Source organism: Anomalospiza imberbis, chromosome 2 (genome assembly GCF_031753505.1).
Source record: "Anomalospiza imberbis isolate Cuckoo-Finch-1a 21T00152 chromosome 2, ASM3175350v1, whole genome shotgun sequence".
In the NCBI taxonomy this organism is placed as follows: Eukaryota; Metazoa; Chordata; class Aves; order Passeriformes; family Viduidae; genus Anomalospiza; species Anomalospiza imberbis.
In genome coordinates, this window is record NC_089682.1 from 64,107,781 (window position 1) to 65,261,213 (window position 1,153,433).

General features: G+C 35.8%; 3 protein-coding genes and 1 long non-coding RNA gene across 10 annotated transcripts; 1 reads left to right on the forward strand and 3 right to left on the reverse strand.

Moving 5' to 3' along the window:
* The first annotated feature begins 4,929 nt into the window (after positions 1–4,929).
* Positions 4,930–36,874, forward strand: PGR (progesterone receptor). Of its 3 annotated transcripts, none has more exons than XM_068181447.1 (8): positions 5,386–6,679; positions 7,988–8,139; positions 19,496–19,612; positions 26,995–27,294; positions 28,703–28,847; positions 32,095–32,225; positions 34,928–35,085; positions 36,512–36,874. In XM_068181447.1, the coding sequence occupies exons 1-8, from the start codon at positions 5,511–5,513 to the stop codon at positions 36,665–36,667; spliced, it is 2,328 nt and encodes a 775-aa protein (XP_068037548.1). In that variant the 5' UTR covers positions 5,386–5,510; the 3' UTR covers positions 36,668–36,874. The 3 variants fall into 3 exon arrangements, with proteins under 3 accessions (XP_068037550.1, XP_068037548.1, XP_068037549.1); XM_068181448.1 differs by lacking the exon at positions 5,386–6,679 and adding an exon at positions 7,532–7,733; XM_068181449.1 differs by lacking the exons at positions 5,386–6,679; positions 7,988–8,139 and adding an exon at positions 4,930–5,092.
* A 17,585-nt stretch (positions 36,875–54,459) lies between these two features.
* Positions 54,460–194,574, reverse strand: ARHGAP42 (Rho GTPase activating protein 42). Of its 2 annotated transcripts, XM_068181451.1 has the most exons (24): positions 193,940–194,573; positions 162,128–162,223; positions 144,586–144,647; positions 118,121–118,192; positions 101,211–101,312; positions 96,737–96,847; positions 90,166–90,270; positions 86,663–86,792; positions 84,714–84,814; positions 82,308–82,417; positions 81,439–81,517; positions 80,546–80,585; positions 78,979–79,041; positions 77,098–77,172; positions 76,333–76,417; positions 75,054–75,112; positions 74,170–74,275; positions 69,813–69,972; positions 67,847–67,991; positions 65,603–65,983; positions 63,009–63,165; positions 61,846–61,908; positions 55,776–55,855; positions 54,460–55,539 (listed from the first exon to the last, which is right to left on the reverse strand). In XM_068181451.1, the coding sequence occupies exons 1-24, from the start codon at positions 194,091–194,093 to the stop codon at positions 55,451–55,453; spliced, it is 2,625 nt and encodes an 874-aa protein (XP_068037552.1). In that variant the 5' UTR covers positions 194,094–194,573; the 3' UTR covers positions 54,460–55,450. The 2 variants fall into 2 exon arrangements, with proteins under 2 accessions (XP_068037552.1, XP_068037553.1); XM_068181452.1 differs by lacking the exon at positions 162,128–162,223 and having other exon boundaries at positions 193,940–194,574.
* An 86,592-nt stretch (positions 194,575–281,166) lies between these two features.
* CNTN5 (contactin 5) lies at positions 281,167–883,110 on the reverse strand. Of its 4 annotated transcripts, none has more exons than XM_068181453.1 (24): positions 882,688–883,109; positions 588,780–588,910; positions 509,837–510,055; positions 501,579–501,702; positions 496,296–496,471; positions 458,862–458,957; positions 437,293–437,496; positions 422,203–422,305; positions 408,630–408,811; positions 401,635–401,771; positions 399,957–400,086; positions 397,655–397,805; positions 344,511–344,638; positions 343,398–343,573; positions 328,932–329,052; positions 315,235–315,393; positions 314,670–314,819; positions 305,832–305,902; positions 303,445–303,679; positions 292,463–292,572; positions 285,421–285,607; positions 284,860–284,972; positions 283,288–283,456; positions 281,167–281,676 (listed from the first exon to the last, which is right to left on the reverse strand). In XM_068181453.1, the coding sequence occupies exons 2-24, from the start codon at positions 588,832–588,834 to the stop codon at positions 281,573–281,575; spliced, it is 3,300 nt and encodes a 1,099-aa protein (XP_068037554.1). In that variant the 5' UTR covers positions 588,835–588,910; positions 882,688–883,109; the 3' UTR covers positions 281,167–281,572. The 4 variants fall into 4 exon arrangements, with proteins under 4 accessions (XP_068037554.1, XP_068037555.1, XP_068037556.1 ...); XM_068181454.1 differs by lacking the exon at positions 882,688–883,109 and adding an exon at positions 696,583–696,629; XM_068181455.1 differs by lacking the exon at positions 882,688–883,109 and adding an exon at positions 625,921–625,939.
* Positions 494,903–496,279, reverse strand: LOC137469079 (uncharacterized). Its single transcript, XR_010996333.1, has 2 exons — positions 495,514–496,279; positions 494,903–495,307 (listed from the first exon to the last, which is right to left on the reverse strand). It is a non-coding gene; the product is annotated as an uncharacterized lncRNA (long non-coding RNA).
* Positions 883,111–1,153,433: the final 270,323 nt, after the last annotated feature.

Below are 1,153,433 nucleotides of genomic sequence, written 5' to 3' on the forward strand. Positions count from 1 at the left end.
CAGAGATTAATTACAGTGTGGCATGCCCTTGCTTAGAGGAAATGAAAGTATGCTTACAGTCCAGTTTCTGAAACTATGATTTTAAACAATGCAGTAGAGCACAATGATACTGCATTTTAAGGATTTAGGATTCTATTCATATGTCTTCATTTAGGCATCGACTCTGAAATGCCAAAAAATCATGGGTCTTTAAGTGCTTCAGATCAAAGAAGTCCTTTATGCCTTTAGTAAGACACAAGGTGTCTGAAGAGCCCCAGAAAAATGGTACCTACAGACATCTATGACCCTTACCTGACTATGGAAGCCTAATCACCAGGTTCAGATGTGAACAGTTACCATCAAATCATATTTCTGATGCTGAGTGCTTCCATGACTTAGCTGCTACTGCAAAATCATGATCTCTGAGAAGTGCATATTTAATATCTGCTGGCACCCTAATGTAAGTGAAATTCAGCTTGCTAACTGGGGGTCTAAATTTTTACGGAATAGGGATGAAACCATGGAAAGAAATTACTCCAAAAATTTTAACATAACAAGAATGTGTTGTTATTTGCATGACAGTATTATGTTTTTATTGTATACACTAAATGCTGGGGGCTTTTCATACAGTCACAGAGGTTTTTTTTGGGTTTTTTGGGGTTTTTTTTTTCAGTAAATGTTACTTCTGTGATAGAAGCAAAATCCTCTAAGTCTCTCCTTATGAAAACTGCTTTTTAGTTTTGACCATGAGCTCCTAAGCTGTTTGAAGCAGTCTCTCCTCTTCTCTGTTTATAAGAAGTGAATCACATTTTTGGTTGTACTACATCCTGAACAATGACAGTACAAAATTGTGAGTCACTGATTAACCGGAAAAAAGGAAAGCAGTATTTTTAACTTCTAAATTCTGTTCTCCAACAGGCTGTGCAGAGCAATGTTGTAAGAAAGGTCTGTGTGAACTAAGACACTAATTCAGTGTAAACAATCTACCATTTTCCAGATTTAAATACTAGCTCGCTCCCTGTTTATATGGAGCAATCTTGACATACAAATGGAACACTTTAATGTGAGAAAAGGAACTTAGACTGTTGGATTGTGTTTTTATATTTCTCTAACAGTTCTATAATGTTTTGCCCCTTCACCCCCTATTTTCTCCCAGTGGTTCCACCCCGAGATTGCCCCCCTTTCCCTCAATGCCAATCTCCCTGAAAATGCTCAGTCATTCCCCTGTCCCCTCCCTGGTACCCTGTCCATCACTCGGCTCCTCATCCCATTCTCCCAGAATCTTCCACCTTGGGCATCAGTGAGTGGACGAGGGCCAGGGGTCCCTCCCTTAAACTTCCCCCACTGGTTTATGTATCTATCTATCCTTCCACCTTCCACTCCCCCGAATCCCCCATTGGGTGGTGGGCGTCCCTTCCCCCTTGTTACCACCCTGGTATTTGAACTGTTGTGAAATCCTTGGGGGCACTTTTGGCTGTGGGGTACAATGGCATTCAGAGCTCCTCGGAGCTCGGATTAAACCTGAGACTTTTTCCCCGGCCTTGAGTCGACTCCCTCATTACCTCCTCAGACGCTGCCTCTCCTCCATACAAGGCAGACAGCGAAGCGCTCTGTCTTAGCCGCTTCCCAACTCTCATTGAGATACAGGGGAGTGTCCCCCACAGCTGACTGTGCCTTTGCCGGGTAGGCGAAGCCAAGGGGCTTCAGAGTAGGCACGTCGGCATTAGAGCTTTTTGACCTTCAGCCCATAGTTAAAGATTTTTTAAAGAAGTCTGTGATTTTGATATTTATACTGTTTGAGGGGGCTGTGTACTTGTCTTATTTGTCACACAACATTGTCTTTTTATTTAAGCCAAAACCATTAGAAATATTTCAAAGGGTCTGTCAAAAAATTTTACTGTTTAAAAGTGTACAGTTGAATGGCTGAATGGTCAAACAAATGCTCAGGAACTACTTAAAAATTAAGTAAAAATCTAGAGCATTACAGTAGGAGTTCTCAGTACAATTCTATTGCTATTCTTGTTGACATTTTATACAAGAATTGTGCTGAAAAGCAAGACAGATGAGAAATTTTGTTCAGTGCAGCTTTTATTTATCCACAGTTCTTGAACAGAGCAAGAAAATAGACACAACTTATTCGACCTCTCAGATATATTTTCACATTCTCACAGAATTTTAAAAAATGCAAGAGTATCAATCAAACTCTCCAATGTTTTAATTTTGGGTTCAAAATAGGTCTGTACATAAGTAATTTCATACAGTTTGCGCTTTGAAAATTTTATATTCAGTAAAATGCTACTGAATATAAAAAAATGTCATTTTTAGGTCTGAATTGAAAATATCATTTTCAATTTGAATGGCTTGCAAATGAAAACTAGCTATAGATACACCATATGAAACCTGGTTTTCTTTAATGCTGATTGACATACCAACAAAGTGAATAAATGAAAATTAAGAAATGATAACAAATGAAAATTAAGAAATGAGTGCTAAAAAAATTAAGAAGACATATTTTGAAATGTTCTTATTAAAAAGCCGGTGGTACCATAGCAATATCAGGGAAAGCTTCCAAATGATGTGAGAAAATCTAAGAGCAAAAGAAATGAATCACAGAACTCCTTGGGTTGGAAGGGAGCTTACAGACCACCTAATTCCAAATCCCCTCTCAGGGGCAGGGACACCTTTCACCAGATCACATTACTCAATGCACTTCCAGAAATGGGCACCAGGATTATGGACAGAATAATATAAGGAAAATAGCTTCCAGTGAAAGTTCTTAGAAATCAAGTGAAGCCAGTATAAATTAAAGTCCTTTCACTTAGGTCCAATGAATTTCTTAAGGATAAAGAACCCCTAATATTTTCCTTAAGCAATGACAACTCAGAACAATTACTGTTACCATTAAAGATTTGAGTACATTTGTCAGGTCATAAAAATGAATTAGGAAGCACAGCAGAAAACCTGGACAATATTTAACTGCTAACATTTAGAAAAATAATGCAAGTAGTAAATATATTTCTGGTAAATATGTAGGTGTTTACAGTCTCATGGCCTTGTTGGTGGAGAATTTTAATGGACAAGTCATGAGCAGCAGTGGGTGGAAACTGCTCAATGCTGCTTTCCTTTCAGGACCCTCTATTCAGGCCATCTGTGGCTCTTTACCTCTCCTAATCCAGAAGCAGTAGGAAGGGGAGAAGTCACTGTAAGAAAACATGTCTTTGGAGCACGCTTTTATAAAGATGCAGGCCATGAATGCTGTGTGCATATGGGGAAGTGGAAATGAGAAAGCAAGGCAGTGGCAATAAAAAGGCATGACAACCAGCTGACTAAACATGCACCATCAGGGGAAAACCGAAACAAGCATGGAGATGAACAGTACTGGAGATGAACTTCTCTCTCCTCTGACAAAAGGCAGGTTTGGGAGAAGAGAGAAATTTCATAGCACGTAAAACAGAAACTCATTAGTCACTGAAGCACTTCAAATTACTTTAATGTCATGTCCTTACAGAACTGGATAGCGCCTCTTAAATAGTTCTTTTAACACTGGTTCCACTGATAGGTTTTGTGAAAACATCTTCAGCTCCTGGTACTTGCTGGCCAAACAGTTCTTGCCCATGCAACATCAACAGAGTGAAACACTGCTGCTCAAGAAATATTCCTATACTCAACAAGTGTACTTGAAAGTGCATCATTCTGTTGAACCTCCTAAATGTGTATAGAGGTGCCCACAATAGCATCTGAGTTTTAAAATGCCATTTATCATCACATTGCCGCAATTCTTTTGAATGCCAAAAAAATAAAGATTTTCTCCTGTTTGTTCATAAAGGAATAAAAAAGCAGAGTCCCAAAGCAGTCTATAAGCCAGTAGTGTTTTGACAAGAATAATGCAGAAAGTACACACCACATTGAATAACGTTTGTGTGAAGCCACTGCTTCTATAAACTTGCCTTATATGATTTAATAAAACTAAAATAATTTCCAACAGTTATGTTTCTCTCCCCAAGAAGCTGTCCTTTTCAGTTTGAAGATGTTTGGAAAGTAAAAAAACAAAAGCAACTATTTTGTGGTGATCACAGCTTTTTTTTGAAAGAAAGCTGTTTCCTTTCAGAAAAGCATGTTACACCTACAGGGCATAACCAAGGATTTTTGTTCATCAAAAAATGTACTGATTCTACTTAAAGTCAGGAGGACTACTCCTACACCAATTTATTCTCTGTATCTTTCAACTCAAGTTTCTTTCCTGAGATTTCTATGCAACGAAAAGTATACGAAAGGTTGCATTGGTTTTTTGGGTTTTTTTTCCTCACGTTAGTAGCTGTCTTATTGAGCTGAGTGGGTTCTGCCACAAAGCCAGCGTTTTACACAAAATGCCAGCAATTAGCTGGTGACAGCTTCTTGGTCAGAACTAACCCGAGCTGAATTGCAACCTGCTATACGTAGGCTGGCCAGCCAGTCCTTTCTAAATGTCCTCTCATTTCCCTGACAAAGAAATTAAAATTTAGAAGCAATGAATGCCCCACTTTTTAAATCTTTTGCCGAAAAGACGTTGTGTTTCTTAGTGTAAAGGATGCTTTCACGTCTTGTGATGTCACGTAAAGAACTTTACAATGCTTTGGTTTCCTTGCTAATGGAAAATGGATCTTTTATCAGGAGGGGTTTTGGAACAGAGCTTAATCACTAAAAACTACATTGAACATCTGGAGGGGACAGTGAAAAACAGACAAAAGGGAGCCGCCACTGCAAATAAATACAGCTTGTCTTTTTCTCTGCTCTCCAAAGCAGCGACCTAACCAGAAGTTGGTGCCCTCTGCTCAGTGCAGAGACGCACTTCTTGGGATGGTGAAGCGAGAGGACAGAGAAGCAGCACAAGAGGTGGGGGAAAGGCATGAAAAGACGGGGAGATGATCACGAGAAGCCAAAAAGCGCTGACCTAAGGCACAGGGCGCCGGATGCGATGAGAAAGGGATGCGGGTACGACGAGCGATGGGAGGGGGACAGGCGGAGCGGAGGAGGAGCCGATGGAAGCGCCGCTGGAGGAGCAGCGGTTTCCAGAGGCGGCGCGGAGCGGTGGGACCGGGAGGCGGGAGCCCGCGCCCCGCAGCGCAGACCCTCGGTAAGGGACGGGGCTGGAGGCCAGGAGGGGCGGGGAGGGAGGCACGGGCGAGGGGGCGTGGAGCCCGCGGCCAGCCCGCCCGGGCGGTGGGAAACAGTCGGGGGACGAGCGGAGTGCGGAGTCAGGCTGTCCGCCTCCGCCGGAGCCCGGCAGGCACCCTCCTTTCCTGCACGCCTCCCGCACACGCTCCCATCGTTTCCCCTCTCCAGGCTGCACCGCCCCCGTCCCGGCGGCGGGGGCCGGGGCAGAGCCGTACCCCCGAGAGCAGCACCATGTAAGCAGGAGCCGTGCCACCGCCGCAGCGGGCACGTCTAGGATGTAAAGAGCCGTCCGGCTGCTCGCACCCCGTCGCTGCCCGGCTGCCCGCGCTGTGTCGCTGCCGGAGATTCGCCGGCGTCCATCGCTGCCCCGGGCCAGCATGACCGAGGTGAAAGCCAAGGAGCCCAGAGCGCCTCCGCCTGCCACAGACGGGGCGGTCCTGCTGCAGGGTCAGTCCGGCCGAGATCCCTTCCGCGAGGAAGAGGAGTCAATCGACATCTCCCTGGACGGGCTGCTTTACCCCAAGAGTAGCGACGAGGAGGAGGACGAAGAGGAGGAGGAGGAGGAAGGGGAGGAGGAGGAGGAAGAGCCGCAGCAGCGGCATCTGGGGCGGGAGGACGGCCGGGACTCCCTCTGCTACCAGCCAGGAAGCGGCTCCCTCTCGGTCAAGGACTCCCTGGACACCGTCTTGGACACCTTCCTGGCGCCCGCGGCTCATGCCAACTCCACCGTGGCCGCGGCGCCCTGGTCTTTCTTCGAGGCGGAGGAGGCGCCCGACGGCCCGATGAGCAGCGGGCCCTCGCAGAAGGCGGCCGAAGTCGCCCCGGGGGAGCCGAGCCCCTCGCAGCCCCCGCCGCGGCCCGCCGCGCTCTGGCCGCCCGGCGACGCCCTGGTCCCCGCCGCTAAACCGCGGCCGGCGGGACCGGGCACCGGCGCGGAGGGTCCCGCCGCGGCGCCCAAGGGCGATGCCCCCGGTGTCGGGGCGCTGCCCGGGGTGTCCCGGGCGGGGGACCCGGGACAGGAATACCTGCACGTGCCGCTGCTGCCGCTCAACTCGGCCTTCCTGGCCTCGCGCACGCGGCAGCTGCTGGACGGGGCGGAGTACGAGGGCGGCGCGGTGCCGCGCTGCTCGCCCCCCGCCCCGGACCTGCCGGCCTACGGCTTCTCGCCGCCCGACGCCAAGGACGGGCCCTTCGCCTACGGCGACATCCAGCCCGTAATGAAGATCAAGGAGGAGGGTCTCGGCCTCACCGCCCGCTACCCGGGCGGCAGGGCCACCCCTGCGGCGGGCTGTCACGACTACCCGCAGGCTCCGCGGGCCGGGCAGGAGCCCTCGCTGGAGTGCGTCCTCTACAAGGCGGAGCCCACCCTGCTGGCCAGCGCCTATGGGCCGGCGGCGCCGCCCGACAGCCTGCCCTCTACCTCGGCCGCGCCGCCGGGGCTCTACCCGGCCCTGGGGCTGAACGGGCACCAGCCGCTGGGCTTCCCGGCCGCCGTGCTCAAGGAGGGCCTGCCCCAGCTCTGCCCGCCCTACCTCGGCTACGCGCGGTAAGGCGGGGGCGGCGGGGCGCTCGCTGAGGGACGGGACCGGGAGGGGGTCGCACTGCGCGGCCGGAGAGCTCCGCGCACCCTCCTCCTCCTCCTTCTCCAGAGGGACGGGCGGGCGTGCCGTGCGGTGGGCGCCTTGCGGGGGGGTATTAAGGAGATGCTGAGGAAAGGACAAAGTTTCTCTCGACGAGAGCCTTTTTGGGCTTTTAGGTAGTGTCCGCAGCCCGGTTCGCATTCCCTGCGTTGCCTGAGCACGCCGCGGTGTCCCGGCTCCGCAGCCGGCACCTCGCGGCTTTGGGTACAATAACCCCCCGGGGATGTTGGTTTGTTACCGCAGCGGGACTTCAGGGCCGCCCGATGTCTGAGCCAATGCCCGGCCCTGGGGACGGCGTGCAGCTTTTCTAGCTTCTCCTCACTTTCAGCGTTATCGTATTCAATACCTAAATATTTTTCAAAATTGTGTTCCCGATTAAAAAAAAAACAAAACAAAACCAAAACAAAACAAAACAAAAAAAAAAAAAAAAAAAAAAAAAAACAAAAAAAACCCAAACAAACCAAACCAAAACAAAAAAACGCCAAAAAACCCAACACCACAAAAAGCAGTTGATTTCACACGAAAAAGAAAACTAAAACACTTGTATATTGATTTGCTTGAATGAAATGGTGTACTGTCATGCTGAGATGTTCATTATCTAGAAATAGAGGCAACAAAAGGTGCATCAATGTAACAGTTTCAATGGATATCCTTTCTTTTAGTAAATGCAGTGGTTACCTAGTTTAGTCTGCCTTGGAGACAAATTGGAAATGTCATTGATATACCCCTCAGACTTAGTTTACTGCTGAGAACGCTGAAGCTGAATGGGGGGTGAAAAACTGATTATTAAAGATTTTTTTAGTTGAAATGAAATTTCGTGTTTTCCATGTGAAAGAGGCCTTTGAAATTCAATCTATGTGATTCTGTCTCTGCACAGGAAAAAAAAATCACCACTATGACTCCACTCACAAGAGTTGTTGATCTGAGGAAGATGAACATTTTAACAGAGTGTCCTAGATGGTATCTTTTTTGCTAAATGGTTTAAAATACAACTTCCTGCTTTTTTTTTTTTTTTGCAATACTTTCCTGTATTACCATAGTAGAGACAAACTATTAAGCAGAAAGGCAATCGTACTTTAGTTTTTTCATGTCCTTCTGTATCTTGACTACAAATTTTAAAATGAAGTTTTTAATATAAAACTCCTTAATACAGGTAAGTAGTTAACTGCACAAAAGTCGATCTTTCATTTCTTTTAATTCTTTTTCTTCTCAAGGCCGGATACGGAAACCAGCCAAAGTTCTCAGTTCAGTTTCGAATCACTACCCCAGAAGATTTGTCTCATCTGCGGTGATGAGGCTTCAGGTTGCCACTATGGAGTACTTACCTGTGGAAGTTGTAAAGTCTTCTTTAAAAGGGCAATGGAAGGTACTATAAGATGCCATTGTTCCTAATTATCTGAAATATGTCTTCTAGACACTAGGGCATAGTGTTTATTTATTGCTCATTTTTATAAATATTGTCACTGCAGTGAATTTTTTTTATCAACTCTGTTTAAATATTACAGTGGATATTGACAAAGTTCTTCCTTAATTGTTTTTTTTTTTCCTAGTATTATTTATTTTACTTTACTTTACTGCTATTTATTATTTACTGTTTATCAGTTAATCTTTCCAGGTAGGCAGAGTTAAATAAAAAAATTTGTGCATTATACAACTTGTTTTAAAATTTATAAATGGTGTTCAAAGGAAAATATTGTGGATATGAACTAATGATAGGCAGATAAGAATTTATTTTGGCTTTGTTCTCTTTTTGAAATCATTAAATTTTTCTTGCTTTCAAGTGGCAGTCTTTTGGCTTCCTGGAAGTTATGGAAGTATTTAAAATTTCACTGAACCTTTTCAAGTCATAATAGCAATAAATGTGTCTGATTTGTTCCAAATAGTCTTTAAATTGCAAAGCCAAGCTACAAGTTTAATGAAACAGTAGCAATATCTATGTTTATTTTTTCTTTTTGGATTCTATTATATGCCTTGTCCACTGAGATTTTGAATACGAATACAAGAGCAGACTGTTTATATGGTTCAGTAGATAAAGCAGCAAAACAAATCCTTCTACATTTTAGGCTTTGTCTCCTGTTTTGATTTTTATCTGATACTGCTAGAACTAGGATATTCGAATTTCTGTTCCATGTATTCAACAAAACCATTGTTCAAAAGGATAGGATTCCTTAAAATAAAAAACCTGCATCCTGTATTTTCTTGTTGTGATACATAGTTTTTTCCACTTTATAGGGTTTATCTCTCTCAAAATGAAAAGGGAAATTTTGGAAAAGTAAAACCTTAGCATAATAATATACTTAGATTTTTTGTTTCACTGTGCTGTTACTTTCTACTTTAAGCATATGCTCATGTTCTTCCTTTAACATTAAATATTTGCAAAATGATCTTGGTGGTTTAAGTGAACTTTTGAGCTAGTGCCACGTTTCTCCAATGCATTCAGTGAGTTTCATGAGAAAATTACTAGAAATATTTGTGTTAGGCTGCAAAGCTCTTAAGTCACTTGCAGGAATACATTTAAGTTTCACTGAATCTGCTAGTTGGTCTCCTGGTTTGCCTTTACGTTTTTTTTTCCTATGTTTTTTCTAAATGAGCCAGATACTCTTTTAAAAAGTCAGGGAGCTGAAGTTTTAATACTAAGCGTAGTGTAATTTATGAGTACTTTATTTTAAAATTTTATTTTTGCGTTTTTACCTATATAATAATGTTATAATATTTTCTTTGTATTTTATTATGTCAATTTTAGATTTCATCTCTTTTCTAATTTAGTACCCAGTTCTGTTTGCAGTAGATGGACCTGCTCAAAACCATATTATATTACTGTTCAGCAGAATTATTTTAATGAAAAATGTTAAGAAGGAATAACTTGATACAAGGAACATCTTAAAACTGTTTTCACAGACTATTCAAAGTCTATATTTGCAGAATCTTACCAGGTTAAGAATATAGAATTATTTAGAGACAAATGAGAGGTCAATGCAGTTACATAAACAAAAGTCTTAGGTTTTACATAGCATCTTCATAATTTTAATTTTTAAAGGAATCCACGGACTGAGAGTGTGTTGAGGATATGTGTTGGGGTTTTCTAGCAAGGATTTTCAAAGAATGTTAAAGAATGTACATCAGAAACCTGACTGTAATCAGAAAAGATACAGGTTATTGAGTTTGATGGAAAGCAATGTCAGCCAATGAGCAGTGAGGCATTGGCAAAATGAACAAATACGGTTGTACTTGTTTTTGTGTTGAAAGTGCAAGACTACAGGGGCTTCATTAAAGATGGACTGATGGACTAATTATTTTCATTGCAGTATACTATATAATTATCAGCACTGAAATAATCCTATTTATTGATAGATATTTGATTTTCTATGGACTTTAAATACTTAAAAAATTTAATATCAGAATTAATGGTGGGAAATTTCTCCTCTGTAAGAAGACACAGAGTATTTGTGTTTTAAATGCAATAGAAAATAGTGTTTAAAATTCTCACTGGCAATTGTATAAATTTGAAACATATTTCTTCCATGAAATGTCTCCCTACCCATAATTTCTCTGAGCATAAATGCATTATTTATTTTTTTAAGTTTTAGTGCTACTACAGATGTGGAATTTTTAATAATAATTCATGCAAATAAGATGTTAAATTTCATGAGTAAAAATTCCTGGTGAAAACTCTACTTTTCTTGTAATTTCCATACAGTACTGTTCTTTATGAGAAATTAAAACATGATTTGAAATAGCTGGATTTTGCTATTTCATGGATTTTCTCTATCTTGAGAGGTTTTTTTTGTGTGTTATGAGGTTTTGTGCATAGGTAAGAAAGTACTTAATATAGGAGCTTTACATGTGTTGGAAAAGGCTTATTTTCTATTTTAATTATTTATGTAATCTGAGATGCATTTTCTGTTTGAAATCAAACAGCCTATACATTTTTTGTAATTTTTTTTCACAGAAACTGTTTTATTCATACGCTATTTATTTTACCTTTACTGGTGTGAGGACAATACTTTATTGGTTAAATATATCAATTTGAATAAAATGAGCTGCTCTGGTATCCAGAAAACTCTTTTTTCCCCATATCTAGTATTTTTGAAATAAAAACATATTATTTAAATTATTCAGACTGAACAATGATTTAAAACTGTATATACTAATTATGATTTAATAATACATTTGAATGTAACTAATACATACACATACAACTTAATGAGGGGTCAGAGTTATGTGAGAATCACAAAGATTACTTAGAATGTTTCTTGGCACTGAATTCTAAAATATATATGCATTTTAGATACTTTCTGTCTTTTGGATTCTTGGTTCCCCATATGTGGCTATATATATGAAAAAAAGACTGGTGTTAATACAATAAACATATACTTCTCAAGGCAAAATCTTGAAGCAGGTTAAACAAAAATGCAAGTCCTTTCTTTGGGAACCTGTAGTATAGCAGATATGTAAAAAAGTTAGTACTGCAAGTGAGGAGGAGAGAGGGGACAAAGATACTGGGTTGGTTTTACTTACGAAACATTTATCTGCATTTAGAGGTTGTACATTTTCTGTTGGACTCCTACAAATAACTGTTAGTCTGTAGATTCACTTAATGTACAAAAAAATGACAAGGCTTTTTAAAACTACTTCAAAGATTTCCTTTGAATATAATGAAAACAATGAAAGTTGCAGCTATTTTTATTCAGTAAAGAAATTTGAAGAGACAAAATTGGACTCACTGTGCTGATGGGGTAGGGCTGTTCCTGTCAGTGAGATGAGAGTGATGACCTTTTTCGAGATAAAAGTAAAAAAATCAGAAATAATATTCAAAATGCTTTCAAATATGTAGAATTACTATATTTGTAAGATAATTTCCTCTTGTTGAGTAGGTGTTATTTAACTGCTACCAATATATCTCATTCATGGTAATAAAAAGTAGAGGAACATATTTCTAACATTAGGAGAATGAAGATTAAGAGACAAACTTTTACTTTTTGATGACTAAACTGACAAAAAGTCATTAATGTCGTCTTATAAAGATTCCATAATGTGAAATGATGCAGGGCAGCTATGATCAAAATGCTTGTGGAACACCACAATAAAATGTTTTTCGCTTGAGAGGAGCCCAGTGTTCAAAGTTTTGGGATTCTGGAGCTGCTGCTAACACAGGGTTTCTTGGTAGCCTGCATTACTGCCTTCTTGTTGAAAGTGTCTCTTTTGCAGTAGTTTTGCTACTGAAAATTTTGAATTACCTAAATCCTGCAAAAAAATGCTAGTGCTGTTTTTCCTGTAATAAAGCTTAATTTCTTATTTTTGTTTTCTATTTATATTTGTACTTTGCTTATATTGTTGATCTCTAAGGAAAAGTAGTTGTCCAAACCCAGAGTATGAGACCAACATGACTACATGATATTACAGCATATCGGTCAGTAACTGACTCTTGGTTTGTTTAAATACCTGGGAATGTGTTACAAACTGATCAAGTGATTGTAGAACATTTGTCTAGTTTTAATATGTGCTTTACGGTCTGGGTAACTGACCTTAAACTCTATTGCATCAATGGCATCAGGGAACAAGCTCAAACACATGTAGCAGATAACATTTAACCGACCACGTGTGAACTTTCCTTCTTTCTGAGATCTGAATTTGGTAAACTGGCAGAAAGGAAGATTTTCATGAGCGTTTTCACTGTCTGTGTATGGAGAGGTTTTGTGTGATGATGAGCTACACCTACACAGTAAGAAAGTTGATCACAACTTCAACCAAACTTTCTGATAAAGTTGTTCTGACTTTATCAGTGTTATGATAAGCAGTTTTGTGATGGCCGTGTGATTCACCATGTGCATAGTGCAATACTATGTATAAGGAAAAGTGCTTGTGTAAACAGTTATGCTTTTCCATAGCTAAAGAATCTAAAATGGTGCAGCATGCCAAGTATTAAAAAAATGCCAACCACTAGCAGAAAATCCCCTTTGAAAAGAGAGAAATAATAGTGTAGACACCCTTTTAGCTGGAAACTTGATGAAGCAGGTGTTAAAAGTTCCTTTTTCTCCTAACTCTGAAGGGTTTTCTAATTCTTAATCCAACTTTTCAGTCTGGATCTTGGAATCAGAGATTTTGATACAGCATGTACTATAAACCTGGTGGTGATGAAATGTTCATGAAGACTAGAAAACACGCAAACACACAAAGCATACATACGGCAAGCTGAGAGATAAAAATGCTTTTCACTCAATTAACTGATTTGATGTTATTGAAGTTCTTTTATTTTACACATGGCCAAAATGTGTAAAAGTACAGTAAGCTAAGTGTATTTTCAAATTCAAATGTACAAAATTGCTTTGTTGAGGAACCTAAAATACAGATGGAAAATGTCACTTTTATGAGTTCAAAGAATTTGCATCATGAAAGTGAAAAGAAAATTGGCATTGATACATAATGATCTATATTCATCGTACTTCTGACTTCAAAAGGATTTGTTGTCCAGCAGTTTGACAAACAGCACTTTGATGAATTGATTTATATGAAGCACAAGTGAAGTGAGCTGAGGTGTCATCTGTTCTGGTGCTTTGACTCTTGAGCTAATGCTGGGCTTCCTTCTGCTCTAACTGTGACTTTACCACTGTTTTCCTAATAGACATGGCTTAGTACATAATCAGCTGCAGAAATGTCAGTTACTAAAATGTTTAGTTTAACTTTTATGTAGTATTTTAGAAACAGTGTCATATATTATTTTAAACATCTTTTCAGGGAATTAGGAGCCATTTCAGGTAGTGTAAAACTGCTTGCTTTAAAGAGCACCAGGAACTGACTGCTCAGGCTTGCTGATACCCTCTTCTAACTTCCCATGTGTACAATATGAGCAACCTGAACTGCTTACCTTAAGTTCATTTTATGGTGAATGGAGAGAAACAAGAAGTTTTAGGAGGAAATACACTGACATTTCTAATATGTACCTGTGATGAAAATAGCAGTACTCTGACAGTAACTATTTCTCAGCACTGATCAGAAAGGAGTGTCAGGTGACCATGTACATGGTCTGTATTTGGTGATGTAAATCCTACCCACATCACCAAGGTAGCTAATATAGTTCTGTAGTATATAAAATAAAGATAATAAGCATATAAAATACTAATTTCATATTGCTTAAGTATTATATATAAGGTATTATAGATACCATTAAATTATTTCACGTATAAAAATCATACTTATTTAAAGGTCTAGAATATTTATAAATTATATTACATAAGTATATAAAGTGTAAGTATTTATAATAAAATTGTTCTCTGCTAAAAGTAGATTTGGGATTGATGGTGTCCATCACCTTAAATTGTCTATTTGTTCCACAGTATTCATGATGTACCGCTAGCAGGGTTTTGATAGATATCTACATTTTAGAATCTAGTTCATCAAATAGAATCAAATTAATCTAAGGTGTTTCAATCAAGAGGCAGCAATATCTGGGTGTTTTGCATATTACTTTTTTCTGCTACTAATATTTCTGGGTTTTTCCACCTTTATTGCTCATATAGTGGATGACCCTGTCCCACTGATTCAGTTGTAGGACAAGTCAAGGAATATAAGAAAATATACATGAAAAAATTTATCATGGCAATGTGCTATGATAATTCCACTAAAATAAGAATTATAGGATGACTGAAATGCAAATATAGAGTCTTATCTTCATAGAAGAATATAAGAGGAATCAAAAGGAGAACAACTGATACTTTAGTGCTGTATACCTCTGAAAAGATGGTGTGTTTTTAAAATAAGTTTTGTGTTCAAATCTCATGTTTTTTATTTGTAAGGAACAGACCCCCTATTGACAAATATGCTGATACTTTCATAATTTTACATATTTATATCCCTGATGTAGTTAATTACTTTAAAATTATGACCAAGGAACAATTGTGACATGATCCCATAAAAAGGACTGGAAATAGTGATTTGTAGATGCTAACATATCCTCCTGAAAGTGTACTAGCTGTGGGAAGCTTTTCCTCTTGTCAGTTCCCATATTTAGACTCCAAGACTTTATATATTTCAAGGTGTTGTAGTGGTAAACAGTCTAGGCAAACCAAGTGAAAATTGATATGAAACAGCATTCCTAATCTTGCGGTTCATTATAGTTTCCATGAATTATGAGTTAATCTTGTTTCATTTTGTTTTTCTATAGTTTTAATTTTGTTTTCTTTCTTTTTCTTGTTGGAAATGATGGAACAGACAGGGAAATATAAAAAAATATTAAAAAACAGGATTGTAACTTTTGACTCTGTCTAGAAGTGAGTGAAAACAAGATAGCTACATTTAATTGTTCTATTTTGTAGATATAATTTTAAAAATATACTCTCTTTGGAGATTGCTCTTTGGAGAAGTGATTTTGGAAGGAAAAACAATAGTATTGCAGGTTTCACAGCAAAAGGCAGCAAGATTTTGAGATCAGTATACAAGAGGAGGAAAAAGTCAGTCAAAGATTTTATAAACAATAATTTTTATTGCTTTCACTATGAAATATATTATTATGAAGAAAGAAATTCTTCATTATTTCAGTTAGATTCCAGGATGGAGCATATGCACAAGTTCCTCTGCTTTCCACTCTTTGTCCCCTTTGGTCCACTGAATTCTTAATTCTTTGCTGAGGAGCAGACTTGCATCAATAGCAGGTCCTTCTTTATACCAATATAGGCTACAGAGTGGAAGTTGCAAAACCTACTTAAGAACTGGAAGTGAGAATTTTACATCAATGGGCCAAGAGGAAAAAGCAAATCTTTATCAAAAGTTTATGCATGGTAAAGTCCATGATGGATGTGGGTTTAGGTTAAGTAGTTGGAGTCAGAAGTCTCACTTCAGGGACTTTTTCTATTTTTATAGAACACACACAGAAACAAAATCAATTATAAATTAAAACCCCAACAGCATTATCTGAAGTATGTGGAATCTTGGAGACTAATAGCATGGGATGGCATGCAGGGGCATGGAGACCGTGTAGTATAGATTCCTAGTTCTTCATGACTTAAAACAGCCATATGATGAGAGGTAAATTCGATCCACATATTCAATTTTGTGTTTTGAGACAGTGTAAATAGAAGAGTGTTACATTTAGATCTGAACTAAATTCTACATAATTTTACTTCCCATTTTACCAAGGATGAACTAGGACAGACTGTTTGCCTAGCTGTGGAAAACCTGTCTTGTCAGAGCATGTTCAGAGTAAGGATTACCCTGTATTTACTCAGACAAGTCAGGTTTTCCACAAGCTGGGGACTAGCCTAGTCTGTTGCCTTAGCTTCCAGAAGTCAGATTTTTACTCAAAAGCTACATCTGCAACATTAACTTCTGTTTAGGTATACAGGTGAACTTGTTTGCCATTTTTGCAAATTTAAATCCATGTTTATTGTCAGCTTTCACAATTCCATTGTGATTTTTTTATGGTTGTGTTTTTACCTATTGATTTAATTGGTACTTTTTCAAAAGTTTAAAAGATGTAGAACATACTTTTAGAAAATTATTGAGCAAAACCTTGAGGTAAGCCTTCAGGAAGCAAAGAGTCAATGTTGTGAGACATTTAGCAGTAAAATAAGTTGCAAAGAGATGCAATAGATATCTGCAAACTTTAGACAGAAACCTAAACTAGACTAAATAAAACACCATGATGTGATTTGCAAAGGTTGATAGTTTTATACAAAAGCATTGGCAGTTAATAGAGATACAGGGAGTCAGAATCATATTTGGGAGGGAGAAAAAGGTGTTGCGATAGTACTCTTCTTTGCAGATAGAAGGAACTGAGAATTTGCAAGCATTTTGCTTCTGTGCAGGATGGCAGCAGTTCAGCACAGATGCACTTACCCAAAAAATTGATTGCTGTGTCTGATACCCCAGGTGCAGATAAAGTTTTATTTTTTCTGTATTTTGTACATCTACAAAGTCTCTGCAACTCCTGAGTTTACTGGAGTGATTGTGACTTACAGCTTGTCAGTGAGCTAAGTTAATAGTGCAGTTTGTAAAGATACTGTACATGCTACTTTCACCACTGTTTGGATTAAAACCCTCCCAGTATAGCAGTAGTCATTACAGGACTTAAAATTGTGTTTGCCTCCTTACCTTAGAACTTGCAACTTTGCTAACACTAATGGATTTTGATGGAAGTTTAAAAAAATACTATCGTACAAGAATCTGGAACATTTAATGACAGATAAAATCATCTTTGTGTTTTCTCCATCAAGCTGGTCACAAGCCAATACATTAACAGTGACCCTGAATGTGCACTTTCAAAAAACAGTGAAAAGTAAACATGCATAGAAAACTTTACATTAGGTGAAGTTTTTGAAGGTGTGGCAATTGCCAGAAAGTTTCCAGGTTATTGTTTTTGTGAGAAATACTAATACCAACCTTTTCCTTCAAACTTGTGCTCTAGTGACTATAATACTATCTTGGTTTTTTTCTGAGTATTTTGTTTGCTTGTTTGTTTGTTTTTTTTGTTTGTTTGGTTTTTTGTTTTTGTTTGTTTGTTTGTTTGTTTGTTTTCCTGGTTCTAATGACAGTAGTCATAGACAAGATACTGAATATCAAGCTACCAATTGAATGGTGATTTTATCTTGATGGAGGTTTTGGGTACTTCATTACTACAGGCATTTGGTATAACTGTAATGCTCAATGCTAATTGAAGATAATTAGTTCAAATCTAGATGATCCTGAAGACTGAACTGTTGTGAATACATTTTCAAATACATATTTCATCGTCCCAGAAAGACCTTCCAAACATCTTAATCTAACTAAATATTGTCCAGTAATTTTGAAATTAGGCAAATATCTGTCATGTGTGCATTTCTTACACAATCTCTCCTTCAGATGGCTGCTGTCCCTAAAATATTAATGTCAAGCAAGTAACAGTTTCTCAGAACCCAGCTTTGCACAATGGTAAAAGTGACTTCAAATGGGAACATTTACTCAGATTTATCTATTGAGATGAAATCCACGCAGATCACTGGGATTAAAAACAAAATTCTTTACTGATGAAACTGAAAACTACCGAGCTATTGAAACTTACATGTTTCCCAAATAAGTTACAGCTGAGTCAAAAAGAGTGGAATACATTTTGGGACAGGTGTCAGGGAAAAGTGGGGTAGAGATGAGTGGAATGGAAAACTCACACGAAGGTGTAAGTCAGGTACAGGATATGACTGTGGTTTCTTAAAAGTCTTGAAAACAAGGAAGATGTTGACAGTAAGCATCAAGAAGTGCCTGAGTTTTTGTCGCCATAATCCCCTGAGAGAATTGGGTTGGCAGCATTTTGGCTTTTAAGCAAATTTTACTGTGCCTAAATTTTAGTAACAGATTTCATTTCTGGCCTGGTATACACTGGGCAGAGACACTGTTTAATCATGTTTAATCTGAAACTTCAGAACATATGAACATGGAAGTGTAGTTTTCATAACTGTTTCAGTTACTGTTTGTTTTGTAAATGTGAAAAATGTTGTTCAGTCTTAGATTTATAATAAGCAGGACAAGGTTTATATGGAGTCAGACCATCTTGTGAAGAATTAACAAATTCCCTGGAAAAGAGATCCAGAAGAAATCTCCTTTCAGGGGACCAAAGAAAACCCCCAAAACAAGAAAAGCACAAAGAAAACTTTAACTATACTTAAGCATTCCTTTGTAAATTAGCTGTGCATTAAAGCACTAGAATGCCATGGAGCTTGAGAAAATACTCACGGATTTTAATTAAACTAACAGAGTTTTAAAATTTTTGTTGCTTATCAGAAGACAGTATGTTTTTTGTAGCTTATAAAGGCAAAGAAATACAAAGAAAAACTGCAAGTAATCCCAAGGAAGAATTGTTCAAAGTAAGTGTTTTACTTACTGGTCTGCTGCCAATAGCAAGATGGATTTTTATTCATTTGTCTGCTTTTGGTAATGTTTCCTGTAAGGACGAGTCCAGGATTAGAATTAATGGGACAAAGTAAATGAGAATTTCTTCTGATTAAAACCTTACTGAGGTCATTTTTGTTGCCAGGCAATGTGTGTGGCAACTGTTTTTGTTTACCTGTAGTTAAAAAAAAAAAAAAAGAAATTGTTATGAAAAGGAATTTCAGACAATTGGGTTTCTTTCACTAAAATTAAGAAAAATGGTAGTACAGAAGCAAACGCAGAATTAAGCAATAAACTAAGTTAATCTAAACCACAGAGTTACAGCCTCCTCTGTCCTTTTTGACTGTGTTGGTCAGCTGGTATTTCAGCAAGTTTAATACAGAACTGCTTCTCCATCAGAGGTCATTTTCTTTGCTTAAAGGGCATTTTTTTTTTTTTACACTACCCCAACTTCATCATTCTGTTTGCTGTCAGAAACTCCACATCAATCCAAGCAAAATGTACTTAAGTTCTTTGAAAACAGGATCAATAACTTCACAGAAAAATAAGTTTTAACGAAACAATTGGTCTGTCTTTGTGCTTGATTTACTTAAGAAATATTTTTAGTACAATAATTTAAGCAGTTCATGCTGCCTTCTAATTATTTTAGAATTTCATAGATGAGGAATTTTGCCCTTAAATGGACCAAATAAAACATTATATTCATATAGTAACATGATTGGTCAAAATTTAGCATAAAATGAAGGCATTCTTTAATGGTTCAAGTACACTTTTTTGAATCTTCAGTTATTTTTGCAACATTTATGCACAGAAATAATTTTGTCATGTTAGAAAACATGGTGTTTACCCTGTTTTTCTCTTTCCTGCAGGGCAGCACAACTATTTATGTGCTGGAAGAAATGACTGCATAGTCGATAAAATCCGTAGGAAGAACTGCCCAGCATGTCGCTTGAGGAAGTGCTGTCAAGCTGGTATGGTCCTGGGAGGTGAGCTGTTTTTCAAGTGGATTTATAAAAACAGGCAGTCAAGTACACTACCTTCAGTCTGTTGAGGTTAAACAGCAGTGCTTTCATACTGTAAAAAGTAAGACCACATTCAAATGTTATTTTTGGAAGAATTACCTAATGCTTTATAATTTCTTAGAATTTTTCTTTAGTGAATCTGAAAACCCTGACAAAAAAACACCTTTCTGTAGGAATCACTGTGAACCCTTACATTCATTTTCTTGAAGGGAAAGGAATTATGTCTTGGGTGTGTATTTATTAATAATTTTGGATCAGGTAATTTGGGTAAAAATAAGCAGATAGAAATTGGCACTAGAGTCAGGAATCAGTACTGTGCTCTTCTGATTTGTGTTATACCCTTCATCATTGCTTTGAGTACATGTCAACAAAATTGTATCCTTGTGTTCCACCAGAGAGAGCCAGGCAGTGGTTGCACCAATACTGCAGGTTTTGCATATTAGGTGCTGGGAAATCCCACCTTTGTATTAGTTCTTTCTGTAACAGATTTGGGGGTTTCTTATGTATCATTAAATGAACTCTGTGTCTTTGAAAACCTACAGGGAGAAAATGGTGTATGATCAGGTAGTCACATGGCAAGTTTTGATGTGTTTACAGGCAGGAATGATGCTTATTTTTGCTGGGTTTTTTTTCCTATTTTGGATCAGCACAAAGCTTGAAAATATGTGGCTAAGACTGTAAGAAAATGGCCATATAAAAGTGATAGAAAGAAAACTCCCTTCCTAAAGGGAGTTAAAAAAAGGGGGAAGGACATAAACCTGCATTATTTCCAATTTAATCTATTTTAGCCCATCAAAGTCCTCTGTCTGTCTCTCTCCCCTGCTCAACTCTGCATTCCCTCTCCCACATTTAAGTATTGTTTTTTATCCCTGAAGGAAGAGCTGGCACTATATACTGTACATAATTTCATTATCTTGCACATCAGCATTCATTGATAATGTAAAATGTGTATATAGTTCTCAGACTGATAGTTTGATTGCACAGCTCTGTGTTTCCAGCTCCTGTGAGCTGAATGCAAGCTCCATGGAGCTGGAGTACTCAGCACACACAGGCATTATGTCATTCTTATGTGGTCAGTCAGTGGCATCTCTCAGTTAAAAAAAAAAAATAAATGGAGCTGACAAGCACATTGGTGTTACTGGGTTGAGGGGAGAGGAGAGCCAAAGGAGAGCATGTCCTTTGGTTCCTTCTCAGATTGAAGTGGTGTTTTAAAACTGGAGTATCAGTGCAGTAGAGAAACAGTATTGCTACAAAGACAGAACCTAAAGCCTTGTTTGCCCAACTTGGAAAGAGGAGAAAGCCAAGGAGGCAGAGGTCCTGAGTAGGCTGTGGAAAATGCAGAGTAAGAATGAAGACTCAGGAAGAGGAGTTGGCAGATGTAGTGCATGCCTTTTAAAATTTGGGAGAGCATGCAAGGTTTGATCAGTTTGACCTCTCAAATATATACCTGTCTAAGGCAGGTGGCTTAGACTAGATGATCTTTAGATCCCTTCCAATCCAAACCAATTTTTGATTCTAATGGGTGTAATACAGATAAAAATTCATTCCTGACTGTGAATTTTGCACAGCTAGGATTTGATGATGATCTAACCTAAATTTTCATTTATGATACCCTGGATAACACAAATAACTAAACTCTGTGTGTGTCAGCATCACAGGCAGCAGTTTCAACAAGCAGAAGAGTGTGAGATGACTCACTATCATTGTCTAGTCCTTTTACTTCAGCATTGTTCTGCATAGTAATAGGAAAAGTCACCAGCAGGCTTGACTTTGTTCTGCAATTTGTGTGCATTTATGGATGCTAGTTTCCCTATTGTTTTTTAATACATACATTTTTCTCTGGGTGTAGGTACTAGGAACAGAAAAAGTTGGACACTTTTGCCAGCAATGTTGATCAGATGATATGTCCTCATTAGTGTACCCTTATAGTAAGATGTTACATCCTCCTACAAAATCTGAAGATAAAGGTGCTCTGACTTTTATTTTATTACTGTCAGGTATGAAGAGAGTAAAATCTTCATCTTTGTCGTCACCTTTTCGGATCACTTTTTTTTCTCAGCTGTTACAAAGCAAGTGTAAATATTTTCTTTGTATCTAATGCTAGATTTTTGTACCTAGCCAGTTTGTTGTGTTCCTTAGTCTTCTCTTAAGTATACCTAATCAAAGTTGTCACCCATTTTTTAGAAGCCTGTGCAGTCTAGTTTCTCTAGTTCTTAGAGGGACGTTGCATTTCATCAGATCTCTGCCCTGATATCCCCACCTACACCATCTTCTGAAAAGGAGTAATCTGGCAGCAAATAGAAAGCAGAAGAGAATAATTGGGCAATGGAAAAAAGGAAATATTGAGTGGAGTTGTAACTGTGGCACCTCTATTTTTTTGTCAGCTGCTTCAGGTTAAGTGCCTCAGGTGCTCTTAGTGATGTCAACAGTTCTGGAGGGGATTAGGAAGCTAAATGTTTTATGCAGGCTGAAATGGAGTGCTTAGTACGCAAAAGAAGAAGAAAAGACAAATGTAGACCAAAAATGAGGAAAACTGGAGTGAAATTATACTATATGTAAATGAGGATTTAAAATTCAAGCTGCAAACAAAATCTCAAAATCTTTGTTAACCATAATACTCTTTCTGTGGTTATATTGTTGCCCTTCTTCCTTTTGCTCATCTGCCATTTCTTACAATTCCTTTGTTGTATCACATGAACAATATTTCCTGCCCATGACTTGGTGTGCTGATCAACACAATATGATTCATATATGGAGTGTTACAGGGCTTAGATAATTTTCCCAAAGACATCAGTGATCAAAGGGCTGGGAAGCCTGCCATATGAGGAAAGGGTAAACATGAGCCAGCAGTGTGCCCAGGTGGCCAAGAAGGCCAATGGCACCCTGGCCTGTATCAAGAATCGTGTTACAACCAGGATTAGGGCAGTGATTGATTGTCCCTCTGTACTTGGCACTGCTGAGTTCACACCTCAAGTGCTGTGTCCAGCTCTGGGCGCCTCACTACAAGAAAGATATTGAGGGGCTGGAGCATGTCCAGAGAAGGGCAATGGAGTTGTGGAAAGGTTTGGAGCATAAATCCTATGATGAGCAGCTGAGGGAGCCAGGGTTGTTTAGCTGGGAGAAAAGGAGGTTCAGGAGGGACCTTCTTACTTTCTACAACTGCCTGAAAGGAGGTTGTAGCAAGATGGGGGTTGGCATCTTCTCCCAGGGATCATGTGGCAGTATGAGAGGACATAGCCTCAAGCTGTGCCAAGGGAGATTCAGCTTGGACGTCAGGAGCAAATTTTTCACAGATAGGGTTGTTAAATTTTGGAATGGGCTGCCCAGAGAGGTGGTGGTGTCACCATCCCTGGGGGTGTTTGAAGAAAGGCTGGACATAGCACTTAGTGCTCTAGTTAAGAAGGTGGTGATGCACTGAAGTTTGGACTTGATGGCCTTGGAGGTTTTTTCCAACCTAAAAGATTCTGTGATTCTCTGATTCTATGAACTGGGTTTGTTCAGCCTTGAGAAAAGAAGGCCTAGAGGACACTTTTATCACTGGTTTCCACTATTTAAGGGTGATTACAAAGAAGATGGAAACTCACTATTTACAAGCAGTCACATGGAAAAGACAAGGGATAATGAGTACAAGTTACTCCTAGGGAGATTCTGATTAGACACAAGAGGAAAATATTCCACAATGAGAAAAATCACCCATTGGCATTATCACCCAAGATTAGTGGTGGACTCATCACTGTTGAACACTTTTAAGATTCATCTGGACAAGGTGCTGGGTCATCTTGTCTATAATTTTGCCAAGGAAGATTGGACTGGATAGTCCTTGAGGTTCTTCCCATCCTGGAATTCTGTGATTCTGTGATAAAAGCCCGTATGCAAATTTCCAAGTTTTGGAATAAAGTACATGCTTAGAGACATCCTTGAGTATTTTAATTTAATTGGAATTGGCAATACTTTAAATCTGTTGTTCTGTTTACAACCTTTATAGGTCAAGATTTTTTGTGCATTTTGTGATTTCTGCCATTTAGATATTACATAGATATATTTTTGTTCTTTTACCTCTGATACTTAGTTTCTTTATGCTGGTCTTGAGTTAAATGCAGACCTGCTATATTGCTTAATTAACATGAGAAACACTAAGATTTTACAGGCTATTAATGATAAGCTTCCAAAAATTACAATATTAATTAAGTTAAACTTACTTCTTAGGGAAGTACATCTATCTTCTATTGAATGTCAATGAGTGGCAACCATATAGATGAAAGTGTAATATTTTGTTGTATGGACAACTATTCCATTTTTCAACCCTAAATTCAAAGAAATTTCAAACCCCTGAAATATTTGAAATATTTTAGAAGAAATTTTAAGTCAGTTGTAAGTAAATTATAGGATAGCAACCAATATCTTCAGTAATTTATTTCCCTATATGGACTGTTTCTTAATCTATAGAAGGAAAGTATCAATAAAAACATGCATTTCATAGTACTATATTTGTCATTTTCTGTGAAAGTGTTAATTGTCTTTGGGTTTTATAACCTCATAACTTGAGACACCAATCTAACCCCTTTCTAATCTTAAACCTAATAGAATAGCAGGCAGCTGGATCAGGTCCTGGAATAAACAAGTACTCAACTCTTTTATTTATTATGAGTGAATCTGTAATTTTCCCAGGCTGATTATCACAGATTCCTTGTTCAGCTGTATTGCTAAATTACTGTGTCCTTCATTGTCTCAGTCAGCTTTCAGTCTGCAGTGCAGTGGTTACATGCAGAAAAAGGTGAATTAATTTTCCAGGTAATATTTTCTGAGGTAGGATCAAAGGGCTTATTAAAAGCAAGATGTGTTACTTCTGGTTTGCTACTTTTTCTGTGTTGTATCCACCCCATTAAGGTGTACACGGCTTGTTTCTCTACACAAAATGTAGGAGCATAGTGACCTTAAAGTAAAGGCCATTGTGTTCTGTCAAAAATAATATATCATTGATGTGTTTCACCTCATTGCAGGGTAAGGAGAAGGGTAGTGAGATGTTAGACTTCTGCTAGAAACCCAGCCCTTAAAGTAATGTCAGTCATGTCTGATTGTATATTTCTGCATACCTAGTTAAAAAAACTATTGAAATACAGAATTAGGTAGTAAGGAGAAAATCATAATATATTTGACAGTTGTATTAAACAGATTTTTAAAATGTTTTCTAGGTACATGTAGAACACAAACACTATAAACATGCTATTCGTAGTAATCAAGGGTAGGGGAACAGTGAGTATGAAGAAACTGCTTGAGTGGTTAGCTGTCTTAAAGTGAAGTAATGAAAATGTTACAAAAAAAGTGTGTGATATCTAAATATGTACAGACATACAGTATTAAGAAGTCTATATTATAGTATTAAGAAAAGTAGTTGTCAGAGTGGATTGGTATTATTTATCCATTATGGGACTAAGTGGAGACATTTATTTATCTTACAGCACAAACTTAACTGCTTTGTAAACAGCAAATGAAAAACTAAGCTATTGTCAATTTTAAATTGTTTTCCTTACGTCCTTAAGAGTTTTTATTAATTTGATTTGGTCTTCTTGTTGTAGATGGGAAAGTTTGCTGCAAGTTATTAATAGTCACCTCTCCTGTAGATGGGTAACAAGTGGAGTTGTTTTGCTGATGGCTGTTAAGCAACATAATTAGCAATAAACACATGAGCAGTTCTACAAACCACTGTGACATTAATTCTGATACATTTAGTCACTTGGAAACATGGGTACTTATTAACTACTAACATTACCATGTGATAAGCATTCTGTTTGGTTTCTTTCTTTACTTGTTCTCTGAACTGTAAAAGTATCTGAAGCCATTATTTCTGAAAATACCTGAAATCATTATTTATGAACTATCAAATGCATTGTTACTTCTGTTTTCCTTCATGCCTACACAATACTTAGTGGGAAATTCCCAGCATGTCTATGACTATGTATATGTTTGTTATGATAAAAATTGGCTCTAGGTCTTTCAGCATAATAAATTGTCTATTCTTTTGTGGGTTTTTGTTTTGCTTTTTTTTCTTGGTTCAGCTGTAACATAAGATGTAACTTCGTGTTTGGTTCTTTACTAAGAATTCTCTAATTAGGAATATTTTTATTCTTACCACAAGTGATAAAATGAGCATATGATTGTTGGGGCACTTGATACCAAACTAATTAAACCTGCAGTTACGTTAGTGGGGAATATGACCCCGAATGTCATTGCATGATGAGTGTTACTGTTTTTGCCATCACCCCTATGTCTATTTCTGTCCCCCTGTCATGTAAAAAAGACTGTAAGTGTCAGTATCATTATTGCATTTTTTGACCCTTTTTTCCCTAAGACAAACTTGTTTGGCAGAACTAAGATCTAACAGGGTTTTCATCAATTTTGAGGATCTATTTAAAGCAAATGTGTTCCATGTAGTCACCTCTGCATGGATTTGCCTTTTTATTGAAACCGGTAATATGTCATTTATTAATATAATAATATTAACAGTTATATTAATATTATATGTAATAATATTAATAAATAATATTCTGTATTAATAATCACCTCTGAAGGTTTGATTTTCTGTATCTGTTGGGTGCACTGCCAGACTGTTTCCATGAAAGAAATTTGAAGAATTGCTACCTAAACCTGTATATTTCCATAGCCATACCACATGTATCTGTGCTTATTTTGGGAAGGCAGTTCAGCTATTAATTTGTTTTAGTTAGTGTTGTTCATACCATTGCAGTATGGAAATAGCAATTAAAAATACTGAGAAAGGGAAATTACGCTTTAGGAAGTGAAATATCTTCTAAGCATTTACAGTATTTGTCAGTCTTTCACTCATCTCCCTGGGCACCAAAATAGGATTCAGCCATGAGACTGAAATGCTCTTAGGGGACTGGAGGAAAGGAGTTTCTGTGTGTAGTAATTAATTACTAACATTTTTGGTTTTGAATATTAGGAAGTAAAAGAAGCAGTATCTTTAATTGACATTAAATAGAAACTGAATTGTAGAGCCAGCTGGCTCAGCTGTTGGCATATGACAGAACAGTGGGAATTGAACCAGAAAACAGTTTATGAGGTTACTGTAACCTAGAATTCATGGCAGTAATTTTTATGGGTGGGTGCTGTTCATCCCTTAGTGAAGGGAGCAGGATACAGAGGGAGAAGCTCTAAAGAATTTTCCATTATCATTTTTCGATTACATAAATAGTCAAAAAATAGAAAACTTATTCTGAAGACACTTCTGGTTTCCTTGTATAGATTAAAAGTGTAATCCAACACTAGTGGAAAATACTAATGTTCTTGGTTAGCTCTTTCTAACAAATCAACAATTTTCTTTTCAGGTCGAAAATTGAAAAAGTTTAACAAAATTAAGGTTGTGAGAGCGTTAGATGTTGCACTCCAGCAGCCAGCAACCCTTCAAGATGAAAGCCAGTCTCTACAAAGGCTGTCCTTTTCTCCAAATCAAGAAATACAGTTTGTTCCCCCAATGATAAGTGTTTTACGAGGCATTGAGCCAGAAGTTGTCTATGCTGGTTATGACAATACAAAACCTGAAACACCAAGTTCCTTGCTGACCAGTCTGAATCATCTTTGTGAGAGGCAACTTCTTTGTGTAGTCAAGTGGTCCAAATTACTGCCAGGTAATATAATTTCTTATATGTAGTGAATTGTAGTTAAGCAAATACTTAATGGGAGGACTAGTTTAAAGAGATTATTATTGACTGCCTGTTAATTCTTTGCAAATTCCAAAATGATTAAGCTTTCACTTATCAGATAATATAACTAATCAAATATATTTTAATAGGGAAGCACATTTGAAAGAATCCATCTAAATATTTATATTCACTCCAAGAAAGCACAGGAGCTCAGCATTTCCCATATGTGATTGTTATTGCAGCCTTTCTACCCCAGGCCCTCTTATTCAATTATTTATTTATTTGATATAAAAAGGTTGTGTATCTGCTTATTCTTTATTCTTATTACTAAAACGAATTTTTGAAAGTAACAAAGAAAAATTTTTATAAATAATATCAATTAGAACTGAGTAGTTCACAAACAGACTGGTAATGAGAAGTAACTGAATTTATGAATATCCACAACTGGATTCAAAAAAATATACATGTTATGTGTGTATGTGTGCTGTATGGTGATAGGGATCATCATGGTCATCCTGGGAGATATAGAAATCAATATATTGAGCAGAAAGCCTGGAAAATACAGTTTCATGCGAGCTCAGTTTGACATTTGGTGCTGCAGGAAGCAGTAGTCTCAATCACTACTCTTGCCATTGCAGCTGGCACTTAGCAGACCTCTTGAGTGAATTGATTAATCTCACTAAATGAGAAGAAAAGAAACCCTTTTTTTTTTGTCCTCTATGGTTTTCTGATGTCTTCATGAACTGAACAAGTTCACTGTGGAGGAGCATGAGTGCCGAAGCTTGCTTGAAGGAGGTAACAGGACCATGCAATGAGGAACAGGAGCGCTGCTTTCAGTGGCAAGAAGCTGTTAGTTTCACTCAGATAATTCATGGCAATCTTTAAATTTATTAAACAGCAAAAATAATAAAACACAAGTGCACAACTGAATGTGGTTCTCTTTAGTTGAGTGCAAGAAAGATACTCATATATGGGTGTTTTTGTGTGACAACTGCATCTTACAGTAAGAGCACTGATGTTCAAGCTATCGACTTTAAATGAGAGTTGGTTACAGTGATCATGTTACAAACTGTCATATTTCTACCAAAGGAAAAAGAGATGCATTCCTATCCTCTGAAACAGTCGTTTTTGTTAAATAAATTTTGGTGTGAACATTTCAAAATACTGGATGAGAACAAAAAGACAAGAGGTTAACTATCAAAGTAGCATAGGCAGTTATTACCCAAGCATTGGAGACCTACATCCCCAAAACCTTTCTAGGTCTTTCTAGGTGTTCTCAGTTTGATAGCTCAGATTCATAACCTCAATACACCTACTTAACTGCTGTCCAAATGATAATGATGTAATTAAAATGTAATTAAAAATTAAATTTTATCTTTAATTTAATTTCCAGGTTTTCGGAATTTGCATATCGACGATCAGATCACCCTCATCCAGTATTCCTGGATGAGTCTAATGGTTTTTGCAATGGGATGGAGATCATACAAACACGTCAGTGGTCAGATGTTGTATTTTGCACCAGATCTGATTCTAAATGAGTAAGTAGAATGCTTCCATGGTATATGAATAACATGTTGAACTTTTATGTGCCAATGGGAATGTGACTCCATTGAGGCCAAGATTTCATTCATTACTTGTTCTGTTTCAAAAGTAATGGCCAAGTCCTCTGACCATATCAAAGTTCAGTATCTTTGGGAGGGGTTTTGTGGGAACCTCAACTATTCTGTGTACATGGTTAAGCAAAAGCAGTTCAGATAGTATTTTAATTATCTAAGAAAAAAAAATAATGCTGTCAGAAGATTTACTTCTATTGACCCGAATAAGTCATGAGTTAATGTTTACTAAGTGGAACTGAGTGTGGGGTTTTTTAGTTGTTTTTGTTTGGGTGGTTTTTGCAAATAGTTTGCCTGAAATCTAAATGCTCAGTAAAGAAACTATCAAGTGGGAATTTTAATATCAAGGAAACATTATATGAGACTGCTCTTTTCTGCTGAGGGATGGGAGGGGCTTTTTGGCTTGAATTTTCCTTCTCTATGCTGTTTAATATAGATAATCATCATTTCAGTCTTTGTCATTTTTCCAGCTCTGCAAATTAGTATTGTCAGACTTGTAATTTTATATTCTTTGGTTATAGTTCATGGGAGGTTGCCAGGAACAGTAAAACATAATTTAATCCCTATATTTATTTTTCCTTAATAATTTTTTCTCTTTTTTTTTTTCTTAAAATACTAAAAGAACTGCTATGAAGCAAGCTGAAATAAAAACAGGTGCTTTGTAAGACATATTGTTTAAGGATTAAGAGGTGGATTTGCAGAAGATCTAGACACCTGATTTTAAAATCTATAGATGTGCAAGATCCTCCCAGTGAAGTCCTTTGTAGAAGATATTCAGTAGAGCCAACCCTATAGCTCCTGACCTTTTCTCTTCCAGATGATTGTAAATCTCTGTGAGGTTGTTGAGTAATGAATTCTTTCCTCTCCCATTTTTATTAATTGTGCTGTACAAATGGAAATACTTAGAAGTGATGAGATTGAATGAATTTCTGGCTGCATTGTTGTCCCAGCATAGTCTGATGCATCTTATGGTTACATTCAGAAGAAACAAAGAGTGAGATGGATTTAAGCAGTAATGTCGTGTCTTGGAGTATTACCCTGCCTGTGGATCACTGCTGGCAGCTTGTGAAGAAGACTTTAAGTACTTTGTTTGGGAGTGGTGTTGAGATTTATGAACCCTGATTGTAATCCACCAGAGACAGCTTCTGATTACCAACTCAAGATCATCTGCGCTGGGTGCTGACAACATATTAACATATTCCTCTCTTGGTTGTAGAACATCCCATCAGGGTCATACTAGAGATGTTATAAACAGAGTGCTATGAAAAGTAACTGATGCACTGAATCATATCTGCAACTATTTATTGAAAATAAGTTAGCTTTTAGGTCAGTAAAATGTAAACAACTTTGTTATCTACAATGATGTCTAAGATTGTACTTTCATGTTCACCTTAAGCAAGGGTAACTGCTGAACACTGCCAAAAAAGTTAACAGTTCTGGTCATGCATCCCCATGACTTGAGCTGAGCTGGACCAAATACTCTCTGGCTGCACTGTCAAACAGATAAGGAGTTTATATGCTTGAGATGTACCCCAGGAAAAACCATTCATTAACAAGTGGAGGTGATCCCTGACATGACTCACCATGTAGGAATGCAAGCACTAATGCCAGAATCACAGGAGTGTGTGCCTAGAGGTAGAAAGAGATAATGGAAAGTCCTTCTGCAGGAGCAACTGCACACCATAGCTGTTTCATGATTACCATGAAACCACAATCCAAAGCTTGTGTAACAGCCAATCTATCATTTAGTGAACTGTTATTCTTCTGGGGAAGGACGTGTTTGGTAGCATCAATTTCAGACCAAGAAAGCCAGTAGTGCTAGTTTGACAAAGATTTCTTTGTACAAACACACTACAAGGACTTACTGTTACTTCTATTTTGCAGTGTCTGAAAATTTGAGTAAGAACAGCATTTAATCTGCTAACCATGAAAGCTGCTATTGCTCTTCATAGAAAATAATTAGCAAGAGATGCTACCAAAAAGTAATAGAAAAGGAGATTTAAATTAGATCCAGAAACAAGTCTATTCAGGTTTGAAAGATTAAATTTCTATGGTTATGTCATTTAAGAGCTGGTACAAGATATCAGATGTTGCACAACATTGAAAAAATTTTCATTCAAGCTGACAGTAACACTTTAAATAACAAGAAAAAAAAATCAATGTATTGAAAAAGTATTTTTTAAATGGAAAATATCTTCTGTTTTATTGCTGAGGTCACTACCTGCAGTTAGGTTGGAATGCTGATCTGAACCGCTTAGCAGGTGGGGGAGCAAAATTTAATCTTCCTGCTATTGTACTTAATTCATCTGGATTGGGATGCAACCTTTTAAAATCAGTCCAAGTTACTGGATCATCAGGTTAATATGCAATGAATTCAGTCTAGATTAGAAACTTTGTAATGCTACCATTGCAGTAATTTCAGTTGAAAATTATTCTCCTACTAAGTACACACAATAATATATACTCAATATACAAAAATCACAGAGAGAAAAGTGGTATCAAAATGCTGCAAAAACCCCACAGTTTATGTATTTCCAATGTGATTTGTTCTGGTTACTTCTGTGGGAATTTAGGAATGGTTGTATTAATGTCTCCATTTACATAGCATCTAACATTTTTAACTGTTTCTTTAATGGCATAACATGCTACAAAGTAATATCATTGCTGCTAGAAATACCAGGCTAGAGTTGCTACAAAGTATCTTGATACAGACATTTTTGCAAATCTTAGAACAAATTTTATATAGACTTTCAGATTGTCTTCAGTTGTATGCTTTGAAATCTTTATGGAGATACAAGAACCTATGGACTTCTAAAATAAGATAGTACCTCACATTATTCATTAGGGTATTTTTAATTAATAAACTCCCCTTATTTTTGGTGGTTAGCATTCAGCTTTGCTAGTTTTTTGGGTTTTTTTTTTCTGGACAGCAGTAACAGATTAAACATCCAAAATAATAGCACATTCATTACAATAAAAAACTAGCATAGGAACAGAAAAAAACCAGAAAATTGTTTGTATGTATAAGCTTATCTTTAAAAGCTTATCTTTAATTTTTGTAATGTGATAAACTGTTAACAAGACCTTTCTTTCAGGCAGTTAGTACTGGAGCCATTCTTCGTCTTTGTTTTCTTGTTTTTTAATTTATTTTTTTAACTTTTCTGGTTGTAAGACAGAGGATGAAAGAATCATCGTTCTATTCCCTGTGTCTATCCATGTGGCAACTCCCGCAGGAATTTGTCAGACTTCAGGTTAGCCAAGAAGAGTTCCTGTGTATGAAAGCACTGTTGCTTCTCAACACAAGTAGGTTCTTTTATTTCTTTGTAACACAGCACTCCTAAAACAATTTTGAACCATGTTGTTTAACTAGACAATCACTAAGCTCTCTGGCTTAACAAATGGAAATGTCCTAGATGGAATGTTAGTATTCTAAGACTAAAAAATACTTTTTTCTAATGTTTATAAAGAACAAAGAATTTGTTGGATCCCTTTTGACATACGGCTATACTGTATTACACATTTTCAAAACAACTGTGCAGTATTTCTGCCTGGAAATATCAGTTGAAGTAACTCTACACAGGTTTAAAAAACCCCAACCAAACCAAAACAACCTTAAAAGTATTAGAATATATTTTAAAATATTTAATAAATTATCTGAGGGCTTTATCTTGACCAAGATCTTAAAGCATGTTTGCTCAAAAGAATTAGGGAAGTGGCCATGACAGACAATACTAGCATTTATTCAACTTTTTATCGTTATAAATAGGTGAAGTTTAGCACAGATATAAACAAATGGAAATGTTTTTCTTTGGTTTGTTTCTCTGGAAACAAAATCTGTGGTCAATTATACGCATCTTTTAAAGAACGCAGCATACAGCTGCATTCCCCTTTACATAGGAAATGTGGTTGCTGGTGAACTTATCTTCCAAAATCTTCTCTGAAATACTAAAATTTACATCTGCTGAGGCCATAATTGTTAGTTATGAATCCCCAAAGAGAAAGTTTTAAAGTTATACAGGTGCTGTTAGAAATGAGAATAAGCACTTTTGAAAGAATGTAAAAGTTTGATTCTCAACACACAACAGAGTTAGAGGAGAGATGGGTAAATCCTGCATGACCTGCTTCTTGGTTTTACAAAGTTTTAAGTAATTGATAAGGAATTAAAATTTAATCCCTATCAATCTGTACATGGCTGGAATTTACATAAACCCATTCTTAAAAAAAAAACTGGTCTCAGCAGAGAGTTAAGTTTAAAAAGATTATATTTAGTTCATATGAACATGGAAATTACTAAAAGAATGGCAAATGCCATACACTCTGCTAAAGCAGTAAAGGTAATGTGGATAAAAATCCTCATATAACTCCAGTTGCTTTGTTAGAATATGAATGTATTCCTATTTTAAATGTTTTCTACCTTGTTTTCATCCCAGAGAAACTCTCTTGTCTATCTTCTGAAATTTCAGTTACATTTAGATAAATTTGTGACATTTCAGCTATCTCTGTTCCAGAAAGTTCGTGTCCAATTCAAAAAAGCATTACAGTGGTTGGTCCAATCCCTCTCATTTCTGAGTGCATCAATTTAACAGAATTCATCCAGTTACCGTTCTTTGTCAACTGCATTGCACTCAGAAGCCAATTTTTTAAGATTATATGTTTATGTTGATGCAAGAAATTACTTAAAAAAAAAAGTATTTCTACCCGTTCTGATGAGTTTTGCTTTTGGTTCTCTCCTGCATTTATTTTCTTATAGGAAAAAACAATTTGTCAGATCTTTGGGAAAAGGAACACACCTAACAGTTGTTGCTGAGACATTTAGTAACAATTTGGTACTGTATAAATAAAATTCCACAAAGGTATTTTCAAAAAGCCATATAACTTGTTGTTGTTCTAAAATATTTTAAGACTACTTTTATTTTAGTCATGATATTCATCTTAATCCACTTCAATTGTGAAAGTACAGCCATTTCAGGCTTTTGTGTACTAACAGTAAATCAAGTCTAATCCTTTAGTCTCCCATTGTGTCTTCTGTTCAATTTATTATTCAGATGAACTGTTTTTGACATTTTTAGATAATTCCAAAGAAACAATAATTTGAATTAAACTGAGTGTCAGTCTCAATGCATTTCTAATTTTGAATGGACCCCCAGCCTAAGTTTTAACATTATATTTGATTTTATGGTTTTTTTTTTTTTTTCCTTTGAGTTGGCTGAGGCTTAAATGTAATGCTTTCCAGACTTCTGATTTAAAGGAATTTCTAAATCTTGTTACATAAGATTTTGGCTCTGTTCTTGCCACTGAATAAAAGCATCCTCATTCTTGACATATGTTCAAGGGAACAGCTCGAATAGATAGCTCCAAGGAACTTTTTGTCTTTAGGCAGGGATGTGACTGTCTTTTTGCAGAACTCAGAGGAAAAAGGCCATTCACTGGTGGAAAATACCTTTAAAATTAATTTTCAGGGAAAATACAAAGACTTAATTGTTGGTTTAGAGATGTAAGTCAAGAATAGCTTCCATCTAACCCTAAACTCAATCAGAATCACTTTATTATAAAACATTCCTTAGTTCTCTATAAAACTGCTGTCAAGAAATGTCCAGAATCATCCAGGCTTTGAAAATTAAGGTATTCTTTTTACCATGACACTTATCACTAGCAGTCACTAACAGGTTCTTTTCTCAGTGTTCTCTTCATGTTCTCATTTTGATTCTCAACCTGACCTTTAAGAGAAGAGAGACTTCAACCAATGTCTCCTCCTTGTTCATTTTTCTAAAAAGCTATTCACCTTTAAGTCTCTGATCAATTCTGTTAAGTGAAAGAGGTTCAAACAGGAGATCTGAGCCCTGGCAACGTTACTGTCTGCTCTACTTCAGAGCTGTTAGTTCAGTCCTAGACTCCATTGCACTGTACAGCATAAAATACTGTAAATTTTTCCTGTACTTTAAATTTTATTGCCTTCAGAGTAAATTGTAGCCCAACTGTTTGTTTTGTTTTTTTTTTTTTTTAAGTTCCTTTGGAAGGTCTAAGAAGTCAAAGTCAATTTGATGAGATGAGAACAAGTTACATCAGAGAACTGGTAAAGGCAATTGGTTTGCGTCAGAAAGGCGTTGTGGCCAACTCACAGCGTTTCTATCAACTTACAAAACTGATGGATTCCATGCATGATGTAAGTTTATTTGTTAATGCTTTCTGCTCTTTATGTGAGAAGGAATTTCTTAAAAGGGAGTCATCAGCATTGCTAAACAACAGAAGAAAGCAAAAAAAATCCTTTATTGTATATGTCTGTGTGAATAGATAATTATGTATTCAGCATCAGTATATGTATTGTGCACATATTTTATGGTATACAATATCAAAGTATTTGTGAAACATGCATTAGAGTGCTACCATTTTGTTTCATTTTTAGTGCAACATAGCCAGTACAATTGTGGGCTTTGGTAGGGGTGGTGTATGTGTGTATGTGAGCACATGTGTACTTGTTCAGGAAAATAGTGTGAGGCAGAGGCAATTCAAGTTGTAAAGTCAGACTCCTAAGAATTAGTGACTGGCAAGCAAGATTGTCTTTACAACCTTATTTCAACTGGTTTTATGTGGATATTCTATACCACTTTTTCAGTATCTGTCTAGGTTTGGAAATTGAATAATCTTTGACAATTCTAGATACCAAGCCCTAGACACTTTTGAACTCAATGTTGGTTGTGAGGAACTCCCAAGGACTTCAAGGTGGACAGGAGCTTTGCATCTTTGTATTCTTCAGAACTCAGCAAATCTTAATTTTATTTTAATTCAGTCTCTTCCTTTTAAATGCATACAGTAAAATAACCTGTGAGGAAGAGAAATAGGGAGAGAGGCTTGCTGCAAAATAACAAAGTGATATTTGATCCATGGAGTATCTTCATTCAAGTCTTGTTTCAGCTCAGGCTGATAAAGTGATGGGAGATACAAGGAAAATAAAAATCACCGCACTGGAGAGATTGTGTGATGTTAAAGCCTAAGGTAGCAGAAATAGTCCGATATTTAACAACATACTGGTCACTTGTCTGAAATAAAAATCGGAACCTCTGAGAGAGGCTGGAAGAGATTTAATAATCACACGTTGAGCAGTTGCTTTCAAGGGGTGAGGGTCTGTGGAGTTCGGTGTTTGCAGCATACATGGATATGATCATAATGAAAACCATGGCAAAGCTCACAGGTGAGTAGTAAATGCTGTCTCCCAGAGCAGTGTTTAAATAACAGGAGGTTAACAGTGTTTTAATAACAGGAGGACCAAAGCACACATTTGGGTGTGAGAATAAGATGAAAGATTGAAAGCTTATTAAGTAGTTGCCATAGTTCATCACATATGTCATGAGTGAGGGTGATACTACTTTGTAATATTAGTGAAGCAGTGGTTTTATATGATTTGCCATAGCTATATATATGATTTTTGCCATTAATAGGGTCTGACAGGTACCCTCATTACTGATTCAAGAAAGGACAGGATAAGGTATAGAGTGATGTCTGCTGATGAATGTATAAGTGATTGACAGCATGTTTATGTGGCTGCATTTCTGTTAGCCTGATTGATCATGTTTGTATTTTATCAAATCCAGCTGGTGAAACAGCTCCATCTCTTCTGTTTGAACACATTTCTCCAGTCCCGTGCACTGAGCGTTGAATTCCCTGAGATGATGTCAGAGGTGATTGCTGCACAGCTACCCAAGATTCTAGCAGGGATGGTGAAACCTCTTCTCTTTCACAAGAAGTGAAATGTCTTTTCTCTTATCATAGAGATGATACCTGGGTCATTTTTTGTTTGTTTATTTTGGTCAAGATTTTTCCATGTCAGGACTTCAGCATATTTGACATCCTTACCCTGCCGACTGCTTTATACCTGTAACACACACAAGCCATTCAAGCTTGATGTACATATTGTGAGTTCCTGATTCCTTAACTGCAAAAATCACAACAGTGATTAAGAAATGTTTTGTAAACTTGTCTAAGCTGCTTTTTAGATATGCATATGAATGACAGTGAATAGACTTTCCAGATTTCTAACAACAGTTATACATTTTTCTTACACATTGCACACTCTTGAATTTCTGGTATGACATGGTGCAAAATTTTTACTTCAGTACATTGTGTGCATGGGTACATGTGGGCACGTGCATAATGTAAGATTTTGGAGGAAATAAAATAAATATTGCCCACATTTTCTTATGGATATTTTACTTTTTCTTACTGCAATGCCATCAGAAATACCTAATGTGCTAGGCACACAGTATACATTCGTAGTCTCATCTGTGGTCATGTTGCATTGAAACTCTTAAATCCAGCATACTTTTTTTCTGCATAGTTCAGTGGAGCTCTTCTTCAAAAATCAGAAAGTTTAGGAAAATTTCAGTGTGTATTACACCAGAAGTAATGTGTATGCAAACCCACTAAGCTTTGGTTTGTGTTATTTTTCCTTAAAAGTTCAGCACTTACTAAAGCTAAATCACTTAGCTGTAATCCTAAATTCATCAACTCTTACATTCTGTATTTCAGAAGCTTTAAATAGAGATGTTTTCACTGACTGAAACTCTTAATAATCTTAATGTTTTGAATTCCTATGGTGAACACTCAATCAGCCATTAGCATCAAATTATAGTGAGATTAGATGCAAAAAGAAATGGAAAATATGACTGTAAACATTTTGATACACATCAGACTAATTTCAGTATGATTTAGTGGAGCTACATATTTTCTATTTTAAAAGCAGGCCATTATAAAAGGGGCAGCTGTAGAAAAGGAATTGGACTCAATTAGAAATGAATATTCAACTGAAAAATTACAACGTGGTGGTGTTTGTTCCTTTGATATGCTTATGAAGCAACTCATGCATTTAAGACAGTAAATTGTAGATATATTCAAACAACAGAGAAACAGATAAACCTTAAGAATTTATGGGTTTATTAAAATATGACAAATTTTGTCAGTCATTACAAATAATACAGACACATAGGAAATGGTGAGTCTTGTTTGGATACTTCTGGCCTTATGCTTTTGCTTTTGCACATGGCTTATTAGATGTGCCCATTGTGTGACTGTGTCCTGCTGGTGGTGTGTAGCTTGGTCTGTACGGACATATCCTTGTCACATGAACAAAGGCCCCTGGGATGTAAGTTCAGTATCCCCAGCTAAGTCAGGGTGCCCCTCATTAAAACTATAAGTGATGTTGCTTGTTGGTAAATATTACATCTTGGTTCTTGAAAAAGCTGTGGACAACTGCCAAGTACAGGAATGTCTCAAGGTGTCCTTACTGGTCATAATTTCCTAAAGCCAATGAAGAATCTACATTACAGCTGGGAATAAGAGCATTTTTGAGATCCCCACATAGCAGTACAAAACCCACTAGAGCTGGTGCAAATGTGTGACCCTAGATAAAGTGGTATAGACAGACTTTTGTGTTAGTTGACTGTGTTTGTCATTTCAAACTGCCTAGGAAACAATGTCTTTGATATTTCATACAGTCTGACTTTTAATTGTGATCCTTAAAGCAATTACGTTTTAATAAATAGCACAAAATTCTTTATTTCTACATCCTGAAGTTTTTTTTTCTTTATTTTGTGTTTGCATTCAGTAAATGCGATTTTCAGTAAAAAAATCCATTTCAGTCATTCCACTTCCATCTAACAACAGTATTTCCTTGAATTCTTTTGGAATTGAAGTATTGCCATATGATTTACCACTGAGTAAACAGACCTTCTATGTTACTGTTTAGATTAAACTGATAACAGAAACTTCCCACACTAAAAATTACTCCTCATCACCCTAATTTTGAAATTAGAAGACAGATCAGGCAGCATGTTTGCCTTAGGAATGCATGAATATGCCTACATCTGCATTTTACTCAATCCCTAAGTGGCTGACATGTCACCATGTCCCATGAACATGGCATATTAGTCTGAAATGCACTATATTTGTCTCAAAGGCATAATCAAAAAGGAAAAAAAGATACCTTTTGGGAATAGATAACAAAGCTTAAAAACATTCTCAGACTATTTCTAGAGGTATTTCTAAAAGACCTCTAACTCACAGAAAAAAAAATTCCCAAAAGTTCGTGGCCATGCTGAATTCACTACACAAGATAGAACGATTGGGTAATTGGGTCTGCTATAAGTCTGATAGTCCTGTGATCATTATGTGATTGCCTGAAATTTGAAAAAAAATTCCAGCTATAAGCCCAGATTATAAAATGGCCTTTAGTGTCCATTTTGATATTGTCATTTGCTCTGGGTTACGTAGAGACCATGAACAGTGGAAAAGGACTTGGGGGTGCTGGTTGACAGTGGCTGAACATGAACCAGTGTGTGCCCAGGTGGCCAAGAAGGCCGATGGCATCCTGGCCTGGATCAGCACTGGTGTGGCCAGCAGGAGCAGGGCAGTGACCGTGCCCCTGTACTCAGCACTGGTGAGGCCACAGCTCCAATCCTGTGTGCAGTTCTGGGCCCCTCACTGCAAGAAAGACATTGAGGGGCTGGAGCGTGTCCAGAGAAGGGCAACGGAGCTGGGGAAGGGTCTGGAGCACAAATCCTGTGAGGAGCAGCTGAGGGAGCTGGGGGTGTTCAGCCTGAAGAAAAGGAGGCTCAGGGGGGACCTCATCACTCTCTACAACTGCCTGAAACGAGTGTGCAGCTGTGGGGGGGGTCAGGGGTCGACCTCTTGTCCCGGTTAACAACTGACAGGAGGAGAGGATGTGACCTCAAGCTGTTCTAGAGGAAGTTCAGGTTGGATATCAGGAAGAATTTCTTTATTGTAAGTGTGGTTGAGCATTGAAAGGGGCTGCCCAGGGAAGTGATGAAGTCACCATCCCTGGAAGTGTTCGTTCAAGAAATGACTGGACTGACTTCTGTGGTTTACTTGACAAGGTGGAGATCAGTCAAAGCTTGGATTCAATGATCTTGGCAGGTCTTTTCCAAACTAAATGATTGTGATTCTGTGAACATCTATCAATACACTTGATTTCTTCCTTTCCTGCAGAAATCCTGTGTACTATGATTTTTCAACCCTGAAGCAATATTCAGAGAGCCATTACTTGATTTTTTTAAATGAGTACAAGGTTTTATAGTTGTAAATGCTTATGTCCTTTAATATTTTTTTTAGAGAGCAAACCATTTTGAACCTGAGCTTTACAAATAGGTCTAAATAAACATCTTGTATTGCTTCTCAATGTATTGAGCAAGGCAGAATGCTGGATCTTCTTATGGTGTGTTTATACACTAAGAATAAGAGGTTTCAGCAGATTGATTTTTCTTGTTTTCTGACATTTAGGATGTGCCTGATTACATTTTAAAGGTATGAAACCTGTTGTATTAATTAGAAAGCTTGCCAGCCATCTTCTATAGGCTTTTGTTTTGAGCTATCTCTAAAAGTTCTTCATGCACTGAATAATGCAGGCTGTGTCTGAAGCTAAGTCTCTCCTGTTCCATAAAGTTGAGATATTTTTCACCAAAGCCCTTCAGCATTACCTTCTGTTGGTGCTTGAGTGAAACAATCAAACCCATGAAATCATCAGCTTCCTTTGAGCTCTGCTGCTGTGATTCAGCTCTGTATAGGTATCATATTTATAGGTTTTAAATAATGTTTTGGAGGTTGAAGTACCTGGCCATGGCAGCTCCCCTGTATTTGGAAAGCTGAGACCTCCAGCCCCTGCAAGCTGTTCTCCTTGTCTACAAGCTGCTCCACAGTTGTGCTTGCTGTGGTCCAAGAAACATAAAAGATCAAACACTTGGCTCATGTTTTCAAAGATCTCAGCTGTATCGACAGTTGGGACCAGCCTTTAGGGGTGGAGGGATGTGTGTTCATTAATACCTAGTCCATGACAGAGGGAAATGTGGTCTAAGAAGCTTTCAGTTGATTTCATGGCACTTTGAAATGGCCTGGTTATATGTGTGCATAATAAATGAACATAATAATTTCTGATCTGCAGCTGTTTCTTCAGCTGCACTGCTGCTGTGGTTTCTCATGCTATATGTGCAACATTGAAGGTGAGACCTAAATTTGCATTTTCTGACAGCCATTGCCTTCTTCGTACCTTAGCTGGGTTTTTTTTTTTTTTCAAGTAGGTCTCTATCCAGTACCTTTGTTGGGAAGGTGGGCTGCTTTCCTGTGTTCCTACCTACACCCAAATATTCAGCTCAGTTACCAGTGATGTGTCAGTAACATGAAGAGCAGGGTTCCTGCAGGGATCCTTCCTTTCCGTCCTCTCCTCCCTGCCCAAACTTAAGGTTGGTTTATCTGCAAAGCAGGAGAGGATGGGGCTGCACTCCACCCATGCAGTGGAACTCCAAGCACACATTTCTTGCCTTACATGCTGTTTGTGGCAGGCTGACCTTTCTTTCCTTCCGAGAAGTCAGCTTGCAGCCATAGAGCTAATATCCAAAGCCCTCCCAACTTTCCATGGCTCAGAAGCCTGTGAGCACACTGCCAGGCTGGACTGTCAGCATTGCTGGATTTATTGGTTTGTACTGCTTTGTGTCATGGTGACCTGACTTGAACAGAGATTTGCTTTTAGTTCAGTTCTCTTTTTCCCTTGGAAGATGAAAAGGAAAAAAACTGTAATATTTTATGTATTGTTTGGTTTAAAATTTATGTTGGTTTTTTTTTAATGAATGGTATTAATTTATTAGATTGATGTTATTTGCATGCAGAATGGTACTGTAGCTCCTCAGATGCTTGGACAGAAACATGCAGTAAAAGGTGACTGCACAGATATTAATATCTAAGTTAAAATTTATCTGTATGTTTACCCACAGAAAATAGTCTTTAAGTGCTGTTGGAACTATGCAGCAGTTGCATAACTTCAATTACATGAGCAGTGCTGCTCCCTTGATGATTTTTTCACTCACATTTAGGAATTGTTTTCCCTAGGTTGAGCCCACAGTACTCTGTATGGGGCATTTAAGCATATATAGAGGACATCAAATAGTGGTGAGCTTTCATTTAATTCTAGCATATCCTTTAAAACTGGTAACATTTCAATTTCTTGCTGGTGTGGGGTGGACTCATTATAAAAATACCATCATGAACCTTTTAGTCATAGATCACGTTTTCTGGCCATGAAAACTAAGCTACCTTTTCACCTCTATGGGTACAATAGTTCCACCAATTTAACATTCAGGCATATCAGTGAGGAAGTTCTCACAGTGTCATTTAAATAGTCTCACTCTATTGCATTTTCCCACACTCAATTCAAATACCTACCCAGCCAGTTCATAAATAAAATTTCCTTTTGCTTTGTGGAGGAAAAAAAAAGGAAATAAATAATTGTCAGGAGATCAGAACACTGCATCACTGAGCTTCAAACAAGGGGCTAGATTGAATGAAAAGCAGGTAGAGAGCATAATAAGCACCTTTTCTCTCAGAGGCCTATTTTCATATGCTGGATGGTAATATAGTAATGCTCTTACATGTCATACCCTGTATTGTTGGGTAATGTCCAGTCTGTGACTCTAATCCGCAATATCTCCAGTTGAGAGCAATGTTTTCATCATGGTGCTGCTCAAAGAAACTGATTTATTCTGGCAGGCCTGTCTTGGCTATATGGAGCATGAATAAGGGAAGCACAATCCAACAAGTGCATGGCAGTATGAATCCACAAAGGTGTGGATGTGGTCTTACTGAGAATATTTGAAAAAGAAACACCTGGCCACCTGCAATTAATATGTTCCCAGTCATTTCCCCAGATTCCAGCAACATTCCTAAGAGTAAAACATGGATTTTGATGGCTGTGTAGGCATATTCTGTTGTAGACAAAGGACAACACACTTGATAAAAATTTACCACTGTTAAATAGAAAAAACTGTGACATGATGCTGTCAGGACAGGCTCTCAGCTTGTCTGTGGGGCATTAAACACAATGGATGGGTATATCATCTTTTAGGACTGTCACACCACACATCAGGCATTGGTCAGCTGAGGATGCCAAGGCTTTTCACTTGAAAATTTAGATGTTTTGGATCCTAAAGCTCAGCTTACAATATAGTCACACTGCACTGGCCAATTCACTTCTTACAATAATTTTACACTCTCACATCCCTAGTTGCTGTTACAAAAGTATCATTAAAGCATTCCCTGAAGACAGACATTAATTTTAAGAAAAACTACATGGTATAGAGAAAAGCACAAACCAAAGCTGGGCACTCCTGGAATGCATGATCTATTGAAGTTTCTGAATTTCTTACAGCCTCTAAATCCTAGTTTCCATATTTGTGAAACATTTATTCTCCCCTTCTTCCTGTGCCTTCAACACACCTTCTTCTCCCAATTAGTTTCTTGGATGTGTAATACATTAACACTTTGTAGTCTTTGTAATCATTAATGGAAAAATCTGTAGAAAGACAAATAATCCTTAACTTTAAGACATCTTTGGACTGATGTTCATATTTCTCTGTATTTAACATTCAGGATCATGATAGATACAATTTATGCTTTGCTGCTATTGTTTTTGTTTTTGGAAAGAAAGACTTGTATAAGATTTCTGTATTTTCCTCTTGAGGAGCTTTCATCTCTATATTTGTACAACTGAAATAATAGCTTCAAATATTTTTGCAAAAGCGTTGTCTAGCTACATTGTGTAATGTCCAATAAACTGGGGATGTGCTTGCTTTGTAGTAGTATGAGAATTGTTTGCCATCTTTAAGAGATGTAAAAAAATCCACTAGACTGAGTGGAAGCTAAAGCTGCAGAATGACATTGCTGTCACTGGACACGGGGCTGCAGCTGCCAGTACCAGGCTGGTGAAGCCACTTGTGCTGCCATCCTGCAGAGCAGCTGCTGGGAGGCTGATTTTAGGGGGAATACTTAGGCAGCTCCAGGTTAGAGATAATACACACTGATTAGTTACTGAGCTCAAACCTCAAATGGTTGGGACAGTGTAGGGTGTGGGGGCAGAATTGTCTTCCACATTTTTTGCATTTCAAACCCTCTACAAGACAGGATACAATAAAACCTTATTTAATGATTTATTTATATCTTTATTTATTCTTACTTGGAAGATCGTGACTTTAATCAAAACTGCAACAGTCAATCTGCCAGCTGATAGAGGCATCAAAATATTCCTGATCTCCTGGCATAAACACACACAAAGGGAAAGGTTATTAAAATTCTGCCCTGCAGTGCAGAAGGTCCAAGCACAGCAGCACTAGCAAGAGGTGCTGATGTGGAAGCAGAGGCTGTGGCACTGTGGAAGAGGTACTGGCATGGCACTGCTTGTCCAGATCAGCAAGAATACACCTGAGTAGAGACACCATTCACACAGCAATCTACACATTGGGTAATCATTAATTTGTAACTATTTAAAAGCCTGGCTTTCAGAATAAATTGTCCCCAAACTTTACAGAGGCAGTCCACACCAAGAACTGGAGATTTCTGCTGCCAGAATTGGTCAGTGCCAGATCTACCCTCTGAACTGCAAGGTGCAGCACACTTGCAGGATGCATCCATCCACCCAGGGATCCTTTTTCATGGGGAAGAAGAGCTTTTCTTGTTGCTGCTCATTGACCAGGTGCAACCTTTCCTTGGCTGCACCAACAGGGCACATCACCTCTGGCTTTTAAGGAGCTGACTCCAGTGCTCAGGTGATCCTTCCCTCATCCTTAATGTGTTCTGCTTTCCACCCCACTGCCTTGTGATGTAGTGTGCAACAGGCAAAGGAGTTGGACCTGCAGCCTGGTGGGGGCACAGACAGAAGGACTGGGAAATGCCAGGTGCCCTCCATCAACAGGAGAGACCACCCCCTTCCTTTCCTGTTCCAAGGAAATACTGGCAAAAAAATGACTGCTAGTTTAGATGTCACCCCTTTCTAAGGATGTGCTGCAGTGTTAGTGTGTCCTTAGAAGAGGATTAGTCATGCCAACAATGCCAATACTCATGGACGTAATTTCCATGTAATACAGAACATCTTGAAAGTGATGTAGTTTCATTTCTGAATGTCCTTGTTCTTGTCAATTGATATCTTGGATGTTACCACTGCTCCATGCACACATCACAAACAGTTTGACAGTGCTGGGATTTACCACACAGATCATTCAGTTTCCAAATTAGTTTAGTTTTAAGCATTCCATGCAGTGTAAAACAACTGGGGAAGACATTTAGTCAGTACAAAAATACATTAATTTATTTTAAGTGGAAGTTCTATTAGCAGCTAGCACACAGAAGAAAATAATCTTATAAAGTCTTTGAGACACTTGAACTTCAAGGTGTCAAAGTTAAAGAATGTGATCCTACTTAAATATGCATTCAGTGGAGCACATCTGCATTGGTACCTTTATTTAGGCCCCCATTATTTACTTACACAATGATGTTCCTCAGGATTGAGTGGAATAGCTTTGTGTGTGCATATATATATCCACATGTATGTATGTATGTATCTGTGTATCATTTTATCTATGTATATATCTGTTCTCTCCCAGTTCAGCCTCAATGCACACCTCTTTTTCTCCAGGATAGTTTGGAGTTTTATTCTTTTTAACAGACATAGTAATAGAAGGGTAAAAAGAATAAAATAAGAGTTCTCATTATTTGACATAGGATGTCTAGACCCTTTGAGGTAGAAGGTTTTGCTTTAACCTTTAGCAGATAACAGTCTCCCTAAATGAGATGGGTTTTTTATTGTGATATCTCAGACTCCATAATGATGCAGATGCTCTCGAGCCTGACTCATCTCTGCACAGCACAGTGAGCTTCCTCTTATACTAACGAGTTAAGCAATAATCACTGCCTGCTCACAGGGAAGGCAGTGCTGGCATTTTGTGATTATCTAAATGAAAGCAATAAGTGGTGTCAGAAATCCTGCCGTGTGGGAATTCAGATGAAACCATCATTTGATTTCTTGTGTGTCAGTAATGAAGGTGCTGCAGCACTGGAGAAGGCACCAAGCTGAGCCAAGGCTGAGGTGGTGCTATGAGGAGGTCCAGTATCCTGAATCACCCTCTGTGAGCTGCACTGGGTTTGGTGTTGCCACTGTTTCACTCAGATGTTCCTGCAGGGAAGGTTGACCTAAACGTGTGCCAGGGACAGAGCCATGCTTGTTCATTCTGCCTTCAGGAGAGGAGCTATTTGTGAGAGATTCACACAAATAACACCATGATAAACACTCTGTCTTGATTTTCCCTCCAGCAAAGCTAATTAGCTAAGTTCCTCGTGCTGATGTGCTTACAGATATCATTATTAGGATCATGCTTACATTTGGTTTCCCAGTTCATTTAGGAAATATTTCAAGGCATCATTTGAACAAAGATGAGGAAAAAATATGAAGGCAAGGGTTTGGCAGGGGCAGACTTGGTTCTGTGTTGCTCTGAGGATAAAAATAATTGTGCTGGTTTGTTTTGTATTGTCTGAACTTCAGGGGGATGGGGAGGGCACAGAGAAGAGCCCATCTGGAAATGTTACAAATCACAACTTTGTGACGGTGACACACTCCTATGGCATTCACTGCAGGTTTCTCAGGGAAGGTCTTTGGAGCAGGACATTGTGCAGAACAACCATTTTTCCCATCAAAGGCAGGCAGTTTGTCCTAATTACAGAAAAGATACAGCCCTTCAAAGAACCAAACAAAAGCATCCCTCGAGCAACAGCAGGAAATAACAAACTTAAAATGACAATTTAAGCTAAGGTTTTATGTAAGGGTATATTTACATCACAGCTGCCCAGCAAAATTTGCACCTAAATTTCTCTGAGGTCTCTGCTACCTACCTGATTCATTTAGATGTCCCTGGAGGGTGCACCAGGGCCCCCCAGTATGGTTTTTGTCTTTTCTTCTTACGGATTTTCCCTGCTGAGAGGCATCCTGCTTGTTGTGTGGTAATTCAGGGCTCACAGTTGTCACTTCTTACACAGTCTCTGTTTCCAGCACTTTGTGCTCAGTCTCCCAGCTCAGGTGCACTGAAACCCTAACCCTTGTGAGGCTCTTGCAAACAGCACGTGCTCTATTCTAGGAACCAGTTGTATCCTGTATGCCAGTTAATTTATTTGAAGGAACACTCTATGGATCAAGCTCAGGTTTCTTATCCCCCTTCTGCCTGAGTTTGGGAATTGTCCTCTGAAAGACTTCTCACGGGGCTTCCCAGTGTGAGCTGTCTCACCTGCTTGTGCACTATGCCAATGTTTCCCCGGGGCTGCCATGAGTGTACCGTCATCTCTGGAACATGGAGACCCCAAAGGAGTTTGGCTGGGGTTGCCATTGCTCCTGCCCTGAGCTCTGCTGTCCTGTGACACATTGGGCTCCTTCCATGACCCACTCTGCCCCAAGCCCACCCAGGGCTGAGCCCCCATCCTCTCAGCCCCCCCCACCTGCTGCTGTAGCCAAAGCACAGCATTGCAAACCTTGTTTTGAAAATACCCCAAATCCAGATGTGCTTCATGTTTTCTTTTGCATGTGTTTTTTTTTTTTTTTTTGTAGAAATACAAAAGCAATGACCATCAACAAAACAAAATCGCTGATGTTTTTCATTCAGATGGGACTCTAATCCCTTCTAAGGGCACCCAAGAGCTATTAACATTAATTTTAAATGAAATACACCCATGCTGGGTCTAACCCATTGCTGGGTCTAACTAATCAGTTCCTCAATTATACTGGCAGAAAGATGTATTCCAATTACCATACTACTTTCAAGTGAATTAAGACTCCTTTCTGTACCGGCTGTGGAGGTCACTCAATGTTCCCATGAATCCCTGCATGTTTACATTAAAAAAGCACACCATGATCTTTGGCAAAGACACTTGTGCAAGGTTAGTTCAGCTTTTGAGTTTGTTGCCATAAATACAATAGAAAAGAAGCCAAGCATTGCAAAAGAAGCCAAGAATATATTTCAATACTTTATTTCTGTATCAGCGATTAATCCAAATGACACGGGAAAAGTTTTACAAACATGAAATAAAATTTTAAAAGATGAAAGTGCAGATACCTTATTTACCATGTTTAATAAGCTGTGTTTGTGTTAGAAAGTCTGGTTTTGAAGGAATGCATCATGCCAAAGTAATGAGAAAATGTTCTGAACCAGGACCTGAACTGACTGCCACCTGCTCAGTTTACACCTATGCTGTTTACTTGGATCACTGAAGTTTTTCCTCTCTAGGCAGGAGGCTGTGGCCAGCCTGGCTCATCTCAGCACACATTCTAAACCAAAGCAATTCCACACATCACTTTCTCCATAGTCGACACTGAAACCCAAAATACTAATTTTTCCAAACATAAGAATCATGCCCTGTAAAGTGCTTTAATGCAACCAAGTAATGAAATGTGTCTTCACCCTTTCTGTTAAGAAGCACAGATATCTCACCCCTCAAGAGTTTTAAATTAGGTGTTAATGTGGTAATTCAACACAGTTGTGTTGATTCAACAGCAATTTAAGTCTTTTTACATCTAAATGTTTAATGAAATGTCAAAATATAGCATGTCAGACAGAACATAGGTTTCCTAGAAATAAAAAAAAAAATCGTAGTTATTCCCTGATATCAAGTAAAATGGGATACTGTGAAAATGAGTAAGAGAACTATTTTAGAGCATAGTCTAGACTCCAAAGTAGTGTGCATTCACTCACTCTTGCAGATCAGGAGCTCTAAAGCCAAGAAGCCTTCATCCCTGTGGAAAAGAGCAGAAAACTCTAACAGAAAACACAACTTTTTTTTTTCAGATTTTTAACATAAAGTCAGTAATGAACTGTCATTTTTGATGAACTATCAAAATGCAGATACTCTCAATTTCCTCTTGTGCCTACTCACAGTGCAGAGCTGGGCATCTGTGCCATTTCCAGCTCCTACCACTCCTGCTTTCATGGCCCCCAGTAGGAATTGAGGGGAATCCAATCCCAAGTGCTGGTGCCAGAGGGAGCTGTGGCAGTGCTGATACAGGCACAGGCACAGGCACAGGCACAGGCACAGCCAAGCTCGCCAGGCACAAAGAGCAGCAGGGCAGGGCAGCTGCCTCAGGGCATCTGTTCCTGCACTTCCCTGCTTCCCTAAGGCCCTCGTGGCACCTGGGAGTGTTGCAGGGAGTGATGGTGACAGCTTCCATTGCTATTGTTCCACACTACCACTCAGGGGCGGTTCTCTACACTTAAAGTCGGGGCACTAAGCTTCAGCTCGGCTCTAACCCCTTGCTGCAGCCCCTCTACTTCTCAGGTTTTTCCAGCGGAACTAATACAGCCAGAAGGGGCTTTGCCAGCTCAACTGCATCCCTTGGTCCCAAGGGGAATCTTGCCTTCTCCCTGGCCCCATCCTGCTCGGGACACCAGGATCTCAGCAAGGTGCAAGACAGTTTGGTGACTGTAGGCTGCAAGTGATGTTTTGATTCCTGAAAGCAGAGTCCACATCTCTCAAGTCCTCAAGCAGGGAGAGCTGTGAAATACAAGCTTCACCTCAGGGCACTTGTTAGAAAGCATCAGAAGGGAAAGACACTTTTTCCATCTGGTCCGTGCTGCTTGGCTTCTCAACAGTCTCATTTTTACTTACAGCACAGTATTGGAGTTTTGTTTCTGTCTGTCTCTGATGTGCCCCTGGGCACAGCTGTGGGCACAGTGCCCACACAGAAGGAGGCTGGCAGGCAGGAGCCACAGCAGCCTGAGCATGCCAGGAGCAGGAGCTGGCAGCTGGCAGCCATGGATGCAGAAGCAGTATCCATCCTCCCTGGCCTCCTGCAGTTTTCTGCTCTGACCAAGCACAAGCACAGTGAACAGGGAAAGAGTTTATCAGCTGGCTGGTTTGATCTTGTTTAAGAAACACAGTTCTTTTAGTCTGTATCATAACAAAGCCTGATTGCTTCAGGGATATTAAAGTCTCCCAAGTTTCTGGTGAGTTCCTCCAGTGAAAAGGCAAGGCAGGCCATCTCACAGCTCCCTTTGCCTGGGGCACAGCTGTAACTCCAGCCCGAGAGCTGTAAAAACTGAGGCAAAAAGTCTTGGAGAGATTCTGGGGAGGGCATGCAAGGGAACTTGCAGAGGCCACTGTACTCCCTTGCTTCCCCCACTGGGCAGTGCTGTTGGAATGGAGCCATGGAAGGCCCTCCCACGAGCCCATCCACCTGCTGAATTCCAGAGGCAAAGACCTCATCAGTGAGATTCTGCCATGCCAGGGCTCTGCTTCTTGCTACCTAATATCCAAAGCTGTCATTTTATTCTCCTCAAAAGCCACATCTTTGGAGACTTCCAAGTGTATGACAGACTATTGTCTGGTATTCACATGTCCTCTTACGTAAAGCATCCTCAGGGCTGAAATGTACTCTAAAATGCAGGTATGGATAGAAGTAGAACCAAAGCATTATTACTTGGAAAAAAGTAAAAGCTGAACTAGAGCCCAAATTTAAAATAAATAAAAAACCAGTTTGTGTATAAAGGATTTTTATTTTGAAAAACATTTTTTCAAATTTTTGAAATACAGTGTAAAGTACAACATAGAATTATGTCTGCAAAGTCAGCTTATGCATGTCATGCTAGTTATTTACATGTAGATATATACAGAGTGCAGATAATTATTGAAACCACACTACAAAATAAACAGAGAGTTCAATAAGATAATTTAGTAGGACTTTATTAAATAGATATAGTTATTGATTGTATATATTTTCCTATTAAAATACCATATAGAATCTAAAGTAACCCCTATAAACTCTAATACCTCCAAAATTGCCACAAATATGACTGAAAATTGAAACTATCCATGTGCCCTGTTCAGCTGTTCTGCCCTTTGCTCCAAAAGAAATTCTTGCAGAGATTATGGTGCTATCTCTAGTGCCAGAGCTTTGATGACAATTCCCAATAAAACACTTGCAGAAAGCTCAGAGGCAAAACAGCTTTCAGCTGAGGCATCCAAGGGTTGGAGCACTGTGCTCTACACTTAAAACAACAAGAATAATCTGATGGCTTCTTATTAAACACTGCCACACACAGGACAATTAAAGAACCAATATGATCCTCAGTGACTGAATTAGGATACCAAGCACCTTATTAATTCAAAACAAAGCAAACTCCCAAAGCCCATGCAAAATCTTAAACAAAAAGAGTTACTCCTAGTGGGTACAGACACAGCCTGACTGACAGTGGACTTTAGCAGGAGCAGGAGCTGGATGGGCTGCAGCGGCAGCACCATCTTCAGGCCCCTGTGACCAGCCAGAGAGACCAAGGTTGTCTTTGTCTTTGATCTCTGGCCACTGAACAATTCATCCAGGCCTCTCTGCTGAAAGAAAGGACAATGCCAAGCTGGATCATAGATTATCCCATTATCAGAATATTCCATCTCCTTTCTAGGGGCTTCTGGCCAGCAAAACATCACTATAAATTGCCAAAGGCCTGTCTTTGACTTCACTAGAACTCTGAGAGTTTCTATCAGTGGAGAAGATCCATCCCAGTCTGGAGGATGTGCTCCCCAACTGGGATTTCTCTTCTTGCTGCTCAAGCCAAAATTGCACAACCTTCTTCCTTAGGAAAAGAAATATTAAGAACAATGTGCTTTTTAGTTTCATTATTTATTCTGATGCAATCTTATTAAGTAGAAAATAGGCCAGGGGAGAAAAGTTAACAAAACAAGATTCCAATTACTGCCATACAGTGCTTTTTTTGTCGTTGTTGTAATTACTGCTCTGAACTGCAGAATTTTACAGCTTTTCCTCTCCTAACATGTCTTGCCTAAAGGCACATTACAATTCAATCCAATTATAGGCAAAGAATAGAGATTAGCACCAGAAAATATAAAAAAGGAAAATAAGTTACTATTACTATCATAGAACAGTGCTGATCAGGAAAACTGTGCATTTTTTTCCCAGAAATAATTGTACAATGAATATTATAGATTAGTTAGGGACATAAGTGATAATGATGGTTTAATTTAACAGTTTTATTACATATAAATCTAAATGCCAAAACATGGCAAGGACATTTTAATACTGAACTCATAGGAATTACACACAAAAAAGTAATCTTTATCATCATTAATAAAAAGTGTGAATATAGAATATCAATATACTTTACATATTTATCATACAATATATCCTTCACACTATTAATTTGATTCATGTTGTGCTGCAACATGTATCAAAAGGTTTAACAAAGAAAAAACATGGTTAATTATATGTTGTGGGTATAGACATTAGCACAGACAAACAACAACAATGTATCATCTACCTTGAGTTCTACAGTGATATTTGGAACAAACCTGCTGCATCCTTTTAGGAAGGATAGTAATAATAATAATAATTATTATTATTTTTAAAAGTGTTTAACTTTTGCTTGTAGAGTGAGTCTGATTTCCATAAAGAATAGTAAATCACTACTATGAGCTAATTTAATTCAGATTGCCTAATTTTCTGGGAAGGCATTATCAAAATATTATATCTCCACTTAAATGTTATATGTATTTCTGATTCTTTGCTATTGTCAGAAAAGATTTTTGGTCAGGCCTGAGAGTATCATCATTAGAGAAGCTTTGTGCTGCCCCCTACCCCACTTCAGTCTCTGCACCCCCAGTTACTCAGCTTTCTGGTTCACTGTTCAGCTTCTTGTAGAGATAAACTCCCTCTTGAAAGGCAGGGAAGGGCTGGGGCACCCACAACCCAGCACTGAGACCCTACAGAAAGTGCTACTGTGTGCTGCAGAGGAGAGTACAAGAAAAACCATAGAGTTCCAAAAATGAAAACCCCTACTCCTGGAGAGTGAGTGGCTAACTGTAAGTAAAAATGGGCATGACATTTTTCAGATGGAAATGTCTTTTTAAAGCTAAATGACTTGAAAATTGTTTATGGCTAGTTCGGAAGAAGGGCCTGACAAAGCTGCAGAGCATTACAGAGGAAAATACAGATTTGTTTTGTGAGCAGCACATGAATGGAATCCAGTTTCTTATGAAGTTGTCTTCTCCAACTGATGATGAATGTGTGAGAACACATGAAACAGCTCTCCTCCACAGAGTTTCCTCCAGGTCTTTCTACAACCTTCCCCTCAGCCTTCACAGGCTCTATTTACTTAATCTGTAACTGAACTTGGCAGTTTGACAAAATTTTTAATGAAGTTGGCATCTTTGACTTCTTTAGCTTGCACTCAGATCAGCTGCTTTCAAAACACAGTACTGGAGAATTGTGAGACGCATACAAGGGATGTGAAATTACCTAAGCTTAGGGGCTTTTTTTCCCACTTATTTTTAAATCAGGCTAGAACAAAGCAAGTAAGAGCAAACATTTTTTACATTTTCTATTTCACAATTCCTCAAGAATTTCACAACAATTAAACTGCTCTGAAGAAGTATGAGGAGTCATCAAAGGATGTTCAATACAGGTTTGCTACTGACCCCATACAAGAGACAGAAGCTGGGGTTCTTTCCCTGATCACTGAATTTTTCTGCCTGTGTGAGGCGTGCTGGGCTCCCATCCTCTGCTCAAAGTTCTGCTTCCCTTTCTGCTCCTTTTGGCCTGCAGCAGCACTTCTCCTGGGAAAGTCACCAGAGGCAAACCTTTTGGCAGCCTACAGTTTATTGATTGTGAAATACACAACCAAAACCATGCTGGTCTTCTCAGGGCAATGGCAGTCTTAGGTCTAGGTTAGACTAAGCAAACTTGGCTTGCCTTAAAATGAAGAAAGATTCAATTGCCTGAGGAAAGACCTTCACTTCCTTTCACATCTGCTCTGGGCAAATTAGATGAGCACACACTTGTCTGCCTTCACTACCAGTGGCATTTGGAACAACCCTTCATCACAATGCACTGGGCACAGTCTGGATTTAAGATGAAGTGAAACCTGTTTTAGAATTATTAAAACTGTTTAGGGTGAAGAAAGAACCCAGGGCACTCAGTCACTAATGCATGGGGTCTGTCATCAACTTTCTGCAGCCAGTCTTGCTCAGACTCCCCCTATGAAAAGACCATTTTTGGAAGGATGTTCTTTGAACCTCTTTCTTTCTCTGATCATCATTCAAATTCAATATTGAATTAGAAGATCCTGCAGGGCTCTGCCACCAGCCTGAAATCCAGCAATTGCTCTGAAGAATTCATGCCCTACATATAAGTAAATAAAGTCCTGATGTGCTTCTTTGTGTTGGCAATGAATCTTACTTTTCAATTTAAACAAGAGAAAGGGTATGGAAAGTAAAAAGCAGCAGGTAAAAAATTACTGATGTTTTTAGCCCTAACAGCAGTTCTTCCTTAAACTTTCTTCAAGCAGGGTACAACTTGGAAATCAACAAATGGTTTGTATGTTGATTTCTGCAACTGAAGAGAGAACTGAGCTTTGACAGATCTATGAAACTAAGCCTAGACAGTTCTATGAACAAGTGAATTCTTTTGGAAGCACTGGTGTTGAAGAAATACTAAGATGGAGGTTAAATGTCACGGTTTTCAATCAGAATGGTAAGTAGCTAAGCAAGCAGTGCATACAAGAAAACTGCTCAGATTGAGAAAGCCAATTATGTTTTCTGGATTTTTCTTTTTGTTTTGTTTTCAGTCCTACCAGGAGCAATCAATAGATCTTTACACCACCTTTGAAAAGTAAGGATTTTTTATTCTGTGGAAAGAGAGAATCTTTGTCAAATATTTTAGCAGAAGTCAGGAGAAATAACACTAAGTAATTCAATTGCTACATGGAGCTTTTAGCATTCATAGCTTATAAAATTGGCTAGTTCACAGGTCATTTGTCTTACTTGCAATGGAAAAAGAATGAGTTACAATTTATCTCAGGTTTCAAAACATACTGCTGTTTTTCACTGCTCATTTCACGTGACTATCTATCAGTCCAGATTCAGCATCTCCTTGTTTTCTACAGATGTTCTGGAACACAGAGAGAATATCTTCCAGATGATGATTACCATAGAAATAAAGGTTGTTAATATTATCTATGCTGATACAGAAAGTAGGAGAAAAATCTACTAAGTATTTGAATGAAACATTCATTAAACATATCACATTTTGAATGAGCACTCCCTGCACAGGCAGTGTAGAAACTGATATTATCAGCTGTATAAATTCTATGCCATATTGTAATTCAATGACTAACAGAAGTCCCAACTTCTGATTTATGGTAAAGTCATTTCTTATTTGAAATGATTAGGATCAATTTTAGAATCAAGTTTTCTAAGGGAGAATTCAGATCACAATAGAAGCAGTACTTACATTATGAAAAAGTCCACAATTTTCCATATTAAAAGTCATAGATTACAAGAAATGTCAGAGTGCATTGCCTCTAAATTTCACATTTCTGTGAGCAACATCCTCGGACCTGAAAGTCTGCAGCCAAATAGCAATTTTTTTTAAATTTTATTGCTCTAGTGTTCCTTACCCATAAAAGAAGAACAGAACAACCTTTTGCAAGCAATGGAAGTTATTTAAACAGAGTACCGTCCTCAGCACAGAAACTGTTAACTGTTTCATCACATTCTGTTCCATTGGCAGGGAGCTCTGTAACCTGTAGCTGCAGCATCTGAAGGAAATCTACCACTCAGCTAAGGGGCTGATCCCATATCTGTGTCAGATAAAAATCATAGTGCTTATTATTTGTTACCATGGATACCATGAAGATATTGCTGTCCACTAAAGATTACTAGAGGAAGACAACATAATTCTCAGGAACTAGTCCTGTTTTGCCTTCATAAGTTGCCTTTAACCAGCCTGGTTCCACTGATGGATACACTGCAAAAAAACATACAATTTTTAACACTGTTAAGAAAAAACATACAATTTTTAACACTATTAAAAACACCATACATACCACATAGATTTATTTAGATGGTATTTATTCAAGAGCAACTGAAAAATCAGGGCAAAATCTGAGAGCTAAAAAGGGAATTACATCCCCATTTTGTGATACGGTTCAGTTTTTTATAGGTTCTTTTTTAATACATAAGGCAATGTAAAACAAATCTTACCATTAGAAAATATTGCCCCCTGTGGGAAAGACAGCTCATGACTATGCTCAGCCTTACAGGAATACATGGCTTTTGCTTGTCTGAAAGAAAAAAATACAGGCTTGCAATAAATGAGATGACATGGAAAAAGGTATAAAGGAAATTAAAACCTGGGAACTATAGGAATAAGCAGACGTACAAATGCTATATGATAATGACTGGTTACACAGCAGTTCAGAGAAGTAGAATTATAGTAGATAATAACTTCAAGCTTACTGAAGTTAACAAGCATGTTATTGCAGAAAAGAGACTGACATCCCACTTAGATATTTAAACAGGAATATAATATGGAACTTTTAAAATGAAGTTGCCATTCAAATAAGCACTGATATGAACATACTTTTTGAAGCAAGCCATGGATTGCCTGGAGACAAATTCAAAAGTGATCATCAAGTCATTAAAGGTCTAAAAACTTGACCTGCGAGAAACTATTGTTAATAGGTCTACAGAAGGAAATAATACTAAGAAAGTAAACTTGAGACAAAAAGGAGACATGATTCTGCCACAGAGAAGGAGGACAGAAAAAGCCACCTCTTAGGGCCTGGCACTATGATTCTGCAAAGTACAAAATTAACATTTGAACATGAAGATGGAAATTAGGAGTTCTCTTTAGATTCCTGCACTTCACCTAATACCTTGACTTTAACTCACACACTCAGAAAAATTTTACATGAGCCACCAAGTTTTCTGGGTTTCTTTAAAACCACACTACACTAAGTGAAGATGAACTTGTTGACTATTTCACCTTTGTGTGATATGATGGGGAATTGCCAGCTGATGTTTCCTTCTAGCCAGGATTTATCTCAATGACCCAAAATATGACCTGTTGCAAAGTTTAAAATTTTCTGCATACTTTTTGAGAGTGTGTATATGCAAGTGGCATGTAATCTATCATGTTTTTCTCAGAAAATAGTGAGATAAAAGAGTTACATGATAGATTAATTAACAGTGCCACATCATAAGCATTATCATCATTCATTTGAACCTTTAAAAGTGTATGAGAGTGGATGGACATATTCTGAAGTTTTTATGTGAGAGCTTTCCAGAGATAATTTGTCCCTCAATAAAAAGCTTTGCTGTTGGTTCTCTGACTTATGACTGGACTAAATGGCATGTTTTGCCTTCATCTTAAGAGAACTAATGGCTCTTCAAGGGTTACATTCTCAGGATGAGATTTTCAGAGGAGATCAGGAATTTTGAATTGTATAATATCCAAGGGGCAGTTTGTTTTCAGGGCCCTGGAAACATTTCTGATTTTTAGTACTGTCATTCTGGTAACGTCCCATCAGCTAACTAAAACAAAATGAGCACTGGATCCCTGTTGTTCACTTTGCTTAAGTGTTAGCTTGCTCTCTGGCTGGTGTAGACTGCTCTGAGTAGAGTTTTCCCAAAAGAACTCCCTGGTGCCTCCTGTTGTGAAGAGTTTGCCATCAACACTTGACAAGACAGGTGTCTTGATTCATTACTCTATATAATCTGTACAAGTTTACGCATAATAACCTACATAATGTATTTACAAAGGGAGCTTAGATAACTTTACCAAAGGTTACACATAACTAAAATTATTTAATCTTCTTTTTCCTCAAAGCCTACAGAGAGCACTACAGATATTCTAATTATGCTGACCCAAATCAGTAACACTATGACAAAACAGCCTGTTGGGATGGGTTGACCCTGGCATGACCCCTTGTTATGCAAACCCAATACACCTGTGTGGCACAATCATGGATTTTACACATATAAAACAGCAGAGTAACTGTTAAATTTTGCTGTAGTTGTAATGAACACAAAGTAGAAGGTAATGAATTTACTAAATCACAGGGATTATTTCAAATCTGAATACTTTGACTATCAAGCCAGGTGCCCATCTTAATAATGGGAGTAATACTGTATAATTAACAGTATTACCTGAGTAATACTGTGACAAAAAGGCATTTAAGGCAATATTTAAATGTGAGGCAGAATTTCTTAAGTCATTCTTGACAAATGACACGTTGTTTTTATTGCCCTTAGAAAAAGTTAAGAAATTAATGCTATTTTCTCCTCTATTCTCTAATGTCTAATAAACTATTTTGTTTTCAACCTCCAATTTTATATGATACAAGTATGTTTACCTTAAAAATAAAAAAAAGACAAGAAAGCATAGACTCTGTCTTAGTATTATACAATCACAGAATTTCTAAGGTTGGAAAAGACCTCTAAAATCATCTCCTATGGAAAGAGAAAGGTTGTCAGCACTTGACATTTACACAGAGAAACACAGGAAGTCATTTTCTCAAAAGCTAATGAATGATAGCATTCTTCACACTACCCTGCTCCTGAGGCAGAGCAATTACACCCCAAAGTTATCTACAAATCATCTGTGATGGTATAATGAGTAACAGATTTAAAGTATTTACTCATAATTCTGGAGCAATTTTCAAGCACCTGGTTATTGCCTCCACACTTGATTGGATTATTTAGGTTCTCATATTTGTTATTACTCATTTCAACCCTATCCATCTGGAGGCACTGTTCATGAAATGAGCTTGCAGGTTCTTGGGCATTTTGTTTGTGATTACAAAAATGGACATTATTACTGATGGTGTTAATGCTGTGCTCCCTAGAAACAGGGCTGTTAAAAAAAGCATGTGGTAACATCACCATAATCAGTTCTTTTAAGATGATGCTAATAACCTGAGAGGAGTGTGATTCATGTTGTTTAGGGCAGAGGAAAAAAAAGCAACTTCAGAAAATGTTACCCACATTTCCTAGAAGTTCCTTCATTCCATGACCTTATTGGGTAGATTCCAGATGAGAAAAATGCATTTTCCATTTCCTTACTTCCTATTATGGTTGTTTTGAGCCCATAATGATAAATATACTAGCAGTCACATCAGTACACATCAGATCATAAATTCTTTTGCTTGACTACCCACAGTCAACAATACCTGAGGCTCTAATAATAATAGTAATAATAACTATTTTGAAAGATAAACAAGATTTAAAACTATGCTCCTGCCCTAATGACTTTTCAGTCTAGCAAGACAAGCCAGAAGAGGAATGAACAAGGAAAAACATATGAATCTCTCTCAGATGAGTCACCAGTTAATATTATCCTACAGGAAGAAGAAAGGTTTATAAAGCCCTGGAGATGGAAGATTCAAAACCAAGCCTGAGTAAAACACACTGGTCTGGTCTGAGCAAGGCATTCCAGGTGGTTTAGGATGCAAAATATAGCATGAAAATAAGAAAAAAGAAGAATGACTGGAAAAGAATATTTAATCATATGGTTGGGAAGGGAGCATGGGTCTAGAGGGTTTCAAAACATCAGTCTGCTCCTATTGAAGTCCCAGCCTGGCACCTAGAGATCCTCCTGAAAGGTTGAGCCTCTTGCTGTCACCTACTCCTTCCCATTTTTCTAATGAAAATTCTTCTTCTAATGCAGTTTCTCACTTCAGGAGACTTGACTTCCTGTGTACCTCTAAACCAAAGTCAAGAATACGTAGAGTCAGGGTGCATTTCTGTACAGAAGCTGAAATAAACAGACCTCAGGCCTGACTGACTTATCTAAGTGCAGCATTTGTGAAAATAGTAAGAAAGCTCCTTCACCTCTTTCAAGTGCATACTAAATTAGCGACAGAGACTGATCTCAGTGTACACAGTGGCTTAATACCATAGTGAGGGAGACTGATGAATAATAAACTTCAAATCAGGAAATAGGAAGACAGAAGTCAAAGTAACTCTGTAACTGGAAAAAGAGAGCACAAGCTGGACAGGGCATCAAATTTTGGTCTTTCTTGTCCAATCCTAACATATGTACTGTGGTCTCTTGTTGTCTTTCTGACTAGAAAAACCCTTTAGTGTTACAGAAGTATATACTCACGTATGCAAGGAGAGAAAACAGGTCAAATAATTTATTAAAAAAGAGGACACACGACTCATTATAGACCTGTTGCACCACACAAAGTCAGAAAGCAGGGTTGCAAACACTGCATATAAGAAGGAACTAAGTAGGACCAGACCACTGTGGCAGTAAAATATCAAGTGCAGGCAGAATTACCTGCTGGAATACAGAAAACAACATGACTCTGCAAATCCATACAGGTACTTTTGATCTGCCATCTGTGCAAAAGACCACAACAGGCAACATGTGCTTCAAACAGGGATGAAGTTACTTCCATTCTATAATGCACAGGTAAGCAGTAGCTTAACATTTATCTTAACAGGGTAAATTACCCAGGCATAGAGTCCAACACTGTCTTGACTTGAGTATTGCTGGTATCAAACCGGGCAGCTTAAAAATAGTTTCTCTGACTTGTACTTGGCCCTGCATATATTCATTGGTTAGCAGAGTTATGAACACAGGAGGCCTCTCTGCTAAATGATCAGTTGTAATAACCATGATTTTTACATACTTCAGAGTCAAAAAAACCCCCAAAAAACCAAGCAAAGGCTATTCTGCAGATTTAAATCAGCCTTCATGTTCATAAAATGCAGCTAAATTATACCTGGCTCTGAATTGCAAAATCATACTCAGACTTAAGCAGCACTGTAAGAACAGCTGAGCTACTTCTGATTTCTTCCACATTCTGCCTGCTAACCACTCATTTTCCATTCTCCTTGCTCCTGTTGCTCTTCTGCCTGCTTATGAAGGCTGAAGTAGATGAGCTATTCAGCCTTCCAGTGTTTTCGGCTTTGTTATCCCCCCTCCACATCCATTACCAAACTGCTACTTTTTCCTTTGTCAGATTTTTGCTTCTTACATGCTTTTTATATACAGATACAGGTGGCACAGGCTCTGAAGGAACAACAGGGAGAGTTTGAAATAAGAAAGTAATACAAAATAAGAAAAGGAACAGTGTTGAAGATGAAATGGTGCAGGACTGGTGAAGCAGTCATTGCTTTCAACGTAAGGCACTGGCTTAAGAACATTCCAGACCCTTCATTTATACTTTTCTTCCTTAAATTATTGCCCTGATCTTTTCACATCCCTTTCCTCCCCTGCCACCCTCCTTTTTGTTCATCTTACAGTTCATGGTACTACACAAAACAAGAGCCTTGATTCCTGAAAGCTACTTCTCTCACAAAATCAGAAGGCCTTTGCAGGAGAGCTTTTTCTTTCCCTCCCCTGCTACATCTGCCAGAGAGGACAGACACATTCCATAGCCACACATTTCAGGATGTTGGCATCTTCCTTTACATCTGTACTACTTTAGGCTACTACTTCTGGATTCATGGTTTGACATATTTTTTTCATTGCTCAACAGTTCTGGTAAGTTGTGGGTTTATCAGTGAGTAAATCTCTGTCCTGTCTCAAAGAATTTGAAAAGTTGGGACAGTGAGAAGAGAGACACATGTTTTCATACATCTATTTACTCATCTGCTTTGTCTATTAATTGTAAGGGGAGTATTAATGTACAGAAAATACTGCTTCCTGGACAAACACTAGAACATTCTAATTTCATTTAACATAAAAATGAATCAAATTCATAAAATAAATGCAAACAATTGTGAAGAGAATGCCAATACTCTCTGCTGCACACTATCAAGAAGAAAGGTCAGCAGTTTCTCCAGACAGACACCGAGGCATGGAAGGTGTAATGGTAAAGACAGAAATCCTAATCAAGTTAATCTGGAACTTTCTAAAGTAGATGTTATTCCAGATCTGCCTATAAGAGCAAATTACTATAAACCAGCAGGTTTGCTACTCTGCTGAAGCCATTCCATACAAACAGCTGTATGGAGAAAGTACAGCACCCTCATCCCAATTTAAATACTGGTAATTTTCTCTTGTATCTGTGTCCTTAAGCAGACAGCTGACCTGAGCCTCTCTCACAATTCCCTCAGGTGTGAGTATAACCAGACTGGCTGTTATTCTCTGTGAAATTTAGCTTTCTTTTGAAGAAAGGATGAGCTTAGTAAACCAAAAAATTTCACATGCCACATGATGCTGTCCAAAAGAAAAAATCTCCAACACTTCTCTTTGAATCTCTGAAGCCAGAAAAACAGAAAGAATTTATCAGAATCTTAAACATTTTGTAGCACTTACCGTCCTGAAGAAACTTGTTTAAGTGAACCAGCACTTTCGAACAACTGTGCTCTTGCAGCCACTCTGAAAATAAATGCAAAGTCTTGCTTTATACTACACACACTAGTTTCACTTCTAATCATCTAAAGACATGAACACATTTGAATTTTTTTTAATTATTCACTTTCATCCCTATTCACCAGACTTTTTAAGGGTGTAACCTAACTGGGGCAACAGACCTCCACATGCTCCAGTGCCATGCTGAGTTACCAATGGAAACCTCAACATCTTGTGTTTAAAGCTATATTCATGGATGTCCAATAGATGTATTGGAAATGCTTTTACTGAAAGTCTATCACTATCATGCTGGAACTCTGAGCTGTGCAGAATTCTCTGTTTAAGTAAGACACAGGAGTCTGTGAAATGACTACAGTGATCCCTTCCAGATACAAAGTGGAGAGGCTGAATGATATCCTGCAGTATTCGAAAAACTTCTTGATGCTCTGCAGATCTGTAAATACTTGTTCAAGGGGACAGAGATATTCTGGGTCAAAGTCAGATCAGGAGAGATCTTCTGACTTTTCAATCTTCTGAAAGAACTAAGAAACATTATTAACCCAAATCTCAATTGGGTAAATCACAATCTTTATCACTTAGAACTATCTTACTTTCAGCATTTAAGAAATAAAACTAAACAAAAACCAAACCAAACCAAACCCCAGCTGTTAAAAATCAACTATTTATCATGCAGCAACTGAAGACACTTCAGAGCTAAAGGTTGGTTTTGTTTTCCTTTTCCTTCCTCCAATTTTAGACTTCCACAAATAAAATCTGATGGTTTTTCCGAGATAACCGCATAGACAGTAAATAGCATTTCTGCCCTTGAAATATTAAATTCCAAAAGAACCAGAGATAGTAATACTAATCATTTTCCTAGGAAACATTTCTACCTTGTCTCCAGTCTAATAAAGTCAATGGTAGTCTTTCAATGGACTTAAACAGACTTCATGCCATCTCCTTTGTTTACAATTTTAACAAAACTAGATAAATAATTAACAAATACAGAAATATTAAAATCAAGTATTCATGCATACTTTTTCAATTACTTATTAACGTTTCTGGACTCACTTTATAATAGGCAATACTGTAACCACACAAATCTCCAAAGGGCCTTAATGACTTACACAGATCCTGGTCTTTGATAGCCATTACTTGATGCAGTATCTAATCTTAATCTCCTGCACATTTTGGGAGGCAAATCAGGGTTTGGTGGAGCCTTTAGTGTATCTTTGGTATCTGTTGAAGATAAGCTCTGTATAGATCCACTGCAGCTTTTTTTACCTAAAGAAAACATCAAATTATAGGGAACATTAAAGCTGATTTGAAGTTGTTACAAAACATGTATAACTGTGCTAAGCAAAGGTTGTGCTGTTGTTGTTGAGGTTTTTTTTTTCTTTTTGTTAGGAGTCAAAACAGGTAGAGAAACCACTTACTAAGAGCGAGAAGAAACCATCTTTCAGCAAAAAGCCAGGAGAAAAGAATCAACCAGAAGAATGAGGAAATGACACTGAAATTGAGAAGGCTAAAAAATTATATTGCAATTATATGGCTAGATAGTAAAATCACTAAAAAGTGACAATGGAAGCATTTATAAAGCAGCATTTTGCATAAAATTGAAAAAAATTCACAGGGAAATGGTTCTCAGGAAGTCAACTGATCAAAGCAGTGTGAAATCAGACCACAATAATTTGTATGAAATAATATTTTGATATCCACAAAAGCTTCATGAAGTTTAAAAAAATATACTTAGGAATAAATGACCATGATTTGCCTTAAACAATTGCCACTGTAACTTGATAAAGCAAATCTATATGTGTACAGACTGTATAGCACACAAAAGAAGTATTTTAATGAATATAAGCTATGCCTACATGTGTCCTTCCAGGTGACTTATCAGTGGACCATCCATATTGTCATGGTTTGACATGGAAGTGAATTTTCTCAGGAAGTTGGTATTCAAACCAATCAGTGGTTGGGGTTGGATATTGGCATTTGGACTGACCACTGGAGGCATGGACACGCCTCTGAGAACACAGGGGGTTAAAAGCAAGAACTCCCAGGGGAACTCTCTCTTTGGTTCCAGTCAGGGTGGGGTGCAGACTCTCCCTGCCCAGCCTCAGGCTGGGTGAGGGAGGGGCAGCCATGCAGCCCAGGCTGAGGCAGGCCGAGGGGTGGAGGGACTGGAACCGTCCAGCCCCCACTGCGGATGGAAGGATGGACGAAATCTGGGATGTTTGCATTCCCCCCCACCAGAATCTCTCTGGAGAGAGAGAGAGAAAGAGACAGCGACGGTGCCAGCAGTACACCAGTGCGGTGGGGAGGTACCCAGTCGTGGGAGTTGGAGGTCTGGGCAGAGATCCCGGCCATCTGGGGAATTTGAGACTTTTAACCCCTTCTTGGATGATGAAAGCTTTGTGAAATATTACTCCTCTTTGATCTGAAAGAGAAGAGACGGCCTGGGAGCGAGAGGTCAGAAGAAGATGGGGAAATGAATTATAGTGTGGGAGGAGATGATGGAGCGGCCTTGGCTGGACTTTTCTTGTATAGCCATAGACTGAACCAAATTCTGCAACAGAGATTGCATTTTTAGGGGGATGCAGTAGTGAGCCAAGAGACCTGCTTCAGCAGCTGAGAGTGACAGGAGTGGAGTGAACAGAGAAAAGTTGAGGAGGGTGTGGTGATGCCCTCTGTCTTCAGAGAAGAAGAAGAGAAGAAGAAGATCTCTGTTCTTGGACCCTCAGCCCCAGGGGAAAATGTGGGGGGACTGTGGTCCCAAAATGAGAAACTGAACTGTTGTTTTTCTTTGGTCCTTGGCAAAGCATCCTTGAAAATAAACCCTATGAGGTCTGTCCATGCACGGTGGTGAGAGCACTGTGACATGGAAAGGAGAGTGTCACACTGGTAGATTTTCTCCAGGTGGTTGCCATGTGTGACATGGAAACACCAGAGGTCGCAGTTGTGTTTCCTGGGGGTCTGTGGCACAGGAGAAACTCCTCTCTCCCTTGATGGACTGAGTATTGATTATCTGAAGGGTGGGAACATGATTAAGGGTCCCAGTTTTGTCGCACTGTGATTTGTTGGAATTGGGCGGGGGGGGGGGAGGAGGAATGTTTTGGAAGGTTTTCATTCTGGATTTAGTGTGTGTCTTTTATAGTAGTAGTAGCTTAATAAAGTTTATCCCTTTGTTATTAAGCTTGGGCCTGCTCTGCTCTGTTCCTGTTTGCATCTGACAGCATTTATTTGGGAAGGTGCATTTTCATGGGGGCGCTGGCATTGCACCAGCATCAAACCGTGACACATATCCATGGAGGCTCTGCAAGAAGAAAACTGCATCTGCTTCTCTCCCCGTGCCAAAGACCAACCAATACTTAATAATGCTATAAAAACTGTCATAATACAGAGATCCCAAAATACAAGCACAATACCTCTATTACTAATATTTCTAATCTATAGTATAATTCTGTATCAAATTATAGATGAATTGTAGGAGGATAGAGAGTGATCTAAATTTGAGAAACATTTTTTTAAGCTGTGTGAACTGTGCAGGTTATAAGCAATGGAAATATGTCAGAAGCAGTTTCAAAACTGAAACAACATACCACAAAAATCAAAAACAAGCAAACAAACTTTACTAATGAGTATCATTAGCTTTCAGACCCAGCTCTTGTTTTTTGAAGCATAAGTTAACACTGATGTGATAAAAGACCTTGGAAATTACCTTCAGCTGATGGAATTGATCTAAGGGAAGATGCTGAAGACCTTTTCAGCCCAGACAGACTGTAGGAACTCTTTTTGGTCAGGTCTGTTGGTGGAGAGGCATTTTCTGGTCCAGTGACAGAAGCTACACTTTGGCAGTCTGATTCCACATCTGTTTTGGTTGCATCCTCCTTTGATGAGGATTCTGGACTTGTAGTCCACAGGCCTGAACTTTTCTGGCCATTAGAAGAAGCAGGAGAGGCAATCCATGGAATCCCTCCTGATTTCTCCCTTGGCTGTGATGGCGTGCACTTGGTGGTGCTGTTCTGCTCGGAGGAGTGAGAAGACAGAGATTCGATGCTGCCCATGGGAGTGCTGTCGGGGCTACTGCTGTACGAGTCACCTAGGGAGAAGGCAGGGGAAGGGAGAGAGAGTGAAAAACATAATCTGCATTTTCTAATCATGAGCAGTTCTTTCATGCCACTTTTAGCTCTTTTGTACCTTACTTGTTATCAATTTCATTAATCTGTGGTTTCCTGAAGAAAGAACACAACTCTTTTTTTTTATTTACAACTTGAAGACTCATGTTGCCTGTTTACAAAGCATTTGTCCCTTGAAAGTTGCAAGACTGCTGATGCATTTTTTTGTCAGATGCATTTTCTATAATTTCTTATCATTCCCTACCATATGAAACCTGTATCTCTTTTCTCACCCCATACAGATTTCCTTTATTTCCTGCAATATAATTGTGTCCGTGCTTCATTTAAATGATGACTTAAAACCATCTAGTACTCTGAAAATGTTATTGCCAGAAGCCTTGGCTCCCTCTTACCTGCCACACCTAGAGATATTTGGTAAGAAGAGTACCTCTATTTCTACCTCAGCATTTAAGGGCACAAGTGAGATACTAATTGCAACTTGTTTACAGAAGTGCTGAATTTCAGCTATTAAGCAAAACACAAATGGAGAGCTGTTGGATCAGACCTAGTGGCAATCAATCTGCCTCCAAACATAGCATCATAGAAGTCATACAATCATTTGGGTTGCAAAAGACCCCCAAGATCATTGAATCCAACCTTTGACTGAACACCGCCATATCAACTGAAGCACGGCACTAAATGTCACATCATTTCTTGAATACTTGCAGGGATGGTGATTCCACCACTTCCCTGGTAAGTCTTTTTCAATGCTTGACAAGCCTTTCAGTGAAGAAATTCTTCCTGATGTCCAACCTGAAGCTCCCCTGGCATAGCTTGAAGAAGCTTGCATACACTCTGTGAAATACTTGCACAGAAATATCCCTTTTTTACACTGGTATTCATTCATTGAAGTTACACAGTGAAAAACAACTGAAACTTGCCCAGTTTGTCCTCTGGTGAGTGTAATTGACTGTTCCTTTGTAACTTCATACTTGGGACCCCATATCATTCACACTGGCAACCCACGTGCAGGGAGCTGTTCTTATTTAGTATTTAAACTCTCCCTGGCAGGAAACAAGTAACATTACAGACTTCAGAATTATTCCATATCCTCAAGAACTGATGCACTTTAACTGTGGATTGATTTACTGAACCAGACTCATATAAATCTTTTTGAGGAACCAAGGGACACAGAAATTCTTGAGGAATTCTGTTGCAGTAGTGGAATTGTTAACAACCTAAGCTTTTATAAAGTTTCAACACTCCTTACAGGACAAGCCAGTAAGTAAAAAAGTAATGACCCAAATGGATAAGAATGAATGAAGTAAACCTTTTTCAATTATATCTATATAAAATTAAGTAAGCATTCTAAACAAGCAATTAATTATAGATATAACTCCCTGCTGGTAAACAGTAAGCCATATGATGAGTATACTGCTTCTCCCAGGGATATTAATTTGTTTCCATTCCAGAAAACCTAAGAAAATTTCAGTGGTTTTGGCAGCTGAGGCAGTGGCTGACTTTGAGGCAATGACCACAGTTTGATGCATGTGAAAAAAAACAAGTGATGGTTTTGATCTCCTGTCCTTTACTGAATTACATTTGTTATAGGAGGATATAATGTTTAAATGATGTTGAACACTGTATGCAAGACTTGCCTATAACCAAACATCCTTCCTCATCAGAGAAGTGATGAATGCAGTCAGTCAACAGTGCTGCTGTGACTCATAGAAGTTAAAAAGCTGATGCTTATGATCACTGGAATACAGTATCTATAGGATATTATTCAGGCAAAGTTAAGAGATGACATAAAAAGCAAGATAACCAGTATGCAATGACAAACTTACTGTCAGGATCTGCTAGACATGGTGTGTACCTTCCTTTGGGTTTACGTGAGCCTGTGGAGAGACAAATTGCTCTTGTTCTTCTTGAACTCGATCGGGACTGAGGCTGGGGAAGAGGAATATTGGGGTCTGGCGCAGTGTGAAATATCTGCATGATTAAAAAAAGGGAAAAAATGACATTACACAACAGAGGTACTCTTACACTTTTATTATTAATCCATTTGTTTTCCTCCCCACAGTGCTTGAAATTAACACTATCATAGCCTCATACATTACAAAAGAGTAAAGTTATAGAATATAAGCTTTCCTTTGATCTCATTTTGTAACTCAAGAACCACAATACTGAGCTGTACTTAATATCTGTATTAATTTGTTGAAATAGATTTATTTTCTGGCTCTTGTTAAGAAGAGCTTAACAGTTGAAATTGTAAAACAAAATAGGTGCCTACGAATGACTCTTCTCCAAGAAGTAATATATTTTTTAAAATATTATGACAAAGTGATTTTTGCCTCTGTGTTCCAGAGAAAGTTTTTATATATCACAGAAATATGTCACAGTCATAACTTACTAAAATCAAATTTGGATTTCAGAAAGGTTTATTTGACCAAACAAGTCAAGTTTAATGAGGAACAACTTTACATTTCAGGCATCTCCTGGTTCTTATCTTTTACATACCACTGCTACCACTGATCAATTTTGCAATTCATTGCTGCAGAAAAAACTCAGTTTTTTACCATGCTATGCCAGAAGGCATATCTGAAAGGATTGCTGGGCCTTCTAACTATAGGACATTCCCAAAAGGAGATGAAGCAAGCCATAAAAAGACACCTTTGTGCCATTCATAGAAGTGGAAAAAAGCAAATGTACTTCCACATTAGGAAATACTTTGGTGGACATCTTGAGATGCTCTTGGAGTACATCAAAACTATATTAAGCACTAGTGAGTAGCACATCAATATAAAAACATATCTGTAGACAGAGAAATAGGGCAGAAGTGACTATGTGCAGTCATAGTCTTTGTGCTGTATGAGCTCTGATTTTCTGGAGAAGAAATTCAGTGTTGGAAAAATGCAGTATATATGTTCTGCAATCAGAGCCAAGAAGGCTATCAGGTTCATAGCCATTTCAAGAAGTCCCTATGAAATATAACTGATGATACCAAGCTGTACTGTCAGCACCTACTGATCAACCAGTGCAGAGGATCCTGGCATTAACTGGGAACCGCCCCTTAGCTGAGTAGTATTGTAATGAAAGAAACTCATACTTTTTTCACTGTGTTTTGTCAGTCATCAGAGCAGATGACATAGCTCAACTAAGATCCCCAGAATAAAATTGCTTTTGAGTACTTAGTAAAGGAGGTCTTGACTGAATTCTGAATTCTCGGCTGAATTCTGAAATCAAACAGTTTAAAATTAAAACAAAAAATCTGGGGAGGCCTTTCAGTGAAGTTGATACCAGCAGTGGTAGTGACTGAAAGTAAGTGTGTAAGATTTCCTGCTCAAGTCCTTCTCAACCCTTCTAGTGACTAATCTCCACTATGCAGCTGACATGTCCCCTAAGGACAGCAGTGGCCAGAAACACTCTGACCTGATGCACTCAGAGGAGAATCTGTGCATTCACCTAGAGTGAACCTTCATACAATGGTAGCAAGAAAAAGCTGGGGCAGCCAGGACAGAAGTTATGACCTTCTCTTTTTGTTTCTAGCTTCAGGAAGCAATCTTCAGAAAGCAACTGAAGATTCAGAGCAATGCCTTCAAAGCATGGAAAATTATGTCTTGGATTTGTACCTTGCACAGCCATGAAAGACTTGCTAGAAATACAGATCCATAGCATGGAGTGGGAAGAAGCTATTATTTCTATTAATGACCTTCTGCACATTTTGGACTCTTTATTCTTAAGGACTTAATCATGGTAATGAAAATGAGATCTTGGTTCCACTTCATAACAAAGCAGATAATTTCTTTCTACCTTTTCATAATGCTCTATCAGAATTTCAACGACGATATTCTGAAACTTAATGTTCATCATAGCAGCCACGGTTTCTTCTTGTGCTCTCATCAGAGTTGGTCCAAAGATAACACCAAGGTTGGATACAGTCATTAGATTTTGTTGACTGTGCAATGATACCCTTTAAATGAACACAAACAATATGTGATTTAATTGCTGTGCTAAAGTACAATTTTAACAGGCAAAAACTTGCCAAGACTACTACTTTTACAGGATCTCAAATTCATGCCTCTCTTTAAAATACATTTTTAAAACTTCCACTTACACTAGAATCAAAATACAATGTAGTACAACTACTATGTTTCCATTAAGGCTCCTGTCATGCAATAACTTAATGGATAATGAGTATGTCCTCCTAGAGTAGTATTTCAGTTCCTGATATACCTGACAGGGAAAGGCAACTGTATTTGGAGATCTACACAAAGTGATTCAGAACACCTAAAGTTTAGAAGTCATAGGGCAAGCACTATCTCTCTTCAATGATTATACAGGTCCTTATACACTTTCAGCTGGATTGACTGAAAATGTTGTGTGGTAAGAGAGATCTACCACATACCTTAGTGTTCACGTAAAGGAATGAAACTTAGTTACTGAAAACACTTAATTTGCAATAGGATCTCTTTATTAATTTGATGAAAACACGGGATCAATGGATTAAGTGAAATTATTGTTTCTGTGTGATAGATAACATTAGATGATCATAATGACATCTGGCATTAAAATATATTAACCTTTTACTCCTGTATATTCTGTTATCACATACTTTAACTTTTCTGCTTTTTTTTTCCTTTCTAATGTAGAATTTAAAAGCTTACTTTTCCCAATAATTTATCAGACAGTTAAATCTCAATCAGTAATACTCAATGCCCCATTTCTCTCCTTACTACTAAGATTTGCATATTAAAAACTGAATCATCATAGATCCTTTGAAACAACCGCTAGTGATTCCCCAGTCACAGCTGCCCTGTTGCCTCATTTCTGAGGAATATTATGCCAAGTCACAATTATAAAATCACCTTAATGCATAATTTTATTGAATCTGTTACCAAATGGAACTTAATAATGAGGCACTGGGTCCCATTTTTCTCTTCCTTCTCACTGCCATCTGCTACTATGGTCAAGCTGAGCATTTTTAGCCATTTCCTACGCAATTAAAATAATTCTTGCAACATTTAAAATTGAGCAATAGTAAAATCTATAAAACATTTCCTTCATATTTAGGACAAGAAGATTTTAGCACCACATTTTCATCAAGAAGTAGGAGAAATATGGGAAAGGGTTTTGTGTAGGAGGCAGCACAATTATAAACTGGAGGAAAACAAATGCCTATCTTCTTAGATATTTCTTATATTGCTTCAATAAGTTATCTCAAAACTTTCCAAATTGTTACCTCAGACAGACACACTGGCAGAGATCATTATTTGGAAGCCATATCATGAAAATGACTCCACTGTTAAAGCACAGTTTTAGCTTAAACTAACTTTCTCTGAAACAGATCTTATGTTTATCTCAGATGACTAAGGGTCTTTTGGGAAGTCCACTAGTATTTTAATGAAACTGGAATGTTGAATAATTCAGCTCTAGATATGCTATTTAAAAGCTTAAAAAAACCCCTCCCTTTGCAATGTAACTCTGCTGTGTGCTGCACAGTGACCGTAGAGGTCTGTTACACAAATCTTATAGCTTATGAAAGAAGGTAGTGTTTGGTGTTTGGGTTTCCTTGGTTACAAATTTGGGAGCTTGGTTAATAAGAGAAATGGCAAATTCAATAACAGTGCAGCGAGAAAGGGCTTTCTACAATGGATTTCAAAGGCTCAATTTCTTGCAAACGAGAAAGAACCCAGGGCTGTAAATGGATCATTTTGATAGCCACTTTCCCCTGACCTGCTCCTACTGGTGCTGAGCTAGAGCACAGACACAAACTGAGGTAATCATGCATTTCAGATGGCTGTAGGGCATTCATGGAAATGCCATTGCTTTCTCCTCAGAATCTCTTAATTTGATGCATGACCAGCAAATTTGTGATACTGCCAGACTGCAGACTCTCAGCTGCCTACCACAGGTTGTTAAATTATACCAAAGAATTATTCATTCTTTAGACTAGACATAATTTGAGTAAATAGCTTTAAAAACAAACAAAAAAAAAGAGTTAGCCCTGTGAAAGTAACACCAAACTTGCCATGTTTGCCTAGCTACTGACTATGTATCCATGCAGTATCACCTCTCTCCAGGGTGCTTTTCAGGATTTGTCAGTTTTGTTTGTTTGTTTCTAGTATGATCTACATGCCACATCTGATCCTATTTAAATTTGCATGGTAACACAAAAGTCAAGCTAGGCAAAGACCTAAAGACTTAAACCAAGAGAAAAATAACATTATCCTTATTTTATAACCCAGAGCTACAGTATTTTTACTTTGCTGCAAAAGCATTTATGAAAAAAATGAACAGCTAAAAGAAATATAGGGAAGGAATTATGCACTTTGAAATTGGATTTGCAGCCAAAGAATGATGAAAACAGGAGGTTGGATTTTTTTCCCCAAGTTTTCCCATTTCTATAAAATTAGGCACTTTACCTGCCATTTATTTGTTCTTTGAAAAATCTCCACACAGTGGTAGGAAAAAGATGAGGGAGGAAGATGGCTAATACACTCAAGAGACTAATTTTAAATTCAGTCTCATTAGAATTGCTAGCATAAACAACAGCTGGCAAATTATATGGAAATTTGAAGGGGTGAATTTTATGTTGGAAAGAAAAGCACTGAAGGCATTCAGTGTAAAATTAAGATTACATCTCTATGAAATGAGAATCACAACAAAGATGAGAAAAGCAAAAGTTAAAGAGAACACTTAAATAAGGGAATACTACAGGTAAGCTTTCCTTTGGGAATGCATCTGAGATCACATTGAGAATAAAGAGAAAAGAAAGGAAAGGAAGAGAGTAATGCTTGCCTAACAGTAACTGCACCGACAAATAAGTCAGTTCCTATGCTTATATATTCCTCTAATTTTGAAGATTCCAGACAAGCAGCTTTTACAATATTGTTAATCCTTCATTAAGTACTTTCCTATTTTTGAGGGTTCCAAAGGAGTAGGTATTGTATTTTTTAGTTAATTAAACAATTCAGTGAATAAAGAAACTTTTAAAACCTTTTTCCATCTGGCTCTCTGTGTCAGCCCAAGTATAACAAGAGGCAAAGTCTGCCTAATCAGGTTTTGCAATGAATGCATTTACAGCAGCTTGCTATAGTGCTAGTTCTCCAGAGGCTAATGATACAATGGGCTAAAACCATTTTTTTAGGGCTAAATTATTTCCTGTCAAAGAAATGTTCAAAGTTCTCATTTCTATAACAGGAAGCAGAACTGCTTTAGGTTCCACTGTAGATAGCTTACTGCAGCCTGTAGCTCAAGCTGTGATGAAAAAAGCAAAACCTCTGGGATGTAGTAAATTGACTGAAAACAACATGGACTCAGCTCATGTCTTCTAAATGTGAGCCTTATCAGAACAACTATTGTTTTACTATTCACATTCCCAGATGACTGATACATGTACTATACAGCATCCTAAATCAGAAACAGTAATACATATTCAAAAGTATTGAGCAAATACCAGAAAAAACTAACAAAAGATGTACAGAAACCTAAGAGAATAAAAACTTCTCTATTTTTTTTATCTCACAGCACATGCCAAGTATAATTCTGTGAAGACAAAAGGCTACTAATTTAAAGAAATGCAAAATGTTTTCCATCTGACAATTAAAAATCAAGAGAATATTAAAGGAGAGTCAAAAGTTGGACATCTATGTAGATATCAAAAATATAAATAAAAATACTTCAAATTACTGCTTTCAAGTGATACTACACTTTAGACTTGCTAGAGAGAAAAGTAAGATCAAACATGAAGAACAGGAATTATCATATCATCCATCTCATTCTATCTCCTTTCTAATCTGTCTCATTCCTGAAACACTCTGGGACTTTGAGACAGATTCAAAACAATGTTTTCCATCAACCTTGGCATAGTGTTAGATGTTTCTTACATTTAATTGGTTACAAGTCCTGTAGTAAGAACATGAATGAAAACATTGACTAGGTTTATTTTATAAACATAGTTTGCCATCTTGGTAACACTTAATGTTTTTATTCTGTTTCTGCAGAGAGTATTATTCCAGTTAAGTTGAGCACAGCATTTTAGAAATCAAATGTAACTTTGAGTGTCATTGTTTCAACACAGTGAACGGGTTAAGCAACACTGACAAATTTAAAGCAGGAATGATAACATATTACAGTAATACCAAAGAGAAAAATAAAAAATAATTACTTGACCAAGTGCTTAATAAGGATGTCCAGCATCTCTCTGTTCTTCTCTGGTAATTTATGCACAAGTGCATGCACTGCCTCAACTCTGTAGTTCTGATCATCTGACTCTATTAAACAGAAAACAAATTGTTGATAAATCAGAACATGTGCTAAGAAGTGACTACAAATGGCATCAGTGCCTGTATGCTAACACAAACATGCATTAAGAGGAGCCAAACAAAATTAGCTTTCAAATGCTGAGGAAAATTTGATTATATTTATTACACTGTGAAATCTGTATTTCAAGTAACTTGCCTAAAGCAATTACTATCAATACTGGAACCAACAAATCAATGGCAGTATTGACTTGATGTACTATTTCAGTGAAGTCTAAGATTTAATCTAAGAAATATAGATTTAAATAGCAAAAATTGTTTTGTGTCTTTTATTCTTATCAAGACAAGAGAAAATGGAGAAATATCTTCAAATTCTAAACAGAAGTCATTAGAAAAATGATCTCTGCTATCTCTGTATCCAATTACTTCACTTGTGAAAAGGAGTTCAGATTTGACCTTTCTGATTTCTCAAGGCAAGCTAGGAAAATAAAGGTCTCTGGATGAGAGGGATGAATGTTACAAAAGAATTATAAGCCTATATAAAACAAAGAAAGAAACAAACATCTAAATGAGTGTTCAAAACTTCATGCAGGAGGCAGTCACACAGAACCACTAAAAGGATCAGAACAAACCACTGAACAGCTTCATCTACTGTGACTTCTCTGTTTTGAGGGCTGGATCACTGCATATTGGAGCAAGAAGAAAAGTAAAGATAGTGACTGAGGAGATTAGGGGTTAGAAATAATACTACTTTCATGAAAGCATATTTATAATTTTAGTTTTTACTTACTAACAGCAACAATGAAATCTTTGTGCAACTTGAAAGTCATCAGTGGTTCTGAAAGACACCTGATTGTGAAAAAAAACAAATTTTAAATTTAAAACAGACTCATAATCTAAGTTTTATGAGAGTGATTATGATAGCCCTCAACATCTGCACAATGCTCCATTGGTCCTAGGAAATTCAATTCAGTGGTGACCGATTACAAGTAGTATAAAACTCAGTCATGTTTAGTGTCTGAAAATCAATTTGAATTGAATCTGCTGTCACCATATAAGTTAATAAGGAAAATGTTACTTGATCACAGAGCCTCAATGTTTCCTGTCTTCCATATTGTAGGATGGGAGTAAATACAGCTGGTATAACATGGCATACAGCTGGTATAACATAGACATTGTATAACGGGCTGCAGAAGCAACATTTTGCCCAAGAAAGAAAAATAAGATGAAATTTAGGACTGAAATTCTGATCTGAGAGATCTTAAGAAAGTCATCCTCTGAAAGGCAGACTGTGAGCTGCCTTACAGACACAAACACACAGCTACTGCTTGCTCACTCATGTCCTAATTTCACATAGTAGCTACGACTTGTGCTTCTGAAGATGTATTATATTATATATTCAGCCAAAGCCAGTCTTTTCAATGAAATGTACATGAGCATTCTGCTATAAATCCTAGGCACGTTTTCCAGATAAGTAGTGATTTCTGATGCTGCCCTTTATTAGGTGACTTGTATAGGAAATCTAGATTTGTAGAAGGCATGTACACCCACCATCTGGGTTGCATACTTTTTATTATGTCTCTTTTAAGCATTATATATTGACATCCAAAAGAGTTATCTCAGAAATACCATAATTTTTGAATATTCTGCCTCTTAGCAACAAAAATGACAGGAGGGGTATTTTATTTGTGAAGATATTAAGAACATAAGATAAAAAATCTATCCTTTTGCTGGGATTTTCATTCAGCCATAATGTCATGAAATTTTATGGTACACAACTTAAGGGATTCACAAAGAAAAGACTCAGCACAACATGCTTTGTGGTTAAAATTAAAAAAAAAAATAAAAACATGCAATTAATTGGATTTAGGGCTATATATGGCAGGATTATCTTAAAAAGGTGTAAGGTATGTCTTATTATACATAATCACAGAAATATTAAGCATGATAATAAAATACTCATTTATTACCATGGCAATGGATACAAGAAATGTATCCAAGAAATATTAACAAACCAAAAATTAATGGGCCAGAAAAGGAATACTGAAACTGTGTGGGATCATACTTACCTGAGGTAGTTTTTTAGTCCACTTGTTATTGTTTTATTGTCCCAAATTTCCATATCAATATCCATATCAGGAGGTGATTTAGGAGCTGGTAGAAATTTGAATTAGGATTTTGTTACAGTTTGACTAACATATTAACTAGAAAAGCAGCAGAACAGAAGCTACTAGATCAGCCATTTAGCTCAACTAATTATTTATTAGCTAGACTAACCATCAATCTGATAAATTTAAACATTTTCATCTCTGCCAAACTATAAATAAAAATAAATTCAGTGCTCATATTTAGTAACCATAAACATTAACTATGCACTGTATCAAAGTGTTGAGTAAGCCTAAGTCCTCAGAGAATTGCTAATTCATTTGTCTTAGACATGCAAACAAAAGCACCAGAGAGATCAATTAGCAAGAAAAGTGAAAGACTGGAACAAGTGTCTATTAAGGTGAGCCATGACGTGTTATGGAACTAAGCTGTGGAGAACTTGTGGAACAAGCCAAATACATATCAATAAATAGAACTTTAAAGCCAGAAGAAGAAAAGCATTTTTATTAGTAATTTTGCTCATGTGTAACATGTACAAGTGAATACTAATGAACACAATAAACTGCAGATGAATCACTCATTTTAAGAGTGCAAACTCAATTCAGTGGCAGCCAGTGCACATACAAAATTTGAATATTGTGACATACTCTTCTGAGCACAGCAGTTGACGCAAAAGGGATCACAGCAAACACACTGCACAATAACAAAAGTTTACTTCAGATACTTACAAAATATGGTATTCATCAGCTTTTGCACCTTGGAATTTACACCACCTATTCTGTACAGCCCCAGGATTGTAATACCTACATTGGGAAAACAAGTAGATGAAAAAAACTAAAATAATGAAAATATGTTTATTTCAATATATGCTGATGCATTCTTGGTGTATGTTTTCAAAACATCTAAATGTATTTATGAAAAACTGTACCATTACATTCTTAAGTACTGCTTTACCCTACTGCAATCTCTTGTGTGATATTAACAAATTCATTCCACTGAGTCCACACCATACCATACACTAAGCATAATTTTACATTAACAGAACCCTTCTGCATAGAAATGACCCATATTAGCAAACAACTAGGTGATGGCTAGGAAAAGTGAAAAATAAGACCTAAAAACAGTCTTAAAACACATAACACATCAACAAGTTTATATCACCTAGATGTCAGTGGAATTACCACGCATCTACGTTTGCTTAGACAATAATCCCTTTCAAATAAGATGTGACTGACATTTATATGAAAACAAAAACATACACTGTATATTGTTCTAACACATCAGTTGAGAATTTGTGTTGCCAGTTATAATTGCCAGGACCTTTTTAATAGCACAGATAATAATAATAACAAATAATATTATAGAGTGACATTCAGAATACAGTATTTAGAACACAGAATCACTAGGTTGGAAGAAACCTTCAAGATCATCGTGTCCAACCCATGCCCTAACACCTCAGCTAAACCATGGCACCGAGTACCACATCCAGTCTTCTTTTAAACACATCCAGGGATGGTGACTCCACCACCTCCCCAGGCAGACCATTCCAACACTTTACCACCCTTTCTGTAAAAAACTTTTTCCTAATATCCAATCTATATTTCCCTTGGTGCAGCTTAAGACTTATTTGATTATCTCAATCATGATTATTTTATTATTTTTAACTGACTTCTAAAAACAGTAGGGTTTAAATGTCCTCCATTCTCCCCACTTCAATTCTTAACATTTAAAATTGTCTACTTTTCCTTTGAAAACAAAATTCCTAAATCTGATCTCACTTAGATAAACTAAGTATTTTGTTTTGAAACCCTCTTTCACCCTCCCTGCCCCAGAAAACAATGCAAGCTCTGAGTCAGCAGTGACTCAACAATGATAACATTGCTGGCTGAGAAACTGAATTCAAGTTGAGCTCAAAGTTGCACAGAGAACGCATTTGGATTAGAAAAGATCTGCACACTGACATCTCAGGAAAAGGCCATCTAATTTTATAGGTGATGATATAGCTGTAACTCTCCATTTAAAACTTACTGTGACTTGTTAGATACCACCTCCCCAGCAGAGTGATTATTACTTCCTTTTTTTACACTCCCACTAACAAAAATGAGTGTTGCTAAACATTAAATGCTGTTAAACATTAAAAAAAATAAACAATGTACAACATTAGTGAATAAAATGATAGGAGTTATACTCTGCAAAAAAACAGATGTACCAGCAGAGAATGTTGATTGATGTCATTTTTGGGTCTTCAGATTTCACACCTGAAACCAAAGTTGGGAGCTGAGACTCCCTACAGTTGTATCAAAAGAAAAGTTAAGTCAGTGCACACAAAGGAAAGACTAAAGATGTGTGTAACTGTGTATTAAGCTATCTAATCAACAAGAAATTACAGAAAAAAGTTTAAAAATCTCAAATATGTTAAGAATTGTTGGTGGAACTGAAGACAACAATTTGGAGTGCAATGCACTTAGATAAAGTATGAAAAGGCCAAACCAAACAATGGATACACTTCAAACAAAGCACAGATGTAAAACACGTAGAATTTTAAAAAAGCCATATTTTAGAAAAAAAGTCACAACCATCTAATACCTTCTTTGTGGTTTAATACACACCTCTTGTTTCCACAGCATGAATACATTTCCTCACAAAGTTGAAACCCGCTTCATTTAAGAACACTATAAAAAAAAAAGTAATTAATTTCCAACATCAATATACAAAATATTCTGTTTAGCTACACTCACACACTAGTCAAGGAGGGCTAATACACAGTTATCCATTACATTATAATACTTCTCCTGTAACAGGCTCTTTGTAGATACATCCATAGCATTCACAACCCAACTTTGTAGTCACTCTGTACCATTAGAAGCTTAATATTCTACTGTCTTTCTCAGCAATGAGTAGCTTCTCTAAAGACACAGTTGAACGCTGCTGAGCAAAATGCTTCTAAGAGTCCAGGACCTACATTATTAACAGAATATATGAATTGTTTTTAATATAACAATATTCTTTGTTCCCTGAACATGCACATAATCACTCATAAAATTAATGTAGGAGATCAATCCTTGTTACTGAGTTTAATCAGTCATCTTATTTCAAGTGATTGTACTTCTCATTAATGTTGCATCTTCAATACTCACTGCTCTAACTACCTAAATAAAGATCTTAAAACAGCATATTTGTCACCATTAAAATAAACACCATCATATAAAAAAACAGAGTGACTTAAATTTCAGATTTTCAAAGTCTTAAATATACCTCCAGTGAAGATCTATGTCCAAATTTTACAAATCTCTTTCTCTGAGATATATTATTTAAATTATTTTTACATATTTGTGCTAATAACCAATGCGTTAATGCAGTGTTAATACAATTATGCACACAAATCTCATAGAACCTTTAAATGCACTAATTTTGCTACTCAGTGTATGTCTAACAGGTACATATACACCTAAAATTAAAAAGATGTGATGGACCAAGGCCAGCTGTATGAGGTTCAACAAGGCCAAGTGCTGGGTCCTGCACTTGGGTCACAACAACCCCAGGCAGTGCTACAGGCTGAGGGCAGTGGCTGGAAAGCTGCCAGATGGAAAAGGACCTGGCTGTGCTGGTCAACAGCAGCTGAACATGAACCAGGGTGTGCCCAGGTGGCCAAGAAGGCCGATGGCATCCTGGCCTGGATCAGCACCGGTGTGGCCAGCAGGAGTAGGGCAGTGACCGTCCCCCTGTACTCAGCACTGGTGAGGCCACAGCTCCAATCCTGTGTGCAGTTCTGGGCCCCTCACTGCAAGAAAGACATTGAGGGGCTGGAGCGTGTTCAGAGAAGGGCAACGGAGCTGGGGAAGGGTCTGGAGCACAAGTCCTGTGAGGAGCAGCTGAGGGAGCTGGGGGTGTTCAGCCTGAAGAAAAGGAGGCTCAGGGGAGACCTCATCACTCTCTACAACTGCTTGAAAGGAGGGTGTAGCCAGGTGGGGGTCAGCCTCTTATCTTAAGTAACAAGCAATAGGACAAGAGGAAATGGCTTCAAGTTGTGCCAGGGAAAGTTTAGATAACCAACCAAGTTATTCCATAGCAACAGAACTAAAATATAAAGTAATCTCTTTCTCCCACACATATATCAAGAAACTATAACATTACAGAAATCTAGCAAGATATGGCAACTCAACATGAAGAGCTTACTTTCTTCCTTCTTGCTAATAATGGCTGGCAGTGTGTAGATCTGTAAAAAAAAAAAACAAAACAACAACAATGCAATAGGACAAAGTTTGTGTTTTAAATCCTTTATTGCCAGGTTTGTGAGAAGTTGCAACATGCTGTGTACTAGATTGCTGATAGGGAAATCCCAACCTTGCCTTTCGTGATCTCTTGACATTTACTGCTCCAGCACACAGCTGGGTTACACCTCTGTGCTACCATAATGCCACTAATGCACTGGAAATCAGATTTACTGAGTCCAGATGAGTTAAATTTCAAACCAGCTTGTGATTATAATTCCTGTACTTGTTCAGGCCAACAAGAAGCATGTAAAAACACTAATAGAGCTCATAAAACGGATCAGCCGTTCTTTTCCTATCAGATACAGGTCTGACATCAGTCTCATTCTGTAACTAATTTAAGAGCACAAATAGTGGGAAGAAAACTCAGACAAGCCTGTCTCTCAGTAGCTTTCAATATATGTTTCTGCTCTCTGCAATGCCTTTTGAGATGGTACTAATTGTTTATTCCATGAAAGTGCCCAAAAGATGGCTGTTCTTCACCACTGTATTAACAACCACTTCACATATGTTACCTGAACCACGAATCCTATCAGACAATATGCTATGGTGTTACTTAAAATAGTATTACTTTAAATATCCTAACATAAAATAATGATACATATAAATGTAGGTTTAAACCAATAAATCTACTTTTCTACTTTGTAGTTATTCTCACTATGTACTTGCATTAGTGTCTCACAAAGAAACAAACTCTATTTGTTGGTATTGCAACAGAGTATCTGAAATGTATACTAGCTTCTTTCTGTGATATGTGATCCAGAAAACTGTAAAATGAAAATTAAAAAACATCCTTACTGGTTCCTTTCCATCCATAGCTTCAAGCCAAAGTTTTCGGTTGGATTCTGAAAAAGCTTGTAGTGTGATGATTCCAGGTCTGTCAAAAACACATTCATTGGAGTTACTGTTTTTCTCAAAAAGTATCCAAAGTCAGAATCCACATGCATAGTGATGTGAATATATAAAAGACAGACAGAAGTTAGAGAAAGTTGTATCAGAGCTTCTGATATAACAGGATAGTTCTGAGCTAGATATAATACACATCTGCTTTTTTAGAAGTTTGCTAACAGTCATAAAACAATTTTTAGGAGAGCAACTACAAAAGTCAGTCTATTTATCATATTTTAACACAAAAATTAATTCAATATTTCTCTTTATTCCCAAGATTGGAAAAAAAAAACTTCTACAAATACTGCATACCTGTATCTTAAATACAGGAAATCTATTCTCATGTATCTGATATAATAATAATATCCAGGAATAAGTGGAAAAAAAAAACTGTGGACATAATTTTCAAGAAAAAAAAAGTATTACCATACATTTCTGAAAGTAATAGAGATGTGTACAGAATATGCTTATTAACAAGTATTTATAAAATATTTATAAAAATATTTATGATCTGTTTCTAAAAGAGGATAGTCAGTTTTGCTGCAAGTTCCATAAGAATCCATAGTGTATCTGCATGCAAACATCATGTAGTAAAGACAACACATATTCTGTGTAGTGAATTTAATTAGAAAACCAGGTCTGAACAAAGAAGTACTAAGTCTTGAAAGCCTAGTTTTGCTGTATACAAATATATTGGTAAACATGTGTTCCTACTACAGGACTAATTATTATCTATTAGCTGTAATTATTTTCAAATTGTTAAGGCAACGGAAACAAACCTCTCAAATACTTCAATATCGAAACAGAAACGTTTGTCAATTGAATCTGTCTTTCTCCTGATGCAAGATTTTAGCTTGAACATTTCTGGTGAGCTTGTGACAAGGCCATTCTACAAAACAACAAAATGGAATTAGCACAGGCAGTACACTTATACACCTTGGCTTCATCTTAAATTTAACTGCATGAGCAGTCCAAAGAACATGTCTTAACATAGGGATTATTTAGGAATATTTTTCCTCTATATTAAGACTACATTTAATAGCTTTCTATCTTATAGTTGTTAACCATTATATTTCAGGAAATTCCCTAAATTCAAATCTTACAAACACGTGTGTATACAACTTGATTACATGCATGTTAGGATGAAAATCATGTAATTCTGCCAACTCTCACATGCAGATAAAAAGATTTCTGAAGAATTAAGCTGACTAACTCTCAACTTTGGCCACCATGATCGTGAGACATTGCTATAATGATGGCAAGGCTGACACAACTGGGGATTCTGAGGAATGGGAGGAAGCAAATCACTTCTGTCTGAAGACAGTCACTCCTGTCTTCAAAATGAGCAAGGAGAAGGATATAGAACCATTCAGCTTGGAAAAGGTCACAACTAAACCATCTACACATCTTTTAAATGCTTCCAGGTTTGGTGACTCAACTACTTCCCTGGCAGATTGTTTCACTGCTTGACAACCCTCTTGGTGAAGAAATTTTTTGTAATACCTACCTCCCCTGATGCAACCTGAGGCCTCACATCTTATGGGCAACTATAGGCTAGTAGGCATCAGCTTTATCCCTGGGAAGGTGATGAAGTGAATAATCATAGAAAGCATTTCTAAACATATTAAGGGCAGAAAGATAACTGGAAGCAGTCAGCATGAATTTAATAGAGGAAAAATCATACAGGATCAACCTGATAGCCCTCTACAGTGTGTTGGATGGCTCAGTGTATGATGGAAAAACAATGAATATTGTTTTTCTCAACATTAGCCATGCTTTCGACACTACGTCCTACTACATCCTCATGGACAAGTACAGGTGAAATATGGGTGAGATGGTGAGGTGGACTCACAACAGAAGTCCAGCTGCAGCCAGTGGTATGCCCATGGGGTCAATACTGTTCAGCATGAATAGCAATTAGCCCAGGCACCAGGACAGGATGAGACTGACAGGATAAAGAGCAGCTTGGCAGAAAAGGAATTTCAGGTTCTGGTGGGCAACAAGGTGACCATGAGTCAGCAATGTGATGTTGCTGCAAAGAAGGCAACCAGCTTCCTGGGAGGCATCAGGCAGGGTACTGCCTGCAAGTGGAGGAAAGAGATCCTCACCCTCCATTCAACACTGGTGAGGGACACCTGGAATGCTATGCCCAGTGCTCCCTGGTACAAGAGAGGCAGTGATGTGCTAGAACAAGTCCAGCTAAAGGCTACAAAGGTGATTAAAGACTTGGAACACAACTACCAGAAAGGAGCCTTTGTGAGGTGGGGGTCAGTCTCTTCTGCCACATCTTCAGTGAAAGAACATGAGGGAGAAGCCTAAGTTGTGCCAGGGGAGGTTCAGATTAGGTATTAAAAATAAAATTTTCACTGGAAGAGTGGTTAGGCATTGAAATAAGTAAACCAGGTGGAGTCACCATCTCTGAAAGTATAGAAGAAGAGCCTGGATGTGGCACATGGGGATATGGTTTAGGGGTGATTATGGTGGTGCTACACTGATGGTTGGACTAGATGACCTTGAAGGTCTCCTCCAACCTGGAAGATCCTGTGATTTGTCATATAAGGAGAAACTGAGAGAGCTGGGACTGTTTGGTCTGGGGAAGAGGGATCACATCAGTGACTAATCTACAGATACCTCATGGGAAGGAAAGTAGACTGAGTCAGATTCTTCTCAGTGGTGCCAAGTAGAAGGGCGAGGGTCAATGGGCACAAACACAAATACAAGTAATTTGTATTTGAACTTAGGAAAAGTATTTGAACTTTAGAATAAGTTTTTATAGTGGTTGAACACTGGAACAGATTGCTCATAAAGTGCTCCATCCTTTGAGATATCTAGAACCTGACTGGACACAGACCTCACCAACCTGTTCTGGTTGATGCTGAATTGAGTTTATACTAGAGATCTCCAGAGCCCCCTTCCAAACCTCATCCATTCTATGATTCTGTGCAAATGTGATAAATTTCATATGCATTTACAACCACCACTTTAGAGAAGTTATTTAATATGTGATTTAAATATGTTTTAAAAGAAATATTACTTAAATATTTATCCATGCTATATGATACATGCACTGCTTCACCTATGAGATCAGCCTCATCTGTTTGCATTTTTTTCTTTTAGCTGTTCTTAAATGCTTTATAAAAAAGGACTATACAGCTCATGTACGTATTCATGTACAAGTAACTCACCACTTTTCCACCAGATTTTGTTTCAGCTATACTCATTGTAAAAGTTTTTGTTCCTTTGTCGTAAGTGCAGTAATGTTTTACCCATGTAAATCCAAGGGGTCCTAGAGCAAAGGGAGATAATATCAAAAGTAATTGTCATTTTACCACTATTACAGTTGGAATTAGAGTAGAAAAATGAAATATAGTAGCATCTACATGCAGCCTATTCCTTATTTTTTAATCTGAACATGTTGTTCCGGTATAATTTTCAAATATTGCAGCTTGATAATCTTGCCCAATAAAGTTCCAGCAGACTGACTTTCTTTGGCAACTGGATGGATAGCAGCATTCTATTATGGTAACAAGGCAGGAAAAATGCAAGAACAGACCTGAGAAGTTTTCAACAATATTAATACCAAAGTGTACAAGAGGCAAATGTGAGTGCTCACCACATACAGACACCTGACAGTATCTGAGCGCTCCCTCTGCCACCTTTGGGACCCAGAAATGATCCCTTCCCCTATCCCCAGAAAATGATGAGGTGGTATTGAGTAAGGACCTGGTAATGGCCAGCTCCTGGCTACTGCAAAAATTAACCCTGTCCTGTCTGGAACCAAGACAAAAAGAAAGAACCCTGACTTTTAAAAATGGTATTTTAATTTTTTTTTTTTTAATTTTAGTTGTGTTTTTTTTTTTTTTTTTTAATGTGAAGAAATAAATAAAAATGTTGGGAAAAAAAAAAAAAACTCTAATAGTTTTACTATAGATACACAGGTTTTGTCTTCTCAATGTACCCACAAAGGTGGTGGTTATATGAGAGAATGAAACAGTCACGTAAGTCAGATGTCTGTCAATCCAGAAACCTAGCTGTGGAAATTTATACGGTCTGTTACGCTGACTTTAAGAAAGCTCTCCTATTGCCCGTGTTCTGGAAGAAAGTAAAGTAATGAATCGAAAATTTAAATAGTTATGTAACCTCAGAAGTTAGCTGTTCTGCTCCTATATTTTAAGTTATCTTCACTTAGCATAACAAAATCTGTAATTATTTGGAATCAATTTTTCCTCTGATGGCAATTCATTATCTCTTTAGCACATTATAGGATGGGTGAGCACTCTCAAAGCAGTTTTAGATGAGTTAAAAAGTCACCTTTTTTCATTAGAAAATTGTAGCTAGACACCTGTGTTGCAACTTTAAGCTTGTTACTCTTGTCCATCTATCTGAAAGAAAACAATTTATGGCCTAATGCCATTAAAAAAAAAACCAACTATATTTACTACCATGCATATCAGTAATAAATATATACAAAATTTACTCTCAAGAAGACCAGACATTTAACCCAGTTGCTCACAATTACACCAGAACCTATAGGATAAGGCTTGTAGGCAAGTAAACTTGCATGACAAGGAATTATACAACTAGTACCTTTCCCACTACACAGTGATTACAGACCCTATTAATCCAGAATAAAAATTTCTTTTCAGTGAGAAGATGTCAAGCTGGCCTTTCACTATTTAATGAAGCACAGCATGTGCCCGGTGCTTCACTCCTTTTCTCCCTCCCCCATTAGCACAGCTCAGTGTAACTTACACTTAACACAGATTTCTTTTATGATTATTAATCAATTAAAAAATAGACTGTGTTCTTAAAACTTTCAGCACTACTGAGGATAAAACTAGCTGTGGTTAACTATGGTAAGATGGTACTCAGATGACCTTTTCTTATATCTTTGATTTCCATTAAGCACATGTTCATTTAAGATGGTTGGGTCATTGGAGGTCTCTGGTACAAGGTGCTCCTGATGGCTGAACTAAAGGCCCTGTTCAGGCAGGGAAAGTACAGGAAACAGAAGGGAGCCAAAGCAGAGTGCTGGGAGTTTGCAGCAAGGTGCAGGGCAGCCAGCCAGAGCAGAGCTTGCTACCAGTCAACCACCGGGGCAAACAACAGCACAGACCTTCCTTGTTGTACTTACGTTTCTCCTGCACATAGAGATAGCCTTCCATTGTCCATTGACTTGGTGGTCTGTAATCTTGGTTGGCTGATTTCATTCTCTGCATGAGTCTCTCCACTTCCTGCCTAGTGCTTTCAAAGTTATTCCGAGTCTAATACCCAGAAAAGGAAACAAACAAAACCCCACATTATCTCATGCAAGTACTAAAATAACAATGAACAACTAATTACAAATAATGCCATGGAAACTGTATTGGAGACCAACAAAAGCATTTGCCAGAGACATAAAAGGGGGGAAAAGGGAAAAAATGCAATAACAAATAATAATCTTCACTGCTATCAGCCTAGGATTAACATAGTAATGAAGAAATCAACTTAGGCACACAAATGTAAGGAAAGCATAGCTGAGAATAGCACAATTCCTCTTTCTGCAGGTCACTAACCTCAGACAGGAGGTCATTTCATATCCTTAAGTATGCTTACACAGTATTTTGCAGACAGATACAGGCTTTCTCTTGGTACACTCTGGGATTCTCAGACAGATATCTGACTAAACTAGAAGCTGCTAACAGCTTAGCCCTAAACCTGAAGTAGTAAGACCCACTGAAGCACTTTAAGCACAGTGCAGAAAACACTGGTTTGGGTTAAAACCAGGTTAATGAGTCCAGACAGCTGCAGGTTCTACACAGGGAAGAGACAAATTTTCTGTGTATCCATATCTGCAGTGATACCACATGTGCTGCTGCTTAGAATAGTCAGGTTACTGGCACTGCCATGAACAAGTTTTGACCTGGCAAACACGACAGTTCAGTATAAAAAAAAATTCGAGGTAAGAAACAGCTCACAAGTGGCAGAACTGTGCCAAAAGCCTGGAAGAAGTGTGTCTGTCCTAAATATCATGTGTTTACCCAGGCATGTAGGAAAGCAAACAATTATGGTGCCAAGGTGTGTTTTCTGTATTTTCTTATATCTATATGCATATAAATGGCTACTTGTTCTTAGTGAATTTCAGTGAAGCTAGGGTTTCCCTCCATGCACCTAGCATGGGACAGCAGAAGACAATTATTGCAAGATGCCAGAGCTTTGATTGATTAAGTAGCAGATATTGAACACTGTTCCTATAGGTCAAAGAAAAGAATAAAGATTTTTGTAATGTTTCTACAGAATCATCTATGGACTCGAATCCTCAGTAGTCAGAAAGATACTGTCAGGACTCTCACTACACCAGTGAATACTTCCCCTTTTTCATGGGCCATTTGTGTAGTTAGTTGCACAATAGTATAAAAGTATACATACTTAATCTTGGTCTTGAAGACAAACACTATTATTAGAGAGGGAGGTAAAATTCTAATCTGAACTTTTCAGATTACATCCTTCAGAAGAAGTATCAGTTTAGACCAAATTTAAGAGAGGTCATTTTGAGACCTTCAAGAAGGACATGCCACTGAAGGAATGTCCCCATTTTAAGAGCTTGTCTCTATCTATTAAGTTTTTAATTGCTACTTTTAAGCAGCGAGGTCTTTGAATCAAATCACAGAAACCAAAGCCAAATGGACACACCAAGTACGCCACTGGCCAGCTGAGACATCTAAAGTGACAACAGGTCATTTTAGAACATGGGGGACCTGTTAAGAGCTGCTGGTCTGCTACTACTCTTCTACAGCTGTTACTGCTCCTGCTCTAACCTGTAGAACATTTTTAAGAAGAGAAACAGCAGTTCAGGTAAACTATTTTTCAAGACTTGAAAACACAATGCAATGGAGAAGAGTACTTTTGACAGCTACAGACAGGCTGAATGCACTTCTTCTTGTCCTCAGTTTGCCTTTACCCATATAAATTATTTCACTTCAATCTGATTTTGGGTGATGCTCTCAATGACAAGTACATAGAGAACCCAGCTGGCTGTGTGATGCTGTGGATCTAGATCTGGAGCCAGAATTTATACTGCTGAGTAACAGGACTGAGTGATGTACTGATCGCCACTCTACCTTCATGCATATGTTTTCTGATATATAATTAAAAAAATACATTGATCCTTCTGCCTAACTTCACATCTCTATGTACCTCTGTAATCTATTTACAACTTCAAGTTGTGCTGATATAATAGCTGGAAAACATTAAATCTATTTCTTAATTAACATTGAAATTGAAAAAAATCCTTTAATATTTTTGCTTCTGTAGAGACATGCGTAGAAGAAATGTATGATTACTTACAATGCCACTTTTGGTCTGTGCTGTGAACTCATGCTCCTTTCAGAACTTGCCATATTAAAGTAAGTAAATATCGACTGAAGCACGTTTTTCACTCTTTCAGTGAAACTGCTGTGCAACAACACTGACCCCTTGTGTCTTTATCTAAAAGTGTCTTAGTAGCAAACAACGTGGAAAACACAAAATTGGAAAGGACAAGCGGTTGGGATGCTCAGAGACCATTTGCATTTTGATCCAAAAGGAAAAGGTTAATAATCTAGGAGGTTTAGCTTTATTTCCTCAAGCAGTATTTTAAATGGGATCTATATATATGAACAATAGATGCAAAAGGGAAGATGGAGCTACAAAAATTTGTGGTATGTGTCTTTTCTTGAAAGAATGAAGTGGTCTTAACTTTTTAAAAAAAATTTTTCTGGACTTTGATGTTACTTGTCAGGAAAAATATGTGGGGCTTGTCCAATACTAACAAGTTCACTTTTTGCCTTAAAAGCAGTGTGTAAGTTTTGCTTAAAAGCAAAGTGAGTACTTACTTATTTGTAAGTATATTTTGTAATTATTTGTATGTCTTTGGAAGTATAATATCTGAATTACACAGTGAAACAAGTATATACTTTTATAAAGTAGTCATGACTTCATAGCTATGGATTTTTTTGGGCAGTGTGTGCCCAAAATGGGATCTTGTATGGCTCTGACTACCAAATTCAGACCAATTTACAGCAAAAGATTCATCTGCTCAGTTGAGTGTAACTCTCTACACAAAAAAGAGATTCTCTCTTCTGGTGAAACTCAATGCTCACAAGAGCTGCTCACCATGGAGGAAGGTCCTACCTATACTGTAATGGTATAGAGAACACCCAGAAAACGGCTCCCCAAGATTGCTTTATATACAGTGGGAAGTTAGCAAACAGCAGGATAAACTGTATCATTCTATACCAGTTGGAACATTTTTGGTACCTCCACTTAGTCCAGAAGACAGGCCTCATTCTCAAGAAAGCTTTATACAAGTTTAAATCTATCTGGACCACTGTGTTTTCTAATAAAAACTTAGTTGCTGTCCTGTTTTTCTTGTTCTTGCTCTCAAAGTTTTGATCTGGAAATCACAGATTTACTATCCAAAGTTATTTGTTATCAGGAATCTTAATTACATTAACCTTATAAAAATAATTTTAACTATTTGTATATGAATTTGATTTCAGCTTACTAAAACATTGCAAGATTAAGAATTTCAATAAAGTGCTATAAGTCTACTTTAAAATCCTGAACTGAAATTAGCAAATTAAAAAGTTAAATTATGGAAACAAAAATCATCCTTACATTCTGCAAATTGAACTGCAGTTGCTGCTTGTATGGTGCAAACTCCTGAGCCAGTTCATATCCTTCATGGTAAAATGTAAATAATCCTTGAAGAAAGGCCAAGAGCTGAAAAGGTAAAATTGAGAAGCATTACATATTTTTAACTCCTGGAACACTGTGCTTTTACACTCAAAAGCAAAGTTTTGCTGAGAAGGAATCAATGATGAGACCTTAAGATAGAGAAATATTATACATGCTTTTGTGTCACAAAGTTGTAATTTCCACAATAATTTAATTCACTATCCTAGTCATTTTATCCAGTGTTTCAGCTGAAGTTTTTGTTGGTGTGCATTTTCCAAGTTTAAAATTTCAGAGTTCAAGTGTTATTTCTTCAAAATATTCTTTCACTTTCTTCATAGCAATTGCTTGGTCTATGACCTATTTTTCTTAAATGAAAATCTAGAAAGTGTGTTTTGGATAGGTTAGCACTACACAAGAAACCCAGACTATTTCTTCCTGCTCTGAGCAAAATGCAAACTCTATCTGGTATGTCTGTGACTGACTCCAACAGAACCACTGTGGTCTGCATATATCCAGTTGAAAAGTCCTTTTAAAGTTTGCTTTAAAACAATATTCAAGTAGTAAAAGGTGCCACTAAATTTTAGCTCTTTAATTAATGCATTCCCGCCATCTCTTAGTTTTAAAAGCCTCCTAACTTATTCTGCTTTAAATTTTAAAAGTGTTTTGACATTGCTAAAAGTCACCCTACCTGCTGTTAAGTAACAAGCATTTAATTTCTTATCATGGACTGCTTTCTTGGTATATATAATTTAGCTTAAAAAAAAAAAAAGAAAACAGAAAAAAATTAACTTGGATTTACAATAACAGAAGTTTTAAAAATAAAAAATATTTGCATTAGTACAATACACCGTTATCATCTGGGCTAAGTAACTGGCTGTCCAGGCTGTCTTCTGCCTCAGTAAAGAACCACAGGTATTCCAGAGCATAATTCTTTTCCCTTTTTAAGACTTCTCTCTCAGGATGGGATGAATGATCCAATAGAAACATTTATCTCTCTTCATTGACTACTGAAGTACTCTAGACTCGGGTAACAAAAATGCCATCGTTCATATTTAATGGGCTTGCTTTGTGTTACCAGTACCATACATTACTGTAAGTGGAATAGCGTAAAGATGTCGTTTTTACTATGCTTATATTTTCTTTAAATTTACTCTCAGCCCTACTTGAAGTACTGTAGAGAAATTGTTCTGCCTCCTCTCTCCCATTACTCTCTACAAGACTACTGAGAGCCTGTTTACCTGCCTGCTCTTTTGCAGCATTAGTAAGTTAAAGCAGTTGGAGGCGAACAGACCATCAGTGCGGGCACAAATACAAGGTATGGCTGGGAGGACTCTGCCCTTGGCTTCTGCTGGTATTGCAGGAGCAGATGAAAGCCTGGCTTCAGGCAGAGATAGTGCAAGTCCACAGCTGCCCAGTAAGCCAGTCACAGAGCCTGAAGAACTGAGAAGATCCTTGGACACAAAAGCAAGCTTTTGTAGAAGCTTCTACAGCGGTTGTGAATTCCTGAACCATATTCCACCATCAAACAATGAAGGCAATGCAGTCTCAAGTAGAGGGCTCCACATCTTGTGTAAATCAATCTCAGCTTAACATGATTCATCTGTTCAGCTGAAATTATTACCTCAGCTAACGACTGGACCCTGAAATTATTATTATTAAACTGATTATTCAAGTGTTTCTGAGGAAGGTCCAAGTACAACTGTTTATCTTAAAGACCTCCAATTGTACAAACAGATAGAAAGAGTTCTATAATTTTCTGTAATTCTCTACTATAATTCTAATGGTAATTCTGTAATTCTGGAAATAACTATTTAAAGGAAAAGAAAGAAAATTAATCTTCTTTTTTATTGATAAAGTACAAAATACACAAATTATAACTAAAGCTCTGCTTTGGCTGCAGTTCTATGAAGCCTGTTCTCACACTCTAGATTCAATTACCTATCAGTGTCCCAGCTACATCTCCTTCAGATGTCACAGCACAACTACTCCTGTGCCTAATTTGACTTGGTCCAGTCAAAAGAATGTGTGGATTAACATAGCCTGCAAGCAGGAGCTTGCTGCTAAACCCACCCCTAGTGCAGGAGTAACACTTGGCAAAACTGCAGCCAAATCACCACACTAATGCACATCAAAATTACAATAAAGAACTTGTGGGACAAAGCTTTAGTATGTCAGCTTATGCCTGACTTTTAGAGTTCAGTTTAAAGAGCATTTCAGGAGAACAAACTTTATAAATTTCAGCTTCAATACCTGAAGGAAAACATTTTACATCACATGAAACACTTTTACAGAGTACACTGAGAAATACCAAGGAAAATATTTAACACAAGATGGCAGCAAAGCTGAATGTATCTGAAAGCAGAAATACAACAGCAGCAGCAGCCAAAAAAAAAAAAAAAAAAAAAAAAAAAAAAAAAAAAAAAAAAAAAAAAAAACCAACCAAACAAACAAACAAACAAAAAAACACCCAAAAAAAAGCCTGACAAAAATCTGAATTAATTTTAGTTAAAGTACTTCTCAGGTATTCTGGCCGTTGTGCATTGCAGAGGATCTGGCCTTGAGGCTTTCCTGGTTAAACACTCTCTGAGCACTCAGAAAAATAGGAAAAAAAGAGAAGTAGTAGGCAAGTCCTAGATCAGCGTTTTTAAGCTCTGTGCTGATATGTGACACTGAGGATGGTATTCACTGCAGTGTACATGTCACCAGCAGTGGAAAAACAGGAATGCAGAATATGCTATGTGCCCAATGGGCCACTGCTGCTGAGGCATCTTCAGAATCACTTCCATTAGAACAGGTACAGCCATAGCATTGCATGGAAGAGATTTAAAAGCCAAGGTCTTTTTCCCTAAGCGTATAAATACAGTGGGCTTTTCTTTTTGCTGGCATTAGAAGAAACAGTGCTAAAAGCAGGCTAATAACTTTAAAGAAATTAATATTAAATAGCACAAAAAATATTAAAAACAAGAATAGAAAATCAGCCCCTTTTCCTTTCAAATAAAATTTTCAGAATGTATTTTGAGGTGGTATTCACACATAAAGAGGTAAATTATTTCATCAAACATCACAAACGGTGTCTGATGCTTTTATATCAACAATTTTTCATTTTAATAAGTGTCTTATTGTTACCTCATTCTGGCTACCTAATCATTCACATCAGTAAAGACTGAGGTTGGAACTTCATAATACAAAACTACTCATCACACCAGAGCCATGAGGATTTCAACAGAGAACCCGAAACAAAGTCCAACTACTTCTTGAGACTTTATTTATTTTTATGTAGAGCTGCTGACCTCAAGACTGCCTGGTCGTTTCATTCTCACAGGAAGAAGATTGTACTTAGGTTTCGGATAGGAGAGGAATTTAACCTTTGGCCTGCAGCACATCAGCCAGAAGTCCCTGTCTCCCTGTTTTCATTTTATTTATAAGAAGATAGCACTTATTCTTCAGATTAAAGAGAACACAGTTAATAATGTAGAAAATGCAAGAAGGGGAAATTCAAATGTAATGTCCAGTGTGAAGTCTCATGGAAATGCATGCAATTATCGGCAGTGTTTTCCAGCTGGCTGTGGTTTTTTTCTTCTCTTTAAATAAACATTTAACCAACCACCCCTCACATTTCAGACAGTTTACTGCTTATGAACTTTGTGCATTGATTTCCACAGGACAAGGAAGTCCTGGCATCGCCAAAGGACAAAGCAGAACTTCAGGAAGGTGTTTGCATTGTTTTACAAGCATAACATCCTCAGAAAGCACTGTTGGCTTGGTCTAGCTTCTTTGGGATCACAAGAGAAAAGCTGTCAAGACAGATTATTGTCATTTAATTTGCTTTATTGTTTATCCAGCTTTAAATTTGAACGCTAATTTGTCCTTCAGAAAAAAGTTTAAATTCATTATCTGTATGAAAACCTGAGTTTTTTTTTTTTATTGGAAAAATCAAAATCTAGGAGGATTGCAGCAGGCATATGCCAGTTACTCACACTAGTACATATTAGCAACCATTTTGATCAAGATGCAGAGAACAAAGAGAAACCCAGGGCCTGAGAAGCAGCTGCAAAAGTCTACTCTAAATATTATAATCTTCTATTCACTGTATGAGTCATTAGCATCTCTACCTTAAAATCTTTCCTGAGTCTCCTGCAGAAGAGAACACACTCCACTTTTACTGACTCCCACTGTCCTAGCCAGTTAGTTAGTTGTAACCAGGTGGGTTACAACCCACCTGGCAATTTTTGCTACGTTACTTCTCCCACTCTGGTTCTCAGACCGTCTTTATCCTTTGGCATAGAAAAACTAAAGGTCTTGAAAGGATATTCAACAGATCAATTGCTTTTCAAGTTCTACTCCTACACCACAAACTTATCCTTTTTTGCATAGGCATCACAGTTTCCTCCTTCATTGCACTAACAGATTTATTTTGTTCAGAGAGTCTGTTATTATAATTAATGTTATATTAATATTATTTCCTTCAGAGAGTCTGTTAGCAAGATGTCAGACTGAGAATTATTCAAAGATGTGACACTGTGCTGATAAATCAGAGACACATGCAGCACATACACTAGAAAGTCCCACGACCATCAGAGCTCCTGAGGAGGAATGTCCATATGGACACACCACTAGGCATCTTTTGCCACATGCACATTCATAAAGCACACAGAGGAAAATAAATACTATAACCATTCTTTTGATACCTGATTTTAAAGTGTTAGGCTTTCTCCTTATCTAGACCTTTCATCTAGGAACACATGCTCCTGTTTGAACCTCACTTACATAAACATGAATTTTAGAAAGCCTATTTTAAAGTCTTTGGGGTTTTGGTTTGTTTAGTTCGGTTTTGTTTTTAATCTCATGGTATTTCTGATTTTTATTTTAATTTACATTTTCACATAAGGCATATTTACCTTATGGGTTTTAGCAAATGCTCTTATTTCAGCATGTTGTATGCAACAGACTACAAACAAAAACTGCGAGCTTTGAAGATTCATAATTTTATAACTGATGTTATAATTTAAGCTCCATCTATATCCAGATTGATTATAAATAAATTCACACCCAAGGTCAAAAGACATTACCTGCAAGGCTTATCATTACCCAGTTACCAGAGTATTTCCTATACGTTCCCCTGGAAAATCAAGTAAGCCATACTGGGCTGGAATGCATACTGATCTGAGACAGTATGGAAACAAATACACTTAAAAGTAAATTTTACCTTTTTAAACAATGTGAAGTTGCACAATACTTTCCAATGTACAAGATCTTTTCAATACAGAAAGTTTCTATCACATTAAAGGAAAATAAAATCTTCTACACTAGGGTCAGAACTAGGTCAAGATTGCTAGATTCTTCCAGGATGTGAGAGTTTTGCAGGAGACAAAGACAGACACTCTGGATTAATTTGTGACAGGTAGAAAAATGTTCTTATTTAGGAATCCGAGCAAAGTTTTAGTCTGTAAGATTTGGCAGCTGTATGCCATAAAGATAGGATTTCTGAAAGTACAGCTTGCTGGATCCAGGTTCATTAGTTTGCATCAATGTCAAACATTCAGTATACAATACACTCTCATCTCATGTAAAGAAGGCATCTGAGAAGCTCTCCTTGGTGACACAGGTTAGAGATGTAATTCAACCCATTTCACAGTCAAGAGTGCTGCTTCAGTAGTTACAAGGAAGCTGAGAGATGGTGTGGAGAGAAAGTTACACTCGTCATGTTCCTCTTTGACAACCAGCGCTCTGCTGTGCTCAGTGTGCTTAATGGGAAGGGACACATGGCACTGGAAGTTCTCTGTCAGGGGCTACAGGTACTAACTACATCAGGCAATTGGCAAGCCAGGCCTGTCTGTATGACATGAACAGTAGTAACACTGCTACCAGGCCACAGAAATATGCTAGCATGTCATGAAGCTGCTTTTGGAACTGACTGACACAGTAGAGAGTTAGGAGTGGGGGATGGAATCACCATCCAGAAGGAAATCCCAGACTTAAATATGGACACTGAAACACAACTTTATCTTACTCTTTGATGGCATGTCAACATATGCTTTCCTTTAAGTGCAAAGTAAACTAAAGGCAATGACTCCACCAACAAAAAGATAAACTTACCTATCCTACAGAAAAATTGATTTTTCACTTTACTTCATGTGTAACTCAGAACAATGTCTGTGTATACTGACTACTCAGAATATTTAAATTAAAAATCTGGCTCAAAATTTAAGCCATTAAATCATGGTATTAGGAAACATCGATTATGTGTTGCACAGACACAACATTACATGATGTCCCATTAAAATGTTACACACACTTCAAGTCAACAGACATTTCACTTCACAGTAGATACTAAACTCTTACATTATCCTTCAATAAACATGGAAAGTGCCCAAGTCAAGACCTTAATGTCTGTCTATATACAAAGAATCTGCATTTAAAACTTAAAACTGGAGCAAAAAACCTGATATTTTAAATTCAATTTTCAGGTTTAAATGCATGCATTCTAAAGAAAATAAAACATAAAACTTACAGGTTCTACAAATTCAAATTTCTTTTTCTCTTGTACTTCTTGGATTTTAAAAACATATTCTAATGATGCTTCATAAAAGTTCTGATGTTCTCTGTCAATCTGTGTATCTGCCTAAAAGACAAAATTAAATACAGACAACATTAGTTTAGTCTTTTTATTGCTTTAAAAACAGGTTATGTCACTAACAAAAAGATCTTCCATAAGATTACTGTAAAAGTTTCATAGAGTTCAGTTTTCTTTCTGAAAATTAGAATACCTACTTAAAAAAGTTAAACGCAAGTTTAAGAAGCTAACATTACACATTTCAGCCTATGACTTTTACTCGCTCTTTTTTGGTTTCTTCTTTCTTTTTGCTCTTTAATACTCTAGTTTTTAGGAGAGCCTGGAGGGAAAGAAAGGTGGCAGCAGGTACTTGGTATATGTAAGTTTAGAAAATCAAATATAAATGAGCAGCGTAAGAATCAAGGACAGACACAAAGATAATTATTTCTATTGAAATATTTAAGTATCATATGCACTGAAATTGTATCTATTTCTCAGGTTCAAATACCTTCCCAAAAACATTTTTTTTCTTAAATAGGCTGTCTTTAACAATGACATCTTGCAACTTATTATTTTATGGTGTAAGTCATATGTTCAAGTATTAATTTTCAAGTGACAGAACTACAAGGCAATACTTGTCAGAAATGCCTGACTAATACCATCCAACATGGAGATCCAGTATCAGAACAGTGTCTTCTGCCTAAATAGCACAAGAATTAACTCTTATCAACTAATAAAGAGTAATAGGCTTTTATCCTCAATTTAAACAAGCCACAGGAGAGGGAACTAACAGACAAGCAGTGTAGCATGTAGATAATATTTAAAGAAGACATGCAGATTCCATTTTAATTCATTCTTCTTCATAACAAATCATATTCTCAAGCAAATCCCTTTTGGGCTGTATTAGTTAGATTGTGCTCTTTGGTCAAAATATTACCGCAGATTAACAACATGAATAAAATCGCTCCACCTATTTTTGATGTATGTCAGTCAAAATACAGAAGGATACTTCTGTAGGTTGTCTAGTTTAATTCTGGCATTAAAAATAACAAATGCAGGGAAATTGGGAAAGCTTGATGCTGTCTTCCCTTGACAACAAACTATAAACCAGAAAACACATCATAAAAGAGATTTAGTACTTTTAACGGTAAAAAAGTAAGAAGTCAGTGTTTTCCTTCAGGCAGGATTTGGCCATCAATAACACCATATATAATTAAGATTGCTTCTCTACTCAAGGACAAGCTACTATTGTGATTTGGCTGTACAGGTTTTTAACAATATTGATCCATCTCCCTAGGCCAGTGTTTTAACTCTACTTCAACATATGGGCCTCAAGGATATGTTTCAAATCATTCCGTACCAGCATTTCCTTCCTATGTCTATTACAAAAAATTCAGTAAACTAATAATATGAAGCTGAAATCAAGCACTCAAAATTCCAATAATGAACTGCCTCATGAACTACCTCGCTCTACCTCAAAATTAACTCTGCCATTTGCCATTCATATAGTGTGTTTGGCTAGAGTTTTCCCTGATAGTCTGTTAATATCTTTCCCTGATAGCTTTATTTCACAATAATAATCTATCACAAAGACAGTGCAACATAACTGAACAGAAGCAGTTGCCACCACTTTGGGACGTGATCCAGCAATGCCTTGCTCACACAAATGCCATCAACAAGCACTTGAAACAGATCTCAGCTCTCACTTAATTGTACGTATATAATGAAATATAGTTTTAGAAATTGTCTCTTTTAGTCTTTGCCTCAGAAAAAATATTTAAACACCTAATTAAATCCATCCCTACTCTGAACAGCATTTAAGCAGGTTGCAGTTGTAACGATACTTACAACAACCAAGTCCCATCTCAAATATAGTTTAGGGCCATAATCACCACCAGTGAAAGGGAATATATTCTGTAGAAGCTTAGGAATTTGTGTTAACACCAAAGGATTCAGATTTGTAAGAATTGCTTTGAAAGTTATCCTAAAGTTTCAAAAGCTGAAAATATTTTCATGTTTTTCTGAAACTTCAAACTGCATGTAAAAAATAAAGAGATCTAATGGATATGATTTTGAGTCTCTACCTGTATGATATATAGTTATAGTGAGTAATATTTTCATTGATGTAGGCTATCACCTCAATATATATACCAGAACTTCACATAAGCTTGGAGACTGATTCTGGAACAGATTTCAGAGAAATACAATCAGAAGTTCATTAGATTTCTCACATCACTCAGCTCTGCCTATTTTGTCCTCCACTGTAGGCTTCTGTAGGCAGTGAAAAGATGCTCCTATGAAGTTTCTTTTTGATGGTAAAGGAAAAAAGCCAGTCACCTGTGTAAACTGCACCAGCAGTCTTGCAGGCTCTTAAAATATCCAACATATTTCAGTTAGGTGAATATATGCAAACTGCTCTCTACAGAATATGTTTCAACCATCAAACTTCAGATACCTAATTAAGGTGGTCTCAATTGCACTCAAGTGAGATATGTAGAAGAACCCAACAGAGTACAAGATCTTTGCTCACCCCAGTACTCTTTAACCCACATAATGTGGTAAGGTGTCAAGAAACCTCATCAATTCAAGGAAACAGTATTTTTCCCATGTAGCAGTCAAAAAACAGTATTTCCACCTCCCTGAATACATGATGTTGGCTTGAGACATGGACTTCCCATCTCCTGCCCTGGGCACCAAAGCCTCAGCTGCCAGCACTGCTTGGTTCTTTGCCTGCGCTCTGCTCTTCTGTGGGCTGCTCCAACAAATTCCATCCTGGACATACGGGCAATAAATAGGGCTCATCCAAACCACTCAGGATGCAAATCAACAGCTGTCTTATATTTCAGGTCAGGAATGGAGCTTGGCCTCCTTTTACTTACAATATAGACACAGGCCAAAAGTCTCTCAGGTTAACAATTTTGGTACTGATTTGCTATCGTACCTTCAACTTACGGTGGGTCTCTGTTGCTGATGCAGCACATCTACAGCGGTAGAAAACTGGGGAAGACAGAAATGCTAAGCTATGCCCTTTATCCTTTACAAGGGAGGCATCTAGAAATCAGAAAACCTCAGCCTCAGTTACAAGATTTTAAATCCAGATATGTCACTTAAGGACACACTGGAAAAAATTATCCTGGTTTTCCATTAGTTTACAGATATGAGCCAAATCCACTGTTATTCTACCATAGTTTATTAGATTCACAGTTGTTACTTTGCACTTCAGTTGCTGCTCTTAGACTGAAATTATTCTCATGTCTCAAGAGTAAAATATTTTATTTATTTTATTTTGCTTCTATTCTAGATCAAATTAGTGCTTAAGTTCACTTTTCCCCAATTTGGTAAGATTTTTTTTTTTTTTTAAGCTGGATCTCAGCCTCTAACAGAACTGCTTCTCCATCAATACATAAGATATTTGGAAAAAATGAAAGCCCTGACATACAAATGGAACAATAAACCAATCCTAGATAACTAATGTCTTATCTAGACTGATTATTATATTGACAGCAACACCAATTCAGCCATACAGACATTATTAGAAATGTTTAATTTCTAAGCTTTATTTTATTTGAATTATAATATTATTTGTAAACATGAAAAAAATCCTATGACATATGATTGAGTGATGGTCACACCTTTGGTGAAAACTAACCCCCATGATTTAAGTTTCACCATGACAACAGTAATCCAATCAAAATGATATTTAACTACTTTTGGCACAATTCCCTAAGTGTCATTGATATCATATTGCTGGGTTTATTATAAGTTGCTTCAAAGACAAGTCATATTAATTTCTATCAGCATACTGAAAAGCCCTGGAATCCTTCAGTTAAACCAGAAGTTTTACAAAACAAAACAAAACTGGTTTTGTATTTTTTTTTCCTTTAAACAGAAAAGAATTAGCTATATAGACTCTTCAAAGCTGAAGTTATAGATACAATTTCAGGGAAATGTCAGGTGCCTCAATCTCAGAATAAGATGAAAAAGAGGAAAAAAGAAGCAGAAAAGAGCATGATTAAAGTGATCACAGTTCAGTCTTTTGAATTATAATTTATGTGAAATAGAAGTGCAATTTCATCAGTTAATAGATTAAATAGCAAATCTAAAAGCAATTAATTAATTGGCTTTTCAGTATTCCACATATAGCTTATAAAAGTCACACTTGTATTGTACTTATATAATTCCATTGTTGCAACCAATAAACATTAGCTGTACTTGAAATACATAAAGTTGAAAACAGAGAATATTGCTTTGTTCAAATATTTAACTCCTATTTGGGTCATATTCATCCCAGTCACGAATTTACAGTCACAACAAGCATCACCAGAAACCATCATAATTTCACATTAAATACAGCATGTCTTGAAGAGAACCAGATTGTTATCATGATTTCTATGCAAATGTGAAATTAGGTAAGAGTGTGTTCAGTTCTTACATCTTGCAAATGAGATTCTTTCTTCTTGGCTGACAAATTTAAGTGCTTCTCTAAGATGGAATAATATTTCTCACTTTCCTTGTCAAATTTCTTCTTCCCATCCTGAAAAACAAAACATTCCCAAGTAAAATATTTGACTAAATATCACAGCTAACTTAAATTAAAATAAGTAACAGGTGCCAAAATATGCCTCATTATTACACCACTTTTTTTGGTTCCAGTATTTTTAGGGTTAAATTTTTAAGTGGAACTAAAGATAGTAGGAGAACTGCTTCAATTAATAAAAACAATAGTAAACAGGATTTTTCCCATAAATTACAAACCCATACAACAGACTCATATGGTTTCCCATAGTAAATACACTATGTAAATATGAGATTTAACATAGTGGTATCTTTTTAAGCTGACACTTAATACAAAATAATCTTCCCCAAATTTTCTAAGTGTACCTAACTGCCACACTGTTTTTACAAAAAAAATAACTCAACAAACAAACAAACAAAAACCCAAACCAAAATCACAAAAACCCAAACAAACAGACAACAAAAAACCCCAACAACCTCCTCCCCACCCAACAAGCAAAAAATCCCCCAAAAATCCAAAAAACCACCCCCCCACTGTGGAGGACATAGATGAGTATAAAAAAATGTGATTAAGACATAGTCCTATTCTTTGCATTTAGGACTAATATGCTTATTTTCCACCCACTCACCTAAAATATGAGGATGATGGAAAAGCATATGTGTGGTTGTAAAATGAAATTGGTCCAAAAGTCTGTTTCCAATAATATTTCGATGTGTCTGAATATTTAAGCTTGTCTCATTTAAAAGTTATCCTGCCTTTTTCCTTTCCCACTCCTCTTTGTTTTTCCCATCATGTGCAGCCAATCCTCGCATTTCTACCGTAAAACTATTTTGATATATAATAAAAAAGAAAGCTACTACTTTGAGTAAATTAAGAAACATCTTATTTTCTGTAAACAAACTCAGAATTCATACTTCAAAACTTTTAAAATTTGCTGTTCTGAAATTTAAATCTGAAATTTAAGAAAAAGATAGGTTTCCCAAAATCTTTTCCATCCTTCAAGAAGTGCCAAATATCAATAATAGGAGAACTGATTGAAGTTGATATCCCATCAGAGTATTATTAATGATCAATCTGTAACTTTTAATTAAAAAATTATATATTCCCTGAATCAAAGCAATTTCTGCCAGTGATTTTTATAATCTTAGTTAAGTCCTAATGATTAATAATTCAAATATTTGGAGAAAAAAAAAGGTTTTAGGACAGTCCTACTTACACATGTGCAAAAGCTGTTAATGATAGAAAAACTAATTACTGGACATCATGCAGTAACATCAGGTCATTTTAAGAACTGTGGTGATTCTCTCCCTGACCTCTTTCTCTCTAGATTTTTTTTTATACAAAAACAAATAACTGGCTTGCATTGTAGCACCACCCTGTTTTCCTTAGTCATATCATGGGAAAGTCAGGTCAGTCAGAGAAATAAGAAATAGGAGGTAGATTTTAATGACATTAATTAAAACTTATCAACCAGCTGCATCAAAAACCACTTAATGATTAGCTCCAGTGAATAAAGCTTACAACAGTAATTATACTAGATTGTAAAACACATAATATAATTTCTATCCTGCAAAAAGTTGAAATATATTTAGTACGAAAAATATGCACAATTTAATATTCTCACTACTTCACAACAAAGAAGTATCTTCAAAAGACACCAGATGGAAAAGAAGGCACTTGACCCAACAAAATATTAAATAACAATACAGAATAACTACTGTCTTCTATATTTAATTATGGATAAGCAGATACCAGGACAAAAAGGCAAAAAAGGAAAAATAAAAGTCTGTACTTTGTTTAGCAAGTGAAAAGAAGCTGTAAGAATTATCTTACAGAATCTTTCCCAAACACATTCTTAAAAGAAGGCAGAAGGCCAGAGTTGTGGCAAATAACTTGTAAGTCAAAAAATCAACTTCTGTGGGACTGAAATCATAGGTCAGTTCCACAGCCACAGTTTTATTGGAGAATACTCAAGTGCCAGGTCTTCATAATGAAGCAAGAGCAACCTGTGTATCTCAACAGCATGACCAAAGGTGCTGTGTATCTCAACAGTAGCTTTGGTCACAAACAGAAATTCAGTTCAGTTGATCACTGAATGAAAGATGCAGTTAGCTACTTATTGTCTTATCTTCTGAGACAATTATGTTATGCTTTGGACTAGAAATATGAATCAGATTATTTTAAAATCCAAGTGACAAAGGTGTCAAAGTCATCAGCTTCAGGAAATACTCAAGTTAAGGGCAAATGTGATGCAATAAAAATGTCAATTTATTTTTTAGAAATTTTTTTCCCCATGTAATTGTAAAGTGGGAAAGAAGTCTGCCTGATTGCAGTATTTAAGCCATTGGTCACAAACTACTGGAGTTCAGTGGTGGATACCCTGTCCACTAGACCACATACCTCAGAAGGTAACTTGACAAAGCCTTTGACAATGAGGCCTGGGTGCTGACAGCACATACTGCATATTTGGACTTGATATTGTGTTTGCCTGTGCTGTCTCAGATGTCAAATCAAAGGAATGAGCCAAGGATCCATGGGCAAATCTCCTGCAGGATTACCAGTTTCAGACTGGGATCACCCAGCCCAGCCAGCTCTTCCATCCTTCCTTCCTTCCCTAACAGATTTGTGGTATGAACAGTAGGTATTCATCTTGCCTTGTGAACTATTTGTCTCAGAACCAAGGTGATCAACAGCTAGTGAATAACCAAAATCTGGTAGCCACTTGAGCTCATGTTGACACTAACATAACTTTTGCTAACAAGAGTTGCAAAAAAGTCTGAAGTCTCAGCTGCCCAGTGAGAATCAAAGAAAAAGGTGTGACAAAAAGACTTTGCCATCTGAAATACCTACATACAGTGCATCAAATACATGTCAATGCCAAGAGAGGACTATTGATACACCTAATGCGGCTCCCATTGCTTTTTTCTGCTATGATCTATACCAAAACCTGTGAATTACGTATCGCATCCTCTCTTTATACATATAAAAGGAAAACAAAAAATTAAATGATCACATCTAAACAGATTAGCCCCCCTCACCTGCCAAGAACAAGAAAAAAACAAGTTCAAATAAACTAACTGTGGTTTTAAGATATATTGTATCTCATGTGAAGCTTCATAAAGATTACCATGGAACCATCCATAAGGAAACAAGGAATTTGAAGGCTCTCATGGTCTTCTGCCAGGTTCTTTCCCAGACTGCACCTCTACACTGCCACAAATCTGCTCAGCCTCCACAGTTTTTTATACCCGTTACATTAAAGAGAAACTACAAATTGGAGCTTGTCTGTCACCGGACAACTTCTGGCCCAAGTGCAGTGTTTTCAGAGACAGCACGTCTGATCAACTTCTTCCTCCTTTTCCAGATTTTAACTTAACAAGACCTTCTTCCTTCAAAGGTAGAAGTTGACACAGTAAAAAGACTAACAGAAGTAAAATGTGAATAAAGATCTCTTCGAAATTTGGACTGCATTAGTGTCTTTACCTGGCGATACTCCTGGAAATAAGTTTGCAGCAGGACAGTGTTTCTGGCATTGCTCTGATTACTCAGACATGTTTCTAGGAAAAGTATAAAAAATACTGGCCCCAACAGGTGAGTGAGTTTCCTTTGATTGGAAGGTCCTGCACTGTGCCAGTAAAACCCACATATTTGGATGTATTGAAGCCTCTGAAATCTGTTTACTTAATACAAATTAACAAAAAAACCCGATACACTCAGAAGCAGGTGATTCATGTTCTGGATGAGAATAAACAGTTTATGCCAAAATAGCTCATCTCACACACTCAGTCAGTGACTCACAGCACACAGGCACATCCTAAATGGAGTCACCGACTGAGCTTATTCCTGCTTTAGCCTGTTCTTCTGCAGCCCTCAAAACACTTTACTCACAGCCACTGCCCAAATGAATTATCTGAATCCTGGCCCCAGCAATCTGTGCCCATAAGACTGAGAAATCTACTTTTCCACATATTAGGAGGTTTTAAAAAAATGTTTCCCTGCAAAAACATCTCCTCAAAGTTTAGGAGACAGAGAATTGCTTTTGCTTAGATTCCACGTTGGATCAAACCCCAAGCAGAAGAGATGTGGTTGGATAAGAAAGCTTGTGCTGCACTGTTAACAGACTGCATCAGCCATGACACAGAACTTAAGGCATGTGGACATAAAGAAGATGCTAATTCCTGACCTCTGTACTGTCTCTTATTTTCTTCAGACTCCAGCTTTCTTTCATCCTTGCACATCTTTCCTGCAAGTAAACGTCATCCTTTCTCTTTGCCCTGGAAAAGTATCATCCATTTCTTTCAAAATATCAGCTAGAACATATGATAAAAATTCCCACCCAAAATCCCTGTGAGATAACTGGGAGCGCAATAAAAAAATTCTAAGCACAGAAAAAGAGAAATTACATAATATTAATCCTTGGCATATTTTGCACTGATATAAGTCAGTCATATGAGTCAAACACTGATCTAAGTCATCAACACCTTTTGTCTAGACTAAGCCCTGCAGATTCTAAACCCTGTAAATGTCTCTGCATAGTTGTTTAACCATTCTCAGGTGTGTCAAGCCTTATATCAGTTCAAAAATATTTACAGTTTGAAATGTTTCAAATTTCTAGGAACCCCATTAGGAAAGCCCTTAACCACACACTTGCCTTACAGCATTTAATGGAGCCTTACTAACTGCCAGTACCCTCTTGAGAGACTTAAGTCATGTAGTACTGGATCCAGGTTTAATTCCTGGTTTTATTCTCTCCACTCAGATTTCCTGCATAGTTTTATTTTAAAACTGATTAGAAAACCTCAAAAAAATTATCTTTTCAGAAATAAATTTTGCTTGAGATACTTCTAATTATAGGCATGCCAGTTAGAAGTTTAACTCAAAATGTGTTCTTGTATTCCTCTTGTTTTACAAATATTTATGGCTGTGAAAAGTCCAGAAATCAATTGCTGAGAAGTTTATTAAAAAGTTAACTCAAGTGAGTTAGACAGTTTTTCTCCTGTTCAGAAGGATTTTGATTGCATGCTGTAACTAATCATATACATGCTACAAATCATTGTCATGATTCCTACAAATTTTACCCACTAGCTGTATTTTTAGATACAAAGCATAAATCAGTGTTATATTTTAAAATTGACTTTCCTTTTCCAGAGGAAATATCAAGAAATCTGGTATTTTTATAATGGTCTACCACTACTTCGTGTGCAGTATTTAATGTCAAAACTGTTACACGTACCTTTTGAATATTTTCATAAATTATTCCTCTTTATTTATCCAAAAAGAGCCTCTGTTGTCCTTCTTATTCACTTCCTTATTTTTTAATTGCAATATTTTGGTGTTATATTTATCTATTAGCTACATCTTATATCTGTCCATAATGAAATGTTTTAACTCTTTGTTTGTTGCAAAATTAATATTTGACACTTTAAGAAGCTAATCCTTCAAAAATCCCAACAAAACATTATCCTTGTTGAAACCATAAAATAAACATGTTTTGCAAGAAATTATTTTAAAAGGATCAAAAAAGGAAATTAAACTAGAAATCATTGCAAAGAAACTATTTGGAAAAAAGAAGTTAGTACCTTGAAAAGAAGAGAATACCTTAATTAGAAAGCAAGTGAGCATTGTGAAACATGGCCATGATGATTTCTTTCTTCCCCTCACCCAGAATGAGTATATATTTTTTTCACCAATTCAAACTGAGGTTTAGAAACTGCAGAAACTGGCACAGAAATACAACAGTAAGACTTGAATATAGATCAAGTAAGACACATTTGTCAGTTGAAGAACCTGAAGGCAACAGTGAACTGTGCGGAGATCAATAAAGCCACATGCCTTTTCTTTCTCTTTGACAACAACTGCAAAAATCTTGACTTTTTTGCACAACAGACTGGAGATGGTTCATTGCTAGAATGTTAGACTTCAAATACATTTTTCAAAGCCACCTTTTTCATTACCTCCCAAACAAAAATTCAAATTGTATTTTAACAAAGTGGGATTTTGTTTGGAGATGTAAGTTTGGGGACCATGTCTTAGTAAGTATCAGGACAAACAAACTTAGAACTGTAGTCTAGAAAATAAACAAAACTTAGATTTGGAAAGACTGATTTGAGCTAAGATCCTATGGACTTCCTGGAAAATGTAAAATCTCACAGTCTCTCAACTCCTCCTTTGAGGAGAAAAAAAGTAAATTCACCTTCCATTTTATGTTGCCTGAGATTTTGTTGAGCATTCTCATGGAAGTAGTTCGTGAGTTGCTGGGTTTTGGTTGGTTTTAATAATATTGAAATTATCATTGGCATCTGAGACAACAGGGTGTATTTTGATAGATGTCTGGATGGGAAGAATTTCTTTTTGGTAGAAGTTTTGATTTGTTATGTGAATGCTAAGGGTCCAAGATAAATTTGAAAGACATCAAAAGCTTTTTTTTCCAGAAGAAAATTCAAAAGGTAATATAAAAGTCCTTCCCTCCTCTTATTCCTCCAAAACAGAATTTAATGCACTGTTAGGCTATAGGGTTTCCTTAAATCCGTAAGAAAGTCAGAAAAGTTAAAGGACATAGTTTATGTATCATTAGCAAATAATATGAAGTGAAGCAAATTTGTACCATAGTTCATAAAGAAATCCTTGTTGATCGACATAAAACAGGGTTAATACAGTAATAAATTATGTCTTATGTTCCTCATAACTGCTAGTGAAAACACTTCCAAATTGAAGCAGAATGCATCATGTAGAAAATTAAATGTCCAAATGACTATAAATCTTAAAACCAATTCTTTACTAAAAAAGAACAACCATATGCAAACCATGATGATCCAGAAAACAGTATCTTGTAAGACACAAGTAATTATAATAAAAAGAACATATTGCAACCATGAAGGATAACAAGGCAATAAACTGGGAATACAAGACTGTTTAGCAGCATTTAAGCTATGAAGACAGGTATTAGAAACTGGCAGTTAAAAAAATAACCACAATAAAAATCAGGTAAGGAATATATAAAACTGAAATATACTTGAAACAACCCAAAACTAATTTAAGTTTAACTGGAGTTCACATCTGTGTAAAATACAGAATAACCTTGCAAGAGATAATTTACTTTAAGGTTCATAAACTTCTGAAGAAAATTTTCTTTTCCTTCTGTAATGCCTTTAGAGATCCAAGTATCAGGTACTTTCAAAGGTGTATCCTGGAAGAGGAGAATCCATTTCCTAATAATTCACTACATAATTCCATCAGATGTTTTCAAATTAAAAAGTAGATACTATTAGGTGAGAAAATGTGTTTGTAGGATGTCACTTGTTTTTCTCCAAAAAATTCCCTTTTGAAATGGAAACAAAAATATTAGAAGTTTCCAGCATTGCTGTGAAAAGACATGCAAACCTGTCAGTACTGTCAGGTCACAAAGCAGGACATATTAGACTCCCTGTTATTCAACTGCAGAGCTGTCTTGAGTTTATTTGGCATTTGCTGATTCCAGGAGTAGCTGCTCTGTGTCTGGGAATCTGCTAAATCCCTGCCCAAACAGCAGGACTGGTAAATCTACACACGTAATCTTGTTTTATTGCTTTACTGTCTACTAAATATGAAGTATTTTTGCTGGAATAGCTTACTTAGAATATTATCAAGTTACTGCTTAAATAATATGGAGAAGCCCCCTAGAACATCAGAAACTGACTTTTCTCTGCATCAGGTTTAGGATAGCTTTCTGAAGTTTAAAATATTTTATCATAACAGGAAGAGTTTTGTTCCTGTACAAAAGCTTGCGACTTTAAATGATTTCAAATAAATACAAAGTTAGCCACGCTCTTTAGGAACTCATGAAGAGGCCACTTCATCTGCACAGTTAGCAACATCTTTGCTTTGTACACTGAGAGCAAAGATAAAGAAAAAAGTTGCAAAGAACATAATGTCATTCATATAAGCAGTTCCAACAGACCAGCTTAGAACTTCACTGCCTTCTTTCAAAAGCTGCAGATAAAAATATCTCTTTCTTAACTAGTAATTTCTTTTTTTAAACACTCTTTGGGAATCTCCCATCTATGCCAACCAATCAGCCAACATCACTGATCCCAGTGTGTCAACAGCACATTCAGCTCCGCTCATGGTCCCAGGGCACCTCAGACGTCATCACAACAGGACTACAATGCTGACCTGAGGAAGAACTTGAGGCGTGCTATGTGAAATTTTTTAGATTAATACACACAACTGGAAACTGTGTTGTTTACAGATATTTTGGGGAAAAAAAGGGAAACAGTCTGAGGTCAATGTCAGAAGTGATTTTGTTTTGTTTTGAAAGCATCTATTTTCAGAGTCCCTTTTACAACACTGATAAAAGAACACAAACTATCACTTTGGGGTGAAAAGTTAAGCCTCCCCAGTGGCATTGTTAAGCTCATCGAGGGGTCTCAGATTACTTCTTGGGGGTGGGTGTTTAATCTTCTCATCAAGACAAGAATCTGAGACCACCCCTTCTTGGCAAACTCCGCAGGAACAAATGGTTCTGTGGTAGCTACTATAACTTGACAGGTCCTGAAATAACAAAACTGCTTTATTTGGCGGAAAGAGATCTCTTGATGCTCCCATATTTACCAAGACACAAAGAAGTTTCAAGCAATGATGTCCATTTTTGTTACAGTACAGAAGGGATACTTCCCAGATACAATCACCCACTTCACTTTGGAATAGAGCTATTTCAGGGTTAGCTTTGCCAAAAGGAAAGTTGCTATATTGGCAGGAGATTCAAATTTGTATATTCTCAGGCCCCTGCAGAATCTACTTCATAGATTGAACAAGATACTAGATGAAGGGAAACCTATGGCGATACAGCTGATGAAATGATTTTCTATTTAGAATGGAAACAGGCCACTCCACCATACGTATGGAATAAAGACCCATAGACCCCACATCATCTGAGATATGTCCAAGCAATGCCCAAACTGTAGCTATAACTATTTTTATGCTGTTAACTTAACTACACCATGAAACACAGGGAAGTAATGCAGAAAGAGACCTTAATTTTCCCCCAAACTGCTAAAGAAAACCACAACACATAACAGAGTAAGATTAGCAGATGAATTCATACCCATGTATAAGACCTCATGACTTAAGCATTACATGTTCAATACAGCTGTGGTACTATACAACACCCACAAGCACAGTTCTGAAGTAATCCCTGTAGGGCAAGAGAACACAACTGCCTTTGTCAAAACATAATGAATTTGGTTTGATAAACAATGCTAAAACTCAGGATGGAGTCTAATTTTGAACAAGGGGAGGAAGAGCAGGGGACTAGGTGCCTTTGAGCTGGTGAATGAAAATTGACACCTTGTGCAGGGAGCAGAATACCAAACTCTGCTTACTTTAAGTCCTGTCCTGCTCTGTGCCTGGGTAAATTGGCCACTTCCTATATTTCTCTTAAATCCTTCTTGAGACTTTTAAAGTCTCATCAGCAACCTGAGACTTGTTTTTCAGGTGTGGGAACATGATCCTGTCCACGCTGTGGCCAAAAGCAAGGCTAGAAAGAACTTAACAGGTGAGTAGAGCTACTGTACTCTGTTTGCAAAATCCACCGTGCCCTCAAACACTCACTAAAAAGTTTAGCTCCCCTGTGAGCTGGAAATTAAGTTTGAAGGCCAATGTCTTTGTTCATACTTTTGATCACAGCTCAGGAGTCCAGTAGGATTCTAGCAGCTGTGCAGGGTCAGGATGCAACCTTCCTGAGTCTTTCCTGTACCATACACCACAATAGGCTGCAGCAGATTAGGAAGAAAAAAAGCCTTTATTTAATTAGAAGATGTCCAAGTTTTACAGCATTTTTATATTCTTTTGTCCTTTTTCAGTAAAAAGGCTATTACTACCCAAGTTTTTAATTTTTTTTGTGTTTTACTAGCTGTAGATTTTTTAAAAATAAATGTTTCTTTTTGCCAAGAAAGGTACACTGCATGCTCACTTAAACAATTCCACCAATTTACACATTTATTCTAAGCCTTAATTCTTAAATGTTATGGCAGAATAGTAAATCATTTTCCAATTTACTACAGGGGACTAATTTATTTATCCTTAATTTATATCTGTTTTCTTTATGATGCAAATTAGAATCTTATTAAACTGCAGAAAAAATGAAGCTTCAGAAACCAGTTTTAGTCAGTGAGCCAGTTAATCACACTAACTTATAACAGAGAGGCTGCATTTAACAGAATTTATTAAAACTGATTATGCACATAAAATTAACTGTTTTCCTCCCAAACACCTGCAGTTAACACACTGAACCAACAGTTTTTAATCACTGTGTCCACAATCTTATAGTTATGAGATTTGAGTTTTCACTTTCATCTTTAAAAGGATACACTAAAAGCGAAACAAGCTTTTAGGACTGTTGTCTTTTTTTTTTTTTTTTGTTAACATCCTAGAAGTTTATCAACTTTGAATGAAACAGTAATTGAATTGAAGCAAACTGCAATGAGAAAATAATTTTGTTTCATTTGCATGGGCTGTCCCAAGAAGACCAGTCACTTCAAAAAGGCTCTGGGTTCAGGTGGTCAGCCAGTGTTGTCTTCCAGTTTAATAGTTTGGCTCTGCACAGGAGAAAGTAAGACTTTCTTAGATTAAATGTATGCATACAGAGCTCTTCACCACTGTTTTTGAAACTTCCCAAATATTTCACATATACAAGTGTAGACGAAGCAATGGTTAATCATACTGGCATTACAATTATTTTGTTTGTGGCAAAAATAGGTCTTTTCACTGCTTGATATTTCCCTACATTTATTTGAACAAATAAGGGAAAATACATTTGATGTATTTTAAAAATAATTTGATATTATACATTTTCATTAAATGCAAGTTATGATTTCTCATTTCTTGCATTTGATAATGCTAGTTTAAGTAAAATATCAGCTTAGACAACCTATATGGGATTATTTCTCAAATGAGTGTTTTAGGACTAAAACCTTGGAATGAAATGCATTTACTAGTGCAATTCACAACTTTCAAAGTTCAGAAACCTTTACCAAAACTTGAGGATTTATGTAAGTAAACGAAAAGCTAGAGAGAATTTGTACTTGTCTATCTACCAGAGATAGATGCCTATTAACCTATAATACCTAAAGAGATTGTAATGAGTTATTTATCAGTACAGCAGATTTTATTGAATGCAGCTGTCTCATGACCATTGAGTAGCCTCAGTTCCTCATGCTCAATTATTTCATCTTACACTTTATTCCCAATCCTCCAGCCCTCCTCCTCTATCTCAGCAACCTATGGCAATACCACCAGATTTTTTTTACGTGGTCATTACCAAAAATGAAACAACAGACTGACCTCAAATTGCCCCATGGGATCTTTTAGCTGGTGACTTTTCTCTAACCAGACAGTCCCTCCTATAAACAACATTCACTGCGCTTTTCCCATGTGCTAGTTCCTCTGACAGACTGGGTTTCTCATACTAAGCCCCATCTAAACTACATTACAATGACACATGTAAAGTGTTATAAAAGCCTGGTTGAAATAGAAATAGGTTTGACCCCCCCTTGCTTACAGAATAAGTTATCAAAAAAGATATGAGGTAACTGGTAGTAACTGTTTTTGAGAAACTGTTGCATTTTAACTCAAAAAATGTGGCCAGCAATAACTCCCCTTGCCTGTCCTCTCTTTGTGCTTCCTTCTCCTGGCCCCCTCCCTCCATGGTTCAAATTGACATTAGAACACACCAAATCTAGTGGATGCAAATACCAAACCTTGAGTGACAGACACCACTTGTAATGAAACACCTCCTGCTGTACCTACTACAGCAAGGTCACTCATTTTTCTCAGTTTAAGGACAACAAGTGCTATGATTTGATCAGATACTGAGGAAATTGGTTCACCAAATGGGCATTCTGGTATATCTAACCATCTTAGATACCTATCTAAAATTCTGCTTTGACAGCTTTCTGACAGACCTTAAAGTGAGAGGTTTTGTTTGTTTCATGCTCCTCAATTTCTAGACAATCCAAATTTAACACAGAGAGAACGTGCTACCTTCTACATGCCTACATGTGAAGATAGATGTGAGCAAAGATGAAGGAAAATTAATCCCAGCAGTTAATATGGATTTGTTTCCCAAGTAGAAAGGAATTCACTGCTTTGAATAAATGAATGAAATTAAATAATGATAAAAACTAACCCTCCTGGCCAAAATAAATTATTTTATGAAACAAACAGATGGAATTGTAAGGAAGAAACAAAACTCTCCTTTTAAGTCTTAAAACCAAAATTGCTTCTGTTGTCTTTGATCTGATTTAAGTTGTATTAAAGGTCAATGAACATTGGAACAAATATTGCTAAATACTGTACTCAATGGATAAAAAGAAAGAGGAAGGTTTGGCTTTATTGTCCATAACACATCACACAATGAGCTCACCAGAGTTACCAGCTGGGGCCTAGCAAACCACATTGACCAAATAAGGCAAAAGGCTTCGTGCCTGGAATCCTTTCCCAGTTACCTCACCCGGCTTCTGCTCGCCTTGCTACAATAATTGGAGAGGTCATTTTTTTAAACTCAGATGGAGTAAATCAACAGGCTGTCCAATGCAAAGCTGGGTTTGTGTAGTCTCTGGAGAGAACTCAGCTTTATTTAAACTGAGTGTGTACAGAAAAGGAATAACTGAAATATGTGCAATAAAAACAGAAGAGCAAGTAGTATAAATTAAGAAGAGCAAGCGATGTATATTTGTATATTGCTGGTTAGATTACAAACACTAATGTTTTATGGGGATTGTTTCTTAAATTTGTTGGGTACCTTCAGGTTTTTGAAGTGCATGTGAACAATTGGTCTTTAATGTTATTCTTGTGATATTCCAAAAACACTTGAACTTTGTACTCTGAGTTTATACTGTCCTTGAAATATAGATTTGTAACATTAAGAGGATATATTTTATCCTTCACATTCTTTTTTATTTCTGTGACCATATTTTTGCCTAAACTCATTATAGTTTTGAAAAAAAAGTATTCTCATTCTCTATATTAAAAACATCTATATGATATTCATCATGGTAGCAAAAAATCTTGTGATCTTATTTATTACTAAAATAAAATGGTGATTCTCATAATCTATACCTTTTCCCCTTTTTTCCCTTGGGAGGGTGGGGTTTGCTTGTATTTATCTGCAACTGAATTTTATCTGGTGTTTTAGAAAAGAAAGAAAAATTCCCAGAAATCGCTTTTAAGTACTCTCTCACATAATTTTCGCTCCCAGCAAAATCTGAGAGTAGTACCTAATATAATTTCCTGCTCTGTATACTGGTAACACAACTATCTAATAATATTTTTCTTCCACAGAATTTGGAAACACAATTTAACAGGGTACTAAAATTTTTAATGTCAAAGTCCGATTAAAAGACAGAGTCCAACACGCAACTGCTTGGATCCAGCTGCTTGGATCTCTAGCTACTGCTAACACTGCCAATGCTAAAGGCATACCAATCTCCTGCTTCTATACCCAATCTCCTTAAGATATTATGATGCAAATTAATTGCAAAGAAACAGCTCTAGAAATGTGACATTACTATCAGCTATCCTGTGGAGTTTACACCATCCACAGAATCACAAAATCACAGAATATGCTAAGTTGGAAGGCATCCAAACGGATCAAGTCCAATTCCTGGCCCTGCACAAGACCATCCTCAAGAGTCACACCATGTGCCTGAGAGCACTGTCCAATGCATCTTAAACTCTGTCAGTCTGGTGCTGCGACCACTGCCCTGGGCCAGTTTCCTCTTCTCCAGGCTGAACAGAGCAAGTTATCTCAGTGTATCCTTGGATAGCTTCCTCTCCAGTCCCTTCACCACCTTCATAGCCCTCCTATGGACACTTTCTAATAGCTTCCTGTCTTACATGGTGGCACCCAGAACTGCCCCCAGCACTGGAGGTGAGGCCACCCAGTGCAGAGCAAAGCAGGACAATCCCCTCCCTTGCCCTGCTGGCCATGCTGTGCCTGATGCCCTCCAGGACAGGGTTGGCCCTCCTGGCTGCCAGGGTACTGCTGGCTCATGTTCAACTTGTCGTTGACCAAGACCGCCAGGTCCCTCTCTGGAGCACTGCTCTCCAGCATCTCATTTCCCAGGGTTGCCCATCCCAGGTGCAGAATCTAGCACTTTTCCTTGTTGAATTTCACCTGGTTGATGTCTGCACAGTCCTCTAATCTGTCAAGGCCTCTCTGCAGGGCCTCCCTCTCTCTTTAGGGAGCAATGTGTACACAGAAATGTTTTGGGGTTTTGGACAGGAGAGGGATGACAGAGAAACAGAAGCAAGCTTGGATTTGATATGAATACCATTCTACACATTGTTGTAGACTAACGCTACAGGAAAAAAAAACAGCTCGCACCTGCTGTGGACCTGGTAAGGTCCACTCAACTGATGTGTCTAGAAAACACCACAAGTAAAAAGTGACATTCTCAGTCTTCTGTGAAACTTGCTGCTAAAATCCAAACAAGAAAACATCTATATCTTCTGTTTGGCTATCAGCACAGATCATCCCAGAGGACTTCAAAGAGCCAAATCTCTGTGCAAACCTTCATTAACTGCAGATAAATAACCAGCAAGCTCAACTCATTCTATATTTATAAGAGCTCATAAATGCTCAAGGGATGATCCCAGTGAACAGAAATAGGGGTAAGCAATCTGACCATGTTTTCCACTTTACCAGTAATGGGTTTCACAAAGCCCAGATTTCTACTCTACTTCATATGGGTCTCATTATTCCTAGATCATATGTTGCTATTTTGTAATTACTAGAAAAACAATACTGAATGTAATTAAGTTCTGACTTGTTTGTGTTGATACCATTTAGTTAAAGTTGCTTCCAATGATAAAAATCAATTCAAAGGCAAATGTATCACACTTGGCTATGACGGCTTTCTGAATCTCTCATTTCTGAGTTTGGCAGTTGAACTCCATGTGCAGTGCTAGAAAATATGTTTGTTTGACATTTTATAAAACAATGACCTGGGAGAGCTCTCTTTAGGGTATCCATGCGTCAAGCCAATTATCCTGGACTCTCCAAAACACACAGCACTGCGTAATAAAGTGCATTAGACACTGGAATAAGAGTTAGCTGAGCCAGGCTCCCTCCTGAACTCATTCTGTATAGTGTAGGATGACCAAGACAAGTCAAAACAACTCTAAGAGGAGTAGATGCCCATATTTTACATGGAAGAGATAAGGAAAAGAAACCAGCCATTGTGATATACCAAACAGAGGACTCAACCTGTCCTGTAGTGCCCTGCCTTTAATATTCTTGATGATACAAAAACCAAAGGAGTCATCTTCAATTAGACCATTCTGCATGTGTTGACATTTACTGAGTGATATATTTATTCATAGGAAACCTGAGTGTTGTAGAGAGTTCTGCAGAGAGTCCTGTGAAACACCTATGGATTGTCTCTGTCATGCAGCAAGACACTCAGCAGTATGGTGGGTTGAGCTTTCAAATACGGTGCTCTGAAGAATGATATCCCTTCAACCGTGAGAATACGAAATGAAACAGTACTACAAAGAACTGGATGACACTACTAAAACCTACTGAAAACTAAAAATAATTTTGTGCTGGGATTAAATTCTGATTCATGCAGCATGGTAAATAAACACCCAGTCCTGCATCTCACAGCAGCATAGGGGTGGGACAAGAGAAGAATGTAGTTGTACACAAAAACATATCAAGTGAAAGGGTAAAGAACACCCACGTCAGAGAAATCTGACCTCAAGTTCGCAGTACACATTCTTCACTAACATCTACTTAGTTCCTGTGTGGAAGCAGCCCCATGTGTTTGCTACACATTCACAATAGTAGTACAAGAAGTATAAACCTTTGGTGTCCCTTCCTAATACTTCTGTTCTTCTGAGTTTCTTTGAGTAATGCACAAGCACAACCTCACCTGCAACATCAGAGAGCTTTTTTTTGTACTCACTTAACCTTACAAATGGAACTTTTCCCATAAATTTTTATGAGCACTAATATAAGATGCAAAATACTTCAGAACTAGTGTATTTATGCAGATAGAAGAACCATAACCTCTAATTGACTACCACAGCCTCCATGCATAGCCCAGAGACTGTAATGAAAGCAGACACTGACAGCCATTCAAAAATTCAGGATCAGACTGAAAGCAGCTCTTCTAGACTAACAGTTAATTCCAACATACTTTTCCACAATATATCTGATTTCCTAAGCTGACTAGTGAACTGTGGTATAGACAACCTGCATTGTCTCTCTCACGCAGATATAACACTTAACAAAGAATCAGATATAATTACCAACTAGAGCACTTCCACCATGGGAAAATCCCTGAAGAATATTAAGGTGAATACTCTGGCAAAATGAACATGAACCATTGCACTGCATCAGCCATGTAAAGAGGAGAGGGAAAGCAGAGGTAGAGATCATACTGAAACTGTCTTCTGTCTTTATACAATGTCTGCTTGAGGGACTCATAGCAGCTGTTTGAATCCTCCCTGTGGTTCTGGGTTAACCCAAGACACAGCATAATGTAAATGCAGACATCAGAAGATGAACATAATGCCAGATGGTAGGAATTGTGGCAGCTATCAGCTTGATGGTAGGAATGTGCAACAGTAGCAAGAGCTGTCTTCTATGCATATTACCAATCTTTAAGCTCCATTTCTAAATTGTCTCCTCCTCTGAAGCAAAGAATTTAGTATAATTTACTAACATAGTAATGAGGATGGTATCAAGTCTGTTTGAATACAAAATGCTTGTTTTCAGTCCAGCCTTCAAAACACACTGATAAACTCAAATAAACATGACATGAAAAACAACCCCAGCCACTTACTTTTGCTGCTCCTATTTGCTCTTTTCGAAACTTCTCCAGCGGTGCTATTAGCACATCATTAGCATTCTGGATCTGCAATGTTAAACATAAAGGATATCTTCTTAATACGGAGTATTTGCAGTAAGTGGACGCACTGTAACTCTGCCAACGTGCAAGACTGAAAAATGCATGTCCGAAACATTCTGGTAAGAGCAGAAGGCAAGTAATTCTGTTTTCTTTACACAAAGCAGACAACACACATGTACACTAGTCTACTATGGAACATTTTTATGAATAATTAAAGCAAATTTAATGGAAGATGCTGTAAGTTTCTCTCCAATATGCAGAAGGTTTTCTGGTACTTTACTTCCATTTCTTACATCTTGCCTAAAATCAGAATAGAAAATGAAAACTTTCAGGAATATATTCTGGCAAAACAAAGAAGATAAACACGTGAATACTGACAGCACTGACTAAAATAGTCTGTGTTTATGGAATCTGAAACTTTGACAGCTGAATCTTTTCAGCTATCCCTTTGGATTATAGACCTAGGTACACTGAGCAGAAGACAGTGAGGCAGATAACTCTAAAAAGATAAGTGGGCACTTAAAATAAATAATATAGATTGGGTTTCTTCACTTTTCTAGTTTTTAAACTAATTTAAGATGTCCTGCAGCTATTTTTATCCCTTTAACCTAAACCAGAGTTCTTAATGAAACACAGTTTTCCCCTCTGGCCTCTGTTTATTTAGTGTAAATCCAGTCCTGGGAACTCCTCCCTGAAAACCATTCCCAGCAGCAATCACCAAAAGCAGTCTGTAGTCATTTGGGACTGGAAACACACAAGCAGCAGAATACAAATGGCAGCCAAGCCATCATGCCACTCTCCAAGAAAAGGAAGCATAATTTCCCCATGTGCCTTTTAGAGACAGCAAGAATAACCAATTAAATTGCCTTTGCTGATGAAAATCAGAGAAACTAATACCTGTCAACATATCAGAAATAAAGTACAATAAAACACATTACAATATTCTATTATACAGGCAAAACTCTGGGTTTTTCCTCCTTACCAGTAGAGTCTTTACCAGCACTCATAATTTGGGCTTTGGCAGGTTTAGTGGTCTGGGCAAAGCTAACATGTACCTAAGCCAAATGTGAATGAATACAGTTCTTGTGGTTCTTCCATAACAGTAATTGATAAGTTACATTGTCAGTTGAGCACAAAAACTTCCCAAAAGGCTGTAATAAAAACCATATAAAATAAACCCATTGGAATACAAACACACTTTCTTTCTTCCCAAACCTAACATTACAATTCAAAAGACCACAGAATCACCACATCTCTTAGCAGGGCAAAGTTTTAGGAGAAGCTGAGACTCTCTTTGATACCCTTTTGAAGTGAAGTCCAAGACTCCAATGGCAACATTTGAATGCTCAGTGATACCATGATCAAAATGTGCTACGTTTAAAAACAAAAATCAGGCACAAAGGATGAGGAGGAATGTTTTCATTGCATTCAACACCTTCCATCAGTACCACTGGACCAGACTACAGTACTACCTGACTCTCCAAGTGGATGCTTCCCAATAATATATAGATTTTTAGCCATCATCCAGCAATCTAACTGGGACTCAACACCTTTTACAAGGCAAAGTGCATGCACTTAGCAAAAGATAATTTCATTCCCAAGCAACACTAAAGCAGATGAACAGCAGTGCAAAACTTACATGACTTGCCTACTACCAAGCAAAATTTCAGTGCATATGCTTGGAAGCAGCAGCTGGAAGTTTTGATAGTTTACAGAGCATGTACATGGCTTTTAGCAACACACACAGAAACCACAAATAATTGCTGGAGTCACTGGTACGGAAATGTGGATACAATTTTTTTTTCACATCCCAAACTAAGTTTTCCTCTGCCCTTTAGATTCATTGCTATATATGTCACAGTTCAATTAGGGGAGACAGATATATATTATTAAGTAGTATTAAATATTATTAAGTAGTTACTTCTGATACGAGTCCATTCTAGTCCTGCTGCTAGTCACTGCCAGTCAAACTAATCCTGTGTGGAGCTGAATGGCCCCTCCCTTGACTCAATGCTACCATGCACATGCAGCCTCCATGCCACACCAGAAGACATCACTGCATATATTGTCCTCTTGGCAGCGTTAAAGTGACTGAAACACAACTCCTACCCATCTCACTCAAAAGCTGCTGCAAAGCAAATGAAGTATCTTGGAAAAAGAGAATCCTCTTTCAAACACCATGGAAGAACACAGATATAGGAAGCATATGGAACTGAGAGGACTTGTCTGAGAAGTCAGTGGCTTTGCTGGACTGAACCACAATGTTATACTCCCACAGTTATACATGAAGTGGGAATGGACAGCAGCCATTGCCAGGCTTTCATCTAGACAGGTCTGGGCCTCTGAATAGATCTGCTAATTCACATCAACAGAACACACTGCAAGTTCATCCCTGGGCTGAAAGGTTATACTGGCAAGAGCCTTGTTGTGACAATTCATCTCCCAGCAAAATTAGGATCTAGGCAAGAAATAGGCTTTGGTTTTGGAGAGGGAGAATGTGGCAGCAGAGGACCTAAGAAAATCCCAGCAGATGCATTTCAACAGCCACTATTACAAGATGCAGAACGCTCCACTGTGTGCAGACTTCCATCACTTTCCCCAAGGTTGGGCCTAGCTTTTGGAAACTGAAAATTATAGAGAAAGAAGAACTTTTGCCTTACATATTCACTTATTAATTTCCTTTCTTTGTCAATTAGTATCACTGCAACTACCTCACAGTTTCTTTCTTAAGGGTTACAAATCTGAACACAGTCCTCACCTCCTCCCCCCACTCTTCTGCGTCCCCTTTAAAGTAGCAATCCAATACTCCCACAACCATTTCTATGGAAATCTGATTGCTTTAGATAATCTGAAATTTTCACTGTGTGGTCCTAATAGAGTATCTTTTTTCCTGCCAAGATGATAATCTCTCTCCCACTCAGTTATTGTGCTAGGTTGAAATCAGGGACATTGGGAACAGGCAAACAATGTCAAAAAGACTGTAACAGCTTTTGTAAACAGCAACTTCAGAAATCCATGTTGTGTCTAAAATATGGATCTTACTCTTCCATGCTTATTCAGATTAGTCACACCTTTAGAGAAGTTACATTTTGTTGATCTAATAGTTATTGAATGTTACACAGTTCCAGTGCTGAGCATGGTTAATATGTGGCAGTCAATCAAATTACGTGATTGTTTCTCTTGTTTGGCAAAAGCAATGGTGTTTCTTTAGAAAAAGAAAAGAAAAACAATAAGACAATTTTAATTTAATGACAGTTCATCAGTCTTTTTTTAATTAAGACGCTAGACAAGTATTAGCAGACATTAATACAAGAATATTACTTTGACATTTGAGAGACCTATATTAGATACAGTAATAAAGAAACAGATTTTTCTAAACTAAAGCTTATTCAGATTTTTATCTTTGGTATATATAGTTCCACTTAATTCTACTTGTTGACAAAAGCATCACTGAAATAAGTACTACTAAAACCACCCAGAAATTTTAAAATATATTTGAAAAAGAAGCATTTAAAAATTCAAAATACTTTTTCTAAGGCAGTTTGGACAACTTATGAGGTTGATCATTGTTTGCATAACTGCAACATTCAATACACCTTGACAGTCTCTGAGACAACATGGTGAAGCCACTTAAGTTGTCTTTTCTGATTCATGATCATCTACTTTTCCAACCTATCCTCCACCCTCCAGGAGTTAGATGTAAAATTGAATTTATGCACCAATACTGAGATTAAACTGTAGTTTTTGCACATCACAGAGAAACTCCACATCTATACATGAAGACATTTTGGGCTAGCAATTTTTTAAACTTTTTTTAATAAAACTTTCAATCATTAGAATGAAGACTGTTAACAGAATCATAATTATTATGCAGTGTTAGAAAGGGAAGAATAAATTTCTTGCAAACATATCTGAACATTTCCATTTCTAGATTTTCTTAAATTCAAGTCAACATCAATGTTTTGAATGAGTTTTCTAATTAGTTTTCTGATTTTTCTGAATTTAGGAGAGTGAACGATATACAGCCTGTACATGCAGCATTCTTCTTCTTTTACTTAAACTGAAAAAGGTTAGATAGATTTATATCTAGGAAAGAGGGCAGGTTTAGATTAGATATTAGAAAAATCCTTTATTGGGAGGGTGTTGAGACACTGGCACAGGTTGCCCAGAGAAGTTGTGGATGTCCCATCCCTGGAAGTGTTCAAGGCCAGGTTGGATGGGGCTTTGAGCAGCTTGGTCTAGTGGAAGGTGTCCCTGCCCATGGTAGAGAGTTGGCGTTGGATGACCTTTAAGGTCCCTTCCAACCCAAGGCAATCTGTAATTCTACTTTGGTAGAACCAGTGGATATAAACAGAAATTTACCTAAGAAACATCAACACAGTTTCTAATTGATTTTTAAATACTAACAGCACAGACACCGAAATTTTAAGCCCTGAATTGTTTTATAGGCTTTTATCTTCTCCTTAGTGTCTACAGGGCTGAACTGCAATACAAGGACAGTCAATACCTTTTGAGCTTTGTATTTTCATTTGTAAGGATAAGGACTAGGTAAGTCACAGAAGGAACTGAGTTAACAGATTTACCAATTGCCAGAAGAAGACAGCAACAATTTAAGTGAGGAACATTTGCAGTAACAGAATAATATTAAACCTATCTGAAAGATAGCAAAACAATTTAACTACAAAAAACTTTTATGTTTATATAGTGTATCTTGAAAAAACATTTTTTTGTTCCAAAATCTGCTATGACTACTATTCAAGGCAACACAGAATGACCCCACTAACACATGGTAAATAGAACTAATTTCCCTGAAATACTGAATGGTTCACAAATTCTGAATGCTGACAAATATTAACTTTTTTCATGTCAGTGTAAGACTTTTAGAAAACACAAATTAAATTCATTCAAGGGAGGCAACAAATTTCATAGGTAATATATGCATAGTAATGCATTTCTAATTTAGAAAAGATATTTCTCTGCTAGACAAAAAGACATAATTTGAATTTAAATCTTTCCTCCAATTCCTAGCAATTCCTAACATCTGATCAAAATACCTCTTCTTTCAGTCTGAGGCCTGTATCAGCAGCTCCTAATCAATACAACTTCAAATACAACAGTTGAGAACAAATACAGACAACCAGGCTTTTGTACAACTTATGTATCAAATTGAATGTTATAAAGAATATAAACATGCCAAGATAAAACACTGGTCATGTATTTAAGTGCACACTTTCTGTTTTAGAAGTTAAAAAGTGCAAATATTACACAAACTTAATATTGTGAATTTCAATGCCTGTAACTACTTGACCTTAGCAAGACAAATATTTTTACAGCTTTGTTCAGAAAACTATACACAGACAAATCACATACTTAAAAACAAATAATAAACTTGAAGTTTATCTTAATATCTCTCACCTTTACAAAAAAAAAAAAACAAAACATCAAACAATATCTAAGCTTATGTTAATTTCCTAAAAACATCACTACCACTGCCACTTATTTAAAGTAAAGCTGATGTTAAAGGAGATTGAGAAGACTACTAAGTTTTAACTACAGACAATTAATAACATAGGGTGGACACTTCCATGTACAATATGGAATACAACATTCAGCTTCTTACCAAAACTGTATCAAGTGGTATTAATATATTGCCACAAGAGGATACTTATAAATCATGTACTAGTCAAGACTGGTAGTAGTTATACATATGAATCAAAGAATGGTTTGGGGTGGAAGGCACCTTAAAGATCATCAGGTTCCACCCCCTGTCATGGGCAGCAATGCTTTCCACTAGATCAGGTTTTTTCTCAATGTTTTCAAGTGAACTTCAATTTTCTATATTGCATAGTTTATGTTTTAAAATGCATTACTGTACTGTCAAACCTGAAGTGATTGTTTGTTAATATCATAAAAGATTACACATGAAAATATGCACAAAGGCTGCCTTTAGCACAGAAAGAAAGGCCAGTCTCCTTATGGAGTCCTCACAAAATATTAGAAGAACACAACTCATCTGAAGAACAACTGAAGAATTTCCGATGTTAGGTGTCCTCAGGAGCTTTTTCCTTTTGACTGATTACAGACCAAGCAGATAAAAAAGCAGCTAACCTTCAAAAAAGTCAGTCTTCATGAAGAATCTGACTCAGATCTACCATCTGCTTTTTAAACATAACATTGATATTCTAAAAAGTACACACTGACATGCGGTGTAAATATACATAGAAAACATGTAGTATAATATTATAAAATTACCATTGCAAACATAATTTTAGATCACTGATATTCTGAGTCAGAAAGGAGCCACAAGGATTATCAAGTCCAAATCTTAAGAGAATGGTCCATCCAGGGACGGAACACACAACCTTGGTGGTATCAGCACCAAGCTCTGACCAACTGAGCCAATCTTCAGAACATCTAATCATGGGTGAGTGGACAAACTAGATTTGAAAGTACTAGTGAGTATTGTGACTATCTTTGTGATCATTAACTAGATGCAACTTTGTCTTGTAAGTTGGGGAGAATATAAAATACTAGGAGGTCCTTTCAGGCTCTCTCTCTGTCCCATTTGGTAGTTTCCTCTGTTCCTCCCAAGTACCAGCCAAGGCAGAAGATAGTTACAGTTTGTAAGCAATATATTTTGGGAGTTCACTGGCAGGAATAAGTGAGTCAATATTATTTTAGAAATACTCCCTTGTACTATCTTCTTTTTTCTTTGCTATTTTTCAACTACCCACTCTCCTATTAAGGACAGTATGTAATTAAAAAGAATTAAGTTTAAAATTATTTCATTACATCAGCACATGAATGAAGTGTTTGTATAAACCACATTTCATTAACTTTATGACCCCAGCAGTCTCAAAGTTGAGGCATATGCTTTCTGGGCTGTTTCTACACGTTCCTAAACAGGGTTATGATGACCTCTGCTAACTTAGGGTACAACACAGCAAGAACCTTCCAAATACAGCACAATCACCCTCAAGCATCTTACCTTTTTTGTAGTAGCTCAATCTTTAAGGCAAAAAACAGTATCTATGGTACTTCAGCATTCAGAGATCCCAAGGTCCAGTACAACCTTTCATAAAAACCTGATTCTCTTGGAAGGAGGCACCAATACTCTTTGTGTCTGCAATGGCTGTGGAGCATAAGTTCCCTTCTTCCTCCTAGGAAGCCAAGCCTTATGAATGACCCTGAAAGCCTGGTTCTTTAAGACCATGCGATACTAACACTGGTTAACTTGCTTTAGGGCCAAGGAACAACAGAGAAGTATTAACTCTAAGACTTGGCATTAAGAAAATAGAGAAAGAGAAAACGTATTTTTGAGTTTAAGTAACAGCTATCACACAAAATCTGGAACTTCGGGTGTCCCCTAATAAATCAATTCATGCACTGCCAACAGCAAGATCTGACAGAGGACATTATCATTTCAGTAACAACACCAACACAAAGAGGCTCGAGGACTTACCGGGCAATTAACTCAGCCACTCCACATTAGAAGCTGAGCATGCAAACCAACAGAAAAAATTGGATAATCAGAAACCAAAAGTGCCTACCATCTGACTCTAGTTACTCAGTGCTGCTCCAGAACCATCTTATGCTACCCACAGGCAATATCTTATAGAAGCACACCAGAAATTCCCAAGGGAACAAATATTTAACAGAACTATACAAGATGCAGCATGTCTTATAAATGATTTCAAGCATCTTACAATTATTTTTTCTTAGTGGTTTGCTCATCTCTTCATGAACGGCAACCATAAGAAACAATTCTCAGTGACTGCAAGACTGGACTTTGTAGATATTGCTCAGGGAGCAACAAGACATGTAAGGAAGGCTAAAAACAAACTTAGATGAGAATACTTGCACCATGAATTTACAGCAGCAATTTTCAAATGCATACCAATAGTTCTTGTTTTGCATAATAAGGTAGGTTATCTATGACTTAACTTACCATTGCAGGCAAAAGAAAGTAAAGGTTGCAACAAGATTTCCATGCATTAAAAGTTTTTAAAGATGCAAAAATGGTGTTTGTCATGTTTAGATAAAGTATATTATCAACATATCAATTTAATACTTCTTTGTAATGCTACTTCCTTTTAATTATCTTTTTCACGTAATGTATTCATTGTCTGTGATTTCTCTGGAGGGAAAAGCTAAATAGTCATTCCAACTGATTTAAATTCCCCATTTGAGAATTTGCAGTAAGCTTAATACATCTTTCCTGCTTTATGAAGAGAAAATATCATTACATTTAAACTCCCAGAACTGTTGTTATTTTACAGTAGTTAAGTTTTAATGTTTGTATGCTAATCTGTTTTGGTCATAAACACAAGATTCTTGGGCATTTTTGGACCACAAATACTTCAAGCATGATTTTAAACAGCACCAAGAAGAAACTACTCAATTCCTACCATTTGTATGTGGACAGATATTGCATTTATAATCATCTTCCACTAAAGGGTTTGGTTCAGCAAACCAAATTTACATTTTAAAAGCTGATGCTCAAATTTTCCTGCTGAGCTAAGAAAGTGCAGTAGAACTATATTATCAATCACTCCAAGTAGGAGTAAAGTAAGAGGCTACAAACCTGCCACATGCCCAGTGAAAAAACTGCCTCTGATAACACGTAGTGGCAATGAGACATCTAATACATTTTATGGACAGCCTTAAAAATTATTTACAGCATATGTCACCTGCCTACAGAATGCAGATTTGTTTGAGGAGGAGTATTAGATGTCTTTCAAGCATTGGGAATTGCTGAAGTGAAATTGCTACAAATACCTTTATGTTAATTCTGGTTTACATCTTCATGATGCACAAAATAAGGGCTTAGAAAACATGGATTACTGAAAACAGTCATGTTCCACATATATGCTTCATGTAAAAAGTCAGATATTCTCTTCTCATAATTCTTTATTTTACTTCAAATCCCAAAAGACTGCTATATTTAATTTTCTTTAGGTAGGTGAATGGAGAAACGAGTTAAATACCTCAATTATTTGACCCAAATAAGACCAAACTGGATCTTTTCCTGCTACCATCATATTTAACAGATTTTTATAAACCTAGATTACAATAGGAAAACCATGTAATGGTAACCTTCAAAAATGTCTTTAAATTTTTAAAAGACACTTAAAATTTATTCTTTTTTAATAAAATAATCATACCAAAAATTACATTTATAGCACATTTTAAAATAAAAGATTAAAGAAAAATTGCATAAATATGTTTAGATGCTGTGATCCACAAATGATACCAATGTAAATGCAAACAGCCTTCTGGAAAAGCAACACAAAGTATTAAGAAGACAAACATGGAAATGGACAAATGAATAAGAGCAGTTTATAAGAGAAATAAAGAGGAGGGTGTGCTAGTATTTCCTAATAATCTCAAGAAATTAAATGCCCGGGGTCATTATCAAGACAAAAAAATCCAGCTGAATTATTAAAGGGCTTGGCTAATTTTATGACCATTAATAAACACACGGTAGTTGCATGTGTTAAATTGAAGGAAATCAGACCTTAAATTTTAAAGCATTCAGAGCAAGCACATAAGATGTCTGTCATCTCCCACTCACAGCACACAAAATGGCAAAGGAGTCCTGTGTTTGTTGGAACATTGGATAGTCCCCAGAAGAAACATCTGTGTACAAAAGGGGCCCAAATAAAATTAGAAAAGTTATTCTTTATAATGTAGTTGAAGGGGTAAGGGTAAAAATTCAAACATTAATATCATACAAAAATTACTGATTTTAAATTTTAACTTCCATCCTTCCCTTTGCGAGCCTGAATAAAACAACAAAAGTAATTCCACAGCTCTTCTCATGTGTCAAGACTCTATTCCAAATGTCAAACTCTATATCAAGTATTACAAGAACTGAATAAAGATGTAAATACTGGCATGTTGTAAATTAGTCTTCATGGGGAAATTAAGATGCAAAGAATGATACCAAGGGAATTGTCCAGACATGGATTTAACAACACTGCTCCTGCCCTCCCACAGTAACTTTTAACAAAATTGACTTCATTCCTCTCACAATGTACCTTGCCAAGAAATGGATTTGAATAAAGGGCCCTCATTAGCAATAAAAGTTTGGAGGGAAAGGCTGCTTGAAATTTGCTTTTCTGAAGTGCATGCAAGAAAAAGAACTTTGCTAGCATTGTCTGCACAAACCAGTCCCAGCCTGCTGGTCCTACTGCGTCAGCTGCTGCTCCGGGTTCTTCAACAGCAACAGAAGAATAAATTTGTAATGTCCATGCATGTATCACCCCGATAGTGAAGCTTAGGATGTCCTTCTCTGTCAGCTGTGGAGCTCACAGTGACTATTCAGACCTTCTCAACTTCTAGCAAGGCTCTGCAATGTGCTCTGGGAGATAGTATGTGAAAGCTGACAGAATTATGCAAGGATTATTAATGCTCAAATCCTTTTTACACTTTTAGCTTCTGAGCAAAATTTAAGGTGCTGGTGATTCTTAAATGCAGTCGTTATGTGCAGGAAAGTATCAGAATTATTCAGGGTTGCTCAGAAAACTCAGCAGGTATTGAGAGGATTACTACCTTAGTGACAGCAAAAAGTATTTAAGTTTTACTACTGATAGCACCGCACCACTGAACCAATCTGAAAACAAAGAATGTCATATCTCAAGCAACTTATGGATCAACAGAGTTGTAAACTAAATTCCTGTAATATTACCTTTATTAAGCAATCTTTAATTCATATTTTCAGGCCACAGCTGCACATCTAAAATAGGGTACCTTGATCAATTAAAAAAAATTTTCATTATAGCACAGTTCTAAACACTGAGTTTTGAACAAACACGACAAGCTACAGTCCTAGCTCCATGATTTAGTAATCTTTAACAGCTAGAGGGTTCATACAGCATGGGCTACCCTTCTTGTAAATAACACAACTCCCACTGTATGCTAAAGGCAAAAATCAGAACTCAAGATTCTTAGCATTCAAAACTAATACCAAAACTAGGACACCTGAATTCATGATGAAAATACCAAATGTGCCTGAGCAGTGCCTACTAAAGGACTTGCCATCACTCCTTCAGCTCAGCTACAAAGAGTCAGTGTCAAAATCTTGAAGGGCAAGATGTTTAACTTTGATCTACTGTTACATTTAATACAAAGAAGAAAGAGATCACTTGAAAACAGAAAAAACTTGGCCAATCTGAAGGTAAAATACATTTACAATGAGACTCTAAGATGTTTTTATCCACTAGTAAACTCTCACATTAATATATTTTGTAAAATTCCTGTTCTAGGTATTGACAATAAAAGTCCTAATAGAATGTCATAAGAAGTGCCTCATATTCAGTGTGTTCAGAAATTAGAAGCCAAAAGGCATCAGCTGGTTCTTCTTCACTCACTTCCTTGATGTGTGGGTTTAAGTAGACTGACTTACTCTAATGCAACATTAGCCATTACCAAATACATTTTCCTGAGTAGGCACCAAGCACAATGACACACAGCAACTTCCCAAAAGAGCTCCTGCAGTGGGTAGATGCTACAGAGAACCTGTTTGTTTATGAGTACCCATACACTACATGCACTGACCCCTGTAAGGTAAAATTCAAATGCAGAAGCATTGTACATCGAGGCATGTATTCCAGTATTTTTTATTTATGTGAAAAAATATTCACATCTTGCCCCTACAGGAGTTTTTAACGGATTAAGAGAAAGTAGTGGCCAGTAAATAAAAAGGTAAGGGGAAAGACCCAACTGACTTTTATATCTTGTAATTTATTGTAAAATACCACTAGAAGATAATATATAAATTCACTGTACCTTGGCTCCATTTCTGTATCTCCTCCTGTGCTTTTATTTCTTTTCAAGATATGCCAGTGCTTTCATTTCTCTCAAAATCCTTGCACATAACAAAGACCATGCATGTCACCTACTCTTTCATTGTACAAGGACACACTTCAAAGACTTGATTTCTCTGTGTCCCACATTCCTGTTTTTCCTTCAGTGGGCAAAGAGCTCAGTGGGGTTTCTGTAGCTACTGGCACTAACAACTTCAGCTGGAAACTGTTATGTGCCCCTTCTGCCTCCTCTCACTCACAGCCTCTCGTGTCTCTTAGACTTGTTTAGTTGCAACAGTAAAATTATTTTTTTCATAGACGGGAACATTTTATAAAGTGTTAAAGAATGCATTTGACTTTTTCTGATATATGCACAATTACAAAGATGACCAAAGCTACAGGTTTCCTCCTTTTGGAGGAAAAAACCTACCTGGTGATAAATGAAAGTGAAAAAAAGCCCAAAATTAACCAATTAACCATCCAACCCACCAACCAACCAAGAACAAACAAACAAAAACCCACAAAAACAAACCAAAACAACAGTTGGGTTTTTTCGTCCCTTTTTTCTTTAGCAACCCCTGAAAATATTTAGAACACATAAATCAGCAGTGGATATGGTCATGGTAGGTAACTAATCATCCAGTAAGAGATACCATTTCTTTTTACAGCTTACTTCACAGACTGTAACTCAGCAAAACCTGTAAAAGATAAAGCAACCACAAACACCACCACACCTGCAAGTCTGGGCATTTATCTTTTTATCATTACCATTAATACAAACAGTGCATGTCTCTTGACTAGGCTGAGAGTTCAAATCATACTGAAGAGAAAAGACCTTGAGAATGTAGTTTCAGGCAGGCAGCAGAAGAAAATTTTTCTGGTTTTACCCCCCTTTATGGCTGTCCAAACAAACCAAAAAATTTCTCAGCTTGACCATTTACATTACATATTATCAAGTGGGAAATGGCTACATAAACACAGGAAACAGCATAATTGGAGCACAGAACTAATTAAGAAATAAGCTGATCCAGAATGTAAGTATACCACACTTCACAACATTTTTAATAGTATGTTATTCTATTGAGTACTCTGTCAAATGTAGATATTTTAGGATATTACAAGTATCCTTACCTTCTTAAACATTTATCACATGGAATATTTTTCCCATTAAGAATGAGTAAACAAAATAAAACCAAATCTTTTTCTATAGGGCGAAATCTTCAGTTTAAGAAGTGCAGAAATGAAGGAATCTCTGTTTTTGTGGAGAGTTGTGTGGCTTTTTAAATTTTTTTGTTCAATGCATTAACATTTACAGAAATTATCTGATTAAGATAAATCCTAGCAAATAAGCAAAAAGCTTTACTCTACAAAAAGCTTATTTTAAACTTTCCAAGACATTTTTAATCTGGCTGTAGACCTACTTAACAGTTACCCCAAATCAGTTCCGTATGTTTATTATTTTGTTTCTTTGCTTTTCCAATTCCTGATCTGTAAATTTTGCAGCCAGGACTGTTTCCCTCACTGTGCAGATGTCAACAAAACCTCTCCAGAGTAGAGTGAATGTACCCTGAACAGGCCTCCTTGTGAGGTCCAATAGGATGTGAAGGGAATGTTGGAAATCAATAAAATAATAAATAAACATTTAACTAATCAAAGTAAGAACTTTCTAACTTGCCATGAAAAGTAAAACCAATGTTATTTAATTAGTGCAGATTATTCCTTAAGGGATGCTGAGCTGCCAGACTCATCACAACATTCATTTTGAAAAGCTTCATTTGTCAGAATTCCTGAAACTGCCTTTAAATAGTCTTTCCTTAAAAAAACAGAGAGTTAAGAGTGCAGGTTCCTTCTTCCTAGACCAAAGCTGGACATATTAAAGCAGATAGACAAGCTGCTCCTTAGCGACAGACTTCTTAAGAGATCAAGAGTTTGATTGCCTGGATGTCGTAAGAAACAACTTCTGAGTCTGAAGTAAGAACAAACACCTCAAAATTTAAAGTTTGAAACAAATAAATAAACAAAATGGAAGTTTAGCAGTGAGACATAAAAATAAGCAAATGGCTAACCCAACACGGAAGCCAAACTGTTGGCAGGAATGTTTACTGCAGCTAGGATTTTCTTTTCCATTTTTCATACTGCAGAATCTGTCAGAGAGTATGAATAAAAATTTCAAATTGCCAGGAATGATTATATTTGACAATGTGGTTCTAATTTTCTTCAAACAAACAAGCAATAAAAATGGCCAGCTACAGATCTCTCCATAGAAATTTAGGCTCCTAAATACTGAAATCAACCTATTTAGAGCCTCAAACAAAATGATCTTGGGACAAATGTCATGGGTGAGGATGTTACTCTTAAATTCAACCAGAAAAGCAGATTTGTTAGATTTTGTCCAATTTCTGCCTGTTCCCCATTTTCCCCATAATCCTTACCTCAACAAAGAGTGTGGGAGTCTTTTTGAGAAATACAGCATACTCTTAGCCATTACCATGACGGGGACCCTTGAAATAACTTACTGAAAGATACTTAATGACAATCTGATTAACCATGCTCCAGACAAAGAGGGATGCAAGGTCACTGAGCAATACAAAGTACTTACTCCGTTTCTACATTACTTATTCCAACACTTGGCCTAATCTCAGTTTGTGCCTTAGACATTTTTCTTGGCAAAGTCTATTTTCTTTGGCAAAGTATTTCACAATGCAGCTCATAGTGAGGAAGTTTTCCTGACATTCAGCCTAAATTCTTCCTGTCAGATGACTGTCTTCTTAGCTAGATGATGTAAGCAACATCCACACTTCCCAGACAAAGTTTCAAATCAGAAACTTTCAAATCAGAGAACTTGAGAAGCTGAACAGTTCAAACTGAAAGGGGTCTTAAGTTTTGATCTATCTACTTACTTACTCTTTTAGCAATCAATGCAATCACTTCTATGGGAAGAAAAAATGCCTTATCTGTGGCTAACTGCTGGCTATGGGGACTAAGCAATAGTGTAAGCAGTCACATAATACCTGTCTGGTGCTCTTAGTGAAGGTGAGAATTCAAGCAGCCAGGCCAAGTTGTGCTGGTTTACAGCTGGCCCTGCACTATTTGTGATCATCATGTGCTGCCTTCCAGTATAAAAACTAATTTGCACCTTCACAGGCACTGTAGGTCTTCATGGGTCAATGCCACTAACTGCACAAGTAGGGTTAATAGGTCTACGATCTGTTACTATTAGGAATCACTTTGCATTATATTGCACAGCTGCTGTGAAATAAAACACCGAGAAAGGCGGTCTGACACTTCAACGCTTCGCTTCTGTGACACACCCTTGATGGTTTCGGATACTGCCATGGCTCTTCTATCCACTATTAGTTATCTCTTCAGTACCAACAAAATTAAACCCCAAAAATCATTGTTAAACAAAAAAAAACAAAACCAAAAAAAAACCAAGAAAAAGAAGTTGGTGCTGAGGAAATTAGCTACTCAAAGAGATTAATGTAATTAGAAGTTGTATTTTGCTTTAACAACTACTTTGTGAATGGACACATCCAGGCATAAAGCCAAAATCAGCTAAGCTGTTTGTAATGGTACTATGCCCAGGAACTGTTAATGTTGAAACTGGAAGTATGTATCCTTTCAGGAAACAAAAGCACGTGTATGAACATTTAAGATATATTCTGAAAAAATGTAGGTTAGCCACAGCTGCAAACTACTCAGAGGTAAGGGAGCTTTTATAGATATAGGATCCACAGAAAACCTTCCCATTTCTCCTTGCTATTGGCATACTACGCTTTACTGGCAGCTGACACACTGAAGAATGTTCAGATGTTATTTAAGGCTCAAATGCTGAATAATTATAAATTAGAAGGTTCTGACAGTTGTCAGTGGTGAAAATTCAAAATGAGTATGTTGGAAACAGCACACAGAATTAAGAAAGGAGCACAGGACATGTCATGACACATGCCATGAAAAGACATTTAGAGCAAAAGGTCTAAAAATAATATCAGATTCAGATTTTTTAGCCTTTTTTTCTCCTCTCATGCAAATACCACTAACAAAATAAGTCAACTTAGAAAGCTCTCGTCTAGCTTGTAAAGAGGTCTCAATATAGTATAAGAGGCAGCTTAGGGTAGAGAAAGGGCTAGCCTGGTGTCTTTGAGCTGTGACTCTACTAAGATGGGATTGTGTGTTGCTAAGTGGGCTCAGCTGCAGAGGTCGCACCTTCCCTGTGGTCCTGCTGGATGCCCATCAGGGAAACCGAGCTGACCTTTGCCTCAGTGTGGGAATTATGGATGGTCTCACCCTATCAAGCAGCTCCCCCGCCCCTTTAATAGTATCCCTGGTGAAAAAATGGCCTGTACTCACAGGATGTGAATGCTGGTCCCGTCTGACAGCAGCTGGGGGGACAGTGCTGTCAGGACTGACGGGACGCGCACAGGAGCGGTGCTGGATGGGCAAGTCTGGGCTGACCCTGTGTGCGGCCACCTCACGGCTCCGCGCTGGCCCCGGCCCAGGGCCGTGGGATAGGTGGAGACTCAGGTCAATGCCAGACCCCGCTGCGGGCTTTGGCTGCCTGTAGCTCACTCTGTACTGACTGTGAAACTTGGACTTCAGGGGGAATTTCACATCAACTCCATGAGATCCCGTCATGACATGTCACATGACAACTAACTGGGCCAAAATTTTACCGATTTTGGCCAAGGTGGATGGGCCACCTGCACTTAACCCAGAAAGGAAACTCAAACTTGTTTGAAAAATAGCTTTTACTAAAGAACAGCTATCTAAAGAAGTAGCTCTCACAATATTTTAATCCTTAAGGCTACCAGACTCCATGGCCCCATACTTCAAAACTTTCCTCAGGACCATGTGACCATGAAATTAGATTTCTACTCTAATTTCCTTTTAACACTAGAAAAATAATCTCTTTCCCTGAGTGAAACTACTTGTAATAGCAGGGCTGCAACAAATATTGCACCAAGAAGTAGGTTTGTAGTCATTTATTTTGGTGATCATGCTAGCTTAAGCAGTTTGCTGATCTTGAAATGCCCCTTCATCCCCTTTTTGACTACTTCTTCTGTCCTCTGTTGCTGTGACACTGAAACAGTCTGTTGCAACATGGTTGAAAAATAACCAGTAAATATCTTGTTTGTTTTGCTTTTAGCCAGGTCAGTTTTGTGAAGTGGGTACATAATAAACTGGCATGGCTGCCAAGAAACAGACAAAACTGTTAATCTGTTTCAGTCTTAGCTCAAAGCAAAAACACTTGCTTCAGGAGATGCATCCAAGAAAGCTTCTCAAAATAACAGTAACTGAAGCCTCTGCAGACATTTGAAAAGTATAATAAAGGCAACCTAAGTGTTCTGTAAATATTAACATAACATCCTAACAGAGAATACTTATATAAAACACCTTTGTACATAACACAACTATGAGCCCATGCAGATTACACAGATTGCTCAAGGGAGAATATTTTGCTTCCTTGTGAAAAGGTGGGGGCTTTGTTTGGCTAGTGTTTGTTTGGTTTAAATAAAGGCATATTTGTTTCTACACACCCTTTGGGACATAAAGTGCTTGTGTTGTTTTCTGTTTTTAATCACATTTCCCAGGACATTACATAAGAACAAGTACAGCAATTTCATTCCGAAGATCAGACTAAATGAGGGAAAATTAAAAATTAAGTTTGTAGGAATGAAGCACCTTTTTCATACTTCCGAAAATTGCAGATACATTCAGAATCCATTAAAATATATTAGAATGTGGTAGCATGTCAGGTAGCAGCATGTTCTGACATGATTACAAGCTAGTAATGGTTCCAGCACATATCCTCTTCTACGACAAGCTCCATTCCTTCCCTCTGTAGTCAGAAAATAAATGCATAAAACATAAAGGCTGTAAGGTTGGCTGATCCAGAACTCACGTTCCCTTAAAATACTCTTAAAAGTGCAAACATCTTTCTTTTTTCTCTGTCAACAGCCATCTGAAAAGACACTTAGTGACTGTGGTGGAAGCAAAAGAATCTACAAACTAAAATTGCAACTACCACATTTTTGTGAAGACTAAAACATCATTAAAATAAATTCCTTCCAGCCACGCTATTCACAGAATGCTTCTCAAAACTTTGGGAAGTGCTGTTATGCAATGCAATACTACATGCAATGAAATGCTTGCATGGAGTGGACATATGAATTGAGAACAAATTAGATTTATAAAATGACAAGTAGCAAGAGTCTTTCCAACTAGCCTTTCATTTTGTACTTTTAATGAAGACAGCATTTCATATCTCTCCATGATACTCTTCAAGACTGGAAATAGCAAGCAATCTCATTTTGTGAATGTTCTTACTGAAAAATGCTGCAAGGTAAAGCTGGTAAACCTTCTAGAAGGACAGCACAAGGGGGAAGGTCTTTAAACTGAAAGAAAGTAGGTTTAGATTAAATATAGGGAAGAAATTCTTTAATTTGAGAGTGGTGAGACATTGACATAGGCTGCCCAGAGAAACCGCTGATGCCCCAGAAGTGTTGAAAGCTGGATGGGGCTTTGAGCAACCTGGTCTAGGGGCTGGCCTCCCTGCCACAGCAGGGGGAGTTGGAGTATGGTCTTCAAGATCGCTTCCAACCCAAACCATCCTGTGATTGTATATCCATATGGAGGCAAATACAAATACACGGACCTTGAATATAGAAAGCAGGAGAAACTGTAATTGCTAACAACCAATTACACTAATTTCCTGCAACACACATTGTTTCTTAAAAATATTTTCTAAAAAAAGATTTTCTTAATTTGCATTCTCTGTAGAAAACTGAAATGCAAATACTATATGGACACTGAACACTGTTTATGTCAAATGGCAAAGGAATGTACATGAATCGTATAAATCCCCTTATCTCTCTACTCCTTTCCTTTCCTCTTGAACAATTATGCTATTCCCACTCTCCTGTCTTACTCACAGCCTCTTAGCCCTATCAAGACAGACAAGTGATCACTCTTTGATGCCAACTATCCAGTCAAAACAACAGCAGAGATCAACATGGGAGATCTACATTTTCACACATCTTACAAAGTTGCTTACTACAAGGAAATAACTTTGTCACAAATCAACTCTATGACAACTATCTAGGAAAGCAGCAAAGATTGTCTCTAAAAAGCAGTCAAATTGCTTTCCTCCTCAACAGGTAGGTTTAAAGGCAATGAAATTATCTTGGCCTAAGATGACAAGCATAGGGTGCAAAAGGCTCCGCATATGATACAGTTCTGCACTCATATCAACAGGAAATAACTCACATTTTCAAAAGAAAAAGAAAAATCTAGAGGAAAAGCTGCTAAGAAATACAGAGCAAAACACGAACGGTAGGTTCTCTGTTGACTTCATGATCATAAAACTCTGAACATGTTCTGAATTAATAGTACTGTTCTGTCACAACACAATGATTCTGGAAGTACCTTCTGCAAAGGTAAAGAAAATATGGACCTGTATTTTCAATTCCAGAGGATGGCAGTTAGAGGGATGTGAGAGGGTCTAGTTGCAACTTGTTTCTATTGAGACCAGTTTGATCTTTTAAAAATTATCATACTCAAATATCCCAGGATGACTGGTTTTTCTTCATTTCCACAAAAAAATAATGGAAGAAATTATTTTAAATCATGAATATTATTGGAAAAATTAAAATTAGATTTAAAAAAATTAGGAACGTACCAAGTGTACAATTACAGAACCTGATGCAGTGTTATCTGGAAAAGCCAGCTAATGCTCTCTACTAACAGCACCCATGATTTTATCTCTAAATTGTCTCACCTAGTATGTGCTCTTTATCTGAGCAAAGTTCAGAAATACATACAGATGTTATAAGTTTAACTGCCTTAATGATAACAGAACATGAACTGTTTACTTTTATTACTCTGTTTTTTGTGGGTTTTTTTAACTGAGCACAAATGCTTAAAAACATCCACTGAACACGTGTATTTTCATACTTAAGTGGTGCAGAGAAAGACAGCAAACAGGATTCCTTCTAGCCCAAGACAGTGCAGGGGGGAAGTCACATTGAAAGCACCCTTTTGACAAGAACCCACTTGTTGCAGATTTGCTCTCTAGGAAGTCTGCATGACAGAAATATACCTATCACTTCCTGATTTCAGATATGAGTTACAATGATCAGAGATAATATCTGTGGGGAAATGAAGGTACAGTTTTAGTGTATTTTTGATAGCAATTATATCAAAGTAATTACTATCTTCTGGATAGTAATTCTGGCCCTGAAGGTGTTCATTTTTCTTGTGTGCACTGTAGTGATGGGAAGGAAGTAATAGAAAGTTACTGCGAGAGGAATTATTTTTCCAGCTGCATCACTTCTCCAGTTATGTTCACCACACAGTCACACAAACATTCGTACCAGCACAACAGGGAAGACCTTTTCTCAAAAGGTCTACACTCTACAGATATGCAATTAATATGAATACAGAAATATTTTTCGAAGTGTTGCTGAACTCCATATAAGTAATCACCCAATTTTGATGGTGAAAGAAGATGTAACACAAGGCTGACTAAGAATTAAGGAAAAGCTGGTTCTGTAAACCGCTAAATAGATAAAATTCTTTGTAGCACATTTCCTCCAGTCATTCCAGAGCTAAAACACATCAGAAAACTATGCAATGCTATTGAGCACACTCTTGCTTCTGCAATAGTCTCCAAGTAATTTTGCAGTGTATGATCTTGTTTATCCTTACAAAGTAAGACTGACAACTGTATCAGCAAGGAAAAGAAAAAAGGAAGAAAAATCTGATTTCAAGGGCTGAAGTGTTAACCTGTTGCTGAGGACTTGTTCAAATGTACTAAAACATGCCATTTCAACTAAAGAATCACAGGCCTCCAAATAACCTTGATCTAGTTTATTTGAATTAAAGCTAATCAAAGAGAGCTCCTTGCAGTCTCTTCTCATTCTCAGCTTCTAGGTGTTAAGTCTTCCTTATTGCCTTTCTCTGTATCTTTTGTAGTCTACATAATACTTTCTGGCCAGAAATGCATATAGCAAGTATTCAAAATGGGGGCTCCCCAAAAGGGTTTGTGAAAATATGCGATTTGTTTCCAGTAATTTTCTTAATGATTTCTGTCAGAGGACAGTAAGCTGATAGTTAAAAAAAAACAACAAAAAAAAAACCAAACAAACAAAAAAAAAACCCCATTGAAATCAGTATTTTCCTATCTTGCAGAACTTCCCCTACCAAAGACATGGATTTTTCTGTAATTAATATCAAATATGTTCTCTGCTATACCTGGGATGAAATATGAGGAAGAAAAGGTGAAAAAATAAATAGATAAATGTAGGTAAAATTATTTTTAAAAGAAAATTAAAAAATTCAGTACTGATTTAGTGATCCTTCTTCAATAGAAACCTCAAAGAGGTATTTCCAAATTAGTAATCCGATGCAGAAATTCAGAAAGTCTTTCCAAAGATGTTAGACAACAACACAGTCCATGCTACCTTAATGACTTAATAGAATGCACAGCCATCTTAAGTATAAGGAAAAAACTCAAACTCGCTAAACTCAGGTGCTTTTAATTAATTTTAAACAGCAAACATGGTGGGGGCAGAGGGAGTAGGAGTAACAACAAAAATAAAGAAACAAAAAAACTGTTGTAACTTCAAAGAAGTCTTTTTATTTGTGGCATTTTCTTTCACTTGTAGTAATACGCTTTCAATGTTCTTCCTGGCAGACTCCTACCAAGGAGATTATTTTAAATGCCAAATCTTGCATGAGAGGTGGAAAACACTGAAATCAGTTACCAAGTATATCAAAACACCATCAAACATTATTTTTTTGCAATTTGAGAGACACCATGCAAAACAAAATGCTAGGTGGTTGTTCTGCAGTCTCTGAGTGCTAGTACATGCAATGTTATTTTTCCCCTGTATAAACTGAGAAATAAGCTGCCCCTGTGGATGGGAGACTGCTTTCTCTTCTGATGGAATCTGTAACACACTTTGTGTTATAAGGAAAAGGCTAATTCTGCTCAAAACATCCTGTGCCCTTCAGTATCTGATTTTATGTACCATTCTATGGATTGCTGGTTTTAACGGCTCATTTATTTTTCTTCAAGTGCAGCGTTTGAAGCTGAATATTTTGATGCTTTCCCTGGAAGCAGATAGCATCAGACCCCTTGTGTGAGGGCAAACACAGAACCACAATGAGAACATCCAGTTAATACAAAAAAAGTCCACAAAAATGAGATACTGTCTGAAGCATGAAGATTATGAGACAAAAAAAAAGGAAGACTTTATAAAGAAAAATATTCATCAAGCATAGTACAAAACTATTCACTGCAGAATTTTCATACTATTCCCTGGAGAGTTTAATATTGGTCAGGAATCTCACTGATTCATGATGCCAAAGAGAAAAAGCTCTGGGGCCATTCATCACCTGCCAACAACCAAAAAAAAAAAAAAAAACAACCAAAAAAACAACTTGGATAAATAGCAAGGAATTTAAAAATTAAGAGCCTATTTCAGTCTTGTATTTAGTAAACTCTCAGAAATAATCAGGGAGTTCCAGCAAGACAACACTGACATTCAAGAGAACTCATTCCAATGCTTCAAACTCATAGAGGATCTCTAGGACCAGTAGCATGAACCAGTTAATCTATACTGATGCCAACACAGAATAATCATAAAAAAGGAAAAGGAAGTATCATTTTATTTTACTCCCAGATCATTTCTGTTTGATATTAATTTTACTAATAATACAAAATTAAGAGGAAGCATAAATAAAATATGAATCTGTAAAATAAAATATGTCACTTATTTAACAGAAAGAATGCAAATTCAGTGAAAGAGGAAGGAAATTATTTTAAGTAAGTTTCCTTGATAAAGATTCAAACATTCACATGGGATTAAATTATAGCATCTCTATTGTTCCCCAATAAACACTAGGAAATAGAGGTCATTATTCTACATCCCTGATGGCTTGCTGCTGAAGTCATTGGAAATGCAGTGGAGATGAATCTGACTTTTTATCCTATTTACAGTACATGTAAAGCCCAAGAGTAGTGCTGGTCGGTTGGAGTTTTTTAAATGCACCATTTACCAACAGCATCACTAAATTAACACCACCACAAAATAACAGATCTCATCAAAACCATCATAAAAGAAGGTATCTTATAAGTTACTTTTTCCTTTATTTTGTTTTTAAGGGGAAATGTGTGGTGCATGGCCTCTGTTTTTTCTGACTACTTGTCAATTTTCTAGCATCAAGAAATAAAAGACAAGGACAAAAGGAAACTGACTTGCAATAATCACCATATTATTACTGCTGCCAGTAATATTGCACACAAAGCCTTACAAAACATAATACTTATCTGACACACAGTTTCATTTGACTTTATACTTCAGTGTTTTTCCCAATAATACTGTTCATAATGTCTTGTTTCATTATCTTCTTCTGAATATAAAAAAATTAGTTCCTTCTGGTTCTTTATGCAGAAGGAGAGAAGACTTGCTAAACACTTCTCAGACTATTTCCCTGACCACTGGAAACACTTCATTTATACATTCAATGGACAAGCACTCCAACATTGTGTTCACCAAGACAAAAATATAATTTGACTTATGAAGAATTTAATAGGCATCAGATTAGAAATAAATTGGTCACATGAATATATACTTTTTTATACTTTTCATAGTCAAATCTGATTAATGCTCTTATATGTATGCTCATAATTTAATAAAATAAAGTTCAAGGCAGGGAAACAAGGCCATTAGCTGGTATGCAAAATTAATGTCTGTCATTCCCTATTCTCATACATCCTGTATGAGGATGTGTCTTTTACTATCACATGCTACAAGAATTAAAAGAAAGTTGAAAGCAGTACGATGAAGTGTATCCAAAAATAGCCATACATTGTCTAGCTGTTTTTCTCCAAGCCTTCTACAAAATGTCGAAAATAACAAGCTTTTTTAAAATAACTTTTGCATGTTTTCTCTTTTTATGCAGAAGGAAATTAAATTCTTAAAGACCTGCATGCCATGTCTCAAGCTTTCCCATCAGCTGAGAACTTTAATATCGTCACTAAGCTGCAAATTGGCTGACTTTAAGTGCTTCCAGCAGAGAAATCTTAGGGTATGCATAATGCTCCAAACTCCCTCAAAAGCTAGCAAAAGTGCTTTGAAGATTCCACAGTTAAATTACAAGTTTTTTTAAGCAAAAAAACTTATACTAGGAATCAATTTGGCACACTGATCCTCACAGGGAACTCTGGATTCTATGACGACAGGTAGAAAATTGCAGTAAGAAACCGGGGAATAAAAAACCCACATCTTTGACAAAGGTGATACTGTTACTCCAGTAATAATTAAACAAATTCCACCAACAGGCACCTCAAACTTTTTAAACCTAGAGAAATTCTAAGTTTTATAAACTTTCTTATGTAAATATATCTACCATTAAAACTGTGTGTCCTCAATGTTCTCATTCTGGACAGGGAATGGGAACTGAATGAGGCTATTCCAAACTGAACAAAAAATTGATTACAAATAATTTCCTGTCAAGAGCAGCTTTTCCATAGATGAAGATCCTGCGGGAACCCACACTGGAGCAGCCTGTTCCTGGAGGGCTCAATCCTGTGGAAAGAACCCATGCTAGAGCAGGTCATGAAGAAACACAGCCCATGGGCAAGACTCATGTTGGAGAAGTTTGTGGAGACTGTTCCCCAAGGGAGGGACCAGTACTGGAGCAAGAGAAGAGTTGTGAGAGTCCTCCCCATGAGGAGGAAGGAGGCGAGCCCTCATTCTCTGCCCTTCTCTGCCACTGGCAGGGAGGACCTAGAAACTGGGATTAAAGTAAAGCCTCAAAAGAAGGGAGCGGCAGGAGACGTTTCTTTAAGATTTGGGTTTTATTTCTTATTACTCTGATTTTTTATTAAATTAAGCAGATTTCCCCAATTCGAGTCTGTTTTGCTCATGACATGGTTGTCAGGTGATCTCTCCCTGCCCTTATCTCAGTCCATGAGCCTTCCCTTGTGTTTTCTCTCCCCTGCCCAGATGAGGAGGGCAGTGACATAGCAGCTTTGGTGGGCACCACTAATCCAACCAGGGTCAACCTTCCACACTCAGCTATACAATACATGCATTCTCATGGAAATCATACTGATCTAGAACATAACGTATTATTCTATCTGACTGGTCTTTTTTCACTTAATAGTATTTATTTTTTTTCCTTCTTTTATGCTAAAGGCTTTCCTGTATCTTTTAAAAAAACACTATATGGCAAGATCAAATTATAAACCAAAGAGAGGTCATAAACTTCTAAAACTGAAAACAGTAGTGACTCCTCTGAGGGAAAAAAAAAAGAGGGGAAAGAAAAGAGAGAAAATATTAGGAAATGTTTTTACATATTATGAAAGACTAACAAGTTTGAAAAATTAAACCCTCACCTAGTCATTGTTTTTTTTTTCTAATAGTTATAACAATCTTTAACTTAATCTGGAAAGCTATTGATTTAAAAACATTGTTTAACTAAGGAACTAAAAATTGTTCTGCTAACCAACTTTTAAGGTGGTAAGTATAGAACAGTCACCTCATTCTTCCAGCTACCCAGGAAAAAATGTTTCACATAAAGTAAAAAAAAATGTACTTTTATACATCTAAGTGATATTAGCTGTGCAACTGTACAAAATAAATGTCATGACTTTGCCATTTTAAAATATTTTTATAAACAGAAATAGTGGGAGGGCAATTCTATGGCTATTTACTTCTAGGTTAAGACAAATTTATATAATCTTTTTTTCTGAATTAGTAAACTTGTTCCAGTCTGAGTCATAAAAGCCTTACCTCAATGTTCTAAGTACCCGTAAGAGAAAGGAAAATCAGGACAGACATAATCTTTGGATAGATTAGAGCTAGTTAAACTTTCATGATATTTAAAAGTCCCCCTACTGATGTTAATTCTTAGCTCACTCCTTTATTCATGACTGACTCCCAAGGAAGGACAAAAATAGCTTCACTGCTTACCTGGATTTTTTTTTAAATAGTTCCATAAAAATACACTAAAGCTTCTTTAACAAAGCTATATTTGAATAGAAATATAAAAATCAAAGCAAACAGCAGATTCAAATTGCATAAGGACACCCTATCAGTGGATGACTCTGGCAAGACTGATCCATAATGCATTCTACAAGAGTTTCTCTCAGGTGATGAATTTGCTTTCTCTTCTTATCAAATTCTTGGATTACTAGCATACATTCATGGGACAACACTCAAGAGTATTTCATTAAATACAAATACAGATCTACGTTTAAAGTATAAGATTTTTGCAGGAAGGGAAAGGTACACCAGCATTCAAAGCTTATTTTGGGTCAGGGAGCGGGGAGGTAGGAAATTGAGAGAAAACAATTTTTAAATCAATGCAAAAGTCTTTGGTTGAACAGTTTAATAAAAATTGCTGTAGTTTGTGCTAGTACATTTCTGCCTTTGTGTAAGAATTCCAAATAATTCTTATGATGTACTTAACTTCTACTACACAAATAAAATTTTTAAAAAATCACTTCAGGGAGAATAGAAAAAAAGTGTACTATTTTACTCAAGGAGAGGCCCAATGCAAGATTACTGCCAGCAAACTTACCAGTCGTCTTCTCTCCTCTTCAACAGCAATCAGGAGCCGAGCAAACTCCTTCAATGACTGGGCTGAAAGGAAAACAAAGAAAAAGAATGTTCTGCTTAAAATGAGATTTTAAGACCAGGTGAGTCCATTATCTGGATTGAAGCTACAGTGATAAAATATTTCTCTTATACTGCAATGTAATGAGTAGTCTTAAACAAGATAGACTGAAGCAGGAAGCAGGTCAAGAGCAAAGAAAAAGAACCTGAGTCTTAAGAGTCATATGTATTTTAAAAGTTATTTTTTTTATGGAATATGGCAAACTGAATTTCCTGAAACATGGAAAGATCAGTTTCAAAACAGAATAATTCTGCTTTCAGCCACAAAATTCATTTTAGCATACCAGGAGCAGAAAGAAAATAATTGAGTTTCTCCCACAAAGGTGGAAGAACAAGTATTTGAATGAACTATGAAAAATATTTAGGTAAAAAATTGAAACTCAACATTTGTCAAGTGTTTCGATTTAACTGCTCTTTGGCTTTATGTTTTACAAGGACAAGGTCTCAGATGACCTGAACAGATGATTGATTTATAAGCTTTGAATTCTGTTCCAAATGAGACATAGTCTTTGCTCAAAACTGTTTTCAAATAGAAGTCAAAGGGCTGAAGCAGAGTCAATGGAAACATAAGACAAGAATTAACCCCTAAAAGAGGGCAAGAAAGATGAAAACATTCTCTTAAGACTTCATTCTTATGTAAGCAAGTGGTAGAAAACTGTCTAGAAAAATATTTCTTTCCATTTGTACTACTTTCTCAAGGGCATGGGGGTTACTCTGATTCAGCATCACAGTCCCATAGGTGACAATCCCAGAGACCAATCATGTGAAGAGAGCTAAGTGTCTGTTTTTACTTCCTCCTGATGCAACTTGTAGTAATTGCTGCCAGTGAGAGGATGCTACATTTTGTGGTTTAAATCTCTGAACTCAGAATACAGAATGCTAAATAATACAGTTTCTTACAATAAACTTGAGGCAATCTCAATCATTTTGAAAGAGGTAAAAAACAAACATGGAAACAAAACTCAGATTTGCTCAGAAGAACTGGATTGAAAAATTCTTCACAGTTAAGCAACATACAGTGCTGACAGTATGCTAATGGAATTCCACCTCTTAAGTTATTTTTTCATCTTCTTAAATGTTTTTTGTGTTAGTCTCTAATAATATGGCTTTATCCCTTCTCAATATCTCTAAAAGATTTAGGGAAATAAGCCCATTTTCTAGAAAGTACTGGAATAGATACTTTAAGAAGGAACTAGTATCTGGCTTGCCTTAGCTGCCTTGTCTGCATTCATAAACTGCTACTTAGTTTTTGGACCATTCCCAAATAATTTCTTTTCTTTATACCATCTGGACCTTGCAGAGGTCACCCTTGCATTCTCCTTTCTCTCTCTTAACTTTTTCAGTTGAAGAACACTTTGCTGTTTGCTCCAATTTCTTCTGTAAGAAATTACATAGCTATTTTTTTTTGTAACTATGATGCTACACTTGCATATCTTGACGTCTAAGTCGTTGTTTGCTGACAATTTTTTTTCCCATTATTAGTTCTTGGTTTAGTCCAAATACACCTGGGAAGTTAAACATCCATCTACTTGGGGCCCGAATGTTTTCCTTTAATATTTTTCCCTGAGAACACAAGTGTCAGAAGAACTTGCCAGTTATGTCAATATCAAGATTTTTAGTTTGATATCCACTGAATTAATCCAATCTCTTAGTTGGCTCATAATATCCCATGAAAAAAAAAAACAACAGGTAAAGAAATAGGATGATAAACTGATTGGTTATACCTGATTAGGAATCTGTAGAGCGTTACACTCAAGAATATCTAAGTACCCAATATGAAACACTAAAATCTAAATAAACAATTAGCTAGACAGACATGGCTAAACTATGAGGATGTGGAGGGGTGGTGGGGAGGAAGAAGGGGAGTGCAAAAGAAACCCGAAACAAAAACCAGTACGAGAAGCTTTTGATTCATCCTTCGAATTTCAAGGCAGAACCAGAGAGGTTTTTGTTTCAAAGTTGAAACATTTGCTTAGGATTTAAATAAATTCAGGTCAGCCATAGGAAAAAAGCATATAAAGTATGTTCCGTAAGTTTGCAAATCAATATTTTTCTCAATATTTAACACTAATACAAAGATCCGTCACCTGTACAGTGCCTCAGCCTACTGAGAAACTGTCTCCATCTTTTCCTCCCCATTGACTCACCTTTGGGGGAATTACAAAGGTCAGTTTCACTAAGAACACGGAACCTACACTCTTAGCAGCTCTAAGACAAACCAGCCCCCTGATCTTATGAGACTTCGATTGCAGAGACACCTTTGCATCAAAACTGACTATACCTCTTTTGCTCACTGCCCAACATCCACATCCACCCCTGCATCCAGCCATGGGATGTCCTTCCCCAGCTCAGGAGGTGCACGGGGAGAACTTGTGCATTGTGTTATTCAGAGCATAGTGAAGGATGCACACCCAGTACAGAGTTCTACAACATGGACATCTCTGGTGACCCCAATGGATCGAGAAAGGCTTTACCCACGCCAGCTCTCCTACAACAGCCCTGAATACTGCAGTACTGTCTTTCATGTTACTACACTCTTCTTCCCATACAACCCCCACTCAGTGTGGGGGAAGGGAAGGGAAGGGAAGGGAAGGGAAGGGAAGGGAAGGGAAGGGAAGGGAAGGGAAGGGAAGGGAAGGGAAGGGAAGGGAAGGGAAGGGAAGGGAAGGGAAGGGAAGGGAAGGGAAGGGAAGGGAAGGGAAGGGAAGGGAAGGGAAGGGAAGGGAAGGGAAGGGAAGGGAAGGGAAGGGAAGGGAAGGGAAGGGAAGGGAAGGGAAGGGAAGGGAAGGGAAGGGAAGGGAAGGGAAGGGAAGGGAAGGGAAGGGAAGGGAAGGGAAGGGAAGGGAAGGGAAGGGAAGGGAAGGGAAGGGAAGGGAAGGGAAGGGAAGGGAAGGGAAGGGAAGGGAAGGGAAGGGAAGGGAAGGGAAGGGAAGGGAAGGGAAGGGAAGGGAAGGGAAGGGAAGGGAAGGGAAGGAGCTCTTGTTCCTCTTTTCCCAGTGTATCCTTTTTCTTTCTCCCCACTTCTCCCACAGAGCCCTCTGGTTGGAGAGAGGCAGCAGCTCTGCCTCATCTCAGTTTGGGGCTGGGCAGACAGAGGGATGCTAAGAGCAGAGGTCACCGAGGGGGATGAAGCCTCCCAGGCAATTCACCCACTGGGCACCTTGGAGATCTAGGCAGAGGTGTCCTTCCCTTCCACAAGTACTACCCTCACCAGGATCTCAGCACAAAGCCTGGGCACAGGATACAGACATCTAACACTGGATTCACAGCTCTCAACATGAAACAGAGAGATATTTCAACAATAATAATTTGAGGTGCTTTTGTGTAGTTGAAAACCACAAGATTTAGAAATCAGACCCATCTGTGTCAGATGCAGTCCACTGTCTGTCAGGACACTCACGCATTACACACCAACCTGACAATCTTTTCTTAGTAATGCTACAACATTTTTAAAAATCTACTTCTTTTTAATCAGAATAGATACAGAAGTATTAAAGTGAACTTTGTAAATACAAAAAGGGATGGGAAGAAGAAGTCAAGTATTTTGCAAGAGGAAATGTCATGGGAATGTGCGGATAAGAAATAAATTCTGAAAACAAACCAATAATATGAAGTACAACTTGCAGCCTAACATATTAAATATAAAGATATTTTTAGTTATTTTCATAAAGAATTATTGTTATTGGTGACCTATTTAAAGGAAAATGAAGTACTGACTCAATATTTTATTCTAAGTTATTAGGCAATATTAACTTAAAAATCCCAACAGTTTTACAGTCTGCTTTTTATTTAAGGGCTACTCAAAAGGACTTGTAAGATACATTTGGTATCATGATGGAAATGATGCCTGGGAAAAGCAATGCCCAATACACAAAAACAATTGAATGTGCACCCAGATGTACACTTGTGGTCTCATTCATCACAATCACAACAGGTTGCCAGCTGCTCTCTCTGGAGTGTTCCCAACTCAACAATGAGCTGCAAAATTTCCCTTGTTCAGGAGAAAGGGCTCCCATTATTTTATTTACCAAAAGAAAAAAAAAAAAGAAAAGCTACTCTCTTTACTTTTAATTGAAAAGTCTTTTAATTAATTTGCTTCATAAAGAAACAAACTAACACTACCAATGGCTTAAACATTAATGGTATAGATCAACAACGTCCTTTTTTTTATCCAATATCCCTATAATTTCAAACACATGGTACAGCTCCACAAAGAACTACACTCACATAATTAAAAAGGAACTGAAGTTTGATGTAGAATCTGGTTTACTGCATTGAAATCAACCCAGCTGTTCACAGGGAAAAAAAATGCACATAATAAATCTTGTGAAGTTTTTGCTATATACTTGAGTAGAGAATGTATCACCTTAAAATAGCATGTCTGTGGAAATTACTGAAGCTGCTCTATCAACCTTAGCTTAATATTTAAGGGTACAGTGTTACACTGTACCACTAAATGTCACACGCAATAGATATGACATCATCTACATTTAATGACAAAAGGCTGACAAAGTGTATGACACATATAATAGTTTTGCATGACTAATACTGAATTGAAAGATATAAAGCAAATTTTGGAAGGTAATGTTCAACCCAAGACAGAAATTAAAAGCTAACGTGGGAGACAATATAACTGAATGTTCTTTTCTGTGGACTGTTGCTTTAATTTCCACTTATACATTCAGTCTTAAACAATGCATAGACAATTTTTACATACTCTAAAGCACACAAAACAAGATTTTTTTTCATTATGAGCAGATACCACCACCATCTTCAGATATGTCAATGCCAGCATGGAAAAAATAATACATACAGATATACGTCACATGTTCTTATGACACCTTGCTGTATGAAAGGCAAAAATGAGCAAGACTGTCTGAGATTTCCTTATGTCTTCCTGATCTGACTGAGGAACTGTCAGGACTGTGCAGTACATTGCTCCCAGTACTCTTTGGCAGGAAGGTCAGTCAAGTGCATCTTCCAGAATTGGTTATACCTAGCACAGACTGGCTATAGCCAGTCTGAATTCATGCTTGAGCACAAACTGTGGCTAAAGTCTAGAGGGGAGTTTTTCCCTGTAAATAATACATCACTGAAACAGAATTCAAGATAGACCAATGGCCCATAAGGAAATTTTCTAAGGATTAACACTTTACTAGACTTCCATGAGAAAGCAGAATAAATGTAAGGTCCATGAAGGCTGGGAGAAGAGACCTTCTTTTCCAAATCTAAAATTACAGTAAATATATTACTAAATAGTTGTTAGTTAACATTTGTATTTCCAGAGCTTTTAACGATGAGTATTAATTGCAGCCACAACAAGTAGTTTTTCAAAAAATAACAACAGCAAATAAAATTTCCATCCTTTTTCTGTGGCTTTAAGGCATATTGAAAAAGTATGTGAGGTGGTGGTGATGGGGAGGTACAGTAGGTAGGACAAGAATGGCCACAGAAGGCTTCCTTTCAGATAGAAAAGTAAACATTTCAGAGTAACACTGACAGGCCACAACAGGTATGAAGAGACAATCATCTGCTTTCTCAGTAATTTCTACTTAACAAGAGTTGTGGATGTCATTAAAGCCACAGAGGATCTGTAATGTCTGTCAGTAGGTAATTAAATTGGATGTCTCAAAATATCACCACTATGGCAAGCTTTCAGATTACAAAATGGAATGCAGGGGACCACTGTCTCAAAAAAAAAAGACTCCCAAAGCCTGTCATTATCTTGGTCTTTCAATATGTTGGCTAAGAATTTAAATGGAGCCTTATTTTATACATTAGAGGTTTCCTTTACCACTGTCATGACCTGGACTGATTTGTTAATGATCCTTTTTCTCCACTATTTTTCTTACTGAATTAAGCCTATAAAACATAAAAAGTGTACAATTACCTAGAGCTTTAAAGGGAATTGCATTTAAGCCCAATGGGAACAAGCTGAAGGATCAGCACCTTAGTCTACAAACAGAAACAATGAATAATTTATGAAAATTGTGAAAAATGTGTTATGTCCTTGAACTTTAAGCAGAGTATTGGTGTCAAAGCATTTTATAACTAATGTTGACTGGGCTGGAGCACCTTTGTAGCAATTTAAAAAACAGTAGTGCAGGACAACTGCAACATTTTCCTACAGAAAACGGTGTTGGTTTTATTTTTAAAATACATTTTCATAAAACCTATATTTGGACAAGAAGACATACGTCTGATATGTCTGATTTCCAATTATTGCTCAGGTTTTCTATTTTCTTTACCTACTGTTATTTCTTCCCCTATTTCTACCCTAGGTCATCTTTCCTCACTTTCCAAATGGCAACATTTTTTGAGAAACTTCAGCTTGGAAGACTGAGCTCTGTACTGTAAGTTATATTTACTGGGAAGGCAGAAAAGACCACAAAATAGGAGAGAAGTACAGAATTTGAAATCAATGTTTATCTTATTTTGTTCCCTTCTGAGTATCATTCCCAAGACAATAGAGGAAATGCAGGAACTGCTCTCTTTTGTTAAGGTTTAAGAAAAATCAGTTAAGCATTTATGTAAATTCCAGTTTGCAAGCTTGCAGCATGTCAGATATGCTTTAAGCTGAGTGTTGGTGTCAAGAGATGAATTATGTTCGAAGGTTCCATTGTGAAAAAAGAAGTTAGAATATCAAGATAATGGTTCATTTTTTCATGGGGTTTCAATCTCATTTTTAATTTGGAAAATTATTATTGTAAGTGCTGTCTTATCCTCTTGGTTTCTCTTACCTTCCTAATCTAGGTATCAGGTTTTATGCATAAGGCCCTTATGGATTCCTGTTGTCTGTGTTTACATTTACCACAGCCTCCTCAAGAACAGTAAAAAAAAGCTATTTGAACCTTCCCATAATACAATGAAATGCACTTCTAGCAGCAAAAGACATAGGATGAAACAAAAATTCAAGTGTAGAGGCTCAAAGATTACATCAGCAAACCACAGCATGGAAATACACTCTCAAAGTGACAATGATTGCTGCCAGAAGACAGTGGTTTAAATTTACAATACAAATAACTACAAATTTCCTTGAAGACTTCCATCATGGGAAGGCACACTAAGGTACAGAAGCTCTGTTTGGTCCGTACTGTTCTTGTGATGGAATCAAGACATTCTTAGAGCAGACAATTTGAAGCTATTTCAGACTCAATAAGTGAGCATTCTTACTATTTGCTCCATAATTAGTCTGCAAGGACTTAATGCAATGCTTTTTTTAATCAAATACTACCACGATCTTTCAGATTTTGAAGTATCTCCCAAGGAGCACAAGTTTCAGTGGTAACTTTGTTTCCTGCGGCAATTCCATCTTTGAACTGTGCAGAAAGGTATTTTGCCAAATTTTTTTAATTATTGAAAATAAGTGACATTATTGAAAATAATATTTTTCAAATAGTGAAAATACCTTACATAAGGAAATCCAAATTTGCCCGAAAAAATTAATTATAGATCAGAAAGAAAAACTATGACAACAGCAAAGAGACAGAGATGAAAAATTACTGTTTTAAAGCTTCTGCAAAGAAATTACACAAATGAATAAGCAAGAAAAATGACAAATTAGGCCTTTTATGCCCAAATTTATGCTTCAAGGTATATGTATTGTTCTCCAAATATGATCACATGTTCCACTACATGCTAGCAAGCAGAGAATTTCATCAGGGCACAGCTACTCAAATACATGTAACTAAAAGTAAAGAAACCCCAAGGCTTCTCTTTATTTCATTTGAGTTAAGGCATTGCAAACTCAGGAGTAAATTCAGTGGTAATTTTTTTCTCCGCATCATAATTAGGAGCATTTTGGCTCTTCACAGTATTAGGACAGAGAGATGGTAGTAAATGCTGCAAATTCCCCATAACAACAAAACCAGCAATGAAACTATCAGATATTCAGCAATAGTCTCCCCTTTGACCTCCGCTGGTTTATGGCATTTTATCCCTGTATATTTCTAGGCAATGTTCCCCACAAAGTTTCAAAGCCCTTCAATTGCAGGCCATATACCAGGCCCAAGCATTTGCGTTTTTTCACACTACAAAGGTGAGACAAACCAGCAGAAGAGGCCAGCGATCCCACAGCAAGAATGGAACGTCCCGCCTGAGCATCACACATATGTGCCTCACACTGCAGGCCAATATGAGAACCATAAAAGGCACCAAATCAAGATCTGAGTGTAACTGAAGCCCAAAGCTCTGCAAGATGTGCTTGGCAGGACAGTATAACATGTACATACCATATGAGGCAATTTTAACTCAGGAGTATTTTCACTGTGCAAAACTTAATGAGCAAATATAGCAAGGTTCTTTCTGAAGTTTTTTTCTAAACATATGCAAAGCATAAAGTGCAGGGCTGCTATTAGAAGTAAAAATCCTTTCCCTTTTCAGAAACAAACCTCTGTCAGGGTAACCATCTAAATCCAGTTACAAACAGTGTCATATCTGAGAAATCTTTGCTATAAAAAGAAACTATCATTTCACAAATATTTAAACATACAAATACAAGCCTTGTACAAAACAATTCTTTGAGCCAATACATTTATACTTTCCACTCCACTACTTTTCAACAGAGCCATACACAGAAAGCTACATGTTTATATACAAACTAAGAAGATTTGCAAGAAAGTCAGGTTATCTAGAATTCCCAGATTTACTGTCAGCACTTGTCAAACACAGTACTTGGAGAGATAACCTAAAGACATGCAATGTCACACATTTTAAATAAATACAATTCCTTGACTTAATATCAGTAAATTGCCATGCCCTACTCATGCAGAATCTCACAAAGTAAATACAAGTTGAAAATTCTAAATAGATCAAGCAAGGGCAAAACACTTACTAGAGTCCTGAAAAAATTTTAAAGTTCATAATGGCTGTCTATCCCAAGAATGTTTGTAAAATCAAAACAAAAACAAACCCACACCAAAGAATAATTCCACTACCACCATTACACTTTTAACACTTTATTAAAAATACAGCTGCATATCTACCCTGTGTTAGTGTTCTACCTGATTTATAAAAGCAGTACAGGTATTAAAAATACATCATTCAGTTTGGAAAATTTACCTATCTTGTGTAGCATGAATTATTCAACATGGCAGAAATGTGGTAGAAAAAGCTCATTCTAGACTCTACTAGTCTACAGCACCTCTTCTGAAATATGGAATCTTGGAGTGCCAGCAAAAACATTTTAAATCATCTAAATAATTTCTTCCATTTTCTTAGTAACATGAGAAGGATCACTCAAGCAGTCATGTGCTCGCACAGAGCACTATATCAAAACCTGTCTACAAATGACTAATTCTTTTCTTGTCTCTCCCCTTCTACAGTTCTGTGAAGGGGTGGAGGCTTTTGGGACGAGTCACAACAAATACACCATTTCTGCCATGTTCTCACAGAATAAAGAGATAAGAGTTTAGCTAAGTGATCATTAAGAAATACTGCATCTCTATGCCACACTACAAAATGGGGTTTTACATTATCATACCTGTCAAAGAGAAATCAGCCTCTCTTTTCACCTGATGGAGCCACAGGCACAGCAGTAGGGCTGAGCTCCATAGCTGCAGAACTCAGCAGGGCGTGAGGAACAATATTCAATACACCAAATTCTGTCCAACAGTACAAAGAGATCTTAAAGTGCTGCTGGAGACCTACTTTGAAAAAATAGCAGCTTGAATTGGCCCCTATTGAAACTAACAGCATTCCAGAGAAGTAAATTTCATTCAATTAATCTTTACCTCAACTAAATTGACCATTAACCTTTGACTTGAACAGATCTGGCTTCACCAGAGTTGACTGATATCCTATCACATGTCAGAGGAAGAACAGCTCTAAAAACCATGGAATATTCAGAAATAGTTAAGTTCAAAGATGGATTCTGATGCAATCAGACTACAGTCCTCTCTTGCTCTCCCTCCCCCATCCCAGTAGAAAGAGTTGTGATATAAATGTACTGAGTACAAATTTTTCATTCTAAGATAAGAACTACTGCTTCAACCTCAAGTTTTTTTAATAGTTGAATAACAAGACAACATAGGAAACAACCACTCTGCAATGTACAACAGTGTTTGCAGCAATGTTAAGCTGCAAAAGTAATATTAAATCATAGCATTCCATAAACAAAGGAATTAGAAGTAATTATGACTACATTTCAGGCTTGCCAATCCCCAATTCTTCAGAGGCCCATCCATACTTTAAATGAAGGAAAAAACACTGATATTTTAGTCTTCCCAGCTGTACAAACCTTATCTGTGTGTGGCTCTTTATGAGTGCTGAAATAGGGGAAGTAAAAGCAAAAGCAATATATTCAGAATGCAACTGAGAATCATTAATACTATTTTTCTGATTTTTAAAGTTTTTTGTATTTATTGCTTGAATAGTGGAAGAGTTTAGAAAAAATATCACCAAATACTTCAAGTGATGTTAGGTTTGCTATAATTGCTTAATTGAATTTATGCCGACAAAGGGATCAAAAAGTTCCTGTGCTTTAAACTCTAAACCCTACTAAGCATTTTGATTTCAGTAAGTACAAATCCTTTATCTTTCTCAAATGTGAAGATGACTATCTCAAAGCTGAGCTGATCAAACTACTATCTGTTCTGAAAATTAGTTCCTATTTCTCAAGAGGTATGCTAGCCTGACGTTATGCCATTTTACCAGAAGTGTATTATATGCATCAACAGTACATACTCATTATTTTCAAAACAACTCTATAAAGCAACACTCTAGTTCTCCGATTGTCTCCCTACAGACATTCATGCTTCCACAAGGATGTCCAAATCTAGAAATAATGAAGTTAAGTGACAAAGGAGGGGAAAAGAGGTATGTTGAAGGCTTGGAATGAGGACAATTAACGTAGACTATACCTTCAAGAATCCAGGAGATTGAAATATCAATGAGAGACACAAAAGCTACTTCATATTATTCTGTGAGTGGCATGGAATTGTCCATTCATCTACTCAGCTGTTCAGATCAAATTTTGACTCATCTTAACTCCTCAGCAGAATGCACCAGGACAACAAAGCTGTTGTTGTCCATTGCCTGCCTCAACCGCTTTCTGTGCACATTAAGAGCTGTAACTGAGACACCACAGTCTGCAGTCCAATACAGTAAAATGAACTAACATGAATTTTAGCTTCTGTTAGTACACCAGGATGCAAATTGCAGGGACTCAGGAGAGCTCCTACTCTCAGCTACTCCTGACAAAGAAGAAAGGTAGGACAAACAAAGATGGCAGTAACTGCATCAGCCACCCCAATTCATTTTTTTTCATTTGAACATTCATCTTAAGGTCAACAGAGAATGGAGCATGCATATTCCCACAACCTTCTGATAGGTATCCAAGAGAAAAAGAAACAACAAGGACTCTGTTGTTGATCTTATGTTACCTTTTCCTCCTGAACAGATAAAAATGTACTACACCATTATTTTGTTTCCTGATTTGTCAGCCTCATTTGCCCTTCCAAAGCAAGGACAAGAGCTCTAAGCTCAACCAACAGAATGTAACCTTCACTTTCTGGGGCAGATGTTGCTTTGGAGCCTTGATAGGATCCCAGCACTAGCATAAAATCATTCATTTCTTGAAGTCAAGAAACAATAGAGTTCCGGAAACAGGTGGCATTTGTTTAAATTGTCAAATATGCAACAGGAATTTAAAAAAAAATAACGGTAGGAACAGAATCAACAGATTTGAAACAAACACTTTAGGCATTTCACACCCTGATTGTGCTGAGTTCCTCCCATAAATTGTTACCATTGAGCTTCTGTAGATAAAAATAATCCAATACAAATACCAAAGAACCCTGTCCTGTGATCTTACGAGTACCTTAAGCAAAGTTGCTTTGAAAGTAATCTAAAAAGTTAAATGTTAAAATTCATTCCTTCAGCTGGAGGAAAAAGAGCTAGCAAATCTAAGCAGGTAATTACTGTGGAAAAGCAGCATACAATCTTTCTATGCAAATTCACTCTCTGTTGTAAATAGTTTTCTAGTCTAATCCAGGACTCAACCCTTCCCCACCCATCTAAAATAAAACCACCTTTTGTAAATACATTTGTCCCTAATGTGTTCCATACGGTCAACAAACTCAAGCACTAGAAAAGTTGTTGGGATGATGCCTACACTAAAAAAATCCACCCCCAGAACTCTGCCCTCAAGGGGGTGGTGAGATCCTGTTCTTTCTTTGCTTTGCATAAGGCAGTAGTAGACCTGAGATGCTGGAAGTAGTTTTAGACTTACTTGGAATTTGGTAATTCCATTCAGAAGCCTGGTTGCAAATGGCAATTCAGTGCAAAGTAGGTTGAATATTAACCCCAAAAAGAACTTTCTTGAAAATGAAAGCTTAACCTCAAGTAATTAAGGAGATGACCTGTAAGATATCCAAATGATTCAGACTGTAGGTGGTGTGATTGAATTTAATAAATAATTCAGGAAGAGCAAAGCAAATTCAAGAAGCCTTACACACCACAAGCAACAGTGGCTTGAAATCATGAATAATCTGACATCTACCTTCTCAGATTCCTGATGAAACTCCAAAAGGCAATGTCCTAACCTGGAGACTGCCAAGTTCATAGACTGATTGTCAAGATTTGTCTCTATACACTGTAGGCATGTATAAAGCTCCTATGCAGTTTTTTTTTGTAGTTTAAAATTTATTTATTTGAATAGAGCATTGTATCCACAGCATGCACCATTAAAAATGGAATTTGGTACCTCTTAAAGTCAAATAAATTTTTACACTGTTACAAAAGATGGGGGGAAAAGGAATCATCATCATTTTTTTCCTTTTTGTTTCTGTAGTTTTATACACAAATTTCCTAGTACAGATCTATTTGCTGCTTTGAATTATGGTATGCTTGTCCTCTGACAAGCTCTCAAAGAGGGTAGAGCAAATGCTAACTGAAAAGCATTGTACATGTGGATGCCCAGTATGAGAAACAAAGAAGACTGAGCTTCTAGCATCACTGCTCAACTAAAACAAGAAAGGAAAACATAGATATGGACTCAAACAAACAACTACTATTAGCATTCTGCATTTGTTTGTTTGGTTTTGAGTTCTTTCTCTCTAGTACATTTTAGTCCATTTTTCAAAGTTCAATTCAAAACTAACTGCTGTAAACAACATAACTGCCAGGTATGAGCTAACAGTTCTGTAGATGGTTGGTTGCAAGAAATTTAATAACCCCATGAACAACTTGAGGTGTGAGTCAGCAAAGATCACAAGCTGCTAGCAGCAAGAGAAGAATTCAGTGCCCACAAGAAAGGATAAAACATTTTAGAATTTTTGATCTATTCTTTGTGGCTCAATTAATAATGATTTCATAAATCATCATAATCCTATTACATTCTTAAATCAAGCATCTGATGCTACCTGAAACATCTGTCATAATATAATTCTCTGCAGGGAAGAAAACCAGCAGTCACAGAGTGAAAGATATATGCTTTTCAGTGCACTTTCCTAAACTTGCTAATAAAACACAGATACTAAAATAAAATGCCAGAATATCAGAATGTATTTATTTGTAGTTTTTTTTTTTTTAATTCTGAGGAGCATGGTCTGCAGATATATATATCTGAGCATATACTGCAGATATTAGATCTCACAGATATATATTTAGCCATAATAGAAAATAGACAGGAACTTGTTAGAGGCATAAGACAGAATTCCACTGAGTTAATAATGTTTATTATTTTCATCTCTAGCAGCCATAATCCAGATAACACACACAGAATAAAAGAGGATCAAAACAGAGAAATTCCTAGGGAGAGATCCAGGTGACACAATACTAGGAGGAGCTGGGCAAACCTTCTCCTTGCAAAATTTATGCCTGCAGTGTATACTGAGGAAAAAGATAAATAATAATTAAAACCATAGTTTTTGCAGCTGTCCTATCCATGTACAGTTCTATGTTACCTATAAGGTTTGAATCATGTATCCATTATACACAAAACTCCCACTGGGCAAGATAAATGACTGACCTCCTTTACTGTCAGCCTTAATATTTAATTAAGCCAGTCAGCCAGTATTTAATTTTTGTGCAAAACATTTACAAAGGGGGCTGAGAGCAGGGTGGTATGTCTAAAAAGCAAACGTTGAAGTTGTATCCAGTGTTGTTATTTCTGAGGAAAACACAGTTGTTAGATTAGGAATGCAGCACCGTCTTCTCAGACTAAGGGCAAGTTATATTAAACTTTCATTACTGTGGCGTTTCAGTGTTATTAATTCGCTGTCACTCATCTTGTTATTTTTGCATTGAAAATGCCATCTTCTGCAAAACTGTTCAGTTGCACAAAACACAGTTATAGCTTCACTGAATCACATGCAACTGGAGCTAATGACCATGTTCTGCCATCAAATAGTCAAGCATTGCTGCAGATCACATGCTTCACAAGCATTCCAAACCAGAGGAAGAGACAAAACCAGCAATTGTTGCTAGCTTGTTTTATTTTTTAATGAGAAAAACTAGTAAAGATGGGGACCACTGTTTCCCAAACCAAATTTGCTGGCAAAAAAATTAAAAACTGAAAAAGGTTTTATAGCTTGAATCCTTTGATGTTCACAGTTAAAAAGCCAACCAAAAACATAAGAGCTGTAGATGATTTGAGGAACAAGGCAGTCTGCTTATTCAAGAAAGTCACAGAAATTCCTTACAACTCATGCATAAAATGACTCTAAACTAGGCATGGTATATCTGAAAGTGACTATGAAGATAAATCTGTCTAACTTGTAGCAACATGAAAAAACTACCTAAAATGCATTATACAGCCACAGCCACAGATAAGATTCTTTTGTCAAAGAAGAATACCTCTTCTGTGCAAAAATTAAATTCTTGCAAATTAAAGATAATAAATCATCAAAATTAGAAATCAAAGACAGAAATTTAAAAAAAACAAACTAGCCCAGAAAAATAAATCACTGGATTAAATAGGAGATGGATTAAACAAAGTATGAAGAACACCACCATAATTGTGTTTATGTGGAGTGTGTCATGAAGCTTAACTAAAATTACCTCTTACATATTTTATGTAATGAGCTTAGTGGAATAAATAAGTTATACTAAAAGAGTGACTAAAAATGCACAGGTTATAGGAAATGCAAATAAAACTGTTCTTATTAGATCTCAGACTGGAAAGCAAAATAAAGCAAAAAAAAAAAAAAACCAAACTTGTGCTTAGTTACTAAAGAGAGACCTTCAACTCCAGTATTGCCTCAAAAAATGTTAATGGAGCTATCAATTAAATTCCAAATATTTTTATTGGTAAGAAAAAAAATAAAAAAGTATCACCTAAATCACTTATATTAAATGTTGAAAGAATCTGAACCTTTAAAAAAATGCTCAAATACTCACATCCTGACAGAACAAGTCTTGTTCAGAGTGAATTCCCAGTGCTAAGGTGTATTAGGGTAGATTTGCAATGCTAAGCTTGAAATAGAAATGTAGTCCTTACAATAAGCCCCTATGCACATATCTATAGGGTTTTACAAATGTTATCAAGTCAGAATATCACTGTAGACTGAAGTAGAACTCACTGGCCTGCACAGTTGTAGACAGTTTTAGAAAAAAGAGGTGAAAGCAGAAGGAGGTACAGAGCAGGATTCATCTATACAAAGCTGTCTTTGATGATAAGCAAACATCTAACTTGTTGGGGCATGTTAAAGATATGGATAAATTCTAGGTCACTGCTCTAGGGAGATCAAAAATTGAGCCTTACCCTATATAAGTACACAGTATCATTCAAGCTCTGTTAGACTTGAATTTGATTCCTGTCAGTTTACCTTTTACTCTTACAAGCTTCTTTGATGTACATGACAATCCATCAGGCAATTGGTCCTTTGGAAGCTAGAAATCCCTTCTTTGAAGCTTCAAGTGAAATAAATCAGCTGTCAAGCTTCATGAACTGTGTTTTTTTTCTTGAACAGTTTTAAATGCCTGTTTAATGTCCAAACAATAAAATGTCTTTTCTTCGCTACATTTAGGTTACAAGTAAAATGAATGTTGTCTTTGTTCTTAGTCACCTAATTTTAAATGCAAAAGTGTATGTCTTAAAAAAAGTTATTGACCAAATCTAAGACATATAACTGAGATACTGCAGATTTAGATTAAAAATATACACATACAATATAATTTTAACAGCCAAGAAATAATATGTAGCATGACAAAAAGTACATGCACACCATTTCTGTTTCCAAAGTGGACACAGCTGAAGAATGCATGCGGTTTTACACCTGAGTAGCAGCAGCTCAGTGATTTCACTCCCCTACTTTTAATTGCCAGTAAAACTAAACCTCCTCTCCCACTCCCTGCCTGGAGTTAGTGCAAGACCGCGACCAAATACTAGTCATCTTTGATGACAGTTTTCTGACTACCACAATGTTGTAGGGTGAGGATGAGGCAAACCTTGCAAGTGAAAACAAGCAGTTGAGACCTTCTGTCCAATGACTCAGTCAGGAAAACATTGATGGGAGAGGAGACTTGAAAATAGACCATAATAATTATATATACACTCAGAAAAGACTAAATCCAAGTTTCCTCTCTGCATTACATAGAACTTCAAAAAATACCAACAAGTCCTACATTCCCTCTTGTACTGCCAAATTATTTATTTTTAGAAGCCACTACTCTTTAAGAACCATCTTACTTCCTCTCAGATGTTTTAGGAGACGCATGGGGGCCATGTGGTATGTAAGACTCACGATACTGAATTTAGCCTTTCTGAAGATAGATTGTAATCCGAATTTCTTACCAGTGGGGGTTAGCACTCCCGCAGCTGTGCTACTGTGTAAAAGCATCGCTACGACTGCAGCAATGTCTTGCAGTAAAGAGTGGCTGAATTTCTGAACCCTGGAAACATTTCCAGGATTAGTCTGCTGAGGGAGGAGTATTTTGATGACATTAAAGAGGCTTACATTCAAGACAAGTTGAGCTGTTAAACTCTGCAAATGCAGAATTTCTGGTGTGTACAGAGACAGAACAATAAGCAGCTAGTAAATTATCCTGGCAAAAGTTCAGACAATTACATGCTTAGGAATGCATAAGTTGTAATGAACATATTCCCCTTTTTAGACCTTTAAATACTTCCAGTGTATTACTACGCACTTTAATGTTTTTTTGCAGACTTATGTTACATCATAGAGAACTTGTGTACCTTTCAGTAACCCACTGAAAACTGACAGAAACATAAAAGTAGCAGCAGAATTTAGAGAATTCATATTTGACTCAGTTGACAAAAGTACTGTTGAATACTTTTCACTACAATAAATCAAGCTATGCCATGAAGACGTAGTTTTTTGACATGCATTTTTAAAGTCTTGAATGGTTTCTATTTATTGAAATTTTTCTATTTTTGTGACATGAACTACTAAAAAACAACTGTGAAATCCCCCACTGTATTTCTGATAACATGCTATAAGAAACTATAAAACTGTTACTGCCAGCAATGCAAAGAGAATACTTACCAATATTAATTTCATCATCAGTTTCAGCATCTCCAATACACTCAAACTGAAAATCTTGTAAAGACTGTGAAAATTTTTGTACTGCCATGGATAAATCTAGAATTCAAGGAAAAGAAAAATCAGAATTACTCCACTAGAACTTCACTGGAACTAGGCATCATGCATTTCTGCATTAAGTATTTTTTATGCTTACAAAGTTTTCTTTCTAGTATCTTTTTGGACATTAACCTCATTTTAAAATCACCATCACCTTTTCAAAATCAAATACCTGAGTTATCCTAGACACCTATGAAAGAGGCTGATGCAAGATTTCAAACATTAATACATGTATCACATTGACAACTAAAGAACTTTTACACATCTTGAAAAACAATAAATTAGTATAAGAAATTGATGTCTAGTTATAAATTGCATATAGTTATAAATTGCATATGTTAATATATCACTCTTTAAAGTACTGCAGTATTAGTTCACAGATTAAAATAAAGCTCATGACAGTTTTTTTCATTACCATTATCAAAATAATTACATTATAATTATTCTGATACACCACACTGTAAAGTGTTTTAGTTTAAAACCTTTCTAAAAAGAAATTGAAGAGAAAAAAAAAACAAACCACAAGTGCTTGCCAATCAACATGGTAATCCACAGATTATGAGCACTATTTTCTGTGAATTTCACAATGCAATCCAAACTTTATAGTGCAGAATTTCATAATAATTGTACACAAAAAAAATACAGAATATCAACCACATAAATCTGTTATCTTATTTTCTTTTTTTAGAAATACTAATGGCAAATGGAGAAATGAATATGATAATCAATAGATTTGGTCAAGACTTAATACCACCACCAGTCCAGATGAGCCCAGAAAACCAGAAACCATTTTCTGCATCCTGGAGGCCGTATCTATGGCATCTATTTTGATGTTATGAAAATTGACAATCAAGAATCTAACATCTGCTAAATCTAAGGGAAATTCATGGTAAGGGTAAGTTATGAATGAAAGTCCACTCATAAACTGTTTTTCAAAAGCATCACATATCTGCCTCCACCCTTGGGAATGGTGAAAAGCTTTCTGGACATGGTCCTGGGCAACTGGCCCTGCTTGAGCAAGGCAGTTGGACCAGGTAACTTCCATGGGTCCCTTCCAGCCTCAGTCATTTTGTGATTCTGTGATTTCTTTACCCTCTGTTATTGTAAAGCCATAAATATTCATTCAGTGCTAGACATAAAACTATGAGGGCTAACCTTCTTCAAGCCAGGAATAAAACCTAACATATAAATATACAAATTAGCCTAATATCCGAAATCAACACACAAACAACTCCCATACACACAAAGCATGATTAAATTTGAATGATCTCAAACAGTAAGAATCATTCCACTATCCTAAATGAGTAAGAATCGATAAATGATTGAAAGAAAGATTTTAAACACCTCCAAAAAAAATCCACAAAACAAGATAACTGTTTTTTTAAAAATTTTAATTAAAGGTAATCACTATCAAGCAAGAGAATCCCTTCCTGGATTTTACATTGCCCAGAATTTACCCAATGCCTGTTCCTCTTGCATTTTTATAGGTAGCTATAGAGTACATCTGTCCAAAGAGATCCACCATCTTTAGACAATACAGACATGAACAGATTTTTTTTTTCTATTACTAGGGAATTCTGTATGCATATCTGATAAATAACTAAGATGTAAAGAGCTGGGTAAACAAATTCTGTATCTTTCTCATAAAGCACAGGGAAAACAGGAAAGATTGCTACCCAGATTTACTGCATCCTTACTGTACATTTCCGACTGTGCTGTACATGAAGATTATATTATTAAGTGTATTACCAAATTGAATGCTAAACAAGAAGTGCTTCCTACTGTTTGTATAGATGAAAACAAAACAATTTTTATAAGATGAAGGACTGTGTTTTATGCAAATACAGCCTCTTTCCTAGCTAAGTAAATTATTGTTTTACATTTGTTCGAAAGATCTAAACTTGAATTTGTCACAGTAGTATATTTTAAGTTTAAAGGGAAGAAACACAGTTTTATTACTCACTCTTTCACCCAGTTACTACACTGAGTCCCAAACCCTTCTACAAAATTGCTGTATGGCAACTGATGCCAAAAGGAATTATATGGCCTTGATGTAATTGAATGAAAAAGTTTCTATATTGCAAGTACACTGGAAGGTAAAAATTAACTCTTGCTAATGGGCATGCAGATTTATTTCCTTTGGACAATCTAATAACTGCCCATGATGAACAGCATCTCTGTGAATGTGAAAAGAAATGAGGGAGCATGGGCTCTCCCCTATCATTCTTCCAAATATGCAGGATTTGGTGGAACAAATGTCAAAGTAAAGGAAAATAAATGTTAAAAATACCAAAGGTGGAGTCTCCATTTCATATCCTGGATTATTGATATATGATGCCAATCTTTCTTTCACTGTGTCAGCAAATCAGATGCAGCTTATACATTTTGAACCTGAAGGAGGTATGATTAACCTAGTTCAGAAATAGTGGGTATGAAGAATTAAAAAGCTTATGAGATAACTTAAGAAAGTCATGCAGCAAGATACCATTTGGAGATATCTGCCTCTATATGAGGTCTCTTCTAATACCTTGAGAGTATTAGACAATACCATAATGAGATTAAAGCTGTTCAATGTAGCAAAGAATAAAATGAAGTTCCAGGGTCAGATGTTTCCTTTAACACTCACTTACAGTTCTGTACAAAGTTAATCTAACCTGAAAAGATAAAAAAATATTATTCTACAGAAAATTCCAGCTGACTTGGACAGCTTCCTAAAGGCTGAAATAGGAGTTACTCTCTAAAACTCTGATATTGCAGTTGAATCACCAACACTGGACCAAGTGGTGCTACTTGGTTGTATTTATTACCTTCTTAGGAGCATCATCACTTTAAATGATTATAAAATTATACACCCAGTCACAGAAAGGAGCAGCTGTGCAGTAAGCATATCTTTTCTAAAAGATACCAAGATTCAAAATTGAATTAAAATGGATTTAAGAGCAACTATCTCCAATCAAGAAGAGGTAAATGGTGGACAAAAAAATGAAAAGAGCAGATAGAGCAGAGACCTTGCCCAGTTTTACAAGATGTCATTTATCCCTGAATTTCCCAAAGTCTTAATGTCACTAGAGAGTCCTCAATGCATGCTGCTGCTTCCAGAAGGAAGGTAATCACCGCACAAATCACCTTTTTAGAATCTGTGGCATTATTCAGCATTGCTCTTACTCAGCAAGTACATTGTAAAGTCAAGTCCCTCTTTTCATTGAATCCACATGAACTAGGACATTCACTTAGCTCAGGGCAGAAATTTTCCTTCAAGCAGAGGCAACTGATCTCCTAAGTTACTATAAAAAGCTCACCAGCTTTATTGACTGGCAGTACAAATCTATCATCCAGGGAAGGATGGCTGCTCGAAAGCCTCAATGAGTTCACAAATGTTGTTGCCCTTGCTCTTCTGCAGGCACTCAAATGAAGTAATCTCTCTGGGTGCCAGCAAAAGAAGGAAAATGAAACCTGATAACCCTCATTTGCAAGAGGGTTAATATGTATTTTCTGAGAGTACTCACCTCTATCATTTGTTCCCTGCTTTCTCCGATTCCAAAGAAGGATTCAGTTCCATTTTGCAGTGAGGCACACAGTCAAGAGTAGCCATCTACACACTACATACTGTCAGTGCAAGGAGATAACTGTGACATAGAGTTGCCTGTTTTAGTCAGGGCTGCAGCAAGTCAATGGGCCAACAAGATTTTTTTGTGGAGCTGACAGAGGAAGTACTACAGAAGCTACCACACTGTGACCGGAAATAATAAAAGGATAACTACAAAAAAGCTTAACCACAACATAGTAATATAACTTTGTATATGTATTGCAGTATTGCAAATGGATACATACAGTACCAACCATCAGAACCATAATGTTAATGAAAGAATAATAAAAGTCATCATCCATTCAGGAAAGTCACCAAAGAATCATGAAATGCACTACTCTATTGTACTTCTACCTGAAGTTTTATATATTTGATTAATCTACTTAACACATATTTTTCAATTAAAAAAAGCAAAAAAATCCTCTGGATTATTCTAGAAGGCAGTTTTTTTTAAGACTCACTTTCTTTGAAATTGCCAAAGAGATGTATGTAATATGAACTGCAATATATTAACTTATTTTAGGTATCAGGGCCTTACAGCTGAATATAGGACAATAAAACTATGATTCAGACACCCTTTGTATCACCAGAATTGTTCTTCCACTTTCTTGTCTTAGATTTGTTAAACAGATCATAAAATAATTTCTTATTTAGAGTCTTGCGGAGGAGAGAACAATACATTGCAACAACATGATGAAATGACCGATGATGCTATTTCCCAAAGGATTAAAAAACAAGTGTATGCTTTGGCATGGCACAGCCTGACACAACAAGGACAAAGTCCTGCAGATAAGGACACTTTAAAAGATTTCCACAAGGTGGTAAGCATGATTAATTTTTTTAGTGGGCTAGGAAGGTTGTCTTTTGTTTGGTTTTGCCAGTCTGGAAGAATAGCAGAAAGTCCAAACTTTTGATAAGGATCAATCAATCTCCAAAAGCAGAAACTTTGGAGCATTTGCAGAGGACTCATATACCTACCCTAGTAGCAGCCTGCAAGAAAGTGTTCTCAGCAAATACATCAAAGCCAAAGTCTTTCCACTTGTTTGCTTACAAAGATGACTTCATTAACAAATGAAGTTCCAATAACCAATGTTCTTCCTGACTGATGTCAATCATCCTGGGAAAGTTTGGTATCATTCACTGGATTAATAAAGAAAAACAGCAGTTGAAACCTAGTGAGAAGATTAAACATGCTTAAATGAACTCCTGAGCACCAGCTGGAACGCAGTAAATGGGACTTCAAACAACAGACACTCTGGCTAATACAGTAACAGCAACATATCTGGCTATCTGAGACAAAGCTAGTTATTACTTCATGGCTTCAAAGACAGCAGAAGCAAAGGGGTGATGATTGACCTAGCAGGATATTAGAGGCAATCCTTCAGTCAGCTGAATTACAGGACAGCTGAAGACTGGAAAGGACACAACGTACAGTCACCTTTGGAGTTTCAAACCTTTGGGGCAGTATGAGGCCACCACCAGATATGACTAGATACATTGTGGTGCTCTGCTTGATGAGATTCTTCATTTGGTCATGCACTGACATGCAAGTTTATTAAAACCCAAGCTATTTCAGCAAAACTCAGCGTTAAGGCATTGTAATATGTGACTAAAACACAGTAGAAATTGAACAGTATTGCCAGAGTACTTGATAAAACAGCATGCTAAAATGCAGATAAACATTTATGTAGTCCGTTGACTTCTACTCCGCAATACCTGAAAATGAGTCATTATTATGGTTATTTTTTAATTGCGTTACAAATAGATTTATTTTCTTGATTTATTTCTTAAACAACTCTCATTCTATAAACAATTGTTCAGGATAAGTTATCTAAACACTTAAGTAGTCTTTATGTGAGAGACATTATTATTATTATGAAACAGCAGCTATGAACATGATTTGCAGTATTCTTACCACACTAAATGACAGAAGCAAGGAAGCATTTAAAAATTCATAAAAGTGAAAAAAGGGCTTTCAGTATTACAAATATAAATCTGTGAAACACTATTTATTGAGGAAAATGCTTGTGAGATACATGTCTCATTAAATAGTTCATGACATGCTCTTCTACAGTGAAGATGAACAGGGAACTTCCTTGGCTTTGTTATTTTATGAGGGAATGAGCTTCAAGGATTCAAGCTATATCAACAGCCAGAAATAAGCTGGAGGAACAAGAACACCCCGCGGAGAAGCACTGAACTTCAACAGCTTCTGTGTTTGCTACAGTCAATTTGATTGTAAGTAGAACATGTCACAGTGGGATATCTTTTTCCACACCATAGACTGTAAGCACAGAAGTTGGAAGTACAATTATGTTTAGGCAATATGAATGATTAAGAAGTTAAAAGCAGTGATCATACAAGATTGCGTATATGACTACTATATTTTAAATTTCTTCCTGGCTTAATGGCTTTCTCATTAAAACTCCCAGCTTCACAGTAGTAGGTCCTAATTCAGAGAAAGGCATCTTTCTTTGCAATTTTTGCCTTTCCACTCTTCATTGCTCACTAATAATTTAAAATGAAAAATAAATTATTATCAATGGTGAGGGGTCATTGTTGGGCCTCACTCCCTGGTTGGGGTGGCCCGGAAAGGTGGAAAAATCCCTCCTCCAACCCGTGTCTCCAAAGAAAGACTCAGTAGTCTTCAGTCATCCGGTCTCAAGGTAGTTTATTGTACATTATCTAAAAGATTTCTCCCTGAGCTGCTGCGGTCCGTTCAGCAGTCAGGCAAAGGCACACTCCCACACCCAGGGGGCTGGTGCCTTCTTTTATATCATACATTACGTGTTAAATGTTTATGGTTTTTCCCCAATGCCTATCACCTATACTGAACAGTGACTTTCTACTCTAAACCAATCTGTGAGTGCCAACATCACCAAGAACATGGAGGTTAGGAAGAAGAAAGAAAGAGGACAGGGCACGCCCAAATCCCTCCATCTTAGAACTTCTGACCCCCATGTACAAAACTCAGACCCCTCTGTACAAGGCCTAAAACCCCCCCTGCACAACACTCAAAAATTCTTCCTTTCACTTTGTGACTACTTCTACTATAATATCTAAACTATTGTGATTTCTTGTTCTTCCTGCAAGGTTGATAAATTGTTCCATGGATCAGGTTCAAAGCCACAGGGGTCTGTGGCTGCATTCCAGGGTCTCAAATGCTTTTGACCTGGGCCCGGAACATCCAAGAGTGTCTGAGGGACGTTCTGGGTTCTGACAAATGGTTTTAGGTAATTATCATGTTTAGAAAAATCTTCCTGCTCATAACATATATAGTAGCAGGTTGGCACAAATAAAGAGACCTGAAAATGTCTTATAAATCAGCCCAAAGCAGCAATCCTGAGCCTGGGAATGCTGGCACATATGCCGGTAACGCAATTAGTTCTTTCAATTGCATATGAAAAGAATTCTGGGGTTTGCTGCCAGAACAGGTAATCCCAATTTAATAAAACATCACTGCCATAACATGTCCAGATCACCAATAGTTAGAGGGCAGTTTACAGTGCATGTAAACATGCCTTCTAAACACTGACAAAAAGATCTGTAGAGTCAGCTGATGCAGCTTCTGATGTCTATAGTTTCATGGCTTTCCTGGAGTCCTTCCTTTGTATGGAATATTTTCCATGGTATTTCTATTTTTAGAAGGCTACTTGATGAAATTATTTACACACACTTATTATTCTTTATCTCTCAGCTGAGTTAGTTTCCGGATCATATTAGCTTTTCTGATAGTCATAAGAAAAAAAAAAAAAAAAAAAAAAAAAAAGGAAGAAAAAAATCCTCTCCTCTTATGAGCGCCCACATTTTACCCAAACTCAGCAAAAGAATTTAATTTGGCAAAACACAGGGCAGGCTGGCACAAAGACTATCTGCAAGGGCTGATGGAGCTAATGCTGGCCGCTTGCCACAATGTTTTTTTAAAGAATCCACAGGAAAACACCACAAGGGAATAGAGAATCCAGTGCCCAGTGCCAGAGATTTTGCAGCTCTAGGGCCGCTGCTCTGTATTGACACAGTCTTTCATTGTTGATCTCAATAAACTCTTTATCCCCTTTATTTGCCAGCTTCATCAGTGCATATTCTTTACCAACTTGCTATTCATGGAATAATAATAAGCAACTAAAACAAACAACTCTCTACCAACTCCCTACCCCTAAAATCCCATATTACTTTTTTACCTTAGGCTCTATGCTTTGCTCTTAATTTCAGGGAAGCTAATTTCTTCCCATAATCTCCAGGGAAAGGACATCAGGAGAATATGTCAACATGTAGCCCATGCATTGCCGCATTCCTCTGCGGTTACATAAGGCACTGAAATTTTTCAGTGTCGTTCTCTTACTCATTAATATTTCCATGAGAAAAATGCACAATTTACTTTCCCATTCTAGAAAGCACTGAGAAATCCCCTTGATCAAATGCAACAAAATCCCCACTTTCTTAACACTATGAGGCAAGAGCTACTGAAAAGTCTGTATGTTCTATAAACTTCATAGCTATTCATACCAACACTGTTCAGTCACAATTTCCTTATGCTAGACACTTGTGCAATACTTTGGATATTCTTAGTACTTCTCTACAGTTAGGAACTAAGTCTAATACTTGTGTCTTGAGGACACTCCAAGAACACAACACTGATGTTTAATGAGAGGGGGATTTTTACGCCATATTTGCATGGTTACTTGATAAAAAACATACTAAAACTTCCCTGAAAAATAACTGTTGAACCAAATCATATTATACAGACAAAAGAAAATACTGTTCATGTTCCATCCCTCTTTTCACTACTCCTCTCCTTACCCCACTCACTTTGTGTGCAGATGTGGAAACCTAACCTTACTCACATAATCAGAACAGAAAGATATGAACTTTAGTTTAGTATGCAAAAGCTGTAAAGTCTATAAAATTACTCACTTTGCCTAATTATAAATACATAAAATAATACAAATGCACCTAAAAATGTATGTCCTGTAACCCTTAATGTGGAGGACACAATACAGTATATACTGCTCATCTGTTTCTCTGAAGTTAAAGCATGTATGTTAATTTCATAGCTCTTTCTCATACTAAGTGATGTCATTTTGTTTAAATACTCCCACATTCTTGTATTTTATTTCTCATTACCTCATTCTTACAAAATCTTTTCTCAATATTTTAGTTTATAAGACTGTTTAACGATACTGCTGCATTGGATTAGAAAACAAACTGACTTTGCCGGGAATTACCATGGTTTAAACCTTTCAATCATCAAACCATATTCACAGAATTACACTTTACAAGTGACTAATCACATGGTACAAGGCAGAACAGAAAATTTTCCTTTGCCACCACTGCAATTTTTTACAGTCTTTTCCCAGAAATATGGCTACAATTTTCAGAAAGCACTTGGTTTTATTTTATTTCTGAAATTGTAAAGATTGGCTGTAGGGTATAACCTAGTACTATTTCTAGCATATTATTATATTTTTCTAAATTACATTAAACCAAAACATTTCTATACAATGACAGTTTTGCAGATATGCTTATTGTCATCCTGTATACTTTTTGACCAAGATTCACTGTAAAGGCCTGAAATATTCCAACATTTCTTCTGCCTTGGAGAAAAATAAATCTTGGAAAACAAGCATATTTCCCTGCTTTTTTTCCATTCTCAAATAATTAAATATCATTACTAACTCATCTGCACTCTCAGTATTTTCCCCTTCTGTTGATAAAACCACTTCATAACTCTCTTTCAGGAAGGTCTCAAAGATTCCTAAACTTTTATCCCTGCAAACTTGTTTTGACCCTCAACATATTTTCTCTGGCTCCTTCTGGGGATTTTAAATGCTCTTTCATGATCTTCCACATTCTTCCCCCACCCCATAGATGTTTATTTCCCAGAAGAGTGTCAGACTTTTCCAGAGAGTTGGGTCCACATTCCAATATTCTCCTCCCAGACTCTTCCAATGAAACATGGTTTACCAGGCATGCTGCGTCATTTCTCACTCCTCCTGGCACATCCTAGTGACACTGAGCAGGCAGAGAAGCACCACAAAAAAGAGGACAAAGAAACTAAGAGCAGATGCTGCCAGAGGTTGAAAAAGCAGAGAGTGATTTCCTGTCTGGCAGCTAGGGAGTTGCCAGAAAAAACATGGGAATTCCCAGATTTTTAGTGCAATGTAAGGTATTGGTGCATCAGATGATCTTACAGTAGCACTTGAAAAGACATTTTTCTCTGTTTGTTCTTAATCTTACCATAATCGTAGCATCTTAATCTTACCCAAAGAAATTTTAAAAATACATGTGCCTATTTGCAGACAAAGAAATATACGATATAATATCAAAATATAATTAAAGTCTATGCTGCAACACATTCTTAAGGAGCCAGAGTTCTGACTATCTGACCAAGATAGGTTCTGCCAGTTCAGTGCCGTGCACATGTAGAATTAGATGCAATGTCCCCGCTACCACCCCTACCCAAATATCTATCCAGAGGAAAAAACAGGATTATTTCTGGTATGAACAGGGAGCTCTAAGAAGCTGCTTCTATGAAATCAAGAATAAATCACTGCAGCAATGATCATGCAGATCCTCAGCTGTAAAAAATTCTGTAATATATCTACAACATATATCTTTCAATGCTTTTATGTTCCATGATTTTTACATTAAGTGGATTATCCTGTTCTGTGAAGAGAGCTGCTCAAAGGAGGATCGGTCCCACTGGCCTGTCCTGGATGGCGGGGGAGGGATGAAAGGAATGAAAGCAGTTATCAAGGCATTTGTAAGTAGCGAGCTCTTGGAACAACATTAGAGTTGAGGGTCATGGGAAACAGAAGCATTGCTCACCCTTCTTCCTGGCAAAGTTTTCTGTGCTTGGGCAACAAAGTAAAATGTGTTGTAAGACCAGAAGGAGGAAGAGAGTGGAAAAAAATTAAAATGTGTATATTTAGCTTATTTTAAAAAGAAAATATTACCACTTGGCTTTAAAGGAAATGAAACACTTTCCATATGAAATTCTTTCAGGCTCTTAAAGCTCAGGAATACAATGCTTGATTAGATTCTTTTGATCAGACAAGTAATATCACAGTCACATGTACTTCAGTACTGCACTTAACAGGGTGGGGGGGGTGTGAGAGTTCTAACACACATACACAAACAGATGTAACATTTGTTTAGAGAGTCAGATATGCACTTCCACATATGGAGGGCAGAACTGAGATTCCTAATCAAGCAGAATTTTGTTCAATGACGTTAAAAGTTACTAAATGTCTTGACCAAACTTGGCCTAAAGTAAGTTTTTTTCCATTCAGTCTACCATACAGCCAGTGCACTATTACACACTGCTTAGCTACTTCTCACTACTTAGAGAGAACAGATAATAAACACATCAGTTTCATACAGCAAACAAACTTAACATGCTAGTTTAAACTATCCTCTCCCTTTAAAATATAAAAGCAATTCACAAACTGCAGATATGAGAGCCATGAAAGCACTTAAAAGACTTTTAAAGATACACTTTTGAGGGTTTAAGTTAAATCACTTGCAGTATCATAAATTCGAAAAACTGTCACTAAAATACCTATATTCTAAAAATGAGGGAAAAAAAATAGCCAAATGAAATATGCGTCATTAACTAATGAAATGCACAACTACAAATCAGTTTCACCAGGTGAGCTCCTGCTTAAACAAGTCAGAATTAAGTGTTCCCAATGAGTTTGGGGTTAACTCCAATTTACATGAGACTATTTCCTTAACACTTATAGTTTTTGCATTTTACTTTCCAGATTTACTGCATTTAGCTAGAGAGATTTAGAAATGACCCCTGTAAAAACCAGTATTCATATGATGTTTCTTTCTATGTATAAAACCTCTTCAAAGAACATAATCTTTGTATTAAAAAAATAAAAAGAGCGAGAGAAATATCCCTCATACTCATTTTACTGGATTTTTTGACTTAACTTCTTAGAAAAAAATAAGGAATTTCAGCAGAACTGAAATAAGAGCTTTCAGCAGAAGTCTGTCTAGTTTCTCTTAAGTCAACTAACTTGTAAGAAGGACCAACTAGCTTTCTACATAGTTCGTGTACCATTTTTTAAAAAAAAATTTAATTCTCTGGAATTTTGTCCTACTTTCCTGTCAAAAAAAGATTTAGGAACGTATGAAAACATACTCTTGTTATCTTCCTGGCAGAGTGATAGCCTTTAATTAACAATCTTACCATCCATTAGTACTAGTAGTGTTTATATTATGGCATGTGTAATGAGTTCTGAACGAACTATTATCAAGAACAAATGAGACCCTGCCATTAAAACAGATATAAAATTACTCTACACTTTACACTCAGGCGCGGTCAAGAAACATATTAAATTCTAGTAATTATTTGAAACTGGGGGAAAAGAGAAACATTATTAATGCCAATCCATCAAGTCACAAGAGACCTGCACTTAAAAACCATACACAGACTTTGTCTCACTCCTTGACACTGTCTCTTGATATCAAAGGTACAGGGAATTCAGGCAAAGGTACGTGGTAAGTAAATGGCAAGAATACCTTGTTTAAAGAAATGCACACACAACAATCTGCCTGAAAGGGGTAACTGGAGAACCACAAAAGCTCTACAAAATGACAAGCAGTACAGAAATGATGGTTGTTTCCCAAGCAGAAACAAAAGGCTGTCTAACAGAGCAAGAAGCAAGCTCAAAACAAAGCAGGAAGATGCTTTTTCTTAACATTTGTAGTTAAATAATGAATCTCACTATATCCGGATACTTCGGATATTAAAAATTTATGTGGGCTCAAAAAAGGACTACACAAATTCACAGAAGAAAAATCCACTGAGAGCTATTAAAGACATAACTACCCCCTTGCTCAGGAAATCTTCAAGCCCCAAACCACTGGAGGCAGTGGAAGCCTCACTACACTCTGCCTGCTATTTTTCTCTGCCTTAGACAGTCAGTGCCATGCGTGAGAGAAAAACAGAACCCACAGCTCAGCACTCACCCGTATCTAAAGACAGGATGTAACACCAGATAAGCTTCATGTCCAACCCTGCACAGTCGTGCTTATGCTCTTTGTAGGAAGACTTGGACAAATATTTTGTAATTGCTTCAATGCCTCAAAACACCATTAGCTGATGACCACCACCTGCTAGTAAGAGGTCATCACTGTCATGGATGAGCCGATCCATGGGTAAGCCCTCTTTAGGCACCTATCCAGGGTCATCTGTTTGAGCAACAGGCAACAACAGGAGAAGGAGCTAAGTTCACACTGAAAAAGTAAAGATCATGAAAATGTTCTGTCTTCCCGGCTGAACCACAAGGAGATATTCTCCAGTGTATGGGCAATGGCAGGTAGATGAAAGCTGTATTATCTCCAACAGCTCCACAGCCAGAGGATGTGGGCCATTACACCTTTAGTTATATCACAAGGCTGTAATTCTTCCAGCGAGGACTTTTTTAGTTATTTGTACTATGAGGTAAACTAAGTATAACTTTTTACAGTAAAAATAACTGTATTAATAAATAAACAGCTGACAAAAAGTTGATTTGGACTACCAAGTCCAAATGGCCTCAATAAAGACTGATTATGAAGCTGAATTCCTTGCATATGTATATTATCTTCACCCTTCTCCTTCAAAAATGTTCCTAACTTATTCTTAGCATGAGGGCAGTCACTATGTGGACAAATATCACATGACTTTTTTTTTCCCTCGGGGTTCAGTACTGCTATTTCCTCCTCCCATTATTGCTCACTGCCTAGCATCCAAGTCCAGTAATAAACACAGAATTATCTTAGCCTTCAAGGAAACCAAGTCTAGAAAAAATAAAAGAAGAACATTTTTATGTCATATCCAGTGCCATTACCCTATTTACAGATGGAAATGCTGAAAGCAAGACTGCCTAAGGCCACACACCCAAAACTCGTGATTAGGCAGGCCCTTCTAGTTCCCAAGTCCTTGCCCATTATTCCAGATGCCATTCTGTCAGACCAGGAGATGTTAACCAGAGCTGCAAACTACACAACTTCTCGCACTTCCCTGTCACCACAAAATCTGCAACTTCATTCTTCCAAGGGGGCACAATTTTGAAAAATAGTTTTATATTAAAAGGAGCGAAGAAGATCCTAATTTCATTGAAATAAATAATAGAAAAAAAAGAAAAAAAAAAAAAAAAACCAGCACAACATGGTTTGGATCCATTTAATGCAGGCCCTGCAGAAGGCCTGGCTACTCCAGTTACAGCAGTTAGTGCTCTCTGCTTCAACTCAGTCTCCATGAAAATGAAGAATACCAGACACACAAATATGCTTACTTGCTTAACAGTCATTTGCTAAGCTTTAGTTCAAGCATCTTTAAAAAAAATAAAGAAGAAACAAAATTGTGACAGAAATATTAAGGTTAGCACAATTAAACTCTGATGTTTCTAAATCAGAATATTTTACATTTAAGTTTAATATAAGATTTTTGCATATACAATGTTTCCATCAATTTCCAGGTGCTGCAGGATGTTACTTCTCTTTCTCAAAATACATATAAATTTTCACCAACTAAGATCAATTCTAACTAAGATTTCAATCCAACTTCATCACAGCTCCATCTCAAGAATTGGTATCTGAAGGAATATTGAAGAAATTGTTTCTTTGCATAGAAGTTCTAGAAGAAGCCTACCGAGGTTTTCACTAAGAGAAACTGGAAAAAAATTCCTTCTTTAAAGATATAAAACCACACTGAAATAGCTGATAACAAAGCTTTTGGAAAATACTCATCCATCTTGTGTCCACACACAATGGAAAAGTCAATAACAAGCCAATGGATCAATAATTCACTAAGAGAAGGAAAAAAAAATAAAAACAGAAGCACTTTGAACTTGACCCAGTTATTTTATATTATTTATGAAGGAAAATTTGGTGTTTAAACCTAGAACTGTATTTTTATCCAAAGACGGACTGCAGAATGTCCCTGATCTCACTATAACATCATTTTCCCTCAAGTATGCTGCAAGAAGTTGCACTTGGAGGACCAGCTTTGCATGCCTCACAGTTTGTTGGCTAGCTGGATTTCCATTCCATCACAGCCTCCTCCTCTCCCTTTTCTCAATGAAAAGTGGCTTAAAGGAGTTGTAGACTTATTTCAAATGCCCAGCAGCACTATGACTTCCTTAGACTCAATTTAATACAAGTGGGAACTTTTCCATGAAAATATACTTTTCAAAAAACCTGAGAATTCTTAGCAAGCTTAAAACCAAAAAAGTTCTGTAACTGGACATAACTCTGAAATCATTGATTCCTTTTAAAATGGAACTGGAATTCTCTGTAAAGCAAAAAGTTTCAGTTTAGACAAGGCTTGCTATTTACAATGAGCAATGCGAACCAAACTAACAGAGCACAAACATGGTAGTCTGGATTTTGGACACTGCCTCCCAAATGCAGTATTATTTTTTCTTTCTGTGAGCATGTAAAATGCTTAACTGCAATGGATACTCCTTTCAGAGCTCCATGTCTATTGACTGTAATCCTCTTACATCTGCACTTGAACACATACATAAACATGAATCAATGAAGAGTCTCTGAATTACTTGAGAGAATTAATTTAAAAGCCAAGCAAAACACCATCTTCCCAAAACGTTCATGTTAGCTTTCTTGACATAAGCAAACAGAGCACATTAAAATATTGGCTGCAAGAAGAGGAAAACATGGCACTAACTAGCCAGGGGAGGAGGTAGGGATGGTGTTTCTTTATTTTTAATTATTTTATTTAAAACTACAGCCACCAATAAGCAGGTGGTTTCGCGGATATCTTTGAGTCTAACATGCAGGGCAAGACATAGCTTCTCCAAAGTCAATTCTATTTTGTGAATTGTATCTGAATTAAGGATGCCCAATCTATACATTCTTAAGAGAGATTGTAATGACTCCTGCTGACTGTTGCAATAGCTCAGCTATTAAGGATTCTGATTCTCTGGCTCCCTAAACATACAATAGCATCTCTTATCAAGCCAATTATTCACAAAGACAGGCTTGCTAAATCCTTTTACAAGCACTTTCCAACACAAAACAATACTCCTGGGATCCACTCTGCACAGACAAGAGCCCAGAACACTGAAATGATTGGAGCTACCTCTATGCTAGCTGGTCACACTCATTACTTAGTGGCCAAAGAGCTAGCAAATTTAACTTTGATATCATACCCTCAAGCTAAACATATAAATTAATCCTGTGTACTCTGCTGTTAATTCCCATAATGTCTGAAAATAAAATTTTAAAAATTGCTGTGGAATAATAATTATAAACTGGGTAAAGACAAGCAAAGACTGCTCTCAAAATTATTGTGGGAAACAGTAACTAAAAATATGGATGAGAGAATCAGCATGAAGTTTGACATAAATAGCCTCATTGAGAATTATTTTCCTATTGGATTTGGAGGTCACCAAAATATGCACACAGTTACTTAGAAATAGAACACCCACTAAGTCAAACAAAAACGAGGACTTACCGTGCCAGTTTTTCAGTAATGACACGCAAGGTGCCTGTTTTTTTTTTTTTTTTGTGCTAATCCTTCCTTCTCCTAACATGAAAAATGAAACTTCTCTTTCCTCAAAGAAAAACAAAATCCAATAATAACCCTCAAAAGTTCAGTCTCGGCAAGAAAACTTAGTAAAGGTTTCAGCTTAAAAAGTATCCTTGAATCAAATTACTCAAGTGGCTAAAAGATTATGCAGCTGCTAACTTCACTAGTTGGTATATAGCCTCCCAATAAATACACCTAAAAAATAATTTCATAATTTGTGGGTTTCTACTACTGCATGAAAAAACAGAACATGTTTCTGGATGTGCATAACAGTCAGATTCTGTTTTTTATCATCTCCCCACAGATAAGCAATAACTCGAGGTGCTTGCACAACAGCTTTTTGAGTGAAGAGAGATGTATTTCTGAAAAAATCACATTCCATTGAGAATTCAAGAGCATTTAGCTCTTACTCTTTTATACTTCTGAAAATATCATTAGCAACCTACATAATCCTTATAATATTTTACAGTCCAAACAAATATTTTCATTTAAAGATCAAGGTAGGGCAGTAGTAGAGCTGTAAGGAAGTTAGCAAAAGACTCCTTTTTTAGCTTCAGTTTTGTTAAGTACTGTACTCAGCAAAGTGCATATTCCAGCTGTGTAAAGTATTTATCTTGAAAGAAACACAAGAGGATGTGGGCTTTAAGCCAGTAAAATACTCAATCATCTGGAATATCACAGGACAGACCAACCAAACAGGTTTCACAACTGCCAGGGCACGAAGGCAGCAACAAATACTTAACTCAGTTGCCACAGCTTCTTATAACGGAATCAAACTTTAGTAGATTTTCTATATTACCACTTCTTTCTCCTGCCAAGTAATTCCTTTCTGAATCTCCAGGGAGTCTTACTATTCATCAGATACATCATAAAATCTGGAGATCAAATTGGAAAAAGGGTGTTAACACTGAGTAACATATTTTGCTGCTGATATATGTATTCACAATCAACTTTCATTTTTTCCTTTCTTGAAAAGCAGAAGGATGTCAGAATCTTAAATGACAAGAAGGCAAGGTGATATAGGAAAATTATATTTAGGAAGCACACAGTAATGCACATAGCAAAAAAAAAATATATCCACAGAGTGATGGTATTTACATTAGCTTTAATACTCCTTGAAAGATCTTGGGAGTCACTGCAGGCAGTTTTTATAATATCAACTCAACAATCAGGAACAGTCACAAATATTAAGGCCTAGTAGGGAAAGAATGCCAAAAGCAGAAACTATCATTTGATGCATTCTTGCCTTGAATATTCCATGAAGTTTCTTGCAATCTAACTCAGAATGGGCATAGTTACCACAAAGAAGGTACAGAGGACAACCAGAGGACAGATTTGCTAACTTAAAAGCAGAAATTAACGAGACTGGAACTTTTCAAAGCAGCTGGGGAGCAAAGCCAGAAAGAACGAAGAAAGAATAGAAAGAGCTTAAAAAAAATACAGCAAATCCAAACCCAGATGAACAAGGCAGGCAATATATACAGACAAGTTATTTCTCATAGAACAAAAACTGCCATTGTCAGATAAAAAAAAACCAAGCAGCAGGCATACAACAAAGGAAACATTTTTGCTCCTGCAGTGTAAACTTAAATCATGGAACTCCTCGCCTGCTGTCACAGACTGCTGTGGAGCCTAATAGGACAACTGGATTTCAACCCAGGTAAGATAAATCCCTTTCTGAAAAGGAGTTATTTGACGACACTTGGGGAAACTTTAGTAGAAGGCTATACAATTTAAAGGTTCTCCTTGCCTGACTTATAGAAATTCAGTATTTCTGTGAGGGTCACTGACTGGCCAGTTTTATTCTGGAGGTCTGAAGGCACAGTGCATGGCTCTGTGGGACTGCACAGATGCTGACACAACTCTAAACCTAAGTATCCTCACAAAATCGGAAGTTTGCATCTCAGTAATAACAGGACTTAACTACTGACTACATTAATTTGTTTCATAGGGAAACAATCAGGTTCTGCAGAAGTGCTATCAATTTATGGGGGTTTGTTTGTTAAAAAAACCCCAAACATTCCATTTACTTGACATCCTTTTAGAAGCAGAAGCAAACTTCTGAGAGACCAAATTCCATGTTGTAGATTTGGATCTCACCATAAATCCTCCCTCCTAAATTTCTCTGAGAAGCACAAATAGAATTCTCACTTGAATAAATGAGGAGTTACAGAAGTATAAGACTTCATATTTAAAGAGCCAATATACTTTTAATGAAGTTTAACAAAACAGCATGACAAAATTTCTGCTGGCAGTACGACGTACAGCAGCATAAAAAATTCTACTGCACTAATAGTAGGGATTACCTGAACGATCTGTTTAGCTTCAGAAAAAAATGAACGCCTATGCTATTTTGATAAACAGTTGATTAATCAACTGTTTTAAGATCCCACTCTTAGACTAAAAAGTACCTGTTTTATAAGTACCCAAATCAAGCAAATTCAAATAGTAATTCAAATGTTAAAAATGGTATTTAATGCTTTTATAGATAATAACTGGGTTTTTTAAATTTCAACCTAAAGGCATATGTAGAAACTGAGATGGAAGTGAAATGCCCTCATAACAGTTAACAGACATTTAAATTACTCAACACCTGCTTATATACAGCAAAAAACCAAAGTACTAGTTATAAAAAGATATACAAGTTAAAGATAAATCTCCCCAAATCACAGGTTTTATTTTACTGTGGGACAACTGTGACAAGAAGAGAGGCAAGAACTTGCCATACGACTGGTTTGATATCTGCCAAGAACCCAGACATAGGACTGATACACAGAAACTCCAACTCTCACTGATGCAGAACCTCATAGTCTCTGCACATCTGCACTGTACTCAGCCCCTCCTGCATATCCCACAAAGGGGCAGGGGGATCAAGATTTATATCACTTAGTATGCTTTAAAAAGATAACCAGACCAACCAACCAACCAAGAAAATATCAAGCCACTAAAACATCAAAACATCATCCCCCCCAACCCATTCACTAGTAAGAGTAACACTGCTGTCGTGTGTTTTATTCCATCTGTATAAATGCATTGTTATTCAAGTGCCATTTTGATTTACAAAGGGACAAGAGAAGTGTTTGTCAAAATATCATGGATTCCTTTGGGAACATTAAACGTTCAAGAAAACATTGCAAAACTGATGTTCAACCCAGCAACACAGTACTCAGAGCTCCATAATGACTCGTCAAGAGAAGTGACAAAAGTAGGCATGCAAGGGAGTTTTTATTGTAAAACAGTCTTGAAGTCTCAAGGTGCATTTGACAACTCTGGCTTCTCATAGAGAGCATCAGAGAAGCTCTGGAGTGTCAGTGAGGAGGAGTTGTGACAGCATAATGCATATTTCACTGACAAATGATTTGGAAGCTGTCAGAAAGCTGGTGGAGAAAAAAAACCCACATGATCTGCAATGCCATTTTAGTAAATTTAAAATGATTACCATTCCCAGGAGATTTGGGATATGCCGCATTAAGAGACAAGAGTAAAATTAAATGAAACAACAAAATAAAGAATTACATTGTTGCTGTGCTGTAGCAATGCAAACAGACTAAACAAATTTTAAGCTGCTGTATTTCAACTACACAGAGAAGGCACGAACCAGAAAAGTAGCACTATGTACAGTTATCAATATTGTATAAGAATATAAAAAATGAGAGTTCTTAGGTTGTATGGAACTAAAAGAAATCAGTAGATCCTGTGAATTTGTGAGTTTAATTTACTTAGACCAGAGACCAATGTGTCTCTTGGATTACAGAGGAAAAAGAATGGCAAAAAAATGTACTTTTACAAGACTTGTGATTTTTCACTTCTCTATTAGACCTGAAAAACTAAATGCTAAACAAATTTCTTGAACATGGCCTTAACATTTTTATCTTTCATCCTGCAATCTGGGGATAAACAAAAGATGGTAAGACTTAGACGAACATCCCATCAGTTCATGGGAAAATGAGTTGTGTCATGCTGGCTAGGGTGCAGAAGATTGCATCTTCAACCAGCTTAGCAACAGAAGCTATAGCTTAAAGGGCAAACTCAAAAATTCTGTATAAGTGAATCAGGAAATCTCTCAGCATACAAAGAAGATTTGCCTATCTAAACAGGAAATATCCTGCTGTGTCTAAACGCCTCTTCACAAAATGAAATATTTTGGATTTCTCGTTTGATCTTAGGCTCCCAAACAGCACAAAGATGCAACAGCTCTAAGCTCACGTAGCAAAAAGCCAACCATACTGACTGTATTTGTGAGAAAACTTTGTTAAGTATATTGCCAAGCTTACATTTATGCCCACAAGAATCACCTTAGACATACCTCTACGTTCTTATGTCAGTTTCCAATTAAACCAGTCATGGTAGTAGACAACAACACACTGTATACACAAGAACCATGAGAATTTTAAGGTTCTTTAAGTAGTTCAGACTATCTCTATCTCAACAGGATAACAAAGCTAAGCTTTGTTAAGCTAAAATTTAGTGGGTTTAAAAGCTAAGCTATTAAACCCACTTTCCTGACATAAAGGATCTTTGAAAAATGTTAAGTTTGCTACCTTTACATACCTGTAAGACTGCAACTTGGACTGAACATATTTAATGTCTGTATATAGGAAAAGAAACATAGTATTCCCATCTTCAACTATTTGGTTTTGTTTCAATGTATATTTCCACAGGCATTTACATACACTAAAATAATACATACTAGTGTTCAAAACTAAGAAAGAAAAAAGGAAAAAACCCAAAACAACAAAAGCAGACACCAAAAACATCCCCATAAGACAGTTACTACAGCATAGCACCTCCATTTTGAATCACTATGCTGATACCAAAGTAAAGAGTACCAGAAGGAAACATCTAAGACCTTATTTGCAAGAATTTTAAACATTAAAAACATTAAACTAAAGTAAAATATCTTAAGGATGTATTCTTCACAGATTTCAAAGTTTCACTCACACATGTACATTCAAGGAATGTAACTTCATGACTTGCAAATAGACTGAAAGCATTTCTTTTTAAGGCAAGAAAAAACCAATATGATCAACAAGCCCTGCTACCCTGAACAGAAGTTTCAGGATTTAATACTTCAAGTCCAACAGGCATAAGTGAACAAGACTTAAATATAGGGGAAAAAAATACAAACAATTTAAGATTTTCCAGCAATGAAAAGTCCATTCTAGTCTTAAGGAAGCACCTTACTAGCTTTGCAGTTGCAGGTTTATTATCTTAATTTGTATAGCTTCTGGCAACACTTGGATCTTCATACACCTTGGTCTTTTAGCAAAACCTCCCATCAAGAATTTTTCATTTTATATAAATAAAAATATAAATATAAACACAAAATATAAATATAAATAAATCTCTAACTTTCAGATTAAGTAATGGTGAAAAACACGTGCTACATGGTGTTCATGGTCTTCAAGGTGGTGAGGCATGTTTATATGCTCTTCAAATGTTCAAAAGGGTCTTCTCTGTGCCCTCACAATTTTTCAGCATTCTCCAGAAAACGAGCAGCAGGACCAGACTCAACATCCATAAATGCAAAAACTATCCATAAAATCCTTTAACTGATACTTCTGGCATCTGTCAGTCTGCAAGCCCATGTTCACCTTATTAAATGTACTCATCTTCCCCTCCACCAGCCAACTACTTTTCATAGTCAGTGTTAGCTGCCCTGTAGGCATGCCACATTTGCTGTTTCTTGTCTTGCTGAAAATGTCCCAAACAGATCATGCAAAGACAACAAAGAGTGATTTGCTGTGATTCTAACGATTTTCAACTCTCAAAAAAGAAAAGCATGTCTTCCAACACAGAAGTCTCATCATACTTCTTAAAAACAAAAAAGCAAGGGAATTCCCTCTAAGAAACAGAGTGAAGCACTGGCCATTGTCAAGAAGAAAATATGTTGAGAAGATGCAGTGCATTCATTTCCTTGCTACTTCATTTGGACTGACATCAATAAATTTATCAAATTAAGGTAACAAGTTCTCATATCCAGTCTGTACAAAAATAACCAGTCAGTAATTCCTAGACAAAGATCTATGAGTCAAAAAACATCACATCAGGCATTCATGATGTTTACCATACTGCACTATTTTTCCTTAGTTTTAACCATCAGGCTTGGTCAATAATATGCTGAAACTGGGAGAGGGGAAAAAAAAAATAGGAGAGGGGAAGTAGTACTAGCCATAGTACATTTCAGTATCTGCACATGGTTAATCAAAAATTAATATTCCCAAAGATTATTTTAACCCCACCTACTTTGTTGTGGCTTAAACCAACTCCTGTTTAATCAGATCTGATACCAATTGAAAGCAGCAATTCAGTAACAGTGCACAACCACCCTCTGGCTGAAAAAACTTTTCCTAATAACCAATCTAGAGGTAAAATATTTTATAAATACTTTTTATTTACCCTAGAAGGTAAAATACAACACTTTATAATGAACAGATGTATTTTTACACATATAAGTTTTAGCAGTATCAGTCTCTCAATGTTCTCATAACTTCCGTTCTTCCCCAGAATAAGGGGATTTTACCACTCCTACGGTAAAGCTCAAGTCTTACTTATTTTGAGGTTTCCCGGAAGGTAAGTGACATGGCTCCACAGCTTCCTTGTGTATGTAGGCTAACAGGTAACTCACACGAGAAGCATGGAAAGGTATTTAGTTTTTTTCTTGAAGTATCATTATACAGCTTGTTTTAATGGCAGTGGTAGTTCTAGACATGAAAAGGTTCAAAAAGGGAACATTTTTTTTTAATTAATAACCTCAGACTCAGAGCAATCTTTTTCAAAACAGCAAGTTTCTTCTGTATGCTCCCTGCAACTTATAAGTAATTTTAGGCTTAGAGGAAATTCACCCCTCTATAATATTCATGGATTTAAAGTAACAGTTTATACAAATAGTAAATTCCACACAAGATGAGCTCTCATGTTCTCTCAACTTCTACCTCTCTCAACTCCTCCTCATCCTATGTAAACAAAGGTTAAAGGCAAATAAGACAGAAAAGGGTGAGAAGATGGAAGGAATGGACATACAAAGGAATGTAAACTTTCTGAATAGCATGGTCCCAGAGCTCCAAAGGCTTTGAAAATACTGATAATCTGGGCAGGCTTTTGAACATCAACATGTACCACTACAACATCACAAATCTCTCTGCCCTTTCATTTAAATATGAACTGCACTTTTAAAAACTGTGGCTTCTAAGAAATGATCTGCAAATATTTACACTGACATTTAGCCACTTCTTGAAATTAATCTAATTATTACAGCAGAGGAAAAAAAAGTTTAACTAAACCCATTTATCCCTTCTTGTGCACTTTCAATTACCAAAGAACTTAACTCAAAATGAAATGTCTTTACAGGAAACCCTATCTCCTGTATTGGTTGTTTTACCAAGGATTTGTGGGGTTTTTTTCTGTGCAGGAGACAGTCAGAAAGGTGAGGACTTGGGCAAAAAGAACAAAGATGATTTTTATATTTGGTAATTTTCTAGAAGCAACCAGGTTCTTACCAGGTATTTTTGTGCAGAAAGCAGGAGGAAGGGGTCATCATAAAAAAATTATATCCTTAATTGAAGTCTAAACAGGTCAGCTGAATGACCACCTCACCTAAGATCTACTGTAAAAGAATTAAAAGCCTTTGCAGCTTTTTAATAATTAATTCCCCGGTTCTTTTCCTAAGTTCCCCTGTCCCCGTGAACAACAAAACAATTCTCAGTCATGAAATGCCTATACAGCAGCTGCTTGTTAGAAGAGGAACCAAAATATTTCTCTTCCAAAGACAGAAGCACTGAAAGCACTTGGAGAAAAGTTTTAATGGGTTTACATGGCAAGGTAGAGGCAGAGAAGGGCAGCAGAGGTGGCTTCTGTGAGAAGACACCAGAAGCTGATCTCATGTCAAACAGATGGTTCTACAGAATCAAATCACAGAATCATAGAATACCAGGCCCAAAGGGACCTCAAGTGTCATCTGGTCCAACCTCTTGGCAAAATCACAGATTCTTCTTATTGTTACCTGCTTTATTTTTCATGATGTTTATTTTACTTACAGGTTTTAATAGTAGAAAATTAATTCTAATGGTGATACCTGCTTTGATTTACATAATATCTTTCTGAGACCAAGAGTACCTTTATAAACAGACACTATAACACACATCTGGCATGCAAACCTCTTTTCAATCAACTTGCAAATCAACTAACATGAGCAGTAGAACAAATTATGACCGAGGCATTGCAGGACCTTGTATCCTGCTTTAAATATTGAGCTAAAAGAAGATAAGACTTAAGGCATAACAGCATTTCCATACTGTTTTGCCATGTCTGAACTATATTAATCAAAACACCAGAGTGCAGTAACATGTTTAAGCTTTTGTGTCCTGTGAAATACAAGTTTGCATAATTCAGGAGAGGGAAGTGATTTAAATTGATAACTTCAAACTAATCTGAAAAACTACACTGTAACATAGCCTGGAGTTTATAACCTGCTGTGAATATATCTTTCTAATGAAAGCTATTTGCACTTCACAGGGTGCCAATGGAAGGCTACACTGCTGCCCAACAGTACTTCAATTCCATATTAATATGGAAGAAGGTCAAGTTATTTTTCTTCAGTTTAAATATATACTTCAATGCTACTGCCTGTAAGATCCTGAGACTTTTTCACCTTTAATCATACACTTGAGGAATCCATAGCACCACATAGTCAAAAGACCATAGGCATAAATTGGATTTAATGATTGTTCTTACAGAATATGGAAAGCTAAAACTTATGAAGACTATTATACTAGTTTTGTTTTCCCTACATTTAGAGCTCTTGAAAACTTAAAAGTCAAAAAGGCATAGAAAAGAGCTACTAAAATGACCAAGAAATCAGAGAACCTCTTAGAAGAGAGGATGTGAACAGCCTGTTCAGTCCAGCAAAAGGATGTGATTATTCACCAAGCAAATCCAAGTAAACAACAAGTTGAGTGAAAGGAAAATTAGCATAAACAAGTTTGAATTTGCAGATTAAATTATTTTAATGAGTTATCCAACTCTCAGAGTAACAAGGCTCTAGAACAGCCTTCTAGCAGAAATAGAAAGGATAAAAACTGTTTTTAATATGGAGCTTGATAAGTAGGGATTACCTTATGTAATACTAGCACGAGACTATATTTAATAAAGTAAATTCATGGTACCAAATTTCTCTATATTCCAGATTTACTTATAATTACAATTTTGAGAATACAGGAAAAATAGAAAGGCAAAGATATAGTACTGGCTTACTTATTCAGTAGTAAGAAGGACTGTATTGTCCTCTGGTTTTGTTTTTTTTTTTTTTCCAGAGGATGAATACGAAGTTATTTACTATTACAGGAAACTGCGAATTGCTGTAGCACTTCTGCCCACAAAAACCCAAGAGATCTGGACAAGTTCAGTGACCACAGCATCATATTTTCCATTGTAGTAAAGACAATATTCCTGAAGCAGCTGGTCTCTTATTAATAGAATTCATTTATCTTATTCATAGCAAATGAAGCACACAGTAGACAACAAGCCAAGTGGCCCATTAAGAAACAGATTATATTTGACCTTTTAAAGAAATCAGTTTAAAAATCCTAATTTAAAAAAAATCCACAATATTTTTTTCAAGCAGAGACATCATTTCATATGGCATTTGAAACTCAAAACTGCTCCTTTGGTAGCCTGACATAATCCAATTACCAAGTTTCTCTAAAGAATATCAGTTTCAATATTAAGGCTTAAGAACACCCATGTTGAGTCATTCGACATCTTTGTTAATACAGTAATCATTACTGACAGTATGGAAATTCACTTGCAGGTACTACTGGTTCCAAATTAAACATCATGTGATGGCCAGAAAATAATGCACTCTCTAACAGTCCACTACATCCTGATATTTGTTTTCTTCACATATATTTGGCTAAAGATAATATGATACAGACTGCAGCTGCTTTAAGCACTAGAGGAAGCAATTAAGATCCTTCTCTGGCTACCAACCAGCTTACTGCCGGCATCTCTATATAAAAGGCAGAACACTGTTAGAAATGTTTTTGACAGTTACATCCGTAATCCACAGATAATGCAGACACCATCTGAGGTTGCACAGGACCCTACAAATGCCTATCAGAAGAAAGAGGACAGCAATGGAACAGATAACTTGAAAACCAAAACCCAATGGCAATGAGTAAGTTTCAATCTCCTTTTAGTGGGAAAAAAGAACATGTAGTCTCTCCCTGTAAATGCTAGTTGTAGGACAGGGCTGAAGTAGGCATGATGACCACGTGTGCTCCATGAAGCTGCTGCTGACTGTCGTGAATGCTTACTTACTAAGTAAGCGTGACTGTGGAATATCCCAGAACAACACAGATCATATGGTCTAGTTTAGTTAGCATCACATCTTTATGTATGGCCATACTAAGAGGGAAATGTATTTTTTTTTAATTGGGAATAATGCACTTAGGGACTAAGAAATGTAAGCTACAGCTACATAAATAAAGGAGAATAACTGCTATCAAACTTCAGCAGTCAGTATTCAAGGAACTCAGTCTTGCTTCACTTAGAATCTGGAAAAGACATTGCAAAGACATAATCTTTTGAAAATATGTGAGGCAAATATATCTGGGAAAATGCATCTCTCTGGAAAGATACAAAGGTTTTGTTTTTTTAATGAAAAAATGAATCCCCAAAGAGATAAAAAGATCGTAAATTCTTATGCTGTAGTTTTGTCCTTTTTTTTTCCAGGGAGCTAATCCCCAAAATGTCCCCATGTATAAACAGGTTCATCACTGTATTTTTATTATTAGGTTCAGTAGAGGAGTGAATCATCCCTGAAAACCCTGAAATATGCCAAACAACTTAAGAGTCTTTTTATGGGTGAAATTTCAATAAAACCCTGGTAAATAACATCCCCTTGCACCCCTTGCACAAGACAGCATTTCCATCTTGTGTCTGTTTCTCCTTGTGTTAAGTACTAAAATAAAACTAATGACTGCTACTAAATTACAAAATTCTAAAGATATCTGCTGAATCTTATTTATATTACATGTATATATAACATCACATCTCTGCATTACTATTTGCATCATCATAAGATACTTGAAAAAGTATAGTATTATTTAAAATAGCTGTAAACATACTGAACTTTCAACCACTTAACCCAAAACTTAGGCAGCTCTCATCTTCAAATATGTGAATTTGACAGGACTTAAGATGGAGAGAGCCTCAAAAACCAGAGGGAAAAACAGAAGGCTTCTGCACACACTGAGTCGCAAGATCACCTGTACAAGATGAATGTCACTTTTCTGGATTGTTAAATACAAAATTCATTAACTTTGGCAAGTCAGTAGGCCTATTATGGAAATTAAAAGCATACAAGTAATTCTATAATGGAATTTCCTATATAATCTATAGGACAACACCCTAGAATAGGTTGCTTTTTCAGAAGATAGCTACAAAAAAATTTCAAAGTACATGACTGGCAAAAATACAGGGAAAAACAGACTTGATGTTTTAATTGAAAACAACCTAGAATGAACAAGAAGGAAAAATAGCAATTCTGCCTTAGGAGTCATTCTACAGCTGGACCTCACAATGTGAAGCATTTAGGCATATGCACTTTCAACATGCACCTGAAAGATCTATTAAATTAGGCGGCTGAAGAAATTATGAACCCAACCGTTACCTAATAATCAAGAAGGTCAATTGTAACAGGAAATAATTTGTTCTGTAAAGTTTTCTAGCCTCTCAATTCCTAAGTTAACAACAAAAAACCTCTTCTGGGTGCACTAAAAAGCTATACGCTTCTACTTAAATGTGCCTATACACAGGGCTAAAGCTCTGTCAAAAGATACATTTTTGATATAACAGGCATTATATCTTACATGCATAAACTAAATCTTTCAAGAGATAATAATGCATTTAGTACCTCAGCTGATTTGAAAAAGGAAGTGTAGTCCTAATACTAATACAAAATACTAATTGTAGGACAAGGCTGAAGCAGGCACAATGGCCATACAGATAGGATGCTAACCTAGCTAAACTGGAACATATAATCTGTGTTGTTCTGGGCTAGTCACAGAATCCTGCTTATTTAGAAAGACAATGAAACAGCACAAAAAATGCTAGGAAAAAGCTGCTGAGGATTTTATATTAATTCTAGCTTTATCAGTTCCTACTGTATTCACAGTAGTCAACTGCTTGCTTCATGGAACACAGTAGTACAGCTCTGCATGCCGTGGAAAGCAGCACTCTACAGAATTAATGTAGCAAAACCACATTAAAATAAAGACTCATTTTGGGACCTTTCCAAATAAAGTGCGAAATATTTGCATACTACATTGAGCGTATTTGTTCTACCTTCAATTTTTGTGGAATCTGCCAGGTATTTATAAACATTGCATTGTTACAGTAACTTGAACACTTGATTGTGAAAATATTAAAATTTTGTAACATTTGTAATACAGAAGTTTAATTTTACCTGAAAAACCATGGACATGCTGTCATTTCATATAATAAAACTTACATTTAGCAACCTTTAAAATAATATTGGGTTTTCTGACTGCATTGAGTCAGTTTCACTGTCTCTTCTCTAAGGATGGTCAGGGTGACATGTTCCAAAACTCATTTCCTTTGAAGCTCTACAGCACAGTCCAGTTTTTTTATCCCATCAGAATGGATCCTACAAACTGATGTGTAAATAAAAATCCTAGATCATCTAGAGATAAAACTTGGTAAATAATGCCTGTTTTGTTTCTAGGCTTTAAGGTTATTAAATATTCAAAAATCAAATAACAAAGTTATCACTAAACTCAACTACTTCACAATTTGATTTTCAAATACATTTAAAGAAATTTGAAAAAAAATAAAAGGCTTGTATAAGTATTTTACACTTCACTGATTTTAAAGCTGAGTAGGAGTCACTAATTTGCTTAAACAAGTCAAATTTCTGTGCTCTAGAAATATACAATAGTGCTACTTGCTGTAACAGGTACACTGTCCTTGCAGTACCTACAACAGAGACTTTAGAGCATAAGCTTAGGATTTCTAAATTGTTGAGAAAAAATCCAGACATTTTCTCAGCAGCCCTAACACAGGAATTAAGGCAATATTCTATAGAAGAATGACACAGTCATAAAATCAAGGGATTGAAATGAACAAGAGGACAACGATTTCTTACTATACCAAAACAAACTTTATTTGTCTAAGGCTAAAAGACACAACATTCCAGATTGGTATATAGGATACAATAAGCATTGTGTCAAATACAATAACATTTGAACTAAAAGTTTTGAAAAATCATGAGAACTTACAAATTAAGTAGTCATTACTTGAGATAGAAATATTGTTTTAAATCCTGCAAGGACTCATAAGTGTTCTCCCCAAAACTAATGGGATAACTCACTTCAGAATCAGGGTTCAAATTACTTCTCAAATACAATATTTGTTCTACTGCAATCTGTCTTTGACAATCATAAAATGGCTTGTGGTGGAAGAGACTTAAACATCATCAAGTTCCAAACCCCCTCCCATGGGCAGGGACACCTCCCACTAGACCAGGTTGCTCAAGGCCCACCCAGCCTGGCCTTGAACTTTTCCAGCAAGGGGGCATCCACAGTTTCTCTGGGCAACCTGTTACAGAGTCTCACTAACCTCACCGTGAAGAATTTCTCCCCAATATCCAAGCGAAACAAACCCACTGCATTACCCCTCGGCCTATTCACTGCATATCCTTGTAAAAAAGTCCCTCTCCAGCTCTTGTATGCCTCTTTAGTTACTGGAGAGCTGAAGGAAGGTTTTCCCAGAGCCTTCTCTTCTCCAGGCTTAAGAGCCTCAACCTCTCAGCTTGTCTTCAGACAGCCTAAGAAGAAAGTTGTGTTTGCTTATATTTGATCTGGACCTAAAAGCAGTCAGCTCTCAGTGCTAGTCCAAGTCAAAAAAGTACTCATGTACTCATGTCCTCATGAGTATGTCCTCATCTGTCACTACTATTTTATTGGACAGGTTTGTAAGAGTAAGTTTTTACCACTTAGAACAAGCTCAGATTTTCTGTTACATGGAAGAAAGCTTTTCAGCAACCAGAAAGGTTTAAAGTACAAATAAACTTATTTGCCTGTAAAGAAAACTGTACCAATGAGTTTCCAGAGATACAGATAGACTGACACACACACACACACACACACATATATATATATATATATATATATATATATATATATATATATATATATACACACACACACAAGCACTATTTCTGTGTAATTGATCATCTCACATCCTGCGGGCATGGGTTCAATAACTTATTACATTTAATAAAAATTCATATAAGATGTTAGACTTGTACCCAGCTACTCACTAAAACTTAGATGTGTCCAGAAATACATGCATTTATATGAAAAAAAACTCCCAAAAAGGCAACAGCTGCTTTATGTAAATGCAATGTTGTAAATATACAGTTGATGCCTGAACAAGTACAATTCAACTCTACTGTTGGGCAAAAAAAATCCTCACAATTTTTACCTCCTAGGTAAGGACACAAACTTTGGGTTTACACTCCAGGTCAGAAACAGTTCTTAAGAACTGCAGAGCTCAGAGCTCACCTGTTCCATGTCCACATAATAAGCACTACTGCTACCCTAACCCTACAAAATTGGCATACAGCATCAATGTGACAGATATTTTTAAGGATTAAAGTAATTCTTGCCTTTGACTCTATCATGTTGTACAAAGATATGCTATAAGTAACTTCTCTGCTTTCCATGAATGAAAATTTTGGGCAACAGGTGAGAGATCCTAAGTCTAAGAAGTAAAGACAAGAAGTAGGTAGCAAGGTTTACAGGACGGGAGGACAAACCGAGTCTAGTGACGCTCTTGGGCAATTCCTAGCTTTCACTTTATGATCTTCAGAGCATGACTGCTGTCTTCATGCCCCAGAAAGCTGTCACTGCTCCACTCACAGACCTTTAAAAGCGCTACACTCTTCGTGTTTATCTCTGCCCTCAGAACTTCCAAAATACATAAAAGTTAATCTACCACAGGAAGACGCGACAGTATGGGGGGAAAAGATATAAAGTCTCCCTATAAATCCGCTTCATTATGTCGCTTTGCCCACTTATTACGAATATCTTCATTATCTGGAGACACGCAACTAGCAGCCAGCGTGCCAAAAAGAGACCCCGCCGCAACACTCCACGCCTGGTCCGTAGCTTACAGCGATCTACACGGCGACTTTCCGCCCCAGCCCCGGCCCGGGCTCTGCCCGCATCCCCAAGGCGGGACCACCTGGCCTGGCCGGTCCGCGCCCCGGCGGCGGCGGCGCCCACGCGCTGCCCGCGGCCCCCGGCGGGGAGGGCGCGGCCGGGCCCCCGGGCCGGGGCAGGACCCGCGCCGCCCCCGCTCCCCCGGGACACCCACCCGGCCCCGCCGCGGGCGACGTGAGGCACGGCGGCGGGGAGCGAGAAAGGGAGGGAGCGGGGCAGAGAAAGTTGAGGAGGCGCCTTTCGGCGGCTGCCGGCAGGGGAGCCCGCGCCCGGCGCCCATTCAAACAAAAGAAGCCCCTTCTCCTGCCAGCCACCGCCGGTCCCACCGCCCGACTCACTTCGCAGGGCCCCGATGAGGAGGCTTCCGTCCTTAATCAGCTCCTTGATGAACTTGTTCGTCCTCTCCAGCTCGATCTCGTGACACTTGAGGCGCTCCCTGAAATCCGGGCTGTCCAAGTACGAGTCACTGAACTCCAGCGTGGGCAGCCCCATGGCAGCGCTGGCGGCCGCAGCCCCCCGGCCGGCGGCGGAGGGAGGGAGGGAGGAACGGAGGGAGGGCCGCGCCGAGAGACGGAGCCGAGGGCAGAGGGGAAAGCGGGGGAGCGGCAAGACAAGGAGCGGCTGCCCCCTCTCCGGAGAGGTTCCCGACTCGCCGCACCGGCCCGCTGGCAGCGGAGGCGGCGCGCTCCGGCCGCTGTCACCCAGCTACATTGCTGCCCGCGGGGCACCGCGGGCTCCCAGCACCGCGCCGCTCCGCCGCTTCCGGCAGCGCTCGCTCTTCCTCCCTGCCCGGCGCTAACTCCAGCGCGAACCTCCCCCGGCCCGGCCGAGGAATTCCTCCTCCTCCCGGCGCGGCATGCTCACACGCCGGGGACGCGGCCCGGCAGTGCCCGCCCCTCGCTCGCCGCCCCTCCGCGCTCTGCCCTCCAGCGGCGGCGCGGCCTCGGGCCGCTCCGGCCCGGAGCGAAGCGGAAGGTCTGCGCGGCTCCGCGAGATGCGGCGCTCGCCCTCCTCCTTTACCACGGGCTTTGGGACGGCCAGAGCAAAGTCAAGAGGGAGGATCCACCACCGGGGCACGGAGGCGCAGGGGCATTGCAAAGGGTGTGCGTGGAGGAGACCGGTTTGTGTCGGGGTGAAGCGGGGGAGCAGCCGCGCTGCTGGGGCAGGAGCAATGCCAGCCCGGGGGCTCCTGCCTCCGCTGGAGGGGCCGCGGGAGCCGGGGCCGGAGGCAGCCAGCCCGAGCGGGCCTGCTCTGGCAGGGGATCCTGCTGGCTTCTTGGCCAGTCTGCCCCGTGTGCGCGCCCGGCCTGCGGCGGGGCAGCGCCCCAGGGACGGGCAGGACAAAGATGTTCTGCCATAGCATTTGGTTGCTGTGAAGGGGATACAGCTGAGCCAAATCCGTCCTAAAGATGAGCCTCAACCCTGGTTTCTGCAGCAAAGTTGGTTTTTACAAGTATGTGAGTGGGCTTTTCACAGTAAACAGAAACACTTTGGTTGATTCGTGTATGTTTAACTGGAGTGGTTTATCCAGATATACCACGTCAGTATGTAAGTATGTATACAAGCGTACATACTGGATTTAAGGAGAGCTCTCTGTAAACACACCTTTAAGTTGGAAACAAACATCAAGGAATAGCCATGAAAGTAATTGTACTTCAAGAAGCCCACCACTTGCCAAAAATGGCTTTCAAGAATACAGACATGCACACACTCCCACCAAATCATTTGTCACCATGTCTACACAGTTGAATATGGAAGTGTGGAAAGGTTCAATGCTCCTACATGCTGTAATTCCTTGATATAATTTGTGGTTTTCATACTTCTTAATTATTCATCAAAACTTACCTCTTTGTATTCACAACAGATTTTTGTGAGTGTCAAAAATGCGGAAGAGACGCTGCCATTTCTACTAATACAGCCTGCAGATTTTCTTGAAGTGAAAAAATAATAATTCTCAGTTTTCACAAGGCTGAGACTTCCTCAGGATAGAGTTAGTTGTCAGTGTTGATACTAATAGACCCATTGAAGTCTCTTAATTTGTAGTGATCACAAAACTCTGCTCATTAACATGTTTTCTGTTTTTTTAATAATAGGAGGAAAAAGACTGAAAAGGACTGCTTCTTTCCATGCTTTTGCAGGCAGTAGCATGTGATTTCATTTGTCAACTAAGAAACTTTATTTAGAATCCAGTTTAAGTACTGGAAGGATGTTCCAAATTGATCTTTTTTCTGACTATTAAAAATGTAATTTTCAGTCTACATATGGTCTACAGGGTCATTTTAGGCATAGTTGTTCTCTCTTCAATGACATCTGGAACTGAAAACATTGTCTTCTACCATGTTTATTCTTTGATGTAATTTTAGAATACAATAATGTCATCTCTTAACTCTTCCATACAATGCCTGAAATAAAGTTTTCTGACATACAATAAAATATTAATTTCCCTCTTTATTCTTGTTGTTCTTATCTAGGTCTCTAAGTTTGATTTGATCTTACTTCATCATAGTTTACTGAAATTGTATGCAAGAGCTTGTTTGGTCACATTAATGACTATGTTACTGAGCTAAACACCTTTGATGAAGATTGCATTTGTCTATTTCACGGCAAAATTACTTCTGTGCTTCACTAAGTCTCTTAGATCTTTCTTTTCCTGTCTTCAGCTAGCAGATTCCAAAGTGAAAACAGAGCTCTTCCATACAATGCCTGAAATAAAGTTTTCTGTCATACAATAAAATATTAATTTCCCTCTTTATTCTTGTTGTTCTTATCTAGGTCTCTAAGTTTGATTTGATCTTACTTCATCATAGTTTACTGAAATTGTATGCAAGAGCTTGTTTGGTCACATTAATGACTATGTTACTGAACTAAACACCTTTGATGAAGATTGCATTTGTCTATTTCACGGCAAAATTACTTCTGTGCTTCACTAAGTCTCTTAGATCTTTCTTTCCTGTCTTCAGCTAGCAGATTCCAAAGTGAAAACAGAGACATTTGTTAGTCCCAAAACCATGTACTAAGCATTTTAGTTCAAAATAAATATACTGACTGGTGACTGATTTTTTACTATATAATGTTCTCATCTTTAGAAGTTCCATAAGCACAGTGCTGCTTTTGGTATCAAAGTCATGAGTGGAAATGTTAATGAGACCAATATTAATAGCATAGTCTCTCCAAGTAACTTTCCATTATCCATTTAACTGGTTCCATGTTTCTCAGAATAATCCATATCTTTTCTCAGCCAAACTGAGAATTTCTCAGCATACAGTGTATCAAAGTTTATGTAAAAATGCTGCTAGTTCACATGTACTACTGTTCCCTTTTCTTAGCAAAAACCTTTCTTTTTAACAAAATAATTTTTTTAAGCATTATCTTTGCTTCATAAGGCAATATGTGGCCAAATGAACACCCAATCCTGCATTATCTTCCACTGGCAGGGAAAAGTCTTATAGTTAACTTGTGAGCTTAATGAGCATTTATGGCTGCATCTGGAGGAGGATCTGGTAAATGAGGGATCTGGCCCACTTGCAGAGTTCAACTAACAAAAAAAGTCTTGATGGATAAGTCAAGTCCTAGGGTGTGTTTTGTGTGGGAGTTGGGTGGGACCTTGTAGTTTGCTGCTTTCTAAAGAAAACAAGGCATTTGAAGATGTACATGGGAAATGTAGAGGCCCAAACCTTATAGTGAGCAGGAGAGAACTGTATTTGATTTGGTTTCTTTTTTCTTTTCTTTCCCTTAGAAGATTCTTGCGCAGTGCCCTGGTAGAAACAGTAGGTTTCATAGTATGAAAAGATGGGAGAAACTGGGGAGAAGCCTAAGCTTTTCAAAACAGCATCTTTCTTGTAAACTAATAGTATGCTAGAGGAGAATGAACCATATTGGGATACAATTTAGACACCTAGGTAGGCAGAACCACCAGTCCTTCAAATAGAAGGCTCTAGTAAATCAGTTAGCCTGGTGTTATTACTAGCTATGAAGAGACAAATTAAAAATGGGACACCTTCTTTTTCTGAGGTCTGGGGTGCTTTGTCCTGTTTTGTCAACCTCTATGTTTGTTATTCTAAGCTTATTCTGATATTTTACATGCTACTGAGGTCAGATGAATTACTGTGGATTTCTCCTTCATCTTAAGTGTAAACATTGAACTGTAATTTCCAGACACTGGCCCTAGTCTGACTCTAGAGGTTACGTCAGGCCTGTTTCTAGGTAGCCTGGGTAGAGGAAAGGAGAGACGTGTCTCAGTATTTTCTACAACAGCGCCTATTCTCTACTCATAGGGTGAGGATAGGGCTGCACATGCAGTCCCAAACATTTGTGGCTCTTTCCTCCTCTGTTAGATGCTATTAATCTGGGCTATTAATGCAGAGAAGGACTGTGAGTGCTTCTTATCTACTGGGGAATATTTTAGGATAGAGACTTGACGGATCTCACTCCCTGGTTGGGGTGGCCGGGAAAGGTGGAAAAGTCTCTCCTTCAACCCGTGCCTCCAAAGAAAGACTCAGTAGTCTTCAGTCATCCGGTCTCAAGGTAGTTTATTGTACATTATCTAAAAGATTTCTCCCTGAGCTGCTGCGGTCCGTTCAGCAGTCAGGCAAAGGCACACTCCCACACCCAGGGGGCTGGTGCCTTCTTTTATATCATACATTATGTGTTAAATGTTTATGGTTTTTCCCCAATGCCTATCACCTATATTGAACAGTGACTTTCTACTCTAAACCAATCTGTGAGTGCCAACATCACCAAGAACATGGAGGTTAGGAAGGAGAAAGAAAGAGGACAGGGCACGCCCAAATCCCTCCATCTTAGAACTTCTGACCCCCATGTACAAAACTCAGACCTCTCTGTACAAGGCCTAAAACCCCCCTGTACAGCACTCAAAAATTCTTCCTTTCACTTTGTGACTACTTCTACTATAATATCTAAACTATTGTGATTTCTTGTTCTTCCTGCAAGGTTGGTAAAGTGTTCCATGGATCAGGTTCAAAGCCACAGGGGTCTGTGGCTGCATTCCAGGGTCTCAAATGCTTCTGACCTGGGCCCAGAACATCCAAGAGTGTCCGAGGGACATTCTGGGTTCCGACGGAGACTCTGCCAACTTCCTTGTTATTTCTTCTGCCTCAGTGTACACAATTATGGGAAAATTACTTATAGAGCTGTGTGGCATTGCTCTGTCTTCTGAAAATTGCTGCTTTCCCTTGAGAGACTGTGGGATTATAGACAGAAAAATACAAGGACACTGATGATTGTAAGTCCTCTTGAACTGCTCAAGTGTACCAGATTAATTCAGTACATATCTAGCATAAAAAATATTAATAGAATAGAAAACTCCACTCAAGCAATTTTTTAGAGAGTATTTGAATTTGTTTTAGCTCTCTAAAGAGCTTGATTTACTTAAGTTTCCCATAGGTTTCTTCTTGGGAATTGCCAAGTTTCCCAGGAACTTGCTAGGTTAAATTCCATTAAAAGTTTTCAGTTTCTCCTTATTAATTTAAGATACTACATGTTAAGCTTATATTGGTGAACAGTGTTAAATTAAGAAAAAAAAAAAAAAAGAAAGAAAATTCATGAGGAAAGTAGGTCTAAGTTTTTTTATTTCCTTGCATGTATAAACTGAAAGTAATGCTACTCTGTCTGTAATACAGTCTCATGTTGTTACCTGACTGCTAAATGACATAGCTGCAATGTGTTCTGTTTGTTTTGTTGGTTTGAGTATTTTCACTGCAAGTTATTGTCAGAGGAGGAGAGTTTGGAAACCACACCTTGTGATTTAGTATGTACAGACCATATTATCCTGAAATATTGGTCTCTGTGCACAAAGGTCAACTCACATGTGCATTCCTATCAGTGTTTCAGATTGTCATCAATAATTGCAGATTGGTAAACTTTCTTGAAAAAAAAAAAAAGTAGTGTTTTAAATACATGAGCCAGCTCAAAGTGGTTTGGAGAAGCTTCAAACAGTGAAGTTCAAAGCTGGAATTAAAAATCATGTTTAATAACTCTTATGCTGTGTTTGCTTAAGCCTCCTGGGTACTTCTGGGTTGAATCTGAATATTCCCTTACTGGCTGTGGTTCTGCCTTCTGGTATGCTCAAAATAGCATTTACTTCAAAAAGTAGGTGCCTGACACCATGTGAGTTACACTTGAAACAAGCAGCTCCCAGCTTCCATATCAGATGGATGCAATACCCCTGACTGAACAGATGAAGGCTAGTCTGCATTCTATGGGAAGTAGTAGATGTGGCAGCTTAAAAATCACAGCAAGGTAATGAGGACTACTTTATGTATCCTAATACCTAAAGTATTAGCCTATAGAGTAGGAAAGCTGAATGTTAAGTACCTGCAGTCTTGGTTCACAGTTCACTCTAGAAGGGGGAAACTTCAGATCACATTTTGCCTTGCATTTCTTCTTGAAGCTTTTGGGAGTTCCACTCAGCATGAAAAACCTTTGGATCACTCTCCATGTCTATATACAGTAGAGAAGTACCTCCATTCTTTAGTTTTCACTTTGGAAGCAAAGCATCTGAGAGGTAGTAGATGTACCATCTTAATTGAAATTTGATTCAGGTACTCTTTGGTGAGATTCTGTACTTGCCTGTATTTTTCTGAAAGTAATTTTTTTACATTATTGGTTATAGTTTATTTAAGTAAGTAAACAATGGGACTGTGAAAATCATCATCAAGGTGAACACCAAGAAATTAAATTTTCACATCATTATCCACAATTATTTTTTCATATCCAGGATCTGGTTCCCTAAGTGGATGCTTTCTTACTAGCCTTGTCACTTGTATCACTTTGAACATGAAAGAAGAAACAGGCTGTAGCAGATGTAAACAAATTCTGGTCCTGCTTTAGTCAGCAGACTGCAAGTTAGTGCCCGATAAGAACTGTGTGATTACATGATGTGGATGAGCAGCTAAAAGGCAGGGTATATTCAGCTCAGCCCTGTGCTACACCTTTGCACAATGTTTGGGTCAAAGTCAATGTCTGTGGTGACTGCAGGCTGTATAAATATCAAGAAACAGGAATTACAGAAGGTACCCAAGGGAAGTTCAGTCACTTTGGAAGATTGTGGTAGAAAGGATGCCACAGAAAGCTTAGCAAGAGAAGGAAAGTGGACAGACAGCTCTGCTGTCTCCTTTATAATGTGTACCTCTACTGCATAGAAACTAGATAGATGCAGATTGCAGCCATACTGTGTAGAGGAAACAGACCTCAGGAGACAGCAACTGGTGTCACACATAAAGCCTTTGCTATGCTTCTTGGGTTTTCAGGAGCCATATCATATCTATGGATGCAAGGCAGTGAGATGGCATCATTTTCACCAGCTAGTAGTGTAATAGTTTGATTTGCAGGTATGTGACGTCTTTAAAGGAAAGGTCATTATTAATTTCTGACTTATCTTCATACATCACTGTAAATTTGAAGTAGTAATTGTAACCTGCATCCTGTACACTCAGTGGAAGAAGATACTAGTTTATCTCTGCTGTCTGTCTGTAAGATATGACACCGATGTCAGTAGGGCCAAAAGCTCTTGCATGCTCACATTAGTTACTGTTCACCAGGAGACTGAAGTCCTTCGCAGTCAGTACTCTTTAGCACATAATTTGCATTTAGGTTGACTCAGCAAATAACTGGATAGGCTTTTTATGATACAATGTCTTCTTTTTTGGGTGTCTTGATATCTGCTAGGTCTGTCCTAGCAGAGCACCTGTGGGAATTGAAGGGACTTCATTAGCAACTCTTGACAGTGTAACGAGCAGCGTCAGCCTATTGCTAGTACTTCCCTGTGCAGAAAGAACACAGTTGAAATGCCCATCCAAAGGGCAAATCTTGCAAGCCTCTTGGCAGCCATAAAGCAGTGAAAGCATTTTGCCAAGTGAAAGGCAGGATTCAGTTCAGAAAGATAAATCTGGACTAGGCCAAGTTAAACACTGCGATAGAAATGCTGGATGACACATGAATTATAGGTTTCTCAAAAGCAAGCCCTACCCTGAAAACTAAATTTAATTGCAGAAAATTTTACTCAGAAAGTAATGCAATTCCAGAGAAAATACTGAACAAATGCCATTTTGAAGTTAATCTTGAAGTATTTTTTTTCACTGATGTAATTATGTGTTTACAGAGGTACATAAACCAGAAACTAAATCAATAATTTGTTTCCCTGAACATTTTTCTAATTCTCTGTGTAACCTAAAATTCTGCTTTTGTGCATGGTCAGAAGTGCCTAGGTCTTGATAGGAATAAGTAGTTCTGAGCTTATGAGTTCTGCCTGAATCCAGAAAAAAGGTATTCTTTATTCTTTTTTATGGCATATAAGGAAAGAATAATTTATGTGCCTACACATTAAAGCCTACAAGGATGTTTTCTAATTCTGTCCTTCTCTGAAAACTAGTCAAGTAATTTATGTGAGAATCACTGAGTAGCAGTCCTAGGGTGAAAGACAGGCTATGATTCTGGGTGTTTGGGTCAGATTTACAACAGAATATATGCAGTGAAATATATTCTTCTTTTTACAGGTAGGGAAATGGAGACATTAATAATGCAGGAGCAAGTTACTTCCATAAACTTGTCTACACTTGGAAATTTGCTAAAATACCTATTGTAGAAAAGCAGTGTCCCCTTGAGGATTTACAGCAAAATGATCGTCCTAGAATAAATTAGGGATATCTATCTCAGTACATCTCAAAATGCATAAAAGAAATATAGTGCAACATTAAACTTCTCAAGAATATTTAGCTAATATTCTTATTCTTTCTTTATATGGGAACTCCGTTTTTGGGGTTTTTTTCCATTTCCTCTGTAATTGATAACTGCTATGACATATATTTTTCTCTTCATCCTCTAAAATATGTGACTTACATTGTAATTTCCAAGACATTGAAGTGTTTACTGCCAAAAGTGAAAAAGTGCTTTTTGTTTTAGTAAGAAACCAAATCAAATAGAAAGTGAAGTCTGTTTTTCATGGCTCCATCTATGAATGCTCAATAGATCTTCATGTGAACAAGGGAAATATGCTCTTTCTTTGAACTCTGTCCTCTTCTCATCAGTGTTTCATTTTTTCTTTAATTCATAATGTTTTCATTACATTAAGAGAACAACAGGGTATCCCTCCTGTAGATAGTGAAATAGCTTTCTGTCCATATACTTTAATCCTCAGGGTAATTTCTTTTGTTTGAGTTAAAGCCCTCTTGGTTTTGAGTTTCATGGAGTATATAACCAGAAACGTATTGATAGTCATGTCAGATATATTACAAATATATTTAAAAATAAACAAATCACACATCTAAAAAGCTATTAAATTAGGCTCTTATAGCCAACCTGGGTAATTTTTCATGTAATTGCAAAGACTTGAATACGAGATGGTCTGCAAGTGTAGAAATTATGTTTTCTATGATGTAAACCAGTTCCGATTTCATTTTTTCCTATTGATAACTTAAAAAATTGAGTATTGCCTAATGATGAACCCATGTTTCGGAGAAGAGGAAGAGATTGTCCTCAGTCTATTTTACACATGGCCAACAAAACTATCTGGTGTTTCTCAGAGCCATGGGAAATCAAGCTGTGATTCAAATTGCTGTTAGTCTGTTTTGCTATTCAGTATAGAGTTGCTTCTATATGGTCCTTGACTAGCACTATAATTATGCAAATGATACTGGCTGAAGACAGATACCTTCGAAAGCAGATGCTCCTAATCTGGAATTCTAAAATTAAATTAGACATTGCCAAAAATTATACACGTTGTAGCTCTCTCCTCCTTGTATTGGCAAAATAATAGGGTGTAGTATGTTTATTGTAATGACTCTTCCCCCTCTTCCCTCCATTTCTGAAAATATAAAAATGTAAGAGAGGATAAAAGGAGACATATAGTATTAATTTTCTCTCCTAAATCACCCCTGAGAAAGAACTTGATTGCCTCTTGCTGTCAATATGATATTAGTTTGTTCAAATAGTATCTTCTGTTGTTTCACCACCCTGCTGAAAAGTTTCTCCAGCTCTAACCTGTGCTGTCAATAGTATTTTTTCTTTTTCTTCTCCCTTGTACATGGAGAAACAATGATTGCCTTCTTCTGAAATTTTTACCATGTTTCCTTCATCTTGCTTTCTAGACCAAACAAACTCACTGCCTTTTGTTCTTTTTTTTTTCTGAAAAAACTCATCCTCTTCTTAAAAACTCTTACTCTCAAAAAAAAAAAAAAAAAAAAAATCAGAATTCTGTCCAGTTTCGTGCTACACATGAAGTTCCTATACCAGACACAGAATTACCTGTGAGGACTCACAAAAGCTGAATTTGTAGGAGTAGTTATCATTCTCATTATTGCATTCTATAAGGAGATGGCTCTTTGGAAGGACATCACTGTATAAATCATTGTAACCTTAGGACAATTCTGTCCCCACCATCTAACTAAACATATCTCATTCTGTATTGTGTGTTCTGAATTTTATTTTCTCTTTTCACCATTGCACATTTTTTTGTTATTTGTTCCAAACCCACTAAGATTAAGCTAGCTGTCTTACTGATTTGACAAAATTATTTTTAATCCTGATCCTTTCACTAACAGTATTTTTTATTTCATCATGACTAGTTTTGATAAATGAAAATTTGAACTTAGATCTCATTGGGAGATCTCAGCAGGACAGGGCACTCAGCAGGACAGGGCACTACTAGGTATTTTCACTTCCTCCGGATCTTTTATTTCTCAAAAATATGCTTACTGTTCTCTTTGTCTTCCAGTTACTTCTTACTGCCAGAACTTTTTTGTCTAACTCTTTATGTCACATTACATCCACTCACATCTTTGCTTTCATTGATGTGTCCTTGGTTTCTTATATTCATCCTTGCTTTCAGTTTTTGTATGATTCATTCTTCACTGGTCCAAGTTACTGAAGAGCTCTCAGTACAGACATAATTGTCTCTGCTACTCCTACTGTGTGGCCTTTCCTGTTTAATAGTTTGGCTTACAAAATAACCTTTCTTAGTCCTACCTACACTCCTTCAAATTCTTTCAGAAAATTACTCTATTTACCATCTTCCTGTTTTCTGAAGTCTGCTTTACTGAAAACTCTTGCCCTATTCAACTATTTCTGCAGCCTTTGTTTCAGTAGTCCTGTAATATTTTTCTTTTAATTATAATCCCCTGGAGATAATTCTTTATGCTTTCCCAGGAGTCAGAACCATATCTAAAAGAAATACTGCTATGAAAGAAGAGACTGCTCTCAAAATAAACAGTTTAAATAACAGTTGCTCCTTATGATGCATTGAGCAACTGTTTCAATAGAAGTTTTATATTTTTCATATATGTGGAGGTTATAGCAGATGAACAAGCTGATATTTAATTAACAGTGTTATAGCATTGCAAAAAGGCATATTTTCTATCAACTTCATTAGAAGAAGTTGAGGTCCAAGAAAGAAGAGGAAATGCTGAAAGAATGTAATGTGTGTTTTATGCAGAGAGAATACTCAGAGCATACTAAGTGATTGATACAAGACTGCTTCAAAGAGAAGGCAGTATTTGGTTTACATGCTCAGACAAAAAGTATTTGATTCAAACTGCAGCATGAGAGATTTGAGTTATACTAGGAAAAATGGCTGGTGATAAGGATGCTTAAATTTTGGAATAGTCCCATTTATTCTTAAAAGCTATAAATCATTACAAAAATGCATTTTTTCATTGAAAATTTTCTAGTTCATCCTTGTCCTAAGTAATCCTAGTTTCCTGTAAAAAAGAAAATCTTTCAGGGTTCTGCTTATCTCCTGATTTTCAGGTTATGACGTCTCTAGATTGTATCATCTCTCTGAATTATCCAATTTTTTCTCCTGCTGATAGCTCCCACACATGGGGAATTAATCAGATTCAATGAAAACATTATCGAAATCCCAACATTGGTCTCGCAAGGCTATGAAGTCTTGGCCATTTGAGTTTTAATCTAGCTTTTCAAAGACTAAGCTTAATTAGGCCTTATTGAAAGCTGATTGAAATCAAAAGAAGTTTGGACTGTTTTCAGTGGGCTTTTAGTCTAAAAAAATTAGCTTTATTAAACATGTCTTACTTTGGTTTTGTCCTTCTAACCCCAAATACTCATTGAGTAACCTGTCCTTGTCCAAGTATTTAGTTTCCTTTAGTTTGTAATTTTTTTCTGAAGTCACTGGTTTACTGGAATAAAAGATGTTTTTTTTTTCCCCACATATTAAGATTGTTCCAATATTTCCTTCTAGCATTCAAGTTTCTGTTGAGCCAATACCTCAAACACTTTCATTCCAGTATTTAAGTTGCTGTAGATAAAGAATTTTCTTGCAGCTCTGTACAGTTCCTTGCTGTGGCAGAAGGGAGCTTTTCACTGATTTCTCAAAATGAGCATTTACCCATCTGTCCTTAGAACAAACAAGTATGTTTCCACTTCCTACCCTTGCCACTTCAAAGTGAGGTCTCAATTTGTGCTTGGAAAAAAATGCTGTTGAGTTTTTCTCTATTTCTGCATCTCAATCTGATGCAAAGGAGAGGGATCCCAGATTTAGAAGAAATACTGTGGAGTTTAGAGTTATGTTCACAGTTTATGAGAAGAGTGGTAGGATTTCATGCAGCCAGGGAATTTCACAATGGAGAATTAGTCTGTCTTTTCAAAAAAAAATTTGAAGCAATAACAATATCTACATTTTTGAAAGGTTGGGAAATTTTAAAGCTACAATCATGTTTGTAAAGTGTACTCTTCTTTACATGTATCTTGCAGTAGAGATTTTAAATAATTTTAACAATTTAATTTTTTACCCTGAGCACTCACAAACTTATAGTGTAATTAACAGTGTGTCTTTAACTTTCACAACACAAATATTTTTAATGGTTCTTTTATGCTAGATGTATGTCTGGAAATATCATGGCAGCTACTGTGTAATAAGTTCAGATATCTTTTATGAAGATTGCACAATTTTAGAGATTCTATTTTGAAAGACTATTTTGGATGGCTGTGCCTTTATTGCACATGCAGGATATTGGAAAAAAAATCAGAGTTACTGCTGTAGACAGTCGGGCTACAAAGATACCACTTTGCCTTATCAGTGCTATGAGGAAGTAGGGTACCATTCTGGGAGAAACCTGAGGCAGGTGACTTCAATGACTTGTTCATGATTTTCTCTTGCTCTGATGGGCATTTCAGTAAAGATAGTGATTGTGTGAACATGATTCTGTGTCAAGAAATTAATATTAGGGATAAATTATACAATTCTCACTACAATTCTCACACTTGTGCTTAAATGAATGGATGTAATCCCCTTTTAATGGAGAAAAGGTTTTATTTTGTAAAAAAATATGATTGCTTTAAGCCAATTAAAAGAACCATAATAATACAGTATTGTGATAACAGAAACATGGAAAACCAGTTTGTGGACTGAGCGAAACAGTAGTGCCCATAATGAAACAACATCCTCCAGGCAATAGCAGAACCTTCCAACCATATAATTTAGGTCTTTTTAAAGGCAAGGCTAGCTTTATGGCTTCAGATGGCTGAAGAAGAGAGACAAAAGAGAACCTAAACAGAACCAGAGATGGACATGTGCCAAAGGAACAGTATTTCTCATCCAAAGATCAAGAGGAAATATGCCAATCTGCAGTGCTTTTGGCAACAGGCTGTCTTCCTCACTTAATCTAAAGAGGAGGCCTGTCTGGGGGTTCTTACAGTGCTGAGATGCTCTGAATTTGGTCTCTGGTGCTATATGATGTGGAACAGGAAATGTTGATTGGGAACTTTGTAAGCAGACATAGGTCACATCATCTACTTATTATACAAGAAAGTCACTAGAAAAAAAAGGTAAGTTACTTCCTGATGGAAATTTTTCCTCCCCTCCCACAAACAGCTGTTTTTATTATACATATACATCCTTGTCTGAGGTGATCTCTATAATATCATAGATTTTGTTAGGATTCACTCTGGATAGGAGCCCTTAAGTGTGACAGGAGCAGGATGCTGAGTCAGCAGTATCTTTTCACACCTGCAGATCACTTGCTTTCAAGCTATTGCCTTTCTCATCTTATCCCACTTCTTCTCTACTATTAACTTAATTTCACAACTGGGTCTTTAACTGGCGGATATTCTTATTCCAGGTGGATTTGTGCTATAAGAGAGGTTTCATTTACATGTAGAACATTTGGAATAATGGTATCTACTTTTACTGTGGAGTAAACAACACAGACTTCTGTTTCCAAATGTCTTTATATCACTTGCCTGTAATCTTTTTATTCTCTTTTCTCCAATTTAACAGTTGTAAACTGTTTCAGTCAAGGATTGTCTCCTTGTTGCAAAATATGTGTGGGATGTCTGTTACAAGAGACTGGTTGTAAAAACTACAACAATACAAGCAACAATCCTGGATCTAACTCATCTTCTTTATCATATATTTACAAAGCAACTCCTGGAGCTGCTTTGATCATGCTAGTGTTCATCCCATGAAGGATAAATTTTATTTGTATTCCAACTGCAATTAGCATTTAAAATTTAAAAATGCCTACTTGTGTAGCATTTTCTATAAAAATTCTGAAGAGTAAATGGACACAAATGTCCCTAGATAATTTTTCTAAAGTCTTCATACTGAGAAAAGCCCCTCAGACATCCCTAGGTTAAAGTGAACAACTGAGCAATTTAAGTATTTCTCCTATATGAAGTTTACAGGCTGTTCTTCAGACTGCTTCATGCATCACATCTTAAAAGAAAAAAAAAAAAAAAAAAAAAAAAAGCTGCAGTGGCCCTGAAGGCAACGTACAGAACACAATGGAGTGTAAGTCAAACTCAAATCTCCATGTGGGGGATGTCTGAAGCTATGTGTGTGTGCTGTGGGGTCGTAACACAGATTCAGGAAGATGAGAGAATTGCATTAGGGAGAGAGGAGGTTAAAAGTTTAAAGCTCTTTTGAACTGAGAAGAGCTTAAAAGTCTGATACCTTTGTTTTTCAGAAAATGCTCTGTCAGTTTGGATTGACATGGCCTTAGAAATGAAAAAAAAAACCAAAACAAAACCCAAACTATAGTTTATTTTCATTAATGAAAGTATTTGTTTTAGTATGTTGGTACAGCACTTGTTTTGGTCTGCAACTGTTACACAATTCCAGACTGCAATGCACAAGTATATAGTTTCTAAGCTGAAATGCAGTTCAGTGAGTGGTTCAGTGCTCTTCCCTGCTCACAGCTGCATGATTCTGCCCTTTCCTTTGCACTTACCTTTGTCTGACCCCAGGGCATCAGATATACCAGTGCAGAAGTAACCCTACAAAAATGTTAACAGTGCTACGAAATCCCATAAATTAAATGAAGTTGTGCTACTCTATTGCACTGGCTTAGTGGAACTATCGACCTGTGCTGTTGAAAAGCAAGTGACTGGTTATTTCCACAGGGTTAGCACAAAAGCAGCTGCAGACCTGCACTGCCATGTGTGCTTGTTTTGGATGGGGTAGAATTATTTTTCTTCACAGTGGCAAGTGAAGAACCACAGTTAACCAGGGTTAAACCAAGACACCATGCCGATCAATAGTCTGGATCTGTGCAGAAACCAACCCAGAGAGATGTGGAAAATTTTATTGAGAACAACTTTTCTGGTTATTTAGGCAAAAGATTTGAGGACTGTGCTACTGGATTTGTACATCAGAATACTGGGTTTGGTGTTTTGTAGTTTAGGACCATAGGGAACTTCACTGGTAAAATGTGAGTGCTTCTTGCATTAGGAAACATTAAAGCTTTTGGTTCAGGCTTCCTGAACTGTTTTCTTTATGTATCTTAATTTTTATCCCGCTAATTGCAACTTCTGGAAACTAGGCTATGGTAGGGCGCTCTCCTTTCATGGTCAAATCACTATGGTTGAAAAAAACCTCTAAGATCATCAAGTCCAACCTGGCAGCACAATGTTCACCAGCAGACCATATCCCCAAATGCCAAATCCACATGCCTTGTGAGCACTTGTAGGGATGGTGATTCCACCACTTTCCTGGGGAAGTGTTGTCTTTGCAGTGACAGAAATAATTTGCTTTCATTTTTAGGCAGCTTTAAGAAAGCTTACTTAAAATGTCTTTATGGTTTTACTATTTGTAATTCATATAATGTATCCTAAACCCATGTGATTTATGTTAGCTTCTATATTTTGCTATAGAAAAAAGCCCAGCAAAATTACAAACAAAACCAAAAATAAACAAACAAACAGAAAACCAAAATGGAAAATATGATTGAGATACATTAAGGATAGATTACATGGAAAAGTAAAGTTGGTTTGGGCTTATATTAAGTGAAAAATATTACTTTAGTAAAAAATTGAGGCTGCTTTTAAAGAATCATGTGCTTTTAAAACTCTGGGAAGTTTGCTGCTTCTTTTGCCATAAAAATCAGGCATAACTATAAAGAACTGTCATGTCTCAAGCTAGTTTCAGAGCCATTGCTATTTTGACAGTTATCTATGAAATTCAGGGGGAAAACAATTCTGTTAAATTAGATTCAGTGTTTCAGGTAATCCCTTTCTTACAGTGGTTGCACTTTCTCAATTTCCTTAAATCAAATGAAATAAGTGAACCAGCAGGTATCAAACCAGTGATTGCCAGCAGAAAATGTAGCAGTGAATACAGACAACAGTTCATACTACGTGGAAAGAAATTTTTTGACAGAAGAAATATAAAAGATGACCCATGGCCAAGATAAACGAGGAACATGACTGCTCCCACTGCTGTCTTAAGGAACCTTGTTCATTTGAGCCTTACATATATCAGCTGCAATGATATATTATTTCTACTGGAATGAACACAAAACCATAATATCTGAAGCTGCTTAGCTAAAGTTAAATTAATGTTTGTTTTTTATATTTCTGGTGTTTTGTTGTAGAGGTTTTTGTTTGCTTTGTGTGCTTTATTTCAGTAATAAATCTTCAGATTCTGTTTCTGATGGATTCTGATTGATTTCTTTTTATATTAAAGCCCATGCATTTTCATATTAATTAATTTGAACAAGTATTCTTTGGCTTATTCAAAGAAAGTCTATGAACAAATAATAATTAATATTGAGGAGAAAATTCTTTGTGTGCTGGTAAGTGTTCTCTGGTCTTTATAATAAGAAATTACAGTATTTGTTAGATTTTTGATGAACATTTGTAAATGGTTTTGGAATATTACAAAAGCTACATTAGTATAGTGAATGTCATACCTTCCTGGGATGTGAACAACATGATTTTTCCATGGAAGTTGATGCTACCTGTCAGACAAATACATGTTTTTCTCATTTTCTGAAAAATATCAGATGATTCAGGAAAAACAGGCCACGACAACAAAGAAAGACATTTTCTTAGCTTTTGCCTCTTGTGATATTTACCATGGAAAACCAAAAACTTAGGTGCTCCAAATAAAATTGAAGCACGTGGTGATTCAAAATCCCGTGTCTAATAACATCACTTTCAGATTTCTTCACTAACAGATTTTTGTAGTTCTAGAAAATAAGGGATGTGGGATAGCAAGTAAGCTTTGTGCACATTTACATTTCATGGGTTTCCATTCTGAAGGCTCTGCTGATTCAGCTACCAAACCTGTAATATGCTACAGTAATTGTATATGAAATTGCTGCTGTGCTGGCATGATTTTGCTGCTTTTGGTTTACAAGCTTAACATTTTCTGTTTTCTGTGGTATCTCAATGCTATGTTTAATATAAAGTATTCCTAAACATAGTGAAACAGATTCCAGCAAGACTTCTTTGCATTTGTGCAGACCTGAAGTATCACTGCCAGTTTGGTGACACTCTCAGTCCTTGAGCCTCTGTGTATTCAGTGTCTACTTAGGCTATTTGCTTTATGTTTTCTTTAGAACTGAGTCAGGCTGCTTTAGACTCTCCCTTGTTTCCACCTCATGTTGGACATTTTATATCTTTAATCATCACTTACACAGTCTTATCTGCTTGCTGTCTTATGAGGTAAACAGTCTTGGGCCTCACCACTCACATGGGAGGCTGCCAAGAAGTCTGACTCATTTAAGAAATGCAAGAGGTCTTTTTAGATTTCTTACTTATGACCTCCAATACTGTAATATCTTCAGACTTACTAGTTTTAATTTTTCAAGTTGTGTATTTCCCCACAACAAACAAGGAGTGGATGTTCCTCTTTTGCTTTGCTCATTTGTCTCTGTGGTCTGGTAGACAAAATGTTGGTAGATCAAAATAAGATGGTTTGAATTTCCTCATGAAAGAGACAGTGACTTCATTCTCTGCTGGAAATGTTAGAATTTAGAACCTTGTGGTGAGAAAACTTTATAATTTATTCCTTAGAAATAAGATCTCATTGATTTATCTGAATGAATCCTCTTAGGGTACACAAACTTTGCACCTTATTACTGGGGTCTTGGATGATTTTAAGTTTTCCCCTTGTATTGTGTTTTGTTTTATTAGATACATTTTACATAACAATTAAGTATCTTCTGCAGTTCAGTTCCCAAATGATTTCAATGCACAACTGTAGTGAAATGTCCTGACAGCCCTCCAAAATCCAGAGTTCATCTCACATCTCCTAACACTCCCTGCAAGGTCAGGCAGCCACATTCCTTGCTGAATCTAATACCTCCAGCTCCAATTATTTTTGCCACATGTCCCTAATGGCTGCTTTCCCTCTTTTTTATATATAGTCAAAGCAAGTACTTGGTGTACAACTTCCTCACATCCCCTGACCTTTGAGCTGATGGGAAGACATACCTCTCCTTTCATACCAAAGCACTCTGAAGGCTGCTATGAAGTCCAAGTCCTCCCACAGTCTGTAATTACAAAGCCAGGAAGGATGACTCTGACTAGCAGTAGGTAGTCTGTGGGGAGACCTGATACGTTATTAGAGCTGTGAGCTATGAGAATTTTGGAACAAAATGCAGATGTGATCTAAAGGGCAGTAACTCAATCTTTTCCATCCAGATGTTGGTACAGAAAGTGGTATCATTTGGAAGCTGTGCTGGATATCTCACAGGAAATCATGGTCTGATTTCCCTGAGGACATGCACTGTGGGTAGATACCTGTTCTGTCCCTGTATTTCAGGGACACACAGGTTTTGATAAAATCTCTATCCAGTACTAGAGCCTTGTGAGGATCCAAATTTCTAAGGAAGGCAGATGCTTACTGGCAGAACTGGTACATCCTGGTAGTAAGGCATTTACACTAGCAATAGTAAGAAATCTATCCTGAAATGCATCGGGTGTTTTTGGTAGGACTTGGTGATCTCAGCATCCTTCTGGCCCCACAGTTTGAAAAAAGAATTGCAACCCTTTGCATGCCTGTGTGGTAAAGACTCAGCAACTGGGTGGGTGCCAGTGTCCATTAGGGACAAAAAGTGCCTGCTTGCTTTATTCTCAAGTTTCAGTTTTTCTCCCACCCTACGGTAAAATGCTGGAGGAAAAGAAGAAAATGGATCTTTGATTAAATTCTTCTATCCATTCCTGGCTTGGCCTGCTATAGCTAGGATACAGATTACTGTGAATGCCCTTTGAAAACATGCCCTATTCATTACCTGGGGAGAATTAGAAATCCAGCTTGAAATAGCTGCCACCATTTCAAGAAGTCTTTTTAAATTGGGCCTATGACAGACCTTGTACTCTTTATACCTTCTTTTTCATCCCTGAGGAAATTGTTTTGACTCATTTTTTTTCTTGGTGGTTCATGGATCCCAGTCTCCCTCCTGAAGTTTTTTGGCTGAAAATTAGTAAGAAATGAAATTTGAGATCATTAGCCTGAATATGATTTTGCAGACACCTGTATTGTTCTACTTTTACCCTGTCTTCCTCAAAAATGTTACCGTCCCCTTCTCGTTTTAGAAAAACTTCTCCTCAACACACATGGGCAGGCACACACATTCCCTCTCCCACAAGAGCTTTATGCCATGAAGCCCTCTGCCTGCATTGTTTTGAACTCCTGACTTTATGGCGGTTACTCAGATCCTCTCAAACATTCTCATATTCTTCAGGTTTAACAAAGCAAGCATCTGTTATTCTTTTACTAACCATGGGATAAAGGTCAGCTCTAAATGCCTCATCATGTTTTGTAACTACTGACGTGAGACACTAGTGCACAATTCCAGTTGACAAGATCTGTCAGCAGATAAGAGGATACAAATCAGTGCATATTGCCATTATTCCCCTAATATATCATTGCCTAAAGCCTGAGTGGGAGGAAGTCAAGATACCCACACTAGCCACTGTTTTCCACAATGGAAGACTTGGATAAGCTCATCAATTTAGTTATTTTAATGATATTTTAATTTATAAATCAGAAGTGTATTTGGTGCTACACTGAAGAGACTAAAGTCAAGTAACCTGTCATTATATCTTCAAATGTTCCTGGTGGTAGTGCAGCCTTCCTTAGTACTTTTTTTTTCCATGATACAAATGGCAGTTCCTTGAGAGAAGGAATATACTTTAACTGCCATGACCAGTCCCCACCTGGGGACCTCCAGCTGTAGCTGTAGCCCGTAGGTCAGGGCTCATCTTAAGCTCATGCCTGGGAAGCCTGTTCTCCTGTGGGCTGTGTTGTAGGTTGTGGTCTTGTCTCCTGAGTGGATTCAAACCTATGTTTAAAGGTCTTCAGTGCCACTTCTGGATAGACTTCAGTCCTGCCTTTTAGGTTTGTCTCCACCCTGCTGCTTCTGCCTGGGCTCTCTGGATGGGTCATGCTGTGTGTGGGGCTGCTATGCAGGCACAGCTGGACTATGCCCTGCTTGATGAGGACACTGTATCTACTATGGTCATGTTTGGCTCCTGCTTACCCTCCTTCATGGGACAGTGTCTTCCTGCTGCTTCATGCTAGGGAGGGGTGGCCACAGTTGTGATCACCCCCTGACATCATCACCAGGCAGATCTAAAGGAAGAATGGCCAAGTGTGGGCAGAAGAGTGAGACAGTCCTCACTGGCAACTAGGAATTGAGCTGCATCAGATGTGAGGTGCGTTTACACGTGAGAGATCATTCACCATCCATAACCACTTTTCTAGAGTTTAACTTCAGAAAACCGATATTCCATCCACAGCTTTGTCACCTGAAGTGACCAAGAGCTCCTGTGCTAGTGATTTAAGGGTATGGTGTAAGCATAGCTTTGAAAATGTTGGCAGATATTTAGGTGGAGTTTGGAGGTAACCCTAAACAGGTTCCTCATTTAATCAGATCACAGTGGGAGAAAAGCCTGATGGATTTTTTGGTGTGTTTGTGGGGGTTCCCCATCCTTTTTTCACCTCTCCCCCAAAGTTAGCATGTATGCCTTTGAGTAGCCATACTTTTTTTTTTTTTTCTCTGTCATTATTGTAATTTTCTTTTCATTAGATCATTATCACTCTGCTCATTTGACTGGGAATTTCCCCCAGGAGTGTGCCTTGCCAAAAGTGGTATTATTTTATGACAGATTTACATGAGAGCAGGTTTTTCAGGTTCTTGGTGGTAAACCATTTGGAAATATGTAGACTGGAAAACTGCACTTTTCTTTAAAAAGCCTCATCAAGGTCACAAACTTTTCTTGTTTTGTATAGCCTCTTTCAGCTCCCCAAATAATCACAAGTCAGCAGTGCATCCAAGGACTGTAGCCAGCACATAGTCCTTATGGTTCCAGAGCCTTTTACCCATTTAATATCAGAACTGCACATCTGATATTAAATAATTGTTTAAATTACTGCTATGATTGAAACTTGAAACACTGTCATTTCCAAAAAATAGATGGGGAATGGTGGGGAAAACCCAGCAGTTTTATTGTAACTGCAAAGGTTTTCAATCTGAATTCTGTTCTTCCCCAGAGTAATACTTTGTGTGTGGGAATTTGTGTTCAGTATCAGTACTTAAACTGTGAATGATCCTGAATATGTGTTTCTGACAGGGAGGCTTGTCATGCTGGAGAAGGTGGTGACAGTTTCAGAGATGTAGGTCATATTATAATTTACACATTGTAAGAAGGCTGAAGAAGAGATGCAATGGATTCCTCCTTCCATGCCCAAACCTTGTCCAATGGCCTAGCAGACATTTTTGGACACTGAGAGCACATGTGTCATGTTAGTACTACGTCCCTCCTTTGTCATCAGTCTGAGCTTGTGGAAACTGCAGTGGAAGCTCTGTCATTGAGCCTTATAAACTGAAACTCTGTAACCTTAGGAAAATGTTAATTAGGGCATGGTGGTGGCTGACTCTGCTGAGGCTGTAGCCTGAGACTCCAGCCGGGCTGTATGAAGTTGCACAATCACTGTAAGTGGAACTATCCGCTGAAATCAAGGCATGTAACTGAATATCCATGTCTGAAAAGCCCAGCTGGTGTAACTGAGCATGTACTTAGGGAAACAGATTTGTGTGTGCATCTTTTGAAACTATCCAGTCAGGCTGCACTTTTAGCACTTGTTCCAATTTGTGCTAACTTGTAGGAACTTGGCAATTAAACATTATAGTACTCAAGCCAGATTTTCAGGTAATTTCGAAGAACCACATCTGAAAGTGAAAGTTTTATTGAAGAACTCTATTATAAACTTATGATGTGGTTTTAATCAGCCAAAACATAAAACTAGTTTTTACCTGATACTTAAATTCTGAGTTTATTTATATAATGTAATTAAGCATGTAGTTAAATAGTAGTATTGCTGCAATAAGAATTTTGCTCTCTAAAATGAAATTTTTCAGCCATTGACTTCTGTGCAGCTTGTTCCCTCTGTTTTGTAAGTGTATTTTACCTAAAGTTTTAATGTGCCCATACAGTTAGCTGTCTATTGCAGTTTTACAGTACTTCAGTGTATGCAGTATAAACGAGTGCAAGTTTGAAAACAAAGCTCTTAACAAAATAAATGTCACATGTGGCAGTTTATTTAAATATGTAAATATCTGATATTTGTGTGGAAAACACTGCAGTTTATACTCAAATATTTATTAATCTTCTCAAACCTGTACTTCTGCAACGTGAGCAAACTGGTGGGATAGAAATTTCGGCCTCTTCATTTTGTATTCACATAGCTCAGTCCTAAAATGCCCTCTGCTGGGCACTGGCAGCAGACAGGGAAGCAAGAGTGTTAAAGGTTGGCAAAACTGATATCATATGACTTATGCCATCCAGCAGAGCATCTAAATTTTGAAGGAATGTCTTATTAAAATTACTTAAGTTTAAGAGTATGTAATATAGAACAATTTAAAAGGGAAAAAATTAACTACTTCTTGTTAGATATGTTTCTAAAGAAAAAATAGTCTTGTACTGGGATTAAACCACTTTTCATTGACATAATCTTTTTTTTTCTCCACTTCTGGATTCAAGCAGCACTATGTTACAGAAACTAATAGGTATTTGGGGAAAAAAGATAAAATCTAACATATTGATATTCTAAAATTGTGGAGCCAGGAGAAGCCACATTTGTTACATAAAATTGGAACTAAGGGAGAGTAGAGAGTTTAATCACTGGTATTCACTGATCTGTCAGAGCTTCATTTCCCTACCTAATGTGATGATAATGTATAAGTAGGAGGGGGACATCTCAATTGCTTTCTATTGTTAAACATAATCTGATGGATAAATGGCCGCAGAGATTAAAGGACAGTAATGTGATCAGGTCAGTTAACTGTGGCTCTGGAATATACCTATAGGGATGGTATCCTGCTTAGTAAAAGGTAAACTAGGAGTTATCCTACTTGGGGTTTACCTTTGCATTGACAGCTGTAAAATATTTAGATTGAATGTAAATCCTTATGATGTTATTGAACTGGTAGTCTAATAATGTTAGCTTGTCACTAGTATGTTTTGTGGTAACCTTATCCAGCGCTGTCAGTACAGGACACAAGCCTCCACACATTACTGATTTATATTACCTCAGTGTATTAATCAAAATTGGAACTCTGTGTTTTGTATAAGTTGCTGTATGAAATCTGATTGAACTACTTAACAAGATTCTACAAGAAATATTGTTACTATTTGTATTGTCTTTCTTTAAGATCAAGTAACTTATCTCAAAACTCTTCAGATACAAGGCCTGGACTACTGTATACCTGCTTGGAACCTGGGGTTTTTCCTTTTTCTGGAGCCTAAATATATTTTTTAACAGGGAAAAAAGCAACCAAGACTTTGGCATGTGGGTACATGAAAATAGGTTTGTAATTTGGAGGTATTAATTATGATTAATATGAAATATATTAGAAATTCCATATGTATTACATGCATGTTTTCTCTGTGCAGCAAATTAACTGACTCATTGAGTTTTACATCTTGGCTTTGACCCATCTCTCTTAGGGTCAGAATCTTTTTTTTTTTGTCCAGATGGACATGGATTAGTAAAAAAGGCATTTTAATTAAGCGGAGTTAAAATTGTAGAGTACTGCACTTTGTTAGTTTAACTGGAATTGTGCAACATATGTTGATAATCCATCTGAAAATTTCAATCTATTTCACATAAAAGTAGTCACAATTAAGTGCCAGAGTTTAATTGAAAAATAACAGCACAACTGAACAAAGAGTGCTCTCCAAGTTATACTCATTAGACAAGCCAGACCCACTGATGTATTAGGGCTTTTGTGAAGCTAGCAGGACTTTCCTGTCCAAAGTACTTGCCTTGCCTTTTCCTAAATTTTGAAATCTATGTTAAAAAATATGGTTGTCGTGCCACTATGTTACATGATGCCATTTGTTATCTTGTTTGTTACAATATGTTACTTCATGTTAGCAAAATAAAAGAAAAATAATCATTTTTATAAAGCAAGCAAGGAGGAAAATTAAATCTCTCTCCACAGCTGAAACAGAACAACCTGCAGGGAAGAAAGATGCAAAGGCACATGTCAAATTTATTGGACAGGAACAGTTTTAAAATGCCTTAAGGTTATTTTTGGGATTTTTTTTTTCTCCTTTTATTATTTTTATAACAGCCCTCAGTCTACCCTATACCTCTTACACACTGTTTTTCTTCTGATATGAAAGTAAGAACTGGCAAACTTATGATAGGTAGTATCTGGCATTTTGACAGGATGATAGTGAATTCAGTTGTCTTGTAAGCAATAATTAGAAAAAAACCTGAAAGCCCCATAGCCATTCTGAAGAAGGAATATACTTTTTGGCCTGATGTCTGAGATTTAGAAAACATCTGATATTGTGATGTTTACGGTGATATTACAGTGGCTGCCAGGACATCTTTTGTTCATCTTTAAACCATTGTGAGTTAAAATTTAAGTAGGATAGTGGGAATAAAAGACAAAGCTAAGAACACCTTCCCCTCAGGCTTCCCTTCTCCCAGGCTTCAACTTTACTCCAGTAGCAATTTTTCCACCTCCTCCTCTCTGAGCAGCATGGGGGATGGGAAATGGGATTGTGGCCCTTTCCTAATGCGTCATTGCTGCTGCTCATTCCTCCTCACAATCTTCCTCTGCTGCGGCATTGGGTCAGTTCCATAGGATACAGTCCTTCATAAGTTTCTTCAGCCTGGATGTTTCACATGGTCTGGAGTTCTTCAAGAACTGCTCTGTCATGAGTCCTGTCTCTGGGGTGCAGCTCCTCACAAGTGGACTGCTTCAATGTGGGTCCACCATGAGCCACAGCTCCTGCCAGAAAAACTGCTCCTATGTGGGCTTCTCTCCACAGGCTGCAACTTTCTTCAGGTTCATCAGTGTTCTCTGGTATGGTGTTTTCCTGCGGTGCAGGTGGATCTCTGCTCCATTGTGGACCTCCCTGGGCTGCTAGGCCACAGCTGCCTCATGGGCTGCACAATGGGCTGCAGGGGAATCTCAGGTCCAGCACCTCCTGCCTCTCCTTCTCCACTGACCTTGCTGTCTGCAGGGTGTTCCTCTCACAGTTTCTCACTCCTGTTATCCCAGCTCCTGCACAGCAGTTTTTACCCTTTCTCAAACATGTAATCAATCACAGAGGTGCCACCAACGTCACTGGAAGGATGTTGAGTTGGCTGCAACTGGCTTTGTCAGACATATGGGCATCTCCTGCTGTCTCTTCACAGGTGCCACCCCTGCAGTTCCCCCACTACCAAAACCTTGCTGTAAACCCAGTGCATCTTGCACCTTCTCTAAAGGAAGGGGAATACTGAAATTCCTTCTAAATGTTTATACAGAACCATGTCATACTTCTTCTTCAGTGTGTATTGTTTTAAGAAGGTGCTAGTATTTTATCCTCAGAAATACTCTTTCTAATGAAGATAATATTGCCTGTTTTCACTGAAGGAAGCATATGCACCACATAAATAATGATAAGACTAAGAACATTTTTTGTGTCGCTTAAAATATTTGATTTTACCACTTTATCTCCCAAACTAAATTATTTTTTTTATATATCTCTTCTCATATATATATATTTTCTTTTCAAAGTTGAATTAAAGTTCTGTTTTCACTTGAAATGGTAAATGTTTTGGAAACTTCCTTAACTAGTACTCCAATCCAGGCAAACAGGGGAACTACTCTGTGCTTGTAGCCCCATTCCTCCTGTTCAAATGACTTTAGAATCTTTTCTGTATTTCAATAACAGATTTTGCTAAAATACTGCCCAGTCAACATGCAATCAGGAGATATTTCATAGAGGAGACATGCCTTACTGAGATGAATAAAATCCCTGTGATGGCCACAGCCACTTGTGCTGCACAGGAAAAGCTCCAACCCATAGCTGTCATGATCTTTTGCGCTCTTTATTTTTAACTGAAAACTTTCATATTAATGTCTGCCACGTGGACTTGTTTAGCAAGACCCTGTCCTATTTAAAAAAAAGATCTGCTAATATTTTTAACAACTTTCATTGCATGTTTGAACTTTAAAAAACAAGGACTGTAAAGATAGGAAATCCTCCCTGTTATTTCAGTAGTGTTTGTCTGTGGAAAGGGAAACACTTTCTTTTCTTTAATGGATTTCATTTATTACTGGCAGCTAATTTATTTCCTAAATGTTCTTTAATTTTTGATGTAACATATATTTTGCTTTATACAGTGGAATCCTGCCTCATCCTTATGTGACACATCTAATAAAATGTTTTTGTCACTGCTTTTTTTTTTTTCTTTCAGAATTGGTTCTCTTCCCTTGGATATACATTCTCCAGTGAAAGCCTACAAGCAATATATAGTTCTTCCATTGCATCTGTCTTTTGCCAGTTTGGAGACCTAGACATCTAATTTTCAACTTGATTTACAAGCTGTGCAGCTGGTAGTGAATTTATGGTCATTACTGCTTTTAGACAATGTATTCTTGGATTCATCTTGCAAGTTCACATTTTCAGAAATAGTGCCCTTTTTTCCCAAATCCTTCATACTGCAAAGAAAGTTAATGCTTCCTTCCCAAAGCAAGATCTTTAGGGAGGAATTCATCTTGTGCTCTGAGTGAAAGTACAAGGGATCAATACTTTGATATGTTGTTTTACTTTTTTATGTTTCTGCACTTTTCCTCTCAATTCCTATGCCTGAGGAAAGACCTTACATATGAAAGATCTCTGACTTATTTTTTTTACACAGGTCTATTATTAGTACTAAGTTTTTCTCCCTTAAAATTAGCTCTTATTTTGGTTTATAGTTTTTTTTCTGTGATGAAACCAAGATTTTATTTGCTTTCTTGATTTATGACCTCATTTTTATATACCAATTTGCTAATAAAATGCTGGGCTTAATGCTGTCTATTTGTAATCCTTTCTTTGGTGTATGGGGAGGGTAGAGTTGATGTTTTCCTCTCTCCAATGCTGGAATATCTGACATAAATATGTCAGTAGATTAGTGGATATTTCACTGTCAGTTAAAGAAGAGTATCTGTCATCTATTTTTTTCTTTTTCTTTTCCTTTTTCCCCCCTGAAACAGCAAGTTATTGCTTCCAAAACTTTGGAATACAAATCAGCCAAACAAGATTTTCTTTCAATATAAATTCTCTAGATAAATCCCAGTAGAACTGGAGCAAATTAAGGAATTTGCTAATTAGCTGTTAATGAGTGATAAATGTTCTCTGCCAGAATATATATCCTCTGTTTTGATAGTTTAGGGAGCTCAATGGAACAAGTTGTTCAAACTAAACTATGTCACTGCTAAATAGTACTTCTAATGCAGCTAAGCTTGTTGAATATTTCCAGGTAATTATTTTCCTGTAGCAATGTACCTAGGTCTTAGGAAGATAAGAATTTTTTGTTAGAAGTGAAAATTTTGAAATATTAAGAAAAAAGAAAAAGTGGAGGTGTCCATTAAGAACATTATGGCACAATAATATTTTGGTTTTTCTTTTGAAATTATTTTATTTCTTGAATTATGTGTATGATATGTCAGTAATAAAATATTTTCATTTTTCTGCTAGAAAATTATTTTACAAAATTAAAGTCAGGACATTTTATGAAGAACTATATTTGCAATTATTTTATTATTTTCTTTTTTTCTCTTTTTCTCTTTGAAATATACTTATTGCATGGCATGATCTCTGCATCCCAGTCTGAAATAATTAAGAATTTATCAGGTCTCTCTCCTATATTATCAAAAGAACTGGTAGGAAAATTACTATTGTAATCATCAAGAATTGTGGAAATACAGACCAAGAACAAGCTTGCTTCTCAATTTAAAATAAAATTTGTGCATCTCAGATATATTTGGGAACATTTTCAATACACTGAAACTAAAACAGTTTACTGAAAAAAACTGATTTCCCTCTGGGGCTTCTAGCAGTGTTGTAATCAGTATTCTGTATACTGATATTGGGCAAAGCTGGATAGATGTAGAAGTGGAAAGTTCTTCTGATGCTAATGTCGTCCTAGGCACAGGGCAAATTGTCTTTTGAAAGATGTAAATTAAAATGTATAGCATGCTTTTATCTGGCTCCTCTTTGTGTGCAGAATTAATAATTTTAAACAATTTTGCCTTCTTTCAAATGGTAATTTCTGTAGGGACTGTCAATTCTGTGCACTACATCAGTTACAGAAGAGTCTGAATTATGCTAAGTACTACAGTCTGTATTTTTTAAAAGTATGGATCAATTCATACTGAAACAAAAGCAGAAGCACTGATTTAATTCCTGGTTGACCCACCTTTCCAGTTCTTCCTGTACATGAGGAAAGCAGGGAAGGAAGTTTCACTCACAGACTTTGTGTACACCAGGAATATGTTGATCAATATAGTTTATAATCAGACACCAAATAAAACCTATTTTATCACTACTGACACTAATTTCAGAGTGCAAGGTTCATATTTTCCCTTTCTCTAGGAGTTTTTCAGTATTTTTTTCCATCTAACAGCATATAAGCTAATAAAATGAAAATTCCTCTGTTTTAGCCTGATTATTTGCTCGGAGCAACAGGGCAGTCAAATAAACAGGCCAAGCACTGGAAAACTGACATACTTGAAATTCATAAGGGCAAGTTTAAGTGGTTCTTTAAAACCATTTTGAAAGCATCATTAATCATGCTGAGCACTGAGCCAGTATAAGCAGCTAGTTACAATTGTATTACTCCTTTCAACAGAAAAGATGAACTTTCCTCATCTTTCCTCTGAATGGTTCTTTGCACTTAAAGTACACCCTGCCTCAGCTAGAAATATCTCTTAGCAGGTTAGAAAAGGGAGACAGCAGGAGACTTACTGCAGTTGTTCCACCCTCCCCTTCATGATCTTTGCTTTGTAATGGTTTTCTTTCATCAGGAATATATCCCTTGCTTCAATTGTAAAACTAATGGCAAGTCTTTCTTCTGCTAAGGAATACTGTACACACTATGCAAATAGGCAAAAGAAAATACAAAGCAGATCTCTAGACTGTGCATTCCTCTACCACAAGTTACCGAAAGGACACACTGCCCCAACCAAAAATAAATTTAGAAGCATTTCTGTGGGCCACTTTCACTGTGTTCGATTGTTCTTTAAAGATCTCAACAAGCAAAATTGCACTGAACACTTACAAAATCAAACTGCCCATAGAAACTTTTTGTGGGGTCTTATTGTTCCGCCCTTGTTCCCTGTCAAACTGGGGGAGGATGTCAAGTTTTTTTTCCACCTATAAATTATTGCATTCACTAATTATGCTAATTATGACTAATTATGCTAATTAAGTTTTTGAAGATGAAAAATGTAATTCTTTGATTTTATGGATGTAGCTTTCAAATATATGGATGTGGGTTTAGAGGCCGTCCCTTCTCAAGGATTTGCACATGACAATAATCAGGAAGGTTATATTTTGTCCTTTACTGGATTGCTTTTTGTGTGCTATTTTCATTCAAAGTAAAGAAAAGCTTTGACGACTTGTATTAATTCCACCGATTTAAATAAATTTGGAGTTTAACTTGGAGTTCTAGGAGGACTAGGTATGTCATCTTTATTTCCCTTGGTTCTGGGTCTTACTCTTACATGTCTCTTTATATAATTTTTAAAATACAGACAAGAGAAAACTGTGTCCAATTCTGATCTTGATCCCCTCAATTTAATATAATTTTCATTTATTTCAAGGTGAAATTTATGATGGACATTTAATTAGCAAATGAGGCATCTGTATTAATTTTACCCTTTGCATTAGCAAAGTAAGTTTCTCATATGGAGATGAGGAAGTATATCTTCAAGTCAAGATGATTGGTTTGTACCTGGAGATGCTTACCAGCCCATCATAATTGCAATAAGAAAGCCACTTATGCTCTGTAAGGTATCAATAAAAAATGTATTTGTCAGAGTCAGCACTACAGGAAGAGCAAAGTGTAGGTAATCTTTATGTCCATTTAGGTGCTGTAGCACTGAGTGGCTCTTCAGCCCCTGTGCAGCACACCATGCAGACCCCATCCATAGAACACACCCTCCCTTTGGATCCTTGGAGCTACTCCTTATTTCCTTACATGGAAAGAGGCTCTATTCATAATTTCTGCTCTCAGACAGGAGATATGTTTGTGTGGGGCTTGCAGCTGCACACTTGGATGAAAGCAAGGCCAGGCAGGGAGTGGAACTGCCGATATGAAGTAGGAGCTACCACAGGCTCCTCTGTTAAAATCAGCTGGTTCTGTTTGTCCTGCAGCCAAATTCTGTGCGGCACTGGCCCGAGGGCTGTGCTGGTCCTGCATATACATGATCCTTCCTTCCTTGTGCAGTGGTGGAACAGTCAGGGCCTCTGCACCACTCCCTAATGATATTTTATTAGGTAAGTTACATGGTGGAATTGAGTATGTATGTGTTGATACCTCTGAACTTCAAGAGAATTTTCTTTTCCTCTCTTTCAGGGAAAACAGGTGAAAACAAGTTTTCAACAGGAATCCCCAGGGAAACTGCTTGAATTCCTTATTAAGTCCACAAGCAATTTGTTGGGTAAATAAACCTAAGTGTTCTTAAATCATCTATTCAAATACATGGTGATTTGAAAGGTTAAAGACTGCTAATAAATTGGTAATGCAGAGCTGGTAAAACACATCATATATCACCAATTCTGGTATAGCTCCTGTGACATGAATGCAATTACATTATTTTACATTTCAAAAGAAAGAGAGAAGGAACAAGTCAGAGGGAACAGCTAAAATACAGGGGGAAAATGTACTTAGAGCTGTTTATTGCATCATTTTTCCTGGCTTTTAGCACTGTAGCAATGGGGGCTCCTTCTTTGCCCTCCAATAGCAAAGCATCAGAAGTAAAATTGTGATAATTCATGAAAAACAGTGTGTACAAACATATAATAGAGAGTTAATGGGATATTTAATAAATAAGCAGTTTTATGCAAAAGTGGCAGTTCTGTGAACATTTCCTATTTCAGAAGGAGTGTGGCTGAACACTGTGAAGATGCACTTCAATCTGTGAAGTAAATTCCATCAGCTGTTTCTTCTCTAATAAAAACACATACAGTTTTTCTATCATCTATCTATCTATCTATCTATCTATCTATCTATCATCACAGTTTGTACTATGGTGAGAACCTCTCACCAGGACTTCTGATACTGCGAGGCTCCTTTTAAATTGTATTGTCTGAATTCTTCTTAAAATTTGTGTGGGCACAAGATGTTGTTCTTTATTGTATGGAAATAACTCATATCATGTTCTCTCTCTCCGTTCTTTCACTCATGCAGAAGCAAGAGTGCAGGGCAGGGCCAGGGCATTAATGCTTTGATATTTTCCATACTACTCATTGCAAGTAAAATTCATCAACTTGTGATATATTCTGCACAGAGTTCTGTAATGTGCTGCATAAACCCAAAGATGAAAACAAGGCCACTGGTAAGTAGTCCAAACATTTCTCTGTGTTTGATGTGGAAAGAGCACATGCTTTCTTTTTTCTCCCCTTTATGCTCTATATAGTACATAAACAAATAATGATTTTTCCTTTTCATTTCTGAAGTACTCCTTATATATTTGAGTACTGATCAATAAAAAAGAATCTCTCTAAAAGCTGTATATACTGAAAATAGGACTGGATAGTTCTTTTTTTTCCTCCCATAGGGAATTGCTGTATTGTAGTGATGTTACATTACAGCATGAGAAAACATACCCAAATGAAACAATTGTGCATGCTTTACAGATATTTTCCTGGGTAGAGGATAAGAGAAATTGAATACTTTCTAGGAGGCATTTTATATACTAAAATATAGTTGAAAACAGAGTGGCACTACAAAGAGCAGAAGATGTTAAAAGGTGATAGTCTTCTATGCTTATACTTGGCTTCATGGGAAAAAAGAGCTGATAATGTTCAAGATCAAATAAAAAAATAAAGGAATGAAAAAGGCATAAGCTGAAAATATATTTAGACTTTAAATCTTTACAGTCTGAGGTTTTTGTTCAATTAGACTTGATCTGGATTTCTATATTTGTGTTGAGACAGCTTCAAATATCCATTAATCCATTCAATTCCAATCATAATATTTAGAGGACTTCAGTGCTAGCAGTGCAGAGATCTACCTCAGCCAGCCCTAAGTATGTGAAAGATTATGTTTAAGTCTGTACTTCTCCCCCAAGTTGCTTTTGAAGTCAATGAAAACTAATAGATGCTTTCAGAGAATGTCTTATGTGGTCTGTGGAGACCGGAGAGAAGTGCCTTACACTGTGGTGTCAATCACCCTCTGGAAGTGCCTGTTTCTTTCAGTGGCCTGCAGAAGGAGCCTGCCAAGACTAGTTGAGATTTAAACCTTGATGTCAAAATGAATGGGTCTCTTTCCACACTACCTGTCACTGCTTGAGCATGATGTTGATGCTTTCTGTGTAGTTCACACTCTATTTAGAAACAGAGCTGGACTTTTTAATAGATAGAGAAGGGGAAGGAGATAATGACTCCCCTTAGTTTAACAAACTCGTGCTAACTAAAAAATCAATTGCTTCATATTAAATTCTGGATTAGCAGTGTTGAAAAAGTTAAAGTCATGGTGAGCTTAATGAGCTGCAAGGAGAAAAATCTGTGTATCTTACTAACTAATTGCAGAACAACATGCAAATGTTTTTGTTTTTTTTTTTTTTTTTCCCAGAACACCAGGAGTAACATGGGCAGAAGGAAAACTCTAATGTCCTTGATTGACCTTTGTGGTTATTAATGCTGTTCAAGTCACTCTGCCTGAAATTTCCAACACTTCAGTATTATCCAGCACCTGTCACAGAAGATGATTTTGTTTTAGCTGTTTTCAACCTTCTCATGTTTTTTTTTTCTTTGAATTTTACAATGAGGTGAAGTTGTCTGGGAAAGTTCTTAATTTTTTAGATTTATATGCACAAATTTTCTCAAGTATTTTGTTTAAGAGGCTTTTAAGTAACTGTTTATTCTTTTGGAAGATTTTCAGCTTTTAAATCTACATTCCAGTAGCAAAAACAGAATTTGAATTGAAGATGCAGGGTCGGGTCTTTAAGATTTTTTAAGCAAAACTAATATTAATATGAATATTTATATTAATATTCTATTACATATATTTAATATTATTTCCTTGTTGATGTCCCTACATGACTACATATTACAGCCAAAATAGGTAAATTAACTTAATTTTCATGTTCCCTGTCTTCTAAGGATATGTGATGTCTTGATCTGAAGAAATTCTCATTTAATTTTGTTTTGGGATGGTTTACTATTTTTGTTCCTTGCTTTCATGTTAGTTGAGCTTTTACTTCTATGATCTATTTTATTACCCACAATTACATCTTCTGCACACTTCCTGTGTAGCAACAATGCTGTGGTTGTGTCTAAGTAGATTTTTCCTTAAAATGAAATGAGTGGTAATATCAGTCAGGAAAGATATATTCTTGACACCACTTGGCGTTATGTTGAAACATTAAGTTAAAAAGAAAAAAAGTAAAAGATGCTTGGTTGTTTTCTCTAATGCAAGTTTTAGATCTTGTTCAGAACACTATTTACAACTGTTGTGATATATAATAATATCAGAGAATATCATGGTAATGGTGAGGTCTTCAAATCCATATGTTATAGCTCTCTGGATGATGCTTTAGTTTCCTTGCAAACTGCTCTTGCTTTCTATACATTTTTATCACAGTATTTTTTTTTTTTATTTAGATATTTGATCATATTGCACTCAACATCTTCAGATATTCTGAGGAAAAGATTTAATTTTCTTTCAAGTGTCTAGAAAAATACCGTTTTTTTTGAGACTCCTGAATATTTTGGTGTGACTGTGTCAGAAGAATGGTGTTCTGTCAGCCTGATGGTAGCCACAATTTCATGAATAATCTACTATTTTTATTTCTTAAAATGTTTGTCCCTTTTTCTTTATCTATCTTGACAAAAGTAACCCTTTGCTGACTTGTTTTTTCAGAATAAATTTGTAAGCAATAGTGAAATTAACCTTTGATCTCAACTTTGTGTCATCTCTTACTGTATAGCCTTATAGAACTACCATTTTCATGTAATGTGTTTAAAATCTGGCTTAGAGCAATTACTATTAATTGATGTTTGGTCTATCAGCAATTTTTTCTGCTTTAGAAGTCATAATTAATGCTACTTGCTTTCAGTGCTAATCCTCTGGCCTCCTTGAATATTTTATGACTGTTTTTATTCTTAAATTGCTTTTTGTCTGCTCCTGGCCACTGACATGTGCGTATTACAGCATTCACATTCATCCAATTCTTTTAGCAGCAACTTTGTATTGTTGCAGTTACAGTTGCTGTTCCAAAAATTGACTTTCACAGTTTGTTACACCTTAACAAAGAGCTTTTTAGAGCCCTGGCATTTCAATCAGCAATGCTTGCCAAGAGTACATTGCTTGCTATGAATTATTTGTAAGGAGCATCTTGTTACATTTCTGAAACTTCCTTTTATATATATGTATTTTTTTCTTCTTATGGGGTTAGCGCAACTCTGCTTCGGACGGTCCCCACCCTTGACCTGCTGGCCATGTTGCTTTTGCTGCCCAGGATATGGTTGGCTTTGTGGGCTGTTGGCTTGAGTCCAGCTGGAGGATATCACTTGTTCTTTCCTCATCCACAAATGCTGTAATCCCATTGTGAAAGGACAGCAAATTTATCAGACACAATATACCTATAGAGAAGTCATGTTGGCTGTCACCAATCCATCTTATTTTCCATGTTCCTTTGAATAGTTTCCAGGAAGATCTGCTCCATGACCTTGCCAGGAACCATGATGAGACTGACTAGCCTGTAATTCCTTTTTTTTTTTTTTTTTCCTTTTCAAAAATGGGGGTTACATTTGCCCTTTTCCAGTCAGTGGGAACTCCGCTAAACTGCCCTGACTTCTTAAACGTGATTGAAAAGTGGCTTGGCCACCTCCTCTGCCAGTTACCTCAAGATCTGCAGCTACATCTCATCATGTGCTATGAACTTGTGTGCCTTTGGGTTCCTTAGATGTTCTCAGACCTGATCTTCTCCTACAGCAGGTGATTCTTGACTCTCCCAGTGCCTGCCTTTACCTTCTGCAACCTGGGCAGTGTGGCTAGAACACTTGCTGGTGGAGACTAGGGCAAAATAGGTCATTGAGTACCTCAGCCTTCTGTGCTTGGTAACCAGGGCTCAACTTTTCCCTTTGATTTCATGTATCACCAATGTATGTAACATATAACATTTTGTTATGTACACTGAATATAAAAAGATAGATCACATTTTATGCAACATTAATATCCCACTTTGCCTGCTGGATCTGCATGCTAAACATGGTAACCTGAAACAGGCCTCTCTTTCACATATGAGCTATTTGGATTTATAGAATGAGATGCATGTTCCTGCAAGCTCATGTATCTGTCACCTGATCAAACACAAACCTCACAATCCTTGCAATAAAAATCCTGCTTCTTTAATTCCTCACATTACATTGGGAACCTCAAGTAATCAGGTCCTCATTTGAGCAGCAGGAAAAAGGGGCCTAGAATGGAAGTGTGCATTTTGAATGCATTAATTTTATTTGATTTACTAGTTTGTTATAATATCTGAATGGGACCAAAATCATACCCTGATAGTTTGAGACTAATGTAAAATGTGAGTTCGATAAAGGCTTTTTCCTCTTGGCCACCAGCATTTTAGAAACCCCATTTCAAAAGCCTTTTCCATTTTATTTGTTCCTGTTTCAGATTAGACAACCCCAATGGTGAAACAGAAATGAAAATGTCAACATTTTACAAGACTGAGTCCTCATGAAATACATAGGTTTATATTTTGTGGTGCAAAAAGGTTCATACTAGTTAGGTAGTTTTATTGCTCTGTTTGTGCAGACAAATGAATCAATAAGGAGAGCACTTATAAAAGCCCTTCAAAATAAGTAAGATCATAAAATAGTGGATAGCTAGTTTTGGCATTTTATTTATTTTATTATAAACTTTTAATGGCTTCTGTTAGTTTAACTTATTTTGAAAAATACTCATTGCACTCATCTTCTGGTTTGTTATTTTAGGTTAATGATCTGATTGTGTGGAGAATGGAAATAAGCATTACCTATTTAACAATTTTTTAAAAAGAAATGTGACTCAAAAAGACTAAGCATGTAGCATTTGCATTTGAACACAAACAAAAAGAGATAAAAGTAGAGAAAATTGTGGGGAAGAGAGTGCTCCATCTATATTATAATAAATTATATCCTTCCTGAAAAACTTTGCTATCTGCAGCAATTAGATGGGTTAATCACTTCTTATCTAGGGGTATCTACTGACATGATTAATTTAACTGTATGTTAGCAGTGCTAGAAAAGATACCATGAATAAGTATATGCATTCTGAGTGGTGTAGACTTAGGATGCTTGCCATTTTTAATCAATTTGTGGTTTGTTTTCCTGATTCTATTTTGCATAATATTAAATACTCTAATTACTTGCTGAAGTAGCTAGCTGAACTTTACTTTAAGGAATCAAACATACAGTATCAAATGTGTGTAGCTGTCTTGAAGACTTAATTGCCTTGAGAATTACCTAGGAATGTAAAAGTGGATTATATTTAAATTTGGAAAAAAATAACAATCTGTGCACATTCCAAACAAATGTTCTTGCTTACGAAAAGGTAGGACAGTGTGGAGTGAAGAGCCATAACTGGATGTGTTGCAAATGTGTTGCTTCTAGGTAGGCTTCTCATATCTAGCCATAATGGAAGAGTGTGGAAAAGATGCTCTGTACTGTGTCTTGTGTTTCTAATGGATTGATACTGGACGTCAAGAAGACAAGTCTGAGGTTACAGTACCAGTCCTCATGACAAGACAAATTAGAAAGACAGCTCTCATCAGAGATCCTGGAAGAGATGTAAGGTCCTGATCAGAGCCATGGCTTGAAAGCTTTGTTTACAGGGTTTGAAAGCTTTGCTTAATTACTGACTGACCTGAATCCTTTTTTTTTCTGTTCAGCAGACTCTGATACCCTTGAAGAAACAAATTTTAATGACTAAATTGCCAAGACATAAGACAGCAGTCTCCAATAGTCAGGTTTCTTGGATGGAATTCTAATTACCACTAACAAAAATATAGATTTAGTTTACATAATTGGTTTTTTAAGAGAAAAATGCTAGTTGTAGGTGAAATGGGAATAATTAATGCAAAATCCCCAACTAACTAGTATTTGTAATTAAAAAGCTCTACTAATTACTGCCAACAACTGAACAATAAGCCTATTTGATCTGCAGAAAATAAGCCTTCAAAATTTTTTTCCTTTCAAAAATGTCTTCCTCAAAGGCAGATAAGCCTTAGATATCTCTGAGCATAACCTACAGATAGAATGGGTTCCTAAAACTTGTCTTGCTATGAATACACTGCCTGCTATATAGTTTAAGAAATAGTTCTATCACATGTAACATTATAATATTCAGAGACAAGACTGAGGATCGTCAATATTACTAAGGTCTCATTTGGCCCTGATTAATATAAATATCCTGAGATGGAATAAATCAGCAAATTCATTGAAATCATTGTTCAGCATTTGATCCTCCTCTAAATTTTGCCATTATGCTACAACTTAATGATTTTTTAGTTTGCGTCCTAGTGGATGGAATGATTTCATGGTACCTTGCCTGGACCCATTGTTATTCATACAGTAGTTGAGATTCAGTCTGTTATTTTGATTAACTGAGCAAAATTTGTAAAGAGCAAATCATTATTCTCAATCTGCAGTCATGTTACATTTATGTTACATTAAAGGTTAAGGGATTCAGAACCCATGCAAAGATTACTACCAAGATATTTACTCTCACAATGAAAATACCTGCAGTGCACAGAAGCAACAAAGCAGAAATAGAACTGACCTTTTTATTAACATTGTTAAGGGTAACGTTTCAAAACACTCACAGCAGGAACCTAAATGATTATGATTGCGTTGTAGGGGAATTCAAATATTATGGTCCAATTCCCTACAACACAAAGATATTACAGAATGAATCACTTGTCTTTTTCCCTTTATAAACTCTCTTTTTCCTTTTCCCTAGAAGCCTACCAGCTTCTGAACTCTAATAATTTATATATCCTTTGCAGAAAATATTTATTTCTTGCCTTTCCTATACTAATCAGAATGAGTGGTTTACCTTGAGTCAGGCTTGGTAAGCATTATTTTCCTAAGTTTAATTAAATAACAATCACTTTTTTTCCAAATATTACAGCTTTCAAACATCCTTTAAACTGTGGTTTAGATATTCCTTCAGGACGAGTTCTAATGGTATAAACATCAGATTAGCCAAATATCTTTGCCACGTACTTTAGATTTACACGTTTCAGGAAGAGTGCCAGTGTGTGCCAGACCTGTTTGCAAGCATATGTTTCTTTGTATTTGAAATAAACATGTTTTTGACTGGCTTATAAGCAATTTTTTTCAAAAATGTGAATATATTCACTGTTCTAAGATTATATAGATTTGTAACTATAGTCTTACTGCTTACTTCTTCCATGTATAGAATGATGATTAAAATCCCTGAAGAAACTATCCAAGTCAAACCGACTGCCTTCTAGATAGGACTGATCTTTTGAACCTCTCTTTCCTCTATTAGAAAAGGAGAGTAGTAATAGTTAAAGAGGCAATATTCCCAGAAATGCTGCAAACTGTTTCCACCTGCTTTCCATCCCTCCCCTGTTTTAGACTTAAATTGGATCAGAACTGATATTCTTTAAAAAACAAAAAGTTGTTCAGGAATTCGATTAGCAAATGGATTGTATTTCTAAGTGGTTGGGTTTTTTTTTTGTTTTGTTTATTTTTTTTGGTTTGGTTTGGTTTTTTGTTTTGTTTTTTGTTTTTTTTTTTTTTTTTTTTCTTTTTTTTTAATCCCAGAAAAAGAAAGACTTTACATGATGCAGAGAAATTTCTGGAAAACAGACGTGGGTTCTAGAGAGGTAATCCAGGGAAAAAAAGGTAGGTGTAAAGAGCTGCCTCCAGATTATGCCTGTGTTACCTGCAAAGGTGTAAATATGCTCCTAAATATGGTCTCCACTCTTTTGGAAGTCTGTTTCCACATTCTCAGATGGAACTGAATTTATACTACGGATTAATGGCACTCATTATTTTGTTTGGGCTTGAGAACTGAGATCTCTTGTGAATAATAATTGATTGCACATAGATCTGTGAGTGCATGGCCTTGTCATTATGATTTCAGTGAACTGTGTGCTACCTAGTTTTGTAGGCAAGAGTGATTTATTTCAAAATGATTGCTGAAAACATTTTATAGAATTTGGATAAACACAATCCATCTTGTGCTCTACCAAGAAATTCTCCATCCCCTTTCAATTAGCATTTCAAATAGTTTTTGAAGCATAGCACTTTCAATATGCATATATATATATATATATATAACCCATGTTTTAATAACATTGTGTTTATCAATACTGTAAATATTCTGATTTTTTTTTTAATCAGGATAGTGTATACTAAGTCAAGTACTTTCTAAATGTCTGTTATGTTCTATAAAACCAGATTTATGAATCACCCTTGTAATCACACCTGTGAAAGAAATCAGTTTTGCTTTGTGAGTTCTTTCTTCCAGGAAATCTTGCTCATAGACATTAGAGACATTGATCTTCAGTGACTTCTAAATCTGACTTCCAAGTTTCTAGGCTTAGAAGATCTTGTCTTTTCCTGTTTAAGTTATCCTGTTCACCTCCTTCAATTAGAAATTTCTTTATTAACATCAGAGATTTTTATTTTTAAACATGTCAAGAATTCATTGGTTTAATAAAACAGTGTTTTCAGTACTTTCGAGACATCTACTTGAACAACTATGATGGATATTAAGACAAATAACAAAAACCAGCTAATTCAAAAGTGATTATTCCTAATGTATGCGTTTAACAATAAATATTCTTGGGTTGAATCTGAATGGTTTTTTGAGCTATTATTTGCTATTTTATTATCTTCATGAAGACTCTTACAATGGTTTGAGTTGATATGGACATTGAAAGATCAACTAGTTCCAAACCACTTCCACCATTGACAGGGACATTTTTCACTAAGTGACAATGTTCAGAGCCCCATACAACCTGGCCTTGAACACTTCCAGGGATGGGGCAGCCACAAATTCTCTGGGCAACTTCTGTGTGCCTCTCAGTGCCTAATTAATCTTTAGGTCCAATTTAAATTATCCTCTTTCAGTAAAACCATTGCCTTCTGTGACATTATCTTGCTGCTTCTGGCCTTGGTAAAAAATCTCCTTCCAGCTCTCTTGTACCTTTAGGTACTGAAAGGCCACAGTAATATCTCCCTGGAGCCTTCTCCTCTTCAGGCTGACAAAAACAACTCTCTGAGCCTGTCTTCATAGGAGAGGTGCTTCAGCTCTCTGATCATCTTTGTGTCCCTTCTCTGTACATTCTCCAGTAGGTCCATGCCCTTCTCATATTGGGGGGCCAAGACCAGCAGAGCAGAATCACCTTCCTTGACCTGCTGGTCACATTTCTTTTGATGCAGGCTAGGATGTGGTTTGTTTAATTTCTGTACTGTAGGAGAAGATTGCTGACTTATGTCCCAATTTTTCATCCACCAAAAACCTCCAGTCCTTCTCTGCACAGCTGCTGTCAATCCATTCTTTCTCCTGACTGTGTTGATACTGGGGACTACCCCCACCCATGGACAGGACCTTGCAGCCTTGCTGCACTTCAGGAGTTTCACACAAGCCCACACCTCAAGTCTGCCAAAGTCCCTCTGGATGGCATCCCTTCCCTCCAGTGTGTCGACCACATCACATAAACTTGTTGAGAGTGTAGTCAAATGTAATAATGGCTGTATTCTATAATTAGAATTTCACATTTAAAAACTACTTAAAAATTTTTCTCTTCCCACAAACCATACCTTTATATTTCTTTTTTTTCCCTTAATATGTTTTAATCTGCTGCAATTCAAGTTTTCATAATTGATCAGACTTTGTGAAGCATCTTCAGAAAAACAATAGTTATCTAAATATTTTTCTCAAGGCATTATGGACTGTTATTTTAAACCTGTTCAGTAAAGATTTTAACTTCTTGAGTTTAAGCCATTTATCAGGGATATTACAATGGCCAACATTCTTTCCTTGTCAGACATTATGCAAATCAAGTCCAAAGTATAAAATTAAAGTTACATGAAATGTTGATTTTATTTCTGATCAATCACTTAGGCTGATTACAGTTCTGTTATTATATAAGGCCTGCCATTTTCTCGGCTAAAGTAAAAATGTGATTTTTGAATCTATAAATTCAAGTCTGGATGAATGGTACTCTTCATCAGGAAGCAAGTACCAGTGAAGTGTAAATGTTCATTATCTGGTTTGATTTTAAGTAGATTGAAAAACATGCCATGTCTTTTTCTCCCTTTACACTGAATGATTTGCTCCAGTGTTATGTGATGGCATTATTCAGCAGACTAAATGTAATGTCAAATTGTTAGGGAAATACAAACCACCCCTAAAATGCTAGAATGAAAAGCTAAGTTTTATCTTGGATTTACTTTTAACTCGTCTGAATGATTTCATTTTACTTTGTAATAAGCTTTCTTCTGCTCTTATTTTTCAAACAAATAGTAGAATAGCATAAAGTGGCTGTTATCACAATAAAAATGCAAATATGAGAGCATAATAAGAAATGTATGGTAACTATTTTGGTACAGAAGCTTGAATTTTAGGATTCATTATTTTTCAATATTTTAGGTGATACCATGATTTAGTGGCAAGTTCTGGTTAAATAGCTTCTTTGATTTAACAAATATGGAGTAAGACCTGTACCAAGTTGGCATCTTTTATACTTAGATCACATTTTGCATCTGGAGATGAAAGATGGAACTTTTTAAGTCTCCACATGTAAATGGCAGAGAAAGAGAATAAGAAACTAATAATTTCCTTTGCTTTGCTCTTAATCTGACAAATAGCACCTCCTGCTATTGGTCAAATAATTGACCAAATCCCTTTTATCTCCATAGCCACACTGTTGGATGTAAAGGAAACAAACCAATTTTAGTTGCATTAATTAGCATGTCTCCATTCCTACAATATTTCATGTATCTAATGGTGTCATGGTTTGACACTGGCGCGATGCCAGCGCCCTCATGAAAATGTACTTTTCTAAATAACTGCTGTGAGATGTGATCAGGGACAGAGCAGAGCAGGCCCAAGCTTAATAACAAAAAAAAAAAAAAAAAAAAGAACTTTATTAAACTACTAATACTATAAAACCTACAAACACTAAATCCTCGATGAAGACCTTCCAAAACACCCCTCCTCCTCCTCCCACCTAATTTCTAAACAAACTCAACAGTGAGACACCAGCCGGGATCTTGATCAAGTTGCCACCCTTCAGATAATCAAATACTCAATCTTTCAAGGGAGACCGGAGTCTCTCTTGTGCCACAGACCCCCCAGGAAACACAATTGCCACCCTTGTGTCTCCATGGCAACTGCCCGGAGAAAATCTGCCATGGTGACACTCTCCTTTCCACGTCACAGTGCTCTCACCACCGTGCATGGACAGACTGCTTATAGGGCTCCTTTAAGGATGCTTTGCCATGGACCAAAAGAGACAACAGTTCAGCTTCTCATCTTGGGACTACAGTCCTCCCCATTTTCCCCTGGGGCTGAGGGTCCAAGAACAGAGGTCTTCTTCTCCTCTTCTTCTTCCTCGAAGACAGAGGGCTTCTCCACACCTTCTCCAACTCTCCCCTGTTCTCTCTACTCCTCTGCTGGTAATCACTGAAACAAGTCTCTTGGCACACCAACGCACCCCCCTAAGTGCAGCTTCTGTCAGGAGAATTTGGTTCAGTTTATGGCTAACAAGAAAAGTCCAGCCACAAGCCACTCCATCATCTCCTTCCAACTCAAGAATTTCTTCTTCCATCATCTCAGATCCCAGACTGTCTCTCTTCTACTTCAAATCAAAGAGGAGTAATATTTTACAAAGCCTTCATTTCTCAGGAAAGGGTTAAAAGCTCAGACTCCCTGGACGGCTGATATCTCTGCCCAGCAGCCGATTCCCAAGGCCAAGGCTGGGCGCCTTCCCCCCCCCACCTTCTCCTCCACGCCGGCAAAGTTACAGGTGCCGTCCGGACTCTCTGTCTCTTCCCTCTGAGGGGGGGATGACAAAGACATCTCCGCTTCTCTCCACCCTTCCGTCCACAGGAGCTGGCTCGGTTCCAGTCCTTCTACCCCTCGGCTCACCTCGACCAGGCCTCATGGCTCCCCCTCCCCCACCCAGCCCCATGGCTGGGCAGGGGAGGTCTGCACAGCACCTTGACCGGAACCAAAAAGAGCGAGCTCTTGGGAGTTCTTGCTTTTAACCCCCTGTGTTCTCAGAGGCGTATCCCTATCTTCAGTGGTCACTTCAGGTGCCAATATCCAAACTTGACCACTGATTGGTTTGACCCAACTTCCTGAAAAAATCACTTCCATGTCAAACCACGACAAATGGATTATCATATTTATCACTTCATTAAAAGGATGAGATTATTGCATAAAATAGAAAGGGAACCTCAAGGATTGATTCAGACATGCAGTGCTGAGCATGCTTTTTGTCGATACAAGATTTTACAGTGTTGGTTTAAATCTATCTCTTGTAGCTGAGGAGTATGCCCAGCCTTACTGAGCCTTAGAAGAGAATTTAGATATATTCCTCAGTTTTTCTGACATCCCACTTTTCCTTGGGTGTCACTGAAGAAGATATTTATGAAGGAAAACTTTTGGAAAGAATTGGATTGCTTTTTTACAAGCTACAAAGTGAGGATGCAGTGTGTCCTCAGAGAGTGTGGCTGCTCTTTGGAAGGGGCCTTAGCCTGGTGCTGGGAGCAGCTCAGTGCCCTGCACAGACCTTAGTCCTGTGGCACAGGCAGCCTGTCTGCAGCCCTATTTGCTCTTGGGAGCTTGGTCCAATGTCACAGCCTTGTTTTTCTGTCCAGCAGCACAGTCAGCTGCTTTGTATGATTGGACTTTCTGGATGAACCTCAGACCACATTTACTCTTGATCATGTCTGCAGCGCACTGCATTGGTGAGGAAACCTCTTATTATCACTACGTGGCCCTGCTCAGGTCTTGTGGAACTGTGTGGTGGTCACTGAGAGCACAGCTCTGACCCTTGGGTCCCCTTCAGAGAGCAACCCTGCTATTGCTTCCCCTTGCCACCACCACTGCCCCAGTCCCTCTCTGGGGGCTGACATCTGACACCATGGCAGAGTGCTTATGCCAATCAGCACTTTTAACAGAGCTCTGGTAGTCTACAGCATACAGCAACATCATAGGGAACAAAAAGACAACTTATATTCCATGAAAAGATAGTGTCCTTCATACCTGAGATTCAAAACAGAGCAGAAATTGGGTGTTTATCTTTGATATTTGTGTATTGATTATTTGATTTCTACAGAATTGTTTTCTTCTATCCTTATATAGCAGGTACAGAAGTGTCCAAAATATAAAGACTGAAAGCGCCTTTCTTGATGTCACCTGAAATTGAAGTCAGATGGAAAGACTACAGGATTTGTTAAAACTGTGCTTTCTTTATCTGCTGGGCCACGTTTTTACCTTAGAAATGCATTGGAAAAATAGTACAATGATAGTGTGAGAAACAAGAAAATAAAGTTATTCTACTAAAATGCTACTTTACAAGCATCTGAAATTCATTAGTAACAAAATTTGGTTTAGAAGCATCAGTTTCTGTTTTACCTGCAGCACTTCCACAATCACTGCTTGTCTGCCTGGATAATAAAATTAGTGTTAATTGTACCAATTAATAAGTGAGAATGTGAGTTATTGCTCTTTGTTACTTTCCAGGTCAGAGCAGATGCAATAGGAAAATACATATCCAACAATCTAAAGACAGTTTACTCTGAAATAGTTCTTCACAATTTAGGCATTTAATTAAATGCTTTAAAGTTTAATTAAAAAGTTAAATCATTTGTCTATTTCTGTGGAAAAACAAAACTAACAAAAACCACAGTGCTTATGTGTTTGGATCAATTATATAACATAAAACACAGTGAGATAAGCACTTTTTTCTTGTCTGAAGTTTGCATTTTTCATGCATAACAGCATAGTACATAAAAATGTATTCATGGTACTAGAAACAAATAGATATATTGTTCTATTAAGCACAGTGTAAGAATAAGTTTTAATCTAAAAAGATGCTTTTTCTTTTTTTTTATGATGGTACAGAGGCAAAAAGCCTTTTTTTAAACATAGTGAAAATACCGAAGAGTGAAAGTCTTTTCTATTATACTTTAAACTTTCAAAACAACAACCTGTTGTATTTATATACTGGTAATAAACACTCAGGCAAACACTATAGAAGAATACTGAAAAATAAGTAATCAGTGGGAATTTTTAAAACAGCATCTGATGTCATATTCTAAAAAATATTGAGTAGTAGGATTTCAAACTCAGAAATATGTGATTTAATCTCATAATTTAAAACTTCTATTTCCAAAGGGCTGGCAAATAGAGTAGCAGACTTGTGAATAACTCAGAAATTCAGAAATGCTCAAAACAAATACAGTTGGAAGTAGGAGTAAATAAACCATGGCTAGAAGTACCTGCATGTCTACTCAACATTCCCCTTTGGAAATAGGAAACCTGCTAGATATTATTAAAAATAATTCTGCTTTTAAGTTATATTAATAAGATCATAGGTCTTAGAAACTTTCTTTTTTCTTTTCAGTGGGGAAATATCCAATTTTATAGACATCTTTTCTCTGGAGTTATCTCCCAAGTGACATCAAATTGCAAGTCAACTATGTTAATCTACTCAGACTAGCACTCTCTGAGACAATTCTTCTCAACATGAGGCCAGTCCAAACTGTAGACACACACACAACTGAAAAATGTTATCCCACATACATTTATCCCCAATTCCAAGTCCACTTCTTGTCTCATGTTTCAAAGGGGATATGGAGAAACAGGAGAGGTTCAGCTGATGGCTATCAAGATGACATGGGCCTAGGGCATCCCCTGTGAAAAGTGGTTGCAGGATCTGTACCTCTTTACAGGGGTGAAAAGGAGGCTCAAGAGTAATTTAATAGCTGCCTACTACTATTGGAAGTATAGCTACAATGCTGACAAACTTCACTTGGTAATGCCAGATGATACAAACTAAGCCAGATATGAATTCTGGTTTATGAAGTTCATAACAACTTTAGGGGAAAAAAAAAATCTCAAGGAGATTAATGGAACAGTGGAACAGGTTGCCCATCAGGAGCCTGAGGTCAGTGATGCCACCTGGTCATGGAGATTGGACTCTTAACCTGAGCAGTGTAGGTAAAACAACTGATAGAGTGCTTAGTCTTTGAAACTGTGTATGTGCTAGGGACCAGTCCTGGGAGGCATCATGGGAATGTCTGAGCCAGGTGTAGCCCCTTCTACTCCATGTAATCCTCAATGCCATCAGGCTCTATGCTCCTAGACTTGGCTGCCCTCATGCCATACTCCATTTTAATCAGCGCATAGCCTCACTTGCACCCTATAAAAACATTAATTTGATCTTTTGGCACACAAACTTCACATCATTTCAGACAATTTGAATTGACACTCTCCCACCCAGTCAGCCATAAAAAAATGTCATCTGGTCACAGGAACTACACAAAGGGTTCAGAGGGGACCTGGAGGCAAATGTGATGTAGTCAGACTGTGCCACTGGCAGGTCAGAGATCAGTCCCTGACAGTCTTTTACATCTGATTTTGGCTATTTCCCCAGTCTTTTCTACATGATATTAGAAGGTACTTCATCCACTACTTGTGCTACTTGAATTACAAGTTTTTTGGCTGTCCAGCTGTTGTACTCAAGAACTATTTGATCAAAAACTCATAGCTACAAATAGAAAGCTGTTCTTTGAGCATCTTAAACTTAGTCTAATGTATTATTTAATTTATTTAATAGATAAGCAATGTGATAAAATTCTGAAAGCAGGGCCTTCTCCACTTCCTGTGCCCAATATCTCTACCTATAAAACAGAGTAATACCTTCTGCCTTCTTCAAATGACATGATGAAAATGTAGATTTATTAATAAAAAACTCAATTATTAACAATTGTAGAAGAATTTGAAAATAATTTTCCCCATAAGGCTTAATTATCTACATTAATATGCCAAGGTAGTATAATTACACAAATTATTCAAGAAAAATTCATTAAATAGTGTTGGAGAAAAAAAAGTTCTATATGGAAGTCCAAGCCAAAATGATAAGTGGAAATAAGTGGCCTGAATTAGGACCGCTAAAAACAATGTTAATGATGTAATATCCAAATTTTAAAATACAGATTATTAACCAATATAATATTCAGAAATGTAGTTTTGAGAACATAAAAAATAGGTGCCTTCTAGTTTTGTCAGAGAGCAGCACAGGTATTTTTCCATAGGGTTTTTTTGGTTTGGTTTTTTTTTTTTTGTTTGGTTTTTTTTTTTTTTTTTTTATTGCTCAGACTCAGTGTAGAGGAAAAATCATATAAATTGCATTGAGTGCGCATACCTCAACTCATGAAACTTATTACACTGTACTTCAATAGAATGATAGTCCTATACTAGTGGAAATAAAGGCTGGAGTAATCAGTACTGATGCTGACTTTTATATGCAAAAGAATAGAATCTACTCAGATATTGTTGACTATAAAATACCATGAATAGACTGTGAAATGTAGGTACTGTGACAATAGTTCTTTTATCTGAAGGTAGTTGTAAAAATCTGAAACAAATATTACTATGTGTGAGCTATAAGACTGGGATTGGATTTGTAGAGCAGTTCAAGAGTGCATACATTTTATAGATGTTAGAAACATGTATGAGGTAAAAATGAATCACCTGTTTAATTTTATCTACTGTCAGCATTAAGATTAAAGTTTTATTTTAAAATATTACTCTTTCCTGTAAATCTGTAACTAAATGACTGAAGTTTTTCTTTTATAAATATCTAATCCTAATTTCTGTGCCTTTTAAATTATATTAACCTCTGCAGGTTAATTATATTCCTGAACTTTGGTTGCATTATTCACTTGGAAGGCCTTGATTATGCATTACACATCAGAGTTTCATGACAATACATCCAGGGTATGCACTGTACTCAAACATGAGATGACATCATTAAGTCTTAAATCTCTAAAAATATATGTAAATCATAATAAAAAAGTCTTCTTAGTTAGAAATGATTAAACATTGAGGCAGACTTTGATTCTGTTCTATTACATAGTTCAAAAATAATTTTGCATAAAGAGTGCTCAAGGAAGAGCTGATAATGAAAACAATAAGTATACAGATTATCTTTCTAGGAGTAAAATTTAAGGGAATGTTCCTCAGTCTGTCACCTGAAAATAGACCAAGCTAAAAGTGTTTAGACACAATCATGTGGTATCTTCTATGGGATTAACCCTTTCTTTGAATGCACAGCAATTCACAGACTCTGGCATAGACAAATTTAGTCTAGGGAAGTTTCTGTTAGATATCAGCTCAATAAAAAAATGACCACACCTGGGTCTCTGTGTAGGAAAGAGGCTGCCGGTTTTCCTATTCCATATAACAGTTTATTGACTGGTATGGCTATATGCTGAGTGCTGAGGGAGTGGGGGGACTTCATCAGACATACCAGTTTCTTTACTGTCATCATCTCTGTGAAATTTCTGGTGTTTCATCACCTCTTGTGATCTGATGTCCTTATGTTCAGACAATAGCATGAATATAATTCTCCTGCTTCTCCTCCAAACAGGGACACCTTCAACTGGTGCACTAAAAGAAGTCAAAATTCAATATGTTGATTACTCTGAAGTTAAAATGTGCTCACTGAACTTAGCCATGGAATTCAAGATCAACTTTGTAACTTGTTTCTTTATTTTATGTAAATGGCAAGCAGTTAATGTAAAACTGCTGTACTAGTGCTGTCATACTGGGGGGTTATGTGCTTAGTAGCCCAGACTAAAACACTCCAAATCCAAGACATTTACAATCTTTTATATTTGGTCTCTTCATTATTATCTTCTGTCATATCTTTACCTCTTGCCTTTGGGAAATAATTACTTTACCTGTATGCTAAGTACCTTCAAATTCCAAAATTACCTTAAATTTTAATTGTTATAAATTCTGATGAACTCACAACTGAATATTTCCATGTCTGCAATGTTACAGGAGCCCTGTGTGGACCTTCATTAGTCCTTTGATGGTACAGGAAGTTCTGTTTGGTGGCCTGTTTGTCTGCTGATCAAATTGCTCGAGTATATCATTGTTTCCATGGCACAATTAGCAGTTGGGCTGCTTTCCTAGCATTTCCTAGGAATGCTATTCTACTTGCCTGCACCTGTGCCTTAGGCTTTTCACAGATGAAAGCAGATGTTGAACTCGATCTAGAAGTAAATGGCAAATAGAGAGAAACACTTAAGGCAGACTGGATTACATTCTACTGGTTTCCAGAAAAAACCTTTACAATTCTGTGCATTATTAGTGAAGCTGTTCTCAGCAGAGTGAATTGTCCCAATGGGGCAAAGCTATTAAAATTTTAATTTGGAAGAGTACTTAAGTTAGAATGAAAGCCATACAAATGATCTTTTTCTAACCAAATCCAATATTTTATGTAGCTATTAGCATATACTAGAGTAACATATCTGCCTATTAAAGCAGAAATAAGAAATAACTTCCTTTTGGAAAGACAACCTCCTGAGTTTACATGCGTGTTGTGAATTGCTATTTGTTGTTGCTGGTATTTGCTTTTTTTCTGCATTGTGACTCACAGTTAGAATAAATATATGTTTTCCATGCTGTGTCCTTGATTGCATACTCAGTTTTCCGATAATAGGTGGTTTAGTAAAATAATAATGGTAATGCACCAACACTCACACATTCTGTGTAGGGGCAATTAACTATCTACACAGATGGGCTGTTGAATTGCTGTTCTGCATGACTGCTGTATAATCTTGCAAGCTAACATAACCTTAGTTCAGGTTAACAGCCACAAAACAATCTTAGCCACTGGGTCTTAACAGTGTTTGGGCATGTGACGCAAACAGTAAAATGGGTCTTAAGGGCTGGAAAATTAAGTAAAATGTCTTAAGGGCTGGAACCACGTGAAAGAAAAAATAGGACAGACTGTGTGAAGTTCTTTTGTTCATCCAACACTTAGGATGTCTCCAGGAGGTCACAAAGGTACACAAAGGACAGCAGCATGGGTAATAGCAGAAGAGCAAAACGCGCCCTTCTCCTTCCTTATATCAGTGTTGCCAGTAATTGGCCATGCCTTTGTCCTTGCTTATTTTAGTGTTCCCAGTAACTGGCATATCTCTAATATTTCATAGGATGAAATAGATTATTGAATTACATTAATTGAACAGAGATTATCTCAGTTGGATAGACAATAGTGCTAAACCATCAAGATCATAGGTTTGATTCCCGTATGGGCTTTTCACTGAAGAGCTGGACTCAATGATCCATGTGGGTCCCTTCCAACTCAGAATATTCTTTGACTTTGGGTTCAAACAGGCATTGAAATACAGAAATTTTGCCATTTGTATGAGGTTCTTGCCTTTGTTGTAGAATCATAGAATGGTTTGGATTGTAAGGGACCTTCATGTTCCTACCCTTCTGCCACTGACTAAATCAGTTTGCTCAGGACCCCATACAACCTGGTCTTGAATGCTTGCAAGATAATAGGATCTGCAATGTTTTTGTGTTCTTATCTATTGTGCTAATGATACTATTTTCAAAGTCAGCAATACTTGCTTTTCATTTATTACAAGCACAGAAATTTCTCTTGTAATCCAGATTTTTAGGAGGGAAACACAGCTACAATGGTTTTATGATCAAATAGAATGATGGGTGAGGAAAGACATAACTGAAGTTACTAAGAAATTATAATAGAAAAAATAGAGGAATCTGGGAAGAAAAAGAAAATAAGTGAGACACTGACAGCAAAACTGGATAGTAAATGAGACACCTGGAAGTGGGAAATACCTATCAATATGATATCACTTTATTCCATATATCTTATTCTGAACATCTAATCTAATATCTCCTTCAATATAATTTTAAACATAGAATTTTCCTTCCATCTTTCATTGAAAATATTTGTACAGTATTTCCTAAAAATAGGAGTGATTTTTACTAGGAGCTAGTAATTTTTAAGAGGAGCTATTTAATAAACTGCATGATATTTACAAAATAATTGTAAAAGCATTCATAGCAGGAGGATTTCTTGTTTTTAATCTTCTCGCAACATTTCCATCTTTATGTCAATGTGAAGACAAAGGCAAAAGAAAAAGATATCTCTGAAAGCTGCTCTGGAATTGGTATGATTGACTAAGTTAGATACTTTGAATTGAGCTCTACTTTGTATACGTCTGCCTGTTCCTCATCTGTAAAATAAAGTAATAGTATTGTCCAAGCTTATAAATTGAACATTGATACATGAAAGGCAGGTACATGCTCAGATGTAGCATTAATGTCTGTCAGATAAATGGGTAGGCTATGATTGTATGGGCATGTGCACTCACAGAGTCAGAGGATGCACAGTGTGTTAGTGACTTTAATGGGATGTGCCTGGGTGCACAGCTGCTTTTGGACATCAGCTTGGAACCATCACAGTGACAGGTTGCTGACAGAACTCAGGCACTGAAATACTCCAAGGAAGAAACAAGCTGCTTTGGACGATCTCTGTAGATAGTCAGCCGTTGCAGGGCTTTTTCCATTATACAGTGAAAGTTACTAAATATATATAAAATATTAATTTGAACATTTAAAAACACTGTAGCTTTTCTCTTCTTTTAATTTCAGTTCATTCCAAAATTTAATTAGTAATTCTTTAATAATTTAATTTTATATAAGCTTCTAAACAACTGAATGGTGATGCTTGAAGTATGGCCTTTTTTTGTGATATTCATAAAATTAGAGTTCTAGCAGGACATACTTTATTGCTAAATAGTGTAAAGGATGTTTTAGAAATACAGAGGACAAATTTACACAAAATAATTTTGCTTATAATGTGAATTGTTATAGCTCAACTTGAAGGAAAGTTCTTTGGGTAGAAAAAAAAAAAACAATACTTTGATCATACTGATGATTTAATGTTCACTGTCACCTATCCTACTTTTCTGGTGCTAAGATGATCAGAAAATAGTTTTACCTTAACTTATATAAACAAGTTCCATTCTAAGGGTATATGCATGCTGCTAGCCTGAGCTTCTCAATACAAGAGACACAATAGAAAGATATTCCCTTGATGTAAAAAGTGAATTCCCTTTGATGAAAGGTGTGTTTAGATAGCCCTAGGTCACATTCAGAGACTTTTTGTAACATTATATATTTTCTATAATAAATGCAGTGGAACATGCATCATAAATATTCCCAAGTCACTTAAAATTATTTGAGAATCTGAAAGTGTGTTTTTCTTGATTAGCCTATGAACAGTGAAAATATTTTCTTGAAACTGGGAACATTCAGGTTCAGTGTTAGGAATTTATCACTCATACCTAACACAAGGGATCAGCCTAATTTTAAGGGAGTGAGAACTAGCATGGCCCATTTATTTCAGCTGCAGTAACTCTCAAACAAAGGGCAAAGATCTACTGATATGAATTAGCTTCCTTTAGGAAGCTACACTATACATTACTGGTGCTTTAATTTTATCTGAATGTCAAACATCAGATCTTCACCTTCTTTTCACCTTTAACTTATTCTTTTGTTATTTAATCACAAGCGGTTTGTTTGGTTCCTTGCAGAGCAAAATGTATTAGCTTTCCCTTGAATTGCAATTTCAACAAATGGTTAGTGAAGTCTGAAACTAAGGTATCACTTTGTGGAGGAAGAATCAGTGAAGTTCATGCCAGTAAGCTCAGCACAAACATTTAGTCATCTAAAGTCTAAACATCTGCATCTGAATTAGTTGTCAAAATACTATATTGAAAAGAAAATTATAAACATCTCTAAAGAGATAAAGCCCCTGAATAATTTCATTTGTCTACTGAAGCAGGAGATAGCAGTCTTCAGTACCTGAGTCTACAAGAAAGCTGGAGAGGGACATTTTGCAAGAGGACATAGTGACAGGACAAGGGGGAGCGGCTTTAAACTGAAAGACAGCTTAGGTTAGATATTTAGAAGAAATTATTTACTGCAAGAGTGGCTGGGCACTGGAACAGATTGCCCAGAGAAGATGTGGATGCTCCACCCTGAAAATATTCATGACCAGTCTGTAGCAACCTGTTGCAGTGAACAGTGTCCCTGCCCATGGCACAGGGTTTGGAACTAGATGATCATTAAGATCCCTTTCAACAGAAGTAATTTTATTATTGTATTTTCCATTTTTTCTCCATTGACACTAAGTGAGGTCTAGAAAATTCTCAGAACTTTAAATGTAAACAGTATAGAAGTGCAGAGTTGGGTGACAGGAATTTTGATCATTGCATCTGAGAAATGCTACTTTCACATGCATTTATTTTCTTACAGGAAGCAGCTTAAAAACAGATCTTTATAGAAATAATATTGTTTGATAGTATAACAAAGAAAATTATGAATGTTCTTCAGTTGCTTTCTGTGTTGTTAAGTATTACAGAGTAATCACAGAATATTCTGAGTTAGAAGGAATCCACAGGGATCACTGTGTCCAACTCTTAAGTGAATGGCCTGTAAAAGGATTGAACCTATGGCCTTGGTGTTATTAGCATCATGGCCTAAAAACTGAGCTATCTTCATCCTATTTTGTGTTATTTTGGTTTAAATAGCACCTTTTATTGTTCCAGCTCATAGGTGTGCCCTTGCTAATTTTTCTGTGTAATGAGAATTGAGCACTTTGGAGAGCAATGTAGGAAGATGCATAATGTTACTTTTAAGAATACAGAAAGAAGAGGGCACAGTATCTCAGCAGGGAGGTTAAGAAGCCAGTGACAGTGTGTTAATGAATAGCTAAACACCTCTATATTTATTAAGGATTTTAACCTGAAGCATAGGAAATATCTCTCCACAGAGAAAATATGATCATATCTTTGAAAATGATATAACAATTAACAAGTGAGATTTTGTGGTTAAGCCAAAGGAAACAACTCATTTGGTGCAAGGTTCATGTTGCATTCTGGGTACAGAAGACACAGAACTTGTGTTAGACTTTGAGTGTGTTCGAAATTCTGTGAGAGTAAAGAAAAATATTGATTGTGACAGAACAGAAGATTACTCCTATTGTTATGTCAAAGATGAGACACTGGATAAGATGTTGCTAGCAAAAAAAGGAAGAAAAGATACAGCCAGGAAAAAAATCTCCAAGTGTAAACCTGTACTGAATTTAACAGAAAAGAACAATCTCTGATGAAAACAATACCATGATGTAAATTTGATTGTTTGCTTAAATCAGCTGAAACCACTTTTTGTATCACAGAATTTGTTGAATATGTGCAGCAATTCTGACCACTCCTGTCTGTCCTCTAAATTATGGATACTACCTAATTTCTGTCAGTGTATCACAGGAAGTTAATTTCAAGTTGTTTCCTCATCCTTCACAATGTAGCTTTCCTTCATTGATTTGAGATCAATTTGGCATTTGGTCTGCTCATTCCTACAAGCCCAAATCCGTGACAAAAGGCATTTTAATTATCTCTTTCTAATCAGTGAACTGGCAGGAGGTTGTTCAACTTGTCTTCTCATTCCTATTATTCTTCCATCTTTAGTTTCTAAAAGACTGGTGTAAGTCTCTTGAGACACACAATCTCAAATCAGTCAATACACTGCAACATTGCTTTCTTATATCTTGCATATACTCTGTACCTTTCAACAAGATTGATAGGGCATGAGCATGAGAGTTTTGGCCTTTGGCTGTTCTTGAGGGTTATAAATAAAGGAAACAATCTATTGTGTCCACTGCTTCTGTGTTAAATACAAAGAAGCAGAAAAAGTCAAGTGTCTGCACTGCCAATGCATCTAGATATATTTCTGTGTGTGGATGGAAAGCTGGCTATGCAGTGACTTCATTTGTTTCGGTGTTTGGGCTTGTATCTGGAATATTATGTAGGCCAACAGATAAGAAAGCATGGCTACATATGACTTTGAATACAAGATGAAAGGTCTGTCCCTGAGATCATTAAGATTTCGCACTTTCACATTTACAGCTCTGTATGTTGCCATATATTCCCACATCGTTGCCACTGAGCCATGGCAATTAAGGTGCTTCTATCACACAGTCTTTAAAATAGCCTCTTGTCTTTACCTCTTTGGCCAACAATACCTCCTCTCTCCTTTGCAGCCTGTTTTGTAGATAGGAATTGTCCATCTGAATTTCCTTTGGATGCCCTTTTTCACTGTAAGAGATTTTTTAGCATTCCGCAACAGTCAAAGAGGTTGGCCAGACCTCTTCAGAGGTCCAAAGGGTGTGTTGGGTCTAATCCTTTGATCCCAACCCACGCCATTCTCTGCTCTCCAAAGGAAAAAAGGTCTGTCAAAAAGTCTACAGTTCCCAAATTAAGCTGTTACTTTTGGATACTGTGATGTACCTGTATAAAAGACAAAACAATATTTTCTTGAACATCTAGTGGATAAAAAACTGAGCTATGAAAGAAAGACTGACTGCCTTCATGTAATAATTGAATTATATTTTTAAAACCTAACCTTAATTCTCTATAAAATCACAGATCTTGTTTGTATGAACAATTTTTTTCAAGGCAATAATTTGATCTCTGATAACTGAATTTGAACATGCAGTGATTTAAGATGATGCCACTACTGTAGTCCACCTTGCTTTTTTTGCCAGAGGAGACTATCTACAGAGCAGGGCATAAAACTGAATTGATTCAGGTTTTCCAATTCATGTTCTTAGTATCTGAACACTAACTAGCTTCACCTGCTAGATTTTATGAATCTAGAAGTCTGCTAGATTTTATGAGTCAGAGCATGAGAATTTTGTCTCATGTGCCAGGAGAAGAATCGGCATCAGCTTGGCTTTGTGAAAGAGTGAAAGTCACATGATCAGTGATCACAAACAAGTAAGGAATATTATCTTAAGGAGTACCTAAGATAAATTAAGCACTGTAGTTGAACCACCCTAATCTGACAATTAGTCATTCATTGTAAAACAATTACGTACAGTAAAAAAAAAATCTCTTTGATTTCATGCAGTAATATGACTGTACTTACAATGAACTTTAAAAAACTGCAAACAGTGTGGTACCAAATCCTCTTATTTCTGGGCAATGAAATTAAGACAAATTACTTAATTTTCTTTGGCCAGTGCCTCCAAAGTCAAGCACAGACAAATTATCTTTCAATATCTCTCAGAGTACACTCTAATTTTTCTTACAGTATGATTGATCCATAATTTTCAAGTAATAAAATCTAAAATAAATAGGCTGGCAAACATAGGCTTATAGGCAGGTCTGCACCAAGCAGCTATATTATGCTTGCTTTGTTGTCCTTGCTTGAAGCTATAGTCACAGGCATGCTTAATTAATCAGGCTGATTTTCTTAATACAAGGAGATTATTCAGAAAGATGATGAACTACATGGATAGGACTGGTTATCAAAAGCCCTCTTGCTATACAGAGAAGTATCTCTAAATTATCAAATGTGGCCAAATTGTGAAATTTCTGTGGCTTTAGTGCACAGCAGCTGTTGACATGACCTGCTGATTGACACACTTTGCTGATTTTCTCTCCTATGTTGCAAAAATCTGTGAAAATTGATGTAATTTGCTATTTTATAGCATCAAGTCTGTCAGATGGTCCTCAGTTTCTTTGACATAGCTCTGGATAAGAAAAATGAACTTCTGTTTAAAACACAAAGTTAACTTTGTGAACAGACTTGAGGAGTCACTGATCCACTTAAGCATGTCATCTGTAGTAGTACACTGTGGCAGGCGTGATGTCATCCTGCTGCCTGAAAGCTATCTATTTTTCATTTCTTTTTCACAACATCATTTCTCACATCATGCCATCATTTTTAATGTAAAGGAAATGTTATCACATATTTCACATGTATGGTTTACAAGTTAATTATAAAAATACTTGTCATTCAGCAGCAATGTGAGTCTTTGTATGCCAAGACATTTTAAGACAAAGTTAATTCCGGAGTATCCTTATTAATAATCTCCATGCCTGCGATTTTCCAGGTCTCTAATTCTCATTTGCTGTGCCTAACTTTCAATTAAGAATTAAGTGAGGAAGCCTAGTACAACGTGCACATTTAGTAAGTCTCTGTTTAACTAAGTATTTATAACTTGAACGTCTCTGAGTGTGTTGCTTAATTATTGATACTTTGGAGACATTTATATTTAAAGATTCAAGAGTAGAAACTTTTATATCACATTCTTGCATTCATGTGACCTAAACTTTTTAAAAAATTCTAATAGGTAAAGAGAAAGTTAAAAAATAATATTTTGCAATTCATTCTTTATAGGGCTTCCCTGAAAACCATCACATATCTTACAGTGGAAAACTGTTTGCTGCTATTGTTGGATTGTTGAAGTTTGAGGTCTATGTTTATTTTTCTCATGGAAATATATATTTTATTTCAGGGAATGCATGGTATAATTTCATTTAATGGTGCATTCAATATGTATTAAGGGTTTGATTCAATATGCACTATTGAAAGTCACAAGTTAAACTTAAAATAGAATTATTGCTAAGGAATTTGTTCCTTAAATATCAAGTTTTCAATTTTAATTGTAGTAACCTTATGCCATGGAACTTCTATTTTAATAGAATTTCTTTTTGGAAAATACAACACTAATATGGGAGGATATTTTGGAATACTTTCTATCATGTGGCAGATGACTCAGTGCAGTTTATAGCCAAATTCTTAGACTTCTCGGGAATGCGGTGAACTGACCTAGTAACCAGAATCTTAATAAACCCAATTTGTTTGCAGGCGTTAGACCTTATATAAATCCTGACCACATTTTTGTATCATGTACTTTCTTTTCATCTGAAAAAGCCTGTGAGTGATGTGTTCAGGCTAAAGGTTGTTCTCTGGAATACAAAGATTTTTATCAGGGTCAGAAAGAGAAAATATCACTTTCTCACTTTTAATTTCAACAGCAGAAAAATTTCGTACAAGAGAGACCGTGTGTATAGCTGTAAGGCGTACTTCATTATTCCTTCTATACTTACATTTCTCTATCTACCAGGATAAAAAATGCAATGTGCACACTCCTTTGTGAGCATCTGTGCCTCTCACAGCATCACAGAAAAATGTCACACTCTCTAGACCTTAACATAAAACAACTATCTCTCTGCAGAAAACAGCAATCTTGCCTCATCATTTCATTATATACTAACACAACAGGAAAAGAAGCAAAATTTTCCTCTTGATTTTTGACTTTTGCTAAATGAGGCAGTTTGGTAATGCCCAAAAGGTCATGTTGTTTCTTTGAGATAGCAGTCTGTGTATCTGGGAGGATGTCAGAGCTATGAGAGCTGCGTATTACATTTTATTTGGAAATCTGTGGGCTGGTTTGCCCTATGTTTGTGACTTTTAGAAAATAGCTTCTTCTGGAAGATGGTGCTTTTCTGGCAGTAATTTTTCTGCTGCAGAAGTTGTTTTAGAGTTGAAGCAAATACATATCAATGTAAATCACTGGGACTGAGATGCCTGCCTGGATACGGACGTGACGCATGAAAAGTTTTATTTGCCCTCATGTTTTTGAGAAGTGCAGAATATGGAACAGGATCTCATGGGAAAAACCTGTTACAATCTTCACTTTGTTCAGTGGGGTGGAGAGGCCATTCCTTTTATGTCTGTGAGGCTGTTCCTCAGGAGGCAGAAGAACTTGGAAGCACCAGTGCCTGTAGAGAATACCAGAGATCACTTTTTCCTGTTTTGCTGACAAGTTTGAAGAAACAGCATGCTTCCCTGCAATGCAATCTCTTTCAGCCCCTGAGGCACTAGAGGTTTACTGCACCTTCATGCTAGTTACTGTCTAAAAACCACAGTATTCTTTTGAGGATGAAGAAGATGATTTTTGTTTGTTTAGTTTTCAAAACACTGAACAAATTCACCTTAGTGTTAACAGACCAAAGGAGGCAGAGCTTCAGGCATTTTCATCAAAGCTGAATTTAGATTTGTGGAAAATACTCAAAACATGTTCAGAGGCACACAGCAGGTGTGATGTGGTTATCTCACTGGATTTCTGGGTTTACTCAGAAAAGCCCTCTCTCTTGTCTGAAAGTAACCCTGAGAAATCTTCATATAAAAGTGTAGTCTACTGTGAATGTGGCATATTTAATTCTATTTTTTGAATGCCCATCAGCTGTTTAAGGCCATAAAGTGTAACTCTTGTTAGAACTACTTTGAAATGAACGGGAATAATTTTTTATCAAGACATGTAAAAAATACTAAGACATGTGTATCACCATGAGGGTAAAGAGAGAGGAAGGGTTGGTCAGTAAAGTATTTTAAGTTGACCAGACATAAGTGGAACCTCACAAATGGAAGCAGGAGTAATAGCATAGCTACAGTGCTACAAAATATGATTGTGATTAGGGAATCAGTCTCACTGGCAATCTTTCCTTGGATTTAAATTTGAAAGAACTTTGAAATTTCAAAGGACTTCAGCTTTTCAGTTCTCTGTTTAGAGGTATGTAACTGTAAGCAGATAGCACTTATTCATAATGTGGAAATGGACTTTCTATGGAAAACAGGTTTAAAGTCAGCTGTGGAGGAGATTAAGGGGACTACTTTAAATCATTGTAATAGGTGGGATGGAGCTTAATCTAAGCAAACAATAAAAGGAAAGCTGAGGGCAAGTGTGTGACAATTACTTCTGTATTCTGGTTTTAAGCACCTACTGCAGTGCTATCAGTCACTTACATCCTCTGCAGGACTCGGTGCTCAGTGGCTATTGCAGTCACCCAAAGCATAGCAAAATTGTGGTGCAAGTTCTTTCCTTTCAGAAGCAACAAATTAAAGCCACAGCATTAGTGGTTTCTGGGGGAAAATTATGAAAATTCTGATCTTCATCAGTGAATTTGCTATATTTGGTGGAAAAAAAAATAAAATCCTTCATACCTTGGCAATATCCTGGCCCTGAAGCCACAGAAATCTGTTACCCCTTGTGGTTCTGGCTGGAATGTAATAAGTCTACCCCTTCTACAGAGATGAGTTACTCCAGTAATGCAGATAGCATCTACTTTCCATGTTTAGCAGTATCTTTTTAACTTTGGAATATCATCAGTACAGGTTCCTCTAGAGATTGTTCAGATTAAGGTTTTTTTTCTTTGTCCTGATCAAGCACACGTAAGAAAAATTAGGAAAAACATTCAGCCTCAGAAATATTGAAGTGTTTTGGAGTGTATGCCTTGTCAGAAGAGTTTTAGAGGTTACAAAGTGCTGGTGTTCAAATCATAGACTGTCTATATAAAAAGATGAGATGTATCTATCTTCAAATGTTTTATTTTCCATGAAAAATAAAATTTTTTTACCTACCCCGATTTTGTACTGGTATAGCAGCACTTGGCTGGCTGCTAGATATCCACCAGGCTTCTCTATTATTCCCTCTCAATAGCACAAGGAAAAAAATGTGATGAAAAAACTCAGAAGTTGAAGAAATAACAAGGAAACCACTTACCAGTTACAGTTAGGGGCAAAACAGAGGATTCTTTTTGGAATTAATTTCATTTATTGCCACTAATAGAGTAGGATATTGAGAAATACAACGAAAGTAAGAATACCTTCCAACCACCCCTCTACTTTGCAGGCTCAACTTCACTTCCAACTCTCCTACCTCCTCCCTGAATGCTGCAGGGGAATGGGGAATGGGGTTTGTGGTCAGTTTTTTTGCTCCTTCCTCCTCCTGCTCTTCAGCCATACGGGATGTCTCCCACAGTAAAAAGTCTTTAATGAACTTCTTAAACATGGGAACTTTTCATGGGCTGCAAAAAATGCTTCAGCAGTGTGTTCTTTCCATGGGGTACAGTCCTTCAGTAGTGGATCGTTCCTATGAGGGTTCCTCTTCATGGGCCACATTTCCTGACAGAAAACCCACTCCTGTCTGGGACCTACAGAGGCTGAAAATTCTTCATGGCGCATCCACCTGCTTCAGGATGGGATCCTCCACGGACTGCAGTGTGGATATCTGCTCCAGTGTGGACCTCCATGTTATGGTCCTATCCCTACTGCGGGGGAAACTACTCCAGCAGCTGAGCACCTCCTCCCCCTTTATTCCTCCCTGACATTGATGTCTACAGGGCTCACACATATTCTCCCTCTTGTCTCCTAGCTGCTGCTCAGCAGTTTTTCCCTTTCCTAAATGTGTTGTAAGAGAGGAACCACCACTGTTGCTGATGGGCACAGCCTTGGGCAGTGGCAGGTCCATCTTGGAACTGGCTGGAACTGGCTCCGTCAGACACAGCAGCATAGAATCATAGAAAGGCTTGGGTTGGAAGAGGCCTTGGACATTGTGTAGCTCCCACTCTCTTGTAATGGGCAGTGATGCTCCCCACAAGATCAGGTTGAACACTTCCAGGGATGAGGCATGCACAGCTTCTGTGGGCAGTCTGTTCTTGACATGGAGGCAGAGCCCAATGTCTTCTCACATAGGCTATCCCTGAAGACCCCCACTATCAGTACCTTGACAAAAACCCTGTACACAGAACTTACTTCTGTAACATTTAATCAGATGAGAAATTAGGATAAAGAAGATGAAAGTCAAGTCATAAATATTTTTATGGTAAAGCTCCCAATTTTTAACCCCCATTAAACCCTTGACATTTTATTTTGTGGAATTGTTTTATGATTGTTAATGTCTTTATTGGCTATTTGCCATTTTCTGCAGTCTGACTTGTGCAAATTTATTTCTCTGTTGATAATTTTAACTGCTAGTTACTTAGTGCAAACACTGTGAAGCATAGAAGTGTATTTTATAGATTTACTGTTCAGTTTGTGAAAGTGATTGCCCTGGTTACAAGTGATAAGTAGGAAATTGCTTTCCTGATGTAAAATGTTGTCAAATGACCATTTACAAGTTGCAGAAAGATACAGTTTCATTTAATTTTCTAATGACAATAATGAATGAGAAGGAGACACCTTGACTCATTTTGCAAATGTTAAATGGGGGATGAATCCCCCATTATTAAGGATGGGTGAATTGAGGGACTTGTATACATTTACATGAAAGGAATAAAATGATGCTGGGGTGATATCACTAAACTTGCTAGTGGATTTACTTATTGAGTGATTTATTTCTCAGATGTTGCAATGCCTATATATTTATGCATGAGAAAAAACAGGGAGAGAAATGGCTTTCAGATGAATGAAGTAGAGGTACTGTGTTTGCCATCACTAGTGATTCAAATCAATCTGGGAATGTCTATTTGACATAACTGTCAATGTCATGTTTTGGTGGGATTTCTAACCTGACAGAGGTGCGCAATTTATTCTGAAAATAATAAATAAAATAGAGTGCAACTTCTGAAATTCTGGTGACAGTAAAGAGCTGCTGAAAGTTAAGCTGTTGAGTAGATACAGCTATTAGACATTGACTCCTTTTGTGCATGGTTTTACCACAGAGAACCATATGACCTACAGTTACAGAAGTCTCTTTCATTTATGCACAAGCTCTCTGGCAGGGCTTGTGCATAATACTAGGCAAGAGATCTCATGTGATTAATTCTCTCTCAGTGGTTATTGTTTCTTGTTTCCGCTTATCTGATGCCATGGTAATGTCCTCATACAGCCACTGTAATTTCTTTGTATAAACGAATCAGTGTTTCTCCTCTAGTCGTCTTTAAGCTCAATCACCTCTTTTTGTCTTTATGTCCCACATTTATGTCTTCCACTTGTGTCCACACATGCACATGCTGCCCCTCTCTCTTTATGATTTTTTTTCATTATTACATAATTAATTGTGTATGGTAATTGATTATATTGTTCTAGGACGTTGAGCACACACCACTTTGCAGAAGAGAATGCAGATCAATACAGTTAGAAACTCAAATCTGAAAGAAATAGTAACACAGTGTTAAATAGCTGGGTTTGGGTTATTCTCCAGGGAGCTCCCCCTTGCCTGCAACACTCACTGAGTGCATTATCCATTCATCAAAGGAATTGTCCTGCTCAGTCCTCATTAAGATGATTTTTTGAAAGATTTTCTCAGGAACTGTTTGCTTAGTATCTCAACTGCAGTTTTAGGGTTGCTTCTTTTAGGTTTGCCCTGATGATATTACCAAAAATCAGGCCTCTGTCTGATGTCAAAACTAAACAAGTTGGTTTCTTTGATCCAAATTGCGTGAGAAAGACAGAGAAAGGATGAAATCCCTGGTAGACTTTTCTGATAATTTGAGTGTGAGGGCAGACAGCACATGTTGGGATTACCTTTAACAGATGACCCCATAAAAGGTTTACTCATCTTTCCCATGTGTCTGAAAAAAATTAGAAAAAAATTGCATGTGATAGTCTTATCTGCAACAATTACTAAAGGTTTCCTGAGCAAAGACCAGATTGGAGTACTATGCTCCACAGCTGGGGAGTTGAGCATAAATGTGATGGATCTAAAGTTTCTCTGTGTTATATCTCTTTACAGACTCCATAAGGAGCTACAAAAATATGCTGCAATTATACATAACATAATGAGTGAAAATCATTTAATCTCTGCTCAAGTCTATATTTTGTCCCTCCTGGAGATAAAGACAGGAAGGAGATAATGTACTTACAATTCTGTGCAGTACAATATGCTATATAAATCTAAATGTTTCTTAAATGTTTTGTCATGTTTGCTTATTCTAGGCTGAGGTTTACATACATTTTTTGGGTACAGTGTGATTGAGTGATAATTCTTAATTTCTGCTTTAAGCATAGTTACATTTGGTGCTCTGTTAAAAGGATGACACTTTTGTTCTGATTTCCAGCTCTCCTCTATTTTTAATTTTTTTTTTTTACTCTGTATGTGGTGTTTTGTGTTATAGAATGGATAATGATTGTGTAAATGCTGTGCTAAAAAAGTGTTATGAAAAAGTGTTGCTATTTTTATGACCTTTGATATCTGGACAGCAGCTGTGATCAACGCACATCTGTGATGTAGATCTAAGGTTAAAGATTCAATTATTTTACCATAAGTAGCTGAAGCATTCTTGTCATAGTTATTTATTAAGACTTAACCTAGATTTTCAGTTCAAAATAGCAGGTTCAAATATTAGAATAAAAGCCAACTTATCTGTAGGGTGGTGGTATCCCATGGGGATCACACTTTCAAAGGATTCACATCAGGACTTTGCAAACATCAGTTTTTTAAGGACATCCTGGCTTTAAATATGAAACAATACCTTTTTGATTTTTTGCGTCTCTGCGTCTGTGAGTATGAATTTCTTTTCACTGTCACATATTTATCTTTGTCTAGCTGATCTGTGTCAACTCTTTGGTGTTGGTGATGCATGAGGCTGTACCTACTTTTTTTTTTTTTTTTTGATACTTTCTTCCGAAACCTGCTAAGTCAGTGTCTTTCATTTTACACTCTTGTGTGCTAGCTCTTCTGCATGCCTTCTTGACTTTATTTTAGGATTTCTGTTTCAGTTCTTGTTTCATCTTTTTCCACTCCCCACAGAGTCTTAGTTTCTTTTCTCTTTCTCAATATTTTTATAATCATCAGATCTAGTCCCTGAAGCATTTGCTACATCTGATAAGGCATTATTTCCATGGAGCTGTTGTATGGGATTTGTAAATGTAACTTCACAAAACACAATGATGAAACTGAATTTTTAATGTTCTTTACACTGACAGCATTTGTCTTCATGTTGTTTTCTGTGAAAACAAACAGGAAAATATTAATATAGAAAACAAGAAACTACAGTGGAGGATGATCAGAAAAAAACCATAAAACAAGCTGAATTTTATATCTGTAATCACAGTTTTGGAAAGAGTAACTGAAAGGTGATTCTAGGTATATTGTGCATGTTGTTCAGAGATATATGAATTAGATCCTCTCTCTTTAATTAAAAGTTCAGTAGCAGTCTTGTGACGTATCCTTTTTTTCCCTTATGTACAGACTTAAATACCTCTTCAAAGCAGCAGCTAGTACTTATAAAGCGTGGATCAACTATTGCCCCTCCAGCCTGCAAACAAAACTTGATACATTTAATCATATTTCTGTATGCTTATGATTATGCTTCTTATTTATCTTCCCAAAGAATTCAAATTGTTGTTTTCAGTCTTTTTAATAGTGAATAGAGGTCTGCCACTCAAAGAACGGCAATAAAAATGGGGCAAGATGTCAGTCATATCATAGAGCTTAACACAAGTTGATTTCAATAGTAAGAAAATATACACTTTCTATTCTAGCTTTTGAAATTGTACAAAACTTCAATTTTAGTTCTACTTTAATGCTACTCATTTGCTTGGTTCATAATTTTTAAGTGGCAAAGAATTAGCTTAAAGAATTTTTGGATTCACCATTTTTTATTTGTATAGGTAAGATGAGGGAATCTCAGGAGTCCACACAAACCCACAAAACTGGCTCTCAAAAGCTTTTTCCATATCGTGAACTGTTGTAATCGTGTTTTCATATTTTTTCAGTATTTTACATTTTTACACAGTTCTGCCCTGAAAGCTCTGGATTGGGAAAACCATATTAATCTGAGCAATTGAAATGATCTAGAAGACCAATGAATTAAATTTTACAGTACATATGTGTACACAAGTACAACACCTACTGCAGCAAAGCATGGGAATGCTGCAAACTTGTCTATTTACAGAATTATTACTGTCTGGGAACTACATCTCATTGACACGAGAAACATCAGCAGTGTAAAATGCAAGTGCATTGTGTACTATTATTTGACATAATCAGTATAGTTTTGCCTCTTATGGGAAAGGTTTAGTCTATATTTGTAATGATGGGGTTTTTTCCTAATTTGTTCCCTCTTTACTAGTGCAGGGGACATATTTGTCTTGTAGGAGTGAAACAATTTACAGTGTATATAAAAAGTTGAACACAACTAGACTTATTACTGGGGACAAGAACAATTTATTTCCCAAGCCAGGTCTCAATGCTGTGAAACAGCGTCATAATAGAATTCTCTAATTCTTCCTTTTAGTTTTTATTCTACACCCTCAACTTCCTTCACTGAACTCCCTACAGGGACACACAGCTGGGGTGTCCACTGAGCAAAAGGTAAGTTGGCAGACATTTTAGCTTGAGTAATAGAACTTATAGTAATGACAATGTAATTTAAAAGTGGAATCAGACAAAGCAGTGTAAAACTCAGTTACAATACTGCTGCAGAGTTTTAGTTGATTCATGGTGACTCACAGGCAAATTTTTAATTACAGTTAGCCACAGGTAAAGAAACAGGAAGCAAAATTATTTACCATTTTTAAAATATATATGACTCTCTTCCAGATGGAATCTCCTCAATTTAACTTTATATAAAATTTAAATTAATTCTCTAGGGAAGAGACTACTGTCTGGTCAATATTACTTGGTGACCTTTCTAACCTCAACTCTAGGGACTATTTTGCTGCAACCATTTTGTAAGAAAACATATTTTCTATGATGAAGGGTTCTGCAAAACTTCAACTACAAGGACAGCTTTTGCCTCTATCTCTTGAATAAACACTTTCCTAGAATTTTTCATGTGAAAAGTGTAATAATGTCCCCATAATAAGAACATTTCAGTGTTTTAACATTTTAAATACCTCTTTGTTAAATTTTTTTTTTTGTCTTTTATACCTTCATATTTTCCAATTGCTAATTAGGTGTATCTGTAATCTATGTATAGAAACAATATGTCTAATCTCTAAGGAAATGACACTAAAAGAAGAATTGCATTTTTGTAGGTATAAATTACTGTGTCAACAAGGGGCAATTTAGAGTATGCAGTGTCACTAACAGGATTTATAGAATTCACTAAAAATGTCATACTAAAAAAGTGGCTCTTGGCATGTGATTTCAACTGTGCTAAAATTAAAGCCTCTGGCATGACATTCTGAAGCTTTTTAACAGTATTCAGTAAGACTATAAATGTTTAATATTGGAAAGAAAAGAGAATGCTATGCCAATAACTGTTTTTTATATTTTTTATTAGAATAAAAATATTGGGGCCTGTGCAGAATTCATTTCTTTATCTTCCTGATGAGATTGAAGTGTTTCTCTCTAGGTGAAAAATAAATTAATTTCATTTTATCCTAACTCCATAAATATTAAAAGTGATTTCAAAATCTTGCAATAAAAATATTTTAGAAGGGCTGAAATTAAATGACTTAATTCTTTGTTGTGTATGTCTGTTTTGCTCAATCTGTGAAGTTTTTGTAGGTGTGGTTTAATGTTAGTTGGCAGCTCAGCCCCATCCATCCCCATGCTCACTGTCTCCCAGAGGGATGAGGGAGAGAACTGGAAGAATGAATGAAAAACATGTAGGTTGAGATAAAGGCAGTTTAATAGGTGAATAAGAAACTGTACATGCGAGCAAAGGAAAACAAGGAAGTCATTCACCATTTCCCATGGGAAGGCAGCCATCTCCAGGACAGCAGGGTTCCATCATGCATAACTGTGGCTTCAGAAGAGAAATGCCATCACTCCAAATGTCCCCTGCTTCCTTTCTTCTCCTTCCCCAGGCATTATACCCCGAGCACAGTGCCATAGTTGGGGTCAGCCAGCCCAGCTGTGTCCCCTCAGCCTCCTCACTAGGGGGTGGGACAAGGAACAGAAGAGGCCTTGACTCTGTGTAAGCACTGTTCAGAAGTGACAAAATCATTCCTGTGCGATCAACACTGTGTTCAGCACAAATCCAAAATGCAGCCTCATACCAGATACAATGCAGAAAATTAACTATCCCATCACAAACCAATTCCATTGGCACAACAGCCATTTTTCATTGTGCTCAAGTCTTTGTGACTATCCTTGTGTTCATGCCTTTCCCTAGCCCTGGTCTTGCTGAGGATATGTAAAACACCTGAAACCAGATCCTGTCATTGGAGCTGTGGCCCTCTCACTGTGTTCCTAGAAGTCTCAGCAACAGAGGTGACTGATAGAGGACAATAAAGTATTATTTTTTCATGAGAAGGCCATGGACAGCCTTAATTTATAGACAACATCTGTGTTGTGGTGGGGCAGCTGCCTGATGGGCAACTCTCCCAGGTCTCTTGATGATGTGTTTCAGGTATACAGCATCTTCTGTGCCTCTAGAATTTATCTGGCAATCTTTGTGCTATCACATTCCTTGTCAGTGATAATAAAACCTGTCTTGCCTATAGAGGATTTCCTAATGAAGCATGGAAGGCAATACAAGCAAACCTTCTGTGCACTGATGCACCTTCAATAAATCACACTCATAAAAGGCAAGGAGGTAGCTTGATTTAAAAGTAGAGAATTAGGGTCTTTTATTCTGCTGTCGCTAATTCAGTAATTCTGTGTGCATGCAATGGCTCCAAGATGCTTCAAGCTGTTAATTTAATGCTGTCATTTAATGAGTAATGTAGTGGTATTGTACAAAACAGTGTAATATTTGCCGCAGTGTCAGGAAAACTGCTACAGGCTGATACTGTTTATATATACCAGACTTCATGAAATTATTTTTTGTGCAATCCTTAAACTTGATATATTTATGTACACATAGGTTATTTCCCGTATTTTGCTTGTTGTGACTTTTAGAGAGGGATTTTTTTTGGTGCTGCTTTCCTCATTCCAACCTACTGCATGGAAATACCTCAAAATAAACTATAAATATGAAGGTACCTGCATAATGCTCCTCCTGATGTCTTATGTATGGAGGCAAAGGTCTTAAAATTCCTGGCAGGATTTATAAAACTAAAGGAAGCCCATTTCCAATACGTCAGCTGGGGACTAACTGTGGCATTCCTATCTTTCAGTGAAATTGAAAGAATTTTCTAAAATTGATGGAGTATTCTGCACAGTGCAAGCAAAGCATGGCACAAGGATGCTGCAATAATTTTTGCTTCTGTCAGTTCCATAGCACTCTGCTCTGACAGATGTGCAGAGGTGTTTTTTCTTTAGTCTTTAATGTCCTTTGAAAGTGAAGAGGCATAATTACTAATTGTACTAAATGTGTGGAAAAAATTTTAAACCCAGCAATTTATTTTTATTAAAAAACCAACTTTAAATCCCAAATGAGTAGAATAAGATTGGTTCTGATGAGATATTGTTGTTGGAGGTACTTCTTACAAGTGCCTTTTGGATCCCAAAACATTCATCCTTATATTTTTCCTGAAAGACAAATAATGATGGAGTATTTTTGTATATGCTATGTATCTTCCATTATTACACAAACTCTTGCCCCAGGAAACTTGTAGAGAACTCCAATGTAATTTTAGTAGAAGCAGAGAAACTGTGAGTAAAAATCTTGGGATTTGGCCCACAGTCTAAAAGAAAACTTGCAGCTCTGTGCAATTCAGCTGAGGGAAATGTTTCTGAGAGCACAGCTTACCTTTGGGTATATTGGCGGCATTTCACTGCTAGGTTGTCTTGGGCTGGCTGGAAAATTGCTCCTTTTGGAGCTTAGGAAAGGAAAGAAGGATTTGGGGGACAAATGGGTAGAACAGGCTGCTTTGTATGCTTCAGCATTTTTATATGCTTTACACTGGGGGAGAAGAGCAATGGCTGTCATTTTTGCTTTTGACAACTTTTCCCTGAAATAAAATGACTAGAAGTCACCAGTGCGCTGCAGAATAGCCCAGTCCTAACACTTATCCTGCTGGGTTTATTTTATCCACATGGTTTTTCTGGGCTCTTGGTCTTCCTGGCAGGTAAGGGCAGCCAGTTTTTCAAGAGGGAAATTTTCCCATACAATGATTTAGGCCTTAGGAATCATGCTTTTACTTAGGCTACCCATCAGAACAAGTGCTTATAGGAGCTACTTTGAGGGGTAATCCTCACTGCCTGTTGGGATGCCAGGTCCTAGGAAAAAATGTAAAAGATCCAGAAGAGAGATTTCAAGTACTTAAATTTATTTCAAGACTTCCAAACTGCTAGGGAAGGAAAGGAAAGGACATTGTCTGAACATGTTTTGAAGTTGATTTTTTTTCTGACTTGAGGCATAACTTTTTTTCTGCCTAACAATAGTGAGAAACATAGGAGGTTTGAGTCTCTCTTGCTGATGTTGGCAAGTTCATCCTTCAAAAGCTTAGCTTTCCCATTTGCCTGGACCACCTTTTGAGTGTGTGCCACATCATTAACGCCTCCTGATCTGCAAAACTTGAAGTACTTTCTTTAACAAAAACGAACCTGCATTCCACCAATGGCCTAATGCATAACTGGTTGCAGCTAGTGATATTTATAGCAAAGTTTGAGAACTCTTTGACATTAGTCTCTTACTTTTTCTGTAAGAAACAGATGAGAAAATTTAGTAATTGAACAAAACTTAAGCAGTTTAATCTCATTTGATCTAATACTATCTACCCCTCACCTCTGAGCTTGTGTAACAACATACATAAATACATACATATTTTGCTCATTTATTTAGGTCTAATGTTAATTTTTTGCAGACTTGTCTCTCACAGAGGGGTATTCTAGTTCTGATAACACTTTATATAATTGAAAGCTGTTCCCTTAGAAACTGCCAGCTGAATAACCTTAAACTGCAATGGGAATAAATAGAGTAACTAATATTTGCTGAACGTCTGGGGTTTGTGAAATATTCCTAAAAATCAATCTAGCAAGTGGGCTTCTATGAATAAAAAGTGGATTTTAAAATTATATTATTATTTTAATGTGCTTCGTTATTTTTTTTACTTGGATTGAGGTGTCCTGCCACCTTGTAGTTGAATATACTGAGAGAAATTCTGAAAGCAAATTTGTTTTTTTTCTTTTACTTATTTGTGATTTATGTTTGATTTTTAAACAAATATTTATACCTGAAGCTATTCACTTCAGAGGTAACTACTGATAGTGCATGGGTACACTATCTTTATTCTCTTTCCTCACTTTCTATTAGTTTACATGAAAATGGTATTTACATTACCTTTAGGCCAGGTCTAAAAGAAAAGACATCTTTTGAAGTATGGTAATTGGGACAGCGAACTCTTATTTGACTTCCAAGCTCTTTGGAAATATGGTGAATCACTCTACTGTTCACACTAAGGTCTTGTAAAAATAAAACCTTGGATTTGGTTGCTCTTTGACGCTTGTGAAAAAAGATAAATGAATAGGAAACGGGTCAGTGTAGGGGAGAGGTTTCCTCTGACTCCCAGACTTCTGGTCAGCTGGATGTTGCTTGGCTTTCTGTCTCCTGGAAGGCCATGACAAATTCCATCTGTTGCATCCTATTTAAAGTGTCCAAGGCAATGGGTATAGTGTATTCAATTTACCCTCACTGCAATAGTACTTATTTTATGCTGTAAAACTGTGTATTACTGCTTCAATTTTAAAACTGTTAATTATCATAATTCTCTTCATTTTTTTTCTAACAAAAAAGAGTGAATTGTGGTGTTATATTTTAATTGAATGGGATGCTCTGTCTCACCCATGGAAAATGTATGGTTTATTCCAAGCCTGTGATCCTCCCCTGCAGTATCCTGTGTCTGTAATCCCACTGCCCCAGTCTGTTCCGCGCCCACTTTGAATCTCCCTGTTCAGTGTGCCAGGGGACGGTGCTCGCTCTCTCTTCGCCAGCTCTCCTGGCTGGTGCCCGCTCAGTCCCTCTCTCCCCCTCCAATTTCCCCCCTCTCCCTCAGAAACCATGCTGCCTCCCGGGGGTAGGACCCCCAATAAACCCTTGTCTAATGAGCACCCTCAGAAGCCGTGTGGAGTCTCCTTGCCTGCCTGCTGTTACCGGCGAACTCACAGCCCTGGGGGGCCTCACCGGGGACACCCCCAGGGGTCCCCCCCTGGAATGCACCGCTACAAATGGGGAGCACGTTTATTCCTCTCTTACAAAATCCTGGTACATTCTGGCTGGAGGGAAAAAATGATCAAAAATTCATGATTCAATGCAGTAACTGCCACTAATAATTTTTAATATTAAATAACTTATAAAACATTTTGCAGGGGGCTGCAAAATGCTTAAAAATACCCCTATAGATGGAACTTCTTGGGGAATCTTTCTTGGATAGCTTAAAGACTACTGAAAGGGCAGTGCTGCTATTCTGTAAAACTCAGGTATTATACATCAATATGTCACATTCCCTTGGAAGAGAATATTAAGGGAGATATTGCATGCTGATAACTTAGAATGATTGAAGGTGGTATACGTGATAAAAGTTAGTATAAACCAAGCTGCCCTGAGTTTATTCTTGTGGAAACAGGTAAGAAATGTGAAATCAGAACAGAGATGATGAAGCTATGTTTTCTCTAGTTCTTGTAGAAGTACAGTCCCTGTCTAAAGAAAATCTCAGAGGATATCTGTCATGAGCAATGTGCTCTGCTTTTATGGTAGAAAGGTTTGATTTGTTTTTTTGGTTTTTTTTTTTTTCATCCTGAGAAATAGAGCTGTTCACCACTATTTTTCCTCAGAAGTGTTGGATTACTATTTTAATACAAATATATATTTATGCACACAGTGGATGTGGGTGATCAATCATCTTGAAGATAAATACCAAAAGCGTTAAAGTGAACCTGAGATTCTGGGAAAAGCTTATATAGAAGTGTAAGAACAGTTCATCGGTGTTCCTCAAAAGGCTGAGGATTTTATGCCTGTGTATATTGCTTTGTGGCAGTCCAGGTGGAGCACAAAGCTGGAAACCAGGATGAGACAGAGACTCCCTGCCAGCTTAGAATGGAAACTTCTGTATGAGAGGCTACCTCCTGGCAAAGAAAGCTAATATTCTGATGGATCTTTAAGTGTTATTAAAATGAGAATTTCACAGCAATAATTACCAGCATTAAGGTGCTAGTGGGTCTGAGTTACATGACATGATTGTAAGCAAAACTGTTTCATAGAAATGGCTATAAGACAGTTAATTTATTTCACTCTGAAAAATCTTTTTCTTAATTAGGCTGTAAAACTCAGTCCCAGTTAGAATAATTTTCAGTTATCAAAAGAAGAAGCAGGAAACATGTTTGAATGCCAAAATTTAGGAGCATAGTAATAGATTCCTTAAAGAGACTGCTGAATATCAACTGTACTAACCGTGTCCATAACAATCATCTGCACTACTGATCATTAACTTAACAATGAGCAACAGCACTGATTTATTTAATGAACCTGCAGGTAATTGTTGTTTCCTTTGCTAATTACGTCAGGGAAATGAGACCTGTTAGCACTGAAATGGCTCGAAATACTTTAGCAAATCTTTCTGAAGGGTAAAACACCTGGCTATTTTTACCCTATTTTCTGTTCTGTAATAAAGTTTTTGTTATTCTCTTGTTGTTTTAATTAGTGAGAATTCTTTTTTCATCCCTTAAATAGTGAATCTTGGACATGATGTATGCTTTAGTATTTTGGGAAACATCTTCACATAATTAGCAGATAGTCCTTCTAAAAACTGGAACATTTCTACTGTTTATGAGGTAAAATTTTATTCGAAAACATTTAAAGTCAGTCTTAAATCCTCAAATAGTTGAAGCTGCTATTTTCAAAAGCTATGCCTAGTGCAGTACAGCTCTGCTGTTCCAGCAGGTCTGTGGTGAGACCTGCAGGGCTTCCCTTTTACCCCAGAGCTCTGCACATGGAAAAAAGTGGTTGCAGCTCTTCTTGGTTTACACAGATTGTGGGCTCCAACAACAGATGGGAATACTCTGGCCAGTCAATTTTATACAAAGAAAGGAAATTTCTGTATAGAAACTTAATGTCTGGCTGTACCTGAATACCTAATGGTAGGCTTCTAAACAAGCTGCTTATCTCTAGTAGAGAGTCCATGAGACAGCAATAGATCTGGTTTTTATGCTTACAGTTAGAAATGCACACCGTACTCCTAAACTGATTTTGTTTAACTTCACTTTCCAAATGCTGAGTATTTCTATATTCTTGCCTGTTTTATCTAATTTTACAAATCTGATTTCCTCTCAGACCCCCTTGTACTTTACTTAGTAAAAGTCTTTGTCTTTTTGTCCCTTGTTCTCTTTCCACACCCTGAGCAAACAATTATTTTAATTGAGTTGTTGGCTTTCAGAGATCCTACTGCTAACCCAAGCTAATACTCAGCCACTATTCTCACCTTACCTTGGTCTAAAAATGCTACATTTTCCTAACTATTTTCTTAAGGACTATAATACATCTGTAAGTTTTAAAGACCCATATTTTTGAAAAAAAACCAAACCTTGTTTCTGGATTAAATTGAACTATTTTTTTAAACTTCGAAAGTAATTGCAGCAAAAATTAAATAAAATATTAGAATAATCATAAAGCTATGGAATTAAAAATTGAAGAAATGTCTGTACATCTAAATTAAAGAGCATGAGACTGGAAGAACTAATTTCAAGGCATCTGAGATCTAATGATCATCAAGTTCTGATGTGAATATTAACAATTCAGCAATACCTGTGGAGATGAATAAATGTACATTAGACTTGCAATTGAAAATTCTTGATCTGCATTATAAATAAATATTTCCTTTTTTACAAAAGTGATACACAGAAAACAATGTCTATTTTTACGTAGACCATGATTAATTCAGTCAATACTGTCTCTGAGATTCCTTGGAATAGATTGTGATTCCAATGCCTTGGAGTCTTAGAAGGTAAAATGCTGTCTCTTACACAGACAATATTATAGTACTATTCAGCTAGTTCACAATTAAGTTGGGTTTTTATCCCCACTTTCATGACAGAGCTTTTGAGGAGCATTTTTACATCCTGCTGTGACAACCTGAAACTATTTCCTTCCCTGTTTCTCTACACTTAGGTTTATTCTTGTGGAGAATATTACCATAACAGTTCATCTCCTTATAATAAGAAACAGCTTGACTTGGCCAACATTGAGATGGTCACTTCACTCAAGGAGAAGAATTAAGCTCTTTTTCCTATGTTACCCATTCAGATATAGAGAGCTATACCAATGAAAGACATTCCAGTATGAATTTCTTGTCATTTTTTACAAATTTGCAATCTTATGTGGGAATTATAGGCTAATATAATTTCTATACTCTGTACCTTCTCCATGTGCCTCAAGATTTTAAAGGAGAGGTGGAAAGCTACAAAAAGAGCGGAAAATAAATCCCTGTGGGGTGAATTTCCAGGCTTCTGCTTTAAGCAGGATAATTTTTTGCTTATCATCACTCATAATGCCCTTCTCTCTCTTAAACCTCCCAGCAATAAAAAAAAAGCAGTAGAGCTTGAATAATTAGAAAAAAAAGGATTTTTTAAAATGGAGGTGAACTTTACCATTTTATGTAAAACTGGAAAATGTCCTCTTGAACTGACTTGATATGCTAGAAACCTGTTTGTTATTACCTATGCATCACAAGCCTTTTCATCCAATTAAAGGATATATATTTAGGATCTTTACAAGGTCTCTGTGAAAGATGCTCAAAGTATAAGAGAGATAATTTAAAATTTTCTTCTGTGTGAAAAATAATCTCTGCCTAAGATAGGTTCATTATTACTCCAAATTGAGCCTCACTTGAAAACTGTACAAAGCTCACTGACATTTCCTTTGAAGTAGAACTATTTTTCAAGTTAACAACACAATGCAGTGATACACAAATCACAGCTTATTTTACATATCTTTTTGACTATTTCACTTTTCTGCTACAATTGTCTCCCTATACCTGCAGTAGACATAATAGGTATTCTTATAAACGATGCTGAGAATATTGACTTATACATTTTGTCACATTCAGAAAAATCATTAATAATTTACAAGGATTGTACCATTAAAAACATACTTTCTTGGAATGAAAAGGTTATGAAAATGAAATGTCACATGCTAGGATTTTGCTCTTGCCTTAAAGATTCTAATAATTTGCGCAGTGTTCTAGAATGGTAGTATAAAAGAGTATACAGTCTTCCTATTTGATAGCTTTCATTCAGGTGCCACAGTTTCACATTTCATGCTGTGTGCTATGTATAGAAAATCACTTGGAAAAGGTCACCATCTATCCTAGTCACTTCTTGCTTAATTAGGCACTGTAATATCACACATTTAGCAATGCTATTTTAAATGAATTCCAGGAGAGATAAGAAACCATGATGACAGTGTCAACTGATATTTATTTAGGTACATGGGATGTGCACAAGTCTGCATGTGTGCTGAAAAACCAATGTGAATTGTGGATAACAACCACTATATCACAGAAAAAGAAGTTTTAGACTCTTGCTTTGCTCCTGGAGTATATGGGGGAAACCTTCTAGTGTCTGAAATACAGACACTAGAAAACTAGATGGAAAACTGCTTTTAGCTACAGTACGCCCATCCTGACTGACAAAAACAATAGCATGTATTGTATTTGAACCTGAGTGCCAGAGAGGAGCACCAGTCTGAAGGTGTGAGACAGGCAGATATTATTAGTGTGTTTCACAGCAAAGAAATTATTTCAGTTTACGTTTTAATCAATGAGTGTCATAAAAACTACAGGTTCAAACAATCTAAGAACAAAAGAAGTCACAAGTATTAGTCTCCATTCTGCAACCTTGCTTTGGAAATGCCAAATTATTCAGAAAATTTTGGAAAGCCTGAAAAGAGATGGTCTTTTTTCAATGGAAAATACAGTACTTTGGACAGTTCTTTTATTCTTTTTTTTTTTTTTTTTTTTAATCAGCTCTTGATAATATACTATCATTTCAGTTGTAATGGATGCCTTTTTATGCATACAGATTCAGTTTCTGCTTTTCACTGTTTTGGACACTTTTATAAATATTGGCTAAATGAGTATTAGTGTAACACATCTCTCTTTTGCATGTGTGCATGATATAAACAGGAATTTATTTATGCTGCACATGGGCTATTCTGAGATATTATGGGTGGAGAGTCAAGGAAGCTGCTATTCCAGCACCACATCTGGAGCTGTTTACCAGGGTTGTGATGAAAGCAAAACCTTCCAAGGTATTAGAAATTATTAAAATGGAACCCTTCAAAACAAGTTCAATATTCACAAACCTTTGAAGTCCACCTCCACAGTGTGCTTTAGAGTGGGGTGGGAATTTTCCTTCCCAAAACAGATCATGCCAGGCTTTGCAGGAGCAATACAGCAAATGGAAGCACTACTTCTAAGCATCTGCTTAGGTTGGTGCTGGTATTGAGGGACAGAAAGAAAGACAGGGTTTTCTCTTCAGTCAGTTTAGAATTACTGGTGGGTGAAGTTGTCTTCACCCTTCAGGCATGAAGGAGGCCATGAATAAAGGGAACCTTTTATTGACCTTTCCTTCCTATGACTGACAATTTAGAGTGAGATGCCCAGGCAAGAAAGGCAAGAAAGTTTTCACGCAGGATCCTGTAGTTATCTGGTGGGTCTTCCACCAATATTTAATAAGGGAAGGATGTCCCTTTTCTGGCATTTCAAATTTGCCAGAAAGATATTTAATTTAATCCCTGTTTAGCTGGAATTTTTTTTTCTTCCAGCTAGTATAATAAAACTTCTAAGATTTAAAATTATGTACTTTGGAAGTGTGGAGATTTTAAAGTTTCTGTTATTATACTTCCCTGCATTCATTTCCCACTCTTATTTGCACCAGACGTATGATCAGTGAGATCCCAGTTTCATATCTGTATTCCTTTAATTGACAATTTGCCTGTGTATTTAGCTGCTGCCATGGAGTTAACCAAGATTCTGAAAACACTGAGTGCAATATTTTTATTTACATTGTGTGTTTCCTGGGAATGATAGCTCAGTTCCTGTCCTTAGGAGCTCAAGGAACAGTTCAACCCTTTTTATTTTATCTTTTTTGCATCTATGGTAGCTTGAGAGCTTATTTCCCTTCCTCCTGGATTTCACTGTGTCCTTCTTGAAGATGTGCCTCCCTTAAATGTATAGAGTAATTTGAAAATATGAGTTACTTGTAGTAATCAGTTACTTCAAGCTCTTCATATTAATTTGTGGAATTTAAATACAATGTATTTGCAACTCAACTCTTTTTGGCTTAAGTGAACCCATCCATTTACAAGATGGGAGAAACACTCAGTGCAGCTCTATTGACCCAGTCCGAGAAAGTGACTCAGGACCCTGACGTCCAGGAGGAGCTTTGGCCCAAAATTAACCCAATTCTGTGGCAGGCATGGCAACCTCTGCAAAGCTTCCCAAATTAATTTTGTATCTGAAGGGGAGTTGGAACAGTCTAATATGTTAAAAATATGGACCAATGTGCTAAAGCGCATCCTAATTGCAATGAAAGATAAATAACTAAAGAAAGTAGCTGAATTGACAATTTTTCAAATATAGCTATCCTGTTATCTATTAAGCAGCATTTCAAATCTCCTCAAGTGTATTCAAAATGTCATCGTTTTTTTTTTTTAGTCAAGGGAATCATCTAATGTATTCAATTTTTGGATATTTCTACAGCTCAGATAGTTGAAGCATACAGAAGGTCTAAAAACTTCCAAAGTAGAGCACACCATGTCCAAAGTTAACAGGTTGCTTAAGCGTGAGTCAGCACAGCTTTCCAGAGGTTAGTTCAGCTCAGCAATAATGCTTGGAGTATCTGGAACCACTAAGCGTGGTTGGGTTTTTTTCAGAAACATATGTTTTATGTGAAAACATCCACAGCATCTTGAAAAATATGATTCATTTTCTTGTAAACAGAAATGTAAAAGTTTAAAATGAAAATGTCAGTCACCAGATCTAGAAAGATGTCTTCCTATTTAAATCAGCTGCACGTCCAATGCAAAGTACACCAAGGCTTGTATCAATCCTTAGCACGTGCTAGTGAGAGCTGAATGCCAAATAGCTTTCCACAAGGCCTGTTATGCTAATCACTCTGGCAATCAGTTATTTATCATTCTTGCAGACATGTATTTTCCATTTACGCTAACAGGGTGGTTGATTGGATTTTGTTCATTAAATGGGCAAAGTCAAAACTGGTCTTATAAACTGCTGTTCAAGTTAATTAATGAGTATGTGTGTACTCAGAAGCAGAAAACTAAGTTTTAAAATTGTAACCTACATCAATCAGACGTCTTTACTACATTATATCAAAATCATTCCACTTAGTGTATTTGGTATAAAACAGGGAGTAAAAATGTTGCATTTTCATTTCTTCCAGTCTCTGATCTGGCAGTAAATATGATGTTGTTAGTCATAAAAGAGTAGGAACAGATATTGCCTTTTCCTCTACTGTCGTACCTGAAATTCTCCCAGGCTCTGTGTATAGCTTAAAAAATGGTGCAAGGATAAGATCCTAAAGTTTGTTTTTATACAGTCTTGAGTTTATTAGCTATTAGCAGGTAACACAGATGGTCTGCAAGAACTACCATGAGGATATAACCTAAACAGCAATAATTAGAGCAATAACAATAAAGCCTTAAAGCCAATCACTGGTGGAAATGCTGGACTATGATTCTGGAGACCCAGTTTCAACTCCTACATTTTATGTCCATGTGGGAGGGATGGTTTCATCAGCCTGGGTACGTTCATAAGCTTCCATGAATACTTGTGAGTCTCCCTTTGTAGAACAGAGGAAGAGACATTTCCTTCTTCTCTTTGCTGCAAATTATTTAAAGATCCAGCTGAGGATTTCAGAGATCTCAAAAACCTTTTCTTTCTAACTTGTATCACAACTGGGAGTAGATTTGATTACTCTGGTCCTGGGAATAGGGAGTACTCTGAAACAGCATCTTTTTGGTGTTGGAGTTTTCTTTGTGAATAGTTCAGTATTCACTGGACAGATAAAGCTGGATCTTTGAATTTAAAGCACATTTTCCAAACAGGAAGCAGAGGAGGTTTGGGAGTCAGTCTTTCACAGGTATTTTTAGCACTTTAGGGTATGATAGCTTATTATTCACTGCCCTTCTGTCTCCAAACTGAGGAGCCCTAGTCCTTTTAGCCTTTTCCCAGGTGGCAGATGTTCTAGATGGTACCCTTGGTCACTTGAGTTGTCTTTCTGTTTTCTATTTCTATTATGATCCTTTCTGAGCTGCCTAGACCTCGAGTGCACACAGTACCAGTACTGTGATAAAAACAAAATTTTGTCTTTTCTTTTGCAGAAAAGTGTTTTTTTATCTTTGTCTCAGTAATCTTCCTGGTGGCATTCAACTTATACATTCTAGAAGCGACTGTATGGTGACCCATGAGATTCTGACTCCCTTTGAGATTATTTCAAGCTGCCTTTCCTGAGTTTCACTTGTCAGTTCCACACTCAGCATTAGGTTCTCACAGTTTAGGTTTTCTTCATCTGACTTTTATTGCCATTAAAAGGAAGCTACTGCCTTTTTCCCCCTCAATCAGTTTTGAGCAGTCCATGAGTGCTTCAACATTATCTACCATTTAATTATCTGAAAGGGCTTTGTATCATTAAAATGTTGAGATTTAGGTTTTCAGAGGAGATGTAAGATGGCCAGACATCTCTCACCTTGACGCTGAGCTCTGTAAAAATGGCAGCATCAGCAACAAAATAGACAGAAATCTTGTTTGTCCTTTTTCCTGGCTGCTGTTCCTCCTCTATAGCACCCTACCAGGAGTCTTGTGGCCAGTTGTTATGGCACTACAGATCTTTCTGTAATGACATTCAACAAATGAAGTTGGGTGTGCAGGATGATAGGCATCACTCCCTCCCCCCCCCCAACTAATCTGGACAGAACATAATTTTATTTTGAGTTGGTTTAGTTTGTTTGCTGGCCTACAAAAACAGACCTAATCTATTTGTGTGTGTTTTTAAAATCTTTTTTAGATGCTTACAGTATCTTAATAGAAGGTATTCTTTGAAGAGAAGTAAGAAAGGGTTCAGCAGCCATATAAGAACAGAAATACCTCACTGTAGTTTATGACGATAAATCACTGTAGTTTATGAGGTAAATATTTTCTTAGTGGAGGGAAGAACTGTGGAAGTAGCTATACCTTCAGCACAAATTATGCCAATATGCTCTCACACCAAAGTTTAAGGTGCTGCAGATGTCTTGTGCCAGAGGACTTTCAGTGTGGTAGATCTTAGTAGAGCAGAAACTTTCAAGAGATGTTTGGGTGTGGACATTCTCAGTTCAGTCAGAGAGAAAAAGAGAAGGTTTTCTAACCAGGCGAGAGCCTGGGAGACAGTTGGGAAAGAATATAAATAATTCTCTAATCTATCTTGTTCACATTGTTTATAGATATGTTCTGCCACTGTGCATCATTCACTGCACACCAATGGTGTGAGATGTTTTTACTCTAAGACCAATGAAATTAGTCTGCACAATGTTCTCTAAAAATAGAGCGGTGCATTTGAAATAAGGGGGAGTCCATTCTCTAGCCTTTGATTTGGAGTCATTCTCGTCATTACCATCCTGCTCTACAGCGACATTTGGGTGTAATAAAAAATGGCCCAAAAGGAAGAACTACTGTTCTGGATAGCAAATATGCAGAGATCCAGCAACATTCAAATGTAAAAAGTAGAAATCTGACAAAATTTTTGCCACTGCAAGCCTGTTTCTCATGATGCAATAACACATTCAGTCTGCAACCTGCTGAAGTTATCTCATGCATTAAATGGACAAAGCTTTGTTAAGAGCATTAGAGTCTGCTATTTCCTATTGTATGTACCCTGGGCACCCCAGAGGATTTTTTATACAAAAAAAAATTGTAGTGATGAAATTCCTTTCACTTCCCATTCAAAAGCTGTGGGATTTGCTTTTATTCCTACTGGAAAGTCAGAAAGTGTTGACACAACGCAGTGGGAATCTAGCTTAGTGTTTTGGATAATCTAGTGCAGCCATTTTCAGACAGGTAAAAATGCTTCCTCTCTTGTTTGGAAGGTAAAAGATTTACCATTTCAGATGGCTTGTTGGAAGGCAAACACTGCTAGGTCAAGATGCAGGCTTAATTTCATGTCATCCTTGTGGGAGACAGTGTCCGTGGACACCCTCCTCCTTTTACGTCTCCTCCCCTGCATCCCTCTCCACACACACACATACCCTTTTTCATTTTGTTACAGGACAAGGCAGGGAAAGGAAGGAGGGTCTGCCCATAAATTTGTAGGACAGAATAAAGTACTGCTTTTTCATTTCTGTAACTAGAGCAAAAGGGACACTCAGTGCACCATGGATAATTCAACTTTTACCAATATGACTTGAAATAAAGATAGTATATCCAGAAACAAATCAACAATTCGCTTTTGAGTCTTGTCCAAGTACTAATACCAGGCTTGAGCCTTACCTCTACTGATCATCTGGCAGCCCATGCACTACAGCCTGGTGGTCAGAGCAGGACAGATATTGAGTTATTTTGCCTAAAGTACATGTGAAACTTGTTTGTAATTAGAATAAACATACATCTAAAATATCACCATCTAGAATGATTCTCTCCAAAATTATAGATTTGGGTGTATATACTACTCAAGAATAAGGAAATAAGTTATACAAAAGAAAGCAATTGACCTGGGGCTTCTTTTCCAAGTCATTCAGTCACTCCACATGACAAATGTTTAAATAACTATCAAGAAAATTATCCTGTTTTACTACCCTATCTGAAAAAGTCCCTTTTGTAGAAGATAAGAGTTGGTGTCATTATGAAATGAAAATGCTTGTTCAGCCAAGGAGCAGAGCAATACAGCTTTAAGTGAAATTGTTTTTGCTTAATCTTTCATCCAGATATGCCTCAATTGCTTTCAGTATCTTTTTATTCACTTGTTTTCTGTAATGGAAAGGAAATTGATATATTTTCCCATCTTATTTTCTGTACAAAAAGCAAAATATGCTGAGTAACTTTATTTGTGATTAACACATATTTTGCCTACCTTTGCTATTTATCTTGCTAACTATATTTTTCAGGAGCACTCTCCTGTTTTTGTTCTATAGTTTTTTAGAATTCATGAGTTTGAGCATAAAAGTGAAAAAAACCCCAACAACAAACCATACCAAAAGGGAGGGTATTTTCCTCTAGCCTGACATATGCATTTCGTCATAAAAGATGAACTAAACATCCCACACTTCTTTATCAGTTTCTTCTGATGACAGAGGTTTCTTATACACACTGACGTGCTTAGTTTTCTGACAGCAGAAAAGTGGCACAGGAAGCATTAAGAGCTTCTAATAACATCTAAATATTTTTGCCAGTTTGCTCAAACAGCTGACCTGTAAGAACCTTAGAATTGACTTGACAGCTGTAAGAAGTAATGTGAATATTGAAATTGTACAATTATCCATAGATTTCTCTTTCAGGCTTGTGATGCTTTAATTTATATACACTATCATTATCTTGTTTAAAGTATTAAAAATATGAACCATAATAAAGACAAAGTCACGTCTCTCTCTTTACTGGGATTGAGAGAAAAGTCTTAGAGCAAACTCAGGAGCTGTATATTTGGAAGCAGCCTGTCTGTCAGCATGCTTAGTGAGGCTGTAATAGCCTAAATCAAATTAACCTATTGTAGGAAGATGCTGTTCATTTTCTCTTATCCTTGACATTGTTTTGCTCAAAAGCACAGGAAGTAATTAAGAAGTAAAATGTCTTTCATCTCCAGAGGAACTGAGATGATGGCCACAACAGGGCAAGAGTGGGTTGTAGTTTAGTACTTGTTCTGATAGGATATGGATTTTCAATATGCATAGTTCTCCATGTCAGCAAAATAAGATCATTACAGTTTTCTGTGACTGTCATAACTAATTTAATGGAAGTCCTGATATAATATGCTGTTGAAGCCATAACCATTTTTTAATTGAAGTCTCAGTTCAAATGACTGTGGCAATGTATTTTTATTTTCAGTATGGGTTTTTTGACTTCTTACTGTGTTGCAAAGTCATTTAACATAAATATGCATTTCATAAAGAACTGATTGGGCATTATTAAGAGATCAAATAAAACTAGCAAAAAATATTTGCTATAATGGGGTTATGCATTATTGCATTTTTTTCTCAAAAGGGTATATGTATTTTTGAAAGATATTCTATTGTGGTTAGTCACACAAAGTATTTCAAGTATAAGACAAAGCAGCTAAACTTTTCAATTGAACATGACATGACCACACTGTGCTTTTGTGCCTCCTTGTGGAGGCATAGGGTGCAAGTGACCCTTGACAGAACATTACAGAGAGGGCCCAGAAACTATGTAATAATTCAGTATATTGAGGATTTACCTTGGTGACCCCCTTACAAAGCTTTTCTTTTCATGGAAATTATAGAACGGTTTGAGTTGGAAGGGACCTTAAGAGATCATCCAGTTCCAATCCCCTGCCATGGCAGGGACACCTTCCTCTATCCCAGGTTGCTCAAAGCCCCATCCAACCTGGCCTTGAACAATTCCAGGGCTGGGACATCCACAGCTTCTGTGGGAAACCTGTGCCAGGGTCTCACCACCTTCCCAGGAAAGATTAGATTTCCCTAAAATCTAATATAAATATCTTTTCTGTTCATGATTTTTTTAAGACAGAGAACCTTTATCTCTGATGCTAAATTGCAGATTTACATTGCAATTTTCATTAGGTGCAGTTTCATTTTCAGAATTCAGGCCTTCTTTTACCTTCCAGTTATTTAGCTGTAAAAAAAATATTTACCTGGGAAATCCAAAATTTAGCTGAAATTAAAATGATGCCAAAAATTATTTGATTTTAATGTCCACATTTTCCAAATTCACCACTGCAGATTCATCTCTTTCTTCTTGAAAATCATGTAATTTAAAGGTTCTTGCTGCTGAAAACCAAACAATTGTGTCACCTTGAACTTTATGAATATAATTGAGGAGATGACAGGAGATAAGATAAAAGTCAATAAAAAGAGAATAATTTATTAAAAAGATCTAATGTTACAAGAACAGTACACAGAAACTATTATATTACTGTGTCTTCCACATTGTATATACCATTATATATAGCATATATACAGATTGTATACAATATATCCAACATTTTGATATGGGCCATGACAGCAACTTTATTTTGGTCTGTGAAACAAGGTTTCTTTCTAATTATTTTTTTTCTGAACAGATCCTGTGACATTATACAAAAATACAGTCTCCTCAGAGACGCCAGACTGCACTATTACAATCTTTTACATGAAAAAGGAAAAAGATTTCCCTTGCAACTAAAAATGTCATGATAAGGAAACATCTTCTACAAAGTAACAAATAGGTAATACATAGGTACTTAAACTTTTAAAACATGTTTATTAATATATTTAAGATGTAAAATACTTATTCTGTTCATGTTGAATATAAAACATACCTCCTTTTGTCCCTGCAATGCAACTAGATTACATGATGGTATGTTCAGTATTTCTATTTGTACCTTCATACTAGAGAGGGAGATGTGTCTAGATGGATCTCTGTCTCCTTATCAGACTTTTTTTCTTCCTATAAAGCATATCCATTTATTGTTATCAGAATGTTTAACCAAATGCCACCAGCAGTGAATGTAGCCTATTTGAATACTCTGAAATGAACTGCATTGGCAAGCAACTGTATAAAAAAATAGAGGAAATTATGCATAACTAATTTATAAAATAGCCATTTGACTTTTTGGTTCATCACTTTATTCTTATTTATTTTAACATTTTGGCAGTTGATGGATTGCTGATGCAGGCTTTCTGCACAGTAGCAATGCTGCTGTTTTACAAGGGACAGCAGGTAGTTATTCTCTATGATTTTGCTCTAGCAGCAAGGTACTTTACACCTTCCTTCGATCTCAAAGGCTTTTCTAGAAGCAGAGATATAGAAGGCTTCTTTCTATATATCTACAGTCAATTCTATGCTGCATTTGTTTTCTGAGCAACATGGTGACTTAAGCAATTTCAAAAACCATTTTTAAGAAAATTATTTAAAATATTAGTGGGTAGCAAAGATTTTAGTTGAACCTCCTCTGAAAAATTTTACTGATAAAATATTCAAGAGCAAAAATATTTAGTCATTATCAGCTTTTCACCTTCTTATCTCTGTCGTGCTTTTTTGGTAGCTGTTTTGAAGAAGCTGAGAAAAAGCACAGTTGCAGTGTATTATCTAAATACCAAAAAATATTTTGCTAGTGAATTGGCAAAATAATAGCATTTTGAATTGGGAACCCATCAGCTAAAATAGGTTTTCATTGAAACTTTTAGAGAGATAGACAACTAGAAGAACTACGCTATTAGGACTTTCATGTTAACCATTTTTGACTTGATTCTTCCCAGGAAGTGCAATGTTTTTCCTAGATGTTAGCAAAATGCTGCCCTTCATAACACTGTGCCCACCATGATTGTACAAACATGCACACCATCTTCCCTGGGCGTCATTTTTCCTCAGGTTCTAGTACATGGGAAGGCCTTCCAATGTAGAAAAACTGTCCAAATTGTCTATTGAGTAAAAAATTGTCTGGTACAGCAAAAAGTGGGGATTAGAACTGATCGCACACTACACCTACAAGAATAATCTCCAGTAAGCTATAGAAATGGAGCCAATTAGATAAATAATTGGAATGATGCTCTGTAGCACTTTTCCAAGTATTTTTTTCTCAGAAACAAAATTCTCCAAAATATATCCTACTGCAGTCTGTAGATATGTGGATAATTCCATTCTGAAAAGCATAGAAAGCTACCAAAAATTGGACGCAGAGGAAAAAGAAAGTTACAGCTGGGAAGTGATTGGGAAAAGTAGATTTATCTCCTTGCATTGCTTTATTTGTCCTCTTAGTAGCTTAATGTAGATAATGTTTAAATGCCCAGTGAAATTTTCATTGTCATATGCAGTAGGAATTGATTTCTTATTTTCTACTGAAAATTCCATTGGATATGAAAGCTTGTGGTATTTGATAAACACTGACTGGTTTCCTCCTAAGCTTGTATTTAATAGTTTTCCATTTACCTGGTAATAAAATAAAAGGATTTTCTGCTCCATTTTGCTACGTTCTGGGGTAAGTTGTCTAGTATTCCATTGACAATTTTTTTTGCTAAATGTATACATATTATATATTTTCAGGACAAGTTATTCTTTACTTTTGCAGAGGTCTTTGTACATAAAATGTGTTTTTCTTCCTTGTGAGTAGGAGCAACCAGCTGTATCAAACTTTTTTCCACACTCAAAAAAGGATTTCTTTTCTCCAAACCATACAGGTGTACTGCACTAGACACCACCCTTTAAACACCTGATGATACATGACTGGGTTCACCAAATTTGAACATATTAAAAAAGGAAAATACATTTGACAGAAATTACCTTTGCTTACAAATGTTTATTACATACAATCTGCATATTTTTGGGCCAAGAAGGGTCTCCTCCCCAGAGGACTTTTACAAATAAAGAAGAGATAAAAACCTGATGAATTATTGACCGTGTCTCCAACACTCCTCTCAGTGCACCACAGGCATTTTGATGGGTCTTTAAGCATTAGCGTGGGTTTTCAGTTTCTCCACGGACATAAAACTCCATCCCTTGGTGTCATCAAGTTAAAGCAAACAAATAACAACATCAACAAAGTCTGCAGCCTTCACCATGAGGTCGAAGGTACCATCAGTGCCAAAAGCAGTGTGACAGAGGATGAGGAAGTAGACAACACATGTAAGGTGGACTGAGCACTTGTTACTTTCCCTCCTGAAATGAAAAACAAAGTAATTAAGGAACAAATGATGCAAATGGTTCTCAGTACATTTAGATATTAGCTTTTGCCCAAATTTATATTCTTTTACCCTCAGCAAAAGACCAATTTTTAGGCAATGGATTACTGTGTGAGAACTGCAGTCACAAAATGGGCTCCCTACACAGATGGGATTTTATGATGATACCTACAGCAACTTGCATTCTGGATCCTCATATTCAGTTTACAAATTAATAGGAAATTCCGAAAGGATATATGGTTTTGTGTCTTAATCTTCAAAACAGCATTAGGCTGCAGAAGCTGCCCTGAGTCACAAATTTTTGTCCCAGGAACAAGGAATGGAAGCTAGTCCTTTATCCCAAGCCTTGTCCAGAGGAAAAAGTGGTCTTTGGCCCATTAGTGCAGTGTTGATTTTTGATCACAGCACTGTCTTAAAAGGCCATGCTAAGGGGAACTGTGCTCTGAGGTAGTAGTGGCAACAAGATGGGAAGGGAACCAGACTGGGTTTATTTGGACAGCAATTGTCCTAAATGAAACAAATGTGATATGCATAGTCTAATTAGATGGAGGACTTTGTGGCCTAGAACTATGATATATGAAATAAATATCCCATGGGGTAGGGATTAGTGCATTCTGCTGACAGCACTGCAGTTTGTGACCAGACTAGAGCTGAAACTGTAGCTCTAGGTTGAAGTTTCAGGGTCACACCTTTTGGTTAGTGCGCCTTAAGGATCAAAGAGCAATATTTAATAAAATTTTAAAGTGTTATCAGAAGGTTATAATTAAAATGCCTTGTTATGTCTAGGCAAAGATTATGTTATTTTTTTGTTGTTCTTGCCACTAATCCTCCCATCCCTTACTTACCTTTGTAATACTGATATTTTAAATTCTTTTAACATATCACAGTAACTGAGGAGAGAGCAGCTAGACATCATAATTTACCTAATGATAACACTTTAATACTGGTATAAGTTAATAATTAAAGTAATAATTGTGCAAGGGAGCCACTAGACTCAAGAGAAATTCAGCTTATTCTCAAGCAGGCACGTACACTGAGGTTAGCTACCAAAATCCATGCCACTTAAGATGTGTTACGTAGTACACCTCTGGCTGGTGGTATAGAATGATGTGTGCATCCCCTACGTCCCACACCCCATCTTCCAGCTCTGTTTGGGATGCCTTAGGACATTGCAGATGTCCTTAGGTGCTCATGTCTTAATACTAAAATTCAGATGATTAGCTGAATTGCTGTCAAGGCTCCACTGCTAGTCTCTATGGATTGCATCCCAGCTCACTGTATAGCTATTTAAGACACTAGTGCTCATATAAGCATTTTTAACTCAGGTAGGTTTTTAGATGTTATCCTCAAAAGAGAGAGCTTTCCTATAAATCATCTTCTTTGTTCATCAGCCTCACATGGTTGCCTCAGATGATCTTAAACATCCCACGTGTCACTAAATACCTTTGTTTCTAATGAACTAAAGACTCAAATCAATGCTTTTGTTTAATAGCTAAAGAATTGCGAGAACATTATTTTTCTGGTAGAGAAAAAGAGGTAATGGGCATTGCTATAATCACCATGCTTTCAAATATAAGTATAATCTTACCTGAAAAAGACGGAACTCTGATCTGGGGACTTGCAGTCCCATCCCCTCCTTCACTGACTGCACAGACCTCAATGATGTAGACCCCAACATCAGGAAGAAGTACCACTGCAGAGGTTTTCTGTGTTTCTATAACTTGGCTATTGCTCTGGCCCTCTTGACGAAATAACACCTGTGGTGGATAAAGTAGATAGTGGTCACAGTGGTCATTCAAGCTCTGTGCCAGACATCAAGCTCTGTGCTATCTATTGTGTAGGTAGCACAATCACTGCAATGTTAACAGTTTCATGCTTTCATTAGGGATTTCTTGACATTGTATTTGAACAGACTTTGCTTTTACTCTTCCCTTCCTGCAGTGGCTTCAAAACAGTAATAGAAAACTATTATAGAGATTCATGAATGTAAAAGTACATAGATTATGACCTAGAGCAAAGACAGGGGATTTGCCCTCTTCAGCATTAGGTGTCGCACAACTTTATCTCCAAAATTTCAAAATCTATTTTGAGTTCCATTTGGTTCAAATTCTTATCCCAAAGTTCATGTTGATATTCGCATTTTTGGATCAAGAACCCGACTTCAAATGTAAGGAAAATAGCCTGAATAATGTATTTACTGTGTTTACCCGAGCTAGCTAAATCCACTGACAACAGCACAGATCTGTCCCTGCATTTCCTGTGAAGCTCAATACAAATTTATGGCATGTGGGAGGAAAGCAAATCAGTACGTAGCTGTCTTTTTGGTATTTCTGCATAAGAGTTTCTGCTCCCAGAGAAAATTGAAAAGGTCAGAGAGGTGTGAAAAACCAAAGAAGTCACCTCTACTATTTCAGAATATCAACTATTTTGATAAAGGTTAGAACAGTTTTTGGTTATTTGAACCATTTTATACTTTTCAGTGATATTTCCTGATGTAACAGAGGAGATATGAGATTGCAGTCCATAGAAATGATTTGATATCGGCTCTGAAAAAACCCAGACTCCACACTTCTCTAAAAACACTGAAATCATTCTACTTTTATTTAAGGTATTGCAATGAATTCTGATTTTATGACTTGTTATTTGTTAATCTGGATTTTAATCTTTAAAACTTTGATACTTTAAATTCCAGAGGTTACCCTCAGTGCTGTTGACCATCACTAACATGATCACAAAAAAACCTGAAGTACTTGTGTTACTGCTTAAAAAAATAATTTTAATGTAAATTAAAGATATGTCATTATTCTGCATTTCTCTAAATCCTACTGCAAACACAGTTCAATTGAAGAGTTCTTAGAAATTTCATTGTAGTCTGATATTATGAATAGCCACTGCTGACTCAGAGAGGATGGACTGACCCCCTGAGATAGAGGGGAGTCAGATAGAGTTTGCTATTTGAAAATTACAACACAAAAATATGTTGAGACCTGTCTCTCATTTTAATTTTTTTTATTGCTTCTCACAGAGAGAGCTGTTTGGAGTCAGTTTGTAGAGCATGCTTCACTTGCACAGGGGAACAAGAAAGGGAAAAAAAGCCAACAAAGAAGAGGAGCAATTTCTTGGAAGAGAGAAAGGTGAGCAAGGAAGGGGAAGCACTAACCTTGTATCCCATTACATCAGATTCATTAGCTAGAGGTCTGACTGGCTCCCACCCAAGAGACACATGTGAGCCATCCTGTATCCACATAATATTGCCTGGTGCTTGGCTGGGAGCTGAGAAGAAAAAAAACATGTACACATATATATTTTTATGGGTAGTTTCTTTAAAAACAAAATAAAAATATTTAGTCTTTCTTTATATTTAAAACTGGTAGTGTTACCAGGCTTGCAACTCTAGATGGAACATTTAAGATCTTTTTTCATCAGGAGTGTAACTTAGTAGATTATAGTGTATTTATTCCACCCACGCCATTAATTCCACAAAGCTTATGAACTTGAGCTCTTTTCTCTTCATTTGTACAAAATGCCTTGTTTTCTAGGAAATTAACCTTTGTTATGAATGCAAAGTCATACGAATTAATGTCTAAACATCAAAGCAAAGCCATGAATCAAAGCTATAAATGATTCCTGATTATTATACACTCTTAATAAATAAAACCCCAAGGGGACAGAGGTTGCTCCCAGATTTCTTCCTGTTAGCAAAGGTACTGAGATTACTTACGGGATTTCTTGGTTGCTGCATGCACAGCAGTGCTAGGTGGCCCATACCCTGCAGCATTGTATGCCCTCACTGTTAGATGATATAATGTGTTTCCTTCTAATCCTGTCAGGAGGATGGATGACTCATTTCCCTCTGTTTTGACCTTTTCTGCTGCTTCTTCCTGCTGCATGTCCTTCCAGTAACCAACCTGCCAACAAGCAACCAAACGAAGGATTAATATAGGCACCTGGCAAGCTCATGCTGCCAGATGCTTGTGCTTGTTATCCTGTGGATATGACACATTTTTGCCATTTATGCCTTTTTCTGATTATTAGACCCCTTTAAGCATATGGGATTTGCAGTTTGATCTCAAGCCATTTGGCACTCTCTTCTGCAAAATGGCAAGACCTGGAATATTGTGGTGTGACCTGGAGCACATGGAAGAGGTTACTGTAAGACAGAAGAGCAGAAGGGTGAACTTTGTCAGGGAGAACTCATCATTGAAGGACAACATTCAAGGAGAACTCATCCTCTGGTAGGCCACCAGAATATCTACGTTCACCCTGGAAAACTCTGACTGCATCAGTTAAGTGTTGTAAGCAATATTCTCTTGGCCTGGTGCAACTCAGATCCAGATTTCTTATCAGTCCAATGAATAGGCAATGATAGAACAATTATGAAAATATTTTAATCATCTGAAAAAGCTTAACAGAAGAAAAAGAAAGAAATGGATTCAGTTTTAGTTCTTGGATATAAACAGGTTTCTGGTAAATGAAGTTTTGATTATATGTTTATGCCCTTCCTTTTCAGACATAAAATGAATCTCTAAATGATCTTTGGTGGTTCTTAATTCTTATTCTCTAGTATCTTTAAATTTATCATAATCTCAAAGAGGTTATAAAGCTGAACTGAGAATCTGGCCATTCTTTTTCTTAGGGACCAAGCACTTGCAGGGTGTAAGTGGAGAAAATGTATCTAGGTGAGCTACACAAGTTAGGCAATTCTCATGGGGCCCTATTTTGCCTAACAGGAGATGTCCCTAACATGCCATTCAAAGACCTATACTCAGCTTACTTTTATTCATGCTGAGACCTACTTGCTTTTCTTCCACATTTTGACCTTTTGTGTGAAGCTGGTTATCTCTTAATAAGTTATTTACATTGTATTGGGATAACTTTGCCTCTGAGAAAAAAGGTCACGGACAAGACAGAACTCTTGAGAATGTCTCCCAGGAAATGGTGAACCAAAAAAACCCCAAGGGGTTCACATGAAAATAAGACTGATGAGCACAATGTTGACCTTTTCTAATTGCATTAGGACTGCCAGAAAAAAAGATCTGGTTGCAAAAATATACACTTGAGGTCCTATATTTACTTGAGAAAAGTGCTCTGTTAACTTTGAGGGTATATTTGTGTCAGCTCACAGTCCGCTCTTTCAACTGTAAAATTCAAGTATTTGTCTTTTTTGTGTGTTCCTGCATTATCTCATGTAAAAAAGCTGTTGCTTTAATTCTTAGATCAGTTACAGCTCAGTTCACAAATCTAGCTGCAGTCACCATTTGTTCTGAAAAAAGTGTGATTCACTGAGGTATTTTGCTGCATGAATACTTGACCAAAGCTACTGATATCTGAAATAACACCTATTCATAGTCAGTTTTCTTTTCTTTAAAAGAAAAAGGAATGAATAACCATTTATTCACATCCTACTATTGAATCTACAATGCTTATTATCTCTTGGTCAGTCAAATTCCTTTCATTTTACTCATGATGCATCCTAACAAATTTGATGTACAAATGGTGAGTACTGCACAATATTGAGCGCTGTATGAACAAGCAGTGAGGGGAAACATGTGTCCTGGAGACCCTATCATCCAGACCCTGCAGTCTGCTGGGGATCCAACAAGAAAAGGGTCACAAAGGAAAAGTGAGTTGACTACGCTTACACAGGTGAACAGTAGAAGGGGTGGAAATGAAACTGAAATTTTTCTCATTTTTCTAGAAAGCCAGAAGCAAAATTACAAATAGCTGTGTTTATTCACAGGACACATCATGTCTCATGCTAATGAAATGTTCATGAATTAACTTTGATCTCTCTTTTTTTTTTTTTTTTTTTTTGTGGTAACACATGCTAACATCAACACATTTGTTGATGACCAAAGGAAATAAAAGAAGTAGTTATAAAACAAAGAAATTCCAAAAACTGTTGACTGAGGTAGATGGTGTGGGGATTTACATTGATTTGAACTGAAATGAAGGTACTTCTGATGTCTAAAAGTAAGAGACATATACCATAAAATAGAGGGTTTGTTTATTTACACTTCTCTGTGTTTGCTGGTTCTTTTTAAAATCTTATTTTCTGTAACCTTAATTTAAACTTCTCAGAAGGGATCTATAGCACAGAACAGGTTTTCATAGTAACCTGTATTGATAGCATTGAATATTGATAATAGCATGAAGCATGAGGCATAAATCATAAAAAAGTAGTCCATATTTAAAAACTGAAAGAAAAAGGGGGGAAGAAAGCATTTTGTCTGTTTAATGCATTCTTGTTTGTGAGGTTTTACATTTTTTCTGGACTTTCTGTTGTTTTTAGCCAAAAATAGTAAACTTTGATACCTGATTTCCAGACACCCATCCCTTTGAGCTGAAGAGGAGCAACCTGCTTTGCTCTGATCATGTATTAAGCAATAGTTAAAAGCAAATCTTTTAAAAAAAAAATATTTCTGTCTAAAATTCTTCTACCTCAGATACTTGCAGACCACTTCCTTGAGGTTTTAAGTTTAAGAAGTATCTTAAATTATACTACTCTTTTCCCTAAGTTGGTTTCTAGGTTATGCGCTCCTTGTCATAATGTAATATGATCTAATTGCAGGTCATCTTCACTAAATGCAGTAAAGTCAGAGTTACTGGCTGGCTATTCTTTCTGTCGACCACAGAAAATTAAAGCTACAAATTAAGCATATCAAGTAAGAGTCTAAATTAAGTAGAATTTCTGTCTTGCTTTTCTAGGCTGCAGTTAAAATATCCATATGCTCTTTCTAAATTACTTCAAGGTGTACTTCACTAAATAAAAAAAAAAAATCCAATACCATGTAGATAAAATTATCCATTCCATTATAAAAATAGATAAAGTGCAACTGAGAAGCAGCAAAATATTGATTAATTCTATTTGAAGTGCCATAATATGGTTTTATTAAATAAATAATACAATAAACCAAGTTGTTATATCAAATAATCCTCTCTGAATCTGTCACTCAAGATATTTTTTTTTATTATTTTTTGATTTTATTTATTTGTTTGCTTCAAGTTGGGCTTTTGATTGTATTAATCAAACTCCTGTCCCTTAGAGGAACTCCAGCAAAAAACACATGAGCTTTTTCAGTTATCTTTAAGTATTAACCTTGTCTTTCTGGAAAAGAAAAAAGAAACCCCAAATATCTCTTCTTCCAGTCAGTAATTCTTTCTGTTTTCCTTCCTTACCTGTAGTGAACAAAAAAGAAAATATTGCCTTGGGCTTAAATAGATTTTATAACCTTCAGCTTACAGATTCCAAACAATAAGTATGAACAACACACTATATTTTTTCCACAACTTTAACAAAGTTTTTGAGCTGCTTCTACTTTATCAGACTGTAGCTGGCATATATTTAGTAAGGTCGGGCAGACAGCTGACAAACCTGTACTGAGGCAGGAATAATATGTGCTTTGGAAGATGCAAATAAGGGCAGCAAACCTTGCATATAACTCATGTGACATAACAGTTAACACTGCCTTTCAAGGATGACAACGTGAAATTGGACAAGTTCCTTTTGCCTTTCATTACTCCTTAGTCCAAAGTGCAAGCAAGGCCAGAGTGAAAGTGGGTCACTGTGAACTTGTCCACATTTAGTAAATATTCTGTCACTTTGGTTGATTAAAGCCCAAACATTCAAGCATTAAGAAAATAGCTGCCCCTTTTATAATGCTGTTGCCAAAAGGCCAGAAATGTGAAGACTGTGTAGGAGGTTGTCACTGCTATGATGACCACAGCCAGAATACGAATTGAGACATGAAAGCAGAGTGGCTAGTCAGATTGTTTTTCATTCAGATTGAACTGAAGGCAGCTCTTTACTTGTGTCCCACAATAATTCTACATTAGAAAAGAAGTAAAAAACTGAAAAAAGATAATTCATCCTTTTATCAAAATTACTGCATTTCTGTGAATTATCTATTTGCTGTTTGTGGATAAAGGAGTACTAAGGCTTTTTTTCCACTGCACTGAACAAATGATGAACTTTCAGAATCAGTTTTGAAATTAAGAGTTTTCCCAACAAGTGAAAGAGACTCTTAAGAAAGTAAATAATATGGACAACATAAAGCTGTTCTGAACTTCCGGGGTTTTTTTGTTGGGGGGTGGATTTTAGCCCCAGTGTCTTCCTACACAGACTCCTTTCCTTTTTGCCTGTGGGGATGCTTTAAAGGCCAACTGTCAGTATGTTAGGAAAATTGGGCTGATAGTGTGGACCTAGTGTACTTAAGTGAATATTATAATACACTGACTCATTGTACTGATCCTATAAATCATTACCTCCTTTTTGATGAAATCCTTCCCAACAATGGAATTGAAGAGATCTAGCAATACCATCCTAAGAAGTTATTCTCTCCTGTTGAATTGTGCAGAACAGCAACATTTACTTTTGTATTTACTGAGTAAGTGCTGCTCAGATTGTAATCATTCCTGTGAGGATGGAGGAGAGTCAATTACTCCATGGAAGATTTGTCTGTCAGAAAGTGGGCAGAGGAATTCTGGCTAAATGAACTGAGACAGAAAGAGCAGGATGGGGTTCGGTAGGATGGGGAGGAAAAAACACCCTCATCTCCCCAGATAAAGGTAGTACCTTAAAAGGTATTAGTACTTAGAAGACTCCTGTAATTCCTTTGTGGGAGGAGGTAAAAGGGAGCAGTGAAATTTTTTTTATATTTCAGTTTTTTTGTTAGGTCAATTGCAGGTCCTTGGCTTGAAATATTTACTCTGTAATCTTCATGCTATAATCCTAAAATTGGTGTACAGCAGACTGAGTAGCCAAATTATTAATAAAGTTCACTGTTAGTAACTTGTCCTGTATTAATAGGCATTTCAGATTTGTACCTGAGAAAAATCTGTGAGAGATGTAGAGCTGTCAAATATTACTGTTTGGATCAAAGTATGCCAAACTCCAAAGGTCAGAGCACTTTCTAAGTGCAGAAGACCACCTCTGACACAAAGCAAGCCCACTGTCCTACCTGTAACAGCCATTGCTAGGACACACCTGTAGAGCTAAGGGAAGTGTTATGTGACAAGCAAATAAATGCAAAAATCCATTCATGCTGTGAAAGGATAAGCTCCTAGGGAAATGAATTTACATTTTAGAAAGAAAATCTATTTTTTATTTTAAAATATGCAATGCAAAGTTAATAGAACATTTTGAGAATAAGTTTGATGGATGGAATGAGGATAAGAGTGAAAACAGTAGGTATAATTTTAAAGACATTAAGATAGCTGAGAAAAAAAAATAAACAGACACCTTTCTGAAAAGAAAAAAGACAGGGTGCAGCAAGTAAGTTATTTCAGATGATAAAAGACTGGTCTCAAGATTGAAGTCAGTTTACTAACAAGTGGAACACTTCAACATGGAGAGGAATAGTATTTGCAAGATGAATATCATCTCTATCAGATACAGTTTTGTTTTCTTTATAAATAGCAGGTTTAAAGGTAAAATGGTCAAATATAACTTTTGCTGCATGAGGCAAGCTATGTGCAGAGGAATAGAAACATATTTAATGTAAGAAAGAAGTGGGAGAAAAGACCAATGAAAGAAAACTGACAGAGGGTTAGCAGAGTTTAGCATGCAGACCTAGATGGAAAAAAGACCTAAACAAATGCTAGACCTGAGGGGACATGCCGAAGTCACAGCCCATTTGCACGGTGCTAGATATTAATAGAAATATTGCTATCCAATATATCAACAGGCTACAGAAACAGGTATAAAAATATTAACTGGCTGCATCTGAGCTATGAGGTAAATGTGTTGTCCTGGCTGTGGCTGGCCAGCCAGAGGCTGAGCTGGAGAAGGTGCTGACTCTGATGCTGCCCAGACACCTACATTTCCTTCCTAAGGCTATCAGTGACAGCCACCAGCCCCTGTGGTTGCCCAGACATGCTATCAGGGAGACACCCTGTGCCAGTAGATCACAAGTTATCTTTTGACACCCACATGCATGATTGGTGCCTACTTCAGACCTACACGTTTACTCTCTTTTCAGTGTTACTGTAGAAAATCAGGAATGAGTCAGCACTATCTAAAGGTCTAAAGCAGGACAAATAGCCTGCATCCCAAAATCTGTTAATTTGGTTTAGCTGGACTATTTAATGAGGATCAGCACAGCCTGATCCACAAGGTCAGGGTGGGTTGTGGTGATGGCCCAAAAGAATAGACAGGTGTGCTACTAGATCTGATCTGTTCCTGGAGGTTTGGATTGTAAACTGTATCCAAAAGTGCAAGGAGGTCCCTTGCCAGGGCGGGTTCACTCTCCCATGTCAGGAAGGGCTGTCTCTAAGCAGCATTTTATTTATGGACTGTGCAGCTGCTGCTTCCCTCCTGACATCCTGTTGTTACCGTCTGCCCAGCAGATGTCCCTCGGCCACTGTGGGATGAGAGTACATGGATGCAGAGGCTCTCTCCTTTCTCTGTGCTGATTGCTGTCAGTAAATAACAAGTTTGAACTGGTCGCTTAGAGCTGGAAACAGTCAATACCTAATTTTCCCCAGTCTGTGAATGATGCATGCTGGGTCACTTGCAGTTCTTTCAGCTCTTTCTGAAGTGACAAAGAGATCTTACAAGAACTGGTGTTGAACAGTTTTCAAGCACAAATAAATAAAAAATGTTCTGGTGTTCTGGTGCTACAGCTGTGACTGTTGTTCCACAGCCAGTGGTATGTAGACTAAAACAAGAATAATTCCTATTGAAGTTCCTACTGCACATGTTAACAGAATGCAACACTCTCAAAAGCAACAAGACTTCTCATTACGATATTCTGTGTTCATACCTCGAATCCCTGTGGTCTTCCTAGACTTTCTTTAATATGTTTCCACGCAACAAGAATCTCTGATACAGATAAACTCGTAGCTTTGACATCGATGGGAGCGGCAGTGGGTTCTGTATTAAGAAAAATTGAAACAATAAACCTCCACTGTAACAGCTTGTATTTATCAAAAACCGTCCATCTGAAGCTGTCATTTACTTTCTTTATTCTACCTTAATACTCGCAAGAAGGTATGACACTTAGGGGGAACATGAAAAACTGAACAAGATGAAGAGATTATTATTGTTGTATTTCTTTATTTGTGTCATGCTACATCAATATCTCATCACTGATGATGGGTGCAGCAAACTGTGACAGAATCTCTTGTCTGTGATTTTTTAAAACAGCTTTAATATTTGTATATGTGTCCCCTGTCTCCACATACCCCTTTCATAGCCCTAACTGCAGCAGTAAACGGAGCATTCATTCTATTTGTGGCTTCTTAGTGCCATTCTGTCAGCTCAGGATGAGCAATGCCTTGCTGGGGTGCTCAGTCAGTCCTGCCCTGGGGCAATACTGAATAGCAAATGATACCCAGCACTGTAGTGAAATGCTGTGTGAAAGATTCTTTTTTTAAGACTATGTTATTATATCCTCAAAGTCACAGGCACCAGTGTTTGGGATGTACCACCTTCTCTCTGCTGTGGAGCATTTACTGTTTTAGGCCTTGGGTGCACATTTTTATAGACGCACTGACTTAAAGTCTGTCCCTCTGATTACCTGTGTTTGTTTCCATTAGCCCCGTGTTGTTGTTTCTATCTCCATGCTATTCATAAAACACTCTGCAGCCCTGATCACCTGATTATCTAGAACAGATAATCCTTTCTGTCCTCCAGCCTGGCTGGGTGCCCTTTGGTGATACTGGGGCATGGCCAGGATGCTCACTGAAGCTGTAGAATGCTTTACACACCACACTTACTCAACAGTGTAGTCACAGGCATGTTTGCCTTTGTACTTTCACATCAATGAATGCTTTATAGAGGCCCAGCTTCTTTCAGTGGTTGGGAAGTTGAGTAAAAGTCCCCAGATATTTGCCATGACAGGCTACTGAACACCCCACTACTCAGTTGTATCACCTGTTACAGTACACTGGGAGTGACAAGTCCAAAAATTGTCTTGTAAGAGACTGGTACATGAGTCAAGGAAATCTTGTGGGTCTTTTGCTTTATTACCTAAACATGACTGAAAACTTTCTTAAAGACAGGTTGTGGAGGCAAGGCTTCTACATATACTCTGCGGCACACAATAGGGCATTTCTCCACCTTTCTGGTGTAGTTCACTTAGCAAAAATGCAAATTCACATTTGCCTCTAGTCACAGAACCTATGATTTCTTCCTTGGCCTAATGTTCCTCATTACATTTCTAATGTGTTGATCTGCTTCTGAAGGGCAGGCAGAGGTCTTGGTTTTATGTCACTGGGAGACACATCAAAGAGCTTTCTGAAAAATGGGGTATTGGGGACTTGTTTAACAGGTTTGTGGAAAAGCAGTCTCCTTACAGAGCAGCCTGAGATAAAATTACATATTTTTCTCAGTGATCAAACCACCTAATATGTAAGATACCTAGTATCAGTGTTGACTCATTAACTATCGTCCTTTCTCTGCAGATGTTGTTCTGGCACTGTTGCCCTACAAATATTTTTGACATGGTTCATACAAATTTTTCATGCCTTTTGATGTCAGACTTTTAATGTTTGTTACTCTTTTTTGATCTCTTTTTTAATTTACATCTGAAGAAAATAACTCATTCTGATGTGATACAAAGTGGAGTTTGCCAACAATGAGTATTACTAATAAGTATAAAATATGTTTGGAACTCTTTCGGTAATAAAGAATAAAAAAAATGTTCAGGAATAAAAGAAATGATCTTTTGAATTCAATACTGAAGGAATTGCATTATGAAGAAATATATGGCTCATAATATGATTTTCTGTTCAACAGTTACATCCTGCTTTCTATTTTATGTACTACTAAGATTTCTGTGGCAAAAGCTATTTTCTAGTTTTTGTATTATTGAAGCAATTACCATATTGTCAGAAAAGATTGCAGTGATATAAATAATTTGAGATGTACACAAAATGTTGGTTGGCAGACTTTAAATTTTCTATAAATGCAGGTATCATTTCCTCTTCATAGCATTCATTAGGAGTGGTTTATACATTGCTTGAATGTATAAACAGAATATTTTCTGATATTTTTAAAAAATGTTTTCAACAAATGGAGCAGAAATGGTTTGGAATTTTTTTTTATGTGAAGAAAATGTATTTCTCACATATTCAGAAATAATTCACTGCAGTTTCATTGATATTAGGCACTCAGAATAGTGTTCAGCAAAACAGCAGAAATTATATATTTGGGAATAAGATATAGTAGGACTGTCTGAAAGTTTTTGGAGACTAAAGAGCATTTTTTATTGATTCAGATATGATGAGGACCATATAATTTCTGGTGATATAATACAGTCTCTGGTTCATTCCAGTGTCATAGGTTCTCTGTATCTTAAACTAATGATAAGTTTGATAGGTTCACTAGCTTTTTCTTTACGGTCACTGATGCTATAATCATATTATTTTCTTCAGATCCTGTTACTATGCTAAACCTATAGGTGTCTACCTAAGGTCATACTTTCTTAAGAAAGAAAAAAGGCCATCTTTAATAGTCTTTTTAATATTCTTTGTTTGAATTAAAGATGCAGTACAGCAAATTCTCATAAGGCTGTGTGCAATGTCCATGAAACACTGTCTTTCCCTGTGCTGCAATCACACTTTAAAGAAACATGATCAATATAAAGGTCTTTGGGATGGCTGTAAAATGGCAGGACATGTATTTACACTAATTTCATTGCTAATTTTCAGACAGGGAATCCTGAATTTTGACACTGGAAAGTAAAGAAAAGAATCAGTTACTAGCCCTCAGAGTGTTGTACCTGTTTATGACTGTAAGCTGATCTGTTTTCCAGAAATATTCATCCTTAAGGATTTCCACATGATCTACCTTAAAAAATAAGTTCAAGAGCCTACTCAAATTTATGTTGTTTTAATTTTTCTGTGGAACAGAGCCTCAGTCAGGACTACTCAACCAATCACTTCATATCTGTTCAGTTCTTATTTTGATTCCAAAAAGGATTTCTACAAAGTAGTCTTATTCAAAATTTGAGCTCTTATTTGAAGAACCTCAGTCTGAGCAATTGCATTATGACTGCAGGCAGTTCTTCATCACTGAGATTTTGGGATTTCAGCCAGGATCTATTTCTGTGATAATGCCTCTATGTGGAAAAATCCACAAGAGATATATCAGAAGGAAAATCAGGAAAATTCATCCCTCTTCTGTCAACCTGTAGGTAAAGAAAATGGTAGCATTTGCTTCCTTGCTAGAAATAGCCACATGGACTATCTAGCAAATCAGACAACCTTCAGTGAGCTTTTTCCATTCCTGAGAAATGGAGGACTCCACTAGATCTACAGTGAAATGTCCGTCTGCAGGATATAGAACTTTCTCCAGAATCTTGTGCTCAAAATGGAAAAAAAAATCCAATTTCACAATAGCAGAAACAAGATTACTGTTTCCAAGACAGACCTTCGTAATTCTCACTTTTCCACAAGTCCTTTCTATTTTCACCTTCTCTCTGACCAGTGTCTTTGCAGAAGACTTTAAAACAGAAGTAAAATTAGAAGAGCATTGGAATGAGCTATAAGTGAAGACCTCTGCCCTGAATATTTTTGATGTAGTGCTGAAGTATTCTTTCTTGTTGGGTAGAACTTCTGAAGCCTTCTCCTGTAATGATGCTCTCCTGCACACTTTATCGCAGTGTACATCCTGATATGACTCTCTCTTCCCTGTGGAATAACCCAGATTTATTACACAGCCGAGTGTCACCTGGGAATAAGGAGCTGCCTTATTCCACAAAGAATTTACCAGAGAAGTGTTGCCATCTTCATGAACACAAATGGTTCATTTCCATCAGGTGACATGGCAGACAGAGTTACCCTCAGCACGTGAGGGGTGGGGGTGTGCCCATTATATTGTTTGCACATCTGCTTCCCATGGGGCTAGTGTCATTGATCAGAGGAGTGCTTAATAAATTCCCGCATGTCAGGATTGTGATTTAATTCCTTAAAAAGTCATTGGAGACAGCTCTAGCTGAGCTTTCACAGGATCTCTCCAGACAGATAATCTGGCAGAATCAGGAAATAACCCTCTGTAGTTTACAGCTAATCTGCCAGTTAGTTTTCAGGTTCACCTAAACCCCAAGTAGCTCAGCTTTAGCTATGAAATTAATCACAGGACCTCAAGAATTTTAGATTTTAAGAAAAGAAATTGAGGCTGTATTCAAAGGTGTGTAATTCCATATTATTTCCTCACAATGAAAAGAAAATAGTAATTTATTTGTCTAAATATGGAGAAACAAAATTGCAATGGCTTTTCTATGGTCCTTTGACTTTCAGATAACTGAGAGCTTTGGATCTCCATTGGCTTGATGAATTACCACAAATTCATACAAAGCAAGAACAAAAGCTCTGTGCAGTATCATTGCATCTAGTGTGTATTACAGAAGTGCATCTGGGGTCCCTCAGGACATTTTAAACAGTGAGTGTGAGAGTCTTCAGGCTTTAACCTGTATTGCTCAGGGATTTCTATTTCCTATATAGAAATTTTTAGTAGTATTCACTACTCCCTTTATCAAAATTATAGATCTTTCAATTGTTGTGGAGATAATTCTGTCAATGCCTGAAGGAGAAACTAGATACTGAAATGAACAGAACTGATCCTGTATTACCCATTATGACGATCATTAACACAAAACCCCTTTATAAAAGGCCTAACTCATGTTGAAACCAGCTGGGTTCCCAGAAACTTGTTTCTATTTCCTTTTATATTCTCATCTATTTCCATACTGTGGAGTACTCTAATTCATATTTATCCTTGTGCTTTTAGGCTGCATCTATACTTGTAAACTAAATAGGGACAGAGAGACAAGGCACTTCCCTGAGCACGGACATACTGCTATCTGTGGCATTATGATGTTGGCACCATCCCTGTTGACTCTGGGCAATTTGTGCTGCCCCAGGATGTGGTAGTTTTATCAGAGTAATTCCCTGATGCAAATTAAAACATTTGGGTCTTTCTTATGTGTAATTTCTATCCCATCTCCCTGAGTAGAAAACAGATTAAATTTTACTTATGGTGCATTTGAATAGCAAATTCTGCATTGTTTAATTGGGAAAGGGTTGAATTTCTGACAATTAGCAATACCAGAAATTTTCACAACAGATATGGAAATTTTCGCTTTCACGTTCTTATTAGTTATACTGTCTATATAATCTTATTTATTTAAAATAAATGATGAAGTTTTTCAGTATTGTTTTCCATTCCTTGATTATATTTAACATCAATTCCTTACTTACTTCAATTTTTCATGCCTTATATATTTTCCCAACTTAAACAAAAAAAATGAACCTTAATTTTTTGTCTATAGTTGTGTTATTTTTATCCTTTTCATTACTTGGATTGTATTATGTATGTTTTTACTTATTCTGAATATCTTTTAGTGGGTACATCTATTGATCCTCCGATTTAATGTCCTGTCTCAGAAATGTAGCATTTCTTGCCTTATAAACTTCAAATATCTGTTAAATGTTTTGTTTAGAGACATTCCAAAAACACTTCTATTTTTAGTTTCAACAGTTAATTCCAGTTAATAAAATAATTTCCTGCTTTTTAATGATGACACATTCCACTGTTATTTGTTATGATCAGCTTTTCTATAGTGTCTTAATTATTCATCAGAACAAGGCTATTGTACTGTTATTTCTTCTCACTTAAGTCAGTACTGGATAAAGAATCTGCTAATTAGCACAGCCAGAACACAAGGTCATTAGTCTTTACTAATTAGTTTTTACTATCCCAACTACTCTGAACAGCTAAATTCTCTGATAAATAACAGCATTCTTTAATATTTTTCAACAATTAGAAATGTCTTTCTCAGCATCCAAAGTGATCAGGGAAATCAGCAATTGACCTCTACCTTGACTTCCAGCTTTTGTAATTGCCCTTTTCCAAAATTACATGGAACCTAAGGTTATTCTGTTTTATCCAACCATTGATTTTGTATCTGCTGATACATTATCACATCGTCAGCATGTTATGACATCCAACTTCTTACTTTTATTTTGTCTTTCCTGTGTAGCTCATAGTTGTCTAGCCATGCTTTAAAGAAAGCCAGCCTGGCCATCACTGCTATCAGCACAGCCTTTTCCATCTTCTTGCCATCATACCTTCACACTTGTATTTCCTTTTTCATTGCTATATTTGTGATTTCCCCTGTTTTCATTTTCCAGTGAATTAAAGCCACACATAGAGATTGCATATGGTTTTCCCTGATACTAAAAGCCTGTATTAGCAAACTTGGAATTCTTATCACCTCAGTATTTAGGTGGAATGTAGTCATCAATAAAAAGAGAATGCATAAATGTTTATGTTGTAACAAACAGTGCTAACATTGTTTTTGTTAATTGCTTTATTTTCAGTGTCTAGTGTCTTTACAATTATTATTTTTTTTTCCTGTGGATAAATCATCTATACCTGCACTGAATTTCAGTGCTGTTTCAGTATTTTCTAGCAAGAACCTGATACCTTATCTTCCTGACAGAAAGTATGGTCAGAAGATTTCTCTCTGTTCTGTTCATGAGCCTTTTCAGCCTGAGGCCTGCATACTGCAACCTTTCTCCTGGCAGGTAGCCTAATTTGCCGTACCCTCATGTCTCTTTCTGTTACTAATGTTTTCCTTCATATAAGATTCAGGCTCGTCCTTTCATGCTGCTGGAAATGTCTACTGTCTGCTTTTGTCCTGCCTTCTTATTGAGGTAATTGTGCATCTTTTTTTTCTATCCTGCATCTTCTGAGCAACATCCTCCTTCCCTCTTAAGAACTGCTTCCTGGTTCCCATCGTCCCTTTTAACATGTGACGTCTATTTTCTTCTTTTCTCTCTGATTACGTGCTTTATTTCCTTTCATAAGTTTTCCAGGAAAGGCTTCTCCTTCAAACTTTCCTATTGAATTAAGACACCTTTTCTAAAGAGTCACACATATTTTTGCTTTTCTTTTCTCCATGGGTTATATGTCTAGTTTTGTACAACCTTTTTAACTGATTCTCCATTCTATTCTCTATTCTTCCATTACATTCATCTGCACTTTTAGCTCCTGGACAGTCTTTCCCATGAACTATATTCTGGTGATAATTTTTATAAAGTCAAAAGACTGGTGAAGGAGGAAAAAGGTCTTAAAGTACCTATGACCAGGTAGACTTTCTTGCCTCTTCAGCTTTGGGTCACCACTGTCGTTCATGTTTTAGTGACCACTGGTGTAATTCTTTCTCCTAAATACCTGTGGATCTATGTCCAGGTGGAGGCTGGTGACAAGTTGTGTCCATCAGGGCTCTGTCTTGGGACCAGTGCTCTTTAATATCTTTATCAATGACATGGACAGTGAGATCAGGGGCACCCTCGACAAGTTTGCAGATGACAGCAAGCTGAGTGCTGCAGCTGACACACCTGAAAGAGTGGATGCCATCCAGAAAGACCTGGGCAAGCTATAGAAGGAGGGCTGTGGGAACCTCATTAAGGTTTACAAGGCCAAGTACAAGGTTCTGCACCTCAGCTGGGGCAGTCTTAAACACTGAGTGGGAGAAGAACTAATTGAGAGCAGCCATAAAGAGAGGACTTTGTGAGTTTTCATGGATGAAAAGCTGGACATGAGCCAGGAGTATGCACTCACAGCCCATAAAGCCAACCACACCCTGGGCTGCATCCAAAGCAGCGTGGGCAGCAGAGCAAGGGAGGGGACGCTGGCCTTCTGCTCTGCTCTGCTCTGCTCTGCTGAGACCCCATCTGCAGTATTGCATCCAGCTCCAGGGTCTTCATCACAAGAAAGACCTGGACCTGCTTTAGCAGGTCCAGAGGAAGGCCATGAAGTTGATCAGAGGGCTGGAGCACCTCTCCTATGAAGACAGGCTAAGACAGTTGGGGTTGTTCAGCCTGGAGAAGGCCCCAGTAAGAATGTCCAGTAGTCTTTCAGTACTTAAAGGAGGCTTATGAAAAAGGCAGAGATACTTTATACTGGCACTTAGTAACAGGACAAGGGGAAATGAATTTAAACTAAAAGAGGAGAGATTTAGATTAGTTGTTAGAAAGAAATTAATTACTGCGAGGTTAGTGAGACCCTGGAACAAGTTGCCCAGAGAAGGTGTGAATGCCACATTCCTGAAAGTGTTCAAGGCCAGGCTGGATGGAACTTTGAGCAACTTGTTTAGTGGAAGGTCCTCTGCCCACAGCAGTTTGTAAAAATTGACGATATTTAAGGTCCCTTCCAACCCATTCTATGATTCTATTATATTATCTGACTTAATAGACAGAAAAACGTTAGCCACTCCATTTACTTCTGAAAAAGTGCTCGGTGTTTTCATCAAATTTCTGAGTTTTTATACTTCAAAGGCAATGTTTTAAGCCTTTTGCCCCAGACAGAATCACTTTATGCAATCGGAGGGCAGTCTGCTGTGTTCACTGAAGGAACACCTTACTCAACACTACCTGCCAAGTTGCTTGCTTAAGAACAACTCAGAGCCACTACCAAAGGGCTCTGAATATGAATCACACAATGTGCTGTCACAGTCATACAGAAAAAGGAGATGCATTCCTTCTTAATAAGAGATTTCCTCATGGTTCAGAATCTGTCCCGTGAAAACGGTTTTTTCCAGTGTGCTTGGCAAAGGCAACATGATTTAGACTTTCTTAGACAAATTTGCTGTGTCATTAAACAATTGTATATCCATTTGTAGATGTGGAAAAACTTGTAATATGTAACATAAAGTCTTAATTTTGAATAATTTTATCCTATTGTTTTCTCTAGATGTTTGTTGAAAGAATTGGATATGTGATGAAAAGCAAGTAAGCTAAGGCTTTGCTGGATCACCCCTAGGACCACAATACTTTCTACTGTCAATTGTTATTTAGTATCTACCGTTCAATAGAAATCCTTGAAAAATTGTATCTTCAGTTGTTTAGCTCTCTAGGCATGACAGTCCATACCTCTTTCAAAAGCAGTTCCCCATTTTCATAGCAAACTACAATGTATATTGTCCTCAACCTTCATATTGCCTAGAATTTAGCTGTAATAAACTGTTTCCTTACTCCTTTAAATTCTCAGTAAATTACCTTGTTTTTTTTTTCTGGAGAAAAGCTTTTTATAAATTAATTTTGTACTATAATGTCACAGCATTCCATATTTTCCCTGAAATATGTCTTGTAAAATATTTAAGCCCATAGAATTCCTCATGTACAGACACATACAGAGACTGAATTAGCAAAGCTATAATGGATAGATACTTTCAAGTTACTGAATTCAAATCAGAAAAGCTGATTTCTAGAGAAAGTTAATTCTACCATTCTCTTAAGACCATTTTGAAGCTCATATTTTAAAACAACTGCTAGAAAAAAATTGTTTATATATTACTAATTATTCCATTTCCAGTCTTGTCCAAATAACAAGCACAGGTATAAGGAATCATTATTACAATTCAGCATTCAGCTTCTGTTAAAATAACTTTTGCTACTAAAAAAAATAGTTTGTCTCCCTTCCTCTGCAAAACTTTATTTGCAAAAAACTTTCTGGTAAGAGTATGAAATTATTAAAAAATATAAACATCACCATTGGCCTCACAGTATCAATTTTCCTCGAGGAACAGGAAATTCAACATTTTTCAACTTGCACTGTGCAATTTTTACACTTTAAAATGTAATTGCTTTTATAAAAATATGACTACTTGATAATCCTGATTCAAAAAGTGGAAGAAACCAAATTACTGGGACTACTTTTCGCAAAAACAGCAGCTCCAGTCTTTGCAATTACTATGAGAGAATAGTGGTAGACAGTGTCTGTTACATCATGGTTTCAAAGTTATAGATTTATTGTGGGTTAATATGAAGTAACATTTTATGTTTTCCAGCTTTCCAGCTTTACTTTTTCATAGAGAGAGTATGAAATTCCTCTAATCTGCACTAGGACTCTGCTAATTTTACTGTCTTAATAGGAGACGGTGGAATAACTCAAGATAGTATAGCAAAGAAAAACTGATATTTATAAATTTCAGTAATGGAGCTTCTGAAAATATTCTTGTGGATAACATTTATTTGCCTTTTTTGTGCGTGGGAATTTCCATACACTGGGTCCTGTCAAAACAGAGCAACTTCTTTTACTAGTACCAATTAGTGTTTCTTGGTTGTTTCTGTTTGGTTCTTTTCTGCCCCACAAAATGCTGTTTAGAGTTTATAGCAATTCTCAATACAAATTTTCAAGAATTATTTTTCATTTGATCTTGGGAGCTATTCCAATAATTCACATTGAATACTGGGACATTAATGCAAAGTCAGAACTTTCTACTAATGAAAAAAAATTAAACCAAAAATTTTTTATGTGCACTTTTAGAATGCATTAACTAGGAAATGAACATTCATAAGTGAATTTATTTATTCTTTGAGCTGTTGTCTGATTAACCCATCAAAAAAAGGATCATGGATCTCAGAAACATTAGAAAATAGCATCCTTTCTTTGCTCAGTGTTAGAGAAACCCTGTCTAAAATTAAGGCTAATGATTTCATATAAAGGATGAAGCTTCGTGGCTTTTCTTTTTTTTTTTTTTTTTTTTTTTTTTTTTTTTTTTTTTCTTATAACTGATATGGCTTGAAATCTGTTCCTAAACTTTGTAATTTCCTTCTAGGTAAGCTTGGCAAATTAGTTCATTTCCTTCTCTGCAAGACCTGTTTAATGTTACTTAGCACATCTGCAAAGAAATTTGTAATTTAAGGTTTAAATAGTGTGTTATAAGAGCATGCATGATATATAAAAGGCTTAATATAGTTAACAATATGCAATTTCACTTCATGTTGAACTGACCTCCTTCAGCTGAGCAGATGACCACAATAGGGCTGAAGGGACCATCTCCTTTGTTGTTGTAAACACCAACTTTCACCTCAAAAGGAGTCAGAGGTGGGACACTTTCATCTCTGTAGATGAATTTTGAGGCATCTGAAGATGTCACCATTTTTTCCTTCCACCCACGCGTTCCATTGGGTCTGAAGGCTACAATATATCCAAATCCTTCTCCACTCTGAAACTCTTCTGACACTGGCTGAAAAATTAAGTTCAGAAACCTAATTATTATTGGAAATAGTTTCACTAATTTAGAAAAAAGTCACAGTTCCATTATAGGATTTTCTTTAACATACCTGTCCTCATAAGGACAATTGCTTCCAAAGAGGTACCTTCTAGGAGAGCTTCCTCACCTAATCACCATAGCCAAGTCATTGTCCTACGACTGAATGAGCTCTTGTGGTCAGAAAAGTGTTTTTTTTTATATATCCCATTTTTTATTGGGATGCTTTAACCAGTTATCTGTAGGTGGAATATCCCTATCAGTGGCCTTTTTAAAAATATAGACCAATTTATTTTGAGTAAGATGATGCATGTGATACCTACTGTGGTGGGACTCTTTTGGGTTTTGGGTGCCAGACTGTCTAAATTCTGTTCCAAATGGGCTTTTAGGTCTTAGAGATTCAATTACAGGGTTCAACTTAATACTTAGGATACATTTTAATAAATCTAAGTTGTTCTTAGATTTCTTCTTTTTTTCAAAAAGTTTTTTACTATTTTTTTTGGTGGAAAATAACATATTTTCTTTTCGCTCCTCAGAGGACCTGTGAAATTAGCCACTTAAATTGGGACATATCTGACATAAGCAGGCAGTTAGAAAAGGGATTTTATCTGTTTTAGAGTCTGAAAAGTGAAAAAACTAAAAACTTACATGTCCAACTCAATGAATGGAACTTTTCATGCTAATTAGTAAATTAGCAGTAGCTTACATTTATTATGAAGTCAATGGACTAGTTTAGGGACTAGGTTATATTTAACAGCTGTCTGCATATTAAACCTATGTGAAACATCCAAAAATGGGTGTCTAAACTCCCTCTCTTGAAATGCCCATCATAGATATGCAGCTAATGGACAAATGAATCAGAGCTGGGCTGCAGGCGACACTGAATCCTCTCCCCTCCACGTTCCAAATGAACGCCTCATCACCTGGCACTTCACTTGCAGGCAAAATTTTCTATCCATCCTTCTGAAGCTGTGCACTGCACATCCCAGACAAAAAAAAAAGAGTCATGACTCCATGGGCAGAGGATGAAAAACTAAGACAGACTTTGCAACCTAGTCTCATCCATGGGTCTCTGATTTCTTTGGGAAGAAAACTCTGGCCCTCGACTGAGTGGGAATTATAACACTGTCCAGTAGTCCCCCAACCCAGTCACCTGGGAAGTGCTATAAAGACACTTAATAGGAATACTGTGTACTACTATATTTTATTAGGGACTGGGATTAAGTTCGTTCACATCAGATACAGTTCTACCCACCTGGTATTTTTGTGCAGGATTCAGCAAATTCTCTCCTAATAAGAGAGATGCTGATATTTACCCTTATAGAATATAAAGCTAACTGAAATCAGTTCTGTCTCACCTGTCTTTGGTAGCTGATGTCGAAAAAGGCAGATGTGCCAATAGAAGGCAGTCTATTTAGATGTCCTAAAATTTGCCAATTTAAACAATTAGAATTTGGTGTGTCTCTTATCATCTGAATCACTCCTCAAACTGGCTAAGCTTAAACTTTTTTCATTATAACCCCATATCTTTTTTTGATGGAATTTTTATTGAGTATGTATACATATATATATGTATATATGAATTTTTATGAATCTGAAACTGTTAATGGTGAATCTAGAAGTTTTGAAAACTCCTTAAGAAAAATCTCTGTTCTACTATTTTTTATAATTAGCAGAGAAAGCAACTCTCCCACCGGCATGACCATACATCTGTGTTGCATCTTGCATCCCAAATATGTTCCCAAGATTCTCTTTAGTTTATTATTATTCAACAATTAAAAATAATTGCTTTTTAATTGGTGTTCAAAAAAATTTACAAGTATTTCCTTCTCTTAGCTATTATTTAATCTGGTGTTTACATAAGATCCAGAAAAATCAAATTACCCATGCAGTAGATCAGGAAGAAAAGCCTGATTAATTAGAACTTTGGAGTTGATGCCATAATGTCTTCTACTCAAACCTCATGAAAATTCACAGTACTTTGAAATTTTAGAGCATATTTAAGAGTAGCATTTTGTGTTCATGTGTTGACAAGATTTGTTGAAATGAAACCCCAGTAGAGTACTCTATACTTTGGCCTCAAAGAAGTTAACATGAAACAAAACCTTTAAACAGAAAAATCCCTTACCTCCCATGCTATTACTAATTCATGTCTCCTTCCACTTCTGCCACTTACGTTAGCTGGAGGTGTCTTTGGCACTGTGTGCAAAAAGAAAAAAAAATACCAAAACAAACCAGAATATCCAAGTTATTGAAGTTTTCCCCATTGTAATAAGTTGCTGTAGAAGACATAAGACTGTTAAATCAGAACAGAAATTAAAACATAGCACTCTGTGGTAAAGAAAATTTGCTCAAGCTTCATTTCAGAGAATTGCACACACAAGCTAGAAAAATCAAACAAATCAGAAGCTGAGAATGAAAATAATGTTGGAATAAAAAACTGCTTAAGCACTAGGTCTTCTGCAGACTAGTAAAAATTTCAATGTACAGATTATCTAAGAGATAAAACAGGAATTACCTTGTTAATGTTTGTCATTTTTCAACAAACAACTTGAAATGACAGAAAACCTGATATATTTTGGATATAAATAGGACATAATTAATAATGTCTGTATTATTTTTCAGGTAGTGATTTAGAATGTTTTAATTATTGTAAATCTATTTTTCATTGCTCTACTGGGGAGCCAACTTTTAGAAATTTTAAAGCAACCAACCTCAAATGTCCCTTATGATTTCTTGCAAAATACTGGAAACAATACTACCTACAGTTCTTGAAAAATTGAGCTCATCATTGCAGCTTTAAAGCACATGAGCAACAGATGAAATTCTTTGAAGTAAATTGTAACTATCATTGCAATTCTTATTTGGATTATCACATTTTGCAAAACCAAAAATGTAAATTGTTCAATTGGAATTGTATAGTTTCTTTTAACTAACTTAGTGCCTGTAATGAAACTCCTCAAATGGCCAAAGTCTTGAGTTCATTTACTATAAGGAGGCAATACCTGCACTCTCTATTTGATTAAATATGTCCTAAGATACAAACTTTTTATTTTCTTCTTCACAGCAGTACATAGGCCACTGGTAAAAATGTACTCTGAGCCTTTAAGTGTTCAGGCATTATTGCATGCTCTTTAGATTATTTAGTGAGTAGTACTGTGCCTTTGAACTATACAAAATAAAATGCATTTAAATAAATGAACACAGTCCTCTCTGTTTCCTGTGCCATTGAAAGCTTGAGTTCAATGAAAATGCAATTTTTATTTGATCCTGTCTGTCCACCTAAGACTTCAGAATTCATTTGGGTAGTCACTTTTTGAACCCTAAACTGCCCTATAAAGAATGGAAGCCCGATTCTGCTTTTCCTCATAAATGATGCAATCCTAAAAAGCGTAGGGACTGAATCTAATTAATACTGTTGGAAACAAGGCAGGTGTTATTTTATCTGAGGCTCTTAGCAGACTGATAGGGGAGATTTCTATTGTGTTTCTTTACAATAAACCTGTGTTCATCTGGAAAATATGGTGCCTTCGACTTCCTGCCTTCCTTCCTGCCTTCCTGCCTTCTTGCCTTCCTGCCTTCCTTTTTGCCTTTCTTCCATCCTTCCTTCCTGCCTTCCGTCCTTCCTTTCTGCCTTCCATCCTTCCTTCCTGCCTGCCTTCTGCCTTCCTGACTCCCTCTGACATGGAAAAAAGGCAATGAAGTTTTCTTTTCAGAAACAGAATTTCCCTCTGGCTTTAAAAAAGGAGTAGAAAGAATACAATCAATGTGCAACAGTGTGATGAATGGTCTAGCACAAAAAGATGCAGATGAACCCTCATCTGCCAGTTAATTAACATCCAAAAATTATGATGCCATCTCTAATGGAGCATATTTAAACCTTGTTTAGCACCCATTTTTCTCTTGCCTTTCTAACGTATTTTTGGGTAAATGATAGAGACAAATGAAGTTTTTATGTAGGTGCCTGCCACATTAGAAATGAGAGAGTATGCTGTACTCCTTTGATGAGTACATCCAACATGATGAACATATTTAACCTGCAGCACCCTCTTTCTAGAGTTTTCTTGTTAACAGCATTGCAGACTGTGGCCCTATTTAAATGAATAAACATTAAAAGAATAAAACTGTCAAAACGATGAATTTCTTTTGCACAAAACTAAAATGTACACTCACACAGTGAAACTCTTTCAAATGAATAACCATTAAAAGAATAAATGTGTCAAAAGAATAAATTTCCTCGGCACTGCAGCAAAGCAGAGCATACACAGTTAGAAGGAGACAGTTTGAAATGAGTAACTATTAAGTGAAAAAAACTATTAAAAGAAAAACATTTTTGCCAGGCAATAAGGCTGTACATCAGCCACACTTTCAGCACCATCCCTTTTATATCAATGTTATATCTGAATTTAGTCACTCATGGCCTAAGTTTGTTGCCATGCAATTAATGGCTTCCCAATCTTTATGCTGTTAATTCTCAGCAGTGGCACTCACGGAGATGCACTTGTACCAAACACACAAATATGATGCCTAAACTTGATGCCTGTGAAAAGGATATATGTGCTTGGGGAATAAGGACATCAGGATCTTTTGTTTAGGGCTTATCAAAACTGAGAAGTTTGGTATTTTTCTTCTGAATAAATAAGAACCCCACTTAGTGCAAACAAACAAAAATCTTGAAATGAATGTGCCAGGAGTCTGACTTGAATGCAAACAGCAGGATTTTTTTCTTACTGTTTTCCATTTTCATGAAATTACTGTGATATGCTGGAAATGAAAGTCAAATTAAACTCTATTAAAACTTATCTCCTCTAAACCAAACAAAAAACCCATTAACATTTTCTCTAAGAGCAGGCATGGAGAATGTAGCCCTCAGCAGTCCTACAAAGCATTTGACAAGATACTTAAGATATAAATGAAGAAAAGGTGATATGGAAGGATAAAGCTTATACAGGAAGCCATGACAATTGTTTAATAATTCATGTGTATCTTATCATTACAAGCTAAATATAAATGAAAAACAGAGAGCTTTAATTTAAAAAGAAAAAATATATACGCAGAATTGCTATTGCTGAGAGTTTTATGTATGGGAACAGTGGTTATAAAGTGCTGAAAAATGCTGACCATGTCATGTATATATTTTAAGCCTATATTTAAATGTAAAACATTTAAATGGGGAAGCTTTTGAAATGGTGGGTAATACTGTAACTATGAAACCACAAACATATGGGGTAGATGTTCACTTTCTTTCCGGACTTCCACTGTGTCCAGAATTTTGAAAAATGTTCTGTGCTTTATGGTGATTTAATTAGATTTTTAAAATTCCTTTTTCATCAGTCTGCATGGCTGATGGATTATCTGTGGTTTTTTTTTTTTTTTATTTTAGGTTTTTTGTTTATTTTTAAATAAAAATGGTGGGCTGCAAAGATGAGCTAATTCAAAGATTTTTGGTACTTGTTTTTAGCAAAAATACTAATATTTACTAAATATTTCATTTTCACATTATAAAAAATGAAGCCTAGCAATTTGACCTTGAAAAAAATATATTATTTGAATTTTACTTCAGTTTTTAAAAATAGAAAAATTAAAACTAGTAGGACAGATGAGAATATTTCAGCTTGAGTTGACAGAGATTTTTAATTTTAATCCAAAATTACTATTTTCTAAAAGTAATAGTTCTAATTTGCTAAAGAAAAGTAAATAAGCAACCAATAAATAAGGAAAATATCACAGTGAACCTGGGAAAGCTGAAACTACTTGTAGGCCAGTTCATGCTCTTTTTAACATTCCAGTCTTGCAAATAAATTTTTAAAAATGTTATTGAATGAATAATTAATAATTTAAATGTATTTCTGTTTTGTGCTTTTGTTTGTTTACTTTTTTTTTTCCCAAGGAAATTTCTAGTGGCTTATTTCAATGTGTTTTGTTTATTACAAAAAGAAAATATTACTAAGAGAATCTTAATTTTGCAGTCTGTCTTAATTTTTCAGAAGAACAAAAGTATTTAGCAGCCAAAATTATACTTGATTGTAATTGAATATAATTGATTGCATTATTGTAGTAGAAACCTGTACCTAGATTTGGTCCCTATCCCTTAATAGGGAATAGATGAGCTAAAGTGAAGACAAAGAGAAGTAGTAGTCATACTAAACTCCTGTTTTTAGATTAAGAGATGCTGAGCTGAGCAGCACAAATTTACAGTTTTCTCATAATCAAGTGAGTCCAGATTTCCCAAATCCGAATTCTGTACTTAGTTCACTTTACTTGAATCCTGTGTTTTTTGAGATATTTTCCACATGGATACTTTTTATATAAATTCTGAGGCTTTTGTCAAATAAAGAAAATGAAGGAAAATGTTGATATTGCTACAATTTTCTTGGATATAAATTAATAAACTTGGCTTTAGTCCTTAAGAAATTACTTATACCTTTTCTCAATGTACAGTTGTTGTCACTTATTTATTTTAAAGCTTTTTATAACTTAAGATACAGATACAGTTTGAAAAGTAACATTTTTTAGCTGTAGAAAAGATATAGGCAGGGGAACGAGGGCTTGTCACCAGCTTGGCAGAACTGTTTAATGTGAGACCAAAGGTATAACACATTTAATTTTTTCTTCCCAGTTGCTTTCTGTTCTCCCTCTATATGCATGTATGTAAGTGAGTGTATCTCTATATGTCTCCTGCAGTACATATCTAGGAAACAGGAGGGTATTAAGTGAAAATTCTTTCACTCTGTGAAAGACCAGCCCTCAAGCTGTCGCCCTCCCAGAATAACAAGGCACATCTCACCTGTTCAGGAATGAAATGTACAACATGCCAGCATCTCAGAAGTGGATGGCACACATATTCAACGACTGGAAAACAAGGATGTCCCTACTGGTCTCAGCATCTGAAATGTTGCTCTAATTTCCTCTGTATTATTAATATTTGTAATTAATTATGAGCTTGAATTCAGTTCTATTCACTGACAAGAGGGTCATATGTGTCTGCAGGACTCTGCCTGAATAGTCTCCAAATCACCACCTATAGGGCTGAAATCCCAAATGCCGTGGCATACATAGAATACTATGGGACAAATGCAGGTCTTTTCTGCTCCATTTTCTTTCATACGCACATTTGGATTCCTTGTCAGTATTAGTTTAAGCCTGCAATCCAAAGCCTAAGTAGCCTCCTGTCAGTGATTACAGCCTACTTTCTTCTTGGAAAAAGCACTTTTTCTACAGATGCCTTAGTAGAACATGCCTTCATCTGCAAATGTCCCAGATGCAGCAGGTTATCCTTTTTTTTTTTTTTTTTCTGATGCGAAAATAGCTATGATAATGGGAAAAGCTACCCCCAACGACAAAAAACCCTGAAAATAAAGCCAGTCTAAAATTGTCAACTTTTTTCCTGGGACAGAGACATTTCTTTTGCTGTGAAGGAATTTCAGCAGAGAATAAGGGCAACTTAATGCAACATAAGGATTTATTAAAAATACAGCAAGTGTACAGTCTGCTACTAATAGAGTGCATTACATTGTTACCTCCTAAAGTTTGCATGCATGATTAACAGGTTAAACTTTGATTCCACTCAATTTCTCTCTCTCCATGTTTCCCCATGAATAGATAATGTAACTGATGCTTTGCCCCCAGGCTTCAAATGCCCTGACTGCCTTAGTGGAATGCTAGACATGTTTAAATTCATGTTATTGGCTCTTTGCAACTTGTGGACCTGTAAAATATGTATCAAGGCTAGAACTGACAAAAATGCAGCATCTGGCTGTAAGTTACATGTGCCAGAAAATTGTGGTATTTTCTGTTCCAATGGAAGCAGCAATGAAAAGCAGTCGTTAACTAAATATGAGCTAAGTAACAAGATTAGAGTTTAATTAAAAAATTAAAGCAAGTCAAAACCTGTTTGTCATTCTGTTGGTTTCCTTACACCATCTGAATTATTATTTTTGTAGGTATTTTTAGATAATGGACAAATACATGGTGATGTTGCTATCTTGGATAAGGAGTGATAAAATAAGTGAAGTGTGAGGATAAAAGAAGTCTTTAGTCTCCAATCAAATTTTCTTGTGCCATCAAACTACAGATGCAGATTTCCATTTAAGTGTAAATTAATGGAACCAGAATCACACATTTGCTACATCTGTGGATTGTCTACACAGCTACCATTCAGGCTAATGGGTCTCAACTCTTATTTGAACATGAGTCACAGTCACTTTCTCAGCTGGGAGATGAATATTTTTGGATATCCACCCAGTTCAGGGGAAACCTGCCTGTTTCACTTGTGGGCCATATCTTCCATCAGTGCAAATAGCCAGGTTGTTCTGCCTGGGTCATTAGTAGAGAGGTTCATGCCATGTTCTTTCTGAAATATGACCTATCCCATAAATATCCTTTAAGAATTGAGAACTGTGATATTAAAACCGGGCATTGTGCTAATATACAGTTTCCCTTGAAGCTTTCAGCTAAAAAAAAATAGTAAAAGAGAGAGTGTGAGAAATAACGGATTAATGGGTTCACTAAGATAGACAATGATGCACTTATTTGAAAACCCATATGAAAACTGTTGTAAGCCAATGAAAACTATTACTGGTTTCTTTTCTCTTTGACATCTGATAACTATATCAAAGGTGATAATTCCCAAAATCAGTGAAAGGCATTTCAGAATACAGAGGCAATAAGAATATTTCAGGAATATCTGAAGTTCAGGAAAAGCTGACTGCCTGAATGAAGCTGATCATGGAGGCTCTGACATTTCAAGAGTGCCATACGTATTATGTGTAGTATGCCATTTCTCAAAGAATGTTACTATATGTGTAACAGTTTGGGCTTTTTTATTTATTTGGTTCTTTATTTAAAGCAGAATCCATTGTTTTATTGTTCAAATTTAACAACTCTACGCAGATTATAGATTGTTTCTTGAGTTAAAAACTCTTTTCTTTCTGATGGCAAAAACAGTGGAATGTCACCCAGAAATGAATACCAATCATCAGATGAAAATTCATCAAACATTGCATGCTTTGTATTTTCCATAATTTTGTTTTTGCTGATCAATATTATAATTTATCAATTCATTTTTGCAGAGGTAAAGCTGTAAAGAATTTTGAAAATGAATGTGCATTAAGAAGAGTTTCACCTGAGTTTTAAGAATATGTTTTAGCAAATAGAGGCTTAGTTTGTTAAACACTGGTCAAGAACATGCAGGACCCTAAAAACATGCCAGCTGGATAAAATTTAACATTTTTAATCTTCCGTTTGTCAGAAAAACTTAAGCCCACAATTTAACTGCGCCTGGTCGATTAAGATACTGAACCATCCTTGCAAAAACAGGGAAAATATTCCTCAGTCGGAAAAAACATAATACCAGGTGTGCAACCTATTTCAGGATAAACTTTGTCCGGAATGTTTTTGTCCTCTCTGATATGTATCATCTGAATAAATAGAAAAGTTGTTCACACATTAAGGTCCAGAAGAATTTGTATTGCCATTGAAATATGGTACAAAATTAACAACAGAATAATGGTGGTGAAAAATGGAGTTTTTAAAAAAATAATTTGAGATGAAACTACCTTGTGCTTTTTATTTCATTTTCATTTCATCCTTTTCTTAATGGAATAAGGTATGGAGCACCTGAAGCTTCTGCTATCAAATTGTTGAGTTTCACACTGTGAGGTGCTTGAAGAAGGTGAGGGAGAGTTTGGAAGGAAGCATCTTTCAACATGCATAAATGGGAATCAAATCACTTCAGTGCTGTTCTGTGGTTGTACAGTGACATTTAATATCAGCTAGCAACTACACCATTATTTAAAGCAGGGAAACATAAATATGTCTTATTTCAACTGCAAATAGGTTTGTTAGACTTCATCTGAAATAGGGCATCCAATTTTGGGTGCTACAATATGAAAGACATTGACCAACTAGTACAAGTTTAGGGGTGGCCACTGGGGTGGAGGAGGGGCTGGAGCAGTTGCCTTGTGAGGAGAGGCTGGGAAAGCTGGGCTTGTTCAGCCCACAGAAGAGATGGTCTTGGGGGCCTAACTGCAGCTCCCAGTGCCTGTAGGAAGGTCACTGAGGAGGCAGACACGAGGTCTTCAGAGCGGTGAAACAGGTTACTTAAAAATTATTCAACTGATGAAATATCAAAACACAAATAATCTGTCTAGGCATCCTAAATAACAAAGAAGAATGAAGAATAATCTCCAAGTGTTCTGACATGTAGTTCTCATCTGAGGCTTTGTCCAAATCCTATCTCTGTCTCTTTCTGCTTCTTAAAACATGTCTTTCTAAGTGCCTAGATATTTTTCTTTGATTCCCAGGTCTTCATCTTCTTTATCTTCCTTTATTCTGCCCAAGTTATTGTCAATGATTCCAAATCTTATGAGTTCATTGTAACTTTCAAGAGACCCAAATAGGATATTTTGTTTTTGTGGTCTCCAACAGTATCATCCTAATTAGAAATACAATGAAATTTATTAAAATGTTCACAGTAGTCTGTGCAAGACAAAGAAACACCTAAAATGGTGTTTGTACTTACAATACAAGGTATTGTAAATTAAGCAGCTTTTTAAGACTTCCCTATCTTGCTGAAAAAGTTCCATGCTCTGTCAATGAGAGAGGTTGTGAAAAATTTGAGGGAAGAGGATGCTTAGTAGCAGTTGTTTGAAGAGACTGCAAAACAGCCTAATTTAAGAGCAGCAGTAGTTTATCAGAGGGAAGACAGCAATGGCTTAAGTGTAAGATAAAAAGTAAGGTAGCTCAGATGGAGTAGAGGAGCAGGGAATAGTTTTATTTGAAATTTCTGTAAGTTAAACAATATTCCTGTAATTAAAAAAAACTGGGTCCCCACTATAAAGAATGTCACCTTGGAACAGTGATTACTGGACACACAGATGTGTACCAGTGAAAAGAGATTAGGTCTATTATTATATTAAAGCAGTTCTTGTTTCTGGTAGTGCTGTAAAAATAATCTTTTTATTACCTGCTTCATTGGTTCTGATCATTCGCGATGGTGCACTTGGGTCTCCAGTCCCAATTTTATTGGTTGCTACTACTCTGAACTCATACTCCACCCAAGGGTTCAGTTCCACAGCCATAGCCGACTCCATGTCACCACTTATCAGATCTGGAACTGGAGACAATAAAGAAATGTATAGGTCACCCAGAAATCTGAAGCTGATGTGCAGTATCTCAACAGAAAGCAGACTTTGTGGTACAACATGGTCATTAGAAATGATAGACATCAAGGATCTAATATGTCAGAACTCGCAGCTAGATTTTTGGCACTGTAGTATTCCTGAAAAGACACAGATGGAAGGATTTAGGGGAGAACTTTTTGCTTATTCACAGATGCATCGTGGCAGGTGTCTTTGTGCTGTCCTTTCAGAGCTGTTGCTAAGTAACAAAAAAAGGAATAAAAAAAATCAGTGATTTTATTTTGTCATTGTTTTCTTAAGAGTATCTGTTCCTGTAGTTGCCAGTGGTTATTACTGTTATGATCAGGAGTTTTGAACAGTCTACTTGTGCTGTTTGAAAATTTTTCTCACCTGTTTTTACGGTCTGCCAGCCAAGAGAAAATGGACTGCGTGCTTGCAGGTTGTAGAGGGAGATAGGGCTGTGATTGTCTGCCCCAGGACTCCAGGAGAGTGTTGCTGTTGTGTCTGTAATTTCCTCCACTATTACAACCCCTGGGGGACCAGGAGGACCTAGAAATAAAGTGGAATAATCAAACAGACTACACCATCATCGTGGATGTGCAGCATTAATATAGGAGATGCATTCTGTAGGGACCCAGTGGAGTTCTATATCCATGAAATACAAGAGCTAAGATACACAGTACTACATCATGGAGATACCTCATTTCCATGATTTCTGATGGTAAACTGTGATTGTTGCTATTCCTTAGATGCTGCGTGAGTGAATATCAATTAACTTGTCAGAGTGACAGCTGAAGAACTAAAAATAGAAACAGATTGAAAAACACCCCCAAAACTCCATTATAATTGTTCTGAACCTAAAATTAGAGGAATAAAAAGAGGAATTTTAAGAAGCTTCCAGGCTAGACTGAACAGTCAGTCATGTCTTTGTGTGAGACTTGTCAGCGAAAAAGACAGATGGTAAGAAAAGTGAAGCACAGGAGGATGTTCTTCATGAAGAACAATAATATCACTAACACCTGAATCAAGAATAAGCATTCATCCTTTTTCTCAAATTCACTCACTCAGGATAGCTGCCTGGATTCCTGCAGGAAGTCCATTAGCTGTTTGATTGAAAGCTACTAAAACTAAGATAAAAACACAAACCCAAATATTTTAAAAGCTTAAATTACTTAGGGCCATTAAAACCCAAAAAACCACAAGATGAAAACTTCTTAATTTGAATAGAAAAGGATTTTTTTCCATTTAGCTGCTCTAAATGAGAGTATTCTAGTCACCATTTGTGTAGACCATGTGACTGCTGCAACAAGTGAGGTCTCTGGTAACAAACATAACTTCCCAAGGATGTGGCTGTAGCATCCCACTCCCACCCATAATTTTCTTATTTAATTCTTCTTGATGATTGTTATGACTGGTGTTTGAAAACATTGTGCATTTACACTTGCCGAACTAAATTGGAGGCAAGTTTGGTCTGGTGCAGGATCCTTTTCCACAGTTGTTTTTAACCGCATGTTTTGGGGAAAATGTGTGTCTCTGTCATATGCAAATGCAAAACAAAGCTCTTTCTTGTGGTTTCTTATACTTAAAAGCTTATATAAGTCCTGGAGAACGGAACTTGAGTCTTCCATAAAATATTCATATTATATCCATAGCTATAATTATTTATGAAAAATACTTTTTTTTTTTTGCATCTAAGGCCCTTCTAATTGTTTTCCATCTTCTTGCTATCGAAGGCCGATGTTTTGCTTGTGCTCCTACACAGACGGAGGACTGTGAAATCAGAAATGCACTAACAGACACTTTCTCCCAAAATGAAACTGCAGGAAGGGAAGAAAGCCATTGCTGGTACAATTTTGAGGGAGCCCAATGCTGTTTGAACATATCATGAGCTGTAGTAGAATAGGACCTTTGGAAACCTCCATTCATCTGAGCTCTGGTGAGTGGTGTGATTCCACTTGCTGAAGTGTCAGAGCTCAGCACCTGCAGATCAAGGTGGCAAACACAGAGATCTGGTGCCTCCCTTTGAAGAGGAAGTTGCAGCCAGTATTTCTGCACTGCAGAGTTCAACATTTTTATATTTTAGTGCTATTTCATGCAATCAAACCTTTTCTGGCTGGGTTTCTTAGTGCAAGATTAGAAACATACATCTGAACATCAAAGGCTTAAAAACCCCATTAATTGAATTATTTGTATATACTGTGATTTTTTGTCATTTGCAGCTGCAAATAGCTTTATGTTTCCTCTGATATGCCTTCAACTAAAACATAGTTACATGAATTGTGACAGCAGTAGGATCAGAATTTTGTAATAGTTGGACTCAATATCTTCAGAGTGAAAGAAACATTGAATCCTATCAATGAGAGAACAAATGGTGCCATTCACTTGCCTCTATTTACTTGGCAATGATCTACAAGCAACTAATTGACATTAAAATGTTGGAAATATATGGCATTTAGAAATAATAGCGACAAGAAAGAGAAACAAATGTTTGAAATTCAGGAGATTCAATTCAGTAAATTTTAGTACTATGGATGTATGATGGAAGAATATTGTCTTCATACACACTGCAGTCTTCACAGGAGCACAGGATATGGCTCTGGGCCATAGGGAGAACAAGGAACAAGGTTTTCCACCTCCATGGCCAATGAACATCTTCATTGCTGGGAATCTCTCCTCTTCCCTTGCTCTGCCCGCTCACCAGGCTTCTCTGCTGCTGTCAGTGTCTTTGATCGAGTCACATTGCCACAAGCAATGACTGGAATAAGATGGTGCCTCCCACTGGACACCTTGCAGCTCCTGGCCTTCCGGAGTCCCATTTCATTTGCAGGGGAAATGGCTTGCTTTTCTTCCCTGGAGAAAACATTGCAGAAAGATGTGTTCTCTGCACTCCTGCCTTCCTGCCAAGTGTTTGCTGTTCTTTGCTGGGAAGCACCAGGTCAGATCTTTGTCTCAGAAGAGAAAGTCCTGGGGCTAATTTAATAAAATAGGGTGATTCTTCAATCTCCATTCTCTACTGTTTCAGGCTATCTGTTGATCTAGGAAAATATTAGTGAAATTTTTATTTGTAGCCATGAGGGAATGTTTAGAGGAAAGCTGGGATTTTGATACAATCATATGCTTTTACTGGGTTGGAGCCCTAGGCCCAGAATTATATAATGGTCCCAAGCACAAACAAGATTAAAGGGAAATATTTTAGTACATTTCCTTTATAACAATATTTCTTCCATGAACTCTGAATATTGTTAAAGTGTTTCTAGACACTATATTGTAACAAAATAATATGCACCTCGCTTATATTAAAGGATGTAAAATAATATTTATGCAGACATCCCCTGCTAAATTCCTGATATATTTTGTTGTCAGAGTTCTCTCCTGTTTTTTAAATGTTTTAAATGCATTCCTAGGCATGACAGTGTGTCATTATGCTTTCGGAGATATGTGCTCTTACACAAGTCTGCAGGGTGACTGCTAAAAGCATTTCAATTTCCAACAGCAGGCATTCTTGAAAGTGGATTAATAAAGGACAAAGGCCTCAGTGATGACAAATATATGACAGCCAGGACATGAGTGCTATGCAGATGTCACTCCTTTTTGTAGAAATCTCATTAAATTTGATGCTTGGATGTTATCATTCATGGTGTCAGTCAGATGGCTAATGCAGAAAGGCTTTTCTCCCAAGGGCTGTGTTATTGCTCAGGATCTCTAAAACAATCCTTTAGCTGAGAAAAGCCAATTGAGGAAAAAATGCATGGTCTGTTCAAAAGCTTATCTGGAAACTAGACAGAAAATGACTGGTCATAAATGCACTATAGTGAGGTTGACCTTCATGACGAAGACACTTGGGACTGTGATAGGCTCTCATACAATTCCAGGAGCATTGGGAACCCACTGTCAAGGATATTAGTCAGTTATCTCCTTTCAGAGCAATTCCATAGATTGATACTTTATTTCAGGACATGCATGACTGCATTTTGGCAAATTTGTTTTATGTATCTTTTTATTGTTGGAATGATCATCCTGAGAGGTTGTTAGATTGCTTGCCATGATACAATGTTAATGTGAGAGTTCTTGAAAAACAATTACCAATAATAGCTGTAGTCATTCAGTGAGGCAGTGCCCTTTCCTATGAATCCCAGGATATGAACTGATTTACTTCACTGCTGCCTGACCAGGAGAATTCTTACTTTTACCAAACAGCTAAGAAGCCTGATGTATAGCAGTTCACAAACACAGATTTCTTAACCTGAAGATTTTTGCTTTTTGAATGACAAGGTGCACTGGCTTGTCATCAAGAAGGTGAGAGGTTGAGAAAAAGAGTATAAGAAAGAGGCGGTAGCTACAGAATAATTGGAAAGGCACATAAAACTGCGCCATAAAACAGGATCTTGACTGTTGCAGCATAAATCCCTTTTGCTGTACCCAGCAATGACAGCCTAGGTGTTCACATGTGGTGGAGGAGATGATGGAGAGAAATTTGGATGTATAGTAGATGCTAGAGAAACTGGTTTTAGTGGATACATCCATGATGCCAGTCCCTCCATGTGTGGTTTCTGTAAGGTACATAAGGGCTGTGGGCTGATGGAGAGAATATAACCCAGCCATTGTCAGGATAGACAGGAAGGTTAGGCTTAGGGTTGGAATGTAAGACAAAGAAGATATTGATTATTTCAGCCTGAATAGTCTCAACTCATTTCAGGGATGAGGGTCAAGATAAATCCCTAGTGTACTGCCTGAGAAGTCCCTTAGTGGTATTGATGTCATGTTGTCCCCTTTTGCCCTGATGATTTCTCTGCCTTGTACAAATCTAAAAATAGTGAATTTGGATGAGGAAACCTTGAGAGTTGCTAATTTTTCTGAGCTGAGATTGCAGATTGCAGTCCAGAACCTCTGAGCTGGACTTCTGTGCAGCAGTAGTTGTTGACACAAATGTATGTACAGCTCAGGAAACGTGAATTTCATCTAAGGTGTAAAAGCACTGCTAGCCTAGGAATTGATCCTGGATGACATTGCTGGCAGTTCCCAAATAGAGTAAGGGACTGAGTTTTGGCAGTCTCTTTCTTTGGCAGGCCTGCTGACTACCTTTAGTGCTGCAGGGCATCCCTTGCCAGCTGTCTCAACCCCGGTCCATGCTATTTCCTTCATTCTCTGCAGTCCTACTCTAAGCACCAGCACTCCCAGGACTACGTGTGTTTTTTTCAGGCACTGACTTAATAGACATCATCACATCTGATCTTTAGTTTAGTATTTGTTTCTAGACACTTTTTCACTCAAGTAAGTTCATACCTATAAGTTAATGCTTGTAAAAAAGATTCTTTGAAAAAAGGATCATTTTTAAACTCTTGAAAAAAACAGCTTTTAAAAGATATGAATCTATTTCCCTTTCATATAATTAAAAATATTTTTTTTAAAAATTAAAGGTCCTATTATAAGATCAAATTGCTGGAAATGTTTTGGTGAAGTCTGTGGGCTAAAGGGCTGATTCTCCATCTACAGTAATATACTATCTTCCAATGTAATCAATGTGTCAGATGATACACTGAAGAGAGCCAAAGTACAGATCTGAACTCTAGCCCTGATCCTACTTGCTCTTATGTTGTCAGACAGACCCGATCACAATTCCACAAGCCCTGTGAAATTATGACTTTTCCAACAAGTGCTTTGGCACAATTAATGGATTACTGTGGGCTGGGGCAAATCCTTACAGGTGGTTTGCCATGCCCATTCTGAGGGAGGTGGACTGGGAATGTAAGTGTGTGAATTGGAACTCTGCTGTACCCACTGGCCTCAGGGAACAGTTCTGTATTAGGGACATATTCTGTGAGTCCAAATAATGGGGTCTGTGCTCAGGGCATCTTCCTGGCCTTTGCTACAGCTCAAATGTAATTTCAAGGGCCAGCAAGAATCTGCTGACCTTGTTTATGTTCCATTTAATAATGTGTTTGAAGGCCTTTAAGCCCAAGCACTTGTCTTTAAGTTTTATTGGCAATATCAAAACAGAAAGGAGCAGGGTGGTCAACCTAACCAGCAGTTCCTGCGTTATATTTGCTCCAGGTCACTGGAGTTCTGAGGAAACATTACTTTTCAAAAAATAAAGGATAAGAGTTGATTTGTTGCTTAGATTGCTAGTTTTGCCAGTCTATAAGATGAATAGCTTTAATCTTTTTATTTTATTTTTAGACCACAAAATGTGTACTCAAACCACAGACTATAGTCACAAAGACTTTTATCCCTTCACACTACTGGATTGTGCTCTTCTTTATTTCAACATCGTACAGCTTGCAGGTAGATGTTTGATTGTTTGATCTTAATGCTCATATAACTTACAGTCTTAAAGTACATGAAGTGTTTGTTTTGTTTTTTTTTTTTTTTTTCTAGGCCTTATTTTTTTTACTCTTAAACAATCACAGTGTTGATATCCATAACAATAGAAAACACAGTTTGAGCAGTAGGAGTGAAAAGGATAATAAAAGCAAACAACAGTGAGTAAACAATTACTAAAATGCCCAGAAAATAGCCGGCATCTAAATCTACTAAAATCCTTACGTGCAGATGAATGACATAGTACTGTAAACAAATTAAACTGTATGCTTAGAGAGCACAGGTCTATTTGTAGTGTAACTGACACAAATACATTATTCCTCCTAAAGTATATTTTATAGTAGATATGCAATATAAAAATATTTCATAAAGTACTTTTATTAAATTATGAAATCATAGAGTCATTAAAGTTGGAAAAGATCTCTAAGATTAACGAGTCCAATCATTAACTTAGACCCATTGTGTTCATCACCAATTCCTCAACTATGCACCCTTTGAACACTTCCACAGTTGGTGATTCCACCAATTCCCTGGGCAACATATTCCAATACTACCCTCTCAGGGAAGAAATTTTTTCCTAGTATCTAATCCAAAGCTCTCCAGGTGTAACTCGAGTCCATTTTCTCTTATCCTGATTCTTGTTACATTGGAGAAGGGATTGACCCCTGCCTCACTACAGCCTGCTTTCAGGTAGTTGTAGAGAGTGATATCCATATATCTATCTCTATCTCTAGCTCTATCTCTGCATCTATCTATCTATCATCTATTCATCTATCTATCCATCTAAAAATATATTAATAAGGGGACTAGATGTGTGGAAATGATCTTTTGTATAATCATTGATAAATAAAAGGAAGCATGAATACATAATTTCTATGTGTTTTATTTATTTGAAATATTTTCTGTTTTAGAAAATGTTGTTAGTTAGCACCTCAAACTCAAAACTTGAGCAAACTTGCCTGACTGCTGCTTTGCTGTAGTTTCCTGGCAGAGACCTCATGGTCTTAGCTTATGGTCTTCTCAGGTCTTCTAAGAAGACCTCATGGTCTTCTTAGCTACACTCTCCCAGGCTTAGTTACCTTGTACTGTCAACCCTCACTACCTTTGTTTACACTGTTCACTGCAGAAATTCAAACACTGAGTAAGTAATTTTGGGACTGGCAGTCTTTGCTCCTTTTTGAGTAGGTGGAGAAATTTTAAAGAAAGATTTTGGAGATGATCTCACTGCTCCATAGACTGACAGTGCATAATGCAGCATCCTGCATCTGTCTGAGTAGTTTGAAACCTATACAAACTTACACTTTTCGTTATAATGAATTGTAAACAAGCTTTGCAAAACTAATTTGTGAGAAAGAGTTGATGGAATTAGTTTGAAAACTTAATGTTACTGAAACCAGTATTTTTTTATGATAAAAATCTTTAATTTATTAAATAAGCATTAACATCCTGGAAACTTGGTAGCATTGATTAGGCACTGAAGCTTCCACAGATGTAAATCAAGATTTTTGATTCACAACTTTGTATTTTTAATTCATCATGATGCTTCTAAAAAGGAATGTCATGTATTAAATGGATAACTCTGAAAAATAACTATTCTTGTGTCTGTTGTGTCACCATCATCTCTACGAATATAGAGGTTTATACAGTAAAAATCACTCACTCTATTCTAAAAGTTTGAAGCACTGTCCCCATCCATATGAGATAATTATTACAGCAGGTTTTGCACTGATCTTATCTGCAAGAAACTCTTGCAGATAACTCTTATTCTTGAAAACTGCTGCTGAACCAGGACAGCTGCTCATCTCAGTGTATGTAAAAGGGATCTCTACCTGTAATTGACTATGGGAAGCCTCATGATGACTTCTGTGAAAGGAAGATAGACTCTTGTGTGGTGTTCCCAACTTCCCCTATTTTTCTTCGCTGAACTACAGATGCTTTTCTCCAACCAACCCTCCAAGCTTGCAGAAGAAGGAGTAAGGAATATACAGTAAACATCTTTGGAAGGACATTTTTCTACTCCAGCTTTTTTTTTTCTTGCGGCCTATGGCAAAGAAGTCTTCAAATGAATTTATTAGAAACTGTGTATTTTAAGAGAAAAGAGATACTTTTTGCTAAAGTTAATGTAAAAATTAGGCTTTTGCTCCTATCTATGACTTCTGCTGGTGTTCTTCAAAACCTCCCAGTCACTGTATAATAGATTTTGTACTGATGAGTTAAATAAACACAAACTGTAAACAAAATACTGTAGCTAATTGAACCAAGGTACAGTAGTAAGGGTCAGCCCTTTAATGGTGTCAACCTCTTTATGATAAAAGTATTTCTTGTTCTAAATGTCTTTACAGCAAAACATAGTTGAAGCATGGGATCGTTTAGATATCCTTTGAAGTGAAAACATGAAAACACAGATAGCTTCAGATTTCAAGAGCAAAATGGAAAATAGGAATGTAATAGGCCCTTTTTGGAAGTCATGCTTTAAAACACAAATTAATTCACCAAGCAGGCATTGTCTCAAGAAAAGCTGACACATTGCTGGCTACAAGATCACCTGAGACATCTGTGAGAGGCAGATCTCTTGGTTGGTACTTGGGTGTTTGGTACCCATGTTTGTGATGATATCATAAGTGTCAGAACATGACACGCATATTTATCCTGTATTAGACCCTTCTGCCTAGGTAATCACTTCTTTGTGAAAAATCAGTACAGAGACAACTTGACTACAGGTGTGCCAATGTTAGGTGGAAAACCAACCAAGCTGTAGCATTCTGCAGTTCTCCTCCTCTGCTACTTAATATTCGCTGCAAGTTGAAGATCTGGGTGGATAAGTAAAGGCTGGTAGCCAGAAAATGCACATGGCATGGGAAAAGTATTCTTGGACTGATATCAAGGACAGGATTGGCATTCATAAAAATCACAAATCACTTTTACTTCTTAAGTGGCTCTTGTCTTCATGTGCTGAGGAGAACATTCGTTGACTGTGTAGTATCTATAATATTCTCCTGTAAACATTCTTGTTTACATGGCAAGCAGGTATTCTGCATTTCCTTGGGTGAGCAAACAACAGAAGACATAAATGAAATGAAATCAGGTAATGACTTGGGTGTCAGGAATGTAAGTCCATAAAGGTGATTTCTGTTGTATTCATTCACTATTTCTTTGATCATCAGACATACATAATTTCTGTCATGGGATTGCACTTGAGGTACCACATTTGTGCAGGCCTGGTGCTAGAATAGTTACCAGCTTCTGTGAAAAGCTCTTTTCTCTTCTAGAGGTACTTGAGATGTATCAGTATTTTCTGCTGTTATGGCCTCTGGTGACTGTCTTCCAGAAAATATTGCAGAAAATTTAGCACTATCTTCATCTTTGCCCCAATGGAGGGCAACCTGATTCAGAGGGTGGCATGCCTGTTATTTAGCTTTTATAAAGCTATTTAGCTTTTCCCTTTCCAATAAACAGTTCAGTGTATTGGCTTAAGCCATTAACAGAGGTTCACCTGAGGGAACCTCTGTTCATTTCTAGAGCAGGAGTCAATTCAAGGAAAGAAGCAAATATCTGAGTTACTGGAGGTGCCCTAAATTGTGCCCTACACATCCAGGTGCTCATTTGTTTGTCACCTGATTTCTTGCTCCTAGCTCTTCTGCCTCAGAAAATGGCTTGGACATATCTTGATCCCACCTAACGGCCACCTGCAGGTATAGCATGCCTTTAAGGAGAAAGTGTGATTTTGAGTCGTGGTCTGAGACAGATAAAAAGTTATCTTAGTACATAGATGAGCACTGAAGCTGCTGAGCTAAGCTGAAAGTGATTGACATTGCCTCTTCTGCCTTAAATCAGTTCTGTCCTTTGATGTGAATCTTCTCTCATCCTCCCCATATTCAGAGAGAAAAGAACTCTCTGGGGACCTCTACAGAATCAATGTGTGTATGTAGAGGGGATGGGAGATCTTGGATGAATGAAAGATCATGAGTGGTTTTTTTTTAGGCACATAATAACAAAAAAAAAAAAAATCTTGTTATGATGAATTGCAGAGAATTTTATAGAGCTGTATTTTGGAGAGGAAATGCCTTTGTAAGTTAGATAGTAGCTTACCTGAATATAGAGAGATGATGCCAGGTATGTCAGGACAGCCCACCCTTGAAGGTCACTGTTGACCAGCATGAGACTACCAAAATACTTCTCACTCACAACCCACTCCAAGAATAAAATGCAAGACATTTAATTTGGAAAGCTGATGTACTGCCTGACAGGTCCAGTCACTGGCAGAGCATCTCTTCCTAATGAAATCCACACTACTGGCAGCATTAGAAAAAAAATGTTAGGGACTACTAAAAAGTTTTTCTTACTTTAATATGCATAGTTTAATCACATTTTAGAAAACTTAGAGAAGTATTTGGAGGGGTTTTTTTGCATATTTAGCACTGATGGGACTTGAATCCTGATTTTGTCCAAACATGATATAGAATATATTTTTATATATATTTTTGAAATGTTCCTCAAAGAGATTCACTAGGTCACAATCATTATTGAAAAGATATTATATGTGTTTTTCACTGCAAATTACCTAAATTTAAGACCTGTGAGGTAGTGAATCTGAAAATTTAAATTTTGAGTTTAAAAACTGTATAACACATTATAGAAAGCTGCAGAACAGAAACTTGCTTCTGTCTTTATTTCCTTTGTTTTTCAGACACACACACACTCTCTCACACACACACATAGACACACACACGTATATATACAGTGAATTCAGGAAGCTTCTTGCACCATTAATTACCTTCTTATTGAGTAATTAGACTCAAAGAAATTGAAATTTACTTGGTACTGTACATTCTCTGTTCTTTGTGTTGTCTTTCATTGGTGGTATTTTTGGAATATAGCTTTCATTGTATCATGCAGAGCAAAGAAGAGCAAGGGCAAAAATAGTGACATTTCCTGGCATATAATCAAGGGAACTTCCAGTAGAGCAAGTAGTAAAAATGGTTTTAAAATAGATAAATATTATTTAAGGATACTCTGTTTTCTCCACAATAAATCATACTAAGACATTGCACTTCCTTGAAAATACAGGGGTGAATGTCTGTCTGTTAAAGATCAGGATGTTAATTTTGAGCAACAGAAGTCTGCAAAGTTTGTTTCTGCTTCCTCCATCTGAGGAGGCTGCAGCGATGCATAATACTGTTCCAAGTCACTTGTTATTAAGCGCTGACAAAAAGTCCTTTGACTTAAAAATAGAGAACCAGTTGAATGCATACTTCAGTTTAAATTTAATCAATTTGCTAGTGGCAGCGATTCTGATATTCATGAATATCTAAAGCAGGGGGAATGGATTATTTTAATTTAATTTATTCTCTATGTCCAATTTATTTCATTTAGAAACATTGTAAGAAGGGCAATTTTTCAAGAAAAAATTAAAATGATTTATTAAAATACCATATGAACCCTACAATAAAAGTAGTGATTGAAATGGAGTTATATGCTGGTATGATATTATCAGTATTATCACTGGCATTTTCTGCAGAGACAAAAGGAGAGAAAGAAAGGTCAGAACAAGGGTGTGCTGTAGGTTTGCTTATATCAATACACATAAGAGTTCATAACAAAGCTTCTGTTATCTCAGTTTGGCTTTGGGCTGTAACACTTAAAAGAAAAGGATGTTTTGTAATATGCATAAAGTGAAATTATTTTGACTATAAACTGTACTGGAAATAAAGAATAATATGGCTTTTGGATTTTACTGCATGAGTTTCTTCATAAAAGATGACTTCCTTTGTCAGGTAGAATTCTTCAGAGTTAACTGAAATATTTACTGAAACATCTGTTTCTGCTGGTATCTTCTCCTAAGTAATGTCCAGTATCATCGGAAGCTAAACATAAAGAAGTTTGAAAGGTGCTACAATTTGGGGTCATCGGTGTCAAATTGCACACCACTAGGTGCACTCTACAGGCTGAGATAGGGGAGAAAAAAATTAGAGATACTGAAATGAAAATGAAGTTCCTGTAAAAGTATAAGGAGAGATAGATTAGATTCTTATAAATATTTTTGATTTTTGCACTGTTGATGTCTGTAAGGACTAGTCATTCACAATTCTATGCTGAAGGTGCTTTAAACATTTTCTGCAATACAAAACAAAATTTCTTGCTCTATCTTAAAATTATGCAATTGTAGAAACAAGAAAAGGAGAAAATTGTAAGCAAAGTATATTTGAATTCAAATTCCACTACAAAGCAGTTATAGCTTTTATTTCAACAGCATGGTGACATGGTGATGAGACTCACATAAATGCATCCTGATACTTCTTACAATGCCTTTTTAAAATTTTAATTTCAGACCTCTTCCTCGGAGAAGAATTTCATTTCTACAGGAAATTCAATAAACTAATAACCACTATTCTTAAAAAATAATTTTGTAATCAGTCTATCCTAGATAATAACTAAGACCTTTTTGTCACAAAAGTTCAATTTAAAGTTGAGATTGTCTTGCCTATCCTTAGAACCTCCTGCTCCTGTCTGAGACAGATAAAGGGGGCACAAAAGGCCTTGCATAACCCAGAAGGATGGATCAGATTTCATAAGGCAGCTAAAATGTTATTACATTGTGAGTCAGCTGAATACAACCATCCCAATAGTTCCATAGCTCATAGAAATCTGACGGTCCGCAATATGTCTTTATGGAAATATTTAACTATTACTTTCATGAAAAAATAAAAAGCCCTGCAGTCAGCCAGAAACATTCTTTTTTATTTAAAACATATATTTACCCTAAAAGTGGTGGATAGGAATACTTTGAGTCTAAGGATATTGTGGAATGTGGTAAAATAAATATTTTTGAAACATTATAATACCCAAATAATTTTGATGTTTTTTGTCTGGAATTTTTCAAATGTTAATAAAATATCTGTCTTGATTTATTATTTCAAAAATGTATCACCCACAGTAAGGCTACTCAGCTGTGCTACCTAACAGGGATCCATCTCTCTTGGCATCCCAGGACCCACCAGTCGTTATGCCAATATGTGAACTGCAAATGCTCAGATCCCCTCAGGTACTGAGCACATGTGTGTGTATGCACACATGCACACATGCACACATCCCTAGTGCAGAATGCAGAATGCAGAAACACTGCTTAATGGAGTTGGCATCCTCAGTATGATCTGCAATCCTTCAGGAAAAGGACTCTGTGTTCCTGTGAATAATAAGGAATGTTCAATGACAGGTGAAACAATTTAACAGATTATAGGACTGGGCATAAAGACGTAGTAGTAAATTGGTAGTAAAAGTCCATGTGTGAAAAAAACCAAATTCGTGTCATATTATGGAGGTTCTGTTTCATTGTTCATATCTATAATTTTACAAAGGGCTGCATGGGAACCCCTCTTAGGAAAGGAATGAATGAATGTTCCTAAACTGCTAAAGCTGAAAGAATGGCTTGACCATAAAATGAAATGCAAAGCATCAAAGAGAATAGCAAAAACTCATTATATCTACCTTACAAAGGTCTGTGAAGGCTAATTGTCTGCATTTTAGCTAATCTGGTATACCTTTTGTGCTGTTACCTGTCTTAAAACTGTCTGTTAACCCACTGTCTGTTGTTTCTCTCTGCAGTGTCTGCAGGTCAGCTTATGGTGAAACTGCTTTCAAATGGCTTTGATAACATGAAATCTGAGGATCACTGCATGGTGGAAACGTCCCTGAAGCTCACTTATTTAAAAGTCTATGGTACAGTTCCGTATGGTGATTCTGTTTGCAGAGGGAACCACAAGCATACTCACCCCTAACAAGCAGCTCTGTCTCATCTGACACGGTGTCCGCTGCGGTCTGGACCCTGCAACCATATCTCCCAGCGTGCATCAGGAGGATGTTCCTGATCATTAAATCTGCAGAGGACGCTTGCTGAAACAGGGATGAAGTGCCAGTTTAAAACTCAGTAAATCTGTGTTCAAGGTAGTTCACAAGGGTGTTTTTTTGTACAGTCTGAGCAACTCTTAAATGCAGCTTTCATCTTACAAAATGTATGTGTCCTAATACCCTCTTGTGAGGATTATCAGAACAGTGCATTTATACAATTATTAGTAGGGATTAAAGAAGAGCATTTCAGGTTTTTAATAACTTTGACTTTGCTTAAAGCACATTGTGCATATTTGCATGTTCAAAGCGAATTATTCCAACTAGCACAAAGAAATTCATTAAGGAGATGAACAGAAATATTTTGGATGCTATCCGTGGTATTAAAAAAATTCCTCTTAGAAATTAAGAACTTTCTTTCTCTCCCTCTTTACTGTAATATAGTGACATTTGGAATATGTCTTGCTACTGTGCTAAAATTAAGATTGCTTGACAGATAATATTGATTGATTTTTTTAATTAATAGAGAAGTTAATACTAAATATGAATGAGAAAATATGATCAGATTCTTAGCCTTCCTGATGAAATATGTATGTATTTAATGCTGAAAAGTGCAAAAAATATATAGAGAATATAAAGAGAGAACCAGTTCAAATTTTTATTTTTTAGAATTTTAGCCAACAGTCATTACAATTCCCCAAAGTTCACTTTAAGAAACATTAATTGAGCATAGGCATTTCCTTTCTCAGATTTGGTCTACTTTGCTAACCAAGCAAATACTGACCATCTTATTTCTATCCCATGCAGTGATTCTAATTTTAATAATTTCGATTCTGAGTGAATCGAATTGTACCCCGCATTCAAAATAAAATATTTCTAGGGGTGTAAGTATTGATACATCTCTAGCTGCGCTAGAAGTCTATCACTGAATTCACCTAGATTCATATTTGCTTTTTTTTTTGGCTTATACTTATTCTGTGCTCATGTTGACACACTCAGATCTTTATCCTTATTCATTAGGAACTTATGAGCTCCCTTTTCATAGCCAGTCGTTCACATGTACATGACCTTCTTTTCCATAGAATTGCATTTCCTGTCTGTTCCCATCTGTTATTTTCATCATCTGCTGTATTGGTAAGATGTCCAATTTTGTTCCATACAATCATTTTTACAGTCATTTGCATACTTCTTTCTTTAATGCCAAGGTCATTAATGGCAAGATGAAATAGGATTCATTTCAAGATCCAATCTTCTATAATTTAGTTTTTTCTTTTTAGGCAGAAGCGTTCCTTTGCAGCACATCTTGGCACACTTCTTCAGTCAATCTTCTCTGCATTGCCATTTTTTGAACTAACTTGTTGTAATATTCCATGTAGAATCAAGGAAAAATCTTTTCCAAAGGATATTCAAATGCAAAGAAGAAAAAGAGAGGTGGAGACATTAAGACTGCCTCTGAGGCCAAAGTGAATATGGGCATGATCTATAGCTTTATAACCCTGTAGATCTAAGAGCATGATTACCATGGGAGTGTTTTGCCTTCTGAAGTGGCCTAGGTAATGATGTTGCTGAAGGGAAGACAGTCAGACCAGTCAAGCCATAATGCAATTCTTATATTCTTGCTCTGGCATATGAGAATTCACAGCAGGGGAAATGGATATCTCAGTTCTCTATAGCTCGAAATGCAAAAGAAGAGCACACACTCCTACCAGGAATCAAATTCAGGATATAAATTTTTAAAGTTGTATAACAGTAGCATTTACTAGCTATTGAAACTGGTTGCTCAATATCACTAGTGATCTTGGTACAAAGCTTTAGTTACTAAAAGGATAAGACCAGAATCAGTCCACATTTGACCTCTTTTGAGGGTAATTTACATCTAATGTGTGTTTTATTGTTAAGTGTGAGGAATAACGTAATGGATAGCAACTGTCTGGTTTCATTGTTCAGGAGCTGTTAAAAATCCTGGCTGTGACTCTAACTTCCAGAGGGTTCATGAATGTGTAAATTCTAATATTCTTATCAGGAAAAATATATGTATTTCATCTGTACACCTGTATAACTGGGCAGACAAGCATCAATTGAAAGAATTGTTGCTGTAAGTGGAGAACAGTGCAGTATAATAGCTGTCTATGAAACACTTTTATTACAACATAACAGGATGTGCAGCCAGCATTCCTAAGGATGTGTGAGTGGATTAAACTGAGTGTGTTTAATACAGATAGGTATATGCTCAGACACTGGATTCTTGATCATAATCAAGAAAATAAGGACACAGTTTAGCTTCCATTTAGATAAGTAGGAGATATATTTGATCAGGGACTCTAGAAATAATACTGCATTACTGCTGTTCAGTGACAATTATAAAGTGATCTTCATTAATTTTACAGACTCTTCCAGGCCTTGGAAGACAAATTATTTGTTGATTAGTTTATCCTGTTGTTGTGGTTTGACACAGAAGTGAATTTTTTCAGAAAGTTAAGGTCAAACTAATTAGTAGTCAGGTTTAGATATTGGTGCTTAGTGATTACTAAAAAGCATAGACATGCTTCTGAGAACACAGGGGGTTAAAAACAAGAACTCCCAGGGGAACTCTCTTTTTGGTTCCAGTTGTTGGAGAGTGCAGACTCTCCCCTGCCCAGCCACGGGCTGGGTGGGGGAGGGGAAGCCATGTGGCCTGGCAGAGGTGGCCCAGGGGCTGAAGGACTGGAACCGGGACGGCCCCTGTGGACAGAAGGGTGGAGAGAAACTGAGATGCCTTTGTTACCCCCCGCCCCCCTCAGAGGGAAAGAGACAGAGAGCCTGACGGCACCTGGAATTTGCTGGCAGAGGAGAAGGGGGGTGAGGGTGGAAGGTGCCCAGCCCCAGCCGTAGAAGTTGGAGTCCTGGGCAGAGATTTCAGCCGTCTGGGGAGTCTGAGATTTTTAACCCTCTCCTGAGAAATTAAGGCTTTCTAAAATATTAGTCCTCCTCAGTCTGAAGTAGAAGAGAGACAGTCTGAAATCTAAGATGTTAGAAAAAAGAATTTTTAAGTGGGAGGAGATGATAGAGTAGCTGTTGGCTGGACTTTTCTTGTTAGCCATAAACTAAACACATTCCTCCTGCAACAGAGACTGCATTTTTAGGAGGATGCAATAGTGAGCCAAAAAACCTGTTTCAGTGACCACCAGCACAGGAATGGAGTAGACAGAAAAGAGCTGAGGAAGGTGTGGTGATGTCCTCTGTCTTCAGGAAGAAGAGGATGTGGTGATGCCCCCTGTCTTCAGGAAGAAAATGATCTCTATTCTTGAGACCCTCAGCCCCAGAGGAAGAAGAAAATGGGGGGGACTGTAGTCCCAAAATGAGAAGCTAAACTGTTATTTCTTTTCGTCCTTAGCAAAGCATCCTTAAAAGAGCCCTATGAGCAGTCTGTCCATGCACAGTAGTGAGAGCACGGTGACATGGAAAGTAAACTGTCATACTGGCCGATTTTCTTGGGGCGGTTGCCATTTGTGACATGGAAACACAGAAGGGTGGCAATTGTGTTTCCTGGGGGGGTGGTCTATAGTGCAAGAGAGACTCCTCTCTCCCTTAATAGACTGAATATTGATTATCTGAAGAGTGGCAACCTAATCAGGAATCCCGGGTGGTGTCTCACTGTAGTTTATTAGAAATTAGGTGGGGGGAGGAGGAGTGTTTTCGAAGGTCTTCATCCTGAATTTAGTGTGTGTGTCTTTTATAGTAGAAGTAGCTTAATAAAGTTTTTTTTTCCTTTATTTCTAAGCTTAAACCTGCTCTGCTCTGTTCCTGATCGCATCTCACAGCATTTATTTTGGGAAAAACTATTTTCATGGGGGGCACTGGCATTGAGCCAGCATCAAACCATGACACCTGTAATGAGAGGCTCTAGGCCACAAAGAGGTCTGGGGGACGTTAAACTTATGTGCTGGCTTTCTAGGTTTTAAGAAAATTTCTGCACCTTGTCATTGTAGTTGCTACTTGAACAATTACAATCCAGTTGAAAACAAACCCTACTAAGTGGGAATGCAGCAGAGACTCCAATAAGAAAAATATCTAAGGTCAAAAACTTTCTTGTGCTTTTAGACTTCTGTCAGTGGAAAAAGATGTGATACTTCAGCAAATAGAGACATTCACTTCCCCTTGGTGGAAGACAAAAACTGGTTGATTATAATGGAAACAATGTAAGAAGGTCTCTCTCACCTGGGCTAACATGATTTAGGACAGCCTGGTGTATCAGCAACTTTGTGGTCTCAATTTTATTCAAAGCTGAAGTTAGTGGCATTTAAATTTCTTTGTCTAGGTCTAAATTTTGATGCTATTAAGTGTATGTTTTTAAAAGCTGCCCTTTATTTCACTGGTTTTATGCTCTTTCTTGACAGGGAATATTTTGAAAGAAGTTCATTATTTCAAAGTAGCATGTTGTTAGAAAAAAATCCATATTCCTTGGTGTCATGAGCATCAGGTATTATCCACTTAGCCAAGCATCAGTACCTTAATCTCAGTATAAACTTCTATTGTATTTTACTGAAGCTAAAACTTAAAAGAAAACAAACCAAAACTGATAGGTACAACAACCAAATTTTAGTGATTTTCAGGAAAGCTAAGAGTAACCTTCAAGGTCAGCATCAGCTACAGACCTGCATTAAGCAGCCAATAAATAATAGAACTCAGAATGCTATCAATCATGACTAATGTTTCTCTCCAGGACTACAAATTATTGTACCATTCATATTATGCTCCCAAGCATCCCATTCATCTAGTTCTGGGCAGCTCCAATGCTGAATGATGTGTCAAGCTATGGCTCTGTCTGCTTCAGTGTGGCATGTTGTCTGAGGTCATAGCCATATCTGCAATGTATCTAATTAGCTGTACATCTAAGGTATTGCTTGCAACTATTTATTTTCCAAAAATTGGTGCCACCTATGCATTAGCATTTGCTTTTGATGTGGAAATACTTCCCCAAATTCAAAAAGGCTCCAAGGAGCATATAACATGCATACTTTGCTCATTAGTAATGACATCATTGCATTTGTCTTTTGCACTCATTGTCCTAATATTTGGGGGGTTTGCAGAAACAAACAAACAAAAATGACTTTTTTTTTCTGTTGGGAAATTAATATTTCTTCAGTCACCTCAATTACCCGCAGAGAGGAACTTACGTGCGGATTTTTTTTCCTCTCATAAATTTTAAATCTCTTAAATCTTTCCATCTCATAAATCTTAAGAGGTTGTTGTGGGAGCCTGGATTTATACTAGCTAATTATTTGAACAATCAATCACTTAACTGCCCAGGTGCAGAAGGTGTGCCTACCATCACCAGAGGCTACAGATGGATGTTGGATAACATAAGGGAAGTGGCTGATAAGATGCAGATCCTGCAAGTTGGGGTCCTACATTTTATCATGCCAAAGTCCTTTCACCAGTGACTAGCTGTGGAAATTCCCTTCTAGAGGAGTAGTAGGACATTCACACACAGCCCGAAGGAATTCACTCCTTCTGGTGGGCCATAATTGACTCAGTTTCACTGATATAAGAGGCAGCTGTGATGTCTTAGTTTTAGAATGTGTCATAAACCATCAGACTCCAAAAGTGTCCCATGATCCAAAGGATTACATCATCCAGCATAAAATTCCCTGCCCCAGGTAGTTGGGTATGCCCACTCAAACCTGAGTAAATATAAACCCAGTGGATTTTGTTTTTCTCCCACCCCACATGGCTCAAGACAGTGACAATAATTTTGACTAGACTAGGACCTTCACCACTGAGAAGACCAGAAGAAGAGAACCAACAGAATCCATGCAGTGGTGACACATTTCCTGTCTCCCTGTCATTCTCTTTCTTTCCCTGCTCCCACTCTCTTTTCCTCTTTCTTTCTCTCTCTCCCCCTTTCTCCCTCACATTTACTGTTAAATAAAAATCCATACTAGTGACTTTGACATATGGTCTCATTTGCACCTTAATTTGGGCAAAGACATCTCTCTAATTTTAATAACCAGATCTTAACAGTTATGAGTTGTTTTGCAATAAACAGCTTTTACATATGTTTCTTCCCTCAAATGAAGAGAATTAAACTTAGAATTAAACTTATTCTTCCTGTGAGAGTGAGTTCATTGTCCTGAGCCAGTTGCTAGGAAACCTCTCTGTTAATCTGTCCATTCATTTGCTGAGTTTTTATCTCTAAACCAAGGTGGTCCATTCAGTGTATCCAACCTTTTCTTCTGAAACTTTTGCACAATTCTAATTTCTAATCAATTTCTGAAGACTTTGCACAATTTCTAATCTGCATGCATTTGAAAAGGAGCTCACAATTATACCCTAGAGAACTTTCTTAACATCTAGTATGCCTTTCTCCCTTATCTCTTCCATGAAAGAATTATGCCTGCATTGGTTATTACATAATTTATTGCATATGCTCAAATTACAGAATCATATGTGGAAAATATATATGAAATATCATTATTTTTTCATTGTATCAAACCCAGCTTTCATTTAATCTGCTTCTAATGCTGCTCATTTTCCACATTTATTGTCATACTTCCCTTCTACTCCAACTGCAGTTCTTTGAATGTAGCTCCAATTTATCTTGGAAAGAGGGACAAAAAGCCAAATAAGTTCATAGTACTGGGTAGTTGGTAGAGATGACGTGTTGACCCACAGCTCTCAACTTCTGCACTGCAAGGGCTTGAAGACTGCCTAGTACTGTGCAGAGGATTCAGGCTGTGAACTCAGCCTGGACAACATGCGGTGAAAACTCTCTCTTTGCCTGGGAAGAATGTGTCTAAAGTGGGTAATGAGAATATTACAAATGATCACGATTCAACAAAAGCTTAAATCAAAGGGAAGAAAAGAATGGGCAAACACTGACTGCCATTGCAGGGAAACTTTTATGATGAAAATCAAAGTGGAGTTTGGGCCACTTCTTTACTATGACTACAGGGATTTATCAAGGTTTGCTGCCTGTCTAAATCTTTTGACAGTGAGAGGTGAGGATGCTTTCCTACAAAGTGGTTTTTATACACCGTGTTTGGGAGGTACTAAAAGTGTAAAAAGATTCTATTCTGTTTAAACTGAGAACAATAAAACAATGCTGTGTCAAGTAAAAAAGACTGAGATTTGATCCTAAACAAAAATGACCTGGGTTGTTAATGACAGCTTTTTCAATTTAAATGATCATTTAAAATATACGGGTGTTTTTACATATAATACACAGGTTAGGTGAATTCCTGACTCATATATTACTTCATTTAGCAAAATAGCCTTTATAAATAAATTCAGTTAGATTAAATTGAAAAATTATTCCACAGTTAATTTTTGCTATATTTGAATGGCAATGGAGGTTTTTTTGGTGAGTTTATCTGAAGCAAACAAATTATTATACAGAATAACCTTATAGCAGTGTTATCTTTGTACCATCAACAGTAAGTGAGGACCAGCAATACAATAAAGTTCTTTCAAATAATGGTGACAATTTATATGTACATTATGATGGATTGTTGGCTTCAAGCCAAATTCTTTCCATATTCTGTTTAGGGCAATTTAAGTACCATTTCATGCAAATTCTCAGGTTTGAACATATCCACTACAACTGTCTAATGCTTGTGATGATTCCAAATTGCAAATACTTAATCTGAGAAGCAGCAGATTTCTTGGTTGATATATTGGTAATAGAAAATTATATTCTGAACTCTGTCTTTTAATGATATGCTGATATGATTTGGAATAAAGAAGATGAAATAATTGTTATAAGTTTTGTTGTGATCAATGGTATGAGGCGGGATAATAATGGTGATATATCAGTAACCCAGCTGATGCAGATTGACTCAGGCATACCTGAAAAAACATAACTTGCATTTCCCCTGTCTATAAGAATTTAAAAGGATGTTTTTAGGTTCGTGAATCCTTAAGAATCATGCTGGGGGAGTGCAGACCCTTTGAGTGGCAGTATTTATGAACAGTTTGCATAGACATGGGAAGAATTATGAAAAGAGTTGTTTTGGTGAGTACTGGTGGTTTTGAGTGGATGCCAGGGAGTGATGAAGTGTTGAGAGTGACTAGAGAAAACATGAAAAAACTTGAAATTCTTCCAATGCATCTCAAGTGCATCTTGAATTGCTGCAAATGAGTTTGATTAATTTTATTGAATGAAGGTAAAAAAAGAGATGAAGTTAAAAGAATATTAGCTGTCAGGTGGTCTGTTATGTACTGCTGTAGTTTTGTGAAATCAAGGGATTAACAAGAACATGGAAAAAGCAGTGAGAATGGGAAAGAATGAGAAAAGAGATGGGATAGGAAATGGCAAGCTTCAGGACACAGATACCCACTACACTTCTGATGCTAAATTCATGTTCTGTATTTGAGATTTTATTACCATGGGAAAAAAGGAAGAAAAGACCTCTAGAGGCTCCCTCCAGTGCAGTAGGTTACAATGAAAATGATGATTATGGTTTGCTGTTTTTTTTTGCCTAGTGTTATATGATTTTCTTTGAGACCGACTTACATTTCCTATTTGTTAATATTAATTGGAATATGTTAATTACGAGCAGTTGTTACACAATGATTGATTGTTAAGATTCTTAGTATGTATATTGTTGGATAACATTTATGAAGTATTTATGTGAATGTTATCTATTGTGCTGCATGCTGTGTCTTGGTTTACTAAACAAGAGACAAAGAAAGGGGGCAAGAAGTAGAGGTGAGCTTCAGGACAGTGAAAGCTTCTTTCCATGACACTTTTCTGTAGCAACACAATTGAGGTTCACAGGTGCAAGGCTTTAAGAATAAAACCAAAAGATTGGGAGTGTAAGAACTGAAATGGAGAAATACTACCAGGAAGGATTTGGAAAGCACTGCCACAGCAGCTGGGGAGAAAGGCTGCAGAGCAGCAAGTGTAAAATAGCCAGCAGAGCTTTAAATGGAAACTTCTTTAGGAACTGATATTGATCAGTTGTTCAAACAATCAAGTCTGCTGTTATAGCCCAGATTAACACTGTGCCAAGCAGTTAAATGATCCATCAGCTTCAAGTAAACAGAGGGAAGAATGGACTGTCATGAAATGTCTTTTATTTATCCCAAGGTTTTTTGCTTTTGAATGCTTCTTGTAAACAAGGAAAGGTACAAAATACCACAATGGAACAAATCAGTAAAAATTATCTGACTGTATTTCATGACTTATTACAATCATTTTTTTAATAGAAATTGGCCAGGAATGTTAAGAGGCTCACATTTTCCAAAATTAGTGGTTATCCCCCTTGTCTAAAACAAAATTAAATAGAAGAGTTCAGAGAATTGTCAAGGTTGGAAAAGATCTCTAAAAACATCAAGTCCCACTGTTATTTCAGCACTGCTGTGTTCACCCTTAAACAATATTCCCAAGTGCCACATCCACACTCCTTTTGAACATTTCCAAGATTGGTGATTTCACCACTTCCTTGGGCAGCCTGTTCCAACGCTAGACCACCCTTCTAGTGAAAAATATTTTCTAACATCTAATCTAAATCTCTCCTGGTGAACCTGGTCACTCCCTCTCAGCCTGTCACTTGTTATCTGGGACAGGAGAACAGATCCCCCTCACTAGATTCTCCTTTGAAGTAGCTGAAGAAGGCAGTAAGATCCTCCTCAGCTTCCTTTTCTCCAGGCTAAATGAGATCAGATGTTGCTTATCATCTCTGTCCCTTACTCTCTATTAAAAGCCAAAGCCACAAGCACGTGCATGCAACAATTTACACACTTTTTTGATTCTAGGAAAGGTTTAGAGTGTCTCTTTCTAACACAGCATCAAATAAATTCAATCAGTTCACCAGAACTGTTTATATCCTGGAAGCAACGCATGGTAAAATGCAGTATTACAGTGTGGTCTTCTTTGTGTTTGGATTTTGGTTTGTATTTACCAGTCAGGGAACTCAAAGTCCAGAAATCCCTATTTTCTTTAGTACACTATCTAAATTACAATAGCTATTTATTACCAAAAGACAAGATTTTTTTTTTTTTTGTTTAAAGTGCTCCTGACTGCTCAAATAGGTAACTGCTGTAGCATGAGAAGTGGACAAAACCTGGTAATGAGCACAAGGCTGAAATATCTAGAGATTAGAGTTGACAGTAATGGCTGTATTCAGCCTCTTCCATCAGCAGGAATGGATTGCAACAGACAGTGAAACAAATTTGTAGCAATGATACTGATATGGCAGCTTTACCCTGAACAGAAATTCACTGTGCATAGAGCTTATCTTCTGCAAGGCTCTGACAACTATTGCTGTTTTCCTCATGTGAGGGGGCAGTTGGGGTGTCACATAAAACCCATATTTAATTAACCTTGTTTGAGTTTACATCCAATAAAGAGGAAAGACATTATTATTAACAACCTGCTGTTTTAATTGATTTCATGAAGTGTAGAACTTAGCTCTTCCTATTTAGAAATGCTTAGGAAATTTTAATCTTAATTTGTTGATATGATAAAATAACTACAAGAAATTAGGGTGTGACTTGAAAATAAAAGGAAAGGTGTAAATTTATGCATTGTCCAAAGTTCTAGGTTATCAAATTGAAGTCTCCAGTACTAGGCAGGAATTAAAAGCATTGTCCAACCTCTATCTACTGTTGTCCTTTTTGAAGTAAAACAGTAGATTTCCATTCACTTCCATGTGAACAAATAACCATTGTAAAATATAACATGACAAGTTGTACTTATTGCTTCCCCTGGTGGCAGTTTCAGCTAAGATCAAAGACCAAGAACATATTCAAACCAAATCACTTTCCTGAGTCTGAAAAGTCAAGGTGAGGAACATTAAGAGCAATGCTGTTGCTTACCAGTCTGTGGATAACCACAGTAAATCATTTTGTTTGGTTGCTATGAAAACAGTATCAGCCTTCAAGCACAGAGTTGGAATTATGAGGGTGAGATGAAAATCTACTGAAAAAATCAGATATTTTTAGATGAAAAAGGGATACGTCTATGAGAAAATTAAGGTCGGTAGAGATTTTAGGAGAAAACATTTTGAATAGAATTTTGACTAGGACTTCTACATTTGGCACAAGGGACAGAAAATCAAAGTTATCTTAATAAAAAATAGCAAGTTTATACTTTCTGAGTTCATTGCATACTGTGTTGCTACAATAAAATTTTGGAAATTCAGATTTCCATGCAAAATGTTTCTATTAATTAGACAGATTATCCCTCACAGAACCTAAAATGTTATCAAGTCTTTTGTTAGACAAAATTAGACTTTACCAATGCCAAAGGATTCCGGTTCTATATAATCCTCGGTGCTATTGTTTTTCCACCAAAGGTACTGTGAAGTTGCATATACACAACATTTGGGATCTTTTCTTTTCCTAGACTTCTATCTGCAGTCATTCCAGTAAAAATCAGCTGGCCCATTTTCTTTAATATTCACTTCATACACATGTTGACATCCTCATCACACTTATCTTTTTGCCAGGCAAGTCCTTGAAGTACCTAAATTGGTATGGGTACTAAATAATTGATACCTCAGTAAAGAACAGCAAAAATACCTTCGGTTTTTATGAAAGATTACTTCTCAATATGAAAAATTATAGCAGCTTTTTTGGTACAAAAGCTACTGATAAAATTTCAAAACAAAAATAGTAATTTTTATTAGTAAGAAAAGATTTTCTTTTTAATTGTAATTGCTAGGGATCATGCAATTTTAGTAAGTGAAAGTTTATCTTCAGCCCAAATAGATGTTACTTTGGTGATAGCTTTTATAACACTGCATTAAGCATCAAGATGTTCATCATACCTAACACTTGGGTCTGCCACGGTAAAATTATGAGCACTGCAACAGTGATGAGAGTTTTACAGTGGTTTTATTATTAGCAAAAACCATTTAAATAATGTTTAATTTGTCAGGCTTTAAAACAAATAAGCAGACTGCCGACAAGCCTGAAAATATTTTTATCTGATGAAGTATCAGTGTATGGACAAAAAATGGACCTATAATTCTGTGTCTTCATGCACACAAAAGATTTTTTTTTTCTTAAACGTACTCCATTAAAAAGCATTTTGTTCAGGCCCAACTCATGCAATTTTGAAGTGTTTCATTCATAAGAACAAAATAAGGGATATAGATAGAACCCTATCAGACTTCAAGTTCCTATTTTCTCCATTGATAAACCTATGGCTTTAACTCATTGTGTATCTCACCTTTGAAACCGGATAGGTTAAAGGAGATTACATGACAGGAAAAAAGGAATTTTATCTGCCTTTGTCCCCAGTACCTGGTCATGCTTTAGATTTTAGAGGAGTAAAGAAATACATTTTTAACTTTTTGATTAATTTCTCATTCTCATGTAGTTAACAGAATTTATAGTGAAAGACAATTGACAACATTCCACAAATGAGTAGGTATGGGAATCGTGTCAAAACACAAAAAAATTCCTGTATTACCACAGCTGCTATTACCACTTTCAAGATTTACATCTCTCAATGGATCCAGCTTCATTTCAGGACAATGCAAAAATCAAGATATTTTAACTACTACTTTATGAGAGACTTGTTCAGCCTGGAGCAGGCTGAGGTGAGAACTTGTTGCCATCTACTTCCTTATTAGAGGAAGCAAAAAGGTAGGTGCAGATCTCTTCACACTTGTGACCAGTGGCAAGACCCAAGGCATTGGCCTGAAGTTGTGCTAGAGCCTGATAGAGTTCAAGAAGTGACAGAACAACACTCTCAGGCACATGATGTGACCCTTGGGGTGTCCTGTGCAGAGCCAGGAGTTGGACTTGATGATCCTTGTGTGTCCCTTCCAACTCAGCTTATTCTGTGATTCTGTGAGCATTACTATTTTCACTTAGTAAAATTGCAGTAATACTCTAGCAGCACAGTTAGGAGGAGGTCATAAACTCAAATAGCTGGTTAAATCTATCAAGTTTTGGCCAAATTTTAATCATGTCAAGACAATTAAAGCAATGAGTAATTTTAATGAGATTTGCATGAGTATTTGACTGAAAATATGATGATGTCTTTGATACTTTGAATAAGCCTTATTTCTATGAGTTTGAGGGCTTTCTCTTATAGGAATGAAATTAATGTGGAATTCTTGGGAGAGATCTAAAAAATCCTATTTTTTCCTATACTAAATTATATTAAATTAGCTTTCTTTTGACATGAGATATGAAGTTACATTGAAAATTTCCTAGCCTGTGTATTTTTTCCAGTGATTAAAAATTTCCTTTGAAGAGAGATGCTGAAATACAATGCAAGAATCATGTAGCATGTTTTAGACTTCAATTTTTTGGGAATGACTTAAAGTTAAATTGTAATCATAGGGTGTTTTCTTGAATCAAAAAATGATCTTGAAGTTAAAAAAGAGTGAAAATTTTCCTTCTTACATAAAATAGTGTTGTTTTGAGTGTTATATTCCTCAGATGAAGATAACTATGTTAAGAAACTTCCCACTAAAATATACCTCGCTAATGTTGTTCAATTAGAAGGTTTATTGAAGTAAACTGAAATTTTAAAAACATCAACCCCCCACCAAGAGGATATGACTTCAATAAAGAGTATGCTTTCCTTTCATATAAGCAAGCAGAAGAATAAATTGATTGCAGCTGACAAGGTTTTTAATGCAAAGTTAACTTTGCTACATTGTACTCAAATGAGATAAATTAAGTTTTAAAATTTCCTGACCTTTATGAACTTAATTTTTCTCTGTTAACATAGCATGGACATTTGATTTACATTTCATTAGTTGGAAGATTCAGTTAAATGACTGTAGTTTCCATTTTCAAGCTTGTTCACATTAAAAGATTTCTTTCTACTAAGAAATGTTCAAATCATTTTACATGGGACAGGTTTGAAATTCTTTACCATACCATTTGATCACATTAAACTCTTTTTGACTCAGGTGGCAATATTTGAAATTGGTATGCATATTTTTGTCCATATGATTCATATTGACTTAAATAATGGTTACATGGTTAGGAATTACCTCATGAAGGGAAGTTAGCAAATATAGCCCTTGCTATTCAGATATTAAAATATATTCTAGGCAAGTAAAGCGTTGGGAGGTGAGGGCATTTCGCCAGCCATGTTATCTGTGAGAGAGACGTCAATGCTCATAGCAGCATCCTTTCTATATTAAAATCAGCAGAAGAATGCAAGTAGAATTTTATGAAAACTCCTTTCTGTTCTCTCACAAAGATTATCTGATGCATCACTAATAATAGGATATACAAATTTAATATCTTCTTGAAGAATACTACTTGGAGTAATTCTAGTGATCTGCAGTTTGCACCTCTTCTATCTAACATTTCTTTCCAATATTACTGAAACCAGTTATCTCTCAGTTTGGTCAAAATTTAGTAAATGTGAGACATATAAAAGCATGCAAATTTCTATCAGTTCCCAGCACAGTGATGACAAATGCATGGTCACTTACTGCCTTGATGCTTTCAAAGTGTCCACCCTCTTTCTCAAAGTCAATTGGCTGCCCATTGAGCGTCCAGTAGAAGGTGACATCCATTGTGCTGTCATGAAGGGCTTTGCAGCTGAGGACGATGCTCTCTCCAACCGTTAACTCAATCTTCTTGGGAGTCAGCTCTATTCTTGTAGGTTCTAGAAACAGAAAAGTGTTAGGAACATTCAGATGGAAGTCTGCTTATAGTGCCACACCAACATAATAGGATTGACTACTGCTGAGTATACTCAGAGCTTACATGAGCTGTTACTATGAATTGCAGACAGTCAAATATTGAAAGATATTCATAATACACACTGAAGTATGACACTGGGGGTCAGAAGGTACAGACAGTTTCATGGAGTTAATAAGGCAGAATCCTAAATAGCAATCTATGGGATATCTGACATGGATTAATTAACTAATTTTATCAGTTTCAGGAAAACCTTTTTTTTTTTTTTTTTTTTTTTTTAAGCCAGCAGCACCTGGAACCTTGTGATTGCATGAAAATTTCAGTTTTGTCACATAAAATAATAAAGAATGTTTCCTGGATTACTAAATACAGGAAGACAATGAAAGTCCAATGAAAAATGAAGTCAAAAGGATTGAACACCTGCAAAGAAAATTAATGAATTCAGCTGAAAAATGAAAAAAAAAAGTTCAGAATTGGATTGTTACTCAGTGGTTTTATTATTATTATTAATCTTCTAAGGTACTACCTTTCTCTGGATGTTATGTAGATACAATTATTACTTTAATTTAAAGGTTTCTTCTCATACAGAAAAAGTTAGGGGTAAGTGAGTTCTCAAAGATAAAAAATGTTAAAAGGCTATTGAGTCCTTTACTTATAGAATTATTTATAGTTTGAGTAATTTAATATATATATTAATTCTTATGACACATCTACAATAAAACAGCTGGAGTTTGCAATCTGATTCGATGTCTGACCAGATGGAGTTTAGTCCCCTTAGCTTGTTGGAAATGCTTTTTTATTCTGTCTGGAGAATGCTGCTTTATGGCTGGCTGGGGATTCTAAGTAATATTTAAATATCAGTCAAAAGAAATCATCATTACCATCAAAGATTTTTTTCATACCTTTAACAGACACTGATGCAATGATTTCTGCAGATCCAAATACATTTACACCTTGGCATAAATACCGCCCTTCATCAGACTTAGAAGCATTCAGGATTCGCAGACTCCCATGTGGAAGAACAGTTATCCTGGAAAGGATAAATACAAAAATATATAAATATCTCTCACATCCTACCAGCCAAATTCTATGTTGATATCTTTCAGAGATAATAAATAGGATTAAGGACTGCTGCCTCTGTAGCAAGTGATGATGAAGATGATAATTGAATTATCTTCTGTTTCAAAAAGATTTTAATAATCCATTTTACTACTCCTTCCTTAATTCAAAATTTTCACGGAAGCATCAGTGGATTAGTATCCTTTGACACTTATTAAGGGTGAATTGTATTGAAAATTTGTAGAACAGTAAAAAAGGTAATCCTTCATAATTTGTCTTCAAAGTTTCACCACTATAATATTGTCAAATCACATTTCAATATCAAGCACAGGCTATTCCATCTAGAAAAAAAATTACCTTAGAAATCAGATCTGAGAAGACTAGGAAGCAAAATTCATAAGACAAGAAAAAACCCCTATAAAATTAATTGTATCTGGTCAAAACAGGATTTATGGCATCACAGCACAGTGTAGGAAAGGGGCTTAAATAATCTTTGCTTTTTGTAGATGGGCTTTTATTTTTTTTTTCTGAATATATAATTCCATGTCCACTATACCTCTTGGTAAGTAAGCCCACTAAAGCATATTAATGAAAAATGTTCAGCTGCTCATATTTAGGAGTTTTAAATTTTGTTTTTGCTTGCACAATATTAATCATAGAGTCCATGAAGCAACATGAAAATTAACACTCTTTTTGCTCTTCTAAAATGACAAAGACCGTGAATTTATTCTATTTTAGAGTAGCAGCCTGGAAAAGCAGTACATAATCATGGCTCTTTTTCTGACAGAGAACTAGGAGCCTAAAAGGAATATGACGACTCTTAGATTGTATTCAATCCAAGCCCTGCTTGCAGGTGTTGTGTATCCTTTCCCAGATTAGGCAGTGGTTACACCTTTCGCAAAGGTCTTGGGAGATGTAGACTGGGAGCATGTACACTGGAAGCAGATAGTCCTCAGCAAATGCTTTCAGGTATCCCATAGAAGTGGGGGAGGACATGGGATGCCTCCTTCTCCTGTGTTTGAAAACTAAGGGAAGACCTGTGTTAAAGAATCTAAATAAGTAGGTGGGGGGCTCTTCTCCAGGGATTGTTGGATTTTTAGATATACCTGTCCAGTGGGGACTTTCTAGATGATACAGTATAGACTGACACTCCTTCTTCTGGGTATCCTTTGTGGAGTCTATGATCAGAAATCATGAAGGGTATAATGTTGTGTTTTACTCCTGAGAAGTATTTAATCAGGAGTATGGCACTTTGGACAGGATTGGGTTGGGCTCTTCAGCAGCAGCGGAGGGTAGGAATTACATTTATAGACTGCATGTGTTAAACTTCACCGCTGTTACCTTTGTTTTATATTGAGAGTGATTTACACTTTAGGCTTAAAATTCAATATTATGCTCAAATTAAATCATTAATATGAGACTGTATTTCTTTCTTTCTTTCTTTCTTTCTTTCTTTCTTTCTTTCTTTCTTTCTTTCTTTCTTTCTTTCTTTCTTCCTTCCTTCCTTCCTTCCTTCCTTCCTTCCTTCCTTCCTTCCTTCCTTCCTTCCTTCCTTCCTTCCTTCCTTCCTTCCTTCCTTCCATTTTTCTTCAAAAAAAAGAATAATATTCCCTATTTTCTAACTCTGTGAGAAAAGGTGGTTTATTATCTGAGGTTTATAAACATTATGGTGGAGAAAACAGAATTTCATTACAGTGAAAAATGTGCTTCTGTTCACTTCAGATGTGAAACCACTCACTGCTCTCAGCAGACAGCAGAAGAAAATAATAGTTTTCAAAGTGAATGGGACAGAGGAAGGGCATGTCAACTCTAGGGTTCCTCAATAAAACCTTAGGATTCATCTCCCATCCTGCTCTAAAAAAATATACACCAGTATTTGAGTCACATTATTTGTCTAAAGGTAATTTTATAGAAAATATTGTTGTATTAAGCAAATGACTCAGTATGAGAGTTTTGAGGGTCTGATTTTTTTTCCAACAAATAAGAAGGCTTGAGACTTTGTTGATATGTTACACCTTTGAAGAAACACTCTGCTTTAGAAAATGTCAGGGATGCAAGCTTTCTTCATTTTCTCTTGGTGTAATTAAAAAAAATTGTATCAACATGCTCAGTTTTCAGTGCTCTGATGATATCATTTATATGGCAATAGTCTTTGCAGAACAGTGGTAGATCTCATCAATATACTGACAGGATCAGGAAAAAAAAGGCTATTCCTTTAATGTCTGCAAATTATAGAAGCTTATACACAGTTTAAGTCCTGATATAAAACAGTTTTGAAATTCTGACCTTGGTGGAAAAAAAATTTAGATGAATATGGAAGATTATCTAATGAATCTTATGGGTATTGTCGATTACATTTCTTTGTACTTCAAAGCTGCTGTAATCCATGAGGGAAAGAGTAATCACTCAATCAAAGGAATTGCAAACACATATGCTGGTGAATTATTTGGCTCAGAAATTAATATATTCTTTAAGGTGCCTAGAACTCATCTGTTCTCCCCTTTTTTGTGTGTGTTTTAGAGAAAAACCAGAGGCCTGGTTATGATGGAAACTGAAATGCTTTATTTATGCATACAATACTTGCTGCACACAGCAGGAACATAGACTTCTCCTCCTTCCCTGCCAATATCTCTCAGTCACAGAGAGACCACCTGTGTAGCATGCCTACATATTTTAACAAAAAAAGTTTCATAGCAAAAAGTTTTTTTCACTTCATAAATAGAAGGGAAGCAAAGAGAGGAAAAATGGGACTGGGGTAGAATTAAGGATAATTCAGGAAAAGAAAACAACCCTAATTTATTAACTAGAAACTGAGGGAAAGATGGTGATAGATGAACAAACAGAGAAGAGATGGTTGAGAGATCAAGGTGAGAGTTTGGAAATTATTGTATTTAAGTATAAGAAAACTTATTGTAATCACATAAAGGAGATAGATGCTGTCCGTAAAAGGTTTCTGAAAAAAAGTGGCACAAAATCAGTGTCTCTGTAGAAAAGAGTTTTCATTTGTCTAATAACATGAAGAAAAGGAGATAAGAGTTGTCTTCGATGTCAAAAAATGTTTTGTCTTGAGGTCAACGGCAGCAGAGATTTTAGCAGTAATTGCTAGGAAAGAGGTATCAAGATATAACAGCAAATGGACTTGAGATAAAATAGAACGTGGATTAACTTAAGTACACTGAATGAGATTAAATTATTATAATATTTAATAAGAAGAAATATTTTCTAGAGAAAATAAGTTCAGATTTAATCTTCCATGGGTTTCAAGCATGATTTTCATGCTGAAATTCACATGACAGGTTAAAAACATTTAATACAAAAATTAAGGATTGTTAAGAAACTGGTTGAAGAAAAGACTTTTTTTTAGAGAGAGAAATTGGTTTTTATACTATGATATTATTTTTCAAAATGATCTGGATACAAAAAGGTTGCTAAAATTTAGATTAATCAAATGGTTCTTTGAGACAGCAACTGAGCATCAGATTCGTAGAAAAGCAGTACTTGTGACTCTGAACTAAGAGGACCATGCAGTAAAGGAAAATGCAACCCTAGAATATATCAGATATCAACCTGCATCTCTTTATGGAAGTATTAATACATGAAGTGCTGATAATAAGGACACTTTTGATCATCAGTATTCAGAAACATTAATTCTAATCAAGCTGACATTTGGAAAGATCAACATGATGACCAGGGAGGAAAGAAAACATTTTGTTCTGGAGGCTGTTTGTAAAATTACAACTGCACGTGAGATGAGTTTCTATTTTCCATGTTAATTCATGGATTTTGTCAGCAGTCAGTTGAACCTCTATAAAAAGTAAAAAAGTGCAGATGTCTAATTCATATTGCAGATCTCCACACTTTGGATCTCAACCAGAAACTGAATCTCACCCTCAAATCTTAATTTAGTTCCCCAGATATAAGTACATTTCATGATCTGACATAATTTGTGGGAGAAAATCCCAGCTGCTGCAAGACATGGAAATCAATTTCTTCATTGTCCCCACTTGCTGTGGGCTTGGTTTCTGAAATTAAGCCGTCTGAGCACCTGAACTTCAGTTGATACTAAACTAGAAGGGATGCTTGAGGAGTCAATTGCTTTTCAGATAAAAATGGCAATCCATCTGTGGAATAGAACTAGAGCTATTCCAAAGGGAAACTTTGGACAGTGTGGATAGTATCAAGTTTTTGCTTCTCCTATTGATCCGTGCTACCTGCTCATGCAGAAATTGCCATTAGACACCTGCACTGGGCTGACACTCATGACAGAAGACCTATGAGAGGATGTAAGTGCTTAAAGCACAGACATGGAAATCAATTAGCCACAAGCTTCACTGCCAATGAAGCTGAAAGCCCCCAACAAATTAATAATTAAAAGAGCTAAATTGAAATGGAATGTGATTTCAAAGTGTGTCTTATATCTCTGCATTATAATTTTCCACTCTGATTGTATCAGATGTAGAGCAGTTGTTGGATGCCCAGCTTGCAGCACCTGTGGTTTTCTTGTCCAGAACATCAGCAAATTTGGACATATGTATTAGTAGTATTTCTATAATGTCAGTTTTGCTAATGACAGCATAATCCACTAAACTAGTTTGAGAACTGCTACAAAGCTATGAAAACATGAATGAGAATGTTAATTTTCCTCTCTAAGGCTTCAGGACTTGACTTAGACTAACACTGGAAGGCTGCAAAATACTCAGCAACTATACTTTTCGGAAAATATTTTCAAGTTATAATTTTTAACTGTAAAAATATTTTGGTCTATTCAAAGTTTATATTTGCCAGTAACGCTTTGGATTGGAAAACAGAGTACATTTGTTTAAACAAAAATTCATTAACTCACTTAGATTAGGAATTTTATCAATTTTGTTCTTCTTTCAGCAATGAAGTGGGCACCAGGGAGGGTAAGTCTTTGATAAAGAATGTGCTGCTTTATCTGGAAGGATAAAATTCCATGCTGTTTGCTTATGGGATGTTGACGTGAATAGAAAGGTGTTCTCTGAGACCAAGTGTCTGCTAAGAAGCTGATGGATGGAAATCAGGCTCATAAGAAATGCTGGATCTTTTCTTAAAGATGGTATTTGAGCATCCTTTATTTGGCAGTCGGAAAAGCCTTCTCTTAATCTTCTGACTGACAGAGGGGTAAGGAACAAGTTGATGGAGGTGAACAGAATGTAAGGTCCCCACAAATGTGAATGACAAAGCTCAGTTTCCTTTAGGATTCATGATATTTAGATAATGGGAGTAGGATCTGATATGTAAGAGTTGCTTGTGTGGAATGTTTTGCATAGTATTTTTTTTTACAGTATTTTGATTAAAATGTAGCATTTTTTTCCTTCCTGCTGCTCTGTTTACAGAAAACTTTTGAGAGTGACCATAAACTTTGGTCTTATGTTGAGGGGAAGTAGTAAGACATGGGAAATACAGACATTATTGTTTTGGTATAAAAAAGATCTATTCTTCCTGCCATGTAATTTTTCCTTTGATTTATTTTTAAGTATAAATGAAATGTATTAGTAGTGCAGATATTTTTACTGTTCCACTATCTTACTGAGAAAGTATTAGTTCATTAACATCTGGTATCACCCACTGTAGAAATTCTCAGATATTATTTACAGCTGGTGGAGGACATACTGTCATATGTTGGAAATTGATGCTGGAAATTTTCAGCATTTTTTATCACCAGGGACAGTTTAACCTTGACCCACTGGGGCCAGGATGTGCAGTTGTTCTCCATATCATGTTAGGTGAGTGAGCAGAGACTTCCATCAAGATTTAGAAAACGAGAAATGGGAACTCTAATTTTCATTCTCTTGCATCATTCATAGCAGATTGTCACAAGCAGACGTCTTGATGCTGTGATAGAAATTGTTTCTGGATGCTGAAGCAGCTGAGCAGTTGAGGCAGCAAACATTAGAATTGCTGCGCAACAGTTAGGGATTTTACTGAGGACTTCTTACACAGACAGGGACACAGTGTCTGGATCTTAATAGAAATTAATGTCAGGCAGCTTATATTTGGAGCTCTATATTCTTTAAATAACAATTACAGAGTAAGAAAAAATAGAAGTCAGATGTGTGGCCATTTTTGGTGGGGAGGAAGAATTAGCAATGGGAAGTTTGGTTAGGCTGTGGATACTATTATCTTTCTCTGTTTTCAATTAGTTCTTTTGGTATTAACTTTTGACTTTCAAACCAGAGTAAATTTTTATTGCACATTAGAGATATAACCACAGCAATCAGGGAAGCGTAACATTTAGTTAAAGCATTTACAAACTTTAACACATAGTGACTGGAATTAAAAAGAAAGTTATTGTTGGTCAGAAAATCATCTCCTGCATTTTTCATTTGGATATAAAATCAGGGGTATGAAATTGGTTTGTCTACATGTTGCAAATAAGAATTTTAAAGATGCAAATGAAGAGAAGCTGCACTGACTCATTTAGCCTGTGGCCCCTCACAGTGTTCTGATCTGAGCAAACTGTCATTTGACATTTGTTTGGGTTTGGGATATGTCAGTTTCCTTTAATGTAGACTACAAGGAATCAGAACAAGTATTTGTAAATAGTTGAAACCTTTGTTTCTCCCTGAATGGCTTTGGGCTATCTCCCAAAGCCCAAATGGCTTTGGGCTATTCCCCTTTGCTTTCTCTCGCTCCTTCATAATAGATGCACAAACCTCTAATGGTTACAGAAAATGGATGTGAGTTATTGCTATACTAAAGCCACTTAGATAAGCAAAAGACAATCTACTTTATATACATTTTAAAATGATATCACCCTGGATAATTTTTATTTTAATATTCTTGACTTAATTAGAAAAAAAACCCTATATTTGGCACAGTCCATTGGCAAAGCATGACATTATTTGGATTTTCTTCACTTCATGTTTTCAAATATTTATAATGATGCAATTCCTGTGTGTGATATCTTAGGTCACTGGAATATGCTAAGCCTTATTATTAATGTCCCACAAACTACTTCCAGCTCTATTTAAGCTAATCTATGCAAACTGTCTTAGGGCAGTTTCTTTCAAAGAGCCACAGCCAGGCCTCTCATTTGTCCTTGCTATTTGCTGCACAGGAACATTTGTGCATGAAAATACATAGCTCTCCCTGGTGCAAATGTTGTCCATGTATGTAAATATAATTTCATGTGGGTGACACTAGAAGTTCTTTTTTGCTAACAAATGTAGCTTCTGTTCCAAGCACAGGGAATAAATATGATGTCTGCAGTGTTTCTGTGCAGTAAAGTCTGGAAAACACTGATATGTCAGAATTGGAAGGGTGTTTCGGAGTGCTTTTTTCTTTGTATTAATCAGCTGGTCATTATTAGTTTGAATCATGCTTTGCGTTAATGACTTTATTTAAACCAAAACTTAAGCACATCATTTACTTTAAAGACTCTATTAATAGCACCAATGTCAAAGATGAGAGAAAGCTGCTAAAAATTAAATTTTTAAGATAATAAACAAGATAACTGAGGTAATAAACTGAAACAGAGCCTAACTGTAACAGACATTCAAACCAGTAATATATTAGCTAGAGAAATTATACAAGAAGAAGATATTTAAATTATTCTACATTTTTACTGGTATGCTCAAGGAAGTGTTGGTACATATTAAAAATTTAATATCACTTTAATGATTGGTACTTTGTCATGCTCAAATATTTTACTCTCAAATGTGTTTCATCTTGTGCAAAGAAATAACTAGGTGTATTACTAAGAAGACATATCAGGATAAGTGTTCTAGAACCACTTGTTCAAGAAATTTTTAGGAAAGGCCATTTAAAATCTTTTCTACCCTGCACTGAAGTCCAATACTTCCTTTAAAAGCTCTTATAAAATACAATTGGTTTAGAACTATTTATCTCTAAACATGCTGAAAAATCTCTAAAATTATTAAAATGTTTTTTTCATATTTTTAAAATCCATGTCATACTCTTGACCCATTTAAATTTAATATCTATTTTAATGTTTAAATATTTTTAATAATTAAATGTGTTCTTTTTTTTTGCACACTATTTCAATGTCAGAAATTTTCTTCTACTGCAAAAAGGTTCCTTCTTTTCAGGAAAAGTTTTATCACAATAATTTTCTCCATGTTTCTAAGTGACAACAATGAATTATTAACTTACTCTATTTTACTCAGAAGCTTTAGAAATAATAACTTCTGCAAGGACTGCATGATCCTCCCAGGAAAGGAAAAACACACAGGAAACTTTTGTTAGTCTAAGATATTTCCATGTTTTACTTGTTAGTCAGAAAAGTAATGTTAATAGTCAAAGACAGACCTTATTTGCAAGAGGTAAAATTCAAATAGACCAGGTGCTCAAGGAGGCAAATCTTTAGCCAGTGTAAAATAACATAATTTCATTTAACTACATGGTTCTATTATGGCTCATAGTAGATAAAGACACATCACAAAACAGCCAAACTATGCTGTGCTTGAAGTATTAACATTAACTTCAGCAATATAATATGAAAAGCAGAAACTTAAATTTCATTCAAATTATATTCTTGTAAATTGAAGACTGCTAATTTGACACTGACATGGGAAGTTTTCGTATGCTCATCATATGAAAGTCATCTAGCTAAAACACTATTGTGGTAAGCTGTGTAATGATGTCCAGTCAGATGGAACCTGCTTTCCAGTGTTGATTCTACAGCACTACTAGAATATTAACTGCAAGTGGTACTTTTATGTAACACAGCAATGAAACTGAATATTTCCCACCTCTCTGAAAAATTATTTTCTTAGATATGCTGTTGCTGCTTTCATGTGAATAGAAGAGCTGGATAGAAGACAGTAAATGATTGTTTTCTGCATCAAGCCCTTGCTCTCAAGAAAAATAAAGAACAGCTGACAGTTGTCCCTCCCCCACCCAAAAAGAAAAAAATCCCAAACCATTGCAGTTTGCAGTTAATTAATATGCATTGTTTTAGACCCCCCCCCCCGATGGAGATGTTTAATAATAGTGCTCTCTCCCTGGCATACATAGAGAGTCAGTTATTGAACTGCCACTGGGAGCTGAATGCCCTAATCCCAAGCAAGGAGGTAAAGGACCAGCACTCAAACTGGTGGCTGGATGCTTGAGAAGGAAGTTGACAGGTGAGAATCATATCAGCAAGAGGGTTGTAAATTCTTGTAAAATAGCAGCATGGAGGTTTGAAAAGGATTAGAGCTTTCTGTGTCCCATTCATATAATGCATCAAAACACACCTAAAAAGGCATATTCATTCCTTACATTATCCTTACAGGATAATGAGATTTATATGTTTGTGGTATGGGAGGGCTGAGGTAGTTTTAATGGTCTACTGATAAATGCTATTAATGTAGCATTAATTTGTTATTTTTAATTCAAGTGCATTTTGCAAAATTGTAGTTTCAACCATCTCATATGTCTGATATCAGTTTTAGTACAAAGACAGGACTGATGAATGTGGCAAAGTCTGCCTAATCCTCACATCAAACTGCGTTGTCAACTGGAGACACTCCAATTATATTTCTATCATATTGTAGGTACTGCTGGACTCTGAAATATGAAGACTGTTTGCTTTTATCATTATGCTGCCGCTGTAAGAGTGTGCAAAGTCTGCTCTTACTGCATGTTTGTCCAGGTAGAAACTCTTTGGAGAGGAGATTCCATTAGCATGATGTATGTTGTGTTTGGATCAATAGCCATGTGTTCTTGTCTAGGTGTTTAGAACTGAAAATATAAGGTTCAGTGATCCATAGAACTGCTGGCCTTCCAACCATAACTGTTGTGAAATAGCCCCAATTTTCTCCCTGTCTAATAACCATAAGGTCTCAGCTGGACTACAGATGTGTTCAACACACTGTTTTCATGAAAGATACATGATCTAGAGGGGACAGAGTAAAATAATTTTTCAGTATGAAAGAAACTTCTGAAAAAAGGAAATACTTTGAACACAGATTTATATATTCTGTGATACACCTCTAGATTTCTACATCTACATTTACATTCAGCACACTTCCTGACTCCATCCTTGACAAGGGCTGTGCTCAAAAGGCCATACCTCTAGCAACAACACCTTGTTGTTTATTAAGATATTGGTGCAAGATGAGATTTCAGAAACTTTGATTATAAATAGCAGTGCAGAGCAAAGGCTATACTGTTTCTGCAGCACATACAAAATTATTAGAGGAAAACTTGTTCTGGAAGACAGCTTTGCTGGAATACTACCTTTCCTCTAATAGTGGACAACTCTCTCTAATTTTTTCTTTTAATAGTAAACCCACAGGTTAGTGATCCTACTTAGAGGGTCTTGCTGTGTTTAAACCATTATGAGAGGTTAAAAATATATATAACTAAGCTGTAAATCCGACAGATCTATGTTGTATTGTGTTTTTATATCTTTGTAACAGTTCTGTAATGGTTTGCCCCTTCATCCCCCATTTTCTCCCAGTGGTTCCACCCTGAGCTCTCCCGCCCCTCTTCCAATGCCACCCCTCCCTGGTGCCTTGTCCATCATGCAGCTCCTAATCCCACCCTCCCAAAATCTTCCACCTTGGGCATTGAGTGAGTGGACAAAGGCCAGGGGTCCATCCCTTACCCTTTCTCCATTGGCTTGTGTTTCTGTCTGTCCTTCTGCCTTCCACTCCCCCGAACTCCCCCACTGGGCAGTGAGCGTCCTTCCCCCTTGTCTCCACCCCAGTATTTAAGGTGATTACAAAAGCCACGTGGCCACTTTTGGCCGCCAAGACATGGAACTCAGAGCTCCTTGGGGCTTACAATAAACCTGAGACTTTTCCCCTGGCCGTGAGTCGACTCCCTCATTACCTTCTCGGACGCTGCCTCTCCTCCATACAAGGCAGACAGCGAAGCACTCTGTCTTAGCCGCTCCCCAAAGCTGCCATGAGGGACAGGGGAGTGTCCCTCGCTGCTGACCGTGCCTCTGCTGGGCAGGTGAAGCCAGGGGGCTTCAGAGAGAGCACAGGAGCAGATCTACATTAGTTTTCTTATATTTTGTGAAAGAACAAATCTGACCTGTGGATCTAGACATCTTGCAGGAAGGAGACACAATCAGTTCAGTGGAGAGACAGTTTAAAAGCATTGGCTCAGCACAAAAATACTTCCAGACTGTAGGAGTGGTAAATGGGATTTTGACTAAAATGAACTAGGATCTTATTGACTCTACTTTTCAGGTCAGATGGTTAATTTTGCATTCTGGGGGGGAAATAGGTACCATGGCTGGAAAACTAGGTAAAACAAGATTTATTTTATTCTCATGTCACAAGGTGAAATACAGTCTATTAACTGGAAAAGGCAATTAAAAAGACACATGTTCTCTCCACAGAACCACATTGCCACTAAGGGTGAAAAGGGTACAAAGTTCTTACTGACAAACAATTTATTGATTAGAGCTGTTTCAACCTTAGAAGCTTTAGTTTACTTTGGAATATCTTGCACTTCAGTCACAACTCAAAAATTTTGATTGCAGGTTGGAATAACAGTTCAGTAGGATGTGCTTCTGTTTAAAACGGACTTATCTATCTACAGCTGTATTGCTGTGCATGGAAGACAACAGATGGAATACCTGCAGTGACATAAGTTATGCACAACAAAGCATGTGACAAAAATAATGCAATAAGAAAAAAAAGTCAGTGACTTTATCTGTGCTTCTCCACCAAGCTACTCCCAAAGATGGCTCTTGTTTTAGAATCAGGTGTCCCATTATGCACAATGAGAAGGTAATAGACTTCTTTGGGGGAAACACTCTATGTGGAAAAAAATGTGTCCTCAGGCCAAGTCTATTTTGCTTTATGCATAAACTGCCCACACACAACCTCTACATCCTGTCTCTCAGTGCATTTATTACTTGTTCATGGATGGAAATTTGTGGTGGTCACAGGCTCTGGAGAGGACTAGGGTGCCAGCAAGAACCAATGAAAGCTCTTGGAGAGAAGATGCAACTGTTAATTTTGTGATGTCGAATGCCCACATCATTTGAAGGATTTGGATGGTTCTTGGATTGCTCTTGCTTCTACCAGCCACAGGTTCTCTGATGGATGAGATTTAATGTCCCTCCCCCCATATTTATTTATCATGGTAAGTCTGGGTACACATCATTACATCCCATTGGTGAGACCATATACTCCCACATGATACAGGTGATCAGTTGTAGGTTGCTAATTTCAAGATATAAAATGTCATGATTGAAGTATCACACCACATTGGAGAGGATGTCATATTTGTCTGTATTGGTCTAGAGGCAGAAGTAAATTTTTGTGTGGCATTAGCTATGTCACTGGTGACATGGTAGCTGTGCAATCATTCAAAGATATCTGCTGTTGCAATTATAATGGGAAACTCTAATGCTAAAATCTATCTGGCTCTTATTTCCTATTTGAGAAGGTCAAAGCATCATTAGAGCATTTACACGGCACACAGCTTGAAGCTTACTGTCTGTCTTCATACCAACAGGCTTAATAAATAGGCATTTTCTCTCATCAGCATAAAACAAGAACATGATACTTTTTCAGTGACATAACTTTCTTGTTTGCCTTAAATCTACTTGCTTTCTTCAAGCTTATTTGCTTGTCATTTTTTCTTCCCTAACTCTTCTTTTCTGCACAAAACAGTTTGTTATGGTATTCTTAACTGATAAGATGTTGCCACATCTCTCTTTTTCCGTAACCTTACCTATGGAGTGCATTATCAATGATGTTGGCATGAAGCTGAGAAGACAGAAATTTTGATTAAAAAGTTACTGACTCACTGGGGATAACCTGCTTCCAGATATGCACTTGTATCCTATAATTATACAGCTAGACTAATCAGAAAACACCCTCCATTTTATAATTTTATATAGTTGTACTATAGCAAGCTCCTTTCTCAGGATGATAGGGAGGAGTTCTGAATCAACAGAGACCTCACTGCTTACTATGTTATAACATATCACTTTTGCACACAATTATTTTACAGCCATTTAAAAGAATTTTAATTTATTTTTAATAACTTTATTTATGTACTCGGAATGTATTAGCCAGTTAACTACTTCCCAGGGACCTGGCAAGGCTAAGCTAAATATCTAAAGGCAGTAGTGTGAATGTGTCTTTAGAGCAGGTAGTGACAGATGGCACAAGTTTTACCCATCATTTTGTATTTCACTATGTTGGCATCTCTCTTTCCCTCTCTTCAGAGGTCTGGGAAAAGACACAGTCAGGGATCAGAGGCAATGAAAAGAAAGATATTTTTCCTCGGGATACAGAGAGGACTACATACAGGTTTATTGAAACCTGATGAAAGATTGCTGTACTAAGAGCCAACCTGAAGGGAAGGATGAACCTTCCAAGGACACAGTGAATGAGGATAACCTGTTTATAGTTTCACCTTTCTGTTGCCAAGTTTCTCTATTTAAAAAATGGTCCTTGATTTTATTTCACTTTTAAGAAAACATAACTCCTGTGGTTCAAAGATTTTTGGTGCTTTAGGCATGCTCCCTTTGATAAAAATTGCAAAAAAATCCTCAGAACTCAGTTTGACTCATGCTCCTATCACACTTGAATTCCTGCTGAACTGAGATTACACTTATAACCTCATCCATAATTTTTTTCCCTTATTTTTGAGTGTTTGAACCCAGACCCTTTGCAGTTCTTCACATAGTTGCTTGGATATTATTATAGGATTGTTTATGAACTTTGCAAAAGTAGTATGTAAAGAGCAATTGACCTTTTAAATCAAGATTTCATAGCTTCTTCCATGCATAGTCAGCAAAAACAAATGGCTTTTTTAGAACATAATTTTATTTACTGTTTTTATTGAGAGTGGAAACCTAAGCTTCCATTTAGCAGTGGAACTATGGAAGGGAACACAGTGAGCTGGAGTCTTTGCTGCAAGGATCAGACAAAAACATCCCTTTGAGAGTGGGGTATAGTTTAAAACCTTAAAAAGTAGGGTAAGGATTGACCTTGATAACTCTTAATGATACACAAAAATATATGTATATTCAATGTGCTGCTTGACCGGTTCCAAGCTCACAGATGGACTTTTATTTATGGACATTTATAAAGCACTCCAACTTATGGACTTATCTTTATTGTGGAAACACTTTGATTTACATTTTCAAATACAGAATCTAAAGATATTCTAACTTCTCTAGAATACGGGCAGTGTGATTCAAAAGTCACAATTAGTAAAGAAGGCAAGGTAGTGTAAAATAATCAAAGACTAAAACGCTATACACTGAAGCCCTTAAGCAATGCTGCCATAAAAAAAAAAAAAACCCAAAAAAAAAAAAAAAAAAAAAAAACCAAAAAAAACCCCAAAAAAAAAAAAGGGGGTGATGAAAGATTCATGTTCACTGTGACTATAAAGAAATCTTATAGCTGCAAACTAATATCATGTCTTCTACAGCTATTTTCATCTCAAAATGAGAATGTTTCTGTTGTTGATATTATACATAATTTTAACCTCAAAGCCCTAAGTTCACCACAAATAAAGGGGCTTTGAGGTAAGATACAGGTTTAATCCCATCAGACACTTTTCTGATCTGGTTTCACATCTGAGTGCTTGAAGATATAGGGTTTGAGATCTTGCTTAAACTCAGCTATGCTTTGATTCTTACAGCTGCATGATCACTCAAAATTTTTTATTTTCTCTTTTTTTTTCTAGGTTGTCTTTGATCCAATTCTAATTTTCCATTTAAAGATGAAATCTTGTAGTTCTAAGAATACTTGCAGAAGGCAAGAAGTCTTTCCTGTAACACAATAATGACAAAACCTTCCCTTCTGCTTTGCTTTTGCTTTTCTCTAGAAATTTAACCATGTTGCAGGCAACACGTAAGCCTAACAAACACTGGAGACACTTGTGTCCAAGTTCACCTTTTGAGAATAAGTACCTTCTAAAAGAAATTTTTGGCTGATGTTCTGCCTGAATTTCAAACTCAATTAGAATTCAGTAGTCCATTAGTTACTTGATTATAATCAAGAGAAAAATGTAGACCACCAAGAAATTCTTGGATGCAACACAGGTATTGAATGATATTCTTAGCTGTGATGGTACAAATGTGTGTTTGAAGTACAAATTATACTGGTTTCTGATCCATGTGTGTGAAAATATGCATGATGGAAAAAAGGACAATATTTTAGGATAGAATTTTAGTACCAGCAAGTTAATATTTAGAGGATATTCAAGTATTCTAGGGATAATATTCTGACATCTAACTCCATAGAATTAGCTGTGGTTGTGGAAGGTTCAAATTTACTACAGGATGTTATTTTTCTTTGTCCCAGATTTGTGAAATTGCTTGGGCTTTGAACAAAAATTAGCATATTTTGATAAGAATATTTTCAAAAATATTTTTAGTATTCAACATTCTGCATCACTAGTCATATAAAAAATGTGAAATATTTACAGTTTGGCTACTAAGTTGACGTAGTTTCTATGAGATGGGATGAAAGAAAAGAATAAAATTTGTGATCAAAGACAAGGACTTCAAAAATTAATTTCATAGTTTTTTGTTTAACTAAACTTTATAGCAAGTACAAAAAATGATTTCCAAATAAATAGCACCAAGGCTCACTTCCTCCTCTTTATAGATTATTTTACACATCAATATTCTTATGTATGGAAATTTGTTCAAATAAATCATTGGTGCTTGAATCCTGAATTGTTATTGGAGTAATATTTTCATGTGGAAAAAGTTGCCTGTTGGGCAAAATCACTATATTTATCAGAAAATATTAAATAAAAGAAATTTAAAATGTTTCCATTTAAATTAAGCCTGTGTTTGTTGAGATTTACAGATTGACGCTTGATTCATTTAAGGCAATATGCCTCTCTCTAATTAATTGCAGAATTACTGTTTTAATCTTTGTAAATGCCAAATGAATTAATCACCATGTCTAAACAACTAATGTCTTGGTAATTAAATAATGACTTGCATTTCATTGTATGGAGTTACACTAGTTCTTGGTCTTCATGTTGGGACACTAGCCATAAGATTTAATTTCATTTGATGTAATTAATAAGAAATTGTTAAAATGAAACCCACAAATGCTGAAATTCAATTTAAAGGTCCATACGCCTGATCAAAGAAACAAGAGATAGATAAATGCACTGGAAAACATCTGCTTAAAATGGAAATAGGGTGGATCATTAAAAATATCTTGCAAAGCAGAGGCATATTTAATTAGCATTTGCTATATTCAGCTCTGAAACTTACGGAAAAGCTGTGTATATCCTAATTCTGAGTGTCTCTGGATCTTACTCTTTCATTTCACAATCACTCTGGATCACTTTCCACAATAAATTTGAGACAGAAGAACAATAGATGTTTCCATCCAATTATCCAAAACTCATTATTAAGAGTTTATGACATCCTTATGTTTTTATTTTGCTTTCCAGTGGCATGGGAGGACAGAGTACTTAATTCAAGCAAAGTTTACTGAGACTTGATTTTTGTTTAAAAACCCCAACAATTCTGAATCAGCAGATTGCCTTTGTGCTTCAGTGTTTTCTAACATAGCTTTAGCACATTTAGTATCAGAACAAGCAATCTGAAAGCTGATTTACTGTCTTGTGAGTCACAGCCATAGGAGCAGCTTCTGAAAAGCAACAAATTTCACAAGTGTGGAGCACAGGGCTTCCACTGCTCTCTCTATTTCACAGACTTTCTAATTTTAGTAGAATAGATTTGAACTCTGCTTGTAGGGAGTGAAATCTGACTTGTACCACATCACAGGAATTTGGATGTATACATGTATAATTTAAAATCAATATGTTAACATAATAGAAAAAAAATTCATTTTAACATACTAATGGAATTTTCCCCTAATGGATGCTTTTCACATTTGATATAAAAGTCTTCTCAGTAATAGCTAAAATATCTTATTTAATGAAGGTAATACTTCTTCAAATTTTTCTTTCACCTACCTGCCTTTGACAGAGAAGCTTCCTCTGTTTCAAAGTGGAAAAGACTGACAAGCCAGTGGCACATGATCACTTTCTCATCATTATTACAACAAATTCAATATTATAGTTCTTTTTTTAAAAGTGTTTGAGATGCAAAACACCTGCAATATGCACAGTGAAGATGTAGCCAGAAGAAGCACAGTGGTAACAACTTTACCTGAGTGCTATAGGCTGTTCTGTGGTTCTACTTGGAACTGGAAAATCACCCTACCAATAAATATAAAGATCTAGTTCTAGGTTGTTGTCATACACACTTGAATACTTCTGATGATCCAGAAAGCCCTGCTTCCAGCCCCCACAGTATTTGTTTTTAAATTTATGTAGAAGAAAACTCCTTTGTGATACTTGTGGGAGAAAATGTAAAATTCTTTCCCTTACAGCCTGTCTATTCCCTCAAAACTGGTACAATGAATAGGCAGACCACATGCATGGCATTTAACATCTTGATTTTGGAGCCTGAATTCAGCACATATGCCTGGAATAAGCTATGGAAGGAAAAACATTTTCACCTTCGTGTTCATTACTGTCTTTCTACCAAATAGAGAATACTGTGAATGAAGCTCACATATTTTTTGTAATCCATCATGTGGCAGCACCTGCTTCTGTGTAACCATGACTTCGTGCAATAAGTATTAATCTGAAACAATACAACAACTGATTGATTTGCAGAGACCCATCAATCTAGAAGACAAAAATCCCCAAGATTCTTGCAGTAGCTCCCTATAGATTTAGAATATCTACAGAAAGTAATCCCAAAACTTTATTTGATTTTCAGCTGTATTATTTGGCTAATAAAGATAGTAATTTTCCTTTCTAAAGATAGTAATTTACCTTTCTCTTGCACTTTTTCTATCCTTAGACCTTCATTGTGCAGTAATTCTGGATTAAAAATTCAGTCACGCAATAACTAAGGATGTCCCACAATCCTTTCATAACTATTTCCTAAAAATATGTTGTTTTTTCTTAGTTTCATTCTAATTAATGTATTTAGGGTATCAGACAAAATCATCTGTTTTCTCCTTTAAAAACAATTAAAAGTCTTCTGTGCATTATTTTAAAAAGGAGATGGACAATAGAGAGAGGGGTTCCTTTCCTTCCTAGATTTAAATATCTGTCGTTAATGCAGATATGTGGGGTGTGATTATATAAATAGACTTTTCTACATTTATTAAAAATACATTTTATCTTTAAAAATCACAGAAACGTTTTTGTTCCAAAGCAGCTGTCTAGTTCAAGATCAAAAGAAAAGAATCCAGAATTTCAATGTCTGCAATGACATAAAAAGATCTGTATCATTGCATGAGAAATAAAAAAAAAGTCACTCAGAGAAATTAATAAAGTGTATGCTCAAACATGGAAATAGAAGCGTCATCTTCATTTATTATTTTCAACTAAAAATAAGTAATATTCAATGACTGAACAACCTAATTCAAATTCCCAACAGTGGTACATACATGATTTTACCAAACCCAGCTGAGTAAATTAAATAAATTGTTTCTAAAGTTAACTCAATAAAAGAGAAATCTGTGGGCACAGAACAGTGTATTTGTAACTGCATAGATAATGGTGACAAGTCACATACTGAAATCAAATAAATCTTAAGCAGTAATGTACAATGAACTAAATCTTATAGCACATTAAGGAACCTATCCAACAAAGTGAGTGAGGTGCCATTATGTTAGACGTATTTGAACTAAACCCAGACAAATGACCACGCATTCAAAAGCTGGAAGCTAAATTACACCATGCTGTGAAAACAAATGGTGCAGAAACATCTGGAATATGTACCTATCGCTTATAGATTAGATATTTACAAAACATTCCTTAGGATATGTGCATTTTCTCTTCCTCCCTTTCTGTAATTTCTACATGTAGACGTGTATTTAAGCCTCAGTTAAATCTGTGTTTTTCTTCTGACTGCTTCCTTGTTCACCTCCTTTCTCTTTTGAAACATTTCATCTTTGACAGCCTTTAGAGGAGTTCAACTCCTCCTCTGAATCCATGACTATTGCTTTCCTAAATATAAGGGGTAGCTGGAAGTGCATTCAAGGGAAAGAAATTGACAGTTTGATGTTCAGGAAGGAGTGAGTGGCTAAAATGAAGAATTTTGGAGCATGCCAAAAACTTCTCAGAGATAGCTAAGCAGAAGGATGGGAAGACTGGCATTTATACTGTACTATATATATCTGTAAATATGAAGAAGGAAAAAAAGATTGGGTCACTCTATGAGAAGTTCGAGAACAGATGTTTGAACTTGGTACTCATTCATGCAACTTAGATGACTGCATCAGTCCTGGCATGTCTTGACACTTTCTCTGACTTCTGATACTAAAAATGATAAAGAGAAACCACTGTGTTATTACCTGCCTCACCAGCCAGCGATGTTTATATGAGTGTTGTACTATTAAGGTGGGAATTCTCTCCATTAAAAAAAGGAAAAAAAAGGAAAAAAAATTGTGCTGTTCTAAAACCCTGTATTGGACTTTCCGCTCCTCACCACATTCAAAAAAGTAAAGATTGCATAAAACAATGCAGATATTTTTCATGTCACAGTGTGCTTACACAGTACAGAAGTTTGCAAATTTGCCAAAGCTATCATTATACAATGATGCTAGAAACAGCAGATGGTGTGCAAACAAAAACTGGGAATAATTTAATTTCTTGACCTGAGACTTGGGGGACGTCCCTTCTTTTGATGAGTTTCAGTGAGCTTATGGAGCCTTTTTCCAATGACAAATCAACAAAAGATGAAAAAGTGCATAGCCTTGAGCTGCAGAAGAATAGATCAGCACCTCAGCCTGTAAAATTTTGAAGCTAGATTTGAGCTGTGTACATAGATTATCAAAAAGGGGGAAAAAAGTAGTTTCAGCTTACTTTATTTACTGTAACTTTAAAAAATACCATCTGTAATTTGGCTAGAATTAGATATAGACACTAAAGTAAGTTTTTTATGGTCTTTTTGAACAATTAGCACTCCTTACAGAAAAACCTGGATAATCCAGAAAATTTGGCACTATCAGTAATAACTACAGAAATGTTATAACCTTAGTGCTCATATACAGCTCAATCTAATTAACAAAGAAAAAATTACTTCTATCATGTCTAAATCATTGATGAACAATGCATAATATCACAAAATGTTCAATGTTCTTTGACTGTAAGTAATAGTTCCTTGTCATTCCAGTGAGAAGAGTTGAAGAGGGGGGCTTGGCACATACAGGACAATGCTGAAGATTTTGCTTTAAGAAGCTAGAGAAGGGAAAATGACACAACAGGCTGTCTAGAGCAATACTTCAATCTACAATAGAGATTTATTCCTGAAGTTCTATTAAAAGTTAGTCAATTAGTATGTTTTTGAAATTTGGATATTATTGTACAATTAAATGTCTAATCCTTCAACAAATCTTTCAAAACCATTATTTTCTATGATTGTCTATTATGATAAACTCTACAATCTTGAGCCACAACATTTTGACTCCACTTTTCTAAGTACGATTAGAAATCAAAATGTTAAATCTGTAGAAATCTCAAAAATTACATTTCCAGCAAATTAATTTGTATTTGTTTATCTGGGCATATTTGTGTGCATGGGTGTATATATCTTATAAAACTGCCTCTTGAAGAAAAAGTAAATCAAATCATTGTGGTTTTGATAGCAAACCAAAGACAAGGGATTTAGACAGGTGATCATTTAATCCTAAACCTTCTTGAATGGCAGTTTAGTGCACATTCATTGTTGGGAAGACATTTCATGTGGGGAAAATCAACATCCCAACAGTAGTCACCCAACTGGGCACCTGAAGCGCAAAATGATCAATGTTGAGCTAAATGTTTAGTGAATTCTTGAGTACCTACGTAGTTAATTCAGTCAAGTAATCTTTGCCCAGCAACTCTAAAGTCAAAGCTATTGAATACATCTGCTTGTTGTTTAAACTTTGCCAGAATACAGTTGTTTCCATGTGAGAAAAGTGAGTCGATCATCCAGCATCTCAAGAAAGGAAGGTGAGAGCTAAAGTGCCAAAAGAGGTGGCTCCAATTTAGCAGCTGCAAATGTATGCCCAACTTCTGGGGCACTACAATTTGCTTCCCACACTCAGAAGTGCCTAATGAGATTTCTCCAGCTCTAATAGTCTAGGCTTTCAGTTTCCTTACTGAAATTCTTATAGTTTCCTACACTCATACCAGTGAGGCACAAAACCTATAGTGTCAGTATGAACTTCAAGGCTATGGTAAGTTAAGTCCATAGTGTTTGAGAGGTCTGGAAGACAGGCAGAACATAGTGTCATCTGTCTCCTATATAGATAAATCTGTGCTTGTGTTCTGTTTGTCCCACTCTAACACAGGACATGAATGTTTCATGTCTTCTGAAACTCTCAGCCTGAATGTTCTGGCTAGCATCTATTTTTAGTTCTAATATATATCACCATTTTAGACTCTTCTACTGAGATAAATTATTTTATGTCTGGTTTTTGGTTTGTTGTGTTTTGGTGAGGTTTTTTTGGGTTTTTTTGGGTTTATTTTTTTATTTCTCAACAAAATTTTGTTCTGAGACCATTTTTAGTTGCTTATCAAATTGCTCCTCTTGTTTTTATTTAACTGTGGTCATGGCTTAGGCTTTCAAATATAATCTAATGGATTCTATGAAATAATATAAAATTGTTTCTCGCACATTGTTCATTTTGACCCCAATGCCTGCAGTACACAGTTTCATTTTTTAATGTCTAAGATTTGCATTCCTGTTAAGTGATGTGGCAAAAATCAATGAAGAATATAGTAATTACCTTCATTTGAATGCATACACTAATGACTGATAATTTATTCTCAGGCAGTAGCAAATGAGTATAGCTGACATTAAAATACTGCTTTATTGCATTAAATCTCTGATTTCTCACAGAAACTCATTATATTTCTGTGTATTCCACCTACAAGGTTTAGATTTATTATTTATGAATTTGATTCCTCCTTCAACATAAAATATTAAGAATGGTTCTATAAGTCATTGAGGGAAAGAATCCATTTTCATCCAAGACATATACAAGGGTAAAACAAATGAAAATTAAAACAGTGGCAAAAAGCACTTTTTGCTTTAGAATTGAATTTTTTTCCGAATTTTTTGGCAAGAACTTGAAAAAGAAACATATTTAGTAATATTTAGTTTTATTTAGTCATCGTATTATTAAATTGCTAAGACAGACTGATGTCTAAACCCAGTATTTTTCAAGGATTCTCTGCTTTCCTACTTCCATTATCAAGGTCATGGATGGGTTTTGCTGCTGTTTATCATGCTCCAGGAATACAGTGATTGCCTGATGAATAAAATCAGAAGAATGACAGGTGCATGGAGTTAGACCTTTGGAAAGGCATATGTACTTCATTTAGTAAGGATATCAGCTGCTCCCAAGGCTCAGATGGCTGCAGCAGAATTTGTGTTTGATCCAAAGCAAAGAATAGAGAGGACTTAAAGCAGCATGCTTCAGTGCTGTCTTGCTGTCTGAAACTGCTGCTCCACTCCAGCTCATCCACACCCGCAGTAATTGAAAAAGATCGTGCAACATTTGACTGCTTTCTCCCTTCCAGACTACAAAGGAGAAAACTCAACCGTGTTTTTGCTTAAGTACCTCTTGGTTAAAAGCAAGGTAGGTTATGGGAAGAGGAGCTCTGGTTCCTTTATAGTATATGCTGCGTGTCTAGCAGCTCCATTTTTGCTTTATCAAATCTAATTCACCTTCTCACAGAGGTACAAAGGGGCAAAACTGTAAAAGGATTAATATAATCATATTCAAATGGAACTCAATTATAGACCGGAGTTTGAAACCAAGTGAGTTCAATGAGAAGAAAAAAATAACAATTGCAACTGGAGGTACCAGAGCTAGGTAGTAGCCTCCACTTCTGTCCCTCTTGGTGTTGGTTATCCTCTGATGCTGGCTGCACCAGCCTAACAGGTACTAGAGAACCATGTTTTGAAGATGCTCTGAATCTCTGGTTGTTTCTTAGACTAATTCTTTATCTAGTGTCAGTGCCAACCTGATGCCCATTGTGCCCATGAAGGCAGCCTGAGCTCAGCCTGCCCCTGTGACACCAGGCTGCTGCACTGTAGGGCAGAATCAGCATCTCATATTTTCATGTGCTGTTGGTAGGTTCTGTGTCAGTCACTACAATTCTGAAAATAAGTACCATTACTGCACAAACAGATGCTCTTGAAAATAAGTGTACATTTTTGGATTTGCATGCATGGGATCAAAATAGACAAAAATTGGAGGGCCCTGCCTGATTTTTTTCTCCGTTCCCACATTGCTACAGTATTGCATCTTTGTAGGGTACCACACCAGTATCTCCTTTTCTGCACTGTGTCAGAGGGCTATCAATCAAAACAGTATAAATTATGTAAAAATGATGTAAGAGTAGCAGTTAGAAATTGCCTTATAATAATCTCAATAATATTATAATGTATAATTATAAATATTTTTATTTATCTAAATAAATTATAAATGTATATATTTATAATTCTATAATATATAATTTTAATATTATAATGTATACATGTAACCGATTTTTTAGTATATATTGATATAATTAGTATACATTTTGCCATACAGAACTGAAGATTAGCCCTCCATAGTCACAGAAATTAGTGGTTTAATTACTGTTAATACACCTAGATCCAAGATTAAACTTTTTTGTAACACATTTAATTGCTTACTGCCTAAAATTTCCTATTAGAAATATTTATGTAAAGGGTTTACAGGGTTATAACTTCAGTCATTGTCAGAGATACTGAAATGAAATGGGTCTGAGAAAATATGTTAAAATCTGCTATGAACTCTCTTCAGAAGAATAAATTAGTAATACCTTAAATTTTTCATTGTATCACCTCTCATAATGCATTTGAAAAAGACAGAAACAAGTTGTTTTATCTACAGTTCCTCAACTGCCATCAGGTAATTTTGAAAATGATAAAATATGACATTAATGTGATTAATGAATGCATTTTGTAAACAAATCAATTAAAAATAAATCTGAGCAGTAGTTAAAATTCATGGTAATTAAAAACATTCATTAACACTGCACAGCTGAGGACACTAGATAAAAGTCTGAGGAACTGCTTATATTTCATTCAAGTCTCTGCTACTGAATGTTTTGTAAATAATTATTTGCTATCAACTTGCAGGATAGATTCTAATGTCCTTAAATCTCCTAAAAGTTTAATTTAGATTGTTTTCCATATTTAGCTTTGCTGTTAATGTAAGAACAGCAGAGATGCTAGCTGCTAAGAAGTGTTGTATTTCAATGTCAAAAGAGAAATCTGAAATAGGTATTATTTCTAAAAAAACTGATAACATCAGATTCAAAAATCCAGAAACAATCTTGTTGCTACACTACTTTAGCATAATGAAAACTGTCAGAGCAGCATCTGTTGTGTTTTAGAGCCTGAGTGGAGAGATTTTCCTGCTACCTCTGATTGATTGTGGAGATACATCACTCAGTATAGAGGCTGAGCATGGATAATGCATTTTACTGGTATCCTACTCTGCCCTTAGCTGACAAGGGTTAAGACAAACACAGCAACTTACAAAGATGATATCCATCTTGAAAATAAGCTCTTTGGTTTTTACAAGTTTTTGTTCAATTTTGGGTTTTTTTGTTTGTGTTCTGTTTTGGTTTTTTTTTTTTTTTTTTGGTTGGTTGTTTTTGTTTCTTTAGTTTGATTTGGTTTTTGTTCTTGTTTTTTCTAAGAGGGCATGATTGCTCAAGAAAAATAAAACTTGACATTAAGTATTTTTGAATGGATAACGTGAAAGGGGGTTGTAGCAAGGTGGAGGTCATAATCCGGAAGGGAAATGGACTAGAAGTACAAACGCAGGAATGTACAGAAAAGCAAATAAAAATTAGTTGGGAGAAAGAAATTTCCAAAACTAGCATAGGAAGAGTCAGATACCTATCCTTTTATGTATTTCTATTAAATCTAGGTTCCTTTTTAAAAGAAGACTTGTTATACTCAAACATGCTACTTGGCAGGGAATAAGGAGGCTCTGAGGTGTGAAGCAGTCCAGACTAGATCATCCAGCAGCCTATTACAGTTCTAACCTCTATAACACTGAGAAATAACCTGTTACTGTGTTTTTTTGTGTCTCATTAGCACTGACAAAAGAGTATATACTTGGAATTTAGAAATGCACTTCACAACAGAAGAAAATTAAGAACATTTAGTGGTAAGGGGGCATCATTCCAACTATGCAACTTCTTGTTCACAATGAGCAAGAATGGATAAAGGCCTGGAAGTAATGCAAAGCATGGAGAAGACAAGTTGCCTCTTGCACATTTCCATGAAGGCAGAAGATCACTCTTGTCTTTCGCCACTGGATTTAGGATACAGAATGTATTGACCTATTGTACAACTTGTCCTGAGGTAGCAGAAGTTATAATTCCTTGCATTTTGGTAGCTATCTGTACAGTAAACAGCTCCTTTGATATATTACAAAGTAGAGTACAGCAATACTTGTTCAATGTTTTGAATTACCAACAAAGCGGATTTGGACTGAGCTGAAAAATGCTTTTTGTTCTATTTATCTTTTCAGTAAATCACAATTCAATACTCAGCATAGCAACTCTATTTGATGTCAGCATGTTTTGCCATCTTTCATAAACATATAGTATGACAAAATTTACTAAACGTTCTAATTTGGTCTATGTAATAATTGATTATCTAGAAAAAAATACAAAAGGAAAATCACATATGACAACTAACAGAGCCATTTCAGTACAACACCATCAACAAAGCAGAAGGCTAAATTCAGCCTTTCCCTAGTATGGAGTGAGGTAGCTGAAGACACTGGAGCTGTATTTATACCAGGCCTGGACATGGACATTTATGTCTGATACTACATGGATAATCATTTGCAGATTTTCTGACTGATAGAAGGATAGTAAAGCTGTGCCTACCCCTGTTTCTTATACATGTGGAGGGTAGATTCAGGTAGTAAGAACATATGCAAAAATTACAGGAATGACAATATACATTCAGGTATTCGTGACACTTATTTTATTCTTAACTCAGTGGAACAAACTGTTTATCTTCTAAATGAAATACAAAAGTGTATAGGCAGAAGACACACTACGAGAAATCTATTTAACTGAATATTTCCTCTGTCTTTCAAAGGGACTTTAATGGTTTGTAAGTAAAATGGATTTTAAAAAAGACCCTAACCTTGTTGACAATCCAAGCCAACAAATACTATTGCAAGTTACTGACATTAAAAAAAAAATCAACAAAAAACTCCAACCACCCAAACACCCCTTAAAAAGTACTATATTTATTTGACAAGAAGGATTCCATTGAAAAAAAAACCCAGTAGATAACATTTCTGGTTTTGTTCTACAAGGAACCTTAAGCTATTAAAAAATTTGTAGTTTTCAGGATGTACATGTTGTCTTTTCCAGTTATCTGTATTTATTGTATATAGCTTGATTATATCCATTGTCTGGTAGTATCCATCATGTGCTATATATACTTTATCTAAGAATATATATATATCACTGCTATTGTGGGCACAAAGCATCACTGATAAAAGAGGAGAGGAAGAAAGTGAAAAGAAGGAAGGGAAAGTTAAAATGCATAGGACACTGTTCTTAGTTGTTTACTTGGAAATACCTTTAGAAGACAAGGAAAATACTAACAACACTAAGAAGAAGACGCTAAGCATTATATTCTTTTGAAGTAATAAACATAAAGTGAAGCCCCATTTGTATACAGAACTTTAGATAACTGAGTATGTAAATGAAATAAAATTAACCTTTGTCTTGCTATACTATTTTAATTTAATTGTAGAGCAGATAAGATAAAGTTTTTACATCACTGTGGCATTATCTTTATTGAGAGATGAGTTCGGTTGGCCACTGCATTATGATCAGTATTGGCATGATAGGATATTTCCAACATTCATGGTATAGATTCCATTTAGCATCAAAGCATCAGTTTGGATCATATTTTATCTATAACTGTGATCTTGTTTTCCAGTGATACCAAACTGAGTGGGAAAGTAGATACTTCAGAAAGAAGAGCCCTCTGCAGGAAGATCTGGATAGGCTGGAAGAGTAGAATAACAAGAAACTTATGAAGTTCAACAAGGACAAGTGTAAGGTCTTGTAACTGGGAACTCATAATCCAGGAATGCAGCACAGGTTGGGATTTACCTGGCTGGGCAGCAGCTCTGTGGAAGGCTTGAGGATCCTCGTGGACAAGCTCAGTATGAGCAGTGTGCTGCTGCAGCAAGGAAAGCCAAGAGGATGCTGGGCTGCATCAAGAAGGGCACCAAAAGCACAGTTAAAGAAACAATAATTCTACTCTAGTCAGTGCTTTTCAGGCCACATCTGGTGTACTGCATTTAGTTTTGGTCCCTGTTGTACCAAAGAAATGTGGAAAGGCTGGAGAGAGTCCAGAGAAGGGCCACAAAGATGGTCAAAGGGCTGGGAAGCCTGACACATGAAGAACAGCTTAGAGAACTGGATTTATTCAGCCTTGAGAAGAGAAGGCTCAGTAGACACCTTATTAGCTTGCTCCGCTGTTTAAAGAAGAGAGGAAACTTCCTTTCTACAAGGAGACACATCAAAGAGACAAGGGGTAATGGCTGCAAGTTACTCCTAGGGAGATTCCAATTGATCGGAAGAGGAAAATACATCACAGTAAGAACAATCAACCATTGGAATAACCTCTTAACAGAATTGGTGGCTTCTCCTAATGTTGGACCCATTTAAGATACAGATGAATAGGTTTATGGGCTATCTTGTCTTGATCGTGCTTTTGACAAGAAATACTGAACCAGATGATCCTTGGTGCCCCTTCCAACTGGGTATTCTACAATTCTATGACATTTTTTGATTTAAAGGTGATTGAGATCAGTGGCTCTTTACAGCAGTCACTGTGTACTGTCACTTCTTTGCAAGCACTGACAGCTATTGAAGATTGTTGCCTTTATGTGTATTTGCCATCCATACCATTTCTGACAATACTTATTTACAAAGCTAAAATTTTCTCTTGGTCATGCATGACAGGCCATGATAGGTTCAGATGACACTGAGCATTACATTTCCTCTGTCACAGAGCTTCACCACACAGGAAGAAAGCAACTTTGTTGACACATGAAAGCATTTTTTTTTTGAAGAGATTATTGAGGTATCTGTAGACTATAAGAAAGGAAGAGTCAAGGTTCACAGACTTATTTGGCTTTTATCAGTATAAGTGAAGCATCAAATGCGTGAAGATTAGTGCAGTTTTCTGTGTTTGTAAAAGTAAGAGCTGCCCACAGGCTCATCATGTATAGAAAGTCCACTGTCAGTCCAAGGCACCAGGGGAGATAATGAACCATGCAAAGAATCCATGCAAAGAAAAATTAAGACATAACTTGCCCATTTACCCTGAGAAATGTGCTAAAGGAGCAGAAGTGTGTCACTATGAAACATTGTGTGGTGGCCTTTCTAGAAGCTGGTTAGAGTACAAACAAGAAGTTTTGGTCATGCTATTTCCAGTGCAGGAAATACAGGAAAAAATAGTCAGGAAAAAAAAATCAGCTTGTATGCATAACAAAAATTGCACTTGCAAGGCAAAGCCAGTGGTTTGTCATCAATATACAAAACAGAAAATGTAAGGATTATTCCCTCAGGAATGCTTCTACTTAGAGTGCCCAATTTTTTTTTTTAATAAGATCATTTTTTAATAAGACATATTAATTCATAACAATTCAGGGTCCTCAAGCTACAGAAAGATATTATGTCTTTTTTTAGAAGATAAATGACTGATCAGATTTTAGTCTAATAAGTTACCAAACTGTAAATTTATTTAGCGTATGCACTATTCCTATTATAGCTTTGAACAAAGATAAAATCAATCAGGAACAATACCAGCATATTAACTCACAAATTAAGGCAAATGACACAATTGATGAGTTCTCAGAACATGGTTCTCCTTTTTCTTATATCCCACATAATTTCAAGACAGATAGTTTTTAAGTATTCTTAACTAGATTTTTTTTTTTACTACAACAGTTAAAAAATTGTACAGAGAACTTATCTTTTAGTTCAGGAAAATAGGGATTTTCTGCCATGTATTCTGGTATAAGATTGCACTAGAAGTACTTGAATCACTTGTAAGCAACTACCTTTTCGTTTAAAAGAAATAGTTTTAAAACTTTTTTCCTTAAATTAAATTAATGAAAAATATGAAGTTTGAATAATTTTAGTTCATCCCAAAGTACCATAATGCCATGGTCTTTTTCAGCATACTTTGTCCAATGTTATTTAAAACTAATCTGTTCTCTGCTAGGTAGCTGTAAGTTCTTGCTTGAACTGCAAGTAGAAACTAGCCAAATTCGGAAAATATAAACTCAAGACCAAGTTTTCTTGTGATGATGCTTCCTCCCAAACTCTGTTTATTTCATAGTCACAATATGAAGCCACACATTTTTCCCCCCAAACGATTGCTATTAATTTTGTTGCTTATTTAAAAATAATTATCGTCAGTACATCGGAGCACTATGACAGCCAGGTCTGATTCACTGTTTATTCCACTTTGGTCAGGACTAAGACTAGTGATCTTGCTGGGTCCCTTCTAACTTGATTGATGATCTGATAATATGTCTAATTAACCCTGCAAGCCTCTGCAAAACAAATTAGAAACACTACTTCCATCCCACTAGTCAAGATGAGGAATCCAGTAAATTAAGTGATTTATGGTGATGGCAGTTCTTGTCACAATCATGTTTCAGTTCCTAAAGTTCATCTCTGTGCATGGTATTCAACTTTTTTAACAAGAAGCGACGTTTGAAGACTTTTCCAAGATTAAATGAAAAAGCAAACAAAAGCACCTAACTGAGAATACTGAGACATGGAAACAGGGATTTGATACCATTCATTTGCTGGAATTCTGTTCTCAAATTCAGGCTTAATTTCTGTGGCAGAATCCTTGGAAGTAGTAGAAAGCTACATATCTCCTCCCCTCCCTTTTGAGATTGTCAAACAATCTCAGTGACTCTTGCCATGCAAAGCTTATTTCTTACTGGCATAGAGCATTTAATCAACATCTAATCTAGTGTTACATGTTTTATTAAACTTTTTTTGTTTCAATTTAAGAGCTGTTATGATCAGCGTAAAACAACCATAAAGACAAGCAAAGAAGCATGGAATTGCCTGAAACAGGTAGCTATTCTGTATCCTCAGTGTACTGTTCATTCAATTACACAGAAAAAAAATAATAGAAAGAACTTGATGGTAATTACTAAAACAGTACATGCATCTCCTCTATTATAGTAGCAAGAAATAAAAGCCCATGATCAGATGCATAGCACAACATATGCATATATATAATAAATAATGTAATTTGAACATTTTAATACTTAATATAAATTATTAGTATTTATAAATATATACAGTACATTGTATACTTACTATATTTATTTGTTTCCCATAAAAAAAAAAAACCTGCATTTGCCCAAGAGCATACAGAAAATATTCTTAGTGATTAATGTACATTTATTGCGGTTATTTAATGCTGTAGTACAGGTGGATGAGGGTTATTTATATCCCAAAGTTTTTAATGCAAATTATTCTTTTTCACCTATATTCCTGTAGAGGCTTTTCTCTGTAGTTAAAAAATTTGTATCCTTAGAAGACAGTGTTGTGGCAATTTTAATTAGTTCTATATTTTTTGGTCATTCTCCTGAATGTGGTTGACAGAGTTATCCTCAGTAATTGTTGAGGTCAGGGATCTTAGAGAAACCTTATCCTCATTACTCCAAATGGGGATCACATCACAGGTTTTCTCCACTAAAGATCAGAACTGTACAGCTTAACATCTTAGAAATACTTCTATCCTGTTCCAATTAGAAAATTGAGGAAATTAAACATATTGAGCCTGAAACTGGCAGGACATAGGAAAAAAATTGAAGATAATTGGAAGGCGGTAGCAGTACTATCAAAATATTCTCCTTTTAAAAAACACCAATTAAAATCAAATATATTAAAAGCTGAAAGATTTATTTTTCTTTAATGCCCAGCAGGCTATGATTCTTTAGTGATGAAGTTGGCTCAGTGCCTAGAAGTAGTCTGAACCCTAAAATAAACATACCCAATTCAGTCCCCAGATATTAAATCTCCACTTAAGTAGGATGATGGTTGTGCAAATAGTAGCATAATTTTATCTTGTGGTTGTACTCAGTCTTTTGAACCAAGAGAAGGAAGGAACTACAAATGAAAAGAATTTAAACAGCAAGAATATAATCAATTAATTCCTGACTAAGGTAAGCCACTATATCTAAAGGAAAAGTTGAATACCATTGAAGGCAGTGTAATAGATGTATTGGAGTCAGGAAATTTATATCAGTGCCAAATCAATTACAGGTTGCAGGTGTTCAGAATTAATTAAAATAAATTGCTATAAATCAGGCATTAGCTATCTGTCATCTGTGAAGAAAAGCAAGTAAAAATAAATGTATTTATTTTATAGAAATGTTGAAAAATATCAGAAAATAAATGTTAAAAATAATTGCTTACATTGGTTGGCAGAGTTTTTATTCTAAAATCAAAACTCTGTGAAGGTCTCTTCTCAAAGTAAAATGTGCTTCATTATTAGAAAGGGATTTATACCAAATGACTTTGTTGAATCTGATGTTTATACTTTCTGCATTTAAGACTGGAGATAATACAGCTTGCTGACATTAAAATAAACTGAGATCTGTATTTCACAGACACAACCTTCAGTGCAGGTAAATAAATATTGACTTATACTTGCAAGTACCTAGAAAAAGAAATTCTATGAACAAATATTTAAGGATCCTTAATGTTAGAAACTGTTTATATAAAAGTGATACTATGTAAATATGTATAAACATTTTTTAATGTTACTTTTGCTTGTCATTAAAAAAATTAATATTCAAAATCATATCAAATAGTTTAAGGGTCGGAAAAATTACTGTCTGATAAAATTCCCTACAAAACCATAAAAGTCAGGTAATGAAAACAATACAGTGTGTTTTCCTAAATTTTAGAGAAAAGATTGGGCAAAATCAACTTCTACATCCACAGAGTACCAAGGACAATGCAGTTTCAGTGTGCATGACAGAAGTCCCAGCAATGTTGTTTTTATTGTAATGGGAGATTTACCCATGAAAAAATGCTGAAATATACCAGTTTCCAAAAGAATTTGATGAAGAGAAGAGGAGGGAAATTTGTGGGGTTTGCAGAAGGAGAGGAAGAGAGAAAAGGACACTGGAGGCAATGAAAATGAGATGGCTTTATCTACAACATGCACAACGCTCACAGAATCATCTCAAAACAGTGTGAAAACTTGATGTGTTTCTGAATTGCATGTAGGAACGACACAGTCTGCAGACTCCCTCTGGCTTTTCCTGCATGATACATTAGACATGCAGTGTCATGACAGAAGTGTCAAATTTAATTACCTATGTTCTCTTGAACAGGAAAAGGGTTGAAAATAAAGCCTTGTAAAACATCTACTGAAAGCAATTACTCAGGAAGCTATTAGCAATCAAATTCTTTAGTTGCCTGTACTGCAAATCAAGTCCCAGCTTTTTAAGCAACTGGTGTAAAACCACATACACTTGTAAAACAAGGGAATGACAGCTGAAAATGTGAGAAATCTGTAAATTAGATGAGAAAGGGAAGAATAACAACTCAACATTAAAAAACACCAGTTAGTAGGCAGTCTCCCTGAAATGATTTAGTGGAGACAGAAAATACTAGAAACCTTGTGACCAGGGACATGACTGGCCAATATAGTGGTTTGTGTATTGTAAAACATCTATGAGTTTCGTTTGCTTCTACGTTTGTAGTTTGAAAGAGGAAGCATTATATGACTCAATCCTGGGTACTGCACAGGCCAGGTTACAGCCTCATTTTTCTGCTAGTTTGTTTCACACAGCTCCTATTCACAACCCATCTGTTTTTCAGGGCATAATTTGGCCTCAGATCTTGTCTACCAATCAAATTTTCTCACATATCACCTTAATGTGGTAAACGGTTCCCATGACCCTTTGCCTGTCTATAAATCACAATCTATGAAGATATTCCATAGTGATCAAGTCAGTCTGTAGAAATTTCATTAAATGCAGTTTTTGAAGCTGCTATTTATAAACAAAGGGAATTAATTTTTTTCCTGTAGTAGAAAATTAGTTTCGCTTACAATGATTTAGATATACTTTTTCTGAATTGTAAATTTAACTGAGAAAGGTATTTATATCCTCTTACTTAAAGATGGGCATATCAACTCCTGTCCTATTCTGTGAACAGTGTTTATAATTTAAAAAGGATCTGATGAGAGCTTTGACATACATCAGAGAAAATATTTCTATTGTTTTCATGTGTCATATTGACATATCTCACTAATGCTACTATGTGCAGTATTTGGTGTCTCATGACTAGCAATGTGTCCTGGGACAAACTCACAGTGCCAACTTTTCTATGCAGAAAGCATAAACTTTTCATCTTGACTTCTGGATTTTAAATAATAAATTGCATTTTGTCCACAAACTAAAAAACCTGCTTACATAAACATCATTCACTGTACCAACGTGCTTCCTCACATGGGAACTGCATGTGCTTGAGCAGTGCCTAGCACAATGGATACAAAGGCAACATTGATAGCAAACGTGTTATTTGCACATTTTTGAAAGCTGAATCGTTATATCTAAAAATAATTTCTTGGGAAGGAACAAATGCAATTTTATTTGTTCCTTTCCATCCAATTTTCTGCCTCTGTTTGAATTATGAAATTGTTGATCCTATTTCAGTTGCTAGAGGATGAAGTGAAAGGACTATAAATAGTTCAACCAGGTTTTGCTCAATACTTTTTGGTTGAAAGTTAACAAACTCATGTAATGACAAGCAAGGTGGCTCTTTAGCATTTGTGATCATCTGATTTTACCTGAATTCAATTTTCACCTTATTTGTTCTTTGTCTCATAATTGTGAATTATTTACATTCATTTAAATATAAGATTTTTTTTCTCTGTATAGACCTGGGATAGAAATCCTCTGTGATAGTTCTAAATGCTAAAAATAATCAACTTACATAATGTTCAGTGAGACATTTAAGGTTCTTCATCATGTTCTGGGCTCAGCCTATGAATCTTTTACTGGGAAATTGATACATCTTACAAAATGAAAAAGGTGCCACCTTGCAGTGCTTTAACTGTTTCATGTTTTATCCATTTCTGGTGCAGTTCTCTGCTCACAGCCAGTTTACTGCTAAGAATGTGACAGGAGCAGCAGCTGGTAATTTGTCAAGACTCCTTGAGACTTCATTTAGTTGCTTCAGTAATTTTAATGCCTACCCAGAGTCCCTTGAGTAGAATCCCTCCTATTGATCAAAATTCTCCACTTGCTAAGTGCAAAATCTAAGTTAACAGTACATGGATAATAGCACTGCAGAGAAATCTACTGCAGAGATCCACGGAGTGCTGTTAAGAACCTGGGGCATCGATGCTCATTTTTCCAATCACCCTGCTATGATAATGAAAGCAGCTGCAGAGAAATTTCTAAGCTTCAGAATGTGCATTAAAAGCATGGCAGGTGTTTCTTTTTTTCTAACAAGGTTTCAACATCATACTAAAAAGCATTAAGCCACAATCTGCAACAAGAAGTTCCTGTCCTCTATATTTAAGGAGAAAGGAAAATGCTTTTGAAGTCCTGAATCAAGAGTTTTAAAGCTGAGTGCATTTTCCTGCACGTTTTGTTCACTTAAGAACCACTTTTTTTGTTGGCAGAGCTGTTCTTGACCAATCTCTAGAGTTTTTTACCTTTTGCTCATTTTCTTGCTTGAAGTGTGTATTGTGGAAATATTAATGTAAACCTTGATGTTTGTAATATTACAAGTGAAATGCTTCAGTTTTTTCTGTAATTAAACTGTTTATTTTATATTAAAACAAAGGCTCAGCTAGTTCAATGTATGACAGTAATTTCGTCATTTACTTTTTCACATGCTTTTAAGGTACAATTAATTATAAAATTTTGATACTTTCCTCTACATTAGGAAGGTATTTGCCTGATTTTCTTCTGGCTTCCAGATACAAGTTAAGCAGAATTTTAACATAATTGTCTGTGTCCCTTCCCTTCAAATTCTTCTTCAGTCCTTCTCTTAACCTAGCACTTCCCAGATTGGGCTGATGAGGCAGTGTCTGATTGCAGCCTCCTCACTGGAACCTTTGTTAATCACACCATGGTTCAGGATACTTTAAGAATTGCTGAGAAGCCCAAAATAGAGAGAAAATTAACTGTAAATTCAATGTTCTGGTAATACCTCGGTTCTGAAAATATTACACATGATATTTAAAATGAATCGACTCCTTGGATCTGACTTCTTTCAGTTTGATCAGTTAAGGAAGTCTGTAAGTCTGAAAGAATTGCAGGAAGTTTCAGATTTGGGTTTGGGAAGATATCTTTGAAATATGATAGGCAAATGAGGCAAATGAGAAAATGCCTCCTAAAATCATGTCACAGTTGGAGACTATAGCATGGATTGAATAATAAATGCTAAATGGTTAATGGAGGTATTCCTGAACATGATGGAAAACTGACTCTTTTTTCCAACATTGTTCCTGGATACTGGACTTGAGAAAAAAGGTAGAAGCTCAGTGACTTGATTACAGATGAAACCTTGGGAAACTACTCACTAGACAAAGGACTGGAATGTAGAATGAGATTTTTAAAATTTAGTTAAAGATAAAAAAATTGTAAGGAATTTGTTTCTCAGGTAAAGGGAAAAATATTTCTGGGAAAGGGTGCCAGAAATAAACCAGGTAAATAAACAGCTTGAAAATTAATACAGAAATTAGAAAAAGGGTTATATGTAGGGAAGCTAATATAGAGAAAGATAAACTACACTTTGTTACGGCCTGAAATAAAGGATGCATTACATAGGCACTTAAAATAGGGAGAAAGAACAGCTGTTTGGATCATTTGAAAGTAAACAAGATGAAGTCTCTAAACTACAGTACTTTCTCACTTAATGTTCTTAAAATAATGATTAACAGAATAAATAAATGTATGAAAAAGAATGTTATTGTGAATAACCACCTGGAGATAATACACAAAGTTATCCTTTGGCTTTACTCAGTTGACCTGAGAGATATTTGCTGTATGTACTACTAAGGAACGTGTTTGGACTCTGAATAGAAACAAGCTGTCCATGGAAAGAAACACAACTGAAGATTGGTCATCTGAAAATGAATTCAAGTGATGTGTCAAGGTAAACAGAAACATAGTTTTTGTTTCTTTACATAACTAATGAGCTGGAAAGGGTAACAGAACTCCTGTGTAGTAATCTGGAGAGAAGCTATCAGCAAGGTAGAGCTACCTATTGCTGCACCATTTGTGCAATTTTTAGCCCAAATGGATGACAGGGCAAAAAACATGGTGCCACAAGTTCAGTACTTAAGAATATAGGCAATATGCTTTTCATCTGTTCACAAACCTGTGTGAATGGCAGTAAATGAAATGCCATGTAACAATCTTAAAAAAAAATCCCATGGGTGAGTTTAGCTCCAATAATTTGGTAGAACTCTTTTTTCAATTTTTTCTGTCTTATTTCCTAAAATGATAACTCATTCGTAGAAGAAAATTATATACATTAAAAAAAAAAAGAAAAAAACTCCAACAGAAAAAGCACATGCATACAGAAATCAACACACACGTAAGGAGAAAGTACTAGACAGGGTTAAATTAAAATTTATTATCTGCAGAATTTAAAGTTAAAAAAATTGAGGATATGATCTTTAAGTGAACAGTGCTCCTGGTTTTATTATCCAACCAGTGTATAGTCAGTTTTATTACACAGTTCCCTACACTCTGGGGTCCTGTTGGAAGTGTCTGAATTAGTTCTTTTCAACATTATGTTTTTACAGTGACAATTTTTTTCATTAATGTTAGGGCAAATTATATTCAGGCGAACAGGAAGTCCCTTGCTAAGGAATAAATGAATTTTAATAAATAAGGATCCATTTACTGCTGTGGTTGCAAGTATTTCCTTTTATAGGACTTTGTATTAGACACAGGGGATTCTCTTCAGCATGAAATCTGGATTATATTTTCTTTTACTTATGCTTTTATCTCAGTGCCACATGCAAGTGCAGTTGAGCCATAATGCAGAAGTCAAGCATCAAGCAGGAATAATGTCTTAAAGGAAAAAGCACGTGTGCTTAAATTCAGTAGTCTGAATTGCGTGAGTCTTTTAAGCTGACATTAGAGTTTAGAAATGTTGTGTATTAATGGAATATCAAAAAGGATGTAAGATATCCCTGAGTGGGTAATCAGTGGACAACAAAGAGCTATTGTGTGGGCCTTGATCTTGAGTAGAGGCACAGAATGAAAATGCCAAACAAAACACAACAACACAACTACAATGCACTGTGCCTTGCATGTAAAAGTGAGGAAGTGTTCAAAAACTGATTCAAGATAAATTCACTACTAAGGGGAATCTTGTGATAAAAACTTCGGTTGATATATCTTCCTGAATGCTGAACTTAGCACCTGAAGTACTAGGAATTTTAAGTCCCCAGAAATACTGCTTACATCTGAAAGGTATTCAGTGCAGAGATGAAGTACATAGTACAGGGTATTCCTAATTGGCTTAAACACATAACAGTGAAAAACAGAACCTCTTGTCATATAACTCAGGTAATGTCATCACAGGGGGTCTTTAACTTCCCTTCTTTCTTACCCAGAAAATAAAAAAGTAGTAAATATTAGAATTCCCATTACAAGGTTGTCAGAGCAAAATTAGTGCATATTTTGCTCCGAGACAGGAATTTTTCAGAGCTTAGTGATGCATGAAATCAGAAAAAGGAGAATAAGGAGAAATCCTTAAACAAGGAGATAAGTTGTCAAAAATTAGTCTGAAGCTACAGAGATGTCAGTCATGAAGTCTGAACTGCTTAGCATAATTTCTTCTGAATCCACTTAAATTCTAAGGTAAATTAAAGGTACATCAATGTTGATACTTTTAAAACTTTATTTGTTGGAAAATTTGCTTACAGTATAAGCAATTTTAGAGTTGAAGTGGACCCATATTTCAACCAGAAGTGAGTCCCTGAGTATTATGCCATTTATGAAGAGAGAAATCCAAGATGATGCATGTCACCAATGCTGCAATACAGGGTCTTCCTATCCCAGAATCACGTTTGGCTCTTCCCTCAGCCTGCTGTAGAGCAATCACGACCTTGCACAAACCTGCCTGATGCAGATTCAAGCTTCAGGTGATCCATATATCATCCTACTAACCCTCCCTAAAACTGAGTTATCACTCACTTACAGTAAAATGAATTCTTTCTTTTCTCCTCTGATTAAATAATTATAAAATCTTTGTTTAGCTTGGATTTATAATATGGGGTAATTATAAAAGTTGATTTTTAAAAAAACTTATCTTTTCTTTATAAATATGAGGTGGACATAAAATGAAGTGACCAGGAAAGTGTTGAGAAAAAACAGGTTGAGAAAATGTTCCCATCCCAAATGAGAAAATATAAATAGGCAATCAAAAAATCATCTATAGGGCAAACACAGTTCCCAAAGCACAGCAAATGAGAACTAGCTGTTACTGCTACAGTTCCAATCTGTTTTTGAGAGCTTTATCTGGCATTTACTGGTGGTTTGCTGTTGGTAAGGATTGTCTTCCAGACTTTTGCTTCCTTCAGCAAAGAGGAGGCTTGTCTTGGTTGTTTTCTGCTTAGAGACAGCCTGTGCTTCTGTCTTCAGCTGACTGCTGTCAAGAACTGACCTGAGCACCTCTTTGGCTGGTGCTGGGAGGCACCCATATACCTGTCAGGCTGCAGAGCCGCTGCCACAGACCCAGGAGTTGTTAGTGCATGTGGACTGTGGGACATCAGAGAGGGCACACAGGGGATTGACAGGCTGTTCTTAGAGACCCTGAAGAGACAAAAGCCCAGACTTTGTGAAATAAGAAGTGAGGGTCAGATAGAAACTGCACTCGAAGGAAGAGTAGATGGAAACTCTCAAGATGGGGAAGACTTGAAACGTGTGATTCCAGGAAACAGCAGTCTTCCTAAATCTTGGCCTGTAGGTCATTTACTCCTGTAGATCTGTAACTTCAGGACAGGCAGAGTGCCCTGGGAGCAGCTGAGGATGAGGAATACTCATTAGAGAAGGCATCAAGGCCAGCTGATCCTGGGCCAAGCGTTTGTGTAATGGCACCTACTTTGTGCGGGTCTGTGGAATGAATAGGTTACACTCTATTTCAAAAGTCTATACTCAGTGATATAAAATTCAGCTGGTGGCTGGTTACTAGCTGACATTCCTTACAGTCCTATAGAGGGGCTGCTGCTGTTTACTGGTCCTATAAATGTCATGTACAATGGCAAGGACTGCATGCAGAAAGTTCACAAATGATACCAAATGGAGAGGGAGATAGATGTGCTGCAGAGCATGATTGTCATTCAGATGGACTCAGCAGGTGGAGAAATGGACTGAGACAAACCTTGGAATTTTTATAAAGTTCTAAATCTGTAAAGAAGAGCTTTAGCATGACTAGCTAAAAGCAGGTCTGCAGAGAAAGACCTAGGATCTTGGTTGACACCAAGCTGAACATGAGTCAGCAATGAGTCCCTGCAGCAAAAAGGCCAATGCCTTTCAGCACTAGTAAAAGGCATCTGGCAGGTTCAGAGCAGCACTTGTGTCCCTCTATTTGGCACTTTTTCTCTTGGGATTGTATCTGACACGTTGATTACTTTGATATACTAGATTCAGTCCAGAAGAAATACACAGAGATGTTTGTGGGGTAAAAGTACATGACAAATGAGTAGATGCTGGGGCAAATTTTTTCTTCAGCCTGGAGAAAAGAAAGCTAAGGATAGATTTTTAGATTTTTTTTTTTTTTTTTTTTTTAGTTTCTCCTGAGTATATCTATCTATTGGAGAACATGGGGAAGAAAGAGCTGGAAATGAGGATACAAAAAATAAGAGACAACAGATACAAATTAGAATATGTGGCAACATATCAAGAAGCAAACATACTGTGAAAGTGTCCAAACACTGTAATAAGTTGACAAGACAGGTTGTAGAATCTCCCTTCATGGAGATATTCAAGACTGGCCTGGACAAACTTCTGAGAAACATGATGCAGGTAGTTCAGTTTTGGATGTAGTGTTGGACTAGATGGCTTCCAGAAATTGAATCCAATCTCAATTATTCTTTAATAAGCATGCTTTCCAGGAGCAGTGCAATGTAAGAGAACAATACAAAATAAAAGAAAGAAAAAGAAAGACCAATTGAAAAAAAAAAAAAAATTTTTTTTTTTTAACTGACTAGTTCCGAAACATTTTGCTTTGAACTGATGACTGCAAATGATTTGGACTTTGGATTGGGATCCATTCAGAGCAAAGAGGTACCAGAGTCAGAGAAAGGAAGCTTTAAAAAATTGCTGACAATAAAAGAGTAAAAAGTAAAGTGTTTCAAAGTGGTGTAGTAATATATCAGAAAAATAGAAGTTGTCAATGAGTCCAAGAAATTTATGGATTTTGTGCTGGTTTTGAATGTAATAGAGATAATTTTTTTATAATGGGTAGCATAGAGCTATGTTTTGGATTTGCTTTCCCTGGTAAACTGTCTTTACCTCAATCCATCAGTTCTGTGGCTTTTACTCTTCTGTTTCTCTCCCTGATCCTGCTGGTGGGGGAGTGAGTGAGTAGCTGAGTGGGGCTGCCGGCTGGGGTTAAGCCACAACAATGTTCATTTCTGTAGATAGGAAGGATAAAGAATTATCAAAATAGGCTGAGACTATTTGTAGGCTTATTTGGGCTCTTTCTAATTTGGAACCTATTTTTTGCAATTTTTATTGTGAGGAGAACTGTCTAAATTTTTGCTAGACATAAAAGAAATACTGATTAATTTTTGGATAATGATAACTTTGCAGTCAAGCTACAGAAAACCTTTTCAGCTCTAAACTAAAAATCATGAAGAATTAATGTTCCATGGGAAGAAGGGTTTCCTAAAAAAAGAAAAAAAAATACCACTTAGTATATGTGACTTAGCTTAGTACTGACAAATGTACTACACCAGCAGATGTTCTTGGGGTAATGTAGCTGCTGTACATAATGAAGAGTTGAGAAAATTTTTGAGGATGAAAGTGAAAAGTGTATGAAATTGCAAAATACCAGGGTAAAAATATGAGATTAATAAACAGTTACAGACAAAAGTCCGAGAGATTCCTTTGAACAGTTGTTCTTGTCAAAGAATAAGTAATACATAGATCTGGGAACATTGAAAGAGGTCACTCCTACAAAACTAACAAAAACAAGGGGTCATGAAAGTTCATTCTGCTCAATGGTTTGAGAACTTTCTAAAACTGGAAAGTTTCTGGAAGCTACATCAAACACTTAGCAACTTCAGAATGTGCCTGTTCTGATTCCAACATAACCATACTTCTATCACACCGTATCCCCTTTTTACATTGGTACATACCATATCATCACTTTTCAGACTGTGCAATGAGGGAAATTAGCTCAATGTGATCTCAAGTCACACATACAAATGAATATAACAAAATTTTCTCATACATTTTCCTGAGTTATTATCTAAAACCTCCAAATTTAAAATGCTTTAAATATGTTTCAATTATTTTGGCACAGTTAATTTAATGACACTTTGGTAAAATTTCAATGATGCATTTCCCACCCCTAGGCTTATTATGTCTGCTGTGAACATAGGCAGACAGATAATAGTCAGTGAGCACACATACAAAATCACATTAGTGACTGTACAGAGATGTGGCAGGAAAAAAAAAAAGCCTACTAGTATATTAAGTTCAGTGAAGTGCTACAGATATTAATGTTGGTGTTAATTTTACTAAATATTTTTTAATAATTGGACTTAAATGGCATATTAATTAACTTAGAAGCTCTTACTTGTTAAATTTGAAAACCAGAAACTGGAGAAATAACTTTTAAAAGTATTTAGCTAGAGGAAAGTGGAAGTGAAGGGCAAGGTTGAGGAATGCTCATTAAAAGCCTTCACAAGTATCAAATGCCTCAACTGCTTGCTTTTTCAAGGCTAGTCTACTAAAAAGAAGCCTCAGTATATTTTTAAGCTTCTTGTGTCAATTACATTTATGATTGTTTTTTTTCTGTCTTTCATTTATTTGATGTACAGGGAATAGCTGTATACAGCCATTGAAAAGAAAAATGAGAAATACAGGAATCTCAGATATATATATATGTAGAAAATCTACTTACATGGAAGTCACTAATATCAGTGTAATTTGATTTTCACTGTTACTGGTAATATGCCATTGTGAAATTCATGTTATACAAAACTAAATCTTGTTAGAGATAGTGTCTTTCCCAGTGGTAAGTGAATTTACAATTTAAAAGCAGTGATAGATCACTTATGTTGTTTTTCATAAATATTGTCAAATTCTTGCCTACTCGCTATGATTTACTAGGGAGAAACATTACATTTAAAATTATTTTCAATTAACCTCTTGTCCAAATGAGAGCATGAGACTGATACTGTTAAAAGACAAGGAATGTAACCTGTGATCGGTAATAGTGTGATACTGATTTGTGATACTAATTTTCATATTACTTAAAAAATGAATGCTTTGGCTTTCTTTATAGATAAAATGGCATAAAAATTTCATGAGGAAATATGGTGTCTATTTTTCACAGTGAAGCAAATCTGAGCCTTGACAACAGCTGTGACTGAGGTTCTACAATAATTGAAAGTATGTAAAATGCAAACAGGACACATATCCCTTGTTTTGACCTAGAGCGTCTTTTTGCTGGATAAAATATAGTTTCATTGCCAGATATTGAAAATATCTGAAAATATCTTAGAAATACACCAGTGAGACTGCTGATTGAATAGTAAATCTATGGTCATTTATGGATTGAAGTATTTTCATAAAGTTAGGCAGACACCTGAAGAACATCAGTCTTGCGAGAGTCATTATCTTCTATCATGACTATGTGGATTAATTGTAGCACAGTTTTCTAAACTACTGTAATTATTTTTTTATTAATGCCATTAGAAAACAAGTTTCCACCATACTTTTTTTTCTAAAGAATGAATCTTTTTTTAAAGTTTCTGCATAAAATTTAACTTTCTGCAAAATATATATAATTTTAAAAAATATGTATAAACTTATTCTCCTTCTCTGGGAGAAGCACGTAAATACTAAGATTCCGTTGATTTCTGAGACTGACAGACTGGAGAGTGTCAGAACATAATGCAAGAGAAGATGCCAAAGGCAACAAAAATTCCTCTTTAATTTTGAAATTTAAGAATAAATTTCACAATATAGCTGCAAAGCTATTGCATCTACATTAAATCTAGATGCAATAGATGATAGTCTATTGAAAAACCACCCTAATTATTTTAGACTTACGACAGATAAGGAAGAATATTCCCTGTAAAGGCGATTTTCCAGTGCAAAATGAATTCTGACATCCATGTGTATAAGATCTTTGTAGCCTCCACACAGATCATGGATGCTGACTGGTAGATTTAAAAAATATTAAACATCACTCAAAATGCAATATGTGCTATAAATTAAAATATATTATTGAAATACATGCTCATATTCTAGAGTCTGACAAAATTTTTCAATCCAAAATATCTGGATTCATGTTAACACTTTCCCACAATGCCTTGGGAGTTTCTTTCACATTCTGCTTCTTTCTAATTTAAAAATTGACTTGGTTACTAGAGCCTTGAAACAGTTTATTGCTGTATGGTTACATGTCACTGAGCCATAGAAATTATTACTTTTCTTGTGACTAATTCAGTGATAATGCCCAGAGATTCTGGCTGATCTAAGACTCCCATGTGCTGTACCATTTATACAAGGATTATTTCTCCACCAGGAAAATAAATAGGCATATTCCCTCCACACAGTGAAGTCAGCTATCACAGAAATGCTTTCATCCATTCAATGATGTTAGCCTTTAAAACACAGTGGCAGCATGCAGACAGCTTAGCAGGACTTGCTGAAACTCCTAAAATGCTTAGGGACTACGTGGGATAGCCACTTGAGGGAGGTTAAAATCCAGCCAGGGACTAACTGCTGAATAGCTAATCTGATTGCATCCCAGTGGAATCCCAGATGGGATTACAAGGCAGCCTTTCATGTACTTGTGTGGGTAAATCATCTGCCCTAACTGGTGCACAGCATGTATAGGCAGAAGAATGAGAGACTGGATGTGTGTGCTGTCCTGGACTCTGCTGTGACCACCTCTCCCAGTCCATGGCTCATGAATCCAGTCCTTCCTGGGCTGCTCTGGCACAGGCATGACTGCATCTGTAGAACCTGCTGACAAGGGAGTCATCTGAAAAAAAAAAAAAAAAATCCAGGCAACAAAGCTTAGGGGAAATAAAGGGGCTATTTTCCACCTGAATTGGATTCCTGAATCTTTTCACTGTAAAGTAAGAGGCCTGAGATGAGGGATGGAAATTTTGGCAGTTTGTCACTGAAACCACATCAAACTGCACACATAGATACAGAAAAGAAAGTCTCTTGCCTAAATTTCACAAAGCACGTAACATTTAATATTTCTGGGTACTGGACTGTTCCCTTAATCATGTTCTCTGTAAGAAAACACGAGTGAAGACTGAGAGTCGTTTAGGTGTGTGGCCAAATCATTATGTTCTAAAAACTCATGTAATATGCTCCGTTAGTGAAACAATACTACTTTGGAACAGACTCCTTTTGTCAAGGGATGATCTTGCCATTTGTTTTTACTATGTAGTCAAAGTTAACATTGTTTCCCTTTTCTACTTTATAACCAACTCTCTAATTCCCATTATGAGCCTGCCACAGATAAATTAGACCATTATTTATGCAAAAATTGAAAAGAAGTGACTTGCAGAGCTCTCTCAGGAAGATTAGAGTTTCTGTCACGAATCTTCTCATTCCTAATGTCCTGGGTGTTTTCTTTCTTCACTACTTTTCCATCATTAAATTTCCCCTTGGGAATCTGTGGATGAGTTGGTAGCACGAATTTAAGTGTTAATATTCCCAAGATTTTTAGATGAAGTTTCTTTTAAGGACAAACAATGCTGAAAGTCAGAGTTTGAAGAGCCTTAAGCAAAGAAAAACCTTTAGGCCACTGATGACTTGTCATATTCTACCTGTGTGGTGAGCAAATTGGCAGCCATTTATAACAACAACAGAGAAATGAATCATAGTTAAAATCAAAATTAATTAACTTTTTGCTCAAATGATAATTAGTTGTCAGCAGATATTCAAGAAATAGAAGATCAAACACCTTGTGTTGTCAGCAACTTAAAATGGTTGAGCTTTTCAACTTTGTCTTTTAATTAGGGCTATGGACTATATATGGGATACTCACACTTCAGTAACTGAGTCAAAAAAAGGGAAATGCAGTTTCATGGAAATACTAAAAAAGCAAGGTCCCACAGAGTGGGACTCACCTCCTCAAGTATTAGTGTCCAATCTGTAGGTTCCTGAAGAGGTCCAAAACACCCACATGTGCCTGATGGATATTAAAGAGTAATTATGTAAGCAGCCAAAGCAGCTGGGTGGCAGCAGGGTTATTGTAGGGAACTGTGTATCTATCTTCACACAAATAAATTCTTCTTGAATTGAAAATTGGTAAGATGTGGTGGAACTCTTCAAATATCAAGCCAATGTGTGAAGAAGAGTATGTTTTTCTAAAATGTAGACTTCAATGCACTGTTACCTAAACATATACTTCTGATTTGAATCAAGACTTATTTCCCTAAAAAGAGTCATCTGTGCCTACACAGCTGGATATGAAGCCCTGTGTATAACGTGCTGTATTAATGACAAATAATAAAACACATTGTCTTGAATACCATTCCTGGGAAGAAAGACAGTTCAGAGAAGTCATGTAGGATCTCGTAGATAATAATTTACTGGGATACAAAAGAATAAATTTTTTATATTCCACGGGAAATGTTATTTGTTAAACTCATTCAAACCTACAAATAGTCATTTTCTTTGGATATTTAACTGGGGGCACAGAGTATAATCTTCAAACTGCTTAACAAATTGCCCCTGTAGTTGGATTAACTCTAAAGATATTTCATTACTATAAGGAAATAAAGGATGTTCTTTTCTTATGAAAAACTGGAATGGTAGTAGGCTGAACTACTCTGCTGTCTGTGTGGCTCATAGCACAAATACAAGAACGCTTGTGCCAAGAACAACTTGAGACTAGTTCAGGGACCAATGGGCAAAGAAAAATATTATTCAGAATAATTTTCTATCCATTTTATATATATACTTTCTTTTGCCTTCACAGTCCATAGTTTTCAGTTCAAAGAAATGATACAAACCACAGTTAGGTGGAACTGAAATTCTTTTGGAAAACTACCACCATGATTATGAAGAAAATATATAATATATACCTATGCTACCTGTTCATATTCAAAAGCATAGCAAAACATGTACAAAGCAAAGCACTTTACAAAACTGAATACAAATTTTGCCTACAAACCCAATCTTTTTCTTGCTACTGCTCTGAGACACCCTTCTTTTCCTTTGATTTTTTTCCAATGTAATTTAGCTTGAAAACTATTAAAATAGGAACTTGGAATGGAAACATTGACAGATCCTTAAATACAGTACAGTGAAGAGAAAAACTGTACTAAGAACCTGTCAAAACTGAAAATGAAGGAGTTTGAGAGACCAGAAGACTATAAAAACATGTCTATTACTAAGGTTTTGAATGATGATATTTTTAGATTAAAGTGCTCTATGTGTTTCCAATAATTACATAGCAAAGTAGGACATATTAATAGATGAAACAATCTACGCATACAGGACAGATACTTCTGTAGTTCAAAGATTCCAGTATTGACTTGAAGGTAGGCAAAAAGCAATAGCATCAGATTTCTCTGTGTCTTTGTGTAATATTTGTATTTGGAATTTAATGTCCCTGTAAAGATCCCTTTCTCCTCTTTCTTTTCTCTGACTTCTTTTACAGCTGCTGAATGTTAGGGAAACAAAACTGAAAGAAAGCAAAATAAAGCGAGTTTAGTTCAAGGCAGAACTTCAGCAGCATCAATTCACTCCTTCATGTATTGTTACATGAAGCTTGAACACTTTGTCCCCTCCAGGGTCTTTATTCTAAATTTAACACCTATAGACAATGATTCTCACCTAATGAGCACTGTTTAGTGTTCTCCTGTTTTCACAGGTCAATGTATTTGCAATTTTGTACCCACAGAAGACAAAGTTTCCTCATAAATAATTCTCCATATTTTTAATGTCCAGTAACTTCACAAATATCCATATCTCCCTATTTTCAGTATCCACTAATTTTATTTGTAATATTAAGGGAATAACTGTCAGAACACTTGCTATTAGTATCTAGTACTTTGTTGTTCAATGTACAGCCTCTACAGGCCTCTCCGTGGCCTCAAATCCATCCCAACTACCTCAGGGCAGACACACAGTAAATGAAGAATATGGCAAGCAGAGAGTAACTTTGTAAGTGGGCAGGTTTTGTACCGGGAAGTGACGTCTCCATTTTATGAGTTTTGGTGGCCAGGCAGGTTTGGCACAGATCTGAATGGAGAATTTAATGCGTCATGGAAGAAGCATTGATAGAAACTCATTATATGGCCATATTTATTAGAGATTGGAGACTCCCAGCTCTTAAAGTCACCGATCAATGGATGCATACACTCTGAAGGAATCAAGCAAGCAGATGTAGTTAGATGCTTCTCAGTGGTGCCCTGTGACCATGTAAACTTCAATTCCATTTAAATATTAAAATGGGTTTTTTTGTTTGTTTGAATTTTTTTGGTTTTGTGCTTTGTTTTGTTTTGTTTTACTGTAGGGGTGCTTAACTCTAGTAGGAACAAATTTTCCAGATGGGCTGCAGTGTTTTCCTCCTTGGAGTTGCTCAAAACCTGACTAAATATGACCTTAAGCAATCTGTTCTAGCTTACCCTGCTCTGATCTTGGGAGAGGACCAGGTGCTATCCAGAATTCCATGCCACTCACTGCTCTTCTGTAATTCTTTTATGTCATTCAGAAAAAAAGGAAAAAGTTTTTACCCACTTGCAATCAATAAAATTACCACTGTGACTGTGTATTGCAAGAATAGAGATGTTGAAATTTGTGTCCTGGCGAAACCCAGACTATTACTTTCAAAATATCTGTAATTCCTTCTGCTGCTTAACATACCAAGTTTTCTCATCTTATGTAAGAACTTCAAAAGTAAGTGGAACAAAAGAAGCTAATTGCACCATAGGAAAAGTGACTGATTTGAAGTGGCAGGTGGAGTTTTGCTACCATTTATTTTCCCTACAGAAAGGCTTAGTGTATTTAGGTCTTCAGCAAAAATTAATCTGGGGCATAGGTGGATCAATATGAGCAATTACACGGTGGCCACAGAGAGACTGGCACCGTTGTGCTCTTGGTGATCTGTGATGAATCTGACCTTCAGAGACTGTTAATGTTTTTCTGCACAGTTTGTTCTGTGAGGTGAAGGAGAAAGCTTAGACCGTGCCACTGCACCATACGGAAAGTATAAAATCCATAAACACAGAACTACATTACTAATGAATACATAGGTATTAGGTCATCCCTATTTTTTTTTTAGATTAAATATCAATCTGCACACAAATTACAGTGTAAAACAAACACAGCATTATAATTTGAGAAGCTTCAAAAGGAAAAGAACAAAGACAAAATAAAGCAGCACAGAATAGGGACTAGAAAAGTCCTGCTCCCCAGTTACTGATTTGTTGGTTAACCTGTGCTTTCTTCCTCAGTGACACATTTTTTGGTTAAACTGCGATTTAAAAAAATATTATTATTAGTAGTAGTACTATTAGTATTATTATTTTTACTTGGTAGTCTTAATAAAGAAGAAAAAATAGGGACTAAATAGAACATTTTCACTCCTAGATTGCTTTCAAATTATTTTATTTTAACTATAATTAATGGATATGTAATGGAAATAATGAGCTTGAGTAAAAATTTAATATAAGTTTAATGAGGAGAATAATTTAGTTCTACCGGAAAGCACAAAAACAGATGAACAAGGACTTATAAGACTTTTCAAAACTTTTTGAGTTTTCAGGTGTATCTGTTTAAACATCACCTGTAATCACCACTATAACGCAATCTAGACAAGAAAAGAAAGTTTCTTTGAAAGTGAAGAAAAAGAGATTACAGATCATGGAGTAATGGCTCACAAAAATTTATACAGTTTTAAATCATTTTAAAACACCTGATGTTTGAACACAAGAACTGAAAAAAAATTTAAAAAATGGTTGTCCTCAATTTAATCCTTAGCTTTGTTAGTAGAACTCATGATTTATATTGGTGCAACTGACACCGAATTCCAGTCCATTCTAGTGTACATTATAACATTTACTGTTTACAAAACATCACTTTTGTTGGTTTCTTTTATTTTGATATGTAAGTTAAAAAATGCTTAATTATGAACAGGCTTCTGGATGGCTTTGTGGTCTGAATGGGCTGGGTCTTGTTTAGAACTCGATCCTAAAGTAATAAGTGATGGTTTGATTACACTTTAGGAAGTATCTGATTGAATTACTTCAGAAACTTCACGAAAATATATTTTGGTCACTGAACTCTTGCCCAAGGGCCTAATTCCTCCTGTTTAGATTCTAAAGCAAAGTTCCAACCAAACTGTTTACTAAAAATCAAATCAAGAACTTTATTTCAGACTTTGATCCCAAAATAATTCCCTTTTCTATAAAACCAATACTACTTATGGACAAAAAGATTCCCAAGCTCTTTGCAAGTTCTTATCAATGGAACTATTGTTCAAGTCAATAACCAGAGCATACATTATCATAGCTTGCCATAAATGAGACACAATCATCTACCAGGCTATGAGACAACAGATACAAGTTGTTAGGAAAGGTAGCTACAAATTTTAACTATTGTGAGATGATTAATGAAAATATGCAGCTTAAATATGTTCTATAGCTACACCATTGACATTGGTGCTGTGCTCAGCTGTATTTTAATTCCAAAATAGAAGTAAAACAATTCCCTTCCTTTAACTGTTAGGTGAAATTGCAGATGAAATTATCTTTGATTGAATGTATTAATGACTCACTGAGATAACGATATATGAAAGAGACTTGAAATCCATTCAAATGCTGATCATTAAATGTCTTGTATCAATAAGCTTCACAGACTATGCCTTGATCTTTGGAAGTTCTAGTCTTCTGCATAAAAGATCTCCAATATCATATATTTTGTTTAATTTCTTTTGCATCAGTTCTAGATCTTTATCTCTGGTTAATAGAATGAATTGCAAACACTTTGGAAACTTTATTAAATAACCATCTTTTTATAAGAGTAATTTAATCAGATTTAATATATTTTGAGATTGTAAAACTCATAGCCGTGCTTTTTATCAGCAGATAAGAGACAGAACTGAATATCCTAATTTTTTTGGCCCTATGTCATAGACTTGCTACTCATTTGGAACTCAGTTGAAAAACCCTGTTACAATATGCAGATGCTTTCCAAGAGGAATCAAATTACTTGGCTGCTCAAAATGATTTCTGGGGATCAAGCTTATAATAGCTATCCTATGAATTTGAAGGGCTTGAACTGGATAATTTGTTTGAAGGTAAAAGAGACCAAGAAATGAAGCTAATGAAGGCTTTCCACAGTTATGTGCCCATATACATGGCTTTCCAATGAATCAGAAACTTTTGAGGCTTTCAGACTGCATTAAATTCCAGGAGCTTGAGACAAGGTCTGGCTGCAGTGAGGACTGTACCCAGCCACAAGTCCCACAGGAACAAGCAGCCTTCTCTTCAGTTACCTATGGAAATGTTGCTGGAGGTATTTCTGTCAGCCAGCTTTTGTTGTATAAAAAACACCTTAGGGGCAACAGAGTTTGGAAACATGGAATAGATAATATCAGACCGACTGTTCAAGTGAATTTTTTTCTTTGCTTTGGAAGCGAAGGTCTCTCTTTTATTGATGTTACTAAAAGGATCAAAATCCTTTTCTAGGCTCATAGACTTCACAAAATTTAAACACAATGTACACTTGATAGATGCACTTTAGAAGAGGAAAAAAAACTGTGACAGAAAAGAAGAAAATACATTATGCTTTTCAGTTCTTGCCTTCCTTATTACTTAACCAAAATGTTGCTATTTTTTTTGCAATTTTTAAAATTAATTATCATTTTTTAATCTCTAAGGATTTAATAGTCCATGGAAACTCATCAGATTACAGCTCCTAATTGTTTGTCTTTTTTTTTTTTTTTTCTGGGATTTTTATCAGCAGACTATGAAGAAAGCCCATTTTTAAAGTATACTGATATGTTTACAATGTCAGCTAATTCCTTAAAAATTTTTAACAGAGTTCCTTCCTTCTTAGAATGCCCAAAGTATGGAAACACCATATTATCTTCATTGATTTACACTTCCTTTCACAAACCCCAGTAGGCTTTCTCACCTTCTCTTAAAGAGACTGTATTATTTTTATTTAAAGTATACTCTATAGAGACAGAGCTTAATTCACTTGAAACTGACATTCCTCTCATGCCCACCCTTCTATAAACAATAGATGCAGGGAAACTGCTGTGAATGACACAAGATAATCCTTGAACAGCTGACTAAAAAATTAGCTTGAATGCAACCCTCTTCTTTCAAATATTTGAAACAGTGCAACCAGCTTTTCATTTTCCATGTTTCATCATTTCTTGTTCCAGCCTCTGTCGAAACAAGCAAGAGTCAAAAGCTACAAATACCAAAAAATGAAACTCCAAATCTATTTTTGTAAGATTTTAACTTCAGTGTTAGTCTATGTTTGGACAGACCTAAAATAATCACTAAAATATTTTACTGGTTTTGGATTAAAATGTGATTTACATGTGATGATCAGAGAAACCATAGTGACTTTTGTGGAGATGAGAGGAAAAGGTCATGTAATGAAAAGTATCAAGTGTGTAGGTAGAGCATAGAGACATCAGTGTCATAATATTTGATATTTTCAACTCCTTTGTAATATGAATCTGTCATATTGTCAATACAAATGATACAACTCACTCCTGTTAGTAAAATGTTGCATATAATGCTGCTTTGCTCTTTCCCACTCAACAAAAAAAAATTCAATATGGTACAAAAAATTACCCATTTTTCCTTCTCAGAACAAAACAAATGTCATGAGATGAAAATACAGCACACTTGAACAATACCTTTGGCAGCTAATGAGGACAGATGCACTCTACTGCTTCCCTCAGTGTTGTAAAAATTCAACAAAAGGAGGGCTTGATTTTATCTTTCTGACTATACTACACAAGTCATTTTAAATTACTTCATTCACACACCACATTACCAGAAAGAGGAAAAGATTGCTCTTTGTACTTAAAGACCATGTGCAGAGTAGCAAAACTATTCCAGTGTACAGATAAGCAATCTTGTAAAGTGCAATTACATTTAGCATTTAACCTGCAACGCTTAAACTACTTTTACCATACAAAGCTGGACAGAACTTACTTAATCAAGCATAATCTGTTAAACACATGTGCTGCTGAGTACAGAAATTACCAGTATAATTAAATCCTATAATGGAATTATATTTTCCTTCTCTGAATCATTTTAAAGCTATTCTTACATAGACTTCCATTGTGATCAAGCTGTAAATCTGCCTTATTAAAACTATTTCAAATGAATAAGCACATTTTATGTCTTCCTGAATACCTCAGCCTTTATGCTTTTGATACTTTCATATGCTAAATTTGTAGTACCTCTACAGAATAATTGAAAGGTTTTTGAAATTAATAACAGAAAATAGAGACAAAACCCCACAAAATAACAATACCTTTTCACATCTCTGCATCTCTGAACAATGTTAAAGTTTTTCATTTCAATATTGTGGTAATTATAAAGTCACTACAGTCTAACAAATCAGCTTGACAAGATAATTATGCCATACTCAGGCTAATGTTCAGCATGTTCTTGCCACTTGCTGCATTTTCATATCATATCACAGAATTCAACATGCAAACAAAATTTTAGTTTACCAAACAGACTTCTGACCTCTTATTCTCCCTTAACACTTTGTCGCCTTTCTTCCAAGTGATAGTTGGCTTTGGAGAGGCTTCTGGCTTGCACTCAATGACAACTTCTTGGCCTTTGGTAACAATTATTGTTTTCCTCATTTGATTGAGTGGGAAAGTGGGAGCTGAAGCTGTTAAAAAGAAGTAAATTAACTTTGCAGAGAACAATCAGAGCCTTCTGTTTCATTGTGTTCTAATAGAAGATTAGAAAAATATATTGGGTTTTGGGAATAGCATCTCAATTTCTCTCTTTGAAATTAATATGTCCAAGTTGAAATTTTACAAAACATTTGAAATCAGCAGCCAGGATTACATGGCAGGTTTATAACTTAATCCAGCTACAGATTAATGAGGAATCTTTCACATCAGCAGATTAGAGTAAAACTACTTATGAAATCAAACAACTTTAGAAATTAAATTATGCAAATGTTTTAGTTACACTTTTCCCATCTTTTTTTTTTTAATCAAGAGCTTCTTAGAGGTAAATATTTCAAAATGAAACAAAGTTTTAATTCCACAACAATCCGAAATGCACTCTCTAGAGTTAATGCTTACAAAAAATATTAATATTAGAGAAATTTTGTTGCTTTCACTTCTTATATTTGTCTGAATACTGGGAATTTCAATATGAGAACTTCTTAACAGAAGATATTTAACCATGTCTTGTTCTTAGTATTTCACTTTTTAAGAAGTCCCATTGTTTACAAACAAAAACTAAGCTAATAAATTCATTAAAAATGGCTTTAATTACTGTAATTTCACACCAAGAAAAGACATTAGTTCTCAAGTGTTTGTGTTTTTCTTGATCTACTTTTGTAAAGTCAAAGGCCCCTATCTCAGCTGTACTTCACCTCAGCTACACCTCAGCTACACCGGGAGGTTATACTTCATTGCTTCAAATATGCAGGATTTTCCTAGCATTATTTTGGTTAATCCTCATATCAGAGATATTTATATGGACAATTTAATCTGCTCTTTTCCCTTTGGTAAGGCAGAAAATTAAGCACAACTGCTTCTTTAATGCAATATTATGGTTAAAATTTAAAATGGGTACAATCTTGCAAGTGAGAAAATGAAAAGCTAATTTTACTGCAGCAATATATGGGGTCTATTTCTGATATTAAAGAACATCAAAGAAAGTTTGCAAGTACCTGATATACTAGGTATAACTATTTTATAACACATACAAAAAACAGAGCCAAAGAATTCTATAGCCAATACGTTTGCTGAAAGAATCACAAATGACCAAAAAAAAGTGATGAAAAGAGAAGAATCACTGGCCTTGGCTTTTCATTTTGTGGCTATAAGGAAGTGATTTTATAACTTATCAGTGAAATTCTAATGTTAGCCAGCTAGGAAATAGCTGAAATGTACTAGAAAGGTTATTTACCAAAAGTGCCAAATGTTAGCTGAAACAGTATATTTCTGCAATTATACCTTTGTTACTCATTTGACTAGGAGTTTATAGGAATGATTTTCATGTGCAGTTCTAATCTCTGATACGGCCATTAAATGACTTTGGTGGACACCTTTCTTCCTGCTACATCATACTCTATTAAAGATGATCTTACAAGTCTGTCTCAATCCACTGGAGGGGCACTTATCACTATTGTTCCATTGCACGTTGTTCCAGTTTGCTTTAAGGAAAATTAGAGTGTTCAAAAGTTCTTCAAGTTTTTCTTCATTAACTACCTGCTTCAGCTTTTGGATAACGACATTTTTATCGTATTTCCAGGTAACACTATGTAGTGTATTTTACTTTTCTGTGGAGGATATTCACCCAAGTATGTCATTTATATTATTCAATTAAATTTGATGATTTCATAAGAAGTTTTTTGAAACTAAGATCATGCACCTTTGAATTACCTTTGACTTACCTTAATTGCCTTTGAATAATTGCCAGAGTAGAAATAAGAAATTATTTTTAGCAGAGATTAAAATACATTTACTTCCTTTAAATTTCATCTCCTGCATGTATGTTTGAGGGAGTAAAAAACATTTTTCCGTTTATTTGAACTGAAATAGCTTTATATGAGAAATATTCACAAAATTTTACTCAGTAATTTATGTATGAATGACAATTTTTGGTTAACAGAAGGCCCTATGCTCTCCGGGGCAACAAAGGACTCACCCACACATAAGTAACAAGAATAAAAAGAAACCACTTTTTTCTGCTCTGCTGTTTGGACTGGGAGAAGCTGCTTCTTGTCACACCAGTCTAAGAAAACAATGAATTCTCAAAAGGGGAGAAAGGAACAGTTTATTCTTTTCCAAATACTCACCTAAAATCTTCAGCTCAGCACTGGCATAAATTGTACCATACTTATTTTCTGCTAAGCACTGATACATTCCAGCATCTGAGACATTCACACTATGGATCATCAGAACACCATTAATCATCTCAATCCTGCTCTGTAATAGAATTAAAAAAAAATAATAAAAATTATTCTATAAAAGCAAAAAGACACTGGAAAATTGCTGTGTTATTAGCTTAAGGGGAAGCAACAGAAAAGGAGCTAAAATAAAACTGAGCAACAAGTTTCCTTGGGCTTACCTTTTTCTTGTTATACAAGAAGTTATAAGAATAAAAGTAAAAAAAAATTCACAGTAAATATTTTCAGATAAATTCACTATATTCAAAGCTTCCTTTTTTCTGGTTTTTTTTTTGTTTGTTTGTTTGCTGTTACCCTTACATGATTTTTAAAAGCAGCTCCTCCTGGGAAAATTAAGGAGGCAAGAAATCATTTGTGGATGTAATATGTCTGATAATCTTCAAATATATAGCAAATTTTTGGTCTTAGTCATGGTACTATTTTCATAAAAGGAGATATATGAAAGATTGCTTGCATAAGTAGGAATTAAAGGGTCCAATTGCTTTCTTCATTAGTACAAATTTCTAATTTTAAAGACCCACTAGCAAAATATAATTACCACAACTGGAAGAGAAGGGACATCAATAACTGTTTATGGAAGGGAGTATTTAATGAAGCTAAAATATGAATAATTTGAATTACTATAAAACAACTCTAAGTTTCATTATAACAGTTGTTGTAAGTTAAAATTGATAAGGCATAAATTGTTTGGGAATGTAGAGGAAACTATGATAAAAAATTCACTTTGTTGTAAGCCCTCACCCAGCTCAAAGTAAAATTCAGTTTGAAATTTCAGAGCCTGGAGAAACTAATGGTTTGGAAAATCAGAGAACCAAAAAGTAGAGATATTTAAATTGCTTCAATTTCAACACTAATAGCTCCATCTAAAAAGGCAGAAATGAATAGAGTAACCTTATTTTCAATGCCTCATAGCTTCACAAGTAAACTGGTTTTATGTTTCCTTTCTGGATGTTTGCATAATTGGTTGATGTTCCCAGATAGATAGAAGGGACATTTGCTGGAAAGGAAGACATTACATCTTTTATATTCATAAATCCATTCTGTGAGTTCATTTCCAAATATAGACATTTTCTTCCATAATCAAACAGCTAGCCTTATTTTAATCTGGAAAAATAGATTAAATAAATTTACAAAGCGTTTAATTACTCCAAATAATTTGAGACTATAAAATTAAAAGGTATTAGGCAAAAACCCCACATGTTATGGGATGATTCTTTGATGATGCAGTGAGAGAAAGACAAAAAAGTGAAATAAAAGACAGACCATGCCATCAGTGGTCTCTTAAAAGAAAAAAATAATTTTATTTATGTCTAATTCTAAAATATATCAGGTGATTGTAGTAAAGCACTTTACATTCTAGGAGTCTTACATGAATTATTTTAACGGTCTTCATGATAAGTTCTGCTACTTGCAGAGAACAGATTGAATTGAAAATGTAATCATCATCATACTTTTTGAGTTAACCAAACAGTAATTTCTGAAGAACTTTTCAGTACTTTCTTTAACTGACTTTATCTGAATGAAAGGAGAAGCATCCAACATACAGCTGACTCCTTGTCTAGTGTACCTGTGGCCAGAGAGGAACTCCATTTTTCAGCCAGCGATAAGTGGGCCTTGGCTTTCCAGTGGCTTTGCATTCCCATCGGAGCTGATCTCCACTGTCTAATTGGGTGTCATTGAGTTTCTCCACCCAATGTGGGTAGGCTGCGAGAAAAAATTGCCATGTTAACTCAAAGATTATAAAATGGTAAGTCTCTAGCTGACGTGCAAAGACCTAATCAATTAAAAAGCTTAAGTTAATGGCCTTTACAAGTCTTACATTACTCTCAGAACAAAGCACACTAGGAAAAAAAAAGGCCCAAATCAAAAGAGACAGTAATAAAATTAACAAACACCAAACTTTAAAGGAAGTGCTGTAATGGTACCAGGTAGTGAACAGTAACATGACCAACAATAGAAACCTGCCTGATTTAATAAAGTCCAATGGATTAAGTTGTAGAACTAAATATTATTGAGTTCATTATTTCTGAATTTAAGACAAATGTTTGGTAGTCACAATAGAACATTTAATAATTCACAAGGCCTAAGATATTTGAATTGTGGTAAGAAAGTTAATTGTCATGGGCTGTGTATTATGTAGTTTTCTCAGTTTTCAAGGAAATAATTATTTATTTAGCTAGAAGTGATTGGGAATTTGGACGGTATTTGCACATATTTTTGTTAAGGTGTCCAAAGTTTAATTCATATTTCAAGGGAGAAAATGTGTTTAACATTTTTAAGCACAGAACCCATGAGATTTCTAGCATCCATAAGGAGCACAAATTACACAGTATATCAATCTTAAACCAGTTTTTTTTTAAAGGCAGACAGTTGATAGCTGTATATGTGATCACTAGTACATAACTTTCAAGAAATAATCCATCAAAATCAACGAAAATTTCTTCAGAAAAGTAGAACTTTAATGTAGCAGTCAATCAGATAGCTATCTGTAGTATCCTATAATTTGGAAAACATATGACTCAGTGAGAAACTAAGCATTGACATGCAGAAATAAAAATGTATGCTTAAAGGCCAGCTTTGGGTTTCATACTGTAGCCATATCACTTTTTATAACACAGAGGGTGATAGATGACAATAATTAATTTGAGGATATCAAATGCTGGTTTGGGATTTTTTTTTTGTTTGGTTTTTGTTCTTGTTGTTTATTGTTTTTCCAAATAATAAAGAATAAATAGCTAAAAGGCATTGCTAAAGGGATGTAAAATTCTGCAAGGTGTGAATAGAAGTCTAGATCTGTCATAGCAAAGTCTCTGCTTCAAATGACAGATAATTGATAATGTACATGGGGAGTTGAGTTTTAAAATAAATCTTTGAATCTAGCTGGCATTTGACTGGTCATCAATCAAAGACATGAGAAGATATGAAAAGGCATGACAGGTGACTAACTGCTTCTAGCTTACATCTTGTGCATGGGTGATAAAGAAAGTGAACGAGGTGTCTATCATTCCTAAGCAGGGAATAGTCTGCTTCGGAGTGCCAGACCAGATGTTTGTCAGAAGCTGGGAACATATTAGAAGAAGTATCACTCATTTCCTTTCTGGTAGAGGAAAACAGAGAGATTGACCCAGCCCTACTCCCAAACCAAGACAAAAAACCCCTCTGATTTCTTATTTCTCTTATTACAGTCAAGGCAATGCATGGAATTCCCTACATGTGCTCTGCTGTGCTGAATTTCTTCTTTCTGAAGTTATAAAAAAGGGTCCCACAAAAATCTGCAGAAAGAAACAGGTTTTGGAAATCCCTGTTTATTTGTTCTCTGCTGTCCTAAAAATATAATTTAATTCCATTGCATAGTTGCTGTTCTCATTTTGAGTTCTTCAATATGCAAAGGAAGCATGCTGAGAAGAAATTGTTTCCTTTGAAAATAACTACATTAATATGATTCTGGAAGATGAGACAGTTAAATGTGTAGCAAAAAAGTAATAAAAGACAGCCAGTGGTACCATAAAACCATGCTGTTTCAAAGAGGAACTAAACTGTTGCTATTTTTATTTATTTTCATTATTTTGCTTTTCTGTAAATTTTACTATTTGACCCAAAACATATATAGTCTCACATTTCTATGTTGAATTTGAGCTCATCATGAACCAGAGTGTCTAGGAAAGGGTATGCACATTTTTACACTGAAACAAAGCTGCCCCAAGCCTGCCTGCAGACTTGTCCTCTTCAGAACTGCTGTTCCCTACCCTTTGACTGTGGCTGTCTTGCTAACAGAGTTGTGCCACAGGTTTTCTTCTGAAACTACAAACTAGCAAATCACGGTGGTATGACCAACTAGTCAGAGTAACCTTTTTCCATTAGTTGAGGTATTTCTACTCTAAATTTTCTCCTCATAGCCTAAATGGCCTTTGGAGTCAGATTTTTCAAGCTGTTGAACTTGCCATCAGTGAAGGCAAGATTCCCTCCCCTTTGAGAATGAAGTAGCAAATAGGTTGACGTAGCTGGAATAGAGCTAAAAGCATGATTGAGAGAAATACTGTTCATCACTTTTTGGCTTCTATTTCTCTCTCTATGTACTCCTTACTTTATCACAGAGAATTCCCTCTCTGCTTGTTAGCAAGGGTCACTCCCCATAAAATCATAATCCTTGTTCTAAAATCCTATCATACTTTTAAAGTTGAAGCATTTAACTGAATGTACAACCTCTGACTCAATGTACCATTTCTGGGTCTTTTTTTTAACAAAAAAGATATATGTGTATGCAAAGAAAACTTCAATCCAGAATCACACTTTAATTAGGAAATTTAGCCAGATTTCAAAAGTAACAAGTCCTTTTTTTCCTTATAAATGCAACATTCTTCTTGGAAAAAAAACAGGTGTCTGCCTGTTTTTTAATCTGTCCAGTGAAGAGTTGACTGTGAGAAGAGAAGGATGCATTTTAGTGCTCAGTAGTCTTTATGAGTGTTGCGTCAGAACTCTATACAGTGTTTCTGAGATTTTTAAATCACCATCCAATCCATGATTTATTTTATGCTGCATTTCTGCACCTGTTTATTCAAGGATGTCAGAATGTTTTACAAACATAAATCGGCAATAAATCTGCAAGCTTACAGGCCAATTTTAAATCCTCTATTTAAAATGAAATTAAGGTGCAGAAAATTTAGATTATTTCTCAAAATTTTAAGCAGCTTTTTGTCTGAGACAAAATAAGCAAAAATTTTTACATAGAAAAATTACCTAAAATAATATCCTAAAATGTGAACAAATACAGAGTTTGGGATGAAAAAAAATTATTTTCCAGTATATGAGATTACTTGGGAAGAATAAAGTAGAAGAAGCATATTGAGAAAGATAAGTGAGAAAATCAAGCTAGAAAATTTAAAACTAATTTACTTTTTTTTTACTACAAAATCTCTTCTCTTGCCAGTTTTACTGTGTGGGACTAATGTGTAGTGGCAGGACTGGACTTTTTTTCTCATTCAGGTTTTATAGGGAAGAAATTAAAATAGATTTTAAAATTAGTATGGTCATTTACACTGCATTACAGAATATTCCTGCTGTCAGATGCTTGTTCCACTCTTCTGTTATGGCAAGCCTTCCCTCCAGCTGCCAGGAAGACACTGCTGTGTGCAGGAAGAGGGAACTGATACAGCCAAAAGAAAAACGGCCAAAAATGTGTTATTATAATCACATCACCACCCCCTGCTGATCCTGGCACTAGTGAGTAGGTAACATAATAAAAAACCCAAAAATTTAAGAGTGAGAGAGGAAAAGGAATTGGCCATACCGGTGCTTACCATTGGGGAAATGCTAGAATTTGAGGAGAAACAAAAAGGTTAATGGCAAATTTATCCGCTCGCATTTTAACTTTTGTGCTCTCTTCTATTAATCAATTTGAGCTTGAATAAAATTTCATGGACACTTACAGCATAAGCAGATCACCTGGGGGAAAATCACACCTCTCAAAATAGGTTGCAGTGCATAAGAGGATGCCTGGCATTGTAAAAATTATGTTTTTAATGCCTACAGCTGGATTTCCACTAAGTGCTGAGACTACAAAAATCTGAAGTTGTCAGCATCTGAAACACTGTGTTCTGAACAACATCCAAATTGTCAGCTGCATCAGGCAGTCATGGTGTATCTGGATTGTAGCAGCAGGTAAGAAGCGAAAAATCACTAGTCTGTGATTAAATGTGACTAGACAGGCAGACTGGGTGTCCTGGGCTTTCTCCAAAATGCTCTGTGGTGACCCAGATCAGATGCAACTGACAGGATGAAGAAGATTCAAACAGACAGCGAGTGAGTTCCTACAGAGATATGCAAATTGTGAGACCGCAGTATGACACAGCTGGTCCTACAGACTGCTCTGAAATTTTACAAGAAACCCCTGGTAAGGAAATGACGGCCTACATCTGAATTTCTGAGCCAAAGTAATCATTGCCACCTGGAGGAATAAGATGTCGGTGAAAAGACACTGAGCTTACAGGTAAATAATTCATGTTGACTGTTGTTATGAACAAAAGGTACAGAAGAGAAGGCCGTTTCAGATAATGCCCCCAAATCCTGCAACAGCAGCTGTTCAGCAGAGGAAGCGGAGAGTTTTGTGAAGTAACGTTTGGCTTAATTTTGTGCAGAAGTCTTCTCACACAAGCCCTTTTAAACCTCTGGAAAGAGTAGCATAGGTTTGTAGGCCAGTGAGACACTGATGAGCACTGAAGGCTGAGAGTGGCTCCGTGGGGAGTATTTTATCTTGAGGCCAAGGAAAGGCACTTTTGGGGGGCTAGTAAAGTCTGTGCTTCTTGTCCTCTGTATTGGAGGTCACTGCTGGTATTCTCTATCTGAAAGCCCTCTGTAACCTGTTCTGACCTTGCTGCATGCTGATGCATATAGGTGAAACTTAATGTGCTAGTTCTCATATATCTGTTAATAGAGGAATGAGATAATATGAAGTAAACTCTCTTCCTAAAGCATTAAAGAAGTTGTCCTAATATTATTGCAAAAAACACCAATGAGCTAAATTTGTGTTCTATGCCGTAAAGGCAGAGACTCTAAAAATATAATGTAGACAATGGAGAAGAATGAAAAATTCATATTTCTATCCAAACAGAATAGGACAAAAACTGACATGTAAATATATTCCATGGACTTGAGCACCACCTTTATTTCTGCTTGAAGCGAAAGGCTGAAGAGAGATGAAGAGTTGTGTAGAGCACTATATCATGTTTGCTGTCATTTTATACCACAAATCTGCATGGTGCTCTTGAAGAAATAATTTCATTTTATAGCATCTTAGCGTCTCTCTTGAAGAGCACATTTTATATTCTTTTAACTTTGCAAGAGGGAAGCAGAGATAATTATAACACTTTTATACACTGCTTTGGCATCTAGTAGTTTCACAGCTCTAAAAAACAGGTAGGAAGTGTATGAGCTGTGATACATCTTATAACTCAAATTAAATTTTCTGAATTTCTAATATTTTACGAAACATTGTAGAAAAAGACCAGCTGCTAAATTCCCCTGGCTTTTAGGTGCCTTGCAGGAGCTGCTATACTTTCATGGAAGTAATTTATAGCAAGAATTTGAGAAATATCAGTGGAGTATTGTTATAGTAGGAGGCATAGAGTAGGTGGTGAGCTTAGACTGCGGTTTTCAGCCAAAGTCTTATAAAACCTTTGCTGCAAGATGTAAAATCTGAAATTAAATGAACAGACTGTCATCTTAACCATCACATAATTTTTCCAGCATATACAAAAAAGTTGAAGACAAAAGCCTGCCCTGGTCTCTAGGTGGAGAAGAATCAAAAGCAAGGAAAGAAGTATGATTCTGAGATATGCTGATACTCACTAAAATCAACTGAGCTAAGATGAAGACATTGGAAAGCCAGAGGAGACAGAAAAAATTGATTAGGGACCTGAAAATATTGATTTATGTGGGAAATAAACTAAATATGCTATCCTGGTCTATAATTATTTGATGAAAGTGTGTAACAAAGACAGAGAACTCTTTATAGTTACTAATGGGATGAAGGCATTAGAAGTCATGGGCTGAAATCAGGAAAAAAAAAGAAAATTGATTAAGAGAAGAAATGTCTTAGACATATCCATTAATTTGAGGATCTATCTAAACTGCAGCATTTGGAATTCTACTGGCTGGGATCTTTGAAGACAATTCAGTTTAAAAGATCTGTTGCATACCCTCCCACAGAAGACCTTTTCTGCTAAGTATTTGAGGTTGTAGGTTTCATGGAATGATAGAAAGCAGTGTGGCTTAAATTTATTAAAAGTAGTGGGACTCAAGCTTACATGTGATATATGCCAAACTTTGACTTGTAAGTATTCATGGTATGTATTACATAAGCTTTTGTTTCTAGACTCTAGAATGCAGCAACAGTATAACAGAATTCATTAGGTTTGTCAAACATTTTTATTTTCAGGTTTCCTTTTTTATTTTCAGTTTGATGCATGACTCAATCTTACTTTTATGGTCACTCAAAATTTTTTTTGAGTCTTAGAAAATGTTGAACACTTTGTGAAAATCAGAACTTTTGGAAATTGTGCATGCCCAGATTGAGAGTTTTCTGTAAGAAACAAATCCTTCTTAAGCTCTCATTCCAGTACAATGAACTTGACAAAACTCAGCACCCAAGCATGGCACAGTTAAAATGTTAATAACAGTGTGTTAATTATCCTAAAATATCTCCAGCATTGTTTTATGACAGATAATTCATATTTAGGTTGCATATCATTGTTATATCCTAATGAAAAGAAATAGACTTTTAAAATTTTAGCTATACTCTTTAATTTAAAAAAATAACAAATCCCATGTGAAATTGTATTTACGTCAAATCTTCTAAGGAGTCAACATAATTTATGTTTCAGACCTTAATGCAATACTAAGGAATAATAATATATACTTTAATTCAAAACTATTGTTGGTATAAGGTGCATACTCCATATATCAAAGTATCTTGTTTCTGCTGAACCACAGAATGCTTCATGTGTGGCCAAAGCCTTAAGTGTGGACAAAGCATTTCAGAACAATACTGTTTGCAGTTACACTTACTGTATACTTGTAGCTGTCCTCTGAAGACATTTCTTCCACGAGAGTTTTCAGCCTTACATTCATACATTCCTGAGTCCTCTAGCTGCACATTAGGTATTTCAAGCACAGCTTGGGATTTTCTCAGGCGAGCTTTACTTGGATTATGACCATTAACTTTCCTCCAAGAGATTGTTGGAACAGGGCTGAAATATTTAGTAAAATTAATGTTAACACTCTTCCACTATTGAGAATATAGATTCTGTTATCTGGTAGTTTAAACACTTAATAATCTAAGTAGCAATAAAACATAATCACAATTAAGGTTCATATAATGGTTGATCTAGTTCACTTTCTATAGGGAATCCTTAATAAATGGATTGCTACATGGAATGTGTCTCTTTCATCCACAGGGGAGGCTGTTTCTACTGAGGTCAAATAAATCACTTGAAATCACTCTCTCTAGAGTTTCTTTAGCACTCTATGCTTTACTCCTGAATGCTGCCACTTGATAGGTCAACAAAAATAACTTTGAAACTTGGATGAACTTAGCAAATTCCAAAACATGGCAATTTTCCTGCAATGAAACTGCAGTTCAGGTCAATCAAAGAAAAGATCTGTCTAGGTGAGGAATTTCTTTCTTGGGTAAATTTAAGTGACCACAGGTATGGAGACATTTTTCTTACAATATTCTTCAAATTGCAAAACTGGTTGTGCGACAAGACATATTAATGGCACAGCTGTTCTTGTCTCACAGCATTACACTCTTGCTTGTGGCAGCAGAAGGGTTTTTCACTGCAACTTGCTGGTCCACAGAGGCCTGTGAGGACCCTGGGTCATTTACATTCATACTTGGGGAAAAAATGCATTAAATAGTGTTTGCACTCATAAAATTCTATTTTTAGCTCAAAAACTCATCAGCCATTGTGCACCCAGTGGTCCTTATGGTAGAGACATACATTTTTCAAACTATGGCATGTATTTAATGGGGAAAAAATTAGAACTATCGATAAAAATATATTTGATTATGAGCCGAAAACTGGACTGCTTCAGGTACTCCACAAGAAGCTTGGAGGATACCATAAAAGAAAATGGAACTTTTTGAAAAATATATTTTGTATTTGTTTCAAGTCTAAGATTAGATATAAACACAGGGCCTTGTGGCAGTTTAGATGAGGAAAAGCACATCATAATAGTTCATATTTATTTATTTTAAATTCAAAACTGCTATGAATTGCTGTCATGATTTGCTGACTTTCACTTGCTGTAAATCTACAAAGTTTAATTAAGAATATCACCTTTCTCTTAATATTTCTAGGTATCCAGTTTGAGACACAAAAAAATAAGCATGTGACAAGCAAGTTCTGGTTATTCTTCAAGCAGTTAGAATCACATGCAGTAATGTGAATTACTACAGTTGCACTCAGACTTGCAGACAAGATGCTCCAAATTCTAGTCCTTTATAGAGATTAAGACAATTCCCAAACTTGTAACTGATTATCAGATTTGTCTAATTTTAACTCCTGAGTGCCACATATCACTGAATTTCATTGAGCCTATTAACATCCTTACCTTACAAAACCAACATATATTCCCATATGGAATTAATTTTAATATACCAGAAAGAGAAAAGAATTATTTCCCTTATCAGTTTGCTGCACTGATTAATTAACCTGACAAAATGACAAAATTAACTTTATTGTGAGTGTGTATGTATTCATCTCTGACACATGGTCCCTACAATATCTTGTGATTATTGCAAAATGATCTTTTATCACTGTCCCCCACAGAAGAAATACCTGTATGGAATATTTTTTGTTTTTCCTTGCTAAATAAAACAGGCTGGTCTCTTTTCTTTCCAGCACTCCAATTATGTACATATTTTTCTTTTTATAAATGTTTTTGGATCATGTGATGGGTGAGGATCATAAGACCTCTTTCTTTTTTTTTTTTTTTTTTCCCTCTATCACTATAGAAACTTTGTAGCTTTCTCATTTTTAACCTTAAATTAATTTCTTGATGACTGATTTCAAATTATGGTGTCCTGTGGGTTTGGTTTGAGGGCTCTTCTGCAGATTGTATGATTCTAATTTATAAAGGTTGTTTCCCATAAGAAGTTATTTAACATAGTTTTCAGTTAGAAGATCAAAAGATTTTTCCACTCCTATCTAAGTACTTCAACATATTAAATTTGAAATATGAAGGATAAATAGGATCTTTTTTTCTGATGCACTAATAAAACTTTCTGTCTTAGTCCCACTAGTTATGCTATTCCTTTCACATCTTTGACTACATATTTTATTTGCTACTTTAATAGCTGTATGTATATATCAGATGTAGTACAAATAACAAAGTTTCTTTTTCTCCCTTTAGCACTCATATTTAATTTCTTATTGGACACTTCATTCTGATATTCAAATTTAGACTCTTTCTTTAGTGACTTGTGGAGATTGAGCAAGTCTTCTGTTTTACATTCAGCTTAAAGAGTTAACTCCTTGTATGCTTGTCCTCTTTTTATATGGAATATAATTGTGTCATGAGTTCTGGCTGCAAAACATCCACCATGGCAGATAAGAGTTTAAATTATCATTATTCATCACAACACAAATCTGCAGTAGGAATAGCAATTCTTTTTGTTGGTACAGTGTAATAGGACTGAGCAACTGCTGCTTTGACTGAAATGAGTGTGCAGATACTCTTTATTTGGGACCTTAAGGGTGTCATTCTTGCTGCCTTTTGATAGTTATTTGGCCTTTAACCTTGCTTCCAGTAAAATCAGTGGCACAAATGCTTCTTCTCTATTGTCATGAAGGAAAATGGGTTCTGCTGAATAACATTAGTAAAAGGATTTTTCGGTGGTGTATATTTCTGAGAAAAAGTCAAGAGCTTATAAACCATGAAAATTGTCTCATTTAGCTGCTATGAGATTATTCAGAAATTCGTGTATTTGGAAAGTTTCCTTTAAATTGCATTTAACTAATTTTTTGATATTTGTTTTTGTGTTTCCTGCAGCATGTAAATGTGTATAACATGGCAAACACAGAGGAAACTGCTTGTCTGGGTCATTAGGAAGCATATTTTAAAACAACTCAGATATTTTTTTCATCAATGTAAGGTAGTAAGTGGTATTTTTCAAGGAGATAAAGTTACTTTAGCTGTGCAGATTTAATGATTTCAAAGGAAAGTACTCCCATATTGCAAATCAGTATTTGCAGACAACTTGTAATTCTGTTTAATGAAGCTTATTTTCCTTGCATAACTCACAAGTGACATATGAATATTACATCTGAAATAAAAATACATCTATACCTATTTCTCCTCTGTGACTTCTATGAGAATGAAGTGAAACATATGAGGATGTGAAAGAATAAAATTGTGTGACTGTTCTAGAAAACTCCTAAAGTCCACAATAAAAGCTAACTAACATACGTGCATTTTTAATATTTTCAAATGATCCACAGCTTTTTGAAAATAGAGTAACTGCAGAAGTGTTTCTAGCATTAATATGAGTTTAATGTAACATGCATAATTACTGAATCTTTTAACCAATATAATCCATTTCTATTTTGGTCTCAGCAGATATTTATGGGAATACAGTTTCCTTGTTTATTGTAACATCATTCACATTAACCTCCTGTGAATAAATTGATTTGAGTTTCATTTGAGTTCAAAGACAAGATTTCTCCTCACTTTTGGGAAAAATCCTATGAATATTACTGAATACTACCAGCAAAAAAACCCTACTTGATTTCAAAAATACCATCTTTAAACTTATCATTAATCTAGACAGAAATAAAAAACCTAAGTGATCCCTGGTGACTGTGATAGATATTACTGTGATCTTGTACACCTTGAATTGGAAGAAAATATGAGTTATAATTTTATTAATAATATATTATTAAAATATAATTTTATTTTAATATCATTAGATGATATGTTAGATGACCGTTTTGGTGATTTAAATTTTTTTCTAAATTCTTAAATTTGAGTTAATAATGAACAAATGAAGAAATGGTTTCACCTGATGAAGGTGAAATCAAATGAGAACAGAAGAACCACAACAGGCAAAGGAATTGGTTTGACAAGTAGTCAGGAAAGTGGAAAAGCTATTCCACAACCTTTTGGGTTTGCATTTAAAATTTGGGTAATGGTATTTGCTTTTGATGAAATTGCAACAGCACAGGTAAAAATTTAATAGGAAAGAGCTGAACATCTCCTCCTATCTATTCAGTCTTGTCCTCATTGCAAAACTCCATATTATATTCCTGTCATCATAGTATTGTGGATGGTATTTTTATGGTGGGATTGAGGAGTATCGAGCCATCATGCCTGTTAAAAATGATGGAAATTTGCTCTTTTTTTACCTCAGCCTTCCAGTAACCCTTTTTTCTAGTCTCTGAATCACACTCTACCTCAGCATGTGGCTGGGGGCATTCTGAAGTGGACATTCTTCTAAAAAATATTAAAAACATAACAGGTAAATTATCACCAGCCTGTGACTTGATCAAGGCTGTTGAGAAGAGAATCTGAAACAACTTGAAAAGCAAAAGGCATATGTTATACCTGCTGTTTTACTATAGGATATAATACCTGAAGAATCCATGATTTTAAGAGACAATGCTTTGAAGCAGAAAATTTATTTGAAAAGATGACATGTATTTGGCAGGTGTTCATGCAGATCTTCAGGGCCACAGTACTGCAGTAGAACTGTGTTTATTTGCCTTGTGTTAAAGCTATTTTTTAACTGAACTTTTGTGTCATTTCTCTCTTCCAAATTTTGCCTTGTGTTAAAGCTATTTTTTAACTGAACTTTTGTGTCATTTCTCTCTTCCAAATTAGGCAGATTTTCTTTAGCTAGCACATTGAGCTAGGATGTCCTGTCTCTTGTACAGATATGACCAGTGTATGTGTGCAGATCCAGAAGATCAGGAAGACTAGCTAAAATGAGTCCAAAAATCCCAAAAATTGTGACATATCATCAATAATGATGCAAATGTAAACACAAATCTAGCATGTCTGAAGAGTGCAAGATGGCTCTGAACCTGCTGATCAGACACAATTTGAAGACAATAAGTGTGATGATTTCCAGAAGGGCTGCATTTAAGACACTTGTGCCATAGGACCATACACATTTATTTCTTTGTGGCAAATCCTGAAGAGAAACATAACAGTGGTAGCTCTGGTGACATACTCCTGAGAAATGCTAGAAGTTTTTCTCTTCTGATCCTCTCAGACTCCGACACAAAGTCTACACACATGCTTCTGGATAGTAAGTTTGGAAAAATAATAATAATAATAAATAAAAAAAAAAACAACTCCTCCATCTTTAAACCTACAGCAAAGCTGCAAAGTTGTGCAAGTTACTGAGCATAATTTTTGTTATATTTATAAATTTTCTTTTATGGTTCTGAGAGAGAAAAAAAAGGGATTGGTAATATTTTTTCTTCAAGAATGATGTTCTACTGATGGGGACTTAGTTTGGTAGGTTTTTCTCCCAATTCCATTATGCCATACAGTAAAAGCAATCAAATTTAAATTTTAGATTTAGAGTGAGGTAGAATGAGGCTTGGGAGTGCTACTTGAGATTTATCAAAGAATCTTTATTACATTGCTATGAATTATTGCAATATTTGTAACAGTATCATAAAACCTATTTAAGAACAATTCCACTTAAAATAAGACAGAAATAAATCCAGCCTGAAAACCAGGAACAAAATACAGTCTAGCTCTAGCACCTTATAACATAAATACTTATTCAGCATTAGCTAAAAATGAACTTGAAATTGATTAAAGACCTAGAAATATTTATTTAATACAAACAACATGTGCTATCAAAGAAAAAAAAAAAGAGAATCCTTGATCTATTTTTGTCATATAAACAAACTCAACTTGAAGATGTCATGTCTGTGTTTAAAAAGGTTCCTTCCTCCCATCACAAGCTTATCTTGAGGGGAAAGAACATCCCTACTAATAACATTGACAAATGTTGTTCTGCAGAGAGTGTTTATTTCCCTCTTGCAATTATTATTTAAATTTTATCAATAAAGTTTAAAAGTGGCTTTCACATCTTCTAGGTCTGGTATCTGATAGGATTAACAAAATATTTTTCCAGTAGAGAGGATTGGTGTGAGAGGACATGGAGTAACATGATTTTTTGTCATATGGAACTTAGAAACAGGTATTTCTTTATCAATTTTTGTATCTATTGTGAAGTTTCATTTTGGGCAAATAATGAAACCACATTAATACCCTATAGCAAGTTTTCTCTGTTTTAAAAAGAGTAAACAGACAACTCATGTCTCTGTGTCCTGTAGATGAAAAATAGAACGTCACACTAAACCTTGGTTTTGATGGTAGAGGCAATTTACTACCTGTGGACTTCTACACTGTGAATTATCTTGAGGCTTGAAAATATTAATTTACTAGCATGCTTTGTTCCCACAGTAATTCTGCTATATGTAGGAAAAACAACTAAATATTTCAATCCAAGTTCCAACAATGAATTGGATGTATAGCATCTAGAATGATTTGCTTTATCAAATTCCAGATTACCTTTAATATCAAAGGTGTTTCTGTGTGCCACCATTATTGTGGGAAGAGTAAAGGACTGTTTTGTGTTCATGGAAAAGTACAAGTAGCTTAATATTTTCCAAAAGATGATAACTAAGCAACTTCCAAGACTGAATGCCTATTCTGTGAGCTATCAGAATCCTTAGCAAAGAGGCACTCACTCCCCAAGAAGTTTCATACAGTTGTCTAAGGAAAAGACAGCTTATCTTCAGGGAGAAAAGTACAGATCTGCTGACACATCCAAATACATTGACAACAGAACTGTCATACCTAACTCTAAAAACAATAAAGCCTGATTTATATCCCAGATGTTGTTGTCCTTTTTTATTTTGTATGCATACATGTGTGTGCATATATATATATATATATATAAAAAAAATATATATATATATGCCAGTGAAACATTCTCCATTCCCAGGTTTATACCCACTCATGTTAATGCCCCTGGGTTTCAGTGTAGTGCAGTTAACAGAGGTTAACTTTAAGTTGGAGTATCACCAGCCCATTAGCTCTCTACTTTTTAGCACAACACCAGGGCTGAAGCAAGATGAGGATTCATGCTGATAAAAAGGAGACTTAGGTTAGATTAAAGACTGATCCCAGAAAAGAAATCCTCATGAGACCTTTTTTGACACTAGATTACTGGAAAGGAGTCTGGTTACAGGAATATTTTGTCTGGTTCTCTTGACAGTCAAGGTCTCTTCCTGCCAGGTCTGGAGGAAGAATCTTGGAAGTCCTATTCGGAAATATTAAAGACCAGTAGGTAATACTGGATTTGCCAAGATAAGCCAGCTAGAGGACAGAAGTCAAGGAGAAATATGTGGAAGACTTGGCTGATGGTTTTAACTGGTGGTCTGGAAGTAAAAAGCCTTATTTTACAGATTTGAATGGCAGAGAGGGTTAAAGTCAGTCCTTTGAAGTTTAGAAATAATGGTGCAATGCTGGAGTCTTCTATTTCCCTGTGTGTAAAGACCAGATGAATAACTGCATGTGCTAGATAGAGAAGTGTGCAACCTAACTCATTATAAAATTATTGTTTGTGAACTTCTTGTTCCTCCAAAAATTGCGTATAATTATGTGGCAGATGAAGAAAAGAAAGAATCTGGTACTATGAAACCTCTGACCAAACATTCATTCCTGAGTGCTTTTAACCCTCTTTTCTGAATTTATTCTCTTCATCATTACATTATTTGCCCAACCTCACTGAAACAGCCTTGTAAACGTAGACTTGCAAAGCGTATCCTTTTTACACCTGCAAAAAGTTTTGCAATATCTAGAAACCTGGTTCACAGCCATTACCCTGTGTCAATGGTTTAATGAACCACACTAGCAAAAATAACTTCTTCAGAAAGTTCATGCAAACATTCTCTAGAGTTATAGTCAAATGCTTTTCACCAGACCATAAAGATTTTTATTTGGTTGCTCTGATCTTTGATTTGGTACTAAACTCACTATACTCATTTATTCAAACACTTTGCCTTTAATTCTGCATATTGAAAAACATTTAATAAGCTCTCTCTACACAGATTAATAGAATGGTCTAATGTTGGAAGGAAACAAAGATTATTGATTTCCAGCCCCACTGACATGGGCAGGGACACCTTCCTCTAGACCAGGTTGCTCAGAGCTCCATCCAACCTCATCTCATCCACTTTCAGGATGATGCATCCACAACAGATATATAGTCTGCAATGAAAATATTGATAGTGACATGAAACAAATAATAGACTTTCTAATGCAAGCTTAAAGATCAGTTAGAAAAGTCTGGTAAAAAGAATGTTTGTATATTACATGTATGTTACCATTGTACAGAAATAGCATAAGCATAAAATAATCTCTCAAAAATATAGAAAAACAAGCAAGTAATAAAAAATGTCTGTTAGCACTGTTGTTTATTGATGCTTTTGATTCAAATATCTCTGTGTTGATCTATGTGGTTTAAAAATGACCATAGTATAAATTAATGGATGCATAAAACTTTTTTTGTTTTTAGCAAAACAATCCTTTTGGCAGTCTATGCAGACCTTATTTTAAAAGCAAAGATTGAAAACTCTGGTAATCTACAAGTACTGCAATACTCCAGATTTTGTAATTTGTTTTAATGAGAAATAAAAGATGATTACTCACTCAAAATTGGCTGCTGGCGCTATCATAATACAAATACTATTTTTTTTTTCTGACTAGAGCTAGAAAACCAATGAAATGTGACTTTTATATGGAAAACAAAATAGAAGTCTGGTGCACAAACAAAAATGCACTAAAGAAAAGATTGAAGTGTGAGGGTCAGGTAGGGTGTGTGCATAATAGACAGTTTAAATTTTAAAAATCTGTGTAAAAGAGTAAGAGTAGAATTATTTATATAGAAGCAAGAAGACAGCTTAGGGTTATATGCCAGAAAGAATAATAAAGGGAAAAAAAAGAAAGATGTTTCTGACACTTGCACTCTTCTTGCTTTCTCCTGTGGCCAAGGGTCTGGGCTCATTGAAGAGGGCAGGAACTTACAGCTTTTCTTGTCAACTTGGACAAAACAGTTCTGTACCATTTCTCAAACTATGAAAACTTGTGCATTTTGAGGCTTTAAAAAAAACCAGTATATTTCCATCTATACCGGCCTTTAAGTCCTGTATTTAAAATAATAGTGTTAAAATTGCTTGTGACATAAGTGTTCTCCAAAGTCAGGAAGAGCTGAAAAATACTTGGCTGGCTGTCACCAAAGTGCTTCATTAATGAATGTGTCATATAGTGACGATGGAATTTAGAGTCCTTTTGCATATCAACAGCATTAATTTCATCTCTTTTTGTGGGCAGCAAAACGAAGGCACCAAAATTATTTCCTTGAATAAAGTACATGAAAAAACAAATTGAAGAATGGACCAGTTACCTCTAGATGCTCCTGAAAGCAAAGTCAGTCAGTCTCTCAAAAGCATCTGAGAGAAAATTAAAATGGCAGCCTGGTGTCACAAAAGGCAGTGTCTGAAAAGTTGCATTTCTGGAGCAGGAAAAGCTAGGAATGCTGTAATTTGTGCAAGTGTCAGCTAGGAAAATTACATCTTCTTCACCAGAACTTTTCTGAAGAGCAAGGTCGTGATCTGTCTTCCTGATTTACATAAGAATTCTAAGGTCTGACACTGAAATTGACATAAAAAAAATCAGGATTGTCTGGACTACAAACAAAAACCTCATTATCCATTAGCTCATTTATTAGTTTTACAAAAAAAAATTAACTTGTCTTTTTAAATAATAGAAGACACAAGCAGTGAAAACTGTTTTACTCAAAAGCAAACATTAATATATCGGTTTTTAGAATTATTTTTATTAATTCAGATATTTTGAATTCTTCCATTCAGATTTCTTCTTTTTATTTTCAATTATTTATTTTAACAACATTTTATGTAAATACTAATCAGAATGTAGCAATTTTGCAAATTAAAAAGAAGTATTTCTGTTATTGTGAAAAGTTAAAAATAAATAGACGATGTTAATACCTTGTTATTGCCAGTGGTTTTTTTAGCATGTTTTTTAAGGCATATGACCCCCTGTTTTGCTAGGGAACAAAAAAAATCAAGTATTTCTAATAGAAATTACATAATTAAATGGGTGGCAGAAAACATATCTGCATGCTATATATAGGTACATATATGAAAAATAGATGTAAATGAAACATAAGTTGTTGTGTAGATGTGGCAGTGAATATGTCTATAAAAGAAGCCTCAGGCCAGCATACATAACCAGCAAAAAAGGTCACTAATTGCAAAATGCACACTCTGATATATATATGCAGTAAATTTTATTTAGTTCCTCTGTTTTTCATGTCTTGTTAAACCTCAGCAGTAAATCACTGATTTATGCAGTGATTTCTTAGACAATGACTGATGCTTACGATAAGAATTGTTATCTTGTGCAAATTAGATGATCTTGAGATATTTCACTCCTGCATTACTTTGAATTCTTTAGCAGCTAAAATGTCTATTTGTAAATGGCATCAGTAACACAATATTTTCACTTGTAACTAAATCAGCTACATATGCTTGGGTCAGAATAAAATTCTTCTCAGAAAATTTTCCTCTGTCAAGTAATTAAGATATTTGACTTTAGGTTGAAGACAAAAGCTTCAGAGCTTCAAGTTATTTAATTCTTTCAGCTATAGTGACTGACAGTGCTAAATAAACATTATTAATAAATCATTAATGAGTAACTAAAGACTAGGCTCTTTCTGGAATATTTGCCAAATGTCTGCTTCAGGAAATCTCACTGAAATGTTTGTCATTCTCACAATTACAGTGGAAAGAGCAGAGTGTTTCAGACAGCTAAATTAAAGCATTAAAAAACCAGCAGCATATTGGTTTTAAGACTGTAATAAACCCAGTGTTATTTACAAAAATATATCAAAATACCAAGTTTCAAAGTACTAAATAAAAATGGAAAAAAGTAGTTGTTGATTCAGTTTAGTAAATGGGACCCATGGCAATGTAACAAGCAACTCCTACAGGGCATTAGGAACAAGAAATGGGGACAAAAAAAGAAAATTATGAAAATGAGTAGGAAATTTGATGCATTTCTTCTTCTCACCTCAGCCTTCAGGTTTCAAATAGTGCCTGAAATGTCATTCACGTAATTATTACCGCATCAAGTTGAAAGCAATTTCAGCTCAGCTGATTTGATTGTGCATTAATGGCTGGGAAAAGAAGATAAGGAATCTGCATAGTAAAAATAGCTGCCCATTACTATAGCAGCAAATGGGGTCTTATTAGGTAACCTTAAATTCCTTCATCATTCAGGTGGTCTTGATTTTTTTGTTTATTTAAGATTAACACCAAGTAAAAAATTGGAAATAACCTAATTGAAGCCCTTCCTGTCAACTTCACCTTCCTCTTTGAATAGTGATTGAATCTTTTTGCGACAGTTTACTAAATCTCACGGTGCTGAAGGTGGAAGGTATCAGTAGGTCTGTTTCTTGCCTTTCAATGATGGTTGCAGAGGACAATGTGTGTCATACCTCCTTTTCACTGGAAAGTTGACTTGTAATCTGTCAGCAACTACAATTTAATTCCAGAAAAATGAGGAAAATAAGAAGTAATATGTTGGTTGCTTCTTCAACCATAGCCTAGAGTCTAAAAGGGCCTCGTTGCCAACTATTGACTTGGCAGTGTTTCTGGCAGGAGAGAGCCTGGAGCCATCAGCCTCTACAGAGCAGCCCTTTTCCTCATTTATTTCAGCATCTCAGGGAATCTCTCCATTTATTGCTCACTTGTCCTCTGTCACGTACCTCTTTCCTTATCTTTACTACATAAAACATAAGACTTGTGTTCTACCCTACAAAAATTCTTGTCTCATATTTATTTTCTAAACTACTGTTTACATTTATGTTGGGACTAAATTTGCAAAAGCTGCTGTCGCTAATGGCTCCCTCCATGTGGGCTATGGTCTCCCAGCTTTTGTTTGGACTGGTTTGGCTATGTCCTGTTTCTTCATCAACTTCACTGATTTTAAATAGATACAACTGAAAAACATTGTCAGAATTTCTCTTTAATTATTTGTGTTTAATTTCTGTTGACCTGCGCACAGAGAGCATCTCGGTATTAGTTACACATGAAAAAAACAGCAAGAGGGAGTAAGTTTCAGACATATATCATCCAGTCAGTAATTAGGAACTGTTAAGAGAAAAATTTGAACAGAAAAAATCCTGTGACCAGTGACACATAGAACTCTTAAAAAGCCCTCTCAGGTATAAGAGACAGGTTTTGAAAAGTCACTCTGAAAAATGAGAACTGCTGAACAAGCTGGAGGAATGTTCCTCAGGAAACCAGACTATTGTCTTAAAACTCCTAACCTCCTATGTTTTGTTCCTCCTTAGGTAAATAAGAAGAATTGGTATGTAAAATATGGGATTTCTCAGACTAACTCTTTTGTGAAATTCCTCCAAAGAAGTTACAAAGAAAAATCCTTCCCTTCTTTTTCAATCAAGGCCATGCTGTAAGAAACTTGTATGCTTTTTGATAAGCCATGAACTATAATAGCAAGCAGAATATATGAAATTTAGAAGCATAACTTTGGAGACTAGGTGGAAGAGGTCCAAAAGAATATGATTATGGAAAGGAACTGAAAAGAATTCAATAGAGTGAGATTTTTATTCAACACACCACACAGAATTTGATGAGGTATTTTGGAAAGAACCCTACCTGATATAATTTTTTATATGTCTTTAGAGAAACATCACTGAAGGAACATCTGTTTTTAGCAGCATATATGTGAAGAAGAAAGAATATCTCTGAATCACTAGAAATTACTCTTAGTTCTGTCTGCCTGTATACTAACATTGCCATCCTTATTCTTGGGAAAAATCATAATAGTAACTTGAGCAATTAATAGTAACTACCACTACAAAACTGAAATGTTATCAATTTCATCCTGTATTCTGTAATCTGAATACTGTATAGAAGTAATTTTAGTTTCAGTTTCTCATACCTTTCTCTCCCTGAACTCTTTTATCTACAAACATCTAAAAACCCCTTGACATGAATAGCAAACACCATAGTGCTATTAGGTCAGGTAGAAACTATAGAGTGGGCGCTGCCACAAAGTGTGTTAGGATATGATCGAGACATTGTGCTCTTAGCTTTGTGTATAAATTATGAATATGGGGGAGGGGAGAACACTCTGCTAATGTTGTTTATTTCCCAAATATAAAATTTTTACAGGACAAACTCTAATTTACTGGTTTATAGTATCCCTGTGAATAAATGGATGTGAGTCTTGTAAAACTTTCAATTAAAAAACCTTTCTGCTTTTTGTTTAGGAGATTGGTACTTTTCATTCTGACAGAGACACTGTTAACTTGACTGAATTCCTGACCACAGAAATGGCTGGGCAGGGAGTTCCTAATTAGCTACTTCATCAATTGGTTATTTTGAGAGTGCAGTAAGGACTGTCTGTAAAAATAAAATCCAGCAAAACAATGAAACCACAAACCAGACATGTCTCATCTTAATAAACAATGATATTTAATTATGAAAGAATCTTTACTTACTTTCCAAGTGCAAAACACTCCATCTTAACAGTAGTTCCCCTTGCAGCTGTAACTATGTAAGGAAAATGGACTTCAATTTTTGGTTCATATTCCCCCATCACACCTGGAAAATAATGAATGTTTAAAATATGAAATATCATCAGTTTTCCATTATCACAAAAGATCCGTGGCCTGCTTTTTGAATCTGCCTGTCTGTAAATCTGGTAATTGATGGAGACAGCTCACTTGATCTGATATGCTGTGCCCAGGTCCAGTATATATGCTAAAATATACTCTTGAGTTTACCAGCAGCACAACATTGAGCTCTAAAAAAGGATTCAATTTTTTCAAATTTGTGTTAATATTTAAATTTTTGAAGATTAAAGTGGGCAATCAATAGAAGAGTAAGGATTTTCATAGACCAAATCTTTGTTTACCAGCACATTGACAATTAGACAAATAAATCAACATATCGTGCTGTGTTTGACTGAGGACCTTCTAAGCTCAGGAAAAAACCCTCAAATTTTGTAGGAGCATTTGTGTACACAAACACAGATATGTAGACATGCAAAATTCAGTTATGTCATTTTCAGTGAGACTTTCAATTTGGAAGTAGATTTCTGTTCAGGACAACACTTTAAGTACTGTAAAATAGCATCTTAGGAAATGGGGAAACATTCAGGAATGGGAAAATATAAAAATGGAAATCAATAAAAGTTATCTCAGATTTGCTGTAGAGAGATTGACAGTTTTGGAGAATGACAAGACCTTAGGAAATGAGAAATCAGTAAGGAAATGTAGATATGTTTTATAAGGTGAAGTGAGAAATTTGTATTTGATGCCACTTGGAGGAAATATCATAACTAGCATGGAATGAGAAGAATATGACTCTAACTGCTGTGTTTGGTTCGATGGAATTTGGGCTACGGGGGTAGGAAATACTTGGGAAGAAAAGGCTGTATTTAGCAAAGTAAGAATTTTTCCAATTTTTAAATGAGGAAAACTGAATAAAATCTGACTTATTGAAAAAGTAAGAGAAGTCTAGTAAAGACAAGTCTCAATCTATAAAAATCCACCAAGATTCTCCAAAAAACTCTAAAGCAAGCAAATAGGAACAAGAGATGAAAAGGCAGGAGAGAAAAGAGATCTCTTATGTGAGAAAGAAGAGAAAAGAGATCTCTTATGTGAGAAAGAAAAGAAAGGAGCATAAGAGGAAACATGGAAGTAGAGGAGTACAAGATTTACAGCTGAGAGAATAATAGTTGGCAGAGATAGATGAAAAAACAACCCACAATCTGCTAGAGCAAAAAACAATACATAAGACTGAAACTGTAAAACATATATTCCTAGCCTTCAAATGTTCCTTATGGAGCTCAGGTGTTTCTAGTGGGGCTGTGCTCCCATTTTCCCACCATCACTCAGGGCCCTGAAGAAGACTGGTTCTGGGAGGAAGTCTGAACATACATAAATTTGAATGTTTCATAAGGGGCTTAAGACTAATTAGAAAATCTAAATGTGTCTCTTAAGTGAATCAAAGGACAGAAAAAGAAAGCATAAAATGCTTTTATTTCAAATAATGTAATTTTATAAATAATTCCATACATAGCAAATTTCTTTGTAAAAAAAAAAATTATCCTGCAAGTATTATGTGTGCTAGCAATACTGACCCATTCCTTCCAAGACATGACTAAATCAGTGTTTTGACATTGCTTTATGAACCCTCTTTTTTAAATAGGGAAAAAAACCCAAAAACATGTTTGTCCTGGGTATTAAAATAAAGCCAGGCCATCAAAAAATGATAGTCAACTAAAATTTTCCTTAGCCTAGACTGAAGTGATTGCTCATATATTATGTCAAAAATTTGTTCCCGCTGGATTGTAAGATGTCAATAAATCTATAATTTTGTTACACTCCTTGTAACTTTGTTTACTTTTTTCTGAATATTTTTTTGTGACTATGAATACCAGTTTCTGATTTATCTCAGCTAACCAATAAGATGATTTTACAGGATATCTATCATATCTCCTTTCAAACATGTCTTTAACTGACTGAATAACTCCAGGGAGTTAATCCTTCCTCAAAAAGAATCTTTAATAAACATTCCTAGTGCCCATGTGGCACTGCTTCAAATTACATTCTCTCACTTTAAGATGTGAAGATGAGAACAGCACAGCAATCATGAAAATGTAGATCTTTCAATCATACTATTTATTTCCTTGGAATTTTTTGTTTGTTGCACAAAATTCAGTTATATTTGCTATTTTGTACTTGAGCTGATGTTCATACGCTGTGGCACCCTAATGTCTTTACTGATAATATCTAATAAAGGTATTACATTTTCAGATTTAGATATTATATAAATTTTTCAATGGTGATATTATTTATTGCCTATCTACTCTATTTCTATTATCACAATATCCTTTTGCAGTTCTTCAGGGTTAGTTTTAACTTAAAAAAAATCTGAATATTTCTACATCAACAATCTTCTCTGCTTCTCTGTTAATTTTGTTTCCAGATGTTTTGTTTATGTGTTGAATAGTGAAGTCCCAGATAAGTCTTCACTGACAATCTTTCAGTTCTCCAAACTGTTTAGGTACTCATACAATAGGTGGATTTTTTTTTTCTAATCTATTTTTAATTGAAAATGGGGCTGTACTTCAGCCCCTCTAAGAATTTCGTTTCCTCAAAAACCTTTGATGGGTGACCCTGTAAAGAACTACATGAAACACAAGCAGCTTTGCCATTTCTATTCATAATCTCTCAGACTCTTTAGGAATGCTGTACACAGACTGAAGGACAATTTCTTTGGTTAAAAGCTGTGCTGTTGGTATATGACTGTGTGGTAAGACAACTGTATGTGTGAATGTGCTGAATACAATCCTAATGATCATACCTTTTAATGTCTTTTCTTTCAACACACCTGATACCAAAGTGACAGATCTAATGGTCTGTCATTCCTCAGATGTTCTTAGGAGTCCTTTTTTTTTGAAAAAAAAAAAAAAAAAAACCCACCTTTTCTACCTACCTTCTTTATAGTCCTAAGGCTTAGTAAAGGAAAATAGTACATCCCGCTTCCTTCCATACAGAAGTTGGGCCTTGGGAATTTGTTATTATTTGTAGTGTCAATATTTCCTCTAAGATTTCTTCTATATAAACTTCAATTACAAGAACATAAGTCCTGTTAGAGGAATCTCCTATGTTCCCTTGTAGTGAATACTGCTGAAAATAGTTCATTTAGGTTTTATGATGGAGCCTTAAATTCCTATGGTGTTTTGTTTAAATCTCTGACATCTGCTGATTGTTCACAATCACTGAAAGGTTTTGTGCTTCAATGAAATTAAAAACAGGGTGATTTTGCTTTTGCGTAAGGCTTTGTTCTGGAAACAAATTGTTTTGAGTTGTTACATAGTATTTAACATTTGTTTTTTTAGCCCTGAATAAAAATAGAACTTAAAATAGGATTAAATTATTCTTGCCTTTAAAATATTCCAGTTCATCTGTACCCATCTGAGGGAAAATATTGTCTTTCAAATCTTATGGTTTTAACTTACATTAAGTCCCTTTGGTAAGTGCAATCTGTACACATACTGAATGCTCTTTGCATGTCCTGCCATCATTTCATACTCTTAATGAAATGCTGATTGACTGATGCTTTCCACCATGTCCTGTTCTGGGTTATTGCTACCCTAGCAAGCAACATGCCTGCAGCAACTGGCAGGAAATGTATAAAAATTACTGAACAATTTCTTGGTGTCCCTATGAAAATTAGGAAACAAAAGTCTATTATTGCAGAGGGATATTTTTCATCCTTATTATTTATGATCTTTGAGACCATGAAGGCCATTACAGTTGCATAGATATTAAGGGAATTGTTAGGGCCTTACATTCCCATATTACACTATAATTGCTCTGCTATGGCTCTAGTGCCTCTAGGCTCTTTAGGTTCTGTTTTGGTCACCATGCGTCAGTGATGGCAAAACAATCATCACCTGCATTTTCATGAAGATTTTTGTTCATTTGTGTTAGATGCTAAAAGGAACCTGAACTTTTAAGAAATATTGAGGTTTTGAGCTACGTGCACTGGAATCAATCTCTCTCAAACTTGTATACATGACTCTCCTACAGAGGTTTGGCTGGGGCTATAAAAAATCCTCCCAGTCATTTTTTATATCTAGTTATCAAACATGCCATGCAACAATAAATAAAATTGATCAGCAGAGAATAAAAACATAATATACGATTTTCAAGTGGCTAACAAATCACAGAGCTCACGTGGTTTGGGCACTACAGAGCAGTGGGATGCTGTTCTTAATGTTGCTGTGCTCTGCCTTCCCATGAAAATATATCCTTTCTGAGAATCCTTTACCTTTCAAGGCCTGACCCCTATTGTTCACTATTTTTTAGGCTAATTACATAGTGCGCTAGACTCCCTACTTCCCCAGCTTTGTTTACCTGTGTTTAGATCTGGGTATAAAAGTACTGAATTTATGATTGATATGAAACATGCTTCTTCAAAATAAACCTAGTTTACCGTATCTTGAAATCTGGTCTGGGATTAGAAATGGGTTTAAAAGGCAAATGTACTGTTTGTTTAAATAAATCTTATCCCTGGCCTTCATTCTGAAATATGTCATTCCACCTTAAATTTTTTGTTTGGGTTTCTGCCCTTTCAGGCAGGGTCTTCTTGGCTGGGGGAGATTTAAAAACTAATAATCCTTTTGTTCTGCCTCTGATTACCAAAGAAGACACCGATTTAAAGTATTGAGCATATCACAGGACAAAGCACAGTTTAACCTTGTTATAATCAATGTCTTGTTAGTCACCCAACCAGAAAGGGACCTCAGTATTTATAGAAGAGATCTCTCCTTCAGATTTTTTTACAATGATGCAGTTATCACAAAGTAATTATTCTCTAACCCAGTACAGGAAAAAAAGTATTCAGAAAATCAGGTTTGCTTTTAATAAGGGATTTAATTTAACAAGTTTTTTCCTCCGAATTTACTGTAAATCTCTGACTTGAGTTCTACACTCTGCTACTCAATGTCTTATGAGCTCTAAGCTATAATGTCTGCATTTCATTTTTCTATGAATAAAAAGAGATAACAATGTGATAAATATTGATTTTGAGGCACATATCACAGGAATAGATGTAATAAAATTTCAGACATTTACAGATATTACTGCAGCTAAAATTCTTTACATTATCCACTAGGGCCAATGGAAATGGAGAATGGAATAAAGAAAAAAGATCAGTTTCTGATTTTCAGTCTTTTCAGCTAAGAACAAGAGAAAGAGCTACAGACAGCATATCAGACATTATTGCTTTGCAAAGGACTGCTCTACCTCTTCATTTAGCCTGCTAATCCATGACATACAACCTCAGATGAAAAGTGTGGAAAAACCGCAGTATCCATACAATAAGAATTTTTTCCTTCATGATGCCAAAAATAATCTGATTTCTGAGAAACTATCCTCTTATTCAGCTGTGTAGAGGCTAATTCTTCTTTCATTAGTCTTCCAGATATTAACTACCCTCTTGCATGTCCCAAAACATGAAGGCTCCTTAAATCCTTTCAGTGAAAGTGATTTGTGTTTATTACATACTCTTTCAGTAATAGCTCTTTAACTTTCTTTGGGGTGTAATTTTGAATGGAACAGGTTACAGGCACTGCTTGAATAAATGGCTGATAAACATTTAAGACAGTAGATAGAAAATATTCTAAGATTCCTGGCTAAACATCATCAGAATGCTTAGGAGAAAATGAAAGGCAATATTTCCTGTACCCAGGAGAAAGATTAGGCATGGGTTGATATTTGCCATTATTTTGTTTACAAATGATAAAACCCTCCCAACTCTGTGTCTAAGAATGCTCGTCTGAGAGGTTTGCATGAAGAAGTCTCCGATCTTAATCAGATGGTGCAGGAATGTTAACATGGTTTTCTTATATCCTGGAAAAAGCTATAAAGACAAATTCATTTGGTATTCTTACTAGTTTGCATTTTCCTCTCAATTTCTGGGAAAACTCTTGAGGAGTGATAAACTCATCCTGCTGCCTAAGAATTTTTAAAATAATTTTAAAGATCAAAAGTTGAGTATCCTACCACATTGTAATGATGATCTGTTGTGTGAATATGTATCTAAACCCAAGAAAATTTTGCCTAAGAAATTGCTTGCAGAATGTTCATGTATAATTTCTTCTTCTATCTATAGCCTGTGATGAAAGCTAAGGTTGTCTAAGGTGTGGGTCCTTTTGTGGCAAATGAATATTTAGCACTTTCCCTGAAGACCTGTACTGTTAAATGTCTCCAGAAATTTGTTTGGGAGAGCCTTGAATACACACATTTACAATGACAGTAAATTGACAGCACAAACTGAATTAATTCAAGTATAATGATGATACCCACCATTGTATCCAGTCTTCAGCAGAGATTTTAACTGAACTGGGAAGAATTTATTGACTCACTGGCTATTAATTTTATTCTAAACGGAAGGACCGGAGCCTGCTGTAAGTCCCTTGAAATTTACTGTGGAATGGTTGTTTTACGGTAACAGTCCACAGCATTCCTTCCACTTAAATGTCTCCCAGCCAGGTTTTGAAAATCTATCATTTGAGAAGCCCTGAAAATGCTCATGTGAAATTGCATTCTGCAATGCACTGAACTAAGCACTAAACTGAATTAATACCAAAGTGCGAACAGTGTTTTCATATGTTAGAGAGCAAATCCTATTGCATATCACTGGATGGAAAGAGGTCTTTACTGGAATATATCCTAATATGAAAGAAAAATTGGTAATTCAGTGTCTGGAAAAAATATCATAATGAATACAGCTCAAGAAGGGAATAAACTCTAGTTTAAAACTGAGGGATAAGATGTTCATGTATTCCTAATTATAGAGGAATAAATGTGAAAGGAAGTCACATTTAGCAGAAAAAAAGTGTTTTAAGTTTAAATATAACTTTACTCTCACCACTATATAATCCATATTTTATTCATACTTGATTTAACTAGTTTATCAGTTACACTGAACTTTGAACTCTGTCTGGAAAGCTCTTTCTAGAAATAGTATTACAATCTTGAAATATATTATTATTTATAACTCTTAAATGTATATATTTCATACATACAAATGAGCTTTCTCCCTCTCTTAAGCATCAAAAACAACCAAAAGCACTTAATTTTCAATTGAAAAGAGGTGTTTTATGAATGAAATAAAGCAAACTGAGTCCAAACCCTAAAAACACAAAAGCAATGAGATAGTCTCAGAATAAGCAATGAGGGAAATATTGGTGTATTATTTAGTTCTTCAAATGAGAGACCAAAATTTCTAGTATACAGATTGGGCTGCAGAGATTTCTGTTCACCTGTGTTTGAAGATGTTGAGCAGACTATGACTAAGTATGCAGTCTTTTTCTGTGTAGAAAAGTCTTTAGTGAGTAATAGTCTAGACTTCATCAGTTTCCCACATATTTGTAAAATGGCATATAAGCTCTCCTTCTAAATCCAGCACGTCTGGTATTGGATGAAACCAAACTTCATGCTTTGGACATTCAGAGATGCGTGAGGACATTTGAATGGCTTGTATACAACATTCCAATATGAAGATTTGTGCATATGCAGTTGTATCTAATCATGAAAACCTGAACATATTCACTGACTAGGTATGTAGATAATTTTTCTGAGCAGCCATACACATCAAGAAACAAAAAGAAGTCATTACATAGGCCTTTCTTGGCAGGCCTAGGTCAACAAAAAGAAAATCATTGGGGATTTTGTTCCATTTTGTTTTTACAGGGAGTGAGATTACATTGAACTTGGCACAAGAAATATATGGCAGATTTCTTTTAGTCATCACTGGCCAATGTTTATTGTTTCCCCTTTCCAATTGCCTGATATTCATCCAGGACAGGCTCACAAAAGATATTCAGAAATCTGGGATATCTTATTTAATCTAAGTGATTAGGAGAAAGATCTAATTTTTATGGGGTTTGTAATTATCTTCCTGATGAAAGTTCTCTGGGAATCTCATTTGTCCTATAGGAAATGACATAATTGTACTTCAAATATGACCTTAAGCTTATTTTTTTTTTCCTTGCAACCTGTAAAGTTGTTTCACAGAATAAAAATAAAATATTCCCTTTCCAACTAGGTGCCAGAAGTGTCAAAACTATTGTGATGCCCAGAGAGTGCATTTCCCTCTGTTCCGATCAATTAGAACACTACTGCATGTAATAGTGTTGCTCTAATATTCATTGTATATAATAAACTGGGAAAAGCTTCCCAAATAAGATTTTTTTTTTCAATTGAGTCTGCTTATATAACCATGCAAAACAAAGAACGTATTATTTCCTCAATAAGAAAGACCAAACTAAAATTTCTCTGTCATCAGCAACAAGTATTGAAATACCCATTGTTTTAGACCCAAGAGAAACAAATCATCCTGTTACCTACTTGCTGCAGTTTTAGCTTCAAGTAGAACTCCTGCTGTTCATAATCAAATTATTTTGCCACTCTGAAAAGAATTCCAAACTGATAGGTAATTTCAATTTGAATATTATGCCATACCCTATGATTGCAAAGCAGTAGTCACTGGTGAATTTCTATCTAAGATCCTGAGACACTAAGATACATAACATTCAGAACCATTCTTCATACTCTGAAACTATTTACAGTTGTAAAGGTTACTTTCGTTATCAATTTGCACAAATTTGAATTTAGTCACCAAGAATTAAAATATTACCAACATACTTCTGCCTGAAATCTTAATAATTATGGTTCAATACACTATTCCAAATCCTGAGAAATTTAGAGGAACATTTTTTTTAAGTTCAGTAATTTTGGGCTTTGTATATTCTGTATATGGATCCGTTAACTCTTTGTGCAAATTTCAAAAATCATGAGGTGAAGAAGTGATACAAGAAAACATAAGTGCAGAAGATGTGCAAGATGCTACATGGCTAGAATCTTCAGCTATTTTAGCTAATTTTAAAAAGCAACCACTGCATCTCTGGCGGATAGTGTTTCTATAAACAAATGGGAAGACTTAGCAATTAAAAATCCTTTAAGGAAGGTACCTTAACTGAACTCAAAAGCAGACTAAATTAAATGCAAACTTTTGCAATGAAAGAGTTCTTGCTCTACAATGAATCCTGGGACATAATCTTCTCACAACCTTTTCCTGTTTTCCTCCTGTAATAGCCCCATAGCCCCCTGGGTTCGGCAATTTTACATTGTCAAAAGACCATCCCAAGTTATTTTGTCTTTCTACTTTTTTAGATTAAATATTTTACAAATAGTGTATTTGATATGTTTTGTGCGGTTTGAGAGTGTTCTTCAACTATTCTAAAATCCCTATAAAACACTCTGTAAAAGGTTTATTGTATAGGAGACCTCTATAAAATTCTCTGCCTACCTATAGATTTTCTTGCCTATAGGTAAGAACCATTGCTGCTAACTGGAACAGACTTTTTAAATTAAAAAAAATGTTAATATTTTGGGAATAAGAAAACCTCGAGCAAAACCAGCTATCTTCCCTGATACTATTATATGTATGTCCTCCTTTTTTTTTTTTTTTTATTATTAAAATAAGACTACACTGACATTTCTTTATCCTGATTTTCATCCTATTATTTTGACAACATTGCAGGAGGACCTCAGCACAAGAGCAGAACAAAAGAGATAAAAAGTACAAAATACCTGTAACCCATGCAGGATATACTTCCAGCATATAAAACAGAGATTGTAGGAAGAGTTATATTTTCATTTTTTAGAGTGACCCATCATTAAAATACGTCACTACAGTTTTAGAGGAGAAACATATTTACTACCAGGTAATGACTGTCCGGGGACATTGCCATTTTATCAACCTTCCCCTGGAGCAAACCTTGCATACATTCACGTCTTTGTCAGTGTTATCAATCTTTGTATACCACTAAAGGACAAACTTGATTTTGCCCAGACAGTTTGTCTCTGCTTGAAAAAAAATATCAAAGGAGGGTTACTTTAGGTTTGATTCCTGCCCTGGGGTACTGAATAAGAAGAGCTCCTACAGTTTCTGTACAGTTTTTATGGACACAATTCAAATACAAAATGTTACTGTAAAACCTTACAATATAACCCACATGAAACAAGAAGTCTACAAGACTGGAAAATCCAGAAAACCTAGCATAATTAAGTCACAGCTGAATATACATTTTTAACCCCTATTAAAATTCAGGTGCACTTTTTTATCTTCTAGAATTCAGCTCCATATGAATAACCCCATTAGAAGACAAAACTACTAATAAAAGTTGGGAAAAAACCAAATTTAAAAATAAAAAACAAAGAAAGACAAAGAATGACAGGTCAAAACCATTAGAGTTCATCTTTTAGCAATTTTTAAAAAAATCTAGGTATCAGTTAATTAATAACTGTCATCATTCTTCAGGGATGGGTACAGCAAAGTCTGTGAAACTGCAAACTTTGTTCTATCTTTATTTATTACCTTATTATGCTACACTGGGCATTTTTATTGCTTTATTTCTATTATTTGGGAATTTGCTATGATTTCTTCCAAATTTTCCTTCATGCCGATAAAGACATCTTTAGATAACCTAGTGATGTTCAAGCAGCATATCTCACAGTTTAACCTCAAAAAGCATATGCAGATCATATTTCATCATGGAAAATTAGAAATGAACATCCTTAATACCTCGATAACTATATATTCTATCATTTTGTGAGACTACTAATCACACTGAATTAATCAATAGAATGAGGACGGACAAAATTCAGTTCACTGGTTCACAGACTACAAAGGCATGGAAAAAATCTGAAAGTCAGTTACATGAGAATATGTCTGGTAAGACACACCAATGTCTGGAGGTTAAGCTAATTTTCTCTAATGGAACATAGTAGAAAGTATCCTCTGATGCCTGAAATTGTCCAGGTTTGTTGGGTGGCTTTTTTTTTTTTTTTTTTTTTTTTTTTTAACTCTGGAAATTCCACGATAGCTAACGAATATGCAGTACCTGCACACACCTAAAATGATGAATTACATAATTTGCTACTGTACAGTAATAATATCAAAGCTAACATATTTTCCAAAGAATAAGAAGGATTAAAAAAGTAAGAAAAACTGGAATAAAAATGTGTGAACTTAAAATAACTGTCTTATGCACTGAAACACCAAATGTTTATATTCCTTAGGTTTCTATTTCCTAAATTTGAAAAGACTTTCAGAAGTTTTTATGAAGATAATTTACTGCTCCCAATCAGCAACCAAGCCTGTGAGGATACAATTTAACAAAGCTGTTTAATATTTGTAAATAATTATCAAATATTTCCTCAAAGTCTGTAATGCATTAAAAGGCAGTTAGTGTAATGAGGCATATTTTTTATATCCTGCTAAAACTTTTTATCTCCTTAAAATTTTAAGGTGTTTTATAACCTAGCTTGAAGAGAAATTGAATTATATGAAATGAATGATTGTCAAGGACATCTGAACAAATGAGGTATTCATTTTATTCAGAATCCATTGAAGGATTTCTTGATGCTCTTATTTAATTTTCTTCATATCAAGCAGCTAAGCTCCCCTTTGAGACACATCACAGAAGAAATAAAAGATTAATAAAATCCCAGTAAGTTCTTACAATCTTTCAGAATTTGACAGAATGCCTTAATATTATTCCATTTCTTTCTCATAGATAAATAGACACCAGTGTTGTCATTGAAATGCTCTTTGTCACAAGCTGTCTATTCCCCTGGGCATAGGTACTGTATATACATCAAAATCTAAGAATGATGATAAATAAATCAATTAGAGTATTTTGGAGTTAATGATATATGTGTTTGGAGAATACAGGCTATATAAATTGTTTTATTTATATAGAGCTATTTGTAAAAGTTGTTTAAAACCACAAGCTCTTCCTGTGGTTTCTAACAAATGTGCTGACTGCTTAGGGTAATGTCAGTTCTGATGCCAACTATCGGAACTCAGAAAGATGGATTATTTTTAAGCCTAAGTGAGTATTTGAAAAGTTCAAAGTAATTCAAGTCATTTTATGACATAAAAAAAAAATTTAAAAGCCATATTTAAAAATTTATAACACAACTCTGCAAACACAGAATTAAGTATATTTTCAGGTAATTTGATGTTTGTTTTAATGCCATTTTTAAATTCTCACTTTCCTCTTGATGTCTATTCCCAGTAGTTTCTTTCTTCATAAATTAATTTTCTTTAACTAGTTAGCACTACTTTCCAGCAGTTATTCTGTATTTTGGCACATAATGAATGCATGCTTTAAAAAGGCTGTCATCACCCTTTAATATTTGTCAACAGATAAGGCAGTATCACCTAAGGCTATTTGTATAAAAATGAAAAAGTACAGTATGATTTATGGAAATTTTTTATTATAATCCTGGATTGTTTTTTAAATGGCTGATATTATTGCATTACACGGAGGAGGTAGAACCAGACAGATGCCCCTAATAATATGGTCTAGCAACTAATACTTTCCTTAACAATTTTTTCAAATAGGTTTATGGAGACTGCAAGGTTAGGTAGAAAGCTGAGGTTTCTTCACTGAGAAACTTGCACAGTCATACAGGAAAGCAAGCAATTTATTGAGAAATACTGAAGAATTCCATGACAAGAAAGGAGCTTTTCATAAATACCAACAGATTAAAATTAAGGCATGGAAGCCTAGTAGAAATTCACGTGTGTGAAAAAGTGAGTCAGGAGACTGGGAAATTGTTGAGGAGCTGTTCATCTATGTGCAAACACTTCCTCAGTACTCCAGCACAGTTCAGAAGGTTGGATGATCACAGTGGTGTGACAGCCAGCCGTGAAACAAAAATTTGCTGGAGGCTGGTATTTACTACCCACTTGACATTTCAAAAAATCTGCAGAATTTTCCTTCATAGATTTTTTTCTTAGCTCAGTGATGTAGACTGCTACCTTTATCCTTATTTACTCTCTCAATTTCTTTCAGTGTGTTGTGTGCCTATGTACTGTCAGTACAAGATGGATAATTAATCTGCTGAATTTCTGCACAAGACAGAACCAAATAAAAGCATGAAGAAATATCATAAAGAATAAATAGAGTAAGATATGAATAATAAATATGACAATGAAATTCTATTTTTTTTTCAGAGTCCAAAATGATTTAAAAGGCAGTCAATGTTTGGGCATTTTAATTTTGAAAAAAAAAATAATTTTATCAAAAAGATAATTAATATGGATTCACTATGTTAAGTCAGCAAAATTAAACACCTGAAATTCAATAATTAACATAGGTACTAAACCAGCAAAAGAAAATAGCAAGTGATTAATTAAAAGAGCAGCTTTTTGCTGCAGAGGTTGCATGCTATGCAGAAGGAAATTTAAACTTGCTACAATGAGTAAACATTAAGTTAATTTCATTCTAATTGGTGAACATATTTTTAATTTACTCTATTAAACTAAGTCATCTGTGTTTAAATCCAGAGTATGTAACATGTTTGTAGCATAGGACTAATATTCGTTCAAGAAAAAGCTATAAGCAAGACAAAAGAAAACTCCCAAAAGTTTCTCTCGCTTTTCTCTCTTTGATTTATGTACGTATGGATTCACATGTGCTGACTTGCTGTGAGGATCTAGAAAGCATAATCGAATGTGGAACATCTTGGAAAGAAGGAAAATATCTGCCATTTTCTCTGTTCCTTTGAGACATGGCAGAAGAGATTGACACCCACCTGTCTGCAAGCTCCTTTCAGGCAGTTGCAGAGGGTGATAAACGCTTCTCTGAGCCTCCTTTTCTCCAGGCTAAACAATCCCAGCTCCCTCAGCCACTTCTCATTGGATGTGTTTTCTACACCTCTAGCAGCTTGACTGCCCTTCCCTGTACTCACTCCAGCACCTCAATATCCTTTCTTCAAGTGAGTGGCCCAGAACAGGACACATACTTTAGATGTGACCTCCCCAGTGCTGAGTAGACAGGACAATCAATCACTGCCCTGGTCCTGCTGACCACACCATTGCTGATTCAGGCCAGGATGGCATTGGCCTTCTTGGCCACCTGGGCACACCCTGGATCATGTTCAGCTACTCTTGCCCAGCACCCTCAGGTCCTTTTCTGCTGTGCAGCTTTCCAGTCACTCTGCTCCCAGCCTATAGCACTGCCTGGAGCTGTTGTGACCCAAATGCGGAATCCAGAACTTGGACCGTCCTTCTGATCCGTGTTGTAGATGGGCCTCATATTTGCTATTTTCCAGTCAACTGGGACTTTTCTGGATAATCAGGACTGTTGGTAAATAATTGAGAGAGGCTTGATGGACTCTTTTACCATCCCTCTCACTACTGTTGGAAGCATCCCATCCAGGCACATGGACTTGTGGGTATCTAATTGGCATAGCAGATCACTTACCACTCCCTTCTGGATTATGGGGGTATCACTCGAGTCCCCACCCCTAACTTCCAGCTCTGGGAGTTGGGTATCCTGAGTACAACTGCTTTTGGTATTAAAGATTGAGGCAAAGAAGGCACTAAGTATCTCAGACTTTTTGTCATCCTTTGACACTATGGCACATTGTGCACCCAGAAAAAGATGGACATTCTCATCAAGCCCTCCTTTGCTGCCAGTATATTTAGGGAAACGTTTTATGTTGTCTTTAACCACAGTGGCCAATGACATGAATAATGTCCTGGCATCCTGCAGCTGGTCTGTATGCCCCATGTGGCATTTGCCAGTCCCCTGTGGATGTCTCAGGTTCCCAAGAGTATCAGTGTGGCAATAGCCACTTGGGTTGAGGCAACTGAACTGAGCACTAAAGAAATAGACATTGCCTATAAAGGAGATGTGCTTCTCTCTGTCAGTGACGGAACATCAGAAGAGCAAGGTGGAGTAACTGTTCTAAACAAAATACACCAAGAGGTGTCAGTTTGCACTTCAGCTTTCGCAGATCTAAATATTCTCACAATGTCTGGATGTTTTAAAAGAAATTGCCTCCATGAAAAACTTCCCTTTGCCAGTTGCTACAGAAAATGCAGGCATATATTGAAAAACAATAAAATCATGGTTCTTAAATTAATTTGAGTGTTTTTATTTAGGTATTATTCTTTCATGTAGTACCCAGAAATAATGCCTTTCTTACCATCATTTCTCAGTGTCAGAGGCGTAGGAGGACTCAAAACTCTGGCGTTTGTCACTGTGTTTTTCACCAGGCATATGTAGCTGCCAACATCGGATGTTTGCACCTTGGATATGTAGAGATTGCCTGTCTCCTGAGAGATGAAACGCCTGCTGTCTTCTGCCACAAAAGATGGGAATTCATTAAATACCCAGCTATAGATGATCTCTAAAAGAACACAGAAAGAAAATAAGATAAAGTAATTACAGAAACAATACTGTGTCATGTTAATAGATACACTAAATTAATGTCCATTAGCTTTATTTCAATAATAAAGTTCACCAATAAAGTTCATTAGCTTTATTTCAATAATCTATGGGGGGAAAATGTTAAAGATTTTAGAAACTTTTTATTTGTTTGGTTTTGAATTGAAGAGAATATTTTTTCTTCCCTTGGGATTTTGAAAATAGCATGAATGTTGAATTCACAAGTTCCTTGTGAAGGCAGACTTAGTTCAGGTAAAATAATTAATTTATTCATCAGACTCAGAAAACAGCAATAAGATACTAAATAAATACATTTTCTAGTCTTTTGGGCCAAACCAATAATAACATCCAAAGAATTATTTTCTCTGCTTGTTCGGTTTTGCAGGGAAATATATGAAAAACTTTCCTACAGAGCTATGGATGACTTCTGCAAAAGTATGTGTATAAACAGGTTTTATTCTGAATGTTTGTTTTAAAAATCACTGGATTTTACTAACTTTTCGACTTACCTTGTAAGTAATATTACTGCCTTATAGTTCTGTCTTTTACATCTGCTTCATTGAAGAATTTCTTAACCTTTCCTTTATGCAGCTTAAATCCCTATGATCAATTAATAATTCCTTAAACCAAAGCTACCAACATATCAGTGACTTCTAAAAACAGCAGTTAAATTCAGCCCCTTGGTTATCATTTTTATCCCATGAATCATCTATTCTATTTACCTGAACATTATACACTTTTCCCTTTATACTCATAATAATTAGTTGAGAAAAAACATTATTTCCTATTATTCTGTATGAGATTATATCATGATTTAATAAAAACCCAGATTAATTTATGCCTCAACACTAGAAGTAACAGTAAAGTTAATGAGATTCTGATTTAGCAGGATGTTCCTTGCAGGGAATTATTCATGTGGAGTTTCACCAACTCTGACTTTAAAGCCTTAACCCTATGTAGACTTCTTTACACATTGCTCTCTTTTTGAGCTTCAAAAACCCAGCTTCAAAATGAGAAAAGCTGAAGTTAGTATGAAAAAAAAAAAACAAAAACAACTGAACGTAAAGTCCCCACTACTGCTCCAAGATGCAAGGTGCTCCACTGGTATAACAAATTTCAAGCTTTTAGACTGAAATTTCCTGTGTGACTACTCATTTTCAGCAGCAACAGGAAGACAGTAATTTCAAGTATGCCAATCTGGTTCTCTCATACTTTCATTAACATGAAGTCAAAATGTTTTTTTGATATAAAGTTAATCAAAAATGAAAGAGTCAAAGGGGTGACAGGAAACACCTCAAAATTTAAATTTTGCTATGTGGTTTTCTTTTAATGGTAGGAGACGAATTGGTATAAGAAGTGTGAAACATATTACATCTTAGCCAGGTGTGCACTTTGACTATAACAGTATAGAGACAATTAGAAATTCCAGCTGATTTGTCCTTTCTATCCTTGTGTAGTACTGTCCCCTGACACCATGGTGAGAAAGGAACAAAGAAGCACAATGACTGCTTTTTCAAACAATATAAGCAAACAGTGCATATAGTGCTATAAAGATGCAGTATCTTCTGAATAAATTTTTAGGAAGTTTACTCTAATTTTGAAATCAGATGAAAATTCTCTCCTAAAAGAACCCTGGTGGTATCAATATAAAAATGCTATGTTAAAGGACTGAACATACTTAGCTGGAAGGAGGGGAAGACTGCCTCAAAATCTCAAAATGGGGACTTAAACTGCACACATTGGCTTTTTGCTAAAAACTTTTTAACATTTATTAGTAATTCTGGTGGCTACACAGGACTCAAAAGAATTAAGAGCTCTCAGAGAGTTCTCTGAGTGTTCAGATTTTCCTTCTTCTTCTGTTATATTGCAGGCAAAATACTAATTATGCCCCAAATATATCTCCAAAAATTTTATTACTGCATTTTGCCATAATGCTTTATCTGGCAAAAAATGATTCATGGCAGTACAAAATTCTACAAAGTGATGATAAATACACAAGTTCAAGGAAAATACATAGGCTTTAACTGAAGACCTGTTACCAATTCAAACGGAAAGTAATCAGTCTCACTAATTGCTCTGGTTTAAAAGTAGTTCAAAGCAAATCCAAAACAGTTGTCAGTGTGGGTTCATTGGCAGTTCACACAAAAGAGAATTTTCTCCTTTCATAGCCTAAAACCACTTACAATTAATTATTCATTTATTAATTAGAATTAATACTAAGGAACAGATTTCAGGCAATAGAATTTTGTGCCTCTAAGGAAATAAAATACTTAATCTTGCCAGTGCTGAAATCAGGAGATGCTGTCATTTTGTCACTTTCTTATTTTTCCTGTTAAAAATGGCATGGCATGGTTAAAAATGTGATGGATGAGTGTGTACTGGTATAGGGTACTGAGACAAAAAAAGTAACAGAACTCCTGCCAAAACTGAAACTCAAAGCATTTGTGCTATAAAGCTGTGATTAATGTGTTTTTTTTCTGCATTTTTTTCTTTTTTTTTTCTTTATTTTTTGGTGCATACCTACAGTATCTGTATTATAACCAGGAGCCCAAACTCTTAAGTCCAGAAAATAGTGCTAGCAGTTTACTTCTTGATTCTTGTCAGCCCATTGACATTGAAATAATTGGTCCTATTTTTGATTTCTAAAAATCAAAACTCCAGGAATACACCCTAAAGTACCTGAAGAATGCATCTGTATGCTCAGATCTGGAATGTATCTGGCATTCTTGGTCTCCTTTGCAGGTGAAAGGCCATTTCACGATTTTTTTTCTGTCTTGTTAGACCTGGTTAATGAGTTCAGTAGATGCTTAAATAAAATTTTGAGGGTCATGTCCATACATTATGCATAGGCTCCAGTGGAAATATCTCAGGAAAATGTTGCAGACCAGTCAGAAACAGCCACAGCTGGCTTGGGATCTGGGGACCCCACAGTTTTTAGCTGACAGAAGTAGATGGATGATCTTGCAGAAGTGATTTTACAAAAGGGTGTTCACAGAATGACTGCAATTAAGGGAAAATGGGTGTACCTTGACATTGATCCATTGTGCAAATATCTCACACCTAAATTTGCAGCCTAAGAAGAGGATGAATCATGCATTGCTGTTCACATTCTTGGACTCTGATTGTCTCTACTTTGTGTGCCAGCAAAATTACAAGTTAGAGTTTGTAAAAAACAAAATTGCTAGCAAAGGCTGGCCAAGTACAAAACCTGGGAATTTGTTTTGTTTTGCTGGTTTGTTTTTCTACTGTCAGTATTAAGCATAAGCCAATACCCAAATGATTGCAAAGACATATTAAAAAAACTAATAAAATGACAATAATGGTGAATTCAACATTTAAAATAGAGCTGTGTCTCTGTAGACAAGTGTGTAATCTATACAGAACATGCACAGTAAAATATTCTGAAACAGCAGTGGATGTAGTTACATTTCACAAGCCCCACAGGAGTTCAGCACAGGAGCACATGTAAACTGCAAGAAGAAAAGCATTGAAATATTATCTGAAATCCTACTCATACAAAATGGTAAACTGCTGAGTGAACTTTTAGGATTTCAGAACAAGAAGCCGAAGACCAAGCGGATGACACCAGGATGTACACAGTTCACTGCAGGTTTTACTGAACATAAAGCCTGAATTTTCCTATAATGGTTTATGTTACAAGATTTTAGAACAAGTGTCATTTGGCTAAGCACAAATACAACAGTCATTGCATTATTTTCTAATAGGATATGGAACTCCAGAGATGCATCTCAAGCTTAACATAAATAACGATGACCTTCAAGAATTTTTAAGCTAAAAGTCAGTGCTACCAAAATCTAAATAAACCAAACCAGAACTTTAAAATGAGAAAGTAATTACTTTAGATATGGACCTTATGAAGTTGTCTGATTTTGATAAAAAACTTATTAAATGTTTTTTCCATGCTGTGCACAATTTGCTTTTAATAGGGAAAAATTAAGTTTAAGACAAAAGAGAAAACTAAACACTGCATTATACAGAAGTTTGGAGTTTTTTTAAGAATGTGTGCTGAGTTTATTTTTTTATTTTTATGCCTACCTATTTTATTTTTAATGTGACATAAATGGCAAAATGACAAAGAGCATGCAGAGCCCTTCCTGGAAATTACACAAAGAAAGTTTTCCACAGATAATTTGCATCAACACAAATGAAAACAGAGAATAAAAAGATGGAGAAATTATGTATTAAATTGTATTAAAGTTGTAAATTGACATGTGTGTCGGTCTGAAAAAGTCTTCTGCTGCTAAATTCTCTTATATATAAAGTCTTGGCGTAAAAAATTATTTAAGTCATTTTAGTACCTGCAAAGTTGATAGTTCCTTTTATGAATGACCAACCTTGTTTCCAGAAGGATGTCTCTAATGAAAATATAAATCTTTCAATCAGAAGATTATTTGGAAAATCTTCCTAATGTAGCCTTTCTAGAAGCAGTCCAATTTGTTTCTGTATTTTATTATGTGCTTTTTACTAGGCAATATAAGTGAAAATCTGGGCCATTTGGTGATGAAGCAGTAAAAAGAGTTCATCTTTTTCCTGACAGAAATAATTTATCGTGTGAAATCTTGCTTACTATAATTTCTTAAATGATTTTTGTAGTTCTATTTTCTCCATTAAACAATACTAATTCCTAAACTGTCACAATGTGATGTACTTCCCATAATGGATGAAGCTGAAATACTGACATATCAGCATTTTTCCTAGTGCTTTTGGAGATATTCTGATGCAGAAAATGCCAGTACTAAGCTAATGCAAAAGTCTTTCTGTCATTGTGGGTCAGTACAAAATAACCCCTGAAGTATTGTAAAGAGAGCTGTGAGGAAGCATTCACTCCCATGTTTGTTACTGCCTGAATGTTTCCCAGATTTGCTTCAGGGATTTCTCTTTTAAGAAATTGCTCCATTCATTCTTTTAACATGAGATTTCTGGACAGCCTTTTCACCAATCCTGTTAGCTAAGTGGTATTTTGGGGGCAAGAGAAGGCATAACTAGGAGGTTGTTATATAAACTCTACTAAGGCCACTGAAAACCTAAGTGTCCGTAACATGGCTAAATTTTGCCTATTCAAGGGCAAAGCATGCAAACTACCCATGTCATAACTGCACTTCTATGGAGTTATAATGTTTGTACATGAAATAATTCCAGTTCTAGACTTCATTTTGTGATGCAGTGGGAGAGCCTGTTGGAAAAATATATTTCTCTACATCCATTTAGAATTTGCTTTGATTACTCTAATTCCACAAGATGGCAGTACTTGATGAATAAATGGTATTGATGCCTGATGACAGCCAAAATCTGAGATAACCTGTGAGTTTTTGCAAATATGAAGAAGTTTTTATTGCTATGTTTTAATTGATAAGTATAACAGCAAAAAGTACACTCAAGGTTACAGGCTGAATTTACTATGCATATTATGTATTAAATATATATATATAAATTTCAAATATATTATTAAATATATTGAAATATATATAGTCAATGAAATTTGCAAGGTGGCTTTCCTTTGGCATTTAGGACTATTCTGTTTGAATGAAATAAACTGTAAGGAAATATATAGGCCTACATCTCCCCTTCTGAAAATATGAAGTCCAAATTTATATTAAGCCAGCTTTGAACTTTTCCCTCACAATATTCTATATATTACCTAGAGAAATAGGGTGCAATATGCAGTACCCTCTAATGATGGGGAACACTTAACATTAAGAGGGAAAAGAGGCTTTTTTTTTTAGCTAAAATGAATGATAATAATGGGTTGTTCCTCCATCCTCCCAGTGCAACCAGATAAATGATTGTGGTGCATTTCTTTGTGCTGCTGTGGTTTATTATCAGTGCTCATTAATCCTCCAAGAAAATATTTAATGAACATAATGTATTTGTTGCATTTTAACACACCCACATAGAGCAAACAGATATTGTCAATTTATAAGTTAGCAATGAAATTGCTTATTTCCTTCTCTGGGGGCTCTGTATCTACTGTCCACTTATCTGAAACACAGTTCTACCAGTTACATTATTGTCTTTCTTCAGATTCAATTACAGTGATAAATCTCCAAATATTTTCTTTCTTATAACCACTCACACAGCTAATAACTAAAAATATTCTAGAAAAGGTAATTGCACTGTCAGGATTCATCTTGTTCTGGAGGATGCAAATATTATGTTGTTGTTACCAGTGTAGACAGCCAATATAGTCTCATTTGTACTCTAATATGTATGAAATGTAGCCAGTCACTGAAACATATAAAGAATGATGAAATGTATTTCTCATACATGCACTCTTTAAAGAGACCACATAGCATACAACAAAAAATACAGGTTTGAAAAGATATTGGATTAACAAGTGTATTTGATATCCATTGGTATGATTTTCATAATCAAAAAGAAACCTATTCCAGAATGTGTCAAAATATTGTTATCGAAATCACACGTTATTCAGGCAAGACCAAATATTCTCAGTCCACTCTTAAAGAATGTCCAGTGGTTTATATTCCTAAATTTAATTCTTCACAATCACCTATTTTTTTCTTGGATAATTGGACAGTTTTCTTTAATATTTGTCTATATTATTATTTTTGTAATACTGTTTATTGCCTATACCTAATACCATATTGGAAGTACTGAAAACATATTACTGAATAGCAATATTAAACTTCTGCAGCTACAGTGGAATACCATTACCCCTGTGCATATCAAACTTCCGTTTGCAAGGCTGGATCAGCCAGATCCCTTCAACTTTTCTTCAGAACACCTGATTTTTAATGTTTTGTTTAATTTTATTATTTTCATCTCTACTGCTTTTCTACATCTTATAATGTAGGACCCAAAGCTGGACATCAACACTACTGAGCAGTGGAACAAGAGTCATTCGTACTCCACAGGTAGCAGCTCTTTTAGGATGTCCTAGAATTCTACTACTAAATTTTTCTACTAAGTATTCTGTTATTTTTTTGTAATTGCATTTTTCTAACGAAAAATGCCATTTAATCACTTATTATTTTTTATTCTATTTGTATATTTGATCTTTGATAAGTACAGTAAACTGAATTTTGCCGAATTTAGTGCTATTCCTTGTGAGCCATTTCTCCAATGCACTAATCATTTTTGCTTTCCATTCTGTACTCTGCAGTAATTGTAACCTCTTGCAGGGTTCATTCTCAAATGCTAAATATGCCTTTCTTTCCTCTAGGTCACACACACTTCCAAAGAATAAAATTTAATTTGATATATATTCTCAGTAACCTTCTCATGTAAAGAAATGTTTAGACATACTTTAAGGTCATTTTATCAATATATAGTGTTCTTTTATGTAAATAAAGAAAATGTTTAAATGACAGAAATTTATGAGAAAAAAAGCTGATGGGAGAAACAAATAAATTTGTGATTATATTGGAAAGAATTTTGTGAGGAAGACAAACACTGGAAACAAAATTCTCAACACAAGACAGAAAAACTACATTAAAATTTAAAAATTTTTTTGAAGCAATTAAGAGATTTTAAACAACAATTCTGTTATTGATATTCTATTTTTTATGTAGGAATGGAGATCAATACTTATATAGAAAATTTCTTAATGCTACATAAAAACTGATGTTCTACGGTTTATAACACACCAGGTAATACAAATGCCATTGTTTATTGTTTGCTGCGAAAAGTAGGAAAGAAATTTGTGATAAAGAACAATAAAGTTAAATAATGTAAATAATTAATACTAGAGAATCACTATTGAAACTACTGAAACATCTACAGCCAGCAGGAGCAGGGCAGTGACCATCCCCCTGTACTCAGCACTGGTGAGGCCACAGCTCCAATCCTGTGTGCAGTTCTGGGCCCCTCACTGCAAGAAAGACATTGAGGGGCTGGAGCGTGTCCAGAGAAGGGCAGCGGAGCTGGGGAAGGGTCTTGAACAGAAGTTCTGTGAGGAACCTGGGGGTGTTTAGTCTGGAGAAGGAGAGGTTCGGGGAGATCTCAGTCTCTAAAACTACTTGAAAGGAGATAGTAGCCAGGTGGGGGTCAGTCTCTTCCCTCAAGCAAAAACTGAAATGATAAGAAGAAATGGCCTCAGGTCATGCCAGGGGAAATTTGAATTGGATATTAGAAAAACTTCACCAAAAATGTTGTGGAAAATTGGAACAAGCTTTCCAGGGAAGTGGTGAAATCAAAAACCCTGCAGTTATTTAGAAGACATACAGCCAAGCCACTTAGGGTTGCTGGATTCGATGATCTTAAGGGTCTTCTCCAATCAAAATGATTTTATGATTCGTAATTTCCAAAGAGAAGAACCAAATTTGGTCTGTCATTAGAAAAGGTAATCAAGACTATACACATCATTAAAAATTCATCTGTTTCAATCTTAGATGAAATAGTTCAATGGGTGATATGAGATTTGATTAATATCCAATTTAAAAAGCGAGATATAATTAACAATATTGGAAGAAAGTGTATCTAGTCAAACTAACCCATTTTTATAATTCTTTGTGTTGACCAAGAGAGCAAAGTTTCTGTTATGTGTCTAGAATTCAAATTCATATTTTATAAAAGAACATGTTGACTAAAATATTTAGAATAACCTCAAAACTAACTTACTGTGCACTGAAGGGAATAAAAGCTGACTGTACAGCGTGATCAAGAAGACCAGATGTGGAATTCTTTGTCTTCTGTTGCTGACCATTTTAACAATTAAAATAAACCTATATGTTTGTAATCTCTGATCTACAGGAAATATAAGATTTGTCAAAGACAAATATGCATAAAAAAATCACTGATAAACTTGAATTTGTTTAGCTTATTATTATTAGAACATTATTAATGATGGAAATGTGTTGAATTTGCAACACAAGTTGATTGTTTTTTAATAATTTGAATGAAAAAGGGTTCTGTGGTAATGCTTAACTAACTATTACATTCATATGAAAAGTGTGGCGCTAGAAAATTATGAGTATATTGTTTAATGCTGTGTAGAATATATGTGTAAATTATTTTCTCTGGCAAAACTTTCAACATAATTTAAAGGGTTTTTTTCCTTTTTTTTAATTCATACTTTATGTTTCTCTTGTTCTCTGATCATGCTATGACACTTGATTTTCTCTACAATTTAATGGCACTGGTGATAGTTATTTCAGCAAGTTGTTCTTCTTCCCTAAGTTTGATGCAGTGGTGAGAATGATGAAAAATCCTACTCCCAAGCTTTGTCACTTGCAGTGAACCCAGAGTCCTGCACCCAAGAGGACGACTGTTCTACATAGAAATTTCATTTCATGAATACTACAGTGATGCCAATAGATAATGCATTTTGAAGGCATAACTAGGACATTTTTCAAAACAATAAAACAGAAGTAATGTTTGCATGGTGATCATCCAAATTTATAGAATATTGCTTTGTCTTAACTCTTTTTCAGCTGAGAGATGCAAAATGCGTAATTTTCCTTATTCAGCAGAAGAAGCTCTGAAAAGCAAATTCTGTAATTTGGCTACAAATACTCACTAGTATTTCAATTATAATAGTATCAGTCTCTAAAGGAGCTTATATATATGTTTCAGGTCAGTTTCTTGCTCTTACAAGAAAGAAATCAATTTAAATTTGTCCCTTTACACCTCAGTCACCTTGATTCCTGATATGCCAGGAAGGATTAATAGTAGCAGAAAGATTTCTTGTACAAGATTTAAATTCAGGCTTTTGGGTATAGAAATGAAAATAAAAGGGAAGTAGAACTCTAGTTATATTTCAAAATACTCTTTTTTAGCAGAATTCACCAGTCTATACAGGTAGTTGTTGTCAGAGGAATTGTACTGTCAAAACGTGCGTACTTGGCATCTGTAGAGTTACCCTTGCATGACTGCACACACTGAACTTAAGACATAGCCCACTGCCTCTCTGCTTTAAAGTCTCTTGATATTAAGTGTTTTAATATAAATATAAAGACTTTTCCTGGGTCTATCTGCAGGTCAGTGTTTGGTGAATTCCACCATGGACATGACACAATATGATTGATGAATCTTTCTTGGGCCTGCTTCTTTGGTCTAATAATATTTCTTATCCTGAGGTAATAAAAGGAAGTGACTTTCCAACAGTCCTGAATCAAGCCATAGTCAAATGGATATCTCCACTAACACATTATTCTTTTATTTTCTAATATTTGTTCGTCTCCTCACCAGCTCTTTTTACAAGAAATATTAACACACACACACACAACTTTATAGCCAATGAATACTTAGGACCTTTGTGGATGATCACTGGAGGCAGGTAACTACTCTCTCATCGTCCCTCTGAATATGATTTTCACATATGTAAAAAAACCCAAACAACAAAATAGCAGTATAAATCTCATAATCTCCCAGTTGTTAAAGACGTAGTTCTCAGCTCCTTCTTGGTATATTTTCTAGTCTTAAATGTACCAAGAAATGGATCAGCCATTACATTTTTCTGCACATAATGGAACTGGTGAACATGTGCCTCAGAGAATAGCATAAAACCAATTTTATAGTACACAAAATAAATTTTTTACATACTAAGAATGATGTTGACAGAAGATTTTTGTCTACCTTAATTAAAAAATAAAGTGCAGACAAAGAAGAAGAAACATGTCACATTAGCAAATTGCTCCAGAATGCTGATATTGCTGTTCAACCATGTTGTACAAATAAATCACCACAAATAGCGTCAGCAACAATAAATCATTTAAAGTGTAACAGTGTTGAGAATGTAACTTCTACCTATTTCTACATACACTGTTGCATTACACTGTTGCATCCCTGTGCACACTGCTCTGCATTGCTGAAAATCCAGTGAACTGCTTCCACCCATTTTTTGCTTATCACATAATTGTTATTGAGACATAATATCTAGTCTTCCGTTGTCTTAATTTTAGTTCAGACCAGTATCACAGGGTTATGTATCCTCTCCTCAAACCCTTTGCAATAGCAGTCTAAGTGAAACTATATATATATATTATTTGTTCCATTGCACACACGTATCACATGGAATAAGAAGGTATTTGTCCAACTCTCCTCTTCTTTTTGTTTATTCTAAAGGAAATATCATTAATAAAATAATGCAAACAGCAGGCAGTCCTTCACTCTCTTCTGCTGATTATGTGCATAATTTTCAGACTTCTTATTTTGTTTTTCAAAATCCATTTTCATTTCGGAAGAGGAAAGAATTGTGATATGATGCTTGTGAAGATTTTTAGCTTTTTCATATATTTGTAGCTTTGTAGATTTTTAATATATAGTTGTATACCTTGTAGCACTTTCTTACACTTTAGAATGGTAGTTACCCTTTCTCAGACATTATGCCACACTCTTGAAATTCTATTTAGTTTTATTTTCAAGGAAAACAATTTCTAACAAGAACATCCTGTTTTGCACCAGCACTCAGGAGATATAACAAGATATAGGGCTAAGAACTCCAATGGAGCAGGTCCAAGGGTGGGTTACCAGGACAACACTTCTCCCTTTGGATGTACTTGCTAGATATTCTAATTAGTTAAACTTACAAAAAACTGTGAAAATTCAATCCTGTGTGTGCACATAAGTATATTTTGTGCACCTGAAAGCTTTAATTTAAAAAATGCCTTTTTTGTTATCAATTTTAATATTATTTGGAAAGTTTTCCTTCTGATTCTAGGCAACAAAAGATGTGGATCTTGTAAAGTAACAAGATCTGGATTGTAAATCAGTGGAATTTTAGTCTTTTTTTGATATTTTCTTTATAGATCAATCACTGTTAGCCTCTATAAAATGGGTATTGCTTCTTTCTTCTTGCATTTGGTAGAGCTGAAAACAGACTCTTCAGGATTGAAACTAGCTTGCTAAACTCCTAAAGGACTTTGTAGTTCTGCAGGAAAAGCCAAGCTGACAAATCCTTTACCAGTATTACCTAAATCCTTCTTTCCATTCTCCCTTCCTGCTCCTGAATTTTTATCCCTGCGGTTTCCTATAGGACATTTTCTCACTTATTGAAATAGGAAAAATAGCATGCAAATTAATACTTCAATAAACCAATAAATGAAGTAATATCTTCTGGTTGCAGGTTGTCCACTCTGGGGCAGTAGCATCAAAACAACAGGAACTGTATCAACTGGCTAAAGAAGTTATCAAAATTATTTTAACAGTATTGAAACAGAGCATAAGAACATGGGAGATAGAATGGGCAATCAAATTATCAGAATTAAGTGTGATATCAATTATTACATTGTTAAAAAGATGGTCATAAAAAGTCACTTTTTCACTATTACTGCCTGGAAAACATATTTTATTGACAGAAGATATAGAATGTACATTTGCTGCTGCACAGTGATTCAGATCTGGCTATTATCAGATTGCTGTCTGAACCCTTATGATATTATGCATATACCTATCCAGTCATTTTCTCCTTGAAAAATCCAAACAATTGCCTTTAACATATTTCATGTTAAATTATAGCTGCCTTCATGACAGTTATAATTTTATAGGATAGGAAAAAATCCATAATATATCTATATATCTATATATCTATCTATCTATCTATCTATCTATATATATGTATGTATTTCTAAACAATTTCTAGTTTCTCTTTTGAAAAAGAAAAATGCAAACAAGATGTCTCAACCATTCATACCTCTTAAATTATTTGGAAAAATCTTCCTGAACTGATTAAATCAGACTTTATGAAAATCTATGTCTCTTAAGCTTTGTATCACCTCAAATGGTTATAAGTTCTCTTTCATACTTACAAAATAAGGAATAACTTACTTTATTATATAGGGAAATTTATTAATAGAATCTGACAGAACTCAGAGATCAGTTCTGTCCAAAGCCTTCTGCCTCTGAATCAAAACTGATCTCCTAACATTTACAGTAGTCATCTCTACCAGAATCACCATTGAATTCAGTTAATCATGCCTAGTGTGGGAAAAATTGCATTTTCTGAAAACTCCCCTGTTTTTATCCTTTTTTTTTTTTTTTAATCCTTTAAGATTTCATCACAATGATCATAGACATAAAAAACTAGAATCCAAGGCCTTAGAAATAGATAATTTCTCATTTCTTTCTCCCTCTGTTTCCTCTTGTTTCAGCTGTCTGATCAGTATTGTATTTCTGGCTTCTTCTCCTTAGTTACACATATTAACGTGTGCATTCTCACTCTATTATTTTCTGTGATATGGAGAGGTAATTAGGATTAATTAAGAATTTTCTAACTTAAACAAAATGGCCTTTCTGACATTTAGTTAACTGAGATGTTAGTGAAATGGTATTTTTCGAGGCATCAGCTTAGTAAAACATCAGATCTAAACAGTGAATGGATTCTAATAGGAAGGCAACTATGAGTGGGTCGGTTCTGGGAGAGCCCTGCACCTCTGAGATGGTAGCTGCTGTGTGTGACATCAGTCTTAAATCTGTGAACCTTGGGCTGCTGCTCTTTTACAAACTGTGTAACCCTTGCCACAGAAAGCATTTGTGCAACACTTTAGTTGGTATCTTTTCAACACAAGCTGAGGAAAAGTGGATGTGATAACATGAGCATCAATTTCTGTCAAACCTGGCAGGACAATGCTGCCTGGTTTAACCCCTAGACTAAGAGGTTTCTGTTAGTTATGTCTAATTGGTTGGGACATATCAGTAACAGGCTAGTAACATGTCTTGAGGGAAGAGGAGCTTGCCCACTACAGACTTTTCATCATTGTTCTATTTGTCAAACTGTAAACAAATAGTCATGTACAGCTGGTGCCTGAGAGGCAACAGTGCATGAGCCTGAGGGCCAACTCACTCCACATATTTTTTGAATTAATTAATCTCTAATGCTTCCTCCCTCTTTTCTTGGCATCTCCTTTCACTTTGTTTCTCCTGAGCTGTCAGCTGGGGTAACACATGTAGACAATACTGTGACTGTGAAACTACAGCACACATCCCTTAAGCAGAGCCCTGTCAGGGCTGCCCCCATCATCCATTGTTGTGCACTGCCTTAATTGGGCAAGGTCAACCATCTTCTTCTCACTACGTTCCCATAGTCCCTGAGGGGACAAACAGTGATTTTGTCTAGTGAGTGCTACAGTGGGTGTAGGGACATATACCTTGCAGTTTCCAGTGTAAGCTGGTGTATTGTTTGAAAGAATTGCTAGCATGTTTGAGAAGATGGGGAAGATTTTTCAACAGTGGTAATATCTGGAAATTTTTGTGGGTGTTTTTTTTTTTTTTTTTTTTTTTTTTTTTTTTTTTTCTGTAATACAAGTTCCTTGGAAGAATTTACTACAGTTGGACAAGTAATGTATTTTTGTTCATTTATTACATTTCAAATTACAAAAAATCCAACAAACCAACCAGCAAAAAAAATCCAAAACCCAGAAAAACCCACCAAAATTCCAACAACAACAACACAAGAAACCCCACCAAAAAAAAAAAAAAAAGAGAGAAAATCTAGACTTATTTATCCATACACCTACTACACAGACATTATCTAGAATTTGGGGCACGTGCAATCATTAAAATGCAATTAAAATCTAATGACAGCACATTGCCAACAGAGTGGGAGTAACTCCACTCTGGCAAATACAGCTTGTTAAAATGTTGCCCTACAGAAAATTTTGTAATTCCCAAACTCTTAAATTTCATATCCTCAGATGAATGCCTTCAATAAGATTGAGGAAGGAAACCTTAAAATGTGCTTCAGGGAAGTCAGCAGCAAAATTACTGGTCATGTATTGAGTAATGAAAAGACCATAGAAGAAAAAAAGTTAATTGCATTTTTTCATTCTATAATGAAAACTACAGGCATAGTCATCAATCAGTTGCACAAATAAAGAACACAGATTTCTATGTTGAGCAATGTCAGGAGCCATGGACATTCTATTTAATGATAACACCCATGCAAATTATCATTACTAGACATGAAAGTTTCAAAAACAGTCTAGTAAAAATGACAAAGAAGATGATGCAAGAGTGAAACACCTTAATGATTCTTCCAAGCAAATATGTGATGTGTGAAGAGATAAGATGACACTATGAAGTTAACACAGAATTAGGATAGGAATATAAAAGTTAAGAAACTCTGAACCTGTCCTCTGATGCTTTTTATTCTCCCATTACTGAAAAGGAAAATTTAAGATTTATTCAAGTTATCCACAGAAAACAAATCATCACAAGGCTATAATAAAGTCTAATAGGCAAATGCAGGAACCCTTCAACTCATGATATCTAACTCATTTGTTTGATACATGCAACTCTCAAACAGAGGTTTTAAAACATTCTGTGTAGATAATTTATAAGTTATATACATGCAAAGTAGAGATAAGAAAGTTGCCATCTTGTATTTTATATGTGACATAATAAGTGTTTATTAAATAAACCTTTCCATCCTGTGCAGTAAGCAATTATTTTCTACTACTCTTACTTAAGTGGCCTATTTCTGATTCCCAACATCATGTTCCTAAAAGGAATTAAAATGAATGAAGAACAAAGTATGGCATGTAATTACGAGAAAAAAAAAAAAACAGTACTGACTATTCTATGGTGTCTATATAGATCCTCTTAGTACAGGTGAATAGCTGGTGAAGTCTAGGATACTAGGATTTGGCTTCCATTATAACAGGAATATAAGTTTTAAGGAGAAAAAACAACAGCAACAACAACCCCCCAACCCCCAACCATCTTCTCAACCTCACTTTTGTTAATGGAAGAGGACGTATACTGGAGAATTGGACAGTTCTACCTTCTCAGCAAGTCTAGTACTTTGGAAGAGATGATAATTTTTTACAATGAATGTGAAATGTTCAATTTGCCAATACGAGCGTCATACATATTGACCTCTATAAACTAAGAGAAGGTACTGAGTGATTAGTAAGTTCTGTTTAGCTTATGGGACAGTCATGGTTACGGGCGTGACCTTTCTGTCTGTTTTGGTTAACTGCGAGTTTCCAGTGCTTTGATAGGTACCAGCAAAGCAATTCTGCCTTGATCTCAAGGCAAAAGGGGAGATATCACTTTCACCAACATACTGGCCTTTCCTGGAAGCAAATTATTTAGCTTTTTATGCTAAATTGATTTGAAAATTCAGATTTTGAAAAAAACAAAGCAAATATATAATAGAAAAGAATCTGGATGTTACTTTACTGTTTTATACATAATATTGTTTAATACAGTATAAGCCACGGTCAGGAGGAAATCTCACCTGTACTGACAGGTTTATGTGTTGAAGTGTATCCACTCATGCCTGGAGAGGGCTGGAGCATCAGAAATCTAAGAAATTGAAGGCTTCCTGTGATTTTGAAGAAACTGTTAAAGGCTAGATGTACATACAGGACAGAAGTTCTCTGATGTTGTGGACTGAAATGCCACTGTTGGGTGTCTGGATCCTGGGACTTAATTTTAAAATAACAACACAAGCTTAAAATAACCATGTGACCTTCAGCTACATGTAGACAGACATCTGAGAATTGTATTCCCAAAATCGGTTTAGTAAATTGAGATCCAGAGGGTCCATGGACCCCTTCAGAACAGAGTTTGCTGTGTCCTGCATGTGGATACCTGAGCCAATTGCCTGTAAACAAGGTAATGAGCATCCTAAGTGCAGTCCAGCCCAAATATAACCATCTTGTTATCATAACTAATTTGCCTGGAGAAGTTTACTAACCATTCTCTACCTGAATGAGATGATTTAGAGCCTGTCATATTATTTTTGTATATTATTTGTGCAGTGTTCAAACCAGGGGAGTTCTAAGGCTATGTTGCACTTCAGTTGGACTTGTTTTCCAACTAGTAGTGAGGCTGCAGTCCAAAACTGCAGATTTAATGCAAATTAAGCTTTCATGCTCCTTCAGCAGACCCTAAACAGTAAGAAGTGATAGGTTTGTATTTACTTCAAGGTGGATGTCTGACTATGTCTGAAGTATGCATAAATAGGAGCTTAGAATGACTTAAAGAAACTTTATTTTGTGTGAGTTTCTCCAATTAATATGAAGACCAAGAAAACTGTGTAGGTAACAGAAGGACAGGACAAAAGTTTCTGGTGCACAGTAGCAGGAATTTTTTAGCGGCTTGCCTGTTTAGCAGCACAGTATGCAGACTTCCAAACATGGATGGGAAGGACTGTGATCCCCATGGCACTGGCAAGAATCATCTTTGTTGAAAATTTGTCATGAAAAGTACAGTTTTATAACAGTAAAGGGGAGGTATAAAAGATGCAGCTTACAGCACGGTTTCCAAACATTGTAAGATCAGCTTTACCCTTTAGAAAGAGATTAAAAAAAAAGGTTCTAGTTTAACTTCCGTACAGATGTCACATGCTGCAGATAGATTATGTTGCAGAGCTCCCTCCAGACGGCAGCATCCCTCTGAGGCAGGATGGAGCACACATCTGCCTTTCCCTGTGTGCATCAGAGCTCTACTCATTCTAACAATGGGAATCCTCATTCTCCATTAAGCTCACACTGAAAGCCTTGAATAAAAGCCTTAAAAAGCTCAGCTGAAAGTATTAATTCTGAGGAAAACATGTAAATCTGGATGAAAACTTCCATTCATTTTTAATCTTGCTATGGTAAACCTTGTAATTAAGATGATTAAATGACTGAATAAAACACTATATTTACATCATTTAGAATACCACAATGAAAAACCATAATCCTGTTTATGGAAAGGAAAGAGTAGAGGCATTTTAAATTGGAAACATCAAACAAAGCTTGTTATTTAAGCAGTCAGTAATTAATGTAACTCTTGCTTAGCAAGGACAACTAAGAGTTAACTGCCTAGGAAACCCCTCTTGGAGAAAAGAAATTATTGGGAAGAATCAGATATCGTGTTTATGGAAGGAAAAAAAAGATAAAATGTTGTGTTTATGAATGATCAAGTTATCTACATTTAATATATTTCACAGGAGACAAGTTAAGGATTAGCAACAAAAACAGTGCTAGTAGGAAAGCTTCTGGAGTAGGCACATCAAAATGATACAGGACTCCCAAGGAAGTTAGAGGTAGTATTTTTTATGAGCAATGGTCCAGGAAAAGCAGGAGGTGACAATCTCTTGGTGGCTGTTTGACATAAACAATTGGCAGAAAAATATTTTCATTGAATATATTTTCCTTCACCATTTTGAAAGAGTGGATAATGTCTCTCCAAAAAAATTCCCTCCATTTGTTGCCTTGCTACTACTCAGCAGAGATGACAATAACTTAAAAAACTCATTTATTAAACTAAAGAGATAAGTCTCTTATCTGAATCTGCACTGCAATATTCAGAATCTATTTCAGGTGTGTTTACCACCCCACATTCCCCCTTGTTTTCCCTGTAAAATATTTGGAAAACAATCTAATGAAACCCTATATGAATAATATAAATACATCACAAGTTTGTGTGTGTTTGTATGTTTAATGCATTACCTCTTGATAATATATCACAGAATAAATAAACAGAAATCAAGTCTATATGCATATGAAACTGCCTCTCTGATTAAAATCTTGTCAAAAGAAATTAGTGTAGTATTTTTTCAGTCAGTGGTGCTTTGCAAAGACTTTCAGACTTTTTTCTAAAATCGTATTTTGTAAGAATGGAATGTAGGTACTATTTAATCAAAAATATTTATCTTCCATTTGAAAACATAATAATAAAATTATATCTCTCTTAATACAGTGTTCTTTCACTAAGTCATCTTTATTCTCCTACACTGTCTAAAAGGGCTCAAGCTGAAGTTCTTGGGCAAACTCATATGCAGTTATTGACTGGAGAGATTGAGGAATGGGATTCTGTTGAAGGACAAATTGCTTACTAGGTTGTGGAGAATTGTCAGGCTTGATATTGTATCATGGATTTATCTCCTGTGATAAGTAATTGAAAATTATTTCTAAAGGCGTTGATCAATGTGAAACAGTCAATATCGTAAAGCTTTACAGTGTTCATCCACAAAAAATTCTGTATCATCAAAAACACTCCCATAACTCATGGTCTTGTTAATTTGAGATGTTCACACATTGCACACATGCTCTGAATAGTCTTTATCTTAGATATATTCACTCTAGAATCTTAGGATTCATGTGCAAGTTTGTCTCTTGGGTGATTTTATTGTTCAAAAATTCTTAGGGCCATTTAAAAGATAATAGTATCTTTGCAGATCAGACACAGAAACTAAAATGGAGTACCAAGAAACTGAATACTTAATAAAATTTTAGATGTTCCTGCACACAAATGCTTGAAGTACCTTTGCTTGGCAAAAGACCTTTTTATCTGGAAATTTCATATTTATTGCTTAATTTCAGAATTGAATTCATACACTTCCCTCTGAAATTTCATGTTTTGTCCAAAATTATTTTTTACAAGTGGACTCTGTTCTGGCAGTCAACTTGCATTAATTTCTGGTATTTTATTGCCAGGGCTTTGTGGAATGATTTATTTTTGAAACATCATGAGGCCTGTGGAGGTAGCTCTCCTACTTCCCGGGAGAGTCCAGCCGTTGTATTAATACCACTTGCAGTCCCACCCCACTGCAGTACCACAAGAACTTACTGGCCCCCAGTACTTTGCAGGTAAGAAGCTGGAAGCAAATTGCCTGTGGTAGAATCACAGATTCATTTAGGTTGGAAAAGACCTCTAAGATCATTAAGTCCAAGCATTAAACCAGCACTAGTTCCATCAATAAACCATGTCCTTAACAGCCACATCTACACACTTTTCGAATACCTCCAGGAATTGTGACTCCACCACTTACCTGAGCAGCCTGTTCCAGGGCTTGACAACCCTTTGGATGAAGAACTGCATTACTTGCATTATGTAATGGACAAAAGGAAGGGAGGCTAGGTCCTCTTCCTATTGGTAGGAGCTTGTGTTTACATCTGCATATCAGTGCAATTTTTCAGCTTTTGTTGATTACTTCACCACTCTGTAGAACCTTTTCTGGCTTAGCTATAGTGAAAAAATTATGCCAAAAGAGGATAAAAATATTTTTCTGGAAGTAATTTTCCTGTTGGCATACCCTACTGGTACTCAAACAATATAAATTAAAACAACTGAATGCTGTTTCTGAGCACTGTAGTTTGCACAGCAGGGGTTTTGCTGTCCCAATGATGAAAATGAAAGATACTGGTTTTCACCATCAAAGGCAACATCTGTGTAACAGTAGTGTTAAAATCTGACTAAATAAAACTCAGAAGAATAATTTCAGGAAAAGAATTCTAAATATTTTGATGATATATAAAGGTGTATTTTGTGGAATGACAGCTTTTAAAAGGTGCATGACAATTTCACTCTTGATTAATGTCCATCTATCCTTTCAATCTCAGCTTGTTAAGGGAAATGAAATTCAGCAGCACTGCTGAAACCATCACTCACATTTTCTGTCTACATCTTTTCCCTCTCAGTTTACTTATCACTATCTAGCCTTAACATCATGAACTCAATTGCATCATATAGACTGCAGTGTCAAACTCAGAAAGAGATTGTAGAGGTTACCACAAGAGAATCTGCTCAGAAGGGAGAAAAGCAGAGAGATGGTATTGATAACTGTAATACAGTAATAACAATCCTTGCAGTATAAATAAGTACTGAACACATTTCTCTAACAGAAACTCAGAGGAGATTTTATTTTCTGCAGATCTTCCATCTTCAATGTTTCTTTTCTTCAGGCCCAAAATTTGGAGTAGAAAAATTCCCTCAGTTCAGACCTCATTTCCCAGAGAAGAAACAGTTAGACTATACTGCATCTACTGAAAAACAAATTATTGTGTCTAGCATGGTGTCTCCAGGTGTTGTATGGCATGCAAGTATAGGGATGTACCCAGCTGTCTACAGATTTTGGAGGAGTGTCAATTTGAAAAGCAAAAAAGTAACCTCTCTGGAATACCTGTTTTCATGGGGGGATCCACGGGCATTTCATAGAATTTGTGGTAATTCTGACTTTTAACAATAATGCAGTTTTACGAAACTAAGTTATACAGTGAAAGGAAGTAACCAAATCATGTATCTACTACTGAAAAGAAAATGAAATTTGTATTCAACAAAAGTATAATGACATTGGAATTTCAAGCAATTTCTGAAGGCTTCTAAACACTAAAAGCAATGTTCTGTGACCTCAAGGCAGCGTATTCACTGTTGATGGCATGGAGACTATTGTTACATTGAAGTTTTCTACCAGGAATTAAACAATCTTGTAACAGAAACTCTGCTGCAATTCATTGGCATTTGCAATATATGAGCTTAAAATAGTCCTTTGGTACTCCAAAAACTGTTAGAAGAATGGTGGGTATCTCATCTTTGAAGTTCCACAATCAAATACATATTGTATCTAAAAATCCTGAGCATCCAATAATGAGGAAACTGTAAAGGAGGAGCATGAATACAGGCTGCAGCCTACTGTACCTGGAGAATGAAGTGGAGGGGAGCACATCAGAACAACTCCTTGACCTTCACGTACAGATACAGCACTTCTTGTCCGACCGCTAAAATTCCCCAAATCTATCAAAAGAACAGAGCATTTTAGTTACATACCAAAGATTTTAAATTTTGTGGCTACTGTGACTTCCATTTTATTTCCTCTTTTAAAGCTGACTGTTCCTTTTTTCATACCTTGATCTATAATAGGAGGGCCTGAAAAATACATTTATTTCCATTATAAAAAATTACATGTTGCATCAGCATTTTATTCCTTTTTTAGTGCACTTGCATACAGTATCAAAAAAAAAAAAAAAGCAGCAAACTATATATATATATATATATATATATATGCCAATTACAGATATATGTAATAGTGTTTTAATTTCCTTTTACTATATCCTGCTTGATTTTCTCCCTTGGTGGAAGGGATGCATACACAGTGAAAAAGAAGAAATACAACTGGAGGGAACTCCTTGGCTAACATTCAGACTGATGATGTTGCAGACCCTGCTTGGACAACGTAGACAGGACATGGTGATGACAGAAAAGAAAATCAACACATTGGTTCTAAAACTATAGAACATTTCTACTCTATAGCACATTTGCTTTGTCAAATACTTTCCTTCTGATTTCTCTGATGCTATAAGCCCAAACCAATTGTAGGTAAACATATTTTCCCTCAAAAAGTTTTCCTCTATTAGGCTAATAAGAAACATTTCACTATTGGAACAAATTTTTAAATAGGTCAATGCTATGAACAGTTCAATGTAATTATTTAAAACCTCTCAACAAGAAGATCCTATTATTCCATTTACCACACAAAACACTCAACATGGATTCACATTTGGGGTGGATAGCAATGCTCTAGCATTTATATCTGTAGTAAAGAGATATGAGAGTTCAGTTCTGCCATTAGACTGGTGTCTTCACCCATTCCTCAGAGCCAGTGATGTTGTTTAAAACCTCTCTCAGGGATTTTCTAGACTTTTCTATCTGATGTGGATCAAGGTGAAGACAGCAGCAACAAGATATCTTTGGAAAGGATACCAAAGCTTCAGCAAGCATTAAATGAAGATTAGAAATATGAATAGACTGGGCCAGTGGGAGCTTTTCTCACTGACATTGAGTGACTGTAGCCATACTTCCTAATTTCTGCATACAGCCCAGAGTGCTGGGATGAGCCAGACACCACCAAATAGTTTGAACAGGTGGAGCAGAATTATTCCTATCTTAACTGCACTCAGTTGGCATTTCTTTATCAGATGCCGAAATTCCACATCTTGCTCCAGACCTAGTAGAGCATAAAACTGAAGTCCAATGATTTTCAAAAGTAATTTGAGTTTTTTTTTTTTTTTTTCCAAATTTCTAAATTATGTTTTGGGCACAGCCAGAAGTTTAAAATTTATATAAATTTAAATTTGTGCTGTCTTCGGCCAAAATAAGTTAGTGTTTTGATTTCAGCAATAAGTATCATGCTTGATTAGAAAAACTGTATGTAGGATCCAGTGAAATTCTTTTAAAATTAGAGTTACTTTACAAAACTTTGAAAAATGTTGCTGGCCAATAGAAAATTAAAAATTTAATTACTGTATTGCATATTAAAATGAGCATGCCATGGGTTATAATAAATTATGGTGTAATTTCTCTCAAAAGTGTCTCCTAATGCATGTTACCTGACAACATATTCTATAGAAAATTAATTATTATTTTGTGTCCAGAAAATAGGGGGCTGGTACATCCCTGCATGAAAAGTTTTGGATGGGAGAACATCTTGTAATTGAGTTAAGTCCTCAGGTGATTAAATGCTATTTTCCTATTAGTTATAGCAACCTTTGAATATCTTTTCTTCCATTTCCTGCTTTGAATGTGCACTGCGATGGAAAAATATACTTTTTTTTCACCAAATGAAAAACAAAGATTCTTCTGTATTTTAAAATAAAAGTACTATGTATGACTCAAGTTTCTATTTGTTCAAAAATTATTTTCAAACTAAAGGAGGAAAGTATCAAAGAGCTTTGAATTTCAGCTTTTTTTTTTGCTATCTGTTTGTTCTGAATTGGATTTCTTGTTAGCATACAGCAAAAAAAGGATTAGCAGGTACAAAAGAAGGGATTTAGCTGTAAAACAAATAAATGTAGAGAAGCTTAAAAGGAAGGAAAGGTGAAGGATCATGCTTGCAGTTCCCCCTCATTAAAGTAATAAATGCAATAAGGAAAAATCAAATTAATGGAAAATTTAATTACTTTCTTGTAAATCTCAGCCATTACATATCTATCCACACAGGAAAAAAAAAAGCAGCTACTAAAAATTTGTACAAACACCTTTCATTTCACTTTAAAACTCTGAAGAGGTAGATAATAAAAGAAAGGGTAGACAGAACCCAGCTTTAGAGGTGGGAACTGTAACCTCTCACACAATGACACCAGCCTTTGGTTCATTACTCTTTCTGCAGTATAAAACTGTAGCACATGTGACATGTCAGAATGCCCCACACAGAATGAGTCTGTCCTTCATCTTATTACGATGTATATAGTTGATTGATAAGAAAATGCCTTCTTGTGCTCCATAGGTGTTCATCATTTTCCCTGAAAGATTAATTTACTCATATCTCAGTGCTAATGGCAAAGATGATAACATATTCTATGTTTTTTTCAAAGCAGTTCTTGGGGTTCAGCCACAAAACTCCCATGCTTTTTAACATAAGAAACAGCATTGACCACTTTGAATAAATGTAGTTTGTGCCAGCCACCATGTCTACTGTAATTTACTATTAACAATATATATGCAAGCCACACAAGGCACATTTAGATGGAGTGCATATGGCAGTAGCGCCCAAATTTCCATTACTGCTGAGAAATTATTCAATTAAAAAATGTATGTAGTGTCTCTAGTGTACAACCTGTGAGACAGGAGTGGTCTCCACTGTAAAAGGGAAATAGTAGAGAAATTCCAGAGCTACTGATGATGCCAGTCATTAAATCCAATGGGTTTGGTGCAGTGCTTTCTGGATGTCAAATTTACACTGCAAGTGTATATAGATTAGTTCAGTGTAGTATTTGATTTTTGAGAGAAGTTATAAACTTTGGAAAACCATTTATATATCTGATCCAAAGGAGCTGCCAGGTAGTGAAGCTCTCTCCACAGTGGCTATTCCCATTTTTTGGAAATAAGTCAAAGCATGGGTTTTGCTCAGCGCATATACTTATGTATTGATACGCATTGTGGAACAATGACATCACCACAAGACTACCAGTTTTAACAAGACTCAGCAGAAAAGGAAACACTTCCACAGAAAGCAGAAGGAGTAAAGGGAAATAAATGAGAAAAACCTCAAGGCAGTCGAAGCAACCAGAAGACCTTTGCATGTCTAACAACAAAATGAATATTTAAATAAAAGGGGAAATGTTCTGCCATTGACAGAAGGACTTTTACAAAAGTTGGAGCAGTTTTTATCACTTAATGGCCTTCCAAGTCACCTTCACTGCAGTTTGCATTTTAGGTATGTGCAGGAGGGATCATTGATTCACTCTGTTCATGAGTTTGCTGTAGCTAATGAAGGCAACAGGTTTTTGTGACCCAGTCAACAGTTGAGGGGTAACTGCTATGAAATTAGGAACAAATTAGAGATGGAAAACAGATCTTGTTTATATTGTAGGCAATTATTGCTTGGTAACCTAGAATGGAAGCTGTAAAAATCTCTGCACTTCATTATCAGTGACTTAAACCAGTCAATTTAGCTTTAAAGTAGAAATTAGATTGGTGCAGAACAATGTCCTCTGCCAGCTAGGATCTGTAAGTTTAAACTATTTTATATGCAAATTTATTATGGAGTTTAAAATGGACATAATATAATATGTATTAAAATGTTTAAAGACATATCCTGAAGATACCCAGAGACAAGCATAAAGCAGGCAATATTCTTTCCAATAAGGTAAAAATAGCTCTACACAAGGAGAGATTCTTCTGTCAGGCCAAGGACAAATTTATTTATTGCATTGTCACAAAGAGAGGGTAGCCTTCCTCTCCTTGGATTTGAAAGACAGGACAAAGAAATAGACCTTGAGCTGGAATTGTAGCTCTTTAAAAAAGGTAAGATTTACAGGGAAAAGAATTACATTAAAACATGTTTTTCAAAATCCCATTATAACCTAAATCAAAAACATGGTTTGACTATACACTCTAAGCAATGGAAAATATGAATGTTCTGTTTAATAACCCACAAACACAAGCTATAGAATAATGAAAGGTGGGTATTGAAAATATATCATGTGTGATTGTATAGGAAAGTTTTACATTGGATGAATTAAACACAATACTCAGAATATCCAATAGTACAAGAAAATTAATAGATTATTTTATATTGACATACACTTATTTTCTAGGAATACCAGATTAAGTAGATAGAGCTGTAATAGTAGAGTCACTCATTTGACCTAAGAGTAACTTTTAATACTGAAATTATTCACTAGAAAAAGTGTGAAAGAAAGTTCAGGGAAAAAGATTTCTACCATGACAGAAACATCATCTCACCATTGATAATGGGAAAAACATACATCTTGAACTTTCAAAAATCACATTACAATGTGACTTTGGGGTGACAAAATAAGGGCAAGATTCAAACATTTTAGAATGTATCATGCCTATTATCATTGCTGCTACTATTATTTATTACCAGAAAGGTTTTACTCCTTCATGGATCATCAGACTGACCTGATGTGAAAAAGGTAATTTTTTTTTTTTCTCAGAGGAGTTACTATGCAAAAATAGAAATAAGAGAGAGCATAGAGAAACAATGATGACATGACAGCAACCCTCTCTCTGTGTACATCTGCAGAGCCATTAAAGAGTTTTAAGGAAAAGGGTTGATACACAGATTTTTTTCAGGGAGTACCAATGAAAGGTGACAAGGTACTCAGGAGAATGTTTAATGACTCCTCTCTGAAAATGTGAAAAACAGAGAAAGGAGACACAAGATAATGTATTTATATTTAAACTAGCATCTTCAGACTCTTTCTCAGATATTACAAGATATTTTTTTCTCAGAAAAAAATAAAGAAAGGTCTTTGAATAATGGTGCTCCATGTGTACTTGCAAAAACAAAACACTTTTTTATGCACATGTATCAGCATGAAATTTAATGTATACACTATTGATTCATTACCCCTGAACTAAATTTTTACTCTGAAAGGCAGATAAATAGTCAAATAAAGAAACATTTTTCTGTCCTTAATGACATATTTCTATAATTTTTATAAATGATAACAATTTAAAAATACCTTGTTTACTGTTTATTGTTCTTCATTTAGTTGTATGTCATGGCTATGCCTAGCTGTTTTACCTTCCAAGTAGAAACATTTTTTTATACTTTCTACATTTCCTATCACAGTGAAGTCATGAATTCATGTGGCAAATACCTTCTATTATAATACAATATATTAGAGACATAATTAACTATCCTAGTGTCCTGGTTTTGTCTGAAATACAGTGAGTTTTCTTCTTAGTAGCTGGTGCCATGCTGTGGTTTGGATTGATGTGAATAATGTTGACAAAACATTGATGTGCTTGTTGTTGCTGAGCAGTGATTATCTGAAATCAAGGGCTTTTGAGTGCCTCATGCTCTGCCAGTGAGGAGGGCACAAAAAGCTGGGAGGTAGCATGGCCAGGCCAGTGAGCCGATCTGGCCAGAGGGATACTCCATACCACAGAGCATCCTGCTCAGTGTATGAACTGGGGGGAGTTGGTCAGGAGGCACCGATCGCTGCTGGGGGACGGGCTGGGCATCAGTCAGTAGGTGGTGAATAACTGCACTGTGCATCTCTTGTCTCGCTTGGGTTTTGTTCCTTTCTGTTTTCTCCTTTTTAATTACAACTTGTATTACTATTGTTAGCACTATAAGTATTATTTTTGTTGTTATTATTATATTATACTGTATTTCAGTTGTTAATATATATAACTATTCCCTAAATTGATTTATAGAATCGTGTATTAAGTCTAGTGTAATTATTTTTCTTTTTAATTTCCTTCCCATATTGGATGATTTCTATGTATTAGTTATTATTAATTAAAAAACTTAAAATTTTTATGAGACAAAAATAGGCTAGTTCACTATTTACCATGCCATATTTTTTAAAAGAGAATACTTTACATTTCAATTAATATATCCACTACTTGTGATCCTACACAGATTTTATATAAATTATTAATTGATGTGATTCTTTCACTGTTTTGTCTTGTCTAACTACTCTTTTTTTTTTTTTGTAATCTAATCTTGCATGGAGAGATACCCCAGGAAGTTTGAGGGAATTCATAGCATTGAAGAATTTTTCCTTTTGTTACGCCTAGTTTCAATAACATCAATTATTACCATCGATATCATCAATAAAGCTTAATTCTCCCCCAAGCCTTCAGAAAAAAGGTAATTCTTCAGTACAAAAATTTCCCTGAACTTCAGTAGGATTTCTGCATTCATAAATCCTGAAGTGCTGGACTAAAGTGAATTAGAAGAAATATTTACATACAGAATAAAATAACAAGATTATGTTGAAAACTCCAGAGCTACTATATGATTCAGCTTGGCATGTTAAGTTCACAATAATTAGGATGTTCAGGGTTACAGTTGTTGATGGTTATGATTAATTAGTTATAATCATTCTGTGTCTGTCAGGTTTCATCTCTCCTCACATGAATTATTTCAGCACGCTTCTCAGCTGTCTTTCATGTCTACTAAATGCAATTTCCAGGCAAAACACAGAATCAAGTGGAAATATTATTGTTAAACATTTTTCATCCTTTCATTCTGTCATTTAGAAGCAACAACTAATACCAAACAAACAAGGAACCAAACAAACAACAAATGAAATATTTTCAAATGCAGATTCCAACATTTAACCACCAAAGTGGGCCAATAAATAGTGCTGCTTTCAGAGCTTCTCAGCAAACAAATTTTTTCACTTGAGTAATATATGCAATATAATTTTTTTAAACACATTGTTTTACATAATGTTATCTGCGTCTTGAGAAACACACATTTGTATTGCCAACCTTTTACATAGAAGTTCCTGACACTGAATGGCATACTAACCTGTATGCATCCTGTGCACGAGTCTACTCTCCTATTTTTTTTTTTCCTTTCTTCTTATGAGTCTTCCTTCCCTTTTTGTTCATTTCTCTTTTAGTAACTTTTTTCCAATTAAATTAATTACAAACATTCAAGGATATATTGAAAACAATCTTTCATTTTGTTGTGAGTTTCTTCAACTGGATGTGACTTTTCCTTCTTTTAATTAGCAATTAAAGATCATAGTCAGTTAAGATTTTGGAAGATTAAACACAAAATGACTCCTAGTACAGTTTCTTATCATATGAAACTGTGAAATATGAAATGGACAGTGACTAATCTCCATACAGTTAATTGGAAAATTCCTGTATAGGTGTTGTGGTTCACAGGAAGCTGTAACAGAAGTACACAGAAAAAACATTTCCTACCCTCTGGGTGAACAAGTCATTAAAGATAACTTGTTTTGTATTTCATTGAGCTAATTCATAATAGAAATTGCACTAAAACATTTCTTATATGTATTTACTACCTTTAGTTCATTGATTCTACTCCTAAAATAATATAATGGTGGCAAAGGAAGTAAGCTTTCCCAAGTTCAGAAGTGATGGCACTGAGCTCATCTAAATTAAAACCTTTACATCTTCCACAGTATCTGTATTTGAGACTATCTTGCTGGCATGATGCAGACAAAGAATCTGCAAGAAATAAAAGAAATGCCTGACCTCCCAGTGTCCTTATTATGAAGATAATATGCAAGCCGTTTGATAGTGTTTTAGTCACTAGTCTTTTTATTTTCTTCCCGGAATTCTTCATAATTTGTTTCAGAATGTCATTATATGCATGAACTGAGACAAATATTTGAGAACCACTGTTCAGATCTAAGGTTTGGGGAGAGGCATGATTGTTCAGGTTTCAGTAACAGCTTGAGGCTTGTAGACACCATTTCCATGAGACATGACATATCAAATTCTGACTCCACTCTAGACAGGTCATTTTGCTGCACTGACTTTTCGCCAGACTAATGTGTATAAATGCCTCCATACTTCACTTCTGCTTTGTCATAAAGAAAAGAAGAAGGTCATAATCTCCCAGAAATTATTTATTTGATCTTCTCTAAGAGTTGTAGTGCCCAGCATGACCTACAAGTCAATTGTGACAAGATAACTAAGTGCTTGGACACATCCAAGGAGTAAATCTGGAAGACCTTGGTCTCAGCTGAATAGCTTAACTGGAAATAAAGGCCTTGCAAACATAGAGAGCTGCCTAGGTAGCAGCTTGTTGTTACATATGATGCTAGGTAGTGTTTTTGATACAACAGTTTGTACTGGAGCATGTTATTCTGCTTAATATCAGGGTGGTATCAGCCACTGAAAATAACAGTTTAGGATATGAGCATGTAATTTTACAAGTAAGAGTCATCAAATAAATTGTCACCAGTCAGCTGAGCAACTATAAATTACTATCTATGTACTTTGATCTTTTCAATCTGTAATCTGTACCACATTAATTAACTAATAGCCCTGTGAAGGTGGTATGAACATTCCTTTAATGATCTAATGTGTTGCAAATGAATGGCACAATATTTATTTATTTTTCTGATCAGAAAAGATAAACATTCTTAGAAGGTTTCATAATTTCATATAATCTTGGCTAAAGCAGTTTCAAATGCTTTCTAAAAGGCATTTACTTCCCCCATCTCTCTCTTTGCATTCTAATGCTATTTCCCTATGTCTTATTTTCTAATTCTGCACATATTAGTGTCAGAGACCTTGCATAAGATGGAGCTCCTCTCCTCTCCTCTCCTCTCCTCTCCTCTCCTCTCCTCTCCTCTCCTCTCCTCTCCTCTCCTCTCCTCTCCTCTCCTCTCCTCTCCTCTCCTCTCCTCTCCTCTCCTCTCCTCTCCTCTCCTCTCCTCTCCTCTCCTCTCCTCTCCTCTCCTCTCCTCTCCTCTCCTCTCCTCTCCTCTCCTCTCCTCTCCTCTCCTCTCCTCTCCTCTCCTCTCCTCTCCTCTCCTCTCCTCTCCTCTCCTCTCCTCTCCTCTCCTCTCCTCTCCTCTCCTCTCCTCTCCTCTCCTCTCCTCTCCTCTCCTCTCCTCTCCTCTCCTCTCCTCTCCTCTCCTCTTTCCCATAGCATCATGCAGACTGCCATGTAGAGACAAAGTTGCACAAAGATGTAATCACAGTCTTTGCTTTAGGAATGTGTATCAGGCAGCAATCCCTCAGCAGTTCATCTGATCTTTTAACTCCTTTGCCACCTGTCATAATTATATATTATCACCCACTGATCAATAGAAATAAAACTAAAATATGTTTCCTGAACTATGTTGGTTAGGCGTTCCACAATACTGATTGATGTCTTTAAGCAATCTAATAATTGCTTCTCTTTTTAACTGACCTTCCTAGAGCAAAGCAAATTGCTACCAAGTATGTCCCAGCTGTAACTTTTTTTTTTTAATGACTTTTGGTACTGAAACTAAATGCAAGAAAAGCTGTAAGGCTGTTGATTTTGAAATTATGGGCAATTGGGTAGTGTTTCTAATGTAGTGGGGAAGAACAGCAGGACATTATATTGACAGTACAATGTTTGAGAGTATCAAATACTAGACCATGGTGTCTAATCCTGCAGCTACTCCTAACCATAGTAACATACAATCCTTTAAAAAATAAAACAGAACAAAATAAAAAAAAAATCCTGGACAGATATTTCCAGAGAAGCTAACTGACCTTGCAAACGGGACAGGTCTGGGCATCCTACCAAGGAACCATACTTCCTCGTAATTAATAAAAATGAATTACACAGCATTTGTAAGATTTAAAGCTATCATTGACCATGATCACAGTCCTATATTTAGACAAAGCTTTGTCACACGTAAGCATGGTGCAGTACAGCTATTGAGTAGTGTGGATAAAATCAACCACTGAGACATTAAAAAAAAAAAAAAAAGGATAAATTTCAGGCTGGAGAAGATTATTACATTAATTCTCCATGGATTAGGAAAACTTCTGTCACAGTAATCAGACCTGAAGTATTGGCCTAGTAGGAAGGTACCATAAATTAGTTATAACAGATATTCAGAGAGAGTCAGACATTAAAGAGGATATGGAGAAAATTGTTGAAAGGGTCTGGCCATTTTAAATATATGATGTGCTTTTGGTAGAGCAGAGTAAATGCACCATCAGAAAAAGAATCCAAGTTTCTGTCTTGAATAGACAGTATAAAGAAAGCAAAAATCAATTCAGGAAAACAAAAGAGGCAATGTGTTGAAAAAAATATTGTCTGAATTTTATAATGAAGTAGACCAAATAATTAGAGACCGTGAAATGAAGACTGTGAAGGGGAATCTCCAGATTTTAATATTATGAATTTATGTAAAGAATGAATTGGATAGTAATGAATATCAAAAGGAAAATCCGGGAAACAAAATTCAGGGATTAAGTGGTTACAGATCAACAGTTTTTGCAGCAGTGTTGGCAGATGATCATTGACTAGCTTAGAACAAATAGATCTGTATCCTCAGATGTGCTGAAAGGATTGTTTCTGAATGTGATATTAATTTACAAAGGGCCTAATACAGCTAACAAAAAAAAATAGGTGAAATTTTGCATATGTGTGTCTGAAATATTTCAGGGGTAAAATCTCGCTCATACCTGTCAGCTTCTAGATAAGTTAACATTATATGTTATAAAAGTAATTTGTTTTCCCCAGCTCCAGTGAGAATGGTAGTTGTTTTCAGCAAAAAGTGCTGGGATTTTTCTGTCTGAAAATCAGGTTCTTTGAAAACTTCTCTGTCAGATAAATATGATGTGTTTTTCTAATGCCATACTTGTAAAAAGAGGTTGATAAATGTGAAAGGCTTTAGAGAAAAGTTATGAGAATAATTTGCATTACAGAAAACATATTACAGTGATAAATGCCTAAACATAATAAAAATCTGATGGAGTTAAAGGTAAGAAAAAGAAAAACAGTTTTCCATAATTTCTTTTTCTTAAAAGAAAATATCCTAGTTTCTGAATCAGTCTCCTAGTGAGTTCAGCTGATCCTACAAATAAGCTTAATGTGATTCTTGGAATTCCATCCTAGAAATGGTTCCTTTGGACTGAGTTTATATTTTGATTTAAATATGTGCATAATTGTTTCCATAGTGTGGAATATAATTTCTTATATAAATATCCATGCATAAATTTTTTTCATGAAAAGTAATAGCAAACTAAGACATACTCTTAAAAATATAAAAATAATAGACATATTAAGGCTTTTCAGTGATATGTGGGACATCGCAGGAAAATGGTACCAGATTATTGTAGTGTTATTACTTTAATAATGATTGATGAAATCTCTTTTGAAGGAATGACATGTAAAAAAATGGTACCTAAATACCTGGGGAGAATTGCATCCATACTATCAGTGTAATTTAACATCAACTATTTTGTTTAATTCATTGTAACTCACTCTACAAGTTGCACACTCTGAGGTCATGAATGGGATTTTTATCAGTGTAATTGAAAATTATTGACAAGAATAACCTCAGTGATAGTATACATTAATTTTATCCAAGTCAATTACTACTAGATATTAAAGTTTCCAATTAACAATACCAGCATATATTTTAGGGTAAAAATAACTGCAATTAAGTTCACTACTAGTAAAAACATCATGTTGGAGTATTTATACTTACTGATTCAAATAATCACATCATAAATATCTATGGTCTACCAAATTTTATTAAATGTAAGCAAACCTAAAATAAATACTATAGTGACTAAATAATGGTAACTAGTAATAGAGGAGGTTCATATATGATTGTACTCATAGGTAACAAGTTGGTGTTAATGTTGGAAAAGACTTTTTAAAGATTGATTTTTGCATAAATTATTTTGATTGTAATGAAATAAAATCTTAAGTTGTTATCCCTATTATTTGAGCTTTTTTTTTTCTTGGAAGTAGTTATTTCCTTCTAACATTTTACAAAAGAACAGTTGCCTTATAGCTATTGCTGAGCCAGCTATCCTAGTCTTCCTTTCAAGGCAATGCAAAGAGATAGACACTTCAAAGGCCTGATTCATTTGACCTATTTTAGATGTCAACTTGACATGAATGAATTGCATCCCAGTAGTGCAACAGATTAAGTAGGAAATCAAAACAATTAGATCAGTTGCAGCTGCCTATGATGTTGACAGTCTGGCATTAAAGGAGAATGAATAAAGTGTATTTAGAGGCAATTTACTATTTCCTTGATCTTCAGATTGTTTTCTCAACATAATTATTTTGCCTACGGTGCACTGATAAACTAAGTAAAAGATAGTAAAGGATTCCTCTCATATATATATCAGAAAAGTAACAAAAGGCAAATATGTTTTTTTAAACTGTATTTAACCTTTGTAAATAGTCTCTTATCAGTAGTGTTCTAACCAATTTTTTAAAGCCATATAGGAGATTAAGATATAAGCATAGTAGTTTTGAAATAATGTCTAAATAAAGATAAATTCAGCCTTTAACCTCATAATCTTTCTTATTGTGGCACTAATTGTGTGCAAAGATACTGCTCCTGAGGGACAAAGATGATAGCTCTAATCTTAAAACAACTTGTATATACACTTAATGTGTTTCATATTGTTCTCCATTATAAAAAATCTAAATGTTACTTGTTAAAGGATTTTACACTGACATTTAGAAGAACTTTACAATGTGAGGAACCCCATCTTCTGGCTACCTGTTTTGTGATTAATGTACATATAGAGGAAAACTTCCAGCCCAGTTTGCTGAGCCTAATCTACTGCACCTTGCGAAGACACTTGCTGGAGAAAAGAGGACAATAGAATTAGCACCACCTTATTGCTGCAATAAATGTCCATTTTAAGATGACTCAGAGATTTCATCCAGCATGCACAAAATCAGCCAGCATTTTCTACTTATTGCTTTTAGTTCAGTGGAAAAAAAAGGCTTTCAAAATAAGGAAGATATATTGTTATATATCTACTTTATGGCATTGACTTTATAAAGAGTGTAGGAAACTATCTCCTTCTCATAGAAACACTTGTAATGTCAGAGAAGAGATGCCTTTGGGTAGGTATTGATCTTAAGTAGTCAGCAGAAAAGATGTTTGCTTATCATATAAACCTGCTCCTCATCCTCACAAATGCAGCTTGAGTACTTCTGTCTATTAAATCCTTCCTTTTACATGCCAGAAACATTTCCAAATTATTTGAGTGCTTTGTTCTCTTAAGTTAGAATTTAATAGGAACTTATTAGATGCACATGATGGGATGTATGTACAAAGGCTAAAAATGTTTTCTAATTAGAAGTGGAAGAGTCCTTGAATTCTCAGTGGGTCATAAGAGGTCATAAGAGGTATTGCAAAAATGTATTGTTGGTCAATAGAAGCCTAGTGCTTTTATGAAGATTTGAATTAAACACTTGAAGCTGGAGATGCAATGTGGGCCATTACAACTTCTGAGAGACAGCACAAGCCAATGTTCTGAAGTTTGGAAATATCTGTTGTAAAAATAATACACACACACATAACCCTGCCCAAATACCAGACTCAAGAGGCCAAAGTCAAAGGAAAGAGGCAAAAGTTAAAATAATATGATAATGGAAATTATAATAACACAGTGACATCTCATAAATGAAGAGAAATCAGTTCTTCCAAAAAGTTTACCTTGAAAAATATAAATTTTAATACACCATAAATAGGGTTAAGTCCTTCAACAAAACGCACCCATTTATACATTTTTTAAAAATTAGTTTGATATTATTTTTGTTTATCCCCCACTTTATTTGGGTTCTTTGTTTTCTAGTTAATGGAATGGTTGTGTTCCTGGTCACTGGGATTACTGTAAAAATAAATGGAATTCCACTTTTTTTTTCTTTACAGTTTTTATGAAATGTCATTTTGTCTTCTTATATTACTGCAGTGAATTTCTCCAGAAGACTTGTGATTTCCTGAAGCATTTTGTAGACAAAAACAATGACTGGTCAGTCTTGTTAGCTCTTATAGACACTGCCTTTAAGTAGAGATGGCATAGAGGCTCATGGCATAATGCCTGTAGAGAAGACACGTCAAATACTTTGGATATGGAGGCAATAAAAATTCTATTTACCTCCAGCAGATTGCTCAATAGCTTTTTGCTAAAATAGCTCTTGTCTGGCCTTTTTCTTACATAATGTAAAATGTAATTTCCGGAATCATTAAGTAAACTTTCATGAAATGTAATTTAAAAAAAAACCCAAAAAACATTTTAATAGATTTTGTTTAAAGACAAGTGTCTATTGCTTAGCTAGCATCATCCTCGGCATTCACGTTAAAAAGTCTCAGGGCAGGTTCACAGACCGTACCATGTCCTTGTTTTTTATGTTCTTGTGTAAATAAGAGAAGGCAAAATGTGATTTATTCAAGGATATACATACTCATGCATTTGAGAATATATTCCAAGATTGTTTCACATTGAGGGCCTACACTAGTCAATTATATCCATGACAAAAAAATGCATACAATTTTTGCAAGTATTCTGAGAAGATTTCTGGCACCCTTCCAGTGCATCAGTGGTAGGCACACATATTTACTGCGGAATGATGGCTTGTCATTCAGAAAATATAGAGCCAAACAACCTTTCAGAGGCTGTCATTCAGACTGATTCTGAAACTAGGTTCTTTGTCATTTGCTTTGTAACATGGATATTTTTATGTGGCATCTGGTTCCAGAAGCTTTCACAAGACTCTTCCAAAAGTAAGTGTTCTACAGATGAATTCTAGCCTATATATGGACCCAAATTGCTTATCTGGACATGGAAGATCAAGCTTAGTATGTTCTCCGAACTAAGAGAAAATTTTCAGGTGTAGCTCAGAAAAACTAATGTACAATATTTCTCTCAAGAAGGAAGAGCAGGACACCTGCTGTAGGTGGAAATAATAATCTTGTGTTTAGCATACAAATACAAATTTGAAAAGTCATTTCACTATAGTGAACTAAAATAATTACCATTTTCTCTGTACTCTATCTTACAGCAAAGAAATTTGCCTACACTTACATTACAATATGTAATGTTTCCAAAAGGTATGCCTACTCTTACTGGTCACAGCATAAAAACAGTATTAAAAGGGGGAGATTTGCAATTCCTTTGCAATTTTTAATGTAATTTATTTCTGAAAGAACAAGTGCAGTAGACAAATACTCTTTTTTATGCTCTCCTGTATGCTCTTAAATCCCATTAATCCTGGGACATGGATCTGTTGTTTCATAAGGGAAGGATGCAGGACATAGATCTATATTTTATGATTCAGATGATATGTAGAAATGACGGTCAGGTGTTAAACAGGGAAGAACATGCTCTCCCATGTGAGAGACATCAAGGTAGAAGGTTTGTCTGCATCAAGGTAGAAGGGGAAAATCAAGGAGAACGTGGGTGCTTTTTGCTTGAGACTGGATGTCCTTCAACATCTCCACTAGTAAGCAGTATGTTTGCAGCAGATCACAGATGGAGCAACAGAGCTGCTTTCATCTTTTGCCCCCTGTAAGGAATTGTGACCAATGGAGCCAGAGCTTTCATTGCATTTTGACCTTCAAATGCCACAGTGCCACAGGACCAGATGACACAAGTCCCACTGTGTAGATGTCTATTTCTTCTAAGTTTAAAAATCTGTCTTTAATTTCTTTTCAGGGCACATGTACACTCAGTATTTTAAAACTAAAGCTGATATTTCTTGAGGATACTTTATATCTTCTACCCCTTAACTATACATTCAGCCAAATTTTTAAAACCTGAAGAGACAGTTTATCATTTAGATATTCTATCATATCAGAAAGCTCACAGGACTGAGAGAAAAAAAATCTCTTACTGTGGTCACTCTTTATTTGGACTTTCTCCCCTAAACAAACAGTTGCTGAAACTCCTAAACTAACAATAACTCCCCTCCTAACAATACATTCAAAAATCAGAAGCTAGGTGATTAATGTTCTATTTTATGTTATCCCTACAGTGAAAGACTCAAGCCACCCTTAAATGTATTTTCTATATTTAATTCGATACACAGAAGTGTTGTTTTTTCTATTCCAGCTTCTCTGTGTAATCCAAGTTGGTGTCAAAGTGCTTTCTGCCTATCTTGCAGAAAATGAAAATACATGTCTTTGTTTGTCTTCTGAATAAACTGAAAATATTGCACTTCACAGCCCTACCCTGAAGTGTATTTCACGTTTAACAATACAGATGTGATACTTCTTGCAATACCACAGTCAAATTTATTTAGCAGAAGCAGGGACACACAGAATATGGAAGTCAGAAAAATCAAAGGATGAGAGAATAATTCAGAGTGTAGTGGGCTCAAGAGGTCCTTGATCACATTCCCTGTTTAAGTAAGGTCACCCAAAATGTTAGACTAGGTTGCTGGGAACTTCATCTAGCCAGGTCTTGAAAATCTCCAAGGAGAGATACTGAACAACATTTGTAGGGAACCTGTGCTACTGCCTAGCTGTCCTCATAGACAAAATGTTTCTTATGATTTTCACTCCAGTTTTTGCCTGTTTTCTCTTTTCTTCCTGGTAATCACCACTTTGAAAATCTTGTGAACCTCCCGGTAGGCACTGGAGAGATACCGCTAGGTCCCATCTCTGCTCCAGGATGAACAAACCCAGCTCCCCCACATTCTTGACATGTGGCAAGTGCTTCAGCCCCCACCACTTGATGGATTCGCCTGAATTCTTCTGAACTTCCTAATGTCTTTACTGGTGGGCCTGAAACTGGACAAAATATCAATTTGTCCTTTCATGGAATAAATGTATCTCATCAGCAGACACTGTTATCTGCTAAGTGTCCAAGAGCATAATTTTCATCTTTTAAACACTGCCATATTACTATATAGATATAAATAATTATATTTAAAGAGCCTTTAAAATATTTTGAAATTATTATTAAATAATGAAAAAGAAGTAATTCCTTGCCTCAATGTTAAAAAAAACCCAAAATTACTGCAATTTATGTACTGTGACACAGTCAGTCAGAATCTCTTAATGTTAAAAACATGAGCCTCTCTAACTTGGGTAAATGGACATCCTATGCTGTTGACAAATACAAGGATCTCAGGGGACAGTTGTGACATTCAACATACCCTGGCAAAAAATTTCACTTCTATCAGACAAATTATGTAATCTAATCACTCTGTGGTCCCTGTTATAGGCAGGAAGACATTATCTTTGTAAGCTTAAATTTTTCTCTCATTTACATTAGCAAGAATTTTATTGATATTATCTCCCCAAAAATCAAGCTTTGAGTCACACACTTATTTTATTACGTTTCTGTTGAAATAATTTCTGAGCATTCAACTCTTTCCATTGAAACAGCATCGAGACCAGTGCTTAACATTTGTGGGTATGTAAAACTGCCAGCATTAGCACTGCAGAGGAAAACAGTTTAGGAGCTGCTGCTCTTCCCAGTATGTAACTGCAGAACACAGCGATGCTGGGTTTTGTCCACCCTTGAAACTGGAAATGCACAAGAGCTTTGTGCAGAGACATGGTTTCATGGCTTCAGCTTCCCTCTGCACGTGCCACCACCTTCCCTACCACTGTATGTCTGTATACAACTACCAGCAGTTCAAGCCAGTTCTATGTCATATTGTTTCATGCTCACATCTAATGCAACAACAAGATATCTTGCATTATTTTTTTTCTATTTGGAGGACAGTAGGTGTGGATGGCCAAATTTGAGTCACAGGTATCCAGCCTACAGCAAGTTAACTTTCATTAAATCTTGGAACTGTAGTCTCACTTTTGCTAAGAAACTTTTCCTTTCTCCTCCATATAACTGTCATATAATAATTCAGGTTGGAAGGGACCCCTGGAGATCATGTACAATTTTCTGCTAAAGCAGGACCAGCCTTGATCAAGTTACCCTATCTGATCAAGTTTAGAATCTCTCCAAGGAAACTCTCTGCCAGAAGAGTAAAGATAGCAAACTGCTTCTTGGTGCTGGAGAATTTAGGACTAAAATATAGGGAAAATAAAAATGAATTGCTAATATTTTTGATAACATTAGTGTCCACTTACTTTATATCTAAATGTCAGAATCTCTTTTATATGGTTAGACATGGCAAGGTTGGTACTAGGATTGTCACAGAAAATAAATCAGGTACCTTATATACAGTTGACTGGAGAAGAGAAAATGTGAGAAAGCAAATTTCAGAGATCCTGTGAGTTAAAAGATGGTATGTCAAAGTCAAGCAACTAATCAGACTACATACCCTAAGGTATATCAATAAATCAAGCTGTCATAAGTACTCCTAATGAAGGATTATTTGTGAAAGTTTTACCTTTACTGTCTTTAGCCAGCATTCAGCAAATGGATAACTGCCATATTGTTCCAAACAGATAATGTAAGAGTCAAAAATATACAAGAAATTTTTAAACATCTTCAGGTATATTAAGAAGTAATAAATAAGGAATTACCATCCCAATCATCTACTATAACTCCAGTGTAACGTGAACCACAGAAATTCTCAAAATGAATGTTTTGAAATAGATACCTCTTAAAAAATAAAAAATATTAAATAAAAAGAAGAAGAATTTGCTCTCATTCTCTAGATAAGTTCCTCCAATGGTTGTTTTTTCTCTCTGTGAGGTTGATGTTTATACCCAGTAAAAGCCAATACTTTTAAGTTTCAAATGCTGGAAATTTTTTTGCTCCTTCTCCTGCTAAATTTCAGTCTTATTGCCGATATATTAATGTGCCAGTATCTTTCCAATGTAGAGCTAAAAAAATTTTCATTTTTTTAGAACAAAGTCTGTTTTTCTTCTCCTCCAAATCTTCCCCCATCCGTCAAGATGCTTTTTAAGTTGCACACCCCAGCGTATGTGCTCCAGGATGGAAAGGAAGATCAGGAATTTTCATACTGTCAGTATGGAAGAATAACCTTAATTTTTGATTAAGAGTTCCAATAAAACGGAAGCTGGAATAATTCAAAATAATAATTCTGTTATTTAGAACAGAATTGCCATGAGAACAGAAGTGCCATAGAGACACAGACTGCCATCAAGGGCTGATCCATATGGTAATGTGACTCATGAAAGAGCAACAAAGAACAGCACCCTAGGAAATAATGTACCACATCCTAAAGCTTATATGTGTCAATAATACAAGACCCTTTTATTTCTTTCAGATAAAAATGCTCAAAAATGCTGGCCCGTCTAAGTCTCAGATGGGAAATACTACAGATAGATGCAGAAGAGAAAATAAACTTCTGATGAAAACCTACAACTATTTTTTTCTCTTGAACTTTTGGTTTTTTTAAATCCAAAACTGCTTTCTGTGAGTGATTGAACTTCATGGGAAGATCTGTGTCCTTTGGAATTCATGCAGGTGGCAAAAGCCATATGTCAATCTAGTTCCTTAGCAATTTCTGTAGTTTTCCATCAGACTTAACGCAGTTGTGATGACAGGCATATAGTATGTAGATTGCTGTGTAGGAAGAACAGGTGGATCTTTCTTGATATTCCTCTCACAGGACTAGAAAAGAGACCTTACAATCGTTAATTCTTGGGATATTTTTTATATTGTTTTAATGAAAATCTTCATAAGAATCAGAGCTTTTTAACCTACCTAACTGAACCTGTCAGGAGACAGTCTACTAAATACAACATTTTACGTCTCTTCAGTCTATATTCTGAAAGAATCAATGATTCATCTTCTGATGGCAAAGAGATTCCTGGTCAAATTAGTTCAGGAGGAGCCAGTCCCTTGAAAATTCAGAGTAACCTCAAGATGCTATCTCAATCATCTCTAGAGAAAGAAAAAATAATTTAAGATTTAATTTAACAGAGGGAAATTTGGAGGCTAACAGCAGGCAATGACCATTACAATATTTTGCAAATTCTCTGGTTTACATCTCCTTCCCATTACATGTTCCTTTATCAGAACATCTCGATGTACTTTGCAGCCTTGGAATCCCCCACTATTACCTGGGACAGCTGCTACCTTATAAAACCTTGTACAAATATGGCCCAATAAACACAGAGAGAGAGAAATTAGCATTAAAAATATGTAAAATAAATCAGTTCTATATAAAGTGAGATTAAGTATAGAAGTCTGGGTATAATGACTGTCTCAGAAATTTAAAATTTATATGTATATGTGCATGCACATGTGTATATATATATATATATATATATATATATATATAGGTATACACACATTTGTATATCCTTATTTATCAGCTAGATAAATATAAAGCATATATCGCATGTTGAATACACATATGTGCTTACACATTGTTTCTGTGACATTTCACTAGTTGATTAGCAACAATTTCAACAGGGTTAATTAGGTATTATTAGTTCACACTAATGTTAGCTCACACTTTAAAATCCAGACCTATGTGCTTACTGTGAGATGTAGAAAAAACAGCAAACTGCCAATTTTAGGTGAGCTGATAAATTATAACAGAGGTGAAAAAGTGATGTTATGTCATTGTAGATAGACTGAAAAATGTGAGTTCAGATATTGCATGGAAGAGAATGAAAAAATGAAAATATGTGTGCTATGGTTACTACAAAGAGGTGGGTTAATATCTACTTGCTTCTTTTAGGAAAGAATTTGTGAGATATGGAGCTCAAGATCAGGAGAAAAAAATCCTCTGGTATAAACCTGAGAAACATTATGTCGTGCAAATTCATGCAAATGGAATGTGGGTTCACAGTCCTTATGAGTAGCAGAGATTTCTTTCTCATGATAGCTATGATAACAACGCATAGCAGCTCAGGATGAAAGGAAAATTACTGCAAAGTACATTAAGAGACTGCCTAGTGTTACTTTAATGCTCCCAATGCTTCTACATTTATTTATACTTGGGGGAAAGCACAATTTGAACTGACATTGCTTGAAAGAATAAAGAGCTGAGAAAGTATAAAAGCATAGTGCTTTTGTTGTTATTGGGGTTACTTAAAACATTTTTGCCTTAAGCTTCCTTTAATATTTTTGGATGCTTCTGCATATGAGCAGAGAGGGGGATAGAAGAGGTGTGAAAAAATCATAACGTGGTGAAGAAATTATGCAACTTTTCCTCTCTAGTCATATTTGTAATAGTATGTGGAAGAAGAGGGACTACTTCTTTAAGAATATCTGGTTAAGATCCTTTCTCAATGCAAAAAGACAAAATGAGAAGAGGAGTAAATCTTAAACAAAACATACAGAGCAATCATAAGAACAAAACTTGGTTGACCACACTAATTGATGAAGGCAAGTGAGATTTTGTGAGCATTTATTCCAGCAAGGTTATCTGTCAGCAGACCTTGTCAACTAGGAAGGAAACTAAAAGAAAAGAGGGAAACCAGAAAAAAAAAAAAAAAAAAAAACAAACATCTAAGGTGACACACACCTGAACAAATAAATGTGAAGAAAATGAGAGGAAACAAACCTCAGCAGTTACACTAATTGATGGACTATCAATAAAATACAGGTACTATTTCCAGGGAGATCAACCTGGACTTGCAACACCTAAAACTGTAAGACTGTAAACCAGGGGAACCTAGACAAGCACCACTGACTCTGGACATGTTCCAGTGACTCACAATCCTCACAGTAAAGAATTTCTTCCTAATAGCTAATCTAAATTTACCCTCTTCCTGTTTTCTCTTGTCCTACCACTATGGACCCCAGTAAAAAAGTCCATTGTATCTTTTGCATAAGCCCCCTTGATATATGGAGTGTTCTAGTCTATTCTATTAGTTTAATTCTATTCTCCTGTGTTGGGTGAGACTTAATTTTGACAGTTCCTGCCTGGAGATTCTGTGACTCAAAAGATGCGAGAAAAAATTTCCAGTGTAAAACCAAGGCAAAAAAGAGTTTTTGGATACATCATTTCTTTTTACATGCCAACTGTCATCAGATCAGCTGTCTCATTTTCCATGTTTATATGTTATCTCAAACAATTTATTCTCAGTTTGTTGTGTTTGGCCTTTTCTTACAGAAAATACAGTAATGGAAAATAATATTCTCCCTATTGACCGAAATCTAGAATGTGATAGAATTTGGGAACACTTACAGAAGTGGTAATCAGTTTTCTGCTTATACTCTAGTCATTTACTCACAGCTCTCATCCGTAACAACCACTGAGAAACTAGATGACAGCTAAGCTGTTCTGTGTAGTACTTAACTCTATTTTAACAATGTCTCTTCAGAAAATGGAAAAATCACCTAGCAAAGAAGTTCAGAGTGAATATCCTGGAAGTGCCAAATCAGACCTAACACACTGGTTCAAACTGGATTTTTTTTTTGTTGTTGTTGTTGTCTTACTTTTCTCCTGGCAACTCTAGTTTCTTCACGTTATTGTAGAATGTTTGCACTATTTCTCTTTCAATAAAATATATTGCAGTGCAATCTGCTTATGGAGTCTGAGATTACCACAGTTCTTTCACGCCTTCAACCCTTTTTTGTCTTAATGCATGTTCTTGAAATAAGAATGATGACATAGCATCCACAAGAGTTTCCATGAAAAAAGAAAAGAATAATATGATTTATGTAAACTAAAACTGTTCTACTTTTACCAAGTAAATTATGCAAAGAACCTGCATAACAGTAAATAGAAATTTTATAAATCAAACCTTAAGTGCCTAAATAAATTCCCATTTCAAGCAGTATTTTAAAGAGCTGAAGCGGAAACATCATCTTTGCAGGAATTATAATTCAAACACTGAAACTTGTAAACTTTTTATTATAGTCCTTTTTCAAAATGCCTATGCTTAAGTACAAAAGGTTTTTATACTTTTTGCAACTTTTTCTATCAGACAGGTACAAACCGTGAATGTAAAGTTGCTCCGGTAGGTATTTTACTTGTAGGCAATGTCAGTAAGATATATAAATCCACCCTTTTTGTAATTGCTTCCAACTTAATTTTAGGTATCATATCACATTAATCTTTCACAGCCTTGGTGTTTGCACCTCAGATAAATTACATTAAATCAGCAAAGAAGACCCTTCTAGTAGCAAAACAAGCCATGGATACAAATTCCAGATTGTATGTTCCATTGATGTGATAACGCAAAATAGACACAGATATGAGATGCTTACTAATGATTTAGTTTGGGAACTAGGTTTCAAGACATTGCCTATTGGCTCCCATCATGAAAATCAATGTCACTGATTTCAGTTGCCTCTTTTGCACAGAGAAAATAATTACTAACACTGAAGAAAGTAAAATGTCTTTAGTATAAAAATTACTTGCATTTAGATCTCTGTCCATATATTTATTTTTACCAGAGCATTGTTTTCCCCTTCTAGAGTTCTACAGAAATCTTTTTTTTTTTCAGTTCAGGACCAAAGTCTGATATTTCACCCTGGCTGGTTGAGGAGAATGTGCTTTCCAGCTACTTTGTGTCATTGCTACAGTATTGGCCCATGTGTGCCAATATCGTGGTGCTCACAATGAGCACTGTATCAAAACCTCAAACGAGTTTGCAGCTCACAAACTGTTAATTCCCCTAAAGGTGACCCAATTTGTCAAATAAAATGACCACCTGATTGTACTAAGTCCAGTATAAATATTTCATTTCAGTATTAAGGCAGATTTGAACAAACCCAGAAGTAAATCCTCTGGAAACTAAAACATTTACAAAATGAAGACTCACATTGCAGCATAGTGCAGCAGTGACCTAGTTTGCTTGCATTTTCATAGCAACAACAGACATATCTGCAGTCTTTGCTTAAAAGACATCAGTCATAATTATTATCTGGAAAAAAGGATCAGTTGTAGTGGATGAAAGCATTTTAAGACCATCAATACTGAAAGCATGGAACTCTATGACAAACATAATTTACAGATTTTTCAGCTGCTAAGCCACAGTTTTTCTTGCTTTTAGAAAATATTTGGTTTGGGTTTTATGCATCAGTTACTGATTCACTTGCCTTGACTGTTTTTTATTAACTGAGATGAGAATAAACAAGAAAACATAAGCAATATCCTAGAAAACTCATCATACTTCAAGATACTCAGTAAGATTAAAATAAAAAGAAGGAATAAAACTTGGCAGCCCTGACTAACTGAAGTAGATTGATGAATACTGTCTTTATTTCAATGTACTGCTACAGAGTGGTAGGCTCTGAATTTATAATGTTTGAAGGTAAGAGATCTTTGTAACTGATCTGAAAAGCTTGGTTATCTAAAACAAACAAACCCAAAACCATTATATATTTTACAGATCTTAAAATGTGTTTGTAGGAAGTGAAAGAACTGCAAAACAAGCTTATTAGGTAGGGTTGCAAACAATTGGATGTAGAAAATAATTGATGTCAATAATTATTATTTTTAAATAGTATTGCTCCTAGAAAGATGAAATACACAATTTTATGCACTGATATGTGTCTAAATGTAATACTTAAAAAAAACAGATGTACAAAAAAAAATCTGTCTGGTGAGGATATCTCCATTTTATTCTGCATGAAGAGGTCACTTGGTCTGTTTAGTCTGGAGAAGAGAAGACTGACAGGAGACCTCATTGCAGTCTGCAGCTTCCTTGTGAGGAGAAGAGACTGGGCAGGCACTGATCTCTTCTCTGTGGTGCCCAGTGACAGGACCCAAGGGAATGGGCTGAAGCTGAGTCAGGGAAGGTTTAGGTTGGGTATCAGGAAAAGGTTCTTCACCCAGAGGGTGGTTGGGCACTGGAACAGGCTCCCCAGGGAAGTGGTCACAGCACCAGCCTGACAGAGTTTAAGAAGTAGTTGGACAATGCTCTTGGGCACATGGGGTGACTCTTGAGGATCGTCCAACGTAGAGCCAAGAGCTGGACTTGATGATCCTTGAGGGTCCCTTCCAACTGTGATTCTGTGATTCTGTGATTCTGTGATTCTGTGATTCTGTGATTCTGTGATTCTGTGATGTGTTACTTTGGAAGATAATATATGAGTGTTTTGAAAATGAAAGACAAGAGGCCTATAGGAAAGATGGGAAGAGACTCATCAGAAAGGCCAGTGATAGCACAAGGGGGAATGGCTTTAAACTGTGAAAGGGAGTAGGTTTATATTAGAAATTAGGAAGAAATTCCTTAGTGTGAGGGTGTTAAGGCACTGTAACAGATTGCCCAGAGAAACTGTGGATGCCCCATCCCTGGAAGTATTCAAAAAGTCAGATCAGATGGGGCTTTGAGCAACATTGTCCAGTGTAAGGTGTACCTGACAGCGGCAGAAGGGTTGGAAGTAGGTGATATCTAAAATTCCTTCCAGCCCAACCATTCTTTGTTTCTGTGATATGACTCTAACAAGTCCTTAAAATACTCTATTTTCAAAATGCTCATTAATTCAATTCAGTGTTTTTTACCTCTATTTAATTAATCATAGAGCATTTCAAGTCAGAACATAACCATAGAATCATAAAGTCCAACTCACATGATTTATTTAAATTTATCTGAGAAATTATTTTATTTAAATTTAATAAGGTACCTGTGATGATGTGAAAGGAAACATTTGAATTTCATTCCTTCTCCTTCAAGGTTCAACAAATTTTATACAAAATTTAGATCTATGTCTCCAAAAGATATTCTGTTCAATTTGGTCTCAAATAATATATGAATAATTTTATATGGTAGCTTACTGTCTTTCTTAAATTGTCTTTGTAAAGCATGTTTCTTTTCTTGCTTTTGGTCTGATAAAAACTTTATTTAAAACAGTCAGAGAATCCACAGGTTTTACATTTATATTGTTTCTCTTTGTCTCTTCTGTTTCTAGTACTTTTAACTGTATATTCTTTTATGTAAATCTTTACCCCAGGAAAAGGTTTCGCTATGTATTATAGTCATAGATTTAGGAGTGTATGCAAAATAACAGGAAATAAAGGTCAGCTTCTGGGATACAAGTTTCACTGTAGGTCTGTGTGATAAGGCAGCATGTGCAATCCTTTCTCATCATGTAGGTAAAGTGAACAGGAATGGTTTATAGGCTGTGGATCTATTTAAGGACAAGCTGTATGGAAGAGCTGGGTGGAAGAGAGGGAGTGAGTTTAGATGAACAGTGTCAGTTTCACGACTTCATATGCAGCCTTTCCTTCCTTTTTAGATTACCTTCTTATAATTTCACTCCAACAATTAAATAACTAGAACAGAATTTAGTGTCACACTTTTCAGAAAAAAAATTAAGATCCTTATAATGGCATTTCTGTCTCAGTATTCTTTTACCATTCTTATACATAAAAATAATTATTTAGACTTTTAGTTTTGACAGCATTGGGTCAAGTTTTGCTATGTCTATTTACACATGACATATAGACATGAATTTCTTATATTTGTAGTATAACATGGTACAAAGTCAAATTTGAAGTATTCAAACTGCTGTAAAAACTACTTTATTTCATGATAATAGGATATTCTTAACCAATGTATAAAAAAATGATTTTATTAAAAAAACATGTTTTGTTGACTCCAAAATATATTGTTTTGGAATCTTACTATAAAAGAAATTTAAAAAGAATAAATTTTAGACTAAGAAAAAAAAAGTGCTTAAATCTTCTGTGGAAGTAGTATCCCAGTATTTAAATATCCTTCTTTCACATAGTACAAAAATCTATATTTTGGAGAACTTTGAGCAAAATATACAGCAAAAATCTTTATCCTGAATGCTAACCCAGTGACTTAGAGTGAACTGCTGGCAACTGTGTTTGGCAGGATAAAGTACTTAAAGGATTGGTTTTTCTGTTGAGATTGCCACAAGGCAATCTTGAATTGGAAATACTTTCTTTCATTCCGCTAGCTATGATTTTCTTACCAATATTTCTGCTCAACTTTTACATTCACTGACATATATATCCATGATAATTTCACTTTTTTTAGCAGATCTGATTTTAACGAGGTAACGGCAGTTTTAAGATTTAATTAAAAATTAATGGCTGTTCCACTTTCCAATATCAGAGTACTACATGTTACCAGACCTTATATAACCAGCTCTGAAACTAAGAAAAATTTTAAAAGAGTTCTTTCTCACATTTGTGGCACATCATGGCTAGTAATAAACATACTGTAAGATTTTCTGTTTCTCACACTTTCATTTCAATGGTGGAATAGTCTTTCACTTGTGAGCCATAAAGGAATATATTAGGCAAGGACAGGAAAGAAATCGAATTCAGAAGATGACTGAATAACAGCTGACTTAAACTGACAGTCTTGCAGTCACTAAGCAAAAAACAGAGTTAATCTATGTTAATGAGGGAAGATGGTTGAAATCTCATAGTAAAAAAAAAAAATGTTTATAAATGGAAAGTATTTAAGTAGGAGTGTCACTCCAGGCAGAAATTTGTCCAAGGAGCACCTGTTTCACTATAGTGTCATCTGTAGTAATAATTTAATAATTTAGAAAATACTGAATTATCAGTAGAAGTTCTTACTGAATGTATTGTAAGTTGCCATTCAAATATTTATCCCATTTATGAGAGCTAATGGAAGGGAAATTTAAGTGATTTAGTTTGAAGATATATAAAAATTAAAATTAAAAGAAATCCATTTCTGTCAGGAAATCCATCCATTATTATAAACACCACAGATAGCAGCTACAGTGATTAAGATGGCAAAATCTTTCCATTGGATGGTTCTGTTTTAGTTACTATCAGTTGTAGTTAAAATGTAACTAAGTGTCCATTCAGTCTGTTGAGGATGCAGCAGGTTATGGAAAGAAAAAGCATGTTATAAAAGGTATTGAAGAAGGACAAGGAAAGAGAGTTTAGGAGCCTAGAAGTGGGAAATGGGAGACAGAGGAAATGCAGGCAATTAAGTAAAATGTGTACATGGAGACTAAAATAGAGCTAGAAGGATGCTACTATCCTTCTTGATCAAACAGATGCTTTCAGTAAATAAGGAGAGTGGAAATGGGATCAGCAGCCTTATCGATAATAGGAGAGAGATCAGAAACCAGATGCAAAGTTGAGATATGACAGACACAAAGGCTGAGAAAAAGATTGGTCTGAGTGATGAATAGGAGAGTGATCAGTTCTGGCTCAGCTAAGCACTTGGGAAAAGCAGCCCCTGTTGAGCTCATGTACAGTTCCCCAAATTACTGGGTATTTTACATTAATCTCTCATGTCTTAGTTTTCCATTTATAAAAAGGAGATAGTAATATCTACTCAGTTCACAGGAACATTGTAAAAATAAACGTATTAATGTTCAAGAAGCACTTAGGTGCTGTAATGATGAGCACCATAAAAGGCTTCTGAGGAAATTCATTTTGTCCTCAGAGTAGGTTTTGAATAGTCTGAATTAATGAAGGCAGGGGGCTGTGCACTGAACAATAGAAAATAGAACACTGTTCAGTAAGGGCACAGTAATTTTTCTGTGACCTGAAAGAGTGTAGTGTGTCTAATATAAAAAAAAAAGGAAAAAAAAGGGAAAAAAGACCCCCCCCCGCCAAAAAAAAAAAAAAAAAAAAAAAAAAAAAAAGAACCAAACCAAAAAAACAATCCCCAAAAAAGAGGTTGTGTGACAATTCTATATTTCAGGACTCCAGAATTCAAGGAAAAATTCAGACTGTATAGACAATGATGAATCCCTCATCCTGTAGCTTGGATGTTTGACCTTGCAACTCTAATAAAATTTACTGTAAGATTTAATGTGTAGTTAGACACACAATATATAAATTTCTGACTTAATACATTTTGTTTTAATTAGTGTGGTAGGTATGTGGGTGGGCTCAGGATTTACATATTTAGAGAATCCTGGGGACATTTTTACATGTTTCCATGCTTGATGAGATATAGGGCTGAAACCTAATTAAAAGATTTATTTGGGGGATTTTTTTTTTGTTTAGCTCTGTGTGTGCGTGTGCATGTGTTTGCATATGGAGACAGATTACAGCACATTTTATAGAAAGAATTTGCTTCTTTATATATATATATATATATATATATATATATATATACACCATGTCCTATTGTATATATACCATTTACCTATGAAAAGAACTTCTAACATGTGACATTTAAAACCAGTGTAGAAGAAATTGTAAACTGCTAGATGCTGATGGCAGACATAAAAAACTACCCAGTGTCACAGAATTTAAGACTATCTTGTTACAGAACTCAACATTATCATCATATGGTGGTTATCTGCAAAAGCTTTTGATGTTATCATTATCACTGGTCAGTTTTTATTTTTGGAAATTATTTTGATTTTATTCTCAAAATAATTACAAGAAATGACAAATTAACAGTTATATTACTATGTTCATGATTTTGAATGCAAAGCACTATAAATAAAATATATAATTATTCAGTTGAGAATACAACTTCCATGTTGACAAAACTTCCTACCTTGCCAGCTTTAGGTGATTTAATTAAGAGTTCTGCTGTGAACACTAGTGAAAATATCAAGAAGGACAAAAGACAAATTGGCCTTGGCACACTGTTGTGAAGTTTAGTCACTGAAGTACTAAGTGTCATGAATGGAACTCATGGATGTTGGAACAAATTTAAGTCTGGGTTTACTCTTACATTCTTGTCCTCTCCCATTCCCTAAGTAAATGCAATTTTCTGTTACTGGTATCTCATGCTTCATATGGAAAGAGATGTGTAAGCTCCTCTGCCCTTACAGAAAAGTGAACAAAGATGACCATTGAGGTTGGGGTCCTATGTAGATTAATTCTGTCCCACTATCTTTTCTTTTTAATTATTAGTAATCTAACTAAAAAACTTGTCTGTATTCTTTTTCATTTCCTTTGTCAGCCAAACTCAACTTGATTTCTCCTAATTCTCATTTTATCCATGTGTTTCACAGCCTTCTAGATGTTTTCTTTGATGATCAGTCTCCTTTATTCATTGTAGGCTTCTATTCATAACAACACATAACACTAGTAACAATTCTTCAGTGTTATTAGCTCAGACAGAGCTCAGCTCTTTCCTAGAAGTTTTTCCTCCCTGAGTTCCAAAGTATCATCAAAAGTGACTCCACTGCTTTTATAAAGAGTACAGTTCCTAAATCAGCTCAAATGCCCTGTCCACTTCTCTCTTCTTCCCTCCCAGACTTGTGCTGCTCTTACCTCTGTACTATCACAAGTACCTGTGCCCCTGCACTTATAAAGAATAACCAGTCAGACCAATTTATTTTTCAATGAGACCAGGAGCATGATTTGTTTCTCAGGAAAGCCATAATACATCTGTGTCAAGATAAAGGAGGGAGAAAAATGAGACCAGGAATGTCACGGTAGCACTACAAATACCATGCAAGAAATTTCAAGTAAAACTTTTCATTTGAAAGAATTTACAATAGTGGTCACCACTATATGCCACACCTGGAAGGGTCTAAGTAGGGACATGACACAGGACTTTCCAAAAGTCAGTCTGAGCTAGAACTTGTGAGGCAAATTTACAGAGTGTTGTCTGGTCTTGGCACAAAATTCTCCTTCAACCTTTTAAAATTTCTCCTGTTTAGTAATGCTACTGTTAATTACTGTCATATATGTTTAAATGCCAAGTCTAATGATTCATTAGCATGATAGATTAGATTGTTAAAGATAGGTGAGTTAGGTTATGGGCAGGTTAAACACCAGCCTTCCAGTCCTGCAGAGAAATGCACAATGCTAAAAGGAGAAGTCAGTAGATGTACTATGCATCTTTAAATAATTGCTGTAATTGCATTTCAAACTGTGTCTCTCTACATGACTGACATATATTAATTCTTCCAAAGAAAAAGAAATATAAAATGTATTGTGTAAAGTACATTTTCAGAGTAAAAGACTATGCAGAATTTGCATCTCAGAATACTTTTGGCATCAAAACTTATGTAGCAATAAATGAACTTGACAAGATTAATAAATCTCATTTCCACTTAAATACCTAGAAATAATCATAACTTTTTTGGTGTTTGATGGATATGAAGATCAATGAGATTGAAGTTATCCCTATGTGCAATTCAAATGGAATGAGATAATAAATGCTGCTCAATGGAGTACATCCAGAACTGATACCCCTTTCTGAAGCTAGTAACTTATCCTAATAAGTATCAAATCTGCACTGTATTGATGTATAATCCCTAATCAGAGGTCTGACCTCAACTTTTAACACTGCCTTCATTCTGGTACTATCATGCAAAATAATAAATGCTAATTTTAACTAAGAATAAAGATTTGCTGTATTGGAACTTCCTGAGTTTTGTTTCTCAGTGTTGTCAAAATGTCCCTCTCAGGCTGAGGTGATGTATGATTTCACCACAGAAAATTCAAGTGGATGAAGTTAAGGAATGAGTGAGTTGTTTCTAATGACAAAGAGGAGCCAACTTATTTTGGGAGAACAAGGAAAGTCTTATAACTTTGCCTTTCAGATGAAGATTTTGTCTATACTAATATAGTGAAAGGTATCAAGAAATAATCTCCTGCACAGGATTTTCATCACAGATAGTGTCACTGTGTTGGAAGAGTACCTGGGATTCTTTGGTGGGATGACAGCCTTCTTCAAGTCAATTCTTGTCACATTTTGGGTGTTAGCAGAATTGACTAGGGGCTGTTCTCAAAAGAGAATTTAGAAGTACTCTGTGTCTTGGAAGGTAAATCAGCTTAGAATTATAGATGTGGACCTTGACATATGATTTGTTCTCAGTGCTAGGGAATGCTTACTTTACTAGCACAAAGAACCCTTTTGGAAATGACAGGATACTGTTTTGAGACAACAAACAGAAGATGAAAGAATTTCTTCACTCTCTTCTTGTCTTAGTGAAAGAAAGCACCTGCTTTTGTAGATAGGAAAGGATTGGGTTCCCTTTGCTCTTTAAAGTGTTCTAATGAAGAGGCAAGGTCTTTAAATGCTGATGTAGCAATGGAAAAATGGAAATTGACTTCAATTTTCCGACAGCTTCAAGAGCAGAACTGAAGGAACAGAAGCATAGAGGAAGTCTACCAGAGCCGATCTTATGCTATTACAGACAGGCTGCTGTTGATAGGGTCAGGAGACCATTTCCAAAAGCATACTGAGGAAGGGGAGTTCCGGGAAACAAGTTGCTTATTTTTTTCCAAAGTTTTCACTGGACACCACTCCTGAATACAGCTGAACTCCCAGAGGGTTTACTGTTTGGCATTACTCATTTGTTTGGAAATTTGAATAACATAAAATTCATTAATTTTGCCATTCTTTTAGAAAGAAAGAAATTGGCTGCTGTCTTTACAGTTTTAGATGACCTGCTTATTTTACTGACTTCTCCATACTTGCTTTCAGACTCGGATTCACCTATGTAAAGTGAGTTTGGAGGCAAATTTTCATTAAAGATTCACCATAGCCACAACAGAGAACCAAGCTCTATCTTTTCCAACAAGAGACCTTTGAGAAATGCTGCTTAAAATGAATTGTAATAAATTCTGCTATTTTTTATTCCTAAAGTTTATTATTCTAAGGTATTTATTCATTTTAAAAAGAAAGAAACAAGAAATGAATGACAGAAGGCTTAATTAAACCCATTATGTGTCTGTCATGATGACACTGGCAACAAATCCATACAGATTGTTTCAAATATTGCTTCAAGAAGCCTTATGTTTAACAACAACAAAGAGTTTAAGCATGTGCTGAATTTTAAGGACGTACATCACCCCATCAGCTTCAAAAGGATTATGCAGATACTTTAAAATGAAATGCCTTTTTAGAGTAGAGCCAAAGTTCTTAGCATTTTGCACCACTGAATTTAGTTATATAAGCTGAATATTTCACTAAACAACAAAGTGAGCATCACCAAAGGTAAAATTCAAACAATTTCATTTTCCAGACTTCTACTTTGGCTGACAACATATTTATTTTCAACATTTTTCTACAAAAAAAAAAATTCAGTTAATTTATTTCCTTATCGTCTTAAGAAAAGAAAGGGATAGAGTTGCAGAATTCTAAAATAGATATGTGTCAGTGGTTTGAACATTTATGTAGGAAACCGTGGCTAGAAAGAACAGCTGAAACTGTTGGTAGAGTTTGACAAATTCATATTAATTTCAAATTCACTGAATGATACTCTTCAATTAATAAATTATTTATCAGTAAAATGCAAACAGTACTACACAAAATTTATATTTTCTGGCATTTACACATGGTTTTCAGGTGCCTTTTAAGTATATATTTTCTGAAGAGAGCATATTGGGATAGTGAAGAAAACAATCCAAAAATATTGTAGTGCAAGTCACTGCTGTAGGTGTAGCTATTCATAACTGACATAGTAACTTTCTTCACACAGCTGTGATGCTTTCAGAGAAAAGCAGTCACAAACTTAAAAGTATATTACAGGATGATCAGGGACACTTTTGAAAATGAAAGTATAACTACCTGCATTTTGATTTCTTTTCTCACTTCACTTTTCACCTTTCATTTATAGTACCTAAAACTGTTTAGATTGATATGAAGTAAATGTTGCTATTGTAATGCCATTTTGTAATTCTGCATCTTCTGAAATGAACATGAGAAACAAAGGCTTTTCTCAAGTCTAGAGGGTTTAAATAAATCATTTCTTTACAAATTAATGCTAGGAAATTATGATATATACCCAAGAAGGTGTCCAGGGTGCATGATGGCAAGAAAGACACATAGGTGATTAAACTGATTTCTTAGTAGGTAAAGTCAATTAAAAGGTTGACAAATACGCTGTGATAGATGGGCAGTGTGCAGGCTGTCTCCTCAGGAAACAATCGATTTATATGTCTACACCATGGGTGGCTTCTTATTCTTTACATCATTGGTCAGTTATCGTAGATCATCCATTGGCAAAGGACATTTAAATTAAATCTAATCAATGTCCTTCTCTGTAGATTAAAGGGAATAAAACAGATTTAGTAAAAGAAAAAAAGAAATGATGCAAAGAAGCCAGTGACAATTGGATTAATGAAATCGCAGTGAGGAGTTTCATAAATCACAGGTGAGAACTTGTTTTGCCCTACCACTTTGGGTTTTTAGCCCAGGCTGTAAATATCACTGAGATGGAGGCTTGTGAAAGGTTGAATAATCTACAGATAAAGGAAAGCAATTTTGTTTTGTGACCTAATGGAATATAGAGATTGTATATATGGCAAAGATAAGCAGAAAATACCTCTGCTGTTGTAGCCAAAGTTATTAGGATACTGTTCCAAAGAGAAACTGTGGAGCTACATACAAAAATATGCAGTTGTTTTGCAGTAAGGCAGATAGACTTAGTCAAGCTGAAATATATTTTTTTTTCAATTATGCATCATGTCTTGTTTTTATTGAAAAAATATACTTCTAATTTCATTTACAGTATGTGATAGTTTTCTTTTGTTTTTTTTTGTTTTTTTTTTGCTTGCTTCCTAAAAATAGCATAAACCAGTATGACCTTGGGCATGAGACATCACAGGAAATACAAAGAAAAAAAACCTTTTATTGAGTTTAAATCTTCATAAGTGTTTGCTGTAGTAGTTTAAAATTTCAAGCAGACCTTTAACTGCACATAACTGATCTTCCAATTTTGCTTCATAAAAATAACCAGTGATAGAGTGGGCTATTTCAAGTATTATATCTCTAAACATATACAGAGTAATGTTCACTTTATATCCCTTTCTCTTTCAAATCCAAAGGAATGATATAAGCATCTCAAAGTATTTCCTATTTTAACTGTGCACACATATGCAAATGATATAGTACATAAACATTTATATTTGCAATGCATAACCAATGCTGAATTACATGATAATAACCATAGCAACGGGGCTTTTGGCCATGGAATTGGGAGAGAACTAAGAGCCAGTGTGCTAAATATGCTGTCCTTTTTTGGGTTTCATGGTATTTTTGCATAGGCACCTTAGAGTACACACTTTTTCCGTAAGATGGTGTCAAAGGCCATGGTTAATAGTCCCTGCTCCATTTTGAACTGCATGCCATTTCTCTTTTTAATTAGAAGAACAACTTTAAAGTTGAAAAGATGTAACTATTTTCCACAGAGGCACAACCCATGCATTCAAACAATACCATGAACTTAATTTTTGTTTTTTTTTTTTTTTTTTTTTTTTTTTTTTCCTGTGAAAGTGATAAGTTTCTAAGCTTTTGGAATCAACATCCATGGTTTTCAGCAACAAAAAGGAAAATGAAAACCATTATGTGTAGCTCTGTATCTCATTGTCAGAAATGTCTTTGTTTTTCCTTGGGATTACAGATTACCCTTCAAGCCATTAGATCCCAGTAAAACTGTAGAGCACCAATTACTTTAAGGTTAGGACATTTCCTTAAAAAATCTATTCTGATGCTTTACTTTCTGTCTTACTGAAATCAACTGGACACATGCAGGCCAGCTGTTAACAAGAAATACTTCCCGATAAAGGTGGTGAGGCACTGGAAGAAGTGGCCATTGGATCTGACTTACAACAACTTTTCAGTGATACGAGCTTCTGGTATGTTAGTATGAGTTTACAGTGAGGTGACATCATTCAACTTGAATTAATTTAAACAGTACTAAAATCTGAGATGCTGAATAATGCAAATATTATTTCAACATGAACACCAACTATTTAAGATCAGGGAATTGAAGAAGCATTAAACCAGGAATGGAAGAGAGAGTATCATGCTACATAGAATTAAGCTACAAATACACATTGAACTTGAAATTGCTCTTGTGAACAAGTTTCTCATGAACTTCTAAAAGAGCTTCAATCAGGTATTACTCTATCATTTAAAAAATGATTTTATGTTCTAATAACAGCCTTTTCTCTGGTGCAAGTCCTGCAGCACTTCCTAATAGCATTCTGCTGCTAAAATTTCCTAAGAAACTTTCATTACATTTTCCAAATACTTTAATAAATAGAAATCACATTTCAGACATTAAAATGTAATAATTTTGATACCTGCAAAAGTAGGTGTGTAATATAAACTTAAAAATACTTCAAAATCCAATGAAAATAAACCCACTAAACCAAATCTCTTCTTTCTTTCTTTTTTTTTTTTTTTTTTTGGTCACTTTATGTAAATTTAGTTTATTGGATGAGGTAATAATATAAGTACATAGGGGTCTGAATGAACTGTGGGTGTAGCTATTGTAACTACAGCTCTCACTTTACCTGTATATTTTTTTTTCAGGAGGAGGTTAAATAGCCACCTCTAAGCCCTACTCTTGAGCTGGGAACAGAAATCTGTGGTTCAGACAGCTGGAACCATGCATTTTTACCAGTGGTTGGGTTCTCTAACTAAGATATTTGTTGTAGGATAGTTTTCTTGTCTAAAAGATAAAATGCAGCAGAATTTTCTCAGAAGCTACATTTAAGACAGAAGTCCAGTAATACCATGATACTCTTGTGGTGCTTAGAGTTTTAAACATGCTGCCCTGGCATGAGCAAACTTTTACAAATGTCATTTTTCTTCCCAGCTCAGAAGTAGGTGGATAGTACCATGATCTCCTAACAAACACCTTGATGGAATATGCAGCAGATAAGAATTAAGCAATAAATTAAAGAGGCCTGACTTGACCAGGGAGGGGTGGATTAAGGGAAGATCAGGCCTCACTGCTGAGTTCTTGACAACACCAGATGTGTTAGTAGACATGCAGATGGCAACTTCCCCTTAAACCCATTTTTCCAGCTGTGTCTATATGAAGATCTGCCTCTATTTCATGGTATTGCCTTATTTTCAGCATGATCTGAGAAACTAGGATGGAGTTCTTTTTGCACTCTTCCTCTTAAAAACCACTCGTGGTAGGATTTATCTAGATAAACTCATAAAATTATGTTGGATTTCTTCCTGTAAAGTGCTGAGGGGAAGTTAGGGTTGAAGAGAAATCCTGGTCCTGTTTTTCCTGCTAGTATGTTTGAAATAGAGCATGCCTTGATAGACCACAGAGTTTACTTGGGATCATGAACTATTGATAGCTTCTGAAAAGCTGTATTTTAGTGAATGATTGCAAAAGCTAAGACATTTTTGGTTTCCATTAACAACTATAAAAATTCCTTCAGTTTTATATTGCATGAAAGTATATGTACATGTATGAAAGGATATGTATGCAAAAACAATGACATAAACCATATATTTATATATATATATATATATATAAAAAAAATTAGCGGTACATACTATCCAACAGATATATAGGTGCTTTATCTTATTCTATTCCTAAGTTTGCAGTTCTTTCTTTCCTGCTTAGAGAGTGTGGCAAAATGATAGATGTTTCAGGAAACCAGCAATGAGTGAAATACATCACTGCAGGGTATTCAAGTATGCCATTAAAGTACACCATTTGGGATCATGTACTAGAGTTATTTTCCCTGATGATTCTATTTTAAAAGTAACAAGTCTGCAGAAAATCACTCTCTTCCACTAAGTATTTTATTTCTAATTTTGGGATTCAAGCTCAACAATGTCAGTGTCACTTGTATAACAGATTCAAATTACAATTTAGTGCCTTATCAAGCAATGTAAAGGCGTGATTTGAAAATATTTTAAAAAAGTTACTCACATGCAAACTGAAGAACAGCTTCTCTGCTTAAAATACTGCCAAACATGTTGGTAGTTAAACATTGGTACTGTCCAGAATCTTTCATTTCACTGGGGTTGCTGATGATCAAACTTCCTTCTATTAAACTGAAGCGGTAATCACTTTCAATGTCGATTTCAGTTCCATTTCGAAGCCATCTTAAGGGAAGAAAAAAAAAAAGTCCACTGAAAAACTTCTTGAGCATTTAATAGCCAAGTGAAGGTATCAAGCTTAGGACACAAACTATGACAGCTCCAGTTGTAATAACAACTATTCAGAGATATCCTGTGCCCATTACTCTGGCAAAACTTGAAAGCAAAAAACCCAAGCAAAATCCAATCTTCAGCCTCTGAAGAAAAAGGATGTTCTTTGTTTTACCTATGCTGAATGAAAACAATGATCTCTTCTTTTTTTCTGCTTTTTTTCTCCCAAAAACTAATGTTCACAAAGGCTTAAGACTTGAGAACTACGTGGCAGATGCATCCTTTATGTCAAAAATGGGAATTTTACTGTGCTTATGATAATCAAAGTTTTAATTCAGATTCTATCATTAAAGCCTTAGGCCCAGCTGAGCTTACAGGTAGCAGAGCTGTGTCTGCACTGCATAAAAACAAGGAAAAGTTTTTTTCCATTCTTTCAGCATTTGATCTTCTCAGCCCAAGAAACAGAGACACCTCATTTGAATACAGAAGAAAGAAGAGCAAGACCTGTGAAGAGCAGGGAAACAGATTAATGTACATAGGCTGTTATGCAATATAGGATTTTGGCAACAGACAAAGGCAAAATAATACCAGCTGAATCAGTATACACAAAATTCAAAGACTGGAACAAACGACTGGAATTAACTGCTGGGTGGTGGAGGGCAGTTTCTGATAGCTACAAGGTACATGGAAACTAAGAACAAATAAACAGTGTGACTAGGGAATGCTAAGTTAGGGAGGTGTTTGGGAGTGAAATAAGAAGCCAGAGCAGTAAAATGAAGGATGGGAGTGAAGATAAGAAGGAAAAAGCCAGGCTGTAAGAAACATTGAAAGTATCCCAGCAAAGGCAAAGCTTTGAATGATTCCTGAATAAACACTTATTTTTATGAGGTTTCAGAAGTAACCTAAGAGTCTCATAATTTTTCAGTTGTGCAAGTGGTTTTATGTGTTTCCCACCTCTCCCAGATATTGTCTGCCAAAAAGCCTCATCCTCCCATTCATCTCAAAAGACTGAAGCAACAAACTCTGTAATAGTCCACTGTCTGCAAGAGAAAATATTTTTTGTGGTAGATTAACAGACTTCAGCAGTCTGGAATATCCTCTTATACGTCTGTGTTTGCAGTTTCTGAATAAAAGAATAAAATCTACATATGAAGATGCTTAGATTTTTTTTTATTTGTCAAAGTGTAATTTCATGAAATTGTAAGAAGAATGCAAAGAAGAGATAAGCAGTGTAAACAGATAGGGTACAATTATTATAATGCCCAGATATTTCTTTCTTTACTCTTTTGTTGTCATTCTGTAGCTTCTAAGTTGGCTTGGGAAATTTCCAGGAACTTGCAAGCTTTGCCAGAGATCAGCAAAGACTGGAAGAACTTGGCAACATTTAGACTCTAGAGACGACTTTAACAAAGCAAAATAATTATTAATTCACTCAATCTAGTTAGCATTCATGTTGAATGGGATACAGAGAGCAGAATTCAGCTGCAGTACTGGTGAATATTTCTTAATCCAAAGGTCAGAATTGTCAGAATATGGATGAACAATGAATCTCCTATTTGTCCTTTCTTTTCACAATTGGACTTTTGATTGCAGAGCGCCTCTGTTGCACTGAATGTTAGAAATGAAACAACAGTGAAAATTTATTTATATTTTAAAGGATAGCAGGGGAAGTTTGGTAGGATTAACTACATTTTAAAACAGATTCATACATAGAAGAGGTAAAAAAAGGAAAGGAATTTTTAATTTTACCAATTATTATTGATTAGTTTATATTTTGAATGAAATCATAACGAAAGTCAATTTTTTAATACATATATCCTTGTCTATATATATGAAAAAAAAAAGCAAAAGTAATTGATCTTGAATGGAAATTTAGATAGGGAAAAAGCAAAAAAAGGTATGTTTTGGCATTTCCAAATGGGAGCTGTCACAAAATTCAGTTAAACTAACTTTATTCATTTAGTTTCATTTTCAGCTAAGTTTAGTGGAAAAAATATGTTCTTTGAATTCTACCTCAAAACTTTAGGTCTTAATAGCTACCTATCTTGGGGTCCATCCTGAAGGATTGTATTCCCCTCATATAATCTATGCACATAATAGGAAAATAAACACTGAATTAGGTGACTTTTTTTCTAGGTAACCTGACTAATCTGGGAGGACAGAACCCAAAATATAACACTTCCAAGGTCACAGATTGTTAGGAAAACTCAGATACATTTTTTCTTGAAGAGAAGTGACAGATAACATTTCAAAATATTATAATCTAGGTTAAGCAGACAAGAAATAATTTTTAGAAAACTTTTTCAATTGCCTTTTCTAACAGGAAATGATACTGACAGAACAATTACTACTGAGCTTATGTGCGTCCTAAGTAAAAGAGTCCATGCAATGTTTCACAATCAGTGAAAGCAGTGTGGCATCTCAGGGAATTCAACACCTGCTTGTAGCTCAGTAGCAATGCTGACTTGTGAGATCCCACAGAAAGTTTGTGAAGGTCTGAATTCATAATCAAAGGCACCGCAGTCATCGTCTTCGTTGTACTGACCCTGACTTGTGATGCTAAGGTATGATTTGCAGAAATGTTAAGCAAACAGAATCCATTTATCATAGGGAGTTATTCCCAAAAAGTATGCATCAAAATACCTTAATGACTGAAAGTCAGGAAATTAAAACCTGTTATTTCAGGGTAAAGTTTGGAAAAAGGGAAACAAAGTTTTTTGAAAGGAAGAACATCTGATATGATGTGAACATTCTCCATTCCATTAAAACAAAGTAATATCCAAGAACAAAAAAAAAGAATTTGTAAACAGGTTATGAACACTGTGTCACAAATTACACAGACTAGAGAAATGAATTTTTAAAAAGGCAGAGATAACATTGAAATTTTTGAGTGCTTTAAATGTTTTTTTAATATAAGTTTAAATAAATACATACTGCGCTTTGATTTTGGCCAAAAATAATTCTTAGCAGCACAAGCCTCAGAGCACATGTAAATAAAAATCCAGTGCAGCTGGCCAGGGTCTTTGGTAATATGGCTGGGTAGTGGCATACTCAAAACTTTGTATATCTGTAGAACTTGTGTATCTGTAGAGGCTAAATTCCCTTTAGATTTTTCCTGGATAATAGTATCTTCCTCAGAGAGTATTTTTTTCTTCTTTTCCCTCCCTTGAATGGTAGTGTGCATTGCAAATGCTGTGTAGACAAGCGGCAGCAATAGAAGGAGAAGTTAAACTGTGCTGTTTGAGTTAGGCCTTTTAGGTTAAATCTCTCCTTCCATGAAAAACACTCAGGAAAGTTTGCTTATGAGGCTGCTGACACCAATTAATCTCTGGAGATGTGAAGAAATGGATATGAAAAAAACATAAAACAATTGGAAGAGATGTTAAAAGATCATTTTCTCCAGCTTTGTATGGAAAATGGAGCCTAGATGAGATAATCAAGCATTTTGTTCGTTTGCATCTTGAAAGCCTTCACTGAGGAGTATGAAACCTTCTTGCCTTCTCCATGTGGTTCCTTGTGAAGAAAGAGTCCATATCCTCTTTGTAGTCACCCTTTAAAGTATTCTGAAAGTCTGCATTTATTGATTGCATTCCACTGGGAAAATGCAGAAAAATGTTTGGATGAAGAAAGAAAGGAGATGGCATAGGTTCTCCACAGACAAAATTTCTACAAGAATAATGAGGTTGTCTGGAAGACCTGAATATAGGACTGTCCTTCTTTGGGGGTGAATTTGTGCATTTTCCCCATAGTCACAGGCTATGTTTAATGGACTGACAGCACTTTTACAACGTGTGGAACTAATATACTTTTTTTAATTCGATTTTTTTATTATCAAAAAAACACCAGTAGGTAACAGAATTTACACAAGGAATGTCAATAATGAAGAATGCAACATAGCTTTCATACCACATAGTGAAGAATTCATGCTATTCTAGTTTGGAGAATTTCTGGATATTCATTCCTAATCCCATGTTATGTGTTTTCATCATGCCTGTGCTGTTGGGGTAGGGGGGGGCGGGGGAGGGGGCTGTGATCAGATCCATTTAATGAGTCCATATGTTGCAAAGAGGCAGATTGAGTGCTGTTGCGGTCGGGATGTCTAAGGATGGTACTGCTTCTGGATTTCTTCAAGTTATAGAAATCAAGAGCTGTGATTCAAATAACCCTAAGGAAAATTCAGCCAGAATTCTGAAGAATCCGCAAGTCAAATAAGGGTAAAAGGCAAAAGACAAAATGTGGAATTGATGATTGCCACCTATGACAAAACACAATAAGAGTCCTTATGTTCCCTTTGTAATTGAAGAATGATTCTATGAGAAAAGATGAAGGGTATATCGATAAAAATAACCAACCATATGTTCCCCCAGCCCTCTTACATCACTAGTAATTAACATAAAATATGAGCAGAGACAGATATAGCAAATGGGTAAGGTGACTGCAACATACTGCTACCACCTGTAAGTGTGCACCATCAATAAACTGCACTCTGAGGCTCACAGGTGTGTCACCACAAGCCTGAATAATGGATAACTGTGGCCTACACGTCTGTATGGAAAAATAAGCAACAGGTGATGTTTGCAGAGGAATAAAATGGTAGGCTTGTGAGTGAAAAAACACCAGATTTGACTCAGCCATGGTATCTTGTAGTGCCAAGTCGTGTCACTTAATGTACTTTGCTGCCTTCCCTATATGTTGGTATAATATTTTATAGCTTTATAGATGTTTAGAAATAATAAAAAAAAAAAAAAAAACAAAGAATTAATTTTTTTTTAATCAGTTGTCACAGACACAATTCAATAAACTGGACAAAAGGAGTCTCTCCACATGGATAGAAATGATGCAGAGAGTACATAATTTGAAACTTAAAATATTACTTTGCCTTAATCACTGCCATTTCTGCTTCTTGCTTATTCAGAATCACAAAAAGCATTAAATCAGGAAAACCACTAGTGTCAGAGAGTTGTTTCTGTTGTTTCTCACCAAAATGCATTGATTCTCAGAGTAGGAATGCAGTGGCTAATATTCTGAAAGCTAAAAAAAAAAAAAAATCTAAAACAGATACCTGTATGTGGGAGTAGGATTTCCGCGTGCTTGACAATTCAGAGACAGTTTCTTTTCCTCAGAATCAGTTGGAAAAATCATATCATCGGGCTCTTGTACAAACACCGGCCCATAATCAACACTTTCTGTCAAAAAAAGAAATGCTACAAATAAGGAAAGCTGAAAAAATGCAAATGTATTATAGATTTTATAATGTGAGATTAAAGTATGCATAATTATATTTGTTTTCCAAAGGTTCATGTTTCGTTATTTAGATGTTGCATTAAAAAGCAATCATTAAAAGGAAAAAAAAAAGACAAGAAATTAAAAAAATATTACTAAGTGAAGAATAAAACACATAGTATGATTTAAGTGTTTATTATGCCTAAGAATGGCTTTCTCATCAAACATATTCTGGCCTGAAGTCTATTGAGAAGCTCGTGAGACTTAATAGGAATTAACTATTTATAGAGGGCAAGGTAAACAAAAAATTTCCTACTGCTTGCAGAAGCTTGTATCACAGAAAAGTAATACACAATTTTCCCATTTATGTCAAGCAGTTGCTAAGATCACTTGGAAAATTAATGGCAGCAAATGGTGTCTGCTATTAAATAATATGTAGCTAAATCTGACATTTAATTTTCCTCCACTGTCTTGTCTAATTCTGACATGTACCTTTATCTTGGTAAGAATTCACATTTCTGAACTAAAAAAAGCTGTACAGACCCATAGAAAACTTCTGTGATTCCAGTTCATTCATATTATGAAGTGAGAAGTGTAAGTCTTCAGAAAAGTAAAAGGTCACGAGCAGAGTATTCCTGTCATGTTGGTCTGAATGAATAAAATTCTCACTGTGTACCACAAGCCTGTGGAATTTTAATAATTTTAGGCTTACTCCAGACTCTTGGATGATTAATTGCACAGCGCTCTTCATCTTTAAAGCACTAGCCTAATTATTTGTGCGCAGAGAGATAGTGGCATTGTCCTGCTACTTGCAATGAAACATATGGGAGCAGGGTTTTCTCTGTTGGTTTTAGGGTTTCATATGTTCATGGGATACACGTCCTCCAGTTCTTACTGAGGACAGCACAACACATTAAGCAGTTTATAACACCCTGCTGTATTTGTTCTACCAACAGCAGTTTGAAGTGAAAAAAGGTATATCTGAAGACTTGGGGTTTGGTCACTCACCTGTAAATTACTTACTACATTGTTTTACCAACTCCACACAGCTTCAACCACATTATGGTTTCACAGTTTTGGGAACTGCAACATTTATCATACTAATTTTATACTTTATCCTACTAATAATATCCTCTGAGGCTAAAAGCCTCAGAAAATCTGAGTAGACAGGAAAAGGTACATGGGGCTACAAGTCTTGGTACAGAAAAGAAAGACTTGGAGTCTGAAAAAGGATGAGAATTGTGGGAGACACAGGTCATAGCACGTTAGTTTTGAGATGCAAATTTCCATGTCTTTAAATTCTTACATTTGGGATTTCTCAACTCTCTTATCATACAGTAAAAAGATGACATAAGACCCCATTATGCTTTTCAAGCTTTCTTTTTAGTCACTACACATTTATTATATGCTTCAGTTTTGTCTTTTTACAGTACAATTCAAATGTAGATTTTGAAAATACCTATATTTTCAGGTGCGTGTGCTTCTGATGGAATAGATTCAAATAATTAGCCTGTTGATTTGTAAAATCAGCAAATAAGAGCAGAAGCAACTAGTAGTGTCTCTTTCCTGTAATTTTCCAGCTTATTAGCCCTACTTGTAGGACTATGTAAAGGAGTATGGATTGCTGTTTTGCATATTATATTACTGTGTAGGTAACATTGCTTTACTTGGGTTTATTGGCAGAAATGTGTCTTCTGGAACAAATATCTGCATTACATAAAAAAACCAAAAAACAACCCACAAATAAATCAATCACAAAAAGTAACTTCTGATATGTACTGATATTATTGAAGATAAAATAACTCCAGTAATAAATTTTGAGAAGTACGTCTTAAAATGCCAAGGGGGAAATGGATTCAGCCAGCAAAACTTATTTTAAGAAAGTAAAATGTTGGTACAAACACAGTGTGTGGATTTCTTATAATTTGGTCACCTACTTCTTGAATTGCACAAAAGAAAATACTCATTAATGTAGGTGTAAATAAACAGAACTGACATTGAGCTAGAGTTTAGCATAACCAAAAATTAATTAAGGATAACAAATCTAAATTATGGCTTTAGATTTAAGCGTTATTTCATGCAGATTAGGAAGCATATGGATAGGGTGTATATTAATGAAGATTAATGATTTTATCTTCTACCTAGGAGGGACTCTGGAGATAAAATATAGTATCACAGTTTAGGACTGCTGGAAAGAAAAGAAAAATATGCAAGGCTAAGTCTGGGACCAGACCATGGCACACTCTTGCCCTCTCCCTAAACCACTCAGAGATTTCTGCAGCTTTTGACTCAGCCATTGACCTTAGGACAAGGAAACACCTCCAGCCCCAGTCTGCAGCACACCATGGTCCCACAGACAGCTGGAGACTCCCCTCAAGCCACAGAGAAGAAAGCAACCCAACCCCTCTGTGTGACCTTGAAATAAAACTTTCTGATTCATGAACCATTGGCTGGCTCTTTTGCTTTCGGTGGTCTTTTTTTGGAGGAAATATCCCTGGCCTTATCCTTATTGCCCTCATTTTCTGATTGTGTTTATTTATACATCTTTGTATGTATGGATATATAAGCTTATGTACGTTTTCCTATGCCTTCAGGGATCCAAAGGCATCAGTTTTTTTTGCATCTATGCTTTTTTTGCACCTATAGATTACAGCTAACTCTGACCCATGCTCTTTAATAGGATAGTCCTTCATGAGTGTGCATGGCAGGATTTGAGCTCTGCACTTTATTTTTTTCTTTCTAACTTATCAAGAACATAAAATTAAATGAACATTCAACATACATACTAGTATGCATATATTTCAATTTACTATTATAATTTCACAAGGGAAATATTTCCATTCCTCATAGAGGCTTTTACTAAACAAGATACAGAAAACTAGTTGCTTTAAGTGCTATCTTATTGGGAATACAGGTAGCGCTGCAACCAGTGCTAGTCTGAGGTCCCCGTACAACTTTTAAGAAAGGCAAGGATATGAAAAACATTCAAAATATAAGAAAAATCCCTCTTTTAAATTCTTGAATATTCTTTAGAGCAGTGCTTTGATTTTATTTGAGTGCCAGTGTTTTTCTTCCAGCACTTCTGCACATAAAATTTCTGGAACATGTGACTCCCTAGTAAAAAGTATTTAAATCCTCACGGGAATGTAAACTGGAATCAGTATCCTGCAACTCAGGCAATAGCCAAAGTGCGGTTTCTCTCTCTCTTATCTGCAGATATTCTTTCATACTGTCATTCTCTCTCTCAGTTACTGATGAAGAAAAAAAATCAGCCGTCCTTTAGTTCTTCTTGCTGGGCAATGCAGATATCATAACAACAAACTGCAGATGAGAATAAAGTTTCCTGTACTTTAAATCCTGTAGCAACTGAAATAGTGTAATTCCTTAACAGTTGCTTTCTTGTCGTCATTGTTGATAAAAATCCAGGTCAATTAATACACTGAGAAAATGAATTAATTCCTGGAACACAGAGGTGGGCAGGAAAGAAATATGACTGTCTTCAAACTCCTGCATTAGAGCTGCACTGGCATTATAACTTTTAGTCGGATAATTCTAAGTGCTGTACTTTCTAAAGAGGAAAAGAGATTTAGCTATTAGCAATGTTTTCTTCAATAAGTACCCTCCAAGATACATGACTGGCCTAATCAGTCATCGAGCCATCTTCTCAGTCTGAGCTACTGGAGGGAAGAAACAGCAGACATGTTATGTGAGGGAATATGGTCAGGCAGTGTTTGTTTATGGGGAAGGAAGTATTCCTTCAGGTCTTCTCCCCTTCTTCTACTCATATCCCTTTAGAAGCACCTTTTACAGGACCAGGAAGAATGTTTTTCTATTGTCTTATTTTCCACCCCCATGTTTCAAAGATTTCTTGAATGAATGTAGAGATGGAAAAATTTTATAAAGAAAAGCTACACAAGGAAGGTAAAATGATAGAACTTCTAAAGCAGCCTAAAATGAGGGATCACTAACAGACCTTCCATCCTAAAATACAGATGATTTTACTCTGCATACAGGACCTATCCAGAAAAGTACCTACTTGACATGATGCAGACCAAACGACATTCCAATGACCTAGGTGTTAATGTGTTCAAGAAACATTAATATGATTGAGGAAATTGTTGTTAAGGCTATACATGTTGCTGAAATCTGTATATAAGTAGAAGTAAATAAAATTAACCGAAGTGGTTTCATTTCAAATTGGTCCTACAAATTGAAAGATTCTTTTTGGTATAGGTGGATGCTACTCACTATTAACCTTGTTTTTGAATTTCTCTCTTTCCTTTCTTGGTTTACAGCTTATGCTTGTTGTATGAACTTCAGGTGATGACTCTAAAGGATCATCTGATTACCTTTGTTATCACAGAATCAGACAGTTTAATCTGTTCAGTATATTCAGAAATATTTTAGAAGTATATTCACATGGATTTAAATGGATACTTATTGCTTTCCCCAGATAAAAGCTAGAAGCTATTTTGGTTTTTTGTTTAAACACTGAAAAAAATGTTTAGCTTTAGTGGTAATATTTATTTTAGAAGTAGGTCCGATGATATAATCTTTCACCTTTACACTTAAGAAATAAAAAATTACTATTCATTTTAATACCACTGTCATATGTCAAAATATCCCATATTTCAAAATCTCAATATAATAAAAAAGAAGCCCACAAATTCATCAAGGCAAAATATGTTCCAGAGATTACTCTATGTAACATATTTTAAAATTAACAAAGATGGCTGAAATGTGCAACAACTATTTTGCATATATAGAAGCAGAGACATATATATTTACACACACATATACACACATGTATATTTGCAACATATGCATTTCTAAAAAAAAGTCCAATTTTTAAACTGTGTTTCAGTCAACTTAAAAGCTGAGAAACTTTGAGAATCCTTTTGAGATAAACTGAGGCTGATACATGGGCCTCAATGTATATATATAGATTCTAGTGTGCTGCATGGTTGAACATTGTACACACATTATTAAGTTTATACTGCAAAGAAGATTAAATTATTTTCTCATATTTTCAGATTTACCTTTTCTGAAACATGTTTATTTGCTTATTAAGCAAGATGATACAAGATTTTACTGTTTCTAGAAAATGCTTTCTCTGTTCTGAAACAAATAAATCTGTTCTAAATTTAGCTTGTGTATGATATCTAAACTGCATGCCATATGAATCAATGTTGTCAAATATTTTTAGCAACAGAAAAAAAATTAGTAGTTTGTGTCTATAATTCAGACTGGTAAGTGCTGAATGTAGCAGATGGTGGGAAAACAGGAATTCTCATTTTACGAAAGTTAGATTTGAATCTTGCATATCATGGGGTTCATTGATTCAAACACTTTCAGTAGTGGCAGACTGCTCTTCATTTCCTTGCAAAATGTGTCAAATCAAAGATGAAAGGACAAAGAGAGACCTTATTTAAGGTTAAGTTCAATTATCTTCACTGCAGAAGTTCCAAAAGTATTTGGAACAGTAAGAAAATATAAGAGTTTGCAGTTTTATAATTCTTCAAAAGTATTTTATGAATAATTCATACTTTCTATTCACAATTTTTAGTCATGACTTTACACATTGATACATAGTTTGAAGAGAAGGACTGCATTGCCTTGGCTGCATGTTTACGCTAAATAATTCCAGATAAAGTCAGCAGTGACCTAGAGCATAGTTCTTTTAATTTAAGATATCAGAAAGCACATGTTGAATTGAAAGTGCAAATGAAATAGCATCAAGTCAGTATAAAAGGACCTTTATTACAAGCCATGTCAGGTGTTTGAACACGTCTGCTGGGAAATCATTTGAGAAGTCACTTGAGAACTGGCATAATTCAGCAGCTATTAAAAGTATTTTTTGCTGTTTTTTTATTGCAAGCTTAATTTCTGAATTTATGCCATATATTAGGTGTTTAAATTATAAAAATTCTACATTATAATAATATAAAACATCTTTTCTCTCCTCCTAAAAATGTCCTCTCACTTGAAGCAGTGGTGTCTCATTACCACAGGATGTTGTAACATTTCCTCATTTAAGAAGCCTTAGCTGGTAAACATGACTACTTAACTGTATCATCACATAGCAGTTATAGGATGATAACTAGAATATCTTTACTTCAAGACCTGTAAAAATGGAGAAAAACAAACAAACAAACAAACAAACAAAAAAAAACCTTTAGGCTAAATCAAAATCAAGAAAATTAGAAATACAAGTCAGTGTAATGACAGATAATTGAAATAGTCCCTTATTCTCAGTTTCTAAATATCAAAGATATTTATTCAGGCTTCAAGTTATTAACAGAACTGAGTGAGGTTTAGAAAATAAGTTACATTCAGCTGCCATGACAGATGTGTTCAAGTCCTCTTAGATAATGCAGATTATCCTACTTGGTCACGTGCTGATCTTTTCTAAATACTGTCTCATACCTATGCTTGTGCTATGCAGGCATTTCAGTTAATCAAGGTCTTTTAAAAGATTATCAGGTGACTCAGATTTATCTGTTTCTACAAGTGTCTGCACAGCTGGATATACCAAGATCTGTAAGTGAAATAAGTCTCCTAGGGCTATTTTATGTAGTATTTAGAAGAATGGTGTTCCTCTCTTGGTCAAATACCCCATTCATTAGGCCTTATGGGGTATGGCCCTTTTACAGTTTTGTCTAGAGTCAGTGGTTTTTCACTTGCTCCTGAAAAACTGATAAATCTCAACTGCTGAGCTGCAATGTGGCCCCAGTGTTTTGAGAAGAGTCATGATTGTTGACCTAAATCATAGATCATATCTATGGTACAATGATCATCTCAGAAGTATGATCTCACCATACTTTCTGGAGATGTCCAGGATTTCTAGTTCTAGCTTGCACTATATTATTCGAATAGTCTGTATTTTTTTGCTTTTTCCTTCACTCTTTAGACATTCATGCTGTAAAAGATCAGGATAATAGACCATAGTTCTAATAATGGACATTAATTTTAAACTGCTCTTAAAAGGTTGTCAGGGATGAGGTTATCAGTGTCTGATGAATGGGGAAAAACTGAGTTCACTCTAGTCACTGCTTAAAAGAGTATTACAGTGGTAGGAGAAATGTAGAAACATGCCCTTATCCCAGAAATGGTACCAATCAGAATTTATCTGATTGATAAATTCAATTTTTTTTTTCTAGATCAAATTTTATTCAGGGAATATATTTATTATTATATATAAGCATTTTTCTACACAAACCACATGCAAACACCAGTAATTTTCAATACATGCAAGACATTTTCCAGGGAAAAAAATAAGACTTTGCTGAGACAAAAAGTAACCTGTTATCACACTCATGATATTGTGTGAATTTCATTAAACTGCAAGTTATTAATCACCATTCTTCCCTCTTTTACATCTTTAGATGTAAATGAGGAATATACTTAGAATATGCTTATGTATCCTCTAATCTCTCCATCCCTCCCCACCCCCCTCTCCTTCCTTCCTTTCTTTCTTTCCTTCTGGATTTCTATCTTTTTTGACTGCAATTCAGGTAATTATTGTCACTAAAGAAATGTTATAAGAAATGTGGCTTTTTAAAATGCAACCAAAGATGGGAAAATATGTATTGTTCCTATGAATTATTACATTTAGAGGTGAATGACACCATATCACACCAGAAACTGTATCCAAGCATGCACATAAGTACATGCATGACCCAGTTGACTACACAGAAGAGATAATTTGCAGCAAAAGTAGTTTTATAAGATTTCTGCTTCATGTTTAATTACATTACTGGCATTCATGATTAAATAAAAAATATCCAAGGAGAAAATAGTGGCTTAGATTTTACTACTAGATGAAATTGTGCCATCATGGAATTTCAAATCACTGGTTTGCTATTTTCATGTAGCAACACCTCCATAAAACCATTCTGCATAGGAATCTTTAAGAAAGGATATTTTAACTGGTGACCTTAAGGCCTTCCTGAAGAACCTAAAGGAAAGCAACTCACTTCCACCTTGTGACATTTAATAAAATTCAAAATTATGTCTGAGAAATACTGAAGTAAGCTGACAAAAATACACCTATTTTGAAAAATGTTTCTAAGTTTTAGAGGGGGAAGCTACACTTACCATCATGTTTGAAGGTCTCTGAGAAGTGGTAGAGGTTTGTCGGGGAGTGATAATGTTGTGTGGTTCCTCTCCAGCCTGGTGAAGATACACTTCCTAATGAAGGACTGCTTAATCGTGGTCTGTTCTTTGAATTAAATGAGGCTAAAGATGAACTACCAGATTTGATTCTTAGGATAGCAGCGTATGATGTGGGGAGACCAGGAACAGCTTCTGAATACTCTGGAAAAAAAAAAAAAAAACCAAAAAAAAAAACCCAAAAAAAAACAAAACAAAAAAAAAAACAAACCAACAACAAGTGAACACAGAATAGAGACTAAGTCTGTCACTTTGCAAAAGAATGCTTAGTTAAGCAGTAGAAAAGCAGAAAAGTTTTATCTGTAAAAGGAATGACAGAAACATACCAGGCTTGATGAAAGACTCAGCTTCTGAAAAGAATTTTCATGGAGCATGGAGCTCTAAAAACATTTCCCTGCAACTTCTTCACAATATAGAAATCAGTTATTCATTAAATTTCTTACTTATGGAAACATGAGTTTTCAATGTTTTTAATTCTATTACTATGACCCTATATTTCTAGCTCTAAGTGGAAAAGTGTCTTCCAGATCACCATCTTTCCTTCACATTCTTCCTTCCCTTTGTATATGCAATGCAGAAACACTGACTGAAACTAAATATGCCTCTCAGTTCAACAGTACTCTGTAAATCAAGCAGGCTAGCTAAACAGGCCAAGAGTACCTGTATTCACAAATGCCTTTCCCAAAAAGATACATATGCTAAAGTCACCTCCTCTGCTGCCTCTTCAAGTTCCCTTTTTTGCCTTTTCTGACTCTATTTAAATTTCAGTGTTTACAAACAAGAATAGTACCCAAGTATTCAGTCCCTTTATAATGTCAAGTATAAAGGAAGTAGTTACATTACAATAGATTAAAAACTATAAGTCAAGACCCGCAGGAACAAAGCAAGCAGAAGCATTGAAATCAGTTGTCCTGAAAATGCAACAATATTAAAGAGATGAGAAAAACATTCAAAAATATATTCAGAGATAAGCGAAGGGATCCAGACTGCATATCCAGTCCTATGAAGGAAGAGATCTTTTGAGGACAATTGGAAGTGCCAAGAAGAAAAAAAATCACTCTTCTATCATCTCTGCTGGTGATAAATATTTAAAAACCGGACATTCGCTTCACATTGGAATAGTATGCAGCATTTGTCATTTTTAGGCTGTGACTCTCCTTTTGTTTGTGTATGTAACACAATGAGCCACTCTAGTAAATAGGATTCAACAACACTTAAATAGTTCTGACAACTTCTTTTTGCTGAAATATGTTGTGTAGGCAATTTTGTGAAATGAAGTTGCTCTGTGCTGCCTCATCAAGTTAAGAAGACTGCAATTCTTGTTCTGCTTAAAAAGACAAAATAATTCTATAATTCTTTGTTATCTAGCAGAGTGGGGAACACTACTTCTGAAGTGGTAGTTTCAGGGTTTGAAAGAACAAAAGAATCTACAAGATCTCATATGGTATGAATGCAAAGTACCATGGGAGGAAAGAGAAGGAAAGAATACAAAAGTCACTTGACATGGTGAAAAGGTCCTGCAGTAATGATAGTGTTACGTAATCTGTTTTCTGACTTTCTATGGTATAATTGCTTTGTTTGGCTGGGATTAGCGATCAATGTGAAATTTTACCCTGACTCCAGTTGCTCTGTCATACTCATGGGGATGCTGTATCTGAGTAAAGTTTCTCTTGTAAAACATAACTGCAAATGGTTAATAAATTATACATAAGGATATATTTCTTGTTTTGTTTACTGAAAGTCTGTAGCCTGTGATCATTACTGACAACTGCAGCAGAAAACACACTTACCTGAGAACAAAACCTACTTCCTAATCTGAGCATTCACCTTCAGAGATTTAGACTTCTGAACTGCCTAGTTACAGTGCCTTAATTAGAATATATTTTTATTGGAGTACTATTTACAGTAAAATTATTCCTTTAATTTGGTTTGGATTAGACATCTGAGATTTGGGAGAATAAATTTATATATTCCATTATTTAAGTACATAGTAGTTAAACTGCTGGAGAATAGATATTACTCTCTAATGTGCATTTTTACTTTACTAGTCTACCCTAAAAATCCTTGAGAAATTTCATCATAACTACTATGAGTAGTTCTCAAAATGCTGCTATACTTGAGCTTCACTATGAAATTCTGTTTTTTCCTGGTCTCATTCTGAAAAATAAGTTATTTGGGATAAAACATCCAAAAGGTTCCTTCAGCTGCAAGAAGACACAGATAAGGAAGATACAGGCCTGAATGGTAAAGATATCAAGCAACTAGAAACCAGCCACAATAAAATCAGTGATTTGGATTAGCCTTCATATTTCTTTGAACTGGAACTATCAGATTTATAGTAATTTTAACAGTGGTATGACGCTTTTAAAATAGACTATTTCCTTTTAATTTCCGGAGCACATTTTCTTAATGAATTTCCAACAGCAAACTGATATAGTTTTGGTATTTTTTTAATGAATCTGTATAAAAATTCAATAAATTATTCATGCATCTCTTATTATTTCCAGCACACTCTGCTTTCAGTCAGATTGGTCAGACTTAAGACAACAAGGTAAATAACAGTGCACTAGGTAATAGAGACCCTGTCTTCCACTGATTACTGAGGGGTTTTTTTTTTGCTCTTAGGAAAAAACAAAAATATGAATTCCAAGAGAATGTGAAAGAATTTTATTCCTGTAATTTGTAATATCTATGTCATGTTAAATTTAACTTTTTTTCATGTGTGCTGTTGTGCGAGAACAAAGCTGACTCAGAGGGAAAGGGAATCACAAGACAGCAAATGTTGACACAAGTTCCTTGGGTACAATCCATAGGTACAAATATAAACCACAAATACTACCCTGTTATACTTTATAATTTGTTTTAAATGGTACATCATATCTCAATAAAGCTCAAACACAGTAATTTGACCAAAATGCATTCTTTCTGTAAACAGAGAAAAATTACAAGGCAAATTCATTGAATCAACCCCAAAATTTCTTTGAAAACGGTCTTTGTAATGTTTGAACTTTATAGAGAGTAAAGGAATCTGACTTTTGGTGTGATGTTTTGTTTTCCTTTATTCCTTTTTTTCTATAAGTGACTCCTGGTCAGTTACTAACTCATTGACATTTCTCAACTATCTAATTAAAATGTAGACTGCCTTATAATACTTGCAAATGTGACCTTCATTTGTGTATTTTTGCGAGCTAGCATGTTTAATCAAATGTCACTAAGAATGATAACCTATTTTTTTCATTGTAACTTTTAATTACATTGTTTCAGTGGAAGTTTTCAGTCTTCTAAGCTTATGGAAATATGTGCATTCATTCTGTAAAGTGGATCGTATCAGCGATGCTCCTCAAGTCTTTAAACAGAAATATACTTTCTTCCCTGGTCTGTGCATCCACATTGGTTTCCTCCTAGACTACTTAATGACATGTAGCTTAGCAATAACCTGGGAGAGAGATGAAAGAATAGCAGAAATCTGTGGTGTCCATCCAGGTCATCTCCTATGAGAACTAGGATCACTACTGAAACACAGCAAAATGTGAATAAATAATATTTTTCTGATGAAATTGTAATAACTGTAACAAAAAAGTACCCAAACCAGACCCAGCAAATCACCAAAACTAAACAAAAACATATACAAAAAAACTTCAACCAAAAGCCAACAAACCAAACAAACACAAAAACCACCCCCAGAATTAAGTGGAAGCCAGTAGATTTCTCAAGAACAGGTTAGTTCATCTGATCCTCCTGTGTGCATTTCCCACTGTGGTGGTTTAGTATATCTGGAAGAGATTTTATTCCAAAGTTACTACTCAGTTCCACATGTCACTCAAAGCAATAGACAATACAATATCTTTGCACTGTCTATTGACATTGTCTATTGACATTGCATTGTCAAAGTCATCAAAATCATGAGATGGTAACCTTCATTGGAGACCTCATTTTAAATATTTGGATTCTGGATGTCAGCACGTAAGGTAGTGAGGCCGGGCTCACTTTACAGGCAGAAGAGGAAGGAAGAGGAAAATGGCATGTGATATGATAGGCAGTCTCTATAAATGGCTACTTCTTGCCACAGAATGTAAAGGAAATTAAGATAAATAGCTAAGTTGTCAATATTTCAATTTTTCAGATCTCCATTGTCTTAGTCATAGAAGTAGAGACTCATAAATGTTGGAAAAGACCTCCAAGACCACCGAGTCCAATATTTGACCTATCACAGAACAATTAGACCATTGCACTAAGTCCTGTATCTAGTAATTTCTTGAACACCCCCAGGGACATTGATTCCACCACCTTCCTGGGCAAACCATGCCAATGCTTAACCACTTTTCCAACAAAGAAATTCTTTGTGATGTCCAATCTGAACATTTTCTAGCAAAGAAACCACTTTTCCAGCAAAGAAATTCTTTGTGATGTCCAATCCGAACATTTTCTGATGCAGCTTGTAGTTATGTCCTCTTGTCCTATCACTAGTTGCCTGGGAGAAGTGGCCAACCCTGATTTTGCTACAAACTCCTTTCAGGTAGTTGTAGAGGGTGATAAGTTACACCAAGAGCCTCTTTTTCTCTAGTTCTCTCATCACAAATCAATCAAGCTTCATTTGTGTCTTTTCTGTTCAAAATATTTGGTTCTTCTGCAAAGGAGTGAAAAATCAGGAAATTTGAATTGTTTTCCAAAGAAGCAGTGGGGGATGACTTAGAAGCTAGAAGTTCTCAAGGAAAATATGTTGGTGATCTTCATCAGCCCTTTTCACCACAGATATGATAGACAATGAGAAAGGGAGAAAAGCTTTGTATGCAAGGTGGTCTTTCTTTGGGGAAAAAAATATTTTTTGCCAGGTCTTTTGCGAAAAAAAGTAAACCTTCAATCCAAAAATTGTTCTATTGAGCTTTTCAGTAGTCCGTTATTCAAGGAAGATGTATGATAATTTAACTTGAAAATCTGCAATAGACTCTCACTTTATACAATTTGTCCTTTTCTTAGAAATCTGGTCATACAAGGCATCAAATTTAAGGACATAGAATATTGTAGACAGACATGGGAAAAAAATAATTAGGGATATATTTTATTTTCCTTTAAAATAACAAAGAGGAAGTGATTTGAAGACTTAAAACATTGACTCAGAGATAGTAAAGAATATTTCCAGCGGCTATTAGCAATTGAATCAACATTGTTGGAATGTTATACTGTTAGAGCTAATTTAAATGTCATGAATTTTTATGAGGAATTATTTTGAATAATATAAAGATGCTTTTGTAGAGTTAGTCACTGCTTCCTTTTCTACTCAAAAAACAATCTATTTTTCATCTTACTTCCACTTCATACTCATAATTCAGCAAATAGATTACTCAATATATTCCCAATTATTCCCACTTTGCATCCAACACGACATACACCAAAGCAAACAAAGTGTACATTAATACTGAACACCTTCTGCTAGAGAATGCTTCCGACTGCAGTAGTACAAATAATAAAAGTAATATTACATTCCAATTATGGAACAGCATTTGTCCAAAGTGAAGTGGTTTTGAACTGAGAAAAGTGCTTTCAGTTTATTGTCATATTTTTTCTATTGAAACACTTAATGTTGTCTCATTTAAAGCATGTTAATATAATATACCGAATAAAATGAGCTAGGGTGTGTTTCTGCCATAGCATAGGCTTCAAACACAGTTGTTATGTTCAGTGAGCGCTTTGCACCTTTTTTTGAAATTCACTGAAATAATCTAATGAAAAGTGCTTTTTAGACGTAAAAAATAAAAAACATTATGAAGACTCTTCTAATGATATTATTGAAGAAAAAATTTACTCCAAATAATAGCAACAGACCCCTATTATTTAGTGCATTCCATCTAGTTCAACATTTATTACTTCTGGTTTTTGCACTCTTAAAGACCACAGGTGTGTCTGACACTTTACCACCGCATGGATTGTTTCTGCCTGTTTGTCTAATAAAAAGGAGTTTTAGGCCTGTTTTTCCTGAAAAAGAAGATTTAAAGCAAACAGTGAAGATGGCTGAGAGCATCATTACTCTCATGCCACCCAAGAAATACAATGTAAGAATTAGCTTATTTTAAATACCTTGTGATCTTTGACCTGAAAGACAGGTGCTATTGACTAGGTGTAATTTGTTTACATGAATGAACACGTGCTCTAAGACTCCTATGTTGGTTTGGTTTGTGAATTTGAAGTCCATTTTTTAAAGTCAATTTTAACTTCACTGTAGTACTTCAGGTGCTTTCCATATGATATTTTTCAGCCCAAACATGATACATATTCTCTAGCAGGGAAGCACGGAGCATTACTAATGTGAGATCCATAGATTAGCCTACACTGCATGCTTTTAATTGAAATCTTAACTTATTTTCCCCATGGCTGATGATCATCAGAGTGAGCTGTCAATTCTGAATGTGAAGGGAGAACCTAGTACTAAAGGTCAACTATTTCAGCACAAATCAATTAAAGTAATTAGATGGAGAGAAATCCTTATTTATATCTCTTCCTTCCTACAATGATATGCATATCAATATTAGGAGAAAAAAAAAATAACAGATCCCTCCACAGGAAAGAAGAAATTTGTAACTGACTATTTTAATATAAAATGTAAATATAAAATAACATGACTGATTTATTAATACCATCATCGAGCAGTCAAAATCATAATAATCAATTAAGCAATCAATCAATCAATTAGCAAAGGAAACAATGTCATGTAAGTTTTTCTGTTCCCTGTGCTACACATCCTTACATATTATCCCAGTTTGGTGTGTTTATGTGTCCATTGGAAACACAGTCTTTAATTCCCTTTAAAAAATCTATCTTCCAGGTTAAAAGCTTTTTTTTTTTTTTTGAGGCAGATAATATATTCTTTCCTACCCTTGGCTCCTCCTGTAGTTCTTTGTGGTTTGCTTTAATGTTTGCTAAATATTTTACAGTGCACTCTTTACCCTGGCTTGCATCTTTGAGACCTTTTTGTGGCTCAGTCTTCCCTTAGGAATCCTGTGAATTAATCACTGGATGTATTATCAATGGAAATAACTATTGCTAGCAATTAAACAACTCTTACACACATAGAGTGAAATTCATTCTTGTGCTCTGGACAAATAGTCATGCAAAACATTTTTTAAGTATTTTTTAATATTTAAAGTGGCACCTAGATCTGCAAATTGTTAAGGAGGTATTATTTTATGTCACTTCTGAACTGTTTTTAAAAAATAATAAAGAAAATAAAAATAAAAAAATCCCCACCCGGTTATGATGGGTATTGTTCCACTGTCCTCCTGCATGGACACAGCATTGCCATGCCAATGCACATGCAAAAACATATAATGTTTTCTTGTCTGAGATGTACCAATAGAGATGAAAGACATAAACCCTTAAAAACATCAAAAACTCCTCCAGGATTTGCAATGAAATAGAGCACACTGTGCAGGCATTTGTATACTCATAGGGTAAATCCGTAACACAGGCACATCTGCACGCTATGAACACCCCACAATCTGTGGATGTGATTCTTAATTATTCTTTATTCATAGCAGTGGGTTGGTTTTAACCACAGGGTCTGGTGCCTGCTTGTGTGCAATTTCCAAGTGCAAGCCTGTTCTGGTGGTGACCCTGGCACCTTCAATGAAGTGTTTGCAAATTCAAAGGAAAGTCATCAAAAAGATGCAGTCAATGAGACAGACTAGCAGCTCTTTGAAGGACACAGACTTGAGCTGTTCATACAGTCCTTTACAATGAGAAAAAGAGAGGTTGTACAGGTGATCTCCAACAAAGAATTAATTATTTCAAGATAGTAATAGGAGCACTAATATAATTTCCTAATGCAACTGTGTTGTCACACAGAAACAGTGATAAGTGCAGTTTAATAATTAGCTAGCTGGTGATTTCCTAAAGTTTAGAAATTAAGACTTTAATTTTCAAGTTCAGCAACAAGTTTTAGGGATATGGGGCTATTTGGAATAATGTTGCCTTTTCAATAACTTTTAGAAAATTAAAGGATCCATTTCAGAGGTGTCAAAAATGTCAATAACATATAGGTGCCATATATATTTATTGCAATTTTTAGTTATTTTTCTTATATATATATATATATATATATATATATATATATATATATTAAAAAAGCTTAGCATATTTGAGCAAACTTGACAAGATATTATATAAATTTCCTGTGACTAAGAATAATGGTTAACATACAAGAGGGAAAATATTATGTGTTACAAAAAAGTAGGCAGATTATAACTGCTTTACATATTACACTTACAAATAAAAGATCTCAGCATTACAGAGAAACTTCACAATTTTATTCTACAGGGTGTTTGAAGGAGAATGGACGGGAGGTCTGCATTCTCAAATGAAGAGCCACATTCAAAATGATATGACAATATCATAATGCAGCCCAAGGAAATGCCCTGTAACATCATTCCATCCAGCAGTGGGCAGCCACACACCTCTTTTTAGACTAGTCAATGACTTGTTACAGCTCCAAAGAAATTCTCATGGGTTCTTTGCCTGGTGTTTCACTAAAGTCATCCTGAAGCATTAAAATTAGGAATTTAAAAGAAGAGATACATGATAAGACATTTACAAAATTGGAACAAAAGAATGTTTTCTTATCACTGATTGCAACAAAAGGTCTAAAAATAAAATTAACCCAGCAAACAAAAGTATTATAAATTTTCATGCAAAATTCTAATAAAATCTATACATGCATTAGAAAAAGCTGTGTGAAAAACAAATAATCTGTAAGCATTGGCACTGCAGCAGATGCAATTTTACTGCAGTTGGGCCAGCACTGAAATAGCATGACAGACACACTTGGCCTCTATATGTACATCAAGTGAATAAGCAATGAAAATGCAAAATACAGCAGAAAAAAAATCAGCAAAGTTGATTTTAGAAATCACCACAGAGGACTTTTCTAAAAAAATCCAAACTGCATTTCAAAGTAGCATTATTTGGTCAAGGACTTACAGGAGTACACATGGGCAACAGTAAGAAAAGACTTGTCATGTCTTGAATTGTTTTGAATTTATACCTGATTTCCATTTCAAAAGTAGTTTCAAATATATAGACATGGAATATAGCTTGAATTTTTAAATAAAAAATATTTTTAAATCAATCAAGGTTGACTAAATGTAGATATCTTTCAAAGAGAATTTATAATAGTTCTTTCCGCTACATCCTAATTTACTGCTGTCATATAAGTAAATTTTTAAGTATGAATAACACTGAACAGAAAGATTTATTCCAAATCATCTATTTGGTATGTGGAACTTTACAGTAAACACAGTTAGTGTGTCTGTTTTGAAGCCTGAGGTTATAGCTTTCATTTCAAAATCCACTCCATAAAGAAAAGATAGTGAATCAGTAAACCTTGTCATTTCAAGGGAATTTGCATTCTGAGGGTTTTATGTTCCTCCCTATGGTTTTGCATACCTAAACGACAATGAATGTCAATCATCATAGAGAAAAATCTCTTCCTACCTGAAATTTCTCTTACTTTGAAATAATAAAGCCTAGAGAACTGTTATTCTGGGAGGTATCAGCTAGTGTATCATAGAGTCAGACAAGACCTATCAGTCACAAAAAGGGAGGGCATATTTTGGGACACATTTCCAGGCACATGATTCCTAGAGACAAAGTATTTCTACTCAGTTTTGATGCAAAGTAGCTTGAGGGAAGAAAGTTACAATAACTTCTAATGAAGCATAGGGGGAAATTCAACTGTGCAATAACATAATAAAATCTTTTTTAGCCTAATGCCAATCTCTATTTATCTCCAAAGCAGGTTGAATTTGTGGACCTAATTACACAAGAAAGTCAACTTCATGTCACTCTCTTTTATTTATTTTCAGACTGGAGTCCACAGATCTGCGACGATAAAACCTCCACCACAGTGCACACACCGGTCACCTATGTCATAATTCTGACACTTTGGTCTCCTGATTTTAGCAAGAGAAACCTGTATTTTTAATATGTGCTTCTTACATGTGCGAAATTTAGAATTTGTGTTGTCTGCTAAGCAGACAGAGATTTCTGTTTTGGGACCTTTGAACATTTACACAGCCCATAGGTAAATTTCAGAATTGTCACCGTTGCCCTGGGTATTCAGATTTCAAAATTTTGCAAACTACCTTAGAAAAAGGTCTTCACTCAAAGGTCAATCAATATTTTAAATTACCAAGTTGACTTGCATCAGACATACAGACAGTTCCTAGACATACTTTTAAAATTTTATTCTTGTGTGAAAAAGGTTTACATTTTTGACATTTACTGTTTTAATATCTCATTCTTAAACTCTATTTGAGCTTCTGGTCCTCCTGTCCTACAGGAAAATGCCATAAAGACACATCTGAAAGGATTAAAATATATTTTTTCCTCATGTCTTTTTAATTAATTTTACATCCCTTGTGTATCGATGGGTAGAACTAGGTTCTAAGGATTATCTCCCTACGGCCTTCCATGAGGATGAACAAAAAAAAATTTTGTATTTTATTATTAATTTGTTTACATGTTAGCAATTTCCTCTAGAGGAAGGGAACTTAAGCAGAGAAATTTTAGAGCATACAACTGGCTCTCTCATTTTTCCCAAGCCTGAACTTTTTTGCTTCCTTTCTTACAATTTAACACCTTTGAGAGGCTTTCTCAAAGAGAGCAAAAGCTCTTATCCTTGCTGCTGTATGGTATCTGTGTGGGTCAGATATTTCTATGCCTGTGCTTTTTAGCTGTCAACATAGAAAGCAAATTGAATTTCTGAAGAACTTGGTAGGTGGCATCAGGGAAGGACTGTTTCTTTCAAGTGTCATTTAAGATCAATTGATGCTGGATTTCTTCATCCTCCCTCCTTTGTCTTCTGTCAGGGAACTCTGGGATGCAGAAAGTTTGTGGGAATAAACTTTGTGGTCTGATCCTGTGGGCAGCAGAATCAAAGAGGTTCATTCATTTCTTGTGCTGTTTAACAAGATTTGCATTTATCCAACTGTTTCAATCTCCATTATCTCTTCAAAGGAATAAGTGAGAAGGCCCTCTGACTGAAAATTCTTGTTCACTCTGCCTAAGCTCAGAGACTTGAAAATACAACTTTTTAAAATGGGAGAGTTTTTCATGTTTATGTTCATTATTAGCCAGTGGAACCAAATACGAAGGCAAATCTCTGCAGGATTTTAAACTTCGATATAACTTTCTTTTTTTTTAATCCTCTCACATTCCCCATAGATGATTGACTCCAAACAGCATTGGAACTAAGAAAAGAAAGAGAATAAATAAGTACAGGAGAGAAACTGTCAAATTTTAGGTTATGGAAGATACATAGACTTAAAAAGAAAATGAAAGTGGCTCAGTTGTTTCTCTCCCCTCTGCAATTCACAATCACTTTATTCCTGCCAACGGAGTAGAGCAGAAGGGAATATTGAATGAATGAAGAGAATCAGAAAATCTGATATAGTGAAAGTAGAGAAGTTAAAAGAATCACAATATATTGATGATACTTGCAAAAAAGATTAAAATCTGTCTGGTTACATTTGTAACTTTCTTATAACTGGCAACAACAGAAACAGGAAAAAATACACAGTCACCAGCATAGTATCCCTAGAGTTAATAAAGAATTATATGGACAAGATTGCACCCAGACCATGAATACAGGTGAGCAAATAATTCTAAAAAGGATCAAAATTCTACACCAGCAGATATACTGTATGGTACTTCACAAAAACACCTACTTTTTTTGTAGAATCAGATATGGCCATTAGGTTATTGATGAGCACTCACTAACACAGAAAAAAAAATATATATCAGCTGCTGCTATTACTTTAACCTCTAAAAATACATGGTTCAGACTGAAACAATAACACCAGATCTCTTGTGCTTAGTAATTTAAAACATTGCTTGACCTTTGAATGAAAACTTTTCTCTAAGGTAGTTTTTAAAATTTTGAAATCTGAATACACCAGGCAATGGTGACAATTCTGAAATTTACCTATGGGCTGTGTAAATGTTCAAAGGTCCCAGAATAGAAATCTCTGTCTGTTTGGAAGACAACACAAATTTTTCTATATCGACATTGCAGAAGAAAAGAAAGGTCTCTTGCTTGCATACATTGCTATATTTGTAGTAAGATTTTCCACCAGCTTTTCTTGCTTCAGTCTCTTGCTTGTATACATTGCTGTATTTGTAGTAAGTTTTTATTCAAAAAATCTCTTTGAAAAGATTTCTGCACCAGGTTATTGTTACAGTTACACTGAGACAGCTGAGCTTACATCCACCACATGGCTTCTGAATTGATTGAGAGCACAAATGCCCAACAATTACCTTTACTGGGAACTTACTCCTATAAAGCTTACAAAACCCCACTCTGTTCTTCTTACTACTTTGCTATCTCCTTTCTCCAGACCAAATCACTGCTAGCAAAACCCTGAGGCAGGAGCATTGGAACTAGATTATCTTTAAAAGCACTTCTCAACAAAAATAATTCTGTGATTCTAGAAAGAGAAGATGGTCAAAGATTCAAATATTTCTGATCAGATGGGCAGATCCCAAAGAATCATGCATGACACTATTGACCAACTCAGACTTCCAGAAGAACCAAGCATCAGTGCTAATTTTGGCTTGAGATTTTGGTGTCTTTATTAGTGGCTTCCAGAGAATCCACTGATCCCAGAAAAAAATTGAAGGCCAGGGTGACATGAAGGGTATTTATGGAAAGCTGTCCAATTTTTATAGGACATATGAAGGCATCATTAATTGCTCTGAAACAACCCATTGGTATCTCTTCAAGAGTGCATGGGCTAAAGGAAAAGCTGCCTGCTAAAAGGGTAGTAGAAATAACTTCTTTTTTTTTTTTTTTTTTTTTCACCATTCAAATACAACCAGAGATTGTCTTCTTCATTTATGCTGTAGGTCTTCAATTCTTTCTGTAGTAATCCAGATTTCTCATGATTTAGTAAATTGTGTGTTTGCGAATAATACCAATGCTCATGAAGAGTAACAACCCAACAGATCACAGGACATGCTTTTTCATTTCTTCTGGACTGTTTCTGCAAGTCAGGTTTTGGATGCTTATGAACTTGCCTTATGAACTTTCTGTGGCAATTAAGGTCCAGGTTGGAAAAGATAAAATAAAATAAAAAATAGTTTGAAGCAAATAAATCTGAAAACTCTCCCTTTCAGGATATGAATTGTAGTAGGTAGGGCTGTCATCATGTCAGCCATGGCTGGTCATAAAATCCTGAGGTCATTTTTCTGTAGAAAATGTTCCTAAGGATATAACAGTTTCCATCTAGAAGAAAAAAGGTTTCCTTTTGTGTCATACTGCTCAGCTTTCCACCCACAGTTCACCTGTTTATTCTGGAGTTTTTAAATAATTTTCTTTTAACTATTACTTAGAAGAGACCTTTTTATCAAAGTGAAAAAAAAATCACATTGACATATCAATTGGGAAGTTTTTTTCTGAACTAACTTCTTAAATACTGATCCAATCGGAGTGGAAAGCATCCTAGAATACCCAGAAGCTTAGCTATATCTGGCATTCACATAATATATGTGACATACCTGTTCATGCCCCTGTTATTTTTAATTTTCAGATCAATCTTTACTAAGCATAAAAGAAAGACTGATTCTAGAGTTCAACATAGAGAGCATTCCTTTGTGCTGTAAAAATCATAGATTAAAGGCCCTGCTCCAATTAGTATTTTATTATTTACAGAGGTGGAAGAAGTAATGAGAACATCTAGACTCCTGAGAGTCCACTTAAAATCTATTTTGGTGTTTAGGAAGCTTCTCTGTGATTGGGAAGATGGAGGCTCAAACTCTGGAAAAGGATAAACTGAATCTAATCAACAAATACTCAATATGCATTTTAAGTACTAAGTTTCTGAATATTACCACTGTGAACTTACAGCTTGGTTTTCATCTTAGACTGCTTTTCACAGATGGAGTCTCATCTTAATATTAAAATATTCAAGAAATGCTTAAATCTATTCTTTCCCAAACAAGGACCTATAAAAACATTTACTACACTCAGACACATACTTGATCAAAAGATCAAAATATTAGATCTCAAACAACTACTGTACATGTTAATACAAAAATCCATGATGCAGGATTTTATAGAGGGTGGAAGAGTATATTAAATCCACATCTAGTGAGTACCAATTGAGTGTTTACTCAAATGTTACCTTCTCTTTGAAGAAGTGGCTGCCACCTGGTGGAAATGATGTGTATGTACTGTGGATTTCTAAACCTCTTCAGAGCTTTCCAAAAGTAGAAATTTTTATTCTGCCTGTAGGTCATGTAAGAGGCTGCCGGGTTATGGCACTGCTCTGCAAGAGTCTGATTCATGTCAATGTGTTTCTGACTCTCATGGGCTCATAAGATTCTCTGCATGGCAAGGAGAAATTTACAGCCACCAAGGACTAGAAAGTTTTAATACCCATAAAGATGAGCTGAAGAAATTTGAAACCTGCTGTCTTCAAGGAACATTTTGAAAACTCTTGTTAAGTACTGGTGGTATTTTATTTTAGCAACATAAATAAATGAAAATGTAATGTAGATAAGCAAATATTTATCTCACATAAAAAATATTAATGACTATATTTTTCTAAATTTCCATGGTATGGACATATGTAAGTAATCTAAATATATGGTTTTGTGAGATAATAACAGTGTAAGAACATGTACATTATAGCACCTAACTACTAACCACATAAAGCCACTAAAGCACCTTCTAGTAACTGTAAAAATCTACAGTTTATGAAGAGTTTTTTGCACTTTTTCTGCTTCAGCCCACTTTATCGAACAGTATTTTGCTCAATGTCTCAGACAACATATATTTCCCAATTAAACACAATTTATTTTTCCGTATGCCCATACAATGCAATTTTCACATCTTGATGCCTTGTGAAGGCTGACCTAGAACAGAGACTAGACAGTTAAAGAATAAAGTAGGTATTTATTTAAAGGCCTCAGTGGATAGACATTTAGCAGTACAAGAGCCCAGCCAGGGCTACACCCAAGATGAACCCAAAATGGTCACAAAATGGATGACCAGTCATGGGGTCTCACACTTTTACAAGTTCTGGTCCATTAGCATATTGGAGCTAATTGTCCAATTATAGCTTTAGCCCATGAAGTCCCCAAATTAAGAAAGAATCTTTGTTTTTCTCTCTTCAGTCCACCGTTGTTTATGCTCTTGGGCCTGAAATTTCAATCATTTGTCCTTGGTCCCCAGCTCGAGAAGGAATTGTTTCGTCTACCTATTCTGTGAAGAGAGCTTATTATCCCCTAATATGAAGCTCAGAACTACAATCTAAAGCAGTACAGAATATGAAAAATATAAAAGCTAAAACCTGAGGCATCAATCATAGTTGCACTTGTCTCTAGTGTTTTTAATCAACTACCTTCAAAACAAACAAACAGAAAAACCCCCACTAAAATAAAGATTAGTTATGTGTATTTTTGAGCACAATTTTTTTACAGTTCTAGGAAAAGAGAAAGGAAGCAATTTACTTCTCTTAGCTTCCAAAATCAGAACCAGAGGCACGTTATGACTCATTCACTTCTGCAGTATAAAATCAAACAAATAGTACTGAAGTCACTGCAGACTATTTTAACTGTCATAAGTAGACAAACTACTCAGAAAATGTTCTGAGAGATCCGTTGCATATCAGCCCTGTTTCCCTAGTAAAATTATGAGAGCTTGATGTCATATAAAGAATTAACAAAAATTACATTTCTTTTGCCGGATATGTAAGAGTTTTGAAGTTTTAATATGTCATTTGCTTGATAAAATATTAGATATCATGATGCTACTGAAACAATGAAATACATCCAACTTTTTCAAATAGGTTCCAATTTCTCATCCAAAGGACAGAAATTGACCTTTCACTAGCAAGCAGTAATCCCATTGTGTAAACTGAAAATAGGCTTTGTAATTAGAAGGCCAGGTAATAGTGTTTGCTGATGCAAATGCAAATCCTTTTTAAGTCTGTGAAATAAAGCCTGGTTGTCCCTGAAAGATTTTTGATACCTCTCTTTGGGTGACTCTACCCTTTGTTATTCAAAAGGACACCAGTCTTCAGTCAGTTTACTGCTTCATAATCTCTTAGCATCTTGGTATCTGTTGCACAGATCCAGCCACACAGTCATTTTATGCCCTCTGTAGGGATCCTTCTACACTGAAATGGTATTTCTAACTGAAGGACCATTCAGTCAGCTGAATTTGCATTATAAGTAATTTCTCCCTCTAACTCTAATCTTACACTAGGTACACCACAGTTGCTTCAGAATAAAATTCTATAATATGCTTCATTTTAAAGACACACCCATATTTAAAATAAGGTTTAATAAAAAAGAATATCCAAGGCAGATGGCTCATCATTTCATAGATACAAATCAGAAGGTACTACATTAAATGGAAAAATGTATGATGGGGTGAATCTTTTAAGGGCATATAGAGCAAGTAATCCATTGCACTCAATAACATTTATTTACACTTAAGGAAAATATATTTCTTCTAGCTTTTGTGACTTTCAATTATTTCATTTTGTATTTTTTTTTCTCTGTTTTAGGAGTATTATTGACAATGAAGGACTACAGAGATGCAGATATTTGCTGCTGTAAGGGGAGGAAATTTGTGTATCCAAAGTTCAACTGGAGTTGAAATTGGCCAGTACTGTGGGGGACAGTCTAAGCTCTCTGAGAAAGGAGAATAATGCTCCCAAGAGTAACAGCTGTCATGCTCATACATATGTACAACACAAACGGAGGACAACCCAAATGCAGTGAACAGTCTGAACAGTTGTTTATCTCAACCAGCTCTTCTGGTCACACCAAAATGGGAATTTCTGTATTGTAATTCTTACTAAAAGAAGAAGGAAAAGAGGCAATATAAACCCCCAGGCTCTGTATGCCAGCTCATAATACAAAGCAGTTCTCTATTGGTGGCTTTATGTTATGCTTGATTTTTAGGTCATGATTTAGGTGGTCTTTCTCCTTGTTAGAAATTCTTTATCTTTTATAATAATTTCCTTCATATAAGTATATTCTGTAACATTGCTGAAAAATGCAATTTGAAGTGCTGAATGGAAATTGTCTCTAAAGCAGAATGTGATGAGAGCGGAGCAGCATAAGCCAGGACTAATGTCAAAATGTTACGGCAGGAAGAAAAAGATGTATTGGTTCTTTGTCTAAGTATAGCCTTCTGTATTGGAAACACCACACAGAGACAGGCAGCCTCACAGAGAGGTTTTATCAGCCCTGAAAGGATACTCCTCATGTAAAAGGAATAAGAATGGCACTTCAGAGTAGAAACTTTCCATAACATAAAATATTTCATAACTTTTTTCAGAACACTGATTATGTCAAAAAGAATATGTTGGCTAGGCAGGCAAGTAAAGGGATGTAGAAGTTTAAAAGAAGATGATTTTAAAATTATTACAGCTGTTCATCAGGTGATAGTTTCCTCACTGACAGTTTAAAACTGATTAGTGGTTATTTTAAAAATAAAAAAATAATCTGCTAGTAATCTATCAAGAAAATGTTTTGAGCATCTGTATTTTATTTGCAATTCTTCTGTATGTAATAATATTTTTATAAATTTTGCAGTGAATAAAAAACGAAAAAGGAGGAAGAGTTTCAAACTAAAATTAGCTATTAGGAAGAAATTCTTCACTGTAAGGGTGGTGAGACACTGGAACAAGTTGTCCAGAAGAGTTGTGGATGCCCCATCCCTGGACACGTTCAAGGCCAGGTTGGATGGAGCTCTGATCAAACCAGTCTATCAGAAGGTGCCAGGCAGAAAAGCTGGAATTAGATGATCTCTAAGGCCCCTTGCAACCCAAATTGTTTTATAAGTCTATGAAACTGCACGCAAGCAGACTGGATATTCAGCACTGCGTCATTTTGCTTCCCATGTAGAGAGAAGGAATTACCTGGTAAAGTTTATGACAAAAACACAGAGGAGAAAACAAGTTTTTTTCTGATACTTTTTTTTTTTCTTTCAGTACCTGTTTGCAAGATTTATTAGTCTTCTGCCTGGACATCTATTGTCACAGAGCTTGGAGGAGCTCAGCAGTCTCTGAGACTTCTTTTTCTTTCTCCATCCTGGCAGAAATCATTCACTTGGTGAATGCACTATCACAGATAGAGATAAAATGATGCTAAAATGAGTAGCAAACCCAGGAATAATGGCCAAATTATTTCTCTGTTTTGTTCCTTTGAGGGCTGTGCCTTAAATCTCTAGACCATTTTTACTTCCAGCAGGGGCACACTGCAGTTTCTCTACACCTAACCCAAGAAGAGGTAACTGTATTTTTAAAACACTAGAAAATGATACTCCAATAACAAATTTCCTAAAGATGGTTTTCAAAAAAATTTTAAATCTGCTTTAAGGGGAACCTTTCCTGTGCTTGCACCACTTATATTTTTGTATAACTTGGTCAAAATATGTATGAGATGAGTAAAAATCTTACTATTAGACAAAGTAAATAATCCAAGTGCAAAGCAATTTGCATAAATATAAAATGTTCTCAAAATTGAGAGGATAAAATGAGAAACTATATATTCTTGTGAAGGTCATATGCTTAGCAATAACACACAGTACTTCAGGAATCTTTGTTAAACTGCCTACTATAAATTATAGAAATTTCTATAGAAATTATAGAAATAAGAAAAAATAAAGATCAAAGAGGTGCCTCAAGAGACATTATCATCTAATTGTATGCCTGGTGTATTTGTATTACCTAGCACTTATTCATGAGCTGCAGTACTATATTGGTTTTACATAAAATGGAAAATTTGGAAAAAAAAGCTTTAATCTTATAGCTATTTAAATAAAATAATACAAACATAACAATTGTCTCACCTTTCCACTCCCTGTAAAATTATATCAGAAACACAGTAAACTTTCAGTGTAAATTTTCTGATTTAAGCTCTTTAATAGTTCTCTTGAAGTGACCTATGTGTCTAAGAAAGTTACATGGATTCTTTTTTCTCTTTTTTTACTCCCTTTGGGAAACCTAATTCCAATTATATTTATTAAAAAACATGATCCTTGTCTTGGAAGGAACTTGCTGTACAATGAAAGGTTCATATCTCAAGGTAGGATGATTTGTGGGAAGGAGTACAGAATGGACTTTTGTGTTGTTCCAGAGTTTGAAAATGAGACTTACTGATAACAGCAGTAGGAGTAAAGATAACTTCTAATAAAACCTATTATACCCCATGGAAGTGAGTGAAAAAAAATACATCTCCCTTTAAAAAGAAGTGAGTGTTCCTTGTGTGGCACATCTCAAAGAAAGCGTCTTGCAGAAGTCAAAAGAACTTCAGATGGAAGAGAAAGAAGCACCAGTAGCACAGATGTCTCACCTGAGAAAACATGAAAATGACCCTACTGGTATTCATAATCTCAAAAGCAGACTTCAGGCTTATGCTTTAGGCTGCACATTTTATACAGTACAGAAGTAATAACTTCAAATTAATTATGAATTCTTTCCTGTGTGGGGAACAGGTCAAATGAAGAGTGTAAGAAAAACTGTGTTTTCAAGACTACTTAGAGCAGATAGTTCAAGGAATCCAGGACGACACTTCAGTATTCATTTAGATAATAAAAAAGGTTTTGCTTAGTTCAAGTATTACATATTGAATCGTTTCAAGTTTTAAAAAGCAAAAGTTTTTTTTGAAGAAACCACAAAAATCATTACCATTATATTTGCACTGAAAAATTGGAGTAGATTTTGTATTATGAATTATGCAAAAAGTGCATCTGATGATGTGTAGAAGCATTTCTTAAAAAGCTGTTTTTTCCTATTATTTTATTATGACTGAAACCTAAAGATCCATAACCATTCTAAGGAATTCAGTGCTTTGTAAGAAGCTTATTGAATATTTTATTTGTGAATTCTGCAATATATAGTAAAAAATTGGTCTCTTAAAGTCTAGATAATTTCATTAAATTTCTAACTGTGTAGATTAATTGCATTTGGTGTGTGATTCAGTGATGAATGCTGTAGAAAGTTGAAGAAGAATGCAGTTCAGATAGTGCTTTTGCAGAGACATGGGATCTTCAAAAGATCTTTCTGCAAGTAACCAATTTGAATTTAAAGTTCTAATAAAAAAAATTGGAGAAAAGAAGTGAAAATGTCATTAAAATTGAGCTCATACAGTAAACAAGACCCAACTCTATTACTTCATGAATTTTTTATGCCACTACCAATTGCAACACAAAAGCAGCAATTTTACTCTAGAGGAGGCAACTACATATTTAAGTCACATAATTTTTGGTTTAAATCTATTTACTTTTTCAAAAGTAGAATTGCTGTGAGAATGCCTTTCTTATCAAGCTAACATCCTCCTAATTATTAAAAATGTTACACTGACTACAACTGTGATTAAATATTTATTGAGATGCCTATTGCCAGTTCTTATGGACATCAATAAAATACTGTGTAAAATTTTATTCAGTCAACAAATTTTCTTCTATATTTAATTAATTTTAAATATGTGTATACTAGGTGCTGATGCTTTTGAAATTACTCTTTTAGCTGGTCTTCAATTTTTCAATATAAGTTTTTATTGAATAATGAAGTATTTTATTTAATAATTCAAGTATTTAAGTCACATTAAATTAGCATCACTATGGGGTGCACTTTCTTATTGTTATATGTGAAATAACATTCCCAGTTTACAAAGACACAGTAACCTGGACTGCTTAATAAAATATAAAAGGTGTTTAAGTCCAAATATACTGCTTTCTTACCTAAGTATATACCTCTTTTTTGTCAAACTCTAGAGATTTGACAAGATGAATAAACCTTACTTATTTTAGAGCTGAAGCAGCATAAATATTCTTCAAAATATGAATGAACTTCTTGATATTCAATTATTTGAAATAGGACCTTAAGGACCTTAAGGACCTTAAGGACCTTAAGGAGACCAGAGGTCACTAGTAGTGACAAATATCCACACTGTAGTGACTTTTGATTTAACAGCTTGAGAAAAGAAAAAAAAACCAATACAACAACCAAGGAAGATATAACTCAGCTCCACCAGTAAGAAACAAGACTTGTTTCAAAATTTCTAATATTAGTTGCACCACATTGAATCTTTCTGCTTTAGTTTTCCATTTTTGGGAGGAAAGATGCCAGCTCTGTACTACTAAACTGTTTTTGTATGGGTAAGAAACAGCATAAAAGACTGCAAATTTATTTACTGGAGGAATTAAAAAAAGGAAAGTGCAATAAGCTTCAGAGTAGTATTGAAATTTTCTTTAAAATTACCCACTATTACTAGCAAGATTTTTCTAGCTTTGCCTTTTAGAAATTTTCATGCTTTTTTTTTTTTTCAATTTTCAACACCAATGCTTTTTGTAAAAAAAAAAGGTTAAATACACTCTAAGATCAGCACCCAATACTGAAATAATGACTAGTTTTTATGGCTAATTCCAATAACAGGAAAATCCATTAGTCTCTCTCTGCTTCAGCTTCATCATTTGTAATATTGGGATTATCTTGAAATTTTTCACAAGAAAATGTGTTAAACTCCATTAGTCTCCATGGATAAACAAATAAATATATCTTCCAAACTGAGAATAAATGTATGCTTAATCTTCATGACAAATATCACAAAAAGGCCAGTGCAGTGGGTTTTGGACTTTGATGAGACCAGTTTAAATACTGAGTCTTTTAATTTCAACCATAAACCTAGCAGTTTTTAAATACCTTTTTTTTCATTTTTAGCTTCATAAATCTTTACATTAAACTGACAGACAACACTAAATGAGGCTGCTAAGGGTGTCATTTATATCACAGGTAGGAGCTTTTCAATGTTGTTTTTGTCCCACTGTGTTTATTCCCTAGATATCAAAGAGTTGCCGGGGGTTTTTTAGAAGTACACTTACTTTCACTTCATCAGTTTAAAAACCTGATCAGCAAAATTATTACAAGCACTAGAATAACTTATGGCCTATGGGAAAAGTCTGGCCTCGTCCCACAGTGGGATGTTTTCCTCTCTCAAAGAAATGGTAGAACTCTGGTCCATTAAAGCATAGCACTGCTCAGCCATCTGTCCCTGTGGTGCTGAGTTTGGGGTCCCAGACAAGAAAATCAAAATTAAAATCTTGGAAGTTCAGGGGATAATGATTTACACCCTTAGACTTTCTGAAGCAGGTGTGCAGCCTGCTGTTGAAGTTAATTACCAATCATTATCAGTGAAGCTGGCATATTGCCACTTTTCTAAAAGTAATTTTTTCTTCCAGTGTAGACTGAAAATACTCTTCACTTCAGTCTTTCCCCCACTTATGTATGTCCCAGATTTCACCTTCAAATTAATCACCTTCAAACAACAATAAACTCTACCTTATTTCCAGTTAATAAAACATTAAAAAAACACCAAATAGGGAAAAAAATCCCAGTATACTACAACTTAATTCATATACTTTTGCTAGTAACTATGAACTGAATGGGTAACTGAAATATTCGATTCAGATACTTTTATTTGTCAAGTCCATTAATAATTTTGGGTACAAATGAATAAATGAAATGTTAGCAATAGTATTCCAAAATCAATCTATATACTTAGTTAGCCTTTTGTTGCGGGTTCTGTTACTGAGACAGTGTAACTAATTGGCACACAAGAGTTTGAACAGAAATATGATGTTTCCAAATCAAAAATGCGTTGTCATACAATGCACAGTAAATTTCCTATGGATAATGGCTGATCTCATACTGGCAAATCTTGTCTCTCTTCTATGAATAGCTGAGAAATATACATTTTTTTTGTATTTCACCTTACAAATACTTTAGGGAGGAAATAAAAAAAGTCACTGAAGCATAGTTATAACATAAGGATTTCTTAAAGTCAGGGTTAGAAAGTAGAAGGTTAGAAAATAGATGGTTAAAATTAAACAATCAACTGAAAAAATCAAATCTCTAATGCTCTATTTTTATTTTAAAACTATTAAAGAACTCCAAAAGGAGAAATGACTAACTTTTCTCCATTATGATTTTCTTTGATCAAAATTCGACCATTAAAAGCATCTTCAGATCTCTGTTTACTTTTTGACGGGACTGCAATGCTACCTGCAATGTCGGAATTATAGATAAATGCTGACTTTTTAAAACTACATTTCATGATAAAAAGTGAATACCCTGTAACATTAAAAAATTAAAAACACTTGAACTGACAACACATCACTCCTAAAGGATAAAGACAAGAGGATGGGATCCACACAGTCAATTGCAGTTGTCTAGATCAAGCAAATCACTCAGAGACATTTTATAGAGTGAAAGAAAATAAATATATCTGAGGTGAAGAGCATAATTAATCTCACACTGAAGTGGATGAATTTTATTCTTAAAATTCTTTTCTTTCCCAAATTATTAGCATGACTACTTCAGAAGTGGAAACCTAAAGATGGGTAAAATAAATTACAACATAATAGATCTAGTTCTAAAAGCAGAAGCAAAACACGAGAGGATTTTTTATGTATTTTGGTTTGGGTTTTTGTTTGGTTGGTAGGTTTTGGTTGCCATTTTTTTGGGTTTTTGCATTTATTGTGTATTTAAGACTGTTTATAACATGATTTTAAAAAATATTTTGAATTTTTAATTCCTTATAAAATAGTATAATTACCTCTAATTTAATAAAGGATTTATGCCAGTAATGTTTATGGGGTTTTAATTCTTTGCCTTTAGCCATGATAATAAAAGGAAACCAGTTAAGAAGTTGCCTCTCCATGAAATTAAAAAATGCTTTAGTAGTATCCATCAGACAAGACTATTTTAGAGAAAAATATATTCTGACTTTTTTGATATTTCCAGAGAATATAACATTAGGATGTTAACATAAACAATTAAGTGATAGAATGTCTATAATAATAGAAAGAAAAATAAGATTGGGGTAACATGTTAAAGTACTTTTGGTGAACTTTGTCTTCTTTTTAAAGCAAAAGCAGAACATATTGTGTAATGCGAATTTTATTAAAGCCTATGGAACAGCAAGACTAATACATACTACATCATTTTGACAGGTCCTGTAAGACCAAGAAAAAATCTAAACAGAAAAATATTTAAAGATGGTCTCTGGGGATTCAGAAGTGTCTGTAGCATTACACTTTGAAAATGTAGTTCCTTGAAACAGAGAGCAGATCTCATTTTTTCCTCAGTACCAAATACTGGTTATGTAGTATGAGTAGTATGAGGCCATGTTTACTCTGTTTACTGTATACTTAATATACATAAACCCAAAAAGCTTATTTAATATTTATACTAAAATGTAGAATCCAAGGTTACAAGGGAGTTCAGATGTTCATTGAGGTCATCCAGTCAAGGACTTTTGCATGGCAGAAGGGGATAGTTTGTGAAGACAATCAATGAACAGGAGCAGTAGGAGACACAAACCTGATAGAAACAGGGAAATGGAGATGATACCAAGCCAGAAGAAATAAGTGATAATACTTTTAATGTATATAATGCTATAATGCTGTCAGTGAAGGTAAGAGCTCTCCTTTACTTAACTGAAACTGCAATGTCCCCCAAGTATAGATTTTGCAAAACAGCTGTTGTGTACATGCCCACAGACAAGGTGTCCTGAGAGGTTCCACTGAATCACAGGTCACTTGCAACCTATTGATGTATTTTTCTGGAGCAGCTTATACTTCAAATATACAAAATTCAAAGATCAACTTAGGGATTAATATTGTTCTGAGTGGTAATGGTAACATGGAGAGAAAAGATGTCAACTCTGTTTCACTTCTGATAGCAGAAATGACAGAAGCCTGAGAAGCTGGAGTGCAGGAAGGATGATGTAGGGCGGCATGGAAATGGATGACACCTCTCTATGTTTAGTTTGATTAAAGTTTGCTGAAATTAACTTTTTTTTTCCTTCCTGTGTGTCCAAGACATTTAGGTCCTATTGGGCTAAATACACACACACTTTTACGTGCCTCAGCAATCATGTATTAAATTGAGTTACATAATTCTTTGTCTGCAGGCTCTCTTATGCTGTTAGTGTGCATTATTGCAAGACTAACATTTAAGTTTAATGGTGTTAGAGAAGAGTCAGGGGTTACAACTGCTTCACAAATAGCAAGACAATATATTTTTTATTACAATTCTTACAAAAATCCATTGCATTTTTGCCTTTTTAAATTTAGACTGTACTAGTAATCTACTATTTGAACTTGCTTGCCTTTAGTTATTCAAAGTGAAGACAAAAATAGTCAGCTTTGGGGATTTTTCTTTAATTCTCCAGTGATGTATCTTGGTTACAAAAGAGCTGCAGGCTGGGGAGCAGCTTTCAGGCAAGCCTTTTTGAGCCTTGGCAGCAAAAAGTACGAAAGGAGAATGGAAGAGTTTTCCCCCCATCTGCCTGGCATTTGTAACAATCCATCTAGAAAGTGTGTCTGGTTTTGTACCTTCCTCTGTAAGAAAGACATTAACCAACTAAATGGATATTGGGATAGGAGCTGGAGCATTTGCCTTGTGGGGAGAGGCTGGCACAGCTGGGCTTGTACAGACTGGAGCAGAGATGGCTTTGGGATGACCCAACAGGAACCCAAGTGGCTGTGGGAGATTCTGGGGGAGATGGAGCCTGCACTTTTCACAGAGGGTTGGGTGGGAGGGTGAAATAAAGTGGACACAGTTTGATAAAACAGAAGTTCAGACTGGATATAGGGAGCAATTTCTACCCAGAGAGGAAAGTCCAGCAGTGACACAGCTTGGACAAAAATCCTCCTGTGGAGTCACTATCACTGAAGGTTGTGAAGACCTGACTAGATCAAATGTTCTGAGTAACCTGGTCTGTCCCTAAGCTGACCCTGCTCTGAGCAGGTGGTTGGATTGGACACTTCCTGAGATCTCTCTCAGGATGTCTTGATGATGCCATGATCCTGTGATTCTTTGATGATATTTAACTCTACTGTTTGCAGCACCAGTCATGATTTTAACTAAATCTGCTTTCTGCTAATATTAATTTACAGCCATTGATAAAATTACACATGGACATTTCTTAAGCAGTTATTCTAAACTTTATTTCAAATAATCAAGTTCTTAAGGGTGTTGGAGAAAATAATTATTCTATTTTCTATAGGGACTGGGAGGGGGGATTTTTTTTTCTTAAAGATAGTCTGATATTTCTTCTGGTATTAATCAAGATTTATCCTCATTTACATCAGTAGGTTACCCTTTCATGATCTGAAAGAGGAAGATCAAGAACAAAATTATTTAGAATACACAAATAATTTGTAAAAGCAGATGTCTGGATTCAATGTTTTTAAATTCTTTTCCTTCTCAAGTAAAGAATAACATTTAAACCTATATGGAGTAGACAGTACTTTCACTAATGGTGGCCACATGGGTTTTGCTGCTGCAGTGAGATAAGAGAGCAGAGTACCAGAGCAAGCAGGTGGAGTGAACAAAAACACAGGTGCTCACTTTGTCACCTCAGCTTTTATTAAAATAACATAACATTGGATATTTTAATCCCAGGACAAGAGAACAACTGGCACAGCAAATCAAGATCAGAAATCATGCAGGTGTGTGTTCTGTGGACTCAGCTTTTTGAACCGTACTAGTGGTTAATAGGCTGACATTGAAAAAAGCAACAGATAATCTATTTACAGAACATTCTCCAGTATCTTTTAGGAAGTGGTGATGTAAATAAAAGGGTAGAGCTGCTGGTATGCTTTGATAAAAAATTTTAGGCAGGCAGTATTCTGGATTTGAAGAGAAGACAATGCTACCTTTGAATAAGATGAATAATTTCAAATTTCCTGAATTTCTTATTCAGATTTGAGTACAGAAATTGATCCTCCTGTTTGGCCAGACAGCCTATACATGAAGCACAAATTGTTCTCAGGACTGGTTCCCTCATGTTTTCTGATCAAATCTTCTCTAGGTAATTAATTGAGAATTCTTCAGGCAGAGGAGAGAAAATAAGAAAGCTTCTTGGTTATGGCATTAATCTGAAAATGCAGGAGTCCAGATTCTTTTCAAAACCATCTAATTCACTTATTCAAGAAACACTGAATATATTTGTGTTTTTGCACATTCACTTAATTTGCTTCATAGAAATGAACAGTTTAAGAGTAAAATGTAGCACTCCTGTATTCTCTCCGCAAGGTCCCTGATGATGGGAAGTGTATTATTCTGTACAGATTTGAGTGGCAGTTTTTGAGAATGCTGTAGGTGGTTTTGGGGTTTACCCCAACATTTCTTTCTGCTTCCTTGCTGCTAACCTTTATCACATCTAATCCTCTTTTCTCTATCTCTAGCTAAAGCTAGATGATCTATATTTTGAAAGTGCAAGGGGAAACTGCTACTTGAAAGTGGATATAAGGCATTCAGAAGGTATTGTGGGTAAAAACATTTTGCTAGTGAAGAAGCAGTCTTCGAATTTATCCCTTTCTTCCCCAGGTACTAGTATTCCCTCTTATGCTGATCACTGTTTTCTTAACAATCAAATAGTATATATTTAGAATTATAATTGTCCTGTAGATTGTTTTGTTCTGTTAAGTTGCCTTATATGTAATTTGAAGCAAATGAATGCAGTACATTGAAGAAATTGCTAAAAGTCTTCACATATTTCATGCAAATTAAGGCAGTCAGTGTATGAAAAGACTTTTAATAATTAAAATTTTTAAAATTTAAAACTTTAAAGTACTATTTTTCCTTGCTTCTAACAGTGGTTAACATGGATTTGATACTAACAATTTATTATGCTCTGCATGTAGAAGGGTATCAAACATCAGCGAAGAAATTTCATGGTCAGCTCTCGTCAACCAAACAGCCAAAAACTGTTAGAGAAGGAAACAAGATCAGCATTTCGTGCAATTGAATATAGTCATTAATGACAATTAAGATTAAAAATGTGTTTATTCCCAATACCAATCTAGCTCTTTATGCAAATATCACGACATGCACCTATTTGATCGGGGACGTCAGTTACTTTTCTGTGACCTATTCCATCTGAAATCCAGCACTAATAAGAGACCTAACAGCTTGTACCATCACCACAGTGTATTTCAGGTTTTAAATACCGAAAAATAATCAAATAATAACTTGACAGATATTTTATAAAGAAATGGAAAAACCTGGGTAGCTGGCTAGGAGGAACATAAAATCTGTATTTCAGAATAATTTGTATAAAAATTATAAATATGTGGTTTCAGTTACTTATGTCCAGATCTGAAAACCCTGTGCAGTTATCATTCTCAATTGCATTAGGCAGTTGGTCTGCTCTCCTGCTGACTACCGATTTTGGGGTGATAAATTTCTTGCACGAGTTATTTGCTCTGCATTTGTAAAATGCCCAGCACAACAGGCTCCTTGGAACTGCTATATTATTGACAATATTATAGCCTCCTGGTATTTTATGTCAATGGATGCATAAGGTTGGATTGCTTTAGCTGGTTTTTGTTTTCCTTACTTCTTCTTACTTACTTACTTCTATTGCCTACAAGAAATTAAACTCTCAAAGCAGCACTTCTCCAGGGGATTAATGTACTTCTTAGGTAAAGCACTTGACCTCAGGTCTTGCAGCATATTTCTTATTCTTGTTTGTGTGTCTCTGGAGAGTGTTCAGCAGTTACCCAGAAGCATGGTGTCTGATTTGTCTTGATGCATTTTGCCACTTTCTGTGATGTGCTTCAAAACATTAGCAGCAATTTGTGACTGATATGACTTCATATGAAGGTTTTCAAAAGATAAGCGGCAATAAATCCAAATAACTCTTTCAGCTTGTGATGGACTTGTAATTTAAAAATAAAACAGTGCTTAGAAAAGTTTAAAAATGGACAATTACTCTTACACAAAATTCAGTATAACGCACACTATGAAATGAAACTTCAAAATTGTAACCGTGACATATGTAATATATGGCACAATAAGCTGCTTTTTCTGACTTGGGAATGTATAATTCATAAGCGACTGTCATTTTCCAATTACTTTTATGTCCACCATTTTTCTTACGTCCACCATATTTGAACTATACCTTTGAAATTATGCTGCTGAATATATGCGTGATCATCAACTGGTAATGAATTTTTAAACAATCATTTATTTTTCTGCTGTCTTACAATAATCTCATTCTTACCATAATTTTAAAATCTTAAAACCAAATTATTTTAGCAGGGTTATTTAGTAACAGATAGACCTGAAGGACATTTGAAAGCCATGTAAACAGAAACCTTTTGACTATGTTTTTTGTCAGTTTACATCTACATCTGAATGAGAGATTCTTACAGGAAAATTCTGAATAAATTTGAGTTGAAGAGTCTACTGATACAGCCTGCCATATTTTGGTGAACTTTTAATTTTATTATATGGTCCTTAACAAGACTACAGATTATGATTGGAGTATCTAGCCCCTCTCCTTCTCCACTTCCTCCCTACCTCAATATTCCAAGGACTATACATCAACACTGATCAATGAATGCACCAGTGAAATGTAGCTGCTCTAAACCAGCTTTTGCTTGTTAAAAAAAATGGAGCAATCAGGCTGTAAATCACCAGAACAGCAGTTTTGCCTGTCAAGAATTTGTGAGCTCCAAGCAGAGGCTTTTCAAGCATTCACCTGACAGGAAGCCTGGAAAGTTGTGAAAGGGCAGGGATGGTGCCCATCAATCCCAAGAGTCAGACAGAGATGTCTCTGCCAGACAGATGTAAGACAAACACTAGTTGCCTGAATGCAGCAAGACCTTAACACACTCCCATAGGAATGAGAAGTTAAATTAAGGAGCAATGCATTAGGAAAATAATAAACATGCTAATTCATTTTATTTCCTTTAAGTAAAGCATCATCACATTCAGCAATTCTGTGCAAAGCCTATTTACTTGTAGCTGTACACTTTTAACTCTTCTTTTGCCCTGTTAAACCAAAGATAACTTAAGCAATGTTCAGAGAAAAGAAAAGTCTGCTTGGTCTTTACTGCAAACCCTAGGCATTAGTGCAGCAATTGTATTGAGGAATACAGGGAGTAAAACAGAAATTCTTCCTTTTAAAAGTATTGAGCTTGAAGTATAGCATTAGTTGCCTTTACAGACCCAAGAGACTTGAAACTTCAAGATTCAGTGTCTGGATCATCTGCTAACAGTCTACTGATCGGATGAAAAGTGTTTTATCCCAGGATGTAATTAGCAAAATGACAATGCTAAGGCAATTCCTAGACCAACTGAGCTTATTGGAGTTACTGCAGATTTAAAAAGTTTTGCTGTAAAATGGAATTTAGCTCTTAATGTGTGTCTAATGGTATGAATCTAAATTAATGCAGGTTTTTTCAGTTATGCTTTTACTTGAAAAGATAAAAAATTTATAAAGTTAATATAATCATATTCTTCTACCAGTCCTTCCAGAATATACCTTTTCACAGGTTCTATCTTCATTGCAGTCTGTGCTGTATAGATTTTCAGATATATCAGAACAAAGGAAAGGAATCAAGAAAAAAATCATTTGCCCATAAAAAAGAAACATAAACTAGTTTTGAATGCACCTCATGCTTTTTCATCGATGACAGCAGCAGTATTTCAGAAGATACCAGATATGAGGTATTTATGGCAGGTGCATTAGTACTTAGAAACTAATCTCACACACATGGCTGTTAACGTGAAATATGGATTTTAATAATCCAGCTTGGTGAGATATGTGAGCCTGCCCGGTGGGGATGTGATTAGCCAAAGTCTGCAAGATTAATTGAGATACACAGTGTAAGATTACATTTAGTGAACTCCAAGCCAGTCTGATTATGCAAGAGACCACTCAGTTAAGGCTGTATCTTTAGGGATATGAAAACAGATAAATCACAGACTCTACTATGACAAGACAGTCAGAATGGAGACTGTTTAAGTCAGTGAGCACAATGAACAGATCATCAAAGTAAAATATTAGGATATTTTTAAGCAGAAAAAAATAACTCCAGGAGCAAAAAAAAATACCCCATGTGGTTGAAACAGAGCAAAAACACATATATGGAATGAAATTTTAAATGTCTGCCATTATCGTTATTTTAAATTGATGGTATGAAATTTACTATTTTGTTTAAACATGGCAATACTTATTCAAGAGTGTACTGTTTGTAAATGGAAATTTTCTTTTTAGTTTACAGTTGAGTCTAAAATTACATCAAGATCACCAACAGATCAGATATCAGTTTGAAGGATTACATAACTTCAGAATGACACTGCCATGAAAACTTTAAGTAGCTTTAAGACAGTAGCATTTAATACAGTTCCATAAAGAACATTTACTGTACTGCTGAACACCAGTTTTTTATAGACAAGTAAGGGACGTACCTGCAGAAATCAGTGCAGGCTGGGCTCAATGTCTTTCTTTTTTCTACAGGCTGTTAGATATTTGGATAATTTACCCACTCACTTCTTGCCTCATTTTTTGTGTTTGTGAACACATTATTAGCCAGCAGAGATACTGATGGGTATTCAGATCTACTGTTTTACTTTTAAACCCATGAGAGTACCAAATGCAGAGAGTGCCTTCAGGGAAAACACATTCTTACATCTGGTAATTTTTTTACATGACCAAAGCCCTGAACCAAACACTTACAATAATATATGAAAAAATGTAGATTTTCTCTTCATGATTTTTTTTATTTTTGGAATTGGTACATGAGTTGCTGGCTGCGAAACTAGTAACTTCTGGAGTCATGTAACAGATGTTTTTGCTCATTCCCTTAAACCACAGAGAGATTAGTCTTGCTTCTATAACAGAAATGAAGTAAACACACAAAATAATACCAGAGTATGGCAGTGTGAATTGTACTTCATTCATTTATTTTGACAGGTATGGTTTAGCTTAAATTATTAATAGGAACACTTTGCACTTACTAGTAAATCTTAAAAGTAAAAATGTTCAGCTTTTAGTACAGTGAAGATCAGTCAATAACTTTGGTACCAGAGGATTTTCTGGAATGAAAAACGTGTGTGTATATATACATGTCCCAGGGAAACACTAGAGCAGTATAATGTAGAGTTGACAAACACTCAATTCACCTTTACTCCGGCTCATCAACCATATCATGTTGACTGCAGATTTAGTAATCCTCTCCTGTGTCACAGTCTGACATTCAGTGCTACAGCACTGGTTCCAGTGCCACTGTGTTGGTCTTGCCTTGCTTGAGCTACGTCTACTGAAGCTCTCCAGGATCTCCAGGATACTTTCTCCTCTCTAAAGTTCACTAAAGAAGATATAAGCAAAACAAGAGAAGCAATAGCCACAGATAATGCTGGGGAAGGAGGGGGATCCAATTTCAGCCCTTCTCACTTGATTTTCAGTTGATGAATAGCTACCAGGAGTGAAAAACAGAAACCTGGAACACTAAAACACAATGCAGAAGGACATCCCAGTCAAACAGGACTAGACTATACCAGTTTTGGTAAGGTTTTAGTATTCACAATATATTACATCATAGAATCATAGAATCTCTCAGGTTGGAAAGGACCCATAAGAATTATCAAGTACAACATCCTTCAGGGATTCTGTTACTGCCATGGATTTTTCAGCAAAAGTATTTATTAGTTTTTGTGATGTACAGGAATTTGCACTGTTCAGGAAAAAAAAAGCACTCTACAATACATTAGAAATATATATTGCCTGTGGGTTTAGATGAAATTGAGAAAAAAAGTATAAATGTGTAGTAGAATTAGGGTAGAAACTTTGATATTAATACCACAGTGAAAAACTCCTTTCAGCCCTATATTAAATCCCATTACACAAAACACTGATGCTTTTTGATACCATAAACCTCTATACTGGTGGGTAGCCAGCTGGAAAGCCGCTTGGAAGAAAAGGACCCGGGCATCCAGGTAGACACCAGATTGAACATGAGCCAACAGCAGCCCTTGCCATTAAGAGGGTCAGTGGTATCCTGGGCTGAGCTAGGCAAAGCTTATCCAGCACACAGAGGAAAGTGATCCTTCCCCTCTGCTCAGCACTAGGCAGGCCACAGCTGAAGGACTGTGTCCAGCTCTGGGCTCCTCAGTACAAGACAGACCTGGACAGACTGGAGACAGTTCTGCAAGGAGCTATTGAAAAATAAGGAAGTTTCTGGGCATCTCTCCGATTAAAAAAGACTGAGAGACCTGTATTAGTACCTGAAAAGGGGGTGCAAAGAGGGGGAGCCACTCTAGTGGTGCCCAGTGACAGAGACAATGCGCACAAACTGAGATAGAGAAGTTTCATTTTGAGAATCAGGAAACACTTTTTTTTCCACTGTGAGAGTGGATGAACACTCGCACAGGTAACCCAGGGAGATGGTAGAGTCTCCCAGCTGGGGGATTTCCAAAACCTCCAGAATATGGCCCTGGGCAACCAGCTCCAGATGGCCCTGCTGCAGCAGAAGATAACACCGAGTGTTTTATATCTTGAGTGAAATTGAATTTGTATTGTGTCTGTGTTTTGAAGTTATTTGCTGCAGTAGAACAATGCACACTATATTAGAAAAATACTTTACTTATAAAGAAACATGCAATTAATGAAACAAATTATGTGTTCTGGATAGCCTAGTTAGGAATTTTATTTTCTATTAACACAGACACTGATCTAAAGAAATATTAGAAACTCCTCAGTAGTAACCATGTAGTCTTTCAGTTCTTTGTATGTGAAAAATGATGCCTGCAGGCAACTACCATAATAAGAGATAAACTCCTTCAAAATAAATAATTAAATATTTTCCTCCCTAATAATGCTTTTTTAAAAATTATATTCCTTCTTTCCATGCAGATAAAATGCATGCAGATATCTGCATAAATTTTCAAAAAGTAAATTCAGAAGTATTCTGATGTATGACAGCTCTCCCATGAGTCTTTTGCTTATTTGTATTTTTCCATGAGTATCAAATCTAAATCTTGTGCTCTTAGGGATGCCTATGACAAAACCACTATCTTTGAAACTATCTGAACGAAAAACCAGTTTACAAAGTAAAAATAAGCCTACGCAAATACACACACTTTGTGATTTAAATAACGAAGGTGATGTTGCCCATGTAGTAACATTCCTGGAAGCATGATAAGGGTGACTTTCCAGTTATGGCTTTTGATACTGTTACCATAAAAATTTTGCATCAAATAATGATGAAATAGTGGCAAAGGAAAATGTCTGGTTTATTTTAATTTATATAGAAATCAAATTTTTGTCCCACCCATTTTTAAGTTGTATAAAAGTACAAGTTCTAGGGTAAAAGTAAAATTTAATGACAGAAAAAAAAAATCCCTTAGGGTAAAAGTAGGGTAAAACTAAAATTAGGGTAAAAGTAAAATTTCTTCAAGATAAAAGTAAAATTTAATGACAGAAAAAAAATCCTTTCAACTACATAGTATGCAGAAGTGTATCATCACAAGGATATATATATATAAACACACACATTTTAAATTTTAGAGAAAGTATATGAAAATAATATAATTGTTTTAAATAGAGGTGACATTTGATGTTTAATATGCTTTGATAAACAATCTATTAAATGTTTTGAGATATATTTATTTGATATCCTGGAATTCTTTACAGTACTTTGACAGTAACTCTGAACAAGGCACACAGAGTTTATAAAGCAATTATATCTGTTATGCTTTATCTTACATGTAATTACTATTTAAATAATGAAGCCAAATATTTAATTTGGCTCCACATGATGAGATTAATTAAAACATGTATTTACTATAATAGGTATGGAACAAGAAAGTTCTTTATTAACTTTGGGCTGTTTTAGTCCTAGAATGGGTTCACTTTGACTTTGTCTTGTATGGAGAAAATTTTTGCTTCTGCTTGACCATTTGATTTTTTCAGTATGCTTAAAAATACACTAAAGAAAGTTTTTCCCTTAGAAGACATAAAAGTTAGAACTCTAAATTCATTGTTAATAGCAGAAAAATGACACTGTTAAGCACTTTTTCATGAACTTTTTGTGTTCATGTACATTCTCTAGTAAAACAATAAATTCATACCAAATATTATTAAAGTACACTGCATGCGGAGTGGAACCAGTCTTAAAGATTATTCGGAACAACCCTGTGACTTGCACCTTTTGTTAGCAGTATGTACACTGAAACCTTGACACAGTTATGACACTCTAAATGGTTTTTAGACAGCTGTGTAAAGAACTGATGCACAGTTGGTCGGGGCTAGAATACCATGAGTGAGGCATGTATAAAAGTAATAATAGTTTGGATCATATCTTCATTCGATCTGAGAAGTTTGTTGCTTGCATTTTTCTTGTCAGAGAATTACATACAAGGAATTGTAGACCCTCCTTTTAGATTGCAAACAACATATGGATGTACATCAAAAGAATGCATTTAGAAAACCAGAAAAAAAAGGCTACAGGAAAACTTTATGATCCACCTAGGCTAGCTCTCTATCCCTGCAGCCAGTTCATTAGCTTCTAACCATTCCTGAGAGTTCTTGAAATTGTTTGGCACCAATACATATTCCACAATGTTTCACAGTAATTTTTCCAAGCTGAATCATTATCCTGGAAGCAAAGGTTTAGTTCCCACCTAGAAAACAGTATTAGTACTCACACATGGTAGTTTAGAGATTGTCTGCCACAGTGACTCACACTATCATGACTGCATTTTGGTAATTCTGAAGGACTGCTGAACCTCCACACTCATCTACTTTACTAGAGGAATGGCCTCATTGGGACAGGGCAATTCAATGGCGGCCCTAAATGGGTATGTAGGGATGAATAAAATTGAGACAAACATGCATGCTCCTTCCCTTTCAGATTATTTTCACTCCCAACCTCATTATTTTCAGATTTCTTTTAGTTGCTGTATCCAGAAACCTCTCCTTTCTCATTTGAATGAATAAATATATTAAATATTTAGGATTTTACATAGCAATTTGTTATTGCTTTTCTTGTCTGCTGAACTGAAACATTCAATTTTCTTTGCTCCTTCTCTTAATGCTTATATACCTATGGAATTACTTTTCGCACTTGCTATTCCTTTCTAGTTTTTCACGATTTTATGCGATATTCTTATTGATTCTCCTGATGTATACAGTTTTATACTTATTCTAAAGGAATATGCCTATTTCCACATTCTGAAGTCTTTGTGTTTGAGATCAATGAAGAAAAGCTCATGGGCCAGCAAGCTGGTTTTACTGCACATCTTATGAGTTCTCTGCATAAGGATAATTTTGTCTTTGTAGTTTTGCTTCATTGCTTAAGTCCTTCAGACTTTCTTCCCTTAAGACCTGGACTCTGGATTTATTGAAGGATGCAACAGTGATGTTCAGTGTCATTACTTTGCTTCTGTTCTCCCTTTTTTCCACAATAATCATTGTCTCTTGATTCTAACAGCACTACAGCTAGTCATAAAAAATCCCTCATTAAGCTTTCTGGTAGATCTCTCTAATAAAAGTCCATTTAAATTAAATGCTTGCTTATATCTATTTTAATTTTGGTAGAGTCATTCAACATATATGTTTCCCTGCCCACTTTATAGACCAGAGAACATCAGCATGCAGTTTTGACATGTAGAGCAACACTTTATCTCCATTTTCTCTATGTTTCTCTACAGAAAAAAAAAAAATCTGTGTCAGTAATACTGGCATGAGAATTATCACAAGTCTCTGTCATGCCAATCAAGGCACAATTAAGCTTGTTATGTTATTATATTAAGACTATCAGCTTCTGGTTTATTCTCTGTATTTACAACAGATGTACACACACATGCACACATGCACACAGCTTCTTCCAAACCCTATGTGCAGTGGCTGAAATTTCCTTGAAAACTATGGGAATTTTAGAGCTTTCTGGTTGAAGAAGGGGGAAATAGTTGAATTAAAGTAACAAGCTATAGAAAATTATGACACTGCAGGTATTTCCTTTGAAATATGCCTTGCTCCTGAGGGTTCAATGAATATATAATACTTGCTTCAGGTGCTTCTTATAGCACAAAATAATAAGGCTGAAAAGAAAGTGTGGTCTTACATACTAGTGAAAATTTAAAGCTTAATAAAAAACCTCTTAATAGAATCAGTGCAGGTGTGGATGAAAAACAGGAAGAGAAATAGATTAACGAGGATGTTCTGCATGCAACTTGAACATACAAGACTTAGAAATGAAATAGTTTTAACTTTGGCCTCAGCTTTATGAAACAAATCTGCAGAAGGCAAAAGTCAAAGTTACCACACATACAACACTTGGTCCTTGGCTAATACAACTTTTATAAGGAAGCTAAAATAAACTAAAAAGAGAAAAAAAGTATACAGGTCACTTCACTGGAATTTGATTTTCTGCTGGTTACTGATACAGGTTATAATTTCAGTGATCGAAGAACTTGCCACTGTATTCTGTCAGAACCATTTTATGAAAATGCTTATACTTATATATTTATATATTGATATAATATATATTTATATATTTATGTATTTATGTATGTATTTATGTATTTATGGTTTTTTATGTTGATTTATAGATTTACACATAGATGTATAGATTTATTTATATATTATTAGCAGTGGAACATAGAGGAAAAAAAATGGGAGGAACTCATGGTTTAGATATCTTAGGTGTGCACAGTTTTGGAGCCCTCACCTTGATCAGCTGTGTCTCCACCACAAGCAAAGCAATGCCCACCTGATGCAGACTTCTGCTAAAGGGAGAGGCATAAACTGCTGCAGTAAGCTCATTTCTGCTGGGTACTGATCATCTAAATCAAAGGTTAATGACACAATTTTCTGTCATGTGACAGGAAAGACAGAGAGACTTTGCTCATTCTCGCCTAAGGAAGCTTCCAGGGATGTGCAGTGCAGCGAGTCATGAGCTCCTTCCCATTCAACAAATGTCAGTTCAGCCTCACAAAGAAATTGATGGACCCGGCTGGGACAAAGGAAAAAACAAAACAGACAGCTGACTTTCCCCCAAGAGTGGGACATCTTTGGGACTCCACAAATTATGGACTTTGAGGTGTCATCAAGGAGAAACAAATGAGAAAAGATTCAGGGAACAGATTTTGGGATTTCTATAGATGCTTCTACTTCCTCAGAGATAGCAGCTTTATAGAGAACTAAAGTGGTAAAGGGATTGATCTAGATTATAATATTTTCTACTTTACAATGTTTTTTAAACACATTACATTAACTCAATTTAAAGGAAGACTAATGCACAGTTGAAAGGTATCCTGCTTATTATAAATGAGATCATTTGGGAGATAATTATTTGCCTGGGCTGCTTGACAGCAAAGTGTTGAAATGGCTTAATGATGATGCACTTTAATTAAATATGTCTGTTTCTTAAGGATAATTTTCACTCTATAAAGGTTTTGGTTTTTTTGGTAAGAGAAAAAAAAGAAGGGAAAGAACAATGTTGAACCAGAAAAATAATTTTCATTATTCACTAAATAAATGATTTTTTGAAAATTGTTCGTCGACCTTGCTTTAGATATTAATCAAAGCAAGGTGATCTAATTATAATTAAGGTTTATATGTAACTGAAATTCCTTCTGTTGATGTTTTGAGCTTCATGAACTGCATGCTACTGTGGTCTGTAATACAACCATTTTTTCATTCAAAGTTTGAGTAAACATGCGTATTTTATCAGCTTGTTGTAAATTCATGAGCTGCAAAATGTCTGATATAAATGTAGGTGGTGTAATGAAAAAACCCACAGGTAAAAGTCACAAGAGAGACATCTAACTTAAAGAGGAAAAAAGAAAAAGAAATTTGGCCAAAAAAAAACTGGTATAAGTGCCTGAAACTCCAGAGCAACAAATCATCAGCAATTTGACAGTGGTCAGGTGCAATGGTTTTAAATGGAAGGATTTTAGATTCAAACTATGCATAAGGAAGAAATTTTTTTTTTTTATGAGTGTGCATGGCACCTGAGAAGGTTGCCGTGAGATACTGTGGATGTCTCACTGCTGGATGTGTTCAAGGCCAGGCTGGATGGGGCCCTGAGCAATGTAGTCTAGTGGAAGTTTCCATGTCTATAGATATGATCTACATTTATCTTTCAGTTTAAAGCCATTACCCCTTGTTCTATCACTGCATGCTGTTGTAAATGTCCTCCATTTTTCTTGTGGTCCTCTTTAGGTACTGGAAGGCTGATGGGTGATGTGCCATGAGCCTTCTCTTCCCCAGGGTGAACAACTCCAACTCTTTCAGCTTGTCTTCATAGGAGAGATGCTCCAGCCCTCTGATCATCTTCATGGCCTTCCTTTGGACTCACTCCAACAGAAATATATCTTTCTCATCTTTGGAGCCCCAGAGTTGGATGCAGCACTCTAGCTGGGGTCTCACAAGAGTGGAGTAGAGGGACAAAGTCACCTCCCTTGACCTGCTGGTCACACTTCTTTTGATGCAGCCCTAGATACAGTTGGCTTTTTGGGCTGGGAGTACACATTGCTGGGTTATGTCAATCTCCTTTTCCACCATTAAACTCAAGATCTTCCCAGGCCTGCCTTCAATTCCTTCTCCACTAAATCTGTATTTGTGTTTGGGATTTCCGTACCCACGTGCAGGACCTTGATCTTGACCCTGTTGATCTTCATGAAATTCACACACGCCCCACACTCTCAAATCTCTCCAGGTCCCTCTGGAGGGCATTCCTTCCCTCCAGCACATGAACTGAACCACGGATCTTGGAGTCATCATCAAACTAGTGAGAGTGCATTCAATCCAACTGTCAATGTTGCTGGCAAAGATAATTGTTCTTTTCAGTTTTATTCCCCTTGCATATCAATTTTCTCCCTACAGTCACTATTGCTATCTGCTAGATCAGTATTTTGGACCATTGCATTAGCAATTACACGCATTATATGTCCTACTTCACCCTTGAAAATTAAAAGAGAATACTTGCCCTAAATCCCAAATGTTGAGTTTAGGCAAACCTAGTACTGTAAATCATAGGGATATCAAACTTAGGAATGAGGGAAAGGTGCATTTATCGAGCATTGCTTTGTACTGGAAATATAATGGCTATATTAATAATACTTAGAGAGCAAGACAGAATAATTCACTGAGCCAAAACTGAGATTTACATACAAGCAGCTATTTCTTAATGCAAATGTCTGGCCAGGCCAATAAGATATATGTGCAAACATTAATTAAGGGAATAGATGTCCTTAGTGAACCCTTTCTGCGAAACAACTGAAAACTTAGTGCTGTCAATAAATTCTAGTTTAGACTGATGAGATATTTAAGTGTTAAACGCTTATTCAATACCACATATGAAAGAGAATCTAAAAAGCATTTAATAAGCCTGACATTATTTGGGCTTCTTATTACCATTTTAAGTTAATTACTTACTACAATTGCACAGTACAGCTCTGTTACAAAATTACAGACAATCTTAACTACTTTAATTTCAAGTCTATTTTTTTTGATGTCACCAAAACATTCTTTTTGGTAGTAGGCATACTGGACTTAGCTTGATTTTTCAAATATGATGAAAATAGCAAAGTCTAAGGAATAAGAGGAATATATACCATAATTATATATTATAATTATATATCTAGAAATAGCTTTAAGATGTAGTGAATGCACCCTGAGTGTATTGTCAAGTGACACACTTTTACATTAGACTGCCATATGCAGCAAAGTATGGCTTTCTTACTCTTCCCTTTTTACAAACTTTACACTAAAATGGATTTCCCAGGGAGATTAATAGCTATCTGAGTGCTATCCGTACTGTTATGCACTGTAAATATCTCCAGCAGCCCTATTAACTTTAATGCATTAGCTCTTCTTCTATTTATTGCATCTTGATGAATGCATAACAATTTTAGTTTAGGACACCATTAGCAGGATAGTTTTTCCAAGCTCCTGCAGCTCAGCAGATGTAGTGTCATAAATTACCACCAAGCTATGTGCTCTTTTATGATGGTCATAAGACAAAAATATTAGAAAAGCATTTTTTATTCTCCTACAGACTTGGCATTTGAAAGGGCTACAGGTTCAGTAAAAGCATCCTGTCTGAGTCCTATCATAAGCATATGTTTCACAAGTAACCAGGATTTAAGCAGAAGTAAAGATATAAAACTTGGCCTCTTACCTAGAGGTAAGGCAAGAAGACAAGAATCCAGAAGATATACATCAAATGCTAAGGGCTGCTCATGCTGGACAATTGGGACTATTTATATATATTCTGTTCATAATAGAAGATATTTCCCTTCCATATGATTTGGAACAGCACTTAATAAAAACAAACAGTACTTTTGAGGTCTTTTTGAGAGCTCACATGAGTAAATGAAATGATATTTGTGTCATTCACTTCAAATCCATATAGATAAAGCTGTTAAACAGAGATGGCTAAGTGCGTTTCAGGGAAAATTTGATGTGCAAAATGTTTTCTGAATCCCTCCCACACTTGAAAGCAATGCTTGAATCCCTGGAGTGCAGTTTATGCACTTGTAATATGCACTTGGGTAATTCATGGAAATCCTACATATAGAGTGAGTTTAAGTATGACAAACAAATCAGCTTACTGTGATCAGATTTTAAACTATTAAATACTAACCCAGCTGCAAGATCCAGATTACTAGTCCTACAGACATCAAAATAAGTCAAAAGGAATAGAGTTCCCCAAGAAAGATCCTTACTTCCTGAGCAAAATGTATGGTGAACATTGGATGAATATTTATGGCTTTATAACTTGTACTATATTTGACATCTTTGGGACTATTCGACTTTGGGAATTAAAAAAGAAAAAAGGTTGTATCAGTTTTAGATATTAATCAAAGCAAAAATAGCTATCTGAAGTGAAGCTCTATTACAGCTAAGCAAGATTTCTGTAGTTACATACTGACCTGCTGAAGAGGCAAGACATCCTAACAGAGCAGAGAGGAAAAAGTATCATTTTCCACCATAACATTGAATTCTGTCAATAAAATAAACAGTCTTCTTTAACCTTTTAGTGTTTTCATCCATTCATTGAGCTGTTTGAAATACATTGCAAGATAGAGTCCAAGTTTTCATATTTTTCAGTGCTTCTATTTTCTCTGTGTGACCAGTCAGAAATACTCCTTGAAATTTCATGTAACAATGTATCCATACAATGTTTGTGATCTGGACTGCTTGCCTTAGGTATGGTTCTTGAACCATGCTATTTTATGCGTACATAAAACCTTGTGCTGTCTGAAACAATCTAAGTTACTTAAGGATTTTGGTAGATAGTATTTATATCAAAATAGCCTGAAAATGTTCGTGTCCCCTTCTTTCAAAACTGCTAGTGCAGGACTGAAATATATAAACTTCTCTGAACATTCTGGGATTCTTCAGCCTGAAGGGGCCACTTGCTACAGGTAACAGAGCAGACAGCCTGCCCACCATTGAACAGAGATTTCCTTCACATTACTCATTGTTGCAATAAACTGTGATTGATAGAACAAGCATGCAACAGTGAGGAGTCTCAGATTTACTTCCCTATTATATTTTACCATAGGATAAATAATATATTCTTACAGCCTGCTCCAAAAAGTATCCTTCATAAGCAAAGTTTATCTTCCTTCCTGTTAGCCTGCACAAAGCTTTTCTGGTCAGTATTTCCTCACCCCCATGGGATCATAAACTAATCGTTCAATACTACATGTATTTCTCTAGAAATCACAAGGAGAGACACAAGGACATTTCATTCCTGCTAGTCTCAAACAAAGATCAGAAAACCTATAGAAATCATTACACTCAGTTCACAAAAGTTCTTTATCATTTGTTGACTGAGACTTCCCTTTTTTCAATTTATCTAGCTTTCTCTGTGTTTGCATATGTATATATAAGTACTCTCACACACACATGCATGTTGTGTAAAACCTCAGTAATTATGCTGTCTAATCAACCTCTTTCTGGTCACTAAGAAAATATTAGAGAAACCTCTAATTCTGTTTATTTACTTAATTCTATTGCATTTGAAAACATAATGGGGTAATTTTTCAATTTAGTTCAGTATGTTTTTTGCATAAGTAGTAAACATTAAATTATTTGTGTTTACACCTAAAAAATTATATCCTGAATAAACTAACAACAGAAAGATTGATTGGTTTTGAACATCTTCTGCAAGGAATTTTTCTTTAAATATGTTATAACATTTTTTCTAAATAGGAATTTCTAGAGTTATGTCACTTTGCTGGGTCACTGTTTTTCCGTACAATGCATTTTGCTGTGTATATCAGTACTGCTGTGTCCATTTGCCCATTCATCAGTCCAGAATTCACATTCCCTAATTGAGTCAATGTTAAAAAGCTTGCTCCAGCTTTAAAATTTCATTTCTCCTGGGTTTAGTGTTAGTGTATGGGTGAGTATGTAACCTCAACTAGAGATACATGTGCTCTGGATCTGGAAGGATCACTAGCACAACTAGTGTGGAGTCACTGCTGAACCCATAGGAATGACCTTGAGCATTTGTAGGATCCAGATCTTGAAACAGAAATGAATCCTGGTGAATAGAATATTTTTACATTGCAGAAAATTCAGTTTCTGGAACAGATTAAAGAAACCCCAAACCAAACAAATAAAGAATAAAACACAATGTCAACACAAAAAAAAGTCCATAAAAAACAATGAGGGTGAGTGAAAGACTACCCTTTTCCTGCCAGTTCATCAACTTATTTTTTAAATTCAACAAATGCTGAAGATAATCTGTTTTATAATAAATTACTCTTTTTTCCACATGCATGGTCAGCATGAGTAACAAAGATTATAGTGGATTAATGTTTTCCTGATAGGAAATATATGTATACACAGAAACACTTTCTTTTCTGCAGAGAATGATATTAGTATATCAGAGCTATTAAGGATGATTTTATGGATCAGCAGTTCACTTAAACTCAAAATATCTGATTGAATTCCCAGGTGCTGATCATAACACTATCACAGACATAATTCTACATTTAACATTTCTTCTCTCATCATTCTTAGTTTCCTTTGTAAACAATAGACAGAGTTAGACATCCTTTTATTGGAATCCTACTTCTGTGCAATATTTCTCCTGAACCTTCCTTTTGGAATGCAGATGTATTAACTGCAAAGATTCACCAGAATGCATTGTGTACTAAAGCCAACGTATTATATATGTATATGTGTATATAAAATACATATTATATCCAATAATATATATTAGCAATGTTTATGTATAAATAATAGTATCGATATATGCGATTATATGAACATATATATTAAAATTTATAATATATTAATATGTAATATATGTATGCATATTTAATACCTATTCACTGTATACTAAATACATATTATTATCCTGCACCAATGAAGAATCAGGCTATGATTGCATGTAGGAGAACACCAGATTGTAAATGAACTTATGTCCTCAAGACAAATTAATTTGCTGAAGAAGCCTCTGTTATTTAACAAATACTCGTTTCTCTAAAGGTATTTATGACTCCTCTCTAACTTAATGGTGACCTAGCAAACTGCACATGACTGCTTCCCTCCAGGGAAGGTACTCTGCTGAAAGAGGCAGAATAACTCAGGCAACAGAAGAACAAGGTGCTTACAATCAAGTACTGCATTGAGGCCCAAAGCAGCCTGACATAAGCCTTGACTAATGCTTTAACTCAGCCCTTTCAGCATGCAGGTGTATCTGTTCTATCATCTAGAGGACATGCAAATCACTAACACAAGTGAAGAACAAGCTGATGTTACAAGATAATGGCAATGTGCACCTGTGATTTAGAAGGCAAATCAAGGCCTTAGAAGAGTATGCTAGATAAATTATTATAAAACCCTTTGTCTCTAGAAATCAAGAGGCTTGCTGAATAAAACACAATAGTTCAGTGCTTATAGCTAATATTTTATCAAAGATTTAAGTCTAACTACAAACAAAAATTCTCTACACTAAAATTTATCAATAATCTCAGATATTCATAATTAATGACTGGTTTATGGACAATGTCAAGATAATTTTGCTGGAGCAGAGATATGCAGTAGCAGACAGCAAAGCCACAGTCTGATGATGACAGACAGTGGCTGACTGCCTGCCCTCTCTTCCTCTGAGTTAGCATTTCAGATTTGGAAGTGTCTAACCTACTTACAGCAAAGTAAATTACTGATCCTTTCACTCTAAGATTCATTAATTTGCAGTCACTTTACAGCATTTTGGTTTGCCATTCTCTGTATGAGAATGTATTCACATACAGAGGGAAATGAGGGATTGAGACTGGGAAATTGCTTTCATTTTCCTGCTATCACTAAATAATCTGTCTTCTCAATATCAGGCTAAAAGGTCAATATCTAGTTTAGAATCCTGTTTCTATAGTCCTTGAGATGAGTAACTCTTGACTTCAGGAAAGATGGCCTTGTGATTTAATGCATTTTTAATGTGAGGAAAAGCTGAGGAATTTGGCCCATGCTTAAAAGCAGTTGTTGAAAAATGTACAGTGCATCTTTCTCCTCTCCTCTCCTCTCCTCTCCTCTCCTCTCCTCTCCTCTCCTCTCCTCTCCTCTCCTCTCCTCTCCTCTCCTCTCCTCTCCTCTCCTCTCCTCTCCTCTCCTCTCCTCTCCTCTCCTCTCCTCTCCTCTCCTCTCCTCTCTTTCTTTGAGATGAGTCTCTCTTTAGCAAATAAAACCCTTAATTTTTTTTCTCCATCTGTATTTATTAGAGGTATAGCTAAGAAGCAGAAACTTGAAAACCATGCTTTTTCTGAATCCATTTCAGATATCTCTCTCTGTTTTAAACTAGAAAGTTTCTCCCAGTTCATGTGGCCTTAGATTAACAGTTGTTTTGGCCACAAGCCAGTGTGCCAGATTAATGGCTGATACTGTTTGTTTTGCAGCTTCAACCAGACAAGAAGATTGATTTCTGTTAGAGAATTTGTCAGTTTGTGATGGACTTAATACCCCTTGAGGCATTCAGTAACATGGCAATTTCAGGAGTTAATGAGCATTCTTCAGTGATACAGAGACAGATGCCTCAAATTGTTACAGCAGCTATACAAAAATATAAATTTCCCTGATTGTAGACATGGGATGTAAACATTTAGTAGAGTATCATACATGCTCATTACTTAAAAGAGTCTGTCCACAAATTCCCCTTTACAGAGTCTTCCTTTATTTCATTCTTATGACTAGTAAGCTACATATTCTCTCACAACACTATGAATACATACCGGACAAATAAAAGAACGTCACACTTGTTCTAACTGCCCTACAAAAAGGCTAATTTATTATACCTAATATGAAGAAAATTACTATTTATGTTTTAATATAAAAAAGTAGAGCAAAAAAGAAGGTGAAAACTATAGCAAGAGACTTCTCAGTGACACTGATGGATACAGGCATGCAGCATTCTGAACTGCAACAGAACAGGGCCTTTTGCTGGGCACTCCTCTGCCATTGGCCTTCAGGAGAGAATATCTTTTGACCTCTTTGATCTTTTTGATCTCTTTCTAAATCTATCTGACTTTGTGTGACCTTCCCCAAGTCACATTAGTTGGATGTGCAGCATCCATAAAAATTAGTAAATTATTGCTTTACTTGTTCTCTCGAGGTTTGTGAGACTTAATTGGAAAATTTAATAAATCTTTTCTAGACTCACAAATGCAAAGTGCTGTAAGGACAAAGTTTTATTGTCACCATTCCTTTGGGAAATGAGTTTCTTGAAGTTATGTGAGATAATTAGTCACTTCTGCAGGATGTCCTGCAACTAAACACACCATTAAAGTAACCTGTTTTATAAGAAGAACAATACCTGTTCTCACAAGTTTGGCAAAAACAGATGCGAGTTCTGGGTTTCTAACTTGGCCTTTTCCAGTCCCTCTCAATTTGAAAACTTTTTGTATGTTTTTATTTCCCCTTTAAAAAAAAAGTTGTGATAGATTTTCACATAATTTCTCAAAAATTGAACATACTAAATGTTTGGGAAATGCTTTCCCCTGTTCCTGACAATTGTTCACAATTTCATAGAAAGTATAATTTTCCTTCTCAAAATACTTGGAATCTTCACTATTTTTGCTAAGAAATATTGTATTTTGAATAAAATATTTGGCTATAAGTTCTGTTGTACAGGCTGTGACTGATGGCTTTGAGCCTACTTCAAGCTGCCTCTCAGCTCATTTACAAATCAACTGATTTTTAATTTTTTTTTCAGCAACCATTGTCACCTTTCTTCATTATTTGGAAGAAGAGCACATTGACTTTCTGAGACACAACCTTGTTTAGTGGAATTACAGTAGGCTGCCTGCTTCTGTGTCATTAATAAAAGCATTAAGACAGTTATAACAAGTTTATTTTATGGGTCAGATTTTTAAAGTAGATTTATGAAGGTACACATAATACCTTGCTCATGTTTCCATTCTTCTCATAGCTCTATCTCCTTTTTTTAAACATCATGAATTTTCTTTATTAATGTTTGTCTAAATTGCATGATAATTTCCCTTTTTCAGGCCACATAGAGAAAACCATCAGGTTATTGATGCCATTTTGTCCTCCTTATAACTGTTTTTGAGAAAAAGTATATGTTTAACATATTCCCAAACTTGCTTGTCAATCAGGATTCTACTGTGTTTGTTTCCGAGTGGCTGACAGGTTGTTTCAACCTTTCACTGCATCTAAGACCTGTGCTTTGGGAAACTCCATTAATCGTGTGTGCAGAATCCTTACTCATGCAAATGTTCTCACTGAGCTGCAACCTCAGTCTCACTACCCAAGTTCATCTCCCATTTTGTTATCATGCAGACTTTCAGCAGATACAGTTTCTCTGGTAACTCAAAGACAGGGCTTATATTGCTCATAGGCTATGTCATGTCTCCTTTTTCACTAGGCAGCACACCCTAGGCAAGGTGTACAATTTATGATTCTGTTCCAACCATGTGACTTCACCAATTTCTGTTATGATAACTAAGTTGTATATTTAATCATTATCATAATCATAAGATGCCCCTGTTTACTTGCATTAACAAATGCAAGTAAATGCATGCATTTCTTGCATTAACAAATATGTTAAGATGTTTATCAACTTGATTTACTATGCACTTTGTTTGCTCTCTCTTTATGATATGAGTAATCCTCTCACCTTTGGTTCACATACATTCTGCCAGGTTTCCTAAAAGGGTAATAATAATCCTATGATCAAATTTTAAGTTCTCAGTTAGCAAGTCAGTATGGAATTTTATGTTTGGTTTTATTCTTCATTTGTCAACTGTAGCTCAGAAAGCTTGTGGAACTTCACCTTGTGGTGTAGGAAGCCACTTTGGAAAAACCATCATCACAGCTATGCCTTATTTCCAGGATATCCCTGTCTCTTCTGAAGCCTTGACCTTCAGCTAGCAAAAGTAGCAATAATGCTATCTATGCCTTGAGGATCCAACTCTAAAGACATCTACAGTACCTCTGTACATGAGAATCATGAAGTACTGGCCTGGGTGGAAGAAAAGCCACAGCAAACTTTTAGTAACAGGTTGGACTTGGTCTTACCTATACCTGCTGTGCCTTACAGACTTTTAAGCAGAACACCCGGCATTCTTGAATTCACTACTATTGGCTGTCAAAGATCAGGATCTGGATTGCTTGTCAAAGATCCTAAAGAGTCTGGCTGGGAGATAAGGAGCTTATATCTAGGGACTTAATAATTTGGAAAAGTGTTCCATGCACTTCCAAAATTATATCCTGACAAAGGACAACATGACATCAGAAGCTTCTCTTACCTTCTTTCTAGTAGTTCAAACTATAATAAAGAAACATATCTTGAAATATTTATTAAATATTTGTCACTCTTTAGAGTTCATTAAAACAAAGACAGAAGAGTACAATTTCTTCTAAACTATGTTAGTATGGCAAAAACCAAAACAAGCCAAATTTCTCTTGGTAGCATGAAGCAGTTCTAATGTACTGAAAACAGTTTCCTTTTCTACTAAAATTTATAGAGTGTTCTGCATGGAAGATCTAGATACTGCAAGGGGCCAGCAGAAAAGTCCTCTCTGTAGTTTATTCAACATTTACCTGCAGTCATAAACCAAATATTCAGGACCTCTCCTCTCAAGCAAAGCTATATAAAAAGGGAACACTTATTATATACACTCACTCTACCAGTGACAGAGAGATAGGTTGTGGAAATTAATTTTGACTTGTAGAGAACATTCACTGTAGAGATTAATATATTGCAACAAGTTATCTCTAAGGTGTAAATACATTTTATATTTATATAATAATAAATAGTGGCCATTTGTGCAGCGGGAGAAAACAGAATTCAAATCAGTCAGTGGTAACCGAAGTAACGCATATTTTGTATCTCTAAGGTGTAAATATATTTTATATTTATATAATAATAATTAGTGGCCATTTGTGCAGCAGGAGAAAACAGAATTCAAATCAGTCAGTGGTAACCGAAGTAAAGCATATTTTGTGCTTCATTTGCACAATCTTGCTAGATCATTACCAGAAAGAAATCCCACAGTGTGATAAGTATACATTACATTAGAAGGTTGATTTATTTCTTCCAATAACATGGATCTTAGAATAATAAAGATTTCAAATTCTTTCACCTTATTCTAGCAAATAGCTTATCAAATATAAACATCAAAAATCTTAAGAATACAAGAAAAATAGTGCACTATGCAATGTAATTTATAAGTAGAGTTTATATTTTTAAGAGTAGAATAGTGATTCTAGCTGTTTTACTTACATAACCACAGGAGGAATGGTCTCAACTCACTGCACAGAACAAAGGGACTACTATAGAGAGAAATATTGTGGACATATTCAAAATATTTGTGTTCCTATAATTTTACATTTAATTCCTACTAAATATTCATTCATGCATCTCATCCTGGTGAAAGAAAACAAGAGAGAAACAATTTGAAATATGCTCATCCATCTCCATTTTTAGCATAGTCTTCTTTTCCTTTTTGTCTGCACACAAACAATATTAAATTCTGCCTGAACAAGGATCCACAGACAACTTAAGATATAGATATAACGTAGTGCTCACCTGTGTTAGGGAATGTCTCAGTCAAAAAGTGGTAGCATATTTTTTTGCACATTTTATGCCGATAGATTATATGTTACAGGCATGCTCTTTATGTGGATAACTTTTTAAAAGGAAAACAATATACTACATCCTTTCTCCTACCAATTGCTTTATAATTTTCATTCTGACAACAGCTCCTGACAACTCCAGTTTACCTTTCAGTATAGCCAAATAACAGTTAATTCTATACAATTTAAGGTTTTTTTTGTTTTTTAATCCCCAAATCTGATTTTTTTTCAGTACAACATTTGTATGAAACAGTACTCCAAAGCAATAAGGCAGTAAGTTTAAGAGGTGAGCAAATTTTACTGTATTCTTCTTTATCATGATACTTTTAACTTGATAATGTTAAATAAATCAGCAGTAGGTGCTGTTTGAATCAGTGCTGGACAGTTTAAGTAATGCTCTATAATTTCAGCATGGCTTTTGAAAATATTGCTGGATATTGTTTGCCTACCTGAAAACTAACAAATGTTATGGTTAAATAGAATTAGAGAATGGTTTGGGATGGAAGGGACCTTAAAGATCATCTAGTTCCAACCCCTGTCTGTGGGCAGGGAAGCTTCCCGTAGGCCATATTGTCCTGCACAATCTGGCTGTGAACATTTCCAGGGGTGGGGCATCCACACTTCTCTGAACCACCTGTTTCAGTGTCTCAACAACTTCAGAGTAAATAATTTCTTCATAATATATAATCTAAATCTACCTTCTTTCAGCTTAAACCTGTTTCTGTTTGGTTTTACTTTAAGATGAGGCAGTCATGGCCTTTGCTGCACACATGATATGTAGACAAGGCAGATCTGGTTTCAGTTCTCTGATCTAATTTATTCAGAAAAAGATTATGAACACAAGTACCTCATCTTCAGGATAGCATCACACCTGTTAGATTATAGGATAAATATTTTCAATATCTGACAGTTTACCTGCCAAAGGATAAATCTGATTAAACCGTGGCATGACAGGGATATATTCCAGAATTGATACTATTGTGTAGATTATTTTCCAAATTTTGTGAAACTTGATATCAAACATACTAATATTTTCTCCCCCAGATCATTTAAATGTTTTAACAGTGCTTCATCTAATATTTTATTGTTGTCTGGCTTTTACATTTAAAATTTAATTTTTATTCTGATCTATACTTTTAATTGCATAACTTTGTATGCTACCTGAATTTTTTAGTTTCCTGTCCCAATAAGGGGGTTACTTTGAAGGAAGCCTTAATTTCTTTGAAATTTGAGACTTCCATTCTGTCAAGCAGAATAGAATAATAAAATGTAGTTCTCATAATTTATTTAAATGAAATGGGACTAAAGGTTTTCCATAAATTTCTGTACTCACTGCAAGGAAATTAGCTTTTAACTGAACTTTTAATAAACAGAGTGGAAACATACTTGTTTAAAACAAGGAGCTATAAAAGCCTGCTGACAGAGCACAAAGCCTTTTAACATGAGTGAGAAATTAGAGACAGAGGAATGGGCCCTTATTTTCAGTGTGAGAGATTCACTGGTGCACCTCAATACACATATCAGGATATAGGTTTCTGACTCTGGCTAAGGATGGAGCCATAAAGTGTCATCTGCTGAGCAGTGCTGAATCAGCTCCCTCTTGTGAAATGAGACAATAAGCAAGAAATAGATTCCACCCTTCTATTCATTGGGAAAGACTTAAACTTCTTTTTTACTTTGGGAGCACAAGGACTTCTATCTATTACCCCTGACAGAGGTGCCCCAAACAGAGTAGCAGAAGAATTCAGAGTGAAGCTATCTCAATTTGTGCTGTTAAAGATGCTCCAGCTGCCATGTGATATTCCCCTATTGAAGGAAGAATACTGAAAGAATTTCTTGTTTAGTCAGTGGAGAGGAGTTCCACTGTCACAGAGGAGTCCCTGTAGAGAGTGAGGAGTACATGGAAAAATTAAGTTCAGGTCTATCTTCAAACAATTTTAATTATAATATATTTATTTTCCTGCTTTATGTATCTGTCTGAGGCAAGTTTGAATTCTTCCAACTCAGACTCCACAGGCAGGAAATGCCTCACCAGGGCATCCTTAGGGGGCTGTGATGTCACTGAATAATTTCGTTGCTCTGGTTCACAATGGGGGTAACTGTCTTGATATTTACTGCCTCAAACTCAGACATTAAAGTAACATGTAGTTGAAAGTACATTCACCCACAGTCTAAGTCTGGGCAAAGGTTGACCTGGGATTATGAGCTTTGTTTTTTTGTACTGGGTACCCACAAACTACTATGAAATAAACCCTGAAGTGCTTCACATTCCTTCCTCTTTTTGAAAATAAACCACAAATTATAATTGTAAGGAGATATGCACTATGCATGCTAGAATAAAAAAAAAGTAAAACAAATGCTTTTAGATTCAAAAATTCCAGCTCCTTGCAATGTGTTGCACAGATCAAAAATCAATACTGAGAAATGGACTCAGCAAAAACAAATTAACTCAGTAAGTGACTTGGACGTGCTCTGCAAACTTTTCTTCTGCTGTTTTTAACCCTTTAGGTTATCAGATCACTGCTGCATAAAGTAGGAGGTGTAGTTGCGGTTTGTTTGTTTAGATGTTTCAACACAATTAGATAGAACAGCGTTCAAAATGAACCTCAAAGTTTTCCAAGGGCATTCTGATTGTTATGATGATAGATGCTTATTGTTCAAAGATAAATTAAAGAATATATGATACTTTTAGGACTTTTTTTGAATGTTAATGAAGTCACATTTGGTCACTCAGGCATGGCTCTATATTCCTGGTGTATAAATATGGAACTTAAATTCTATATTTATACATATATATATATATATATAATATTATATATATATACATATTAAATTTAAATTATATATTTTTTCTACTTTTTCTTCTCCTACTCTCTCCCTCTCTTTTTTTTTTCCTTTCCTATGAAGTACTTTTGATGATTTTGTTCTGCAATTTACTAAATGATGGCTACATGCCAAATAGATTTAGGAAAGTGATCAAACCAATATATCATAATGCAATTTTCTAAGACTGACTGATTCAAATAGACCTCCTCTGACTAAGACTGCCAAAAAACAATGAATGTTCAAGATTACTCAGAATGTTAATATAAATTTTGCTTTCTATCCCTTTAGCATTAATTAAAATTAGGACAGACTCTTTCATCCTCTTTATCATTGCAACTTAAACAGCTTCTGACTGACACCTCAGCTGACTTCTATTCCTTCAAAATTTGTACACATTTGCCAGATTGCCTGGCCACAAGTGTAGATGTAATTTTTATTCACCTTATTTCCAAGTCCAAATTGTGTTGTGGGATAGAAGAGACTGAAAATTCCCTTTACTTTCAAGAAAACGTTTTACCTTCATTCATTATGGACAGGAGAATTTTATCCTTTGTAAAAAGTAAACAGCCGAATACATCACCAAAATGGTTATAGGAGTAATGACATTTGAGGATAAAAATAACAGTACTAGTTTTACAATTAAAAACTGAAGATAATAGATAATAATATTAACTAGGTGTCATTAAGTGCCCTCTATTACATCAAGAAATAATAATATTTATTCACATAAACATTACAAAAATACAATATATTTCCTTTTGTAAATCTTCTCCTCAGCAGAACCACATCACATGATTCATTGATATGCTGGAGGGAAGGGATCTTGACAGGCTTGAGAGGTGGGCCCATGCAAATCTCATGAAACTGAGCAAGGCCAAGTGCATTCGTGCATTGTTTGGCATATGGGATGGGAAAATCACAATCAAAAATGCAGGCTGCGTAGAGACTGGATTGAGAGCAGCCCTGCCAAGAAGGACTCGGACATGTTGGTGGACAAGAAGCTCAACACAACCCTGCTATGTGCATTTGCAGCCCCAAAAGACAACCATGTCCTGGGCTTCATCCAAGGTAGTGTTAGGTAGCAGGGCAAGGGAGGGGATTCTGCTCCTCTGCTCTGCTCTTTTGAGACCCTACCTGGAGTGTTGCATTCAGCTTTGGAGCCACAAAATAAAAAGACAAGGCACTGTTGGAGTGCATACAGGGGAGGGTCACAAATATGATCAGAGGGCTTGAGCACATCTTCTATGAAGACAGGCTGAGAGAATTAGACTTGTTCAGCCTGGAATAGAAAAGGTTCTAGGGAGATCTTATAAAACCTTGCATTACCTAAAGGGCGAAACAAGAAATCTGGAGTAGTACTTTTTACAAGAGCGTGTAGTAATAGAACAAAGGGTAATGGCTTTAAACTGAAAGACCATAGATTTAGAAAATATACTAGGAAGAAATCCTTTACTGTGAGGGGAGTGAGGCACCGGAATAACTTGCCCAGAGAAGCTGTGGATGCCCTATCCCTGGAAATGTTCAAGGCCAGTTTGGATGGGGCTTTGAGCAACGTGATCTAGTGGAAATTGTCCCCTGCCTATGGTAGGGGTGACGGAACTAGATGATCTTTAAGATATCTTTCAATTCAAACGATTGTATGATTTTATGATTCTATGTTCCTGTTATTACTTCTATGATGGAATTTAACCAATCCATCTAGAAGGATTCCATACACCATTTAATTCCCAATTAACATCTAGAAATGCATCTTAGTGAGGTTACCTACCAAGAATTTGCTTTTGATTCCGAGGACTTTTCTAAACCAAACGAGATTGCAGCTTCCAGGGCTTTTCTAATTTATGCTGCTGATTTATAGCCTTTGTAGAGATATCAGATGAAAATTTTTATAGATAAATACATTATGAAAATATGCCATCTAATTCCATTTACTGTGTTGGTGCGTTCTTTTCTTCTTTTTAATTGAGAGAACAGGCCAAGAAATACAAGAATATAGGTTTAATCTTTGTGTCCCCTCTCTCTTGTTTGCTGTCTCATACCCTCTCCCCAAATGCCAGGATAACTCTGATTGTGAAACCATAAATTATCTGATCTTTGATACAGTTTTATAACAAAAAAAAAAAAAAAAAAAAAAAAAAAAAAAAAAAAAAAAACAAAAAACAAACAAAAACCCAAACCAAAACAAACTTTTGGAAACATACTAAAAGTTGTACTTAAGATAAGTCCTTTTACACTGGCCACTGGAAAATACAAAAATCATTCACTGGTTAGATAGGCTGGAAGTAGTGGTCGCATGAATTAATAGGTACTGAAGTATATGACTCCAGAAAAACTAATTTATATTATAAGAATACCATGGCTAGATCTTCTGCAGTCGGATGATTAATGGATTAAGTATGTTTTTGTGTTCGTGTCCTCCCATGTCTAGATTCCCAACATAGACAAATGCCTCCCTGTTTCACTATCACCACAACATTTATTCATTTTCTGAAATCAGAAGCAGGAAGAAAGAAGAAAAAATAATTTTTAATTTAAATTCTTTATATTTTTAGGGATATTTCTCCCTTTACATATTCTGTAGTAAAATAAAACTTTTTTTATCTAGTAAAATAAAACAAAATACACACACTCACAAAGATATTGTTTTGGGTTTTCTGGCTTTCATTTGAGATACGTTTTCAGCTGTAGGTTTTATGCTCCTAAACCCATAGTACAAGGGAATGCAGCTAAGCAAAATCTTATAGCGTGCAAGTAACAGCTTGGGAGGAACAAAACAACTGGCATTTGCAGAAATAATGCACAAAATTCCTTCAAATAACCATGAGATACTTATCATTATCAGGGATACCATCTTTTGTCAAGTTCCCCTGCCTCCTCATCTGGTTTCACTGCTGCAAAGAATGTGTTTGAAATTAAAGAATGATCAACATCTAACCAGCTGTCAGTTTGTAGATTCTCCAGCCTCTGCATATGTGCTGCTGCTCTGCCAAGGCCGTGCCTAAATGCCAGTTATAACAAGGAGGATATGCATATTGCGTTACTTTAGTTGCTGCTAATTTTCCCAATTATTTTGGCTAGCACTATTGATTCTTCCATCAAAATGAACAAATTGGATAGGACAAAACACTGGAAGAATATCTAATTATAAACACCCTCTCAAAAACACCTTCATCAGGCATAATCATGCCCTTATCATAGCTGTTATGCATTCAAAATCCCAACTGAGGGAAAAACGTGTATTTTCCTTAGAATTAGTACCTTATTGTCTACTTCTTTACACCAGTTTTAAGCTCTGCAAAGTCTGGGATCTCTTTTTTTTTTGTTTGTTTGTTTCTCTCTACTCAGAACCTTAGTTTGAAACTGCTGTTTCCATAGGTACAAATCTCTCCCAGAAATTTTTAAGTAGATAATGGTAAGATTCTTGGGACTGTCCTGTGCAGGGCCAGGAGCTGGAGTCTGATGATCCTTGTGGATCCCTTCCAACTCAGAATATTCCATGCTTCTGTGAATACCCAAAATCACAGAAAAAAAAATCCATAAAATACATATTTATGTTATCCCTATCATGGTGGAGTAATACTGTGGAGCTCAGGATACCTAAGAGTTTTTTTCTCAATCTTTTCTTTATGTAGTGTGCCAGTCCTAGACTGTAAGGTACTCCTGTAAAGTCACTTTTCCTTTGAATACCCACTTCTAAGCATTGCAATATACAGATCAAGCATGGCATCTCCAACTAATGCTTCCCATTATTTTCTACATAATATTTGCCAATTTTCCCTGTTTTTTTCCCAGACATTCTGATTATCTGCCAATGACTTCTAAACAGCCTTTTAATAATAGCTTAGTGTTTGGAAATGAATGCAAGAGAAATGAGGGTTTTGCAGCTAAAAGAAAGGATCTTCAGATCTAGTAATATAACTAATACAGAAGGATGTACATCTGTTGCAATTATATAGAAAAAAAAAACCTGCGAAAAAATTATCATGAAAATTTGGTTGAAAATCATATATTCCTCTGGTGTCTTTGTATTAGACAATAATTATTGATTTTTGAGATGAAAAGCCCCAGTAATCATAACATGGATGAGAATTAAAATACTGATTATATAAATAGATTTTAAAGGGGAAATTGGGCATCTGGAGTTACTAGGGCTGGTGGCAGGTTTATATTTTGCAGACTTACATTTATCACCATGAAAATTGGTGAAACTCCTGAAAATTCTTAGCTCTTAAAGAGACAAAGATAAACATAGAGACTTTATTTTACATATTTTATTGCATATATAAATGCATGTTACCAATAGTTTAAATTAAAGGTAATTCCACTCTCTACATCACTTTCAGGACTGGGTCTGAGAGAATTGTCACATTTCATACAAATATAGAAAATATAATTACTTTCCTGAAACAAATAAAATGGCTTGTGTGTATTTACTTTCTGCCTAAATCCCTCCAAAAGTACTTCCAAGCAGTGATAAGCAATGCTTTACTGTTGTAATTCCTATTTGTCCATACTGGTTTTTACAAGCATACCACAGGATTTTGGCCAACCTTTTCATATCGGGGTGGCTATCAATTAAAGTCCATGGGAACTGATGATTTAATGACAAGAGAAAATTTATCAGGCAGGGTTTGATTCCAAACCCTTCTCTTTTTACAACATTTTTTTTTTTTTGGTCAGAAATTAGATTTTGAAACAGTAAGGTTTAACTATCTCCTTCAATGACCTAAAACTAGAATAAGGAGGTAGAATTCTACCCTTCTTATAGTATAGTTTCGTAATGTTAGTGAAAGATGCCAAAATCCAAAGATAGGAGCATTAGTAATGCTTAGATACTGAAATTCCAAGTATACATGAAGAGCTGATAAATTCCAGCAGTGAATTGTTTCCTCTAAGTACTATTCATACATGGATGCTGAGTCTCTACGCACACTCAGCGCTCCGTCATCAAATGCCCTCTATAAATGTACATTTACACTAATATTTAGACAGTATCAAGGTTATTCCATAAACTGCAGAGTGGCATGAAAAGTAGAGTTAAAAATTAATATCTGTGTGTCACATACAAAGCTCCTTGCACACAAGTAATTTATTTTACATAATACGTGTCATTCCAAGGAAGAGTTGGTTGGTATATGTAAATACAGACACATATTTGCACATACCTCAAACAGTGACATGGAAACAGATGCATATTGGAAATGACTAAAGAAGTAAGCTATCTACCAGCCCCGTTCATTTATACATGAAATGCCTTATTGATTTAAAATGAGGTGAAGAGGCACAATACTATGGAATAGCCTAGCCTTGTTTTGTAAATCTCCAGCTGATTTTCAAGCAGTTAATTCTGGTGGCTGTAAAGGGAAGCCAAACCAACAGAAACACTATTTTTTTAATTTGTGAATGCAGATAAAACTATTTAAACAAACTTTCCGGAAACAGCTTTCCTTTGCTCTTGAGTTCCTGCCCTCAAAATCCACCTCACCTTATTTCAGCCACTTGATGGACTTTAGAAATGTGCTAACTACATCAAATCATGGGAAAGAAGAGAACACTCTAGAGAGCAGCATTACTTACTAAGCCTTAATCCATGACAACCAAACCTGATCCTTCATATCAAAATCTTCATAGAGGTCACAGGATTTGTATTACAGATTTCAGGGAGAAATGAAAATTGGGAGTTATACTCCATTAGATGGCCAGTTGTGTGATGAGACAGCTCACCACCTCATTTTAGCAAGGAACTGCATTGGGCATGTCAAGACGGGACCCATGGCACGGGTCCAAAACTTTCCTAGATGTTTTCCTCCCATACCTGTGGATTTAGCCTAGACAAAAGCCTTTCTCCTTTGTGGTACAACACACCTCCCATGTGATAGGATCAAGCCGGGGACGTAAAATACATGTTGGCTGCCAACAGTCAGCGCTGTCCAGATGCCACCTGGCTCTCTGTAAGACTGATAAACAAAGTAACAAATTAAAATAGCTCACCTCCTGCTTAATCTATTGGCTTTAGGAAAATGCAACTGTAGTATTTAAATATCGGGATATTTGTTGTTATTAACAAGGCCAAAAATAGATCTTTTAAGAATGTGAAAAATGAGGGCAGTAGAATTTAATAGGATGTCTGATGACCTGGGAAAAAAAAAACAAACCCATTTACAGCTCTTTTGCTGTGTACAAGCAAAAATAAAGCTAATTTATATCCAAAGCAGCAAATTGCTTTTTAGTAAATGGCTCATGAGGGGCCAATAAAAACATTAGAGAATCTTTGACATGGTAAATAATTAAAGACTGGTCAGAATCTTGATAGAAACTCCCCATTGCCTGAAAATTACAAGATCTCAAGGGTACTCCTGTAGAAAAGGAAATGTAGAGTAACACAGGAAATGACTCAAGTGCCAGGTCCAACACAAAAGCATTAAATATTAAATATTAAGTAACAGCAAGCACCAAAAAAAAGAACTTTACATCATCATCATCATCTAGTTTGGCTCTGTATCATGGGAATTTATACATCTTAATGGTTCAAGTGATACATTCAACTAGAAAAACGAACAGTGTAATAATCTATAAAAGACAGTACATTAAGAGGTCATGTATATGGAAATAACCTCTTAAATTGACCAATTAAGTCAGAAAAGATAAAATTATATATCATCATTAAGTATTCTATAAGCTACTCTATAACAAATACTGAACATTATTCTTTATTTGATTTAAATTATAAATTTTATTATAAATTATTATTATACATTTATTATTATAATTTTTAAAGACAGTAGGCCCATACAGAAATATTTTTGTTCCACTGAACTACAACTCCTGAGAAAAAATGATTTAGATTTCAAAAGAACTATGATGATTTTCATTAAAACTACCTCTATTTTTCATAATTCAAAACCTGTGCTGCCCCAGCTGAGTTATATAAGTCTCTCTCCCAACTGCAAAAGCAAAAGCAAGAACCAAGTCCTTCATATAAAATGCCAATATTGTTCCCCGAACTCCATTTATTTTTAGTGGGGGTAAGCAATATTTTAAGGGAATAAAAACCCTCAAATCAATGAAAATCATGCAATTAAAAAAATAAGGTAACATGTATTAGGGAAGAACAATAACAGATTTTCAAAATGTCATTTACCCTACATTGTAAATGCAAAATAAGATTTTGAATTATTCAAAAAAATCGAATAAACAGAGTAGAATCAGATCTACTAGGTTCACCTATATCAAAGTGGAACCTCAAAATGATCTTATGACTTCACCCATTCCAGCCAATGTTTGTTTTCAATTTTTTCTTGTTTCATTAAGCGTTACAACTCTTGTGTACAACCCTTTACACCCAGAAGCAGCTTAATATAAATTGTAAATAAAGCCAATAATCAACAGACATTCCATTAACCTTATAACTTTATAGGAGTAGAGGTAATAAACAAGATTAACATAAGAAATCTGTGTTGGACACCAAGAAAAAAAACAAACATAACAGTGGTTGAATACTGCAATATGTTTCCCAGGGAGACTGTGGGATGTCTATTATTGGAGTTCTTCAGGACTCTAATGGACATAATCTGGACTGGGTATCTTGATATAATTACCCCTGCTTTGAGGTGATGGCTGGATCAATTGATCTCCAGAGGTCCCTTCCAATCTAAATTTTTCTAGGATTCTACTATTTTCTTCTGTCTGTATTTTCACTTTTAAGCTTTTAAAAAATGTAAAAGAAACCAACCAACAAGAAAAGAACATATGCTATAATAAGAAAACAAAATATTGAATGGCAAAATAACTAAACATCTTTGGCACACTTGGTACTGTTAGTTGGTCTAGCAATGTCAATACTTAAATATTCAAGCCACAGAAAAATGCACAGCACATAAGGTTCATACTTTGAAAACCACGCTTCTTTATGCTGTCAGCTCTCCAAGAAATCACAGCTCTGTGGAACGTGTTTAGCAGCAACCCATGATAATCACCTAGTGAGGGGAACTTATTTCTGCGAAACTGTTTTTTGGAAAGGATAAAACACAGAGGAAAAAACATGGTTAGAACAGATCTGAATTTTGACCCCAAATCCCTCTCTTTCTCTTTTTCTAAGAATTTGTAAAAGGTCAAAGAGATAATAAAGACTTTTTTCAATCACTGCCATTTAAAATTGAGAGGTATTCGGTAATAAAAGCTTCTGTGCCTTAGCTGATTATATTCAGAGGATTTATACTGAGATTTAAACAAATATGTCTGCTCAACATGGTAAAATTCCTTTGGCAATAGATCTAGAAAATGCAGGGTCTGCAAGATGAAACTTCACTTGATCTTCTGCTACTGTGTTAAAACATGGGAAAGTTTTGAATATCTACTATGAATCAGTACAGCACTGATATAACAGTTATATTGATTTATGGTTTTTCATGTACTCTAAGAGGAAAAGAGTCATATCAGAAGTGGAACTCAAAGCAAACTTATTGTTTATTTATCTAGGTCCCCAAGAAAATATTTGCACTATGATGAACATTAATTTTAGAAGTACCTTATAAACTACTGAGGGTAGTATAGACTCAAGTCTTTTTTGTACAAGCACTGTCAAAGAAAGCTTTTAAACTTCCTGTTGTGGGTTTTTTAAAGAGCAACCAGGAATTATTAAGTAGAGAGGGGTTGAATTAAAAATTCAAGCTGTCCTTTTGACTAGGAATAATGGATTAATTAGAGGCCAAACCATCTGTATTTCTTTGTCAGCAAGAAATTACTGTGTCATGGATTATGATACTGTATAACATCTACCAGAACAATGACATTGTAATGTCAGCATACTCATACTTTCATCTTTTCGATGGGTGAGCATGTAATGACAAAGGATGTGAAACACTACATCACTGCAAATCATCCACACAAATCTATGTAACTCATGATAAATTCGTGACACCATTTGTTTCACAATAACTGTCTTGCTGAGGGTACAATTGGACCACTACTATTGAGACAGCTCAATTCTTATTTTAATATATTATGTGAAATTCTTGCCTCTCTGTAAAACATGGAGGAAAAAATATGCATTTTATTTGAAATGTACCAAAATTAGAAAACCTCCACAAAATAAATACCACAATACCCTTAGAAAACCAAAGCTAAATCATATGACACAAATACATACACAGAATCAAATCCTAGCCAAAAATAATTCAAATCATAGCCAAAAAAAATTAATGAGGGATATTGCATTTTTTTCTTGTGAAAAAGATTGCAGAAAAAAGGCTGAATTTTAAACATTTATATTCAGTAATAAATGTTTTCCATCTATGGATACAGAAATTATTTCCCTTCTTTTTCCTTTTGCTTAAAAGAAAGGTTCAAACCATCAACACATATTTTTGCCATCTTTACAGGAATAGCCAGGAACAATGTAGATCCACATGTAAATTGAATTTTTTGTCTTCTTTTTGAGCTCTGCTGAACAAGTAGAAAATAAATGTAAATGAGGAAGGAAAGCAGCCAGAGTTCCTCAGAGTTCCACTGGGAATGTAAAGAACATGTTGCTACTGATATTTCTGCTGTTGTGTTTAGTGGCAACAAATCTCCAAAGAATTTTTTTTTTTTCGAAACACCAAACTGTTGCAAACCTCAGTTAATGTGCTCTGCATAATAGTACTTCTAAATTCATACATAGTTCCTTTTTGCTTTCTTAAGCTAAGCACCTAGAGACCCCAAAGCAAGCCAGGGAAAAATAACTACTGCATATATTAGAAAAATTCATAGTTACAAAACCCTAGTCTGTAGAAATACTGGTTTTTGCTATTCTACTTGACTGTCAGTACAAGGTATTTTACAAGCATTAAAGCTAACAAGTCAAATGGGTAGACTGATGTAATATTAATATAGCAGCTTTCAGAGCATGTTTTGTGTAGTAATGAGATGGTAAGAAAATGTATGAAAAAGAAGAAGAGAAATGAGAGGGAGAGAAGGAAATGGTAAAATGTTGCTAACTTAATCGACCACACATGTGAAGGTCAATCCACAAAATGAAGAAATGTTTTTGCTTTTTGCTTGGTGCCTCTCTTAACAAGCAAACTTAATGCCTAAGATCAGCTGACTTCTCTAGGAGCAGAAGACCTTATGCATAAGGAAGAATAAACCATTCTAGGTTTATAAAAGTCTAGGGCATGCACACTACTATTAAGGAAAACAATTCTGACAAAAAAGTTCCTGCTTCTTGGCAAATTCCCAAGAACCTATATTAATTTTTTTAAGCCTTGACTGTCTTAACATGTTTCAGTACTGATTAACTAATTCACAGATCAACTAAGGTTGGAAGGGACTTCCAGACATCATCTAGTTCAACCCCCATGCTACAGAAAGACACATAGAACTGGTTGCACAGGATTATGTGCAGGAAGTTGTTGAATAGATAAAATGAGAGATTCTACAACCTCTCTGCTCAACCTGTGTTCAGTCACCCTCAAAGTAAAAAACTGTTTCCTGATGTTTCAGTTTGTACTAATTGTCTCTTCTGTCAATGGGCACCAGTAAATAAAAGAGCCTGGCTCCATCCTCTTTGCACCCTCCTTTCTGGTTCTTGTGACATTGATCACATTGCCCTAAGCCTTCTCTTCTCCAGGCTGAACAGGCCCAGGTCTCTTAGCCTTTTGCATTGGAGACATACTTCACTTCATGGCCCTTCATACTTTACACCTTCAGTGTGTCCATGTCTCTCTTGTGCTGTAGAATCCAGAACTGGACCCAGCACTCTAAGTGGCACCTCACCACGTCTGGTAGAGAAGTTGTGGATACCCAATCCTTGGAAGTGTTCAAGGCCAGGCTGGATGGTGCCTTGAGCAGCTTGGTCTAGTGGGAGGTGGCTCTGCCCATGGCAGGGAAGTCAGTATGAAATGACCTTTAAGGTCCAACCCAAAACATTCCAACCCAAAACATTCTATGATTCCATGGTTCTATGATTCTATGATTTTTCTCATAATGTGCAGGTGAAGGAAGAGTATGCTTTTGCTTTTAAGTTCTTTAGTTAATTCCTAAAACCTGTTTGGGCTCCATTCCTATAAATATAACCATTTAACATCTTGTTCTTATTCTGTTGCCACACAGTTGTGTTGCTCACTTTGAGAATTTACACTTACAGAGATGATGTGAAAAGGAATGCAAAAAATTAGCTGAATGACAAGTAATAAACCCAGGAAACAAGGTGAAAAACCAGTTGAAAACTATCATCCAACATCCTCTGTTTTCCCTAAATACTCCCAATAGCTGTGAAATAACAGTGGAAGTGGCAGTGTCTGTTGTAACACACTGGTAAGATAATTTGATTTGCTGCCTTATCAAAGGATAGTCACTTCTGTCCTTGATCTATCCAAACAGTCTTGTGAAACCGACCGTGGAGCTCTGAGATGATGTTATTGCCTTATTGCATAAAACACTGTAAATACCATCATTATTCTTGAATAAGGGAAGGTGAATAAAATTTGTGATAAAAAAATACCAAGAGGAAATATAGACAAATATTCTTTAGCATATATCTTTTCAACATGTTAATAGTAATTCTAGTTTTGTTTAACCATTATCTAAATTCTGTCTGACAGAAACACGCTGAACCAATTCTATTCTGATGCCTTTTTTCTTATTAACTTCAAATTAAGCACAAGAAATACTTCCATTGTTTCATGTAGAAAAGAAGTGACAGCCAAGGAGAACACAATTTATCTAACCTTGACAGTGACATTAAAAAAAAAAAAAGTGTTAGTGCACTAAATATTCATTGTTATTAACTTACAGATATCAAAATTGGTACTAATTTAAGTATTATGTCATTCTCATATTGAAATAGGTGGGAAAACTTAGAAAACTTTCAGTGCTTTAATACTTTCATTATATGAGAAAGTTTGTATTGCATAACTTAAAATTGGCTGATTTTGGGTAATTGTTTCTGTATGTCTGATTTTATGTAGAAAAAAGATAAGTAAAAAAACCATATAGTGTGATAACTACATCGCATTGTAATGATAGTAGTGAGAATGATTATTAAATCTGTATCTTAAAATAATCTTTCAGGAGTGTTATTCTTGTCTTTGTTGATGATATCTGAAGGACAGACTCCTAATTTAATGTTCCTGAATGAAATACCTAGTATAGGAAGCAAAATTTTGTCCACTTACTTCCAAAACTCTTTAATAGAAGGATGATATGTAAAGCAAATATATATATACCAGATTTACAAAGCAACAAATATTTTAGCAGATCGTCATCTTAATTCAAAAGCAAGCACAAACCTATCCTATTGATGTCAAAATAACTTCTGCATAGGACTTCTGTTTGGAAGACTGATTGATTTGTTTGGTTGTCTACAGCTAAACATAGCAGAGGTACAGTTTTGCAACATATCTGCAGAACTTCTTTCAGAAATTAAATCTCTATGTCTATATATATATCTCATCTTTATATCTACAGATGAGATAATTAGAATTCTGTAGTTGGCTGATTAACTGAAAATATACTATTCTAAATCTCTCATCTTTCTGAAAAATTTACATTTGCACATGATCCATTTAGGTTTTTACACTTTTCTCCATTATGAATTCAGGCAAGTACCAAAGGACTTACTCTCCAGTTATACTGTATGGATTTAGTTTCATTAAGGAAAGCTTGTTTACTGTAAAGACAGCAGGGTATTGTAAATTTTATTTTAAATATTTGGAATGTGTGATCCAACAATATTAACAGGAAAAAAAATTCTTATCCCTGGGATTGTAAGGTTTACTTGGTGAATCTCCCTTAACAATTGGGGCAATGGAGGGGGTGGCAGGGTAGGGCAGCAGGAGAGTAAATTTATTCAGAGTTTCAAAAACCTCAGGAAAAGGCAGTAAAACTTAGATTTGAGCAATGATTTTGCACAAATCTGTCTAATAGAAATCCGCACTCGTGCATTTATATAAGATGGATTGATTTGATTTAATCTTGCCAAAAAAATGAACACTAAATTACACATACTAGATGAGACTAAACTCACTTTATCACCAATAGAAAGACGGTGAGTCATTTTTATGAAGGTAATCAGCTCATCTGAGGTATAATGAAGACTCTATTAAAGGACCAGCATCCATTTAACGACTATTTTTCATTTCCTTTTTCCTTTTTTTCCCCTTTTCTTTCTTTTTTAAAGGCAAGAGGATTACCTGAAATTCATATTCTTGTAAATTGAAGATCAAAGCCATGCTGCCATACCTGCTGCTACAAGAATGCTCTTGTCTCTACATCATCTACAAAATATCCCTAGCTAGGTCTACTTAATTACAGAAATGCTCTTTGGGCCTGGTTGAGGGAATACAGAGACCAGAGGCCTTATCTCAGATTATTTGATTAGCATGTCAGTTGCAGGAGCTACAGGTCAAAATTCTCTAACTTGTTTTAGAAGTCCAAATAAAACCCTTTCTGACATTTATTAATCTTTGACATTTTAATGTTTCCTGAGAAGCACATGGAGATATCTTGAAATAGGTTATTCCAACATCTCTAAGTAGTCAAAGCAGCACAATATCTCATTTTCTGAGTCATAGTACTTAATACTTCAGCACAGTCCCTGATATTTACTTTTTCAGTTTGAAGCAAGAATTAACAGAATATTGACTTGCTGTTAGAAGCATGTGGTGCAGCATGTGAGGGACATATAGAAATAGCTCTACTTGCAAATCCTAAAAATTGCATGGTAGAGACATTTTTTTCAAGCAACTAATACCTGACATGCCCCGGGGGTCCCTGCATTTTGTTTATGAACTAAAATATAAAGGATTTGTGTAGGTCAAGCACAAAAATGATTAAAAGGCATATGTACATAAATCAATATATCCCATTAAAGCAGTCCCTATTTGCATTTTGGCCTGTTTAACACCATTAAGAAAAAGTTGGTAATCTATTAATTTCATCAACATTTAATACTCTGAGATTATAAATAAGAGGGAATAATTCTGAACTAATTAATAGCATTCTTTTCCTTCTGGTATAAAAATATGATGTAATGCAAAATCAGACTTATACATCAGGAACAAAAAGGGTTGTTTACTTAGGTAACATATGGCCTTTAGGATTAATCATCTCTAAGTGTGTGGCTCTTGGCATTCATAATAAAAGCTTAAAAGCAAATTTAAGTATTTCTCTATTTGCAATTTTAATTTAGGAAAGAGGAAATCTACTGGTATATATAAATCTACTGCCAGCTGCGATCATGTCTCACTGAACACAAGAACAAAACAACTTCCACACTAACAAAAATATTTCTGTTAGGAATAAAACACATTCTCTGCGTTCAACTGAAAGAACTTTTAAAATTATGCCCAAGAAGTTCCCAGAACACAGACTCTTAAAGGTCTTCCAATCCTTCCAGAGTTTTGCAATAACTTGGGGAGACAACATAATGTACTGCAGATATGCCTTTGAAACCAGAGCAAAGGCAAGTTTCAAGGCTCCCAATCAGAAATGACCTCACCAACTGCTAAATTTTTTGTACTGGTTACTCCTAGAAAAATTAAGCAAATGCTAGACAAATTTACTTTGAAATTAATTATGAGAATATTGTGATCAGAGCCTTGGAAAGCAGTTTTGATGAATTTCTCTGCCAATTCATTAATATTCTTTGTGGATTTAGAACCAGGACATAGATCTATTTTTAATCCTTTACTTTTATTTCATGCCAGAAAATCTTCATTAAAGCATGCTAGGACTAGAGCTAGGTTTTTTATTTTACAATTGCTCATTTCTTAAGCATCAAGAAAATACCAAAACTACTGTGATTAATTCTATCTTTAGTAAGACTCTTCTCCCATGAACCAGTCTGATAAATCACTGAAATTTTAATATTCTTTATACAGATAGATAATATGTCTATTTGATACCTCCAAATATTTTAGGAATTTTGAGCTTCTTGGAATATTACCCAGCACTGTTTACACAGAGGAATGAAATATTATAAGACTTCCCCATGCCAGCTTTTGTAGAAGGAAAACTGATGGAAATGTGTGAGTATAAGAGGGAAAGAAGAAATTTAAGCATTCATGAGAACAGATATGCTAAAAATGTTCCAGGAAGTCTCAGGTTGTATCGGAAGCCTATCTAGAAAGGCTTGTGCTTTTGCTCTATTTGGAAGACTAATTAGTATTTTAAAATGACCTATTTCACAGACATGAGTAATGTAATAATGAGGTTAATTAAGAAAAATTCATTACAGAACTCTATAATTTATGACAAAATATACTTTATCAAAGTGGAAACTCAATAATTTCTCCTTTTTAAGTGTTGCTAAGAATTAAAAGTATTTTAAACCATAATTTTCTCAAGCCTTACCTAAAAAAAATAATTCATTTAATAATTTAAAAAGTATTTTGCTTGTCATAAAATTCTTATCACAGGTATTTTAAAACCTTACCAACAAATATAAGGGCATCTGACCAAAAAACCCATAAAAGTGAAAAGTACCTGGTGGGTTCCTTGGAAATTATATTTAATCTAATGACTATTTTTTTATATATAACATAATCAAAAGGCTAATTTTTTGCTTTAGATCGACTTAATTTTTCTTATAGTAGTTTGGCATGTCTACTATACTCTCAGACTGCACTACAGTACTCATTTTTCTTTGCAAGTTGGGAGACATGCAAACTTATAGCCTTAACTACATAGAATAGAATATAAATTACCGACACTGGTAAAGAGCATGCAAATAGAACAGAGAAGACAAAGACGGTTTTAGAGGAATTTCTTTTCATTCAGTTTTTAACAAACTTACTTTTTTTATTCCTAAATCTAATCTAATGGGAAATTCTGAAATGCAAAGGAGCACACATAGGTTATCTTGCTGAACCCAGTTTCTGACTTTTGCTTTGACATCCTTAAAGGTACAGTTTAAAAATTCCTAAATCTTAAACAATTATGATGCAAACATCAAACTATAGAGCACAGTAGAAGTCTAGAAGTACATACTGGTCAACTTTTAGATTTTTGTTTGCCTTGCACTGTTTCCTATTGAAAAAGGTAATCCAATTGCAAACAATCTATATTAGGAGTTATACAAACTAAATCGTGTTAAAGTGACTAAGTCCATCACTAGGCCCCATTTCACCAAATGAGTCAAATCAGTGATGAAACTGATGTAAGGAGAGATCTGCAGGTTTCTTTTTCACTTCACTATGTCCATTCCCTTTTGTGTTGCCCAATTTGTACATTTTTATGATCTTTTTCCACAGCTATGAATGTTAAACTCATTAAAGTGATACATTGAACACTGTTACAAAATTTTAAGAACTGTCCAGCGAATGGAAAATACAAATCCTATTCTTTTAAAAATTCTATCTGAAATGATCATCAAACAATATGATTTAAGCAAAGTAAAAATATATTACAAACAGAAAAATATACTACTTTGAGTTACAAGTAAATGATAGGTACAAGTATAAACTCCACAGAATTGTAATGCTTCATGTTACTCCTGGTGGGTAAGGTCACCAAATCAGAGTGCATTTATTTTCCTGCAGATGTAATAATTTCACTCTTCACCTTTTGCCCATCTCTGAGATATGTAGTTTTAGAATAGATAATCACAAACCTGACTTTACAATATCAGTAAAAAATTAGCTATGAGACAAAAGGCATCCATTTCTGTATTCTACCATTTCAGCATGTTTTCATTCTATGTTTTTTTTTTTGTGTGTTTTACATTCTAAAATAATTTTTGAGAGGTTTCTCATTTTTTTTTTTACTTTTTGAACAGGGTAGGGCTTAAATGATAAGCAAAAAACAGTTGGAGAATCATCTAGACCAAGCAACTCATTTAAGAGCAGTTTCCACAGGGCTTAGGGAAAAGCAGCATCTCTAGAGATGCATTCAGAACTACTAAGTTACACTGTCAGGAAATATTTAAGAACATGCTCATTTTTTTCTTCTAAAATGGCTGACTCTGTGATTCATTGTTCTTTTTTAATCACTTTAAAATCAATAGTAAATTTCAATGATGCCACATCCTTCTGCAGATGATGAAATTACATTTTTTTTTTACCTAACTCGCTTAAATCACAGGCTTAGTCAGAATGCCTATCTTCACATTTCTTCCTGGACAAAATGAGAGCACTATCATTCACAGTGTTATAGGGAGTTTAAATACTATCACTTGCAATTCTGTGCTGAATAGAGATGATACTCTTAAAGGCTGTGTGGTGAGCCATAGCAAACCACCTACAGCTTTACGCTGAGCTAAATTGACACTACGTATAGCTCCATGACTGCAACACTCCCTTTTCACAGTTGCACACCATATTAAGGGCAAACACAGGCCATGGTGCACTCACCACAGGGTCACACCCCAGTGGACATCAATGGTACAGGAACAGTTTAACCACTGAGCTCAATGTATTAACTGTAGGGATGCTAAGATTAAAACATAAAAAACTACACAACCTCCTCACTCCCCTAACACATAACCACCGAAAAATTTCAATCAAAACCAGCTCTGATGGAGTGTTTAACAGAATACTAGAAAAAGCTTTTCTACTTGAATACCCAACATTAAGTTGGATAAATCCAAAGAAGTAAACTAAAACCACTGCTGGAGTGGTCTCAGTACATAGCACACTTAGCCATGTTGAATAAAAGCCAAAATTGCAGAATATGTTCTTCACTATTATAACATTTTCACACTACTGCACTTAATAGGGAAAAGCCTCCCTATCAAAGCATTCCACTGAGCAAAGCAGTTACCAGTCTCAGTGCTGTATGGAGCTTGATAAACTGCCTCCCACTGTCTTATCAGGGAGCAGTGTATGCATATATCCTATTTTCTGACAGGAGCGAGATTTATTTTTCACACTATTTTCATTCCATTTCGGGAAGAGATTTAGCTAGAGTACAGTTTAGAAATTGCTGTCACTGAATTGCTAGCACAAATTTAAACAAAGGCAGTATAGAGCTGACAAGTGCATCTTTAAGTCTGAAACGGCAAGAAGTACCCCCATAACTACCTATGTTCATCAGCTGACACAGCTATGAAGTGTTTATACATTATTAGATATGTGACCTCTCCACATCAGCCAGCTTGTCTCCCATGTAGAGAAACTGACAGATTTTACTCTTACCTAATTTAGTAATTTTTCCAAATAGCAATAAGTTTTTCAACACAGCCTGATGATTACTTTTTTGGGGTGACTCCAAAAAGTGTTTTCAAGTGGTAAGAAAACTTTTTTACATAATCAACTGATACAAAAATAAATAGAAATAAAACCACATAAGTGGATTTTTTGCATATGAAGTCTTCAGGTGTCATACAGACAACAAATAATAACTTCATATTGGCTAAAATTGCTCTGAGTTTAACCTACTACCATTAGTCCAAGGGGAAAGCCTGAAAGAAAAAGGGAGCACCTACGCCTTGGTAGCAAAGGAGTATATTTTCAAAGAGGCCAATTATCTTATGTGTTGCCTTCTAACACAGATACTTATCATATATAGAGTAGCTATGGACTTTAGCTGTGGGAAGAAAATAATATCATTGCTGAAAATTTACAGCCATAAAAAGTACATGACTTTTCATTCAAACACAGCAATGAATTTATCTTCATGCATCATTTCTGATGGTGTTTTATACGCATTCTATCTTTTATTCTCTAAATTTATTCAACCCATGGTATCAATTAGTTTCTCTGATGTTATTTGCTATAAAAATCTTTTTCAATTTAAAGAGCAAGGAGGTTTCATTTACCCCAAAATTGTGGTCTGTGGTTTGTCAGTTCAATCTTGTGTTGACATTAAGTATTTTTGACCATGCTAGGTAAAACAAGAAGAGATCACCACACACGTGGCAACATATCACTTCAAAGGTCCTGACTAGAACTTTTAACCAAAGTAAACTCTGAAAGCATCAAGGACACAGAGAACTTTAGCAATAATATGTTTGCTACCTAATGCTGGAATTGAGCAGTGAGAAATAAATACAGAAAACCCCCTTGCAGATGTTTTTGGTTCTTTGTTTTTTTCCCCTAACATCTTGACATACAGTATGGTATTTTTCTCAGTTATTTACTGAAAAAAATTATCAGCAATTTAAGAGTTTTCTTAAAGATTTCTTTCTTTCTTTCTTAAGATTTTTCTTTATAGATAGGAGGCAACCTGTAAATTAGATTCTGTCAGAAGGTTTGAGCTTGGTATTCCTTAGGGTTAAAAGAACCAGATGCTATTAATTGGAATAAGGCTGGAGATGAACCAACAATTTGGTTTGTATTCAATCTTGCTCATGTGGTTGTAGGGCAGTAAAGCAAGAAAAATTCCTGAACACATCTAACCTGATAATTTGATAGTACATTGAGAAACTGCTGAGAGGCTCTATAAAAGTGAACAATAGAGAGCTTGCTATGCTCTCAGTGAACACCCAGGGGGAATGAAGAACATGTATGAAGGGAAAACAGGGACTAATGCAACTCAAAATTATTTCGAAGGCAACCCAGTCTTTCTTTCAGCACAGGTACATGCATACACACACAAACTCACATATTCACTTGCATCCACCACAGAATTTCTCTTAGAAACTCGATAAAACATTAAATTTTTAAAGTTATTTAAGTTTGCTTTCCAACTTGAAGCACTGTCATATCTGCCAGCCTCTTAGTAGACCTCTTCCAATATCGGTTTAACCTCATTATTGAAAAAACAGTATCTCATTTCAAAGATGAATTTGTCATAATTTCCACGGTTTCACTGCCTTTTTATTGCACTCCTATTAGAAAAGGCCAGGTCAATGCTTAAAAAATATTGTGCTAACCGCTAATGACTTTTTGAAATGAAGTTGATAACTTAATATGTATTTGTGATATTGTTACTGCTGCTTGGAAACTCTAAATTATTCTCTATTATGAGCTAACTACTCCTTGTACATGTCTGGCACTGGAAGTAAGGGAAAACAGACTCAGTTTCTTGTTAGGACTAAGTATTACTCTTTTTATTACTTCTGATCATGAGAAGTGGTCATCTAGAAGCACATTTAATGAAAATGATAATCACTTCATAGAATGAATTACTTTTGCCAGCAAACCAATTACAAATATTCCTACAAAAACCTTCTCTCTGTTGCAATGTGTAGTATAACAGCTGAACTCCCTGTTGTGTGAATGAAAGTATAAGAAATTCCTGGGGATGAGGACTTCTGGTGAAGGGTCACACACTGCAATATTTGGAAAAGTTTGACATGGAATAGCTGGGAAAAGTCATAAGAACTATTTTCAACATCTTGTTGGCCAGCAGTAGGAAACCGGCTTTATAAATTGAACATAGAAAAATGTAAAAATAAAGAACAACCCAGACACGCATACAAGCAGAAGGATTTATCCTAAAAAAATTTTCTTAAATCCATACTCAGTGTCTTTTTTCATGCCTGCAATTTTTTCCATCCTCAACACTCCTGATTACTTAACATTAAACATCAGGATTCTGAGCAGTAGATATTGTTTACCTTTCCATTCTTCTTTTGAATAAACTTAAAGAAATTGCAATATTTAGTAGATAAGTGCTTTGCTCCCTGTTTCAACTAAGCGCTGGATCCAGGAGAGAAGATGTGGACAGCAATCTGCCTTGGTTTTCAGCGCTGTGGTTGTTTGCTTGCCTTACACCCTTTGCAAATGCAGTACTTCAGGATAGGCAGTAGAAGGTTTAAGTGTGTTATCACATTTTCCATTTTCACTCAGAAGTCTGTGAACAGGAAAGTTCCCAGGCACTAATACTTATCTAGAGCTCTGTCTCCAGTATTTTATGCTCAGCTATCAAGGGTGACAAAGTTGCATGGTATTTCCTATACTGTCATCAGTGCAGGGCCAGGAGTCAGGGACAAGGCACTGTGAGTAAGTATAGATTTATCAGTCATAAACACTGGTCATTCATGTGTTCATCATTCATATGGCAGAGAAGCATCTTTTCACATACTTTCCACTGAATCGGGAAGGACATTGTCTAAAAAATGGAAGAATAAAAACAAGAAATAGTCCTGGAACTCAGAGTGGTATGCATATTTATATGCTTTGGATAATGAATTTGTGAACCTTAGGCTATGAATTTTAATCCTGGCCATGGCTGCTGTAGTTCTAAAAGTTACACACTGAGCAGGTTTGTGATGCGCTTTGGAAGCTGATAAGTGCAAATGATAGAGACAATTCCTAAAGCCTCCAAGTAGCCAGATGGAAAGGGATGGGCATGATAAAAGACAGGAAGCACTGCATATCCATGCCAACTGCAGGTCAAAACTATACAGGACATTTGTGTTTGTTTGTGCTCTCTTACTTAAGAGCATCTTTTGTAAGTCTCCCTTCATATTGTATTCTAGCAGACAACTGCTCAGGAAAAGTTGTGCTGCTTCTAACTTTGAGCGCTATAATGAGGAATACAGAAAAAAACCCCAGCATTTAGGTAGTCATTCTGTGGTAGTAAGAAAGTTTTATGTGAAAAGGAATAAATGGTAGATAGAGATGAGTTTTAAGGACAAATATTTACCCACTCGATGCCACAGTGACCGCTGGTTCTCAGAGGTACTGCCTCTATCTTGTGAAGTCTTGCCATTTCCATTATACCCATAATTTTATTGCTGCCATGAATTATATAGTCTTGCAGAGAAAATGAGTCTCACTTTGACCTGATTAACATGCAGAAGGTAATATTACAGAAGTAGATAAATGGGTAGGGGAGCAAAAAGGCATACAGAATATGTGTTAGATTAAAATAGAATGAGAACTCTATAAATACTATTCACTCTATTATGCAACCTTTAGCATATATTTAAACTTGAAACATCTTGTAACAAGCAGCAATAATTATTAAAAAGAATGACAGGAGTCCTATTCTCAAGCTAGCTTTTTCAAGTGTCTTACATCTGCAAATAAAACCCACTATCTTAATTTTTCTATAAATCATGAGATGATAATCTGATGTCATTTTTTTCTGCTATAAAAATACCTCCCTTTCTGAAACATGAAGAGACATACCTATTTGTCTCATGACAAGGTCAGGGGGTGCTATTTAAAAGAAAAAACTTCCAGTAATATACATTTCCAACTTCTCTGAGAATTCAGTGCAAGAAAACTTTAACAAGTCTAGACAAAGAAAAGGTAGCTTGCTGAGCTGTTTCAAGGGTGAACCAAAAATAAATAGCCTTTACCATACACATCAAAGAAGACTGTAAAGTGATTATGAGGAACCAGGACAATAGGACCCTGGGAATATATACCCAGACTAATTCTGACAAACTTGGATTCAATTTAAACTGAGCATCTCTGTACTTTGTGTTCTACTGTAACCAAATCAGATTTTAAAAGCTACTCTGAATTTCATATTTTTCCCTATAGTAAACTATTATTTTGCAACATGCTGTCTTTCTCTACAGTAAACCTTCATAGGAGGAAGAAATGGAAAAGAGAAAAAAATCCCTCCAAAAATCAACATCTTTATTCCAACCATCAGTTCAGTAGTGAGGCAGTCCCTAGGTCAAAAAAAAACAGCTTAATTTTTCTTCAATTCCAGTTTGGCTTGAAGGGTAGTACTACACATAAGAAAGAACATATCAATCTTGAGATCTTCTTTTTATCTGTTAATTATCAATATTTCATAAAAGTGAACTTTTTGAAAATTTAAGTGTACAACTGTGAGCTGTACTCCCTGACTACCTTTGCCTTAAACCAGAGTAAGAGACATGATTTAGTCCTCATTCTTATGTTCAGAAAATAATATGTTTTTTGCCATCCAAATATTATTTTCCATATAGCTTAAGCACACTTTCATACATTCACGCTTAAGCACAACCCAAAATAACAGAGTCAGTTTTAAGACAAAAATGATATAAAAATGGGATCAACACAAATTAGAAAGGTCATCCCTTCTCTTGGATTCTTTCCCTCACCATTGTAAAATCAATACAACAGTGTAGTACTCTCTTCCAAGCACTGCCTGCTGCTAAGAGTGACCCCATGATATGATGATTAAGTGGATAAGTACTGAATTTTAACACAGCCTAGAAGAACAGAAATTGAATGAACTATCTTCGCGGAGCACCATCAATATCTATTGCACTGTTGTTAACAGTGCATTCAGGCATCAAACTTACTAGGCTACTTTGAATTGCGTCAGCTGTAAGAATGAGCTATATGCAGTTGTAAACATATTTTAATGAGTGCTGTAATATAAAAACTTCTCAAAATGCGGGACGATGCAATCAAATATACTTATGGAGACAGTAAATTGCTACTTATACAGATCATCTTATTGAAATAACTTCAAATCAAATTTTGTTATATTTTGTTAATTTCAGCTCTTGTAGCATTAAATTAAAAATGAATAATTATTACTGCACATGAAGTAATTTAAAAAGTTACCTTTGTGCATGTGAAAAATGTATGTTATCACATTATATTCAACATGTGAAAAGAGGCACTGCAGTTAAAAATATTTTTACAGAAGTTAAATCTCCTGCATTAATATAGCATAAACCTTTATAAACCCTGAAGAACCACAAATCAGAAGGAAATTTTAAGAAAAGAATGCTTTAGAAACCATCAGATACAAGTAACAAATTAAAAAATAAGAGGAATATTCAATTTTAAATATGATGCAGAATGACTGGCAAGAGTTTTCAGGGTATAATGTAATTTAAATAAAATTCTTTTGTAAATATTGACTTTCAGTTTAAATTCCCAAGTAGTTACATGCTCTAATGCTGTATTAGAATTAGTCACTGCTAATGCTTTTAAGTCTTTGCAAGATGTTGTTTGAATGTATGTGCCTAAAAAATGCCTGTCGCAAACAGCTGAAGCTTGTTCCTGTATATCCAATTTTAGGATACAGAATTGTCAGCATAAGACATGTGTCTCACAAATTTTGAAGCATATGAATATATTGTACAGAATTAGGCAAATCCATTTGGAGCAAACTCTACAGGTATTTTCTCTAATAGCAGTTGAGAGTAAGGAGATATTACCTGTGTGAAGCCAACTACAGACTCAGGTACATTAGTTTCACAGACAAATACCTTCTACTAGATGTTGACATTTAACTCAAAGATTTCAAGATAAAATAAATAATTCATAAGAAGTAATCCTATATTTAAATTTCTGACATCCTTCTGAATTTTGCATCAAATTTCTTGCAATTTGTAACAATAAAAATATAAATATCAAATTTTAAAAAAATTGAATTGCAAAAATAGGTGGTGATTGTAAGGTAGTACTACTATTAGAATCACCAAAATACAAATATTTAAAATACAAACTAATATTTACAATGTGGCTGACAATCCAGCACAAAGAAAACAGACATTTCCCTGTCCAAAATCAACGGACTTTGATAACACAATGAAGCTGCAAGAAGGAAACCAGATTAGATCAGACTCTTTCATGTATGCATTGAAAGCATGTATGTTGACATCCATGGGCACTTTCCATTATTAAATTCCTGTGTCAAATATAATTTTATTGTTACTAATTAAGATGCTTTATTCACTGACTTTTGAATTTCTTCTTGTGATGACACAAGCCCAATAAATTTTGGAAGAATTTTGGAAAAGAATAGCTTAGTAACTGTTGAGATGCAATAATCTTGTCTTAATACAAGGACAGCACTTGTCAATATCTTAAACTAAATCTTTGCAGTTTCACCACTCAGTGTACAGGCCCAGAGAAGGTGACTTTAGTTGCATTCTCACCCACCCTTAGGCCCCACTATGGTCTGAGAAATGCTCATTAGCCTTTGGCCTTGAAGAACTGCATCTTGAGAGCAAGCCTCTCTCCTTCTTGTCAGAAACAATGTCTACTCCCTGCTGCCTGAAAAACCCAAATGAAATAATATTTCTGTTGCTGAATGTTCAAAGAAAGTTACGAACTTGAATTTCATCCAGGATAGAATATTACTAAAACCCACTCTCTGGTGATCTTATAAAAAGTGATCTAAAGTGAGACCCTTTCAAGCTCTCAGTCATGAAGGGCTGATGAGTACTAAGCCCACTACCTAATGACCTTATAAACAGTGGTTCAAAGTGACAGTTTTTTGAGATCTTAATTTCCAGAACATAAACGGCTAATGTGTCTCAAACACCAATATGGCTGTGAAGCCAAGCAAGAACTTTTAGTAATAACAGACATGAAATTTTGGTAATAACCAAGGACTATTGGTACTAGCAGGCTCTGAGAAAGAACAAATTTTGACTGGAGAAGAGGGGCCAGGTGGAGACAGGGCAGCACTTTTCTCTGAGAAAGAGCCACAATGCAGTACAGCTGAGCACATAAATGAATGGCAGAAAGAGAACATAGACTATAAGGTGAAATTGGGACCACCAAAACTTTGGAAGTCCTCAGACCCATTTCTAGAAAGGCCTAAAAGTACGGACTGTGCATGCTAAGTAACTAGCAGAGAAACTTGTCTTCAGAGTAAAGAAGACTCCACAAATATGTACCCAGCCCCAAGTCCAGGCAGTGACCCTTGGACCCTGGATATCTCATCACCCACACCAATGCAGCTGGATTGTGGCTTATCACCTGGATTGACACTGAAATCAGGATGAGCATCCCCTCAACTGGATTGGCATGGAGACTGGGATGGGCATCCCCATCATCTGAAGTGAGGGGTCGTGTACCCTTCTTTACTTTTCTTTTTCCTCTTACTTGTCCTCCCTTTTTCTCTTTTCCTTTATTTAGTCTCTCCCTTTTTGATAAACCTCTTTTATTTCTGTTTTCCCTTCCCTCCTGCCCCTTGATCCAAGACCCACTGCCATGTGGTTACTCTCTCTTTTCCCTTTACCCTACACTTTTGTCTGAACCCTACTGCCATATGCCTACAAAGCAGGTCAGGGACTAACCAATTTTCATGCCAATTGCATAAATTTCCAATAAGACTCTGTGCTTCTTTGCAGAGTCTCTCACTTCTGTCTTTTTTTTTTTTTTGACCAATAAGCATTTTTGAATCTTGAGGGCTTCCTTCCCTTGAGGGTGGGTCATCACACTCAGGCAAATAGTTTTCATAATGATGATCTCCACCATGCTTTTGCATCTTCCTATTTCTGTTTGCAGTTAAGAGCCTTAAGACGATAAACAACATTTTCTTGTTTTTTATTTTGATTTACCTGAAAGACAGCCAGTGAGTGACAGATACAGCAAGAGTTTCCATGACAACCACATCCTTGGTCACAAAGGTCCTTCTGTCCCTCTTTGTGCAGTTGTTAGCAATGCTGACGTTTCTTAATTAAAGCTTAGCCTAGTGGGACAAAGACAGATCTCTGTTAGAAAAATTAAAAATATCTCTCAATAATATGACAAACAATTAAAGAGACAAAGCTTCTCCTAATGCAATTAAAAGTCTAATCCCAAAGGACTCTCTATACACAGGAACAGGTATCCTGAAAGATAGAGGGATCTTGCTCCAGTAGTTAACAGTGTTAATAGCTCAAATGTCTGTGGCGGTGCTCTGCATATATATATATATATATAAAATATACATATCACTTAAAACTGCATGTGCCTTGAAGCTTGGATTTCCAAAAAACCAAGATTAGAAGATAGTATACATATATTTCACAGCAAACATATTCAAAGCACATAGCCTGACATGTGTTCGTATTTTCCTGAAAGAAGTATGTTGATTTTTGGCACAAATTGTTTCAAAAAGCTCATGTGGAAGTGTGGGTTAGATGAGTGGACAGTGAGGTGGATTGAGACTTGGCTGGAGGGCAGAGATCAGAGTGTTGTGACTAGTGGTGCAGAGTCTAGTTAGAGCCTACAGCTCGCAGTGCTCCCCAGGGATCGGTACTGGGTCCAGTTGTCTTCAACATATTAACCAGTCACCTTGGCTAAAAGTAACCCTCAGGAAGTTTGCTGATGATATAGAACTGGAAGGAGTGGCAGATACCCCAAAGGTCTCTACAGCCCTCCAGAAGGGCCTTAACAGGCTGGAGAGATGGGCAGAGAGGAACTGTCTGAAGGGCAACAAGAGCAAATGCAGGGTCTTGCACCTGTGGAGGAATAATTCCAGTACAGGCTGGGATCTGACCTGCTGGAAAGCAGCTCTGCAAAGAAGGACCTGGGGGCCCTGGTGAACAACAAGCTGTCCATGAGTCAACAGTGTGTCCTTGTGGCCAAGAAGGCCAGGGGGATCCTGAGGTGCATTAGGAAGAACCAGCAGGTCAAGGTGGGTGATCCTGCCCCTCTACTCAGCCCTAGTGAAGTATATCTGGACTGCTGTGTCCAGTTCTCGACTCCTTAGTACAGGAAAGACAAGCAAGTACTGAAGAGGGTTGAGCAGTGAAGATGACAAGGGGACTGAAGCAACCCTCTTGTGAGAGAAGGCTGAGAGAGGTTACAGAGTTCTGGAACAGGCTGCCGAGAGAGGTTGTAGAATCTCCTTCTCTGGAGATATTCAAGACCCTCCTGGATACAATCCTGTGTAACCTGTTCCAGGTGAATCTGCTTTAGAAGAAGCTCTGAAGTAGATATCTGCATACTTCCCTTTCAATTCATTATGTGATTTTTTTCTGAAAGTAATATGCTGATATATTTAGTATAAACAATTTTTTAAATGTTTTAGGAAAATCTAGGTGGTTTTAATACTTGCAAACTGGATTGAAATGGATTCCAGTTTCTTCATCTTTACTCAGTGTGTGAAGAATCTACCAATACATTTGAAACAATCAACATTTTTACAGAATATATTATTCATACTCATCTCCTACTGTTCCCCAGATTTGTGTTTCCTATCTGTCCCATGACAAAAACATAAATTTTGGCACACTTCATCTTTGATCACTGTCTTCTTAGCTATCACTCAAACACTGTCAGCAACTCTACCACATCGGAACTCAAGAGACTTTGCATTCAAATGTCCAAAAAGTCAGTCTGAAATATGAGAAGATTCAGCTGGTTTTGTATGGACATAAGTGTACTTCTGGTCTTTGACTTGAAAAGCATCAAGTCACAAACTTAATTTCCTACCTTTAATTAGTCATATCTCTTCAGGAGGATTCTGAGATCCTCTTACTGGAGCTCAAGGAATCTCCAATCAGTAGAACTGTGATTTATAACTAAAAAAACAATGACATGTGACATAATTATGAGACAAAAGAAAATTTCCTGTGTTGCCCTATCAAACTCCTTTTGGGGATAATATGATTCCTTCAGATTATAACCAGCTTAATTACATTTCAGATTTGCTGCTTTGGGGGTCCTACACTCTGTTAGAACCCTGACAGTAAGAGAACAGAGGCAAAGCTCTACACACTTGCTAAAAATAAAAATATAAATCATAATGTAAAAATAGGTTTCTGCTGGATGATTCCATTTCAACTGCTCTCTGAGCATCTCTAGTTGTAACCAGTTTTGACAGTCTTTCTATCATATATAGACAGACACACTGTGTGAGCACAAGATGACATCTCTTTATATTGCTGGCAGTTATTCCTGCAACAATATAAAGGTGTACCTTGTCAGCTTTCATTTAAACAGCACAGCAGATATGTTTTTCAACACAGATAAAAAAATCCCATTTAGGATTTGTACTTCCTTTCAGGTAACTCAGACCAGGGAAACTTAATATTGGACATACACATAGGTATAAGCAACCCTGAAAGAGAGCACAACAATCTGGTAGACAAGTGACTTCTCACATAGAGCTTGTAACTCATGTAAACCTCCACAGGAAATCTCCTCAATTAATTATTAATGCTTTCTGCCTTTGTTTTTCACTTCAGTGATAATCTACTTTTCAGTCATTGTGTTCCTTTGGTTAGTGAATTATCTCATTCAGCATTCTTTGTTGGCCAGGCCTCTGGGAAATAAATATTTTCATTAAAATTTAAATTTTTCCCTCATGGCCATATCTGCTAGAGAGAGTAAAGTAGAGATTTCTCCCCCTGCCCCAACTTTATTACTTGTTCTTCTTCCTCTTTTCCTCACTTATTTTCAGCTACTTTTATAACAGTGTAATACAAAAATTATTTTAACTTGGTGATTTTTCTCTAGCATGAACAGGGAAACATATACCAAATTTTCCAGCATTACAGTGTGAGATTGTTGCTGTTTTTATTACTAGGTATTCCTGTGCCTATTGCATTAGACTGTTAAAATAATAATAATAAAGGTTGTGATTGGTAGAACAGAAACAGGATGAAGAATATCTGAAACCAAACATCAAAATAAAAGATGGAATTATACACATTTCTCTTTGCATTCTTCAAACACGATGATTTGAAATTTTCTCAGAAATCATGAATCAGGATGATTTTAAACTTTTTGTGAAAAGTATTTTTTAATGAATGTATCATTGAAGACATAAGAGTTATCACAAGTTGAGTGGATAAGGAGCCTCTAGCTGAACAGCTAGAATAATTTTATGTGACAACCCTATGTAACCTGCACCTATCAACGTAATACATGCTTCAGACGTGTTACACAGGAATATGAAAATGCAAAACCAGAGTACTATGACAGGGAGATAATCTAATTTAATTCATGTATGTTGGACATTGGCTTTCCTACTCAGATATTTGTTATATAAATACATTGGCTGATCTCTGTAGAAGAATTGCCAGCAAAACAATCAAAGGCAAAATATGTCACTGCATAGCTTTAAAAAAAGCTACTTAGAAATCTTGATTACTGTCATAATGAAAGAATTCTGCATCTCTTTTTTCTATATATCTTGTTACTTGAAGATGAATGATCATCATGCAGCCTAACAAAGACATTGATACTCAATGTATAGGGCTTCCATGTGGCACGTGGGATAATGACAAAGGGGCTTTGTAGGAAACAATATGGGCAAGAGGATGAAAATACTGTATTTAGTAAATATAGGCAGATAGTCTATTTTCTGTTCTAGACTTCATGAAGGGATGTACTCCTGGGTTTACTATCAGTGGATTTCATCTATCTTTCCAATGACTAAGCTCTCACTTTTACACATGTGTGATTGAAGAATTCCTTTATGCTTATAGCAAAAAGATCAAAGCATCACTAAATCCATTAAGAGTAGCATCCTCTTTCTTACTAAAGAAAAAAAAAAGGAAAAAAAAGAAAAGGTCATATTGCTGAAAAAAAACCTAATTAATATTGTGCTATATCTTGGAAGAAGAATCTTCCCCTTAAAACTTCCTTACTCTAAAAGTAGTTTAAAGACATATATACCAGCAGTATTCAGTTGTTCTTGGTTTGAAAATTTTGCTAATTTTCTGTTTTGTTTTGTTTTTTTTTTCCACCCCTGAGTATCCCAGAATGAGGAATACTTAAAAAAAAAAAAAAAAAAAAAAGGCACTTGTACTTTAATCTTATGACTGTGAACCAGAATATCCAGTAAGTTATGCAAAAGAACACAACTGAAGGTGCTGCTTAAGGACTTTAAAATCATTTCAGATTAACAATATCTGTTTTTTCCCTCAGTTACAAATTAGGACCTCACAAAAATCCAACTGGCTTGTTTGGAATAGTTTCTTGGTTTCATTGTTCAATAAAATAAAATTAAGTTGTCCAGAATATAGTATTTTTTACAGATGTTGTTTGCAAAATAGCATACGTTGACAAAGCTCTACAGTTCAGATTTTTAATTTAAAGATGGGCTCTCTTCTATTTCTTGATTTTTTTTTTTTAATTCTGTCCTGTTCTTATTCTGGTTTCTTTGCACTAAACACAGTTTCATTATTTTTTTTTTTTTCTTAATACCAAGAACATGAATTTTCCCTGAAGGAAATTTGTAGAAAACAGTGATATAAAATGCAGATGTATATAATGTGCAGCAAGTAATTTATCTGCCTTCTTTTCCAGCACAAAAATTAGAAAATGCAGTTTTCAATTTCCACATGGTACTACCCCGGTCCTTTGTTTTCCCCAGGATTTCTGCCAAATTACTTTTGCAATTTCTTTTAATTCTGTGTGCTAATTGTAGAAAACTTATTAAAGCCCTCACCATTCAGTGTATTTTAATGAATTGCATTGGCTGGTAGTGACAGGGTGGATATTTTCTCATGGTTCTGACTCCTAATAGAATTTGTGAATACTAAGAGCAGGAGCACTAATTCAGTGTTGTCAACTCTTATGTGCAAGAGGCTTGAACTAGATCCAGCAAAATTGTGCTCTGTCTAAAGCTAATAATAGCATCTGCTATCATTAATATTTTTTTTCTGGCACTTAGGATAAATTTAAATGCAACTGCAAGGATCTGTTCTTTTTTAAATTAAAATACTTATAAAACAAAGCCTTTAGCATAGATACTGCAACACTAGTATCAAAGTGCTTCTTCCATTATCACTACTTAATTTCCCTTTTCCATCATATACATATTTATCCATTTATGTGTAGCAACATGAAAGAGATGATTGCTTAAAACCACATCCTCTCTCAAAGCAGTGGAGCAAATCTTTGTGTCTACAGTGACTATATTGCTCAGAGGAATGGCTGTGACTTGTCACAAAAAATAAAAGTTTTCTCTGTAATATTTTTTCTTATATCAATATATATTGGAGGAAAACTCATATTATTTCATTTTCCCTTTCCTTTCAAAAAAGGAACATGCTCACAGGTAATGAAGAAATAACACCACTGATAAGCAATTCTGATGTTTTAGATAGACTTGGAAGAGCAGGAACTGAAAAGAATTGGAAATTGAGCCATTCCTACCCATACATCCAAATAGAAAAAGAATAGCATATGCTGTGAAGATCAAATATACTTTAGTTCTTTTCATCTTTTCATCACATTTAATAAGTGGAAGATGTTGGCGTAAGGTGCAATGAAACTGCAAATAATATTCCTTACTTAAGGTGGCAAACCTATGAAATCAATAAAGGCAACAAGTTAAGCATCACTAACTAGGCTTGTTGTAGTCTTGGAATAAGACTGAGGTCTACCTAAAGATACAGTTTAAGGTACTTCTACATAAAGCCTTCTGAACTACACCAAACTCTCTCTGCTTCCCTGCACAACCTCTGCTGCAATATGGGCTTGGAAGATATGAATGGAATTTTTGCACACAACAATTCAGCCTATCTTCCTTTCTCCCATGAATATCAGACCTCTAATGCTCAGTCCACAGAGAATTAGAAGCTTTTGAGAACCAAAGGCTCAGCTATTACAAAGCTCATAATGAACAGAGGAAGTACCTCGGCTGGAAATTTTAAAAAAGCGCTTGTCTGTAAAGGTCTCCCTAATGAATACTTACATATAAAGTTAACTATTAGGCCACAATTATTACAGACAGTGGTTATACAGAATATAAATAACCTTGACTGAGTTCATGGCCCTGCTTGTTTTCAATAAAGATTTTGTTTGTTCAGTCCAAAGTCTTTTTGACAATATTATTTTTATATTGGTTTAAGTTTACTAAAACCATATTAACTTAATATTTTATAAAAGTCATACCGTAGAAACTTACACAACGAAATGTCACTGAAATTTGTTACAGGACAAATGAAAGAGAAATTATATTAAACTGGCGTAAACAGAGAGGCATCTTGTAGGATTGACTATTACCCTAATGGAAGATAATTTATTTTAAAGTTTCAGTAATTGTTCAAACTATTGTAAAGAAAATTCAACAAACACCAAGATTTAGCAGTTAAATAAAACAATTTCAGAGTTGTTTATAAACACTTAATTTACTGCGAATAATATTAAAAGTTTATTCTTCAGAGGAACGTTTCATTGTCAGATTCCTTTTGGTGAGCAACAGAGACTTTCAACATCTAAATTAATTTTTATAAAGTTTTTTTTGTGGGTTTTTTTTTTTTTTTGTGTTTTGCTGTTGTTGTTTTATTCATGATACTAATAAGTTTTCAAAGACACCAGTCCAGGTCTAGGAAGAAGCAGAAGATTCTACTCTGCAAAAGAATCAAATTAACTCTTTCTGAAATAATGACCAATCACAATTTATGTACTGGTGAATGAACATCTGAATTACTGCTCTAAAAAACAAACCAAAATATTTGATTGCTAGTGCTGAATAAGTATCTCAAAATACTTATTAGTTCAATTGATTCTGAATTATTCAGATGAATCAAACTTGTTTGGAAAGGTTTCCACAACACCCATATGATAAAAAGTTAATATTGTACTAATATTGTATTAAATATTTATAATTTTATAGTATTTGAGTATATTTGCACATACATATTTAAAATAGAGGGTTTGTATGTAAGATGCAGAATGTCTCCCTTCCCAACCTTTAACCCAGTTGTCTGCATTTGCATTGTGTCTAATATTTTTTTTAACCAAATCAACCATTAATATATCTAGAGGAGATTTACAAAATCACTTGGCCAAGAAGTGGTTCATGTTGAATTGAGGGATTGTTCAATGGTATTTGCTATAGAAGCTAGATCCTCTGTGACATTCTTACTGCAAATCAGACATAAAATGTCTTTGTGTGCTCAGGCGAAGATGGCAGAAAGAGTCCTCAGCATCTCTAAACCAGCAATACCAAGGTGCTCTATTTGACAACATTTATTTTGAATAAAGCTTGAAAAAGCTAGAGTACTGCTCAGGCAGTCAAATGACTCAGGATATACCTTGAGGTACTGGGTGCTGAGAAGTGTTAAAACCATGAACTTCTGTCTACTTGAAGGCATTGAGGCAGCTTCAACATGCTGCTCCCATCACAAGGCATGGTCTTGTTCTCTGGTGAGTAACATACCTGTTGGAAGAGGCCTTCTGAAAAGGGAAGGAGTGGAATTAGATCTGTTGTGGATTTTTCCATCTATTTGCCAATCAGACTTACAGCTTCTAAAATTCAGCTCACATTTCAGAGAACAAGCAGCTGCTGGGGATGAGCAGTTTAAAAAGCCTTGCTCTCTCACTTAGGATTGCGAATGCAACATGGATTCACTCAGCAGTATGATTTTGAAATTTCGTAAAGCCTGGGCTGGAAATAACCAAAATTTTGTCACAAGTACCACAGTTAAGCTGTTTGGCTTCTTGTATGAACTTTATGACCACTCATTTCTCAAAGTCTCACAAGCTGTTACACATTCTTCAATTTTTTTTTTTTTAATTTTAGTTCTGCCAATATTGTTCATGTCTAATAGGAAAAAAGAATAAAGAAGAAAATGATGTATAATCTGACACTTTGGAAATGAAGTATATAAGCTCTCTTGTTAGTAAGTGAAGAGGAATAGAAAACCTGAAGAAAAATTAATTCAAAGATTTTTGACAGATATTTTGAAGTGAGATGAACGTCCTCATTCTTTTTGCTGACTGTGATGGAAACCTGATTGCAGCAGAAACCTAGACAGCTATCCTAAATTATTCAATTAATTTTCAGATAGCTAAAGCTGAGTAATAGCAGTCTTCACTTGTTTTTTTTTTTTTCAGTGTGTATGGAAGTTTCAACTGCATATGAAAAACTCAACTGGTCATTTAACCCCCAATCTCAGCTGAATTACAATAAAATCACTCTTCATCTATGAAGAGTATATAAAATACCTTACTTGGTATTTTCCTTTATTTATTCAGGAAGCATATTTAATATTAAGTGTAACAGATGCCTCAGAGAAATTGAGAAGTTCAGGGAAAAACTATGGAATTGTAGATCATGTTAGTAACCTGCTCTTAATCTGCACTCTTTGCATTAGATTTCATTTATTTGCAACAAAAAATTGCAAGGAAAAAGACATATTCTTATACTATGTTTTTCAGGCCCACTTGTTTATTTCCAGATTCCTCTGGGATTTTGTAATATGTGCCAGTGTAATCACATCTGGAAATGGTCTTTTCTCTTCCAAGCAAGGGATTAAGGACAATGAGAGGACCAGCAAGACACTGCTGTTATTTTGTTTCTCTCCTGCACTTGGTTGAACCACCTCTACTGTATAAAGAGCAGCTCATCTTGGCATCTCTGCAGCAGCAAACTACAGCCAAGAGGGAAGACGACTGCAGTTAAACAAATATCCTTAACTGCCACTGCATCTAGTACATCAGACAGCATAAATAGTTCTAGTTTAAGCCTTCCACTCAATGCAAGTGTCAGACTAATGATATTAGGCATTTTAATAACAAATACCAGGATCCTCACTCATTTCTCTACAAGGATAAAGCCCTGGAGATTATGTGTACTGTTCTTAAGTAGTGGCCACAATCTCTCTGTGGAGCTGTAAATTCAACTCATCTCTGTGCTCTCTTCCAGACATCAAATCACCAGATCAGCTGTGGCATAACAGCATATTGTGCACCAGGGTGCTTAATACTATGCATGTAAAGGATTAGTACATTTTCTGTGTTGAAGATGTGAGATCCTATGCACTTTATGAGGAAGATGCAAGGCAGGGTCCCAAAAGTGTGTTAAGGAAAAGTAAGATCCTTCAATACTCTGCTTGGCTTCTACCTCTGGGCATTATATGATGCTGTCAGGCTGTCAGAAGGACACTCGTCTGAGAAGGATGTAGGCTATGTATGCTGAGTGCAAGAGGCTGTTTCAAGTGTAGAGTGGATGGGAGAAATGGGAGTGGATGGAGAAATTTGTGTGCAAAACGAGTGTGCGTGAACAATCTGTCAGTGCATGTGTGGTACAAGTCTCCCTCAATGCCAAACCACAAATTAGAAAAATAACAGTTCTATTAAAAGAAAACTTATATTGACATATTATTTGTGAGTTCTGAGTTATTACCTGTGTAGTCACTGTTGCAGATTTCACACTAGTTCAGCCCCCAGGTTTAGGTAACAAGACCATTTTTAGTCATCTATTCTATTTTATCGTGATATATAACAAAATAGAGGGAAAGTTCCATCTAATCACAGAATCACAGAATCTTTTAGGTTGAAAATAATTTTGGTTCCCAGAGAAGTTGTGGATGTTTCATCCCTGGAAATGTTCAAAGCCAGGTTGGATGGGGTTGTGACCAACCTGATCAAGTGAAAGGTTCATGGCAGGAGGGTTGGAAATTTTAAATATCCCTTCCAACCCAAACCTTTCTATGACTCTATGATTCCATGAAAAGGACTTCAAGTTCGTTGAATCCAACAATAAATCTGACACTGCTGCTACATCTTCAATTCAAGGCAGGCTAGGTATTTCCTAAACTTTAGAGACAGAAGTCACTTTAGGCACTTTTGGAGACAAGTCTTAACACTAAGCACATTTCAAAAACACTGAGCATATTTTTTAAACTGTACATCTAATTCAATTCAATCTATTCAGACAAAAAAAATAAACAAAAAATACTATTTTTTCATTTAATTGTTGCAATAAACTATCTCATTACAATTATAGTTTCCACATCTCATGAGAGCAAAGAGTATAATATACAATAAAAAGACACTGTCTTTGGAACATAGGTATTAGAGGAACAGATAAATATGCAGAATTTGAAAATGCATCTGTAGAAACAAAATTAATTAGGAGAAAACACCTAAAACACTCTGTTGTTGTTCTGTATTGATTGTGGTTGTTTAAATGTTAATCATTTTGTTCTTAGCTATTTTCTTTTTGGAAAAGTAAAATGCATTTTTTAACTGACATACTGAAGAATATTAATGATGCAACAAATTGATTGGTACTACAGAGATGTATCTGGTTTTTTTACAAGCATATTTAATTGCACATGATTCTTATGTTTTTAATTACAACCAGTACTAAAAGTGTCTAGATGCTTAAGGATGCATTTTTATATTTAAACATACTTCATTATTATTACTTGTATGGTAGATAGTTCACTAAGATATAATGATAGGATATTAAAGTGGATAAGAAATCTCATTATCAGAACACAAGCTTGTCTGAATAGAAAGAAGAAAAAAATAAAGTGCTCTAAGTGGAATAAGCACCTCTTTATTTTCTTTCACAAATCTCATTTTATAACAAGCTAAATGTCAGAGACATAAAGACATAACTGCTGGCATGATCCCATCAGGGAGGTTTCTATCTGTTGTCATATGGTACTAAACATTTTTTTTTTTCCAGAGATTTTAAGTAAAGCCAGCAAAATTTACTAAGGGCTCAAATTTAAACCAAATATATTTTAGACTATCTAGAGATAGATAGTTTATTTTTAAATAGTAAAATATGACTGCAGTCAACATTTCTTCTTGTATTTTAACTCAGCATTAGGGCAGACACCAATTATGAAATTGTGCTGTCAGGTTACCCCTCTAAGGGCAGTCACACACTTCATGTTTTCAGTGGCAAATTGAATTTGACATTTAATTTGAAGCCCAGGACACCATAATGTAAAACCTTCTGCAATATTAGTGATAAAGCATGAGGGCATTCCTCCTGTCTGGCTCTTTTAAATAGTCCTCTCCAAGTAACTATTGCCTTCAGTATTTACCATGGAGATTATTTTCCTGATATTTAAAGGAAAATCCCAGTAAATATTTATAATCACAGTAGCTCACAACTAGAGCATTTCAGGCTTCTTCATAGATTCAGATAAGTGATCTAATATAAAATCTACCCATACATTCTGTTCAGACACCTTGTCATTTCTGAGTTTAGAAACAATTAGAGGAAATGTTAACATAGCTCTTAGTAGGTGGTGGTGCCAACTCTTCCTCATTTGTTTATTCTTCAGAAGATAATTTATTTTAACATTGCAAGAAAATGTGCTAATAGTGGTTGCAAGCCTTTATTGGTGGAAGGTTAATTTCTTGCAGAGATTTCTGTCTAAGTTGGCAGCCCTTCCTTTAATACATTTTCGAGTATTGAAATGTAATATTTTCAAAAAGCAGCCAGAATTTTTCTTTCCTTGACAGAACAGGCAGTTTTAGTATGAAAAATTAAGTATGTCATAATCTGAAAGTCCAAAGCCTGGTTTGGTGCACATGCAAATGGAATTTAGTCAGGATTTCTGGGTTAAGCATCACCTTGAAGGTTACCATTACATATAAAGCCCCTCAACCAATAAACAAACAAACAAACACACCACTCAAACAAACGAGCACAACAAAAACAAACACATCCCCCTTCAAAAACCCAAACAAACGAAAAACAAACCAAAACCAAAACCCCGTGGATAGTTCCTTTTCCCTCTAAGCTTTCATACTGCAACAGCCGTGAATTCAGCTGTGATATATATACCAGTTCAGACTGAGGCCCAGGGGCTCCAGCCATAGAGTGCTATGGAACAAATATCAGAACTCTGTGCTATTCAGTATTTGTACGCAAATATAACCTGGCCCAAATAGGAGCATATTTCTGGTTAATTATCCTGCCCGCACAATACAGTCAGCATAATGTTAATTTTGCATAAACTGGCAACTATCTGATCTGCATGAAAGTCAGCAATGATCCAGTTATTTTCCATTTTCCCTAACATTTCTACCATTTCTACATTCTCTGCCAACTGGATGAAGGGTTTTAGTATATTTTTGTATTCTTGGTATGCTAAAGTGGAATTTACTGTCATGAAGATGAACTGCATTAGCACTCCTTACAGAATGTCAATATTTCCCTAATTATTTCAAGAAGTGGTCAGAGTTCTGTCAGGAGATGTGGAAGTATATGCCCAGGGTTTTTTTCCATTTTTTCAGTTTTATTTTTGAAATTATTTCTTAAGTGTTTTTTCCTTGGGAGAGAACACCCTTCTTGATTAAAAGAAAACATGAGGCTCTTACTGGTTTCCAGAGAGCATTGTCATTGATTATGTTGACAGCACTTATTTTCATTGATCTCAAGATTTGTTTCATTCTATCAGAACATTTCTTGCAAAAAAACCTTTTTTTTTTAATCTAGTTTGTTCCAATTGCTGGAACAGCAACTGTGGGTTGTAGGTTGTGTTCACTGACAGATGAAAATTTGTTTTTAAAATTTTTTTCTTTATTCCCATTTGTGAAGGAAGAGAATTTAGAATTTACAAGCAAATACACAAACTATGCACAGCTTAAAGTTTACAGTGTGGCACTTTCCTTGCTGTAGAAGATGCTTCACTTTGGTAAATTCATACTGTCTATGAAACACAGTCTAAGAACATCAATTCAGCAAAATATAGTGAAATATAGTGAAAAAATGATGCACCTTGTGCTGTTAGAGTACTGAAATTCTGCCAGTGCATCATGCAAAAATACAAGCCTGAGGCTACTGGTACATGCTGGACAAGTGCTGACAAATCCTAGTAATTACCCAGAGAAGGCTCTGTCGGGACAGAGAGTTTTCACTCACTTGTTTGACAGGAAGTGAAGTGTCAGGCACCTATTTAAGATGATATTTGGTTTTTAATTTTTTTTTTTACTTCTGGAAGATATGTGGAATGATGTTGGAATCATTCCACATTTTACACATTTTACAATTCAGTATCTAATCTGTGCTGCCAAAGAGGAAAGCAGGATGGCTAATAGATAGAGTGCCACTTATATCTGAAAATGAATGCTGTCTCAGAATGCCTTGTAACCTTTCTACTCTTCCCTACATGTTTCATGCACAGCAGCAAAGAGAAGATACCAAAAAAACAAAGGCTTAGTAAAATAAGGTCTCAAAATTAGACTGATAATGCCTTTTGTTAAATGCGATGCTAGACTTTCTAGTCTTCTTGAGTGTTCTCTTAGACTCTAATTATAATTGTTTATCCATAAAATTAACATGATTTATCTGTGCAACTTAGTAATGTGACAGGTTCCCCAAAAAAAATCTGAGCAATTGGAAAGTGAAAATAACCCCCAGCATGTTCACTTCTTTTCTTTCTGCTATCCACATTATGTCAGAACATTTTAAAATTATTCAAAATAAAAGAATGAGGATGTCATTAAATATGATTATGTAGATTACTACTGAAAATGGAGAGGCAGGTATTGTCTGTGTTTTGAATATTGTTTTTAAGTGTAAGTAGTGTAGTATTTGTAGTCTTTGTATTTATATTTATGTGACTCCTTGGCTCCATCCAGCAATCTACTATAGGATAAAACTTTATATTAATTAAAAAAATCAATAAATTAATTCACTAAATATAATGATTAAATTAATTATTCAGATTTTAAGTCAAACTAATTTTAAAAATTTAACCAGACTTAATCAAGGACAAAGGGATTTTAGAAATTTGATAATCCTTCATAGATAATAATACAGGAAAACAGTCATGTATTAGCTTGGTCTTTCACTTCAGCAGTGAAAGTATATAATAAATTATAACCTCCCACCTAAAGAAAATCCAAAACTAAAAACACATGATTGAACACTAACCAAATGTGTGGGAAACATCTTACTTATAACACGATTTTAAATTTGCAGTAAAGAAGACAAGAAGACTCATAACACATCCAGTGATAAAATCTCTAATTTGATAATATTGCCACAAGTTTTACCACATCTACATTTACACCTTTAAGTAGTTCAGAAAAATAAACTTGCAGAAGAACAACTAAAAACAACTTCAGTTTCAACTGCATGATTATGAGAGGATCTCTTCTGATGATTTATTCACTAAGGAGAAAGACATTAAAAAATCAAACAATGTCATACAAAGTGCTTACAATGTTTATGGAGAGATAAAAAAAGAAAATTAGTTAGTACAAATATTATGGCTACAAGTGGATATTATCACCTGTTTTGATTTTATTTTTAAAAGATATAGACTGGGAAATATTTTCTGAACCTTAGAAAACTCGTCACCTTCAGAAAAGGATGTACTGATATTGTAGGTAAATGAATTATTATACAATTAATCAATTTAATAAAATTACGTATTTCCTCACTAAATTCCTTGTTCCCAAACAAACTGTGGCGAAGGGGGGCACAGGATAAGCAAGAGATGGCAGCAGCTGATGAGAAATGTAGAGACTGATTTGTCCTTGAGAAGGCAGAAGAGGAATGGTCCTTCACATCCATCCACTATATGTCTAAAAATTTAGTCTGATTATTATGTTACACAGGGGACAGAGGGAAGGAATCGCATCCTTCTCTTAGTGATTTGAGGATTTGCTAAACATATCAGAAGTGCCACAGTTTTAAGGAAGATCATTTTCAGAGTTGCAGAGGAAGTGGGGAATAAGGAAAACAAAACAAATCTATGATCTCAGTTTGGTGGAGAAGGGATATTATGAAGGAAAAGCAATCTAAGGACAAGAGAAGAGACAATGCACCTTTTCTTACTCACAAGCTTCAGGTTTGAAGTAGCTGGCTCAATTTCATTCTTTTTTATTTCAATTTACCAATCTCCTCAGCTGTTCTCTTACAATGTAAATTTTATGTGACCATCAGTGACTGAGATGAATGATTAAAGTCAGATCGTGACATTCTGCCCCCAAGTATTTTCTGTTTTCATAGAACAAGAAGATTAAATTTTACAAGACAGCTACACATCCAAAAATTAATCTGCTGTGTCTCTTGTTCCTATGTACATTTCTGTAGCCTGTCTTAACCCCAGATGTCCTTGTTTGAGGGCCTCTATAATCAAATCTTTGCCCTTGATTATTTGCATGTAATATACTAGAAAGTTAATGCATTATTTGTTGCCTTGCTGTTTACTAGATCTGCTTTTTTCTCTTTCATAAAGAAAGAGAAATAAATATTGGAGAAATCAACCAGATTTATAATTTAGTGTTGCAATAAATGTGCCTTTTGTGTCATTTTTTACACCTTGGTATGTGTAGAGTAGTTTAAAATCATTGAGAATAAATTAAGAAAATCCACAGACCACAAGGGATTTTTGGCACCAGACTGTCTCTCCTACAGGCGTTGCAATGTTCATCCCATTCCTCTACCTGCCCGTTCTCATGAAGATAAAATCCATGGCTCTTTCACTCTCCACCATTACTTAGCCATTTGGTTTTCCTAATTCAATAGCCTTTAGGTCCAGTTTTGTTTCTGAGACATAAATCATTATGTAGGGTCACAACAGTCCCAGCTGGTTTGGTCTGAGCAAGTTAGAAGAATGAAGACATGTATATGCAGAGTGTAGGTGTGTATATATATACACATTAATTTAAACATTACTTTGTCTTACACACTGACAAATTTAACTTGGTAAGACTTTTATTAAACCTAAACATTTCAGTTTAATCCCCAGATGTATATCCATCTAATAGAATCTATATAAAATTAGTTTTTTTAATAGTGTTAAAAAAAACAAGGGGTTTTTATTGTTGTTTCTTTGTTTAGTTTTACCTAAACAATTAAGAGAGCAAAACTAATTTGGTTTTGTTTGTTGGTTTTGATATTTTTTCCAAAATTGTAAGGCTTTTATGAAAATAAAGTTGCTGATATAATTGTTTTGTATGGTATAACAAGAATAGTTTTGAGAAATTAAATCTCATTTTAAGGTTTAAAAAAATGACATTTAATTTCTCAAAATTTTATGACAAAAAGATTTTCTGGAAATTACTTTAGTATAAAGAATTGCTGATATTTAAGGCAACAGATTCTACCTACAGTCCAGAACAGCAAAAATTGCTTGTTTATTAAAGATCAGATGTGTAAATAAAAATATTTGTTTCCCCCTGTGCTCAGTTACTCAAATATTTTACTTTTTCACACAAACAAAGACAAATTTATCACATAAATATGTAAACTTAACGTATTGGAAAGATTAAGACAAGCTTGGAAGTAAATGATATATTTGAGCATTTAGCTTTAAATCAGTGCTTTGGCATATGCAATTACAAAGCAAACAGCAGAGAGTATGGAAACACAATCACAAGAAGCAAAAAACCAAGAAATATGTGTATATAACAGAAAACACTTAAAATGCAATTACTTGACTTTGACTGTCATGTCTTTGATCGAGGTTCAACTGGGCTGTCACGATCTCCTGCTAAGTAAATTTTGTCTACCTATTTGGCCTTTTTGAAAATTAATGAAACAGAATGAGTTAAAGAGTTTATATCATTCATCTTGCTTTTCCAGGAATAAGTTTGACTACAAAAGACAGTCCATACAAAGTCCCTGGACATATTTATCATTTTGTGGGTATATCCTATGACAGCTGTAAACTTGTTATCACTAACATTCAAATAATATTTTTATTTTCCACCTTCATTGCAATGTAGAGATGTTTCTATGAAATCGATCAATATTATTGGTCTTATTTTCCTCTCTAAAAATAAAGACAGCTTTTCCAGCTAAAATTTTCTCTAAGCACATGTTTTTATGTTGGAGTTTCTGGGAGCATGGGCAGGCTATAAAAAGATCTGTTAAATAATAAATTAAGTGACCCACAGATAGAGAAATTAAATTTGCACAAAACTCCCACAAAACTCCTACAAAAAGTCTTATCTTCCTTCTTTCTTCAGAAAGATCATTATTCAGCTAGTACAAACTTGTGTGTGCAAATATAAATTCCTTCTTTTTAAAATAAATTATTGGCTTAGCTTGGTCACTTGCTGAGAAATTAATCCAACATAATTCAAGTAAACCTGCCAATTTAAAAGCCTCCTCAAAGCAATATAAAGTAATTTAAACTGCCTTGTTAAAAAAATCAATTTACTCAGTAAAAATGTATAATGCAGCTCTAATAATTAGGGAAATCGAGGACATATACAGTCTAAATTTACTGGTGACTATGTGGGCATTTGTCCACATCATGCTCAGGCTTCTTGATCAGAGTGATGATCATCAGAATTTTGAATGTTCTTATTCAAACTCACACTATTAACATTTAAAATTTCAAGGTGTTTAGCCTTTCCAGAAGCTGAGTTGTGTTTGCTCTTCCTAAAATTAAACATGAAGAAATTGTAACTACTTAGTGTACATCTAATTATTTATTTATTTTTTAAGTTTAGGGTTTTATTGATTCCTCCTTAAGAGTGACTATAAAATTACTAGAGATGTTATAAACAAGGGTTAAAATAAGTTGTTCTAAATAAAATTAATTATTATCTAAGTAACTTCATTAATCATTCCAGGTTCCTGTAAAAATCACACAAAGATTCTTGTTTAGTAGAGAAAAAGAAAAGAAAAAAGCAATCAAAAAAAACAGATGACAGCATAGATGAAATATTTTATTGGGTGCCAGCTAAAACTGGTCTTTGTTTCTTACATGTCAGATAATTTATTTAGTCATGAATTGACTGCCATAATAATCTTGAAGAACATATTGCATTGATTATCTTCACTAACACTCAGTGATGACACACTGCCATTAAAACATCTTTTTAAAGAATGTGAGAGTGAAATACAGGAACTAATTTTTTAAACAACTTTAGCCACCCACTCACATCATCATGTCTGAATGTCTTTTCTATTAAGAACATCAGGGACTTTCTCTTTACTGAGTCAAAAAACCCCACTTGCTTAAAAATAGTCCAGACTTTAAAAAAAAAATTGTTTTTTTTCTTTTCTAGGATACATTTTTCCTTAGGCAGATTGCCAACTTTCCCACTTCCTTCCTATAAATTCTAAGATTGTCTCTATTTTATCAAATATTCAAGCTTTATTTTTGCTCTCAGTAGGGATTCTTATAGAGAAGCAAAAAACTTACTGTTTTTCTGGCTACTCTGGCCAGATCTTCTCATGCTTAACCAGAAACAGGTCTAATTTGGGCATCTCCCCTTTTTTATCTATAATAAACTCTTTCTTGACTCTTTGAAAATTGATACTGATGTACAAATTCTTACTTTGAAAAGCATTTCATAAGACATGCATCAACATGATCAGCTAAAGAGAAACAAAAAAGATGAACCATCAAAATGAAATAATAATCTTTTGTTCTTATTAGCACATTATTTTTTCATAATTGACAGCAGTCTTGGAGTTTTTAAGACAGATTTTGCAATCCATGCCACAGCTGTCTTGGATTTTTTTCCCTCTGCTAATACTTTAGCAATAAATTATGACAATGAAATTCACATTAGATGGATGATAAAAGCATGAAAATCTGAAGAGAAACTGAAAACACTGTATTAGGAGAAAATAATGCACCTTTGAATGCTATTCTGGACTGCAGTTTTATACGGGCTTTTGTCACTAAAAATCATAAGGAGACCAACTGCAAACATAGCCTCTGGGTGGAAGATGATGAATCTTGAGCTATTTTGGCTGCCACTGTTTAGTCACAGACAGCAAGGGTTGACATAACTGCTGCACACACAGCACCATCTGTGAATAGATACTTCTACACACCTTCCTTCCACTGCACAACTTCAAACACCCACAACAGCAGCCAGCACGAGCTGTACATGTACTCTGGGAAAGCTTCTGATCCTGCCACATTAACTGCTTCTCACCAGGACTGCAGATAATTTTGTCTTTGGTTCACACAACCCCAGGGGAGGGTTGATGGTTAACTTGAAAAAATCCTCTGTGTGTGGGGCTTTACCTCATAGGACATATTATATACTAGAGGGACAAGAAAAACAATTTATTTACTGCACGACAGGATCAATATTCCGATTATTTATTTATTTGTTTGTTTCTGTATTTATTATGATTTATTTATGATTTTACAAACCATTTCTGGGAATGAACACTGAGGAAACTCCTCTCTGAATGGACCTGACTGGCACAATTAGCATTTCAGAAGCGCACTCAGGAGCATCTTACAGGGTTATACTTTAACTGGACATCTCTAACACGTCTTCAGTCATTAGTCACATTCTTTTCTCTTTGAAGAATCAAAAACAGATATATGAATTTTCCTCAAGGTATACATATATTTCTCTGATAGTAAGATTGAGAAGCTGCAGTTCAACATCAGTTTAAGGGGAAATTAAAATCTACTGAAAAACAAGAAACAAAAAATCTTGCTCAGCAGCCTTGGAGAGGGAATAGAAAATCTAGAGAAAATTGCATCTTTGTGCTGGGAGATACAAAGCACATATCCAGAGCCTAAACATACTGCTTAGTCCTTAATTGATGTATCCATCCAAAGACATTAAATATTGCTCTCAATGAAGATCCAGATGAGGGTAATTTCCAAATGCCAAAATGTCTGCTGCAACTAAAAATGCCAGCTGTAACCAGGACTATATTTTTACTATAATCATAACTTGGTACAGATAACATATTGGAAAACATCACTTGGAAAGCTGTCTTAAATGGAGAACTTTATAAACTAAAAAAGCTAAATAGTTTTGTTTTCTTTTTATTTTCAAAACTGACTGTGATAATGCGTGTGATACTAATATTTGTTGGGATTTTTTTAAAAATACAAGATCAAATAGATAAATACAGATCCTGTAGTATTATTTCATTGAAGATCTATTCAAAAGGTCTCTTAAATTAATAAGATCTATGACAAATTACTGCCTTCAATTTGTAACAGGCCCCTGCAGTTAGTTTCTATTTGATCTATGAATGAACAACAGAGAAGGTGGGAAGCCTGACGAGTCAACAGCTCAGTCTGAGAAAAATAAGCTGTTATTAGGGCCTTCTGGAGGAATTTAATTGCCTTCAGTCTGATTATGAGGAGAGAGAACTGAACAGCCATCCTTATACATTACAGAAATTAGCTGCTCTTCAAAGATGTAGGAACAGATGGATTAACTTTTCATCTGCCAGCATTTTTCTGCAGAGAGATGCTCAACACTGAAGCAATTTTTTTCTCCTGACCTAGGTGTTAAAAACATATCAGCACTTTATAGGAGAGAGTATTTTCCTTTTCAAAATCAATATGTATACTTGTACACAGTCTGAAGTAAAGGCATGAAAGTGCAATTTGGGGGATAAAAAAAGTGTAAAAAGTTCATGGTGTATTTTCATTAACTTTTTTTATCAATCAAAGAAGCCTTACTCACTTGACATTGTCGTCATTGTAAACAGATTTCTACAGCAGAATTCACATACATGAATCTTGTGCTGTCTTAAAATTAAGATACTCCAGTTTTCCAAAGTAAAATGTGCTAAGAGAGTTTAAATTATTTTTGAACAAACAAGTGCAAATATTAAAGTTGTTGGAAAAATGAATGTAAAGACAAGACTGCACACAGGACTATCCATGCACCGTTAAAACAAAAGAGGGTGAAGATAGAATATGTTCTAAGCAATACTTTTCCAAAGGAGTGGATTGGGTTATCAGAAAACAAGATAATTTGCTATTCAGGAGGCAGAAAGAAAAGCCAAAACATGCAATAGTCAAACAGAATATATATATTCATTTAAAAATATCAATAGATTCTTTGAATATGATGATTATGTAAAAAAAAAAAAAATATATAATAAGTGAATTCTAGAATATGTGAATTCTAGAGTTTCTAAGCCAAAATTCTAGATTGTCTTGGAGGGCACTATTTTCATTACTAAGAGATAAAGAGTTTAAATTAATGACAGTGCAAACAGAATTTTTTTCTTGTAGTTGTTTTTGAGCCAGTCAGCAATACACCAATGAAATTTCTATCAGCCATAAGAAACACCCAGATTGTGATGCTGGAAGAAGAATTTATATGATACTCAGAGCACTGGAGTTCTGACCAATCTCAGAAAACCAGCTGCCAGCCCAGCCTTTTTACAACAGAGTATGAGAGATTTATAAAGACATTTGCGAAGCAACTTTATGAATACAGCTGACACAGATATATTACTGACAACTGGCAAAACAGCAAAATGGTACTAAAGGTTTGTAGATCTAACTGAAAAAACTCCGACTAAAAAAACCCAAAAAGTCTGCAAACTGAAAAGTTTTAAGGAGATCTTCTACAGTACAAACAGAGAAAACCCACTGGAGATAAAAATAAGATATATAAAGTAGCCTGCTACAGTTAAGAGTCACCAAGAGAAAGAATGATTTTTATTTCCATTTACAACTATTTTTGATATACATTTATATTTAGATCAATGGTCTTTTCATATTACTTTTCCTTAAAGAAAATTAGTTCACAGTTACAGACAGTTTGAAATAAAATCAAAACTTTAGACAATTAAAACCCTTAAGAATGTAATTTTTAAAAGTTATTGTAATAAATACTGTATAAATTATATTTATATCTATATAAATGTATACATTTATATATAAATATTATATAATTTCTTTATTGTAATAAATATTGTAATTTTTAAAGTTTGGGGCTTTACATATCTTCTCCCACTTAATCATAAACAGGAGCACAGCTTGAGCTGGAAAAGGACTGTTAAGATCATCTTATTCCAACACTCCTGCTGTGAACATGGACACTTTCCACTATGCCAGGTTGTCAGATCCCCATCCAACCTGGCCTTGAACACTTCCAGGGATGGGGCATCCTGTCTGAGCAACCTGCCTCAGTGCTTCACCACTCTCACAAGAATTAATTTTTTCCTGGCATCTAGTCTAAAACCAGTCCCTTTCAGTTTAAAGCCCTTACCTCATGTTTTATCACTACATGCCCTTGTAAAACTCCCTCTCCAGTTTTAGCCCTCTAGGTATTGGAAGTCGTTTTAAGGTCTTCCCGGAGCCTTCTCCAGGATCAACAAGCCCAGCTCTTTCAGCCTGTCTTCACAGAAGAGGTGCTGCAGCCTCTTTATCTGTAATACAGATAATTTTTTTAATCCTCTTGTGGACTCCCTCCAACAGGTCCATGTGCTTTTCAGTATTATTTGAAATGTGGAAATTCCCAGAGAGAGTGCTAAGTAGCTATTTTGTTGCTACTGAGAGTAAAATATTATGGAAAAGAAATACTTCTTGCATATTACTAACAAAAATATTCCTTGCCAACAATTGTCAGCAGCAAATGTTAAGACTGTGAGTTGCCAAAAGAGAGTTTGACAGTGGAGAACTTAGTTTTGGAATTCCATTCAGATAAAAAGATCAGTTGAACAGAAAATGAAACTTAGCCTTTTAAATTTATTTGCAAACTACTACGACTACTTCTACTACTACTACTATGATTACTACAACTACTACTACTACTAAACAAATAAATAAATAATAAAAGTAACAATAATTACATAATAATAATAATAATAATAATAATAATAATAATTTAAACAAAAAAAACTATTTGGAGTAAAATTGAATGTTTTGCTGCTACATTCTAAACTAATTTTGATTATTATTTTTAATGGTTGCTACATTATTTTAACTTTTTTTAAAATATAAAATAATTTTACAAAGACATTTAATTTATGCTCCTTCACATTACTTTTATGTGGCAAAAAAGTCACATTGTTCCCTGAGAAATGAGTGAATTAAAAATTTCTGGTAGACTGATACCAAAGACATTTTAAGCAATAAAATGAATTGTCTGAATCATAAGTTTTATGTCATTCAGGATTATTTCCGATATAGTCAATTATGATGTTTCACAGACGAGAGAACATCAAATCTAAATACTGAAGCCATGAAGGACTTGGAACCACAGGAAGCTGTAAAGTGCAACTGACAAGCACTTTATGTTACAGCAATGAGCAGGATGCCTGGTGTACAGCAGAAGACTGATGAATGGCTGAGAAACGCCTGTATTATATCCTGGGGGTGGAGAAATTTTTCAGACATGGCGTATCAAGGTGCATAACGTACACTAAGTGGATTGCAGTCCATGGTTAGGGCTTGCCTATGTGCTTAGCAAAGGAATAACATGATTATCTAATTTGTAATGCATGATAAGATATGCCACTTTCTAAAGAACATAGGATGTATAAGTATTAAAGGATACAAAGAGCATAAACACAAATCATAATTTGTGTCCATGGACTCCAACTGGTACAAGGTGAGATCCTATTGTATTACCTATCTCCTGGGTAGATAATTTAATTTGCTGCTCTTTTGTATCACTTTGAATAACAGGATCTGAGGAGCCAACCTCTGAATCTAGGTAAAGTCAGCCTAGAAAGAAGTGGAATTGGAAAGGCTCTGGGTGAATTAGATGCAGGCAGGTGCTGAGAAGTTTTTATAAATGCCAGTGCTGGGCATTCAAGGTTGTAGTCCCAGCTGTGATTTAACTACATGCTTGTCCTTCCATAGAACCGTCACCAGAATTGTCAGGTTATTTTTTTTTTTAAACATGTATTTGGGTAAGCTGTGTGACATTGGCCGATAATTTACCTGTGTTCTGCTCCATGCAGACCTTAAAAGTATTCTGAAATATTTTGTATGCATTAGGAAAAGGCTGAAATAAAATATAATTAATCTTCCCACTTTAATTTTCTCTTTTCTTGCCAAGAATGATATATCAGGTTTTCAAGTGGAAGGTACATTCTGATACATACATATTTGTATTTTTCAGAACACATCGACAGAGTGATTGCAAATGGCAGTAAAAACAGCTCTGCAAAAAAAAAAAAAAGTACTACTGCTTTTCAACACTTTTATTTTGTACTATTCCTGTGGGCAGGCATTGAGATTAAGCTATAATATGTTTTGACTCTGAGAGGAATAAAAGTGGAAAATATAAGATTTCACTGAAAGTACAGCAATGCTTTTAGAGTACTGAATTAATTTAATGAGGCAGACTGGCACCTAATTCTTATGACCAACCAGACAGGTTGCAAATAAATGGTATTTTTTTCTTATTTTTTTCTTATAGATGGTTTCAGAGTTCTAGTATAATCTCATGTGTTCTCAGTTTATTTATGGCTAGTCCTATTACCTAAAAAAAACCCCTAACTGATTCTTCTTTAATTCTCAATCTATTTTCTAAAACTCAAAATGGATGAACTTGAAAATTAGGTAGGTCTTGTCTTTCCATGTGCTATCATCAGGTCCACTCCTCTGTTAAAATATTTGGAAAAAAGAAAAATGTGTATTCATTTTAAAGAGAGTAAGGTGTGTGCTCATTTCTAAAACTACATATTCTACTTTAAGGAAGTGAACATCATGAACTAATATATTACAAGGTGCATATATATATTTTGCATTTCAGGTTTCAAGAAAGAGAAGATTCCAAATTATTAAGAATCCAGGAAAAGCAGGTGTTCTTGTATTTCCTATACATGTGGAAACTTCAGGCAATGGTATGATGAAACAATGAAGAAGCTGACAAGTTGAAAGCCAGAATATAAATTACCTAAATATTATAGAGTTTGATTTGCAGGTCTTTTGTCTAATGCAACTGTAGAAACCTAAACCAATTGTGTTTTCATATTAAAACCTAATCTTTCTATAGAGAAAGATTTCTATGGTATTTTTTTAAGTATGTAGGAAAACATAATGAGAAATTAATGAATAAACTGATTATTTTCAAAAAAAATACAGAATTTACTACTTTTGTCTTGATATTTTAAGCTTTTAATTGCTTCTCTTATGGATGCTTGTATAGCGTCCCCATGATTTTGCATTTGCACTGTAACCTAGTGCAAGCAAACCTGATTTTTTTTGCAAAATCAGGTTTTGCAAAAAAAAACAAAAAAAAAAAAAAACAAAAAAAAAACACCCAAAAAAAACCCTGCAGCAAACCCTGGTAGCTGCATAATATTACAGCAAGAACTTCATAACTGGGTTTGATCTTGAATAAATGCCCCTAGGTCAAAGCAGCCATCCAGTCTGAACTCTGTGGTGGTGCTGGTAACTCCTTTTTGTCTTGCTACTATTTCATGGTTTCTTTGAGTGCCTATCTGTAAACACACCTTTAGGTTTCTATAATAATCTCTAACACTTCAAACAATAACCTTCTTTGAAGGTAGCACTAGTCATTTTTTTGTTGTAAGGATTCCTTTTTTCTACCTTTCCATTTTTCTACAAGTACCAGAGAAGTATGAAGACCTTTGTGCTGTGTTAAAAATACTCCCCTTCTGTCTAGACTGTAAAAGTTTCAGAGATACAATTGATCCAGTTCTTAAATGAGACCCAGTATTGTACTAACTTTCCTCAAACTATATGAAATTGTATTCTGTACTTGTAATTTGCTGTCCAAAGTGAGACCTCCCAATGAAATTGCTTATACCAGACCGTAGTCAAAAAATGGATGTGAGAGATTTCTTCCCGTAGTTTTCAGATCTCTCTACAATTTAGGGTTATCAATTCCCAATTGCCTTTCTGCATTAGCTCAGGGAAGGCTGGAGGTGAGCTGGGGCAGAAGAGTGGAGGTGAAGCTAATGTGAAGTTGCACAGAAACACCCTCCTCTTGTAAAGGACCGCTAGTGGCAGTGACACTGAAAGCAGTTGGAGCAAAATAGTGTGGCAATAGCTAATTCAAGAAAAGCCCAGTGACTAGAAAGTAGCATCCACTCATGTTTCTTCAGGCTCTTACACAGCAAAATCCAACCTCCAACACAGGGAGTGATCAAGTTTCACACATTGCTTTTTCCTGAATCTGTGCATTGGAACAGAGGTGATATTTCTGTATCTTAGTCTTGCAATAAGGATCAGGTCTTTATTATGCACCCATCAGACTGTTGTGGGAAGCAAACTACTTTGAGTACTCAATCACTTTTTGGGAGGTTTATAAATATTACTATTGTAGGTCTGCTTTAAAAACAAACTGTACTTAGCAATCGGCTTTGGAGGGGCCATGGCCATGAACAATGCTTTCACTCTCATCACTGAGACATGGAAAGTGATTTGGAAAGTTCTGTAGGTAACTTATGTGACTTGTTGCCTACAGCATCTGCAAAAGCATTGATAAGAACTATGCCTAAATTAAACTGGCACTGCTGTATTCAAGAGGTTTTTCAAAGTTGCACATGGTTAGCAAGTGGTCTTACAAAGTGGGAGCACAAATGCCTTTCTTCTACATGGGAGGGCATGGAAAACAGTATTCCTTCTCACTTATCACTTCCCGAAAATAACTTCACACTTGTGATAAGTTCAATATGTAAAACCCTTCTTGCAGTTTACGATTTTGGGAGAGAGAAGGGTACTGGGATAAATATTAGTGAAAGAGATACAGAAACTCATTCTCATTCCATCTTGTTTCTAGACTTCGGAATCTCTTTTTAAGCATGTACATAATATATTGATATCCAGTCCAGAAATCTTGTCACTTTATCTTGCACATAGAAAAAAAGAAATCTTATATAATTAAACTACACTGCCAGTTTTAACACTACCCTTTCTTATGTCTTAAGATGAATTGAGAGCATAATCATTTATGATGCTTGGTATTTCTTCCTAACCCAATCCTGAGCAATCTATCAAAACTGAAGTGAAACTTGCTGTCACAGGAAATCACTATACCCAACACTGTACAGTCAAAACGAAGAATGTCGCTTTTACAGACACACATAGAGGAACATGCACATTAAACTGAGCTAGTTGATGCCTTTAAACTAGAGTTCATAAATCCCCCAAACTTTTTACCTTTTAATATGATGTTTATTTAGTTAATAAAGTAGTTTTACTGAGCCATTTTCCATTGATATTTGCTTGACTTCTCCATTTTCTTATCCATATTAGGTGGGAATTTTTGCAATGGCCTTAAGGAGTCATGCACGTGTCCAGAATTAGCACTCATAGGGATGAGTGGCTAACATTTGAGATTGCTCTGTCTATCATATACTTGGGTGACTGCCTGTTAGATGCAAAACTGTGGGTAGAATAATGAGATTATCCTTCTAAAAAAACTACTGTATTGTGATAACAGTAAAATTGCCCGAGGAGTTATTTTAAATACTAGGCTTCCACATCAGAAACTAATGAAAGGCTAAATTCTCAACATTTTAGTCTTGACTACCTAAATCTTCTATCACCTGTAGTTCTCCAAATCCTTGAATTTTGCATGGAGAAGCCTTTTCTCAAGATTATTTTAGTCATCATCAAGCAAAAGCAGCAGTATTTTTCAGCAATACAGCTCACTACAACTTCTGTACATCCAAAAATTTCTGTTTCAAGTACTAAACTACCAGTCTCTTCTCAAACTAATGTTTCTTTAAGTGACTGGGCAGTATTAGGACCTAGGATTCAGGACTTTATTTATATTGTAGCAATTTCTTTCAATTAAGCGAAAGGGTAAACAATTCAGAGTATATTCCATCACGATTAGATGATGTATGCAAATCGATATGATTAAAAGTTACAAATACTTTTCAATTGCACTTTACAATCTGGACAACAGAAATGCAAAAAGGGAAGAAAATTGCTCCACTTGCTTAGTTAACCTATAAGTTTACTGCCTCTCACTGAGTCAGTTGTAGATATTGACCTGTTGAAATTAAAAGCCTTGGAAAATGGGTTAATGCTATATATATCAAGTCCTTGTAATATTAAAGCTAAAGAGTAAAACACAAACATTTTCAAGAACCAAAATAATTAATCAAACCTCAGAAAAGTTAATACTACCCTGCTACTTCTGCATCTCTAAAGAAAAAAGAACTGCTACTCTTACACCTCTGTCTCCTGCAGACTTCAGTTTTATTTATACAAGAAGAAATGAAAGTTGACAGTGCTAAATTTACAAGTACACTAATGTATGCATATTGCTGCTCTTCTAAGTGTGACTTTGGTCCTTAAATATTTTTAGGCTTTCTAAGAAGTTGACAGTGTTTTGAAAATTTTCCTATTAGTCAAAACTTATTTTTGAAAGGAGCCTAATGTGTTTTATCATGATGAACGAACACATTTCAGCAGGGAAATGAAAAAAACTTTCTGGTTTTGTGTGTTTTTTTTTTTTTTTCTTTTACCAAAGCATCTTCCTGAAAATTGAACTTATTTCCTTTTATAAAATATAGGCTGATAGACAACCTCACCAAAACATTTGAATACTAATACAGAACAATCACGGCAATTTTTATAATAAGCACCTGAAAGAAAATCAATAATAACATTTCAGTTACCTGAAAGAAGAATTGCATTGTATTTATTTAATAAGTGAAATAAATAAAGTATAATACAAAATTCATGTTATATGCAGTGTTTTAGAATCTGCATGCTTGCTTTGTGTGAAAGGAAAATTACTGTTAGGACTACAAAGGTGACATCAATCTTGACAGCTTTTGGAATCAAATACCTACCAAAAAGATCTGCCCACCTACCTGACAGCTTGTTATTTAAATACTTAAAATTAATTTCCTCTCCTTACTCTTGCAGAACAGTGCTTCAGAGAATAAATCTTTTCTTAACTATAAATGACAACTCTAGAAAATGAGGTATACATTTTCTATAAAGAAGGTTCAGGATTTCCTTGAGCCACAAACTTAGATCAGTGTTATAAGAGGAACATGAGGAAATGTGTACATTCTTTTACAACCACAGTAACATTACTTTTTCAATTACATACCTGAAAACTAATGTTAAAACAAAGAACCACTAAACTGTTAGATAAGAAATTTGGTTCTATAATTATAGAATTGTCAGTGTTGAAAAACATACTAAGATAAAGTTTAGTTCTTGCAACACAGAAATTTTATACTCTGCATATGAATTAAACCTTCAAATTATCTAGAAGACATTCTCCTAACAAGAATAAAACAAGGCATTGTTATGAATTACAAAAGAAGCAATATTTAAGGTGAATAATTTCTGACCATGAATACCTCAAATATATACATATTACAGCAAAAAATATGAGAACTATAATGATTTAACCCCAAATAGAAGCAAAGTATCATGCAGCTGTTTGCTTATTTCCCCATTCACCAAGGCAGGATGGAGAAGGGAATGAGACAAAAGGTAAACTCCATAGGCTGAGATAAGAACAGTGAACAATGGAAATGAAATATTATTATTAATACAATGAAATAGGAGATAAGAAAAAGAGAGACAGGAAAAAAAGCAAAACCCAAAAGTGATGCACAATACAATTGCTCACCATCTGCTGACCAATGCCCAGCTGGTGCCCCAGCAGTGATGGGCTCCTTCCTGCCAACTTGACCCAGTTTTTGTACTGGGCGTGACCTGCTGAGGTATGGAATATCCTTTTGGCCACTTTGGGTCAGCTGTCCCTGCTATACTCTTTCACAGCTTCTTGTGCCCTTCCTCACAGGCAGAACATGAGACACTGAAAACTCCTTGACTCAAGATAAGCACTGTTCAGCAATAATTAAAACATCAGTGTTATAACACTATTCACATACTAAATGAAAAAAAAAGTATTAATATAGCTATTAGAAAGAAAAATTCATTCTGTCCCAGCCAAAACCAGGACAGAATCTTGTAATAAATATTTTCAAATACAGTTATCACTAAAAGTTCAAGATGTGTCTTCCTTTTATTGCAGGAAAAAAAGCACTTGGCAACAAACGTTTGGTAAATTTTCATCTTTGAATAGGACAAGTTTTTCTTTAAAGCCTAATTCTAAGGTATCTCTCAGATTTTGAATCACTAAAAGAAAGGGGGAAAAATCATCTTCCTTTCAAATAAATACAAATACAAATATTATTAATATAAAATAATATTGTGCTTGTTAATAAATACATGCTTTGTAGTGAAATTAGTTTTTTCTCAATGTGGTCAAAAATGTGATTATTATTATTATTATTAAGACTAAGACATTATTACTATGTTAAATTAAAAATGTCCATTGCCCAATAATTTCCTTGCGATATGTGATAGAAGGATGAGCTAAAGAAATGTGTCTTGGGTAGACATCTGTCCAGAAACACAGCATCACTTCTTCGACATGAAATATGACTACACAGACAGGTGATGATAGACAGGAATTTAATCTATACCAAGCAGAAAACCAGCACGAAGTTATAGCTTCTAGACTAAAGTCAATTCATGAGTTTGTGTTTATCTAAATGTACTCAAAGATATATTACAAGCGTGATTACAGGAGGCAACTAGAAGTTGATATCTCAGTAGGTATTTCTTTTTTATTGGTGGCATAGCTAGCCATGTAAAAACAGTGTGGATAGCTCTGTGGATCTTAAATTACTATGTTGGAAATCTATGAATGAGCTCAAGGCTCTGCAGGTTATTCTATTTGTATTATATTTATTTTATTGCATTGGTCTAGTTTTAAAGTTTTCATTTCTAAAGTTGTTTTCTCACTACAGATGTTGGAGAGATGTATAAAACTGTACAAAATCTTTATGAAAAACATCACAACTAGGAAAAATAGTTATGGAAATTGTAATCTTAGTCCTCGGAGTCACTAAATACTGAAATATAACAGGAAAACTGTAATCTAGGGTATCTGACAGACATTCTATATAACATGAACTGATCCTAAAAGCCCTCCTCAGACAGGAAGTGTCACATAAGCGTCTCCATATCCAGATGTTAAAGCTTGCTGCTTGTCTCACAAACCTATGTTTATATTGCACACCACATTATGCTATCAATATAAACATGTGCCACAAAAAGTTTATTTGCAGAGACAGAGCTTTGGAAGAGAAAGAAACATAAGACAAAATCGATACCAAAACAGAATCAATAAAAGAAATTAGATCTGCAGTATTGTTCTTCCTATTGCTGTTTATATTTTACTTACCAAGGCCTTAGCTTTTTTTTCTTTTTCCCTAACTGTAAATTGGGTTTTTTTAATTTCTCAAGTGTTATAAATGAATGTAGAACTCAGATCTAACTGTACATGGATATGGAAGCCTTGCTTCTTCATTTATGGAAAAAAAAAAGTAAATAAAGGAAAGTAAATAAATATTAAATAGTTACAGTACATAATCTGAAAGTTAATTAATAATCTATAACTTTTGGAGACATGTCTATCCTACCATGGATTTACCAAAGAGTGTGACAAAAGGGGGATATTCTGATTTAATTTGAACATGGCACAAGTGAAAACAAGCATTGATGATAAAATGTACCAGAAGTAGGAGGATACTCAAATGTAAAAAAAAAATAATAATCTTCAATGATCTCTAAAGTGCTTTTACAAGATTATACATATCCTATTAATAGATCCCTTCTAGATGTACCTTTCTGGGTATGTATTCTGTGGTGTGGAAATCTCTAGTATCAATGGCAACATCCATATTTTCTTTTCAATATATATATAAGATTTCACTGCCAAAAAATCCACTTGTTTTAATGTACATGAAGTCTAACTGTCTAGAACAAAATAAATGTGTGCTTTTATCTTGATGTTCCAAAGTATCATGAGAGAAAAGAAAGGAATCGCCAGAATTTCTGGCATGGCGTTGCAGGCTAAAATTAATTCTATAAAAAAATCCCCAAACCGACATCACTCAAATACCCACATCTCATGTCTATGTTACAAATAGGCATCTAGAGACTGCTCAGCTCAACTCATATTTTCAGTCTAATCCCTCCCAAAAATGATACAGAAATTTAGCTTACTTTTCACAGTCAGATTTAGCTTGCAAACACTTGGTTAATATACTTGAAATAGCCTTTATATGTAGGAGGCATGTACTTTAAAGTAGCAATGTGTGTATGAAGCTTGCAAAGTGTTACAGCGAACTGGCTACATGGAAGAGAAAATAAACTTGTTAGATGTCACACTACAGTGACCTGCTCCCCACTTCAAGTGATGTGCTTTGAGGTCACAAGTTTACCCCTGTGAGAATGATGAATATTTACTTCACTAAAATAAATCAGTCCCAAGAGCCAAAGAAATACATGGGTGTGAACTTCTCCTACTATCAGCTTGGTCTGCTTACTACCTGCAAAGTTTTTAGACTGTCCATCACTAATTTACCAGGACTTGATTTTCAGGCAGAAATATGATCTGATTTCTCTTGACTGTTTTTACATTTACTTCATGTGTAGCTATTCCATCAATATATTGCGTGCAGTCCTAAATGGATTATGCAGTCAATTTAGAAATCATATTTAAGGTGATTTTTAAATCAAATTTTTTTCCTGATTGGTATAAAAAAAGTCAAGATGCTTTCACATTCAGCAGTTTATTTTACCATCTTTGTTACTCTTTCTTCTGAGCTCTCACTCATATCTCAGAGGCTCAAAATCTACACAGCTTCATCAGATGTTACAGGAGTTTTCTCCAAGCTTATCAATATGGTCAGCTTCTGTCACGTTCATTTGCAATCTTACTTTACAGACTGAAGGCACTGGAACTGCATAACTATCAGCAGAATAATGACATCCCTCCATCTGCCCTTAAACAGAAGGAAAATTATCCTTGAAATGAACCTGTTGCAAGCTTTATACATCTCATCTTTTAAAAGTATCTCCAAATTAATTTACACTACATCTGTCATTGAACAGTTCGCCCACTGCTAGTGCCTGTATCAATATCTAAATGTATCACTAGAAATTGCCTCTCTTTTCTTCAGAAAGTATGGCTCTGTTTCCATGGGGAAAATAAGTTATTTTAACTGAGACATGATAAGTTTATCTTCCTTCAGGGAAAAAACCAAAACATGGCATGTATATGTTCCTCCTCTTACCACTTGGCTTCCTCACCCACATTTATTTTCTTCCCAAACAAGAATTTTGAACACAGTTAATTTTTATTTCTATGTTCACATTTTTTGGACAGTTTGCCTGATGCCACTTTCATAATATTGCCAAACTCAGTCTCTAACCATGAGTCTGTTGGTATTCTTATTGTTTCCTACTGTAGTGCTGCAGTCACTGCATCATTTATGATTTCCATGCATCCCAACTTCTGAGAACAACAAAATGATATAGCCTGATTATCATTCTCCTCCAAGGCAGTATCAACCTCTGGAAAGAAATGAGGCAAAAGGAAAGGAAATAGATAATGATGGGATAGGTAAATGACAATTAAAAAGAATATAGGAATTAAATAATTTTAAAGTTCTAAATAAAAGCCTTGAGTTAAAAACTGTTTATTATTGTTGTTGACAGAGTACAATATGCAAGATAAATATAATGAAAATAGGATTTCAGAATGTCATCTGACTCTACTGTTTTTTAAAAGACATTTGGAAATTACAGCTTTCTGCATTTAGGTATAAAGCAGTAACTCCATTTATCTTCTTATGTTTATATTCATTGCTATCATAAGCAAACCAATTTAGGAAATATGTGAGTAAAAATGGGTTTCATCATATACTTTAGGAGCTCTTATTCAAGTAATTCTTTTAGGAAGGTATGAAGGAAGCCTAAGAGGTTGCTCTTAGACATATTTAAGGAGCAACCAACCAGCAAAGAAATATTTCAGTCCAATTTGAAAAAGGCACATCATTTTTTCATGACTATGAATACATAAATTTATATTTAAGGAACAGAATTACTCTGTTGACTCTCTGAATTAGCTATCATTTGGCAAATAGCACCTGCAATTCAAAATGACTTCTTCAGATATCCTGTTGAGATAGGGCACTCCTGTGTGTCAGGGTTTCATAGAAAGTTAGTGTCCTGCAGGAGACACAGTCTCAGGATTGTTCAAAACACAGTCACCCACAGCTAACCAAAAGGGTATATCAAACAGAGAGGTATCTTTGAGTTCTCATTTTCTTTGATATATTTTCATAACACTCAAGATTATGCCTGCCTGTGCAAATTTAGGATACTGACTACTTTCCCAATGAAAGAATTCAAAATGGCACCCCTTAAAGCCTCTCTCTGTTTAGGAGCATTGAGATGTGAAAGTGTCTGGAGTTTACATTTATTGTTAAAACACCAGCAGAAGAAATTTCCTATTCTTTCCTATCTCAATTCAGTTACAAAAACTCAGGGCCAGTGTTTTCCAGTTTCCAGTTCTTAAAGAGTTGACACGCAAAAAAGCATACATAATTCCATTCTTCATGTTGAAGTCAGTTTTCAAACACAAAATTATCAGACTAAGCAGAAAGAAAATTGGTGGGAGGAATCAATCTCTTCCATGATTGGCAAACCTGCATTCCAGTCTATTCCTTTTCTATGAATTGCTTCAGGTTTGAACTCAATGGATGTTCAATAGAAAAAACATTGTAGTAATCTGCAGTGAAGCAATGGGGAATTAAGTCTTCTCAGTGCCAAAAGGTATAACAAAAGCTACCCTGTTTAGCTCTGCATTTAATGTCAGAATGGGAGTATACCAAGATGCTAACAGAGTAATAACCAATCCTGAGTTGCCGTGTATGACGGTTGTCTGAGGAGAAATGAGGAAAACTGCAGCTTGAAAACAAATAAAAACATCCGTACATTTAAAATATGTCACTATGGTCTTCAAGGCTGTTTTGAAAAGGATTGTGGCCTTGAGCTTTGGAACATTTGGTGAATATGTAGCAACCAGGTCTTTGATAATTTTTTAGGACATGGAAATCCTTTCATAAATAATTTTCTATAGAAATGGAAAGATAAATGCTAAAGGAATATCAAAGTCCAGTATGTGATGTCTCTTCATTTCTTTTAAGATTTCTGACCTGCTCTTGAATATAAGCACCTAAATTGCTGTTCAAATCCTATAAGCCCCACATAGGAAATACAGCAGGCAGTCTTTTCTTACAATACAGATAATTCTGCTTATTCTCTCCTCTCTCAGATTATATAGCTAAAATAAATCTTCCTAAGGATGAACTTGTTCTCATTAATTTCCAATACCAATCCACATATTTCTTTTTAACATATGTACCTTTTCACAAAAAGCAATGGTGCAAATTGAGTTCTTTTTTCTAGCATTCCTTACAAGAAACCAGTTATGCTATATGCATATTATCAATAATTTGAGTTGGTAGAACATATATTTCACATTGTACTACAAAAAAATGAAAACTGTTTCAGTGCTGCACTTTTAAGCACTTCTCTTTTGTAAACGTATAGGCTACTACTCTTTGTAGTAGTAAAATTAAGTTAATTTTACCTTTATTACCTTTAGTAAAAACTAGATAATGTGTCTTTGTATAGAAATTTAGTCAAACTGCCAAAGTTTTTGTACAATGAATAATTGGATATTGGAATATATTTGGACAGAGAGAATTGGGTGGCAGTTTTTTGTTTTGTGGGGTTCCCCGCACCCCTTTTTTTTTTGTTTGTTTGTTTTCATGAAGAAATGCAATTAATTTTGCCCTACACTATAAATTACAGTAAAAGGATTGTAGATAGAAAAGGTTTTACATTGTCTTTATGGACACTGTTTTAAAGGCAATAACATTTTTAGTTCATTAATTTTCTTACAAAGCAGAATTTTTTTTTTTTTTTTTTTTTTTTTTTATTTTAACAGACTTGGCACTGGCTTGCTACCCAGTCTCATTTACTTTGATTTCTGGCTTTAACTCTCATTTTTCTTATCTGTTTCAGACTCATGCAAAGCTCAGTCATTCTCAAAGGGTCTATCCTGTGACCCACTGATCTTAGTTTTCCCTTTTGCCCTGACTTCCATGGATTGGATCATTAAAATCTCTTTGTAGAGACAGAAGGTTGCATGATCCACACTTAGAGATCAGCAGAAGAGAGAGTGAGCCTAGTGTGTAAAAGAGATTATTACTCCTGCTGTGGGATTCTGTAGCTGGTAACATGCTTTCTTACTCAGAGCTTTACTGTACTCTTGCTAGCTCACAAGGTGATAAACCACTTTTGCCTGAAAATCTGTCCCTTAAACATCACTGCTCAAAAACTGTGTGTCTTGCCTGTCTGCCATTCTGGAATGCTGCTTTACAAACCACATATTTTCATGGTAAAGCCAAACCCTCTAGACAAGAATAAATTCATACAGTGGAGGATGCAGCAACAGCCAAGGAGCTCTCTACACAGGGGGCCAAATCTAGTCAAGAGCTTCATCACATTATCTCCATCTGGAAGTGTGTGAAAAATCCTGGTGAAATAATAGACTAAGCTGAGTTTTAGGAGAGCAGATGCTGGACAACTACATGGTGTCATAACCCATAATGATATGAGAAAATCTGTCACTGCAGTTCAGGGAAATCTCTCCCATGTACTAATATTTTGCTCTTTCCAGTCTCTGCCTAATTTTCCTTTAAATTTTCTTATTACTTCCAGTTCTCCTTCAGTTCTACATTTTTTCCTCTACTCTTTAGTCTTTCCCACTTCTCTTTCTCTAATCCTTGTCTCAGGGTATCTTTTATTGTCCTAAAAGACCATCTATTAACCTATACGTAAGGGGGCTTCTTCAGCCTTGCCGTGTTGTACTTATAGTCAGCTGATATCCAGACATATCTAGGCTATAAATAATTCTCTTAATATTTTTTAAGTGCTAATTAATATACCATATTCCTTATTACAAAAAAAAAAAAAAAGTTTGCTTTCTTCGATGCATTGCAGCTATACTTAATGAAAATCATACCTTCTTCCACTTACACAGGCATTCATTGGCACCTGTTTACTCATCAACAAGTTGCCAAAATTGTTTGTGGATGCCTTGTGAGAAGGTTTATAATCTACTTTTGCATATCCAAACTCAGAATTTTCACCGACAGTATTTCATTAGCAAGTTCCTTCAAGATGATAATTTGACTTAATTTATTATGAAGGCTGAGAATTTTGGGAGCAGTAGCAGTCCATGGGAATAACAGTGATCGGCAATGAGGAGAGGAGACTGCCTAGGAGACAATGCTTGTTATCAAGTCTGCTGGTAATAAACACTGCTAGTAACGCTGAAACAAACATTTCCTGAATTATTTCCATTCCTTGCATCTCTTCTCAGTATTAGTAATGAGTTTCCAATTTTATCTTGTTAGAATAAAGAGGGGTTTACTTTCCCATTAAATTTCACTCAGACTAGTCAGACACATACCAGGAATGCCAATCCTGAAGCACTGAAGGAAACAACTGCTAGGTTGCTCTTGGTGTTTCATGTATTTGACTCAAGCTGTCAGGACAGACAAACAGGGAGATCCTCCGTCAAAGTGAAGCCACAAAGATGAGGCTGCAGAGTATTTCTTCTTTTGTAGGAAATATTAGTAATATAGACACCAAATTTGGATTAAAAAAAATCTTGCTGAGAGGTTCTCGTGCTGAGAGAAGGCTAGTAAAAGATATTAAGATGTCATCCACATACATCCTTGAAAGAAAATATCTCATTTACCTTCTTTAAAAATCAGACATCTTGTCTTTGATACAATTATAAAATAACTATAAGTATTAATAAAATGGGAAATTTTCCACTAAAGTGAAGATGTGCCCTGTGATCAGTCTAAGGCCACCATAGAGCAGGGGCTAGTCCTTTCCTTTCAAAGAACGATGGAGGCTTCAGCTCATATGAAAGGAAGAGTCTTGCAACTAAAATAGCATAATTGTAGTATCCAGTGATATTTTTTCCTTAATCCATACATGTTTATGAATATGTTAACTAACATAAAACTTGCAGTATGCACTGAATGCAAAATTACCTATTTTCAGTTAAACCCAAGTTGTCAAAAATATAATATCTATTCAAATTGGAAGGAATTCTTTACATAAAAAGAAAAAATAATCAGAAATTTCACTAAATTCCATTATTGCCCTCAAGTTCACCTTTCAAATCTGATTTAGATTTTTATAGCCTAGATTAAAGCTTTATAGTCTCCAGTACAAAACAGAGAAAGTCTTGTTGTAATGTACTGAGAAGCCCACACCAAATAATAAATGTGCTTTGCAATATTCATCTTAAAGTTCTGCAGAAAGATCACAAGTTCTCCATTTGTTTTTCACTGTTCAGTGATACCAATAGACCAGAAGGCTTAATGATAAACAGAATATCTATATCTATGTCACCTGTTGTTTGTATATTGATTTTAAACTAAATTTTAGACAAAACCTATTTTCATAATCTAATTTTCACCTGACAAAAGCAGATGAGACATACTGATTACAACTGCAGGAAAATGCCTACTTTTGAAGTACAACTTCACTTACTCATATGGGATGCCAGTTCCTAAATAAACAACTAAAGAAACAGACATGAAGGTAATTTATCAAAATCAAGAAAAACTGCTCTGTGATAACAAGTGTCTCAAAAAGGACCTGAAGTTAATTTTCAGAAAATGACTAAGTATTACTATCCCTGTACTACTTGAAAACCTGTTTGTTTGTTGGTTTTTAGTTTTGTTTGGTTTTGGTTTTGTTTGGTTTTGTTTTTTGTTTGTTTTTGGGTTTTGCTTGTTTGCTTTTGCTTTTAAGGATTAAGTAACATTACTGCATTTTTTTTTTCCTTTCCAAGCTTGAAGTTGCATTTTTGTTCCATCTGTGTCTTGCTCTTTAATACTGGAACCAAGCGACTTTTATTCCATGCGTCTGTTATTCCATGCATCTGTTATTCCATGCATTATGTCTCAATAACGAAAACATCCATTCCTGATCCACAGTACAATCATAGAATCATTGATTATTTTAGGTTGGAAAAGCTCTCTAAGATCATAAAGATGAACTCTTAAGTAAAGACCACCTTATTCACTGCTAAACTGTATCCCCAAGTGCCACATCCACACATTTTTGGAACAGTTTCAGAGATGCTGACTTCACCACCTCCCTGGGAAACCTGTTCCCGTGCCTGACCACCCTTGCAGTGAAAAATGCTTTCCTAACATCCAACTTAAACCTTCCCTGGCACAGTTTGAGGCTGTTTCTTCCTGTCCTGTCAGTTGTTACTTAGGAGAATGGATGAACCCCACCTGGCTGCACCCTCCTTTCAGGCAGCTGTAGAGAGTGATGAAGTCTCCCCTGAGCCTCCTTTTCTCCAGGCTGAACACCCCCAGCTCCCTCAGCTGCTCCTCACAGGACTTGTGCCCCAGACCCTTCCCCAGCTCCGCTGCCCTTCTCTGGACACGCTCCAGCCCCTCAATGTCTTTCTTGCAGTAAGGGGCCCAGAACTGAACAGGAGTACAAGAGCAAAACTGTGGCTCACAATTTTACAAGGCAGATACTAATGGTTGTATCCTTATCTCATGTTTTTTCTCGTTCTTCAGACAAAAGCCTGGCAGATGGACAACTACCCCATACCTTTTTTTTTCCAAAATGTTCCTCAAACTTCTTAAATAATCATTGTTACTGAAAAAATGGCAACAGTTAGGTTTTTCTGGGGCTGAAAGGACTCATCCCTTTCATCTACTCCTCCAATGTGTGGTGTCTTATTCTCAATTTTTTATCTTAAAATAAAATTATCTTATTATTCTGACTTCTTACACTTATTATCTTTATTACTGCTAAATGCTAGCAGTATGAATATAAACAGTTATTATGCCCCAGAAAAAGAAAGAAATAAAGATAAATTCAAGTTTTCCAATAGCTAACTTTGTACCAAATTAATGTTCTGGAGTAGGAACTTTTACAAAAGGGTTGGACAGAAATTAATTTCAACAAACTCTGATTTTCCTCTCTGCTCTTTGGTATATTAAGTTCAGTTGTCTAGAATATCAGACATTTTGGCTATTAAAACATTTTTCTTCCTGTCTCCTGTCTTTCCTAATGAACTGTCAAGTCATCTGTTCTGCCCATGGTTATGATTTGCTAACCATAACTGATAGTGATATTTTATGACATGCATTTGTCTAATTTGGATGCCATTTCCATGTAGCAATTTTACAAAGGTGAGCCTTATGCTATTGGTAGACCAAGAAAAATTTTAATAGTATCAAATCAACTTTTGAAATCTGTTTGAAAACTCAACATTCCGTTAAAAAAAAAAAAAAAAAAAAAAACCCAAAAAAAAACCAAAAAACAACCCAATCTTCTCCTCTAACCATATACAAGAAAAATCAAGGTTGAATTTTTCTGCTAAAAAAATCTGAACTGTCACATTGCATAAATTTCCAGAGAAGAAAGCCAATATCAAAGAATCAGATGTCTGTTGGAACTAAGAAAGCAGTTGAAATCTCTTGACTCTTGTACAGTAATCTTAGTTGCAAACAAGTGAGCTCTCACATTACACATTTTTAATAATATTACTTTTTCTGTACCAAAGCAGCTCATATATAACTAAAAGTATGATTTGTTAATAAAATCTGTTCTTAAATTCTTTCAAATAAATTAAAATGGCTTTTTTCACTCTTGACGTGTAAGATTAGATATTGAGATAAGATTTGAATATTTTATACTTCTGTTATAATTAGAAGCCTACTTGTCTAGATTTTATTTGTATTGTAAAAGTATTCTTTGTATTCTATGCCACAGCTAAATGCATGGAGAAGAGACACTACAGCTTTGTCAAACACAGTATATGAACCAGAGACTATAAGTGTGTGTGTGTTTGAACATGCGCAAGTGTGGTGCGAGAGAGAAAAATAGAAAATCCTTCTTCACTGTAGTGAAATGCAGAAATATCAACTAAGACTCATGGCAAGCAGGCAACAGCATGCATTCAGCTCTTTTAAGTTTATGCTTCTTACACAAAACAGATCAATGCACAGGGAGCAAAATATTTCATAGATGGCTTCATTTAAACTTTTAAAATAGGTTGATTGATTAATCAAACAGTATTGCCAACAAAAGGCAAATGTCTTATTTGGATATGACCTATTTATCTTTCTAGCATGTTGAGTTCCCCAATATTGAGGATGACTCCCACATATTATGCTAGTAGTATTTTTTGCTGTTGTTTTGAATATATTTTACATGGAATCAACCCAGACTATGGTAGAAAAATTGAATTACTATCTATCCTCACACTGATGACATAGCAAAAAGCTATTACATCTGCCAACAGAAGCCTTTCTCTTATAGTTAAATATATGATGATACAGCACTTAGAAATGTTAGCACTTCCTAGTCTCAGCACTTTGATCAGCATGAAGATAGTATCACCGTGCTTCCACAGCATTATAAAAACCTGCAAATGACCAGCACCTGTAGCAAAATAATTCCTGCACAATAAATATATATGGCATCTGCTGCTCAGAATACTTTAGACTTATAGCTGGAATTGGAAAGGCATATTCTAAGCAAAACTGCTGCTGAGATAGCATATTTTAGAGGCTTATGGTAAATTAGAGGTCTATCAATGACATGCATCATCACTTCAAATGAACTGTGGAATCCAATAAAATAAGTGTTCCGATTCCACATACTTGGAAGTGGGCACAAAAAGGTTTAATTTCTCCTGATTTCATGCAATGGCTTTTTCATTATGATAGCAATTTTGGCACTTCTGAAATTGAAAAACTAAGTAAATAGGCTAAACCTTAAAATAGCTTGGTAGGAGGGGAACATGGCTTAGGAGGACTGAGGAATATGCCTGACATATTGCTTGAATAATGAAGTTCTATTTCCATGGTAGAAGTACTGTCACACTTTGTCAAGCTTAGCCAAGATGCAGAACCTATGCAAATGTATAGGAAAAGATACAAGGCAAAATCAAAGAGTTCTGATCAACGACCTCTTGTAGCAGTGTTTTAGCAAATTACTGCACCAAAGCAAATGTCCTGCCTAATGCCAGAAGCGTTCAGTTTTTTAAGAGAGAACTGCATGATCTGGTCTAGCCAAACTACACAAACCCCGTCTTTTCATTAGGAGTTTAAATTATTGCTTCAGAATGCAAACTAAAAATGCTAGAACATATTTCCTTTTCATCACCTCCTCCACGGGGGCAGTAAACTTTGCTTCAAAAAAGGCAAGGAGAGCTGGAGATAGATGTGACACATCAGCCTAGCAAGATTCACTAGAGGACGTGCATCAAAACCCAAAGCATTTGGTTTAACAAGGGTGGCCAGCACTGATAAGGAGAAAGAAAGGAAATAATTTTTTTAATCTACTTAGCAAAGATGGCAAAAAATATACACTGTCTTCTGGGTGACAAAGATACAGACCAATGTGCTAGTACATCTGAAAAAAAGCCCAAACCAAAAGTCTCTTTGAAGTCTGAGAAATTATTGCACTTCACTTTCATGAAAGACATTTCCCACGGGAAACATCTTGTCCTTATAGGTAGTGTGTACTCTGGCACCACTCCTGAAATGTACATCACATCCCTGCATATCTATTTATGTACTAAGTTTTCAATAATTTAATGTTGGAAAACATTTAAATTATTTGTTAATGTGTTGGCTTTCATCATGTAATTTTCCCTAATATTGATGTAATTCTGAGGTTACTGAACTATAAAAAATTCCTCGTGTTTCATAAACAATTGTTTCTTTTCTATTAAGTTAGTCCTGCTGCAAGCCAGTTATAATTTCTAGATTACTTATTTTCCTCATAAAAAAGAACATAATTAATTTCGTATTTTATCATCCTTGCAGAGAAATATGTAGACTGAACAGTTTTGCCAAAGAAATCTTACAAAAGAAGCTTCAGAATAAATCCTGACTGTATTGAAGTGAAATGCATAAACTAAATATGGTCCTTAACTTTTGGCATATATATTTGCCATCTGAATCTAGCAGATAGTCAAATACCTTATAAATCTCTCTCTTCAAACAGTAAGCTTTTTCTGAATGTTTTGCACTTTGACAAGAAAAAGGACTAGCACATTTTGTCAAAATAATTGCAACCAGAAGAATATTTATTGATAATACTAGAACATCATAATTATATGATATTATCTTGAAAATACCCTTTTACAGAAGATTGAGAGGATATTATTGTCACTGATGTGAAAGATTGTGGTATAAACAATGTATAAAAATACACTAGAATGATTAAAGTATGTGGTTCAATGCACACAGAGATGACATGAAGAATAAACAGAGAAACAGAGATTCAAAACAGAAGTAATTAATTCAGTGCACTAAGAAAAACGGATAATTTCAGACATCAGAAACTCTTGAAAAAAAAGAAAAAACAACAGTTTTTCAGTACAATTAACTAATGAAAAAAAACTTGGTTTTGCATTGAGTGGCCTTTATGGTGGTTGTTCTCCAAAGCCCCTCGAGATTAACATACCTTTTCATCTAATAGGGTCTTTAATTCTTTAGCTTTGGATTACCATGTGATTTTTAAATGTATTTATAAGTTTTATGAAAGCCACACATTTGTTTCACAAATCTTTAAAAGTGCTTGCTTTTTTAAGGTCAGGTGACTGAAATAAAAAAACTTTTGGAACCATTTTAATCCAGAAAGGATTGACTAAATATAAATGGAGAGAAGATATTGTCTGGGGAATAATTAAATTGGAAAAATTTTCTTTTGTGTCAAGAAATGTATTTAGCACTAGAACTGAAATCCTGCCAGCTGCCTCATCTCCCAGACATTCAGAGGTCTAGGTCAGCATAAGCATTCTCAAGTGAGCATTCTTTTTACTCCCTCAATGGCTAAACTAAACCTTCTTCAAGTCAAGACATAGAAGTGTTAGGAAAATAATTTATTAAAAAATTGACATTTAGGAAAATTTAGGAAAAAATGACAGTTCACTATCAAGAATAGCAAATAATATCACTATTGGAGTACTCAAGGGAATAAAGAAACAGAAACTCAAGACATTGCATTGTCACACTTTTGACCATGAAAGTTGATTCAGGGCAATCAATTCCATCCTGATGGATTGCTTCAGTAACCTCAGCTGTCTCTGTTCTGACCAAAACTAGCCATCCTTATCAAACTCTGACTGCAGAGAAGAGCTAATATGAAAATAAGTATATCTTATGAAACCACAAACTTCTTACATCAGAATATTTAAATGATAGTTCTTGGTTCCTCAGTTTTCTCTGTATTCCTCCTCAGAAATTCATAAAACTGCTGAGTAAAATTGGTCGGTTTTAAGGATAGCAACTGGCTGCTTTTCTGGGAGAGGATCTTTCTCATAATGTTAAACGAAATGTGTCATTCTAAGACTCTTGAAACCCATGCTTGGAATGATTACAGAAAATGTTTCAGCATAAATTGCAACAATTGTGTGAATAAGTAATTTGTTGATATAATAATCTTCTTTTCCCTTTAAACCCCTAAAAGACAATTGTAACAAGCGAAATGAATTCTTAATATTGACTGTTAAGATTCAATACAAACATTTAATATTTTAAACATATATCTGCTGCATCAAATGCAGCACTTCAAATGCCATAAACCCATATGTTTATGGGTATTCATGTTTTCTTAATTAATTTTGTCTGCATCATATTTTTAAAAATTTTATCAGGTATCTTATTTTAGAATATTTTTCTTTTTATTAGAACTGGTTTATTACCCATCTGTTCTCTAAATAGTTCTTAAGAAAGCAATTTCAATTTAATTTCCAGTTTCAGTGAATGAATTATATCTTCTGTATAGAAAGTATGATGTGTGAGAATGAAAAGGAATTCTATTTAAAAACCCCAATATTATGGGGAAGGGTATGTAGTTATCATTTTCCTGAACTTTACAGGCCCAATTCTCAAATATGATCTTTTGTTCACACTTTTCTTATTGGAAAGACTTGCCATTCCTTAATTTTTAAGGACAATCACATTTCATTTGTTACTTTACTATTTTTTTTTATTTGAGACCTTGTTAAATATTTCCTTCTCTGTAAGTGCACTTTGTAAGTGCTTCCTTTACTGAACAGAAATATGCACTCAAAACACAGAATTCCACACAAGGTTTTAACAGTATCTGACAATATGGCATTCACGTTTTATCATTTCATCATTACTACTGAAAATATTTTGCTTAATACATGAAAACATGCAAGTCACAGCCAGTCAGTGGGCACAGAAAATTTCCTCTTTATCTCCCAAGAGCTGAGATCTGAGTTTAGAAGAGGACAGGAAGGACAGCTGTTGGAGTGAGACCAGAGAGGAACCACCAGGATAATTAGAGGGATGGAGCACCTCACCTATTAGGAAAGGCTGAGAGAGTTGGCTTTTTTCAATATGGAAAAGAGGTGGTTTTGGGGTAACCTATTTGCTGCCTTCCAGGACCTGAAGGGAGCTCCAAGAACACTGTTTAAAAGAGCATGTAGTGACAGGACAAGGATAAATGGTTTTAAACTGAGAGTAGGTTTAGATTAGATATTATAAAGTAATTCTTTACTGTGAGGGTGGTGAGACACTAGCACAAGTTGCCCAGAAAAGTTGTGGCTGCCCTAGTCCTGGAAGTGTTCAAGGCCAGGCTGGATGGGGCTTGGAGTAAAATAGCCCAGTGGAAGGTGTCTTGCCCTGGCAGGGTTGGAACTAGATGAATTTTGAGGTCCCTTCCAACTGAAGCTTTTCTAGGATTCTCTTATTTTAAGTATTTTCCTTGAGTGTTTTCTCTTTTCTGAAATAAGACAATATTAGGATCTTTAAAGATAATGTGATTTACTCAAACAAAACCTTCCCTTAAGTTCAAAGCACAACTCAACTTTTGACCATCATTCAAAAATGCTGGAGCATAAACAATTCATAAGAACTTTCACTGTCTTAAAATATATTTCTGCTCCTTCTGATTTTACTAGCCCATACTATGAAGACTCTTTTCCACTTCAATTTAAAGCAGTTTGTAAGTTTTAAACCTGCAGAGATCCTATTTTGAACATTAGAGCATTGAAACAAGTGCAATTTTTGTACTTCGTGGACAAATCAAAAAAAGTAAATAATAATAAACAACCAAAAACCTCCACCAATAAAACAACCATGAGTCATCTCTGAGTCATTTCAGTCTGTGAATATCCAATATTCAGATTTTGCATTATGTAACCCAAATTGCCTAGCTGGCAATTTGGGTTACATAATGCAAAATCTGAATATTGGATATTAGGGATTCAGAGGACTAGAGCATCGAAACAGATATTAACAAAAATAGAGTATATTACTATGAAAGACTTAAAAAAACCCAGAATATGACAAAAATGAACAATTCCATTACCACCTCATCAGCAAGACATTAGAAAAATGAATCTTATTATTGAAATGCATTCTTTACAGAATCTTTGGGATCTGAAAATATAAGATAAGTAGAAGCCCTTATTAAGTAATAGATTTACTATGTTGTGTACTCTAGATTTTCTGTGTTCAAGGAATTGGCTGGTTCAGGAGATTTTCAGTAATTTTTTTGATTTGCAATGAACAGATTAAGTACAGAATGCTCACTTCTAACTTTAAAACAAGACTGACATATGGATGCCAATTGGCATACCTCCTCATCTGCTGCAAGTCAAACTTTTCCAAAAATGGGATAAGACAGCAGAAAGCAAGACAAGTACAGTTTGTTAAAAGGTTGTAAAAGTATTCCTTAGTTTAAATCATAGCAATATTATTTCGCACTAGTTATTTGACTAAAAATGCTGCAATGACTAAAACAAAAATAAAAGCAAAAATGAGCAAAATGTGATTTACATCAAAAACCCTGATAGTACACTTCATAGTTAGCAGCTACCAACATAAAGTTCTGATTGGTAATTGAACAATGTATTTTAAACCAGATTAAATACTTAATTTTTGACATTTTCCACCCATTTGTTTACTTTATGTATCTTTAAAGTAAAAATAGTCATCAAAAAAAATGCTTCTTAAACATTAACATTTAAAAATTCAAGAATGCTTGTAGGAGCCTGTCAGTTTTATATCAAACAATCTGTTTTTTTTTAAAAGAATACAGACTAAAATGATAGAAGTCATCAAAAAGCAAAAATTCTCCAAACATTTAGAATAACTTGTTCTATATGCAAAAATTCAATTTTTAACAAAAAGAATGCAAATAAAATTATTTCAGGAGGCCTAATGAAATCTGTATAAAGTACACTGATAGTAATAAATTCAGGTTAAAGATTAAAAATTATGAACAGGCAGAAGAAATCTCCAAGGTCAGTAGTGTATGACTGATTGAATGTAAGATTTACCTTCATGAAATAGGGGATTAAGCCCTAAAATGCAAAACAAACTAACTTCAATTATTTAAATTTAGAAATATGTGTTTTTATATAAAATAACACTCTACTAACTCTTACATCTGCAGGCAGCATACTAACTTAAAAGCTATGGTGTTTTATGATTAAAACCAAATGAACAGAGACTGTGACCAAAGATAAGCAGGTAAATAAACAATACTAATGTTTTAGAAAATATGCATTTTTCTGCTGCACTCATAATTTCTTACCATCCTGAAGGGGAAAAGAATGTGTTGTCTAGTCAAAGCTCTCCAGATCATCAAAAACTCATCAAGGGTACTTAAAAAGGAGACTGCATGTTAATTCAACTGAGGCACTCTTTATATAATTCAGTTCCATATTGCAAAAATTCTCCATAGACAACAAACATCTTAGACCTGGCATGACTCCTAAGGCAGTCTGGGGTTTTTTTTGTGCTGTTCCACGACCGTTCCCGTTGCAACCATTTGGTATCAATTGTCATAGATCATTTCTCATCCTTAAGTAGGTACATTTTCATTCCTGGTACATTAAGTACTGTTTCAACCTCAATCTGAATTGCTGCTTAATAAGACAAATAATCATAAGAAGTAATTACCTAACATTTAAGCTGATTTGTAGCTGTTGCAGTGAGGCAGCAAGATTATCAGGAATATTACATACATATTTCTATTTCTTTGCATTCTATCTTAGAGAACAAATGGTTTTAAGGTGTCTAAACTTGGACTAAGAGACAGAAAATTGCAAATTTTCTTACATAGTCTAAATTTAAGTATCTAATTTTTCTCAGGAAACCTATCTAGTATTTATTTTTCAATCTCTATTCTGTTTGTTATTATCTACTTAATAATTAATAATATCTATTAACCTTGTGTTAAGAGCTAAAGATTTTGATCAAAATATCAAAAAATTTGAGTGACTCTCTAGAGCAGGTTGCTCGTCCCCTGTTAAGCATCAATTTCACCTACATAATTTTTGACAAGAATTTGTCCAATCTTTTGTTATCACTGTCATGGGTAATAGAAACTTTGCAATTGCATTATGAATTTTACTTAATCTGCAATCAGTTATTGTTCCCTACCAGCATCAGACTATCTGCATCTTTATCTCTGGAATCTGAGCTGCAAATCTCATCTCATCCACTTTGCATACTGAAAAGAAATGGTGGTAAGTTTCCTGCTTCTTATATTTTAGAAGGTTTCTATAATGAAAAAAATGGTGGTTACATGTCTACTATAGCTTTTTTATGGTTTAGGAGGTTTCTATATTCCATATGAATTCTACTTTCTTCAAGGTATACAGTCGTAAGTAGGTCAATCTGTTTTCACAAATAAATGCACTACCTCTGATTGTTCTCATAGTTTATCTCTGGACTTGCCAGTAGCTGTACATATTTCTAAATCAGTCACACAGGAAGTGTTAGGTATTTTTTTCAACTGAGAGCTACTATTGTACAGCTTACTTAAAAAATATTTTGTTTTCTGTATGTTTACCCTGTCCAAAACATTCTGGTTGTACATCTAAGGATATTCCTGTTTGGGCAGCAACATGGTTTTTACATTTCATTTTAACCTTGTGATCTCATGAGCTCTTTCTTGGCATATCTTACCAGTGCAGTTTGTTCTTATGTAAGATAGTATTTTCAGGTTATACATGTTGGTTTACATATTTTTCTCCCCTACATGATTTGTCCAGTTTGTCATAATAATTTAAAAATCTGAACCTTCCAATATGCTTAATCCTCAGTGAGGTAGCAATTTAATATGAAGCTCTCTATTCCATCCCATACTGGGTTTGCATGGCCAAGCTTTGGTAGCTACAGTGAAAGGTTTCTGTGAGAAGCTGGCAGAAGCTTCCTCTGTATCCAGCAGAGCCAGTCCCTGGATGTAAAACTGGTTGAGGCTGGCCCAATTAGAAACTGTAGTAAAGCCTCTGTGATAACAGATTTAAAAAGGAAAAGTTATTGCACAGATGTAATTGTGGCCAGAGAAGATTGGTGTGACAATATGTGAGAGGAATAACTCTGCAGACGCCAAGGCCAGTGGAGGAGAGGGAGGAGGTGATCCAAGCACAAGAACTGAGATTGAGAGAGATGTCCACGCTGGAGCAGCCTTTCCTTGAAGGACTGCACCCTGTGGAAGAGTGACCTACACTGCAGCAGTTTGGGGATGGACTCACGTTGGAGTTCATGGAGAACTGTCTCTCATGGGAGGGGCCCCATGCTGGAGCACGAGAAGGACTCCTCTCCACAAGCAGCAGGAGAAAACCTCAGGTGATGAACTGACCATAACCCCCATTCCCTGTGTCCTTGCACCACTGGGAGAGAAGATAAAACTGGGAAGGAGGGAGTGGTTTTTTTAGACATTTTTAAAGGTTTTATTTTACTTCTTATTATCCTGCTCTGATATTGTAGTAAAAAATTCAGTCAGTGTCTCTAATTGAGCCTGTTTTTCCCGTGATGATATTTGATGAGTGGTCTCTCCCAGTCCTCAACTCATGAACCCTTCACTATGTTTTCTCTCCCCTCTCCAGCTACTGAAGAGTGTGAGAGAACAGCTTTGGTGGGTGCCTGACATCCAGCCAGGGACAACCCATTATGCATCTTTAGATTCTTACTGAAAGTAGCAACTAGACATTGGCCTAGAATAAACATTTTAGACTTTTACAATATAAGGTCAGTGCACTCTTCCTACTTAATTAATAAATGCTGGCAGGTATTCTTAGAATGTAGTTTTCTAGCTATTTTTTACATTTGCCACCTAGTGCTAGATAGATATTTTTTAGATTCCTTTAGAAAGTCCAGACCAAAGAAGAAAATCAAAAGCAGTACTATATACTCCCTCTCTATTCACTTAACCATGCTGTATAAAGAGTGTAAAATCCACAGTTAGATTTGTATGACAAAAGTTATTATTACTGATCCCACTGGCAGCCATTCATCATCTCCTTATCTGTCAGGGGCTTAGAATAATGTGAGTACTTATTCTAGCATATTTTCTTGGATGAAGATTCACTTTTTCTAATTTCATTCTTCATACAATGTTGCCTTTATTCCAGAGATTTACAGCCTGGGTAAAATAAGTCTAGGGGGTTCTTTACTTTAAATATATTTACAAATAAAGTATTACTTAATCCTCAGTCTGTTGGGCCATTTGAAAATTGAGGCTTTCAAGAATCTATATTGTTACAGAATTAGGCAGAAGGCTATTTTTTTTTTCACACCGAAATCTCATTAAAAGGTATAAAAGTAAAGATTAATGTTCAATTCTCATTGGGGGAAAGAGTCAGCAGTGGCATTCCCCAGAGCTGAAAATGCCTAGCAGGTTCAAATATTAATAAAAAAATGGACAGTATCTTCAGCAATAGATACTAAAAACGTATGTTTAGACACGTATGGTTTAATACCTGTAAAGCAGTGACTATAGATGCTGAAGCAGAAAAAAAAAGGATTACAGAAAGTACCTACTACATAGGTCTACAAAGTACTCCACAAAATGAACAGGCTCCTGTGCTTTTCCCAGACACTCCTTTCTGTTGCCATCAATAGAGACAGGATCTGAATCAGCAAAAAATTTCCATTTTTTAGGATAGAATTTTTCCATACATAATTTTAAAAAAAGTCCCCAGCAACAAAATAAATCCTAGTAACATAAGATGATGGTCTCATTGTGACTCAGGAGCAATCTTGGGGCCAAGATCAATCACTGAAGATATTTGCTCCATACTCAGAAGTCAAAAGGGAAAACAAATATTAGGTAATAGAAACTGTGTGAAGAAAACAACCAAGAACATCACAAAGCTATCATAGAAGCCCATGGTATTCCCACACCTAAGATTCATTCTGTGATTGAATTCTTTTTGAGATTCTTTTTGAATTCTTTTTGATTCAAGAGATTCTCTCTTGAATCTCTTTTCTTTACTCAAAAAAATATGTTATATTTGGATAATGGTCCAAAGGAAATCAGCAAAGATGTTATGAAAAATCTTTTGTGTGAGCAATGACTAAGTAATTAAGACTATTTAGTCTGATAAACAGAAGGCTGAGAGAAGGTTATGTAAAATTATTAAGGCTACAAAAAGGCATATAAAAATACTAGTCAGAAGTTATGAAATATAACCAGCTGGAGCAAGGTAAAAAAGAAAATAAAGGGCTATGATTTATCCAGGCAGTGTGCATATGCTCTCCACAGTATTTTGTGGATCTGAGTTTATATGGGACAGTAGTGCAGAGAATTGAGAGCAGAGACTAGAGATAAATGTGATTTATGTGCCAAAAGTGATTGCTGGCTGAAAAAGCTTTGGGAAAAATGTCCCAGTCCTTCTCTAGGCACAGCCTTTGGTCAGTGTTAGGGGCAATGCACAGAGGAATATTTAATGACCCAGTGTGCTTGGTCTTTTCTCCCTCCAATAAAATTGTGAACCACTGCTACAAGTGAAGGTAAGGACATGCATGTTTTAGAAGAAATGTAAAGTCATTTAGGGGTTTATTAGATTTTCTCAAATACTGGATTTAGGATTTTTTTTTTAACTTACTAAATAAGAACTCTCTACAGTTGTTGACTCAAAGGAGAAAAAATTTCTATTACATACCAAAGAAAATCTGCAAAAAAAACCAAAATCAACCAACTAATTGAAAATCTAGCAATGACCTTCTTTTCCTCAATAGCCTTTGGTACTATTCATATTAACATAATGTCCCATAACACTGTCACAACAATTGAAAATCTCTCCATGATTAAAGATCAGTGTTATTAAGAAATCATGAGACTGTTGCACCATGGAAATCCTAAATTTCAGTATAACCTGTGTCCTTGACATACTGCTGGAGGAAAGAGCCTTCTGGAGTAACAAACAAACAAACAAGTTTATTTTTTTGACTGAAGTTTATTTTTTTTTGCTTTTCAGCACAGCTATAAAATGTTTTTTCTCTGATTTCTAAATGTCTCACAAGGCTTCAGATGTGCCTGAAAGGCAGTTGGCATGTGTGCAAGCTAGACAAAGTGGGAGGTAATAGAGATTGGCAGAGGGAATTGTCTGAGGTTTTGGATAAATCTGCAAGAACTGTCTCAATTAAGGGAGTTTGTTAGCTTCTTAACAAAATGGTTCACTACTGGAGGTCCTAAGTAGATCAAATACTGTTACTGGCCTTTCAGACTGTACCATGGAAAGGAGCATTTTTCAACTGATGCAGACCACTGGATTAAAGTCTACCATCCTGGATGAAAATCCTCACACAGGAATACTCCGGTTTAGTGAGAGGTATCCAGAAATTACATTTATGCAGGAGGCATTAAAATGAAACAGACTTTTGATCATTTTGTAATTCTAAAAAACTGTCTGGATGCTGAACTTAATCTCAATACCAAGTTTCATACATATTCAGATGGCACTTCCTCCAAGTAGAGTCTGGCCAGCTGTGTGTCAGCTATGTGTGAGGTTAGCAGACATCAGCCACTTGGAGATCTGTATCTCAACAGGAATCTGATTTAGAGTCCTGAAGAGTATATAGTTTCTAAAAATACCTCCCAAATCAAGCTAGATTAAATAGCATCTTTTACAGAACTAAAAATTGACACCTCTGTAGTTCAAAGGTTTAGATATCCAACTGTGATTCGTAAGAACTAGTTCAAGTGTGTTTTTCCAAATATTATTCTAGGAAGCATAGTAGGTTTCTGAGTTTTACACTTTTAGCACTTCAGTGCTACCCTCTCCAGTTCTATTGTTACATACCTGGTAAGAGACAGAAAAGTACTCTAACAAAGAATAGAAGTTCAACTAGTTTTTTTTTTTCTTCTCACAACTGTTTCTGGTGGAAAAAAGTCCTGCACTGTGGAATTTGATGCTGATATGTATTAAACTTCCAAAAAACATTATGTATAAAGAACAGTAGAGTCTTCACATTTTGACCTATATTGCAGAATTTTTGCTTAATAAGCAGCACTATACTCTGCCTAAGGATATAAGTAATCAGTGGCTCAGTTCAAGAACATACAAAGTCCACAGAACATCTTTGGCCATGCTAGACTCTGAGGTAGAAGTAGAACCACTCTTTCAGAGTAGCATTTGTTTCAAGTATTCTTCCCATCCTACCTCTATCCACTCAGTCTCGGAGGGAAATCACACAAAAACTTGGGCTTCTTTGAGTCTTCTAATCTTGGGATAGGAAAAGTTATGGATGAGAAATATTAGCAAGTCCTTTTAATATAGTTCTTACCAGAAAACATAAATGAGATAATTTATTCTGTTTAATAGAACTAGAATGGCCTTTAAAAACACAATTCCCTGATTATTTTTAAGTTCAATTAAGAAAAAAAATCAAAGTTTTTTCATTAGGCACTCTGTTATATATCTTGTTTGATGCAAACATATAAGGAATCCTTTTACATTTCTCATTAACAGATTTATTTTCAGCATGCCTATGTTCTCTGCTGTTCATATCCAATTTTACTACATATTACAAATAAGAAAAAAAAACATATTTCAGGCTTTTACTGAAGCTAAATATTTACACAAAAGAAGGTAGAAAGTATTTAGAAGTTCAATGATTCTATTGAGATAACACTAAGTGTCACAAATATGCAGTGTTTCTGACAAAACCAGGAAATACTGATCAACAAAAGAGTGCTTTGGACAGTATCCTGCATGCAAAATTTTCAGCCTTAAACCCATGGTAATTTGCATCTACCATTCTTATTCTTTTTTTTTTAGCTGACTGACCTTTAAATTCTTTTAAAAATGGAGTTTAAAAACAGTTTTTATTTTATTTATATTTATTAATTATTATATAGTATCAATATATTAAAGTATATTAATATATATTTACATATATAATTTATATATTAAATATATATCATAAATCTCAGCACCTTAAAAATAGGAATTCTCTTTCATTTACATTTCTTTTCACGTTTCTGAGATTTCATTCCTGTCAGTTAAGACTAACCATCTTGTTAGAAAGCAGTCAGGACAAAGAGTAAGATGCCCAGTGTTAACCTTTTTACCTAATCACATTCTAAATGAACTCAAGAAAAAGGATAACAACATTTTCTGCCACTCTTGACTTTTGAGTAATTCACCTTGTCCTGTGAGGGACTACAAGGCAAGGAGTTTCATGTCTTAAATTTTCAGTCTCTTTCTGTGATTAAGAGCTGACAACACAGTTTTGACAACACAGTTTTCCCATACCTATTTTCCTCTCATGATCAAAGCTGCATTTCTACAAGTTAAGATAAATGCGTCTCTACACACATAATTTCAAGACTAATTCCTTAATAATGAAAAAGAAAAATGAAGTACAGTTTAGTCATTCTGGCAATATACCAAGGTCCTTGTGTCCAAGTTTTCTCAAAAACTGTATAGCCTCTGAATAATATTCCAGCAGAATTTACAGAGAAACCTCACACCAGTTGTATAGGCAGTTTAGACACATGCATTCCTGTTCCAAAGAATTTAACTGCAAGCAAGGAAATTGAACACCAAAAAGACGGATGGAGACCAATAAATTAAACTCAAACAACTCTTGAAGGCAAAAAGTAGGAGTGAGACATGGAGTAAGAACTTCTTTAGGAAGCTAATAAAGAAAATTTACTATTGTCCTGTGGAAACAACTATCAATACACATTTTTCCTTTCTAAAACCTTTATTTTTCCCACTTGTAAATGACAGAGCCATGTACACACTGCGATGTTCTTATAATAGTTGCTCATCCACTTGAATGAGAACATACTAACACTAGCTGCCTAGAAGGAGCAGCAAGAAACCTCTTATAAAAGCCAACTGTGCATCCTGTGCACTCAGCCACAGTTGGTGTTTACCAGCAACAATTTCCTTTCAGTTACATGCAGAGCTTTGGTGAACCTACCTTATTTCCACACCATTAACTTCAAAACATTTTTTTCTTCCCACTGTCACTCACCATGATCTCTTCTGTGTTTTTCTGTCAAATCCAATTGCTTCTCCAGCAGTCTCGCTCTATCACAGAGCAAATCCAGACCTTGTTTCTTCTAAACAGCTTTTCTCTCATTTGCATCTGTTTTTCTGAGTAGTTGGGGCAATACCTTGAAAATTGCTTGTCATCATTATTCTATGTTTATCCAAAAGGTATGAAGTGTCCCATAATCCCAGGTGTGGCAGGCAGAGGCAATTTAACTGGTTTACTTAAAGGAGCAAGACACAAAGCTTCACTTGCCCAGGCAGCAGTATTTTTGTGCTAAACACCAAGCATTTCACAGTTGGCAGTGCTCTGAAGCATGGGACTTTATCTTCTGTAAATAGGATTAGCAAATGAAAATATGTATTCTAGTTTCACAGAGCAGGATTATCAGCAAACCAGTACATTTCTGTGATGTTCCTTTTAGCTCTTTTTTCTGATGAGCACTAACACAGCTTTTGCTAATCTCTTCTGGGAAAAAATGCACACATTCGAACATGTTCTACATGTTAGATTGCAGGTTTAGACTCACAATTTTAGATCATCTCTTTAGTAAGACTTTTGGAAATCTCTGAGTCATAAAATTTCCAATTAGAGAAGGAAAAGATTGTGTTGTAGTCACTACAAATAACAGAACAACTTAATGCAGAAAATATATAGCCACTCACTACAGTATTTCCAGTACTGTGTACTTTCAGTTTTAAGGTATCCATTTTATATAAACAGGTTTAAAAATAAAAGGAAATGCTGCACAAGTTTTTCTTTATGACACTCCTAAAAGCAGGTTTTGATAGTTAACAATTTTTGATTAGTCCCTGAAAATGGTAAATCATCTGCTCACAATTAATTCAGTGCTGGTTCAGGGACACTGTCATCAGAAGATTCATGGTATGTCTCTGAAACAGGCTGTGCTGGTTTTGGCTGGGGTAGGACTATTTCTTTCACTGTGGCTAGTATGTGTTTTGGATTTGTCATAAACACAAAGTTGATAATACAGAGTTGGTTTTGTTGTTGCTGAGCAGGGCCTACACAGAGCCAAGTCTTCTTCTGCTTTTATGCTGCCATGCTGGTGAGAAAGTTGGGGTTCCATGTGAGGTTGAGAGGATACACAGATGGGACAGGTGACCCAAACCAACCAAAGGGATATATCCAGACCATATGGCACCATGGTCAGACCATAAAGTGAGAGGAAGGAGAAGGAAGGGGGAACTTTTGAAGTAATGGTGTTTTTCTTCCCAAGTTATTGTTACAAGTGGTAGGGCCCTGCTTTCCTGGAGATGGCTGAACACCTGCCTGCCCATATGAAGCAGTGAATTAATTCCTTGTTTTGTTTTTGTCCTGGTTTTACAAGGAAGTAAGTTTTCTCAGGAAGTTGGGGTCAAATCAATCAGTGGTCAGATTTGAATATTGACATCTGGTGAGACCACTGAAGGCATGGACATGCCTCTGAGAACAAAGGGAGTTAAAAGCAGAGAAGGCCCAGGGGAACTCTCTCCAGTCCTTGGAGAGTGCACTCTTCCCTGCCCTGCTACAGGCTGGGCCGGGGAGGGGAAGCCATGCGGCCTAGGAGAGGTAGGCCAGGGGGTGAAGGGACTGGAACCGGGCCAGACACAAGGATGGAGAGAAACTGAAATGTCTTTGTTTCTCCCCCTGCACAGATAGAGAGAGAGAGAGAGAGAAAGAGCCTGAAGGCACCTGGAAATTTGATATCATGTGGCAGCAGTACGCCAGCAGAGGAGAAAGAGAAGTGGGGGTTGGGAGGTGCCCAGCCATGGGAGTTCTGAGCAGCCGAGATTTCAGTTGTCCTGGGGGCCTGCGACTTATAACCCCTTCTTGGACAATGAAAGCTTTGTGAAACATTAATCCTCCTTGATCTGAAACAGAAGAGAGATGGCCTGGGACCTGAGATGTTAGAAGAAGAAATCATAGGTGGGAGGAGATGATGGAGTGGCCTTGGCTGGACTTTCCTTGTATAGCCATGGACTGAACCAATTTCTCCTGTCAACACAGAGACTGCATTTTTAGGGGGATGCAATGGCTTGAGCCAAGGGAGTGACCGGCTGCAGTGACTGCCAGGGCTGGAGTGAGAGTGACCTGCTGCAGTGATGCCAAGGGAGTGACAGGAGTGGAGTGAACAGAGAAAGCTGAGGAGGGTGTGGTGGTGCCCTCAGTCTTCAGGGAAGAAGATGATCTCTGTTCTTGAGACCCTTGGCCCCAGGGGAGGAGGAAATGGGGGGGACTGTTGTCCCAAAATGAGAAACTGTTGTTCTTTGGTCCTTGGCAAAGCATCCTTAAAGGAGCCCTATGAGCAGTCTGTCCATGCACGGTGGTGAGAGCACTGTGACATGGAAAGGAGAGCGTCACACTGGCAGATTTTCTCCGGGTGGTGCCATGTGTGGCATGGAAACACAAGAGGTTGCAATTGTGTTGCCTGGGGGAGTCTATGGTGCAAGAGAGACCCCTCTCTCCACTGATGGACTGAGAATTGATTATCTGAGGGGTGGTAACTTGATCGAGAGTCCAAGATTTTGTCTCAGTGTGCTGTGGTGGAAATTGGGTGGTGGGAGGAGGAATGTTTTGGAAGGTTTTCATTCTGAATTCTGTGTATTCCTTTTATTATAGTTGTAGGTTAATAAAGTTTTTTTTTTTTTCCTTTATTCCTGAACTTGAGCCTGCTCTGCTCTGTTTCTGGTCACATCTGTCAGCACTCATCTGAGGAAAATATATTTTCATGGGTGCACTGGCATTGCACCCGCACCAAACCATGACAGTTTTGCTTGTGTCTATGGCTTTTGCTTTCCTCATTAAAAATTTTTTATCTCAGTATAAGTGTTTTCTATATTTTTCTCTTTTTATTTTCTCCCCAAACCTGGGAGAGTGAGCAGGCAGCTGCATGGGGCTTGGTTTCTGACTTGGGTTAAACCACTTCAAAGGCTCATGAAAATTTATCATGTAGTCTTATACTGAAATGATGTTAAGAAAGACTTCCATAAACTGTTTCCATATTTACTATAAGTTCATCCTCATTACATACTTCTTAATTTTACTTACAATCTAAAATGTGATATAATACACTTATGTACAAAAAACCCCTAAATTCCTGAACTTTCACTGAACAGCAAATTTACCAGCCTGAGCATGAATTATCTGAGTTGGTTCTACATGGCAATTGAGATATCCAGAGACTTGCTTTCCAAGGAATCGATCTCATTTACAGTTTGTGGGACAAAATCATGTTAAATGCATGAGGGAAATAACACAATCAGAATTTTTGCTTCCCTTTACAGCTGTAAGAAATAAAGGCATCAGTTACACCGGATGTAAATCTCTCATCTGTATTTGTGAGGACTAAAGTCAGGACCTTGAATTTTAGACAACCAGAGCTCCAGTCATCTAAGGACTTAGTCAATAGGACCCCCTGGAAAACTGCCCTCAGGGACAAGGGAGCAGAACAGAGCTGGCAGATCTTTACTATTACTTTCCATACAGTGCAAGAGCCTTTAATCATCAGGTACAAAAAATCAGGCCAAGAAGGCAAGAGACTACCATGGATGAATCAAGACCGACTGACCAAACTAAAGGGCAAGAATGAAACACATAGAGAAAGGAATCAGAGACAGAGGTTCTGGTAAGCGTCTAGGGACATCACCTAGCCATGTATGGATGGGGTCAGGTGAGCCATGGCGCAGCTGGAGTTGAACTTGGTAAAGGATGCAAAGAATAAGAAGAGTTCCTACAGTTACGTCCACCAGAAAAAGAAGGTCAAAGAAAGTGTAGATCCTGTGATAAGCAAGGCTGGCAAACTGGTAACTATGGTCAAGGAGAAGGCTGAGGTACTCAACAGCTTTTTTCCTCAGTCTTCAATGGCAATCACCCTTCCCACACATCTTGAGTGGATGGACAGTAAGACAGGAAATGGGGAAGCAAAATGTTTCCCACTGTAGGAGAAAATCAGCTTTGTTACCACCTCAGCATAAATCAATAAGTTTCTGGGACTAAATGTAAGGAATAAATCTTTAACAATGAGGGTGGTAAAACACTGGAACAAGACGTCCAGAGATCTGTTAGATGTCACATCCCTGAACACTTCAAGTCCAGGTTGGATGGGGCTCTCAGCTATTTGCTCTAGTTGAGCATATCCTTGTTTATTGCAGGGGAATTGGAGTAGATGGCATTTTAAACATTCCTTTGGGACAAAGTATTCTATTTTTCTGTTTCATGATTTACTTAAAAATTAATGGAAAGATTATCATTTAAAATGCATACATTTTATATACCACATACTGCATCAGTATCCTCTCCATAATCAACTAATATGAATTACCCTGCTGATTTTTATCTTTTGATAAATGTATTCATGTACATCTGGATTAAAAAATAAAAAAACAATTTTTTTTTTGTATGGAAAGAATTCTTACTTTACCCATGATGAAAAGAAAAAAAAATATTTTAAAGCAACAGAGTGCAGCCTTATCTGATATAATATTGTTATAAAAGGAAGGAAAAAATAGTGTGCATAAGTACCTTATGATCTTTCCTCATAATTTGTAAAACCAAAGCAAAACATCCATCTTCAGTACAACTGAGGGATGTAAAGCTAAAACTGCTGGCTAATAGGCTAGACAATTGTTGCCTTCATTGCAGACCGTGTCAGATTGATAGAAAAACTAAAGTTGTGTAATAGGAACATAAATGTCATTCTCAGCTGTTTTGCCATCCAATCATTAACCAGGTGAAAACAATTTCCAATACCAACCAACACTAGGATCTAAAGACTCAGGGCAAAAAATTCAGGTTACCTAATTAATAAGTTTAACAATTATCACACATAGGGGAAGAAAAATAAATAAATAAATAAATAAGAACAAAATGTTGCAGATTTCCACAAAGGGAAACTGTTTTCAAAGCATGGAATTAGAAAATTCTGTGTTCAAAGGCTGACAGAACAACAACCTTATTTTGGAGGAAAATATAGCAAGTAGACATGGGCTTTAGCATATTTACCAGCCATCTGATTTCATATAATCACATCATTTGAAATATAACTTCAAAGAAAGAAGCAGTAAAATACATGTAAATTCTCTATCAATTCTCCCTTCTAAAATATCTTTTCTGGTCTCAATCCTCCTCCCCCTTCTTTCTTCACTCTAGCAATGATTTCTACCTCTCCCAATCTTGATTGCTCTGATGACCTCAATCAAAAGGCAATTATCCAGCAAGGATGGAAGGTAATTATTCCCATCAAGGAGAGATTGAATGCACCTGAATAGACAGCTGCAGTTCTTCCAGGGATTACATTATTACTATAGAAACTGCCTCCATTAATTTGTGATGCATGTCAAATTTATGATAAAAACTTGATTTGTTTGCAAGACAACTACTTTTCTCATTTCATCCAACATTCACTTTAAGGCAAGAGCAACAGTCAATTGTAAGTTACTTTCATATATAAGTGACAACTGTCAGCATGCAACCATCTGCTCAGAAGTGAATGACATAAAATCAGGAAAGGGAATTGAAGCTCCAAATAGATATACATTACATAATTCCAGACAGAACTAAAAGCATGAATACTCTAGCCCAAGCTTGCCAAGATCCTGCTGTAGGGACAACAGTATAGGGACAATATATATTTTATATGTATATATACACATATAATAGAAAAACAGAAAGGTAAGAAAATAAATTTAGTCACTGTATTTATCTTCAATCCTACATGAGAAAATGTTTAATTCTAGGAGAGAAAAAATGGAAAATCTGTAAGTTATTATGAAAGACTTATATACCAATATTTACAACATCCTGTTTTTAAGAGAGGTTGGCAAGCCACCTGCTCTCAGGCTTTTGAGGATTTATAAGTCCTCAGATTTATAAGATATATTTTAATTGCTGAGCTTTGTCTAGAAGTTTTGGGTAAGGGTTCTAATCACTGTAATCACTACACATGCTAAAATACTGCCTTCATTAGGAAGAATTATAAGATTGATAGATTATTTTTAATATCAAAATTCATTAGATTTTAAAGGATTAAAAGAGGCTATTTCCCTTACCGATGCTTGCCTCCTAGAAGGTAAAAAGAACAGAAGGCTGAATCAGAATGCATTTTACTCTCTTACTGCCGAATTATAAGGCATTTTACTAGAAAATCATCCAAAAAACCTGTTGTTGCATCTTATTAAATGTTACTTTTCTGCATAGGCTACAATTGTAAATCTTGCATTTTAATGCCAGCAGAATATGTAAAAGCTGCCGTTCTAATGCTAATACAGTGTCATAAATCTTGGCAGTAAGGTCACACAATATTATGTTAATTAGGTACATACATGGCATATTTAATTTAGAAATAAGGAATTTTCTATTATATACTAACACTCCTTCATTTCTAGAAATAGACTATCAAATCCCATTAACTTATTAGTCTTAAATTTATCTTTCTGTAATCTTCTTTTGAGACACTAAAGTCACTAATTATTATTATATATGTATTGTTATTTTGAAAGTGCATCACACAACAGTCTCACTTTTAACTTGTAGTCTGAAAGCATCAAACATTTTTTCAGCATCTTCAACTTTTTTCCATCATCTCTGTCATCTTTCTGTAGTTCACCAAAATATGAGAAAAGAAGGGAGAGAAGGAGGGAGTACAGAGTTATAAAAAAACCCGTGAGAACAGAAGGGGACAAGCATTTGCCCTGCCTATTGCAAAATTCTTTTTTCACTTTTTGAAGTAAAAGGCACAGCTGAGTTTCCAGCCTGCAAATGATAGCTGTTCAGTTCAACTGGTTTTGCTCTTGCAATACATGTTTTTCTTCTTTCTTTTTTGGTTCTTTGTAGGTTACAAAAAGTTTAAAGTGCAGGCAGAATTCGCTTCCTAAAGCCCTTTTCACTGCTGACTAAACATACAAGTCCTGGTTAGGCTTCACTTCTTTTTTTACCGCTACTTAGAGCTGTGTGGTGGTTTCTATCTCGAAATTCTCAGTGATCAATGTCAATTCACACATAAAATAACTTTTCTTTTTCTGTGAAGAGAATAGCAGAAATGTATTGTAGAGCACTTTATTAAAAGTTTGTGTGCAACAGATAGGGATAAAAGAAATCGCAGAACTACTTTGCTTCCTGGGTAACTTTTGCATGTATGACTGTTATTCAAATTATCTTTAGGTTCATAATTGCTGTAATTAAACTTTGCAGGTTACTAAATAACTGTCAGCCCTTACATTTTTAAATTATTGTCAATTTCTGATTTATCTATGGACAAACTGGTTCCAGGCATTGTGATATACTATATAGTGATCCTAGTGATTGAGGCCTGTTTCCCTATCTTAACTTGATATCAGATAGTCTCCTGAGACACTTTTCTATTTGGTCTTGATTCATGTGATGTAAGCTCCTTGTCAGAGCCATGCAGTATTTGTACACAAAATCTCTCCAATTCCTTTTTGGATATTCAAGGAACTTGGAGGAATTGTGTGCTTAAGGAGGTCAAGTGGCAAGGTTTCTGGATTTGCCTTAGTCTTCAGTTAGTAACTTGTTCTTGATGAATTATCTTTAAATCATCTGTTTCTCAGGCTAGCTTAAAGAAAAATGAAAAGAAGATATTCAAAATATCCAATATAGCTGACACAGTTACAAAAAAAAAAAAAAGGAAGTGGTAATCAGTATTTAATCAGCTTGCCCTATGATTAAATAAAAAAGTCCCTTTATGTAGCAATTGTGAACTTTGGCATCTGTGGATTTTATTTTTCTTCCTGCCTTGTACCCTAGGGGTTACCCCTGGAAGAAAATCTTGCCATGGCAAGACAGACTTGGGGTTATAATTAATTTCCATTGTGGAGCTCTCTAGTGCATCTAGAGAGATTTCGTTTGTTTTTCTAAAATCAGTTTACTTCTCTTTCATTCTAGTGATAGTCTGACCATCCAGCTGAATCCTAATAAGCTTTCTTTCACTTCCTTAGAAACACACATTTCTTCCTAGACCAGATCAGTTCTAATACCTGACAGGCAAATTACCCATTCTTTGACTCGGTGAAGGTATAAAGTCTCCTGTCTCTTTCTGGTTGGGTGACTCAGGGTGGCTTATTTCAGTAGAACTCAGGCCCATTATTGATGGCAGCAGTAAAATTGCTTCTTGCCTCTGCTTTCCTGACATAATTTCTAAGTGACAGGCAACATACGTGAGATTCTCCATGGAATCTTGCATGTCTGCATTGATGAATACAGTGAAAATACCTGAATGGGATATATAACTGGTCTTCATAAAGAGACAGAATTGAGTGAATTTAGCCTTTATGACATGACAATGGGACTGGTAGTATCAAACACCAGTCCAAACATCTCACCAGGATAATATCCTAGGAGGATATTATGACACATAGCCTTTTATTCAAATCCGTACTAACTTCTTGCAGTTTGCCAGTGAGGATCTCGTCTTTCCCTATTGCTCTTAGCACACTGAGGTAAGCTAGTGTACAATCAGAAAAGTGATAGAAATAGCTGCAGTAGCAGATGATCTCTTTGAGAAATAGTGCAGTAAGAAGTTAGCAATTTGGAGCAAACAAATTGTGCCTGGGCCTCTGGACACACCTGCTGCTGCATCAATTCGTAATATTCTGTTTGTTGCTACCAAACAGTAATCAATGTTTCTTGGGTAACCCAAACAACTAAATTAGTAATGGTCATCCTCAACTAGTTACACTTATGGATGAACTCCTTTTGATTCAACAATAAGTTTTTTAGTAAGTCCAGAGCAGAGCATCTTCCATGCAGAGAATAATTTAAGGGTAAATCAGAATAAGGTGACTTCCAGGAAAGAGTACATGACCTAGTACCACCAAACTTATCAATTTTATATTGCCAGGAACTGCTGATAAGAAAATTTTATGGCATACTGTGATATACAGCTTTAAATTACAGAGTTGCCACTCTCATTGAATATGTCTTACAAGAGATTTATCTGAATCTTTAATGGTTTATACATTTAAATACTCCTTTAAAGACCTATACAAAATGTAGACTACTTTAAAAGACATAAAACTGGAAATCATCAAAGCTTATAAGTAGTTTAAAATGAGAACAAAAAAAAAATTAGTAATAAATCACATTAACAGTAGGCAAAGCCCAAATTAGCATTTTAAGAGCCCTTAAGAGTTTTTGTTTCTGACCCTTACTAACTAAGCTGGGAGAAATTGAAAGAAAACAACCAAAAGGAAAACATTTTACTTCAGATGTATTGAGTTTGTAGAAGTCAATATTATTATGGGGCAGATGGGAACTTTATACTACATTTTATATCTTTACATGTATGTTCTTTTGGGACTGTAATTTGAGTCATGATGCTGCTCCCTCTTTATTGCTTTTCTAATAATAAACAATAATGAATAACTGCAAATATATATTGCTGAAGTGGATAAGAGATGGATATAATGAACACACCAAGGGAATATATTTTAAAACCAGTATGCGATTGTAAGTATACGGAAAACCAAATATATAAATAATGCCTACATCACTCATACTCTGTTTTGCAGATCAACAGACATTTTAAAGTTCCCAGTTTTAAGAAATTTCCTGATTGTTACCCAGGGAGGAGATTTCAAGCAGTTCTTTTTTAAAAAACAAAAGAGCAACTGACATTTATTTTTTGAGCTTTCTTTCCTACATTAGATACTGATAGCCTTTATAAAATTATTGAGGAGCATAGTACAAAAACCATGCTTCTTAGAAATAAACTAATTCCTAGCTAGACAGATCATCTGTAGCAGGAGATGAATCTTCAAGTTCAGTCTCAGCTTAAATATAAAGAGGCCAATACAGTGAGTGCTAAATGGAAGGAGGGAGTCAGAATTTGACTACCAGATATATCTCACCAGTTTATGGCAATCATGGTTTACACTAATCTGTTTTCATTAGCTCTGAAGCCAGCTAGGAATGCTTGTGAAGCCTGGCTTTAGCTGCAGAGGAGTCTGAAGCCTGCAGCCCCACTGACCATGGCCTGCTAAACTCCTCTCCTGCCTCATCTTCATCATCTGTATGGTCCTCTACCTGTCTCTAAGCACCTACTTTTTGATCCAATTTACAAAGCAAATATTTTGCTGAACACTGTTTAAAAAGAAATTATGTAACCTCATATTTATATGCTGAATAAGAAAAAAAAAAAAAAAAAGGCTTGTTCCTGCATGCATTATGTAGTCAGAATGACTTAACAGAGTTTGAGCCCTCTCCAGCTACATTAATTCTGGTATTGATGTGATTCTTGTAATCTCATTTCTTGTGCTAACCTTGGAGAAAAGACACCTGATACTGCGCAGTTTTCTGCCTGGTTAGTGATCTACAATTCCTTGGGATGAGGGCTGAGGAGTTGAAAGCGAGGTGTCAGGACTGCACACATGCATAGAAGGAGGAGGGATCACAGGTAGCTTGAAGCTGAGTCTAGGCTGCAGGGGAGCCCCAGGCTCCATTGCTGCACTTCTGCAGAGGTGAGGACACTGGTAGTACATAATGGATTTTACTTTTCTTTTTTCAGCCCTGCTGAAGATGAACTCAAGACTGAACTCAAGACTCTCTCTCTCTTCTACAGAGACCTGGATGACTAATGAACTGATGAGTCTCATGCATGCTAATATTGCTTAGGATTTCTCTCCCTTACAACACCCAAATGTGCTTTCTATTGGATCTTATCTCTGGCAACAAGAAGTGATAAATATGCAGTGATCCCAAAACTACTTTCTGCCACATAACCTTAGTTTAGCAACAGCAGTCACCAAAAGGATGGATACAGGATAATGCTAGATGTCAGCAGCAGAGGTAGCTGCGTTATTATATTAGAAAACTCAGCATGCCTGGAGCACAGGGTGACCCACACTGACGGACTTGCAGCCTCAGAAAATGCAGCATCAGGGCATGATAGTTCTCACATTTTACAATAAGATGGAGAAAATATATATAATGCCCCAAAGACAAATGCCTGGATGTCATCTCCAATCACAAAGGTTTTACTTACACATTTTAATTTTAATTTCTTCATGGAGAAGTCAGTAGAAATCAACGATAAGTACACAACTGCCATATCTAAAATTCTGATCCATCTGTGTACACTTCAAAATCTTGAAGTACAATTTCTCCTTAATCATTATGTGATTTCTATGGACAGATACTATTATTAGGAAAAGTGGATGATCTGCAGTGCAGTGATGAAACAACCTTGTAAAAATTAACAAAATATCCACATCATATTTGAATCCACATGCATGGAAACTGCATTGAGAATAAACATCATGTCCACTTTCTCCAAATATCTGCTAATTTGATATGGTAAATGAATTAAATATTCCATCAGGCATGATTAAAAAAAAAGAGTTGGTGTACCTGCAGAATTGAGTGTAAACTCAAAAATACTTATTTCACACCCATTTCTTGTATAACAAATGTTTTAAAGAGTTTCAGTTGTATTCATAACAACACAGAAAAATTTAAAAAATGTTTTGTAGATTGAATTCAATTATAAAATCAATTAGGTAGCATTACCCAAAAGAGTACTTATGAACAGCACACCCATATATTCTGTAAAAAGAAAAAAAAAATGACCAGGAAAAATATTTCTAAAAAATAAAGCCTATGTATCTACAGCTCTTTGTCTTCAAAATTATGTATCCATAGATATAGTACCCTCAGCTTCTTCCAGCATCCCAACCATATTGGTGTGGGTTAAGAGAAAGTGTATTCTGTGCTCAATTTATCACTCAACATAGTAATTTGCTCACCAGATGTACTGAACAGAATGTAGAACATCCACGTTCTACCTAAATTTATCCCAGTAAAGCATTTGGAGATATTTTTTTGTCTGCTTAGATTTTTCACTAAAATGTGTTGAACAGCAACACTGAGTATTCCTTCAATGTTCTCTGGAGTTGGCTAATGAGTTCTGCTATTACTAGTGTGAAAAAGAAAGAATTTCCTCACAGACAAATGACTAAATTGCATAAACTTTATATCTTTTTGAAATTCTCCAAATAATTCTGTCAAAACTCAACAACCATTCTGTCTTTCTACATATTATCCTATGTAGTCTATATTACTGTCATAAACTTCCGCCTTACAGTGAAGTTTATTTGTGGTTTCCACCATTCAATTGCATTTTGGAAGAGAAATTTGAGATTATTACTCTTCCTATTGGAGAGAAAACAAAAAGAAAACAAACACCCTCTATCTACACTAAACCTGTTTGTCATAAACAGGAATGCATTAGGATGAGAGAGAAAAGAGAAGTGAAACATTTAAATGATATATATATATATCCAGAGAATATGAGGAGAACTTCAAACCAAAAGGATTTCTTCTGCCATGGTCAGAGTAAGGTCCAGCAGTAGGCTTACACTGGACTGGCCAATTTTACCCTACTCCTCTCAAGTTTGCCAAACCTATTCATCCCTCTCTTTACAATCTCCTTAAAACATCCCGTAACTAGAATTATGCATCTGACAAACCTCCTAAATATCCCCTCATAAATTTGCTCTTATCCTTGAGACCCATGCTGATTATGCTTCCTCCATTTTCTTGATTATGAAGCTCTGGGTAAATCTCTCCAAGGCTATGCTCCGCTGATCCTTTCAGTGTTCTGCGAACTCTTCATCTATGGTAGTGTTTCTGTAACTTCTTTATCACTTAGGTTTTTGTATCTAAATGTTTAACTTTTCACTTCTCCTGATTCATATCACTGCATTTAAAGTTCAATTGCCATTAACCAGATATCATCACAACTCAGATATCCTTACATTTCAGGCGTCCACGTATCTTTTTACCATCCATATATCCTTACAGTATTTTTTTTTCCAAACATGGAAGCACCTTTATTAAGGGTTTATGACAATTGCCATTATCAGTCTCAAAACAACAACAGTCTCATTGTGCACGACTGAAATCTTAGTATCTGGATTATTTTTAAACTTACAAGGAGTTACCCTTGAAAATCACCCTATATATTTAAATGTGGGAGAAATTTTAACACTATCCTTTAGACTTTTCTTTACAAATAAAATATTCTCTTACTGATATTTCTCATTACAATAAAGAATAGGAATTATTTTTCCTCATTTTTAACCATTTGTTATTATAATGACTTATTAATTATAAAGAACATTATAAAAAAAATATTTTCATTCACTTCTGAAGCAGCTGGTATAGTGGAGTCCTGGTCCATGACCTGCTACTGCTACTGCCTCACCAAGAGAAATCAAACTAAACAAACAAACAAAAAAAATGCCTATACTAAAGAACATGGCTATGGAGGATAGCTGAACTTCTTTCTGCAACCTTGGCCTTTGGCCTTGCTGATACTGCTCTACTAATCTGCTGCTCTACTTCATTTCATCACTTCAATTTCCTATATTAAGGCTCCTCAGGGTAGAGAGCCTCTCTTACTCTCTCTGGTATAGAAGGATTTAATCTCCACCAGGTCACTAAAAAACAAATAATAGACTTCAACAATTATGAAAATGTCACTTTCCTTTTTTCTGGCAGAACCATGTATAACATCTTAGAAAAATGTCAAGATTTTCACTGGGCCCTGTTTTGTTATTGTTGTTTGTATTTCACAGTAGATGGAGATTAGGAAATTAATGATTTTACAACATTTTCTATCAGAATGCAAAAAATTGTATCCTTCACACCAATATAAAGAAAATAAATAAATAACAGCTTAATTTTTCTACACAGTACAGAATTTGATCATGTCCGTAAAGAAAATTTTTCATCATCATTAAAAGAAGTTCATAGAAAAAAAAAAAATTCAAAGCTGAACCAGAACCAGAATACTTGATTCCAAGTTCTATGAGACAAAATCCTTACATCTCTTACTTACATTAAAGTTTAGTCATTCTGAACGACAAGCAAAGGAGGATTATGGATGACTCCAGGTCTTTTTGTGATGTGGCCTCGAGGAGTTATGCCTCATCACTCCCCACCAGACAAAATCTTTCAGGGTTTTCAAGGACAACGCTAAAGAGAGAGAGCTTGTTGCAATATTCTAGCCCAAAGGCACTGAGCGCTTGGGGCAGGTTGCTGTCCATTATCATCTTTGAATATTTCAGAAATTAAAATGGCTAAATAAGTATGATGTCTGAACTGTTTGACTACAAGGCATCAGCAGTCTACAGTTTCATGGTTTTGAATTTTACAGGAGATGTCATCCCGTAGTGAAATAAGGGAAACATTGTCTGTATTCTTAAAGTGAATAAATAAAAATAAAGGGAAAATATTAAGTTTTGTAGCAAATTATAGAGGTGGAAGAGAGGAAAGGCAGTCAAAATCAAGAGGAAAGATGTGAAGAATAATAGACAAAGAATCTTAGCTGATGCTCTTACAAGAGATTATTCTGAAAAATAAAACCTATTCAAAAGGTGCTCTAATCTTCAGGATGTACATCCTGTAAGTTGTTTTGGGGTTCTTATGTCTCCCATGGCACTTAATTCCAAATTCAGTTAAAGAGTTTAAAGAAAGTATTATCAATTATTGTATAATCAGATTCTCATTTTTTATTAGATTTTTTTTTGTTAATCTTTCTATTATTTTTTAGGGTTTTTTTACATATTCTAGATCTTTGTGTTCTTAGGTGGGTAATGCTCATTCTGAGAAATAAGATGTCTAACAACTCAAGTCTCCTAAAAATATTTTTTGTAAGAATTTATGAAGAAAACAAACAAACAAATAAACAAAGAAATAAAATCCCCCCTTTTCCAGGGCTAGTTAAACATATCCAATTAAAGGAATCCAAATTAAATAAAATGCAAATTTACAACCAAACCAAAGTCGCCCTAAGGTACTAGTTATTTTCTTTCTACTTAGTGTCTTTAGAACAAAAACAAGTAATTCAAATTAATAAAATATTATAAGAATCAATGAGATGTTATAAACTGTAAAATGAAATAATTTTATTTCTGAAGATATTAAAAATGTCATTTTAAATAATTTTAAATATTTTCAGCTCTTTTTGATAGCTCCTTATTGACACCAGTCCTTTCTAATAATGTAAAAATAATCCCAAATGTTCCATTTAGACCCTATGCTGCAAAAAAAACTTCTCAATTGAAATTATTAATTTAAAATGTACTCTTTCAGTTGTCCTGTCTTTCAGCATAGAAGCCTGCTCAGACAGAAGTGATGTAAATAACTGTTTATATCATCTAATTGTCATCAGAATCTGTTCAGAAGTTAAACCTATAGAATCTCTCAGCGATCTACTTGTTAATGTGATATGAGACATCCCCAGCTTAAGAAACATATTTAGGAAAAGATGATGCAGTAGACCAACAAAAATGAAAGAAGAACAAACACATAAATTATGGATTTCAGATATGTGGTAAAAGGTGTGTGACAGAAAGTAATTTCTTATTTTTTATTATTAAATAAGTTATTACCTTATCAAAAGGTAATCATAACTCAGAAACACTGGTCACAAATCTGCTTTTTCCATTTCTTTATTTTATAGTGCATTGAGAGCTTATATCCATTGACCATACAGTTGTGAAAAAAATTCAGCCATTTTTATTAGGTACAAATCTTCTGTCTTTATTACACATTGTAAAGCAGGAGTTACAGCTCAACAAGACCTGCAGGAGAATAACTAGCTTAGCTTTTTGAGAGTTCTGTGGAATTGGTTTTATTTTCTTCCTGCAAATTCAAAGAATTTTGAGATCCTGTGAAAAATCAATGTATCACCACCTCTTCATGTGAGCTCTCTAGTACTGAAATAAAAACCAACTCTTATAATGTACTAGTTTCAAAAGATTTGCTAGGAAATTCTAGAGTTTTTAGCAGTTTGGAGCACTATTCAACACTTAGCCAAATGCAATCATGAGCCTAGGACAAAAGCACCCCTTTTCGATATGTATTTAGTGTTCAAAATGTATCCTGACAAAATTTAAATAAAGCATTGAACTGAAATTTTTATTAATGGGTGTTAGCCTCAGGTCAAGACTCAGGAGTGTGTTCAAGCTTTTGCAAGTAAAATGAAAATTTATAATTATCAAGATTCTTATTTTATAAAAATAATTGTCAGAACGTATCAAACTTGCTACTTGCTTTTTCTTATGATTTTCATATATCCTTGCCATTACTGGCTGCAAGCTTTTCTTCACCTGCTAAATTATTGAGAGAGAGCTTTGCTCAGAGGCCTTTTGAAATTAAAAATAATCAATTGAACTTGACTCAGTAGGGGTTAAGCAGCATTATACCAACAATTTCTGAAATTAAACTGCAATTTGATTTCAAAAGTAATCAGACTTTTGGACTGGATTAAGTAGTTTCACTATTCTTATAAATGTGATTTTATTAATTAAGCAATCATGGAAGAATTGCCAAATGGAACCCTGAGTGGGAAAAGTCATTGCAGTTCTAATCATAATCTTCTGAAATTCCTAGGGGCAAAATGCAGTTTGTGATTTATATTTTCTTGCATTTTAACATCATTGAAGAACATTCCATTTCTGCAAGCTTCTTTTTAAATATGTTCTATTTGTGATTTTTTTAGATATTTCCAGGAGAATATTAATTTAATTTGAATTTATGAAGGATGGCCCTGTTTAATAATTATTGTTGCAAAATTTATCCTTCTGAAGTATTTGAGCTTTTTCTTAAAGGATTAGCAAAAGTTTATATTAAATTGGATACATAATCAACAAGTTTTAAAATTGTGGGCAGAAAATAAGCAGTGAAGGTTAGGGAAATTCCTGAATAGGTCTACCGAACTTACCTAGGTTATTTTAGGATTATTTTCCACTGGTATCTGACTATTGAAAGTTATATGAGGATGTGCAGTTCTTTAGAAATATTATTTAATCTATATGAGCAACAGAGTTAGTCAAAAATGCTAAAATACTTAACAAAATGTTGAAACAAATATTTTTTTTGTTGTTTTGAGAATCTCTTTTAGCTGAATTCTGTCATTAAATACATAATGAATTACAAGTGAATTGAAAACATATTGTTCTTTTGCGCAAGCAGGTGATTATGGTATGTCCTTGTATGATTGACACAGAGATAATTTTTTTTCTAGAGATATTTTCAAGTGTTCCACAAAAACAGTTATGGTTGCTTCTTACAAAAGGAAAAAGAGGTAGACATGGATGTGTACAAATTTTTTGTTTTCATTGAGCAATATTATCACAAAAGGCAGAAAGCAAATTATATAGACATACATTTCAAATTAGGAAGGACTGGCAAGGATAAAACCCACTAATTTCAGTTTATGACTGGCAAGATATCAAAATACTGCTTTTCTCAGCTTACTTCCTTACGCATTTTGACCAGTGTATGGCTGGTAAATTCCTGATGATGTTGGTTCCACTACTCAGGCAAGAAACCCAAAAATTAAAATGAAATATTTCTGTATTATATGTTGAATTTTTTGAGACCACTTTCATCACTTTCACAGAGATGCAATATAAAACTTTGTCTAACAAATTTTCTGTTAGCACATAAAACACAGTCTTTATCTCCCTTTTTCTTTATACAACTTTATATTTAGTCCATTACTATTTAGGAATGATTAATTCATTAATTTTTTGGTGGACCTCCTGGACTAAGCTTTCAGTCTGTTGACTGGAATTTGCAGAAATCTTGTGTTCTCCTTTCCAGTCTCACATTTCTGTGATTTAAGTATTCCTGCTTTAAAAAGAAATACTATACTCATACTTAGAGGTGAATTGGTACTGGCTGGCTTAAGCCCATCAGCACAAAAATAAGGAGCAGTGATAGATAATCCTGAAGTCTAAAGAGAACATTAATATGATGAAATAACATTAAAATAATAGTATTTAGTTATGGAATTTCAGCTTTGTTGTGCCAAACTTATCACAGGTTTGAAGGTAGAAAGTCAGCAAAATAGCCTTTAGTTTCTACCAGCTATTCCACAAACACTGGCAGTGGAAAACACCTATCACCATGACTTACAATCATCATCACCTCTACACCTAGTGTCATTCAACTTATGTCCACATGATAGAGCAAACCAGTATTCTGCAGGAAAAAAAAAAAAAAAACAAAAAACCAAAAAAAAACCAACCCCAAAACACAATAATAAAAAACCCAAGAAACAAAAACAAACAAAAAAAAACCAAACACCACAAAAAAAAAAAAAAAAAAAAGAAACAAACAAACAAAAAAAACCAACAAAATAACCTACCAAAACCACTATTATGGGATATTTTTTCTCTTTTACTACTTAAATTCAAGGTTATGACACTCAAGTTCTTCATAAGACTTTCATCTCTGCATAACTGAGTCCTTAAATACCTTTTCAGATTTATCCCTAAAGAGCCCACCCCTAACTTCAGGGATCCTTTGATGTTTGACTGAAGTCCTGGCTATGTTCAAGGAGCTAAACTGAACTTCCATTTTCTGCAATTTCTGTGAATTTCCAGGTCAAGGTTATATCAACAATGGAGTGATCTGAAGTGGCATTCTGTAGTAATGCAGTCTTCCTTACTCCCACTCAGTAAAGCTCCTTTTTTGATTTTCAACAGTTCCAAAATAGTGGAACACACAAAAAATACTTGCCTCTTCAGAAAGATGAATGGCAATCCAATCTATAATGCTTGCCTACTTTCTTTGACTCTTCTTGAAATGCTTCAAACTAAGTTGCTATTGAGTGGCAGAACATGTTTCTCTACATCCTTTCTCTAAACTCAGCCAGAACTAACCCATGTACGTTACAACACTGTGTTGTGAATGGTTTCAGCCTCAGAACGAATTATCTCCACCCTAATTTTGCCAAACAATGTCAAAAAAAAAAAAAGGAAAAAAACCAAAAAATGTTCCAAGAAGGCTAGAAAGGACAGATTTTCTCAATTTAAATTATATAAAATTTTTTTTCAGCCATGGGAACTGAAAGAATGACTGGAACATTGATCCAGCAATATCCTAATAATTTGGTAAAAAAAAGCTGAGTTCATCCTCGTTCTTTTAAATTTGTTCCCCGAGGAATCAATCTAAGTATTTCACTTTTTAATGTAAGGAATTAACATATATGATAAAGGGGCAGTGCCAGCACATGGGAACTGTGTTACTTAGGCTGGTCTCCAGTGTCTCCAGAATCATATTTACCACCCCTGGAGATACAGCCTTGAAGCCAAGAAATTCTTCAAAAAACCCTGCCTGCATAAAATTAATGTTTTAAAACAACCTGACTTAAATATTTGAGCAATTAAAGAGAATTAAATAATGTTTGAAGAAAACACTGTTTCGCAAATGTACAACATTAAACACAGTCCTCTTAAAGACTCTTTTTTCATTTAAAAAAGACTCACATTCAGTGACTTCCTGGCTGGGGTAACTGTATCATTATTTCATTGCCACTGGTGCATGGACAGCCACTTTGGCATTAGCAGTGAATGGATCACCATTACCAATTCCAGTCCAGGATGGATTGACTGACATGACAATAACAGGATGGAAAGGTTACTTAAGCATATTAGCCATGACAAACAGCACTGTCTAAGACATTTCTTCTTGTGCAATTCTTCCAGGTTTAGAAATGGACTATATGATCCAATGAATTTATACTGCTGAGAAACATCACAGGTGTAAGAATAAACATTTTTATTGATTTTGTAGCCTTTTTTAAGAAATACCTAAAGAAAAACAAAACAAAACAAAAAAAAAAAAACAGAGAAATGGTCAGTGCACTTTTAACTTGGACTGAATCAGTAATTCGTGAGCACAGTAATTTAAGTAGGCTTCATGGGAACAGCTTCCCTTTTGGAAAATGTTCCATTGATTACTCTCTTAAGGCTCTGAAAATGACCTGTGAAAAAATGCTGCTGGAGATGTTTCTATTTAAGAGGAAGCCATGGAAGAATAGAGGGAGAATCAGATCACTTTCCAAACTGCCTGAACCTCTTGTTCAAGAGCAGATTCAGAAAATAAAATTTATCACCTTTGGCAGAAGAGACTGAAATCTTTTTAAAGGAAGGTTTTCTTTAAAAAAAAATTCCATTTAGTGTCACATCAGTGATGACAGAATAAGTATACACCCACTCAGAAAGCTGCATGTAAGCTTTTTACTTTTCAGATTCTATTTCAGAGGAGGTTGACATAAGTATGTTACAATTTTTTGTGCAGGATCTTTGTATTGTCTTACATAGTGCTCAGCAGTGAGTAGAGTAGGAACACTGTCATTACTTTGCAAATTTTTAATTTGATTTCTGAAGACTCTCCTGTGACTCTTCACAGTCCTCTATACCTATGAAGTCATGTACAATGACACTATGCTGACTTCTGTTCTTTCATAATCTTATAAGTGGATTGTTATTTCTGAATTGAGAACGTGAGTACAGGGTACTATTTGTATGAATAACATTAAGCTGTAAGGGCAATATGTAGACAAACCCAGGCTGGCAAAAGAAAACCCATAAAAAACCAACAGACAGGAATCAGGAAATAAAATATTTCCACCTGATGAATAGGGAGTTTTTACGTGTATATTTTGAAGTAAGTTTTCCAACATTTTTATCTTGATCAAGCTTAAATATCATGTTGGTTATCAAGATATCAGAGAATAATGTTCAGAGAAATGTAATTTCCAGTTACAGCTGATATATTATTAAAAAAAAATCCTAGAAGGAAGTCATGGAAGGCATTCCAGACAGCAAAAGTTTTCTATGGAGAAATTCTGTATGGATTGAGGGAATATAAGTTTCTTTAAAATAACTGTTATGTCAGAAACTTGAAAGATTAAAGCTAATTTAATTTAGTTCCCAGAACCTAGATGAAAGTTTCACTTTTCTTAGATTATGAAGAAATATTTGCCATAGAAGATATAAACTAAGGAGACTGATAAACAAAAGTAATGATGCACAATTTTAAATCAGCAGTTTTTGAAAAATTATCCATGGTGAAGTCCAGTCTGCTGATGCCCTGCTTCACGCCTTGAAGTACTAGAAATTTGAAGTCCATGGAACAAAGTTGATGCTGTGTCAATGAAAAGTAAAAGTTTCAAGCAAGTAATTACCAGTGTATCAACCACATGTCAATCTTTTGAAAAATAACAAGTAGGACTCAAGTACTAAAAAAAGATGAGGCCATGTTAACTGGCATGAATTATACAAAAGTGCTGATAGTGTACTTAATAATTAAAGGAAGGAAATTAATCCAAATCAGCACAGAATTAGGGAAAGTAGATCTTAATTTAGATATCTTAAAATGATTTTTTTTAATGCAGTCATGAGATTGGTTGATGAAAACAATAATGCTGATACAATATACTTAAGTTTAAAAAGGCAACACAATTAAAATTAAATAGCTTTCATTTCTTTTTCAAAATGCATTGTGAACACTGAAATCAATGAAAGAGTCATTAATTGACAATATGATTAAGAATAAGGATTATTCTGTATATTACTCTGATGGTTATCTATTTGGGTCCTGGGTACTTAGTCATGCCAAATGCTTATTTCACATTATCTAAAAGTGACCTTAAAAAAATTCTAGTCGTAGGAAATAAGATATTTAAATGACACAATAATCAGACCACTAATCCTGGATTACCTGAGCAGTCAGAAGAAAATGCAACACCACCTCACACCCACAGTTTGCTTTTCAATATCACTAAAGTCAAAACAGCGTTGCTAAGTACCAAAACCATGGACCATATTTTTCAATGAAATGATCTGAATAACTTCAAAATCAAATCACTACAAGCCAATGTCACAATGAACAATAATAATAAAAAGCTCTGATGGCTAAAATAATGAATATTATTTTTTTAGTGTACCTATCAATGCTTTTACAGAACTCCTACTCAAATACTGTATATATTGTATACTGTATGCTGTTTATAAGTCACACATGTTTTCAAGGAGATGAAGGCAGTTCAGAGAAACATTCTTATTGACTTAAAAGTGTGGAAATTAAATCTTCCTGTGAAAAATTCAAGTCCTTATACTAATGGAAGAGTTAAAGTTGTCCTGGACACAAGGAAACTACACACAGAATACAGACTAGTCAATGGAGCATCTTATATATTAAGAGCATGATGTCATAAAATAATAATTAATAAGTTTTTTTTAGGCTGACTTAAGTACACATTTAATACACCAAGAGATTAAGCCCAGGATCAACTTTATGACAATCTTTTTCAGTATCTATGTCAACAAACATGTTTTAAAACATGATTTCTTTGTCCTTTAATATTTGCTGTATTTACAGAGATGTTATAACATCCATTGCTCAATTTAGAGAGATCAAGCCAAGTAATCACAATAGTTTCTTTGGTGTTACTTAAGAATACTAGAGCACTCTATTATTTAAATGCCATTCTTATTGATAATTTATCTGAAAGGGTGAAAGGTGCACATAAAAGTCACAAGTGTCCCTGATGATATTCTACAATATGGAATACTAATATGTTGGGGACTAAACAGAACAACTTATCTGGAGGTGACATTAATTCTGTTTTCAGTTTACTTTCTTATCAAAATTTCATGTGTTCTTATCATTCATTGCACTGAAACAAAGTAAAAGCCTTATCAATTCTGATTAACTGTAATAAATTCTGCTAAGGAAACTCCACAACCAACTGCCTTTAGGTATTTTTACAGCTGCCGATCCACAGGCATCAGAAAGAAGTGCAAGTTTGAGAAATTGCAATCACTTAAGAGCCCTTGATAATTTTTTCCCTTTCTACAAATATCCAAGTTCAAAAAAACTGTAGACTATACACATGTTGGAATGTAATCTGTATTTTTTTAATATTATGGATGCTTGAGAACATCATTATTGACGAAATAAAAAAATCCAATAAATTATTATGTTTAAGAACATGCTGTTAATGGCCAATATATCCCAGTCATTCAACGTACAGGTAACACTAAGCTTTGTTTCAGTTCTGCTGTTCCAGGATGACAGTTACTTCAAGCAGACATATATTTTAGGATCTGGTCCATGATATATGTTTGTCATCTCCAAAATTAAAAATTACCAACACGGAAATAAAACACTGCAGGCTCCTATTTGGAGTGTTTGAATTGCCAGAGTTTCTTAAAGGAAACATTAAATTGTCAGTGACATTAAGAAATTATTGTTAAAATTGTATGGAACAGTTCCAGATCATTTTTTAATATGTCTTAAGAGAAAACTACAGGAACCTTCCCAGCAGGCAGCAACATCTTGACCTGATTTCTATTTTCATAATCCTTTAAGGGCCAGCATATCTTCCTGATAGCCCCTGAGCCATGATCATCAAATTTCCTTCTATCCCTTTTTACCTGCACTGTAGTATCATCTCTGGAAATCTGTATTTTCATCTTCACAAAATAGGTAAAATTATTCATAATGCTGTAAATTAATTAATGTAAAATAATGTAATCATATTTATACCACATTTTTACTTAGTCCATTGAGATCATTGGCCCAGGAACATGAGTGCACATAATTCTGTGGAAAAAAAAAAAAAAGAAACAATATGCTAATGAAATGTGGTGGAATATAGCTTTTCAAGGCCTCATGTCAGATAAGATGAGATGAATTTGAAGCCAGTAATAGTATTTTGGAATAAGAGAGGTAGATATTTTAGACTGGGAAGAAAAAATACTCTTTCCTATCTGGAAAATTCTGAGGTACATTGAAGTTATGAATGATAAGCCTTTTAGTATTTATTGTACTCAATATAACTATAATTAACTACAAAACTGTTTAAAATCTGAATGTTTTTTTATATATTTGTATGTTTTTTGGACTAAACCCTGAAGCCCTAATTCCCCCCCCAAAAAAAAAATCTGACTTTTTTCTTTTCCTCTTAAAACCAGAGTTATTCTTGACAAAAAAAAAAGAAAAAAGTGTTTGTTTTTTTTATTTTTTCACTTCTGAAAAATTAATATATTAATTTAAAATTAATTTTTTCTTTTAAATTAAATGTTACCATGTACTAAGGAGTAGCATGATGGTTGGGTAATGTAGCCTTGTTTTGTTCTATCTCTGGAACACAAAAATGGAAAAAATATTTTGCCCTAACTAGATGCTGGCTTCCATTTAAGAGTATCAAAATGAAACCTATATGAAATATAGAGACCCTGATGGTTTCTCCTGGCTCTTAATTCATCCAAACTGCAAATGCTTTGCCTGGTATTTTTTGAATCAGAAGAAAAGAACAGGTTTTGAATTCATACAAGCACGGGTGAATCAGTATTTTCTAAAATGCACCCAGTTCCTCTATTAATGATCAGAGAATAGAGAAAATACTCCTTTTCTTCCCAATATTTCCTTGGCAATGTATCCAGGTCTCTTCAAAGCTATGTAACTTCCAAATGGTCAAGCCAGCATCATCTTAACACCAGTGTTGCTTATTCTGTAACACATTAAAATTTTAAATGAAGTTCAATATCAATGCTAATTTGCTTTATACAAAAGATTTGACTTCTTATAGCAGCAGTGGTAGTCCAAGGCAATCAAGCTTTTTGGCTCTGCAGGAAATAAACCTCAATGATTTAGTCCTCCAAAATGCACAGAATATTTCTTCCAGAGCAATCCTTTATGACTGAGGTGATGATCAATTTCTAAATTATTTCAGACCTATCCTAATTAAGCAACTGTTCAGACCCTCTTTTTGTCTCTATAGTTTCATCTAAATAAATGCAAAAAAAAGCAATGATTTCACATCATGTCTCTGAAGTATAATTGTTCTTTTGTTTATTGGATATCGTAGAATAACCTTCACCAACTCTTCCACTTTTGTTGATTGGATTCTGCTAACCCCAGGTAGCACATGAACGATGAGATAAATTAAATTTGACAACACTATTGACTGAGTCACTGAAAAACAAAAAACTAAATTCTACTGATTCCCAAAATTGGTCTTTTTATATGGAAAAATCGCCCCTTCTTTTTCTAAGGAATAAAATTCTACTCAGTAGAAATTATTTCCTCTTATGAGAATTGGAATTATTGTATAGATATCTCACGTGACACTTCCTATGAAAACATTTGATTACACTGAATAAACACTCTTCTGTTGCAGGTGCTCATAGTGACCATTCACTCTACAATTTTATTTTTGTGATGTTGTTATGTTTTTGGGGTATTTTAAAGTTTACCTCAAGTAACTTATAAGGCATTATTGTTGAAATTAAAGAAAGGATTGTTCTGCTTGTGCTGAAGTTCAAACTGTTGCAGTCATACAAATCAGAAGTATTAGTACATCTATCTCATATATTTTAGACTTCATTTTTGCCAAGTGTGATGTACAGATACCATATGCACTTTTTGCTTATTTTTCTGAAAACAAACTGCCTTTTATAAAACTCTGCATTTTAAGTTCACACATAGGCAGATATCTTAGGTATCATCAGGCAAATACTCTGGGGCTTCAGCATGTTTCACTTTGCACAGCCTATATCCACTACTCTTATTGAATATTGTCTTTGTGGAGAAAGCAAGATTTTTTTTCTCCAAACGCTTCTTTCAGGGCAAAGTACCATCAAGGAACTTTGCATGAAATGAATAACTAAGACTTCCATATTTTCCTATAGTCAATAAGAAAGGAAAGAAGAAACAGTTTTCTGAAATATAGAAAGAACAAGAAAAAGACAGAAAAAGCCCTCATTTCAGAAGATAAAGCAAAGCAGCAAATATGAACAGCAGAAAGAAGAAAAATAAAATGCATCTTTCAGCCTGTCATAATTTCCTGGAAAACAGAAGAAATTACAAAGCTTTCCTAGGAGGAAGCAGCAAGCAAATAGCTGCTTTCCAGTGTCTATCACTTACATGCACTTCTTGCTTAAGCATTTTTGAAAATCCCACTCAGAACATGGCCAAAAAATTAACAGATAACCGGAAATTACTGTCAAAAAATCAAATAAAATCTCCAAATAATAACAGCATCCTCCACCCTACTTCAGACCCTGCCCACATCTAATCAAACAAAAATGCATCACAAGTATGGTAGGGTGTAAAAAAAGAAAGAAAAGGTAGAATATACCAGACAATATGTAACCTGAAATCACCCTGGCATATGTAGCTGTTCAGAGACAGTTTTTATTTACATGATCATGTAGTTTTTCCCACAAGATCTCTACCTCATTTAGGTACTGTGCACTGGAAAAAGACAGAATTATATGCTCCAAATGGCTGAAGTTCAATTTGCAGTGCTCCAAAGTGTTGATAGTCAAAATTGAAATCACTGGAAGATTTGCTTTGAATTAAACTTCTGGAAAAGTGCTAATAACACTGAAAAAAGATAGTTGTCTTTTTAGATTCTTTCATAGGACATAAAAACCGGTCAGCACTTTTGTACATGCTACCTAACACTGGTGACCAAGTTCCTTAGTAAAGTGAGGATAATATCATCTCAGAAAACCATTGTAAAAATTTCCAGGCTGCTGACAGCCTGGAAGAGGGAAAATACTCTGAATGAAGACTCCAGAGTCAAATTCTTATGAAAATAAACAATTCTTTGTTTGCTAAAGATTTCTTGCTGTAAAACAGACAGGATTAGATAGGACAGGTATAGAACAGGTAGGTCAAGATAAGACCCCACAAATATTGAAAATAAATAATAATAATTAAAAACAAATAAACAAACAAACAGAAAAGCCACAAAAATATTTAATGGATCTGTTTCAGCATCATGTAGAAATGACTGTAGCCAACGATTCTGGACAGAGATATAAGCAATTTAATTTGCTGCTTTCTGTTTATGATACATAGTTGCCATACTTTTAGTGCCAAACATATGTACCTCACAGTAGGATTTTTTTCTCCATAGATGTAATATTGACTGTTCAGGTACTTGATAAAATTTAATAGAAACATAGAATTGTAGGATTGTTTGCACTGGCAGGGACTTTTAAAGATCATCTAGTCCAATACCCCTGTTGAGGACAGGGACACCTTCCACTTCCCATACTGGCAGTGATATTGTTCCCTATCTGTATTAATGACATAGGCCTTGGGACTAGGTGCACCCTCAGCAGGTTTTCAGTGACATGAAGCTGAGTAGTGCAGCTGACAAGCTTCAGGGAAGGAGTGGCATCCAGAGACACTTTGGCAGGCTTGAAAAGTGGATCCACGTGAACTCCATGGAGTTTAACAAGGCTATATGCAAGGTCCTGCGTCTTGATTGGGGCAGTCCACAGGATCAATATAGATTGGCGATGAATGAATTGATGGCAGGTCTCTGGGGAGGAACCTGGGGATACTGGTGGATACAAAACTTGAAGTGAGCCAGCAATGTATACTTGCAGCCCAGAAAGTCCATTCAAATGAAGTGTGACAAGCAGGTCAAGGGAGGAGATTCTCCGAGATGCTCCATTCCCTGCCTTTATATTCAGGAACTCAGAAGAGTGGGGAAGAACAATTGCTGAGAAAAAAAAAAAGTGAAGTACTTCAGTCTTCTCCATATTACTTGTCACTAGATACCTTGTCTCATTTGTAGAGGAGGTACAATTTATTTTCTTTTCCTTTTTTGACTGATGTAACCGCAGATTGTCTTGTTATTATTCCTCACTTCTCTTGATGTATTTCCAGCTCTGCCATAGCTTTCCTGATCCCGCCCTATACTTTCAGGCAGTTTTGCTATGTTCTTCCCAGCATGCACAGACCTTCTTCCACAGCATAAACACTTCCATCTTGTATTTCAATTGGACCCAGAGGTTCTTTCTCTATCATGCTGATCTCCTCTATTATCATCCCTGTAGTCCGAGTCAAGTCAGTCTTCTGGAGTGTTGTTTATCAGTATGGCACTATCTATAATAGACATTGCTTTTTGCCTTTGGGACTACATCTGTAAGTTTTAACTTGGAAATTAAAAAATCAATGTACCAAATTTTCCTGTCAGTACCAATTAGTAGCTCAGATACATAGATAAAAGCATTAAAGTACAATCCTTCTATTTCTAATCTTGCACAAGCACAGTCATTCATTGACACTAATATGAAATTCAAATGTCTGTGTTTTGTTTCTGGGGAAATGAAAATTGTTTTCAACTTATATGTGCTCTAAATACAAAATAAATCATCCTAATTTACAACAAAGCCAGCAAGAATTCTAGACATGCTAAAGACTTTTTTTCAGTGCCGTTTTTGCAAAAGAGATCTATGCAAATACATACAAAGAGAAATCTTCTCTATTTTTGTTTAGGATAAGCAGTAGAACAGACATCAGACTGATTTGAAAAGGTAATCCACAGCTTATAAATTTTTTCCTGGTACATCTGATGCAAGGGCTGCAGGATGTCTGTTCTATAAGCCATAAAATAGATTTGTTTATCTTTGTCTATACATAGGAAATGCAACTCTAACTTCAAATAAGCTAAAAATTTCCTTACACTCCTGAACATTAACATCCATTGTTCAACTTCTTCGCCAATTAATTTTAATTATTTGATGGTCTAAGATAGAGGAAAAAATAGCAAAAAGTTCCTCCAGTCCTCTGACAGTTTGGTCGCAACAAGGAAGAATAAATAATTTCATGATGCTAAAGCAGCCTGTCTGACTTTTAGCACTTCCAAAAACACCTACAAATGCAGTAGAGGGAGGGAGGATGAGTTAGTGACAATGAACTCTGTAAAGATTTTGGCAAGCATTATAATGGAGAAGGAAGGTGAACGTACAGAGCAGGGAACCTTCTCCATCTGGCAACAGGGACAGAAAGACTCCATGCTATGAAGTGACCTCCCCTAGATTTTCTCTCTTTTCTCACCCTTCTCTATCTGTAATTTGGTCATTCCCACCATCTGTTAAAGTGGGCAGAATGGTGATAACAGCTGATCCACAACCTCCCTACAGCTTCCAGGCAGATATTGCTTACGCAGCCAAAAACAGTTCAAATATTTGTTCAAACAATGGCAATAAATTTCATTTATTCATTTCAGCACAGATTTTAAATTTGTTTGCAAGATTCTTAAGTGGTAGTTTGGATTTTACACAATAGATCATAACTATGAACTCCATCTTTGTACTAAGGGGATAAAAACTTTGAAAAGTGTCTTAGAATTCTAAACTCATTGCATTGACCTACTTATTCTTTATAAACACAAATTAAAGACTGTCTATTTAAATTCCAACAGTGAAAGAATTATAAAATAAAGTAAAACTAAATTTTGTCTCTTCAGAAAGGATCTATACAGGTGATACCCTAATTTCAAACTTCATTTACGTCATCTATATGTCAATGCAGTTCCATTGACTTCCACACATTTTTCTGAAAATTTAGCCATTTCAGAGAAAAAGCAAAAAACAATTCAGTTGATACAAAAAGAGAAGTTCAGTGACAATCAGCTTGAAAATATTTTCACATTGCAAATTCATACTTTTTTATTCAAGACAATGTAAAAATCACAGTGGCAGCACTCTAAATCTTCAAGGCATGAGGAGGAACCAATTATTTCTTCTTACTTCTAGTAAATTATATGTTTATTTGCACAGTCTTCGTTTTTTTTTTTTTTTTTTTTTTTTTTTTGTTATTTTTAATAGTCAATTTGAGTGTTAAATTTGGATACTTCTCAATACAAAGAAAAATTATTTAATTGCATAGAGATTATACCTTGAACTGGAATTTGTTTTCATATTTTTAGGATTTGTGAAGAACTGAAGTAGAGAGGACAAGACTAATAAAGGTATATATTGTCTGTGCATCCATCTAATTGCAAATTTTAAGTAAATATCAGGAGAAATAAGCTACAACCCTGAAAGCTCAAGTTTTAACCTGTATGTTATATAATTTTCAATAGATATATTTGCTAAGAAGCGTGAAAGAGTTTTCTAAGCTTTGGGAGACCAATTAAACTGTTTTACAAATCTGCAGGACTTAATATAGATTTAAGGAATTCATAATCTATCAAAGTTAAGCTTACTTTCCCACATATCATAATTTCAGATCATACCACACTGGAAGTTATAAACTTCTCTGAAACCATTATACTCCATTCTGCAGTGTTTATATATTGCTTCAAAGATCATATTTAACTCAGAATACTGCAAAAAAAAAAAAGACATTTCTTTGGATACTAATTTTAACATAAGCACTATAAATCCATTTACAGAGTGAATTATTAAACATTATAAATTCAGATCACATCTGATACCCCTTCCACTGACCAGGCAGGTCAGGCTGTTTAGAAGAACAGGAAAACATAAGTCACTTATCTCCTTAAATTGTTACATATCATGGGATTAAATCCTTAAAACACATTTCTGAACTTGATGTTTTATGTTGTCAAGTAAATTTTAAAATGCTCTCTGCATAAGGCCTTAACAACCTTAATACCTTTGATTTTTTAATTTTTTTTTCAAGTATTTAACATATTGCCTCCTAAGGAATGGTATCTGTCAATATCACAATATGATAGCATTCAAACATTTGTTATCTGCAAATGCAGAACGTCTGCTATTTTGTCACTTAGCAACAACACTATGCAATAATTTTGCCCTCTCTGCTCCCCCCTTCATTATTATGCAAAATATGTGCAGGACAAGAAATGCTTGGAGAAAAATTGTTCCTGCACTGAGATATTTTGACATGAAAATCTTTTCTCATCAACGATGAAAAGCACCTTGCCATTCATTTCTAATTACAGCCTTCGTTCTGTCAGTACAGAAAGACACCAACTCCCTGTGGTGATGTCATACACTGACATTTACAAAACTACATTGGACTTTGTCTCCTCTCGGTCTTTGCCAAAATCAGTCAGTGTCAGCACTGATATACACTGATAAAGGGAATTTGAAATTATGAACGTTAATTGTGTTTAAAGTCAAGGAAACTGCATTGTGCTTTCTGATATTTATAGCTGCTGAATCATCTAAAACAATGGAGAAAACTTCATTGCATATTCCTATTCTTAGATGCCAAGACATTAAACTGCAATGACAACAGAGATTTCACAGTCCAAGAATTAATTTGAATAGATGTAAACTTATTAAAGATTAAAATGAACTATTTAGTGTTCTGCAATTAGTGTTAACATCTAGGCTAAAACCACCAGTGGGGAAATACCAGAATGGAAATGGCAACCATGTGAGAATCTAAAGCCTTAGAGAAATTCTAATCCTGGCCAAAACAGCATTAGAGAGTCTAATTCAGACTAATGATGAAGCCATATTTGCATAAATCAGAAAAAGAGATAAATAAATCCCCCTGATTAGTTTTACTTAACATAAAGTCACTTACTAGTTTTCTGAAAGTAATAGAAAATACTTGTATGAGTCTAAGCTGGAGGTTTATTTTACATCTTATTAGGAATTATTTACAGCTGTCAAGATAGCTACAGCAACAAGAACTTTTTCACTCTTGAAATAATTGTCCAATAAGCATTCTTGGTAATTTCAAGACCTTGTAACTAAGAAATCCAGCTATGAAGTTATTGTACAATCTCCAAGTTATTAATGAACTCAGCACAGATATGAAACATGTTTAAATGACCTACGGTTTATAATATTTTCATAGAATCATAGAATATCTGTTGGAACTGACCTCAAGGATCATCTGGTCCAACCTTTCTTGGAAAAATGATGATGCCCTGGCACTCTGTCCAGTTGAATCTTAAAATTATCCAGTGCTGGGGAATCCATCAGTTCCCTAGGAACTGCTTACTGTTCTTATTTTTAAAAAATGTTCTACTTGTGTCCAGTTGGAAACTCCCCAGGAGATGATCATCTTTAATGTTAGAGACTTTTCTCAAAGAGGGCATGAGATATAAACATTTTATGCCAGAGTGTGCACATGTGTACAGAATACTTTGCTTTCAAAAATCAAAAGCATCAGTGGTTTTTAAAATGGGATTTAATAAAAAGGGCCGAAGGGAGTTTTTTATCAAGGTAGTAATACTAAAGTTTTTATCCTGAATCTAGTGTACATTTGCTTGGTTTTTGGGGTTTTTTTTCTCAATTGCATCAAAGCCCAAGGTTAATAATAATTTCTAATAGATTGTAGAGCTTTGTGGGGTTTTTTGTTGTTTTGTTTGTTTTTTTTTTCACCTAACAGTGGAATTTTTTGTACATCACACAAATTAATACATATTTTTGATGAAAAATCTATGGCAGTAACAGAATCCCTGAGGGGCTTGAACTTGGGCTCAATGATCCTTATGGGTCCCTTTCCTTGGGAAAATTTGTTCCAAAGGCAATGAAGGCACAACCTTGAAAGAAAAAAATTGTAGGGAAAAATCAAACTTCTATTGAAGAATGGCATTTTTAATCACTGTGATTCCAACCTGTATCTAAATATTCTTGCTCCAACAAGAAAATCAAACTAAAATGCACAAAATATATTGAATCTGTTACATGGATGATGTCTTTGGAAATGTCACTGAACAAGGCCCATTTTATTGTACAGAAATACCTGTTGTTTTTTTTTTTTAATAAATATGGATATACATAAACACTCTGAAATGTCTGACTTATCATATAAACCTCACCAGATGAATATCAGACTCACTGTATAACAGAACATAACATATATACCTTGGAACAGCCTTGGAACAGCAGCTTGGATACTACTGCCAACTTGTATATTGGGGACAACTACATGTAATCCAAGGGTTGTGTTTTGTTTGGGTGTTTTTAAATTAGTATTCTGCAGTTTCATTATATTCTTTCCACAGACCATTTCTTAGGCAATGAAAGATTTGATGTTCTTAATTTTAAGTGTGTGTCCTTGTTGAACAGTCACCTATAGAGTGGTTGAGCAGATCAACATTCCCACTCAGTTTATTGTCAGCTGGGAACTGTTTGAGGGGGAACTCAATCCTCTTATCCAGGTCATCGATAAAGATATTAAACACAACTGGCAACAGTACAGTGGGAAGCCCCACTGTTGACCTGCCAGTAGCTGGATGTAGCACGATTCACCACCATTGTCTGAGCCCAGCCATCCAACAAGTTTTGAACACAGTGAAAAGTGAACTTGTCCAAGCCATGGCCTGCCAGTTTTTCCAGGAGAATGCTTGTGGGAAACAGTATCAAAGGCTTTACCGAAGTCCAGGTAGATAACATCCACAGCCTAGTGCACAGAGCCACCTCACTGACTCTACTTCCTCATCTGTCTTATGTGAAGAGCTTGTAGCCATCCATAGAAGCACTCCAGGCACAGGAGTCATTCCACCGTGTTTGTGTGATGGTGACTATGTTATAGCTTTCCTGTTTCACAATGGCTTCCTCCTCCTCTTTATTACCCACATTTTGTGTAGATGAACTTTTGCTTGGCTGCTGATTTCATTCCCAGTACTGACCTGTTGCTCGTGACTCATCTCTAGCCAGCCTGATCTTGTCCCCTTTCCCTTTCAAACGTAGTTTTAAGCCCTCTCAATCATCCCTGTGAACTAATGGGCTAGAGTCCTTTTTTCCCTTTTAAATGGGTGAATCCTATCTGTCTCCAGCAGGCCTGGTGCTGTATAAACATCCCCATGATTCAAAAAGCCAAAATTCCACCGATGGACCTGTCTTTAAGCAATGTGTTAATCAGGTGGCTTCTCCTCCTTCATATTCTTCCTTCTTATTGAAGTGATTGAAGAAAACAACACCTGTTTCCTGTGCTCCTGTCTCTTCAACTAGTCATACCAGTGCCATGAAATTATTTTGATTGCCCTAGGACTTCTCAACCTTCTCACTGCTGACCTGGACAACCAGAATTTGGTAATAATCAGAGAGCTAAATCAGGCCAGGGAGTCTCCTAGTACTAGAAAGAAGATTTCAAAAACAGTTATCAGCATACCCATACAACATATATCTGATGCATACATAAAAGGAAAACCTTTGCTGACATTCACACAAACTGTAGCAGTTATGAACAAACAACACTCAGTAACCATGAATGGTGCAAACAGCAGTGAAAATAACATTAGAGTAAAAATAGTTTTATTGTCTCACAACACTGATTCTGGTTTGTGAGTGTAAATGCATTGCATTGATTTTTCTAATCTTTGCAAACAAGCAACTCAACTGAATTATGAGATGGTTAATTTCAAAAACCTACAGTTATTACATTATTAAAATCTTAAGATATTCCAAGAACTTCTATTTTTCCAGTGCTATATCAAATAGGCTTCTTTCAATTTAGCCTTCTAACAAATGCCCCAAAGGCACTAGGTACTAGAACTTCTTAAATAAAAAATATCATGATTTTTTAATTAGTTTTGTTAAAAAGTCTTCCAGAAGAAATACCTTTTCCATCTCTAACTCAGGTGTGGTGGCAAATGCCAAGACATACAGAGCAATTTTATTTCTCATCCAGCATAATAAATAGTGGTCATGAATTCCAGGGTAGACAAACTCTTGTTGCAGGGGTTACAAAGCTGTTCAGACAGACAGTATTACAGGAAAAGGAAACATGTCAACCAGAACTAATGTAAGACAGTGAATTCCCTTTTCCACCTGCATAAATTGACAACTGGTAAGTTCTACCTTCTAAACTCTTCTAGGATTAATTATAAATCAAGGTACATGTTATTCTAGGAGGTGAAATAAGGGTATGGATTACTTTAGGAAGAGAAAGGGACTTCAGGAACCATTCGTGAGAATAAGCTTTCATGAACTCAGGCATATATTTTGGTTTTGCACTAAAGCAGCAATCAATGTAACTTAAATGCATGGCACTTATCAGACTTTTCATAGTGTTAAAGCTCTGAGGCCAGGAACTTTTGTGTGTTACATAAGAAGAAAACAGATAGATCTTTAGCAGTTTCTGGCCAAAAGCAAGACCCTTTAAGGGTTATTTAAACTAATGCAATCATGGTAAAGAGAATTAGTTCTATTTTAATAGATAAGGCATTCAAATAGCCCGTCAAAATGTCAAATTTTGCCCCTAATGTTAGGGTCCTAAAGGAGGCACAACTGCACTGCTTCAGGCCATAACTTTTGTTGCTGATCTAAATTTGTCTTCCTATTGGACAACTTCCAAATTCTGAGTGGGTTTTGAGGTGTAGAGGAGTGAAGCAACAGTGGCGTGTTTGTCTAAAATTAGAATGCTAGGCAAAAAAAAAGAAACATTAGCTAAATAAACCAAGTGAAATTAGTTCCATGATTAAGTGGAAGTGGAAAGGAGAACTGAAGACAGAACAGCCTTATGAAGAAGGACTTGAGGGTACTGGTGGGTGAGAAAATAGACGTAACCCAGCAATGTGCACTTGCAGTCCAAGAAGCCAAACATATCTTGGGCTGCATCCAAAGTAATGTGGCCAGCAGGTCAGGGGAGGTGGTTCTAACACTCTGCTCTGCTGAGACCCACCTGATGTACTGTGTCCTGCTCTGGGTCCCTGAGCACAGGAAAAATGTGGACCTATTACAGTGAGTCCAGAGCAGGGGTGAAGCACCTCTGCTATGAAGATGGATGAGATAATCAGGGTTGTTCAACCTAATCTAATGTTGTTTTATAAATGTTACTTGGCCTTTTTTTTCATTTGAATTGCTATTTTTTTAATCTGATATATTTAAGGGAGTATATCACTAGAGTGGGATGAAATGAAGATACTTTTCATGAGTCCAGGTATAATCTAAACTTCCTAAAGGGAAAAGACTGATAAAAAAAAAGGTAAAGTTTATAAGCATTTGCTTTTCCAAAAGCTGTCAAATTAAAAGCTCTTACATAACTCTACTAATACAGAAAAATCTGGAAACACTACTTCCTCTTAGTGACATTAAACTATTACAATTTTAATTTGCAGTTAAAAACAGAATTAGATTAGATTAACTTAATTAATATTTTATTCATTTTTAAAAGGCACTTTTAGACATAAGGAGGTTGATACACAGTGCAGGAGGTTACATACAGTAAATTTAAAATAGTCTGCAGTGTTTTAAAGGTGCTGTAAGTCTGTAATTGCTAAAGAAATTTTAAAAACCAAATAAATTTCAGAAACTGAAACGTGTAAAGGTGTATAAACATTGGGTTTAAATTTAATGTAGTCATTTGGGTTGACTATCTATCTATTGTTTGTTGTTTTGTTGTTTTATGTTAGTTTTTTTTTTTAATAAATTGAAATCTTCCTTTGAAAACATAAGGATTTAAATTTTAAAATGTATGTCAGTACCTCTATTTCATTTTCTGTTGGATTCAAATCTATAAATTACTTGTCAAGCTATTAACATTTATTAAAGAAAAAAATGCACTAAGCTGAATAATATAATAATGAATATTATTATATTATTCAGCTTAGTGCATTTTTTAATAATGAATATTATTATATTAGCTGAATATATTATATTATATATTTTATATAAAATTATATATTATTATATATAATGTGTATTATATATATATTATATAGCAGAATATAATAATAATAATAATAATAACAGTAAAACACTGGGTAAATATTTATTACTCTATTCTTGAGATAAATCCAACTACATTTTTAATGTATGGCATGGTTCAGTATTTGACAGGAAAAAAATTGTTGACAAAGAAACAAAAAATAAATGAATACTTTCTCACATCTCAAAACACAAATGACATTAAATAACAATTCCATTCCAGAGTAAATATATTTGATTAACACAATGACTTAAAGTAATGATTTGTTTTGCAGGAAGCAGTAAATCTGCCATTTATTCACATATTGGTAATCACTCTAGCTGAATTGCATAAAGAACACAGAAATTAGAGGAAAGATAAACAAATGCAAATTGGTTATCACAAGGTAAATAGACTTTAATGAATTCTCTATCCTATGTAAGCAACCTTATCCCCATCACTCTACTTTGATCTTAAACCAGTGAACATAGTCACATAGATGCTTAAGACTGACTTTTAAGTCAAAACATTTACAGAACAGACTTTTAAACTCCTTCTACTAGACCCTAAGAGACTGCATCACCCAAATCAACATGCACAGCTTCTTCTTTGTTGTCTACAGTGTTCTGGTTACCCCAACACTTGCTTCCAGCAGGTTCAGAGCCCTCCAAAAAACTATCTACACCCTCCAGCTCACTGACTTTCTAGAGTGTTCTCTCCCTTGCAGGGTAGACACTAAAACTGGTACAGAACCAGCAGAAGAGAATACCAAGTGGGATTGCTCTCAGCTGGGGTGCTCATGTGTCCCATCTACCAGAGAAAACAGTATCTGGGAAAGTGGCAATGGGACTGAACAGCACAGTCCAAGAGCCTGTTTGTCCAAACACTGACAGGCCTAGAGGGGAAGATGCCAGCAACTGCTAGATTAAACTGTACACAAGGGAATTACCAAGGAGGTGAGCTTGAAAAGAAGGACAAAAAGACCATGGAAGTTTTAGAATTCCAGAATGGCCCTCCCACCATTGCAATCTCTGTCTAGGGCTGAGCATCCTCAACATGGGGGCCACAGGGATGCAGTCAGGGCACTGGTGATACAGACTGCAACACAGGACCCACAGCTCTTGTGTGCACCCATGGACTGTCTCACCAGTGGATGGGCTGATATGGGTGTTGGCAAAGCCAGAGAATACAGGCAGCTGTCTCAGTGTATTAAATTCCCACTTCTGGGAATTAGTTATAAAAGGTTGTTCAAAAATTTGAAGAGGTTTCTTACAATTTTATGTATAAACAGCATTGTGGTTTATATTCTGTGTTGTGGACATTGATCCTGAGTATATGGTCCATTGATTGTTGGTTAATTAGAAGTCATTAATAATTCAATAAACCACTTGAAATCAGATTTGATATAAACCACTATGAGCTGAGCAGTTTTTATGTCCAATATTGTTATTGACTTCATGCTCAAAAAATGTGTCTTTGAACAAGTTCTAAACATATAACAGAGAAGGAACTTTCAGGAGTTGGAACAGGAAGACCATTTTATAACCCAGCATTAAACAGAAGCTTTCAATAGTGGACTGGATTGTGGCAAGAGTCTAAAGATTGTTGAAATCAGAATAATGCAATAGAAGTGACAAATACAACAATGTATTGGTAGATATACAGAATGGCTGAGTCAGACGTTGACTACAGCATTGACTAATAGGTATAGTAGGTGAAGGCTCTAACAGTTAAACAGGACTCAGATTTCAGCAGATGATTGAGTCATGTCAGTTTGGAGTAACAGATCTTTGAAGAAAATATAAGTGATAAGAAAATGTTTCTATAATGAGAACTGTGAAGCTCTTTTTTGCTAAGTATCAGGATGCAATTACTTCAGTACACCATATTAAAAGACTTACATGATAAGGGTTAAATGCATAATACAACCAGCACATACTTTAAATAATATTATTTCACACTAAATATAATATCACTTACATGATAAGGGTTAAATGCATAATACAACCAGCACATACTTTAAATAATATTATTTCACACTAAACCCAGGTTATATTTATTAACAGAATTACAACACAAAAAGCTGTTATACATTCTCTGCAATACCCCATTTTGCAAAACCTTAGCAAGATGACTTCTACAACATGACACTGTAGTGTTGCCAAATGAAGTTTATTATGTAATTATTGGCCAATTTATCCCAACTAGGAATTCCAGGTTCCTTTTATTGACAGATACCCTGAGGATGATTTAGATGTTGGTTGAACTGAATTAACTTCTGCTATTTCTTTTTATTCATTATAAACAGAGACTCACTGATGAGGCTCAAAGCCAAATGCCTTAGGCATGCAGTGAAGTGTATGGAAGAGGAATGACTTATTTTCTGAGACTTTCTTTTAAAAAATTAGTATCTTGGACTGGCTGTTTCACAAATGACAAGTTTTTATAAGCAAAGTTAACAATAAATAAATCATGCTCTCTAATTCATGCATGAATTTCTAACCTTGTACAAATGGATTTGAAAAATGCAAACTCATTTTTTGTGAAAAGTGTATTTTTATACCATGTAAAATGTAAATGTTATCAGCTAAATAGACACTACTGCATATGAATCTGGCAATTCCAATTCTAAGATCAGTACAGTTGCATTTATTTTAATGTGCAAATTCCAGATTCTCATGTAACTGAACATTCATTTGTCTGGAAGACTGAATTTATGTGGGCACTAATTTGTCATGGATAATGAATGCACTATGCAGGAAAAACACACATTTCTTCTATATAAGCCAAATTATTTTTAAATTTAGCAACATGACTGATTACTTATGTATGACAATTACCATGTTTTAAAATACAGTAATTTTATAGTTACTTATACTGAAGTCTTAAGAATTATAATTATTTAATTTGTTTTTATCAGGAAAATCTATACAGACAAAAAAATATACTGATAAATTTCATACAAGTACAAAAATATTAAAGACAAACATTTGGTTTTTAAATGATGCAATTCTTCATCCCCAGTTGAATTATTACTCTTTTGCTGTGTTGAAAAACAAGATTCTTGTACAAATTATGATCTACATATGGGAGTTTTAATAATGCTGATGACTTGGTATATACTCAGTAGGATAATGGTATATGCTAATTTTTCTTTTTACAAAAAAGAAATAAAAATAAGCAATAAAACCAATATTCAAAATTCCCTTATTATTCTATTGTTTAAATATATATTTCATAGGAAAAACAAAGGCAGAAGTGGCAGTTCAAGTTTAGTTCCAAACAATACAATATCATACTCACACAATCCCTTTCATATCTATATACATATATACATATATATACATGTATGTATATATATATATATATATATATATATATATGAAATTTTAAGAAATTAGCATATTTGTTTGTCCTTTTCCTATTTATCTTTTGTGCTCTGGTCCCCACATCATTGTAGAGAGTTAAAAGTTTGCAATGTGTGGAATGACTTCTATTTGTTCATTGGTTTGTAAGATTATTTGACTGGTACTGATGCATATGGTTTATGGTTTTTCAGTTTATTTTCACAATTTAAAGTGAGTCAATTGTTTCCCAATTAACATGATGTTCTCAGTCATTCTGTGAGCTCTCTTGCATTTGTCTACAGATAATGAATGTTCATTTATCAACTGATGTAGCTTTAATTAGATCCTTTTTTGAGGGTTTTCTGCCACCCTTCCTTTCCTACTCCACTCTCAGATACTAAAATGCATTTTAGCTATGAAGGGAAAATTCCAATTACAGTGGTAATTTTTGACTGATGAATGAGCTTTCATGGAGGGCAAGAAGACCCAACTACAAGGAGGAGTTAAGCTGTTTGAAAGTAGGGATGCTGGAGACAGAAGGCTACTATGCAAGGGAGTGAAGCATTTCTGAGTGCTAAGATAAGGAACAGCCTCAGCATTATCCTGTAGCCATCCTGGGATGAGAGCACTTAGGAGCCATGTTTCACAGCAGATGTGGACTGGAGGATGGGCCCAAGGATGGCCAGGAGTGCCCCATCCTTCCTGGGTCTGGAGCAAAGGTATAAAAGGTTTCTGCTTATGATGCATCTCTGCAGACTCCATGTAGAGTTGCATATTATAGTAGGACTCAGCACACTGAATTGTTTATTACTTTTTTAATATATATATTTCAGCACAAATGCACTTAATTTGCCTCAAGGCATACCATGAAAATTCCTCAAGAGCTAGCAGTCTGATTAGTCACTCTAGAGTTTTAAAAAGTTTAGCTTGCTCGTTTGTTGTGCTTGGTTTTTTGGTTTGTTTGGTTGGTTGGTTGGGTTTGGGTTTGGTTGAGTTTTTTTTTGTAATATATTTTCTCCAGAAACACAAGAAGCGATATTCTGTACCTTTTACTTCCATGCTATCTCACATTTCCTAGCTTTTCTTTAATCCATATCTCTACTCAGTCCAAATTAACTTTGAAGTAATTTTTGCTTTTTTTACTGAAAGCTAATGTGCTCACTCCAAATTCCCTGCAGTAGCAATAGACATTTTGTCTTTGAAAAGAATTCACATATAGAATTTTTATAGGATTTTACTTCTCAGACTGTATGCTCTTCAACTTTCTATAAATATCATGGACATATGCAACCCTTGGCACCACTGAAAGCTTTGATATTAACTATAGTGGAATTTGAACTAGGTTTTCAGCTGGTGGTTTTACTGACTTTCTACTTTCAATGTCTTTTTTAACACGAAAACTAGTAATTCAGATTTTCAGCTAAATTGCCTGTTGTTCCACTTTTCCTCCTATTCTAACAATTTGGATCAAAGATTCTGTTTCTACAAATAATTACATAATTAGCCTGTAAAATGTTTAAGATTCTTCATAAGTATTTTTATTAGATGGGTCATTGAAATGGGAGAGTTAGATCAGTTGATTTATCAACTGAAACAGAGAAATTCAAAGACTGTGGTTTGTAGCTACTCTATAATGAGAAAAGCATACTGCTCCTTTTCTATATTACTTACAGTCTCTTGAGTTCCTTCTCAGCAGTAGCTATATGTTTCCTGCAAGCAGTATTACTCATGGGACACAGGAAACAGATTTTCATACAACTGCATATGCTGGCTGGGACTTGAACCCAGCTGGAAATGTTTCTGAGTCCCTAAATTACAGAGAATAGCTTTTGTACTTCCATAGTTTCTGTACAGAGATTATTGTCCTCATCAAATGGAGTTCCTTTCCTGTCTCCTTTCAAAGTTATCTAATTTTCACTAGTGTTTGATTTACAGAGTAAAGGAGATTTTTAATGAACTAAAATCAATTTCATTTTTATTTTATGACTTGTTGCATTTATATTAATAAATACTATGAATTAGTTTTCATCAAGTCTATGAAATAAATAATTCCTGTATATAGTAAAATATAGTAAAAATGTAGGGGCAAACTGTATCAAATAAATAGCACTAAGGTTTCTCTACCCCACATATCAACTTACTTTCCAATTTTGAACTCAGGAAGGCAATGAGGCAATTCTTTTTCTATTAGTCTATGGATAATAGGAGAAAGCTCTGCTTGAAAATTTGCATAACAAAAATAATTAAATAAGATCTACGAATCAGTATATCTTGGAAAATAAACACATCTCTTTAAGTAAACGTTAATTATAAAAATCGTGCTATATTAAAAGAAAATGAGAGCAGTAATTGATTTTGTAAATGACCTTGTATAGAAATACATATGAATTTTTTATGGGTGGGACCAGTATGGATACATCAAAGTACTGCAGATACAAGATAAATGCTCAGAGGGTAGCCTTGAATGTGAGCTCAGAGACCATTTGCAGAAGTTTGTATAGCCATTTTTATATACTTTGCTGAAACTCCAGAGTAACGACCAGCAAAAATTGAAGATCTACCTAAAGAAGAAAGAGCTTTACCCACCATATTTATATCTCTAGCTACTCTTTTACTATAGTATATTATCTCTATAGGGAAGTAGGTAAGGGAAATTGGGTGAAAAGAATGCATTTTCCTATGCTGCAGAGTCCAACCAGTCATCCTACTGAAGATGCATCTTTGAAAAAATAAAACAAGTATTTACCTCACATTTACTATGGAAAGCTAAACAAAGTTTTCTCTGTTTGAAGTGAGTTTTTCCTTGTAACGGCTGACATTTGCCAGTGCCTTTCTATTTCCCTTCTACCTGTACTTAGGATGTCTTGAAACCTTATGTGTTTCTGAAAACCAAGGACTTCAGTTTAATCTAACTAATTTGGATTGAAAGATTTTCAATATAAAATTTTGGAAGTGGAATTTTGTTGCATAAAACATCTGAAACACTAACTAACACTAACTAGGATTACTGTTACAAAATTTAGATGTTGCATTTTACTCGCTAGAAATAATCATTTACTTAAATTTGGTTTTATACTGCCTAATCCTCATAAATAATTCAAGTATAAATTCTCTAAAAGATTCCTTGCAGTTTAAATAAGTTAACATATCACTTTTATTTGCTTACTGTATGAAAAAGTTATGCTGATATTTATTTTCATTTTCTGCTCAGGAAAGACTTTTCTTGAAGGAGAGGCTTTCAAAGCTTGGCAAAAATGGGAATAGAATATCAAAAGCCTTGTTTTATAATATTCAGGAGCACCACTTCCTTTATTGCATGCAATTTGCAGAAACTCTTCCTTGAAATCCAAACATATTCAGTCTATCAGGTAACATTTCCATCCAGGCTATTCATCAATAGATGTGCTTCCTTCCATATTTTATTTTTTTGTAAATAAATTAGTTATTTCTTTCACCAGTAATGTTGAGATCTTCTGGTCAAAGCATTTTTTTTTCATCCACATAGATGTGAATTGTGAGATTAAGATGTGAGTAATAAAGATTACATAGTTATGGCAGACTATGTTAAGTAATAACTAATTTACTTGTTTTTTTCTTAAATGAATGTAGACTTGAAATTTCACTTGCCATTTAGAAATAAATAAATTTCTAAATGCAGCATCTGAACTGGGATGATATTTAAATGAATATTCAATTAAAATACACTTGAGGTAATAGGATTAAAATTAAATTTTAATTTTTGTGTATCAAGAACTTAAATCCCAGAATACCTAATGATATTTTAAGAAAGCTGTGCCCTTCTTTCATTTTACATTAAAATTTTATTGAAAAGAACTTGGAGTAAAAGAAAAGAAGCACTAAAGAAGCTACATTTTTCCTCTTTCATTCTACAATAAATGGTGAACTACAGCTTTCATTTAAAATATTGTAATACAACTTTCAACTTTAAATCACAAAGACTACACACTATGTTTTTAACATAAAAAAGACAGTTCAAGCTTTTAAAGTTCCTTTAAAAAAATATAGTGCAGTCATTTATTCACAAGATCTATTAACTGTAACTCTTGTGTCTTATATAGAACCACTCTTCTCCCTTTCTTGCTAGAAATAAACCTGAGAGAAATCACCCTATAAATATTTTCCCTTCTGAGATATTTGCATTAGGATGATACACATTTTTCATCTGAATATACAACCTTTTCATTCTTGCCTCTAGAAGGAACACAGTGAGCAGCCGACATGTCTTTCAATTTTGGGATCTCAAACAAGGAGAGAACATCCCCACCACATGCAGTGGGCAAGCAGGAGATAAAGCCAAGGGAAAGTTGTTCAACAATAACAAAAAATGATTATGCACTAAGAACTGTGTCTCATAAGAGATAAAAGGTGTGGTGTTATATTTTAGTAGAATGGTATGCTCTGTCTCACCCCACGAAAATGTATGGTTTATTCCAAGCCCGTGATCCTCCCCTGCAGTATCCTGTGTCTGTAATCCCATTGGCCCAATCTGTTCCGCGCCCACTTTGAATCTCCCTGTTAAGTGTGCCGGGCGGATGGTGCTTTCTCGCTCTTTGCCAGCTCTCCTGGCCGGTGCTCTCTTGTCCCCTCTCTCCCCATCCCCTTTCCCCCCTCACTCCCCTTTCCCCACCTCTCCCTCAGAAACCATGCTGACTCCCGGGGGTAGGAACCCCAATAAACCCTCATCTAATGAGCACCCTCAGAAGCCGTATGGAGTCTCCTTGCCTGCCTGCTGCTACCAGCGAACTCACAGCCTTGGTGGGCCTCCCATGGGCTACCCCCAGTGGGTCCCCCCTCAAAACGCACCACGACAAAAAGGGATGAAACCAGAAGATATAAAAGGAAGATAAAGGATAATAAGCTTGGAAGTGATGTGTAAAGCTATGTCTTTCTTTTGCCAAATCACTGATAGAAGATTAATTTTTATCAATTTCTTAAGGAGTTCTTCAGTATCTTCCCTGCCTTGAAAGCTGCTGCTTTGATGGCCATCACGTTCTGTTTGGTTTCCTGGGAAAGCAGTGGCATGCGTGAGAATCTGGTGTCAACGAGAGTATGTGAAAGAGTCCCATTCAGCTATTTCATTTTGGAGCATGAACTGGGACAGTTTAGACTAATTTTAAAGCAAGTAAACAGGGATGTCTTTTGCATCAGTGAAAAGTTGCTTCTTTTTGCTCTTTCACTCTAATAGAGAACGCAATATTTACACAAAACTGTAGCTATGCAAACATCACCAAAAAATGAAACCAGAGAATTCTCCTATGGAAATAAATGATACCAATATTGTTCTTAGCTTAATTTTTATCTTGCTCTGATGTTTCTGATTTTAGGAATTTTAAGAGGAGTTACATAATATCCTCTTTCAAGAAAAAATTAGCAACCCTTTGGATGCTTATGTCTGAAGATCAAATTCTGCTTTTGGTACATCAACAAGAGTCTGATTCATGCTCCTGTAAATTAAAGTTGGTCTCAACTCAAAAAAAATAGTACCGATTGAATCATGTTTCTAAATATTGTTTTATGAAGATAAGGGCTGCTTAATTTTCCACTTTTCCAAGAACCTTCATATCTAGAATACTGCATCCAGTTTTGGGCCACGCTGTAAAAGAAAGACAGTGACTAACTGAAGAGTGTATAGGGAGGTCACAGAGATAGTGGGGCTGAAGAACTTGCTCTTTGCCAAGAGTCTGAGGGAGCTGGGCCTGTTCAATTTGGAACAGATTTGGCCTTGGAGGGATTTACCAGCAGACCCGAGTGCTATGGGGAAGTAATTAAGGAGACTTAGCCAGGCTCTGAAAAGCAATGCAAGCTGGAAAGATGAGAAACAATAAGTATAAATTGAAATAAGAGAGGTTCATCTGAATATAAGGAGAAGATTTCCACCATAAGGACAGAGAGGCTGTGGCACAAGCTGAGAGAAACAGTTTGCTCACTTCCCATCCTTGCATGATTTCAACCCAACTGGATGAATACCTAAGCATCTTGGTCTGACCCAACTGGATGAAGACCTCAGCAGTCTGGCCTGACTTCATTGGAGCTGACCTGCCATGAGCAGAAGATTGGACTGGAGACTGTCCACTGCCCTTTTTCTACCTAAACAATACGATTGTGTGAAATCTGCATTTTCTACAGAGTTATTTCAGCTTATGAGATTTGGTAGCTACCTAGTTTTTTCATGTGAGAAAATCCAGGCAGACATCAGTTACATGAAATTATTTTAAAGTTGCACAACCAATAAATATGAAGTCTATACTCTCAAAAAGCCCCTGTGGAATCCCATTAAAAGACATGAAAACCAAGGTAAAAGCCAATTATGTGTGTCTGCCAAATTCATTAACATTAACTAATGAGACTGTTGACTTCTAAAATTGTTTGTGTCAGGTGGTAATGACAAACTTGATAAGACAGTACCTGCAGAATGTCATTAAATAGTTTGTAGCTCATTTCTATCAGCATCAAATATTAGATTAAGACAATAATAATGTTCATATGAATTTGAAAGAATTAATTAGAAATCCTCTTTAGAAACTCCACTGCATATGTGAAAAAATGATAAAAATAACTTTCATTCTGAGGACTTTAAACAGGAAAAATACTTCTGCTATAATAACCAAATAATAATTAGTATAATGACAATATATAAGTAGTTGTACTTCATATTAGGGATGTTTAATGTTTATTATCAGAGTCTCTGTTATAGTATGTAAAGCTTCAATTTTTGTATGAGACTATGGATTTTCTATTATTTTTAAAAGCTTTGCAAAAGACAGAAATATATCTCATTTGGTAAGAGCTCTTCTCTACATGTCTCTGCAACACTTGAGATATGAATTTGGATTCAGGTTTGAACACTAAGACAAGATGAAGATCAGTTGACAGCCTGTTTCTCCCTCTCTCCTTGTAAGGCATCGTGGTATAAGCATTTTCATGGCACTTTATTAGGGATCTTTACAAGTCTAAGAAGATAAAACAAAATTTATAAACATATGCTTTGCAAAAACTTGAAATGTAAATGAGTGTAATACAAAATGAGAAACATGAATGGCATATGAAGTTGTTCTGAAACATTGTGCCTGCATAAACTGTCTGATGAAAATCGTACACAAGACTTTAGCTCTCTCAATGTGTTTTCATTATCAATTTCAAATCATCACTTTTCTGAGTATTCTGTACCAAAAAAAAAAAAAAATCATGAAAAATATGGGAGTCTTCCAAAATTACCTCTAGCTTAGGGATTGCTACATCTGTCAATTACATGAATTCCACCTAAGATGGTGATAGTTATATCTCAACAGGCATGGTCAATGAACTGTCTTCAAGACTCAGTGCTTGTCACTTTGAACATTTGCATTCACTATTCACAAAGTTTGTGGCTAAAAATATAAGACCTTCTTCTGCTCATTTCTTAGGAAAGGGTGTTTGTCTGCCCCAAATTCCATCTGCCTGTATCCTTCCCCAATGTGAATGAGTGGCTGCCTTGTAGCTAATTTCAGCCTGGCTGGTAGGAGACAGCAGAGCAATGGACACAGTCTCAGACTGCCAGGTTTGAGACTGGACTCACACATTCACTATGTGGAAAGTATACATATTTTGGTCTTTATGGAAATTTTAGAGCTGTTTTTAACAAACAATGAAGGCTGCTTGGACCTTAATGGCTTGTCAGGCTTGACTCATTGCTGCTTTCATGAAAAGCATGTTGCCTCCACAGACCTGAGCAGAAGTGGGGGTGAGGCCCTAGCACACTTAACTTTTTATTAGTGAATCTTTCAGCAGTGGGAGGTGGCACCCTCAGTGGAGTGGCTCCATGTGTAGTTCACTCTTTTTCTCACCAGGATTTCTGATGCTGTATCAGCACAAGAATTCACCTGCTTCAAAAATTTAGGCATGCTTTGTGGCCTACTGTGATTGCAAAGCCAGTCTGATAGCAAGCTGCCTTGGAAAGTAGAAGTCTTACTGCCTTGAAATTTCCCTTAAATCTAGTATATTGGTTTATCCCCAAAACAGAGTGGAATGTAACAAAGCAAAAAAGAATCTTTTCCACTGTATCAACCAATTAAGCATTAAATATACAATCTGTAGATACACCACAGGGAAGGGAGGGTCACAAGGAGAGAACTGAATAACATCTTTTGCAGAGATTTGTCATTGGTAAGGCTTCAGTGTAATGCCAGACTGAGCCTAAGTAACTATCATAGGATAATTTTTTTCTTCTGTAGACCACATTGGGATGTATAAAAGGTTTCTTGTATGGAGATAGATTTATAGGAGATCTGAAACCTGCATACATGCAATTTGTTAGACTAGTATTTCAATTTTCCCTATTGTGCATCAACAGAAGGCAGTGAACCACTATTATATGTTACATTTTAGATTCTCATTAGCCTGGAGTAAGCTGTAAACATATATATCACAATTTATTCCATCAAATTATGTACTCATTACTAATGAAAACTGTACTAATATCTGAATAATTCAGAACTATAGTCTAATAGAAATTCAGACATTACTCAGAAGACTTTAAAAAAATTATATTAAGATATAGTCTTAATTTTGAAGTGCTTTAAAGTGCTTTGTAAACTAACAGAGAAGCACAATATAATATTTAATTACAAAATTAAAATAAAGGAAACTGGCAGAACATAAAATTGGAGTCAAAGTAAAGGTGTTCAATATCAAAAGCCTTGAATATTCTAGTTATTTCTATTACAGACACATAAGTAGGAAAGGGAAGAATCACTACTCATTTCAGGCCACAAAAAACATTAATTTTCTCAGAACACAGCATGATTTTTTCCAACAAGATATTAGTCATATAAGTTCCAAACCTCTTAAATCCTATTTTTAAAGTAGTGTGTTTCTATTAACACTGCTACCTGTGATTCTCCTTCTGTGTTGCCCTCCCTACCTTGAAAAGAAAGTTGTTACTCATGTGAGATGATTCAGCTGCTAGCAAAGCAGGTGCTAAACTGCTATACTTTGCATCCAGCAGGCAAAACATTTTTTGTAAGATTGAAATTCGAGCCCTTAATGTATGAAACCAAAAGAATCATTTTCTGATGAGAATAATTACATCTGAAATCTGATTTTTTAGTATTTTTAATTTTATACTCTAGTATTTTTAATTTTATAATCAAGGGAAAGCTGTTCATGTGACTTATTTGCTCAATGCAGGTTTGAAAGGCCCTAAGTTAGAGAACCAATAGCTATACATGGAAAGCCTAACTAAGTCACTGGAGTATGGTAAGTAAACTTTAGTATTACTCCTAACATGATCTTTGCATTGATATGGAAAAAGTATGATTTCTACAGGGACTTAAATGTAATTTTAAAAACCCAACCCAAAGTAATATATGTAAACTCAAAAATCCTTTTTGAACACAGTAGATTAGGAATCAGCATGAATAAACAGTAAACTTTAAATTTTAGATCCTTTTAGCCCTTCAAAGTTAAGTAGGTAACATGCAATAGCGAGTTATCTCAAAAGCAGGACTCCCAGGCAGAATCTCTTTTAAAAAATCATTTTTCTCCAATAAGACTGGTGAAACAATGCATGTTCAAGGAGCCAAAAATTCTTTATGTAATATTTAAATGCAAGCTCCTTTTTTTCATGGTAAAAAATCACATAGTGTATGTGATTTAAAGCTTCTTGGTTCTCAAAAAAATGATGTGAAAGACAGAAATTCAAACAATAAAGATACAATCTAGAATCGTCAATTTTATGCTCAAAGAAATCATATTAAAATCATGAAAAGATCAAGAGCCTGAATACCATTGTATTCACTGGTAGTAAGTGTTTCTCATTAGCACTCTTGAAGCTCGTGCAGCCCAAAAGTAATCACGAAAAGAAAAAATCCCAGTAAAGATGCAACATGTATCCCTTTTACAGCCACAGCTGTTTCTTTTTTAGCAAGGACAAAGTTCCTGTGAGTAGCTTTACCTGTCTATATGTTGAAAAAATGGCCTTGTTTGATAGGGAGAACTGTCCCCATGGAACATGAACTGGGAGAAGGCCAGAGTCAGTAAGGAAAATTCAAAATCAGTTGCAGCAGAGCAGCAACCTAAAGTATCAATTTTCAAAATAATTGAGTCATTATTTAACACATGAAGTACTCAATAACTTAATTTTTTTCCCCTGAATAAATTATAATAATCATTAGAAGTGAATTCAGTAAACATTCTTTTTTATCCATAGTTTTGAGTGAGTAGAATTTCTGGCAGGTACCCAAACAGGTCACCATGAGTAGGATAATGTGGCAATCTGTTATCATTAGCTCTGTTGGAAAGGTTCTGAACACACTAGAGAGAATTAAATGACCTGGAAAACTCGGTCTATGGAAAAGTCTATTGTACTCATCTCCTTTATTTCCACCTCTATGCATCACTGGAACAGTGGAACAGTAAGATTTGCAGTGGTGACAAAGATAAAGGTCATTTTTCAGTTTCTCTTTCATTCAGCATGAACCATTTAAGGACTGTTAAATCCTATACATACAGAAAATTACTATTTTCTGTCAGGTCCTTCCGCTCTCTTGGTGTGTTAGTCTATTGAAATCTTCACATTTGGAAGATATTGCAGACTTGTGTTTTAAAAATCACTGCTACTTTTGTTCCTGACCATCATTGTTACAACTGTCAGAATTTCAGATCATGCAAAATAACAATGTTCAACCCCCCCATATAGCCCATTTTAGCAACTGTTTTTCCTAACTAGTATAATTTTTTCCAGCAAAACTTTAAGGAAAGAGAAATTCTTAATAGCTCTATTAAATCTAATCTCTATGCCAAGATCCGAATGATCAAGATAGATACTATAAATATAATGAGATAGCTGATTCAAAAACATGCATCAGAGACGTTTCTATTGTTAATATAAACTTTGCTGCTGTTCTCCATTTATTTGAGTAGTTAACTTTATACAAAGAATGCAACTTTGACATGCATCAGCTATTCTGATTTAACAGTTTTGTATGCAAACCTTATTCCTGGGAAATCCAACTAAAGGTGAATCCACAACAATGAAAGAAAAGAAACAGGGGAATCAGCAGAATCTTAGGAAAAATAAAAGAAATCTTTTGCATTTTGGAAAAGCGGAGGTGAATGATGCATGGACATCAAAGTTGAGAAAAAAATTCAAGGGACTGTAGGTAGGGAAGCTCAGTGTTTTCCCTAAATCTGTTTTGCATCACACTATGTACTTACTGAGAGGCTGAGGGCATGGACTGCCAAATATATGATTTTGACAGCATATTCTTCACCAGTAAATAAGCAGCTCCTGCTTAGGCATAAAATTATGCCAAATCTTTCTTCTTTATAGAAGTATAACAAAATACAGCACAATTTGTTTTTCACTGGAAATTTATATTGTTTTTTCAATAGGAATTTCTATATTTGAGCACTTTATCATTTATGACAAATGAACCACATGGATTTAAGAAACAGACACGAGACTCAGTTCTGTTCTGTTGCAACAGAGGATGAATTTAACATCTCACACAAAGGCTGACAGGCCAGAAGTTGGTTCTGTCACTTGATATTATAGATTAATGTAGAAAGAATATCTACATAAATGATCCTGAAATATTTGTCAAAACATGACTACCATAAACCTCCAGTCTAAAGACTAACAGAATTCCAGAATAATATACACAATTATTTAGCTTATAAGAAATTTTGAGAAACAAAAATCTCAAAAATTATCAAATTATGGGAAATTATGTCTTTAACATATCTTAAACAATTATGTCTTAAACTTATCTTTTCTGTTCTGTAGGAAGAAAGACAGAAGAATGATTTTTTCATTTATCTCTTGGGAAAAAAGCCCTCTTCCCTTTTTAGCTTCCCCTATTACTTTTTGCTCCTCAAAACCATTAAAGACACCTCTTAGGTTCCAGAAAGCCTGCTTTGTGTGTATTCAGAACCAAAATACTTTTATATAAGAAATATCCTTCAATAAATCTTCTACTCTTATAACACTTGTAGAAAAAATTAAAAAGCCAACAAATTAAAATTCACCTGTCAATCATTCCTATGCATTTAGTGCAATACATTTCCAAGGACAGGAAAATGAGTTAAACTGTGTTATTTTTAAAATGACACTATGAATCTACTCATATCAAGTTCATCAGTTCTAATTCAGTTATGTCTTTTGGAGGTCACTGTCTCATTTATTTCTGGTTCTTTGATATGATTCTCAATTAGTTGGGTAGGCAGGTAAAACATCTGACATCCAACAGTGAACTATGAGTTTCCAAATATGTTTGCACAGCCACACATTACACTTTAGCAAGCTCGTTACCTTAACCCATTAATAAACCATAGTTTGAGGTTAAGACTAAAGACTCAACTCAAAAATTAATTAGAGGTGTTCTGAACTACGTGTTCATGAGTCATTCAGCTATGAAATGATAAATCACACCAGTTAACAGATAACCACGGACATTTACTTTATCTTATTTCAATCTGTGGCTGTACTCATGATAAATTGAAAATGAATAGCCATCGCTCATCTGTATAGTGAATATCAGATTCAAATGACTCAAATCTACAGCTGCTGCATCAGAATGGTTTGTATCACAACACGTTCTTGAACAAAGCACTTTCCATGTTCACCTGCTTCATTAATACAAATTTGTATTTATTCAGTACTCTAGCAAGGTACGCCCTGAGGTACACTAACCACTTAATATAAGATGGAAAAACTGTAACTCCTAAAAGGGGCATTATCCTTGACCTTCAAGAGGTTTACCTTTGTGGAACTCGCTTGTCATTTCAGAGTACTGCAGCAAACCCACCATATTCTAGACCTAGACTAAGCCCCAGTGTAACACTTGAGAGGTTAGATGTGCAGTATAGACTTTGTGACTTGTCTACAGAGATTTCTAGAATCAATTATGTGCAACTAAACATGACACAGAAATTAGATTTCAAAACCTATTCAGAGCATTCAGGTTAAGAGTATACTGCAGTGACTATTTCAAAACACTTTCAAGGAGTGGTAAACACTTTCAAAACAGAACCTTTTGCAAACCCATGGTGAGAAATACAATTTCATCCATAAAACTAGATTTGTTTTATAATCTCTGTTCCATTTGTAACCTTACTCAGTTTAAATTGCTCGTGAGAGCATCTGTGTTTGATTTGAGCTTTATAAACTAATAAAGGCAAAAAAAAAAAAAAAAGACAATAAACATATCCCAAAAGCAGTTTTGTCTAAATATCCAGTACCTCAACTTTCCAATTGGCTGTACAGAAGTTGTTCTTCAAAACAGAACAGGTTATGTCCTGTATGAGTGAACGCCAATGATTCTCAGGAACTTCACTGGATCCAGTTGTATTAGGACTCCCTTTTCATAATCTGTGGGGAAAAAAATAAGTTATGTGTGTGTAAAGCTGTTATTGAAGTGTTAGATCTCGCAAACTTTCTTCTATGTGGACATATGTTCATTTGGCTCTTTATGTTTCATTACTTGCATGTTCCTTGACATGACAATGTTGGTTGGCTGCATGAGTTTAATCTGAGATACTTGTCTTGCTTCAGAGTGGATACAAAATTCAACAATGTTTGTTTTATGCTGTTTGGTGGGGGAAAAAACCCTTATTTCTTATAACAAGAACAAGAAATTAAGAGAATTAAGAGAAATTATGATTTGTTTTTTATCTGTTACCCTTTAAGAAAGGATAGTGCTGGGAAGAATGGAAAAGGTACAGGTTCACATAATTAGCCTCCTAAGTTCATGAAGGCTCATCTATAATGGAAGGAATAGAAAATAATTTCTGTTGTTTGAATTTAAACCAGCTCATGAGCATTTTTGTAAAGATTTCTCAGGAATTTGTTTAGAGTGACCTTTTCCAGATAACATGCAATTACGACTTTACTGATTATTTCATTTTCAAAGTACTCATTTGAAATTATGCTAGAGGCATGTGTCTCCATTTAACTTATCCAAAAAAAAGTAGAGCATGACTTCCTTAAAATAATTATTGTTTGAACTATTCAATCATTAAGTTAAATTGACAACAGAGAAATCACAACATTTTTGAACAATTCTTAGCAACCTCAATTAGGAAAGAAAAAAAAACAAACCCTAACATCTCCCCCTCAAAAACCAACTAAACAAAAAAAAATCACAAAACCACAAATAAAAACTCCCCAAAAACCCAAACCAAAAAAACCCTCCAAAACCCAAACAAAAATCCACTGTTGTGGTATTATATGGGCACTTAGATTAATTTTCAAATAAAGGCTAAAAAACAGTCTTTTCATGAAAAAGTATTTATTAACTAAACAATTAACACAGTCATATCATTTTAAAGCTTTTCCTTTTTTCATTTTCTTGTACTCAACCTGAGTTAAGATTTCAAATGCTTCTTCCCCTGACTTTTTCATTCTTTCGTCCTGACTAAAGGAATCATGGGGAATGTCTTCATGTTCTAATTTACTGCCTACTTCACCTGTTGTCCTAGGAAACCAGCAGCAGCTGGAAGTACATCTATTAAATAGTTTTGGCCCTACTCAAACCAAACCAACCAAATAGATAAAAGCCAACTAACTGTCTTAGTCATCCCTGTTTATGTGATTGGCAGGAAATGTAGTAGATATCCAAATTTCTTCTACCAAAGCACTGTGGTAGAATTGACTACCAGTTGCATAGCTAATTTACTTAAGAATTATGAAGAGTCTTCCATCACTCTATTAGCCTTGGAGTTCGAATTAAAAATTTTACCTAGACCTTGCCCTTGGAAATGCACTGAATTCAGGGACTGGAGAGTAGCTTTGACTTATATTGCATGTTTTGAATCAAGCAAGCAAGCAAACAAACAAACAGTATAAGTGAGAAAATCTGCTGCTGTTCTTATTAATATTTTTGAAACCCAGCCTAGAGGATAAGAATTTATCTAAGTGATATTACAGCTCTGCCCTGTACTGCTTGAATGATTCAAAGCTTCATCTGCAGTCCAGAAAATATTTAGATCTGTGAAGCAAAGGAAGACAATCTGCTCATCCTTCTTTTAGAGCTGATTCACCTTGCAGAAAACAGTGAAATTTTATAAAGATTATGAAGACAAAGATTAAAGAAATCTAGTCATGAAGCCACCCAATAGAAAGAGAGAGAATTAGATGTTTCTCTTCCTTTAGAGTATTTGTATGTTTTTTAATTGCTGAGTATAATAATGTTTAATGTAAGCAAATGCCCATGTGAATACCAAGTACCCTACAAATACACTTTTCTCTAATATATTTGTTTACCAAGCAGTAAAAGCTTATGATCTAATAAACCTTCAAAGTTGCATTTAGTAGCACAACTCTGACACTTTTAGTAAGGAATGTCATCCCTCCCTCCTATCTTTTAAGCATCTGCTTGTTAGCAATTATTTAGAGACACATGTTAAAATGGGGAAAACTTTACTCATCCTTGGAAGGTTCAGGCTCAGTTCCCATCTCTGACAGAAGCACTTCTGCACAACCATGCTTTATTTCATTTGACTACACCATGAACTTCTCCAATCAGCACCTGGATATTGATGACCTCAGCCCTGAAGCATTTACCTAAAAGTTAGAAAAAGCCCTAGATACTTATCTGAGTGGAATGGATCCTGTAGCCCAGTGAACAAGATATTGCTACAGCTACCAGCATGCCATGATCTTTGAGCAGTCTTTCAAGGCCATGAGACAGCCATGTTTACTTTTTCTGAACTTCTCTTACCTAGCTAAACCTTGTTATGGTTGCTGGAGCTGTAACAGCAATTTTTGAAATTGCCAAGAAACTAGGTCAATTTAATTTTGCTTTTGCTTAACTTTCTATGGTAAAATTTTCATATATGTGGTAGTAACTGGTAGTTTTTCTGTATAGAATCTGATATTTATGATTCTAACATAGCAATATAGCATAAAGGAATATGGCTGTGGTATGGCAAAACTGACCTTGAATGGTGGGACACAGGATGCAGTGCAGAGAGGGCAATAAGAAATAGGATACAAACTGATATTCCAGACCCAATGGCTATCAGCACTCTACAAATGACCAGCTAAGGTAGTACAGACCTGGAGAAATCACTTTTAAATGCAGCAAAGAGAAAAAGAAAAATTATCTAACATATGTAAAGTATACCATAATTAGTAATTACAGAAGAATCACATACATGAAAAAAAGAGACAGCAAGTTGTGAGAAAGTTGGCAAACATAGAAAAAGTCCTGATGTGAGTCTAACGTGAGGAAGAAAACACCCACATGAGTACCCATGAAGGACCAAAGGTACATTAAACAGCTGCAGCCTTTCCCCATGCTGAAGCCAACATTTAGACCCACGTGTAGGGAAATCAAATTTAATAGGATAAAAATGCTATCAAGGTTGTGTGTAAGGAAATTTCAACTTCTTCTGTGGTGTTATAATTTTTGTTATTTTAAATTTCTTCTTTTTTTTTTATTTTTCTGTAAAAATGGGTACTGACCTAAAAAGAAATCTTCAAGAGACAGCTAGGATTTAAATTACACTAACAATAAACTATTGACTCCACATAAAAGATGTGTTTCTTTCTTTAGCCATAAAAATTCTGCTTTTTCACAGCACATTTTGAAACTAATTCCTAGATATTATTAAGCTGATCAATCATTTGCCTGCAAAGTTTATGGCTATACCTGGGAAAGAAAGACATTGCTCTTAAGAATCATGTAATTTTGTTCTGTTTCATTTTATGTTTTTTATTTTGTAATGGAAATTAAAAGCAAACATGCAAATTGCCTTTTGACAATAATAAAAACAAATCACTCCTCTTAGTACAGTTCAAAATTAAATTTTCTGTTTCCTTGAGTTTCTTTCTCTTCTATAAATTACAGAGGTATATATCCATGACCTGTTTGAGTGCGTGTGCATAATATAAGCCATCATTTTTTGTCCATCCATATCCATATGCCAACAAATTATTTCTCTTTATTTTTAGACTGATTTAGCATGAATTAAAAGGAATAATAATTTTTAACTACTAATGGTCACAGATTTAATTTTTAAAAACTTATTTTGTTATGAAAATAAATATAAAGCTGTGTTACTTTCATCTTTGAACTGAATGTTAAAAATATAATTGTGAAAGAAATGTTGCACAGTTACATGGAAGCATGATGCATTAAAAGGAAAAGAATCACAATTTATTCAAACATTTTATTAGATATAAACATCTGCAGATCACTGAATTCCACAGAAGGTGGGCTAGCCACTAGGTTTCAGTAACTGAAACAAACAATAAATCACAGCTTTACTTTTACAGCCCATTACACACAAAGGTCTAAAACCTTTCTATTTGCAAGCTTCAGAGTACTCCAACTGCAGAGTCCTTAACTTTCCAACTTTCTGTGACTAATAGATGCTATACTGTAAAATGAACAGGAAATTAGAGTGGAGAGAGGTGTAAAATCAGTATCCTTAGAAAGGCTGTGCAGGAGGGATGTGAAGAATAGCTCACTGTAGGGCTGTGCTGTCTCCCAGTGAACCTCAAACAAGACAGATTACATTCTCATTAATGACCGTTTAGGAATCAGTGGATTTTTATATGTTAGAAAGGAGAAGCAGTTATAAAGCTATTAAATATTGTGGAAGGGCAAGGTAGGAGAGGCAAATAGAGAGGTAATAGATTCAGCAAAAAATCTCGTTGAGACCTGCTGTAGATGGAAAAAAAATAGCTTAAGAGTTGTATAGATCTTTCTCCTGCTTTTGACCTCACACAGGAAAGTTATGCCCTTTTAAAATGTCATTCTGTGTTGAAAAGTAAATCCTTTATTTTTCATTAAAATATCCTGGTAATTGACTTGCCCATCAGAATTTATTAAACAAATCTACTATTTCTGATGTAGCATGGTTCAGAAAAAATAGTTACCTTCTTCTCACATGTCTATTTAATAATTCTACCTTTTTTCTTGAAGTGGCCAAATTAGATCTTTCTCCCACTTAGTTTAACCTTTTTCCTACTGTGTCAAATGGGCCCACAGTCCCTAGCTACTTTGAAAATGTGTCACAGCATCATCGGCTGCGTGGAAGAAAGAAGCTTTTCTAAGAAACACAAAACCTCCCACATTGAAGTAGGGGAAATTCCAGGCTCCCTCAGACAGATGAAGCAGGTTTCACTATCTGTGTCTGTATTACAGGAAAGAGGTTCCTGCTGTGCAACCAGACTACCTGGTGACTGCTAAGCAGACAGCACCATCCTCAGCAAACACAGTTTCCATTAAGATCAAAGACTACTGTGTTCCTAAATGTCCTCTGGGAGGCCTTGTACTGTAGGTTACACTGAAGAAAAGGCTTGCTATAAAAAAACCCCAAGTATTTCTACTACACGTTTGAGTTTCAATGCTGCTTTTGGAATTTTAGTGCAATGTTTTCCATTTAGAGTCTTTTGCTTTTTTCGTCAATCTACTTCTGGTGCTGTACAGTCTTGACAGGTGAAGACTATAGACAGCATAGATATACCAGGATATCTGAATGGCAAGAAATTAATTCTCAATATCCTTATCAAGTGTACTGGCCATTACTGGTCATATTTCAGCCCAAACCTTTTTAAAATACCTTTTAAAATAGAATCTAAGCACATAAAACTACTCCATGAGTCAGCTGTTTCTCCCATCTCACCTTATCCTTTAATGTCTTCTTTGGATCAACCCATAAAGAAATTAAATGTAACACAGGAAAGGGTTTCTCCTGGTTATTTGGAAGCATGAAAGCATTTCTGCCCTTGTGTGATGGGCAACAGTCTGGTCAGCCCAAGGGAAGCTATGTCTAATTCTGAACTTATATTTAGAAGGAAAAAATTCCACTTAGAAAACAAAGGTCAAATCCTGAAGTGATGAGAAATTATTTACTTGCACAAGGGAATGATAGGTACCACACTGTAAGGGGCATGTCCTCCTCCCTGTCTTTCATGGACTTGTCCAGTAGGAAAATTTTCAGAAAGCCTGTGAATCTAGGAATTTATTTTAAATATATGCACATATCTCAGTAATTTCAAAACAATAACTTCATAATACAGTTTTAATCTGGTAGATGGAAGTGGAGATTGTTATTCAAGGTCTTAAATATGTAGCAACACGTCCATCTTTACATTTAAATTATATATTGATATTCACAAGTAATTTTGTACTGCTTACTTACATATAACTTCCATCTCCAAACTCCATAAACAGTAAGATGTTATCCCAGAATAGTCCTTCTTCCCTCACTTGCATTATAATAACAATAATAATGGTGTCTGTAATATTTGTAACACCCACAACTGGTGCTGTCTGCAGTGTATCATGATTTTTTCACAATAGAAATAAAAGTCAATTTTCAGAAGGAAAACCATGGAGACATGAATTAGTAAGTGCAAGGTCACCATCAGCTGATGTCAATAAATATGAGGTTTTAAATGGTCATTTCCAGTAAACTATAGAGTTCAGTATTGGAAGAACTCAATTGCTTAGATGGAGATTTTGAAAGAACAAAATTATATGGCAGGAGATAATTCTTAACTGTATTGATGAAACTTTGAGGACACACACTCAGCTCCTAAAGATCATTTGGAAATGTTTATAAGTGGCAAAATATTTGACTTCTGTTTCCTGTTTCTCTAACATCAGGAGATGTAGAAGGTGAACAACACAGTGCTGCACGATTTACTTTGGGATTTTACTCTGAGTCACAACTAATACTAATATAACTTTGCAATGCAAGCAGCCAAAAAGTTTAGAAAGAGGAAAGGTACTAACATAGACAATTCCTGCTGGTATGGGAGCCATGAGCCTGGGAACTGAGTCCTGGAACAAGAAACATACTGAAAATGCAGCTGGCCTCTTTAAAAGTGCAGGCGAGGAACCTGGAAAGTGGTGACCTCCTGAAATACCATCAGTAAGTGCAAAACTCAAGAAACTGCAACTTACTCTCTGAAGAAGTGGAAGCAGTCCTGGAAAACAAAATTGGGCTGGAAGAACAGACACATCACCACTTTTTTTGAGGTCTGGGTGAAAAATAGACATTAACAGTATCTACTGGCTGCTCAAAATGGTGTCCCATGCCCTTTTATATCTCTACAATATACAAAGAATTTAATTTTTATCCAAAATAGAGTTCCTATCTCTCTGAGAACTTTCTATGCTGCACATGTTTTTACTTTCCTAAACAAGTTGAAATCTACACAAACTTTATACAAGATCTTAGACTCTCATTGAGGACACCTGGCTAACTCCAGACTCCATGATGTCAATAATTTTTGAATTCAAACTCTGTTAACTTGTTGGTCCTTGCTTTGGGCCTGCTTTTGGAGTACTTTCAGTTTGTCCTTAACAGCTTTGGGATGGCCGGGTCTCTCTTGGTGACTGGTTTGTCCTACACTTCAACATGATTTGGCCCGTTCTGAAACCTAAATCACTCAAAACTGGTATTTTACATCCATAGGAGTAATATATTATAAGTGTGTCGACTGTTTTATTGGTGAGAAGTTGCTTCACTAATGAGAAACTCACAGTAACCTATATTAATTGCTGGGTTTTTTATATTGATTGCTGCTCTATGATTGATTGCTAATGCTATTGAGAGTCACCATACTATTGTTTATTGATATATTATTGATAGCTGATTTTTTATTGATAGTGATTTTTAATTGCTATATTTATTCACTTTATCAGTCATTTTTATATTTGCTAGTGATGATGTCTGTGGTAGGATTCTTGCTGGTGTTGATTTTTGTAGTATTTTTGATACTCTGTAATAATATAGAGAAATTTTTAGGACTAAAAAGCTTCCATGTCCTTGTGTATTACAGAATCCTACAAACCCCCGTCAGCAATTTCCATGCATGCACAAGCTGTGTAACCCTGGGTTACACAGATCATGATACTGCTAGTGAGTTTAATCTCACCTTTTTTTCATGCATGCTGTCTTGTCATAGTGCAGTGTCCTCCAAGGGTCCTGTCGTGCAACTGAGCTTGTTCCAACAAAGTAAAACATAGGTATATTGATGGGAGAAGGAAACTGTGGGAGAGTTCCTCCCACAGCCCAAACCTGTTTTCCAACTCCACTCCAATGGGATCTTCATGTTCAGGTGTAGGGCCACCTTTCTACCAGACATGATGTTTTTGCTGATACTGGTGCTGCATCACTTTTAGTCAAATAATACCCTTTGGAAATGAGCTCACTGTCGTTTCTGGTTGCCAGCGCAAGTACTCAGCTCATGGTGAACTCCTCTGAGCTCAACTTCTGTTGCATCTGTTTGCTCAGATTCTTTTTAATTGTGGAAAAATACTTATTTTCGAGTCTAACTAACAGGATGTATTCTTTCAGCTTTTTTGCCACAGATGATTTTTTTTTGGATATATATCACTTTCTAAGAGGAAAGACAGAATTATGACTAATTATGTTTCTCTTCTTTTTGACTCATAATGCACACAATAATGTAGATCAGTGTGCAGTGAAGATTGACTCAAGTCTCGTTTTTCAGAAGGCCTGGTGAATAACCGTAGTCTAGCAAAGTGAGTCAAAGTTTTCCTCTGGTCTTGTTTGTAATGCAATAATACTAACATGGTTGAGGAAATCTCTTATTATATAGCACAAGCAATCCTGAAAAGTTTTATAAACATTTTCAACCAACAGACCTTGTGAAGGCTATTATTTTCTGTTTGCAGATAGGAAAATCAAGGAACAATATTTTTCAAGTCAGCATTAAAAAAAAACAACCAAAAAAAAAAATAAAACAAGCTTGAAATCACCTAGAGTTTTAAGATGTTGACTTTGAAATGCTCTAATACTATCCTAATTGTCGAATATGACAAGTATCTGCATGTCTCATCATCTTTAACTGCTGTTCTCTCTGTTAAACTGTTCTCAGAACAAAAATCCGTGGTAGGTAACAAAAGGAAGACACCCAAACTTTGTGCAGCTGCTTGCAAATTTGGACCTTCTAAGTGATTTTCTCAAAGTCAAACAGTGAGCCACTGTATAAACAGTAAAAGAAATTAAGTCTCCTGCCTGTCACTTTACTTTGGAAGCATGCTGCTTCTCATTCTCACATTCTCCTTTAATTAGAAAAGAGTAGTCTATTAAAGCAGCAAGGAAAATAGAATTACTTAATAAGTCAGTACAAGAGAAGAGGTAATGCAGGAGTAAAGATCAGACAATACGCAGTACCTGTAACTAAAAAACACTAAGGACAAAAGATGACTGAGCTATTCTCTCATGCAGACAAAGGTACTGAGAGGCAGAACCATGATAACTGCAGAGTGAGGAAGGCTCAGTGGCTGAACACTGGCCTCAGTGGCTTTCCCATGTCATTCAGAGCATTTTCTACCCAAGCCATGATGAAAGTAAGTTACACTGGGAAATGACACATAGACACCACAATTCTGTGCAAATTAAGTATAGGTGGAGAAAATGCGATAAAAATCAGACATACATTTTAGGGCTAGTCATACAAGAATTTAATGAAGAGTATATTTCTTTGTTTACTAATTGGATGATCAGGGGACAGATACATACTTTGAATGTTTTAAACATTGGAAAATTTCTTTCTAAATATATCAGTTTAGTTAAAGCCATGCTGAAATTGTGATAGAAAAAGTGTGATTTGGAACAGATGCCAGATTTAGAACTATAAGGGATGAATACTAAAAGCACTATTTTTTACTAAAAACCTTATTCCAGCACGCATAAGTGTCCTCCCACCAACATTGCTTTCGTTGCTCCCATAATGTGAGCCCTGATTGGGCTAAAGAGTGAAGCTCTCTCCATCACCCCAAGACAATTAAGTGCCCACAACTGTCCTCTGTCTCTCTTTTTCTAATCGCCCTGTGCCTCAAATCACAGTTAGTTTGCAGCTAGTGCAACACTCTGTCCCAGAGAACCCACTAGATCTTTGTTTCTCCTCATTCCTGGGGCTCTGAACACCTTCCTTTTTGCCTTCCTTCTCTTCCTCCATTTCCCCTTTCTCTTGCTTTTCTCCATCAATCTTAAAAGTTCATCTATGTTAGAGGTTGAAGTAAAATGGAGGGAGGAGGACATGGCTACATCTGGAAAAAATTATAGATTCAGATGAAGGTGCCTGGCTTAGCTAATAACATACCAACATCTCTATGTGCTTCTCGTGCTTTACCTTTTTTCATTCTCTCAATGGTTTCCAAATCAATACTGCTCTTCCTCTTAAGTGTTGGAACTCTTAAATATTCAGAGTTACTTTGATATGTTATTGAAAAAGTCATCATGTGCATGGATAATTATTATCAAGTAAAGATCTCTCCAGCTCATCTTGTTACACAAGTCCTAGCAATATTTCTAATATAAATCTTTCAACAACATAAGCCTACTCAGGGAACTACAGACAATTCAGCCTTACCTCAGTCTCTAGGAAGGTTATGGATTAACTAATGCTGGATACTATTTCCAGGTACATGAAGGACAAGAAAATCATCAGGAATAGTCAGCATAGCTTTCCGAAAGGGAGGTCATGCTTGACCAACTTGATAAACTTGTACAATGAAATGACTGACCTTGCAGAAGTGAGGAGAGCAGAGGCAATTTTCTACCTGTACTTCAGTAACACATCCACAGTCTCATAGATAAGCTGCTGATGTATGGGCTGGATGAATTGGGATGAAATGAAAACTGATAGAATGGCCAGACCATTGTGGTGGTGATCTCTGGTGCAATATTTAATTAAATATTTAATTGGAGGCCAGAGACTGGTAGTGTACTCCAGGGGTCAATACTGTGCCCAGTCCATTTTAATACTTTAATTAATGATTATATGGTAATATTCTCATCAAGTTTGTAAATTACACAGGAAGAGTGGCTGTTATACCAGAGGGTCATAGAATATCTTGAGTTGGAAGACACCCATAAGGATCATTGAAATCCAATTCTGCACCCTGCACAGGACACCCCAAGAATCGCACCATGTGCCTGAGGGTATTGTCCAAACACTTTTTGATCTCTGTCAGTCTTGATGATGTGACCACCTCCCTGGAGAACTATCTCTAGTGCCCAACCACCCTCTGGGTGAAGAATCTTTTCCTAATATCCAACCTAAACCTCCCCTGAGACAATTTCATGCTGTTCCCTTAGATCCTATCACTGAACACCAGAGAACAGATCAGTGCCTGCCTCTCCACTTTCCCTCTAGAGAAAGCTGCAGACTGTGATGAAGTCTCCTCTTAAACTCCTTTTCTCTTCATGAAGATGCATACAAGATTATTTTCAGAAATAAGTGAATATTTCTTTATTCTGAAGGAGTAGTATTCTTTTTTTTTAAACAAAGAAAACTACCATACAATAGAAACAATATTACTTTCAAATTGCTTGTGACTTCTTTTTGGAATTTGCACAGAATTTTCTGCACTTTTGCTCCGAGAATCCCTTGAAAAGGCCTGGCATAATAAATCTCTTTTAAAATTATCAGATAAGTTAGAAACATTATGAAGGGAAGATTGTAGTAGTGTCTATACTACTCAAGAAATGACTGCAATAAAGCAAGTTTCATGATCCTTTTTACTGACAGTATACTGCGGTATGCACCAGCAATTTACCTGAGTTACAGGACAAAGCTCATGTGCATTTTTTTTGGCCCATTTATGCCTAAAAAAGGATTTCAGGCCAGAACTGTCCACAAACCCAAATGTCATTTTGCACTGAGCTTATTTTGGAGACAAGAAAACACTGATTGTGATATCATCCTGAAATTTCCAGACACTTGTGTTATTAAAAATCCAGCAGAGGTAAAAACTATCAATTTTCAATGTAAAACTGTATTCATAAGCTTAACCTGTTTGATAAATGAGCTGTAATAGCATTCCTTGTCAATTGTGTGTCATGTCAGTTTTTAAATTGGTTTACATTGCTGCATTATATTTCATTATATTAAATGAAATATGAAATTATACTGGGTTTGCACTTTCATGCATGGAACAAATGTGTGATATAGATACAAAAATCCAGTTCAAAATAAATAATAATTATTATTGTTGTTATTATTACCGTCTTTTACTGGTTGCAGGCTTTTTTTTTCTCAAATCCTAAATAAATCAGTCCAAAAGGTAAAAGTGAGAAAAATTGTGTGTTGAGATAAAGATAGTTAATTAGGTTAAAAAAAAAATTTTCACACAAGAAAAGCAAAAGAAGGATCTCATTCACCACATCTCATGAACACGTGGTCAGCCATCTCCAGGGGAACCAGGGTTACACTGTGCTTAACAGTGACTCAGGAAGACAAACTTCATCACTCTGAGTGCCCTCCCCTCCTCCTTCTTCCCCCAGCTCTACATGCTGAGCATGATGCCATATGACATGGAATATCCTTTGTGTGAATTGCTGTCAGCTCTCCTGGATGTGTCCCCTCCCGAGACTTCGTGCATGCCTGGTGCTCTCACTGCCAAGGTAGTACAAGAAATAGAAGTATCCTTGACTCTGTGTTAGCTCTTCTCAGCAATAACTAAAACCTTTGTTTCCAGCACTCCATTATCAATACAGGTGCAAAACACAGCCCAACACTGGCTACAATGAGGAAATTAATTCTATCCTGACAAAAAAGAGTACAATCAGCCCAGAATAATTTTTTTCAGTCTTCCCTAGGATTAGCAAAGGCAAAGTAAAGAGAAATTTACAGTAGGAACTCATTCAGCACAGTATGATGAGATCAGTCTATCAAAGACTTAAAGCATCAGCAGTAGCAAGTCATCTGCTCAAAATTCAAGTTACATCCTTCTTAAAAGGACTTGCATCTTTAACCTACTTCTTCTTTTTGAATGACAGTTTTTTATGAAAATACTTTAAAAGGTGCAACAATTAAAACATTTGTAGAATTTAAATATTTGCCATATATGAATTTCAGCATGCAAAACTGTCATGCCTATATCCTTGGACAAAGTGGTTGGAATCTGCCTTTGCAAATTATTCTTCCATATATACATGCTTGCTCTTAATTTTAAAAAAGATATCAAGTTGCACAGAATGAGCATATATTTCTTTTTCTCCGCTATAAATGAGAAAGCAATTTGTCATAAAAATTAAAATAATTTTGATTTAAGTAGACAACATATCAGTTACAAAAGAAGCAGATATAGAAGTTTGTTTAGGCCTATGCTCATGCTGGTACAAAACTAAAAAAAATCTTATATCTGTTTTTCAAGTAAAAATTAATAATAGTAATTAAAAATAAAAAGAAAATATTTATAAAAAAGGATTTTCTATGCAGGTCTCTCTATAAATTCCAGAATAACCATTAATCACGAGAAAAAATGAACTTGATTTTGTGAACAGTTTTCATCTAAGCAAATGTAGCCATGACTCTTTGTATTAATGGGTATTACTCTAAAATCACTATTGTTTAAATAAATATGCTATTTATCTTCATAAAATCCCCCCATGGTCTTATATGAATTCTCAGTATTGCAACAAGTAGTACATAAACTATAAGCACCACACAGGTTCCAAGGTAGCTAACAACGACTGGGAGCTGACTCAGTGAATGATCATGTGCTCACAAAGGGATGACCTTTCTCTTGTCTTAAGAAAACATTTAGGTTAAGGATTTTAGAAAATACCAGAAATTCAGTATGCACGTATGAAGTTAAATGGAAGCAGTTATGTTTCAAAATGGAAACATCATACTTAAGAATTTCAAATACATTCTAAACAGAGAAGTGATTATATTATTCCTTTAAAAGCAATCTAAATTTTGTACTGCTCTCTTTTATTAATCCTGCCTGAATTAAGATCTTTTAATTAGACTGGACTTGAAGCTGTTTAAAGACTATCTTTGGGTGGAATATAACCCAAATGGATAAAACCATGACTTGCTAAAAATTACCTCCATAAATCTATATTGAGATTACTGTGACCTTTTTAATGTTTGAAGAATTTATTTTTTTCTCTACTTTCTGTAGAGTTATCATTATATGTATCTGTATTAATAGAACTAGCTAATTAGGATATAATTTATTTTTAGTATTGTATATGTAACTGTAGATCAAACTGAAAAAAAACAAGATTTGAAGTGTGTGCCTTGTTTTGATGAAACTGTTTAGAATCTGAAAGCTGTCTTGTTTGTCTTGTCACATATATCTACCATCTTTCACTTTGTCAATTGCCACGTGAGTTTCTCTGAATTCATAGCACTTCTCCTTCCTTAGATTCACTGTGGGGAGAGATGTTAAGTACCTATAGCAACATAAAACTACTTGTTTCAGATTTGAACTATGCACCTTATATCCAATATTGTGGTTCTTTTCTCTTTCAGAATGCCTTCAGATTATTTGATTTTATTAGGTAGTAGTTTTCATAACTAATGAGAGGATACTAAGAATATGAGATGAAATTTTACATGGCTATACATTTTGAATAAAACCTCTTGTATATTTAGACAGTAGTTTTTAACATAGCATTCAGTTTCCTACTTTTTATGCATTTTTACTTTTTAAAGTCAAAGCTAGAAAACAATAAACTAAAGTCTCCTAAATTTTGATCCCTCAGTCACATCAATCATGATTAACACAGAATTCCTCTTTTCTGTCATTAGTCAAGCCATATTGCATCATGGTTTGTAATATGCGCAATGTACTTTTTCAGTGCAGTCTCAAAACCTTTCAGGAAAAAAGAGGTAAGTCTTCAAAAATTCATTTTCCAGTTATTCAAAAGAAAGAGACTTGATTATTTTTATAAGAGCTTTCAGAAATTCATTTACATTTAGAAATGGTGAAAGCCCTGACTGGCTATCACAACTAAAAAACTGATAGTATGATAACTTTTAGTCTCTAAAAGGATATGCAATTAATTAGAGCAGGATCAATGTATATATGCTGTCAGTTATCTGGAATATAAGTGTTGGGGTTTAAGTCCATGGAGAACATAAAATTTAAATAAAAAATCACATCTGAGTTTCAAGAAATTATAGAAACTTTAAGTTTAGTTTTTCAGTTAGGTGAAATCTTAATAACTTATAATCCTTTTTTTCTTCAACTTTCTTGAAACTTTGCAAATTCCTTTGACCTAGAAACTGGTACATTAACTGCCATAGGCAAAGTTTTGCAAAGACAAAGAAAATGCAACTAAAAGCAGAAAGTAACAGTGTTTAAAACTGGAAACTATGAAAGCCCAAATACAGTCCCAGTGCATTTCTATAGCAATGGTAAATCCTTATAGCAAACCAGGTATATTCCTTGCACATTTCAATGTAGGCATCTATCTATTCATATACCTATTATTTTCTCATCTTTTTCTTTGTCATATAGACTCAAGTGTTCATTATATAATAAAATAAATGTACTGTAAAATTTTTGTGGAGTTAGCTAATGAATTCATTCTTTTTAATATTTTCTGAAATAACCTAGATTTCTACTGTAATATGTGTTTTCAGACAGAAATTTTGCTGAGGAAAAGCTTATAAACGGAATAATAGCTGGTAAGACAATGCAATGAAAATAACACTTAAAAATATTTGGAAAAAAGCACTCTACTAGATTATGAAACAAAGATACTTCAGTATAATTCCTATGAAACCTAAGCCAAGTAAAGCTGAAATTTGAAATGCAGATAATGAGTTTCAGAAAGCAAAGCCTTTGGCGTGAGAATTACTTCTTACATTTCCTGTTTTGTAAAGGAGAACCTGTTTGACCTCTGGCAAATCAAGACAGGGCTGCCATCTACGGGCCTGTCAACTCCAGCTGGACTACTGAATTCCAAAGTGCAGTATTCATGTGTGGTGCTGGCATTTAAGTATCTTCAGACTTCAATACCTATTGTATCAAAACTTGGTGATTTCTATTAATTTTTAGATTGGGGCTGTACAGTATTGAGAAGCTTGTTAGTCCTTATTTAAGCAGGCGATTGGCAGAAATGACCAGTCTTTAATCTTAATTTTTAATATGATTCTTTCCTAAACATCTCTGTGGATCTTTTCCCTGCTTCTGTTTTCTTCCTTAATTTGAGCAACAAGTTTTCTGAGACAACATCTCTCTTTTACTGAGTTTCTTAGAGCATCAGACATAATTAGAACATCAGAATATCTTAGAACATCAGCCATAATTTATAACCTGATCCCCAACATACACAATCACAGAATCAGGAGGCTTCATCACTATAATGTTATCAAATGACTAGAAATCAGTTTCTGCCTTTGGAACTTAACTGTAAATCAGCATTCTGTCATGAATTAATATTTTATTTCTAAAAATTATGCTGGCTATATTAAATATACCTTAAGCTGCATGTTGCTATGATCTTCCTAAAAGTCAGCAGATATCTTTGCACTCAGACATTCATATTGCATGTTTAGGGAACAAATGCTGTAGTGTTCCAAGATATGTAAGAAAAAAATTGTTCTTGAGTTCTAGGAAACTGATTCTGTTTGGTCTCTCAGATATTCATGTTTAGTCAACAGCTCTGAACATCTTTTGCATGTTTTCATTCATATTACTTTAAAATGAAGTGAATAGAGAAATATCAACAATTACTTGTCCTTGACTGATAAAAGACAGGTCAGTGGAAACAGGTATATTTGTTCAAAAATGTATTCAGATTGAGACTCCCAAAAATTAATTGAAAATATGGTCAGGAAATGAAAGCAAAAACAAGCTAATAAAATACTTTCTTAAAAATGATAATTGAGAAAAAGTAGAAGGACATCAACTTCCATATATAGTGGAATATTAGTGAACCTGATTCAAATTTGAATGTAGTCTATAAAACCAGTAATTAAGTTCAGGGCACATATCTCTTGTCTATCTCTACACTTCATGCTATTCTTAATGTGTGTGGAAAGATTCCTTTTGCTTGTGATGAAAAATATGACAGTGTGACATTTTCTTTAATTACAAATTCTGATGTGTTTAATAGCCCAAAATTGGCCTCCAGCTTGAGAGTTCTGTCTCTTAGAATCAATGGTTAGACTTGAGGTCACTAGCTTGGTCATCAAGATCAATATTAGAAAAAAAACCATATCTTGTCAAGACCTCTTGGTCCCTTATTGATACAAGTGGGGTACTGCTGAGAAATTAATAATGACATTACAGCTGCTGGCCAACACACAGAATCTTCTTTCATTGATTTCAGTAGAGGTAGATGAATAACACAAAAACACAATTAACTTAGACACTGTAGGAAGACTTGCTACAGAGCTTTCCAAGGTGGTATCTGGGACTTGTGTTGGTCACATGGATGAACTTTCAGGAACACTAAATTGAATTCATGTTTGGAAGAATGTAAATGGCTGAAATTGATTCCAGAGAAGGATTTTTACATTCCATTAAGAAAGTATACCTCATTTTGTCAGCCTGGGCAAAACCCTCTAGTTTTTCTTAGACTATATCGTGTTTTTGTTGTGAAGGTGGTTCCCTCCCACATATTTATCCCAAAGTAATGTAATTAGTTAAATGAAGATATTTTTTGAAAATACCCTTATTTATCTCAGCAATCTTGCAATGCCTTCTCCTCAAATTGAAAAAGTCAGATATCATTCCAAAGTTGTAGTGTTAGACAAATAAACCCCTGTCATTTACTCCTATTCACCAGGAAATTTAAACTACTATTTTTGAACCTTTTGTAAATGACAAAAGATTTTACAGACCCTAGAAAGGTCTGAGCTCTCCATTTACCTTTAATGCTTCAAAAAGAGTTTGGAAAAAAAATTTTCCCATGGGTCAGAGAGAACCTCACAGAAAACAGAAGGTCTCTTAAGATCTATTTTCATTTGGATTTCTTTCAGGTGTTTTATTACAATAGTTTAAGACATATTACTTAAAATCAGTAAGCAATTTTCTTCTAGCCTAATTTCCTTCATACTATGATAAATCATACTTTTTAAAGGCTTAGAAATACTTTGCTAATATTTTAAAGTGATTAATATATGTAATACTTTATTACTGCAATTGTAATAATTGAAAATAAAGCATAAATTTTGTTATAATCTAATGGAAAATAATATTTTCTTGAGACCTGCTACGACACATGAAAAATTCTGCACCAAAAAAGAGATAATGACAGGAGCAGAAGAGAGATGCATTTCCCCTCATCTCCTGCAGAGACCAAACATTGAGAGCATCAGAATTAAGGCCCAGAGGGGCAGAGGAATACATGATGTATAGTCCTGTCAGTCCCTACATGCAGACTGAAATCAGTAGAAGAAAGTTCTTCCAAGTTCTTCAATGCTCTAATCACAAGTGTGGACTCTGACCAATACTGGGAGTGATGCCTGGAGAGGCTACCCAAAACAGAGGCTAGCCAGAGTTAAATGAATCAGATAGGTATTTATTAAAAAGGCCTTCAAAGGATACACCTTGGGCAGTACAAGAGTCTGGTCGTGGCTCCACCCAAGATGGACCCCGGGTCACAAGTTTTCACACTTTTATAAGTTTTGGGTCATTTACATATTGGGGTTTTTTGTCCAGTTGCAGCTTCAGGTTATGAAGTCCCATCCTCCCTGATTGCTCTTCTCAATTTGCTGTTGTTTATCCATGTTGGGCCTGAAGCTGCAAAAGTGTCCTTGGTTCTCTGACTGAGAAAGGATTGTTTTGTCTGATTAAACTGTGAGGAAAACTTGTTAACACTTTAGATGAAGTTCACAGTTATCTACTGATGCAGTACAGAATCTGGAAAATATGAAAGCTAAAACTTAAGGCATCCGGAGACATCCACAGGGAACCCTTACTCTCAAAGAGCTTATACTCTTAATAGTTTAGAAGCAGCCTCTTTACACTTTTAACTTTGTGCTGGAGTTAGTTTTGGCTTGACTATTATTTATTGTGTCACTTTTTAGTATGCTGAAAAGATACAAGAATACAGCTGTATGGCTGTTGACTGTTTAGATTATTCTAGCACTTTCTTTTTTTATTAAGCCATATTCATAAGTAACTCAGAGACCTATGTGCTATAAACAGCTATTTGGGATTTAGTTTAGTCACAGAGTATTGAAATACCACTGGGACATCTAGTTCAACACAGCTTAATCTTACTGAAAAAAACCCTATTGCATAATAAAATGACAAATTGTAGGTATCTGTCTTTCATTCTGTTTCTTTTAGTTGCAACTTAAAAAAGCAGCAGCATTTTCCAGCCTACTATTGAATCTGACAGGCAAAGGTCCCTGAAGAATCAATTATCTTCTAGTGGAATTTACTTCTTACTTTCCTACATGAGCCTGTCAATTCAAGGTCTTCACTTACCTCTCTCTCTGTGTTCTATGTATATTATTCCTTAAAGACGTATTAATCTTGCCTGGTGCACCTAGAGGGCAAAACAGCCATCAGACCTTCTTATATTGAGCATTATTCAATACATTAAGGATGGTGCTTGATTAACAATTTATTTAATAGAAGTGCTTGACTAAACAGCACTGCATTCCCATGTTCCTTGTCTGCCACAGCCCTTGGATGCTCATCCAGGGCTCCATTTTGATCACTTGGACATTGCCAGTGCATGTACTGGGCAAACTGAAGATCAGCCCTGGCTCAAAAAACCTGTAGGCATTCCATCAAATATGGGATGATGTTCTGCCGCTTCTAGTGACTATACAAAATTTAAGATAAGGCAAAGGAAACGGGAAAGAACATTCTACCCTGAGCTTCCATTTCCTCTCTTCTGTGTGAAACAACATGATGAGGAACATGCAGATTATGTTCAGGTTTTTTTTTTTTGATAGAGTTTATTTCTCTCTCCGATTTAAACACGAAGTAAGCTTTCCTCTTTTTACTTTTAGTCATCCTGCACATTTTTCAAAGTAAGTGGTAAAGTTTTGTTGTTTTGACACTGTTGTCCATTTCTTGTTAGTCAGTTGACTGTGTTCCAGAGGATATCTCCCTTTGTAAGTCAGGTACCTGTGACTTTTTTTATTAGCTCTCACTTTTTTTTCAGTGACCCAGCTCTCTCTTTACCCAAAAGGTTTGCCTCTCCTGTTAGTTATATTACTCTGTTAGTTATGAAAAATAAGGACAAGTAAAATGTGCATTTTCAGTGAGAAATGAATAAGTCTCTTCCGTATCAAGTAAAAAAACACGATGCAGTTGTTTAAAAAAAAAAAAAAGACCAAAATGACAGAGAAAACATTTGGAAATATTTGAATCTTGATTTTTCTTTCACAACCTATAGTCTCTCATTTTTTCCTTACAGCAGTGACAGATTAATAAGAAGTCATATGATATAAATACTGTGGCTAAATTACAATTAATGTATAGGTTATAAATATTAATAATAGAAAATACTCAAGAAAGATAAATGTTCAGAAGTAATTAATTTGATATGTAATGGGAGAAGCTAAAATTAGGATGAAGAGATGAAATTAGGAAAAGAAAAATATGCCTTAAATATTAGGAAAGACATTTTTCCAAGAATTAAATATTTTCCATTATTAAATTATAAACATCTACTGGAAAGTTAAAGATTCTGCTCCCTTGAAGCATTTACATTTGCCTGGGAACAGATGCAAAGCACTGTAGATAATTTTGATACAGTTATAGTTGAGTCTGTCAAAAACCCTAAAAATTAAATACTTATTCTTGTGACCTTGAACATGACATTCTAATGCTCCAAACACCAGAAAGAAAACTAGAAGATATCTTACAAATTTATCAGCTAATATACAGTAATAAACACATTCTGAAATACTGCTTAGTGTTAATAGCTGAGGATCAAGTTAATAAAATTCCTGAGAAAGCTAAACCAGACAATCACCATTACTTTTGTAGTGGGTAATAATTAGTCATCAAAATAGACGATTATTTATTAGCAAAGTCATCTGTATCCTATCAAATACCATTTTAATGGAACCAATAGAAGTCCACAGATTTTGTACTGACTTGGCAGTCTGGAGCTGTCTATTTTGATTCTGGCTAAGCTTATTTTACCTTATATTAGCTATGGCAACAACTTTCAAGTAGTCAGGCTATTATTGTACAATTTCTTTAATTGTGAAGATTACATGCCATAAAGCTAAAACAAATCCATGTTGTGAATGAATAATGAACATTAGTCCAGGGAAACATAATTACATTGATGTTAATCAGTGCTGGGTAAGCCTATTACATAACTTCAGTAGGTAATGGCTGAAGACAGCCATACTTAAGATGGAAATAGATGGAGATCAAGCCAAGCAATTTATTTTATTAAAAAATAAGTACTTTATTTACTTTATTTAAAAAAGAAAGAAAATGTATTTCATTAAAAAATTACTTTATTAAAAAAGAAAGAAAATAGAAAAACAACAAGAAAAGAAAAAGAGAAAAAGAAAATATCTAGGTGGACTCAACACAGTGTAAGAAGATGTTCTTATCAGGGTCTTTTACTTGGAAACTCAAAATGCTGATGAGCTGTTATAAGTTCCTTTTTAAACAAATCTGAACCTGTCAAAATGCAGGGAAAAATAGGAAGGTTTTTACCTTCCTATACCAGAGAAAAGGAATAAGTGCTAGGAAGTTTATATGTATTTATCCTAATTATACTACTAAATACAAGTGTTTATCACTGCAAATGAATTATTATTATTATTATTATTATTATTATTATTATTATTATTAATTTTCTGTATTATGATTAACCATTAAAATTTTAGATACATGAACAATATGTTTAAAGAGTGTTCCCTTTCCATCTGTATCAAAGTTTTGATTGCAATATATTTGCTAAAATGTAACCTTTCCTGTGGAGACATAGATTTGATTTCTACATCATGTCAAACCAATATACAGAATTCTGAATCCACAGCTCATCATGGGACCACCAAAATATATCAAAATTTAAAAGAACCAATGTCAGTAAATATTTCTAGCTCCCACAGGTGCCAAGCAAAAGGCATGAACTTACAAAAGTATTATTTTTAAATGGAATCTGATTCCTAGAGCTTATCAAGAAAGCTGATTATTTTAATAGCATGACACCTATGAAAAAGTATTGTTAACATGTCAATCTCTAGTTTTATTTCCTTACCACAGAAATAAGCCTAACTTTTTACGTGTTATAATTGGAGATAAAGAATCAGTATGGAAAGTTTTTAAGTCTCAAATCAGTATGGAAGGTTTTTAAGTCTCAACGTGTATGATTATTACATTTTCTGAATATTTACTGATGGATTACTTGTTTTGTATGTCTGCTTTTTGTTGTTGTTTTTTTGGGTTTTTTTTTGTTTCTTTTTTTTTTGTTGTTGTTGTTAAAACCTTTGGTACATGTACGTGGTGACACTCACATCCATGAAAACAAGAAATTCAGTCATCAACTTCCCATGGTCAGGCAGATGTTCAGTTTTCCAGAAAAGCAGTGTCCATCGTGTGTAATAGTGACTTGGGAAGACAAGCGCCATCGCTCTGAATGCTCCTACTGCCCCGCCCCTTTTTTCTTCTGCCTAGATATATACATGGAGCATGATACTTTATGGCATGGAATATCCCTGTGGTCAGCTGTCCCAGCTGCGTCCCCTCCCAGCTCCTTGTGCACCCCCAGCCTCCTTTCTGGTGGGGTGAGCTGAGGAGCAGAAGAGGCCTTGGCTCTGTCTAAGCTCTTCTCAGCAATGACTAAAACATCCCTGTGTTACCAACACTGTTTCCAGCACAAATCCAAAACACAGCTCCATATGAACTCTATTCCAGCCCAACCCTCTACATAATAAAATAAAATTCATGAAGTTGATTACACTAATTTTTATGTAAAAATTCCAAACTCTTGGGTTTTGGATATTTAGTTCCATAAAGGAAACATTGTATGGGTTGAGACATAAGCTGGAGGAAAATTACTCAATAAAACAGACTTAGAAATAGGGCAAACATCTTGCAAAATCTTCACATCTTCCAGAAATCTTTGATGCAGAAATCTTTCATCAAAACATTTCCTTAAATTTTTTGCTACCTGTGAAGGACCAAAATATGCATAAATATTTTATAGTATTATTCATAAGGGAAGGATATCTGAATACAGGATAGAAATCATTAGTTGCCTAGAAATAGGTCTTCTGCATTATATCTTTAATATTTTGCATCTCAAGACCACATAATAGAGTATGAAGATGTCATTTGAATGATAGCAATTGGCTGAACATTAGTGTTACACTGAACTCATTTGCACAATCACGGCACTATTCAATGTATATCCACTGCTATTTATTTCCATTCTGTAGTTTCACCTGCTTCTTTCTTAGTATGAATAAATCATTAGAACAGATGTCAAAACCTTACCAATAGAAGACACTCTTATTCTCAGTGTTAGCCCACCATACTCAAACCATATCTATTTGCTAAAGAAAAGCAGCACTTCCATGTTTTGGGAATGTGTCCTGTTAGAATTCCTGATCATATTATTAAAAAAATTAACCAAAAAAGAACACCATTCATTCAGTCCATAGAACTAGATCCTTTCATTGCAATCTTTAGTAAATTACAGACGGCTTATTCTGATTATGTTCACTTTTTTGAAAGCTATGCACAAACAAACACAAATAGAATATCATATCCTATGGTCAGAGAACACAATGCATTTTAAAGCAGCCAGATCTTGAAGAGAAAACATTACTGAAATGCAGTGAGACTATTAGTCAAAGATCTTACACATGTATCATTGCTTACGGACATGTTCAGCTGCAGCTCGGGCTGGCAGACTTCCAATTGTTACAACTTCCTGCTGGCACAACAAAGTCAAGAGTGAACCAAGGTATTTTCTGCAATCCTTTCTTTCTACGCATAAGATAAATGGTGTAGCTTAAACACTGATCTGAGTAATATTATTTTTTTGCACTAAATTTTCTTACTAGCACCCACACTGTAACCATCCATCCAGTATAGAAATGTAACTATAAAAATGTAGATATAAAAACCTAATAATATGAAGATACAAAAGTAAAGACTGGAATACTAGTCTTTGCTTTATCTGTAATATACCTGAACTGTCAGATTTCATTTCCAACCTCTGCATTCTTTTTTTTTTTTTATGATTGCTGTTTCTCTCAGATTATATTAAGACTCTAGCCTGAAGAATGTATTTTTTATTTAGAATCAAATTTCATTTAAGTTCTATACCCCATTCAAGACACCAGCTGAATATCATCCATAAATCATAGCACGTTAGTGAAGCAGTACAGACATTGTTTTATACTGACAGCACACACTTTTCTACATTATTAACAGACAACTTGTAAGCAGAAACCATAAGAATAGCCTATGAGTAAAAAAGCCTGGGCATGAATCCTCATCTTAACTTGCTATAAAGTGAAAGGAATTTGCATAGCTTGTTTTCAGGATCTTTTTAGATCTGATATATTGTAAATTTGCCCAGAGGTCAAACATTTGAGCTTTGTGATTTGCTGATTGATATATTCTATAAAAGCTCAGTGCACCCATTAAGGGTTAACCATTCTGCTATCTCACGACCTAGATTATAATGAAATGTGTTGTTTTATCATTTTCTTCAAGTGACATATTTCTGAAATTGTGAATAGTGTAAATAAATTCTGATTAAGATTAATGACATTACTGAAAAAATCCTTCTTTTAAGTTAAAATGTTTTAATAGAACTTTTAGAAAGCTTTTGAAGTGAAATTAGTAAAGATCAAAGTGAGAGATTTGACAGTCCTAGAGCCCAAATTGAAAAAAAAGGAAAGAATCCTAATGAGCATGTTGTATTAATCACGGACTGAGGCTCTGTGCTTCCACAGAGCCAGTGTTATTATCCTGCTAACTGAAATGGCATTGATGCATTTGTGGGAGGTAAAACATACACAGGAGATGAATATTTCCTTTGCAGAGCAAACTCTGATGAGGAAAATATCTAAGCAAAACAGTGTACACAAATCTTTTAATAATACAGTAATTGGGTAGTTGTTATTTATTATATCTACAGACATTATGCCACTGTATTGCTTTGTAGTTCAAAGCATTTAAAAATTATTTGCATGTTAGAGAACTTTCCATCTTAAATCCACTAAGGACCATTAAATTATAAAGTGTGACCACATCTATAACACAGGCATTCTAATTTAACCCAGTTACTCTTGCAGTAAATGTAATGGCCTGTGCTGTTATGAAGCAAGACTTTCTTTCAAGAAGTGAAGAATCTGTCATTCCAAATAACTGATCAATTATTAAAGTGTTATGCCAAATTTAGAATTACTCTGAATTTACATTCCAGATATTGTCTCTCATTACGCTTTTCTTAGCTAAATTAAAGTCTTTTGATATTCATTATATTCTCTCCATAAAAGCATGACTACAGGAAATGTTGAAGAATGTGCTTGGCTAAATTGAACTAAGACATTTAATATACCATAAATGTGGTTAAATGCTAGTATAATCTTGAAAAAATGCTTATGAGTACTGAACAATTACTTGCAGATACCTGACCACTTAATCTCCTATAAATACTTGGCTCATTTACATATAGAACAATACTTATCTTTAAGCAAAAATAACAAAAATACAAAATATTAAATCTGCTTCTTTTAACCATTCAAATGTTCCCCTTTACCTGCATGGAAGATTTTGGGATGGAATGATATGAACATGAAAAGTGAGGATTTACAAAGCAGAAATTGGAATCAGGTTAAAAATATTAAAAGAAAATTTGGTTTCAAAAATTTAAGTGAAATTAAAACAGTATAATGAGTATGCATCAACATCAATGTATATTTGACAATCATAATTTTTGTCATCATCAGAGCATGAGTTATAGGTCTGTATCTATGCTTAGAAATTGATTAAATTAGTAGTTCCAATGGGGTGACCCTAGTTGAATGCCAGGAACCCACCACAACCACTGCATCTCTCCTCTCCACAAGTGCACAGGGGACAGAAAATAGCAAAAGGTTCATGAGTTGAGATAAAGAGTGGTAGAAACCACTTGCCAAATACCATCACAATCAGTACAGACTCAGCTTGGGGGTAGTAATGGAATTTATTACTAAAAAAAGAAATATAATGAGAAGTAACCCCAAACCCTAAAAAACACCATCCCTCCCTTCCTCCCTCCTTTCTCAGCTCTACCTCCTCCCTCAGTGGCGCTGGAAGACAGGGAATGGGGGTTATGGTCAGTTCATGGTTTCTCCCACTACTCAGGGAAAGGAGTTCCCATGCTCCAGTGTGGGGTCTCTCCCATGGAAGACAGGACTCCATGAACTTCTGCAACGTGAATCCAGCTCACGAGCAACAGATCTCTGAGAACTGCTGCAATGTGGGTCCCTCTTCCATAGGGATCAGTCATTGAGGCACAGCCGATTTCAATGTGGATTCCCCATTGGATCACAAGTCCTACCAGGAAATATGCTCCAGTACGGTCTCCTCTCTCCACGGGTCTGCAGATCCCTGCCAGGACTGCTCCAGCAGGGGACTCCCATGGGGTCACAGCCTCCTGTAAGGCATCTGCCTGCTCCAGTGTGGGTGTCCTCCAGGTGCTGCATGTGGATCTCTGCATCCCCATGGATCTGCATGGGCTTGGAGCACAGCTGCCTAATCACTGTCTACACCATTGGCTGCAGGGGAATTAACCTCAGCTCTGGTGCCTGGAGCACCTCCTGCTCCTCCTATTCCATTGCCTTTGGTGTCTTCAGAGATGCTTCTCTCACATATTCTTGACCTGGTCTTCTCAGGCTGCAATTAATCCATGCAATAAATTTGCTTCCTTCTTAAACATGTTATCACAGAGGAGTTACTATAATTTTGGATAGGCTGAGCCTTGGCCAGCAGAATCTCTATCCTGGAGCTCTCTGGCATTGGCTCTGCTGGACATGGTTCTAGCAGGTTTTCATGCAAGCCACCCCTGTAGCCCCAAAAAACCTGGTAACACAAACTAAATATTGCATTTGAAACAAATTGAGTGTAAAATATTGAGAATTTTAGTTTAAATAGTCAGATTCACACAGAAGAGAACTAGAGAGGCTGTTCATTGGAAGTTTCAGCTGACTACAGACTAATTTTCTGACATTTTATAGCAAGTTATAACCTAACTTTAACTGTGAGCATTATAGGGAGGAAACTGTCAGTATGTTTCTCTTACTAAAAGTTGCAGAGATATGATCATTTTTCATGAGTGCATGTTTCTGTGTGCAGCTATTAAGTTCATATTTGTATTAATATTTCATCTTCCGCCCATCCCATGGTCAATATCTCTCAAATAAAACAGATAAGTAAAAAACTCAGTGTTACTAAGAACTCACAAATTTTGTCAAAATTGATGTTCCTTAGGTGAAAAGAAGAGAGTGGCTTTGTCAGTGAACCTAATGAGAGAACAGATGGGGGAAACATGTCACAAAGATTTTTCTGGACTGGACTTCAAATGCTGCAATATGTGCGAAGGTGTTACAAAGATTTCAGCCTCAAGAAGTGTTATCTGTATCAGTTAATACCTTTACAGACATGTTTAAGTTTGTACAGAAGTCAAATCTGTGAGAAAGTAGACTTCTGCTGCCAAAAGGATTGCTACTTTTTCTTTGGAATTTTTTTCACTTCTGGTCTGAATTTTTATCCATAGGGATTGGTTATGTGGAGATAGCACTTACTATGATAACTTAAGATTAGCTAGTGGAACTGTTTTATACTTTAGGCCCTATATTCTAGACAAAAAGTGGCTTTTTTGTTTTTTCATTCTTTTTCTTTTCAAGGCAGCAAAAACTTAGATAGAAATGAGAAGGTTCTGGAGGCTACAGCTGTTGCACAAGGAATCTTTTGGTGATCTCGTCCCTAGTTCTCATGCAATCAGTTGCACTGTAGAACACACTATTTTAGTCCAGACTTGGATTGCAAAGATGCAGCTTCTGGTTCCTGATTCACTCTGACATAGATATATGTGGCATAAGGGTTGTATCTCATACGTCCTGCACTTACAAGACTTTGGATTAAACTCTCATACTCACCTTGGAGAAAAATATACTGATGGAGAAAAATGTGCCATGCTACATTGTTGTACTATAGAGAAAAGAATTATTGATTGAGGAATTCAGATGAAGAAATACGTTTTCATTAAAGTTTGCTTAAATGCTTCGTTTTGTTGTTGATGGTTTTTAACCTGACTCCACACATACTGAAATTGATCATCTTATTTAAAGAGCTTGAGAGTTTGATCCCAGATAAGGTTTTTCAAAAAAAAACTTCTGTTCATCTCTACAAATGAATACTGACTATTAGGATTTATGATGTTCTCTTCACAAAAATTTCTAGATAATGTACAGGCTAAACCATGGTGTACTGAATTATTCATAACCAAACACTCTCTGGAATGGTTTCATATTTAAAAACCAGACAATTTAGAATTAGCCCAAATCAGCAACCACACAGTTCCGTGTGCTACATATAATGAGGAAATATTGATGGTAGATTTTGATTAAGAGACCCCAAGCTGACTGTGAATAACAGAAGTTATTTGTTAAGCTGATTGAAGGAAGAAAGCCAATGGATTCAAGTACTTTCATCCAACTAGTCATAAAAGTACTACCAAGGTCACAGAAACAGCTTTTGACTCTTCACTCCCTGGTCCAGGAAAAGATTTGGCAAAAAATACCTGAGGCAGCAGTACATACATGTTTTTTACTTTAGGCTATTGTTTTTGTGCTTTACAAATTTTGATAAGAATGTGGTTTTTATCGTTTGTTTCACTGTAAGTCTTTTATCAGCAGTTTCAACCAATCAATATTTGTGTTTTTCAAGCAGTCCAAGAGCCATACCACAAAAGCAACTGACTTTATTTTCATTTAATCATTACTTCTTGAATTGGAACATGCTGTTCACTGAAGAAGATATTGAAGTACAATCCAGAAGAAAAAATGAAAATAGAATATAAAGATTGGCTATTATTCTGAGCCATATCCTATCATTATTTCTTTCTATATACATTCCTATCTGCCCATTTCCTGCCTTTCAATTTTACATTTTAGTTATGTGCATAATATGATTATATATTATTTTGAATAGTTATATTAATACTCTTTTTCCATATATGTGAATACATTGCATACATCTTTTTTTCATTCTATTACATAAACAAAAATGTATTCAAAAGCATTACAATGAGCTCAATCTTTTCAAATTGATTGGTTCTTTTGCATGTAAAACTGTGGAACTTATTCAGCTTTGGAATTCAAATAAAGATGAGGATGTGACAGATCCAATTCAAAACAGTGATTCAAGGAACTTATTTAAAACACATGATAGCTAAGTATGAAATGGAAAAATAAAATAATTTTCAGTAGATTTCTCTATTTGCTATTGTCTGTCTGATGTAGAAAGTTCACTAATAAGAGGGGAAGGCAGAGGGAGAATTCACACAGTATGAAATGTGTGGTTTGATAAATAGGTTCAAAGAAAGTATTCCATACAATAATAATATTAAAGAAAAAAACCCAAATTATGTTTATGAGGAAAGAACAACCCTGACTGATAAAGGACAAAGTAACTTTCATATTGGTAGGAGAAATCTAAAAGGAATCTACAAATCTGCTGCTTACAATGGTCTTAATATAAAAAGAATACATTTACAGAAGAACTAAAACAGTAATGAACTTTTGGTAGTTTACAGGGGGTGTTGGGGTTTTTTTGGTTGTTTTTCTTTTTGGGGGTTTTTATGTTTTGGTTGGTTGGTTAATTTGGGCTTTTTTGGCAGGGTTGTTGTAATGAATCCTTTCAGAGAATTACCTCTACCTGCTTCTGAAAAGAAAAACTGAGATTTCTGTTTGTATCATCAAATGTCTGCTATGTTCTTAGGGAAAAATTTGTGCAACAGCATAGGGAAAAGAACTAATAGGAAAAACCTTTCAAACAGTGCTGTATGTTTCATGTTCTCCTTTGTATTTGAAATCGAGGATAAAAGAGGCTTTTCTTTTTTCAGTCAGTGCCCTATCAGCAGGATATCTAGAGCCTGTGTGTTACCTAGATATCATGAAAGAACCCACTGCCAATAAAATAATCCGACATCATACATTCAAAAATAAATAGATCAAAACACTGGAAGATTAGCTTACACTTTAATGAAATTTATAACTGACAAAATTGTCCATAAAAATCCAAAGATTAGAGGTAATGTTTTCAATTAGTATAATACAATTCACTTCCTCACCCCACACATAAATGTCCTGTTCTAATGGAAATATATTTCAGAAACACTGACAAAGGTCTTCTCCTTTATGTCAGTCTCTTCTTGCATAGGGTAGTACCTTTTCTTTGATGGCTTACACTTCGATAGATGAGAAAGCAAGGTTTTGATAATTTCTTTTCTTGCTTTTTTCAAATCAAAGACTGAATATTTTTTCAATTTTTTTAACATTTTCTGCATCTATTAAAGTGTATCTTTGGACTTCATTTCATTAAAAATTAGAAATGTAGTTTGTTAAAGTACATATGACTGCAGAAAAAGAAACTGAAAAGTAAGTAATTACGGATTTTCCTTTTCTGATAGGGTTTATTTCCATTACAGCTTTTTCTTTGCAGTTTGCTTATGCTTCTCTCAAGTCCTTCTCTCTAACTTATGCCTGCTCTGAGCTTCAAGCCAGGCTATTATCTGTTATTCCTTGTCATCTTTCCTATGTCAATTTTTTTAGTCAACCTACATCTCCATGACTTAAATAAATTAAAGTAATAATGATAGTGTATTATCCAATGTGAAAACACTGCAAGTGCAAAATAAGCATGTTTGTTTCCTTGGGAGACAATTTATCAGTGGAAGTTTTATATCTAATGCATATAATTTTTGAAAATTAGACTTCTTATTAATATATCAGCAGAAATTAACTGTTAAACAATTCTCTATTAATATCTCTGAAAAGACTTCTCATGAGTTTGCTTCAATGCTTTGAAAGATGGGCAGAGATTTTACAACTCAGAACATCTGCAGCAGTAATAAAAATTTGTACTTCTCATAGCTTTTGATCTGAATTAACCACATAATACAATGTATTTCTGTTAAAACATGGATTTAATATATACAAAATGCTATTCTATGTTTCAATTTAATTTATGAGTGCTATTTGATATTAGTTTGTGATTATTTTATTACTTGATTTATTATATTACTTAATTCTGCATAAAAACATTTTTTCACCAAGAACAATGAGTAATATGAACTACAATATTTCATCATACAAAACATACCATAATAATTTTCCAGATAGGGATATATAGTGTTTAAGGGCACTTTCACGGAATTCAAGAGAACTTTATATTTAAAACTTTATATGTAACAATATGAAAATTACACTGAAATGAACAGCCTATTCATGCATAAGTAGATTTAATTTCAATTTTGTTCAATTAAACTGAATTGAAATAGGAAGGAACACAATTTTGAAACCTTTTATATATGTCAAGTCCCTTTCTTCTTTTATTTGTTTGTTCACTTGATAAGTGTTTAAAACTCTTAGGCAGACACAGTCAAAAAGCCCATCCTAGGTAATAAGGAATAATAAAACAGATGTCCTGACATGATTTCTTTAAAATACAGATTCCTGATAAAAGCAAGCTGTATATATTAAATTGTTTCATTAAAAGGTTAGTTTTGATATTAACTGAGAGTTTAACTAGCTGCGTGTGTGTGTGCGTTTTACGGTGTCATGTCATTGTATTTTCATGAAAGATTTGTACTTCAGAAGAGTCAATAGATGTGAGATTAAGATACTGAGACTAATATGGTGAATGTCAACTGCCATCATTTATGGCATTGCCTGAAAGTCCAGGTGGCAATCAGGAGGTGGTCTTAAATTCAGTTTGGAAGAAAACAAAGCAACAAGGTTTGTTGCATTCAGAAGGAAAAAAAAAAAAAAAGACAAAAGCTCATCAGTTTTCATGAAGCAGAAGACTTGACTTCCAGCAAGGAATAGAACGACATATTGTGATTGATAATGACTGAGAAGTCAGATCTGCTTTAAAATAAACCAGAGGCAATCTGTGTGACTTTATTACTTTTGAGCAATTTTTGGCAAGTTCAAGTGAATGAATGAATAGAAAAGGTCCTGTAGTAAAGGGTCATTATTTAGCAGAGTACCAATGAGTTTCGGAATGTTTTTTCTTTTTTTCTGATTTAACCCATCTGAAGTCCTGGCCGAGGGGTTTGGACATGTTACATGTACATTGAAATACTTTGTTCAATTTTTTGTTTTAGCATAGTTCCTTAAGATTTCAGTTATCACAAACAAATGGGAATTTATTCAATTTCATCTGGAATTGCAGTTAGGAGGAACATTTACATTTACAAAATGTATCTTCAAAGCTTTAATTTTAGCATGAAAATGTACAAATGAAATAAATGCTCAATTCTTTGATCATAAGTATGACCACAGGACTTTGAAGCATGAACACATACTTTCATACATCCAGAATTAAATGTTCAGAAATTTGCTCCATTTCTGAATTATTAAATAGATATTTAAAACATAGATATTTTATAATTATTACATCCCCTAGCTTTTGCACTCTCCTGAACTGTATTTAATTTAATTAATTTGAGGTGAAATTTTTATGTGCTAGATGGAGAGGGGATATTAGGAAGAGCCAGTGTTTCAGTTACTTAATGGAAAATAGTGGGATTTTAAAAATAAGATTGTTATGTGTTTAAGGAAGGTACATAGAAGTCAATAATGACAGATTTTGGGAGGAGGAGTACCTCATCTCAGCATGGCCCAGGTCAGTTCATCTAAACATAGTTGTTAAAATACAGTGTTATAAATGTGCTATTTATTCTTTTATCCACTAAGAATATTGCATTTCCTTATAGTTCCTAGTCCCTACTTACTACAACGTGTCTTTACAAAAGAGGTATAATTTTTCAACTTTGCTTTTTCAACTTATTAGCACTTATTAATAGCGCCAACTTTGCTTTCTCTTATAAATAACAAAAGGTGACAACAGCACAGATATTAATACATTCAAAGCATATGCAGGAAGGATATAGTATTACAAAGAAAGAAAGGAAACCGAGAACAGAAGTGGAGATAAGAGCAGTCATGGATTTTCACTTCACTGGAAAAACTGATGCATAAGAATGTGGAAGAGTAAAGCAGATTTTCTAGTTCTACTTTAGCACTGAGTATAACTTTGAGGACCGCTTTGACAACTTGTATTTAAAATGTTTCCATGCTGATAATGCTACACTAAACATTTCCTTTGAATTGATTGACACTATTGTAGTGTTCCTTTATACGCTCTTTATTTTCTTGTTATAGAAAACTGATAGTTACCGTGAATTTAAGAATAGGTACAGAGCCTAATTCAGTGCAGACTGAAGTATTTAAAAGACTCTTCTTTGTCTAAAATGAGCTGTATCATGGTTGTATTGGTTTTCAAAAAAAAAAAAATTTGTGAACGATTCAGAGACATAAGGCTGAATGCTGAATGGGCTCATACAATTTGTTCATTAGGTTCCATCATTTGTTATAGCTTCTGTTCTATTTCTCAGCTTTTGAAATATTGAAATTAAGACAGGAAAGTAAAAATTTACTTCATTCTATGCCATGCTTTCACATTATGTCCTCAAAAATACACTTCAGCTTTTCAGCCAAGCACTGTTCACATATCTGCATAATTTGCATTAAACCTTTAAATTAAAAGCCATATCCAGTGTAGAATTTCAAATACAAAAGTAAAATTTCCACCAATCATGCTTTTTTAAGGAATTTTAAATTACGCTTGATTTTTTATATATCTTGATAGAATATTTATGAGAGAGGAATGTTACATATGTGATAGAACTTAGAAAGTTACCCAAAGCATGATTAACATGTTAGCCATCTACAAAAGTGTACCCTCTTTGGATCTTTGAATAATCCCATGGAAATTCTTTGGTCTTCTGACTTTAGAAGAGACCTGAATAATTTATATTCCTCAAACAGAGGTTAATGTCAAATATTAAGAAGTAAATGATTAAAGGAGCAACAAAAATATTATTAATGAAAGAAAAATACCCATGCTTCATTGTGTAGCATGCCAAATAAATTCCTTCAGGAAAAGGCTAATGATGCTGGTATGCTGTATACTATATTTGAAATATGCTTATGGTGAAGAAACAAAAGAAACAAAAGCGACAAATGCAACAAAGATATCTGTGGGAAATGGATTTGTAGAGAGTTCTCAGGGCCTGACACAAGGCCCACACAGTATGCATCTGTATGTAAAATTTGAGATAAGAAATGTTGACTTAAAAATGCTATGCAATAGGATAAATATTGTTGAGAGAGAAATGGAGCTAGAAAAAAGGTTTAAAAGATGGCTTTGTAAATAAGACTAGATACTTTGAAGAAATAGAAAAAGCTGATAGGTTAAGAAACGCTTATAGTGCATTGTAATTAGGAAATAGTCAGCTTCTGATTGTGATGGCATTAATTATAACATCTGAAAATGGAATAAAAGTTTTTAAAATGCCTCTCAGTTTCCCCATCTCTGAGTCAGGAAAAGGGTATTTTCCGATAATATCACGATGTGATCAGTTTCAATTCAGTATTTTAAGAAAATTATAATCCAAGTCAGAATGCTTAGAAAATGTCTGTAGAGTGTATACTGTTACATTAAGTGTCTCTAAAATCAAGTAAAAGGGTGTTGATCGAGTTTTTTAATCCACTTTTTCCCTATAATGACTCTTGTGCATTCACTGAACATTCATTTGCTTTTACCAAGAAAAAAATATAGACTCTTGTTAAATAAAAAGGAAACATTAAGAATAGTGAATAATACAAATATGAAAAGAAGAAAAAGACACAAAAGCAATTTTGAAAGAGCAATTCTTCCAGGTGTTCAAGACCTATCTCTGCAGTCTTTTACTTCTGAGGACAAGGCTGAAGAAAGTACATAAACTGATTCTTTGAGCAAAGGAAAACCTCTCTGCATAAGAGATACTACAGATCATTACTTGCTGCTTCCAAGTGCCCATTTCAATAAAAAGAATTTGAAATATTATAACAGCTAGTAATTCAGGCACACTGCCTGTTATTAGACCCCCTAACTATGGTAATGAATGCTCTTCTCAAACAGTGATCAATTTATTCCTTCTTGACCTGCACTTAGATCCTGCTCATAAAGAGAGCTTGTCAAGCATGTTATTTAGGGTTTAGTACAAAATCCACTTGAACCCCTCAAGTTGAAGGATTCTGCTTATTGATTTCTTGCCAAGGAAAATATTTGACTAATTTTAACCACCAGAATCTCTTCTTCAATGAAGTAGCTACCAGAGCTATATACACTACAGCTTGCACTAGCCTGTGCTACATAGTGAGTTTTACTCCTTGCTGTCTGAAAAGATCATTAAAACTGAGCTATCAAGAATTTTCTACACCTATGGATGCTTTCAAGAACATTTTGTTCCTATGGTGTATAGGGAATAAAGAATGCAGGGGAAATAATAAGGATTGGATAAAATAGTTCTGTGGACCCAAGATGTGTATTTAGATTAATTTCTTCAGTTTTTTTAGAAGCAGGAGAAAATATCCCCAGCCTTCACAGGGTCCTTTTCCTATGGTTTATATATTGCAGACTGCAAGTGGGTGTTAGCAGTTACAGATATGGCTATGTCTCTCTTTTCTCTCTGTGAAGGAAGATATTAATATATTAAGATCCTGCAAAATAGACATATGGAAAAATAATTCATAAATCTCTATACCTTAATATTTTGTTGGGGTTTTTTTGCAGATTTTGAATCAGTCCCATCTGTAAATAGCAGCTAAACTTCAGATGAGAATTAAATAAAATGCAAACCTTAGCATCTCTAAAACTTTTGGGCATTGCATTCTTTCACTTTCACCCCCAGCTAATTTAAAAGCCTATACATGATTTTAAAGGTTTTCTAGCTGGTCCATGAAACAGGATGTAAAGCAAAAGCATGTTGTTTTAGACTGTTGAATCTAGTCAATAAAGATTGGCAATATCTTGCTAAACTCATCCTGAAGAAATCACAGACAGAGATAGAAATTTTCATTATTTTTAAGCAAAAAACCACTTTCTTTTCTAGCCTGGATTATACTGATCTTTATCTAGCTATCTACCTCAACGACTTATGTGTATTCATTTATTCTGCTTAAGAGATCAGCTATTCTAAGCACACAGACTTTATTATTTAATTAACAAATTAGTGAACAATGTAAAGTTGACTTTCACAGGTAAAGAATTCTCTTTTTATAATTTTCCTTTTTAAACACAGAACCTTAATAAGCCTATGTTATTTATCCACAGAATATATAAAGAACTTGTTAGCTTGGGGAGGGCAGGGGAAAAAAGGAAAAAAAAAAAGCAAGGGTCCTCACTAAAAATTCAAATGTTCAAACTGACAGACCTTTGTCTGCAGATAGGCCATGCTGTGAGCACTTGACTTATCAATGCTAATGAATCAAAGAATATGCAGGATACAACTCTTTGGATTGATAACAGAAATTTATTTGCTTTAAATATGTTAGTTGGTATTTTTTTTGCAGTTTTGAATTCAGATTATTCATTTTTTCAAGACCAGTAGACACAAAAGAGTAAGAAGACAGGCTATAGAGACTATTCAGAGGAGAGTTAGCCAAATCTCTGTCAGAAATACTGAGATATCAGGTAGAGATCTAGAGGAGACAACATGTGGAAACTATGGAAACAAAACAGTGATGGATTCTGTGTGATTTCAATTCCTCAAAAGAGAAAGCAGTGAAAGAAGCAGCTCATGTGTCAAGCTGGAGAACATCAGATTTCTGAAGATTTATTGAAAAATGCAAAATTTTCAGGCAATTCAAATGTAGATGGTAAACAGTATTTAGAAACATCATTAAAAGGGAGAGAGGATTAGAGAGGTGACTGATATACTGAATCACTGAATTACTACACAGTTTGTACAAAAAAATCCCACCCAAAACCCTGAGACTATTACAGTAGGATCTGCAGTAGACATTGTGCAAAGTAATGACTATTAAAGAATTAATCATTTATATAAGATTAACACAGTGACTCTAAATGCTTTCTGTCTCTGGGACTTTGAGGAAGGAGAAGAGGGAAAGTGTTCAGGGCAAAACAGATCTGGTGGCTGCAACTGCAAACAAAAGGGTGGAAAAAATTGTACCAAAAATATTTCTATGTGAAAGTAAGGATTGAAAGTCCATGTGTGTCTCACTGTTATTACTTATTTCTGAAGAGCCTAAGAAAAGTCAAAGAAAAAATAAATCACAATAGGTGACTATTATCTCTGTTGCACACATGAAAGTTTGCTTATAACTCTGGGAATTATGCTGTGTAAGTATTCATTTCTGGTTTATAATAGCTGCTCTGCTGTGACACCAGCAACTGCATGATATTTATGGAAATAATTACAAGAAAATGCACCTTCCCTTCCTCTCACACAGTAGGGGTAGCAAAAGCAGAAAAATCAAGTTGTACATGAAGTAGAGACCCAAATACAGATGTGTGGGATTTCAAACTTTTTTAGTGTACTGGCATACTACAGTGTGTCCAGGTTTCAGCCAGGATGGGGTTAATTTTTTACAGTAGCCAGGAGAAAGAGGTTAATTAATATCACCCTGCATTATTGCTGAGAGTGGGGTTAAGGGATTCCTAAGGAGAAGGGGTTCCTTCTAATCCAGCAAATCTGGCAAGAGACATTGTCTATTGTTGGGGGTTTTCCACGTGAATTGTTCCCTTTTCCTGTAGCTTCTGTCATTAGAATTGTTGTGGTTACTCTTTGGTTATCTCTTTGCTGTTTCCAGTAAATTCTTCATATCTCAACCTGTGATCTTTGCCTTTTGTGCCTCCAATTCTTCTTTCCATCCCCTCACATGGGAAAAAGGGAAGGGAAAAGCAGTGGATCAAGGGAGTGGCTTGTGGTTTGGAGAGTCTCAGTGACACTGAATTGGTAATCACCATTCTTAAACCACACCCAGTGAAAGGTTTGATTTTCTTATTGTGATCTTTTTCCATTTTTACAAGTGACAGCAACTTGGACAGGAACAAAATAGTAAAAAATATGAATCTGTAATTTTAATATCCACGAAAAATAGTCTCATTCAAGAAATAAAACTTCTAATACCATGATAAGAATGCTGACACATCTATCCAGGTTTGGGGTACATTTACAAGTAGTTTATTTCATTGCAACTTTTAAAATGTAGAATTTAAAGATCATATGCAGACCTAATGTCTTTCTCATCAGTCAAAATCTGTTGAGAAATTAAAAATTAAAATAACTCACCAGCAAACTAAGTAAACAAAATTGTAAAGCATGGGTCTTCAATGACTTACAGGAAATACCCTGGAAGACTACAACAAATTTAGATTACTACTGAATTTTAAGGTTGCTTATGTCTTTTTAGACCTGACCAGGTATCTAGTGAAGCAATGCAAATAAGAAAGAGAAATTTAGATTGTGGATGAGCCAGCTACTGAATGTTCATGACTTAGTATAGTGTTTTATAATTTACAGTTTATGGCTTTGTTTTAGAGCAGAGTGACAACTTGGATAAACATCTCCATTTTAAAGTAGTACTGTTTATTACAAGGATTAAAATTAAAAAAAAAAAACAAACAAACCAAAAACCTGCCTTTTTTCTCTTTTTTGTTTGGCCTCCTTAGCCAGTATTCGAACAAGTAATAAAAGTAATCACTATTGCTATGGATGGATATAATAGCTGTAACTAATAGGATGCTGACTTTGGGTAGAGTTTGCCAATTTGCTATAGTAAGGAAAAGCAAAACTGAAAACTCAATGACATCTCACAAATAAGCAGAGAGTGATGGAAAGGTGGATAGAAAGGAAGGCAGTTTGAAATACTTTCAGATTCTAGACAGTGTTAATCATATTTTGAATAAAAAGGAAAAGGTGGCTTTTACATTATAACTGAACAGTATTTTCCATAACTGTTCCAAATATAGTCTTATATTTGGATATTAGTCTTATCTTCTTGATATAGTCTTAATTTTCTATATCAAATGGTACATGAACTATTTCCTACTGAAGCTGGCAGCATTCTTGGAAAAGGATAAATGATAGAGACAGAAAAGGGAGGATATAATATCATTCAGTTCTACAACAAGCCTCATGAGACAGCATTTTGACAGCAAATCCTGTCAAAGTAAGACTCCTGAATAAACAACATGAAGTCTATTCTCTGAAATCTTGCCCTGGAAAAAAATTGGATCATTGAGTTCCATCCCCCCTGCCTTGAGGAGCATGGTTCCATTAGACCAGCTTATCCAGGACCCCATGGTTTAGAACACCTCCAGGGACGGGAAATCCACAACCTCTCTGGGCAATTTGTTCCAATACCTCACCAACTTCACATAATCATAGCTATAAAACATATATAAAAATTCCTAAGTTATAAAAACAGATCTGTTCTGACTTGAGGTGTTTACTTCTTAATATCAAATATTTCATGACTCACCTAAAAAGCCACAAATATCACAAATCTTCATAAAAATTGTGTTAATACACACCATGCTTTCATAAGTGAATTTCAGAGTGTCCATGATGGTTATGACTCAAAATAATCACTTAGTGCTGCACTCACTATTCTTCCACCTGTGGCCAAAATTACCCAGTGTGAGCCCTCACAGAGAAATGTTTGTCTAACCTGTATTTGAAGGCTCCTATCCTGCCTTGCTTCAGTCTTTCTCCTCTCTAGACTAATCTGAATTTTATCTTTTTCCACTGGATTTAAGTGTGTCCCTGCCAAGGTGCTGGCACTGGGGAGAATGCAGGGGCAGCCTCTTTAAGGAGAGGTTCTAATGGAACCACTTTCTCTGTGAGGTGCTGGTTCCAATGAACCCATCACTGAGGGGACACAGCTGAGCCACTTAGTCAAGCTGGCAGTTCCTCTAGGGAAATGAGATTAAGAAAGGGCAAAACCACCACAGAACACTGTGAGGGGAAAATGAGAAAAGAAAAATGTATCAGCAACTTCTGCAGAGATCAGGGCGAGGGAAGTAAGAGAGGAAGAGGAGGTGCTCGAAGCACCAGAACAGAGATTCTCCTGCAGCTTGTGGAGGAGATACCCACACTGCAGCACGTGGAGAACTCCCCACCAGAGCAAGGGGATATTCACTGAAGAGCTGTAGCCCATGGAGGAGTAGGGGAATAGCATGAGGAGAAGGAACTCTTATGGACTGACTGTATTCCACCATTGCTCAGCACAGGGAGATAAAGTCCGAGATGCAGGAGTGAGTTCAACGTCGGGAAAAGGAAGTGAGACAGGGGGAAGTGTTGTATTAATTTGTCTTTGATTCTTACAATCCAAATCTATTTTAACAGACAGTAAATTAAATTTTCTCCAAGTCTAGACTGTTTTTCCCCTGATAGTATTTGATAAAGGATTTCCCTGTCTTTGTGTCACTCTACAAGGTTTTTTATCTTATTTTCTTCCTCCTATCTCATTAAAGAGGAGAAGTTAGAGTGGCTGGGTGGGGGTCTGGCAGCTTGCCCAAGTCAGTTATCTACAGCATAACCTATCAGAAAAATGGTGGGGGGAAAGAAAAAAATCTCAGACCCCACAAGAATAAAATACTTCTGGATTATATCTCCATAATACACAGTTTGGCAGTGAAGCACATTTCAGGGAGAGGTTATGAAAAGAAATATATGGTTTCAGTCTGTGCCTCACTGATAATATCGATTTGTAAAGGTAGACTATCACTTCAGCTACATCTCCATCATCCCATAGTCCTGATGTTATGCTGCTCTTGCAAATCCATTAGTGCTAAAAGGATCAGCATACATCATTTGGCCTATTCTGTGAGGAGGCACTTGCTAAGGAAGTTATTTGGCTGCCTAAATCTATGCTGTTTTGGAGCTGCTAATTTTTTGAAGGAAAGTGAGCAAATTTTACACAGTAAGCAAGGATATCAATGACTATGTGACTGTCCCATACTTTCCTTAGACAAAACTAATTTTCACAGCTGAACTGAACTTTGGAATGAAAAAAATCATCATTCAAATTTATGTAGGTATCATGTTTTGAATGAAAAAAAATATATAAACTGTGTATGTGTATGTATATAATTTTATTTTTTAATATCAAGTATCATCCAGGAGTCAAGTTTGTATTCCCAATCCCTCATTGTCAAGTTTCACAAGAGAATGCCTTTGAACAATTTTGAGAAGATTATTGTCAGTAATTTAATCCTAGGTGAGAATAAAATAAATTACCCTTGTGAAGAATTATATTCCAGAGGCACAGGTCAATTTTCATTTGTTCAAGTGTCGGATTCAGGATTAGATTAATTTTCATGATTTCTATGAGAATTTGGTTTAGGTTACAAAAGCTGCTCTTTAAATTTTCTTTGTTTGGGACTTTGAAATTTTTCTTTTTTTTACAGATCAGTTTTTATTTTAGTCTGTATAAGTTTTCAAACTGTAATCATCTGACCTGGGTCCCCAAAGCCAGAAGTGCATTCAGCCATGTCAGTCATAATCATTAGGGTGTAGCTATGAAGTTACTGGGTTTTGTTTTAATAAACTGCAATTCTTGCACTAACAAGCCTCAGTGACTGTCGCCCTGTTCTTTTAAAAGTTTTAAAGTTCTTTTGAAAGTTTTCTATACCTTCTGATATTTACATATATCTACTGGAGTTCTCACATACTGTTCACGTAAATAATGATTGTTTTGCATTCCTCTTTGTGAGAGGAGAGGATAGCTAGACTGTTAGTTTGACCAGTGTAGTTGGAGAGGTAGCAATTTCATCCTCCCATCCACTGTCACTTTTGGAATTCTATATATTGCAAGGTCAGAAATAAAAGTTCCTCTTTTCCTTCTTTTGCATCTTGAGTGAGTACATGATTTATTTTGTGTCATAGTGCAACAAGTGACAAGTCTCATTCAGTCTTCTAAAAGCAGAGGAAACACAAATCTGCTGGAGGTTTTTGTTTTTTATTGTCTACTCTATTCCTTAGTTTTTGATGGCAAAATGCACTTCTTTCAAATTTTACTGCAAGGCCCAGTGACATTCTGCAATCAAAAGTCAGGGGTGTATGCTCAGAATGAACTGGTGTAACTTTAGTTGCTTCACTGGACTGACATAATTTCATGTCGGATGCAAAATCTCAGCAATAATCATTGAATTAGAAAACACAGCAGAGTCCAACTGAAACATCACTGCTCTGTTTTTCCTTAAAAATTTGCAAAGAGGAAACAAGTATTATAGTTTAAAAAGTATTATATAAATATAGTTATTGCCTTGATACTCATTAGATACACACAATTTATAATGACATTATCAAAATGTCTTCAGAAAAGGAATAATACAGACCACCACAGTGAATTAACACACTTGAATAAGAAATGTGCTGCCTGCTGCAAAGAACAGTTAAATTTGGTTGCGTGTGTCAGATCAAATCATAGTTAATAAGAGCGTTCACTTTTCTGATATGAACAGAGCAGACAAAAAACCTTCTTGAAGATGTTTACCCCTGGGATAAATGGAGCTCGAGATTAAGACACTGAAGAGCAGGATATCAGTGAGCAGATGTTAGGTGATGGCAGGAATTAGGGATGCTCGTGGCAGAAATGCCAACTGCCAGCTGCAACCAACATAATTACTGTGAGACAGGGTGCCAGAAACATGAGAAAATGTAAACAGGGGTAATCAGGCTACATTAAAAAGGGTGTTTAGGAATAACTGTCAGATTTACAACAGCTAAAAAATACTGAAAGTCACTGAGATTTTTCAAAAATACTCTATCTTAAAAACGTCCAGATTATTGGAACCACTGTACCAGAAAGATTTAGAATTTAGAAAATGATTCTTCACTGAATTATTAGGTCTGCAGCAGGATGCAACACCGATGACTGCATCATTTCTGAGGTCTTATCTCTAATATAAAGACAAGTCTGCTTCTTATTGAATTTGTTTTGACAGTTCAACTATTTCTGCTTGAATTTACACTTCAATTTAAGGTCAAAATCCTGTTTGACTTCTCTATTATGACCAGCCACCCATAAATCACTCAGTAAAACACTGAACATGCATTTTAGACCAAAGTACGCATCACAGAATTTTGCCAGTTGTGGTGGTTTTGGCCGGGATAGAGTTAACTTTCTTCATACTGTCTAGTACGAGGCAATCTTTGAATTTTGGACTTCCACTGCAGGGTAAACAAGCATTTGTGTGGGGTTTAGTTGCTGTCTGGAGGACAGCACCGAGGAACTGAAGACCAAAACTGAACCTTGGTTGTCCTATGGACCATGAGCATCTGTGGGAGTGAAGACACCTTGTGACTTTGATAAAATAGTCTGATCAAGTCAGTCATCCCCCCACACCTCCACACCTCTGATAGGCAGTGCAATTTGTCCTAAGGTAAGAATGCCGGTGGATATTGCAGGAATGTTGGGTGTTGTCTGAATGCTCATGTAATTAATGTATTCCAGGCATGGGGGAGCTGTGATGCATTGGTAATATTTAGATACTGTATTAGCAATAAATCTAATCAAAATCATATACATTATCAGCGAGAGTCCTCAATTATTGTCACACACATCTATCAGAAATCTCCTTCTGCTGATTCCCACTACACAATTGCATGAAAGCTCACACTTTTTCCATTCATTTATGGTGCAATATTGGACTTATTTGTGGGTCTACAGAGAGAGAGGGGAGCCTTTTCACTGTGCTTCTCCTACCTAGGTGATTCTCACTGTAAGACAACACCCACATGCAGTGTTCTTGCCTTAGATATTTTCAGCATCAATTCAGTACTCAAAAGTATCTACAGTTATTTGAGATTTCCTACCATGCCTGAAACGTCTCCATTGTGCTGGCACATACCGCTTTCTACATCTCTAGCAATGCAAATCAGGTCTGGTTTTAGGTGTTTATATATAGATATCTACATGCTCAGTAGATGTCTGTTGTCCCCAATACCAGCCAGCATGAAAATGAAAGTGGTTAACTCCCCTGCAAACAGGCACCAGTACTTGCCAGCCCAGCGCCTGAGTATCATCTAAGCACTGACTTTGTTGCCTGGAGAATGTTTTTGCTCCTCACCCTAGGGCACCTGGTTTCATCTGAGACTCTCCAGACAATCCCACCAGGCCTTCAGACTCCTCTCCCATCAGGCATTTAGGAGCAACTTCTACATTAGATCTGACAGCTCAATAGATGTCTGCACTGGATATCTGGGATATCCAACCTGAGTGTGTCAAATGACAGCAAACACATCTGTGCGGGCAGTCATGCTCTAGATTTGTGTGGTTTGTAACACAAAGCAAGCATGAAATAGAGTTGAAGGTAGCAGTTTAGGTTTCTTGATCATTGACCAAACCCCCATTTTGATTCTAGTCACATCTGAAGCCAAGTAAAGCTGGAGTCCAACTGAAGTCAATAGAAAGAGAAAATAAGGAATAAAGACAAGGGATAACTTAAATCTTCAACTCGTAGTTCCTTTGAGGAAGGTGTCTGCAATCAAATACATTCTATACATCACAAACTGAGTAGATAGAGCACTTCTAGATATTTTTCAGGAGGTGTAACCAGGTCTAATTTTAAATGGGCAGGTCAGACTGTAATGTACAGCTCAGCTTTTATTTCCTCCATAAGAAGGCTAATACAGTTTTAAAAGGTAGGAAAAGAAAGAACATGCTATAACCTTTTATCCTTGTCTTTAATCTGACACTAACAAAAACTGAGGAAATGCAGCCTGCCACCTCCTCTCACATCAGCATGGGCTGCTGTGTGCCTGGAGTTCCCAGAAAGCAGTATCAGTCGCAAACACATGCAGATGGGTGCACAGATGCTCCCAGGAGACAGCCATACACATCAGTCCCCTCACATTGCATGGGAAATAAGAAATAAACTCTCAGGGGAACAGTGACATAGAAAGAAAATAATGTTGCTCCCATGCTTTAAATATCCTTTGGTACTATCAGTGTTGTTAACAATCAGGTATTTGGATCATGTATTTCATTGTGTCCAAAAGATTCTATTTAGGTCAGTGGTATAGTTCTGCTACTCTAATGACAATATTGTCATCATGGTCTAGCCTGTATATCACCTCAGAAAAATTATCTTGTCTTTATGGTGCCAACAGAGACAAGCATGTCTTTTTTGTGGAGATATTACTGCTGGGCTGGGGGTGGGGAGAGAAAATCTGGAGGAGAAGTAAGTTCCTTTTCATTGGCAAAATTGTTTCTGTGGGCCATTTGGTACAAAGCAGCAGTAGAAATTCTGGAAGGATAAAGCTATCAGATACTAAAGAGACCCCCCCCCCCCCACCACACACACACACAAAACCTCTTCGCATGGTTAAAGGCTGGAAAAGGTTTGTTATATTTGAAGAAGCTCTCTTGAGGTCACTCCATTCTGTCGATTTCAGCAAGAATAGTGGGATGGAGAAGAATGATTTTATGGGGTTTAAAGGCAAGCATGATTTGCAGGCAAAGTAGCAAGGAGATATCTAACTGATAATTAATGCTTTTGATCATTTTCACCCCCCGCTAAATGCTTTAAAAAATGATGCCACAAATCTCAATGAAAGAGGTTTAATAAGGTTAGACAAATTCTAACCTTATTAAACTCTGATTTTAATGTCAATTGTAAGACTATATACAGTATTGCAACCTACTGCTCTGATAACTCATACCTGGAAAGAAAAGAAACAGACAGGGAAGCTGCTAGGAATATGGGGAAGAAGTAGCAGATATATTTGTAGATAAAAGTCATAAAGCTGTCTCCCACCATGCTTGTTAGCACAGTGTCTACTTCTTGACTAGTGTCTTCTTATTGCTCTCTACTGGACTTGAACATATCTGCATTTAAAATAAAAACAGTTGTAGGCTGAGAACACCAAGAGAAATAAAAACAAAGCAAATATTTAACTAGGAGACTTCAGGAATCCATAAGAAACCTTACTATGTAATATTTTTTTGGCCTTTTTAACTTTGGTTCACTTATATAAGTGCTAGGTAAAACATAGAAAAATCAAGGGTATGTAAGAGGGATTCATAAAATTATTCTAAGAAAAAATAGTTTCACATAGCTGCCTTCTTGTAACTTGTCTGTACTAACTCAGGAAGGCTTCTGAAAATGTCATAATTTTTGCTGAGAAAGATTGCAACTGACTGATTGCAGTCAGGATTTGTGAAATATTTGAAAAGGTGTAGTTCTTACCAACACATAGATTAAAAGGAAGACCTTTTATGTCATAAACAAAATGTGAACTAAGAAATTTTATGTTTTGCTTTCCATAATCACCTTGAGTACTGCACAGATTAGGAAAAAAACAAACAAACAAAAACAAAACAAAACAAAACAAAACAAAACAAAACAAAAAAAAAAAAAAAAAACCAAAAACAAGGCTTCTTCTTTCCTAAATTCTAAATGGAGATATAAAGTCAATGACAACAGGACAACAGTCAGGTAAACAGGATGAGATAACTGCTTTGAGAGAGCAAATAATTTACTAGCTGAAAAGGTTTCAATTTTTAAAAGCTTGGACATTTAACATACCACTGTTAGCACTGAAAAAAAAGTCAGATTCCTTTTATCAAAGAATAATACATACTGTCTACCCCTGCCAATTGTAGAGAGACCATACACAGTAAACTTAAAAGTATAAGCCCATGCTTTCCCACATAGCTTGCAGCATTATTTTACACAAACACTATGACTTTGCTATTATATAATAATAATCATGTAGATGACCAGAAATAAGACTAGCTACTTTAGCATCCTAAGGTAATTCTAAATGGAAAAAAATCCACAAAACAAAACAACAAGCAAATAACAGTACCAAAAAAGTTAGAATTAATTTCTACAGTATTGCCAATGTAATACTCACATCTAGAAACGTAACTACACACATCTATGCCCATTACCAGTCACTTTCTTGGGATTGCACATAACTGAAGCAGGATAAACATAGATTAAAGCAAATAATGCCATGAAAACAGAGATATTCAGTTTGGAGGTTTTTTTCCTGTAACAAAATATGCTTGAAAAAGATGTATTTTCTCCAGCAGTCCTGAATATACTTACTGCAGTGCATTTCAGCAGGGAACCAATATGTCACAAATTCTCAGGTATAACAAATTGAAATGCCTTTTTATTTCTTATTAGAATATTTTCTCAATGCACTATCTGCCTGGAATAGTTTTAAAAACTGACTTCATTACAGAAAGAGAAGCAATTTACAAGATACATAGCTGATAGCAAAAAGAGGACTCCAGTCTGGCAGATCTTCCAGTCTCAGGTCTGAAGCTGCTGACAGCAAGGCTCAAACTTTACAAAGCTTCTCATATTGCTCCTCTCAGATTAGTTCTTCATCATAAATTTTTTGTTTCCATGTCCAGAAATATTAAGGGCCAGGAGCAGATGCATTTTCAGAAATGCATCCCACTCGTAGTGCCACTACCTTGAAAGGTTTTTGCAAACATGTGTGGATTTTACAAAACTACAAGTGTTATTTATTTTTCTGTCTTGAGTTTACATGGAATGTAAAAAAAAAGTTGCAAGGATGGCCTCCATGAGAAGACACCAGGAGCTGCCCCTGTCAGACACAGCTGGTTTCAGTGGACCCCTCCGCAAGTCAGAGCCCACCAGTGACACCGGTGGTGCCTCTGTGATAAGTCACTTAAGAAAGAGTAAAAAATGCTGTGCAGCAGCTGTGAAACATGAGTGGGAAAAAATGAACAAAACAGTCCTGCAGAGAGCAAGCAAGAGTGGGGAGGAGGTGCTCCAGGCAGCAGAGCAGAGATTCCCCTGCAGCCTGTGGAGAAGACCAAGGGGAAGCAGTTTGTGCCCCTGCAGCCCAAGGAGGACCACATCAGAGACCAGTGAGAAAACATCACAGTGGGAAGTATCACTCTACATGTGCTATTTCTTATATTGTACTTCTGAACATTGGCTAGTGCTGGAGACAGAATAGAGACCTACATGGACCTTAAGTGTAAAACTGTGTTCACTTTTATCTTATTCTGCTATGGAAAGTGAGATCTCAGAAATCTTAGAAGCCTTAGTGTTTTCAGAAGTTTTAGGAAGGCATAGTAGACTTCAAACAGAAATGATAAGTTAAAGGTAGAAATTTCCATGCAAGTTTCATTGGGATGCACTTTGGGGAAGGTCTGGAGAGAAGATTTTTTGTACATTAGAACTGCTAAAATATTTCTCTGCAAGTAAATTAGATGTGATTTCTGGAAGATGATATTTAGATGATTCTAAAAATATTTAAGTAAGTAGTAACCCTGAAGTGCTCAACACCCTTCACTGTTTTATATTCACTATGAGAACTAAAAGCACTCAGTACAGACTCAGATCCAGGAATAAAAACACTTATTTGAAACAGTTTTTACAGCAGAATATATTAATGAATTTTATACGACTCTCTAGATTTTAGTAGATAGATTTTAAAAACCTTAATATAGTAGAATATTATAATAAAACAAGACGAGTAGTAAGATAAATGTACATTAACTCATTTGCTAATGATCAACATCAGCCACAGGAACAGATGTCAGTGGTTTCATGTCCTTTCATCAAAAGGGAGACAGAGCCTATTTAAATGTTTTAATTGTTGGGAAAGAAATGGATTTGCTTTTATCCAATCAATACTACTTTGACCAAAAATCAATTAAACTGACAAGGTTTCCCTTTTTGAAGTAAGTAGGGGCTTTAATTAAATTCCATTCTATAGTTTAAGCAAGGCACTGGGAGACAAGGAGAACACAAAGGCTACTTTGAATTAACTGTGTATATTGGAAGCTTGGTTTTAGGAGCAAATCATAAATTAAACTTTGGATATATTAACACTTTATATCATGCATACATATCAAAATGAAGCCACAGAGAGTGGCCTCATCTATTACTGCATGCACTTCTATTCTGAATTAGCAGAAAATAGAATGCTCTGTGTGATTGTTTATTTATTACAGTGATATAAGTATGTACAAGGGCATCCTCCTATTTCTTCAGAAAACATCATTAATACTAAACAGTCTGTCTTTGCCTATTTCTTTAGAAGATCACTACACAAAAACGAGACACTGCAGAATAACAACGGGCTCCATTTAATTGGTGCAACCCTTCCCTCTGCCTATCAGCAGCACAACTCAATATTCACTCTGGGGCAAAGAAGTTATTAAAGCATTTCAAATTATATTTTCAAAGGGAATTTTCCTTTTTTCTTATTACCTCTTCAAATCTGAATCACTGGGTGAGAAGGGAGGCCAAAGAGATGGAAAAAAGCTTACTTCCTAGGAAATTACTGAAAATGATATCATGAAATCAAACAGGCTTTGGTATAAAAAATCTTCAGAGGAGAAAATACACTTTAAGCAAAAGACCTAAAATACAAAGTTGTTCTGCAAGTGGTGACACCTCAGATCACTTAGCCTGGAGGTTCTATCATTTCAGTCCTCTGATGTGATGCTATTCCAGCTTATTTTCCTCAGGCTGCTTTGCTCACTAAAGCAAGTAATTAGAGCAGCAAATAATAGATCCAGAGTCCCAAATTAACTTCCAATATTATCATCTTGTTGCTAGTGGCTAAAACATTGGTAAATCTATATACTTTCCTGCAAAACAGCTATTAAAATAAATGATTTAGTAAAAATCATTTTCAGCATCCTTGTTCTAAAATATGCCATTATTGTGCAAATTAAATAGTATAATAAGTGATCATAAGGTTCCTCTGGTTAAATATTCTTTTTAATTGCTCATTGGTTCAATCTACCTATGTTTCACTTACAGAAGTTCTTATGCCAGTGAGTGTCTCCAACTTGTGTCTCCAACTTGTGATGGCATGTTTTCTTTTTAGATGAATAGTTTTCAAAGGTTTGTGGGTTATTCTTAATGTGGTGGACAAATCAGCACAAAAAATAAGATTATTTTTGATTTAAAGAGACTTTTCTTTGTTCTTCATAGTGTGATGACAATTACAGTCCTCAGCATTTACTAGCTCAGTGTTTTCTAACAAAACCATGTTTTCTGTTTATAAATAGCTTTTTTTTCAAAATTATTATTAATAGTTAATTTATAGTTTGGATAGAAACAACCACACATATAAGGGTCTATTACGTTTAACATTTGATATGATCTTACTATATACAAGGAAGTATTTAATATAGGCAAATTATATAAACTGAATGGAAAATTTGATGAACATGATTTTTTGTTTGTTTCATAGTTGAGTTGAAGTTTTTGTTTTTTATTCTGCTATAGAGCATCTACAGATTCTGAAGCATTGCAATTTCCAACACAGAAATGACATCTACTGAATATTTCTAAGTGATTGCAACAGCTGTGGGTAATTGTTCAAATTATGGTGGTATTTATGGACAAGGTATAATCCTTCTATTCTCAAAACAACAAAAACCTTCTGGAACAATATAAAGGCAAAAATTAAATAAAATGGATAGCTAAATAACTAAATAAACCCCCAAAACCTGCAAAAAATAAGCTTCATGCTTACCTCAGCTCTGTTCAAAATGCTATAGCAATGTAACAACTATGGGACTGCATCCAGTATTCATGCTTTATGGAAATGTTAAACTTATGAAATTCTCTGTCAAAATCAGTTTTAAATTTGCAAACACCACTGAATTTTTGCTAAGGCTCTGAAAATAAATGTTGTTTATCAGCAGTTTTGGTACCGGTTTTAATGAAATTTGCAAATAATAAGTTTTTCTTGTCTTTCTACATATGCATATGATGAGAGCTCGTGCTGCCTACTTCTTCCACTTGGTGGACAAGTTAAAACTGCTGCTAAAACACTGTGCTATAAGGGACTGTGATCCACAAAATGTTTATTAACTCCTGCATAGATCTTATTGAGCTATTGACTTACATAGAGTTAAATACTTTGTTACTTATCATAATAGCCATAGCATGGGTTTTAACCCAGATAAAGTCATTATATAAAGTAGTCTGTGACATATTTTCAGCAGGAATGACCTGCCATACCTTAAGAAGATTTAGTCAAATTCTGGTCCAATTCTAAATGTCTACTTTTGAATTAATAACATGCCAGTTGCTTTGCCAAGCAGTGCATAACAGCCAGGATGAAGCACTACTTTCTGTCTACAGCACCTTTGGTGTTGATAGCAAGGAAGCAGCTTCTACGGCACCTTTTGAAAGATTTTCTGATTTTATTAATAATTTGCTGTACACAGATCATGAACTGTTTTGGAAAACACACCATTTTAGGATTTATGAAGAACTGGACTGCTTTTTAGTACCTTATTACTTTTCCCAGGAGTGCACAAACACATCAAAATGTCCGTGCCAGTAGCACTCTCAGTGCTCTGTGTCTCTCCGTGTTCTACCCTATTTTCTACATAGTGGGCTAAAAAGAGGAGTTGGAGAGCAGGTACCACACCTGTAGATCATCACACCATCACCTGTAGATCATGTTACAGAAGATAGTATTTTTAACTGAAATCCTGAATTATTTAAACTTAAAATGTTGCATAAAACCAGCTCTATTTCAACTAAATGTCAACAAAGCATCTAAAAATTACTGAAGAAGAAGCTGTTTTCCACATTTTTCAACTTTTTTTCTTCTTCTTGAAGAAAATTGTTTTAAAAATATAGGTGTCTCTTTACAAATTAAAAACTGAACATGCAAGTAAATATTTTAGTTCTATTTAAAGCACTCACTCCTTTGATCATCTTGAAAAATATGTTTTTCATAATTTTGCTGAAAGATAAAAAGTGTATTTGAGTGCTATCTCAGAAAAAAGCACTTCATAACTACACCTATTTTCACACTCTTAACAACCCATATTCCAACATTTCTTCATTCCTTAAACACCTTATAATTTCTTCCTTCCTATAGCAATTTGTACTTATGTTGAAAAATAGAATATTTTGGAAGTCTTATATTTTTGCATAACTGTTGCATAAACATTCTCCTTTTTCCTCAGTGATATCACCAAGATGTCAGTCATCAAAAAAGGATACTTTGTTTTCCTGTTATACAAAATTGGTAAGAGAATCCTTGTGTTTTGCTGCCTCACTTAGCAGCAATACATTTGCAATATCCAGCTCATGGTCTTTAGGCTCATGTGTTGAAGAGCAGGTTTTTTCCTGCCACTTTGTTATGCAACACAATTGTATGGACAGTTCTGGGTTCTTGTTTTCTTAGTAGTTTTTCTTTCTCACACTTCCTTTGAAAAGGAGGAAATAAGCAAGCAACAAAGTCAGATCCACATGTTGCAGCTATTTTTGAAAAGACAAGGGCTCCTGTCAGAACCAGTACAGGTAAAAACAGTTTTGTTTTTTTCTTTTTTTCATCTGCTTATTAACAGGTGTTCAAGCGCAAAGAAAAGGACCTGTTTGGCGAATAAATTCTCTCTCACATTGCATTTAATTAACATCATGTTACATTTATTCTAGAGCAGTCATAGTTTATTATAGTAGTTGGGAGATCAAGATTTCAGGCCTTTATTTTACTGCTACTTCAATTTCAATAACTCACATTTAAATAGATTGCCAGACATCTCAGGCAGAGCTAGCCAGAGTGGTGTTATCAGGGCATGGATGACATCACAATGATCAAGGGTTGTGTGGGAGAGAACTCAGAGAACTAGGGAATTGTGAAGATTGTATTACTTGTTAAGCAGTTTAGGACTATGAGGCCTTTGCACAAACTCCCTGTATATGTGTGTTTCTGTCCAGCACAGCCCCCTAAGACTGGTGAACAGTCTTGCCACATGCAGGCACTTTTCAAGTATAGACAAAGTGGTGCATAAGCATTCTTATTTAAAAGCAGCCTATTCTCACATGATGGTGGCAGTGTGTAGAGTGGGTCACCTCTCATTTGTGTCTTCTGAGTTCTGTTCCCCCATTTATCGATCGTTTTGTCATGATTGAATGACTTTGACAGATGTCTACAAAGCTTCTAGAACAATTAGCAGGTTTAATAAGGTTGAAGAAAATATCAGTCCCCTTTCTGAGATGGGAGGCTGTAGAATCAACTGAAGTACCTTTAGATTAGGGGTTAAGACCACAGAGTGATGCTTCATCACAGCTTATGCATTGAGTCTTTTAGACATGGGGAAAAAAATCAGTTTTTAAGTGCTACATGAAATTCAGGTAGTGACACACTTATGCCATTTTTGAGGCTTTTTTTGAAGACCCTGGGGTTTTTTTTTTGTTTTCTGTGTCTAAAAACTTGGTGTATTTTTCAGTGTTTCCTGATAAGCAGTAGAATTTTCCGTTCTAACTAACTGATACCACAAAAGAATCTGTTATTGCATTTCTCTAGATACAGCCTTTATTAACCAGTTTGTGGAGTATAATTGCTAGGGTTAGCAAGGTTATCTACAGATCTTCAGTTAGGAAAAGACCATTGAAGTACAGCATATTCAAATTAAAATCACAATCTAACAATGAAAACCCCAAACCCTGTATTTTTTTCCCTCCAACATCAGCTGCAGCATAATCTGCTCACCCCATTGCTCTCTGTTCAAGCAATAATTTTACATAGTTTCCCCCTTTTCTCAGATAATATAGGACATATGATTTTCCTCATCATTAGCACTGAGTTTGATATCTTGCTAGCTTGCATGATGATGCGCTTTTAATCGGTTGATTACGTACGTGCCCCGGGCAAGTTACTGTGTTAATATCTGATGATTTAGCAAACTGCTCTGATTTTATTTATTTGTTTTACTTCTGGCTGAAACATTTCTAGTATCAATGTTCAAAGTGTAATGTCGTAGTGAAAGAAGCCTATATTCACAATTTCTGGGTATTTGCATTAGTGGTAATGGATGCCTTGAGCCATGGGAAAACAATATGTGTTTTAATGTACATGCTTAACACATAGTGCTAGTTCCCTAACTTTAAAAAGGCCAGCTTAAATATTTATGAAATGCTATTTTTCATTTTGAATTGAGTAACAGCTGATTGTCTTTCATAGAGATATCTGCAAGATCTGCAGTCAGGTTTCTATGCTATTGCAGGGCTGCAGATGTTGGTTTGACTCTCGTGGGCCAAAGGGTTCGAACTACACTAAAGATTTTAAAATGAAAATTTAATTGAAGCTATAACCAAGCTGTGGAGGATAGTTCAAATTGGGTTAATGCAGTTGGAAAACAGTGAATTAAGGTGGTGTGTTCAGAGCTCATAATTAGATAATTTCCTGAATTTATTTGGCATTTGGTTATAAATTGTACAGATTTCCACATCCACAATGTGCCTGTAAAATTTCTAGTGAAAGTGTCATTTTTTGCCTGTCAGCCCTCAAGACATAAGATACCCCAAAATAAGTCTGCTGACAGACCTGTTTGACAAGTTGATTGGTTTTTGTTTTTTGGGGTTTTTTGTTTGTTTTGGTTTGTTTATTGGGTTTTGCTGTTGTTGGGTTTTGTTGCGGCTTTTTTGTTTGGTTTTGTTTTGTTTTGTTTTGTTTTGTTTTTCTTTAAGATCTCTGGCCCTTTAAGAAAGGAATTTCTACAATAAAGCCTGTTGGAAATGCATTGTGAAGTACAATTATACAGGCTTCTTCATATGCCACAAAGAGGAAAGAGTTATTGTGCCTATATTTCAAATTGTGACATGAATGTCCTGTAAACACGTTCTCTGACATGAACAGAAATTTTTAGCATTATCAGCCAAAATTGAATCTATGGCCTTTTGGCTGGAAGAAAAACTCCAGTAACGCAGTCCCTGTGAGGATAAAAATTAGTGGATTAAAAATATTAAAGTTTGTTTCATTTGATTGAGTAATTACTTTTTGTGCCAGTACATTACTGCTTACATAGGCATTTCACCTATGCTCTTCTTTATTTAATTTGATTATCGGTCTTTTCCTCATAGACAAACCCATCTATGAGGAGAATATATTTCACTGAATAGTAGTGAATATTTAGATAAGGTACAAATGTCTAGAGGGTAATTGCAATATTTAGCAATTATATGTACAATACTCCATGCCTTAGTGGGATTTCTGTTGAGAATATGCTTTACATTGTGTAGGAACAATCAAGGACAGAAAAAAGCCACAAAATCTCCCATCAGGCAGTTTAGTGTTGAAGACTATTACACAGGTTAGGATTAAAATAATAGATACAAATGTAGTAAGAACTTTGCGAACAACCTGAGACGGCTGTTTCCTGAGGAGGAGAAACCTTTCTGTGCAATTAATGTCATCTGTTATTTCTGCTCTACTATTTCTATATTATTTCCTCTCCACAGATCTTCCAGAAGGAGAAAAATAAAGACTTTCTAGCCAGAATTACCTTAAGTGAATAATAGCAATCCTACTAATTTCGAGTTCCGCCATGGTTACTTGGCCCTCAGTACAGCATAACAAAACATTAAGCAGCACATTTTCAAAAAAAACACCTTGTATCTGGGCAGAATGGCAGAACTATTTTACCCACCTGACTTAGAGATCTAATATCACTTGAAAAGGGCTTGTTGGACCCTATTATTGCAATCATGAAAAGCATATTTAATGAAAGAAATAAATTCCTTATTATTTGTATACTAGTGATCAGCACAGACTACATGTAAAACACAATTGCTAAACAGAAAACACGTTCTACAGAGGGCATTGGGTTGATGATCTCATTACAGCTAATGACCTTGAATACCATTCAGGCTCTGTTTAAGACTGTCAGGTACTGCTCTGGTTCTTATTTAATTAACTCTCAACGTTCCTACGTGCCATAGGATAAAGGACAAGAATAAGTATCTCAATTCTGTAAACAGTCTTCATTTTTTTTCAATATCTCTTATGGACACTGGATTTAGAAGTCTCAGCCAAGATATTTGAAATATCACTATGAAATGGAATATTTAATTTTATGATGACACAGAATTCCCTTTAAAGGCATGGAGATTATATACAGTCCAATAAATATCCCAGAATCTTTGTATGAATAAGGTGTGGTTAACTGTGAATAGTCTTCCTTGTTTACTTGAAACTTCTTTTGTTTTCTGCCATCTTTTTGTTCTTTTTCAAATTCTCTTTTCTGCAGTTTCAACTAAAGTTTTGCTCAAGAGTGTCCTTAATCTGGCTCCCAAACACACCCCAAAATGCTAGCTTGAATTCCATAATAGCTGCAATTTATGTTAGCTTGAATGTCACAGAAATGGGGCTGAATCTTTAGTGCTGCAGTAAAAGGCAGAAGTAGAAATTACAATTCCTGGGGTGCCAAACCTAATAATTTTTTTCTGCTCATTCATCCAAGCTCTACTCATGCAACCTGACTACCGTGTAGATCTGGCCAAGCAGCAGCCTAGATCTACCTCAGGGGATGAGTTAACCTATGTCCCTGAAGCAGAACAGCAAAACTTGCAGGTTAGAATTAGAAGAAGACATCTGTCAGAATTCCTACCCTATATAAAATTGTTCCAAAGGAAGAAGAAAAAGAAAGCAAGAGAAAGGATGGGACATGGTGTCACAGGGCATGTGGCAGTATGGAATCTGGAATGTGGAAGCAAGGACATAAAGAAATAAAGGAAATGTAAAGGGAATATAAAAATGAAAACTTGGGGGGTAGGATGAAAGAATAAATAACATTAGAATGTGAAGGTGAAATAATAAAGAACTAAAACATGAGTTATAGGAAGAAGGACTTAATGGAATAAGTACCTCATCCTCCCCTCAATGACATTTGACTCCAGGTTTTCCACAATTACTTTGGCTATATTACATTTTGGCTGTACTGTGGATGAAGAGGACAGTCAGCATTAATCTTTGCAGGTTTGATCCTCATAATAATGATCAGGCATGCCTATTTCCAAAGCCAATCTAATATAGAGAGCATGGGTTTGCATGGATCCAGTTTGAGTTTTTGTTTTACTGTTGCTTGATAACACTGATATACTCACATGATCGAATATATTCCTATACCCCATTATAAACTTTTTTCCATTTATAAAACTATTTGTAGCAAGATGCTCTGCCTAAGTGAGGGTAAAACATCTCAAATTTGACACTACTTGCAAAAGTTAGCAGTGATGGTTGGAGAAGATGGGGCATGCTGCTATTGGTGTTGAAGACTGCTGAGATCAGGATGACTTATTAATCCTGAAGTTAAACATTCTGAGCACGTGAAGAACAATATTTCCTGAAAGAATCTGGCACTGGGGAGTATGAAGCAGACAAAGTTTCTCATAAAGGAACTAAGAAGCAATAATAGTGCTAAATGATCTAAAGGCTGCTGAGCTGACAGAGCTTGCAGTCAATCACTTTGTACTATAAAAACCAAGTCCTACTTTTTAATGCTGGGAACTTCTAACACAATCCTTCCAGGAGTGTGTGGGGGTAGTCCTTCCATGAATGGGAGACACTACTCAAGTGAGGTTAATCCTCAAGGCTTAGAGAAAGAACTTACCCACAGTTGTTGCTACGGGTGAGTAACATCAATCTCTACTTAATAATTACTAAGCTAGATTTGAAATTATTGATTTAATAAATGGTACACTGTATCAGTAGTAAGTAATTCCAATTAAAGTATTTTGGTCTATTGTCGTTGCCATCATCAATTTAAAGAAACACTCTGTTTGATTCATATGAATATGTTTGGTTTCCCCTCCCTAATCTTGCAGGACAAAATCATATAGTGGCTCATCTACACCTATATACTCCTCTAGACATAGACTGCTGACCAAGCCTGGTACTAGGATTGGATGCAGCTGTTCCTAGACTCCTCTTTGAGAAGCACATTAGAAAACAAGGGTGTCCTTTCTGAACCTTGTGACTCAACAGATATTGATTAACCTGATTAACCGTGATTGTCTGAAGCTTACATTTTGCCAGTGACACTATCTCAGACTTCCTTTGCCAGTATAATTCAGAACATACCTATTATACCACAGGCTATTTTTCTTACTTCTAAGTATCCACCATGGAGAAAAACATCTATCAATAATTCTAAAATCCTAAATGCCACAACTTACATGACTTGTAAACAGGGTTTCTCCAAACTGAAGAAATGAGTATTAAAACTAAACATTTTGTCAATTCATGCAGGTTCCCTGTCAAGACCCCACCAATAAACATCTTCCTGTGTTGCTTTCATACAGTTAACATGGCTACAATACAAAGGCCAAAATTCTCTTGCCTTACTCTTGACAGTAATCCTTTTTAAACCGATATGGTTGAGCCTTGACCTTAGGCTTCAGTCATATGAGTCTTATCTCTAAGCAGGACATATCAACTACCTTAGCAGTAAGCATGAATAAGCAGAAAACCCAAGCTTTGTAATTGTCCAAATCAAATGATTAGTTCCACATTTCCTGTGAAATTTTGGTAAAGATAGTGAGAACTGACACAGATAAGTATCATACAATGATGCTACTTTGCATTCAGTGAACTTCATGGAACACTCTCAGTTTAGAATTGTCTCTTCTCTGTGATTTTTAAGTCTTCTATTGATGCATGCAGCTTTTTATTTGACCAGTGCTGTACAAGATTGGAAAGGAGAAAATTCACTATTCAGTTTTGCTGCAGACTGTAGAAACTCATGTTAGTATGCAGTTTTTGTCTGTGTTATCTTCTGACTGTGGTTTTCTCTACTTGCGTGTCTCTTAAAACAGACAAAGCACATGAAAATGAAACATCAAAACTTATATGAGCTGTCTGTCTGCTTATAGTTCCTGACTCTATTAAATAGAGTTTGCATCTGATAGAAGTCAACCTGAGGTCTGGCATCACTTCCCTGGACTCCTTTTATATTAGATTACAGGGTAAAAAAAAAAAAAAAGCTGTTGTGACCAATGTTTTGGTCTGCTGTCTGCTAGCTGGCTCTCTTAGCCACTTAGCTAGCGAGTCAAGTTTCCACCTGTTTGTCCTACTTTTATCCTCCAGGCTCTTCTGTTGCCTCTCATACAGAGGTTCAGACTGAAGAAAAGATGAAGGAGATGTTTAATCCTAGGAGTAGTAAACTTCCAGAAGTTATTTTACCTTTCAGGCTAAAACAACTCTGAAGTCTCAAAGTCTTACTAAAGTAAGAGACTTAGTTTAAAGATTTTGTCTTTGGATTTTAAGTGAAAAGTCCATGCCTCCTCCTTTTCTGTTATTTTTAAATAAAAATTATGGTGATACTATATCAGATAGTGAACTTAATTAATCCAGTAGAAGATAAGCTTATAAAAATTATCAAACAGCAGAACAGCAGCAGAACTTTAAATAAGCAAGCGAATGTTATAGCAGAAGTAGATGAGCTGTAGCATCTCAGATAGTTACACAAACCTTCTGTGTATTTCATATCTTCAACTACATCGGAAAAAATCTTAAAAAATAAATATCACATTTTACTTCCAATATTTTCGTGTAACTCTCAGGCTTAATCTATATCTCTGTATGAAAAACTTAGTCCTTGTGAAATCTGATTAGCTTTGGTTAAGAAAGTATATTCCTGGAATAAATTTATAGCTACATGACAGTCTTTGGGCTACTTTCACCACCACTGGGGTTTTCAGGCATTAAAGGGAAATGAATATCTGTGTCATAGATGTCACAGGCCATCTAAGCTGACATTGGTCGTCAAGGTTTTATAAATCATTTTGGACTAAGGTACACCTAATTTCATTATCTAGGACTTAATAGATAACAACTTGGTGCAATTTTTCCAAATGGATAAGAGGGAAGAATGAATAAGATCATTCTGTAGGGAAAAAAAAAAAAAAAAATCCTTTATCATGATGGTCCTGCATGCTTCTCAGAGGACTAATGATTAATGCAGAGGTATGAATCCAGCCTATTTTTAAGGTCAAAAATCAGAAAATAGTATTGGTCAACTTTTGGGTAGTCTATTGCATCTGGGAGTTCATTTTCAGCAAATAATACAAAATAATACAATCTGCCGTGGTCAGCTAGAGCAGAGTTTTGGAACATGAACAACAATTTTATGTTGCCTTTATGGAATCAGGAATTACAGGCAGACAAAGAAGCGACTTTCAGCTTCTGATTGACTCTTGACTCGTGGCCAGGTTCTCTCCATAGATTTTTGTTTCATATATTTTAGACAAATAATATTTTGGAGCTTTCGAATGTGTGGCTGCAAGTAAAATCCTGAGCAAGTAGCTCAGTTCATATGCCATACTCTTTAGACTCTCATTGTAAAATGCCATGAGTAACTCTACGACAGAAATTTCAGTTGAAAAAATATTGAGGCTTGCCTGCACATTACCATTGAGTAATGGTGACACAAGTGGAGTGCAAAGTTCCTGAATAGAAAAAATTAGATCAACAGAGTGACACGATAATAAAAAAGGTGGATAAACAAACATCCCCACTGGATTCATCTAGATTCCTAGAATTCCTTCTTATTTCTTCCTCACTAAGACCTGAGTATGCATCTGCCCTCTGGTCTTCTCTAGGGTTACCTGTGACTGCCTAGGCCATCGCTCTGCTCACTCTGAATTTTCACTGTACTCTTTCCTTCTTCCTGCACAAATCACCTTCCACTCAAGAAGTCCCTCAAGCAACCTATGAATTTCCAAATGTTTTCAGGAAGGAGTTGGGTTTCATTTGATTCTGGTAGCAGGCTGCCTTCCTCTCCACAGACACCTCTTTCTTAATAGAACAAAATAAAGCACACTAACACTTACAAGACAGTGAATAAACAAATCTCTCAATGTAAATTACTACAGTGATTGTCTTTCCCTGGTCATTCTTAATTCCCCCACGCAAAGGGCAAATAAGTTGCTGGCAGTAAGGGAACTCTCCTTTTTGTTACCTTAGGAAGACAGTGACAAACTTGGAGACTTGCCAAAGTTGAGCTGTTAATCTCAAAAAGGAGATCTTTGTCCCTACAAATTCATAACTTCCCAAGCACACTAGAGGATCTGGGCTTTTAAGAAAGTTTTCTACTCTGCAAACATTTTTATAAAAAGGCATTTTGGGATAAGTATCACTAATGTTCCTCCCTCCTTCCCCTTTGTCTCCAGTGTCTCTCTACCAACACTTGATATTTACTCATACAAGTAATGAATTTTTGCCATTTTTTGCTAAAACTGTGATGATTTTTTTTTTACCTTTCAAGTTACAAAATTTAGGAATAAATATTCTTCTCTTCAGACTTGTGTGCCTTTATCCATTTGCAGTACAAGCTTACTCAACTGTATGTCTTTGACAGAATTACTTAATGCCAGAGCCATTATTATTTCCTTCCCTTTAAGCTGATGCAGATATTCAGTTAAAAATCAATTGTGTGCCACATCCACAAACATACCCTCAATCTTATTTCCTCTCATTTTTATTTTCCACTCTTTGCTTGGATAGTTAAACTTCCATTAATACCACTCAGGACACTTCAATGATTTTTTTTTCAAATATTCCATCATTTCACAGTTCAATTGCCATCTGTGGCAAGATGACCTCCTACATAACATTCATAGAGCTATTTAACCTACAAAGCTATAACCTCAGTCTATAATGGCCCTTCACTCTTAATTTCATAAATAAATTTTGATAGCTGTCTCAAGTGCATCTCCAAATGCTTTTCTTGGATCACTTTAAGAAAGCTAAAGCCCTGATAGAATTACATCTGTTCAGACACGTCAAGGGCAACAAGAAAAGCTTCTGTAGGTATATCAGTGATAAAAGGAAGGTTAGGGAAAAGTCTTTAAGGCCAGGTTGGGTGAGGCTTTGAGCAAACTGTCTAGTGGAAGGTATCCCTGCCCATGGCAGGGGGTTGGAACTAGGTGATCTTCAAGGTATTTTCCAAATCAAGCCATTCTATGATTCTATAATTCTGTGTAGTAAAAATATTACTTCATTCTACAAATATTTATCTAGGTATCTGCTAAAACCAGCATGGTTACAACAAATAATTGCTCAAGTGTGTTTTGTGCTTGCATGGCAGGGTTAAGTTAGTGGCAGGGCTACAAGGGTGACTTCTGTGTGAAACTGCCAGAAGCTTCCTCCATGCCCAGTAGAGCCAATGCCAGCTGACTCCACTGCTGGACAAGATCAAACCCATCAGGGACAGTGTTGGCACGTCTAGGATAAAAGATTTAAGGAGAGGGGAAAATTCTTCAGAACAAAAGCTGCCAGAGAGAGAAGTGGGAATATTTGAGAGGATCAACTCTGAAGACAACAACATTAGTGAAGAAGAAGGGAGAAGAGGCGCTCCAGGCACTGGAGCTGAGATTCCCCTGCAGCCCATTGTGCAGACCATGGTGAGGCAGCTGTGCCCCTGTAGCCCATGGAGATCTATGGTGGAGCAGAGATCCACCTGCAGCTTGTGGAAGCCCCCACACCAGAACAGGTGCATGGATGAATGAGGCTGTGACCCCATAGGAAATCTGCACTACAACAGGCTCCTGACAGGATCTGAGGCCCCGTGGAGAGAGGAGTCCATACTGGAGAAGGTTTGCTAGTAGGATCCCACAGAGGACCCACACTGGGGCAGCCTATTCCTGAAGGACTGTGCCCTATGGAAGGGACCCACACTGGAGCAGTTTGTGAAAAACAGCAGCCCCTTGAAAGGATTCATGATAGAAAAATTCAGAGGTCTGTCTCCCATGGGAGGGACCCACTAGAACAGGAGAAGGACCTGAGGAGTCCTGTCTGTGAGGAAGAAGGAACAGCAGAGACAGCATGTGATGAACTGACTGCAGCCTCCATTTCCTATTTCCTGTGCCACTGTGGGGGAGGATGTAGAGAAATTGGAAGTGTGGTTGAGCCTGGGAAGAAGAAAGGGGTGAGGGAAAGTGTTTTTAAGATTTGTTTTTATTTCTCATTCCTCTCCTTTGATTTCATTTGTAATAAATTAATCTAATTTCCCCAAGGTGAGTCTGATTTGCCAATGAAGTTAATTGGTGAGTGATTTCTCCCTCTCCTAATCTCAACTCATGAGCTTTCCACTACACATTGTCTCTGCTGAGCTGAGGGGATAGAGCAGCTTTGGTGGGCATCTGGCACCCAACTAGGGACAGCCCAACACAAAGTACTGCATCAGCTTTAGTTTGGTTTCCTTGCTGTTTCAGCTTCAACATGTACAAAATAAGAAGGTAATAAAAATGAAGAATTTCATGTTTGGTATGCCTTTTGACTTTCCTTCTGATCATCTAATTTTATTTTGAGAAGAAAGAAACAACCATTACATTAGAACTCTCTTAGGTAAAGTGACCACTGGCTAATTTATGAGCAAGTATTTATGCCAATATTTCCAGTTAACACTGCTTTCCCCAGTTTTACAGTATCACTAATTTTTTATATAAAGGAAAATATTTTTGACTCTATTAGCCAAATAATTCAATATAAAACCTAATGTAATAAATTCTGCACAGTGGTCTACCTATCTTCCTTTGAATGTATCAGGAATACACCAGTTTGTACAAAAGTCTTTGATCAATATGCTATATTATTTAAATTAAAAGAGACTTTTTCCCTGAAATTACATTCTTTCTAATTTTTATCACCACAGATATTATTTGAAGTTTCTTTTCTGAAATTTTAAAATAAATCAGTAAGCAAGGAGTCACTGTGATTTTGCTTAGTGTTACATATGTTCAGTTTTCACTTGGCACATATAGATATCTTCCAAATATATCTATAGGATATATATAGGAAAGATAGGATATATATAGGAAAGAAACAGTTTAGCAGCACACAAAACAAACTTCAGCTGCAATAATTTCTGTGAATCACCAAACAAGCATATGAAAACATTTATTAATTCTACGTGCAACAGAGTTCTTTGCCTAGGTATGGCTGGCTTCTCTCTGCCTCCTTCACATTCTTAACTTTATGAAACTCTGTCAGTTCCAGGGCAGTTATTCCTCAGTTATGGTTATCTGAGTAAGAGGAATCCTGTCTAACCTCTGCAAATAGTGTCTGTCACCACTTATATTTTTGGAAATAACCAAATTTTCCTTGATATTATGTAAAGCAAATATTCCTTTAAAAGTGACAGAATTCTAGGTACAGTCAACAGTGGCAATTGGGAAACCATGTGTATTTGGGAAATAAAACTGCAAAAAGCCACACAAGCTGTACTATTGAAAAAAATTATTATTTTTCTTAGTTCTCTATCCACAAAGATTTTCATTCTTCTCTTCTGAGGTCCAGAATAACCAAGATACAAGATAATAAAATTTTGTGCAGAAAGGATTTCTGTTGAATGCATCTTTAACAAATTCCCTTAATTTCAATAACTTTGCCACACTGGTGTTTGTTGTGTAGTAAAATTTTGAGTCTGGAAAAAATTACAAGCAAAGTTTCTGGGTTTTTTTTGTTTGTAATAGCTTTATAATCATTATAGACTGTGAGTTTTCCTAGTAGTCCAGAAAAAAATCAATTAACATCTATTGCCTATTAGAGGCAATAATAAAATTTTAAAGAAAGTCCTGGCTTTATTTCTTCATTTTTGCATGACTCGGTGACTGATAGGAAAAACCACAGGTCTGACTGTGTCTACTAGACAAAGTGCCAACTTCTTTAAATTAAAGGAGAACCTTACAATTACCTGGAATTTCTGATAGAGATTTTCTCAATGGCACTGAAATACATAGTTTAGGAAAGAGAAAGTGACCTTCTGATGTAATTAATTGCAAAACAGACACTCCAGTGCTTTACACAAACCAGTTATTTTGCCATACCTTACAAGTGTACAGTGCCTGTATGAAATACAAGTAACATAATTTCTGTGTCACTGTTTGATGTCATAGATCACGCCATAAGCTTCATGACATCACACAAACTTCTTGCTGCTAATGGTGGTGGCACTTCTGAAGTAAACTGGGTGGATAATGTCATGGGGATTTCTTTACTAAAGCTTGAGTCCTTGCCAGCCTTTGCAGTAGCCTGAGGACACCAGTGATGGATGCAGTTTAGAACAGGTCTCTGTTTGCTTTCATACTAAATATGAAAATAGTATTCTACAAGACTGTCTTGGGTGAGTTCAAAGATAATTTTACTCACGGAATACTCAGCACTGCATTAAAGTCACAAACTGGACTTTGACACATATTATGTACCACCAAATGTGGCAGTTATACAATTAGGATTTGCACAGGCCCCTCCCATCCAACTTTTGGAATGTCTAAAATAAGCACTGGAAAAGACACTGGCTTAAAAATTTATATAATAATTTTAGAAAAACTATAGTTACCAAAATGAGATTTATTGCCTACATAACAAACATATATGTTGCATTTTTGAGAATAGGCAAGATCATTATACACTGGTTTATCAGCTAAGTCACCAATTATCTAACCTTCTCTAGTATTTAGAAATTTCTTGTTCTTTCTTTGCTAATATTTGAACAGAAACAGCTGAACCTGGCAATGCCAAATCTGAGTGCTTTTCACAGTGTACACCTAGGTGGAAAGAACACAATGTCTGAGTACAGGAAATTCCCTTCTTTTCTCATACTCTATCACATATTGCAGTATATTTATGTTTTGTTTGCACCTATCAACTTACTGCTGCTACCTCTGAAAAAAAACCCCATGTCATTAAATTAAAACAGGGATCTGATTTGGAATCAGAGATTTTTTTAATACAGTTCAATGAATTTCATTACTTCAAAAGACTGCTACTAACAGCTTAGATCAGTGTTGCTTCATTCTGGTTAAAACAGGGTTCATACTCTAACTATAGCTATGAAAACAAAAGCAACAGTTGTTCTGTGTGATTCCACTAAGGAACAATTCCCAGACCTGAGTGGCATGGATTAAAACAACAAATAGCCATCCTGCATCAGAGGCATTTACATACCACCTTTTTGTCACAAGTAATCAACTTTCTGAAGTAAGCTTTAAGTGTAGACCTGTTATCTCGACTGCAACATATCTTTTATACTTAACTTCGATCATTAAAGGTGGCAGATTTCACTGCAGGGAGCCATGGGATGGCTTTTTTCCAGTATAAATTGGGCAGATGGTATTAAACCATATCAAGTCAACCTCTGAGATTAACTCAGATATTTTACTTCATGGAGTCAGATTTAAAATTTAAAGGTTTACTTTTTTAAAGACTTTACAGCAAAAAACAGACTAAAAGGCAAAAAGAAGGTATTTTTCATACGGCGTTGTTTCTTTTCTGTAATACTGTGAAATAAGTAGATTTTACTTTTATAAGAAAAAAATATAGGGCCATGACACTAGTTCCTTCTATGTAGCTACTAAGCAGATGAAAAGTGCTTTAAAAGTATATGCATTTGTTTTAATGCTTTTGTGTTGGCAAAAACTTTCTAAAGTCTTAAAAAAATACTGCTAAATTAGTCCTGTGTTTTGATTAACTCTGTCTGAAGTATGAGTTGCTCTTACAATTGGGCACTGCCTGTGCTGTTAGTCTATGAAATTGTTATTTTAATGTTTTAATGCATGATAAAATGATAAACAAAATTTCTTTTCCTGTAATATAAACTTTAAATAAATAGATAGCAGTAAGGAAAAACAAACAAACAAACAGACAAAAAAGCCACAAAATTGCCAACCGTGAAACCCAGAAGCTTTGCATTTGCAACTATTTTAATTTTCTCAGGTTTCCTGTCAGTAGTACATAATTAAGAATGATTTGTGGCTCTGGTGGTTAATAACACATAACAGATATTGCTCTCTCTTTCTTAAAATCAATGTTGAGTTTACATTGTAAGCAAAGTATTTTTTGGGCCCACACTGTAGACTGAATAATACCAGATAGATTAAAGTATTAGAACCCTATATATTTATTTTGAGTCACGGAATAGTTTTTTTAAGGAAGTTCTTTGCCTAAACACATTAATTCTTAAATTCTGTATGCTGCAAAATATTGTACCTCACAGCATTTTGGGAAAATCCAATGCAATGAATAAATTAAGATGTAAATTCCAGTGAAATTTTCATTTTGTATGTCCAGAAAAGCAAAATTCATATGTGTATTAGGCCAAAGTTACAAGATCATTAGTGTATTGTTGAGGGTTTTTGTTTTGTTTTTTTTTTTTCCCATGGCAACACTAGTGTTAATCATAGTTTCTGTTTATGATTTAGAAGAAACTGTTTAGAAATCAGAAGAATTCATAATTCACTGCAATTGAGGAACTTTTATCAACTGTTTAACTGCTTCATTACACTGTGTCAGACTGGGGTTTGGCTCATTCTTTTTCATATACAATCTATTTAATCAAGCTTCATCAAAAGCAAAACTTCAAATCCATAATATAACAGAGTATAACTACATGATTTAACTATACTCTTGGCCTTATTTTATGTCAAAGTAACCCAAGTGCAATATTGAATTTTTTTGATAGAAACGATAATGATTTTTGTTGTATCAAAATTCTAATGACACAAAGGAACGTTTGGAAAAATATAGAATTTTCTACCTTATGGAGATTTTCAGTGAAAATTGATTTCACAGTTATTATGGGTCAAGTCAGTCAAAACTGTTGACTGAATATAAAAGTAGTTCAATATTCAAAAAATAATTCAAAATCTCCTCCATAATTATGTCTATCCCTTCTCTTCCCTTCCATTCCCTTCCCTTCTCCTTCCTTTTGCTTTCTATCAGAGAAAAAATATTTATAATCAGCACAGAATAGGCAAAGTATAATGATCAATTAAGGTTCTTGAGGTCTTTACTGAGTTTGATATTTCCTTTGTTTTTATACCTGTAGTGAAGCATTTAAACATTATTTCAATCTCTAAAATAAACCAGGTAAGTTGCCTCCTGGAAGTGCTACTCTCAATCATTTTCTTCAACTGTCAAAAAAAAAAAAATCTACATGCATATTTCTATACTCTCAGTGTCTAAAATTAGGTGAGATAAATGATGCACTTTAAGCATTTGAGGAGATCTTGCCAGTTTAGAGATGTCTAGATGACAGAATATTATATGTTATGTAATCCTATTTAAAAATGTGTTCAAGTCTTCAAAATGCTAATATACTGACAGCATCATCACTTTCAAAATAAAGTTGGAAAACTCACTAATATATTTTTCACAGCTTCCTGGATGTGAGTCTGAGACATAGACAGTTCAGAAAGCCCATGTACCTTTAAGAAGCCTTTGAGAGCATGAATTTACTTTAGGACTAAGATCAGCAAAAATGCTGGAAAATATGTCATTTTACACATTCTGTGTAATTTTTTCTTGTTTACTCTACTTAGTTTTCCTGAGTAGTCTTTGAGATCTTTAGTCAAGCCCACAGTATCAAACTCAGTGAGCCAGAAGGGATGGATTCTCATGTCATAACCCTCACCCCTATCAAACACACTTTTACGGCTGATGACGTTGATTTATCAATTTTCTACACACAGGTTGAGTTTATAGACACATGGAAGATATTTGTGTACTACTGAAGCGTAAGTTTGGGGCTGCACACTTGCAGGTGCTGTTTCTGAGTATCTTCCTGAGACAACTTTGGTCTGTGACAATTAGTATTCTAGGCCATAAAACCCAGTTCCAAGGTCCAAGGCTAAACACTGTTGGGGAATGGAGATTTACATCACAGGTGTTAATGGCAGTGTGTCTTGCCCACTAGATTTATTAGTCTAGGAATAACCCAGAACTCTTTGGGAGTAGAAGAAAAATGTTAATTTTAAGTAGTGTGAAACCTGAAATTGTAAAATAAAGCTGAAATAACCAATTTGAGGTAGGAAAATACTCCAGTAGCTTTGACAATTTCTTGGAAAATATTAAAAAGGGAAAATACATCACTTGCACTTTTACATTTATACATTATTCTACAGTATACATTGAGCAGGAACATGCAACTATCCATATTTTCCAAACATATCCAGGATTTGCAAAGAACTACATGAGAAGAATATAAAATTATTCTAAAAATTTACAAAACCCCCATTAAAAATGATGTAACTTTTGTTTTTCATTGATGCTTGTTTATTTTTAATTTACTTGTATTTTTCTGATTCAAGAAGTTGGCATTTTGTTTATACACTAATTTTTTTTATACTTTATGAGAAATCAATTAAATTATGATTTAGACTTTGTGGGGAGTTAATGGATAGCAATTTAAAGAATTATTGCTGTGCTTCAAATATCAAGTATCTTATTCTGCTTGCATAATATCTGTATTCCTACCACTTAAGCAGCTATTAGGAAGTGCTTCTGACACTGTCTTATGTTGCGTATCTGCAGAATTACACCCTGTTGCTTCAAATCCAGATGTTTTTTTATTGGTTACCATAGAATTTAAGACGTGAGGGAAGGCCATTATATAAAAGTAGTGTAGTGTCATTTTTTTAGGGAAAAAAAATGAAACCTAAGACGTCAGATTTTAAATTAAAAAGGCAGAATTTTTTAAAAAATTAATTTGCTCAGGAAGCTTAGGAATAACATCATTCAGTCAAACTCAGACTGAAATAATTGTTTACTTGAAGATATTCTGTATGCTAAAAGCAACCTTTGTCCAAATGGATGCATGAACTTTGTGGGAAAAAATGCATCTGATTAGATGCAAGTAATAAAATAATGGAATAAGCAGCACTTCCCATGCATCAAGGAAGGGGTACTGAGGTGTTTTTATGGCTAAAGTGCTACTTAGGTGACTCAAAGCAGCCATACGCTTCACATATGGATCCCTTAACCTGAACATTCTAGGGAATCTGGCCTTTTTGAGTAAGAAGCTGCTGCCAGTTAGAGTCCCTTTGCTATTTAAACTTATTTGTAAAAAAAATTAAACACTTATTGGGATTTCATTTTTTGGCATAGATGATTTTTTCTTCCAATAAAGAATTTTTTTCCCCATTTCATGACTGAAGCACTCCAGAGAGACTATGAAGCAAGAGACCAGGACTAGATGCCTTTCTGGTATTTATTCCCCTTCTTCATGTTTGCCCTTGTTCACTTTGCAAGTCTATTATAATTACACCACATGTGGCCATTACTGCTTTCTAAAGGGATTGTAGTCAACTGCTTGCTTACTTTCATCGTTCACCTGCAAAAATCTAAATAATGATGTTTAGCTTGTCTCTCTATAACAAAAAGGTATACATTATATATGTGAATATTCTGGTTTATGATCCTTTCAAAACTAAATATGTTCTTTAAAACTGTATCTAGCATATGGGCATTAGAATTGACTTTGTTTTGTCATGCCTGGCCATGGATAAGTGGAAAGTATGAGATCATAACCAAGTCTGCTGAGTCCTAGTTAGTAATCCAAGTGGAAATGGAGAATCCATGGTCAGCAGCTCTCTTTGGTTTCCATATGGCAACACAAACAAGAGACATCATGATTCATATCTCACCCCCTCACTGTCTGGAGTAAAGATAGAGAGTTATTGCACTGCAAATATTAATTTATCTAAAATGTACCAAGAGAAAAGTCTTCAAGTATTCTTGACTGTCTCTAAATGTTTAGATTTGTATTCTGCTGTTCTGAGTAATAATTATTTAACCTCTCTGTGAAAAAGAGGACCTTTGACTAATAGGCTTCACACTGCATACTGACATTTCGGAAGGTTGCTATATTAGTTCTATCATTCAGAGCCATGAATTATTGAATCACCTACGTATCCCACTTCAAACTACTGAACTACCCATCATTGTACTGATGCAAATATCTAATAAATAAACAGAATGTAAAATATCTTTATTCAGCTTTAATGAAGGTTATAAAGTTTTAGTAGAGTCCCTATTATTACTAGTGCTAGGAAGTAAATTTTGTTTGCAGCTTTCAGGGTCTGCCATATCCAAATTAGTTTCAGCTTCATATTTCATGGAGATTATAATTCATCTGAGAGGTAAAAATGCTGCTGTCCTTCCAGTGGTTCTTTAACACTTTTTGTATTCTTAAACCTCAATGTGGTCTTCCAGGGAACAGAACTGTCCTTCACATTCCTTTTATTTCACAGATTCACAGAATATTCTAAGTTGGAAGGGACCCACAAGAATCATCAAGTCCAGCTCTTAAGTAAATGGCTTGTACAGGGATTGTATCCACAATCTTGGTGTTTTAGCACCATGCTCTGACCAACTGAGCTAATTTACTACAGGTTTTAATTATTTCCTAAGTTAATATTTGTGCAAATCAGAAAAAAATGTGGCAATAATTGCAGCTGCACCATGGAGAGAAAAATGAGGTATTGTTTATTTTCCAAAAAATATTTTTCATTGAGATTAATAGCGCTTAGTGACAAAAAAAAATGATAATGATGGACACTTTAAAACATACCCCCTGACATTAGCTTTTAAAGGCATGTGCAGTCTGCTGTAAAGGTTGGCAACATTACACAGGGTATATGAGATATTACAAATGAACTGTAGAGTATTCTGATAGAGTAGCTTCAAAATACAGATAGCCTGGAAAATTTTGATTGCAAAGCATTCTGCTGCAGTGGGGAATTTCTTTATCAAGAAAAATCAAAAGAAGTTTTGGTCAACTCATCCTGTTTGCTTTTGTTTACTGGGCACAGATATTTAAATTTTTTCTTTTTTTTTGTAGGAAATATAATAGATTTACTACACAGGTATTGATATAGTGTGTGCAACACAACGATATTCAGAAGAAGATAAGGAATTATTGGAATATTTCCCCATTCAAACTCACATAGAAAAATAGCAAAAGCAGTAATTACTTACACCTGGGCCATTTCCCTGAAGATAGTCACTATACTACTACACCATTTGAGGCTTATTTTGATGATAAACAGTGTTTTTCAGTCTCTTTAGATCATGCACATATATTTTTCATTTGAGAAGCTTTGAATTTTCTCTTAGACAAACTAGAAATTTACTGAGAATTAATAAAATCTTTTTTATTTCTCATGTAACATAAAAAAAAACCCACCCAGCACCACTGTGGTTTTATGGAAATGAAGTTTAATGGAAAACTTAGAAATCATAGAACATCACTTTCACATTCTAACACATGAAACCAAAATTAGAGATCCTGATCAGTTTGTTTGTTGCTTGGAAACATTAAGGATCTTTACCGGGCCTTTAGCTGAAATTTTGAAAACCAAATGAATACAGAAATACCTGCTTGATAATTTGGGAACACCTGTATGGAAGCACAATCTACAGGACATTAAAATTCCTTTGCTCTGGCTTTTGGGAAAGTGTGTGTGTGTCCTAAAGAATTGAGCTCAGTGACTCAGCACTGCATGGATGTCAGGTCCAAGAGAGGAATGAGCACCAAGAGCAGCACATTGATGCCTGTGACACTCCCAAGAGAATGCAGATTCAGCATCAGACTCTCCTTTTGCACTGCACTGGGGTAAGGAAGTCCTGAAGTGACTGAGCTGTTGGTGGGCAAATTTGCCTGTGGGTTTTAGAGCTTAAGCTGCAGTCCTGGCCTTGGGGGGTTGGCTGTAACACCTGAAATAGGTCACATCAAAGGAAGCTGGAGTGTATCTATAGTATACTGCAGCCATTTCTGTGACTGCAGTGCTGAAGCACTTTTATTTTTATCCATTGCACCAAATTTTTTTGCTTCACTCATAACTGGCAGGAAAAAAAAAACCCCATTATCTTATTTATAGTTGTTATGTGCCCTAATTACTTACTTCAAATGACACACCTCTTCCAGAAAACTTTTAGAATAGCTTTGAAAGCTCTCATCAGCTTACATCTGTAAGTGAAATGTACTCTTTGTAAAATTATGTAGGTCCTCTATAGGTCGCACAAATAATTTTGGTATGGTGTGGTTTCATTTAAATTTCATAAGCAATGTGATGTAAAATCTTTCAAGTAGGAAATTTTGGGATTTTTTTTTTTCATTGACAGTCCCAACCTGTGACTTCTGTTGTTCAAACCTTTATCAATATGCAGTTTCTTCACAAACCATTCCAAATACTCAGTTTATTTCATGTCTAAGGACCAAACCTAGCATAAATGTTTTAGCTGTCTCATTTTTAAGCTACAAAATCCTTTTTCATTTAAACTGTAAAATTCTGGGGATTTTGGGGTGCTCTGTAGCAGCCATCCAGCAGTAGGGCTGTGTACCTATAGAGAGATTTAGGGTGCGGATTACAGAGAAAAGAAACATATGAAGAATATTTCTTAAATGTTACTTTTATCAAAGAGATTTATAGGATCCCTTTCTGCTAAGCATTATGGTAGTAATTAATTATATGACAATTTTTTCCCTAGAAGACCTTTTGTGTTCAACTTCCTAATGCCTGAGCACTGCATTTTTCAACCTTCATATAATTTCAAGGTAATACACAGAAATAAGCTTGTATGATTCATTAGAATGATCTAATATCATGTGTAATTATCACCTAGTTCCTTTTGGAATATCATTGATTTTAAGTGATTTTGTGTGTCCAGTGAAACTATAAAGATTATAGAAGATAATCACCTTATTGGTTTGAACTCTATGCTATATTTTAATTTCTGTCTTTCTTTTTATCTTGTTTTAAAAGTGGCCACCCTCTCTGATAAAGTTTCTTAGCATTCTCAATTTGTTTTTAATGAAAGTTAGTATTTTTTTACAAAGTATTGATGCATGTCAGTTAATCAAAAATTAGTTAATGCAAATACTAGTTTGCATCAGGTAAGTTTGAAAAACAAGCAAAAAACCAAATTATACTCACAGAAGGGATGGCACATCAGTCCCCCATCTATCTCTCCATCATCACTCTGGCAAATCTGTGTTTGTGGGTTCTATTTTTCTGTGAGAAGCTCTACGTAGTCATAACAGTGATTAGCAAGAAATCTGGACTATTTTAGAGAAGCTCTATGTGAATGGGATGAAATGGACTAAGGTAAAGTCATTTCTGAAAGATTTCATGATTTATTGTCATTCAAATGTCCTTAATTGCATTTTGACAATTTTCACCTACATAGAAAAATACATTTTGAAAAATTGAGTAGAAGGCATTTGGCTCTAAAGTTAGTATGAGTTCATGCTTTGAAAAGACTCAGCAATACTCACAAAAAGTGTATGTGAGAAAGATGGGTACATATTATATAAATTAATTTAGTCTCCAGGTACCAAATTCAATTTGCAAACAATTTACATGTGTTGTATAGAAAATTCACTGCACAAAGATTTTCTCAACTATTTAGGTACTGCTATATTTATCCTACCCCTGAGATTAAAAAAAAAAAAAAAACACATTATTCTGAAAATCTACTACAATATGAAGATTTATCCTTTTAAAAAGTTCTCAGGAGAAAGGGAGAAAATGAAAGATAATTCCTACTTTGTTTCTGTACTTTGGGGAAACAATTGCACCACTACATACTTACACAGCATCGTGAGTTTTATTAAGTAATTTTCTTTCTATTTTTAATTCCCATAATTTGCCTGCATTTCAAAAGGTGTTCTGGAGGCAAGCCAGTAAAGAATGCAATCATATGCTTGGCTTTGCACATGTGCAAAATCTTCTGCGTATACTGCCTTTGAGATACATTTTTAAATTACTTCCAAGGAGAGTCAGGGCAAACTTGTTGAGTCAGTGCGCACAGAGTCACCTTGTTCAGGCAAAAAAGAGCAAAGATTAGTGCCACCAGCAGCTCCATGGCTGGCACAGGCTGGCTGTGCCCAGAAGGGCCAGGCCCTGGATTGTCTACCAGAAGTACCAAAGTCAGCGTTATTTACTAAATTAAGAAAAAAATAATGAATAGTCAGAATGTATATGATGCTTTACAATATTAGAACCAAACACCTCTGCCCACAACAATTCCATAATATATCTTAATACAACAAAGATGTCCTGTAAAGAGAAAAAAATGCTCATAATATCATCTAAAATACTAAACTATATGTAGACAACAAACCTGAGTTTCAAAAGTACCCTTTCCTTATAGAAGAATTTAATCAAGAAGCAGAAAAATGTTTTTTTAAAGTTCAAAAGTTTTCAAAGAACAAGAGCTACATCTCAAAATTATTCTGAATTTGAGTATTGTAGAGAAGAAAAATTATTCCATAAAAATACATACAAATACTTAAATAAAATTCAGACCAACAGACAGGCTACGTTACATTTAGGTCATCATTATCAAAGTACATGGTTGGTTTAAAATACAGGTAGATCTTTTATGATGGGAAAAAGATTAGGCCAAAATAGGAGGGTGAAATGACATCAGATTTATTTGAGACCACAAGGTTAAGGCTTATGGTCTTAAGTCTTGCCAATATGAGCAAGATCTATAACTAACAGATTGCATTTCTTAGTCTTCTGAAGTCTGATGCACTTTAGATGACAAAGCATTTTCAACCTCTCATCTTCTGTGTGGAAATATATTTTAATTATTTCCTGAGTTTATTATATATCTACTTGGAAGTCAAGTACTTGATATGAGTCAGATTGTATATAAAAGAGCTTCAAACAGGTGTTTCAAATTTGCATACAGGCTCTCAGTAAATACATTCTTTGGTGAAAATAGCCATCTTTGCCTTTTTCACTGATGCATGAAAAATCTAGCAATATTCCCTTTCTTAAGTAATGAGAATACAAATCTAATTATTTTTGCTGTACAAGATAAGCAGTACATTTGAAGGTATATGATTATGATATTTTTCTCTGCAAGAGTAGTGGTGGTTGGACTATTTTTGAAATTTTTTTTTTAAGTTCAGTTAATAATTTGTCCCTAAAACCATTGTTTGTATATATTTTAAGCAACTTTCTCAATGCTGGATCAAAAAATACTTTCTAGAACTGCAGCACAGTTCATGAGGTTGCTCTGTGATTTGCTCAAGACCTTTTATGTATAATGAGGTCCTGTCTTCAGATAGCATGCCATATGTTTACAAGGGAAACTACTTGAAACCAATAGTCCTTTCTTGTTTAAATGTACCAAGGGCATTGACCCAGCATCATGTCCTTGACTTCGGGAGGCTTATACCCACCACAGAAGACAACACCTCCTTATAAAAATTCACAAAGAACAAAAAATTTAAATTAACTGAAGATTGTTTTGAAACACTGTAATTTTTATAGTAGATGAAATGCTTTACAGAAGGCTACTTTGTGTGTATACAGTTGGTACCAGAATTTGAGTTCTGTTTTTATTAACATAGCACTGATGAAGAATATAAATGTTATGGAATAGCTACTAAATCCTTTCAGAAAATGAGGATAAAAACAACAAATAAACAATCAAAAAGACCCTAGCTCTTAAATGAAATTATTAGAGCAGATATAACAGTGGTAAAAAGATGCTGAGTTTGAATATTTTACTTAGGTTGGACTAGAAGTGCTTTTCTCCTCTCCTGAAACCCCCGCCCCCCTTCCCCGTCCCCATCATGAGTAACATCTTTGGTGGAACCATATTTTAAAAAGCAATTAATTGTAATTTCTAAAATAGCAGTCAGTACACTGCACACTGAAGGTTAAGCCTTTGAGTATTAATTTAGCTTTATCACAAAGCAGACAGAATGTCTGTAGTCATTTCACTGTATTTAATATACTATCAAAAATTAAGGTCTCTATAAACAAAAGTATCATTCTTTGAAAGCAGTACAGCTTAGTTGGTGAAAATGTAAATACAGTTGTTATTGCAATCACTTCAATACACAGCATGAGAATGTACATTTAATACATAAAGTAAATCATCTGCATAATTTGAAGAGCACAGGCTCTTCAGGTCTGCTATTTATTTGTATATGTCCAAGATTTCTGTGTGCACACAAAAAGTTCACATTCAGACAAAAATAGTTTCTGACACTCAGTTTTTTAAAAATTGAAGTAAAATAACCTGATAAAACATATATTTTTATACAGCATATTAAATTTCAAAAAGTTATATCCTTAACTAGCTAAAAACATTTTTTCAGCTTTAATTCAAATTATTCTGACTTTAAAAAGACCATTTCTATTTTTACAAATAGATTTTAAAAAAATAACTAGCCACAATCACTAAAACAAACTAATTTTTAGTCCTGGACTTAGCAGAGCAAAACACTGTCCTTGTTTAAATGTGTCTCAACACATTTTGCTTCCTGAGAAAGTGAGGATTTACAATGCTCTGTTGCAAAGCATATGTAGCATATATAGGGTTATCAAAGTTGTCTTACTTTCCTCAGACTCAGTGGGAACATTGCCTGAAATTGCCACGAAACACTGAATGTATAGTTAAAAATGCCAGTGTTTATATGGCAAACTATTACATGACAAACAGGCTCATTTTGTAAGCATTACTTATTACCATGCATTCACAGATCTGTGTGACTTTTCATCAATAGGTCCACAAAAGGACTGATGCAAAGCAATAAATAAATATACAAAACGCTGTCCTCATATCATGAGCAGATACCTGTGTCAACGTGGTCGCTTGGAAAACAATCAAATGCTAGACTTGTCCCAACTCCTCCTCAGCAGACAGTGTTTCCATTTGCAATCCGCTGTGGCAGGAAGACAGTGGCAGCTCAGCTGAGTCAAATTCAGTGTCTATGATACAATTATTGTACTACTGATTACTTCAGACTTTGGTGAGTTAATCCTTGGGGTATTAATTTACTGCTCTGACTCTACAAAACAGATCCTAGTGCTTTACCCCTTTGAGGTTTGTCACTGTAATTGTTCCATATGGCATCACCAGTAAAATCTTCCTGTGCATCTTTCCAAGTAAACAGATTTTAGGTCATTTTCAAGTCAATCAGATAACAAGTATGAAATTTATATTGCTTTCAAGTACTGTGAAATATAGTGATCCTCCTTTGAGAAGAATTTCATTCTTTCAAAGCCTTCCTGTATTTCAATTAGGAAGACTCTTCATTATTTCAAAAAGTCATCCTGAAAGAAAGTTCTAAAATATCCTATTATATATAAGTTCAAACATAATTCTGGTTTTATATATGGAGATGTAGAAATGTTTAAACAACATGTATTGTGAAAAAAAAAATCAAAACATTTAGACAATAATCCTGAAGCAGGTTACCTCAGCAATCTGAATGCTCTGATAATATTTTTTGAAACCAAAATTGAAAAAAAAAAAGAAATCCCTCTCTGGTAAATAAAGTCTACTTATTTCACCACATTTTTATATCTACTCTCAGTTTCTTGTAACAATTGATACCTACTTGAATTAAGTTGTAAGAAAACTAACTGTGAATTAGGGTTAAAAACAATCAACATTAATTCAGTCTCCAAAGCTGGAAACTCCAAGGCAGGTGTGATTTCTAGTGGCTATGAAGTAAAACTTTAATTTGACATATTTTCTTCACTGTTGCAGTGTTTTATTTCAATGCTACATTTCTTTGTGTGTAAGGGGAAAGTGAAGAACAGAGAAGAAATATTTTCAGGTGGTCTTTGTCAAGATCTTTCTGAAAAAGTCATAATAAGCTAATTAAACTTGGGAGATAGGGCGGTATCATCATGGATTAAAGACTGTCTATGAGTTAAATCTCAAAGTTTACAAATGAAAAATCATTTTTTCCTGCTATAAAGGTCAAAACTACGCATCTTAAAGTCTGAGAAAGAGTACATTAAGTGATTGGCTTTTTATTATCTTAAACGAGAGTTAAGATGGAAACTTTTGCAGTGAGACAACGTTACTTAGCTTTTGAGAGAACTGGTAAAAATTTCATATCTCCACAAAATTGGCAAAGAGGAAAACTTTATGTTTCAGGCTAAATGCTTAACTGAAGAAATTAACCTCAGTATCAATTTTATAAAGACAGTTAAGATAGCTTTGCAAATTATGAATAGTGATAATAAAACACTGAAATAAGATGTTTGGAAACAAATCAGATGTTTGGAAATAAATCAGAATTTTGGAAATAAATAAGATGATCACAGAATCAGGGAATATGCTGAGTTGGAAGTGATCCAAAAGAATCATCAAGTCCAGCTCCTGGTCCTGCAGGGGACCATCACCAAGAGCCCACACCACGATGAGCAATCCAGAGCAAATGTTAATGCCTCTGTAAAATCAGTGCTTCAGACTCACTTGGTTATGTTAGCAGAAGTAGTAAGACACCCCCCCTCCAACGAAGAAGGAGAGGAACACAGGGGAGTGAGAATGAGGCTAGCTGAAGGCATAAAGTGCTTGCAGAAGAAGAAGGATCAATATAATAAGAACTGTGATAATATAGAGTTATTGCAACTAAACTCACATTGCAATTAAAAAACATAGCATATATATATATAATTGCATTGTTTGAAGCACACAGCTGTGCATATTACTGTTACTAACATTAAATGGAATTTGTACAAGTCACTTAATGTTTATACATATATAAGCATGGATGAAATTTCACAGCTTCTTTTCTGACCTCTCTGAAAGAATTGTGCTGCTTTCTTTTCAGACTGCAAATGATCTCCTTCAGATTTACCTACTGCTGACAAGCTTTTGATAAAGCTGCTTATTTGATCTTTATGGCTCATCTGAGCTGTTCCTTACTTTTATACATCAGAACATTGTTGTGTTGATGAATGTAAGAAGCCCCTTTGATCCATGAGCATTTTTTTAAATGAGACAGTAAAAGAATACATAGCAGACAACTAGTGATTTAGATTTTGAAATTTTCTTCTTTAAAAGCAAAACATTACTTTAGAGAAATAATCTCTCCCAATTTTAGTTTTTAATAGAATTTACAGATGCACTTTAACATTCTTATTGTGCATTTTCAATAAAATTGTCATAAAAAAAAAGTCATAAATTGATCTGCAAAGCAATTTGCTCTTGCCACTATTAATGGTGTTCCATAGGGGCATTTATTTAAACAAACACAGCTATCTACATGTCTGCATCTAAGCTAGTAATTTTTGTATCCTTTTGTCATCAATGAAAAGAAAAAGACACTTAGGTGGGAATTATATCATCCTAAACAAGACATCCAAATTCCATCAAATGCATCCAGCTATAAAAGCAGCTGTTTCTCTCCCTTGACTATAAAGGCAATCTGATCAGTGATGTCTGCTTGGCTCAGACATTGATATCTACACTGCACATGTCTAAGATGAAGTGAGGTGGATCCCTGGTTTCTGCTTTTCTTTCACCTACGGGCTCTTTCATTTGAGTATAATTGCAATGCATCACCTGCACAATTGGAAATATTCAAATGACTTGGGTTTCCTCTGTGAATTTCACATTACTGGCACATCAAGCACTGGCTTAAGAAGCTCCTAAAAACCAACTTTGACCCTAGGGTATCAAAATAGCTTCTTCTCAGTATTCACTGAATAAAATGACTACCAAATTCAAATTCTGATCTCTTACATGATAAAAACAATACAGGGTTGCCTGGTCAGCCATGAGCTTCTTCTTACAAGACATTGAGGTGAAGCTTTAGTAATCATAAAAACATTTTCATGCCTGAGTGACATTGCTTTGCTGAAATTGCCCTTCAAGTCCTTCAAAATAAAAAGGAGAGTTCTTAATGCCTTTAAGCTACGATTGAAAACTGAATTTCTAATGTTCAAGGCATGCTGAACTTAGCAAAATTTGATACACAATTTAAAAGCAAAGTGATAATGAAAACTATGTGGTTATTTCATTCAAATAAATCCATCTTAAAATACACTAAACACATTTAAATACACTGCAGCATGTCAGTCATCTACCTAGCTGCAAATGTAATTAGCTGTTGGATCAGTAATTTCCAAACCCAATTTAAAGTAAAAGAATACACTCTTTAGAAAAGAAAAAAGCTGAAAATTCTTCAAATTCCCGACTATGTTACATGGGAAATTGAAACAGACTTTGTATCGTGAAGCAATATAAAACAAATTCAAACACCATTGTTCCAGATGCACAAGTATGTATCTGTGGAACATGCCATACCCAGATATGGCAATATCTGGATACATTTAGGAGAGAAATTAATTCATTACTCTAATTTAGAAGCTTTTCTTCAGTCTAATCAATATTTTGTTTCTAATATTCTCTTTTTTCATGCAAGAATTGAAGCCTCAACATATATTAATATAGCCTTTATTAATAGATATATGTGGATGTAAATGTACCTTTAGAACTTTCAGTAGCACTCAGGAATGCTGCATTCCAAAGATTTGGGAGATTCTCAGATTGAGAAAAAGAGAAGTGAAAATATTATTTTTAGTTTCACAGGGAAACAAATATCCAGATTCACAATTTGGCAAATTCCAATATCTAGGATTCAATATTAGCTGAAGGAAAGACCATAAGCAAAAATTATAAGAGTATGATAGAGAATGTTCCTTAGTGGGAACTTCTTGTCCTCTGTAAGAGATTGCCTTAAACTTTGAAATACAAAATTAAATATATACCTTCCCCAGTTGAGATAATCATGATTATTCTGCTAGATATTTTATATTTATACAATTCTTCACTTCTCTTTTGAATCATCTTCCATTTTTGTTCTCAATGATACTCCATAGAAGTGTGTTTCTGAGATTTACATGATTCACGAATGATTCAAAGACCACCAATTAACCAAGAGATCTTCAATGACCAAATACTGTAATTTAATTGAAAAATATTGTCATGTTCCTGTGTGATGAGAAAAGAATACAAAACTTCTCATCTTTCTGTTTCAGTCAATAATACACTAACATTATGGCCACTCTTGACTTCTAAGGCCAAATGTTTTTGTGATACAGTGTGACCTTCCTCATTTTCAAATCCATTTGTCCATTATTCTCCACCTTGCTCTTTTTTACATACAATGTCTTTGATGTATTATGACAACAGCTTTACCAAGAGTGGAGTCCTTCTAATATAAAATTCAGCTCTCCAAATTCAGTAAAAGCTTTGCTGAAAGGTGCGAGGCAAATGAGCCTAACTCTTTTGAGGAACTCATGTTCTTATGGTCCAAGACAGAAAAATAGATGACTGATGATAAAAACAGAGTAGAAATGATCAAGTTCCTGAAAGTTCTTTTTTGTTCTGATCATGAGGTCTTCTTCCACGTCTTCCTCCTTATAAGATTTTGTTCTCATACACTTCCAGTTTTGAAGCATTCTACAGTGTCAGGCACTTATTTCAATGAGATTCAGAAATACATCATCCTAGTGACATATACATGCATGCATAGAATAGTAAAGAAGAAAAATAAAGGAAAAAAACCCTGAATGTTACTTCTCTTGGCAACACCAATTTTAGCATTTTATAGATATTTATTGACCTGACTCCAATAATAAGTACACCTTCATCATGGGAGAAAATACACATCTTTCCAATATGAGCAAAGTAGTCTTACATTTATCAATCTCTTAAAGTTTGAAGTGTTTCTTTGCTTCAAATCCAAAAAAGAAATTTATATACGGCTGATCCTTTGAGAATGAGAATGAATTATCTTTACCACAATACACTAGCAAGCTTATGTTGATCCATACGGGGCAAATGTTTCATAACACAAGAGTCAGCTGCTATTGTGTCTTGTCATGTTCACTTCTATGGAATTTCAAAAAAAGAAATGTGTTGCACTAGAATATTTTGGTATTGACAAAAAATTTACCTGGCCAGAAGTGAGCACCTATGCCTATTTATGAAAGAATTTTCAGAATAATCTGAACGACAAGCATGTCTCATAACAAGTTGTTGTTTACACTGGGGTGACCTGTTCTTAACTGGTTTGATGGAGGTCTAAGCATGCTTCCCATCAGAATGCCAGGTACAAATTGTCCAAATCTGTGCATGAGCTTACTACAGTGAGTGGAATAAGAAAGACAAGCATGAAAGAATAGGCCATAGGAGAGTGTAAAGAATATGAAAAACATTTATAAGAATTTCAATATAATTTCCACCATGCAAAACCTCAAACACTTCTGAAGATTCAAAGTGTTTTAGGCAATTTCTTTTAAATTAAAAACTACTGATAGTTTAACTACATATTTCAAGCCTGAAGGGAATAGAATCATAGATATACAAGCACAGCATGTGAAGGAAATATTTGAATTTGTGGGGAAAAAAGAAATAAATTTTTATGGGTTTTGATTCCTACTATGATATAAAATTTGCTCATGAACAATATTTTAAAATATATGTTACTTAGTTGGTAAAAAAAAAATGTGCAAAAAATCAGGTTTTTTCCTATTCAATCTTTAGCTTACATCTTAGTCTTTAACGTCTACACATTCTGGACAAATTTGCTAGACAGCATATACAGTGAATGACTGTGAAATATGTGTACAGATAGTTTCTGTTATACTGGCTTTGTCCGTTTTCCGAGGACCTCTTTATACAGACTGCTTGTGTCTATCTATTTATATATAACTTTTACAGGTTAATTTTGCCAAGAGAGGCTCATTTATCTGAACTACTGCCAGGTCACTAGTCCTTATTTCATGGAAAAAAATAAAATAGTGCTGGATCTTTCATTTGGATGATTTGCAACCACCGATGGTTAGAGTGACCAGAAGAATTTGACAAAGGAACTTTGCTTCAGTGCCCAACCTGGAATGACACTATTAATGACACTAATTATACTACATCTGTACTAAGGTACCATTGCTCTGCTTGTGTCCTGTGCTGGCCATGAGTCAGCTCAATAATTAAAAACAGGTGACAATCTGGTAACCTAACTAGCAACATCATATAACATTTTGTTTGTTTGAAATATTAAGTAAATTGCATCTAGATTTTTACTTAAATGACTGTATTGATAGTAATTTGTCGTTCCTAAGTCTACAGAAAATAGTGCAGCAGCTTGACAAGCAAACTGTGTGATCTTAACCAAAACTAAAGTAAAAGCTAAAAAATATCTCTTCTGTAATGTTTTCTCTACAGTGGAGTCATGGTCTGTGCTTCCTAGTCCAACTGCTTCTGCCATCTCTAGAATAATTGAATTGAGGACACCTGTTCCAATTTTGCAATAGGGCTCCTTTAGAATGGGCAATGGGCTGAAAAGGAATTAGTTTCCACCCTTCCCTCATCTTTCTACCACATAAAAAACCAAATGAAACTCAGTGGTAGAAGCAATTTGTTCATTAGACTTTCTCAGACCATTTCTGAAGCTTGAAAACAGATTCCTCTTTCTACTTCCACATGGCCAGGGATGTGAGGGCAGTTTTTACCTGCAACAGCTTAAATGAGGCAAAAAGGAGCAAACTAGCAGTTGAAAAATTGAAAATTTACTTGAGAAGAGAAAGAGCTGCTTCTTGAATTCCAAGTTACATTAATGTCCTGCAGGAATTAATTGAATGGTTGCAATGCCTGAGGTTTTGGGATTTTCTCTCCCTCCACAACATGACTTGTCTTGACACAATTTCAGGTCACATGTGCATTAGCTAATGTACTTTTGGCATGCTTTACTCTTTTGCCTTCCAAAACCATCTATATTCTACAATAGCAAAATCTCTAAAAGCTTTGAAGACCAGTTTTTCTGTGAAAAGTAACTCCAGGAAAAGGCACCTCAGTAGACCACCCTTGTCCCTTGATGATATACAAATCAGCTCTGCTCCATTTACAAGCGAAATAACCTCTCTCTGAAAATAAAATAAAAATATATTTTAAAAAACAAACAAAAAAGCAGAAAAAAAAAAACTCACACAAAAAACAAACCCAATGCAAAAACCCAGAGCTCCCTAAAAGCTTACTTGATATCAAGCAGGATTTGTGCTTGGCTAGATCTCTATAATCCTGTAGCAGTATTCGATATTGCAGTACTAGATCAGATAGAAGAGTTATGAAGTATAATGACTCTTTCAACAGCACAGAAGAGTAAATGCTTTAGAAAGTGAAAAAACTCCTGACTTTGATAGACAATAGTATAACACTACAGCTCTCATTGTGAGCTGGTGTAACTAGAAATCAGCTGAAATCTGGAACTATGACAGTATAAATTTCTCACAAGTCTTGTACAGACAACTCTGTTAACACCAGATACTCTATTATTCAGTGTCAGTCCTGTTTTGAGACTCATAAAGATTACTTGTTTTCAAAGGTTGTTTTTTTTTTTTTAAATAATTATTATCCAGGCTATATAGAGAAACCACATTATCTGTATGCTCTAGACACCTGATAAAAACAATATTGACTGCAATGATTAAGTACACTAAAAGCATTTTTAGATTATATGAGCTATAGGAGTTTGTAAACTCTAACTGTAACTCTAACTAACTCCTAAATTCTACTGTTCTCTGTACAACAGTATGAGATTTAATAATTTTGTTAAATTGAAGAAAAAGCTCAAAAACAAAATACAAAATGCAATAAAGAAACATGCAAAGAAAGAAGAAAAAATGCACAGATAAAAAGTGAAGCAGTTATATGATGCAAAAGGATGAGGCAGTTTTGATGGATCATTAATTGAATGAGTCAGTAAAGCCCCACAGCTGCAGAAAAGAAAGCAATTCAGTCTGGTTTGGCCTAACAGAAAATACTTATATAATAAGACAAGGAGATAATGTAAATTTTAGTTAATTTTTGTGAGGTTTCAAATTTAGGACTTTTTTAGATTCTGGGGACACTGCACTAAAGAAGCAAAAAATGAAGAAAAGGACAGAAAAAAGCAAACATGGTAAACCAGGCTTAGGCAATGTTAAAACAAACCAATAAATATGTTAAACCAAAGCTTTTTTCTACTACAAAAAGAACATATTGATGCCTCAGGAATTTAGCTTTTAAATTGTTTTTATATTTTTAATCCTGTAATTCTTTAGTGTATAACTCTAAACTCCACATAGAGTGTTAGCTACTTTTGGTCAGACAAAATAATTCCTCTCTAGGCATGGGAATCAAGGATACCTTACCATCTCAGTCCCAAGACACGTAAACAAAAGTGAGTAGAGGGCAGCAAACTTGGGGTAAAATTACTTCATTACCTGAAGCTATAATTGGAAGTTTAACCCCCAGTATGCAAAAGGACTAAATTTATAAAAGTGTAAAAACCTGTGACCTGATGTCCATTTTTGGTTTTAGCCCCTGTGTGGGCTTTGTCTGCCTTAAATGTACCTGAAAGTCCTTCAATAAATATACCCGCTTTTTATTCTCTTCATTTTGTCTGGACTCTGTTTTTAGGTAGCTCCAAAAGGCATCAATATAAAGACAGTATTCCAACTTATGAAATGCTGTCAAGGATAGGATAATGAAAATAATTTTCCACTTTAACTACAGTAAGCAAATTATGTAAAAAAAAACAATTAACAATTGATGTGTGTGAGAAAATTCTACCATGACTTGAGAGCTTTAATAGGACTCTCACATATATCTTACAAAAAATCTGAGATTTTTAAAATGTGAATATATATGTTGAAAATATACATTCTTTCCCTGTTTTAATGAGAAAGCCTATATACACAAAGATGTGATAAAAATAAACTGATAAGATTTAGCAAGATGGAAATAATTACATATATTTTTATACATCTCTATATAAGATACATACCTACATCTTATTAGCATGAGTTCTGTGGGAGCAAAAGCAAATTGCAAAAAAACCTCAAAACCCTAGAAGATGACTAATTCCACTCAAGGAAAGATGACTAATTCCACTCAAGGTAATCACTACAGTAATTTCAGCCTCTGATAATAATAGCAGTATTTCTCCTGATATATGAAATCTTCTACAAGGGATGTTCCACTGGAAAGAGCTCTGAAGGTATCAGGTGGACTCTGTTAACAGTCATTGTATTTTATTATTTCATCTTATGCCAATATAAGGAGTCTTTCATTGGTGAGCAATTATTTTCAATGTTCACTGGGAACAGGACAAGAACAAAGGAATTAAAAGGGAAAAGTAGTTTTGATATTAGGAAAATAGGTATAAATATGTAGATAGTTAAATGCGGAAAGCAGTGACCCAAGGAAGCTATAGAACCTCATTTTTGCTTAAGCAAAGGGAGGAAAAGTTAGGCCCTGGATGATGAGGTTTATGAGGTCTGCAAGAATTTGTTTTATGTCCACTACTTTGTTTCCACTAACAACCTAGAAAACATAGAACCTTAGGACCAGAGAAAACTAGCACTGGAAGGTAGCTGACTTTTTTTTCCTGCCAGCAGAACTAACTTTATTTGTGTGCTTTCAATCAATAGTTTATCTAAACTGTTCCTAAAGTCTTCCAGCAATCTGAATCTTGCAAGCTCCTTATGCAAGCCAGTCTTGTATTCATGCTTTTAAACTAGAGTATGTATCAATGCCTATAGAAATAGCCTCTAGGACAGTATCTGAAGCCAAGTGAGGCAAAGCAGAGACATAGAAAGGAGGAAATATTGTTATCAGCAACTTCTGATGTTATTTTTTATGCAATCGGTACTTTAGAAATGTTACTGATAGCAAAAATTATTGGCATATTTTCCTCAATCTTTATTTTGCTATATCATGAATCACACACAATGGAATAATTTAATCAGCATAAAAATGTAGAAACCTAATTTAGAGTCTGATCAAGCTCATTACAACAGACTGGACTCATAGTGAGTGGGCAGACTGGCCAGGCTGTGCACGTAACTGGCTGGTATAAGCTACCCTGCAAACCAAGCCTCCTAAAAGGGACACAGAAGTGTAACTTTCTGCAAGAGTGCACAATTTTTAAAAGCTTACTATGCTTTTCCAGTTCTGTTGCCACTTGAGAGCAATGAACTCCCATTAGTGGAAGATGAAACAAAAAATAACACTGAGAAAAAATATGAACAAAACCCATTTATTTTTAAAATATGTTAAATTAGCTCAGTATAATTTATGCTACAAAAGTGACAAAGTGTCAGTAGCATATGGATTTGGTCATTTGTGTTGGTGTTTGCTGTTTTGTGCTGATGACAAAAAACCATACATCTGCTTAAAACAGATGCACTGTAATACTGCCTTTAACTAAATTCTGTACTTTATGTCTGTAGATGGAAGAGCCAATAAGCAAAACTGCCCCTTTTCATATTTCAAAGCATCAAGGGGATTTTCTTTCCAGATTGTGATTTTTTTAAAAATACATATTGTAAAGCACAATGCTGGAACAGACATTGATCATATAAGTAACTTACCTGATACAAAGTATTAATACCATATGTGCTAATGCAAATGTTAAAAGCAGATTTTTTTTCAACAACTTTTAAAAGTAAAATTGTATTCTACAAAGCTGACTGTTTACATGTACATAACTGCATTTTAGTCATCTCTTTTTAATTTATTTTCAATTCAGTAAAAATAATCACAAACCCCTCCAAACCCCAACAAACCGATATTCAGCTACTTAAAAGAAGAATCAGTGTTACATATCCAGTGATTTCTTTATTCCCTAATCTACAGTCAGACAGACAGAAGTTGGCAGTAGAAACAAAACCAGGAAATATTTAGACCATATGTTTTCTCAGGTTATTGTGAAATGACCTCAAATGCTTTTACAGAAATATTTCAGCCCTGCCATGCAAATATTAACTATACATAAATATGATTCATCTTTCAAAACTCTGTGATAACCAGGGACAACATTCTTACTGAGGTTTAATAGTCACCAATAGTATTTTCAAATTCTGGCATCAACTCATTCCAGTACAAGAGCATTCAATGTTATTTTAAAAAATACTTAAAATAGATTGGTTTTGTATACTTTTATTAAAAATGCTTTTTTTTTTCCCAGTCTTCATTAATGCTGAAACCATGGCTTCCATTTTGGGCAGCTCAGGATATCTCAATTGCAAAGCACACACAGAGTGTTCTTTTGGCAAGGATAATACAAACAACTTTTCTAAGGCTGAAATAGACAATATGTGCTGTGAAGCACAAATGCTCCTGCTTAATGGATGCATGGCTGGCCGTAGTTAGATCTGGAGGTGTATATACCATACACTCTTTCAGAGCCACAAATATGGGATGCCAGATTTTTAGAGGCCTGGTCTGTCCTCTGGATCTTCACCAATCCTACATGTGGAATCCCATAAAGCTCACTCATTGACTTCTCTAATCCGTGGATGTCTGAAGAAGGAGACATTCCAATACTCATAAAATTCCTGGGGCCTAAATAAACTGGTGGTTCTGAGCACAAAAAAAGGATACAGTAAACACAGTATATTAGAATATTTTTTAAAAATAAAATAAATAAATGAGAAGCAATGAGTACTCCTGGACTTCCTTTACAAATCTAAATATTCTGCGAGACCTTTATATTAGAGTCTTTATTTTGAGAGATCATTAACTCAGATTTGCACTAATAAAGTCTTCTAGATCTTTCAAGTTTGAAACTGCATTCATTTTTGTTCCTTATCTTCCAAAAGGAGGAACTGATAAGGATGTCCAAGATTTTAAGAACAGAGACCTGAGATCCCAAGTTTATCCAGTATTTACACAGTGATTATGGTTCACACTGATACATCCTTATGAAGTCTAAAGAAATGAAAAAAACTTAGAAGTTTTAAGCAGTGAGATTATTAAACTGTATAAACCTAGATGATTTTTAACTTAGGCAATTTTCAACCTAAACAGAGTAGACAATATATATCTATATTCTGGCAAACAAGCATCCCAGAGGCATGCTTTTCTCTGACTATCAAACTCTCATTCATCCTTTGCTATATCCTTAAACTATAGGAGAGAGTGTCTTCTGATATTTGAAGAAAGAGGACATAAGGAAGAGGAGACAGTAAATTTTGCATCTGTTAAAAAAAGCAAACAAACATTCAGAAAGCTCTTTCCTAAAGCTTTGAAGGATGTGTTTGGCTGCATTGAAATAAAGTTGAAAGAGCACAATATCAGTATAAGCGATCTGTTCTCTCTCTAGCTCCAGGAGACAGAGGATAAACAGGAAACTCAGATGATAATATATTTTGAGGCCAGAAGGCAAAGCTATGATCATCCAAAAAAGGCATGCTGAAAAAAAACCTCCAATGTGAAATTTATTATAGCCTTTATTCTCAAAAAAAATAAATAATGAAAATTCTTCTTTAGTCTCTACATATTCTAAATGTCATAGTTATTCTGGGGTATATGAAAGTAACTAGCTAAAAGGAAAGCAATACAGTTTTGTTTGCTTTAGTTTGCTTTTTATTTGTGAGAAGAACCAGCTATCACTTTTTGACATATATAAATAATTACTTCAATGCAAAGCACTATGAAAAAGAAAGATGTTTACTAAGAACATTTTCTTAACAATAAGAAATCTACTGAGGGCTCTTTTCATTTTGTCCTGGTTACCCTACCACAGGGAAACCTTGTCTACACTTAAGCATGTGTAGCAATATTGGAAATGATGGGGATAAAACTTTAATAAATCCTTGGGAATCAAGCAAAGAAAGAGAACTTACTGTCTGGGGTTTTTTGTTTGTTTTTTTTTTTTTTTTAATATAGTTATGAGAAAGCCATTTTCTTTCTTCCTTTTAATATCCTCTGTGAGATAAGCTAAAAGACACAACTGTATTAAAAATATTCACCCTATAGACATAGCAGCTCCTTAGAGGTTATCTCCCAGGTGGCAGAAAATCTGCTTTAAGTAGGATTGACCTTTTGAAAAAGAAATCTCATTCCACATTGTTATCTTAGAATTAAAAGTAATTTATCTCCTTTAAAAATGTATGATTCAGTTATAAAAGAAAAAGTAATAATATGCTGGGTTTAGGTATTCAGCTATGCTGTGAGATCCCAGTATTTGGAATAAATTAATTAATTCTGCTTATAATCTTGGTTTTGTACTAATTTAAAAATAAATTCTTTGTGATAGATTGCAGAATTAATAAAGATAACAAAAATATTAATTTCTGCCATGAATTATTAATATGAAAACTATTTTATGAACAGGTTGAACGTCACCAAGGACCTCTATAATTTATTAATGACCAAGTTTAATGGTAAAAGCCTTAATGTCTATGGTATAAGAAACTTAGACTGCTATTATAGTTTAAGACTGATTAGTGAACTCACAACATCAAAAATAAATTAAGTAAAGATTTATTTGACATGTATGCAACTACACTGTATTCCTATTCTCTGTTGGGTCAGTTACAGAGTGTTTTAGTTAAAGTCATATTAAGGGGGATGTGCTCACTTGAGGCAAACAAAGAACTGGAGACAAAATTAATATTATGATCATAAGTGGTTTTCCAATGAAAATCTAAATATATTGTGGTTTATAACCACAAGAGTTACTACAGTTTTGATCATGTGATAGACTTCCTTCATCTGAAGTGTGATTTTTTTCCAGCAGAGATGAGATTGTGCCCAGTAGCTGGGCGATTACTGCCTTTGACCTCTGATCTAGCACATTTCTGATAACCACACACTAGTGTACTCATGTTACCATTAAAAAGGTGAGACTTTACATAAGGAATCTGTTTACAACAAAATCCAAATTGAAAAAAAAAATTGCAAAACAACTCATTAGGACCAACTAAGTAATCTCAGAATATGTAATTATATTACAATTTCTGGGGCGTTGGCTTATTAGGTTTGTATGGCCAGGTTTGGTAATGGGGGGGCTAAAGGGGTAGCTTCTGTGAGAAGCTGCTGGAAGCTTCCTCCATGCCCAGCAGAATCAATGCCAGCCAGGTGCAAGATGGATGTGCTCCTAGCCGAGGCTGGGCAAATCAGAAATGGTGGTAACACTCTGTGATAACAGATTTAAGAAGAAGAAGAAAAAGAAAAGGTTATTGCACAGTAGTAATGGCAACCAGAGAAGAGTTGTGGAAGTGAGAAGTGAGAAGTGAGTAAGAGAAGTAAGAATATGGGGGAGAAACAGCCCTACAGACACCAAGGTCAGTGGAAAGGAGAGAAGGAGGTGCTCCAGGCACTGGAGCTGGGATTTCTCCACAGCCCATGGTGAGGCAGCTGATCCTCTGCAGCACATGGATGTCCATGGCGGAGTGGAGATCCACCTGCAGCCCCTTGAGGAGCTGGTACCCACGCTGGAGCAGGTGGATGATGAGAGGAGGCTATGAGCCCATGGGAGGCCCCTGCTGGAGCAGGGCCCTGGCAGGGACCTGCAGACTCAGGGAAAGAGGAGCCCTCACTGGAACAGATGTGCTGCTAGGACTTATGACCCTGTGGGGGACCCACAGAGGAGCAGGCTGTGCCTGAATGACTGCTGCCTGTGGAAGAGTGATCCATGTGGCAGCAGTTCATAGAAAACTCTTGTTCTGGGATGGACTCAAGTTGGAGAAGTTAATGGAGAATTGTCTCCCGTGGGTGGGAATCCACACTGGAGGAGGGGAAGGACTTATCTCCCTGAGCAGCAGGAGAAATGACCTGCTGTGAACTGACTGTAGCCTTCCTTGCCCATCTTCCTGCACAGCTGGGGAGGAAGGAGAGATATCTGAGAAGGAGGGAGGGTGGAGGGGGAAGGTGTTTTTAAGATCTCTCTTAACTTCTTATTACCCTGCTTTGATTTTGTTACCAGTAAGTTTAGTTAATATATCTGAGTCTGTTTTTTGACCGTGATGGCATTTGATGAGTGCATTCTCTCTGTTCTTATCACAACTCATGAACCCTTCATCATATTTTCTATCCCCTGCCTAGTAGGGGAGGGGAGTGATAGAGAGGTTTTGGTGGCTTCCAGGCATCCAGCCAGGGTCAACCCACTACAACTGGAAACAGCTAAAGAAAGTCTTAGCACTCATTCAGCAAGAAGAAGTCCTAAAAAGCATCCCTCTCTCTTGTCCAACTTTTCTTGGGAGCTGGAGGGGAAGAGGCTTATAAACCTTGGATTCATTCAGGATTAATACATATAGAACCTCTCTGTAGTCTATGCAGTGTAACTGTTTATAGGTTATGGTTTATGAGAAGGTGAGTGAGTATACACATGGTGAGTGCACAGGCATGCTGAAGCTTTCCCATCTAGCATAATGGAGTAGATAATCACATTCAGCATTTCTAATTTGACTTACTTTGAATATCTTACTTTCCTGTCTCAATATATAAAATATATATATTTTGCAATTCAGTCCTTTGGAAGAGCATTGTACGTTTTTCTCTTTTTAATAAGTTTAACAGACCTGAATACTTAAGCCACTTTTCACTTGATATCATGTGTAATAAGTATGGTCCCAAGTTTTCTTGTCTCATTCCTTCATGTTTTGCCTCTTAAAGGTTACTTTTTGCTCTTGTTTGCACTTCCTGTCTGTATTCTAGACTATGGTTATTAAACCCGCTTACAGGACAGCTCTTTTGGAAATGTTAGCCTATGATTGATGTAGACTATTGAACATTTTTTAATTTCATGTTTATTGCTTCAGGATAGTGGTTAACAAGTTATTTCATGAGCTGATTCCAGTGTGGCACAACATTTCAATGAACAAAATATCATTGCCAAGCCCTATTTAGTTTTGAATATGAGTTTGTGAGTGTTAAATGTCTGGAGTTGATTATCAGATAACCTAAAATGCTGGCAGACTGCCCTGTATCATATAGACAAGTTTTCCACTTTCCCTGTGCCAAACCCTTATATAGCTGCTTCCACATTAGGAACTTAATTATCCCTTCTGCTTCCCATTTCTATCTTTGCACTTGCAGTTACTTTAAGTATACTGAATGTAATAGTGATGAACAACAGAACTATTTGAATAAGTGCCCACCTATGAATTTCAACACCTGAACAGAAAATTAGGGAAATGAAGGCTACTGTCTTGAATGCCTTATCCATCATAAGTAAACAGTGGCATACAGAAATGCTTCTGTCCATTTACAGAATATATTTCTTCTGTTTACTTGAATGTATTTCATGTTAATACTGTACAGAAATCAGTGATAGCAAGGACTTTGTTATGTAAAATTAAAAAAAAAATCTAATTTTATTGTTTCCTTTTTATTTTCAGTGAGTTATGTTAAAGAGCGATATTTAAGTAAATGTATCTATTAAGCTTATGTCTATGCTAATTGGCCTCACAGGCTGTGTGATGGGACAGGTCACAGAGTCATCTGCGTTTAACTCAGTTTTAAATTTTGCTTTGACATTTACTTTTATGCTTCAGGTTCTGTGATTAAACAGAAATGATGAATGAGTTCTGTAAATTACTATTCAGTTGTCTGGGCTTCAATGCTGCCGCTTCTCTGTCACAACCTCTAACTAATTTCCTCTATCACTTTCTCTACTGATTTATTCAGAGGAGTCAATACTAACCCCCAGATATTTCTAAATCCCCACATTTTTCACCCTGTTCAGCTATTGCTCCCTCACCAGAGGAATGATTTAAGGAAATGGAAATCACCATAATTTAATCACCACAATATAACTGAAACGTGTTAGAGCTCCTTCTAGCATTAGATATTGAGCCTATTTCAATTGCTGTGGGACAAATTTATATGAGCCTATCCTAGACATACACAGGTTTGTTGTGTACAGCAGTTACTCAGCTGGGCTCCTCTTATAGTCAAGCAAGGGAAATGATCCCTTTTGGATATAATTTGTCTTATTCTAGATTGAGATCTCCCCATATGAACCATTCACTTAAGAGTTAGACTACATGATCCATGTGGGCCCCTTCCAACTCAGAATATCCTGTGATTCTGTGGAATTAGTTGGGTTCTACAAATACTTACGTCTTATAAGAGGAACAATCAATTTTTAGACCAGGTATAGATGTTAAACCTTCAATGAAGAGATCAGATGTATATGTTTGTGTCTGCTAAGAGAATAAGATAATCCTACTCTGTCCAGATTCTCAGAGGTACAAAATTCAAGTAATAATATAGGCTGGATGAATTTCAGATTAATTTAGTCCTTCTTAAAAAGAGACAAGAAAATGACATCAGAGTGATTAAGATTCTGTTGCTCATTTCCAAAGAGAGGAAACTATCAGGAACCTCACAGGCAGGTAATTACAGATTTACTATACAGTCTTCCTGGCTTTCTCATTTTCTTTTTGGTAGAACTAAAACTGATTTGATTTTGATTCAATTCATACACATTTCCATGTCTAGGAAAGTTTCCTGTCTGACCATCCAGGAGCCACATCAACAAGTCATGCTTATAAGTTTGAGTTTCATTACCATCTCGACCCCAGGTTTCCCATAGCAGGGTCTCAGATGACTTAATCCTTAAAACAACTTAATCTTGGTCCAGTAATTAAATAAAAAAATGGCAGCTCAAGCTGGTGCCTCTGAGGAGGGATCCCAAAAAGAAACCCTGGGCTTTTATACCCTGGCAGTCTAAAATGCAGGAAGGTCTGGGGTCATTGGCTCCTGCCGTGTCTCTGAGTGTCTGGTCACCTGGCTGGGCCACAGGTCCCCAGGCCCTTCGCTGTGCAATGGGTTGGCAGTTCTGGCCTCTTGGCTCGGGCTCTCACCACACACAGCTCATGTAAGGTTGCCCACTGAGCTGTGTACACCAAATGTGTTCCTCAACAATCCAAGGCAGATGTCCAAATTTTGTCCACACTGTTAATATCACTGCACTGAAAGTGGTCCTTTTTCCAGGATGCCCTGAGACTAAAAGTTGGTCATATTGTCAACAAGCCGAACATACTTGTTCTTCTGGGCAGTCTGAATTCAGCCTGAAGACTTGTTACTAAACCCACCAGATCTTATGCCTCCTAACATTCCAGTGAATAAATTCAGATGCCTTTATGATAGGACCTCGTTTGTCCAATGTCTGCAAGAAAGGAAAGTTAAAAGGAAAGGGAAAGGGAAAGGGAAAGGGAAAGGGAAAGGGAAAGGGAAAGGGAAAGGGAAAGGGAGAGGGAGAGGGAGAGGGAGAGGGAGAGGGAAAGGGAGAGGGAGAGGGAGAGGGAGAGGGAGAGGGAGAGGGAGAGGGAGAGGGAGAGGGAGAGGGAGAGGGAGAGGGAGAGGGAGAGGAGGGGAGGGGAGGGGAGGGGAGGGGAGGGGAGGGGAGGGGAGGGGAGGGAAGGGAAGGGAAGGGAAGGGAAGGGAAGGGAAGGGAAGGGAAGGGAAGGGAAGGGAAGGGAAGGGAAGGGAAGGGAAGGGAAGGGAAGGGAAGGGAAGGGAAGGGAAGGGAAGGGAAGGGAAGGGAAGGGAAGGGAAGGGAAGGGAAGGGAAGGGAAGGGAAGGGAAGGGAAGGGAAGGGAAGGGAAGGGAAGGGAAGGGAAGGGAAGGGAAGGGAAGGGAAGGGAAGGGAAGGGAAGGGAAGGGAAGGGAAGGGAAGGGAAGGGAAGGGAAGGGAAGGGAAGGGAAGGGAAGGGAAGGGAAGGGAAATTAATTTGGTCCTTGGGAACAGTTCATGGTCCTCCTCACCTAGAAACTGAGTTTTATCCTCTTCTGATGGTAGGAAGGCCAGCTCATAAAGAGCTCTCCTATGTGCCCACATCCAGGAAGCAAAGCTGGGGGCTGCAAATGTGTGTGTGTTTGCTCCATATGGCACTGAAAATGTAGCCAGGCAGTTAAGAGTTTTTATGAAAGAAAGAGAGAAGAAATCTAAAACACAAACACTTAGACAATCACTTTGTAAAAAGCGGGGAAGCCATCCTGACTAGAACTAGGAAAGACTCAGGAAAGTTTAAAGAAAAGTCTGCAGAAATGAGTAAAATGAGGAAACTGGATTCACTGACTATTTAATCATCGCTAAAGACATCCTTTATGCTGCCACTCTACTATTCCTCTTTCAGAAAATGAGTGATTTCTCTTCATTTGCATTGGAATTTATCTTCTGATTTATGGTAATGAAACTAGAACTCTTGATGAAGTATTTAGGATGCTTGAATAAGTCATTATGATATTTCTTTTTATTTTTTATTTCCTAAATGATCTTCACAACTGACTGCAATTGAAATCCAATAATTGATTTTTGAGTCATTATCTTCCATTGTCAAGTCAGTAAACTCTTTAGATTATGTTTAACAATGAATTCTTTAAGACAAATATGGAAAAGACCATTTTAAATGGTTCTCTGAAAGACTGAATTATTAGCACCTACAGTAAATGTCTTAAAACTGATTTGTAAGAAGAAACTTTTCACTGTTTAACAATATTTCATTTCCTATGGTATCACCAGTCTTCTCCTCTTTCTACTGTGTTTGGCTGATTCTATGAAAACCATGGCTATTATTACAATTTTTAAACCCTTTCAGATAAAAGGTCATTATTATAGGATTATATATGTTGACTTATTGCTTGGTAATTTTCATTTGACAGTGAGACTTTTTCTTTCCATATTCAACACTTGAACTTATTTTATGAAATCAAGATATTATGTTGCCTCTCCTGACTACATTGCACTCAGACCTCAGGCAGAGAAAACTACTCTATATTTTTGTATTCTGGATAGCTACTCAGCCACCAACTTTATTTTGAGACAGGAATAACATCTATTCTATATCTCTTAGTATTCAGAACAAGCTGGTCTTCAATCAGAAACTTGTTATTTAAAAGGAAAAAATATTACTGAGAAAAATGACCAATTCCAAATGAATTTAAACCACATTGGTTACATTGTAGATTATTTGGAACAAAACCAATTGCTTTTGACAGGACTATTTTTTACTGCAAGCAACAACATAGTCAAATCTGTACTGAATTACCATTTTGTTTTGAGGTACATACCTGAATACCACAAACTTCAGAAAGCAAGGAAAACTCAAGTTTCTAGCTTTTAGTTGCTAATAAAGCCTTCATCTACCAAAATTATTTCCAGACTAGTAAAATCTGAAGCCTCCAAAGATTCTGTAATCCAAGCACCAGATATCCAGCATGTGTTTAGGACAGATGGTTAGTAGGGCGGCTACAATAGTTGATTAAATAGGCAACAATATTAAAATAATTCCAAATATGGCTTTTAGGGAAAGATCTATACTCCGGTATTCAATTTAGATTATCACATTTATCTGCATAATCTCTGGCCAAAGCTGTTGATATGACCCAGTTTTGCATGTACATCCTTCCAGATGGATATTGTCAGTAATACATTCTTAATCTGATTCTTAATCTGTGGTAAATGGTTAGAATTAAATTCTCTGATCGATGTAAAGGTTGTATTAGAGTTCCATGAAGCATGTTTGTCTTCTCACATAAAAAGGTGAATATGAATAAAAGATCTGTATGCTTTGAGGGAAACTGCAGGACCTTTGTTGGATTTCTGTTTGAATAAATCCACACCTGGTTCTTAGCACAGTAAATGGGGCTTTAGTGAAAACTGCATGTATAATTCTGCCAACCCATACTAAGTAGAGTTTAGGACATTTGCTAGTTCTAACTGTAAAGGATCTGAATAGCTTTGATATAAAATACAGAGAATAAAAAAAAAATTGTTGACTTTCTGAAGTGTTGTGGCTCATTGTTACTTGGAGCAGCCCAAGTCTACTGATTTTGCCACCATTTTCAACACCAAGCATCAGCAGTCTGGTGGAAGTAAAACCCCAGAAGGACGTGTTTGATTGTCATTCCATCCTGTTAGTGGTCAAACTAGAGAGGAGATTATTAAAATTCTGATCATAACGACAGGGTACATCTCTCTGGCTTTCTCATTCCTCCCCACCTCAGCAAAGAGTTAAGTGATCAAAAATGTGGAGAAGAAATGCTGGATGTTTCTTTATATATATATCACCTGTGTCACTTAGTGTTTTCTGTGAGTTAGAAGTGCTCAAATGTCATCTTTCCTCCAACTGCTGATGCTTTTGGTTTTTTTTTCAATTGTTACCCTATGCAAAATATTCATGACTTTGAGGGATATTAAACCTGCGGATACTGCAGAAACTTCCTATCCATTTTATCTTTCTCTGTCTCCTCTTTATGTCACTAATATTTGGTTGGTGCCTAATTTATGCAGGCAGTGAGAATCTGGATGGCAGTTTTCTGTTTCCTGGTAAAACAATAGGTACAGCTATGCATCACCAGCATATGTCAGGCATTTAAGCCTGTAACATTTTATAATACCGCGGGCTGGTTTAGCACATATGTTGAACAGGGAAGAGAAAAAACTCTATTTTTTTGAACCTGTAGGGGATAAAAACACTTCTGCTTGTTAACAGTATTGTCACACCTGGGATTTATCTAAAAGAAAGGAGTATAATCCTGGGTGATCGGTTCTTTCAATTCTCTCTGAATAGTTGATATAATATTGCAGTACCGCATGGAAGACATTGTTACACAAAGTCAATAGATACCGGAGGAACAGTGTGAATGCCTTTGCTTTCTCTTTGGCTAGGAAGAGATAATCTCTGAGGAAGAATGGCTCTCTCTCTCTCTCTGTATTAAAAGTTCTGAATGTGGGAAATGGCATAAGGCAAATGCTGAAGGAGATAGGTAGAAACTATTGTCAAGACACTTAGGCATAACCACTGAATAAAGACAGAATACTTGAGCATCAGGTCAGTAAGTGCAGAATGTCTGTGCTGCTTCTCAGAGTGTACTAAAACATCTTTTCTGCTTATTTGTTTTCAGTTTCCTGACCAAGTAAAGGCATTCTTAAAAAAATTGTAATCCAAACCAAAAAAACCCACTGCCCCCTAACAAAAAGAGCAAATTTTCCCAAACTGTGCATTTGTCAGCCAGCACTCTGAATTAGTTAGTGATGGTATCTCAGTCACTTGACTGTCTAAAGTCTATTTTATTTTATGCAAAGCATGAATCCCCCAAAGTCAACACCAGAACTAAATGCCAAATTCCTCTTTGACAGGGGTGCAACTATTAAACAACTTTGTAATTTTTTGGTAATATTACACCATAATCATTCAGTAATCATATTCTACATCTAATGAACTAACAGCTCACCAGGGATATGCTCAGAATTATGTTTGTTACCTTCCTGAGACATTTTCTTGCCTTGTCTGGAGCCTCACCTGAAGTTTCCATGGCTCATAAAAGCAATGCCTCTGCAAAGTGTCTCTATACATCTTTTCCTCTATGATCCTTCACAAAACAGGAAATTCTTGTCAGACTAATGTGAAGGCCACGAATTTGAATTAGAGACTGTCCTGGTTTAAACTGGTATTGAGTTAATTTTCTTATTTTTGCACGATTCATTGTTATTCATTCACTACACAGATTCACCTCTGACAGGCCATGTTATTTACAGCTTTTAAATAAATACTGATTAAAGGTCAGATGTAAGGTACAATGTACACACATTTATGCCAGGCTTTTTTTATGATTTTGGAGAATAACAATTGGATCTGTGAGCTCAAAATAAAATTCTTGCATTTCAAACAGTGACATAAATGACATGAAATGGGAGTAGGGACCTGTTTCATGTCAGTGATATTTCATGTTTATTCAAAAAAGTTGTTGCTGCTTGCATTTTGCCATTTTTAGTTTTTCTCATGGGCATACAACTTTGTGGCTATAGAAACAGTAAAGAAAACTACTCTGTTAGTTTGAAACCTATTATTCAGGTGTTTTATTCTTTTTTTTTTTCATTGTTTTTGTTTCCCCCATGATTTTGCTTCTTTGCTGGTATCTCTGGTCTGAAGCCTTGAAAGCTGACACTAGAGAGGTTTTATTATTTTAGTGCAACGCTATTTTAGGGAAGAGAGGGGAGGAAAGTTTTCTTCAGCTATGCTTTAAATGTCATGAATAGCCAAATCAGACTTATTTTTGGCAAAATTTGCTTTCTCATCTGAGTCCATGAGCAAGCCTAGTCCCCTGCTCACAGTTAGTGGAAGTGGAGAGGGGAAGAACAGATGGGGTGTAGGAGACTGGGGGCCAAAACTGTGCCACAATGCAGCGTGCCAAGCAGCAATTTGGTCTTCCCCATGAACTGCTAATTAGCAAACAATTAAAACAGCAATATTCACAGTGGTGTCAGTAATCTCACAGTTATGGGACTTATCCCATGATCTAGTAAGATTAAATGAGAATTTTGCTGCTAACTATTTTAACCTATTTGAAGAAATTGCCTTAGTCAATAAATCTTTCAAGATTGTTTTATTGTTTTTTTGCTTAGGGAGGACTGTAAGTATACACATCACTTAGCAAAACAAGCTGAGTGACTAATGCATGCCTCAAAGAATTTGCAATGGATTTAAAAGAGGTATTAAAAGCAACTGTTCAGAAAATAGATGGGGCAATCTTAAAGACAAACAAAAAATAGAAAAAAAGAAAAGTATAAGACAGACAGAAAAAGAAATATTTGCTAATACATTCTGGTAGAGTATTACCACTACTATTGCATAAAGCTTTGCTGAGGCAGAAGCAATCATGGTCTAACCTGGGAGCTGTGCTTCACTGTGGTGTTCTGTGATGAGCAGCTCCCGTGGCTAGCAGGGTGGGTGGACACCTGCAGGTATCTCATACCTTTTCCCTGTACCCAGTCATGAAATAACAGAGGAGACTATTCTGAAATGAAATGCAGCCTCTAGGCAATGCAGCTGTGCTGTGCCATTGCCACTGGTTTCAATTCTTCAACCATTAATTGCAGCTCCAATATCACTGGGGCAAAGATTTCCAACAGCCCTGCACTGATAACTGACTCTAAACACAAATCCCTATGGCTCCTGGCAGAAATTTCCTGTATGAATCTGGAAGCTCCAAGATTGTAGCTTCTTTAAAGCACCTGGATTTCCTGCTGTGGAAATAAGAACTTGAATCTATTTTGAACCTCTATTAATGATGCCATCAGAGTTTATCTCTTCATGGCAAGAGGTACGATAGAGGCTCTAGAGTTACCACTGCAGACACATTTTCATACTTCAGGCACACTTGTGAGAAGGACCAGGTTGACGATTTAAATATTCTGGTAGCACTTTCAGTGGGAAGACTTTCTCTGATTCTGCATGTGCAGAGCATACAGACATCCTGGACCCAGATCTTTCTAACAAATCCTATCAACTTCTAATTGAGCACTTGACTTGTTTACATCTATCCAAAATCACAAAAACTTGTCAGTATATCAGAAACATCAAAGTAACATCCATTTTGCACAGAAATTGAAAGATGTAAGAAAAAGAAGATCTTGTCCAATGCCTATTGAGTTTGGATAAATATTCTTTAAAGCACCCTTTAATTTCATGTTACTTAGGGTTCAGCTTATCACTGAACTGATCTGTTTATATTTTACACAGAAATAGTTGTAGAAATCTAGGTTACAAACAATTATCTGCATTTTTTGACATGAAAGACTGCACATAAAATGAAATAGATATTCTGCTTATTTTTCTGTGTAATATTTTATGCCAGATTTAGGTTTTGCTATGTTTAAATACTGCATTTTTGATTCACTTTAAACTGCCAGTGAAGGAAGAGGGGAAGAGCAATACATCCCTGGCTTGATTTAGTCCTTCTGTATTTTAATACAAGTGTTGAAATAGGTACTAATCCAAACCAAACCCATTTATTCCATATGAAACACATCTACTTGTGTAAATTAGTCAGCAACTTTGTGTTCTAATTGAATACACAGAGAAGTCTTCTGGGGCAGTATTACTTCTCTGCAGTACCTGTTTAGTGAAGCAAGGCAGCTTGCATTGAGCATTCTGGAACTGGGTCTCTGTGCTAACCATAACAGGAAATGATGGGATTTAATTAGAATTAAATGTTAATTACGCAATAATATTGGGGAAAAAATCATCTGTGGTACTTAAGCTTGTTAGTTATGTGAAAGTTATAAAGGGGGTCTCCTTATTAAAAGATTTAATTAAGTGAACAAGTCTTCATGCCAAATTCAGCTTTCCAGTCTTATGGAACAATAGCCCAATTATTCTGCTGGGTGTACTTAACTTGTTTGTTGTTCAGTTTCAAGTCTCTGTACAGCAAAGAAGTCAAGAATGTGCCTAAGCACCAAAAAGATTTAATCTAATTCATTAAGACTTAAATTTAGGTCCATGATAAATACCCTGCCAAAGTAAGAACTAAATGGTGCAACCAGTGTGATGTTTAACACCTCTGGGTGCAATTCAGCCTTAATTTTAAGTTGCTTCATTCATACATATTTCAAACTGGTGAAAGAACATATAATCTAATCTAAAAAACTTATATAGCTTCACTACTGCAGTGTCTGAGAACCTCATCATGCTGAATATATCTTTTAGGATGTAGGATTAATTCCATTGTAGAGCCAAGACAGTGCAGGGATGAAGTAAAGGTAAATGCATGTCTTGATCATTTGGAAGTCATATTTGAGTCTTACATGCCAAACGTCCTTGTAGAGGATTTTGTAAGAATTAAGAGCTGAGAAAGAGATTCACAAAGCCGTTATGTTAGACAGCTTGAATAGCCATTGATGATAGCCAATGAAGGAATGACATTTACTGATTATATATTGAAATCCAGTTTCTGAGAAGACAATGCCACCATTGCCTTGATATAGTCAATAAAACCGACTAAATTCTGCAGCCTTGAAGCAGTCAGAATATTTGACAGTGGCTGAGGGACTGTTGTGGGAAACTGGATTCACAGTGGAGAACCTCTGGAGAACTTTGAATTCTCCAAAGGGTAGGGATTTAAATTTCATTTAACTCCAGTGAGAATATAATCATATGATTAAAGAAATGAGGAAGATACACCTAACTCCACTTGCCTTCACAAACTCACATTTTCAAAGTGAGGTCCTACCAGGAATAGGGAAAGACTAGCATTTAATACAGAGAAACTACCAGCTTTATGGAGATTTTTTTGGGGGGCTGGGGATGTCAGCCAAAATAGAGACATTTAACGAGTCTCACTGATAGAGGAAACAACCACACAGAAGTTCCAGTCTTGGAAAATGAAAGAATTAGACAACAGAAGAGATTTTTGAATGCAAAATAATTGTTAAAAATTGTATTTTATTAGTCTAACCTTTAGTGACTTTTCACAGATCTTCCAGTTCTTAGTTTGCTAGCCAAATCCCTGGTTGTTTCCAAGGTAATCTGCAGACATTAATCCATTGAAGAGGGTACCAAAATTAGACAAAAGCTAAATGCTGAGTATTTCAGACTACAATAAAATAGCAGCACAGAAATTTTCATACCCTCCTGGTTGTCAGGAATGAAGAGAGGCAGTAAAAATATTGATTTTTGCTGAGAGGTCTGTTAAAAAGGGAGAGTATTACAATTTTAGTTTATATTTCCATACAGAAAAAAGTGCCACTTGGGGAGACTAAATATGCCAAGGCTATTAAATAATAAAACTACTAGACAAGTTACTATTCCTCAGAAATTTTCACTACACAAAACAGAAGCTGGATTTCACATTTCTTTAATCAGTAAGACTCTGTTTCAGAAGTGCAAGTATAATATCTCTGCTTTGTATATATTAGTGGAAAAAGCAAGCAATACTAATGTACCTGATTTTGAGTCTGAAGTTAAGCTAAACCATGCCACATGCTCAGTGTGGACAGCACTACCTGCACATTACAAGATTCTGCATCTGTGGCTTAATCAGAAAAACTGGCTTAATACTGCCCTAATTTATATGAAAGCAACTTTTCAGCCCTGCTTCTATTATATTCAAATTGACAGTGCTTATAACTGCTTATTTTCCGTGAATGGTTTAAATATGTCAAGTGAATAAACATTCTGTTGTTTCCTTTACAGTTATATCACAGGAGATATGGGGTACTTTTACTTATTTTTACATACCTCTTTTCATAGTTCTGTGAAATCAAGACTGTGTTTGCTTCAGCTTTTAAATAAATGAACGTGACAATTCACCTTAAATTCTAGTAATTCTGAGGCTGTGCATCAGTGTTGCCACCAGCACAGTGTGCAGGCTGTTCAGGCACTTTGGTTCCTCTTCAGGATTGCCTCTCACTCACTCACAAGCTGATTTCTTTTACCAGACTCAACTGTCTTACCCTAGTCCTGACACCCTGTCATGTTAGAGTTCATTTTTCCAGTGAGTTCAGTTTAATTTTCAAAACATACACTAGAGTGCAGAGCTACTTGGAAATGTGTTCCAGTTTGAAGGAAGAAGGTTGCTTAAAACCCCAGCATCCAAGTTGCTCTGTCACTTTTGTCTTATTACTTGCAGTCAAAATAATTGAAACACAGTTTTGATACCTGCCTTTTTTATTGGTGTGTTCTATGGATTTTTATGTTTTCTTCTACACATTCCATAGATTCTTGCTCTTGCTTTCACTTGTGAAACAGCAGAAAATACTTTGGATATTGGGATGAATATTTGCTATGAATCTTTACCTCCTAGGAAATTAATAACACGATGTGAATTCTTTCATTTTCACTGTACTTACTCTTTATTTTTGTATTAGGAATATTCACATAAACTCCAAATCAATATAAATAAATCAAATGATATCACTATCATGAATGACATTGGGATAGAAAAAGGTATGACATCTGGAAGCCAGCATCAGTGGAATTATTATTATAACTAAGTAATCCCTTTGGTGATAGACTACATATACCAAAAATATAACATCATATTTATAAAACGCACATACAAATAGGGGTGGGTGTAAACTGTAATGCTTAATAATCTCTCTTGATCTTTACTTTCACCTATTTAACTAAAAACTAAAATCCATATGCGAGATTAATTGAAAATAGTTTAGCTAAGTGAATCTTTTAAAACTACTATACTGTTTTAAATATTTTTCTTTGAAAATTTCAATAGTATTTCTACAAGGAAGTGATTGAAATTCACACCTTAAAGGCACAAAGAGTGGAGATCAGAAAGGTTAAAAGCCTGCCAGATGTAGTAGAGTTCATTGATGGTCAACCTGGAATTGGAATCTATAGCTTATAATTGCTATCCCTGTACACAATTTTCTGCTGGAAGAGAGCTTCCTACCAGAAGAAAATCTCAAACCTCCTCCAAAACTTACCCACCTACACCCTCCACCCTAAACTCCTACGACTCTCTAAAATTTTTTTTCTAGTCTTAGACTTCATTCATCTTAAGTCTTTAAGAATGAACATACAAAGGAGTTTGCAAAACAGAATGAATCTTATCCCAGGACTTGAAATTAACAAATAAATACATAATAACAAATATTTATGTTCATTTCCATTAAGGATAATAAAATGCTATGAAGTTAGAGTTAAAAAAAGTAGGGAAGAAGATAAAATGTGATCAGGAGAGCTCTCTGTTTGCCCTAGGACAAAAAAAAAAAAAAAAAAAAAAAAAAAAAAGACAGACATTGCTAAAAAAGAAAGAACTGCAGAACTGCATCAGGAAATGAGTTTAAATAAAATGCTGAGGATGAAGAGATAAAATATATAATGAAACAGTAAGCAGAAAACCCCCTAAAAGTTCTGGTGGATTCTAGTTTCCTCATAGGACCTGAATCAGATGTTTTTAAGCTTCCATCTCATTCACAGCAGTGAAATTTTTACAGGAAGTCTGTACTGCAGGAGTAGCGCATCCACACCTAACTAGTGAGGGTACCTCACATATCTCCAGAAGAAATGGTTGGATCTGAAAAATTCTGTGTGCTCATAGTGACTTCTAGTGATTATTTAACATTGTCCTCCCAAGTCCAAAGGGTGCTTGGGCCTATTAAACACTTCATCTTCAAGGACTGACCCTTTTTATTTGGTAACACTCTTGAAATCCTTGTGATATCTTTAATGAATTAAAGATATCAAAGTTCTTGGAAATGCATGCTACAGGTGTTGTCTTTAGAATATTTCACAGTGCATCTTGTTATCTTCCAGTTTCTCTTCTCCCATTCCTAAAATGATATTGTGAATACTCCAATACCTTTCCTTTCAAGTGCTGTGGAGAGGGAAGAGTAATGGTACTCCCACTCAGTGGCACATGCTCTGCAGGCTACACCATCAGTGCTCTAAACTATACATTTATGGAGTGTAACATACTAAGTAAAGAATTTCTTACAGCAAATGGGGTAATGTGGTAGAATCTAGTGTCTATACTGATGCTTATTCCATCTTAGTAATTATTATTATTATTATTATTATTATTAAGAAAACACTTTTCTAGTTCAGTTTTAGTCTGAAAATATATTTATCTTGTGCTATTCACTTCATCACATTTCTATGCTACTCACATTTGCCCCATCTGTCAGAATTCTATTCACATTTCCTGACATTTTCCATCATTATGTAATGAAACCACTTCACTTTTAATGGGGATATGATAAAAAATTGCACAGGAAATTAATTTAACTAATTTAGTAGTTTTAGCATTATAAGTTAAGTCAGATTTGAAGGGCATGTAGATTCAGGGGTTGGTTTTTGTATCATCATTTAACAATTTTAATAATTTGATGAGCAATTTTGATATATCAAAATGGGAAAAATGTACTCGTGTATGCATTGTAACACAGTCAGGCCTTTCATGAAGTCCTGAAATATAGATGGTAAAGAATAAAATAGTATCTTTTAAGACATGCTAAGTAAATACATCTATCTGTACAGAATATCACTACTTGGAAGTTTAGTACAGGTAATAATATATTTTCTGAATGAATCTGAGATACTAATTCCTGTGATTATCTGATGAATATATTAATGTAAACTCTGAACATTCAGATGTTTTAGTATGGCAAACAATTTAAATAATTTACTCATATTTCACATGTACATCTTTGTTTAAAAAAAAATCAACATAAAATGAAAGTAGGTAAGGTTTTATCAAATACTTCTAATTCTTTCTGCTTCTTATTCATCAAGAAATATTCATCAACAGTACCTTTTACTTTATGTGACCTTTCAGATATGAAATCAGGAAAAAATAAGAAATTGATAAGCATTCAAAACATTTGTACTACTGTCATAAAAAGTTCTTAAATATCAAAATATAAGTTTAAATTATGTTAATATATTGATCCTCTTTTTGTCATCTCTGAAAAACTTTCATACAGTCCTTATATATATATAGAAATAGACATTTCTATATGTCCATTTTAGTACTGTATTTTAATTGCTACACATGTAAAATTATATCAATGTACATATACGTATGGCTTGTGTACACACACATTTATTTCAAAAAGAGAAACACTGAGCTACAGAAAGAGAGCAGGAAATCGAGAGTGTATTTACATTGTGTGATGAAAAGTTCAATTATGCTAAAATGAGTAAAGTCTGGGTATTTGTAAGATGTTCTAATGTGTTTAAAAAAAAAAATTCTATGCTTTATTTTTTATAATCTGTGTGACATAGATGTGGATTAAAAAAAAGCTTATGATGATAAAGCTACCAATTAATACATAGTAGTGCCCAAAATCAACATGGTGATTGCCATGACAGATAAATCTATCTATAAAATAAGGAAGAATAGAATATATTCAGTGTTTTGAAGGAACCATTTGTGAGACCCCTCTACCTGGGTACTTAGACACGACAATTGACACACTTTGTATGTAAATCATTCACCTTATTTAACCTCTCCTCAAGACATTCCTTACCACAGGATGCAAGGGGGTCTTCCAGGACCTGTTACCTCTGCAGGACTAGGAGATATGAAAGACAGCCTAAGTCAATGGGACCCACCTGTGAACTCAAAATCTTAGACTTGTATACTCAGTGGTTTGGCTAAGATTGCATTGTGCATCTAAATGCACAAGACTTCTGATTCATGAGGAGCAGAATTTAGTAATCTCTTTTTTTGGAAAAGCAGGTCCCAGCAGTGAGAATATTGGACTAGAAATTAAAAGATATGGGTGTTTTTTTCACATCTGCCAGTGTTCTTATAATGGATTTCATCTGACAAGATGTAGAAAGACTTCCTTTTGCCTTGTACTACAGTTAATAAATGTGAATAGTCACTTATAGCAATAAGTTAATCTCATTTTAAAATAGCATTCTAAATACATGGGGTTGAATCATGCCTTTCACTTCTCTACAGTTAGTTTGTTTCTATCAAGTATTAAAATAATATATAATATTAAACATGGTATGGATGCCTACTTTATAAGTATAAAGAGGTAAGATATTAATTCTAATTTGAGATTTGCTTTGCCTTTTTTTTCTGTGAAAAGGAAAGCAATATCCCTTTCCTGTTTTTCTTTGTCCATGCTAATATATCTATGCAAACTGCCACTTGGCATTTATGGTAGCAGCATCCCACAGAAGGCAAGACTAACATTGACAAATATCTCAAAAATTACTACAAGTCAGGCCTGCTCAGTGTGGCATATTATATAAAACATAAAATTACAAATAATTCAAACAAATTTATTTATTATTTATTTTATTTTGTTCAGTCTATATTTTGTTCACTACTTATTTTATGTATGATTACCAAATAATATGGGTTTTTATATAAAGTATTTCAACATCTTCACACACAGAAAGACAATTTGTGTAAATTAAATTTAACAATATTAAGATCAGAATTTTGTTTAAATCTTATGCAGACTACATCGTGAATGATAAATAAGTATGATTAATGCCAGTGGTCTGAAATCCTCATTAGGAATGGGGAAAGGGTGAGCGAGGAAGACCATCCTTACATCTTCCCATAGAGGGATTTCTAACTTAAGAAGAAATAAAGCAGAGGCTTAAAAGACAGATGAAGGCATTCAAACATTGATGGAACTGACACATCTTCCACCTCACTCAGGTTAATTTTTAAACAGTGATTGCCAGGTACGGCTTTTAACATGCTGGGGAAAGGTTCTGCATTATGGTATAGTAACTATAAATAGAACCAGCTGATAAAAGTTGTTGTTGTATATAAATTAGGGCAGCCTTAAGCCATTTTTTTTCTGATTAGACCACAAATGCAGAATTTTTTCATGTGTAGATAACATTGTCCACACAGAGCATGTGACATGGTTTAGCTTAACTTCAGACTCAAAATCAGGTACATTAATATTGTTTGCTTTTTCCACTAATATATACAAGACAGAGACAATATGCTTGCACTTCTAAAACAGAAAAGCCTCACTGATGAAAGAAATGTGCAAATCCAACTTCTGGAACTGTTTTGTTTAGTGAAACTCTCTGAGGAATATTTACTTGTCTAGTAGTTTTATTATCTAATAGCCTTGGCATACTGAATCTTCCCAGTGGAACTTTTTTTTGTGTATGGAAATAGAAACTAAAATTGTAATACTGTCCCTTTTTAATAGACCTCTCAACAAAAATCAATATTTTCACTTCCTCTTTTTGTATAGTTATATGACTGTACACTAAGCAACAAATCTAAGTGGAAGGCAAGAGAACTGGATCCTCTCCAAAGAAATTCAGTGAGTCATGAGCACAATTACTCAATACTTTAAAGAGATGTCTTGTTACCTTGTATTCTCCTTAGTATTTATCTTAACTAACTGGAATTCAGATTCTCCAGGGGCAGGGAATATTTTTGAGTCATTGTGAGTATTCTGATAAAGGAGGATCCTGACCTCCCTTAGTATATCCAGGTGCTAGGTCAGTATATGTAACACTGTAGTAAATGTAACCTCTGCAAAAAAACAGAGGCATATCATGTGAATACTTTGTCTCTTTTTGTATCTATTAAGAAAAAAAAATTTCAAAGTGTTTTCTGATGACTACACTTCTTTTAAACAACCTCAAACTTATCCAATTATCCTCACAGAGAAAGTTGTTCTTTATGACATTTTAATAGATATTACTGATACAAAAAATACCAAAAGTACTTATGATGCAAACCATACGCTAAGCTTCCTATGAAATACAAATAAATAAATCGTTTTCATTGTGAAATTCTTCGTCTTCATCTGCCTTTCAGTCTTTGTCCCAGGCATCATTCTTGTCCCAGTCAATAAGTTGGTAAATCTAAACTGCAGTATTTTGCTGGGCCTACATAAGAAAATCAAGTTTCAGTCAGTCACTTAAAGTTTCCCTCCTCTATCACTATTGCTGTCCAAATAGATTATAACCTCAGTAATTGAGATTGAATCTGTTTCACACCATGAACTTTCTTCATTTATCCCTTAATGTAAAATCGCCATCTCATCTCTGAATATGTGTAATCACAATTGTTAAGTGCAGATAATATGCCACACATTCAAGTCTAAATCAGTATTACTGTGCCCATTACTGTATGTTTAGAAAAACCTCACTGATCAGTAAGAGCCAGCAACCACTGTGAGAAAAGCAAAGCTGTTTCACAGAGGCAAGATTCAAGTACAGTTGGACACTTCCATATTGTTATAACTCTTTGATTATTAAAAAAAGTACAAAGTATCTTTACTTTTCTTCTCAAGCTTAAAAATATTGAATAATTTAGAGCAATTTAATAACATATTTATAAAGTATTAGGATGTAGAATCTTTGTTTATTGTATTTCAGCTGTATCTTTTTCCTTGTTTCCCTAACTCCCTAACCTGCTGAGTTAAGATTGCTTCATTTTGTCCTGTTTTCTTCTGAACTAGGTAAGTGTGTTTTTAGGGTTTAAATCCATGGGATGATTTATTGAGTATAACAACTCTTCTTCAGCTGACTATCAATTCATTCAATTTTGCTCAGAACTTTTCTTTCTGCATTTAAAATTATGATTTAAAGCAACAGAAAGATCTGCTTGTACTTTCCAGGGTCTTGAGCTCCCCGCTGTCTCTACAGCTTTGCTAATCCAGTCTGGGTTATCCTGAAGTACACTTCTTAGATCTGCTTGACAGTTACCTGTTTATATCCTTCTCCAAATTTATGTTTCTTTCTGTATCTGGAGGGAACATCTAAGATAGTTTTGACTTCTGCATGTTACCTAAAATTCCTGGTTGATCACAGATCTTAAATTTTCTTCTTACTGCCCTTTAAGAAACAAATTACAACACTGAGAGGAATACTGAGCAAATTTTGCTGCCCAAATGTGAAAAAAAGGCCCTGCTTTTCTTCTAATACTCTTCCCATGATAATCCTACCTTCTTTTCTATATCAAAATCAATGTTCCCTTCTTGGCTAATTGGATACATTAGTATTTTTTTTTACTGATCCTTTCCACAATTTCCTCATTCCTCTAAAACAATAAGCTTGACAAAGCAACACATTTGCTTTCTAAGGCCTATTATTTGATGGCTTATCTTATTGTTTTTCTTATGGCTCCAAGTCAGATAGCTTTAGTCTCCCTTTTTAGAGTTTCTGAGCTACGCTAAGTAACAACCCAAATCAATATGATGCTGGTAGGAATTATGGATCATTGGCATCTTAGGGCATCAAAGTGAAGTCAGTCAAAAAATAGTGGTTTTGGCAGCAATTAACTGTGTGCTGTACAGTAATAACCTTTTTTACATACTCCAAACTATAGTTGCTGTGCAGGTACTGTCTGTTGGGCAGATCCTGACCGCTGGTCCATAAGGACACTCCTACAAGTGCTGTCCTGAGCATACCTCGAGATAATGGGCATGACTTCAGCACTTGTATCCAATGGGGAGCTCTTATCCTAAAATAATTGTCTAAGAACAGCAGTCCCTCCCTCTCTTCTACAACCAAATGGCTGCTGTACATTTGATGCATACATTTTAGATGAGTAATATTTTTAGTGAAGCCCATCTGGAAATAAAAATATATATGCAAGTAATTTGATACTTCTGTCTATTGTATTTTATCATATATTTTAGCACTAACATGATGTTTTATATTTCCAACTTGGTGATTCCACAAGCAAAACAGAGGCAGTTGTTAGATGGAAGAAAATTAGCGAGAGCAAAATCTTTTAATCTTTTATAATTTACATAATTTAAGTTAATAATTTGTGGCTCCTTATTCTGCCAATCTGCATAAAAGATTCTTTTTTTTTCTTTTTCTACAGGGACATATCTCTTTTCTTTTCAATGTAGTCCCAGCTTCATAAGCTTCATTAAAGACAGTGTAAGGATTCCTCTTAAAAAAAAAAAGATAATTTCAGAAAACATCCAAAGCCAAACCACTGAAGACTTATTTAATTCTATTATAAATATTTTTAAAAACCTAAATATGATGTTGAATTAATTCAATAGTTTTTGCTTCTCACTTATTTAGGACAACTAAGTTTTCATTGAATTGAATGCAATAACAGCATTTTTATTTATACTTTAATTAACTATACTTTAAAAAACTAAGCTTTATTAATTGCATTATTTCATTAGTACTGTGTATTTCAACAAAATGCACATCAACAATAAAGAGAAGTTCAAGGAAACATAACACTTGTTTCCTTTTTTATATTTAAGTGAAATACAGACTACTGAGATAGAAATGGAAGTAAGGGGTTTTTGTTGCTGCTTTCAGTCCTATCATATTTTTAGGGAACAGATACCCAAGATAATTATTTCTCATGTTCTGAATTTTGTTATTCTTACTTCCAAAAAAAGTTCCAGGCTTAAATTTTAGTCAAAACCCTGGAGGATTTAGTTCCTTCGATACAGATGCATCTTGGGAGACTCAAATCACTACAATTTTAGTTGTGAGTATGTTATGTCTACCACTGTTGTCTAGCTAGTAAGGAACAAAACCTTAAAAATAAGACCTACTGAATTTAATGTTTATCGCAAATCATAGCTAAGCAAGAAACACAAGGCTATGCTAAACTGCTATCATGTGGACATTTCCCCTCAAGTCAGTGAGACATAAATGCTAAAATTTAGATATATACTAAAGTATCTCATTAAATGAAGGCTTATATATATGTATATATGTAGGGTTTTTTTAGAGTATTAAAAATGTTTATGTTTTACCAACTTTAGAAACTTACAACCATCCTGATGTAATTAACTGAGAAAAAAAATCTGCCATCCTAAGTTTTGAAATATTCTGTGATAGGCTTGCAAGCATTGAAGTGAATTATGTATAGTTTGTCTTTGGAAAGTGCTAGAGCTGACCAAGGGCAATTTAATTTAAGCATACATTAATATAGTCTAAATTATCCTTGAACTCTAACTACAACACTTGTAAGAATGCTTTTAGAATTTCATTAGCAGTAAACAGGCAGGCACAGTAGCAAGAGAGAAAACCTGATTAATTCTACTGAATATGTGAGGAGTTAGCTTCCATTTGCAATTGACTGTGGTATAGAAAATGGCCTCTCAAAATCCTGGTTTCTCCTTTCAGTTTCACACACAGCCCTGAGAAATATTCAGCCAATCTAAAGATATAAACTAGTTAAATGCTGCTGACTCAAAATATGATAAAGATTCGGTCATTAAAGCCCAAAGTGGGCACAATGATGTCAAAGCCAGCCATGCAATTATATGTTTTCACAATACATTACACTTACTATAAACACTCAGAGTACTTGAAATTAGCTTGTGTTGTTCAAACATACCTGGTATATAAGGAATGTACACTGAAATAAATAATTGTACATATTTTCCCATTTACTTAAATAGTTAATATAAATATCACCATCTACTGGCAGAACAAAATATGTTGCAGTGTTCTACAAGCTTGTAGGATCAATGAAGGTAAATACACAAATTGATTCCAGTTTACACAGCTCTTAGAAATCTGCAGAAATACTGTTAACTTCGTGGTGGCTGACAACTGCTCAGGTTGTTGAGTAGAGTTAGAGGTGGCTTCCTGAGCAGCTTCACACACTTCTCTAAAATTGCTCCATGAGATAAAGATGTTCATCTTCAATAAAGAATGCTCATAATTTGAATTTGAATTAAACTGCATACTCAGTATGCTCTCTGATCCATATGAAAAGAACTTCATTTTATTGTTGTAGTTTGTGTTTATAGTGGCAGTGTGAGCTTTTATTATTTTTTGGTTTGGGTTTTTTTTTAATAGTAAATATATCTCTAATATTCATTTTGAAATATTACTGAGAAAGGATTTCTCTTATTTTCTCAAAAGTGAGGCTGGTTGGAATTTTGATGGAAATAGTAGTAAAATGTTAATAAAGAGATAGCCTGGGTCTTTATGTGTGAGTCCTTAATATGCTCTTCTGTGTGTTCAGGTTTTTGAGACATCCTGAAGGCTAACTTCTAGTAATTTTGATAAAAGCTTATAGTTTCTTGTTCTCAGTTGCCTTTAGGAACTGAAGCTTTAGGTAAAAGATTAAATGGTACAAGATTTGTCATCAAATTTTAGAGATCACAAGTCTCAGATTGCAGAAATCAAATCTTGATTTGAGCTGAAACAAGTAAATTGTTCTGAATAGAAAGATATTGAGAGGAAAAAAAATATCAGAATATTACCACAGTTTGATAACAGGGGATAAGAAAGAAACAAATGAAAAAAGTAAAATTGAGAACACAGCAACAAGGGAATGGAAATACTGTATGTGGAAAATAGAGATAACAAAGTAGGTTTAAGAGGAAAAGATCAATAACCTAGGAGATATAAAATTCCTCTCCCAAAGAAAAAAAGAACCAGGGAGAGCAATCTCATGAAGGTTGGGGAAGTGCAGAGCATTGAGGTAAGACTGGGAAGTAAAAATAAGCCAGAGGATTAGAAATTTGACCAGAATTTACAGGTCTTTGAAGATTTGAGTGAGATTCTTCTAAATAGAGGAAACAGTTGACAAAGTATATTTGAAATAATGTAGGAGAAAGACAATACTGCAGCTTGTTCAGGCATTATTATAGACTGGGGTCTTCCAACTGTTTTAATATCCTAAACTGATTGCTGCATCCTAGAAGATATCCTAGCAAAGAGTAGGAATTGCTGCTGCTGACTACACCACCTGACACCACAGTGCTCATCAGGTAGATCTACTGGGAGCTAGGTAGCCTAACAAAATCTGTGTTTTATACAGACCTAATTTTGAAGGAGGTCAGAGATGGTTTCTTCAAGGACAGTAACACAAGCAGCAGTTTGCACTATGGCCTGGCCTGTAGGTAAGGAGTGAGCTGAAAGTAAAAACCTTTGCAAATATATGTAAAAACATTTCAAGAGTTCAGAAAGGATGAGAGACTGAAAAATAAAAGTTGGATTTTTTTTTTCTATATGCCATTAATCAACCTTAAATTGCAGGGCCACTTTTTCACAAAACCTTGCCTTTAATGCTTTCAAACACAGAGCACACAGCCTACATTCAGGGAAGATAATAAGCAGAGTGAAATGCCTATGGCTTGGAATTTGCCTTAAGGTGATGTCTTAAGGCCTTGGTACAGAGTAGATGTTTGCAGCTCTAAGACCTCACTTATTTTTCTATGCTGTTGGATATACAGTGTCCTCATCTGCTCCCTCAGCCCCCAGCCCCCATGTCATTCTTTTGGTAAACATCCCTATTTTTTTCTTCTTTAGCCAGAGAAGCATTTTGGAACAACATCAGAGTTTGCAACAGATTCTTCTTGACAACTGCATTAGTATTAAATGGCCCAAGATCAGGCTGTCTTATGGGATTGACTGAATTACCACTAGTGTTTTTTGGCAAGGATTTCAGCAAATGGTTTCATAACACTCAATAACAATAGGCAAAAATTACTACCTTATCTAGAAAACAAAAAAAAACTTCCACCCACATTTTATTTTTTCCATACAAATCAACTGTTCTATATTGCACAAAACTTTGAAAATTATCATCTATCTATCAATTAGTTACTAATACCATCTTGGGTTTTTTGTTTGTTTGTTTGTTTTTTTTACAAAACTCTCATTCTGGAATTAATCTACTCATTTTCCAGAAAGAGAAAACCAAGTACAGAGGGGAGAGGTTCACAACTGATTTTTGCCTTGACAGTAGGTTTGGACACAGTTTGCTTAAGCTATTTGGCTATTAGAAATTGATCCAAAACAAGGTAGTTAAGACATTTAGCTGACTGACTTTATAGGTCAGTAATATACCCAAGGATATCGCAGACTGTCACCCTAGAATTCTTCTACAGAGAGTGGAGACAAAAAGGCATTTTTAGAGTTCAATTCATCTGAACTGGTTTAGATTTCTAAGTCACGATTAGATGAATCATGTCCCACAAGTGACTGTTTCTCTTCCCTGACTATAAAATTCACCATGCTGTCTAGCTCAGACAAATACATCCATATTAAGGAAGGATGTTTCAATTTAGGTGAGATTAATCTCACACATGGAGGTTAAAGATTAGCTTTTAAAGTATAAAAGTGGTTTACAATGTAGTCAGGGATCATAGTATGACTTTCCAATGTATTAAGATGCCTTGGCACTTTTGAAAACCTCACCAGTTGTCTATCTACAATCTTTGGTACTTAAATATTTCTACCAAGTTTTCTCATAGAAATTTCCCATGCAAATATTCTCCCAGAAAGGTTAAATTAAGTTTCTTATCCTTAAAACCAAAGCAAAGGAAAAATCCTACCACACACACAAAGAAAATATAAGAGTCCGAAGAGCTGTGCTTCCATTCCTAGCCATATCACGAGATGCTCATCATCTTTTAGGATCAAAGGGTTGTCCAAAAATCCAAAAGCTTTGGATTTCTTTCTAATTACAATCCTCTCTAAAACTAACTGAGAAATATGCTCCATGAGAAATTTTCTTTTTTTCTGCCTACAATTTTCCAATCCTAAAACTAACCAATAGTCCTCCAAAATCTGTGAGAAGTGGGACAAAGGCAATATTATGTATTTCAGGTGATAACATACTTGCATTTGCTGATATAGCACAGAAATGCAAATAAACAAAAATATCTGTTGTAGTTGCAAAATAAATACATTTTTATTCCAAACAATAATGGAATTTCAGATGATAAAAATATTGCTTTGCAAGCCCATATCAATACTTGTTTGACTAGCAGCATGGGCATGCTGTATAATCAGTCCTAAACATGTTTTGATAGCAATTAAAATACCTTTGGTGGGGGTGCGGGTACTTCTTTGTTTTGTTTTTAAAGACTGAAATTTCTTGCCAGGAAAATATCCATCACCACTAATTCTCCAGTATGACTGAAAGATGCCTCATTTCTTTAGCACATCTGGCAAAAAAAGCAGATACATGAGTCAAGTGGATACCCTGCACTTTTCTTGATACTGGGTTCTCTGGAAGCTCCTTAGATGTGGTAGACTTTGAGACTCCTTTACCAATATTAATCAACCAGCATGATGACTGGAAGACACAAAAAGGGCTATTCTAGGTGTTTCCATTGATTCTAATACACAGCCATCATCACTTCTCATAACACAATGCCATTTTAAAAATGTTTTGTATTACATAAAGTTTAAAATTAAATTGTAAATGTGACATTGCTCTTATCATTCTCCTAGCTTCAGCCATAGTAAATTTACCATACAGTGTGTAATGGGAAATATTAGTAATGTCCAAACATTGACTGACATTACTGTCAGCTGTGTGTCATTAATACTCTTATTAAGTGCTATGAGAGGTTGGTTGAATCGGCATTAATGGCCTTCAAAGATGCAGATTTAAAAAAAATGGCTGCTTGTACACCATTTTTTCAACAGCAAATGTGTATCAATGGAGCTGAAAAACTGTAATTTATCTACAAGGGAGAATAGCAGTTATCAAAAGTAACATACACCACTGTTAGACTGGGGGCTTTGACATGAAATTTTCTGTGTTTTTAATAGGAATTACATCTATAAAGCTTGTGATAAGACACTCAGACCCCATAAATTCTTAAGATAAGACTTTCAACATTTGACATCATTTTATAGAAGAGCTTGGCTATTTCTGACAGATTCTCACAACACTTATGGATGTGCAGGTTATGACTTGAACAGAATTAAAAAGCTATAAAAAGAAAAAGGGTTTGATGATTAATTACCAGTAGTCACCTGCTGTATTACTGTCTGGATGAGAACATTAACATGGAAATAATCACTGCAGTCTTGTGAATAATGTTACCATGAAATGCATGAACTCAGACATGCAGAGTGATTCAGCAGTGGAAATGCATGTGTATTAGCTCTGTGAGGCATATGATCAAAGGATGATCTACACATAGCCACCAACTCAGCAGAGCATGAAAGATGGAAGATAGAAGAAGCCAAATGTGCACAGAGCTAAGAATGACTGAGGAGTTAAAACCTGCAGAGACAGAAAGCCAAATTTTACCCTTCCCATAAAGGTGTAGCCACCTGTCAATCGAGCTTTGTCTACTGAGATTGCTTCAAAGACTTAAAAAAAATCAAATAAAAATGGTCAAAAAGAGCTAAGGTGTTAATTGCTGTGGGAATAGAGGCTAAGGCTACAGTAATTGCAGAGAAAGATGAGAAGCAAATTTTGTAGCTACAAGAACTCTGTGCAATCTTTTTCTTTAGTTCCAAGTTGCTTAATAACTGAATACTAAAATCTGGGCCTTAGGCTACAGAAAGTGAATCTCTTGGCTGATACATTTCTCTCCAGTTGAATTGCAAACAATTTAAAATTTGCCCTTTCTTCTGTGCTGCTAGGTTTTCAGCCATATTTTGCACATGGGACAAAAGTACCAAGTAATCACATCCACTCTGTTGAAAATCAAGTTCATATTATGAGCAAAGTCCAGTGCTGTGAGTGCCATCCACTTAATGGGTATTCTGAATTCTATTTTCAGCTTTTCTATAGAGGATACTTATAGTATTGTTAAAAATAGTTTTTAACTATTTAACTCTAAGCAAGAATTGAATTCAGTTTTGACAGCAAATCTATGCTGACTAATGTCTGAGGAAAACAGATTGGGTAGGTCTTGTTGAACTTCTGATGTCCAGATCCCCAGTTATTTACCCAGGTTGGAGTTTTCAGCAAAGTTTAATTGACATTTGATTGAATTCTGGAGAGGTTTGCATCTCCTAAGATTACAGAATTCATTCATGAAGTACTCAGGCACATACTTAAGTTTTAAACCTAGACATCTTCAGCAGAGCAGTCCACTGATAACTGGATTTGTGCTCATACGTAAAATCAAGCAAATGCTGAAATGACCCACATAAGAATTATACTACAAAGTACTGACTGAAAACGTGAAAGGTAATTATAAATTTGTGGATAATTCTTGTACAATTATTTGCTTGATTTCCAAGACATTTAGGGCAAAACCCCTTTAAATCGGTGTGATATCACTGAGGAAAGTATTTAGTTAAAATTATTCATTCATCATGGTACTCTAAGATATCTTTGCAATTTAGACATTTGTCTGCAAACAAATGTCTATATATTACTGCTACATTCAATCCCTTCTTAACACAACTCATCAAGTCTGTCAATCCTTAATACACACACATACCTATATACATAAATTTATATATAAATATAGGCATCTGTTTTATCACATTAACACAACATAACATAAATATTGCCCAAGCACCCATCCATATGGGCCATCCCACCATCCTCTGTCTCCATGATAAAATGTGTCAGAAGCCAAGGTATGTCTAAGCAACTGAAGGATAAAAGATAAATCCTTCTTTAGTAGAGGCAGAGGACAGTCATTCCCACTTTCAATGGAGACACCAAAGCAACAAAAAACCCACAATATTTTACAGAAATTAATCAAGCTATATATGAACAGGAGGATCTTGGACAATTTCCTAGATATAAGGTTTAAAACAGACCAAGACCCAGATTTGCATTGTCTTTAGCCATTTTGTTACAGAGTTGGAAATAAAATGAGGTTTGGGAGGCTGAAGGTGGAGACAGAGGTGGAAAGCCTAGGTAAAGCAGAGGCTCTCACTACTTTTATCCATGATTTCTTTCAAAGAACAAAGCATTTGTTGTAAGAAAAGAATGGGGCTTGGTTTTCTTTTGATCCCTCCCTCAATATTTATAATTTTTTGCCTCAGATCCAGGTGGGATGAGCAGAAAGTTTGGGGATTTTCTGAATAAACTTGTCTTCACAAGAAAAACGTATTTTTTCTGGCCAGAGTAGGACACTCAAACAATCATCCTCTCAGCCCCTCTGCTGATAGAGCTTGTATCTCTGAACTCCCTGAAGGTTTGTTAACCTCCCATCAGCATGTTCTCATTCTTTTGAGGTTATTCTATATGAAAGGTCAAAAACTGTGCAACTTGATGAGTGTGAGTTGACTCTGACTTCTAGTCCAACCTTAAAAGCACATGCTAGACGAAACGTTAGACCAATAATATGACTAGTGTTATGTCGCCCTGATTTCTTAGGATTTTCTAAAGCCTTCTGAATTTACATTCTTGTAGAGAACTTTCTCACGCAACTTTCTGTAAACAACCTATTGTTTTGCATTCTTTCATAGAGGTGGAGAAATTTGATGGACTGGTAGTTTGTCCAGTGTCGTTGGAGAGGTGGCACGTTCACCTTCCAATCCACTGGCACCTTTTGAGAACTATAAATGATTGGAGTCAGAAAAAATAAATTAGTCTCTTCATGGTGACCAAAGCTGTGGTGCGTCGTTTTTCCTTGTGTCCTCTGGTGACAGTGTTAGAAAGAGGAAATTGTGATATTAGTGCAAGCCATGAAATTAAAGTGATTGCCAATTAAGAAATAAATAAGGCTGAGAAGGAGAAACAAAATGGATGAAAAATAATTCATAAAGAAAGAGTTTAAAAACTGGAAAGATTTGCTGTCTCAAAAGTTATCCTTCAAAAAGTACTAAGTAATATTTAGGCAAACACTTGCATACCAGATTAGAAGAATCATAGTCTTAGAATAAATGTGCATTTATCTAACCCAGAATTCCAATTCTGCATAGAACTAAGCTGAAACGCTGACTTACAGACATAGTTATCCTGGTTTATATCAGTCCCTTGAACCCAGTGAGGGGGATATTATCACCATGGCAAGTTTAGACAGCAATAATTAGAACTGAGAGTCTATATGGAAAATCATACAAGTATATTTAAAAATGTAATTTGACATTTAGAATTTGTGTTCTACTGCTATTCACACATTTACCGTTTTTTATGGACAGATATTAACAGAAAGACAATGCTCCTGTCCAAAGTTCAAATTCTGGATGTGAAACATTTCAGTTTGCATAGTCAGTCATATGGCTGAAAGCCGATACTTTGTTACCTTCCACACAATATTGATTTTGCTCTTTTATGGACTGTCTTCTAACTAATTAATATATTTATCTAACTGATTTGCAAGCATTTATTTCACTGCTTACATTGCAGCACATAAATAGTTCTGTCACAATAAATTTGACTTAACACAAACTTAGAATTAAATATGAAGTGTTCACAGAATCAAAATGCAATAGTTTTCCTTTGGCATTAATTTATGAGAAAAAAAAAAAACAGAATATCTAAATTAAGATTATTCTAATTAAAAATACTTGACCAAAAAAAGGTTGAATTTTTTGTGATGTACAAACAACTCAATAGAGAACTTAAACTGTAATTTTTAATTACTCTGAAGATTTACTCATCTATTTGCAAACAGCATGGTACTAATAAAAATTCTAGTTATAAATTATTGTGCAGAACTTATTTTTCAGTCTTATAAGTATGCATCGTGGAAATTTGCACACACTGACATCTAGTAGGAAATGTATTAATGCTTTGGGAAGTAATTATGAATACATATTTTCTCATATGAGATTTTAATTAAAACACCTTAACTTTTTATAAATTTTTGGGAAAAAAAACCCTAATAAAAATGGTGATAAACTTTTTTTTTTTAATAGGATAAAGCTTTCAGAGCAAGTAAAAATCTCAAAGCTGAATTCTTCTAAGCATGAAAACCTGTCATGGAAGGAAAATTCTAAAAATGGTATGAATTTCCAGAGCTGTGAAATTATGTGGGCTGATATGAACTGAAGCTTTTTTTTTGTTTCCCAAATCAAATCATGGAGGTAGATTATTGATTCATTTGTTTTACCATGAGCAGTGCTTCTTGGGTCTTTATATTACAGGGAAAATATGAAGTTAGTTAATTTCTATCAAAAAAGCTAGAACTGTGAGTGAATATACATTTTTCTAGCAATTCAGACTGTCAGTTTTAGCAAAGCAAAGAGAGGAAGAAGGAAGCTCATGTTCTGCCAAATGCACAACTGTAGCAAAGAATAGAACATGTACAAATATATATACATATATTTGGGTGAGTGCATCTTCAGAGATGTGGCTTTTACATAGCCAGCCTGAAGAACTTTAGTGGAAAATAACTTTCACTTCCTAAAGCTCAAGAGGTTTTAAAGGTTTCCTAGATTAGGTAGCCAAAATCATTAATCTCCTTAGAAAAATTTGGCAAACCACTGAATTCTTATTGACACAAGAACTAGGAGGTAGCAGACTCAATTAACAAAACCATTTCTCTCCTCTGATGGCTTTGCTCTTTCTCTCTGAAATCACTAGGGTAACACTGACTTTATTGCAATCACAGAGAAAGAGCTAATGTTCCAGGATGGGAACAAACAGGTATTGATAAAATAAGGACTGAGTCAAGCCTGAATCCAAATGTGAACTCATCCTGCTTTGCAGGTTTGGTTGAGCTGCAGTCCTGCTCCTGATCCTGACACTGGCAGTCCAAGGCAAACCAAGGCCAGCCCTGGCTGCAGCACTCAGTGCACTCAGATCCAGCAGTGGGAGAAGAAGAGGCTCATGTTCTCACTTGCTTCTAGCCATCCCTGTGCTGGGGTAGGAGGGGTCACTAAAAGAAGCAAGGTCTTACAAGGGAGTATGATACCAATTAACTGTGATGAGACCATGTGGTCTCACCTCTGACTTTCTGTACCTTTAAGGTACAGCAGACAGCTTGGTTAGTAATGGCTTTGTTAATTACCTTATGGAGAAGCAAATCAATGATTCTGATGTACCTGTTGCTCATCAGATATTACAAAAATGTCCCCACGTAAAATAAGGGATCCTAACTTTGTAGGTTATAGGACATGGAAAATACAATTTGGTTTCCTTAGACATATTCAGGAGGACATTTTTCACTCACAGAACAGCTGATATTCACACCTATTTACTGACAAACTGTGCTCTGCAAATAATCCCAGCAGGACAAGTAAGCTCCTATTTACTCAGCAAAAGCAAGGATGGCTGTATTTGACCATTTTCATTCCTTCACATCACCAGTTTCATGGTCTATCACCTTCAAAGCATTTTGCTTTCACACTATACCTCACTCTCTCAAAAAAAACTTGAAAAAATACTTAAGCCCTGGGACTCAATAAGGTTCCTATCCTATTTGACACATCATTAAATCAGGCAGACCGTTGTCTAATGGGTGTTTTCTCAAGACATGTTTTCTTCACAAGTTCCTTGTCTTCAGCTCTTAAGTCCACCTAATGGTTGAAGCATTTTTAGCCATACTTTGTATACTGTACGTTTCTAAGTCAAAAAATTGGATGAGAGAATAAATAAATTTAATGGAAGAAAAAAAATGCTGAAAAGAAAATTATTGAAAAATATTGAAAGGTTAATTGAAACCTCTTTTTTTTGATAGAAAGAAACCTTATATGCATGCTTGTCCTAACTTGCTCACTTTTCCCTGGTTATGCTGTGTTTGTCTGTTAATTTAGTTTACCAAAGCATCCCTGCAAATACTGAGGGATTAAATTCTGATTAAAATGTAGAGCCAATGAAGATTGGGTTAAGTTAAATTCAATGCCTTTCCCTTGTCTAAATCTATATGAACGAGAAGAGTCACACTCTGTGTGAGACAACTCTGCCATGCTTAGCTTATTTAAGAGTGATTATGTTTTTCAAACACAAGGGCTTTGCAAAGGTTTAGCAAACTGAAAGAGAAGTGTTCATTATTATTAAGCTAGATATGGGTTTTCTGGGTTGGTAATAGTTTTTCTCCCCTCTCAGTCAGGATCTGGAGAACACAGAGTGCTGCTAGTGGGCAACACAGCTATGACCTCCATGTCTTCTCTGCTTTATACTGATAATGTAAAACATCACTCTGTCCCCGTACAAATTATCAGATGTTAAATTAGCTACTAGAGAGTTTTCTTTAATGAAATAAAGTATGTCATATTTTAATCAACAAAAATTAATCAAAATCAAGATAAAGGTGACAGAATTCAAAGTTAAGCAGTGTACTCTCATTGCAATCTATGTGTAATCAAAGTCCCTTAATCAACACCTCTTGCATACAGAAACTAATACTCACAACTAAAATATTCAAATAAAGAAGACTAATATTTTATTCAGAGATCTGTTGAACTTTCTTGTGTGTTTTTTACACAACTTCCCATGTTTTCAAAAGCAAACCTGAATTTCTGAAGCTTCTCAGATATAGTTTGTTCCTGATTTGTGTTTAAGCTTCATCTCCATATTCATTGGACTGTGAGATAAAAGATATTTAGCACCTCAGAAAATTAAGCTATACATTTCACCATGGATATAATACCAAATATAAGATAATCAATTAGGAAAATATATCCTTATCTCTTCTTGTATAATGGTGTCTGTATGTCATGGGTGTAAGGTATTCATGAGCACCTCTATGTAATCAGCTTTTCCGCCTGCAAAGTGGGGATAATTATTTTTTCTTTGCAAGTATCATAAGGTTTAGCTTAATAATTTCTGGCAATTGGTGTGAGATCTCTTAATGAACTACATATTGTAAGTGGTTAGGTAAATTATCCCACTATGAGAGAAATCAATCACCAGTAAATCCTTTCTATTGGATAATGAGATAATCTTAATTTTTTTGATTTCGCTAAAGTAGTCACATTGCTACCTTATGTTGGAAATCTATGAGACTACAGTATAGATCACAGAATATCTCTGTGCAGACTTCAAAGACTGAAAGGAACTATAAAACAAACTATGCCAAGTTTCAATTTTTTTTGTTATGCTTCCATTTAAATATATAATGTTGCTCTAGAAGATCATTTATTATCCTAACTATGACATAGAATAAGCCCATGATTCTCATCATGAAGTGCTGTTGTGATGATGAAGTTGTGATGATGAAGTGCTATCTTGACATAAAAAAATAAGTTATTTTATACCCACAAACTTTATACTTGATTGCAACAGTATTTTTTCCATTGGAATGATTAAGAGTCAGAATTTGCCAATTTTGGGTTTGAGTCCATTAAGCATCACATTTTTCAGTGATTTTTAAGTAGACACATAAGGACAGATATTTAAGTTAGTATGTGAGGAAGACAGCAAACCAACACTGATTTGTGAGGCCAATGACCCACATGCCTGAATGCGTACATCTCTCCTACACAGGCAATATACAGGCAGTTGTCTTTTATTCCAAATCCAATTTACTTATTCTACCACTCTCTGTTAATGACATGAAACATGCAACAGTATTGAGTGGTGTTTGTGGACAGCTGGATAAGCAAGCCTCTTCCAAGAGTGGAACACATACTTTCAGAACATGGGAAAGTCAAGCTTTCACATCATTAGTGGAGTTTTAGACCATATGCTGCTGAGCTCAAAGGTAGCCAGGCTGAACTTTCTGTGTCAAACTCATTATCTCTCAAAACAAATGTAGTCTCATGCTTTCTGAAAACAGGAGATGAAAGTCTCAGCTTTCAGTCAAAGTCTGGTTTGTTCATAATTAGGACCCATAACAGTGAAGAACACTGTCTTTTTTTTTTTTTAATCAACTTTTCTTCCCTATTGTATCAAGGATCTTTCAAGTTTCTCTCTCATTCTTGACATTTTATTGCCAGCAGTTACATGTATACAGCAGTTTTAATAGGAAGGAGAAATGTCACTGGGAGGTGGTTACTTTTATCTGATTTGATTATGTAGTATTTTAATTTCTCACTGCATTCTCTCAGCATAAAATATTTAGTTACAAATCAATGAAAAATTTATATTTGCATTGTTAATTTAATGTTTTTATAGGCAAATACAATGACCTAAGAAATGGAGAAGGATTCCTCACTTCCAAAACCAGGCACTTCTTCCTCCCCAACTCTCCTATTGTTTCTACTCTATAACTTCTTTTTCTTGTTTATTGGATCTGATCCTCCCTATGTTTCTTTGTATTAGTTTTCTCTCTTGCTTTATTAATTGCACTATATTAACTTCACAGCTAAGGTCAGTTTCACCTCAGTATGCCAGGGACAAGCCTAACTGCAAACAGCATTCCCCATAGGAACCATAAGCAGTTTTCAAGGCTGTGATCTTTGTGTACAGAACTGAACAGCCAAATATTTCTTCCTGATAAACTCACGAGTTTTCTCTTTTCTTAATATAGCTGTCCTAATTCAGACTGCCATCCTTAACAGTGAAAGTCATCATTAATCACAGACATAGGAATTTCCTCATACTATGACTAAGAGGGCAAGCATAATCTTCTCAGGATTTTGTCAGATAATTTTACTGTTTTGATAGCCCTGAAACTTTATAGAGCACTTTAGACTGTATTAAAAAATGATTTAATGAGACATAAACTTCTAAGTATCTGAGCCATCAAAGAAAGCAACTCTTAGGAGCCTAAGTAGTTCAGTACTGTAAGAGCTGAATGATATATAACTAACTTCATATTCTGTGTCACACCATTCCTTCACAAGAAGCCTGGGACAGAGAATTGAATTTGACATTCACAGACTCAGTCAAGGACCTGATGCCACTTGCTGGATATCTTCTAAATAAACATTTCTTTAATCCAGTCCAGACCATGTCCAGCATTTGCCAAGATTCACAATTTCATGCATAAGCAAATTCTGTGCTAAACATGTATGGGCCCTTATGCTTAGCAGAATCTGTGTAATTCTGTGTCACAAGAGATTTTAAAATGTATTGGCTTTTTTGTTCTTTAGAGGTATGGCTGTGAATAATTTAATTTGTGAATATAAATGGAGGTGAGTGTTTGTAAAGGGTATGTTAAACCAAGGTTGGATAACCTCCTCTAGATTTTACTGTAATCAGTAGAAGGAGAACTCCTCCAGAGGATGTCAAAACAGACACTTTTCTCTGTGCTAAGTCTGCAAGGGGTCAGGGAAGGGTAGATTTGCAAGGACATAGTAAATCTCATGAACAATTAAGACTAGCTCTATGGTAAATTCTAAAATGCCAAGACAGAGTTCTTCTCCTCATCAATTATTTAACTAGTGAAGTAGCAGAATTCCAAAGAAAGATGGATGGATAAAGCTATAGTTATGCTGCAACACAAATTCCTTTGTCTAAAGCCAAACCTCAGCTTGATGTGAAACCTTCCAGGATGCAGGATCCCTTCACATTTTTATAAAAGTGGTCTCTCTGGAAGTCAGAGAATTGTTTCTGCCTAAAAATTGCATACTATATATATATATATATATATATATATATATATATGTGTGTGTGTGTGTGTGTGTGTGATATTTTTTCAACAAAATTTTCTGTTTTTCTTGAAAAATTCAACACCCAAAATAGAAAAAAGAAATTTCCATTTCACCATGTGCATTTCCCATCTCCTATGAATCCTAAGCAATCAGACATCCTGACAAAAACTCATGCTGAAAAGTAAAAGAAACAAATTATTTTGTTTTGGTTTTTGCTGGATAAAGAGTCCTTCATTGCAAATGCAGCATGTAAGGCAAAGTTAGTGATACCTGGCTGTTAATATACTTCAGTTCATAACTGAAGCAGAAAAATATATTTTTAGACAATAACCAATAAAACTTATCAGAGAAGGAGAGGGTCTGTGCATGATTTCAGCAAAGTAAAGGAGAGAGTTTTTCTGTGCAAAAGAGGGACACATAATCCTCAGTGACTTCTGGAATCAGGACAACCACTGTTTACAAGTGAGCTGGAGTCAGAGACTGGTACTGATGCAGTAAATGGCCATGGCACTTGCTGCCTGGTGGCTGCCCAGCACCCCAGCTCATGCCACCCAAGAGATGACACAGCAGAACACTCCCAGGGCTGATGTCAGGAGCCATGGCCAAAGATGATTGTAAGCATGCCTGGAAGTGCTCATCTGATTGTGATAGCAGCTTCCTCAGTTCCTGGCTCACACTCAGATTCCTTGAATGGAAAAGGATGACCTAAACAGATATGCTATGAGTCTGGAATTCTGCATAGTACATCACAAGAGTGAGGAATCAGGAGTGGCTTGTTGGCTGAATCAGATAATGTAACAGTAAATCCTCCCTAGTAATGAGAGGACTGGCAACATGTCTGGTGAAAGTTGTCCCTAACGCCTCAGACCTAATAATTTAGATTCATATATGAAAGGGATCTCTGATCATCTCCTGCTCCAACCATTTCACTCAGAGAAGCACCAGCCTCAAAGTTTGAGCGGTTTTCTCAGTGTTACAAACTTTAGAGTGTCAAATATGGACCATCTACAATTCATTCCTTAGACAGACTGACTCTAGAAGAGATCTTTATGCAACCCTTTCTTTAAGAGTCTCTTTTCAGTCATCCGTTCTTTGTATAGAAGAAGCGTATCTGCTTCAAGATCTGGTGTTTTAATCAATAAACCAAAGAACTCTCTTGCTTCTTAAACAGAAATAACTTGAGACGTTCAAACTATAGTAATTACAACCCTTCCACTGCATAGATAAATATTTCAGAAGTTTTCTTCTACTTTTTAAAACTGTTGTACAGAAGCCCACTGTGTGACTAGTAAAAGAAAAGTAAAAATAACAAGGTTTTAAATAACATGAAGTGATCCTTAAGTTGTGGTTCACAAAAGTAGTTACCCTAACTGTGCATTGGATGATCAAGGAATCTTGATATGTAGGATTTGGATAGTGAAAGGTAGTGAACAGGGTCACTATTTTGTCATCATACTTCACATGGTTTACATAAATTACATCAGCTTTACAACCTCATCTTTATAATTTTAGAAACTGATAAAATCAATATAAAGTTAATTAGTTTTCTCCAAAAATCTCAGCTTTCTAGGAAATTATACAATGAGCATCTTTAAACATAGAACATTAGGGACAAAGATTGTTCTCTATCTGTCATAGTGTCTCTTAAAAGCTTTGATCTAAAAAATCTTTGATTTTATGATTAAGGAAAAAAAAACAAGTTTGTCATGAAATGGTACCATTTTATGATCTCTGACACATAAAAGTTGTTTCACAGAGGATTTTTATAGAAAAGAAAAATACTTTAGAATGCCATCACTAACTGGCTTCTGAAAGAACATATATTTCAGGTTTGAACAATAAAATTGTTTTTCCACATATAAACATTCATTTAGGTCCCACTCCCACACAGAACTGACTCCTCCAATAAAGAGTATGACTCACACAATTGCTGGTGAAAGATATTGACTTTTCTTTCCAGAACATCAGAGAAGCATCAGAAACTACTAAGTTATTAACTGAGATATATCACAAACTAGGTCTGCATCCAGAGACCTCAGAATAGCTTCAGTTCAGTAGTTACTGAGTTCTTCATATCCTTTCTGGGTGCAAGACTGGGGTTTTTTGGGTTTTTTTAAAATTATAGTAAACCCATTGTAATGTCATTTGCTATTTCAAAAGTTGCATGTTAAGTACCCGGTATTGACACATCTAAAATCAGAATTTATCCATTAAATGAAAATCAGACAAAACCCATAAAATCTCTTTTTTCTTAGGTAACTTCCAGAAACTTTTATCTTACTTTTCTTCTCTTTCATATTTTCTGAGACAAGAGTCTTTCTAGTGCTAATACTTTTTATTCCCTGAATCACAGATATGTCTTTCCCTTTTCCCATACTTCTCACCAGCTTTTCAAGAAGGTACCTAGTCTTGAGCCTACCCCCAAAAGACCAGGGTGCTGAGATACCTCTTCCTATCCTCATAACATCTTGACTCATATCCTCTGATTTACTCTGCTATCACTCTGTCACAAATATTTGTATCAAAAGAAGCTGCATCAAAAGCAGCATGATCAGCAGGTCAAAGAAGGTGACAATTCTTGTGAGACCCTATTTGTCCAGCCTGGAGAAGAGAAGGCTCCAGAGAGACCTTCTGGCACCTTCCAGTACCTAAAGGGAGAGACAAGAGAGCTGGAGAAGAACTTTTGAAAAGAACATGTAGTGATAAGGGGGAATGACTTCAAACTGAAAGATGGCAAGATTAGATGTTAGGAAAAAATTCTTTACTGTGACAGTAGTGAGGCACTGGCCCAGGTTTGCCAGAAAAGCTTCCCCATTTCTGGAAATGTTCAAGATCAGAACTTGGTCTGGTGGAAGGTGCCCCTGCCCACTCAAGGGGGTTTGAACCAGATGATTTTTACGGTCCTTTTCAACCCAAACCACTCTATGATACTGTGATTTCTCACTGATCTCAAGCATAATCAATCAGGAAACCATGCATATCAAAGGGGTTTTTTTGCTTGTTAGGTACCAAAACTGATAAATTAATGTTCAGTTATAAGTTTTCAGGCAATGTTTCAGAGTAGGAAGATATGTAGTTATGAACAGTCACTTTACCATATTTCCAGGAAAAAAACATTGCTAGAATAGTACATTTGTGCTACAAACAAGTGAATTCATGCATGTTTCAGTGCTGCTACTCTCATAGCCAGCCAGATCTGTATTTATAGTGCCAAATGGGAAAAACTTGTACAGTGATTTCCAGGCATGTCGAAACCCAGTCACAGGTGCTCTGAGGACTAGGAGTGCCACAGCTGTTAGTTTGTCAGGGGCAAGGTCTGTTAATGAAACTGAATTGCTTGCTTATGGCAAATAAGCCTTGCATGTGAATAAACTGACTGTGGTACAACAGTGGCTGAAAACCACTATGACAGAAAAAATGCTGGATATAAAACACTGACCTGGGGGACTCAGATGCAGAATTATGCCTAATTAACGTGAATAGAGTCAAACATGCAATTCAAACAGCATCTGTTAGAAAACAAAGCAACTGAAAAAGCATTTAGTTTTACACTGAGTTTTAGGAATCATTCACTTCAGGCAGGTTAACTGTGTTTGTCGTGTAACTCCCAGGCATTTTTCCATGCTTTGATAATAGCAAGGCATCTATGGGGCACTTAAATACAGAATGCCTTGAAAACAAAGGCATTTGAGTCCTTCCTGGAGAGCCAGCTGTGGTTATTCCTGAGTTTTTATCACAGAAGCTGAGATCAGAATAGGAAAAAGTCATATTTCCCCTGAATCCTGCTGCCTCTTTTCTTTTGCTAAGAGTTCTTTCATCTAAAATGGGAAAAGGACTACAGTATCACAGTACATCCAACTGAGAGAATTATAAAGTTCAACTCATGCTTTGAAATTCCCACATTGGTGGTAGGAAATTCACTGCTCAGATTTTCCTTCTCCTTTCTTTTACAGTATTTTTTTCCTTTCTCACAGGTACATTGATGACAACTCCTGCAAGTCAGATATCAGTCTCATAGCACGTAAGCAACTGACTCACTGAGGCACAGTGGAGTCTCCCCCTTGGCTTCAGCGAGCTTCCAAACAAGTAAGAAACTACCTCTTTGTGAAAGTTTCCTCTGTTGAGGAATTAAAAAACAACACGGAGAGAGACAGGGAACATGTGATGCTTTCCATCTGCACTCTTCTCACTGCATTATTTATACTAATCTGAAAAATTTAAATAAGTAGTATTCCCCCTTTTATTTCTCTGTGATTGATACTCAAGAACACTGCAGAAGCATATTTAATAACACTGAGTTATTAGATTTGCTTATACAAATCTGAATGATTGTGAGTACTTAGTTCCTAATTAACTCTTCATCCCTGGTTATGTAACTAGAAAGTGCCAGAAGACTACACTTGATTTGTTACAGGAAAACCCAATAAAAATATTGTGGAAGCCATACAGCAAATAATTTTAATCTGAATCATTAGTGTGAATAGAAGAATATCATCAAACAAAACAAAACAGAAAAGCAAGGAAAGCTCATTAAACCTTCCTAGGACACTACTGTGTTATTTATATGTAAAACTGTTTGTGTGATTTTGTAGCAATATTTTTTTTTTTCCCAAGGACATTAAAAGACTACAACTTTTTCCTTCTTGCTTTTATTAAATAAGGTACTTTTTGTCTTTGCTCTCTGTTAGTCACAGAATTGGTCACAGATCTCCAGCACAGATGTCCAATATTATATGCAAAACAATATAAAAAAAGACACTCAAAAAGAAAATCTTAAAAGCAGAATTGTTTAGAACTATCATATACTGAACAAAGGAGAATGAAGGACTGACATATTTATGAGTTTTTTCTTTATTATTTTTTTTCTGTTTGTTTTAAATGCAGTTTGAGGTTTTGGTCATTTTTCTTTATCCTCTTTTTACAAAAATCCAAAGTCATTTTGATTACCGAATGTGATTCTTCTCATCTGTCATTATTAAAGCCATGTTTCACACTATTTTTCTCAGCAGTCTTTCCTCTCTTCTAGTTTGAGAAGACATCTGGAGTGAAAGTTTGAATATTTTTGTATAATCCACTTTATAAATATCCTAAGTCTCAACATTATAAGACCTGGAGAAAATCTAGACTGATGTCTTTTACTTATCATTTCCCTTTCTCGATTTAATGCACAAAAATACATCACGTGTTCTTCAGTACTGAATATGCTAATACAACTCACCGAAAGCTGACTGAAAACTTTGCCAAAAAGCTAACTACTTCATTATTACAACAACATATTATCATAAGTATATATACACCAGCCTTTTCAACTCTTAATAGTTAATTCTGTGAAGTTTAAAAACAGGGACTTAAGGGCTTGATTTAAGGGCTTGTGTTTTTCATTTATTTCATAGTGTTCGGACTAAAGGTCAGCTGCATTAAAAAAATACCATGCCTACTACACACAGATAGCATGTTAGCATTAAGAAAGTCTAGACAATACACAGGCATTTTGGTCTAGACCATTCTGGTATCTCTCTGAGGGATGACAGGACACAGAGCACATGGTGTGAGATGTAGAGGAGGGCCAGCCAAAATGCCTGACCTCATGGCACTCACATCAAAGTGTCAGCAGCACCTGGGGACACAAGACACAGCCACCACACTGCACCAAGTCAAAGGTATAAACAGCTGTGAGAGAAGCTTCTACATGCAAGAAACACAGAGTCTGTGGACTTTATGATTCATTTATTCAGCATCACTTAAATAATTAACTAAGTTAACTGAAATATCACCAAATATCACAAGCTACCTGAAAGTATATATAAAGCTGAGAAAATAGAAACCATGTTTATACATGTCTAACATGATTTGCATGTCTATTTTATTTAAAACATAGCAATTAATCCATGGAAATTTTTCTTTCAGTTATGACATATGTATTCAGGACAGGAGCTAGCTCTGTCAACTTTTCCTCAGAATAAAAAATCACTTGCAAGAGAGCTACAAAATCTTTGTATGTTGTCCCTTTAGCTATAAGTTATACATGATAAGAGATTTGCAGAGGGTAAAAACATCTGCTAAATCAGACTGATGTAGCAAGACTGTGAAACTCCAGGTCTTAAGGTTAGTTTTCCTCCCAACTCTGTAAAGTTCTAGTATTTTGGTTTTGTTTTTTTTTTTCCTGAAATTGTAATTCTAAATAAATTTGTTTCAAAAGACATTTCAATAAGACAATTTTAAGCATTTCATAGTCCTCTGAATCAAAATGAGGAAGTTGTCCTTCTCAGTTTCATTTAAAATCAGGTTTAATATTGAGCTATATTTTGAGTATCACACTGCTAAAATAAATAAATTCTGATGTTTTCAATATCCTTACTTTTCATCTTTGCTAATACATATAAAGCTGTATTTCTCATGAAATGGTATTGAAGTTGTATTTCTGTCAGGAGCTCTACAACGTGCTCTCAAGAGATACAGAAATTCTGTTTGCCATATGGAATAAAAGAAAACCACAAAGAAAAATTCAAAAGCACCCCAAGACTGCAAGTCATTCGCATTTTTTATAAGGCAGAGTACCGATAAGAAAATTCCATTTTAAAATTTTTGATGTTCCAAAATTAAATTCTTTACATGAGTCAAAAACTTAGATGTTCTTGGGCTTAACTGACCAGCAGATGACATTTTGCTTTTTCTTGGACTTTCTTCCTCATTAACAATCTGAATTTGAGAAAAATGCAGCTTCCTTTGGGTAAATAAACAAGCAAAAAGAAAATAAAAATCTGTTTGTGATAGTCAATTCCTAGCTAGTTACCTTGGAAGCATTTTACATCCATTTTGTGTTAACTAGCACAGGCTGGTAGAGGAATATATGTGAGTATATAACAAGCTAGCTCTATTAATAAGCACATAAATTTAAGTAGGAATGCCAAGGAGCAATCTTCATTTCTTCAACAGGTTATTATATTGTGGAAATGTGTTTTCTAGCTGTTGTGCCTGTCTAGACTGCTATCAGCAGCTTGTATTTGTTATGAAAGCCTGCAGCTGGTCCATGCAAAGTTTGCTGTTTTGCAGCCCATCTGCTCAGAAGAGATCTGTAACACTGCCCAGTTTGGAGTAACACTCCCTTATCACTGCAGTTGTAGTTCCTCAATAGAAATCTGAAATAATGATGGTTGCTTTCTACTTTAGATCCCAGTACATTTTCTCCTGTCCGGGCAAATGGCTATCTGGCAGGTGAAACCAGAGGCCACTGAGAATCAAGCATAGCTGGCTGGAGAGTAGCATCCTTTCATTTTTGTGGCTTCTTTAATCCCTGTATTCTCACCAAAACTGTGATGCTGAATGTTCTTAGGAGATGAGAAGGTGGCAATGAAGATAAGTCAAGTGTGAACAAATGGACGTGTTAAACTCAGGAGACAAAAATAGAAGTCGGTGCTTGGAACTCACAGGCACTATACACAGCTAACGTGCTTCTTCCTGAGCAAGACCTGAACTTGATCTTAACTTGAGGCAAAATTGCAGTAAGCAAGCTCAGCACACACTGCTCTAGCAGCAGTCATTGGCAGTCTCATTAGTAAAAGTTTAAGAAAACCCACATACACACTGTCCTTAATTTAAACTGATAGTTTCCATTTTCTACCCACCATTTGATATTTTGAAGGGAAAAGTTGGACTGTAGCTCATTTTGATTAATTCTTTTCTGATATAAAAATGCCACCACTTTCTGAGTGACCCAAATAAGCAAACTGATTTATATTGTTATGGATTTAGCTTGTTGTTTTGGCATCTGAACTTACCGTTATTGACATCAACCACTACTGTTTTAAAAAATGCAGCATGAACGATCATTGAATTTATACAGCTGTTATCAGTAATGAAAGAATTGTCCTTTTTTAGGTGCAGGTCCAGTAATGTGGCTCTGCAGTGGACCACCTGCTCTTACTCAAAGTCCTGCACCTGTCAGTGCAGTGCTGATAGAGCCAACAGAAATGGTGCACTATTGATCAGGTTAGTGTCCCTTAGCAGCGCATGACTGCTCCTTGCACAGATCATTATTGCATATTTTGTTTTCCACTGTGGCTTTTTCCTTGGTTTTCTCTCTTGCATGCTTAGCTGTGACTGCAGGCACCTGCTTCTGATTTCTTGTTCCTGTTATAATTTGATTTCTGCTATAAACCTCTCTTCTGATCACATTTCTACACGGATTCTTAGCCTGGGAAAACTCCTAAACTTCTCTGTCCCATGACTGTGAATCCATGTCTCCACCTCTGCTTTTGGCCTTATAACCATCAGGACCGGTCATATAGATTTTTATCATGATGAACTGGATATAAGCACATTGTGGTGTACAATTTTGAATCAGGAGAAGAAACCAGATCATCACCAACAAAAAAAAAAAAAAAAAAAAGCAAGATATTTCATTTCCAGAATTATACTATATACTAGCAATTGAATAATTTTATGCTTGTAAACTCAGAATTCCTGAAATTTTAAATTGGAATAAAAGCTTTCATGGAATATTACTATGTAGTGATTGATATAGAAATTTAAGTAAGGTATCATTAGGCCCTTTCTAAGATCAATCCAATTTGCATGGAAAATATGTGTATTATTCTCTTAAGGATTGTATTTATAGAACAGATGGTCTATCTACATAGCATAAAACCTGACCTGGGTAAACTCTTCTCTCACATATGGTTTTTCTGGGGCCTTGTTGATGTAACCATCAGGGTTTTTTGCATGTGTATGTTTTCAAAGTGTCTGAGAAACAACAAAGGATGAATTGTAACCCACAAGAATATTTATTCTATAGCATGATGCTAAATATGTATTTTGTGTCCCAGAACAAGATAGGAGGTTATGCAAAAATATATGAAAATATGTGTGCAGTGTGAGTGGCATTCAACTGTGTTGGAAGATCAATGCATCGAGCATGTCTAAGAGCAGAAACATGGAATAGTTCCTTAGAAAAGAAAAAAGTAGTAGTCAGCAAACCTTAGTAAAATCAGAACAGGGAACACAGCTGGCCTTCTGTCTGCTGCTTTGAGTTACCTGCATTGCTGGAAATAGAGAAAAAAGACATACTCTCCTCTCTTCTAATAGAGGAACTTTTGCTTTTTCTGCCTTTTGCTAGTCTGTAGAAAAGGAATAAAAGACAGGAAGGCATCTCAAAGACTTTCCTGTGATTTACATGCCCTACACAGGCAGTATCTGACCTTTAATTTGGCTAGATGTGCATTGATTAGGACTGAATCTCATTAAGACACAATCTACTGGGGGTGGTGCAAGAGAAAATATAATATTGATTAAAAAATAAAATAATCCTCCTCTCTCTCTCACCCTCCTGACTGCCTTAGTTCATAATTAGCATTCTTATCTAGCTTTCCTCCTACATGTTATATAGCTGTCAGTCAGACAGGAAGCAAGATCATAAGAATGCAATTAGAAATTTCAAATTAGCAGTCAAGCACAGACATGGGATGGATGAACCTGCATCATGCCCAGTATGTCATTTGACTCAAGTGTGATCGCAGTAATGTGAGTTAAAGATTTTTATTTCAACATAAAAATATGAATGCTATTATGCTTATGCTACAGTTTAGGAATTGCATCACATTTTTATTATACAGGATAACCATAAGAATCAGCTGATATGCATCAGCACAAATAAGGTAATTTTTGCCCTAAAATCTAAGATTGAAAAGTTATTTCTGTTCACCGTGGGAATACTTTACAGAGAAAGCATTAAAAGGCAAATTTGGCCAAAACTGTCTCTGTGTTAGAGCTGTAGAAAGGAATTAAATCAGAAAGGACAGCATTTTCCTTTCCCTTCCTTTTCATGATCTTTTAGAAAGGTACAGTACCATGATAAAGGTTCAGGAGTAATGAGACAATACCAGGCTATTCCCAAGCTAAATCTAGGCTTTCTAAAAAGTGACTGCAGCAACAACAGTGTTTAAATGAGTTTAGATTAGCTTTGCTCAAGTTTTGTTTGAGACTAGCAACATCTGTTTTGGGATTTACAACATTTTCAAGTCTTGATACAACAATTATCGTTGCATTTATTCGGCTTCTAACTTAATTGTTGTAAATTTTTTGGGGAGTGCTCTTTATAAAAAAAAAAAAAAAACAAAAAAAAACCCAAAACAAACAAGCAGCAGATTTGGTGTATTAGCAAGGTAATTTTCTTTCTGATAGAAGAATTGAAGAATTCATTTGAGCTGACCTATTAAAAACATCACTGGTTTACTCTTTGGGCTCTTCATAATGATCAGTCACTGAGAAACAAGCAGAGAAAGCCACAGTAAGCAACTTCATCTGGCATGTACCACCACTGAGTTCACTGAAGTGATGCTCTTCTGCTCTCTGCCAAGATCTGGGTAAAGTTCAATGTTCAATAAGTTCTATTTCTATTGACCATTTAATAGATTGCTGTGTTTCCATGTTCATAACCCAGAGTTTCAAAGGAGTTGTTCAGTGTTGTATGGTCTTCCTAAAAGGTTTTAATCAAAGCCAACAGCTCACCCCGGTTCATTCGGTAAAAGAGAAACAGCAATCCACCTTTGAGGAAAAGGAACTGAAGAAAAATCAGAAACTAAAATGATAGAGTCTGGGAGAGGAAATATGAGTTTCAGAGCTTCCACTGGGGTTTGCACATTGCTTGGGCCTGTGAAAACAGAAGAAAAAACTTCTTCACAAAGAACTTTCAGACATGTAGTTTTTTCTTCCTATCATCAGTTCTTACTCTGTGGGGACTTCTGGTGCCAGGAAAATTTAAAACCAAATAACATTTTAGTAAAGGAAAAAAATCATGGAAAAGCAAGATCTTACTATTACTTGATTAATACAATGTGATGCATAGATTGAGAAGGAGTAGTAAATTTAAAGATCTTTAGAGGAACACAATAAATGTATTATTTGGAGTTTTATTTTACCTGCTCTGGTATTAAAAACACCCTGTTCTACACATTTCTTACTGAAATTCTGTTCAGATATTTGCAGTTATTACTCTGTTTTAAGCTTGTTTTCAAAAATACTTGAACTGATGTATGGTATTCTTTTAATTTAAATCAAAGTGGACATTTCCTCTTTTACATTTCCCCCCATCACCACAAGGGTTCAGGAGTTCTTTTATGTCTTCTGTGTGGCTTTTTAAGAAAAGAGCCTTGCCCCTAGGGTTTCTACTCCTATGTTGTACTGCAGACCATTTCTTCAGACCCAGGCATTTAGAAGAGATAATAGCTCTGGATCTGAGGGTGCTAGTCCCAGACCTTTTCTGTTCCTTTTGTAAAAATTGCTGTGTTTTAAAATCGTGGTAAAGTAAGAAATCAGCTAGGATTTCCTTTGAGAAGTAGATAATAAAACCTACTGTTAAATTCACATGAAAATGTTCTTATAGATCATTCTATGCTCCAGTTAACAATATTGTTAGCGTGTCATTAGAATATATTTTTTAACTTTGAGGTTAGTGAATAACTTTCTTTATAGAAACTAGCAAAGAATAAAAAAACCTTGTCATTTCTTTTCCTCCTACTCTCACTTAGATCTCAAAAAACTGGAACACCAACTTTAGCAGGTATGAACAAAGCACAGTACACAACATTGCAAGTACTTTCTGGGAAAGTCCAATAGAAAAATATGCACCAGTAAGATCTGAGAAAAGGAAAATGTAGGTGAATGTATTCTTAGTGCTGAGGAGCTAATTAATAAAATAGTTATTTAGTTTCTAAAAAAATATGGAAAAAAGTCAACTTTTATATATTGTAGTTTAATGTTGAGAATGAGAGTTAAAAAGTAGAAATTCCATTTCTCTCAAGGAGAATAAGCATTAAATTTAGTAAGCAGAAACATTACTCTAAGGAGAGACTGAAACTCCAAAATGAGTTACATATCAAACAAAAACTAATGCCTCATGCTAGATTTTTTTAAGCAGAAGCTGAAAACAAAAAGAACCCAAACATCAAAGAAAGGAGAAAAATGCTGATCTTAACACACAAGTTTAATTATTTTTGAATACTATATTCACAGTTTGCAAGACCTGCCAAAACAGGAAAGTCCTCCCTCTCTCCTTCATCTTCTTTGGTTTTGTTTGTTTGTTTATATGAGATTTTTAAAAGTTTTACACAGAGTTCCTGTTTATTGTATGCAGTAATTTTGAATCAAAAGTTTCCATATTCAGAAACACTGATGGGCTTAAACCTTTTACAAGAAAGGGTAAGGTACACAATATGAGATTTTGATAGTTAAATTATTTCAAGAAAATGTGTGTGCTAGTCAAATAATTTGATCTCTGGTTCAGTCTACTGTTCTAAATATAGAGGTATATATATTTATTCATAGATATATACGAATGAAAATGTGAATTTGGTATTTCTGGCACTAGCTTGGGTTTATGTAGGACACCTCCTCACAGACTTAATTACCATCTCTAGTAATTTGTCAGATTTTCAAACCTTTTAATTTAAAATTGTTTAGGTGCCAGCATCCTAGGTGGCTGATGTAGATTTACCGCTGTCTGAAACATCAATAGCAGCAGCTCCTACTTTTGCAGAACTGGCATCCTGCATCTCTGTGGTTCCCTGGACATACCCTCTTTTTCTGACCAGCAGGATTTTCTGACTGCATTTCAGTATTATCACCTTTGACGCTTCACCTTTTTATCTGGAGTGCAAACAACCAGAGAATAGAGTGAACAGGGATGGCAAGGTGGGACCAGAATAGAAGGTCTGATACCCAGAGACTGTGTGTGGCACTGCCCACTAGTGGTGACACAGTGGGGACAAATTTGCAGGACCAGTTTGAATGAGAGGTCCTGACACATCCTCCCAGTCCCCAATGCCTGGTGCAACCCCCTGAGGCAGGGACATAAGCCACCTTCCCTGTGGGAGAGACACTGGTTGAAACACTGGGTCACCAGCTGAAGGAGCTGTAGGAAGAGGTGAGCAAACTGCACACCATCAAGAAGGGATGGACATGGAACTGAGGGGTCCTTTCAACCCCATATTGTGGGTAAGGAGTGACAGGTGGAAGCTGACCCTGAACAAGTAGAGGATACAGGATGCCGGGAAGCAGAAAGCCAGAAGCTTGGAACTTTGGTGACAGAAGGAAAAGCTCTTTCCCCACTTTGCAGCTGTGCATTGACAGAGAAGATATGAAGCACTGAAAAAAGAAAAGGAGGAACAAGTTTTTTCACAGCACAGTGGAGAGATGTCTGAACTTTGACCTAGATTTGCATCAGATATTTTGAAAAATTGTCATCCAACATGAATTGTTCTAACTCTTCTATTGATTCTAATCAAGGATTATATGACACCAGTATCTTTGAAATTTTCAAACTGCAGTCACAGATCAATATCCAGGACAATTTGAAGGAAATGTATCCTACAAGCCAAATTTGACTGACTGCAGCAGTGTCAACATTCCTGGAAGCTCTGGACTTGGTGTTTCCATACTGTATTGCCCACTTTTCTTCCAGCAGTTATTACATGACTTCATCCACGGAGCTAAGCATTCCAATCTCATTTTCTGATGTTTCAGGACACATCTTACCATGCCAACAATTATATTATAACCTGTTCCCAATTTATGTTTAAGAACTATAAGCTTTTTTGTTATTATAATACTGTAAGATTGAAGCAATAAACATGTTATTTCTAATTTTTAAATGCTTCTTTTTTATAGAACTCGTAGTTCTTTCCAAATGGTGCTCTGAATCTTCATTTATTATGTGCCTTAAAACCAGTTAAATTATTGGAATTATCTGTACATCTTAAATATCATGGCCTCAATCACTGATGTTCATTCAGATTCCATGAGGAACATCTAATAACAAGGAAACAATTCACCTTTTCTTTCACCTGTGGAATAGTCTAATTTTGGAATATGTTAAATCAATCTGAGTACATTAAAGAGTAACCATGTCCCCATAATTAAAAATGAGTTTCTACTTATTGCCATACCCCAGATTCTTTGAGAATTCCTCCACAGGAGGTATAGTAGCTTTTGTCTTTTCCCATCTGAAGCAGTACATCACATATCCCCAGAGAACTTCTTTGTATTACCAGAAAATGAGAAGGAAAATAAAGACATCTGGTTTATAGCATCTGGGGGTTGCCAGTTGGCCTATGAATCATCTGTTCTGGGAATGATATCAATCCATCTTGTCTGATACTCTAACAGTTTATACCTGTTCAAATACAGTCTTTAGAGAATTTAATCCTTATTTAATATGACAAGAATTCAGAATATATGTGAAAACAATCAATTATTTTAAGGAACTAAAACTTCTGTTTTGACTTCATGATCCCTATTTAGTTTATTTATCTATTTGCTTTTATGTAGATATTTTGTAACTACCAAAAATATGCATTCAGAATACTATGGATATTTTTTTTTTTTTAGGAAAAATTGCATACAAATGAGCAACAAATGGAAATTAGCAAGAATGCTGAAATGAGTGAAATTATTTTTTTGAAAATTTCGAACTTTCTTTTAAAATTATACATTTACACAAAGCATTTTTATTTCTCATAAACTGTATTTTAAAACAGAATACTATTCAACTGCAGAATTTCAATTAACTGAAGTAGTAAAATTTTTAAGGTTTAAACATTTTAGTAAACTTTTTTACTAAAAACTAAAATATTTAGGGATGATTTTTTGCCTGAAATAGACATTTCACATACCTCCAATAAACACATATCCCTGCTACTGAAATCAGATCATTTGTATTGTAAACAACTTATTTGCAAGGAAATTAACAGATTTTTTTTATTTGAAGCAGCATATTTTTGGTAGTTCCAATTCCAGCTTCTATTCAGTCCCAATTATTTTTCAAAACCAATGCACTCCAATTTGTATCAAGATTCTTTTTATCACGTTATTCATTTTTCAGCTTAATATATTCAACTAAACTACTAGATATCATATGTAGAAATAAATAATTTCACATCAGAACCACTGAAAGTTAAATTTGTTGAATTCCTTTTAGCAAAATCTTTAAATCAAAAAGTCAGCTGAAGTTTTCTATGTCTTAGAGTTACGTTATTTTCAGAAGACCTTAAGTAATTTCAATAAACCTATATTTACTAGTTGTAATAGTCATATTTATAGTGCTCAAAAACATACACTGAAGAGTGGATTGGGACAGAACTATCCTATTTAATGACAAAATATGCCCAAACAAACAAAAGAATGAAAGATTATTTAGCATTTTTATTTCCTTTTCATTGTAGAATTGTTAGATATCTTGAAATCGGCCATTAAAATAAGGTAATAAGCATCATTCAGCTCACACTGAGGGAGAGGAAGGAGTTTTCCAAGCAACTACTTGGTTACTGCTGGCAGTAGTCTGAGTGTGTTGTTTTCTAAATCACAGAATAATGATACAAGGTAATTCAGATCCAAAGGGTCTTCTGAAGTTCTCCAGCCTGGCTGGAGTCTGACTTCTTGCTCAGTACAGGGCCTCCCATGAGATCTGATGAGGTTTTTCTGGGCTTTGTTTTGAAACACCTGCAAGAATAAATACCACTACTTGTCTGGTCAACCTGTGCTGCTAGTCAGCTTCCCTCATGGAGAAAAGGTTCTCCCTATAGTCTCAGTGTGCCTCTCACACTTCTGTTTATGTCCATTGTTCTTTATCCTCCTGGTCTGCATAGCTGAGAAGTGCACAGTTTAATCTCCTTGATGATCAGTGATGTTTGTTTAGGCACTATTATGTCTATCCTGAAGCATCACTGCTCCAGACTGAAAAATTCTGGTTCCTCTAAGCCTCTCCTCACAGGGCAAGTGCTCCAAACCTCTAATTTTGGCTTGATTCTCTGTTCTCACTCTCCTAGCTAAGTCTGCAATAAACTCACCCACTTTCCATATTGCACAGATTCAGATGCAAAGCTGGAACCCTGAATATATGTGGCTTTTACAAGAAATAGCTTTAAACCAGCCCAAATTATATAAAGAGCTTTCTGGGCAAGAGATGAGGAAGATTTAGAAAAAAACCAAAAAAACCCAAAAACCTTTATTTAATGCCTGGAGGATTTAGATGATAAATAAAATGAGTGCTTATACTCTACTCATTCAGTGCATTTACTCAGGTTTTCTGATTGACATACAGACTGATATTTGACCACACAAGGATAATTCATTGTTAACATATTTTTTTAATCTCTGGGCTTGTTTTTACATTGCTGAAATATTTGTCTTTCCTCAGCTTTAATATGACCATCTGTTCTTCCTTCCTCTCTCTGACTTCCTCCTCAATTGTTTTTAATGTGCTCCCCTATTTCTCTTTGCACAATGTCACAACAGGATCCTACTGTCTTCCCTTCCTGCTGAAAATCCCATATCTACTCTGACAACGTTTTTAAGTCTTCAGATTTTTGACATTTCTGCTCCAACCAGTCTCACATTTCGTTCTCTGCAACACCTCTTTTGTAGCTATATTTGTCACAGCTGGAATAAAATTTTGCTTTTATTTTTTCCAGTAACATTTATAATAAATGTTTATTTTGTTCTTTGCACGCTTCTTTGCATGCCTTTGTAAGATTATTACAAGCATCATTATTGTTAAACTAAGGAACTGCCATCCTGTGACTTCTTCTCTTTGTTTTAAATTTTATAGACGTATATTTTACATTCAAGTATTGCAATCTTCCTATTACTTTGATGTTTTTATCCACAAAATTACCTGTCCTTTGTCCTTATAATTTAAAGTTTTCTTATTTTTGTCCTGTAAACAGTTGAAGTAGTTGACTGCTGTAGGCTCCTTATCTACTCAATTCTAATTCTAATTCTAATTCTAATTCTAATTCTAATTCTAATTCATTCTAATTCTAATTCTAATTCTAATTCTAATTCTAATTCTAATATTCTAATTCTATTGACACTTTTTAGCTACCTTCTTCAAACTGTGAAAATAAAAATATATTCACATTTCCAATCAGTTATCTGCAGGTCATAACTGTCTTTCCAAACTGTCCTTGTATTGTTCTTTGCACCTCTGGATTTTAAATTTATATGTCAATAGTAGGCTGTCAATGTAATTACATTCCTGAAGCACATTACTTACCTATTTATATATGAAAACAGAACTAAACTGAAAATTAGTAGAGATATTAAAGTAAAATTTATCTTACAGGGATATCTCAAGGTGGAAGAGATTATACAATCATTTAATATCTGCAGATATTTAAATTATTTTCACATTAGTCTGCTTTTCTTAACCAATTCACCAAGTGATGATTCAAATATAACTTTCCATGTTTTTCTGACATTTCCCTTTATAGATATTATAATTACAGTGATGAAGAACAGCATTTTAAACATCTTTGGCTGCAGTGAAGACATTATTCTTGTCAATGATCATCTACGTCTTGATCCTGCAAACACTTCAGTGTGGCAGCAGCTCACCCCAGTAGTCTGATTTTTATGCACACAAGCTGTTAATGTGAATGGGATTTCCAGTTTTCAGAGCCAGAAAGCAATTGTACCATGCCCTGACCTCTTGCTTCATAAAGGCTGAAGAACTTTTACTTGTCCAAAGACATTTGTATCAAGAAGATTATTTTGCTACAGAAGAGGAGGCTTAGAATGGTAGGTACCCATGCAGTTCACAGGCCTGCCCTGCATTTGTTACAAAGTAAAATTCTCCAGAACAGCTGTAGTAAGGACAGTAGATAGTTATTACAGTCAGTTTTTTACTAGCAGCAATAACTGGTACTAGACCAATATGCTGCTTGCTTCTGAAGTCAGTATTAAACTACTTATGTGAGGCGGGCTCTGAGACAACACAGCACACAGAAAAAAAAAAAAAAAGTGTTTTGTTTTACTTATATCAGATAAGTTTCACTTTCCAGCCATTAATTTCTGTTAGTTTTTTGGGCTTTGTTGGTTGAGGGTTATTTTTGGTAGGTAGCAAGTCTTTCTCTTCTAGCACCATTTTGTGACATTTAGCATACCCAGATTAGTTTAAAAGGGAATTAAATTTCTCAGTGCACTTCTTGCTGTCATTCCTACTTTAAAAATATTTTTAATTTAGACTGATGCTGTCGTAAACTGCAGAATTAATTCACTGATATTATAGGATGGCCTTTGCTTATATACTGGAGATCAAGAGTGAATTTTGGAATTATTTTCAGATATGGAAAAAGGCAAAAATTGAGAGAAGATTTTCTGGAGTTAAAAGTTCAGTGGATTCAGTGAACCACTGTAATATTTTATTTTAATTCCAATTCTTTAACATAATCACAAAAAAGTCACTTTATATTTTCAGGACAATAGAAAAGTAACTAGTTTATGATCAACTATTTCCAAGTTTAAGTAACCTGAGAAATAAAACTAAAATGCAACACATATTGAATTTCTTTCGCCATGATTTTTACTGTTAAAGCTCATAGAAAGAACTTTGTCCTCTTTCAGAAATAGCTGTATTTCTCTATAAATAAAACTATTTTATTAAACAACTGTAACTCAAGAAAGATATCAGTTAATCAGATGTAAGTATATTGCCAACAGCCATCACAGACAGATTAGTTATCTGTAACAAAGTTTACAAAAGCCCAAGATTTCTAATCCATCACAATTAGTAAAAGCCTTTTTAACCCATGACGATACAGGGATGTAAGATCTGTACTCATAGGCGTGCCAAATGCATGTAGTTCTGTCTGAATTTTTTCAGGTACTTATGGCAGGTAAAAAATGGCATTGTTTCACCTGATTTTCCTTGTTAAAAATTCATAATAAATGTCAGTAGTGCTACAGCCTACAGGCACACAGTTTTAATATTCCAGATCTCACAAAGAAAAAAAAATGAAGAAAAAAAATAGAAGGTCTCATTTAAAACTTCTTCAGTGCAAGCTAAAATTTTAGAAATTAAAACCTGTCTTCTGTAAATTGCCATTAGAGAGTACAGATACAGAGTGTAATATGGAAAGAGAAAAATACAATAAATTGTGACTTCACCAGAATGAGAAGGAACAATTTAATAACAAGGCTTTTATCACACTCACTCAGAGATTTTCACCCTCTTTTGTTTTCAGTTCCATTAATGAAAACCCATAACTGAAAATGTATAATGAAGGTTAACATTGACATAATCCATGATAGCAACGTAATTTTGAATTATGAGGGGAATTGTTTTCACTAGGGAATGAGAGAAAATTGAGAAAAATGACAAAGTTTAACTGGAAATATTTTTACTAAAGGACAAGGATTCTCAAATTACCTGTATTTGGTTACAAACATCTCCTTGCCTTTGAAATAGACATCCCTGATCCAGGAGAAGTATAATAATCACTGGTAATCTGTAAAGAGCTCTATATCCCCATCCCTGGAAATGTTCGAGGCCAGGCTAGATGTGGCTTTGGGTAACCTGGCCTAGTGAAAGGTTCCCTGCCCATGGCAGTGGGGTTGAAGGTAGATTATCTTCAAGATCTCTTCCAAATCAAACTATTTTAAGATTCTATGATTCTTTTAGAGTATTTCTGGAGTTTTTACCTCTTCTATATTTTCTTAATCTCCTTCTCTTTTGAGGAGAGTTTTCTAATAGAGAATTCAAATTGCACCAAACTGCTTGGCTTTTCCTAAACACATTTCATTTTTTTAAGTTGGTTTTATTTTGACAACCTAGAAGAAAATCTGGTCAGTTTATTGCAATTTACAGTCATGTTCTGATTTTTCTCTGATTCCAAATCTGAACCAAATATTCAAATGTTTTTCTTCTCAGTGCAGCATAAAACCCCACAAGTGATAATGTACTCCAAGCCCCTAATATATTCAAGTGATCCTGGTTCTTATCATACAGTCAAAATATTTATTTGTTTATTACTTTATTTATATTTTTATTTATTTATTTATAACTTAAACTGATGATAATGTGTGACAATTATGATCTTGAAATATACATATATATCTACATGGAAGTTGGAATAGATGACCTCCATAGGACCTTTTCTACCTTCCTATGATCTTTTTTTTTTTTTTTTTTTAATATAAGAACATGCTGATATACTGTGTCACATTGCCAACATTTGTTTTCACTAAACACTTTTTTGTACTTATTTCTAGAAATGTCCAGTACCTTATGGGACTGTACCTTCTATCTCAAAATAATACCAATAAAACTCCTTCAAAACATATCACCTTCCTTGATGACATTTTTCTCTAATTTATTAAGGAGAAGAGCAACATATTCTGAGATCTGTGCCATGAAAGAAGAAATTCTCTTTATTATAGCATTCCCTTTTGTTGAACTAGGATTCCCATCAGTTTACACTTGTGTGTTTATTGTTTCACTGTTAATTCTGAAGTGTTATGCTTCATACAAAGCATGAAAGAGATTGAGAAAATTGTGGTCTGCGGAGGGATTTTTTTTCTTTAATTTTCTTGACAGGATAGCTTTTTTGTTCTTCCATTCAATAGTAATAGCAGAAGTTTCAAGTCAATTCATTAATATTATCAAAGGACTAAAAAAGTAGATGGCATCATATTTTTCCTATTTGTGATTCAGTCACTGGTATTTATCGTTACTGGTATGAGACAGAATTTGGTGCTGTTTTCTGTGTATATACTATACAGTTACAATTCTGTTTCGTAGTGATTCTGATTTTCCTGGAACCTGGAAAATCCAATGTGTTGTCTTTGCATGTACACATACAACCAGTCTAATGAAGGGCATGTAGGACTGCTGCTGAATCTATCAACACCGGTGCCATGTGATACCAGAGCCAAGGTGTTTTCAGAAATTGATTCTCTCCTTTCAACCAAAAAAAAAAGGGAGGATGTCTATTCAGTCAAAATGCACTTGCAGGAGTCGAGATCCTCAGAACAGGTTACTGTGTAAATCCCAATGAGTGCAGGAATTTATACAAAATGACTGGACCTTATTTCTTCAGACTGGCAGCACAAAGGGGAGGTTTGGAAGTTTCAGAAACAAAGTCTTCTATATGCATAAAAAGATACTAAAAAAATATTTACGGGCACGGAACCATCAGCAAATTTTCATTAACATGCAGAACACTTCAGCATCAAATGTATCAGCATTGTTATCTAAAAGCTCGTACGATTCTCCTACTTACGGATGACTGATAAGAACAGTCCCAGTTTCCAATTAAATCAATTACAAATCTCCTTCTAGCTTCAGTGGTATATGGATCATGTCACCAGTGCATCATGTCATGAAACTTTTATTATAATTCCATTCCCTTTATTAAGTTCAAATATGTGATTTACAAAAGTGCAAGCTGCAGCAAAGTCTCCATCCTTGTCTCTCTAAAAATATTAAAAAATACCTTTAGGTACCCAAAAGTTGCTCTAAGCTGAGTAAAGTCCATTTTCATATGATAAAAACTACTGACACTCATGTTCAGGTCTCCTGAGTATGAAACAAAAGTAAATTTTTAAGAAACAAAAGTAAGTCATTTTGTAACTGCTGAGGTATCACTCAATTATTAGTTGCAACATCTGTAAAAAAATTAAAATAACTAGATCTGTGAAATAGAGGGGAAAAAATAGCTCTCTTTTGAGAATGCAGAGAAAATACTACTACAAAATACAAAAAGATAAATGCTTATACAGATAAGGAACTCTATTAGAGGATAAAAGTCTTCTTGAGCTTCTAAAATGCATAGCTGGTTGCACTGCAACTGTGCATGCAGAACAGATCTTTAGTTTATAAGATATCTGTATTACTATCAGCTGCAATTAAGATATTACAACTAAATTGGTTCTTAAAAATGAGGATGAAGAATCACTGCTCCTTTGTGTCATTTGTGAGCTTTCTCAGTGTTGCAAGCTTTGCTCTCAAATACAGTTGGTTGAAAAATCCTCGGTGAAAGAGCTTTGTTTCAAAAGTCAAGTCTGTTAAAAATGAAAATGACTAATTTTGACTAGATAAAATTTTAATCTGAGGAAAGTTAAAAAGAATAATTTAAGCTTTTCTGTTTTGTTATTAAACAGTGAGGACTGTAAGTACTGTAAGAACTTACGGAGAACAGCAGCCTGTTTCAAACACTTTTTAGGACATGGAAGGACTTTGCCAGGAGATAAGCACACAATGAAGGCACAGGATGGTGTTAACTCCAGGCATGGCACAGGTGAGGTCTGGCTGGCTTATCCTGGTAATGATCCAGACAAAAATTCCCACTGGCAAACTGTGCAGGGAAGCAACTGCTTATACACATATCACAGTCAAAGAAAGATCACCCCAAGTTATGGGACAGAGGGCATCTGTGACCATTAGCCCATCAACGAACCACTTCCCCAGCCTCCCAGTGTGACTTTGTGGGTAAGACCCCACACTAGAGATAAGAAAAACCTGGCACTATTGTCTGGATGTTATCTCAGACCTAGGGGAAATGGAACAAACCTGGGGGAGAAGAATATATTGCTGATAATAGACACAAAGAATGTAGAATTTAAGAATCACAAGGAAAGCTAACTCAGCAACTGTGCTGAAATCAGCTTTGTTTGATAAAATTCATAAATAGGGAAAAATTTTGAATGACGTCAGGACCCCCACCATCGAGAAGCCCAGGGTGAAGAAAGACCAACAGGACACTGCTGCATCCATGGACTGTGATGATCTTCTGCTTGATCTTTTTCTGTCTCTCCTCCATCTTTTATATTTCTTTGTCTCTATCTCCATAAGATTCATTGTTAAATAAAATCTGTATTATTGACTTTGGCATATCATCTCATTTGGACCTTAATTCTAGCAGAAGCATCTCATGATTCGCATCTTAACAAATACAGACCAACTTTGGTATGTTAAAAATTACATTTAATTTTAATTGCTTAGCTGCATTTCAGCCTTTACAGTAATGTTTGACCTTTTTTTGTAACTATATATATACAACATTATACAGATTACATACTACTACTATAACATAGTCTGATACCAAACCAGAATAATTGATTTTACTGAAATGCAAAAAAAAAAAAAAAACCAACCAAACAAAAAAAAACCAAACCAAAACGCCCCCCCTCAAAAAAAAAAAAAAAAAAAAACAACACCACCCACACTGAAAATAAATTGCAGAGCATTCTGCTAAGAACTTCATTTCATATAAAAACATCACATTAAATAAAAATTCCAAATACCACCGGTCTTGGTAGAGCTTCCATGAAACTCATTATGTGACTGAGTTCACAGCATGGTTTCTGTGATTCTTTTAAATGTAAAATAATACAAAGGATTTGACAAAATAAAACATTGTGCTATTCTTGAATGAGCTGACATGATCTTAAAATACTAATAAGTGAGATTATAGTGGAGAAAGCATAAGCATACGAGGAAGGATTAGGACCCAAAGGAAACAGAATATCAATGGTTTTAAAATAATTGGTGAAGACTCTAATCTTCAGAAATACAATAATTGAATTGTTAAGGCTGGAAAAGACCTGAAATTCTTGGAGCTTTTTTTTGCTTTTAGTGGAAACAAATGTATCAGCTCAAGAAAATAGAGTTGGGCTAGCAGGCAGCAGCAGTGTCACTTACTAGTATTGGTGCAGCTCTTGCATTGCCCTCTACATTATAAATCACAGCTTGAGAAAAATTTCAAGAGCTTCTTACAAATTAGGTTTCTACCTACGTAAGAAAGTCTATATTCATGAATGCCTACTAACTGTTACATTGCCTAAAGTGTGCTGCTGAAACAAAACTGTAGTTCCTCCAAAAGGAATCCCATTCATATTCTCCAAGCCTGCTCTGGGGTGTTACTCAAAGCAGAGTTAAAGGGGAATGACAAGGAGATTCAGTTAAAACATATACTCTCTTTTTTTGAATTAAAATGCTACTGTAGACCCATCCCCTACCTCTGGGACAGGTACAATCCAAACAAAACTCAGCAGTGATTTGCAAGGAAGTTAAGGGTGTGGTCAGGTTTTTGGTCTCTCTGCAAATACACAGGAAGAGGGATGCATAGAAAGGAGGAGTTAAATTCAGATGCTACCAGGAAAGAAAAACATATCAGCTTTCCTGCATATCTAATGCCCAGCTCCAAGCATATAAAAGGCTTTCTATTTTTCTCTCTGCTTGCTGAATCATTTGCTGCTGAAATATGTTTCTGAGAACTCAACAGCACTGAGCATGGTGAGATAAGGCATGACAATGACAGAATATCTATCAGCAATTGATGGAGCAGTGAACTGGCTGAATTCCAACAATTTTGGGATTTTAGAAGTAGCCATGAGGTGTATCTGTCATACACCATGCTGGGATGAGAGTATTTGCTCAGTTTCTTCTGGTGTCCAAACCAGATAGGTGTGGAATGAAGAAAAGCTTTGCATTTATTTATGTCAAGTATATAAAATATTAAAAAGCTTGGTTGTTTAAAAATAAGTGATAGCATTATTTTCCTAATGGCAGATCTTAATGTTTTTGGTGTTTTCATAAGGCCCGACTCACTGAAGCTTCAACAGTCCATATGAAAATTTAGTGTATTTCTTTCCAATTGTATTAACAGATATTGAATACTTGCTGATCATTCACTGAAAACTTGTTTCAGAGGAGATGGGTAGTTGAATGTGGATTTTTTTCCTGGTCTGCAAAGAATGCATATTAACATTTTAAAATATACACATTATTTCAAGAATGTTGTACAAATATCTTTGCAAAGGCTGCACCATCTGGTAAAGACAACCATAATTTTCTTCTCTTTATTATAAATATATAGGCATAAATGTAAGGAAAATAATGTAGCTATATACATATTCATATTTTAGAGATCGCTTAATTGCTACAAAGATAGAAGGATTTTAGAAAAAAGTTTAAGAGAAAGTTAAAACAAATGTCTTCAGTTGATAGATTGGAGATGCTGAAAAGAATTTTAATTATTTATAACCCAGAGTGGTCAGAAGTCCAAATACCAAAAGGGATATCTTCTCAAAGCAGATAGTTTTGGGGTGTGCACACTTCAGAATGACATTACCAAGTATCATGGTTTTGAATGGTAAATTGTTTATGATACTATATTTGGTGTAGGAGAATCTGGACTCTGTTTCTCCTGAAGAAAAGTTTTAACTCCATTAAGGGGAAAAAGTGGTGTTTCTATCACTTTCACAGACAAAAGATCATGACAGGCATAGAAAGGAAGTCTTGGGGTGAGGCTTCACAGCAAGATAGACAAGATGATATTGCAACAGGTCATTAAGCCAGTATAACTTTAATATCAATATCCAGTGATAGCCTAGGTAATCCTACTATGGTCACCTATTTTATTACTTTTTCCATTTAAACTTTCATTTAAATATTTGTTTCCTAAAAAACACTTATAAAATAAAAAAAAATAAAACGGCCCGCCTTTGTGATGAGGCATTAATAAAATGCCTTGGAAAATTAATTTTCAAAACCTGGGTCCCAAAAGAGTATTTTTATAATTTTACTGATAATATTCTGTTTTCTTGGTTCAGAATGTGCTTTTTTACAAACCCCATGTTTAGTAAAACACATTCTAAAAGATTAGGCTATAATAGTGTCTAATAAAGTTGAATGAAAATTATAATGCATTGAAATTCTGATTATTTAAAGCAACTTTATTTTTCTTCATGCATTTTTATATGATTAATCATTTCAGGTCTGTACTCAAGTAGTTTCTTTAGTCCTCAATATTTTCAGAGGACAAATATTTTTTAAATCTAGTTTAATACATGTTTTAATTTTATAGGGACCACCACCTCAAAGGATAAGCTACAGTGTAGTAGGATTAGGAAGGCAAAGCTCTTCTCCTAAGGCACTACAACATAAACTGCTATGTTAGAAGGAGGTAAGTGACAAAAAATGTCTGTGTTGCAGATGATGAAGTCATGGCAGTGGAAAAAAATTTTTGACACTTTTTTTAAAGAGACAGAAGCATGCCTGGGGTGTTTAGTATGCAAAGTCTTGCAAGTCTGCCCTCCGAGGATGGCAGTGTTCACTCTGCATGGAAATTAGAGGATCAGTTCTAGTGGACACAATGGAAATAGTTTCCTTCCCTACCACAGTCTTCTGGTGAGGTCAAAAGGAGAACAGTCTGGTCAAAAGCTTAGCTCAGCATCAGTTCATTTCTTCTCTTAGTATGTATGCTTGTACTTCCTAATAATTCAAATTTCTGTTTAAAAAGAGTATATGATCAAATGTGTCATACTACCTATTTCTTTAAACTGATTTGTTTATGGTCATCTCAAGCTGGTCAAAATTTCTGTATTTTTGGATAAAAATCATAGCTTCTCTTCCTTATATAACCAACCATCTTGCTTTATTCTGGTCAATAGAGTTATTCTAATTTACAATAATAAGTATTTATATCTAAAAAAATCTTTTAACAAGAACTCCACCCAAGTAAGGTGGATATTCATCTCACCTAACCACCCACCTCTAATTCTATTAATTTATATCCTTGCAGGAAGCCCTAGGCTCCCTTTCTAAAGAAGAGAAGAAAACTAATCACTTTTAGAATATAATCCATTTAATTCGGGCTTCAATAACTGCCTTAAAGTGAGACAGATGATGCTCTAGAAATATATGTAAGACAAGTCTAGGGAAACCACTCTAGATGAAGCCATTCACAGTGTACATGTCTTCTTTTGGTAGATTTCCTTCCTCTGTACATACAGAGCTATATAACAGAAATATTTGATATTCATATAGCAAGGAAACTATTGGATATTTGCAAAAGACAAAAATAAACAGCTTATCTTTCTTACAAGTGTAAGACAAAACTGGAGTGCTATGGGGAGAAATCAATGCTATTTTCAAGGTAGACCAATGAGTTTTGAGTCCATCTGCTTATCACTTGAGCTTTATATTTTGATCACATGCAATAAAGGGCCAGAAATAAATTACATTTTAGTTCAGGACTTGCCTTGCCCTCAATTACATACTACTTTATCATCATGGATAGCATTTGCAAATGTAAGGCACAGGGGCTGTGTTGTACTACACCTTTGAAAGGCTGCTGCTTCCTTATAAGGTATTGAGAAAAGAATGTATTTATTTTTTAATATAATTTACTTAAAATGCAGAAGGTCACTCCCATGTCTCATTATGCCAGAATTTCATATTTTTAACCAAAATTTAATATTTTTAACTCCAGCTCCCTTTGTTTTGTTCCAGTGCCTATTCCTTAAGAAAGGTCAATTATGTAGAAAAAAAAATTGGTGGTTTTGCCTAGAGATGATGCAGAAGTAAACAAGTAAACATACTATCCTCTTTCTGACTGCAAAATGTTGTGTTCTGTTATAGTTTAAACTAAATTTAAAAGTGTAAAGCCTCAGCTATTTGAGAAGAATGACGTAGGATGAAAACATCTGGCATTTGTAAAAAGATAATTTAAAATTTAAAAAAATCATAATTCTTAAGTACATATAAAATATCCACCTATGTCTTTGTGCAGCCATGTTTCTGTTTGAGACTTTGTAACTCATCACGATGGATGAACATGCCCATGTGATTCAAAGAGGTCTACAAAGGCAGCATTTTCAAATTTGTTCTACTTTATTGTAAGATGAAACTAACTGATAAAAAGCATCAAAAGGATCATTTTTCAGTAGTGTAAAGTAACAGTAAATAATAGATTACAAGAGAGCACATTGTTGCTATTGACTGCCTTTGATTGTCATCTTTGTAAGTTTATGCACCAAGAAAACAACTATTTGATGAATTTTTACAGGATCATGTATATTAATATATTAATGTATTAATGTATATTAGAACATAATTAAAGTTATATTATCACCTTTTTCTCCACACATTGAATCTCATACTATTTCCTAACAGGACACCCTTAAATACACTGTAATATATTAAAATATTGAAGATTAAATTACTGTTGTAACTATGACTATTAAAAAAAAATCCATGCCTTAATTATAACCTGGTCTGTCAAAAGCTGAGTGTATTGCTTCCATACAGAGCAATGTAAGTTCTCTGCAGTCATATGCACAAATTTTAGCAGTAGATTTAGCAGTAGTAAGGGACATTTACAAGACTAAGTTTAAATTTAATTATTTGATTATTCAGATTTTGTATATTCTATCATGAATTACTTCATTTATTCCTTTGTCCAGCTGCTTTTTCTTATTCATTAAAGAATGGCAGATGTAGAAAATTTTGCTGTCTAATTGTTAGCAAAATTTATTTTAGTTGTCTTCAGTAGAATTGTGTTGGTTTTCATCCAAAAAGACTTGCCCACAAAATAAGACAGTTGCACTGTAATACAAAGTACTTATCTTGAGAAAGTAACTTCAAATTATTTTTAATCTGGTATGTCCTAACATTCTATTTCCTTAGTATAATAGTGACAAGTAAAATAAAGTCTGATCTTGTTTGTAAATGTATATTATGTCAGAATAGCTTGATACATTGTATCTGTTCTGTGACAGTGTCCTGGTTCCAGCCAGGACAAGGTTAATTTTTCTGCAGTAGCAGGAGGGGGCATGTCCAGGGCCTGGCTGTTATTCTATATCACTTCATGTCATTACCAGGGGCGATAGAAAGGGATTCTCTCTTCTGAGGAAATGGGGCTCCTTCCAATTGATAAAACCTGGCAGATAGTGCGGTCCAGTATTAGTTTATTGTCAGGTGCTTTCCGTGTAAATAGTTTATTTTTTCTTATACATTTTATTATTAATACTCTTGCTGTTACTCTTTCTTTCCTTACCTTATTGCTGTTTCCAGTAATTTTTTCTTATCTCAACCTGTAATCTTTGTCTTTTTCAGCTCCAGTTGGAAGGGGCAGGAAGACAAAGTGGATGTATTAAATTGGACAACACCATTTTTAAATAATGATAAATAGATAAACAGAGACTCCATGATAATCCATATCAGATGCTCAAAATTTTCAATGAGTCCAAAAGAACATTTTGAAATATTATTTTTTTTATTAGCAGTGACTGAATATAAATAAAAGGTTTTTGAATTAAAAAGGTTGTATAAAAAGACAGACTAGAGTTCATTAGGAAAAAATCACCTGTGAAACAGAAAATATTACAAACAAGCACAATGGTCTGAGGTTTTAGTGAGAGGTCAAAACCTGGAGGTATCAGTCATTTAGGTATTTTCAAAGCATATCAAAAAGAGAGGTCTATAAAGACATAACCTAGTCCAGCATACATAAACCTAACAAGCACTCTGGTGTGGGAAAAGAATGAATAAAGGTTAGACACTGTTGCATCCCAGGTTTGGGTTCACATTATGGGTTTTTTCTTTGTTAGTTTTCCAGTTCTCTGTACCCTCGTGCATCCCCCGAGTTTTTCCCTACTCCTGTGGTTTCCGTGCCCGTCTCCCCATTCTCGTGGTCCCACTCACCCCAAAGTCTCGTGTCCGCCCCTGCCGTGTTCCCATTGGTCGCTGTAGTACACGTCATCACCACGATGTCTGTACCCATTGAGCGGGAGGGCTCCCCGTCCGCCCTGTCCCTCCCCTATTTCATCCCACTCCTCAGCATGCTCAAGGCCATTTGCGTCTGTGCGAAGCTGGGAGCGGCTGCAGCTTTTCCATCGCAGCTCTCGCAGCCAATAAAGCATCCAGCTGCCACGCGGACGGATTTGGACGAATTCCCTGCCTCTTTGTTTCTTCCCTCATGCCGACGGCAAAGCGCGGCCAACAGCCCACCCCGGAGCGTGGCAGCAAAAGCGCCCGGAAACTGCGGCGAGCCCCGGCCCCGACGAAAAGCTGAGAAGCCCAAGCCGGGCGTTCGGGAGCTGACCAGGGCAGACAAAAGTAAAGAGCAGCCGTGAGACACACTGAATTCTTAAATCCCAAATCCTGAACAAGACCAAATACAATTTTTGAAGCCCTATTAGCATTTCAGACACACTCCTTTTTCAAACATTTTTTGTAAAATTAGCTTACCTACAAAACACATAGAAAAAATCTTTTCACGTTTATCATTTCATATACTGATGACACTATGCTGCTGAATGCACACTAGTTTTCTTCGAAATGGAATTAATAATTGTTTAAAAGAGAAGTTTTAAATTAGGAAGTGATTCATACAACCTCATTACACAATTTGTCTCATAGAACATATTTTTGGAAAAAAATAACTTTGCATTTTGCTGAGTACTCAGTCAGGAAAATCACATCACATGCTTAGTATATATCAGCAAATACCCATACTTTATTCATTTATTTTAGGAATATTTCAGATTTGCTGGCTTTTCCCCCCCATAGTCTCTTGCACCATTCACTTCTGTTGAAAATGAGGATAAACAAGGCATTGGGATTTCCTTCTACACATACATGACTTGGAGTCTAAATTCCATTTTCAAGAATTAAAAGATACTTTTTCAGATTATTGTAAGGTAATAAATAACTGCATTTCAGCTACTTAATGTTATTTTCCAAGTGTCTTTCCTGTCCTACAGCATCCCATACAAAATGTGAGGTAATGTGATGTAGCTTACCTTGAAAAAAGAGCAGTGACACTGAACTTTTAATGGGCAACACAAATCATATTTCCAGGGAAACCTGCTGTGAAACACATCATGTATAATAACTACTTACTGTCTGGGAGTTACTTATTTGTCAAAACTCTTAGGTTCTTAAATGCCCACAAGCCATGACCTTTTTGAACAACCTGCAGTAAAATTTAGCAAATATAAATAATAAAGATAACAAGTCTAGGTTTATTATTTATTTTTTTAAACAGATCAAGAAGTTAAAATCCTTTCTCCTCCTTACTTCAATGAAATATGACAAAGTGATTGCAATAAAGAGAAATAAAAGCAATACACTCCAATCAATCATTAATACCCCCAAGGGGCTATTGCAACTGATCTTAAACCCATAAGAAACAACTCTTCTGGTATTATAAGCTAGATGTGAATGTAGCTCTAGATTTCAAGAATTTGGTTTTTCACTATGTCAAACATGTAGATGGAAATGGAATGAAATGTGTTCTGGAGAAGGTTAAGTACACCCCAGAGATTGCCTCCTGTAGGAAGTTATCACTACATTAAAAAAAAAAAAAAAATCAGCAATCCAACTGAGAAAAAAAACAGTCCAAAAGAGCTTTTGTGTTTGACACACACAATATGGATTTAGCCATCTGCCTTAGGGTGACTTTATGATGCTTGTATCCCCAGTTATCTGCTCTGTTTATGCTGGATATTAATTTCTGCACCTTAAAGATTAGTTCAGAGATAGAAGGGGAGAGTAAAAGAAGCGTGCAGTTCTTTTTCAGAAACTGCACTCACTCCTTCACGCTGCTGCTCCTGGACTGTGTTGCCTGCAGCACAAACAGACAGTGGGAGAGAACTCTTTTTTTGCCTTTTAGTTAGTTTTTAGCTAGTTGAGCCAGAGAAGTTCCCCAGACTGTGGTTTTTCTTTTTCTCGGGACTGTTCAAACCTGCTCTGGACTGAAAAACCAAAAAAAAACCCACCAAAAGCTCACACCTGTGGCCCTCTGGGTTCTGGGATGCTGCATTCCAGTGCCGGAAGGACTGATAAGCGACTGAGCGAGCCAAGCTTCACCTCATGACAAGAACATTCTGAATTTGCCATCTCTTCAGAACAGCAAGAAGTTCTATTATTTAATATTAATCAATTTTTATGCTTCTGAATACTTTGCTTGCTAAATAAACAGCTTTTTCCACTTTTCTCCAAAGAAATCTATTCCTGGACCGGTGGGAGGAGAGGATACTTGAATTTGCTTTTCTAGAGAAATTCCATTCAGAAGTTTCCTCCCAAATTTTTCTTAAACCAAGACACCATCTTGAATAATTATAATCAAAACTCATGCTCTGAACCATGCTAGTATCCTGATTCACGCAGTCCTTACAGCTAATGAAACTCAGCTTGAAAAAACAAAGTTATGCACATGATAAGTGAGTATTTATATAAATCAGTTTAGAATCCTATTAACATTTTTACTGACTTGATAAATCTGTCCCTTTAGAAGCTCCTGTCCCACTGAAATTCATTCAGCATTTTCAAGAAGTGAGCTTCTTGTAACAGGTGTCAGGACCTGAGTTAAATAGCGTCTGATGTTAAATACCTGAATTCAAGGACCTAAATTTCAAGTCTTTGTTAAGGGGGGCAAAGAAAAATATCTTTAAAATTTGAGTTTCAAGTATTCAGATATGTAAATTACTTCTGAGGGAAAACAAACAGACAAAAATTCCCCTGGAAAGGCTGAATATGTCCGTATTCAGTTTTAGGCTAATTTATCGCTGAGATAAATTGATGACGGTTTCCATGTTCAAATACAAGAAAAACTTGTAAGTGATTTCAAAAAATTATTTAATAATCAGTGGAGATTTTCACTATATTGCAGCACCGAGTAAAAGTACAAGTGGAGATAATATTAAAATCCTGTGCAAAGCAGCTCATCGAATATTGAGAAATGTAAAAAGGGCATCATCAATAAGATCAATGCAACTACATCTAACTGAAGCATGACACAAGTCTTTTATATCTAGTGGGTCTTTAAACCCAAATACAGAAGCTGAAAGGTGAAAATCTGAGTGCAGCAAGAGATCCAGTTCAGAAATTGCAACTGAAAAGAGACAACCCAGAGGCAACATTCATTCAAACTCTGATGATCAGTCTTAAAGAATAGAGCCTGAGGACAAAAAGCATTCAGACCCTTACAGTAAATTTGAAAGAAGAGAGCTTTAGGGCAGGAATTGCACAGGCCTTAACAATGAGCTGGGATGCAGAGATCTTCAGGACAGCCCCTAGTCAGGACCTGGAACCGGAAAAGTATGGAGTTAGCAGGGGACTATGTGCATCCTGGAGTCTCTGATAATGAGCTTCACTGAACCTCTGTTATGTTCTGGCCATCACCAAATACTGAATTTAAGTTAGTGCATGGCACTGCATACTAAAAGAGTAGAGTAAAAGAAAAACCAGGAGAGGCATCACAGCTAGTCCAAGACTGAAGCTGCCTCCTTCAGTGTAAATCCAAGATATCAAGTCACATTTACAAAACTGACTGCTCAAAGAGCTTGCCTAATGTGCATTATGTCTCATCAAATGGCATTATCATTTTTTCAGGATATTCAAAACTCTACAGTAAACTTTGACAAAGGTGACTTTCTCTTCACTATACACAGGCTATATAACTTCTTTATTTTGTCTTACTAGTATACACCATGTGGTGATCTATAAATTTAAAGGAAAAAGATTAAATATAATATTAACCAGTAATATGGAAACGAGTTTTGTAAAGGTGTTGTTTTGCAAAGGAAAAAATCTTGCTTAATAAATCCTTGCAATTCTTCTGCCTTTCTAAAACAATGAACTCTATACATTAAGATTTTCAGGATCATACACAAACTGCCTAAGTTAGACACCCTGGTATACAAAAGATACACGTTTCTTTCCCATTGCAGAATTCTGACTTCCTAAATTAGGATCCTAAAATTTATTCATAAGTCAGCTGAGTGAAAGAAGCACCCCAGAGGTCTCCTGAGGGTGGCTCAGAACCCCTGTAGTGGACAGATGCTCAGAAGACAGTTTAGGAAAGGAGATTTTAGAGTTGTGGTCCCTGGAATTCCTCTGTGTTCAGCCAAGTGGCATCTAATGTCATAAACACCCACTGGTAGCTAATGATAACCAAAGCATAAGCTCTGGAATAACCCTAAAGAACTGAAAAATTAGTATCTCTTTAAATGCATAATAGCTTCCAGTGCATATATCCTTCTATGACGTACTGAATCAGGTTTCAATTTCTTTGGTGTTTTCTTTCTTTTCTTTCCTAAAAAGTACCCTCAATTAAAAGCATGCCCACTTTTCAGAGGCCACTTGCAAAAGTTTTTAAGCTGTACAAGGGTTTGTCATAATATTTCAACCCTTGCAAACATATGCTGAATATGCTATTTCTTCATTGGACATAAGATTTCAAACCTTTATATTTATTCTCAATATCCTCAAACTATTTCATTTTTTAATTTAGAAATGGAATGACTTGTAGATTCTTCTCATGGCCACAGAGTCTTTTGTCCTTTAATGAGTTAGCAGTTGATGCCTCTTGATGAGAATGTCTGACTGTTCTGCTTCACAGCAATTCTTATATATTCAAGAATTATAGAAGTAATCACATTATGTAGAAATACATCTCACTACAGTGAGTGATATGGTTCTCAGATTTCCAATTTACGTGTTTTAAAATAATAGCTGTTTACTCTGCTGTACAATAAAAAGGGTAGTTATCACTGGAGCTAATTCATTACATAGTACTTTATTTCTGAGATTCACAGTCTTTCCATGTACAGGACAAAAAGTGAGCAATTACAATATGCATATATCTGTCAAGATATAAGGTAACATTTAGATTACCTAAACCACTTTCTGCAAAGCCTCATCACCATGCCATTTAAAAGACTTTAAAGAATGTGTTTGCCTTCTGAAATTGATTAGGAAAAAGGCAAAAGGGGAGAAACTGAGGACAAGAGCTTTAAGCACCAAAAATCTAATTTTTAATATAATGTAGATTTCATTCCCTACTGGTTTAATTTATACCATTTGTTCAGCAGTGCCTTCAGCATTTAAGGGAAAATAAGACTAAATGATATTGCTTGTTCTGTTACATAGCAGTCAATAAATATCCTTTAACATACATTTAATCAATGCTACTTCTTAGTACAGGAAAAATTTTAGTATCTTTATTCTTCAGAAAAATTAAGATCTGCTTTTTGTTCTTTGGAGTATTTCCACATTGGTTGTAAGCAGAACAGGCAATACAAACAACCAGAGAAAGAAAATTCTTCTAGGAAGGGAACCATCATCTACCTGGTATTTTTTTAGGCTTGCAGTGTTTTCTCTGATTTAAGGGGAGAGGGATAGTGGGGACTGTTTAGAAACACTGGGCTAAATACTGAACTAGAAAAAGATTCCCAGTTAAAGATGGCTACAGGTGGCCTACGATGCACAGAGTTCTTTGAACAACAAAACCGAAACATAGGCAAAAAAGAAACGTTCTTCAAATGCTACTTGTTTGTTGTTTGTTTTATCAACATTTGCCATGATTAAATATGCATAAATACTACAGCAGGAGTATAGGAAAAGATATTAGAGCTTTTAAAGGGAAACTACTAGTATTGAATGATTGGTAGCATTCATTTGATCCATCTGTATGTATATTGCTGCAATGCGGAAAGAGAAACACAAACACAGGCAAAGACTTCTGAATTACAAAACTGTCAGTATTCCTCAAAGCTGTTGGCAGTGCTCACCTTTATAGTATTTGGGTCCTTAGTTGAAGTCAGTGTGGCTTTGTTGCACAGCTCATGATGGAAGAAGGGTTTAATATAGTTGGAAGGTTTTTTGCATAATATACATGTTTTTTCATACAGATTTCTTTAATTGCTTTTCTCAATTCCTACTCTTAATTTGAATTAAGCTACAGAATTCATAGAGTTTTACAAGGAAAAAGTGATTAATTAATTCTTGAGTGTACATTATTTCTCTCTTTTAGAATTCTGTATTGCTGAACCCTTAGAAATATTTATCTATTAAGGTAAGTTTTTTTATATGTTTTAAGCATGATTACTTTGATGCTTTTGGTGTAAGTTATGTGATCATCTCTCCTCGCCTTCTTAAATACAAATAATGAATGTGCTATATAAATGGAGCAGTCTGAAAGATAAATTGTACTGCAGTCTTAGAACTCTCAGTAACTAAAGGCATTGGTGCATCATGGAAGTATTGAAAATAGCTGATTATTATTTAACAAAGGAAAGATGTTTCTGAGCACGAGCAACTTTATGTTCTCTCATTAAAGAAGTTGATCTACTAAAAGACTTCAAAGTTTCAGTATTGCTGTTTCAGAAATGTGATGTTTACTTCTTTAGTCAACAAAACAAAATATTAAAACTCAAAATTTTTTTGTTTAATGCAAAATATTTTCAAGATGCAATATCTCATTTCTCAGTTCAAAATCTGAGAAAATGTAATTGAATTTGTGATTTAATAATGTTTTTTAAGAAATAGGAGATGTTATAAAGTTGCAAAAAATAATGTACAGTGGTCAACACTCTACAAAATTCAACACTAGTTGAAGATTTACTCCAGTTGATGGCTCAGACACTGAATTAGGATTTTTTCAAAATATCAGAGCCACAGTCATGATTCTGAAATGCAGATCTAGTTAATAGATCTGAATACATATGACTGCAATAGAAATGATACTTGTAGAACTCATTGTAGCATCTGGTCGCTCTTGTAGTTTAGGTAATATTTCATTCAATCTCTGAACCAGTATAAACAGTATGATGACATCTTAGGAAGTACAAGCTGTAGCTGTGCATTGACTGTAAAATGCTTTGGGCAAAATGAAAGACTTGAAAAGGTTTATTCTGGAAATTACTTTACATGCATGATTTTATTATGCTATTGAATTATAGAAAGGGCAGTTCATTCCTGTGTCATTCATGAGCCTGCCACTGTAAGCAAAAATAAGGAATAGGTTTTTACATGTGTATGTAAACTAAATCCTTTTGTGTATATGCATGCATATACACACAATTCAAACCTGTACAGAACTTCTTCCTAGATACACCTTTTAAAAATCTAAATCTGTAATTTTAAATACAATGCTGATTTCATTCAGCTCCATATGACTAGTAAATTGAGAATCGAGATCTGCTATTTGAGTATTTAAGGGTGATGATTTCATTTTCCTAAAACTTTTAATTTACTTTTAAGTAATAAATCACTAGGTGATTAGTAATGAAAACTAAAAATATTTTTAAGGTAAAAAAAAAGTTTTCACTTCATTTAGTAAGGTATGAAATCTTTCATTTGCCTTTTGTTTGTTTGCAGGGGTACTTTCTCTGTAAATATTGCAGAACAAATGAAATTTCTGTTAGGAAGATTTGCTCTGTTGAAGTAATCACTCAAAAAAGTAAAATACAGAATCAAATACAACAGGAGAGAAAAAAGTCATATTTTCATTTCAAATAGTGATTTCAACATTTTAGAGTCAACACAGAAATTCATGTAATAAAATTTCAAAAGAAATACAATGAACAACATATTGGAAAAGGTTTACCACCTTTAACCAGAATATTCTCTTATTTTGTCAAACACTTTTTACTGCTTTTGAGAAAATTGATCCGTAAACAAAACACTGCAGTGCCTTGACAATCAAGGCAACACTCGACATGAATTCATGAATAGAAAGCAGTGTTACTGAAAATTTAAAAAAATGTAGCACATGTTAATATTTTGAATTAAAGCCTAATTAACACATTGGGAGTGTTTCTACTGAGTTCAGTAAGGCCATGGTGTCCAATCTTAGTGTACATCTTACTAGGCTTGTCAGAGAAAGCAGGTGATGCGATTCTACCTGCATTTAAACATTACCAGCTCAGGCTCACTAATACAAACATTCCTCTAGATGTAGTCACTGGAGATTTTAAAGACGGATAACTATCATATCTGTCTTGCAGACAGTCAGGCTAAGGCTCAGAGGCTTTACAATTCCCACTGCAACTGCCCTGTAGACTCTATCTCTCCTCAGTTGGCGTAGAGTGTTCCATCTTCCCATGCTACAGCGCTTCTACTATAACCTTGGAAAATTAAAAAAAAAAAAATATATATATATATATCTCTGTTTGAGAATACAAGGAATGGTCACAGAATTCCTAGAAAGTATTTGCTCCTTAAGAGCAAAGCATTTAATGCATTTTTCTTTATTAGCAAAACCTCCTTGGATACAAGGATAAAGAGTGAAAAAGACCTGTCCAATTACTTTCTACAGATCATAAAATCATAAAATTTATTAGATTGGAAAAGACCCTAAGTTCCTTAAGTTTAACCATTATCCCAGCACTGCCAAGTCTGTGACTAAATCATGCTCCTAAGAACCACATCCACAAGTCTTTTAAATACCTCCAGAGATGACCCTTTGTCCTGGTTCAGGGCAAATTTGGGAGAGAACCCCCAAAGGGGTTCCTCTAGAAAGCAGATTCAATCGGCCCCTCCCGCCAACCAGTTTGGGAAAAAATACCTCCTTGGAGAAAAGTGGAAAAAACTGTTTATTAAACAAGAAAACTTAAACAATATTAAAAAATGAAACTTCTTGCCACTCCAAAAAGAGGGACAAACTCAGAAAAAATCCCACCCCCTGGCTGCAGCTAAGCTCACTCATTCTCTTATCAGTCCCTTTAGTGCTGGAAATGCCACGGCCCAGGCTCGGCCCGCTGGGCCACAGATGCAAGCTGCCGCTGCTCCTCTTGGTGTTCAGTCCAGAGCAGGTTTGAGCAGGTCTAAAGAAAAGGAAAAGTCACAGTCCAAGGAACTTCTTTGCCTCAGCTAGCTAAAACTAACTAAAAAGCAAAGGAGAGCTCCGTCTTGCTGTCTGTCCGTCCGTAGACAACACAGTCCAGGAGCAGGAATGTGGAGGAGTGAGTGCAGTTTCTGAAAACAAACTCTGCACTTCTTGTCCCTACCTTCACTCCTGGAACAAGTCTTAAAGGTTCAAAACTTATTATTCAGCATAAACAGAACAGATGATTGGGGATAAAAGCATCATACAGTCAACCCCTTATCCCTATATTGTCAGCTTACTACTAAAACTAATACATATATTCTAACTCTACAAACACATCCAATATACAGGTATACAAAGACAATGGTAGTAACATTCAGCAAACAATGATATTTACACATAGTTCTCTCCCAACAATCAAATCTCCTTGAGGTACACATTGTGTTCTTCCACCACATCCCTGGACAACCTGGTTCAATGCTTGATAATCCTTTTATGGAAGAATGTTTTCCTAATATCTAGTCTAAGTATGCCTTGGTGCCACCTGATGTGTTTTCCCCTTGTCCTACCATTTGCTACCTGGGAGAAGAGACTGACCCCACCTGGCTACACCTTTCTTCAGGCAGTTATGGAGATAGGGTGCCCCTGAGCTTACTTTTCTCCAGGCTAAACACCCCTAGCTCCCTCAGCTGCTCCTCACAGGATTTGTGGTCCAGACCCTTCCCCTCTGGACCCACTCCAGCCCCTCAATGTCTTTCTTGTAGTGAGAGGCCCAGAACTGAACACAGCACTCGAGGTGCAACCTCACCAGTGCTGTGTACAGGGGACAATCACAGCCCTGGTCTTGCTGACCACACTATTGTTGATACAGGCCAGGGTGCCATTGGCCTTCTTGGCCACCTGGGTCATGTTCAGCTGCTGTTGACCAGCACCCTCCGGTCCCCTTCCATTGGGCAGCTTCCCAGCACCTGCCTCCAGTCTGTGGCACTGGGGATGTTGTGACCCAAGTGCAGGATGCAGCACTTGACCTTACTGAATCTCATACAATTGGCTTTGGTCCATCAATCCAGCCTGTCCAGATCCCCCAGTAGAAGCTCCCTGCCCTGCAGAAGATCAACACTTCCATCCAACTTGGTGTCATCCACAAACTGAGGGTGCACTCCATCTCCTCATTCAAGTTGTTGATAAACAGGTTTGGGTCCAATACTGAGCCCTGGGAAACACCAGCTGTAACCGGATGTAACTCCAGTCACTCTGAGCCTGGCTGTCCAGACAGTTTTTTACCCAACAAAGGGTACTCCTGTCCACACCATGCACAGCCAGTTTCTTCAGGAGAGCACTGTGGGAAATGGTGTCAAATGTTTTATAAAGTCCATGTAGACAATGACCAAAGCCTTCCTTTCATCTACTAAGCAGGTCAACTTATCATAGAAGGAGATCAGATTGGTTAAGCAGGACATGCCTTTCCTGGTTATCCCACACGTTCTACATGACTGCATTCAAGATGATCTGCTCCATGTTTTTCCCCAGAACCAAAGTGAGACTGACAGGGCTATAGTTCCCCAAATCCTCCTTCTGCCATTCTTATAGATAGGCATCATACTGGGTAACCTCCACTCACCTGGGACCTCTCCAGTTAGCCAGGGGTGCTGGGAAATGATCTGCTATGCAAGTATAAATTCTATCCCTAATTAATTAATAATTTGCATAAAGAATGAGATCTTTCTGAAGGTAGGATCAAATAAGTGGGATGATAGAGACAGCTGCAAAATACATATAGATGCTCGGAGTTTCTAGGTGTGTTTGAAGTTTTAAAAGAAAACACCAACAGAAAAGAGATGAAAATGATACATCTAGAATGGACTGCATTCCTTTGAAAGTTACTATTGGTGATGTACTGAAATTTCAAAACTGACATAGTAATTGCCTACATTTGGGTAAGTAAATATTTCCCTGATCCTCCCCAGCATAACTGAACATTAGCTTTCCTTGAGTATTTTTCCTGCCTGTACTTTTAGAAATAAAATTTAGAGGAAGGACACATGCTGGGACATAACATCCCCTCTCATGCTGTAGGTCAAATAAAATACTGTAGTAAAGATGTAATAAATTAAGTCAGATTTTCAGAAGTATATTATTTTATGCTGTGTCAGCAAAACTGATTTAGAACATAAAGCAGAGAGACATCATCTGCCACTGAAGGGAGACAAAGAGAGCCACTAGCAGCTTAGCCTTTCTGAAGGCCACTTATATTCAGCATCTGAATTTGGGTTTTGGAGCCTACCTCTGTGTTCTCACCAAATACCCTTAAACTTTTCAGATTTTTCTTTTTTTAATAAAATGATCCCTAATAAATTCAATAAAAAATAAACACACTTCACATTTCCTGCAACAGTTTATATAATTTATCTTAATGCCACTATATGATTTATAACCAATGGATATCGTTACTTTGTTTGCGGTTCTTTCCTCATCACAATACATGTGCACAGTGTGGTGCTATGTCTCATGGTCTGCCTAGAGATTTTGTGATGTCAATGCTGAAGCTAAATCTTTGAAACCACCTACCTAACACAAGGGCATATGCAAACAAGCCTTCTGTCACTCCTCAGGCCTCTTGCCTTTTCCCACAGCTCTCTGACAGCATCATTGTTAGAGAATCACCATCCACTTTCCCGCCTACCCCAACATTTCACTATGCTTGAGCACATTAAAGAGGAAGGCCTTTAACCTTGATTCAAGAGTAGGGCTGTTGTAATTTTCTCTCCTTCTTCCCTGAAACATAATGTCAGTCTTTTCTGAGCAAAAGTCCAAGGGGAATGTTCTCACACTACTGCAAAGAATGACTAAAATTCCCAAATCAAATAGTAATACTTATTGAGTAACTCAGTTAGTGTACCTCCTATTTAAAGAGTTTATTGGTGTTACTCCTGTTGAGCATCTTCTTAATGCAAAACTGCAAGTTTATTTGCCGTCCAATTCATTTGCTGTGGAATCAATGCATAGTGAATGCACATAGCACCTCATAAAAATAATGTAGTGTCCAGCAAGATGTGGCATTTTGTGACAGTCCAACTCCTGGCAGTGTTTCCATTGATTTATAGGATTTTTTTTTAGCATTCAGAAATGGCAGAGAGAATGTTAAAGTAGAGAGTTTGCAAATTAAATGGAAAAACCTAAGGAACACTCATCTTCTGTTGAAAAATTCTTGTGTGTAAATGAAATGAAAATTTGCATGCATTTGTATTCCAAGGAAATGACTGGGCAGAGGATAATATCCCTACATGAATTTTAAAGCTTTCAGAAATTTCAGACACAAACATTTCTAACAATTTTAATAAAATTGCTTTGTAGAGAATGCACTGTGTTTGACTATTAGAGAACACCTGCTTCACAATGCTCAGTCATGACATTAGAAAAAATAATTAAAATATATTAAATTTGCAATACTCCATCGTTCTGTGTAATGCAACATTTAGTGCTAAAGAGCATCTATTGAATGACACTTCTAGTGAATGGAGCCAGAATGTCTGGTCATTAGATGATAGCAGCAATATTTTACGTAGTAAGCAGATGTCAAATGAATTCATCAATACAAATAGAAATCTGCTTAACAGGATCTAAACTCCATCTTTTAAAGCATCAGTAATTTAATTAGGCTTTCCATACACAAAGGACAAACATATTTTTTACTGGAAATTACTTTTGGTTTGGGGTTCTAAAACAATAAAACAAGGAAGGAAGGAAAGCAAACATTCAGGAAATTCTGGAAAGGAAGTACAGTTCCTCTTTCATTTGGGATGAGTTATAACACATTTGCCATCATCTTCTAGACCACCAGTAGACAGAAAATGACACTGCTACAGTGATACCCAGTACAAACACATATACAACCCATTTCCTGTGGATAGTTCTCTTAAATGAAAATGTTGTATGGCATAAACTAGTATATATTTATAACTGAAAGAACATAAAGTAATTAGGATACTCTGTTGCCTTTTCCATGTTTTTGCTTTTTTCACTCTCATCTTTCCTTTTTAAATTATGCCTTTCCAGGAATTAAAATAGAACGAAAGCTCATGGGCTTGTTTGAATCTGCATAATACCATCCAGATGCTCTGCTTTATCTTTGGCTTTCAGTAACAATTAGGCAAAACATAGCATTTAATTTGGAGGCCCAATTTTTTAAGAAGTATGGAGAGTCCTGGATTACACAGAATAGAATTCAACAGAATTCAGACCATGTAGTCTGAAATATCATACACAATTCCCTTGTACTTCTGTCATAAAAAATGCCATCTAATCCTTTTGTCTTCTTGTAGTGGTTCTCCTGACATGTATTCCAATCTGTTTGGGTTTTTGACTATGGTGACGGCTTTCCTCAACATTCTTCCTGGTGCAGAATCCTACAAATGGATTCAACAGAACAAACAAAATTATTATCTCTGTATAAATTAAATTTTCTACCCATTACTGATGTATTTGCTCTGTATTATCCTACAAATATACTCCTTTTTGATGCTCTTTGAGGTGAATTGTTGTCTTTGAGAAAAAATATCTACATAATGACCAATTTTGCCCTATCCTTTCACAGCACTGGGAGGGCTTTTCCCTTGATTCTCCAGTACTCTCTATGTGACTAGTCAGAAATTGTCCCAGATAAAATTAAACAGATATTTTTTAACCTTTTTTTTCTTTCTGCCCTGTGGACTCACCTTGCTATAATAATATGCTGGCCTACTTCTTTCTGTCTAAAATACTTTTGATAGTTTCATCATAGTCAAATAATTCTTGATATCAAGCCTATCATTAAGGTAATAAAATTCTCTTTGGCTCTTCTATAATTATACTTTTTCGGCCTTTTTCTTGTCTACCAGTCTTCAGACAATTGAAATATCACCTGCATTATCCAGTTCATAATTTGCATTTACTTGAGGCTGTACCAGATTATCAACTGTGGTCCCTTCCAACTTTACCATTCTGTGATATGTAAGATCACATGCACTTTGTTAGTTTGAGCTTCCTGGTATAGTTAGAGTTTATTGCAAAAGTCTGAACAGATTGCCCACTGTGTAAAAGGGATAGACTGTAAGTAAAAGGGGATGCTTCTAGCTGTAATTTTTCAGTTATGAGTGTGCTACCTACAATCACACTTTACAATACAGCATAGGCAGGATGGCTAGGGTTGAGGCAATCTGCAAGAGGCTGATTTTTTGGAGGTATGAACTGCAGTTCACATCTTTCCTTATTAGTTACAAAGTAAATGAAACATCAACTGGAGATAAACTAAATAGAACCTTGTGAGACCATAGAAACTTAAGGTTTGTGGAGTGCTTGGATCTACTGCTGACTGTTTCATTATTTTCTATTTAGCAGATACATTTCTGACAGCAGAACTGAAGACTCCCTCCCAGTGATTCAATTCTTATGAGCAATGAAACTTCCTCCAGCATTGAGCTGGAAGCTTCCTCTGTGTCCATGCAGCAGAAACCAGCTAATTCCTTCCTGCACAATCAGGGACCACTAACCATGTTATGGCAACGTACCTGTGCGTTTGCCCATTCCCTGGCCCCTTCACGAAACTGAACCCATGACTCACACTTGGGGGATGGCTCAAACTACAGGAAGTCCAGTAATTAAATTTATCCTCTTGCATTTCAACAGAATGAGTGCTGTACTTTTGCTTTAAAAACATAACTCTCTAAAGAAGAGATTCAGTGACATGCACTGTTAATGGCTGGGTCAAACTGTAGTGGCCTCAGCAGGATATAGGGCTTGTCCTGGTCATCACTGTTTGCCTCTGGCATGCTCTAAGCATCTGCATGCTGAGCATACAGATTTTGGCTTCTTTCTGGTGTCTGACCCTTCTCCTATTCTACAGCTAGTTTCAGTGATAGAAAAGGTTTCAAGATCTTATTCTGGTAGCCAAAAGGGCTGATAATGATATATGATACCTTTAATAACCTTACTAATCAGTCTATTCTTTCATAGGTTCATGTGCCACTGTAGATAACGTGTTAGGAAAAATAGTAAAATAAAATAGTCTTCATGTGCTACTTTGTCATACTCATAGCCTGGACTTTCTCTGCAGCAATTATCGTCTGAATTTTCAGATCAATTTTTAATTTTCACCAAGAGTATTATTTAAAAAGTAGTACTTTAAAAGCTGCATATATAATATATTCCCCTATTTTTTTATTACTGTTGATTTCTGAAATGACTATGATAAGAGAAAGAAGGATGTGCTAATGAAGCAGCGAACAGCCAACAATCTAGTATTGACTGAGGCTTTCATATTGCCAGAAGCCTTTTGAATATTAAAAAGCTGGACTTTACACAAATTCTTTTCCTCCTGTAAGGAGGTCCAGACTTGCCATTGTCCATTCGAAAAATGGACAAAGTACCCACAGTTTTCACATACTCCACATGTATTGCAATTACTACAGTTCCTCTGCATGGCTCCTGTTGACATATAGATGCCGGCCTGAACTACTGGCACAATAATTCAGAGACTTGCCTGGTACACATCACTGAAATTCATTGTTGCATGCAGAAGTGTGCATGGGTGTGAATGTATGCAGGTATGTGCAAATAAATCCTTTCCTGGCCCCTGTAGTGATGTAGTGACCCTGTAGCTGATGCTATGAAGCAGGAAATCCAATTATACCTCACTTAGCATGCATAACTAAAAATATTATTATTGGTCATAAATTTATCCAGTCCTCTCAAAAATCAAATCCAGGAACTATGTGACTGTACTCCTCAGGGTGTCTTCACACTGTGTGAGGAAGTGTTTCCTTTAATTTATTTTAACTCTGCCTGCATTATTGCAGGCTGCACTTTGGTGTGAGAGAAGGTGAGGATGAAGTGGCTAATTTCCCTTCTAAAATGTCTGCGAATTTTTGTCTGGGAGCAAACTCCTTGAAGTGCACAGAGCTTTCACATACACTATATGGCATTTCCCAAGTCAAAGCAAAACAACGTCACCACCACCAACAATATCTGTTTTCCAAATGTGCACTAAAATGAAATGTCAACACTTTGATGAACAGCTTCTGTAGCAAAACAGCGTGTATGTGACCGAATGGCAACAGACCACTGTTTACACAAAAAATGAGCATATTGAAATAAATTTACTCTGAACCACAAACTCCATGCTATTAAAAAAAAAAAGTCCCCATTAGAGCCAATAGCAAGCCACATTATCTTTTAAAACCTTGAGCATGTACAGATTCATCATATTGACAAATGAGGTAGATGAGAGTTGAGAAAGATCATCAGTATTTACTGTGCTGTGAATTCTTCTCCTAAAACTTCAGTTCCAAGGGGAACACTCGCTCACAGAGCCACAGTGGACAGGCTGAAAACCATGGAGGTTTCAATGACAAGGCACCTGTGTTCACTCCAGTGCTGTGGAGTATCTTCTTTCTCTGGCTGGAGGGATATTTTATCTCCACTAAAATAAATTCTTTCCCCCAATTCAGCACCTTGGCAATATGAATCTTGACATGATTTACTTCAATTTTCCCATAAATATCCTCTGAACATTAACTTCTATAAATGTATTTCAGGAAGCAGGTCCTTGAGGATGCCTGCACAAGCTTGTTTATTTGTATTTGGAGAGCAGAAAAAAATGTTGTATTTGTGAATTTCCCCATGCTGCTAGTAAACTAGACAAGCTTAATGGTGCAGTAAAAAACATATTAATCAAAATTTCAAGTCATATTTTTATATACTGGTAACAGAAGTTACAAATAAGACAAACAAAATCCCAGCTGAGATTGAATGCTTGAAAATTGACTGTTTCCTGGTCACTCTCCCTTACTGATGACAGTCATGTCTCAGAAATCACGGGTGAAAACCACAACTCAAAATCTTTTGAATTTTACTTACAAATCTGAAAAAAAATCCAATATTGCCTTTTCCTATGCACTCATGCATACATGCATTTAAAATAACGGCTTGGGATGCAGAGGCTTTGGGCTTAGCAGACTTGGGTAACTAAAGAGGTGTCCACCTCGGAGAAGTGCACACCTCATCTAGTACAGGCTCTACAAACTAGCCAAAAAATTGTAAACTGTTATTCCAAAAGATGTACACCTTAACTCCCATGAAAAGCTGTTACCATTTTTTTCTTAGTCAGCCATGAACATTAAATATCATACAATAAATCTGCTTATTTTGAAAGCTCATGGATTTTATTACCTTGGCAACAAAGTGATCTGTTCTAACTGCTTTTGCTGCCAGTTTTAGAGTTTTCTGTGTCACAGAAAAAGCCATGAAGAGAGGATGAACAGTTAACAGACTCCTTCCTTTGTGCTTGCATCATCAGTTTCTACAGATGGAAGAATAGATACAGTGTGAAAATGAGATCTTTGGTTGCTCAGAACCAATTGTGGTTAATAGATGAACTGGATTAAAAATAGGTTTTTTTCGGTTTTATGACAATCATCAGCAACATCCCAGTCAGGAATGGAATTCTATTTTTAATACAGCAAAAGAACATTTTTAATCTGGAAAGGAAAAACAATGTAAAAGAAATAAAATATTTGAACAAAATAAAGTGTTTATTATTTTTTCACATCCATCCTAGGACTTTCATTAAGAAATAAACATCCAAATGTGGTCATCAAAAATTACTAAAAATGAAAAAATAAAAAAGAGAATCACTTAATTTGGAAGCTCCTTTAAGTCTCCCTTTTTCTTAAATGACTGTCATAATTTTTTGATTGTTTCCAAAGGGAAAAAAAATAGCGACAGTGATTCAGATAGTTAATGCTTAAGTGCTGTTGTGTTGGTGTCACTGAGAGATGAAAATCTCCCACCCAGCCCAAGGATGAGATGGAGCCAATTTCCCACAGAGGCTGTAGCCAAACCCTATCAAAACCTCCTGCCACTTCAGAGCACACTTCCAGGAAACTTCTACTCAAATGGAAAGGGACCAGCAGCACTGTCTTTGAAGTGTTGAAGGCAGCATGCCCTGCTGAAAAATAAAACCAAAACTTGATCTTTCTCTAGAAAGTAACCATACACAAATGACACACCAGGGAGTCATATTAAACATTGTGCAGTGGGTTTTGTACCAAATACTGCAGGTAACCAAATGTTTTTGTGGTTTTCCTGTCAATCCTGCAAATCCAATGTGAAATATGAAAAACTGTTAAGGCTCTAAATATGATCATGATTAACAAAAAGAGTTGGAGGGAAAACTCTTGTGAGTTACAGCTCAGAAGCCTCATCATGGGCTGCAGTAATAGAGCTAATTTATCTAAGTGGGCAGTAAGAACCTTGCAGATATTTTTTTGAGTTTACACCAGCCAGAAAATAATATTATTCACTAGCCTCACGTGGCACTGGTTGCATCTTTATCTAGTCTCCTGAAAAAAACAAATGAAGACCAGTTTTTCTGCATATTTTATGCCACTGAAAGGGAACTACATTTGACTGAATCAAAGAGATTGTTTAAAAATGTTATTATGTGTTTATCAGATAGTCAATGTTTTTGCGATTATTATAATAAGAAAGATAAGAAAAACCTGATAGAAAAGAGATACTGGGGTTTACAAGACATAATCTACAAAAATAAGGACATTTTTAAGATTAAGGAACATGTTTTTGAATGTTTCTGATAGAAGAGCAAAATGGCTGTAATCCAGAAGTACTATTCCATGCCATGAAGTAAAGATTAAGTGTAATTAGTATTCCTTTTTTCAAGGTACTTGTTCAGGACTGCACCCAAGATTGCTTCACTGAAATGCAGTCAAGGTTTGTTGAGTGTAGGCTTAGTTTAAGATTGTGTATGAAGTTTCTTAGAACATGTGTACTTGTTTCCCTGGGTCAAAGCTGCAATCACTACTGTTTTCAGCATGCTCAACACATAAACTCCGACTGCTTTCCTGGCAGGGTCTGGGTCTCCACTTCCCCAGAACAACAACATTTAGAAGAAAAAGCCAATAAATTTAACTAAGAGAGATTTTTTTTGTTTTATTTTTCTTGCCCTAAATATACAGAGGAGTAAATCACTACCTGAGATTTAAATGTACATGAGACACTTGCCTCCTGTAAGACCTCAAATGGAGATCTAACTAATCAGTTAGTCACTAAGCTGCATTACACACCTTTCTATCCTCTCGCCCTCCTCTCTGATTTTTTACCATTCCTTTTCTGACAGGTCCTACCTTTACATACCCTCATTTTTAATATTCATTTTAACACATCATTTCTTGCAGCCCTTGCTGGTCAGAAGCACTTACAGGAGCCCATCTTTTCTCACAGCTCAGCTTTCTTGCTTGAATTGTCAGGGTAACCAGGCACTTTTCAAGAAATGATTGGTCACTCAGATCAAAATGTTAAATATTTAAAGTGACACCACACCATTGATAAAGTGAAACCTAAAATGTTTATTTGCTCTCAGCTAATTATTTTAGTTCAAGCAGGCAGACTCAACTGTCTACATTATTAATTACACCTGTAAAAATGAGCCAAGGACAGGAAATTTTCTTGGTGTTAGCAGTGCTAAGATTAAGCAGCAACTCACATTAGCTGTAATGTGAAAACCTTTTTCTCCAAACTGCATCAATACAAAGCCAAAAAAATAATATCTGTTTATATTTCTAAATGGTTTTGAGATAAGATTAGTAATTGTGAAATCTCAGATGTTAACCATTTTTAGGAGGTAAAAGTAATGTTACTAATTTACTGATGTTTGCGGCTATCTTTGGCCTGAAGTAGCAAAGATTCATGTTCTCTAAAGTAGCATGTTTGAGCACTAAAGGGTTTGAATGCTTTCTTAAAGGAAAATGGAAGGTTTCCCCGAAGGCCATACAATAGCAGTATATAATACTCCACATACAACTTCTACCAGTGATCTAGGTCTTTACAGCTATATTTTTGTTATAGGAACATCATTATTGGGTTTTGTGATCAGGAACACTGTAATGTGATGGAAGCCACAACAAAAATTCACATTAGTGCTGTAAAGAATTGTGTGAAAATACAATTAGAGTTATATGCTTTTATATAAATTTTATAGTTTCACTGCACTACTTGAAGTAATGAAAGATCTCTCAGCTGGTATTTTCCATGATGACCTGAAACTCCATTCCATTCTGTCGAAGGTTTCACACGGTGGTTGAGTGTTGATTTGCAGTTTAGGGCTAGAAACACTCAAAAGTCTCATTTTTGTTAGACACAGGGGCACAGATCCAAAGAGAATAGAAAAGTCTAGTTATAGCTTGCAAAGAGGTGGGAGAGATATAAGCACACAGGTCTGTGAACTGCAACTTTTGAGTGTTGCAGAATATAAAGCCTACCACTTTGCTGTGTGTCTCCACAGGACTCTGGAGCCTAATTATAGAGCTGTATGAAAAAGTTCTGCTTGTCAGCAGAACCGGCAGGAGGGGAAAAAAATAATATTTTTGCACATTCACAGAAGAATAAAATATTTAGGCAGAAAATCATCATTGCTGCAGATGGACACTTACAGAACAAAAATGGGTAATTTTTGTGCAGCGCTGCTTGTCACTAGCATATCCAGAATACATTTGGTTGGATTTTAAATCAAACCTAGAATTCCTCAGTCACTGCCAGTGGCAAAATATGCTTCATAGAGTAGTACTGGTTGAGGATTGCAGGAAAATTCAGGGTGGAGAAGCGGTCCTAAAATGAGCAGTCAGGATTCCACCATATTTAGCATTGCTGAACTTGCTTATGCCAGCAGAGAACCTGTCTCTTGATGATTTTGAATCCTTCTGAGTAAAGACTAGCCACAAAAGCCTGATGACAATTACAAGGCAAAATGTGAGGATCCTGCCCTATTGAGGCAATGAGGAAAGAGATCTAGAAGAGGCATTAAAGAGATGCAGAAATTGTTAATGAAAACAGCAGTCAGCAGCTGCTAGTGGCCAATAGATTTTAACTACTTGCTTTCATTATGTTCAAAAAGATGCTCTTTAAATGCATGCTTTAATTGAGAAGAAATATACTCATTAAAAATCTACTCTATGCCCCAAACATTTCAGACAGGTAACTTAAGTATTTTTAGGAGAAATATAACTTGACAGGCTGATAGGCACAATACCTGATTCTCAATGGTGCTCAGGTGAGAGCTTCTACCCAGTATATCAAAAAACTCAATAACTTAGAACAGCATTTTGTGTGTGTGTTGTGTGACCCTCCACAACACTGATAGAGGTATTATCCATTTGCAGGTGCAAGTCTGAGACACAAAAGGTGAATAATTTATGTGGACGTCCCCCTTCTTCCCCTCACTTAGCACCAAGCAGAGAAAAGGGGATCCATCACTGCATGGTTCTCACAATTTCTGCACTCCCAGCCTGTGTTTGCAACCACTCAGTGGAAAGCTTTGCTCTTAAACTCAAGCTGTAGTGACCTGTACTTTCAGCTTTGGATAAGTGTTTTTCTCTTATGCTTGTTAAATGCAGTGTGAATTTTACGTGAAAGTGCTTTTTTCTTATTCTTCTTTTCCCTTGGCATCATCAAATTTGGCAGTTCTTGGAGTGCTAGAGAGTGTCTTTATCTCAAGGCACAAGGACTCTACTGCAAGAACAGAATACATTTATTTGCTGCCTTTCTAAGTGGCAATGGGAACTGATGAAGGATTGTGTTCTCAATACTTCCTTCATCTCCTTCTTTGTCTGACATTAGCAATAAAATACAAATTACAGAAAAGGCAAACCAAGCATACAAATTTAAAAACTAATTTCATGCCAGCCAACATGTGGGAAAACCTCAGGTGATGAGGAAATCAAAGGAAAATGGCAATAAAACAGACTACACTAAGAAGTAATAATTATAACTCAAGATACAAATCCAATTATATCTTTATAAACAGTAATTAATAATGGAAAATTTAGTGGAAAATAATAAAATCTCCTGTAATAGGACCTTCTGTTCATAATCTGGCCTTCAGATAATCTGGCCTAATCAGAAGTGTCTGTTGTAAAAAATGAAAATAATTCTTATATCTCTTAGTTGCCTAAAAATCTGGCCTATATTATAAAGTAAAACAACTCTATGTTTAGTGTGCTTGATGCTGGAAGCTGATTTTGTTCCATTTAGTTTTTATTTTCAAGTTAACAGATGAAGTTTTTCTCAGCCAATTCAAAGAAAGTCTCAATAGAAGGTAAACCTTTGTATTGCTTTGCTGTTACATCATTACAATTCTATAATAAACCCAGAAATAATAACAAAAAGTCCAAAATCACTGCCTTGCATATAGCTATTTACAGTCTGGTTTTTTTCCACTACAAAATATTCCAGATCTTATTATACCACCTACAGGTAGTTTTTAGATAAACTCTTGGGATCCCCTGAGCTTCTCAGTTACTCTACTGTAGGTTTCAAAGTGTGTCCATTACAGATTTTAGAGTAGTTTCTCATAACCCACACTGCTTTGACTTTAAACCAATCCTCAGAAAAAAAAGCCTACTTTTTAAAAAAAATATTAGATAATACATGAAAGTAGCATGCCATTTTTGATACAGACATTATCTTCAATAAACATCACAAGAGTTCAACTGACTGTATTTTCTCATATGCCAGCTTTTATTTGATGCAGAATGTGACATATGAAACTACTAATCATTTTCTGTTGAAACAAAATAATAAAAAAAACTATGATAAATTCTTCTTTCTCTCACACATTATTCTTTAATCACAAAGCCTATAATCCTATATAATCATGCACATATTGTTTATAATGTCAACATATTTTTGTAAGCTTTGAAAGAAATCCTTGGCAAATTCCTTTACAATTAAAGTTGTGCTGCTTCAAAGGAACTATTTTGCAAAGATTGACAGAGAAGGAATCTTGATAGTAATTTATGGATACTTAATGAAAACTTAACAGAGATAGCAGACATTAAGCAATGACCTTTCAAGTGTAGACTCTTTAGTGCTCCTCCACACTTAATGCTACCCAATTTTCTCAACCTGTATCTATTTTCTAGGGAAGAGTTTTAGGATTTTGCATTATTTGAATCAATCAGTTGGTCTTGCTTCTACTTTGTAGAAAACATGCAAGAATTTAATCCAAATTCAACTGAATTGCTCTGCTTTGATGATGCTTATTTTCTCCAGCTGTTGATAAATATGCCCCTTGTGCTAACATCTTCCTCCTACCTGATGCTTTCAGTAATGTCTCAATTCGTTGCTGATGACATTCAAATTTCCTCCAGAGATGCCTTCTGAAGTCACAAACAGAGGATTATGCCCATCTGTGAATGACTCAGGCACAAGTGATTGATAAGACAAATAAATACTTAGATCTTAGTAATCAGTCAGTTGTGATATGCAAGGGAGAAAACAAAACTGCAGACATTGCAGCTATATATCATGTTTTCTAAATTATCTTTATATTCCAATGGCCCTCTTAATAAATTAGTCTCCCTGGTTATCTGATCTGGAATACATTTTTAATTATGCCTCACAAACATGTAACAGAAAGTCTTCCTCAGTCTGAAGCTGTTTCAATGTCCAAGAAATATCTTCCAAAATCCAAAAAGAGGAAATACTATGCAGCTGGTTTTGAGTTGAAAAGCTGTGCACACACACATCAGAGAGAATTTATGACACCAGAGAAGTCATGGCTTTATTCCCAGATTCCCTGAGCTGAGTTTTATGTAAGCAGCAACAATACATGACGCTGCATATGTTAAAAGGGAGTAAGAACATTTTTAGCATCTTGCATAGCATGAGACTGAGAAATCAAGACCTTGTATCACCTCAGATGTGCAAAAGTCAAAAGCCAAACAAAGAATAAGGTCGTGGCAAAAGAGTGAGTAAATTATTTATTTTATTTAATTCGTTATTTTTGGAATGACAAAGCAAATAAAAAGTTTTAATTAAGAGAAATTATCTTTGAAAAGAATGTCATGTGAAAGTCCATATTCTTGTTTTTAATAAGTTTTAATCTGCATGAGGTTTTGATAACCTGAAGAATAAGTTAATTTAGAAAAGGACCTAAAAAGTACACTTTTCAGAAGCAATTGTGGACTGCTGCTACAGTTTTCAGACAAATATTCAAGACATTTTGTAGCATTTATGTGTGATTAGTACACATGTCATAGTGTTGCAGATAGTATTTTTTTCTCGGGTGGGAGGTGATCTTGAAGACATCTGTACATGATCATGGTAGCATGGTTGTGAAACACAGATGTCTTCCCTTAGCTATAAGCTCTTCAAAGGTCAGACATATCAGTAAAAAAAGGGAAGTCTTTGAGTTTAGCCATACGTTCTGTGATTCAGGGACCATTTTTTGTTTACAGCCCTCAGTGCAACACAATCTTGATTTATGATTTTCATGCCTACTTGTCATGATGATGATAAGGTTTATAATGGAATAAAGGACCTTGCTAATAAAAAATAATCTAGGGCAATCAGAGTTCTAATATAAATAATATTTAGTATAGACTCGTGATGTGAATTAGATGGTTGAGGCAACTGCACTTTAAAGTGGCATCTGCATTTTTTAAATATATGTGAAAAGATGTACCTATAAGCTAAAGTAAAAAGGAAAAATCTAAAATTTATATATTTATATATACAGTTGTTGAACTATACATCAAAGTAATCTATACAGTAGATACAGAAATATACCTTGTGGGGGTGGGGGTGGGGTTGGGGGCTTGGTTTTTAAAGTGCCACTCTACATACAAAGTTCAATATCATCAATTTGGTCCAGAAAGAGGGCTGTAGTACAATATTCCAGGCAATTAATGCTTATAGGAAAGAAATTAGTAAGCATAGGAAAAACAAAATTAATGGAATTTTAATTAATCTCTATGCCCAGAATTTCGAATGCATTTTTGTTCTAGGCATACTAAAATTCCTATAGAGGAATGGCTTCTGAAGTTGGTATTATTTTTTGTTTCCTCCATTCTGTATAGCTTGCCCCCCATCCAAGCCATCACAAGAATAAATGTAAAGATAAATAATAATTGCGATTGCATCAATGAAGTTGAATGAGTTTGTCAGACACTTCATATCACCCAAATGTTCCAGCCTGTCCAGAGTAATTTCTTGGAGTGTCTGTAATACTTAACTTTTGGAAAATGTTCTCTGTGAGAACCACCTGTGAAGAGGTAAAGCATATACTGTGACTTTATTGACTCATTTTGGTGTGGTTTTGTTCATTACACTTCAAGTCTATGCGGAAACCTGTGAATCAAGAGTAAATGGCATATGAAAGTCTGTGGAGTAAGCTAAAGGGGACAACGGGTCTTCTTTCAGAACATATGATATATGTGTTTTTAAACAGTTAATAATTAATCACCTTTCCCGGAAGTAAATTTCTGTTAATATCCTTGCCATTTACCATTTAGTTTTGAGGGCACATTTGTGGGGAGAATATTGCAGCAAACATATCTTCTGAATATGTCTCTTCATGGCTGAGAAAGAATTACAACTTTTCAAGTTAAATGCCTGAATATCTTCCCAAAATATTATAAGGACGTTATGCTTTTAGATCAGCTTCTTCTGTTACTATGACCAAACAGTCTTCATTTACCTGCCCATCTGTGTGGCCACTACTCCTGGCTGAATGCATAGCAGGGTAGTTGCTACCTATAGCAGGAATATCACAGCCACTGGGCAATGTCTATCATGTACACAATGAAGACTAGAAACCAAACAAAAATAAAATGGGATTTGTGAATCCTTGTAAAGTGATGCTATTTGGTAAGGGAAAACACCCAAAAGACTGGTTAGATACTATGCCTACATCAATTACGAAGCTGTATATTTAGCCTTGATCAAAATGATTTGAAGGCTAGGAGTCCCAATAAATATATAGTAACTCTTTAACTATTTAAAACTGAACAATTTTCACTCACAAGGAGGTTGAAGCCAAAGTCTCTGTATGTTGAGTGAAAAGTTGTCATTCTTTACCCCTCTCAGGAACTGCAGTGAACTACCTGCAAAGTTTGTCTGCTTTTAGTTTCAGCAGCTGAAGGTTCTCCAAAGACAGCATCATGTTTTAATACCATTTACAAGGAAACCTTTAAGAGCATGCTGAAAAAAGAAATTCCCAAAAGAGCTTTCTGATGGATGGAAAGAGTTTGATGTATTTTCTATTTCTAGGTATGGGAATGGAGAAGAGTTATCAATTTTTCCCAAGACTGACGTGTAAGTTTGGTCCTGAAGGAGATGCAAAGAAGTGAGATATGGTGGTGTAACTAGTACATGACAGCATGCATCATTCTGACATAACCTCATGGCTCTGTAAGATTGGGAGCTAGTCTGAGTGGATGACTACACAGAATAAGTATGAGCATGTTGTAATCAAGAACATCAGCTGGAGGATGGATAGAAATTCTAATGTTTTATTACATTCACAACATATAGAATCTGACATTGTATTTCCCTTATTACATATCCACTTGCAACACCTTAGAACTGATTTGTTGCCTTTATGAAATACAGTGAGAAATCATCTTGAACTTCCTTTTAGATACCAGCACATGAGCAAAGATCAAATTTTCTTATGGTTCACACACTTAGGGATATTTTCATAAATCAGCCAAGAAATTAATTATAAAAACAAACAGATTACATTTCTTTCCACAAACTAGAAAATGTTACTGTTGCTGCTATTCCAGCTTACAAAGACACAGAATCATTGCTCTTCAATATATGTGTGTGTGTATAAACACATCTATACATACATACACACACATTATGAGGCTTTGAAATCTTTAAGCAAGATAAGAACGTATTTATCTTATAAAGTTTTAACAATTTCATAATTTGCAAACCCATCCCCTAATAGAGTGTTATTGATCAAAATCACTCAGGAGATAAGAATCTGTAGGGACTCCATCACTCCCGGAAAGAGAACTTTTCCCTAGTAAAATGCTTAAAAGTTGGTAATGCAGGGTGTAACAGACCCTGAAAAAAAGCATCAGAGAAGCCATGCACAGAAGAAAGAAAATATACCGTGAAGCATCTACCAATATTGTATTAGCAACCAAATGTCTATTTCACATTGATTCTCAGGGAATTAAGAATGTGGTATAAACTGTGGTGGATTTTATTTAGCATTTTAGAGTACAAGAAATTGTTCAAATGATTGAGGTTGCTCTGAAAATGAGAGAAAGTGCCATGCAGAAGCTTTAGCAGGAGCATAAGGAGGGAGCAGACCAACAGTGGCAAATTTTGCAGTACATTTGTAGGAACTAAAATCTGTGTTGCAGGTTACAAGCAGAAAGAAAAAATCAGTCAGGACTATTGTTTTTTCAATGCCACTGAACCAATCACCTCAGATGGCTCAATACCTTGGTATGTATATTCTTAACATACAGATTTCTAAGATGTCATTTGTAAAGACTTGCATTAATTATTTAAAAATAAATATTTATATCAGTAATCATAAAACTTCCAGTGTGTTGAATCTGTTCAGTGGAACAGATTTTTTCTATATTTCTAGCAAATCAGATTAAGCCTTTTTGAATGTACCACATTTGCAACAAGCAAAGAAACCTAGATCTCAGGCTGTCACTTAAAGCATCATACTTTTAACCTCCTCTTTCCATACAGAGCTCTTTACCTTTACTGACACCCTCTGGTCCCTATGCCTAACTCATGTTTGAATTCATTCCAGCCCTCCTTCAAAAATTTACTCTCCAAATCAATATTCTGTGGAGCACAGAACTGGATATTTTCTGAAACTCCCATAAATCATATCACTGATTCCCCAATAGTTCACCATGTCAGCAACTTATTCAGGGGACTCAAGCAAATTTGCCAGTCACGACCTTCCTGTATTGAATCAGTGCTAGCAGTCCTCCAAGATATGCATTTCTTAACATTGCCCTTTATTATTTTCAAACAGCAGAGCTGTTAATCACACCTTTATCTTAGCTGCTATGATATTTTTCCTTAAGACCTGTTTTCAAAGCTGCTTTCTTTCAAATTCTCAAATAGAATTCAGCCAGTGAGATGTTTTTATTTTCTATTTTCATTCTGAGTACATCTGCCTTCGTTATAAAATGAAATTAAGATGCCTTCTCCTGATATTTTTACCTAGAATTCAAAATATGACCTTCAGCTTCATATTGACCAGAAAACCTAAAACCAACACTTTTTATCTCCCAACTATCCCTAGCTATCTTCACACTTTCCTGTCATGCTCTGCGAGTTCTGACTTCTTTTGCATGGACATTTGCTTTGTAAGTGTATGAAACAGAAGTGCTGCATGTTCAATAGTCCACTTACAAAACTACTTAGCTGTTATCACCTTCAAGAGTGCTTAACACTTCACCCTCCTTAATATATTTATTATCTTCTGAAACTTTGTCTTCTTAACCACTTCTTTTAAATATTCCTATAGTATATCAACAGTATATCTCTACTGAAGGCCCCTGTACCTAAAACATTCCTCACTTACAATAGTTAACATCTTAATTTTCTGTCTTCCTTTCAGCATACCTCAAACTACTAAACAAGAGTTTGTGTTTTCCCTCACAACAAGATAGACAAGGGGTTTCAGGGAGGAGGTTAGGTTTTGGGGGGGTTTTTTTGGGTTTTTTTTTTTTTGTTTTACTTCAAAATTTGTAGGTAAGTGTTATAGTAACTGAAGTCAATTTATTAAATATATTTTTAGAAATTCTACTAGAGCATTTGATAGCTTTTTTAAAGTGATGGTCCAGTTATTGCTAATTCTTTCAATAACTCCTGTAATAATATTAATCAGAGTGAACCAATCTTGCACTATTGATTGTGATAACTTCTGAAGGAGTGGTACTATAACTCAGCAAGAATTAAAGACACTTTAATTAATTGGAAAATATAATTCAAATTTTAATCATCAGGAATCCCCCATAGCTTTTGGCTAATAGTGAGTGTATAATTTATTTGTAGTTTCAAATTTCAGGGTCTCATCAACAGCTCACTGAAGTCTAGGGGAATGCTGGAACTCCTCAAAAAAAAAAAAAAAAAAACTGGCACAAATTCCTTCATTTAAAATCCAAAAAACAACTAAAATTTTGTCATTCCAAGGAAGCATTACTTTTTAAACAAAAAATAAAACAAAAACTTTGAAAAAACTTTAAGCTACATTCCTGAAATATTGCAACACAGAGAAAAATTAAGTCCTAAGTACTCACATTACACTATCTTGTCTAACTTCTGTTACATGGAGTTTCTGAGCTTAATAGACAGCCAACTAAACATCTGAACAAGTACATATACAGTCATGGATTTTTTTTTAATAACTTAAAAAACTTAAAAAGACAGTTTCATGTTCATCAGTTCATCTTCTAGCCAGTTCATCTTCTAGCCAGTTCACAGACATTTCACATAGTCTTATTAACTGTCCTCACATCATAGACAAAAAATCAGTGCATCTTTATGTAATTCCATCTCCTCTGCTTGTCAGCAAAGGAGAAGAGTCCTGGCACTGCACTTTTCTAATTCCAGAGATAACTGTTTATCTCACGGCCAAGTATCATTCAAAACTCCAAAACAACACAACTTTCAGTGCATCACTATAAACTCAATACGCTGGGTTATTTCCTGATTCACCCTCAAGCATTAGTATGGTAGGTCTCACAGATATAAAAAATTAGCGTATTTGAATAGGCATTCCTTCTCTGGAGTATGTATTTGTACTAAAAGATGTGTACATCTCTCTTCACAACTCATTCACTGCAGTAGTTTGCTTTCCAGTTAAATGACAGGAAGCATATAGCAGATCGCAGTAAATTCTACTTCAACTTTTCTGGTCAATTATGACAATTTCAATGTAAGATTAAAAACAAAAAAGCAAAACACATAAACCTGCAGCCCAAAAATGGGATCTCTCACCATTGCTGGCTTCACAGTAGACTGCTCACAGAGATGCTGTGATAGATATTACAATAATCTGCACACACTCCAAAGTCTAACCAGGCAAATCAGTGCCTGGATGGGGGAACGGCAAAGACACTTACCGCTGCTGTGGCACCGTCTCTCTCGCCCTGACTCAGTCTCTCTCTCCCATCCTCTTGACAGCCTCAAATATAGCAGTCCCTTATGGTGCTGAGCCTGGGGAAGCAGAGGATTGCACAGTTGGGTTTTTTCCCTTTTTTTTCCTCCCTCTATTTTTTTTAAACCATCCAGAGGTAGTTCTCCAGACCCGACCGCCTCTTCTCCTCGGCTCGCTCAGTGATGGAAAGCCTCAGGTGAAGGCATCCGCGCCGGCAGCTCCCGCGAGCCCCTCCCGGCCCCGCCGTGCCCCCTCCCGGCGGGGGGACCGAGGCGCCTCCCCCGGCTGCTCCCGGGGGGGCGGCGGAGGCTCTGCCCGCCCCTGCCTGGACGCGTGCGGATGTATAGATGATGTGGATGTGTGTTTATATGAGTGCCATCTCACATCGCCGCTCGCCCCTACCCCTAAGCGCGCAAGGACCCCCCTCCTCCCGCTCTCCTCCTCCTCCTGCTCCTCTCCACCTTCCTCTGCGATTCTCCTCTTCACTCCTCTGCCCCGGAGCGTGAAGGGAAGAGGGCAAGTTGGCGAGAGCTGTCCTCTGATCTGCTCCTCTAACCCAAGACACCAGCCTCTTCCATCCACCACTTTCTGACCTCATCCTCTCCTCTCTCCTTCTCATCCCTTTCCCCATCCTCCTTCCAGGTGGATTGTTTTTTTAAAATTTTTTTTTAATGCGTTTTATTCCTCTCCAGCGGTTATGACCCTCCCTATCCCCTCGCTCTGCAGCCGGAGCCGGGAGCCCGGGAGCCGCATCGCAGCGCACCGCAGCGCACCGCACCGCACCGCACGGCAGCGCAGCGCACCCTCTCCTTCTTTACACCGCGGCTGCTCGGGCTGGAGGCACACCCGGGGCAGCCAGCACGCGGCCGGCACCCAGAACGCCGCGGCTCCGGCAGCCGCTGCTCTCGTTTCCCTTCCCCAGCATCCACCCGCGTTTAGCTGCATCCCCGCCTGGCAGCCGGCAGCGCCCCGCCTCGCCCCGGCCCCGCGGAGCGCTCCGCGCCCTCCCCGCCCGCCGCCCCCCGCGGCCCCCGCACCGCGCAGCCCCGGGGCAAGGCTGCCGGCGCCGCGCCGCCACATCAGCGTCCTGGCGGGTCCTCCTCGGCCGCTTCGCATCCATCCCACATCTAGTGGGCTCCCACTCTTTTGCCTCTCCCTAATGGCTGTCCCCAGGACCCAGGCTGATTCTAATCCTTCCTTTTTTTTTTTTTTTTTTTTAATTTTTATTTTTCCCCCTGTGGCAGTGGCAACTTTTGCTATAAAATGTAATACTTTTCTGGCCTTCTGTGCTTTTCTTTCATTGCCTTTTTCCCCCTTTGCCTTCCATAAGTAGTTAGGACTCTTTCTAATTTACGCATAATCTGAGTAATTATTGTATAACTCCTATTCTCTGAGATTTTTCTCTGCTTCAGTGATCCCATTTCAATGGTTTATGCTTTCTGAACCTCTGTGCTCTATAAATGTGTGTGTGTGTGCACGCGCATGTGTGTTTGCATTTTTCTTTACTAACTTTTGTTTGTATTTTTTTTTTTTCTATCCCAGGTAGTTTTTGGCTAATTTTCAAAAACTGACCTTTTTGTGGTTTAGATTCAGGAGAACGAAGATTTTGAATTAATTCTGGAATTTGCTGGGGGTTCTTACGCAACTCTGATTTTAAATTGGCAATACTAATATGAGTTTTTTCTCTGTGTCTTTTGCTTGTCTGTTATATTGAAGCCTCTAGGAAGATAAGATACTAGTGATGAGTGACACAGTTTTATGCACTTTTGTAGTCCTGTATAATATATGGAATTCTATCTTAGGATTTACAGCTCAACATCATGTTCAGTGAATTCTGTCCACTACTGTCAGTGAGGATGAGCTGAAAAAAACCCTCACTTTCAATTCCTTTTTTTATTATTCTAAGATTGAAAATTTCTGTTCATTCATCACCATCTCCCACTGTATTAACTATCATAGTGGAAGAAAGAGAATGGATCTCTCATTAGAAATGGACTTTGTCTGGATACACTATCCCATACAAACACAGAAGACAATTGTCTCCACAACTGTGGATGGGTCTCCAGACATATTTCTGTTGGGCAAGTAATGTTGCAACTTGACATATCAAAGCCTCCCTTCATTGACTCAATTTGCAGAAAATTATCATCTGGTCATTATTGCCAGTGTTACTAGGTTACAAGACAGCATTTAATCAGAAGCCAGGAATAGTGACTGCATTAATTCTGATCTTATGAATAACTTATAAGGCTCCATTTCTCAATATTTTCAAAGGGAACTTTAAAGCCAGAAGCATTTTTGCAATTTTTTTGTGCTTTCTATATCTATTTATGAAAATAGTGAGGAATTACTTGTGAGGAGGTGATTTTCATTGGTTACTTTTTGTACAGGTAGAGATGGAATTAAAAGAAATGCTTTCTTCTTTCTTTCTTTCTTTTTTTTTTTAAGTCATAAAGACTTGACTTTATGGTCTTTATCATCATTCTTTGTGAAGTTTATTGGGTTACTTTGAAAAACTACTTTACAGCACCCATGCCATACACATTGGGTTACACACAATTTTTAACTCAGTGTTCTTGTCAAAATATATATTTCTTATGAATGGCAGCTTTTAATGTTTGCTTCCTTCTTTTTAAATTCACACCAGCAATATTTCTACAAGGAGGTATTTGTATCTTTTCCTTTAATATAATCAGATATTAAGTGGATTTGTATGAGTAACAGTTTTATCTTTCTTTGGAAGGAAAGTGACACGCAGCTTTTAAACAGGTTAAAGTTTCATTTGATTGTGTGTATCCTTTGCAAGGTCAGTTCCTGCTCTACTCCACCACTCTAAGACTGTGAGATGTCTTATGGCATGTATGTTCACTGTTTAGTGCATGGACAGTGAGTTATAATCAGCATAAACAGTACTTTGTTACAGTACTATTATTGCTATACACTTTAAGTCAACCTACTGCATTTTGCATATCTGGTCTAGTTGTCTGACTATCTGTCAATTAACACCTTAATCTCTATCTGTGTCTGCAGTGGACAAGAAACAGTGGATGCAGCACCTCTGCAGTCTGAGTAATTTCTGAGCTCTTTTCTTATTTGTTTTGTTCTTTTCATTCATTCTTCTTTTAAGCAGAGCATAATATATTTTTTTTTTCTTTCCCACATGGAGAGCTATCTGAGCAGTACCATTACTATTGGGATATTTCACTGTTCTTTCTTGACCAGTTGCAGAATATAAGATAGGGAGTGAATTTTCAAGAAGATAATTAGCTGCACAAATTTCTTCCCCTCATCTGGGTCTGCAACAACACTGAAGGTGTATATTTAGACATAATGAAAGCTTCTTTTGATACTCCCCTTCCATTTATGACAAGCTCTCTCAGGTACCTGGAGGAAGTCTCTGAAAACAGTAGTTTTTGAAAGGTGTACGTTGGCCCTGTTTTAGTACAGAGCTATATAATTTTAGTGGCAACTACTATATTTTGTCCTCCCCTAGAACATCTGGATATACTCCTCATGGCTTTATAATTAGAGTTATAAGAAAATTTTCTATAGGGATAAGCAGAATTGTGTGTAAATTTGATGCATAATTCTTCAGGCCTTCGGCAAACAGCAGAAGATCCAGAGCCTATCATGAAAGCTTTCAGTTATAGCAGATAATTAACAAACTGAAGACATTAGCAATGGAAAGAAGTTGCTTCATAAAATTAAAAATAAAACCCCAAGCTCTGGGAACTCAAGCCTCTTAAATTTTCAGAAGTGCAAACAGATGACATCTGGTCCAACATAAAGACTGGGATAAAGTTAACCTATTTGAAAAAGTTTTGAAGCAGCAGAATGAAGCATGTTTTGTATCACAGCTTTATAGCATGCCACAATGGTCGTTTTGATTTTGTAAGAGAAACTTGTAAACTGAATGTATTGTTTCATTGAGCAATGGCCTGAGAGGATGACAGAACTGCACTGCACTTGGTCAAACACCTTAAGGATGATGACGCCATTCTGTTACTTGGTGAACAACACCAGTGTAAATTTCCCCTGCTGCCTGGTTGAAGAGAAAATGGTCTGGGTCCTATATATTTTGATACATCCAGGTATGGGCAGTATGTTGCTACCGAAATCATGATCATCAAAGAGCTAAATAGCAATGCTGTGGTATTCAACAATTGACAGGAGGGGACAGACTGAGTGCTCTCTTGTTTCTGCAGAAGCCACAGACTGTGGGAGAGACATAGGGAAGTGACAGATGCGAATAATATCTTAACCCTATATCAAACTCATTCATATACTGATGTTCCACTGAGTGTTACTGGTTTTGTGAGGAACTGGTTCAAAATGAAACCAGAGGAACAGGTTCTTAAAAATCAGTCTCCTTGCTACTGACAGAAGCAAGGATGAGCTGATCATCAGAGGGGGTTCCTCTTTTCTGTGCATGCTTTGTGCAAGTGCAATACAATTTTTTATTTCCAGAGTCAGAATACAGATGAGAAGGGATTTGCAGATTCTTGTTTTCTCCTGGCTTTCCTAGCCTTATGAGGGACATACCTAAGTAAGCTGTTATGAAATACAATGCTTTGGTTTTGATGCTGTGATACAGCTACTAGCTAATATGCTGGGAAAAGCAAACCCATAATTTTCCTCATTCTTTCCAGCTTGATCTTCAACATATGCACAGGAAGGATCTAGTGTTCCCTGGAGACTGATTTTACCTTCTACAAAGATGGAGCAAAGTTCCTACTGCACATGGGAGCAAAATGCACAAAGGAGTAAAGAGTGGAGAAAGAACAGATCTGTTTACCGCTGTAGCTATCCCATGGTAACACGACCTATTGTGATAGCGAACTAGCTGGGAGGTGTGCTGATCCATAATCCTCAAAGAAGAGGAAAAAAGACAAGGGAAATGAGATGTTCTCTGAGCACCACAGAATAAAAAAAAAAAAAAAAAAACAATGCATAATTATAGCTGAATATTCCAACAGCTATGAAAACTCGGTAGCAACAAAGATAAAACCCCTAATCTCTCTAACCCATATCTCCAAAGAGCCATGAGCACAAAGGATAAAAAAAACCTGCCCTCTACTGAATTACATAATGGTCAGAGTCCATGACTGCTGAATGCAGAACAGGAGTAGATACTAAATTTAGTTTCCTAACTTCTATTTCAATACCTAAATATAAATGGCCTGATTTTTTTTTTCAAAGATATTGAACAGTTCCAGATTCTTCTGATTTATGTTGCTACTTAGAGAAAAAAAAAAGATTTTTTTGTTTAAGTATCTAACAATAGTACACAGAATTCTGCCCTTATGGAGCAGAGGTTTGCAGCCTACTTCACAAAATAATTGGATGCCATTGTGCCTTCCAAAGATTGATAGAGCTGCAAAAGAAAATATTTATTCTGTGTTTTCCTGTTAATGAAGGAAATGAGAAGCAGAAGTCCCATGGCCTTAAGTGTGCAGTAACAAATATTTGTTTTTTTTCTCTCCCTCCCACCTTAAGTTCAATGGAAATACACTAGAAGAAAGACTTAATGTGGGAAGCATCCTTGTCACTTCAAACCTTCTTTGCAGTAAAGTGCAGCTATAACTACACTAGTAGTGAATTAAGCTTTTCATTATTTTTAAATAAGCCTTCAGTCCTAGGAGATTTTTTGCTTTGGAATGTAATGGAAATCTAGAATTTGTGACATAGGCAGCTTATGTATCCAACAGTATATGGCATTATCTTCTGTTCCAGAGATTTGTAACTCTGTGAAAGAAGTACTAGGAAGAACAAAAGTTCCTGTCATTTTCAGACCTTCAGTGCTTCCTGGACTAGTCATTCGAGCATTTCAGAGTGACACAAGGGAAAAGGGTAAATGTGAATTGTTGCACAATGTACAAGACCATACAATAAATAATATAATGCATAAGTAAAGCTGAATAACCCTATCCCAAAGAAATCTGAGTGACACTATTATCAAGTCTTTATTTGGTGAAGAATGTAAAACTGAATTTGTGAACTCATCTGAAAACAAAAAACCAAACATACCAAACAAGGCTTTTTACAAACAAAAACAGAAGAAGGGCAGGAGAAAAGTAAAACTTTATAAATCACATCCTTGAGTCTGAGAAAATCTCAGATTATAGTGTTAGTATCAGTCTCCCAGAAGGGCTGACAATTCTACTTTGCTGTGTTCCTCATAGAAGAAAGGATTTGACAGGAAAATCTGAAATTGAGAGTTTCTAGTAGCTGCAATTAAAATAGCACAATTCAACATTCCTTAATTTACCTAGTTACCCTACCTGCAACCCCCTTTAACCCTCTTGACCCCCACCCCAAGAGGATTAGATTAATCATTTGACTTTGATTTTGATGTTTTATCATTTATGCGACAGTTTACTAAGAATAGTATATCTGGAGCACCCTATATGAAAATAATACAAAAGAAAGCTTGAATTATTTCTTCAAGTTATTTCTTCAAGTACATCTGGAATAGCCTTCTTGACTCCTTTATTAATATGCTGAGTACCTGATAAATCTAGATATGTAAAGATGGCATTAACTTAATAAAATAAATTTATTTCATCTAATAATAAATTTTATTGATGGTGACTTGGCAGGTGAAAGCACAAATGAAGATTACTTTGAAACCTCTAAATTTTTCCTGAAGAAAGTGCAATTATCTGATGATCTTTCATCTTAGGAAAAAAATACTAAATAAATTGAACCAAGGTTACAACATATAATTAATAACATACATATATACAGGTTTTACATATATACAGAACATTAATTATAGCACTTATTTCACAGCTGTTCTATGAAAGCTCAAATAAAATGTGTCTACAATTAAAACTGAATATATACTGACTTCATTAACTTAACAGCTGCACCAATAACCAATACCAAGGAACATAGCCTACTTTGCTAATGTCTTGATACCATCTGCAACATTCAAAACTATTGGGTTTTAAAGCAGATGATGTCTTACTAGTATTGTGATCACAGCTATCACAATATGCTTACACATGCTACTAAAGTGAATTGATCTGTTTCAAGGGAATTTCAAGGGTTATGAGCTGAGCTGCAAGAAAATTTCCTAAACACAATTGTGGTGGCTAGAAAGTCAAAACCAGAAGTTCTTGATGCCTTCTTCCCAATTCTTATGCCCTCAAACATGAGTTTCTCTTGTGTCCAAACAAGCAAAAATTCATCTTGGAGCAAATATGGGGAGATTGGATTAATATAGGAAACTTTTATGCTATCACTTACTTTTCAATGTTTTGATATAAAAAGTCTGTAATTTTAACCCATGTTTCAAAGTGAAACTTCCAGCTTTAAAAAGAAAAAAAAAAACCCACGTGCACAGAAAAAAAAAGAAAAACAAAACAAACAACAACAACAAAAAATTCCAAAAATCCCAAAAAACCCCCAGAAATCCCATCATACAGAGAATCATACAGACATTAAAGAAAATGCATTAGATTTTTAAATCTGCTTCACAAACGATCCTAGCACAAGCAATAAAGCTGACAGCAGGCATAAAATCGTACCCCAGAAAGGTGTAATTCCATTTAACATGTACAGCAGTTGTTTTCAGCATCTGGTTCTCCTCCAGGCCTTGATTTGGTATGTGAACTTAATCCATTTTATTTGCTCCTTTAAATATTGACTAGCGGTAGTTTTACTAGTATTACAATTTGTTGCAACAAATGTTTAAGTTATATCTTTACACATTTGGGACCTCTCTGCCTCTTTCATTCTTTCAAATTTTCAGTACAAATTCTACTTTACCATTATTACCTCCCTGCCTTGTTTCATCACTTTGTTCTTTTATACTCTTCTTGACTTTGGTCACAATTTATGACTTGCGTAGCTTTCATAGCTCCAACTTCTGTGTTCCTTATATTCCTCTTCCCAGAGTCCATTTCCTTGTTTATTAATTGCACACTCTTCCCCATCTTCAACCTTCTCACACTCCCTCAGGTTCCTTGTCCCAATCTGCTCCTGCCCTCAACAGTTGTCTCTTGCCATCTGTTTTTTGTCCTTGACTCAGATGTTGTGATGCTTATTTTTCCATATTTCCTGTGCTTCCATGTCACTTGAGCAGCAATGAAAAAATAACCTATAGCTGTAGGAAAATAAGCTATTAATTAGTTTACAGGTTCACATCCCATGGACTGCATTAACTGGCATTGAAATTCAGGAAGATTCTTCCGTGATCTTCGTTCTGGATCACAGTCACTTTCCACTGTGAAACTTGCTTAGACAAGTCAAAGTTCTGAGTTGGAAGACAGAATCTGTGAGGAATGTGTCTGTCAAACCTTTAGAACTTTCCAAGCTGCTGTGAAAGGATATTTTTCCGTGGTTTCCAGAATGGAGAAAAAGCAGTTTTATCACTGGGATGCTATCAGAAACATCGCTGGCTTAAAACCAAATTCTGCTAAAAGGTCAAGATTTTCCCTTAAAATGTTCATAAAGTAACTGCTGAATTTGTTATAATTTAGCATCAATGAAAAAGCATTTTTTTCTGTTAGGTTTGTATAGAAATGCCTGAATATTTTTTTTCAGAAATGATTGTAAAAATTAAATAAATCTTCTACCTGACATACACCCAGAGGAGAAAATTTCAATCCAAATGCACAATTTTGGCAAAGTTAAAGAGAACTTCACTTGGAAACATCCAATAAGAAATATCAAAGACACTATGAACTCCATCTATAAAAAAAATCTTTTTGTATTATCAGCTATGGTATTAGCAATGAAAGGGAATATTAAGCATCTGTGTTTCCCTTTCAAAGTATTAACATAAAGGATGCAATGTAAGGGCTTTAAAATATCTGTCTTATGTTAGTCTTCTTTGTAAAAGACATGACAGGGTGGGTAACTATTAAATTTTTTCGTGTACACATTCCTTCACTCAGGAATGGCCACCCAACCAGGTGGATGGCTGCCTTGCTGCTTGTCCCCAGAGGCTCAGTTAGACGGGATCATCTGAAGGGGGGAGCTGCCAGTCTCCAGGGGCTATCAAAATGGCAGAGAAGGGAAGACTGTGAAAAGTTTCAGTTGTCTCACCAAACCAAAAGTAGAAGAAGGGACAGAAAGAGATAGCTAGCATGGAAACTGCAGTGGTAGAGAGCAAGTCACAAAGGGGCTTAGGCACAGAGAAAGTAGTTTTTATAGCCAGCCTTGGATTTTTCATTGAAAACACAGCACTCTGTAAGAACATAAAAGGAAATAGGGAGATTTTTGTTGTTGGTTTTTTATCTTGTTCTCAATTTTCATTATTTTAAAAAGTCGGTTTTCTAGTTTCCATTTTCATACAAAACCCAAAAAAATTCTGAGCTTAAGAGTGCATGTAAGGAACTGAGGAGACAGATCTTCCTCAGAACTTTATTTTAATGTTCTATCTTAAAAAAATACTCTTATCCAATACCAAACTACATCTGAACAATTAGGTAAAGGATGTGTTAAGTATTTAGTAGGATTCCAGTTATTGTTCTGAAACATCAACAAATTAGTGTAAAGCACCTTTAACATTGGAAAATTTTGAAGTAGTATTATAAAATTAACTCAGACCTTTTCTATAGGATATTAGCATAGGATTAAGGTCTGGACAAATATACTTCTGATTTTAATTGAACAGACTGAAAGCAAAACCATTTGGCAGATGTATAGCCTAGTACCTTGTAGTGAAATTTAAAGAGTGATGACAACATGCAAGAATTTTTCTAGCATACTAATAACATAATTTAGAGGCAGAAGCAATTTGTTAAAGATTAAATTGCATACTTTGCATATGCAGTAAAAATGCTTTGTGCCCCTCAAAATGTTTTATTTTCTTAGGGAGAGTATATATGCTAATTGAATAATAAACTTAAGAATAGCATTGTGAAAGCATTTTATTCTGTTGTCTGGATTACAAATTCAAAACACTGACAGGCTAATCCTCATATTAGATATACAATGCATGTTATGGCATAATTATGCTTTAAATGTACTTGATAGATTTTAGTATGCACTTTAAATGTCATGATACTATGCGACGCAGCTGTAAAAAATGTCATCTTGGTGCTTCATATTTATGCTATGACTTCTACAGGAGTTTTGAAAGTCTGAAGGAGTGTTAACTGCCACTATTGCCATCCCAGGATGGTGTGATAATATCTTTCTCCCTGACATCCTTCTCCCCTACCAGTGCCAATTATGACAGAGATGGTCCCCAGGGATTACTGACAATTTTCTTGATGATGTGTGAGAGCTGCCATTGCCCACTTGGAACACTGACAGTGACTGAAAGGCGTGTGTCTTGGCTGTTAAGTGTGTTTAATAGCAGCATGCAATTTTCTGTCATCTCCTGTACCTTAGGAAGAGTCATATTGTCTCCATATGTCTATTCATGACAACTTTCTGAGTGTCAGTGTGGCTGAAGTTCCACGTGTGCACACGTGTCTGCACATGTGCAGCAGGAGCAGTGGATTGTATGGGATTGTTAATTGTGTCTGCTGTGTGCGTGCCAGGAGTTAAATGGCATTGATCAGGATTACTAAGGTGCCAATAAAAGCAAACCTGTGCTAGACAGTGAGAAATTAGTCACACTTGAGACTTGTAGTCCTTTTTTAAATAGTGGTGCTGAATCTAGTTTGATTAAATTGTGAAATGAATCACAAGAAACATAGTCTCAAATATATATAATATCAAATTGGGAGAGGATTCATTTTAGGCTTTTGCACTGGGTTTTGAAAAGTACCTAGAACTTCCAGGGATGATTTGCTCCAGAACCTGCAAAGAAGAGTATTCATAGTTCTGAAAAACTTCTGAAATCACGTAAGGAATTGTGGAAATCAGCCAAGTACACAGCCATAGCTGATCCACCTATCAAGGACCTCATCAGAATCTCCACAGAGTCAAAAAAGACATATTCATTTTACTAGCTTTTGAAAAAAACCCGTCTAATCTTTCTATAAATCACTTAGTAAAATTCAGGTATATTGTCAAACATTTATACTTGCAGCATGGTCAAAGGAATAATTCATTTTATATTTTTATCCTTATATCAGTATTAGTCATATCTACATGGTGGTGAGAGGATTAAAACAAGTAAGAAAAACTGCAGATTTTCAGAATAACCTGAATTTCCCAAATTTCGTGAAACACCTCTTCCAATTTTTGTGGTTTTATGCAGGGAAGAACCTGAAATTGCACTCTGAAATTGTTTCACATTTCAAGTCTATAAAATCTCAATGGCTGATCAATTGTGTCTGTAACATCTTGTAGTTAAAGCACTGAGCCAGTTTTCACTAGTTCTGGATTCAATTTCTTGCCCTGTTGCAAACCCCTTGGGTGGGTGTGACTTGGTTTTCTGTTCTTCATACTTCCTTTGCTTAAATTTATAGAAATATACAGTATATTGTCTGAGCTGGAAGACTATGTAGTAATAATTCTTATTATGTATTCATAGTAGTGTTTAATGTAACAGTCTGATTTGGGGTATTAGTTAGAGATAGAGTCTCTAGATGTCTGTTTCATGTACAGGTTTTTTAACTTTCTTTCATGGTAAGCAGTAGATCTCTTTGTTAATTGATACCTAGGAATAATGATTCGACTCTGGAAATTATTTGCAATTGATTTAATAAAATAAACTTAATGGAATATGTTTAGTTTTAATTAAATTTCTACACATGAATGTTAATTAAAATTCACTCCTACTGATAATTGCATTATTAACATGTATACAGTGTACAGTTAACAGAAATAGAGGCAATTAGTGAAAATAGGTGTTTTCTCTACCAGGATGGAATATCCCAAAGAGTAATTGCTAATATTCATATATTCTCTGCAGATATCATTAATAACATCATTAAATCAATATAGCACCACTTTGGAAACACTAAACAGATTTAATGACTGTGGACTAGATAGGGATGACACTTTTTTATTTTCTTTTTAATTGTGTATGACTGTCAATAGAATTGGGCATTTTCATGTGGCAGTCATGACCTGACTCTGTTTTGCATCACAGAAATTAATTAATGTATGTGGAAGTGTGTTGCTGCTTCTCAGTTGCTTTTAAAGCATTTGTTTTCTTATTAAGTGTCAGCTGTGTAAGTATGTATGCTCATCTAAAGGTACACAGCTATTTTCTCAGAAATTTAATTTTGGTATTGTGAATGATTATGTGAGTTTAGTTGCTAATACAATACCTAAATATTGCCAATGTAGCACATAATATAAGCAGGCCTAAATTGTTATAAGCAGGTCAGTGTAGAACTGTCCAAGTTTACAGTTTTTGGCCTTGCAGGATGCTAGGTGGCAAAGCAACAGCACCTGGGTAGTGCTAATTTAGGATTTTGCCTCCAAAAATGACCAGATTTTAGCGATTTTACTCACCCATGCCAAAGTGAGCTTTCCCAGTCTTCAGACTGGATATATTTTGCAGGCATCCCTGCCAATGAATCCACCTGGGAACCGCCTACAACCTTGGGAGAGCAGTTTACCCTGTTGGCCCAGTCCTCAGTAGCATTTAGTACCCTTTAGTTGAGCCATGTGTACCAAAGTCAATCACAATCCTCACAGCTTCCCCTTCTTTGGGATGCATTCGTTATGTGAGCATCCAGACAGCTCCACCTGTAACTCCCACCTAGCATTCTTATTTTAGGACAAATTAAATTGTCCACCCAATACAGGAAAGGAGAAAGGGTATGTGTGGGGAGGTCTGAGTAAGATCTGAATATTTTTTTGTTGCCTTCACAGATACCATTTGAATTATTGTGCACAATTTACCATTTTAATGTCTTGTTTGGGTGCTAGAAATGATGGCAAGAATAGGCAAGTGGGGAAAACCACTTTTTTTGCTTTTCAGAAAAACAAGTAAAGCCAAGAAAATTTAGTTTTATAGCCCTTCTTTGCTCCTTCTATATTGGGGAAGGTACAAGGGGCTTCAGTGGCTGTAAAAGTGCTCCTAAGGTACTCTGCAGTATACATCGGGAGATTGTGTAACCCACCATCCTATCCACCCAGAGTACAGCGCAATCACACCAAAACCCTTGGAATTCCAAATTTTTCTCTTTTAGTTATATCCCAACCGCAGGTTTTACACTGTGGATTGATTCTGCTGACACTTCTGTGAGACAGATACAGTAAATAAATTTACAGAGGGAAATGCCATGACAGAAGAGCTAAAAGGTTTCCCCAGAAGTGTTACACTCCATGTGAGAGAATTTACAGTTTAGCAAGTCTGACTGCCAGTTCCTGCATTCAGACCTCAAATCCAAAAGACTCTTTGAAATTTAGATACTTCTTTTTATTAATGTAAATAGTGTGCTATTATTTCAAACTATATTTGTTATCATGTCTTGGGCAGAAAGATGTAGGAGATATGTGCTGTATAAATCCTTCTATGGATAAAATCGTAGTAAAAATCAATGTCAGGAAAATTAGGTGTGTGTGATTAAGGAAGCTAAACATGACATTGCATTACACGAATGGTCACCTTGTACTGATAGAGCAAGTTGAAAGATGGAAGTCAACGTTAGGCAGGGTCTGTGCTAACACAAAGAGATAAGTAGAATTAATATTGAATTACTGGTATTTATATAGTATCAATATGCTTTATATACCTGACTGTTGTACTTCTGGAAGGACAATGAAAGATACTGAAAAGTCTTTACATTTAATTTTGACAAGCATGCACTTAGGACAGCTAAATGTTACACAGCTTGATGGTGGTTGGAGAAGCATCTGCCAATACTGGGGCTTGCCAAAGATGCTGCTCTGTATATATGTTGTAAAAATGTTCTGCAGGGGCATTCAGCTCTCTTAAGATTCAAGCCCCACAACAAAACATGCAGTGAATGGAAGAAAACATGACACACAGAGAACATGAAGTGAACTGAAATAAGAGTTTAAACTTCAAGCAGTGTACAGCCAGATGGAAAAATGTGGAAATGGATGGGTAATTATCTCTAAGTTTTATATGCAATGTACAGACTTTCAGTTATTTCCCTTTTTCACATCTTCACATGCCATCTTCATGACTTATTGTCAATGGATGCCATGGACATCCAGTCAATGTCATTACAAAAATCTGTTAGCTGGGGAAGAATGGCTTAGGCACATTCTTCCTTTTAAGAGCTAATATCCTTCCTAGAGGCCAGTGCCTAGAATCATAGAATCATTTAGTTTGGAAAAGACATTTTAGATCATTGAGTTCAACCGTTAACCCAGCTCTCTGCCACTAAACCATGTCCCCAAGTGCCACATCTACACATCTCTTAAATTCCTCCAGGGATGGTGACTCCACCACTTCCCTGGGCAAATTGTTCCAGTTTTTAACAACTCTTTAAGGAATGAAATTTCTCATAATATCCAATCTGAAACCTCCCTCCCCGGTGCAAATAGAAGTTGTTTTCTCTTGCCCTGTCTCTTGTTATTTGAGAGAACAGACTGACCACCACCTGTCTATAACCTCCTTTAAGGCAGTTATAGATAATGATAAGGTCTCCTCTGAGCCTCCTTTTCTCCAGACTAAGCAACCACAAATGTTCAAAAGTCCTCACTTCTACGTCCAGGAAAGGAAAATTAACCTGAGAATTTGAGCAGGAATTTTCAGTTTCAACTGAGGCACAAGGCTTGTCACAGAGTGTCTGAGAACATGAGAAAATAGAGCAGAAATTGTCCTGTACAGGCAACCAACAAAGATTATATTGCACAGAGTATCATGAGGCCCAGTAAACATACTAACTGGGTCTGGGAGATAAAATTTTCCTTCTTTTGGGGAATCTGAATGCATTTTGCCCAAGGCTTCCTTTCCCCAATTCTTTTGTGAGGAATGAGGGGGTTAGCCATAATATTGCCTATAATTCCGAGGTCTGGAATAGTGCTACCTGTATGATTCCTGCTGTCAGTGCCTGTAGACCACGTTGAGGGATACTTACTGTCACTCTCATTCACATTGACCTACAGTTTATTTTATTACTGTTCCCACAGATTAGTAACACCAACCACGTGGTGTAGTGGACATTTCTAGAGGACATTTCAATTAAATTGCTACTGAATATGCAAATGCTATGAAATCATAAAGCATTATGGACCCCAATTTGTAGCCTACAAGGAAGTTTAAACAGGGTATTTAAAGTCACCTTGGAGTTAATTGAAAAATAAAACAAACATAGCAGATTAATAAAACAACCTCACTAATCTATCATTGTTTTATGGAGAGAAGGGATCAAAATAATTACTGCCTGTCTAAAACACACTTTCTGAAGAAAGAGTACAACTTTTAAAATTAAGTAATTATATTCTTATAAGTGGAAACTAAAGAAAAAATAAAGTAGAATGCTAAAATATTTTTACTACTTTTAAAGCATAATTATATAAATGTATAATTAATGATACAATTCTAACAAGCAAAGTAGTAGCTTTATATGGCAAAGTCTAAAACATGTTACCTTGAGTACTACATAGCTGCAATCTGTTCTGGTATCCAAAAATATTATGGTGTAACAAAATGTGAAATTTTACAGTATCTACTGTTGAAGTTTTTTAAATAGCAAAAGAACAGTAAATATAGCTATAAAACAAACTAAATAATAAATCTAATTTTTATATAATCTATTTTTACTAGTAAGCATATATACTACAAAGTAAGAACACATTTAATGAAGAGTGAGGACATATATAATAAAGTAAGAACTCTTTATATTCAGTGTCTTTGTGTTCACTTATTAATATATTTGAAGACAATATTTGGATGTCAATGCATCTCTGTCCTCTTCAGTCTCATTCCTGCTGCCACAGGTCTGTCACATAACAGGTGGCATATGGGCAAGCAGCTGAGTTGTAACTGGGTGCATCAGACTGTCCCAGGGCTGCCAACTGTGGGATGGGGATGCTGGTTTATATTAGTTCGGTAAGTTGGGAGTGCATATAGTGTGCTGGCACTGAGCCTGCTTCCTTGGCAGGTGTGATCCAAGCACCCTGCCATGTATACGCTGTTCTGGGAATATCCTGTCAGCACCGCCATATTTCTCAATCACAGGAAAATATCCATATTCCTCAAAATGTACAACTATGTGTGGAAGTTCACACTTCTGCAAGAATGTCTCTGATGCCAACATATTGCTATATGGCAAGCCATGTATGCATTATTTATGGTACAAAGCAAGATGAATGGGTGAGGAAATAAATAGAGTAAAACCATGGAAGCTGAATTCCAGGGAAAATACACTGATTAAAAATGAATTTGCACTCTCCTAGTCCTCCAAAGGCAGACAATACATAAGCACAGTGCTAATGTCTTGTCTGCTTGCACAGATATTGGGTGTCCAACTGTCTATCAAAAGTTATTTAACATGTAAACATTTTTTTAAAATTATGTTGTACTCTAACATTTTGCATTCATCTTCTTTTCCATAGTTTAATTCCCTATTGTTTCCCTTCTCTGTGAAAATACAGTCTTCTAAAACTAGCATTCCTTTACTTTGCTTTAATTCCCAGAGAATAGAAGTACTTCTATCTTCTGCTGTCAAATCATTAAACAGTCCTTGTATGCTATTGTGTGATCAAAACTGGGTGGGAGTTGGCTTTCCCAGGCCCTCTTCTTGTCCCTTTCTTCTCTGAATTGATGTCATCTGCCAGGCACCTGGAGCTCAGCACTAGGGACAGCTCCTGAGTCACATCCATGTCCCTGACACTGACTTGTTTTGTGATCTTCAGAGATGACAGACCAAGGCAAAAATTGCACTTCTAATAAATAATTCAAGCTCTCAAACTGGAATTCTAGCTCATGGACCTGCTGAAAAGTAGCATACACTGTTATGCCAAAAAATGGGAAAGTACTGGATATACCAAAAGTAACAGAGAAGGCTTTTTTATTCTTGTCCTGGCATGTACTAGCTGTCTTATTTCTCATCCCCCAGCTGCTGTGAGTAGGAAGCTGCCTCTGTTCCTAGAACAGCCCTATTAGAGTACATTTTTAGTCTAGGTTTTTCCATTTGCAAAATAAATTTACCTATTTTTCAGGGTAAAAAATAAATAATAAATAAAAATAATAAATAATATCAATTAATAAATAAATAAGTAAATAAATTTACCTATTATTCCATGAAATTTAGTTACTATATATATATATATATAACAGATGCAAGTTTTTATATCAGGAGAAAATTTCTTATCCTCATCCTCATCCCCATCATCGTCCTTGTGCTCAATATCATCTTCCTTCATTTTATTTTTATACATCTCTTTTTATGTTATATTGTACAAGAATAATACTTTTGCCCTCTTTTAAATATGCATCTTTTTTTTCCCTGGACCAGTCTGTTGCTGCACCCAGTTTCTTTCATTTGCTGTCTATGAGAGAGCTGCAATAACCTCTTCTGCAACAAGTTATCTTGTCATTTTATCTTTTACTATACAATGTTTTGAGAGGTTTGTTTGAAAGATGCTGTATGAAAATGAATTAAATTTTACTGGTTTATCCTGAAGCAGATGTTGCACTGAGTTGATTCCCCATTTTCTCCCTTCTAGATTTGACTTGTCATCTTTTTAAACAGATTTTTGTCCTTCTGTTTTGGTTGGGGTTTCTTTTGTTTTGTTCTGTTTTGTTTGGTTTTGTTTTGGTTTGGTTTTTTTAACACTGTTTTTTGATTCAGTACACAAAACAACTCACACTTAGTAGTTTTCAAAAGCATTCTTTTTGATAGTGTCCTACTCTCATAAAATAAAAACTAAAGCAAAAAAAAACCCTGAGAATAAAGGACCTGCAGAATATAGCTGCCTCAACAAAGACCTCACAATGAGCATGTGAGTCACAACACAATTGAAAAGACACACATGGAAAGGGCCAGATGAGGGAAAGTAGCTAACACATGACCATTCTCTTTTGTATGTTGATCCATACAGCTAATTTTTAAAATTTTCAACTATGAGACTTTATGCCAACTGGTAAATATATCTGTCAGGTATTAAATAAATTGAGGATCTGTTTTGCCCTCTAGATTTATATTAATGAAGCAGTAATGGTATCAGAATGTTATGTAGGACAACCTGAGTAATCAAATTAATATGTATACGGGGCATCTGTGTATGATATTATGATTTTAAAGCTTTGTGCTGGCCTATACAAAATGGACAGAAATTCTTCAGATTTGCACACAGAAGAATTGCTATTTATGGATGGATAGCCTCTGGCTCTTTCAGTCATCCAACCAATTAAGGTCTGAGAGAGCATTGCTCACCCCTCTGTTCACATCAATAGGCTGGATTCTGATATAAGGAAAGATAAGATTTGATGCTCATGGTGCTCATTTGATGCTCATAGTGTTCTCAGACTAATCTTTCTGCATGGATGAAAGACTGTAATCCACAGTTACAAAGGTATGAATTCACTGAAGTCAGTGTGAGTTTTACTAGTTACTTAGTGGGAACTGCGTTTGATGCCTGTTTATTAGTACTCTCAGAAGTAAAAGTATTCACAAAATAAAGAATTGTATACAAACAACATCAAACAAACAGTTCTGCAGGAGCTTCTTTTTTGCCATCAAACTAGCTGCCCTCACTTGCAGATCAGTGGAAAAGAGGTAAAACTCGAAAATCAGTAGGACTCTCAGCCTTTTGTGGGATTAGAAACAAGATAAACAGGTAAATTCCAGAGAAATGTACAAGGAAAATGAATCAGTGACACTTAGAAAAAAAAGGTGACAATTCTAATTACACTTTCTCAGCCCTGTTTCATACCTCTTCTTCCTTGCCATTGGTGCTTAAAGACTGTTTTCTTCCTTTAAGAAATCCCATCTCTTGCCACTTATTTCTCACTTAGATTTGTAATTCACTGTAATAATATGATTTGTTACGATGTTAAATAATCGTGCAATCACAAATGAAGGATTATGACTTTGGTAGGGATGTGATGATTAAGTCTTCTAATATTCGGATATATGGACATGAGGCAACATGTACTGACAGAATTCTACAAAACCGTGCAAGGTATCCATTTTCAAACAAAGCTACCAGAGGGATTTACTTATTCCTTTGAAATTACTGTGAATGCTTTTAATTTGTTTTTGCTATTTTTTTAATTTCTGTATATTTGGTAAGATTGCAATCTTCAGAAGTACAGAAACACTTGCAAATACCCAGTTTACTGGGTAGCTATTATATGGATAAGTTTTCCCATTATCACCCATGGCATCTTGGTTCCACTCATTCTCTCGTAGGAAAAATATGGTGATGTGTCTGTGACACTGTTCTGCTGTTGGAAATGTCCTGCTTTTGCTAAAGATTTTCTTCTGTCCTTCAGGAATCTGCTAGTTGCTAGTTGTTCAAGCTGGCAGTGACAAAATAACAGAGAAGTCCAAGGGCAATCAAGAGAGACTTCAGGGCCCTGGAACAATTGGTAGAGGAATCAAGAGCACAGGAAGTAATTTCCTTGATTCTTCTAGTAACATGAAATAATATAGATAGGAATAGGGAGATCCATCAGTCAGGTCAATGCATGGCTCTGAGGTTGTTAGCAGAAAAATTTTGGTCAGCAAGTGGTCTACTGACACCTGATAGGTTGCTCCTATCACAGAGGGGGAAAAGAGTTCTAGCACAAGAGTGCTAGTGGGACTTGTTAACAGAGCTTTAAACTAGCTTGGAAGGGAGAAAGGGACAAAACCAGGCTGGCCAGTGATGAGCAAGGGGACAGTGCGTCAAAACTTGAGGACACCAGCACTAACAAGGATTCCTGAATATGTCTCAGGAGGCGTTGGCTACAATATAGAACACCTGCAATATTTCGACACTAATGCCTGCAGCATGAGGAACAAACAAGAGGTGCCTGAAGCTGTAGCCCAGTCCCAGAGATTTGACTTAATTGGCATAAGTGAACCTGGTGGGATGCATCTTGTGACAGGAGTGCCCTGTTGGACAGTTACACATTCTTCAGGAGGGATAGGTGGGGCAGAAGAGGTGGAGGCGTGGCACTGTATGGAATAGAAGGGTTAGGTTAGAATGTATGGAGCTCACATGTGGCAATGGCACAGTTGAGAGTATCTGGATAAGAATCAAGGGGCAAACAAATAATGTGGATATCACCATGGGAATCTTCTATAGATCTCCTAGCCAGAACAATGACCCTGACAAACTATTTTTTGAGGAAGAGTCTTAGTTAACTGCCCTTGTCCTATGGGGGACTTCAACTTGTCAGAAATTACCTAGGATCATCACCCAGATGGCACAGCCTGGGTCAGATGATTCCTAAAAAATGTGGATTACAACTTTATGGAACAGATCTTAAGGGAGTTGACTCAGAAAGAGGCCCACCTTGAACTGGTGTTGTCAGCACAGAGGATCATGTAGGCAAGGTGGGGATTGGTAGCCATCTTGGCCACAGAGATAGTGAAGTAATTGAGTTTAAAATCTCTGCTGACTGAAGTGCCAAGAAAATCTCAGCTCTGGACACAAGGAGAACAGACTTCACCCTGCTTGGGGGATTATGGAGTAAGGTCCCCTTGGAAAATGATTTTGCAGGTACCAGGTCCATTAGTGCTGGTCACTTCTTAATCACCTCCTAAGGGCACAGGAGCAGGCAATTTCCAAATGTTGGAAGTCAAGAAGATGAGGTAGAAGGCCAGTTTGGCTGAACAGGAATCTTCTCTAGGAAATAAGGTGAAAAAAGAAGGAGTATGCCCAGTGGAAACAAGGTAAGGTGACAAGGGTGTCTAATTCTGCATCTGGGATGGGACAACCATGAGTGTACAACCTGAAGAATGAGATGCTAGAAAGAAGCACCATGAAAAGGGACCTGGGGGTCCTGGTCTGTGGCAAGCTGAACATGACCCAGCAGTGCCCCAGCATCCAGGAGGGCCAAGCGTGTCCTGGGGGACATCAGACCCAGCATGGCCAGACAAGGGAGGGGATTGTCCTGCTCTGCTCTGCACTGGGGTGGCCTCACCTCCAGTGCTGAGGGCAGTTCTCGGTGTCACAATAATATAAGAAAGATATAAAGCTATTAAAGTGTGTCCAAAGGAGGTCAATGAAGATGATGAAGGGCCCTGAGGGGAAGTTATATGAGGAGTGGCTGAGGTCATTTGGTCTGTTCAACCTGGAGAAGAGAATAAGGGGAGACCTCATTGCAGTTAATACTTCCTCCTGAGGGGAAGAGGAGGGGCAGGTACTGATCTCTTCTCTGTTGTGCCCAGTGACACCCAAGGGAATGGCCTGAAGCTGTGTCAGGGAAGGTTTAGGTTGGGTATCAGGAAAAGGTTCTTCACCCAGAGGGTGGTTGGGCACTGGAACAGGCTCCCCAGGGAAGCCCGACAGAGTTCAAGAAGCATTTGGACAACACTCTCAGGCACATGGTGTGACTCCTGGGGAGGGTGCTGTGCAGGACAAGGAATTGGGCTTGATGACCCTTGAGGATGACCCAACTCAGCTTATTCTGTGAATGTCTGATTCTGTGACTCCACACTTGTCCCAGACTGAAAGGCAAGATGTATTCTATTTGCCATCTGTATGGCAGTTTTCTTCTGTTAAGTGGGCAGTTTTCCTTATCTCTTCCACAACCAATTCTCTCTCAGGGGAGACATCTGCTGATGATGGGCTATTGAATGTCACTGCATGACTGATAAGAACTATAACATTCCATTGTGAGATGCTCTGCCCAGAGGGAGGAGCCAAGCATTTTTTCCTGGATATAATCTTGAGTTTCTGGAACACCACCATGGCTTTTTTTATGCACTGGATTTCCCAGAGGAACAGCTGCCTTTTCCACTGCAGGAAGACTACACCCTTTTCTACAGAACCACACCTGACACTCCAGGAAGACTGCAGACATAATTCCCAATTGAACTGCTGCCAACACCCTGACTAACAGAGTGTCAGGTTGTATTCTGACTCTGTCGGTGTTGTTTTGGTTCACTGCATTGTTTATTTTATCTTTTTTATTTTTTCTCTAATAAAGAACTGTTATTCCTGCTCTCATATTTTTCCTGAGAGCTCCCCTTAATTTCAAATTTATAACAATTTGGAGGGAAGGGGTCTACATTTTTTTTTCTTGCATTTCAGGGGAGGCTCCTGCCTTCCTTAGCAGACACCTGTCTTTCCAAAATAAGACAACACCTTAGAGCTTTACTGGTGTACATATTTTAGCTGGTCTTGGATTACTCACAGAGTATATATAAATGTGTGGAGAGGCATCTATTTCAATCAGCTCTTCAAATTTGTGTGTTTAATTAAATTTCATATCTTCTTAAGCTCTCTACATATTGGATAGGTAATGAGAAATTTCACCATATGGCAAAATGCCCTGGACACCTCCTTCTTTCTCCAGTAATTGCACAGAGAGCTTACGAACATCATCCACCACCGTTTTCTGAGGCAAAAGGAGCTTCTTACAAAGCTGATATGCACAATAAAGCAAGGATAAATCTGTCACCACTGTGAAACATGTATAATATCAAACTTCCTAAACCTGTGAAATGGTACCTCATGGGTGTTCTCATCTCTTCTGAAATACTGAAAGTATCTGCTACTTGGTTGGAAAAAGAAGGAATAATTCATTTATTCACCTTTTATTTTCAGTTAAAAGGTCAGCATAGAAAGTGCAAACTTCTGGAATGAATCTTTTTCTTTCTCTCCTCTGTTTACCACCAATAAGACAAAATCCTTCAGATTAGATTTTGTCCCCTCTGAGAAGAAGTGTTTTCCAGGCTGAACACATCCAAACACTTTAAATTAAGTCTGTGGACAAGCTAAAAGTCTGTGTTTTAGCAGGAATGTATCCTGCTACTTATCTGAAGGCTTTAAATCATTACAGAACTCTTTTCATGGCTTGTCTGAAAGACTGTTGATTTCAAGCACCAGAGGCTGTTGCCAAGGAATTTGTCCCACTGTTAACAAGTAAAAAGGTCTGGGAAACCTATATTTGATTAGTTTTTCTTATTTTTTCCTCTACTTCAATCACAAATAATTTCTACAGCAATTCCAAAAAGAACTCTAGCTTTCTACAGGACTCAATATTACCTCGGGTTTCATTCATGGAGTAGTAAGGTGTTCAGCATTATAGGGGTAAAGAGAGACAGACCTTACTAATTGATCAATGATCAAAGATATGAAAAGGGTTGAAGGTCACTGGCTTGTCCATTGTACCTGACAAGAAGATAAAACATGTAATTATTACTGGGATAATTTTCCATCTTCTCAGATTAAGGTATTTTGTACAGTTTTTAAGGAATTATCTGGAAAACTGAAAGGGTAACAAGTCCTTCACTGTTCCAAATTAGAGAGAGAACTGTGGAAGAGACTAAGCTTGTGAGGAATTATCTGAAATGTAGAGAAAGCAAGTGCTTCTTTAAAATGACATGAGGAAAACACTGCAGAGACAGAATGCGTCTGTAGGTACTTGTAAGTATGCCCAATACCTTTCCAACAGTAGTAAAAATGCGGGTGTTGGAGTAGTGTTTGCTGCTGCCTATAATCTGTCCCCAACAAGCCTCTCTGTAGAAAAGCAAGTTGAGTTAACCTTCAGGCAACACATTCAGACCCTCACTCAGTACTCACTGCAGCTGGCTTAGCGATAGAGGCAAGAAAGGCTGTTTTTGCAGGGTTTTATTCCAGCAGAGGATATCGCATGAAGGGAACCCAGCGAGGTAAAAGAGGACGACCACGTGGAGGAGACATCTTAAGAAGGGGCAGGGGTGAGGGGTGGAGCTAAGGGCTGGGTAGATGGGTTAGGTCTTCAGGGAAAGCGGGGTGGCCACCAGGGATACCAATCCACTGAGGGGACAGGGAAAGGAGAAACCAGGGGAAGTTACACAGGGGAAGTTGTGGTACAGAAGTCCATTTGGGAGTCTGACTCTATGGTAAGCAGTTACTGCCGTTGCCAGGGCCAAAGACTTGGGAATTGACCGAGGTGGGAGAGTTCATGAGATGCTACACAGTTTCATGTTCACATGGGAAAACTTGGAATGTGCATTACAGAAAGGAGCTTTATGCTCATATGTCAATACCACTCTTCCTCTGGAATAACCTGCAGAAAGTATGTACATTTGGTGCATTCTGTTTTCTCTGGTTTACTTTTATTAAATACTTGTTGAAAAATCAGCAACATGATTCAGGAGGTATCTCTGGGAGGAGGACTGATCACTATCCTAATGAGTAAGAGAATAACAGAGCAGAAGAACCCCCCCCCCCCCAAAAAAAAAAAAAAAAAAAAAAACAACAAGAAAGAAATCAAGCACAAAGACTACTAAATTAATCCAAATCAGGTTGGTGAAGTTAGTTGTAAGTGGTCCCCATGTTATAGACTTTGTGTCAGTCTGTCAATTAACTGCGTTCTCTTATTCGACTCCTGCTTCTATGAAAGACTGTCATGGGTTCCAAAGATGGCTTAAAACAAAAATCCTTTATTCAGTCATCTGTTAGAATATTTTGCTTTTTTTCCCTTACTTGACCAAGGGAAACCATTATTGGTTCTCAATTTATCCTGATTTCTGCCAAAAAAAAAAGTTTGATTTACTGATACTCCTTTCTTGTGCACAACATATATATTTTCCATTCAGGTTTGCCAGAAGGGCTTATTTCTAAGAAGTTACTGTGATCAGCAGAGAAAGCAGAGGAAGAAAATTAGTCTATCCATCTTCTGCATTTATGTTAAGAAACACAACTGTAAAATAAAGATCAGAAGGCCCAATCCTACAAGACAATGAGTACATGATGCATCTGCTCCAGGCAATGGATGCACACCACTCCTTTGTGCAAAGCAGGTTCTTCTAGTGCAGGCTGCCTAGGGCTACCAGCTAGGTTTTGAAAAAGTCCAAGGATGAAGGCTTCACACAACATCTCTGGACACCTGTCCTATTGTATGACTACCCTCACAGTAAAATAGGATCTGTTTGCTCTTTTGTTTTGTTTGTTTGGATTTGTTTTTCCTTGTATGATTCCTGCTAAATTAAAGACTTAATACACCAATTTAGTATTGACCTTCAGACCAAAAGTATGAGATTTGATTTAGGAGAAAAATTCCTTTTTTGTTCTCTGTGTTTATGTGTGTGTGCACTTACTGCCTGCATTTATGGCACCAGATACAAACAGTTCTTTCCAGGAGTACAGAAACAGTATGTAACAAACCAGGGCTTCAGGAGTGCCCTGTCAGTAGTTGTCCTCTTCTCCCTTCCTTCCATAATATGATTTTCATAGAAAGGAAGATTCAGGCATATAGGTCAGATAGGTGTTTATCAAATCTGGTACCCCTATGCTTTGGTAAAGAAAAAAAGTCTCCAGCCTACAGCTGCAGGTGAGTTTGGAAGTGGCCAAAGGGAGCACCTGACTAAGAGGACAGCAGGTGCTGGCTTATCCTTGCTGTGTTGAGTGTTCTGGTGCTGACTAAGACTCTAGAGGTCACCTACAGTTTGCCCTCAAAATATGAATTGGTAGAAAATTGTTTCACCTGCAATATAAGCCTTTTTCAGAAAGATTTATGCTCTAAATCAACTGTCTTACAGCATGGCTTCTTTTGTTAGGAGAGCTTAAAGCATTAAAAGTACATTTTGTGTCTCAGATTTTAAACAAAGAAAACCTGCTTGTTTTACAATGCAGCCCTTTTTGCCCTAATTTGATTTTGGGTTGGAGTTTGGTTTTTTAAATTCATTTATTATTTTTGGCTAGTCTCAATCTGATACTTTTCAACACAAAAACAAACAAACAAAATTTGATTGGAAATAAACAATTCTTTCAGGATTCTTCTCTTTCATCTCAGCAGTTCTGTAGAATCCATACCTGAATATATGCTTATGCTCATATAGGTAAGCCAAATTCTGGACTTACAGATTTATTCTGAGTTTTTATTTTTCATGAAAATTTTCTGAAGTCTGTGGGTCATTACGCTTCATACTATTTAAGGTTTTGACATTTCAGTATTTTCCATGGGAGGGAAAACCTTTACCTACTTCTGTTTAACTTGATAGCATAGTGTCAGAGATTCTTTAGCACCCTCAGCATTAACAGAACATTTTAGCATCTCTATGTGCCAAGTGAGTAAGGACAGAGACATTCATTATGATAGGCTTTGATTTATTTTGTTAAAAAGACAACATTGCATACACACAAAATATCTCAAGAAGTGTATCAATAAAAAAGAGATTGCAGATAGGTGGATCAGGCCGAGGGCCAAACCAGGAGTCTGTGGGTCTTCTCATTTGAAGGAAGGTCAGGTAAAAAATGTTTCCAAACCCTGATGGTTGAACGAACTATTAGTCTAGGACTACTCTCAGTGAACGTACTTGTTTTTGAACCAGCCAAATATAATCTGTAATATTTGATTTATTTATCAAGCTGAGTTAAAAACCAGGAAATAAATAATATTTGCTCTGTTCCAGCTCCCAGTTAGTGTGGAATTTGAAGTTCTAGCATACAGTAAAGAAGGGAGAAATACAAAGGTAAAGAGTAGAACCAGATGCATTATGTCTTGGAGAATACTTTAAACTAGAAATTTGATACTACAAACTTGATGCAATGGTCCAAAATAGAGAATCTAGAGAATTGCAGACAGTCATGGCATTTTAATTTACCTGAGAAAATGACATCATATCACAAAAAAAAAAAAAAAAAGAAAAAATCCTCACATTTTCTTATAAAATAAGTATTTAAAGAATGAAATTTCTGGGAAAAATGATCAAGATTCCTTTCTCCCCATGTTTCTCTTCCAGACTGATAATGGCCATAAAGAAGTTCTCAGATAAAGCTGAACAGAAGAGTCAAAAAGCAGTTATTTAAAATATTCAGAATCTGAAATTTTGCTCTTTCCCAACTTTATGTGGAAGCTAGCCTTAGGAGACACTTGGGAAATAAGCCTGCAGCTTTTTTTTCATGGTATTTTTTTCAGCAGTGGAACATTTTTATTGGATGGAAATATCCTTTCCTTGTGAGTTGTTTTCAAGGCCATGATGTCACCTGCACCTATGAGTAAAATGTGCAGTGTGAGGTCTTAAGGGTGTGTGCTCATGGATACAGGGATGGCTGTTCTCAGCATATGCTGTATATCTGAAGGACACCTGTGATTAATATCTCCCAGGGGATAATTGTAAAAGGACCCTCTGTTCTCTCCCCTTCCATCACAGAAGCTAAAAATATTAAATGTTAAGTGATACTTTATGCTGAAAAAATACTTTATACTTTATGCGTAGCACCTTTGCTCTAAAGGTATCAGGCATTGCATTAGTGTCAGTGAGCTTCTCTGAGCATCCTTTCCTTGGAAAACTTATTAGTCAAAAGCTTGAACAGAGGTTTAGCAGGATTCCTCTAGCTGTCAAAATGCCCAGCAGATTTTGCATTCTTGCAGAATGGACAGGGGCTTTTATTAAGAAGTTTTTGGACTATGTCTCTGATTTTGGCTTTCTAAGGTCAGGTTTTTTGGGACCTGATATAATGTCCATGTTTTCTATTCTAAAAGGCATAAGACCATATCCAGAGGAAAGTATATAATGAGAAATAGCAGTGGAGCTTTAGAGAAATTCTTCACATGCTGCTTGCATAAAGCAGCAGTGTACCTGGCCTTAGCCAGCATCCAAGACATCACTGTAAACTCTCCACATGGCAGAAAATTAAAATGAGTTCGAAAAAATTGATCTGACATGGACATTGTTGACCACTTCACTTGCTTGCAGGACTGGGTGTCACAAAGAAACATATGTCCCTTTTTTTGGAATGATCAATTTATTCTGTAAATTCAGTCCTGTCACCAGTCTTATTATAAATTTTGTAATGATTTCTTTTTCTTGACACTGTTCATATAATTGCATGCTTTCTTAAAATGATCACCTTTCATTAAAAAAACTTCTAATGATTCAAATGCATTTGTAATCTCAGTTTTAAAATTTGATTTATTTTACCGTCTTTATTTCTAACCTCTTTATTTTTGGGGGAAGATATTGGCTGAAAATTATGAAAATAGCTTTGTCACAGAGATGTGTGGAGAGTAAATGAGACCTTTGGAGATACAATCTATTCTGCTACTGCCTTTCTACAAAGCATTTAGAATTGGTTCTTTTCTAGCATAGGATGCTGGACTGATTGTTGGTCTGGTATGTAAATGTCATGTCCCTCAAAGAACTCCACTAAGGTCCCAGAAAAGACCTTCGAGGAGGACTTTCTTTTTTCCTTCCTTTGTTCCTTCCTCTCTCCCTCCCACTTTATCCCCTTTCCCTTCCATTTCAAGGCAGTGCCCTGAATTGATTGCTGGAGGGAAACTTTAGCAAGATATTTGGGTTTTGTTTAACAATTGCTACCTCACACTCAGCTCTGTCTCTGTTCCATTCCACTCCTCAGCCTGCTCCTGCTGCTTGCATCTCTGCTGTTCCCTCCTGTCTTCTGGTGACACCCTCCCCTCTGCAGCTGTGCCACAGCTGGGACAAAAGCTCCACTTTCAACCCAGCATAAACCATCTGTGCCTAAGCAGAGCAGTACTACATGAAGTGTGTCTGTAGCTGAGACAACTTGTATGTATCTGTGATTTCTACCCATTGTAATTACCTTAAGCAGTTAAGCTTAATTTTTTCCTGGTTTATGGCTTCCTTTTTTACAGTGGGTGTTTGAGGGTTTGTGGAGTTTCCTTATTCACCTTAGCAGAGAAGTAGCTTTGCTCTATTTTTGAAAAATCAAATCAAAAAAGCAAACAAGCTCACCCCCACTCTAAAACTGAACAACCATTCTTTTACAGTATTTCCAGACTTGGAATCTTGGAATGTGTAGAGACTGGAGGTAATTTGGAAAAGACAAGCTGGCCTTACAATTGCAGGCATTTGCGAGCTTGAAGTTAGGATATGGATATCTCTTGTTTGAGTCCTCTATTCTGAAGTAGGCCACGTGTGCCTCCCACATTACAGATAATTCTTGGATCATAGGGCACTGAGGTCCTCCTTTTCCCCTCCTCACCTATCTGCAATTCTCTATCCTCCCCCTGCCCTGCCCACTGTACAATGGCCACATATCTTCTGTCTATAGTGACTTCAGATGAAGGGAAAAACATACCACATCTAGTTCTTCTTACTCATGTGGTCACTGCATGTTAAGCTGGAATTTATTCCAAAATTTTTGAGAATGTACCATTTTCTTGTTCTGTTTATTTCTTTGTTTGCTTTCTGTTAGTCAATATTGAATAAGTTCCCATAGCTATTCTGTGAATTCTTCATCAGAAATTTTATGGAATCTTTCCTCTGGTTATTTCAGGATTGACAGATTTAATTTTGGACCTTTGTCTTATCTTCTAGACTGAGCATCCTTGATACCTATTGGAGTTTTGAAGTTTATTATAAACTGCATTCTTTTTCTCCTTAAAATATCTCAACCTTGACAGTTCTCAGACACAGCTTTTCAAGACAGAAAAAAAGCTTATTCAGTGTTTAAAATATAAATAAAATAACAGATATTTTCTACAAAGCCTGTTAAAGAAAACAACTATTAAATTATCCTGTGACTTCCTTCCAAGGCTTCTGTTAAACTGTCATACTCTCTATAGGCTTTCTATCATCCTTTTTCAACTCAATGCTCTTTGTGTAAGACAGAAAGAGATGATCAACACTTTTGGAAAAAGAAAAAGCTTTCTAGAGCACAATGAAAACTTATTTGTGTAATAGCAGGATCTCAAATTGTAACCTTGCCAAAGCCCACTATTTGAAAATCTCACTGACAATGCCAAATTCTGCAATCCTGGAGATGTCTGGGTAATGCCTGAATAGAATCACATCAAGTTCTTCTCCACTTTTCTACCAGTTGCTACCCAGTTTGCAGGAGGAGATGAAACTGTTTCTGCGGCTTATTAAAACTTCTGCACCACCAAGTGTGCTGTTTCTCTAAGTTTGTTACACAGGTTTCTTAATAAATCAGTTTTTCTCTGCAATCCTTATATGTCTCTCTCTTGCTGTGTTGAAGTAGGCTAATGTTCTTTCCAGGTACTTCCAAGCTCTCCAGGAGCTGAAATCCCATAATTCAGGAGAAAGGGAGTGAAGGAGAAAGTGTTAATGGGGACCTGGGACTGCAATGGGAGACTCCAGAATACCACCTGATCTGGGGTGGGTACTGTAATTTTTGTTTTATCAGGGTGCAAAATCTACTTCATCTGGGAACCTAACTTTCAGTTTTTGAACAGTAAAATGGATGCTTTTGAGAATATTATTTAAATCAAAGTACTGTGGGGGTAAATATATTTATATTTCCATTAAAATATTAATCACAAAGTATATTTAATAAAGTTTTAGTATAAAAACACGCTAAGGCAAGTGGGAAGAGAACAGAATTTCAGGTTGGTTAAGGAAAAAATTTACATTCTGGTAAACTAAACAGAAGAGTTTTGGAGACGAAGAAAAACTCAAGTGAAAATCAATGATTTGTAAACAACAACAGCATTCCAAATATGTCTATTTACAGGACTGATTAAATTAGGGGGAAGAAACCACCAAAAACTTGAAAAAGTAAAAGAAGTTTCAAAATATCAATGAGATTTATTCACTTTGTCCTTCAATTTTTATAAAAAAGCAAAAAAGTATTTGGAAAAATGCAACATTTTGTTTTGGATTAACCTGGATGATTTACTTGCTCAAGGCATGTTCTTACAGGCCTGCCTGTGCAGAGCATAGGGCATTATTCCCAACCCAGTTCTGGGGATTTTACTTAAAACAGGTCTGAATTGAGATTTCCCAAGATCTGCTCAAAAAATGGAGACCAAACTGAGAAGGATTTTTTAAAAAACATCACAGCAACTGGCAGGTGACCTTTGGGGTCATGCAGTTCATTTTCTGTCAGCAATTCAGATACTCAGGATATCTTCAGGATAACAAGGTACAGAACAAAAACTGCTTAATCCCCAATAGAGGCTTTAGCAGAATGAATACTATAAAAATATTGTTTTCTTTAGACAAAACAATGTGAAAATTAATTAACTTTTCAGTGCTTTATGATTTGTATTTTTTTTCTCCTGTAAGTGCTATTCATGCATTTATTCACAAAGAACTGAAAAGGCTGAACTTGATTTAAAGGGATTTTTCATGTACCATGTTAAGCATGTAGGCCACTGTTCACAGCATGAGGGTATTATCAGCTGCATTTGTTGAAGGGACAAATCAAAATTAATCAAAATTCAAAACTGGAAACTGCAAACTCAGTCTCAATACTAGAGCAGATTTCTGATTAGAAATAGTTCTCTGTGTTCAGTTTTTGGTCTACCTCAGACATACTCCTGAGCTTCGTAAAATCAGAAAAAAAGTAGAAAAAGAAGCCAAGTAAGCAGGCAATCAGAAAATTGCTGCCAAATCAGAATTAATTTTATTACTCGGGCCATTTCTTTACTACCAAATATTGAATTACAGAAAAAACCAAAGTTTAAAAGCACTTTTCATTTGAAAGTTTCATATTTCTGTGTCAATAAGTTTAACACAATTAAATTTTTAACAGATAATTTTTATAAGACTTATTTCTTTTTATGCTGAAATTATCTTGTAGGTGCCTTACAAAATTTAAAGGCAGCTGTAGCCATATAAAACTTGAACTTTATTAACCCTATGCTGCCTATGAAGCTGTCCTCATCAGGCTGCCTATTGAATAACAATTTTTCATGCAGCAGTACTGTGCTGGCATAGTTTTTCCTTTTCTAGAAGGCCTGGATAATTTGTTTCTGTCTTAAATTTTATCAGCTATAAAAGAAACAGCACTTGGCATTTTTCAGGCTACTCCTAATGCACCATGTCTTTCTTTCATAATGAGTCAGTCTAAAGCTTTGTCCCACTAAAATTATTTAACAGACCTCAAAAGTAAAACTCAAATGCAGTTAAGAATTTGATGGCCTTTCAACACATTCAGCAACCGCAGGCAGACTAATCAGATCGACCACTTTAATCCCATCATATCTAATGTGTCCTCATCAAGAAATTAAAAGGAAATGCCTCTTGTTCTAAACAGAAACATACTTCAGTGTTAAATATGAATGTAGATACACCATGTATGTATTATATGAATTTGCATGTATGTATGCATATATATACACACACCAATACATATAGGAAAAGGAAAAACAGAAACTTGGAAATATGAAGTTCATCACAGAACTACAATCAAAACACAATTCATTAACCACTGACATTCAGGCTTAGGAAATAAAATCAGAAATATGTAATAGCTGTAAAATCTTTCTATCACTTTCCCTGTTTTAAAGTTCTCTGAAAGATAAGTGGTTACTGTTGTGTTGATTGCTATCTGCCTTCAGTTGCCTATTTAAATTCAGTGATATTGTACCTGTCTGTACTTGATACTTGAAGTAAGAACATCTTTATTCTGCTTTGCCTGTTATCGCTTTTCAGTATTCTGCTAGAGCTGAGAATTCTCAGCTGAAAAGTCCCTTTGTGCTCAGTTCCATATAAGCCTCCAGTAAGACACATCTCTCCCCCCAAAAGTTCATAGTCTAAATGACAAACTGACTTAAAAAAAAAAAGTTTGAATAAAGTATCATTAGTGATTTATGGGTAAGGAGAAAGATTAGCAGAAGGAAATGAGACTTGCTCTTCAGTGCATATACAGCCAAATCAAGAACTGACTTTAGATCTCCTGTTTTCCTAGTGCCATCACTACAAGACCCTCAATCCTCTTTGATTTAACTTTCTTTTATACTTTCCCCCTGCACCTGCTGTTCAATATCAGGGGTTTAGATTCTACAGAATGACAAGGTGAGCATACAAATGTGTAAGGTTGTAGATGTAACCAAGATAATTAACATGGAGAGGCATGCTCAGCATATTTTTACTTTTTCTCTTCACAGATAAGGACTTTCTTGCCTTTGAATTTAAGAGCAGGTACTATATAGTATTTCTACTGCAATTAATTGATGAATAAATTTTCCCCCTTGAGTTTCTTTTTTGCCTGGAAACCTGCCGCTGTGCAACCTAAATATGTATATCTGAAATAGGGAAAATAATAAAGAGAAAGATAGACAGGTGGGAGGGAGGAAAGAGAAAAAGAGAAGAACTAGCTGAGAGGTGTCAGTTATAGTATTTGTATTCTGAGTTTATTCTTCTAACCTCGCTTGAAATTCTACAGAAATTTGGTGCTTCAGTTAAAACTGACCTTAGGCACTTTCAACTCACATGATGATTATTTGCTCAGAAGTTCACTAAAGGTCTATCTGACTGTGGCAGTATTACAGGAGGTCATAATTTTTCAAAGAGGAGCAGTTCTTGAACATTTTTTTGCAATTCAGTGTGCAGAAATATGCAATATCAATATCAACCACATTTTTCCCATATACTTCCCTTGCTTGTTTCTTTTTATTACCGTTCTTGAAGATTTTACAAGGAAATGCCATGCATTTTTTAACAATAGAATTCTTCATGTTTTCTGTTACAGTATAGCAAAGTTGTGACAGATTATAATATCTTATTACATTCTATGATTTTTAATTTTACAGTGTGAAGATCTGGGACCAATCACAGAAACAGGTAATTAATATTTTCAGAGTGTTTGAGAACTTTAGGTATTGTGGCCTGTTGTGCTAGAACTTGGATATGTACTGATAAATTTCTGATGTAATTGCATTTGAAAAAGAGAGATAATTATCCAAAGAATGAAACTATGCAAGAAATTTATACATTTATACACAAATATCCAGATAAAACAATGAGAATGTGTTTTAGAATATAACTGTAGTTATTTTTTGTCAAAAGCTGAGATATTATTCTAATCAAGCATATTTGATCCCATAATATGTGGGGAAATAAAAAGTGCCTTGCCCATTGTGAAGAATGTAAAATTGTATACAAGTATGAAAGCTGTTGAAATATAAGGATTGAAAGTTGAAATCTAAAGACTTTTCATAGTTAGCTTTCTGAGGCTAGTCAATTGAGCACAAATAAGTGAGGCAGATATGTGAAGCAATATACTGTCAAGGAAATGGAAGGTGCCCTATATTACAGATCAGAAATAAGGAGGCAGACAATGAAATAGGAAAATAAATCCAAATGGGACAAAGTATTTTTAACAAACTGAGACATGCCTGTGGAACTCATTACCACAGGATATAAACAGGACGAGAGCTAGATGGAAATCAAACAAAGGTGGGGAATGTATGTAAATTAGAAGAAGAATTCTGTCAAGAATTAATGCTTTTGAAAGGAGAATAATAATTTTTCAGGAGTTAAGATGGAACAGGAGTTAGAAAGTAGACTCTTACAGGTGGTGATTAGCCTCTAATTGTCTGTAACAGGGATTTTCTGAAATTGCTTAGTGGCATAGGAAACTAATGGACAACATAAAACCACAGATTTTATCTAGAATTACATCTGGTGTTATCATATTTGGAAAATTTAATTTTTTCCTGATTCTTGTCTGTTAACAGTATCTGGTAGAAATTGTGATTTTTAAATAATTTATAAACATTAAGATTTTAATTTTGTTGTTGTTACAAATATCTCTAGATGGCGGAAACTATTATTCCTGTTTATTAAAGGCTAGATTAAGACAGGGAGGAAAACCCAGAGGGTTGCACTAAGTGCAATGTTTTTTTTTCGTCATCTGAGAGAGTAGTTAGAAATATTTGTACCACTTTTGCTAGCCTATCTTTAGTTTTTCATACGTACATCATATCCTCCTGCATTTTTTGCCTTCCTTGAATAAAATAGTTCAAGACTCCTCCCTGCAGAAGCTCTAATGATTTTCTCACACTCCTCTGTTTGAAGCAGAATGGTATAACAGAAAATGGTAATCCTCATGTATCATTTGTTTGTATCAAAAAAATGCAATATTTTTGATATAATTTCCTAACCTTATTCCTTTCTTATTATAGTGTTTTGTTTGTCTTTCAGCTGCTTCCAAAAGCTGCAAAATGGTCTGTAAAATGGAGAAAAGTAAAATCAGTGGGGTGAGCTGCTGGAAAGTATGCTGGGTGAGATCTGTTTTCTAAATAAAAGCTTTTGATGGAATAGATATAAAGTTCTTTGGTACATGGCACCACTAATTGTTTATGCAGGTGTTTGAGGTTATATGTAAGCATATCTACACCTTCAGTGGCATGAATTAGGGATAAATATCAGATTCTGCACCTGGGAAAGTATAATCCTGGATGTACATGTAGACTGGGGGACAAGTGGCTGGAGTGCAGCCTTGTGGCAAGATATCTGGGGATGTGGTTGATGGCGAGCTCAGCATGAGTCAACAATGTGCCCTGGCAGCCAAATGAGCTGTCAGAATGCTGGGGTGCATTAGGCACAGTACAGCTCCCTGGTGGAAAGGTGTGATTATCCCACTACACCCAGCACTGGTGCAGTCTCACGTCTAGTATGTGTGCTTTTTTGGGGTCCATGATATAAGGATATAAAAATATTGGTTTGTGTCCAAAAGAGGTCAAGGAAGATGGAGAAAGGACTAGAAGGTGTAATTTAAGAGTAGAAGTTGAGGATACATGTTTGTTCACCTTAGAGGAAACTGAGGGGTCACCTCTTTGCTGCTTACACTTGCTAATGAGAGGGAGAGAAGAGGGAGGTGCTTCTCTACTGTTGCATGAGAAAAGGTGAGGGATTGTTGTATTGTGTTTTTATATCTTTGTAACAGTTCTGTAATGGTTTGCCCCTTCACCCCCATTTTCTCCCAATGGTTCCATCCTGACCTCTCCCACCCTTCCTCCAATGCCACCCCTCCCTGGTGCCTTGTCCATCACGCAGCTCCTAATCCCACCCTCCCAAATTTTTCCACCTTGGGCATCGAGTGAGTGGACAAAGGCCAGGGGTTCCTCCCTTAACCTTCCCCCATTGGTTTGTGTTTCTGTCTGTCCTCCTGCCTTCCACTCCCCCGAACTCCCCCATTGGGCAGTGAGCGTCCTTCCCCCTTGTCTCCGCCCCGGTACTTAAGGTGATTACGAAAGCCATGTGACTCACTTTCAGCTTCAGGGACAGGGAACTCAGAGCTCCTCGGAGCTTGCAATAAACCTGAGACTTTTCCCTGGCCGTGAGTTGACTCTCTCATTACCTCTCGGACGCCGTCTCTCCTCCATACAAGGCAGACAGCGAAGCACTATGTCTTAGCCGCTCCCCGAATCTGCCACGAGAGACAGGAGAGTGTCCCTCGCTGCTGACCATGCCTCTGCTGGGCAGGTGAAGCCAGGGGGCTTCAGAGAGAGCACAGCAGCAAGGGATGTCTTAAATCTGTGTCAGTGTAAATCCAGATTGGATATTTGGAAAATATCTTCCCTGAGAAGATGGTCCAGCACAGGAAAAAATTCCCCAGGGAAGTGGTTCATGGCCCTGTCCCTACCTGTCAGTGTTTGAGAAGAATTTGGACAATGTTCTTAAATATATAGCTTAACTTTTAAGTTGTCCTATGTGGAATCAGAAACTCAACCCAATGATCCTGGTTGGTCCCAGTATATTCTATGATATAATGAAGAGTTTTCTGAACTAAATGGAAAGATAAATGGGAAAAAAAAAAAGTGGAGAGATTAGAGTCTAAATAGACATCTGAGTAACATGTTTAAGACATGTATCAAATCCTTTCTATTCATGATAAAGAAGGAGACTGAAAATGATTATATTTGAACACTGTTGAGAGTAATTAGCATTCTTGTATCAAACTTCACCTCCTGTTCCCTCTTCCAAATAACACCTGTTATTCACGGCAAGCTTTATAGAAGTCATTGCTTTCAGATAGCAGTAGCATAAATTAATCTGCTCTTCCTCAGGCTCCATTTCAAGCTTTATTGAATAAAAACAAGAGAGAGGTTTTTTTCCTTAGATTCACACATAATTCTTTCTTCTGCAGAAAAGATCAATCAACTAGCATTACATTACTCTTTATATTGATACCATACCATTTTGTGCGGAAAAAAAAAACAGCTTTAAGCAAGGCCATAAGTCTTGTTCAATTAATTCCACAGACGTAATGGTTAATGAGATCAGGAAATGCTTGTGCAAAGGAATAGCTCCAGAGAGCTATTAATGTGAATAGAGTAAGGTTCATGTCTTGGGCTATTGCATCCTTCTTTGAAAGGAGCCACCTCTTCTCTCGTACTGAAGATGGAAACTCCCCTTGCTCTGAAATCCGTTAAGACAAAAGTCTTTCAGAGTCTGTGGACTTGATCAAAAAAGGCAGGAAATACCTACATAACTTATTTGCATTTTCTTGCAAGAATTGCCCTGACTGATTCAATTTATAGTATTTTTCCTGCACTTCTGAGTACTTTATACTTTGAAAAGGTACCTGATTTTTTAGAAAGCTCCCTGTATAGCTGAAGCTGGAAGGATTCTCAGGAAGTCTCTGGTCTAAGGTCCTGCTCACAGCAGGGTCTGCTATGGGCTTGGACCAGCTGGAATTCAGTTGTATCCTGAAAATCTTGAATGATGGAGACACTGCACTACCTCCCTTGTCAGTCTGTGCCATGGCTTGGCACTTCTCATGGGGAGCAATCTGCTCTGCATAGCCACTCTGAAGCACCCGTGTGTACATTTGTATCCGCTGTCTTTTATGAAAAGCATGGGTTTCACAACTTGGTTACTCACAGTAGGTTACTGTGGGCTGTTTTGTTGCCTAAAGCCATCCTGCTCCTGGCTGACAAAGCCCAGCTCCTCTACCCTCTCATCACTTGAAAAGTGCTCCAGCCCTTATCGATTTTTTTCCTATACTGGACACCCAACACTGAATATATTGGTACTGTGCCCTCAAAATGGTTAATTGGTACATCTCAAACTTGTGGCCAAAGTGTCTTTTTTTAAACAAAATGGGGTTTTTGTTGTTTTGTTTTTGGTTTTTGTCCTTTTTTTATTTGTTTGTTTTAAAATAAAATTTAACATATTTAATTTATATCTCTGGCATAATCCACTTGGTCCTCATCTAAGCTGCTTTAAAAACTCTCTTCTACATAAAAATGTGGAGACATGGAAATGCAGTTATGACCAGTGTTCTCCAGAGAACCTAACATATTGTTTACTTTCAGCAGAATCAGGGATTTAACTTCTTGTCACATCTTGAAATTTTTCCAACCTATTTCCTGACTTTTTTGTCATATCCAGACCCATGTGTTTGAAAATTAATTATAATTTTCAAAAAAGGATAGGTATTTGTTGCCACCCTTTAAAGTTCATGAAATAGAAGCCTAAAGAAAGGGAGTATTGTCTTCTTAAGTGAAAATAATATAAATATATAGACTATGAGCTGAATTTTGCTTTCCATTTGATCTTTACTTTGCAATTAGGTGTATACTGGAAGTTATCATGACTTGAGGGCAGTCACAAAATACAATTTTATCTGTTGTAATGCATGAAGGAAATATATTGTTTTAGTCATCTAGTGTTTCCTGAAGTTATATAGTCCTCATTGTTTGATTTCATGCTTACTCTAAGCTATCCCACAAATCAAATCAAATGGCATGATGTAAACAAAATTTAAGTTCATAAAAAGCAATTGAGTGTTGAGATTCTCAACATTTTGTAATTTTTGTTGTTATTGTACAGAAAAGCTGATTGTCTACCTGTGGTATAAAAATAAATTGCAAAAAGTTTGGATTGTTCTTTTTTCCTCTTTTTAGCACACTAAGAGATAGATTTGGCAGATATATGAAGAAAAGAGAAGGTTTTATTACTCTCATGAATGTGTTAAATGTAAACAATGGGACTTTGAGTTCAATTTCACATTGCATCATTTTTACATTAACATTAATCTAATGATTTGCTCTTGATTTGGCATTCAGTATGGAGACTGCTACCACGGTCAGAATCACTCTGTAAGGGCATAATTTATATTCTGTAATGGGTAATTTACCGTAGGGGAAACAAGTGGCAGTGATAATAATTTGACAGACGATATGTATACAGATTTTTTCTTCTTCAAAACCAATATAGTTATTCTATTTTTTTAATCATTAAATAGTCTACAGTGTAAATTCCACTTTTTTTGAAATAAAATACTAAGAAAACGGTGTATTTACTGTTTAGCAGCTTCAAAAATAACCCAATGAATTTGGCGTTTTGGGGCAACAACTTTTGTCTGTGCTTTTAAATACTTGCCAAAACTAGGCTTGTCTTTAGGAAAAGAAACCCCAACAATAAATATAATACAAACAGCCAACAAATTTATATTGAAAGCAACATTTTAGAATAAACACTTTCCTATGTTGTCTAAGGTTTTTTGATAACCACATGGAACCTAAAATCAATACTTTTTACCTTTGCCCATAACAAAAATAATAAATAGATCCATGCTTTGTGGTGTAGTCAAGTCAGACTAGTGCAAGACTAATGCAGACATTCATTTCAGTTCTGCTGTGCTCCCTGTCCAGGCAAGTGGAGTACAAAGCAGCTGGGATGTGTTTGAACTGATCTTATAATGACAGCTGCTTAGGAGTACCAGGTACAGTGGTGGCATTAAGTACAACAGATGCAAAATAACCACAAAAACTATTATGAAACATTTACCAACATATGCAGCAAATACTAGCTCATTTAAAACACCTGAAATCTTAAAGCAATGCTTGTCTATTAACTGGTGGTCATAAATATAATTGTGTGCCTACAAAGTAGGTTGTTTCTACTGCTTTATAGGGAGGTAGCATTCTGAAAATTGTTTTCAAGAATGTTGTGTTTTGTTGTTTCTTTTAAAACTTTTGACATTAAAAAGAAATAAATCCAATAACTTAAAACCCAAGTTGCTCATTACCACACTATTTTTAGAGCCCAACAAAGACTTTTTATTTTCAGCTTAGCTGGTGAACCTTGCTACTTCTGAACTTGCTGTAACTGTATACTGTTACAGCTTCCAAGAAGACTAAATATTCTAAGGTCTTACTGGCTTATTTTTGTTAAAAAAAGAACAACACACTTCTCTTAATGGAATCTGTATTTTGACACTATTTTGTCAATTAATCACTAATTCCTAATTTAGATAGCCTCTCATCACGAGGATTTTTCCTCTTAGATCATGAAAACTTTTAGAATATGTGTGATGGCTTTTGCTCCACTAAAAAAAAGAAAATTCTCAAATATCCCCTACCAATGCAAGTTTACACCTGTATTCCTGAGTAATCTGCTAGACATAATTGCTCTAAAATAGGGACTTATGTAGAGATTTTTCCCAAATAATTATTTTCAACTAGAGATTCTTGCTATTTCTGTTCAGAAATACAGTAGGTGTGGTTTTGATTAGATGGGTGTTAGAGATAGCTCACTCCTCTGGAATTTGAACAATGTTTCTAGGACATTATTCATATATTCTAATTTTCTTTATTTACATCTCCACAGATTGCCCCAAATAATTATCATTTATTTTATTTCTATAGTGCTGCTAAAACCATACTTTCAGATTTCACAATTACAATGCATCCTGATTCGGTGACAGCAGCTACTTTTTTTGCCATTTTTTTCTGCTTTCTAATATTCTGCATACCTCTTAGCATGCATTGCTGTAATTTGTGTACAGGTAAAGGCCAATGCCTTTTAAAATTGGTCAGCATATTTCAATTGTGGTATTTTTCAAAGAAATGTGTTTTTAAGAGTGGAACCCCTTAAGAATTTCCAATGTGATAATTTTGAAAAGAGATGAAGCAATAACACTCTGAAAATATGATATTGTTTAATGTCTATTCCTAAATTCTCATGTCTCAAATATTGAAAGAAAAAAAAAGAAAAACAAATTAGTGGAAATAAGGAGTAGTCCTTCATTATTTACTGCAAATGTTACTACTGAACAATACTCCTTTGCAATAGCTAAGTGGGTCAAATTTTTGGAACTGCCAACCTTGTAAAAATATCTCTTCTTTTAGCATAGGAAAATTTATATCCTATCCAAAATCTTTGGACAAGAGACCAATTGTTTTGGAGACCAAGCTCACTGAAGACGCTCCCAAGACTGCTCAATTTTTCATTAATTGCCTCCCAGAATCCCAGATGGCTGTAGATAATATGATTCTGAGTTTAATTATTTGAGCACCAAAAAAACCAAGAAACCAAGAAAATTTTAAAAATCCGAGAGCTGGTCAAAGACTGAGAAAATCAACCATTTTCCTGTGAGGCAGAACAAGAGAAGTAGAGATTGACCCAAAGAAATAAATGTTCTGTAATTAAATATCACTTAGAACTGAAAAGGCTGGCAGGTTTTTTTTGTCCAGCTTATCTCAATTTTAAGTAAGTTTTGTAAGATGAACCTTAACATGAAATAGCTATTGTAAAAATTTTAATTTGTGCAGTTCTTCACAAGCTGGAATAATGCTGTTACTGTGCACTGATGGCCTCATCCCATGCTTCTAGCTGGGTCTTAACCATCTCATGTTGGATGCTGCCATAAAAGCACCACAGCAGACCCAGCTTGCTGTTGGCTGTGCTCTGTCTTACCTTCACAGAACATTTTCTGCCCTTCTTTGCAAGGAGTCTTCATTTGAGAATTTGGATTCCAGTTGTAGCAAGATCATTATGGTGTTCCTTCCCAGGTAACTATACCAGAATAAGTAGTTCTTGGTGTATTTTTTTCTGGGACGGTTTCTCCAAGTTGAGAAGCACCACTCTTCCTCTTTGTGACACAGACCAAATGCAACAAGTCAAAATTCTTGAATCACACAACGCAAAGTATATCCAGACACTGAATGGGATTTGAAAGCTATGTAAGCAGTTATAATAGACATTTTTGTAAACAGTCAGAATTAATTTTTTTTAAATGAGATAAACATATCCCATAATTATTTTAATCTGCTTAGGGTCAAGAGCAAATGCTTATCTGCAGTCAGCCTGCCTAGTTGCTCATATGGTTATATTCTCCTGGCTAGATCAACCTGTTATGCCAGAATATTCTGAGAGTTACCACTAAATCTTTTCTCAGCACATGTAAATTCTGAAATTTGCTAAAAATTAAGACTTAATCTAGAATTTCTTAGACTGAAACTGGATGTAAGTGTCTTTCCCAAAGTGGTACTTTTTCTAAAAAACAAATTTAGAAACCCTTTTATGGGAATAGAAAATCCTGTGCTCTAGATTTCAAAGAGATGCATATTATACAATAACCTTTAGTAAAGCATATTTTCTTTGGAAAATTACTGCACCTCTTTGGATGCTTGAAGCTTTTGTGATACAGAAACTTATGTATAGAATTACTATTACTGCAGAGTAAAATCTGGAAAGTGTGTTGGAATATTATGGGTCCTAATACTGAATTGAAAGGTGTCAAAAAAACCCAAAACAGATCCAATAGAAAGTAGAAAAAAGAGACAGTGTCTGTAATTATTTGAAAAACTTCAGAGGTTTAGTTTGCAATTTTACAGGTTCACAGAATACATCTTTATGTGTGAACTGACAGATTGACACACTGAACAAAATCCTGAAATTGGAAAAAAGGCACAAAAATGAAACAGAAATACAATAGAATGCCAAAACTTCTTCATATTGTGAAAAACCAAAAGGCATGCAGAGGTAAGTGTAGACTAAATGCATAATATTGCCATAATTTGAAACAAAACATTATAAATATTATGTGTATACACAGAGTTCAGGAATTTGCTTTAAGAAAAGTCTTCTAGTGTGCCACTGTTACATGGAATCATAGAATATCCTGAGCTGGAAAGGGACCCACCAGGATCATGAAAGCCGAACTTCTGGCCCTGCACAGCACAGGCTGAAGAGTCCCACCGTGTGCCTGAGAGAATTGTCCAAACACTTCTTGAACTCTGTCAGGCTTGGGGCTGTGACCGCTTTCCTAGGGAGCCTGTTCAGTGCCCAACCACCCTCTGGGTGAAGAACCTTTTCCTGATATCCAACCTAAACCTCGCCTGACACAACTTCAGGCCATTCCCTTGGGTCCTGTCACTGCTCACCAGAGAAAAGAGATCAGTACCTGGCCCTCAGCTTTCTCCTGTGAGAAAGTTGTTGACAGTATCAGTTTAGCATGCAAAATTTTTGATGCTGGAGTTTGAATATGTACACCTGAAATAGTCTGGATTATAGTTCCACAATTGGGTGGCCCTAAATTTGAACTTTAGTTCATATAGAGTTGTTACAGAAAATCACTGCCTATGACCTTACCAGGAAAGCAATTACCAGGAAAGTCATGTGTAAAAACTGATTTGAAATGTTCCTTTTTCACAGTCATTTCAAGATATTCTTTGCTTTGAAAATTCCAGAAATTCACCAAGACAATCACTGTCAATTGAGACCACAAAAACTTGGTGATGGATACACATAAATTTCAGGAAATGAGTGAAACAGAAAAGGATGTTAATCCAGTAATTCATATAATAAATAACAACAAGTATTTTCCCATGGATCTCAGCAGTAGACCTTTTAGAAAGGAAAAGAAAATTAAAAGCAAAACACCAAAAAAAAAAGAAAAAAATTGGTGGAAAAAAACCCCTATTTTTTTCATTTGATTGTACACCAACAGTTTGAGGGTACAAAAGAGGGAAAATATATAGGAGACATAAGGTTTGAAGGCCCTCAGAGTGAAAAGGTGACAAAACTGAATTGCAAGCATGATGGGGTCTAAGTGATACTTCCATAGGTGACTAGGCTGAATGTAGGAATTTAATATATTTTAAGTTTTTATCTGGTTCTAAGGAGGTATTTGAAATGCAGAAAAGAGTGAGCAAAGGGAAAGACTAACCCCAAGTCTATCTGTCTCACAAGCAGAATTTCATATCTTCCCTCCATCTCCTTTTTAAAACAAGTATTTTGACTAGTAGAATCATCTGCATAATAAAGGTTGGCTTGTCACTTGTGTAATAAGAAAGCTGTTAGCTAAAGCATTCGACTGAGAGTCACAAGAACATCCCTTCATGAAAAGAAGAAGCATGAAATTTGACTTCTGACCTCCAGGGAGACAATGAAGGGGACATGTCCTACGGTGGTGTTTCGGAGTCAGTAGAGGTAGAAGAGGAAGAAGAAAAGAAGTGTGGCTGTGATAATTGTTGGTGTTTATATATATGAAGGCCAACTGGGCAAAAGTCTTGAAAATTTGCTGCTACAATGATATGTAGAACTTGTTCTAAGGATTTAGGCAGCATTATGCACATCCATTAAGAGAAATGTGGATAGTGTCAGTTTTATATGCAGACTTCATATTTTTGTACCTAAACATGTCTGTCTCAAGAATCTAATCCTTATATTTGACCTGATGAAGCAGAAAGCCTTTGACTGAGCACAGAACTTTGATCAGATACATCAAACTTAGTGCTTTCCCTATTGAATCATCCTTTTTTTTTCCAGGCATACTCAAGTTTGAAAGTTTTCCTCTAAAGCATCTCTGGTGCATGCTTTGTTTTGCAATTCACAACTCTGCTTGTGAAGTAAATACCAATAAGTCTCACGCCGAGCTCATAAAACCTGTGCCTGGCAGCACGTACAACAGCTTTGTTGCTCTCCTACACTGCTCTGTCTGCATTTTCTAACCTTCACCCACCACTTCTAGAGATATGAGGTTGGTTTGATCTTCATCTGCATTCAGTCTGTTCTCATTCTTAGCAGAGCAGGAACCACTGATGGATGCCAGCTATTGTGTGCCTTTTGTGAAGGGGGCATGTGCCTACTAAACTTGCTTAAAATGATTAAATGCGTTTTCCCATGGTCCTGTGTTTTAATCTGAACATGGGATTTTGTATATGTACCTCAAAGAATTACAATTTTTTTGTTGTTATTTTTGTTGTTGTTGGGTTTTTTGGGGTTTGGTTTTGTTTTTTTTTTTTTTTTTTTTTTTTTGCTTACCAGGCAAGAGAGAGACTGTTTAACACTTTATAATTAATATAATTTACTTTGAGTCTATCATTATATCCTTTAGTCACTAAGTCCTTCCTTTAAACTTTAAAGAAAAATTATTCCTTTTTCTGTTTCATATTGAAAATAAAAGAAAAGGATAAAGAACTGGCCTCTCTTCATCAAACTCTTTTTCTTCTTGTACCTTTCTTCCTCTAGTGATTGATCTATCTTTTGCCAGCGGACAGTTCTCTGATTAATTGCTTTGGCTTCTCTCCACCTATAGTGTATATTACTTGCATAAAAAAAAAAAGAAAAACTGAAATCACAATTAGGAAAAGACAGGTTTCTAAGGTCATCTTTTTTTCTTAGATATGTAAAAGGAAACATAAAATTATGAGTTGCTTTGTGTTATTGTTCCATAATAATTTGCAACATTTGTTGTTATTTTTAAATAGATTCTTTAAGTAATCACTTGCTTGAGAAAACACACAAGAAAAATAGTGTCTAAATGCAAAGACAGTGTAGCACATTAAATAAGTGAAAAACTTATTGTATAACCTGCCCATTGCCTACTCTGCTGTTATTCTCTGGAGAGAATTCTCCTTCAGTGTTTTCTATTTTGCTATAATGAGATTATATAGTGATTCAGGATACAGACTTCTTCAGTCTCTTTGTTATTTTCCCTCTGGGGTTGTCACTCATGTCAGTATTTTTAGATCACTGCAGACACGATATTTGTTTATAAGTGTATTTGGATATGTATGCATGGATATGTGTTTATATGCAGAGAGACAATCTTGAGAAGTACAGATATTATAGACTGAAGAAAACATAAACATTAAAATGATACATTCTTCCTGTTTTAATCTCACAAAGACATTCTTAAATGATGAATGCTTACAATTCTTCCTGAAAGTCATCTTGCTTACAGTTACTTCCATGCTGACTGCAGGAAGTCACATCCCCAGCAGGCTAAATTGGCATCTCTCTGTCAGTAACCATAGAGTTACACCAGAGGACAATCTGTCCCTATACAAGCATAAATCATACAAGGGCTAATTTTCCTTTGTCTTGAACGCAATATACTATATAGTATGTAGGAAAGAAATGATAAAGAATGAATGAAACTCTCACTAAAGTCCTAGTGGCCAATGTTTGCAGGTAGAAATGAGTAGTCCCCATCCATGGTTCTGCAGAGTTAGCTTCAAATTAAATAGAATCAGCAAAGAATAAAAATAGACAGAACCATAAAATAAAATCAACAAAAATCTCCGCAAAACCCATGTTTTTTCTCCAGGAATTTGTTTTTAGACAAAGTTCTGGAGAGAATTGCCAGAAAAAGTTTTTGCACAGGAACCTGGCTGCTTTCCTACAGCATATCTAGGGTTCTCTGGGGCACCTGAAAAAACCTTACTGATACAGACTATACTAAAAAGCCCTACAGAATTAATTGTATGTGTGAGGTCACAGGGTTACCGTAGCAAAAATGTTTTAGAAAAGTGGTGAACTGGTTACTAATTTCTGTATCTAGCTAGTTATTTGTAGTTCCAAATACCTTTTGTTTCCAAAAATGTTCTACCTTGAAGAAGGGCAAGCTCATAAAATGAAAGACTGATTTGTATGGAGCCAGAGGACACCCAATGTCAAATCTTGGTTGAGTTTCATACTGCAAAAAACCAAAAAATAAACAAACAAACAAACAGAAAGTCCTCCCTCATGAAAAAACAATTGATGAACAGAAACAAATCTGAATCAGTCTCAGAGTCAAGTTTTGCACAAAATTGCACACATAAAGCTCTATTTGGAGTTCTGGAATGTAATTATGATTAAGACTTCAAAACATTTTTCATTAAATTCAGAGCTCAAATTGTGCAATTTATTTGCATTTGAGATAAAAAGAGATGCTTATTTTGTATGTTGGAATTAGATTTGTAGAAGCAAAAGCTCATTCCCAATGGCAAATATTACTGAATCCAATTCCAGTTATGAAACACTAAATTGTTTTTTAAGTGTGAGCCTGCTCTCTTAACAGGCTTTCAATATTAATCCTCTAATGTTTATTGTTTCTTTACTTTCTACAGGTTATGATAAAATGGATGAATCAGGAAAGTCTGAATTAGATTTAAACTAGAATTTAGTGTTAAGAATTAGAATTACCTGGCATGAGATTTTCAGTTTAGATTTAATAGGGTTAAAATCGTGGCAGCAATTGTAGACATATTTCTTCCTAGACAGTATAGGATTTAGATGAGCTTGGAGGTCGTAGACTACCTTTAATACTAGACTTCTCAATATCAAACTTTCTTTGAAACTTTTTAGTATTGTAATATCAGAAAATACCTGCACTCACACATTCTTGCACAGGAACTAGCTGAATAGAAGAAAAAAAATTACATTTTTAAGTCTTACCTTTGTCAGGGAAAACAAAATTATAAATAAATAACCAGAAGCTTCAATTCTGCCCTTAGTTTACACAGCAATGGCAGACAGAAATGTCTGAGTAGATCAGTAGCAACCATAAAATGTAATGGTTTACATTTTTACTGTACAAGTTCTGTAAACTTGTGGCAGTATGAGCTAGATGCTTTTTGGAATGTGAATACCAGTTTTAAGAAAATAAGCAAGATATGATTACAGTCAAGAAAGTAGAGATATTAAGGTCTGTGTCCTAATTGCTAATAATTAAAAAAAATATCATAGACATGATGTTTAGCCTTTTCTGCAGGTGTATGTGGCTTATCAGGGTGTAAATATAGTGAATTTTTGAGAGAGAAGCCTCTGAAATCTCTAGGTTTTTCAGGTTCTTCAGGCTACTAGTAATCTTTCTCTGATCCAGGAAACTTCTCCTTGTATAGGTGTTAACTTATATATAGGGTTAAAATTATGGTGGTTAAAATTAAGCATGTGTATAAATGTTCTGTTACAGCAGTCTTGTGTATGAACCAGCTCTCTGTCTCTGGCTTCTCCATTGATGAGTTGTGCCAACAATTATGCTTATTAGAACTGCTTCATAAAATGTAGGAGAGTGTATTTAAAGCCTTCAAAATTTAGTACATCTTGAAGAACTTCATTCACTCAATGTAAAGTGAGTGAATGAATATTACAATCTATTTGCCACTGAAATTACATGAAAACTGAAAAAGGTAAATAAAAATGCAAATCTCAAACTCAGTCTTTTCCCTGGTGATACTGAGTATCCTTCGATTTTCATGGCGATATAATGGGGTATCCCATGGAAATAATGTATCTACAGCAGGTAGGCCTGCTGTACTCTGGGATACTCCACCATTTCCAGAGGCACTTTCAGAAACACAGTCAGAGAAACCTCCATAAACCATGAATCAGGAATGTGGAATAGCCTTTCTGTGTGTTTCTGCTGTTGCGGCCATGCACTTACCCTTAAATTTGCCCACTTTTTTACAAAATACTGTTTGCAAAATTCAGTTGCACATTTTTCATAGGTGTACACACACCCGGTCTGTTCAGAGACAAGGAGTAAACGCATCCTATGCACTGACCTCCACTTCCATATCCAAAGATTGAATTTTATAGAATTATAGATACATGAACCAGGAAGAGAACTATTGTGTTGTCTTTTTCACTTCAATGTCTTGTTGTGTCTGATTAACTGGTTTGGATTTTGCTCCAAATTTAGAGAAAACATTAAAGAACATGGATTGAAACAGCAGCTGGAATATGGGCTTTTCAAATGCAAGCTACAACTCAACCCATAGTTGCTACAGAGACAAGAAAACTAGAAAATACAACACTAAAATGCCCAGGTTCTTCTTCTCCATCCTCAATGGACTGTCTTTGCTAGAAAAGAGATAGCTTAGAAAGACCTTTCGACCTTTCTACAGCTAGGAGTACTTCTGATCTATAAGGTTATGTTGTGTTAGTGCCAGTTTCACTGCATTTCTTCTGATCTCTTTGGTAAATATCATCCAGTTCTGCTGGTCTATTGCTGCTGAATTCCCAAATTGCTCTATAATTTCTTCTTTATGATCTTCAATGTCTGTAAAGGCTACACAAGAGAAAGGCCATTGGAAATTGAATTTTCCTGCTATCCAGATTAATAAATGCCTTAAAAACAACTTTCTGAAATGTCAGTTCAATTGTTGTTTATCTTTACATTTAAAAACCATTTTAAAATATAGAATCCACCACAGCCTACCTTTAATGCTGTTGCAATTTTGCTTTTTCATGATGGTAAAAAGAGATGCAAACACACAGTCCATGTGATTGCTTTAATTCTCAAACCACTAAAATTATAATAATCAAATCTAATATGCTTCATTTTTGTTGTAATTTTCACATCTTCATTTTAGGGAGGCTCACACATTAAATCCTGAACATACATGACCTAAAACAGGGTAAAGGACAATGAATTCACCGAGAAGATTTACAGAATCATAGGACTAGAGAGTCAGATGCAACCTCTAATTGAAAGACAAGAGTGAAATAATCTGTGTTACCTCTTGAAATCATTGGAAACCTGCTTTGATCTGCTGTAGCTGCTGCAGCTCCTTGCTTCCAGGACACAAGCTAGCTAGTTTCAAAATGTGCTGAATATATTTATAATGCTATGGCAATGCATTTATATATCTGCAAGTGATTATATGCAATTGTTTTTCTGCACCATATCTCTTCTGTGGTGCAAAACCTCTTGCTCTATTTCTAGAGCAGAAAAACAATTTATAGTTTCTGTGGATCAGACACCAAGGGTATAATGGGATGGACACATATAACACATAATTAAAAGGTACAAAAAATATCTCCAAATGTGAATGGTTAAACATAAATATACCTAGGAAAAATACCACATTGAATTTAAGTAGTAACTCCTTACTTTTTAACTCTTGGAAAAAGGAATGTTTATTTGAAACTTTACTTGGGAAGGGGAGTGAATTAAAGCTTTAGACATTAAAGTTTATTTGCATTTGTTTAGGAAAAAGGAATCTGGTTTATATGAAAAAAAGGAATCTGGCCTATAGGGAAATATTTTACAAGTCCATAACATTTTTAAGAGACGATCCCTACAACAAAAAGGGTAAGCCTAGACTTGGATAGGCCAAGAATACTGGGATTTTTCCTTAGTTACTAGCTCTCTTTTTTTCTTAGCAATTTTTTTTTTCTATCAGCACTTTGGTGCTGGGCCAAGAACAGATATTTTGCTGCAGAAAAGGAAGAACAGAAAAATATTACCAGTCCTTTGTCTTTTTCTTTCCTTCTCTCTCTCTCTTTCTTGCCTGTCCACTTTCTTTTGTCTTTTTTTCTCTGACAATAATGTGAAGAGCAGAATATTTTTTGACAATATGAAAGTCTGTTTATCCACCTGGTTTGTGCTTGCCCTCATGTTTGGGAAGAATTTGCTTCTTGTCTTCTCCCTTGAGTTCTACCCTGTAAAAAGGTGTATAGAGCTAATTCAGATGGATGTAGAGAAACATCTGTAACAACAGCATTTTTTCTCCCTGGGGGAGACTAGGCTCACTTTCTGGGACATGGTAAGCTCTTAAAAGTTTGGGTCACAGGTAATTTTCCTGACAGTTCTTTGCACACATGGGAGAGTGGAGGAAAGAGGTCAGAGTATGTCCTGGAAATCAGCAAAGGAGAGAGGGACTGAAACATACGAGAATATCTGTCCTAGAACTTTTTAGTATATCCCCCTTGCTCAAATATTACTCTTTTTAAAGGAATGATTGTATAAATCTTTTGGGTAGAAGCAGATACAAAGCAGCATGTGATTAGACAGAGAAAGACATTCCAAGAACATTAAATGGACTGGAAATTAGAAATAATGAACACTGTAGTAAGAGTCAAAGACTGTCTAACTTGTAAACTTGAGATGCATAAAGTGATCTGAAGGGGAGTGAGTAAAATTCACTGATAATTCACTTGTCATAGGGTCAGCTGAAAAGGTGATAGAACCTTTTTGTATTTCTAAAAGACACAATTCAATGAAACATAGAAAGCACTCCCCAAATAATAAATACTGTCCAGAAAAAGCAAAAAATATCCTCGTCTCAGAATAACTGGGTTCATTAATAATTAAAAAAAAAAATTAAGATTGCTGCCAGATAAAAATAACATTTAAGATCTTATTTTTGAAGTAAACAAGAAATTGAAAGTGAATTTCTTTTTAGGAAAAAGATAATCTAAGATCTAGGTCCTTCCAAGGATCTAACTGCCGAACCATTCTTCTGAGTTTTAGGTTCATGAAAAACATTGGAAGGAATTATTATTGCAACAATGGCTGATAAAGAGCTTCTTAGTAGGAAGGATAACAAAGTCAATGCAGGATACAGGCATGGCTGTCCTTCTATAGATCATGTAAAGATAAGATCTGATGATGTTTAGGATTTCCTGTATATTCCTTTTTTTTCAATATTAAAATACTCTTTTAAATATCCTCTCTTCTTAGCTGCTCTGTGAGTTGCCTGTTGCATTTTGCTGATTCTATCTGCTTTTACTGCTTTGAGCAAAATCTATGACAGTTTTACCATAGTTTTGATAAACTCTTCCTAGGTGGTAGCTGAAATTGCCTGACATAGTGATATGCACTGAAAACCAAACTCATGCACAAAAAATGTTCTGTCATCAACTAAGGGAGCTTTGCATTCTATGAACCTCTATCTTCTGGCTGGCTCAATTTATAAATGAATGAAGTTAGAGATTCCACTGTAATCCACATATTCTTAGGCATCAGGAAATGGTGGAGCAGGGAGGGAAGAAATAGCTAAAAAAAATTCAGGAGTACTGAAACACAGGAGGTTTTTTTTGTTTTGTTTTGTTTTTGTTTTGTCAGTAAAGATTGCACATGATGGAAGAACCTGGACTGAGGAATAGATTCTTTCTTTTAATAAGGTGTGAGGTCAAACTGAATTTTTCTCTAAAGCTAGGTAATTTGTACTAGAGCTGTCCCATACTGATTTTCCAAAGTCTTGTATGGCAAGTGCTCATGCCAGGTATTTTCTTTTGTATTTGGATACCCATTTTCATGTGGTTTGTAGGTACCAGCACATTTGATATTGATATATCTGAAATTGACAATGAGTTTGAGAATTGCTGAGAACTTACAGACTTAACACCTATACACACTGAAACAGCATAATCATATATGATCCTTATTCCCACAGGAATCAAAATTACAAAATACTTTTTTTTTTTTTTTAATGAGATAGCAACTGTCTCTGGAAGATAAAAGCCTATATGTGTTAGAAATTAAAATGCATGTAGATCATGGATCTACTGCCTAATTTTGTTAAAATAGAGATTATATGATTCTTCTTTTACTTGGACCATTCATGCTTGTTCATGGACTAAATAATACATGCATTTTGGTAACCATCTGAATACACAGTATGCTACAAAGCAATAAATACACATAGCTTTACACATGTAACATCCCAAATTAATTGTCATAACAGAAATCTGGAAAATTATATACAAATATACGACAAGTAAGCATACTCTTTGGAGGATTTAAAACAACTCCCTAGGCACTTTTATTTCTTCGTTAGAACTGAATACAGAAAATCCTTTGGTGTACTCACATTAAAACATCTTTGCACTTTAATGATGATTATTTTTCACACAGAATTTGGGACTCCCAGAATGAAGGAACATCTAGATTGTTCTGAGTCAGCTATAAAACTTGTACCTTTTGGTCTTTCTCTAATAATAAAAGGCCTCTGATATATTTTCTGTGCTGAAAAATATGAGAAAGAGAAAATAAATACAGTGAAGAGTAAAGGACAGGATCTTGGTGTGTTCTTTGAAGTATTGTTGTATTTCTAAAACTAAAAGTTATTTTCTTACAAGGTCTTTGCAGTCTCCATTAATCATTTCTGTAGCTAAATCTGCCTGTTAGCATATTTCTAGCTGCCATTGCAGGCTCAGAGCAGTTTCTTTAAGCAGACCATGCATTTGTTTTTGACAGAGGTTGGCCTTAAGACAAAATCATCCATTCAAATCAATAACCATCATGTAACAATTGTTGACTAAGCCAATGCCTTCTCCTTCAGAAGAAAAATCCAGTGGGAATGCTGTATAATTTAAAATTTGCTTTTATATCAGGACTCATCTTTGTAATTCTGCTCTTGTCTCTCTCCACCTTGTGGTTGTTCTGTACTTTTGCAGCCAATTATTTCAGGTCTCAAGCTGAATGTTATTGTTTCCCTGTATATAAACAAAATTTTAAGGATGTTATCCTTTTCCATTCAGTTATCTGTCTGCTAGATTTTAAAGATGAAATTTATATTTCACAAATTAATTTTGATGGAATAATTTTTTTGTCTTCTCCATGAAAGGACAACTGTGGGTTACAACACGCTTAGAGCTTTCCATATCATATCAGATAGATTTTCTTTGTGACTCTTTTCCTTGAGGCCTTAGCTCAGAGCACCTTATAAATATGACGGATGATCAGAAAGCAGCCTTCAGGGGATTTTCTGTAAAGTAAATTCTGTAATAATTAAAAAGAGGAGGAAAAAAAGATTTTGTAATCAAATACAGAAGACTTTTCCCTCTCCCCTTTTCACAAAGTTCAAACTGGAGTGGACCAACAAAAGGCCAGTTCTGATTATTGCTGTGCCTAATTTTTAAACTAAGTGTCTAGTGACAGCATAGTTTGAGGTGTTTTTGTTACCTCTGTAGCTCAGAGAGAGTTCATAATGTGAGTTAGTCAGCTGAATGCTGAGGAAGCCAACTGGTTCATCACTGAGATCACAGCTAACACTGGAAACAGCAGCATGTCCTTAATCCCACATAGAAATGCAAGTACCACATCTTCGTCTGGAAGCAGGACTTTGTCTTTGGTTGGAATTCACACTTATTTCTGGGCTCTCTCATGTACTTAAATCATATTTATTCCTTAGAATATATAAACAAAATAAAGGTTCTTAATTTCATTCAGTAGATGGGTAATTAGCCAAAAATAGTTGGAAGACCAGCATGTGTCATTCATGAGACTTTTGATTTTAGAAGGATGAAACAGATGTCATCTCATTCCATGTGGTTAATGTGCTTTTTTCACTTATAAACTGGAAGATTGAACCTCACTCTAGATCCTGGTATTTAAAGCCTTTGGGAAGGAAAACAGAGACCTGGAAGCCCTTCATTAATCTAATCAATACTGAATATTAAAGTATTCACAAAGTGGATCACCTGGTCATTTTTGTCTCCCAGATGAATCCATCAAACTTTATAATCACACTCATTCTGTCTTCTGTGCCAAATGAATGTGCATCGATCCCATGTAAAGTGGAATTATTGGAGCTTAAGGAAAAAAAAAAAGGCAAAAGCACTTGCTTTCCCTAGGCTTTACCTCTGTGTGGCCATTAGGGAACACATATCCACAGGATGCACGTAGTCCAGCATCAGAACAGCTAACTCACATAGCACACACTTTTTCCATGTGTCTCTAAATAAAAAGCTGACCAAGTAAGGGATAGGATGTTCCTAGCTTTTATTTTTCTGGAATTAAATTACGCTGAGTATTCTCTGAGAAAGCAAACAGAAACCAGCCCTGCTGGTGACATAGGCAGAAATCTAGATTATGAACTGGGACATGACTAAAACATGAATTAGATCTGGAACTTCTCAGGTTTACCATGATTCAGGTCAGATGAGGAGGTGTTTTTTAGTAGTAAACATCCTCTGAGCATCTGCAGTAACAAATAGATATTTAGTTCAACACTTTATTGTACACTATTATGGTAGATACTCAACCACCACGGGGTTTTTTTGTTTGGTTGTGGTTTTTTCCCTTGCTTAGGATCTCCTGTACTTCTTCCTATGGCTGTAATTTGTGGCTGTTTTTCTTCCCAAAGAAAAGCTTCACAAGGCTATCAGTCATGCAGGTTTTCTAGCAGGTGAATCATTAATAATTCATATTGATGAGAGCGACCACTGCTGTGAGACAACCCCACAAGGATTTACAAAGGACCATTTGGTAATAAATATTCAACAATTTGTAATGTTTAGTTCTGAGTCATGTCCCAGTACCCATCAATGGCTGGATGTGTCCACTGTCCATACATAATATCCCCTTTCACCATCATTTAATGACATCAAAATCATGCATTGCACCATCTTGAAACAGAAAACTAGCAGATTTTTAAAGTCACCTTGTCAACTCTAAGACTACACTTCAGGCTTGTAAGTCCATAAACTCTCTTTAAATGCTTATTAAATATTATAAATGACGTTTCTACTTCAGTGGAGCTGCTCTCATTTACGGTGTAAGATGATTTAGTTCATTATTTGCAAATTCAGGTGATGCAGAATGGAAAGTTGTGGAAAAATGACAGTGGTAACAGACAGCATACTATTAAAAGGATAAGAATGATAGTTGGGAGGCATTTCCAAACTTAACCCCACAGTGAGTTATCAAATTAGATGGATTTATAATCTAGTGATACATTGGGGTTGTTTTTTAATCATGTAAATTCTTGTCAAGTTCATTCTGCATTTCTTTTCTAATCGACACATGGAAATTCTGCTAATACCAAATATATGTAAGGATATGAAACAACAAAACCTTGTAAAAAGTGTTTCCATCTGTCATTTCTGTGTTCAACTCATGATTGCTGAGAAAGATGAAAATTAAATGAATATTGGCAATGTCTTTCTCACTTTAAACAAGTCCACACAGACAAATGAATGTAACTTTTGGCAGCCAGGTGCTTCTTCAATAAATGCCAATGCTGATGACATGATAACACTAGAGTGCCAGGTTGAAGCAAGTTTGGCATCAGGAAGGTCATAGAGAAGAGTATGAGGTCATAGTTACTATAACCAAGTAAAAAGCAGTGAACTTCTTTTCCATCAACCTTCTTTGTTTCTCCTTTTAATGATGTGATAGAAAAATTTTAAGTTTTTTTCAAATGAGAATGACACCTGAAAAGCAGGAAGGAGTGAGGATAAGGAAATAGGTGACAAAGGTGACAGCATAAAGAATAAGAACAACATTATTTTGGATGTCTCTGATACTGAAATGATGATTAGTTATGCTCTCATTCACACTCTCAGAAGCACCACTAATATTAATAATATGATGCACCCAAACTCAGAAAACAACATAAATTGGAGTAAAAGAGATTCCATATATTAAGGATTTATATTTTGTGAGATTTGAAAAGTAGTTATTAGATCCCCAAAATCTGAACTGGATAACATTCCCATTAAAAGGCTAAACAAAATAATTTGCTTTATTGATTTTTTTTTTAAATTAACTTCACTGCTCCCTAAAACTTCCCAATGAATGAAGTAATCCAGTAAATAAAAAATGCTTGATTGCTAGTCACAAAGGTAGAATTGATTTTCCTTAAATTTAACCTTATGAAAGTTAAGCTACTTGTCTGGGCTAGTTGACAAGACTCCATCTGTAGCCCATGCAGGGAGAGAGACACTCCTAGAAAGTAATTTATCAACTGCTAAGATTCTGTCTGAGATACCCAGGACAAGATGTCCTTAGGACATATGTGGCAATTGAAAAAGCCTGCATAAATCTCTTAGGTGTGATACTTGGTTAATGCTAGGTAAGTTATATCTTGCCCTAAGATCCTCATGGGATTTTGAGCTCTAGGGGATTGTGGAGGTTTCATACTGAGTCTAAACACAAAGTTTTGTTGGGTCAAAAGGGTAAATAACTCACTATGGATATATTAAAATAATCAGTGTAATTTTATAAAGAATTGCTATACATGACATGAGAACTTCCTAAGATTCCCATATTTATATGTCTAATTTCAGGCCCTCTCATGCATTTAGTATATAGTGAATCAAAGCAGTTGTAGACAGCAGAAATCACAAATCTCTTAATGCTTTCTTTGTAGTGAATCCTCATTGCCTATAGATTTTTGACAGAAAATTTATTTTTCATCTAAAAGAAAGCTCCTATGCTCCAAAAGGATTTACTGAGTGGAAGAATAGAATCACAGGAAAATTTTGGTTGGAAAAGACCATTAAGTTGATGGAGTCCAACCATTAACCTAATTCTGCAAAGTCCAAATGAATCCATTTTCCTAGGTAACTCCAGAGATGGTGAGTCAAAGATGGCTATTGCGATGATGTAGAAGATGATAGCCTAGGAAGGAATTATAGTTTTCTCTGGCGCCTCATTAATTCTGTTCAGAATGGGCTGCATCTCCACTGCAGACCCAGTTTGTCTATGTGAAGAAAGCTGTGCTAACCTCTCTTATACACATCCTCCCTTCTATGCAAGGCTTCACATGCCCTAAAATTTCTTCATAAAGTGCCTTTATTACCAAAAAGATATGCTGTAAATAGAACTAATATAATGGAATTAATTTTGACATATCTCAGGGAACAGGGTGCTGAAGAGATGCATCAAGTCTGTTTAGATAACTGTGATAGCTGAAGTTACAAACTTAAGAGCTGAACATTAGTGTGCCTTTAGTCTGAGAAATCATTTCCTAGTGAGAAATCATGCTTCTCACAGATAGGCTCAGACATGCTGCTTTATCTATTTATTCTATTAATTTCATGTGCTCGAAAATTTGGCATTTCTATGGCAAAGTTACTCAAACTGGAGATCTGGTATCTCCAGAAGCAATATAACTCTTAGTGTGAAATAAATAGAAAGAAATAAAATGGTAGCCCACATCAAGTTCACTAAGGTGTTTTGAAAATCTTGAAGGCAGTAGCTAACCAACAAACTCTGACAACTTCAGAAAAAATTGTAAATAAATAAAGAAAATTAATTAGATATGTAGATTTAATAAAAAAGACAGGTTAACTTATATCTCCCAAATATAGTTTTTTTATTTATTTGTGATCACTCCCACAAAAGACAGTCCTCTGTGAAACTCTCCAGTGTGAGATCTTCCCAGGGGCTGCAGTTCTTGACAAACAATTCCAGTATTTGTCCCCAGTGGGGTCACAAGTCTTCCCAGAAAATCTGTTCCTGCATGGACCTTCCAGAGGATCACAGCCTCCTTTGGTCATGCACATGTGTCTAGACATTTTTCTTAGTCATGCCTACAGAGCCAGGGCCCAAGGGACCATCAGATATGTCGAGGAGTTTTGAAAGTGAAGTCATCTGTATGTTTGCAAGCAAGCTCCAACCTGTATCATCTGAGGAGCTTTAGAGTGCGCCGTGAGCGCTGCCCACAGCGATGAGATGGCTGCTGATGCATTTATGGCTTCCAGAAAAGGCACTGCAATCTCTGTTTATTGGTGTGGCTGGATGCGTGTATTTGTACATGTTTGTATTTGTGCATTGTTTGTGTATCTGCATCTGTACAATATGTACTTAGCCTTGCACTGGCACACACACACATTCGGGAGCAGAAGCAAACAGACAAGATTTCCAAATTTCCTCCAAATTCAACTTCCTTTAACAACTAAAAAACTGAATGTCATTTAAATAGAATGTTCAGAGTATTCAATTGTTTGTGAAAGATACTATGCCCTCTGTCTGTTAAAGTTATACAAAAATGTACAAGGTTTGGAAATGCTAATTATAGGCATAGACTTAAACTAGTTAATATTAAATACGTTAGATTAATTCATATTATATATTCAAAGAAGCAGACAAAATCTAGGAGACATTAGTGATTAAAAAACACATGAAAAAGGTGAATTCCCTAAAGAATGAGGAAGGAAAGACATTGTACCTATTTTTAAAAATCAGGTAGGTGGTAGGACCTAGGTGCATCAGCTTAGCCTCTATACCAGAAATATTCTGGAATGACTTGTTAATTAGTTTGGATGCACCCTGAGGACAAGGTGATAGGGAATAGCTGACATGGATTTGTCAAGGAAAAAAAAGTAAAGTCATATCAAATCAATCCAAGTTCTCCTTGTGGCAGGGTAATTGCCTAGCGGACAAGGGAGAAGCTAAAGATTTGATATATCTTGACGTTAGTAAGCATTTTCACACAGTCCCATTTGGCACTGTCATACACAAATTCCAGAGAAACATAGCCCAGCGGAAATTGTCATATGGAGGGTGCAAAACAGTTTGAAAAGCTGAACTCTGCCACTGCCTGATGTAGAACATCAGATCTGGAGAATTTTCCAGTAAAATTAACCAATATAATTAACAACAATGTAAAACCAATTGGAAACTGACTACCAGAATTATAATACTACTTGTACTAGTATAATTAATAGATTAAATAATTAATTAATTGATAGCACAAGGAAGGCTTTCTAGGGAGTTTATTGAGTCTTTGTCGTTAGAGGCATTAAAAGTGAGTTAGAATATTATGTATTGGGGATAGGTTTTCTTAAGTTCAGTGGATGGATGTGACTAGACAGATGTTTGATACTCCCTGTTGCCTTGACGATGTCTTCAGTGCTTTGTTTCTCCTTGGCTCTGTCACAGCTTCTGACATTACTTTGGGGTGTTCATTTGCTTGCTTCTTAACTTCAGCCTTTCTGTGTCTTGTAAAATCCTTGACATCTAAAGGATCCAAAATAGAGGCACTGCCTGGCACAGTTTAGAAATGTTTTGGACTGAAATTACTTTATAGGCACAAAGTTTTCTCATTATGTTACAAATAAGAAGTTATTTGTGCCATAATTTTCTAGAGATAGCTGTCAGTTAAGGAGTTACCAGTCTGCCTATTGTGTGTGTGCATGTACAGATGTACTAAACAGAAAGATTGTATATAATTTCCTTTAATTATATTTTTGCCTATTAAAAGCCAACTGATTGCATTTTGTACCACATGATCAATGGTGTTAAATCACTTACATTTCATTGCTGAATATTTATTTTTGAGATTCAGTACTTGAGGCTATAATAGATTTCCAAATTCTAAATCACAAAATTATGTTCTTCCTAAATTACAGTGTAACTTGCAACAGAAGATGTTTTGTGTCCAAATATAGGGTTTTATGTTTTGTGTGAACTGCAAAAGCATGCTGTTAAAGATAGTTTTGCATAATCTTGCATTTGTTTTACTGTATTCAGTGTGTTTATAGAATAATCTATATTTATGTAGCATTCTTCCTATGACACACACACGAACACAGTAAAAGAACTTTCAAGTTGTGAAGTTAAATATTTCAATTCTGGAAACCACGGAGTGCTGAAATTCTGTGGGTTAGAGATGTTTTGGCTTTTTGTGAGTTTGGTTTGGTTGCAGTTGTTTGGATTTTTTTTTTTTACCTCATTTACTAAATGAGCATCATTGGGCTGTGTCTGATCACACAATCTCATAATATTCTTTTCTTGAGTGTGTTCTTGAAGCTGCTCTTAGCTGAGAGATAAATAGACTTGACAAACCACATGCAAACTGTAGAAAATGATTTGTTTCCTTGTAATGGACTGAAAGCAAATGATGTGTATAGGTAATGGCAGCCTACTGCAGTGCCAGATTTCTTCGGCCTGACTAGCTCCCGACTCCACTGGCGAGAGTGGGCCGCCCCCAGTTAGCTGTTGAATCCGGGTTGTGGCTGTAACCAGAGCTGTTCTACGGCATGGGTGGACTGTGTTGGGGATAAGAGTGCACTGATGGTAGGGACAAGGAACAGGGGGAGGTCCTCTGTATGTTTCCAAAGGCATTTATTCCCCAGAGAGTCAGGGACAGAAAAGACACTGAACAAAGGCAGACATCAACTTATATATGGGGGAGGTCCCAGGAGAAGATACAATCTTTAATCAATTGGGAGAAACTGGGGGTGGAACACAAGGTGGGAAATACAATGTTAAAACCAATAGGGGATTACAGGGGAGGAGAGCAACTTAAACAAACCAATGGGGCTTTGAAGGATACAAAACAGATAGAAAAGTTTCTAGAGAAAGAGGCAGGCATGGGAAGGGATTGACATTCAGTGGGAGGAGGAACATGGAAGAAAAGGGCAGGTCTTTGGGGAGATGGACAACTAAGGCAAAACCAACAACAGGGGGGGAAAGGAACCAACCAACAACTAAGGCAAAACCAACCAACATGGGGGAAAGGAACAATCGATTGTTAATATGCTATAGCAATACAAAATGGGGCGCGGTGGTTTATAAAAGTTACTGCTAGGACTGAATTGCAATCAAAAACACGCACCGAAACAACAGCCAAAATGCTTTCACAAAAAAAAAAAAAAAAAAAAAAATCCTCCCTTTACCAAAAAATACAAACCTCAAAAAAGAATACTACTACAAAGCTTTGAGTGATTACAGCACATATGCAGACACATTCCTCGTATCTCATGTACTGAGGTGGCTGATTCTAAGCAGCTGCCCATTCAATGAGCAGAGATCCAGAATTATCTTACACCTAGCACAGTTGTGAGGTTCTCCCTATAGTTAGGAAAGGCTCCCAGAATAACCTGTCAGAATACCTATGTAGAGGTTTTCAATGGTATCCTACTTCTTCTAGTCTACCCCATGGTTCTGGGTTTTCTTCCACAGAGAAAGAATAAGAGATCTTATCCCAGCATTAGGTTAAAAATAAGGCTTTTTCTCCCCAGTATGTTGTTAGCTCATAAAACAGTTGTCAGCAAGGTAGCTCACAATAAGTAACTTCTCCAACTTCTGACTAGTTAGTTGATGGATGGATCAGGAAAATATGCTTTCCAAGGAAACAATTTCCAGCCATTTTAAGATGCTGTCATTTATCCCATTTGAACTTTTAGAAATGCAAAGTCATTTTCAGTTAAGTGAAATCAGTCTTCAAAGTGTTCAAACAACGTTAAATTAAAGTGTTTAAATAACATAAGCTTGTAATTGGGTGAAGGCAGTTTTTACAGGCAGGAGCATAAGCAGCACATCTTTGAATCATAAGACACCTTAGCACAATTACTCAATTTATGAATCTAAGGTGAGAGCACAGTATATGGAAGCCAGGCTGGTAGAGAAACCAGTGGAAAATCAATATCACATGACAGATATCTGCCCTTCAAATAGCTTCAGTCTTCCCACTCACCTAGAAAATTTACTCTCTTTCCTTTGAATCTAATATCTTAACTTCCTATTTAACAGGATTCCTATTTGACCCCAAACAGGGGGGGTTAAATGAAGTACGACCTTCAGTTGGCTTCTTTATCAATCTGTGCCTTGATTAATACTCTGTGGAAGATTGTCTCTGCATGGGTTAGCCACTGTTAACACCTGAGTTTCTGGTGTGTGATGTGGCCTCTGGTTCAAATCCTGTCTGATTTCCTACACCAAAGCAAACACTTATGCTGAGGTTTCTGTCTCACACAAAAATTGTGAGGCATGAAAACCTACATGAGAGAGTGAAAATTTGAGACCTATTCCTGTTCTCCCAGTGAGGGTAACCAGAGAACTGACCCATGTAACAAAAAAAACCTTTAGCCCAGCATTTTCAGTTCTAATGGATGTACATGAATGCAAATTCTGTTAGCACCTGCCTCTGGAATGGGGTAACTCAGGTTCTTTTTAATAGATCCATTGAGGCAGATTAAAGTGAAACTACACTGAATGACTGGTGTTTTCACATCTATATCTATATAATCTATATAAGTATTGCAGGTTTATTTTAGAACAATTTAGATGCAATTGAAAGAAGCTATGTAGCCATTTGATTATTATATATAGAAATATAACAATATAAAAGTATAAAATATTAAGAATATAAGGAAAAGAAATAAGGAAAAAGAAAGGAAAAGAGTGTTGTATGCCAGGTTGGTTCAGTTAGGGATTTTACTAAATGTTAGTTTGGTTGGTTCTCTGTACCCCTATTGCCCCCTCACAATGGTCTGCTCCAAGCTGTCTACCATAGGAGCTCTTACATATCCATCTTGTAGCCACCCCCTGTTTATTCCTGAAAGTTCTGTGTCAGTCACCCCATCCTTGCAATCCTATTTGTCCTAGAATACTGTACCCACCTCTGTAATGTTCCCATAGGTTGCCGTGGTCCGTGTCACTCCCCTGTCGTCTGTCCCCATTGCGCGAGGGGGCTTCCGCCCCTGTCTGCCCGCCCCCTATTTAACCCAATGCTTCCTTTGTTCAAATTGCCATTTTGTCCACGCATGCAACCTGGGAACGCCGCTCCGACCACTGCTGCGGCCACACGGGAAATAAACAGTTCTCAGCCACGCAGGACAAGGTGTGCCTTCTCTTGTCCTTTTATCTCCTCTCAGTGTATGGCTACAAAAGCTGCATGACCCACCCTGGAGCGCTCAGCCCTAGAGCCTCCCAGCATGTGGCAGCCTCAGTATCACCAGAAGGCAGTGCCTAGCCGGGTGTCCCAACTGCCCGAGATAGGAGCAAGAAGAACGAAAGCCGCATAAGAGCACATAGTGGAATGATATCACCATCTGTGGATGAAGTGACAAGGCTTGATTGTTGTAATTTCAATGTCTGTTGGTTGAGGTGTGTGGCAAGCACATTTCTCTCTCTCTCAGGATTTTTCATAGAGGTGCACAGATAGAAAGAAAGAGAAAACAATTTCTGTTTGTGCTTCTTGTTTTTCCTAAGTGGAATTTGGCGAATTGTTTACCTGGGGTGATTGCTTGATTGGATTCTGGTGAGACTTGTTTGAGCCTGATGGCCAATCAAATCCACCTGTGTCTGGACCCTCGAGAGGTCACAATTTGTGAGTTATTAGATATGGTAGTTAGCAAAGTAGGTATGTAGTTTTAGTATCTTCCTTTATATCAATGTATTATAGCATAGTTATAATAAAGAAATAATTCAGCCTTCTGAACTGAAGTTAGACATCATCATTTCTTCCCACTTGGTTCGCCTGCATTTTACCATAAAGGTGATGCCACTGGGGATAGAGGAAGACCACAAAATACAAAGTTTGATGGGTTACACATGCTCAGGTTCCAGTGGGAACACCCAGGTACCTCCCATGGCTGTGGAGTTTTACACTGTCTGATGTAACACTGTGGATCATTCACAGTCCTCTAGTGGAAGGCCCCAGAAGGGAGTCTCGGGACACTTGAGAGGTATTTGATAGTTTATGAGTCCTTCTAAGACATGAGAGCTGCCTCTTACGCTAGTGTAGTGGAACCAGTTATGCCCCATAAGAAGGGATAAACACCTTCAGGCCTACATGTGAATATCCCAATTCTGCCCCCAGGGAGGAATTTTGCACCTGAGCCTTATCGGGAGGATATCAGCATAAAGAAAAGCATTACCTCACCTTACAGGATGTACTTCTTATCATCCTTTTCCCTTATCCATCTCTAAACACAGCTTATTGCAAAGTAAAGGTTAGTTTTTCATGGTCATCTTCCAGTGATGAGAGAGCACCCCTTCTGCACCTGGGCTGTTCTTTTGCAGATCAGAGGTTTCATCACCCAATAACCAAAAATTCTCCTTATCCCATTCAGTCACAGGAGGTGTAAATCTGGCCTCAGCAAAGTACCCTGCTGTTTTTGCAAATGGCTGATTATTTGAGTCATTAACATTTAACATCTCATTCACTCACATTTTCTGATTAAAAAAAAAAAAAAAAAAAAAAAGAAAAACCAAACTGTTCAAAAATCTCTGTCTAACTGAAGACTCAGTTTTGCTGAAATACCTGAAGGTCAGTTGCATGGATAGTTACATCAGGCTCGGTGAGGACATAGTGAAGAGGTCAATGGAATTCTTGTCTCCAACAGGCATCATCAAAAACTTCAGGATCAGCTACACATGAAACAGAATCCAGTCCTCCTGTTGTTGTTCATGTTTTTTACAAAATTACTTGCACTCAATTTTTCACCTCTGTTTAAGCCCTGATTCATCTCACCTATGTTTCTGTACTTTACAGAGGCGCTTTAGTTGGAAATGCAAGCATACTTAACAGCTAAGGAGAGAGAAAGGCACCTCCACAGAGGTGGAGATAACAATTCAGAATTAAGATGGTCTCAACCCATCATAGAGGCTTGTCTTTGTCCTCTGACAACAGCCAGTGCCTGCAGCAATCAGGCTTCCAAATTAGGTCCTCAGTTAATTAGGTCAATCAGGATCCCTCTGGGACTTTTTCTTAAATTAGATTTAGCATTGCTAGTCTCTCTTTTTTTTTTTTTTTTCTTCTTTTTTACATTACCTGAAAAGAAAATTCTTACACTTGATTCGTTTTTGCTCTGTGCTACAATCTAATATAATAACACAGAGTAAGCAAATAGGTAGGTGATATTATGCTTGATCCTGGCAGAATTTCTAATCCAATTAGGGTCAATGTAGATCAGTTTTACGCCTGCAGGGAGTAGGGGTAGCCAAATACTAAATGATTCAGAGAAGCAGTGGTGAGTATGGTAACAGGAACAATAGGACTGCCTTGCGTCTCTCTATGGATTTAAAATATACAGGGGAAGAAAAATGCATGCATGAGTCTGACTTCAGGTTCCTGGCCTATGAAGAAATGCTGATTTCAACTTGCAAGATCCCTAATGGCAATAGCTACCTAGAGGGTGTCATCTTATCTGCTGGACAGCTGTGCGCCTGCAAATGCTGACTTGTAGTTGCTGTATTGGCAGGGACTGTGGGGATTAGGCCAGAATTCACACATGTGGTTGTTAAATTTCTAAGCTGAACCTTCCAACAAATGTTGTACACATATCTTCAACACAGCAGGAACAATTATACATGAATATTATGCTTCTTTTTCTGGAGGAATGTTGACACTAATTTGTCTAAAAAAGGAATGAGCACAGAGAGTCTGCTGACTACAGTGCAGGTGAAATCCATAAACAAATGAGATTATATCACTACAGGAAGGAGAAGTCAGACAGTAATGATGTGACAGTAAGCATCCATCTCAAGAGATCTGGGAAGAAAAAGAGCAAGGGTTAAATCACAGATGTGGTAGTTCAACATCCTTTCTCATACATTACATGTCAGGTGTCATGTTCAAATACCAGAGAGAAAAAAATTGTACAAGGATGCAGGCAGGAGACTTCTATACACCCAAATACTCTCTCCATATATGTATTTTTAAAGGATGAATTTAAATAATGTTATGTAAAAGAAAAAAAATAGTTTATTGGACTTAAATATAAATCTGTAATGCACTGCCTCCTTAGTCTATTTTCCTAATCTGTAATGTAGGAATGATAATCTCACCCTGTCACCCACTATCTACACAGTGAAATTCCCATTCAGAAATTTTAAGTCCAGAGTCAAACAGTTCATCATATCTGATATTTTTGTATGCAAAAACTTTCATCAATTAATCTTGATTTTAGCCTAATAATTGACATTTGAATAAATAGTAGCCCCTTAAAAAAAAAAAAGGTCCAAGCTTTCTTGGAAGACTATAAAACATGGAGTCTATCTTCTCTGATAGCTTTTGATTAAAAATAAATGTCTCATTTCCAGCTTGAATCAATCTAGCTTCAATCACCGTTTCTGGAGATGTGTTTCTTTCGTAGTCACTAAATCTCACAGGGATAGCACAGTGGGCCTTGAACTCAATACCTCTAGATAGCCATGTAATAAGAGCAAGAATAGTTCTTTATTTTACTCATCTGCAGTAATATTTGATGTCGGGAAGTGTGGGGGAAGGGTTTGATCTAAAGGCATTTGAGTTGCCAGTAGTTCTTCTCAGCCTACCTTAAATTAATTTATGTTCCCACTTTCAGTTGGTAAAGGGGGAAAGAATCATGTGTCACATTACAGGGCAATTTGAGTCTGTTCATTATAAGTGTACAGGAAATATTTTCTCAGCAGTTCTAGCATGAAAACACAGTGCAATCTAAGAGCTACAAATCACTGCAATAACCCAATGGTCAAAAAATTCATTAATATAAAGATCAAAAAAGACAAACAATTTAAATTTATTTTTGTCCTTTCAGACATAAAAATGACATTTAAAGGCAGAGTCATTACATTGTGCTTTTCACTTGGTAAGCAAACAAATCTGTGCTAATTGTTTTTGACATTTCCTTCGCTATACTTGAACCAGTTTATGTTCTTCCTATTTGATGGTTTGTTGAAAATTAAATGATATGGTAGACTTACATATCCACCCCTGTGTATTATAATATGGGTATGTTGACAGAGGTAGAGGTAGGTGTTGGCACAATACCTCTATGCCACGCAAAGACTCGTGCTTTAAAAACAAAACCAAAAAAACTCAAAAACCAATCCATACGAAACCAAAACAAAACCCCCTTAGATTAACATGCTGCAGCTTTTTAAGGCATGATCTTCTGTCAGTTCTGCTAGTCAGCTTTGTAAAAGAAGGAACAGGTCTGGACTTGGGCATTATTGACTTGAGTAAATATGCATGTAAAAGTAGGAAAACCTGAAATAAGTTGACCTCCAGTTTGATCTCTCTGGTCTCATATTGCTGGATGGTAGCTGCTGAAAGGAAAGGAGAGGAACATTTTTACTTCCTCAGACAGAAGAAAAGAGGTAAGTGATGCACCTATAAGGCTAGGTAGAGCATATCTTCCCTTGTTATAGAATATATCATGGTGTTCCCCAGGATCAGTATTGGGTCAATCCTGTCTAATATCTTTATCTATGATCTGCACAAGGGGATTGAGTGTTCCTTCAGACAGTTTGTAGACAGCACCAAAATGGGCAGGAGGTTGATCTGCTGGGGGGCAGGAAGGTTCTGCAGAGAGATCTGAACAGGCTAGATCAATGGTCTGAGGCCACCTGTGTGATGTTCAACAAAGTAAAATGTTGGGTTCACCAGTTCAGTCACAACAACCTCATGCAATGTTATGGGCTGGAGGAAGAGTGGCTTGAAAGCTGCCCAGTGGAAAAAGACCTAAAGCTGCTGTTTGACAGGGCCTGAATATGAGCCAGAATGGAAGGCCAATGGCATCTTGGCTTGTACAAGCAACAGTGTGGCCATCAGGACCAGGGCAGCCACTGTACCTCAGTACCCAAGGCAGTCCCCCTGTACCTCAGCGCGAGGTGAGGCCACAATCTCATATCCTGTGTTCAGTTCTGGGCCTACAAGAGAGACATTGAGGGACTAGAGCCTGTGCCAAGACTTAAAGAATGCAATTAAAATGTCTTGAAACACTGTTGAAGAGGGAAGGTCATGCAAAATAAGCCAATGCAACAGGCACAGATGGAAAAAAGGACAATACTTATTTCAGGCCTAAACAAGGTAAAAAGTTTGGAATTAGCACATTGGACATTATACCACTGTGCAGAGAGTGGGAAAAGCACAGATGGTGACAACAGGAAGATGCCAGGCCTGGTGAAGCAGATATTTTTATTCAGAAAATATTCCCACCATGGAAAACTGTCAGAAAGGAAGTAAGCCTTTGTACACATACCATCTTAATTTGTGGGAACAGCATGTATGCCTCTGGATACCCAGGACTTGGACTGTATAAAATTGGTACCTCCAGAAGAACACTCTGGGAATGCCCATGACTGAGCAGACCAGAAGAAAAAGGGCCAGATGTGGATGTGATGCAGGAATCCATGTGATAATGACTGTAATCGCTCTTTCTTTCTCTTTCATTCTTCTCTTTCTTCCCCTCATCTCTACCTAGTTCTCTCTCTCTTCTTAAATAAAATCCTTGCTATTGACTTTGGCATATGGTCTCCTTTGCACCTAATTCAGACAGAGGCATCTTTTAATAATCAGACCCTGACATTATTTTAGAAGTGGGCTCATAACATCCTGTCCAGAGAAGAACACTGAAGCTGGGGGAGGATCTGGAGCACATGTCTTATGAGAAGCAGCTGAGAGAACTGAGGTTGTTCTCCTGGAGAAATGGAGGCTTAGACAAAACCTTATCTCCCTTTACAACTACTTGAAAGGAGGTAGCAGTCAGGGGTGGGTCAGTCTCTTCTCCCACGTACCAAGCAACAGGACAAGAGGAAGTGGTCTCAAGTTGTGCCAGGGGAATATTAGATTTTATATTAGAAAAAAAATTCTTCCCTAAAAGGGTTGTCAAACATTTGAACAGCTTTCCCAGGGAAATGGTGAAGTCAGTATCCCTGGAAGTATTAAAAAGATGTGTTGTGCTTAGAGATATGGTTCAGTGGTGGTCTTGGCAGTGTTAGGTTAACAGTTTGGTTCAGCGGTCTCAGAGGTCTTTTCCAACCTAAATGGTTTTATGATTGTATATTTCATGTTTTGAATTAGTGATAGATTTGTTAACAGAGTCAGAATAAAACCAACAAACCCCCAAAATGCCCTTTGAAGTCTTTTATTTTACGTCGTCACAAAATGAAAATATCATTGATTATCACCCAAGTCATACGCAGGTAAATTAGGAATGCTTTTGTCCTGCTTCTAACATTTATACAACAAGTTATGGTATGATAACCTTATACCTGAAAGTTACTATATATGACAGCACATCACACTACCGTGCTTTATACATTTCTGTCTCAGGAGCAAAGGTGTCCCTGATGAGGACTGAGGGGTGTCACATGGTTGTAGAAACAAGAGCTCATAGAGCCAAGGTTTCCCAAGAATTCCAAGTATCTGAGAACATAGTGAGTCATTTTACCTATGGAATTATTTTAACTGCATTTGTTTTTGGAAACATTTATATTGAGTATTTTTGCCATCATAATCAAAAGATTATTGTACATTTTCTATTTCCACTTTCAGATGCGTTTTATGATTTCTGTGTATTTTCTTTTCTTTTTCAATAGAAAACTTTTAACAAAATCTAAAATTCTCAACACAAGTGTAAGAATGTTTATTGACAATTTGAATTGTTGTTTTTTAGAAAATCTTGGAGGTTTTTGTTTTTTTTTTTTTTTTTTTTTACCAAGGAGCTACTTTTTAATACAAATTAAAAAAAAAAAAAAAAAAAAAAATCAAAACACAAACCTGAAAAACCTTTTGGAAAAGCAAATGGAATATCCAAAAAAGTAGAAAATAATTTTGAAATTAAATATAAAGGCCTGCTCAAGTTAACATATGATTCTTAATAATCCACATATTTTCTTATTTACTAGTAAAAAACTGCTTGACATTATTGCAAATGTTGTCATAAATCACTGTCTGAGTTGTGGCTACTCCACTTTCACAGCCATTTGTGGTTCCAGAATTGTATTCCATAGAGGTACAAAGGTGCAAGACTGCAAATGAGTTAGATCTAGTCATTCATTCAAACTACATTTTGCAGTAAAGAATTTCCATCTATTTAATAAATTATCGGTCTATTTCTTATAAGGTCAAAATCATCCCCTTTGAACTTATCAACAACCTCCTCTCTTTCTTGAGATTAAATTGCAAAGGATTTATTTTGTGAGGTGCTGGAGTGGAGTACTCCAACACTCTCTGTACTGTCTGTTGCCTATCATTTAACCCAGAATTATTTCACTTTATAAAAGTGAAGTTATATTATATGAAGCCCATTATTTAGAACTATAATTAGGATTTTTAGATCTGTGTTTAATAGTGAAACAGATCTTCAGGATTAACATACCATTAAAACTTTTCAGGTGTAGGCATTAATGAGATAATAACATCCCACAGAAATAAGAGGCTCATCCCCATTTGACAGTCCATTAAATGTATCTTCATCATTATTAGTAGTACTAAAATTGTGATTTCAATCACAATTGCAGTTGTTATTCACTGTACTAGGACCTCTAGAGATACACATTAAAAACACTGTACTACAGTTAGAAAAGAAATCATTCTAATATCTATTATGTAATCAGTATCAGTAAGTTAATATCCATCAGTGTAATAGATAAGCAGTGAATTTCACATATCATAAAACTGACCCATTCACAGAGAAAGCTGTGCTAGGTCATCATAGCATTAGTACCCCAAGCTGAAACATAATTTCTGAAGCTGACACTTGTCTGCTTCCTCCTGCCCAATTTTCTTTTCTTTAAAAACACTTCAAAGTTTCTTCATGTTAAAGTGCTTGATTTTCAAAATTGAACCAGGGTGAATCTTTTAAAGGGGAATGTGACCAGTTGTCAGATGCAAGGCTCTCTAAAGAGACTTGGTCATCAACGAGGGACAGGCAAAACTGTCCAACTCCCTCTTCTATGGCATAATTCATTGCTCTGAAAACTCGGGTTTGGAATAAAAAAGGATGTTAAGGATCTGATATTGCTCCAAGTGTCAAGTAAGAATGCAGCAGATTAAGTTACAAAGCATCAGAGGCAAGTGGCCAAAACAGAATATCAATAAGCTGAATGGAGCTTGCCAGGGGGACAGGTACATACAAAATGGTGTTTGTTTGGGTTTTTACATGCTTAGAATCTTTGGGGAGTTTGTGAGTTATCTTTGCAGCATTTTATGGTAAGTCTCTGCTGTCACATAAACTGAATCAAAGACCAAAATGGAGACAGGTGTATACCATTAAAAGTTTGGAATGCTACTTTTTTTTAGCTGTATCAAAATAAGACTGTTTGGGCCTTGAGACACTACACACAGAGAAATTTAGAAAGTTCTGTCATTAAAAAATTCACTTGAGAAGTTCTAAATTAGGAAATGTATGCCAGTAATCATGTAGAGGTTGTATAAGGACATCCGACTAGAGTGAGCACTTGGAAATTACAAACTCCATTCCTTTGTTGCCACACATAACCCACCTAATGCTTTACACTGGTCACAAAGATCTGTCCCTCTGACTGTATATTCTACTCTAAGAAAGAAGAATTAGTCTTGAACTCCTCAGGTACAGTCTTCAACTGAGGAAATATCCAGAGAAGAGATAAATACTTCTTCTATAACCTCCCATAAATCCTTATAAAAGTCACATGAAGAAAAAGATGTATTAGAAATTATAAAGAAGAGTATGCACAAAATAATTATTCTCAGAGTCATTGGATTACAGAAAGGACATTTTCATCCAACATACATTAGAGTCAAAGGGTTACCTAAACTGGGATTGAAAGAAGACTCACGGATTGAATTAGTGACTTTGCAAGTAATTGTTTCTCCTTAAAAACTGACTCCCGTGGATAATATTGCTCTCATTTTATCCACTGACAATTTTGGTTCTCCATTTTGTATGATAATAAAAATGCTTATGGCTCTCTTGGAACTGTTTCAACTCTCTTCTACCTGAGTTAAAAAGAGATTATTGAGACAAATCTTCTTTAGAATTTTTCTAGTCTCAGGAAATCTTACTCAGCTAGTGATGTCACTCCCATGGAGAAGAAGAGATTGAATTTATTTTACTGACTTCTGAAGCATGTGGAGAACAGAATAACTGAAATAAAAAAACATAAAAACACATTTTTGGGGATTAATAAATAATGCAAGCAGGAATCTGCAGCTGCTCTGGAAGTGGATGATTTCGGCAGTAATTCCCTATGTTCTCTCTTACATATAAAATTCAGATAAAAATCTGAAATTCACTTAGGTATATAGTAAAGATGATGTACTGAACTCTGATTTTGCTTCTATTCATATTGCTCCCTATTCATGATCTTCTCAATGTTTAATCTCCTTTACATTATTAGACTTTCAATCATCTATGATTCTGCCTTTAGTTTATTTTCTATTTGTTCTTCAATTTATTTCTTTCCATAAGTACTTCCAAGATGTTTTGTGAATTAAAATAGAATAAGAAATAGAATAAGAAAATTATATAGATTTATATAAATGCCAGATGGCATGGGCTTAGAAATTGGACAAGAAGTAGTTCTATACTTTAAGTACAGTTGCATTTACTGTACTCCATAAAGGAGTTATAGAATGGTTTTGGCTGGAAGAAACCTTAAAGATCATGGGAGATCATACAGCTGGTACAACCCAGCAGAGAAGATTCTTAAAAACCCTAGATGGCAACTTTATGGATCACTGGGAGATTATCCTCACCCTCTGCTCAGCCTTGGTGAGAAACATTTAAAGTGCTGTGTCCAGATCTGGGCTTCTCAGTGCAAAAGAAACATGGATATACCAGAAAGAGTCTACTCAAAAGACATGCAGATGATTAAGAGCTTGGAACATTTATCATATGTGGAGAGGTCGAGAGAGCTGGGACTATTCAGCTGGAGAAGAGCCATTCCGAGCTATCTTATAAATGCTTTTAAATTCTTTATGAGAGAAGGAAAAAAGATGGAGCCAGACTCCTCCCAGTGGTGCCTGATGACGAAACAAGAGGTAGTGGGCACAAACTAAAAGGTAGGAAATTTCATTTAAATATAAGAAGAATATTTTTTATTTTTATGAGAGGTTTCACAGAGAGGTTGTAGAGTCTCCAAACATGAAGAAATTTAAAATCTTATCAGATACAACTCTGAACAAACTTTTGTGGGTGACTCTGCTTGAACAAGGTGGTTAGACTGTTTGACCTCCAGTAGCGCCTGCCAAGTTCAGTCATTCTACAACTGTGTACCAAACTGAATAAGGCTGAAATACGGCCATCAAATCAGTCCCTGTTTACTTCTTTTTGCCAAAAGTTGAAAGCTTCCTCTGGAAAACACAATAATCTGTAGTTGTTGACCCCAGCCAAGAAAAGTCTGTAGTTAAGGCACTATTCCTTGGTGCCAAAGTTATTTGTTTAGCTTTCCTTCAGAATAGGATTTATCTAAAATACCTAATTTAGCTCTTTGTTGACTAAGAAGCTTGTTTTCTGAAACCAGTAGCAGTTATGAATCGTAACTATAACTATATATTACAAACTGCAACAGAGAAAACTTCCCTTTAAATGAAAGATATGAAGTTAGAATTGTAGAATCATTGAGGTCTTTCAAGATCAATTCCAACCGTTACCCCAGCACTGCCATGTTACCAGCACTAAGTCATGTCCCCAGGTGCCAACATCCACACATTTTTTGAATACTTATGTGTGGATACACTCAGATGGTGTATGTAGTGGTCATATATTTACCCAGTTAGAGAAAACCTGCAGGACACCTTCAGGTCTTTTTATTTATATGCTTCAAATATACTAGTTGCCTTCTGTAAAACTACTTTTTTATTTCCAGTTACTCAAGCATAACCGTACACATAGACATGTGTCCACTTACAAGAGACCAGTTTGTAAAACTGCTTTTACTTCACTTTGATCAAAAATATTTTAATAAAACTTACCTTTCCAATTAAAAGGCTAAATTCTCTTTGAGATGAGAAGCTTCAAAAGTGTTGCCTATGGAGACCGAACTGTTTGCCTTTAAACTGCAACATTACAAGGACTGTAGAAGGCTTTGGATTCTTGCTAGGCTTTAAATCTTGGAGTACATCATAATTTATTTAACACTACTTGAAAAGAGAAGGTGTTGTAGAAAGTGATATTAATTTTTCCTCCTTTCTTTTAGGTTCTGTATTTCAACCAGAACTATGTTTGACAATGAAAAAAAATCAATAAAATCTCTTCTACAAATAAGCAACTACAGTAAACAGCAAGTCTATTGAGGAGGTATGAACACTACCAACTCAGAGGTATAGAGTAACTGCTAGTGTTAACTTATAGGTGTATGGATTTGTATGGTGTATGAGTTGAAAAAACCTTAACCTGGACTGGAAAACACATTCCTTATTCCACAATATAAATGTAAAATAAATAGGTTTAAAATAAATATATATGAATATACATTATATAAAAAATATATAATATTAATATACAGTATATTTAGATATAATATATATAAATAAGTAAATTTATAATAAATACAATTGTATTAATTTCATAGTATAAATAAAATAGAAAAGTGATTCATATAAAGGTAATACAAAATTAGCTTACTGTTACCAAAAATGGTCATGCCAGTAAAAACTCTTAATCTGAATGAAACTAATTTTACATATAAGCTTAGTATAAACAATTATGTTCAAGAGTGTTTCACTTTACCTGGAATGTTACACTCATAAACTTCTAAAACATAGATTTCTGTAAGCTACAGAATTTTCAGTGTAACTCCTAAAGCTGGTCTATCACTATGCTCGTCTGCAATAAGGAAGTCAGATGTAAAAGTTCTGGACAGATAACTTAGTAGGACTTTCTGATTAACTCCTCTTTAAGAGCTAGCTCAAAAACATGGACTTCTGAGTATTGTTTAAAATAGTGCAGCTACTAAAGGATTATTGAAAAAAATTGTATGAGTGCTTTTCCCTTTCTTAGTTGTTTTTGCTTTCAAATTCCAAGCTTGATCAGCTTTTATTGTATTACAATTCATCTCATCCAGTGCATTTTAAACAAACCTTTGATCTTGCTCTCCCTCCCATAATTAAGCTAACCATGTGTCTATGTAATTTTAAAAAATAATAGCAAGCAGTGGGTTTTCTTTATTGTTGCTGTTGGGTTTGTTTGGTGTTTTTGTTTTGTTTTGTTTTGTTTTGTTTTTTTTGGTTGTTTTTTTTTTCCCCAAGAGAACCTTATTTTGTCTTGTTTTCTTGAAAACAACAGGTTTTATCAGTATGATCCATCATACATTGATATTTTATCTGTTTTCTCAATAGTTTCCCCTGGATTATTGGTCTGAATTCTACAAGCCCTTTTCTTGTATTCTTGTCATGGCTGATGGACATGTGAAAATCATGCTGCAATCCATTCAATCCATCTGTACTACAGAAGCCTCTCCTTGATGTTTCATAACTGTGCAGGTGGCAATTTAATAAAAGCTGCAGATTTGGAAGTGATTAAAAAAAAGGTCTTTGTAGCACATCAACTCAAGGGTAATTAATGAATTTTCAATAAATATAATTAATTTAGTGATGAACTTCCAGCTCACTTCTAATTGAATTTTCACACTGTTGTACACTCACACTGTTGCAAATTTGGAAATCTCTAATTAAAATGATGGTGATATTGCAGCAGAACTGTTGATGGCAGAAGACACAGCACACACAGTACTTGAGATCAAGGTCTGTGTAGTAGAAAAGGCATTTAACTGCCTCAGCTTTGTGCCAAGCAGATATCACTTTGCACAAGATGCTGTTTAGAGACTAGCATGCCTTGTTCATCAAGACCAAACAGGAGAAATTACATTGATAATTGACTTTCAAATACTCTGCAACAGTACAAATGTCAGACATTAAGCTCAGGTGAGGATGGTTTTCTCCAGGTCAGGGGAAAATGTAAGTGGTGGATCAGTGGAGTAAGTGAGTACTACTTATCCACTACTTAGTTGCAATCACATTCCTTGTTTCCCATCCAAATTTTCATTCCTACAAAGGTGTATTTTTTGGAATCTTTCTTTGGTCCATGTTGCCATTTGGCTGGTCTTCGTACTCAACAATTCATGCATAAATATATTATATGCTATTTGTACCCAATTCCTGTCTTACTTTGTTTTGTGCTTTAGGAAAAAAATATATACTAACAGACTTCTAACTTGAGAAGTTCAAATATATAAATATAGAGCTAAGAGGAATATTTATGATTTTTTTTTTTTTTTTTGCATTTTTACTGGTAAAGCCAACTCTTTTTTCAGTCTTCAGAAAGTTAATAAAAGCTAGATAGATGTCATGTTAAGCATTAACGCTGAGCTGCAAACCATTCATGAATGGCATTGTTGTTTCACCCTGAAAAGGGTGTTTGATCGGATAAGCTAAAGCAACACTTAAATTCACAACTTTTAAAGCAGCATTTGTATAGCAGTACAAGAAAGAGTGTACTGACAAGCCACAGAAAAAGAAAATATAGACCCTGTTGTTTAAAGAAGCATTTCACTTCTCTTCTTGAGGGCTGCTGCTAATTTCTGTTAATAATAAAATAGAACAGAACCTTTTATTTCTAGCTACAGAACAGCTGTCCCTTTTTTAAAGATGGGGAAGAGATGGCACAGAGAATAAAGAGGACAGGAATTTTTCATCCAGGAGGTTGAGCAGTTTAAGAAAGCTCAGCATTTGTAGTGCTTAGCTCAGACTGCAAGCTACTAGAAATAGATTACACTGAGCATGTTCAGCCATTTGAGTGTTTTGAACACCAAGCAGCTGGGCAAGAGCTGTCTTTAGCTATGATGTTGAATACATCATTAACCCAGAAGCACACACACTTTAGCAAATTATTCTTCAGTGACTAAAGTAGCATGACCATTGCTTTTTTATCAAGTTACATATGAGGTACCCAAACTAGCTACAACCTGAAAAACATGCAGTTTTGTATTCTTTTGATTCCTATTCATGTTTTCAGACAGTAAAACCTGTATATAGCAGGTGTTGTTTTTTTTTTTTTTTTTACTTTTTTTTTTTAAGTGAAAGTCACTCAATCTTGTCCATATAAATTAACTTGCAAATATTCATATCAAACTTCTGTGCCAAAATGGAATCCAGATTTCAGAGCCAAGCAAGTTTCCTTAAGCATCATTTCTCTCACAGAATGATTAATTCACCACGGTGAGTGTAATATATGCAGAGAGTAAACTATTTCTCTTCTCCTACAGCATCTTTTCATTGCTGGCAGCATATTCTTACATCTTGACCCATCATACATTTACATGCTATTTTCTTCACATCTGCTATTTCTGTATTCATAGCTTTAATCCCAGTAGCTCTTTTCTAGTGTTCCAGAGATTGCCAAAGTGCACAAGTAAATCCTGCTGTAAAACTCCATGTTCCAGTAAGTTCTGGCTGCTTTCTGTGGAAGGACGGTAGTTATTCACAAACTGAAGGACCAGCTTTTCTTCTGTGTGAACTCAAAAGCTGCAATCTTTAAAGGTTGGAAGAAACAAAACCCATTATTACTCTAGACAGAATGATTTGTGAAAGCTGCCAGCCTAATGATCTTCTGCTGCCTTGTGTGCTCTGCATTCTCTTGGCAATGCATTTAAATAAATGAATACAACCATTAATGGATTGGCTGCTTCAGTCAGGTGAGGCTACAAGTGTATTACTTAAAAAAATAGGAGAAAGCATAGGGGAAGCTAACAAAAAAATGCAAGAACATAAGTCTTTTATTGACTATTGCATTGACTTTATCTGCTTCTGTCTCTGGGAAGATTCTGAGTCTTTCAGATAGTTTTATGTGCAAGAAACATGGAAGAGCTATGTTTTGGAAAAATACATATGCAGTATCTGAAATGATATCCTGAAGCTGTTTTGTTCCTACTGCTGGGGCATTTGGCAAGCACTTGGCACTGCAGCAGAGTGTTCTGCAAAAGGCAGCAATCTGACTGGAGAAATGTTGGTGAAGGCAGTAATTTTCTGTACCATTAAGGAGCTTTAAGCTCTAGAGTTCAGCCCATCAAATCACAACAGGAAAATTACCTGTTAGACCTTCCAAGTGTGGCTGACCTATGCCTGCACTGACCTTATTGGTAGTCAAGCCCTAATGCTAGGTTATAGGGAGGCAATTTGGCCTCTTTAATGTCACATGAAACAAAGGACATTTAGCAAAGAGTCTCAGATTCAATATTCAGCTCCTGTCAGGGCAGGAGGCTTGTCTAGCCCATGTTGTGGTTCATTTTGTGTTATGAAAGTAGTCAGATACATTGAACTACGGGATTGCTGCTAAGGGAGCAAGAAGAGGTCTGTGGACCTTTGGGGAAGAAGGCCCTCTGGCCATTGCAACATCAAAGGATGCTGAATGGAAAGATGTATACTAAACAAATTTACATGACAAAACCTCGAGGGTTTTTGAAACAGAATAATTAATATGAAATCATATTATTTCCCAAATTTGCAATGAAAAGCAGTGCTCCAGAACTTCTGTAGCAGCTGACACTTCCATCCAGTCTAGGTTTCCTTGACCCTCATGCCTTCAATGTGCGTGGGATGCCAGCACACCCGACTGAAAAAGCTACACTCCTTCCATGGAAACTGGCCATCTCTTGTTGTTACAAACACGTAATAATAATTCTGACATTCGAAAATCAACTCTGCCTGGCAGTACCGGAGGACTGTCATGGTCTGCTAAGAATTTTTTTACCTGTCATTATGGGCACAAGCGAGGAATAGCATTTTTGACAGAGAAGAGAGAGACAGTGACTCCTTGTGGTCTGGGGGCTCCCTGGGAGGGTCAGGGTCTCTCCATAAGGGCAAGGCCTAGCAGCCAGGATTTGCTTCATTGCCCCAGCCAAGAGCAGGGCAGCCAGGAGGGTGCCAGAGGCAGCCACAGCCCCTGGGCATTGGCCATCTCCCCAGGGATGATGATGGGCTCAGTGGGGCCATGGCTGGCATGGCAGGACAGGGCTGAGAGGAGCTGGGGACCAACATTCCACAGGGCAACTGTGGTACAGACAGGGCTGAAGTGGACAGGTTGGTGAGAGGGCAGGGTAGGACAGTCAGGGTCCTTGGTGCTCTCAGAATCCTGACAGTTTTTTCCTGCAGGGATTGAGATTTCCAAGCTGGGCTAGAGCCATTGTGTTAACTATCACCTGTCTGCACCATCCTGCCTCTGAAGAAATAGTTTATTTATCAATCTTCCTTCTTTTGAAGGGGCAGTAGATCCTTTTTTTTTTTTTTTCTAATGATAATGCGAAAACTGCTGACAATACACATCACATCATCACAATGCTCTGAGAGTTAGAGTGTTTATTCTGCTTGGTCCTTTTTTCTTTTCAAATTGTACTGTAACCATTGCTTTTCCTCTTTATATGAAAGACTCCTTCCTCTCTTTGTCTAATATAGAATAGAAATATATAAAAGGCCCCAGTAAGAACTGTTTTCTCCTCTCTCCAGCTGCAGAGTAATGGTGGAGTGCTTATTTAGACAGCTGAAATTGGAGTTGCATCCAAAATAACTTTCATTATCATAAGACAGGACAAAAAACTTGAATGCAACAGTCCAATAAAGAAAATGCTAGCTTTTTACATCTAATATATATCGTTCAAAGAACCTCGTGTTTCAAGAGTTTTCCCAAGCCCACAAGAGGGCAGAACTCAGCCTGAACTCTGATGACTCTCTGGATCCTGTGCATCTGGGCACCCTAAAGTCATTTGGCTTTAGTTTACATTCACAAGCAGGATTCTGGATATAAAATAATACTTCATGAGCAAAAACTGCATTAAAAATTATATCCTATGTAATAGAAACTGTATTTTTTGTCAGCTCTATATGTAAATGGAATATGGTTGTGTTCTTCAGTGCTGTACAAAGTTGAAGTACTTGATCAACCAGAGTTTCATACACACTCATGGACTTCTTTCCTAATTCATGCAGATGGAAAGTGTTCTGTGAGATCACATGAATCCATGGTCAAGGGAGGCCTGGAAAGTAGGAAGTGCTTGAATACATTACACATATTGTAGTTTCAATGAGTGATGGATTACTAGTGCACACACAGTCTATTGGATTGTGAAATACCAAGGAACATTGTTCAGTGTTAGCTTATAGAGTGCTAAAGCAGCTTTCCACATGCTTTTTAATATACCTGGAGTGAAGGGACTGCTAATCCATATGGAGTATATTGTGCTTGATTAGTTTTATGGAGTGTGATGTAAAAGGGTTGATTTATTTGCTGAATAAAATATCAACTTATGTGTAACACTGTGTGCTTTCTACTTTGGGGACATGCAGTGCCATTTAATTGGTTTGTGTAGATATCTTGCTGTTTTTTTGATACCTTAATAAAAGCTTCTGGTACACCTGTCTCTTCACATTTCCTTACAATTAAGTGGATAGGAATATGGTCAACAACAAGTGCTTAACAAGCACAGAAGTTTATTAAACTTCCATTTATGAACCAAGGAAAAAATTAGGAGCAATGAAGTCAGAGTAATCAATGCTAAACAGAAGTAAATAGGCTTTAAACTAAATTTTGAAGTTTAACTTGCAGAAGTGAAGTAAGTGAAAAAAGGAAAAAGTAAAGAACTTAGTTGTGATATTCTTGGCCATCAGTATCCCTTTGTTTTGTTTTACCATTCCACCCCCTCTGAAGCATTTTTCATCATGAATGCTGCACTCAGATTTATCCTTCAAAATATTTTTGTTAATTTTATGGAAGTTATGTAATTATCACTTGTACAAATAAAACATTTCTTTTTTTTTTTTTTTTTAATTGTCCTTTTCAGGATCTCATAGCCCTAACTCTGATTCAGAACCATAAGTAAAAATTAATCCAATTAGTCAGGAAATGCCCCCACTAGACCATTTCAGTATGCTTTATTTTACTGGTCACAACAGTAGAAGATAAGTGCTGAATCTCTAGTTCATCATTCAAGGAGCCAGTTTTACTGTTACATTATATATAAATATATTTTTATTTTACAGCAAATTCAGTGAGTACCAAAAAACATTATTCATCTTTGGGACAAAGTTACAAAAGAGAGAAAACAATTAAATAACTTCTTAAGATTAGGCCCCAAATCACAGTCATTTGCATTCTCTTTAAGGTATTTCAGTCCTAACTTAAAATAAACACTTTTTTTCTTTTTTTTGCCCCTTTCTCTTTTATTTTCTAATTCATGCTTTTTTCTCCTTCTTTCCCCTTCTTCTGATGTTGCATAAGAGATGAATAAAGGCTCTATTTTTTGCAACACAGAACACCCCTCCTTTGCTTCCTACTAGGTGTTATTTCTTTGCAATGGAATATTGCATCATCATTCAGGGCTGTACCATGATACATTTGAGGTTTGTATCACTTCCTTATATCCATTTTCTCAAGCTCTTTAATCATAAATATTAATTAGCACCTTTCTGGATTCTGGCAACTTCTCCTTCTTATAGGTTTCTGAAGACATAGGAACATAAGAATGGCTGTAACTGGTCAGATTAAAGGTCCACTTTGCCCAGTAGTTGCCTGTAACACCTAACACTTGTCCTGGAGGAAAATATGAAGATGATAAGCAAACAGAGGTTCTCCCTTCTTCTTCGACCCCCAAACACCAGGTAATATGCTGCTATGGGCTATCTGAACCAGAAATGACATCTTTATTCTTAATTGCCTTTGATGAATGTTGTTTCCAGGAATTTTCATAGAATCTTTGCTGTCTTTTTCTGAGAACAGTAAATACATAAATGTCATACTAACCACTCTCTTTTTTTTTTTTTTTCCCTCCTGGAATATTATGTATAGGTTAACTAGTCCAGAAATGTACCACAAATAGGAATGGGTTAGTCAGATTTAGCAAAAAAATCCCTTTTTTCTTTCTCACTGTTTTTCATATTTTTAGTTTTATGAGGATAGTATGCACCTGTGTGAAACCCTCGTTCTCAAAGAGTAATAGACATCTACCTGCATTAGCAGCAGTCATCAGTCCATGTGAGCTTTGCCAGCGGAGCCCTGAAACAATGGCAATGAACTGAGATATAACATATATTTCAGGCCCCGCAATACACTCAAAATTGGAGTTCACATCTAAATTTTGCTGCATATTCTTCTGTAGCAATATGCAGCCAGAATGACTATAAAACTGTAAGATCATTAAAATCACTTATTTTTCAAGCATTTATCAGGAAAAAAGTTTTAATATTTCTGCCTTGCTGTCCTCCTTCATATTTTATTAATATAGCTCCAGTTCTTTCTTGCTGAAGCAGTTTCCTAGTTAAATTTAAAAAACCAGGAAATTAGTCTTTAATTTGCCTTTCATTTACATTCCTGTGTTGCTTGATGCATGGTTTCAGAGTTCTAAAAAGAAATAGGCTTGCTGTTTTTAAACTCCCTTCAGTGTGAACATTGGAAGCTTCATTTCAGAAGCACATGAAAATAATTTCCAGTTAGAATCTAGCAACATGTTAAAATAAAGATTATTTATCAATTGGTCTTGGTTCCGAAACTGAAACTTATGGGCCACAAAAAATAGTATTTTAGACAAATCTATTGCTCTCTGGGCTCCTTTTGTGCTCCTGTGGGTGATTTTGAGACATTTGGAGGGCAAAATACCAGGAATAACAATGGAAGAGCAAGAAAAATTTCAGGTCATTTTTAAGAATGCTTAAATCTACATAAAAGATAATGTATAGAGTCTTGGGGTGAAGATGGAAACAGTCTGTCTAGCTCCAGAAAAGGAGAAGACAAAGCAAATCTTTCTATAACCCTTTCTCCAAAACTGAAAATTTGAAGATATAAATGAAACAAAAATCACAGTGCTCTCTGCTTCCAGGCTCAAGGCTGAGAAAAGGAGGAACCACTAAACCTCTATCTCCCTTTTCTACATTTCTCTTCAGCCCTTACACCATGGGAGTAAATTTTTAGGAAAATTGTTTCTTACTGCCTTGGGCTTTGGGGTTTTGTTATGTTTTATTTTGTTTTGTTTTTTATTTCTTTCGTTGGTTGGAGTTTTTTTTTTTTTTAATTCCTGTTGAGAATTTTAGAAAGACATCATTAATATAACAAAATACATCTGTATTACATGAAATATTACAGCTCCATGAGAAAATTAGTGGGGTTAAGTATTACAGAAAAAAATACTTTCATATTTAACTAAAGATCTGCTTTAGATTTATTTTAGTAGAAAAAATACTATTGTTTTCCATACTTTAATTTTAGTACTTGCCTTTTAGATCTGAAGAAACAGATTTTTTTACCTCCTTGTAATACAATTTTTTTTTCATTTAAAAGTACAGAAATTTAGTAAAAATATAATGCTTTCTTCTTTCTTTGAAATGCCTTGTGAAATGAATTTTGCTTTCTTTCTTCAGAAGTCATGCTGTGACAGTAGATTCTGTAAATCAAAGGATTACAGTAACTATTAAATAGGCTACAACAATTCTTACTTTGCACATCCTAGTCTCACCTCTGGTGCACAGATTCAGAGTCTGGGAAGACTTTGTACTACACAGTCTACACCTGTTGAGTGTGATGGTGTGCTCCCTTGTCCCTCAGCCAGACCTTTAATTCCCATAACCCTGCTCAAGGGATAACTACCTGTGGCAGTCCTAATGGATGTGAATTGTCATGACAGCTGCATCCCTTTTGAAGTGGATTCAGGGGAGATGGGAAATACAACAGCCAAGGGCTAATTTGAACATGTGCCAAATAAAATATGGCTTGTATGCAAATATTAGGCAATCATCTTACTCCATAAATAGTGAGGGCCCACGGCTTGTTTAACACTCCGTCATGGCTGTGGGCTGCATGCCAGGATCTCCCCTGGAGCAGGGACACATCTCACACTTTTCTATTTTATTTCAAAGTAGATTTTTTTGGCTAACAAATTTTTTTGCATTATTTGTGTGGAGTTCAGGTTCCACAGAAAAAATGAATAACTCAAAATCTTACTCCTAGAGTCCCTGTTTGGTATAGGTCAGCTGTATGTGTGTCTGTGTGTTTGCATATGGACAAATATGGCAGATAAGCAGGCACGCCTATTTCTGTAAATACCAGGAACTCAAAGACATCTGAATTGTAACACACTGGATTACTAGTTTGGATGCAGCTAGACTATTTCAGGCAGCTGGTAGAGCTGTCAAAGACAAGTACAGATGCAAATGCAAAGGACAGGTATGTTTTTCAAAGATATAAAGCAGAAAATAGGTGTGAAAGAAGTTATTGAATACTTGAAAGTATTTTAATTAATGAAGATATTTTTTAAAGATATAATTTTTCTTCACAACATTTCTCTGATGTTAGTCTGTTTCTCATCTTGAATAAAATTCCATGTGCTCCTTACTGATAACTAGTTCTGAATCTGCCAATATTCACTGCTTATAGCATCTTCCTGATATAGTAGAAAGATTTCACCTTTTTAGTCCAGTATTCATGGTTAGAAAATCAAACTCATAATTTTCATTAAATCTATAACAATCCACCATCCTAAAATGCAAGATGCATTTGTTTAACACAATAAAGCTATGAAATATGGGAAATATGCTTTGGTACATCCTAAGCATTCAACTGGAATTTCAGGTTTCTATGCAGACTTTGTACATGGAGTTGTATGATCAGTGTGAACTATTTTCTCCATTTAACTAAAAAATGTTTTAATCTGTACTGTCCTGCCTTTGTGCAGTGGAGTAATATCAGGTAAATTTACATCAAACACATTGCAAGGATTCATTTGATCCCATCCATATCTCCATTTTTAGTTTGGTCAGTGATGAGAAATAAGCATTTCTAGACCATGATTCATCTTGACCTAAAATAGACAGCTAAAATAGGTCAAATGAGTCATACTCTGAAAAATGCTACTCTTTTCCCATTGATTATAAGAGAGCCTAGAGGGAAAAACCATAGATAAAGAGGTTTCTGTGATAGATTTCTAATGTTACATGTGATTAATCCAGACCTTGATATATTTCCCAACAAGCAACACTGACAGCATGCATGACTACAAAAGCTTGTCATGTTTTCAAAGAAATGGACATGGAAATCTGAATTTGAAGGAATACTGCTGATCTGTTCATGACTGTAATCAAGATGTCATGGTTCAATCTCAGCTTAAGTCAAGATAAAGTTATATCTCATTATTTTAATTATTTGGATATGAAAAGCAGGACAAGACAAAATGCTATCTAAATATTTAGCAGTTTAAATCCATATATATAATTTTGATTCACAGTCCTTCTTTAGCCATTAGGCATCACAACATCCCTCATGAGTTCTAGTGCAGGACTGATCAGCAGAAAATCTATCATTCTGTAAGAAAAAACACAACTGCTGCTGCTCTCAACTTTAGCACTTTGATTCTCACAGTTAAAAAAAAAAAAAGAAAATTATGTCACTTCAGTAGATTTTAAATAGAACATTATGAAACTTCAGTAAATAACAGCTATTGAAACACCACACAGAACAGTACAACAGATGCAAAATGACTGGTACTTGCAAAAGTAAAGCTATTGCTAAATATTATCCCAAATAGCTTCACTAAGCCAGTGTAGAGGAACTAGTACATTAAACTCCAATAAACTACTGTAGTGAAGCATTACTAATTTGCTGCTTCTGTGCAAATGAGTTGTACAAGTAGCTAAACTTGAAAGATGACTGAGAATCAACAACATCTGCAGCATTAGGGTGAAGATATTAGGCCTGAAGAAGTTGGGTGAAATTATTAATAACAAGGAACTGAGAAGAATAACAATAAAAATATTGCATCTTTGTACAAAAAAATATTGACATCAACTGTGACCTGTTTCTTAGTTTGCTGAGTGGGGAGCTTCACAAGAGAATCAAACTAAAGCAGAGTTTCAAAGATGATTTTTTTTCCTAGCTAAATCTGTCCTTGGGTATGATTATTACTATTTCTCTTTTTGTCTTCCATCTAATTTGCTTATGAAAGATTCTTCTATTGCAGCAATTGCTTCCGGAGTATGAAGTCGCACATGGGACTTAAGTGACAAAATAACACTCTTTGGGCATTTTTGCTAACAAAAAAAAATCAAAGAAGTTATAACATAATAGCAGTACATAAGTGAGTCTTCCAACTAAATCACTAGTCTGTAAGGCAAGCTTGTTTTGCAATAGTACAAACTGTAGTATAAAGTACAGTATACAGAAAACAGTCCTACTGCATCAAGGACGTTGGAAACTGTGACTTTTTAAAGTGAACAGGAAATGTCTCCCAATCACAGTGTTTTCAATACCCTAAGTATTAGGCAGCTAGAAGTGTTTCTGTATAAAATCACAGGGTGGTGGAGGTTGTCAGTACCTCCAGAGACCATCTAGTTCAACCACCTTGGTCAATCAGGGTAGGGTTACCTAAAGCAGGTTGTTTGGGGCCATCTCCAATCAGGTGTTCATTGTCTCCAAGGATGGAGACACCAAGGACCCTGGGAAACCTGCTCCAGTACTCAATCAGACTCTCACGAAAAAAAAAAAAAATAAAGAGCTTTTCCTCATGTAATTTCCTGTGTTTTAGTTTATGCTCATTGTCTCTAGTCATGTTACCGTGCATCATGAAACATGCCTGATTCCATCTTCTTTACTCCCCACTTCCATCAAGTATTTGATGTTAAGATCCCTCTGAGCCTTCTCTTCTCCAGGCTGAACACTCCCAGCTCTCTCAGCCTCTCCTTGTGTTTCAAGTGTTTCAAGATTTTAGTCATCTTTTTGGTGTTGTGCTAGACTTGCTTCAGTGAGGAACAGAATCACAGAATTCTGTGCCTTGCTGAATCACAGATCACATTCAGCACTGGATGCAGAAGTGCAGATGTTTCTCACTGCAGATGTTTCTCACCAGGGCTGAGTAAAGCAACAGGGCAGAGGAATTTAATCTCCCTTAACCTGCTGGCAACACTCTACCTGATGCAGCTTTGGAGGCTGTCAGCTTTTTTTGCTCCAAGGGCACATTGCTGGCTCATGGTCAGTTTGCTGGCAGCCCTGACTTCTAGGTCCTCCCCTGCCAAGCTGCTTTTCAGCTGATTGACCCTAGCCTGTCCTGGTGTTTAGAATTGTTCTTCCTCTGATGTATTTCCCTTTGTTGAATTTAATGAGATTCCTGTGTGTAACCTCTGAAGGTTCCAGTGAATGTCAACACACTGCTCTGATAGATCAGACACTCCTCATGCTTCTGTAGCATCTACAAACATGCTGAGGGTGCAGGCTGTCCCAGCATCCAGGTGATCAGTGAAGGTGTTAAACACTGCTGGCTACAATATTAACCCTTGGGACAAAGCATTTACTAATGCTTTGTCCAGCTGACCTCCAGCTGCAGGGATGGCTTCTGTGAGAAAAGACTGGAGTCTGCCCTGTGCCCCACCCTTGAGATAGCTCCAAACCAGACCAACTGCTAGCCAAAACTGAGACCATCAGTGATGCTGGTGGTCCTTCTGTGACAATATATTAAAGAAATTATAAAAAATGCTGTGCAGAAGCTGGGAAAGGAGTAATAAAAGGTATGGAAAACAGCCTGGCAGATCTCAAGGTATTTGTAGAAGGAAAAGAGGTGATACTCCAGGTGCAAGAGAAGCAATTATTTTGTAGCCTCTGGGGAAATCTGGGGTGGTGAGGTTGTCTTTCAGCCCACGGAAGACCATGTCTGACTAAATCTTTACATTTCACCCCATGGAGGACCCCAAAACCGAGCAGATGGCCATGCCTGTCATATTCTCAACAGTCTCAATAGACTGAATGAGCAAATAGAAGTGGAATGCAATAGTAGAGAACCACAGTATCACTGAATGCTTGATGTTGGAATGGACCTGTGGAGGTCCTTTAGTCCAACCCCGCTGACTGAGCAGCAGAACCTACAATAGGCTGCCCAGGACTGTGTCCAGCCAACTTTGAATATTCAGACTCTACAACATCTCAGGAAAACCTGTTCCAGTGCTGTTATCAAGGATGACAAAAACAGCAAAGGGTGAAAATACTGTTGCTTGTGAGTGATACCAGACTTTTGCATCAGAAAAAAATACTAGATATGATCCAGATATGCTCAAGATATGCTCAGAGAATTTGAACTGCTGTGGTATTATATAAATCACACTTCTTTTCAATGTATTCAATGCTGGGAGAAGCCATGTGGGTCAATGTGGCCTTGCAAATGCTCAAACGTGGAATCACAATACAGAGGCATAACAGGCTTCTTAGACTATACCACAAGTACAGAATGTTGTTAATTATCTTACCTTGAGGGACAGGATATGACCTTTTAGTATCCCTTGCTAGTTATTCTTGCATAATTTAAAATGGGACACATTCTCTGCAGTTGAAAATAGATAATTATACATTCAGAGAAATATTTTCACAGGGAACTTTCCCAGGCCTGTATGTGCAAGGTCAAGAGATTAATATTTTCTTTGGATATAAAATAGACCAAAGAAACATATTTGGTTCAGATGCTCTTGTGCTCTCGTATAGTCCCTTCGGCCTAGGGAAACAAAGCACTTACATTGTTAGAGGCTGTATCCACATTTAAATTGAAACAATAATTCCAGTATTCCATAGAAAAGAATTGCAACAGACATTTTTTTTTACTTTTATAGTAACATCCATACTGTGCAAAGCCTTTGCTTTTTCATTATTAAGCTGCCTTTACTTTGACTCACCAGATTCTTTTCCCCTTATATTCTGCTCCTCTCTTCTGCTGAGGTGGTGAAGTGATAGAGCAGCTTGGTGAGCACCTGGTGTCTAGTCAAGGTCATCACACCACAGTTCTTTAGAGTGTACAACACAGGACATGAGGAACTTGAGATAAGCCTAGGGAGCCAATGGGTAAAACATGGATGGGACACAGCTAGAGAGTGAACAATGGAATGTGGATGGGGAATTTTGGCTGTTGTAGTTGTGGTGAAGAAAGGAGTGGTTTATGCATAAATTTTCCACTTTCAATTGGTGTTGTGATAATGCTGTTTTGATTTTGGGGTGGGAGATGATTTTTTTTATGCAAGTGAAGTTTGTGAAAATTGTGACGATTGTGTAATAAATGTGGATTGTAATGATAATTCTTAAATATGTGTTTCACAGAGATGAGAAATGGAATGCATTGGGTAATGCAGCAAGATTTTGGTTGTGTGAGGTCTCCAGGGGTGGAGTGTGTTTGAAGACAAATTGTTTGGAGTTTATTTATTTTGGGGGGTTTTGTTACCTTGGTGTTTTTTGTTTTGGGTTTTTTGTTTATTTTTATTTTTGCTTGTGTTTTTGTTGGTTGTTGCTTTTATCCTGACTCTCTAAGAGTGCCTTAGGAGCTCTGTCTCAAAGACTTTAGAACAGAACAAACAGAAATTTATTTCTTCTGCATTATAGAAGAGGAAAAATATCCTAATGTCAGTAATTTGCATACTTAATCAACTTGTGTATTCTTACACAAATCATTCATAGAGATTGTCTAGACAGGCTCTTAGACCAAACTCCTGGGATAGGTGCCATCCAAAATCAAAATTGCACAGGATCACCATACAAATAATTTAGTTTCTCTATAGTTATTATCTAGTAAGACTTCACTGTATAATATAATTTTATAATGTATTTCCATTTAAATCATGACATCAGTTGTAACACTGAGTTTCATTACCAGGTTCTGTATAAATAGACTGAGATTTTCTGCACCATTTTCCTAGTAAGCCACTATTTTATATTACACTCTTAATTGCAAAAGATGAAGTGGAATTTGATAGTCTTTTTGATGCTCAAGAGGGGAACAAGGAACAATAAATATGAAATCTTTGCACTTCTTTTCAGCTTCAAATGGGAACTTCACAGCTACAGGGAAAGAAAAATGTTTTTCCCCCAAAATGGATTTTCTTAAGAATGAATATCAGCATGAACTCAGAGCTATCTTTTATCTCGTGAAAAGAGTCTGTAGATTCCAACACACTAGGTGCTTGACAGTGTTCCAGTACACTAAAAATACAAACTGTGAATATAACAGAACAGCAAAAGTCTGCAGAAGTCTGTTAGATGTTTGTGGAAAGCTCCATCCAGAGAGCATTGAGCAATCTATAGTGCATGAAGGAGATCTAGCTACAGATTTAGGTAAGACACTGTTTTTGACAACTGTGGAGTTTTAAATACAGTTTCTTCAGATCATCAGATAGGAAAGGATCAAAGGGAAAAGAAGTATCCGTTAATAGGTAAGGATCAAAGAATTTTTTTTTTAAACTTGCATGCTGCCACACAGTGTGAGACTTCATGCATTCAGACACAGCAGCAGCCCAAAATAAATGTACCTTTTCTCCTTTGTATGGGCTGTCTGGAAGGATTTGTTTAAGAAATATTTCCAGGAGTTTCTTTACCTGCTTTTATTGCTTGACCCATTGTGCAACATATTCCATGGAACCGTTGATTTACAGATCTTTAAACACACTTACATTAAATATCTAGTGACACAGTAAGAGGTAGTTGGCAAAATGGAAACACAGGAAATTCCATTTAAGTGGAAAAAGTATACTTTGAGAGATATTGAAAAATGGAAGAGTTTGCCCAGAATGGTTGTGGATCCTCCATACTTGCAGGCGCTCAAAACCTGGGGTTCTAGTAACCTACCGTAAATGATTCTGCTTTGAACAGATAGTTTGACTAGACATTCACCAGAGGGGGCATGTACCATCTTTTTCTGACTTTCACTTTAACTCTGCTGCCAGATCATTTGAGGGAACCAGGAATATGTTTGTCTTCCTAAATTACTCAACAAAAAATATTGTTAAAAGTCAAGCTCTCACAAAATTATGAAGGCTGGAGAAGTTTAAAATACCAAAAGACCTCAAACAAGCAAAATCCACACATACACACAGACACAGACATGCACACCCTCCCTTGTGATCCACACCCAGGAAAGAAAAAAGCAGATGGATGAGAGGAGAGTAATGACAAGGCAAGAAGATGATTCTCTTCTTGTTAATCAGAAATTGGCTTGCTTTTAAGTTTAAAGTAATGCTGCTAAATTTAATCTGATTTTCAGATGTAATAAGTACTGCTGCTTCATTAGCTTCAATATGGGTGCTCAGCTTCCTATGAGAGTAAGGTCACCTGTTGTTAGGTACTTAAGTATGTGTTTCAAGGCCTGATTCATAGAGGAGTCACACACCCCTAACATCCACTGAACTCAGGAATTCCAACAGGTGAAAACCAGGATGTTTATGTCTACTTCTAAGGATAGAACATTGTGATTGAGTCTGATTAAAGGGGTTACTTATACAGTTGTGAAAGTACAGAGTTGAGTATAGGCAAGAGCAACACTTCAAACAAATTTTATATTCTCATTATAGTGTGAAAACAAAAATCACCAACGTTTAAGACCATTCTTCATCTTCAGTGACATTAAATCTTTCTGATTAGTTGTACTTCTTCCAGAAAACTTTATGAAGAATATTTTCAATCTAGCATAACATACTGCAGAAAGAGTGAAATTAGGTGTTACTCATTTTGGACTTAAAGGAGGACTATTTATGCTTGCACAAATTATTGAAGTTCATAAATTTTCTTTAATGGAAAGGACTTTATATAAACTGAGAAACTCTACTGACCCTGAGTGTGAAATAAACTGGCAACAAAAGGAGAGAGAGTCATTTGGGCAATCATTTTAACCTTTGTGATCATGCGTTGCCATCCTGAAGTTCCAAATATGGTTATTTCTTTGGACAGGATGAACTTCATAATGGTTCTGTGTATTTCATGTAGACTATTAAAAAAACAAAAATCAAAATATGACAAGTTGAAAATTTATGCCCATCTTATTTATGGACTGTTATAGGAGTTAATTGAATTTTGAGTATGCATCATAAAGAACTTAGCATACCTATCATACTATAAATTATCACAGAAGAGATATTGCTAAGGAGAAAAATAGGAGATCAGTTTATATTACATTTTTTTGTTCAAGTGGGACTTATTACTAGACTAAGAAATGTATGTATATCAGTGTCAACATATCTAAATAGCAGTGTAAGTTCCCATAGTGTAGGTAGTGGAGATGAAGCTAATTCTAAGCTGGAGCTAGAATGGAGATATGAAATTATTTGACTCATGGTAAAGCACATTATTAGGAATATATCCACTTGTTAACATACATGTCCAGTGCTTCTATGGAGAATTTGCAAAGGTATTTTTAATTTTAAATACCACACAAGAAATTTGAAAGGTCCTGTGCAATTCCAGACTACAAGTTGAAGACCAGATAGGATTCCCCACAGAAATTAAAATGTCTTTAAAGGTTGTTTTTAGCCAGCTGAATCAAGATTTTTTTCCAGGAGAGAATTTAGTTTCCTAACCATAGATGCCTAATATATAAGGAATAATTCCTGCAATGCATTTACTAGCCATGAGCAGATTTTCCAGATACCATATCACTACTCAACTTATCCACAGGAAATTATATTTTGCTTCTGGTACATGGTCAGTTGAATAGCCAAGAAGGCACCAGTGACTATATTGACTAAATCCTTTTGGCCATAGACCTATATTTTACTCTCTTTGTCTGAAAATTGGTCATGCCTCTTGTTCTGGGAATTGTTCAAATTCACTGATAAAGGTGTAAAACAACACTGATTTTAATAAAACAGTTAAGCAGAAAAAAATATTTGTGAGATTTATGAGGTAACAATATATGCATGCAACTGATAATTAAATGACTTTTCTTATTGCTTATAATTAATAGAAATGCAATTCCTAATAGAAGTTTTGCCAAGTTCTAATCATTTTACACTAATGCTAAGACTATTAGTAGTTTCTGCAATATGGAACTAGTGGATCGTTAAAGTCCTTTCCAACCCAAACCATTCTTTATGAAGATGTATAGTCTGAGAAATTGTGTTAAACGCAATGTTATGTTCAATACCATTTTTTCCCCAAGTGAGACCATGTTTTTCCCAGATGAGCTTAGTTTTGCCATCAAAATTTTTTTCACAAGACTTCAGCAACAGTCTTGAAAGGATATGTCTTAATACTTTGTAATGGTAAGTCAGAAGCTGCATCAACATTTGTCTCTCGAGTCTGCAATGCTGTCTTACTCAGTTATTGACTATTTATGCATTTAGCATTTGTCATTAATGCTTACTTTAAAAAAAAAACAGAATTGTTTTTAAAGGAAAGCTGTTAAAGACAATGAAGTTCTGCAGTGATCAATGCCCAGAACACTTAGCTTTCTTCAGCAGAGTAATAAATATATTGTCATAAACAGAGAGCTTGCATGCAATAACATTTATTTAATTAGATATGCAGTACTTATTGCATGCACTTTTGCAAATACATTTTAGCATTGGCATAATTCTGCAGTAATTTATGTGTGACTCTTATTAGGACTGCTTCTTTATGACTGAGTTTCCAAGAAAATGCTCTGACCTTTTCTTGTAATTCCTGAAACGGCTTATGGCTTCCTATTCCTGTAGAGTATAGAACTGGGACTCTTTATTTAGACAAATTATTTATCTTTCTTTAATGGCCTTTATAGGAAATGGAAGCTGGAAAACAAATAATTTTAGGAAAGCAATATCCTTCTTGATATATATCATAGAGGATAGACAAAGAACAGAAATCCACCAAAATTTCTTCCTTAATTCACTGTTTTCCCTAGTTATTGTTTAGTGGTTGTTGTGGGTTATTTTGTTATTGGTCTTTTGTGGGGGGTTGTGGGATTTTGTTTGTTTGTTTTTTGTGTGTTTTTTTTTTAATTTCTTGTGGGGTTTAATTTTTTTTTTCTTATTCAGGCATGAATTGTGCTGAAATTGAAAAAATTTAGACCAAAATGGTTTATTAAGATCTAGTATTTGCTAGGTGGTTTATATTTTTGGTCTATATCTATTTAAAATAGATTCTTAGGGCAGACACACAAACACTGTGGTTGTCAGGATCCACAGACATTCAGAGGACGGTTAAATACTGCCACCTCTTCTAAAAATAGGTGACCTTATAGCAATTATAAAAAGTTAGAGTAATAAGTCTATTAGATGCCAACTGAAAAGATTTTGTATACCATCTGTCTTCAGAAGGGAACTGAAAATATCCTCATGATGTGCAGGGCAATTGTAGATAGCCACAGGAAACTGCAATTTACATGGTACCAACCTTCATCTGTATCAGCTTTATGTCTGAGGTGACCTTCTTTTACATTTCTGCTTTAAAGGTATATTTGCTAGAGTTAAATGTTCAGGCTCCACACTGAGGAACTCACTAATCTTTCTGTACCTCTCTTTGTTTCAGATAGGAAAAAGACATGTCAATTTCTTATGTTAATATCACATCTTTGTATTTTCATCTTATGCAACAAGATGAAGGGCACCTTTCTAGCTTGTGTAAATTCTACACTTTCACTGAAACCATATAGCTTTCTCCATTAAATGATCTCAAAAAAAACGTTACAAATATGAGTAGAGATTGATTTAGAACTTGATCTAAATCTGAACTTTGTAGCTTTGATTCATGTATAGCCTACATATTTCCAGATATTTAAAATCCAGCTGAGCTTGAATGGAAGAGCATTCAGAGAATAAATCCTCTGACTGTTGCTGGAGGCTGTCTAGCTAAAATTTTAGATCCAAGAGTGAAACATGCTTCTTGCTCTCAACCATGGACATGAAGGTAATTACTGTGGTTTACTTAAAACAGAAGAAAAACCCAAAGCCAATCCAAAAAACCCTATGAATCCCATTCAGATGTAAAATTGTTTTAAGAATACAAAATTTATTTGCTATGTACCTGTAACATTAGAATATTTTATCCAATATTTCTGTTGCTTGCATTAAGGACATAATTATTCAGAATATTCCTTTGACATTGACAAGACCCTGAAAAAAATATGGTTACTTTTTAATGACTGACAGGAATATTTAATCATGTTAGCCATATCTACAGTATGTTGTATTTAAATTTGCAGTGTATTATTTTAGTCAAATTTTCTGGAATTATAGCTTAGACTAAGCTATAGTTGGAAAACATTATTACAGTCCCCAAAAGAAAAAAAACTGTAAAATTCAACATTCAAAATTTTGACATTTCATCTTCAAGGTTGACCACTTAAATGAGTTGTGCAAATCTTCTTTTTATTAAAGGTAAATTTGTGTAGTTTAAAGTAATTCCATACAGTTTATTTTAAAGCAAATTCCAGTACTTAGCGGGCATATTTTTTTAAATCATATTTTATTTTAAAATAAGTTACAAAATTTTAAGGAATTATGCATATATCTTTTTTTTCCCAGACACTCCTGAACTTAAAGAACCCAAATTTTTTTCTGTCTGTTTTGTACTGCAATTTCGTTTACTTCCATAAAACAGGTTCCATCCATAAAACAGAAATTGTAATGCCTTCTGAAACTTCAAACACATATTTTTTCACTCAGAACTTTGAATAAACAGTCCTGTAATGAATTTTACACATTGGCTTAGAAGAAACTGAAAAAATGTTGGAATTAAATTTGCTTAGAAATATGTTTTGTACATAACAATGTCATAGCAAAATGCCCTTATTAATAGGAGAACTCAGGAAGATTTCACACTGTAGCTACTTTTGTGCAACATTGCTTATTTATTCCAGAAGTCCTCAGAAAATATTTGGTATAGGTGTTTCAGTTATTTCCATTGAAGAAATTTAGAACAAGCATCACTTATACACAACTTCCCAGGGTTCTTGTTCAAAAAAACAGTAACTCCGAATTAAAAAAAAAATAAAGGAAGAGAAGAAAAAGGGACCTGGTTTGGAAAAACGATTGGTCTAGGAAATGACTCTGTTCATTAATTAAAAAGAAAAAAATAGAAAGGGTTTTTTGTTTTGTTTTATCAAATTTTCATAGTACATTTTATTGCCATTTTAAAATGGTTAGCAAGATCAATTTGTGGAAAAGATGAGGTTGTGTGCACAGTGTCTAAAGCTAAAAACCTGTATTGAAAAGGTACATTAAATATTCTTACATAATCCAAGTTCACCATTCTTCAAAACATCCTACTGAATAATCAGCAGCAGTGAATGATTCAAACCTGGATGATATTTGTTGAAAAACCTGGCATTTTTATTTATCTCCATTGAGATCTAGTTAATTTGCTTCCATAATGTATAATGAATTTGTGCTATAGATAAAGGAAATTCAAAATAATACTTTTTTGTAAGTTTTGAAATAAGAGTTTCTACATGACAGAGAGCAGAAGACAATGCTTTCACAGAATAAATTCTTTATTTGCATAAATTTGGCATAATCAGGCTTTTCCTGGAATGTTAAATTAAAAGAAAATTCAAAATTTGGTCTGTACTGTATAGACATGAATAGTAGGAGAAACAACTCTTAGAGGTTTTCCATTTCCATCCTTTCTTTACACTGCATAAACATTGTCTGTGTAGATAGTGTAATGTGATTTTAGGTTATTAAGCATAACTTTTTGTGTTTCTTCAGGCATAAGAAAAAAAAAATTCCACAATGTGACCCAAAACACTTGAATTCTATGTTTTTTTCTAAGTTCAGCATATTGTTAGAAACAATTCCTTTCCCTGATGTCAGTATTCAGGACTGAATTTTAGTTTGTATCTTAAGTGGTATAAGTGACAATATTTTTTCTTCTAAAATGTGTTTAAGAAAACCTCAGAATCCAAGAAGATGTCTTAAAAATATTTAAAAGAGTCAGATTAAGATTTTAAAATTTACATTTTTTTTCCATAGTAAGGCTTTCATGATTTCATTATAAGGTCAGAGCCATTACCCGTGACATTAAAAAACATCTAGCATAAACTCTGGATCACAGAATATGCTGAGTTGGAAAACAGATATTTGCTAAATGTTTTCCACATTTTCTGTGTATGTACTAGTTTAAATGTAGAGGAAATTGCAGTAGAACAACAACATCTCTAAGGAAAGGGCTGTCAGAAGTGCTTAAATTCCTTCTGATTTCTGTGAAGTTCCAGTCTCCATTCAGGAGCATTTATGACAGTGAAAACCTGCAAGTTTGAGGACAAGGAAATTGTGATTGGATTACCGTGACCCTTCCTTTCAGAAAAAGCATCAAATATACAACAGGAAGTCCAAAACCTAAGTGTACAACTTTATGGAGTTGTTCTAACTTTAATGTAAACTTTTATGTTCTAACTTTTATTTTTTTAATTTATGTAGCTGTCTGACTTTTAAAATACAAGTAATTTTTTGACATTTTTCATTTTAATGGAAAGAATTTGAAAGTACCACCTCTTCACAAAAAAAACAAACAGAGAAACAAAACAACTTTATGTGCATCTAGATGAAAAACATATTTGTGAATTCTAACCTCCTTAAGCAAGTCCTAATGATATGAGCAGAAAACAGATAAATTTGTATTTTCACACATTTGTACCATTATTTGACCAGAGATATGGAGGACACCAGAGATTTTGATGATGCTGTTGTTGCCTAGGAGGAATGCATCAGACACAAAGTTGAAAAAAGCAGAGTCATTTATAAATGCTATGACAACGATAGCAAATATGAATGCTTGAGGAACTGTTTAAAAAAGGAATCAGTACATAAGGTAATTTCTAAATAGCATCATAAATAAATAACTTGGTTGTCATAAATATTTAATATCCGGAAGTCATAAACAAGTCAAAATCCTTTAAAAATCTACATGAGGGAGTGGATCTTTTTTAAAAAAACAGAATGACCATATGAGTTTTATTGGTCATTCTTGCACATTCATTTTATTAATTCTGCTCCTTGTAAGACTCTGACTTCATTAAGAATATTTGTGAGGTCAGTTATAAAAAAACTTTTAACTTTATTTTTTATAGCTTTATAGTCCTGATATAATTATTTTCACAGTGTAAATCTCTTTATTTGACATGTACAAATCTGTTAGGTGCTTTGAATCAAGAGTTAGCTAATTTTAGGGCTTTATCTTGTGGGTGCTTTTATTATTATTATTATTATTATTATTATTATTATTATTATTACTATTTCTTGTGTGTTGTTTTTTGATATTGTTTTATTTGGTTTTTATTCTTCTCTGAAAAGACAGAATAGCTGATACAAACTGGTAAAACAAAAGATTGACAAGGGTAATGAAAGCTAATAACTGCAAAGAAGTGGAGTGTAGCTCTTTTCCCAGCAGTCTGGAGATCTCATCAGGGACCTTATGTCAGTACAAAGTTTTGAGTATGTGAGATTCCGTTCATCTAACTACAGATACTGAAATAAAATAGACCATATCCAGAAAGTACATACTTTAGTTATTTATTTTAAAGAAACATAAAATATAATGCTCAAAGAATATGCCTACATGATTCATACCAATTTTGTAGATATTATTTTATTTCAGTATTTATTTCTAGTAGTGAAATAAATACAATTAAAGGGGGGGAAAATTAAAAATCAACATGAGTGTTGCTTTTAATGCTCTTTGCAGTTTTCAGGAGTTTCAAACCCAAACAGCTATACAAACTAGTTTTTAGAAACATTTTACAAATATAAAACTCTTTCTATAAGTGGAATGGAATGTATGATACCATTCCAAGACACGCAGGTGCCAGACATGTTACTTGAAAGGATACTCAAAAAGACAGAAACTGAAGATATCACTGAGCATAGAACTGTGTCACTTTTCTTTGAGAATGGTTCTCATATGTCCTTGCCACACAGCTTGCATTTTTCCTTCAATAGTAAATATTATTATGATCTACCTCCCTAATTTCCCTCAGTGTTCTTCCCAGTATTTTTAATATTAGCAAGTGCTGATTAATTGTATGTTCCCTCTTTCAGGAATGAATATGTTTAATTTGTTTCCTGATGTGCCTCTGCATATTCCACTGATGTTAAGCATGGGCATGAAAGCTCACAAATGCAATACATGACCATGAGATCTTATACATCAACTATTGTAGAAAACCACTGAAAATTCCAAATACTAATGAAGAGTCTTATTTTTTTGCAGTGTTAAATGAGGCATGATTCTCTCTGTTTCACCTTTGTTATATTCTATTATAAATACAACATTAGCATTTTCAATACCATTTTTGAAGACACTCATATGAGGGCAAAACTCTGCCTGATGTAAATTTGAGTAAAGACAATGATTTACTTATTTCATTGGTCTTGTCTATGACATCAAAAGAATCCTTCCTAGGTGTTTACAGTGTTTTAACCACTGAAGTTTACAGTCTGTAGTGTAGTTTTACATTTTCATATATCTTCTAAGATTGAAAAAAGGATTTTTCAATATTTCACATTTATTTAGAAGATTCTCAAAACAAAACATTAATAGATTACAGAATTTGAATTAGATCTGTAAACTCAGTTTGAATTCAGAGCTGACTCCTGGGGTCCTTAAATATAAACACATACTGCCATTTGAAATATTTGATTAAGCAGAAATATCTATTATGGCATGAAAAATATGACAGAAGTTATTTTAGAGACCTACAGCCTTTTGAACTGATCACAAAAAGTAGAGAAGTTGTAAGTCCAAATATATGTGAAGGGCAATAAACTGCTCAGGTTTAGGCAACTGAGTCAAAAAGAAAAATTATTTAACATAACAAGGGACACAGGATGTTACATTTTCTCCACATTATATCTGTAGACAATGAACAGGCCAAGGAATTTTTTTTCCCCAAAACTTGCAAATGATCACTAGCTTATCTCTAGTCCCAAATGAGTATTATAAAGGTAGAATAGTTTTCTGAAATCTCAAGACATGGGTGTATCACTTCAAGCTGTTCTCTGAGTTTGTGTAAAAATGAAAATCCTGACAAAGTCACAACACAAATTATGAAAAAACAAATTTAATTCATTTAAACTATTGACATCTTAAATCAACTAAGGCTCCTAAGAATAAGTTGAAGGAAAGGTTAGACGTGTTTAGTTTTTAAAAAAAAAAAGTAGCAATGTGATAGGTACAAGCATAACATCTGTTTTCTCATCCAGTTTGAGTATTAGACATCCTAGAAAACTGAAATTAGCTCATATTGGAAGCCTTTACCTTTTAATGGAAGATGATTGAAGATACAGGTTTTACAAGGTTAATCCAAACTGAAATTACAGAAGTTTCTATACTTTGGGGGGCTTTGTGATTTAAACACATAAACCCACATGCAATTAACCTTGTTCTTATGCTGAGAAGTGACCTGGTGGCAATACTGTATGGTTTTCTGATTGCCTACTGGGACTACTCAAGCCAAACGTCTCAGGTTTTTTGTCAAGTGCTTCCATGTGTGAATCCAGTTTAAAATAACATCTTGGAAGGATCATAGTACATGCATTTAGTCACTGCAGGTCATTGGAAAACCCTAAAATTGCATCATGCAGGTGTACCTGATTTGTGACGCAGTGTTTTCATTTCCCTGGAGTAAAACTGAGTGTAATCAAACTGCAACTGGAGAAAAAGCTTTGGACGGAGGAAAAGGCAGTGAGGAAAAATGGTAGTTATTCTCTTAGCGATAACAGGCTTATAATGTTTTGAACAGAAGTATTACCCTCTCTTAATATTTTGTTTCTTTCATATTATCCTTTTTAAAATTATTTTTATTTATTTTTAATTTGCGACTCCATGTTTAGGAAGCTTGCTGGCTTAGAAAGTATATCAAACCCTTCCACAGGAATGAAAAAAAGCTATGAAATATGAGGCTGAGATCCTCAAAACTACCATCAAATAAAACAAAGTGACCTAATCAAAGTGACCTTTCTTTAAAGTGCAGATTTTATGAAAGCAATCCCCTCCTTTGGAAACTTGACAGTGTTCTTCTGTAATATAGGTAACATCAATTAACACATCACATTATATAGCCAATACACAGTAGCTATCTTTGTGCTGGCTTAGTGGAATTTAAGGATGAAGTGTAGATTTCACCCATGATCATGTTACATGGTGGCTTCCATTTTTTTTTCTCCTGCAAATTCAGGTGCTGGTTTTAATGTTAAATACTCCGCGGTCCAATATAAGTATTTGATTTTATCTTTGTACTTTAACAAAGGAATTGGCTGATATGTTAAGACTTTCGGTCCCTGAATTTTCTTGTGGAGGTTTGTTTATGTCTTTATGATCTACATCATTGGGGAATTTAGGTTGAGTTAGTAGCAAAAATTAGAATAATTTCACTAACTGGTATAATTTCTAGGCTTTTATTTAGTAAAGATCATAAACATAGAAGGTGGATAACATTCTATTTCAGAACAGAGTTGGACAGGTGTAATTGGAAGCCTCAATCACCTCAGCAGTACTTTCAGTCAGACTCCATTGCATAGTAATGGATAAAGAGAAACTTGAAACTAGAATTTTACCTTAACAAAATCCAAGAGGGAACTCTATACCAGCTCACCATTTATTAGATCAGAATATTTGAGTATATTTGGATATGTAACTTTAGATTTCTTTATTGAAATGTCAAACTTGAATTTCAGGCACTAAAAGTAGATCCCAATGATTACATCCCAAATGAAAAATTATATCTTTTCAATGAAAGGTGCTGATTTCTGACTAGCCATCCAGAAGCCTTCCAAAAGAAAATAATACCTCCTTGAAATTTTAGTACAAACACCTGGACAGGTGGATCAATATTTTTATATTTTCACACATCTAACATCCATTTCTAGGGACTGCTTTAAAAAATCCAGGCAACCCTGTCAGCATGGCATTACTAGCAGGATAGTCTTTACTTACGGATAAAAAATTCTCTAGTGTAATAAGCAGAACCATCTTTTGTTCTTTTTCTTAGGAATACCTTTATCTTTGTTCTTTGCACAACACAGCTCTTAATCACTTGCCAGTGCAAGGGGAATTCTGTGTTTTAATTACACCCTGTTTTCCCTGTGCTGTTTTTAGCATTATATATCTGACTACAATGCTTTCCTATATTTTGATTATTTCACTTTCTCACAAACACTAGGGAAAATCAATAACGGAGAGCATTGTATTGGGTCTGGCTGAGATGGAGTTCATTTTCCCCACAGCAGCCCCCACAGGGCTGTGCTTTGCATTGAAAGGAGCTGATAACACCCCACTGATTTGGCTCCTGCTGACAGTGCTGGCAAGGTATTGGGGCGGTCTCCCCAACATATCCTCTGAAGCAGGCTGGGGGCTGGGGGTGGGTAAGATGTTGAGCAGGGACATAGGCAAGATAGCAGCCCCAAACTGACCCAAGACATATTCCATACCAGATGATGCCTGCTTAGCAATAAAAGCTACAAAAAAGGAGAAAGCCGGGGTATTTGTTATTACATTGTTTGTCTTTTAGGGCAATTTCTATATGTCCTAAAGCTTTGCTTCCTGGGAAGTGGCCAAACATTGCCTGCTGTTAGGAAGTAGCAAATAAAATCTTTTGTTTTCCTTTTCTTTTACTTATGACCTTTTTCTTTGTTTTATTACAGTGCCTTTATCTTGCCCCTTGAGTGGCTTTTTTTCATTTTATTTTCTCCCTTCCATGTTCTGCTGGGAAGAGGAGTGACAGAGTGGCTTGGTGGATGCCAGTATCCAGCCAAGTCAACCTACAAGTATGAAAAGAATAGAGTATGTATTAGAAAACTGAGTCAGTTAAAAAGAAGTGAAATTTGTGACTCTATTTTGGTCTGTGACCATTGTAATAGTTGAACTATTGAAACTATAAGCCACATCACATGCATCAGTAATATTAAAGTTAATATTGAGACACATCTGAAAATATTTCTGAAAATGTAAGAATGATCTAGTGTTTTCTCAGAACCTCTATATATTCAAACCTCATCTTTATGTACATAATCGATTTCATATGTTCTAGAAATACAAGGATCTTTGTGCATGCAAAAAGAATAATTATAACTAAAGTTCCAGTGTATGTGTGACAATGATATTTTATCCTAGAATCATGAGTTATGCTTGAGTTTATGATATTCAAAATTCATAAACAGGAATTGTGCTTAGCCTGATAATTCACCTATGACAACAGTAGGGCAGCTCATTGTTGAAAAGACAGAATTGAAAATTCTTGTTTATAGTTTCATGAAAAAAACATGGATATCACACTGTGTGTAATCATATGCTGACTATTAAGAGAGAACAGCTATTTAATAACAGTCTTATCACTGCCACCATTGACTAGTTGAGTGCTTTAAATGAGTCAGGTTTGATGCAGGTGATTTTGAAAATCCAGATGCTTCTATACCCTAGGGGAAGGTAAAGAAGCATATAGAAAAAGTGAAGAACTTATTTTGGAGTCTCATTTGATATTTAGTATAACAGGTCTCTTGGGATGTTAATAGGGATACAAGATAGATTCCATCCTTTCTTGTTGGGGTTAGATCATTCAGATAACTAACACAGGCAAATGATTACTTTGATTTCCTTCTTTTTCCTTTTTTCTTCAAACAGAGATGTGATTGTACTCATTAATGTCCCCTCATTTTCAAAACAAATTTAAATTAGCATTCATTTCTTCCAGTAGGTCAATATCTTCTCATTGGATTTTCTATAAAATGTTATTGTATGAGTTTTCTGAATTATAAGCATCATAAACATTATCAGTATTGAGTCATTTCCTTGGTTACACATGCAAAAAATATTGCATTGAGATCTCTTAAGAGCTACTGATTACTGGTACTACATTTGGTTAGGATATTCAATAAAGAAATTATTAGAGGGTGTTCACGTGAGCACTTTGCTAATATGTTATTTTCTTTCCCTCTTCAGTCTTAGTAGATTACCTCTAAAACACTCCACAATCAATTAAGCACTCCAAAACATGCCTTACAACCTGTTTATAAGTGTACTCTTCAAAATATTGCTTTCTGTAAATAAACTGGGGGGTCGAGCAGCTTGATTCTAAATTTGCAACAGGAGCTTTCATGAAAGGTAAAATAGTGACTGACTACTTACTTAATATGTGGCATGTTCCAGGTAGTTCATTTAGCTAATTGGTTTAGCTAAATGGTTTAGCTAATTTAGCTAACTGGAAGATGGGCCTATTTCTTTTGATTTTCATGTAAAAATAAATTTATTTTATGCAGGAGAAGGTGCCAATTCCCTACATATTAAAAAAGAGAAAATCATTGGGGTTACTTGGGATCCCAGTAATCTTTAGTTCAACCTGCCTGTCCAAAATTGTTTCAAGAGAAGCTGTCTGCTCAGGGCCAAGTCCAGTGAGATTTTGAGTATCGTTAAGGATAGAGACTTCACCATATTTCTAGGAAACGCCTTCTGGTGTTTAACTTCTCTCACACTCAAGAAGGTTTACTTATATTTAAGTGCAATTTCCATTGTTAATATATCACATCATATCACATCATATCATATCATATATCATATCATATCATCATATTGATTACTACATGTTTTTCTTGTATTGCTATTTTGCCATAGATATTAATATAACTAAGCTGCTGCACGCCAATTCACCACCCTGGAAAAGTGATGAGATGTTTTTCTGGTAGTTTCAATGATGAGATTTTAAGCCTGATGAAAGCATTAGATCTACACTGAAACTACTATATATTAGTTATATAAAAGCTGTGAATATTTTCTCTTTGTACACACAATTAACCTTCAGTTGCAAAGATTTAGAAAGGCTTATTTCATTTCCTGAATCTGAATTCTTAGTGAATAGCATAAAGCTCACTCTTCATTAAAATTCATATGTGAAACTTATATATCTAAGGATACAGCTCTATGTGCAAGTACAGAGAGTGTTGATCACTAAGGAATAATGAAAATGTGTTTGAGTTTTGTGCTAAAAACTTATACTAGATACCAAGACACCCATCAAAATTGGTTTCACTTTCTTAATATGACTGATAATGAAAAAAATTCCATCTCAAACAACTGGATTGAGTCCTCCATCTCTTCAGTTGTAGTTGGTACATATGTAATTCTTCCAAAATGTAGTTGAAGTTTAAATATACAGATGCTAAATTATGATTGTATGCTGAGAGAATACATGTGACGTCCTTATAAACGTCAAATGAATTCTTTATGATCAGCGCTATTAAAATGAATACCAAACAATTCTGTTATAATTAGTGTTATTATAATGAATACCAAAGGAATTCATGGTAATTAGCTGCAGTAACTGAATAAGGAATGAGCTCAAAATGAGAGATTGGAGAAAGCCCCTGAAAAGAAGCTTTAAGCTTCCTGTGAAATAGCAGAATTTTATACTTATCTAATAATGAAAGGATGACAACATTGCAAATGCTGTCTTCAAAGCAATGCAATTTATTTCACCTAGACAATCTCAAGAGATGGACAGATTTCTGCACTGGACAGATTTTTTATTATTTTTGTGGGAAGGACATAAAGAGATGACAAGATAGATTCTTCAAGTGTCTCTATGGTTTCACTGTGTCCCACAACATACTGAAGTTTGTATAGTATTCAATTTTTTTTCTAAGACATTAATGTTGTATAGGATCAATGACTAGCTTGTTGATGTTTGACAAAGAAATTTAACAAGACTTCTAAAAGATTTTCCCTTCATGGTATTCTATCTTTTTGTCCAGAGTTGCTTGATCTTCCCATTAGCTTCTGTGGATTTCATTCTCCTAAAGCCTTCTGAAAAAGCTTTCCACATTGCTCTTAGTTTAGCTATAGCAGTGAGATTAATTATTATGAATGATTGTGAATAATGTATAGTTATGGTGGCTGTTTTACTAGCTGCAGTTTTTATTTATTATTTTAAAAAATTATTGACTTTCATGGTACTTGGGCAAAAATGGCACGTTCTTGTAGATCCTGGAGATAATTAAATTCCTGTACAAACTAGTGGTTTTTCATCCAATTCTTATTTGTTCCACATGTTCCTTCTATGGTTCTTCAAAATCTGTGTAAGTGCTGTGTATGTTTTGTTCAACGAACAGTAACGGAAGTTTATAAAATAAACAAATTAACATATATTTCATTTTATAAAACAAGAAAATATTTCAGAAACCAGATTGGAAAAGTCAAAGGCAAATGAGTTTCAGTTGGATTGGGGTTTTATAAAGAAATCTGATGTGTCTGAATTAATGTTTTCTTCATTATTCCAGCTGGCTTTTCTGAGAATTGATGTAGGAATGAAGCTTTTAAAATATACTCAGAATTTTCCTTCCTCACTCATACTTTTATTTTAAATCTTTCATTCTTAAAGGAAATCAGATAAATAAAGAGGACCAAAAAGAATTTATAAGATATAATTTATAATATTGCATGAACCTTATAAGTGGTCCCTTGATCAAGACCTAAGTTAAGGAAGCATAATTCATCCTTCCTGCCAGTGTAAAATGAAGGAAAACATCATGAGCAAAGTGAACTGAGCAGGCAAGACCTTTAGATTGACTTTTATCAAACAGAAGGTTTAATCTGCTCTGTGACATGTCTTAATAATTACCCAGAATTTCATCACATGAGTCCAAAGTCAGGCCTTTAGACTCTCTAAAGAAGAATATGTCAACTCTACCAAAACAGAAAAACAAAAGACATTGAAATATTGGTAGAGCAAGAAATGGTCTTCTTTGTGTAAAAATCAGTTACCACAGCCCTGGTATCTTTAACTTGTGCCAGAAGAGAAGCAAAGTGGAATCTAACTGGTAAAACCCAAACTAAATGAAGAAAATCCACAAAACCTCACAATCTTAAAAATCAAAACAAGAGCTATGAGTTTGACTAACATGAGGTATAGTTATATCATTTGTGGAGGAAATAAAGGACTAGCTTTCGGTAAAATTGTTTTCAGAAATTATACCCTAAGTTTTTGTGGAAGTTATAGGGTCACAGGACTCTTGGGGGACAGAACTAGGGCCAGCATTAAATACTGCTTGATGACTGCTTCTTTGTAAGGTAACTCACAAAAAATTTACAAGTTAATGTTGAAGGAAGCTAAAGAGTTTGCACATTTAGAAGTACTTTGCTACACAGTAAGGAGAAGAACATGTTGCAAACTTTTAACTAATGAGATAGGAGTAGCTGTATGTAGGAGGTGAAATATTCTAAAATAAAAAATGAATTGGAATGTTTTTATATCTTGGGGAAATTATTTTTCTTTCATGTAGATAAAAAATCCCTCCTAAATGCCAGTAGCTCTGAAGCAAGGAAATGGCTTCAATGGAGACCTGTGCCGCATTTTCTGGTTAACTTCTGTGTTTCTATTGCTCCACCCAAGTTTACAAATGGCTACATAGCCTTTTTATTCCTACCATTTTCTGTGTTAAATTAAAAGATGCTTAGAGATAGATGTTTCCCTCCTCCTTCTTCAATCAATGGAATTTCTGTCTATATCAAGATGAGAGGTAATATAAAATCATTTATGCTACTTTGTGCAAATTTTACTGAATCTTCCACCATGGGATGACAGTTTCTTAGGGCTGGCCCAGTCTAAGGAAGAAATGGGACTGATCTGTTTGAATATAGAAATATAGGTGAAGTATAGCTCCCTACATTGTGTAGGATTCCTCAGGGAGTTCAAGGTTTAGAGCAGAGAGAGACATGGACACAACTGTCTGTCCAGTGAGATAAACCATTCAAAGTTAGACAACCTCTTCTACAATGAGAGAGATTAAATTTCTATATCTGTGCTGCTAGATAGGAGAGGGAAAGATATTTTTAGCTATTGTTCTGTCTTGTGTAGTAATGACATCCCCATTATTTTGGCAGTGTGAGTAACACTTCTAAGCAGTCATCAAGACAAATGAATTTCCTCTCATATGCACTTAAATGTGCTTTGTTTTATTTTTTTTCTCAGTAGTACACATAATAGTCTTACACTCCATGCATGTATAACATTGCAGAAATTCTAGGATTGGTTGAGATTCCCACATAATTCTTGTTTGTTCATGGCATGACAGTGATATCCCCAACTAAACTAAGAAAAGACACCCTACCATGTGTATTGTCAGTCTTCTAGCAAAAGACTGGGGGTGTTGTTGACTCTTCATAACAGCAGTCCCTATTCTGATTCCTAAATTAAATAGTCTTGAGTAGGACGCTTAGTATGACTGTTAATATGACTCTCAGTATTTAGAAAAATGGTAAATGGTTTTTATACTTTGATTAGTTGTAAAGACTTTTTCTACATTAATAATAAATTCTTGTCTCCATAGAATCACAGAATCACTGAAATGTAGACATTAGAAAGGACCTCTGGAGATCATTTAACTCAGTCCCTGTGAACATAAGATTTCTTTCATTTGCCTGAAGAAATGTCTTTTGATTCTTCTTCCTGATCATGTGAACTGTAGTGGAAACCAACCTTAGTGTTGCCATGTTATGTTAATCTTAACCTGTAAAATCTGTTTTGACTCTGTATTCATCCCTAGCAGAACTCTATGCATTCCATGTGCACAAACATCTAATTCCTCCTGACTGTCTTCACACTCTATGTGTTAGCACACACACACTTCAGAGAGATACTCAGTCGTTCACATTTCCAGGAACAAAAGGCATGAGAGTCAGCACCACCATGCTTTTTGGCATTTCTGTATTTGTGCATGTGCTTGAGATGGGTCTTGTTTCATTGATTACAAGTTTTCTCCTGTCCACAGGAAACCTCCCTGCTTGTAAGGAAGATTTTGTTCCTCCTGATCAAGAGAATCTTATTGCTACCTAATAACCCTTAGTCTTCAAAGGAGTTCCTGTGACTGCAAGAACCAAATCTTTGGCTTTGATACCTGTTTCACTACTAACATTGACCATCACAGTCCAGGTACTCCATCTCAAGCCCTTTACCCTCACAAGCACAACCGAGTTAAAAAGCACCTGAGCCACTAAGCCCTTGACCATCACCCTGGGCACCTGCAGGTATTCCCTGACAGTTTCCTGAATAAACCATCATGTGTGTTTCTTTTCTCACATTACAAGGTTTTTGAATGTAATGAACAATATCAGGATTTAGATTTAGTTCTTGTGTACGCACATCAATCTGCCATGGCCTGAGATTGTGTGTTTTATCTGGTCTTTAGAACTTGAAGTACCTTTGTTTCTCATAGGTTTGATTCCATCTATTGCATCTGTCAATCTGTAGGTCAAAAGTATCACCCAACTTCAGATATTTCAGATACCCCAGACTACAAAAAATGGCATTCCAGTCATGAAAGTTTAGAAAATAACTCATTTTCCAGACCACAGAATAGCTGTCTTGTCTCCATTGATGGTAGGTACTTGATTCAGTGGCTTAAATATAGCATCTAGTAATATTCTGGATGCTTCATGCTAACTTCCATCTGCCAGTCACAAAGGATGCAGGTCTCATATCTTCTGGGTCCCACCAGGGCCTTTCAGATACACATAGTTTTCTCATACGACACTAGGCAAGTTAATTCATCCCTGGATCTCTACTGCCTATACTGAGAATTAAGACATGTAGCATACAAATATATTTTACTTCACTTTTCTGAACTTAGGCTTGTATCCCATCCCTGTGGTGTTGTATATTCACAGTGTGAGGAATGGGGTATCTTCCATGTCAAAGTGCATACAATATGAATGCACAAGATCCGAGGTAGCCTTTGGTTTTAATAGTCTTAGGTGTTGTCCAAGATGAACTCACAGGCTCAGTAAACAGTGCTCAAGTACTGACACAGAAATAATCCAGACATAGATACTAAACTGAATGGGAACTGTGCCTGAATTCACCTCAGAAGGAATGTGCTAATCTTCTGTAAAATATGTACTTTTTTCAGATTACAGCCAAAAAGAGTAGAACTGAGCTTGTAATGTGTGACAGAATTTTATATAGTTACACCTGTCAGAAATGTATGTAATAAATGGATTAGTTTGCTAATATCACAAGGGGGATTTAAGTAGAGCAGGAGAGTGGGAGAGTGCATTTTTTTTATCTGGTACTTAATAAATGTATTTCGAATACAGGGTCTAGCTGGGATGAAGTCAACTTTCTGCATAGCAACCTCAATAGTCCCATGATTTGATTTGTGACTAAACAGTGTAGAGAACTCAACAGTGTTTTGGCTAATGTTGTAGTGCTTGCACAGCATCAAGGCTTTTTTTATTCCTCACTCCACCCTTCCTCCTGCTTCTCCCTGATGGGTTGCCGGGAGTGAGCAAAAAATTGCAAGGAGGCATAGCCAAAACAGCTGATATGAGCTGACCAAAGGAATATCCCATGCAGTGTGACATTGAGCTCAGCAATAAGTGATTTGTGAGAGGAAGAGGTATGGGGGACATTTATGGTTGGGGTGTTGGCCTTCCTAATCATTGTTATTTGTACCAAGGTCCCACTTCCCAGGAAATGGCTGTACACGTGCCTATTGATGTGAAGTAGTAATTTTTTTTTTTGCTTTACTGTGGATGCAACTTTTCTTCACCTATTAAATTGTCTTGATCTCAGTCCATGACTTTTCTTGCCTTCATTGCCTTTTCTCACTGTCCTTCAGAAGAGGGAACCAAACAAGTCTGTGTGGGTGCTTGGCTGTTGGCTAGGTCAACTCACTATAGTTTGAGACTTCTTGCCATAGTCATAGAATGGTTTGGGTTGGAAGGGACCTTTAAAGATCATCTAGTTCCAACCCCCCTGCCATGGGCAGGGGTAACACCCTCTAGAAAAGGTTTCTCAGAGCCCCTTCCAGTTTAGCACTAAACACTTCCAGGGGTGAGGCATCCAACAGCTCCCCTGCACAACTTGTTCCGGTGCCTCACCACAATCACAGTAAAGAATTTCTTCCCAATATCTAATCTAAATCTCTCATCTTTAGTTTAAAACCATCCTTGCTTGTCCTATCACTATCTGCCTGTGTATAAAGTTCCTTTCCCCATTTTTTGTAAGGCCCCTATAAGTACTGATAGGCTGCAGTGAGGTTCTGTAATCCAGGAACTTCTCTTCTCCAGGCTAAACAACCTCAGCTCTCTCAGCCTGTCTCCACATGAGAGATACTTTAGCCTTCTTATCGTCTTTTTGGCCCTTCTCTGAACCCACTCCAACAGGTCTATGTCTTTCTTGTGCTGAGGACCCCAGACTTGGATACTGTATTCTAGGCAGGCTCTTACAAGGGCAGAATAGAGGAGAACCACCTCTTTCACCCCGCTGGCCACTCCTGTTTTGATGAAGCCCACAATAGGGCTGGCTTTCTGGGCTATGAGCACACACTGTTAGCTCATGTCCAACCTCTCATTGACCAGAACCCTCACGTCCTTCTCCTCAGGGCTGCTCTCAGTGAATTCATCACCCAGTTTGTACTCATCTCTGAGATTTTCCCAGGTTCAGGACCTTGCACTTGGCCTTGTTGAACTTCATGAGTTTCCCATAGGCTCACTTCTCAAGTTTGTGCAGGTTCCTCTGGATAGAATCCCATCCTTCTGCTGTGTCAACTGCACTGCTCAGCTTGGTGTCATCTGAAAACTTGCTGAGGCTGCATGCAATATCACTGTGTACTTGATCCAGTTGTCTGTGACATTGATATTAATCAAGGATATATCAAGGGATATTAAAGAGCTCTGATTCCAAGACAGAGCCCCGAGGGACACCACTGATCACTGGCTTCCACTGCAACATAGAGGCATTGACTGCAACTATCTGTCTGCATGCATTTACACAATTTCTCATCATATCCTTAGTTTGACTTCTATCAGGAACAGTGATAATATTTTATTTTAGTCTGTTCTCAACAGAAAGTGATTTTACAGAAAAAGCAAACACTAACTTGACTTTAGCTGAGCAGGTGGCAAGAAATATTTAATACATTCTTTATTTTTATTAGCTAATTATGATTTCACAGTCAGCTTTTATTGCACAATCCTTAAGCTAAGCAAAGTAACTCTCACCTTGGTAAGAGCAAATATGAAGTTCTCCCTAGTAGCTATTTTTCTCCATGCAAACATTTCTCCAATGACATCTCTTGGAACTGTGAAACAAGCTCACATGGTCTGTCTTTGCACGTCTGTACTCATAACACTAGCAATGACAATTTCAGAAATCAGTAACTGAATTATTTTGAGAAGTGTGGGATCTGCTGCACAAGTATGTAGGGAAAATAGTCCAATTCTCCTTTCTTTGACTTCAATCCCCTCATCATCTCAGGATTCCAAATGTGAACACTGAGAGCTACTGAATTCCTGCCAGCTGGAGTACCGCAGAAGACAATATTTGCAAAGTGTGAAAGGAAACCAGGGAAAGACAGTCCAGATATCAGTGGGAGTGAGGATGGAGGGATGGGGAGAGAATAAAAATAGTCACTTCAGGCTTGGATATGGCATTTCACTGACTTTTTCTGAGCTAAGCTAAATACACTTTTAAAAATGAATTTTAGATGTGAAAACAATTCATAGGACATAAAGTCTTTCTTGTTGGAATGAGTTTTGAAATCAGCCTAGTTCAATTCATTAGCCTCATGTCATATTTAAGCTGTCACAAATCCTTCCATTAGGTAGGAAATTAGTTTACCCACTGGTGAACCAGAGGGATGAAACATAGGAATTGTATAACTAGAACTTGGACTCTGCAGAAAAACTGACAGGATTGCTTGATAAAGTAGATGAACTTCTCTGGGGGTTTGTAAATCCTTCATTCAATCCATGCCCCTGAGCAGGAGCAGGTGCACTGTTCTGACATGAAGCAAAATTTCAAAGGTTTAGTGCCTGAATTGGAGATCAGACCTCAGTACATTTCAAATCCAATGAAGCTGCACCACTAATCATCTCCCCTCTAGAATATTTTGACATTGGCAATGACTAGAAAGAAAGATATTCCCTGAAGTCTGATTAGCATAGCAGGCAATTGATGTAGTGGAGGACCACCCAGAAAATAATTACTAAATTAGCATGATGAAATTTTGAAACATAAATCAGTATGTAGTAAAAAGATAAAAAAGAAAAGAGATAAAATTAAATATTGACTTTGCCTCACAAAGCACAAAAATAGTTACTAAATGGATGAATATGTTGAGGATACTGGTTTTCAGTGACAATTGCAATTTCAATTAAAAGCTGTTCAATGGCTAGAACTAGTAACACATGAAGGGCATTGAATATTAATGACATGTTGTTGAGTAGAAAGCTGACATCCATCTGCTGATCTGTGGTAACTTATCAGGTAGATGCAACTCAGCCCACAGCCAATATGACGTAATTCAAGCTAATATAGCTGCTAATAGGAAAAGAATACTCTGAATTAAATTATCCTGTATTTGCCATGAACTAGGAGCAAAAATATTTATTTATTATTTATGTATTATGGATATTTATTGCAGATTAGTCAATGTGCGCTCTTACTTAGGTTAACTTGGTCACGTTCTCTGGTATTAAGTTTTTTTGTTTTATTATTCAGAATTTATTTATATCATTCTTTTCTTTTTCTTTTTTATTTAAAGCAATACGAAACTGAGTCAAAACTCTTAATCATATGTATTAAAATATTTAAAGTTTTTAGATTAACTAAGTATTAAATGTTGAGTTTATCAGAAATAGCTACTTTTATTCTCTCTATTTATTCAACAACTCAATTGGAGTGAAAATAAAAACAATTATTAAAATTATTTTAAATAATTAGTAATATGATTTTCTGTTGAGAACAATAAAATAGTCAATATTATTAGCAAAATATTTTCATATGCCCAGCCTAATTTAGTCTAATGTTCCATTTAAAATTATCTTCCCACCATAAATGAAAGTCAGGTTTGAGATCACCTAAGGGATCTGAACATACATAAGTCCTTGGGACTAGATGAGATACATCCCAGGATCCTGAGGGACTGGGATGATGTAGGTGCTGAATCATTTTCCATCATATTTCAAAAGCTGTGGCATTCAAGTAAAGTCCCTAGTGACTGGAGAAGGCACTATTGCCCCCATTCTAAAAAAGGGTGAAAAGGGATACCCAGAAAATTAGTGACCAGTCAGCTTTACATCTGTGACTGGTAAGATCATGGAACAGACCACCCCTGAGATATGTCAAAACATATGGAAGATAGGCAGGTGATTAGAGACTGCCATAATGGCTTCACCAAAGGTAAATTGTGCATGACTAATCTAGTGGCCTATGATGGAGTCACTGCTTCCCTTAAGAGGGGAACAGCTATGGATGTCATCTACCTAGATTTCTGTAAGGACTTTGAAGCAGTCCATCACAATGTACTTATCTTTAAATTAGAGACTTATGGTTTTGATGGAATGTGCTGGTTGATTATTCTTCATAGTAGCTAGTATGGATCAATGTTTTGGATTTGGGCTGTTTTGGATTTGGGCAGTGTTGATAATATAGAAATAATTTTGTTAGTGCTGAACAGCACTTGTACAGCACCACAGACATTTCTATTTGTACTGTCCCACCAGCAAGGGGGCTGGGGTGTTCAAGATACTGGGAGGGGAGACACCTGGGAGAGGTGACCCCAAATGACCACAGTGATATTTCAAGCCATGTAGCCATGTGACATCATTCTCAGTACATAAAGCTAGGGAGAAGGAGGAGGAAAGGGGTGATGTTCAGAGTGGGGGTGTTTGTCTTCCCAAGTCAGCACTGTGTGTGATGGAGCCCTGAGGTACTGGAGATGATTGAACACCTGCCTGCCTGTGGAAAGTAGTGAATTAATTTCTTGTTTTGCTTTCCTTGTGTGCAGGGCTTTTGCTTAACCTACTGAACTGTCTTTACCTCAGTCTAGGAGTTTTCTCACTTTTACCATTCCAGCTGTATCCCCCATCCCAGTGATGGAGGAGGTAGTGAGTGGCTGTGTGGGGCTTAATTGCCAGCTCTAGCTAAACCACAACATGAACAAACTGTTACATGGGCTAGGGATTGTCTGTGTGGCTACGTCCAAAGGGCTGCAGACAGCAACCTCATACATAGGTGGAAATCAGTAACAAGTGCTGTCGTCCCAGGGTCTGTACAGGAACAAAAATTATTTACTATCTTCTTCAGTGGCACAGACAGGTGGATTAAGTGCACCCTGAGCAAGTTTGCAGATGACACCACGATGAGTAGTGCAGCTGATTTGCTAGATGGGTAGGGAGTCATTCAGAGCAACCTTGAGATGCTTGAGGAGTGAACTCGTGTGAACCTCATTAAGTTCAACAAAGCCAAGTGCAAAGTTCTGCACATGGGTCAGGGCAGTCTCCAGTATTGGTACAGACTGGGGGATGAAATGACTGGAGCAGCCCTGTAAAGAGTCTTAAGAGTACCAGTGGGTGAAAAAGCTGTACATGAGCTGGAAATGTGCACTTGTACCTGTATCCTGGGTTGCATGAGAGAAGTGTGTTCAACATGATGAGGGACGTGATGATCCCTCTCTACTCCACCCTTGGAGAAACCACCTGAAGTGCTGCATCCAGTTCTGAGATTCCAACACAAGAAAGACATGAACTCATTGGAGAAGATCCAGAGGAACGCCACAGGAATGATCAACACCTCTCCTGTGAAGTCAGGCTGAGAGAGACCTGGTGCTGTTCAGCCTGGATTACAGAAGACTCTGAAGAGACTTTATTGAGACCATTTGATACTTAAAAGGGACTTAGAAGAAATATGAAGGAAACCTTTATATCGGGACTTGTAATGATGGGACTGAAAGTAGATTTATGTTGGATATAAGAAATATTTTTTTAATGATGAACAGGAACAGCTTCCCCAACAATTTGTGGATGTCTCATCATTGGAAATGTTCAAGGTGAGGCTAGACAAGACTGAGTTACCTGTTGCACTGAAAGATATTCCTGTCCATGGTGGTTGGACTAGATGACCTATAAATATGTTTCTGTGAATCTAACATTGTATAACTCCATCATTCTTTGAAGTTGTCACAAAAAATTACCTTTTACGTCCTTATAAAGTTTTGACAGACTTGAAATATTTTAAGAAATACAACTTGCACTGATAATTTCACCAGTGTACAAGGCCATTTTCAAGATTGTCAGCTCTCTGAAAAAGTCAGAGCAGTATGAAAATATGTAAAATTTTAAAAACAAATGAGATGAGTTTTTTGGTGTTTGATGGTGAATTAACAGATGGCTGGTGAAAGAATGCATATACTTAGTATGAGTGGATATGTTTGAATTTCATGAAAGAAAAATAGGAAAAGTTAGAAAATAGGTGAAGGGTGGTGCTATAATAAAAATAACACCTACAACAGATGTTCCCAAATTGAATTGTCCAGTTTTGGGAGGATTTTTTAAGATATTGAAACAGAACAAGACAGATACATTGAAAATGTAGAAAAGGAAAAGAACATGTGAAATAAAAAATATTGAAAGGTATCAAGTAGGTTTTTTCAGCTGTCTTGAAACAACAATGTTCTTTTTCTCCTTTACATATCTCTAAGGGAAATTTTGAGATGGGTGAATGATTTTATATAAAACCGATATGAGTCTTTGTATAGATAAAAAATGAAACCAAATCACAGACAATCAGGTAAATTGGAATGTGATTTTGTGTTGAATGAATCTTTTTGAAACACATTAGATTGAAATGCTTCAGTCCTTCTAAAGTTTGACTGCATACTTGAGCAAAGTGCATTACATTTTGCCATAAAAATATCTTTACTAATAGCTTTAGAGATACCCATAATCACAGTTTATTGCTTGTATTTAGGAAACTAAAAATGCCAACACAAAAATGATTAAATACATGAGAATGAGTACCAAAAGAAAAATCCTCAAATATGATGAGAGTGGGTACACTGTAAAACCCTGTGCTAAACGTGAAGAAAAGTTCATGTCTGATGCACAGAAAATATTTACGTATAAAATCTTGTTTTTTTCAGAATCCGTGCTTGTTAAAAAGGACAAACTTTCAACTGAGAATGTCTTGACAATGTAAACTTTGGAGACAAAATAGCATCCAGTAGGGAGAATGATGGATTTTATCCCTTGAGGTTCAGAATTTTTATTTAGCTCTGACATCACATGCTGAATTATCCTGGTTAAGACAGAAATCTTCTGTGAAGTAATACTATTTACTCGTTGTAGGGTTTTTAAAAATTATTTGCATTTATTCCACAATATAATACATAATATATACAAATGACTAATCTTTGTTTAGAGGTGTAGTTTACTTACAAGTGCAACACTCTAAAACCAGGGTGGAATACTAGATTAAGCAAACATGTTCAAATCCATCAGGAATCCACATTTCTGTGAATCAGCTATGGCAATGTACTGACTATTGCATGACATATGGAAATCATGAGACTGAAATTGTTTCTAGAACGAAAAACTGATGAACTGTACATTGATTGTTAAAGCTTAACTTTTCATTTGGGAAAAGGTAGTGAAGGATGGATTTTGATGCTAGTCTGTTTTCCAATATACTGTATTCCCTAAGTTAAATTCTGTCAGAAGTTCAAAATCTACGGCTCATTTACCTTTAAAAAAATCCTTTCCTGATTTGAAAAGAGAGAGTCATCACAACTCTTGATAAGGTATTTAAGTAGTCAAGTATGTTAACTTTTTAAAGAAATGAGCAATTTGTCTCATTTTGAAGTTAGCTGCACTTTCTCACCATATGAATGTAATGTATTAGGTTCTATACTTAAGGGCTTTTTATTAGCAAGTGCCTCTTTTTTCCCTATTAACAAGCATAAGCATCCATAGACCATAACAGTCATAACCATTTCTCTGATAATATAATAGACTGAACTACCTGAGTGTTTCATTGGAATGTATTTTATAATCCTTAATGTGTTTTGGTTCCCTGAGCCTTCAATTTTTCAGTAACGTTTCAAAATGTATGTCAGAACCAGCTAGGGATTTCTGGAGTGTCATGGTGCAACCAAATAAAGAAAAAAATGTAATGTTTAAAGATACTCAGTGTTTAGCACTGTGAATATTTCAATGGCATATTAATCTGGCTGTTCAAAATATCCACTTGGACTATCATGTTCAGTTATTTACCAAACGTGGTACTTCAGAGCCCTCCCTGTGCTTTCTCCATTCCCTAGACATCTGTTTCTCAAAGTCTTATGTCTTTGCCCTACATACTCAGGTGTGCGTATCTATATTTCTCTGTAACAAAATGTGCATCCAACATGCTATGAACTGATTCAGACCTAACTTTTCTATTACTTCTTTTTCCTTCTATTTTGATGCCCTCTAAAAATTTCATCAGAGCTTATTTAATGTCTTTTGAGTTGTTGATTAAAATATTAACCCAGAAGGCATCAAGAAGTTGTTCTCTTCAGGACTTTACTACAGATTATTTATCATTGATTCCCAGTTATGTGTTTCATTCATTCCCTTTGTTAAAGCTTAATTTTATTCAGATTATCTTCCTAGAAATGAAACCTTTGTAGTAACAAAGAGCCCATGCTAAAATTTATAGATACTAAGCAAACACATATAAAAAAATATTTTAAAATCCCTTGTACTTCATGACAACTAACCTAATTAGTGACAGCCCTGTACCACATAAATTTCAGTTATTAACTGCACCCAGTTTGGTGTATGACACACAGTTCCACTGTAAAATTATTGCAGATCTAAAAATAGTGCTTCTTCTCATTTGTTCTCATAACTTTTGAAATATTTCTCCTGCAGGTTTGTGCAACACATCTGTATGATGCAAGTGAACAAATAAAGACAAGGACTGTGATGCATATGGGTTGGATGAAGTACATTAATGAGTTCTGAAAGAAATATTAACTAGAAATACCAACAGTGCTGTTAGATATATGTAATATTCTCAGCATATCCTCTTTCTCAATACTGTAAAGTAGTGGGAATCATAGGTTGCCTATCCTTTGATCTTTCTTTTTTCCTGTGGCAAAAAACCAACCAACCAATATTTTTTTTAACTACTTATTTCCTGTCAAAGAGTGATAAAATGGAAATAAAGACATTTATATGTACATATATATATTTATATATATGTGTGTGTGTGTGTGTGTGTGTGTGTGTGTGTGTGTGTGATTCCTGCCTGTCCCTCTATTTATATACTTCTTATAATCTCACTGATATTTTGCACATCAGGCTCCTTTTCCAAACATATTCTTCTGAAAATGTTATGGTTCATTGAAATACGGATGTGATTCAGCTCAGGAATTCTTTTTGCAGCATGTGAAATTTGTCCTTTGGCTGTCAGCTCACACAAGACTCTTCTCAGTAAGTCGTGCTTAGACTTCACCAGTAATACCCGCCTTTGACTTAAAGCAAAGTTAGCAAAATTAATGTCAGCTGCCCTAAAACTAGTTTTTCCACATTTTTAAGAAACCATCAGCAGAAGTGTTATTGTTTCATATATGCACAATAGGCCACTTACTCTAAAAGTTGTGAAATTATCTCTGTTCAATATTCCTGTTAAGAACAAGTCAAAGTTTTAATTTGAAAAAGGAATGTGATTTCTCACAGTTACAAGTTAGAAGTTGAGGCTCACAAGAAACTTAGTTCCACTGAGAAAATTGTAAAATAGTTTCTTAAGAGGGTCGATCTAGACTTCATCCTCTCTGTATGATAAATGGCAAAACATAAACTTCAGTATTAGAAAACTTCAGTTTAGAAAAAACAATATTTCTTCTGTGAGATTAAAAGAAAAAAAAAATTTAAAATGGGAAAGGTAGTAGTCAAAAATTATTTTACTCAATGGCTGATAAAATTTTGTTCAAATTTCTCCTTTATTTGTGCTCAGTGAAACTTATTTCTTTGAAGCCAGAAACCTAACTATCATGATAGTCACAGCTCATTATAGTATTCAGTCTCTTTTCAACATGAAAGAAATTCTGCTTTTTGTTTGATAGTGTTACGTTCTTCTAAGCTAGTGATGGAAGGCACATTTATTCTGATTCCTTGAAACTGAAGGCCTTAAGTGATGGCTTTTCCAGGTCTTTCAGAAGTAGGTATTCCGAAACTTTTTATGTGAAATTGATCGGCTACTTCAGGAGGGATCAAGAGGTATCTCATCAGTCCATGCTAGAATGCCATATAGAGCAGCAATTTAAGTTTGTTCACTAGAAAGAAGTTCAAACAGTCTCAAGCAAATAAGAAATGAGCCATTGTTAGAAAGAAATTCAAACAGTCTCAGAGAGATGATGAGTCTTTTCTCCCTCCATACTTTGTGAATGAACTGATCACATACCATTCTTGTTCTGTGTAGGCTGAGGTAGTCTGAATGCACACTGACTGCATCAGGCTCAGCAAGTGAGATTACAGAGAAGAAAATAACTTCATCAAGTATGTCCTACTCTTAGCACCAAATCAAAATCTAAGGTAAAACCATGGTGGGGGGAGGGGAGGGAAGGAAGGTTTTATTCAAGGAATTAGGCTTTTTCTGATGGCTGAAAATATAGAAATTCAGGAAAAAGTTATTTCATTTCCTATTTCATTAAATAATTTCCCACTAGTCTGACAACTATCTGTGGAGATACACTGAGAAAAAATATGTGACTTATTTGATATAAGTTGTTTATACTAAAATCTTAAATATATGAAAAACCCACTACCTAATTGCCACAATGATTGCGACTAACCAAGTTATAGCTGATCAGTTAAGAGCTATGCCTTATTTCTAAATACTTTTCAACCAAATTCACTCTCTCTCCTATTGCTGTATAACAAGCTCTACGTCACATTTTTAGGGCTAGAAGACCACTCCTCATGTTAGACATCATACAGTATTACCTACAAGACACTGAAGCTATATATGGTGTGACTATTCACTATCGTACTTGTGCAATGGCTTGAGAGGATTTCATTCTTCTTAAACAGTTGTTATAATCTGATTAGTAAGAGATGCTTCTGCCCAAATTGAGTTGCAAAAAAAAGCTATACACCAAAGTCAATAATATGGATTTTATTTAACAGTAAATGTGAGGTAAAGAGATGGAAAGAAACAGGAAAGAAGAGGGCAGAAAGAGAGAGAGAGAGAGACAGACAGACAGACAGATTAAGCAGAAAGATATCACCACCCAGTGGATCCTCTGGCATCTTGCTGGTACTTCTTCATCCTGATCTTCTCAGTGGTGAATGATCCAGAGTCATTCTTCTGCAGGTACCATCTTTATATAGTTAAAGTTTTGAGTATCCACAGGGTGGTCCCAGATGTTCCCACAACTTGGGCTGGCATGGATGTAAGCAGTTGTTTCATTTCCCATAGTCTGCATAGTGGAATTTTTGTTCAGTATGCTAATTCCAAACCTTCACCTCTGTTAGGCCTGGAATTGACACCTTCCTGTTTGCCTTACAGTGCCTATGTCAAGTTTCTGTTTTGGTGGCTTATTTTATGGGAAGATCCTTCTTTGATAGTATTTAAAGAGCTCACACTCTTTAAATCTTTACAGCTTCCCATTGTACAACTGGCTCTAAATAATTACATTAAAAACATAGTCCACCATCTCTACTCACCATGTATGAACTATGATACTGAATTTCTTTGTCTTTTACTGTTGAAAACAATGCAAAAGCAGAGTTTAGTTAGTCCTATTATCCCAATTAATATAATACAATTATTTTGAAAACTGTGATCTTTTGTTAAGTCTTCACTGAAAACTAAAGTGAGATAACTGAGCTTTGTGAGGCAATTAGCAGGTTCTCAGAATAGCAATGTGAGAATTAGTTGCTACTTTTCACATTAAGCTTCCTTTTGCTATTTTTTGTTGTGTGAAGGACTTGTGAATGGAAAAACAAGTGAGCTGAACTGCTTTTGTACTCCCCAAGACTGGGGGCAGGAAGGGGGAGGAGGAAACCAAAAGAAATTACATCCAGTCCCTTTAGGATTAATTGCTAACATTGCCAAGAACATTTCTGTATGAGTTTAAAAGTAGAGTAAATGAGAGATAAATTGGGTTTAAAGGTGAAATTCTTCCCTAAGTGATTAAAAACAGGAGGGGAGGATGGCTATTGACTTTAAGATGCTGGAATTTTTCCTGTGGACTGTGAGGTCTTTCAAGGGTATCAATTCATAGTAAAATTAAGAAACAGAAATACAGCTTCTCTTGATACAAAGTTTTTCTAGTTCCTTTCTATATCAACTTATATTGTTATCTTTGATTCACAGATATTTTAGCTTTTCATAGTATGAAACGTGGATTCACAAGGTTTTCAATTGGAAGTTCCAAGACCATGTCAACATATTTCTAAACATGTACAGAAGAAATGAAAAAAACAACAAAGAAACAACAACCAAAAAACAAACAAGATCACTTAGAAGAGCTTAGGGGGGTTTACAGTAGAATAATAAGAAAAATGTAGCATCACAGAATGTAACACATTATGATCATAGTGCTTAGAAGTCACATGTGAAAGAATTCAATACATGGGATGATATGCATTGCAGAGCGGAAGGTGTTTTCTAAAATCTTCTAAAAAACTTCCTTGGATTTTTTTTTTTTTTTTGTCCTTGACATTGCCAGGGCAGTGGTCTTTCTGTGTGTATCCTTAGTCCACAATGAAAAGGTTTTGATTCCATTTTGCACAATAGGTCAGTGTAGCAACGTGGGCAAATTCAGCAGTATGATAATAATTGAAAGGTTAGAGTGTGTAGCAACAGAGTTTCTACTACACTTCCATTAACAGTTGTTCCTCAGGGTTCTTCAGAGATGAATTTTTTGCTGGAGGAGTGCTAAAGAAAGTAATCACAGACCAATGAGTTGTTCTCCAAAACTTAGGAGGTTTTATGTCTATATAAAATGATATTGCTTTCTATTATCCTCTTCCAAGCGATGCCACTGCTCTTCACATAAATAAAATTACATTATAGGAACTATCCACAGAGAGGCCATCATTGAAAAGAATATCATGAGAGAAGAACTTTCCCCTTCCCTGATGGCTACAAAAGCAGTGTTTTCTCTGTTTTTCTGGTCCTTCTTTTATTTTACAATAGGAAACCCGATAAAATAGCAGGGGGTCATTCACAGTTGAGTTAATTAACATGCTGCCAGTGCTGATGAATGAAGTCTGATAAAAAGCACACACAGTCATGGAAGAAGCACTGCAGGAGTTCCTTTTAGCTCATGGCAAGTCAATAATTAAAAAAAAAAAAAAAAAGAGAAGGAATTTGAATGTACGATTTAGCAGAAAATCAAATATTTCAATTAATATTAATTAATAATTGAAAGCCTGTTGGATTAGTTGAGTTTTGTAATCTCTATATTTGCTGAGCCTTCTTTGGTATACTATAAATTACAAATAAAACTATCTGGAAGTTGAAACACATATAGACACAATCCATCAAAATATGTTTATACTTGGAAAAATGGTTTTGTTAGACTTCCACAATGCAAAGACTTGATGTGTTCTAAATAAAATATCTGCCAATATAAAAGGCTGTGGTTTATTTTTTTAAGTAGATGCTGTTTTTCTCCCAACATAAGTCTTGACTTAGCAACAAAATCATATCTTTCTTTTTTTTTTTTTCGTCATCCCCCAAAATGTAGGTTCTGTAGGCAAAGCATGGTCTTTTGGGAGCAACCAGACAACTTTATTGCCTGCTGTTTACACACTGCATGAGGCTGCAAATGCAGCTCTGCCATGGGAGTATCCTCCAGCTCACTAATCCTAGAAATGCTTACTCGCAGTGCTTCTCTGAAAAAGACAGCAATAAAAGATACATTTTTCTCGCTCAAGGACGCTGAGAACAGAAGGGACCAGCATTCCCTTTTGAAAGGACCATCTGGTCCTATGCTCTGCCTCTATAAGCTGCAGGATTTCTTCCAGAAACTGGATTAAAATATGTTTCTCAGAGAACTACCTAATCAGTTTTTAAAGACTCCAAACAGTAGTAAGTCCATGGGCTGCTTCTGGTAAGTTGTTCAAATAGTTAATTAGCTTCACCAATGCATTTTACTGCATCTTATTTCAAGGCTGAATAAGTCTAACTTTAGTTCCCATATAATGCATCTTCTTGTACCTTCTGCAAGATTTAGACACCTTTTCCTACCAAATATAATTTCTATGGTAAGTCTAAATGTAGCATGATCAAGTAACTTATTTTTCTCTTTATTAAACTAGTAGATTGGATTCCATAAGCATCCTACTTCAGGGATTAGTTTAGGTACCACTGAGTCATTTTTTGAGTCCTTTGTATTCTCTTCATTAAATTCATAACTTGCATGAAATGCAGACTTCAAACTGGATAAAGAGATCTTCAGATTCATACAAATGCTACATACAGGTGTTATCTGGCTCCCTTCCTGATAGTCTTTTAGAAATTCAGTGACAACTTTCACTGAACTTTATACTGAGCTTCCACACTGACCCCGTTCTCTCTGTTAACTTTTTTTCTCAAGTTGCTGCTTTCTAGGAAATAATCTCTCATTCTGCTTCTGAAGCCTACCATGTCTCCCACATGCAACAACTTACAGTCTCAATGCTGCACTGAAATGTATTTTGCTCAGCCTATGACCTTGTACCTGGGGTCTGGAACACCATGTAAAAGCACCCTCTTCTCATTGTTTAATGCTTCCATTGAGCTGTACAACATACTAGCAAAGATCTTACTTGGTCATCCAGATACACGCATTAACATTACTGATTAAAACATTGAGTAGCATGAGATCCTGAAGAATTCTCAGTGTTCCCAAATCTCATGGACTCTAACATTGATTTTTTTCACCCCTATCTGCATTTTCTACCTCTGAATACCAACTAAAGTATATGACCAACTGTTTATATACACTGCATGCCTTCTTAGAATACAGTATTATATGTCAAAAATTTGATTTATTTGAAGAGTGTAATTGCTTTTATCAACTTGTTTTATCACCCAATCAAAGCTTATCACAATATTTTTATGCTCTTATTATATTTTCTAAAAAACCTTGGCAATTGCATTTTTGTACTTATGTTTTTTGGCTCTTTGAAAATACTCTGAAAATAGATACTTAATGAAAAAAAGAGAAACAGTGCAAGTTCCAATATGATGTTAAGGATTCTAGCTTAAATAAGGTTGTTAGCATTTGATATGAAGGATGTAATAAGACAAGAATGATGAAATTGCTCTCCTGTCTCCCGGATGAAACACATGTAGACCCTTAAAGATATAAGGTAAGGATCAGTGATGTAATTATCCCAGCAAACAGCAGCATATTTGATGGAACACAGAATCCTCTTTCTGTAGTGATTGTAATGATATGAATATATATGAACTGTATTTCATATAAATACAATCTATAAGCTGCACTTTCTAAAAAAATCTTTGTTTCAACCTCTGTAAATTACACTGAGTACCTTCATTATCTTTTGCTACGTGGTCTGCATTTTGTCTTTCATGTGACATTGGCTTACCAGTCTTCATTTTTAGCCCCACCCATTGACCTGTTTTTTTCTGGGGTAGAGTTAATTGTCATCATATTAGCTGGTATTTCAGATTTGCGCTGGAAAGAGTGTTGATAACAAAGGAAAGTTTTAGTTACTGCAAAGCAGGGCTTGCACATTAAAGGCGTCTTCTGCCTCTTACCTCCTCAGTGAGGAGGCTGTGGATGTCCAAGGATTTGGGGGAACACAGACAGAACATCTTGAACCCAACTGACTCCAGGAATGCCCCATACCATATATCACATGACATAATGCTCAACATTAAAAGCAGGGGGAAGAAAGATGAAGCTGGGACATTTGGAGTGATGAGCTTTATTTTCACTGTTAATGAAGCCCTGTTTTCCTTTTGATAGCTGAACGTGTGCCTGCCTGTGGGAAGTGATGAGTGAATTCCTTGTTTTGCTTTGCTTGTGAGCCCAAATTTTATTTTACCTATTAAATTTTCTTAATCTCAGCCCATGAGTCTTTTTACTTTTACTCTTCCAATTCTCCCTCCCATCCAGCTGTGGGGGAATGAGTAAGCAGCTGTGTGGGCCTGAGCTGCCCACCAGGGTTAAATCATGACATTCATGCAGCTCTGGCTTTAGCTCTGGCTTTCTGGCTAAGACCTCAAAATGGGTTTTTAGAAAGTTTTTTATTTGGTTGACATTATTTTTTACTCTTTTAAAGTTCCAGTTGCTACTGCTGTGTTCTTGAGAGGCATGTACGGCTTCTCCTCTGGTGTCTGGAAGTATTGACAAGATGATGAATACAAGCAGCTGAAAACTTTTTTTTACTTTGTTTATTTTCAGGTCCTTTGTGGTCCTTGCTTTGAAAACTGAACATACTGAGTTGAAAACAGTCAACTGAGTTGACTGAGGGTCTTTTGCTCTATGCTACCATTGGGTTGAAGATCTCTTTTTGTGTAGTTGCCATTTTTATGCTATGTTTAGACAAGTCAAGTATGTTTATCTCCAAACCTTCCTTGGTATACACATCAAAACAGTAGCAGTGCAAATTCAATTAAGGCATTTCAGAATTGTATACAGTATATTTCTAAAGGCACGTTCCTCCAAAGCAGCCCTGTGAATTTAAGCATGCTGATAAAACTTTAAAAATTTGAGCACTATGGCAAACGTTTATTTTCTGTATGGGCATATTTTTTTCTAATGGCAGCAATTTCCATGACTAAAATTATTTCTTGTTATCCTTTCTGAGGAAGAGCCATAAGTCTTCTTTTTTCCACTATTTTGTATGAATCTTTATCTGTTCCTCACCAACAATTTGAAGGTGACAGGTGATGTACCTAGCATGTTGAAACAGCTAAGGTAATTTCTATCTGTCTCCAAGGCTTTTCACACAGTGGCAGTGCACCAGCAGAAATGAACAGAAGTTTTATAAGGCTTTTTATTATTTAGAACACATAGATATGAGCAAGGTATGTACAACTTTAGATTCTCAGAGTCAGTCTGCAACTTATGGGTGACCTGGCAGCACACCTAATGTAATCCTGCATCAGTCATAGACTTATAGATATCTTTGTCTCGTGACCATATTTTAGCAGAGAAATTAGTTGTGTTCATGATCTCCCAAAGCACTGACAATGCTGTGTCTGCATCCGTACACCAGACTGACACTGAAACCCGAGTCTGTTAGTATGCTCTGCCTCTGCTTTTTCTGCTGCAGCTTTATTCCCCACTAGCATTTTTAAACTACACCTACCTGCTGGTGTGCCAGATGTGGGGAGGTACTTTCTTTATCTTTTCCCATAACATGGGCCACGTTACAATTTCAGCATCAAATACAATTTCTCTCTTATTATGTCAGTTAATTTCTCTTTATTTGACTATTTGTTAGTGAGTAGTTTTGGTTTTTTTTTTGTTTTTTTTTCTACAGCATGAGGAGAATTGGCACCAAGAACTGGAGAAGATTTTAATGCATTTCAACTGCAATCAACCTTTTTATTCAATCAAAGAGTTCAATGAATTAACAAGCAATAACTTCATTTCTCATTTTCTTTCTCGTTATTATTTTTTAAATCAATGCTGCAGGGATAGTATGTGAGAGTAATGATTTCAGCACAGGAGATGAACTGTGAGCTCTCATGACTTTGGAAGTTAAGCTAGAAGATTGCTGCATCTCACAGTTTAGAGAATTTGAAGACCAAGTCTCCTCTTATAGCTGATGATTCTGTAATAAAAATAATATTATTTTTAAAACTAACAAATACATTTTGGGAAAATAGGAATGGCCATATGATTAAATAGTCACATTTTGGGTAAAGTGACCAAAAATATGGAATGATTTGAACATTTAGAAGCTAACAGTAATAACTTTTAATCATTCTGTGGTGAAAAGCATGATAAAGCTAAAAGTATAGCCAGGCCTTTGGTAAAATATTGTTAAAGAAATTTTCCTTTTTAACTTGTCAGAAAACCTGTATCCAAGCCACGTAGTTGTTATTCTGTGAGCTTTATGACAGGATAAAAAACAATGTGATAATGAATAAAAAGCAAAAATAGCAATTTTAAATAGCAGTTTTAAATCTCCATGGTTACACAGGGCTGGATAAACAAGAATTCAAGGCTGGTTTGATTAAACTCCTTGCTGAAGTTGCAATGGGCTTGTGAAACCAATGCAGCAATCCTGGTCTCTCCATTCTGCTCTCTATCCTTGCATCTCCAGTTCCTGGAGCTGTGAAGACTGGAGCTCATTTTTGTGTTTCCCCTTCTTCACACCACATTCCTGCCTCTTCTCCCAGTCATCTGAATAGAGAGTTACAAAGATGGTCAGAGAAATGGAATTAGCAACTGGAAATATTGTGCTGAAAATTCATAATGATAAAACAAGAAATATGAGAAACAGATTTGGTCATCAAGGAGATTTGAATTTCTATACTCAGTATATATACTGAGTATTTCTATACTCAGTTTGAATACCTGGGAGCAAACTCTCACCCACTTCAAGAAGGAACTGGAGATCTGAGTGGAGAGAGAGCAAGCTGACATGAAGGGTATCAGCAGTAGCCATGTCTTAGACAGCTCTTAGACAGCAACTTGCCATGTTTAAAGAAAAAATTCATAATGGTGAACAATCGCATCTAGTGCAAATTGAGACAATAGCAAAAAAATAGAGAAAGGTAGGTTTCTTCTCATTTGAAGGAGTCAGGAAATTATTATTCAAAAGTTATAACATTTACTTCTGTCTAATGCAAAGCTAAGCTGACAGTACATAGAAATACCGGCTTTTCTTCTGCAGGAATTCCTCAGTGAGAAGGATGTGCTTTAAGTCTACATTTCAGGTCATTATACCTGTTATTTTTCATATAGATGTGAACTCTGGGATCTTATTACTGAAAGTAAGACAGATAGCTAAATACTTCTGAAAATAAAATACCATGACAGATTATAGGGCCAGGAAAAGAAAAACAAAATCTAATAAGGAATTGTGAGAAGTCTACAAACATCCAAATAAAATAAACACTCTGATATGTCAACAATATCAGTAGGAAGATCACATGATTATAGTGAAAAGGGTAGACTAATTATTTGTCTTTTGACGGAAAAAGAAGAAAAAACCAAAGAGGGATAATAAGGAAACCATAAAAATTCTCAGTGTGAGATTTAACAAGAGAAATAATAATCCTGACAGAACAGGTGGAATAAAACTGTGAAAGTAGCTAAGGGTTTAAAATGCATGGGAGTAATAATTGCAGCACTTCATGAGGCAGATGTTATATGTGGTGACTTGCTTTATTTTTTTACCCATTTAGACTAAGTAAAGAATCCACATATTCAGATATTTAAGGAATCTTCAGAATTTTCTGCAGGCTTCAACAAAGGTGAATGACCTGCTCCAGGTCTTGTTGCTTTACTTGTGCAACTAGCTATTATTTGTTCTGGATAATAGATCCATCATTCTTGTATTCACTAAACTTAGACAAAAGTAGGAGCTTCTCAATTTTATGTACTTGCTGTGCTCAGCTCTCTGGAATTTGGGTTGTACATTGGACTTCTCTAGTGGTGTTAAGATGAATCCATCAAGCTTCTTTGCCATTTCTCATTTTCTTCTGTAAAATTCCAAGGAAAGCTTGTCGGCATTTTACTGATTCCTCTGCAATGCCAATTTGGTGCTTAGTTTTCTGCATCTGTGCTGCTGCCTGGTTTTTCCATCTTGGGACAGCCTGAACCATTCAAGTAATTTTAGTAATTTTTCATTACATTAAAGTGAATTATGAAAAATCTTAGCCTCCAAACCATTTTGCTGCATACTCCTGATTTTCCTTGTCTTCCTTAGAAATAATGCAGCCACTTCTGATTTTTTTTTCTTTAACTGATTATTGAAAGAATGTTTTGTGTGATACAGATATTGGTTTTGTGGGTGACTTTGCAGCTGTAGACCATTGACAGACACCAGGAAGACTATCTGCTCAATGAAGAACTTTCCTTTTTCCTTCATCCGTTATCATAAACTTGTATGTTATATTGCTGAAATGTCTTATAACAAAAAATGGGAACAAAACATACCATATGTTTATTCTTTTTGAAGTAAAAGAAGGCAATGTTGTCAATTTATACAATATGATCCTCATTAGCCCTGGAAGTCTGTATTTTTCTGGCCAGCCTTACTACCCTTAAAGGTTTTCTTTCCTAATTGGCAAGATTAGGTCACAAGTTATGTGACTTCTGCTTACTGAACTTTGAAAACTCTCTATAACTACAGCAGCACTGGGAATAAAACCTGTCATTCAATTCTAGGGACCTGTAATCTTCTGCTTGCAACCTGCCATCTGCTCCCGTGCCCAGTGTCAGCCTAACGAAGCTTTCTCTCCAGTGCAGAGGGTGGGGGCCACTCCAGTTGGCATTTTCTGCATTCATGTCGCTCCCAGGCAGAGGGACAGCACTAAGTCCTTGTATCATTGAACTCCTCGTTTCCATTAGTTTCCACATAATTGAACAAAAAACCACCAAAAACCAGAAGATGATATAGACAATAAGCTTTAACTGCCACCTAATCACAAGTATCTTAAATATTTAGCTTTCAGTAATTTTCTATTTAAATCCTCAGTTTGACTGCAATACTCTATAAACAATTTTATTTAGCACAGTGTTGTGCAGTGTAAGAAATTCTTGATTTGCCTTTGAGCTAGCTGAAATAGACAGCTATGTGAGACATGACAACACTGGTCTGCAGTTCCTTAAATCACAGTAACAATGTTAATGTGTAGGCATTCAGAGAATAACAATTGAAACTCTAAGCAGAGATGCTTAGGCAAAGGCACAACTGCAGAAAGCAGCCTTTGACATATTTTAACAAAGTAAACCTTACTATGAGCTTTGTTGTACATTTTAGCATTTATGAATTATAAGAAATCATAGTAATTTAATATTTTTTAAGAAAGAATATGGTGAGCATATTAAGGAAAGTTTATACCAATGGTGGATGGGGAGGGGGGGGCATTTAATGATATTGCACCATTTTTGACACTTTTCTAAACTCAATGCCAGTACATTTTCAAGTGCTCTTTTATTGCAAGGAGTTTGGGAAGAATGTATCTTTCCTTAATCTTAAAGTTTACTGTACCAGTGTCAGGCACAATTTGTTCTTCAAACCCACAAATTTAGAAGTGAAGATTGGTTTATGTTTATCCAAATAACTGACTGTTCTTATCAGGTTCATCTTTTCAGTAAACCCCTTTACAGTTTGCCCAAATTAAAACAACTTATGACAGTGGAAAATGTTTCCTAAATATTCCCCTTATGGTTAGTAGAAAAATGCATAAATTTATATTGTCTGTAAAATGTATCACATCATTATTTGCCTCCTTTTCCATATAATTTACTGAAAATTCTACAATATCTGTTAAATGCCCTAAGTTCCAGAGCCTAGAGTATCCTACCAGAAGCCTTCACCTGCTGTGAAAATTGGACATAAACTTCTATTCTTTATTTCTGATATTTTTAACCACTCACTGACCCACAAAACACCTTCCTTCACCAGAGGAACCACAAAACACCTTCCTCCACCAGAGGCTCCTAAAAAAGCCATTCATTCATGGCTTTTTAGGAGCCTCTGGTGAAGGTCTGAGTGAATATCTTGTTAAAACTTCCAAAAAATCCAAGTACAGTCTTTTGGCTGTCTACATGCTCATGATCTCTTTCAAAAGCTGATAATATCGCTTCCATCCAGAAGAATATCCATCCTATCAATTTCAAGTCAGAAGTGTTCGCTGTTCTTGTCTGTACTTTAATGGCAGCATTAGTAATGGGAGTATTCAGCATATGAGCCAAAACAAAGAAATTAAGTCATGAGCCAGAATGGCATTTAAAAGTTCACTACTGGCTTATGAGAGCCTGTTCTAACTGATCTTGCTGGCCCTTGTTTATCTATTGTTTTGTCTCTGCATTTTTTTAAAGTCTTAATATTTGAAAGACTGTGAGGCAGTGAGACCTCTGCATAGAGACATGTGGTGTAAAACTACTAGAGTGAAAGAAGCATGTGAAAAAATTGACCTGTGAGCAAAGAATCAATATACAACAGGGGTGTAGCAGGAGACAAAGTGGAGATGAATAGAGGCAATTTGTCAAATTAACTTTCTTCCATGCACACTTTGCCCTTTATGGATAAACATGATCATCTGATACAAGTACCAGGTAAGCGTATTCACAAGCAATGGGTGAGTTAATATGATTTCTCCATTAGTTACTCAATATATGATTTAAGGAGAACCTTGGGCACAAACCTGTGCAGCATGAAAGAAGGAAAGACATTATTTGATTAAGCTAAGGAGCAGCAAAGAATTGGAGTTCAGGAATACAATACTAAAGTACCTATGATGGGAGAGAAAAGAGAGAGAATGAAATTTTTGGGAGTGGTTGAAAAAACTAGGAAAGTAGATGCATCCTGGAAAGTAATAGTGAAGATTCCAAATTGATGGGGAAAACTGGAGGCTTGTATTCTTTATCAGAAGGGCACTACATGTCTTGGAGAAGAGGACAAAGGAATGGCAGAGAAGAGGAACAAACTTCAGAAAAAATAAAAGGAATGTGTCTGAATAAATTGTGAGACCACTAAAGAAAATTTAGAACAGGTTCAAATGCTCTTCATTTCCAAGTTTACCAGTTAGATCATTATCCAATCACACTTTAACTAGTTTCCAAAAAGTAAGTACCTTTTAAATTGAACAGATCTCAAGAAGAAGTAGTTGGTATAGAAGCTGTCCTGAAGCTATATATAAAATTTTCTGATGTGTTTTCTCTGATTTAAGTCTTAACTCAGACACTGTAGCCTAGGAGGTTACAACCTACAATGGAAACCAAAGCCAAATTAAATAGTTTCCCTCTAGCTGCATGTTTTCTACTCCTTTCATGACAGAAAAGGCTGTGACTTCATAAAACAAAATGAAATAAAACAGGATAAAATGAAACAAAGTAAATAATAATTTAAAGAGGGAAAATTGCTAATGCGCAGAAACAGGCAGTTCCAGTAGATTATTAGTTTATTAGTCTCATGTGTCAGTTATTGTATTCCTCCTTTCATTACCTTTTCACCTTTTTAATTGAGTAGCTTTTTGCTGGCATCAGAACAGATAGTGGGTTCTATTACTTATTTATATTTTAAAAGGATATGTAATTTTTAAAAATCTGCACTTTCTGATCTGTGAATAAAATTGAGGATAGGTTTTCTAATTATGTAACATTCGTCCCTCATCTCTCATTTGAATCTTTATGGTGACTCTTCAGGTTCATTAAATGCAAAGTTAAACTACTAACTGGGAAATATTAAGAGAAAGTAATTAGCCCACCATTCTTTCACCCTGTATCCTTTAGTGTACATTTCAATATGCTCATTGTTGTAACATCAGCCAGAAGACATTTTCTGAGACAGCACTGCTATTTCTTTATCAGGAATTTTTTGTTTAGTTCTTTATTTCTCCCAGAAATAAAGATTTATTCCATCTCAGTTTTGGAGTATTGGCAACACAAAATAAGAGAGTAAATCCATTAATGCAGCAATGTGCTTTAAAATAATCAGAGTGACCTTGGCCTCTGACTGCATTCTGAATTTGGAGGTAAGAAGTCTAAATATGCTTCACATACAAAACTCTTAATTGGTAAGGAACTAGAAAATAATTTTCTGTTGACTGAGACATCACACAATATTAACGCAAACACCAAACAATGAAGTAAATTATGTAGAGCCTTTGCTTGGGATGATGAAGTAAAAGATATCATGGATGTATAAAATGTGGGAAATCACAAAACAAGTATTTAATAATGCAATAAATACTATGTAATCCCGCTGAAATAATATTAGAATTAACACCATATTGGTAATATTTGTGGAACACCATATTGATAATATGGTGTTCCACAAAAAAAAAGAAAGGAAGAGAAGAAAGAGAAGGGAAGAGAAGGAAGAAAATAGTAAAGAGGAAGGAAGGGAGGGAGGGAGGAAGGGATGAAAGGAAAGAAGCTTGATTCAAGAATTACCCAGAATTGAATGGTTTCCCAAGATGTTAAATTTTTTTACTATTATTCTTTTAAGAGAATTTATTCGGAAATCTCAAGCTTTGTGTAAGGAGAACCTGCCAGCAGGACATATTCCATTTAAATGCATATAGCAGCTAAATATTGCCTAACACAAAGATATGGTAGCTGGGATTTAATGAGCTCCATGTGGTCACCTGCGGCATTTCGCTTTCTTCCCCCTGGTCCTGGGCAGTGGGGGTGTCTGGCTAGCGCTCTGCTTCTCCCCTGGACCAGGGACACCACGTGGGTACGGAGCTCTAGGGCTGTGCCTCCGCGTGGGTCTGCCGTGCCATAGCCAGACTCTGAGGCGAGACAAAGGGTGAGAGATGGCACACCCTGCTCATGTGATCGCGAACTCTTTATTCCCACATGGCTGCAGCGGTGGATAATGCAGCTGTTCCCAAACCAGCATGGGCAGGAGTGGTCCCGAACAAAGGGGCACGTGGGATCTTATAGGGGGCAGGCCACGGGGGCGGAAGCCCCCCTCACCCAGTGGGGACAGACAACGGGGGAGTGACGTGGAACACGGTAACCGATGGGAACACGACATGGGTGTGTGCTGGGTTCCGGGATGAATGGGAATGCAGGGGCGGGGTAACAGACACAGAACTCTCAGGAGTGGACAGGGCAGGTGGTTACGGGAGTTGACCCGGAGTGGACCACCGCAGGGAGAACATGGGGGTATGCAGGGGTACACAGAATTGCCTAACATATATTAGAACTCCTAATCTGAATCCAAACCTGGGATGCAACAGTCACCATTCCAAAGACTTTGGCTGGCCTTTCTTGTGGAAAGAACAATTAACTTCCATAGGTTTTTATACTTATTTCTCAGCCATCTTCTCATTCCCCATCAACACTGAAACATCAGCTCAACCTGATGGTTTTACTAATCCTCATTAGAATCCTTTTTTTTCTCTTAGAATTGTTAATTTTTTCATGTTGATGTTTCCCATCTTGAATCCAGAGCTACTAACAATGCTTGTCTCAGCATATCTTAGTCTCTCTATAATTTTACATTGTATATCTTTCTACAGACTTTATCACATGACTCTGTCTCATGGGTTGGACACACTGTCAGCAACTGATGTAAAGCAATGGGGTTATATCAGAACCGTCCCTTAGATCCTGGAAACACATGGATCCAAATCCTGAGGTGACTGAGGGGAAGGTGAGTTTCAAGGGAAGGAGGATACAAAATTCAGGAAGTATTTTTAACTGTTTCAAACAGGTATCATCTTTACTAAAACTACATGAATTTAAATCACCTGAGTATCCAGTCCACTGATCTGAGTTAGAAGATATAATTCAGCAATGTGTAACAGTCCATCTCCAATAATTTGGCATCAGTGTGACAATATCTCCATAAGAAGCTAGCTCAGGTAAAAATAAATCTTTCTTCTGTGTCTTTGCAGGAAATACAAAGAAAAAAAAAACAATAAAAAATTCGAACTAAACCAAAGGTTATTTTATAATGAAGAGCAATTTACCAATCCTGGCAATACAGAACTCTTTAACTGGTCTCCTTTCCAGTGGTCATGAAACTGAGGAAGACTAAGCCTTCTCTGTTCAATCCTCTGCAGTACCTCAGTTTGGTCTGCTTTGCCTGTTAGAGTAGAATGCTTTTACTGAGTCTGTTGTGGCTCAGTGACATGAACAAGATAAACTACTAAGGTGTTTAGAAAATGCAGCTTCTATATGTTTTGAATTGATATTTGAATTTCACAAGTCCAGAGACAGAAATTAAAGACTCAGTTTTGAGAATGATTTTTATAGTGCTCATAGATTTCAATGTAACTCCCTGCAGCTGTAATGTTAAGTGCAGCAATTTTCTGGATTGGGACATAACTGGTTCTTAAATCATAATGCACTCAAAGAAATGTTGAGAGCTAATAGTGTCTCTATCTTGTTGCAAATTCTGCCTATGGTAGAAGTTTATATAATATAGAACATACAATAATTGTATTCTCCAGATGGGAAGAACTATGAAAAATAGTTTTATTTGTATTCATCAGTAATACATCTGTTCCCAGACACATTTGTTTCAAAGACTTTAATGTTCACACCATTAATTTCAATTGTTCTGGAATGCCTAAATGAAAATAAAAACACTTGTCAAAATTGTAACTATAAAAATTATCAAATACAATCATATATTGAAGTTTGGTGGCTTTTGTATTTGGTCTCCAAATTTTCAGTGAAGCAGATGGAATTAGGATATCTCTCTTCTAATTGAAACCCTGACATAAATGTGTAACACTCAGTGGCTTTCTAGAGGGAAATTCTCAGATATTGGACAAAAAAAGGAGAGAAAACCATATTTTTTAATCTGTAAAATGAAATAATCATGTTTTGCCAATCCTTGAAAACTTATTGGTATCCCCTGTAAGTAAAAACATGTATTACTCTGCCAGACTGTTTTCACAATTGCAAAAAACACTGGCATAAAATTTCTGTTAAACTTCTCTAATTCTTTGGGAGTATATTTTTATGATATTTCTTCAAACCTTTTCATCTGTCAGTCTACCAGTGGGGTTTTTTTTGCAAAAATTCCAAAATTGCTAGAATGAGGTATTTTGTAGAAAAAATAAAAGTGACAGAGACCCATGTTCTCGTCTCTCCTCATGTGCAGATGAGTGTTACAGAAATGATAATTAATTCAAATGTTTAACAGAGTTATTCTGAGGTGAGTCATGAAATCTTTCATGCAAGACCTAATCAGGAAGGAAAAAAGAACAAAAGGATATAAAGGATAATATTTTTCTCAATATTGATTTTGTCCTTTTGAGTCAGACATTGAGATTGTTACCTTGCGCTTTTTGAAATCAAAATAAAGGGAAATAAATGGTTTCATGCAAGGCCAGTATATTTCTGGATTTTCTAAATAGCTACAAAAAATCACTAGACACTTTCAGACCCATACAAATTAATGAATTAATAACAAGTACTATACTCAGCATGTAAGTCACGCTTTGATGCAAAGTCATAATCTGGAAAAAATCTTTCATAGTGCTGAACAATGGACCATATGCCATCATTAATATCTTCCAGATTGCTATGAGTAGAGGTAAAAACCCTCATTTGTTTTCATAGGACTCTGAGTCAGCAGGATAGCTTTGAGGCAGAAGTTTCTAGACCTTCTCTTCATTCACTAAAAAACAGTGTTTTAAATACACCTACCCCAAAATGATACTGAACCAGATTGTATTTGAGTATAAACCAAAGATACTTGAAAATAAGTAACTGGAAATTTGCCTTTTGCTGACTATAACACTGCAGGAAAATTCATGCTTGTGGCCTTTTCTTGCAATTGACCCAGATTACCTGGTATCAGAAATATCTTCTCAGTTACCTCTGGTCCTCAGGGAGTGTTGTCTGCTCCCTGGTGGTCTGGCTCTTGCTCTCTCATTTTCAGGTCATCTCGAGGTCTTTCTCCATGAAGTTCAGGCTCCTGCCTGTACTCTTTGCAATTCTTTTCATCTGTGTCTGTAATGTCCTGTAGACTCTAGGAAATGCCCTTTCCAATGTCCTCTGGTATTCACAATGTGAACTGTAGTATACTTCCCCTCTAAGAGTTTCAATTGATCTAGTTATTTCTTAAAGAAAAATAATTATTATCTATCCTGTCTAAATAATACAAATATCCTCATGAACTTAAAAAAAAATTTCCCGGCTCGGCAATATTATTTCCCATCTGTGCCTATGTGCGGACTGCAGGCATTTGTTCTCCATGTACCATGCCACATTATATTTGTTTCTGAGATCTCTGGACAGAATGGCTAGGGGAATTACAAGGTAACTGCAGGGATTCCTTTGTATACTAACATGTGCAAGCAGGTTTTGTTATCAAGATACATGTATACCTTCACCACAAGGTGTTCAACAGATTATTTTGTTTCCAAATATAAAATTAAATATTTGCTTGCAATTATTTTCTTCATGGATTTCTGTAAGATGTTCTTTTTCTTATGCTTTCACTCCCAGTGTTTAATAGAGACATAACTGTTTTTAGTCTCATGTGTCTGATGTTCGCTGTAGCTGATTCTTGAGTAGTCAAGAACTTTTTTGCTGGTCTCTGACAGACTCTAAGCAGGACAGAGCCTGGTTTGGTAGCCTTATGATCAGTGATGCAGGTACAAGGATGAAACTCTGGATTTCTCTGTGGATACAATAGATGAGTTTGATTAAATAGCTAATAGTCTAAAAGATTTGTTCTAGAAAATTTTCAGCAGGCAAAGAAACTTCCTTTTTTTTAGTGGTAGCAGAAGGCAATGTATTTAATCAATAGTTAGAGCACTCACGTTCCTCCCGTTGTGGCTCCACTTCAGGAGAGTGTCTATATATGATAGAGGTAAAAGGAGGACACTTAAGGAAAGCAGCATTTTAAACTGCCTCACCAAGATTCACTCAAATATATCTATCAGTATAGGTGGTATTTGCAGCAGTTCAAATTTATTATTTGGAGCTGTACATTGGATTTCATTGTTTTGACTGTCTAGGTTCCAAGAAGCCAAACAATGTGCATAATAAAAATGGCAATCTAAGGAGCTTAATTTAGAAACTGGCCGGGGGGGGGGGGGGGGGGGCGGAAGGAGGAGAATTATGACAGGTTATAAAGAATAAATTCAACCACCAGTACTAATTCTTTAATTTTTAAGTAAATCCATCTGACAGAGGAGCATTTTTCAACTTCACCATTTCAAAGAAGGTACTGCAGTGTTTTACTTCGAGGCAAGAAACTGAACAGTATAGGGAAGGAGCAAACCATGTAGATTTGAGGTGCATATTATCCATTTCTGGTCTGTTGTGGAACATTTACTTCATAGAAACTCATGAGTTTTTGATGCAGTTTTGCCTGTCCAAAGATTTTTTCTTCTCCACTCATATTCCATTTGCTGTAGACAATAAAGCGAGGACAGTTGGCAACATGGGGCTTGATATGATTTACTTCTGCAATTGTGTCTTCCTTCTCAAATGACAGGTTTTATTATGAGTTTAACTTGCGCTATTTTTTTTCTTATTTCCTTTAAAAAATACTAATATATGTGTGTATTACCAGCCTCACTTTGAATCTTGAATATAAAGAAATAATTTCTATTTTAAAATATTGATAAGACCTGAAAAATTATTTAGAGGCATTTAATCTTATTTTACTGATATAATCATGGAGGTGAAAAGGACAAAGTGCTGTAAGCAGCAAAAAATTATCAAGTTTATATTTATCTTCCATGTTACTATTATTTACAATATTGTCATTGGTGATAGTTGCTACTTTGGGGCATTTCAGATTGTAGCAGTAGATGATCTAAAAATAAATTGTCTCAAGCCAAATCTAAATCTCCAAGGAGCTTATGCTAGGCAACAGTCTTGCTCATGGGCTAATTTACCCTTTCTACCCTTCTCCATTGCTACATTTTTTAATGCTTCTCTTGTTTACTTCACCAGACTCCTTTTCCTGAATCAGACGTCTCTGAGAAGAAAATATTCATTCTTTTGAATCCTATTTCACAGAATCACAGAATCATTATGTTACAAGGGACCTCTTCAGATTTTTTTACCAGGGTCACCCACAGCAGATCACCCACAGCAGGTTAGCCAGGACCATTCACATTTTAAATATGTCATTATTAAAGACTCCCTGGGCAACCTGTGTCAGTGTTTGATCACCATCATGTGAAAAAGCAAATGTTCAGATAGGATTTCTTTTTTTTTCTTTAATGTGCTCCTGCTGTCTATTCTTCTGTGAGTGGATGCTGCTGAGTCTGTCTTCTACACTGTCCCCATCAGATTCTTCAACACGTGTATGAGATCCCTAAGCCATCTCTTCCCAAAGCTGAACATTCCCACCTCTCTTATGTCTCATAAAATAAAAATGTTCCAAGCCCTTAGTAATCACGTGCTAGACTTGCTCCAATAGGTCCATGTCTGTCTTATGCTGGACAGTCCATCACTGGACACAGCTCTTCAGACATGTCTCACCAGGGCTCAGCAGAGAGGGAGTGTCTCCTTACTTGAACTGATGACAATTCTGCCTAAGCACCCCAGAAAGCTGTTGGTATTCTTTGCCACAAAACACATTGCTGGTGGCTGCTCTGCTTGCTGTCCACCTCATCCTCTCTGTCAGTGTCTTTTCCACCTGCTAAAGCCCATGCTGTTCAGTTTCTTGGAGATATCACTAAAAATATCCTTTAAAGGTTCCTTTAAACCAGTCTATGTATTTTTTTTTTTTTTTCCTTTACTAAACTTCATGAGACAACTCTCTGCTCACATTTCCAGCTCCACTCACCTAGTCTATCGGTAAGGGCTCTTGGTTTTGCTCCATCCACAAACATGCCTAGGGTGCTCTCCATCCCATTTTACAGGTGATCAAAGGAGATGTTAAACAGTATCAGCTGCAGCATTAACCTCTGGGGTACACTACTAGTGACCAGTCTTCATCTGGATTTTTTGCCACTGATATAGGATTTTGTGTTGTGCTGTGATACAGATTTCTGTTGTCTGTATCAATTTTCTGGTGTGGTTTATAGCTTTCCAATAACTATTTCCTTATTGATATTGTGAATTCCAGTCTGTAAAGCCTATTTGACTAAACAGCATTTGACCTTTCCCCTAGAATGCATGGTAACCTCTAATACAATGGTTTCAATGAAAGAACAGCAAGGTACTAATCTTCCTGATGTTGGCCAAATGCCATGCAAACTCCCCATAAAATGAGTTATTTCTTTAGGATGCCAAGAAAGATATGGACAAGTTAGAAAAAATCAAGAGCTGTGCAAGAATATTAAGAGGTTTAGAAGATACAGTAAGTGTGAAAAATAAAGCACATTTAATCCAGGCAGAAGACAATGAAAAAAGATGTAGTTGCAGTCTTCAAATCCACAGAAAACATGAAAGGATTTATTTTTCATTTTATTACTTTTGGTATGAGTACAGTGTGACATCATATATTAAAAAAAAAAAAAAATACTGGACTCCAGGGAAAAAATTCTAATTTTTATAACAGGGAACAACCAGAAAAGTGATTGTAACCTTTAGGATTTAAAAGTTCAGAACAGGGTAGGAAAATATTTTAGGGGAATGGCCTAGATACTAGGGACAAAGACACTCTCCTGAAGACTGATTTGACTTTAATTCCTATGCTTATGACTGTTTCCATTCCATTTGTTGCTCATGGGTTATCACTGCTTTTAATTTTTGAGACTCTCAGTGACAAGGGTAATCTTAGAAACTATAAAATGACTGAAAAGTTAGAGCAAAATCCAGCTCAGATATTTTTAGAGTAAATTAGAAGTTATGACAGGCTTCTCTTAATATCTCCAGTATCTTTTAGACTAGTAACTCCAAATTTGGAATAAACAGATAGAAATTTATGTCCATCTTCCAGTCAGAACAGGAAAAAATTACTAAAGAATATAGCTCACAAATTTACCTCAGATTCTACTTTCTTACTGCCAAGCATAATTCTGTCTGAGATAATCACCTCTTAACATTCTGAATGAAATGGGCTGTACAGTGACCTCAGGTTTTAGTATGCAGTAAAAAAAGCAGAAATCAGATACATATTGAAACAGCAGAGTAGAGAAGGAATGTAGATAGTAGCAGTTAGGAACTTCAATTAAAGCTTTTAAAGTTACAAGATATGTTCTACTCATATTAAATAAGACTTGAAGTGTTTTCAAATTATCTTAGATTTTAGAGAAATCAATGTAAAAAATTAATTTCCTTACAAATAGAAGCATAAGAAAAATGAGCATAATGCAAGCACTGCTAGAACTGCAAGATATTTACTAATAACAAACAAACTTTAATGAGATAAAGGTGTTATTTGTTTATTTTTCATGTTGCAGCTTTCTTCCTGGAATGTTTTCTCAGAGAAATCATTCTTTTGGCACGGTAATTCAGGGAATATATTTCTACTATGGATGAGTTTGTTTCATATGCCTTCCTTTACAGAAAAAAAAAACCCCAAAATAACCAAAAAGGTTAAAAGTTTATTTCAAATGGAGATGTAAAAACCACTTACATGATAGACAGTAAACAAAAGAGACAAACAAAACTTTTTTTAAGTATCAGTCTACTTGTAATTACCTTTCCCCTTTGTCACTGGGGATCTTTTTTTACCTGCTCCTCTTGTTCTGTCCCTGACACCTGTTTTTCACATCAAGTCTAAACGGCAGTATTTGTCTACGCCTTCTTGAACCTGCATATCTTTGCTGTATTTCTTTGTGCCCCAAGATACTTGACATGTGCTTCTCTTACTCTAGTCTCCATATCTTCCCACCTCAGAATTCAGCATCATAAGGTATCTGTCTGTATTCAAAGTATAGACTAATTTAAAGAAGACAGGCAAGTTACTGTAAATCGGTCAATTTACTGCTTGGCTGAAGACCTGCCATGAGTCTCCTTTTGTATGCTCCTATCTTTTGCAAATATTATGCTCACAGTAGAAGCTGTTGATTTGTGGTGAGTGACCTTGCATCTCCTGTGGGTTAAAAATGGATGCAGTGAGTTACCATGCTTTCACTAATGGCTCTTAAAATTCTGTTAACGCTTAATGGAAAAGTGTGTTTGACTTCCATTCCAAAAATTATCATTGTGATCAAAATAGAGGAATATTTTACCCTCATTTTGGTGGCATTAAAATTAAAAGAATAAAACAAGCTCATCAATTGTGACCAGATCTCTAATGCTGAGTTCAGAATTGTATGGTAACCTACAATGACATCCAAAATATTGCTCATATTTGGGGTTGCACTCTTGACATTTCATGTTAATCAACCATTTCCTTCTTACAGGTACTTCCTTGAAGCTTTTAATCTTTATAATCTGGTATAATTTTACAATCATAGTATGATAAATGCTAGCATTTTTAATTCTGTTCTACATTAATTTACATCTTCTAGTTTCATTTATTGTCATGAAAGCTTTGCCATTTTCCAAAACTCTAAAAGAGCCTCCCTTGGTTGCAAGCTTTGAGTACCAGATGCTTTTCAGCCATAAGTATCTGTAGGAACATATGCAGAATACATACAGAGTAAGATGGAATTCAGAAACAGGTTTTTGGTACATAGTTTGGTGGTATATAGGTAATAGCTCAGAAATTCAAAACTTTACAGATAGGCTCACAGATTTTTTAACTTACTTTTTATGAGAAAGACTCAATTTCTAAGGAGAGAAAAATGAAAATTAGGTCTCTACTTAATGTTGACCACTTTGTAAGCTTTTTAATAATCTAAGTTGCTTCAAGAGTGCATGCATCCTGTAAGGTGGAAAACAAGATTTTTTTTAAGCATTTCAAGATTGTTAATCTAGCTCAAGCTGTTGCTGTAATAAGGAGCTATGTGGAAGTCAGTAAATTTGATGGCATATTCCCTTTTCACTTTAACTCTATATATGCATGAAATGCAATTTACTAGCTTCTAATACTCCACATCTGTTATTCTTCCCCACAGCCTCATTATCTTTACTTTGAAATTTTACTCAGGGGATGACATGATAAATTTGGAAAGCTAATTCAGTGAGTATTCTTAGGTTATTAACTCCATGACCTACTCAGGATTAGTTAACCTTTTTGTTTAACACTTTTCATTAAATGATGCAGTGCTAACTTTAACATCTTTGATTTAAATAAGTGGCCTGTATGCAGTGGATGTGATTTTCCAATTGCCACAAGACATAAAACATTACATCCATTCGTAACAGAGATAAAGTCTTTCCTTCAAGCAGGCTTCCTTATAAATGTGGATTCTATTCATATAAGGCCAAATTCTTCCAAGGTAGCTATGTCAATTTTCCAGGGTGTTGGTGCCAGTTCTCCAGCTGAAAATTATGTTGAAATCTTCAGAGTTCACAGGCTGAATTTTATTTGATTCAGATGTATATCTCCTGGACATACATCTTGTATTTGTCTTGTGTTATATTGGTCTGAGTCTACAGCAAACACCCTCCTCTTGGCCATCAGCCTTTTGTGTTTATGACTGTGCTTTTCATTAACACCAGCAGCTGACAACAGAAGTAGCGCTTTAGGAATTCTTTTTCTTTCACATCATGCCTGTATGAAGATTTTTGCCTAGAGCATTTTGCCTTCTCTCTGTCCTATTTTTGCCCATAGTTTTTAAGCTGTCTTTCCTGCCTAATTCCTGTTGCTGTTCATCGCTGTTTTCTTGCACTCTAGGTATCAGGCTGAGGTAGTGCCAAAAGTTCAGGAGAGAGAGACCTCTTGCTCTTGTTGAGGATGATTTTGACAGTTGTAAAAGATCATGGAGTTAGAAAGAGGAAAGAGAAATCTCTCAAGAGAGACAGCATGTGCAGCCCTGGCATAGAAAGAGACCAGTCACTCTAAGAATGGATTATCATGCAATTTGGTGACAGAATTGTGAAGATGCAATCATGTAGAGCAAAAGCTTTCAGAGACATCACTTTCCACAAAATTTTGCAGATTTTTAGTGACATTCAAGAAGAGACACCTTCTCAAATTTTGCTTCTTGAATTTGATGCAAAGAGATTTAATATTTTGAAAATGGGAGGAAATTTTTTGTAACATGAGGTTTTGGTTTGGATTTTTTTTTTCATTTTTCTCTATTCTTACTTTCAGGAATGACATAATATTTACTGATACCCATAATCATATTTATCCTGCGTTTGATTTAACCATAGCTACAGCATCATGGTCCACTTATAATCCTGTAGGAATTCATTCAATATTTCACTAACATATTGGATGAAATAAATAAACAGTTTTGGAAGGAGATCTTGGTATCCAGTTCTATATTTCTGCTACTTTCTTCCCTTCTTCCTTCCTTTTGACACAGTCTTATCAAGCTATAAACCTTTTAACACATTCTGCAAAATATTACAGTAGGAGCAAGAGAAATGCATTCTCTCCATAATTCTAGAGCGGCTATTACACATACGTGCAGCTTTGAATTACAGTTGGCTACTTGGCAGTTGGAAAGAAAGGTGAGGTAAAGCCTTCACAGTGAGATGAACTGCGGTCTCTCACATTTACAATGAGGGAAATACTGTTCAGTTAAAAACATAGGGCTATTTTTCTCCTCTAGCCATACCAGTGTGTTAAAAGAGAAGCATGATCCTTGTTTCCATTTCTGAAAGAAAGATTCAAGTATCTAATTATGCAGCTTTTTTTGGACATGCAAATTCCAATCAAAGATATCAAGCATCTTTCCATAGCCTGAAGTTTTATTTTGAGACTCAGGAAAAGCTAGGATCTAATACACATTTTTGTCATCAGCAAACTTGCATGATCTATGCCTTCCACTCATTGCACTGGCTCTTATAATTTTTTTCCCCCCATACAGCCCCCAGTCACCTAGTTCAGAATTCCATCCCAGGAGTTCAGGATCCTTTGAGTAAGGCATTGCAATACCCAAATCCTTCAGTGGATTCCTTCTTGTAGCAGAAAGTGTAACTCTTCTGGTAGGAGAAACCATTCAGGAGAGGTGGTCTAATACCCCACACTGGAGGTCAGAAATCACTGGAATAGTGAGGGATACCATGACTTCTACTGAGGGAATGCAATGAAAAAAAGTAAATTTTTTAAAAAGTCACCTATAAAGAGAAAATAAAAAGAGAAATCCAAACTCTGAGAATGAAGTTTCCTTTTACACAACTCTTATTACCTGTAGGCAAAAGGGACAGGATACTCTGGGAGGTCAAAAAGAGAAAATGCTAGATGTGATCTCTGTCTACAAAAATGAGAGGTTAATTATTACCATTGGTAAATATCCACACTAATAAACAATTGCCAGATTGGATATTTTTTTTTTTTTTTTAATAGAACAAGGTGTGCTTAAAACTTTCTTCCAATAATTAGAAGAAATTGATTTAGTTTTTTTTCTAAAATCTTGATTACATTTTGGTTAGTAAAATCTAAAATCTAAAATCTAACATCTTGATTACATTTTGGTTTGGTTTGATTTGGGTATTTGGCTAACTCAGTGTTTTCATTTGATAACGAAAGTTAAACATTTTGGGAAATCAGCATCTGAATTTTTTGTGTTCTGTCCAAATCTCAGATGTGTGGAGAGAGAAGTGGAGCTCTTGGTTCTGTTGATAATAAGATGATTTTGAAATGTAAGTTGTTTGCATCCTGGAGTCTCTTGAGGTACTTATAAGCAGCAGTTAATCCTGTTCTAAAGTAAACTTCATCAAGTAAAATTCATCACGGGACTCATATACTGGTTTTTTGGTTTTTTTTCTGTTAGCCATAAAGGAAATTCAGGGTGACCAAGTGCAGACTTGTTCATTTTTTCATAAAATCCCATCCTCAGTGTTTAAGAGTCTCAGTTGGAGCTATTTTAAGATTTCAAAGGAGATATTAATCAAATGGCAATAATTTCTTCACAATGGCAATAATTTCTTCACAATCTGTAATAATATTTAATGTCATTGCTGAGACAATGACCCAGCCTAGAGGTGAATGAACATTTGCATCATTTGTGCAATACAAAGGACAAAACTAAACCATAATTTCCACATGAAAGTTAAGATTCCTGTCTTAGATCTATTTATTCAAGTACATAATTTCTTTCATAATCTGTGGATGTCACCATGTAAATGTGTCACCAAAACACATAATAAAAGAACAGCTGGTGGGGGAAGGAGCTTCAGGAGATCTAGCTCCAGTTAGAGCATGTTCAAATACATTTCCCGTTAGGTTCTGCATAACTCCAAGGACGAAGACTCCACAAGCTTTCTGTGCAACCTGTCCCAGTCTTTGGTCAACCTTCCCATAAAAGTGTTTCTCTTCCATCGAATTGAAATTTCCTGCATTTCCTGGACCTATATTTTACCTTTCCATATAGAGTGCGCTTCTTTTTTTTTTTTTTTTTTTCCAGTATTGAAATTACCTCAAATAATGTAAATATATTCTACATAAAAATATTTAATAGCCATGTCTTTCTTGAACCAGCTTGCTCAGAACTGGACATAAAACTCCACTTATGGCCTCACGAGGGATAAGGGGATGGATCACCTCCCTCAAACTTTGGGTAATAGTTTGTTAGTGCAACCCATTAGGGGTTTTTTGTGGCAAAAACATTTTGTTGGGTCATGTTCAGCTTTGTGTCCACCTCAACCTTTTCTGCCAAGCTGCTTGAGTGGTCCCCAACAGAATGCTGTTCCTCCCCAGTTGAAGGACTTTGTATTTTCAACTTCATGAGGCTCCTGTCAGCCCATTTCTCCAGACCCTTGAACTCTCTCTGAATGGCATCATCACCATCAGTGTATGACCACTCCTCCCCGTTTGGTGTCATCTTCAAGTAGGTGTGTATGTAGATAAATGAAGTATTTCTAGTTCTTCTAACTGTATATTGGTATATCTGGGAGCACAATTATTCAAGTCTTCTGACAAAAAAGAAACTACTTTTCTTGTCTGCATGATGAAAGAAAGTTTACAATTTTATAGAACCTGTAATTTTTTTAATTGTCCTTCATATTGTCATACATCTGTGTTCCATTTTCCTGTTCCCTGTTAACTAGAGGTTTTTCATGGATACATTTTCTATATTTTTTATTGCCTGTGTTTTATAACTTTTTATTAAATATTTATTTAAAATAAGTAATTAATTTCCATTGCAAGTGTGAGAGGAGAACTGCTACTTTCACTGTCTCTCTTGACCCAGATTTTTTAATAGAAGCCCTTTAGGTGACTGAAAAATTGATAATTGCAAAAAAAAACCCTAATAAATAATTTTTAAATATTTGCCAATCATTCATGGTCTTCATCAACTTTGTTGGTTTTGGTTTTCTTTTTTCTCACTGAGTTTTGTTCATGACTGTGTTTGGCTTAGGAGATAAATCTTTTTAATGTATTATAGCACAGATCCTCAAAGGCTTCTGGATTCTTAACTCTGACTGAAATAATGGGAATTACTTGCTTTGGATGCACAGTTGAAAAAAAGCCTTATGTCTATATCTTGTTGGTTAGAATATTCTGTTTGAACGTAGGAAATAAAAATTAATCCATGAACACTTGCAATCACCCTGCCTTTAACTAAACCAATGAAGTTTCTTATAGAAATGTCTTGTTTCTATTTTTTTTTTAAACACCTGTAAAAATATCTGCTTCGTGTCCTTTTTAAAAAGTCTGTATTAGTTATTGTTTTTTTAACCTTGTTAACAATTTTTAAATGCTCCCTGAGATTTCCAGTCTATGTCATGGTAGGGCGATGTGATTCTGTGTGGAGATGCAGTTTGTAGTTTAGGTTCAACATGCTTCATTATCATCTCATTTGCTCCTCTTTTGAGGCACAAAAGAAAGGGCACTCTGCTGAAAGCCCTTTGAAGACTTGTGTTCAACACTTCCCTCCTGAGCTCACACAGCACAGAAAGCCTTTTACTCCTTCAGAAAAGGCACATAGCATACCAGGTGAAACAGTCTTGTTTGTTGACTCTGAATAAGGGGAATGTGCCTGTCCCTGTCACCTGGAAGACTGAGGATGTTCAAGGTCCTTCTCTATAGGTTTTTAAGCACTAAATCTTGCCAGACAAGTCTGATTGCTTTTTGATGTTATTACAAAGCTAGAAAATGATCTTACTCTCAACATGAATTAAAATCAAATGGAAAATTACTCTTTCATATTGACAGGATCTAACTGCAGGGCTGTAAAACATCCCAATGATGAATAACAATATTTCAAGTTTTGATGAGGAACGGTCCTTGTTTGATGAAGCTTATTTTAACATTTTCATTAATAAATTTACATGCAGCTTTGGCCTCTCCGAATTGAAAGACAAAACTTACTCTCTTTGACAGTCTAGGATGTGCAATAATGTGGTACATTGATGAGAGTCCCATTTGATATTTAAGCTTCAAATAATGCTGAGGATAAAAAATATATTAAAAATCCCTGTTGCAAACAATAAAAACAGACATCTGAAAATAAAATTAGCTTTGGCTTGAAAATATATTTTTTCATTTGTATGTGAATGAGAAAAAATCCCCCCCCAAAAAAATCCTCTATTTGGTGAGTGAAGAGGGGAAGCAAAGGAAAAAGAGAAGACCCTACAGAAAAGTCATAAAGCTGGCAGAAAGATCCTAAGGTAATATTTAAAAATATATTTGTAGTTTATCTGGGAAACATCTGAAATCTTGTATAACACAAACTGATAATAACATTATTTATTTAGTGGTTATCAAATAATTTCCACATACATATAGATGAACACCTGTCATTGTTTGTGATGTAATAATTGCTTTTATTTGAATCCTTAAACTCCAACAGAACAGAAATAAAACATACAAAATAGAAACCTGACAACCTTATTCAAGTATCTAATAAATATATTAATCTGTATAAATAAGCAAATTATGCAAAAGGTATTTAAGACTGAGAATAGTATTTTTCTATATCTGAATAAGTCATAAACACAAAATATGAATGTAAGTTACTAGAAATGCTAAGGCATAGTTTCCCTTCATTTAATTTAGAAAATGCAAATTCTATAAGAAAACCAAATATCAATAGCTGTTAAAAGCAGTAGCACCTAGGGTTAACCAGCAAAAAAATTTCAAGAATTGTATTGATTTACCTAATCAATGTTCTTCACTAATTGATAACATTGTTAAACTGATTAAAGATTTGCTGAAAGATGTTTGTCTGGTACATATATTCACATTGGCTTGCCCTCACATCCCTCCAATATTCCACTCTATGTAACTTCATGTCTTAATTTAAGGAAAGCAAATAACAACAAAACAAAGAAACAAATCTACAAAAATGATAAACAAAAAACCAAATCCTGTCAAAAGCATATTTTTCTGAAGAGATCAATTCTACAGACATCTTTCATCTGAAGAGTTATTATAATATCTAACAGATATGCAATGCTTCTTATCCATAGAAAACAGAGACATTTTTTAAAGAAAGAAAAGTGTCAAAAAAAAACCAAAAAAAAACCAAAAAAAAAAACCTAGGAAGCTTAAAAACTCTCCTAGAGATGTTCCATGAGAAAACAGAATACTAGCAGTGGCCAAAGTAGAATACTTTTCAATTTCCTTTTGTATGAATTTAGTGTATTTTGGAGTGAATATCCAAAATCCAGGCAAAAGCACATATTGGTCTGACAAATAAACCTGGCTGAAAATCAGTGTTCTAGCTTGTGGGAAAATGGAGATCTGTCAGGCTTGTCAAATTGTCTAGGTTCTGAGTTAAAACCCAAGCCCTGATCCCTTGGTCTTCAATACTACATAAATGTTAATTTGTTACTGAACTCTCTTTTGGAGTACTATCAAACAGCTCCCCATGATGCAAAATCCATCTGTTCTTAAGGACTGAGTTTTCTATAGAAATTGTTTTCAATTAGGAGAGTGGATGAAAGCTGCAGTTGATTAGTTTTTCTCTACTTTGTAACATTCTCCAACATTGCCTGGTGAGCACTGATCCTTCACAATTAGCACAACTTCATGTTCCTTGTCTTGGGGCAAGCAATAGACATCCTGATTTTCATTCTGTAAAGGCCTCTCCTCTTGGGTCTAAACAGAGATTTCTCATTATATCAGAGACATACTCTGTCTCTGAGGCTAAAAAGAAAAAGTGAGGGCACTGCATGTGACACAGAACTGGGGCCGAGTGCTGTATGACTGAGGCTCATCTGCCACAAAGGTATCTGGGTCTGTGGACTGTTTGTGTGTGCAACTGCTTGTGTTCACTGAGGACCAAAGGGTATCATAGATGCATTTAGCAATGTAGATACGTACTTTGTTCCTTGGAAAGTTTGATCTAAATCCAACCAAACCTAAAATGCTTGAATTTCAAGCAAACCACAGGTAACAATGAGAACTGCTTGTACCTACAGTAGTTGTATACCCATAGAACACCAAAGCTGGCAGCAAGACCATGCCACTGTCTGTGGCATATGGCCAGACATGCCAGCTCTTCTCACAATGGATCCTGAGCAAGTTCTTTGAAGCCAAAGTTTTCAAATGCATCATAGGACTGAAACCACTCACGCATATGAGTTCACAAGGATCCAACAGCTAAGATCAAAGGCCTCTAAAGGTGTTAAGATATTAATAACCTGTGACACTTAGTGGTTGATCCAACCTACAAGTTGATCCTGTAAATTTCTGATATGTGCCATACTCGGTATGCACTACTGAATCTTACCTTCTACTTGTGTTGATATCATACTAGTGAGTGAAATGATAATGTTGCTGGAATAGATCATAAGTACAGTCCAAAAGCAAGCATCTTTACAGTTTGGGATATTTTAATAATTGCAATAGTAATAATAAAATAAAGAAGAAACAGCTATTTGTATTGTTGGTTTTGTTATTATTTGCTATATTCCTAATAATTGGATTGCAATCTGTTATCAACAATCAAAAGAATTTAAAAGGTTTGACAGAACATTACACTTTTAAGAGATGTAAGGACACAACCTCCATAAGTGTGTATGGATACATGTTAATATTTATTTGAAAAAGCCTTTTGGGAGCACTGAATTATATTTTTTCCTCTTGCTGTATTTCTGGACAAAAAATTTACTGAAGATATTAAAGAAACACAGCAGATGATGGGCTGAAGGAATCTGATTACTATAAACTTCATATTTACTAGAAATACAATTAAGAATGAATCAGAGCTGGGATCACATCACACACAATGTTATGCTCCAAAATCTCAGATATTCTTTATATCACAGGGAAGAAAAACCTTGAAATCTGATCCTTATTAAATGCAATAATAGGAAATTTTGAGGTCGGAATTGCCCCATCTCTCTGTGTAAGAAAAAGACAGTAATACCTGACGCACAAGTAGAGCTGAAAAAAAGTGCTACTGATTCTCCCGTCCATTAAAACCATTACGACACTGGCCTGTCAACAACAGCAAAGTAACTCATGAAGTCCTACATTTTGTTGATGCTGGACAAGCAGCATTTTGAAATAGAATGAAGTTGCACATGTTCACATCAAGATTTTGATAAAAATAGAGGCAGATTACTTGCCCGCTAGATAAATTCTCATTTCATAGCTTCTCCTTTTGGTTCTCCAGCTCAAGAAAAGGAACAGGAGAACACTTTTGCATCTTTCAGCATATTTTAGCTCAGAATGGCAAACAGATTATTTATAACACATATTCCCCCATTATTTCCTTCTCCCACTAATCTGAAATTATTATCTTGAAATAACAACCCAGTCCTCTACTCAGATTCAAAAGTAATCCTCTGTGTGGTAGATGCAAAAACCCATTTTTCTTGATGGGCATAAATCACACTGATGCACAGAATAGCTGTAAAACTGTACTGACTAATGCAATATTTGATGCACTGTACTGACCAATGCAATATTTGATGCACTTCCTTCCACGAGACCTTGTCACCTATTAAGGACTTTGGTATTACTACAGTAAGGACCTCATACAGCACACTGATAAACAGCACAAAGTTGTGGGATAGGAAGAGCAGTCACTCCACAGAGATGTTATTCTGTGAATATCAGCTATTATATGAGATCTTAAAAGCCAAATGGAGAAATATATAAAATTGGTGGACTTAACAATGGTTTAACTCTCCTCTTGCTGAAGGAAATAATAAAAGTTTTTGTAGGCAATGCTAATCCCCTGTAGTGCAGAGACTTCCAGCCATGAATTTTCTCCTATGTAATAAATGTAGGGGTTTTTTTTCCCTGTGGGTCCTGAGGTTTTCTCCCCTCAGATGGTGCAAGATTAAATAAGAATGTTTTCTACCACACAACTGAGGTCTATTAGGTTTCTCTTAGAAGCCTTAGCATGTGTGTGAACTCAGAGGTAACCAACAGTAAAAGGAAGTTAAATGAGTGTTATTCATCCCTTTTCCCTTTAGAAGGAAAGAAAACAGAACCCTACTTTGTTCATGAAAGCCCGGCATTCACAGCTCAGCAGTTAGTCTTTGATTTGGAGCTGGTTTGCACCAGGGGTGCCATGACACTGATTTTTATTTGGGGTAAAAATGAGGATAACAAGGCACTTAATAAGATTAAATGATTTAGAGATACATCTGCTAAGCATGGTTAAAAAACATAAGTCATTTTCTTTTTTTTTTTTTATTTTTTATCTCCTATGCAAGAGCAGAGAAACAGACTTCCAAATTGCTGTTTTTACTCTAGCCAAACCTTATGTATTTATATCTCTATTTATATTTACAAAAAATTCTTTGCAACTAGTTGACTTGTTATTAAAACATAAAGTGTATTAAATATGCACAGAGAAAAACAATGAAATAGTGAACAATTACTTAATGATGATTAAGAATTACAGACATGGTCAAAAACCCTCCCACAATCAAGCAATTGGATCCTGAAGCAATTAGAATGAATGGCCCCTAGTTGTCTACAGAATTGTTTCTAGAAACTGAGGACTAGTCCAGTTCCCGCCTATGATCATCCCCATCGGCCCATTCTCAGCTCCTTTTTATGTCTTCATTCTCAAAGCACCTGTTGCATTCTGCAATCCGCTGTTTATTTTCCTGGGTCAGAGATAGCACGTGCCCTGGCTGGTTTAAAGGCTCACGGTAAGTACTCTCTTAGACTGGCCAGGTGGCTGCTTGCTCTTGGAGCAGGCGAGGTGAGCAGTTATAACTGCTTTTCCCTCCTTTTGTTAGATAGTGCTGATGGAAGAAATGACAAGTTATTATTAATGGTATTCATGAAACCTGAAGAAATTTTGTCTCTGTAAGATCTCATCTCTTATTTTCAATGTACTTGAAAGCCGGTTGATGATTTCAGGGCTAGTAGAGGTGGATTGACAGATACAGGCAATGCGATCATATAAACTTTTTGCTTTAGAAAAACATCCTAAAGTATACAAAGATAGATTATTTCTGGCTTGGTATGGCTTAGTGTTTCTCCCCGAAGGATTTAACCTTAAAAATAATTCAACTCCAAGATTTTCATTGTAAGAACACATTTAAATGCTTTAGAGAATCTGAATTTTAGTGATTTCTTCTCATAGAACGTCTTTCAAAAATTTATTTTCAGGTTTTTTGGTGTTTTTTCAGTTGTATTCACAGATAAGCTCAGAACATTAAAATACGATTATCCACTCCTGGAAAAAAATATTTTCTCTTTTGAATTGCCAATATGAATTAAAATGTAGAAAAATAAAAGCAGACACATGTGGGGAAATTCTGTGAAATATGATTCACGGAGAAATTATATTGTTTCAAGACAGATTTTTAGTCCTGAAACAACAGATGTTCCTTCTAATGTCTGGAATCTATACACTTCCCTGTGCCAGTACACAACTTCATAGATTGCTAATTATGACAGGGCCCAAAACTGGGAAGAATCTTTGATAATCATTAAGGAAGCTGCGAGATATATTAGGAAAAAAAGTCTGATGAGTACAGATCTGTTAAGCCAATGGTTTCCGTTCTGACGATACTCAGCTAGTCTAATCTGATGTAGAGTCACAAACCTTGGATTTTCAAGATAAAGTAATAAAGGAAAAGACTTTTCTATGACTACAAAATGAAATGAAACAGTATTCCACCTTCAAATTAATAGAAAATTGATCCCTCTGGATGCCAGCATGACCCTCTGGCATAAAAGTCACTCCTCTCAGTTTGGTGCATTTTGAAGTCTTGCTGAGAATGCACACTTTGCCATTACCTAGATGATTAAAGATCTTGAACAGGACTAGGCTCAGTAGAGACCCCTGGGCTACACTACTAATTAGTGGCTTCCAACTACACTTTGCGCTGCTGGTCACCACTCTCTGGGTCTGAGCATGTAATCAGTTTTCAATCTACCTCAGTGTCTGCTCATGCCAGCCATATATAGCACCTTATCTGTGGTGATCTCATAGGAGGCCTATGAGATCACCTCTCTATTTTTGCCAATGGCATGTCCTAATGAAATTGGACATGCCATTGGCAAAAATAGAGAGGTGGATTCTGCCTCACAAGTAGAAGCTGACCTGCAAATAGGATCCCATGACCCCTTCTATCAATTGAGTTCTGCAGCTGTATGAGTGTAGTATGCATGCTGTGGTGTATTTTTAACAAGGGCAACCTGACTCCAGGGATGGTCTGTGAATGTCTCATAAACCAAATGAAGTCTTTCTCATTGTTGTTTGGGAGGTTTCTAAGAACTTAGGTTAATTCATTTTTCTGATTAGAAGATTTAGATAGGTTTATACTATAATAAAGACAGAAAAATCAAAAGCAAAAATTTCAAAGCCTTTGTATTTTGCACTCTGAAAGGGTTAATAAGATTAGCTCTGGCACTTGTTATTTCAAAATTAGGAGTAAATACATAAAATATGCAGATCCAAACATTAATTTCTTTTCTTATGTGCCACATTTGGAAACTATCCCTGGGTTATACAACATTTCTTAAAATTAAAACATTTCTAAATAGATAAAGCAGCTTGCAGAGGCAGAATATAATTTTTTATAAACTGCTTTCAAAAAAACACAACCATATGGATCTGGCTCTTTTGCAATATCTTTTTCTGAGCCAAGTCTCTTTAAAAAAGAATTTGAACAATAATCACAACAAAAAATGTTGTCAGTTTTTAAATGTTTTGACCCAAAAGCATTTACCATGGGTTTATCTGATGTATTTTAAATGAGAAAAGCATTGAATTACTCTCATTGCCTTAGAATTCTGGTTCCATTTTGCAAATGTGTTTTTGACATTTCTGTGATAAGTGCACACCTTCTAGGAAATTAAGAAAAAGAAAAAATTTTGATTACATCTGTTACTGTCATTTTTCAGTTACTGTCAATAAAATGAAGTCTGTGTCTGTTACTGACAAAAACATAACACTTACTTTTAGAAGGTCTGCTTTTATTGCAAAAAAAGAGAACAAAACTGCTGATTATTCAGCTGACAGTGTTTTTATGGAACTGAAAAGGAGCTCATTGAAAAATGTTAGATTGGTTTAGAAACATGGGTCTGAATTGCCAAGTAAAATTATGGATAATTAAGGGAGTATCTTGCATTCAAGATGAAATGTAGTTTCTTTTAAATGAAATAAGGTCTTTGCTAAAGGTAAGAGTGAGGCTAAATGTCATCCTTATGTGTCCAACTACAACCAAAATGATTTAGACAAGAACCCTGAGCTGAGTACTTCTGTGATGTCTTCATAGAAATCGACCACCTGAAGATTACTTTTTCAAAACATACAGCCTAAAACATAAACAACAAAACTGCTGCATGACCTTGCCTATTTAATAAATGGTAAGGTAACGGAGCAGCTTCTATTAAGTGTAATCACACCGCACTTACAGGACGGCCAGGGTATCAGACCGAGCCAGCATGGGTTTAGGAGGGGTAGGTCGTGTTTGACCAATTTGATCTCCTTTTATAACCAGGTGACCCACCTGGTGGATGCAGAACAGGCTGTGGATGTTGTCTATTTGGACTTCAGCAAGGCCTTTGACACTGTCTCCCACAGCATACTCCTGGAGAAGCTGGCAGCCCATGGTTTGGACAGGAGCACTCTTTGCCGAATTAGGAACTGGCTGGATGGCCGGGCACAGAGAGTGGTGGTGAACGGTGCTGCATCCAGCTGGTGGTCAGTCACCAGTGGTGTCCCTCAGGGGTCTGTGCTGGGGCCAGTTCTGTTTAATATCTTTATTGATGACATGGATGAGGGAATTGAGTCTTTCTTTAGTAAATCTGCAGACAATACTAAGCTGAGAGCATGTGTTGATCTGTTGGAAGGTAGGATAGTTCTGCAGAGAGACCTAAAAGGGTTGGATGGATGGACAGAGTCCAATAAGATGAAGTTTAATAAGACCAAGTGCCAAGTCCTACATTTTGGCCACAATAACGTCTGGCCAAACATTTGGCCCCTGTAACGTTACGGGCTGGGAATGATGTGGCTGGACAGTGCCCAGGCAGAAAGGGACCTGGGGGTACTGGTTGACAGCCGGCTGAACATGAGCCAGCAGTGTGCCCTGGTGGCCAAGAAGGCCAACGGCATCCTGGCCTGTATCAGGAATAGTATGGCCAGCAGGAGCAGGGAGGTCATCTTTCCCGTACTCAGCGCTGGTAAGGCCACACCTTGAGTGCTGTGTCCGGCTGAGTTGAGTGCTGGTCCCCTCCTTTGGGGAAGGGCGTTGAGACACTTGAGCATGTCCAGAGGAGGGCAACGAGGCTGGTGAGGGGCTTGGAACACAAGCCCTATGAGGAATGACTGAGGGAGCTGGGGATGTTTAGCCTGGAGAAAAAAGAGACCCAGAGGTGACATTATCACTCTCTACAACTTCCTGAAAGGTGGTTGCAGCCAGGTGGGGGTTGGTCTTTTCTCCACGTAGCAACTGACAAAATGAGAGGACACGGTCTTAAGCTGCACCAAGGGATAAGCTGGATATCAGGAAAAGTTCTTTACAGAAAGAGTGATAAAGTATTGGAATGGTCTGCCCAGGGAGGTGGTAGAGTCACCATTCCTGGATGTGTTTAAAAGAAGACTGGATGTGGTACTCGGTGCCATGGTTTAGCTGAGGTGTTAGCGCATGGGTTGGACTCAATGATCTTGAAGGTCTCTTTTAATGTAGTGATTCTGTGATTCTGTACAAATAGGTACAATCTTAAGGTTCTTTATCCTCTGCTTCTCTGCTTTTTTTTTTTCCTTTTTTTGGTTTTCTCTCAACTTGTTTACTGTTTGTGATTATATGCAGATTTGTACTTTTTTTTCTGAACTTGAAATGTAAATCTACTTCCTTCCTCATGTGTCTTCTTCATTAGAAATGTGTCTTGTAGAGGACTGCAATATGCATTGTGACCCAACACAGCACTGCACCACTCTCTGAAAAAATGAGACTTAAGGAAACTCAGTTTATATCCTTGATACTGTTTTGGGGGGCTATCATCAAGATAAAGATGAAATATACCTGCATGTTCCTTTTAGAGTCATAGGCTGTACTCTTCAGAGCCTGTACTTAATATGTATCAGATACTGTGGAAATAATATGGGTCAGCAGTAACTAATGTTTCCTATAGAGTTACGGATTGCATAAAAGCTGAGTTATGAATCTTGAATTTGTCTGAAAACAAACATTGTTTCTATTTCAGTCACAGAGAGAACTGAGTAATGGTGAGCCTTAGTCTCATCAAAATTCATTTTCTGTCTCTCTTGCTGTGGAGCCTCCACTGCCATCTGGTATGTTTTATTTTCTTCCTCTTCAGATGCATATTCTTAAGAGCCAGCTGCTCTACAGCCCTCAATCTCTCAATGTCTTTCTCCAAAACTTCCAGGCTTCATTTATGCCATCTAGTCTGTTCACTACTGAGGAGTCTTTAACTTATACAGTCTCACAGAACCCAATATCAGAGGTTGTCATCTTGGCTGAAATGATAGGTTCTTAAGCCTAGTATTATTCAAGCTAAACATGAACCAGGTGAGTGACTAAAAAATCAAATTGCAGGTATTTATAAAAGAGTTGTTTGGACTTTATTCATATCTTACTAGTTCTGCATGAATACAGGAATGATCTCGGTAGTTTTTCCAAAAAGTAATTTTGGATCCCAAATGTTCTACATTAACTATTAGTGGATACTCAGAAATGGGTAGAATTGCTAAGTAGATTTTTATTTACAATATCAAATTAACTTCAACTGATTTACCATGCAAATGAAAAGTTATAAGTCATTTGGCCTGTTGTTTTTTTTCCCTTCTCTCCACACACATGCATTTTACAGCAGTGATAGTTGCAGAGGCACTTACAGTCTAGATACCAGATGTCATCCCTATGCTGATGACACTTTGTAATGGACTTGGCCCGGCACTTCAGGAAATTAGATCACCAATGCAACCTGACTTTGGGTATTTCAGAAGTGCTTGATGAGTAATAAATTTGTGTTAAATTTTGAGGAAAAGTTATAAAATTCTCCTTTAATTCCAAATTATGATCATTAGTTCCAACTCTGCTTTTGAGCTCTCATCAAATATTGATTTTTTTTTTTTTTTTTTAGGTATTAGATTTCTTTAAACAGCCTGTTATTTCCCCATCTAAATTACATTTTACCTGGCTTGAAGTAGTGAATTTCAACACGGAAATTATATCTGAATGCATTATCACTCAAGAACAACTATCACTGTCCATGTAATCACTAGAAACTGATTTTCTGAGCAAATCCAAATAAAAAGCTTCAGATCTAGAAATCGCATATCTATTCATAGAGAGAGTATTCTTACTCTCTGAAACCTATTACAGTTGTTTAAAGATTTTTTAAGGTAACATCCACTGCATACCAAGAATACATTTGTACAGTCTTAAAGATCTGTGACATGTCTGGACAATTTGTGCTCTCCTTCGGATGTGGGGACTGATACACTTCAAAGGTTCCTTATCTGTGAACAGGACTGCAGGATTTCTGTTTCGTCTTGTTTCATTTTCAGTTCAGTATATGCAGAGATTCCTGGTCTCTGCTTCAGAACTTCATGTGTCAAGTTGGATGAGGATGAGTTTCTAATGACTGTTCCTTCTGTGTTAAAGCACAGAAGGAATGTTTTTAATTGTTTTGCTGGACAAGTTGATTAAAACTAGGTTTCTTGATACTGGTATATCTCAGTATCTTATAGTATATATTAATGATTTGCATACGTTTAAGTCAAAAGTACTCTCAGTTCATGGGGTATTTCAACAAAGTAGTGGTAAAATCGCAGGAACTTTATTAATACAGATAATTTTCTTTATTTTCAAAAAGAATTCTAACCCATACAATTTTACAAAATAAAAATATTAATAAAAATGCAGCACATTTTTTCTTATTCTATTTGTTTGCTGGTAAACATTTTCTTTAGGTGCTTGATGATGTCAATCATTGCATTCACTAAACATATTTTAATTAAATTTGTGATGATATATTTTTCTGTTGAATATTGAATTTGGTGGTTACAATTGCACTACCCAGGCAGGGAATATTTCCATACTTAATACAAAATTTCTTATGAGTATTTTTTCATTATTTTAAATAAATTATAATTTTATTACAATGGCATAAGAAGTAATAGGTTCAATAATTATGGAAATATCAGAAAAATCATGGAAAAGAAAAAAAGGAGGAAAAATATATAAAAAAGTAGCAGGCCAAAGCATCTCCTCTGAGAATAAGGGGAAAGTGGGTTGGCGAGACAAAAATATATTTACTGGTATGAATTATTCCTAGTTCACAGGGATTTGCTATCTCATTTATAATCCAAATTTTGTTTAGCCTCATCAAAGCTACAAAATAAGAATGGAAACGAAAAGGAATGATGACCCAAAAAAAACCTGATAATTCCACATATATCTTTATAGGAAAAGGGTAATAATAAAGAAATTGAAATAGTAATAAGCCACAAATTTCTTAGTGGAATTGCAACTTAGTCATGCTGCAGGGAATATGGCAAAACAGAATATATCTGCACTAGCAAGTATTGTATTAAGAACAAGAATCCCCGTTTGGCACAATCACAGTAGGAATGTACAGGAGGAGGTTGAGAATTGCATTGAGAATTGGACTTATATGTGGTAAGTGTAGAAAGAAACTACAGCACTGAAAAAACCTAACAACAGGGGAAAGGCTTTTTATAAGCTGAGGTAGCAGAATATTGAAATATGAAATAATGAAATATCAGTAGGTACTGTTGATACATATTCAAGAAAAAGCAAAATTTTTCTTTAGAACTCAAGCTTCTTAAACGCAAAAGCCTTTAAAAACTGTTTTTAGACTCTCATGTCAGCCTGTGTCATTTGCTGGTCAATGTCATAGAAACAATGATTATAATAGCAATAACATACACTTTTTTTTCTTCTTTTCTTAGCTAAAATCACTCTGAAATTACTCTGTAGAAATTTTTTAGAGGGTCCTGAAATATAAACCTTTGTGGAGGTCTTCTTTAGGCAATCAACGAGCTCAGGACAAGAAAAGTAACACTATCCCACAGTGGATCAAGCATTTTCTGGGCTTGTCCTGTCCCTCAGTTTCAAAAGATACCCATGGCCTTAGTCCAATCCTCAGTCTTCTGTGAGTATATAAAAGTTGTACACCATAGTTATCAAATCCTACTAACCAGGAAGGTGTCCACTGCAGGTTTGCTGTTATGGAAGGTATATTAACTGTCTCATCTAACTGAATTAACTTCCATATTTGGTTTACAGTTTTCTTATGGAGGAAGAGGAATTTTTCTTTATTCTTAAGAAAAGCAATTAAGAGGACTAATTATGAAAGTTATTATGGCTATCCTTCTGGTTAGCTACCTGTAAAGTGTTGAGGAATAATAGGAGTATTTACAGGAGAGAATTTGAGGCAATCCTCTAATAGCTGTGAGAGAAGATTATTTGGATGCAAGTGCCTAGTCAGAATAGATTTTCTGTCTATCACATAAGGTCCAAACCAGTTCTTTCAAGAATCATTAATTCTCATAGCATTCAGACTTTTAGAAATAGTTCACCAAGCATTGAATAAACAGCTTTTATAAGACTGACCAGTCTTCATACCAGGTTCATACCCGTTCTAAAGCTTTTATCACTAATTGAACAGACACACACAGGATGAAGGTTACCATGAATGATTGGGTTATTATTTCCTTCCCCAACACACACTTTTTTCTTTTCTTTTCCTTTTTTTCCCCCCTCTTCTATGGGTAAATACAATGCTTCAGTATGATAGGTAAATCATTGGGCATGTCAAATTTTGTTACCTTGACTTACTTTGTTACAGCAACTTACTTTATAACCTTTTGTTTCTGTTACTGCAGCCCTCACCTTCATCTGGAAACTGTCACTAAAATAATTTTCCTTTGTCAGTGCTCAGATCATATCATTCCATGTCCCTGTAGCTCCCTGCATTGCTGTCTTATCTTTTGAATCACAGCTATATGTTTTATCTCAACTGACAAGGCATTTTAGAAACAGCTTACATTTCCATTTTGGATAATAATTAGGTGCCTGATTCAAGTTTACTTTTCTCTGGGTCACCTTTCCCAGACATAGTGATTGTGAAGTTTTCATCTCATTATGAACTCAGTCCCAAATAGCTGGGAGATGGAAACACACAGGGCTGTGTGTATCTTTACTGCATGCTCTATCCCATGCTTTATTATATGAAACCAACGAAATTCCAGGAATTGAAGTAAACCAGGTTACAGCTGTGCAGTTACTGATTTTGCCAATTCCTTGAGTAACAATACTAGTGAAAAGGAAATATTTGTGACAAGCAAAACTTAATGCTTTTCTCATTATGATGGTAACAAGAAAAAGAGAACATTCTAGAGCAACAATTTTTTTTTCAATTGAAAAGTTGCAGCACAGGTATAGCATTTTTAAATTTTAATTGGGGGGCAAAATAATCACTATGTTGAAAAGAAACATTTTTCTTTTTCAGCTTGTCATCCATTTTAGTTTTGGGTTTTTTTTCCAACTTATCCCTTGCAACACGCAACAGGAATTTTCAAGCAGTCACATTTTTCACTGAAATAGCTGAAACCAGATCCATAGTTAGTTTTAATCTGTATGACAGTTTTGCCTGAAGATCTGATTGTGCATGCAACTCTTCCCCCTAATAATGATACTTAACACTGCTGTGCAGCCAGGAGTATTGTTCCACCATTTCAGACTAGTGTGATTTAACCTGCACTGAAAATAGACTTGTGTTTCACAAGCCTGAGCAAGCTCAGCAGTCACAGGAAGACATAAGTGCCGTGCTCAGTTGTTCATTTACCATCCCTCCCCTCCCCGCCTCAGTGGGAATTTTTCTCTTTACTGAACCAATCTTCTGGGTGTCTTATACCACCCCCCAGGTTCTCATATCCTTTCACAATGCTTTGTCTTGAAGAATGGCTTAAGCCCCTTTGGCCATAAACCTGTATTTAGTATTTGACAAAACAACAGCCTAAACTAGAGGCTTCTGAATTCCTTCTCTGAGGCTGTTTTGACTACATCTGTTAGGAAATTTTGCTATTTGCCATTTCTAAAAGGGGAAAAAGAAGACCTTTTTTTAATTTCACCTGAGAGATAGAAAACATTTGACAAAGTTCACCCATGTTAGAAATAGATAAGCAAAGAATCATTAAAACAATCTAAGGATTAGACATTTTGGAAGCAATATCTAATCTTAGAAAGTAAATTACAATGGAATCCAAGATGACACAGATGAATTGATTTTCATACAGTTATATCAGTTTAGGAATTTAGAGAAGTGATAACATCAGAAGACAATTTAAAACTTTAAAAAATACTGTTCTTGATAGCAACACACTTGAGGTTTAGGAGTCAAGTGAGGTGAACCAGGCAGATGTAAGGGGGTTTTCTGTTGCTTTTTGGAGCTTGTTTTTCTTTCACTTTTTACAATGTGGAACAATTCCAAAAGAAGCTTTAAAATAAAAATTAATTTGACAATCTTTTCCTATAGCATTTGAAAGAGAGCAAATTATGGAAGAACAAGCAAATCCTACCGCATAATTCAGAGAATATCACGGAGAAAAAATTCCCACAAAGCAACTTTTAGTATTTCCAGAAAAGGGAATTGTTTACCCATTAACTTAAAATTTAACCACTCCAAGGGTGGTTATTTCTAGACCAAGCGATGATAATTAATCACAATTCTAGCTGCTGTCCCCCAATGTCTGCTGGAAATTATTGCCACCACTGATCTGTCAGGAGCTTAGTTCATAAGTATAACCCGTAATGCGCTTCAGGCAAGAACAGTCAGACAAGCTGGAACCATCAAAATTCACTGTTTAGGGAAGCCTGTCTGATTTTTGCCCGAAGCAAATAAAAGAGACTTGCTGTTGCCCTGGAAATCATGAAGAACTGGAAGTAATCACTTCCACTGGTACATCTGTGTCAACTGGGAACACATTTGTCCAGTGGTGGAAGGGAGTTTGATTCTACTTCTCTTGCTCTGACAAAGTAATCCCAGATTATGCAAATATTTTCACTAATTGAGATAGCACTGTATTAATACATTTTGCTTGACAACACAGTCACCCTTACATAACTGCTATCCTGTGAACTATCCCAAAGCTGTCAGTTATCAGAAATCTGAATCAGAATTTTGACCCTTCAGTATTAGGGTCAAAATTGTTAGTCATACATAAACAAAAAATGAAATCAGGGGAACTTTCAGATATTAGGGTGATAGTAAGCTTCAGAAAGTGCATACAAATCCTCATTCTACTGGATTTCCACTTTTACTGAAAGTGTATATGGTATAGGTTAAATAGATTAGTCTGACCCACCACAGATAAATGAAGAAAGCCCTGTGTCCTTCAGTTTATGGCAGGACAAAGAATATTGTATATTATGGGCCTCTTCAGTGGAGTCAGCTAAGATTTCTGGAACTTTAAGAAATTCCTGATTTTTTAAGTAGAAAGACCTAGTCTATTTTTATTTAATATATTTAAATAAAAATAATTGCATGGGCCATGGACATGAGAAAGACAGTGAAACAGAGTAAATAATCAAGGCCCTGACTAAACAGAAAATTTTAGGATCATAGGATATTTTCTCTTGGAAGAGATCTCAGAGGACTTGAGACAAGTCCAATCTCCTGCTCGAAGCAGGGTCACACAAGTGACTGTAGCAGATTGCTCAGGGTTTCATCTGGTCAGTACTTGGAAACCACCAAAGAAGGAGACTGCTCAAAGTGTCAGAGCCACTTCCACCACTGCCCTACTGTCCTTATGGGGCAAGAAAATATACCCCTTTATCCAGTCTAAACCTCTCTTGTTTCACCTTGTGCCCTTTGCCTCTCTGGCTCCCTGCACAACTGTGTAGAGTCCACTGTCTCCTCAGTGACATCTCCATTGGCACTGGGTGCAGTTAGGCACCCCTAAAGCCAACTCTGCTCCAGGCTGGCTGAGCCCTGCTATTCCACTTGGATGTCCATGCTCAGCTTCACAACTTTTTGGACCTGAGAACATGGAGCTGAGATATTTCATCTCTCTCAGACTGATGGGTCCAGCCTGATTTCCCCTAATATTAAACTGCGAAAAAACTTCTTAGGAGAAGTGGTGAATACTGTGTTACTGAAAATGCATTACAGGGAACCATCTGCTGTATCAGCAAGGTGATTTGATAACATAAGCAGCCATTACATAAAGACACAATAATTTTGTTTTGGGCAGTAACCTGAATATGTATTTGTGATTTTTATTTATAATTTTTTGGGTTTAGAAGAGGAAGAAGATTCACCTAGTAGTAGAAAATTTGTGCATCATAAGTTGATATAAGTCAACAAAGCTTTTTTAAATCCCATATATATATATTAGACAGCATCCCAATGACATTTGTAATGTTATCTTTAATCTAACACAGGACAGTGGAGGTATGAGGGCAAGAAAATGTGCTACTATTTGATAGGTAGACGAGTGGATTGCATTTTTCTCATAGTTTCTAATATTAATTAGTTGAAAGGGAGGTGAGTGTATTGCAATTGCTAATTTTAATGCTGATTTCTATCCCTCAATGAATAGATCTAAAAATATGTACACTAAGAAAAGAATGCAAGCTTATTTACCAAGCCCTCTAATTTCTCCATGTTCACTCTACCATGAAGACATTGAAAGGGATTCTTTCAATGCCTACTTTTAAAAGCAGGATGAGTTTTGGCATGTGAAGTGCATTTCAGAAACACAGGAAACTAAAACTGCAATGGGTTAAATTGTACCCTGAAATTAAATACTAGGGACCTAATTAACAAGGTGAATTAAGAATCATCAAGTATTCATCAAGAAGATTTTCCTTTTCATTAATGTCTCTGATCATGTAATCCTTTGAGTGTCAAACAAGTTCCTTGGTCATATCAAATATTATGAGGATAATTAAATCAAAGCAAGAACTGAGATTCTTTTAACTATTCACTCATTCCAAAGAGATAAAACCTAGTAGTACCAATGTTTCACAGTAAAAGGGTTTCTAGTGAAACTTATGTGCCACAAACTCAATGTGTCCAAAATTCAATTTCCTCCACTACTTGGCGGAGACATTAGGACCTCCCATCTGATAGATAGAGGTTTTGCCTGGGCAATAAGGCTATTCATGTTCTCTAATAGCTAAAGAATGTCTTACTGCCAGATCAAGATGCAATCTTTTTGCTGTAATCTTTTTACAAGTTACAATTATATTGGATATTTATATTCAGACTTACATGTATTCACTCTGTCTTTCAATCTCATTTCCAACCACCATATGTGAATTTCCAGGTTCTGCAGGTTGCATGAAAAAGCATTTTTAGTCTCCTTCTGGAAACCAGAAATTATTTTTTTTTAAATCATCTGTGCACTCAAGAGGCCCAATATGCATATAAAATTTATGAAACAAATCAGGAGCTAATGTGAGAAAAACAAACCTTACAATGAGCCATTTCTTTCCTAATTTCTCAAAGGACCTAGGCATTATAAAAAGCTTGCAAGGTTTCCTTCTTTATTGTGTCAGCTGTGTTTTCAAATATAAATCTTACTGTCTCACCCATGTTCAGTGAAAGACAGTAAGGTGTTGGAGTGCTTCCCCTCACACACACCCTCTCTTCCTTTCAAGTGTCTCTGTTGTTCAACAGGATTTGTCCTAATATAAGAACAAAAGGTTAGAATAAAAATATTAATTATGAAGAAAATGTATAATTAATACATTCCAGAGATGGTGAGCTGTGATGATTGACATTGTCTTTGGTACACATTGGTCTGCAAAATGGTATTAAAGGCTGCAACAGTAGGCCAATGGAGCAAACTGGTCTCCTGAGGTTGTAGGCAGTATTCGCGTGTGGATCCACCTCTGGCAGGAATGCCTGCAGGGAATATCCAGCCTGAGCTCTGTGAACACTTACTTTTGGACCACTGAGTAAAAGCCCCAGGGTGTGGTCACCTACAGAGAAAAAATCCTAAAGTAGTTTCATCATAGAATCATTAAGGTTGGAAAAGACCTCCAAGATCATCAAGTCTAACCTTTGTATGAACACCACTATGTCAACTAAACCACAGCAATAGATGCCATATAAAGTCATATCTTAAACACCTTCAGAGATGGTGACTCTATCACCTCCCTTGGCAGCCTGTTCTGGTGCTTCACAACCCTTTCAGTAAAGAAGTTATTCCTGTTATCCAGGCTAAGCCTCCTCCAGCCCAACTTGAGGCTGTTTCCACTTGTCTTGTCACTTGTGGCCTTGGAGAAAAGACTGACACTCACCTGGCTACCACTTCCTTTCAGTCAGTTGTAGAGAGTAATAAAGTTCCCCCAAGTCTTCTTTTCTCCAGACTAAACAACCTTAGCTGTCTCAGCTGCTCCTCATCCGCTTTGTGCTCCAGACCCCTCTCCAGCTCCACTGCCCTTCTCCGGACATGCTCCAGCACCTCAAAGTCTTTCTTCAAGAGACAGACACAAAACTGAACACAGGATTTGAGATGCAGCCACAGGGATATAATCACTTCATTAGCGCAGGGTGGATCTTAGTACATTAAAAAGTGAATTTAGGATAGGGTTAAGGTTAGGGTTAGGACATGAACTAACTAGGGTATTGTGCTTAATATTGTATCTTTCATGCATGCACTAAGCTTGGACCTTCTGTCTTGGATCATCTAGTAACTTCTACGTGATACTTTCCTCTGAGCAATGACAGAGGATAAAAGCATTTATCAATTTCTCTGGGATGACTGAAAACTTTTAATTTCTTTTGACTCATTTTTTAATCTCTCTCTATGTATTAACTTTTTATTGGCAACAATACAGGTTCTTGTTTATGAATTTTTTAAAGATATACCTAATATTCCAGAAAAAATAAATAAATTGTATAATTTATAATTAAATAATTGTATGTGGGAGTATATATGTGTGTAATTTAACATGAATATGTATATGTGCATTTGTGTACCCACATAAATGTATTTTGTAACCAGAGCTTTATTTTTCAGCCAAATCAGAAATATCAGTCTTCTGAGTTTCATTCACCTTTTACTTCTCCCCTGACCATAGATCAAAAGAATAAGAAATGCAGAAGATATATTAGTTCAAGTACTTCAGACCCTTGAGACCAACACAGGATTGTTGCCTACACTATATCTCGTGCTACCTCTTCTCATTATAAATATCTCAAGTGACAAAGTTGGAATATTTCCCTTGCAAATTTGCTAAATACATTTAAATCTATCACTGGCAAGTAGTTTTCTTCAGATATAGTATATTTTCTGTCTTTAATATCAGTTTTATTCCCCATAATCACACACAGAACTTTCACAGATGGCTCTTACTATCTCTAACTAGTCACATCTTTCAAATAATGTACTTCATACTAGGCAGGCTATGTTTTTTCACCTTTTAAATTTCCCATTTCTTCAAATCTTTTCTATTTCCTTTTAATATACCTTTGGTTCATATGAGTGTGAGTGAAAAATTATACCAATTGAAGAAAATAGAAAAAATTACCCAACTTATTGCAACTGTAGGTTTGAATATTTTTTTCCCAGTTTTTGTCCCAAGTTTAAGACAAATGCTGGTATGATCCATTTGAATAAATAATGTGAAATAGAAGTAGTAAATACATGAAACCCCACAAAAAATATCTTCTATAACTGCCTCCTGGTATCAGTCTTTCAACTCTGTTCATTGTGACTTTGCTGTTGACATTTATTTACAATGTAGGAGCGGCATAAATAATATTTTTATATATTCTCAGCACTCATCTCAATCTGAAAAAATATGATCATAATTAAAAAATCTTCAGTGGTTACAAATCTGATTTTATAAATTTATGTGTAGTTACTCAAATTTTAGTAAATTCTGAGTTGGTTTAGCAGGATATTTTCTTTATTCTCATGAATTGCACGTTGCTAAATACTATTTTGTTGCTAAACATATTTTAAATAAATTAATCCACTGTAGTCTTTAAACTCGCCAACCATTTGGTTATTTTTTTTAGCAGGAAGCCAGAGTTTTTGTATTAATATAATAGCACATGTCTCAGAAACTGCTGATTCCTGTCTTGACTTGTATGGTCTTGAGTTAATTCTAGGCTATCTACTCTGAAATAGCAAACTTTTTACCTTTGACATGATCAATATGTGACTTTTTTAGTATTATTTTAGGTTTATTTTGCAATTGCAAAGTTTTAACGTAAAACTTATACAAGCTATTTCAATGTTTACTGTTACTCTGTGGAACACTAGGGAAAGAAGCATTAACAATAGATCATTTGAAAATCTAAAAAATCACCACTCAAAGAGAAAAGACCTTTCATCTTCAATTCATATTACTCCCAGTGAAGGAGTGTTTTGACAAGCTACCATAAAAACAGAAAAGAAGGATGAGTACAAAAGAAAGGGGCTGATATTCAAAAATTTATGCAAATGCCTTTTAGTTGAATTTTAGTAGAAATTAGAATTAATTGTTAGTTTTGTTTGGGATTCTTTCCCCCCTTGAAATGTTGCTTTCATAAATGTACTAAGATAGGGCAAACATCAATTTTTCACCATGTTTTGAGGGTAAGACTATCAGAGGTGGCTCTAAATGTCCTAAGAAATGTAGGGGGAAAGAATATTTTTATCCTAGTCGTGATAGGAAGCTTAACTAGGATAATAAGCTAAAATAACAGTACTGGGATGTCATCATGCCTCTCTCCCTTGCCTGCCATAATGACAGCTGCAGGGACCGAGCTCTTGCCTCATTAGCAGTAGTCTCTGAAACCCCAAGTTTTCAGGACTCTGGCATAAATAAACTAGGAAGCAGGCTTGTGTCTGTTTTCCTGCCCTTGATTGAATGCTGTTCTCCACATCTGCTTACTTTTTTTTGTGCCAGCAGAGAACTCTAGGTAGTTTGCATCCAATTCCTGACTCCCACGCCCTCCCTGCATCTTTGGCATTTTCTGAATTTTCTGTAAGGATTGTCACTTGAAGTGCCATACAGTGCTTATCAAAATTCCTGAATTCATCCATATTCATCAAGTCTCCAGGTGACCACAGCTATTTCCTAGTCTGATCTTCCACTCTATCTCTCTGTGTACTTGCACTCTATCCCTCTTATTTATTTGAATTTCCATCTTCGGGAAAAATTATCCTCCTGGCCCTTCTTTAATAATTGTATGGACTGAATAATAACTTTATTATTAATACTCTAGATGAAACCATATAAACCTATGAAATCAACATATGCTTCCAAGACAAATAAACAGAGATTCCTTCTTTTTATTATATTATTGCTGGTAGGTTGTCCCTTTGTTGCTGGTAGGTTGTTCTTTTTATTATATTATTGCTGGTAGGTTGTCCCTTTGTAGGAGATAAAACATCCGTTCTTTCCTCTTCTCTAAGCATCTTTTTATAACTTTGTCTTCTGAACTAACAAGTCACAATTCAGAGAGAAGAATTAGAGAAGTGATTGTGGAATGCAGATGGAAAGATTTTATATTTTAATAGAAAGAAGATCTGACTTTCCTGTCTCTTGAACATCGCTTTCTTTTAGAGTTTCTCTGGCTACATGGAAAACATGTATCTCTAGAGTGCTACTTAACTCCAAATTGTGGTTGTCCATCTTGGCCACAGGTTAGGATGAGACCTACATGTAGAAAGATTCACTTCTAGTTCCTCCCTTCATCTGTTTCAGCCTTCCAAAAAAAAAAAAAAATAAAGTGATCATGGATAGTGACGTGATGAGCTACAGTGTGTTTCAGGAAAAACCTGCTGGGGAAATTAGAAGAATATCACTAAAAGCAAATATTAGAGCATGGTCTTCCTCAAGTTCTTGGACTGCAACCTGAGGAACATGGCACTGCTTATGAACGTGCTCATTGATCCATTTTCTATCATTACATTGAAAGTAAATGTTAGGGCAGATCTTTGTTAACATTACTACTTATACTTGCTTTTATCAAGATGAATCCACCTGAAAACAAACACTAGTTGACAATCAAAAGTTTTGGCCTATAAGCCCCTTATGAAACTGCACCTTGTTCCACTGCATTTTGAGCCAGGTAGTGTGGGAGTTGGGTGGTTGGGAGGGTTTTTGTAGATGATTTTCATCTATCACTAGCAAGTAGTGATAGATAAATGACTGGTTAGCAGAGAGCCTGTTATTAGTAACTGAAAAAACGTTTGTGCAATCTTTGCTCCAGAAGGTCTTATGAAAGGAGGCAAAGCCAGGTTAATACATCTTGCTCTGCACATAGAACCAGAAAACAATTTTGGTTAGAAAAGACCCTAAAAATCTTTCAGCCCAACAGTTACCCAAATGCCTCCAGGGATGGTGAGAGGACAAGAGCAAATGGAGGTTACACTGAATATTAGGAAAAAAAATTTTCACTGAAAGAGTTCTCAAGCACTGAAACAGGCTTGCCAGGCAAAAGGTGGAGCCAAGGTCCCTGGAAGTGTTCAAAAAACGTGTGGATATGGCATTTGAGGACATGGCTAAATGGTGAACATGGTGGTGGTGCAGTGTTGATAGTTGGACTTGATGATCTTAAAGGTCTTCTTCAACCTTAACAATTCTGTGATTCTTTTTGATAAAAATTGATGCTAGACTTAGTACCAAAAGAGCTAAAAAGTTAAATTTGAACAAGTGTTATTATTTTGTTTTAAAGAAGCTCTGGTTTCTTCCTTTATTTGAAAATCTGATGATATCAGGAGAACTTTTGTAGAACTTGTCATTGGTTTATTGGTTGGTTTTTCTTTGATTTTGGTTGTTTTTTTTTTGTTTTTTTTTTTTTTAATTCTGGTTTTAATTCTCAGAAACCTATTTCCTAATTAGAGCAACAAAAATATAATGAAATATTTACATCACTTTTGTCCCAAGTCAAGCAGTTAAAAAGAAGGAAATAAAAATAAAAAAGTCAATTTTTTTTATATAGAGAGAGCATTTTGGTGAAAAACACTTTCTAGTGATTCTGCCTTGAGTGTTCCTAAAATTTAAGTGAAACATTTTTATTAGGTAATTATTTTCAGAAAAAATATATACACAATTAGGATTAAAGCTTGATATTATCAAATTCTTTTACATCTTTAGTTTTATTCTTGTATTCCAGTGCTATTGAAATCACATACACTATGCATTCAAAAGTGAAAAGATGAAGACATGCCCTTCTAAACTGAGTACTTAAAAATTTACATAGCTTTTTACTGATCAGCAAAATCGGAAATATCTACTTTAACAATATAAATCAACTGTTGCAATCAGAATGTTTAGAAAGAGCTGCAGTACCACCAAAATTGTTCAGATTGCTTTATAGTATTTCAATTTCTATAATCTTTTAGCCTCCTGTTGTCTTTGTTTTTACTAGTTTGAATACACTCATTTTCAGCTGGTTTAAATTGGATACTTAAATTAATGTATTGTCAATTTGCTGTTATGGCAGAATGAAATTAAAGTAGGAAACATTGCTGTATTGTAATGATAATATAGTTTTAAAAATCCTCCTGATTGCCAAAAATACACATTGTCACTAGCCAAATAAACTTAATGACACTCACAAAATGGTATTGGTAAAGGCTATTAACAAGATGCTCTCTTTAAAAATCAAATTGTTGTTCAAGAAGAAATTGTATTATTGAATTTAAATGGCTGAATGCACACCTATTACTTTTGCAAGTACTTTAGATAAGGCAAATATAAGAACAAGATGTAATAGTAACAATTAGTATTGCCACATTCTCAAACAGTTGTTTCCTTGATATTTAAGTTTAAAGCTCTTGGGGGAAAAACTGGAAAATACTAAAACACTTACATAGTGTTTAAATATTAATTTTATTGAATAGGGAGGAAATAAGTAGGCAAGAAGTAAGGCTAAAATTTAAAGTGTTAAGTTTTTTATCTCCAGGAAGCACTGCAGTGTTTGGCAATAGCTTGTCTGATGGCCTCTTGCTCATGCCAAATAGCTGCATGCACAGCTCCTGGTAACCATGTCCATGTACCAGCATATCAGATGTCACTGCTTCTCAGGTCTGAACTTGTGCTCTTCAGTACAGAATTGTTGCCTCACAATCAACCAGTGAAGCTATACAAGAAGTGGAGGATTTTTTGTTCAAGAAGACCCTTTCTTCTTTTTAAATTTCTGGGGGTTATCCCCAGTATCTAGTTGAAACCATTTGGATAATATACTTGTTTTTAAATTTTGCCCTTCCAAATTTTCCATTTACCAGTATTTTAAAGCTCCTCACATATCTGCTAACTATAAGATGTTCAGGCTGCCATTCAAATTCTCAAGTCTAGGGCTACAATTTAACTTTGTTTGAGTTTGAGATTATATGCAGTAGAAGATTTTACATGCCTATATCTTTCTGAGGGCATAAGCATCATCCTATGTCTACTGTATGTGAAGGTCACATTGTGCCCATTTGTCTCAATAGAGAAAAAAACTGTATACCTAGCTGAATTCTGTGACAAGAAAGCTTAAAGACTGTGGTGCAAAAGACCCAGAGCAGGAGGGACAAAACCAGCTGCGTTCTTGGCACTTCCTCTGTTTTTGTTGTGCCCCTACACACATGAAAAATGCTGAAGGTGTCCCTTTGCACACATCTTATTAGTGGGCCACCTGGTATCACCTTTTCAAACCCAGTCTCAATTTTGCTGCAAAAGTATTTAAAAATATAACCCAAAGGATTTGAACTAACATTTTCAAATTCAGGGTGGAGTGTCCCGCTTGAGAAATGTTTAAAGGCCGGGGATAGGCTGAGTCACTGCTTTGCACTTCTGGACACAACATGCTTGTAAGCTGCAGTTCTGGCACCAACAGTGCAACAAGACCTTGTGTTGCTAAGATCAATAAGTATGTGGACAAAACAAAACCCTGGAACCATGCTTTCACAAAGCAGTTCAATAGCCACCTATCCTTTTTAGCAGACAGTGGAAAATACCATGTAACTGGTGTGGCTTTGTTTAGTAACTCAGCTACGGATCTTATAATTTTACTTCTCCTGCTTAAAGATCATATACTGTCGCTGTAGTTTAAAAATCATTTAATTTTTAATGCCACAGAGCACTGTGCACTCTTTTTCAAATTCAAATTTGCTTAATTCATTTAACTAGAGAGAATCATCTTCCTCTGGAGACTAGTGGAAGAGGTCACTTCTTTAGCATCAAACATTTTAATCATTATAATTGAGATTATCACCAGTACTTACTGCTGAGAATGAGTCATTTTCCTACCTCTAAGTCTTTGTTACTTTAAGAGGGTTATATTCCCATGGTCTTTTTACTGATGTGTCTTGGGGTGCATTTTTATATCTTAGGGAAAATCACTGGTTTAGCTGGCGTATGTGTATGCGTGCGTGAGTGCATGTGTACATATGTTGGTATTACATACAAGCATTTGCTTCCATATATTGGAGTAGAGAAGGTGTATTACAATAACTAGCAAGAATATACATATAAAATAACATATATATAAGTTTCTAAATGTTATAAAGTTGGAGCAATTTTCTTGACATTTTCAAATTCTAGATAAATTGGTTTAAACATTTTTGATTAGTTGAGACAGTAAAAAAAAACCCCATAAATTTAACAAACTTCAGATACCACATAAATAACAAGAATCAGGGATGCTGGAAGACATTTCTTACTATAGATATTAAAATTCTTAGTAGAAAATCAAAAACAGATATTACCCTTCAATTTTTTTTTTTATTTCTTATTTTTCCCCCAAGAAAAATATTTTTAACATTAGGTTGTCTTATAATTCCAGATCAATAGTGCACATGCACATGACATCAAACTTTTAATCATGCCCAAACCACATATAAAACTTTTAATTTTATTTGTTCAATGCAGATCTACTCACAGCAGAGCAAGCATGAGATGGTCTACAAATATGAGCAAGACAAGTGGGACCCTATTTTATGACAAATTGAAGTGAATCTATCTGAAGCACTGTGCTTGAGTGCTGTAATAGCATGAGCTGACATTTCTAAATGACACAACCTATGTGGTTTCCAGTAGCATTTCATTCTTTTGAGTCAGATCTGGAAGAAGCAGAATGATTGCCTTGGGTATTGTTCTATACTCTGTGTCTTTTGGCCCAGAGCTACTTGGTTTGATGGAAGTGTAGGGATCTGCACTGTACTGCAGTTTATGATGTGGGTAAGCCCCAAAAGACTTGGGTTTATTTGTTCTACCAAACAGAGGTCAAGAGAATCAAGATTGCTTGCCATAAATGTATGAGGGAGATAAATGCCAAATAAAGAAAAAAATAGAACAGTTTAAGCTAAAGGACAGTGTTGGCAGAAAACCAAGCTTGTTTAAATATCCTTGAATGAGTTTAGACTCCAAATGAAGACAAATTTTCCAGCCAGCAAAAAGGTCCAGAATAGCTTTCTGGTAGCTAAGATAAGTCAGCATACAGAATATTAGCTATTGTTAAGATGAACAGCAATCCATTTATGAGACTGTTTTATGCAATCAACTGAAACAAAAGAGAAAACAGAAGCTCCAGAAGACTTCTTCAGTTGTCACATCATCTTCTCCCCTTCCCCTCCCAAATGACAGAGACACTAAAGCTTATTCACCACACTTAACCTCCAGCATCTAGCAGAATCTGGTCCTTGCAGCTCTTTGCACTGACAGTGGAGAGAAAAAGTGATGTGCAGAAAGCTGCTCATTCACTACAATTTTGAATTGTCCTGAGCAAGTAGCCTCACTGCTTGCTTTTCATCTATAAAGCACAGCAAGAATCTATATTTAAAATAAGTACCTAAATTCAGTGGTATGAAGCTGAACAATGTTATCACATTTCTGCTTTTTTCCCCAGCTCTTAGTTATTTTTTTATATATGTTTAAACTACAGTCTTGTTAAGAACTTGTCATGGCTTCAGGCCTACTGCACTAAAGGCTCCTTAGTAACTAAATAATGTCAGCACACCCAAGAATTTTGAATGAATACAGGGAAGTGCTACTCAACATGTAAGTAATGGTTTCATGGTTTTTTAGGTCCATATTTTTTTCCTCATGTGGTGTCATGTGGAATAAGTTAAAAACAATATTTAATGTGTTTGCAATATAACCCTATATTCAATGATAAACACAAGACTATTTTCATGATGTCAAAGTAGTTACAGGTACAGCACACACTAATGGAAGACTGACAGGTATTTCAATATAGCTAAGTTAAAAGCCCTGAAAAGAAAATCCTTGGGACCAGAGAATCTGATGAAGCAACAATTGCCTTTGCAAAACTATAACTGATTCTCCCCAAACTCAAGGCAAGATTATGCAGCTTGTGTCAGATATATCGTAAATAAATAATGACTGAAGTTCTGCTGGATAAGGAAACATTTTCAACTGTGAACGTTTAATCCCCAATTGAACTTTTAAGAGGAAAATTTTAAACCAGCATAGCATTAAATTTAAGAAAAGATAAAGGTCACCATTTACCAGATTCATATGCTTAGCTGCTTTGCCCAGTGTACCTCTGCAGTACGTGTTCCTGTCTAGAAACACCACTTAAAAAGGCTCCACCTACTCTGAACAATGGACTTGATGAGACACAAAATCTGAAGAGATGCTAAGACTCTGAGCACCAGTAAAGCCACTTCTCAGTTTTGCTGTTTTTCGTTCTGTGAGGAATTGACTAGCATTTCAGCATTCTTTGTCTGCAGTGTTTACTTTTGCTACTCAGTACTCCCGCTGAGGACACTCTGAATTTGTCTTGCAATACCATGAAGGCTGGTTTCCTAATTCAAAACATAGAGCTACATTTGCTTTAGAGTTACCTAGCTGCTCATCCCAGCTACTTAAGGGCATTGTGATTCCACCATGGGAAGACTAGGCTGGCAGCACAGCGACACTTGGTGAAGTGTTTATGGCAGCTGAGGAGCTGGGTAAATGCAGATCTGTATTTCCACAAATCAAGACTGGGATCAGATATCTCAGAATTTTTATACTGCTCTCAGAGAAATATCAATGCTAGTCTGACTCTGCCCAGAATCAGGTCCAATATAATGATGTGTCTCAAGTGGAAAAATGTATGTTGACTTCAGATCTCACATTCTGAATTTCTTACTAATCTCTTTTAACCAAAATTATACAGTATTATCTGGCCATGCTCCAGTAACATTGGTTATAGCTACAGGTGAAGATTTCCCAAGCCTCCCTCAAGACAGAAACTCATTTCCTTATTACTGCATAATGAAAAGATTGTAAAACCTCTGGGAGAACAAAAAAGAAAAAAAAATCTTGTTTTATCCAAATCGATCTTCCATCAGAATGAACATTCACTACACTTTTAAAACCATAATTAGTCAACCATCAAGCAGGAAGAAAAGAACAGGCTCAGAGTATTGGTGCTTCAAGAAACAGAAACAACAAATCGTGGAACTTACTTTATAGATTTCCAAAATATTAAATGTAATTATCCGATAATAATTTGACCCTAACATATTATTAAATCTTGAAGCTGAAAATTAATTATTCATATCAAGATTAATTTGAATTTAGGTGAAAAAGAAGGTGAGCTATAATCTAAAAAATTCAAATAATTGTGCTCCTCTTGATAAACTTTTGCAAATAGCTGTGAAAACTCTCTTGCCCTCATTACCTTCACAGGTCAAATCTATTGGTAAGTAGCCAAATATATGAAGAATTTTTTCAGAAAATTAATTGTATTGGTATGTGTGATACAATCTGAATAAAAAGAGAAGATGCAGAGTCATAGAATAGTAAACCAAGACACTAAAATATTAATTGAGTTTTCTGCTCTTACAAGTCAAATCCAAGGCAGCAGAAGAAATTGAGGTATCTTTCACAATTTTAAATGCTGTTTCTAAGATATCTGAGCCTAGAGGCTGTGCTTTGCCTTTAACTACTGACAGGCAGATGACCAAATTATTTCAGGACTCATTTCTTACTTCCGCTCTCACCTTTGGGAGGCAATTGACTAGTTTTGTCCTACATTCCTTTTGCATTAGTCTTACTCTTTCACCTGCTATCATGGGTACTATCTTCTTTATCAAGTCTTTCTGAAAATACACAGCATATTTACAGATATATAAAGACTTGAAGATACTCATACAAATTGTGGCAAAATTTAGCCTTTTTCTCCTGATTTGTAGTCTGCACACAATAGCTAGGAAAATGTGAAGGAGTATTTTTATCTTCATTATGTCAAAATAATACTGAATTATTATTATAACTAAAGTTATATGTTCATAGGCACACAGACCTTTTTGTAGGGAAGCCAGAGTTTCTCATTCTTCTTCAACTGCTGTACTTACCACTCTGCCTCAAAGGAGCATCAACACATCACAGAGTTTGAAATGTCCACTCATTTCTTTTTTTAAATTTATGGCACTTAAGTGCATCCTAACTTTCTAGTTACTCCATGGGAAAGATGTAAAATTTAAATAGTCATCCTGATTCATTCTTGCTTTCATCGTTCCTATTACCTTTGGGGCAGCAAAGAATGACAATCCATTTCCATGAGTGATCCCTTTAGCTCTAAGAAAATTTAAGAGGGTATGTTGGGAGTAAAAAGCCAACACTTTATGTCCAGGCATTGATTTTAGCCACACTCAGAGCCACTTCTTCAATAACACCCTATTTGAAAAGTGAACTTAGAGCTGCATAGCACAAATTATCTGCTACAGAATCTCTTGCTTGAGCACTGATTTTATCCTAACAAAATTTAAACAAGGTGCTGGATGCTTGTATATATATGAATAAGTTATAATTTCTTTAATATAGCAGCAGAAGAAATATATAGTGACTACAATCTTCATGTATGTTCTTTTAAGAGAGCTTGGGTCTAGGTTTGCAGAGTTTCTGGGCAGGAGTTTCAGTTGTTAAAGGTTATTTACAGGATTTTTATCTTTTTCTTGATAACTTAGGAAATTATTTCTTTTCTATGAAGTTGCATTTTAAGTATGGTAGAATATTTTGACTTTCTATGTTTAAAATGTTATTGTTTTGAATGACAAATCATACGCATATTACAGTCATGTCAGCTTGTTCATAGTAATCAACTCTAAGACACATTGTTTTAACCAATACTTCTTTGCTGTGGGACTATACCTGACAGAAGGCTTAATTTAAAAGAAGAGGAAATCTTAATCCAAAAGCAGTTATATGTTTTTGTAAGGTCCGAATCTACAGTGTGGTAACACATCACTACTTCAGTCTGAAGTGTAAAAACAAACCATGTCTTCTATTCAGTGCTTTCCTTCTTATGAAATTCAGCTGTTTTATGGGGGGTGGCAAGGGGGGGGGGTGTTGGCTTTTTTCTTTAATGACAGAAATTAATTCAGATTAACCACACACAAAACTGACAGAGACAAGACTCAAATTGTATTGTTCTAAGTCTACTAGCAGGTGTTTTAAGTGTATATAGGTTGCAAGACCATTACTTTATCTTCCTCGAACAATTTTGAACCACTGGCAAAATTTTATAGACTGCTATACCACTTCAATTATATGCCACCTCAAAATCATTATTCTTAATCTTTACTGGTGTCTCTGCTTTTTAACATCACCACAACTACCAAAGGTAAATCAACAAGATTATTATGGAAGATGCAATGTTCTATGGACAAATGAAATGTGTTATCATTTATTTGGCACAATTCTGTAATGTCAGAAGCAGTTTTGTTTGAACAGTTTGAGATTTCAGGTCATGAAATGATTGACACTAAAAACACCTGTGAGAAATGCTCATTGATAGAATCTTATCTTTCCAAACTTTGAAACACATAGAAACATGCATTTGTAAAAAAAAATTTAAAATGTGCACTTGAAAAAAGTATCAACATTTATTTGGTACATCTAAAAAAACCTCCTTCTATTTTTACCATGACAGCACAGGTGTTTTTAATGAGCAAGAGAGTTATTTTCCTCTGCTGTTTATACATGGAAGTCTCATGGTAGAATCATGCTCATGAAGTAACTTCTGATCATAAATTTGTTCCTGGAAATACTTGGTCTCTCCTCTGGGACTTTCCATTTAATGGCAAGAAAGCAGCTAACAGTGATGCGATTTGTTTGGAAATGAGTTGTGCAGGTTTCTCCAGATTTTGACTTCAAAACAGAAGTGTAAATGTTAAGTACTTTTGCTTTATATGTTTGGCTCTCCTTTGCTTCAGTCCTATAAAGACTTTCTCTTTTGATTGCATGACAATGGCTGAAGAAAAATTAATTTCTGACACTTCCACAAAAGTTTAAATATATGTCTCCTAGAGACATCTCTGCTTCTCATAACAAAGAGAAGGTCTCTACCTTCAGCTCGTCTTTCAAGATCTCATTTTCTCCTGTCAAATTGTTCTATGGGTTCAAAAGCAATTCAACAGCAGCATTAATGTTTCCAAGAACTGGCATTTCTAATAGGTATACCTCTGATTTTAGGAATGCAAGGAAGGAAATTTGGAGTTGTTTTTCTTTTTTCTTTTCATTCCTCATACTGAGCAGTGGAATTATACCGAAATACAAAATCATGCTAAGAAAATGGAAAGTGAACTATTCTGAACAAAAAAATGATCTGTCTCCTGAGACAGAAAATACGTTTCCAAGGGAAAAATGTAGAGATATTAGAGAGTTACTTCGTACTGCCAATTGTGAGTCCTGTTCTCCCTTTTGGAAAGGCGAAGCAGCGCATCTGGAGATTGCATAGACACAGATGAGCAGGGAGACTAGTAAGGCAGTGTCAGGCATAGAAGCGTGGAAGAGCATGCACCTAAGCTACTAAAAGCTTCAAGGTTATCTTTCTGTTGTTGTTTTTGAGGTGCTTTTACAAGCCTGGAATGGAATTAATTTTATCAGAGGCATATATATTCTGTGCCATATGCTGCCTTTAATTGAATAATAGAGAAAAACAGGTTTTCTGAGGTGCAGTTCATCTCCTTCTACAGTAGATGTCTAAAATTGTTAAAAGGGAAACTAAAGGTAATTAGTGTAGGTGAACACATTTATGCTATAAACTTCTAAAGTTAAATGAGATGAATCCCACCTTACATTTTTGGAAACTTTATTTTCCTAAGTTTTTCAAGAAAAAAAGGAGTTTTGAGAAGTTTTTTTGGTGTAGTTGAAACTCTAATTTCAGTCAAAAAAATTTGATGGAGAACTGTGGGCTAGCTCTAAATGGAACATGAAATCTGTACTAAAACACTGTTTTATATACATTATCAAATTTTGATTAGTTGATCTTGAATTTAAACTAATTCACTTTAAACCCCTGGAATCTTAGAATATTTTGTGTGACTTTAAAGATCATATAATTCCATCACCTACTTCTAGTGGAAGTGGTACACTTTCCACTAGATCAGACTTCTCCAAGCCCCATCCAGCCTGGTCTTGAACATGTCCAGGAATGGGGCTTACAGAACTTCTCTGGGAAACCTGTTTCAGTGCCTCACCACCCACAAAGTAAAGAATTTCTTCCAAATATCTGATCATAGACTACCCTCTTTCAGTTTAAAGCCATCACCTCTTGTACTGTCACTACATGACCTTGATTTTTTTTGTGTTAAAACTGTGTAGATTTTCTGCAAATCCTCTTGAACACTGAAAGTTGTTTACCACATTTTTTGGAGCTAAGTTAAGTGGTGTGTAGTTTCCCACTGTGCTCATGGTTTTTTCATCTCTAGATAACGGCAGTACATTGGGTCTTTGCAGGCATAAGGGTCTTTTCTGCCACTTAGTGAATTTGTATAACTGTCATTTACTGCTAGACATTACAGTTCAAAGCGCACAATGCTGCTATTCAATCTTGTTTTCCAAAGATATTAAAAGCATACAACCTTAACATATGTGTTATAATCTTCCTAACATATATATATATGTTTACTTGCATTTATAAAACAGTTTTACTATTTGCCATTTTGGTGAAGCTTTTCCTGATGATTTAAAATAAGATTCCAATTTTGTTAGTATTAAATTAAGCATCCGAAACCTTACTGTTTTCAACAGTGCAGAAGCTGGACCCTCAATACCTCATTTCCTCTTAAGCTTTAACAGTGCTGCCCTTGTTGCCTGGGTGAAAAACTTGCAATTCAGCTACTCTCTTTTTCAATGTCTACTGTTACCTTAAATCATCTTAATTTGCTTTACAGCCAGTAGGAACGTATAAGTATTCATAGTTCAGAGCAGTGACCAATTTCGACCAGTGAGCAATTTAGACATTGCTTCAGAAGAATAAATTTCACTTGAGAAGTGTCAGGCTCTGTTCACTAGAGCAATCCATGAGATTAGGTGAGATGTAATTATCAATGTCATAGACCCTCACACTCAATTCAATTTTCTAAATAGATATTTAGTACCAACTGGGATGTCCCAAGGTATTCACCTGGTCTCCAGCTGCCAGTCCAGAATGGTGAAAATCTCTTTTACTTTGTCATATGTCAGCACCTTACAAATAGCTCAGCTACTCTGTAGATCCCTAGATAGATGTTTTGGATAACTGAATTATACTCCTACTCTCATCTCTCTCAGATCTCTCCTACAGGGCTGGCTTTAGCTTCATGTTGAGATTTATACGTGTCTACATGCAGATGTGTCCATGTGAAGTAGTCTAAATTGCAGCCATCAGCTGGGGTCAAATTTATCTAACACGACAAAGGTTGGAGGTAGATGTTCATCTTGAAGTCGATATTTGGGCTAGAATCAATTGATTCAGCAGATTCATCCAGTGCACATTTAGGGTTGTTAGGGAATCTTGTTTGAACATCACAAGATGATCTGGAAATATCTGGTATCTTTCAGGTCCTGTGCCCCAGCCCCCACTCTTGTGCAGATGTACTGGATAGTCTAGCAAATGCACTCTGTTGTCACTGGAACACAATGTAGTGAAGCTATTCTGTGAATTCTTTTCTCAGAAGAAAACATATAAATCCCACTCTAATTTGTGCACTCAAAATTACTTGTGATTTCAATTTTTTTTTTCTAAGTTTATGCATTGTCACTTAATGGCCTGGCCGTTTATTCTATCTTTACTTCCTTTTAATATGCTTTTGTCTTTTTTTTTATATTAATCTGCTCAATGCAGTCAGATTAATGAAGGATTTTTGAGTGGTCTTGATTTATTTTTTAGATGAGCTATATTCCTTGCTCCAGACTTATTCTTAGTTACCTTTAGAAGTGAGCTCTCAAACTTGAGATGCTAGCCACAGCAACAATGATCTTTTACTTCTGCGACACATTTCCTAATCCTGCAATGCTCATGAGGTGACTGAAATGTAGTCACCTCATTCAACAGCTCCACAAGCACAGCCTAAATTTTGTCTGTGGGTATGTCCCTGTCGCCTGGAGCTTTACATCATTATTGTGTTTTACTTAGCACTGAAGTATAAACTACAAACAGGGGAGTGATGACTTTACCACAATGAAAAAAATTTGCCAGTATGGTAAGATTCCAGTTCTGAGTCTTTTCTCACACTACTGAAAAACAGGTTTCACATGAGAATACCCTCATAATGAAATTTGATTAAACTTTGTAACTCCTTTTTCAAAAATGGCTGATCATATATGACCTTATGTGTTACCAGGTCATTGCCTCAGTGTTTAGCAAAAGACAGACATCTGCTGCCAGGCACAGCTATCCTCAGCTGAGCCTGAACCAACACATTGTCTCCATATTTCTTGAAAATCATGGAATCATAGAATTATTTAGGTTGGAAGAGGTCTTAAAAATCATAAAGTTCTATCCTCTCTAACATGGATAGGGTTATCTTCCACTAGGCCAGATTGCTCAGAGCCCCATGCAGCCTAGCTTTGAACATATCTGGGAAAAGGGCTTCCACAATTTCCCTGGGAAACCTGTGCCAGTTTCTCACCACCCTCACAGCAAGGGATTTCTTCCAAATACGTAATCTAAGCCTAGTCTCCTTCAGTTTAAAGCCATCAGCCCTTGTCCGTGGCCTTGTAAAAGGTCCCTTGTTAGATGCTGGAACATGCTGTAAGTTCCTTCCCTTCTCCAGACATAAAGAAAGAAAGAAATAGAAAAGACAGTGGGGAAAGAGAGAGGGAGAGACAGACAGATAAAGCAGAATATACCCATGGATCCAGTGGCATGTCATTGGTTCTTCTTCACCCTGGACCTCCTGAGGGGAAGAGGAAGGACAGACATGGATCCCTTCTCTGTGCTGACCAGTGACAGGATGCGAGGAGATTGACCTGAGGCTGTGTCTGGGGAGGTTTATGTTGGATATCAGGAAAAAAGGTCTTCACCCAAAGGGTGATTGGGCACTGGAACAGGCTCCCTGGGAAAGTGACCACAGCACTAACCTCACAGAGGTCAAGAAACATTTGGAGAATTCTCTCAGGCATGGTGTGATCCTTGGGGATGGTGCTGCGCAAGGCCAGGAGTTGGAATTCATTGTCCTTGTGGGTCTCTTCTACTTCAGCTTACTTCTATGGTTCTGTGCTTCTGTGATTCTTGTTGGCGGGGATCCCAAGGTTGTTCAAAGTTTGTCACTATTTATACATTTTAACATACAAAGAAATTAATGTTACATATTTCTCTTATTCTGTTGGTTAAAGATTCCATCACTTCTAATGCTAATTAGTCCCATGCTGAGTTTTCCTCTTGAGTCAGCAGATTTCTTCAATCCATGGGCTGTGTTTGGTGTTGTTGTCCCTTCCAGAATTACCTTTTATTGAGTGGGAGTTGATTTCAACACAGTTTCTGAGTTTGGCTTTCCTTGTGGCTCATAAGTTCTGCATTCTTTCTATCCATTATCAGTAATGCATCCTTCTCTCCTGCAGCTTTGTAAACATTTGGACAATAGTGCCACCTTTATTTTATCTCAAGTTCCTGTCACAGTGGCTTGGAAGAATACACGTTCCATGGAGGTATATTTGAGGTTATTTCAGTGGTCACAGATGTGAACTATCTCATAACCTAGGCTGGTCTTTGTTTGACTGTGATATGTTCATGAGCAGTTTCTTCTTCACACTGTTTGTCACAGTGGGAATTTTTGTCTGGATGCATTACCCAGGATGTGCCAGCCAGACATTGCCTCTGCACAGCCTGGAGTTAGCACCATCCTGTCACTCCATTCTATGCTCTTCTCATGGCAAAGTGGCCTAAACAGTGTTTGGGAAAGGCAACAGGATCCTAAAGATGGATCCTTCTTCTTCAGTCTGCAGGGCATTGACATAGTTCTGCAAGGGTACCTCAGGCTTCAGGAAAAGTCTTCAGAAAAGGACCTGCTGCAGGTCCTTGAAATCTCAAAACAAACTTGTAGGGGGAAAAATTTCTAAAGCTTGTTGAAAATATACTAGGACAACTAAACAGAAATCTTTGGATTGATGCACAGTTTATTTTCTGACTAAAGTTTCTCCAGAACTGTGTGTTCCCTACTGTGCAAATTTATTACTCACAGCCTTTGGGATGTTTGTTTCCCTTGCAGTTTATGCTGCTGACTATACTTCAGCTATGCCATCTGTTGTTCTTCTTTCCTCTTTCTTAGTGTTTCTTTTTCCCTGTGTCCTCACTCCAGGCTACATTAACTGCTCTGTGTTTCAAAGGGTATTTAGGGACTTTCATCTCTACTCTGCAACTGTCAAGCGCCAGTGCTGGAGAACTCAGAGTTCCTTTTCACATCCTCCAAAAAGTATGAAATGGCTTCAAAATATAAATTATTTTTAGCCTTCTGGAGGGTATCTTCATCTATACTTGGTTGTTGCATCTCTATTGCAAAATGTATGTAGGTTTATTCTTTCTACCCCAAGGACAGATTTTTCTATCTCAATATCAACAGCTCTTGAAAAAGAAGGAGTTTTTGTCAGAGTTAGGATTTTTTTTAGTCCTTACTCACTGAAACCATCTAATGCAAGAGAATTCTTAGCTTTTACTTTAAAACATATTTCCAGATCCTTATTTGAAAAGATATTGTGGAAATTCTGCCACAAATACACCCAGTTCATACTCATATATGGGCTGGAAGATTGGAACACTGAATCAATGACTGAGAAGGAAAAATTTCTTAACTCTTACAATTTCTAAATAAATAACACAACTGAATAATTTAGAAAAAAATATGATAGATGTTTATTATCCACATTTTAAGGAACAAAAATCTGTTCTCAGGTGTATATGTTGAGGGACAGCTGGAATAAAACTGAATTATTTCAATTTTTTGAGACTGAATTAGCATTGCACCATGTATGCTCTACATTTAGTCTCAAATAGCTTGCTTTCTAAAGCAAGACACAGTCACTTTAAACGCTTACGAGTGCATGGAGTGCTGGGATGCTGTGTTAGTGTGGTAATGTGCATTTACTCTATTGTTTGGATTCTTGTGTGTGCTTTGTATCTTATATCCTCTGTGCACAGCTTTATTTACCTCTATGCAGTAACTAGGGTGACTTCATGAATCATAGTTTAGGAAAGAGGGAGAACACACTGAGCTGCTTTAATAAGGAGACACTGAATAAAGAAGTACCTATTTTGTATATAGCTGCACAATAATAAATTTATGTCACAAAAAAATACTCTGCAATTTGCAATTTTGACTACATTTTCTTGCTTTCTTGCTTATAAACAATAATTTTATATTGAAACCCGAGTCTTTGGTGAGAGAACTCTTGGCACAAAAAGCCTGGCCCATTCATTCTTCTACTTGATATAATGACACAAATAGCAACTGATAAATTGCAAAAGATTTGCTACCTGGGCAGAAATAGAAATTATATTAAAGGATATAACATGAACTTGTGCTATTTGCAGGGTCTTATTCTGTCATGTGGACTTTTTAATGGTTATTTGATTGGTTTTTATTGTAGAGGTGGAGACTGCTGCCCTTGAAATAGCATTTTTCAGATGTTAAAGCATATATGTTGAAATGAGTTCCCTCAGCAGAAGAGGACAGCAAGTGTATTAATGCAAGTATTAGAAAACTTGATCAGCTTAACAAGTCAAAGTATTTACACTGACTATATAATGTAAGCTCTGCTACACTGAAAAAAATTTTCTTCTACCTTTTGAATATGGCAAGAAGTTGATAAAGCCCTCTGAGGAATTTGCCACCCCTCTGCTTATCCATCTGTCCTACCATCTCTGGCTTTTGGAGAAACAGCTGTCTTTAAATATTATACAGTAATCTATGCCAAAGGAATGCATGCATTACTGGAGCTACTATTGTCTTGTGCATCCTAAAAGTGATTAATTTTTTAATAGGTTTCAAGAGATGCATTCATTTATCCAATAGGCTGAACAATAAGCATGGACTGTGGTAGGTAGATTACCTCCTGTTTTTTTCTGTTGTTATGTAGCTGATAAATCTCTATGGAAAAGTAAAATTTTTATCCCACAGTTTTTGTCAATATCACACAAAACCACAAATGCCATTCATAATGAAGAAATAGTAGCAATGTCACACTGTTTTGAGCAAATGCACAGAGGATAAACTTCAAAGCTCAACAGTTTATTCCAATAGGAAAATTAGATGTTTTGAAATTTGAAACAATAATCCTGTTAATATGCTATACCATACAATCCATAGTGTTTACATACTGCTGTTATTGAATCAGTGTTTTTCAGTTTTGTGGTTTAACAAGTAACAGGAGCTATGAAACACTGAAGAGAGAAGATAATTGTTCAAAATATGACACATCCAGTCACTTGAATGGGATTCACTATGTCTAAAGGTGGAACTTGATTACCTAACTTATGCAGTTGGGGATTTTATACAAAGTCAAGGGTACTTCCCACTACAGCTTTCATCCATCGCTAGAGAATAACATGAATCTCCCAGAGACCTTGTATCATGTTTTTGATCCTTGTGTAAATGCCTTAGGTGAGCTAGGGCACCTTACATGCCATTACAGAGCTATCAGCTTATGAATGTTGATCTAGATGACCACAGTATAGATATCTGCACTTGACCTAGTCATCCTATTTTACTATTAATGGGAGAAAGAAGACAAAAAATATTAGGGCATGATTTGTATTACTGTGCTGTGCATAGTGAACTGCCTGCTAAAATGCTTATTGCTTTTTGCTGTATGAGGAGCTTACTGCTCAGCTCAGATACAGATTTACACATGGTCAGATGAATCCCATGACTAAATGAAAAGTGTCTGTCGAAAATATTAAGGCATTGGCAGTCTAGATCCCCTTCTTGATTGAAAAGGTAACCCAGAGAAACTCAAATCTCTGAAAGCTTTAGCTTCCAGGTCATTTTTAGAAAGAAACAGATCAATCCAATTACTTGATTAGTATGAAAAGATGTGATAACATCCACTTATACTATTTACTGGGACCTTATTTCATCCAAGTGGTTAGTGTGCTTGGATCTCTGAAGTGTGCTGCTACTCCTTTTGAAAGAAAATTAGTGGGCAGCAGACAAGAGAGTAGTAAATTACCTTAATCTCCTTTTAATTACAAATGTGCAGTTCCTACAGACAGGCATTGCTGAGTGGATTTTAATACCAGAGCAGCACAAACCTGGTGTGCACATTAGGAATTGAAAGGTAAAATTGCTTTTGCTTGGGCAAGACATGTTTGTTTTTTTCTGCAGCAAAGCCCCATACTTAAGTACAGCTTTCTTATCTCGTTTTCATTGGGATCCTTTCCTGGAAACTGTCATTGTGATGGCTCTTCCTAATATGAATACTTAAATAATATTTTACTCTTAAAGCACTTAGTGACTTTACTGGTTTTGACTGAGACAGAGTTAAATATATTCATGTTAGCTGATATGGGGCTATGATTTGTGCTGAGCACAGTGTTGATAACACAGGGATGTTTTCATTACTGCTGAGCAGGGCTTACACAGAGTCAGAGCCTTTCCTGCTGCTCACCACATCCCACCAGTGCGGAGGCTGAGGGTGCACACAAGGGATTGGGAGGGACACAGCTGGACAGACAACTCCAACTGACCCAAGGAATGTCCCATAATGAATGACATCATACTCAGCAATAAAACTGGGGAGAGGAGGCTGTCAGGCTGGCATTGCTCTGGAACTAGCTGGACATCTGTTGAATGGTGCAGAGCAATTATTTTCTTTTGCATCACCTATTTACCTATTTTCCTTGTAGTTTCCTTCCCTTCCCCTCTCTGTTTCCTTTTTTTAAATTTTTTTTTAATTATTAACTCTCTTTATAATCTCAATCCACAAATTTTCTCATTTTTACTCTTCCAAATCTATCCCATCTCTCTGTGGGGGAGCAAGGAAGTGGCTCTCAGGGATTAATTGCTGCCATGTTTTAACCCTAGCTGGGAACTAAGTACCAGACAGCTGCTCACTCACTTCTTCCCTCCCCTGGTGAAAGGTGCAGCAGAATCAGGAGAAAAAACAAATTAAAAGCCAGGGGTTGAGATACCAACAATTCAATAATTAAAACAAAGTGGAATACTATAATGCTAATACTACTACTACTACTATTTGCGAGGAAAAGGAGAGAGAGAGGAAAGTGAAGCACAAGAAGATTGAATGATGCACAGTGCAGTTCACCACCTGCCAACTGATGCCCCATCCATGTCCAGCAGTGATCGGGGCCTTCTGGCCCCCGGTCCCCAGTTTCTAAGGTGAGCATGACATTCTGTAGTGCGCAGGATGACTTTGGCCTGTTTGGGTCAGCTGTCCTGCCCATGCTCCTTCCCAGCTTCCTGTGCCTCCTCTCACTGGCAGAGTACTGAAAAGTCCTTGATACATGGTAATCACTGCCCAGCAACAACCAACACATCAATGTGTTATCATCATTACTCCTATACTGAATCCAAAACACAGCTCTGTACCAGATACCGGGAAAAAAATCTAACTCTAGCTCATCCAACCAAAATCTGGACAACTGACTACTGGAATTAAACCGTGACACTGACCCTAAGTTATTGGTTGGTTTAAAACAAGTAATATTCACAGAGGTCACTCCAATAAATTCTCTAATTTGAAACAGAGAATTGGATTTGATTGCCCTGTTAGTTTGTTCAGATTATGAATATCTATGGAGTAAAACCATGTTTTATGCAGCATTGAATACACATGAAACAAATTAATAATATGTTCAGATTTGTCCCTTTGCCCATCAGATTTACCTGTTTAACTAGTTAACAACTGCGTTTTGATGATTATTTACTATGCTGGCCAGAAAGTTTAAATATGATATTTTCAGTGAGATTAGACTGATTTACTGGGGTGATCAAGCAATAATTAAAAGAAAAATAAAGAATCAGGGAGATTTCAGCAAGATTTCAATTGTAATTCCAGGTAGATTCCTGAAAATACGTTGTCTGATTTTCTGCTGCATATTCCCAGCAGATCCAGGGTTAAGAGCTTTAAGAGACCTTGGGATAATATATCTGGTAGCTGCTTTAGCCTAATGTATACTATTACATGAACTTCGCAGAATGTCAGCTGGCTGCCTTTAGCTCGGTTGTGTCCTAATACACCAGCTCAGCAATTCATTCAAATTATCCCTTTAAGGAAAAAGGGCATCGATAAAATTGTACACTATTAATTTAGCCATTATTTTTCTCAAAAGCTACACAGAACTTAAAGGGATAAAATAATTAGATGCAAATTAACGTTCATATTTACATGTAGTTAATTAGAATATTTTGTTTTATGTACCTAATTTGTTTTTGACACCATAACCTTTTAAAAGTCTGTCTTTAAAAATGCTGGAAACCTAATAAAAATATTCATTATAATATACCAAATTTTTATTTTTTTATTTACTCATACCTTGATTGTTAGGCTGACTGGTACATTTATATTTTATCTATCTTTGATAACCATTCTATTTCAATATATAAATAATAATTACCAGAGGTGCTTGCAAAACATAAAGGGAGTTTAGACAAGTCCTGTAAAATATACAATTTGTGACTCCAGATATTAAATTAAAACAAAAAATTGTACATAAGACAAGAAAGAACATTAAAAAATTGTAAATCTAAACAACTGAGAATTCATGCCATGTCTGTTATTTTTATTTTGAGTATGTGAGTTTGCAGGCCCCAAGTTGGGCAACTCCCTGGGGGCTCCCCTGGCAGGGGAGACCCTCCTGGAGCAGTTCTGTGTCAGGAACGAGAGACACATAGGACTTTTTCAGTCTTCAGCTTCTGTTTATTGTTATCGTATCAAAACTTCAGCACACTGTCTGCACCAGACTCTGTGTGCATGAAAAACAGCACAAAAATGGCTAACAACCTCTTGTTACAAGGCCTTTTAAGTCTAATCAAAAACGAAGCTACCCAATTAAGAAGTGACACCTATATTATTTTCCTTTCTAACCCAATAACTGACCCCTAAAGACCCGCAATGTGGATTTTTCTACCCAATTACAAGATACCACCTAAACCCAAGAAGAGAGAGGAAGAAGAAAGAAGAAAAGAACTCAAGACAACACCCTATATCCTCCATCTTGAACCCATCTATAACATACTAAAAATCCTAAAACCTAGGTTTCTCACCCATGTGACACACTACACTACTCTCTACAATCTCTACAATCTATTTCACACTTTTGTTGCTTCTAGTTTACCTTGAGCATTTGGAAGTTTTCTTCATGAATGAGGGTCAAAGTCAGTGTTCCCCTGGGGGTCAGGACACGCCAGAGCAGACAGAGAAATATTCCCGGTGCCCTGGGTTTCCACATGAATTTGCCTTTTTTTTTTCTGGAATTTTCATACTGTCTAGGCTTCTTTTCACCACAAACAAGTGGCTGCTAAACTCATGCAAATCCATTTTACATTTCATGACCAAGACAAGGGTGTGACCTAGTCATAGTCTCTGCAGTGGATTCCTATACATACCACTAGACTAATGTGATTTTCACTCAGATCCAAATCATCCCAGACAGAAATAGTGGACACTACACCACAGAAGCAATATTTTTTTTTTTTTTATATATGTTAGCAGGTATGGAAATGTCATACTAATAAGTCAAGGAAAGGATAGGCTGTCCCTTTTGTCCCCATGAATCAAGAGGTCATTCATTTCAGTCTCAGTAATCTAGAAATGAATCATGATCTCAAATAAACATTTATGGGTTTATGATGCAAATATTTTATGCACTTAAATAATTACTATTAATTGTATTTTACATAATACAGGCAATGTTGCTGCATGTTTACAAAAAATAGAAAATGTTATGTTCTTCATATGTTGCTTATTATGCCCAATGAATGAATAAATGAATGAATGGAAAAAAGACAAAAACATTAAAAATAAAAAAAAAAATCACATGTTTATGAAGCCACTACATTTTAGGAGGTACAAGAAATGTTCATCTCATTCATCATTTAAAAATATCCATAGTATTAAAAGAGTGCAAGGAAAGCTCATGTTTATGAAAATAATATTTCAATATTTATTTTGATAACAGTCTCTGTGAGATACTGAGGTGAAGACTCTTTTTTAAGCTTGTTACCTACTCTAACAATATTCAGGGAGGGTAAATATTATGATTAAGCTGGGGTTTTTGACAGTGATGGCACTTTGACAAGGGATTTGTCTGTAAAGATTAAAAGGGTGATCAAAATGTCCTCATGGAATATGTACCTTGTCAAACAAAGGCGGGAAATTTTTGCACAATAAGTTTGGTTGGTAATGGCAGCAGATAACTGCATTGACATAATGCAGTTATACTTCCATAAAGCAGTTTTCCTTGTCTTTCTTCCTTCTGGTGAAGATACAGCTACACAAAATCAATGAAGCTTAAATATCAGCTATGAAAGATGTTTTAGAAAGTAATTACAAATGAAGTATCAGTGGCAACAGGATGTATAATCAGATGACTCTGAAAAGTTAGTTCTTGCTTTTCAACCTCTTCATCAATTATCTGATCAAATTTGCTGATCATGGATAATTAGTGAGCAAGAAATAATGGGCAAAGACCAACTCAACTAAATTATATTCCTGAAGGAAATTACTTTTCTTTAGACAGCATATGTTTAAGAAAGCCAAATGAAAGGGCATACAGCAAGGAACAAAGTATTTAGCTCACACTTTCAGGATGAGAAATGGCATCCTGGTGTTCAGCAAAACTATCAGACTTAGAGGAAATAGTATACAAGTGAACATGAGCTCCCTGAGCAGCACTACAGCTAAGCAGGTGAACATGTTTTAAAATGCATTATTGGAAAAATGTTAAATAGGAGCTAGGAGGCTGTATTTGTGTACAACACTTGAGAGACTTTTTGCTACTGTGCCTACATGCATTTTTTGGTGATTGCCTTTAAAAGGGATATCAATATATTAAAATATTATAGAGAAAAATCACAAGAGAAGGTCAAGATTAGTGAAACTAGCAAAATATATCCAAGATAAGATTATAAAGTTGTTGTCTACAAGTTCATATGTCGGAAAAATCGATTCTGATAGGAGACAGAGCTTGAACACATTAAAATGGCCCGTGCTTGGAAAATTGATAATTCAGAAGACAAACAAGAATCACCTCTTAAAATCATAGATTCATGTAATCATTTAGATTTGAAGGGATCTCTAAAGGTTATCTAGACTGCTTTCCTGCTCAGAGCAGTACTAACTTTAAATTAAGATCACTTTGAGCAAGGCCTTGAAAATCAAATTTGAAAGTCCCTGATGGTGAAGTTTTCACAGGTTTATTAAGCATCCTTTCCATCCCATACACATTTACTCTGCAATTTTTTTCTTATATCCAACTGAACACTTCCATGGCTTATAGCCATTCCTTCCCGTCTATAGATTGTATAGCACTGAGTGGAGTCTGGCTCCATAATATTTTTTATTTCCTGCTCATATTAAAAAGAGAATTTAGGTACATATTTAACACTACCATAATTGATAGTTAAATGTGATTTGGTGAAAAGAAAATGCTTCTATTTTGAAGTGACATGGATGGACTTTCCAAGAGGTCTAGGGTTCATATAAATCATGAGCCTGATGCAGGGGTTGCTGCATGAAATTCTGTGATTCTTACAACTTAATTTAGCTAAATTAAGTTTTGATTTACATTAATTACATTACATCATGCTAGACATTAAAGTCATGCTGCTATGGAGTCAATCAATTGCAAAAAAACAATCTGGTTTAGTAAATAACAGAACTAAAATGTTCCTGGATAGCAAGGACTTCCCTGTCCGATTAGTGATGCTCTTTATTTTCCCAATGGTGCTGAGCTGGTAGATTCACTATTGATTTGGACTCCTATTTAGTAGCCTTGGTACTGGTATTTACAATCTTATGGAGATGAAATTATACGCTTGGAGCATAATGTTGGGATGGTACTTACCTTCCTATATACGTCTATAGAACCAATATTCATACCTTTTCTAGACAAGGAATATTCTTTTTAATCAGTGAAGAGAGAAAAAAAGTATTTCTACTGCAAAAAAAAACCATCATGGACCAGAAGCTCCAATTAATTTTGGTGAGATTAATTTTGCCTCAAAGTGCCTTCTCCTATCCACTAATCAAGAAAAAGAATATAGGTGAATGATTCAACAAAAATAATATAGGTGAATGATTGAGGAGCGATATGGTACTCATCTAAGTAAGTATCTTAAATTGTGTGAGATGAGTTCTGAGAAAAACTGTGTAAGAAAATAAATATTCATAAAGTAAAAAATACACATAAACCCTGAATTCTCTCCTAAGAAGAGCAACAAAGATGATGAAAGGACAAAGGTCATGACTTATGAGGGGTGGCTAAGGATACAGTTTTGTTCAGCTCAGAGGAGAGGAGACTAAGGGGTCACCTCTTTGCTGACTATCACAACAAGATGATGAGTGGAGTGGGAGGTGCTGCTCTTTCTAGTGTTGGGTGATAGGCTGCAAGGGGAAGGCTGAAAACTGTGTCAGGAAGAGTTCAGATAGGACATAAAGAAAAAGTTCTTCACTGAAAGTATGAACAACAATCAGAAAAAGCTCCCCCAGGTAAGTTGTCATGGACCCTAGCCTCTCACTGTTCAAGAAACATTTGGACAACACTCTATGGACTTATAGTTTAACTTTTAGATTTCCCTAATGTGTGTGGAGTTTTGATTTGGACTTGATAACTCTTGTGTCCTTTCCAGCTCAGGATGTTCCATGATCCCATGAATCTTATCCTTCATGCTCATGTATTTGGATAGATTGACATTTCAGCTGCTATTTATATTTCATGACTCACAGTGGCATTTTGAATAGAGACTCTGCTAGTACATGTACAGAAGAACTGTACTTCTTCAGGGTTTTTATCATAATTTTATGTATTATCACTTTGAGTATTTCAGAATCTATTTAAAGACAGAGTCAACCCTTTCATTAATTTGATAAGTTTTCGCAAATATTGATTCTGTTTTGCTGGGATTTAGTGGGCGATCAACTTCTGCTTCAAATGTCTACCTTAACCAAAAATGTCCCTTATTTTCTAGAATAATATCTTCAAACTTGTATGTTTCTGACATTAAAGCTGAGGCCTTCATTGGTACTCAACATTTATATAAGGTAGTGTATTTGGAACTTTGTTCTGTCTTTTGAATAATATTTTTGAGGTTTTTCTTGTTTAAAAAATAGGCTGCCTCATAAATATTCTGTTTCATGGACCTACAAAACAATATTTACATTTACAGTCTGCAATTAAATGTCTCCTTTCAAATAACTTGCATGAGTTACCGATCAATAACTTACCCATGCATCTTTCCCAGCATGAAAATAATAGAGTATTAGAGAAAGTGTTTATAAAGTTGTAGTTCAAGCAACATATGAATCCATGGAAGTAAAAAGCACATTTTGGCATTTAAGAACTCATTTAATGTGACTTTTTTTATTGTGGTCTTGATTTCCAAGGATTATCCTTTAAAACATTAGTTTTAAAATAATGTTATTTAAAATTATTTTAATTATTTTAAAATAATATTTTTAAATAACAGTTTAAGAATAATACAGTTATGGATTACATATAATATATAATTAACTGTGAAAATTTGTCAGAATTTAGTAAGTACAGTTAATAAACTGAAATTATAATAGGCAACAGTTTAAAACATTGATTTTTTATAAATATTTAGACCACTATGTAATTAGGTTTTTTCACTGTTTTCACTGTACAATGTATAACTGTATGGTCATACTGTATCCAGGTAGCACACATATATATAATAGCAACATTGCTAAGATTCACCTCAAATATGCAAAATCACAGATTAAAAACCGAGCTTTAACCATCTAAATGTATGAAATATTACATCAATCCATGCTTTTCTTTAACTTTCTGTTTTCTTAGAAGCAATAGGATAAAAATGAAGATGTTAACTTTATTAGGAAAGGTATTACTACTAAATTGCAACTCTTGCTTGCATTCCAACAGAAGACAATAATGAATGAAAAAATATTTTTGTAGATAGTACCCTACTGCTACTTCTATTTGCTTTCCTGTTTCCAGTGTATGATGATGACTGGTTCTTACCTTCTGTCTCCCTTTGCATATTAGAGCCCCCCTCTGATTTCCACATCATCTGATTCTGGTGCACCCTTTCATGATATTTACTGCACATTCTCCCTTCTCTTATCCTGTGCCCTGAACTTGGGGACAGAGAATGAGGCTTTGTTAACTGGGGAGTTGAAAGGCATCATGTGCCTTTCCAGGCAGAATAATCAAAACTTTTGTGTATCCTTGCTATTTCAGAGCCTGCGCCTAAGTAACAGAGTTCTGACACACTGTCTCACCCCCTACCCACTCAACTGTGTCTGCAGGTGGCAGGTATAGTTCCAGAAGCTTTGCATGCTACATAATTAAGCCTTGGGTAGACCACGGAAATAATCTTTTGAGACTGTGGTTAATTATATTTCTGTTGCAGTTATTACAGCTTATGCTTGCAAGATACAGCTCAAATGTTGAATTGATATCTTTTTACTGAAATGTATTAAGAAAGCAGATGACTGAAATATTTGTATGGCAATATTCACGTAAGATCATCACTAGGCATTTAAATACACACCTTATCTTCAAAATTTTTCTACCTAATTTAATGTATAATTTGTTGTTTAAGCAAGCAGAAGTGTACTCAAAGAAAGGTACTTCTGCAAGTATATCAGTACACAGGTTTTTTTTCACTTTCATGGGTAACTTCTCAATTAAACAGCTTTAGTGCATTCTATTACACAGACCAGAATGGTCACCAGTCTGTCCTGTGAAACATCTTGCATGCTGTATTGTCATGAATATTTGCTACACTGCCAATTAATTTGTAATGAAAATATTTAACAAAGGATGAATTTTCCAGCTGGAAGCAAAGTTATTCCCTATTCCCTATCCTCCTTAACACCACTACCACCACATCCCTTGAGCCAGTATCATGAGATCTTTATTATCTCAAAATGATGTAAAAAAGAAGCAGATGAGAAATCATTTTAATATCTTATCTGAAGGATTGCATCTCCCAGAGTGCAACTGCCCTCCTAATATTGGACCTTGACATCAACACTGCAGAAACCCACTTCCAATGTGTGATACTTTCTCTATGCCCTTGTTAGAGGTCTTTTGTTTGCCTCCTTTATTCAGTGTTTCATCATGACAACTGAAAGTGACATTTCAAAAGCTAAGAGGATTTTACATAACAGGACCCCTATTGTCATTCTTCATTTCCTTTCAATTCAAGCACATTTGCTGCATTTTCATTATGTAGGAGATCATGCAGCATGTCAGCGCACAAAGTCTCTTCCTTCCTGCTGGCAAGGTACACGGAGAATAAGTCTCAGGGCCAGAGAGTTATTCTTGCACAGAATACAGAAATGCCTTTTATTAAGGGAGGCTAACAGCCTGTGCCAAAAACTAGCTTGACATGGACAAAGGAAGAAACTAAACAAAAGCTTATGAATTTTGTCATATAAAATGTTCATTGTAACAACAATACAACACAATGATATAGAGAAGATGCAAAAGGTAACTGACTACATTAACTGGCACAAAGGACCTACAACTATAATAGAAGTTTCGGGCTCGTGTCTCATCCATAACCTCTTAAACAGGTTGAAGAAAGGGCACTTAGATATGGTCAGAGCATGGAGAAAATGTTGGGGAAATCCTTCTGAGAAGAGGAAGATTATTAGGCTTCTGCATTTCTCTGCAGATTCTAGCTTTATGATTTAAAGACCTCCATGACCACCAGTTTGATGCTCTAACAGAACTAAAAATGGGCAGCACACAGTAGTGCTGAACTAATTGAAGCCCTGCTGAGAGTCCTATGGGATTTACTTTGCCCTTGCTCCACTTGTGAATTCCTTTCTGTTCTTCTGCTTCTTCTTCACTAGGAAAAAAGAAAAGTCTGATTGTTTAACCAGCATCACAGGAGTAGATGAATTCTTTCTCACTATAAGAAGAAACAACCCCAAACAGAGTTTCTCAGATTGAGGAAAATGGAGGAGGAACCAAAGTATAAAAGCAAAATCTGTTGTCTGAGGATATAAACATAAACACATATGTCCTTCTATGTCTTCTGTATTTCCTTTTGCTCCTCATTTTCTCTTTGCATTTGCCTTTGACTGCCTTGCCAAATAGGAAAGGTGAATCTAAGTATCAGAACTATCATATTATTACCTGATAAAATGATAGAAAGTATAACAGAAACCCTCTAAAGGGAATTTTGATATATTTTGATTTATTGATCTTCACAGCCATCTCAACATGCTCAATGCTGCCTTCTGATAATTTTCTTTGTCTTATCTACCTAACACATGTACAATTACTCTGTAATTTTCCAAATTTTCATAAATGCACATGTATGCTTGCTATCTCAGCCAGAAATATGAATCTTGTCTATTTAATGCTGTAGTAAAATAGGATCGCATTTTTGATAGTATGGTCTGCTAATACCTGTGATAACCAGATTACTGAAAATTATATTTCACAAGAGAAGTCCTGAATGAAAAATAATTTGTGTCTACTTTCCTTGATGACACCAATGTACTGACCAGAGGGTGAATCACAAAATAATGGAGTGGTTTGGGTTGGAAGGGACCTTAAAGATCATCTGTTTCCAAGCACCCCTGACATAGGCAGGAACACCTTCCACTAGACCAGGCTGCTCAGATCTCCATCCATCCTGGCTTTGAACGTTTCCAGGTATGGGGCACTCACAACTTCCCCAGGCAACCTGTGCCTGCGTGTCACCACTGTCACATTAAAGAATTTCTTCCTAATATATAATATAAAATTAGCCTCTTTCAGTTTAAAGCCATTTCCTCTTGTCCTGTCACTGCCCTCATAAAAAATCCCTCTTCAGCCTTCTTGAAGAAAAGCAATAGGGTGAGGAATGTTTTCTTCCTATCCATTAGATATTTGGGAGCATTCCTTAGTAAGACATGATTTTTTGTATTGATACATGTACTGGGATTTTCCCAGGTTATTTATAAAAATGGTCAGGTAAGTACAACCTGGCCCTGAAACAAATGATTAGAGATCTTATCACTTAAGGATTTCAGGTTACAAAATGAATTTTGGTGTATGATAAGTACAATTTTAAATATACACAATATAACCAAAATGTTTTGTGGTCCCAAAATGGATATCCTGTTGCTCCCACAACAGTCTCCACACACTGTTGCTGTTTCCAGATGATCTTCAGTATATTTCAAAAAATAGGCAGGAGAAAGCAGTAGATAAATCTAGCTTGACCCAATCAATTTTATATATGTTTTTTGGGGTTTTTTTAGTTGTTTGGTTTTTTATTTTACTTTACTTTATTTCTTTAGTAGTCAAGTCCAAGTCAGCTGTTGACTTGAGATTAATGCTGGCTAACAAAACTGCAATTATCCAAGTAACACAACATTATTTCCTTCTAATTAACTACAACACACTCAGTATTCTCACTTTTCATTCAGAGTTTTACAATGAAAAGAGATTCTTTTTCTATGTGGAACTTAAGCAGTTGCACATATATAATTAGCAGAGATTCTTGGATTTCATTTAAAGTAAAGGGTTCAGGTTTTTCAATGGACTAGTACTGAACTATGTATTTTCAAATGCATCCTAAAATCTCAAAAAGGCAAACAAGCAGCAAAGAAAGCTAGGAAGTATTTATTTATTTTTAATGGGCATATATTGTAATATATAATAAATAAATAACAAGTATCTATTATCGAAATATTTTATATATATAATATATATACTTAAGACTAGTAATTGAAAAAAATTATCAATGCTTTCATGTAGTACATTAAACAAAAATCAAGACCTTATAAAACATGTCCTCCTGTCTTTAACTTCTGGTTTTTGTAAATCATGAAATTTTCCTTAGTTGCTGGCAATCTATGTATCTCTTCTTTTGCTTTCTTCACTGATTGTCTGACTATGGAAGTTATCTGGAATTGTTTATCTCTGTGTCTAATTAGGTCTTCTAATATCTCTTTTAAAAAATCTGATTTCCACTGGTATACATAAAAAACCGAAAACTTTGGAAATAGCTGTTTGAAAAACAGAGTGTCATTATATATGCTTATTCACAACTCTGCTTTTGCCTCTATTATTTGCCTCAACAGGGCTTTTTGTGGTCCAGCTGTGATACCTCAGTTTAGATTCCTCCTCAAATTCTCTCTGAACCCTGTTTCATATTTTTCTTCAACATTTTTCTGTTGCATGCTGCTTTTCCACTCAAGCTTTTTTTAACTGAATCAAAATGGCAGCAATCTGCTTTACCCTTCAATAACCACTACATTTATAAATACTGAACTACCAACTCAGAATAAGGAGAAGAACTTTTCCCTGTTTTGTTAATTATGCTGCTTTCAGTGGTGTTTTATTTCTACAACAGTGATATAATTTTCCAATGCAGGAGTATTGGCAACTTAAAATAACTGCATTTTGTGAAGAGATTTCATTTTATATATAAATTTCTATGTCTGGGAAAAAACCTCTGGTGGATTTACAATTCATTCAAATACTTTTTTTTTCCACCATCCTTGGTTGTTAATACATTTTTCCAAGTAATTTATATGCAAATACCTATTGATACAAAGAAGAGTGAATGAGGAAAACAGACAAGCTACACCGCATACATTACAGTAGATTTTCTTAAAAGTTCTCCTTTCAGCTAAAACAGTAGAAAGAAATAGCAGCATCAGTGTCTTTGACATAGGAGCCATTGCTCTGTTTCAGCCTCACTGCATTAGAGGACAAACCAGGGGACATGTAGAGCTTTTAGTCAGGTGAGCTGTGGTATCTTTGTATGTTTGTAGAAGTTCTCAAGCCACCTTTGGTCAGTCTACATGGCAGCTGTGGTCACCTGCATAAGCCACATTGTCCCTATAGGCTGCACAACCCCCAAAGCAGTTATGTTTAGGGTTAGCCAATACAATCTGTACTTAGTGCCTGAGCTAGTTTTGATCTAGCTTACCACTACTGCAATCACCCTTCTGATTGCTGCAGGCTCATGGCTCTTTATTCTCATTGTATAAGGTAAAATGCTGAACAGATTACTTAAAGCAGTGGGATAAAGGCAAAGAGAAGCTTCTAAGGTTTGATTCTCAGGAGAACTATAGGAAAGAGATGAGAGTGAGGCTTTGGAATTTCACAGAATCACAGAATATTATGAGTTGGAAGGGACTCACATAGATCAAGTCCAACACTTAAGTGAATAGCCTTCATGGGGATCAAACCCACAATCCTGGTGTTATTAACACTGTGCACTAACCAACAGAGCTAATGCATCAATACACACAAGTTACTTACACATCTGTATCATGTCTGTGCACATAAGATCCAAATATGCAACTCTATATATTAAAATGAGCTATGATTCATGAATGAAGCATAAAAAGCACTGACCAATTTCCTCAGGGAAAAAAAAAAAAAAAAAAACAAAAAAAAAAAACAAAACCAAAACAAAACAAAAATAAATACAATATTCCAAATTTTGTCAGCTTTGAGAACTACAGTATATAGTCAGCTTTGCATATACTTTTGCCGAATCTGCAATGAAAAATACTTGGTTTTTGTTATATTTTTTCTCCTTTGCCCAGCTGGGGAGGGAAGTGATGGAACAGCTTTTTTGGACACCTGGCATGTGGGGCACTACACTTATATAAGGTCACCCACTTCATAGATTTTTCTTTTCATAAATGGATAACTTTTAAACATTCATTGTGACTTTAATGTGTAAAAGAATGTGAACTTTACAAATAGGATGAAAAAATTTGTTTAGGTTAGACAAATGTAGACCAGCTTAGTTGCCCAGGCTTCCCTACCTGCCTGGCCTTCAGCTTCCAGCCTGAAAGACTTGAGCCAGGAGTCCCCAGTATCCTAAGTCACAGCGTCCACACCTGTGCAGATGGAAGTCTGGAATACTACCTGCTGCCTACCTGTAAAAAATAGGAATTCAATCTGTACCTGTGGTAAGCTGAATTAAGGTCTACTGCTTGTCTTATCTCCATCAACTTTAACAGGAGGTTGCACATGTGCACCTTGGCAGCTACTGCTTCAAGAATCAGAGCTATGATCCCTGTTGTACTGTTTTGTGTTAACCTCTGGCTCCTGGAATGTCTGCTCCTCCATGCAACTTATTTTTCCTCAGAGTCCTACCATCTTCAATCATTTCCATAAGTAGTTCCTCCTCCTCCATCTGTCCTCCTGGAACTACTGGTTTGCTAAAAAACTTTTTACTCCAAATCCTTGTGTGATTAGCAGCTCAGAAAAAAAAAATGCAGATTTTTCCAGATACATGACATTTTATCACACATCACTTTGATGAAGATTTTTACTACATCTGGCAGCTCAGAATATGCAGGAATATTTCTGATGAAATTGAGAAAATTCAGTTCCAATCACATTTAGGCATAAGAAAGCAATAGGCATGCAACTCCTGTTCTTTAGGTAAACATGAAAAGCATGCATCTCAATGTCTCTATAATTAATACCGACTAAAATGATTCACATAAAGTTAATTGAACAGATTATTTCTTTTCAATAATTATGTCTTTAAACATATGTTTTACCTTTATGATCTCCTTTTTAAGGAAACCAAACATTTTAGGCAAAAAGAAAATAAAATCATAATTTAAAAAAACTATCATATAGTTTCAAACAAATAACTCAAGTTGCAGAACAAAACCTGTATATCTAAAACATTTTTAATTGCAAATGTAAACATCAGACTTGCTGTTTGCAAATAGATATATCCCAACATAAATGTTAAAAGATTTGCCACATTAACAGTTCTAAATGCACCAATAAGCTCATTAGGTGGTTCAGAAACTTTCATTTTGCCATCAATCTTTATTAGTTGCAGTTGAGTTCTAGTACTGAATCACAGTAGATTAGTTCAGCTCAGGTCACAGGTATTTGCATGCCTATTTTGTCATGTAGATAGACTAATCCACTTGCAAAAACTCAAAAGCATGCTTATAGGAGAGGTTAAAAAACCCCAACTATTTTACATCATGCATTGTAAGCACAAATTACTTTATAAACTACTGCAGACTCCAGACTACTGTAATATTTTCTATTTATCCTTTTCTAATAAATATATATATGACACAGATAATTACAAGAAATGCAATCGGCAACCCTTCCCAAAATGATCCTGTTTTAGAATAGAAAAAAAGTATGGACTAACATTTGGGAAATAAAGATTTTGGCAGAGGACTGCTTCAGGAAGGAAACACAAATACATGCACATGTCATCCTGTTGCTGCATTGGAAGTTAGAGCCATGTTAGTGATTGGCTGACTGAAAGTTTTACATATTTATTTCCTGGAGTCCTTGTTTCTGTTCAATAGCTACTCCCAGTACCTGAAAACAAATATCACCTTCACTAGACATGGAAAGAAATGTCACCTTCATTAGTCTTTCCTGAGGGTTACAGTCTTCTTAGCATTGAACAGGCTGCTTCTGTTCTGGCTTCAGAGTACTGAGATCTGCACATAACACTATTGCCTTAGAACCTCCACACCATTATGGATTAGTAGAAAAGACTGATCACTAAAAATTAAATATTGAAGGTGGATTTTTTGATTTAATTAATATAAAATTATTTTTCAATGTATTATTCATTCAGTAAGAAAGTTTGGATGATGGTATATTACTTTGATTTTTAGACTATCAGTCCATGGTATACAAAAGGCCTGTTTTTATTTCAAGTTAGTAAAATATTTTATTGACACATGAATACCATAAATAAAGAAATGATTACTTGTACATTTTTTCTGATAGTATTAAACCATTAGGTATTTTTCTTTAATGAAGTGGACAGATACGACTTAGACTAGATCTCACCAGTGAAATAGCAGGTAAGTTCATGAATGGAAGACCTCCAAGTATAGGACACAACAGCTGAAATCCTGGCCCAGAAGAAGAACAGATACTAAGCGAAGTTGTAATTGCATCTGGTCAGTTTTCTCCAAAGTTACCACTGTCTTTGTAATAAAAAAATAAAGAAAATAATTTCCTAAACAACTGTTTTATTAGCAAAGGAGTTTTTGCGAAAACTGATGAATTCTAATGATGCCTGATCAAATTCTTTTCTGAGTAATTGTTAGTTGTCCTCACACAAAAAAGCAGATCCTCATACATTTGAATTGACCTTTTTTCATCATACTCTCATTTTTCTCCATTTTCTAAACAACTGTGTTACAGTATTTTCATGCACAGAGTTTGTCTTCTATCTGCATTTTGCGTGCAATGACTGTCTTCCTGTCATCGGTCTGTTCATTCCTTTTAGATCTGTGCAAGTAAAGATACAGTTTCCTATCAGATGATACAATAAGAAGGTAAATCCAGCCATTTTTTACTTCCAACAGCAATCTCAAGGAAGAATTTATAGTAGGAATCTCCTGTATGTAAGTATCTCTCTTTGAGGATACATTTTCTGATAATGTATTTTTTTCAAACTCTAATATCACCAGTCTAAATCTAAATTTGGAGCAGCGCAGCAACCAGATGATCAACTGTATAATACTGCAGGTGATGTGGCTTTAGTGCATATCTCTTCATTCTGCTAAAAAAATCCAACATTATATAGGAGTTCTTTGTACTTTGAAAGGCATGAGAAAACTGAGCAACTGTTTCAGCCTCTGATGTAATCACTGAGGTCAGTGACATTCAGACAAGAAGTCCATTGAAGACAGTGACTAAGTTTGCAAAAGCTCTGTTATCAATAGGAGAATGGTAAAGTTGGTAAGCAAAACATTGGAAAGTCAGGGAAATAGGAAGGATATCTCTAAGAAGCAAAGCCTGAGTAAAAGTGGATTAATTACACATAAACTAAAGCCCCTCACATCCATGAAAAGTAGTAAATATGAAATACTCTTTTTTCAAACATAGGATTTGCAAGGTTACTTCAGAGAATGGGAGCTATCTTATGGGTCTTTGGTCTTGGCTCCTCTTTTGAAATGCAAAGTTCTTCATAGGTATTGTTTGAGTGTGTTTGTGCAGAAAGCTGCTTTCTTGCAATTCTTACCAGCACAATGACAGTTTGTTCAGATAATTTGTTTTTCAAAGTAGACAATATTATGGTCCATGTGTTTTGCTATGTTTTGTTTCTCTGTTGTTTTGGATTGTTGGTTTTGATTTGTTGTTGGTATAATTTTGGGAAAAAACAAATTGTGTAACACCTATAATGTATATCCAAAGATATATCACATCTTTCCTTTGTACCTGAGAAGGTAGACAGAGAGTTCCAGCCTTCTTGCTCTGCAGATTCCATGACATGCTGTAGGTCTGCATACCACAAACATGAGCTACAAAAAGCCTTTTCAGTTGAAGCCAGTTGATATTTATCCATTTTCTGCAATGTACTAATTGAGATGTGAATGAGAGGAAGGTGCAATGATCAATTGAGAATATTGAGAGTTGAGTTAACACTGAGAGATATTAGTTGTTTAGCTTAAATAAATGCTATATAGAATGAATTACACAACCAAAATACTATGTGTTTAGTATGCTGTTTGCCTTAGCATGAGTAACTTGTTTTGGTGAAGCCTTTGGCTGCAAGCTGTGAATTTACACCTAGATATGCTCTTGGCTGGAATAGATTATAGGAATACATTTTCATAGTAACTATCCTAGTAGCTCGTACAGTGACTTTGTCTTTAGTATGAGAAAACATGGAAAGCACACTGATGTTTTGGCTGTTGACAAGTAGTGTTTAGCCCAGATCCAGAGCTTTTTTGGTTTCTCATGTTCTGCTAAAGAGCAGGTGCAGCAGCAGTGCAAACAAGACACTACAACTGCCAGCTGAAGCTGTAACTCCACAAGATGAGAACAGTGGACAACCTGCCTGGACAGACAAATTGAACGAATCCAACAAGTTGTTAAAAGACTTCAAAATCACCATTAGAATAAGAAAAGTACACAAGTCATGGGAAGAGTGAGTGAAATGTGGGTGAAGAATTCATAAGGACAAAATTGCCTGGGGATTTCTTTGTTCTGTGTCACTCTCTGGAGACACCAAGCTTGAACTGACCTGCTGCTGTAGCACTCTGTTACTTATTTTTATTAGTCCAATGCCTGAGACTTTGCTAAGGAAAACCCAAAGAAGGAGGAAGCATGTCCATGAGTGTGTGTGTGAGCAAGGAGTTGGCTCACTGGAGCCTCCTGCTGCCAAGGGACTCTTGTCTTAGCAGCTAAAGTTTCAAGTGGTGTGTGTGTGACTCCTTGAATAGTGTGAGGACGCTCAGGCAGCAGCTTCTCCTTTAACAGTGAAACAGGTGCCAGGTGAATGTGTGTGTGTGTCTATATATTTAATTGGAATGCTTAATCAAATTTTATTCCAACAGCCATGCATACTAAGATAATTTTCTCTTAATCATGCATAACATAATATTTCTATACATTGTATTATTTACTATTAATGAATTCCATTTCATTTCAAAATGTAAACAAGTTTAAATTCATGGTGAAAAATAATTATTGTAATTCCTGTGCAGTGACCTTCCACACAGTGATCATAGCATGTACTAAATAATGATTTTAACCTCAGAAGAACGTCTGTCAAGTACTAAGCAGAGAGAAGACGAGTGACTTGTTCAAGTTCATATAGAAATAGAAAGCTAAGAATAGAAATCCAGGAATAGAATTAATGGGACAGAGTAACAGCTCTAATTGAGGCAGAAACTTAGCCTTTACTCTCCCAAACAGGTTTAGTTCTGTGGTTGATAGTAATTATTGAGTTCATCTGTTTATTCATTGCTAGTAATAAAATATGTTATATTTGAAAACCCTCCTCCACTTAAGTTGATGGAATAGCAAACTGAAGAGGGAAGTGTGATCGCATGTCAGTTTTACGAAGCAAGCTTTAGGTAGCCAGGGTATGTTGTAGGATTGGCCTCTGTGAGGACACCAGAGCTATCCCCATGTCTGACAGAGCCAATACAAGCAGGCTCCTTGTCAGACCTGCCACTGCCCAAAGCTGAGCTCATCAGCAACTTTGGTGGCACCTCTGTGATAACCTAAGAAAAGGTAAAAAAACAGAGCAACACCTGTGAGAGAGAGAAAACCCTGCAAACACCAAGGTTGGAGAAAAAAATGGAGGGAGGAGGTGCACCAGGCTCCAGAGCAGAGATTCCTCACTCCCATGAGCCCAGAGAAAGCCACAGTGTCTCAGACATCTACCCTGCAGGCCATGGACAGCCCCACACCAGAGCAGATGGAGATCCCACAAAGGAAGCTGTGACTCGTGAAGAGCTCAAAAAGAAGCCAGCTCTGGGCTGGACCTTGCAACCTGTGGAGAGGAACTTATGCAAAAGTAGATTTTTCTGGCAAGAGCTGTGTCCTGTGAGGGACTTACACTGGAGCAGTCTGTTCATGAAAGACCGCATGGCACTGAGGGAGGGGAAGGGAAAAAGGATTATGAGTGAAGTGCAGCTTAAGAAAATGAGTGGGATGAAAAGAAAATTATTTTACTTTTGTTCTTATGTATAACTATCCTACTCTGTTATTAATATGCAATATAGCAAATAAATTTCCCCAAAGTCAAGCATATTTAACCCATGGTAGTAAGTGGTGAGGGATCTCCGTGTCCTGTTTTTGCTCCATGATGTTTTTCCATCTTTCTTCCCTTGTTCCACTGAAGAGATGAATGATAGAGATTGGTTTAATTTCCCAAACTGTTATTTCTGCTCCTGTATGAATCCTTTAAAAATAGATATGAAATTTCTCTCTGGCTCTTGCAGACTTTAGCTGGAGTTAGACATATTCCTTCCTGGATTTCATTCCATTGACATAAAGTGACTCATGTGAAATCAGATGGTAGCAAAATAATGGAAGATGGCAACAAAGAAAAAATCTTCCTCAGCTGTAAACACTTCTGCTTAAGCTCAGTCGTTTGTTCATTACCAATTAATGTGAGCATTCTTAAGTATCACTCTGGAAAGTAAATAATGGTATTAGCTGTGATTTCCAGCACAGTGTATTATCTTGAAATTAACAGCTCACAGTATTGTTGATGCTACCTTTTGCAATTTTCTTGTGTCTGGGTAATGGTGTGTAGGAATTCCAGTGCAGAAATTGGACTCATATAAGCCAGAACCACACAATTGTTTACACTTTATGAAGGTCAGATCTCTCCATGAAAAAAAATTACACATTTCTTTTCAAATGAAACCCAGAACTGGAAAAAAAAAAAAAAAGATTGATTGCATGTCAGAGTTGGAATAAGTGGCAAAGGTCTGAGTTGAAATACTCCTCTACTTCTTGGAGAAGGAATACATTCACTCCGCCATATAAACTTTCATATCTTGGATCTATATGTGTCATCAAAACTGTTCATAAAGTGAAGAACTTTTCATTTGTGAGCAAAGAAAACACATTTTGTGTTTGTCTGGTAGGTCTTACCCTAAGAAAATTGCAGAGTAAATTATTAGGCCATAATTAATTTATTATGCTGACAAATGACCTGAAGACCAACAAAAAGCTGCAGAAATTATTTTTTTCTGTCTTACAGTGACTTCTGAACTGCTCCTGGAATATTTTTCATCACATCCTCCTACAGACTGAGCCTAAATCTTGCATCTAGCCTGAAATGATAGCCTCAAAGACAGATGTGTAAATATTTCTCATTTACTCTGCTTGGAAAAAAAAAATTAAAAATTAACATGATTTAGAAACAGATAATTAGTGTAATAGCAATGAGCGCAACAGAAAGTCCAAAATATCATATAATATACTGAATGCCAGCTTAGAAGTAGCATGAAATTACTCTCTTACTTTCACTTATGCTGCTTTAAAATTATTTACATTTCCTTCTGTGTTGATGAGATCAGATTTATAAAAGTTGAGGCAAACCTGGAAAGTGAAATGAAGGGAGTGGCATTTAGTGAGATGTGCTATTCACATGCAAGGGAAAAAAGCACACAAGAATGCAATAGAACAGGGTGAGAAGCAATTTTTTCAGTGAGATTATTTCATCATGTAACCAACAATCCTGAGGGTAGATGGCTCACTCCAGATGCGTTGGAGTTCGTTAACACTTCCCTGAATGTGATAGGCACACAGCTTCTATGAAGTTTCATTTTAAATGTCACTCTTAAAATTATGACAAAAGTAATAATGATTTATATTTTATAAGAGCATCTCATGTTAGGAACTCCACAGAAATGGAACACAGTCAGTGTCTGTCCTGGGAACCTGCAAACCACGTGCAGCTGGTGATGCTCAACCAATGCAGCAAGCAACTTGCATATGCAGTAGAGACATGAGAACCAGTAGAGGATGGAACGGACAAAGTGATAGTCTAGGAAGATTATCTGTGAAGCAGACTTAATGAATAGAAGAAAAGCTGTTGCTGACAGAACCAGAGTGTGGTACAGCAAACAGAAAGATTATAACAAAGTGGAAATTTTAATTCTATATGCAGTTATTATTTTACATACACACATAGCTTGTCTATAAGGACAAGCAAGGGGTCAAAGACAAGACATAGCTCAGATACTGATCTACTCCCCATTGAAGGGAAAAGGAATTACTTACAAGAGCTTGCTTAAGTAGGACCCTCATTTTATTACCCTGTTTCACCAGATAAGAGATTTCTAGACCTTATAATCCAAATAAGTTTTAGAAAGGGAAACTGAAACAATTATGAATCATCACTCATCACTACTTACTCTACATGTGGAAGAACAACCATTAATTTATTCAACATTTATCTAACTTCCTCTCTATGTTTCGCCAAGAAGTACATTTCCAAATGTCTATGGAAGGATTTTAGTGTGGTTTAGAGAATTTGTATATTTTTAGTGCTCTTGTTGATAAGAATTGCAGAAATACTGCACTTTCCCTGCAAATACCTAGCATGTAGATCAGAACCTTTTAAACTACACATGTGAATTAAAAGGATGTTAGTACATCACAAATTATTTTGGTTTATATTCTGCAGAGACCTCCCAGATTTATGCAATTTTCAAACTGCAAATCCCTTCAGAATCTATCAAAATGAAAAAAACTATACTATCAGTTTCCAAACAAAAAAAACTTTTGGTAAATAAATTCTTTGAAGAATGAAGATTATTTTTTTCTCAGAAAGTAACCTTATTTTAAAATAATTCAAGGCCTTCTGATAACTGACCATTCAATTGAGATATTAGAGAACAATTAGAGAATTGTTTTCATGTTATGAATTCGGTGTCAAGAACAAAACTATCTCTTTAATTAATAAAATTTAAAGTTATACAACCAAAGAGAAACTTTCTTTTCACTTACTACACAGCAGGTACTTTGGCCAGCCCAAAAGAAGAAAAAGTAGAATAGTGTACTTTTGGCCTCAGGTGTCTGCCTCAGGACAGATTTATTTATCTTTGAGTATTTAACACAAAACAGTAATGTAGCACTTGTGATGATTTTTTGTTAATACTTTAAAAAAAAATTTTTTCTCTGAAGCAATTGCAATGAAAATTATTCTAAAATCATCCTAAGGTAACAGATTTTTCCTTGCTGTACAAAAAAAAAGGTTGTTGTATATCACAACTATTAGAAGATTTGAGATTGAAATAATAATATGAAAGAAACCATAAATAAATTAAAGAAACCTCATTGAAATGGGTCTTGAAAGTTTTAGGTGAGCTGTCTTACTAAGGAAGTTGACATCTTTTCTCAGGTTCATTTCCAGGAAAGACATTTCCTCAAATTTATTTTTGTAAAATGTTAGTGTTGAGATTTTGTCACTCTGGTCAGTGATTGAAAAATGACCTAGTCTAGGACAATCGGTTCCTTGTTTAGTCTAAAGTATCCAAGAATCATGAAACTATAACTAGTACTAATTGACCTTAACAATATCTATTAATAACAATAAATAAAAAGAAAATGAGTCGCTATTGGTAACAATGCTGAGAGAAGAGTGAAATGCAAGACCTCTTTTTAAGCTGTTTGTCAGATTTCTGAAAAATGGGTATTGGACTGAGCAATTCTGTGATGCACTCAGGATATAACAAACCCACTCTTGACAAATAAATGATGAATGGGATGTAAATCATTTGTACAGAACAGGGTGTTTTGATTATGTCAATTAAACTAGTACAGGTGGGAATAATTAGAAATTAATTGTAATATTTTTCAGTTTTCTTGGAACTGTTTTATAAGGTTATAATTCACCTTTTTTTTGGCCACCGAAAGAGCTTTCAGTTTGACTCAAAGAATTTCATACTGCTTTTTCTTTCCATTTTAAAAGAATTATGTTGTTACATAGATGAATAAAATGTAAAATGTCACCATTTGTTGAGTTAACTCTTCAAATACTATCACAGTGTGCCATAAAGGAAGAGCTCTGCAGCTGATCTCCGTTTAACATTCCAGAATTTTCAAGTCCTCCATAGGCCATTATCCTCTTTTGCATTTACGTACTAGCCCCGTGTAGATGTCCTGGATAGCTTAGGAAAACAAAATAAACTCTCATCTGTGCATCTGCCCTTGATGTCCATCAGCTCAGGTTGATGGACAGTTTATGTATCTTAGTCACAATTAAATCCTTTTTTATGAACAATAAATCTAAGTATCTTAATCTTGAATGGAATACCAGTTCAATTTCAATTTCTAAAGTATGTATTGCAATTTTGTTTTATTATCTGCTGCTTTATGTTGAAATGTTCCTAATTATCTGAAAGAGATTACTTTGTTTTAGCTAGGAAACTCTTAAGAAAGTTTTTTTAAAATCCTGTTAGTTCATTATTTTTTGTTTTGCTTCTTGCACAATTTTCAGGGCTTCACATTCCATCTCTATCCTAATCATCATTTGTGAAAAAATGGCATGCTTTACAATTGTTACCCTACATTTCTTTTCTTGTTTTGTTTTGTAAGGGTTTTCACTCTCTTTGGAGATGGAATGCATCTCTGCCATCTGAATAGAGGTTCCAAAGCTGCCTCCTCAGCTTGACTGGTCTCTGGTTTGTTCTTCACCTTTACTGTCACTGCATTACATCTACCTCCAAACATTTGCTGCTGTCTTCACTTATGTCTCTCTTTGGACTATCACTATCTGCTCTTACAAATACATTCTTTTCCTCGGTAAATATACCCTTCCAGTTGTTCTAGAAATAATATCTGTGATTTATATACTTATGTACTGATAAAGTTTTCTTAGAGACTCTGACACAGCTTTCTAACAAATAAAGTGGACACTCTTTACAATAAAGATCTGATCTCAAAAATTATCTCTGAAATAAAAGTTGGAGACTGTTTTTTACAGACTTGGATCCAAAGCACCTAACTCTATCAAACTGCCTTTATCAAGCCTTTATCAAGCCAAGTAAAGATGGGCAACCAGCCCTTCTGTAGTAGCAACAGAAATAAGGCTGGGAGAATGGAACTGAGTGCTATGGAAAGAGAGCCATTATATTGCACATCTGCAGTCAAGTGGTTTCCTTAAAATTTGCTTCATATTCCTGGTGCTCTACCTCAACAGGGAAATACTTTGCAGTTTATTGAACTCCTGTTTCTCCTGGGAGACACAGGATATCACATGGCTTGTCTTTTTAATGCAATATCAACATTTCCTCTTGGGAGAATATACCATTTTCACTCCCTCAAGTAAACAGCACTTGAAATCTGTTCTGATTAGTGTTCTCCCTATTTCATTCAGAATCAATTAGTGAAGGACACTGAACCTGTGAATTACCTGTCATCCAAAGCCTCATGGTATGTTTACAAAAGCAAATGGACTATATATATTATAAGAGTATTGTATATGAAAATAGAGCTACTTATTAATGTTAGGTTTTTTTTATTATTTTTTTCCTAGAGCATCCTAGTACAAACATTATCCTGGAAATAAACTGTACCGTTATTTCTCCTTGCAGTTTATGCTTTGATTTCCATCCCATCATCGTTATTACCCCTTCAAAATGCCACTAGAATACAGAATATTTTCACTGCAGCTTCAAGAGTACTTCATTGCAGAAAAATCACTTTGAGCTTACAGGAAAAAAGGAATTTTAAGATGTCTAGTGGATTTTTTACCAGTCTCTTTTCTAATCTGACTCTACACATAGTATCTATCTGCTCATGGAAGAAAGGCAACTGCATCAAGTTTTAAAAGATGTCTGTAATGCAGTGAAACAGTGCCAGTTTAAGGCTAGATTTTTCTTATGGGCAAGGAGCAGAAGACTGAGGCTACCTTTAAAACCCCATTTGCCAGGCTGCATGGAGTTCCATTGGAATGCTGTGCAGCCAAAAGTTCCGTGCAGGGCAGAAAAAAAAGGATAAATGGGTAGAGTAAGTTTAACAGAAAGAAATTGAACACTTGTGAGAGGGTATGTGCTTTGATTTTGTTTATCTGTCTCAATGGAGTAAAAAGAATGTTTTATGATTTCTTGAAGCTATTTATGAGACAAGTTTGTTATTCATTTAAATTACATTTAATGCCTGAATCTATTTTTTATGTTTGTGAAGCTGACTGCTGTTTGTTAACATACTCTCTAATCAGTGCCCCCATTACTCAGTATTACAATAAAAATCATTAACCCAAATTACTACCCAGTGCTTATGTGTCTGTAGAGTGTAGAGAGGTTCATATGTACCTCTGTAGCAAGACAGCTCATTACTGACTGTGAGCAAAAAGTCACACATTGGCATTTTCCATTATATAGCTGCAACACCATATATGCACATCTTCATTATTTTATAGTAATTTTTCTGTGGGCCTATGGCCATAAAATCAAACTGCTCTACTTCAAGAGGGATTGATAAGCCACCAGATTTTTTTAAACCATTTAGATACCAAATCACGTAAAATAATACCTACTGGTATTTCAAAGCCGTGCAGAATCCTAATTGTCATTGACTCTTGAGTGGAATTGATGCTTAAATTCCTTAAAATTGTAGTAGAATCCTACCTACCTCAAATGCCTAAATTCATTTAAAAGTCTGGCCTAAAGGTTTTTTAAATTATATTACATTATTGGATAATGATTTATAGTGCTGCAAATAATCCAGATGCATACAAGTTTTTAATGGCATAGATTTATTATCTTTGCATCTGTGCATCACTAATTAAACTGAAGGATAAAGAGGTGCAGCAGGATACCATCAGCAGAAAAAATAGATTTTCTTAGAGTATTCTGTATGATTAATATATCTACAGTGTTTTATTACTTTCAGTATATTTAAGAAAATTAACCTTTAACTTTCTAAATAAAATAAATTGATTACTAATTATTTGATTTTTTTAAAACTCATATTTTAAAGTAAAGGAAGAACTATAATTTAACAGTGCAATATTAACTACAGTAATGACTTTTTTTCAGACAGTTATTGTTACTGTGATTTATTATAGCAACATTTTTTTTATTTTATGTTGGAAGATGGACAGTAGAGTATCTAAATTTAAAAATCAATTACTCCCCAGTGATGAATGAAAGTTCCCACCAATCAGAGCACAAATGCTTATCAGGAATGTAATAATTGGAGTTTTCTACCTCATCCAGTGCCTCTAAGACTTTAGAGGATGTGGAAATTTGGCTTCTTTTAGCCTTTTCTCCTTAGTAGAGATAAAAGATTAGGCCTTGAACATTATTGCCAAAGAATTCCTCATTACTCTTTTCTGATTGTTGTGGTATTAGCACACATAATAAGCTGCTGAAAAATTCTGTACTAATGTTCTGGGGAATGCATAGAGCATATTTGATCACTGTGCTACATCAGATTTAAGACTTTACAAGAAACAGACACAAGACTTACAGACAAGTGCTCTGTATTTTAATGGTAATACCTTGTTTTAGTTAAAAACTTTTTTGGGGGGAGAGGGCAGATATTAAAAATTGCTTTACAGCAAATTTGGCTAGGTAGCCTTCAGATATATTTTTCTTAAAATAGTATTCAAGTTTTATGAACTCATCAAACACACTGTAAGCTTAGCAAGGTGGGTTTTTTAATCTTTTGCACACAATTTAATGAGAAAACACATATTTTCATGTGCTTTTATGAGTTTATGTGGACTCTGTAGTGATTAAATAAAAGGTTAAAGAAAAGTATATGATACATAGTATTTTCTTTCATGGCTTTAAATTCATGGACCTACCCCCTGTTTAGGATACAGGTCAAGTTTTATGTTCCTTACCTATCAGAAAGGCAGAAAGGATGGTCAGCTTCTCTGTCATACATGAATCCTTCTGGTTGTTTAAACTGGTGTTTGCACTTTTGCAGTGCAAAATGGAAATGTTATGTAAAGTATATCAATACTTGCAGATGACATTTCTAGCTGTCATTATTAATATAATCTTCATATTTTCTCTGTAAATGTGTTTGAATTCTCACCAGGATTCCTGCAGTGCACTAAACAGTCATATGCTTTTTGTAGGAAATATTGAATATGTTGTGTGCTTTGCTACAAATGAAAAAAGAATCTAAAAAAACAGATATTTGAGCATTTCTTTCTCAGTTGAACACTTACCAATAAAAAATATTTTTCTATTAAATGAAGAAGCATAACACAAAAAAATGGAATCCAAATTCTGTCAAAAGGGACAAAAGAAAAACAAGTTGTTTAAAACTCCAGTGAATTGTAAAGAAAGACTTTAAAAAAATAATTACTACTTTGAAATAGCTAATTATTCTGCAGAGACATCTCCCTTTTTCATGAGTCTTCACTGATTTCTGAACTAATTTCTACTTTTCTGTCATGGAAGTTTTAATCTGGAAAGGCTACTGCAGGGCAGTTTTTGTGTTGTAGGGGTTTGGTTTGGTTTGGTTTGGTTTTGGTTGGGGTTTTTTGCTGTTACATATTTCACTGTTCATAGAAAATCGCCTTCTGGATTTGTTGAAGCTCAAATATAAAATTCAGCACTCTGCTATTTGACTGCCCCGTTGTAAACTATTCACAAGGTCTTGACTACAGAATCACATCAAAGACAGCATATTTTAAATGGTTCAGTTTTTCTCTGCTCTTAAAAACTTACAAGTTTTACTGATAAGTTACTCCATGTACAATGTCAGTGGTTGGTAATAGGGACTATGTGCATCAGCTGCTCTTGTTGCCTGTGTTATTAGCATCTCATTTTATTTTGTGTTTGAAAAAGAACTCATATTTTTTTTTCTGGAAATTCTTTATCTAGAGACATAGATACTACCATGCAATTCTAATAGTACTAGAGATACTAACCAGTGCATAAAGCAATGCCATTTTATATTAACTTATTTGACATCAAGCAACTGATACCTCTTGGTTTGAGACTGATTAAACTGATAAATCATCTGTCCATGTGTCTACATTTGACACTTGCAGTTACACTCTTCTTCATTTTGAAGCTAGAACATTTCAAGTTGTGGTCTCCAAATGCAGTGAACATTTCCCACGTTAATAAAATCTTTAATAATAAAAGGTTATTTTTAGATGTGATCACAGTTGATAATGAGGTAGTGCTCGATGAGGAAAGAACATACATGTTACAAACAATTTTGACTTAAAGTTGAAGCCGCTTTGTTAAATATGTGTAAAAGAACACAAAGGTTTTCACTGGTGTGTAATACCCTAACTGCTTGCACAATCATTTAGATTAGTAACCGTATTCCTGCTTATCTATTTCTTATATGTCACTTCTAGCGATGTGCCAGTTACCATCTCTAAGCTGAAAGAGCAGGACAAATTCACTGGATTCAGGCCATTCCAGGCAATTCATTCATGTAGTGCACACAAATCCTTTAAAGCAATAATTACTTGTATGCTTACATTCTCCATATCAGTGAATAATTGATATGAATCCTTCATCACACATTTACCACATAAAGTGTGATTACAAAAAGGCATTTTGCCATTCAATAATAATGACATAGGCCACTTTTTTTTTTCCTTAAATCCATGTGAAACCATATGTTGTCCTGTTGAAATATAAGGTTATTAAAAATTTGTTCACAATGTCATTTAGATCCTGGATTCTCTTCAATCTCACTCTAATCACCTTCTGTTACAGATCAGAGTATCCAGGTATTTAGTACTTCATCGACTTTTACTTCTAAATTGTAGTGACACACACTCTTCTGTTGAGGCACTGCTAATTAAATCACAGGAATGTAAATAACCTTTTCACGAATAAGTGAGAAAAGAAGAAGTGAAAGAAAAAAACCCACTCATATCAATATTTTGTATTTTGATAGATGGACTGTGTTTATATTTGATAATTTGTATTTGGTAGAGTTATTGTGTATTCAATTTTTGTCAGTATACTTCATGGATAAAAATGTTTCTCAACAGAAAGAAGCAAGAAATTCTGTTTTCATGGCTAAACGTCTTTCTGGGCTCATATATTAATACAAATCATATTTGTAGTAAAACTGAAAATCTTTCTGAGAAAATATATTTTAATGCTAAGTTTTCTTCTCTTTCATCCCCAAATGACAATATTGCGCTTGGACTACACCTTGAAGAGTAAGTTTGCTCTCTATAATCTTAACAATGAGGGAGTTAGGTAATTATTATTTTCATTTTATAAATGTTTCCAAAATTAATATGGGTGTCTTTCTGGCTGCATGTAAAAAAGTCAAGAACCATTTGGCTTCCTTTCGTTCTGTAGTCCAGCAGGAAGCTGTTGCAAGTTATGATAGTATATAACTCCAGGAAGTACAGGTTAATTGTGAGATCTGGCTCTAAAGCCCTAAGTAGCTTTGCTCTTCTGATTTCCATTTTAGTGACATATTTTTTAACACCCTTTGGGTTTTGTTTTGGCCCAATATGAGAGTTTAGACAGCATAACTTAGATTAGTTGCACATGAAATAGAAAACAAGTTAAAAAATTAGGTGTTACATTGTGATTTGAATAAATAAATAGCTACTGGTTATTTTCAAAGGAACAGAAATTTCTTGTAGCGCAATACAAAGAGAGTTATGGAACTTTTCCTCAGGAGCATCTTATATCTCAGGATAAGCTTAAGTAATAGGTTCTGCTAGAAAAATTCCAGAATGACATCACTTTTGGAAACTTAGAATACATGACCTTCCTACACTATGAAAATCAAGATTTAATGGCAAAGGGTAATTTATATCAGGGTGTGGATCATGGATCACCTTTGTTTGGGAGCTGCATTAAGTTGAGGCCTTTGTCTTGATGTCACATGAAGCTGCGCATGTGCATATATGTTAAGTGTCCCAGGAAAGAGTGGGCATGGTTCTGGGAACCAGTTTATGTTCTGCAGATACACTAATTGCAAAGCTCAGACCTTCCTGGGTCCTAAGTCAAAATTCAGTGACAATTCTACAAATTGTTCCTGTATATTTTTTTAATCTTCTTTTACTCCTCCATTCCTTTCATTATCTGCTTCATACTGAGAGGTCGAATTAATCAATATCCTTATTTTTGACAGAATGAATTAGTTTATTCTTGCTCTAAAAGACACTGGCTGTGGACTCAGCTCATTTCAATACTTTCAGCAATTACAGCAGAGGTTGACAGTAAGCTGCATTTCATTCAACTGTGGCTGATCTATTTAAAAAAGGAAGCTATATGAATAAACCTAATCTTTCTCATGCCAATAATCCAGCATGTCTCTCTGCAACATACTACATTGTTAAAATTCATAAGCCCCATTTCACAAAGAAGTTCTCAAGTCTTTTTGCACCTCAGCACAGCATGAATATGACTGGGAAAAACATCTAATATGATTACCTGTAACAGCCAATTTTAGGTTAAATAGATATTTAAATTCCACCAAATATTTGTACTCTCACTTAACTTTCTGCTAAATGAGTCTATTAAATTACAAGCCTACTAAAGATAAGAGGACACAGTTATTTAATTAACTAGAACTCTGTGAAGATTTGAAGACCAGACAACTGCAATTTCTGAACTATAATGTTGGCTTTTATCTTTATTATTATTAAGTTCTAAAGCAAACAGATGCAAATTATAGCCCATTCCTGTTGGTTCATTCTGACTGACTCAGATAGAACTTACCTATATGAAAAAGCCTTACCTCGTACGAACTACACTCCTGTTCACAAGCAGGAATAATAATTCTACTAAACCTTATGAATATATTAATTTTGTGCATTGGAAAAATACAAACTTTTTTATTTTTATAATTTAAAAAATTCACACATTATTTACGTGTGCTATTTCTCAGGCTTTTTTTCACCCCACTTTCTAAAAATTATACTCTTCTCTTGATGTTCTGTGAAAAAGAGCTAGATGTTTTATTTACCTACTTCTGGAAAACCAAGATATATTTTCTAAGATTCAGAATGAATGTGTAGATGTGTAGCTTAATAAACATTTGATCAAAAATACATGAATCTAATCTGTCAGGGAAAAAAGGATATATGTAAATAAATAAGTTGTTCAAACTTTCAGCTTTGCTGTTAAATAACTTTCATTCAGTGTCTTTTTTAAGGTATAAGGATAAATTAAATAAAGGACATGAAAGATAAACTAAGAGAAAGCATGAAAATATTTTGTATAAAGCTTGCTTAAATCATTCCAGGTAAAACTTGTTGAATATTCAGAGGGAATTGTACATTTAAAGCTTGTAATAAATGAGAAATCTTAATAAGAAATAAAGAAATTATGTCTAATGGAATATGAAAACATGTTTAAACAAAAGAAGTATTGTGCTACATTGGATAACAGTAATGTTTATCAAAAAAAAGTTGACACAAAATTAGCTTTAAGAACACACAGATTCCCCTATTATTATATCTTTCAAGGTTATATACTCATAAGAAACAATTATCATATCATTACCCTTGTGCTATAAAACTAATTTTCTCTTTCAAAACTGATGTGAACATACTTAGTTGATAGAAAGGGATGGAGAAAATCCACGCATAATTCTCTTTAATGGGTTGAGTCTAGAGAGAGTCTACCTTTGAAAAAAAGTAATAAAGGCTGAAATAAAGGCACAAAAATTTCAAGTTTTTAGTGCTGATCCATGCTGTGACTAACACCATACAATCACCTAGAAGAGATTTGTCATAGTTTAATTTAAATGTTTTCTTACATTTCAACTATTTCAGATAATTACATATGAAAGAAAACCCTGAATTTGTTATATGCTATTTGCATACTGCTTTCTCATCCCTGCCCCAGCTCACTTTCAAACTTCAACCATTTTACATTTGTTTTAATAGATAAAAGGTTCAGAAAAGAAGCTGGTTTGAGAGGAACCCTTCTTGAGCATCTATTTCAGTAGGAATTAGATAGATCTTAGTCATTTTGAGGAAACCACAATTAAATTAGATGAATGCATAAAAGAACTGTGAAATTCTTGAGCAGGTTGGACAAACAGAAGGAATATTTTCATGATCACCAGCACAGCTCAGAAATGCTTCTTGGTGCCTGGCTGCCTGGATGTGGATAAATATCATTCAGTTATTTATTTAAAGAGTACCCAACAAATAGAATGGCATATTCTTTCAGTTTCAATAAATAAATAAATAAATTTAATGTAAGTCAAGATTTTTCCTTGCCTCACCACCCTTACAAAACTAATTCAGGAACATATCAAAAGGGAACTGTCAGAACACAATACTGTAAAAATTGCTCATTATTCAAATTCATTTTAGAATTTTTTGAGTCTCCTTTTATAGATTAATTTAAGTAACTTCAGTTGACCTGAGACTATTGTTCAGAAAATAAGCTGCTCTTCAGAAACATCTTGCTCAGCTATCTGCCAGCTGCATCCTCTTGAGGTTTCAAGCAGCTCCCTGTTTTCTGTCATTGTGAAGAAGGGGGAAATGAAAGGAAAAGAGATGACAGATTTATCATAATTTCTTTTGTATAATTGATCATTGTCAAAAAAAGTCTTGCCTGAAAAAAATTAGGTCAATCCAGTGCCTTCTGAAATCTCTGCTTCATTTACTTTCGTCTTCTTTTCTCAGTCTCTCAGGTGACATTGCTGCTTTACTCACCACCACCTATAATGCAGAAGGCAGTGGCAGAAGCATGGGCATGAAATGAGTCTGTAACAAGAGAAACTCCAGTGTCAAGTGGCCACAGTGAAAGGTGACTACATAAGTAGCATTTGTAAGTATCTTATGCACTGGCAAATGTAGTTAAATCCAAAATAATTCCTCCTAAATTATATTACACTTATCCTTCCAGTAGCATTATTTAGAAGTCTGGTTGGGGTTTTCAGTTGTTTTTTAGCTTTCTTGTTCTTGTTGTTTTGGTTTTGGGTTTTTTTTGTGTTTATTCTCTTTGGTTTTGTTTGGGTTTTTGTTTGTTTTGTTGGGTTTTTTTAATAGTAATTTTCAATATAAAATCTTTATCAACTAGAAATATTTAGTGAGAAAACACTAGGCTACACCTTTTATGTAAGTGCAGTCTAGTCCACCTATCTTCTGAAGGCTTTAATCGCAAACAGCTGGTGTTATTTAGTCCGACAAATGAAACACTTCAGACAGTTTCTCAATTGTAATTAAAACCAGGAAACAGCAAAATAAATAAAGGAATCGTGGGCTCAATAAAGCATTATTATTGTAATGACAATCTCAGAAGCCCAGATCACAAAAAGTGTGGCATATAAAGTGCAGGAAATATGAACAAGCATACGGTGATCTCTGATGGAACTCTTGAGTAATGATCTGAACAATCTGAACAAAAGTTAGGTGTTTCACTAAATCTGAGCTCTTTGTTTCAGAAAATAACAAACCATATTTCTGGGGAATTGTCATAAATTAAGATCATAGAACCATAGAAAGCTTGGGTTGGAAAGGACCTTAAAAATAATCTCTTTCCATGCCCAATGCCATGGGTACGGTACCTTTCACTCGACTAGTGTACTAATAATTGTTAAAGATGCTGCAAAAATGTGTGAGGGGTGGAAAATGATACAGGAATCAAAACTGAAAGAGAAGATAGGCAACAAAACCTGATATTATTGCAGGGAGAGGTAGCTCCAGTGACAGTGAATATCAAATACCAACTAATTTTATATGAGGTGTGTGAAGTTAATGCCTGTGAGGGGAAATAGAAAGGTGAAGCCACCTTGAGTCACACTGTGCTCTCCTTGAAAAATAAGGAGTCTACCAAATTAGAGAGGCTCCTCCTAGTGTTGAACACAACAAATATCTTAGTAAGATGATTATGGGCTGTGATGGAGAGCAGGACATGGACACAGAACACACCACAAAATCCAGTGCAGTAATTTAGCTGAGGGACTATTGCTTTTAATAAGCTTCCTTTGTGGATCTTGCGGCACATCCTCTAGCATCCACAAAGTTTTCTATCCAGTCACTATTTCTTTATGCTTTACTCTTCCTACCCCTGTGACTCAGCCAGAAGAACTGAAAGTGTTATGTTAGAACTGGCATGTTAAAGAATATGATGGATAGTATGAATAGTTGTGTAATTCTTAAGATAGGTTTGTACTTTTCTGTCCTCCATTACTGTTGTGGCACAAACTGCTTTATTGGGTCAGCTCTTCTCTATACTTTGGGCATAATTTTTTAAGTCTCAAAACTCTGATAATTATAAAAGACATCTATTTGGCAATATTTACAGGTTATGACTTGAAAGTGTTTACCTTTTGAGGGTCAATAATTTTTCTGTGTATTGCAGAAGAACCTTGGCAACTTAGAGATTTATAAAAACTGTGAAGCATTTGTATTACTGATGGTGATGACCTTCAGATGGACTAACAGTATGCTTATAGTTTTACAAAAAGAAGTGTAACAATAAATACATTCTGCAGAATGTGATATATACTTCGCATTTTTCTCCAGGATTAGTACTTCCTTTTAATTTCTTTAAGAACAGTCAAACGAGGTCAAGACTAACTTAATAACTCCAGCAGGATTTTTAGTGAGGATTTTAAACCTTGTGAAGCATCTAGCATATTAAAAAATGGTAGCAGAAATACCATTGTAATCAATACAGTTAGTTCATAAACTCTCAGTTTGTGGGTTTAAAATACAAATATGCTTAATGTTGAAATTATATTTTACATAGCAGGCAGATCAAAGGCTGTCCAGTGCCTTTGTGGGTGTGCTGGTGAGCAGAGAGCAGATCAGAAGAGAGAGCAGATGAGAAGCTTGGCAAAAAAATCTTATTAAAAAAAAGTAATGCTGTGATAACAGACTGAAGCTAAAAGGTAGGTGTGAAGGTAGACTAAGGCAGGGAATGGCAGGGAATAAGAGGATTAAGAGGAAGCATCAGTCTGCAGAAGGTGAAATCTTGAATGGGAGATTTGGGGTGCATGATATGAGAAGGTCCAAAGCACCAATTATGAAGAATATACAGAGTACAGCTGGCTGAGGAGGAGTTGCTGATTTTGTATTGTGGGTTGTGTAGGTGTTCCAAAGCAGATTCTCTAGATGAGAGAGAACTTCCCAAGGAACATGCTTTCTGGCAAGACTTTGTAAAATTAAAAGGCAAAATCTCAAGAATGCCCCTAATGATGTGTCAGAGGAGAGATTAATAAACATAAAATGCATGTTAACTACTCATTTGCTGTCTGCATCGTTTCATGAAACTGCCAACTTGGAATCATTCCTTTGAATCAAGAAGTGTCATACACTAGAGGCTCTGATCCACTTTGAATGTGCAAGGTTTGATCTTATGCTATTTCTTGAAAAAGAATGCTGCTCTTGCTGCTCTGACACTATCTTAAACTCTTTCACCTTTATCATTCACAGAAACTGTTTTCTTGCACTTCCTGTTGGAAGCTGTCATATAAATACTACTGAGCCACATCAAACATCTATTGCTGTCCTCCCTGATGTGGCAGTAATGCGTGTAAGAAAAGGTCTCTGAAGAACTTTTATTTCCTTGAGTGTATTGAGAGATTAAAAAAGTTATTTATCAGATGTGTGATTGAGTAAAAGCTTCATTGCAGCAATGCTTGAAACAATATTCTTGCCCATTTTTAAATGACTACCATAAATATTAAGAAAAAATATACTAACCATTATCAAATATTTGTAAGAAAATATTCTAAAATTTTTAGAATTACAAAAAATTAGGTATACATTTGGACAAAATTCTTTCCTCTATTACATGATGCAGATCCAATGGCTTTGCTGCTGTTGTTATTAAAGTTGGCCAGGCCATTTTTGTTTGTCAAAAATGTTCTTTTAGGAGTAAGAATTTCACAGGTAATTTGAAAATGAAAAACAAAAAAAAAAAAAAAAAAAAAACCAAAAAAACCCAAAAACAAAACAAAAAAAAAAACCTATGTACTTTCTTCAGAAGATTTTGTTGCTAATTAATTATCTGTGGCAGTGAGCCAAGATTTCTCTGCTTTCTTATCCTGTAATTCATAGCACTGCATGAGTTTCTATTGAAGTGATAAGAACACCCATAAATATGTATGTTTCTGCTTCTGATCATCTTTATATCATCAGAGTTTTATTGTTCCTTAGTTCTTTACTTTTCCTTGTGGGTCCTCTGTCTTTTATCAGATTTGTTTAGCAATTATTTAGTAGTCTTGTATTTTTCAAGAATTAATTCCACAGGCAGAAGTGTGCATCACTGCCAAGTAAAAAACAGGTAAACTTTAGTAAAAGGAAAAACACTGATCCTGCTGTTGCTAGGAGGAAAATTAGTACCAAATATTGAGACGGGAAGAACAGATGAAATGCAATCATTTTACTTGACAGATCAATGATCTTTCTAGTATTTTCTAATAATTTATTTTTTGATTTGACAATAATCTACACAGGATGTTTAAAAAGGTCACTTAAATCTTTCTGTAGAGCTGCTGATTGGGCAATGTTATGTTATAAAGAAAAGTCCTTTGGCCTTTAAGTGCTGAACAGCTTTTCAATTTGATTCATTTTTATTCCTAATCAATTCAGTTCAAAAATTTTAAACATTTAATATTTATCCATATATTTTGATGATAGAAAAATGAATTATTCAAGAATTTAAGAATAATTATAAAAAATTTATTTAGCTACTGTGCATGGACATAAGAGTTCTGTGTTGAATTGGAACTACCAGCAAAAAAGCTCCACTCTAGCAACTCCTTTTACTTGGTGTGGGAATCTACATTTTAAACATTGTCCTCTTCCTGTATTGTTCTCCACTCTTGACAATCCAGAGAAGCAAGGATTGAATTAATTAATTTTGCATGTGCAGTTAATGTATAAGTAAATTCCTCTGAGGCTGTGACACAGTACTCCACAAGAACAGAAAAAAAATCCCTTTTATATCATAACTCTTCAGGTTTATCCATCTGATGCTGTGTGTATGTTTAAATAATGTGCAAAATTAAAAAGAGATGGTAGAGAGTAATTAGATTTATTTTTATCATAGAAAATAGCAATACTGACACTCACAGTTTCATACTCACAAGCAAAAATTTGAGACAAGTATGTTCTAACATTTTGATCATTAATACACAGCATGGAATGGAGGACAGAAAATTATTCACCTTGATTCCTCTTGATATCTTCTAGGCTCATCTTGAGTGACATTGCTCTTTGCAGCCTTAAAGGCACAGTGCCATGATGAGCAGTATCACTTTGAGATTACCCCACAACTTTGCTGTAGATTTAGCTCTTGTGTAGCATATCTTCAACACTTGGCTCGCTGCCTTGCTGTTATCCATGGCTGGCCACTTTCAGTCTCTTGCCAAGTTGCACATTCACCATTTGTCTAAACCCTGCTGCAACACCTCTGGTATTTTTAAGCACACAAACACACAACCTCATTCATACTCCAGGCAAACTTGTATATAGACTATGGTGTGTATTTCCTTTACAGATCTTTTATGAAAGCTTCAACTTGGAGAATGGAAGGTAAGGAAGAAAAATGAACCACTGCCAACAGCTGTCCCTGCATTATTTATGCTTAATGTTGAGATCACAAGTTAATGGAAAGAAGTTAATCAATACCGTTACAGATGTTAGAAGAACCACTCATGTGAAATATCGCTTTTAGTTTTGTTTTGCAATTGCCAGACTGAAACTCATGGACTAACTTTCTCTTTATTACAGCGTACTGCATCTCTTTACCATTAAAAAAGGGAAAGGACTTTCTAAATAAAATTTGCTAAGTTGGTCTTCTCAGACAGAGCACAAGAGGATGTCAGGTCAAAATGTCCAAGGAAAGAGAAATAAGGTAATGATATGGAATCTATTTTTAAGGCATTAGATGATTTAACTCAGACTATATGTTTCAGTATTAAAAATGGTTACTATATCTAATACAAAAGTACATAATATGTTTGACAACCTCCAGGTGCTTTTAGTAAGATTTGTTACTCATATTAAAACTAGAAATGGCCTTGTCTTCATCAGGATATCCCTAATTCAATTTAACTCCATACCTTTTTCTGAGAGGAAGAATTTAGGTATCAAAAATTAATTGAACCCTAAACAGAAAACAGATGTTTCCTTGCTTTATTCTATATATGAGCTTAATAAATTCAAGTATGAAGAAATTCTCCAGTTAATATTTAAAATTTAGCTTGGATTGTATGAACAGCAGATCACATTCTGTTTAGATGTCTATTGTGCAGTCACCCATGACATAAAGAGGGCATAAATTTCAGGCTACAGAAATCTAAAGAATGTAAACTGAAATACAAATAATGGAAAATAGATATTAAAATAATAATTTTGGAGATCTCTATTTGGCTTTGGACTTCTGAAACTATCAATTGTCACAACAAACTTATCATATACTCTAAAATTTAGAGTGAAATCACATGAGAATCTTGATTTTATTTTTAAATTTAAATGCATGTTTTCACAAGGATTTTTAGAAAACACTCTTTTGTGAATGCCAGGTATCTCTAATGGGAATAAAATCACCTTAAAAACATACATTAAAAACCTAGACCTGATTTTTAGTTGTTAAGATGTTTGAATTACATAAGAAAAATACAACCAAACATGATAAAATGTCGTTTAATTTTCCCCAAAACTCTTTTAGACAGGAAATTTCATTTTCTTCCTGTTATTTAAAAGGATATAATTCTCTTCAGCAGTGTATATCATGGCAGATACTGTTATCTACTTCAAATAGAGTTGTACATTAAATGTCTTTGTTGGATTATAATGCTTGTAATGCAAAATTTCTCACACCTCATAAATTTCACAAGGCATTTAAACCAAGGAAAAAAAATTGTATTTCTTTGTTGAAGATCTCAATAGTTTCATACAATTTTGACAGGTAGGTTAGTACTACAATTTTGAATAGGCAGATGTTTAACCCCTGAAAAAGTATTAAACCATATCTGAAACAACTTTAAAATTGTGTAATTGTTTCACTACCACAAGTTTAAACTTTCTTCTCTTCCAATATTAAGAAAGCAAAATTTACTCCTAGGTAAAGGGTTAGTGCTTCAGAAAGAGGAACTTGGAATTTCTCATTTTAGGTGCTTGACAGTACAGCCTCTATTTTTCTCATCCCATTGCTGGCCTTTCTCTAACATCTTTTTTTTTTTTTTTTTTTTTTTTTTTTAAGGAAATAGCACTAAGTGAAATACATATAGTGGTACAAAAATAATTAATATTATAATTTATTTTTTCACAAATACAATATTAAAAAATCCTTAATTAGGAAAATAAGACCTACCTACTGCCAGTAAAATATCTGAGTTGCAATCTACAATATCTTGGACTAATGCTAGGATGTGTAATTCCAGATATTTCAGCACTTAGGACTTTCTTCTTCCTAAACAGGCTGATTGTTATTGCAGACTTCTCTGAAGACTAGAATTTGAGTTTTACTATTTTTTGTATTTCATAACACAAAAACCACCATTTACGTCAGAAGAGTCAAGAGACAAAAGCAGATCACACAGGTAATCAGAATTTATCAGAACTGATGAGCACAAGCACAATGCAAACAATATACAGCCCTGAAATCCTTCTCACAGGACATCTGACAAATACTTTACAATAGCCAATATGTGAATGAAAGTGTCAAGCTTTGTTTATTAAGAGCCTTGTACCACAAATTCAAAATTGATTGAGACATTCACAGTGGGGAGGTGCTATGAAGTTCTGAAGAGGTTGGACATTTCCTGTTACTCATTCCAGCACCCTTGTGAGGGAACAGGAGACAGGAATTCTGCTCCCACCTCCCTAATTTAACCTTATCATTTGGAAAGTCTGAAATATAAGGATAAGAATAAAGCAGAATTTTACCTATACATTATTTCCAGTCACCAGTCAATTCTCAAAAGTTTTTTTGATAGGGAGGAAAGGAGTATAGAAAGAAGACTTTCTGATGAGCAAAGTACAAAAAAGTGGACAATCTTTAAAGGTTGCTCTCATCTGTTTAAAATGCTCTCTTGACCAAAGTTTTAATTGTAACTAATTTTGAAAGAGTGTGAACAGCTTATATCAAACCCAGCCCATCAAATTTTTATTGGCCTGTAATGGGAAGGGTCAACTTTTATAACTTTTTAATACGGCATAAAAAATATCTAATGTTTTTTACACTAAATTATTTTGTTTCCAGCCAAATTGATTTTGAATTAGCATGCAATTAACTGAAGAATAATGAAACAAATTAATTCAAACAATAAAGCAATAACTGCCAATTAGTTGTAGAAAAATTAATCTGAGAGATGGTAGAGAGGCAGAGTCCTTTGGTGAATGGTTTATGAATAACATTTTGTAGCTACTAAGATTTGGATAGCATTCCTGTAATTGCATGGTTTATCCTTACCCTGTATAATGTCCTTCTTTTTAGTGAAAAAATGGAAGGCGGCTGACTAGGATATGCCTTGTCCACAGTACACATCCAGCTACAATCATCTTACGTAAATTAAGTGGGTATAATTTATTCTGAGGTGTGCCAGGTGTGAGAGATTGAAATGTTAAAGGTTAATGACCCAAAAAATTGGTCATTTGCAAAAGCAGAGGATGCTTTGGTGGGGCCAGGTTTGCAGACCCCAGCACAAGGGGAGGAGTAGAGTTTTTTGTGTGTGATGGTGAGACCTCTGATCTGCATAAGAATGGCCCAGGGAGGAGGGCAAGCACACCAGCCACCAGAGGATGACCATTCCAAATCAGACTTTGTTTAGCAACAAGTTGGCTTTTTAGCTAGATAGGGAACCATAAGAGGATCCTGCATAGGTGGGATAATGTTTTTTTATCTTGCCAATGTCTGCCCTTACACAACCGTCTCCCGTGTAAAAGTCAGCCCTCCAGGGGAAGGATCAGGACATTCACATTCATGCATAGGCATGAAGGTGTTCATCCCTCTGATGGGGCATAACTGGCTACACTGACGTGAGAGGCAGCTGTCATGTCTTAGGAGGATTCATAATCCATAAAAGACCCCTAAGTGCCCCCAGACTTATTTCTAGAGCCTTCCACCAGAGGACTGTGGATGATCCAGAATGTTACATCAGACAGAGCAAAACTTCCCCCACTTTTGGACATTGCTGGGCATTACCACCTGAACATGACCATGTAGAACCCATTGAAATTTGTGTTTCGTTGTCTCTCCCCAGCCCTGATAGGTCAAGATTGTGACCGTCACCTCAACCAACAGTCACTGAAATTGTACCAATTGCATCTTGTCCCTGGATCCATAGATGGTGATATCTTTCCTCACCACTATGTGCTCTTGTCCTTTCTTTTCTCTTTCTTTTCTGTATGTATTTTCTTAAGTAATATTTTTGTACTTTTAGATTGCAATATCTCTTTAGATAATAACTAAAAAGACTACATACCTCCTTTCCATTGCAACCAAATTGTTCCGAAATAAACCTGCCATATATAAATCAACACCATTTGTTCAGTGTTGTTTCACTCTAATCCACCCCAAGGGATCTATTAATAAGAACCTCAGTTACCCTCACCTTTAGAAGCAGGTCATAGCATCAGAACGTTACCCTTTTTTGTAAGTCACAGGGAATAAAAGAGTGTTCTAATCTAGCATTTACACTGTATGTATTTGATGTGGGCTTTTTATACTAGGCAGAGGGGAAGGAGAGTACTGAGATAAGAACTGAATTCACTGTGGGTTGAGCTGGACTACAGTAAACTCCATAAGCACAGTCATCCTTTAGATCAAAAGAGTGCCAAAAGGTGAAATTTTTTACAGGGCTGATATGGATTAAAACCCCCAGATTTAAAACCAAAGAATATTTTGTTCCTCAATTTATTTAGATCTAATCTTTCCAAATCTCATCTGCAGCTACTAATATTTAAAATTTCACTTCAAAAAACAGTTTTGTGGTCCAGTTCTTGAAGATTTATGTAAAAGAGCAGGAGATACTAGAGACAGTCAGAGGGTGTTACTGCTTTTGTGGTCTAGACCTCCTTCACGAGGCTACCTACCCTTATTTTATCTTCTGGGTATGAATCCCTGTATCACTTTGCTCAGTCTGTTTCACAGATACTATCCATTGCTTCTTAGTATTCTAGTTCTAGATGTGTTGAGTGCACAGGGTTTGTGGAAGTTGCAGATACATTTTCTTTCTTGTTCCTTTATTAATCATGGGTCACAAGAAGGACATTGTCAGTTCATGAAAGGCTTTTTGCATCTGTATACTTACCATAAACCAGCTTTCCAGACTCCTTATGTGACTTTCTAGAACAGTATGTTTACGTGGGATTTTTTAAGTTCGTTATATCCTTGCTTTTAACATAAGTAGTGACATATACAGGTAGTCAGTAATATAATCTTCCTATTGAGCAGTGTCTTCATAACACATCTTAAATAGCATGAAGATTGTTGCCAAATAACAGTCCAGATTTGACTCCTTAGCTAACCTTTTTTATAATTTAGTTACCTTTTTTTTTCCTCCTCCACAACACAGTTGGATTATAGATAATCTGACACAAATAAATCAGTTTAAAATAATGGTCTTGAAATCCAATTAAACCAACCTTGTGATTTTTATAATAGAACTCCTTATTATAGTTAATACACCAGCATTTAGTGTGTGACTATATATTTTTGGCTGCTGTATTCTCAATAAACACCCTTTTTAGAAAATGAAGTTAGTATCTCTGTCCATGAGACACAAATAAATTAGTATGAACCTTGAATCATGTTTCACAGTTTTATTGAAAATACCATACGGGCAAATCATACATGTATATTTTCACCGTCTTTTTGGAATAGAGTGTCCTGTTATCTTCACAGCATTTGGCTCATGCTACTAACTTATTGAGACAAAAATCTTCAAGTGTTATTATATCTCTCAGACAATACCTTTCAACTAATGTTTTCTTTGCATTTATGAAAGAATCATGTTCTCCAAAGTTTTAATTTTTTATGACATCCATATTAAAACAGAATTTTGAACATATAAACTCCATAGGATGAATCCCAGGCAAGAAGTTGTCTTGAGGTCCGTAGGATTGCTGACAAATACAAATTAATAACTTGGGAAGAAGATTTGTTCATGAGGAATATGTAGCTCCAGCAAAACCCCAGTGTTGGTTGCAACTCCAACACTGGTTTCAATATAGTAAAGCAAAAGAAAGCCAAGTCTTGTTGAAGACTGTTCACTAGAAAAATGAATTTTTTCACTGTTTGGTAAAATATTCAAGGTTTGTTGTTTGCTTGCTTCCAAAAGAAAAGATTGAGAGAAAAATGCAAATACTAGAGTGTCTTTATGAAAAAAAGAAAAACATCAACTCAGTACAATAAGTAGAATTGAAATGAAAAAAGACTCCTGACTGAATTTCTATTGTTTAAATAGCTTCCAAAGTGCTAGCTAAGAAGACCTGATTAGCATAGTGTCAGTAAATATAGTAAAAACATTGCTGACGCACATTTTTGAAGTCAACAGTATCTTAGTTTAGAGATTTATCCTGAATGAGACTAGAAACAGCAGGTTTTCAGCATTGTTGTCCACCTAGAGTTCCACATATATAATGTCATTTTACAATCATACAAGAAAATGCAACATTGTTGTAACCATGATTCTGCCACCTTTGGTAACATTACTCCTCTTGGACATTTATTGTATTAAGTGTTTCTGCCATGAGCATAATTTTTGCTTGTCTGTCAGAAATCTACCAATAGCCAGAAAGGAAGAAAAAGCAGAAAGTTCCCAAAAGCCAATTTCCATTGAACTAAAATATTGTGTGCTGAATAAAACATTTTTTGTTTTAGTCTTTGTTGTGCTGCCATGAAGAAAGTAATTCTCTATCTCCCATGTGTCTGCAATTCTTCAACTTTTCCTGAAGATAAAGGACAAAGAGCCTTCCACAACATAGGTAACAGTAAGGATGTACCACCTTTGAGCATTATCTTTAAATCACTTTTTCCCTACAGTGATATAATTTCTTTATTTTTCTTAAATTTTGCATGCAGCTCATTCTGCACATCTGTCTTGAAGTGAGAGCAGCTGAGGTAGATTTTTGTGTGAAGTGGCAATTCTCTTCTCTTTGCAATCACATGGAGCTGCATGACTTCAGTAGATGCTGAACAGGGACGTACTGAATGGATCAGATTTAAGTCACATATTCCCAAACATGGGAAGCCTGCCAGGCGTCTGTGTGAGTATTTCCATTATTAACAACAAAGTAGAGACTGCACTTTTATGCCGTGTTTGTCTAGAGATGTAATGTTTTGCACTTGAACCATAACAGATTAGAAATTTAAAGTTTTAAATATAATTTTAACTAAATGTTTTCAGAGCTTTATTAAATCTCTGCTTTTTTTAACATGAAAGAAAAAAAATGGTTTAATTTCCCAGGCTGTTGTACCATATCTGACACATTCAGTTGTACAAGTAATATTATGTTCTGCCATGTCAATAGAGTAATGAAACATGACTGAATTAACCAGACACAGCAATGAAATGGGCCACAAAATGTAAAGAAATGGAGTTTTCTGAAAAAAAGGAGAAAAAAAATGCTCAATACTTTTGTAATTATAATACAGTTTCTTGCCTGAGCATCAGTTAAAATAAATTTTAATAATTTCTTCACTTTAAAAATGCTTTAGATACTGGAGTCATGGGAATTTTCCACTTGACCTGGACTTGCAACTGTTATCACTATGGTATATCATGCTGAAGGCACTTTCTAATTTGACAATGTAGTTTTCAAAATCTTTTAGTATTTTACAAGTACTAAGCAATACAATATTACTCTGAATAAAGCATACACATGCAGGTATATGTGTGTATACACACAAATTCACACACACAAAAAACCAGCAGGATATGTAAAGCTAAAATGTATCCTTAAGGTCAAGCCTACACTGCTCCTTACAAGTTGCGCAGTTAATACAACAGAATTTTCTACAGAAATTTCAGTCATATTGACAAAGTATATTTTCATATTCATAGCTTATTCTACATCTGAGGAGTCATTTTATTTTACCAAAGCAACATAAGTTTGCCATGAGTGTTCTCTCACAACTACAGTAATTTCCCACATGAGGAAGTGTTCCTAATTCTAATTAGAACTTCTATGCCTGAAGTGTCGACTTGTCTAGAACATAATACATGAAGATGGAAATCAACCATGGTTGAACACTGTGGTTTAACCAGTATTGACTGTATAAATCAAATGTATATATAACATTTTAAAAAGTATTCTGCCCTCAAAGTGAGATACCCCAAATCCCTGTGGTACCATTAGTTGATATTTATTAGCTCAGACTTATCATTGTGCTGCCTTTTCTTCATCACCAGTAAAAGGTACAGGACCCTTATTTATGCTTAGGATATGAATACAATATGGATAACTGACTTCAAATATCCCATACAGTAAGCACTCTCAAGAAATGATAACTCTTTCATTTGGTTGAGTGTATCAACCAACTAAGGTCCTTGAACCCTGTCAATAATAGTCATAGGGAACACTGAAAGTCACACTTCTGCAACAAGTGATTGAAAAGTGGTTTGCAATTCCTTATTGGTGGAAGGATGTTGAACAGTACTTAAAAAAATCTGTATTTGACACAGCAGGGACAAATTAAAGACCAAATGCATGACTTCTCTGCATGTATTCAATGATTTCTTATGAAATAATATGTTTACAGTCTGTGTCTTAATTTTCATCTTGAAGAGCCACCACAGCCACAGTATGTCCTGGTGTGGGGTATCGTAACATTCAGGTTGGGAAAAATAAATTAATCTTAGTCATTTTTAAGGGCTGATATTGAGACTGATGTTGTCTCATGTCTTCGTTGCTGGCCTGTAAAATGGGATGAAGTTCAATAACATATTCAAATGGTATCAAACTGAGAGAAGCTGGCAGAGATATTATGAAGTTTAACAAAGCTAAACACAACATCCTGCAAATGCTGAGGATACACTGGCTAGCAACCTGTTTAACAAAAAGGGCTTGAGATGTCCCAGTGGCCAATTGAAACCTTATTCAGGAGTGTGTCTTGGCAGACATGAAGAATATAAGCTCTATGAGAAAGAGTGTACCCAATAGGCCAGAGTCATTCTTCTTCACTTGGTGCTAAGAATGCAGCATCCAAAGTAATATTCCCATTTTGGTCTCCCTAGTAGTCCAGAAATATTGGAATAAAGGAATTAGTCAGTGAAGGGCCGCCAAGCTGTTTAAGGGTCTGGAACACAAGATATTCAAGGAAAAGGCAGGAAAGTCTAAGGGACTTGGTTTTATCAGTATGGAAAAGAGAAACTTAAAGGAAGCTGGTTTCAAACATTCAGGAGCAAAGTGCAGAAAAGGTAGAGCCAGATTCTTCTTGGAAGCGCACCATAAAGATATTACAGCTATGTATGTGAGCTAAAACAAGGCAAATTGTTAATAGATTTTAGGAAAAAATATTGACAATGTGAGTAATCAAAAACTGCAACAAATTGCAAAGACAGGTCATAGATATTCTGTACTTCACTGTGATGTAAATTTGAGACAAAATCTGGATTGGAGGCTGTCCATGCTCTGAGTGGGAGGTTGATTCCTAGGAGTTACATTAGCAGGCTCCATTATAGGCTTTTGTCTTGTCTTAGATGTTCTGAATCAAAGAAAATCTTGATTTTTAAAACAAATATATTTTTTTTTGCTTTTGCAGGGACTTAAACCATTGAACTCATGATAAAATTATCTTTGTACATTTAATGTTTTGCACAATGAGACATAAAGAACCAAAGAAACCCTTCTATCCTTTCCTTTCTATGCTGATCTGTGTTGTGGATATTCTACCACCAGTAACAATTCTCAGGCTACAATTATCCACTAAACTGAATAGGAAACATTATGGAAGACATTTGCTCTGGAAATAGTTTTGTTTTACCTTCTTATTTGTGTTTTCATGACAGGATAAAAGAATGAAGAGAGATGCAGTCTCACTGTCTCTTTTCCCAATTCAAACATTATTTTTCCAGGGGTCCTCTATTTTTATGTTACAACACCTTCATACTTGACAGGACCTAAACCCAGCTGCACAGAATAAACCTTCCTCATGTTCTTTCTCTAACCTCTGAATTTTTGTATGCCAGTGAAAAACCGTGAAATTGAAAAATACACATGGAAATTTTATTCTTTAAAGTAGATTTCATCTGATGGGGGAAAATGCTAAGGACTCCACTTCTCTAGGTGTATATAAATAGTAATTTTTTTCCTTCTTTTCTCTTAAATTATCATTAGGCTAGAAAATGGTTTAGTGCATTAAAATCAGAAAAAGTGACATCCAAAAGTAGAATCCAACATCAATAGGTTTTGCTTGTACTGTCATTTGCATTTGGACACTTCTTCCATATAGTCTGTTTTCAAAAGAAGTCTGTTTTCTTATCAAAGCTTGAAATATGAATCCTAAATCCAGAATCTTTAATGTTATTAAATGGTTATTCCATTGTTTTGTGGGTTTTTGGTTTGGTTGTTTTTTTGTTTCTCGTTTGCTTGGTTTTGGGTTTGCATGAGGGTATTTTTTTGAAGCATAGAATGGGTTGGGCTGGAAGGGACATTGGGGATCATCCAGTTCCAACCACCCTGCAGTGTGCAGGTAAACCTTTCCCTAGGCCAGGTTGTTCAAAGCCCCGCCTGGCCTTGTCAAAATTTCATGCAGAATACAGGGATGGTACAGATACATACCAGGAATTTATGCTTAAGAAGATGGTGAAAAACAAATCACTCTCCTGTGTTTTGAAGAAAAGAGGAGCACATGCTGTCAGCTTAAGTGGGAAATCAAGATCCAGGTGAAAGCACAGTGTAGTGGCCTCTGGCCCGAATACTGTTGGTCATAGGCTGTTGTTATGAATCACAATCAGTACACAGATGGGCCACCTGCAAGTTCCTCTGTAATCATGGAATTCTGGGTGCTCTGTGATCTGTTTGTGTGATTTCACAGACCATCAGCATTGCACGAACTGACCACAGTCTGGTAATATATCTTTTATTTTCTATTTGTCCTGCTAGGATTGGCTGTCTTGCTACTTGGTGAAATTGTGAATTTCTGGAACTGGAAAAAAACAACAGGATGCTAACTACCCTTCCTGTCTATTAACAAAAAAAAAAGGGTGGGAGAATAAAATTTACTTCATAATTCACACAACTTTTCAAAGCCTTTTCAGGCTTTAAGCAGGGCTTAACAATAAAGTTCCTTCCTCCAGTAAAATTCTCACATTTATCATTACTTTCTGCCTACACAAATTTCCTATTCACTTTCAAATGTATGAGTCACTGTTGAGCTGCGTATGTATTTTATTTTAAATGCTGGTATTCCATCAAAATGTTATCAACAGAACTGCATCCTTCACTTTCTGCCTTATATTTTCTGTGCACTGTTGTTGTGCCCTGGTGAGTAATGTGTAGAATGGTGCAGGATGGAGCATAACTTATGCTGTATTGAACAGTGCTTGTGTTTCACTCCAGAAATGTAAGTTTTTAATCAATGAAAACAAGAAGTTCTGAAACCTGAAAGCATCTAAAACTAGCTAATTGTTTTAGAGGGACAGGAACTAACATTTAAATTGTATGTACTTCAAAAAGCATAAGCATACAGAGCGCAGAAAGGTATAAGAGGAGTATGTATGGTGGGTTTGCCACTGAACTTTAATTAAAAACTGTTCTGGTAACTCATATGAAAGTGTTTATGACACAAATGGCTGAGTAGATACAAAATCTACAGAGACTTTTTTACTAGGCTTTTCATCTTTATAGGCATTGGGAATTCAAAAATATGCCTTTTAGAAAAAACAGTGCTTGGTGCTTTGTATTTTGTTGCAATTCTTTGCAACAGAAAACAGAAAAAGTGTTGCACATTATATGACTCAGAATATTTGTATGAAAAGAAAATCTAGAAAGTGAATATGAAACAATGTTTTAATTTTAAATAAAGAACTGATTCTGACCTTCATAAACTTTTTTCATCTTTTATGATGGATGCATAACTGTGTCAAAACCAACCAACCAAAAAAAAACCCTCAAAATCCAAACAAAAAAACACAACAGAGAAAAACAATACCCATTTTAAAGTTTAAGAGGTCTTGAGCTGCATAAAGAGATTCCTTTCTGAGCCTGCATATCAGTATCTTAGTAAGCCACAAAGTAATAGAGAATCAAAAGCCTACATACACCTAAGCTGCTGCCATTTCTGTCAGTGCATCCTACACTTCATTCTCTTGATGTGTTGTAGACACTAATGCAGTCATCTGTCATGTGTGATGCATCAAGCGCCATGCTCCAGAAATGAAGTGTAGAGCTGCTGACACAGGGTAGCAGCAGGAGGAATATAGCATCCAGTGACCTCCCTTTGAGGCTCGGGTTGAATCATACAAAAGTCCAGTTGCCTGACCTGCCGAACCATTAGCAACCGAGAGATCATCAGCTGAGAAACTCCAACTCATGCTCCTGCTTACCTCTTCCAGGCAGTGTCGATTACTGTGAAACTCATGGGTTGCAGCAGGTCAAGTGTGCATGTGAAAGGGAGCAAGAGGACATGAAAACACATGGCACTTCACCTCCACAGAGGTGGGGATGTTACTGACAACGAGGCTGTACTCCTGACATGATTATGATGCATTTTTTTAATAAAACAAGACTTCAGAAATTTTGTACCTGAAGATTTCATTATGTCTGCTTTTGGTTTTGGCTTTTCTGTTCCTTTCCAGATGATAATAGATAAGCAACCAGCTTTTCTGTATATGTTTTTGTCTTGTAGAAGCTTATGAAAAGAAGAAGCTACATTACTTTTTTACTTAAGGATTTGATTAGAAAGAATGGTATCTATGGTTTTGTACATTCTCTTATTCTAATGACCATGTGTTCTTAACACACTTGAATGCTTTTGTTCACAATGATCCATACTGATTTTGTGGAGTAGTGGGTGATGTGAATTCTATTAATATACAATATACACTTTTTCAATCTGTTTTAAAGGATATATGCAAACTTTATTTTTGTCTTGAAAGCCTTATTTTTTTCCACAGAAGTACAAAATAAGTCATTCAAGCAGAAAATATGAATCTGTCCTTTTGTGTCTGATACAGAAGCAAAAGAAAATTAAGATGAGCACTTAAAGTAGCTATACTTTCAGGATTCTATTTATTTATTTATATATACATTCATTATCTGTTCTAAATAGTTTTGGAACTCATTTGTCTCTATTTTCCACTGTTTTCTTTCTCATGAAATAGGTATTATAGAGAATTGTTTAATGCACTCTTCCTCTCTTCCACCCTACCTTGTATGTTATTGAGATTTTATGCACAAGATAGTAAAAAGACAAGTAGTCAGGAACTGGTGTTGATGAATGACAGTGACTTAAGACCTTGTTCCACCTCCTCACACATTTTAACAGAGCATTTATTCACATAAGCAATGACTTTGGCATCAGGAAGAAGGTGGACTCTGGAAGAGTCTTCACTGCTTTCAAAATATGAAGTTCATTCTTTCTGAAAAGCAAAACTTCACTAGTCAACTTAATTAGCATTGCAAAACCATCTTCATTTAAATAATTAATTGAGAAAAATCTGAAAAGTAAAGGACTAGGAAGGGTTGTCTGATACTTATGAGTGACATTAATGTTAGAATTCTTCTTGTTTGAGAGTGTTTCTATTTAACACTCCCTGGGAGCCACATGTGACATCCCCTGATGATCTCCTACATCTAGCAAAAAAATCTAAATACCCAAATTGCTATAATAGTCATGGGAAGAAAAGAGTAAAATTAACCAGAGTAGATGATATACAAGATAATTAATTAAAAAAAAAATCATTTACTCTCTCTTTTAAAATATTGACAAGTACTTGCCTTCTCTTATCCTCACTCCTCATGAACAACTAGGAGTAAAATAACCTGGAGGTGATGAGCTGCGACGGCATATATAAGAAAGTGCACAATTTCATTTAACTCCATTTAACTCCATTTGTCACAGTGGGTCAAACTCGTCCCCTATCTGACATTAACTATGTAGCAAGGGGATTGAAAACAGAGAATATGCTCTTGTGAAGATACTCATTCCTTTCTAAGTAGCTAGTGAGTTTTAAATATCTAGTACCATGCCGAGTCTACATTTATCCTAAGTACTTAGGGTCTCAAAATGGACAGCTTATTTTAAATCAAAAACTCTGTAGGTCGCTCCAACAGTCACCTCTAACAATCAGTGTTGAGAAATGGACATATCTGATGGGACCAAATCACCTTTAGGAGCCAACTGTATCTCCCTTAGCTATATAGTACTCAAAGCCTAGGTGCATTTAGTCTGATATATAAATTCAGATAAAACTTTCAAATCACTGCAAACTACACAGGGAGCATAGATATTGACTTAGGTTACTTAAAATTACCTGTTATGCCCAGGATCTTTCACTACCTCTTCTTCCACTGTCCCCAGATTAACCGTGTATTGATAATAAAAACCATGGGATATAATAAGGGCTTTCAGAGCTTCCGTTCAAAATATGGGGTTTTTTTGTTTATTTTTTTTCAAATTTGGCCATGAAATGTTTTTGTTTTGGTTTGGTTTTGGTTTGTTTTTTTTTTTTCTTTGTTGGTTTGGTTTTTTGTTGTTTTTTTTTTCTTTTTGTGCATGTCTAGTTTCCTCTAAAAGCTGTTGCAATTCACCTTTTTTTTTTTTCTTTCATTGGCTGTTTTTCTCAGTTTCATGTTGTTTTCCTTCTTGTAGCATCCTTGCTTTCTTTTCCCTGGCACCCTTCCCTTCCCTCCTCCAGGGTTACCATAGAAATATACAACCACAAATTTCAGCTGAGAAATTCAGGCTGAAGTAATAAACTGAAATGTCAGGAAGAACTACTTTGCATAAGTCACAAACCAAATTGTACATTTAGATAATTATTAATTATGTGATATTTTTACAGAATTTGGGTATGTCTGTGGAGATTGCTCTTAACATTTTGCTTTTAGCATGTACTCCACTATTTGCATTAATACCATTAGCAATAAGTACACTGATTTGAAGCATATCAGCATGGTAAACCCTTTATCTTCTGCCTATGGTATTCATTTAAACAGCTATGAAAATAGAACTTGGCACTTTACAAAACAAGACTACCAATAAAGCTAAATATACTATGCACAGTATGTGTATATATATATATATGCACATATACATATGTACAGTGTGTATATATATATATGCACACACACACACACATATATATGTGTGACAAACACCAAACAAAAAAAGCCCAAATGAAAAATCAAAAAAGCCAACAACCAGCAACATTTTTCTTAAAAAAAAATACTGTTTACCGCTAGATGTGAGGTCATTATGAACATAACTATATAATTATATATATAGTTAAACTGGTAATAGTAAAGCCATTTACAAATCTGGCCCAATTCTTCATACACTGCATAGTGAACTAACCTCGATTTATGGAAAATGCATTTCACGCACAACAGTACTACAATAGCAGTCTGAAGTGGAAATTTTCACCCCTGTAGTTATTGATTGCTCAGTTTGAGAGCTCATTCTTCACTTGTTATAGTGTCTCACTCGTCACCAATTGTTTTACTTCTAGATTAGCTGTTTGGAACCACTGAAATAATGGCATTATTTATATGGCCTTTCAAATAGCACTGAATAAAATATCATTATTTTATGAATAAGATAAATGTATATATTAATTCTAGACAGAAAAATCAGAAAATTGTTTCTGTCTTTTGTTTTTCTCTCTGATATAAAATTTTTAATGGAAAAAGTCATGTAATGATTTATACTGAAAAGAAAATACGGTCCTTAAAAAAGCTTAACATAAAATTAATTTTAAATGCTTTTACTTCAAAGTTCTGGATCTTGAAAATTTTATTAGAAAAGGTTAGATACACTAGAAAAAACATCTTGGGGTTTTTTTGGAATTCAATAAAAATATAAACTTATCCTTTCTCACAATTATTTGGTAAAAACATTTGAGTTAGTATTTTCACATTTCAATATAAAGAATCTTGGAAGGAGAAGAAAAAATGGAAGGTGTAGTTCTTCACAGATGAAATTGGAACAAAATTTGGATCTATTTTACCCTTCCAAAATGATAAGAAAATAACTACATATGGAGTTGGAATAAAGAATAAACTTCAAATTTTAAATATAAATAAAAATTTCAATTACTTTTGCATCACTTGTTTCACTTCTTAACATTACTTTCTCAAAGCTTTGTAAAATTCAAAACAAAATGCTGTTTTCTCACAAAGATGTCCAAAAATGCCAATAAGAATTTGAAATTTAGTTCTTTAAATATTTCACAATTTAAAAAGATACCTTGACTTAAGAGACTGATGATCTCTAACACTATTTCTAGGAAAAAAAACAGTATGAACAAGTTGGAGTACTTCAGTGAAACATCAAAAACAGATATGTTTTTAATAAGTCATCCAATAATTTTGAATGCTGCACTTCAGTTTTCAGTGTGCCTCAAGTCTGAATGACTCAAAATAAGAAGTCAAAGTGCAAAAATAGCTACAGATCTTTGGTGGCTCAGATGATATATGATAATTTGTCAGAGTTACGTGATTTACTCATAAAATCACAGGGAGAAGAACGAAAGGGTGTCCATGAGTTCACTGAGTAAAACCCTGTCTTCCTCTGTCAGTATCACATGAAGCATCAGTCTTTTAAGTGGCTAAGCTGTTTCTTACAGAGGTTTAATACATATTTTTGGCAAATATCTTTCAGAAATTATTTCAAAGTTTGGCTGTACTTAATGTTCAATCTTACTTTAATGGTTAAACTGCGGGCTGTGGTAGATTTGTCTTAGCAGATAAAATCAGGCAGATGAAGCTGTTAAAGCACTAAAGTGTTTGTCTCTTCTTCTGTCCATTAATGCAGGGATACCTGATACCACAAGTCATCACCTGGTGACTTATCACAGCATTCAGTCCTGTATATTAAGCTAAATGAAAACTAGATGCCTGATTTTAATCTTCTGCCACAAGCCTGTCAGAGTCCTAAGTATCTTTTGCAGCATTATAAACCTATTGCTTTTTTTTGCCCTATCTTCAGTGAGCACAGGGAGCAATTTATTTATTTCTGTTATGCCACTTCTTCTGATGCATTTATAGGCTAAGAAGGATGCAGAGTTCTAAACAGTAAATTTGTCTGACTGCCCTCAAGGAACTGTGTCAATATATAACAATAAGCTAAGAAGAAGAAAATGTAGGATTAAGTTAAGATATAAGGCCAGCTAGCCTTCCAGAAAGGTTGGGTGTAGAGTGCTCTGTCAGTGATAAAGGGGAGATTTCATGACTCTTTTTTTTTTTTTGGAGTTCACTGTAAGGTAGATGAGACAGGTAGATGACTTTATTTTTTGTAAGAATCTGTGGGTTAGGCAATTTTAGCATAACTGGTGTTTTCCTCACATAATTATCATGAGCAGTTTTAATTGAATCATGCAATCATAGAATATGCTGAGTTGGAAGACACCCTTCAAGATCATGAAGTCTGTTCCTGGCCCTGCACAGGACATCCCAAGTCACACTATGTGCCTGAGAGCACTGTCCAAATGCTTCTTTAACTCTGTCAGGCTTGAAGCTGTGGCCACTTCCCTGTGGAGCCTGTTCTAGTGCCTGACCACCCTCTGGGTAAAGAACCTTTTCCTGATACCCAACCTAAACCTCCCCTCATTCAGCTTCATGTTATTTTTTTGAGTCTTGTCATTGATCTGAGTGGAGAGATCTGTACCTGCTCCTCTGCTTCACCTCCTGAGGATGTTGAAGACCACAATGAGGTCTCCTCTCAGTTTCCTCTTCTCCAGGCTGAACACACCAAGTGACCTCAGTCACTCCTCACATGGCTTCCCCTCCAGACCCTTCAGTATCCTCATGGCCCTCCTTTGAACATTCTCTAATTGCTTAATGTCAAAAATGACGGATTGTGTGATTTGATTTAGGGATATAGCACTCCTTGAATGAGTCATCCTGGTGCCAGATGTTTGAATGCTCTGGAGTTTCAGAGATCTCTTTACTGAGTGCTTACATTTTATCCATCAAGTATACAAGAGATGCAGAGATATTTCTCTAAAGCACAGAACAGTGCACTAGAATAAGCTAGAAAGAGACAAGACAGAATAAGTGATTCAGCAATTTTTATTTAGCCATCTTTCCATGGCAATAATAATTTAGCCACCATTCCTTAAAAACTAAACTGTTGAGACAAAAAAAAAAAAAAAAAAAAAAAAGAAAAAGAAAAAACTGTGCCAATATATCAGACAGCTTAATTAGTAAAGGTAAATCAGTATCAATGTCCATGTAATTGACCCACCCCACAGCTTCTCACCAGCACTGCTGCAGTCCAAGCCATACCATGGGAGGATCTCTTTCACCATTAAATATATTTTGTTACCACATTTTAATTTCACTATATAACCCTTGTCTAATTGTTAATGAATACATATAGTTCACTCAGCTATCTCAGTTTTCTGCAGTATTAAGGAAAATTTGTTTCAAGAGCATGCAAGTTATTGAAAGGTGTTCACCTGAGAATATCAGCCTGAGTGATGTGTTGTTTACTTATATTTCACAGAGGCCTGTGCAAGCATTAGCAATGAGTGGGTAGTGTCTGGGGATTCTTAAATTCAGAAAAATTTGTCCTGTTTTGGTAACTGCACTGATATCAGTCATAAATATATACCTGCCTTTTTACTTATTGCTGTAAAGTAGGGATAGAACGAAACTTACTGTACTTTACTCACCTGCTCTTTTGTTCACCATGCAGCCTGAGAGAAGGGTTTTCAGTGATACAAAGTCTCATCATAAATATGTGGAAGATATTCTTTGGCCTTTCTGTCTCTAAGATTTGTGTGACTGCAGGGAATGGAAGAAATTCAGAGCCTCAATCATAGGCAGATGAGTGGAAGATGTGGGAATCCAGCCTTCCAGGGAGATGAAGGTTACAAAGCCATCACAACCAATCTGCAAAGTCAAGTACTAAGAAGATCATTGATATTAAAAGTTGTCTTACAATTGTTTCCCTAAGCTAAGGAGATGATGACATGGCCTTCCCATGACCAACCCCTTTGAAAAGATATATGCTTAACCTGGGGGCTGAAGTGGAAGAAAGGCTCTGAGGATTTCAGCAAGGCACCATCCCAGCTGATCATAACTATGTGCCTTCTTCAAGTCATGGGAGATGGACTAGACTAGGGCAGCCCACATCAGTCACTGTGGACATCTTGCCAAGACTGCAAGTGGACTCTCAGGATGATGAGGAGCACCTGGCTCAGCATAAGTGATGGAGCAGGAAGTAAAAATATGCTGGACAGGACACCAGAAGCTGCTGAACATAACAAGTACCTGTGTTGGAAGCAAGGAAAAGTTAAGAGTCATGACAGGTGCCTGAATCTCACAAGTGGTCAAGTGGGAGGATGTGAAAAAATGTCAAGCTTCACAGATAATTGGAGGTGAGTATTGGGAATGTTTGTGGGAGTATAGTGTTGTAAGGCAAACAGCTGTCAGGTAACCATCAGCAATACCATATAATGCCAAGTTTGCTGAGCAAATGGGATGAGAAATAATGTGTTTGTTATCACAACTTGTACTAACTGAGAAAGAATTATGGGTTCAGGTGTTTACCTGAGGGAAAACAGGAGGTAGAGGGTAGATAGAAGAATAGTGGAAAGAGGAAATGGACCCTTAGGAGTGGAAATACTGTGAAGGTGGTGTATGGGGGGCCTACCATGAGACCTGTTCTAGCTGGAGCAGGACACAAAACCAAACCCTCTAGTCTGACTCTGAAGCAGAGTTCTCTTAAGTGAAGCTCTTTAATTTGCTCTCATGCCCTGTATTCTCAGCCCGCTTTTAAGGTACCAGCTTATCAGCTCTGTCTCTGCTCTAGCATGAACCAGGTTCGTTATCACTTGAAGTGGTCTTTTCAGTGTGGCAGCATCTCTCTGGCCACAGAGAGCAGGCACAGACTTTCCCAGGCTTTGTCCTGTGGAAGACTGTGAAAAGATCAGAAGAAAGAATGAGAAACAATTATCTCCACTTGTTGCACCTGCTGTTGTGCATATGTGGAAAGTGTTATGGAGATTTGTTTACCAAAGAGTGATTTCTTAATTGGACACTGGATGGTGTTTGGATTGATTGACCAATTAGGTCAAAGCTGTATCAGACTAACTGTAGGGGTTACTCAGTTTCTTAAGAAGTATAGTATAATATAGTATAAGATGACATAATAAAGTAATTGATCAGCCTTCTGCAATCATGGAGTCAATGTTAATTATTACCCAGCTGGGGGCCTGTGGTGACATTTTCAGGAGTCTGAAAAAATCCTGTGAAAGAGAACAATTTATTAAAACTAGTACCTACAAAAAAACCCCAAATGCTAACCAACTAAATCACAAAAAACCCGAAAAACAACAACAGCAAAAATCCCAGCAACAACTAAAAAAACCCTCAAAAAATCCCAACAAAAAACCTCACAGAGAGGAAGAGGAAGAAACACAAATGATCAATATAAATAATGTTATTTCTCATGGGCTTCAAGGTGTACATGCAAGTTTATTCAGAAAGACTAAATCCTGAATCTTATTTTTCAAGGGAATGGGATGGGAAAGTGACTACACATCAAGCTAGATTTGAATTTGTCTCATTGTAATGATCACTGAAAATTCCCTGGTGAATTTCACAGATTGTGATTTTACCAGCTTCAGAAGCACCGCAGACTCCCACAAAGCCTGAATTGATCACCTATACTCATTTTTTCAGCAGATGTGTCAGTATCAGTCTTCCAACAGGGTTTTTACTATGTAGTCCACTAAGAGTCAGTGGCAGAGTTACAATGATTACCGCTTTCTGTATAAGCCAAGTCAGGCTCCAGAGCAATTAAAATGGTAATATTCTGTATAAAAAAACTACAGCACACTCTTCAAGATAACAGATTATTATACACTGTTCATAAAAAAAAAGTATGTTCTTAGTAGACTCCCCACTGAAATTCAACCAAGGAAATCCAATCTTATTTCCTCAAAAAACGACAGCTCACTTCAGATCAGATGGATTTTATCTGTTAAAATGAAAGATTCACATAGCAAAGAAAATTATACTGTGGTAAGGGGATGAATGAGTTAAATTAAACAATTACCCATTGAGACACTGAACGAGACCTTTCAGAACTACTACAGTTTTAGTACAGTCCTGTTAGACCTCCCTGCTGCTCGCTCATCTGGACACTCCATTGGCTGCTGTATTTGCCTCTTACTACTCTACACAGGTGTTCCTGTGATTCCTTTGGTCTGGGAGGTTCTCTGACATATTCCCAACACATATGCTTTTGCTATTTTGCCACAGAAATATGATTATGTGAACCAGGTGGCCTCATCCCACAGAACAGGTACTGATGCTTATCTCACCCCTCCATCTTTAACTACATCCTGTGTTGTGGATACACCAGACTTGTAAGGATGAAAAGTGAGTAAGTAGAGAGGCCTCTCAATGAGTTTTAGGTACCTTTTTCTGTTTTTCAAATCAGCTAATGAGTATTATAGATCTATACAAAATCTAATCTTTTATAACTCAAGATACACATTTTCCCTGTCTCAGTGTGCACAGGGTGTTTGCAAGGACTGTAACTTGAAGCTTCTAAGACTGCAATTTCTCCTGCAAGTAATTTTTGTAGCTCGAGTTTCTGTCTTTCTCAGTCATGTATTTTAATTTTTTCATTTCCTCAACAATGGTTGTACAGGCCTCAATGATACTAAAAGTGCATTTCCCCTCTTACCCTTGTGCTTCCTATAGGGGTCTGTGATTTTAAGCTTTGCTGTAGCAATACAAGAAAGTGCTTTGCTCTCCCTAATTGGGAACATTTCACTCACTGCACTAGTCGTCTGCAATAAAACTTAAAAATCAAAGAAATCAGATGACATCTATTCTTCCCTGTTCAGTAACAAATGCCCCACGAGTGTTCTTCAAGCCTCCTGTTCCTGATTTATTCTGCAGTTAATAGCCTTTCTCAAATACCTTTACTAATGTCATTTTATAGATGGTTTTCCCTTGTTTCCTTGTGTAAAAAGCAGGCAGCTGGTATTAAAATACAGTAAAAAAACAATCTCTAAATATCCAAGACTTCCTCATGGAGCAACAAGATTCAGCTCAGGTCCTAAGGAAGACCAGTGCCCTTCTAAAATAGTAGTTGTAAATCAAACAATTCTGCCTTAAATGCCAATAAACATTTGCATAAAGAAATTGAATTTAATTCCAGGCTTGTACTACCAGTGGAACCTTGAGAGTACTCCAGTTCACCTTAAAGGAAAGATGATGAAATTGATTAATATTCCAAAATGTAAATATCTAGCTATGGGGAAAAAACAGCAGTTTCCAACTGCTTTCATTTGGGAGTCGGGTCTCCAAGATAATCTTCAAGATCACAGATACTTATCCCTGGTGTGTTTGCATGCTTTGGACAATGTTAGGCAATTATGATTTATATACTTAGTGCCTGGTAAGCTCATTTACAAATTACCTGTAATGGCTAATCATCAATGACCACACTGGGAGCTTAGAAAACCAGCTCACATGTATGAACTACAAATAGACTTTTCAAACTGGATGATTTCATTTTGAACTGAATCCCTAATGCAAGGTGGATTGGTCCAAACCCATGGAATTCGTAGTTTGTATATAAACAAATTTCTTAATTTCATGTCAGGAACCAAAGCCGTTTTCTCTTTTAGCACAGACAGATACAGCAGGAAAGTTCAGAAGTTGGTATGGTTTTTGGTTTGGAACTCAGTAATTGCTCTTTGGGCTTGTTCTTTCTCACACCATCAAGAAGTCTTCATTAAATGATGAAGGATGGACAACTAGAGAAAATATGAACATCTAATCAATCCAGTGGAAAGAGAAAATAGAATCACGTCACATATTAAACTGAATTTTCTTTCTAATGTAGGTTTTTATTGTGCTTTTGTAAACATAATGTAGACAAAGCTAAGAAAAGTAGAGTAGTCATCTGATTTTTCCACTGTCCTGCTCCTGTGGAGTCCATTGGACTACTTTTCAGGCGGGCATAGGAGAACACTTATTTTTCAGTCAGTGCATTCATTTAGTATTGTTTTATTCAATCAACTTTTTATCTATAAACTAAAAAGTCCATTAATTAATTTTTAAAAATGCATTTTTAAGTGGAAACAAAAATTGCATACTTGTTTTCTGCTAGTATACAATAAAAGGCACAGTCAAACAACTCAATGTTGAATCAAAGTTAAGAAAATAAAGATGGAAAAAAGCAAATGAGTGTTTGGAGAGGATGAGCAAGAAAGAGATATGTTTCACTGAAGATTTCATCATACTAAAAAACCTTTTCCAGCTTTTTTATTATAATGGTAGTGTAACAAATTTTAGAGCTTTCAAAGTATCACTCAAATGGCTAATATCTCCACAAAGTGCAATCTGAAATGGAGTGAATTCCTGTTGTGTTTATTGGGAAATTTCAAAACTAAAAATAAGATTTTTTCTTAATAATTAATACATAAAAATGTACTTTATATTCTTTTGCCTGAGAAATCCACCCAATAAGGTTTAACAAAAGCCTGTTTCCTGTCATAACTGCAAACACCTATTGAATTTAATGCTCAGACTGCAATAAATTCAGTTATTTATGTTCTTCTTTGCCAGAAGAATAACAGATATGTAGAGACATTAAAAAATACACTATTTTTCTGCCAAAGACAAACTTTTAACTCTTTGCTCACAAATCCAGCCATTCACATCAATGGGGAAGATAAAAGGGATATATTGCTCCAAGAAATCTGAGTTTTATCATTAACCTGTCAACATTAGGATACGGGAGCCTTATCTTTAGAGAAGTCATGTGTAGTAGTTTGGGGCTTTTTTCTTTCACTAAAAATTTCATTTATCTCTTTTGCAACTCCAGAAGGGATATGAAAATTTTCACCTCATGCCTTAAACAACAAGCTTCTATGCAGAGTTCAGCTCCAGGGATGAGGAAATCATTTGCTTTCTACAGTATCACTTAGCAGGTGCTAACAAGGGCAGTTATTTAAAAAAAAAAATCCCTTTGGTGTTTAGCTGTTTGTTTATTTGTTTTTTCCTGACTGCTCATTTTCACACTTGCCCACCAGAATTCCTTTTTTTTTTTCCTAAGTCATCCACCTCACTATTTGGGAAGAGGTGATAATGCTATACTTTATGCAAATGAAAATTGATCCTAATTAGCATGCACAACACAACATTTTTATCTTATATTTCTAGGTTCAGTTAAACACGGCTAGTGTTCAACAAGCTTATAAACAGATCAGCTACTATTTATTTGAAATTGTTTATATACAGAAGCCTGCCCATATATTTATATTATGCCCTATCAAGAAAAACTAAAGCAAAGTGAATGTTTCTATCTTTTTTTTTTTTATTATTTTGCACTTGCCCCATATAAGTGTTGATTTTCATATGGAGGGGCCAGAAGTTCAATGTAGACAAAGAAAATGTTGGATAGGGGAACAGTCTTGAGACACTGAAACATTCAGAAAGAAAGAGAAAGAAGAGGGACAGTCTGTTTTAGGCAGCTGCTTCCTCATCTCATTCCTTATGGTGCAGGAGGCTGGAGGAAGATTCCAACAGTGCTGAGGAAAAGGGAATTTTATTTAACACAGAGACAAAAACTTTCAGAGGATACAAAACCAGCCTTGCTACAGTTGAATGCAGTCAGAAACAGCGTGCTGAGAAGACTTCTGCATTTGCCTAACCATGTGTAAAATGCCATTCATAAAGTAGCATTCCCACATTTATCTTAAGGCTACTTATTGACAAGTGCTCAGACAACTACAATTTGGAGTCTGATAGCTAGATAGTCTTGACAGTTAATCAATATATGTAGCAGAACATGTTCAATGGATTTGGTATTTACCAAATGAATGTACATAGAATAATAGAATCATTTGGAAAGTACCTTGAAGATTATTGAGTACAACTGTTAACCCAGAACTGCCAGGTTCACCAGTCCCTAAGCACCACATCTGCACTCCTTTTAAACAGTTGCAGGGACAGTAATTCCAACACTTCCCTGAGCTATGCTTGACCATATTTCAGTGAATAAATTTTTCCAGTATCCAATTAAACCTCCCCTGGCACAACTTGAGGTGAATTCCTCTTGTTCTATTGTTTGTTACCTGGCAGAAAACATCAACACCCACCTGGCTGCAACCTCCTTTTAGGAAGTAGAGAGTAATAATGTCTCACCTCAGCTTCCTTTTCTTCAGGGTAAACAACCTCAGTTCCCTCAACTGCTCTTCACAGGACTTGTGCTTTAAGAAACATCATACAACATTCTTGATTTCCAGAAATGGATGTGCAGTTTGCCACACTCCCATGCATTAATATAATAATGATAATCTTAACAACATTCATCCCTCTATTTAGGATTGCTAGCAGTGTATGACAGATTTTTAGCAATATAAATACTGTGTAAGTTAGCTAGTCAGTGCTACTTTCACTTCTTTCACTAGCAAGAACATTTATTGAAAGTGGTGGCTGTCCTTATTGTTTTGATTTTTGTAGCATAATTATTTACCATTATAAATTATTTTTAATTTTGGTAATTGCACATACACGCATTGACATAGGGAAATGCATGCATGAAGGAAGATGATGAATAAGAGAGATTAAGGAATTTTCTGACTCTCTGACATGATCAGGCTTCCAGATGAGGAACGAGTGAATATTTGCTCTGGCACAAACCATCTTGAGTGCTTCAGCTCTCTGGTTGTCTGACCCACATGTACAGCCACCATCTTGTGACATAGCCTATCACACAAGACCACTCTCCATAGGGTTGTAGGTGTAATGTCCAGTGCACTTGGCCATAGCCATACAGAAAATAGTTCTCATGTCATTATTCACGGGTTCTAAGTTATTTTACTTTCAGCCTTCTATGTGCACAAGTAATAATTAGATGTCTTTTCAAAAAGAGGGTTTTTTAGCACAAAAATGCCGTGCAACAAATCTGAGGCAGAGTGAGTAAAAAGTTTTCCAAATATTGGTTAGCAAGCAATATTTGTTCTGTTGGTATGCCTCATTTGGATGTTGCCACTGTTTTTTGGGCAATTTATTGGAGTACATTCTGATGATCTGGTATATCATGAAGAAGTCTTGGAGCCACTACAACTTTCATGTTCTATGTTATCCTTACTATGACAAATACTGAATTATATGAATATTTTTTACATATATGAAAGTTACAATCCCTGGTGGGAATTCAATGGGAACTGCAAACCTCATCCTGTTTATTCAAATACCAGTTTTGAATGACCCTCATTTTCAGAAATAAAGTTCTCCTGCATTGCATACATTTCTGAGTTTCTAATCAATGCCATAGGTATTCTACTAGTTATTTTAACTATTTTCAGGACCAACTCATTTATGGAGCTTCAACTCCTAGTAAGAAGAGTAAAAGTGAAAGATATGTAAACCTGAGAAAATCAGGGAAAATAAATTGGTGGATTGGCTTAAATATTTTTATTTCAGCTAGATAAATGACTGATAGATGTAGTGTAGTCAGAATTTTAGCCTGGGTTACAGACTTCTGAGTTGCAAGCTCTGTATTCAATAATTGTTTTGCAGATACTTGTGGCCAGACTATGTTGAGGTAGATAAATTGAAACTTCATAATGTCCTATGTGTGTCAATTACTTCTTCCCAAACTCTGATAACATAATTATAAAATTTATAAGTTATCTATGGAGGCATTGTGGAAGGCTTCAATAAATAACAGTAGGAAAAAGAAACCTTTTTATGTTAATAGGATATTAGCAGTAATGAGAACTGCAAGGTGTTAATAAGGAAGCATAATGTCCATGTTTAAATCAAATCTCTGTAACAGGTCACATCTATGTGATTTCGATGCCTGGCAGGTCATAAATTCAAAGAAGTAAACTTACAGGCCTACTTGCATGAGAAAAATATATCCATTTTATTCTGTCTTGCTGTCTAACAGACAAATAGTTTCTTACTGGAAAACAAAAAGTTGAACATAAACATTAAAAACTTCACTGTTAAAAGACATCAAACAAAGACAATTTGCTATGCTATATAATTGAATGCAAATATTGTATCAAATGAGGAAGCCATAAATATACAAATTTTATGAAGGAACAATGAGTGAACTTGTATTTCACTTCATCTAAGACTGAAAATCAAGTATACACAAGAGAGAAGAAGAAAAATATCTTCTTTATCAAGCCTATGTGATATAAATATTCCTTCAGACATTTTTACATACTATCCATTGTGTCCCTTCATCCCATTCTTTCTTCACCTAACCTAGCCCAGCTGCATTTTTTCACAAGTACAATATTAAAGATGTTCATATCTTTAGTTACTAAATATCTCCTCAGAATATTATACATTCCTCTATCCGGTTGTATGGCACTTTACCAACTTTAACTACTTTGGTTGGCACAAAAGAGTGCTTTAAGTTGTGAGCTGAGATAGGTAACTCCATGTGGCAGCATTAGGGCAGTGTAGGCATCTATCCCAGGGAAACAGGGTGCTCAGACCAATAAGACCCACTTGTGAAGCCCACAGGCCTTTCAGCCTTAACCTGCATGAATTCACATAACTTTAAACACGAAAATGTGTCTGTCAGCAATCTGTCTGATTTCAGATGGCTTGGTTTGGAGTTATGCAATTACCCTTTACCTCTCCTAAAGAGTCAAATGACTTAAATAGACAATTCAAACTAGCCTGGAGGAGAGAAGTGAGTGACAGATATCATCTGGGATTTCTGACAGAAAGTAACAGGGGTGACAGCACACCCTAGACCTTCAGTCTGACTCATCAATGCTCTTCCATTTATAAAAATTAATTCAAAAAGTAAAAACACATTCAGACCAATACACAGACAAGCTCTAATCCCCAATAAATGTTTTCAGCATGCATGGAGTGGTTCTTACCCAATAGGTGTCCCTACAGGGACAAAACAAGTTCAGCCCTTTAACTCACCTCAGCAGTTATGGTGGAGTCTTTCCTAACTTTTCCCATTTTCAACTTAGTTTTATAGCATTTCTTTATGTTTAGGTGGAGCTTGTGTAATTCTTGTCAGGGATACCTTTGTTGCTGACTGGTGTTAAATTCTCTCACCTCATTTTACAGATACAGTCAAAGAAAATATAGAGCACATTCCCAGTGCAGGGATACCTTTGGGACAGAGGTGTGCATTATTGTTACAATTAGGCTATAATGAACCAAGTCAAACTGAGGAGAGCAATTTCACCACAGTTTCTGGCTCAGTAGCAGAACATCTTCCCCTGTCTCTTTGGTTGACACCAGCCATGCAGTTTATCAGCTTCAAAGTACCATCGGGTTCCCTTCCTTGCAGGGATTCCCACAGAGCCTGGCCATGGTGTCTGCACTCTGCTCCACCCTCCAGGTGCTATGGTTGCAGATTGTGGATGTAGGGAATCATCATGGAACAGGTTTTGATTATGTCAGCCATATTCTACCCAAGGAGTAGCAGCTGAATTTTATCCTATAATTTCCATACTGTTATAACTTCAGTTAGGATGTGAATATAACTTCTCAGTTTCCTCTAATTTTACCCACAGTCGTCTTTCCATAATGAGCCATAGACTTCACTTTCACATTTTATTTTTTCTGCCAACTACTACAATCTCTGCATATATTTATTGAGCAAGTATTCTGCTGAACTCAGTAAACAATAGATTTTTAATACTAGTCCAAGATTTGGGACTTTGTACACATATATATTTTCAAAAGTATATTGATTTTTCTCTACCTCAATGATACAAATTTATGCCTACACTGAAGTCATTAACTTCAGTTTAATTCATCAGCAAAAAGTGCAATAATATGATCAAAAAAGTTCATAAATCCTTCTTTTAAGAAAACTCTCTAGGGAAAAATGTATAAAATGTAAAGTAATAATGCAATCTATTGAAATGTTTCAGAAGTAAATGAAAAAATATCTTTAGACAGGGTCTGACATAATTTTATGAGGAAATATCTTCAAAGTAAACTTGATGAACAAGAAAATTTGAAGATGACACTTCCTTGTAAAAGAAAATGCTATAAACATCATTATCATGACAAAAAAATTTAATGAGTCACAAAACATGAAATCGTTTGGCTCATCTCAGTATACAATATATAAAATGATTTATTAAGATTCATCTATGCAGTTATATATTTCACTTTCACTAAATCAGTTACTGCATTTCAAGGTTTTATGATGAATCCCATGTCAGCATAGTATTAATAAAATATTTTTTCACTTTATCGCATGAGAGCCATAAAATAGATACATGAAAATGTTTTGCTACTACTTCATAGCAAAGAGGAGTCTGTGAAAACTGCTAGCATTATAGTGTTTACAAGTAACTTATGATCTACTGTTAACAAAAACTAAGCATTTAATGTCCTTTTATTTCTTAATTAAGTACCTGGTTTCTAAGCCATCACTGCTTACATTAGACAAATTGATTTAAAACATTACCTAGCAGTCATATATAAATGATATATGACATATATATAATATATATATATATATATATATGACCATATCTATATATATGACCTAGCAGTCATATATAAAATGACACCTTTTATATAACAAAAAGATATTTTTGTTTATTTATATAACAAAAATATATTTTTGTTATATAAAAGGTGTCATTTGGCTGGGGGCTAGAGTTCTTTTTTTGCTTACAAATGAAGGGCAGAAGGAAAATCGAAAGTATAAAATTCCTAATACAGCCCTGCCCGGATGGCTGAATTTTGCTCTATGTTTTCCTGGGGAAATGCGTGGTTTCCTTGGAACAATTTGAATTCTCAGCCTCTTAACTGAGGCAGTTCATGGGTGAGAGTATCAAGTCCAGTTGCACCAGAGAGACCAATGCAATATCTGATGCTTTTCCATACCAAAAAAAAATTCTGTGTCCAAAAAAAAAATCCATCCTTTTTGTAAAAAATGACACCAAAACAAAAAACAAACCAAAACCAGCCAGACACCAAAATTTTAATATAAAAAGAAATAGCATTTAACAGTGTTATACAGTCACAATAATCCAGTTTGATATAGAAGGTTGTAACAATGTCTTCAAAGGCATTACAAGGTTATATGTGTTAGAGAGGATTGATAACAGACATGAAGAAAAACAAAACTAACAATAATTTCACAGTGGCAGATTAAAAGCAAAGACTAAAACTGAAAATAACTCTATTAATTAGTTCAATTAACTACCTCTGAGTGAAGTAATTTTTCAGAAAATTTGAAATGTTCCCTAATGACTACATTTGTTTTAGCTCTATTAAAATTATTCAGCAATGAATAGGGTTTTGATTACAAGCATATAGGCCACAGTTTTGATTAAAAATTGATTGTGCTGGATCTCTACTACATAGCGCATCATTTATTAACTATTCAATCTGAGACCATCTTACACAGTCTAGATAAATCAAATTGTCCATCATACTTTCATATATATTAACATACGTTTGCCACAGATTTTTATTTTCTAGAATTTTTCTCAGTTCATTGGCAAAACATTTTGCCAATTGGCAAAGTGCACTGGCATTCACTAAACAGTGTGTGCTCCTATGTTACAAATACACTAAAACCTGTTTATATGCATAAACATGAGGAAGTATTCTCATTAAAACATATGATTAGAAAATTCATATCTTCTAGAAGCGAAAGTTCACTATAGCTTCCAAACTTTAAAAGAGAAGCCTTTAATATTATACCAACTTTATAAAACAGAAAAATAGAACTATTAATTCAAGTAAAGAACAAAATGAATATTTCAGAAATCACAATAAATTGTTGTTCACGACTAGCTAAAATTTGACAAAATGGTGGTATGAATTATCAGAGCAATATGAACTTTAGAGTTCCAAATGCATTATTAATACCAACATACACTGTAACATTTAGGTTTACCTAGGTATTTTGTACATGTACAGAGGATCACAGGAGCTCTGGGTCAATTAGTATGGAAATGAGTAAAGTTAGCCTGACCCAATGTCTTGTCTAATTTACCTTTTCCAAGCCTGCAACTTGGTTATCTGCAACCTCTGTTGCTCTGTGACACAAAGTCTTAACATATATTCTGAACTATCTATTACAAGATACTGCACTGTAGACAACAAAAACTAGCAAGCAGTCCCAAAGACATGTACTAGCTTTAACTGTAGATAAATACCTTTTAATTGAAATCACTATGCAATGAATAGTCTGGAGAAAACAGCACTCTTGTTGATAGTTTATGGAGATCAAAATAAATTTAGTCTATTTAGCTTGGGATAGTGCAATACTCAATGTAATACCCAAGCAAATTCTTGTGAAACATTCTGTGGCATGTCTAATATCTATGTGATGAATAGATTTTTTTTTCTTCAAGATCAAATAGTTAAATACAGTTGGGATACACAAGTTTGGAAAAGTGGATACATTAGATGTGAACTTCAAAGGGGGAAAATTCCTTTGCTTGAGCCCTTTGCCGATTCTGTACCTTTTGTAAAGAGCACTCAATGGCTTTTTTATTTATTTATGTATTCTTTGTATAAGATGTTGTTGATTCTGTGGTATTTAGTCTTAGCTACTTGAGAACTCCAAGTTGCAGTTTTCTTTATTATGTTTTTTCCTTAACAGGAAATAAACTATACTGAAATATGACTTCCAGCGTGAACCTTAGACAAAGATAATTTTTTCCCTTGCAGTTGCCAGTACTTTTAGATGACATTTACAACAACAGCAATTTTTTTTCATTTATACAATAATTTGATAAATAGTTCATTTTTTCTTACTATTTACTAAATTCTGTAAGACTATATTCTCAGTGGCTCTCATCTAAAATCACTAGTACACAGGATAGACCTAGTGCTTGACCATTAAAAGAATGCAGAACATTCATCCACTTTGTCACTTTTATAATTTATATACAACTTCAAAGTTTTTAATATTGACTAAACCAAAGAAAGAAACTACATCTGGAACACTCACAGTCAGTCCTCACAGCTGATTTGTTTATGCAAGCCTGAAAACATTGAATGAGTTTTTCTATGAGAGTGGAGTTTTTTTATTAATTATTTCAAGTGGGAAAAAAAAAGACAAAAATGTAGGAGAAAATCACAAACTAGCACTCTCTATTTTCACTTTCACAAAGCTTTTCCATGGTTCATGGATGATCATTTTGGTGTTGCTTTGTGAATATTAAAAAGTCAAACAGCAGAGTAAGAGAGAACAATTTGCTTGTTCGCAGTGTGTTACTTTCAGATGCTCTTGAGCAAAATCTGGGGACCAAAGTCTGCTGGCACATTTTCTCTGATTTGGCCAGCAGAGAAATTCTTTACTGTGAGGATGGTGAGACACTGGTAGGGGTTGCCCAGAGAAGCTGCGGTATCCAATCCCAGGACATATTCAAGGCCAGGTTGTATGGGGCTCTGAGCAGCTTGGTCTAGTGAAAGGTGTCCCTGCCCATGGCAGGGGGGTTGGAACTAGAGGATCTTTGAGATCCCCTCCAAGCCAAGTCATGCTATGTTCTTATGATTCTGTAATTCAAGTAACTGATCTGTGTATTGTACAAAGTCATAAAATAGAGCAGCTGGGTTGCGCTATCAGTTAACAATCTGATACTTGATGATTGTGCAGAAGGACAAAAATACCCTTTATTATTATCTCCTCATGTTCTCTTTCAGATACTTAGTGAGCATATTTTAAAACCTCTTCTTAATAGACTTGATTTAATTAGCCTCCTATTGGCTTAATTTTTCTTTTCCCATTTAAATACTGTATTATAAGCACATTTGTAAATCACACTGTTCTTAGGCCAAAACATTTCATTCAATGGATGATTGCTTATCTACTGTAACAATTACCCAAGCAAATTAATGTCTTTGAATAAGGATGGCACTTAATGATGCTTTAGTTCTCTAAATTCCTGCATTCATACTCCAGTTAAACAGGATCTGTCGCTGCATAGTACTAATAACAAATTAACTCCCACGCCATGGAGAAATAACAACCTTTCAATGTTATTCTCCTCCTATAAATTCCTCCAAAACAAATGATCTTCTTGGGCAGATTGTTATATAAGAGTTATTTTGTTAACATCTTGAGGGAGAAAGAAAGTGTAAAGAAAAGGGAAATCATGATACTCATCCTAATAGTAAAGCATCGTCAATTTCTGAGGCAAAGATAGGTAAGTTCAGAGCTGCATTTTTCTTCAGACTCTTCCAAACCTGCATTTCATTCATGCTTGCACAATTATATCAGATGTGGATTATGTGAAGTAATTCTGCAGGGCCAAAATAGGATTAACAGGGTGAGCATATAACCTTCTGTAACTCTGATTTACTTAGAGAACTATATATTTTTCACAAGGGTGGTCATGGGTAATTTGTCATCATAGTAAATGCTGTAAGAACTACATTTGATAATGTTCCCTTACTCCAGGGTAGATGGTGAGGCAAGCTTTTGAGAAACATCACACACATCCGTAAAAGGTGGCTAAAGGAATAAATTTCTGTTGCTGTTTAATACCAGATGGAAATTAAACTCCAAGCAGCCACTTCCCTTTCTCTTTCCCAGTCCAGTGAAAAAGAGACAAAAAGGCAGATATTATGGCTTGAGGTAACAATTCACTGGAAAAAAGAGCAATAATATAAGGAAAACAAACAGTAACAACGATACTAATGACAACAGTGCATGAAAGAGGGTGATTGCATTTAAAAAAAAATGCTTACAGAGGTCCAACTGACCCAGCTTATCATGGCCAGTAACACCCAGCTTCCCAAGACAATGGAGAAAGAGGCAGGCACTGCCAGAGATGGCATTTTTTCCCTGAGCCTGAGCTAATGAAAAACAATGACAGACAAACCCTCCCAAGCTGGAACCATCCGTGTCACCCCACCCCACCCCACCGTGCTTCCTACTGCCTTTTACTCCCCTGCAAAAAGGAAGAAAACCAGCCATGGTTCTGCTGCATATTCCTTTACAACTCCACCCGAAGCCATACCCCCCAGGGATAATGTGCCTGGTATAGAATAATAACCTAAACACACCCAGGTGGCTGCAGGCTCCGCCTCCACCAAGGAAACTGAAAAATTTACTCTGTCCAAGCAGAAACTAGCATATATCTTTGCACTTTTTTCACTTCTAAAAGGAAAAATGCTCAGATAAATTATGTAAAATTTTTAAACTGCACGGCTGGATCATTAGGATCCAACCAGAATCTGAAATTTGCATTTTTCCAAATTCCAAAGGTATCCAGACTACAGGGTTTGGTTGTGGGTCCATTATTTAAGATGTATAGTAAACTTTGCAACCCACAACATTTCAATGAAAAAGAATACAACTTTTTATATAAGACATTTCTTTTTAATACTTTGTGCTATTATTTGGCTGGCTTAAGGTTTCTATGGTTCTTATTGATTTGTTTTATTATTATTTTTTTATAGAGATGTTTTTCTTTAGAGAAGTTGCATACTAATGCCCAGGTTATTTAACACTTTATGAACCTGATCCAAAAAATTTGACCATAATAGACATCATTCTGAAAAGAATTGAAGTAAAAAGGGGACAGAAAATAATCTTTGGGAAAATCAGTCTTCACACATGCTTTTCTCACATTTTTCAGGTTGTTCATAATAGCCGTTAGTAAGCTGACAGCTACAATTAAAAGTGGGAATGAGAAATATAGCATTAAGGATGACCCCAAATTAAAAAAAATGGAAATATTTGTCTACCTTGTGGCAACAGCTTCTGTAAATAAGAATATTTTTTTGCTCTGGACTATGCAATGCAGAGTAGAGGCTTCAAAGACAGATGCCATATTATAAATTAATGTGCCTATTTCATCACTATTTGATAGGATATAGGACAGTACAGAATTTGGCCTCTTTGTTCTATGGAACATAGATATTCTCTTGCTAAGAATGTTGAGAACACCATAACAACAGATTTTATAGTAACAGTTTAGAACTGTATATTAGTGGATTGCATACATAAACTACCGTACTTTTCTATAGTGCTTATAAATTTTAAAGCTATAAAATTAAGATTACATAATCCTTATTTTTGCAATCCACAAATATTTAGTTTCAAGTGATTTGCATGCTACAATATCTCTTTATACAAAAAGTAGTGGAAACTATTTCAGTAAAATTTCTTAACTAGGCCACCCAGGAAAGACAGTTTAATTATAACTCTTAGTTTCACCAATCAACATTTTTAATTAACTTTTAGATCTCTGTACCTAATTTATGTGGTGCAAATTAAAGCATCTGTTAAAATATTTTTTTGTTCACTGTGTTTATACATTTGTGGTTTTTGTATGCTTGTGTCACCTGTATTCCATAATAGCACATGTCATTTAATCTCAAAAGTTCAAGCAAATCAAGCAAAGACCAAACAGAGGAAACAGAATAACCTATTAGGAAAAGTGAATGTTAAAGACATAGTAATGAAATTCAATTACCAAAAAACTCCAACAAACTGACATCCGAAAATATCCCAAGCAAACAAAGAAAACAAAGGCTCATTGATAGATAACATTAAATTGTTTTGATGCACTCAGTGCAGTTGTAGTGAAAGCACATTGCAAGTTCAATCCTCTGCTGATGCTAGGGAATTAGATTGATCTGTGTTTGTTGAGTTTCTGACACTGGAATTTTAAAGGAGCTGATGAGATGCTGAGCAGCCCTCACAGCATGCATCTTCACCCCTATTAAAGCACAATTTCTGGGAAAGGTTCTCACTGCCATCTTCACAGAAGTAGCACAGCAATTTGGTTCAGTTGCAGGCATTAAACCAATAATTCTACAGTATTAAAACTTGTGTTGCATGATGTTCAAACTATTAAATATCTTAACAATAAAGAAAAAACTATTTAGCCAAATTGTGTACCTACTCTCCATGATAATCTGAAACTCTGATTTAGGCGGTTGTGTACTGACATGATAATCGTAATCCAGCTGTATTAGCACTAAAATTAGTTTCACTAGTCTCCAGAACATGAAAAAAAATATGTTCAACCAGTTATTTAAGAAAACAGTAATAACAGTACATCAACTTTAATAATCAGTTCAATATAGCAGTCATGGACAGCAATACAGTCCTATTTCTCTATTCCCAGGTAAAAAGGATCCTTAATGAAAACACATACTACCAGGTGTTAAATCCATTCATTTACTGTCCTACTCTAAGACGGCTCATAATCACATTGCAATCATCTATTTATTTACATCTCTATTCATTTAATTTTTCTTACCATATTACAAGAGATAAAAGAGGTAGAAAATAACAAGAAATTTCACTGTTTATAAAAAATTACTCTTTCATTATCTATGAAGAGTATGATTTTCAAAATTCTATGGTTATTATCCTACCATTTTTGTTTTTACATTTCAATTTAAGTAAAGATTTCTTTTAAGAAGTTAAAAACAACTCTGGCCTCTGGTAAGGGGTAATTTTGTAATTATTCAGTTCTACAGACTTGTTCACACAATCTGTCAGGACAGACTTAATCTGTGCTTTGAGATGTGTGTAAAAAAGTAGGTGTAATACACAGATGTTACTGGATGACCAAGGATAGCCTTAGAGTTCCAAGGTGAATATAAGGGTGCACAGTCTGAGTTCACTGGGGGCTGAGTTCTGCAAGTGAATTACAGTGGTTATAAGTCCCCACCATTGCCAAGGCATGTGTAGTATAATGGATGTAATTGATGGATGTAGTTCCTTGCAGAGGTAATTATTGGATTAGAATCTAGAAGCACAGGAGTTGCTTTTCTATATGATACTGGGGAATTGAATTCTGCTTCAGTGCTCTCGTTCTGCTAACAACTGTAGCAAAGAAGTAACATTGTAGCAATTGGACTTGAGTAATACCAAACTGCTGCTTTTCACTGATAAAATAATTTGTTAACATACGAAAAACACATGATTACTCTCATAGGTAGCATCTTGTATGGTCAGAAGCACTTTATGAGAAATTGTTATTAAAAAGTTTAGGATTTTGTTATAAGCATCCTATTGACCAGCAAAAGAACAAGGTAATGCAATTGCTCTTCTGAGCAGCATAAACATCATCGATAACTGGCAAACCAACAGTTTCTACTATTGAAATATTATACAAACTGTTGCTATATATTTAGCAAAGTCTAATTCTCCTCTAATAATCTGATTTTAAGTGTCTCTTTTATTATTGCCAATTTCTTGGTGTTTTTTACTGTCTTTTCATCTAAGTATGAAAATAGAAGTATTCCAGATTAAATAGGTAAAAATTAGGAAGAAAAAATTATCTCTACAAAGCTTATGTGTAATACAGTGGTCCTATGACGTGTTCAAAACATCAAGCTAAAACAGAATAGGATTAGTGCTCTGACATGGGAAACAGAAAATTAATCACTCAAAGAGGAGTAATAAGTATTACTGGCTGTGGTTATTTATGTCACAATGGCTCTTCATTTGTAGATTTCTGCATGAAGAGATCAGATTCATGGATGGCTTATGTTCCCACTATCTTCTAAAACATAACCAGTTTAGGTATAGTTCACTATATTGGTATTGTCTAAAAATAGTTAGGGGATAAAATCTTCTTGAAATCTTGGCTTTTCAGAATTTCGTGTTTCACACTCCCTAGGTATGAAAGTTAGTCTTGGACTTAGAATACATACAAAAAAGCAGAAGCTAGTAAAAAGACGGAGGAAAAAAATATAGCAGTGACTATATTTGGTCTTATTTTGTTACTATTATACTCAATGAATACTAAATGTGAAAAAGCTAAGCAGGTTTCACATGCCTCAAACTACTCTCTCTTTGTAGACTCAGAATTTGTTTTCTACCAAGTACTTGCTTTGTCCTTAGATTTTTTTCATGTCAAAATGTAATTACATGCATAAGTTATACACATGCATCATGTATAATTTCTTTTTTTATGTCATATGCATGTAACATCTTTATCCTTTTTACTATTCTGCTAATTTCTAATGAAAAAAAAATTAACATTTCAGCTATATTTTTTAATTCTGGGCAAAAGGAGAAGTCAACCACAAGGTTTTAGAACTCTGCAGTGAGATCAAAAGCTCTTTAAAGAGTATCACCTAAGAGAGAATTTACTCTGAAGGCAAGATAGTACTCTAAATTTCATGAGGGCTTGTGTAAGGTGTCAATCAGACATGGCAATGGTTTTGAAATGAGCTACTCTCTATAGGGGAAACCAGTTAAAAATCAAAAAATACAGAAAGGTTTAGGGAAAAAAATTGTCTTGAGAGAGTAAGAGTGTCAGCAGTAAGAGGGAAAATAGAGAAGTCATACAGGCTCTCCAGCTATCTGGGAACAGAGAAGCAGAATTTCTCCACGAGTGAGGGAGAGCCAGAAATTGGTCCTGATAAATGTGAGAGAGTTGTGCAGTGAATGGCAAGATTAGTTTGTAGATATCTTTTGTTAGCTGAGCTTTGCCTCAGGGTTAGCTAAAAAGAAAAAAGGAAAAACACCAGCTATGGTACAAAATAAGTTTTTGTCACTTATAGACCTTCTCCCTCACCTGTTCAGTTTTTTCCCACAGAATCTTCAAGGGTATATTAATGTCACTTTTTTCTCTTTGTTTTTCCCTTTTTCCTTTATTTCCCTCTTCCCTTTCCCCAGAGGGCTTTTTCTCTGAGCAATGTGAACGTATGCCAGCTGGGACATTCCAGCATTTCTTTGCTGCTGTGTCTGAAAACTGCTTGTGGCCTTTTCACACACAATTTGTCCATCAAAAGGAACCTTCGAGGTGTAGAGAAGGAGGAAACTGCAGAGAGCCAGAACGAGTCCCTGGTCTTTGTGAACAAGAAGCTTCAGCAGCTGTTGCAAATAAGCTGCTTGTGTACAAGTCAATTTATACTCCAAATTGTCTTTTTAGTCAGAACTGTTTCAAATTTTCTCTGTTAATTGCCAGCAACTTAGGTAACAAAACAAATGTTGCTCTTCTCATCTTTTTGTCTTTCACCACTTCCAGTTTTTAACCAAAAGGCTGAATAAAGTTATTTTCTTAAGCTGCCAATTTACCATTTCCATTTAGCCTCATTGAGGGCTAGTAGCTTCCAGGCATAGGGTAGTTTAGCTATTCCTTGGTGGAAGTCATTCATAATTTCTCAAACGTTTAATGTTATTAATAATGGCACATAGATTAAAAAAACTACTGTGAAAGATTAATTAAAAAGAATACTTGCAGTTAGAATTCCGAAGCCTTATTTTTTCCAGAAATCCTAAGAGTACTAACAACTTCTGCACTTTTATGGAATTTTATGTAGATATGTGTATCAGTATGTGCATAGGCAGATGTGTGTGCCTATAGACATAGATAAACAATGTTATCCTACACCCCTTCTCACTCTGACATACATATTCAAAATTATTTTACCAAAATGTCACATGTATTTATCAAAGGTCATTCAAATATCAAACTTAGTTTGATTTCCATTTCCCAGGATTTGACTTAGGTATCAAGATATTAATATACGTGGCACTTCCAAAATATAGTGGAACACACATATTTTAGAGTCATCACAATTACTCTGTGATTTCTGCAAAATGTAAAGTGATGGAAATTTTGAATCAGACAATGAAATTGCACAAATTAAAAGAGAAAATTTAATTGTTATCTTAAATTGAAGTAGATATTTAGATTCTAACTGGGATTTCACATTGTATTGTCTGAAAATATCACTAGGAAATCAGTAAATTAATCTTTATAACAGTGAGAAATAACTTTTTCAGCAATCAAAATGAAAGAGGATTGAACTCTGGAATAAGGCTATATTTTATGCCCTGTGCAATTTCCCTTGTCATATAAAAGTGGTTAATATAGGTGCAGCACTGTAAGATCAGAGCATAAGAAACTTTTTCAAGACAACATGGATGTTGTGTTGGATATTGGAGAAATGGCTTTAGCAACAGTTTCTCATTCCATTTTCTATTTCAGTCCCCCAAGATATTGTGAAGCCTGTATATTTGGATTGTGGCATTCTTCAGAATGAAATCCCAAACATTCAGCGTTTATTAGCCATATGTGAACAAATCAATAAGCACGTAGCAAAGTTCTGACAATGGAATATAAACCCTTGACCTAAACCTCTTCTCTGCACAATTTGAAAGCAGAACTTCATTTTCATAGCCTATTACTCCATTTTGTTGAGAATAGTATCTGGACTTGAAAACTTTAATAAAAAAGTCAGTTATATTTTTTAAAAACACTTCATCCTGAAAAACTTTTTCTGATAGATAAAATTTTATACAGTAAAAAAAAAGCCCTGGACCAGATGGACAACATTTGAACTTCTAATGGAACACAAAGCTGCCCAGTTCTACACACTCATAAAAGAGAGGACTTTCGATCATTCATAATCATCAATTTATTCTACCTACAAAAAAGATTGATTATGAAATCCAGATATTTTTCAAAAGGCAATCCATTTTTAAGCTTTTAGAAGAAGTCTTAATTTGCATTATCTTCTTTGCAAGTATACAGATGAGAAAAATATTCTTCTTGTATATCTCTTTTTAATGACTCTTCAGATTTCCTAATAATCTGTAATTCTAAGAGACTTAAGGAAAAACAAACCACATAGGAAAAACACAGTGCTAAAAGAGTAATCTTCACAGAGTTCTCCCCCTTTCTTTTATTTCCTACAAAAACAGAATGCCACAATCTCATTTTTTATGCATCTGTCTACTTTTATCACTGTTTCATTTTACATCTCAGCAGGCCTGACTACCCTGAAAAATACACCTGCATAAAACCTGCAAGGAACAGAGAAAATACATAAGTAGGGGTGGAAAATGAAAAGACAGCTCTCTGCACTCTTATCACACCTTTTAGCATCTATCTGTTTGAGGTCTCCTATGATTCATTCACCCTTTCACTATGTAAAAGGCCAAAGCAAAGCTGCAGTGGTAGTAGCATCCAAGATGAATATCAAGGATGCCGAGACTAAGAAGAGAGCAACATTAAGAACACTCATGGGAATAAAGGTCACAGAAAAAGAAGGAGAGTTTAAAGAGAGCAGTATGGAGCAATCAGTCAGACAAGTTCCTGCATCAGAGTGGTCTTTGAGAAGGAAATTATAGGAAAGGAACATACAAAGAAAAACACAAAGCATTTTGAAAAGATGTTGCTCATTATTGTTGTGTTTTCACACCTGGGCAAATCAAAATATTGTTTTGTAATAAAGTCAAACAGTAGAGGAAGCTGTTTTATGCTTTCCTAAAGAGCAATGCATATATTCTTGAGCCTATTACTGGGTTCACATACCTAGAGAATTTGCAATGTGTCTTCAGCCAGCAGCTGCATGGCAGGAACATAGTAGTTTCCTTCTGAGAGCAAATGACTATGTCCTGACCCTCAACAAAATTATCCTTTTGTCTACTGCCATGTGTTTTCCATTTCCTTATTGTACCAAAAATATTATTGCTGTCACTATTTTCCATCACCAATCCTCCTTCATTAATCATCCAGTTAATGAAGAGGCATAAGACTGAGGCATCTGATCCCATGATGTGCTTCTGCAGACAGACTATCCAGTAAGGAAAACTGGGAGCTAGTGGTAGGAAAGAAGGGTTCCCAAAGAAGTGGTCTTAGAAGTAGGAAGGGGACCAGGAAAGAAAAAGGTGAAGACCCTGGCTAGGGAAAAGATCCTAGAAGTGGTGGGATCCTGGAGATGTGGGAGATGCATGTAGACAAACCCTAGGGTATGCCCATGATGACAAGTATTCCTGGGATTGAACCATGAGTATGGACTGACATGATTTTTGACTGAGTTTCCACCACCAGCAGTGCCAACTTTGACGAGAAAGGAAGATCTAGTGAGCATAGCACCAAGGATAGTAAGCCAGGGACTGTATGAGGTAGACAAATAGGATAAAAGCTCTCTTCTCATTGATTCTTAAATAAATCCCAATATCCAGAACCACTGTGGGTTGTCTCTTATTTTGTCCTTCCTCTGACTACTAACACCAGACCTGACTGGCTCACAGTTTGAAAAGTTATTTGTAGATTTCTTAGCAGCTGCTCCTATGACTGCAATTAAATTTCTCCCAAAAATACCAAATTATCTGAAACCTCCATTTTTTTAATACAACAAACTAAAAATGTTTCTATTTTTTAAAGTAAAATTATTATACTTTTTAGTATTATTTGATATTTTTTACAGCTTTTTTCATAGATACATGTAATTTTTCATAATTTTTTTATTATTATCTCCTTTTTTAAACCTTACATCCTTTCCACCAGTCTGAAACCCTGCAGACTACTATTGGAAGCTGCCTTTTTATATGTTTCCCAGCAGGCAGGTAACTCCTGAAATCTGCAAGTGAGAGATCTCCTTCTCAGCTAATGGCAACACACTGACTACCTATAGCTTTCTGACCCTGTTTCCACAGAAACTGGCAGAACTCGTTAACTTTAAGCAGTCTTATTTGAATAATGGATTGTTGTTAACTTAAACAATATCACTTTTAGGGTAGAAAATGCTGATCTTTCTTATTTAGTTTTGCATTATGTGCCTCCAAGTAATTTTGTGGTTTTTGTCATTCTATTTTCTAATCCATTTTTCTTTTCTTGTTTGTTTGTTTTTTTTTTTTTTTTTTAATGGTAGGACTTTCATAAAGATTATTGAATTATTTACATGATATGTGGTCTGCCTCTAGTAACACAGAACTCTGAAATTTCAAAAAAGCAAGTAAATTTAAACCCAGATTCACCTATTATTGTTTTGGCATGGACAGAAAGATGAAAAATGACCTGTAGAATTATAAAAGAGAACAATGGAATGGACACCCAAGCCTCAGTAACATAATTTGTTGTTGAGGATAAACATGTTATACAATACCGCCAATAAACTGAAATATTTCTATATAAAAGTATATTTTCCCCCAAGCATCTCTGCATGGATATTTGGCATCTCACTTCTAGAAAGACCAGACACTTTCTTTCAATTTTTAGTTTAATTTTATGGGCCTATTTGTTCTTTTGAATATTCCATCTTCTAGGTTTTATGAGCTAACATTTCTTGAATTTTTTGGGGTTATTTTGTTTGTTTGTTTGGGGTTTTTAGGGTATTTTTGTTCTTTCTTTGGGGTGTTGTTGGTTTTTTTTTTTTTTGGTTTTGGGCTTTTTGTTTTGTTTTGTTTTGTTTTTCTTTTTTTTTCCCAGCAGAAGCCACACAATTTAGTTACAGATGCATTTGAAGTATGATGACACTTCACATGCAACCACATACACTTACCTCTAGCAAAAGATGTGTCCTGTGCTCTCTGTCACCCTGTCTCATTTCTCAACAGATTGTTCTTGTACCTTCATTTCCTATTCCCACCTTTCTCCTTTCTCTCCCACATCTAAATATTTTATAAAGAGTTGCCTAAGGTTTCAAAGCAATTTACACATCTCGAGTATTTCCTTTACTGTCATTGCAGAAAGGGTAGATAGTGCTCCAGTAATGTTGCAAGAAGACAGAGAAATTGGAAATACTGGTGTTTTATTTCTTTCTCTTGGCACATAGTTGCCTTCTTAGGGGGACACTGACAATACCCTCTCCACATTTGTCATTCAGTTTAGCAAAACAACTAAATTACTTTGATTACATCTCATAATGGAGACATCCCATTTGTCTTCTCCTAATAACCTTATTTGTTCTTGTTAGATTCATCTTCTGCATGGCGAATGGGTTCAGAACTACACCTATCCTGAAAATTGCATTTTGGTGATGGTCCTTCATGCAACAAACAATTTTAGTAATCTTGACCTTTACTGGCTGTCACAAATGAGGCCTTTTGTCTTGTGTGCACCATTTTCTTGCATAAAATGTATGGCTAACTCCAAAAGGTGATTTCATTCTTTACTAATTTCTAGTTAAGATATAACCTTTTGTAGAAGAAATTCTTATTATTAGATCCCAAGTAGATAAGCTTACATTCTGCACTGTAGCACACCATAAAGTTTTTACAATTTCAATAATTCAGTTCTTCTAATATCCTCTTATGATTTCCCTCTGGATCAATAAAGTACCTTCAACAACTACAATTTTTGCATCACTATTTTTTTTGTCAATGTCCTTAATTAGAATATTACCATTAATAGCATTGGCCAAAAGAAAATAATAGATACTATTCTCAGACAAGGTAACCCTACCTCAATTCACTAGAAAATATTGAATGTGAATCAAATAAAAGCATTTGAGAGTTATTAACATATAAATGAGAAGCAGAGAAATGTAAGGATACCATACCATGTCTTGCTGAAAGGCAAGACTTATAAAATGTAAAGAGTGATGACATTTAATGGTGTCTGTTAGGGGTCTTAGGCTTTGATGATTACTAAGAAGAATTTGGAGCACCTTTAACACAGCCTATGAGTCTATATTAAAACAAACAGGTTAATAAAACAGAATAAAAGAGCTGAATCAGAAGATCTATGTGTTTTAAGCTACAACTGCCTTAACAGTGATATAAGAGGTAACTAGTAAATTCTGAAGCTCATTCTGCAAGCCACAACAGGAATCAAGATAGGGCAAAAATCAATACAAAGTATAATATCTGGTTTTTTTTTAATAATGGCAAATAATTCATACTGAATTAGTTCAGTAAAATGCTATGTTAGGCACCTCCACTGCTGCCTTACCTTATGGTAGGATAGCCAGTGCTTTCATCGTATTCTAGACAGCTTCGCAGAGATTGCATTTCCCTTGATATAATGCACATTTCCAAGTTCTACTGGTCCAGTGGAGGCTTTTAGAGCAGACATAAGTTTCAGGGACCACATCCATGCCAGTTAAATAAACTATGACCAAGAAGGTTCCTGAGCATTGAGGACAACCAATAAAGAAAGGTCCACGTGGTTTTAATAGCAAATTCTTACTCCCCAAGTAGCGGTGTGAGGGTGATCCCTGAGGTGTTTTACCTCTCACAGGTGACTGGAAATTGTTTGAAAAAGTGATGAATTGAATGGACCAAATACATGCTGGAGTATGGCCTAGCAAGCCATGAGGAGGGACAGTAATTTTCTTAACTGCAAAGATGTTCCTACAATAATTTCCTAGGTGAGATGTAGCACCAGATTGCTGTAGCCCGTGGTGAACATGTGTGAGGTTCTCCACATGCTTTAGGGAGATCATGGCCACAGAGACAGCACATAGGAGAGACCACATGGTTTCTAAGTCCCCATGCTGATGCAGCCATGCCTGAGCTCATGATGGTTCTGCTGTTCCTGGTGCCAGCCCAGGAGCTGATGTCCTGTCCCCATGGAGGTGCCTGAGGACTGTGGCTGGGGTCATCATGCAGGTGTGCAGGGAGCTGTTCCAGCCCCTATGATAATGATGCCCTAACTGTGACTCAGAAGAGTAAAATAAATATTTCAAATTTGGGGAAAATTTATTTAGCTTTAAAACGGCAACCCAATGTCAGTATATTTCTGAGTCAATTTCTAAATTTATGTGAAACAGTCAGCACTTAAAATTTGCATCTTGATTTGCAGTTCAGATGAGAAAATTCCTACAAGGAGAAAAATACCTTCTTTCTCAGTTCTATCTATAACTAAGGTTTAAAAGGTCAGAGAATAAAAGGAAAATGTTTATCTGTCATAAGAAAGGAAATTCACTAAAAAATAAAATCCATTAAAAAATATGGCTAAAAAGATTCCTAAAGGATAACAATTGAGTCATTTCCAAACTATGTTTTTATTGTGATTCAAGTCCATATAATTGGTATATAACCCCAGCCTTTTCTCAGCCACTCCTCCACACAGACTCTTAGGGATCTTTATAAGTTTGCTTAGTTTCTGCACAGCTACAATCCTGCAGGTAACTTTCTAGTAAAATACAGTAAAAATGAACATTAATGAAATGCAAATATTCTGTCTACTGCTAGCAAATTTAAACGGGTTTACATATATGCAGTGAAAAGTAGAAGGAAAAAAATATATATTCTTAAATTAGTTCATATCAATTAAAAGAAAATATATACTAAGAGAATCCAATATTTTCCCATAAATACCAAATTAAGGAATATATTTTGAATGACAGTGTGCAAAAGTCTTGCTACCTGAAAAGCTCTTTTGATCTCGTTTCCATGTAGTTTGACTGCAAAAATGT

What these genes read in the sequence shown, in the direction of transcription:
- CNTN5 (XM_068181453.1), bottom strand. Translation starts at nt 588,834, where the DNA reads ATGTGGTTGTCATGGAAACTCTTGCTGTATCTGTCACTCACTGGCTGT. An exon ending in ACTTTGAAAGCATCAAGGCA is followed by an intron (nt 329,053 to 343,397) that starts GTAAGTGACCAT and finishes TCCCTGTTTCAG; the next exon opens with CAAGCGTCCTCTGCAGATTT. An exon ending in CTGGCAGACCGTAAAAACAG is followed by an intron (nt 314,820 to 315,234) that starts GTGAGAAAAATT and finishes TATTGTCTCCAG; the next exon opens with TTCCAGATCTGATAAGTGGT.
- PGR (XM_068181447.1), top strand. Translation starts at nt 5,511, where the DNA reads ATGACCGAGGTGAAAGCCAAGGAGCCCAGAGCGCCTCCGCCTGCCACA. An exon ending in CCCTACCTCGGCTACGCGCG is followed by an intron (nt 6,680 to 7,987) that starts GTAAGGCGGGGG and finishes TTTCTTCTCAAG; the next exon opens with GCCGGATACGGAAACCAGCC. An exon ending in CTTTAAAAGGGCAATGGAAG is followed by an intron (nt 8,140 to 19,495) that starts GTACTATAAGAT and finishes TCTTTCCTGCAG; the next exon opens with GGCAGCACAACTATTTATGT.
- ARHGAP42 (XM_068181451.1), bottom strand. Translation starts at nt 194,093, where the DNA reads ATGGGGCTGCCCACGCTGGAGTTCAGTGACTCGTACTTGGACAGCCCG. An exon ending in AATTTGAATTTGTAGAACCT is followed by an intron (nt 90,271 to 96,736) that starts GTAAGTTTTATG and finishes TTACCTTTTCAG; the next exon opens with CTCTTGGCCTTTCTTCAAGG. An exon ending in ATGTCTAGCAGATCCTGACA is followed by an intron (nt 65,984 to 67,846) that starts GTAAGTTTGTCA and finishes CCTTCTCCCTAG; the next exon opens with GTGACTCGTACAGCAGTAGC.